The sequence below is a fragment of the Thunnus albacares genome, chromosome 2 (genome assembly GCF_914725855.1).
Source record: "Thunnus albacares chromosome 2, fThuAlb1.1, whole genome shotgun sequence".
NCBI classification, from domain to species: domain Eukaryota; kingdom Metazoa; phylum Chordata; class Actinopteri; order Scombriformes; family Scombridae; genus Thunnus; species Thunnus albacares.
This window is the reverse complement of record NC_058107.1, coordinates 9,213,408-10,366,840: the sequence shown is the minus strand read 5'-3', so window position 1 is coordinate 10,366,840 and position 1,153,433 is coordinate 9,213,408. Positions and strand designations below refer to the sequence as shown.

The following is a 1,153,433-nucleotide window of genomic DNA, read 5'->3' as shown; positions in this document are numbered from 1 at the left end:
TAGGATATGTCAATGTGTTCCAGATGTGCGCCAGGGTCTCCTTCCAGTTGGACGTGTCCAGAGGAATGCCTCGACCAGGAAGCAGTCTGAACCATCTCAACTGGCTCAATCTTAGGAGCAACGGTTCTAATCCCAGCTCCTCACTCTGAGCCCAGAGACCATGTGAAGGAAACTCATTTCAGGCACTTGCTTTTTTCCCCCAAAGGTTCACAAGGTTCAATTTATTCATCCATACATTAACATACTTTATATATTTTTTAATTTGTTTATAGTGCAATAGGAGGGAGGAGGGAGAACTGGACTCAAACAAACTGAAACAAAATTAAAAAAAGCAAAGCAGCACCAATAATAACAACATAAAAAAGAAAAAAAAGCATGTAGTAAGCATGCGTGTAGGTAGGTGTGTATATGTGTGTTTGTGTGGATGGGTGGAGGGAGAGCAAAAGGGGGGACGGGGGGCAGTATTAACCAAAGGAAGAAAGACAGAGAACAAAATAACATAGCTAAAATGCTCTGAAAGGGCATCTCTGATTGGGCTCCAAGGACAAAGAGCCACCATGGTGGATCCGTTGTGGGTCAGGTCAGGACAGCTGGGTCAGGGCAGAATTTCGGCAGAATTTTATTTTTATTTTTGTTTGTTTGCTTGTTTTATCCTTTTTTTTATTCTCAATGTCTAGCTCTTTGTCCCTTCTCCTCTTCCTTGCTTTTTTTGCACTTGCCTGCTTAGCTTTGTAAATGAGCAGAGTGTTAATGGATGAGGTGTTGAGGGATAATATGTGAGACAGTTTGGCAGTGAAATGTTGAGTGTATGAGGTGTATATGACTGCATGTATATGTATGGGTAAGTCTGAGCATGGAGATGTGGCTGGTTTAGTGGCATTTGCTGACAGGCAAAATCAAAATTAAGATTGAGATTTGTGATAAATGGAGTCCAAGTTTTCAAAAAGTGTGACATTTGCTTTCTTAGACAGGCTGTTATTTTTTTCCATTGATACATGTTCTGTGAGAAGATTTAACCAATGATTGATGTTTATTGTTTGTTTGGTTTTCCAGTTTGTAAGGATGACTTTCTTGGTGATAGCTAGGGCAGCTAGTGTGGGTTTTGTGTGTTTTGGTGGAAGTTCAACTGAGGATAAATTGCCAACTATACATAATGAGGAAGATAGGGGAATGCCGCAACCCAAGACAGAGGAGAGCTTCTGTGTTACCTTAAACCAAAAGTGTTGTACGGGTGGACAGAGCCATAAGGAGTGGAGTTAGTCGTCTGTGGACATGTGGATGATGCATTGTGAATATTTGTCTGTGTTGGAGAGACCCATTATATGCATTTTGTTTTGAGCGATGTGAGTTTGATTGAGAATTTTATACTGGATTAGTTGTAGATTTGTATTCTTTGTCATTTCAAATGAATTTCTGCAGACCTTGTCCAGAGGTTGTTGTCCAAAGGGAAAGATAAATCTCTTTCCCATTTAGCATATTGCAGATGGGTGTTGTTATCTATAATGGAAATTCATTTATATAAATTTGAAGTAATTTTGGTGGATGTAGAATATGTCATGATCTGTTCTGCTGGTTGGGGTGTTTGGACTTGATTACTTATTATATTGATTCTTTTTTTAATGATTTGTAGGAATTGGAAAGTTTCCCCCTCTGATCTCATACCTCTGGATTAGGTCTTTAAATGAGATAAATGAGTTGCAATTGATGGTGGAGATGTGTGATTCCTTTTTATTCCCATGTGTTGACGTGAAGGTGAGATTTGTTCAGCTGAGAGTCCGGGTCATGCAAAGAGTTAATTGTGAGTGTTTTCTGCCAGGCTGTCAGAGTTGAGGAAATGAGTGTGTTTTTGAAGCAATTGTGATGTTTGATGTTTGAGTCAATGAAGGGTAAATCAGAGATTTGTATGTTGTTGCATTCTGCTTGCTCTAATTTAATCCAAGATATATGAGCTAGGTTAGAGTGGAGCCATTTATCGATATACTGTTATTAGTTTGCTAGATAGTAATGAAGAAAATTGGGTGCATCTTGTTTATTTTTTTCCAGTAGAGGTGTGATATGACTAGAACCATTTGTCTGTGGGTTATTCAGAATCATTGAAAAGAGTTAATTGATGTGAGGAAAACATTTCACCTTGATGGTTGCTATTCATCTGGTTAGACGGATGGGAAGATTAGACCATCGCTTTAGATCATTGCTGATTTTTTCTAATAGTGGGGAGAAATTGAGCTGAGTTAACTCTGACAGCCTGGCGGAGATGTTAATACCCAGATATCTGACATTAGCAAAGGTGAAAGAATGGTGTGTGTCTTGGGTTGCAGGATTCCATGAGTTCACTGAGATTTGGATTTGTTTATGGTGTAGTCTGAGATTTGTGAAAAGTTGTTAATGAGAATGATTACTTCCTGCAGTGAGTTTTGTGGATCTTGAAGATAGAGTATGATATAATCGGCATATAAATTAATTTTGTGCTCTACGTTTGTGACGTAAATTCCTTTTATGATTTTGTCAGATGGCACAAGCAGGGGGTTCAATGAAAATGGCAAAAAGGTCGGCATCCCTGTCTTGTGTCCCTTGACAGTGTGAACCTTTGTGATGTGATCCCATTAGTGGTGACAGTAGCTGTGGGGGTATTATATAGTGTTCTTATCCAGTGAATACAGTGAAAACAGTAAAAAGGAAAATACCAATTACTTTATCAAATGCTTTCTCTGCATCTAGTGAAACTATAATTGTCTTTGCCTTGTTGTGCTGTGAAATGTTGATTAAATTTAAGAGTCTTCTGATGTTGTTCGTGGAATGTCGTCCCTTGATGAAGCCGGTTTGGTCATTATGGATTAAGGATGGGAGTATTGTTTCTAAACGAGATACCAGTGCCTTGGAGATGATTTTTATGTCTGTGTTGACTAATGATATTGGATGGTAACTAGAGAGAAGAGTTGGGTCCTTGTCCGGTTTTAATAAGACTTTTATAGCAGTGTTCATCTGGGAGGGACTGACCTATGTTTTTAATTTCGGCTACCATCTGAAAGAAAAGTGGGCTCAGCATCTGCCAGAAGTGTTTAAGGAAGTCAGCAGGGAATCCATCTGGTCTGGGTGCTTTTTTGTTAGGCATTTGTTTAAGAGCATAGTACAGTTCAGAAAGTGTTAATGGAGCATCTAAAATGTCTGCTTGATCTGTGGATATCTGTGCTAATAGCAGATGTTCTAGAAATGAGTGAATTATTGGTGGATTGGGATTATTTTCAGGGGAATATAGATCACTATAAAAGGTTTGGAAAGTATCATTTATGGATTAAGGATGTTACGGATTGTTTTATTGTTTGTTTGTTTGTATTGAGTGATTTCTCTTTAATGCATTGAAGTAGATTTGCTAGAAATTTGCTTGATTTGTTATTTTGTTTGTACAGTAGTTTTTTCTGATCTCAGGAGAAATTCAGTTTTTTTTTCAGTATATTATTTAGTTGAAATCTGAGGGTTTATAATTCATTCCACATGTGCTCTGTGGGGTTGTTTACATAGTTAAATGTTAATTCTTTTATTTTTTTTCTAAGTTACTTTATAGTTTTTGCTCTTGTTTTTTCCTATGAGAGGAGTATGAAATAATTTCCCTCTAATTACCGCCTTAACTCTTTCCCATAGTAGTGTTGGAGAAGTATTTGGAGAGTCATTCATTTCCAAAAAGGATGCCCACTCTTCCCTGATTAAGCTGTCAAACTGAGGATCTTTAAGTAGTGAAGTATTAAAGCACCATGTAGGGCGGGATGTAATGGATGATTCATTTCAGGCACTTGCATCCGTGATCTCATTCTTTTCATCACCACCTAAAACTCATGATAGGTGAGTGGTAAATCAAGAGCTTTGTCGTCTGGCTTAGCTCCCTCTTCATCATGACAGTCTGATTAAACGCCTGCATTACCAACCTGCCTGCCAATCTCATGTTCTATGTTAGCCACGTTTTTAAGCGAGACAACAAGGTACTTGAACTCATTCACTTGAAACACTTGGTCCCAATGTACAGGAGGCAATCCACCATTTTCCTGCACTGTACCACAGCCTCAGACCTGGAGGTGCTGATTCAGACATTTAAATTACTATATCAAATGCTTTCTATTATTTTTTTTTCCGAAATCCAACGGTAACCTGGCAGACACTGGTAACCTCAGCCTCAGGCTAGATGCTGCAGGGTGGTTAGCTCATCAAGATGAGTGATGTGTGATGAAGTGTTGAGACACTGGGGCATACTGTAGCTTTAAAATGGAAAGAAATATTACTCTGGGCTGTAAAGACAACACCACAGAGCTCCACAGGTATGGCATTCATAGCAACATTTTTAGTGATGTGTGCAGCACAACACAGTGCACAATATTTATTACCTTTGCGTTTACCTCCACTGTCAACTTTCTGTTGCAGAAAGAGCAGAGATGATGACACACAAAAAAATTTAACTATTAAGCCGCACATGTACACATGTATGCTCTTAAATATAACATTAGCAGAAGTTAAAAAAAAGGGGAGCAGCTTTCACTCATCTCACCATAAGCCTCAGCTCTCCTCTGTGTACAGCAATGTTTAAGCTTAAGCACACTACATAAGAGACTGCAAACATGCAGCACACACTGTGCAGAAATTATCAAATGTGCATAAGAAAACATTTGCAGACAGCGCTTGAGGATTCTCTGAATATAGCTGTAAGTTGTAGTAGTAAGCAGAGCTGTGAGAACAGATTAAGAGCCATACTTGCCAGAATTTAGTCCCACCCTGGAGACCCTGTGTGAACAAATGTCTCAGGGGTGTATGAGTTTTTGATTTGTATACTGCCGCTCCCCTCCCCAACCTCCTTGCTGTCCTCAAGGAGAATTGAGTGGAAGAGTGGTGCAGGAGAGCATGGAGAGTCAGGATGCAGAGAGCTGAAGGATTTATTGCTGAGTGCAGATCACTTGCTCCATCTGACTATGAGAGAAAATAGATCACATACAGAATAAATACTAGCAGTGGTAATATGCTGTGAATTCAAGCTCTTTTGATACAGTTCATCAAGTTTAGGTATCAGGGTATCAGGGTTTCCTGTAGCCGAATCAGTTAAATTACATCTTGAATACAGCAGAAATGCCACCCAAGTTTTACTACAGCTTTACTGCTACATACTCTATTAGTCATACAATGTGTTGCATGCCAGCTGCTGCTTATGATGCAAGATTTCTCTGTCTAGATTCAGTTTCCCATCTGTTGTATCGTCTACTCCTTGTGGCCACTGAACACCTGCACCAGAGAGGTTGGCGGTTAACTGCTTTCTGTTAGGAGTTGTTGAAGGAGGGGAGAGGGTTACTCGTGTCCTTTTCCCATGCAGATTTTCTCAGCTGGTCAGAGAATTCAAACTTGGATTTTGCCAGCTCCATTAAAAATAGCAGAGATATTATATCTCTTAGAGCAGCAGTCCTTGTTACAAATGATGAAAAATTCATCATCCTTTTGTGAAAAAGAATGATGAGTGATTAATTCAGTTAAATGATTTTTATCTAAAGGAATAGTTCAACATCAGGGGAATTGAGCTTATTGGCTTTCTTGCCGATAATGACAAGACTGATACCACTCACATGTCTGTATGATAAATATCAAGCTACAACCACAAGACTGTTAGCTTAGTAGAGGTTTAAATAACAAATCATTTCACTGATTAATTCAGTTCAGTTCAAAGATTCGTAGTCCCTGTGTAGTTTGTTCACTTTATTTCTAAGTGTGATTGCATCACTTTTTATATGCACTTCAGTACATACTTCAGTAGTGTGCATAGTAACATGTTACTGTGCATACACTGATTCTGACTGTCTTCAGTTCAGTCGGTTGCTGGTTCAGGCTGTTACATTCAGTTCAGTATAAAACTAGGCCTAAGCGCTGTTTATAAGGTTAACAGTTCAGCAGGCAACTACTTGTTATCATGTGATTATAGTTTCTGGTTTTTGCAGTTAGTTTACTCAGTATAGTTAGCTCAGTTTAAAGATTCAGCGTTTAAGATTCATTCATACATGTACTGAACCTCTATAGCTTAGTTTAAAGCCTGAAAACAGGGGGAAACTAGCCACAGTTCAATTATCAACACATTATGTGTAATCTGTACAAAAACTACAGTGTAAAAAGCGACAAGTTGTATGTATGTATAAATGACAAATTTAGAGAATTCATTCTCAGGGCTTCAAGTAAGAATTATTTTCATTACTGAATAATCTCCCGAAGATTTTCTCAAATTGTGTGGTCTATAAAATGTCAGAAAATTGTGAAAAATGGCCATTGTACTTTGAAGGATGCTTAAACAACATACCAGAGAGAGAATAAAACAAGAGTGACCACAAACAAGGCATTGTCCAACCGAGAAGAGCTGCAAACCACATAGAAAAAAAAACTAAAAAACATCCAGTCCTCTGGTGCACCTGTACTGATAGTTAGGTAAAGTAATGTCTCCTTTCTGTATTCAATGGTGGTTGTTATGTTGTGGGAATGTCATTGTTGAACCATGAGGTTGGCTCGACTTCAGTTGAACTTTATTAGCATAAATTCACACAATTAGACAAGCTACTGCCACCAGTGAGGAAACCAACTGAATGAGCACTTATCATACTGTGCATACAAGCGCATGATTGGACAAGCATTAACTGTCAATTTACAACTGAAAGCCCCGCATGGCAGTCTGTGGAAGCGTGGGAAAATGGTGATAAAACGTTTGTTTAAACATATTTCAGCATTGGTTTGAATTTTATGAAACATAAATGAGGCAGGTGAGCTTGACCAGACAATGAAGATAACAGGAACAGTTACTTTACTACTACAGTTATTTATTACATCATTGTTTGGCCACCAACAAGGATGCTTTGACTCTCATGTTCTGTGTGAAGCATTTATAACAGGGATGACCAAAGTCAGAGCAAACGCACACTAATTTTTAAAGCACCATTTACATTTACCAAGACAAAAATAAAAAATACATAGTTGGGAATGCATTTGCATTTTTATTTTTTTTTTATTTTTATGAAAATGTAATTGTGTGCTCACCTGGATTTCTCACAGGGAAGTGGCTTTTATTCAAAAGGTCGTCTCTGCAGTAGCACGACCCTCCACCCACACCTCTCTCCAAGGGGCCTTGCCTCGGGCTTTATCTGGGCTGCCAGCCCCGCTCTGCACACACTTACTGTACTGTACAAACAAGCACGAGCGCATACACACTCACACACTCGCTCAGAGCTGTAATTACTGTCAAGGCAGTCTGTGCAGAAAAAACAGGCTACAGCCAAGTTGTTCTAAAGTATCCCTCCAGCTTGCTCAGCATCCATGTAGATTCACTTTATTCTGGCTCTACTTAGAACAACAGGAGTCTGACTGATCAGAGAGAATCTAAGGAACAGCATGGTAATTGCAGAGCAACCTGTTATGACATTAATGCCCCCATTTATTTGTGCCATTTTCTATTCTATTATTAACTGCCGTTGTTTTGTGACAGCCATATTATTATCACATCTCCAACCTCTGCAGTAATCAGACTTCCATTTATTTTCATTGTACGCTGAATGACTGTGCACAATGATTGATGAGAGAGTGGACTGAAACTGTTGCTAACAGCTACTAGATAGAGTCTGGAAAAAATCCCATAACACTGAAACTCAATTCAATTTTTAACGTGGTCTGTTGACATGAAAGTAAATGAGCGAACTGTCAAAGCATTAAGATAGAGATTACACCATGTTTGTGTGTGTGTGTGTGTGTGTGTGTGTGTGTGTGTGTGTGTGTCTGTCAATGCTGGGATGACATTTCATCACACAATGGCAGATTAATACATATTGCATGACCTCATCTCTTGTGTTTCCTTCTCTTACAACAATTTCTAGTTTGGACTTTGGACAATGGAGGTCTACGGCACAGAGGAATACCATATATCAGACTTTGGATACATGCACAATACTTGTATGTTGGATCAGTTCATTTTTGGTTTGGCACATGAGATTCCATTCCATTCCATTTTACCACATTTACATTTACATTATGTTTTACATTACATTTTCAGAAATATCAAAATTGTATCACCATATTACAGTTAAAATCTTGTTAAATATGCAATCATTCTAAAGCTGAGACTGGTGACACGGTTGTCAGTTGTCAAAGTGAAACAAAACACTTTCAGGGACATGAGTTTTATATGTACACAGCAGTCAGAAATAGTGACTGTCAAAACAGTGATGTAAAGATTTGCATCTGTAAATGATGCTCAAAGAAATGCAGATACATTTCAGTCCTTGCCACAAGACAGTGAAAGCACATTGATTTGTATCATTTTTACAGTTGGAGTTTTCAGACTCCTCAAATGATGTGTCATTTTAGTAACCAGCTAATGTTTCAGGGTGTTTTCACAATATATTTGTTTGATTTATACCCTGTCCTCTTTAACCACTGCTGAACTTCACTAGCGCTTTTCCTGTTGGGTTCAGGGCTCTTCCCTTTGTGTTACATACAGTTTACTACTGTGTAGGTACGTGTAACTATGTATATCTGATGATCTCGAATAGTGTGAGACACACAAAGAGGCGTAAGTTTGAATACAGCTTTATTCGTCCTGTCACATGCAAATACAATGAACAACAAGCTACCTTGCCATTTCTTCACCATATGTTTCCCATTATCAGTGGATTTCTTCTTCGGACAATGAGTTATGATATGTACCTGTCAACCTGTCAGACATCTTGACGCCATTCCCATCAAACTAATGAACTTAAACATGAGGGCTCCACATTAGATGTTATTCCACATTTGTCTTTATGACACATGAACATGGTGCCTCAACTAAAGGTTTCTTGCATTCCTTAACATGCATGCAACACAAAGAAAATACCTCTTCTGTAGGAGCTGTTTTGGAGTCATTTTATGGTCATGTTTAGACATTTTTGCTACTATAAATAACCAGACCACAGTTTATGTTTATGTGACAGAGTAAGCTCCAATGAAATATCATTGTTTACACACAGCATTGGCTGAAGGCAAGGCACGTTTATTTGAATAGTACAATAGTACATTTCATAGACAAGGGCAAGTCAAAGTGCTTTACATAATGCATTAAACACAACATAAAAACATTACAATGCAAATTAAAAGCAATTGAGGACAGCACCTGACATGAAACCTTTATCGATCAGTTTAATTATACAAAACATGAGCTAGTAAACTCAATAATTCATTGTTAAGGTCATCGCTTACCTAATGACACACATCTAACTTTTCCTACTTCATGGACTCCTTGTAGATTACAGTAGGTTATATCTGTACTAAGTTGAACAACCTCTCCTTGTCAGCTATGATAGCTGCAGGATAGCAGACTAAACCAATCAAAGTAATAGCAAGCAAGAAAGGAAGGATGCAGAGGGAGAGATAAGACAGATAGATATAAACATTGTTTGCTGATGAGGTTGAGCTTGTGGGCCGCTGGCTGTTTGTTCCACATCAGAATGCCAAATAGCAGCCTGTGCTGAGTCACAGAGGAGAAAATAATGTCAGGTGTGGGAAAAGACAAGTCACCAGACTGCCAGGACCCAAAAGTCACCCACAACACAAAACAGTCCAGACAAAGCTGAATACTACCCACACTGCATAGTCACAGGCTTGAATTTCTTCTTCCTGGAGATGTGCATGGGCAAACTTGAAATACACCTCTTGTAAATGTGACTTTTTTTGCCTTGATACATGTTGTTCTTGCCACCACTTTGTAGTGTGTGCAGCACATTAGACTGTGAACAAGAGGCTGTGATTAAGCCTCTATGTGTTCATACCTCAAAACCACAGGGGAAACCAGCTGTCAAAAGTCATTTCAACAAGCAGAGACACATTTACTGATGTGTGATGTTCAACTTGTTTCTCTGGTCAGCAGCGTGGGAAAGTTGTCAAAGTCAAACTTTCCGCTGAGCAGGCAGCAGCAGCAAATCATGTATCTGTGTTTGCTGCATGTCCTGGCTGTCATTGTAGCACCACTGGCAGTACAGCTGGCTCAAATCAGCCATCCAACAGCATGCAGAGATGTGGCTGTGGGCGGTGTGAATATTGTCACTCCTCAGCGAGTCCAGAGACCTGGATTTTTTTTTTCTTGGTCAGCTGAGTGTCTCCCTGCAGTTGATGGCAAGAGCGCCTCATCAATCAAGTTGTATCGATCCTGCATTTGTACTGTAGCTCACAAAAACTCTGAATGGAGAGATGGGCAGCAAGGTGTCCTGCTGCAAGCTGCCACATGGTCAGATTAATGACAGACTAAATCAGTATCTGTCCCCTGACACTGGACCACAAAAGATGCTCTGGATCTGGCCTCTGAGAAGGATTTTACTGTTTAAGTTTTGTATAAAAGTATTGTCATTTATGTTTCAGCATAGATTTAAAAATAATGCATCTTATGCTGCAAAAAGATGTAGCAGGACAGCAATAAAAAACAAAGAAAAGAAAAAGAACAAGAGGAACTTGACAAATGGAGAAGGAAAAAAGGAGAATAAAATAAAGACAGACATAATTCAGGAAATGAAATCACAGGGAGAAACAGTCATTTCTGTGTCTGATAACTATGAATTCACTTAGCCCCAAAATGTATTACTGCTTAGCTTCTTTAATCCACACAGGGGCTGGAAAGGATGAGTGTGATTATTTCACAGACAGGAAATTAATTGTAAGGCTCTCTGCTCGTCACATACATGGCTTACAAAATGTGACTGCTTGGCCCAAATATTCTTGAGGAAAGCCTTAGTTTTCATTTGCTTCTCAGCTCTGAGCTTAGCACTTGACAAAATGCCACCTCAGCAAAGGGCATGATTAATTCTAATATGACTCGAGGAAATTTTTTCCCACAAAGTGATTAAGTTACTTCAAAGGACAGGTTTCCCTTAGTGAGTCAGAATGTGGACTTTTTCAAAGCAAAACGTAGCCATTTGAGGATGTTTCACCTTTTAATGTATGTTTCTTAATATCTTGTAGTGTATGTGCCTATAAGCAACCTAAAAATATAAAAATGATATACAGTAAATGTTATGATATAAACTACCAGCTTGATATTTTGATGTTGTTAAAAATAGTGCATCTACACCAGGTGTCATATCTTATGATATGATGAAGAATATGGGACTCCTTAACCTAGTTTACATTTGGGAATAGTTTGATCTTTGTCAGCAAAACTGACAATACTGAGGAGCTTGTGCCAGAATGAACTCTGGTTTAAAATTTCGTTTAAACTAAATATTCTGAATAATAAATATCAATAATATATATAATATAGTAGTGACTCGGGTTGTGTATCCAGTTCATGAAAGCTTCAGTCTGCTGCTGTTCTAAACTCCAGTTGACCGCTAAGTCTCTTGAGCACAGGATGTTTTTCCCATTTCTTTTTTTCCACCAGGAATGAATAATAGAAGAACTGGGTTGTGTTAGAGTGATGATGTATGAAGAGGCAGAAATAAGTCACAGCTGGAGACAAATATCATCAGCAGAGCATCAAGTGCAGCGATGTGTGAAAAAATGTACATCACTGATGCAAAGCAGTTACTTTCCAATAATCACAAACATCTACTTTCATAATACATTTGGTAATGCATGTTATTTAGTGGTGATAAGAGTACTCTAGCTTTTTTGCCAACAGCGTGGCTCTGGGGATGGCAATGGTCCACTGAAATACCTCAACTTTCGGATGGATTGGCATGAAATTTGGTACAAACATTCATGGTCTCTAGAGAACGAACCTGAAAGACTTTGGTGATTACCTGACTTTCCCCATGAGGTTCACATTTTTGGTTTTGAGTGAAATGTCTCAACAACTATTGGTACAGACATTCCTCTCAGGATGAACAGCCTCAGCTGTACTGTGCTAACTGGCAAATGTTAGTATGCTGAAATGCTAAGCTATGATGGTGAGCACAGTAAACATTATACCAGCTAAACATCTGGATTTTGTAATTGTGAGCATGCTAGCATGTTGATGTTAGCATTTAGCTCAAAGCACCACTGAGTACCCTCACAGAGATGCTGGCATGACTTTATGGAGTCTTGTTTCAACTGTCAGTAAAGCAGCTCCAGCTGTTATTGGCCAATTTGCACTTTCTCTCCTGTTAGTTTTAGGACAGATTTGGTCTTATTCACAAATGGATATTGACCTAATAGATGGTTAAGCTTATAGGCATCCTGAGTGGGTGCAGAGTGCTTCTGCATGGAAATAATTTCAAGGAATAAGGTTAAAAAGTGACAAGTAAAGTTGATGCTGAGTATTTTAATTAAATAAAGTTGTCTGTTCCATTTATAAACATATAGGAAAGGTAATAAAGCATAATACCATTGTGGTGTTTTGGGTGATAAACAAAAGCCTTTACCTTAATAACCTGTAAAGCCCACTACTGTCCCAAAAATATAAAGACCCACGAAACCTTATTTTAAACCATGAACATTCTTCCGTATTTAAATCACAGCTGTATAATAGCAAACATTTACTAATGATGGAGAATAAATATTCAGCAACCAGTGTCATAAACAACTGGACCTGTGTTTGCAGCTCCTTCCTCTAAAATTCCTTTCAAGTGCCTGTCTGAATATTCATTAGTGAACCTTCCCACTTGAAGTTGTTCTAGAAATCCCCTTCTTATGTAGCGCAGTTGTACTCATCTGGTTAAATGAATGCATGGAAGTGTAATCAACTGCACCTTTGAATGTTAATGTTAAAGACAGGAGACACTGCAAAACAGCTTTGATATGCATGATGTGATAGAGAGCTCCTCCTGACGGCTCATTCTTATGCTCTGGACACAAGGCCTTGTTTATTAAAATGTGCTGAGGATTCAAAATCAGCTTGTTGTTATTACATAAAGCTTTTACTGTAATATATCCCTCAGTGCAGAGCCATGAAGTCAAAACGTTGTGATATGCATACAGGCAACCAGTCCTGTCAAGTCTATTTCTATCCTATTGTCTGTTTCATTCCTTCTATTTTACTGCTGAAGGTGTAGACCAGTCAGCCAACCACAGGAGCTGTCAAACTGCCAGTCGTTATGAAAGCAATTCACAGCAATCAAATGTCAAGCTACCACTTTGGTGGCAGAGAGGGAGAAGAAAACAAAAGAGAAAAGAAAAGGTAATCACAGTGCTGAGGAATACAATATATAAAAAAAGTTTTACACATTGTGTCAAGAAAAAAACGTTTATAGCTTTTGTCTTGTACAACTAAAAGTGAACAACATCTAAGCTCAGGTAAGACAAATGATGACTCTATAAGTGACACCCCAGGAATATTTTCAGGTGATGCCTGTGCATCAGATAACATCCATGACACAGCTTGAAAACTAGCTAGTTCCCAAAATATTTAGTTTTGCAATGGGCTTCAAGTGTGCAAACAATGTCAGTTTTGCTTTCAGGTTGTACAGCTCACAGTGATGTGTGTTACTGTTTGTCTCTGTGCTTTTTTTGTTACCACTAGATTGTCCCATACATAGTGGCTTCAAAGTTTTATGTGATTGCATTTTTTTTAAATAATAGAATAGCAACTTGTAACTCTTATCAGTGAGTGTAACGGACTCCTAAAAAATATTAATGAAGCATTTGGATCAATCTAAAGGATAGGATTTAGATTTTTTTCAGGTCTTTCTTAATACATGACACACACATTCCACAGAGCTGAAACAATTAGCTGAAACTATGACATGATTGGTCAGAATTCATCTACAACCATTTTGATTCTAAAATGTGAAGGTTTGCCACTTTTTGTTGGCGTATATGATCTTATCTTTGGGTTTAGAACTGTTGTTCAGATAAAACAAGCATTTTGAAGACATCACCTAGGGCTTTGGGGAGTTGTGATGAACACATTTCACAATTTTCTCACAGTTTGAAGAAAACAATGTAACAATGTAAACAATGTAATCTGTGTTTTTTTATATGAACAGAAATGATTATAAAACAGTGTTGTTTGCAATAGGCAGTTAATATAAAAATACTGATTAGAGCTGCTTTAAGCAAAAATACCTGAATACGCATTAGTGAAGTCATAAAGACAATGCTTAAAATAACTGCCAATAATAATTGTTATTTTTTACTTCCACTTTTTAGAGGTCTGACTTATGTGGCTTTGTGCTTGATGTGTTTTTGTGCTCAGTCGTGTGAATGTCTGTGAGAGATAAACAGGTAATTCTAGACATTTTGTTAAATATATAAATGTGTGTTAATTAATAAAGGATTGGACACGCATAAATAATCCTATTTTTCCCAGAGCAGCTCACACATTTGCATCACTGGCTGAGACTAATAAAAGGCGTCTTGCTGAGATACCCATGTCTCACTTCATTCAGCTGCCTCCAATGTGGAGTCTTCAGCGGGAAGTGAGTCATTCCCCCTTGCTCCTGTGTCGGCAGTGAAGAGATGAGCCACATGACCCCAGTGCATGATTAATTAATGATCATTATCCCATCTCCGCTCCCCTCAGTGGTTGCTGTGCTTTTGTCCTCTCCCTTATTAGCATAGCTAGCTGCACTACAAGCCGGCTTTTGACATGACTAACATGGGAATGTGTGTGTCACAGAGGTCTGGCATAATCTGATGGCATGCACTGGTGTCATTCTAACGTTTCTTTCTTCTTCATGAGATGAAATAGGGAAGGAAGGAAAGAAGGAAGGAAGGATGGAAGGAAGGAAGGAAATTACCCTTATTGTGGATGACAACAAGGGTATGATTAGAAGGGCATGAGCACCAGTGTTACTGTGCTGTGCCCGAGTTAAAAAGTAGCTCATTCATGGGAAGAACACAACTAAATCAAGTTTTAAATAAACATTCACTCATCAAAAGCACACACCATGTCACTTCTCATGGACTGGTAGTCACAAACAGGTAGAAGGTCTAAGTCACAGATTAAGGCACGAACAGGTAAGAGGAACAAGGTACAGGTGGCTGGAATGCACGAGTTCAACATAACAGCATTGATGAACCGGTGTTATAAATCAACTGGTTTTCCCGTTAACATGTTACCTTTGTTTGTAAATGTTGAGCGTTTCTCATGGCGACAGCAGATGTTCCAATCATGGAGAGGAAATGTTGCTGACCTTGCAAATACCTGATCATGATATTATTAAATTATCATATCACTATAACCATCTGATTAATTCAGGTTATTGATGGTTTATGGATCTACGAAAAATGTTTAACTTCAGAGGTGCAACAAACTGGGCTTGTGTGGCTGTTATCATTGCAATAACAGTGGTCACAAGTTAATCTAGCAGAGGTATTTTAAAACCCAAAGATAATATACGGTTGTTTTTGCTTCAAAATAGGTTGTGTGTTTTGGTATATTGGTAGTTCTCAAAGCTGCATTGCTCAGTGGTGTAGCACAATGTACCGTAAGTTTTCCTTTGGATTTAACACCTGGTGTTGAAACCTGGGTGGGGAGTTTTTATTTTGAAGAAAAAGCATCAAAATATGGTTAAGAATATTTCTGATCCCACAGTTTCATTGAACTCCATAAACCATAAACTGCATTAATCAGATGGATAGTCTAGTCTATGAAATTATGAGTGATATAAAATCATACTACATGTGCAAAGTCAGCAACATTTCCTCTCTGTGATGTAAACATCTGCTGTCGCCATGAGAAACTCCCAACGTTTAGAAATAAAGGTAACCAGTTAACAGGAAAACCAGTTGGTTTGTAACGTCGGTAAGGAACGGATGGCAGAGAGCCGGTATATAAGCCACTGGGAGTGATGGGGTAATGAGCAGCAGGTGAAGACAATTGGAGAGTGGCAACAGGTGAGCAAGTGGGTGTGGGAACCAGGCAAGAAAGTCCGGGGGGCATCTATTGGACAGGTGGAGAGTGACAAAACCAAAGGGAAGAGACAAGTGGGTACATCTCACTTCTCTTATTTGATATTTCCTCGTTCCTTGATCCTTGGTTGAACTGGAAGTTGTTCCAGTCTGCCATCTTGAAGGCCATCTCAAGTCTCTTATTCCTGCTCTGAGGAGTGAGGAGCGTGGAGGGATCTCTGAGGAGCCATGAGTGAGGATACATGAGAGCAGCCTTCACGGAAGTCTTACTTACTGGCTGACACATCCAATTATTGGATATCAGTTACTGTTTGGAGACTGCAGCTGATCGGATACATCACAACATCACTGCAGTTTTATATCGGAGGAAAGACAGATAACAGAGTAAACTCCCTAAAGATTTTTCTTTTCATGATCTTCTTTTAATGTTTTTTTTTTATTATGAATAAAATTAAAGTAAGGGAGAGTTTGTCTGTCAGCAAGAAACACATTTTAAACACATTTATATTTTACATAATTTATCATCATTTTCATTCAGTCACATGTGAGTGAAAATCCTGAGCGTTGGGTCTGATATGAGTTACATAATTTCCTTTCCTAATTTTCCCCTGAAACATTTCGCCTAATAATAATTAATAATTTCCAGTGTTCAAAAGACACCCTAATCATATTCTGAGTTATCAAATAATGAATTCTCAATCAGAATATCAATAAATACAGATGCAAATAATGAATAAATAATATAAAGGCATACTGCCAGTAGAAATGTTTCCTGTGCCTCTGAGCAGGACACAATTTAGATACAGAATGCAGGTTTTCATTCATGTGCAGGTGTTTGTTAAACAGGTAACAGACTACAGAGAAAACACTGCTGCTCTGGAAGAGATAACTGTGCATCTTTATTAGTATTATCACAGTGCACATGTGTGCAGATACAAACTCCATCAGAAGTCTGATCTAGCTGTTAAAGCCATTTGACTGCTGATCCAGCTGTGATCAGCTGCTGCCATCATCAGAAACAGACATCCCTTAATGTGACACTTCAGAGGAAAGGACGTCTCATTTCTCTAAAAACATATTTCCTTGTTTCTTTTCTCCTCGCATGGTTTCCTTGCGTCTCTCAGAAAAGATGCAAGTAAGGGAAACGGAAATGGATGTAGTTAAGAGACTTGAGATGAACCCAGTGTGGGGCTGAAGGCAGGGACAGAGTCAGTATGGGCAAAGGAAACAAGGCTCATTGAAAAGATGAGCTGTGCCCAGTGACGTCAACACCCCATCGACAACTTGCCTTTACTGCACCAAACATGTTTTTTTTTGTTTGTTTGTTTTTTTTTATTATTAAGAATTGGTGCTTATACTTGTCTAACTTCCATTTCTGTCTTTCATATTTCCTTACAGCATAGAGAATATATGCTTTCATAGCCCTAGTGATGATGTTGTCAGAAATGATAAGCCTGTCTCCTGCTCAAAGCACTTCATGCATCTTTAACTCTGTAAACAAATAGCCAGACCAGTGCGGGTCGCGTCATCTTGAGCCAAAAAGGGCTCTTTCTAGTTTTCTTAAAAGCTGTATACTCCCCCCCCTCCCCCCCCCCCCAATGTCCCTCACTGTGCTGTTTTGGAGTGCTCTGAGCCCAAGGAGGGAGGCTTGTTAACAGCAGCAGTAAGCTCTAAGAGCTGACCCCTCTCTTAACACCTACTCCGACAGCCACACACCTTATGATTACCTTTCATCTGGTGTGCTGAGGCCATCAGATACTCCAATTATATCTGCTAATGGAGCAGCCTCTTCTCTAACCTGGCCTCCCTTCTAGTTGGGTGGAAGGAATCAAAGGTGAGAGAAAAGCTGGATAAAAAAAGCTTGATCATCAGGACTCAGGAGAGAATTACTTGTTTCTTTATGACTGGCAGTTCGGTTCCTGGCATGTCTAGGTCTAAGTTCATTCCCTAACATAAGTGTGTGTTTGGAAGAGAAGACTGGCCGGCAGTGGGTTGTGTGGGGCTTACCTCTGGTCAGCAACACTGATTAGCTCCAACCAAGAGCGCTCTTTGAGCCAGATGGTGTTAGTGCACGGCTCTTGTTCAAGTTATTGGTTGGTCCAAAACAAAACAAAGTTAGAGGTAGTCGACTTTTAGTTCTCAAGGCCAAAGACAAAAGTTGCTCTGGTGCCAGGTCTGTCACTCTCACGGTTACTCACGTTTGTTCAGCGCCAAAATCACTTCTAGATGCTGCTACCCAGGAACTTTATCACACCTGGGTCACCAGGCTAATTGATAAGCCCTGCCCACCAACAGCCAGCCAAAAAGAAAGAAGGAACTACTAATATGACTATTAAAGAGCATAATGCTCAACCTAACACTCCTGTACAGCCAAAAGAAAAAAAAAAACAGCAAATATTCAAACAAATCTGTATTGTTAGTGGCTTGAGTCATGCAGAGCCACAGATGAATTCCTAGGAGCTACTGCTTCCATTAATGGCTAAATCAACACTGAATTACATTGAGCAGAAATATCAGCAGTGCATCTTTGCTTAGTTTGTGTCAACAAATTCAATATGCTTGAAAGTTTCGGAACACAGGTATGTTTTTGGGGCTTGAACATTACAAGGGACCAAAAATTTTGATATCTCAGATTTTGATTCAGATTCTTTTTTTTTAAAATTAGTCATTGTAAGTCACTTCCATAAAGTCAACTTTATGGAAGTGCAGTGGTAAATTGCTAGAGTAGGCTTCCTGTTTAACCCACCTAAACTGGACTGCAGATTAAAGTTTACCCACAGGTTTTTGTTTCAAACATGATGTACTTAGCAGTAAAAGTAGAATAGTGTTTGTAACTAATGTAAGTTAATATGGTACAATTTTGTGAGCTTTGATCCAAACGAGGAGATGGGGGTGCACAAACTGATGTAGGCAAAGACAGAAAAAACCTTTTGAAACTTTACAATTTGATTTCAATTTTTTTTAATCAACATTTTTGGTAAACTTTACACTAAAATGATTTTCATTTAAAGCATCAATCAGGGGAATCGACTCACTTTACTCTTTAATACTGTTTAGAAGCTGTTTTTAGTAGATGATCAGCCACAGCACAGACGGTGGATAACTCAACTCAACATTTCAAGGCTTCAGCTGTAAATGTCCTTTGATAATGATAATCTAAATAAATACTTACATAAAAATATATTTCTACTACTAACCAGATCTCCTCAAGAATTTTACTTTGTCCCTTAAAAAGAAAAGGATGAACGCTTTATATGCCTTAAGAAGGTCACCACATGGTCACCACATGGTGTCATCATGGTGGACTTTGAGAATGAACATGAAGTGTGTAGCCACCACTGTGACTTTTCTTCTTGGTTCTTCAATAAAACCCTGTGGGCCATAAAGTCTACAATGATTACACAGAGCTCAATTGATTCGTAAAGACGTTTTAATGACATGTCAACACATGAATTGCACCATTTGCTGCCACCGCTTTATAGCATCCTGGTGAAAGGTGAGTGAGCCTCCTCTGGGTTATGTCAGTGGCTTTTTACCACGATACTGTATCAGCACTCGCACATATAATGAAACACAAACATCATCAAAGTCTTCCTTCCAGACCCAGCTCCTGCAGAGATTAGGTTGGGAGGTTAATGCAGGGCAAAACCCCCTACCAAGCAGAGACAGACCACCAAAGCAAACCAAAGAGTCCCAGTCCCGGATACAGTAGGCTGCTCTGAACATCCTGAGGTCGCAGGATCTCTACATGGGGGTGGGAAACAGCACCCATACACACACACACACACACACACACACACACACACACACACACACACACACACACACACTGATGATGGTTTTCCAGGATAATCCAGTGTGGTAATTGTCCCAGACTGCTTTTTTCATGTATCCATTTTGGCAACCTACACTACAATTAACTATACATATTACTGGTATAAACATATAGTTGTAATTTGTAATTTTAACATTCTCACTTAGCCTCCAGGGAATTCACAAAATTGTACCACCTCTAAACATTTTTGGATAACTTCCAAAACATATAGTGGTTAAAGCCAAATTAAAATGAGGCTGCTTAACTGCCATTTTTGAAGATGGGAGGTTTTCCTACTGCAATGGTTTGTCTCCACAGCTGCAACCATACTCACGGAGGCCATGCTACCAAATAACTAACTCAACATGATATATAGACTACAGTATACTGTATATAGCCAGCATTTGGTTATCTTATTTTAGCATAAAGACTTAGCATAAGCAACAATAGTAGCAATAGTAACACAGTTTACCAGCATCTCTAAAGCTCACCAATTATCATGTTATATCTTGTTTGTTTAATTACGTTTGTTTAGTTAATCATCGTCATCACTGTGAGGTTGCCAGGCCTTGCCCGTAACCCCCATAAAACCCTTCTGTTTTGTACAAATTAAACAAACAAGATATGACGTGTGCATTTGTGAACTTTAGAGGTACTAGTAGATGTAAATTGTTACCTTTGGACAGAGCCAGACTATTTCCTCCTATTTCCAGACTTAATGCTAATCTAAGTTAATCCGCTGCTGGTTGGAGCTTTCTATTTTATATATACATTCTATATATTTTATCATTTACCATAGAGATATGAGAGTGGTATCAGCCGTCTCATCTAACTTATGGCAAGAAATTCAATAAACGTACAGTAATTCCCAAAGCAATTCCTTTAGAGGGAACACAATGTACTTTCACTTTGAGATATTTAAGTAAAACTGTTTTTGAACATAAAATATGAAGTTATGATTCCATTTAACTGTATGCAATTACAAATGAATATATGCAGTGTATTCTATATACACTACATTTCTATGGTATGTAGGCCTCCAATGTGTATTTTCAGCATTTCATATCTCTTGCGTCTGAATGAGTGACATGGAAAATGTATGATAAACCTTCATTTGCTCAAATGTGCACTCAAAAGCTGCAGTAGTTGCCTGTTTAAAACCTGGCTTGCAGAATCATAATTTAACCACAAAGTCCTAGTGGTTACTCTGACCCAGAACCATCATTACACATCAGTCTCTCTTTTCAATGTGACTATCCAGTGATGCAAAGAAAGCACAAAATTATTAACAGGACAAATCACACACTGTCCTCTCACCCAACTCCTTCAATTCTATTTACCAGTGAGTTTCCCAGCCCTTCATATGCTTGTGCAATATGACTTTGTGAGTTATCTACTCCAGCTATAAAACCCTGAGCATCAGCAGGCAACAGGATATCCTGCTGAGAAATGTGGCAGGGATAACAGCTGCCGCTGATTTCTTTGGGCTCACTTGTTCATGTCCGATGGCACTGAAGCTTTCAGAGCACTGTCACAGAGCAGAGTGGGGCCATTATACACTCTCTCCACCACTCCTATCTGATGGAGAAAAAAAAAGGTTGAGACCATCAGACCAGTGCTGAGAGCTGACGTACAGACTGACAAAAGTAAATCTATGTGTGTCTGAGCTCTCCTCTCCATGGGAAGTCTTTGACATCTCCAGCCAGCTGTGCTACAGGGGTGAGCTTCTTCCATCATGTTTATCGACTGGGAGCTCTCCTCTAATTGAAAAGAGCTGGAATGGAGACTTTCACTTTGACTCCTTCGTCATGAATAACTCATCAACAGCTTTATGAATAACTAATCAATGATTCTGAGTCAAAGATCAGACACAGATCCTTACAGAACTTAGCTGGAGGAAGATATTTCAGACTTTGCCTCATTAGTGAATGAATTGTAAATATCACCTTACCATCTGTCCATGCAACAGGCCTCAGCATTTATCTTTTGGTGTCACTTAAGGCATAGGTAACAACTGTCCTTCTTAAAATCCCAAACCACAGAAAGGCTTTGTGACTTAGAGGAGATGAATGGGATTGGAGTGTCCTTATGCTAAACACTGCTTTGTCATCATAAATGCTGGTGAGTGAGCAGATTATTTGCATGTGCAGAACAGTGCAAAGTAAACATACTGTCCAGTGATACCTCGTGTTTAGGAAAGTGGTCTTTCACACACACACAGGATGAATAGATTAGTATAACAATAGTTATGTAGAATATTTCCCTGGTGTGAACATGTGTCATAAATGTTAAGTTTACTGCCACAAAATAGGAGTGAAGATACCCCATAAATGCCTTCAAACTCTTCCTGTATAAATAAAAGAAAGCAGGTTTCACTCTTTGATAATCCTTTGAGCATTTATTAACACTTTACGGATGGCTAATAATCCATTAATAGGGACAACGTTTGGTTGCCAGGTTGAGAAAACTCATTTGGCTTGTATGTAACCTCCTCCAGCATAAAATTTGTTGTTGTAGCTAGCCATTTACCACCTGGCCTGTGTCTAAGGAACAAAACATAAAGAAATTTCTTAGATCCTTTACTATACATGTAGACATAAAGGTTGGATGTATTTTTGGACTGCCTTGAAGCTAGAGAAACAACATATTTTTACAAAATGTGTTCATTGAAAATGACCATAGTGACCAAAAAGATGAAAATGTGATCTATTAGTACATATATGTATTACATATTCATATAACCTGGCTGTCTGTTGAAGTCACACATGGTGCACTGCTAGCTTCATGTAAGTGGGACAGTGGGTAGTAAAACCCAAGCTCTTTATTCAGGAGGGAAACCAGACCAGACATCCATGTATTACTGAATTAAATGGATAAAGCATTAATAAATGATTCACCAACAAGTCTGCTAACATCAGCATACTACCATGCACAGAGTTACATGTTAACATGCTGATGTTTAGCATGTATAATGTTTACCAATGTTAGCATGTTAGCTAGTCTGTTTGATAATTAACAGTAGACACAAAATACAGCTGAGGCTGATGGGATTGTCATTAATTTTGCAAGTATGGTCATAAACCAAAGTACTAGGCAAATTAAAATTTTGACCTGATGGTGGCACTAGATTAAAAGGCAGGGGATCATCAAAGTTTAGTCAAAGTTTATCATCTACAGACCTTTGATATCTGTAGCACATTTCACGGCAATCCATCCAATAGTTGTCAATATTTCCCTCAAAACCATAACTGTCAATCACACGGTGCTAGATGAAAAGTCATGAGATCAATCCCATTATAAAGTATGCCTTATGTTGAGAATGTGATCATAGCCAGATAACTAATAGAGCAGAGATAGGTGCTGGTGTGCGGTACAGTCTGAGCTTGTATGGTGGCCTGGAGAGGCTTAAAACGGACAATGAGCCATTATCCTTATCAAATTACTGCTGTCATGTGAAAACTCTCCTGTGAGGTTTTTCAATCATTAATATGATTTTGCACAGCCCTTATGATGGGCAATTCAGATTTCATGACCTTAGAGGCTTTGGCCAGACATCCATTAAAAACTCAGACGACAATTTTAAAATTGTTCTGCTGTCCCGAAAAGTGGACTTATTAGAGACGCAAGGCTTTGTTTAATACCAGCAGTAGAGCTGGAGCAATCAGCAAAGGAGTGGAAAGAGAAAGAGCTTGATTATGGCCAACTATGGCTCATTAATGCATGCTTAAAGGGTACAGGATCTGACTGCAACAGCCCGAGAAATTACAAACAATTTATGTTGATTCAGGCTCCCAGTAAAGTAGCTGACTATCACAGCTACTTATTCTAGGGTCCAATAAACTAAAACATCAACATATTCCTCACTTGATAAGAAAGTTCATATGGCAATATAATATATGGAAAAATTTGAGACACACTATCACACTGTTTGACATATTTTGGACATCAGATTTATTACATTTAATACACAAGGACAAGACTGACAACGTGGTGGAAATTCATGCTGAAATAAATGAGGTAATGTTTTGCTGGTTGAAAAAAAAACATTTCTTCAGTGTAATAAATACACTTTACATAGTTAATATTTCATATTCCACATACACACATAGTTGACAGTAAAATTACCTGCAAAAGGAAAACTGTGTATCCATGGAGCCTCTGCCACATAACTGATGAATGACTTTAGAGGTGATATTGCATTTACCGCTTGCTAAGAATGGGGGTTAACATCTGTGAGCTGCAGTGAGACACAATTGTTGGTTTACATGGCAACATTTTGACCTTTAACTGTTACCTGAGGTACTCTAATGAAGAGCAACAGATGTCTAAATATTGCTAAATAAACCAATAAGCAAGAAACAATCGAGAACACAGGCTTCTCTGTTTCATTGTCTCACCATAATGCTATAAAACTGCTCTAAATGAGAACAGTCCATATCTCAGCCTGCAACACCTGCCTCAGTTACAAGTCAGTGAAGCTGCAGTGCCACCTTGTGGTCGTCTTTGATTGACAAACATGTCCTGGCATGCTCAGTCTGCATGGGACAGAACCATGAATACATGCTGTGACCGTATGGCAAATAATGAGGCTTTTTATAGAGAGGGGAGGCAGAAAAGCATGTGACAACAACTTCAAACTGACAGACTGACAACTGATTGAAAGTACTCAAATTTTCAAGCCACGCTCTCCTTAAGTGAGAATAAAAGTAAGTGACACAAAAAGCCCTGCGTGTGATGCAGTGACAGCCAACGCTGTCAGTTGTTGTTTGATGCACGGAGCGTGACATGAAAAGTTCATTATAAATACATTCAAAGTTAAACAGTGGGGATTCACTAAGAATGATAATGGCACAATAAATATGACACTAAAAAACTTTTGTGAGAAACTGCTGGAACACTGGTTTAGATTTTAAGATGAAATATAAGCTGTTGTCTTTTTTGGTGCAAAATGATCAAGTATAGGAGCAGCATTAAATGCATGATGACCATTAATCAGATTTGGTCACATTCCAAGTCATGGCCTGAACTTGAACATATTTCTCTTCAACATTTTCAGACATGCATACAGGACAACTATGATAAACCTGCTAACAGCGGACAGGACTGAGCAGTAACACAACAGTTAAGTACATTATTAAAGCCATTTAGCAGTTAAATAATGATTTTTGAGATAATACAGTACAACAGCATCTATTATTACTGCCTCTGGCTCAGATCATTACAGCTGTGGTTCCTATTACAGGGTTGAAGTGGTGATCCCGTTTCCTCTTGACACTTGCATTTTTGTTTTGTTAGCTGTTTTTGTCAACACATATTAACTCACAGCTCTGGGGGAAAAAACTGCATACACGCTGCATTGCTGTTTTGTAGAATAAAAGATGTTGAGCTCTTTTGCAATTCTTGCAAATGTTATGTTTCTCCTGTGCCTTACTTTTGTCTGCTCTTCATTTTCATCGTCATATGCATTTTGTGACTTCACTTCATCGACATACACATACATTTATCTATTACTTGTTATTGTAATTTCAAAAAGAAATAGTCTGAATTACTGCTCCTTAGGAGCAGTGACTCATTAAATGATGAGTATCCCATTACTGCAGCTACACAAATATTCTCTCTTATCTACAAAAACAACAAAGTCAAAGCATTAAAACATAGATGTGGAGTGCAATGATGTGAATATTCATGGAAGCAAAAAGTGATGACAATCACTGTTCTTGTTAGCTTTGAAAATAGTCTAATTACTGTAGTATTTTTACATTCACTAAGAGAGAGAAAATGTTCAATCTGACTTTAGAAAGATACATACATGATAGCTAATGTTTGCATACTGATATGACTTCTTTGCTGGACACCTTATTACTGAGAAAAGTGATAATAATATGGACGCATTACTGGGTAACCTGCTACCACACAACACCTATTTTCAAAGGATATAGTGTAATGGGACTTGGGAGCAGCAGGATCTACTGAAGTATCTTCCAAACTACTTGGATACTATCACTTTAAAATAATTTCAGTACTTGTTATTCAAATATGTACTTGCACAAAAAAAAATGATTGAAATTATAGTTGATCTGGAAATCGAACCACAGCACTGGTTTCATTGGTCTGGATTCCAGACTCTAAATGAGTCATGACTCATCGTACTTACTCCCCTCTGGTCATCATCATGTGTAAGTGAGTGATAGGACACTAAATGAAACCATATAGTGAAATGGTAGAGTAGTTTATAGTTTTACTAGAAGTATTTCCAGATTGATTTGTAAAGTTTATGAAAAATGCTTTCTCCTCTTCCAGCACAAACTCTTACAACAATGACTTCTCCAGTAGGAGGAGACAGTAGATTTCTGAATGAATTGTCACTGTACACATTTAGCAGGGCTGTGCTGAAAACAAGCATGCTCAGAACAATCCCTGCCTGAATAAATAAAGTTTAAGAGAAGTATGGCTGCTTGCTGGCTTGTCCAGCCGCACCTCTGACATGTTGGAGGAACTTCAGGTCAGCGAGGTGGAACACACTGTGGACAAAAGAGAAGAGATTGCTTCCCATCAGTGGTGCACAATAGGTGTTTAGTCCAGGGGAACATCCGACACACTGGGTAACATGGAGGCTGTCGCTCGCTTAGATTCCTTCATCTTGTCCAGGCCGAAGAGGAGGTCCAGCTGGGTGACTGGCCGCAACCGCTCCTCATCCACAGGTCTGAAGCAGGGGACATAAGATGTCAGAGGGTGTATGCACACAGATATAAACTGATAACATCCTCTCTGAATGTTCCCATATCTGTAATTTGTTTAAATGAATTTCATACCTATGGCCCATTTCAGTTTTGAGAATCAGTGCTGCTCTTATTTTGCACACACTATTTCATATCAATATATATTTCCAATCAATATGATCCTGACATGGTGATTACGCTATATTTGATACACATTTCTACTTACTATATGTGTAGTTTCCTGTGTATGGAACAGGCCACCCTCTCAATGGCAATTATTAAAAAGACCACTGGATCAACTCAGTGGATTTATGACCCTGACGAGAGCTTTAGCATTGGTCTGTTTCCTGATCATCATTTTAAATAACAGGCTGATGCCTGGTATAATAATTATGGAGAGCTCATCTATGGGTTTTGTTTTTAAGAGTGCTGAAAACTAAAAGTTGATAATATTTCTTCTTTTAGCAATAATACTTAAAGAGGGGTCTCAATAGTTGTTAGCAACAGCAAGTTATATCACATATTTTTAAAATAAACCAGAGCCACCTCTCATAGCGTCTAGTTTAATGACATACAATACTTGAATCGATCAATACTCCAATAGCTGTCTATGGGAGGGCTATTTGGAATCCATGAGTATGCATTCATGATTAATTATAATCACAATTACTTTTAATATCTCATAGTATAAATACTGTTTCAAAAGTGTGAATGCTTTGTAAAGAAAAATGCAGTCAGTGCTTAATTTTCTGGATTTTTAAGGCATTATTATTTATAATCAGACATTACCAGTACACATATCACTCCACATAATATTGATAGCAGCTTTCAAAAACCCACTAAAAACCTCAAACTGTTGAGAGCAGGTACTGCAGTTACACAAAGATGTGCTCAATTGACACCAAGGCTCTGAAATCTTGTGGGTGTTTGAATATGAATCATACTTTTCCTCCTCCTGGCAGTCCTGCAGCTGCTGAGCAATCTGCCTCATCTGCTCCTTGCGGACATAGTCCCGAACTCGGTACATGGCGGCATCACGGCAAAGCTCTCGCAGGTCACTGCCAGAGTAACTTTCTGTCTTTTCAGCAATCTCTTTTAGATTAATGGCGTTGCTCAGCTGAATGAGGGAAACAAGAATTTAAATATAAGAAAATGATATCTAATTAATCTGTTAACTGTCAGCAGTCTTTGTGTTTTTTGGATGCCATTCAAGTGTCAACTGCTCATGGGTGATCAGATTTACTTTGACAGGATTTGATAGTAAAAATACAGGTGTGAAATGATCTCTGAAAACAACAGAAGGAGAGAATAATTACTTCCACAGCTGATTAAGATGAAAAGAAAACACATCTTACATTTTCTCCTGCTAAAATCAGCTTCAGGATGTCTTGTCTCTGTCTTGTGTTCTGCAAAGACAAGAAGGAAAATATAATAGAAAATTATGAATGAATCTTTCAATCAGTAACTAATCATCAGCTGACTACCAGTCACTGTCTATGTGCCATTTCAAATGCCTGAACACATTCGGCACCAACATCATATGACACTATTTAAATATCTTTACTGCAATTTGGCCATATTTTTGAAAATATTTAATTTCACTTTTTTATATATGCACTTTTGCAATTTTTAATTTTAAACAAGCAGCAGAGCAGAGTTTAGAGAGTAATTTAAACAAAGTGCTTGATTCTTGTATTTGCCAGCTAAACAGCTCATATGCAGTCATTTTTGCCATGATTAAATGCTGTTTATTGTACTGCAATGAAGACACTGCTGCACTATCCCCATGAAAACTATTTTCAAGCACAAACACAAAAAAAAACAAACTATTATTTATCTTGAGATTTGGCCAGCAGGCATAAGATAATCTGAGTCACAGAGTTCTGTGTTTAAACTGAGATCTTTGACTTGAGGTACAAAGACAAAAGATACATAAATTTAAGATATTTAACAAGATGACAGTAAACATGATTCTTCCAGCATACTGTATGTGTATACTGTGTATTAAATGGATCAAAACTGTTTACTGGTGTCTGTGTAGAAATCTTACTGGGAGTCCAACATGAAAAGTGGCGGGCATCCTGCGCAGAATGGCTGGATCCACATCCTGTGGTCGGTTTGTAGCTCCCATGATCATCACCTACAATCATAGGAATTACAGTGTGAACACATGCTGATATAAACACCTGCTACAGAAACACAGTACAGTGTAGACAACATGTGGAACAGCTAATATGACCTGCTTGGAACAATAACAACTTCAAATCTGGTACCATTCCAGCGGCAGCTCTGAAGAGACCCATCTAGTATCTATCAGTGAATCTTAATCTGGTGGGGACACTAGAGCATAAGGGGGAGCTCTGGTTGTGTTACCTGGGTGGTTGACGAAGTATCCAGGCCATCCCACAGACTCATGAACTGGGCCTTCATCATGGCTGTGGCCTCGTGGTCCAAGCTGGAGCGGTTCCTCAGAAACGACTCTAACATACAAGAGACGAGGAGCAAAATCAAAGTATGAGGACTGGAACCAATCATCATTTTGGGCTATTTCACAGGGATGAAATAAGATTTGACTGGTTTGGTTATATTTCAGACAGATTTCAGACACATTTAATAAAGAATGGATTTCAGCCTGTCATGTTATCCTGTACCGATATAACGGAGGATGCTCTGACAAGAATAAAATTCTTGGGGAAATCATTAGATTTTTGTTCTTGTATAAAATTGTCAAATCATCAAAACAACATCAGCTTTTTAAAATATGTTTTGCTTGAAATATTAAGATAAACCACATCTAACGTAATTTTCAAAAGAAACGTCCTTGACAGGCGTCCTGTTAGTTACACTCACCAATCTCATCAATAAAGATGATACAGGGTTGGATTTTGACAGCCAATGAGAAGACAGCAGCAGTCAGCTTCTGTGATTCGCCGTACCACATGTCTGTCAGCGTGGAGGCCTGAAGGTTTATAAACTTGCAGCCCGAGGCTTTAGCTGTTGCCTTGGCGATCATGGTCTTCCCGCATCCTGGAGGACCAAACAATAAAACACCTGGACAAAATACAAAATACAGAGAGATATTAACATTTACTTTCCTTACACCCTTCTGATATTCTTTTTTTCCCAGGCCTTGATGTTTATATTGTATTATTAAAAAAGCACAATAGTTGAACCCCGTTTAAGCAAAACAATATAATTTGAATTATTTCACACAAAGATTTCACAGTTTTTTCGCAAAGAACACATGACTCATTTTCAACCACTGTTGGCAACTCTGGGGGGATTTTTCCTTAGCTTGGTCTTTTCTAACAAATGTACAAACAAAATTTGACTTAACCAATCTGTTCCCTTTTCCAGAGTTACATGATATAAACAATGCTTCAAGGCTGGGAATGAAATTGGATTCCTGGAGCAGCTAATTTTGGACGTTGATTCATCCTGAAACTTTGAGCTAAACAGTAAAAACTCTGCAGAAAGTTAAGTATACCTCTAAGTGATCTGCTATCATGCTGCCAAGTGTATAAATCTTGTCAGATGCTTTTCTGGCACATAGCTGTCAACAGATGCATAATGCACTAGATAACTTTCTAAAAATAATGACAGTGGCTAACAGACAGAGAAGGCTAATGACTATTTCTGTTATGATTTGTCCACAAAAAGACAACTCTGTTTAAGTTGGCTATACTTTTGATTGACTTCATTTGTGTAAGAAGATGCAGGTTGTTCATTGTTTTGGCTCTACACACCAGCACATTAAATTTAAAAATTAAAGAATGACTTTCAGCTTTAGGGCTCAATGAGGGTCATCACATCCATACTGAATGAACAGTGTACTGTAGGACTTACAGCTATATTTACACCTAGTTTCACAATTTTTTATTTAACTAAAAAACTGTGTGAAGGCAAAAACCACCTGAAACAAACAAACAAGCAAGAGTCTGCTGATGTCTACAGGTCCCAGATCTCAGACAGTCATTGCAAGGACTTGCAACCATATTAAATAACAATTATTTCATTTATGTTTATGTTAACTAGTTTAATTACTTTCTGTTCCCTAAAGTTGAGGGAATGTGTATAACAGGGCAACAATTGCCACACTATTTATCTGAAGCAGATAAAATTAAAGCCAAACATGAGCATTCATTATTTAATTTTAAAACTGTGTTGGAGTACAGAACCAACACAATAAAAATGTCATTGTCCTAACACTTTTTAAAAGAACTATATATCAAATAACTAGAACAAATAACTGAATTAGAACATTGTGTACAGTGTAATATGTCCATTAGAGTTCTGTGTGGTACCTTTAGGAGGCTGAAAAAGTTTGGATCCAGCTAGAAGGTGTCTTTTCTGAAAGGGCAGGATGACCGTATCTTGCAGCTCGTTGATAACCTCATCTAGACCTGCTATATCTCTCCAGGACACCTGCAGGAAGATAAGGGTACTGTGAGAATTTCGGTCTGAGCTGTTGTCTGGGCAAGTGCAAGTGAGGATTACAACTGTCACCTTCATAGTTTGCGGATCAACTAGGTGAGATGCAATGTTCATCTCATACTCAGTAAGTTTGACCCCCTCAACGCCAATCCTCTTCATCAGCAGTTCTGCCTGGGGAGATAAGACACACACACAGCAGGTGAAGACAAAAACAGGCTAGGAGATTGTGGGAAAAATGCTGCTCTAGTCATTCTTTTCCAGTTACACTGACAGCAGAGACTAATAGAAACCTTCACCTTAAGCTAACAGAATATAACAATGACAGGCTTATGTTATGTGCTTATGTTCAACGTATACCCTTTTCTTGGCTTGATTTTTCTGCTTGTAGGTAGGGTCCATAGCCTCTATAACCCATTTGATGCTGTAGTAGGTGGCTGCGCCAAAGATGGTCAACCTCAGCAGCATGCCCACCACTTCATTCCTGGACAACGGCCGCATCAGGGCCTCTCTGGGAAGATCTTTCAGCAGCATCTCTGCTGGCTGATGTCAGTCCATTGGCTGGATGAAGAGGTAGGAAACAGAGGAATGAGAATGGTGCAGGCATAGCTCCACTCTGTAGTGTGAACTGTCATCCCCCATTGCTTCAGGTAATTTCATGTTACGTAATACATCCCTGCATTCACATGACAATATTTAAACTGTGTAAACAACATTTTGCCCACATAAGTTGCTCCTGGCTTTCCACCGAAATACACGATGATGAATGGAAGCAACCAGGGTAAACCAAGTCATAAAGTTTAAATTTATTAATATAACAAACTGCTTGTTGAATCAAACGTATGCCGAATGGATAAGTGGTTCAGAGTGATTAGTCAAAGATCGTAAAATATGTATTTAAAGTCTGAATCTTCAAATAAAATTCAGGGAAGCGTTGAATTGCCAGATTTCTAAATGAAGTTTACGTTAAACCTAAAGTTAACGTAGCTAACCCGCCTGTCATTTACTCAAAATGTCAGTTACCAATGTTAATTGAATTAGATGTAATAATACGTTAGCTAAAATAATAGGTTATATGCAAGGTTTCTTTCTTTCTATCTTTTTCTTTCTTTTTTTTCAATAACACGTTAGACTGTACCACTGTACCAAGTTAACCTAGCATCTTCATGCAAGCTAAAGCTATAGCTAAAGCTAACTACAACGAGCAGCACACCACTACTTCACAACTGTGCTATTTTGAGTTCAACTTAACATTTTTTCACATCCAGTCTCTGTCTGTGTCACACTGTCCCTCATAAAATCAAATCAAAAGTAATCATAATTACTCACCAAAACGGTAACCAAGAAAATGCTAAAAACAGAAGCATCGAAGGTGCATCACGTTTTGTTCGTCGGGTAGAAACAAACACGTAAGTTCCAGGATTTGCCTCATTCTATCTGGTCAGTGAGCACACTTGCTCGTACAGTCAGTCAGCCACTGGATGGCAGAACTCGCACACAGTTAATAACAAAACAGCTCAGCACCATGGACAGCATCTTCATTCCTACAGCACGTCCACAAGAGGGTGAGGTTATGGTGAATAAAGTGATAAAGCCTTGAGATGAGCAGATGTTGGACTAGAAATCACTTGCTGGTTTACTTTTGATGCAATGCTCATGTGATAATGCGGTAATCCTTTTAAAGGAATGTGAGAAAATATCAAATATCCAAATATTTTTTAAGAGGATACATGGTTTAGTTGAGTAAATCTCTCCTATTATAGATGTGTTTGTAGTTTATAATACTACACAGAAATATATTGTGCAATGATTTATATTTTTCATCAAATCATGACAATAATAATTTTTTTTACTATGTATCAAAAAGCTTTTAAATTTATGTTAATTTTGCCTATCATTCTGAAAAGCGTGAGACACTAGAGTATTTTTGGAGCAGAATATTTATTCTGGGGAAGACTGTGAATCTGTCGATTAGACTGTGATTGGACACCAAGCATGTCCTGGAGTAGGCTACATGTAAATGTAGCCCCAGTCTGGCAGCTCAAATCTCAAGCCCTAATCTGTGTTTGGTTTCCACTCATTTCCAGTGCTGTCTGATAGTGGATAATTCAGTCTTCTTAACAGCAAAGATAAGGCTGTAACAAATGGGCTCCTCCAACAGGCAATTTATCACACATGGACCAAAGAGATTGTTAATTGTCACAGATTGTGAGCTAAATGTGAAAATGCTGTTACAGCCAGACTGGTGTCTCCTTCAGGATTTTCACTGGTGAAATGCAGAGCAACACTGCTGAGAAGAAGTATAGAAAAAAAACCAGTGTACATTATTTGCAACATTTTACAGAAGATTTACTGAATACACAAGTTCGTGTTGGTATTTTTCTCAATGCTCACAGCTCTTGCATCAACCTGAAGCGAAACTAACAAACAGTTTCCATTATAACATTCACCTCACAGTCCACAGGAGATGTAGTACAATCTGGCCCAGTTTACCACTCTTCTCTGTGAGCATAATTAGCTGGATTTTGAACAATGGGCATGAAAAAGGGGATTGTCTTTTCTTATTCATTTCTCTTTTTTGCTGTGCACTTGTGTTGGGTAAAAAGCTCCAAAGCCTCTCTCCCTTTGTAGTCCAATTAGTTGTCCAATTTGGATGCAAAATTCCATCCTGCACAGTTCCGGCTTTAAGCATCCAGAGAAGTTAAGTCCACCCTTGTTGTGGAAAATGGCACACAGGCTGCTATTGCACACACCTTTGGCTGTGAGAATACTTCATAAAAAGCTTTAATCCCCCAGTACTGCAGCAGCGAGTCCCAGGAGATAGCAGGCTGACAGGGCCATTCTGATGGGTCTGCATGAAAGCGCAGGCTTGTGTATCTGCAAAGTGCAGCCGGGGCTCCACATTCCCACAACGCCTTGCACCTCGCCCAAACAACCACTCACAAGCGGGTGGAGCAAAAAAACACATTCATCTCCCACAGCTGTCAACCTCCACCATGCCATAGCTGAAATAAAACTTAAAAATTTCTGCTCAGAGCTTTCACATGCCAAATTCTCCTTTTCTCTGAGAAAACAGGCTGGTAACTGATTGTTTTGTAGCAAGAGATACAAATCCCCGTTGATGTGTAATGGCTGTGCTATTATGGCTTACTGTGCTCTAACCTGTATTGTATTCTACTTTTTCTGCCAGGTTAGAACATGTCATTTTCTTTTCTTTATGGGTGTGACAACTGAGCAGTGGATATATCTAAACTGCACCAGTTAAACTGTTAAACACTTAAGTGAATGTTGGTCACACACAGCAGTTAATTACCCTTTCAATCTCCCAGGAAGAGATATTACCTCTAACAGGAGAAGGAATCATTTGGGAGAGGATTATTTATTTGCCTGTTACCCTGAGGAACCATAAGGATTTATTTTTTTGTAGTACGAAGTGGTGGAACTGGACCGCTCACCCGAGTATATTCACTTTTGATCATAGCATACCACCTTTTTGGTCCATTCAGTAGTAATATGGTCCCACTTTCTAATAAGTCACCTGCTACTAAGGGGTTTTTACTAATTTACTAATTTTACTATTACTAATACTTCATAGATCTATTACAAGCCATGAATAAGTACAACTTTTTGGTCGCCAGGTTGTGAAAAATTCTTCTGCCTGGTGAATGCTTCTATTTATTAAACACACATATTTCTCCTGGTATGCAGATAGAAATAAAACCAAGGAACACAAGGTCACAAAGGATCGGAACTTAAGTTTATTTTATCTTTTGTCCCTGAAAGCAGTTATTTTTGGAAGTTAACTATGTTAAAGCCTGTGATGCTACAGTAACTTCCTGTTTACGTAGTGGGTTGCTTCTTATTGGACAGCATTCCAGATGTTTCCTAGAAACCGATTTACACATTACTTGTGTATTTGCTATCACATCTCTCAAGTTATAGTGGTGCAACTTGATTTAGTAAATCACTAGTTTGAAATTAGCTAGTAGTTATTAAGAACTTAAGAAAGACTTATGAAGTGCTGGTACAACTCAGTCCAGCAGAACACTTATCTTTTCAGCTCCTACATTTATCAATAAGACCAGTTAAATAGACCACTTACCCTCTGGGAAACATGCAGAGAATCCGGAACAACATCCATTTATTAACAGTTTATTAACAATTGTAGTGTAGACTTGATGGCTTTTTAGAAAGTGTGAAACTCACAAATAGTAAGGATTATCAACATTTATAACTGTATTATTTCCAAATAGAAAGGCCACCAGCCGGAGAACCAAAGCTATTCTCATTAATGGCTTGTAACTTATTACAACTTTAGTTACAATTTATAATCCATTTATTAAAGGGTGAATTATCAGAGGGTCAGAACAAAAATATCAGCTGTCCAGACACATTAAAAGAAACACTAGCAGCACTTCCTCTATCACTAGTGTGCTACTCTGGCTCCTGGTTGCCTTTTTTGGCACCTATCAGTTGCCAACTGTTCAGGGATGTAATATAAATGATTCATGTGTATTATATGACAAATAAGCCCATCATTGTCATTTGGCATAGATAAAAGACAGAGGGATGAGCAGACGAAGGATGCATGAAAGAGCCCTTGTCTGGGTGAGACACGATACTGCTCAACAAAGGGATTTCATACGGTGCTGAGGCTTCCTCCGGCATCCCGCACTCTTTCTTTATTCTGCCAAGGTAATTCACACAAGTCTACAACCCACCGACATCGCCAGAGAAAGATGATTACAGCTGTAGCTCCAGACTGACAGCTTCTCCAGTCTCCTCAACTCCACGGGCCTCTCCATGGTTACCAAGACACTGGCAACGTGAAAAAAAACTGCTTAAAAAAAAGAGTGATAATTTGTTTTCTGGTTCTCCTCCATCACCTGAGACAGCTGAGAAGGCTATGCATTCCCAGTGGCACATCTATTCATGCATATAGATTAGGCTGATTTCAGACGCCTTAGTCTGAAAAGGAAATCATTTTGTTCAGTGAATCAGTGAGATGGAAATCTGTAGTAAATATTTTCTCTGAAATATTTCATACAATTTTTTTTCCCCACACTGTTTTAAAAAGCAACACAGTATGGAGTTACTTTTGCGTCTTTATTATGCAGGCAAACAGCTAAGGTTTGCAATCAAAAAATAGAGAAAAATAGAGAGAGCAAAACTATCAACACTGCAATCAAAAACTGTTTTATTGTAAGTAAAATACGTTTGTGATTAAACTTTGTTGTTTTTGATTTGGCTCATTATGAAATCAAACTTATTCTGTTTGATTGCATAATAAAGATGCAAAAGTAACTCCATACACAGTCTCTTTTTTTGCAATCAGTGGGGTTTACAGCAGTTTGATAATGATGGCAGCTGTAGTGAGTGTGTATTTTGTGAGGTGGAAAATGAGAAACCAATTATCCAATGAAACTAAGGATTATATTGTTAAACATAATAACAATGACAAGAGGGAGAATACAAATTATAACAGTGTAGCATCATAAACCTATTATTACATTAACAGAGAACAGTTTGAAATGTAAATACAATGTCACATTAGTGAAAGTTCTGTTTTCACAGAGAAAACAGGGCTGCAACTATCACTTACTGTCATGATGTAAAAAGTGTAAAATGCTAAACCTGATGTAAGAATAACAGCATTGATTTCCACAGCCTGGAGACAGTGATAGAGGATGTGAAGCTTGTCACATTGGATAGATCGTAAACATGTCTTTCTTCCCTGCATAGAGCATGAAAACATGTTACTATCTGCCATCAGCGACAGGCTGCTGGCCCTCCTCATACGAGTAAAACGACATGTTCAGCTAGTGTGTTTGTGCTTCATTTTATATCCAAATGCCTCAGAGCTGCTCTGTAAATGGGTAATCTCCAGTTGAGTGTCATAATCACCCAGAAATTAAAAAGGTAACACTCAAGCAACACTGACATTAATTGGCTCTGTTTACAGTTTATGCTGGGTTGACTGAACAGCTTTACTGAGTAACTGAATGTTCATTGTCATGAGTGTTTTCTGAGGCAGTTATTTATACGCTTCATATATGTCCCAATTACACACACACTACCATGATAAGTGATCATTTACAGTACCAGTCAAAAGTTCCCATTCGCTTGAATGAGAAAGCGTGTCCAAACTTTTGACTGGTAGGGCCTACTGTATATTATTATCATATTTAATGCACTGGCTGGAGTGACTTGACAGGGTAAGATGATCTAAAAATGAACTTCAGTTTCATTTCAACCTCTTCAAACTCTGATCTCTATTCCTTGTAACAATTGTAATATATTCATGAGACTGGCTCCAAGTCTTTTACATAGTCTGACTTTAGATGCTGTTAATACGTCTTAATGTGTGGTAACTGTCTAAAAATGATCTCAGACTAGTCAGTGTAATCAAACTGGAATCCATTTTCACCAAAAATCAATGTGAGCGAAAAACATTACAGCATATTAAATATTTGGTTAGGGCCATTTCGAGCGGCTAGTGTATCTAAAAATATTGTGTTGTTTTCATAAGTCCTATGATTTAAATTCAATGTGTACACTGTTTATTGTTCTATTACTAATGATATTTCCCTCCCAATTTGAAAGAATAGCTCAACATTTTGAGAAATATGTTTAATCGTTTTGTTGTTTTTTTTGCTGTGAGTTAGATGAGAGGATGGATATCACGCTCATGACTGTATGAAGCTACAGCTAGAAGGTGATTAGCTCATCTTAGCTTAGCCTAGCTTAGCCTAAAGACTGGAAGTAGAGGGAAACAGCAAGCCAGGCCCTGTTCAAAAATAAAATAAAAATCCACCTAGCACCACTAAGCTCACTAGTTAGCATGCTATATCTAATTTGTTTCATCCGTATTCATTTTATTTGTTTATGCTAAGCTAAGTTAAGCTTCATACCTAATGGACACACATGAAAGTGGTATCAATATTACCACCTATAATCTCGGCAAGACAGTTTATAAACATATTTCTCTTCCTCTAGCTACAAGCCGATGAGAAGCATAAACATTTCTTACAATAAAATTATGAACGGCAAAGATTTTCATTCAACACTTAACTTAAAATGTACTTAATATGATGTCCCATTAGTAGCAAAATGTTTGCAACTTTGACCAAATGGCCTTCACTGATTTAAACCAGCTTCAGCCAGCTAACTGGTTCTCTTGCAGCTGTCAAAAAGGCAACCAATGCAACAGCAAGGATAGCTCCAAGGCTTCACCACGCCACCTCCACATATCCACCATAGTTACGTCCTCACCACTCACCTGAAAAGCTGGGGCTGACTCCATAATCTCCACCTGGCATGAGGCATTCTGAGAGGTGGAGATGAAATTGAAGCGAACAGCCCCAATTCCTCAGGTAGATTCTAATAAGAAAATCCCCAGGGATATCAGGTGGGAGTGTCTGTGGATGTGTGAGAACGAAGGCGATGGTATGTGGGCTTCTAAAAAGCACAGGAATGGCGGAGCTCCTCTGACAAGGAGGATGTTTAAGTTCAGAGCGTGTGAAACTTGTCCTGTCAAGTGAAACAATTGGCCAGTTCCAGCTCCCATTCATCAAAGTGACAGCACTTGGCCACGTGGAAATGAATGAATAAATAAAAGAGAACACATTCAGTGATGAAGTGGAGCCTGCTGGGTAGACGCTGTCAGAGAGGACTGTCAGTATGTATACTATTCAGCCCTTGTTGGTAAAATGACATCCCCCATGACTGAAACGCCCCTTGCATATGGTTCCCTCCTCTCCAACAAACTATACATCAAATGATTTCTGACAGTGAAAGTAAAATTTCATCTTTATAATCTTCCTTCACCCCCCATCTACTGATATTGCAGCCCCTACTGGCCAGCTGTCATGGCAGGTCTGTTGTCTGCTCCCTGAAAAAAACACCAACATTTGACCTCGGAGAACTCATCAACATCCTTTTCCTGACTTTGACTGTGAAAAGAAAAAGTATTTGTATGCACCCCATGTGGATACAGAAAAGTATGCTTCACCCCTCACTACCCTGCTCTTGAGCTATGACCTGCCACATATTCATTATTGATCATCACTTTCTGTTGCAGCTGAGTTGCCTTGGTTACCTATAGACATCCATGCTGGCCTACAAGTCTCCTTCCATGTGCAATTCACAAGAAATAAGAGTGCCTTTGATAAGGAGGCGTTCTGTGCTGCAGAGGTTGTAAACACATTGGGGTCATCTCGCTGGACCCTTTGTCTCTTTTATCTTCAGAGTGAGGAGGGTTGGAAGTCACTGGGAACGCTCTCTATGTTAATGCTATTTGAGAAATTAAGGTTGTAATAAATGCAATGAATATAAAGGAATGTGTTGTATTGTTTGCTTGTATAGTCATTGTGCAGATGTTTCAAAGTAAAAACATTAAATAAATCAATTAAATCAAAGGTAGTACAAATTTAATGAGTTGTGTGTTGAACTTCAATAATCTTTATACCAATATGACCCCCTTGTTCCTTGGTTAAAGGAATAATTTGACATTTTGGGAAATACACTTATTTGCCTATTTGCTGAGATTTAGATGAAAAGATTGAAGCCACTTTCATATCAGCGTGGTAAATAAGAAGTTAATGCCAGGAGAGTGTTAGCTTAGCTTAGCATCAAGACTGGAAAACTGACGCCATTCAAAAGATTAATGCTAACTCAATATATCTCATTTGTTTCAAATGAATGGGAGGGCTGGCGTTTTCGCCAGACCACCTAATTTGGTCTGAATACGGCCTTATGGAGGGGTTCAGGCTAGCTGTTTCCCGCTGTTTTCGAACCATATGTTAAACTAAGCTAACCAGCTGTTTGTTGTAATTTCACATTTAACACACAGATATGTAGAAACAGTAATAATAATAATAATAATAATAATAATAATAATAATAATAATAATAATAATAATAATAATTTTAATTAATTTGTAGCAGACTTTTCATTCATAGTGAATCTTAAAGTGGTATCAATCAACTCTCAGAGTTGAGAAAGTGAGTCAGTGTATTTCCCAAAATGCCTTACTATTCCTTTGAGTAAAGGCATAAAAGTTTGAATGAGGACTCTATTTTGCAACAAAGGCCTGAGAACATTTCATGTATTTCTGTATCATTTGTCACTCACAGCCACTTTAAATGCATCACTCAGCTCTAACTTTTTTATGGGATACCTTGGATCAATCCATCATCACATGAATGAAACAGTATTGAACAGCGCAAGCAACTTCTTTTTTCCTCTGTGAGGACAAAAAGCCCTTATTTTCCTTATGAGCTGGGTTCCCTCAGCCATGGCGTATCATTCTGAAAGTGACACCTTCATCATAAATTACGTACAGGCAGTGTGATGGCACCCAACTTTAGCCTGGGGTAAGTAGTGGGTGGTGCAGGGAGTCTTATGTTGCTTGGCTGCACAGGGAACCATATTGATTACCACTCATGTTTCTTTTGAATCAATCTCCATCACCCATTGGCCATTTTCTCCATTATATTTCATTTGGGGAGACAGATGATGGAGATGGCGGCGTGTATGGAGCCTATCTGTGGCACTGCAGAGATTCCATCAGGAGATTTAGCATTGTCTCTATCTCAACTGGATTGGTTAATGGAAGGAGGCACATCACTGTCACTGTCTGCCCTCGATCTTCCCTCTCCCTCCCTCATCGCACCCCCCTGGGGATCCAGAGACAACATTTACTTTGGCTGATTAAAACCCCTGCCAAATAACACCTCTGGTTCAGACACCTTCAGTGACAGATGATATATATTGTTTTTCTATGTATATATGACCATACATATTGGAGGTGTTACGCTGTACATGTAGAGTATATTTGTAGTGAAAGAACGATTTCTAGTTTGATATTCCTTTCTCCATAAACCATAAATGAAATGTCTGGTATTGAAGCTTCACTGTGTATCTTTTATTCGACAAATCAAGTCTTTCTTGAGGCCTGAAATAATAAAACATTTTCCATGTCAATCAAGTCCAACCAGAATGAATATTTCCATATTTCTTTATTTCTGCTGTGAGATGAAATTACCTCAAAAGCCCCTTTTGATCAGAGGCATTCCTCACTATGACAGCCAACACACATGGCATATTTATCCACAAACAGAATCTGACTTGTAATTGTTCCGTGGTAAACCGGAGTTGCTTTTATGGAGGCTCTGTATGGAATGGATCTCACTCAGCTGGTGTCAGCCAGACTTATTTTTCCTCCTAGCACTGGAGCTTGGTCAGCGCTCAGCTCAGCCCAAACCCCCAGTCTATCAAACCCATCAGTGTTTCATGTAGCCTGGGGGACACTGGCCAGCAGCCTGAATGAGCTCGCTATACCTCCTCTTCTTCTTCTACCCGCCTTTGCCTCCTCTCCTTATGCAACATGTTGAGCCATAGAAGCCTGCTGATGTTGGCTGGCCGTATGGATTTTTTCACTAAAATGTTCGAAGATCTCAGACCCTCTCAGGGAAAGATGCACGTAAACAAAGTAAACTACAACACTACCTGCATCACAACCTTTTTAAAATTGTAATAGGGGGGTTGTCCTGGTGGCCTAGTGGTTATGACATCTATCATGTAACTGTAGTGTGTCTGGTTCAATGCCCACTAGGGGACCTTTGTTACATTCAGAACAGCGCTGCCAGGATCTTGAGGAGAGTGCGAAAACACAAACATATAATACCAATTTTGTTTTCATTGCACTGGCTCCCCGTCTCCCTCAGCATTGTCCTGCTACTCACATACATCAACGGACATGCGCCTCCCTTCCTACAGGAACTGCTCATACCACAAACCTCCACCCGCACCCTCAGATCTGCCAGCAGTTTTCTCCTCTGGGCACCTAGTAGCTCCAGACCATGGGGGTTCAAGCATTCTGCTTTGATGCACGCCAGTGGAACAGGCCTCCTAACCATCTGAGAGCAACACAGACCCTAGACTCTTTTTAAAAATGGCCTAAAAACCTTTCTATTCAGGAAGGCTTTTTCATCTTAACTCTTATTTTCTTTATGTTGTGTGTTATAGGTTATTAATATTGCAGAACTTTGAGTTTCACTATGAATGAAAAGTGCGGTACAAATTAAATGTATTATTATTATATCACTCCTCTCTCTTTCCATGTTTTCTGTCTGCATCCATACTCTCAACTATCCAGTAACAAGGCTAAGAGTCTACAGCCAACACCAGCATGCTAACATGCTCAGTGACAATGCTAACATGTGGATGTTTAGCAGATTTAATGTTCACCTTCTTAGTTAAGCGTGTTAGCATAGTAACATTCATTAACACAAAGTACAGCTAAGACTGGTGGGAATGTCAGAACATTTGCAGGTATTTGGTCATAAATCAAAATCTCACACGTGACTTAACATGTTGACCTCTCTGCTGTCTTTACACAATAAACTGTAACACATTGTGAACATTGTAAACCCAACTGATGTACTGCAGGTTACCAACAGACCTTTATTCTTACCCCTTTTGGCCAATTATTACATTTACTTCACCTTTGCTGCTGAAGATTAAAAAGAATTTTGGATCTGAACAATTTGATTTTTACAGTTTGCATTTTGTTAAAAGCCACCTCAACTGATTTTGTGATGCTTATCAAAGTAGCTGAATTATAAAACATGGTAATCACAGTCTATTTAGTTCATAATCTGACCTCTGTAGAGTCTCATTTAATTTTTTCCACAAACATGGCAACATTTTATTATCCCTTGCTTAAATATAACCCATGATAGCTGAGCTACAGTTAACAGGGCTGTGAAGGGCACTGCAGAGAGCTGGTATACAATTGCTGTCACCTTCCCACCATTTCATGGTTGTTCATGCTAAAATTGTACAAGTTACACCATACCAAAACAAGGCATAATGTAGTATAACATTATTCTTTGTTATTAAAAACTGGCAGCATTAAAATACAGTATGTGATATGAGAGGAACACACACATTAATAGTGTATCTGGCCTAAAACGATAAAAATCTTTACTGTTGGTACCGTATTATACCTCTCTGCGAAGAAGAAAAAGAAGAGAGCTCTCACTCTTCTCCAACTTTTGTGTCCTGCAAACTCCAGGTGTAACACAATCAGTTCGTTTAAATTGAAAACTTAAAAGACTTGGCCTGCTGTTGCATATATCCTCTGTTGAAACATCCTGGACCAAATTTTTGTGGTGCGTGATTTTGGAAGAAACTTGTGAATCAGGTTAATGCCCTTTTTTGCAGAATGGAAGGAGGAGACCCCTTCTTAACTGTGATTTATCTTCTAACACACATGATCTTTGGCCAGCAGCTAAGCTTTAAAGGAATACATTTACACAGACTGTGATTATGCTCTCAAAAGGTCACCACTGTGGAAAGTGCTTGTAATCATGTATCTAGTCTAAAATCAGTGAGAAGTGGATTAAGACTATTTTATGAGGTCCTGGGTCTTGCTCTCATTTTCTTGTTGCTTAGTGACTGGGTTTAAGTGGAGTTTTTGAAGGAATATGGACCTCTCAGACTGCCATGCCATACAACTCATACATTTATTTTTGTGACCTACCAAGGGCATTTAGGAAATTGTTCACTGAGACTTGAAGGCTACGGATTACATTGCTTTGTGTTTGCCTTACAGAGAGTATATACCTGAGAGTATATACTCTATGGCCTCAGTTTAAGTGAAGATTATTTAGTTTGTTTCTACAATAAAGGCAACATTATGTTTGCTCATTTCCACAAACCTATAAGCAGCTCAGTCCCTGAGGGTGCATTAACTTTAGATACATGACAAACACGAACACGAGGCTAGCTAATTTCACACACAAACACATGCCATTTGGGATCAGCACTAGAATTACAAGGATGCCCAAGGCTACTTCACTACTCAGCTGTCTGGAGCACATCTTCAAACCGAAACCACCAAGGACCTTATTTGACCATGTTTCACTATGAGTTGAATGTAAGAAAGATTCTGAGTTGATTAACTAGAACTTAGTTGACAAATGTAATATTATATGTGGTGTAAATACACAGTAAAACTACATTTATTAATATATATTTTGCAAAGCTACTGTATGAATTGCTGTGCTGAAGGACTCAAGTCATATTTGAAATCCTAGCATTACCGCTATATATTTTGCACTATTATGAAAAATCACCCTTTTACTACATGGTCATTAGCCTGCTCAAAATTCAAGTCTGATTTTCTACTTTTGCTCTTTCCCTACATGTGCTGTGTTTGTCAGAGTAAACACCTCTGTGTTAGAAACATCCCTGCAGAGCAAATTGCACCGTCAACACCTTTTAAAAACAGTATGGACACTGGTCGAAACTCTCTTCACATTATCAGAAAAAAGTGACCATTGCATAATCTAAAAGTTCCCATGTTGCTTGACACCACAAAGTGCTAATTTTATGCCAAACACTCTCTTTAGTCATTATATAAACACTAATGGACCTGTGCATCATTGAATTCATACCATCATAAGAGATATTAAAACTCCATAAGTATGGAGCTAAATGATTCTCCCCTGGGTGATTTTCAATAATATCCAGCCCTCCCATGTGCTGAAATTAAACAAAAGCATAAATCTCTTCTAAATAGCTATAGAAAATGAAGCTGCATGCTGTGCCTTGATAGTTGAGGGAGAAAGTTGTGTGCAACAGTCTTTTCCCTCAACTGAGTTATGCTGGCTTAAAAAAGTACTAATCTAAATGCATCTCTATGCATTGTGTGCTTTGAAAAATGACGATAATCCAATTTAAAACTACAATAACTGATTTTTTGGCCACTTGGCTGCAGCAGAAACAAGCTGTAAACACAAGACATATATGATACATAACCTTTTAAGTTGATATGGCTCACTTGTTAGCCATCAGTTGCTTTCACATCCAGCGCATATGAGGCACCCTTATCATTTATTTTGAGTCGTGTTTGTGTCCACTTGATGAATGTAAGTCCAATATTCACTCTCTTGAACTCTTTTTTGGTCTATACTAACATCTGAGGGAAATATGATGATCCACTATGTTCACCAGATAATTGACAACTTTGTCTGTCTGCATTGTGGTGCAGGGCAGGTATTGTAGAGTAGCTCCTTCCCTGAAAACAGCTGCCTGCTGCGTCTGGAAATTAGTTTGATACCCAACATATCAGAGGTAATATCAAGAAAACTAAAAACCCACCATATGACATCATCTATAGCTACACTTTTGACCACTGGATACTCAGTGATGAAAGTTATATTTTCCATAAATATCTGATGTTGTTTAATGCATGTCAGAAAAGCACTATTGTGTACAGTATCTGAAGTACAATGTTTGTTCTCCTATCACCCCAGTCAGAGGATGATTCTGGTTTAATGGATGTGAGAGCTGAGATGGGATACTTGCTCAGAACGGCACAGGCATACCTCCGCTCAGGCAGTTATTTTCCCAGAGGCAGGATGTTACTTTCTCTCCTCTTGAGTGGTAAGTGTTCACTCCACCCATCAATCGCATCTTTTTTAGAAACAAACATTTTCCAGCAAAGACAGTTACATGCAGGCAGAAGTGGACTCAACATCCCTAAAGGCAGTGTCCATCAGCAGGTATTGTTTACTGCAGGGCATGAGAACATTTTGAGAGAATAGAAGCTGCGTCCACTTGCAACAGAAACACAGACCAGAAAACTGACTGATGCTGAAAATGTTTTTAACTTAAACAAAACCTTTTGAAATGTTCAGAATTATTCACAATTTTCTCCATTTTAATGTTGATTATTGTACATCACAATTTTAAAGAATAAACAAAGTCTGGATACTGTTACTGATATACTGTACATCATCACTACATCAATCAATTTTTCAAGCTGGTTTTGAACAAATTACATATTTGTTCAAAAGACAAGTTTTTCCTCCTCTATTCACTGAAGACAACAAAATGAAATTTTCTGTGTATAAGTACTACTGTCTTTAATAAATAATCACTTCTCTGAGTAAAGTTGATACATGAAACTGTATGTTGTTTAATCAGTATTTGGTGGTGTATTCAGTGTTTAACGCCATCTAAATGCTATATTTACTGTTTTTATCCAACCAATGTTAAGGATGATTGATGGTTGTGACGTTTAAATTGTTTTTGTTTAGTATGCTAATGATGATCATTTTCCTTTTATTTAACTCTTCAGAATTATCTTCTTCCATTCAGTAGCCTCATATCACGACCAACTACCAAACAGTACAGTACAAGCCTGGACTTTAAATGTTTAGAATTTTTTCTTACTTTATGTACAGTAGTACATATGTAGGTTTCATTTTCAGGTTTATCCTTGTCTTTGCAGCTCTGCTTGCCGCTGAAAATATTTAAATTTGCATTCATTGTGGATTCCAGTGCTTAACCAACACGTTTTCACTCCCAACTCGTCACATATCAACGCTTGGTCAGGACCCTGTGGTTACTTTTTAACGCACAGTATCACGGTAGACACTGTTAAAAAATGATAATATTTTATGGTGTGACAACGTGGTGGTTAAGGTCTGGTTAGGTTTAGGCACAAAACCACTTGGTTAGGGTTAAGGAAAGACCATGGTTTGGGTTAAAATAAAAAATAAAATAAAAACAGCAAGGTCTTGAACCATGCTCTGTGTTGACTCTGTGCTGATTTCCAACATTCTGCCAACAACATTATAAGCCATCCACCGACCCCTCCACCTCATAATAAGAAAATAAGTCAGCTTATATAGATGTCTTGTGAAGTACGTCACTTCAAAAATGTTGATATGATATGTATTGTTGAAATGTTAATATGCTCCATATTACAGGTGTTGAAATGTACATATTCAGTGGTTTGCAGAAACATACAATGCCGACATTTTTTTCTGGTGACCAAGCTGAAAATTGTTACCTTATTTAGACGTCATCGGTCTCATAACGTCTATTTCAGACGTTGTGGGAGCTCAACAGAAGTCTATCGTACTACCCTGCACGAAAATGACAAAATCACAAAATGACACTAAAGGGGTACCTGGTGTGTTAAAAAGTGACGCCACGGGGTCCTGACCAAGCATCGATATGTGACGAGTTGGGAGTGAGAACGGGATGGTTTAACAATCCACTATTTAGCAGTGTAAAATCATTTAAAATCTTTTTTTTTCACAATAAAATCATTTTTTTCAAATAAAAGATGAAAATGGATATTAAAATGAAATCAAAGTACCTGACCCTTTTAACAATTTTTAGGTCTGGCTATACCAATAACAGCATTATGGGGAATGCACCATTGTTATTGCATGCACTTGTATGTATGTATGAATTGTGCTACACCACACTATGAAGTCAGCACTGCTACAGACAAAATCTTTGGTGTGATTTTCCTCATTTTCTTCTCAGTCTGCACCATCCAGGTGCCTCCAACTTGTTGTAGAGTCTAGACACACACAGCATGTCCTGGGGCTACAATACATTATCACTGTATGGATTATTGAGGATTACTCTTAGCAGACAAATTGATGCCTCTTCCCTCTCTACAACAGATATCTAATGGTAAAATCGGTGGTTTTCATTGCAAATGGGTAGTTTAAGATATGATTTTCACTGACGGACACTAAAACTTAATAATTACCACTACTGTTTTACATAACTATGTTCTCCTATCACTCTCTTGCTGCACTGAAAATATGCTAATACTCGATCAGATCATCTACATTTGAAGTTAGTTATTGGACAGGAGTGGAAAAAACCAAGCACATGACATGACAGTGCAACACTGCTGGCTGCGTTTTGAGGGTTAAGTGTTTAGAGCAGATTTTCCCATAACCACTGGTTTTACTAATCAGTTTTATCCACACCAGTAACAACACTTTAATTAGTTTTTTACAGCTACCACACAGCATATCGAACAATTCTCCAATCAACACATCTCTGAATATTTGTCACCAAACAATCATCACTAATTTCACTGAAATTATTATAGCATCAAATATTCATGAAACCTAAATGATTTTTTTTATAAATCAGCATTTGGCCTCACAATTGACAGGAAATAATTAACTGAAAATGATAACACTGTATTCATCTACAACATCTTTCTGCAGAATTTAATAAATCTGCTCAAAGAAATGCTTTACAGTTTTCTAGCTCCGCAAAACAAACCTAATAATCTCATCCTGTCTGTGCACTAATTAAACAGTAAGTGGGCTCTTTCCATCCTCTGGCAATGAAGATACTCTTCTCATGCCAACTGTATTTGACCTGTGACACCAAGTCAGAGAAGGAGGACAAACAGCACTGTGCACTTTAATGACTGCTCTCTTTACACTTGCCAAAAGTCTTCCTTTTTTCTCTTTTGTTACTGACTGCCTTTCACTAGCAGGATTGTCTCTCTAATTAACAATTTTCTTGTTTTTGGATAGTGTTTACCATGTGAACAAAATCAACTTAAATTGTTACATGGTTTACAGGATGCAAAAACTTCATCCTCATCATTGTATTGTATTGTATTGTATTCTATCATGACTGTTACTGTAAAAATAAACAACACAATCAACAGTTACAACAGATGACTTGATACATATTTTCCAACCACATATCTACTAGGGATGCGCAGAGGGCCCAGGATTTGTATTTGTGTCTGTATTTGTTGAGGCAGTGAAATTATTTGTATTTGTATTTGAATAAAAGTGCAAAGTGGCTTAAAAATCCTGTTTTTGTTTTTATTACGCTTTTAATTTTAAAAAATTAAAGTTACAATAAGTGTTCATGAATAAACTACCTTATGAAGGAGGTCCCCACACTGGGTCTTGAACTGGATTCTCCCAGATCATAGTTTTTTTTTTCTTCCTGAAAATAAATAATTTTTAAAATATTAGTATGAAACAAATATTCCCCCCACTATTTGTGCTTTGCCGAATAACATATTTGTATTTGGGCACACCCCTAACATCTATTGTATATGTCAGTATGTCCCACTGCTGTTTAAAGTCTATCTATATCAAGCAGTCTTATTATTTTCTGCTGTGTACTGCTTATGCAACTGCTGTTATCAGTGGTTATGAATGTTTCAACTGCTGTGCTGAAAAATCTATTTTTTTATTATCACATACTTACAGTGTGCAATGATTACACCTACTTTAATCCCCAGATTGCCAAATCCAGTCCAGTCATGTTATCAGAATGCCTCTTGTTGAGGTATCCATAGTTATATTTCTACAGCATAGTGTTGATTAGCAGTCTAGCATTAATGTACGCAGATATCCAGCTTGTCTGACTGCCACTCATTCCTCAGTGTTGAATTGACCCATACTGACTCTGTTACAGCTGTAGTGTCTGTCTTGATGGGTGAAAGTATAAACACAGATGAAAAGTGGAACATTGGTTGCAGTCCGGCACCAAACACATTCTTATCATAGAGAGCCAGCTGGACAATCAGAAATGTCACTGTGGAAATTGAGTTCGACTGGCAAATACTGTTATGTGCACAGCATAGAGGCAATGATTTTGTTTTTATCTAATCCAGTGTAGTGATACTACTTCACTGTAAATGCTCCCATCAAGTGAACAATTACAGCTGTATGGGGGGCAGATATTGTTAAATCTGCAACAAATAAAAGGTAGAAACACACAACCTGGATGGCATCTGGATTACAACATGACATGAACATGAGAGTAACACTATGGCAGTGATCACTTACAAGAGTACTGTAGTCTAGTTTTTAGGCAGCAGTTACACTTAAAAAAGCTCAAAAACACTTGATTCTAGCAGTGTTTTCTCAGGTTTTCTATTGGCCTTGCTTTGAGCTAAATGCTAATATAACATGCTAACATGTTCACAATGACACAGTCTTACAGTAGCCTACAGCTGAGGCTGATGGGAATGAAAAGGATCACTAAATCAATAAGGATTCATCCTCTGGAAACCATCGATATTTGTACCAATCTGTAGAAAATTCAAAACTCGTTTTGTTATTGCAGTTTGGACCAAAGTGGCCGACCAGCTGACCAACTGACTGACCGACAGATCAATGTTGCTAGCATGGCTAAAAATTAGCAATCTAAATGCGCATGTCACATAAACGCAATGTACCTGGTTTGATTCCAGCAAGGGACCTTTGTTGCACGTTATACTCATCTCTCTCTCCCCTTGTTTCCTGTCTGCTTCTTCACTGCCTAATATCCGATAAAAGGCAAAAATGCCAAAAAAAATAAATGTTTCATAAATGATGTTTTTTTTCCAAATAAATAATTTATCCTTGTAAACTGGGACAGAACTTTTAGTATCTGAACTGGTGTCGGTGCTGACTAAAGGTATTCAAGAGTGGAATTATCCTTTGAATTAACTCTGGTGTTATTTCCGTGCTCTGACATTTTTAATAGCAAAAAAGTAACTTTTTGTGTCACATCAATAAAATATTTCATGCATAGCAGGATGTGGTTTATGGAAATTATTATCCCAAGCCAGCACTGACAAACAACACACACAGTAATGAAAGCAAATCTACTTTTTTTCACTAAACAAATGCATAAGCAGCAACACAACAGAGCCTGAGAGCCTTGGCCTTGTCTTGAGCGGTTAGAATGAATCGGGGCCACACGGGAAGCGCAGTGAAATGCTCTTGTTCCTCCCTGACAGTGCGTACAGCCTGTGCATTGTGTTTGTTGGCATGCCGAGGTCTGGAGAATGTTTCTCCGATGTTGGAAGGAGAAAATGCTCAGCTCACATCTGAGAGTGGTGGCTGATGCTCGGTCCCTTGGGCTCTACAACACCATCCCTGTCAAACCCAGGGGCCCTCGCTTCTTCTCCTGGAGCCAGCAGATCAAACACTCGGCACAGGACTGTCACCACCCATCTTGTCATGGAGAAAAGAACAGACTGAAAGGCTGTGATACAGTTTACTGGAGAGAAGGAGAGACAAAATAGCACTTTGCTTTGACTTTCAGTACCAATGTGTTCACTCAGCAGTTTTGTGTGTCTTAGCTTTCGTCTGAGCATGTTTACAAATGTGTCCTACTTTCTGACCATACATGAACAGCATTAAGTGCTTCAGGAGGCTTGTTGCAGAACAACATATTTCATGTCCCTACATGCTTACAGAGGTTGGGAGAGTGTGGTCTGTATATGTTTTCTTGAAATCAAAGAGGAAAAACATGAGAATGTGAAGACAAAGCATGAAAGCAATGTCTAGTGTTTCAGGAAAGAATAAACACAAAACAACATGGCCTCAGGCACTGAGCAGTATCTTGGCAAGATTAATGAGTGTTCCTGAGGACCTCATATTAAAATAGCATTGCTTTACATATCATCTTGACAGGAGATAATTAATTACCAGGCCACGTACTACTGTTTTCAGCAACATTGTGATTATTATACACAAAAAGTCATAACTTTCATTAATGCATTTCACTATTTCCCTGATAGATGTCTTCATTGGTGGGGCGGCAGCAGGTCAAGAGAGCATAACCCAGCATCCACAGAACTGCCGGCTCAGTTACTTGCTCTTCAAACTAGAACATGGAAAATAGGACTTATGATCCCATTTTTAAGAGGGAGAAAAGCACCTAGAGGGAGAAAATACACTCAAGAATGCAACAAGGACAGTACTGCAGCTATTTAAGTCATGGAGACTTATGGAACAGCACAGTATCTTTAGAGCAACCTGAATAAATTATAGAGTGTCTCACACAAGAGATAGAGCTCGCTAAGAGAGTGGCTGGAGTGTGCTTGTTTCACCTCCTCATCAATCAAGCATGGAAAGCAATCTAAAGCCTGTCGATACAGGATGGTGAATAACATTGAGAGGTCTTTGGTGAATGGTACGGGGGAAGGCATATGTAGGCACATAGCCAAAATGTAGGCCGAGATTAAGGCAGAGCTAGATTTCTGCTGCTCGACGTCATCCTAAATCTTGTCTCATTTGACAGGATTTTACAAAAAATACAGCTCTTATACCATCCAAGACGAGAAAGTAGGTTCTGCCAGGAGAAAAGACTGTCCCATTCTTGAAGCTCAGAGGTTTGGATTTGCCCTATTTGCCAAATTAAAATTATGGTATGGACAGCTCTCTGCCCTCAGGAAAATTTGATTCCAAACTTTTGAACAAAATAGTAACTGTGGCCCAAACAACTGAACTGTCATATCCAGAAAATCTTAAATCATCTTAAAGCTTAAGATGACCTATATTAAAGGGGCACTCCACCGATTTGAGTTTTTTAACCCTGATGATGACATCAGGGTGATCTTAGAATGATCTTAGAAAGATCATTTTGGTATGATGAAGTTCTTGTCATTTACATATGAGGACTTGAAACAGCAATTAATGCATTCAATCAGCCTCAAAAGCTGAACTTTCTCTGATCTTTTGTTTCTCTTGTTGCTTTTAGGGCCTTTTGGCAGAAAGTAGCAGAGGTAAACACATAAACACTGTTTGCAGTTTATCAATGTCATGTTACATGTTGTCTTGAAGGTAATTTTTTTTTAATGATTATTCCTTGAGGCTATTTATGGAACGACTACCGTATGTCATATTGTTGAGAGTCATGATCGCTGACACTGGAGATTCAGAGAGCTGGTGCTGCAATATTTGGAATTTAAGCTCTTAATAACCTCCATGACATACTTCTTAAACATAAGCCCACACTTTGCCCTGCAAGCACTTTAAATCCTCTGTTCAAAGTGTTGTTATCCAAGTGCAGATAGTGGATCTTTCTTTAGTCGGAAAGCCTTACGCTTTTTGACAGATGACAGAAATCTACTTCAACGTTCAACATTCAAGTGACGTTTAGATCTGGTGATTGACTTCATCCTGGATTCATGAAACTTCTCTTGACATGGCACATCAGTGTGTCTGATGTATGTATGTCTTGAAATAGGGCAACATCATGAGAGATCAGTGTGGGCACCCTTGCATGCTGCGGAAAGCACCATCATATGAGCATCATTCCATCTTGGCTGCCATTAGCAATCCACCTCCATCTTGTTTAATAGCTGGCAAAAAATGTGGGTTAAAGTTGATTCTTTGGCTGTTTCCAAAAATAAATCCAGTCAAACCATATTACTTCTTTCCAGATCCTTGTCGTTTGTACACCATATTGTGTTATGTGACTTTGTGCATTCACCTTGGACAGGAGCTGTTGCTAAATGTCAGCGCTGCCACATGGGGGACAGAGATTTTTACAGTCTTGATTCAATTCTGTGATAATCCTTTGAATCAGCAAGACCCTGTTCAGTGCCCATCTAGCCCTGCCAGTGAGCCTTGACTTGTGACAAATATTTTACCTTTTCTGAAACAAATGTGTTGGTAAATGGTGAAATGATTCTGCTGAAGGCGCCTTCTCTTTTCTGTGTTCAATAATACTGCAGTTTTTTCGAATCAATGCATCTGTGAGTCAGGCACTCACTCTGAGGAATCTGTTCATGTTGCTTGGAATACAAGATTGATTTAGTTCTCCTTAAGATGTCAGTCCTGGTTGATTTGGCAGCACTCATGGTTACTGGTGGTAATTGCAAGTACAGTTCTACAGTACAAACTCAGCTCAGCAATCAGCAAGCACTTCTTTTTCAGAAATACAATAGCAGAACAACTGGTGTATCTGTTTACTGCACAACCAAACAAACTCACATTGTTTTAATGAAAAAGTAAGTCAATAATCTGCCTTTTTTCATCATGCCATAAGCAACCACAGTCTGATTTCATGCTCTGCTGGTAGTTTTCCACACACAGTGAAGTTGAGGAGTTATGCAGTCTACAACTCTTCATTCAGTTCACTGTGGCTTCTTGTTCTGCTACTCCCTGCCATATTTAAAGCTGATCTGCTGTCGGAAAATGTCCAAAATGACAATGTCTCGTTTCGTATATAGATATGGAACGAACACAACAACAAATACATTGCATTTCCTGTAACTGCTTCACAATAAAAGCTCACCGTGTTTCACCACTTGCATGAATGTAATGCAAACAGTAATCATTGAAGCTGATATCTATGAGATAATAGTACAAACAGTAAGTAAAATTTATTTATATAGCGCTTTTCACAGACATTAGTCACAAAGTTCTTTACATGGGCATAATGTCACAAAAATACAAAGAAATAAAGAAATACACAGTAAAAACAGAAGAAAGTAAAACATGAAAATATACAATAAAAACATAGAAGCATAAAGTGCTGACTTCTTACAGGTTACCCAAACACCTGTTTAAACAGGTGTGTTTTTAGCTGCTTTTTAAATGAATAAACAGAATCAGCAGACCTTAAGGGTGCAGGCAGAGCATTCCACAGCTTAGGTGCCACGGCCTCAAAAGCATGATCACCACGGGTCTTTAGACGGGTGCATGGAACAGAAAGTGAGTTTTGCTTGTTAGACCTAATAGAGTGAGTAGTTGTGTATGGGTGTAGTAGATCAGGCAGGAGCCTGACCGTGCAAAGCTCTGTAAGTAAGAGTGAGAATTTTGAACTGAATCCTATATACAACAGGAAGCCAATGAAGAGTTTTAAGTATAGGAGTAATGTGAGACAGTCTATTTGACCTGGTGAGTAGTCTTGCAGCAGCATTTTGGATTGTCTGCAGACGATCAAGGGCAGAGATACTAAGAGAGGTGAACAGTGCGTTGCAGTAATCGATGCGAGAAGAGATAAAGGCATGTACAAGCATTTCTAGTTCAACCGTTGAAACTACAGACCTCAATTTACTGATATTTCTCAAGTGGAAAAAACAAGATCTGGTCAGCTGCTTTACTTGGGTGTCAAATGATGAGGACTGATCGAATATTACCCCTAAATTGCACATGTTGGAGTGCACAGTGGATGAAAGAGGCCCAATACAAACAATTCAGTGAATGTGAGGTATTATAAAGCACTTTGCACTGCTCTCAGGTAAAAGGCACTATATACAATACCAGTGTTTCCCCTAGAATTTTTTTCAGGCCTGGTAGTATGTGTGTCGGCTTCAGTCAGGTGGCGCACCAGGCATCCGCAATTTATATTTGCATTCAAATTTTTGTTTGCTCGGTATAATCAAAACTTAAAACAAAGTGGTCACAAGGAGAGGATGACTTAATAAAGTGCATGTATTGCATAAAATTAAGCTGCCCCTCTCCCTTCTTCCCCATCTGTGTTTTGCTTGACTCCAGAGTTCTGGAGAAAAATGTTGATATATTTGTTTGTCTGTCACCCACGTTAGAGCTTTTTCTCTTTTTAGGTGGTGCCATGCTCACGTTAGCTAACCTGCATCCCATACGCTCTCACTCTGCAGTAATTTAAAGGGACTCTGATAGTGGCACTCGCATCACATCAACAGTTTCACAGGCAACAACACAGAGGTTGACTCATGCTTCAGAACAGGGTCGCACAGAGGCTCTCAAACGACATTGATTATTGATTTCTGAATGAATGGATATTTGGCGTCATTTTTGGCATTCAAAAAAATATTTCTTTGGCCTGGTGGGGGTTCTAGTTGGCCCAGTGGCCCACCAGGCCTATACAATTAGGGGAAACACTGAATACAATCAGTGCATCTAAATACTGCGGGGTGATTTTGGCTGAGATAAACTTGATTCTCTTCTCTCCACATAGGTCATCACACTAGTCTAGTCTGCTATTTGAGTTAAAAATGCAATTTTGGATAGTATAAACAACTCCTCCAGTATACTAAATTCATATAGTGGCCGTTCTGTGGGTTTGCATACACAAATTATATTTCTTTATGGTTTTTAGTTTTGTGTGGCCAGCTACAAATCACTATATCCTGTCTTTTTATCCTAAAAGTTATCCATGCCTTAAATAGTATTGTGCACATATGAAAAAGACTAATACACTGGAAATATGACTCACCACACACTCTGTTGTTGCTGTAATTGTTTTTTTATCCACACGCTTTTTTCTTTCCATTTTTGGCTGAGGACCATAAGGCTGAAAAGCAATTGATCTTTGAGGTTGAGCAAGTGCATTTTCCAAAGCAGATACAGAAGAGAATCAATTTGAGGCAAGAGCACCCGGCACCACAATTGTTTGTGGGTATCAAAGGCTACCCTTTTCTGTCTCATGAAACAAACAAACCATAAATCACTACTGATACAGTGTGGCCGGCACTGGCTTCACCACAGCTGGTACAAGAAAACCAAGATTCCCACTAGTGAGGTAAATTAAAAGTTAATAAAGCTTTGGAATGTAAATGCCAGGAGCAAAGATTTTTTATTATAATCATCATTAAGCGATTATGTGGCAGATCAAAAAATAAACTTTAATATCAGTAAGGATCAGTGGCAGCTGTTGACTCAAAAAAAAAAATAGGGAGGACAGGAGGAAAACCAACATGGAATCTTACAACAAACTGCATCATACTATATTATTGTTCCCCACCTGATGAAATCGGAGGTGTGGGGGGCAATTTCATAAGCCAATAAAACAATTTGCTTTCAAAAACAAAAACCTCTGAGTGGTGATAAGGCTGCTTCTTTAAAGACATTTAGCATATACATAAGAAGAAGAAATGCTCATTTTAGCAGTGGAGTAGTTCAGAATGTGTCATTTTACCAACAAAGTTAAATTCAAATTTATAGTTTGTTCTACTGTGACAACAGATTTATGTTTTCATCAAAAACAAACAACATATCACATGATTTACACGTGTTTTCTAGGTATTTTCTTAGTATACAGAAAGTACCACAAAGTTTATAATCTGATACAGGTTCAGATCAGTGCGGAACACTAGAAAGACTGAACACTAAAAACATTCACAGATCTAAAAGTGTAGGTTCACATCAGAAAGTATTAATGCATGTATCAAATACATGACTTACACACTCTTATCTATATGCATGACATACAAAATATAGTCTACAAAGCTGACATGTTAACACTCGTTATTCTAGTTACTTTAAGCTTATTACTCACTACAAGGCTCAGCTTAAAAACCAACAATGAAGAAATTGTCACAAAGCAGCCAGACCTCCTGCACACTCACACAATTCACACAACATCAACAGGTGACTGAACAACCACTCAATTAAAAATGGGATCAATTCCAAACAGTCCTTAACAGTCCTTCAGGGCTGCTACAACAAGCTAACTGTTGTGTTGGATATCGGAAGCAGCTATCTACTGCTCCATAAAAGAAGTGAAATGTAATTTATCTATATCTTACCGGTCTTCTTCTCTTACCAGTTTGTCACACTCACTTGCGTTACAATCAGAGCCAGCTCTGGTTACAGTGGTAGAGAATTGAAGATGAAATCCAGACACTATCATTGGACCAACATGATGTCAATATTGTATTCTGGTTGTTGATCGGTTAGGGAGGACGTCCTCCCTTGGAGCGTCATTTTACGTGTCTTGGCCAATCATAGATTAGCATGAAAAAAAGTGAAGTACATTAAATTGACGTAGGAGATCCCGCCCTGTGGAGGACAGCAGGAGCCCGTCCTCCACCAAAAACACTAGCAGAAAGTGTAATGAATGAATTGAACTGTGTGTTTATCTGCTCTAAGCTGCATCATTATGTCCCGATAACTGCCAAGGAGAACATTATTGACAATTAGTTTAGCAGCTATAAAAAGCCCCATTCATGAATAGCACATCCACTGTGTAGTATTTCCAAACTGTGTGGAAACTGGTCCTGGATGCTATCAGAAATAGGCTAACATTAGCAGCCATGTCCTGCTCTATTGGGTGTAGGTACACTCAGGAAGCCTTCGCCAATATTGCCTGAGATAGCATTACGTGTGCCATACTCATCCGTTAGTCCTCATCCTAAAACCCTTTTCTCTTGAAACATGAAAAGTGAAAACATAGCCTACTGTAAGCATTATGTTAAAATAAAGCTGGAGTTGGATCTTACATTTTCCTTATATTTATAATAATAGGAGTAGCTCTACACTGCAATACAAGAAATTATGCTATTTCCATGTCTTCTACATTGACTGGTGAGGATGATGACTTTTTGCCTGGGACATGCAGCTTTAGCCTCAGTCTTTTAGCATTATATTGTGTTACACCTTCAAGTGCATAGTTAAGACCCCTTTTTACAAGATTATTGTTTTAAAATGAGTCAGCTATAAATATTTGATTTTTGTTTACATACGGAGCTAATAATACTTTATCTTCCATAATTACATAAAATATAAGGACATTTGGTATTATTACAACTGTGTTATGTTATGTTGTCAATCAGTCACAACATTACAAAGTCTTATAAACCCTTTGTTCATTGTTTATATGCTGATTATAAATGTAAATAGTGGGGGTTATAATAAAGTATTACCATTTCCCCTTGTGTAAACACTATTTAAGTGTCTGTAAACCTGTAAGCTCCTATAAATATTAGGGCCAAAATACTCACTTTTGCTTTGATTTGCTTTGACAGTCATTAATTTTTCATAAGGCAGCAGACTGCCCAGTGTAGGACTGTGTGATTTGCCTGGTACAGTGTGTCCTTGGCATAATTTTCTCCAAAGAGCACAGGTAATAAATTGGTTTGTTTTAGTCCTTGGCTCTGTTTAGATGGCAATACACTTCCATCGATGATAATCAGCTGTAGCTGAGCACAGCAACGATGATTAATTGTTGATTTTCCATCAAAGAGGTAGCAAGTGATGTATTTCACTAAAGTGTTGCCGATTGCAACAATTCACCAACTGATTGCAAAGGTTATCTTGGAGTAAGATAAAAGCTCTCCTTTCTTCTGAGAACAACCTTGGACAGATTGCCCCTCAATTTGCAAGATTACACTTTGAAATTTCTGAAACTCAGTTCTTTTTCATGAACTGTAGATTAAATGTCCTTCTCGGCAGAGGTAAGGACTAGCGTTGTCACGTGTGTTTGTTGTGCAAATGTCCCCTCTAAGAACTACATCAAGGGCATCAGTGGCTGTCTACAATTTGAGCAGGCCTGGCTGATTATTTAGATAGATAAAAGAAGGCTCATTTGTATTCAGGGATGAGTAAAGAGGGAGAAGTGAGTACATCACACTCGGGCAGGACAGATACTTGCAAATGAAAGCAACCCACAGGTCAAATCAATACTCTGTCTACAATAATACTGTAAAGTGGCATACCAAGGCCATTTATATCTTTAATAACAATTACCAGCTCAACAATTCAACGAACAACCACAGTACAGAAGTAGCAGAATTGCACATGCACACATGCACCACCCAACCACTTATGTATCCGATGCTTGTCTATGAGTTAGAAAGGAAAAACAATGCAAAAGAGAACTTGTAAGAATGAATATTTGAATGAATATTCTAAATTCATTTCCGAGATGAGTCACATCTGTTGAGAATTGTTTTCTAAGCTTTCATTTCCATTTTCTCCTCAGCCAATCTCTGATTGGCATTTAAACAAAGCTTCAAGTATTCAGGAGAGGATTGACATTTGCGTTGCTATTTTTTTCCTCGCTCCTCTGCATATTTGGAATGAGAAACCATCCCTAGATGACGTCAACACCTCCACTTCTTGCCATTTTAACCATGTAATATAAAATAGACCTGTAATACAAGTGAACAGGTTTCAATTTCCTGTATAGGCTTTGGAAGACTATGTGTCTGCGCTGTTTGCTCTGCGCTATTAATGCTTTCAATATCTGGACCCAGTACATGCTTTGACACGTGCGCAGCCTTCTAGTTCAACTGGGAACCTCAGTCGGTTGAATATTTAGTATATTCTTTGCTTTGCATTATTAACCACTATTGCGACTTACAAATGTTTCCATCTTGTGTCTTTGATGCAGAAAAATGTCAGTGTGAAGATTGTAGCTCTACTGTGCAGCTCCCTTGAATAAATGTGTATAAATACGAAGACAGCTTTTCTACTTCTACTAATACTTCTATACTATAATAATGTTATTATGGCTGTTACTATATGTAATGTTATTTAAATAGCACAAATGTGACACAGACACACACAGACATATGACATTATAAATACAAGTATGAAATTGTTAATTGTTATTTATTATAGAAGAAGTTCAGTATTATCCATTATCAAAAAAACAAACAAACAAAAACAAAAAAAGGCATTATCCCCATTGGTTAGGTGACAACAAAGCTTAAGACAAGACTTGTGTGGTGCGTAGGGACAGTGATATAGACAGGATCTAAATCATTCAGTTTTTCAGCAATAACTTAAAATACATTCTATAATCCAAAGAGCCAGTTCAAATTTGCTAAAATTCTTCACCCTTATTAAAAGTCTTGCTGCAGCTAGAGATACTTGCATGAAACAATGATTCATATTAAATGGAGAGCCCAGGGGAAAAAAAGATGAATATCAAATGTGATAATGACTACTTGTTGTTGATTGATTTTTGGCCACTTGGAGGCTGTACAACAAGCCATAAACACATCATTGATACTGACATAACAAACATGTTAGCAAACAATTACCTATTTACTTATCCAGCAGACAGGGAGGGGCACATAGCAATCTATTTCATTGTTAACATAAAAATATTAATAAATGCAGCTTTAAATTAAGTCCAATAGATAAAAGGTCCAGCAGTTTTGGCAGAGGGTGTGATGCAGGAAGCTAAATTACTGAGATGTTTTTGTGTGAATAACTTGCAGCAAAGGGCCCAGATAAGATACTGTAACTTCAGATTTGCATCATCAACAATTTGTTTGCAAAGACAGATGTTGAAAGTAGGGGTGCAGGGAGTGCGACACTTAGTTTTTTTTTTTTTAAATAACACTTGGTGCTTAAATTTGTCTGACTTTCTGTCTTTCATAAATCCTTACAACATAAAGAATATATGCTTTCATAGCCTAGTGATGTGACTGTCAGAAATGATAAGCTTGCCTCTTGCTCAAAGCACTTATGTGTCTTTAACTATGTAAATAAATGGCACATACTAACACTAACACATATATGCAGTCTGACATAGTCATGTAGACGTATACACGCAGAGCAATTTTTTTTACCTGGTTAGCTAGCAAGTGGGGTCAAATTAGGCTCAAAGCAATGTCCCAAAAGCAGACATTCGATTTCTTTTCAAAACCTCCCTCTGAGCCAGGTAAGCACCTGAGAGAGAGAGAGAGAGGGAGACAGAAACAACAACTGACAGTAAAAGTACTGTACAGTTCTGAAAAGTGTCCATTTGTGCACCAGCTGAGTTAACTGCAGGTACCTATTTTTCTATTTTCGCCTATTTTCGTTTGCCTCATGTTCTAGATAGATATATGACTATGTGGAACAGCCAGCCTTCATTCAGAAGTAGGCTATGCCTCATTGATATGAACCATTTTTATTGTCATAATAATAAAGATGCTTTGTGAACATCTAAATCTTACTTTCTAGTTTTCTTAATAGTTGTATTATTTGAAGATTATTTGTAAATTAAAGCCTTGGGTTGGGCTCATTAATAGCTCAGTCTAATCAGCACTGCCGTGTTAGACAGCACTGTCCAGGGTGGGGCACCACAAAAGAAGTGATAACAGATATTTACAGCACCCCTCCCAGAAAATAGTTCCAGTGTCCCTGGTAACTGTGTTCAAAATATTTCAGATCTCAAATTTCAGTTCTGCATCAAACTCCTCTTTTAACTTGCTGTTGCATCCCACAACGGGAGAGTCATCAAAGAGCTTCTGGAGGTGGTATGACCCTGGGTGGAATCAGGTGGAGAACATTGCTTTGAGCCTTTTCCAAAGAGATGTGGCTTTATTTTGTTGAAAAGCACTGAATAAGTCAGATAACATGATTTTGACTATGTTTCTCCTCTCCAGATGGAAGTAAACCCTGCGGATAGGTGCTGTATGTGATGGCATCGTCTTTGCCTGTGTGAGCTGATATGTTGACTTCAGGAAGATTTTACCGGAGATCTACAGTAAAACCAAACAAATTTAGGGGGAGAATACAGAGTTTAGAAAAGAAAAATCAACGTTTCTTCATTCAGGATGTAGGACATGTTTGGACAGGTCACCTGGTCAGTTGTGTACACTCCATTGAGCTGACTTTAACTCTCTTCAGCCCACTGCACACACAGATTCATGCATGTCTGAATGTCCCATTACCACCTCACTGTATGGTGAGATTGATTTAATTCATCCGTGTTATTAGAGGCCTGGAGGGCAGCCAATGAAGGGGCAGTACAGTATGGTACAGCAGAGCTCCTGTGACAATTCAATTAGCTGCCTCCATCTTTGCACAACCTCCACATGACCTGCATCAGTAGTTTTTGCTGACGATCAACCTATGTAAAGTGATGGCATCCTTGGGTTGTGCCGCAAACGCACCCAACATGCCGATTGGCTGAAAGGACTCCAGGTTAATGGGATGGGTGGAGGGGGCTTCTCCTGCTATTTGCAGCTCTGAGATTGGTTTCAGTGTAATAGCTGTAGAAAATCAGCGACGGTTCAATTTCAGAATACATAAAAGCACAGTCAAATTACAGCTCTCTCCTCTATTCTCTCAGAATGCGACTGGTGTGTCTTCAATGAATATAATCATTTATCTTGCAGCTGCAGTACTTCACTTATAACCTGTAATTTTATTTCTGGATTTGTGTGTTACAAGATTAACGAGTAGCTCATTTCAGATGAATATTGTAAACCAGATTACTGTGCACTGTTTTCAGGTTGGCTGATTGACCTTCACTCATCTATACACATACGGTGACCTTCATTTCCTCTGCTGTTTACCATACTTATGGGAAAACAATGTTACAAAGCCTTGAAATGTTCTGTTGACAGTTCACTGTGTAATAGTGATTATTTGCCAATTGCTTCTATTCCCACACAGAGAAAGACATCTTAATTCATCACTAATCCATTTTTCTATTGATATTCACCTTCAAACAGAAAAAGATATAAATACATAAAACAAGTACAGTACATTGCACTTTTATTCTCTGATCACTGTTTCGGTAGATATGTTTCAGTGGAATGAGTGCAGATAATGATTATTGCTTGACACCAGTATTACAGTTTATTATGCACCATTCTGAATGACATGGAAATGTATCTCATAGAAGAGAAGGTAATCTCTCCTTGTTCTTTTCTATACAAGTTACCGAACAGTTGAACTGATTTTGTCACCACAGAATAGAGCTCATTGTGAAGTTCCATGAGTCCAAACTGCATGGATTGTATGTTTGTGACTGAATTGCACAGTGCAAAGTGCACCTAGTGTAATTTGTATGACTGACTTTTAGCCGTGCTAGCAGCATGGCTCTATGGAAAGCAATGTCAGTCGGTCCACTACTTTGGCTCAGACTGAAATATCTCAACAACTATTGGATGGATTCTTATTAAATTTATTACATTCATGCACCCCAGCGAATGAATCCTAGTGGATTTGGTGATCCCCTGACCATGAGTTTGACATTTTTGTTTTTTTAGTAAAATGTCTCGATAGCTATTTGATGGATTACCATGAAATCTCATCCAGACATCCATTTTCACATAGAGCAGGTCGAGACCGTACTCTTTAATTTACAGAGACCCAACATTCCCGCATGAACAAGCACTTGGCGACAGCGGCAAGGAAAAACTCTGCTTTAACAGGAATGATTGGAGAAAAACAGCCTAAATATATATCAGGTTTTACAGCTGTTTCTAAGGTTCCTGTGTTTAAGGATAAATCAGTGTCTGTTGAGGGCAGGAGGTGATGAATTTTGTCTCTAATAATTAGAATTTTATCATTAAAGAAGCCCATGAAGTCATTACTACTAAGAGCTATAGGAAGACATGGACCAATAGAGTTATGACTGTTTGTCAGCCTGGCCAAAGTGCTGAAAAGGAACCCAGGGCTGTTTTTATTCTCCTTTGTTAATGATGAGTAATAGGCGGCTCTGGCATTACAGAGGGCCTTCCTATATGTTTTAAGACTTGCCAGACTAAGTGAGATTCTTCCAGTTTGGTGGAACGCCATATCCTTTCAAGCTAGTGATGTTTGCTTTAATTTGCGGGTTTGGGAGTTATACCATGGAGCTAACCTCTTTTTGTTTTATTATCTTCTTTTTTAAAGGGGCAATGGAGTTGAGTGTCATTCGCAGTGAGCCTGCGGCACTATCAACAAGATGATCAATTTGGGAGGGATTAAAGTTAGCATAAGAGTCCTCTGTAGTATTAGGACAAGGCATTGAATAAATGCTGATGGAATCACTCCCTTAAATTTGGCTACAGTACAGTACAGGACTACACTATCAGATATATATCTAATGAAGACATTTTTGTCTAATGGTGTGTAGTCCAGTAATAGGAATTCAAAAGTTATTAAGTAATGGTCTGATAAAATAGGATTTTGTGGAAAAACTATTAAATGTTCAATTTCGATGCCATAAGTCAGAACAAGGTCGAGGGTGTAGTTAAGACAGTGAGTGGGTTTATTTACACTCTGAGAGAAGCCAATTGAGTCTAATAATGAGATAAACGCAGTGCTAAGACCTAAATTAAGATAATTATCGACGTCCACATGAATATTAAAGTTACTTACTATAATTACTTTATCTGTACTAAGGACTAAGTTTGATAAAAAAAACTTAATAAAAAATAAAATAAAAATTCAGAGTATGGGCAGGAGTGCAGTACACTATAACAAATAGAATTGGATGAAAAGTTTTCCAGTTTGGGTGAGAGAGACTAAGAACAAGGCTTTCAAATGAGTTATAATTAAGTTTAGGTCTGAGGTTGATAATTAAGCTTGAGTTGAAAATGGCTGCAACTCCACCTCCTTGGCTGGTATCTCAAGGGATGTGAGTATTAATGTGACTGGGGGAGGGGATTCATTTAGGCTGACATACTCTTCATTACACAGTCAGGTTTCAGTAAGACAAAATAAATTAGTATGATAATCTGAGATTTGATCGTTTACTAATACGGTTTTGGATGACAGAGATCTAATGTTCAAGAGTCCACATTTAATTCTCCGATTTTGTTGTACCATTGCAGTGGTGGTGTTAATTTTTATTAGATTTTTATGAATGAATCCTCTTCTTTTTACTTTAGATTTAATTGATTAAAAGTGGTCGGGGGAAAGACACAGTTTCTATGTGGTTTTGGGTGGGTAACTGCTCTAATGGAAGTGCAGAGAAGAGTGTAGGACTGCAGCTTTGCCTCCTGGTCTCAACTCTGGGTTGTCATGGTTTTGGTCAACTAATAAACTCTGCCATATTCCTAGATATGAGAGCAGCTTCATCCAAAGTGAGATGTATGCCGTCTCTCCAAATCAGACCAGGTCTTCCCCAGAAAGTCCACCAATTATCTATGAAGCCCACATCGTTTGCTGGACACCACCTCGACAGCCAGCAGTTGAATGATGACATGTGGCTATACATGTCATCACTGGAGTCCAACATTGTCTTTGCATATGTACACACCGACTCAACATTCATTTTAGTGACCTCCAATTGGTGTAATCGGGAGTCGTTACCCCCAACATGAATAATAATTTTACCTTATTTACACTCATCCTTAGCTAGTGGTTTTAAATGGGATTCTATGTCACCTGCTCTGGCCCCAGGAATACATTTGACTATGATCGCCGGTTTCGCTAACTCCACATTTCTCATTATGGAGCTGCCAATAATTAGAGTTGGTTTCTCAGCAGGTGTGTTGCTGAGCGGGGAGAACCTGTTAGAAACATGAACTGGTATGTGGTGAACTGCGGACTTCTGCTTAGGGCTATGTTTCCTTCAGACAGTCACCCAGCCATCCTGGCCTCCCAGCTGCTCGGGAGCTGCTGAGGGGACAGTATAGCTACGCTGGGTCAGCCCGCACCGGCTACTGGGGGCTGGCTAACTACAGTAACTAAGATTAGTTTTCCATGGTGCAGAGCCGCATTTCCAATTCACTGAGCCTCGCCTCTAACACAGCAAATAAACTACATTTATTAAATGTACCATTATCACTAGAGCAGGCAGAGTAATAGCTAAACATATGACACACCAAGCAAGAGAGAGCAGGAGAGCGAGAGGGAAGAGAGGATGAATCCTATTGACTTTCCCCTGACTTTCTCTGGAGAGCCAATCAGGAGGTTAAAGTTTTCACTTAGCACCATCATCAGGTCAAAATGTCCACTGTGGATGACAAACACTCATATATATATAGTCACATGTTTATATACTGTAGTTAGAATGACATGTTGGCTCTCTCTTTTCTGCTTGAGGGAATTATACCAGAGTCAAATTGTCCTGCATCATCCACAACATGAGTTCCAAAGCCTTGGGAGCTGTTAATGTGCACGCTTGGTAAAAACATGAAAATAGCACAGAACACCACTCTGCCATGAGCCTTTGACAGGGTCTTAAGTGACACAAACACCAATCCCAGTAATCCTTGACACTAAAATTGGACTGCATTTCTTGATCATTACTGACTCTTGCCGTGCTTCTCCTCCCACATCAATGTGCAGTTCACAGCAGAAATCCTGCACTTGACAAAAATTTATGACTCAGTACGAAACTTAAAACCGTCCTGCATGTGCCTGTTTTAACCACATACAGCATTTAATTACATTTAATACAGTAATTCACTGATGTTTACAGGCAGACTGATCATAATGCACTGAGCATTTTGCAAGGCCAGTGCGTTGATACTGTATTTAGGAGATGTATTGTCAGAAACGAGAGCAGGAAACACACTGTGAGAGATCTCTGGTGGGATGAAGCTGCAGAAAGAGTTCAGGGGCTGAGGGAACCTTGCTGTGGCAAATAACCTCAAATGCTGCTCTGGGTAATGCATTCCCCCTCAAGTCACTGTGCTGTTTTGGGAAATAGCACCATTAAAGTCATCACTCCACAATGTGGAAAGAACACAGAAATGTGGGAGCAGTGAAAAGACTGGCTGACCTTGATGGAGCTTATTAGCATAAAGCAGCCCTTTGGGTCCCGCATACTGGGTGGTGGTGGTGCATATGTGGAAATGTAGTCAGCACTGCAAGCTGCTTCCTATAACCTTGTATCGTACCAACCCAGAGAATAAAAAGAGGATAATATAGCTGCCGTGATCACTGCTCATTGTATCTACAAATGGAAATGGAGAGTAACAGATTACATGCTGTATAATAGGATTGCTGTAATCTTGTGACCGCTAAAACAATTTAGTGTTACAGTAACCGTAAACACCTTGAGAGGGAGACTCCCCACAGTAATTGGATGTGAGGCTTTTATCGCAAATTTGGAAGAAATTACTTCTTGAAATTAAGTTGTGATTGCATTACTCTTTAAAAGTTGGTTGGCTTTCTTTGATTTTATTATCTATGGATACTTGAAAGCACATTAATCCAGTAGTATTGAGATCACACAGCTGATTTTAATATTTAAAGCTGCTTTAATTGATTTTTTGGCTACTTTGGAGCTGCGGAACAAGCTGAAAACACAATATTGACTTATTATCACCTCATTTACACATTCAGGAGACACAAACTAACATTAGCATTCATTTGAAGTCTCTGGCAACCTGATGACTCAAAGTACTACAATCAATGTCTTTTTAGCTCTGTTTTGGTTAAAGCTAAAAGGCTCCATGGAACTGGTGGGAACTACAGAGTTGGGTGATAATTATCATCACCACAAGAAACCACTTTCACATGACACTTTGTCAATTGATCCATTATTTATATAAAAATAAAACAGGTTCATGTTGGGACAGCTTGGTTTTGTGAATGTGTGTGAGTAAATATTTGTTTGAGTAGGGTTCTGGGTAGAGTTGCTGATCAATACAAGAGGCTTATTATTTGTCAGATGTTTCTGACTTGAAAATTATACTTTCCAGCTTGAACTCGATGAAATAAAAAGTCCCCATGCATCAGACTCACATGGTTGTGTAGGAGAAGACAAGTTACATCAATGCTCATGTGACTTTTACTGGTCTTGTAAAACTCATAGATTATTGAGTTTGGTCTGTTGCCACTGAGTGTGACTTATGCTCTCTTTATGGTCCTATTAAAGGCTGGAACAACTTCGTACTATAAAAGCCATCCTACAAGCTAGAGATTCCTGCACTTTGTTCGGTAACTGTCCCTGCAGACAACTTTTTGTTTCCTATCATATTAAATGTAAACCCATTAAACCTGATCAAACCTGTTTTTCTGTTCATTTGCCAAATTAAAGCCTAAAGGCATCTTAACAACTCATTGGTTTACAGCAGTTATTTAGAACTCTGGAGCAGTTTCTTCCTCAGTTGGACTGGTTTGAGCATGTGGGACTGCTGCAGTCCAAACCAATTTACCAGAGACCTTGTTGAGGGGCTGGTTCCTATCTGAGTTTCCACATCAGCCTGGAGTTTCGTCTGGGGAAAGAATGTGATCTGACTAGCTACAGTGAATCAATATATGAATACACAGCTACATACAGTATGGTTGGCTTGAATTTTTTGCCAAGTGAAATATAACAAAATTAAGTTTGAAATGAAACATAATGAATGAAAATCACCAATCATATGGTCCATTCACAGGAAACAGGTCATTGTGTGTGACTGCTATAGTTGGTCATCAAGAAATGGTCTATTATTCATCGCTTTCTTAATTCTCAAACACACCAGTATTATATGTGCACACACACACACACACACACACACACACACACACACACACACATACACGCACACCACCTCGGTGCTGCCTATACAGTTCTATCTTGGAGGCAGAGCAATGCTGGGCCTAATTGTGTCTTGGAGCTACTGTGCTGCTCATCTCTGGAGATCTCATTATAAGATCCACAAGCTGTTCAGGCACGTACCAGCTCTCTTCAGTCTCTCATCCCATCAGCTTGTACAGCATAACTGTCTGAAATCTCCATCGCACCTTTGCAGTATTGACAGAATAAAGCAATTATTGTTGATTAGGAAATTGCACCATGCACCTAAAGAGAGATACATAGAGACAAAGAGATAAACTGCTCGGCGAGCTGTTTGATCTTGCTGTTAGCTGTCAATAGCGAGTGTCTTGTTAATACCTCTGATCCAAGCCATGAGAGCAGTGCGTGTTTTCAAAGTCTTCAGAAAGTTTTGTCCATTTGGCAGCAGAGACGGCTGATGAAGTGCCCAAAGCATCACTTTTTTCATGATCCTGCTCGTTTAACCCTCTCCTCTGTCTCACAGGTACATCTGATATGAAAGAGAAATGTTCAGTATTTTCAAAAAACAATTCATTATATACAAGTGTGTAAATATAAAATACAGTATGTATACAGTACAACTTACATTTTTAGCTGTGAATTCTGTGACTGATTATATGACTAGCTTGTAATGTCTTAGAATTTCATTCTGTTGCCGTAGTTCAACACCTAAAATATAAATGAGTTGTCATGATTCCTGCCTTGTACTGTTTATACTGTTTCCTTTCTGCCTCTGTCCCTGCCATCAGCCCCACACTCTCTTCTCTTGGCTTTGCCATTCACCTGTCCACCAGATGCCCCTCAGACTTTCTTGCCTGGTTCCCACACCCACCTGCTCACCTGTTGTCCCCAGTCATCTTCACCTGCTGCCCATTATCTCATCAGCCTCAGTACCATATATACTGGTCCTCTGCAATTCATACCCTGCCAGTTTCTCCATGTTACTTTCTTGTACAGTACTTGAGGTCCAGCCGTTCTGCTACGTGTTCCTGTCTGTTACCTGTGGTTTAGACCATCCGCCTGTTTATAACCTGGCTGCCTGCCTTGCCCTTTTGGACTTGTTTGCCCTGTTTTGGACCAGCCTCCTGCTACTGGCCTGTATTTCAGATTTTGATCATTATAGCCACTTTTCATTCAACCTGTCTGCATTTGCTCCCTCCTCCTGTTTGCACTGTACACACACCCATGAGAAGAGAAAATATGAATACAAATATTAAATGATTAACACCTAAAATCCTAAGTGTTCTAATTACTCAGTTACTTTTTGCCTCCTCAACATTCAAAATGCAACTTGAGTAATATCATTTGTGGACATTCTCAGTCATTATATCAACATGTAGGTGTAAATTACTGTTGTGAACTGATATTATAAAGGTGTTTGGGTCATGATAGCACAAAAAGATGCAGGTTACAGCTACAGTATTACCTGTAGAGATGTTTCTGATGGCCAAGGTAATAAAGGAGTAGATCAACATATTTGAAAATGTTTTCCAAACACTGTGATGAGAAGATACTATCAAGTATGGAGCTGGAGTTAATGTGATTAGCTTAAGTTAGCATAATGACCTGAAGCAAAGGGGAGCAAAAGCTCACCAACTGACATATTGTATCTCATTGTTTAATTAGTAACCAAACATTAATGTAAAAACATTACATTGATAACATAACATTTTTTGAATTTTGGACAGAGCCAGGCTAGCTGCTTCTTCCACTCTTTATTCTAAGCCAAACTAATCACCTCCCAGCTCCAGCCCTGGTACTTAACACACAACATGAGAGTGGTATTGATCCTCTCATCTCTCAGAAAGAGAGTGAATAAGTGTATTTTCCAAAGTGCGATCATTATAATGAACCATTCTTTTCAAATCTTTTCTGTGTTGAAAGTTTTCCCAGTATAGCACGTACATTTATTTGAGTGGATGTATTAGCGGAGATGAGGAAACAAAGGGGACTGAGTATCTTGCTCAAGGACACTTGAGTGGATAAATCTACCTATATGACTACTGTGTCACAGCCAGACTAACTTCTCTGTAAAGTTGGTATATTGTACAGGCAAAGCCTCATTGGATGACACTGTAATAGTTCAATACCTAACATGTGGAGTTTATTTGAGTATTCTGTTCCTTTCTGTGCATATTGCTACTATTGCTACTTAATGCCTTTGTATACAATATCAAATGCAACAGGGAGAAGTGTTTCCTGTTATATGAGCCCAGAATGAATGGAATGCCATTGGATAGCTCTGATGAAGACTATTAAAAAGGTGAAATATTGCATAGAAAATTTATAATTTTATCTCAAGAAGGGCTCATAAACTATATGACATTAATCTGTACAGAAATGACCCACTCACAGTCCAGGGATTGTAAAGTCTGGCTATTATCCAGACCACAGGAAAATATGTGAGGTTTTTTTTTATAATCCCCATTGATGGATTTGAGAAGACATAGCCAAAAAGGCCATTTTGAATTTATTAGTTAAGAAAAAAAATATATGTAATATTATATGTGGTGATAGTTGGATACATCTAAACCTCCACAGATAACATTTGCATTGCACCTCTGCGTACAATTTACTATGAGATGAGTCTATGAGGTGATTACACATGGTTTGAGTTTGTGGCCTTTGTAGCAGTCACGCGTTCTTGGGTACTTGCTGTCATTTCCCTTTTTCCCAATTTGTTGTAGCTGAATATCAAAATTCCTCTGAGTTGATTGGAGGGTTATTCAGATCACCTGTTGCACAGGGTGTGGGGACTGGCTCCTAAATAATTGAGAGCAGCTGGGTGAATTCCCCAATCAGGGTGTGATGACACCCTTTCACTGGGGCTTAAGAGAGATGGGAATTTGCACACCCCACCCATATCATTCTGATCTTTCTACTGCAGATCTCATTTTAGCAGATATTGTCAGTCAGAAGCTCTGCTCTGTTTTGGTCTTTTTGAGACATCTTTGCTGTCTTTTGCTTTTCTGATTTGAGGGTAATTTTGAATATTTTGGAGACTAGTTTGAGTGAACATTTAAAAAAAAAAATCACCTCTCAACTAGGTTACCTGCATTAAGGCAGATCTTAGTGTTATGTGTGCAAGAGTTTTTGCAGCCTAATGCCTGCAGGCTTTATTTTGTTATTTTGTTTTATTTTCATTGAAACCTCCTTTATACTCATTTCCTTATTATTGAAGAGGCATTTGTTTATTATTGAGGAGACATTTAATTATAATTGAAGAGGCATTTGTTTATCATATAGGACACAATTATAATTGAAGAGGCATTTGTTCATTACTGTTGAAGAAACATTTGTTCATCATTCTTAAGGAGGCATTTTTTCATTGTGAAGTTTGTTTCTCCAAGTAAATATATTTTGTATTTTTATGAGTTTGAGAACTGGTGGTTCTCAGGCTTCTTCTCGATCAGCTGAAGTCTAGGGAATCAGTACCACCACACTTTGCTCATTAAAACTTTAGCACTTTTTCCCTTATCGAACCAGCTATCTGTCCAGATCTCTCTGCTTTCCAAACACGCCAGTAATTGCTGTCAGTTTTTCTGCAGATAAACCTCCAATTGCTCTCTTGGCTCTCTCATACTTATGAATTTACTGTGTGTTCGAACAGTATCTATTCGTGGTGGTCCAGGGAATTAGCATTGGTTTGGTTTCACAATAGAAATGCTATATTTTGCAACACTTTTATCATTTGAAAGCAAACCCACCAACCCTTGCACCCACTCCCCACCCATCCACACACCCCCAGCCCGCAGCTGTCTGAATAATGGAGTCACCTCTCCCTCTTGGCTGCGGCCCAGGTGTAAAAATAGTATTGTCAGCATCACAATGAGAATGAACGAGGGTCCCCTACTGCTCATGAGAAGGATGCAGTGTCCTTGTCCATCCTCCACCTTCCTCCCCCAAGCCTCAACATCATTCCCCGCCCCCAGCCCCTCATTCCCCACCAGCACATCACTCACTGTCACTCTGTCATCCACTCTCAGGGAAAATGAAACCTTTTAATGCAGACTAACCCTCCTTTTCACCTGCTGCGACAGGCTAAGTAGCTATTGTCTGATGCCCAAGCATGCTAATACACATGTGCACACATACTGTGCAACTCTAACTATCCTTTTGACAGACAACTGTTGGTTTCACACAAAGCTTAATCCCTAAATTTAATATATAACCCAAACCTTAAGTGATAAATCATTCAAAAGGAATACTTGTAATATGAAACACACTCACTTTCAAAAATTTGTACACACCAAATGGAGGCTTCAATTTAAAAAATCTGTTGTGGATCCAAGATAATTACACCATCAATACTCTGGAAACTACAAAATTTTATGTTTACAAAAAGTTTGTAAACATAAAAAAAGTAAAAAGTTTGATACTTATAAGGTAGATATAATTGTCTGAGATCATTTTTCTTTGGTTATAACACATACATGTACACAAACAATTTAACATAGATATAGCTAAGATGCAAACAGTAGCTCACTCCGTCTCTGATTCCTGCTATCTGCACCACAGTTCCTCGGAGCCCCACTTTAAATCAACTTGGCAGGTGAGCCTCTGTGGCACAGTGCTGTAACCCACTGAATCCATTCATTCTATCAGGTGAGGTAACATTATTCTGCAGGTGTTAAGTCCGGGGAAACCCATATTACTAGAATAATAATTTCCCGGTTCAGGCTATTTCCTGACACAGGGGCCGTGAGACATTGCACTGGCGGTGTGTTTGTAAACCTTGTCAGAGACCAGAATAAGATATTACCTTGGGAGAGCTGAAGCAGTCTTCGTTTAGAGGACATACAGATGATGCATTGCTTATATGAAATGATTAGAGGCAAAGAGGCATGACATGGTGGCAAGTGCAGGCAATCTCTCAGGATAAACCAGCTGGAAACCAAATTAAAATGGGCCTTTGGAACATGCAGGTTGAATAGCATGGCTAACCCCAGTGAAGAGGACTTTTCACTTTCCATTGCCTCCTAACGCACAGTATTTCTGGGCTTGAGGACGGTGGAGAAATAGATTGGACACACAAGGAATCCTCTTGTGAATGCAACAACTGTGTTCAGAGCTTTCAGAACAGACAGCAATTTTTGGCTAACATTCTGCTGCGATGTCTATTTCAAAGGGAAAAGAAGTTAGGTTTCCACAGTGTCTTCTCAATCAAAATAAGAAAAAATGCATTATTATTACTGCTTTAATTATTTAGCTTATTGTGAATCCCATATAAGGGGTTATAATATAACTTGATGGCTATGAACATGTAGTAGTAAAAGACTAAAGGCTAAAACTGCATGTCCCTGACAAAAAGTCATTATCCTTGCAGCGACGAACCATGTTGAAGACTTGGAAAGAACTATCAAATGGTTATTTCATTCCAACATAATTTGGTTACTTATTTTAGATATGTGTTTGTATTTTCAAACAGTAGGACCATTTTCTCTTTTAAACGTTGCTAATATTAGCCTCTGATAGCATTCAGGATCAGCTTCCACACAGTGAGGAATTACTACACAGTGCATGTGCAAGTTGTCAAACAGGGTTTTTTTTAATGTAGCCTGTAACCCTGCAAACTCATGTAGGTAGTTATTGATGTGCTCCTTAATTGACTTGAGAAGTAACGCTGGGTTACTACGGTAAGCAAGTTAGCCAGACATGCTAACAATTGCGGGTGGCATTCAAGCAGTCAAACCCACTGTTTAATCCATTCCTTAGACTTATGCTCTTGTGCCTCTGGTTTTGTAAAATGTTGCTAAGCTACAGAATGATTTCACTATTCAGGGGAGGGAGATCAGTACAGAGCCTACTGATGCTGGTTCAGTCAAATTATTATACTGTGTATCAATAAATGTAATATATTAGTACAAAACTAGAAAAAGATGGTGGGAATCTTTGGAACATATTTTGATATTCAAGTTAAAAGCATGTCAAACACTTTAATCGAAGTCATTCTTCCAAAACTGCCACATTTTTGGTTAGACATGAGGAAAAACTGAGCGAGTAAAGAAGGTTCTCTCCAAGTATAATAATTGGAAAGCTTTCAGTGCTTTCTGAAGGCCTGTTATCCAATGGGCGGGATGGAACCATTGCAATGCACAGGACCAGAAACCTGATGGAGGCTCGAGGTGGTTGTAAGTACAGGAACAACAAAAGACAGGCAATTGTGGTGGTTCTGTTAGCAACTGGCTTAACAATACTGCACAGAAAATGCAAAGTTTCAACACATAGCCAAGTACACTCAGGGAGCAAAAGCTGATGTTGAATTATGTGAGCTGATGACAGACGTATAATAACATAGCAAAGTGAAAGGCAGTGAGGCAGCTCATCATAAAAATGATTTTATTATCCTAATTGTTATCAGAGGACAGATATCAATTTTTTTACTTTTTACAATATATTACTATCATTAGACTGTTTTATACATTGTTTTATATATTAATAACTTTCAAATAATTTTGTACATGCTTTTGGGACTGACATTCCCTGGTCAGATGAAGCAGAAAAATGAGCAAAAAAGGCACATGATTGCTCCTTGTCCACAGTGAGCAATACAGTCCAAAGAAAACAAAGTACTGAAGTGGTTTGTGTGAGTGCAGGTGAAATGCCTCCCGATCAGATGATGGGCAGCCCCTTTGAAGCCTATTACATGTCTTGCCAGGGCAGCACAATATGTCTGACGCAATTTTCCAAATCACAGCCCAAAATAATCACTTTGATGTGGCAAGTGACCGCAATTATATCTTTTGAATTGCTCGGACGCACTCAAAAAACAAAAACAAAACACACACATTCTCTCTTTCTCATCTCCAAAGATCTGATAGTTTTACAGTAGAAACAAAAGAATTACTAGGATTTTGAACCACCTTCAGGGGCTGCACTGAGGTGTCTTGTTACTCTGTTCTATACATGTAGCTGAATGTCAGAAATGTGGGCCATTTCAAACGGTGCAGCTTGCTGTAATGTCTCTGTGAATGCACAGCTCAGTGGAACACATGAATTGATCATATTCTTCTTTAAGACTCAGTGTTGGAAAGCTCTGTGGACTGAAGAAAGCTCAGTGTACAGTGCAGTCTGCAGTGCGAAATACCACACACTAGCACCACCAGTCCCTGCTCCTCTCTTCGCTGTCCACAGTTTGAGATCCAGCTGTGACTTGAAACACTGCCCACTCTGTCTCGGAGGTTGTTCTCTGGCTTCAGTGCCTGGGATGCTTAATCCAGTTTCGTATCATCCACTTCTGACCGGAGCATCGCTGCACCACCAGACGAAGGCCGAAGTTGGCATCTTTGGACATTTCTACCTCCAAACATCGACCAGTGTCCCTGCTGATGATTGGACCATTCTGCAACAAAAACATGTAAAAATATGACCCAGTTTCCTCATCAGTCTTGCGAAAAAACAGATGGTTGTACTCATTCACAGAATTACTCCCATTCCCCCATACCTGTTGTCATGGGATCAATTACAGTTATAACCCATTCAGTGATAGAAGACTTCAAAACATATACTTCACCATCTTGTTTTAGCCGCCATTACATCTGGTGTGTTTGAAGTGTCACATTGGTGAAGATCAGTGTCAAAAGAGCAGATCATGTGTTTTCTTTTTACCTGTGTGAAATCCCAAAGCCTCTGCGAAATCCTCGAAACAGCATCACATTTTTTCAGACTGGGAGTACGTCCTCTGCCATCATCAACAAGGCATTTAGTGTCAGGCAGGAAGGTGGTCGACCCCAGGGGTCCCAGCTGAAGAAGCCCCTCGGTAGAGTAGCGGGCGAGCTGCAACACAGAGATAACCGATGTGTTACGCTGCTGGACTCAAGTACAATAGCAGCAATCATAGCTGCAACAAACAAATACTTGACTTTTTAGAGAGCACCTCAGTATCTGTGGAAAGCACAAGCTGTACATGACAAAATAAAAGAGAAAACTGAATGCAGTTTGCAATGACACTGTTTTTATTTTAATCTTGTTTAAAAAATAATTTTTTTGATTATTTACAGCCAATATGTTACAGGAGTTATCTGTTTTGCTAGGTGTCTGTCTACTATTAATATTTAAACTGAAATCAATGCCATTAATCATTAATAATTTCATATATGTGATTTTAAAGGTAGTTTACCAACAGCATATGGCGTGTATCCCAGCAGTCAAAAGCTGAGATGGCAGCTACTGAAAGCATGTTTAGCTGGGGTTTTTTCTCTATTTTGATTGGATTTAGCAACTACGTCATTTAATTACTGTATGTTGAATAATTACCAAGATGTCAGTTCATCAAATAGACAGTTTTCATTTACAGGTAAGATAAAAATCAGTAAGTAAATTTCTTTAGCTAAGGCTTGCCGTGGCTGTCTCCCCAGCAAGCTTTCACTTGATGTACCATAGCTCTCTTGCTTTAATGGTTCAGTTGTGTGTTTCTCCATGACAGAGTGCAGTAAGTGCAACAATGGCTTCAAGAGTCCACAAATTACCCAGCCAGAGTGCAGGCATTGCACTTAGCTTGGTTTCTTAGCTCTGTTCTGTAGTGACTGCAAATTTAAAAAGATATATTTCTATTTCTTATCTATGTTTTTTATGTGGTAAAATAGATGTCTAAGAGTCAGATTCGGGTTTTAACTCAGTTTTCGCCAATTAATAAACCATTTATTTTGAAATAGGAAAGGAAGATTCAAAAATTAACTATTTCCTCCATTTACAATCACTAGTGTCCATAAGAGACATGATAATGTCTGCAGAAAACAATGAACCAGGATAATTCACTTCTGTCTTCTCAACTGTGTATGGAGCTTCATCTAAAAGACTGTGTCTCATTGTTACATGACATTTTGTAGAAAACTACAGTGTACGGAAACCACAGTATGCAGCTTATTAATACTACAATATTTCTCCGAACCAAAACTTGATCCCTAGCTGTTTAATCCTGCACATGAAAGGCTCTGTGATGATACGTATCTATTACGTAAGGATACAGTAGAGGTAGCATTTATTATTTATGGAAGTGATCCTCTCTGAAAAATGATATGCCAAAGATAGGGAGGTCTTCAGTACAGCAGCAGTCCTGCTCTGAGGGAGAACATACTAACATGAGTGTCCTGAATCCCCCACACACACATACACAAGTGCACATACACATCTATTAAAGCAGAGTAGGTACTGCTGCTATGTTATGTGATTTACAGCCCTGGAAGAATTAGTGTAACAGAATGCCTCTGAATCCAGACTGCTTGAAAGCTGACTTATGAACAATGTGTCTTCTAGTGCATCGGCAAATATATGCTACCTGATTTTCTGAAGGTTGGACCAAAAAAATTTGTCATACTTTAGACCCTTTTGCAAATGCAAGTCCTTGTGACTACCATCTCTACACACCTGTAATCGAATCTCTGAAAACTTCAAATTCATACAGTACAGTAGTAAGAAAAACCTTTTCCTGCTGTCCTATACTGATAGTCCTTATTGAAGTACCTTAGTTAATCAATTTTAGCATGTGAAAACTCTCTAAACTGATATAACATTTTCTGGGTGGAGGGTTTCTGGAGCATGGAAGGAGAATCTAGAGATGCAGTACGGTAAGTGGCCTGTGTGGGTGTTGCCCCTTGTGAGAAGAGAGACTGCAGGTGGTTTTTAATCCAATATTCTGCCCTGAAGAGCCACTCGGAACAAATAGGAAAACAACTAAGTACCACTTTGTGTGTCAGTCAAGGTTCACTGGAACTGGTTTGGCTGTTCATAAGGATGCCGATAAGGATAATTCTTTGGACTAGGGAATGTCAGACATTTACATAAACACGTTTCAAACTCTCAGACTAATACAAGACACATAATGCAGAACTATTTTTCTGAAGGTGGTAGCCTAAAGGTCATTATTACAGGCTGTTTGATTAAGAATTCTCATGGCATTTTGTGTTGCTATCTTAGGTCTTTCGGGGTTATAACGCTGTAAGCAGATTTATCCATGGTGTAAACTATGACTGGGCACAAGAAAAAACCCACATAATCCTCACTAATACCTGTTTACAGCTCAGTCTGGCAGCCTTTTATACGCTAACACATTTAAAATGGGACCATAACAAATAATTAACGCAAGGAAATGATTCTGCCAAGCCAATTAGCCTGTGCCTCTGCAGCAACATTAGACGCTCCATTGCATTCCTGGCATCTGGAAAGTTTTGGAGCCACTTTTTGGAGGTCAAGCTAATCACGAGTTTCTTAATGATCTCATTAATGGTGCAACGCTGTGACAATGTAAATATAAGATGCTTTGTTTGTACATGGTATTGGGTTGTAATCTCCACATTTCTACCTTTCCAGTACCTTGCTCCACCAGGAAGTTATGAGTACATTTATGCCACAGATTATGGCAAATGAAGGGCTTGGCTTGGGACGTATCACATGTCCTCTCCGTGTGGCACTAGAGTGTGGTGTAACATGGGAGTCTGAGTGAGCGTCCAGCCTTCACATAAACCAATATATGAGGACTTAAGGGGCCCCACAGCATGAGCAGTGCTGAAGGTGTCCATCTGCACCATGCACACCCTAGTGCACCATACATAGTTGGGATTCCTTGTCCCATGATAGAGAATACTGTAGTTTTGCTGTAAGTCATAATCAGTGATATATTGATAGTAACAGTTGACAGTATTAGTAGTTGGCAGAAGTAGTATTAGCCAACAAAAGGTGAAACTCAAATCTCATCAACAGAAAATCCAAGTAAAAAAATGTGTTATTTACTTAAACCGACTAAGCGGTAGTGTGCACATATAGAGCAACGAGGCAGGCTTTGTAGCTCCTTCAGCATGCTTCCACTGCATTATACTATTGGACAAAGGTGAGACATTATCCATGATTTAAATTTCCACTGGGAGAGGCAGCAGAGAGACTCATTCCTCACAAGCACAATAAAGATTTATTCTGGGCAATTATATTTTTTTCATAAGTAAAAGGAGCAATGGTAAAAGGAATGCAAAATCACAGCGTCCCACAAAATTGAATTCGTCCCGCTCTCAGTAATGTCGGTCATCACAGTAATCTAATGATACAAAAACACAAAATTCATCTCCATTTGTTTATTTCCCCAGGGGATCGGGATTAAAAGAGTCAGTGAAGCTTTACATTACTGGACCCCATGGAGCTCTCACTGAAGGAGAAAAGAGGAGAGGCCGGTGAGCTGCTGCTGCTGCTGCTGCTGGCCTCCTTTTTATATTCTCTCATGTGACAGATAATGAACATGTTGCTCACCGGCTGGAGAAGTGGTTTGGAAAAGTGGGAGATGTAAGAAAAATGATACATGAATAGTATTTGCAGGATTTTTCCTCCGGTTTGGCTTTTGTTTCACTGCACAAAAGGAAAATACACACAAAAAATACCAAGACAACAGTCTCCCACCCACAGTGCAATTTGTCCTTGTATCTATTCAAGTAAAGGTTATGTTGAACAAATCGATTCTTTTTTCAGCAGCTACTGTATATTCATATAATTACATGCACTCTCACCTGGGAGTGCCCCAGTTTTCTAGTCTTTCCTGCTGAGCAGCTCCAATAGAGCCACTGGAAATGGCGATGCTTTGCTCAGTTGTACTTTTTTTTCCAACTGCTCTCTTATACCATCAAAAAAATACCAGTGCCTAGTGAGACCTATTTATCAAAACGTACTATCATCTGTACAAAAACAGTACATTCTGGATGCTAGATGGTTGTGAGAGTGCAACTTTGCAATAAACCTCCTTCACTGATTGATTTCAAAGACACATTGCTCTTCTTCTTAGCTGCTAGAAAGTCTAAATTACTTGAATTCATTTGCATAATTCATTTAAATTCATTATTAGAAAAAAACAAAACAAAATAAATCTGAAATGTAAGACATCTATAGATGAGAATGGTACATCAACAGTCATCAAATGTAATATTTGTCATAACAATCATTTTGATCAAATCAAGTCTTGTTTTGGGGAATAAACCTGAGCAAACCTGTGTATTTAAAAGCAATGCAATTCCAGATTTTGTGTATTTAAATGCAGATGTAGAGTAGCACAGAACTGCAATTAGGCATGTTGACTGATGTTTTTCACATTTTTTAATAAGTGGCAACATATCATCTGTGTGCGTTTTTAATCTAATTTCATACTCTCCAACTGTAATACTCAGAATTTGTTCTGAATCCTTATCGACTCTGCAGGAGGTTTAAGTGCTAATTGAATAAGAGAGGAGGCAAGACGCAGCCTTATGTTCCTCTCTGAATGGAAAAATTTGAAGAGTTATACTATTTACTATGACTGATGCACATGGATTACTTCATATTCATATGAGCCAAACCTTTATGCTTTGGATAAATGCATTTTGAGCATAGAATGACAGGGCTGCAGTAGGAGCATCCAGCTTTATGTCAAGTTATATTACATATAATCACTTTATTTGTGTTTCTTTCTTTTTCAATATTTACATCCATTATAAGTCTTTGACACAAGGTACACCCACACAGGTTCAGGATATACAATGCGTGGGTGTGTTAAGACCATGTTACACTGTCATCTACCTGAACCTCCTGTTTTTTTGTTGTTGTTGTTATTGTTGCACCTGATAGTGCGAGACAATTTACACCTTTATGATTCTTAGAAGTGCAAAGTTTGTTGACTTGGAACAGCTTTCAAGCATAAATCCACTCAAATCAACCTCAGATGTGGTTAAAATCAGAAAGAAGGGAACTGAAAACATCTTGTGGGTATGTGCATCCTGACTGAATACACACGTTTACTTCCATCTACGTAGCTCACATATAGATTTATAATTCACTGCATTTACAAGGTGATTTGGGGTATCATATTATAATCAACCCTCAGTGTGTTTTAGCTCTTGACTATATCACTTAAAAGCTTTAGTAGTGATGTGTGTGGGAGTCTATAGATCTGTTCCATGAGAAGCAATCAGGCAATTATTTTTCTCTCTAGTGCTATTTCCACCAACAGTTATTGAGTAAAATGCAATTTAACTCCTTGGGGGCTTGAAGAGAACCTTGAATCACATCAACCTGAAGAGAGTTCACAAGTGTTACTGCAGAATATGTTGATTTATGAAACCAAGCACAACTATTTACATTTTCTGAATATGAACACACAAACGGCTCATGGGTGTGGTCTTACCTGGGAGGACATGCCATGGCAGGGGTAGAGGATGGCTTTGTCGTCATCCTCTGAGCCCTGGTCCAGGCAGTAGCCGCTAGCCTTGCTGTTCCTCACCTGTAAGACACAACAGGAGGTACTGTTACTTTAAGACTGCTTGAATTTTTTTCAAGGAGCAACTACTTTGGGAGTTAGAAAGAGACAAGAGAGGGGGTTCTAGTATGTTAGATGGCAGGTGCATAGCCATCAGGATTAAAGGTTGTTTTCCAGGGAGCATTTTAAAGTAATATTTTGACATTTGGGAAATATGTTTATTCATTTTGTGTGTTTTTTTTTGAGTGTTAGATGAGAATATTATCTGTTCATTTTCTCCAGGAAGGAAGTTATTGCACAAGAAATAGTCCAGCATAGAACCCCCTGTAGGTGGATTTTTGTTTTTTAACTTTTGTACAGTCACATGCTAGCTGTTTTCCTCTGCTTCCTTTTCTCTTTCTCTTTTCTCTTTTCTAAGCTTGACTAGACATCTCCTGGCTGTAGCTTAATTTTTAGTGTACATTACAGTTGTATTGATCTTCTCATCTAACTCTTGGCAAGAATGTGAATAACATATTTCCCAAAATGTTGAACTATGCCTTGAATTCTAAAATTGGACATTAATTATTGCACAAATTATGATGGAGGGGAGGATCTCATTTCTCTCATTCGGTTATTTCAGTAGCATGGCTTTTAATAGAAAAAACTGTTCAATTTACACCTCCCCAAGATGATAATTGAACTGAGATAAGATAATTAAAAATTAATTAAAAAAAATCACCAGAAACACTGAATCTTGAACATATAAAATATTTTACATGAAAGTGGTAAAATTTAAATATCCTGAATTTTATCCTTAAATATTAGCTACAACTTGCTTCAACCCTAGAAAATATGTATCAGTATTGAAGCTTGTAGGAGTCAAACTCTGGTGTAACATGGTGTTGAAGGATTTGCTCCAACTGCTCATAAGGTACATCTTGCCTACCAGGTGGTCCTGCTGTAGTTACATTTGCTGCAGAATTTAAACAGAAAGCAAATCAATTCCCTTTGTTTATTTGGGATGGCTCTGTTCCCTTGAAACTGACCCACACTTTCATTCCTGAGTGCATGTTACACTGCCTCTTCTCTACCAGATCCATTGTGGCTTGTTCACACAACAGTGATTTCTATTATCCCATAGTGATGCCTGGGCCATGATAGGATATCATCATGCAGGGACCAGTCCCAGTTCTGCCTCTGCCTCTCCTCCAGGCCCCAAGATGGTGGTGTGCACTGAGCATGAGCTTCGGTTCTGTGTGATTTGAATGCGTATGGCTTCATTTCCAGGTTGTGACATATCTATCATGTGCTGTTGTCAGGGAAGGTTCCACCCTGCTGGTCTGGTCAGCATGGCCGAGTGCAGCGCTGATGCTCAGTGACAGATGAGACTCACTTCCGCTGTGGCAGCCATGTGGCAACACAAGGTAACTGTTACCCAGCGTGTCGACAGATCTGAAATAGTGCCACTTAAGTGGCTGCCATTCTGAGGAATCTATTAGCTGGGTGCCAGAGCCAAAACAAGTGGCAGGGGAAACAAAGGCAGTGGTAAAATCACAGAGCTTTGATGAATCTTGAGGATAATTTTATGTGCTCTGACATTGCATTTGCAGACCACTTAGATTTTCCTCTGTTCCTCCATTTTCCATTGTTGAAATTGATATGGGTAAAAATTTTGTGTTTCTACATACCTCAAAATAGTATCTGACTCTGGAGTGTGTTCAATTCTTCAACCTGTCATAATCCTGTTTTCTTCCCCCACTGTGCTGAGTGCGCAGCCATGCTCAAAACAATCAAGTTGGAATGGAAAACTAATAAGTGTTTAATTAAAACTCATTATGAGGAAATTGCGTCTAATCCTGTGTGGTGATGCTGCATTGCTATAGCAACAAGATACCTTTACCTTAAACTGGATATAGTGAATTCATTTATATTATCTTTAAAGTGTAATCTTTAATGTGGAGAGTATAAGCCTGTCACTGTGATGATGCCTGACTGTTTATCTGTACTCATCAGTTTGTGTTTGATCAATGCATATATGCAAATAGTTTTGTTCCAACTAAAGAGATATCACTAGCTGCTGATAGCTGTGCTGCAGACAAATGTTTTTCAATAAAGACTGCCACAAAAAAGATCCAGATAATGCACAGCTAGTAGTTCTCACCATAAAATTTTGTGTATTTATCAAATTATCTGCCATCCTGTATGCATTCTCTTTAAACCACAGCTCTGTAATAGAATTACAGATGATGATACAGTAGAATTTACATGTTGAGTATTGCCAGTAATCCTGTTAGCAAGTATCTTTCTCACCTCGCCATATGTGATGGTGTTGTTGTAGATCCGCATCTCTGGGTAGACGTGTTCAAGGTACCAGCGGAAATTCCGACACTGGAGTCTCTTCCTTAAGGCCAAACGCTCAGAGACATCCCCAAAATCAACCCCTGGGTTCTGTCAGCAAATTGCAAAAAAACAAAGACAAAATTACTCTTAATTAGAATTATGAATTACATTTACACTACAATTACTGTGATAGTTGTTTTTTTTTATGTTTTTCATATTATTTGTATTTGTCTATGATCACTTAGGAACTTCTACCTTCAGTGAGGTGTGCACGACCTTTCTTATGTCTTTGACAATCCCTGCCACACTTGTGACTATGGGATGTGACTGTGTGACTCAAACTATATTATACACTGAGAATGACTAAGCAAAGAAGTTTAGCATAGAGTAGATAGTGGAGGACTTCAACATGCACAAAGCTCACAGAATGCTACTCAGACAGGTGAATACAACAACAAACTCACTAATGGTTGCAACTCATTCTCCAGAGGAGACCATTGACCACCACTGTGTTGCATAGCAACGTAATAGTGTGTGTGTGAGTGCGTGCACTACACAGTGTGCAAAAACTTTGCATAAACTGTGCAGCCTCTCTTTTTGCTTAGTATGTGTGTTTGTGGGCTGCAGCCACTGTGGACTTTACATTGTTTATACTATATATCTTCATGTTGTCTGGCTTAGAGATGCTTTATTCTCCTAATAATTCAGTAAGAAATATTAGGCCATTTAATTTATGTAGCTTAATAATACTTGTATATCAGTATGTGTATATACAGTACACTGTGTGAATATGCATGAATATGCAAATAAACACATACCCTGTTTTGTCACAGTAAATATATAGTACATGCATATGAAACAACAATGGCCTTCCCTTGACAAAGACTGATTCAAAGACACATACACACATATATCTGGACACACACAGTTGTATTATTACCGGACAGTGTTTCCAGGCAAATACTACTCATCAGTTTCCCCCTCTTTGTTGGAGGCTACAGCCAGCTGCTGAACCTGCTTTCAACATCTGTCTATAATTAATTCTAATTGGAAATGTCCACTTTCCTTTTTTTTTTTTTTTTTTTTGTATCCATAAAACGACACTAACAAATGCATTTAATTTCCAGCTAGATGTTGTTTGGTATTTGGACTTGGGGCTGGCCACTGTGGTGAATCATAAAGCCCTCCCTCACCAAAGTAATTGTGCTCTCAGTGGGTACCTTACACAATAAGGGGGTAGATGGAATAACCGTAGCATTATGTCTTTGTACTGTACACAAAATAACTCTGCGCCACGGGACAGCCGGGGTAATAACGTGCCATGCCACTGTGTTTGTAATTACACTGGAGAAGGGATGTGGCCTGATTGGCTAGTTTGTCAAAGTTGCTCCCCCTCCCACCCAACATGTCTCCATAATGCACACCCATGGCACACACATATTTCCCCAGTTGGCATTTCCTACCTGCATTTAGTGAGTTCTCATGTAATGGTATTTGTGCCAAATTTCTAGACAACACACAGGCATCATCAGCGTATCACAACTCCGTGTCACTGCTACACTGCCCAGTATAATTTTGTTATGAACAGCAGTGTAATGTTTTGGGGAGTGTTCAGAGGTCTTCTCTGATGTCCTTCACTGACAATCATCTCATTCTGCATGGCTGAAGAGGCAATTAGGATTCAATATTAAACTCTTTATTAATGAAAGTAGCTTATTATTTTGCAGCCCATCTCAAAAGACCCTTGAAAGCAATTAAGCTAAAGTGACATGCATGAAAATAGACTGATTGGACATAAGGCTCCTCTCATTCACTTGGTGCACCTCTCTCATCTGTTTGGAGTGAGACTCCACTGCTTCTTTGCTCTGCCTTTATTCTGCCACCAGTGTCAAGGTCAAGTGGGAAGAAATCTGAATTTTGAATTTCTATTGACTTGTGTCTCTTGAGACCCGGACTGCATGTCTGAATGAGCAAGTGAGAATGGAGTACAGGGGGCAACGGGAGCTAGGGGATTGAGTGAGGGAGTGATCTCAGACAGAAAAGAACTTACATTCATGGGAATGTTCCAGGCCATGTAGACGTGGGATTTGTATTCATCCATCCACACCTCAGCAGCCCGCAGGGCATTGCGCTTAGCGTAGTAATCTATGTCATTGTTGTAGGGTTTCTTGGTGCGCTCGATGTGAGCCACTCTGGCACATGGCAGGACTTCCATACTCCCACCACACTGCCACACCTAGACAACAGCAAGAGAGAGTCCATGTTTCAATCAAAAGTGGATTTTCAAAAGGAATTTCTTTACAGAGTTCTATTTAAATTTTTATATATATATATATATATACATATATATATATATATATATATATATATATACAATAGAAATGCAGATGTTTTGCAGTGGAAATAAAACAATCACAACTCTTCCAAGCCTTTTGACTCAAAATCGAGCCTACCGAGGCCCAAATATGAAAACATGCCAATTAAATTTCTCCTTTTTCTTTTTCATGAATTAATCACCCTTATGGATTCATTAACAACAAGCAAAAGCAGTCTTTCACCACTCCAAAATATTAAACTTTGGAACACAATGAGCATACTGATAAAGAAATGGATTATGCTGCAGGAGTGGTTTGAGAAAATTGACACACTCAGACTTATTACCATTGTATTGTACCTGACACAAAGTCAAGCTTAAAGCAGTTGCAGTTCTTTTTATTTTTTGGTTCGTTACAACTCAAATCTTATTGTTAGAGTTTAAATCCTGAGACCTTGGAACAAAGCAACATGGCTGCAACAAAGGACAAGCTGTCAATCAAACAGGTTGTAAACACGCCAACATATTAACCAGATAACTTAAACCACTTTATGTCAAGTTAAAACCAAAAGTAAGTGTAGCTGTAATGTAATAATCCCTCATTGCACAGGAAAGCTGTGTGCAAAGCCAACTATGTTTAAGTACAGTGGGTGAAACTGAACCTGTAAAATGGTCTGTAAACTGTAATGGATGGAGAACAGAGTTTGGGTGATCATTTTTGTTAAGCTGATTTTTCTAATTTGAGTCTTCTTGATTCTAATTTAGAAGAATTTAGTATGTGGGGGGAAGTAGATAAATACTACCTCTGACTTATTTGACACCTCTAGCCAATAAAGCTACAAAGGCGATGAAGTCACCTTTATATTTTGAAAGTAGCAGGAAGAACACCAAATAATGTCCTGATGACAATCTGCTATTTGTTAAAACCGAAATCGTTTAAAAATTCAGAGCAAGGGGATGATAAATGTTTCTCAGGTTTCCAAAAGGATTAAAGTCTTAACAAGAGTCTCTTCTGTATTTTGCTCTTCAGGTGAAAGTCCCGACCACAGAGGATTAAACTGTGACAGTCACCTTCCTGACTCTGATCCTCGGACACTGCCAGCAAGAGTTCAAGCAGAATCACTGTGAAGATTGAAAGTCACAGGAGAAGCAGCTAGAGCTAACAGTATTTCCTCAAAAAGTGATGATGTGACCGAGGCAGAGAAGCATGTGGCAAACCTGAACAGTGCTCCAGTGTGGTCAGTGTTTGTAAAAAATGCTTTGGACGCAACACTTGAGGGCAGCAGGATTTCTAGAAACCGCATGGGCCTGTTGCTTCATCAGCTGCATGTGGCGGGGACGCTGCCCAGCCTGCAGTGCCTGAAAGGTCTGCAGGAAATCCTTGAGTTGTCAGAGTACACGGAAACAGATGTACCTGAAATTTGGCTGCACATGGCAGAAATCATGTCCCCGATGATATGCAAGGGAGGCATCCCCATGGGAGAGCTGTTCAACCGTATCAAGGACCGTGTTCCTTGTATAATGTCTGGTCTCATGGCAAACATTGTGAACTTGAGCCTCAGAATCGCCCCAAAGGATGTTGAAACCAAATGGAAGAAAGCAGGGCTCAACTGGCAGGATTTCCTCGAGGATGATGAGGATGTGGGGAAATTCCTTGCCCATTGGAGGGTTCAGTTTATGAGCCCACATTTCTGCCTCTCACTCACACCCTATGCCCCCAGCCTTACTCATACCCCTAACCCTCAGCCCCACCCTCTACCCACCAAACCCCCCTACACGCATGCACACACAAACACACTATTATCAAATAAAGTATCATAAATTATTCTTGATCTATTAAAAAAATACATTTATATTATTTAATGAAACTGAACACTAACTTGAAATTCAATGGCATAATGTTAATTTTATCAAATATAAAGACAGGTAACAAAAAGAAGAATATGAAGCGAATGTTTGCTGAATTGCATGACAGCTTCAATGAGACAGACACTAAAATGAAGCTCAGCATTAGTTCAATCGGTAAGACTGTCTTTATGCTTATTTTTAAATTGATTTGATTTTTTTTCATTTTTTCATATTCAGTTGATCGAGGGCATTTGCACTATTCATTTCATCCAATTAGATTTTGCCACAACATCTGAGTCAATCATGTCGTTGCTGTCAAACTTTAAAAAAATTTTCTCCTCTGCTGTCAGCTGTCATTTCTGGGTCATATCAATGCAGTGGTCCTTCCAGTGAGCTAATCAGGGGTCCCGCTCCAGATCTTCAGCTAGACTGTTTTTCACTCCTTCACCACCACTGGTGTCTAAACAATATATTGACAATAATGATGTGACTACTTCCATAAAATGATGACATCACTATGGGGTCTAATCATCAAAGACTCCTCATACATCTCACTAACTTTTTCTGTTGTGCACACAATGTCAAATAAATTCACTTTACTATTTACACCTTTCAATTAGTCTCTCCTGAGTGAAATATGTTTTTGTTTAGCTTGCAAATTGATTCATTTCCTGAAGAACTCAACTTTTTGTCAGTGTACTACATTTTCATGACAGTGCGCCATTATGAGAGACACAGACACAGCTTTTTGGTGACATGAGGATGTAAAGGCTATATGTAAAAGTCTTCCCCAATTAATATAAATGCAGAAAAATAATTTTTAAGTAACATGATGCATAGCCTACATTTGTCCAATCAAAAATAATACTCATATCATAACTGTACTATATGTTTGTACATGCATGTTTTTTTTAAGCACTTGCAACAAAGAGGCAGCTAAGACAAATATTTGACATCTTAACAACTTATTGCTGCAGCTCTGATACTGAAGCCCAGGAGATTAAGCAGAAAAAAAACACATCTTCACACCTTGCCACATGTGAACAAAGTAAATAAATAGAAAAACTGCCAAGGGAAACAGGTAAAAGAAAAAAGGCGTCCTCATGAATGTGTCTTTAACAGTCACATCAAGTTCATAATGTAAAACATACAACAAATATCAATCACAAAGTCTGATTCTGCATGGACACACAGAAATCTGATACTAAATGTCAAATGTCACATATCGACTTTAGAGGGAAGAGTAATACACAACCCCTGTGTATTCTGGGAAAGGATGTTGGCATGGTGGAGGATCAACATCGAGGCTGTATATAAGAAGGGGATGTGCACACTCTATTTACTGAGGAAGCTGAGATCTTTTAACATGTGCAGCGAGATGTTGGAAATCTTCCACCAGTCTGCTGTGACCAGTGCACTGTACTTCACTGTAGGGTGTTGGAGGAGCAGCAGTGGAGCCGGCAACACCAACAGACTTAACAAACTGATTAAGAAGGCTGGCTCCTTAATTGGCTGCAAACCAGACACCTCTGAAGTAGTGGTGGGGCGGAGGACACTGAACAAAGTGTTATCCATTCTGGATAATCCTGACCACCCTCTTCACTACCTACTAGACAGACAGCGGAGCACTTTCTCTAACAGACTGGCTCAGCTTCTGTCTAACGGAGACCTCTCTTAACCCTCATCTTTATAGTTTCTGTCTCAACCAAACTCCACTCTGTTTTTTTCCTTCACTAACTTTGCTCATGGTGAATTTGCACATCTTTATACTCTACCTCATTGCATTTTTAAAACTTAAACAACTTTGCATACTTGCCTAAAGTAAATAGTATCCTATCCTATTTTTATATTTTATTATATTTATAGTGTATGCTAAGGTTTTTTCTTATATCCTTGTATTGAGCTATTTTATTTTGTTATTTGTTGTGTTTATTTTTCTATAGATATATTTCTCTCCTCTAGTCTTGTATGCACAATGAGCACTACACAGAAAAAGTACAAATCATTCTTTACAATAACTTTTACAATAATTCCTCATATCAACTTTTCCTTCTAATTTATCTTTGGCATGGCACATATTTACTTGATGCTGCAATTACAGTTGGTGTTACTGTCCATTATATTCTGCTGAACAGAGTGAAAAAAACGTGTGATAAATGTCTCTGTAAGCCTATGGTCCATAAATACAAAAGCCCTCAGAGAGTTGCCCATGACAACCAGAAAACCCTGATATCTGATTGCTGTCCGTATGGCATAGGGAGTGATATATAAAGCCAGGCAGTAAATATACTTTATGTAATCTCGAAAAACATCCATCACAGCAGAACGTATTGATTGATAGTAGACTGAGGGATGTTCTGACACTCAACCAACATATTTAAGGTAAGGAAATAGTGGCAGGCAGTCACATGGTGGTAAAACAGTCATTTCTCAGAGTGCAGCCAAAGATATGAATTTTAAAACTCTCTGCAAAACAGCATCCTTCATTGATATACAGTATGCAAATCCATGCCATGTGGTGGGAAAGTAGCCCAGCAGTTACACTCGTGCAATGCCATCAGAATGCGACAGCATATGGTAATGTCCTTCAAGCTGTACAAACTGCAGAGCCTCCGCCACCCACAGTCTCTTAATGACGATCACCACAACGGGCACCAGATGTTCTGATCCATTAACTTCTCTCTGAACCCAAAACGAGACCCCCTGCATGGTGTTAAAGGAGAATACTGCTGCAAAACAATTTTCTCAATTACGTCCAAAGCAGGGTTAAAGCCTGCATTGAGCTGACCATGTTTATTTAATGCCATAGTGGTAAATACAGCTCCTAGAACTTGAGGGCATGTGCACAAGAAGCATGTTTGGAGTGGTTTATTCAAACTCTTCACCTCTCTTTACTCCTTTAGTTGTGCTGCTTTGGTTTGTGCCATTGAACTTGGATAACACCACCTTTGTAACCACAATAAGATACCCAAAAGTGCAGGTATTGATCCCTTCTCCCCCTCCTGTGTAGTTCATTATAGAGTGAAGGCTTTTCAGGTGCAGATTTGATGCATGTGGTGTATTTAACAGTTTTTACAGTCACACCAGGCATGAGTCACGGTTTGCCTGCATTTTTAGCAATTGTTTGAAAGTTGTCTCTCTCCTTATGTCATCAGCATTTAAGGGAGGGTCACACAAATAACAGGAGGACACATTTTCACTGCAGGTTTATTGTGAATTTTACTGAATTTACTAATGAAAGGGAAGGGAAGTTTCTCCACCTCGGGGATGCAGGTTTTATGACAGTGCAGATGGTATTTACAGGACTTACAAGAAAGGTTTTAAAAAATATGACTTTAAGATTATTGTGCAGAAATCTTAATGTGAGCAGATTGAGCAGTCAAAGGCATCAGTTATCCCAAAATAAATAAACCAATGAAAACATTGATCTTACTACTATAATTTAGTTCTGAAAAACAAAAAGGAGTGAGGATTATGAATGAACATTGAAAATTAGTACCAAATCAACAGTGGATGAGAGGTGTGGCTTGTATCCATTAAATTTAAACTTTAACTTGACAATATATAATAATAATAATAACAATAATAATAATCATAATAATCATAATAATCATAATAATCATAATAATCATAATAATCACAATAATCACAATAATCATAATAATCATAATAAGTAAATACACTTCAGGCTGCAACTGCACTGATCTTTTCCTGTCACTACTTATTTGATGCATCAGTATCATTACACTATCATTGATTTTCTAAACTTGGCAAACTTATAGAAATCCCACCACTCCAGGAGCTGAAAGAATAATGAGCTGCTACCTTAGTAAATCAGGTTCTACATATGCGCACAATGTGGTGACAAACACATTTGTGCTTCATTGTTGTCTTCGTAAATCTGCCCCTGAGTATGTTGAACTGGCTACAGAAAATAGCGGTGGTAAAGGATAGTCTGTTTTCATGTTTAATGTGAATTGTAACAGTATTAGATTATATATTGCTCCAGTTATCTAATAACTAGACCCTAAAATGATTACAAAATAACATTAGGAACATCTGGCTTCAACCCTGTTTTGTCACCTGCAGTGTTCAAACAAGCGGAGCACTTGTTAAGATAGCAAAACGCTAAATCAAATCACCAGAGTAAGCTGTACCAACTTGTGCTCCTGTGGGCAAGCAAGATGTTTGAATCAGTAGAATCAGCCTTGAGCCATATGGCCAAGTGTGCCGCGTTCATGGAAATGAGACACTATCAAACATTTACCAAGTCCCAATTATCATAATTTACATGTTTCTGTAATGCTCAAGGGTGTATTAAAGCTTTTGTTTAATTGTATGTTAATAAAGGCATTTGAGGCATCTGTCCTCTGTTTTTCTCTTATCCTGAAACCCTTTTTTGCCCCCTCTGTATCAGTAGTGGAGTAGCTTGCCAGAGCTGACCCAAGCTTTAACACCTTCATTGACTGACTGACCCCTCATCTTCACTGCTGATGAACCACAGTGACCCTGGCCTAAAAAAATCCATTAGTACTTTTAAAGTAAGCTTTACCTACTTTGCTGCAGCCCATGACAAGTGCTGCTTTTCCACAATAGCCTTCATGGTTGATGCATTTATGTAGGTGTAAGTGCAATACCAATTTAATGGTAAGTCTTTTGTTCTTGCAGATTCCACACATCACCTTTTGTACGATAGTAAGCCCTGTGTAATGCCGTCTTTCTTTGGTTTTCCAGGTTTCCTCTTTAAAATCAATACTGTGAGTGTGAGGGTATATGTGTGGGAATGTATCTATGCGTGTCAAGTGCTTGTGGATATGTACGTGGAGCACTCATGGATAATTGAAAATGTGTATATGTGTAATTGCAGTTAGCAGTTTGCCCGGCACTTAACAGCAAATTGAAGATCAATATTTTCTCAACCACTATTTCCAGAAGGTCAGAAACCTAAAAGCTAACTAGGCTTGTGAAACAGGCTAAGGTTTCTTTGCATCAAATGACTCTTCATGTGGTGTCAAGAAAGACAGATTATTTTCACATTTACATCCATATATTTTAATATGTCAGGTGTTTCTTTTATTTTTTCATATAGCAGCACAAATTTGACATGAACAAATAAAGGCCAGCCCCAAAAACAGGCCAGAGAAAAAACAAGGGTGGATAGACTCCTGGTGCCAGTTAAGCATAAATAGTAGTTACCTGGATGTAACTCCAGTTCTATGACTAGCCCTCTAGCCGACCATCACAGAGAGGGGAGAGGGATGGAGGAGTCGCATCATTTAAATATGGGGATAATGGTGCATATTTTAATAATGAAGGCAGCGACACTACATGAGCATGGGTAACCAGGGTAACCAGTTGAACCTGTCTAAGCCAGCGAGCATACATCCATGAGCATGCTACCCGCATGTTCCGCACATTGGAGTAAGTGGATTACTGGTAATGCAGTAACAAAAATTTAATAGAGCAAACGGAAGCAGATCAGAATGGAGGCTTCATACTAAAATATGAGCAAATATACTTATCAAACAGAGGGAATTAGAGATAAAGGCCTATGTCTAAAATAAGCCTGCTTCCAATAAAGGACTGCTACCCTCAGCAGTTGAGGTAAATAAAGGCCCCGGCCAATATTAGAGGAAATATAGGATATGTCACAACATGGTGTGTTATAAATCAAATGCTAAGTAATCTGCTAGAAACTATTTAATGTGATATCAAACCAAGCACAATGTGATGTAATTTGCCAATTTTGTAAGCTGTTACTTTTAGGGCAATGGAAGAAAAAGACACCAAGACTGTGTCAGTGCTGGAAAAAAAGAGAGCATGGCTGCTTAAAATGAGCTGCTGTAGGTTCTTACATACATGCTAAGCTCTGTTTACCTCTGACAGTAGGCAGAGTCTGCGAGGCTGTGTGTTTATCTTATGTGGTTTAACTTGATCGTTGATATCCCTCAGTGTCAGTGTGACTGATTATCTGTGTTTGTACAAAGTATGAGCATGCGTGATGGTGACAAAAGTATTTGAGATGCAAAAATCACATTATATCAGAAAAGCCATATCTCCTCCACAGCTTATGTACATGTATAGATTGCTGAAAAATTGGACACCTCCGAGATGACAGTTACAGGGTTGAATGTAATTGTGCCCCTACATGTTGGATGTAATATTCTATCTGTGATGCTCTTCTGAAAGACACTGAGATAAACATTATTATTACATCCACTGCAGTGTTTGCATTTGTTGATATCTGACTGTGGACATGAGCGTGGTGGTTACTTCTCCAACCGCCTTCAACAGACTCTTTCACTAGTCAGAAATTCTGTTTGAGATTTGGTGGTCTGAACTACTTGACCCTACTGTTTTTCCATACGTGGGTGTTTGAACCAAAAATAACCCTGATTTTAAAAAACACAAAACAATAGAGGCTGCATTGGTCCAGTTTGAGTAATATATCCATGCTTTTCAAGACTTATTAGAGGCTAAAACACTGCACAGCTGTTAATAATGCTATGATACTATTAAGGTACAATTACATAATTTTCTTTACAAGGTATCTACCAGAAATGTGTGCTTATATATGTGCTTTACACATGTCTGATAGGTCAACAAAGTGCCTTGCAGCAGAAGTTGAGCCAGGTTAAAGGCTAGAGCCTCTACAGTCTGTTGTGAACTCCTCTGAATCACAGCAGTGGTCCCATTGAAATGAATGAGGAGAATGTGTTTGTCTGAACCCAAAGACTCAACCTTATCCCATCTGCTTGTGGTCTTGACCTGGCAGGGCCTGTCAACTGCTTGGTATGCAAATATATTATATACTACATTTATTGTAGTTGCTAGCTAAACTGTTACCAGCCATTGTTGACACAGTTCACCATCCCTCAATTTACAGGTTTCCCTGTAGATGTTGGATGTATAACAGACAATAGAGAACATTTAGTTACAATATAACCTTTATTCTTTGAACTAAGAGACTATCTGCTGATGTGAAGAGCTAATTACAAACCATCGCTTACACAACAGGGGAGAAGATTTTAATTTAACTTCATATTATAATTTAACTTCTGCTGCACTTAGTGATCAATTTGAACACCTCATTACTGAAATAAATTATCATACCACATTTACAATCCTTAAATGTTACAACATGGTACAAGACATTTGCAGGGAGTCAACTCAGTCTTTGAAGATCATCAATGCAGATGTGACCTTTTTCAACACATGAGAGAAGCACTGATCTGATGACTTGGAGGAAAAACAGGTGGCGCTCAGCAGATTGCTGGCTGAAATGGTGTGTCACATTCCTGGACTGCTCATCACTTGCAGCCTGTATCTTTATAACCAAGGCTTTAGTCATAGCGTTAGCAAAGGAAATCAGACCAAGTGTCAGATTTTTTCCCCCCTAATAATGATGATGTTTGTGCTCTTTTGCTCAGTCTGGAAACATATTAACTCCATGCTGAGAGCACCTTTGCTAATGACAGGGTCTCGCTTCATGTTACCATATTGCAAATCACTGAACTATAGGTGAAGCCATTCATGCTAATTACACTGATTCTATTTCTATTCATAAGATAATTTAACTTCTGCTGTACTTAGTGACCAGTTTGAACACCTCATTATTGAAATAAATGATCATATAACATGTACAATCCTTAAGAAAATAAATGTTCCACCATCATGAAGAAAGGTCAAATAATTTCAGATGAATGTTCAGTCAGATTCAATAAGAAGTAAAAAAAAAAAAAAAAAAAGCCAGGGTACAGTGCTTCACCTGGGAGCAACATACAGCATTTGCAAATTGTACCTTTTAAATATTGTAATATTATGGAAATATAATCAAATCTAAATACCAAATAAGATTGTTTTAATCTTCTACCTCGTTTGACATCCCACACACAGGTCCTCAGGATTACGTTTTGTGAAGTCCTTTTGGCACTGACCCTTCACTTAACACAGAGCACTTTGATGTAGTGGTAATGTAATTGCTAATTTAATTTAATTGTCGCTGTACATGCAGTTAGTTGATTGCAGCTGGACCATTTGCGTAATAAGCTCCACGGGGCAACACAAAACATCAGCCATAAAAAGCATAAAAGCTATTAACAGCAGTAAACAGGTTTCCATCAGCTCCATTACACAACACCATCAGCAAAACAGGAAACAGGAATGCGGGACATGGGGGCTTACTGTATGACAGGTATGTGGATGACCAGTTTCATGACAGCACTGATGATTGACCATCACAGGTTATGAAACCTCTGGATAACATTTTGAACAATAATAATGGAGCCCAATAATAATCAGTGGGCCCAGATCAGAAGTACTTTGCAGGTGACTGAATCAACCATAAACCAGTCAGAAGCCCTAAACCTAAACATTTATTATCCATTTAACTTTATGTTGTCATGTATGAATAGCGTAGCTCATTGTTGACAACATCTAAACCTTCCATGTTGTTCACTGACTGCTTATGTGGTTTCCAGACTTTCATCTCATGAAGTAAAACAAATTGGATCTGGCTGCGTTGGGTTCCAGTTGCACAACCGCTCAGTTTCAGTTTCAGTGTCGACAGAAAATGTTTCAGCAGCCATATTTCTAAAATAGTTTAAGAGTTTTACAAGCACATTGAATTCATGTTTGCAATTCATTTAGATGGTTTTAACAGATGCTTTGCAGCTATACTGTAATATGACAACATTTTTGCACCTCTAATTTTCTCTATGACCACTCATTTTAGATGTCAGTATAGCCGATCACACAGCACTGCTGTTGTCGGTATTTTTGTTTATCATGTCTGACAATGTCATGAAAAACAAGTTTTGCTGTGTATGTGTGAAGATGAAGTCAGGGAGAAGTGAAAATCCTCATTAAATATTAATCTTGTGTCAATTGCCAACAAATATAAACATTTATATACATTGACAGTGATTTTCACACTTCAAAGACATGAGTTGCTCCAACAAAAACAGACGGGTACATAAAGATAGCAGAGCAGAGAAATGAGCCATGCATGTGCTGCGAGTGAGATGCAGACCGGGTGACCATTGCAGCAATGGCTACAATGGCAGTGGATTGTCTCCGGCAGCTGAGGCAAAACTGAAACACGATGAAGCCGCATCCAGTGGACACTGAAGTCACATAGGAAGTGCAAATTAGACATATACACAATTTAATAGGCTACTTCTCTAAAGTGGTGTCCTTTGAAATTATTGATGCAAGGAATTCTAGGCCTCTGACCAGACATATCACAGACTGGACCTATTGAGTATACTGTGGTCTGTGCCTTTATATCCCACCAGTGTAACCTTTACTGAAACTGCAAGCATGATTTTGCCAATTAGTCTTTTTCTCAGTGAGTGGTCAAAATGGAAAATAGGACAGAGGGGAGGGACTCTGTAGCAGCATAGAGCCCACACTGAAATGATGAAAGGGTGGGCTGAGGTCATGCAGACTTAATATTATGTCTCATCTTACTAGTCAGCTGAGGTATTTGACAGACATGGAAAAGGAAATTATCCTGCAGTGACAAACAGAGGCCTCAGGTTTGCCCAAATGAGTGTGGCAGTAGCTTGGGGTCAACCAGAGTTCATCTCCACGTTTCTCAGATATTCTGTGTGCATGACCGACACAGCTCAGCCACGAAGAGATAGATAGATGGGTGTTAAGATATTTGAACATCAGCAAAAGGCAGATTATCTGGACCTATTTTACTGAACACTGAAGGATCAACTGATTCACAGGGTTTATTGATCATTTCAAAAAGGAGAAGAGAAGACTCCTGCTGTCAGCAACACAAACACACAGAACTGCGTCCTGATGTTTCTTTTTCTTCTTCTACTGGGACATTTTCACAGGGAAATCTTTAACGTTTGGTACAGAGTTTTGCATCAAAATATATTTTTGTCGTTTTGGTGTTTGACAGGTTCAAAATTTTCCAAATCTGTCTTAAAACATCAGTCAGGTGCCCATATGAACACTAAAAGGGTTGTTTGTTTCCCTCACTGTAATCATCTGCAGCCCAAATCCACAGTGTGATCAGTCATTTTGTGCAAAAATGCATTTAAACGTTTATCTGCAGCTTATATGAGGCTTCAGCAGTCCGAGTTAGTCATATCAAGTGGATATCTGCCACATTTACAGTCTTTTTAGCATTAAATTCCCTCTTTGTGTTTCCTCGGACAGTGTTTCTCTGTTGAGCTGCAGTGGGAATATAGTAACAAAAAGAGGGACTTTGGCACTAAAAAGACTGTAACATTGAAAGATATCTACTTGATTTGACTCATTTGGACGGCTGAAGCTTCATAGTAGCTTCAAATAAACCTTTAAATACAATTTTTCACAGTAGGAGGACTGTGGATTTTGTCCCCATCACTTATATTGTATGTGCATTATGAAGGGATCTTCTAATGGTCAGTATGAACAGGAGGAATGATCACAGCAAGAAAAACTTATTTTGATGTTTGTTTGGGCTTCTGACTGCAGTTTTAAGACGGTCTTGAAAATTTGTGAACCTGTCCTTTAAGAATATTTTTATTTTTGCTGTGGTCTCAACAGGAACTGTGTCATTAGATAGATTTTCCCCCCAAATGTATTCAGTTTTTTTTCCAAGGTTACCATTATGTACTGTGCACACCAGCACATTCAAGTGACATTTGCCATTCTGCTCTAGAAATCAATGCCTCAGCTAATGGTTTCTTCCTATGCACAATCACACACATCAGATTATTGACATTTTGGAGTCACGGTATTTAGACACATGAGACATCAATGCCAGTATCTCTGTAGATACAGTATAGTTATGAAAAACTAATTTATTTTACTTTAGGTTGCTCATCCTTATTTGCAGATTAAGCTAATCACTCTGGAGTCATGAAAGATGGTCCAGACATTATTAGGATGAATCCTCATGATTTTGTTGATTGGCTGACTTTTCATCACACCGCAGCTCAAGTTATCCACTAGTCAAACTCTTCAAGTTGTCTGAACTTTACTCATTCTGGTCAAAACTTTGAGAGCTATTCACATTTCAACAAAAAGGCTGTGATAGGTGTCACATCGAAAAGTGAAATGTTGTAGTCTCTCTGGTTCACTGGGTGGCATTAATTGACTGTCAATCTACCTGCCTGATAAAACTTTTTTCCAAAACTTCATAAAAATGCAGTAATTCTTCCTTTCATTTCCTCCTCTCCATATGGAGCAGAAGATAATTACCACTGTGTCATTACTGCACTGTTGGCGGAACACTGGGAATTAACTTTATATTACTCATCACTTTACTTTCAAACATGCAAGTTTATAAAGTATTCCTCTCAGCCAGTGTGGTGACTGGTGATAATGCAAACTTTAGGGCAACTCTATTTAGTCTCTGTTTCTGTCTATTTAAAAAATGCCTTATAAATAATAAATAATAATAATAATAAATATAAATAATTTCACTAAATAAACCTAAATATCTTTTCCTTTTTATTTTGTGGCTATTCAATAACAGACCCAGTTGGTGGGCGAGTGACATTTCAGAACCTGAACAGATCATCATCCTGCAGTGTGACTGCTCCATTCAAAATTGATTGTGCACATGCATTAATCCAGCAGCTCTCAGTCCTGGTGCTTAGGTACCACAGCCAAGCTGGTTTTCAGTCCTACCAGAGGCTGAATAGCATTCAGCTAGTTTCCCGGGTGTTAAGAAAAACAGAGAGCTAGTGCATTATCAATAGCAACAAAAGTCTCCTTGGTATGTTGGCCATTGAATTGTATAAATGCTCTTGGTTGTACAATACAAATAGGACCACATTGAGTGCATTTCTTATATATCTCTATCAACTCACACAGAGAAAATAGGTTAGACACCAGCACTCTGCACTCTGCTCCTGTACAACATGGGAACTGAAAGAGAGTGTGTATTTGTACGCAGTCAGCTGCTAGACTTCAGTCACATTTCTGTTCTCTACCGATGAAAGATGACATAAACTTTAAGTTCAGGTTCAGTTAAAAAAAACTGTAGCCACCAAAAACAGAATTACAAGTTCTTAATCCTGGTGCCAGACTCCAGTTCCAGTTGACCCAAAACAAAAATGCTTTATCTATTCTAGTAAAGTTGGGTGGATCACTGTGCAGACCTGTGTCACAAGACTTCCTTCAAGTTCATACTGAAATTTTCACAATTTACTTGGAAGAAAGCCATCCACAGAGTGGCTGTATCCACTTGAGATAATGAGTTGTGTGCGCTCTGTTGCGTCTGGGGAATTTTACACATCCGTGTTTTTAATTGAAATGCTCTCCATGCTGCAATCTCTATACCCAAGGGATACCTTTTTGCAGGATAATATGCCGAAAAGTCTCACCCGTTTCAAAGAAATGCCAGCAAATGCTGATTAAGGGTGCAGCAAACCCAACCACACTGTGTGTTTATATCCTCTCTCATCTTTTTTTAAGGTTATGGAAAGAAAGACATCAAGACATTTCGACAAGCATCAAGAATTTATAGGGTACAGTGGACCCAGTTCTGTACTGACAAAACTGCTCTTCAACACAGAGACAGAAACATAATACTAGAACAGACATGGTGCTAACCTTTATCCTTATTTAGAATCAGCTTTGGTGTCACTATATTGCAATGTTTATTCACACCAACACTAATTTCCAGATCTTAAAGCTGTGAATATCACATGGTAGCAAGTCCTTTTTTCAAAGCTGCTGTGTGAGTGAGAAGAATATCAAGAACTGCAAACTCACCCTGATTTATCAGTCTGTGTTATTCAGTTTCAAATAATAGACATCTGTGTATATATCAAAGCTCTGAAGAGACTCTCTCTTTCATGTGATGAAGCAAAATGTTTTCATCTCACACTGACAGTTGAAGAGTTAAAGGTGCATTAAGTAATTTTATGACTTATCGACCTCTATCAGCAAGGGAGGAAATGCAACATTGACGCGTCTCTTGCACAGTGGCCTATAATTACCATAAATAATACATTTACATTTTTACAAAAGCACAAACAAGCGCGGTAATTAGGACAGAGATCCAACAAGAGTGCATGTGTGCAAGAGGAAGGTAACAAAATGACTTCTGAAATGTAGAAATCTTAGCATCTAGCAAAGTGTTCCCTGAGTCCCTGAGTCACAGTGTGTCTGAACTTGTATTTATAATACAAATATGATTTATGTTGCAGCTTTCAGTAACTTTCACCTGCATTAGTTTTTAACTGTTTTGTTCCCTGTGCAATACACTGAGCCTGGTCAACAGTTGATGATTTTCTGTGGACATTTTGCTACTAAAAACAGCTTCTACATGTTTCCCCACTAGGTTGATATCTCAGACTGGACAGAGACATTGCCATGCTGGCCGCCTCAACTCCCTTCCTCTCAAGTCTTGATGATGTGATGATGACTGATGTTTCAAAGGGTTGCGTGCTGAAGGTTCCCTCCTCCACTGAGAGGCTGGATAGTCACTGCTCCCTATGGTCCATCTCTTCATTTCATGCCTCCTTTTTCCTGCCTCTCCTTCCCATACATACATAAAATGGAGGATGTTGATGGAGAGACAGATATATACACAGAGCCCCTTCACTGTGCCTGTCGAAAGCTAATTCCATCCAGTTGCTGCCCTTCATCTTTGACATGCCTGTCGATTTGCTGCTGCAGCCAAATCAGTGCGTGCAACTACTCTTCAAATATCTTTGGCCATGTCAGATCATTTCAAGTTTTTAGCCGAAGTCTGAGACATCCAAGAGACGCAATTACATGAACAGATTAACCAATGAGTAGGATCAGTCAATCTGCGTTTGTTAAAAGTTACTATATTTCCTGGTGATGATATTGTCTACAGAGAGAGCTTCTGATGCTCCTCCATAAATTTCAATTGTGCTGAATAGAAGAGGTATGTGAAGGCACAATTCATCTCAAATTATCTTAATTACCTTGTCAAAAAGTGCTCAAATTAAGGTGGGAGTATCTGCAGTCACTCTTGAAAGTGGTTTTTTAATGAAGTTTATGATTCACATGGATAATAGGCAGGCTGACAAGGTCTGTCTAATTACTTGTCCCTCTGGCTCTGAACGCCAAAGCAGAAACTCTCCCAGGTATGCTGATGCTCAGGAAGTCATGACATTTTTCAAAAGCCATTTCAGGCTGAGGAGTTTGCTCCATGTCATTGTTAAATGGTAAACATAAAGTATGTTTTCAGAACACACAATCTGTTGAGGCTTAAATTACGAATACAGCCTGGATCAGACGGACCTAAGATAAAGAGACAGTATAAGTCTTGAATTATATATGCATGGAATGCACCGATGCATAAATGCAAATCATGAACACGTTTTATAATGTCGGCTGATTGAATGCAAACCCTACAGTAAAACAATACAAAGCATATGCAGAGCTGCTCCACTACGCCATATGTTAGCAGTAAGTCGTTCAATAGCTGCAGTAATTTCACTGAAACAATACCTGATCCGATTCTTGTGTACAGAACTTTTGCAGCTGCATCAATTCTCACTTGTCTCGCTTCCCTGATGCAGACTCGAACATACAGTAATGAACCATGGAGTAAGTACACCTGGAGTCCATTAAGCCCTAACAGATTGATTTGGCCGCTAAATAATGCAGGCATTGAAAAAGACAAATGCCAGATCAATATCCAATGCTATTGTTACCTTTACACAGGCTGTATTGATGGAGAGCAGATGACTCCTCCAATGTTGTAGCTCTACTGTGTTGTGAGAAACTGAACCAGTTGTGTACCAGGGATGAGACTCTGTGGCCAACAGAGTGGACTAGTAGTCAAGACAACCCAAGACAATCCAAGACCAAGCACACTGATGTAAGAACAAATGGGCTCCAGATAATGTCAAGACCAAGAGTGCAAAAAACTGATTCCTCTCTCAAGACCAATCTTGGAAAAAATATGTAACCAGAAGCCACTCAATTGTGTTTTTACTCTGAGATGATAGAAAAAATGTCTTGAGACTTAAAAATGGGACCTGACTCAAGCACTACAGCACTGCAACAGAGGAAATTACCACAGGAGTTATATATGCAGAAGTCAATAAATGATGCACTGTACTGTCCAAAGACTCCTACAGCATTGCTTATTATGGCATTTACCCAATAATTCTCCACATTTGTCTCTTACATTTGATCAAGTGTAATGGCAGAATTCCTCAGCGGTCTGAGATTTGTTCTCGTCTTTGGAATGACTCAGTTTGTTGGAAAGGACTCACATATGGTCAGCACCCACTGTCATTTGCTGCCTGATGGACATGGGCATGCTGGTGATTTTGAAGCTGCCAGAGTGGCTGGTGTCCACAGATGGCTAGGGCTTAATGCCACCTCATAACGACGCTCTTGCCCTTCTCAAGGTGACTGCTTTCGCTGTGAAAAGCTGCAGCAAGTAGGGGCCCAGGCGAGCGCTACAGAGGTTCAATCAGCCGTCCTGATTGGTTACATGTCTAAAATGTTCAAGGTATAATGTATAGCTACTGTATGTCTTTTTTTTTTTTTACATTTTTGAATGCTCCTGTGTTTTGAGTAGATTTGACAACCTCTTCAAACACATGCACACAAAGCACATGAGAAATCTTGGTGTGTCAAGAATGGACGGAGGGAGCGAACAAAGCTCTGCTGCTCACAAAATGACTGAGCTTATCAGGAAATAACTCGCTTTGGTCTTATCAAAGCAGCCCATGAAAGGTCCTTGTAGCCTACAGATGACATTAACATTTACTGTTTTCAACCTGGTATAGGATGAGTGTCAAGCTCAGCATTTATGAATGTCACAGCCAACCATAACACAAAACAATACACTCATAGGACAGAGTTACCTGCTGAATCTCACAGCCCTGTTCTAGCAATTTCTGGGCTAGAACGACTGTATGAAGACTAAGAATACTACAGTATAGCTGTTGAATACATATAGTGTGGTTAAAAGTACAATATTTCTCTCTGAAGGGGAGTAGAATAATAAAGTATAAGAGAATGGAAATACTAAAGGTAATTACAGGTGCATATGTTCCATTTCTGGCATTTTCGCCAACAAAAACACAGAGGACGGACCGGCTTGCTAGTTAAAAGAAAAGCAGCTTTTGGAGGGACTGTAACAGTGGTCTTGCAGTGCTGTAGCTGCCAGTGTTTTTAACTACCATTATGTCGTCTCCCTCTTGACATGCCACAGTTTTTTCTTTTGATAGTTTAATGATGTAATTTGGTGTGTTCGTTTCATATTGTGCAAGTGCATGATTAGCTGGCTACTAGGGTTTTAACTATACTTATTCATTACTTTAAAGTACTTATGGTCATGTCAGTATTGTTTAAGACGGAACTGAAAAAATGTGAAACTATTCTTTAACTCAGACCAAAACACAAAAAACAATGTTGAATAAAAGTCAGTGTTTCTCAAAATTATAGACTGAATTTTAAAGGTGGTATTAGCTTTTAGCCTCTTTTACCAAAATTCAAAATAGAGGTCACTCGAACCTTCACTTCAACAATCCTTTTCTACAAGATTTAATTGTATATTTAACATGTAAGAGGAAATATAGAAATTAATACAAGTGAAATAAACTGTAAAATTATACAGACATGCATAACGATAAGTTTTAATATGATACAATACAATGTACTGTCATCATAACTTCAACAAATCAACACATCTGTGTGCCAGTTCTATCTCAATCCATTTGTATCTATAAATCCAGATGGCTTGCGGGGTTAATCAACTGTGCTAAAGTGTCCAGGTTTCGTATTTGTATCAGTGGGCAGATGTTCTCAGAATAAACTAAAAGCAACATCTGACTGCATCTACCAACTGCTTTGATGCTGCACCTGTTATTGTGCCGCCTGAAATAATACTTACTGGCTCATTTTTGATTTTTTTTTCCTTTTTTTCCTTTAAACAAAGTTACCATCTGGAGAAAAAAATAGATGAGATTGGTGAGCAGCAGAAGATGATCTCTGAGGTTCATTGTCTAATTGACTGGTAATTGATACATCCTATAACAGATAGTCCATCATTTGGGTAAAGATTGTTAGAGTTAAACAGTAATCTCCAATATTTGATCCTGAGGTTCATTGTGTCTTTGCTACCTAATGAAAGATTGTATCACAAAACTTATTTACTTACTAATGACAGCATTTTCATTATCAGTTGATTTGGAATGACCTGAAGCTATACAGTGAGCATGTGCAGTAACCATGGCTGAGCAGAAGAGAGTCAGATGATCCAGCTTTGGTGTGATGAGGTGGTCGATGAATATTCAAGGACTAAAAAAGTTTAACTTCAGCACCAGCTGATGCTGTACAGGCACTATAGGACTGCAGTGCATCAGTCAGCAAGAAACAAGGAAAGAGAATCCCTTTTCTGCATTGGTTGAGGCCTCTCCTCTGTGCTATGCAACTGTCCTGCAAATTCTGCAACCAAACATTTTACACAGCAGTTTATATTTTACACAGAATTTGTGAATTATAATATAATTAAATGTTATGATTAAATCTTTAACACATAAAACTGATGAAAGGATAAAATCTGAATCCCTAAATACTAAATGCACTGAACTGATGTACTAGATAAGATAAGATAAGACAAAATAAGATAAGATAGAATTTTATTAATCCCAAAGGAAATTTTGTCAAAGATCACTCAAGAATTACAACGTAAGAGTAAAAACAACAGAGTAATAAATGTAAAGTGTATAAGGAGTAAATGCTAACACCAGTGCCTAATAGAATAAAAATAAAAGTAAGATAGATTTAGTAAAATAAGTAAACTAAAATAGAAAAGTAATATTGCACATGATATTGAAAAGCGATATAGCCAATGATATTGAAAAAGTAATAAAAAGTAATATTGCATATGATCTCGAAAAAGTAATAATGCACATGATGTTAATATTATTGTTCCTAGTGTCCGGTGTTTCAGCTGTCCTTCCTGCAGAAGGTAGAAAAGACTTCCTATGGCGTTCTGTGGTGTACCTCAGTGGTCTAAAGCTGAAGGTGCTCTTATATGAGAGAGAGAGGCATTGTCCATAACACTGAATAGCTTATTGAGTTTGAGCTTACAGAGTCTTTAAGCATTGGCTGCCTTCACCCTGCTGCCCCAACACACTACAGCATAGAAGGTGACGCTAGCCACCAAGTGATAAAACACCTGCAGCATGGTCCTGCAGATGTTGAAAGATCTGAGTCTCCTGAGAAAATACAGGCGGCTCTAACCTTCTTGTACAGAGCCTCTGTGTTTTTTGTCCAGTCCCTATTATTGTCTATGTGGACACCCAGGTACTCGTATTCCTCAACAATGTCCACCTCTGTTCGCCTAATGCTGACTGGGTTCGGACGGGTCCTTCGCTTCTTTAAATCCACCACCAACTCCTTAGTCTTTATGATGTTGAGTTGCAGGTGATTTAATTTACAACACGCCACAAATCTGTCCACTACATTCCTGTACTCAGCCTCCTGTCCCCTGCTGATACAACCCACAATGGCAGAGTCGTCCGAAAACTTAATTAATAATAATAAGTTATAACTCTGCTTGGGATGCAGAGGGGACCAAGTGAAGTGTAATTATGTCCTACTCCTGTCTGGCTGGTGTTACCGCTACACTTTAATTAGCTCCATTCTCCTCACTACAGAAAGATTATGACCAGATGCCTCCAGGCCCAGCCCAGGTGGTTATGGAGACGGGACTTCAAAGAAAAAGAAATATAATAATTTTTTTGGTTCATTACTTCTGAAAGGAATTCCTGGTGAGTTTAATAAATGTCATCGAGAGGAGCAGGCCACCCCAAGTGACAGATTTATTGGACTGTTATGAAAATGAGACAGATTTCATAAAGCAGCTTGGATGGTTTCCTGATGACAAAGTGAGCACATGGGCATATTGTGTGGGGTAAACCCATCTAGACTCAAATTAGCCTTTTTTTGGCAGAAAAGAGGTTACTGTCATGTTTTCACTGACAGAAATAAACCAAATTAGTAGACGTCACAGAAAGCAGAACCAAACTGAAGTGAGTCATGTTAGGACTGAAGGAAAAGGCATATACTGTAATTTAATGGCGGGATTTTATTTTTTATCAGTGATGGTCAACTGGAGTTTATTGTTTATCCTTTGCATTTAGCACTAAATCACTGTGCAATGTACACTAGATTTAGACAAATAAAATGTAATGTTGTCTTTTATTAAAAATCAAATGTTGGTCAGTCATACGATATAATGGTGGTTTTGCATTGATCACCATTACTAAACCTTGTAATGACATTTCAGTTTCTTTGCAGTCATTGTGCACTTTTTTCTTCTTTTTGAAAACTAAATGTTAACATGATATGTATCCCTATTTCACCAGCTTTTCTTAAAGTTGGTCTAGATACTCTTTCAGAGGCTTTTCAAAACAACATTCTAGGGAAGAGTTTTACTTTGAAATGGAAGATGAGAAGATATTTAAATAATACAATCAATGCCCATTGATGGCTTTCATGCAAATATAATGGTATCAGTGTTTGATCAGCCAAATTCAAATTCAAAACTTTGTTGATTCTTATTCTTTAACCTCAATCTCCAAGGTGTTAAGTAACCAAAAGTCTTAAAGGAATAGTTCAACATTTTTGGAAATTTATTGATTTGTTTTCTTGCTGAGAGTTAGATGAGAAGATATGCTAAAGCTAAATATGAAGCCACACCAATTAGCTTAGCTTAGATTTGCATAAAGAATGGGGGAAATACCTAGTCTGGATCTGGCTGAAGGTAAAAAATTCCACCTACCAGCATCTCTAAAGCTCATAGCTAACCAGCTTTTGGCTGTAGCTTCACATTTAGCATGCACATACAAGAGTGGTATCGATCTTCTCAGCTAACTCTTTGCAAGAAAGTGAATGAGCATACTCCCCCAGATGTCAAAATATTTTTTCCTTTCAGAGTGATAAAAAAAAATGGAAAAGTTTCACTCCACATCAGGTTTCAGTGAAAATAGCAGGATCGACAGCTGCAGGCATAACCCTTGATGAATTTAATTTAGTATTATATTTGAGGAAAGGCTACATTTGCAATGTTTTATGTGCTCTTTTAAACCTGTAGGAATTAAGAAGAACTGCAAGCAAAGGAAAATAAAGCAATTTTTTAAAAACTACTACCAATGCAGAGTCATATTTGTAATCACCTCTTGAGCGCTGCGATGACGTAAGTTACCACAACACAAAATGGAACAGTTGGACCATATCACAAGTGGTCTGTTGATTTGGCCAATCTATGCAGAAAAGCTGCGGTAATTTAGCAAAATTGCGAGCTTTCACATTATGAGTTGCAATTTCCTGGGGGGACTGTTTAATGCAGAAAAATCGCAGGAATTTGCAAAATTGCTAGCCCCTGCAAATATTAAGTTGAATTTGCATTAATTATTGCAATTCACAATTTCCTGGAGGGGCTAACAGACATATCACAATATGATACCCATGCTCACAGGAACCTTGAAATGAAAGGCAATGTCCTGGTCTCCTGAGATGCTATATCAGCAAAGACTTAGCAAGCACAAGGGGTGGGAGACACATTTTTAAAATAAACTAATATTGACACTCCTGGCAGGATTCATGATTTCTGATCCTAACCTTTTTTCTTCATTTGCCAACAGTACCTCACAGTAAACGGATGTTAAGACATGGCATGTACAGTCATCTGAAAAGAGAAAATATTCGATTCCAATGTTACAAGTAGAGGAAAAATGTTTTGAGGCTACACAGATCCAGTAACAGTAAGAATACACCCAATTGATTCTGTTTAATTTTGCAGCAATTAGGTATCTTGCAGTCTATTAAGATGTCAAACAGAGAATCCACAGCTATTGTGAGCTAGCCTAGCTGATTGTTAAACTTGTTCTTGTCAATCAAGCCTATCCCAAATGGCAACTCCTCAGCTGGCACTACAATGAGCTGCCTGAGCAACAGTAGCCTTAGAGGAGTAATTGCCGTCCACTCGCCAGGAGCCCATCTCCATTCCATTAGCGGCTGTACAACATGAATGGATGAAGCTGGTTGATGACTGCAGACCTATTCAAGCTTGTACACGTGCTGAATGGCTCCTTTCTGTGGCATGCGTTTCATTTCCACACGGACAGGCCAAACAGCAGGAAAGGTAATTGCATTTGTGATGGCATTGTGTTCACAGACGTGGAGGCATATTTTCTTCACTTCATGAATCAAAAATGAACAGTAAATATTCATAGAGAGAAAAAAAAAGATGTGAATCAATGAGGGGCTTGTGTATGTGAGCTAGAAGAAGAAGTCCACTGTTACCCTATATCACAGAGCTATTCTAACTTTATTTAGTGACTGTAGCTGAATTGATCACCCCCCACAAACCTCGTCTAATTCAGTTGCATGGTTTGTTAGGTACATATAAGCAGCTTCACTGAATGAGAAAACACTGTGTAACCTTGGGGGAGGCTGTTGGCAGTTGGCACATAATACATAATGCTGGCTTATCACACTATGATAATGGCCAAACAACTATCTGATAAAGACACAGGAAGCCATATGATTGTGTCATTATTGTCAATGGCATAGAAAAAACATGCTGCTGATGTAGGGGGAAGGCCATTCTATGTGGAATAATGAGAGGGTTTGAAATGGCCATCAACAACTATAAACGTCTCTGGCTTCAATAAAGCACTACAGCAATCTGTAAACCAAGATCTATTCTCTGGCCATTTAAGTGCTTTTTCAAAGGCGGCTGACACTTCAGAGGTGTCGTTGAAGCCATCTCAAGATTTTGAAGTGGATGTGGGGATGACGTTAAATGAAGGAGTGGGATCTTTCAAGCATTTCTCATTCCAATAAGCCAAAGAGTACGTTTAGATTCAGAATAGTTCCACTTGACTGGAGAGAAACATTTTCTGAATTTAAAACGCTAGCCAATTCTTCACCAAGCCCTTCGCTCACATGAAGCGTTAAATTCAACTTAAAGCAGCAGCAAAAGAGATTTACATTTTCCGTATACAGGCTTTAGAGCCTTTGGGTTGGCTGAAGATTTGCATTAAGGGGATTTTTTTTTCTCCTCTACTCCCATCTAAGAAATTCTAACTTTGCAAAGTTTAATCATGGCTTCTGTTGACGCCCCTGGGTTTTGTATCATAAGCTGTATCCCCCAGGCTGGGAAACAAGGAAACTTCATCATAAGCTGTTGTGAAGTCTGAGTATAGATTTAGCAAATCATTCCAAACAGGACTGTTCATCTAAATATTACCCCCTCAAATATTGGATATGTAATCATGGCTTTTTGTGTGGCCTTCTTGGTGTACAACTGCACACAAAACCCTCCAGCTTTGAAGGAATGCCTCATTAAAAAAAGAACCAACTTCCCTTGAAGCAATTCTCTGAGCAATTTCCTTTTCTGCTTAACAATGGGACATTTAATTCAGTTTAAAAGGAAAAAGTCTACATTCCAAGATATTTATCAAAGTCTCCTGATTTGAATGCATTTTAACGTGATTATGGGTAATAATCTGTAGTCCTTACCCTCATGCCAAGCTCAATGTTCTCGCCTCCATAGACCTCCATGCCAGGATCCAGCAGACCAATCTCACCAAAGTATTCCCGATCTACCACAAAGGAGCAGCCAATCATAGCTGGAGTTCTAGATGAGCAGAGAGAGACAGCGTTGTTTGAATGTTATTATCCAGCCACTAAACTTTCATACACCCACAGAAAATGCTAAAACATTCAACATAATCAAGACAGAAGACATCTCAGGTTTTGGAAGGTTTTCATTAGTCAAAGGGCTTTCATAGAAAAGTTACAGCACCACTGATTAGCTGAATCAGTGGAATGTAAATGTCCAGATATGATTCAGTTTTGTTTTTTGCCTTGGGTAAACTTGATTTGAATATGGGAAATAGTCTTTTAACCAAATAAAATGCGATTTTAAGTTTTATGGAAATTGTGATTTATACATTTGCCAGGTGTAGTGCAGCTTTAAAGTAGCAATAATTGAGTTTTTGGCCACTTGGGGGCAGCAGAACAAGCTGTAAACACAACATTGACATATTATCACCTCATAAAGTTGTTGTAACGTACTAGCAAACAGCTGTCTATTTACACATCCAGCGGACACTGAGCAACATTAGCATTCATTTTAAGTAAGTTCTGTCCACCTGAAAAAAGTCCAATATTCACTCTAATTTCAGCTCAGGTCTATTCTTGATCAACATCTGAGAAAAATATCTGGTTTAGAATTCTTTGGTAAAAACAGTTGCCTGCTATGGCTAGAAACCAGCTTGATTAGAGCCATGAGAGTGAACCAAAACGGTAAAGTTTTGCGCCATAAAACCAATGAACTAAAACATGCTACAACATTTTGTGTCATTAGTAATTTGATTTATTGTTAATATAAAATATGTATATGCATATTTAATATTTAAGTTGAATAAAATATATTAAAGTGGAATTAAAGCACTGAATAATATGAGCGTGGTTCATTTGCTTTTTACCTTCGGTAAGATAGGGCTCTGCAATCAAACCTGAAATTCACCTAGATTTGCTGGAAAACTAAATAGTATTTCCATTTTTCACCACTAGGGTGCAGCCATCTTTGAACAAGCTACATGGTGATGTTGCTGCATGGATCATCTCTGTTGTTAGCTTGTTCGTCACTAGAAGTTGTTGGTAAAAATGGATAGCAAAGAGAGCAAAGGACTAAGCAAAAACCAACGCGAGAAGAGTCCTTTTGTATTGCCCCTGGATGTTCAAATGAGTACTATCTCACAAAAGAGAGTGGTAAACTCATCCATTTTCCTGTCCGTTTCATCCTGTCCGCTGTGACCTCTCTGCTCTGTGTGTGTGTGTGTGTGTGTGTGTGAGGAGCTCAGCCCCGCCCTCATGTAAACTGGCACAGATACAAACAGAGAGCAGAGGAGAGAGAAGCAAACATCCCATTCTCTCCCCACTAGCTCCAATCAGCTGCTTGAGGCGGACAGTGTGCGGGGTCTGCGTTAATTGTGATTATTATGTAGATGCAATGTGAAATTTCATCATTTAGCAGCAGCGCTGTGCCGCTGTTGAAAGCATTTAGGGGAAACACTGAGGCACATAAAAAAACACAGCCATGTAAACCTAAGGACTCTATGGAAGCAGGTCTTACCACTAAATTTGCTCTTATTGGCTCAAAATTGGGCAATTGGGTTTTTGACTTGGTCTTTCCATCCCATCAAAACTTCCATTGTACCAACACTTAACTAGTCTAAAGTACAGTGTTGTACTCAGGGTTCCTAGTAAACAACTATTCTTGTGACGTCAGCCCTGGCAAAACAAAGATAGTGGCGTGCTAGGTTACAAATACAATGTAAAGACATATTGATAGATGATTTTTCTTAGAAAATACTTACTTTTATAATGTAGCTTCTATTGCAGTAGATCTAAATAATTCATTGATGCAATAAAAAGGTGTTTATTTCGCAATTTAATCTCCACTTTAAGTACTACAGAATCTAGAGAAGAAATTAAAACATGACTTTAGCCCTATTCCCCATCTCAGTCCAGTATAATAATCCAGAACCGGGCTTTTAATTAGCACTACTTGAAAACTGCCCAAGTTCAGCTGGTAGAGCAAGAGTTAGTCAGTGTTTCTCACAAAAGCAAGTGCTGTCCACCTTTGCTACAAGAAATGGTCCCACTTTAGCTGCTGTCTGTCTCCCCAGGGCTGCTTTTCACTACTATTATCTGTCAGGTCTTAAGTGCTCTGGGACAAAGCCTCACAAAAAAGCATTACATTCATACAGAGTACTTTGCTGCGTTATTTTTTTTCTCTAAAGTGACCGATGAGTGGCTTTATTCTTCTTTTTGGAATGACGCCCGGGGTAAGTTCACCATATAACGTTACACACACACACACACACACACAGTAGAGTCAAACGTGTGTCTGGCACTTCAGCTTGAGAGACATGGCAGTAGGAAGTACTGTAAAGTGGAAGGTACATTATGATTCATTGACTCCGTATTAAAAGAGTACACTTAGCCATAGGCTGTGTGAGCCAAAGAGAAAGGTGCTTTTAGGTTTAGACCCCAAACTGTCTGGACTGTCACCATGAAATGTTACGTTGAAAATCCTTGATCAGTTGCTAGATAAAACTCTGATGCCAGAGCAACCCACTTAAACCACTATATATTCAGGAAAACGTACCACTTTTGCATGACATAAATTGTTTTGATGGCCTTACATCCATTGTAGTGTTGAATTATAAGTTCCACAAAAATAGACTATTTTACAGAGACCATGATGTAAATTATAACTGCTTTTTGTTAATAATGCTCACTGTTAATAAATAAAACCCTCATGAATGTGTAGAAGTGCTCTGTCAAGGACAACTGGACTTGATTTAGATTCGTATGTTTCACCTCTTTAGGCTTCTTGCTTGAATGTTTTAGTTTGTATTCTTTATGACAATAATCCATCACTGCTTTTTCAGGTTACACTCACTCATCCTCTTTGTCTCTTGCTTATCTTCAAGTACTTTATGTTACGTTATGTGACCTCTAACAAAGTACAGGGACCAATATGACATGACTGCACATTGCTAATTGTTCAACGCAAACTTGTTTTATGCTGTTATGTAACTTTGCCTAAAATTATCCATGCGTTCCAACTTATATAAATTTTCTGCCTGACGTAGCCTTGCACAGTCGTGTTTAAATTATAAGGAGGTGACAGGGAGGCTTTCAAGTGCCATTATTTGCACTTGCTGTGCAGATAAAAAGACAGATCCAGCACACCCTCAGCCCCATTCACCTCATCCTTTCTCCTCTCTTGACAAGTGACCTACCTTGCCTGTACCTTGCCTGTCTGTACAGTGCAAACTATGTGCAGTGCTCGCTGACTGTTCCCTTTAGAATAAGCTTCTTGGCAATGTGAAAACTGTTTCAATGTTTAAGTACAGACTCAGCACCTTAAGACAGATGCATATGATGATGAAGCTAAAACTTCTGGCTGACCAGATTTGCTATGTTTGCTGTGTGTGTTTCAACACAAGACAAGGTATAATGTTGTAAAAGAAGCATGTTCATACTGATTATAGTCAGAACTATTGTGGGTTATGTATTGGTAATGTTTAGTGGGAAAAGACAAAACAAATTATAGCAGAGTTTGGTGCTTCTCTCATTTGTATGTTGTGCAAGGTGATTAAACATACAATATTAAGGGATGAAAAAGTAATTCCCCCACTAGAGCCAATTAACTGCAGCCAAATTAAATGAATAATTAGAGCCAACTGTTACGGCAAAATGCAGAAAATAGAGGCAGACTATAACATACATTTCCACTCTTGGTTGCGACAGTTTAATTCCCAACTCACTATTTTGGTGCGAAGATTCAACATTCATACAAAGAGTAATCAATCAGAGATACTAATTTCTCCATCGACAAGAGCCTCGATAGACTTTAAAGTGATGCAGTCAGTTTCCTACCTGCCATCGTCAGTATGTGAAATACAAGACAGTCTCCAGTGGCTTTTTTGCAATATTTTGTAAGCATGAATGACACACAGAGCCATTGTTCTCTCTGCATCATCACTTTTTCTCATCTGGAAAACCTCCTGCACTGTTCTGCTGGCTCTTTGTACCTACATGTATAAAGCATTGAGAACCCACGTCTCTGAGGGTGGCGATGGCAGCTTGGGTGAAAGTGTGTACACCAAAAACAAGAGGACATCACAAGAGTTTGTCACAAAATAACTTTTGGAATGACAGATTGACAGATTGAATGACAGATTGACAGTGGAATCCTCCAGTGGATTTCTCATTTAGAGTCATTAAGGTTAGTTATTTTTAGTGTACAGATGGTCAGCCTGCAGGGCTCATCCGTCCCTCACACCCCTTAATTTTGGCCCCAAGATCATTTGCTTGCAGTATGCAGTATGAGCATCTGATATATCTATGCAATTTGGCAAGATAAACACTTTAATATAAGATGGCTTAGTTCACTCCCAGATGAGGACTTTCCTGTTGAATCTGCTTTTTGAACCTGACATCTGGCTTCTCTGTGACCCCTCATTTAAAAAGTGAAATTCCAGTCCTGACGCTTTAAGTAAGGTATATAAAAAAATGTAATAATAGAGTGACTATCCTAAAAAAATATATTTTTAAGGGTTAGCCATCAAAGCCACTACGGAGGAAAATCTGAATTATATAGCCATTCCATGGAAAGCTTATATCCCTTTTCTCCTCCCTGCTTCATGTTCACACCATACTCAAATGCATTTACACCTGTTGGATCTTTTTCAAGTATCGGCTTAAGCTTGATGCCTTGATTGAAGTATCTTCTTCAAGCACACCCAGGCAGTGACTGAAGAGAGTATTGTACAAAACAAGAGTGATGCTGTGATTTTGCCTGAACATGATTTTAGGCCACAACAGATGATAATTTCAGACATTTTCAGTGTGTGACTTACTGAAGTATTACTCTCATCCAAATAGATGTCTTCCCACACAGTCTCCAGGTGATTTGATCGAAAATTGAAGTTTCTGCCATCCTGTTCTGTTCCTGTCAATAATTGCTGTACTTGTCAAAGAAAAGCTTCTAAGGCAAATCTCCAAAACTGTTGCAATCGTCAACACTCTCAGAATGTGGCAGTTTTTGCGCCTTCTTGTACCCTTTTACTCGCTTTGTTGTTGAATGTGTCCAAATGGCCAGAAAAGGCTTTGAGACTGAGTTCTGAATGGCCACAGAGCATCTGTTGTTGATAGGCAGAAACCTTGAGGAAGCCAGCGGGTGAATGATTTCCAATAGAAATCCACACAGCCGACACACTTTAGCTGGCCCTTGAGGCGATCTGTCCATTTGCAGCAAAGTGTCAATAGTGGAACACAAACCAGCTCTGCAATGTCTGAGGTTGTTGTCTTATCTTTCCCCTATCTCGAGTCCAGCAGTTAATACTCAATAATACAAGATTTTCACAGAGCTTTGATAAGACATCCAATATTTCATTCCACCGTATAAACTCCTCATCACGTTATTTGTTTGTATTAGGCACCATGTATCAAATGAAAGTGTTACTGCTTAGCTTACGCCGAGCGAGGTAATGAAACTCTGGTTTGGAATTTAGTTTTTGTGGCCCTTGGTCAAACTGAGCAATGTCTGTGAATGTTTTAGCTAATAGTGTTTTGGGATGTTCAAAGTCATTCTGGCATTAAGCATCAGTTTGTTTCATGTTTGCAGCTTCGTTAAAATGCAGCACTTGAAGTGATACAAATACAATCAAAAAAACCTGATTCTGATTCCTACTGATGGGTTTAGTGTCAGTTGAAAGAGTTATGGCATAATGAGTTCGACCCTAAAATACTGCAGACATTTGAACTCCCATCAGCCACTGTGCAACCTCAGATGTCCAATCAAAATAATAAAGTTGATCAGGCTTTTGGCTCTGAAACAACCTGGCAAAGGAGCTTATGCTACTAATTAATTCATGTGATTGCTTTTACTTTAATTTTTAGTATGACTGTTTATACTCTTCTGGCTTGTCCTTGATCTTGTGGTTTCTTTTTGTACTCTAATTAATCCCAAAAGTGTGATTTTTTTTTTTTATTGCTGAAGTGAGTGCAAAATTTGATTAAAAGGACTACACAAATAAAGGTGACGGTGAAGTTCTAAGTGAGACACACGTAATGGATGAAGTGTTAAGGACATCTTCCTGACATTGAGGCATAGTTTTGTTGGCACAATCCACGTCTCAGTTGTCTCAAATCTTTCTTTTTTTTTAATAGTCCCTTCCCTCATTTAACCACTTTTCTTTATTAATAACTTCCCTCAGTGATTCTTTTTACTGGATGACACAGAATGCCCATCTGGCTGCTTTTCTATTGCTGATCCCGACCTTTGATCCCTCTGATGTGTTGCAGTATTTTTGTTACTTTCCATGGTTCTAAAAAAATTCTCAGTGGTCCTGACTATACGCTGCTGAGGCCATCATTCAGCATCTATAGCCAAGCATTGAATTTTAGCTTGCTATACCTTTTCTGACATAGTTTAATAGCATCCTAGTTTGAATCCATTCATATTTCTGGGTGTTTTGCCCTCAGTTCTGAACTCAAGATTTTATAGCAGTAAAATTGCAGTGACAATGCACCAGGCTCACAGCAACATTTGCAATCCAGCAGTGCCATGAATATGGAAAAGATGAAAACCAATAGCTGAGCTGCTTCATGCTGATTCTGGCTTGACCTCACATAGTTGGCTCCTGCACCAGCTTTAGATTTACCACATTAAAGCAAACATCTATAGCTGCAGTTCCTCCATGTAAAGCAGCAGAGGAAGTTAGCTGCTGTATGGCCGAGGTGTCCTTCAAGAGTTTATAAATGGACATACTACAGTATAAGGTCCTGCATGTGTGCATATCTAAGTCATGATAGCTCATACATTTTCACAGAGCCATTTGTTTCCTTGCATATCCCACTGAGAGCCATGCATTCATGCATTTCATCAGAAGGATCAGAGCTCAGGGGCAGCTGGAGTAAACCTTGCACCTGGAAAGCAACAGCAGTGTTTTGTTAAAGGACATTTTAATAGGCATGACCACACTGCAGGATATCAAGCTCAGTGGTGTATACCTATTCTCATCTGTTTTTTAAAACGTGTTTGCTCATATCTATTCTAAAATAGAGCCCAAAAAGAGGTATTGAACATTGACAAGTAAAACACATCACATGCATTTTTGCTGCTACACCTCTCTCGCTGATTTTGAGCAGATTCCAGTTACTACTTTCTCCCTGTCTGTTTGTTACTGTGCCTTCATGTTCAGGCAGGCTCAGCCACGCTGCCGTGGCAACAAAATCATGGTAATCTTCTCTATTGACTGATGTAAGATTTTCCTATTGTTAAGGCACTGCTGACCATTTCTGATTTGTGCATTCGAACAGCAGATGCTGGTAGGCTGCATGCTTCAGTATTTGGTACTATAACATTGCCAAATGGTGACTCCTGGTCTTTTACTGTTAATACTGATGAGAAAAGATAGACGAGTCAGAGATCTGACACTTAAAATGCAGGAAACTGTTCTTCTTTATATACATTTATACTGTAACCATAAAGGCTAAGCACATTTCCACTGTAGTCTGACTTAAATTTGTTGGTCTCAGTTACTGGAGAACCTGAATACTCAACAGTATTAACTCATTTCAACAGATAAAGCACTCAGCATTTGGCTCCATGGAGTCCGTAGTCTTATAGTAGCTTGCCCTGGCTGAATAGATATTGACTGGAATACAAGACCATTTCCATGCAAAACATATTGTAATCCTGTGCTCTTTCTCAGTCTATTAGAATGACAGGCTTTTAAGGGCAGGCTTTTATTCCTAACTTTTAATGTTTTTATAAGAACATTTGCTCGTATTTAAGTAAGAAGCCTTGAATTAGCTTTAAAATAGCTGTTATTACTGTTAATGCAGATTTTACCTGTTAACTGATAAATTCAGCATAATGTACATTTCCACAGCACAAATTTCAACTACAGAGTTATGTCATCAGCATTTGGCTGCCGAGTTTCTCTTTTTCTCTATCTCTCTCTCTCTCTCCCATCCAGCGGCTGTAGTAATTATGATCTGTGGAAGAAACGCAGTTCAGATGACGTCAATATAAGATGACAATTTGCTTTATTAGGAGGAGGAAGTTTGGGTGGATGGCTAGATAGTTAGATGGCAAAGAAGACTTCACTGCAGGAGACTGCTGTTCACTTCCCGTTTTTAACCATGAGTCAGGACATTTTTTTAAAAACCGTAACAATTATTGTTGTGGTGTAGAAACCAGGAACGAAGGAAGTAGAAACCACATTTCAAGTGATCATTTTAGAGATCATTCATTTAGTATCATAGACAGTAGTTTACCAGCGATTGAAAAAACAGCAAAGTAGAAGCGATTTGAATTAATTAGTAAATGAAGACAGTATTCCTCTTAATAAAGAGAAACTCAGAGCAGCAAGTATGACATGTGTACTTATGGATTCAGTGTTGTGGAAATACAAACAGGTTACAGGTGAAGTGAAATGTTTCTTAAGTAAGCTCATGTCTGCAGATAAAGCATTCTCTTTAGCTTTATGGATTGTGCAGGTAGTGTTACTGCAGCTTGCCCTGGACAAACAGATGTTGATTGGAACATAAGACTCTTTCAATGCAATATGATACTCATGTGCTCTTTTTCAGTCTATTGAAATGCTAAATGATTTTACCAAGGACACAATTCTAGGATTATACAGAAACATAATACAAGCCAGAGCTGTCCTACAATCAGCGACAGTGTAATGGAATGCCCTGCTCATATTCAACATACAATTACACTAATGACACCGCATCGCTGTGGCCTCATGATCCCACATCAAAATGAAGATATTCATCATGGTAATTAGACAGTTTTCTATGCAGAGGCTTTATTTGTGTGTTTGGGTGGCACATCAGACGACAGAGCACCTTAGTTTGATGCTTCCACACATGAATAAGTCATATCCCGTGGCTATCCATATTTCATCAGACATCCTCATCTATAATGGACGGTGTTCACCAGCCGAGGCCCTCACCTGATAGGGGCTGTCTCATCGCCCTTGTCCAGCCACTCCTGCGGAGGGATGATGTACATACACCACAGCCCCCAGTTGTACCCATGGGCGGCGTTGGCATACTGCTGCACCTCAAACGTGTTGTACTTGATGTTGTCTATGGCGGGCAGAATGATACGGGTGTGATCCTCCTTAATCCGGGTCAGAATGGGTTCAGCCCTTTGGATAAAAAAAAGAAAAAGGAGTTAAGAGCTGAATTTCTACATCAAGTATGCAGAAGCTTCACCACACAGTGGAAAAAGGTGAAAAAAGAGAGTGAGGAGAGAACAGTCTGCTACAGGGCAAATAATAAAGCTGTGCATATTTTCAGTCTGCTCTGTAGAGGTTTGAAGTATTAATATTGCAACAATGTTAGAATGAATAAATCTGGTCAGGAATGACCAGGTGGATAATGTAACTGAATGTAAATGTTGCTTTGAAAGTTGTGAATGTGATGCAGGAAATCAACCCGCATATTTTTAAAACATATTGTGTCACTGAACCTAATATCAGAAAGTTATTTACTGTGATCCTGATTCCAGAAAACGATGCCAGGAGCAGCTATAGACGACTGCAGATGTCATCTCAAATTTCACTCCAGCGCTGCATTTACATGGGTTTTCAGCATCGATGCAGTCCGTCGAATCAGCATTTATTCAACATTCAAAACGATTGCCGGGATTCGTTTCCCTCGACTGTTTATGATGTGAAGGTCTTGCAAAATGAATTTTCCATGGGACAACAAATAATATCATATCATATTTTATATCTGCTGCTCATGAAAACGGAATGTCAAAATGTGACACTTATCCCGGCAAGAGACTTGATAAGAGGTAAAACCTGATAAAGCAAAACACATCAAGTGAAAAGAGAGGTTTAGACTGCTACTGGGAAAACTATCCACCCTCTTTCTTTTTTTTTTTACCCCTGCATGAATGGTTGCAAGTTAGTTTTTTTTTTCTTTTTTTTTTTTCTAAAGCCTTGCTCCAAAAGCTTGCCGCACTCTTCATCTCATAGCTTTTGCTCCAGGGCTGCTTTTACTAGCACACATTCTGTTAGAGCACATCAAATAGAGAGCAGGAGCTGTATTCATGAAACATCTTAAGGCTAAGAGTAGCTCTTAATGGGCCAATTTAGGAGAAACTCCTCAAAATTATGGGCTTGTCAGCCCCAACTTTAATACTTTTTGTCTTAGTTCATGGGGCATTTTAGCACTTGGCGCTGAGTCTGTGGAAAGGGTGATAAAGAGTCCTAAAAGTGGCTGACATTGCATCAATCCCGACATGCTTTCTCTTGATGCAACAGTCCAACAGTTTATTTCCTATAGATCTATTATAACAAAGAAGCTGGTGTCGAGACCGTCACCACCAAGACCAGGGCTGAGTGAAGGACAATATAGATCAACGGGTGTGGTGATGATTAAATACTCTCTCAGACAGTCACATCACAAGTCTCATAGCTCTGGAACAGTTGTGCCAATCTTCAAATACGTTTCAAATACTTCTCAAAGCTTCACTGCAACACATCTATGTGTGTTTTGTTTTGGATTTTTCATACAAAAACTTAATTTTATTCATTAATTGGTTGAGAGCAGATTGTCTGAGAGGGATGTCCTCTGCCCATAGAATCAACGTCACTGGGCATTAAACATTTTTAATAGTTAAACAATGATGTGGGCTATATCTGGGTTAATAAAAGTTAGAAATGGTTTATTATTGAGTCACATATCTTCATACTTTTGGTCATTCATGTTTAATATGATCGGCCCGTGACCCAGTCTCACGAGAATACACGTAGTTCAGCACAAGAGTTGAGAGCTAAGGAGTGCTGCTCGCTTTGAAAAGCAACAGGAACAAAAGGACAGAAATGTGCAGAAATAATTTTGCTTTTATGTTGGCGTGTATGTTCTATAACACTCATGTAAGAGTTTTCCTCATAGAGTACTGACAAGGACTGTCAGCAGCTGATTACATCCTGGAGTTAGCATTAGCATTAGCCTGCAGTCCCACGGTGGAAACTGGAGCAAAGTGCATCAGATGGAATTAAAAGTTAAGTGAAGAATTCAAACTGTTTATCTACAAGATCAAGATTGTGTGTAGAGGTATGTGTGGTTATTCTGTAGCAACCTGGTGTCCTCAGGTGGTTTAATGAAGGTAAACACAGTGAACAGCCGTCCGTAACCACACCATGCACTTTTCAGAGTCTGCAGATTTATCAACATATCTGTCCCACTGCATTCAGATGCTGCAGGGATTTAATGAGCTGGAGAAGCTTTTCATACAGTATAAACAGCTGTGAACAACAGACACTGTACGAATCACCCACATTCATTTATAGATCAATGTAGACTGATTTACTGACTTTCCTGCTTTAACCACATTAAACAATATTTTCTGTACTGATTTTGGTTGGAGAGTGTTTAATTGAAATAACTTATTTATATTTCAAGCATTAATCTGTTATTGCAGCACATTTGCAGCAAGAATTTAGTTTGCTCTTGTTGATAAAATCACCAAAGCAGCAGCAGATTGACGTTGCCCAAGAAACAGACGTGGTTCTGAGAGGTTTGTTTTCAGGGCAACATCTGGGACCAAATTTCAACCAAAATACAACAACTTGCTTTGTGCTTCTTCATTTGAATGAAACTCCCGCCTGTTTGCGCCTCTCCTCCCACCTGTGCATAGTGTGCTCTGCACTGGTCACCAAAATACCACACAGATGCACAAAGAGAGTTTCAAGGTCAGAAAAATACCAAACTATCCATACCAAACAGTGCTGCTTGTACTGGTCATTGCGCCTCTACAAGAATAGTGAAGTAGTGAAACAGTTTTAGTTTTTTAAGTGAAATTGTTTATTTGTAACCTGTTTTTAATGATGTATGACTTCAGCAGGAAAAAATGGGCTTGGGACTGAATAGCACAGACAGATTAAGTATTGGATGTAGTATTAAGAGATGTACCAATTCTTTGCTGGTTTTGGTCCTTTTTATGGGATTTATTTAGTGCTGCAATGGTTAATCAATTAGTCAATCAATAGAAAATTAATTGGCAGCTATTTTGATAAATAATTATTCATTTTGAGTAAACCAAAGTAAGTACTATAAACTAAATATCTTTGGGTTGTGGACTGTTGTGGAAAAAACAAGACATTTTAAGTTGCATCTTTTATGGACCAAACAATTAATCAATTAATTGTGAAACTAATGAACAGATTAATTAATAATGAAAATATTTGTTTATTTGCAGCCCTGTTGTAGACTGGTATATTTAATATAACATTCACAAAATGTGTATTTTTAGCTACACATCTTAATTGTGAAAATGGTGATTGTATTTTCTGCCTCTCTATTGTTATGATGAACACAGACCAGACCCCTCAACGTATCATGAGTCATGACATCATCAAAATCAATTATGCCAACCTTGACTTTCTCTCTTAGCTTTAGAGTCCTCTCCATTCCCAACAGTTCAAGCTGCTCTCAGCACCTTTGTTAATAGGTCTTCAGAGAAAACTGTTAACTGCTGTTTTACTGCCATTTACAGTAGGAGGACTTCAACTGGTGAGACAAAATGCTTCTGATGTGTTTGTGTGCTTCTGTCTCTGAGTCACTGGAATGATGGTCTATGTCAATGCCACATACAGTAAGCTCCCTCTGCTATTCAAAGGCTTGGCTGAGGGCAACTGCTCTTGAAGTCCATATGCTACAGAAGGAGTCAGTGCCAGTGACTCCAGCATCCTTGCATGATGAAGATTATACATTTGTATAATCATCCTCATGCTGACAGATGATCTCCACCACATCTTCAGAGCAACTCTACATATGATCAATTCTTCATATGATATACTTCTAAATTTAAAAAAAGAGGCTGCAATTATAAAATGATAAATGTATCTCTCACAAACACTCCCACACTCCAACTTTCCCTCTGTCTTTCCACCCACTGACTTTCTTCACCCTGTTTCTTGTCCTGTCTCTCTCCCCCCATCTATTTCTCCTCAAAAAAAGTGAAACCCATTTATCTTCCAAAAGCAAAATTACTACTTATCATATGAAGGTAGGGGACAGAAAGTACTGAGGGAATGGATCCAAATTGAACTATATGCGATGATGTCAGTAAAATATGAAGCAGTGCTTAGAAAAAGTCATCATTTAACAACATGCGAGTAGTTGTTAAAAGTACTACAGCCTTCATCCTAATAGGCTGGCAGACGGCTTTTTCTGTCACACAACCAATACAAAACAAAAGAAAAATCTGAGTTGAAGGTGGAAATAACCACATCACTATTACTGCTGAGGCATCTCACTTGTAAAAGAAGGGGTAGACATTTTGGAGTATTTTTGTGTGGATTAAACAAAGATAAATCTTGTTAATTATTGAGCTTTAGAGGTGCTGGTGAAGTGGATTATTTGACATTTGGACAGAGCCAAACTAGCGGTTTCCCCGTGCATCCATTCTTTATGCTAAGCTAAGCTAATTGCCTGCTGGTTCTAGCCTTATATTTATTGTGTAGACATGAGAGTGGTATTGATTTTTTCTTCTAGCTCCCTGCAAAAAATGAATAAGCGTATTTCCCAAAATGTTGAACTATACCTACACAATAGCATTGTAATGTATGAAAGACTTTTTACCCAGCCTTTTTCCAAGAACATGTTGAAAATGTAGTGATCAAAATGCCACTGGGATAATGGTTATAATCTAAAACACTTCAAAGAAATACAGTAGATAGACAGCCGCAAATCACCAAAGCCACACTTACTGGATTATACTGTTATCAGCTGCCCCCATGAAATCAATATCACTTTAATTCATCTCCATTAAATCCTCATGATTGCATTCTGACCAGCAACAGCAACAGAAGACTGAAAGTCTGTCTGATCTGCAGCCGATCCCTTTCTAGCTTGGCTGGGTATGTACTGCATGTTTCCTGGCTGAAATCGGACTTTAACAATCTCATGTGTTTCAGATTTTAATTTGTCCAATTATACTGCAAAAAAACATGGATTGCAAGTTTGTTGATTTCTAATCATAAGCTAGCAAATAATGTGGCATATGGGGTTACACAGAACTTTCACATCCTCATTGTTTGCCAAAACCTGTGCCTGGTGTTTTGAGACTGAATAACTTTCACATTCAAATAGGCTACCTTGATCTGTCAGATAGAGAGACTGCAAACCTTGATTAACACAATTATTTGTACTTTCACTGTCAATGAAAATGTGTCTATTTGGTGGCATCACTAGAAGGTATTCAGACTGCACAATATGCACATATAAGAAGTATATAAAAGTGCTGATGTCTGCTAGATAAACAATAAAATAGATCTAGACAGTCTAGACAGTTAAACTTCAAAAATATACCTCAAAAAATTTCTGAAGATAAATGAATCATTTCTGCATTTTTACGGCTGCAGGTTGTAATACAGAGAATTCTTCAGAAAGAAACTCAGAGAACGTTTGAAGTTTCAAAGCCATTTTACAAACAGTTATTACACTCAATGTGTCACTTCATTATTTGAGAAGGACAGTATGAGCAAACCTGAAGGCCAAACTGTATCTTGTACAGTTTGTGAGTATTCACTGCAACAAAGACTTCAAACTAGCTTTAACATAGCCGTGTTCTTGACTTGTAGCTGAAGTGTTGCTGCTGCTGAATGTCTGTGTACAGTCTCTAACCTTGAGGAGATTTCTCTGCCATCCCTGCCTCTGCACATCTTCCATTCATCTTCCTGCGTCCTTGAGAACCCCAAAACACCCCTGAGCCAGCTAGCAGCTCCTGTACCTCAGGGATCCATGAGGCTGATAAGATAGAGATGCTTTAGAAATGAGGACACATCTGGTTTTGAGAGACGAGCCAGTGTCATTCCTGTCCCTGTATCTGCCATTTCATCTGCATAACACCGAGAGGCTTATTCATCCACATCGGACTGAATCATACTCAGTTCCATATTACAATAGTATTTTCCCCCCTTTCAGTGATGACTCATCCAATATTGTGAATACATGTTGACAACTTCAATTGCCACCCCCCCCACCACCATGTCATTTCTTGTATCGGTTCATACTGAGGAGGAACCCTTTTGATTTATTAACTCTTCATGGCTGACTGTTTGTCTTTCATAATATCCACTACCTTTGTGGAGATTCACATCAGACTATGCACACATTTTGCAGAATTAAACAAATAGAATGGTGTGTCTTACTGGAAAAATCACAAGCTAGGATAAATATCACTACAATCTCAATTTATATCGGCTTGACTCAGCTCTCACTGTGTCTCCTACCTTTGTCCACTGCTGATGTAAAAACCCAGGAGCTCTCTCCTTTGAGATTACATTTTTTATTTAAATTTTACTGATTAATGGATCTTAAATTTGGAATGATTCTGAAGCAGGGAATTATCAGATAATGGGATTTAACTGCACTCAGAATTATGCCCCAAGAGCAGCAGGGGCCTAGATGCCTAAAATAAGATGCCCTTTAATTCTGCACTGGACCTAATGCAGCAGAACATGTGAGCTACCCATGCAGGAAGAAATTCAATTTTCGGCATATGATGACCCAAATAATTAATGTGAGAGGATGCACAAGTATTGTACACATGCATACAGCATACATGTGCATGTGACAGAGTTTGTGTGATGTCTCTTTGAGAAGAATCTAAGCCTGCATTGCCTTGAGCCATTTTTAAGCGCATTAAATCTCTCTAAATATGAGGCCTTGCACAGTCCTCCTGGTTGGCTGTTTTGCAGAGTAGCTCAGACATGTGTAGAGCACATATTAATATTGGCCAGTCGCCTGCCTCCCATAAAATATGCAGGATCCAAAGAAAGTAAAGGTGTCCACGCAGAATTTCAATTCATTATAGTGTCAGGGCTTTTTGAAGTAGATAACGGGATGCGGACGCGTGAACTGGAAAAGGTTCTTACGGCGGAATGTTAGATTGCATACTACTTCTAAAAGCATTTGCTCAGGATGTGGTTGATATGATACAAATGTAAAGGCGGCATAAATCTCTGTCTTTTTCGTGGTTTTGGAGGTATGCCTGGCCTGTACTCTGTGAAGCACTCGGTATGGCTGCTTTGCCTCCCTTCTCGTCTCCAGACAGATATAAACACAGAGACAGACACAGTGAGCAAGAGTAAAGACATGATTTACTTTAGCTAAAAAAAAATATTTCCACAGCCTTCAAGAACTCTGAAATTTATGTACCATTGAACTGAATATAATACCGTTGCACCTGCGTGGCATAATAAGCATATAGAGCTCCATGATATTAAAAAAGGAGCTAATATCAAATATGTATGTGACAAATATTACATATTTCATAATTACAGGAGGCGGAGGTTGGTTTTATCCTTTTTTTACTTTTTTGAATTCCACCAGTTTGTCTTATTCTTGGATAAACTCACCAGGTCACATAGCAACGGAGCATTCAACATTCATCAAAGTGTTGCTTTCTGAGGCATGTATTTCATTACAACCTCCTCACAATGACAATCTTATCTCCAGCACACACTCAGCAGGGAGCAGCTGCCACACTGCTAATCATTAAACGTTAATAACCTGAGATTGCAACTGTGCAGGGGTTTCAAAAAACCAAATAAATATCAATTTCCCCGTGCCTCCCTTCTGCAGCCGTGTGGTTCGAGTGTGGCATACAGTAGGTCCTAATTACAACATGCTCCCATTTCCTGCCATTAATCCTGTTTATTTACAGAGCGAGGGGAGGAAAACGGGTCTTGTTAGGAGCAGAATGGACACCCTCTGTCTCAGGGATGGATGGATATAAAGCACTGGAGGAGATGGATTGTGAGCATTTAGCTGATGCAATACCGCATCAATGATAGGCAACGATTTCATATCCTCATATTAAGGCAGAGTAAAGCCATGGAAATCAGATTCCATCACTCCTCTGGTGAAAACCACCCGCTTCTTAACTCCTCATAAACCAACATGGTGTAAAGGAATGGGAAACAGCTGTCAAGTGCACTATACAGTATGATACAATTATGTTTGCTTTAACAGTAATGCGAACCAGCAATACATTTCAGCTGCAAATGTACAGCACCCCAGGGGGAACGCCATGCCAATGAATCACACCACTGCAGCTGAGAGCTGGCAGCATTGTCTCTGGCTCAGTATGCACAGGCAGTGTGCACAAGGTCATTGAGGGAGACTCACCACAACATTTAGAGGGACCATCCATCTCACTTATCACTGTATGTGCCATGGTGAATAATCATATTATGATAAATAGGGGGCTTCTTCCATTGTAACAAATAGATAGTGTAGATACCACAAGTGAATCTATCTGAATAAAGGAGGAGCAGAGAATGTTGGCACTCATACAATAGATAATGCAAATCAACACACAAAGAAATCTAAGCAACACGAGCAAGCTTCTTGAAAATGTCTGTCATCTCCTGCTTCGCTATATCTCTTAACCAAGAAATCACAGGGATTCTGCTCTACTTTTCATTGACTCCTGTAAATATAACCTCACGCAAAAGCGAATCTGAAGCACCAAAACAAAAAATGAAGGCAGTCAGTTATCAAAGGAAGATGGAGGCGGGCATGTGGGTGAGGGTGTGGGGGGGGGGGAAACAGAAGATATGATGGCAGCAGGTGAAGTAACTCAAAGGAAATGCGCCGACACAGCCTCGGCATGTAAAACAGGGGGTGAGTGCAAGGCTAGCATGAGAAGTGACGAGGAGGAAACCTATACGAAGGTGAATGGGTTATATGGGGGCATGAAAGGCACATCTATTTTTGAGCAAGAACAGATGGGGAAACAGATGAGGGAACCACCAGGGTGTCAATTATGTTCTGTAATGCACCTTGGTAATGATGCAACTTTCTCCCTGAGTGCTGCTTGTTGGCTGGACGGCTGGTCGGCTCCCCTTGTAGCCTCCAGGCCTGAAGTTCCCATTCATGCTATAAAACAGTCTGGCAAGAGGCAGTGATCGAGGTATATCAAATCATCTCTTTGCAAGGGTCAGCAGGTCACTGTGTTTGGTAAATGGCTGACTAATCCATAGTGGACTATGTGTATGTGTATGCTTAATTCATTTCATAAGAGTAATCTTCACACTAAACTTTAGCGCTTTTGTGTCATCTTAATAAACCACAAGAGAAACAGTAAGATTCATATATACTACACACTTAATAAAATAAACATAAAGCATACTTTAACTAGCATGTCAATACCCTGTTTTCATGTTTTCAACCTGTAAGGTCTGATATGTTGGCATGGCAGTGTCAAAGCTACTATCTGTATCACAGATAGTAGCACATCCTCCAGACTACTTCATTTTCTGTGTTAACTTGTTTTCCACTATTTATGCTCTTCATACATATGCATCTACGTTTAAGTTTATCTGATAACAACAAAATAACATCATATTTTAGCCATGTAGCAAAATTAATCACATGTAAAATCATGTTTTGTATTTAAACCCTACTTTTAAAAAAGAAAAAAAGTCTAAAGTGAATCTAAATAAATGTTGTGTAAATGTAATTGGTCCAGGTGAAAATACAACCAGGGGTTTTAACTATGGAAACATAGTCATAATTGCAATGGATTTTTCTTAAAACACTGAAGGTTGTGTAGTATTAAGATTAGGGCTGGATGAATTTAAAGTTGGTCTGAAGTGTCTATGGTGTCTATGAAGTGAGAAAGCTATTGACAAAATCAGTGTACAATAGCTCACTGCATGTTGTACATGCAATGGGGGAAGGTCTAGATGAAATGAAGTTGGTTGTAAGTGTCTATGACAAAAACTAGAAAGCTATTGACAAAAATCTGAAAAGCACTTTTGTCAGTTTTTATACACTTTTGAGATGACTCCTAACTTCAGTTTGTCAAATTCCTGTCTACTGTCGGATAAAGAGCCAGGATTTAATATCAGATAATGAGGAAAAAATAACACCTGTGCAACATGTTCAACTTTATAAGTGGATTAAAACTGATGAAGAGTTATTGAGGATGAACAACACCAAATGTCTGAATATTAAATATGAAAGCTATCTATACAACTGCGTCCTTGTAGCCTGTAAGCCTGTTTATTTATATTCTAGTGAATCTGCCTCATAGAAAGTCATGCTGCTTTGAGTCTGAATGATCTGATGATTATGAGCCAAGAACTAAATTGTACACTGTAAAGAGTGAGTTCATCTCATTGTAGCAGTATGTTTATGATAATGTGTATTTCAATTTGACTTACAAGAAGAGGTGTGATGTTTGTGGTAAATTGTGTTGTGTGAGTTCATTATGTGTTCATATACAAATAATGGATTCATATTTGTTTACACACCTAGTATCCCGTTAGCCAAAAAATCTGAGCTGAATTCAGGGACTGTAAACAATATATAACTGAAATGTTTCACTGTGCTTTCCTCATCCATCCCTCCTCTCCTTTCTTTATCCCTACCCGTCCCTCTCCTGCCTCCCAGGCATCTTCCCAGGGAACAAAAGCTACGCTACATCTTCAAACACTGACAGCATGACAGGCTCAAATTAGATGCCATTTACATGTATTTGAGTGACTTGTTTGCCAGTAAACTTAAGCAGCAGGCAGACATTGGACTGAGACCCCCAAAAGTAATTTCATATTGCAAAATAAACCAAGCCCGCAAGTAAAATAATGTCGAAATGCTCAACATTTCAGCTCCCTCTTTAATTACACTCAATCTTGCCTTTCATAGTGTTTTGCTCTCTCTCTTGTCATAACTGTATTTGCTGGACAGGTAATGTCATTTACTATGTCTTTTTTATTCAGCTCTAACCAAACCCCATTATTCACAATTTATAAAGAGATGCAAGAGGGAGAGCATAGGCTATTAATGATGAACTCTCACTAATAATAAGGGTCATTCTCCTCAAAAGTGCTGACTCAGTTAGAACTTGGCTTGGCGCTACATCAAAATGCTAAAGGCAGACTAAACTGCATATTTCAACGATAATAATCTTACATGACATCCCTCTGTATTGAAACATAAAAAGCAACCCACCAAGGCAAAGGTGAGAGAGGATACAGAAACAGCTTAGACCTTCTTGAGTTAAACATGACCTTTTCTTACCAGCCAGTGTTGAACTCGACATGGGCATCAAAGAAGCCGACGACAGCAGCTGTAGCCGCGTTCCAGCCATGTATTCTGGCTCGGATCAGGCCCTCCCGCTTGCTGTTCCTCACAATCTTTACCAGGCCTGGGTAGCGTTTGTTCACATACTGGTCCAAGTTGAATTTCAGCTCCACTGAAAAGGGGCAGATTAGAGAGAATGCTCCTTTAAGTGACATCCAAATGACAGTGTGAGAACATTAACCAGGCAGCTTTAGGAAATGATATTGTGTTTCCAGGATACCTAACCCAATATTAATGTTGAATGGTTCTGGCCCAAATTGCCTTGCAGTCTTTGACTGCAGTGAAAATAAGTGTTCAATTTAACAATTGTTTGGTTATTTTTACACATTTAGCTAAAAAAAAAAAAAAAGTGTACACAGGATGATAACCAGTGCTGGGCAAATAATGAAAGTTACAATATTTTAACCCTAGTTCTATAAGCAGAGCCCTCTACTGGACTCTATGGGTAATACTCTCCTCCAACCATACACACGCAATCACCCTATCAGGACGCACCTACTGATTACACGTGTCCGACACAGTAAAGCAGCATCTTGCTGCAACTCACATCCAGAAATCACTTCAGCAGATGGGATAGGAGCAGCATGGTCCATAGGTAGAGGGCTCTGCCTGTGCTCATAGAACTAGGGTTACAATATCATAACTTTTGTTCTATCTCACACAGGCTCTGCCCTCTAATGGACTCAGCAGGTACAATAGGCGGACCCCAATGAATGTTCGCCCTGCTGTGACATGTCATCAGACTGCCTCACTGAGCCCACTTGGCTATAGGTAAGTAAGTCGCCACGGCCTTACTATTATTTTATAATCTAAGCCACTTCAGCAGAGCAGTAGGGGGCCCAACCCAGCTCAGTTAATATGAGCATGAAACTGGGTGTAACCATGGCCTAACCTCACAGGGGTCAAAAACCATACAACAGAGACCCTGCACACCTCATTCCCTGAGTCATCTTGGATCACGGGAGAATGCCCCAACACCTGCATGACAGTCAAAACTGTCACCGCTGCTCCCCAAAGCAGTCTGAGAACTGCCTGCTGCAAGGCCATCCATGGGTTCCAAGAGAACAGCACGCATAACATCTTTTGGACCATGCACTGGTTCAGGATGCGGAGATCCGAAATGGGTCTGAAACTTCCCATGTTCAGAGTAAAATCCACTTTTGTCTGTAATGAGTGGGAATGATGGAGACAGCCTGTTTCAGCAGTAGGTCCTGGATTGCCTTGGAGGGAGAATCTATCTCCTCTTGGGAGGATAGACTAATTTCCTTGATGCCCAAGAATGGAGGAGGAAGACGGCAGAACTGTGTGAAAAATCACAAGTTTTTTGTCCATCCACTCTGTTAAGCTGTGATGCCATTCCTCATAAAACTGTGTCAGAGGGCAGGCAGCCAACTGGGGGACAGCAGCCAAAAACGTGTTTTACTCTGATGTGGCCCCCCCTCCCACTGACAGTCATTTCAGTCCCGCAGACCTTCCCCGTACGTAGGCCAGCTTCTGTGGGGGGCTGTCAGCATTTTTTGCCCCATGACGGGCTGCTCCATGGTCATGGGAGGGCTGGTGCTGCGTTGTCTCCATCGAGGTGGTCTGGGAAGTGGCTGATGCAGGGCAGGGGTTGGTGGTGCTCTGCCCTGCCTGCGTGCTCTCCTCCTCTCCATGGTCTTACAGCGATGCACCTTGTCTCCACTCTGGCTAGAAGGTGCGAGCGGCAGATGGCGGCTCAGCTGCACCTTCTCCCCTTCCAGCCTCTTAAAGTGCTGAGTGACAGAGGAAATGGACCTGAAAAGCCCATCCAGAGCTATAGGAACTTCCAGGAAGTCTTCTCTGTCCTTCTTCTGTAAGGCGGTGAGTCCCAGCCACACATGAGAATCAGGTTATTCATCTGGCCAATGGTGCAGCCCAGAAAGCCTGTTTGCAGTGGATGGGGGGTGTCTAGCAGGTATTAGCTGCAGCGACGCCCAACACTCCCAGATTGTTAGCTGCCGCAGCCAGTTACATGCCCAGCTAGAAAATTTTCTTGAAATATTCCAGTATGTCCCTATCCTGCACCAGCAGAGGCCTTCAGGAAAACATGGCAAACTGAAGTTGGTGGTGGATTTCCAAGTATCAGCAATGTTGCAGACACAGACGTGAGGTTGTCGTCATCGTCCATCAGTGAAGCAGCCTCTGCAGAGGCAGCTGCAGCGGCGGAGCACCAGATGAGGCGGGAGACTCGTCATCAATGCAGGGATCTATCTTGAGCCACAGGTCACTCTCGTCACGGCAGAGCAAGATGTCACACAGCCAAAAATGGTCCCACTGTTGCCAGTGTTGAGTCAGAGGAAGTCCTCAGCAGTGAGCACAGGCCTCATCATACAATTCTCTGCGTGGTCCCATCCGAGGCACTTGAAGCAGAAGAGATGCCTGTCAGCAGCAGCGATGAGGCCAGGGTACGATGGGCAGGAGCAAGCTTGGAGCGACAACTCCATCCCTGAAGAAGTAAGATCTGTGAGCAGATTCACCATTGCTGAAGTGAGAAGGATGTGAGTGACTAGACTAGAGGATCACAGGCCCGGATAGCTCAAGGCTTATGACCTTTTCTATCCATAGTAGGTGGTCTTGTGTCCTTTTTGGTCTTGGTTGGCGGAAGGAGAGGCAGAAGGAGCTGGAGGACTCATGAGGTTTGAGGACGCATGTGGGCCGAGGCACAAACATAACAAACAAACAAAATGAAAGAAAAACAAAAAAACTTGTGTTTGGTGTGTGTTACTTACATGATGTATGTGTGTGCATGTGGGTGATATTAAGCAGCAGTGGTGGAATAGTATTCTGTGTATCCAGGTTTGGTTAGTCAGTCATGGGGAGTCGGTGGCTGGGGGGCTTTGGCTAGCTGTAGAATGAACGACAGGGGAGTGTCAACTGTTAATTTTGCTTCCCTTATGGTTCTCTGGCGTGAAGGATTGTTTGTTGCTGTCCTCAGGTATTTCAGTCCTATTGTTTGGTGTCTTTATCTTAAAGTTTTGATGCCTGTTATGGTGTGTATATAATGATTACTGATGTAGGATGGGAGTCTGTGTGCTAGTTTTAGTGCTTTGTTCTGGATTGTTTGCAACTGTTGAAGCTAGTTGTCAGAAATGGTGATCCAGGCAGGGACAGAGTATTCAAAGAGTCGTCGGATGTATGATAGGTAGACTTTGATGACTGTAGAGGGTGATGCACCATGCTTTCCACAGAGGGCTTTGAGATGGTTGAGTCTATTGTTTGCCTTTTGTTCCAGGTTATTGACATGTTTTGTCCAGGTCATGTTGTTTTGGTATGTTACAACGAGGAATGTTGCTTCTTTACTGATACTGATTTTCTGGTTGTATAGTGTTAAGTTGGCACTGTTGTTGGGCTGCAGGTGTGGGTTTTTGGTGAAGAGGACGCATTGGCAGGGTTTAGTTTGATTCTCCACATATTTGACCAGATTTCTATTTCATTTATGCATATGTCAAGTTTTTTGGCTGCTAGTTTTGGGCATTTGGAACTGGACCAGTAGCAGAGGTCAGCGAGGTCAACTGCGAGACTTTGGCTATGGTGGCTGGGGGGTAGTATATATTAAAAATGTATAGTAGAACGAGAAGGAGGTTCAAAACTGCACCCTGAGGAACTCCTGCTTGGGGGGTGAAAGGTGTTGAGATGGTGGAAGCAACTTTAACTTTGATTTGGCGGTTGTTAAGAAAGCTTGAGATGATGGATTGGGTGGGTTTTGGGAGTTTGAGGTTGGTGTCCAGTAGTCTGTATTTGAGTCTGTTGTGCCATACCTTGTCGACAGCTTTTTCTATGTCAATGAATATTGCCAGGGTTATTTCCTTTTTGTTGAAGTTTCTATGGATGTCTTCTTATAACCGAATGATGTTGTTTGTGGTGGCTCTCCCTTTCCTAAAAACTGATCTCAACTATCCATTAAATTTCCTGTAAGACAGCGAACAAGCCAATATTCAAATTGTCAAAGTAATGTCAAAGGTAGGTGCATTACTGTAAGGCTCTACTGAGTAACACCTATACTGCTCAACACTGATACTTATTGGCAGCTCCAAATAGCAAGATGCCAAATAGTGATAGGAAATGAGAGCAATTGTATTGAAAAAAAGACACCAAACTGATGAGCGAGGTAAAAGATGAAAATAGGACTCATGTATTTTTGCAAAAATATGTTTTGATCTTTGGCAGCTTTGAGGTGCTTTTAACTCATAAATCTCATTAAATCAAACTAGATGCATATATCAAGACAAGGCAGCATTCATTCAATTATCCTAACTGAGACAATGTTCAAGGTTACTGTACAGTGTCACTATCTTTGCATTCCACTGCTGATGTGTTTATTCCAGCTGGATTATAACATTTCCACTCCTCTGCTTTCACAGTCATCAATGGAAACAAAGTTTGCTGGGTAAACAGCGAGTTGCACAAATTGCTGTCTGTGTTCTGTTGGAGGATAGACGGCTGTTTGAGCTTCTCCTCTGGGTTACTGCTGAGCGTTTCACTTTCTGAGGGAGAGATTAATAAGGACGCCTGTGGCACACAGGCTCTGAGCAGCACCTAGCTTCTGACTTTGACTCGCAACATAAATCAGCCACTGAAAGTTAAAAAAAAAATGGCAGTCTAATCCCTTGTCTGTGTGACTGAGGAGATGCAGTGAGCGGAAAGATTGTCAGGAGTCATATTCTGTCTGAGAGTCTTAACATATGGCAGGAAAAGAGGGTGCAGGAAAAGAGGGTGCATTTGGAGGCAGTGACCCTTGAAGCATTTAACACCAAATTAAAGCAACCACTGAGTCATGGGCACTTGGTTTCTGTCTGGACTGTAGATATGCAATTTGGTATTTGAAATCAACAGAAAAACAAAAATGCTACAAAAACATAAATGGCCATCCTGAGAGAACTAGACTCATCAAAGTTGGACCTTTTCTCTTTCATCTCTTTGGTATGAAGCATCACAAAGTGGTGGGTAGAAACTAACATGTTTTGTGTATTAAATACTAATCTCACGTAAAACAAAATTGTGAATAATGAGGTTCATCTTAACTGCACTCCCATTTGGATCTTCACTGTTACCAAATCCCTTTGCATTTTAGCTGTTTTGAATGTTGCAGGTTTTAAACCTGCGCAATGGGACTCCATCATCAGCTGACCCTGCAGCTACAATATGATAAAAGCTATTAGAGTGTAATAATTACAGGTCTTTGCTGGGAAGGAGAAAAGTTATGGGCATCCCTTTGATCCTAGCAAATAAAATGCTGGACTGCATCCACGGGAGGAGAGTTATGGAGCAGGGAATACATTTTAAAGGACTGGCAGTGCAACATAGCAGAGGATAAATAACTATCCATCATGCTATGAATTTAAAATGAATACATAGTACATTGCACAAGGAGCATCATGAATTCCTCTGACGAAATGGAGGATTATGGAAGCTCCTGTGTTAAGGATAGATGGTAGAGAGGTATTGAACATGCTTTGGGCTATTTAAACTGTTTTCGTATTCACCTCCAGCACATGCTGCAAAGCTTGAATTGCATCCTCCCACATAGATGCCTCCTATGTGTTCACTAACTACCAGTATACACGTATCAAAAATAACCCAGAGGATTTTCAGTATGATCAGCCAAAGAACTCTCGTTTACTTCTACTGCACTAACCACAGGCCAAATTCTCCTGAGTTTCCAGCTGTGGATTTATGGACTGATACAGAAACAGGTCTGAAATTGATCGCTTTGATCGATCACAAGCAGACTAGTGAAGATACTTATTGCGTAAACTGACTCGCCCACAAGATGTTCATTAAATATTCAGAAATTTGTAGCCAAAAGTAAAATGATACTCCTCATCCAGGCTATCCTGTGCTATAAGCCCTTCAGTGTGAGTAGGAAACATTGGCACTGTGTACTGGCAGTAGATGTGCATTTAGGGAAATAAGCTGTGCAGCAGCATGTCAGAGCAATGTTAAAATGGTTCATGTTTTTGAATTCCTCCACCCTTAACCCACTCTTAACACTGTTATATCCGTTGCATTTAATATTCTGCTCTGGCAACTTTGCAACACATGCTTGATTTTTTTTGACTCACTGACAGATAAATTATGAAAACAACCATCAGGGATACACTCTCTAACACAAATTAAATACTGTCTTTTTAATATCTAACTGCTAATGCTGGTCACTCATTTGACCTGTTCTTTGTTCTTTACAACACTGTTCTCAGACCCTTGTTTAGAGGTGACAGATTGTTTTATGGATAAATATGAAAATCATAGTAATACTTGAGAATCAGTGCTTTTTTAAAATATTTTTTTGTAAGTGTTCCAATGTGTAAAACAAATCTCCTGCAATATGTTATTGAGCAAATCCTCCATTTAGCAGCTTTCATCATATTTAATATATGCAATGTTTAAAGTAATTCAGCTCCACTTGAAATTAATACTACAAGCTGTACTCAACTGGTGCTCAGTTTATATCCTGTTTTCATTATATGAATCATTAAGTTATCAGTTCGGTGGTGGTATTTGCTGGAATTGAATTCTTTAGGGCTCATTAAGCCTTTCCTTGCAGCTAACATGGCAAACAACAATGAATTGGAGTTGTCCTTCCTGACACACACACAGCTACAGCTCGTCATTGGGGATGTGAATTTAGTTCACAGTAGAACCAGTGCTGTGAATAAACCTCTCAGCCACCAATAAATGTCACCGACTGTCCCAGCAAAGGAAATGTGTTGCGGCGACAAGGCAAACATGCTTCCTGTGCGTGATTCATTATGCCAGTAGTGAGTGTGGCTGTACCTCTACTCATCTCGCTGAGCCTTGTTTAAATGAAAGGGGACAGACAGAGCCATCCAGAAAAGGTCAAGCAGTCCAGCCTGCATGTTAATTGTCTAATGTCAGAGCAGAGCGGCTCCCAACAGTTCACACATCTGCGCAAATTACCATCACTGTTGGTAAACGGACAGTAGGAACGACTGACGAATGTGTCAGTTTGCAGATAGTGACCTGAAATTGACCTTTCATTAAAGAAAGGCAGCAGCAGACAAGTGGTCGCTGAAAACATCAACACCTTGTAGTCATGAACCATGATGTCAGTGAACTGCACATGGCACACAATGTTAAATGCCAGTCTGTGTGACACTTTACAGCAAAGGTTACTAAAGAAGTGCGGGAGGTAGGGGTTGTAACGTGAGTCTGAGGGAAATATATGGCTTTTTAGCTGCTAAATACTGCATTATGTTTACCAAATGGTTGTTAACTTTGTCTGTCTGCTGTTTGGTGCTGGGTGGGTAGTGTACAGTGGGTTAATCAGAGCTTTTTCACTGAAAACAGGTGCCCACTGCTGCTGAAAGTGATGCAGTGAGAGTGGTGTGAGTGAACCAAAGCAGTTAAGTTACAGGGCGTAAAACCAAAACAATCCATTAAAAGTCACTAAAATGATCCGTAGAGCTGAGGGGAACTGCAGAGTCGGATGATAATTTTTTGTTTGTTCATATCAGCAACATCTTTTACATTAAACAAAGTAATTTGATCCATTGTTAATATAACAAGTATCGATTATACCAGCTTTAAAGCATCAGAGTTTTCCTGCAGATAACAATAGTTCATTTTAATACTGAAATAATTTCATTATAGATTTCAGCCGAGAGGTGTTGTGGAGGATGAGAGTCTAAAAGTCTTTTACACCCTCACAAGAACAACATTTTGTGGGACAGAGTAAATGTAAAGTCCAGTGAAATTGAATATTATCATAAAATATAGTGTTGTCCTTCAAAAATCTTTTCCAGGAAAACTCTAGTAGAATTCAAACGTGTGGGGCAAACTGATGCAATGGAAAGAGGCATTGGCTTCCATTTTTGTCTGTTCATTAGATTTAAACGGCTTCCTGTTTAATGGTAGCCTGTTAGAGCCCCAGTGGGGAGTGGGGATGTGCCAGTGGTGACTCCTGCTCGGCCTTCTCTCAGTATGTTATTTACATGCGCCCTTTTCCTCTGCCAGCCTGAGGGAGGCAGGCCTGTTACTCTGTGCCAAGTGAAGGGGTTCCAAGTGTCGTCTGGAATCTAGTTCATTGTCCTTCCCTCTCAAAACAGGAAAGCTTTTGGGATGTGGAGCCGAGCATCGTCAGCTGCTGTGGGCGTCATGGTGTGGAGGCAATTGAAGCATTTGCCCACATCGCCATGGAGACAGTGGTACGCAGTAGTTTAGAAAAGGACGAGACAAATCCTATCACCTCTCTTTCCCCTTGTTTTAAAGCTATTTTAAAACCTGGTGTTCAAGAATCCACCCTCAGGGGTTCTCCATTCTTTCAACTGTTACTCAAAAAAACAAAACACACACATACGCACACACAAAACTGTGTCACACACACACTAACACACATGCATATACCCAAGAATGCACAAAAACTATAGCATAAAAAGACTGACAGCTCTGGCAGGAGTCCAGCAACATCATACCAACTCATTTGTGTATGACGCCTTAGTTCAGATTCCACTGAGAAAGACAAAACATGATAAATAGGTTGACTGTCTCCACTGAAAAAGCAAACCTAAAGCATTAGACAATGATTAACTACAGGCTTTACAGGTTTTAAGATTTAAAGTTGGAGAGGATACACTTTGAGACAAGAAACAATTAAATATGATGCAAAAAAGGAAATGATCAAAATTGCTTGAAGCCAGCAATTATAGACCATTAAGCATACTGCCAGTACTCTCAAAGGTTGCAGAGAAAGTTGCCGTTGAACAATTAACAACTTTTCTGAACACAAGCAATTTTTGTCTACATCACGTTCAGTTAATTGCAGTTTGTTGCAGTTTGAACTCCTTGTTCAGCTTTAGAGCAAATCATTCCACCGAAACTGCTACCTTGCACTTAATAGAGCAAATTAAATATAGGCTTGATGAACGAGGAGTGGTTGGTGCTGTATTTTTAGATCTATGTAAAGTATTTGACACAGTCAATCATGATGTTTTCATCTCAAAATTCCCTAAGTTTAATTTTTCATCTAGAGCACTGGCATGGATATCTTTGTATTTATCTAATAGGATGCAATTTGTTAAAATTTGCTACACACTGTCCAGTATCATGAAGTGTACAATGGGTGTTCTACAAGGGTCAGTGTTAGTTCCCCTATTATTTAGCCTGTATATTAACGACCTCCCTCAACAGTGTCGCAGAACTGCAAATGTACACTGATGACACTGTTGTATACATACATGCAAAAACAGCTGAGTTAGCAGCTGCTAAGCTAACAACCGCAATGGAAAGGATCACACAGTGGCTTGATCAATCATGTCAGTCTGAATGTTAAGACAACAGGTATGTTTTTTCACTAAAAACACAATACAACCTCAGAATGCAGATATTTTCATCAAAGGCAAAAGGATTGACATAGTCACTGATTTTCCAATATCTCAGCATGGTACTGGATCCAAATTTTAATTTTAACAAACATGTTAAAAAAAAATGGTAAAAATTATAAAGTACGATCTGGCAAACTTTAGATACATCAGAAAATTGTCTCTCTCTGGATGCTGCCAAAATATTTATGCTATGATCCTTTCGCATATGTCTTATTGTATTACATGCTGGGGGAGGACTGGTGAGACAGCTATAAGTTGTTATATAAACAAACGCTAACTCTAGACAAAAAGCTGATGCATTACCATCACTGTAGTATACTAAAGAAATAAAATTCATTGATCTTTGAGAATTTTAGATTATATTCTAATTTGTGCCTTGTTTATACAATTTTAAATGGTTCGGCCCTTCCTCCATTATTTGACTTTGTGCATTTTCATTTCTTCAGCATATCGTGTACACAAAATTGTACCACACCATATCATCACACTACATTTGATCAGTCAGCATTTTCTGTAAAAGCCACAAGTCAGTGGAATGCCCTACCTGATGGCATGAAGAGCTGCAGCTCCCTCAGTACTTTTAAAACCAAATTAAAACATTTACTAAAATCTACTCAGCTCTGCAACCACTGATTTTACATTTTATCCTACGGTCTTCTTATAAATACAAATATTCTTGATTTTAATTGAACAAGTATTCATTAGTCATTCTAGTTGACATTGTGGCTATGTGTGATGTGCTATTGTGTGTAACCTTGTCATGTCTATCCTGTATTATTTTATACTCTTTGTACTATGTTTATTCTGTATTATTCTTTATCCTTTGTATTATGTTTTTTGTCTAGTACTGTGCTGTAATATGTTTTAATTGTGACAAGGGCCTGCAGATGAAAACTAGCTTTAAGTTAACTCTTGTACAGTGCATCAAATGGCAACATTTATGTTTAAAACTATACATAAGCCCTTTCAAATAGAATAAAGAAAAGAAAGAAAGAAACTGCATCAAACCTCCACACTGACTGGCGGTGGCCTCTGATTAGCAGAGCTGATATTTACTTAAAGTGGTGATCCTTAATACTGTTTTTTAAAGCTATTAATGTCCTTACCGCTGTCACTGTTGTCGTCCACCAGGATGATCTCCTTGAGCAGGTGTGCTGGTGTGTGGTTAACCACACTGTGGACGGAGCGCAGGATAACTGACAGAGCCTCATTCACAAAGATGAAGACCACAGAGATCTGGGGAAGGTCCTCTGGGTACGTCAGCAGTTTACACCTGTACACATAAATTAAACATGATTAGCTAGTGCTTTGTTTAAAAACTGAACAAAAAATGAAGAATTAAAAATGTGTATGCAGTGTATGATGATGACACAAACATTAGTAAAAACAATGTATGAAAGACAGGTGAAATTACAGTAAGATATTCAAAATTTTGCCAAAGGAGCTTCAGGATGAAAACCCCTTAGAAAATCCCTAATCCCCATTTCCATCCTTTAATGGACCCCAACAAGCTTTAATATCTCCTCAAGGACTCCTGGAGCCACCCCGAAGACCATAGGGTGACCCTCAACCCACTTTGACAGCAACAGTTTAAACCTTTCTCACAGGAGACATTTTGACTTGTCATAGCAGAAAAGGCACAGGTGTAACTAATAACATTAACGATGGCTCTGCTCCATTTAAGTGTGCCAGAAAGCATGTGCAATAGCAGGGCCCTGGAGCTGACACATCTGCAATAAATTAAACACTGATATTATTAATTTGATTAGTTTCATCTGTTTGACGAGTCAAAACATTCACCATTAGAAGGATCTATTAAATGGATGTGACAGTAAGTTATTTTCTTCTTTCTCAGAGTTTCTTTAGTTTAAGTTTAAGTTTAAGTTTAAGATGCTTTTTTCCTATCAATAATTGAGTAAACGTTTAGTGTATTCCCACTGTGCATGCAGCCTTACATTTTCTCTCCAAAAAAAAGAATGTGTCCTGAGTCACTTCTTCCTTAGTGCACCAAACTGGCAAGGCAAAAAATAGCACTCTTCTAAGATTTCATTTGAAGGTCCGCTTCCATTTGATGGTAAAACTGCAGCTCCCAGACCTGGATGTTCTGTACTGTACTATGACAACTGAAACCGTGCGATGAGCAAAAAGTACATTTCTCTAGAGTCAGGAAACCAATGGAAGTATTTTCACTTGGGTTTGACAGGTTCATGACAAAGTAACCTTTGGTGGTATTCACTATACTTGACATTATAAAGAGGCAGAATGTACTCATGATTATGTTCTCATTCGCATAAGACTATATAATATTTATTACAGTTTCCTAAAAATTATGTTTATATACAGCTAATTTGTATTTGCTAACAGTTTACTTCATTTGTACAATTTCTACAATATCAATTTATAGCAAGTAAAGTATGACTTTAGTTTTTTTGATTATGTTTAGGCACTGGGTTAATCTACAGGAAAAATCATGTTCTTGGTTTGATACTGGAAAAGTCAAGGGCAATTCAGTGGCTTTTGCTATTTGTAACCAAGACCACAATCTTTCTCTACCCCTAACCAAGTGTTTTTTTAGTAGCCTAAACCTAATAACATGTGTTGCAGAATATTAACCCTGTCCTACAAACTCTGTGATGTAAAAGAACACTTCCTGGATTGAAAAAACTTTTCCAGTGAAATTAATCCAGGCCACAATTACTGTCCTTAACGTGCATGTCGAAGCAAATTAGTTGTACCTAAACAAAATTTTTAGGAGACACGGTTGTTTATTTGTGCACTATAAATACCAAGGCTAAGAGTTTACTGCCATGCTAGTGGCTCAATGAGGATGTACTTTGTGCTTTAGACTAAATGCTAGAGTCAGCATGCTAACAATGCTGATGTTTACCAATATATATTACTTGAATGTGTTAGCATGCTTGCATTTGCTAATTAGCACTAAACACAAAGTACAGCTGAGTGTAAAGGTGATGCTATCCAGAGGGGGACAAACCAACGTTGCATCTCGAGATTGTATGGAGGAGCCAAATTTGTGCAGTGGACTGCAGCAGAGTTCAGGCACCCAAAAGCCAAATAGGTTCATCCTCACCTGCTGAGAGATCTGAGTTGGTACACAAATGGCAGAGAGTGGCTGAATGTGAACAACCAGGGTACTAGTTTGCATGTACACATAGGCAATATCTTTCTTCTCCACCTCAGCCTGTGAACTCTCTCACCAATTGCATTGGTCTCTCTGCCTGCTTCTCTTGCTCTCATACATGGATTCCATGGTAACCTCTTTTGTAGGGCTGTTATTGGAAATAGTGATGGGAATTCCCGCTCTTTTTAGTGAGCCAGATAATTTGGCTCAGCTCAGCAATAAGAGCCACTCTTTCGGCTCCCTAACGGCTCTTCATTTAGTACCACTTCTGGCTTTTATAATTCAGCCAAATTTAGCAATGTTTTGACCTTTGATTGGTATGTGTCTACATGTATGACTGTAATTATACTAAACATTATCATTTCAAGAATATCATAATTTTACATTATGTTTGGTATAAAAACCTTAAATAATGTAAAAACATCAAACACTATTACACGTGTGTATTGAACATTTTATTTATATTGAACTATCCAAAACAGTGTCAGGTAAATGTTAAAAATGCTAAAAGAAATGGGCAAATGAAAGAGAGAACAACAAAGGGCAGCTACATTCCCTCAGCCCCCTGCCTGCTTTTAACCTGATGGTATAATCTCTGTCTGGCATCACACACACATACACATCAACACAACATTCAATCAGTGCATGGAGTGTGTGTGGCCGAGCAGTGTGGCAAAAAGATCATCCTATTATTCTGTCTTATATCAATTTACCAAAAAAAAGAAAGAAAGAAAAAAAGAAATCAGCTCTCAGACAGTAGCAGGCTCCCATCGTTCACTTAAAGGAGCCGGCTGAGCCGACACATCACTGATTGGAATCCAACCTCATGTTGCCGCTTACAATGACCCAATTAAAAAAATGAACTGTACACAAGGCCATACAAATGTACAGTACATTCACTTGGTCTCAGAGTCTCACTCGCACTCGCTCAGCCAAAATTTTGTTCTCCTCCACTGATAATCTCCATTCTCAAGTCTGTCTAACTTCCCTGTCATTTCCAGTAAAATACAATATTTTTTCTCATATTCACAGTGGCTTTGAAGTCAGAAATAACAGTGTTGACTGGTCAGAAGCACTTAGCTGATTCCTATGGCCACTGTGAATTCACACAAAGCCAACATCTTTTGAATCATGCCACACTGCTCCAGTTACAGTAGGCTACGAACGCAACAGCTGACAAACACATTTCACTTGCTTCTGCCTTTGTTTCTCTGTGTTTTCACATATCTTATTCAGCAGTGCTGAGTCATTATGTAGGGATAATGAGGTGGATATTATAATTGTTGTGAATTATTTACAAGCGATCTTGGCTATAATGAAACACTTGTAACACAGTTGTGTATTAGAATATCTAATTGACATACAGTAGATTAATTACAGTGTAAACAAATCTATGAGTTCTATTTACTGTAGTCTCAGTAAATGCTGCTAAGCTCTTGAAGTCTTTTGCTAAACATCAAGTCAGACTTGACCCTGACATATTGCATTTGCCAAGTGAAATACCATTCACGTCAGACCTATTGATAAGACAATATATTGATTTGTCAGAAATTATCAGTCTCACATGCTATCACAGATTATTAGATGTGATAGAGAAAAATAATGCAGTCTTGAAAATCAGCACCCGGCAAGGATGTTATTTAAATATGTGTTCTCATCATCCTGAATCACAAATTGGGACTGCTACAGAGAAGAGCATCCTTAATCTCAACTAATAAGATACAGTAAACGTCCTCTAAATGCCCAAATGAAATTGCAGTGTTGTGTACAGTCACTGTAGGGAAATCTTCTGCCCACAGGAAGTGATGAGCAATGACCAAGTGTTTAGTTTGATGTTATATTGCATTATTTCTGTGTGCTCAAGCTCATAAAATTGAACAAATTAAAATCTAAGCTCTACCCAAATCTAACAGTGGTTATGACACTGCAGATTTCTTTTGTTCACTGTGTCGTCATATTCTAAGATATAAAACGTTGCAGTGTTGGTATCAAAGTCTAAATGGTGAAGCAATGCCACCTTGAACATGTTTTGTTCAAAGACAGCACGCTTGCAGCAAGGATGCTGTGAGCCATCTGAACTCTACTGGTGCTCAATGCCCCGATACCCCGGTGAACTGGGATGTCAGCTTGAGTCAGCAGCATCCATGGGGTCAGGCCGCAGGGGGACGGCCACACAGCAGATGGATCCCAGCATGGTGCTAAAGTTACATCCTCCTTTCTCCACCCACTGGAACCCTCCTCAGAGTCCACAGCCACTGGTTTGTGTGTGTGTGTGTGTGTGTGTGTGTGTGTGTGTGTGTGTGTGTGTGTGTGTGTGTGGCAGGCATGTGTTAGTACGTTCTCACCTTTCAAGAATGAGAATGAGAGCGGAACTAGCAATTATGTGGGATGACACAACAGCTGGCATCTTATTTACTTGTGTAATTATATAGTGATTAAGTACACTTTGCATATAAAAATAAAAGAAAAAGGGAAGTAAAAAGGATTTCTGCAGCAATTTCTACTTTTCCATCTGGTATTTACTTTATACATTTATCTAATTTATCATATTTATAAAGGACACTTGTCACATTAACTGCAGCTGTAAATTTATCATTATTATTATTATATTATTTAACCTAGTTACTTTTAACTTTAATTTAAATTTAAATGTATTCAACTAATTGTGTCACTCCACATAGAGGTTTGTCTGGACTATTTAAATGCAAGATGTGTACTTTATTTGGACTCCTCACACATACATGGAAGGCGAGTGGACAAATAGAAGATGGTTAAGAAATAAGGGGCACTAAAAGATTTTGGAGACTAGTTTGCTGGTTGAATTTCAGTGAAACATTTTCTAGCTTATACAATGTTTTTCTATCCCTGTACATGTAGAGAAATACCAGAATTATGTAGGAAGGCTGCGACTGCCACATGTTGAAATTGAGATTTTTTTCCAACCACTGTAGCATTGCATTTCTAATTATTATTTTCTAGAAATGAAACTACACAGGCCTGCATTTCATGTCTACAGAGCATTAAACAAGATATGATTATACTAAGTATTAACACAAAATTATCTACAGTCAGTCAGAGAAAAATAAGCCTCTAAGTAAATCTAGTTTTCTATGCAACAATCATCATATTCACCCCTCACCCTCATGTCATTCATCTTGACATTCAAAAATGGCGTTGCATTTACTGAAAACAGCTGTGTATTCAGCCAGTTATGGTAATAATGACAAACTGCTAGTAAATCACCTAAAGCTGACAGCTCTGCACTGTAGCTGCTTAAGGCAACATTAGTGTCACAGACTGACGGGCCAGACACATTTCTGGATCCTAGTGGTGACAACCTTAAAACGCTGATAATGATGTGCTTAAATGTTTAACTGGGAGATTGCCACAACTGTTCACCAGCTGTTTGTCTTTAACACTCAACAGCTGCCAAGTTACCTGCTAGGTACTGTTCTTTATGTAGAAAACTATTTGCCACTCAAAAGATGCTTCTGCTTCCATACGCCTGGCCAGTCATATAGTACAGGCAGTTATCAACTAGACAACATCCAAGATATCTTTTTTGCTGTTTTTGCCAACTCAAAGAATTTATGTTAATTGGTGCCAGCTGAGTAGATTTCTGCTCTTTCACACTGCGTTTTTGATACAAAAAGGATTGACTGTTTAGCCCAAATAAGCATTCACTATTGGTGATCTGTTTGCTTTGTGGGACACTAAAGCAACAGTGCAGAGTCCAGCTTCAGGTATTAATACAACTTTTGATTCTTAAGGTGGTATGGATATAATACAGACTGAGAAGCACTCAGACATCTTCATTTATTTTTAATAGTTTCACACCTACACCTATTGGCATTGATTCATGCATGGGAATGGCAATCTGCTGCCTAGTCTCTCTGGCCAAGTAGGCTAGTGCTTGCTGTTGTGGACTAGGAAAGCTTAATTTCATGCACTGTTATCAATCACTTCCATTACCGCAGCCCACATGCATTTGACAGCAGAGGTAATAAAAGTGGGGGAAAAAAACTAAACCACAGAGAGTGTTTATGATGGAGCACACTGCGTAAGTCTATCTATACTTTAAGCCCTGCTCTCACACTCTAGTCGTAAGAGTAAATGCACAAGTGTTTTGATTGATAACCACCACCCTGCCACCCCCTCCCATCCCCCACTGTATCATTTCAGTCCTTCCCTGTGCATTTATGCTCTCCCTCAGCAACTCCTTGGTTCCCTCTCACAGCTTTCTCTATTGCCTCTCTCAATCAGCCTTGCCAGGTCTATAAATACAATGACAAATCTGGCAGTGAGTTTGTGGGGGCATTTTTTCACCACAGTTCTCCTTTGCAGAATCACAGCCACCACATGGCAACTGCGCAAAACAAAATAATGTATATTTCACTCCTGTCCAGTTTTACGACCAGTGGAGAGGCAGTGTTTAATGAATATTACCACAGTAATATCTTGAAAATGTCAGCGGGGGCAAGGCACCCTTATCGCTTCTAGTTGAGATTTGGTGTGAGGCTGGATTTCAGTGTCGAGATCGTAAAGTAATATTGTAGTTCCATTGCCCTAGTTACTGGATCCAATTTAGGGCATCGCTCAACCTTAAATTTGTACCTGTCTGCAGTAGCGTGGAAGCCTTGTAAAGCCATAACAGGATGAGCGATCGACTCATCTGTTTGTAATGGGACTGAGCTCACTGGCCAGCGCTCATAATTTGACCCGGAACAAGCTTTGACAGAAACAGAGCGCCAGATTAAGATGTATTCCTATCACACCTCCCCCTTCTCCTCCTCCACCAGCCTGCAGCCCCGGCCGCTCCCTCTGACTTTTTCCCCGCTGGCCGCTCTTATTCGCTGTGAAATTTCACATTAACCTCCCGTAACCCACGCAGTGCAGGCAACACCAAAGCAACTTTCCAATCCACGAGCACTCCTCTCAGGAAGATAATCGTTTGCCTTGTCATTTCTCCGTACCACTCCCCCCCTCCCCTTGCCCCATCTAGGAGATAAACTCCAGCACTGGAAAGAGCAACAATTTGCAGCAGGAGCCCCTGCACCGCGGAGACCTTACGATCCCATTCTGCAGTATCAGACGCTTAGGAGATGAGGTAAGCCTGTTTCTTCAGCCTCCCTCGTAGTCCTCTCTGGTTATCACTCTCCCACAGGCAGGCAAACACAAGACAAGGGGTCCTTGGGGAAGCAGAGCATCTGTTGTGCTTCAATACAGTTTTGGGTTTAACTGCTATTTTGACAAAATATAAATCAAATCTTCAGGAAAGTGACAATAAAGATAGAAGTGAGATTAGGAGTAATTGAATAAGAATCCTCTTGGAGGAGGAGAACTAGTCAGTGAGAAGCAGGTTGATGCTTTGAATTGCATTTTTCTATTTATGAGTGACAAGAGTTACATTTAATGTTTGTTTTGTGGGCATCAGTAATCTTACCAGCTTGTCTGCCTTTATTGTTTTTCTCTCCACAGCCCAATGAGCTGTTATCGTACCTAAGCCTCCCAAGGACAACGAATGACAGGCTCAGAGTCACCGTAATATAGAGCCTACTTAAGTCCCTTGGTATCTCAGTTAAGAATGTCACTTGCAGAAGTGAAGAGCAGAAGAGAGAAACACAGGCTAGCGGGCAGTGAATGGGGATTACAGGTTTTTGAGCAAGAGACAGTTGCATCTGTAATTACTATAAATTGGTTTTGCCGCAGACAGGTAGGTTTAAGAAGAGAGGGAGAGACTTGAGAATGTGTGGATCACTCAGTCATGGTGGTGGACTTTGCTTTCCTGTAGTCATCAAAGTCCTCTCCGCTGAATGACTCCTGCTCAATTAAAAGTGCATTAGAGAGGAGGTGCCTGCTTCCTTCGTTTAACCTCACTTCTGCAGTGCCGCAGTCACCTTTTGCTCACAAAATCAGAATTAGAAATTAGAAATATGTGACTGTCTTTCTTACCCTAAGCTGCAGCAGAGTACAGATGGTAGACTGAGACCAAGCAAAATAATGATACATGGTTGCCTGTTAGTTCTGGACCTGTTCATGTTCAGATACAAATGAACCAAGAGCTGTATGAACATGAAGTCATACATGGACCCACATTGGGAAATCAAATTCCTGAGAGAAATTCCTGAAATCCAAATTATGAGCATTACAAGACTGCAACTCAACCTCATTTTATGAATAATGACAACAAGGTAGAAACAGGATGAAAGTGAGGTTTCCTTAATTGTATAACTGGGGAATAGTTATTGTGTGGTAACTACGATTCACTTACATTTTAATGAGGAACAAAACAAAAGAGAGGACACACCTCTGTTTTTACTCATTTTCACTTTCTGATGTATCAGGGCATCCGTTAAGTTCAACTTCAACTTCAAGTTTATTAATTGTCCCAAGTGGTCAATTTGTGCTGCAGCACATAGTAAAAAACACAAAATATGCCCCAGAAACATACAACAGTTTACATAGACAAGCAAATAAGAATACACCATAACCCCCCAAGACATCAGGATTCCACACAAATCGTCATTATAAATACAATGTGCTGCTCCTCAATAGTGATAATTGTCACAGTCTTACCATAGTTACCAAATAATTTGTATAATGGAGATAGTTTATAAGTTTGCTTCCTTGATTGTTCATAATCAGCAGATGGGTTTAAATAGTAGCTCAACTTTTGAATTCATGCTAAAATCACATATCTACTACAAAACACACAACCAACCGCATCAAAGTCCACTTGGAAGCTGACTGAGACCCACCTTTTCATGTTGTTGTCTAGTTGTTTAGTCCATACCAGAATTTGATTGACAGCTTTTACACCAGCCTGGCAAACACACCAGAGTTCATTTAAACTGAACAAAATAGGTTGGTTGTGAAAGCACCCTAAAAGTCATGACTAGTACCACAACAATGCTGGCAGTTACAGTACTGTGTTGGTTGGACTCTCAAGAAAAGCACATTTTCTTTCTGTGAACAATTCCTTTACTTGCTTAGAGCAGTGCTTTGATGTTTCTCTTGTTCTTCAAAGTGCTGTTTCAATGACATAAACAGAAAACCCAAAGAAAATTATGTTTGAACTTTGCACTGTATTGATTTCCATTATGTTCCACAACAAATGTACTAAGTCTTTATTATACAGTGTACCTATCGGTTACCTGTCATGTATTCAAGCTTTACGTTGTTTGAAATGACATGTTCTGTCCACAGTCTGACTCCGTGTGCTTGTTTATGGAAGCATAAAATAATTCTGTGTATCAGAAATTGACACATGATGGACTGATGCACAGGGATGGATATCAGGAGGGAGGAGACTGGGATCCTATAATATAGAGTATATGAGGACAAGCCTGAAGAATCTAATCACAACCATGTAACTAGTATTGAACATATCAAAGTAGGCGACATTCAAAACCGGAAACAACCACTTCAGCAAACCTCCAACGCTCATTTCCCTTTTGTCTCACACCCCATTTTTTGTTGAATAAGTTGATTAAAAAAGAGGAATTTCCTAAAACCCTTTCATTCCAGAGGCACTCTCAGCTGACTTTATTAATTAGCCGGCTCCTTTTTACTCACCCTCTTCCTCCCTTTTCCACTCTTGTCTAATTTTTCTGGGCGTGAAAAAGAGCTCGGAACAAAGCAGCGTGGATGAAATGAATTGTTATCCCCACTAAAGCCCTCAGAAACCTCTCTTGGCCGTCAGATTTCCTCTCAGTGTCTCTGCCTGTCTCCATTGTTCTATGACAGTGTGTGATATAAATGCCACTGGCAGCCCTGATTACCCCACCTCCCCTCCCCAATCCATCTCCTGCAGCACTGTATCACAGCTGTAGTTCACATTCTAAATATAAAATTTATTTTAAAAGGACCATTAAGGCTGCTTGCTGGGTGTCCACTGGCTCTTTCATAAAAAAATAAAGTAATTCAGGATTCTTTTTATTGCAACATTATAAAATGGCTGTTAAACTATGACCATCATCTTGTCCATGTCCTTTAATGTCTGGATTAGGCATGTCTAAAGTAATTTTCTTTTGTCAGACTCCCCATGGCCGAGGCCCTAAGATGCCCTGTGGCCAAACTGAATGCATTGACAAGAGAGGCAGAAGGATTAAGTGGAGTTGGGTTATAAAACAGATGAAGAAGATAAAAAGTACCAAACAAGAGGTAAGGGAGGCTTGCAGGGAATGAGATTCTTAAGGGACAACTACAACCTACAAAGCGAGGGTCATGTGACTGATGGAGACAGCTGAGGGTGTAAATAGGCTTTCTTTTGGTAGCCTTGCTGCAGTAGCTTGTCTACTCGTACTGTAAGAAGGTTTCTAGTACAGACAGCCATAACATAACTGTCCTGAAAACATAACTGTGCTGAAAATGCAGTAATTCTTGTTAATGAACCTGCTTCTGTTGTTTCTTTATTCTTTCAACACTCACTGTGATTCAAATGTAATCATTACTAACATTTTCTAATTTATTGCAAATCAAGGTTTACTTTATAGTTTCTGTATTGCAGTTCTTCATCTCTATTCAGAATGTCTGACTAGAGAAATATCAGATAATGAAGAGCACAATGCCGTTGTAGTAAGACAAAAACAAATGTCCCTGTCAATAATCAGTTCAACCTGATATGTGTCAGGTTTTTTTTTACATAAAAACACAAAAAGCACAACATCAAGCCCAGTGTGATCCATGAGATGACATTGTAATATTGGTTTGCACAGCTATTCCGCAGTAAGAATGCTGACAGATTATCTCGCAAGCAGTAGTGCTAGCTTAGCTTCTCTTGTCGGTCACATGACCACCTACCTGCAGGTCATAGCAGCCCCTGGAGACTCTCCCTTATGAGGAGGTAAAGAGGAGAAGTGGAAGGAAAGTTGGCAAGTTTGCATATCTATGCATGTTTCATCAGGAACACTGAAGCACAAAGGCAACTCTATTAAACAGACAATTTCTATACAGTTATCAGCCAGTGTTCTTTTTTTATTAAAAATGTGTTTGTAGTACAAAACAACTTTACTCATACTGCTAGAGCCCTCATGTTATTTGGCGTTGGGGCAAGTTTACAACATGCCATGTGCCAATGGAAACTGATGGCGGCCAGCACAAAATTATTGTCATAAACCACCAGGTGTACAAAAATGTCTCCTGCTGGCAGCCGTTAAATTTACAAGGGTAACATTTGCATTTTTCTGTTTAATATGGAAACCAATGTGAGGCAGTCTGTAATCCATATGACTTTCCAAAATATCACATCAGCAACTCTACAGCAGGCAGTAGATCCATTGCTCTGCATAGAAAAATCTTGAATAAAAATAAAGACATCAGGAAAATATACAGCACCTTGAATTGAAATGAAAGTACATAGCATCCACCAACCTGTCACTAACATCTATGGAGGATTCAGCAGCCTCACTAAGTGCATACTGACAGTTCTTTGTTGGATCACAATCATTCACACTGCTGCTACATGTACTTAGACATAAATGTCTTCATATTTCTCCAAAAGTGAATTATACCCAAATAGAACTGGTGGACTATGGAATCTGTTCAGACTTTACCACTTAGCAGAAGCATAAAAATAGCATGAGTGTATCATGCACTTTTGACCTGGTCTGAGCTTGCAGGGAATTCTTGGAAATTCTAGTAATCCTCACCAACATTTAACTGCACTGTTTTATCCTTTCTGATACACCTTGTACTGCAACACTGCTTCTATTTTGGCAAAGTAAATGTCCTGGAGAAGCACCAAAATACCAATAATCACCAAAAAGAAGAAGAGCATAAAAAACCACTGTGCACTTGATGAAAATGCCTGTTTCCTGGCAAAAAGTCCTGTGGTACATTGTGTGCCACAGAAAAAATGGAGCCCATCAACTGCTACAGGGATTAAACTGAAAAACCTTCCAGTTACAAGTCTCTCTAACATTACACAACCCTGCCAGGGGAAAAAAGGTGTTGAGCTGTAGTTGGAGGGAGAATGAATGTACATGACAAAAAATTAGAAGAAACAGACAATGGACATACTTTTTAGGCCTGTAATCTGGGATGCTCCTGTCCAGAGAAATGCGGTCACTGAGCTGAGCATTATAGCCATATTCCTCGTACTTCCCCTCGGCATCACGACTGTCCTCTCCCAGAGTGGCAGCAGCTCCCCCCTGACCAAGGCCTCCAGGTCCCTCCACCAGCCCCATGGGCTTCGCCAGACCTGCCAAGAAAATGACACCAGTGCAAAGACAATCACACAGATGTACACGGCAGTGGGTGCAGGCAGACACGCACAGAGTAAGGAGAGACAGGTGAGTAGAGAGGCTATGCCGAGGGGCAGCTGATTGGCATTCTATGGCAGTGTGAGGAGACCGGTGTATGGCAGCTCCGAGACCCAGCGGGGCTCATCCATAGGGCATCATTACACTGTCTGTCAATGACAGAACTGCAAAACACCCACATGGACATGGACGTCACAGGGCTGAGCCGAGCAGAGCAGAAGCTGGTATAAGGGCCAGCTTACAGAGAGAGAATTTACAGTGCACAGCAGTAAGTCACAGAGAGAATATCAGGTCTGAAACTGTCTGTGGGAAATCTACTGACAGAGGGATTACGGTTTTGATTATCCCCGATTGCTTGGGATATTTACATTATGAGGATGACAAAACAAACCTTGGATTGTAATTTTCTTGATGCATAATACTATGATGTCATCAAATCAAATCAAAAAATAATATTTTAAAAGGTAGATGGTAATCATTTGAGGCATTATATTGGGAGTCTAACAGTGAGTCTTTGCTTATCAAAAAAATCCCCTTGATTTATTTTAAGTATTTTTTTTAGTATAGACTGAATAAATTAAATTTGGATAAACAAAACAATCAAAAAATGAATAAAAAGTACAACCAGGTTTACTACGAAGGAGTTCGCAATCCCTGTCAGAAGGCTCAACCTAAGGAACAGTTTAGAACTGTCAATGTATATTACAGATCAACTGTATTATTTAAAATAATATAATAAATAATAAAAAATAATCTTAACTCAAAATCCACTTACTAGGTTTCTCCAGAGCTTTCAACCATGTTAGTCCATACTGTATCTGTCATCTAAATATTTATTGGAATTTTACACTGGCATGTAAAGTTATGTAAAGTTTGTAATGTTTATTTGCCATTTCTATCATCAAATTATCAAACAAATATTAATCTAAACCTCTTAGCTAAGCTACTTAGCTATTAAATTATTATTAATGCATTCATCATCAAGAAGGGCATCCAGCATAAAACCTATGCCAAATCAAATATGCAGATCATAAATCAGATTTCCATAGTGGATCCGTCGAGGCCTGGGTTACCAACTGGTAGACTGATCGGTACCTGTTGGTTAGTTGACCTATTGGGTGAAGGAACAGGAGAGGGGGAAGGTATGTCAGGAGGCAGGGGGAGAGGAGGAAGGGTAGGAGTGTGGGGGTGAGAATTGTAACTTTGAATGTCAGTACTATGACTGGTAAAGGGTGAGAGCTGGCTGATATGATGGAGAGAAGGAAGGTAGAGTATGGGTACAGGTGGAAGGGGAGTAAGGGCAAGAGCATTAGAGGTGGGTTCAAACTGTTCTACCATGGTGTGGATGGGAGGAGAAATGGGGTAGGGGTAATCCTGAAGGAAGAGTATGTCAAGAGTGTGTTGGAGGTGAAGACAGTGTCAGACAGAGTGATGGGTACGAAGCTGGAAATTGAAGGTGTTACAATGAATGTTGTCAGCCCACATGCCCCACAAGTTAGGTGTGAGATGGAAGAGAAAGAAGAATTCTGGAGTGAGTTGGATGAAGTGGTGCAGAGTTTACCCACGGAGGAGAGAGTGGTGATTGCAGTGGACTTAAATGGGCATGTTGGTGAAGGGAACAGAGGAGATCAGGAGGTGATGGACAGGTATCAAGGAGGTGTCAAGGAGAGGAATGTGAAAGAACAGATGGTGGTGGGCGGTGGGTGGTGGGTCGTGCGTGGTGGGTGCGAAAAGGATGGAAATAGCTGTGGTGAATGCGTATTTCAAGAAGAGGGAGGAGAACAGGGTGACATATGGAGGAAGGTGCATACAGGTGGACTATGTCTTATGCAGAAGGTGCAATCTGAAAGAGACTGGAGACTGCAAGGTGGTGGCAAGGGAGAATGTAGCGAGGTAGCATTGAATGTTGGTCTGACTTTGGAGACCAAGAAGAGGGAGAGAATGAAGGCAGAGCCATGGATCAAATGGAAGTGAAGTGAAGTTGAAGAAGGAAGCCTGTTGTGTGGAGTTCAGCGAGGAGTTAAGACAGGCACTGAGTGCTAGTGAAGAGTTGCCGGATGGCTGGGTAACTACTGCAAAAGTGATGAGGGAGACACCTAGGAAGGTACTTGGTGCATCATCTACAAAGGAAGAGGTTGGTGAAGAAGTGGGATAGCCAGAGAGGTGAGGAAAGTATACAGAAGTACAAGGAGATGTGGTGTAAGGCAAAGAGAGAGGTGGCAAAGGCTAAGGAAAAGGCATATGGCAAGTTATATGACAGGTAGGACACTAAGGAAGGAGAATAGGACTAGGGTAATGAAGGACAGAGATAGAAATGTGCTGACTAGTGAGGAGAGTGTGTTAAGAGGGTGGATGGAGTGCTTTCACATTCAAGAAAATGAGAGAGAGAGAAAAGGTTGGAAGATGTGAGAAGAGCCAATAAGGGAGTGTGGTGGATTAGCAAGGATGAAGTGAGGGCAGCTATGAAGAGGATGGAGAGTGGAAAGGTGGTTGGTCCAGATGACATACTTGTGGAGGCATGGAGATGTTTAGGAGAGATGGCAGTGGAGTTCTTAACTAGATTGTTAAACACAATCACGGAAAGTGAGAGGATGCCTGAGGAGTGGAGAAGAACTGTACTGCCACCAATGTTCAAGAATAAGGGTGATGTTCAGAGCTGTAGTAACTACAGAGGTATATAAATGATCAGCCACAGCATGAAGTTATGGGAAATAGCAGTGGAAGCTAGGTCAAGAGAGGAGGTGTGGTATTGTATGAGGAAGTTGGGAGTGGCGGAGAGGTTATGTAGGAGTGGTGCAGGGTATGTATGAGGGCAGTGTGACAATGGTGATGTGTGTGGTTGGAGTGATGGATGGGTTCAAGGTGGAGATGGGATTACATCGTGAATCGGCTCTAAGCCCTTTCTTGTTTGCACTGATGATGGACAGGTTTAGGGACAAGATTGGGCAGGAGTCTCTGTGGACTATGATGTTCGTGGATGACATTGTGATCTGTAGTGAGTGTAGGGAGCAGGTTGTGGAGAGCGTGGAGAGGTGGAGGTACGCACTGGAGAGAAGAGGAAGAAGAGGGAATAACAGGCAAGATGGAATGCATAAGCGTAAATGGGAGGGAGGACAGCGGAATGGTGAGGATGCAAGAAGTAGAGGTGGCGAAGGTGGATGAGTTTAAATACTTGAGGTCAACTGGTCAAAGTAATGGAGTGTAGAAGAGAGGTGAAGAAGAGTGCAGGCAGGGTGGAGTGTGTGGAAAAGAGTGTCAGGAGTGATCTGTGACAGAAGTCTACCAGCAAGAGTGAAAGGGAAGGTTTACAAGAGTGTAGTGAGAGAGGCTATGTTGTATGGTTTGGAGGCGAAAAGACAGGAGGCGGAGCTGGCGTGGCAGAGTTGAAGATACTAAGATTTACATTGGGAGTGACAAGGATGGACAGGATAAGGAATGAGTATATTAGACGGACAGCTGAGGTTGGACAAAAGGAAAAAAGGAAGACCAAAGAGGAGGTTAATGGATATGGTGAAGGAAGACATGCTGGTGATTGGCACAACAGAAGAAGATGCAGAGGACAGGAAGTGATGGAAATGGATCCGCTGTGGCAACCCCTAACGGGAACAGCCAAAAGAAGATTAATACATTCATCTAATACGCCTGAGGGAACTATTATAATGGCAGAAATTCTCACCTAATTGTATAAATGTAAATGTAAAAGAGCTATTAATTTAGTGATATTCATTTTTCTGAGGCAAAAATATATATAACACCTACACACATTAAATATAAAATTATCTTGCTGTTTAAAATAATGCATCATTTTTGAGGCATATATGGAGTATAACATGCTGAAATTAAACGGATCAGCTGGATCATTTTTGATCCACCTATGCATCTATGGGTGGTCTCCCTGCATTATCCAGATATGGAAAGATAAACCATTTAGACTGAAATGAGGCTTTGACTAAACCAGTTCTGACAAAAATGCTTCTCTGCCCTGTAATTTATGTAAGTGTGGCCTGGTGGAATTCAGACTCAATTTTAAAAACACAGATTTTTACAAAAACCTTTAGTTCATCAAGGAGCCTCTGGATGTTACACTGAGCCCCTCTGGTTCTACATGGCTAATTATAGAAGCATTATAGAAGCAGTGAGTAGCACCACGTAGACAGTGAAGTGGTTATTCAAACAGTGCTAGATCCATCTTGGTCCTTATAACCCACAAATAATCCCTGAGGAGTCACCAGACTGCCTATCTGTGTGCTTAGAGGTGAATGAGAGCTGGTCCTTGTTCAGCCAGCCCCATCAGCCTCTTTGGTCTGACACAACTAAATTCAGCACCAGATTTAATGTGTGGACTTAAAATACCCCTCTGCTCTCATTAAAGTGACTCATGACTGTGATTTTTAACAGAGCATCACTTTAGTACTGTGACAGTGACATGTCAATGGCGAAAGAGAAAATGGCATACAGTATCAAAGAGGAAACCATGACAAAAAACCTGTTCACTGATTCACACCTCTAAGAGACTGTGTGACAATTATTAGGGTGGGGAGGGGGCTGAATCTCATGATTGACTTTTTCAAATAGCAAGGGCATCACCTGCATTGTTAATTATTTGTTTTGGATCCTCTCCTTGACTTTGACATCAGTTATCTCGTTATGGATGTGTTCCCACAGACCAATGAGCCAATCATCAACAAGGACCTTCACACCATCCTCCCTAATTGATCAACTCAACCCTGATTTCAGACTTAATATGTTAATGAAACAATCATTTTTACAGAGCCCAAGTCGCACATTAAGAGTGGAATTAGCAATTTCAAAAAATATGGTAAACATAACAAATGGTGCGTCATGTTTGCCAATCTCTCCGGCTGTTCTCTATTTTTAAACCAACAGCAACTGAATGAATAATGTATTGTACTGAATAACCACTGTCACTGAATAAGTTGATGGGGCACAGCCAGCAACTCTGAGAGGCTTTAGCACTGTATTTTTTTCCCTTTACCCATTACTAGAATGAGTTGGATAGTGCTGAAAGTGCATTATATTATAGGTTAACTCTATATTATACTGTACATTTAACTTTATGGTAGTTATGACAATGCAGAATAAAGTGACGGCAACTGTTGGCTACTTAGAAAGAAACTACTACTCCACATCTATTGTTTCTCACAATTCACATATCCTATGCACTAGCTACAGAAAATAAAACTCTGACACAGTGACACAATGGCTGTCCAATAAATCTTTGTGATCCATGGTACACACAAAAGGCAAGTTTTCAATGTCAGTAAATCGGCAAGAAAATAAAGAAATAAATTATAAATCTGGGACATGGACAAATCAAAGTTCCTCTCTTGCCCTCCCAAAAATTTCAGACTAATCTCCCTTCAGCAAATAAGAAAAATACATAACCCCTCCCCCTTTCTGTCCTCACCTTCCCCCTTCATAATTTATGTACAGTCCCTAATAAAGTTGAAAGTGTTTTACTCATATTGCTCTGTGTCGCTTGACTATTGTTCAACTATTTATGATTCCATGAAACTGCAGGATAATGTCAGATAATTGTTATGAGAGCCAAGCTTCCAGTGTGGCCTCCACAGAAAAATCGAGCTGCGTCTGTTCACCATATCAACAGATGGACACAGTAAGTAAACAGCGCATACCAATGAAGAGCTCAGCTCTCAGCTTCACCCCTCCAGGAACTGCAGAGTAATCACCATATTTGGATGGTCTCAAATCCTTGGGTGCTACTGAAGATTTGTAATTGGAGCTGAATGGTTGCAAACGGCCTTCTCCCGTGAGAGGGATTTAGCATGCCCTGCACCAGCCAACGTGGTGGCATTTTGACAAGTATGGGTGGGGTTTACGTCATGGACTAGCCATCTGGCATAGCAGCCCGTGTCACACAATAACACAGATACCCTCCAGAGCCGGAGACTCGAGTCTGGAGGGCCTCTCTGTCTCTGCATGAGTCTTGGAAGCAGGACAATGCCTGCCAGCTTTGTTTTCTGGTCACTGTGTTATTTTGCTTCCCCCTGCCTTCCACTTCCTCTGACTGATTGAAAGAAATTCTATTATGAGATGAGAGGTCCCATAATAAGGCCGGAAAATCTGATCTTCTGCTGTCTGTCTCTAGCACTCCAACATAAGTTAAAAGATTCTGGAGAAGCAATCTGATGATGAGGACTTTGCATCTCTGACGGTAAAACAGCCCTGCAGCATATGCTGTTTAAAAGCTTCTGTTATTATGTAGCCACAGATGAAACCCTGTTTTGATAATGCCCGGTAGTTAAATTGCTCTGCCTCCCTCTGATTAATCTTTTATGTTTTTCTACATTTATTTTTTTCTTCTTGCAAAATTTGTTTGGAAGAAGACTACAGTTATACAAAAAATTAAACATGCATAAATTCATCAATAGAAGAACCCAAATGCTTATTTTACACAGCAATATTTCTTTCCAAACATAAATAGACCCTTTTGATACATTTCTTGAAAGAAAGAATTGGACCGTGCATATCTGTGGGTAAAGCATCACACTAACATTGCAAGGATTAAGAGCTCTCTTCCCTATACGACTGTACAAGTTAAAAATGTATGCACCTGTGAGGCACTTTGTATAAAAGCATCCAGTGAGTGGGCTGTTATGTCCTGGTCAAAAAAAGATGACAATGACTAAAGTGAATATTAATTTATAAACATCATACTTGTAGTATTTGACTAAACCACTTAGTCAGATAGTCAAAAAAAGATTTCCATGTATATTCCTGTAAAGAATCCCTTAATTAACTATTTCCGAAGTGAGATTCATATTCCACAGCATGTTAGCACTTTCATCATTTTACTACAAGGCAATTAAAGCCCAACATCTGTTTCCTCCATCCAGGACTCACTGCTAACCAAAGCGTCAGCTGGATGTGTATCCATAACGCCAATTTGAATTTCATTGTGTCCGAGAGTACATTTGTCTCTGCACTCATTCCTCAGAATCCATTTGTTCAGATCCCTCTGACATGATACATTAAACCCATAACAGCTATAAATTATAGAGTAACCTTCAGAATGTGTCTGATTTGGCCTTTATAAGATAGAGTCTCAAATTCAAAGATGATCCCATTTTTAATAAATGATTTAAGAGCAAGAGTGGATTTATGCGTGTCCAAAGTGATGCAGCACAGCTCTAAATATTGATGGTGAGGCCGGGGATTCGACGATCTCTTCAAGAGGAGGAAAATAACTCGTTCCAGAGAGGTTTAAAGCCTTCAAAGGCCAAAACAAATCTATGAAATATTGAGAGCTGGGAGAAGAGCTGCATTAATTCTAACACTGCCACTCATGAAAGCAGTGAGTACAAAGGATAACAACTCTGATTTGGAAATTGGTAACACTAGACCCCTAAATTATCTCTTAACAATAGAATGTTGTCCTTTTGCAAAATTTAAGCTGTACAAGAATTTGCATGACAATGCTCATACACCAAATATAGAGCATTTGGGCATAGACAGCACTACAGTAAGTGCAGAAGTGGGACATTAAGATCACCTTTAACCCTTATAGCTCATTTGTTATCTAGCTTTATTCATTTGTTTTTTATATAAAAGCTTGTAAAAGTTTGTAACACAGACTGTCAACCATTGCCTTTGTCTGAATAGTGCTTTAATAAACTGAAAATGCATTTTCTGTATCAATTTGTGTGTCAGAGTGACACAGTAACACAAAAATATCTGCTGTGCTATGCTGCTGGCTGTGTTCTGATATACGATGGGAGTGGGCAGGCATACGCCAGAAGTTGATGGGCATTATCTAAACTGCCTTGTTTTCTGTGTTCAATTATTTTCTACTGACATTTAATTTCTTAGCTATTCACAGACTGTACAGAAGTGCAAACTATTTTAACCATATACATAAATTAATCAAATTAATGGTAAAAAAAAAAAAAAAGAAATGTGTTGTTCTTGAAAAACTTGTCGTTGTACATAGAATATGAGTAGCCCAGATGAAAATGAAGTTGGTCTGAAGTGTGTTGAAACAATAAGAAAGCTACTGACCAAAAAAAAATTTTGTAAAATACATTGGAAGTTGTGCCTGCAATAGGACATGACAAAACATGACAACACTACTGACAAAAATCTGTTTGCATATGTTTAAATAACACATGTACATCAGTCAAGCTTTATCCTGCACTGAACAACAAATCTGGCAAAAATTGATGATCTTATTCAAAACTTGAGGAATTACCACAGAATATGGATCATAATTATCTGCACCTTAACATTTTTGTTTGTTTGTTTGTTTGTTTGTTTGTTTTCACTTACATTTTGGCAAATCCACATCATGAAAAGTTAGGCTGCAATAAACACTAATAGTTCCTTTTCAGACTGTAACTATGGGTGTACAGACAACAATCACCTGAATTGCTTTTTGGCAATCTGTTGACTATAAGGCAAAATCTGGTTATGAGCAGAGCCTTTTGTATAATTTCTAAGCCACTTTATTGACATTTCTCTATAATGGGCATCAATGATGATACTGATAACACAAAAAAATAGTTCTGATGATTTCAGCAGTGTGTCAGTGATGTCATAGCGTTCAGATTTGACTGAGTCATGAATCTGAGAAGAAGGAGCGCAAGGCCAGTGGAAACTAATTGTGTCAATCAGGTGACAGGTCAACTTAGTGGAGAAAAAATATATTCCCACACGAATTCAGATGCAGTTCACATCTGTTCAGAGTGCATCATCTGTTCATATCAAGGTATTCATATATTCATATTCAGTTACATCCCTAGTAAATTTTCAAAACACTTACTATGTTTCATGTTGTCAAACTCAAGAAAATATGAATAAACAATCAAAGTGCAGAGAGTCAATGAAAATTCATACACATCAATAATAATCCAGCTTGGCAAAAGGGCCTATGCCGCTTCTGCATAGGATGTCATCATTAAATGTTAGTAATGTGATCACTGCATGACTGCAGGCCAACAGTGTAAATAAGAGAAGGACTCGCTCCATCTGAAATTGCTATTATTGTCTGTGGCTGACTGCTGATTATCAGGTGAGCCGCTGAATTCATTATCATGATTCCTTAAGGCTGAGCAGAATTGATTCTTATCTGTTTCTGAAACTGTTTTGTCGACCGGCGCCTCATCTACATATCATTATTGGAATTTATTTCATTTCATCATGCTCCCTTCACCCTTCATCGTGCTATGATGTGATGTGGCGTCCTTGCAACCACCATTACACACTGCACATCAACATATAGGCGCACCGCGATGTGTATCATTAAGATATAGTCACAGCATCAAGTGTGTGTCAGCATGGAAGAGAGAGAGTGTGACATTTTTCATTTCTCATCAGGTCCCCAGCAGGCTTAGCATATAAACAGCATTGGTTTCTTTGCCATAATTGGGCATTACAGATAAGAAGCGTATCTGGTGCTGCAGCTGGGCCTGTGAGGCTGCCATCCCATCAGCACCTACGCACTGGGAGAAGGCCGGCAGTGACATGCATGGCTGATGACAAGAGTCTCAGTGTGACTGTGAGCTGTGGGACAACACCCAAGCTCAAACAATGACACATCCATCGCTGGTCAGATGTGTAAACTGAATAGTGGCACATTCACTTGCTAATAGCCAATATCTGTTTTTTAAGAGGCTCATTTTTAGAGTACTTCTGCTTTGACAAGAGGGTTTCTTCTGAGGCTAATCCAATTCAAGTTTGACCGTAAGAACACCACAATGAAAATGATCAAGTTGATATTGTTAGTCTTGCAATTGACTGCTAAACCCACCAAAATAATTAATTTGTCTTGCTTTTCTTACATGATTGAACAGTCTGAGCTAATCATACAGACAAAATACTTTGAGTACTTTGGTTAAATAGCATATAAAAATTTCTGTGAAACCAGAGCAGAAAATGGAACTAAATATCTGTATCTGCTAACTAAACTTAAACTATAGTATCCCTGTTGTTGTCTGCCCACTGTTTCAGTGGGCCGTGATGCTGAAACTCCTCTTAGTTATTTTGGCCCCACGATCATGTTATTTTGAAGCATTTCTGTGATTCTATTTTTTTGGATTTAAACTTCTTTTCTCTTAACTTTTCAGCCCTAACTTTACATTTGTTGGCTTTGTTACTCATGTAAAGCAAGACAGTTTGTGAAAACAATGTTGTGTCACATAACATGAGAGACTGGGGGAGAGAGACAGACAGTAACCCCGAAGTGGGCTGGGCAGCCCACTCGAGTAGCCGATCACCACAGCACAGTATAACCCTCTTTCTCTCTCTCTCTCTCTCTCTCTCTCTCTCTCTCTCTCTCTCTCTCTCTCTCTCTGTGTCTCTCTTTCTCTCTCTCTCCCTATGGTGACCCTTTCTGTGGAGCTGCCCGCCAGGAAATCTCTTGGTACTCCTGATGGTATCTCCACCCTTGGCATTTCCAACCAGTTCATTGAGCTAACATTAGCTTAATTAGTGAGCTACAGCTGATAAAATCTGTCCTGCCAGCACAGTTGTTCATTTCAATCAGCAAAATTGACGGCCGTCAGCTAGAAATGAACCTTGTCTACCTCTGCCTGAAATGATAGACCCATTGTTTCAAAAGTGACTTGGAACTACGCTGGTAAATCTTACACCGTTATTGTTGTAAACTGCAATATGTACTTTGTATGATCAGAAAGCTTGACAGGCATAGCAACGGTGACAGCAAAACCTGAAATTACAAATGCTTCTTCTTATAGTAATCCATCACATCAACAGTTGTGGATTGGATTTCGGTCCATGTCCTGCAGCCTTGTTCTAGAAGGTAAGTTATCAAAAAGGACAAAGCAGGTTTACTGGAGGGGGATTTTTCACAACCTGGTAACCCAAAAGTTATTCTTACCAATGGCTTTTTAACCATTAATCAATGCATATAAACCCTTTTTAAAGGGTGACTTAGCAGAAAGTGGTACCCAAAATCCATCAGTCCATCTCTGATGTTAATAATGTGCATTTCTATCTCTTTCTGAATAATGATAGCTAATCTTATTTGTGTTTAGCATTCGTTTAAGCCAGTCACAGAGCTTCAGCAGGTAAGTACCAGTGAGGAGATATTTCCTGTTACTAATGCAGTACTTAAGGTCAAAGCACTGTTTCATAAGCTTGTTAACAAGCTTAAAACCCCTTCATCTGATTACCCAAAGACGGTGGCATCCACAGCAGAGCAGTGCTGCTGATAACCCTCATGTTGCTCATTTCTGCACAGAATGCACTGCCGATAAAGCTTGACCGTTGTTTTCTTGCTGGGAGTCCAGCAACCATCCATCAGACGACCATAAAAGAAGAACTCTCCGACTTGTTTATGTCCTTCAAATCTAATTGGACCGTGCTGCAACTCCCATGGCATGCCATTGGTAGGCAATAAACAACAGAGGGAATGGGCAATTACTTCATATCTCTGCCGGACACGGTAATCGTTATTAGTATGCTGAGTCCTCCTCTCACCATAGTTATTCCCAATGGCCATAGAATACAATTTGCGTTCTGTGCACAATTTAGAAAAAGGGGCAGTGACCTAGGATATGAGAAAATGCTTATATATATTTTATCCTCTGCTTGAAGGTGCAGACCTATCCAGTCGCCACTCCATTAGTCCCACTAAAGGAGTGGCAAATTGCAAATTTATGCTCTTCACATTTATTTTTACAATATTAGTTGTACTTTTTGTGAATCATATTGGACAATGTTAACATGACTACAAGTCACTCATCAAGATAGGGAAATGGTCAACTCACCACTTTGTAAAGTCTCCTCAAATGTAAACATTAGAGTAAACATCAAGGGAAAGGTGAAGGGGATAAACACCAGCTACGATCCTGACCACAAAGACAAGCAAGACCATCTCTGCATCCATCTCTGTATGCATCTCAACATCAGAGGAAACACTGAGGTAAAAATGGCCAGATTAAACACTGACTGCAATCCTCGCCACATGGATCTTAGCATCCTGCTAACCAATGTACAGGCGTTGGATAAAAAACTTGATCACCTCTGTGCCCGTATCTGTTTCCAACGGGATATCAGGAACTGCAATGTCCTTTGTTTCACCAAAACTTGGCCTGGAATACTGGACGATCTGACAGAACAGAGGACTCTGGCAAGAAAAAAGGAGGAGGCCTGTGCTTTATGGTGAATAAGGATTGGTGTGACAGTGGAAATATTAAAGTGCTATCCTGTTCCTGCTCACCTGATCTGGAATTATTATCAATCAAATGCAGACCGCATTTTCTACCAAGGGAATTTACATTGTTCATTATCACAGTGGTCTACATCCCACCACAGGTGAGTACAGAGGCTACCCTGTTGGATCTTTGCAAAGACTTGAACTGCTCACAGACCGGAAATCCTGATGCTGCACTCATTGTTGATGATGTCAGGAGGGCTTTCAAGTGTGTGAACTCCAAGAAAGCAGCAGGACCAGACGGTAACAATGGGGGTATCCTCAAACTATGTGCTGACCAACTAGCGCCCATGTTCACAATAATATTCAACCTGTCCCTGCCTCAGTCTGTCACACCGACGTGCCTAAAGAAGTCCACCATCATGCCTGTACCCACCAAAACAAGAGCAGTCTACCTAAATGACTACTGCCCAGTGGCACTCACCACTATAGTGATGAAGTGCTTTGAACGGCGGGTCAAGGATTACATCTGCTCCTCACTACCCAGCACGCTGGACCCACTACAGTTTGCCTACCATCCCAAATGGTAAACAGAAGACACCATAGCACACATCCTCCACACCACCCTATCTCACCTGGACAAGAAAGGGAGCTATGTGAGGTTACTATTCATTGACTACAGTTCAATGTTTAACACCATAGTTCCCTCCAGGCTTGTCACAAAGTTCAAGGACCTGAAATTAAACACCTCACTGCGTATGTGGATCCCTGACTTCCTGATAGGCAGACCCCAGGGGGTGAGGGTAGGTGGACACACCTCATATGCCCTCATCCTTAACACCGGAGAACCCCAGGGCTGCATTTTGAGCCCCCTGTTCTACTTCCTGTACACACATGTCTGTGTAGCCACTTTTGACTCCAACACCATCATCAAGTTTGCTGACAATACAGCTGTGGTGGGCTTGATCACAGATAACAATGAAAAGATCTGTCTGAAGGAAGTAGAGGACCTGACCCGGTGCTGTCAGGACAAGAAGCAGGGAAGGAACTATGCCTCCCTTATCATCAATGGGTCCTCGGTAGAGAAGGTGGACAGCTTCGAACACCTTGGTGCCCACATTGCCAAGGGCCTGACCTGGGCACTACATAGTGACTCAGTGGTGGGAAAGGCAAGGGAAAGGCAAAGCAGAGACTGCTTCACCTCAGGCGCTTGAAGAAATTCCAGGTACCCCCTCAAATACTGAGGACTTTGTACTTCTGCTCCATTGAGAGCATCCTGACAAGGAACATCACTGCCTGGTACAGAAACAACACCAAACAGGACCACAAAGCACTGCAAAGAGTGGTTCGGCTGAACATACAATCGGCAGTGCTCTACCCTGCCTAAAGGATATTTACACCAGGCACTGGAACAATAAGTCTAGGAGAATAATTAAAGATAATGGCCTTTTCTCCCTGCTGTGGTAGGGAAGAAGGTACCGGATATACCCAGATAAGAGTTTTTTTTTTAATGTTCAAATAGAGTGAACTGGTAGGATTACATTTCACTGTGATTGTACCTCATATGATTACATGTGACAAATAAACTTGATTGATTAATTAATTGATTGATTGATTGATTGATTGATTGATTGATTGATTGATTGATATGATTAAGTATGCCATTAAACAGCTCAAGACAAATCATGGAGGGATTGTGACAGCCAGCGAACATTTCCAGCCTGTGTGCCCTCCTGTGTACACACTGATGCTGTCAAAGAAAAATTCCATAACTGCAGTTGATTCCATTTTCTGTTTTTTAAACTTGGATCGTGTAGACAGAGATTCATGCCTGTAGGGGTTGTTTCTGAATTGTAAATTTATTGAACGCCTGACTTATAAAAATTGATTTGTTTAATTAATGAATTCAACAGTTTGTTATGTGAAGTCAAATTTGAATTTCAGTGCAATGGCCCGACACTGAACGCAATTTTTACTGATCTGATCTAATTTAGCAAATTAATTTTACATCTTCCTAACCAGCTCTCTGAGATGCACATTAAGGTTCAATGCTTTTATTCTCTTGTATTCCTGTATTAACTGCAAGGCAGAAAACTGTGCCAGCTTTGCACTCATAGTAGTTCGTGGCTTGTTCCTCGCTTCAGCCCATCATCGACAGCCACTCTTTTCACTGGTGAAAGACCTGCAAATTATGTGCCAGCAAATAGAACTCAACTCTGCTGCACCAAGTAAGCAGTTTTGAGAATAAATTATAAAGCTGATATGATGTTCAGTAACATAAAACATCTGACACAATAAGCAGCTCTCTTGACTGTGTATGTCTAGCTGAAGAGAAGGTGGATGCCTTTCAGCCAACAGTCACTAGTCAAAGGTCAACTGCAAATTATACTGTACCAAATCAAATTCTACAAATCCATGTTTTAAAATTCACCCTTTCAAAACTTGTATTAGACAAATTGATATAATTTACACACATTTTCAGCTGGGACAACCCCACTATATGATCTCATTCCTAAAATCATTTTGTAGACAGTGTGTCTCTGTCTCTCGGCAGTGACACAGGGTTGACTGGCTCAGCTGCATAAAACCAATTGACTGATAGGATTCATTGTACTTTTTGAGAGGCAATGCCTTCTCTCTGGATGCCAGATGCCAAGCATAACTCAAAGTGACAGAGTGACCCTCAAATAGCTGCTGAAGCTTGAGCATAATAACAAGATCAGGAACAGGAACAATCTAGAGTTGCACTGCTTTGGGGCTGTGAAGCTGTGAAATGTCCTTAACTACTGACTGTTGAGGAAAGTGGTTGACTGTTGAGTCCAATGGGCTGTCAAGACACTTTTTCTGGATTTTCCTAATATAACAATCTATTAGAAGTGGAGACTTTTTCTACAGAAGGAGCATTTTCAAGAATTAAAGGGTAATGCTTATTTTCAGCTTCTTTTTTTTAACTTCTTTACTGAATGTTCTTGAATTTGCAATACCATCTTGATAGATTTCAGGCAGCTGAACTGTAATTAAAGGGGTATTCAGATATCTGTGACCTCTACTGGTGACCAGTGTGAAATACAACAACACTACCAGAACTTGCCTCCTCCCACACAGCCCCCATCCCTCACAGTTCCCCCGTCATCCTGAGCTACAGTGCAGTGTAATTTACACGAATGATAAAGTCGCAATGTCCCAGGAGAGAACAGTGAGCTGGTAGATAGAAATTGACTTTACTGATGGATTAGGAATCAGTCAGTAACACCTTGCAATACAGTAGCATTTCACCATAATGAAAAATGGAATAACAGTGCTGATTCCTCATGATTTGGCTGTAGAACAAGACGTTTTAGTTTTCATTGATGAAACATCACTGGCTCAAAACATGTTCTGCATCATTTAGGAGATGTACATGTGAGTAGGTGGGAGGTTTAGGGTATTTGGATTTAGTTGAAATGCCAGTGGTTGAGGAGTTTTATTCCAGAACAGAGTTTGAGCCAGAACATATTTTTTAGGGGGTAGAAATATGGTACATAGTTGAATAATCAGTGAGTCACTGCTATTGATCAACAATTCTATCAACCCCCTGCAGGTATATTATAATCTGCTTGTGCTGTAAGGTAGTAAAACACTTCTGTGGCATCCTCATACAACACCACTGACATTGTCTTGAGGTATGCCACCAAGACAGTCACAACAGTGTGAGAACATTTTACTTGCGATCTCATTTAGCCTCAATATCCCGTGAGTGAGCACTGTGCAGTCACAAAATAATGAATAATGAATATGCTTTTGATGCAAGCCACGGCAGTAATGGAGCTTGATGTGAATGGATTTTAAGGACCTAAATCGATAAAGTTATTAATTACAGATGTATTAAATGCTGCCATACTCCCATAGGACTGGTTATTATATGTACTGTAAGCAAGTCATTCTTTTCAACCGTCTGTGCAAATAATGCCAAACAAATCTGTTTGATCATGTGGATCTCGCAAAGCAGAATATGACCGTGCATTGGACAGAGTCATACGTAGCCTGATTTTAAAGATTGCTGCTCTGCTCAGGAGACTAATTCTGCCCCACAGACTAATGGCCATGTAATGAAATACAAGTTTGTCATTCTGTTATAGAGTCATTGCATTACACTCTCCTTCAAAAACTCAGACAGCTTGTTAAATCTGATCAGTTTCACCAGCAGTGCCTCCACTGAAATGACAAGAGCTGCTGCTGAGATGCAGACTTCCTCTAAGCGGGATTCTATACAGAACAGAAGGACATCAATACTTAAAGCATAAGTTTATGTGAAGTTTACAGCAAGTCAGTTATGGGTTAGGGATGTCACAGTCGGATAGGCTGTTAAAGTAATGGTCTAGTAAAGTCTATCAACACAAATGGTGTAGCCACATACAGCAAGTATTGCACTATAATACATCATCCTGCTTCATTAGCTTCTAAACAAGCAGGGCTAGTGATTTAGAGGCAGCAGACCTCTAATGACCAAGACGTTTGACATTGTTTCATGCGTAAAATGGAGCTGAATTTCAACTGATTTGCCAAATAAATGAGGTTACACACTTATAGAAAAATATGCATGAGTCATGCTTCAGGTTTGAGGGTAAACTCAGCTCAATGCAGCCTTTCTATTTTTTGTGTTTTGGAAGACAGTTTGGCTTGTAATTGTCTTCATTTGATGAAATGATGATGACCTCTTTGTCATTAAACCTCTGGATTTGCCACTGTGCCAGATTATCAAGATTATTAAACTATTCCCTACCGTTTAACTGATTGTAGACCACATCCTCCAGCCTCTCCAACCTCTGGAGAATAGACTGTCTATCCACCAAGTTGGAAACTTTGCCATTTCTGGCTCGCAGCCTCTGGTCAGAAATACGCCCTATCTGGATGAGTTCCTCGGATCGGTCTTGGATCCTGCAGTAGACCGAAAACAAGATAATCCCCACAAACACCAGAATGTTGACGGTCAGCAAAGTTTTGATTTTGCGTGCCACAGCCATGAAAGAGAATATTGTCTGGCTGACACAGTCAAGCCCAGCAGCTGTCCATGTGCGGTGGCCTGCTTTACCACCTTACTGTGTATTGCAGGTGGATGCTTTTTTTTGCCCCGGGAGAGAAGGTCAACTCGTGGAGACCCGGGCAGCTGACGGATCCGTTCAGCACCACGGACAGCTCAGGAGGCTGCGCTCACTTGGTAGCGGGGCATCACATCCGTCACATGGAAGTTCAAGGTGGGAAAGGTTGAGCGATGCTTTGTATGGGCTTCACTGCCCCGGGAAACAGCTGCACACGCTCTGCCGTCGTTTGAGCTACATATTACAACCGAGAGATGACGCCAGGGAAGGCATTCATCCTCTTGAACAGCCTACGGCAGTTGCAAAACATCTCTCCTCCGCAACGTGATAAGTCGCCAGTTCCTTAGCCCCAATATGTCTCGTCCATCTTACAGGAGATGCACTGCAATAACCGCTGGCGGCGAAGCATCCTCCTGTTATAACTGCTTTGCTGTGGCATCTCCTTTTTCAAAGGCGTTGTGGTCACTCGATCCGTCCCGCTCTGCAAATATGAACCCGAGGAGCTTATGCCCAGAAAATATGTGCATGCTTCAAAAACAAGGCGGCGTTTCTCTCTCCCGCTCTCTCTCTCCCTCCGTCTCTTTCGCTCAGTGCTTGTGTTCCGTCAGTCCATTGTTGTTTCCCTTGTCGGCGGTGCAGAGTAGGACGAGTTGAGAGCAGATTTGCCCTCAAATGCTGTCAAACGATGCCGATGCTCAGTGTCGGTGAGAGAGATGCAGCCGAGCTCTGGCATGCTGTCTCTCCTCCTAGTCTCTCCGCTCTCTGTCAGGGAGGAAGAGCCGCTGCTGCGTCCTGACGTTTAGAGGCACAATCATGAATATTCAGGAGCTGTATTGGGCTCACAGGATAAAATAAACAGCAGGATTCTGAAAGCAGCAAATACTTCCACTTGGTAGAGCAGCCTTCTCCCCGTATCAGTTAGTGAACTGTGAAAGTGTGTGCGAAGATGTGTTAACAGATTTTGCTATTTGATCCGTAATGCGTAGGTTAACAGTTTCCATCTCACCTCTGATGCCACTGCCACGGGCAACTTAAGCTTTACTGCTGAACATCCATGTTGTATAGGTTTTAATTTGCATATTATGCAACTGCCCGTGCATACATGCGTGGTCAACTTCAGGAATGGCTTAAAATCATCATCATTTCATGAATCACATGCTTGGAAAGAGCTTAGCAAACACATCCCGTACCGTGTAAATAACCTATTTTTAATCAAGGCCATTGGGAAAAGAGGTAGAATTCGTCTATATTTCTACTGGATCACTTCATAACAGAAGTTTAAGACAATTCAAGAAAAAAAACACCTCACATTGCAGCCCACACTGTTTACTGTTTTGAGTGCAGTGCAGAACCCCCACAGCTCAAAACAGAGATCTTGAAGGACATGGGCAGTATAGACAAGAGCCATGCAGTAATGTTCCAATGATCAGCAGCCAGTTCAGATCACTTTCTCCTCACAAATCTCCCTCTGGCCATTGCGAGCTTCTCATCTCCAATTCCAAATGAATTATGGCTCAAGCAAATCACGTACAAAGAGATTCAGTCTCACTGCTACTTTTACTTGATTAGGCAAACCCAGACATGGCACAGACTGCCCAAAGCACTTTGATCCCACTTCACACCCACCAGAGGATCTCAGATTTATACACTTTGGTTTGTTTGCTGCTTCACTATAATAAGATGTAAAACCTTTATAGACTGCGCAGATCTTTGTCAGAGGACATCTAGTACGAACAAAAGTATTCTCATACCTCCTCAAATGCCTTGATGGTACACTTCTTCGAGATTAAATCAATTCTGATTTTCTGTGAGCAGATTCGAGAGCTTTTATTTTTAATCCTCTTGCAGATCAGTTGCCGAGTTGGAGAGAAGTGGTGCACAGTAGTATAGAGCATGATCTTCAAAGAGCATGACCTCATCAGTGTTATGAAGACATAAACTAAACATGAGAGGTTCAGTGAACTATATATTATCCACAAAGTCCTTGCAGTTATGTGTCAAATATATGAAAATGTGCATATTCCTTACCTTAAATCAGTTTATTTAAAGCGGATATATCATTAGCTTTTTGTGATTTTGTTATTTTTATACTGTTATGACGTCAGCTGTATATGTTGGTCAAAGGTCCAAGACTTGAGGTGAACAAATGTAAAATGCTTCCTGGGAGTCAAAGGCCCTGAACGTCTATTGGTGACCTTTGTTGCTAAGGTTGTTTCATGGATTGTTCATGAAAGCCTACTACTACTGTACCATACTGATCATACTATTCTCAATCATACATCTGTTTTAATGATGGTAGCCCATGTGCTTCCTCTCAAGCCTTGCAGCTCTTGTGTTTCTCAGCTCTGTATGACAAATACTTTTAAAATAACTGGCTTTGTATGCCACGTTTTAATTGGGATTCCTGCTGCACACAAGTCCCATTACAAAAGGTGCTGATTTGACTCGAGGTCTGCAGAAACAGACAGACTGTGGGGAAATCACTGTTACAGCCACCTCAGCCACAGGGCCTCTGCTCAGCTGCTCATACAGCAGCTACAGTATCATTGCCCAATGCATTCCTATGTAAGACTCTCTGAAGACTTATGTTCTGTTTTCTGCATTCAGCACCCTGCTTGCCTCTGTTACTGCAGACACTGGCACTGAAGTGTTTTAACCATATTAACCTGGGTCACTGCCAGCTGCACCTTCGTCATCCCACTCAGTGTTTCTGCATAAGCCACTTGAATATGTTCAGTGGGAGGACGCAGGCAGGAAAGAACTGTGTGCATCCAGTGCTGCTGCAAGACTGATGTAGGAAACATCTGCAGCCACATACTATTTAGATCTAGCTTTCATAACAATTTGATTCTAAAGAGTGGATAATTCAAAATGTGAGTATATATAAGTCTGTTATGTATTAATCACAAGCATCAATGTTTTAATAATGTTAACAGATGCCCTGTAATTAAAGTCATATTACCTATGGAAAATATTGATTAGTGCAGTTTTAAAAGTGCTCAGTGTATACTAGACACCAACCATGCAGTAAATGCTGGCTTGCAGCAGGAGCCTATAGAAGTCTTGGCTCCAAAGAGGATAGCAACTACTGTAAAACACAAGGAAGTAAGTGCTTTGTTGGGGACCATTTAGTTTGCTACAGTCCAGTGATTTTAGTACACTGGGCATTATCATCAGTTGAAGCTGCTCTTCACAGTGTTTGGTTCACAAGAGGCCAACATGGCCAGGCAGAGTGAATGTGTTCAGACAAGATGCTATTACCGTAAGCAAGGACAGCCAGAAGTCAACAGATCACACACATCTGCCACATTGCTGGACTCCATTTACCAGCAGAGTGAGAGATCAAAACAACTTTCCGTCAGCTTTTTGCTCTTTCGTTGTGTTGTGTTTATTTAACATTTCATCCAGGTTTCAATTAGCCACAAGCCAACTTTGTGTCCTTGCCACCGTAATAGAATACAAAATGTCCTCGTGGGTGTGTTGATAGAACATAATGAAAAGAAGACCTTGTGACTTCTTTGAAAGTATTTTGTATTCAGTATGAAGCAAACTAAGAATAACTAGTCAGAATCAGCAGGCACCAAGCACAATTGAAAATGTAATATTCAAAAAGTAAATTATTAAAACATGTCTCACCTTTGGACATGGCAAGTTCATCATCATACACGAGACTATTTTTTTTCCTGAGAGAGAAAATTGTGTCCTCCATTTGTATTCAGAGTGCCTAATATGCATAACATTTTGGCATATACACAAACGATCTAATTCACCACAGGCTACATCAAGGTCAGCGTGACCATTGTGAAAAGAAAAAAAAAAGCAGCTGTCAAATCTGATGCAGCATGAACAGAGGTACTGATGTAGCTGAGCAAATATTCCATGTTATTCCTGATCAGCTGACATGCAGACTTGCTGTGTCGCTTTTGGGATAGAGCACCCACTCTAAGACACTCGGTCACTAATGTAGTACTGTCTGCTCGCCTGCCAGAGCTAAGTTCATACATTATCACTTTGACCCCGAGGCTAACAGCTAAGCCCCAGTTCTGTCTGCCTTAACTTAGCTCATTCACATTCCACCTCTAGCCGCTTCTCCCCACTGAGCTGCTGCGTGAGCTGTTGATTTGCCTAATGCCCTAACTAAATTAGAATAATAACCCTGCGGACAGGAATATGTGGTGTTCAGCTCCGGGCAATGTTTTACTTGTTTTTGGTTATTGTACAACATGGATGAGGCAACACTGGAGGCCAGCAGCTGAATGTTTATCAGTCGTAGCCTCATTAAGACACAATGTGCTCCTTGACCTTGGCAGACAACAGTGGCTGTTTCCGTAATGTATCACTCAGTGGCAACCCAATCACAAATGCAAAGTGCTTTTTTTCTCAAGTGGGGACAAGGCATATCTTGACCCTTTTAATGAGACAAAGACAGAGGCAGACAACGCTTTGGTAAACATGCTGTCAAACAAAATTGTGACAGGAATTATCAGTTGAGCAACTACCAAAACATTAGGCTGGAGACTGAGAAAATCAAATATCAAAATGTCAAAATGAATGATTGGCTTTATCAATATGAACATAAGCCTGGCTTCTCAATGTGTTTATATTAATGGAGCAGGAGCTCTCGAGACGCCCCCAAATGTTTCTTGATTTATGGCAGAAGCAATTACATCTTGCCAGTGTACCGATGTTTGATGGGCGAATCGGTGCAGGTAATTAGAAAGAATAATGAAACAGGGAGCCAAGGGAATGAATCCCTGCATCAAAAAATCTAATCAAAGATAAATGGACTATCCATATTACCTAGTCATTATGCCGGAAAGATTATTGTTTTAAATCCCTGTGTGGAGCAGCTATGGACTCTTTCTCAAACAAAAGCCATTACTCTGCTGACACCTCCGACTTGTTTGCAGACTGATTGATATTCTACGGCTTGTGAGCATTCTTCCAGTTTGTGTTTTCAATTTCTGGGTGAGACAATGGATGAGGGTATTTCTTACAGACATAAACAGCTATTGATGGATTTACAAAAGAATACAGAAATGTTATTAAAATGCACCCAAAAGCATACATTTGAGCCAAGGCAGAGAATCTTTACACTCTCTCACACACAAACACACACACACACATATATATATATATATATAAACAAATACACAAAGCAGTGTGTGTTGTCCTGTTTCAATCAGCACATTAAAGTGTACTGATGGGAATGCTGTAAGGATTTCTGTACGGTCAACACTAAACCCTGTAAAGTGGAATCAGATGTAATTACAAAGAAATCCTCTGCTCAGTTCTCTCCTCTGTTCAGTTGCATCTCAAAACACTCCTGCACCATACTGCTACTGCTGCTACGGCTGAGACAAACAAGAATACTTCATTACCTTGGGACATGTTAAAAATCTGTATATAATGTCAAGAATAAAAACATGTATTGCAAAAAGTATTGCTTTATCCTATTAAAACCTTTTTTTTTTTTTGCAAGCAGTGTTGAGTGGTGTTAGAGGGTGCCTTCTTGCTGAGAGTTAGATGAGAAGATTGATATCACTCTTATGTTTATACACTAAATATGAAGCAAGCAAGCAGGGAATTAGCTTAGCTTAGCATGAAGACTGGAAACAGGAGGAAACAGCTAGCCTGGCTCTGTCCTAAGGTTGGAAAACAAATCTGCCTGGCAGCACCTCTTAAGCTCACAAAATAACATGTTATATATGTACAAAAACTGAAATGTAAAAAGATGTGGTTTTATGGGGAGTATGTTTCTCTCTGGCTGCAGTGACTTCCTGGAGTCTACGCAAGTTGCCTGGTTACCTGACAGTGACGACAATAAGGTGTTAATTATTGAGTTTCAGAGGTGTATTAGTAGGTGTTTCTCCTGCTTCCAGTCCAGCTTAATAGCATACAGACGTGAGAGTGGTTATCGATCTATTCATCCAACTCTCAGCAAGAAAGCAAATAAGTATATTTCCCAAAATGTCAAACTATTCCTTCTAGGTAAATTTATTTGCAGCTGACTCACTTTCTAACCAGAATCTTATTTCCATTGATAGTCTAGGACATTTCAACTGTTTGTCCTTCAAAAGATTTATGTTCAAATCACTCGAACGCTATATTAATGCCATAAAAAGAGGCATTAGCTTAAAAACAATACTGTGAAGTAAGAGTTATGTTCACAGTTTCACCAAACTGTGGCATGCTCTGATATGTTTTGAAGTAATATCAGGAAAATACAAGAGTTTTCAGAAAATGACTCACATAATAGCCATACTGTACATGATAGCAGACGTTTCAGCTTTCATTTTTGATGCTTTATTTACACAACAAAGTGCTTGCTGGGATTAGTACAGCATATCAAGGACAGAAAGCGGCCGGCCTCCCTCACTAGGAGACTCGGAGCATGCTGATTCTGTCCAGTTTCTTGTCCATTTGTGGCCAAAAAGAAGCAGCAGCCAACATCTCAGCCAACGCTTTAATCACAGGCTCACAGCGGCAATCACAGACATAGTCGCTAATCAGTCAACACAAACACGCACACACAAACAAGCCCACATGCATGCGCATATAAACCAGCAAGGGCACAGATACACACATGTGAACTGAATATGTGTGGTGGCTCAACCTGTCTTTAGATAGATTTTGATCAATCTGTTTTTTCAAAAAAAAGTTTTATTTAGTCAAATTGCGGTTTCTGATGCTGGCAGGATTATATCTCTGGGGGCGGGTGAACAGAATATTTGTAAGTGCTTTGCATGAAAATGATCAAATTGAATATCACATCTGCTAAACTACAGCTTTAATCAAAGAAATATTGTCCTTATCAGTCTTGAAAAACCCACATAAATCTCACCATTACACACATTTGTACATATAGTATATCCAGTACAGTATGTATGCATTTAGTGAGGACACTCATCAAAAGTATATACAGCACAAGTGCTTTCATGCACATGCTCTCCTCACACACATACAAATCCCTGCAGCCAGTGTTTCCTCCAAAAGAACAAAGTCGTCGTTGGCAGCGCGGATCAAAGCATGCAGATGGCCAGACTGAAATTTACTTTCAGAGCAGAAAAACCTGCTGGCCATTGTTGGGCTAACGTCACCGCCTGAAAACTAGCCCCGTATCCAAGCATTCAAAATCTGCTTTGGACAAAGATATCATGCTTTATATCTCATCACTGCCAGAGAGACTACGATGCTGTGTGGCCAGAATGGGGCTGACATGTGAGCATTCTGCCATTTGCCAGAAAAAAGCAAAAAGCAGAGGGCCAGGAGCAGACAACATCAAAGCAGCACGTTTGGTCCCTCCTGTTAAAGACCCCTTTTGCTCGATTGTAATTAAAGATAGAGGCGCACGCAAACAGTATGTCTCCCAGAGAAAATAATTAAGTGGCTCTGCCAGTGAAGAGGGCATGTAGGTGGGAGTGGGGAGGAGGCAAAGGAAAGGGGGGATGGTGATGAAGGAATGTAAGGCTGTGCGGTGGCTGAGGTGTGTGCGGAGGGAGGTGAAGCCACAGGGGAATGCAGCAGCTGAGGTCGAAGCGGGTGCAGAGGACTGCAGGTCATCACTGCTCTTCGCTCTGCTCTCCATTCAAAATCCCTCAACACACACATACACACACAGACACATAGACACAGACAGACACACACACACTCCCTGATGGCTGATTAGAGGGCAGAAAGAGAGGGAGAGAGCAGTTGGGGGGGTTGAGCGTGTGTGGAGGGATGTCTTTTAAACAACTCTCCCCCCAGAGGCCTCAGTGTAATGTTTGAGGGAGCGGTAGGATGAAATTATGGTCCACCAGTTGAAGCTGAAGCTTTATTCTAGTAATACGCACAGCCGCTGTTGAGCAGAAGTGGAACTGCACCAAAGCCACATCATCATACATACTGAAGAACCAGAGCACACGCTAAAGCTAATTCCATGTGTTTGTGGCTTTGGTGTGACATTGATGTTTCAGTAGCATAACAAGATAGTGGTCCATGACAGTAGCCATAATAAGACTGCAGCCAGATATTGATGCACTATGGTAACCAGTGAGCCAGTGGAGCAGGACGGTGATCCATCAACCAGCCATCATCCACTAAGGATCAGTAGAGATTAGAGCTTGTGCATTTCATATTGCATGAAACTAATAAATTGGCACTGACATTGTAAACACACAAAAAAACTGTGAAACTAGATCTTGTCTACTTATTCCAGTACTAATTTGGTATGTTTTGCAGAGACAGTTAAGTTATATTGCAACTGTACACTAGTTAAAGGATATGAAATGTAATTTTTGGATGTAGTTGAGATTCTTATACTTACAGAAAGGTTTGTTATGAGTTCCTATAATTTATTTCACAATGCACTTCAAGTTAGTTTTAACATAGGTATAGTAGACATAGAATAGTTGGACATTTTGGGAAATATTTGTTGCTGAGTTGAGAGTGAGAAGATTGATAGCACTCTCTTATGAGAGTAGTATTGATCTTCTCATCTAAATCTCTGTAAGAAAGCAAATAAGTATATTTCCCAAAATGTCTGACTATTCCTTTAAATGCTTCCCCGGCATTACAGTAATTAAAGTGAAATGGTCATTGAAGGCAATAAATAACAAAAGTGTCGTACATTTGCAGGTGTGGTAATAATCTTGACTACAACTTGCTTTTAGTCACTAAAAGCCTCATTAAAAAGAATGTTGTTGTCCATTAAAGGACTTTTAAATATCACATCTTACTTCCTATTGCAATATGAAAATATTAAATGAAAGGAAAAGACAAAGGAGGATAATGGATCTTCAGAATGTACAAAAATAATGAATCATCTTCCGAGGCACTGAATCATGTAATACGCTGTCCATTGTTATGGACAATCTTCATGAAATGAAAGTATCACTGGAGCTTCAGATTTTCCCTTATTACTTTGAAAGCCAAATGAAATTCAAAGCTCCTCTGTTGTTGCTTTTTTCCGACTGGCATGACAAACCATGTTTGAACTACAGATTGCTTGCTTACTCCATTTTTCACCCGTGGCATCTATTTTATGCGGAAGGGTAAGAAAGTCAATTGGAAGTTAATTCCAATGTGTTTGATTAATGGGCACTGGAGGATGCACTCTAATCTGTGCACTGTTCAACTGTTCCATTTCAAGCCACGCACAGGTGATTATTCCCCACTTTCTCCTGGAGTAAATGTTTTTGTTGCACCTTGCCCTCCACTGACACCGCTTGTCTTGTTTCCAGGCGTCTTCCAAAGGATTTAGGGTAAGTTCTATGCTGATGGTCAAGGCCATTTTAAATCACTAATAATTATAAAATGGGAGCTAAGTTAGAACTGTAAGACTAAAATTCATTTCAGCTGTCAACACATACAGCAGGTGTTGCTGAAACCATCCTTAATCTGCAGCTGTAAAACTGGATTTTTGTATTCAATGTATAATATCCTATAATAGCATCCTACTGCATCATATTGCACTGGGTAGAAGGCAGGTGAACAAATTAGATAGACTGTGTATCAAAGAGCTAACAGACAAACAGTAGACACATTTCCCTTTTAGCCAGTTTAGGATGCAATGACACCCGTTCCACCTAAAAACTGGAAAAAGACAGTTCAGCATTTTGTATTTAGTCTCTTTATGGTTCCATGTCTTAGCACAAATGAACTAAGAGGTGTAGACATGTAATTGTTTGAGACACAACTGATTCCTTTTAGGGGACCTGCCATCCTGTCATATTTTTTGGTAAGCACAAAGAAAAAACTTTTAAAAAATGTACTGTGGTAACTCACAGCAAATCACATAGCAATTAACTGTGCTGGTAGAATGTCTTTATCTTTTCAGGTGTTCTAAACTGAATGTACATTTGTTTCATTTAAACATTGAAATAATTATGTTAATTGGAAACAAGAATCACATGGTTATTAGGTTATATATATATATAATAATAACAATATAATATTCACTAGATGGGGTTGGCCTACGTCTCTTATCCAGATATACTAATACTAATATACTAATGATCTAACCTATGATTTGTATGAAGGATAAAAAAAAATGTCTTGTGGTTGGTCTGTGTTGCATTCTCAGCACACACTAGAGTGACGAAAGGTGGCTGATGGTACACCACTCTTTTTCTGTAGTGGCATTTGCGGATTCTGAGTAGTATGTCACTGTTGATTATTGGTATGCCACTGCACTGGCTTATGGCGGCACATAGAAGGTAAACTAGCAGGGCCAGCTGTAGCTACCTTTTATTCATGTACGGCTAACATAGCAACCGTAGTCTTGACACACTTTGATCACAAATGCTAGCTATATACAAACAGGCATTATGTCAAAATGACATCTTATTTATTTCTTAACTTCATATGTCATTAAGATTAGTCATAAGCCAGCTGGGAGTGGTATACGCCAGTGAAACACATGTGGCATGACAATTTCATGAGCCATGTGTCAGTGGAACAGCAGCAACATACCACTTGTCAAAGTGACATACTACTAAGAATCAGCCTACAAAACTAAGAGTAACTAAGAGCGGCATACCATCAGCAGCTTTTCAACTGCAGTGCTGTGGACACAGTATAACCACACCTCAGTATATTTGGAAGGGAACCGAGAGTCTCAGAATGTCTCAGTATGATTGTTTTATACACACCTGGGTTCAAATGGTACCAGTCATACTTGTGAAAATAAAGGAAACTGAAGCTGCTACTCTATAAATTAAACCAACAAGGTTAGATATAAATGAGCCTTTGGTGTCTCCACATCACCTGAATTGTATGTTAGAATGTGGAAAAACCTTGATGATCAAAAATGAAAATAAGATACCATGTAAATTTGAGAGATTTTAAAACTGAACAGTTAAATCTGTGGATTTACAGCAATGCACTTGATGTGAAAATATGCATCTTATGTTGTCTAGGACGGAGTTCAGATAAGTTCACATCCTCCAGGGTGTCCTGGCTCAGCTTTTTAACAGAGCCATGTCTTTTTCACCAGTTTGCTAATCCTGTCTGCATCCTTGCCCTTGATGTTTCCACCCCAGCACATCACTGCAAAGAACAGAATGCCAGCCACCACTGACTGGTAGAGCATATTGAGCCCAACAAGCCTCCTGAAGAAGTGTTTATGTGTAGGACTCCACCATCTCCACCTCTTCACCCTGGAATATCATAGGATTGGCTTTTTCAGCTCAGTTCAATTCATTTCAGTTGAGTTCATTATTTCTCCAAATTTGGTTTGAAAATGTGGTTTTAAATAATAGCATTATCTGGTTTGACTGGCTTTGGCTTTAATCACTTAACACCTCGTCAAAAATCTCTGTTACACTGCATGGTTCAGGTTCACAGAGCTAACCTTATTGGCTTGTTCCAGTAAGCCCACAGCCTGCTTTTATTGCACAGAGCTTGAGTGGCCAAACCAGACTTTAATAGAGAATGTGAGTATAAATGATTTAATAAACCCTATAAAATAAAGTTATAATTTTGCCACAGACATTATGGGAGTTCATTTACCATTTGGCTGAAATGATATAGTGCTATCGACACAGATATTTATAGCTTTCCACTAACTAAATTTCCTTGAGTTGTTACCCTCTAAATGCTGCTGCTCTGTGTTGTTAACACTCTCACTGTAGTTCATCACACCAGGACACAAAGACATCAAAAACACATTCATAAGCTTACTCTTCCATAATAAAGCAATATGGATCACTGTGGTGAACGCCTAAAACATGACATCAAGTGGATTCATTAGCAGCAATGGCCTATATTTTATGCACATACAGCTTTTCCTCTGTTTTTATTACATTGGTGCACATACTGAAACACTGTGAAAAAGCCTCAGATGACCTCATAGCATTAAGGATAGATCACTACCAAGCTTCTGTGAAAGAGGAGTGCTAGATGTTTAGATGGTAATTGTTTGCTGCTACCACTGTGAGCAAACAGAATACTTTAAAAAATAATGTAGGCTTTCAAACCCAAAAGAAATGCTTCTTAATCTATGATTTTTCCCCTCTAGCAAATGTAGCATTTATCTCAGCATGACCTGCTGAGAACTAGATTACCTTAAAATGTTTCTCTAGAATTAAAGCTCACTTACTTTTGGTGTCTTGCACTCTGGATGAGAGTTTCATGCATCACAGGGAGATAACCACCATTTGAAAATAATTAGATCTACTCTGAGAACGACTGCTCACATAAAAGCACATTATGGGTATATACATATACAGATGGGTGACAAATTAAAGGAAAAAAACAACAAAAAGTGTCTTAATAAGGTGTTGGTTCACCACATGCCACCAGAACAGCCTCAGTGCTCCTTGGCATTGATTCTACAAATCTCTGGACTCTTCTGGAGGGATGAACACCATTTTTCAAAAAGATACTCCCTCATTTGGTGTTTTGATGATGGTGGTGGAGAGCGCTGTCTAACACGTCGGTCCAAAATCTCCCATAGGTGTTAAATTGGGTTGAGATCTGGTGACTGTGAAGGCCATAGCACATGATTCACATCATTTTCATACTCATCAAACCATTCAGTGACCCTTCGTGCCCTGTGAATTGGGGCATAGTCATCCTGAAAGAGACCACTCCCATCAGGATAGAAATGTTTCATTCATAGGAAAAGGTGATCACTCAGAACAAATTTGTACTGATTTGCAGCGACCCTTCCCTCTAAGTGGACCCAAACCATCCCAGCAAAATGCCCCCCACAGCACAACAGAGCCGCTGGATCCCCTCAATGTAGGGGTCAAGCATTCAGACCTGTACTGGTTTTTCCTTTAATTTGTCACCAGTTTGTATATTTAAAAAAAAAAGATAATTTTATGCCATAGTTTTAGATATTGTAGCATTTTGGAATGAAGCCTACACATTACTGTATGACTCAGTCAGCCAAGCAACATCAACAGAGACAGTGAGAGCTATTTTTGTTGCATTGTGACCTACCCTGATCTTCACAGCAGCAAGGTGGTCAAAAAGGTGCAACAACAGGCGTGTCAGTAATAATTCAGTGGCATATTGAAAATTTAAGGTGTCATGGTTTACCAAGGTTTGTGGTTTTTCCACTTCCTGCTCAGACCAGGTCAAACGTAAAAGGTGCTCATGTGTCATGTGCTTTTTTTGTGGCCCTGCTGAGTGATGCAGTCAAGTCAAGCAGAAAAAAATATTTAAGGACAACAACATTTTTCATGCTGATGCAGCTGTGACTGATTGTCCAACATTAACTGTGAGTATGTGAATTGATGAGGATTGTCTATAAATGTCATGAATATAAATTGTTCTAGCAAAACCACACAAGTAGTCCACATCCAGTTGGCTCGTTACCTAATATAATTAAACAATGTCTTTTAATAGTGGATCTCCTTGCACATATGGTAAACCAAATGTGTTATCACCTCACAGGCTAATTTAAGGTGCTGTATACTGTATTCTCTTGGGGTGATGCAGCACCTCCCACACATGGACATCAGTTTCCTTTTTGGGGGAGCTTTTGTGACAGATCTGCTCTGCACTGTCTTCTCTACAAGGAAATTGTCAGAATGCTGTGGTGCAGGGACAATTTGATAGCTATTGTATTTGCTGCTGTGCAGCTACACTGTGAGTTTTGCACCATGCACCAAAATGAGTGCCCTACATTTTGGTATTAACTGCTTTTTCTTAACATGACAAGGATTGACTAAGTAGTCAATAATATATCAAAGGTTATGAAAAGTGAATTCAACTTTTATAGTGCTGTATTCTCCACTTCTCCATAACAATATAATATTTTGAACCAATTTTCTTTCATATAAAACATAAAGAAGTTTAATCATAATGTTTAAAATGTATCTTTTCATGTGCCAAAAGAATGTATTTAGCACTGCAAACTGCTAGAACACACTTGGGACAAAAATAGCAGTGGATGCGGAACTAAAACAAATTACCCTGAAGCTCTACTGTGATGCAAAATCAGAATAAGCAATACTGAACTAACTATTGCTTTAAATCTTTAGTAAATGCGTAAAGAATTACATTTCAAGATTAGTATGTCTGTCTATGACAGGGTAACAGCAGAGTACACATTATTCTAGCATCACAAACTTTACAAGATGCCAAGAAACAGTGCAGATGTCAAAGTCAAAGTGCTCAGGCTGGCAACAGACGTCACAATAATACTATGGACATGGAGTGGATTAAGTTGAAAAAAGAGAAAAAGCACAACAAAATACCCCCTAAAGTATTAGAAGTGTTGGTTTGCTGAAATTTGACAAGAATTTCATCACCTAAAAGCAAAAAGCATAGCTAAGAGAAAAAATATAATATTTCATGTCAAATGTTAAAATGGGAACAATACATAAACTAAATAACCTGTGTAAACATAACAGGAATAACTGCAGCCATTGTGCTGTGACATTAACACTTAACATTTTTCCTCCCACCACTGTTTCATCATCTTTGCTCATTTTCTCTAGTCTATTTATTGATAATGTACTTACATATGTTGAGTGTCATCAAAATAATACACTGGCATCCATTAAATTATACAATCAGTGATGAAGACAAAACTGACAATGATCATCATCACATAGCAATGATGATTTTGTAGCTCGTCACCTACTGCAAAGACTAGCAGCTCAAGCCATCCATATGTAGCTGGGTGGCATTATGGATAATGTGCATATGAATTTGAGAATTGAATCCTACTGTTACTGTGATCTTATGAATGTTAAAGGTGAATGTGTTTGCAAACAATGTTCATTTTTTATACATTCATCAGACACAAAGCAACGTTAGCAAATACTGGAGTTGTGTTTCTGTCCACCTGACAAATATAATGAGTCCAATATTCCCTCTTCTTTCATCTCCATCTGGGTCTCAATTAACTCCTGGGAAATAGTCTGCCGCTTTATCTGCTAAATGTTCCACTAAGCTCACCAGCTAATTGCTAACTTTGTCTGTGTGCTGTTTGACGCTGGGCAGTGTGCAGCTGCTTTTCAGAGCAGTGAGACTGAACCAAACAGTGACATAAAAACCAACAAGGCTCTGTAGAGCTGAGGGTAACTGCAAAGTCAGGTGATGATTCTCTGTGGATTCATCACAATGACTGACCCTTTTTCACATTACAGATAGTTATTTCTTATCATAAAATATTGTTTAGTGTGGCTTTAAGGTTCACTTTACTGACCTACAAAAGTACCCCTTGAAAGTGTGAACAGGTAACAGTTACACAATCACATATTCAAGATGTCCTCATGGGGAGTGGGCAGCAGTGTGAGCTGTGTTTCCTGAGGAGAAATCATTCAGTGCGTTGCAGCAGGTCTCTCTACAGACCACAGCTGGACTACAGCGCTCTACCTCTCTGTACTGTCTGTCCCCGACAGACCTCTCGAACGTCACCAAGGTAGCAATTGAAACAGCAGTTGGATGCCCTCTCAAGCTGATTGAGTAAAGCTCATTATCTTCAGCCGTCACAATGAATCCATTTCATCATCCCAACAGCTCTCTATATCAACTGTCACAACTCATCTCATCCAATTGAATTTCACCCGGGCCCTTTTTATCGCTGACAACCTTGATGTCGCGGCAGTCTCTTTTAAGCAGATTAACTCAACATTTTCGTTGAACACGCTATGTCTTCCCTGCTGTGGCCAGTGTTGATTAACTGACTGTATAGCATAAATAACAACATCAGAAGGAATATGACCTTTGAGGGAACAATCTACAAAATCCCAGGCATAAATAAAGCTGCAGCCACATGAGTCAATTGCTATAAGAGCTAAGCTTCATCTTCCACTCACGTCATGAAGAGTAGCCCATACAACCCATACCCAGCCCATACTTGGTCAATGATAAATTGTATACCATTGCATTGTTCCTTTACCCTGTAAGTGACATTCATCCATCCATCCTAACAGTGCAACACTGTTTTTCTCCATCTCTTTCCATGAGTTCCCATGGTGCCTCCAAGCTACTTGAGGTATATGAAGTCTCCAATGTGTTCTGGGTCTTCCCTGGTGTCTCCTCCCGGTTGGATTTGCCCAGAATATCTCTACACTGAGACACCCAGGGAGCATCTTAATCAGATGCCCGAGTCACCTGAACTTGCTCCATTCAATGCGAACGCGCAGCAGCTACACTTTGAACATTTCACTGATAACTCAGCTCCTCCTCCACCCTTATAGATGTGGCAGGCACCCTGCAAAGGAATACATTGTAGCTGCTTGTAACCATATGGTGAGAGTGGGAGCGTACAATAAAATGACAGATTCACTTTCAAGTTCATCTTCGTCTTCATTACCATATGTTCAAGTTCAACACCTACATAACGACAGTGAAGGCACCCATCTGCCTACCTGCTTCACACTCCATATTACTCTGAGTCCTGAATAAGACTGTGAGATACTTAAATGTAGCAAAGCGACTCATTCCTAACACACATCCTGGGGGGTAATTTGGGGGAGTTTCTAATGAATGTTGAGAGTTGTGAGAGAAATGTGGTGAAACCTTGGTCACCAATCAAAAGCAATTGTCTTAGATCGTCTTCAAGTCCACCAACAACCAATTTCTTCTCCTTCTGCAACCAAAGATAGACTGTGTTCTAATTCTGATTGTCAGTAATTTAGGACTGAAAACCTAAAATGTGACTGCTGCTACAACCCACAATTCTAATTACATAGACACACAAAATACAGTGGCGAGCTAGCTACTACTGCTACTGCTAAAAACATATTTACTTGTTCATGTTGCTCTCTTTTCTCTGGTCACCCTCTCCTTCTCCTCTTCTATTTTTGAGACTTTCCAATGTATAGAAATGTCAGTTTGCACTGTAATGCTTGGATTTACTTTACTTCATATTCAATCATTTGTTAAGGGGAACACACATTAATTAACATTAACATGATGCAAATTGTCTGATTCAGCCAAAAGGCTAAATTTAATCTGCAGACTCTGTGGGCAGGTTGATGTTATACATTGAACGAAACAAACAGTACGTACTGATATGCCTCCATATTGATATTATACAGTCTGATTGTGACCAAGACTTTGTTAGACCCATTATGCACGGTGCGACATACACACAAGATTGTTATTATTATCACAGGACAGCCTACAAGCAACTACGTACAGTGACGCTACTATTTGCAAACAACAAAATGCAATCCTGATGACACAAAACTGGGTGCTGTCCAGTTCTGTGCTGCACCCTAAAATCTTGCCCATGAAAAGCACAACCTTAGAGGAGTCCAACAGCCACAGAGATTGAAGAATGCAGACACAGCTCATAGTCTGGTCAGAGTTTGAACCTCAGTCCCTGTATAAACATAGTTGGCACAATATGAATCCACAATTGAAGAATAAGGCTTCATTCATGTGCATTTTGTTTTTTTACTTAGCAATTAAAATGATTCAGGATTAGATTTGTAAGGGCATCATGCATTAAACCAGTTTTACTATCATATATTATTAATATATTATTAACTGTAGTTACTGCACATATGTAATTAGATTTGCATTACTGAATATATCTGTTTAAGTGGGCAAACTGTGTCCTTGGCCACAGGAACCAAGTGGAAATGCTGTTTTGATAGCATCATAAACAGATAAATATTGATCTGTGGACGAGAGTGCCGCCAAAACAAAATGCACACACTGTCGCCCTTGATCAATCCCGAGTGCCTGCAAAGAGGTGGTTGTCTTTGCTTATCACTTTGCCTTTTCTCACAGTGACATTGTCCTTACAGGAATGTGCTGGGAATGTGTGGGTGCTGCCTGCCAACACATTTGTCAAACTGAATCCTAGATCCATTCACACTTTGATATAGACATAGCACTGCAGTGCTCAAAGTGATGCAGAGAGGCAGCTCAGGTCTCCATAAAATTCATGCATCATTATCAACAGGAGGAAAAATAACAGCACTCAGCTGCATGTCAGTAAACAGGCTTGATTTCACACGTGTTAAATAGCAGCCTTGGAAATTCAAATAAATTGGATTGATGGGTGTCAATGAGGTTATGAGTGTTTGTTGATTTGTCATTACGATATCCATCACCAAAGCACAAAGCTTCCTGATAAAGAAAGCGAGGGGAATAATTAAAAAGGATTCTTGAATTCTGAAATCTCTCAAATTGTTCATACACTCATTAATAATAGCTGAGCAATTTTAGAGCTTCTGTTTGACAAAAAAACAATTACAAATACTAGAATAACCACAATGACATGTAATTGTTCTCATACAAGTTTACAGCTGATTCAGTTTCGTGTGTCCACAAAACAAGGCACACTTGTTTTTTGTGTGTACCAAGCACTTAAAGCATGTTGCTTGAAAGCAGTGAGTGTCATTTCTTTCTCCGCTCTCCCCAGCTCTAGTAGTTGAATGCTCTTATCCATAATGTGCAAACCAAATAGAGCTCGGAGGATTAGGAGAGAATGCATAATGAAAAGCAGCCTAGGATTCCTTGATGCTGCTGCTGGGCTTGCTAATGAGTTTAACTTGAGCGCTCAGCCATTTTCTTCCCCCATCCACATATTAATTTCATGCAAATGGATATTCACGGCAGAGACCCCTGTGAATAAGAACACAACATGCTTCCTGCAGCTCCAATTTGCTGTTATCACACGGAAACATTTGGAGCGTGTTTATTGGCTGTCCATACGATTGCTTGGCATGCAGTACTGTAAGCCCAGGATGCACAAGTTATAGATGGGGAGCCAGATGGTCTGCAAGCTGACTGCTGAAGCCAAAACCCCACCTGTGGCCTGTGCCAATGACACAGAAGCTTTTGACCTTCTTGACAACCAGGTTTCATTTCCCTAAGATATAAGAGGGTCTCAAACTAGCCAAATCCAGATTGCATTACCCTTCATGGGCTAATAATCACCAGGTAATTTATACCTCTTAAAGAGGTAAGCAGCTCTAGTCAAATCAATGTCATTTTTTACCACCATAGATGTTTTTATCTCTCTTCTAAAGCCTCCAAGCCATAGAAAGGCCTTGGCTCTGGAGGGCAAGATCAATAGCCCAGGAAAGCCATCGGATTTCTCTAAGCCTCAGTGTTGTGCTGGGCTTTTGATTGGTTTGTTTTATGGGTTTAGCTGGATGAGGGGCTGTAAACTAATAGCTCCAAGCTTCTAAATATTACAAGCAAAGGCAGAGATAAAGATTTTAAGCCCCCGCGTGCAGATTCGGCAGAGAGCCATGGATGACAGGTGTCCACTCAGCACACCGAGGGGTTAAACAGTAACACTCACGGTTGTCACACACAGACGGCATAGGCAACAATCCAGAAGAAATTATGTCCATGGAAGGTGATGCTATTGATTGCCATGGAAGGTTTTACCACACACGTGAGTCCTCACAGTGTCTGCATAAGAACACCACTACCCTTTTGGAGGTTGTTTCTTGAGACTGAGGTCACTAAAACATGAATCCATTTGCTGCTGTGATGTGAGAAAAGTCTTGTTCCTGGTCTTGATGCTCATCCCCATCCAGCTCTCTCCTGAGTTATGCTTAACTTATTTCTATCTTTGTCCAATGTGGTAGACAAGCACACCAGTTAAACTCATTGCATATTTGTGGAGTTATTACTGCTGGCTACAAACTCCATTTTACAAAACATCAATTTACAACGATGGATTTCTTCATCTGATTAATCAACTGTGACCTAATTTATTTCTTCCCTATGTAGTAATAAGGACTCACCCTAACAGAGATTCTCACAACCAGGCTGTAACCTATGATACATCAGCTGCTAACAATGGTAAAAAAAAAAAAAAAAAGGTTAGATATAAAGCTTTCTGATACTATTATGTCTATTTTACAAAGGCATATCTTGACAAGTCATCACAGAGAGAATCTCACTATTATGAGGCATTTCACCTTCAGATAGTGCAGTGCAGTGTTTAACTCATACTACAAAGAGAAAAGCACCATCATTTATTCAACTTATCATTGGTTGATATCACAGCGAGTTAGCAGCTGGTAGCAGTAGCTGAGTGCAGCGCTGTGTTTTTAAAGATATGTCAAGAATTTCCTCTGTCTTCCAGAGTTGGGCCTCTTTCATATACAGGGTTGTAGAGGAAGAAATTACTGGTAAAATATAGAAAATAGAAAATCAGTCAATGACTGAGGTTTCCTCTTTATTACAGAGATTTAAAAATAATGTTGCAAGTAGAATCAAAAATGGAGTTCAATGTCATGAATTTCTAAGGGATTATCTATAGTCCTTGAATAATTTACACAACTTTTTTACTTCTGTTAATATATATGTTATGCATTCATATCATAAAGATTCATGTGAGCCTAAAAATATGTCTGAATGGAGTTTAGTTTTGAATTCTTCCACTACATCCCTACAAATGATGGACAGCAGACTATCAATAACCCTCTACAAATATACTCCCACAGGATAAATGGGGCAGCCTTGGACCTGCTGGTAGACTTTGTTCAGTGATGCGAGAATTCATTTTTGCAGCTTAGCATCAGGACATGTTGATCGATTTCAGATGCCAATGTTGTCAAGGGCCAAGCTGTGGAGCAGCTTGACAAATATAAATACCTGGACATGTTTATTGATGACAAATTGAGCTTTGACCACAAGACAAAAGATCTGCAGGAAGGCACATCAAATATTGTTTATATTACATAAGCTGAGCCCACTCTGCGGTCAATATCGGCTTTATGACTCATCTTTTGCACATCTTTTATTGAATCCATTTTTTTCAGCGAGCTGTGCATGGTGAACAAAACAGCCCAAATTACCATCAAAATCCACACCACAACTATTCAGACAGACAAAGTGTTTCTGTCATATAATCCTGTTACCTTGAGCATTTCTGCATAGCCAGCTCTCTGTAAACAGACCTTCAGTCAAAACAAGGACAACTGTAGAAAACCACAACTTACGCATTCACTCAATCATTCATTCAATTTGTTTTCATATACTTTTATGTGATAGAAGGGAACACAACACAATCATAAGTATTCACTTCATTCATCAAAAATGTTTTAATTTTTCAAGTTGAGATCATTGTAGAAACATCCATACTCTACACATACAGTACATAGACTGTACGTAGATAACAGAACCTGCTGTTGTGTAAAGGAGCAGTTGGAGTCAGTGACAGTGGGGCCCTTATAGATTATACATTATTTATTTTAAAAAGACAATTTTGGTGTTATTAAGTGTTGAAGCATTTATATGTGTTTATTGCAAAAGGCTTATTATTAAGCCTTTTGCAATTTCTGTGACACATCTTGTGAGCCATCCATTTTTGTAACTCATAAAGTCATATTGAGGTGATAATGGTAAAGTCATTTTACCTTGTGCCATTCGTTGCATGTATTTTGAAAATCCATCAGCTATTCCGATGACAGACATATTTTTACTATACAAAGCAATATTTCATCATCCACCGTTTAGTGGTGTTTGCTTTCGCTAGAGAAACTGTTTTTCTTCTTTTCAAAAAATGGATCATTTTCAGCTGAATAAAATAAATGATTAGAACAGTTACTTGTCATTTCTTTTACCAGTGATTCAGTAAACATCATGTATCACCTGAACATTGCTTATCTAGCCAGAAGATGAAGTGCTGGTATGACCTGTCTGACCATTTCCCTTTGAGGGTACAGACCATGATCACAGATATATCTTGACTCAATGCTTAATTTCCATAATTGTTCAAACATTTTACTTTCTCAGAGAACATGAATACGCAATGTCAATGCTAGAAATTACTGCCTACCCTTGTGTAAAAACATTGATTAAAAAAAGTAAAATTCAGAAGGATGACACCGGGTACATCTCAAGTCTCATAATTACATCCACGTTTCCCTCACTTGCATCTTTTTCTTGTGTCTTAGTCCCTCCCACTGAGGACACATGGAGAGACACAAGGAAACCATATGAGGAGAGAGGAAACAAGTCAAATATGTTTTTAGAGAAATGAGAGGTCCTTTCCCCTGAAGTGTCACATGAAACAATGTCCATTTCTGATGACAGCAGCAGCTGATCACAGCTGGATCAGCTGTCAGTCGGCTTTAACAGCTGTAGAGACTTTTGATGGAGTTTGTATCTGCACACATGTGCACTGTGATAATACTAATAAAGGTGCACAGTTATCACTGCCAGAGCAGCAGTGTTTTCTCTCTGTAGCCTGTTACCTGTTTAACAAAAACCTGCCTTCTGTATTTAAACTGTGTCCTGCTCAGAGGCACTGCATGCGTTTATATTATTTATTCATTATTTGCATCTGTTTTCATTTATTGATATTCTGATTGTGAACCCAGAATATGGTTACGGTGTCTTTTGAACACTGGAAATTATTTATTTGGCTTAATGTTCCAGGGAAAATTGAAATTATGTAATTCATATCAAACTCAATGTTTAGGGATTTTCAGCCTCACAAGTGATTGAATGGAAATGATGATAAATGATGTGAAATATAAATGCGTTTAAAATGTGTTTCTTGCTGACAGACTCTCTCTTACTTTAATTTTGTCCTTAATAAAAGTTAATGGGGGAAATAGAAAAATCATGAAAATAAAAATCTTTCTAATAAATGAAGAAAGTTGTTTATGGTTCTTTTGTTGATCAGACCGACAATTAACTAGATGGTGGATCAGAAAACCAATAAGGTATAGGGAGTTATACATGTGAGTTGAATCTGTAATCTGTCTCCACTCAGTGATGTGATGTATCAGATCTGTCCAATCAGCTGCAGTGTCCAATCAATAACTGATATCCAATAATTGGGTGAGTCAGCCGGTAAAAGACTTCTGTGAAGGCTGCTCTCATTTATCCTCGCTCCTTGCTCCTCAGAGCAGAAATAAGCGCTTTGGAATGGCGGACTAGAACGACTTCCAGTTCAAACAAGGATCAAAGAGCAAGAAAGATCAAATTAGGATGTACCCTCTGTCTTTAATTCAGTAAATTGCTCAGTAAACAAAGCCAGTGGTTCAGCATATGGCGACAGTTTTGCAATTGTTTTTTTTTGTGTTTACCAAGTGGTCAAAATGTTGATCCAGATACATGCCAGCTAAGTATGTTAAAATAATTTTACGTGTAGTAGCTCCTTGCCAAGTGCCACTTTCACAAATTCAGGTTGTTATTAAATTCAATTCAATTCAATTCAATTCAATTCAATTACAACTTTTTATTGAAAATTCATTATTTATTAAATTTACCAACAAAGTATGATGTACTGTTTAATTCTGAATCTACATATCCTGCATATATCATGAAAATAGCTGTTACCATGACAAATTTGCCACTTAAAACTAAGGTGCAAAAGTGACTAATGTACCGTTTTCCAGAATGTGTGAGCAGAACATGTGCCTGCTCCATCCTTTTCAGTCCCTTATTAATTCATTTGCATTAATGTGTTGATTTATGTAAACTGTATTTAGAATTTCGGCTGGCAACCGTCTTTAAAACACTGTACTTTCTGCATTTTAAAATAGTGATTTTTACCTTCACTTTCACTTGGTCTGTCTCTCTCCCGCTCTCCGTGTGCTTTCAGACCAGTTTCTCCTCTGCAAGGTGTTCCAGTCTTTCAAGTAAAATATATTGACATGCTAAGACATAATAAATCACTGGGGTAATCATAGAAAGTGATGAAATGGGGAAATCCAGGCACATCTAATCGATATCAACTCCAAAGCACGATTTTCTTGTTTTTCGCTTTCAGGGGGAAACATATCATTTTGGTTCATGGGATCTGTTATGTGGTTGACATGAAAAATATACACTATTTACCCCCCGTGGCCTCTGTGGGCATGTTATTAATGATGGTGCACAATTCAGTGTGCGCAGGAATATGAATATATAGTATGTGTGAAAGCATGCAAGGACCAAAATTGTGAAGTTGGCTGCATGGACAATAATAGTTTTTATATGTATAACTATGATTGTTATATATATCTGAATAATTGCAGTATGTAGAATTGATGCATCTATCCTACTTTTTTCCTGCATTGTCATATAAATAACAAACCCCAGCACTGAACAGGAAGTAGGCCAACAGAGACAGTAGTTCCATCATTTTTATTTATTTTTATGCTATATTTTCAATAAAAAGAACTTGAAGCACCATGTCAAATAGGCTAGCATAGCCGACGTAACCAAACATCATTTCTAAATTTTTTCCCAAACTCAGCCTGACCTATCGGGTCCCGACAGGTCCCGACAGTGACTGCTTTCCTCTTTTGATTGTAATTCTCATCATGGAAACTGACATGTACTTCACACATTATTGTCAGGGTTCCCCAATAGTGAGGGAATGCCATCAGCAGTTACAGACATAAGGGTTGGGGGAGACTGAGGAATCTAAAAGCAGGACACAATTTTCTAAGACAGCATCTGGGATTGACAGGTCACTGCTCCAGGGAGCCCATGTCTGTGCATGTGCAGGAACACATACATAGAAATTCAGTAGCACACACATATAGACACACAGAGGCACACACATGCACACTCTTATACTAACACACATAGGTGCACATGCACACACAAAGCTGACGCTGGGCCCTCTAAATGAAAGACAACATGTCTGACAGGTGTAGACAGATGGTGACAAACACAATGGACCCTTCACAGCAGCCTGGCAGTGTGAGACAGGATGTCTGGCCACTGGGCCACTGCACGGCAAAGGAGAGGGGTGTGAAGTTGACATTACAGCCAGTGTAACTCTTACTGACTCCCTAATTCACTTGCTTTCCTGAAAGAAAAAAAAAGGGCCAAATTATTTAGCTGTTAAGCCGTGTATACACTGTGCGGTTTTGGCCTGTCGAAGACAAAAGATGACCAACATGAAAGAAATGTGGTGATATCTTTGGTCGTGGCTCCGAAATGGTGGTCCTATGTTGCACAGAGAGAGTTTCAAAGATGGCTGTTGTCATGATCTTGCAACCAAAGATAGCCTGGGACAAAATTCTGACAGTGTCAGAAATTAAGGCTAACCATCTCACAATGTGACTACTGCTTCGACAGACGTCTACTAACTAACCAATAGGAATGTAGCATGAAATGATCCAATGATGGAAGAAAAACAAGCAAAATGATGCATGTTTGATGATTAAATGTTTGGGATTCCAACAAAGAAGGAAAATCTTGTTGAGCTGTGGCAGCAGAAGCCTTGTTTATATGATGTATCCCCCAGCTGTTACCATGACCACGCCAAGAAGGACATAGCATGGCTCGTCTGGGTCCACATTCTCTTCCTCCTCCTCTTCTTTGGATTTTTTCCATACACATAAATACCACCATTGTGCATTTCCCACAATTCTATGATATTTATATAAGAACATATGCACAATTAGAGCATAGTCATGAGAACAACATTGACCATTTGAATTCACATTTCAAGGAATAGTCTGTGATTTCTCTAAGATAGTGGCTGCCCTTCCTTTGTTTTGTTTTGAACAGTTGCTTATTGTTTACTGTTTATGGACTTTAAACACACCTATCAATTAAAATTATGCTTTTTCCAGGAGTAGTGAATAGGATAGGTTCCAATGGGGAAAAAATACATACTTCACGTATGTTTATGTAAATATTGAGATCAGAACAACAACTAATGCTGCATTTGAACAAATGGCAGATTATCGCTTTAACAAAACAATGTGCTGTGGACTTTTACCTTAGTCCAAGTTAATTTGTATTTTGTTGATTTGTCTCAAAATAAACCTCTGCATATTTACACTGAAAAGTCTAATGTGAATGAAATCATAGACTTGTACAAAGAATTAAATGTAAATTCTTGATTTCCAATTTCTCACCTGATCATCTGTATCTCCAGAGCATGTCCCTGTCTGGCCACTGCTTACAGCATGCCTCTCATGCCTCTAACCCCAAATTGCTCCTGAAGGCTGTGCCATCAGTGTATAAATGTGTGAATGATTAGAACTTCTCCTGATGAGCAGGTTGGCACCTTGCACGGCAGCCTCTGCCATCAGTGTATGAATGTGTGACCTTGATTATAATTTTTATTTGATACACTGAATATTCTGTTTGTATTGCAAGTTTTATTTGCTTTAATGTTATCATGCTGTTTAGCTAGCTGCATAGTAAGTGTATGAAGAACAGTTTACAGTACACAGTAGTAACTGTTATGTGAAATGTTAGGTATTGCCTTTAACAGGGCCTTTAACTATTTTATAAAATGTTGGCTAGTTTAAAGACAGTGTGGGTGTGCACAGCCAGTGCTTCCTCTGCTATTAGGATGTGACCAGTTATGTCTTTATCATTCATATTACAGTAGTACCTGAGCAGGTCCAATCAGATGCAATAACTGAAAATGCCTGTGTTAGTTTGTAGAGCGTTTAATATATAATTATCCATCTTATTTTAGGCTATAGGTTCATTATTAATGTTTGTCATCATTCACGTCACAGCTAGATGCCACTAAATCCTACACACTTTAAGGCATCAGTTTAAAAATTGAAAATAAAGCCCCACCCCTCTTTTCTGTTGCCGTTTTGCTTGTTAGCTAAGTTAACTTTGCCTTAACTCTGCTATAAAACTTGATGCTGGTCACGTTGCATTTCATTACAAACCCTGACTGCCAGCAGACTAACGGTGTCGCTGCTGGAAGGCTTTATGGAGGAAATAATCATGGATAATAGAGCTGGATAGGGCGCTGCTGCTCAGTCTTGCAGCCAATTTTTCCCAGTGGCCACTCACGGTTTTGCAGCGAAAAATCCCCCTGCGGCCCAAAAAGCATTTTCCTCATAGACCACCATTGTAAAAGAGACGCCTGTAATACTGCTGACAGGACCCCTCGAATTGCAAACAACGTCAATTATGACTCTTTCTATTATGAACTTCTGAGGTTTTATGTTTGTAAAACTTTCCTCGAGCCGCAAAAAGCGATTTAAAAATCCGTGACGTCATCACAATGTAAAGTCTATGAGGTGAGCGGGAGCTCGCGGGCGGGGCCAGCGGGTGAAACACTACTGCGCACATTCAGTGGGCCGCACAACGCAGAAGCAAACCCGGGAGCTAGAGACTTTTTTTGGCGTATACGCCAGGCGAGCAATTCTTGCAGGACTGAATGGGCGCCATTTTTAGTCCGGTATCCAGCTCCTATAACACATCCATGGGAATAATCACGTCTAACCAGTAACAGCTGACCAGTTTATGTGACTCCATTCTTGGTGCGAAGCGCGCACTTTCAGACAAATTGAAATTTCCTGTCCTGGTGTCTGCAGTTGGACCACAATGGGGGTCGTCTTACAACAAGTTTACAACCCATATGCCAAGGCTCGCTTCTTTACTTTAAAAGGTAAGTTTTTGCTGCTTCTGCCAACATGCTAAGTGATTTAATGTTTAGTCCCTCTTAAGTCAGTGTTTGTGCGCTTAGCATTGTCAGTAAGCTAATGCTAGCTATGAGGCTGCTAGCTGCCTTGTTGCTCTATGTCTTGGCATTTGTTGGCATGTTGTTGGTATTTATTACTTGTTGTGGCTGGGCAAGTTTTTCTTTGGTTGTTGTCAAATGTGTTATTTTAATGGCATTATGAGGGTTTCATGCTGTGTATTTATGTAGAGATGAAATACAAATAATCATATCCAAATATTTTGAGTGTTGTGGCCTGAATTGGTTCTTTGTATTTTTTGTTTGCTTCGCCAGGTCTTCTCGCTATTGTGTTTTGAGTTGTTGTGTTGAGATAGTTTTTGTAAAATGGCAACAGGGATGTAAACATGACTGTTATCTCACACACAGCTCATTTTATATATTTATTTCTTGCTAATACTTCACAGGGAAACTCAACAGGCTTTTGTCACACAACACAGGTAACATTCACATTTCCTCCACACACTTTGTATTTAGTCAAGCATTTGAGAAATATTTAACTAAATGTTTAAAATCTAGGAAATGCAGTTGCTGTTTAATGTGGACTTTTCTAACAGTGGACTTGTCACACTCAGGTGTAGTTAATAACATTAACATTTAATTGGGTGCAATCAATTTAACTACATTTGAGAAATATTTAACTAAATGTTTAAAATCTAGGAAATGCAGTTGCTGTTTAATGTGGACTTTTCTAACAGTGGACTTGTCACACTCAGGTGTAGTTAATAACATTAACATTTAATTGGGTGCAATCAATTTAAAGGAGACCTATTATGCTTTTATTTATCTTCAGTCATATATATATATATATATATATATATATATATATATATATATATGTTAAAATGTCAGATGTTCATATTAAACGTGGGTAGCCAAAATGTATGTAGACGTAAAAAGCACCAACTTCAGACTGCTTTGACCGCTCAGTTTCCAACAGTTTTTTCTACTTTCGGCCCAAGCCAACATCGACTTGTGACAAATTTCTTTATATAAAGTGTTTCCCCTATAATTGTACCGGCCTGGTGGAGAGAACCCCTGCCAGGCCAAGGATTTTTTTTTTAAATTCCAAAAATAACACCAAATACCCATTCATTCAGAAATCAAGAGCATTTGGGAGCCTCTGAGCAGCTGTTTCGAAACATGAGTTAACCTCTGTGTCATTGCCTGGGAAACTCCTGGTAATGTATCTCCTGAGAGAAGCGAGTAGCAGAAAAGTGAAGTGAATGTGAGCGGAGCAGAGGAAAAGGTTAGCAGTAAGTTGTCAATCTGGCAGTAAATGTACAGTACAAGCCACAGTGTGTCACCCAAGAAACTTTAGCGTTAGTAGTCCAACTAAGTATTGATAACACAACAATCCTTCCTCCTGCGCATGATCATGAGAGAGGAGGGGCTATTCACAAATGAGTCCATTGTCAATGTTATCATGAGACAGTGAGAGCGGAGCAAGGGGGCTAGAGGAATCACTGCGCTGTACACAACTCTATTTTATCCCTTTTTAAATAGTAAAAAAGAAAATCAATATGTGACGGTCAATGTTAACATTGTGGTGGGCCGCCACAAATAAATAAATGTATGGGAAACCCTGTATTTAATCAACCTAGACCAGGTGTGCAGTTGTCATTAGATAATTGGTTGAACAAGGTTTCAAATCTGTTGGATAATGAATCCAAGAGTGGGAGTTGCCATAGTCAGTGTCCAAATGCCACACCCCTAACCTCTCTTAAAGTTACAAAGATAAGAGTCCAAAAAGTCCAAGTACAAATATCTGTCAGTTGTGACAAATTAGAGGAAACATGACAGATTTAGTGCTGTATTAATGCCAAAGGACTAACACTATGTCAGAAATAAAAACCTTTCCAAAAGTTACAAAGATAAGAGTACAGATACAAACATCCATCAAGTATGACAACTTAGAGAAACATGAGAAATTCAGCTCCTCATTTATGCCAAAGGGTTCCACCGTGTTCAGAGTGTGAATCCAATGTGCCTCTCTGTCGAGCATTGAGTTGATGATGTCACTACCTCTAGGAGAGGAGCAATTTTTTCTATTCCCTAGAACTATAATGATATTGCAGAGCTGTGGTTAGTCTTTGCATAATGTTGAGCAATAGCATAGTCCGTGTTTTGTGCATGTATTGCAGTCCTATGTTCAGATATGTGAGCATCATTTTTTATGCACAAATTTAAAAAGCGCATAAAAGGGGCAAATGGAAACCCACCTGCAGTGTAATATGAATAGTCACTTTGTAGCCCTCTCATGCAGAGATCCCTGTTTTATTGTGTGCATTAACATGAAGGATGGAAACTTGTGTTCCATTTCTTCCTTCCAGGCACTGAGCACTGCTTCCTTCGAAAATCTTAAAAATCCCTAATATAGATCAGGACTTTTTTAGAACTGTGCCATGGTATATGTGGTGGTGGTGAACATCAGCATGTGTCTTAATTCTATTGCTAACAGGAGATCAGGAACTAGGCCAGGTAGCCAGGGAGTTGCAGGAGTTTTGGGACATTTTGGCCCAAAGTTAGGAAGTCAAGTTAAGTTTATTTATAGAGCACATTTAAAAACAACTGGAGTTGACCCAAGTGCTGTACAAATTACAGTAAAAGGAACAACGGTAGAGAATGAAGGTGTTAATGCTGTCTGACATATGTTGAATTACTTTATAGTCAAAAGAAACTTTTAGTGTCACCTGTGTGTTATTGAAATTATACTAGGGCTAACTGATAAATAGAATAATTGTTTCAGCTCTACAGAAGGTTTTTCCTTTTTCTTACCAATTAATTTATGAATTTAAAGTTAGAACAAAATTACAACAGAGTGGTTTTTCTGTGGCCTCAGCGATAATCCGTTGTTACTCTTCATTCACATTGTCAGCATCCATCTCCTTGTCTCAGTGTGGCTCACTGTGCCTCAGTATCCCTTCCCACTAATAAAACTCTGACATAGGCAGGGCAGGCAGCCAGTCCGCATGGACCACCATGCTGCTGAATAAACCCCAGCTTATTGATGTGGTGGGGAAATCGTGTTTTTCTAGGCCTATTGGGGGGCTGACTGTGGAGGCTGCCACTGGATTAGAGGTGGCAGAGGGTTGTGTGAGTGAGAAATGAAATCCGATTTCCTGCTCTGTTCAGGGCTAACTGAGGAATATTTCAAGCTAAAAGAAACAATCTATCTATCCGGTGTGTCAGAGGGAAGGAGCACCACACTGGATCCTTTTTCAAGTGAAAAAGTGTACTCTCATGATTTCCTTACTATCAATGGCATAATTCAAGGTTCGAGCCGTGCTGGCTGAGGGGTTAAGGAATCAATTTGTGTAGGGGTTAAGATGCTATTTGATTTGTAATCTAATGGCATGCTACAGGGCTTGTTCCATCTCCTCTGCACATTACCCAGAGTGCATCACCGTGTCATTATGCCTCACAAGGAAAGGAAAGGGGGGAACAAAGAGACAAAGAAAGAGGGGGAAACACAGATGTGAGAGTGATTGCAGGATCTACAATAGTCCTCGGTAATGGCGCTGGGCTTGCAATTGTCAATCCATTCACATTTGAATTCAATCACCACAAAACTGGAGCTCATAGACAAGGACAGAGAAGGATAGAAAGAAAAGAGAGTTTTCCATCTCCAGCTTGCTATCACTGGACTTCTAAAATAAAGTGGCTGTTTTTTTCTTTTGCCTCCGGCTGGCTCTGCCTCAGGTGTCGAGATGTGAGGGTCTCTCGGGGTCAGAGCAGGGGAGCAGTGAGGGAGAGTGGGTGACCCGGGGCAAGGGTGAAGGCACAGGTTTAGGGAAGGTCTGTCGGGTTGCCGAAAAAAAATACTGTTACACCTGACTGCTTCGTTCCCTCCACCTCGACCCCACCCAACTCCCCATGTCCTTCATGGCCTCACGCATGGCTGAGCAGTGCACCATGGGAGGCGGCAGGCTCTGGCATCCTGTTTTTCAAGGACAGATAGCACCTCTTTTGCAGTTGTCAGCAAAAAGGGGGTGGGGGAATACATACTGCAGATATGTCAACATATATACAGGTATACATACTATACAGTCTATTAAAGTAGGACTATTTTATAGACCTGCTTTATTTTTCTTATATGCATTAAGAAAATCCAGTTAAGATATCTTTTTACTGTGTAACGGTTTCTTTCTGCTATATTTCCCCTCTTTAACTGCAATTATTACATTAATGCAATTGATACAATTTTTAAGTGGCGTTACAGGTTTACCAAATCAATTTTCAGCAAATGTCTTTTTGTCAGTTTTACTGCTCTGTCAACTGTCTTTAGCAGGTTCAAATGGTGAGAAAAGCATATTGTGAACCCCAATATTAGCAAACAAAGCAGTTAGATCTGAAGGTATGGGGTAGCTCGCATTCCAAACAGATAAAGGGTCGACCAAGAACCGGTAATGAGGCGCCAATCTGCCTACTTATGGCGTCGGTGTAGGATTACTAAGCTCCATTTATGTTCTAGGTGGCCTTAAAAGCATAGATTGACATTTTTGGAAATACATTTACTCACGTAATTGACTTTGAGTTATGAGAAAATTGATACCACTCATGTCTCTCTGTTAAATGTGAATGTACAGACAGGAGATGGTTAGCTTAGCTTGGCATAGAGACTGGAAGAACTCCTCCTCCAGAAATAAAATTGTAATTTAAAACAAATTTCCTGCATTTCTACACCACCTAATGTCTTGCATTAAGTCAAGAAACAGCCACCTGCACTAGTCTAGATTAGTTAGATTGACAGTGCTGTGAAATAACAAATATATAACAAAAAACGATATATAATTGGGAGGTCCAGGACAGGAAATGATTATCAGAGGAATGGCTATTTCATATTTGAAATTATATTTATAAACAGACATGTATATTATTTAAATGGGTAATGCTTGAAATTTAGTGATATAGATTCAAAAAAACAAAAGTACACACTGGAGTTTATGGCATCAAGGTTGAGCACATGAAGTGAGATAATTTCCAACTCAGCTTTCAGTCGGCGGGTTTGTACATCTTATATCTCAGGCTGTGTAGAGTTGGAAGGATGTCTCTGAGTTGCATCAGTGCTCTTGGCAGTGAATGTGTGGCTCCAAAAGCTTGTGGAAAGGATGAGGAATTTCTTATGTCAGTTATGAGTTCAGTACAGCAGAATCATCATAATGATAAAAAATAATAGTTTTCTCAAAACACAGTCACGACAGAAGGTGCTTTGCAACAGAGTAAAAAAGAAACGAACAGCAAAAGCAGTAAAACAAGGTAAGAGATACTGTATAAAAACAAAGGCCAGGAACATAAAAGCAAACGATCAAAGCGAGGTCGGATAACATTGTTACATGAAAGAGTCTTCTAAAGGATGTGTATGTGTATAGCTGCAGGGATAAGTCCACCAAACTCAGTTTACTCACTTTTTTTCATAGTGTACCACTTTTCTTTAAGCTTTCATGAATCTTAAATGTCTGAGTTCATAGTTGTTTTGATGTAAATTTATCCTTCTTTGAAACTACCACTACATCACCAGACATAAAATTAAATTGGCACCAAAGTCATAGTGTATCAAATCAAATATCATAACTTTGTTTAATTGCATTATATACAAAAGTTAGAATGTTATGCATTCAACATTTTTATGACTTTATAAGCTATTACATTATGCTCAGTTATATTGAGTTTCTACAAGATTATTATGGCTGAGCATTCATATGGTATTTATTTGGTATTTGATATACATCATCAAAATCCTTGAAAATCTGTGAATTGATGTGTGGCCTTCAGGGCCTTTTATTATACATGGAGTAAAAACATACTGGCACTCTGTGTTGATTTGCAAAGCTGCTGGCACGAAAGCTGCTGTCATTTGCTCTTCCGGTGAGCAAATGACAGCAGTGTTTCTCAATTTGCTGATGCCACTGTGCTTGTATTGCACTTCTCTGCTGTCAAAATAATCTGTTGACGAATTTTCATGATTACTTAATGGAATATCTACGGGAGTATGTGTACTCGAACTTTAAATCATTAAGTATTATGAAAAAAAATTGACACTTTGCCAAGGCTGGTCATCATTGTGTTGAGATGAGGAAGTTAGGACTAGTTAGGAGTCTTTTAGCCTAATGAATACTAAGTGTCACCACAGATCAGACTAACATGTACCATAGCAGTGTCTCCCCTAGGATGAGTGGTCAGGCCTTGGGGGGCGGGGGATGATTAGCAGCCACACATTTCTCCATTCTCTACTTCTCTGTTTAGCGTCGTCAGGTTAGGCTAACCCATTGTTGCTAACTTTGGAGCTAACCCCTTCACTTTTCCAGCAGTTGGGGAAACTACAGACATGACTTTTCATGGTCTTGACAAGCTGCAGCATTTATTAACTGACACACTGTAGTCTGAACTGTACATTTACTGCCAGACTGACAGCTTACTGCTAACCTTTTCCTCTGCCCCGCTCACATTCACCGTCACCGTTTTCTGATGCTCACTCTCTTGCTTAACCACTCACTCGCTTACGCACTGCCCTGTTCCTTAAAAGGAGTTAGGCTACCTGGAGTTTCCCAGGCAACGACACAGACATTGACTCATGTTTCGAAACAGCACTTCTCAGAGGCTCCGAAGCGCTATTGATTTGTGAGTGAATGGATATTTGGTGTTATTTTAGGCAATTAAAAAAATATTTTTTGGCCTGGCGGGGGTTCTCTTCATACTATTATAGGGGAAACACTGCATAGCATTAAGACACACAGGAGATTAGCTACATCTCTCTGTCCTCTTTTTCATGTAAATTATATCCACCGCAGTTCCACTGGGACCTAGCCTTTCAGCGATACAAAATAACACAAAATGCCTCAGATCCTTTAATGAGTCAAATCAAAATTACAATGTTATGATCTTGCAAATTTTATGAAATTACAGTTCATCAGTAAGATTTCTGCTAAGGCATATTATGCCATTGTTATCCATGTTATGTATCAGTGTCTTATGTTCCACCTGACATATCAGAAGTTAAATGTATGTACAAGTTGGAGACAGCAACACAGACTAGTATCACAGAGATGACTGACATGAAAAAACAAATACAGCTAGAAAAATAGCACAAAAAAACCAAACTAAAAGCAAATCCCATCAGGTGTAAATGTTGCATTAGTCAATGTTGGCAGTTAACTGCCTAATATCCTTTTGAGCATAAACTGGTGTCAACAAGAGGCAGTTAGCCTAATTGTGGTTTTATGTTATATCATAACAGAAATGTTTTTATTATTTATCCAGTATATGCTGATCTACTCCCTAACCAAATTCAGAGAGCTGAAAATTCTATATCTGTATCTATAAATAAATGCAGAGGACAGATAAAATGACACAACCACAACGGATACAAAAGTGCATTGTAGACAGAAAACTTACCTCTACATTCTTTGTGCATCACACTATTTATACTTAGTGCTCAATAATGCATTCAAAATGTGACAAGAACATTATGACACAGTGCAGGAATAAGAGATCACAGCTCAAATGACCAGACAGCCAACACTGAAACTGTTTTTAACACACTTGGCATAGTGATGATGAAATGATGCAACAAAATCCCATTAGTTTTAACTAGATATCAAAGCATGTACATATATGAAATCATGCACAAAATGTCTATTATCCCAGAAAACAAAATGAAAGAGGTAAAAATAAAGGCAAGAAATTCTTAAAGCAGTGATACTTGGTAAAAATTTGATTGTCAAAAAGAATGTGTCTGTATGAACAGCCACTTGGAGGGAGCCATAATCTTGCAGAACCACCTCACCTGTATCACCGACAAGGTGGAGAGGGTCCCTAGTCTCAAGTTCCTCTACTCAGTCTTCACATGGTCTTTCAACACAACTTCTCTTGTTAAAAATGCGCAGCAAAGACTTTACAGGAAGACTTCAGTTCCTGAGGAGACTGAAGAGAGCACCCCTCCCACAAAATCTCTTTGAGAACTTTTACCAGTGTCCCATCAAATCTACACTGATGTGTTATATAACAGTATGGTACTTAAGCTGCACCACATAGAAAGACACTTTACAGCATTATCAGAGCCACCGTAAAAGCCCTCAACAAGGATCCAGCCCTCTACAGTACAGCAAATACATGTCTGTTCTTCTGCACTATGAAAGAAAGTACAGAATCTTATGTGGGTGCACAAAAAAAAGCGTTTTCCCCAGAGCTATCACCTTCCTTAGCACTCCCATCACCATATCTGTCACCCAGGCAACTCATCTCAGCTGCACGATACACCCATCCATATACACTCACTGCATCATCACATATTACTGTTTCTACCAGCTCTGCTAAATTGCTGTTGGTCTCATACAGGCTGTTATTGCTGCTTTGGGCTTGCTCTGCACACTACTGCTTTCATTTTCAAATTGCTGTTGCAGCATAGTATTTTAACAGTATGCACTACTTTGTCATCCTGACCTTATCAACTGCACAATTATTTTTCTGTTGGTCTTTTATTTTTTCTCATACGCTGCTGTCTGTTTACATGCCAATTTAGTGCAATACTGTTAAATGCGTTGTATGCTGTATACTAGGTCTTTTCCATACATGTGCTGGTTTGGCTTGACTCGGTTTGACTCGGCACATCAGCCCGGCATGGCAGGGATTTGCATCTCCATTGTAACAGGGCTACCCACTTGAAAAATGGATATGCACAACCTCTTTACCTCTGTCACAGACCTTGCTCATTCCTCATTTTGTAGAATTATTGTGTGTTTTTATTGTATTTTATTACATTGTGTTTTTGTTCGGGCTGCAACTAACAAGGATTTTCATTTTTCTACCGATATTAAGGAGTTAAAAAAAAAAATTCCAATATTGATATATCAGGCAATAATCTTATATTTTTATAATACTTTTCTAAATATATATATATATATATATATATATATATATATATATATATATATATATATATATATATATATATATATATATATATATATATATATATATATATATATATATATATATATATATATAAAACGATCACGAAAATGATCCCTCAAATGTGGTTATCAAACACTTGTGACAAAAATATGTAATGGAGGCATGAAATTTTACACTTTAACAATAAACTTTATCGTTTAAAATTACATCAGTGCACTGAAACAGTAAACGTCACTGGGAATTGAATAACTATAAATTACTATAAATAAAAACACACAGAACAAAAAAAGCATATGTATATATTAAACTTGCATCATGAAAATTGATCAAATTTATGTAAAATGCTGCGTATATAACTTAAAATAAAGAATTTTAATATCAGCCTATATTGGACAACATGATACCGCTGATACCGATATATCTGTGATAGACCAATATGGGCCAATAATATCAGCTGACAGATATATCAGTCGGGCTCTATTCTCAATTAACTGATTAATTCTACAAAAGTCAACAAAATGTCAGAAAAAATGCCCATCACACAGTCACACAGACCAAGGTGACATATTCAAATGACCTGTTTTGTTTGACCAACAGAACAAAACCCAAAAATATTAAGTTTACAATGATAGTAACAGAAAAAAAGTTCAAAATATACACTTTTTAAAACCCTTACCTCAAAGTGTTCTTACTCAAAGTTACTCAAATGATTTATCAATTGTCAAAAAAGTTGCTGATTCATTTTCTGTATAACAACTTATCAATTAATTGACCAATCATTTCAGCTCCAATCTTTGTAACTAATTCTTTAATATTATGTTCTTCTTGTTTCTGATTCAATGTTTTTACTCTTACATGATACAGATCATTCCAAACTTAAACTCTTTGTACTTTGTTCTCCAGTGACTATACAATAATCACTTTTTGTGTGTCAGACTGAGCTGTGTTGCCTCTCCTATTATCTGACTCCTTTGTGCTTCTTCAGTGCCCCCTCCTTTCCTCCATCTGACATCGATGGCAACTGAAACATGGTCATAGACTTTGACAAGTATCTCTCTTTCGCTCTTTCTCCCTCTCTTTTTGGCTACAGGAAATATGCTCAGAGTGCAGCTTCAGGGGTTAAGGTTAAGACAAGGGGATTTACTGCAGAAACTCACCTGGGAAAACTCTTGTGTGTGTGTTTGTGTGCGTCACAGTCTATGGTCACAGCGGGAGCCACAGGCTTTCTCTGGTCAGATGTCACCATAGTCAACACACACACCTCTCTGGGGACAGCAAGATAAAAAGAGACAGGGAGAGAGAGAGATAGAGAGATGTAGAAAGGAAAGTGTGATCTGGCATTTGCCCCCCTAAGATCAGAGTGTCTGTGATCTTCCTCCTATATACACATACACACACACACGCTTATAACCTGGAAGTTACTCAAACACACACATGCAGAAATATTACTCACAAAAATGCTTGAGCCATCTAAATCAGCAGTGTTGAAGATAACATGTTATAATAACACATTACAGTTGTAATGTACTTACACTCGGCACATTATTTGTTTCTGACCAGAACAATAATTATTTTATTTTAAGTTGTTACATGCTTGTTCTAATTTTAATAATTATATTTACTTGACTTTCTTATCTAATTAACCAAACATTTTTGCCAGATAATTTTTAATTTATATTATTTCCTTTTAGTTTTTAATGTGCAGAATAATAAAAACAGGGTAGATGGAAGTCCCCTGGCAATCAATTAGTGTGTAGTGTAAAAAGTCATATACCCTCTCCATAGCCTAACATTTGCCTATCCACAAAGTTAACCCTGTTACATGAAAACAGTATCAAGACCAGCCAAAATGTCCTTGTAGCCAACATTGTCCTGATCAAGCTAGTGGTCTGTGAAGAATCAGTCCTCACAGATGAAACTAAACCAAACCACACATACACACACACGTATTCTGTTTTTTTTTTTTTTTCTTTCCCACCCTCTCCTCTCCTCTTTTCCCTCTCCCCCAAACCCATCAGCTCAGTGTAAGCCCTTCTCCAGCATGGAGCCAAAGAGTTCAGTGATGCCAAGCTGAGTCCCTTAATAACCCCACAGCTCTCTGGCCTGTTCCCAGTGCCAACCCTGCTGCGGATGACAACTAATATGATGGTGGACCCCGCCGAGACATGTGGTCTACTTCCTGTATGAGTGAAGGAGGTGGGACAGGTCAGATGTTAGCTATCAGTCCTACCTGTGGTGAGGAAAGTCACATGGCATAACCGTGGAGTCTTTTAGGACCAGACTGATATATCTCAGTGGATAAATACAGGGGAAATGCGTATGATTTTTCAAGCTCCATGGCACAAAATGAACATAATGCTTCTGTATATTTTAAACTATTCCAGTGGACTGAGCTTTTAGTGAGCAACGAGCATCATAGCATATTTAGTTTTCATGCCAAGAAAGCAAAATGTAAAGGCCTAAAATGTTCCTGTTTTTTGCATTTTGATATGACCCTGTCACTAGATGTCTCTGTCACATCTTATTCATTCATATTCTAAAGATGTGAGCCTATGTGGAGCTACAATCTTCACGAGCTTGTAAAGTGTCCAAAATGGAACAGATAGATCCTCAGAGCCTGAAAGTGCTCAGTAAATCTGCTTCACATTTTGATATTTCTTGTGTACAGATAGAGATTGTAGCCTGATTGTGGCACTAGAGGAAGAGTCACTGAAGATATCACTATTATTATTATTATTATTATTATTATATCACCATTAATGTTCACTGTAGGTCTATTCAGGCTATTAGCTTAGGAGATACCTTGTCCCAAAGCACTGAGAGGAAATTTTGATCTGACGGTGGTGCTATCGGCGGTTGTGGCTCACAGCAGGTTGAGTGGGCCGTCCATTAATTGCAGGGTTGGGGGTTGGATCCCTGGGTCCTCCTGTCCACATGGCAAAGTATCCTTGAGCAAGACACTGAACCCCAAATTGCTCCCGATGTTAAAGCCAACACCTGTTGCTAGCTTCCAGTGGTGTGTGAGTATGAGCATGCAGTCAAAGGGTCTCCAAAAATCATTCGTAAATCATCCTCAAGGGGGCATTAATATAAAAGAGCACAGGTAATATAAACACAAACTTCATTAATAAAACCCAGAATAAAAGATGTTTGAATACTGTAGAAACTGATTTTGTACAGTCCAGAGCACCAAAGAGCATCAAAGTAGAAATGGCAATGAACTCAAGGTTCATCGCTTAAAAATTTTATTGAGCAGTCAGCATTGAGAACCTCTGATATGACAGCAGTTTCTCCTTCGCCACAGCTGGAGAATCAGCTTTTACTTGACAGTATATTGACTGCAGTGTGGGAGGATTTTATTCATCAGGCTTCAGGGTCAGGTTCAGTCTGTAAAACCTGGAACATGACCCGTCTCAACTTGCCTTAGGAGCTTCTACCACACCAGAAAGAATGTTAACGGTAATGTCTCCATAGACAGACTTACTATCTCATGATGGTCTACATTTGAAGCCTTTATGTCATGGCAAGAATAAAATTCTGAGGAAAAAGCTCATTATTTTTTTTAGTATGGTCAGATTTTAGGATGTGAACTATTGTTGCTAAATCTCTGCTATTGGCATCTATAATAGTTGAGGAAAAAGACAAACGTTAGGCTCTTTATAGTAGGAGTGAGGCCATGCCCCTGTCCTCCGTGTACTCCTCTTGTCTCCTCCTCCCCCCTCATCTTCAGTAAAGCAGCAGGGCTGTGTGGTGATGGATAAGGCCAGAGTGCCTTACAGGCTCTGCGGGGGATGATGAATTCACCTCTCCTCATCTGAGTCTGATCCGACCCCAGGCTCAGTGTGAACTACTGCATCTCTACAGCCCAGAGCGCTACTGCCCTCCACACAGCAACACGTAGCCCTGTGGCCAGTACACATGCACCTCCTGAGGGATGTAGAAATATAGTTGTTTAAATGAAGTCGTTTTTTAAAATCTTCACTTAACCTTCGGGCACTCCCTCTGGAGATTAAAACTCTGTATTTCAACACATGCAAAACTTTACAACTATGCGTATTATTTTTCATTGTGCTAAGACTGTGGCAGATGAGTAATGATAGTTGTTTTCAACTATCTTTTTCTTTTGATTCCTATCAGTGAGATAAATGGCAGAGCACTATGCCCCAGCACCAGCTGTATCAGAAAACACAAGTTCAATTACTTCTTGAGGGTCTGTGAGTTAAAAAGGGTTCAATGTTTAGTCTCAACATTGACAGCATTATTTAATCAAAGATGAGCAAGGATTAAATTGATTTATGTAGTCTATTCTGTATGTATATATATATATATATATATATATATATATATATGAAACAAAAACAAAAAAGTTAGTTATTTTGTTGTGTTGTGCTGTAATACATTCTAGAGTAAATGCATTTTAAATATGCTATTTTTATTTTTTACAGAAGCAGTCATACATCAGTCATTTTTCTCCTGTCCTGAATATTTTGGGCTTTTTTTGCACCTTATTTTTTTCTATGTAACACCCTGTTCCTCCAGCCCCCTAGAATCAGCTCCATTCTCGGAGGGCCACAGAGTAGTCTCACTGGTTTTATAGGTGTCTTTTAATTAGCCATTAATGAAGACAGAGCGGAAATGGTTCCACTGATCAATTGTGCATATAATTAGATCAGGGATTTTATAGTGGGAAGCGGAAGGGAGGCGAAGAGGAGAGAGAGGACAACCACATGCAAACAGACAGGTGTTGTGGGTCACGTGTTGCCTTTTAAAGAGCTTCTCTGCAGCTCCGACCAGCAGGTTCAACAAACACAGACACAACCAGTGTTTCATTCAAAAATCTAAACTAAATAGTTTCTTTAACAAACGTACAAGGTCTTATTTTGCATAAGACATGTTTTCTGTTGCTGGCACGGTTTCCATGCTCACTACCACCTAAATGTAATATCGCAGCAAGTCAGCTATCATAGGAGATCCAGATTTTCCCAGTCATACCCTGTTAGATCATTCATGTGGAGCCCAAGATATAATGTAATATTTCAGACAGTGCCTGAGGGCAGCCATGCTGGGCAGTCTGCCCATTGTTACATGATAATGGGAGAGCTCACACAGCAGCACAGAACAGTGAAATGGCTAATGCTCCGATGAGATACGCAGTATGGATGGATGCTGCCCTCTGCTGACCCTGGATGATTTTTTTGTTTTGTTTTTGTTTTTTTGCCTTGTGTGTTTTGCCTCCTGCATGTGGTAACATTTGACATCACTTTCCTTAAAAACTTGCTCAAGTCAGTGAAATTTCTGGAAGCAAAGGGTAATTACCATACTGTATTATATATTATATAGTCAATGTGATGAATTCTGACACTGGCAGCTTCCTGCATGAGGCCTGCCCCATGTTCTTCTCTTTCTCTATCTCTATCTCATTACTTTCACCATTATTTTTCAACATAGTCAGTTGAAGTTTGATAATTAAGTTTTCCTCTCTCTCATTAAGAGCTAAGATCAATGAAATGATGAAATATGTAAAGTTTCAACAGTATTACATTTTTCATTCTTTTGGATCTTAAATGTAACAGTGATATACGAGGGCAAAGTGTAGACTTTTAGCTTAATTTGATGATATTTATATGTATATCAGGTCTGGATTTGAAAAGGGACGTTTTTAACAGGGCTTCAATCCTAGTGTGCCAGAGAACAGAACCAAATTATTTAAATAAACTGTTTAATCGTCCAAATATTTGGAGACTACACTGTATTTCCTTATCCAAACAATGTCTGGCAGATAACCCCAATATGAGATTATTATGTTTTTTGTTATGTTTGCTATCTAATAATTTGTTTTATTGACTATATATACAATATCAGTCATCATCAGTTATTTGACTCTTCTTTTTCTTTGTCGAAAGTAGAATTAAAGTTTGGTTGGAACTGAAGAATGCACGCTATTTGCTGGACACCAGTTTCAACAGGCCAGTATAATAAAGAGGATGTAATGCCGCTAGCATATGTGATAGCAAGTCTCAGTTCATAATGATAAACAGCTGCCACAACAGCTCTTAAAACACATTGCAATGGTGCAGAACAGCTTGAGTGCAGTTAGTGTTGTGAAACCAAACAGCCACTTGAGGTCAGCGTTTCCTTAAAAACTGTTCAACTTGTTAAATGCAGCGCAACACAATGGAAGAATCTCAGTCTGGTATATTTAATGGATATTATAAGGGATTTATAAATAAAGGAAGCTAACCAACCCAAGTGTTTTACAGTATCTGTTTGGTTCCCATCACACCAGTCACACAGTTCTCTTACACAAGGCACTGAACTTCTGTTGATTTCAGAGGAAACATACATATTTGCTCTAAAATCTTAGGCTGATTTTAATTAGAGCTGAAATGATTAGTCAGTCAGTTAGTAGACTGACAGAATCTTTTGATTGAATGAAAGAACTGCAACTATTTGGTTAATTGATTACTCGTTTGAGTCATTTTTCAAGCAAAAACTCTCATTGTTACACTCTTACTCTCTGGTTACATTATACAGACCAAATGATCAGTTGATTAGTCAACAAAATAGACATTAATCAATTAATTGATAATGAAAATAATCATTAGTCGCAATCCTTATTTTTTACTTACAACTACATACAAGGAAAACATTTACGTAATATAAAGATTCGCACTAGACTGTCTTCTTCTTTGAAATGTCATACTAGAACTTTGAAAATGATACCTATGACAAACTGAAAAGTCTGCTCACCGTGACTTATGCAGAAACATTTAATGCGCAGATGTTTCAGGCCAAGCCCTTCTTCAATGTGCTAATTGTTAGACCAGATATGGTCACTATAACACCAGGCAAGATGTGACTTTGAAAAGTTTGCATTAACTGCAAGGTAAGCGCTCTTTAATTGGACATAGACGGATACAAAAAAGAGGATCTGTACACCATAGTGTGCACACTCTGTTTGATTTGTTCTTTACTTTTGATGTTCTGAGGACAATATTGCTTAATTAGAGATATGCAAAATACAAATTTTGACATAACCCAGTTAGTTTAAAATGGCATTTTAATGTAGGTGGCCCTAGACAACTACACAGAGCCACACAAATTTTACACAAATTGAAACACAACAGATGGAGCTGAGTTACAAGAGAATCACCAAATGTCACAAGTCTTCGCTACAAACCAAACTATCAGTATGTAGGCGGTGAGTAAATGATTTCCTCTTTTTTTTTTTTTTTTGTTTGTCTGCATGAGAGTGTTGCAGATGACAGACAGCAAGGTTGTGGATGAGTTGTTTTTATTTCCTAGCCTCATTAAGTTGCCCAGAAAGTATCTGCTGCACCCCTACAATACACCTCCACCTTCCAGTCTACCCCAGCCCCCCCTGCTCCTTCCACCCACCCGCAAGCATGCTGTAGCAGAAATGTTTTATTCAGTGTCATGTACAATGCCGGCAAGATCTGCCTGCATGTCTGATGTTGAATTTGAATACATTTGACACCACAATCTGAATGACTTACATTTAAATGAGATTAGGTTTGTGATGCGCTGCATTCCTCTCTGTGTTACATTTAATAGCTGTTTGTCTAACTCAGTGGAAAAAGGTATTATTTCACAATTGATTTACATGCCAGTGAGGTGTGAGGATGTTTCATTTTGCCTTCGGAGAGGAGTAGTTATGGCTCGCTCACAATGCAAATGTTGCTGGGCTCATCCTGGCTCATAGCTGGCGAGTTCATGTGCTTTTGTTAAGCTTTTACTATGTTGTATTGTGCCAACACAGGCCTAGATTAACATTTTGGGATGGTGGAAATTCCCTCTTGTGCATTTTTGGTCTGGATTTACATGCATGCTTGCCAGAAAAGCCCACTTGCACAGAATCAAATCAAAGTCCAAAAACTGGGAACTCTTTGCAGTGATACGGGCTGCAGAAGGACCATCTGGTGTTCAGAGGCTTCCCCTTGATATTATAAATTAGAGGGGTTTAGTTACATTACCATGACACCACAGTGTACTCTTGTGGCCTGTGACTGTGGTGTGTCCTCACATCCAAGCTTCATGTTTGGCTCATGTTAGCCCCTGCTAACACAAAAAGACACGTGCATAGCATTGGCAACCACACAAACGCAGGGAGAGGCTCACCCACAGCCACAGGATGTTGTCCTTCCCAGTCAATGATGATTTCCTGGAAGCCTAAGCGGCAGTGCAGCATCTGTGCAGCGTAACAGGACTTTATAGTACATCAGGGAGAGGGAGAGAGACATGCTCGGCTTGTTCTTCCTGACGCTACTTTTGCCGCGGTTCACATACAATCACGACCACAGGGAGATGGCACGGAAACACAAACACGCGGCTACTCATGATTGGCTTGCAAGATGAGGTCGGCTGCACAATGCAGTCAGCAGCTGCGGTCTTCCTCGTGTGGGGCAGTGTGCTTTTTGGATAGTGTTCAGCAGCCAAATCAGCGTCGGGTATGCTGGAAGGAGAGGTGAAGCATGAAACCCAAAACCGGTCTTTCTCTCCAGCAAACACATTTTACATTTGCATTTAAAGTGTCTGGACGAGGCTGTTATTGATAGAAACTTACCTTGAATGCCCCCATTTAAGTTGATCAACAACATCAACAGCAAACTGCGGTAGAGAGAGCTAAAGCTGCTGTACGCAGACTGTAAGTGCATGCTCTCACTTATTCCCATGTCCCTGGACATGATGTATTTTGCATGCGTTTTTATCAACCTCTGTGGATACACTTTGGTAGTATAGCTTACTGCTGATTTATTGTACACTCACATTTCTTTTGTTTTTGTTTTTTAAAGCAGACTATCATACTTACTCAGAATCACCTAACAGTTATATAGCCACAGTCTCACACCGGAAACCACATTCATGATAGAATCAGGAAGTGGAAAACAGCTCCCAGCATCCTTCTCTGTGTCAGAGAGGAAGTGGTTCAGACATACAGTTCAATATGACCAGATACTGTTTGTGGCTGCTGCATATGCTGCATAGATGCACAGCTTATTGTTCGCTTCGGTTTAGATTTAAAATGTAGTCAGACTGGTTTAAGTGATATAATATCTAGTTTGAAGTCAGCAATAATATCTGACTTCAAGTAAATGTTACTCACCTTTTAATTTAACTAGATTCAAAAGACATTTATGTTAAAGATCCACCTTTTTCAAATAAGTAAAACAATTACTCCACTTCTACAGAACATTTCAGTATGCTAAATAAATTCACTTGTTTTAAAGAGTTTTGTAGAAACTAGTGTCTGTTCATTGAATCAAGACAGAATAAGACAGATCAGTGCACTAATACGTGCTAGTGGTATGTAATTGAACATTTTCAGAAGTCACCTTCATATGTTACATCAAGGCATTCACAATTTTCTTTGTTGTCCTATCTGAACCGAGCCAAATTAAATGACAAATAACCCAGTTTTAGAAAAAACTCACTCTGTACAGTAAGCACTGTTTCTTGTAAGTACAGTAAATACATGTGATTTGCTGACTAAATCATTGTGCTTCCCCAAATAAAATACAGAATGTGACTCAAGGCTCTTTCAAATGTCAGATTAGAGTACTGGTTATATACCAAAAGATATTGGAAAAATATTGAATAGTACAATTTTTTTTTCAGTCATTACAACATGGCAAGATATTAGCCATAAACTAGACCCTCATTTGTCTTTTTCAGCAGGATTCAGTCAAATGTAACTAGGATAGAACATCGGATTGATTGAAGGGCAGCTCTGCCTTTTAGGAGACCTGGTAGAATAAAAACCTCAACTTGAAAATCAGCACTTTCCCCTGCAGGATTTGCACAGGGTTTTTATTCTGTTATATTCAATACTATTTTATCGCACCATATCTCCTCCCTTGTATTACATTGATTTAATTCTGCTCTACCGTAGTGAACATTTGCCATTGCACGATGTTGATTTTCTCTCTTCCCCACATCTCTGTCATGGAGCAAAGAGAAGTGAACAGCAGCAATTTGAGTTTAAAAGGGGCCAGAGAAAAGCAGAGCATATAGAGTCATCACAGTACCAATGAATCTCTGTGCTCTGCTGCAAACGGTGAGCGGGCAGAGTGGAAAGGACAGCTCTTTTCTCAGTGACTGGAATACACCACTGTGCAGTGAGATGCATGGCCTCCCACAATCCACTACAGCTCCATTACTTAGCCAAGAGTTCGCTGGGACACGGTGTCTCCACAGCATGTAGACACTCTCATTCCAGCCCTATAAAGCTGCGGAGAGGAGTCATCAGCACACAGAGAGATTTACAATGGCCTAGCCCAGGGCCCCAGACAGTTATAGATCCCTTTACCTTTCAAGAGCAATTTCACCACAAATAGGATTAAAACTAATGGCGTTTGACACCACCAGGTCCAGCACATTGAATCCATCGGGTTTTATCGCACTGACATTTCAAAAGGTTGGCCTGTGTGCGCGGCAGGCCACTAAGAAATGCAGAGCTGGGTGACATATAGAGGACCCTGGGGACCCAGGCTTTTACAGCTAGCTCTAGAGATGCTGCTCCCCCTTCCTCTGTGCTCACCACCCAACCAGTTCCATTACAGCAACTTTTATAGACATTAAAATCCAAAGAATACAAATCATAACACCCCAGTGCACGTTTTCTACTAGTTTGCAGAAGGGAGATGTTGTTTTTCTTTGTTTCACGGGTCGGGGCCCTTTAGCGTGATCATGCAGTGAATGTGTAAGAAGTCCTGTCAGTGAAAGAAGGCTCATTATCTCAGTTGTGGGCAAAGTAATATTCTCCCTGTGTGATCTGTTTACTTCAGGAAGGTAAATTAAACCAGGAAATGATTTCCTTCCTCTTTGCTGCTTAATTTCAATTTGTATAAACAAGACTCTTCAAGGTCAGTAAATGAAACCGCTGTGTTTGGAATGTGAATGGAGTTTGTTGCCTCGGGGATCCTGCGCTATTAAAATGTGCTCATTCAGTAGCATAGTACAGTACTTGACCTGAATAACAATTTTAGCGTTGCATCACTTCATGCTATGACTGAGTGTACTCTTCTAAACTTGTCTCTTTTGTACTATCGAGTTTGTTTGCTTATATAACACCATGTTACAAAGAAAACGAAACCATCTCATAATGTGATGTTGCATCAGCTATTTGAATACAATTTATCTACGCAAATAACCACTGTCCGCAAGAATATCCCCACATTTACTCTCTCTTGCTTTACTGAAACGGGTAGGGCTGCCTCCGACCAAAGATTTTCCTAGTCAAATAGTAATCATTGTTCAAGCCATTAGTCGACTAGTTGTTGCACAATCATGATATTAATTTAATTATCTAAATACATATTTTTGGGGCATCAGAAAATGATTTGAGTTCCAGTGCTGAGAGAGAATGTTATGAGTAACATTGTTAACACTGTGCTACATTACAGAGAAATACAAAACAGTAATAATGAGCCTTTAAAATATAAATTTTACAAACACACGCACAAAGCGAGCTGCCTGTTACCGACAATGCTAACGGCAAAAGTGTAATGATTGTGAACGTGTCGGAACAACCAGCAAGGAGACAGAATATTTTGTTAATTTATTTCTATTATTACATATATACTATTTATTTATTGGAGTGCACACTTAGCTGCTCTGGCAAGCTTAGGATAGCGTTCCTCATGTTTTTTCCCACCATGTCATTGGCCCTGAATCAACCTTTGTTTGGTTCTCTAAGTATATCTTAATTTCATTGTTCTCTCCTTCTGTCTGCTGCTCTTCATCAGCAGCCATAAACATGGATATCTCCTGCTGCTTTTCCTTTTTCTTCTTTGGTGCGGGTTCACTCTTCTCCGTACTGCTGTCACAATCATCTCTCTGAGCAGCTTCCGCTGGAGATAAACTCAGCCAGATCCGACACCGTCAAGTATGCCTTGTCCCGTTTCTCTGCATTGAGGAATGACGAGCTTTTAAAATGTGGGTAGTAGGACAGCAGCTTTGACATATTTGCTGGTCTCGAGACTCCCTCTCTTGTCAATTTATTTGGTTAGTTTTCTCTTCAGTGCTTTTGCGATCGTGCTGTCATCATCAAGGAGCAAGAGGTGGTATCTCTTTATATTTATTAGTATGGGCAGCATGGCAGACAGAGATGCATTTACATCCTGCGAGAGGAGCTCGGTCAGAGTGATCAAAGGCTTCAGCACAGAAACGATGTCCTCCACTGTCCTTCAATGAGCAGTTGTGAGATCTAGTTCTTGGTCAGACTGTTGGACGGTACCAGAGTCTGAAAGCACGGATGTAACCGGCCACACTGAACACGTGCGAGCCTGTCACACTCCTGCTGTTCTTTTTAGTATAAGGGTCTTTTCACACCTGAAAGATGGAACCAAGGTTCATGTTTTTGTTACATTGTGTACATTTGATCCGGTTTGTTTTGATTTCACATTGCAATTATGCAAGTGCACTAAAGAACTTTACATGATATACCTATTATATATACCCATTGATTTGTTTGTAGCCAGGCGCGTGTTAGACCTAGGCATGTTGTCAATCAGCTGGTAGCTTTCTATATTCTTCTGTATTCTCTTCTATATTCTCTATCTCTTATCCTCTCTGAAAATACCTGGAAAGTGTCTGCATTTTTATGATTTTTTTATATATCTTATAACATCTTCAAACCATAATTCAGTTAAAAACTTGGTCTCCTCCTCTCCCCATGTGCTACCGTGGCTCATTTTTGTCTTTTTCCTGTAATTGGTCTGAAAGTCCGAAATATCCAAAACATGTTTTCACACTAGAAACGAACCGTATCATGGTTCAGTTTGATGTGAAGGTTCAGCTGTTTGGTCTGGACTTTGGTCCGGTGGAGGTTTCACAACTGCAATTTTGGTTTGGCTCAGACTGAAAAGTCAGAAAGTCTGGACCAAATGAGGAAGGTGTGAAAGGGCCCTAAGTTACATTTGTTTTTATTTGTTTCTTTCAGGAGGGGCCGAGGGTCCTGTTGGGATGGATGGGCCGCCTCTCCAAGGCAATGGTAGGGAAAACACTGCACCTTCTTGGGGATGTCCTTTACACACTCAAAGTGATCCCACGCTTTGGATGATTTCCTGCCTGACGTAAGTGCAGCTCCTGACTGGAGTTTGAAGGGTTTTTTTTTTTTCTGCGACTAACTGACCAATGAATGATGACTTGGTCGACTGAGACTCATCGACTAACAGTTTAGACGACGGCTGCCCTGGAAATGAGGTTCTCCTGTTCGCAGAAAAATTTAAATTCTGCTAGTTACTCAATAACTCCATAAAATTGTATGTGTGTGGATAAAGATCTTACATTAGATGCTGTAGAGGAATCAAGAGCACCAATCACATCCTATACTACATTCAGCTTAACAGGGTACATACTATACTAATTATTTAATTTGTGGCATTGTCCCTTGTAAAACATAAATTGCATGGCAGTCATCTTCATTAGGATGTCCAGACTGAAAAGGGGCAGAAATCACAAGCTGAGATTGAAAACCTAATTAAATGTACATACAGCTTCAAGGCCTCCCTCCCTCTGCTTTCAGTGCTCCCATTCAAGCCTGTAAACACCACTTTTCAGAAATCATTACTTCGGCACACTAAACACTTTCCACCCCGAGAACAAAGCAAGTCGGAAAAACGGGAATACATTAGCAACCGAAATGAGATCATAAGCAGCATTTGCGAGGTGGCTGTGAAATCACAAAGCAAGGATGAAATATCTCTGCCTGTGGAGTGTGCAGAGCTGGCAGTTAGCCGCTGTGAGTGATTGAACTAATATTTGGAGTTATTAGTTCTGCTACATTTTCTTTGAGAATGAGCAGTGTGGCAGGTCCAGGATGACATAGTTTATGCTGCTGCTGGGATCTCTCAACCAACGAGTGCTTCAAAAAATATAAGTGATGAACATCATTTCAAATCCACTCTTGTGTATTAAAGAGACAATTTTGCTTTTACATTTAGAACAGGGCTCAGTAAAGGGCTGTACACCCAAGGAATATGAAATGTTATTGGGTTTTTCCTGCTGGTTCAGTGCCCCCAATATGACTGCAGCCCAAATGCATATCATCATTTTAAGTGGCCAGCCACTGCTCCATAATGCCTTTTTACTCACACTTCTGCTTTTCAGAAAGTTCCCATAATTCCATAATTCCTCTAGTGAAGCCATGCAGGTAGTTTTGGTCATTTGACCAGGTTTTGAGATATCCTTTCTGAAATTTCTGCCTCCACCCCAAAACAATTGGGGCAAATTGAATTTGGTTTGTGGTGCTCAAAGTTTTCTTTAAAAAAACATCTTACAGAACAATGTCACAGTTACTGCAGATAATCTAGGATCATGTTGTAATATTAAGGACAACTAAAACCAAAATGATCTGCATTGCCAATGCCATCAGGGTCTATTTGTAATTTTATTGTAATTTTGGTGAACTGATGCAAAACATTATTGAGCTGTATCAAGTTAGGGGTAATTTAGACATCATTGTAAAGTCACTGAAGCAGTTGGGAGAAACTGGGCAGGACAGATAAACATTAAAGATCCCTTTCAGACATGTTTTACGATGTATTCTCTACATTGAATAATAATTTGTGTCTGCTATGTTTTTTCCACAAAACAAAGCAAAAAACTCAATTTATCTTGTTAAAATCCTTCTCCCCCATTAAACATTGCAGAATCAATAAATATGTGTTGTTCATTTCAGAAGTTTAACTGCTGGACAGAAGATGTCTCCTACTTCACTGTTAAGTCTATTCTCAGTGTTTGTGCATTGAAGGCTTCAAGTTTCCACATCACACTTTTGTAAGTTGAATTGGACCAGGACTGGCTTCCAAACTATTTGTGATGTCACAAATAATGCTCATAGACCCAACCCTTAAAATTGTATTTTCAGTGATCACAGAGAAACTTTCCATTTTCAGCAGATGAATGTGAAAACAGTCTTCTAGTGTCAAACTCTGCACATACGTCATTCTGCACAGTGAAGCTCAAACATCCAACTCCAGGAACTAGATGAAAAACACATTTTTGAGTGGAGGGAGACTTTTACATTTTACTTTTTGCTTCAGATTAGTAACTCGGCAACCAGAAGACTTGATAGCTACAAGATGTGTGAAAGAGTATGAGTGTGCCCTGAAAGAAAGCTCATCCAAACCTTCAAGTTAAGTACAGAAAATCTATTTGAAATGACATCAAGCAACTAGATTCTCAACAAGTGTTTCTTGGTGTTGGTTGTCGCCCAACAAGACACCTCACTGATGTAGCATACACATCTGAATAATGACATGTAATTGATCCGATGCCACTCTTTTCTTTGAGGTGTGGCAGTGAAACTCTTAAATGCCACAGAAACCAAATGATCAGGGGCCTTGTGCCACTATGGCAATATGCCTCATGCAGACTCACACTGAGGTAGCAGCCGAGGCTTTTAAGCCATTTTGCTATTAGTTTTTAAGTGCCATTAAGAGGCTCTTGTGAGATTCGCTCTTGATTTGGCTGCAAACAAACACAAACACACTCGCTGTGCTGGAAATATGTAAGAACATGTTGCTGTCTCATCGCTAAACAAAGCTCGATCACTCCCTCGCGACTGCACACTGCAGGCTCTTCAGAGATGCGTTGACTTGAAAGAGGAGTCCTAATCCCCAAGTAATGACGAGCACTAAATGCAGCTCTCTGTGTCATTATGCTGTAGCTCTGCAAATACCACACAGCTGTTTAATGGCATCTTGGCAATGGCAACACTTCACCCAGAGTGAGGATGTATGGCTGCTGGGCAAGCACCATTTACTATGCTCTCACATGGAAAAACTATGGCTGCCACTCTTCCCCCTGTGTATGGACACTTTCCTGTTTCATCTAGCATAGAGGAGCGGTGCTGCTGGTAATTCATGCAGCACGTCTGGGAGAACAAATGTTCTCATTCAGCAGCACCCTCAGGGAGGTTTGTTTCAACATTGGTGGTTTCAGATCAGACGAGGGTGTAGTTGGTGGTACGGACACCAGGTGGCAGTCCAAGTCTTCTCTCTCCTACCCCCCCACCTACATCCAAACCAAACGATGATGTAATCCTTTTCAGACCATTATATCACATGGCACAAACAGGCTCTTTGCTCCTCTCCATGTGGATACACTTTGATTTCCAGTGATTGCTGATACCATTGTTGCGGTTATCTCCTGCTCTTACGTGGTTATCTCATATTCATAAGAAGCCTCACAGTGTCTCTTTAATGAAATCAAAGTCAGAGCTGATTCTGCAGCACGGCGCTGAGACGAGCTCTCCCATCTGGCCATATATCCACCGCTGCTGCTCTCTCATGGATTTTAAATATGGCTGTGACCTTAACAGTAATAAAAAGCAATTCTCACAGCACTAATCCTCTCCTCCGGTCTCACTAGCTCTTAACCTTTTCTGCCACCAAATAAGTGAACTGAGCTGTGAAGATGTGTATATGCCCCCCCCCCCACTCCCTTCTACCCCACTGCCCCCCTCATCTCCCCCCACCCCCTGTAAAAATCAGTGCCTAATAATATTGGCTCAGCGGCAGACAGATTATGGCAGGAGGAGAGCATCTGCTGGAGGGAGAAACAATATGACGGCTTCCTCCCCGGGGAGCAGTGGCTGTAAAAGACAATCAGAAAGAGACAGAGGGATGGAAACAACCAGGCTTTCTTGGAGAAACATGTAAGCATCATAACCACAAGTCCCGAGGGAGAGTGTAGAGTGACGGAGGAGAGGGATATTTTTTTCTCCTCTACAGGATTGTCAGTCTGGGTACTATATGTGTGCCACTTATTTAGCTCACAGTATCAATACAACAGTATTGTAGTAATTCCTACTAATGTGATCTTAAAGAGACCAGATGAAGAAGACTGAGTGTAGACAACAGGACGGATTGTTATTTGACAAAAGCAACATTTTGTTTGCAGGAAATGAAGTGTTGCGGTAGCCAGAAAATCAGCTTTCAGTTCACTTTTAAGAAACTAACTCCAGTAGTAAATCAAAGGTTTGGATTTTTATTACAATTTCATCAATCTCATCTGAGCAAAATCATAGTATTAGCACATCTGGATACTGCTGAATGAGGACAGTTTTTTTCTCTTTAAGGCAGTAGAGATTTTTATACAAGGTGTTGAGAAGTAAGTTGTGCTCAGCTGCTTCATCAGAGGTCAAAGGTCAGGAGTGAAAACAGGTTCCCGTTCCTACTTGGCCTGGTCTGGTGGAAGGACGGTATGAAGCACTAACACAGGGCGTAATGCCAGCTGATAACGGCGCATGTGATGTCAGAGCTGTAGCTAATGCACGTCACACTTCACGCTCTCTACTACTATTGTGTGTGTGCACAGAGACGATCTGTTAGTGTATGAGTGTGTGTGTTCAAAGTGACTAAAAGAGAGCAGGAAAATGAGCCGAAAAGTAAGATGCACAAGACAGATTCTTTGTGTGACTAAATGACTAAATTGAGTGCACTGAAAACTGCAGATGCTGCCTTGTGTTATTTTCGAGGATGTGTCTTGTGGTTTTCACTTCTCTCTGAAGCTGCAAAACCCCTCTCGCATCTGTTCATAGCCACTGACAGATGAAGGCTGTCTGTTCATGAGTTTACACTGCATGTAGGAAGACTGATTGACACCCACTTCCACTTTCTATTTGGCCAAATATAAGGATGTTACTCCCTGGGATTGACACCATTCTCATTTCTCTCCTGAGCTGTAGCTGACTGCAGCAGCTCATCCATTATCATTTTCCTCATCTTTCACATGCCCCTGTCTACAATAGAGGGTTAATATAAAACAAACTTAGTCAGCATGCTTGTTTCTTATGAAATTGATCTGCCTTTGGTTGAACATTTTGCTGAAAAAAAGTGTTATGAACAAATTCATCCATCAAGATACAGTAATCAGATTTCATTTCGACTCAAAGGTGCCAAACAAAAGTTATGTGTAAATTCAGTTTTACCTACCAAAACTTACAGTGGGTATCCTTTAGGTCTAAAAAAATGTGTTGGATGCTTTTCCTTCCTCATAAAACTTTTACAAAGCCAATGCAGTTTGAGACCTGCTTTGTTTACATGCATGTTTACTAGCCAGCAGTCTTCCTCTTTGTATTTGTTGCTGTTTTTTTTTTGGCATTACTGCATTTCTTGGTGCATTTAAGTGGAAAAGTGTGTCACCTCTGTACATGTATAGGCTAATACATACAGTTTGTGTCCTTGTGGGCATCCATAAAATCTTTAAAGCATTTCTCTACAGCGCCATTAGCGGTCAAACTTTTAAAGGGTGTGTTAAATTTTACCTACATTTTAAGGGGAGTCAAAGTCAGTAGTTAAGTGAGGGAGAATTTAGTATTTGTAAAGTCTACGGTAGGAAGGTATTTACCAGGGAAAAGCCAGTTGTTTCCAATGTAAATGAAGTTGTATGAAAACAGTTTTAATGCAGTAACTTCTGAAGCATTTCATGTTCTCCTCATATTTCAGAGGTGTCAGGTATTTTACACTATAATTTGTAGAATGTTAATAAGTCTGAATTGCTGCATGTGTGAAGTCTAAAGAATCTCCCTCTCTATATCTGCGTCTGTGTATCAATGGCTTTCCCTCTCAGTGGGACTCACCACCCACAAAGGTTAATGAGCTTAAACACAGCTCAGAGTGAGCTCATTAAACAGACCACAGAGACTGGAGAGGGGAGAGGAGAGGGAGGACAGCTGAGGAGGGAATAGGAATAAGTGTGAAGGTGGATTGTTGCCGCAACTGTGTGTGTGTGTTACTATGATGATGTTATTCTGTTGGTGTGAGTGATCTTAAAAAAAAAAAAAATCCATAGTTTTTTCTGTCATTAAGACAAACTGAAGTGGCGTTTCTTGCCTCTGTATTTGGGGGAGAATCTGGCTTAAACAAGATATAATGTGAGGGGGAATCATTCATAAGTAGGCAGATTGGATCGTCACAAACAAGGAGGGTGACTCAGAAGTGTTGGATGCCAGCCCACATTTCTCCTCCGGCTCTGGCACCCCTGTCATTGGAGTAGTGGTGGGTGCAGGAAGAGGAGGCGGTAGTCTCTGTCTCCTACAGTGAAAACTATTAGTTGAATTATATTATTAGTTGAAACCTGCACAAATAAAACTGGCTAATTAGTTTGATTTTCTGGGCATAAAATTTACATAAAAATTCCAAGCAAAGAATAGTCAGCTCAGTCAGTGTGAGTCTGCCATTAATCAGTTTGCTTATGAGTTGTTGGTCTTTGTACCTTTTTATCACGGTGTAATTGCAGTACAGAGCCTTCTGTTCAAACTCTCTTGCAATGCTGTTGGTTCTGCTTATGAATGAATTAACTGGAGACTTTTATATTGAGGTTATCCACATAGCTGATAACATTTGACAGCTGCTCTAGTGTTTGCTAACACTGAAAACATTTGTGAAACAAGCTGTTCAACAGACCCGGAAATGTATGTTACTGACTTACTGTATAACCAGCAAGTCATTTAAACTACAGATTCTTATCACAGTCAGGAATCACTACCTCTTCAATACACCCTAATGCACAACATTACTTTTGCAGTAACAGAACTGCATACTGCATTATAAATGAATAAAGAAAAAGTAATGATTTAGTAACATTCTCCCATTTCTCAGCAACTATGATTGAGGTTCCCTTGAGCAAAGTAACTTCTCCAGTGGAGCTTCTACTCAGTAGATGTAGAAACACGAGTATACTGTGCAGCTTCTGTGGAAAGCTGTATGGATCAGGAATTAGCTGAAAAGAGCATGCAGCATCAGCAGATTCTCTCCGAGTATATGAAGGTCCCCAAAATGCCAATTAGCCTAGTGACCCCTTTGAGATATTAATAATGAATACGGCCTAATCCTTCTCTATGACTGACCACATATGCAGCGGTTATGACCATCCTTGTCCAGTTAGTATTCGGAGATAAATATGTTTGCACAGAGAAATTCGTTGTGCTATCAAGCAGAGACTCTATTGACAAAAGGGGCTTGTTCATTAGGAGTGTGCTTTTCAAGGTCATGCTGAGCAGCAAATGAGATATTCTCTCTGTCTGATACTTTGACAGGATCAAGTTAATTTATAGGATCATAGCTGCTCTAATTTGAATTCTTTGATAGTGTGATTTAGTTGAAAGTGGTAGTGGTGGTTTAAAGGTTTCTACTTAAAACAGAGACAGGCTAGCATTGTCATGTTTTTTAATGGAGTAATTTAATATAGTGCTATAATTCGAGTATTCAGAAGACATTTAATTCAATATTAAAGTCTCAGTGAAATGAAACATAGCTACATTTCCCCGGTTTTAATCCTGAGTCCCTGTGTTAATTGTTCAGTTATTTCTTGTTATATGTAAAATATATGTCAACAAATCAGTATCAGAGTATTTTTACATCAAAATCTCTGTCTTTTCTCTTCCTGTCTAATGGTTTTAAATGTTTGATGACTCATCCTGCACTCATGGGTGTTTATAAAAGTTCATCCAATCAAATGTGACTTTGGATGAGTAACTAGACACACCAGTCATATAAAACCGCACCTCACCGTGTGTGGGTCGTATTAGATAACAGAGGAATGGAGAAAGATAGGAAGAGATGTGTGTTTGGATATCAAAAACTTTTCACTTCCAAAACGATGTTGCTGAGGTCTAATTCATTCATCTCTCCCTCACTCACCTCCTGATCTAACAGCAGGTGAAGGAGGTGTGTGTGTGTGTGTGTGTGTGGAGCCAACAGTCCTCTGTAGCTCTGTTTTTCTCTGCAGCTCCTTACCTCACTGTGCAGAAGTTACAGACATGCTAACTTCTGTTTCAGTGGGACTTTAAAAGACCAGTGTGTAGGATTTAGTGGCATCTATTGATGAGGTTGCAGATTGCAACCATCAAATACCCATCTCTCTCCCCTTCCAAGCGTGTAGGAGAACCTACAGTGGCCATGAATCTTGCAAAAAGCATGAAAGGGCCTCTCTAGAGCCAGTGTTTGGTTTGTCCATTCTGGTCCATTGTAGAATCATGGCAGTGCTACATGGCAGGCTCTGCGTAAGAGTTCACTTTAAGGTAACAAAAACACAGCTATTTTTATTTTTAGATGATCATACACCAATCAAAACATACTTCTGCCAGGTCCATTCTGCCAGATGCCACTAAATCTTACACACTGCACCTTTTAAATTTCAGTTTTATGGGGCAGTTATATGGGTTTTGACATAGTCTAAACTAAATGTTGTTCATATAATGTGTAAATATTTGTTAAATGAGTATTTGTATGTTAGAGCACTGGTGTTACTGGCCTGATCCAAACAAATAATCATCAATAAATAGATGGTCTACGGGACTTTTCACCCTGACCACAGCAATGCACTCACACATACACACATATATGCACATACCATGACAGACAGTGACTTTCCAAGTGGGAGAAATAGCAGTACAGCAGGTGAATAATGTTGGAGCCAGCAGGTGGCTGTCCGCCAAGGGTCAGAAAGTGGTTGTGTGTCACAGAGATAACCTGTGATGTGATGGCAGCTGAGGGGGCCTCGCTGACACAACAATAACAAAAGAAAACACTAATGGCATGTGTCAAGCACAAGCACTTTCCACTTCTCTGAATGTTCACTGTTATGAAGAGCTTCCTCACTAGGTTTTGTGCAGAGAGTTTACAGACAAAAAAGTGTTCATTTATTGGCCTTTCAGTTCAGTTCAGTTTTTTTTTTGACAGAATCAGAAGAAGCACATTAATGATTTTAATTTAATGATTTTCATCATTAAACTATATTCTCACACACCTTTTTCCTCCTGCAAAAAGACACTGTTGAGCACAGTTTTCAGTACACTGTGCTCTCTGCAAGAGATTACATGCTTTCTATTACATGCTTCATGTAATAGAAAGTGCAAATCAAAAAGGGGAGAAAGTGCAAATAAGCTGCTGAATTGGTGCACCTTTGAAGTTCTTTTTAACTATAGTGTTTTGGCTGCAAATGGTATCTTTATAATCTGATCTTCACCCTGATTTTTGTATTATTGTAACTATAATACTAATATTTTTATAATATATTACTATTTTTTTCCTAATACAAACAGACACACAGCAAAACATGACAGCATCAATATCAAAACCACACTGTACATGCACAGACAACTAAATAAAATGAACAAAAAATGACATGGGTGCACAGTAGTACAACATTAGTCACTTATGGTGTATGTAAAATTAGAGCTGAGACAATTAGTCGAGCAGTCGATCGACAGAACCAATTTGAAACAAATTTGCTGATTTGGCAATTGATTAATCGTCTGAGTCATTTTTAGAAGCAAAGATAATTCATAACTGTTGGATAATTTATAATTTTTGCAGCCTTAAGGCTGAATTCCCACACACTGTTTTGTCATGTTCAGTTACTATTCTAGAGGCATTTCCACTTTCCCGAAGGCTAAAAAAGCAGTAATGCTTAATTTTTCAGTTTAAAATGTCAAAACATTGAGTATTTCAGCAGATTACCAGGCATCAGCAGCTTCAGTAATGTGCCAGTACCGTTTACAGTGTAAATATATGTCCTCAAAAGCAACACAGAATGACCTGATAAACATAAATACATAAACGGTACCAGGACACCAGGACTTCACAGGGCTTAAAACTGAGAATAACATTTTCCATAGACAGCAGTCTACACATACCGGTTTAGATTATAAAATGAGAGTGTAACTATGCAGAAAATGAAAGTTATCATAGATTAAATACTTAATGGTGCAGACCACAGCCCAGTGTTGCTAAGAATATCACTCCCGCTAAACTCTTGCAACTCTTCGATCTTTTTTGATTGTGTGTCTGTGCAACAGTTCGTTAAGATACAACATCAAAGTGGGAGCAGAGATGACAAGCCAAAATGAACGGGTGGAAAACTTTAAAGTGAATGAAACTCTTGCAGAGAAAAAAAACCTTACACATGTATTAGTGATCACTACAACATGAGCACAAAGAGCTTTTCATGACTTCATATTCCAGGCATGCTCTAGTGGGTGGAAAACAAGGAGGAATCCAACCAGGGTGCAATCAATACCAGAGCTTTTATATGTTGGTGGGTTTTTGTAGGGTAGTAATCTCTTTATGGATTCATCAGCTGTTGCCACAAAGACAGATCTCCTGTTGGTCTGGTGTCCACTCTGTGACCACCATGGGAGGATAAAGACAAAGACAAAGCGATAAAGAAGAAGATGATGAGGAGGAAGAAGAACAAAAGGGAGCTGCTATGATTGAACTAAGAATCTCCAGCAGTCGGCCAGCTGTAACACAAACATCAGCACTTATTCTGGGTTCAACTTCGAGGTGGTCAGAGGAGAGCCATATTTCAAGTCTCCTCCGACAGACTTACGATGTCGACAGCGGAGGTATTTCACTCAGAGACTGAAGCTGGATGTTGACTTTGCAATAGAGGGAGCCGTTAACAACCATCGACATAAGGACCACAGACTCAAGGAATCACTCCCTGGAAAGCCGCACTTAGCTCCGCTCACCCATTTTTCAAGAGCAGACTGAATTCTGTCATCAATAAATTTCCCCATAAAGGAGCTGTTGTATGTATGTGTGTGTGTGTGTGTGTGTGTGTGCGTGTGTGTGTGGGCATTGGCATTTACAGCTGCTATGCAAAGCATGCCTTTAACATACAGGATAATATATTCATAGGTCTATTTTACTCTCATGCATAACACAATACGGATCCTCAGGGCCTCCATTAATTAAGACCTGCTGAACACACATTTACACAAACACGGTGGCATGTTCTGTAAACTGCCAGGAGAGCCCTACCAGCATTCATGTAATCCAAAGAAACTGTATGCTTTTGTTACTATTACCTATATTAAAGCTATGGGGAGAGGAGAGTTCAAAGTTCTCCAGTCTCTGTGGGGATGAAAGCGGCTGTCATGAAAGCAAGAGGGCCTCATCCATAATGAATGCAAGGAGGAGGTGAATTACCAATGCAAGAAAGGCTGCATCTGCAAGCATAACTCCAACAAATTTCAACCTTGGCCCTATTTTCTTATCGTTTTCCAGAATACTGATTGAGACTGGCTAAAGTCTTATCAGTTGCTTTGCTGTAGTCCCATGTGCCAGGGTGTGCAGCTTCTCAATACTGTCGGAGTAGGGGCTGTTCTGGGTCTATATTGACATTAGCTCTACAGCTGTTTGTGTGTATGTATATATATATATATATATATAAATATTCAGTTTATTCATAACATTTCTGCTTTTACAATTTGCCCCTGAACTCTACACTGCAGATACACAGAGGAAATTTAATTGGGACAATACTCATTACAAAGCAAGCAAATTCAACAAAAACAGATCCGCAGATTAGAGTCCACATAGAACAAGCGCTAATCTCAAACAAGTTGCATGTCATGAAAATAGATCCAATAGATTTCTACTCTGGTAGTTTCTTGTTTATTTGATTGAAAGGTGCTCATGGGGAATCGGTCCTTTTCACAGCAGACATTCTGACTTGTCATAGTAAGAAAAACACAGGTATTACAGTAATAACATTATGGCTCTGACAGTGAGCCTGTCTGCACAATAGCAGGACCCTGAAACTAAATTACCTAAATTGAATTCAGCCATCATCAATTTTATTATTTACACCTGTGCTTCAAGTTGTGAAAAAGGCCCATCGTTCCAATCATCATCTCTTCATATCAGCGAATCTGCAGTGTATAGTATGATGGACTGAACATTCATACAGCAAAAGCCACATTGGGTGTTGTTAAGACTGACATATAATCACAAGAAAAAATGTGGTTTGACCTTTATTTTATTATTTCAGTCTTATTTCAGTTGGGATCCAATGACTCAATAAGTCAAAATCAGCTTTAGATGCATTAAGAATAAATTACAGGAACGCTGGCTGAAGATTGTGTGAAGTTTGGTCATTGAGGTAAGGTTTATTGAATGTTGGACACATACTATTTTATGTCAAATAGATATGATCAGAGAGTTATACTGCTCCAAAACCTTCATTCAACATTTTGACTTTTTTTTTTTTTTTTTTTTTTTTAAATTAGAACCAATTACAGCCAATGTAGACTGTCCATATTTTACATTAAGGCCAGTAATATTATCAAACCATTTCAATGTACATGATTGTGCACAACTGATTGTAATAGTTATCTGTAAAAACAGGGTCAGTCAGAGTTTCAGTAAGGGTGTATAGACGCTGTTTTCAGCCCATATTTTGATTTTGAGTTGCTAAAATGAGTGTACTTTTATATAAAGATCTTTCCTAGTGTGCCCTTAAGAGAAAATAAGAGGGAGTGCAAGTACCACAAGTACTGTTTTGAATGAATAACATGTTAAGGTTGATATGTTTAACATTTATTGAAGTAAGCAAGTATGAAGGGTTTGGTCTGCCTGCAGCTTGCAGCCTGTTTTCTAATCCGGTGTTTCCACTTAAAACTTCAAGGCCACTGCCAACCAGACTCTCCAAGCAGAGGTGTTGAGGTGCATTTGCTACCCTCATTATTTAGCCGCATTTCCCCCCAAAAGGTTATTATTAGCCGCAAGAAGGATGATTATGAAAATATGTTATTGTAGGGCAGAAAAGCCCTTAGGTCCTGTCAGTCAGTGGCAGGCTCGATGCTGTGCTGGCTGGAGCGCTGCTCTGGGCTCACAGCTGTGTCTTGTCTGTTGGCAATGTGTGTGTGTGTGTCTGTGTGTGTGTGGAGGTTTGTCAAGTGTGTTTACTTGTGTGTGTACTCTTAGTATGTGTGTGTCAACAGTTGTTTGTTTTTTTCGAGCAAGTCAATATATAATATAATTGTCAATATCTTTGAATTGCATTCATGTGAAAGAGTGTGTCGGTTTGTGCATGGTTACATGCATCGGGTGGATTGCATACGCTTCACTTGTGCATGTGAATACTGTATTGTAGGAATGTGTTTGAGCTCTAATTTGGGTTGGAGTTATTTCAGAGAGAGGGCCCAGCTGATTGGCTGCTGCTATGCTGACATCATCACAGGCACTGAGGAGCGACAAGCTTGCCAGGATTTGTCTGTGACTCACGCTCAGTCTACAATCTGTAATGTGCCAGTTTACAGCACACAGTCAACAAACACTGGGCTTATACTATATGGCACAATGAAGGAACACATGGAGGAGGCTACAAAGGGTCTGTGTGCCCATCTGCACATTGAACTTTTACTTACTCAAACATTTCTCAGCACAGAACAGGAGGCAGAAATTATTTCATTGGTTGGGTTTCAGTGGGAGGAGCCAAAATATTGTTTTTTAGAGCAATCGTATTAAAGGATAAGGCTGGCATTATTCTATATTTTTCTTATTGTCAATAAATCCCATATGAAGACCAAAACCAACAACAGTTGGTTTGTCTCAGTACTTTTGGACTTCGTCTGTGGCTCTCAGCATGGAGCCCGTTAGTTTTCAGTTGAAGACATACAGTACCAGTCAAAAGTTTGGACACACTCTCTCATTCAAGTGAATGGGAGGGTGTGTCCAAACTTTTGACAGGTAGTCTAAATCTTTCATCTATTGTTTATATTTTAAAGTTTTAGTTGGAGTTTTCAGCAAATGTGAGTCAAACAGGAGTAAATAGTGCATTTGTTGAGGAGTATTTTCAGCCATGGATTACTGGTGAGTATTTACAGCAGCAGCATGGTGTATGTGGGATTGAGTCAAAATAAACTACATTGTGCGTGTCCATAGTAATGAAGGAACATGTCACCTGGTGCAACGGTGTGGCTCATATTAACAGTGTTTGAACAACAATGGAGATTTATGATACAAAGGAATAAGCAATATCAAGCTTCGGCTTCACAGTAAGCAGAACAGATGAATCAGAATATGAATAAAATATAAAACACCTTATACATACTGTGTTATGGGTGTCACCATTTTGTTACTTCCGTCTAAATTTCAATAATCTCGAAATTCGAGAGCGACTAAAAAGCTACCTTGCCAAACACACCATATTCCTGTAAAATAAATAATTATATCTCAGAAAAGCACCCGTTAAAATTGATCATTCGCTTTGCTCTCAGAGTGAATAGGCTTTCATTGTACTAGAGACTGTAGACACAGCATGATGTACATGTCTTTTTTAAAGCAATTATTCATTGTTATGAAACTGAATCTCAAATGATTTACCAACTACACAGTGTCTTAATCTTTGAAGGTCTGCGAGGCTGTCTGAAATTCTTTTTCTCTGGCAATTATAGTGTAACTCAACCAGTGAGATTATTTCTGCCTCAAACAGCTTTGTCTCATAGAAATCTTTGTAGAATTACAACCCGGCTCTGAAAAACATGCTGTAATATGAAACTATTTTTAGCTTTTCAGGCTGCTCAGTCTTGCTTAGTATATGTGTTTCTGTTTGTACTCCCCACTGTATGCACTGCACCATCTGTTTGCATTATATCAGACATCCTGTTGGTTCCTGGGAACTTGGTTGTATGTCTACACCTAAACAGATTTCTACACTTTTGCTTTATGAGATGAAAACGGCAATCTGGAAGAAACCAAATTGTGTGCAATAATTTTAGGATTTTCTTCTAATCTTTATTCTACAAATGATCTTCATCCTGTCATGAAAACAGACTCATGCTGCAGCTAAAGAGAAATTTTAATGCATTTTTAATGTAACACTCATCCACTGATGTACACAAATCCCTGAAGAAAGTGATTTTGTTGATGTTTAGCAAAGTAAGATGTCAAAATAAAATAAACAAGATGACATAAAAATCTTCAGATGCTCACTCAAAAATCATTTGTACAAATGTGTTGCTGGGTATCAAGTAGGGATGAGTATCATCAGCATTATACTGATACTGCTTACCAATACTTATCAATACTCTTATTAATACTGCTCTCCATAACTTGGTGCAAAAAATAAAGACATGACATGAAAGGATGTGAAAAGATTAAACAGTTATTTGATTATTACTTTTTTGCAGAAATAATAAGTCACATTGTTTTCCTGAGTTTGTTGTATGTATAATGAGGGATGAAGCCGTGGCTGCTGATTGATTGATGTTGTTAATGGGATAATTTAGGAACATAAATTAGAAGTGCTTAAAACCGATGCTAACTGTGTCCTGAGTTAATAACTTCAGACTCATTTCGGTAACGATAACAAGCGTTACCTTGACGTGACGCGGTCAAGACAGTCGCCTTTTTAGTTTGGTAAATCCCATCAGCATCGGAGCCGAGAGGCTGCACTGAGGACGTAGCAGCAGCCGCTTTGCTAAAGCAGTCAAACACGTTGCACTGCTTGAGATTTATAGAATGTTGAATTTGTAAGTGTTTCTTGAGGTAGCTAGTGGTGCCCCCTTTACAAGCAACTACCTTTTTACATATATTGTATTTAGCCACAAATTTAGTATAATGAGCCCACACTCTTTAATGTTTTGCCCTGTCAGCCATGACTGGAGAGCACAGAATGTAAACACACAGTTACGCAATGTCAAACATAATCGCCTGACACCAGCAGCTTTGTCATCATTAGGGGATGGTTAGGAATTTGAAAATGCCAGCTATGTTAGAATGAATCAACGTTACATAAATACCAATAACAGCACTGTTTGTCCAGGAGCTTATCAATATATTCAAGTGTCAGCCTCATAGTCCCCCCCCCCCCCCCCCAACTCTAATTTGCTACATAGGTAATCTGCTACTGTACTTCAGTGCCAAGTGAGATGATTGAGTGGCTGTAATGATTTATTTGTGTGCTGCAGTTAGAAATCAAAAGCTGCAAAGGTTTTAAAGTAACAGCTGTAAAAGTATAGTGATAGAAAAACTCCTGAACAAGTATGGTAGGTACCATACAGTACATTAATAGAATATTCTTATTTATTGTTGTTGATGTTCATTATTCTAGGGATATGACAAGTCTGTTTGTCAAGTTTGCCTTTCAAGGTCCTGGTGTGACTGTGTCAGATGTGAGTAAATACTTGTGATGTTGTCACATTTGTCTCACAAATCTCACAAATTCCTGTAGAGTTTTGTCTTCTAGTAAACAAATGGACTCTGCTGACAATAATCAGTTTCGTATTGCAGACTTTAATGATTACATTCTTGTAAATTCACATCACTTTTCACTGAGTGTTCATATTCGTTCATGTGCAATACTATTCCTCACAGCAACAGAGTGCAGAAAAGGCCTGTTTTGCCACTTATTAACGGCATGGCAGTGGTCACAGACAGGTTTGTGTTTTGTGTTGTACGCGGTCAGCTGCATGCAGCAGTCTGGAGGCTGCATGGCTCTTGTTGTCATTGCTGTTGCTGTGGCTGCTGCTTAATAATGAGCCTCTGGCACAGAGCTGCTGTCAGTCTGGCAGACAGACGGGCCCTCGCCCTGGTCACTGTCGCCTCATGCCATCTGGGTCCCTGCACTGAGAGGGGAGGACAGAGACACGCCAATGGGAGGACACGGGGTAAGGTCATACACACGCTGTCCTACTGACTGGCTTACTGTTTGACTGACTGACTTGGTTATGTGGTCTTTTAAAGGTCTGAGTGTTTTCAAAAAAGGCCAAAATGCATCAGTGAACACATAGATATATGGTGTCTGAAATTAAACCACAACTGGAGAATGATCTATAAAAACCCTTATTTTCTGTCCAAACTAAGCTGGATGGGATGGCTTACTGACGATACATTTCAGAAAAACAAAAGAATTTCCACATCCTCCTCTTCAAGCTCAACCCAAACCTAAGTGAGAAATTAATCTCACTGGGTCTGTTAAATGTCAAGCATTGGTCTGGGCTGTGTACAGTCTACTGTGTGCTGTAGGAAGCTACAACATTAAACTGCAGAATGAGAACAGTGGGGACCAATACAGTAAGCCATGTCCTATTAACTAATAAGGCTTTAAACAACTCCATCTGTGATAATCTACTAAATTTTCACTAATGCGAACCATATGGAGCCATAAATCCCGCCTGAGATACTCAGCCTTATTTGGGACTGCATATTTGCTGACAACATACAACATTGACAAGACGCTCCGCAGTACAGCTCCTCTGTATTCACACTTCTCAGATCATTATGCAGCCGGTCATGTAAACAGGCTGTAGAAATACTGCACGAGCACCAACGAACTGACCTCAGATCTGTCATTAAATGGGGCTCCCCCCCCCGCCCCCCCAAGCCCAACCCCCGCCTCTGCTTAATTATGCATGTGGGCTGAGCAATCAGTCTCCCAGTATGGTACTACTGTACACTCTATCGTGCTGCTTCCTTGAGCTCGCAAGCTGATTATGGAGCTTTGGCAGTCCAAGCACTTTGAATTATTTAAATCTCTGTTAAGCCTGCCGTACATATATCAATGGAAGAAATGGATTAAGGGTTGACATGTTTTTCCTCTGGCTTTGCCCCCCACTTGCCTTTTCCTCCGAAACTGACAAACACTCCACGCAAATCATAACACAGAGCCTTTCAAGGAAATGGCAATTTTTCTAAGTCCCTATTGAAACATGTTTCCCAGTGGATGTTGTTTTTAGCTGCATTGGGGTTGAGATTACGCCGTTGGATTAAGGATTGTTTTTGTGCAGAGTTCTCAGTCTGTGAAAAGGTTCAGTGAGAGACATGGAGAGGGGCTTTTGTGCACCCAGAAGAGCCCACCCTGGAGAACAGGGCTTGTCTAATGGGGGCCTTCATGTGGGTGGGCTGCAGAGAGGTGATGGATCCCCTTTTCACACGAACCCCTGGAAGAAAGCACACAATCAATATCCTGCTGTCTGCCTCCAGTGCCAATAAATGAAAACACGGCGGGGTAAAGAGATGAATAAATAAAGGGGGACACTCTTTTTTACATTAGGGGTGGGATCGTACACAAAGCCGAGCAGATACTGCATTTAGAAAGACTATAATAGTCTCTCCATCTCTCAGCGGGACGCTTGCTGCAAATTTATGTTTGCAGCTAACACATTTGTTCACATGGCGGAAAACAAGCGGTATTTATTCAGTGAAGTGCAAGCTGGCTCGGATTTGTATAAATGTTTCAATTAAGCCTCGTGGAAATCGATGCAGTAACATTTCCTCACCGCTCTTTCTGTCGGCAGGTTCGTTGCAGTTGACAGCTGCAGCTCAGGTGTCAAGATTGGATGTTAAATTTGTAAATAGGTCTTTTTCCTGTCAACTGACATAAAATTACAGCTGGGGGTAATAGAACAGAGGAGCTGTCTGTCAGGTGTGGAAGAGAGAAAGAAAGAGAAAGAGAGGCCAGAGGAGAGCAACGTGCCCATCAGGGTGGATGAGTGACAGGGGATGAGAGAAGCTCTTCAATCCACTCTCAGGCTGCCGCAGACATGAATTCACATCTCCTCAATTGCACCATTACTGGTGAGAGAGCAAAGAGATGGCTTTCTGTGCCTTTTCAGCAGTCAAGGGAAACCAGAAATGGGGCTTGCTGTATTTTGCTTATCCTTAAGTGCTTCATAATGATGATAATGCTGTATGTCTACTCCGTATGACTATGCTAATCCTATAAGTGAGATATCCCTTGTGGCAGAGAACATCTGGCAATCACTGAATTCACACTTGCACTTACATCTGATTACCAACAAAGAGACTCAACAGTTTCTTCAGTATTAGCACTTTAACTTTCACCAGTGATATGAGTGTATATCTGCTGCTGTCAAATGCTAATGAAGTAAGAGTTGGAGCACATAGATAGCAGTTGATGGGATTTGCACGTTGACATTTTGCACCAGAAATATGTGTTATTGCCAGGGGTCTACCCGACACCCACCCACTAACACTGAGAAGAATACACGGCATGAACATGCCAAAGTTATTTGGTTTCTGTCACCTCCATTATAAGTCCCAATTCCAGGACATAAAATGAAGTAATTTCTCTGCCATTGGCAGACTGCCCAAAGCCACTGACGGTTTTCTGTCCTTTTCTGCCACAGAGCTCTGACAAGTGACAGGTGATCTATGGCTGCTTGAAGTCTGGGATCTAAATCTGAAACGAGCTTAGCCGCAGCTCGCAAAATGAGAATTGATAATCGAATGATGCTGAATGAGGGGGCCTGTCAGTACATTGTAAGGGAGCTGACGGATTTAGTTAAGGGAGAAGGAAAGCATGGCAGATGAATTTTGGCAGGATAAAGAATTACTCAGCGCAGAGAGAGAAGCTGATCCCCCTACAGCTATTTCTGATTTTCTTTAAGTGTTGGTAGTGTTCTAGGTGGATAAGCAGAAGAAGCAGTACAGAGCATATTATGATCAGGTCTTTATAAAACACAACAGGATAGGTTAATTCTTTGTTAACCTTACCTCAAGGCCTGTCTGGTTTACATAGAGTACATACTGTAGCAATGATGGGAGAGAGGGAACTTAATGTGACAGAGGTTGTAAGCCAGGGTCAAATCCTTGATGTGTCATGTAAACGGCTTGTGTTTTAGCCCATTATGCCACAAAGAATCCTAATGCCAACACTTCTCTTTGCTTTCCGCTTACACTGTCTTTGATGCACTAGGAGTATTCATCTCAATTTACTCTACAATGTATAACTACAGTTAATACAAAGGGGAAGTGATAGGCAAACCAACATAACACTAGTTTAAAGAACAAAGCATATCCTTCAAAATAACAAAGAAATTATGCGTTACGTTTTATTTTTTTGCAGGAAGTCATTGCATTCCACTTACTACGTGAGACGCAGTTACATCGCGATGCTCTGCACTTATAAACTTACTTATATACTTAAAAAATATTATTTTCTAGGGAATCTTCTTTGTGTTCGATGTGCTTCACTGTGAGTGGCTTAACTGTGATGTGACTGGCTGAGGGTGTGTTAATCAACCACTACACCCTCAGATCTATGCTCACCTTCACCCAGCCCTTTGGCACTTTGCGCTGCTGCACAGACATGAATCAAAATAGCAGATGTGTTTGGAGACGCCCACAAAGTCCTTGCATCCGAGACCTACCACGTTGTGTTTATTGTTGCGCTTCTGTGATTAAAATATGGCACTAAGACATCAGGTGCCATAATTACCACTGCATCAAGACTACTATCAGTTAATTTGCTATAATTGTAAATGCTTGTCTTATGATCTTTCCATCTTTTTTATTTACTGCTGTAACACAGGTTGTAATGCTCCATGGAGTATGGTTGACGACACCCACAACTGTCTAATGTTGCATTACAACACTCAGAAGACACTCATGAGTCATGACACACTGTGGATATTATGGCTTCCAAGGTGATATGATATGACAGCTTTTAGTGCTGCAGATATTTTAGCTTTTCTTGGACCACATCTCACAGTGCCTTTTAGTGTCATACAAGCTGCACTGTAGAGGGTTTCGCAGCGGCTTGGGAATTAATTGGAAGCTGTGTGTGCAGCTTTGTGAAATCACATTTGAACCTCGTAAAATCTTTCTAACTCCAGTCGAGAATGGAAACTCTCTTGAAATATTGCTCATGATAGTTGTGGGAGGTTTTCTCCCAAGTCTGTCAGAGTTCTGACCCCTCAATATCAGTTTACTGGTTCCCAAACTTTTTTTGGCATGGAATTCCTCGTTGAGGTCAGAAAATTCCCCATGAAACTGTGTTCATACTGTGTTTGAAAGTTTATGGTGGTTTACAACAGAATACAATACTCCAGTTCTCAACAGAGTAGAAATCACAATCCTTCTTTCAGTTATTTTGATGACTTCTTGTGTAGGCAGGCAGTGTAGTGTTTTCTGTGCTGTCCAAAAGCTGCTGAAAGCAGTTTTCAGTTTCACAATATCAGTCAGATATTATTACATTTATTTTCTTTAGTTTGAGCTTTTCAGTAGGTTTACAACATTTTAAAAAGAGCACAGTGTCGTTTGTTCATCTAATGCTTAGATCAAGATTTTTAAACTAGAGTTGACATTTGAATTTTCCTCACATCATGTGTAAGGAAATATAAACTACAGTATAATCACACTATGGCTATTGTGCATAGATTTCCATGTTTCAAAGAGAGGAGGGGTGTTGGAGTTTTTTACAAGTCCACCTTGCTGGTTATATACCGTTAGTGATTTAAGCTGTCTGTCCCTTTACAATATTCAACATTTGGGTGGACCCATGGTTGTCAAGTTTATATTCCACTCATAGTGTGACCACTAACAAGATAGGGTAACATTAGGACTGATTGCCACTATGCGCTACTTTTTGTGAATGTTATTCAACACCTGCTGAGTCACTAGCAGCTCCTGCACACGCAGTGCTGTTCATCTCACATTATAGAAAGGAGACGAAGCAACAGCTGAAAATGTCGCCCTCCTCAGATGGTTCGCTGCCTGTGTGGCTGTTAGAATTTAATTCAATTTCCTAATTTTCCTAAGAGGCCAAAATTCATGTCGCCTGTAGATCTATGATATAAGAAGAGCCACCGCAGAAAAAAAACAAAATAAAATGTCTTCTCTTTAGTAACTCCAACTTTGACCAAATATGTAGACAAGCCAGAACAAACACTTAGGCTATACTTGTTTGTCACCAAAAATTTATTCTAATTTCAGATAACTTTACAAAATGTTTAATATTAATGAGCTAAAACAAGTAACATTGATTGACAGTCCAAAGAGAAACATGACAGTGCAGTCATACTGCTCACAGAGCGCCTAAGAACAGCGCTCCAGGCTGTAGTATTATCACTTGTTTCATTGCTACTTGAAGTGCATGAGTGTGCAGTTGGCACTCTAAACAATAAAAGCATTACAGCTACTCTGTTTAAATCTTACAAATTGCAAAGCTCCCAGGTGTGATCGTAGCAACTCAAGGCAAGGAAGTGATTTAAATAAAAAGAAATAAACAATAGAGTGTAAAATCTCCTCCTGGATAAATAAAGGTAAAGTGATAAAAGAAGTCCTCGTTAATTCCTGTAAAGTGAGGCTTTAAATTCATATCATAGATATAATCTATAATATGAATCGTAGATTATATCTATAATATCATATGAAGTGTTACCCAAGATAGTTGTAATGTTCAATGCAATGATGTTCAGTGCAGTTCAGTGCCATTATCTTCCCCATCATTCCCTTCCCTGAAGTACCTGCCCTTATCAGCTGGCTGGATACGGTCCTGTCCTCCTCTGCAGTGTCGTTAACAGCACCCCTGTGAACGCCCGATCAATCCAGTAGGGCTAGGAGGCTATCCCCGCTAATGGCTAATGAAAGGTGTAATTACAGCAGGTCAGCAGAGGCATTCAGACACAGAGGAAAGAGACAGTGACGAGTTCATTTAGATCATTAGAGCTGAAATGTGCCTGCCTCGTTAGACTGCAAGTCACCCGCATTATCCTGATGATCTTCCTTTGTTTCTATTAGACTGAGTGGGTGGCATTTGATGGTGCAGTAGATGGTGGAATTATGAGTGGAGAAAGGTGAGTTGATTTAATTAAAGGGGGTCTCAAGTGGAACAGAATTGAATAGAAGAGGATTGGAATAAATATGAGGAGTCATAAGGATATTGGGCCTATTTTTCAAAATTTCCTACATGACTATAATTTCTCTCTTTTTTTGCTATGGCTTGGAAATAAGCATTTATCTCCAATTAATGTTTTTTTTTCACTGCATGACATTAAAGCTTTCACATAATAGCTCATATTTGTCACTTCACATAATGTCTTCAATAAGGGTTGCCGCTAATAGCAGGAACACCTTGCCTCTGAGGGCCCCTGGAAACAGACCTGCAGCTGTATTTTTAGACGGCTATTAATACCTTCAGCTAATTCATTTCAGCTCTCCAGGCACCTAGCATGGCCTCTCAATTATGGATGAGGGGAAAGTCATTGGATTCTCAGCGCTGAGAGGAAGCTGACGGTAGTGACAGGACACTCTCTGCAGACACATGACAAACAGGAAGACAGCTGAAGGACGGACGAGAGGATAAGAGGAGACGGCGCAGTCAAAATTATGTGTAAATAAGAATAATTACTGATTAAGAAAATGAAACTCCTTCACTTAAAGGGAAACTTTGCCGATTTTCAGCCAGCATTGTATGATTACAATGTGGGTAGTATATGCAAATGAACAATGTTTAACTTCCCTACATGTTGCTTGCACCCAGAGCTCCTCACTCTGACTTAGGCTACAAACTACGTTGCCGCATTTTCTGTCGTGTTGCCTTCAAGGATGGTAAAATGTGGGTCTCTCAAAACACTCCCATCTACCATGTTATGTTGGCAATAGAGAAAAGCAGACACTAAAATATCATACTACTAAATACTTCAAAGTATCAGTATATTTAGAAGAAAACTAGTTTCACGCTGTGGAATCAGACACAACAGAGTATGGGAAAGGAAGCGACCACCAGAGCTAAGCTAACTTACAGCTGCAGCCTGACACACAAACTTCAGCTGCTGAATTTCTCCATGATTCCTAACAAACACAAACAACTAGCTTTACAATATAATTGAATATAGTGCTGTGGAATCAGACAAAAAGAGTATGAAGGAGGAAGCGACCACAGGAGCTGTAACACCGGCAGCCGAGAGAGTGGCGCCTGCAGCCGGACAGACAGCTGCACCATCTGGTGAGGATCGTCAGGACAACGGAGACAGATGGAAAACTCTGCACTGCAACAAACTTTGTGGTGCTTTAATAAACCTGATTTTTCTGACTTTAACACTGAATACAGAACCACAGCGACTGTGTTACCTGTTACTTACTGCTGCATCCAGCAGCATTATGCAGCACTCTGTAAGTTTTGCATTTTAGTTTAGCATTGATCCACACAATCTAAGTGACTCCAACGAGCCGTTTGTGTTATGATCCTTGCACAGCGGAGCGATATATCCAGACTTGATGAGGAAAAACATTTCATAAATGAAAATAAGCCTCAGTAAAGAAATATAATGTTGCTGCTCACTAACTTTGTCTTTAGTGCCCTGCTGGCCGTGAACACACCATCAGTGGAGTCAGTCAGTCTGATTGGATGGGACGAGCACAATGCATTCTGGTTGTTGTAGGGTTTCCCCTTAAGAGTGGTATGGGGGATCTACAGCCTTTTTCTCAGTTTTTTCTAGCCATAGGGCACCAATTCAAAAAATGATTGCACATTTCAACTACATAGGTGACCTAGTTTTAAGAAATCATCATATTCACGGTGGTCAATTTTCCCTTTAAACTGTCTTTTTAAAATTGGGAAAATGCTACTATGTATTGACAATTCAAGGACAGCAAAAGAGACAGTTTAAGACATACTATGGACAGAACATCATATATACCATTTTGTGCTTACTAAAGCTGTCTGCAGTGATTTTCAGACAGAACTGTATCCCAACTGTAGAGGCGAGACTAAAGGGTATTTGTCTAACAGAGCATGACAAGCTGCTGGATGTCATTATACATGTATAGAGACAGGTGACAAATTAAAGGAAAACCTGAATAAATGAGTGGAGAAATATAACACATACAGATACTTCCACACAGGTGCACTGCATGATAAAATTAAGCAATTAACATCCGATCATGCTCTGTTGCATGTGTAAAAATGCTGAACAGGCCCAGTTGATTCTGATTTTGAATCAAGATAGCAAGAGGAAAAGATCTAAGTGACTTTGAAAGAGGGTTCATTGTTGGGGCAGGAGCTTCAGTCACAAAGACTGCTCAACTGACTGTTGTCTTCCAGTAGGAACTAAAGACATCCGCAATTAGATCTATGGGAAAGACGTCAGTAAATAGGATCGTAAATTGTGGTCGACAGCACACATTTGATGACAGAGATGCTTGTGCATTAGTGCGATATGTAAGGAAAAACAGAAGAACAACTCTTCCTCAGGTGACTGAGAATGTCAATGCAGGACGTGATCAGACTGCGTCAGCAAGAACAGTCTGTACATAGAGAGGGATGTTATAGTTGGGTTGCAGTGCATAAACCCCTCATTACAAAGATGAAAGCGCATCTGAGAGTTCAGTGGTGCAAAAATGTATGTATGCATGTGTGGCATCAACCAAGAGAATGTTACAGGCCTGAATGCTTGACCCCTACAGTGAGGGGATCCGGTGGCTCTGTTATGCTTTGGTCGGCATTTTGCTGGCATGGTTTGGGTCCACTTGTCTCCTTAGAGGGAAGGGTCATTGCAAATCAATACAAAGTTGTTCTGAGTCATCACCTTTATCCTATGATGAAACATTTCTATCCTGATGGGAGTGGTCTCTTCCAGGATGACTATGCCTCCATCCATAGGGAACAAGGGGTCACTGAATGGTTTGATGAGTACGAAAATGACGTGAATCATGTGCTATGGCCTTCACAGTCACCATATCTCAACCCAGTTAAACTCCTATGGGCGATTTGGACCGATGTGTTACACAGCTCTCCACCACCACCATCATCAAAACACCAAATGAGGGAATATCTTTTGGAAGAATGGTGTTCATCCCTCCAGCTGTTCATTCCTCCAATTTCGGCTTTTCCTTTAATTTGTCACCTGTCCTTTGTCATAATATCATATATACAGAAGTAGACATTCATAGTATGCATGCTGATTCCTTTTCCTGATATCATGTAACAGCAAAGTGTGTAGCTTGTTGCATTCTGTCTGCTTTTGATGAATATTTAAGCCTCCAGACTTCACAGAGCAGTTTTATGTTTCTGTAACTTCAAATCTGAGGGGGTTATATTTACTCTCTATTCACTTTCATCTCCTTTGCTTTATGAGGATTACAAAGGCAAAAAAAAGAGTATGGAAGGCTAACTACAGAATAAGACTGTCTCTCTCCCTCCTGGGAAAGTGTCGGCCGCAGATGAACCATGTGCAGATGAACATTTTTCAGAAAGACTAAATCCCTCTGAACAGTTTCTCAGCTGGTCTCCTCCTGGTTCGCCACCAACATGTTCATTACTCTTGTGAGCGACAAGGAGAGCGTGCGGGTAAATTGGGTTTAGCTCCTGACCTTTGGGTTTGATTAATGGGCCCTGTGTTCTGCAGCTCTAGCAGAGGTCCAGGGAGCTGCTGGGTGCTGAAGGGGTGAAGTGACAGGCCAAGAAACCCTGCACAAAGCCATACATCCTCCATCCAGTTATTCATCTTGAACTGAAAGGGCTGGACCTAGTCAAGGGCCACGGACCTGATCTGAAGGATAGCCTCTGTCTTTAAAATTCATCAAACCAGCCAACGAGGCTTTGGTAGTAGTTTTATACGTCTATCTCAGCTCGTAATCTATGTTGACACATTTCTGTATGATTATTTCCCTGCATGGTCCAGTTTTGTCTGAGTGACAAATTGAACAGTAGATCCCTGTTGAAGCATTTTGATGGACATACAGGTTTACACTACATATTGTAAGCTTGCTCTCCATTTAAAAGGTGTTGTTCATGGTGTTTTTGTATTTTTTTTCTCTAGGTGTTCAGGGACACACACACACACACACATACACACACACACATCAGAGCTTGACTGGCGCAAAAATGTGATTAGCAACGGTCCAATTTCCAAATCGAATCCACCTGACAGCATAAAACAGAGAAAGGCAGTGGGCCTCCTTAAATAACCCTGGTTGGCTTTAAATTGTATCTGCCACACAAGAGGAATCAGAGACCAAGAGCCAGATAATCAGGTTTGCTTCCTCTGCCCTCCTATTATGACAAATTAAAGAGGTCTGGAAGCCATATTTTTCCGAGCAGCGGGTTCTTAGCTTGTTATTAGCTAACAGACTGACAAATTGATTAGTATTGATCTGAGCCAAAGCCTTGCAGCAGCCTGCCTTGTCTGTGGTATTCTACAAGGACCTGCAGGAAAGGTCATAACATATTCAGAGCAGACTAAAGGATTTCATGTGGCTTTAGGGCCGAGGGCAAGAATGTGAGCAAAGATGTCACGGACTATTGCCTAAAGCAGTAAGTCAGAAAAAGAAGCAGTTTAAGCTCTAAATACAATAAATGTATTCAAAATCCTCTTGGTATTATTAATACATAAACTTAATCAACTTATTGTATGTAAAATGATTTTTGTTTAGGTGTAATTAGCTGTTTTTCCCAAGCTTGTCTTGAAACAAATAATAACACAATAATTGTTACAGTTTACAGCTGTGATCTTGTGATCTATGTCTAATATCTATTTCAGCCAGCTTATATGAACACTGCTTAGGGCATGCATCATTATCACAGTATATTTTATGACTTTTCTCCACCGTAACAGTCTCTTCGTTCGGAGTTATGTCAAAATGAAACTATCCACTGGACTGTAACTGTAGAGTGGATGGTCCGGTGGATAGTGTAATTTCAACCTTGTGGATGTGGTGAATCTACAGACAAATTGTTACTGTTCGATAGTATTACATGAAACACATCATGCATGGCACAAGAACAAGAATGCATAATGAGAAGCAACACGTCTAGCTGACAAAAAGAAATGTTCTGGCTGAACTGTTTCTGCTGCTACAAAGACTTTTAGTGTAAAGTCGGGCTAGATGAGAGAGAATCATTACCTTGTCACTCTGTTGTTTTTTTTTTGTGTTCTTTTCCAGCTTGATTGTTATATTGCTGTTTGTTCATTGCCAACTTTTGAGTGGATGTGACCAGTTCAGGTCACAAACAGATTTGTGCGAAGCTTTTATTAGGTATAGATATTACAGCTACTGTATTGTTTGTAATGGGTAGAAGTGCGCATCATAGCATAGGAACAGATGAAAAATATGTGTCCACTGGCAGCCAGTGTTGTGCTGAGTGTTGCTAATGGTTTTAACCTGTCAAATGCCCCTTCAGATTGAATTCTTAACCACCATAGTAAGTTCTTGGACAGAAGATGTAACAAGCAGAATTACAGAGTGATATTCATCCTTTCTGCGAGGATACAAGACTGGAGATTATTTATTATCCAGTGGGAGATTCACCAGTACATTCAGACACACTCACCAGTTGAAAGCAAAATAGCAGTGCTGGCTTGTTGCAGGTGCAGCTTTCATTGGTTCGTTGGTCAGGTTAAAAAAAAAAAAACAGAGAGGCATTTTGGACCAGGTTGGGCTTTGTTTTTTATTCTCCCAGGTTGTCATGGTAACAGCAGCAGCAGCAGGGCATTTTAGGACGCCGTCTCTGGCCAGTAAAGCATCTCCAGGGCTTGGCGTAATACAAGATCCCAGAATGGGAATATTGAGACACATAAACACACAGAAGGGAGCAGCGGGCCACAGAGTGGAGCAAGGCTGAACTACGTATGAGTGGCCATTTTCTACCATCATTACCATCTATGACACACCATGTGAGTTTTACGAGTGGGCAATCATAGGGTGTGCTGCGTTGTTTGTGTTTTTTTGTGCTTGTTTATGTGTGTAAGAGAGAGTCGCAGAGAGAGAGCGAGAGAGGCAGTAGAGGAAATAATAACAAGAAAACAGATCATTAAATTGTAAATTGAAATTGATACCCAGTAGGATCAAGTTATTTTTACAGTTATGGAAAACTCAAACATTTGTTTTACAAATTATGGCCAAAAATCTTCTTGTGTAAGGCCATTTGGAAATATTTTTATTTATTTATTCAAAAAGTCTCGACTTTTTTTTTTTTTTTTTCAGAGTACACAGCGAGCCAAATCCTAAAAGTCTCCCAGACCTGGATTATGCCAGATGGCAATTCTGGGCAAGAATTCTCATTTTCAGTTTATTCATCAATTCAAGTTTCTGACTCTCAACTAAAAAATAGCAGCTGCGTTTTTTTTTTCCTCTTGTCTGTCAGGAATACACATTGATACACTTGAACATTCCGTTGCGTTTACATATTTTATTTCTTTTAACAACAGCACATGCAGACAGAACAACAGTTCAGTCGAGGTGCAAATTGAGCTTGCGCACACATTTTAAACATACAGCTATTAATACAGTCGTAAACACATAATGATGAGACAATTAGCTCCATGAAATCATTCTCAAGAGCAGTTCAAGTGCAGCTATACCTAAGTACAGCCCCACAGACCTGCTAGTGTGGCTGTATAGACTCAGACTGCATTCAGGCTGCATTTCGTAGATATTTGATATACAACAAGATGTAAACATGCACTGTAAATGATGTAGAGGTGCACTAAAAACGGGGTGTTGCTCGTGTTCAAGTGTTTCAGTGTAGTTTCGGTGGAAAGGATTTGATTATTTGCGGTTTACCTTCATAAACCAGGTCAAAAGTACCTGGCACTAAGTGTGAGTGTGTTATATGAGACAAGTAAATCCTGAGTTTACAGACTTCTCTTTGTAGATGATATGTTGGTCAACTGGACTTTGATTTAATTCCTCAATATATTTCATTCCAACTACTATATAACACAGTGCTGTCAGTGATTGTCTGGGGATGGCCATATCCTCTTCAGGTGTCAGGAACTGGCTGATGAATGGCTCCTTCTCATTGTCCAAGTGATTTGCTGCCAAAATCTATTTGGCTTTAAGTCAAATAATATTGAACCTTTTCCTACATTCAGCAATTGCTCTGCTTAGACCAGAGCAACATTGTTGACTAAAAGAGTGTTTTCTTCCTTTGGAAAAGAAGGAAAAGTGATTTGATAAGTCATGATTGAAGCCAGGCCTCCCACATTCACCAATAATGTATTCCTCCTTGTTTTCAGCTGCACTTCTGATCTCAAAATAATCCAAAGCCACACCACCACCACCACCACCACCACCACACGGTTTGCTCTTGCTATGCACCACTGATAATTAGACTATAGTAGATCACAATGTCAGAGTGTACCCAAAATGACAATAAAACACCCAATGACATAGGAAGAAGACATAGATACTATTTCAGCAATTGTAAACTGGGCTATAACAGTTTTATCATACTGTTAACATCTTAGAGTTGTTACAGTAAGATATGTTGGCTTAGAGAATGATTACTAAGCTTTTAGTACCCACTCCAAAGTTCACTGTCATTGATCATCAGCATTAATCATACTGAAACTCTGTAATACCTCCTATAGACTTTAAGGCAGTGGGATAAAGAGATAAGTAATTGTACAAATTGTTGTTAAACCCTTAGAGGAGATTATCCTTGTAAATCTGTCATCCATAATACCATCAGTATTCTCTGCTTGTTCTCCAACCACATCACAATAGCAAACATGAGTAATCCTAAAACAGAGAAGAAAAGTCTGTTAATCCTTATCGTCACAATATTTACTGAGAAATTATAGCATCCAGGAAGTGAAGATCTAAAGTGCATACCATTCTTTCCCATGACAGCCACTCTCACAGTCTGGTGCTGCATATGAGGTAGGATAATATAATACCCAAAACACTATTAACTAACAATAGAATACAGTAAAAAGAAAATTAGTTTACGGTGTTTGTTTTGAATGAAATTGTTCTCTTAACTCTCCTCTTGAACCGAACAGTGGATATAGTAGTGATGTCAATCTCAGAGCTGCTAGTGAGACAGTTATGATGGAAAAAACTGTTACAACACTTTCACACCAGCCATGTTGATTTTACTGGGATGTGGGGACAGTTTCTGATTCACAGCTGAACGCCAGACATTCAAATAAAATCCATTTGGCTGTTATACCTCAAACAAAAATTTTACAAGTGCACAGAGTCAGCCACTAATACAGTGCCAGTGGACCTCCGCCATAAAGTGTCATCTGATAACACCATGAATTCAAACTGTCCACTTCGGGAAGAGAGTCGTCGATACTTTATGGTCCAAAATCATTGAGATAGAACAATGTAAATTTTGTCAGAGGGTAGATTTCCCTTTTAAGTTTAACACAGTGGTTTTATTCAGCAGACTTGCGGGAGAAAGAACAGTAAAATGTGAGTGTAAAACAGAGAGCCAGAGGAAAATAGCTTACTGCAAGGCTACTTCAAATGGTGTGGAACTAGGAAATAGGGAGATGTTCACAATATCACAGAGGTCACCAGCATGACCACAGAGAGGAGGAAACCTCTGCCAGGCAGACCGAGAGGCTAACACACATAACAGCTGCTGCTAGAGTGTGTCTATACTTAACCCGGACATCTTTGTTTTTTTAAATACCACCAAAGCCTGCCGTATTAATTTAGCCTTGCAAATCCAAACTACATCTTGAGACATACCTACGCATAGCTATACCTCACAATATGGCAAATATGCAGATGTAAAGTACTGGAATTGATGTTTGAATCCAATGAACACATTTATAACATAACAGTATAACATGAAATGATCATATTATCACAATATGATTACATTAAACGTTGATATATAGTGATGTTAAATACAGAGATCTCAATTTTCACAAAACAGCTAATATTTGGGAACAACAACTTTTTAATTTATTTCCAATCAGTGAGCGTTTATGATGATGTCACACACAGCCTTTAAAAAGTTCTACACCTTCCCAACAGATACTAAAACTACACATTGTAGATGTAAAATGAAGCATGATTCCGCAACTGCATGCTTTATTTTCCACTTAAATGTATTAAATTCTAGTTTTTGTGGATTCCCCTGGTTACACAACAGCTACTAAGTTTTTTTCGGTTAATAAAGATTAATGCCTGCCCAGGGAGTAGGAGCGGCAGAAGTGTCCAGTTTATCATGTCTAGAAAGTGTTTATGTTGATGGCTGAGTTAAGGAAAATGTGTTTTACAGCCTACTTGATAATGACATTTGAATTTACTAAATAAAGCATTAATTGTGAGATAAAACACTCTAATGACAGTTGCTCATTTCTGCTAGAACTGCTATTACCAACAGTATAAACAGTACATGTTCATATATACCAACCCGATATCACGACAAAGTGTGTAATACACCCACTAGTCCCCCATGTCAGGGCCGTGTTTTGCCTTGCCTAGACGTGAAAAGTACACGTGTGTATGAAGGTGCAGTACCAGCAGGATGCAACGGCTCTATGATGTGACAACGCTGTGGTTCAGGTCTGGTTAGGTTTAGGCACAATAACCACTTGGTTTGGGAAAGTTCATGGTATGGGTTAAAATGATCACTTGAAATGTGGTGCTGGTTAAAGTTACTACTTCCTTAAACTACTTCCTTCGTCGTCATGCTACCAATAAACACCAGTTATGGTTTTTAAAAAACTGTCCCGACACTCACGGTTAGAAGCGGGAAGCGAACGGCGGTCTCCTGCACCAAAGTCCAACAAGTCCATGTTTTGCAAGTTAGAATCTATCCATCCACCCAACCCGCCACATCTGAATCTGGAAATTTGTCAACTTCTATAGACGTCATCTGAACTGCGCCACCTAAAGGCTCTTTGACTCTCACAAGGCATTATTGTCACTAGCTTGTTTAAATTAAAAACATTCATTACTGATTAAAAATGTTGCTTTATTGTGAACTTTTCCATCTGAGGGAAAGACTCTGTGGCTTTGAGTGATGCTGTGAGCTGAATGCTGTGACGCCCTGAGGTTGTAGAGTTGTCAGTCAAGCAGACTGATGTAGGGACATTGACTGTATACACTTTACAGACAAGGCAGCATTTTGCAACAGTAGGGGAGTCAATCACACCTGCCTTCAGCTCTCTACATGCACTCAGACTGGAAGACAGCCAGCAGAGAGAGACAAGCAAACAGAAGGACAAACACACACTGACTGAAACATGCTGTCAGCTACAGTACAGAGTTCACGCCACAGTTAGACTGCAGTTATTGGACATGAATTAAAACTTAAATATGGGCTAAGCAGAGTCATCCTCTGTATTCATAATAAATGTAATGCACTGTGTTTGGTTCAATAACTGATCAATACTGTACTCGTTGTCTATGGGAAGCCCTTGATCTTGATTGATTTTTTACAGGCTCCACACAATAATGCATGACTGTCTATTGACAATGTAATCATGTTGTTTTGTCAGTGGAGAGTTTTACTGTCCCATGATCATCTGAATTTTCTTTCACTGTCTGACTTCTGCGCTCTAGGTAGAACATTTTTATTGGATTTTTTTTCCCCCACAAACAACGCTGATGATTTAGCTATATTTAGAGCTTTACCAGTCGGTGTTTCCCCTAGGTTGAGTGGTTTGGCCTGGCGGGGGTGTGGGTTGGGGGGATTAACAGCCACACATTTCCCCGTTCTCTATTTCTCTGTTTAGCGCCGTCAGGTTAGGCTAAGCCATTGTTGCTAATTTTGGAGCTAACCCCTTCACTTTTCCAGCAGTTGGGGAAACAACAGACGTGACTTTTCATGGTCTTCACAAGCTGCAGCATTTATTAACTGACACACTGTAGTCTGAACTGTACATTTACTGTCTGATTGACAACTTACAGCTAACCTTTTCCTCTACCCCACTCACATTTACCATCACCGTTTTCTGATGCTCGCTCTCTTGCTTAACCACTCACTCACTTATGTACTGTCCTATTCCTTAAAAAGAGTTACGCTACTTGGAGTTTCCAAGGCAACGACACAGATGTTGACTCACGTTTTGAAACAGCGCTTCTCAGAGGCTCCCAAACGCTATTGATTTCCGAGTGAATGGATGTTTGGCATTTTTGACATTTTTGACATTTAAAAAAAAAACTTTTTTGGCCTGGCGGGAGTTCTCCTTGGCCTGGCGGCCTGCCAGGCCTGTACTATTATAGGGGAAACACTGCTAGTGTTACAACAAAAATGTAGTTTTTACAGTTTTATAGGTGTAGTTTGTTCTGATGGTGGTGCTAAAGGAAAGACCATGAAGTTCAAGGCAGTTTTCCTTTTAGATGCTGAGATATCTTGAGTGAAAAGTTGATATTTTGTCCTGTGATGGGAAAACTCACAGACTGCCCAAAGGTAATTCGTTTTTTTGTTTTTTTTCCCAACAAGTCTGCTGGTGGTGGTAGAGGAAATATCAAGAGGTCACCAAAACCTTTAAAATTCATCCTCAGGGGACAATGAATAATCAGGCAAAAACTATTATTTTCAGTGGTGCAAGATGAGAAGTCAGGTGGTCACCAAATTTATTAGAAACCAAATTTCACGGCAATCTACAAGATATTTTGCTTTGGACTTATTATTATTGGACAGACAGATACACGGTCTGACCAACGGATGGACTAAGTCACCACCGCCTGTAGCTGTGTTCAGATACACAGCACTGCTGTATGAAAGAAATGCAGCCCCTTCATTCATTTGGATGAAGAATGGTGCCAACGCAGATGCTGCTGGTCTCAGGCATGTGACCATGCAAACAGTTAGTCTGATAAAAAGGTTAAATGAGCAGACAGGACAGCATTAGGCTGTTGCTGCAAATATTTACTTTGTCAACAACAACGTCCTTGCAACCCTCGAATTGCTTTTTAATACAGTGATGTTTTTAGTCTGAATGCCCACACAGGCTTCACTGTCAGCAGGGTAAAAAGTAACGTTTTAAACCTTTTAACCCGAGAAGAACACTAGATTACACAAACCTACACTCTTAATACACAGTATAAATTTTGATAGATGGACAGGTAACATCTATTGATTTTCCAACCCAGTTTAAAGTTTCACGATAAATCCACACCCATATCTATATGACAAAAGCCTCAATGGAACAACGGAAGCCTGGACAGCTGCATTCCCATGGAAACCGCACTCACGTGAGTCCCACAAAATATGACGCAGAGCTGAGGTAATTGTTCTGTTAATGTTGATTTTCAATGCTCCTCTAACCCCTCTCATCCCTCTTCTTAGAGGCAGGATGTTGATTTTTGATGCTTCTCTACCTCCTTTATGTATCTATGTGTCTTGTTTACACATGTATGCCTCCACTGTGTTTATCTGTTTACTAATACATCCCACTCGTGGCCTGTACGTTGCCGTGGTGAGTGGACTTTATACCAAATCAGGCCTCAAATGTTGAAACCTAAAAACATTTCCTATCTCCCTAAAATCTGTGTACAGAAATTCATAGTATCACCGTTATTGTCTATGCAAGTAGCAATATTTAATGCAAATCTTTCCTCAGGTTTCTCTGTCAGCTTGTTTTCAGTCAGTCAGGTTGCAGAAGCCCAGCACAGCCCTGGGGGATGGCACATGCTGCACGGTGTTCGGTAGAAGCCTGCATTCCTTAAATGTTGAGGTTTTGATAGACCTTTTCTTGTGCAGCAGGATCAGAATCCTGAAAATACAAAACATACAAAACATTCTGAGAAAACAGCGATGATGACCTGAGAGAAGTAACAAGTCAATGATCGTAACATTAACTTGAAATGACTTTAAAAAAGATTTCATAACAATCTGAAATAATACATTAGGATTTTGTGACAACACATCCATAAACAGTAATCATAGACTTGGACAAGTGAAATATCATTATATTGCATGTATCATACTAAAATGTTGATTAATGAAAGATTGAAGCAGATCATCAGCATATGTGGTGGAGATAGTCATCTGTTCCTTTAAAAGGTACAAGATGGGTGCATAGTTTATGTGAATAGTTTAAATCCCTGTACTTAATGAGTGGTAAGATTGACACATACTGAATTACGTCCCCTCAGTTGCTGTCATGTCAATAAGTTAACATTACTGCATTCCACAGTTAGGAAATAACAAGCTAGCTAGCTAATTCTCGTCTCATTTGTGGTCTGATAAACAGTAAATTCATCAAATTCAATGCCCCATATCACTGTTTTCCAAACCACTGTAGCTGTCATATTTCGCGGGAGGGCGGTTTCTGTGGGAACACAGCTGTCAAGGCTTTCATCATACAGAAGTGGGCGTGGTTTCATCTAAAGTGGAAAAACTATAGATGCGGACAGGTACAGTAAATGGTATTCACAGACACATAGGTACAGATAGTATATCAGGCCAAAACAGAGTGTGATGAACACGTACCAGTCAACCAGCCAGAGAGGAGCAGCCTCAGTGTGGATGAATAAATAAGTGAAACTCCCCAGAGACTTGTCAAGGTCACCCAAAGACTTCTGTACGTGCCACAGCTTTAAACTGAGCTGCTGCTGCTGCTGGACCAAACAGTACCTTCACTACAAGCGGCCAAGCAGGAGCTGTGAGTGTGTGTGTGTGGTACTTGTTTCTTTTTACTACATATCGTCAGTTCCCACAATCATTACCTCCTATTGGTCTCCACGGGTCAGCACCTGTTATCTCTATGGCTCATTGGTAACACATTTTCACAGCACATACTGCATGTGCCTAGTTGAGTCTAGGACATGCGTACAAATGATTAATAAACACTGAACCAGCATTTTGCAAGACATGTTTGAATTCTTGTAAACACTGAGTCAGCATTGCCCTTAGATTTACCGTAGCTGGATTTGTGTGAGTGAAAGATACACCTTACAGATACCTCCAGTTCTTTCTTTCACAAGGTATCACCATTGAAATGTGTTGAATTTTATTCCTTATGAATCAAAATACAAAGCACTTGACTGAAAATGAATAGTCAGCGGTGAATGCGGCATTGCTTATATGTTTTGCTGTCTTCATTCAGTTTTGTTTTTTAATATAAACCTCATATACTGATTTCCAACACCTGAAAAATAAACACAGCATCATTTTTGCTCAATTAACCTTTGTTGTTCTCTCCAATCAAATTAGCCTTGTAGGCTTTTTTTTCCCCCCATAATTAGCCCTCATTTCCATATGGGCCAGAGGCTGATCTCGCACCAAACGAAGGCTTGAACAGACACTCGGGGAAAGAAAGTCTCAAGGAGGAGAGAGGCGCCGCAGCCTCCGGCAATTAGCAAGGACCCTTCTGCTGCACTGGATGGGAATGTTATGACAGCGCTTGATGAGACATTGCCACCACACAGAGCTATTCACCAGTGAGACACGTCCCCGCGGGCATGTACACCACCAAGACGATCAACTGGGGGCTAATTTTCCTTATTTATCATCAGCACAACAGTTGTGGGTCTGAGAGCCCGTTGCCTTCCTCGGGGGGATTTTGTAGTTGCAACTGAAGTAATACAAAAACATCAGCATCAATTAGTCCCGCTCTCCTCTCCGATCTGTAGCCCCATCTCCGGCAGTGAAATGGAGCAGGTGAATTTGTGTATGTGTGTGTCAGCGCACATGTTTAAATGTCCACCTGCCTTGTAACGAGGCTCTCTCTCTCTCCCTCTCTCTCTCTCTCTCTCTGGGCAAGGCCATAGTAAGCATAGCACAGACACACACATACTATAGTATGTCTGGTTTAATCCAAAACGGCACATCGACCCAAATGGCCGTGTTTTTGTTTCCCCGCGGCCCTCTTTGATGTTAATGTCCCTGTGAATTATTTATCTGTGTGTTCTCTTCGCCTTCTCCTCATGCTCTCTGAAGGAATAAATCAAAAGAGCGAGGCACACACAGAGAACAGACAGGAGGATTTATCACGAGGAGTATTGTTTACCGCGCTGACCTCCAGGCCCTGCTATATACACATAACTGTGCTTTGCAATCAAACAATCGCCTCTTCTCAAGGGGCTGAAACAGAAACACACACACATATTGCACTCCTTTCTCAGTGATTTAAAAAAAAGACTTCTATTGTTTTTGCCTTACATTATTATTCTGAGGATACAATGTATCAGTTGTGTAATGATTATGGATTATGTGGAGATGATCTACTTTCGTTGTCTTATACAATTTTTAAAACCATATTCACTATATGAGTAACAGCAACTGTTTTATCTTTAAGCATATCCAGTAACTCCAATATATTTACTCGTGAACATGTCCCCGTTTGACCTTTTCCTTCAGTGATTGAGTGAAACACAAGTTTGAAAGATAAATCCAACCTTGTACCTGTTGTACACTAATGTAGGAAATAAGTAATAATATTAAATACTCTGTTAAAGTTTGCTACAGGACAAAATGTTCCTTTTACTCTTCTGTTTTTTGGGTCATGACCGAAGTATGGAGTGTACCTGCACACATTTTGTCAATCATCATCTGTAATAATGATGAGAATGGTAACAGAGCATAGCAGTGACATTTTGCATGCTTGTATCAGTGTCAAATCAACAGTGTTGTTTTGTCTAAACATTTAATCTTGCTTGTCTCAACAATAAAACAGTTTTAGATCTATAAATCTATCCTGACATGACATGTTTTTTTCCTTTTGTAAAATACAAGCTAGTTGCTATTTCTCATTATGTTCAAAGTGATCACTCACTGACAGCTGGCTTGTGTCAGTCAATGTTTTCCCCTCACATTTGGCAGGTTGGTGGGTTGTAATTTCAAGCTCTGGCACTACTGATGCATTTTTGTTTTGTTGACAATGGAGAGTGTTTGGGTGAATGAGCGAGGGCTCCTGCAGAGTACAGGCAGGGAGGAGGGGCTTGATTGTATTAAACCATGGTAAACAGGCTTTAAAGAATATTCATATGTAAACTCTGTCTTGATTGGCAAGCAGTGACAATGATAGAATTAACATCCTCCAAAAAAGTACTTTTACGTGCTCCACATAGTCCCATCACACACCTGCAATGAACTCAAGTGTATTAACTGTAACAACAGTCTTTCCCTCATCTTAACTGTGTTTTAGTTGCCTAACCCTAACCATGACCTTAGAGCTTACCTTTAGAGCTGCAACGATGAATCGATTAGTTGCCAACTATTGAATCAATCACCAACTATTTTTTAAGAATAAAATGTCCAAAATCTCTAATTCCAGCTTCTTAAATGTGAATATTTTCTCATTTAGTCTTGTATGATAGTAAAATGAATATCTTGGGTTGGGTTGTGGACTGTTGGTGGTGATAAAAGAAGAGGATGTCATCTGTGGCTTAGGGGTTTACTGGGGGCTTAGGGGTTTGTTAAAATTTGGCATTATATATATATATATATATATATATATATAAATAAAAAAATGTAATCCAAGGTTTTGCAGAATCATCCAATATCAACATTTTTTGTCTGGCAATAGGGTTGGAATAGGTTTGCTTGTACCTGACACAACAAATTGTGAATAATTAATGTAGCCTATAACCTCTTCAAAAGCTGGTACATTGGTACATCTTTGTTGTTTACATTGTCTGCTTAAAAATAAGACTTTTTTCAATTCAATTTACTTTATTTCACCAGGATAATCCACTCTGTAATAATACTGCTTTCCAGGGAGATGTAGGAACACATTTAAAACAGTACGACAATTAAAACACATCAACCAGGCAGTACAGTCTGTTGATAAAGTATACTAGTGTTCAGATTTCACTTTCAGTTTGAAAGCCTGTAGACTAATTAGCATTTTTGGCTGCAGGGAATTTCCAGGAGATGTGGATCGCACCTCTCCAAAGCCTTTGTTCTTGAGCGTGTGAAAACATGAGAGGCTGGTGGTGCAGACCACCGTCAATACTGTCTATAACAGCCTATCTGAAAAAGTCTGTTGATCTTCACGTGATCCTTCAGAGTATGTCTGAAGATGTTATGAGATGTGCAGGTCTGTTGATCACTCTTTGAATCTGGTCTAACTCTGTTCTGTTACACTGCAATAGTGCATTATGATGCCAGTTGCTCACTCTCAGCACCGTCTCCCATCACTGAGCATTGGATTAGAAGTGAGTTAGAACTCCGCAGTTCACGCTGAAAGTGAAATTTGACAGCGATAATTTTCAGCACCAAAGAAGCAATAAAAACATTGGTATTGATCTGCCGCCCTGTCGTATTTTTACATTCAGTAAACCAACCGTTCTACTACAGGGGACCTTTCAGGCACTGCACAATATTAAATGACATATCTAGAACAGGACTCTGTGGGGCGGTGAAACTTCCAGGTCCGTGGTTCTGACGTTACAGATGTGCCAGGCGCACTTTGCCAGCAGAATGGAGGAGAATAGCTGCTCATCATCTCGCATCCTGGCCTCCTTTCCACAGCTCGAGCTCAGACCAGCCAATCCCCATAGTCTAATTGGCCTACTTTAACACTTACCTTCCTATGGTAGCCACTGTGTTGCTGTGTGTGCAGTTCAGCTCCTGTGGGGCTTTTCTCAATGATGGTAGATCCCAAAATGAAGCTTCTAGACTTCTAGAAAATAACTCCAGATTAAAACAGTCTGTCTTACTCTCACTTCTTCACCTACAGTAGCTCTTCTCAGCTTCTATAAATGTATTAGGTGTGTAGGAATATTTATGTGTTTTTCTACTCTCCCTACTCTCACTGTTACTTTTTTTTATGTCATAAATAATTTCCAAGCAGTCTCAGTTTTTCTGCAGGTTTTTGTATCCACCAAAAGGCTCAGCAGAGATGAACTCTGTGTTTATGAATGAACTTAAGCTGTAGGAGAAACACAGAAAAAGATTATGTTTCCCTGAGGCGACAGGCAGTGTAGCCGTCTGTGTGTGTGTGTGTGTGTGTGTCAGTGTGTGTATCTGCCACACTGCCAGCTGCTGTTCAAGATCAGCTCGATCGCAGTAATTGGTCTGGTCCTTTTTGATTTGTGCTTCCAGTATTTAGTCATGGATCAAACATGGCTCATATAACATATAATAGAATCAGCATGTGAAATTCTTGCTGCTGTTAAAGGAATAGTTTGACATTTTGGGACATATTTGCATTCTTGCAGAGTTAGATGAGAAGATAGCACTCTCATGACTGTACAGCAAATATGTAGTCGCAGGCAGCAGCCGATTAGTGCATCTTAGCATACAGACTGGAATCACCTAGCTGTCCAAAGGTAATAAAATCTACCTACCAGCACCTGTGAAGCTCACCGAGGGGAGCGTCTATATGGCTCAGCGGGTAGTGTCCACTAATCACAGGGTTGGTGTGTGAGTGTGTGTGTGAATGGAAGAATCAGAGGCAAATCATAAGGCTCTTTCTTTTCACTAATTAAGATGTTCTTTCATGTTTCTGAATGTGTACAAAAATGTGTAAAAGCAACAGTCCACAGTTTTACCGGGGGGTTATGTACAGGACTATTTCTTGGCCGGGACCAGTTGCTAAGCAACCAGCGGAGACCTCATGAAGTTACTGGTCCCTATCAGTGTCCACAAGCAAATACAGCCAATTACAAAAATGAATCAGTAAATTAGCCGTATGTGTAAAATGACAATTATATGTAAGTGTAAAAAGTTACACGATCCATTAGAACACACGGAGACAGTTTTTCATTTTCAAACTCTTGTTAGGCACTGGCTCACAGCGTGACACCCTTTGTCCCCACAGAAAGGCACACTGCAGTTGGGGCCAAATTGAATTACTATGATTGCCTAGTCTTTTATAATTAATTTGCAAAGGGCTTAAGGGCCTTAATAACTGTGAGGAACACCGGCTTGAAGGACAAACACTAATTAAAAGTTGCCAAGGATCAGGAGTATGCCACGGTGCAGGATGACTTTTCTGTTGGAAAGAGCTGATTATAATTCTGTGCCGGGCCTCCACTATCATGAGTTCACACTTCCATCTCCAGAAAAAGCAGGACATAGTATGTATGTATGAGTCAGACTTAAAAGAAATATTAAATGCAAGCAGGTCATAAGACTAGCGGGATTTGACCCATAATGCTGCTGTGGAAGGAGTCCCAATATGTTATTACCTCATTTGGCAGGATGTGGCATTTAGCAGCACACAAGCTTGTGTTTTACATGAGGCATTTAGCACATGTGCTTGTGCTTCTGCAATGAACCCATCAGTAGGAATAGCATAAATCCCTGGATCATATCAAAGTAGTCAGTAGAAAGGAGTGTTAAACCAGGGTGACTCTTACAAGATCTAACCGTTGTGTCCTGAATGTTTAAAGAAAGAGATGGAAGTGATAAAGACACTGACTACATTTAAAATGCACAAAATATTCCAGTTTTTTGCCCTTATTCTCAAAAAGACAATATTCCTGCTAAGCTGTTTACATGCTAATGAAAGTGAATATTCCACTAATATTCCCATTTACACACAGAGAGTTTTCAGGGGTTCCCTCTGCTCCAGTGGGAACGGGAATCACAAGATCTCCACAGGCAGTGAAGTAAACCAGCGTGGTGAAAAACATTAGTGAGCTGCTGCTTGATATTTACAAGTGATACTGATATGACATCCAGTACCTAGGTTGTCCCAGGATGTTTACTACACTGCTGAATGTTTTTGATGCATCACACCAAGTCGTCACAGTCAGTCAGGATAATAAACAAATCCCCTCCATCCCAGTTGTAGAGAAGCCGTCCTCTGTTTTTCCAACCGGTCCTGAACAGCTCTCCACTCTCCTCTCATTCCTCTCCTCTGTCTTCCTTCCTGCTCCAGCATATGTCATTTTGCCTGCGCAGGGGTGCGTTACACAACCAGCCAGTCATGCATCTCTATCCCAGCTTTGCAAACTGTTGGCTAGTTGGTTTGTTTACAATGCACAGAGCTGACTGTAAACAGGCAAGAGGCCTTGTGAATGTGTGCAAACTGCGGTAAAAATCCCAGTTGAGGCGCATATTCCAAATGAGCTGTATACATGTTCAAAGAATGCTCCTGAAACCTGAATAATACTGGCATATCCCACGTCTTAATCGCAAAATATATATTCGGAATAGGGCCTAATTTGGAATATCTAAACGGAATATGCAGTTTCCACGACCTGCATCAAATTCGTAATATTGTCATATTCAGAATAATAGTGCAATATTAATGTGCATGTAAACGTAGTCAGTGATTCTGCAGTGCTTGAGTCTTTTCAGCCTTGCATAATGTTTATACTAAAAAGAAACAGGTGCTTTTCAGAGTGACAGATGACATAAATAAAAGTAAAAATGAATGCGAATATAAGCAGTTTATATACCTCGGGTGCTGCATTACATTTCTATAGAGTCAGGAGGATGTAAAGGTTCAGGGGAGCTGTTGGTCCACTGAAATGTTCTCATATTTATTCTTGGTGTGACTCAGAGTCTCAGAGCTCACAGTTATAAAATATAACTTAGCTTACATCTTCACCGCAGGAACAGATTGCAAGCTAATGAAAAACTCCCACGGCAGTCTAGATTAACTTCTTCCAGGGTTTTGTTGAAGTCAAGTCCTCAATTGCTTTTCTGCCTCTAGCACTCTTTCTCTTTCTTTTCTTCCTCTCTATTTCCTCCTCTCTTTTCCTCTTGCTTTCACCTGTAGAGTAGCTGCTGCTGTCTCCAAGGGGAGGGGAAAAAAAGATTATTGACTCAAATGAAGCAGAGAGGAAATTAACAGCTACTGGCTGGCTGGTTTTATTGTTTTGTTTGGAGACAAATATGGCTATATCCTTGTGGGAGAGCTTTCCCTGTTCTCTCTCTGAATCACTTGGTGTTGTTATATGTGCATCGCTTCCCTTGTCCAGCTTTTTTCTCTATCTCTAATCGCTGAAGTTGCTTTGAGTGCAAACCAGAGGTAAGACACCTTTTCTCAGAACTTAACAGAGGCAATTTGAAATTTATTTGACGACACACAAATTGTGGATGTAGTTCGAATGCTTCAGAGGTTGAGATGGGGGTGGAAATAAATACGTTCTTCCCAAACTTAATGGAAGGGTACTAGGGTACTTAATTGCTGGAGTGCCCCTGAAGTGCATGAATGATCAGAAATGTTACCTCAGATACCTGCTGTGCCCTGTGTACACTTTCAGAACACATGTAAAGCTCTCATGTAGCAGTCCATATCAGGGTCAGACAACATACTCTATGTCAGAGTTAAATATCAGTGAGGTAAATAGTAGGTTAATCCTTTTTTCTCCTTTTTCTCTCTTTGTCTTAAGATTTTTTACTGCTATTACACTGCTGTTATCTCTAGCTAAACCTTATGCAGTCTTATGCAACAGCGGTGCAATAAATAATACCTTCATGAGGGTTATAATGATCAGTAACGTGGTGGAATCCTTGCCTGGGTAGGCAGTGACCTATCAATGTGGCATATGTCTACATTCAACTGACGTAGCAGCCCGAGTTCATATTACGCATGGATAGATCAAATATAGTCTACATCAGTTAGGCTATAAATCAACAAATATGCCTAGAGCCTACTGCAAAGTCAACCACATGTGGAGCTAATGTACAGTCAAACCTAATAAATGGACACATCTAGCTTACAATGTGTTCACACGTTGTACAACACAATGAACGCCAACAGAGAGAGAGCTTGGTGTCAGTACACTAAGTAGAAAAAAACGTATTCACTACTACAAAATGTGCAAGAGCACACCGATAACCACACACAATAAGGGTCTGATGATGGTGCATCAGGATAAAGAGAAGAAGGGCGAAATCGTGGTGTCAGTGCACAGTAGTTAAGCCAATAAAAGGGTTAAAAAAAAGTTAAAAGAAAATAATAATACATATATTTTTTAAAGGGGACTTGCTTTATTTGTAGACAAAGTCTATGCACCTGAGTTATCCCTGTGGACAAAAATGACAATGACTTTGTTGTAAAAGTCCTCTTTGTTAGGTGTATTCCTCAGTTTCATAAGTTTCTTCATAAGACAATGTTGAAAATATTTTTAAGTAAGAAATATCCATGCTGACCGCCGCTGTTGAGTTATCTGCACAAAATGCTAGCAGCTAGCTAGGGAAGGGAGCTATGTACAATCACTGTGGCATTAACTCCTCAGATATTCTGTTAAACTGTTGAAAAAAAGTCTTTAACTGTAGATATCCACATGATGTCAATATGGCCTTTTAATAGATGCTACTGTTCTTTAAAACCTAATGGCCATCGCTACATGTAACAAGCTAACCGGTTAGCTCATTCATGATGCCCCGGCAGATGGTCATAAACACACTCACATCTGTAATAGCTGCACTAGCCGGAGAAGGGGACGATCAGGTGCGAGAAGGAGTGGATGTCACATAACATGGAAGAGCCATAGACTGTAGGGCTGAGGCAGGGTCCGTCTTTGCCTCAGTGTCGATCATTGAACGCAGTGTGAGAACCGACCACGCATGCGCAAATCTACAAAAACATTGGCCTTAGTGCGGACAGAGGCACAGATAACCTCAGTATTCAGGAACAGTAGTTTTTAGGGGCATATTTTAAAACAACTATTCGACTAGTTTCACTGGAGTATGTGTAATCCTGAGACAAATTATGAAAAATTAACATTTAAAATAAAATGGATAAATAAAAATCATAAAATTATGAATATGAAGAAATGATCACTGCCTACCCGGACGGTACATCACTGATAATGATCAGTCTTTCTCTCATAATCCTGCTCAAAGAAGGTGATTTTGAAAAAGATGAATCACTCTACTTGGACAGTATGAGACTAGTTGCAGTGATGGTGGAATATCTGGTCTTGACTATGATTAAATCTGGGTTATTGTTACATGTTGCACCTTCTGCTGTGCTGGTCTCATAACAGACTCATGCCCCACAGGACCATCAACAACACTGAGAGATTTATCATTCACCAGCTTGTCGTTGACATATTAATCAACATGTTTTTCATCAATATCCCTTATTCGATGTCCCTTGTCATCACTGAAGTCTTAACAAGAAGAGGCGTCAGCAACAGGAAGGCTTATTTGCAGCCTAATTGACTGAAGCCAGTTGAGATCATTTGAGGCTAACCACACTTTCTCACAATGAGGTTTTGATGAGCTCAAATCAATGGTGAGCAGGGGGGAGAGTGTTGCATGTAGTGCTCATTAATTCAATCTTCATACGTCCCAGATGCTTGAGTCAGAATAAGAGGAACAGGAAGGCTATTGATCTTTTTCTGGCGTTTGGCCAGACAACGCACCTAGTCTACATTCTTAGTATTAAAAAGCACAAAAACACACAATTACGACCCTCTCAAAATGTTCCATCTAAACATTATAATGGATTTTTACTATCTGCAGGTTTGGCTGACTGTAACTGACTACAAGCTAACTCTGGAATGGAATGATTAGCACTACTCAGGGGAAAAGAGGCATTCACATTACTGTACAATGGGTTTTGAAATTTGGAAAGGCCATAATTTAGATCTTGTTTATGCTCTCAAAATAGCACGCAAATGACTTCACAACCACAGAGCCACACCAAGAAGACACAAATACCTCTCTCTGTTAACAGTGCATAGGAAGAATTAGTTTTCTCCATGAGCCAATATGTAGCATTATAAAAATGATTCCTTTAAGTTCATTATTCTTCAGCTTTAAGATATAGGCGGTCCGGTCTATAAGGGTATTAACCAACTGCAACAACAGAGTATCTTTTCTTTGTGTCCACAGTGAATGTATCATTCTGTTGTATAATAATCTGTCTCCTCGAAGCGTTTCTCCCTGGCTATTCACACATCTGCACATTGCTATGCTAGCAAATGGAACTGTTTAATTTACTGAGGGCCTTAAGATAATATTTACATAAGCAGTGTTGAAAAGAAACCTTGCAAGCCCTAAGGTTATTAACGGTAATTATGCTTCATAAATCCATGCCCTTCCCTTGCCAAACACACTTACGGGCCCTGCGGCTCTATTTGAAGTTTGTGAGCTTGATCACAGAGAAGGGAACCATGTAGATATACAGATTAAGAGTCAGCAATATCCACCCACTTACTGGTTTAAAAGAGGACAGAGTTACTGGGTGTATTCAGGCACATCAAAGCCTGCTTCGGCTATGAATGGAGTGATACATTGTCTGAGCGATGGGATGTGACAGCGCAGATACAGACTGTCACTGACATGCCTTCCATCCTGGATTAACAGTGAGTCAGGCTGCAAGGAGTTTGCTTCTTGCCTGTGCCTCTAGAAGCAAGCCAAGCTAAAATAACTTGATCACCCCCCTCACACACACACACACACACACACACACTATACTTCACTGTGTGTTTATTTGCATCTGGAGTCATGACTTGAAGAAGGCCTCTTTTCCTTGCAGCTCAGGTTTTTGTACATAGAAAGGTTTCCATGGAAAGCGTGAAAGTGCGAGCCAGGACTACTTAAAAAGCTAGCTGATATCTTTCCTGTTGGATTCAACTGGGAAAATAGGTCTTTTACTGTGATGTATATAATTCACTTCTGGGAAGAAAGTAGAAACGGAGTTCAAGGGATGACTTAGTGATTGACTGGACTAAGGTGCATGTGATGTAACCATTGACTGTATATAAATATGAACAATGCATCTCCACTTCCTACCGCTGTGCAAAAGTGAAGCCAATATATCTCCTTTCCAGGAGCTGCTATCATTCTTGTGTGACATCATTTGGAGCCAGACTCTGTGAAGTAGAGTCGGGAGGCGGGATGACAGCCCGCGGGACACGTCCCCTCAGCCGCCCCGCTGCCTGACGGGATTTGAGTGCAGCAGACACAGCTGTCAATCATATGTCACACCCCCTTTTTATATCATCAAATAACTAATTAAAACAAACTTATCAGAAAAATGAGCACTTGAACAAACATCAGCGTGATAAGAACCACCTAAAATGACAGAAACCATCTTTGGGGAAAAATTTATTTGACGTGCACTTTTTTTTTTTAGTTTGGCTCATGTCCCACTCGCTAACATGGGGGCAGGACTTATGACCTATACTGCAGCCAGGGGATGTAAGTGGATGTAACCAGGACATCCTCATGCCACCCCTTTCCTGATGCTGTTCACTTTTACAAGACAAAAGGATTGTCTACACAGGAGGTGTTTCAGCCTTGTTTTTCAGTCATGAAGTTCACAGGACTAATAGAACCGATACTTCTATTTTGTTAACACAGACAGCAGAATGGCAATGCACTAGCGCTGTGCGTAACTGTAACCCAAAACTTATATGTAGACTTTGTTTTCTTCTGTTTTATGCTCGTAACTACATGAGTTGTGTGGTGGGCTCAGAGCGCTGCCTTCTGTGTAGAGACTGACGGAGGACTGAAGCGGCTGCTGCTCTGCTAACATGCTGATGTCATCTGTGTAGACTCATCAAGGTGGGGGGGGGGATAGTAAATGAATTAAGTGGAACACCATCCTGCCCTGACATTTTGACAACAGCTAAGTTAGCTTGCTCACCTCCCTGCGCAGAGAGCACACGCCCCTTCAATTGGGTCGTGGGTTGCCAGGTAGTGGTGACAGATGGGTTGAAATTGTATGTTGTGTGTGTATTGTGTGTAGATTGTGTTTCATATACAATCTGGCAATTTGAGTAACGTGAGACAAACATACAAAACGTATGGATCCGTTTATGACAATTATTCATAATAAAGTTTGAGGGCCATGCAAATTACGGGAGTTTCCTGCAGAAACTGGTGCCGGGAAACGGCCTTGAAATACAGGAGGAACCTGGAAAAAACGGGACTGTTGGCAGGTTTGCTAACAGCTCTGTGCAGCTGTACTTTGACACAGTGGTGATTGCAATTAAATTCTAACATCAGCATGCTAACATGCTCAAAATGACAATGCTAACTTGCTGATTTTTGCAAAGTTCACCACTGTAGTTTAGCCTGCTAGCATGCTAGCATTTGCTAATCAGCATTAAACACAACATACAGCTTAAGCTAATGGGAATGTCATCAGTTTTGCACGCATAAACCAAAGTGCTAAAGATGGCACAAGATGAAAAGGGTTAAGGTTGGGAATCCTTCAGAATCTCACAATTCAGTTTGATTCTGATTCTTGGTGGCATGATTTGATTCAGAATTAATTCTCAATTCAAAACCGTTTCTTAATTCAATAAATAGAAATTGGGGTATTCTTTTTAATCTCTTACTTCAGTGCACCACTGATTTGTGTCCTTAGTCTACTGAACTGCAATATGAAACATTTAAAAAAAAGAAAGAAACTGAAAAAAGTATGTGTGAGTATGTAGCTTTTTGGTTTAAAAAGGTTAATTCATTTGGAAGCATTTCAGAATCTCCTGCCAGTATGAGAATAAGGGCATGAAAGTGTCATTAACTGACCAACACCACTGGTTAAATGTTTCTTATAAAAACAGAAGTCGGTCTGTGTGTTCTGGAGTACGGGGAGGCCGGACTGCTATATTGTGTTGTCATTAACGTTCTCCAGCAGTGGAGAAAAGCTTCTCTGCTACACTGTTTGTACTGGGGAAAGCCATCATTATCCAAAACCATGTACGGCTTCAGAGCTTTTTTTTTTCTTTGCCTCATCAGACTTTGTTGAATTTTTCTGTAAAGTGCTGCAGTGTTTGGCAGCCAGCCTGTCTTGTTTGTTAGTGCTGGAGTTTGGTGCTCCGCTCCATTAACTTTAGTCTCTAGTATTTACAAAATATGTCACTTTCATCATGCAAAGCTAATAAGTCATTAAATCCAAACTGCGCCTCTTTTGTAGATGAACTACAAGATAACTCTAGCGTGTACATGCTGTACTGTGCCCTCACGGTTGAATGCCACCTTTTTCATTTTCTCCACACAACATTATTAAGTATCATTACAAAAATATATTTTTGACATTTGTGAATTAATTCAGAATTGTAGAAAAAAAGAACTGCAACTTCTTGAACTTCTTGTGTGAATGGATTTTTTTCACCCACCCCCACTATCTGCCAAATCACTGAAGTCTTAAAGTTAAAGTGTGCCAAAGGCTAATGTTATTTCAGTGACTACATGTTTAATTAGCATTAATATTACTTGTGATGCTACTGAGCATCTTTGGCACAACTTTTTTATGCAGTGAATTAAGTTCTATCTTATCTAATTTCAAGATGTAGCTACATGTTGTGAACATTAATTAAGCCGCAACTCAAAGCTGTTTGTGTCCTCTCAGCCTACACGTTTCAGCTGAATTCTTTTAGTTGTAGTTATTTATAACTTTCTTCAAAAGTTGAAATGAACCAACATAATTGCAAAGCATCAAAAATAGCAGTCTCTATGCTCCACATATAAATAAAAAAATAAAAACCTGCAGTTTGTGTACCTAGTGTATAATTTTGTTTTATTTTAAAAGATGGATAATAATAAAATCTCAACTGAGCCACAACAAACGATACAGTTGAGAATGAATGTACGTAGGCGTGCGTATACCTTCTTACAGGCAGCTGGTATTTATTGACCCCCTGTTAAAGAGCAGCATATGTAGAGGTTGCCTTTTTCCTTGATAGTGAACCATGAGTCACTAACTCTGCCACTGTAGATCTTTCTGTGCTGCAAGTTTAAAGCCTTGAATTGAGAGCTGATGAATAGGCAGGGAAGGCTCTTATCAGGGGCAGCTGCAAGAGTCATTTATCAGCAGAGAATAATGGAAGCGAAAGGAGATGATTGGAGCAGTCGGCTTATTGCTCTACAATATAATAGGCCTACATATTCTCAGTGTCCTGGAATAACTCTGTATCTCCATCCTTGTCACTGCTGGCATTGTGCGGCACTTGCAGAACAGGTATCAAGAGCCAAGAATCTGCCATAATAAAAAATGTTTCACCACTCCAGGGACAGCCTGTGAAAAGGGTAATTATACACTTCACACTGTGGTTGTTGATAGATTAATGAACATTTACTAAACTTGTCAAGTCAGGGACGGTTTTGGAATCACAGTCAGGTTATTTCAATTGTGAATTATAGTATATTTCTGTAGAATGTATCTTGGTGACACATTCACAACCTAGAACTTCTTTGTCCATCATGACACACTACTTAAGGAAAAATATATCAGTGTATACTCACTCTTACTTTGCGAGGCAGCTGGATTCGCAAGATCACGCGAGATTCCATCTTGTCAGGCTTCAAGTTATGCGCCTGTGGCTGAACCACAGTGGTTCAGACCAATCAGCGTCCTACTGTATGAGGAACTACTGTCAGCTACTGGTGTGGTTTGGGTATGACGACTGAGAAAAGCGACTTCATTGAATAAAGAGCATTAACAGCACTGAAGGTGTTTCTCAATAGAAACGATGGTTTCGCTTTTCTCCCGACTGGCTTTAGTGAGAGTTTGAGTACTCTCCTACTACATCATATGGCTCGTTGATCTGATTGGTTGAAGTTAGCCCGTGATAGACAGTGATAGACGGATGGTGCATCTTATCACTTGCCAAGTACTTTTTGAAAGTGCCTGTCCTTTTCCAAACAGTTTCCAAGGACAACTTCTCAGATGGTTCTGTGTAACAAACCATCTGGCATGTCTGGCTATACTCACTCAGCATTAAGAAACAACGTGAAAACAATGCCAAACAGAAGTTGATATGGACTTTTAAACAGGCTTCTGAGAATCATATACATAAAAATAACCAGTAAAAACAAGCACTAGTTACACATTCGACAGCAATAAACACCTTGTAGTATGCTGAAAGATTAAACACAATTAGTCAACAAACAATACACATACAACACCACCATCCAGGAATGATATGTTAAATGCAAATCTAACAACTGCATGTGAAAAATGACACTACCAACGCAGGAAATCCCTCATCAGACACTCAAAATTTCCGTATGAGGAATGTAAAATGATAAAAGCCATTTCCAGACATCAGCTACTCTATACAGGTTAATGCCACAGACATTGTAGACAGAGTATTTTACCAAGGACCTCATAAAAAGTATTATTAAATCGTGTTTCTAACAAATAAATGTTCATGCTATTTTGCTGATGATTTCATCCCAACCCCTGTGTACTCTAAGTGCATACAATGAGTCTTAGGATGCAAACATATTTTTGTGTAAATCATGAGTAAAGAGAAATTTACACATCTTTGGATGTTCCATCAAACTTGAAGGAGCTCTGGATTGCTCTCATGTCCAAGCAAAGTCTACTCGACCCAGCAAATAGTCCCCTGTCTTCCTCTGGAACGATGCCATAAACACATCTCCAGTGATCACAGCAATATGCTCTGTGGTTTACATGTCCCTTCGCTTGGCTGCAGATCCACTTGCTCTGCGGTCTCCCTCTATACTGCCACTGACAAATAGTAGCCACAGTAATCAACTTTTGTTCAATAGCGCTGTTTCAGTTACTGTCTAATTTGACACTTTGATTATTGCTTTACAGGAGGATGGCGATTTCTAAGGTGGTGCAGTTAAACCGTTTCCATTATATTGATTCATGACAATTAAGGTTCTTTGAATTTTTTTGAAATTATTTTCTTTCAATATGTAAAATTCTTTGAACATTTACATATGGGTGATTGGGAGCAACACATGCAAATGTAGAAATCAGGTGTGTGATTGATGAACCAAGCATGCACTAATAATAACCTTGTGAGGCGAAGTGATTATCCGTCACATGCTGCAGACCTGCACTAAGCAGTTTTTTCACATTGCAGGCTGCAAACGATAACAAGAAATACTGTTTGAATTTTGAAGACTTCTGTGCTGAGAAATCCTTTAAGGGTACTAACCCAGTGGGTCTGTGATGCTTCAAGGTTACTAAAGAGATAAAAATAAATAAAATGGAAATGTCCTCCTTTGGGGTAATTTGAAACTGTGCATTCTTATATTTTAAACATGCCCATTAAATCAGCATTTTCAGTTTTTTCCCTGGTGCCGTTTTAAGGATTAACATCGAAGAACATATTGTATGGTTGTGTATAGTAGATGAACCCGCAAGTGCGACCATTACACTTGTATTTTCCTCTAGTTTCACAGTAGTTTCCTCTAGTTTAATAAACCCCACTCAGCTGTGTGATTTAGAGAGTGAACCACAAAGGCAGTCTATTTAAACACCATTAATCAATTTCCTATGCACCAGCAAGGCAGATGTAAGTGCTCACTTAAGCCTTTTCTATAGAAGGCAAAGAGGGCTGGGAAGACACAACAGTCAGCTGTAGCCTGCAAATGAACACACACATACACACGCACACACAACCACTTGAACATACACAAAGATGGTCACAAGCATGCAAAGACACTTTTAGAAGCACGTACTGCCAGACAAGCATACACACCAAAACACACACTCTTTCCTTCCAGACATGATCACACAATGCACTGAGATAATGGCCTCTGGCTGCTACTGTCGGGGGCCTGCTGCTTCATTGTTGCAGCCTCAGCAGCTCGTGCAGGGGGCCCCTCGGAGGAACAGCCCGTCTGAGGGGGACGGCTTTCAGAGAGGCAGCAGCGACAGGCAGAGAGCCGGTCGCCCTCACAGCCAGAGCAGCCATGTCCCCACTTTGTGCTCAAACAGGAGTTATTTGTAGCGAGCCGTTTGCATAGCAGGGAGACAAAGAACAGCTCTGTCCCCGCTGAAACTGTGTCCTCTCATAGATATCTCGAGGCCTGCGCTCACTGTGTCACTGAGACAGAGCAATACTTTGTAGCGGATGTTAATGAAGTATTAACTGGGTGATCAATCAATTCATTATGCAAACAGTTCTATCAGCATAGGATCATGAGCACAAGGTTGTCTCAGCGTCCAGTGTTTTCAGTGCAGTGGACATTTACTCAAGTACTGTACTTAAGTATGAATATGAGGTACTTGTACTTTACTTGAGTATTTCCATTTCATGTCATTTTATACTTTTATTCTAGTACATTTGAGTGTACTTACATTTTCAAATTACAAAACATTTGAAAGGCTTATAAAATATAATGCATTGTTATAGATTAAACCACCCAGCACTTAAATAGTTCAAATTAACTACACCTTGACAACAGTAAAATGCTGCTTGCAAATTAATGCATCATTAATGATCTGATAATATAATATATGAGTTAAACTCTCACAGTCGCCATAATTCTGCACTGAGTACTCTTGATTTTCTAAGTACATTTTACTAATAATAATTACATACTTTTACTTAAGTAACACTTTGAATGCAGGATTTTTACAGTGTGGTGTTACATTTAGCTGAATACTTCCAACACCATGGCGGTTTTAGTGTGTGTATCACAGCCTGCCTGACCAATGTAAGAGAGTTACAAACAAGCAGCTTGAGCTGAAAACCTGAAAGCAAAATTTGGGTCTGTGTTTGTGTGAAGCGTGTACCCTTTGTTTTGTTTTGGGTTTTTTTTAACAAGAAAGCAAAGTTTGTTATCTCAGGATGACAAGATAATTAATATGCGATCACAAGGAAAGGGCTTGTTATCTGGAGATAACAGGATAATTAAGTTGTGATTGTGAGATAACAGGGTTGAAAAAATCTGTGCAAGCGTGACAGCTCTTTGCATCTGCAGTTTTGAAAGGTTTTCTCATGATTGTGTTCTTCGTAAAAGAGGAGAAAAAGGGATCAAAACACAATTAAATTAAGATCTTTTAAATTAAGAGGAGATGGGAAGGCATTGAGAAGAGCGGAATCACCTGGAAAGACCTGTGGAAAATAGAGGCAAATAGGACAAGTTTCCTCATCTGTGCCACATATGATGTCCTTCCTCCTGCAAACCTAAACATCTGGCTGTGAGAGGATGCTGCCTGTCCTCTCTGTTCAATTTCTGCCAACACATATTGGTTGGTTGTATCATCAGCCTAACATAAAGCAGATACACCTGGCGACACAACCAAGTGCTGAGGTGTCTGGCAGCTGAACTTGAGGATAAAAGAAGAACAACCAATGCTGTGCGTCTGAATTCCCAGTCAACCCTCCCACATCTAACACCTTTCCTCCAAGAGAAAAGAAAATTCCTTACATCCAGAGCCACTGAACATAGCCAGGGACTGAAAAATGCTCCTTGACCTAGTGCAGAAACTCACCTTTCCCCCAGAAATCGGCAGCACCAGCCTGAGACCAGATCTAGTTCTCTGGTCCAAATCTCAGCGATGTGTCTTCATTGTCAAGCTAACAGTCCCTTGTGAGGATGTTGTGGACGAGGAACATGAGCAGAAGAGGCTGCGATAAACCTCGTAGCAGAAGCAGAGAACCAAGGCTGGAACACCAAGGTGCGCCCAATTGAGGTGGGATGCATGGGATTCATGGCCAACTCCACAGCAAAGTTCCTGAGGGAGCCAGAAGGAGTCAGAAGGCAGGCCAGCAGGAAGACAATAAAAACACTTGAGGAGCCCACTGAGTGATGCAGTCACTGGCTGTGGCTGAAAAGGAAGGACACCACCTGGGCCCCCAGTTTACCATCAAGAGAAGCCAGCAATTGGCTATGGGACACACACCTGGGTCTGATCAGCCTGCAGTGGGCCTGCCTCAGCAGAGGGTGTATTGTGAGTGAAAGGCCAAAACACCCAAGGACGCTGAGGTACACAAACTGAAGATGTTTCCCCACAAAATAACATCCTCTGGTGGTCAACTTTCTGCCCAACATCTGGACCAGTCCTACCAAGCAATCTGTGTGATGTGTGTATGTGAAGATTTACCTTTCATGATGCATTCATTTTGCATTTTGGTTACTTTATTAAAGCCAAACTGCATCACTCAGGTTAAGTATTCTTCTGTAGCTTGTTGTCTCTGAAGAAGTCAGGGAAGAATATTTTGTGTTTACAGTTTATGTTGTCTACAGTTCTGCATTACAATCAGGTAGGTCCGCCATCCTATTTTGTTTGTTGTTTATCTTTTCTCAGATATCTGTGCACACATTGGTGCGTACAAGCTTCCCAATACAACCTTATTTGGGAGGTTTTGTGTCTGGATCAATGGCAGCTCAACAGCAGTTACTGTTTCACTTACTCCATTCAAATTGTGGAGCCCGACTGGAAGAATCAGACCAATGACCTTCTGACTGGAAATGTACTTGGTTTAAAAATTAATGGGCAAGATCTCTTTTTGAAGTGACTCCTGAGCTTTTCTTCAAAAACCAGACAGAACTACATTACGCCCACTCAACCCTGAAACAGTAACAGCAATACACCATGAATACAATATGAACACTACAACTGAACTGAACTCCACATCCATTTACAATACAGTTCAATAAACCGTAACAGTTCCAGAGACTGGATAATAGTCCACAAGGTTCAAACAAATGTAGAGCAGCATATTTAATGTCCAATATGGGAAAGACTTATCTTCAGTTACAGGTCATTTCTGTTTCTCATTAAAGAAAACTCCCAAAGTAAATATTTTTCTGCTTTGTTAAACTTGCTACGTGACCTTTTCTGACTGGTAGAGACACTGAACAAAATTGGCTACATTATCGCTTCCAAACCACTTTTTCATAATAAGTGCTTTACAAATAACATTACAAGAGACACATGGAAACAAATGTAAAAAAGCAAACAATAAAACACCAATTACAGATAAAGAGAGAGAATAAAAATAAAGACAGAAAGGCAACTGAGAAAATGTAATAAAAAAGAAATAAAGGTAAAGTATGACAACATATAAGGGTGATAAAAACAAATGCCATGTAGCTCTGTGCTAGACCATGCAAGGCCATGTTAAGCTTCAAAAATCTATTAGTTCTAAGCTGTAACACCAGTAAAGGGAAGCTAAAACCACTGTGATATTCTCATGTCTGTTTGATCTGCTTGCTCTAGTTATGTGCCTCACAGCTGCTTGTTGCACAACATGTCGCCGAAGGGAAATTCAACTAACACAGGAGTAAAGTAAGTAACAACACTCCCATTTTACTCCCATTTAGAAGCAACAAAGGCTTTCACTATGTAATGAATTTCAAATATTATTTCATTGAATCGCAAACTCTGACTCTTACTGTCTTCGACTCGGCTATCTATCTGTCTAATTTAATGTTGTCTGGAGAGAGATGAATCTTTCCTCTGAATTTCCTCAGTGGATGTAGTCATATCTGCAGTCAGTCACAAACACCAGAGGGAAAAAAACAGTCTTTTTCTCCCATGTTGTAGGTGGCAGCTCTCCATGGGGGCTTTATTCATCCTAATCATGCTGTTGTCATCACTGAGACGCCAGCACCTCACTATTGTACCATCACTATTGCTTTACTGCAGATCTGGTTGTGGGCGTTGTCATGGTTTTTCTGTTTTGGTTTTAATCTTATAGTGCTGCTTCTGACCCCTGTGTGCTTATTAGCATTATTGATTGTGAATTAATTACATGCATTTGACTGAACTCTTTTGTGAGAGGTTGTTTGGCTCATGCTTTCATTGTTGTGCTTTCCACAGTAATGAAATAAGGGCTGAATGAATTTTGTGGCATAGAAATGTTCACCTAGTGTTGTTGGCTTTGGTTTCCTAGGTCGATTTTTTTGAAATATTACCTCCCTTGTATTATTGCCTTATAGCACTGAGTTACAGCAAACTTTCTTTACTGTTTTTTATTCATCCAAGCTCCTATTTAATCTCTAGACAGCTACACTCACTTTAAACTCACCTACTAAAAGATGTTGTCTCCTCAGAGCCAGGAGTCTTGTAACTTGCACTTAAAATATGTCCTTATAACAAAAACGACGCCTTGGTTGTTTCTTAATTAAATTTCCTGCAAAGATAAAACCCCTTTAACACATAATCAGGTTTTTCTTCAAGATTGCACACCTGCAGTCTAGGTTGCTGGTTTTTAAATGGCCGATAAAGTATCTGCCAGGGAAATGATGGAGAGAGGAGAGGGAGAAGATACACGGGGAGATGGTGTGCCCCTAGTCGGGAATAATATATGAGCTGAACTCCTCGCTGTCGCCTGTGCTCTTGAAGAGCTTTGATTCATCATCTCAATCATCATTATTGCTACGATCACCACTCCTCTGACTAAGCTGAGGAAGATTCCTCATGGCTGTCTTTGTCATCCATGGTCTCAGAGTGCCAGGACTCTGCGGGCTGGAGCTCTCGAGCTGATTGTCGGGCAGAAGACTGTGTTCATCTGCGCACCAACCACCAATTTTGTGAGATAGGCAGAGGGCTGCGGTGCTACAGTGGTTTGCTGAATTAGAGGCTTTCACTTCTTCTAATGTTTTTCATTGACTGAAACTCTAAAAGCATTAGATAAATCTGTGTTGAGCAGTAGAGGCTCAAATACCCTCAGATAACCTCAGTCCAGAATGCAAAACATTTTAATTGTATAATTTCACATTACATATTTCATCATATCAATATGATTTGAGTGTATTTGACTCATGTGTAATAGTTCTAAAACTTTACATATTGCATACAGTACAGTACAGTAATGCAGTCTCTGATGAACAGTCATGATAAAGTCACTGAATTGATAAGAAATAGGAGGAAAAAGTCCTTCAGAAATATTGTCAGAGAGAAGAAAGAACTACTGACCTCTTCAGTTTCTCCTCTCTCTGTCTCACAAGTGGCATCTCTCAAAGTGACCCATTTATCTCTGCAGCCTTAGCTTGTCTCTGTGAAGAGCTGGGAATATACAGCAGTGTTTGAATAAAGAAGCGGAAGATAAGGAAGAGGTCTCTCTCAGACACTGAGGGCTTATCTTGAAACTACAAAACGTGCAAACTCCGGTCCACTCTCACTCAATTTTTTCTGAGTGCCATTAAAACACTTAATTCGCTTCAGGACTAATATTCTTTGACAGTTCATAAAGTTTGGGCTGGAATAATGGCTTTTTTGTCCTTAAAATCTAATATAGTATTCAAGAGTGATTTACATGTCACACTTAATTTTTTTATCTGCTGCCTCCTTGAAAGGACTTTGCTCTTTGCTATGTTAAAATGTTCAAATCGCATGCAGAGTGAGGAAAGGATATACATAAAAGACAAATAATCTGCATGGTGATGTCAGATATTCTTATGTGCTATAGTATCAGGCACACGTGAAGGTTTTTTCTTCTACTCAGCCTTCCACAGGAGAACACACACTCCCATGCACATGTACACATTTAGTAGACATTCATGTGTGACTAAAAAAGCATGTAGCTCAGACATATACAACACAAGGACACACACAGAGTATGTGCACAGAGACAAATACACACTGCCTTTTTATTATGATAAATACCCTGCTTCAAATACAAAAAAGCAGGTAAAAGCTGATTTTACAGTCCTACCCATTTCCCAGAAAACACACAGGATGCATCACTCATCGCATGTGCACTCAGCCTTTTAAAGTGAAACCATTGGATTGCAATGGAGATGCATTAAATTTGCATCTAGGCAACTAATAATTTATTGGGATATTAAACAGATATACTGCATTCCCCTGCTTAACCCCTCAACTGATTGCCATTACCCGCCCCTCCCTCCCCTCAGTCGGATAAACCCTGTGTGTTTTACTAAAGTCATCATTTACTCTGATTAGCATAGCTCCCAGCTGGAGCAGCGTGTCATGATTTTGCACTTAATAATTCTCCCTCTTCTCGTTTTCAGAATATGTCTGAGAGCAGGGGTGACAGAACCGGGTGTCATTGTGGTTTTTAATAGAGATCACATGACCATGACACTGTGCACACTTCTCATATCACCAATTATACCATCCAAAGGCATGAATGATGAAGTAGTGGTGAGTTGTCAGTAGGAGCAGTTTCCTCATATTTTCTTGACAGATTTTCCATTAATTGAGATTGAGAAAGCAAGAGAAAAGCAGTGAGAGAGAGACGCATGCCTCAGTTTAAGCACATGTCCCCTTTTTACAGTGAATTAAGATCAGATTGGTCAGCTGGCTGGGCTGCATTTTAATAGATGTTGAGCTGACGTTTTATACAGCTCATACACAATGGGCCCAGTGTGGCTTTAAAACACCCACAGGGTGCTATTTTTCATCACAGGGGTGCTCAGCAATGTGTACATTAGGATACTGTGTATTACAAGATTAAAATAAGGGTATCTTGGACTGCGGTCATTCCTGCTGCATATTTTATAAATTACACTATGTTCCCATTGTGGTATAAATAAAGTCCACACTGGGATGTTACTCAACCGCAGCATTAAACTGCAAAATGTGAAGTAGGTGGACTACATACTGTAAAAAAAACTGCTCCAGGATCATTTTTATTGAACTTTTTGTTCAATTTCAAATGTTTCAAATGTTTTAGATGGTAAAGTCATTATTTAATGTATTTCACACACATTGGAAGTAGAGCATGGAGAATTGCAATACCTCAGTATACAAGTATTTGTACATCTCATCTCTCTAGAGACTGTTCACTGGAAGGAGAAACAGGAGAGAAAGACAGATAAACTAATTGTCAAATTGTTTAGTCAGTTGGTCCAAACTGAAATCTCTCTCCAACTATTGGATGGATTGCCATGAAATTTTGTTCAAACATTCTTGGTCCCCAGAGAATGAATACTGCTGACTTTGGTGATTTTCATCTAGTGCTACCAGCAGGTTTAAGTTTTGACTTATCCAGTGAAACAGCTTGACATCTGCTTGATGGATTGGCACAAAATTTAAAATTTTGAGATTCATGTTCTCCACAGGATGAATCCTAATTACTTTGGGGACTTTTCCTCTAGCGCCACCATGAGGAAGACATTTGAGATTTTGACTGAAATGTCTCAACAAATATTGGATAGATTGCTGTGAAAATGAACACATGTATTCATGTCCCCCTCAGGATGAATTGTAAAACTGTGAAAATCCCTTAACTTTTCACTTAGCACCATCATCATGTCTAAATTCTAACATGTTCAATACTTTGGTTTATGACCGAATACCTGCAAAATGAATAACATTCCTATCAGCCTCAGCTTTACTTTGTGTTTAGTGCTAATTATCAAATCAAGATGTTGAACATGGTAAACACTGTACCTGTTAAAGATCAGCATGTTAGCATTGTCATTACAAGCATGTTCTCTTTAGCTCAAAGCACTACTTCACCTAAGAGTACAGCCTCATAGAGCCACTAGCAGGGCTGCAGACTCTTGTTAACGTCTAGATTGTCTTCAGCAGCACAGTGGAATAAAACTGCAGTAGGGAACACTTTCTTCTGCCACTAAAAACAAAAGCTTCGCAGTGTGAATTCAGTATTAGTCAGTGATGAAACAGGATTGCAGCTGTAGCCACTTTTGCCAACTTGGAAAGCTAGATGCTTGATTTGATGACTTAACAGACTCACGTTCAAATGTAGTAACTCTTTTATCCCTGCAACAATCCACTTCACGTTTTATGTGTTGCAGAGCTGCCCAGATATCTGTACACTGAGCATATCTCATCATTACGCCACACATTATATCAATGTATAGATAGAGAATGATGAGTGGAGGGAAAAAAATGTTTACTTTACAGTACCTGCATCTCCTCAGCTTCATTGAAAGAGCAATTCACAATTTACGTCTGTTTCTCTTGTGCATTTACAGTATGTTTGACCCTGTCTCTTCTGCTTTTATACAAGATTGAATACTATACCTGTGGGCGTCTTGCTTTTTTTGTTGCTGCTAACGCTCACAGCTGAGCTTTGTGTCTAAACAGCTGAAAACAAAGCATCCTATATGATCAATCCACAAAAGCCACCCAGTACAGTATTTGTGTAAAAGGCTGGACAGCAGGCCAGGGTGTGATCTGTACCCTGAGAATGGCTCTGGCTTTCATACTTGTTTCTGGCACTGGGGACCGCAGAGCAGCTGCCAAGGGCTCTGCGTTGGCCTCATTGTAAATATTAAGAGTTAATTCCCTGGGTAAAAGGCAGCTGTAAACCATCTGCACTGCTGTTAATCACAGAGAAATCGCCCCGCCAAGAATCTCCACTTGCCTTATTCAAATTGCAGCGCATAAACCGCAAATATTCACGGGTTGCGAGCACATATAGACACACACACAAAGTTTAGATTCACTACTTAATGTCTTTGCCAGGCAACAGTAGGCACCTCTCCAACTTGGTGGGGTGTATTTAGGAGATATACATGCACACACACACACACACAGAGAAGCACAGAAGTCAGGAGTGGCGTGTTTATGATGTGTGATTTAATTAGCTGGCTCTTAAAGCTAGTAGATAATACATGAGGTTAGACTGGTGAGAGACAGTGAGGAATGCATGAAGAGAGAGAGAGAGAGATACTCAGGGAGGGGGTGGGGTGGGGGGGGTGTGGAAGTCTATTGTGTCAGCATTTTATCACAGCTGAGTAGCTGGAGGTTCAAAGGTCAATCCCATTCTGCTTTCAGCCACAGTCACCTTGCCATACTGACAGAGCTATCTAAAGCAACATTGACTGAATCAGCCATCAGCCAACACCGCAGAAGCTCTTAAATGGCTAATGGAGCCGCCAGACCAGCTGGGAATACAAACCAATGGATTTATTGAACATTCTGCATACAGCACTGCCAGCAATACAAACTTTAGCCATACAGTGTGGTTTCCATATAACTGTCTACATTACGGGTTATGTTTACATATGATATATTAGTGGGAATCTATTGAATCTTTTGTAACATTCAAAATACAGAAGTAAGAAAAACATGCGTTTGTTAATTATACAACAACAATTACACAACCCCTCCAACTTTTAATAAATTAATGGTGTTGAATGGTGAGATTATATTATCTCAGCTCAATCCAATGATAGTGTTGGGTACCAAGTCCAGCACCCAGTCTTAGAATAAATTGATAGTGGCTTCTCATTGGTCAGTAATAGAGATAAGTTAGGAATTGTACTGATAAGAATACTCATAAGTATTAATAACAATAAACAGATGCCAGTATCAACAAAATCTTTACGATACTTGTCTTTTGCATGTCTGGAATGGAATCAATTAGCGACTCTGCCCAAAGGTTGGGACATAGAACTTTAATTTAACATTTATTCAGAGATGGGTGGCTGGTCTAATTAAACTACACAGTGTAATTTGTGTATTTATGCAGTCGCTAATTTCACTTTGAGCCAGCATTATTGGAGATGTATTAACCTTTCTGCAGAGCCCCTACTTGATCCCATTAACAGTAATTGAGTTTAAGCTCAACATTCAACATTCCTTCTGACTACACAAAAAGACGTATAAAGGCTTCCATGAGTTCGGCTGATCCTGAGGAATAAAAAGGAACGATGACATTCACCAAAGATCAATGTGTCACTTTGAAATACAAAAGAAACTGCAAAAAATACTCTATTGACATTTTTTCAGATCATCCAAAACAGTATTTGAACAGAAATTACAATGAGCCGTTCAATGGGATCATTATACATCTTTCATAGTACTCATACTGTACATATATAGAAAAACCTCACCTACAGTGCAAACCTGTACAATACTGCAGACTAGAGTGAGATCCCTCCATGTGAAATATGTATTCACCCTGTCAGTAACCTTCCGAACCTTCCACTCTGCGAGCATAACAGAAAATCAGCGCACAACATGCTGTACATTTCACTCTATACTGCGTGGAAAACATTTCACTGCTCCTATTCCATAATGGCCTCCACGGATGACGTGTTTTCCCCTCGGTTGAGGTGCTTGTACTGTCTTTTACAGTACAGGATGTACTCAGAAAGTCCCTCCAGTCCCACGATCTTGCATGAGGAGAAAACCCAGGAGTTGTCATGGCAGCTGAACTGAAGCAGGAATGCACATTACCATAGTAGAGAGAGAGAGAGAGAGGCAGAGAGAAATGTACTCAAATGATATCATTTTGCTGCAACCAGAGCTCCTTTGAGTTTTTATTGGCATGACATTAAATCACATTAAGAAGCAAATTGAGACTTTAAAGCTAAATGAGAAAGGCAGAGAGAAGTACTGTGTGTCATAGAAAGAAACACTAGAATTAACTGAGTGTTGAATTAATTTGTTAATATTGTGGTTAATTTCTGCTTAATAGCCTGCTGTCTATAATTCTACCTCATCTGATAATATACTGCTTTGGTTATGTAGGTTTCTTTTCAACTATGGAGCAATTTAGGCATACTTAAATAGAATTGAAATGAACTGAATTGAACTGAGTGGAGCCGAGTGGAAAAGCGAGAGAAGGATAGAGAGGGAGAGAGATGTGTGAGTACACTGAGAAGTCTGTTATGCTGAGGGCTTGTGCAGGGGAGGGCCCGAGCTGTGAATGCAGCGGAATGACAGGCAGGGATTAGAGGGGAGGTGGTGCCATTGAAAACACAAGCTGATCCAGGGAGCCGAGCTGACACTTGAACACAGCCAGCTGACAAGACCAGCCAGCCCTGCTGCAGTCCTGCAGAGGCTTCCCCCCCCCGCCTTTCCTCCAGGGAGCATGGGGGGGGGGGGGGGGGGGGGGGGGGGGGGGGGTCTGCATTGGTTCATTAGCTGTCACTGTAGAGACAGATGACGCAATGAAACAGGATTAACGGTCCGTGTACGATTTATCAGTTAAAGGTTATGATTCAGAATCCAAATTAGAAAAATGTAAATTTTGGTGCATTACTGTAAGTTCTCAGTAGGAACATTTTACATTTCAACAGCATGCCATGGATTGATTAAATAAGAAAAACCATAGCATGGACTGGACTTGCCTCTAATGGGTCAGTGAAACCCAAAACATTCCTCTGTCTTCTCATCCAGAAATGTGTCTAAAATCTTTCAAACTCAGGCAACAATCTCAGCTTATTATTCATAAAAATCATCAGAATTTAATTATACAATGTGCAGTTAATATGAAATCAAATAAAAAAATGTAATGCAGAGTTTAAGTTCATGTGAGGTAAAAGAAGTACACACATTACATTCTCTGGAAAAGACAGTCATAAAGACATCTGAATGTGGTTGATGTATTTCCTGCTGAAACAGGATGTTGGGGTGCCGCTTTACGTAAAAGTCACCTGTGATGTTTCTTCGTTTGGTTTTGCTTTTGTCCAGCAGCACCATGAAATTACAACTAAATACTTTGTCTGATAATATTTGAGAATTGTTTTCTTAATTAGTACAAATTGTTAAAAAAAAAAAAAAAAAGTCCTCTTGTGTGACAGAATGGCCCAATAAGGTAAAGGAGAAAAAAACGATTCTACCAGTAAAATCTGTTGACCGACTGTCACAAAAGCAGCTCATCATATGCCCTGCAAACAACAGAATGAAAGCAAATGCATACACAGGGGAGGTGTCTCAAAACTACAGCATCATCAGTACAGGAACTGGAATAACCTAGTGTGAGGAGGCAACCCACTCACCAAACAGGATGTCGAAGCACAGCCTCTGGGCGCTTAAGACAAACACATCTCCATATCCTTACTTTTTGCTGCACTATATAAACATCACACTGTTTCCTGAATTAGAACTGAACACTGGCCTTGGATGTAAATCATATACTGTAGCATCATTCAATGTTAATATATTTCCTACAGAGACTGGAATAAAGGAGGATAGTTATTGTCCTTTAATTGGTCAGTCTGATAGTGTTATGTATATCTTTGCATCTCCATAGGCTTATATGTGTGCCAAACATTTTATACAGTGAATTATCAACAACAACTGGCTTTAGCTAAAGCTTTTGGGTAACTGCTGCTGTGGCATCTCTGTCGAGGGTCCTTAGTTTACTGTCATAGAGGACTAAATAAACCAGAAAATATTCACATTTGAGGAGCTGGAATCAGAGAATTAAAACATTTTTTTCTTAAAAAAAAAAAAAGACTCCAAATGATTAATCGGTTATCAAAATAGTTGCCAATAATAATAATAATTGTCAACTAATTGATTAATTGACAGCTCTAGTCTGACACAACTCATATCATGAGACAAATACAAAAACTAATACATGAACGCCCACTTTCACTGGCATTACAATAAGCCAGAAAGAGGTTAAAAAAATATATTGGAGGTAAATATTCTGCACATATAAATTCTGCTGTGCTGTTGTCTCCCGTCTATGCCAGTCCATGTCTTTTCAAAGAGGAGCTGCCGGCATGATATGTTGGTGAATGGCGGGTAAGCAAGCTGTTTCAGATCTGCGAGGTCAAGGGCTGGCTGTGCTGACGCCTGTCACACTCAGAGACAGAACAGCTGGAACATGCACCAGTCTCTCCATTACGTCTGCGTGTTCACAAAAGCATAATTGCTTAACTATCTGAACTCGGGGGCCTCAGCTCGTAACGCCAGCAGTATTTTAATCAGATATGCGGCTCTTGAATGTGCGACTCCCCACAAGACTTGCAGAAGCCTCTGCTTTCCGGGAGTTCCTTTTTGATTAATAATCCTGACAAGTCAGCCCATTATTATAAATTAAACCGGCACAACTGCATGTGTCATATTATCTCCAGAGGCAGAGGGGACATGAGACAAAGCCAATGGCTTTTTGCGCAGGAGGCTGATTAGGAAGCACAAACACCTCTTGTCTCCTGCTGTGCTGCACTGGGGATTGGTTTGACACTTTGATCCAAGAGCTTTCTCAAATGCAGACACATAAACACGAACGTTCACAGTCGTATACACATGTCGCTGTGGGCGTCCTTGTGATGGCTGGGGTTTCAAGGGAATCAAAGTGGTACTTGGTTTTAAAACTAAAATACTGACCGCAGATGTGACTCTATAAACAACATGTGTACCAAACTCTGCTACAGTATATCATATATATATATATATATAGATATATATATATATCTATATATATATATAGATATATATATATATCTATATATATATATATCTATATATATATAGATATATATATCAAAAAATACCAAGGGCTGAAAGACGAGCTAGAAAAGATGTGGGGAGTAAAGGCAACAGTGGTGCCAGTGGTAATTGGAGCACTGGGGGCTGTGACCCACAAACTGGGAGAGTGGCTCCAGCAGATTCCGGGTACATCTGAGGTCTCTATCCAGAAGAGCGCAGTTCTAGGAACAGCTAAGATACTGCGCAGAACCCTCAAACTCCCAGGCCTCTGGTAGAGGACCCGAGCTTTAGGAAGACACACCACCCTCCCCCCCATGGGAGGGGGGTGAGAGGGAGATTTTTATATATATATGTATATATATTGTATCTACTGTAAGTGTGTTTACATTATCTTAAGTGTGTGGCTGCAGGCTGCACGTATACCTGTTTTCTATGCATTTACCCAAATATTCATGTTTCCATGTATCTTAAATGCACACACACCCACACACACAGCTGCACATTGCATAAAACAAGTGCAACATATGGGAAGAAAAAGAGCACCTCCAATGATCCATCAATTCCCATTGGTTTGTTGGGGGGGGTGGGGGGCGGGGATTATTGACTGGCAGAGTAAATTCAAGGCTTACTCACTGTCAACACAACCCAAGAGGCAGTCTGCTGGAAAATCTGGTGCCAGGTCGCTCCACATAATTCCCCTGTAGGGCTGCTGTCTGTGATGAGCCATGCTCAGTGTGGTTGTGTGGTTGCTGAAAGGCCTGTCATTACAGCTGCACCCTGTGGCAAGGCAGCCAGATCCAATCCAAATATGATCCCCTATGACAACCTGTCCCCCTCCAAACCCACTTATCAGGGTGGAGGATTTGGTTAATGTCTGTAATATGTAAGTGGGCATCAAACTAGCCACCAAATGTTCTGAAAAAAACTATTTATCCGCCTATGCCAGTTCTGCATAGAAGGCAGCTGCTGGCCTTTTATTAGAAATTTGATATGAGCAAACAGCACTGTCAGTCCTTCAACTGATGGATATGATTTAGTCCAGCATTTAACTCATCACTTTGACACTGTTTGTGTCCCTAACTTAGTCCTTACTTGAACTTTGGATTCCACACTATGATTATTGTTAGTAGTCCCAGTCATGGAATTGTTATTGTTATAATCTTATTGCTAATAAACTGTAATAAACTGTGATATGATCTCAGCTGGATCAGAGGTTTGTCAACCCTGCCAAACTGCAAGAAAAACATGCCTTTTTCTTGTTACATTTTTGGTAGCCATATTCAAAAAATATCAAACATTAAAACATTTGTGCCTTTTGTAGATACAGTAAATATATTTTGGTAATGTCAAATACTATTTTTTTTTTTCTGTGTGATTTAGATTTTGCATGCGACTGGCTGATATTATGATTTTTGCTTATATCTGAATCATGGAGATTAACAATCATGCCACAGAAGCATCTGGCTTATTTGAACACTCTAGCTGGTTATATAAACTAAATGTATTTCATTAGTTGAAATGTTTCTTACAGTAAGCAGTGTATATTTATGTCTTTGCATACAGCATACATATAAGCATATGTTCTGTATAAATTGACATTTGTGTGTTATTTTATGCAGAATCTAATCATCTGTCACTTGCTGTGTTTTCTGTGTTATAATTATATATCATATTATGAATACAATACATTTTTATGTGCAGGTATAGTTTCCCTTTGTTTCATGATGTTCTACCATTGTAATATCGTGTCTTAGCTTGTTTGTGACGGTCAGCAGGTTTGTTGTGACCGTGTGATTGCTGTAGGATGGAAATATGCCTGTTTAATGACGAGAGCTGCGTCCCATCTGTTAGCAAATTGTAGATTCAGATATGGTGTGTTTGCATGCAGCATTACATAACCCTGTTGCTCATGCGGCATTTCACAGGCCTTTGCTAGCTATTCATCTCATTTTGCTGCTTTTTCGTTCATCTCTTTTCTTATTCACTGAATTTTCAGCTAGATAAAGTACCTCAGGCTAGAATTCGGAGATGAAAATGCTGATGGATGACGGCACTACTGGTATACATACACTGTGTGTGTGTGTGTGTGTGTGTGTGTGTGTGTGTGTGTGTGTGTGTGTGTGTGTGTGTGTGTGTGTGTGTGTGTGTGTGTGTGTGTGTGGAACTCACACCTCTGCTGTAGGATGAGGCGTTTAGGACAGCTGACTCAGACTTGGAGATTTGACTCACATAAATAAACGTGGTGTTCTCTTTTGTCTCTCTCTTTCTTCCTCTGTCTCTTTCAATCACTCTCTCTCTCTCTCTCTCTTTGAAATCACTTAGTGATGGTCCCTCCACCCCTGCTGATGGATCTATTATTAATGAGGGCCCTTAGCACTAAACTAAATTTAGTGCATAAACTCCACTTGGAGAGCTAGAGTGGGGGATCAATAGGATGGCAGGGGCCACAGCAAGAGTCTCATTTAGCTCCTTGGAAATGCAGGATGTGGAAAGACTGACCCTGAGTGCAAATGCGTCTCCTGCCTGAAAGGGAGCCTCAGAGAGCAAGTCATAAAGAGAGCAAGAGGTTCTGACAATACCAGGCAAATTTCAGTAGGTCATTACTCTCCAATTGTTACCTTGTAGCTAATCTATACATGAGATAGAGGATCACTGATGGGGTGACGTTTGGTGTAATTAGGTTTATACAAGCTCTGGGTTATTGCCTATTCAGCACGCCACTCGTGCTGCATGAATCGCATCTGATTTTTTTCAGTCCCCGTGACATTCATAACACTTGTCTCCTGTCAGGATGGTCATGGCTATGATTACTCGCTTTCAATATCACCACATAGTCCAGTATTTAATCATAAACCTGTTTGTATGGAAACAATCAATTACTCGTATATTTTTTCTATAAGATGCTAGCTGAGGAACTATGCTTTTTTTTTTTCTTCACTATATCTATGAACAAGTCATTACTTTTAAAATAGATGCCTGAACCAATGGGTTTAAAAGAGTGAAAACAATCATTTTCTTCATTAGAGGTGTATGGAAACAGACTTAGTAATGTAATGACTCAGAACTGAAGTATATAATATAAATGGATGAAATCCTCAGTCTCTGCTGCCTGCTTTAGATTCACATTAATCAATGCACTGCAACAAATGTCCTTATATGCACACTCTCTGTGAGACAGAGATTCTTCCAGAAGGTCCTACAATACCCTACTGGAAAAGAACCCCCAACCCAGGCAGCACAGTAGTTGTGCCTTGCTCAATGTGAGTTAAACAACAATGCACATACACATCCCCCTACCAACAAAGTGGATCTGAGCTGACTGTGTTTGTATTGGGCAGCTTCCAGGTGTTTAAGTCAGTGAGTATGAAGCAGGGTGTTGCTGATAAAGATGTATGTACACAATATGTGTGCCGGCTCAGCATGTCTGAAATCCCTGGGCAAATATTGTCTTAAAATAAATAATAAAAAGCACCCTTTAAAGCAAATGCTTATCATCCTGTATAGCCACAGAGCATGCACAGGTCTTTTGAACATGCAAATATATGATCCCTCTAGGAAAAAACCCACCCTCTGTCATCCAGTTCATAGTACCATATGAACAACAGCATAAAAGGAGTAAAAACAGCAGTAATTTAGCAAAATGACCATAATACAAACAGATAATAATTTAACAGATTAAAAAAACAAGATGGAACAGATAAAAACACCAAAGCACTAACAGAAAGACTGGTGCTAACAATACAGAGCAATATTATGCAAACAACAAAAAGTCTGTTTGGCTGTCTGAAATATGACTCTATAAAGAGGTAGGGCTTTAATATACTGCCAGCAGACTGAATACTAAATGGATGACTGTTCAAAATCCAAGTTGCCACTACAACAAAAGCTTTATCACCACTTGATTTTAACCTGGACTCTGGCCTGGCCTCCTGGGACAGCAGGGAGTTAAAGGCTCACTGATGTAATCCAGCACCTGGCCATGGATCTTAAAAGACTTTGGCAACCAGGGCAAAGAAGCTAAAATCAGAGTGTTGTGGGAAATGTGTTCTTTTTTCTTTTTCTTGGTAACCTGGCTTCAGAATTCTGCAAAGTTTGAAGCTGAGCTACGGCTCTTGTTGAAAGTATGATGTTTCAATAGAGCAGGCACAAGGGTATTATGATTTTCTCTGTATTGCTAAAGGACAACATTGTTCTGATCCTTGAAATATTCCTGCTGCTGGCAAAAAAAAGAAACAAGTTCTCAGAAAAACACCCACTGGTAGGTAGAAAGGAATTTGTATAGAGATGCAGCTTTCGACAGCCCCCAAAGTAGGTGGTCAAAACCTCCCTTTTTTAACCATTATCCCGAAATGTAACTGTAGCCATCCAACAACTCCATTCATTTATCAAAAAACTAAAAAACCAACCAAAAATCTTTTATTAACAGCGTTGGATTTCACATTACTTTGAGTCTTTTCGTTGTGTTGGCTCAGGACACACTGCACAACTGGAATAGATTCAACATGTCACACTTGGTGACAAGATTAAGACAAAGTTCATACACTAAATATCTAAATTCCACCACTATGCCACTCCCCAGTCCAATGACAATATGAGCTTCCTCCCAAAAGAAAACCAATCTTTTTCCCTTTCTTGTTGCACGCAACTCCAGTTGGTGACTGTCAATCTCACATTACAAGAGGATGTCAAGGCTTCACATAAGTTGCAAAAGTCAAAAGATGCACTAGGAGGGAAAAAAACCTACATGTTCTTGATTTGGAAAGAGAATCAGACCTGTAATCTGACTTCTGACAAATGAAAATCAAAAGTCATGTGATGCATACTCAGCTTTGAGTAATAAAACAAATGTTGCAACAGGCATGACTGAACGAAAAAAAGTAGGAAGGAACGAGTGGGTTCAATGACATGTCTCCACTTCCTCAGACAGACTCACATAAAGTGACTGAAAGCCAATCTCGCCTTCTGCCCACAGGGCTGGCAGTAATTACAATGGCAAATACATCGTTCACCTTTAGTCAGGACTAAAGCGCGGAACAGTGAGCTTTACTGAAAGTCAATCCTGGACGAGGGAAGCGTGGAACAAATTGGAGACAGACGCTGGGGATGACTGAGGGAGGCAGATGAGGGGTTAAGGGATGGAGATGGAGGAAGGAGAGGGGTGACAGCGGAGGGAGGAGAGAGGACCAGAGGAAAAGATTCATTTACCCGGCAGTGTATAAAACAGACACAACGCAGGGACTGATAGTGACTGAAATATCAAAGCCAGTAGTCTGCTGGGTAGGCTGGGAAGTGGCTGCCGCTGCTGTTTGATCCATCATGCTGCTGCTTGTTTTTTTACTAAAAGCTTTGGAGAAGCCTCTGGGTGCCAGGGAGAAGTGAAGTGAGGCGGAGAATACATCCAATCTCTCTCTCTCTCTCTCTCTCTCTGTGTGTCAGTTTGTCTCTCCCTCTCTCTCCTACTCTACCTCTCATCTTGTACAATTTGTGAGAACTCCTTTAGGCACAGCAGGATGAGAAAGTATGCATTGCTGGGACAACATGCGTGGAAGCATTTGCTCTGTCTATGAATGTGTATCTACCTGTTTTCGCTAACGCTCGGCTTTAAGTTTGATCTTCATCTCGCACGCTGTTATCACAGACACGCGGGAGCTTCTTTTGAGGGGGAGGAACAGCAGAAGAAAGTAGAGAAAACGATTTCTGCGTCTTCTCCATGGCAGATCTCTCACACTCGGAGGTGAATTGGATTTCAGGAGAGAGGAGATCAGTGAGTGGAGCCTGCAGCGGAACATCCCAGCATTGTCACACTGGTTGCCACCTGAAAGACCACAAAATAAAAGCGTCACCAGAAACCGAGCTGCGGCCTTAATCTGTGGGACGACACTTGTTGACTAACTTTGAAGATTTGAGGTTTCTCAGACTTACCACCAGAGAAACTGTGGATCGTTTCTGTATCTGAGCAGCCAGAAATCATCGTTCTTTCTATGAAACACAGACTAAAAGCCTGACTTGTTATTGACTTTTCTGTTTCAGTCCATTTTAACCACAAAGACATGATGTCCATGAAAGGAAAGAGGCCCACAATTTTAAGCCTTGAGGAAATTGAAACATGGATTTGGCAACAGGCTGCAACTCCTTAAATATTGTAGATTTTACTGCTGATGCTTTAAATCAGTCAGCTTTAATGTAACCCATTAACACCCTGTAGTACTGTGGGTAGTCTGCTAGATATCAAGACAAAAATGTCAGACAGCTTAGAGTATATTTCAGCCCGTAAGTAAACATTGAACATGAGCCCACGCACGTAAACACACACTATAACCATAATCACTTGAGTGCAACTCTTGCAAGGGTTTTGGACATGTGAGCACTCCCTGGGGAGCCTTAGCTAAGGGAAGCTCATCGGGCTGCAGCAGAGAGTAACTCTATTTCTCTGTCTTTCTCTCCTTTTTCTTCCTCCGTTCATCATTGCCTCCCACCAGAGACCTCTGAGAGATTAACTACAGATCAGCTGGGAGACAGAACTGTAGAGACAGTGACTCACTAAACAGCAACAGAGAGAGAGAGAGGCACACTGTGGGTGATGTGCACTGTATGTGTGTTTGTGTGTGGTACAAACTGGTTACCATCTATAAAACAACAGATATTTGTCACAGTTTGCATTTCTTGCATGTTGACGAGAAAAATACACATACTTTATGACCAGTTGACTAGTTGAATTTTACTGTTGCCCTATAGGATATAGAGAAAACGCACATAATTTGAAGTTCAATTCAGGGAAGACAACCATGATGCCTTGCTGGATTAAGGGAACACACACATTACTTTATTTTAATTATGGAATACAAACATGATGACTTGCTGGATTTAGTAAACACACATGTTGCTTTGTTGGATTTAGGGAACACACACACGTTCCCTTAGTGGATTTAGTAAACACACATGTTGCTTTGTTGGATTTAGGGAACACACACACGTTCCCTTAGTGGATTTAGTAAACACACATGTTGCCTTATTGTATTTATGGAACACAAATATGATGCCTCACTGGTTTTAGTATAAACACACACATTACCTTGGTGGATTAGGGAACACACAGATGTTACCTTACCTGTGGATTTAGTAAACACACACATAGCCTTGGTGGATCTAGGGAACACACACTTTACCTTGATGGATTTAGGGAACACACGTTACCTTGATGGATTTAGTAAACACACACATTGCCTTGATGGATTTAGGGAACACACGTTACCTTGATGGATTTAGTAAACACACACTATACCTTGTTGGATTCAGGGAACACATGCTTCATGCCAGTTTGATTTAAGGAGCACACACGTGTTTCTAGTTTGATTTAGGGGACACACATGATGATTTGTTGGATTTAGGGAACACACAACTGTTGCCTTGTTTGATTTAGAGAACACACACAATGACTTTTTTGTTTAGGGAACATTGCCTTGTTGGATTCAGGGAACACACACTCGATGCCATTTGTATTATGGGAACACACATAGGATGCCTTGTTGGATTTAGAGATTTAGAGAGCACACTCACAATGCCAGTAGGATTGAGGGAACACAAACAGAATGGCATGTTCAATTGTTAGATTTAGGGAAAACACGGACAGAACAGAATGACGGGAAATCAGTAAGAATACTTTGTATTTTCAGGTGTGCCTGCTACAACGTTCAATACTGCTTATCACCGGAGACAGTTCAAGTGTGTCACTCCACATTATCAGAGAGATGGACTACACAGATACAAAGAGCTACGGTTTCTTCTGACTGACCACTTCGAGAGATTCATTAGGACACTATCAGTATTCACAGATTAGTGCTGGGCACATCACTTAATTTGTGAATTTTCCCAAAATAAGCTCGAATATAATGATCACATGTTGCTACAGTAGTGTGTGCAGCCCGACTGCTCTGCCAGCCCTGCCTGGGTCACATCGGTGTGATACTGTGCAATTATTTTGTGCAGCTTGAATATTTTTTCCTCCACAATCCTTTACATGTAGAGAAGTGTCACACCAGACTTTTCTGAAAGACTACAGAAGTTGAGATTCTGATTCACTGCAGGATCAATCATTCATTCACTCACTCTGTTTAACTGGAGGTGAGGTACATTGCCACTTCAGCCCGGCCGATACATATTTAACAAGCTGTCTGCACCAATCTTGAGCTAAGGCCCCTCAAAATTCTTGTGGAAAATGGATTTAGTGTGGTGTGGAGGAAAAGTTAAACAAGCATGAACAATGGATGAAAGGTTTTGACCATATCCTTCCCTGTATTTGCTAGTATTACAGAATGACTTTACTTTGCTCCAGGGCTATAAATTCAGTTCTCCTCAAAAATGAGATTCAATCATTTGAAAAGAAATGGCATTTACTCTTAAAAAATGAGAAAAGAACAAAATCAGCTTAGCTTCTACAGACTGGATCCTCTATATTTTAGAGGGATTAAACGATGACCTTAAAGTAATGATTTTTAATGGATGTATACATAGTGTTGCAGAAGAAAATCCTTCAGTGCGGTACCATAAAGCGAGAGGATAAACACTTTTTCACATTTGCCCAAATGCGTCTGTATCAATTTATAAAAGAAAGCTGCTTAGCATAAACCCACTGTTAGAAACTCCCTCCATCTGTAACGATGAAAATCTACTGTCACACATAATCAGAGATATTACATTTCAGGCTTACATAATTAATCAGCAAGTCGGTGAATAACTTATGATCCAAGTCATAAATTATATTTAACCAAGTCATTACTAGGGGTGAACTCGTGAAGCGACTGCTTTCCTCGCTTGAGAGTAATACTCCGAGTTGCCTCAGCATGTCTTCATTTATAAACCAAATTACATATACAGTATGTTCTCTCACAGTGTCTCATAGTTTATGCAAATTTTCTTGAGATACTTTTTAATCATCTCTGCTGTTTTTTTCTTATAAAAAAATCTGAGTACATAAAGTGATAAAGGCTTTGGGTTGGACTGAAATTGAAATTGTGAGCACAAACAAGCTACCGGAGTGATTAATACAGGATGTCTATAATGAGCATACAGGAAATAAACATGAAATGTTTCATTTGAGTACAAGAAAACCTGCAAGGTTACAAAATAAAGACATGAGTATAAAACATCAGTACCGTGGTTAACTACAGAGTGTCTACATATTGTCACTGTTAAGGTTAGAAGTGACTCAAAATAAATATCTGGGAAGAGGAAAAGTTGACCCATAAGGACACACAACAAAACAGAGAATTAGAAGCCTCCCTCACAGAAAATGTAGCATCTAAAGCATTGTGTTCTCTCATTTGCCTGGAGTAGATGCATGCATGAAAAGCTCCAAGTCTCTTTACATGCAAATCCAGTCTGTGTCTATGAGTGTGTTTTATCTCGGGGGCTGCTGTTTGCTAATCAAGAGCCTTGTGAAAGCCAGGGGAGCGTTATAAGAAGCTGAGTATAATACGCCTGCTCACAGCCTCTCTCTCTCTCTCTATTTGAACACACGGTCATTTTACAGCCTTTTAACTTTCAATCTGCCCATCGTTGATTTTCTATTCATCCCACTCGTTTGTTATTCCGCAAGCCTCACAGTTGCCGTTTGAATGTATGCGCCGTGTTAACACTTGAGATAATGCATATCAGCACTGCTCAAAGGGACAGAACACCATTGCGTTTTTTTTAGGGTGGGGAATTGTATTTTTTAGCAAAGAGCAATCCGAGCAATCGCAGCTTGTTGTGCACGCTGCGCAGCATCAGTGATTGGTGTAGAAGAAGAATAATGTACGATCTATGACAAGATGTATGTTTGAACTAAAAATTCGGCTAACTAAACATTTACAAAGCTCTTGCCAGTATCAGAGCTGTAATATTGTAGACAAAAATGAATAAGCTATGTTTCCCTTCACTCACCAAGTACTGTTTACATTCCATCTTTGAACTGTTTATAACTTGACACGTATTAATTCATGTCCATGACTTGTGACTTGTATATTAGATTTCTTATATACTGCAAAAGTTTTTGTGCAGAACTGGATGTTCCTTTACATAAATCTTCTATTGAATATCTTTTGAATACACAATGAGAACAATCCTTTATTTACTCTATGTCTACAATAAAAAAGTGGTTATAAAACTATATATGCAGTACATCCAAAGTGCATCAATTATTCAACAGATAGACATATTAATGATGGCCTGCTGTGCAAGGAACTTAACCCCTAACAACTGCTTAGCAGGTTATGTGAATGTGAAGCAGCACTGGTGGTAAGAAAAATGGTCGGCAAACTGTCTTTGCATAAATAAAATGAAATAAAAGAAAGATAAACTCTCCTGATTTATCATAATGTTCTCTTAAGTGACCGCAGCTCTCCATCTCTACTTAATCCAGACCGTGAGGATGGATACGGGATCGTCTGTGCAGCTCCCTCATTACACAGAACAACACAGACAGCCTTCACTGCTGCCTGCCATCAGCCTGTTTATGCTGCCTTCCATCATGTTTACCCTCTCTGTTAACATTGTGCTCATTATACTGCGAGCTGCAGATATGTGTGGAAAACAAGCTGAGAGAACTCCCTTATTCTCTCCCTCCCTCCCTCTGTTACTCTGTTTCAGTGTCACTCGCTCACTTATTCACGCGTTCTAACAAGCGAGGTCCTGGGTGGGGAAGCCCTCCCCTGTGACAGTTTGGCACATTGTGTCAGCCTGTTGAGTGCCACTGAGAAAACATCACCTCTGCTAATGTGGCATTGTGTGACACAGCCTCCGAGCTTGGAAAATATGCCACTTGTGAACAGTTACAGGGTGCCTTATACTACATGGCTGCATGTTGGGAGAAACCCTGAGTGAGACCCAAGCAAAAGTGAAAGGAGGGAGAATAGGCTTTGTGTGTGGGAGGTTTTGAGACTTTGGCACAAATGATTGCTGCAGCTTCTGTGGTTCGGTGGCTCGGGTGCTAATTGCAGCGTGACCGGTGGGAATACTTTTCTGAATCTCACAAAGCCCCGGAGAGACGAGACGTTGCCTATGTAAAAGAAACCACTCACACCCCATCAATCGCCGCTTATCCACAAGTTGTTTACTAGGTTATATGCATTCAGACTGGGGTCAGACATTAAAAGGAAAGCTGCGACAGTTACACAGACTATCCTTTACTGCCTTTTTTGTGAAACTTTGATACTAATCCCTGAGCGAGTAATCCAACCTCTTTTTTTTTTTCTCCCTCCCTCCTCCACTGAAGCCACAGGTCACACTGCAGTCTAATCACTGGCACACCCTGTCATGCAAATTAAATTAATATTTTACATAATCCACTCCATTTTGCTTAAAGGAATGCATTAACCTTTTTAGCAAATACGTTTTTTAATTAGCTAAACTTAATGTGATGAAAAGACTGAGTGTTCAGTATTTGGTGCATTAGTGGTTTCAGGATGAGGCAAATTTACAAACTTGCATAGTTAAAGGAATAGTTCCACATTTTGGGATTAGAGATGTGCCATTATACCTTTTTATTATACACCACTGTGAAATATGCTGACAGTGTCAATACCGCCAACCATTTCCATTACTGTGATATCATCCTGTTCAGAGGACACTGTGAACACTGAGCAGCAGTCCTGCCTTTAGTAGTTTGATTTTGTTTAGCTACAAGGAAGGAGCTTTCTACTGGTCTATTGACACAGCACAAAGAACCAGACACCTGTCTGTCAAGCTCTAGCTACCCTGCCCAGGACTTTCTATATTAACATTAGCTGTCAACTCACTGAATTGTGGCTAACTTCTGGCTGTTTAGTTGTAACATTCAGTGAGAGACAGCTGCATTTTACAGGAAAAACTCCTTGTGTCAAGATCGCACACATCACATTCTTCCTCACTGGTCAGCTTCAGCTCAGCTGCTGTTAGTAGTTAGTAGTGATGTAGAGAAGGTGTGTGGCCTGTAGGAGCTCAGTATAACTGTTTGGTACGCGTTTAATAATTTATCTGCCTTTTAAATATGAATTTAACTGTTACCACCCAGCAGATAACACTTACTACAAAGTAATCAATCTATCAGTTTGTTTACAGAGTTTAAACTATTTTTGAGTGTTGTGATCATGATGTCGTTTAACTATATTTTAGCACTAATAGTAGGATTTCTGGAAATGTTGTATACTGTTTACTGTGATATTATTAGCTACCATAATCATAGCATGAAAATTTGATACCGGCACATCTCTATCTGGGTTATACACTTGTTCTTTTTCTGAGAAGATCAATACCACTTTCATATCTGTGCAATACAAAGCAAGAGCCAGGAGGCGGTTAGTTTAGCTTAGCTTATTTTAACACTGGAGACAGTGGAGAACAGCTAGCATAGCTCTGTCTTAAGTTTAAAAAAGCCCTCTAGCAGCATCTAAAGCTCACTAATAAACATGACATTATATCTTGTGTTTAATCTATACAAAAAATGTTTTATAGTGGACCATGTGTAGTATGAATATATTTCCTAAAATATCAAAGTATTTCTTTAATGCACAGGTACAGCTGCTACCAGTCTTCTCAATGGGTGATCAGTATTATTTTTTTACCCAAAAAGATACGCCTTCACAGCTTGTTCGTTTTTTTTATTTATTTATCACCTTCAAGACAATATATAAATGGATTTTAGGTACGACCAGGTGTGTAGTGAGTATAATCATCAAATGATGTCAAAGCATTGAACTGAAGCACAGTTTTGGGGAGATATTGACCAATTTTAGAGTTTTTAATGAAAGGAAGTGGCTCTTGGTACAGATTCCTCCATGTCCATTTATTGTTGGTACAGAATTATTACATATGCACATTGGTATTGATTGTGCAAGATCATATGATCAAATTCAAATTGTTTCAAAATGGAGTAATGTTTTTGCTTGGAGGTGATTCACCAATCCTTCCCATGGTTTGGGTTAACACAGTAAAATGCTGTAAAAATGTTTTATTTAAACGCCTGATGTGACGGTCAAAATGTCCGGTCAAAATGTCCTGTTTAACGGCACTAAAATGTCCTACATGACAGGAAAAAAATGTCCGGTAAAGAATTGCACCGGTTCCGTAGCCGCTACCTTTATGAAACGCTCTGCTGTCACAACATCTGTTGATGCGATTTGGAGAGGCAGACAGTAGTGTTACTTTAACATCAGCGAGGGCACCAGACATCAAGGATCAATAAAAACCATTATGGTATTTCACTCAAAATGTTGAGCAATGTCTGGAACCAAAACAAGAAATGTGAGAATTCTTGACTGAAGAATCCTCAGAGAAGAAAAAAGAAAGGACAGAGAAAAAGAATAGGAACAGAAACACATCCCCTCATGGCTTACAATAATTCAAAGAAACATAGTTTTTTATGATGACATTTAACGTGACATTTATCCACATCAATCTCTTAACTCAATTTATTTCACTAAAATAGCAGGTCACATTGCTAATTTCGCCCTGAATGATGCCTGTAATAAAAACCCTACTGCCTGTTCAAGGGCTGCCAATAAATTCAGCTCTCACCCACACAGCTCTGGGGCCAATCTTTCTGTTTGATTAAACTTTGCTCCCCAGTGGTATGAAATATCCAAAGACACTTAGATTTACAACCTACTCTGTTTAGTTATTGACACCTCACTGCCTCTGCTATCAGTTTCTTGACTAATCCCTGTTGTTACCTCACTTATTTAAGTTGGCGACTTCCATTTGACTTTCAGTGATAAACTGCTCTGCCAGTGATTCATTACTACTTGATGGCAGCAGCTATGGACATGTTTACATTACACATGCAATATCTGATAGGCTCATGCTAAGTCTAGCAGTCTATAAATAATTGTCTGTGTTCAACATGAAACAAACAGCTGTTGTCTTTGAAGCAAAGATACGGAGCGCTGGTTCTGCGATAGATCTAAATAACACAAGCTGAGCAGATAGCATGCAGAGAGAGAAAACAAGAGAGATGAAGAGAGGAAGAATGGAAGAAAGGCTGATAAAAAGAGACAGTGGGAGAGAACAGGAGGGCAAGAGATGAAGGGAGTGGGTAAGGAGGCTCTCAAGCAGGGAGGATGTGTAAGCTCTGTCTGTGGAGTGAGCAGGTTAATTTTTCATGCAGCGGTTTGCAGGGCCCGGCCCTGGCAATCCTATAGCTGGCCACGGTTTCCCGAGAGAGAGCTTGTTGCTCGAGGCCCCCAGGCAGGTTTTGTGTTGAGTCTGCCTGTAAATTGCCACCAAACTAGTGAATTACTCCATGATGTGTCACAGAGGCAGCCGAAAGCCCTATAGGCATAAAGCCACGGACTTATGTTTTCCCTCACAGTAATTCCTCAGTGACAGCTTGGGCAGCAAATTGAGATGTCTCAGTTAGAATTCAACAACTCTATATTCAAAACAGCTGGTTGCCGTCGCTGCTGGAGTTTCTGATGAATTGTATACGTGAGGGTGGTGCTTCTGATTTTACAAACGATGGAAAATGATTTTTTGTGGTCATTTATCTGTCAGGAAAACTTCAAAATTGAGATAGTCCTCTTGAATAAAAATGACAGCATCAATCATTTCAGCAAAGGCCTCATAAGGGCATGTTTACCTACAAACCAGGATTTTTCCCTAATCTTAACCATGTCGATTTTTTTGCCTAAATTCACCCAAACCATAACTTAGTGGTGTCAGATGAGAAAACAGGTTTATTTTTGTGGTAGGTAACGCCAAACTTTGTTATATCAGGGTGTCAGACCATAAAACAGTTTTCGATGTATGCCATTGTTTAATTTGCAGGGCTTGGCAAATTCATTAATTTTTCTGCCGCTCGCCCTTTCAAACAAAGGCTAGTGTGCAGGGTTGGTTTAAAATGTGCACCCAGCAGGGTAATTGGAATTCAGAATCTCAATAGTGAACATTTAACAAAATTATGACTCTTGGGTTGAATCTGAGACATTGTAGCTTCAGCCTGATCTCAAGACTCTATAAAACTACAGACACTCCATCAAACAACACCAGTAGTATTCACAGAGAAGTCTTAATAATGAACAGTTAGTGTCAGGATAGGTTAAGGCCAGGATCTTCTCGTTACACGATGGTCTTCTCAAGCCCCTGTCCAGTAACCCAGGAATTACATTCATAATGGACATTCAACACCTCAGGAATTATGTCCAATGTGCCCTATATCTTAGGAGGCAGAGGCTTTGTTAATCCAAACCCTAACCCTGACCCCTAACCCCAGTCTAGACCTTAACCTAACCATACTTCATCCATAATTTGTCTGTCATAACCACAATCTTTCCCTTGCAGTACCTTTATCAGTTGGACGTAATCAATGTTTTTGCAGACTCAGCCAATACTGCTAATCTTGTCTGGCAAAAGTTCCACCCAGCAGAACAAAATCTGCAAGTTAAACAATTACTGTACCTTAAGGAAGCTGAACAGTGGCTTCTACAACTGATGACAATGTTCCTAATATGTTCCATACTGACTGTGCACAAATTATGTTGTGCAAGCAAAAGAATTAATTTACTTCACAACAGTGTGGGGATTTGTGTGTCTTACAGCTGTCTAGTGTTCTAGTGTGAAATCTAGGCTTATTGATTTCTGTGAGGCTATATTCTTTACAAAGGATACGCTGAGTACTGGAGGAGATTTTTTTTTTTGTTTTTTTGCCCGCTTCAGATCCCTCACCTCTCAATCCCCTGTCTACACCACACAGTACGCTCTTACAACTATCTCAACAGAAAATAACCTTTTAGGAAGAAGCACCTTGACCCCAGCGACATCAAAGGAATCCTTATCGTGGTGGCAGTGGCATAGAAAAACAATTCTGCTGCTTAAACATCATAAAAGCATGACAGGCTCCCTCCCCTTAGCTTCCAGCACAGCCGGGGCTAAGCGTTTCAAAGAGACTAGCGTTTGAATGACTGCGATGTGGGAGCTCAGAGTCTGTAGCTATGGATTAAGCTCACAGCAAATAGTAGCATGGAAAAAACAGAGGTAATCTCTTCCCTCTCCTCCACGGCCCTCTCACCATACCTGTTCCCCCTTTTTTAATCTCCTTACTGAATTAGTTCTTGCAAAGCTGCTCAAACAGAGAGAGGTTTATTCACAGTGGTTACAGAGGTTAAAGTAACAGGAAAATGATACTGTCTCAGGTTCCCAAAAGGTCCATTTGCTCAAAGATCAATGTGCTACTCACCTGGTTATTGTTCTCCGAAGCAACATACTGTACAGGTAGAATACACACTGCAATCCTTAAGTTTGCTGCTTGGATAAAAAGTACACAAAGGCATTCGACAAACTTAGCAGACCTTGAACTGCAGCCAGCAGTACGCAGCAACAAAGTCTTACATTTTGAAATATGCGCATTGATTACACAGTGTAACCTGACACAGCAGTGTGTCATAAAAACTTCATCATACTCACTCACTGAGTGTAGTCTCTGGTTTAATCACCTACAGTGCTCTGGATAATTTACCCTGCAGCTCACTGCATTTGCATAAAAGTAGTTTCGTTTTGCATTTTGATGTGTTGCTTTGCAGTTTCATAGAAGATTCTAGCCATAAAAGAAAATTCCCACACCTGAACCAGCACACTAACTGCCTAAATATTTCAGGCTGTCTCTTGCAGCTTTGCTTTCACTGCTTCCTGTGCTGTGAAGATCAAATAATAAGCGAGAGGATTCTTCGCAATATTTCACACTGACTGAATATTGGACACCTTCAGATGAGATCATTACCAGTAACACTCTGATATGAACTTTTCCTCATCAGTGTTTCTCCTCACTCGTCCCCATCCAACTCTTATGCTTTGTTCAGTATCGCATAGTAACTATTACCTATTATTATACCTATTTTTAACTATGCATACTAAGTATGACGTTAAACTGAGTATGTAATGCGTTCAAACTGCATAGTAAGTGGATTTTGTATACTAGATTAGAATTTCTGAGTATGTGGCATGAGTTTACTGGACATACTCAACTGCCCCAAAATATATAGCTTCTCTTCAAAATGTGCAGTTGCAGACTGCAAAGCAGATGGTCCTGGCACCAGCCAGCAACAGAGCACGTACAAATGTGAGTAACCAAACTGTAGTATGGCTTGTATTTGGTCAAATAATTTGAATTTGAAATATTCGAATGATGGGGTTTGTATCCATAATGAACATATCTTTATTGTCTGCTGCTAGCCAACTGATGGTAATTTAGCACAGAGGCACAAGCTGGTAAATAACACCATAGTTACAACTGTAACTAACATTAATTACAAATATAGTGTCCAACTGTAAATGTGGATGTGTGATGAGAAACTGTGATTAATAACACCGTACATCATTGTTCATTTCATCAAGAGACTGATGAAGACACTGAGCGCCTCATTAAATGGAGGGCTGAGAACGAAGTTTACAAGCATGAAAAGTTTTTCATGCTGCCATGAAATGGACTACTAGTCCATTATCTTTATCCCATGTGGTACAGTATTTCTTCGATTTTTTTCCCCCCTCCTTTTCCTAGTTTAATCACAATATATGACTCTTGGTGAAAAGTTAAACTTAATAATGATTATCAGATGACCTTTGTCTATGTTGTTTTGTAGGAACTGAAGGCATCTTGCATGGGTATGAGCACTGAGGGAGGAGAACCCACTGCTGCAAACTGGAAGTGGTTTGATACCATGGATGAGGTGATAGGGCAAAGACCATCTATAACCCCACCAAACTTCATCTCCTCAGCTATGGCACCAACCCCTGCAGCAGTGGTCTCTCCTCCAGAGCAGGAGTTTAGCACTCTGACTTGTTCTAAGAGGAAACACGAGTTGGAATAGCTCACGTTTCTAAGAGAGTTCCAGGAGACTGAGGAGGAGAAGAAACGATGAGCTGAGGAGAGGGAGGAGAAGAAGGAGAGAGAAAGGAGAGAGGAAGAGAGAAGGCACAATGAGAGAAAGGACAGAGTCAATGGAAAGCAGAGCTTGGGGAGGAACAGCGAGAAAGAGAGGAGAGGGAGAGTCAACCCTGTGAGGAAAGACTAATGTTGCTATTAGAGTCATTTGCAAAAAAAAATAAAAAAGATTTGCAGTGTTTCTTCTGATTATTTCAAAGCATTTTTTTTCTGATGGGTTATGAATAGAACAGAGGGACAATAATGACACAATAGTGCAATAAATATTTATGTTAAGAGATAGGCTTAGGCTATTTAAAAACACTATTCAGCAAGGCAGGATTGTTGATTTAAATCGGTTGATGAAAATGAAGGAAACAGCCAGTGAATGTAAACCAACTTTACTACAACTATATACATATATTCACCAGAGTTGGATAACACTGAAATTGAAATGAGGAAAGTCAGACAACTTCCTGCGTAAAGGTTAAACAAAATAAAAACTTAACAGTACTCATGTTCCTGCAGTACAGGGATTTGGTCATTTGGAGCAGACACTACAGCTGCGAGCCTGATTCTGAGGGTGTTCCAAGACCGCTGGAGTGGCTCATTGGCTTTGTCACAGTCAGCCCCATCATCACCATCAACACCTTCATCAGGCTCCAAAATGTCCCCATTCCCAATGCAGAGGTTGTGGAGGAAAAGGCAGTCAATAATGACCTCAGACACAAACTCCACCTTCACCGTGAAAGAAAAGAGATGGAACAGAAAGATGGAGTGCCACCTGGTCTTCAGCACCCCAAATGCCCTCTCCACCACACACCTTGTGTTGTACCTGCCCTTATCAGCATTCCAGACAAGCTCACAGAAAGGGGTCATCAGGCAAATGGGTTGAGCCAAGCAGGGATACCCTATGAGGTATATGAGGCACCATCCTGGAGGTGGGTACACAGCCAGGGAAGCCCACATGGACATCCAGAACATGACCCTTGTGGTCACAGACGGCTTGAAACCGGATTGAGTGGAACAGTTTCCTGTTAAAAGTAGTCTGCCGCAAACCATCCAGATGGTACAGTGTGAACATGGCACCCATTTATTCTCCCTGCCACACTGCTGAAAACTGGGGAACCAGACAGCTGCTGGAACCCAGACCCGATTTTTCCTCCAGCTCATTCCTGTTTGGGAAGCGTGCAAGCCTCCTGAAAACACCTTGGATGCCCTTGCTGACCCGGTGAATTATGTCATGACACATGGTGCAGGGAATGTCAAAGGCCTCTGACACAATCCTGTAGGACGTGCCACTAGCCAACCAGTACACAAACACAAGAACCTCACATGCCTTCCTCCATCGATAGTCGGTGTCCCCCTGTAAATGTATTAGATTCTCCATTGTTGGCCTTGATGGAAGTCCTTCCTAAGGTCACCTTCCCTGAAATAGAGGCGCAGCACAGGAACCTGCAGTACGGCCCTCTTGCACTGACCTGTAAAGGATATTTATGAAATTATTTATATTGACTATTTATTCTTATGATATATCTATTAAATTATTTACAATTACTAATTATTTTTCTTATTAGTTACATATGTTTATTTATACATATCTACTGATGATCAAACGTATCAATTTCTATGATCATGTAACGAGGCCTTTTTCACTTTGAAATGTTTTTGATGCATGAAGATTAAATGATCACTTAAAAGATGAATTTATGAGTCTGTCAGTGTCAGATGCTATAAGAGGTTGTAATTTAAGAGAGTAAGATTTTCACTTTCTCTCATCTCAACTGTTCACATCACATTAATATACTGGGAGCTAGTGAGCTGACTGAAACTAGGTAATGTGCTAATACTCACTTCTGGGGGAAATCCAAAATTTATGTACTTCTGAATCATGTACCGCAGATGAGGAGCTGATTGCCTCAATCATCTCTGTGCTGCAAGTACTCTCATATGTTGGCTAGTAAGAGGCATGGTTGGATAAAATAATTAAGAATGATGGCGAGTGAAAGTGAAGCAGGAGCTACTCTGGACCCGGGATGTCAACCTACAGTTAAGAGGAAAAATGCTCTGTACTGTAGAAAAAATATGTAGCTCTAAAATATTGAATAATTTGCCTTAAAATAATACTGCAAAATGTTGCGTTGAGTGGAAGGGGTAATGTTTTACATTTGTGATAAAACAGTTTTTATTCAACAGTAGCTCGGACCGGTAATGTTGTGATTGATACAGTCATGACTGTGTTGTTTGAGTATACTTCAGTGTGAACAGTCTGCTGGTAATGGCATACTTAATCGTTCATTTAATAGGCAGTATGCAGTACATGCTGATTGAGTATGTAGTAGGCAGTACATTAGTATGATTTCAAACACAGCCTTACTAATTAGAGCTGCAAACAGTCACAGTGTAGTTAGACATCATCTCTCATTAGATAGCCAGTAGAATGAGCTGTTGCTGCTGACTCAGTAGAATAAGGTGCTTATTATTAACATGTATTTGTATCATACAGGGTGTTAATTCACCTCATCTTTATTGTATGTCACACTTTGTTATAATACCTGTCATGTTTAACTGTATTCTTCATCATGCTTTAATTAAAAATAAATTATGAGCGCATGAGGTGTCTAACATGGGTGGCCCTACGGTTCTCCCACATTATGACTTACTCATGGACCACCCAGCATGACAGTATACTGAATACTCTCTGATAAAGTTCGAATCATCCCAGCAGGAATTAAACATGGCATAAAAGATGGCAGGTTCACAGCTAGCTCCAGCAAGAACATCCTTTATTCAAGCTCGGAGCGAGTTTCCAGTTAAGCAAATCATTATGCAAATACTAACCAGGCATTTACCAAGGAGGCACCACTTCCCTGACTTCTGTAACTGGATGTTATACTTTATAACTTTCCTCTGCCTGCAATTTATGTAGTAGACTTTCAACAAGGATCAGTGAGAATTTTAGTTTGCAGGGTTCTGCTCTTGTGTAGGACTTTAGGGGAGAGGGGGGTGTTTACCATTTATGCATCATATGAATTATTCAGTCGATTCTGTCGTTAAAAACTGATTTACAACATAAAGTATACAAAGTGATAGAGTGTACAGTATGTGTAAAATCTAGTATAGTGGTTCAAACATTTTGCATATTAAGGACCTCCCAGACCAATACAGTTTACGCAACCTCATCTGATTAGATTTAGTGGCTCCATCAGAAGATATTTGTTTTCACACTTTTAGAAAAGACTTGCATTAGTGTCTATAGCGGTGTAGTTACAGCAGGGGCAGTGAGAAACCTATAATGTAAAATAATTGTTACACAATAAAATGATTATATCATTGCTCTAATTTATACTGATTGAAATCACAGAGAAATTAAGCTACTTTGCAGAGGACTCCCTGAAACTCCCAGAGGGACCCCCTGGAAGTCCCCAAACTGCAGATTGGGAAACACACCAACCCTGCTGCTAGATTTTAAAAAGCTGGGTAACAAGGCTGGCTAAGTATGACAACCAATATTTCAGATATTTACACTAAATTATGAGTTAATCTGACCATTAAATATCACTTTCCAGCTTGAGTTGCTGAGAGAAGTGAGATAGCTGGATGATGATGGCCAACATGCCAATGGTCAGAATGGAAAAGTTGTCAAAACCTGATAGATGAGTGTGCGCACTGACAGCAACAACGCTCAGTGAGAAACGCATGATGTGGCATCAGCTCTGGCAGACAGACAGACTAAAATAGTGCCGTGTGACAAACTGTGCCCGACAGTGTGAGAGAATGATTTTTTTCCCTTTTTTTTTTTTTTTTTTTTTTTTTTTTTTTTTTTTACACCAGCTTCCTTCCTATGGTAAATTGTAGGCCAGGGGTGGCGGAAATACGTCAGTTATGTGGGTTCTCTGAAGCTTGACTGTGTCTCTTAATTTCGGATGAAGGGAATGAGATGGGGGGGAGAGGAGATTTTAATCACTCCTGTCGCTTTAAGGACACTTATCAAAGCCTTATTATGCGAATAGAAAATACCATGAGCCACTGAGCCACTGAGCAACCAGGGGACGGACTGGAGTGGATTTATAGTAAACTCAACATTATCCAAACTGGAATAGACCGCTTCATTGCCTCATGGAGTTTGATTACACACTGGATGGTTGTCGTATTCGGACGGTTCGGATCATTTAGGAAATATTGCGCATAAGTAGCTCTCAGACTTGGGATCCTTTGCCCCTGAAGCGCAGAGAGGAATAGGCTATGGCTTAAAACTCAACGCGTACGGGATTATTCACGCATCCGACAGCCACAATCGATACGTACTTGTTCGCCAGGCGTTTTGTTCCGGACGGATAGTATCCCGAGCTCTTTATTTGACAGCCTTGGATCATGGATTGGGGTGGTGGAAAACAACAACGGGCAGCGACATGATTTCTCTGCGCTGTCTGCGGTATGCAGCGAGGTTAGGCTTTAACATTGCTTGTTATTATTCCGATGCAACAAAAAGTTACAAAGCGAGAGTAATGCGTGGATTTTAACTATTTGGCCGTTTTGCACCTGCTTTAACGGATACCGCGTCGACAGAGTGCAGATTCGTGACAAAATAAAGCGTGGATCCGCGTCGCTTTGCCTTCTCTCTATCGCCTGTGTGGGATACTTGAACATTTGCTTATCGTAATGGAGATTGGGGAGGTTTATACTCAAGGTCATTGCGTGTTATAAAGCTATATTTGCGTTGTTATACACACACACACGTACACACACATAGCGTTATAGCGCAGCCTACAATCCTCAGTCCAGTGTGTGTTATTTGTTATTACACGGTGCAGCGACCGTTCAGGCGAGCACATACTGTGGAGTTATATTTATATTTCTTTTGACACTGCAAGCTTTCTCTGACAACATGGATGGGAAATTGAAGCAGGGTCGGAGATGCCGGTCCAAGCGGGAGAGGGTGCGGAGGCTGCGGGAGGCAGGGAGCAGAGACGCCCGCAGCCCCGACCCCAACTCCTCCTGCTCCGACAGGGAGGGACACAGTCCTGGGAGGGACACCGCCTCCCTGCCCGGTAAAAAGGCGCCGCACCCCGCAGCAGCCGCCAGAGCCCCGCGTCCCCCCCGGCGGAAGAGACGGGAGTCCAGCTCGCAGGAGGAGGATATCATTGATGGATTTGCTATCGCCAGTTTCATCAGCCTGGACCGTCTGGAGGTAAGCAGGAACCGGATCATTACCTGTGTGCAGTTGTCTGTTAGTGTGTTTGTGCTGCATTCTTCATCAGTGGAGTGGCTCACAAAGTGGGGGTCCTCAAGACTCCCCACTCACTCACCAGCAACCTGAGAACTAGTCTAATTTGTCTCTCATTTACTTGAGATGACGCCAATTAGTGCTGGATGAGGATGACTCTTCTAATCATCTGATTGTGCAGATCAGAGCTTCTCACACGTTCAGAGCCCCCCTCAAGGTGTTCCTGATCAATGCTTGAGCTGATTCTCAGTACACAGGACTGTTGACAGCTGCATAGTTCAATACAGAAAGTGTCCAGTCCTTTGACATGCCAATGGTGTTTGACAACCACTGCAGCACACAACTCTGTTTGCTGAATATTACAAGTTCAAGGCTTCATGAATGAGATGTTAATCACTGACAGCGTATGAGGTTGTTAAGAAAAACAAACAGGTGCTGCTGTGTCAGAAATGACTCTGACTTGGATTATTTCATATTCTGATTCACCATGAGTTGTCAGTGCTCTCTTGACATTTTGCTCTTTGATAAACTGCCTATTTCAGCAGTCATCTGTTACAGGCTGATACACCATGTGCTGATAACTTTGTTTCTGTCATTAACTTTGTGGTATGTCTGACGTTAGAGGAATGCTTTCAGGAATAAAGGAGGTTCTCTTGTGACATCCTCTTATCTTTGTTATCTCATTACGCTCCAAATGACAAATAAAACATTACTCCCTGTGGGACATCGGGCTGAGTGACAAGGCAGGCAGGGCTGTGTTTTTTTCCATGGCTCATTCTGGGAATGGCAGCACTGTAGTCGAAATATAAATCAGCGGCTTTAATAAACATAGCTAACATATTACATGTCCACTGGGGTCTGTGTATTTTAAGATGATGACCTCATTTGAAAGCCCATGGATCATACCACAGGCCACCTCATTTCAGTGACAACCTCCCATGTAGGCTCAGCCATGGAATTAATCATGATTGACTCTTGCCTCCTACATAGTGCTCAGTATAATATCATGATCAAATTCAGATTTGTAGCAAAATAACTGCATGAACTATAAACCAGTGGTGCATCCTCATACAGAGGCTGAATGGAGGAATTACTCACTAGTTGGAGCTGACCACATTTCACCACCTCCCATCTGTTAACAAGTTTAACCTGTGCAGGTCATCAGTAATTATATTCCATTTAGCCTGGCCCTTCATGGTACTTAGAGTGGGTGTAAGACAGTGGGATTGGGTGGGGTGGGGGTGGGGGGGTAAAGGGAGGGGTGTTTGTGTGAAGTGAAGGAACATGAAGCCTAATCACCAAGAACTATTGGAATCCTGTAGTTAATATAAGACGGATAACACCTGGAAAACACCAGTGCCACTTGGATGCTACAGCAGTGTTTCCCTAAGATGCACTTGTTACACATTATCAAACGTGCATAAGATGTGTGTGTGTGTGTGTGTGTGTGTCGGTTCCCATTCTTGCAGATTTGCATGAGCGCAGTGCGATGTTGTATCCGCAAGTTTTTCTGCCCTTTGTGATGTGTGGCTGCCACTTCTGACAGCTGCTGACTGTGAAAGACTTTGAGGATGTCATAGCAGCAAAAGTGCTTTTTACTGGCATCTTCTGCCAGTCTGCTGGTGTCTCCGCTGCTGTCAACACAACGCCTTGACCTGTTGACTTTTAGGAATATTCTCCTGTGTATTTGATGCAGTTATAGGTCATTTCAGTTCAGAAGTTTCACATCTGTTCCAGAAACAGACGTGTTTGTTGTTGTAAATCAGGTTGTTTGTAAAACGGTTGCTGTTTGGATGCTTTATCATAACTAAATATGCTGCCGCTATGTGTTCGAGGGGAAATTAAATTAAATAATTATCCAATTTTTGTTTTATACTGTACATTTGAGCGGTAATAGTTTTCTTTCTCAAGTGCTACATCCATGTTGTATGAACACAGAGAAAACAGTGTACGCTCCAAAGAAGCTTATGTTTTCAGGGATAAGCAAATGAGGCATGATATGGCTCTATGTGAAATGATACTCACATGCCAGCTACTTGTTGGTAATTGGCTTGATTTGCACGCAAATGGAATGCGCTTATTAAATGATATTGGTGGATCTGGTACAATTACAAGAAGGATTGAGAAGGGTATGTTTTTTTACGGTTTACTATTTGATTTCTGCGGATGTGGTGAATTATATAAATATGCTGAATTTATATTATACAATATTTTATAAGGGAAGGCAACAATCATGTTATTTTTCAGTTAATAAGCTGCATCGCTGTGAATGAACTGCGGTCTTTGAAATGCGTACACACTGAAAACGTCTCATGATGGGGTCATGACTCATGCTTTCACCTACTTACTGCATGCTTGAGTGGAGCTCATGACCCACGCTACCTGTGCTAATTGCTCATCAATTATGAGGAGGACACGGCAGCATTTGGCCAGGGAATAGCTCTGACCTACTGCATCATGCTCCGATAAGCTCGCGCACCCCCGGCTGAGGGAGCGCGTGGCCCTCTTGACCCCCGTCGAAGTGACTGATGGCCAGCACGGTTGTGTTGATGTCAGGCCATACAGTCCGGCTACTGTCTCATTAGCATTCTGCCAACATGGATATCCCATCCCCCCTGGGTTCACTGAGCCCACATGGCCAACATACCAATATTTACTCTATCTTGTTTCTTTTAATCTCTGTGTAAGCTCTTTGCTGTTCTCTAAAGCACTGCGGGATGAGCATGTTTCATAAAATCCATGTCACCTTTGGGTTACTGTCACAGTCATTTGATTGTCTTATTTTAGTCTATAACTTGTGTACAGCTGCCACAATCTGTTCATAAGAGCCTGAGGTTACGGGTTTCTCCCTCGAGCGCTTCAACTTTAAACACACTCGGTTGGTTGTTGCTGTTGATATTCCAGCTCTGCACTGATAGGATCAAGCTCCCTTGATGAAGGCTTAGGCTCCGGTGGTCTCGCTTGCACCCGTAACCTGTTTCATTACAGCCGAAAGCAATTTGCAGCCGCGACCGCATTTGATTATGGCGTGTTTATTTGCTTTGAATCCCCTCGTTTCTCATAGGAAAGCCGCTTACTGTACCTGTGCAAATCAACTGTACAAACACAGCAGTTCTGCTTTTGTCACGGGCACCTTTTCAAAATGTTAGGGATGATTCAATGATGATTCAAGGAGTATAAGCACAGTCAGTCTGTTATTGTGGGTCTTTTTTAAAGAGAGAAGGAAAACCTGGTATGTCCAAATTGGTTGGTTTTCATATTTCTGTTTTGGAGTGAAGGATTAAGTCATCAATCACTACATCTCTTATTCCTAAAAAGACATTGTAAATTTACCTCGTTTCAAACGCTGAAAAGTTGATTTGCTAGAGATAGAAGGTTTTCACCTGACAGCAGCGCTATAAAACAATTACCCGCTGCGGCTTAAACCCTCCAGAACTCTCCCTGTGGGTATCGAACAAGTGAGCAGATAATAAAATGACACAATTATCCATCTGTCACAGCATTAATAAGATGTTTGATTTGCTCCATTTGCTCTGTGAGTGACGTTGGAGTGGCAAATCCCCTCTCGTTAATCCACAATCCTTCTGTTCATCTGCTTTAACATGAATTTACAGATTTGTTTGGGTTTTTCGTTCCGCAGCATGAGTTTCTAAATTCACTCTAATGGGGATTTAGGTTTAGTTGATTTAGTGATATTACAACAGTGTCAAGGGCAGGAAGCAGAAAGGCCAGGGATTCTGGCACAAACTGCTTTCATATATAGAAGCTCTAGAGTCTGTCTGTCTGTCCATCTGCCTGTCTGTCAAAGTTGTGTGTTCTTTATTTATCCAGGGGAGATTTGCTAAGCATGCTTGCTCTTTTTCTGCACGGCCCCCTTTTACACAGTTACACTAATCATCATCTGCTGTTGGCCGCAGAGCAGCTCTACCAGAGCAATATGGAGAAATTAAGTCCTTTGCCCTAGGGGATCTTGACGGTAGTTGTTAGGGAAGCTGTGAGTTGCTGCTTCCCTTTCTCCACCCGTATTTTCCCCAACTGGTGCGCGGATCTAAGCTAGCGACATTCCAGTTACAAGTATGCTTCTGTGTATCAAGTGCTAAAGATGAAGGCCTCAAACTGAGCACCCATCAGAATGAATTTTTAGGCTTTCTCTTAAAATAACCACACTTGCACGCAAGTCCCATCACATTCATTACTGGGCTTCCTGATATAGAGTTCTCATTGTTAGCACTCAGATAACGCCATGTGTTCCTTATTAGCAGTCATCAGTACAGCTAACACTCAGGAGCGCTCTTCTGTCAAATGACAACACTTCAAGTAAGAACATAGGAGACACCGTGAAGAATTAATGAACAGAAATCCACCTTGGTAGCACCTAAGCAGAGTTGTATCAACACCTTCTCAGCTTGAGCTGAATGATGCTCTTTTGGGATTGATGGGTTACACAAGATCATAGGTAGTTTGTAAATCTTTTCTTAGAGGGCAGCTGTGTGCTTCTGCTTCTGCTGGTACACTATGTGATTGCCAGTTGAGTAACACAGTGCAAACTGATACTGACACTCGAAGCTACAGCAGTCATTGCTGTAGTAAGACGTCTTGCTTCCATGGTGAGGCAGCAGATTTGTTGCAGGGGTTGCAGCAATCTTGCTTCGTGTTTTCCCTTTCCCCCGACGGTGATAGTGCTGTGCATCATATGCCGGCACTGACAAACAACTCCGGCTTTAATTAACGTGGCAGCCCCCCGAGGCTCCGCTGCTCATTGGCTGACGCATCCCACGGAGAGAGCTTTCTTAATGCCAGTGGGACGTCCCCCGTCCCCGGCTCTCTCTAACTGTCACACACTGTAGGCGACAGCGTGGCTGATAAATGCATGGTTACATACGAACACAAGCTTTCCCTGTCTGTCTCACACAAACACAGGATTGAACCTTCACCGTCCATCTGTCCGAGCCATCGACCACTGACCTAAATATTTCAACGCGAGGAAGGTTTCCAGTGTGTTGTGGAAGTGTGTTGATGTGGATCTGGAAGCACGGCAATCACTTGCTCAACCCCCTCTGTTATTACAAAACTACACTTGTGTTCAAGCATTGAGGATTTATGTGGCACAAAATATAAGGCAACAGGAGAAAATGCTTCAGCTTTTGCTTCAGCTTTCCAAAATTCAAATAAAGCGTTACGAGGGAGTTGGAGGCAGGCTAATATAACATATGAAACACTTATGTACAGCACCATTCAAAAGTTTGGACACACCTTCCCATTCACTTGAATGAGAATGTGTATCCAAACTTTTGACTGGTATAATATATGTAGGATCTTTAGGGCTGCAGAAAATTATTATTTTCATTATCTGCCAATTATTTTCTCAATTGTTGGATTATTTGTTTTGTCTATAAAATGTGAAGAATGCTCATCACGATTTCCCTCAGTCTTAGGTGATGTCTTTAAGTAGCTTGTTGTGGCCGTCCAATAGTCTGAAAGTCTGTTGATCAACTAATGAATTAATCCAGTAATCATTTCGGTACTAAGGATGTTAATGAATCAAATGAATAAATCACTCTGTATTGATATTTGGGCTGGGTATTATTTAGAATTTTTAGATAATAGTGCTGATGCAATGCCTGGTTTTGGTACTGATTCTAAAACAATACTTTTTTGTTTTTTGGGGAATATAGACGTGTATCTCTACGAAACCCTTAATTAATTTGACAAAAAACTGAAGTGTCGACCCTGTCGATGAGATTGATTTATAGGGGTAGAGCCCTATAAATAGCAGCCAATCAGAGACCCCCCTAGGGAGCCAGAGACGAGGTCTTGACAGAGGACGGACTGCAATGACAGCAGAGAGATGAATTAGGTAAGGTGGTTTAAAGGCACCCTGTGGAGATTTTGACCACTAGTAGCACCATGGAGCAATGTTTTTACAAATGGGTTCAGATTTTGTTTGCATTGTGCATGTGTGTCCTTGCGAGCTTGAGCAAACAGGTGATGCAATATACATTCCCTCTGCCAGGTTCACATTAATCCGCTTAGCAACAGTCAGTGGTGGTTACGTGCAAAGAAGTGTACTCAAACTCACCCTAAAGGCTTCATTACTGTCTAAAGTTGGTGAATTTATGATTTTAAATAAGAAAGTGTCTGGCAGACCAACTTTTGCTACAGACACATTTCACTCAGCACCAAAAAGTATTTAGGCTCTATTCCTAACCCCTGAAGGTACCAGGCAGAAAAGATTTATCTGTGTCTGTCTTTTCTTAATTTCTAAGGCTTTCAGCTAGTAGCACTGGAATATATTTTGAAAGGTGGTGGAATAAATGCATGCTGGCCCTGAAGAGTAGTTTTTGAAGCGCTGTCAGTTGTCTATTTTGAGGTATCACTCCACATTCTGAATGTACCAGGGCTACGACAACTCTGAATAAGAGCCTCTTTGTTTTCAGGTACAACGACTGGTGAGCAATTGCTGAAATGTGCAGACGGTACAACATAACTGACACATATTAAGTGGCACATAAAAGCACGTGGGTATTTTGTTGTAGGCATATATATCCATTTCCTGCTTGTCGTCCCGAGCTGTCTTCCATCTTCCTGTCTCAGTGTTTTCATTGCGGTGAATGACAGGATGTAATTATGCTGTGATTAAGATGCTGTTCCCGAGCCTGCGATGGATTAGGAGCTGCACTGTTAGAAGGTTCCCCGGTAATTATCCACTGCTGATTTGTCCCCCCCCCCCACACACACACACACACACACACACACACACACTTTGCCTTTCGTAACCCCTCTCTGGTTCTTCGACTGCTTGATTAATGCGTGTTATTAAACAATGTTAACAAAAGACATTTCATTTGAGCATTTTGTGAAAAAGAAATTCTTCAGAGATAACTTCATAGTAATGATATTTGTCATTCAGCAGAGGTATTTTCCAGCCCTGTGATTTTGGCTAATATATAATGGCTTACTTGGTCGGAGAAGCTCTGAATGAATGACTAGCAGACGAGGGCTGTGAAGGATTTACAATAAAAATAATGAAACCTAAATAGAGAGGGCACTCTTTAAGAGGCTCATTAAGTAATGGCTGTTTTCCTTTCAGCCATGTCCTTTGCTGACAGAGAGCAAAGAGAGAGCTCTGAAAGCCTGGCTTACTTCAACCTTCACATCGCTTCAATCCCTTTTTCAACATTTTGTTTGCATGCGAGGGTAGGTCATTTTTTCCAGCCTTGCAGACTCAGTCACCACAAAGGTCTGTTGACAGGTCTTACCGAGTCGTGTGCGTGTGGGGGAAAGTATTAATAACGATTTGAACAAAGCTCTCCTGAAACCAAGGTGAACACTTATATGAATAAAGTGGTTCACTTGGCCATGTGGGGAAGAAAATCCTTTTGCAGTTTTAGTGTGTTACACTAGGCATTTCTGGTGTTTTACACGATGGAAGTCATTTAATGAAGTCAAATTTTAACCCCATGATAAAACGTGTTACTTTTCTAAATCTGGGGGATGATTCGGCAACATGATAACTCGCACACACAAACCTGAAGTCATCAAAACAACATGCAGATTACAAATCAGCCTCCATTCCATGTGGTCATGTTTTTAAGGAGGCCTCTTTTTTTTCGAAGGCATGACTCACTCAGTCGTGACATTGCGTGGAGTCTTGCTGCATGTTTTCTTAATAAATCACTCTTGGTGTGAAAGCAATTAGCGTTAACAGTTGTCGACATGCTCTTCTGCTACCGACACTCGCTACTAACACCAGCTCTGAGGGGAATAGTCTTTATAGACCAAGTGAAGCTGACAATAATTGCTCAGCACTCAGCTCTCTGTCTGAAATAAGATATGGTGATATGTTAGTGTGCAATTTATTACAGCTCATTGTTTGTTGGTATTTTGATTGTATTCACAGCGTTTAGCCTTTTCTATCTGCCCGTGTGTTTGTGTGGGTGCGAGCAAAGCCAAATAAGGACTGTTGCTTCAGTGTTTTTGTGTGATAGCTTTGGCAGCCATATAACAAGCCATGGCCAAGATAATAGAGCTTAGATAAGAGGGCAGTTATGCAATGAGGAATTTCTCTTTCCCATTGCCACTTCTGTTCCATTCACTGTCTGGATGACATTTGCCTGACAACTGGGGACTGAGCTGCCACACTCAGTTTTCTTGTTGAAATGAAGCACCTTGACACCAATCCACACTTTTCTCATGGAAAGTGAATGGCTTGTTTGCCAGAAGGTTTGTCACTGTATCAGTCTGTATCATCAACCTTTCAATCAAGCGTGGTCATCCACTTTTGACATGAATGGATGTGGTAGAGTTTGTCTGTTCCCTTGTTAGGACAATACTTCCCCTTTCAACTGAATTGATCCTTACTGGACACTTTAACTGGAATCTATATTGTTTTCGTACAGGAAGGAGGCATTTAGGCTTATTCTGCTGTCCTGACTTTTCCATGGTTCTGAATTTGTGCTTTTGTTAAATGTTAAAAAAAAGTTTGCGATTTTTCCACGTCTGTCTTAATACAGTACTGGTGCCATATTTAGACTACTAAAGCTGTCACTTTTTCAAAAAATCAAGTTTGAATGAATTCAGACTAACAGAATACATTTGAATGAGTTCAAACACAACCCATGCAAGTACATTTCCTGTGGACTGTTCATTCAACAACTGAGTGACACGCTAGCATTACAAGGCAACTGCATTTTACAAAGTCAGCAAACAGAGGGACAGTGCATTTTAGGAACGTGCAACCATCACGCAGAAGATAACAACTCAATTTATCTTATTTTTGGCTGATCTTTGAAATGTGGAACAAGGATTTTGTCCCCATGTCTTTACAGTGTAGTCCCTCTATGAAGGGAATACTTCATTGCCACTATGGAGAGAGGGAATAATTATAGCCACCCATAAGTCTTTCAATATACATGTGGCATGTAGTATTATATTTACTACAAACCTCTCCTTGAATTATTATTAGTTATTTTTATAGTAGCGTTAGAAGTGGAATGGTAGTAGTGTTTCAGTGGAGTGTCTTGTGGTCTGCATGCTGTTTTCGAGGATTTTTGACGCTGCCAATATTAAATTATAGGGGAAACACTAAACCCTTTTGGATTATTTCTCTGTAAGAACCGCTTTCAAAAAATCATACTGGAATTCAGGTCTTGTTCATCGGTCAAACCCATAGGAAGCAGATTTCACACATCAGTTTACCTATACTTTTGTATGTTTCTGTATAAGATATCATCAGTTTTAACAGGCTTGACCTGTTGCCAGCTCCAACAGTCCTCACTTTATGGATTCTCTCATCGTCTATGAAAGTCAATGTTGCGGCTGTGTGCTCAGCAGAGTGAAGAGAGAGAATGTGTTTGAAATATAATGAGATATATAATAAGGCATATGTAACATAACCGCCGCCGTAAAACCCTGCAAGGGCAAGACAAGCTCTGTCACCCACAGTGAGATCCAGCTGGCAGATCTTCCAAAGAAAAGTATCGTTAGAGTTTCCCTCCTCTATTCTTTGCCCCTGTCGATCTTGTCACTCTGACTCCTCTTTCCTTATATACTGTACAGACAGCAAATACATCCTCTGACAAATTTGCTCTTTGCTTTTTTTTTTTATCTCTTTTAATCCACAGGTTGTTTACCCATAGATCAAAGGCAGTAAAATGCATCTGCTCCTCTCTTGCAAACAGGCCACACAGCTCATTTCAGAGAGGCCACTTTGTCAGTGCGTCTGAAACGAGGACACGCACCTTAGAGCCAGCAGGGCTTTACCCAAGGCGTGGAATAAGATCAAAATTACACACACACACACACACACACACACACACACACAGCCTAAGCACAAGGCCAGTTGTTGAGTCAATAAAGAAAACAGGCAGCGTATGAGAGTGAGAGAACATAAACAGAACTCTGCCAAGCTACTGTTTGCATACCACGTCTCTCAGCCTGCGAGCACAGCAGCTGCGTTAACCGCGTGGAGTTCAAATACTGCGCTATTTATAGTCACACTGATGTTATGATTTGTACGTATACCGTATTTCCTCAAATAAAAGACGGTAGTCAATTGAAAACCGTCTCTCTGATAATGGCAGGTGGCATGGTGGACGTGAAAAAATAAAGGTCGGCCCCAAGAACAGGGCGGGGGAAGAAAACAAGGGTGGATAAACTCCTGGTGCCAGTTATATAATGTGCATGCTAGTTAAGCATAAATAGTAGTTACCTGGGTTTAACTCCAGTTTTATGAGTACATGTGTAGCTCTCTAGCCAGTCACAGAGAGGAGAGGGGGGTGGAGGAGATATCGGGCTCGGGTCCAAGCTCAGTGCTGGCGAGCACTGAGCTTGGACCTGAGCTCCAACCAAGCCTGAGCTCCAACCAGGTTCAGGCGGGGGGCGTTGTGTAATTCACCCAAATGTCTAACCCTCATTAAAGGACTACATTGAATTTTTGGGAGCTTGTTGTTGGCTATTCTTCAGCCTACAATATCTGCACAGATAGGGAAAACAAAAGGAAGATGCCGCTTTTCAAGACTGACACTGAGGATTACATTTAGGTTTTCCACGTCTCAGAGGTCACAGCAGGTAGGCAGGACAAGCCACTTTGACTATCTGTAGCTATGCGAGAGCTGAGCACCCATTGCTACCTCCAACACGGAGTCAAATGAAATCCCAACACGTTGTTATCAGCCGTTAATGAGACACTTTGTGGGAATGAATACCATCCCTCTCTTCCAGTCCCCAAGGCTCGCCATCCAAACCACTGGTGTGAAGCGAGCACTGTGCGCAGGCACACAGAGAGAGAAAAACAATAAGGAAGGTAGAGAGTTGGAAAGCGACGGTATGGCAGAAAGAAAGAGGGAGTACGGGGGGTAGTATTCCAGCTTCCTGCTTAATTGCTTCCTGGCAGCAGAGGTAAGCTTGTTCTCAGTACATAAATCCTCCTATTTTCATTTATCTGCTCCAGGTGTTGATGAAACAATTCCCCCGCTGGATAATCATATTTCCCCTCCCCGCCTGCCAAGAAACTGAGAGTGAGATGGAGGCAACCCCCTCTTCCACCCATCACACAAACACTCACACACACCACTAGGTCCCTGTTTGTGTGTGAATGGCTCTCCTTGGCGTTTCAATTTGCACAATAATGCAAGATGTGGAAAACGGTTACACACACTGACAGGCTACACGGGGGAGGTGGTGGGTTGCGTGTGTATACTGTAATGTTTGTGTGTGTGTGTGTGTGTGTGTGCCATGTGTGCAATGCGGTGTCACCCAGAAGCGGGGCAACCAAATAAGTCAGTCAAACTTTCATTTAATCAGTGAGTCAGTCAATCAATCAATAAGTAAGTCAGCCTGTCAATCAGTCACCATTCAGCTAGTCAGTCAGTCAGTCACTCAGACAAAAAGTTATGAAGTTAGTCATTTAGTCAGTCAATGAGCAACTCAACTGTCACATTCAACATCATCATATACTCTCCAGAGAGGAAAATGACATAAAGTGCTTCATTTGAAAGATTTCACTCCAAAAATTTGGAAACATTTTTTACAAAAAACAGTACTCTACATGAATACAAGTTGTATACAATTTGTTAACCTTGTCAAATGATACAGACAAGTCTTTTGAATGTACGAATGAATTTTACCTCTACCTCTCCTCAGCAGTTCCCTCTCTACTGTTGACTGATACGGTGTAAAGTTGTGTTTTATGACTGGCAGAACAAGCCTTTATTTCTACTAGCCGTCAGTCATTTGGTAGTATGTGGCATTGCCTTTATCGGCTCTGAAGACTATAAATGTAACTGAGGGTCACATACCACTGGAGGCCTCTCCAAGCCTCTATAGCTGCAGGCAGGCATGTTAAAACCAAGGGCAGACTCGACTGTGTCTGAGCTGTCGTTGAATAGAGATATACCGCTGTGGATCCACATAAAGGTACAGTGTGCCTCCCTGCAGTGCTTTATTTATGATGGAAGGCTTTCCCATACCTTGCAGTGGAACGTATTAGTGTACCATTAAAAAAGTCGTATTGTGTCATGATTTAAGCAGCACCACAAGACCATGGTAATGTATTGATCTTTCAGGGGGAAGGTTTATCATTTTCACCTGCTGTTAACAGGAAAATCAAAGTACAAACACCTGTAAAGCTTGGAGATATTCAGGGTCTTGCCCAAGAGCACTTAAAAAGCAAATTACCCACTTGACATTGTGACATGCTTAGAACTGTCATTAACCAGTCCAGTCTAACTGCTGTTACTTACTTATTAGCAATGCAACCAGATCCATGACAAGAATCCACAGCGGACAAAGCAGGCAAAGCGCGCAAATGTGTGTTTTTGGGCCCTTCGGCAAAACAGCAGGCATTGTTCGAAGTAGAAGGCACAATGGTGTTTCTGTTCAAAACCAGCACAAGTGAAAGCTTGTCAGAGCCGAGGAAAGCGAGGGTGAACAGATAGAGGGGGAGAGAAAATCACGTGCTTACAAAAGCAACCTGTTAGAGCGCTGGCTGTGGTTATTTATGCTGCTGTCAAGGGAGCAATCTGCAGTTTGGGCAGGTTTTTTACTGTAACTTTCTAGTTCCTCTCTCTTTCTTCTTGTGCCATGCCAACTTTTTCTTCCTATTTGTCATTGTGCCTTACTCTCAGAATCTATCTTCAGTGTTCTTAATAGAAAAATAACACTTTGATTTATCATTTTGGCTCATGTTATAGTCTGCTTTTTGTTGATTTCTTACATTTCACTATCAACTAAATTGTTTGGTCTATAAAATGTCAGAAAATAGTAAAAAAAAAAATAAACATCACAGTTATTGAGAGCACAAGATGATGTTTTCAAATTGCTTGTGTGGTCTAAACCAGTCATCCAAAAGCCCAAAAATATGCAGTTTACTATCACATAAGACAGAGAAAAGCTGCAAATCCTCACATTTGAGAAACTGGAACCAGTGAATTTTTCCTGAAAAATGGCTTGAATGATTATTTAATTACCAAAATAATTGGCAATAAATTTTCTGTCAATCAACTTAAATAATTGACTTGTTTCAGCTGTAGTTATTTTCAAAGTTTGCTCATGAACAGTGATTAGTCCATGAAATGCAGATTGAGTTTAACACAGTTCATATTCCACCACAGAGCAAACTCTGTAACTCTTGAAAAATCAACAAAGTAATGTCTCCTACTGGTTATCTATTTGTTTCTTTGTTTTATTTTTTTTTCTTTCTGTCTCAGCTCAGTTTGCTTACGGAGGCTGCTTTTAACTGCACCTCCATATTATTCTCCTTCTTTTTGGGAAGGAGCACTTATCAGTGCTGCTGCTGCTACCTCACCTATTCCTCCATCTGCTTTGTCCAGCCTCAGGCTCTAGCAGTGGTTACCTCATTGTTAACAGGACTGGAAGCTGGCTATCACTTATCTGCATATATTGCAGGAGTATATACAGTACAGATCAAGATGTAGTGGAAAAGACTAAATCAAATCTGTTCTCATTTATGAAGTGTGACCTGATCAAATGGAGGAAATATTGATTAGGGTCAGGTTGCACAATACCGACAAATACAACTTCTTAATTGATGCTGTTTGATTGATTTTTTTATGGAGCTTTTTTCCTGTCTTTATTCAGTAGAGTGATCTTTCAATTTGAGAGCATGATTTATTGATTTCACATTCAGATTTTGTAATTCTTTCCCTTAAAACCCTGCCCTCGAACTCAAATAGCCCCAGCTTGATATATTGTTGCTTGCACAGTTTTCCTGCTCCAGCTTCAGCCCTTCTCCTTGTACTCAGGCTGCTTCTGTGCGCTTGTGAAACGTCTGCTCTCAGATTTCTGCTCTGCTCTTGGGCTCTTGCCCGGTGTAGTGTTGACCAATAAAATAATCCCTGCATCCTTGCAGGCGCATTTGCTTTACTTCTTAGAGTGCTCTGTACGGCCTGAGTGTGAGGAGAAGGGCTGAAGCTGGAGCAGGAACTCTGTGCGATACATATATCTGAGTGTAAGCATACAGTTTGAGCAGAAGCACAGCAAATCTAAGCGCAAGCTGGGGCTATACGAGTGTGAGAGCAGGGTTTGAAGGAAAGAATGACGAAATCTGAACGTTAAATCAATAAATCATGCTCTCAATTTGAAAGACCACGCTCTTGAATAAATATAGGAAATAAGCCCATAATTTTTCAGAGTTTATATTTTATGCCTCTATGCCATCCCAATTAGTTTAGATGCTTTAGCCCCCCCCCTCCTCCCTTATTTCTGCTCTCCTGAAACATAATAAAAGATGAATATCAGCAGGGGTTTCAGAATGTTAGTAAGTGAAACAAGATAAACAACCTGCAGTGCTCTGTCTCTGGAGATTTCTGCAAAACACAGCAGTAGGCTGAGGCTGTTTTAGTTGTAGTTTATATACATATTTACAGTCACAGTTCTCCATCAGCTGTATACTTTACCTGACATCTGGTTATTTAGCCAGACAGGTAACACATGTGAGATAACTGATAAGATCCTATTTCCCCTTGAAAAACCATATCTATAGGACAGTTTTAACACATGAAAAACGCTGACCAATAGTAAGAAGTACCAGCTTGATTGATTATGCTGATAGCAAAATCCATCCCAAAACTCAATTATTATTGTATTCCACGATACCGGCCTGCTAGGGAATGCTGGGCTCCATAATCTCAAACATTTTGTCTTTTGCTTTTTGGAACAATTGATCACCAGACTGGCTGGTTTGGTAAAGCTGACATCATGTTAAATCTCTGCTGCTACTTTTATCAGTTTCGGCCACCCATAACCATCCAAAGCTGCCTAATTCACGTTCAGTTCCAGTTGGTGTGAGAAACACAAACAGTTTACTGATTTGTAAGGCAGGAATTTAGCATGTCATGACAATATCTTTTTTTTTTTTTTGGGGGGGGGGGGGGGGAAGCAACGTAAAACAAGGAAATCCTGCTTCAAGCATTTTGGAAGTTTTAATTAGTAGTCAGTATAGTGTCTTTAGTTTAGTTTTGGATTAATTGTTCGGATGACCAAAATCTGGGAAGGAACCAGGCAAGACTGCATGGGCAGACTCTCCTGCGGTGGAAATGCTGCCTGGTTTCTTTACTGCTTGTGTTTGTGGTGGGTCTGAGAGGCAGCCTGTCAAAGTTAATCAGCCTACAACGACCGGCTAAAAGCAGACATCCTGAATGCAGTGTGGTTCTCACGCACACACACACACACACACACACACACACATAGACAAAGGCAGGCTGACAAACATACCGCCTCTCACGCACATGTTGATGCTCATGCACTACATGTATAAAGTAAGAAAAAAAAAAGAAGAAAAAGCTGTGAACAGATTTTTCTTCCGCCGGCAAGTCATTAACAGAGGCTTGGTTAATGGTGACTCTGACTGAACCTGCAAAGATACAATGCTTTGCCACAGTCCTTGAGCTAAAGCTTCAATGGAATTGAATGCTTGAAGACATTTATTCAAACAAGATGAACTGTTTATCCCCCCCCTTGCTTCCCCCACTTCTTCTCTGTAGTGTTGTCTTGCTACTACTAGAGGAAAATAAGTCTTTCTCTGTTTGGCTCGTATTACTTAGCTAGCAGTGTGTGCTGTGTTTAATTCTAGTGCAAACTATAATGAAGTACAAGTAGGTATTTGATTTGATATTGATGTACTTATACTTTACTTGACTATTAGCATTTTCTGCTACTTTAAACTTCTTCTCTACCACATTTCAGAGGCAAATATTGTTGTAATTTACTCCAGTTTTATCTGGCAGCTATAATTACAGTTACTTTCTTTTACAGTAAAACTTATGATCATCTTATAAAATGCAATGCATATTGTAGATTCAACCACCCGTACAACAAAAATTTGAGCAGCTACAACATTACAATACTGTTTACACATGAATGCATCTGTAATAATAATAATTCAATAATGTAATGATACAATGCTATTTGTAGCTGCAAGTTCCACTTTCTCCAATGTACTGTATATGCTAAGCATGTTCAGTGCATTGTTTTTGTAGAGTTGCTCACTGTTGAATGGACTTGACTTCACCGTTCTTAGTGGTGGTGATGAGGGTTTGATGATGAATTATAAATGTACTGCAGACTCAAAAAGAAATCACATGTAACTCAACTCCACATTATAATTTTTATGTTTAAATTTTTTTAAAAATTACACTCTCAGCATCTTCCACCTGGATCAATTACTGGCAAAAAAACACCTGTTTTCACTGACCAAAAAAGTCAGAGAATAAAGAAAGTAGCCATCTTTATTCTCCGACTTTTCTGGTAAGGAACCCAACAGGTGAGCCACCAAAGCATCATGACTTTTACTTTTGATACTTTAAATACATTTTGCCTGTTGCACTTAGGATAGGATAGGATACGATACGACTTTATTGTTAGCTTACACTGAAATTCATTTTGTGTCCCTTCACAGTTCTGTTTAAGAGGCTGACACATAGATTAAACATACAGTTACACATATAACACTTTTCATAGCTGTATATAACACATCAAACATCTGTACTTTCAATTTTGGGATTCTACTTGTCATGGAGTATTTCATACATGCTAGTGTTAATACTTTTACTTAGAATGCCTCCGCCACCACTGGTTTTCTAGTAAATCTGGATGGCGGTATACCAATGGATAAATCACATCTAACATATTAATTTTCTTCAGCAAAGTCAAGCAGCGTGGTTTGTGGGAAATGTGGTCTGGCACTATTACTAACAATAGCACTGAGATGATATTGGCATTGCATATTGTAGCACTGGTGCACCAGCAAATGAAGCCTAATCTACTGTCATTCTTCTTTTTCTTTAAGTTGCCAACATATGCTAAATGAGAATGAGGGGAGAGGTGTACACATGTGCAGCACAGTGGTATTCATGACCATCATTAATCACACATTCACCTAGAATTGGCAAAGCGGCACACTTTAAATGGTTTCAAATCAGCTGTGGCCTCAGAGCGGGTCGGCCACATAATGGTCCCTATCAACTGCAGACTGAACACTGCACCAGTGTGTGCCGAGCAGCGAGACCGCTGATAGTCCCCTGCTTCTACATACATGTCACCGTGAAATGGCCGAGGCATACGAACAATAAATAGCTCTAACCTGAGGCCTAGTGTATTTGTATATGTGTATCAGTATGTGTGTGCATGTAATAGACCCTCTCCATCAGGTCACCCTCCGCTCCAGAGAAAATAACATCCCCCACCCCCCTTTCTGAAAACATCTCCTTGCGTTGCTGTTAGTCATCCTCTAATTGGAATGCAGGCCAGGCGGGGAAACACTGGCATCAGCCCACGCTCGCAGGGCTGTAACAGTGGATTACACCCTTATAGAAATACTACCAGAGGAGGTACAGTGAGCCAATGTAATATGCAGATCTAGAGCCAGTAATAATGAAAACAATAATGAGAAGCATCATAATAATAGCTATGAGTTACTCTGTGGACAACCAAACCAATGCCGATGCTGAATAATTATGATTTGTTTATTATTTGTCATCTGGATTTGATTGTCCAACAGAATATAAACATGAATTCAGCAGTGTTTAGCAGATGAGTTGGATATTGTGCTTTCCCTCCAGCACTTGAGTACAGCATCATAGTTGCAGCTAAAAGAATGATGAAAAGAACTATGTAATGGTCGAAACTCAGATATTACTGTTGTTGAAATGAAATTTTAGCCAAGAGCAGCAACCAAGAAATTTCACCAAAATCTAATGATGTTACTGTGAACAATGACACAGTCTCCTTCCAGCTTTGTTGCTGTAGCAGATTTGAGTTGTGTCGGCCTTTTATTAACAACACTGAAAGTCTACCTAGTGGACCATAGAGGATGTAAAGTTCTTCACACCCATCTCAGAAACAGAACACCAGACAAACAGTACACTAATAATTTTGTTGTTTAAACCAATAGAGGTGCTAAAAGGTAGAGTTTGTCCCAAAGATGTCAATAGAAGAAAGCCAATGAAGTTATTAAAGTCAAAGTGTTCATGCGATTGGGAGCATGAGTGTGCTCAGTTCATTTCATGTTCAATCTGTGTGTTAAATTTGAAAATATTTAAGTACAACAGGAAACTTTGGCCTGGTGGTGGCACTTTAGGAAAGGTTGGGGGTTTATCAAAACACATTAGAATTCATTTGCTGTGGATTCATGTGCAAATTAATATTTGTACACATTTTCTTGAATATTTGACCATTAGTTTTTACCCTGTTATGGACCCATGTTGGTCATCATGGGGAAAATTCAACATATATATATATATATATATATATATTATATATATATATTATATATGTAATCCTCTGGGTGCCATGAATATTCACACCAAATTACATAGCAATCTGGCCAGTAGTTTTTGGTTTATTGTGTCTGATTACTTATTTACTGTATCATGAATTACCTCATTTTTTTGAAGCCCTTAATCTGAACTGATCCCTCAGTTGATTCCCAATACATGATATCATAAAACACTAAAACATTTTTGTGTGGGACAGAACATCATAGGCTTGTATTTTTGGTGAGGAAATGATTGAATGTAAACATAATACATAATGGCAGTTTTCTAATACTTTAATCCAGAAATATTATTATTTATACCAATGGAACTTAATATGAATTGAACCCTGATAATCTTAATAATAACACATTTTGTAGTGTTTTTCAAAACTGTCACACAGTGATTTACAGAGAAAGAAATGATAAAAAATAGAAGTCCATTAGATTAGATGAAACTTTAATGATCCTTGTGGGGAAATTGAGTCATCACAGCAGCAGAGAACATGATACAGATAAGAATGAGACAAATATTGTTTACTAAAGATTCCAGTTGTAACACAACAAATTATCCCTGTAGAGATTCTCCCACATCAAAAAGTCAACAGTTGACATTGTAAATGTCAAAAAAAGCACACATCTAGAATAAAATGAATAGATTTTCCAAAAGCCTGCCTGTGTGTAAAGCATTTAAAACACAACACTGAAGTAAACAGAGACCAACCCCTGTTGTAGTTTCAGCAGGGTTCCCACAGTCATGGAAAACCTGGAAAATTTAATTTTGTTGTCTGTAATGAAATTAATTACAGGGATTAAAGTTTTCCGTCGCTACAATGGACTTCCGTCATTTGGGTTGAGAGAGAGAGAGAGAGAGAGAGGTAACTTCCCATTCATTCTCTTTTGTTTGTGGACTTTGTTGATATAAAAAAAGCCAAACAAACAGTGAGAGCTGCATCCAACCAGATGTTGTTCCTCACAAATTGTCACACTCACGAGCCAATGAGATTGTTTACAGCATGTGTGCATGTGACACAGACCAGCGCAGAAAATCTAAACATAGAGCATTGCTCAACTTTAGTGACTAGTTCCAAGTGACAGATCAAACATTGGAATTCCACATGATGAAGAACGATGGTAATCCACTAAATACATAGCTGTTAATGATATAAATAAATTCTTTTATACAAAATATTGGTAATAAAACATAACTGAAATAATTATACTGATTTAAAATGATATTGTTTCTGTTTGTTTTTTTTAAAGTCTGTCATTCTGCCTAAAAAACGTGAACAGCAGTCAGTCCCATGTATGATCAGAACAGCAATTACAGACCGTTGAATTTCGTGATTGATCACTCAGAATAAAGTAGTAGTAAACTTCTAAAAAAGGGTCAATTATGGTTACTGACTGTGGTGTGGAACTTGTGAGTGAGTGAGTGATTTGTGCAGCCCGAGTTATCCCTTCAGTTCCAGGCTGGGAGAGTACTGAGCTGGAACAAGTACCAAAATGGTTAGTAGAGTAATTAACTTGATACATCTCCACAAACACAGTTAATAAAATAGTTGCACAATAATGACACGTCGTCTTGTCTCGTCTTCGCAGTTCGCAGTAGCTAGCTAGCGGGTAGGAGGGGCAGGTCAGTGAACGAGTTGCTTTAATCCTTGTGTACTTAAAGGTTGTGAATGGTCATGGAAATTATATTATGTGTCCTTGAAAAGTCATGGAAAGGTTTTGAAATTTTGTTTGTGAAAATGTGTGGGAACTCTGTTTAAGGGGTTGCTGTGGAGTGGGAGCTGCTGTATGTGATGTGGTAAAAGGGTCATATAGCTTTATGCTGTTACTGTGATCACCTCCTCAGATATGTGGGAGATGAAGAGCGGCACTGATGGTACAGAACAGCGTGGTGTAAATCTTTATTATCCCTGAAGGGCAATTTGCTTTACAGCAACCAGTCATTAGCACACAGCAGAGAGATGTAACAGGTACACCATACCTCAACACACAACCCCAGCAGCCACCGTGTGTTACATTAAATGTGATGGGAAGGGGTGCTGAGCCAAACTTAGGAGAGACTCAGCAGCCAGACATTTCTCCATTCTAAACTGTTCTAGGCCTCAGGTTAGAGCCGTTTTATGTAAATGTGTTACAGTGAGCAGCTGAAATGAAGTTTGTTCAGTCTGCTGTCACTGACATATCATAAGAAGCTGAGTATTTCCTCTCAAGTTCCTTTTATGATTGGTGTTTCAGGGTAATTTAAAGGTGCAGTGTGTAGGATTTAGTGGCATCTACAAACAAATGAAATCCCCCCCCGACCCCTTTTCAAGTATGTGGGAGAACCTATGGTGGCCGCAAAACTCACGAAAAATGTGAAAGGGCCATCTCCAGAGCCAGTGTTTGGTTTGTCCATTCTGGGCTACTGTAGAAACATGGCAGTGCAATATGGCGGGCTCTGTGGAAGAGAACCTGCTCCCTCTGTAGATATAAAGGGCTCATTCCAAGGTAACGAAAACACAATAATTCTTATTTTCATGCTAAATTAAAACAATCCGATACCAATTAAAACATACTTATGAATATTATATTCCATTTCTGCCAAGTCCGTTCCACTAGATGCCACTAAATTCTACACACTGGTCCTTTGAAGCTTCAGTTCTATGCTCAGTTACAGCTTTAGTGCACACTTTCATTAGGGTATCTTATGATAAAAGCCTCATCTCATTATTTCATCTATTTTGTGCTTTGTAAGTAAGACTGCACCAACTTTTATATTTCAATTGTTACTGCTGTTGTTGCTTTTGTTTCCCACGGTCCGGAGCACTGTAGCGAGCAGTGTTATTCTGAAGGATGAAGAGCTCATCTGGCAGGGGATCAGTTTCCAGACTCATACTGGTCATGTGGGTTTGTGGTTTTAATGGTTGAACTGGTGACTGGCTTCTGTCTGTCTCGTTGACTGGCAACACTGTGGAAAGTGCTGTGTTTGGAGGGATCTGGGTCAATATAATAACTGCAGAGCTAAAAAGCCAGCTGAACATAAAAAAATAACAAGAAATATCTATCAGGAATCATTTTTGGAATAATTCCAAAATATGGTAGAGCACTGTTTCAATGTCACATCTGTCTAGTACATGCAGGGCAGACTGCAGCCAAGTGTCACCGTAAGAAATGTCTTATTGTAGAATGAGTTTGTACTTTGACCACATTCAATACAACACTTTTCAGGTATGTTTTCAACCCAGACAGTGATGTGAAGTACTGAGGGTTTGGCCTTACTTGAAGGTCCCTGCGGAGTATTCTTCTATGTGTGTATCCTTGAGGTCCAACAAATGTGTTGAATACATTTCCTTCCTCATAAAACATTTTGCAAAGCAGATGTTTTTGTGAAAGTTTGAATACTGCATTTTTTTTTACATCCATGTTTTACTTTCTAGCAGTCTTTTTCCTCATACCTTTGTTGGCACATTGCTGCACTTTTTTTTGGTGCATTTCAGCCACCTGTAGGTCAGTGGAATAATGTGAAACAATTCGCAGCAAAATTTATCGCGTCACTTGCATTTTCCACTCTGCATCCTTGTGTGCAAAAACAAACAAAAAAAATCCAGGAGGCTAGCAGTGGTCAAAACCTCCACAGATGTTCTTATGTTGTGCGGTCTCTTTAACACTGGATAAGCTGAGGAAATTCTAAGTGCTTTGCCAGCTCAGTATATTTGAAACAAAAATAATGACCCAGGACATATTTATACTGTATATTTTCCATAAGATTCTTCATACATTTCATCAGTTCTTCTTCTTATTTTTCTCATTCACTTCATAAGAAGCAGATGATCCTAATTGATCACTGCTGTGTATGTCTGACCCACTTTTTCCAGCCCCGTTTTTCATTTCCTATTTTGCAGGTTCTGTACCTACTGTATATAAAGATGGGATGTTGAAAAGGTTCTGCTGTGTAGGCGCAGATTAACGACTTCTGTCAACAATCAAGAAATGTAAACTCTTTGCATTGCTCTGCTCTGTTTGCATCATTTTCTTTGAAACTTGGAATGTGACTCAGGCCTCAATACTCAATATTTAGGGTAAGGTTTTGGTACTGACTAAAATACGTAGATCCTCAGCACTGAGTATCAGTAACTGGCAAGTACTGAAAGTTGGCATCAAACGCCTGGTCATATTTGTAGTCTTTTTTTACAGACAGAACTCATAATTGTGCCAATTTAGACTTTTTTTTATCAAGGCAAAGTTACTGTTAAGACAGTATTTAACATTTGAGAAGTAGTAATAAGTGTATTTTAATCATGGTAAGGTATCCTTTTGTTATCATAATTGACACTAGTTGTGTTTTTAACTGATGTTCATATTTTGGGATTAAAGATGCTTAAAATCAAGACTGAAAACTACAAAGATTTAGTGGATTTAAGATGCAGTATGCAGACTGAAAATTGTCTCCACTTGATACTGTGTCTAGTGGCTGATAAGTCCTCAGTGAAATTATTTGAAATACTCAATTATGCACAAAGAACAAGTTTCCTATAGCAGGAGGAAACGCTATCCAAGTCATCCTCGCTCCCAGTGTGCAACATAAATGCTGTCATATAAACTGTCACCCGCTGAAAGGAGCTTCCAGTCTCAGCCAGTAACTCCGGTTGAAATCTTAACAAGATGCTTCATCCCTCGTCTGTGTCCTTCTCTCTCTCTCTCTTTTGCCACTTTCTCCTTCTCCTTTGCTGTCTCCCTCCCTCTCACCCCCCCCACCCCACTCTCCCATCTTGCATTCTTCCCCCGAGCGTCCTTGTCAGTGTCAGAGTCAGCTGATGCTATGGAGAAAAGAGGCGAGGTCAATAGTTTGTCTCCCTGCCTTATAAATAATTTGACTCTGAGGCTGACAGAATGAGTGTGGATGGCGTCAGCAGGGATAAAATGGCTGGAATATTTTCTTAACCACCACCACCACCACCACCACCCCCCCTTCCTCTCCTCACTCCCCAGCTTGACTTGTTTAATCTAGGTGACAAATACATGTCTGACCTTGCTGCTGTGTTTCTTTTCTGTTTGTTGTTGTTTAGCAGAGTTTTTCTCCTTGTCCTGCGTCACTGCTGGCGTTTTAGCTGAGCAAGGAAGTGTTTTCTTGTCAAAGGGCCATGTAATCGCATTACCCTCCACATGTGTTTTGGTTTAGAAAGTCAAAGTGTGTGTGTGTGTGTGTGTGTGCATGTGCTGTGTGGGCTGCTGTGGGAATTTCATTGCAGTAGGATTACATGCACACACATACAGAGACACAGCAATGCACTTTACTTTTTTTTTTAACGTGTGTTTGAAGCAGTTATGGCCGGAGTGCTTACGTGTTGACATTTTGTGCATACACGCATGAACATGTCTGCAAGTGTTTGTGTTTACAGATGCCATGGGGTGCACACGCTCCATTGGGATTTTGAGCGTTACAGTCCAGTGCTAGCTGCTACAGCGAGGGCCCAGGAGAGCTCTGCTGTGCTGTAACTGAGCAGCTCAGGGGAAGAGTGTGGTGAGGCGTAGGGGTGGGGGTGGGAGCAGGAGATTTCCTGTGTTGCCCAGGCTGCTCGGGGTGAACACCAGTGTCGAGCGTTGGGTTACAGCTCAGTGCGGCACATTCCCCAGCAGCAGTGATTCTGCCTTTACAGTCAGCACCGGTTCAAATGCTGAAGTACAATCAGGCAAAGTTACAAATCAGTCAACATCAATTATATATCTTATATACAGTAAGTGCAAGTGGAGTTGCAAACATTTGTTTTCATTATCGATTAATCTTGAGCTATAAAATGTTGGCGAATTGAGAAAATGTCTTGTTCAAGTGTCGTCATCAGATTCCTTGTTCTGCTCAACCAACCCAAAGACATTCAGTTTACAAATGTATAAAACAGACAAAAGCAGCAAATCCTCACATTTGAGAAGCTGAAACGTTTAGAAAATTTGGACTCTCAGCTCAAAAAAATGACTGAAATGTCGTAGTCGCGATTAGTTTTTCTTTTGATCGACTTACTGTGAATCATTAATCGTTTAAGCTCTACGATAAACGCACGCGTAAATGCGGCGTGACAGCACATATAAGATGTGTGCATGTTCAAATGCGAGAGCTATGAATAAATAAACACAAGAATCCCTAAACATGCGCACGAATGAATGAATAGATGTGCAAATGCAACATTCACACATGTGCACACCATTCAGATTCAATCACTGTCACCAATCTGACAAAAGGCGGCAGCGGCGGCGGCGGTTTCATTCAACAACAGTTCTGTTAGGCGTGTCATCATTTTCAGCCGCTGAACACCATCTCAGGGAGAGCCGCTTTGCTTTTTCTGAGGGAAGAGCTCCCAGAGTCGAGTTAGGCTTCTGAATGAACATCTTTTTTCCTCTCTCTAACATTTTAGCAGCAGGGTTTGAAATGCCACTCCAGCTCCAAATTGACTCTTCAGGGTTCCTCCGCTTTTCCTATCTTTCATTCAGCATTAGGCTGAAGGGAGAAATTCGGGAGCCGCGCTGGCTGCCTGGACCCTGGAAAATAGAAATGGCTTCAGTAAAGCAAATTATATGTCATTTTCATCTATTCACATGTTACTTAATGAACAGCTTTATTCGTTAAGTAACATAATAGGTAATGGGGAATTTGGTTGACACCATGCCCTTATAATGTCGAGCAGTGGGAGTAGATTATGGTGCTCACAGTGTCAGTGCCCTGCCCTGCCTGAGGAGTTTGCAGGAGCAACCTCTGCTAATCACAGTCATTGCTCTGGATTCCCATTATGGTTATGGTAATATATTTTGTGCTTGTAACTGCTGGCTGCTGCTCTGGTTGCACACTGTGTATCACGTTGCATGATTCGCACAGCACCTCATTTGATTACAGGCGCCAGAGAAGGGGGTCAGAGGCAGATCTGATGACCATGCAGTTCAGGAGGCTCTGCAACGGTTTCCAGGACATCCGACGGAGTCTCTGTTTATGGCTTCCAGCATAATGAATGGTCCAAAGTGTGATTTAAATGGGCTAGCCCTGATCCATCTAATTGCTCCCCACTCAGTGTAATTACAACTTTGTGTGCACTTTGCTTGGGACTGTATACTGACAAAAGCTACCAGAGCTGCTGTTTTAGCAGTTTCCTGTTTGTTTGATTTTTCCTGCAAGGATTGCAGGCGGACAAACATTTTTTCTTATGCGGTAATTAGACAGTTTTCTGTAAAGGGACGTATTTGGAGGTCTGCTTAGTTTGCTAGATTGTGTGTCTGAAGTAATACCCGTTCATTCAGTCAGAAATGCGCTTGATCTTTATATTCTTTTTTTTCTCCCTTCCTATTGTAAAGATAATGGGCCTCACGTAAGATCATTTTGTATTATTATTATTATCCTAAATCTCTGTTCCAAGTTGGATTTAACAAACTCCCTTAACTGCACAAACTTGTAGTAGAATGCTTGTTTCAACTTGATGAAAGCCTGTTTTTGAGGAAGTGCACATTCATGAGATCAATTGTGTAAATGACAGCCCTACAAGGCTACCTGTTACTCTCCATTTGTGGGCAAGTTTCATTCTCAAAGAATGTTTCCCATGAGCTAAAAAAAAAAGAACTTCAGAGTCCTGCTGACCACATAACACATTTAGTGTCAGCAGTTGAATTAAGGGACCAGAAAAAAATGGAAAATATTAATACAGCTGCCAGCGATGTATGAGCAGAGTACTTTGACAGAAGTAAACAAAGAATGGTTTGACATGATGTTAGATGCGGAAGCATGTCTCGCTAAAGCATTGACATGGGTGCTGTTGCACTGTCGGGTGCAACTGAGGTTCACTTGTACAGTGACTTGCATAAAGACCTTGTGGCAGCTGTTGGAACCAGTCGGAGTGAATTTTCCTAGAAACTACTGAAGTGTATAATTTGCTATTCCAACAATTTTAAGTACAGGAAAATTGGTGAATGCCACAAATTCCCCTGAATCACTTGTACATGCTACTTAAGAATGAATCTGTTTGTACAAGTGGTTCTTACATGAGGCTTAATGTTTTCCATTCAGGTGACTGAAGACATTTCATTGTGAAGACCTTATTCTCTCAAGTGTAGCTATTTTTCTATATAATGATATAAACAGAGAAAAGCAGCAGAGCCTCATATTTGCAAGTCTGGAAAAAGAATGTTCTGCATTTTGCCTGATTTTTTTTTTTTTTTTTTTAATAAATTTCGATTATCTGTCGGCCAACTATCTATTACTCTTATCTGATAAATGGGATAATCATTTCAGCACTAATATTCTATTTTGTCTTTTATTTTTTACCTTATATGATTTTGTATGCCTATCCCTATTCTCCACATATTTATGTAAATATGTGCTTGTGTGTGGACGCTCTGTGACTCTGTGAATATGTTTTATGTGTGTGTGTGTTTATCCAGGTATGGATGAATGCTCCAGCAGGCCGTGTGTGTATTGTCAGCAGTGTCCCAGGAGACTTGCTGCAGGCAGCCCTAGTGTTAGTAATAGACTGATTTACCTACATACTGCTGCCTAACCTCCCTGCTGCTCCAGGGAGCAACTACTGCATGGCTGACTGACTCCGCAGCTGCACGTGCACGCACACACACAGACGCACACACTTTTCAACAAAGCAGGTGTCAAATACAAGTGGCGCCTTTGTCATTCTCTGTCACCCTCTGGAAACGGTGAGAGACGAGACAAGCGTTTAGCATATTCAGTGAAATGGAGGTGGTGTCAATTTGCAAATGAGTTGTAAAAAATGGCATGATTAGGATTAATTATTTTACAGCACTACCTGTTTATAGAGCAATTACAGCACCTCAGCCAAATGCCAGCCCGTTAGCTTTTGCCTTGCAATAAAGAGACTGTATGTATGTGTTGAAATGAGGCTTTGAGTAGCGTGCTCTTCCCCCCATTCCTCTCTCTGGCAGAGTTGCTTTGCTACATTTGAAGTTGCTGCACTCGGGGTGATGTTTGTTCTCAGATTAATCTAAGCCCGGTGGCTTTTGAGACGCCTTCAGATCGTTAGCGACGACTGTGTCATGTATTCACAGCAGGGTGGATATAACACGTGTCTCAATTTGTCATCGTGAGCCTGCAGCAGCTCAGTCAAAGCAGCCTTTCAAAGAGTCTGAATCAATCAGTTTTTCTTATCTGATGCCCCTTCGCTCAGAAAGTAAGGAAAAAGCTCAACTGATTTTAAAGCTAGATTAATCTAATCTACCAGCGCTGAAACCCTCTGCTTAATACACTCTGTATGCATACAGTGTACAGAACTGTTCTTAGTCTAATATGAATGTGTTATCCAGTAGATTCGCTGATAGAAACACTAACCCACATTCTGCTCACTTCTCATTCTAATTATAAAATAGTACAGAAACAAGTGCATCGGTTGCCTTTGGCCATTTGTTCAATCTAATTACGAACTGGCCATTATATGACTATCCTCAAATAAAATCTACAGATAAATAAATTATATGCGACAATAATAAAAGGGAAAATAGGCCACATACTAAAGAGTGTTACGCTTCAAATTTTAAAATCTTGCTACATTGGACACTCTGTTCAGAATGTTAACAGAAAAAAAAACAAGTCACTCTCAATAGGTCAACAAGTAAAACCAGCCCAGTCAGAATGGATTAACTGTTACTGAACAGTGTGGTAGGTGCGGCCTGTGGTATTTATTCTGTTTTCAAGGCTCATCTTCCGAATGGCACATCCTTTAGCTATGAACTTGACACCTGGCAGCATTTCAGCTTTCTCAAATGTCTGGAGGTATTTTTCCTCCAGCTGAAAAGGTTTTTTGACTTTCCCAGGCACACTAAAGTGTGGATGTCAGGAAGGCTTCATTTGCCAGCTCCAGAATGAGTAGCCTACTTGGCAGCTGGGTCTGTGCTGACCTGTTACAGATAATGTGGGGCACACCTAGCAAGTACTGGTAAGTTGTTAATGTTCGGAGGTGACCCCATGGATAGATCAGCGCTCCATCCAGCCAACACAAGCCTCATTTTCTACAGCTTTAGTGGAAATTAAAGTCAGCCTTTAGTAAGAATATCAGAATTTGGCCGTGCTGGTAGATGATTACAAGGGTTTTGGGATTCTGTTGCTGGAGTTGAGGTCACAGCGGCTCGTCAAATTTGAACGGCTGCACTCAAGAGCTCACTGGTTCATATAGTGTATGTTAGTGTGTTTGCCATATTGGATTTTAGTGAGATCTTTAAATGGAAAAAAAGATGCAATTGGACTTGTGGAAAAAGTCTGGCTCTTGGACTAAATGACCCCTAGAAATTTATATATTTGATTTACTGTAGGTGCTTGTGCACTTGTGTTGCTCCTGTCGTTATGTTGTACATTTATTACACTTGATACGTGAAGTGATACAATTCACATTAGACCATTCTTTATATTCTTAATACATCTCCTCCCTTATTTGACATCTCCAGACTGGATGCCACCATCACAAGACACAAGGAGGTGATTAGTGGTGTGGAGGTAGATTTGTGCCGAAGGCCAAGTGTGACTCAGAGGCTGTGAAAAGAGCCCAACAAAGAGAGGTGAGAGCAGCATGTAGGAAGAGATGAGTAACAAGAGAACAGAAAAAGGCCCAAGTCTCAGAGGAAGAGAAGTGGACAAAGCCATGATGAGGCCAGATATTTGTTCAGCTTTGTAAACTGAGAGGCTGAAAACCAAAACAAAGAAATAATAGTTTTTATTGCATCATATTTCATGATGATCCTAGTTTCTACCTGTCTTTCAATTATGCTGCAATTTGTAATTTAATGGTCGACAAAAAAAAAAATCTGCAATACGCAATAAATTAATGTTGATAATTGTGATGAGGAAATACATTATGTAAATACATAATGTATAGCATTATACTTTAAAATACAGTATACCACCCAGCCTGAGGAGCAGGGGAGTCAGCAGCCAAGTCCTGATCTGTGTGTGCAGTGTTAGGGAGCCCTGCTGCTCGGCTGCCTGCCCTGCAGCCCAACATCTGCTGAGCGCAGGAAGCATTTGAAGGATAATTAAAAGGACTGGCTTCCAACTCATTTCCCGCCTCCCATGGCTAAGCAGCAACATGCTGCTCAACAACGAGAACTGCAATTATTTTGGGAATTAAGAAGAGAACTCAGGAATACCAATATCAAAAGTGAGCAACAAGCGGATGTCTTTGTTTTCTTGTTCCAGTAATAACAGAGGTTTGATTTTTTCTCTTTTCTCACTGGTGGGCCTGATTAGTCACCAGCCTATAGAGGTCAATGTGAAGGCTGTGTTATTTTATATGACGGGGGGAAACACTGCTCTCTTGTTTGACTCCCTCCAAACATGTAGTTGGCTCGAGCTTGATTTGTGAGCCTGAGCTTAGTGGTCTGTGAAGCCAGCTGAAGCTCACGAAAGGCAGTAAAGATGTGCATTATTTACCCCTCACTAGTTCTTTTCAAGGAGATACTCAATAAAGCTTTCCATCACTTTAAAGTGGTTGTTAGCACGTGCTTTGAGACAGGAGAGATGTGAAATATCACATCACCTGTAACAAGCTTTGAGTTGCCTGGATGACGATAATGAGTTGATGTGAATATGAAGTGCTGGCTTGTACTGAGAAGTTAATACAGTCTGGTTCACCAGAGGCTCAAGGCTATGCTTTGTCATCAGAGCAAACAGTAATAGTAAGAGGAGACATAAAACTCTGATTTCATTTTTAGAGGGAGGTTATAAAGAGGGATACATATCACTTCCTGCAACATTTGAAAGCTGAAACCATTTATTGGATGTTAGCCATTTACTGGAGTCATTCTCAGAATGAACATTCACAGGGTTAGTCAATTTGAAGAGATTTTTTTTTTTTTATTATTCCTCTGTGAGTCTCCAGAGACTTGTTAACTATTGTCTCTTAAAACTTAGTTGTGCTAAGGATCATCCAGTTGTGCTCTAACCCACAGTGTAGCTCTGTGAGCAAAGTCTAGCCCAGCCTGCAGCCCTACAGCCTGCCTCCTTTGTGGGACACCAGTCATGTGAATAGGGCCTAGAAAAGAGAGCCAGCTGTCCTTTTCCTGCCAAGTCATGTGCAAGTCACAAAGCAGCAGCGCCACTTGAAAGAGAAAGCAATAATCAATTTTGCAGAGTCCGCCTCTGAAAGACTTGTTTTGTTCTCCGGGCCTGACGATTTAGGAGCGAGGGGCCAGCAGTGGCGTTTGTTGTTTTAATGGAATACACTGTGCTTTATTGTCCAGAACCCCACGCTGCTTTGCATAAAAGTCAATTTTTGGATTTCTGTACAATCACAATGCATTTTAGAGCTGTAAATTTGCAGTCACATTATGTCTACAGCTTTTTGTCATGTCAATGATGTGGATTGTTTACCACCCACTCTTCCAGGTTAAGACACTGAAGAAGAAAGTTGTCTGAAATTGAATGCACTTTGACACTCTCACAGAGCATAGATTTTCAGTGGGGCAGCAGACAGAAACCAAGGCTCTTTTGTTAAGCTGGTATCTGTAAGTATTTATGGCTGCCACAATTGGCTTTTGTTGGCAAACATTGGGGTGGAGGGGTGGTCGGGGTGATTTGCACACTGGCTTTAAAGTCTTTTGTTGGAGCCAGGAGAGCATCACTCAAGCACTGCAGCTACTGGCTGTGAGTGAGTAAGACAGGGTGGAACACAGCTTTACTGTTTCCCTGGAACATTGTTTAGAGCTGAGGATAGTGTCTGGGAGCTTAGAGGGACTCTCTTGTTGTTGTATGAGGCTGGTACATACCAAACAGAGGCATTTGCTTACCTAACCTCCTCCATATCTGCCTGGTAGTCTGTCTTTAGGTCAAGTGCTCTGAAGAGAGGATCCCACTCAGGCACTGCTGATGTCTTTTCGAGAGCAAATAACTCAGCTACAGTCTATGCGTCCAACACAACAGACAAAATGCACCATGAAAATACTTCTTTGCTACTTCTTCTGTACTATGCTAAATAGCCCTTACATCGCCTTAAATCTATGTCAAACAGTTTTTCAAGTTGTCCGTGTAAAGTTTAATCGTGAGATTGAGACAAATCTGTCCTCCAGCTGTCTGACTGTTACAATCAACAACTACTGAGCTACCTGCTAGCTACTGCTTGATGTGAGGCAATCACCTAGGTTCTTGATGTAGGAAAAGACTCTCCACTCTGTTGGTATTTTTTAATAGCAAAAAGAAATATGGACCACTTTTTATTTTTTCAAACATCAAAATTATATAGAGTGGTGTATCTTCTTCAACAAACTAATGAATTCATCTAAAATTAACCAAGAATATTAAAAGTGAACAATATCGTAATCTTTAGTGTCCGCTGGCCTGAATGTTTGTTACCGCAGTGTGCTTTAGTGCTTGTGGTTAACTTCTACTTTGAAGTTTTTAATATCTTGATCATAAGTTGTTGTTTGATTCATCTATTCATTACCTTGTCTGTAAATGTTAGAAAAATACAGAAAAATACCATCACTAGTTTCCAGAGATAGGTCTTATAATTACTTTTCTTTTTCAACCAACAGTGCATAACCCACAGATATTCAATGTACAATCATGTAAAACAGAGAAAAGTAGAATTGTTCACAGTTCTCGAGTTGTGACAAGGAAATGTTTGGCACTTTTGTTTGTTAAATGCAGAATAATCAATCATCAAATTTGTTCAAATTGTTTAATTCACTCAGCATTTCAGTGTTATTTTGTGAACAATTTGGAAGGTTTTTTTTGGCCTCACCATGTCCGTGTTACAAGTTGTCTTTCCCCTTTCTGTGTCTACACGTGGCCATGAAGTGTTCATTGACCCGTGACCAATTGCTTCTATTTAATTACTGTGATCACACATGCAGTGTCTTTGGCTGGATGACACAGAGTTCCCCCGGGAGCATGAACAGGATCACATAGGTCAGTGTCTCGTCGAAGGTTGTGTCCCCTCCTCCACTCCTCCAGACATATGCCCTGCCCCCGGGCCAGCTGGGTCCTGAGAAACCACAACACACACACACACACAAACAACACACACACACACACCACCACTTCAAATACCAACCTCCTTTGCTGTGTCATGTACGTCCTTCCCCTTCTTTCACTCCTTCACTCTCCTTGCCTCAATAACACTCACAACGGGTTCAATTAACACGCGGCTCGACCTCCTCGCCCCGCTGCAGTCCCCCAGGAGATAGCTGGGATTGTGCTCGGCTGCCTCGGCCCTGAAGATTTCCTCTTAGTGGGATGGAATGAGAATACACTCAGCAGCCCACAATGGCTCCATTCCAGGATGTGCCATGTACAATAAAGCTCGGCTGTGCTCAATATGATGGGCTCTGAGGAAGCCTCTTCGGAATGTAGTAATTGAGAGAGGGGGTGTAGTGGAAAATGTTGCGATTGCCGAGCATGTTTTTTTCCTGTACTGTATGCTTGTTTTGAAAAATGGATCTGTTGGCCAAGAACAAATGCTGCTTGCAGACCTCCGCTTGTTTTCAGGTTCTCAGTGAGAGTGAGGTATTTTCAAAAGCAATTTAATGAGAGCTTTCGACTCTTTCCCCCTTACCTTCTCTTCCTCTTTGCTATCAATTATTGGCAGTCTTTCTTGTTTCATTGAGCACACTGCTGTAGAGAATGGCAGTGTCTCATTTGACATGTAGGCGGACTTGTTTCCATTGAATCACACAGTGCAGTTCACTTATTCCAGTTGCTTAAACATATTTAGTCTTTCACAGCAGAGACTACCTACTCCCTCAAACCTGCTGAACCACTGTGTTGCCTGTGGATTGTCAAAAGCAAGTCTCGAAATCTGTAAATATATTTCCCAGTCTTCTTGCCAACTGCTGATTTTTTTTTTTCATCTTGTGAGGCACATGCATAGATAGACCTCAAAGGGGGCTTGAGCATCTGTTTGGCCTCTTAGAGAGAAAGTGCCCTTTTCTGGAGTGTTTTTTTAAATAAATAGTTACATTCCTGTTATTCCTGCTACATCCAGCGTGACATAACAATATACTCAGTACATCATCTTGTTTCTGAGTGTAGCTGACTGAACTCAGTAGTGTGGAACTAACATTCGGGGGGACCATTATTGTCATTGCACATCCCATGCAAAGCAGGTATGCATACTGTCATGTAACACATATCTCCAAGTTGTTTAAGTTAGATATAAAGTTGTGAAAAAGGTATGCAACTTTATCCCCCACAAGCTCCAAGATAACGACGATATGATTCATTTAAGAGATACAATGAAATTAATTAATTTGTGTTATTAATGTCAGACATTAAAGTAACAGTTAATGTACAGTTATATGTACATGTGATGAAGGACTCGTTTGTTTGTGTATAATAGTAGTTTAGTCAATCAGTTGGGTAGTAGGATCAGCCAATCAGCGCCCTTCATATTAGCAATGCAAACACTGCCGGTTGCTATGTTTTGTTTTCGTCATAGTTGCCATGGAGAGCGGATGAGGGAGAGACTGCAGTCAAATATATATTGTAAATAGCTGCCACTCACGAGCTATCCTCGCATGTGTGCATTCGGAAACCACACACACCTGTATATACCTACCTGTTGGTGTTAATAAACCATTGAAGAGAGCATCCCAGAATCCCTGCATTCTTGCCGATGCACCACGGTGGTCACCTACGCCCTAACTGGTTACAGTTACAGTTTTAACTATCATCCTCCATTAAAAATTGGTCCTTTGAGCCGGATAGGAGTGACCGCTGTAGAGAGTGGTGATGTTCCCCTGTAATAGAAGTGAACCACTGCTGCCGGCCTGCCCCAGACGTCAGATACGTCCACCAGATGGGGATGACTCCAGAGCAGCCGTCTAATATCCTGCTGCCTGAATACTACGAGACGGTTGCATCAGGTCCTGGGAAGAGGTCACACCATCCAGCAGCAGAATTTTGTTCAGTGTGGGTCCCATGTAACTCGACTACTGTCCAAGCTCCCACCAGACATGCGGGCTGAGTTCATGAGGTACTTGTATCCCCTCTGCGTTTTGGTCCCTACTCTGCTAGACTTTGCTGGCTGGCTGGAGTTTGAGCTGAAGATTCAAGAGTATGTTTATGGGCCACTGCACAGAGAGAGCAAAGACAACACGGAGGCAAAGAGGGAGAAATGGAAGGACTCAAAGTCTGGTAGGCCTACCACAGTCCTCCATGGGGCTGAACAGACTTCAAGTGGCCCCACTATCCCAGAACCCCCATCCATCAGTGCCAGTTCATCCAGAAAAGTCGTCCTGTCATGCCCATACTGTGCCAATGCTCAGCACTACCTGAACCAGTCCACGAATTTCACTCAGCTTACCACTGAGCAGCAGAGAGACTGGGTCAAGAGTAACAGAAGGTGCTGGCGTTGTGGCCGTTCTCACCAAGCCGTACAGTGCAGACTGAAGGCCAGGTGCAAGAGATGTAACGGCAGACATCTGGAGACCCTCCATGACGTCAACACTAAGCCAGCCCCAGACAACACCTCCTGCCTAGTAAGTACTGCCAATGAAGTGCTCTACCTGGATAGGAAGTCCGACTGCAGTCAGGTGCTCCTTAAGGTGACCAAGGTTGTGCTACATAATGGAGAACAGGCTATGGAGACCTACGCAATACTAGACGACAGATCACAGTGGACTATGCTCCTTTCTGCTGCTGCTAAGGAGCTAAAACTTCAAGGGGAGCAGGAGCAGCTAGCCTTGAGGACCGTGCACCAGGATCTCAGAGTTCTGCATGGTATGTCTGTGTCGTTTTCCATTTCTCCTGCCAGTCAACCCCAAAAGACTTTTAAGATACAGAGAGCCTTCACTGCTGATCAGCTGGGGCTGGCAGAGCACTCACAACCCATCAAGATGCTCCAGCGCAAATATAAGCACCTGAAAGGCCTCCCCCTGAAAGTGCTGGACTGTGTTCGTCCTATGGTTCTGATTGGGTCGGACTACCCCCATCTGATTACCCCAGTAGAGCCGGTCTGTCTGGGACCCCCTGGAGGACCAGCTGCCGTAAAGTCCCAGCTGGGGTGGACTATCCAGGAGCCTACCAGAGTCATTCGCCAGGTTCTCCGGCCCCAGCAGTGTCTGCATATAGGCACACAGTCGTCCTCTAAGGAGCTCCTTCATCACGTGGAGAAGCTATGGCAGATGGACGTATTGTCTTACAGGAGTGAAAAGGTGCCAACGCGATCAAGGCAAGACCACGAAGCAGTGTGCCTGCTAGAAACCAAAACAGTGAGGATGGATGTTGATGGTGTATGTCTCTACGCCACCCCCCTGCTGCGTGTAAAGAACTTGCCCTGTTTCCATGCCCCCAAAGACACTGTATTGCCAAGCCTGCGGGGCACTGAAAGGCACCTGATGAAAGACCCAACCTGAGCATCAGCCTATGAGACAGAGGTCTTAAAACTGGCACAAGCTGGGTATGTAAAGAAGATAATAGAGGAGGAGTTGAGGAAGTTTTTTGTTTTGGTCATAGTTGCCATGGAGAGTGGACGAAAAAGAGAAAAAGAGACTATTTACAATATATATTGTAAATAGTGGCCACTCACGAGCTATCCTCGCATGTGTGCGTTAGGAAACATAACCACACACACCTGTATATACCTACCTGTTGGTATTAATAAACCATTGAAGAGAGCATCCCTGCATTCTTGCCGATGCACCACAGTGGTCACCTACCCCCTAACTGGCTACAGTTACAGTTTGAGCTATCATTCTCCATTACAGTACAGTAAGCAAACATATTTCCTTTCTTTGTATTTTATGTGTTATTATATGTGTTTGCTCAACAGGTGAATATGTGCATAAGGACAGTGAACGCAGGTACATTTACATTAATGTTGAATGTTAACTGTTTATTAATGTCATTATATATTTAGGCAAATAGTTAAGTTAATAATATGATATGTGAATTATATTAAACTAATGTTGTTACTATGTTGGCACATAGTGATACTATCTTATCCATACAATATCAGCATCTTCTTAATGCCCGTTATTACTGAAGCAATTATGCGTTCTATGGAGAGGTGGTAAGAGATGAATCTGGAGGTGAGAGAGGCAACCATGCAGCCAGAGGAAGTGCATCTTTGTCAGCACTAGAGTTTCTGCAAGTGAGGATGTCAGTCAGAGGGCTACAGTAGGTAAGAGTTGGGCTGGTTAACATGAGGAGAATTTACTGGAATATACTTCATTTCTTTGCATGTATCATTAATTAACTGTCATGTAGCAGTATCTGAACCAACCTCAGTCATGGGTTTGTTTTAAATACATACTGTGCATTTTAATATCCCTTTAACAGTGTTGCAAAAGTAGTCATTAAAGGCATATATTTATTTAATTATTTGCAATGAATTTGGGCTCCTGCCTCTCTAGTATCCTCTGCACGTCCCTGTGTCTCGTGTTGAATGGGTTAGCCATCCCTCATCAGGTTCAGAGGCTCAGTTGGTCCTGCTCAGTGGTTCTGCTAATCCCCTACCTGCTGAGTTGACCTTTTTATCAGCCAAAGGCAGCTTTACTCAGGCTGGATCTAAACAATATTTATTTTACCCTGCTCTTTTTTCATCTCTACAAACCTCCTTGTTGGGAATAACTCTGTGTACTTAAAAACAGAGGACTTAAATATAAACAGTTTAGGGATGTCAGTTTCAGTTAATTTTGCTTTCGATAGACCGACAGACATTAACCAGTAATTAACTGGTTAATTTTTAAGAAAAGTTGTGATGTAGCTTTCATTTGTGAGAGCTGTCCAGCAGTCAGCGGTCAGAGCTAGCTTGTCTGCCCTGGTTAGCTTGACTTTTAGCTCTTCTCCTCAGTGTTTTTCAATGTGTTTAATCACAGCTCTCGATGGCACGAACTTGGGCTTGAGGTACAGAACTAGCTCTTTCAATCCCTCGCCCTCTACCACACTTATTGGCAGCATGTCAGTATCAACCTTTCGGTACACCAACTGGGTGATGGCCTCGGACTGGCGCACATCACACTTTCTCCCCCCGGCTAGCAGCAACATGATCTTTGGCTGTGACTGTGAGCCATCCTCGGACATGGCAGCCAGGTGCCTCCCCTTTTCCAACAACTGTTTTTGGAAAAATTTTACCTTTTGAATATAACTTACATATTAGTAGTATAGTTACTTACTCACACACTCTCCTACCAGGCTCTTGGAAGCAGTTAAAAAATATTTTCTTTAGCAGTTAGCATTGATAAGACTGCCTATTTGCCTTTTTGAGCTCCTTCTATGACAGTGGTATTTGGCAGCTTGACATATTCTGTGTCACATTTTCACTCGTCATGAAGTTATTTCCTATTTTATGTATTTGGCAGAAACACAGGTTACATTAGCCTTCAGAAACTCCTGCGGGTTAAACTGGACTAACAAAAGTGTGTATGCAAATTAATCTACAGACTGACATGCGTAACTAGTCAAAAATATTCTCTGCGCTTAACTGTCGACATCCCCAATACAATCAAAAGTTTGGACAAACTTTCTCAGTCAAGTGAACGGGAAGGTGTGTCCAAACTTTTGACTGGTACTATATATATATATGTGTATATGTATATATATATATATATATTTGTGTGTATGTATATCCCTATATATATGTATATGTATATCTGTATGCTTCATAGTAGTTTATAGTATACTGTATGTATTTTAATCCCTGTATTGAAATTATCTAGCTGTGACTTTAAGTGCAGCCATAGCTCCTGATGTATTTGTGTTAGATTTATTTCTGGCATCATCTCTTTCACTTTGACTTGCAAATGTCCTTCTGATACAGTGTGCAGACTTCCAATTGCAGTGAGTGAACTGGCATTTGCACCCAGTGCTGTTTCAACAGAGTTTGACAACACCAAATTTGATTTCATAATGGATGTGTATGCTTATACTGTTTAATAATAAATAATTTAATAATTCAGCACAAAGACTTTCAGTCTTTTACCCATATACAGTCTGTTTTAACTGTCAGTATTTTATCTGTTTCTGGCATTTTATCATTTAAATATCCAGTTTGTCTTTTTCCTCTTTGGAAGCTGATCTTATCTGAGTCACTCTGCAAAAAAAGAAATGAAATAAATTGATAATTTAGAGCAGCACAAAGAAGAACACTCAGAAACTCTTGACTGCCTTAAGTGCTGTCTGCACTGGACACATCACACTAACAACTTGTGCAACTTTTGAAATGCACGGCCAAAACAAAGACTTGTTTCACACAGCCTTCAAGAACACCTTCCCAACTAGAGATGTTTACTGCCCTCTGCAAAAACAACATTTACGTTTATAGAACAGTGTGTCCTCTCAGTCAGTAGTTTTTTTTTTTTGCAGTGTGTTGGAACACAACTATTGCAAATATTTAAGAATGTAGTGTTTTTTAATTTAGTTGTTTTTACTATTTTGCTGATTTAAATTCTTGAGTGAAATGGTTTAAATGGAGAGTTTGCATGTCATGTGAAATATAAATGAAAAGTATAAAAATATGCTTTTGTTCACAGTTAAAACAGAGTGTGAGTCGTTAACCCACAAGTCTGCTGAATCGGTTAAAGTTTTGTCAGATGACTGAAAATGTGTCTGACATCCGTCTGATGTAAACTCCATGTTGACACAATGAAATGATTTTTTATTTTCCTTTTCAACAAAGAAGTGGTTGTTTAGCAGTTAAGTGATCTTCATTGAGGATGCACTTAGTTTTAACACCACATAAATATATATATATACAGTATATCTGGCAAACCTCAATCTTCCTAGGAAAATATCAGTGCTACCAGGCCTGATAGAGAAGAAGAAAAAAGAAGACAGCTGTTGGGTGGAAAGTGTGAAGTCGTTTATCATGGTTGTGGGTGGCGGAGGGGAAGGTGGAGAGGAGGGGGTAAGGAGTCGTCCCTGGGGACTCCTCCAGTGGCGGCTCTGATCTTGTCTCAGAGCAGGCTGGGTTGGGATAATAAAACCTTTACAGCCATTAACTGAGTGAGTCACAATGCCTGGCTTGTCTGGGGCTCCATGGACACAATGAGATGGGCCAGGCTGCGGCTGGCTCCACTGCAGCATGTAGGTATACTCCAGCTGAGTTCCTACAGCTGTCACTCATAGAAATGACTAGTGACCTGTTGAACCTTGCTATGCTGGATTGTTGTATTTGTCAGTTTGCTATTTGTGCCTTTTGAAAGCTGCTAAGGGCTGTAAGGCTTTGCTGCACCACTGGTTGAGTTACATGCTTAGTTGTTACAGACGTCATAATGCTGGAAAGAAATGGATTTCACTTAACGTTAAATCAAGAATGAAAGCTGTTGAAGTGTATAACCCACATGATAAGCAAAGGGACAGCCCCTTCAACTGTCACAATTAAATTGTTCTTTTTTAATAGAAATAACACAAACAACAGACACAAGAGACTAAACAGTATTAAAGTATATCACAATATTGTAAATGTTAAGAAATTCAAAATAGAGTTAAATGCAGCTTAAGGCTCATTTGTGTTCCATTCTTCTCACTACAGTGGACTGTTCAAGTTGTCTCTTTGTGCTTCACTACCTCCAGGATAGTGACTCATCCTCTCCTTTTTCCTAAGCCTCAGTTAGGGGGTTTTATGGAAACAAAACATTTGTTTTGGTCTTGAATACCCAAAACCACAAGTACACTGTTGCCATTCATATCACTTTAATTGTGATGTAGAGAATTGTTCAGGTTGCATATTTACAGTAATATTGGTTGCAGCTGGTGGCTCTCAAGTATAACCACTGTCGATGCAGGGGCACTCGGTTATTGTAGCTGGTAATTAAAAAAGATAACACTGTGCTTAGAAAACATTTACAATATAGAAGCTATACAATTACTGCTGTTATCTGTTTTCATCTAGCTAGTAAAACGGCCTTTGATATCATTTACCTTTTCAATTGGTTAAGAAAAATACACTTTGTTTTTTCAGTGTTTCATACTTTTTCCATATTGCCAGATGATACCTGCTGTACAACAGCTTCTTTTAAAACAAATGTGAAATCAGTCTATGTCTGATAGTCAAGTTGAGTTTGTAGTTTTTGTAGTTTCTTTTTGCACACCTGATTTCATTAAGGCCCACATTGTTTCATAACACCTTGATTACCTCAGACATGTAATAGTCCAGAGCGTGCAGTACAGATATGTCAACAACTAACAGTAAATGTGATTAATTTGATCATAAATATGTTTAGCAGTTGTAGATGAAAATGTGTTGAGATTCTGTGTAAACATGTAAAGTTACTAATTGAGTCAACCTTTTATATCTGTTATATTACGTACGTACTGCTTGGTGAGATTCAGAGAGTCTTCATTTCATTGTGACAAATAACTGTAAAGGCTTATTGTTTGTGTTATTTTTGTGTCACATTAAATTGTGACAGATACATTTGTTAAACTGGCACTCAGCACTGTTTGTACGGTATCTTAATGCTGAGAGTGATTTTGACAGTGAGTCAAGGGAGACTTTGCCCTCTCTGGCATGTTGCCTTAAGAAATGCACGTACAGTATGTAATGATAAGACCTTATCTGGTTCAATTTTTTTATCACTCTCATTTCAGCTGATAACAATCAGATTTCTCAGTTAGTTTTTTGTCACAGTGCAGCTGTGGTAACAATAGGGATGATTTTACAGGAGCTATTTCAGCACGGCAAGTCAAAGTGTCTCTTCAAGGAGTCAGGAGAGACACTTTTACTCCTGGTGTCAGCTGTAGATTGACTGCATTATGGCAACAATGGTCAGATTTAGGTCTAAGTAATAACCAGGCTTACCTCAGTAACTAAATACACAACAAAACAGGTCAACAGAAGTTCAGCCCAATGGTGCTTTCATTTTCACAGTCTTTATGTATAATGCATGCAAGAAACCAGGTTACTGGGGAAACCGGGTTGACATATAAGACATCAGGTTACTCCAAAATATCGAAAAAACTCCTCCACCTGAGTCTTTCTGTAGTGGGCTAAAAGAATAGTAAAGTGTTCACGTCTGCTTAACATGCTCTCGGAGATGGTTTCCTCCCTGCACTCTATATTTAACGCCAGCCCATTAAATTTTAACCATGAGCCTTGATTGCTTACATTGTGAAAGGCTCTCATCTCTTTTAGCAAAGATGCATTGCCCAGGATATCATGTCCCTCGATGTGAATAAGATATGATATTGCATTGGCTTGCTGAAATTGAGACAAAACGGGAAAAGGGGATGTGGGCAGGAGCAAAACTGTTAAGCTCAGTAGTTCAATTCATGAGATGACAGGAGGAAATATTCTCTGGTTCATTGATGGCTTAATCAGCTGAAAGCATTTAGTGCATATGAGTGTTTGAATCTCCTGTCTCCCATCTTTCATCGCAAAGCACTCTTTACATTATTTCAGTGAATAAAACTCGGAATATTGAGTAAAAGAGAGAATATTCTGTATGAAGAGTTTAGCAGAGGTGAGTTATTTTCTTCTTGTGTACATCTAATCACTTATTCTAATTGCTGTTTGATGAATAACCACATGAGCCGCATGAGCACCAGAGAGGTTACAGCTGCAAACTGCAACCTGGCTAGCATGTGGCTTCTCTGTTCTTTTGTTTCCTTTTAAATGTTGCCGGCATAGCAAAGCACTGCTGTAGCCGTTTGAACAGATCAGGTCTGCTGCATGTTGAGGTTTGCTGCACAACACTTTCTTAGTCATTTCCTCCATAATAGTTTTGCTGTTATGACTTTCCTACGCAGTGGCTGCTAGCTTTACTGTGGTTGTTACAACTGAGCTTGCTGCTGGATCTGATTATACGTTGTCAGTTTAATTATATTCAAATTCAGAGACAGATCAATTGGAGATTTAGGCATGCATTCATGATCCATGTACCTTCCGTCCAAATCTGTGCTCTTGTTCGATTACAGGATAAACAAATATGCGATGCGTTTTGTTTTTCCGTTTTTGTGTTTGAATAAAAAAAAAAACGGAAATCCACAGGCTTTTCCTGTTTTCGTCTTCAAATCGGCAATTGGAATGGAATAAAACCAAAACCAGAAAACAACTTGTTTTTCGCTTTTATTGTTGTATCTATTATCTGTTCCTACTGCATCTCTACAAGATCATTGTCATTGGCTATGCTTGCTATAGCCTAAATAAATAGATAGATAGATAGATAGATAGATAGATAGATAGATAGATAGATAGATAGATAGATAGATAGATAGATAGATTGATACGGGAACATTATTTCATTACACTTTTATGCACAAGCACAGCAGCATAACTTCACTGATTATTTAAATCTCCAGACATGCCGACAGGATCGGTCAGGATCTAATGTTAATTAACGTTCTGTGTTCTTCCACACATTCAAAAGGTCAGCTGTTACACACGCACAGTCCAGGTTCATACAGTGAAGGAGCCGTCCTCCTGATAAATCCTGAGGTGCTCAACAGCGCCGCTCACTGTGGACTTTTCACTCCACCTCTACTGGTCCCTGTAGGCGATATTGCTTTTTAAATTATGTTGAGCAGTGCACGCCTTCAAGCTCATTCCTTTACTGTGTGTTGTATAAATGTATGAGTGTTTCCTTTAAAGATTTACTTTAATTATTAGAGAGGTTGCTTTCAGTAATTGTAAATGTAAATGCGCGCAGTAATGTCACTGTAGCAAATATTGTGGGACATTTAAGCAGCAAAACTAAAAAGTGTAGTTGACAGGACAGAGAAAACTCTCCAGGGGAAACAGAATGAAACTTTTAGCTTCTGAAATACATTTTTTAGACAGCTCTGGTGGAGCTCAGGATTTATCAGGAGGACAGCTGCTTTACTCCAAACAATTTTACTGTGTGAACCTGGACTGTGTAACAGCTGACCTTTTGGATGCGTAGAAGAACACAGATGACCGACCTCACCGATCCTGTCAGTGTGTCAGGAGATTTAAATCATTAGTGAAGTTATACTGCTGTGCCTCGTGTGTGAATGCGCACAACATCTCTCTTGAGTGGGCGATCACTGCAGGTATTTAATAAACTCAAAAACATTTTTTTGGGTCAACCCAAGGATTTACTTTGTGCACCTTGTGTTTAACTTGCTCCAAATACCAGAGAATTGACGTGATCAATTGTTGTTGGTCTGGTTGCAAAAACACAGTCCACTCTAGTACTGCAAAGAGCACTTTAACCAGACAATGGCCATAAGATTTATTTTGGCAAGTGAATGTTAATTAGCCTCAGCTGATATAATCTGCTGCCGGTCAGCACCGGCAAAAATTTGTTCTTAAAATGACTGTTAATGTTAAGTAAATGATTTGTACTTTATACTTTGATAATAAGAAAAGCGAAAGGAGCCATTAAAGATTTGAAAAGAGATTGATCCAAAATGAAACCCAAAAGTACCCGCAGGGCAATTATACATAATTTTAATCTGACAAAGTTTAATGTCACTGTGTTCAAGTGTTCAAGTCACAGCTTTCATAATGTTTTTCAGTTTCACTAAAGCTGATTTTAATAGTGAGGTAAATAAAGAATGCAAATGTCTTCACACTAAACACAGTTGATGAATTTCCTCTGTCCTGTCTGGCTGAACCTCAAGTGGATTTGGGCTGCTACCAAGACTGCTTAACACTGGGAGCAGCCCAGCAACAGCCATTTCTCTCTCTCTCTCTTTCTGTTTGTCCCTCTCTCCCAGCGGCTGACAGGAAGCCGCTGTCAGCTGCCTCGGGACCAGAGTGAGCGATGCAGGAAGTGACCATCAATCCCTCCTCATTTCCTCTGCTCTGGTCCCTGGCTGCTGGTTTTGGACGGCGGTCTCCCCGAGCTGCACGCCATCAATATGCACTAATGATAGGAATTAGCAATGAACCACTGTACGCTGACATTAGGCAGATCAACAAGATGCGTGTTCCTCTATTTAATGGTACAATGGCAAGCAGCTAGGACATAGGAGCTGCACCCTGCACAGATTAGGACCAGATTGAATTAGCTGTGGCTGGACAAGTATGAGAAAAGCCTTTAGTGGTTTGTATGGTACCAGAGTACATGTGGTAAGGCTTAAAGATTTGAATGGCAGAGGAAACGGAACAGAGTTTAGAGTGGGTTGAAAAGCCCCAAGTGGTCTGCAAAGCATTTTTCCATGATCACCTCTTTGTCCTGTCTGTAACAAAGGCAGGAAACATCAAAAGATATCTGGTATTTTAAAACTGCAGAGAGTAGCCTATATCTAAAATCTTTTAGTCAAAGTAAATCCACAGCAGATCTTCATGTTAGGCAGAGAAACTTAGACATGCAGTTACTACTGTAGATGAGACAGCAAAAATCCATAGTGTCCAGCCAGTATACGTTATATGACATACAGTATACTATAGTATTTCTGTGTCTGTTACGGCTGGGTATCATTTGGAATTTTTTATGCCTCCACGCCTGTGACAGCCGTGGCCGGAGGCATTATGTTTTTGAGTTGTCCGTCCATCCGTTCCTCCCATTCTTGTGAATGCGATTATCTCAGGAACGCCTTGAGGGAATTTCTTCAAATTTGGCACAAACGTTCACTTGGACTCAAGGATGAACTGATTAGAATTTGGTGGTCAAAGGTCACTGAAGAAAGCATGTTTCTCACTAGAAATTATTCACTGGAATCACACATGTCAATAAACTGATCAATTTTGCCAAAAAATACGCTTAATACCTTTTATTAAATTCATTCAAAATCTTCTCTATAAATATTATATGTCTGGAAAGACATGGATGTAAACTGCAACTTGACTGGTTGGCGGAGGCATACAACTGCGAGGTGGTATTTCCATTTTATAGTGATGTCAATACAAATAACAGTTTTGGAACAGATACAATACCAAAACAATACTTTCTTCAATACTTCACATTTTTCTTTTTTTATGGTTTATGGCCTAACACAAGCAGCCTTAAGAGTACATTGTTAAAAAAGGTATAGAATTGGCAAAGTTATGACTTAAACCTGCATTAACTGATTTTTTTTGGCCACGTTGGGAGCATCTTTATTCACATCACAAACATCTTGTCTGACTAATTAACCTTTTAAGTTAATATGACGAACTTGTGCAACAGTTACTTACAGTATCTACACTTCCAGCAGATACGGAGCAACATTAGTGTTCATTTGGAGTTGTGTTTAGGCCACCTGATGGATGTAAGTCCAATATTCACTTTCATTTTAGCTCTGGTTAGGTCTTCACCAACTCCTGAGAGAAGTATTTGGCTCAACTAGTCGCTAACTTTTAACTTTTCTGTCTACAGTTTGGTGTTGGGTAGGTAGTGTAAAGTGTGTTTATCAGCTGCCTGGAAATGCTGATGAGAGCAGTGAGAGTGAAATTAAACAGCTAATTTGCAGGCTGGAAAACCAAAGTAGTGAGCTGAAAGACGCTAAAAAGATTTGTAGAGCTGAGGTGAACTGCAGAGTTGGATTAGAATTTTCAGTGTTTTTGTCACTACCAACTCCCCTTTCACATTATTCATAGTGATTTGATCCTTTGTCTATATTAAGAAGTTTACTAACAGCAGCTTTAAATGAGGATATATCTGTTTTAAAGGTATGTAAATGAGACAAAGCATTCAATGCTACCTTGACAGGTTTTGATGCTATGGACACATTTTAATTGGTATTAAAAAAGTATTGAAGGTTTGATTCCCAGTCCAAGTGTCCATAGAAGGTTAAGATATGATAGAATAGTGCCATGAATATAGAAATAAGACCCAGACAGTAATGAAAGTAATGAAAATTACAGATGAACCTTTCTGTTTGGAAGGAATAGATGAGTTAAAACTATTTAGCCTCAACTCAAGTCCATGGTCAATACTGAAATCAGCTTTCTGGATGGAGACATTTCTGCTCCTGGTGATCATGTCAGCTGTCTGTCATTCAGTAGCGATGACCCCTTGCTGACCTGTAGCTGCAGAGGATGTTGTAGCCCGAGGCAAAAGACAACCACTGTGAACAAATTCTCTGGTATTTCTCTTTATTTAGTTTGCTGGGGAATTTCAGTGGGAGGGAAAGGCATATACCCTTAAGGCAAGCAGAAGAGCAGCAGCAGTGTGAGAGGCCGAAAACTTATATGCCTTGGTGGGAACTGGCCAGTTTTCAACCTAGAAATGTTATATGATTGTTGTATGTATTTTTGCTCATCTTTTTCTTTTGACAGCCTTTTTGTTTTGTTTCTTGCTTTGCTCAGTCCAAACAGCTCAGATGCTGACCCTCTAGGAGTTACTGTGTAGCAGCTGGAATGGATTTCTCCAGGCCGCAGCCCTGTGTTATCCTTGTTCCCTCCTCCAGTATGTTCTCATACTGGGAAGTAACTGTCTTGCTGGCATTGAAGGGCTCCCTCTCCCTCCTTTGATAAATATTTCAGCTTTTGCCAGTCGAGGCCAGACATTGTCAGGATATTGCGCTGCTTTTAGCACCAGAAGGACTTCCGCTTCCCGGCTCTTTGAACCAGGCGGTACTGGAGACAAGAGTGTAATTGCCAGGGTAGAATGTGCTGTGCGCCAATTAATGGCAGCCTCCTTTGAAAGAGGAGTATTGTAGGGGTGGGGATGACTTTCGGCTGCCATTGTTGTCTCCTGATTGAGGCCTCTTTGAGAGAGGGAGGCAGAGCTTGTTGAAACATCCTACAGCTGAGGCACCACAACTCACTGAGAACACCAAGAGCTCCAGGCGCTAAAAGAGACGCACTCTCAATAGTGATACTCTTAAAAGATACCGCTGACATATCATTTCCGCTTTCTTCATTTTGACTTTCATTATTAAAATTGGACAAGATATCATTATCCTCAAATGCTACAATTCAATTCTTTTGGCATCCTTTTATTGTATATCATCGGAGAACGTGTGATGTAAGAGGAAGTATTCTTTGAAGATTTTTTTTTTTTTTTGTCCGTCCCTTCCCTTTGTATCCTGCACAGCCGTTACATCACACACAGCTTGTTGAGTTGAGTTTACATCTAAGACCTTCAAAGGTGATGCAGCCCAATTTCCTGGCTTTCTCCTGTTAAAGAGAAAACCTGTCAGTTCTCGGTGCTGCAGGAGCCTCATGAAAGCCTCATGACCCACATCAAACAGTTAGATGGCCACAAAGAACATGAAGGTTGCTTTATAAATTTGCTAGTTGCAGCATAAGTGGATGGATTACGTTGTTTCCCCCAATCACACCTACATGCAGTGTGTAAAGTTTTCACGAGAAGGTTGCTGGGAAGTCATTTCATATTAAAAATCCCCGTACAGCACAAAGATATACGCCACAAAGGTGTTTTCTTTGATACCTAAGTGATGATTGATCTGTGATGCTCTATCTGCTGTGCTCGGCTGTGTTGTGTTTTGTGTAATTCAGACCTGCTTTGATAATTCAATGAAACACATCAATCATATCGCAAGGAAAGAAACCTGTCTGTCATCCCCCGTTAAACCCATCTTCTGTGAGTTAGTGGGTTATGAACCCAGCTATGTGTATATATCAACATCACTGAATGGAAAAAAAAAGAAAACTAATTTTCTCACCACAAGAGAAACTGCATTGTTTTCCATTGTAGCACCAGCAGCAAACATTGTTCATGAATACGGCTGCTGAGAGCGTGGAGCTTTGAAAAAAAGCCAACGAGGATAAGCCCGCCATGATTTTCAATGTGTGGGAAGAGAGGCAGAGGAATGTATGAACCCCACAACTACCTCTAGCCTGCCGTGGCCTTTCATTACCCAGCTTGCTAAAGGAAAGGGGAATTGAAAGGTCTGCTCAGGAAATTCAGCCGACAGAAGGCAGACTACATGTCAAGTGAGCTGCAGCTGTTTTGTAGGGCAGTTGATCTGTTCTTCATGGCTTCATGAATCACTTTGCCTTTCAGCTATGATTTCAGAGCAGAGTTGTGTGTACAGTAAAGTGGTAATTGTAAAAAGAAAAAAGAAAAAAGTAATTGTTAAAAGATTAGACCATATTACTCAGAGTTACATTAATCCAGTTTATAGTGTTCCTCTCCATCACAGTCTTTAAACAGCTTATCATAAAGTCTGCATGAACCCTGAGGAGGATACAGAAGCAGCCAGTATTATGTCTGTTAGTTTTGATATGATGTCTTACAGTAATAGTGAATGGTGTTTCTGTAAACAGTGAATGTTAAACAAATAGTTCAACATTATGGGAATTACTCATTCATTTTCTTGCTGAGAAATGGATGAGAAGATCAATACCACTTATATTTGTCCATTCATTATGAAGCTGGAGCCAGTAGCAGCTTAGCAAAAAGACTTGAAATGGGGAAACAGCTGGTCTGGCTCAGTTCGCACAAAACCCAAAGTGTAAAAGAGACATAACATGTTAATTAGCAAGCTTTAGAAGTGATGATAGATTGATTTTAAGCTAACAATCTCCTGGCTCCATCTCCATATTCAACAGACAGAGTGGTATCGATCTTTTCATTGAACTCTCACATAGCAAAAAAAGCATATTTCCCAAAATTGCAAATTATTTCTTTAAGTCTGTGTTTGCAGCGATGAGGTATTGATGTCTATTTCTTGTGCGTCTGCTTGGTGAATAAAGTTCTGATCATTTCATGTATGATATTCATACACACAAAATCAGTCTTAAATCAATTTTATATGAATCAAAGATGTATAAACAAGCTGTAGATGCCCTGTGCAATGAAATTCAAAAGTATGAAACTGCTTAAGTGTTGTTTTGGGGGAAGCAGAGCAGGAGCAGCAGCAGCAGCAGCAGCCTGGCCACAGAGAGGTGTAGCGACAGGCTGACAGGGATCTAGCTAACTTTTAAAGCTGTCGCGTGCCTCCGCTCACACTACTGAGCTCAGGCAGGCAAGCGGGAAACATCGAGCTGCTGGAGACGAGAGCATATTCAGCAGCCAAGGTACAGCAAATCTTCAAAGGGAGGATTTGTAAGACATCCACTACATATTTAGGATGCAGGGCAATTTGTTTGACTCCTGCCTTGATGTGAGTGTGCCTTTTAGATCCTTGGTGTGACAACAACACTGCTATGCAGCGGAATTCGGTTTCTTTTAGCTTATTAGTGCAGCTTTTTTGCGTCGTCTGTTTGTAAAATTGTGAAGAAGTTCTCTGCATGCTATGCATCCATGTTGTGTGCTGCCTTTCACTCCCTTTATTATAATAAAGGGAGTGAAATTAATATTATTATTACAGTTGTTTTTTCAGAATTTGCAATTGCCATCAATTTGTATGTGAGTTGTGCATGTCCTAGTAAAGTTTTTATGTTTTTTAAAGTTTTTTTTTTAAATGTGTGTATTACAATTAGTCATTTTGAGTAGGTTTTGTCGAACCACAGGTTTTCGATACAGGGCAAATATTTGTAGAATGGACTGAGTGTGTCAGTGTTCTAGAGATGAAAGAGCCTGAGCCTTAGTAATATCAGAAAATATAATAATAGTGTAAAATGAAAAAAAAAAGCTTATAATGATTTTGTCACTCCCAGTGTTAATCTTTTATTACTTTTATTTGTGATCTAAGTCTTGTAACTACTGTTCCCATAATCCTTTGGGTGTTGCAAGCAGAAGATATAATGATGTTGCCGTTGAGTCAGTGAGTTAGCTGTGGGCTACCCGTTTTTAGCCTAAAGTTGTTTAAATTTTGGCAGACTTGTACCATGAGAAGTCATGCCGTATTAGGTATTGGCAGTTCCTGTTTGCACTGTTATCAAAGATGTGCAACTTTCACTGGATTTCTTTTGATACCGAAGAAATCTTAGACATCGCGGTGTGCACTGGTGCAATTTTTGATGCACAAATGAGGCTCAAAGGGTTAATCCAGCCCCTTTCTGAAAACCACTGCATCTCTCAATGGCATCTCTGAAGCCATGTGGACTAGATCAGTAACAAAACAATTTGAGACATGCCAATCTATCGTTTACTCAATTTCGCATCATGATTGCTGAATGACAGTTCCCAGAAATGTAAAAAGCACCAATTAATCAAATTAAGCTGCTGTCTGTTTTTGCCAAGACAGAGAGCTGTTATGCCAGCTCTGTGCTGGCGGCACTGTAATTAAATTATATTAAAGCCAAAATACTTCGCGTTTTAAGTTGTGTCAAATAAAATGGTCTCGTGTGATCTGAACAATGTAGACGCGGCACTGATTAGAGCACACTCAGAAAGAGAGCTGTGTGCTTTGTTGATTCCTTTTGTTGTCATTAAAAGCTGCGTTATTGCCTTGCTGCAGGAGGATTTTCATTCCTCCTCTCTTTTATGGACTGAAATGCCTGTGGCCTATTTTCAGCTAATGTACTCTCGGTTACTGGAGGCCTATTGTGTTTTCCTGTAGACAATCTTTTTAGTTACACAGCCTTTTGCTCTGATTATACTGCTTCCACTCTGTCTGTATGATCTGCTGTCATGGCAAACCACTCTGCTTGATATCCACACAAAGAAAAGACCCACAATGCACCTCAACCTGGAAAGAGAAAACTCTTAAGGCTTGTCTGCTGTGCCAAGCTTTTCACACCCTGCCAAAGTCTGAACCCATCAGTTAACATATTGGCTCCACTTCCCCTATTATGTGCCTGATGTAAACTGCCAGCCGTGTGCTGTTAGCTGTTGAAACATGTAAGAGGCTGGCTGATGGAGGAGATGAGAATCCTAAACAGACTGCATTATTAGGTACACAGCTGGAAGCTTGCAAGCCTCTCATTTGTAGTGCCTCGATGGGAGCATAAACAACGGTGTAATCTTCCCAACTTAAATGATGTAATCAGCGGTAAAAACTGATGATAGTGTGTTGTGAATGAGCCGGCCGTGGAGCTGATGCAACACAGCTCGTCTCAACGATTGCACCACTGTTGTCAAGCTCACTGTCAGTGTTTGGCATTGTGTGCTTTCTCTGCTGTCAGTGAAGGAAAATATGGTCACGTTCTACAGTCACAGGGGAGCACTTAGGCCCAGATAAATAGTCATATTTGGATTTGTATAGGTTTTGTGTTAAGGTGAAGCTCATTGATCTTTACTGGGAAATTGGATAATGTGATCAATGGTTTGTACGATCTATAAAGGCCAGTGTGTGCTATACTGTTGATTATTGGCTACAGGTATTCTTCTTGACTTATTGCCTAGACTGTTGCTCTTGCACTGTACGCAAATGTGCATCATTTGCATAATTAATCAAATTAGTGAAAAATCATCGTAATGTTCCCGGTGTTACAGTTTACAGTATATCCTTTATGCACTGATCCATAGCTGTCATCATGTTGTTCGGGGAAGCTTTTGTTGGCTGCATGTCAGTATTTAGACTACCTGTGATTGGCTGCTTAGGGGCCCACTGAGCTGTGTGGACAAACAGCCGAGTCTCCAATTAATAAGGGGTGAACGGCAGTCTGCAGGCCTATTACTGAGCTCATTAACCTGCCGACTGCCCCTGAGCGCGCACACACACACACATATACATACACTGTGCTGCAGCAGACCTGTAACTGTAACTGAGCAAACACTGATATCATCTTAAAAACAGTGTAATCCAGCGTTCATGCCACTCAGTACATATTGAATATAACGATATGACCTATGCTGCTTTCATTATGTCATGCTATAGATGTCACGGTGAAAGGATTGCGATTTAGCTGTCTCATCATTGCAAAGGCTTATTTCTCATGTAACACATGAGACATTTTGAATGTCAGTCTCTAACACAGCCTGACTGAGATCCTTTTTGTTGCTTTCCTTTTATTGGATATGTTGATGCAAAATGGGCTTGTAGCTGTCTATAAAAAGCATCTCATTTCCTATTTTCAGGTCATGGTTTTTCATAATGCACTTGAAAATGAATTAGAGGTATCTGTGGCATTTCCATATGAAGAATGCTTTTCATACAGCATTTCTGTGAGAGTGAAGGCCTCTATGCATTATTGTTCTAAACAACTGGTATCTTTCAGGTCTTTCCTGGGTAGTTTTTTGTGTTTTTGTGTCATTGACCTGTCTGGCAAAAGAAAGAAAGAAAGATAATCCCGCTTAGCACTATCATCAAAATAATGAATTATCTACTAATCATCATTTTAGCAGATTTAGGTTTGTATGTCTGTATAACATGCAACAAGTTAGAAATATATGTATTTATAAATACTAAATTGATATGCTCAGTATACTAAAAACAATATAAATGACACCAAACAGCAGCGTAACATTTTGACAACAGCAACACTGGAGACATTTACTTTATTATATGCTACAGTGTCTTTACACAAAACTGAAGCGCTCTGCTGAAGTCAGTGCTGCCTTCAGACGCTGCCAGAAATGTTTTTACTATGGGTAGACTTGTGATACTTGAGCTGTCAAGATGTGAGCCTGCACTTCCAAGTCTGAAAGTGATGAATGTAAATACACCAAGAGTAGTTGTCGTAGTGTTTTGTTCACTAAACCACTCGCTGCGTATCACTGGATAATTGTGCAGATAGTATATTACTGCTGAATGGGTGTGTGAATCCCCCCTGGCTTTAAATGTTAAAATGTCACATGGTCATTGAAGTATTTGTGTCATTTGTAAATAAAATTATATCACAGAAGAAGAAAATTTTCATTGTGGAAGTTGCGTCAGCCTATAGCCAAATACGGGAGCGTCTTGTTCAGTACTTTTTCCAGTTTGCTAGATTGCAATCAGGCTTTTTCTAGTACTCAGAAACAGCACATCATTTCAATTAAATGATGTTTGACATGGTTTCCTGCCAGAGAAATGTTCACTTTGGTAGATTAGCTGAACATATTCTGAGATAGATACTAAGGCTTTGTGGATTTTACAGGATGCACTGTAAGCACTCTCCACAGTAAGTGCGCTGTTACAGCTGAATCTACTGTAGAGTGTTTGATACTTGATCTTCTCTGAGATGACTTGAATTCATGCATTGTTCTTAAAGAATGAACATTAGGGTATTTTGTGCCTGAATGGACAATCGTTGCTTTGACAACTGTGGTTTAACATGTTCAGGATATTTACTTCTGCCACTTTGATGAATGCTGACTCGTGTGCCTGCTGACCCTCTCTGTTTTGACTGTTGCAAGGATGAGTGGAGGTTATGGCAGTTTTCATTTTTGGCTCAAACGATTTCTTTTCTAAATGCCTGTGGAAAACATTTTTTTCCAAAGCACCTTTCAATAGCAGAAATGTGTTTTTTGAATGCTGAACTCAGTGAGCTAACAGACATTTAAACCAACACGGAAACCAACCTTTGATATCATCTCATTGAACTCACTCAGCTGCCAGCCAGTGTAGCATATAATGCCCTCACTAGACTTCTCACTTTGTATTTCCTGTTAGTCATTTGTGTGAGAGAATGTGTAGCATGCTGTTGTTTAAGGTGACATTATCATTTATCATATACCACAGTTTTTACTGTGTCTGGCCTGCACTTTATCTAACACATGCTGTACATCACAGATGTGAAGTACACTGCTACATAGAACAGCATTATTACCCAGCTTTCGCTCTATTAAGTTTCCATGACAGTGGAATGCGCGGCCCGGGAAGGTCGCAGAAGAGATAAGTACTACTTACCATATTCAGCGTCGTTTGAACTAGGTAATTATATTCAGCCGGAGACGTTTCTCCTCCCTCTCCCCCACAGTTCCTCTCTTTCTGTTTCTTCACGGCTGGTTTAAGCACTGGTGTTGAGCTTTAACAAGGCCGCTTTTGTCCCAGATAAAGCTTCTAGACAGCACTCATCAGTGCACTGTAAGATCCCTGCCTGCCGGAGCACAGAGCACTGCCCCGGGGGCATCTTATCACTCCGCTGGCAATCACAAATACCCACTGAGATAGATGGGCTTCTCAGTTCTCTCTGTGGGGAGCCCTTCAGCTGAGAAAGATGGCTTCTCTCTTTCTTCAAACACTTCTGACTGACTGGCAGCTTGGCAGACATACAAACATAGAAATACAGAGATAAAGCAAGAGCTATTGACAGACAGATGCCTGCTACCCACACAGAGAAGTGTTGGTCTTTTTCTACACATGCGCCGATTGACAGATTGGCAGTCAAGATGGAGATGGAGGGAGACAGAAAGCCGACATATGCATATAATACACACGAAGATACGTTTATACAATTGTTCACACATATTCACACATGCATACTACACTCCCTCACAACAGCACTGTGTGCCTGCATTCCTGCCATATTTTTCTTGGAGCCCAAGAATGGCGAGCGCCACACGTGGAGTTTTGTGCATCGCATTATTGAATTCAGCACCAATTCCAAATGGCATCCACGCCTCTTCAGAGTGCCAGTCATTTTCACTAACTCGCAGTGCTGCCTTGGCAAATTGACCATGGTGTTTCAAACAAGCAGCACATTCATGTGGAGTAATGGCAGGAGGACAGGTCAATAAGGGTGTTATAATGAGGCAAAAGCCTAAAAGTGTACACACACGGACTGTTTGCTTTCCATATTGTCTTGTACAGTTCTGTTTTTTACACTATCATTTATGTTGGCTACAATCATACTTTTGAGGATTGTTTTTAACCGCGCTAATTTGTTGTTTATAATACTGGACCATGCTGAAACATATTACTGGATGAGTGAGGAGCAAGATGGCTCAATACAGGTTGGTTTCCCATCAATGTGTCTCAAAGGTCATCTTCCATACTCGCCCAGTATGGTGATTTCCACTAATAGAGACATCACCATCTATTTCATTTGTTAGTAGAATTACATGGCACTGGTGTCATGTAATTACACACACTCACTCCATACTGTATGATGAATGTATAACACTTAGTGCTTCGGGGGGGCAGATGGTCTGTTATTATGCTGTCAATGATTCAGGCAGAACAGACAAGTCATTTGTCTCCATATTGTAATGAGTCAGTGTTTCGAAACAGTAATTACCTTTTCGACTGGTTGAGAAATGACAAGAATAGTAGTGTAGCAGTAGACATCCCTTCACACCCACCGGATGCTGCAACACAAACATACACACATGCACGCACGGGTCACGACAGAGTGGAGGTCATGTTGACCTTTAACCTCTGCTGTCACATCACCAGTGATTCTCTTCCTGGATCAGACCTCATTATATGTGGATCAGCCAAGCAGATCCTGCGCCTGCTCCACCAGCCACACTCTCAACACGCCTTTGATATCATCCTCAATCCCGATTGTGTTATGGATTATATTTTACACCTGAAATGAATCTCTGGTATATTTATTGAAATCTGATTTTACTCCACCTCCTCTTGCAGTATTTACATTCATCCTGATTGTCATTCCAGATTTAAAATAGTATAAAAGTCATTTATAGATGCCTGATTCAGCACACTTCTGCAGGAATTTTATACTGATCATGTGTTTAATGTACATTTCAGAAAGTCTTATCATGCCATCTCTGTCTATTACTTGATCCTAGAATCTGGATTTTCTTTTTTTAAAAAGTGCCAGTTCAGGAAAAAAAATGTCTTTAGCAAAAATGTCTACAGCACTAGAATAAACTAGAATTTAGAACATAATTGAAAACAGTTCATTTGCATTGGTTATTAGCTGAAACAGTCTTATTCACTGACAGATGTTTTCAGTGGTAGACACATGGAATTGTGAAGAAAGACATTCCCGCCCTGTATTTACACTTTTGTTGTTAATGCAGCAAAGGGCGCTTCTGACCTTTTGTAAAGGGAATATGACGATCCCAGCTCCAGTGAATCTTATGTGCATTTACAAGTGAATTTGATGTGTTTTTTATGGTTTGTGCTCAGTCCAAATACAATCTGGTCATGCAGGAAGCCTGTTAAAGTCAGGTTTAACAAGGCTCAAAGAGACTCCCAGCTCTTAGTGATGCAGACTCTCCACACATCAACACTCAGAGGAAATGATAAAAAGCTATTGTGGGTATAACCTCCTCAGAAAAAAGAAGGTAACATTTAAAGGGAGTGAGCCTGGAGGATAGGGGAGTGTTTGCTTAAAGGACAGTCAGAAAGCTGCAGTGTTTTGACTCAAGGTAAATGTCACAGTAATGTCAACTGCTTCCGATCCATAAAAAGAGGAGAGGAAGGTTAAGTTGTTTTTGTTTGAGGGGGGCGGCTAGCAGGTGGGGATACACTGTCAGAATGAACGTGATTATTATTATGATCATTATTCTAGGAAAATAACTCCTTGAGATGGTGATTTGTAAGAGCTGTGAATTGTCAGCGGGGTGAAGTCGGGGTGAAGAGAGAATTTGTATTTTTTTGCCATTAACTTTTAGGAAGGTCGGCTGTTCACACGGTACATCTTGTGTCTAATCAATATTCTATGCTTGCTCTTTTCATCGTTGAGATCCTGCTTTTCTTAGGGGGCGTTCAAGTATCCTGACACCTTCAGCAGCGGATCAGTCTTCATCTACTGTATCCTGTAACACATATTTAATTACGCACTGATATCCATCACTTCTAATAACAGTGCCGGCTCAAAAATCATATCATCAGTGTTTGCTTTTAGCCGCTGGCAGGACTTGATGGCCCTGATGCATGTTTCATTGCGTCAGGACAATTCAAATAAATCATGTATATTTTTCTACATTTTAACGGCACAGATGAATGCCCAGCTATTCTCTATGATATAAACTTGACTAGATTATATAGTAAAGATTCATAAATTGTCAAAAGCACTTGTTCTTTGCAGAGAGGCTGGCCTGTGATTCCTGACCCTGAAGGAGGGAGAATCGATTCACTTGCATACTCGCTTTACTTTAATGAATGTCAAGGGCACAAATTCTGTATTCTCATGCATGTAATGAACATTTTTAGGAAGCCGCTAGTTTAAAATTATGAAAAGTTTGTTAAAGCATAATTCAAGTTTTCCTGCCATAAGGTAGACATCAGTTTTTGTTTGTTTTTTCTAAATTAGTCTGTTTGCAGACGATACCCTACAAATATAAGACAATATGTCCCTATGTTATATTACATTATCGGAGTGTTGCATTATGGGTTTTTTGTAGACTAGCAAATTTCTTGATGTTGATTGTGTGTCTTTTAGAGTTAGTCAGCCCTAAATGTGTCCTACAGGAGTTGTAACAGTGTATTTCCACAGTGGAAATAAACTCCTGATGATGTCTCTACCGCAGGATCAGACTGGGGAGCAAATCATTTGTTCTGCAGCCAACACAAGTTTGACAGAAAACCTACCTGGATAAGCAATACAAATGTGGGAATTAGTGTTTCATTGTTCACTTGTATGAGAGAAAGAGCTTCACAGATTAGAACTATTTTATCCCTGGACTTCTAGTATCTCAGGGAAACTTGTTCAACAGGGCTTGTTAAGTGTTTCTCAACTTAAAGAAGTCTTTTTCAAAAAACAGGTGTTGGGAAAGAGGACTTTCATAATCCTGGTTATCTTATATTCGGGCTAATACAGTATTAGGAAGTTCAAATTTGTATTTTCCAGTTTGGTTTACTACATCAGGAAAGTTAAGATAATGTTTGGCATTTCCTGCACTTGTCACTCCCTGTGTGGCAAAACCCACCCATCTTGTGCTCCAAGCAGTCTAAAAACAAACAGTCTCATGACTGGACCCAGATCTGCAAAGAAAGCAGCTACATATGGAAAAATTACTTCTCTGCCTTCGGTATATCTAACGGTACTTGGGAGCGTTGGCCTGATCTAGATCCAGCTGTGCAGCATTGATTTGTGGGTTGAATCTCCAGCAGCAGGTCCGTGATCCGGGTCAGTGATACAGGTATTTATGATACGAGCAGCAGATTGCTATGAATGGATGATTTCCTCCGCTGTGAGAGGGACTCTGGAGATGAGAGGCGGGGTTACATCACTCCCAGCAGAATGTAATAGGGATAAAATGAGGTGCTACTCATCTGAAAAATGGGGACAGGATTGGCAGCGCTGGTTTTATAAGGCAGTTTGAATATTAAGTCCCCGGACATGAGGGGAATAGACCTCTTAAAAGTCTATGCCCTGATGTCATTAGGCAGGCTGAGAGAGGCTGGATGGATGAGGGTCAGAGCAGTTCCCCAGAGAGTCAGTGAAGATATATGTTTCACTTCATTTGATGGTCTTTGAACTTTAGTATGTGTGTGTGTGATATTACTTTTTATAGAGGCTGTAAAAAGTTTTGTTGCGTAAAGAGACACAAATCCGGGTCAGCTGAGGCCTGGGCTTGTATTGGCAGGCCCAGACACACTGCGGCTGCCAGCTTTCCCTGTGAAAACGTAAACAGACAGTCACAACTAGCACACAGCACGCTGATCCACTGCTCTGTGCATAATGCCCCGTGGAAAGACTGAAACAGAACCTGGCAGAAGGAGCCATTTGGAGACACTTTTTCCTCCATATAAAGCGATTGTCGGGCAGCGTTTTCATGCAAAAAACGTCAAACTCCTGGCAGCCAATGTTGATGGAGGGAATGTGTCACTGGATGGGTGTCACACCCCAGTGGTGAAAGAAGTTTCTGGGTGGGGGCCATCTCATGCAGAACCTGCTGGGTCTGAGAGCAGAGCCGGATCAGAGAATACATGTGGAGACAGAGAAATGAGCTGCAGATGAGTTTGGGGATTTTATCTTAGTATTTGTGGATTTTGGGAATATCAACCTCTTTGCTCTTTCTTGCAGTGAGCTTTAATATCAAGCATTTAAAACCAAAGTCTGCTTTTATAACACGATACTTTTAAAGTCGCACCTCTCTCCACTTTGGATCTTTTTTTTTTGCTTTGCACCTGAGTTAAGGCTACAGTTGTACATACTCTCATAACACATATTCTCTTGTGTCTACTTTTTCAGAAACATCCAAATGAAAAATCATTTCTCTCGGTTAATTGACTCACAGCGTCTCCCCCTCAGCTCCATCAGAGTTGTGAGGCAGAGTCAGCTGTCAATTCCAGATTACAGCGTGCTGTTGTTGGAGAGGAGAGCCATTGTGTTTATCTGCAGTGACAGCTGGCTGGAGGCAGCAGGGGGAATAGATCTGTCACTGTGCCTAGTTCGTCTGTGATCTGGCATCTGCCCAGACACTCCACCTTTAGCTGGGCTGACTCTAGCACACCTCTGCTCTGTCTTCATCCTCTCCTCCTTTTCTTTCCTCCCCATCCTTCCCTTTGTTCTCTCCTCTCAGTAGTCTGCAGGAACTGTCTTGCACAGCAGTAGATGTGTGGCCTTATGACCTGCTTTTACTGAGGTCAACTAGCGTTAGTGAGTATTCACTAGCTTTGCCGTCTCACATCTTGTTAATTTCACATGTACTTATTGAGGGCCAGGCAGCGCGATTCACTCTGACCCGAGTTATACAGCAGGTGGGCCAAATTTCCCTTCTTGCTTGTGTTTGCCAATTACAGCTCCTTGCCTCCAGCATACAGAATCCCTGATGTCCTGCTGTGCAGAAGTGCCTATTCGCTGCGATTATTTCATCATGCTAGCAGTTGAGCTGCAATAGAAAAAGGCGGCAAGATGAATCACAGTTAGCCCTCTGCTCTGATTCCACTTTTTAATTTTCACAGAGGGGGGGCTCCTGTAATGAATCGTTGCCCCTACAACAGACCTGCTCCTCTGTCAGGGCTTCATGGGGGCTGCATGATGAGTTGGCAGCTGTTTCATTTCTACCATTTGTGGGCCAGTTTTCAGTGGAAGGTGCAATATGTGTCAAAGCTGATACTAGAGCTCTGGGTTGATTTAACTCCCCATTTCAAAGTGCCACAGGGCAGGAAAACTAGATCCTCTACAGGGACTGAGCAAGGGTCAGCACAGAGGAAATTCCTCTATTTGTAAACTCAAAGGTTTGTTTGTTTTTAGCTGATTCACTAAGCGCTAGCCGTCTGTTCACACTCTTGCTGCAGCGTTTGATGTGTGTCTCTTTGCTACTTGTGCGGAGTTGTGTTGACATTTGACCAGAGTGCCTCTGTAATCTGTTTTTCTCCTCGCGCTGCCTGTGAGCAGGAGCTGTATAAACATGTCCTTCCTCCACGGGAGGCGAATGGATCACTCCTCATTACAGGAAAGGCAGGGAGACGAGAGGCGCGCAGCCACTGCTGCTGTTTGATCCTACTGAGTGGAAGCAGGCCTGACACAGCCACACATGTACCATGTATACATGCACGCATACACAAAAACACACACACCACAACATACCTGGCAGGTGTCCTAGCTTCTAAAGTGAGGTGGATAACAACCGAATCTGAAGGCAAGAAACTGGTTTAATTTTTATGCCTCCGTACCAGCGACAGCTCTGGCGAGAGTCATTATGTTTTCGGGTTATCCGTCTGTCCCGTTCTCGTTAAGGTGATACCTCAGGAACGCTTTAAAGCTGGAGTGCGGGACTTTTGTCTCCCCCCTCTGGCAGTGAGAGTAAAGGGGAGAGCTCGGATGTGATTGCCTGACACAGTCATGCAGCACGCTCTCATGTGCACCCCGAGTGACAGGCACACAGAGAAGGCCGCTTAAAACAGATATGTTTTGACGGTCCGCCGGCCGACTGGGATTTGTCCCAGTATGTCTGATTGCCAGTACACCAATGGCTGTATCCTACTGTTGCGGCTGTAAAATGGTGGATAAATTGTTTTGAGCATCACACAACCCCCGTGAAATGACTCGTTTTACTATCAGGATTTGATTCATTCAGTCCAATAACATCTGGAAAGTCTAGAAGAGCTGCATGATTAACGGCCAGACAGCCAGTGCGGGAATTTTGTACCCGACATGAGGTTTCAAAACTCCGTATACTGTGAAATACAGAGATTTATCTGGCGGTGATAGGCTTCATCAGCATTGTGGGAACTTGTTCAGTTTGAACGTTACAGACGTTCCTTCATATGTAAAAGTTCCACATCGCAGGTTTAGGGGAATTTTCTCAAATTTGGCACAAACATTCACTTTCACTCAAGGATGAACTGATTTTGAATTTGGTGGTCAAAGGTCAGTGTTACATCACAAATCATGTTTTTGGCCATAACTGGAGAATTCATACGCTAATTATGACAATGTTTCACACAAATGTCTAATAGGATAAAATGATGAAGTGATGACATTTTATATCCAAAAGGTCAAAGGTCAGTTTCACTGTGGCATCATAATGTTCTGCAAAAACACTTGTCTGGCCATCATTCAGTGCCATAAGTCAGGAACAGAGGGGACCACCTTGAAACTGTGGTGATTGTTTAGATCTTCTGTGCTGGTTGAAGATATGTGTGAAGCATCCACGTTTTAGAATTTGTAGCTTCTTTGCATCCATATCTGATGCTTTGTCTACTGTCATGGTTACAACTTCGTCTTCTATCAGAATCAGTTTTATTGGCCAAGCATGTCAACACATACGAGAAAAAAATACTTTATACCTTATATTAAATTCCTTTAAAGTCTTGGATGGATTTAAACTGCAACTTGACTGGTTGGCAGAGGCATACAGCTACGAGGTGGTATCTCTAGTTTCACCCATGTGCCACAAACTCACCTTTATAACCAGATTTTCTTCACCTCAGATTATTAAGCTACGCTCTGTCTTTCAACACATTTTCACCTTTCTCCAATGCAGCAGTCAGCTTGTCCTCTACTGTCTTGACATAGAGACACGGTACCCATCTCACCACACCTGAGAGCACAGCAGCCGTAATGCCTGAGTGGGCGCGTGGTAACCCGCGCAAGGCCTCGGCCTCGCACCGCTGCTCTGACACTACAGTAGCTGATGAGACATCATTCAGACCCACCGGACTCCTCAGACTGGGCCACCAGTGCTGTACTCTTACATGCCCCGCTGGATGAATGACAGGCTGGTTCCTACAGGGAGCTTATGGAGGAGCAGGGTTTAGACTGGAGTACAATTTCATCCAACACTAGAGGGTTGAGGGTGCCTCTTCAGCTGATCATCACCTGATCCAGACAAACTTACTTCAGTTTACTCTGTTTGACAGCTTCTTATTTAACCCTGTGATTCCAGCCTGCTACCGGCTGCCGCTGACTCGTACTGATTACTTCCGCGACCATGCCGTCTCTTCCTGTCTGCTTTCTCATTAATCAGTCTACTTACAATGGTATCTTTTTTATGGGGTGGAGGTTGTATATCAGTGGCAAGTGTATGCTGGGCTCTTGTGTGAGGTTTATCACTTGGATTAAGCTTCCTGTTGAAGAGTTGGATGTTTTTTCATGCAAGGAGAGCCCTGGAGATAAGAATCTGCACTATATTACAAGTGTATGATTAGTTGTGCATAAAAGTTTACAGTTCAAGACAAGAGTATCTCATGAGGTGTCATTCGTAAGCAATGCAGGTGTTCAAATCTGTATTCCACATTATTCCAGTCTTGATAAACCCTATCATCTAAAATCACATTATTCATCATTTCATTTAATGGTAACTTCATGGTGACTGCTAGATTTCTCTGTACATTAATTGGAACTTAATACTTTTTAAGAAATCCCCTTTACTTTCTATTCCACAGTGAAGGAAGAGGCTTTCACACAGATAAGGATAAAATTTTAATGATCTCTATTGGGAAATTGGGTCATTGGAGCATCAAAATCATTTAAATAACTTAATAAGAAGAAAGAAAGAATATCAGTCAAGCATATGAGGAGGATTAAACGTACCAGAATGGTGATTTACCACACTAGGACATATTTGAAGTAAAAGAATAACAAAAAGAATATATGAATAACCACATTTATGATCTGTGTGTGAAATATCAGCAGAACATATAGGACCTCTAGTCTCTATTAATGATGTAGACAGATGTGGCTTAGTAGAAACTGTCTACTGTACTGGCTCGTACTGTATGTGTTGTAAATGCTGTTTAATTTAATTCAATTCATTCACTTCATTTATGTAGATGCAAATGTAGAGGATCTGCAGATGTGCACACCAGCTGTTCATTTTATACTGTTCAATGGGAAAGAAAGTGACAATATGCAACTGTGAATTTGTGTTTACTTAATGTAAATGATCCCTTTATTTATCCAGGGAATTATAAATGAGCTTACTAATTCTGTTATAGCAAATGCCTTGCTTCATTCACTCTCACTGCATTCATCAAGAGTGCCACAGTTGAAAAATCAATAAAGCATAAATCTTGTCAAAAACTGTATTGTATTAACATGATTTTCAGTGTAAACATTGTTTTTATCAGTAAACACAGAGGGTGATGATCCTGTATATGTGACGCGTTCAGTGTCGTACATTTCTTTTCTTTCAAACTGTTTGGAAACATTTTTTGGTGGATAAAAATGTTTCATAGTCAAAGTACATCATACATATTTCAAGTTCAGCACACAATATAGGGTCATGAAAAACGGGCGACCCTCCCTCAATCTCTTTCTATCATCTCCAGTAATTATTTATATCCCTCAGGAGTGAGTTGTCAGGCGGCTGTATTGCCAGCCTTGACTGCAGGGAGATCGCTCTGTGTTCTCTTTTCTCCTGACACTGTTTCCATATCTCTCACTATCTTCCTCCCGGTGAAGTGGCTTCATGCCAGGGCCTTGGGTAACATCTAATAGACCCCTCTCTCTCTCTCTCTCTCTCTCTCTTTCTCTTTCTCTCTCTCCACCTCAGCACTACTCTGTACCTGTTAAACACAGGATTAAAGTGCACTCGGCAGGGTGCAATTATACAGCAAGCACTGTTACATCCAGAGTTAAACACAGCCCTCTCTCTCTCTCTGCTCACTTGTCTGCTGCAGGCTGCTGCAGCCTGGAGGTAATTGTATTGCTGTCAGCCCATGGTTGATGAGTTGCCAGTGTAATTGCTTTACGGTTTGACCTCTGGTTTTTCAAACAAGCGCCCTGGTCAAGGATCTGCACTGGGCAGATGAGGTATGAGAGGGCGGCTGGTGTATGCATGTGTTTTTGCCTGTGTGTGTGTGTGTGTGTGTGTGTGGTTTGTGGAGGCAGGATAAATATGTTAGCCCTCTAATGCTCCATGTTACCCCTGTGTCTTGCTATTCTTTACCATGGCTTAAAGTGCAGTTGTGTGCATCGGTTTAAAATCAGCATGTGAGTCAATTGAATTGTGAGGTATATTGAATGCACAGGTATTTGTCTTGGTGACATTGGAACAGAGGCACAGTGATCGCAGTACATACTGATACAAATGGTTCAAGGACAACAGGACATGACAAGCAGTGCAGCCACAGTGCCAGACACTACACACATCAGACTATATCGATCTCCCAACTTGTAATTCTTAACTTGGTATTTACATTTATATACATCCTGCTGCTCTTCTGCCAAAATGAACCGAATCAGAAATCACTAACTTGTAATGAGTCAAATAAGAGTTTTTAAACAGTTAAACTAACAGATTTTATAATGTTTCATTTTTTTCTCCCTAATCATTCCTTCAGCCTTGGGCTGGATGCTGAATCAATTTTTAATCAAAATTGCAATTAAAAAAAAAAAATCTGAATCCAAGATCCTAGATTTTAATTGGACTGTAACACATTATTAAAAATGTCTTAATACGCTGTGAGAGGTGACATAATTATTCAGCGACTATTTGAAGCCAGTAATGACAACAGTTGCCAGCTGTACTGTAACTAATCAACATTAATTCTGTTAATTGACCAAATTACAAAATGAAAATCTTGGCTGTTTTGGGTTAACATGTTCTCTGCCTGCTGGTGTCAGTACTATTTACAATTTGCCAAAGATGATTTTATTGAGAAAAATATCCTCCCTTAAAAATAGAGTGGACTGCATGTTTTGCTGTTGTAAAAGACCAACAGAATGATTAGTTTTTAGTCTCTATATAAAAAATCTGGCAGAAGCTGATTGCATCATATCATTTTCAGACCAGCAGTTAGCAGCTAGTCAGTGCAATTCTGTAGTGGTTTAGTGCAAATTACCAACACTTGCTATATAGTTAACAGTGATTAAATTATATATTACATTTTTAATCACATTATATCATATGTCTTAAGTAGATCACCTTAAAGTAGCAATGTAAGATATATAATAACATAAGAATATAAGATTTTTTGTTCACTTGGGCGAAGCAGAACAAGCTGTAAAGACAACACTGAAATATTATCACATCATAAAGTTGTCTTTATAAACAGTTGCCTATTTTATTTTACCTCTGTTTTGGTCTCCTGGCTCTTGAGGTGCTAAATGCTCCATTATGCTAGCCAGATAATCTCTATTTTCTGTTTGCGTTTGGAGCTGGACAAATAGCATACAGTGGGTTTATCAGAGCTTTTTCACTGAAAACAGCTGCCTGCTGTAGCTTAAAATGAACTTGATTAGAGCACTGAGCATGAACCAAAAGAGTTAAGTTGCTGTCCATAAAACCAAAACAATGAGCTAAAAGATGCTAAAACGCTCTGTAGAGATGAGAAGAACTGCAGAGTCAGGTGATCTCTGTGCATTTATCACTCCATTGCATGCAGTCATATGATCCACTGTTCATATGAAAATATTTTTAGTGCTGCTTTAAAAACTCTTTCATCTGATTATTTTCTTGTAGAAACTAGATCATTTTATGATTATGCTTGATACAGTAATCACATTTAAACACAATACTGGTAAAATGAAAAATCACAATTAGATATTTTCCTCAAATTGTTCTGCCCTACATCAAGCCTTCAATTGTTCTGTGATAAAAGAACAGGAGCATGCCCAGAAGCATGGCCTTTGTCTGCAGTAACATGAAACACACACACACACACACACACACACACACTGAGGTGGCAAGGTTGATCACCTGATGCAGTCAAGAGGTGGTGGAGGAGGAGGAGGAGATGTGGGAGAAATACCAGGCTGACAGCTGAAGAAGGGTGAGATGGAGATATGAGAGCGAATCCAGAGTGTTAAGTGGGTGTGTGCACGTATACGTAGCTGTGTGTGTGTGTTTGACACTGAGAGAGAAAGCTGCATTGTGCGTGTGCTAATATGAGTATTTTTCACATTGTGTATTGTGTGGGAAAGAATGAGACTGCTGCTCTGCGTGTTAGTGTGTGTGTATGGGTGTATGGAGTGAGGGGGGGGGGGTATACCGAAAGTGGAAGTTCCACACACACACACACACACACACACACACACACACACACACACACACACACACAATGAAAGACAGAAGACTTGAAGCAAAAGAGAAAGGGAAAACAAGAAAGTTAAGTACTGAGACAATAGAGAAATCACACGGTGGGGGCGGTAGGACGGGGGGGGGGGGGGGGGGGGGGGTTTGTGTGGTTAGGCAAAAAACAGTGTTGCATGATGTGAAAATATTTGCAAAGCGTTAATAAACATGAAGCCGGTTGTTTCTGATGGAAGCACACACACTGTAGGAGGTTCCTTTAAATACCACACACGCATGTGTGTGTTAATGTGCGTAAGTGCAACAGTGTGTCAAACTCATTCATCTAGCAAACAGCGTGACGGCAGCAGTTCACGGCTGACTCAGTGGTTTGGGAGCGCTCTGGGGTGGATTTTAGCACCAACAAGAGAGCTTGTTTTGCGTTGCCTCCGACACGAAGCCTGATTCTCTCTGCGGCAGCTCGTTTCCTCACTGTCAAACAAAATAAGCATGATTTCTGTTTTGGTAATAGAATATTCACACATTAAACATCCACTCAGATGACAGTGTATGTCTCTTTTTAACAAGACTAAAATGATTATTATAGCAACTTAACACTTCTTGTAGATCATTTAAAGGGACAAACAATAAAGGTTTTTACTTTTCATCTCCAGAGGGGGACGAATACAGTCCGAGTTGTTGCAGTTTCAGCATCCTCTTTCTTCTCTGTTGTGTTGTGGCGCTGCCTCTAGCCAATCACAGCCCGCCCTCAAACAAAACAGCTTGTTTTTAGAAATTCATATGAAAGTCATTGATTCTTTGCTTGATGCTTTGATGCTTGGACTTGTGATTTGTGCTTTGATCTGCATTTTTAGCTGAAACCGCCCGCACTGGTGTGACTCTCTCAGCTTTCCTCTTTGCTCTGACACTGGCCAGCTCCCATTTGTCCACATCTGTTAATTACCGACCAGTGAGATTGCTCAGATTTAACGTGAGAGTTGTGTGTAGCAACAGATAACAGCAGTCACCGAGGTACCACCCGTTGCCAGCAGCACATTGAATTGCCATTAAAAAAGCATCGGAAGTGATGATTGTCAACCTTTGCTCCCATCTTTCCTGTAACACCTCATTGATGCTACCCAGTAAAGCAGAGTTACTCTAACAGTAAGCTTTATAACCATTATCATGATCCAGATTTACAATTAAACAGTAATCTTTAAAGAATCTTTATAACCATCATCATGATCAAGATTTACAATGAAACATTAGCCTGAAATGTCAGTAAATAAAGACAGGTGGCAAATATCAGCTCTAGTTGGAGCTGTTTCTCTAGGCTTTCTTGTATCTGCTACTCTTCATCCCGTCACAGTTAAAACAAGGAAACCAATTTAGATAGGCTGCTGTGCAGTTCAATGAGTTTTATTTCATGAGACAGATCAATGTCAAGGTTTTAAAAAGAAATGCATAATGTCTGAAGTTATGAGACAGTTGTGTCCCAGGATTTCGCTGCTGTTAATTATCGACTCTCGTGTGTTGTAGTAGATCATATCATTGATACTCAAAGATTTATTCAATATAATAATGTCAATATAATCATTTTTGAATGTGTACTGTACTGGTTTTACACATCTTGTTTGGTTTACTCATCACAGGCTGAGTACTAGCTTGTCTTCTGTGGCTCTGGAGGAGTCTAAAAAAAATAACTGAAGATGTGAGCTGGATTATCTCGGGTTGGGCTTGAGACAACAAACAGAACGGCTGTGTTGCAAACTGTGGGTGTTAGAAAGACATGGATGCTCACCAGGCAGGTAGAGTCTAGTGAAAGTTGCATTATGGGGAAGTGTAGGATCCAGTGTTTTTAGAGCTCGGACCATTAAATGTCAACATGTTTCGGCCTCTGCTGCACCAATTTTTGACCATGTTTTAAATGAGGTCTTCTGAGTATCCGCACTTTATGGAAGTGAGATAATAAATCACTGAGACATGTCCAGAAATAGTGTGATGTTGAGTTGTTGCAGGCTGAGGATTGAAGCAGATTTTTTAGACTTCCTATAAACCTTTGGGAATTTCTGAGTCTTTGAAAATACATGCTAACACATCAGCAATCGGCGGGAGAATGAAAAATGCAACTTTCCAGCAGATTTTCTCAGTGAATCAAAGTGTTGAATTCATCGGTCCCCAGGTCACAATGCTGTCTCTCCAACCTACAACCATGAACTTTGAAATATAGAAATGTTTCATAATTGGTGGGTTTAGAGAGTTAAAAGGCTTTACATGGTGTTCGCTATATTATTTATACCAGTCACACATCTTTTCAGATCTTCACAATGTTCCTTGAGGGCAGAAGTAGTTTTTTTCAACTGAGTCAGCAGGAGTTTACCTGAGGGCTTGGATGGAAAAAGCTTGTAACTCGAATTTGAGCAATTTTCATGTTTTTACTTACGTTTTAAGTTTTACATTGGCTTGTATAAGGCAGGCCCATGAAGCCTAGAATATAATTTAAAGAATATGTGTCGTTGCTCTTTTGAACAGTGGGGTATTGTTTTTTTTTTGGAGATAGGTGTTGCTCTGACTGCAGAGATATGAGGATACAGGCAGATCTGAGGTTTCTCTTCCCCTGCCAGTCGTCTGGGATTCCTCTGCTCTGTCAGCCTCCCGCTGTGTGAACAAAGCCGACTCCTCACACCGGTTCGGCTCGCAGCAGGGCGCACTCAGAAATTCAGCTGACGTCAAAACACTTCTCCTCGGAGTTAGTCAGCAGTGTGAAGGAAACTCGTTTTTGTAATTTGTATTTTGATTTGGCTTTGTAGTGAAAAGACGGAGAGAATGACTGTCAAACTGTGAGCGTTCAGTAATGCAGACAGAAAAACGTGTTTTGTTAGCATTCAAAAGCTTGTCGTTTACTGTTCTTGAACAGGTTTGCCATTAACGTCCCTAGTGTGTTTTTAGCAGCTTTACCCATGAAAAACATCCTCAACAGTTGGTACGAAAATATGTTGGACTGATTTGTTGACAGTGTGAGACCAACATTACACATTTATAGGAATTTGTTTGTTATTCTGCTCCAGCAATGGGAATAGCTGTTGCCGAGGCAACACTTCCTCTCCCCGGAGAGCGTGAGGAAAGGAGAAACCTGAGGAATGACACCCGGCTGTATTTTGGGCTGCAGTGTGTGGGCTGAGCAGAAAGCATTGAGCTTCCTGTGACAATGGGTGGGAGGTTCACAGGACATATTGGCCTCCGTAGAAAGCCTCTTTACTGTCAGACAGTCTACTTGAGAGCCTCTAAAGGAGCCTGTGGCAAACGAAACGTGTAATATCTTGTAGCACTCGATGTCTACATTGCACCTCAAGAACCAGATTTTTTCAGTAATTACCATATTTGCTTTGGGGTTTTTTTTTTGTTTGGCATACATCTTGTGAATGTGTCCCCTTTTTCTATTAAACTTGGCAGTTGTAGAGTGGTAATTCAGTCAGACAATTCACACACTCAAGATAATATTTGCCTTTATTGAGAGGAAAAGTACACGCTGATCTTTTTGGCCGGACGCCTTGAGAACATCAGTTTTAAAAGCAGAGCAAGAAAGAGATCAATACACCCAGCGGTGGCGAAGCATAAAGAAACAGAGCCCATAGGTGCATGCTGGGGTGGCAGTGGGATGAGAGATGCATCAGCTGCAGCTGCAGCAAAGTGATCAGCAGTAGAGAGTGAGAAAGTGAATTTGACAGCTGAAATACACTGCTCAATTGGTGACGGCCAACTCAGCCAACATGTCAGCTGATTCAGAACTCACATGAGCTGCATGTATTTTTCATCCGATTATAATGTTACTGCTACATAAATGGTTAATTCATTTATAAAGAAAAGACCAATGAAATAGGGCTGTAGTCAACCAAAAAAATCTTGGTCGACTGAAATCTACTGTTACACTGGAGTCTGTACTGTACATTTATTGCCAGACTGAGAACTTACCGCTAACCTTTTCCTCTGCTTCGTTCGCATCCATTGTCACTTTCCTGCTGCTCTTTCCCACTCGCTACGCAAGCATACTAAGAACTGCCCTATTCCTAAACGGAGTTACGCTACCGATATTTAGTGTTATTTTTGGCATTAAAAAAATATGTTTTGGCCTGGCGTGGGTTCATTGATAATATTACAGGAGAAACGCTGATTCAGTAAACATTCAGTACGTTCAGTAAATGTTGAGTATAGTTAGACCCAGCAGTCCCCATTAGGTTGGGCGAGTTCAAAGTTGTGAAAACAACGGGGGTGTTTTGAATACACCCCTGTTTTCACAGGTTATTTGTTAGTCTGTCCCTCCCGCCGCTGGAAATAATGGATTAATCCTGGAAAGTTATTGATGTGGCGCTTCTCTCCTTATGAAAATAACACAGAGATTATTCGACCAATGAGAATTTAGTTGGACGAGAGCATATCGACCAACTAATCGACCAGGAGACTACAGCCCTGACTACAGTAATGTCAACATTTGAATGACAAGGGTCATATTTTCCTCATAATTCATAATTTATTTACCGTAGAAGACACTCTGCTGAAAATGATCAACATATTATTTTAGACTGAACATTTTACGTGTGATGTTCATTTTCACTATTTTCTGAAGTTTTATAGACCATACAGCTAATTGATTAATAATGAAAATAATCATTACTTGCAGCCTGTATGTAACATATGTTTGTGATCAACTGGTCAAAATAAACTGTAAACTGCTTGACCTTTGTTTAACGTATACAGCTCTACTGTCTCTCTTCTAAACAGCATGCATAGTGATGCACCACCAGCATCTTAGAATCCCATTAGGAGTACAAGTACATCCAAACATTTAATAGGCAATAATAAATCCACATGATAAAACACTACACACTGTATATTAGTAGTCCCAGTGTGTAGTTATTTTATAATTATCATGCAGTTGTGAACTGAATTATAGGCGAGTAAGTGGTTGACATATAAACTCTTACGAGTACTGAAAGAAAATGAACCAAACTGTACTGCACTGTACACACAGTAAGCTCCTGGTGATGGTTATAAATAGCTGAAACAACATTTGCATCACACATATTATCTCTTCAGCAAACAGATCACACGCATAATAATAATAAAACATGCTGTGCTCGGAAATGTTAAGGAATCTTGATCAGACTCCATCTGTCCTCCTTTGTCTCGCCTCTCGTGTCTTTTTATTCCTGTAATGTGGAGTGTGTGTCTCTGTGCTCTTGTCTCCCGGGTGTTTGTCAGAGCTCTTAAACAGATTTAAAACCGGTGTTTATTGTTGTGCTGCTCCGCCCTGTTATTGCTGCATTCTCCCCATTCTTCTCCCCTTAGCACCCGCTGGCCAGATGGTGTCACTCCAGGAGCTAATTCAGCCCTCACACATGTGTGCTACACAAACACACAAACGCATTTGTAGCGATATACACGTCTTAGGATTTTCTTTCACACACACACCCACACACACGCACTTAAACATAAATTGACTGCATTACACTAGCTCAGCTATACCTGAAATAGCTCCACGCACACGCACACGCACATAGACAAGGGATACTTAAGGGACACATACGACATTTATTCATTAATGAACACACCTGCACACAAGCGTGACAGGTTCATACAACCATGCATATACAATACATGATTACACAGAATACACACATAAACTAGCAGAAGGTTTTCATTTTGTCCCCGCACACTCCACTAGTTGGAGAAAAAAAGCAATTGAATGGTTGCAGAGAGCAATAGAAGAGGCAGGAGGGAATGAGAGAGCGAGAGAGAGTGAGACAGAGAAATGGGAGGAGGGAGGACGGTCACCACCTGCACACACACGCCCACGACAGCAGCGTTGCCAGGTCAAGAGAAAATCTCCAGGCCAAGAGCCACTGGAAAACCACCCAGCAGGCTCCAAAACTCATCAAAAAAATCCAAATACTGGAGATCCCTCATGTTCCTGTGTCCTTGTCCACAGCCTGACTGCACACTCGATCTCCCTTTTCTTTCCAAGTTTTAGTGCAGCTGATTTAAACAGATATCTAAAAACTGCAGTGGCCTATTTCTGCTGCCACAGATTAAACAGTGAGACATGCTTCACCTGTAGTTTAGTAGTAGGTACTATTTTTCAGTTGCAGAAAAAAAGATGATTCGTAATTTGGCACCTGAAATATTTTCACTTCAGCAGCTACATTTAGGATATTCGTGCTATGTCATCAATGCGGCGTATGTAGCGCAGTCTTTAGATTTAATACTGTAACAGTAAGTCGTTGTTTTCTTTTATCCCTGCTTTCATCTTTGACAGGGAAACTGACACTCGTGGTGGTGGTGGAAGAGGGATTTGTTAGGAGGTGTAAAACTGCCGGGGAGGGAGTCTGTGCTGACTCAGAATGACTCACACCTTGTACAAAACTGCCTATAAACTTATTCCTCTTTTGAAGGTGGCAGATTGCTGACAGGAAACTAGATTTCACAGTCAACATACATTTTTATTAAGTGTCTTTGAGGTAGCAATTAGTGTGCAGTGATTCCCCTAGGTTGACTGCTTTGGGGTAGGCACCGCCACCTGCCACTCGTTCTTTGTTTAGCTTCGTCGGGTTAGGCTAACCCATTGTCGCTAGCTTCAGGGCTAATCCCCTTCACTTTTCCAGCAGATGGGGAAAGAACAGATGAGACTTTTCTTGCTCTTGAGAAGCTGCAGCATTTATGAACTGACACACTGTAGTCTGTACTGTACATTTACTGCCAGATTTACAACTTACTACTAACCTTTGCCTCTGCACCGCTCATGTTCACCGTCACTTTTCTGCCGCTCACTCAACCACTCACTCGCTACGCACACACATTATGCACTGCCCTATTCCTTAAAAGGAGCTACAGTACCAAGAGTTTCCCAGGCAACAACACAGAGGGTGACTCATGTTTCGGAAAAGCGCTGCACAGAGAGGCCCCCAAACGCTATTGATTTCCGAATGAATGGATATTTGGCGTTATTTTTGGCATTAAAGAAATGTTTTTTTGGGCCTTGAAGGCCAATGAGAGCCCCCGCATGTATAATTATAGGGGAAACACTGGTGTGGGCTAAAATTAAATAAAAAGTCGTTTTTTCTCTTTAATAGCATCAGGTGGATGGTCTTTTGTTGACTGCAGTGTTTGGAGTGAAATACTAAATTAAATCTCAATAAGCATGTGTGTGTTCAGCTTATTAAATATGAGAATGATTATTACGCTAAATCACAGTTTACAGAAAACATCCACACTCAGGCTTCACACAAGTGTCATCACTTTCAAGTTGACTATTTTACCCACAAATCATCCTAACATTTATTCCCACATGATTCAAAGTCAGCATTACGTGCACTGCTGCAAAACAGAGAGAGCTAGCGCAGCGACAGAGCAAACAACAGGGTGTGAAGCAAAAAGAGAAGCAAGTGAGACAAAGTGGGAGGAGGCCTACTCGCAGGTTGGCCCCTTTTAGCTGGATGAGTGTAGCAGCAAACTGACCTGCCAGGGATTAACACCTCACATCTCCTGTTCATTTCCCTGCTCTCCCATAACACACTTTGTACAGCAACACCGCCAAAAAACTAGCTTACACTCACAAAAGATTAGGCCTTTAACCGTGAAGTCAAATGAACAGGAAAAATACACCACATCGATTAACAAAAGGTGAAAAGGATGTGGTTCATTTAATCCGTGTGCTAGCCAATTATGCAACATTGATCACTGTAGAAATGTGTGCTTTCCCTTGTTCGCAGCCTGATAAGCTTCTTGGCACACAATGTGCTCTCTCTCTTCTCTCTTCAAGGCAATAACCCTCTGATTATATGCTTTGAGAGAAACAGGGAGGCTGGGTAAATGAGTGTATGCTCTAAGTTAATCAAAGGTGTGTTTGATGTAGCTGACAGCAGCATTAGATGGAAGGTGTATGCTTTGCTGTCTCTGTGTGTAGCTTCACATGCGCAGGACTATAAAAGCCAGCAAGCGCTGCATGATTAAATCAATCCAGTCTAAATCATGACAAGTCAGAGTGATTTATCTGACATGCCAAGAGCCGCCGTAATGCGTACAGAATCAGTCCGACAACTGAGCAATAAATCTACCGAACCACACCTCAGCCGGTTTAAAAGGAGCTAAACACTGCTGAAAAGGTGCAACAAATGACTCTGCTCTGCTGCATTCACGCCACATAGAAAGATGATAGAGACGAGCTTCCTATTTGAAACTTACTGTTCACCTCAGGGTTACCAGAGAATACTTTTCACCACTTTTTCAGTTAACAGAAGGTAAAGGCTTCCTGGGAATTAGCTCTTGATGTTAGATTTGGTCTCCGTACAGTAAAAATTTGATAGATATGCAGTAGTTGCACCAATGCTTGGATAGTAATGAAAACTTCCTAAAATGATTAATATCTCATGGCAAATTAAATTATAATACATATAATGTAAATAAATACAAAAAATGTGAATCAAAGACGTACTGTAGCAATTTTAAGACCCCTTTGAAATATCTTCTAAGGTACACCATGTAATGTCTTTAATGCACATTGTATTGAATTTGAAGCATTAGTAGAGAATAAAGAACATCAGCTGCTCACTCCTGCAGTCTGTGGACGCCTGCATTAGGTCTTTACAAATGGAGCAAGCTGAGGGCTTCTGTTTGGAGCCTTGTCACACTGTCCTGGCACACTATCTAATTCCTCTAATTTGTCTGCACTCATTTTGGTGGTTTTAACCAAATAGTTCCAGGATGTAAAGAGGAACTGAAACAGGAACTTCAAGTGTCTGTGTGTATATTTTCATTTCATTGTCTAAAGGTGGAATTATATGTCACAGAAGATCCATGTTAAAGGTCTGGGAAGGATGTTAGAGGGGCACAGAGGAACCGATGCATAAACCTCCCAAATCTCAGCAGTGGGTCATGCAAACCTGTGCACTGAGCGAGCTGATTGTTTGATTCAACTCTGGAGAAAAAAAAAAAGGAATTGTAATACAAATATGAAAGAAACAGCTTTGGGAATGTCTTTGAACGACCTCCCGTGCATGTTTATGTTTCACCCTCACTGCTCACAAAAATATGCAATATAAAAAGTGTACAGATTTTTACCTCTTCTATCAATAATCCCAAATCTAACTGTTTTCTGTAACTGTATGGCACAACAGATCTGTCACGTTTTTCTTCGATACCCAGGCTTTGCTCTGATAGCACTTGATGGCACCTTTAATAAAACTCACAATGCAGATTTTAAGTAATTAACTGCCATTTTGCTCCATCTCTAGTGTTGATGATTCTACAGTGGCAAAGTTTAAAGAGGGCTGAGTATTCTCTTTGTGGCTTTGCTTAATGTCGAGGGAGGTGTACCCCGCAGAGCTCTTTGTGTCTTCTAAATAATTACTGGCCTTGGAAAGAGGAGACTGCAGTGGAGAAAGCGTGATGATGTGCATTAGACACCACCATCTCACTTTATCTCCCTCTCTCTTTACACACTCTGTCTATTTTTCTTCACTTCAGGCTCCATTTGTGAGACTTTGCCTTTGCCTCCTGGTTTATGCATGCCTCATGAAGACCCCCTTACCCTTTGCAAGCAATTTCAGGGTTGCTGACATTCCTCTGTGCAGAATGCATAAACCTTCCTTTGGGAGCTGAATGTGCTTCTACTGTGAACCTCAAGGCCCCAGCATAACCACGTAAAGCCGTGCACTTTATTGTTGCCGGCATGGAAACCTGTGTTGGATTTTATGCACTCATACCCACACACACACACACACACACACACACACATGCGCACTCATACTCTTTCTCTCTCACACATGCTCCAGTCCCCATGCAGCCTGGAACAGCAACAAAGCTCTCCCGTACTGTTGCCAGGGTAACATGGTCGGGTCAAACCAGTCGAGCGGTCTCTCCTGTTCCAGGCTGAGACCCCCCCCCCCCCCCACTTGCACTATCCCTGTTTCTGTTTCTCTGTCCATCCTCCTTATCCTCTTCTCTTTCCCTCTCCGCTTTCGTCTGTTCCCTCCGGCTCATCATATCCTAACACACTTCTCCACTTTTTGGTCACTGTCATATTTCCGCCCCGAGCTGAACAAAGTACAATGAGGAGATTCACCACTCAGATCACTTTGTCTAATTAAAGACTGTAGAACTGAATATCAATCCTCTTTATATTGGACCAAAAAACTAAAATTAGCACCTGGAAAAATGTTTTGTGACTATGCAGGTTTCACTGGCACTGAGGGGTTAGAGATAACATCAGAATATATAAATGAAAATCATACCTTCTTCATGTCAAAGACCTACTTTTTAGACTGAATGCAAATGTGGCATCTTTACTGGGAGCAAAGCATTTACTCTGCAATTATTTGGAAAATTAAATGGAAATAACACAGATAGACGATCAAATCTCTTTAATACTAATAGAGCACAACAGACTTGAAACCAAGTGCAAATGTTCTAAACAAAGCCCAGTTGGTCTGTGGTGCTCAAGTTCCGATATTATAAATAACAGTGGCTTGTCTTGAGGTTTATACATGGGGTCACAGAAGGACAGCGGGGAGATTTTTGCTCATGGCAGCTTCACATGAAATGAAATCACTAGCTTATCAATAGTGTAACTATTGCTTACTTACAAACATCTGAGGATGTGCAGTCATTCAGTGAACGCTTTGATTCACTCAAACTCAAGAAATGAGTGAAAGGTATTTGACAAAGCTGAAGCTGACCCATATCAGAGCTTTTTAGAGGTAACGTTACGTCAGCGCCACTGCTCAAACACGCATTCATATTTCAAGTTGAAACAGCACAACACTGTGTTAATGGATAGGGTGTTCATGCTGTTGTTGAATGGAGCTCGAATGAGTAATGTGTGGCACACAAGGAGGAGCGCTACATATTGTTAGCTCAGGTCAAGTCACTGTTTGTTTGCTCTTGATAATTTCAAGAGCTTATCTAAAAGTCTCAGTGTACTGTATCTCTGGTGGTGCCACCCTGGAGTTCTGAGAAGCAGAATTTCAATCATTTGCCCCTGTGTCAATTTTGTGACATGTCCTATCATTTGTGCTGTATTAGGCAGTTTACATGTAGGGTGAAACAAGGACACAGCATGAGTGTCAGGGAGAGGGTGGTGACACGAAGGGGTGGTTGCATGATTTAAATAGATGTTGTCCTGTTGTACTTCCTTTACTGGATTTTGTATGACCTAGATGTGCCCTTCCAGAAATGTTTTAACCATATTTCTGCTGTGTTGGACAAAGTTTTAGAATCCAATGAAATGGCAAAGATATGAAAAAGTGAATTAACTTTTTGAAATCCCAGCAGTTATATCATATTTTAGCCAGCAAAGCTAATGAGTCAGTATAAGTTTCACTTTTAGAGAATTTTCCATTTGACTCTGTCAGCGTCTGTGCACACCACTGATTTAAAGGGTAACAACAGCCTACTGGTGACTTTACTCAAATTGTGATTAGAGGGTTGGCGCAAGTGTTAAGTTGATAGATGAGTGCGGTGTGCATGTCAAGGCTTCAGCTTCTAGTATTTTAGCTAATCAGAGGCAAGTGGCATAATCTTACAAGTGGAGTAATGAGAACTTGTAGCAACTCAAAGTCTGATGGTCATTTAGTTGAAAGGATAGAGCTTAAAACCTTTTTTAGGATTGCCAAGATTGCTAAAATCCAGATTATGATTGGAAATGTACAAATGATTCAACAAAAACATAACCCAGTGAGCATTAGTTAGTAAATTATATGTGGTTGTCAAAGCATAAAGTCATGGAAATGACAGATCAAGATTAAGAGATTTAAAAAAAATCAATCTACAGGCCACACAAGAAAACACCTTTTTTTTATCTTAACTTTAGATTGTGTGACTCTCTTATGACTGCTGTATGCAAAAGGCATAAGCTTGCACTCTGTCTACCGGACACACAGAGATGATGCCAATCCTCATTTCAGATATTAAATACAATTCATGCTAAATGTGTCAAACTCCCAAATAATTATTATAGTCCTTGTGTATCACTCTGTGTGTTTTCTACCTTGGCTGAGCAAAACAGACGATAACCAGCAGGACACCTGCCAGAATGCTAATAAGACTCCACATTTCTGCAAGTTGATGCTTAATTGATCCCAGCACTCACAGCAGGTTTGTTCACAGAGGCATGTTTCTATTGTACTGGAGGTTCAGCTCTGCCTAAAAAGGGGGGAAACACCTGGTCGTGTTCTCAGCATCCTCTGTCGTCAGTCTGTAGCTCTTTTCCTGGTAACAGCTCTTTAAAGATGGCTCTCCAGGTAATGAATTGCATGACAAGTGGCCTGCTAATACTGTCTAGTCTTTCATGAGAAATTAATGCGATGCCTTGTGGGGTGAGAAGTGCTGCCTTGAGCTGCTGTGTGATGTCATTGCAATGACATTAAATCCTTCTGTTAAAGTGGTGTCACGCTTAGAGCTGGGTTAACTGAGCCAACATTTGTCATGGTGTTAAAATATATCACAGAAAACAATAGTGGTCTTGAAGGTTTGTCATACAGTTTCTCTGAACTAAGAATAGTCTGATACATTCATTATTGTATATTCACAACTTAAAACATAATTTGTCTCAAATGAAACTTTTAGAGGTTTGATGTTAAATTCTGCACTATTTTCTCTGATTTAAAATTAGGCTTGTGTGTGGCAGGTCTAGTTTTGGAGTATTCTCTTAAAGTCTGCTGTGTTAGGTGTACTTTGGCACAGCAATGAAGTGATTGTCTTCTTTTAACATTGAAGAAATCAGTCTTTTGCTAGTCAATGAGTCATACACAGTCTTAAATATTATTAAGGTATTTAATAATAATAAGAGAAGAAAATCTCATTACTAGTAACACTTCATGTGTTTCCAAAGAGCCTCTCCTGGGAAGCTGGGAATTGTACCAGCAAGTAAGAAAAGAAACAGCGAAGCACAAAATAATTTATGCAAATACTCCTGGACTAGAGGATCATAATGAAGCTGTTTTTTGTAGATGTTTTTAGGATCTTTGCCCTCTCCAATTAAATTTAAATTTAATTTTGCCTGGACTTGAATTGCTTTTTTCCATGGAAACATACAATATTTATGGGCATTGTGTTTGCCTGCCTTTTTTCCATATGTCAGTTTTTTTGCAACGCCAAACATGAACACCTTTTGTCACGGAGGTGATGTTATTAGCAGTCATGAGGCTAATGCGCTAGCCATCTGCTAACCTCCTAGCCTGGGAACCAGATGAATCTGTGAGCTCATGTTTTATTTGCTCTGGCAGGTGCGTCTAAGTTATTTAATGCTGCATTGTGTGTTGGTCAGCTGGGCTCCTTTGTTAATGCTGGAGTTCACTGCTCTGCTCTGCTAACGTTAGTCTCTGAGTGACGGTGTAGAAAGTTCACGATATACTTTTACAAACCTAGTCTTGTCTCGTAATCAAAACAAACAAACTGTAATGGAGATAGAGAATGGAAATAGACAGGGCAGAGAGACACAGGCTAGAACGATTCAATGTAGCACAACTCATTTCTATTAGCTGCAATGCTGCTAAACAAAGTTGGCTAAACTACTCTTGAACCACATTCTGGCATCGCTTCCTTCCCAACTCTTCAGCTGACAGCGCTATCAGGAGGAGGCAAGCAGGAGAGGCACTCCTCGGTGCACTCCGATTTACTGAACTAACGTATGCCCAGGATGCACACTCTTTGTTTCTTTGGCTTTGTGGAAATGTGGAGATGTTTTTACATCACAGATGATGATCAAAGACACTTCAATGTGAGTCTTACAGGTAAAACCTGAATTTTGACATGTAGGCTGTTGTAGAGGAGTTAAGTGTGGGCTGTCTGCTCTGCAGGTACACTGAACTGCAGTGTAGGCTAACTGGGCAGCAACCATGAATAATATATTTCTCATAGCTGGAGGTAAGGTTTATTGAAAAAAAACAGATAAAATAAAACAGAAATTACAAGCACATGACAAATTAAAATACATAATTAGAGTGGTTTGGCGTTGCAAGGTTCAGCGTCGGTGTTAATCTCTCCATCGAAAATAAATGACTCATGCTGTTGCAAAATGATTCTGCTGCTGATCATGTGTAGAGGGCCTAATACTGTATAAATAGCTAACAAATGGTTTGCTAACAAAACACAAGTGTTCTTTCAATACTGAATGAATAATGCCATCTGTTTAATGAGCGATGGGATAGTAGAGTTCCTTTCAGAATTAAAAATTGGTCCATATAGCCAAACCCATTACATTACATTACATTACATTCATTTGGCAGACACTCTTGTCCAAAGCAACTTGCAGTAAGTACATTCAGAGTGAGTTGGACGTGTTTGAGTGCAGTCTGAAAATGTTTATAGCATATGGCAAAACATGGGCAGTGACTTTTCAGTGAGAAGTCGGGACAGCAGAGAGGTAATTAAACATCAGTGAAAAAACAGAAGACTTCAGCTAACATTACACACCAGTGTCAGTTTGCTTTTTTGAAACAATTTTGTTTTATTTAGTGCCAAGTTGAATGAAGTTTTTTACTTGGAATTACAACTTTGAAGTAGACTTGTACAACTGGTAATTATGGTAACTCCCACATGAAATGAACACTGCATAACACCACATGGTGTGTCATAGCACTGTGAATGATAGGAACCAGAGTATGCTAACGTGCTCTGTCAGTGCATTACTTAATGAAGTATTTGTTTCTTGTTTACTACACTGAACCCCAGTTTAGTATATCACAGCAGCTGAGTTGAAGTTACAAAACTCATCACTAGCAACAGTAGTCTGTTTACAGGATGGTGCCATTTTCATCTCCCTGTGCAATTCTGGTCAAGGGGTGAGATGGAGGAGTGGATGAAGGAAAACCTCAGACTAAGATACCAGGCAGTTACTAATAGTGTTTGATTCCAATAAACATACACCAGTTCCATACAGGCCGTAACCGAAGCGTGAAAGGAATGATTCGTTAAAGGGGGGAAATTGCTCGGTCATAGTGTAAGTGAAGAGCGACTGTATTTTCTCCTGTGTGTGTGTGTGTTAAAGCAGCACTTCATATCATAAGCTCATTATATCTGAGCCATAAAGTGATTATGGGCTCCAGTAAGGCATTGTTCTGCTGTTGACAGGATTAAAGATGACTTCAGAGAGAGAGTGAGCATCGCCGCTCTCTACTCGAGTGCTTGCTTGCTTTGTATAAGCCAGCAGTGAAAGAGGCTGCGTGCTTGACTGTTTGCCAACTGTGACACACCCTCAGCTTTTTTATACATTCATCTCCTGCCACTCTGTCTATGCTAGATATCTATCTGCTTTGTTCTGTACAAAGGCTACATGAAGTGTCGTTTTTCATAGACATGTCATCACCTGGTGTACTATTGTTTCAAGGCTTTTAAGGAAATCCTTGAGACGCGAAAGGGCAGTAAATCTCTCCTGTCAGTGTGGTAATGATTAATATCTGTCTCTGGGTATGAATGCATTTCTATAGAAAATATGGAAAAATAGTTGTTGTTTTTTTAAATGACAAAAGTAAGACTGTGTGCAACAGGTTATATTGTACCCACTAACACTGACTTAGTCATTTTGAATCATTTAGTTTCTTTTATTATTGACTTTTAATAACAAGATCATCACAGACTACAACAGCAGTGTCAGATTTATCCACTGAACATATCATCTAGATGTGTCTACCCATGTATATCCTTCTCTCACACACACTGTGTCATCTGTTTGCATCTAGTTTCTAATGTATTCTCTTTGTCTCCCTGCAGAGGAAGACGGGAGTTGTGAAGACGCAGGAGAAGAATGAGCGGTGGAAGGAGAAAAAGGTGGCGAAGCGGCAGAAGAAGGAAGAAGAGGAGGTGGAGGAGGAAGAGGAGAACGTCCAGCCCGTTGTGGATGCCCTGGAGAACGGCTTCCTTCATCACGCCCAGCGGGAACAGGAGAGGATGAATGAGAGGCTGCTGAAGAAGACTTACTCCAAGAAGAACAAAATGGTCAGTCTCTGCCTCAGTGGCCTTTTTAATTTCAAGTCAGGAAATCTCGTTGAACAGTAGTTCAGCATATGTTATGAAGGTTACATGTAGGTTGCATGGATTGTTGTTTTGTGTGTATTAGGTCTTTGTGAGTATTGTGAGTCTAGACCTTTGCCATGAAGGCAGAGGAGCCAATCAGCTGCTTCAGAAGCATCTGAATCTTTGTTGTGATTGGTTAAGACTATTATTTTTGCAACTCTTCTTTAAATAAGCGGCAGGACAGTCGTTTTTCGAAATGTATACTTTTCAGTCATCTGGCTGCTGTTCCACATTCATTTTGAAACAGAGAAAATCAACTGGGAATCTCATTGAAAAGGGTGAATGGTGTGAACAGAGCCCTTACACCCACATCAGGTCTACGTCTACTGGTGTCAGCAAGGACTTTGTACTACAGTGCTGAGGTTGTTAAGAGATAACTTCTCTTCCCTTGAGAGATTTCAGTCCCTTCTATCAGTGCACCATCAAACTATATCAGTGTTCGACATCGGAGAAAATCATTTTCTTCAAGTTCTCACTTCTTTTGTGAGCATCTGCTGAAGGCTGAGTAGAGAGATAGCCTGTTTGGAGCTGTTTCTATTGACTTTATATTGCCCCTGTCATTTTGAAAATGGTGTATTGTTTTTTAAACATTTACTTGGTTTTTCACTTTTTTTTTTTTTTTCCATTTTTTTGAAGTAGAAACTTATGACACAGCTCCTATTGTCCTTGGAGGGGAAGTCCAAGTCATTGCCACAAATGCACCATGTGATTGTTCGGAGGTTTTATCATAAGGGACTTTTGCTAATCTGTTAGTTATTACATTTGTCACATTGTGGTTGGTAGTGACGTCGAGCACTACAGTAACTTCCAATCTTTTACTTTCGGCTTCCTATACTTGATCTGGTGCCAGTAGTTGTGGCTCTCAAGTTATTTCGTAATTACTCAGTTTTGTGGTCCGAATCAAGTTTTGTTTAGTTTTTTTAGTTTTTTCATTTCTCTACTTTGATATCCCCTGTTTCACTTTTGGTTTTGCATTAACAGTGATATTTAACATGCTTCTGTGCTGATTTTGTTTTACATCTACATTTCCTATTGCTTTTTACATACAGTAAGTCTAGCAATACATGTAGATTGCTAGTACTGGTTGAAATTTGTTTGCTTGTTGTCCAATCGCACATTTTTATGCAAGTTTGATTGGAGTTCAGCTAAATCTTTGGCTCAGCAGGGTTACTACAGTAAAACACAACCAGCTAATACAGAGGTGAGACACACAACAGTAGCTTATATTGAACTTGGTAATAGATAGTATCCACACGCTGTACTGAATGAGTAATATGGGACTTTTGTTCTTCTTCACAATGTTTTGTGCGTTTTGCTAGCTGATACAAAAGAGGGAAACAGACACATTAGAGCTGCAGCTCAGGGGAGTATTGTAGAAGGAGTCACTCATTGTAAACCTTAATAAAGAGCAACACATGTGACTAGTACACTGATGAGCCCTGATACTATCAAAAGTGTGCGTGTTCCATAAACAAATTGCTGGTACGATGCCTTCCGGTGGGTTTACCCTGCCATCTCATTCTTGTTTTCCTTCATGACTACTGAAGTGGTTTTCTGTTTGTTTATACAGATAAAGGACTGTAGGGGTACATCAACAAACTGCACTTAAATTCAGATTGTAGTGTATTTTACTGCTGTCGCCCAAACCACTAATGTGCCAAATGTATATTTGAGGGATGCAAAACAAAATGCCCATTTTGTCACTGATGGGCAGATATTTTTGTAAATGCACAGAGGAAGTTACCAAGGTGAGAAATCTGACTTCAGTCCAGTTCACACTGAAGCAGTCAACTCAGCGCAAAAATGATCTGATATACCGTCAACCTCACAAAACTGCAGAGTTTATGTTCCCTCAGTACAACAGCAGCCACATTGTTTTCAGTCAGAGGCTTTCTGTGTCACTGAACCATTGTAATGAATGTCTCTTCAGCACCTTGCAGCAGCTTAAGGGGAGATTTTGGCTTTGGCTCACTGGGCTGGTTAAGACACATTGACCTCATGCATTGTTAAAGTCCCCTGAAAAACACCTCAGTCCTGTTATCTGTGGATAACTGGAGACGCCTCCCTTCCCAGCTGGACAGATTTATAAAGTACTGCTGGCTGTCTATGCCCTGGTGGTTCCCCGTTGCTCCTTCTTACAGTAACTTCTAAACTTTCCAATCCCTTCTTTGTTTGACTGTCTTACTGTCTGAGAACATACAGCTAAAACATCTTTCAACATGCCCTGGTTGTAGTTCTCTCTCTGCGTATAAAGATCTAAAACCCGCCTTTAACACATGACTTCAACTCCCAATTCCCAACTACATTATTATTGTTTTGAGAACTAACTATTATGCTGTGTGAAACAACAACATCCAATTCATGTTCTAATCACAGAGCAGATGAATGAGACTCATGAGATGATCGTGTTGCATAACTAATAAATTATAGATAACACCATGAAATATGAGGCGGTTGATCTGCACCTTTCTAGTAAGCATTTAGAAAGCTGAACGGATCCTCTGTGCTTAAGTGCGATGTGTGTTAGAGGTCTCTTAACACCACACCTGCCAACCCCCACTGCTTTCTGTGCCACACCCACCTTCAATAATCCATCTCTCACAAGCTATGTAAAAGACTCCTATAAATGCTGTTTAAGCATCAGTTGTTATTTACACACTGTTGCCAAATAGGAATTTGTGCGTGTGTGGCAAGTCAGGACACATTACAACATGACTACCTGAGCCCGACTGCAACTTTGGAAAAAAGCCTGAATCTGCTGAGGGTCTGGAAGGACCTGTGGCCAAACCTGCCTTATATGAACCCTTTGTTGGAGTCAATGTGCAGTTTGATTGTTTAAATTATAAGACATTATTGACTGGGCTGATTGTGTTACTGGGATGGACGTGCTGATAGATTCCAGCTCTCCCTGGGCAGAGTGCCTGCTTACTCACGCTCTCTTTTGATGTGTTGATGAGTATCTGTCCGTTCATCCTGTACATTTCAAGGACCTGTTGTTATTCAGAGCAGCTCACATTGATTACAACATCAATAAAGGCTTATTACAAAACTTCATTTCAACCCTGAGACTGTAGTGAACATACACTGTAAATGCTTAGAGAAAAAGAATAAGACCTAAGGAGAGAAGGAGGATAGAGATATCTACTGTTGCTTTGCCCTCATCCCCTGTGATGTTATCATTCACTCGAAGTGTCTCGGATAGATTGAATAAAGTATGCATATAAATCACGGCTGCTTCCAGATGGACTGGGGTTTGATGAGGAGCCCTTTGTGGCTTTTATCTGCCACAGAAAAACGTCCTTGGCAACAGTGCCAACGGACACCCTCATGTGGTTGTTTAGTATTCACAGTTCACATTCTCTTTGCTGGCTCAACAATACCATGAACATATTAAGTCTTACTTGCATCACCGTGGCTCGCATGTTCTCCCCCTGACCACCGGCACTGGCAAAAAGAACTGCAGTCGGTCCCCTGGCGCTGCCCACGGCTCCTAGTGTGTAGGATGGGTCAAATGCAAAGGACAAATTTCCTTTCAATGTATGTGAGTGCTGAGAAATGACAATAAAGAAATTTTACCCTTACTTTTAATCTTAATGAGGGCATACCGTACCGTAGATCCTTTCATGTAATAAACACAGGCCCACGCAGATGGATGTACATACATAAATAGAAACTTTTGTAGTAACAGTGGGAAAAAGGCAGCACAGAGCAGCCATCTTGGCTTTAAAGCAGGTGTTGATGTATAGCTGTGATTTCTCCCAGAGTCTGATTTTAAATACTGTAGCTGTCAGAAGCTTATTGACAGCTTTTGAAAACTCTGAGTGTTGGTGTGTCAGGGGGTCAGATGAAGTGCAATAAACAATTATTTTGACATTATGACATTATATTGTTTTTGTGGACAGAACCCTCTGTAGGGGAATGCTTTAGGCTGTCTACTGCAATGATCAGCATGAGTGCACTTGGAGCTTTGTCCTTCAGGCTGCCCTGCTCTCTCACTGTCCAGCGTAGTTTTCCCCATCCATATTTCTTTCTGTTTTGCTGTCTCTCCAGTCAGAGGAGGTGTCCCTAGTGTATGTCACACACTATGATCCACAGGCGAGGTGATGTGTTGGTCTCCTCAAGGTACCCTGGGGTGCCAGAAGCTCGCCAGAGGACAGGAGCCGCAGTGTCAGAGCAGAGTTTGTCACAGGGGGGCACTTGATCCAATTCGAAGACTCATCAGGACATGAGGAATAGCTGTGCATTTGTGTGTGAGTGAGACACTGTGTGTAGGGACTATTTTCCTGTTTTTCTGTGTGTCACACTGCTGTCAGGAGCCATTTCTCCAGCAGTCATACACGCAGGTTGGAGAGATTTTTGAGGATCAGTATTGATATTGTTTGAATTGGAGCCAACAGTTCGTACCAGTTATTTGCATGTGCCAACAATGATACAAAATCACTGTGATTTTTATCTTCAGCAGCATAGATCAAGCATTAGAAACTCAAAAACTCATCACTCAGAATCACAATAATGAAAGTCTTTTAAATGGGTTAGTCATTCCTTAAAGAAATAGTTCACCCTGAAATGAATATTCAGTCATTATTAGCTCTCCTCCTCCGTGTCTGCTGAAACTTTTAAGTTCACGGTGTGTACCAAGACACAGTAAGTTAGCTCCTTTACACAGCCGGCATCAAACCAACACAAGACTCCCACATCTGTGATAGAAAAATAGTAAAATATACAGGAAAATTAGGTAAATATCACCATATATAATAATAATCCATATAATAATCAGGTCATTGCTAGATCATTTACTATTTCTAAAAAGGCTAATACCCATAAAATAACGTGTACTGTTATCTTGTCATTCTCTGCTGTAACATATCAGAAAAACAGCTTGCAGGATACCCAGCAACATGGCTTTGACCTTCAGTATGTTTCAAATAGGAGTCATGAATAACACATAATGCTGACTCGCTCAAGCAACATGCTGATAGCCACACATACACATTACATCACCATCCTTATCCATTAGTGCTGTGCTCTACTCTGTGCTGCACACACACCCCACTACTGTAACAATGTCATATAGGAAAACATCTCTGGACACTTCACTCTATTATTCCAACCCTCCCTCGGGCAAACCCCTCTCTATCAGGCCCGCCTGCGGACATGATGTCAGCATCCTGCATGCCCTGTCATACTGTAACTGCTTCAGGATTACTTCCCCGGCTTCATATCTAGGTGTGTTTATAAGCAGTAAGCCAGCCGGAGACAGATCAGATTAGCTGGGGCATTAATGGTGCGCTGGAGCATAGTTCAGGGGCAGCCTGAGAGCTGCGATAGACGCGAGAGCACCGTTGCCCATCGGCAGTGGGGCGGACGATCAGGATGACTGATAACAATAGGCTGGTTGTTATCTGGGGAGCAGCGACCCTGAGTGGTTGCAGCTTGGCTCAGGAGACACCCAGCAGACACTATCTCTTCTGGCTAAACCTGCTTCCAGCCCATTTAAACTAGAGGTCAAGGTGAATCCTTTCCACCTGAGTCATTCTGGCTCAGTCACTGAGCTCCAGTTTAGTATTGTTGGCTTATTTTAAGTCTAAAAATACCAAATTCTTATTGTTTGGGCAGAAAACCTTTAAAACAGCAGATGTGTTGCATATATAGCAACAATTTAACATCAGTATTTCCAAATGAAGCTTATTTAAGCTTCAGGACACAAGATATTTCATTGAACTAAAATGTTTTTTGTACATTACTTTTTCCCTCCACCTCACAAAGCCATATTTGTTCTACTCATCCTCCTGAGGCTTAACACCTTTTTCTCACTTCACTATAGTCTGCTTGTAGTGTTGCGGTTGATCGAGGAACTGAAACAGTATCTCGTATTGCACTTGTGATGAGATCAGCCTAAAATGCGAAATCCTTGATGTAATTATGGGGTTGAAAAGCTTGTAAGTGGTAACGTGATAGAAAAGGCCTTTACTCCTGTTACTCAGATTAACACTGCAATTTAACAAAGAGCATTATTAGATGAGAGGATAATGAGGTATGCAGCAGAGGTGTCTGCAGGCACATCGCATGCGAGAGTGTGCGCACGAGTGTGTCGTACAGAAAGAAAGAGATGAGTGGAGGAGCGTGACTTGTAATAGACCTTGACAGATCAATTAGTTAGCTGCCTGTAACATGAACATGTATGCATGATCACACGGCAGATAATTGTCCTAACCACATCAAAGACAAAGTTAGTAGATGAACACACACGTGCCTGTGCAGCAGAGATAAATGACAATATGACGACTTTCATTCAAAAAATGTGGTATCCAATTATGAGAAAAAAATCTGATACCCACTCTATTAAATTGATTGCTGACATGACAAATACCCTGGAGATTTTAGTTGCCTTGGCTACAAATTTCATATATTGGAAGTAATATGATCATTTGTATTTTGAGCAAAGTACATATTTTTCCTTCAAAATAGGGTTATTGCTTAGAATGAAAATCTTGTGTTTGATGAGCTGTAAATAATGCTAAGCACTGTGACACACAAACAAACAGGACTGTATAAGAAGGGGCCAGGGTTATAGCTAGTGTAGGCTTTCATGGTAATATAATGTATATACAGTATTTCCCTAGAAAAATATGCAACTTTTTTTTCCAGCACACAGTTACACATCTCTTCTAAACCACTTTAATGCCTTGCTACATGACACTTCAATACCAGCGGCTGATGAAAGGGCGAGAATACTTTCCCTGCATAACCATTTCCCATCTGTCCCACAGATTTGAATGTGTGCAGGCCATATTCACCAAAAGGTTGTTTCTCTAATGTGGTTAGAGAAATTCCAGTGTACAAGGCCACTTTTCAAGAGAAAGACATCTCATTTTGGAAGGACTCTTTTCAAATATAAAACTACAAATTATGAATGTTTAAAAGAGGACCTGAGTAATTTATGACTTCATTAACTTCAATAGCTGACCAAGGAATTACAAGAATTGATGAGCCTCCAGCACTTCATATACTGTAGGAGCAGACATAAATATGAAACTCACATTTTCCCAGTAGAGAATAGTAAGCCAGCTACATGTAATTAGAGCAGAGATCAGACGGAGAATGTTCAGTGTAGATGTAATGCAATCATCATAATAAATGTTCGAATAACAACACTTCTCTATTAATTGATTTCTGGCGTACAAAGAAGGCTTTTTAGATGAAATGTGTTGTAAGACAAGACACTTGCGGAAATTTTTAAGCACTTGCAAAAAATGCAAACAGCTGTTTCGGTAATCTAGTTGTAAGGGAATTTCAATTAAAACCAATGAATGAAGAATTTGAGTCGTTGGCATTGATCATGATGAAGTTAGAGTCAATTAAAGGTGAAGACTTCCTATAAATAATAAATAAGGAAGGATTCTGCAAATTAAATTTTGTGGCAACTACTGACACATGTCAAATTTTTGGTAAAAACGTCAGTAGATTTTAAATTCCCTCTTCCCTAAGATGATTTTCCTACATGAACAAGTGTGTGGGTGCGTGTACCTTTCTCGGTGTGCATTTTCAACTTTCCTAAATGCCATCTATTTTTGCTCAGCAGACGGCCTGACCACAGTGGATTTAGTGTAAGGAGCCAAACTCGTCCCCACGGGTTTCCACTGGGGCTGGCGGTGTGTTGACTTTGCCCGGGATGCCAGGGGAAGGCTGGGAAAAGATGAGGGAACAGTCCCACTGGTGTTGAAATAGAGGCGGGGGAGGGTGTGGAAGGATTTTGTGACCGCTGCTCCGGTCCCACGGGACACTTTGGAGCTGGGTCTCAATCTGAGCTGGCTCCAGATAGTTGGATCTGGAGAGTTGGCAAACTCAGAGGTGGCAGATATTCCTGTAAAGTTATGACCGGCCTGTCAAAATAGGTACAAGCTCCACAGGTGGATAACTTGATACACTAAAAGATCTTTTTTTTTAATCCAGGGCAGGATTTTAGACTGTGACTGTGATAAATGTGATCCACAGGAAAAATCTGAAGAGAATTCAATGGAGACACAAGTAAAAATATTTAATTGGTTAGTTAAACTGCATCCTCCAGGAATATTTAGCTCTCCCAGCACCTTTTCTCTCCCAAAGGCTACTGATGCAGCCTCCTAACCCCTTAGACAAGGAGAGAGAGAGAGAGATAGGTAGGTAGAAAGACAGAGAGAGACATAAATAGAACTGGAAATACAGGGTAGAGAATGACAAAGAACAGCCTAACCCAGACGACCTTTGCGCCCGCTGTGCTTAGCCAGGTGAATATTGCATGGGACAGTGCACAGTGATTAATGTCAGGCCATGTAAGGTGCTTGGCCGGGTTGCTGCACTGTAGGGCCATACACATACATGTATACACACACATCCCATCACTTTTAACAAGCCATAGTCATTGAGATACAGCAGGGCTACTTCAGAGCAACCACTCCGGGGACAATTAGGCCTGGGAACATTAAATTAGCAGGGATCTAAAGCCATGCTCTGTTGGAACTGGGACTATTGCATGCTGGGATTGAACTAGGTAACAGAGGCGAGGAGAAACTCCTCCTGGATACACTGTGGGCTATATGATATTGTTGAATGTAGTAAGAGCATTATTTTAGAGCAATGTTTAATTTTGCAGTTACATTATGGTGCAGATTTTTTTTTCAGCGCAGTCATTATGCTTTGGACTCAGGAGGCAGGTGTTAGCCATAATAAATTTGTCAAGACATTATTTCTCTGTGCTTTGCTGGCTGGCTAGTTGTGATTACTTTCCCTTTTTTTAACTTAATTTATTAAAGTGGGACCTCCCAGGCCACATCATATTCCAGTTTTGCATCTACTGGAGAATCTGTAGCTATAGCAACGGATATATTGCCCCTGGTAGATGTTTAACTAGAGCAGACAGCAGGGAGAGACACTTTATTACACCTTGTGCTTTATGATTTACAGTACAGTAATATTTAGGGAGCAGTTTTGAAATGTGTGCTCCAGGAAGTATTCAGTATCTGGGGTCATGTTCCTCCTGCAAACGCTCTCTACAATGTAGCGCATTCGTAGTGCGAGCTGCAAGTCAAGTGAGGTAAGATTTGTTGTGAGATGCTTTCATCAATTAGACTCATCACAAAGATGTAAATAAGAAAGAAGATCACAAACAGTAAGACGAAGACAGGATTATGTGTGTGAGAATGTGTACATGTGCAGTTTGTACACCTGTATCAATATCACTTTTAACAGAAAAACAATCTACTTGTCACTGGAGGTGTCACAGGAAACACACTGTTGCTTTGAACCTGAACAGCTTTTAACACACTGAACACCACAGTTCAGGGAAACAGAACAAAGTGTTGGAAACGAGGTCACTCAGCACAGATTCTCAGATTAGGCTGCCTTTCATCTCACTTCAGACTGATATATAGAAGTCAGTCAATATGGGCCTTTTAGTGAGTATAAATATGAGATGCTAACTTGTCAATGTTGTCCACCTTTGATATGATGGTTTCTTCCTGATAAGAAAACAGATTGTCTTTGTATGGCAGTGCAACAGCATTTTAAATTTCTTGTTTAATTCTAACAAACCAATTCAACTCTAATTTTAAGTTTGTAAAGAGTTTTGTTCGTTTATAATTTCTAGATTTCTAGTTTTCACAAAGGTGACTTGTTCATACAGTGTGGTGGATACCATAATGACACTTTGTTTCTTGGATATTCTTTTGATAAACTATCTATGGGTGGCGCTCTTTTCCTGGTTTACTCAGCTTTGGTGCTTCTGTGCACCAGACAATTTCACTGGAAACACCAAGCAGACAGCAGATGTCTGCAAATGTAAAAGCTTTCACAAACTGTGTTGAATCACTGTTGCAATGGGACATTTACTAAAATGGAAAATAACAATCTGTCCCAGTGTTTCATCCAAGCATTAAATAGACATGGTGGGTCACAAATTTTAGCTGTGCGAGTTAAATGTGATATTAGTGTCTCTGCTATTTCAAAGATTCTCAAAACTTGCCAAGAAAAATAAAAATCAGGAGCACACACTGAAGTTTTGTACCTCTTTGGCTTTACAATGACCACTTTAGTTATATTGAATATCAGAGAAAATTAATAGCCTCAGTATAAAATAATGGTATCCGCCTTCAAAATCACATATTGGTTAAACCCAGTAGCAGGACTGTAACTTAGCACGGTGAGGGTCAAGTTTCCTGGCTACCACTGTGTGCGGGGGCTGGCCTGGTGCACGGTGCAGTGTTACACTGGAAGCTTTATGGAGGTAAGGATCTGGTGTTTGTTAGGGAGAATAGAAGTGGGTGGCAGTCCTGAGCCTTCACTGAAAAGAGAAGCCTCCTGTAGTTGTGAGAGGTCTTTTGTTTGGAGGCCTGTGTGTTTTGACAGGGCTGAGAGGGGGTAAGACAATCGAGAGGCCAGGCTGTACCCTCATGCGTTCCTGCAGTAGGCTGCTGCGCTCCACTCGTATTGTTCTCCACTGTCGTTTACAAATGCCTCATTCTCTCCTTGTGACAGTTGTATCAATTTGTTTTAGTTAATTAGCGCTTCAATTAGCACCTATTTAATTAGATTCTATTTAATCATTGCTTGGCTTGAAGAATGTGTTTTCGCATGTGTGTCCCAATGTGCAGTGCATCTCTTTGGATGCTAGTGTTGTGTCTGTGTGTGTTCCTCTATTGTATAGTGTACACATACAGTATTTGTTTCTGTGTATTTAAGCATGTGTGTTTAGATCACTATGTGTCTCCCTGCATGGCTGTGATCAAGTTCTTGCCTACTTGGCAGCGTTTGTACATTTAAGTGTCTAAGTGTCATCTTTGCCACTTTAGCCCATTAGGGTCACTACATTAATGGGATCTGCTGAGGCCCCTGCCCCTGTTTTCACAGCCCTTTGCCTGGGGGGGTTGGCGACTAGCAAAGCTGGACATTAACTCAGACGGATTAAATGGGATTAGTGGTGTCACTGAGACAGATGTGATCTTTGCAGCCACAGCTCTCCTATTCTCTCTCACTGTGCTCAGTCTTGCTGTGATACAACACTGACCCCTGCTGCATTTGAGAGTCATTGCACCACATACATGAGGAGGTGGTGCATGATGCTGTGTTAACCCTTTGCCAGATTGCATCACATCGTCCATTGGGGGTCACTGTTCCCATTTGAAAAAGATGGTGGGAGGCCTCTCTTCTCCTCTTCTGCCATTTTGACTGCCTAATGTAAAGCATGCCGGGGTTTGCAATATTGAGCCCAGGCGGTGGATCTTTTGCAGGTTCCATCAACATGTTTCCTGCAGCGTCTTGTAATGGATGCTTAATGTGGCTTCAAAATATTGCCATGAAAACAACATCGTCAAAGATAATGAAATGCTGTTGGAACACCTTGGCTCATGTGTGGGTTGTATATGCCAGCGCCATCACCAGCGCTCATATTAACTCATTAAAACAGCAAGTAGCGCTGCTACACAAGGTCAAATGTATCCATATCAGTCAGAAATCTCCTTACATTAAGCACGTCCTACAATTAGCATAACACATATGCAAGGAGAGTGACTCAAAAGGGTGTATTTAAAATGTTCAGACTCCAAATGAGGTTCTATTCATTTAATGGATTGTGATTTAGGGGATATTGTTCACACTTATATGCCTTCGAACGGGAAGCATGTGTCCTTTTTTCCCCTTTTTAAAGGCCATTCACACAGTAGCAATTGAACCAAGGGCTATAATTGTGTTTTCATGTACTATAGATCCTGTCATTAGGCCCCTGGGTCTGCAGGCAGTTATATGATGACAGCTGACAAGGGGGCGCGGCTCCTTTGAGGAAGAAGGGGGGGGGACCACACGCACAAAAGCCACAATTACTTCCTGGACGGTCCCCAGAGCTCAGTGGTTGGAGTGTGTATGTAAAATGATGTGGGAGAGGCCATTTGCAAAACAAAGAGAGGGGAGGTGAGGGGGGTGAGAATGATTGCTTTTGCACAATAGCGCATGTACACCCCGAGGCAGGGGGGTTGAAGTGGCAGACTGGGGGTTGACACACCCCCTAGCAGTCCCTGAAGAGCTGGATCTAGATGGGGGTGTGGTTCTTGTGGTTGACCCCTTGGAGCGAAGAGGGTCAGTGTTCGTCCCCTCGGCCCTGAAGGGAGGAGATGGCCCAAGGGGCGGAACACTCAGTACATGTGGGTGTGAAGCTCCCAGTATGTTCAGTATGAAGTCATAAGTTCACTTAATACGGAGCATGAGAATTATAATACAATTTATTGTCTGGTTCAACATTTAGTGTCTCTAAGATATTGAGAAAATACAGTTTAGCCAAGGCCTTGTGTTATCAATGTATTAGTATTATTAGCAGTGTTACCATTTTGTGTGTGAAAATGAAGGTGACAGTTTTACAAAGGCTAGATTATACATTTTGAAATGATACTTTTTTTTGTTCTTTCTGAACCAAATGCCTTTATTTAAGCATTCTCACTTTCTTAGACACCAGGCAGTCACTCACATCAGGGAGTAATTGGAAGGCGTGACATGTGATTGAAGTCAAAGGCCAGACTCGAGCTGTGACACTGAGCCGTAGACATAACAACATCACCAATTAGCAGTACATGGTTGCAATACTGATTGGGTTATATCTGAGCAGTTCAGCAAGCTCTGAGCACGTTCTGCGGGGTTACAAAGATAAATTAGCCTAGTCACTCTCGGTTTAATTAATGAGCCGGTAGTGGTAGTATAATTGCTCTTCAAAGTGGGGTCCCCTCTGACGCTGATGTAGAGCAGCACTGTACACACCAGTCTGCCTACGAATGCCCAGGTCGGCTCCCACAGGTCTTGTCTTCGCCAACACCCCCCCAAAACCGCCAACCCCCGACCTCCGCCACTGCCGCAGCCACAGAGGGATACATTCGCCTGGTACTGGCGCACATGAAATATTCAACAGCAATTTCCCCCGCGTTTGAAATAATACCTTGAAATGTTAATGCTCTCCCACTGCATGTTTTAAGTGGAAGGCATCCCAAGGTACCTTTGTTTGGACTGTGCCAGTGCAGGGGGCTCTGTACTTAAACTGCTGTCGGCGTGAAAGTAATACGCTACACTGGAGAATTACCACAGCCAGGCTCTCAGGTCAAGAGGAGAATGCTATTCTTAGAGCCATACACACATGCTCTCAAAAATCTTCATATGACACACATACTGTACATATAAACCTTCATGTTCTCACAAACACAGACACACATGTCTATACAGATATGGATGAACACACGCGTTCACATGGTAATACCTATCTCACACACAGAAATACAGACACTGCATATACACACATCACCTCTGACATTGATTTTCATTAACTTGGCATGTTGACAGTTTCAGCAGCATCCTTGGTTCTAAATGTGTCTATTATCGGAGGATTACACAAGCCGTGGGTTTATACAGTGACAGGCCATGATCTGATATCTGCTGCCATTAGCCCGGCCTCACCCACTAGGTGCCTCTTCAACCTGATCCTCCCAGAGACATTGCGATGTTATCAGGCCCGGTGATGCCTCCATCACCTGATACACCCTGTGGATTAGTAAGGGACTTGCCACTGGCTGTTCCGTGGTGAGGAAGCATTGCAGTGTGTCTCCAGAAGCTGACACAGCTCAGTAAAAATATTAATGCTGTGAGCTAAAAAAGTTCAGGTAGTGAGGTTTGCGCATCAGGAAAATCAAGATTGTTGTTTTTTTTTATTTGCCGGTTAGAAGCATACACAAAAACACACAGACACACACATCGCTCATATTTTCTTTCTGCTCACAGTCAAATGCAGTGAGCCTTGCAGAGGAACACACACTTGGCTGCACAGTTCCTCTGTGTGCCTGTGCCCTTCAGACCTGACAGCAAGGCATTAAATATTAGTGGCGTTTTACGGCGGGTTTGTAACATGGTTATTCCAGTCAGTGGGCTTGCTTTCCCAGTGTCTGTGCCCACTGTGGAGCTTTGGTTTGACAGCACTGGGGCAAAATGCTAGCTTGAGGGAGGCCAACCTGCCTCCAAGCTTTAGGAACATACACACACACACACAAAATGTGGGAATGTTAGCTTGAGTGGGCACATAAAATAACGTACATGGACACAGTGCAAAAATATGCCGATGCATGCGCACATGCCTGTATACATACATATAGATGAGACATGAGCACATAGCTTCTGTATATATTAAACCACATGTTGCACACATGGAGAAGCACATGTCACATTTACCATACCACACAAGATATACAGGGGTGAGCACAAGAAGAAGAACACCTCCACACAGTCAGATGCAGCCTAATGCAATCGCTTTGCAATAAACATTCGATTTAAGTCAGTTCAACTTGGGTCATTTTTAAGTTTTAGTTTGTCATGATGTTGTCAATCATTGCGTTATAATATCAAGTTTTTATTTTGCTCACCCCTGTACACAAAGGAGGTAGACAATATAGTTGAAAACCTCTTATGTCATAGATCAGTGTAATTCTGCATTATTGCTTCATGGTTATTTACTTTGCTGGAAGAACATGATTTCTAAATTTCCTTTGACAGGTATTTAGATCAGTTGGTTGGCCTTCATTACTTGAAACAGTGATAACTTTTCATGTAGCAGGTGGCATGAAAAGAAATGTAAGAGGTATAAATGTATATTTTGCTGCTGTTCATAAGGTATACCTTCAAAAACAGTATATGATTGAACCATACATCATTGCCAAAGTTGATGAACTAGTAAAAGAGAAGTAACAGTTACAGTAAAGTTACAGTACAGGGATAGGCCTATTCAAGATATAAATCAAAAGTAAAATAACCAAGCAGAAAACAGATTGCAAAACAGTTGAACTCCTGTCCAAATGCTGGATGATTTCCAAATGTATTGATTTATTCTCAAAAGAAAGACTTATATGTAAAAATTTTCATTGTTAGAACTCATAATTGATATTATTTCTCTTTTCAATACTTTTGTAAATTCTACAATATGCTCTCTCACTTCCTGTTTGTGTAGAGCCTTTACATGTATCCACTGTGCACTCAGAACAGCTTATTTCATAGACTAGACAGGACTGGTTTCATCACTACACTACTGGCAGTTGGGACTTTGATAGCCAAGTGCTGCCACCTTTAGTCTGTATTGCAAGTTTTTCAATTAACACCAACAATTGAGCAAGAGGAGGCACCATGGACAGGGGCAGCTGGGACATTAGTTTGCTATTCAGCGACATTCGCTTGCATGTCTTGCCACATGACAACCTCACTGACACGTCTGGCCTTTGGGTGGCGCAGAGGGGTTTGTCGCAGCTCCGTCGACAAATGACAGTGACCTCCCCAGTGCCCCGCTCCCCCGCCACCTCCTGGTGGAATTGATTAGGCATAATTGGAGGGAGTCAGAAGCTGAGGCAAGTGGCGCTAAATAAATTTGGGTAGTGTTAATTGCAGATTTTACTGTGTCTGTGTGTGGCAGTGTGAGGGGTAGAGAAACACTTAGCCACCAGCTGACAATGGAGGATTAATTGGACTCCTCCAATGAACATAATTAGACTGATTGTTGGGAGAGATAAAGCGAAGGTTTTATGAGCACAGCAGCACTGTCAGTGCTAAGAATATGATCCCTCTTCCTGCTCCTCCTTTCCAATTCCCCCTCTGTGCCATAGTCCCTTGTACAAAGTTAATACTCCTTATTCCTCTTTTAGCTGTAAGGGAGTTGAAACCCCTGCTCACAGGGTAGGAGTGGATCACAGGTTCATGGCTACTGAGCCTTACAGTGATAACATCTCTTCAGGGGAATAGTCCAATCTTCTGTTCCAGCTACAGTACAGCTCCTGTATCCATGGTCTTTGATTACATCAGTTATTGAGCTTTTGTTGGTCATTGATACAAAGAGAAAGAGAGTCCTCTGCCTGATGGGGGAGCTACCATACATCTAGAAGATGAGAGGGATTCTTGTCAGCCATCCAGAACATATGAATCCAATTGTACCTTGGGTTCATTCCTGCTCCAAGTGGAAATGGTTTGGGAGCCCCAGAGCATTACTCAGGCTTGGCCAGGACCATCAGCAGCAACAACAGCAGTGACTTGTGGGACTCTAGTATCACTCAGAGCCCCATCACCATCCCAGAAACTCACTGGGTTGGAGCTGGGCTACATAGAGCCTTCTTGGATGGTGCCCAGGTCTCAAACAGAGAAGAGGCCTCCATAGACTGCTTCAAAGAGGAGGGCGGAGAGAGAAGAACAATACACTTGACAAGATTCATCACCAGAGGTTAACCACAAACGGCTGCATGCTAGCTGCTACTATAAGTATGACATGAGAAGATAAGATGAAGAACAGCAAATGGAGGAATCAAAGAACATGTCAGAGGCTTTCAATGTCTATGCCTCACACTCCGCGGGATCACAGTTTGACAAGGCAGGAGTTGGATTTCCTGGGAAAAAATAGGTGATGAAAGATGGTCTTGAATGTGAAAGACAGTCTTAAATTCTTTTGAAGGTTTGATTAATTGGCCAGTATTCAAAATGTATGTTCACTGTTTGAAGTGAAGTATAAAGGTCCTATCAACAAAATGGGAAGTATGCTTATTTACATATTATGCCTCTCAAAAGGGTGAAGTTGCCTCAGGTTCCTTGACTTTGTTTTTTACATGTATTGATTTGAGCCACTGTCATATTTAATGTATTGAATTAGTCTGCATATTTTGTATTTTGTTCCTGCCTTCTCTACTGAACTATATGTCAACATTCACTAAATCAGCCATTGATTAATCCATCTTTGTGGCTAATGTATTAGAGCATTGCTTGAGGTTGATAATTTTATAATTAGATAAATATTTTCATAAAAATAAATCTTGCTCCTATCTTCCCTTTTCCATCCAAAAGGTATGGTAGCACGGTATAAACTGACCTTACTTGTTTAAAAAAAATCCTCTGAAATCTTCGAAGAACTGGAAACATCTGCACAAATGTTGTTTCCATGGACACCTGTCATGTTTCTGCCTAGCTCTGAATGGGAAAACAATGTTGGGTTTCTGACCTGAACCAAAGACTAAAAAAGTCAGCAAGCTTTCCTGACTGACAAGCAGGCAGCCCGGGGGGTTGGCTGAGCTGAGCAGGGCTGCTGTGGGCCGAGGGTTGAAGACCTTGACTCCTGCACCTTTGGTGTGATGGAGAGACTTGGCCTTCCAGCAAAAAAGAGACGGAGGCCTCTGCTCAAAGCCAAAGGTACCTCAGGGAGACATTTTGATGCATGATGGGTGGAATAAAATAATATAAAATGGGATCAACCCTAGCAGCAGCAGTTATTGGTGAAGGGGAGGTGGTTGCTGTAGCCCTCTGGCAACGCTCAACCTAAGGCTAGCTTTGCCTTCTATCTGCTATGTTTTACTATATAGAACTCCCACTGGTGCCCTGAGAGAAAACGGCCTGTTTTAAGATGTTCTGAAGAAATACTAGCACATCGACATATCCGTTTTAACTCAGTCGGGCATAAAATGGGGAAGTGGCTCCCCTTTGAGGAGAACTCACTGACCTTGGCAGGAAGTCTGAAAGAATACAGCCGGATTCTTGGCTTTAGTGTTTCCTTTTGTGGCTTATTTTTAACATGCATGTTGGGTTTTTTGGTCATTGGCTTTCACTTCACTTCTCATAAAATTAGTATAACTGCATGTTCAAAGACAGTTGTAGAAATAACGTTAGTTGATCAGCATACTTGTGCCATTAACGCATACTCCTGCCCATTCCAGCTTTTCTGTTTTCTGCTTTGGTTTAAATCATTGTGTTGTTGGTAGCTACTTGTGAACTCCAGGCTCTGTAATGGGCTAGATTCAGAGTGCACAGTGACAAACTGTTTTCTTCATAGATACTTTATGAACCTGCTGGCTAATAGAGGAAACTACAGTGGTGCATCAGTTCCAACTGGGCCCTGCATCCTCCATGATTGATGCTTTCTCCCTTAGTGGTTCTTTCTACCAAGGCAGACTACAGAGAGCCAGGGAAACAGGGGAGAGAGGGCGATCCAACACCTTCACTGTAGAAGGCCATCTCATCGTTTCATCTCAAAGGTTGTTTTACCTTGGCCGGCGGGTAGCTCCCACCAGGCCCCAGTGGGGTTGTGACTGCTGAGGGTTGGCCGAGAAGTCATGGCCACAGATTAACTCTGCTATTTATGGCCCAAGCCCGTCTAACTGCAGCCCCAGAGATGGGAAATATTGCTCACTTAGCAGGATTACTGGGTGCCGTAATGCCCCAAAGGCCTGCTTTATGGCAGGCCATAAATGTTCCCAGGGAGAGGCAGCGAGAGTCGGATTGATTAGCGCTCCGGAGGAAAGTCGATCCGTTACCCATGTCCCACTGGGGAACGCTGTGATGGATGCTTCCGGCAGGTGGAGAGAGGCACTGAAAGGGAGGGGAGGGCACTTTGCTCTGCACCACGCCAGTCTTAGACATCCCCTCAGTGACACAAGATGGAGGGCCCCCATTGCTTGCAGGGCCGCAGGAGGTTGTCAGGCAGTCACAGAGCTATAGCCCCGCTACGCAGCGACCCTTCACCATCCCACTGCCAGACAAATGGAGAGGCGACCTTGCTACACGCTGCCATTTACCAAAGTCCCCCTTGACACCTTGCATCCCCCAGACATCAGTCATTTCAAAGATAGACCCCGCCAACACCCCACACCCACTTCAGGGCAATCATTTGCTACAGTAGAAGGTCTGATACAAGATACAGCCAATGCTTTTTACCTTCGTTGGATGTGACTACTATCTGTGTTCAGGAATATGTTGCAGTGATAGACTGGATGTAATAAAGATTGCAGTCATATTTAAGGAATATGAATTTCTAACACAGTCTGTAAAGAAAATAATAAGTACTGAGCTTGACTAGGAAGCAGAAAAAAGTATCTATACTACCATTGCATAGTTCCTTTTAGGATGGATAATCCAGCTTGAGTTAAACCTAATCCTGTCAGTGTTGACGGTGAATATTTCTGTACAGGTTCATCTCAGTCATTCATGCATTACAATAATATGTCAAACAAGACATACAAGGATCAAATGTATCTGTTATGTTACATTTCTCGACTGTATTCATCCATGCGACACCTTCAACTCTGGAAGTCCTGCTATATATCCCTGTTAAGATGATGTGTTTGAGGACATCTGCTCAGCAGATGCTGGGTTCTGAGTGTGACATCATTCCTTTAGGTGCCGACCCCTCTCCAGGTTTAGAATGGCATTGGGAACTGCCATGATATAGTGATAGCATTGGAAGCGTCTTAAAAGTGATGACTTTATCCCCAACCACTTTTCAGTGTGGGTCTCTTAAGCTTGATGTGTATGACCTCCCTAGTGCTGCTTTCAAACCAGCTGTTTAAATGGTATACATTCTGATCCATGAATGTCTAGACCTGAAGTGTTAACTCTTTTATGCTGTACCATTGTGGAGATGTTGTTTAGTCTCCCTAATATACTTTGCACACCTGTAGCTTTGTAATGCATTTCACAGCTTAGATAATGATACCACATTAAACATGGACTATGCTTGTAGCTCATTCCATATTTTCTACATTTGTTCAAACTAAGAAGCTCCAGTAGTAGTTTGCTCATAACTGTTAAATAATTTCTGTCACTGTTTATTTGCTTTAAAAAAATAATAAAAAAATTAAGATTTAAGATTTAGCATCATCTCTAAATTAAAGTTAGTGTTTAGCATTAACCAGCTCAGTTAACACAGCAGCCATAAGAACTCAGCGCCAGAGGCAATAAATACTACAAAAATAACAGCATGAAAGCTAAGTGGTAGGACATAATGTACCATCTCTCTCTCCCCAGGTAGTACTGATTTCTTTCAACATGACGCTATGCCTGCTACACCTCTCACCTCATCCTTCTGGCTCCCTGCTGTTCTCCAGTCTCCCTGACATGCCTACACAGTTGGACTGTAGCTGCCCTTATACAGGCCTTTCACTAGCTTAGATATTTTCCAGATGCCTGGCTTTGGATATTGGCTGCATGTGTGTGTGTGCTTTTGATGTATGTGATTTGCAAGTAGTGCGTATGCATGTGCATAATGTGCACATATGTACACATGTGTATTGTATGTATTCACACAAATGAATATGTAAATAAATATGCATATGTATATGGATGCTTGTGCTTAAAAGTGCAAGTTAGTTTCTCATTTTATTAGCAATGGTGACACATGTACGATGAAAGGGATCATCCAAATGACCTGCCTGCTGATGGGCTGTGCTCTTTGGATTTATGTGTGCCCTTATCCGCTGTTTCAACTAAAGAAAATGTGTGTTAGGTTATTTAGGAGGCTGGAAGCTCTGGGGAGCTTGCCATTCTTTCTGATTCAAAGTCCCCATGACTTACATCTTCTATTGGATTACCACCAGAACCACATCAGCAGGTGTTTCTACTTTGTTTCAAACTGTGCTTGTGTGCCGACTATTGTCCACACAAAAACGGTTAGTGTCCTTACCTCACGGCCTTCTTATTCTCTCACTTTTTTCTTTCTCACTCTAATATAGACAGACTTGCTTATAAACTCACATGCACTCACTCAGATTACTTTATGACATGCAGAAGTTAGATTGTAGTTATTTTTACTGCTACTAATTTCAAAATGTGTGGTCTTTCTTTGTCTCTGTAACCGACAATCCAAGCTCATGTTTCTGCTACTGTGCTGGGTAGGAGCCGCTTTTCTTGTTTAACGTGTTAAATCACAAGGGAAAAAACATGCCTGTCACCCAGATAAAGCTGATTACAATGCTTATCAGATACATGCAGATAATTATGGTCGTAATGCAAATGGAACAGCAGTCGAGATAACACGGAGCCTCTCCACCATCAAAAAGCATAGCAGGTGATGAAGAGATAGCGTATGATAGAACAAATACCCGGCAACTGTTTTTGGTAAGACAAAGCAAGCATGTCATGAATTTACAAAGCAGACCACAAACCAGAAATAGCTGGTCAATGAGCACGGAAATCCCCTGAGTGGCTGCTGCCATATCTGAAAGGATCTAGACTATTTGTTAAACCATAACCAGTTGTGTAGGGTTTTTTTCATGCTTAGTTTGTCTGGCAAACTACTTTATGTTGTGTTTTTTTATGTTGTATTTATGTACTGTGAAAGGTTTATTCTACCTTGTTGTTTGTTTTTCTGTTAACTGTTGACTTACCCGTGATAGTACTATAAAAGAAAGCACTCTGCTAGCAGCTATAAGCCCATAGAAGCCCCCATAAGCGTAGCAAAGCCTATTTCACCTCAGCTTACAGGTATGATATATCCTTCCCCACACTCTGAACCACTGTTATATTGCTGTTAGTGTTATCTTATGGAGTTGACATAGACTGGCCCCACACTGACTGTCACCCATCACATGCAACACCAGGCAGACAAACCAGACAAGGTGAGGATAAAGCATGCCAGCCATGGATGTGCAAGAAAGACACCAGATGAAAATTAGCCATAGATAGGAATAGATGGATGTTGATATGATGTTCTACACCAACTTTGGAAGTACTGTTGACATCTGTAGTTATGTTAACTTAGGACCAAACAGATGCAGTTAGAGTTATCAGATAGGATTGTTTAGTTACATAATATTTATTTAGGTGCTTATTTGGGCTGACATTGAACTTGGACACGTCCTGCATGATACCTCCCGTATTATCTCATGTAGTGAAGCCACTGTAGATCAGATCAGATAAGGTCAAAGTTTATCAAACCAAGCCATGCAGGATCATACCAGACCAGATAAGATCAAACTAGAGCAGACCAGACTTTATTTATTGATCCCATTGTTTTTATGGCGTCAGTTGGTCATGCTGGTCACACAAGCAGATGTCTGTCAGATAGATCATGATGTAGGTAAACATTCTCACAGAGATTAGACTACAATCTTAAAGGCACAATACGTAATTTCTGCCGATAGGCGTCTCTCAGTCAAAACAGTAACAAAAGACGGAGTTTGATGATGTCGTGAAGTGGCGTGGGATCATGGGAGTTGTTGTCTTCATTGTTAAGCAACCATTGATGTCATTGCAGTCAGCTTCTCCTGATTAGGATTACTTCACTGTTCATTGTTCAGGAGGTTTTTACCAGGAGCCGAATTAGCCACATCCTCCTCTCCAAAACAAACAGACCAGGTGATTAAAACTGGTGAAAACACTGAATAAAGCAGTTTCATGTTAAATCAGTGTTTCTCTGATGCTGCTCAGTGGACACAGGGCGTAAGGAAGGGCTGTGAGCAAAGCAGCTGCTAACATTTCCTCAGCTTGTCTCCCTGATAACTTAAAGATCCAGATGTTCAGGAGATTTTTACTGGGAGCCGAATTATCCACAGAAGTCTTCACCTCTCCAGAACAAATGGACCCAGTGATTAAAACTGGTAAAAACACTGAATAAACCAATTTCACATTAAAAATCAGTGTTCTTCCGAGGCTGTTCGGTGGACACAGTTTATCATAAAATTTGGCTTAAAACTGAATAAAAGTCAATTTATGACAGAGTTTCTGACAGATAACCACAACGTGTCATCTTGTTCGTCTATACTCTTTGGTAGAGGGGGTATGATGCCATTGACAGGTGACCAAATGAAACAGACCTTTACCTTGATTAAAATCATGGATTTCTCTGGGTTTGAAAATTGTTGGAAACATTTGGGATAATGAAAGCAGACAACTGAATAAAATATATAGCACAGGATTTGTCGTTTTTAGACATTTTAATGCAGAATAGTTACATATTATAGCTTTAAACTAGGGATGCACGATATTGGATTTGTTGCTGATATCCGATATGCCAATATTTCCAACTCATTGTGGCCGATTGCCGATACCGATATATGCACATATTTTTTTTCCAGCTGGCTGAGGAGACTATTATGCATGCAAGCATAGATTGTACTAAGTATGATCAAGAAAGACAATATATGAAGGAAGAATTTAAGAAGACTGGATTCAGGAGCTCAGCATTAAAACTTTAATGAACTTGCCAAGTGGGTGAAGCAGTAGAGTTTTCTTTGAGTTTATTAGACAGACAGGATTAATGTCTAGGATTTAATCTCTGGTCCACACTCCGGAGCAGAAGGTGGCGTTAATGCACTTAATACGCTGGTTGCCAACCGCCGTTATAAACCAAAAAGAAGAAGATGAAGTTTTTTATTTTTCAAACAGAGTGGTACATCCTGTCAGGCGAGGGATTTCTTATCTGTGCAGCCTAACACCACAGCACCTCAATGGACTGTTTCACCCTGACGGTCCCAGTGCTTCCTCCGCAGGCTCCACTTCACTCAAGCTGCCCGTCAGACCCGCTTCTTCTTCCTACACCCGAATAACAAATCGGGGCTCGGTGGTCCAGTTGGATCCACATGGAGGGCTGGGGCTAACGTTAGCTGGGAGGCTAGCGGAGCGTTAGCCGTAGCATGACCGGAGGGACGCACAGCCAGTTAGCCTTTGCTAGCTTCCCAGCTAACGTTAGCCCTGGCTCTCTATGTGGAGCACCGAGCCCCGGTTTGTTATTGTGGTTAAAGTGGGAAGAAGCAGCGGGTCTGACAGGCAGCTTGAGTGAAGTGGAGCCTGTGGAGGAAGCACCGGGACCGTCAGGGTGACACAGTCCATCAAGGGAAGCACAGTCAGACAGCGGAGGAGATGGCGACATATCAGCCTCCATAATCGTCAGAATTTGTCAGATATTTCATTTTAGAGCTTTTATCGGGCGATACCAATGACGTGCTGATAATATTGTGCATCCCTACTTTAAACAGGACTGTGATGAAAAAACAATAACTTCCATTTGGTTTGTTACCTGATTGGTAGGTTCACAAGAGTAAATCCAATGTCCCTGCAGAGGTTCAGAAAGTCAGCTATCTGTCCTCCAGTGCTGTTCCTAAACTAAACTTCAGAAGTTGCCTTTTGGGAAACCAGGGGGTCAGTTCTACTAACTACTTTGCAAGTAACCCTTTTAATTTCCATTTTCATTTTAATGCTTTGTTTCTAGTTGTTTCAGGAGTAGCTGCCTCCCTTTGATGCTGCTAAGCACGTGGCTATGCAGAACACTGAAGTCATTGTTTACTCTTCATCACTCTTGTATTTTTTATAACAGCATTCAAATACTACATGCAAGCATTTTTTGCACTACATGATGCTTGTTCACCTGGTTTAGCTTGTGGATGCAATTATTTATTTCAGTTTTGCATTGTACTCTGGCTGTGTCGCAATCTCAGCAAACCTCTCCACCTGCGTGGTGCCAGCCTGCAGTTCCAACATGTAGAATTCATGAATTAAATTAATGGTATTTTCATAAAATGTGTATGTACTTACACATTTATTTGTTAAATCACAGTTATAATGTACATATAGCCAATCTGGCTTTTTTTAATCTTGTTAACATTAAAGCATAACACTGATGAGACCTTACAAGACTAAACTGTAAAGGATTTTCTGTAGCCATAGCCTGATATGAAATATAATGGGCGTCAACTCCAGTCTTCTCTGGTGCAACATGTCAGAAACCAGAGATGGAGATCTCCTGACATTTTGCCTCTCTCTGCAGTGTTAATGCTGCTAAGCGGGCCTCGATGTGCCATCGATCTGACCCAGACGACCAGGCGTTCACATCCCTGTAAAAACACACTGGGGATGGAGATGTAGAGCAATGCGCCATGTCGTGTTTGCTTTGTTAGCTCCCTAAGGCCTGGCCTCCCAGCTCCATTTATCAGGAGTGTTTGCACAAGGGGGTAATTTGTAATATTCGCTTAGGGCTTTGGAGATAGAGCAGTGGGACAAAGGGTAGGAAGGAGATCAGCAGTTTGTTTTCTTTGGTCCAAACTGTAGTGGAAGTTTTATTTTGCAGCATTATTCAATTTAGTTTGTTTAGGCTCACCCAGGCAAGTTACAGTTACAGTGGTGTTCATATATTTAAAGGACTACCCCTGGAAAGTCTACCTTTTGACTAAACTTCTGAAATCACTCCTGCAACATAATCCACTAGTTTCACAACAACGTAGCTAAATAAACTACTTCCATGTCACACTATCACCTCCGCATAGCTCCACTGTTTGCCATAATTAGCATTTAACCCTTTCATGCATAATGGTCACTACAGTGGACAGCTATTCAAAAGCCGTTTTCTTAGATATGCATGGGTATGATGGTATAGCTGCACATCAGCCACCACAGTGGACTCTAGTGTGTCATCCCATGTTTAAAAAACATGACATTCAAATATTTTTTTTCATGACTAAAGGGGAATAAAAAAGAAATATATCTGTGAATTGACAGTTGTTCAGGCCATTTGCGTTTGATGTTTCTAACATTCCCTCTGAATGGAGACCAATAACAAAGTGAGCAACCTTGTGAAGTTTAGGTCAGAATGTACAGCTCTCCACTCTGTAAAATTAGAAATGTTGTGATGTTGTTGCAAGAGTGAATGGTCTTCAATAACACTGACCTTGCTTTTCCATTTGGCTCTTTACACTGTGGGATCTGGGCAGATGGTCTGAGTGAATCCACACATTGAAGAGAGAACTTTGCTTTTAAAAGGTTAAGGCAAGGCTAATGTAGGCACGTAGCCATGGCCTGTAAGATACAGTGTCACTTGTCTTCGGTGTCCAATTTACTGTAATCAGAGCTATGTTCCATGACATAATCACAGATACTGAAAATAATGTACCATTTTATAAATACAATGGTAGTAAATGCATAATCCTTAATATTCACTATTGAGTTTCCCAATGATCTAATCTTGTTTTGGTACACTGCCCATCCGCAGCACTGCTCATGTTCAACACAAAGTACAGTACTGTTTCACTTTGCACCACTTCCCCTCAGACATGAAAGTCTGTAGGTTTCAAGTGTGTCAGATTTGGATCTCGACCTTTCCATCTCATGACCACTGTGTGTTGCTTAAAAGCAGAGTGTATGTAAATGTTTTCTATTTTTCATCAGTGCATATAACCAGCATTCACATTTACAACCAGACCATGCTCAATAACTTCATCTTGAATCTTTATCTTTACCATTCAGTATGCACAGTCTTAATTTCGCTAAATGGAAAATATGTATATAATGGTGGTATTTTTATTAAAGATACATCAGAAGTATATTGTGGTTTTGCTTTGGAAATACCCCTCTGCGTCTTCATTTGGTCAGGTCCTCACATCTGCCTTTAATAAAAAGCCTCTGCTGTTGAAAGGCTGCAGTACACACTCTTGCAGCACTCCAGGTAACTGCACACTTACAGTAATCATACAGATGTATCTACAGTGAAAACTCTGCCATTATTATCACCAAACAGAACACAATTGTAGGCATTTATGTGCCCATACGGTGTCGTGGAAAACAGCATTTTGATCGCCATGGGATGTCACAAAGTAACTTCGCTCAACAGTGAAATGCAAAGCAGACATGGGCTCTGGCCTTGCAGCTGCTGCAATATAAAAGGATGGAGAGAGAATGAAAGAGAGTGGAGGATAAAAAGCCTTTCCATCCCTGGAAGGTCAAGTAGACAGGCAAGTTTACTATATCTCCCATCTTTGTGAGAATGGTTCTAGCAGAAATTCACTGAGCAGCAGTGTGATAGAAATCACAGAGAGGTAATGGTGGAGGTAGATGAGGAGTGGGGTGTTATCGGAGTCGTTTTCCTCACACTACTGCTGGCCTATGGATTTATGTGATTTGGCCCCACTGTCTACCTCTCTTTGATGAAATTCAATAGGTGGACATATGGCAAAGTGGTTCTAAGCCTTAAGATGATTGCTGGGTGTCTCCAGAAGTGGAAGAGTGTCTGGGAACAACTAGAGGATGTGTGCATCTGTGCAATACCAAAAGTGTCAATACTGATGTATGTTTTTGAAAGGTATTTCAAAAACATTTTATGGGATCATGACAATTTCCTTAGAGTGTTCTGATGTGTCTTCAATCCATAACACTTAACCATAGTCATCCATTAGGTGTGTCTGGTATTAAGCCTGTGATTTGGCTGTGCAGCAGCACAGTGTTAAGCAACAATCCAGGGTTAGGAGGTATCTGATCCAGGCTTGGCTTAATTGTTGACAGAGCACAGCCCAGGTAAATGTCAAGCAGGATCAGACTTCCTCACTCCATCCGTTCCTCTCACCATTGCTTTGTTATTGATTTAAGGCCAAATGTGGTCTCTGTAGATAGAGACCTGGCTGGCTGGCAGGTGAGGATAGCTGTGATTTGAATAAAAGACAATCCTAGTTCAAACAGCAGCAGAAAAGCCCTGGGGCAGATCAATCACACTCCTGCATCTGAGACACTGATGTCCAAACATATCGCAGTAGACAAATGTACGTGCCTGCTGAGATATTATATTGTTTTCATAATAGTCTGTGTTTTTAGAGGCATTTCTTTTGTTCCAAAAACATTCGCATTCACACATTCCAGGGTTCTTCCACCTCTGCCCATATCATCTTTTTGTCACATGTAAGTGAAACAAAACAGTAGGAAGGATTGTACTGTAATGCCAAAATGTTTAATATGCAGTTGAACATGTGTTTAACTTTCAATAATCATACTTGAGATTCAAGGAGTTTGGAGTATTTATTTGACTGTACAGGTATATAAGTATATAGATGTGTCATCAGCATAGCAGTGAACATTATTATTTATTCTTTACTATTACACATGTATTTGTACAGAAAACCCATCAAAACAAAGAAACAAACTTCATGTGGGTCCTCCCCAAAGGGCACAATTCACATCATAAACAGAAAAGCAAGCAGAAAAACAAACCAAAATAAAAAAAGAAAGTAAATACTGCATGTGTAAAGGTATGTACTGTAGACACTAATAACTAACTTTTCAGAATTACAAGTATCATATAGTCAACTGGATTGAAAGCTATGCCTATGTCAAATTGCAGTGCGGTGATAAGTTGGTCAACAGGTCTTAATTATGCACAGCCCCTACTTTATTTGTATGGTGAATACATCCCACCTCCATCTACCTCCCTACTTTTGTGTTCAGAGCGCCATCAACAGTAGCAGGGTGAGGGGCTCTGGACCTCTGTGGCCCCCTTCAGGAGCTGGTTGTTTTGGTTATGGTGTTACTGTCTAGTGGACAGATCCTCCTCCACCATCCTCCAGGCCTCCCTTCACCTCCTGGGCCAGGCTGAGGCTTTGAAGGCTAGCTGTTGAGATTCAGCAGACAGACGCCTCCTCTGGGGAGCTGACATCATTAGAGCAGAGAGCATATCCCAGCTCCTATTCAGCTTCAGCGAGGGAAAGAACGAGATAAAGAAAGAGAGAGGGATACAGAGAGGAAGAGTGGAGGGCGGGTTTAAGCAATGCAAGGTCAAGATCGTGGCACAATTACCCTGGCAGAGCCGTGCCCTGGGAGGCCAAAGCCCCTGACTTCTCACCCTGCCAAGGTCGCCCAGGCCGCTCCTCAAGACAATTAGCCTCCCAATATCCTCCTGTCGTTTCCACATTCACCGCTCACCTCCCTCTCTCTTCCCCTTCTCCTCCTCCGCCTGCTCTGCTAGGTAGTTCATATGCTGTGAGTCTGTGGCAGTCATTTCCATACTGTGGACATTGTGTTTTCCACATCTGTAACTCTACATGTATATGTATGCGAGTGTACTTTACTGTCATAGTGTGTTACTGCTATCAAGTGGTGCTGCGAAAGTTCCTCATGTGCATGTACGTACTCTCACCCTCGCGCGTGCACACACAAGCCCAAACAAAGCCCTGATACATGAAGGAGACAGAAGCGACACATTGTGTTTTCTTGGGTGCTGGAAGTGGCAGAATGTCAGTCTGCATACTGTAATGTATGAGTGTTCACTGCTGCAAGGGAGGGGCACAGCGGGCCAAAACAGAGAAAAACACAACAGCGAGACAGTCAGTTGTGAATTTGGGTCATCTTTGGTTTTCTTCATGACCCTATTGTAAGACTTCATGTTCACAGCGACATTTAAGATAGCCTGTGCTGTATTGAAAAAAAAAAGGTGGGTAGCAGTTAATGTAGCTGGTTTTCTTGTATTTTGGTATCCAATATGAAAATGGGTATCGAAGTATTTTAAAATATCTTCCCATATTGAGGTTGTTGTCGAAAAACACAAAATCTGCAGGACAACCGAGAGCTGCCAAATCAAACATTGAAGACCATCCAAATAGTCCAAACAGATGTACTGAATGAACACAGACAAAATACCTTAAATATTTCCACTCCAGGAATTTCCAAACATTCTCATTAGCTCAATTTTGTCTATCCAGGGGAAACTATGACATTTTTGAGGTGTATGATTTAACCAAAACAGCTAATAACATCACTCAATCCTCCTCTGTCCAAGCTACCATTTAATTAAGCCATGTTAACTTCTTACACTATTAAGTGGCACCGTTTTAGAGTTAGACTTTGTTTATCCCCTGGACTGTTCCGTTTGTTCCCAGTCATGGGGGGGATACAGGAAACAGCTTCATCCGAGGGGCCTTGCCAATTAGAATGCACAGTGAATCCCCCTGTAAGCTTATTAAATCACTATTATCCCTATTAACACAATGGACATGATCCTCTTCTACCAACTGCATCCTCATTTTATGTAGTGTACATCGCGACAAGCAGCGGCTGTCAGATCATCTAACGTCGTGAATGTGCTCACACACACACACACAAGACACACACATAATTGTGCGCAGACACTCCCAGATAGCGAAGCTCAAATCCCAGCACATGTCAGCGTTTTGAGGGATCATATAGATGCAAATGCAGCCATGTAATTGCACAAGCAGTAGATCTGCGCTCTCTAGGCTGGATGCTGTCATGTCAACGGCTGATTCCATCTGCTTTTCATCCTTTTTTTCTTTTTTTTTCCCTTTCCAAGACCTGATTTCCATACCAACCCAAAGCTTTAGAATCCTCTCATCTTATCTGCTTTCCTTCTCCTTCCTATTCCGTCTCCTCTTCCTCTTCCTCCTCCTCCTCGATCTCCTCCACCAACCTGTCTCTTCTTGTCCAAGCAGGAGTGATGGAACTGACAGCAAAGAGGCAGATGTCACAGCCAAACACCTAAATGACAGGGAGGAGACCTCCTGCGTAGTTTCTCCTCTCCTCTCCTGAAGTTTGCTACAGATTTCCAGTCCCCACATTCACCCAATCTCAACTATCCCTGCATCGCTTCTTCCATATGTGACATGTACAAACTCTTTTCATGTGTGCACAGTTCAGTTTTGTGAGGGGAATCCATCAATCTTTCCATCCCTCCCCCTCTCCTTTTAGTCTACTTCACTGGTCTCCCCCTCTTTTCTTCACCTGTATTTCCCTCTCTGTCTCTCCTGACCTCCCATCATTCTCAGCAGCCTTCATATTTGTGCATGTCAGGTTCATGGGTTTTACATCTGGTCTTATAAGTATTTAAAACAAGTCCTTATGCAGGAGATAGATAAAAGCCAGTGTGACAGCAGTCTGATGCGCTACCAATCTACCAATTTGCTGCAAGTCAAAGGAGTGATGATCCTGTGCTTGAGAAAAAAGACTTGGCTAAAAGGGATTGTGTGGAGGAGGACTGTACCAAGACTTTTTTTCTGTTCATTATGATTGGGATGATGTTACATTGCAATTGCATATGTAAATCACAGAACTTTCCTTTTGTATCTGGTAATCACATACACTGTTCTATGCCTTTTTTGAGGGAATGAAACATATTTGCAATTTCACCTCATAATATGGCAATATGCCAGTGCAATGTAACAATGAATACCTTGTCTATAAAATTCATAAAATTGTCATGTCATAAAATTGGACATTATGAAAGGGTTATCTTTTGTAGAGGGGGAATCTGTTGTTTTTACAATATATCCACATGTATTTATTTAACTTTACATTTGTGTTATGAACCAACAACATGGTTGAAAAAAGAGAGTTATAAAGTTAGACATAACACAATTGTTTAGAAGAATGAAATATTGTTGTTTCAACTATATTTATCTTTGCATGATAGTTTAGAGTAAAAATATGCTAAAAACAATATAAAGCATAAAAATCTACATAATTGTGAAAATTAAAGAAACAAAACTATCAAAGTTCATACAAGCTTTCCAAAAAGTTAAACAGGATACAGACAGCAAGAATGTGTGACTGTAACAGGTGAAAATACAAAGGCTGTACTGGTAAGCAATGAGGATGCTAGATGCTATTTAGTACCAGGTGCAATCATTTTACCCTCAAAACTATGCTGTGAAACTATGTTGTTTGCAAAAACTTTAACTCTGAACAGCCACATCCATTTAAATAGTTATTTTTCACAGGAGATATTTTGACTTTTCATAGCAAGAATAGCACAGATGGAAGTAATAGAGCTCCATTAAGTATCCCAGTAAGCCATTCCTGTGATCCAGCATGGAATGCAGTCGATATTAAAAAGTTACTAATTACACCTGTGCTTTTCTGGTATGACATGTTAAAATGTCAGGCATGAAAAATAGTTTGGCAGACTGAGTTGGAAGAAATGGAGTTGCCTTAATGTAAGTTAGGTGGTTGAACAAACTTCACTGGAAATTCAAACCACATGAGGAGACATCATTCGTCATTGGCATCATTCATTTATGTGTGAATTCCTCCTTAAATTCTGCAGCATTTGATGTGAACCAGGCTTTGCGAGTTTGTACGTTGCAGGAAGAAAGCAACGTGCAGATTTTTTACCCCACCACTAGCACCTTTATCAATGTTAGATTTCATGACTACATAAGCAGAACCTGTTAGCATGTTAAAATGCTAATATCAGAATGTCAACATAGTTTTTAACATGCACGTTAACATGCTAGCCTCAGGGCTAGTTAACATGCTAATATCAGAACGTCAACATCCAATAGTTGTTCAAATGCAGTTGTTAACATGCTAGCCTTAGTGCATGCTAAAACAGCAAGTAAGCTTAAAATGCACCATTGATTAGTTCAGTAAAGTATGACAAGATATCTCTTTTAGTCAGGACATATCGACTTTTCAAACACAGGTTGATAATAGCTGCATATTATTCAAGTATGTCAGTGCAGGCCTCAAGGCATGCTGGCTGACTAGACCTAAACAGAGCCATCCTTAATGTGACTAATTACTCATGTGCTTGCCAATACAATAACATGTGACAAGACAAAATGCTATGAAAAAAGCGTAATTAGATTTGCACCTGTGAAGCTGAATCTTAGAAATCCTAAAATAGTGACCATACAGAGGATTAACCCTTTTTCAAAGTAAGCCTGACAGGGCCACTAGTGGGGCTATAGTTGGCATAAAGAAAAAAGATGCTTTTCAGGTGAGCACTACCAGTCTGCATGTTAACAGTAAGATTCAGGTTTTTACAGAGTGTGCGTTGAAAACATAGAGATGTTCAGCATACATGGGGGTAAAGAAATGTCCATTTACATACAGATATGCACATTATATCACATAAACAGATGCATTTAAGCATTTGAGCATATACAAATGCATACACAAATACATTATGTATTTTAGCACATATAGCATTTCCATACACTGAAACGTTCCAGCACATACACACACAGATAAATACATGAGGGTATGCCAGTACACATACACACACTTCAACTCTCCTACCTCCTCATCCCCTCCAACACATAACACTTCCTCTGAAATTCACTGGCAGTGTGTGCTGTGCAGGCATGAGATAACGTCCCAGAAGTTTTCCAAGGGCAGGACGAGTACTCAGACATCAGAGGGAAGCCGCGTCGAGCCGAAGCTGATTCATTACATGTGTTGCATCTGCCTCCTATTAAAAAGCCCAGAGCACTCTGGCTGTCTCTCCCGGTCTCTCTCTCTCTCACTCTCTGACTGCAAACTACCTCCTGCCTCTTCGCCTAGACCTCATCTCTCTCTCTCAAAAACTCCCTCATTCTGTCTCTTTCCTCTCTCTTCTGATGACATGCCTCAGCTCCTCACTAAGTCTTACATATTACAGTAGCTCTAGCATGCAGTACTATAGTATAAAGTACAATCAATAGGGGTGACGCTAAGGCCGATACAAATATTTTTGGATCAAAGCTGTCCCTAACATGGAAGATTGTGCTGAAGGATATGCTGGCATAACCAATCAATCGATTATCAACCAATTTTAGTTTATCACAGATATGTTGGTGTTGGCATATGATAAGTAAAAGGAATTACAATCAAACTGGCAAAGTTATGTTTGAGATCAGTTTCAACCAGAGAAATGACCTGTTTATTTGTCCAAATTTAAAAAAAATCTCACTTCTTGGTCACAATGCTTTAATAACTAAATCAGTTAAATCCTTGTCAAACAGTTTGTTTATGTGAAAAGTCTAGTTCTAATGTCCATAAAACAGCTCTGTCATTTACATTTGTCATTTGTATTCAGAACAAAGTGCTCTGTCTGTCTGGTAGAGGTGTGAAATACATCACTGTTGAATATTTTCAACAGTGGCAGATTTAAAAGCCTTTATAAACTGGCTATATGTTGGACATGTATTGTAATAGAAAAATGGACATGGTGAAATTGTAGTGGAATATTTCTTCAAAAATCTAAATTGAAATACTAGTGAAACAGCTACTACCACTAACATAATTGCATTCTTACCTGTAAGTGGAATCTGATTAAGATGTGAGCTGTAAGGGCTTTCCTTAGATAACCAGTGTAGGATCAATTACACAGAGACACTATATCATGTGCGTCATTTAAGAAATGGGCATAGATGTCATATAGCCAGTTTTTAGTCGAATTTATTGTTTTAAGGCCTTTCAGGATCTGTGCAGTGGGAATGAAGTGTAGAGGCAGGTGTGTGGGAGTGTCACTGACTGACATTGACATTAGAAAAATGTGTATGTAAGTCAAAGTGATCAAGGAGAACACAATTTGAAGGACCTCTTTGGCCATTTTTGTCCTTGGTCTGCAAAAAGAGACATACAACACTTTTTTAAAAATAAAAAATAGGAAAAACTCCAAATCTTGTGTTGAGTTACTCTTGGTCATTCGTCGATTGCTCATTGGTCAGGACTTAGGCGATAACATATTGATTAGGAAACACTGCACGATTTTACTCAGACATTCCATTAAAGAGCCATTTCCTGACTTGATTAAAGAACACAGTCTAAAGTTAGACAGATTGGAAGTTTCAGACTGTTCTTCATCTCGCATTTTTTTAATCACTTGCTCATTTCCTTTACCCCACAATCTCATCTTCAGTGTTTTAATTATGTCGTGGTGAATGATAGCTAGTTTTACGTTGTGTGTGTGTGTTTGGTGGACTTGTTAAAAGGGGCCTTTTTGCAGCGCGTACGTTGGCTTCAGCTGATAATTATTTCAGATTACATTAGAGGAAATTAAACATTTCTTAAAGTATGTGTGAGGGTGACAAAGTTATCAAGTGTAGTCGCAGGAGAGAGTGTGAATGTTGCACTTCCAAAAATGTAATTTTTCAACTGCTAATAAGATCATTTTCAAGTGTTAAAAGATAATTAATGGTGTTACATGAGTTGAGCAGAACTGGAACCTCTAGTACACAGATCAGTGGTACATACTGGTCAATGATGAAAGTAATTGGTGGTGAAATATGCGTAAATTGACAAAGCCAAAGTGACATGTAAGAAACAAATTAATAATCACCTACACTAACGTGATGTGTGAAGTATTCTAAAATTAAGTTTGGGCTGATACTAGTGCTGGAATCCAGTGTTGTATCGATTGAACCCTATAAACTTCCTGATTCAAAAAATACTTATGATGTCCTTATTTTGTAATGATCCTATGACTTTCTGTATCACATTACATATATTTGGACTTGTTTATTATTTATAGAGAGCATTATTTTCTTTGATTTTTAGCCAACTTGGGAGTGCAAGTTGTGAAAATCTTTGCGTAGTCAGACATTCTGTCATTGCGACATCTGTCTGGACCACTGATCTGTCCCACCTACAGACTCTTATCAGCTGATAAGAGTGTTTACGCCAGCCTTATCTCTGTCCATTTGAGGGTTATGGAGTTGAGAGTCATAACTGATAAATCCTTTCCACATGAAACTGTTGCCGAATCTGTGATTGATGCCGCATACCTACAGTTATTATGGTCACGGTGTTACACTTTGACCTGCATGTAGGAGGCAAATTTTATCTCACACTTCCAGACATCTCAAAGATACAATCAGTAATTTGGTTAAAATATAGCCTGTGTCACATGAAAAAAAAAAAAAACATAGATCAGTTTTAGTGCTTTGCTCTTTCTCTTTCTCGAAAGAGTCTTTGGCCCTTTACTTGGTGGAACTATTTTACAATCATAACTACTTATCAGCTGATAATTTAGCTAAACAGTAACCCATTAATCTAATAAGCATTAAATTATTTTTTATCCTACAAGAGCATTTATCATTAGTGGTTAACATCAATGGCATGTCTTTGTGATATGGATACAGGATGCCAATGAGGTCATGAAGTTGTGTGTAAACAATATTAATTAGATAACAACATGCTTTTTGGTCTATGCAAAAAGCTTTCACGAATTATCAAGTGAAATGAAATGAGCTTTTATGCTACACATTCAAATGATTTTTTTTAAGGTTAACACTCATTTTCTACAACAGCTATTCAGAGGGTGAGATTATACATAGTATATACAGTATTTTTTTCTTTTTTATTTCCCCATGCCTCCCCATTACCTTGAAAATACTCTTGCTGATATAATTACAGCATTGAGAGCTACGACAGCACACACTTGAAAATGAATGAATAAATTATTCTCTCATTCTCTCCGAAAGGTTTTTCTGACCACTAAGTGCAAATGTGGCATTTCCAGTGGCATGTACCACAACCTCAAGTTGTTTTACTGCAATTTTGAGTGTGCCCTCTTTTTTGAAAGCCAAAGTGAACTTTGACTTGCAAATAATCATGTTGAGTAAAAAAAAAAAAAAAATACAACCTTCAAAGTTAACACCATTTGAATTTCCTTGTTAGCATGCATAAATCTTTTGCAAAATGCGCTCACTGCTTTAAGTGCTTTAATAGTGTGCACAAAAATCAAAGCCGTGCATTTCTTGCGAAGCAACAAGAGAGGAGGAAGATCTGCATAATGTTGGGTTTCCAACCAGGAAGAGCAAAACGCAGATTCACAGCATCGCTCCCTTGCTTTCCTTCCAATAACATCATTAGCATTTTGACATCATCGGTCTAATTGTTGTTGGTAGCTCTGAGAAATGCTTGCCTTGGAGTGGGAGTTGGGAGGGGAGAAGGGGGCTGGGGTGTTGCTGCTGTAAGGCCTTGTGCTTATCAGTGCAGGGCAGATACTGTTCCTATGGTCCTGGCTGACAGGTGAGGTGAGTGTGTGTATGTGCGTGTGTGTGTGTCTGTCGGTTGCGGTTGTCAGTGGACCCCCGGGACAGGTGCTGAGGGATGGGTTCGTATTTGGGAGCAGGTGCACCCTCCCCTCCCACCCATCCCCCTTACTCCTCTCTTGTTTTGTTCCCTCACTCCCCCAGGAGGCATATGGTGAGAGTGATTGGAGAGACCTGGAGCCCACAGGGAGTGCTCCTCTCCCCAGTTCATCTGTTCCAGACGGGGCCCTGCGGGACACTCAGGCTCTCCTGAGGTCCCTGTTGGCTGGGAATCAGGCCGAGGAGGCGGCTTCGCTTTCAGGATGACTGCTTTGTTACAGTGCTGGGCGGTCGCAGTGGCCACCCCAGTTAGTTTTACACTGTGCAGCATTCTACATCACAATTTTGTGCACAGGACATTAGATCACGCCCTCTAATTTGTTTGCTTCGTACATCATTTGTACTCATGTGTTGCTTTTATTATGCTGACTCTTGTCATGTCCTGGTGTCATTGCTTGGAATAGAAACGCCATCTTGCTGCGATTTCACAGGCTCATATTTGTGAACCAGCTTACAAATGTGATGTAGTTCTGAGTGCACTAGGAGAGAGAGTTATGGGGACATTTTAGGCCTTGTATAATATGTGTACCCCTTTTTATGTGGTCATTTATTATAAGGTGAGCTCTATGAATAATGTATGATTAAAAGGCGTAATGGATACACTGGGACTCGTCAAAATAAAAGCAAAAATCCATTTGCTCTCCCTGTAGTAAATCCACTCGCTTGTCCTTGGGCTAATTTCCAACTTGGGACTTGGTGGGGGAGTGAGTGCATGTCTTGATAGCGATTTCAAGGGAGGGAGGTGTTGGTGGTGCTGTAGAGTGAGAGAGAGAGAGAGAGAGAGAGAGAGGGAAAAGAGGGGGGAGGAGGAAGAAAAGTGAAATGAGACATGGATGAGGAACAAAGCCAGGAACACCTCTTTCTCTTGATGCCTCCCCCCCTTCATCTCACACTATCCCCAACTCTCTCTGTCTCTCCTTCGCTCTCTCCCATCTCTGTCTCTCACCATCTTATAGCTCCTTCCCCCTGCCTCTGAGCAGCTGCCACTTCTGAGCCTGAAGAAAATGAAGGCAGATGAATCAATTTGGCCTGTGGCCCTAAAGTGCACTTGTCTGCACCCCAGCCTGGGCGGGGGGGATAATGAGCCGATAGATTGAGCCGGTGCTGGAGCCGGCACTGAGCACCGAGGTGCCTCCGCCCGCCACACCACTGGGCCCCCTCACATACACACACACATACGTACACACAGCGCTGATGCCTCCCTGAGCAGCGGTAGCAGCCTGTCGTTGGGTTAATGGGGGTGAGGGTCCTTTGCGCAGGACACTTTTCAGAACAAATTAGAGGAAGGATCTGTATCCGTCCTCTTCAGCCCTCCCTTCCCTGTATTGCCCCTCATCTCCTCCCCGCCCTGTGCATGGGAAGCCCAGAGAGCAGAGAGGAGCGTGGTAGTGCGGAGCAGAAGAGCATCGAGGCAGCTAGAAATGAAGGAGTGGACGGGGGGCAAGGTCCAGGATCCAAGGGTAATAAGGATTGACGCTGGGACAAGGCTGAGGCACAGCCTCCCTTAGCGCTGTTGACAGGTGACGGCAGGCTAGGGAGAGATGAGGCAGAGTGAGAGGATCTGGAACAGGGAGAGGAAAAGCGAGGTCAGGAGTAACAGCTTCTTTTATTCAAGGAGGGAAAAGGTGGGAGATCACGCAGTCATCCGATGCCCCCTCCCCCGCCCCCAAACCTCCTGCAAGGTGAAGGAGGAGGGAGGATCAAAGGAACAGGACAACAAAGCATCACCCAACAGCCTCTAGCCAGCTCCCTGCTGACAGGCTGCAGATTGATCGACACTGCAAGGAGAGTAAGGAAGAGTGAGAGGGAAAGGAAAGTTAGCCAAGCCTAGCATGAACTGATGTGAACCACTACTGTCTCTGTCAATGGCTTGACTAGCCCTTCTAAGCAGGGGGGCTTTGGGTTAGCGCAGTAGGGTTAGAGTAGTATAAATGAGCAGACCCAAGTCGGCACTACTCAACTTGGGGGGAAATTAAGATGCTGGAGGGCCCTTTGAAGATAATTAAAGAGCACAGAGCGGCAGCCTCCAGAGAGGGACTGCAGACATGTTCAATACCGAGACTAATGGAGCTAATTTCCAGTACATTATTCATGTAAAACACAGGCCCTTACTTAGCTATGTTTTTTTCTGCGTATCTTCTATCTGTTGTCTTTAGGCAAACTGTCCCACACACACACACACAGATTAACCACTTTCACTTGTTGCTTCAACCTGATTACCCTTGTCCAATACTGCATGGGTAAAACTTCCAACTTAATTCACACAAAAAGAAAACAGAAACTATAGCTCCCTAAAACAGCCAGGTGGCAAAGAACAGCTCCCCCAGGGCTACCCACAGTGCATTTCAAAGGCATTACCTCAAGCATAGTGGAAAGGCATTGTGACCTTGAACTGTGTCACCACTTGCAACCAGTCACATCTCAGTAGAGATTAGCCCCACCCTCAAGTTCACTAACTTGTCCTTTAACATTAATGAGTGGACAAAAAATAAAAAACAACACATGAAAGCTGTACAGTTGGGAGCTTAGGGCCAATTAAACACCTCCCCAGACAGGAAATTAGTCCCTGCCTTAATCACAGGCAGTCAGGGTTGCCAGTCTTTTGTCGGAGTTGGTGAATTCCTGCCTAGATCAATTGCTCTCCTGTCCCGTTGAACAGCGGCTCGGGTAACGGTCGTTGCACGCTGCATCATTAACCTAGGTGGCTAATTAGACGCTGTGCTCTGATCAATAGCCAAGTTGATTGCTGACTGGGTAATGTAGCGGCAGGCCCCAGAGGAGATGGAAACACTTTGTGCGCCTTCAGGAATTTGTCAGCAACACTGATGCTGGGTAAACAAAGTAATCAACAGCTGCACTTGACGGCGACGTGATGCCGACTGTACCCCGATGCTCTGTCTCTGCCTCCCTGCCTGCCTGCCTGCCAAGGAGGATTGCTCTCTTTGTGCTTTCCTTGAGAGAAGGAAATCAAAAAGGCCACCATCTATTTTGAGATTCAAGGAGTGATTAGGCTGACAGGTAGTCGAGAGAGAGTGAGAGAGGCAGAGGGAGAGGCGGGTAGAGGTGGAAGTCAAACCTGATTAGGCCCACCCGCCAGGTTTCTCTCCCTTCCATCTCTACACCCTGATTGCTTAGTGGCAGCTCCCTCCTCTTCTCCACCACACTCACCCCACCCCATCCCCGTCCTGTCACTGTTGACCTCAGTGCACTGCTAATGCCCCTTGGCCAATCAACATGCTTGCCCTGGCGGCGGCAGGGTAATTAAAAGGGAATTGTGTCTACTTGGCATGTGAGCTGGTGGGCACAAGGGTAGACAAACACTCTCTCTCTGCCGCCATGCCTCCCTCCCTTTCTCCCAGCCAGGTGGTAGCGTACAGGACCTGTCAGATTAGCTGATGACCCTTTTAATTCTAGCCCAGCCGGGGGCCATAATTGATATTTACTGGGAAAGGTTAATTGTAGCAGTGATCTGCTTAAATTACAGTGGAGATCAGGAGACTGGGGCCAGCCAAGGCGAGTGCCACCAGGGGAGCTGCTACACGCAAACTGCTAGTCAAATGGATTACACCCCGCGGCCATCGCCACTGTACTCCAAGGTGGGGAAGCAGCACGGGACTTTGTGATTGGTTGGTGCAGCACCAGCGCAGAGTCTTCCTTGCCGAGCTCGCCAACCTCCCATCTGGCTGGGAATTTGGAGGCATGCCAACTGTGGGTCTGGATGGGCTGTAATAAAACATTGGCATTAGGGTTACCATGATGTGGGTGGCTGAATGCGACTACTGACATTTGTACATTTAAGCTGCTGATAAGTGATATTTTGTGCCAGTATTTGATATTCTATATTAATGTGACCATTTTTAAGACCATAAAACTGCAGAAATAAAACGAAAATGAAAGCATTCTCTAAAATGTGTCGGTAAAGGTGTCGTAAAGTCTTATCTACTCACAATTGATGCTACATATTTTTTGTTTTCTCTTTTTTTTACTGACCTCAGTAAAAAAAACAACTGAATTGTTTTTGGCCCTGCAAAGGTAAAGAATGTGCATAAACTATGAGGGAATGGAGTGGATGGGGATTTTAGACAGAATTCAGCAGTGGATCCAGACTTTTTACTGACTCTACCTGTGCAAAAACATTATATTCTTTTTTGTACTGTATGTAGGTCAAGGCTAAGGTAAGCACACAATACAAACTTGTAGCTATGCTAGACACAGTATCCCTGGTGCGAGGATACGTGCACTAAAAATGACGTCATTGCGTCTTTTGTGTCAAGCACGAAGGCTCCACAAGTTGTCATGGTGCTTGGTCATGCACATCTGAATTTTTTTAACTAGGGGTGCACTGCCAATTCTGGTGGAGCTGGGATGGCTGTCCCTGTTCATCAAACATCAAGAGACGGATAACAATTTCGATTTGGAAGTAATCGATGGTAATTACAGTACACAGATGCAATATGTCAGTGTTTACTACTGTTGCCATGCAGCCTACTTTCCTTTACTTACGCTCTCGCTATTGTAGTTCATTTCGTGTTTCTTTTATAGCATGTGTTCTCTTTTACGTATTGGCAGAAAGTGACCAAACAAAACAGGAAAATAATTTTAAAGTTTTGTAACAACTCATTCAATGTCGTGATACGCAGAACAAAGAACAACAAAAAAAAACAGGTGGTGTTGCAGGTGTTTTTGCTACGGCCAGTTCTGCTTTGCATTTAACCAAAGCACAAACTGACACTGAGCTGTGAAGCAGCACACCAACTCTGCGTTCCCCTCAGTTTAAGAGTAGAAGGACCATGGCTCATTGAAAGTCAGTTGAAGCCATTGTAGTTATGCTGTTTTGCTATGAGTTGTTTATTGATCACAGAGAGTGACAGGAAATAAGATGTGACTTAAATTTGTGTCCACTGGTTGTAACATTTTTTTGGCCTACTGATGGTTTTGTTTTGCAATTTGATTTAATGCAATGTCTGAACTTTTGATATAAGATGAATAGCTCAGGTCTTCGGTGGCTGTGTCATATTTAAAGCCAAAATATGATATATAATTATCATATATAATGTATTATAAATATTGGTTATTGGGTATTGAATATAACCAACAAATTCAAACCTATGAATGTGTCAGAGGTCATTTAAATGTCAATGCACAATCCAAAAAGCACCACACTGCTGTTTTGACAAGAAACCAAGTGTATTACCTATGTTCTAAGCTCTATGTCACCAAATCAAATAATATTTGATAATTCAATTATCATAATAACAATTATTCAATTATAGTTCATTAATATTAGCCACTTTTCTACTGGTTAGTGATGAGTTAGTAGAAAAACAACTGCACTGGTGTTTTTGCATTTATACATAGCCTACATTTCTGCATTACCATTTCTGTACATCGACAAGGTATGAAATCAACCTAGGTAATGCACCATAATGGACATAATGCTCAGTTTTATTAAAGATTCATTAGGGTTACATCTTGTTGCATGGCATTCATGTGCTGGTGGTAAACTCCAACATTCAGGATAGAAGAGTCAAGAAAAGCAGTTTTTAAAATTTCCTATGAATGTGTTTATTGGCTCCTCATGTATTAATAATTAGATATATGCTACTTTATGTTGTGTGAAAATCTTCCTCAGATGGATAATAGAAATGTATTTAAATTTACTGTTGTTGCATCTGAATATATTTATAAAGGAGCAACTGAATACATCTACATGATAGTGTAACTTTGGCAAACATTTGGTTTCACAGTAATGTAAAGTGCATTTGTATTAAACTGGCAAACCAACGCTGGCATGGTCTATTAATAACAATGTTATTCTTTCTTGTCATTTTATTAAAGTAATAAGCCACTCTGCAGGGATTTACAGTGATATTGGAGCAGCTTTTAGGAATATAGTTTATGCCTCTCCAAAAATTGACCATAAATCACTGCTTCTCAATATATATACCTTAGTTGTGAATGTAGCAGTTTGATATGTGGTAAGTGCATGACTTGAAGATGTCTTCCTCTTTTTTCTGTGTCCCCTGCAGATCAAACCTTTGGCACTACGTCCAGTCAAAGTCAGCGAGGATGAGACGATGCAGGAGCTCAGCCGACCGCACAGGAGCAACTCTAAGGAGCAGCTCAGTGAGGTGAGACCTTGGACGAGACTTTTCCCTTTTTCACAGACCTCCTACAGAGAGCCAGGCTATCCACTTTCACAGGCCAAGACAGGGGACCTCTGAGGTGGAATATAGAGAGTGGGCGGACGACAGCAACATTGAGACTGAGATCAGAGGGCAGCTGGTGCAGTAGCTCCTGCTGTTTCCAGCTCTCACCTCATAAATCCCCTGTGTATTGGGAAAAAGACTGGTTGGCTGGCAGTTCATAGACAGGAATGATTAGGCCAGTCACACAGCATCACCTAGTTGGCCTGGCATTATTTAAAGCATGGCGCAGTTAAATGTAGACATGACCTAAAGCGGTTCAGCCAGGTGTGGGCCGACCTCGCTGACCCCAGAATGGAATGAGTTAAAAATACTGTTCCAATTATCGCTGCGCCGGCATCCATATGCCAGCCCATTTAGAGGATGAGTAGGTGGCAAAGGAAAATGGAGGCCAGGCATTGGTTCAGCGTAAGGGATGAAATAATGCAATTTAGATACAGGGGAAGTAATGAGAATTTATGCAAAATCCCAAGCGGCTCATTTTAAATGAATGTAGAAATATGCTTCCTAACTAATGCCTGTCAAGCAGGCCTCCCAAACCTAACTAAATTCAATCAGACTGTTCATTTAGCTGACGAAAGCAGGAGGAGAGAGAGAGAGAAAGAAAGAAGGGGAGGAAAAATATGCAGGCTTCCTTTTCCAGCAGGGGTAAAATGATGGAAAGAAAAAGATTTTAATGAACTTATTAAATGCATTGTTTTAAGCTATTCAGCATTCCAATTGAAAATCCACCCTGATTTAAAAAAAAAAAAAAAAAAAAAAAAAACATCACCCAGCCTAATTTTTCCCATCTCCATCCTTCTTTTTTTCTAAGCCTCACTGTTCTGTTTCTCTCGTGCACAGTCCCCCCTCTTCCTCTCACACTATTTCTCTTGAATTTGTGTAAAAGGATGTCTTTTAATGAAAAAGTCAGGAGGAAGAGGCGGGCTTGTCAGATAAAAGACCGACGCCAGTTGACAGCTCTGACAGGGATATACGACAAGAATGAGAAGGAGGAGGCACGGATGAGGGGGGGTGGTAGAGTGAGGGTGGAAGTGGTGGAGGTGGTGTTGGTGAGGGAGGGTACTGTTGAAAATTGCGTGCTGTAATCGCCAACGGTGTTAGATGTGGCATGTCTCTCTAATCTTCAGCCAAATAAAATGGTGCACAGACGCTGATCGTTGTAGCCATGCCATCCATATCTATCCATCTCTCTCCCTCTGCCTGTCTTGCTATGTCTCTGTCTGTCTGTCCGTCCGTCTCTCTGCTGGCTCTTGTTTTCCACTAAGCGAAGGCCATGAAACACACAGCAAGATTCTTTTCCAACACCATGTCACCATCTTCCCTATATTTCTTATTTTTTCAGCTCCATGAAATCTCCGCCACCACACTGAGAGCTCTGCTAATTTTCGTAAAACATGCTCCACCACATCAAAGTGGCTCCCCAGCTTTAAGAGCTCTTAACTAATGATGCAGCGTCGGCAACGAGTAAAATGGATTTCTCTTGTCTTACCGCCAAAGGAAATAGAGACAAATGCAACATGCGGACGCACCCGCCTGCCTGCCTGTAAAAACAGTCATGCATCAATTTGGGAGCAGGGGGTAAAAAAAAAAAAAAAAAAAATGCAGGGGATGCTGTTTGTTCATTGCCATGGTTGGGTCTTTATCTGTTTATTTTGACTAGGTAATTGTGCCTGTGGTGCAGCGGTGCCCCGGCACTAAGCCACACAGGGATTAGGGAAATGTGAGGTGGTGGAGGGGGTGGGTTCCACTGCATCTGGGTCCTGCAGAGGAGAGGGTGGCAGTTGTGGTGCTGTCAGGGTCTCTACCACCCCCCTGTATCCACCCACACCCACCCACATGTACCCCAACCCACCCACCTACCTGATTTTCCTGACATAGAGGGCATACATGCTTGCATCCCTTGCCTCCCCATGCTCCAACGAGCTCCCATTGGCCCACCTCTCCCTGCGATGACAAAAATCAATAGTCTGGGTTGGGAAACGATGGACTGGACCCTCCCCTCTTGTTGCCATGTTTTTCTTTTTACTTGTTTTCTCTCTCTCTTTTTTTTTTTTTTTTTAGTAAGGAGAGTGGAGGAGGGGGCATGGAAATGGGGAGAGGATTAGGGGGTGGATTTAGCAACATTTCTCTTCTCCGGAGCTGTTTAGTTAACCCTTAAATGCCGCCAGCATCCGCCCCATCCCTCTCGCCACCAACCATCATAATCACCATACACACACACACATGCACACACAAACACACACACTCGTCCTACCTCCCTCCCCCACACTCCCTCTCTGGGGCGGGTTCTTAAATCCTTTTGAAGTCCTAAGCGCTGCAGAAATCCATTGAGAGCCATGTATAATGGCTTTTAAGAGAGAGTGTTTAGCTGTATGCCGACCCTATGGCTTATGAACCGCTGGCGTTTTAATGGATCCCCCCTTTCCCTCCCCTCTTTTCCTCCCTTCACCAGCACTAAATCCAATGGATTGTCCCTCATTATCATTTAAATAAGCCTCTCTTTTTACTCAGAATGCTCCAAGTTGAATGAACTCTACATAGTAAGGCTAATTCCAAATGGCCTTGGCCTCCCACTACCTATGCACATATGCACTCACACACACACAAACACATGCATATACTCACAACGTGCACACACACACACACAGACAACAGACCACATTCCCACTGGAACACACTTTTGGCCCTTTTGTGTCCACAAATTTTGCCTTCTGTGCAGTTCTTCCTCCCCTCTTCTTTGGCCTCCTCCTTGATCGTGGTAGTGAAGGGAGCAGAGAGGTTGAGCAGAGCGGGAATAGCCTTTTGATTCCCGCAGAGCCTGCTTTCCGGTTCATGGCAGGACTCCTCCCTAATCGTCACCACAGGAGCCGTCCTGCGAATCAGAGGGGCACACAGGCGTTGATGAGGGCTGAGGCCTAGAGCAGGTGTGGAAGAATGGATGAGGGGCACTGGGAGGGTGCAAAACAAGGGAGGCAGTCGTGGTGAAGGTGTGGGGGAGGTCGTTTGGATTGAAGGTGGAACTATGGATGAAATTGGTCTAGCAGAAAAGTCCCCTCCAGAGACCAGGGGGGGAGAAATTGCCAATCTAGACAGAGGAATAAAAGCAGTGAAAAGTGGAAGTGGAGGGAGGGATTTGGAGATTGGTATTCGTGCTGGGCGCTGACAGACAGAGCCAGAGAACAGAACAAAACCCAGCCTTTTCTGTCTCCATCCTGCTCTTGTTCAGCATTTAGAGGACTGCATTAGAAAACACAGGAGGAGCTTGATCGGCCAAATCACCTCCCTAAAACCATGAAGAGATATTTATCCTGAGTACAAAAGGGGCTGATATAACAGAACGAAGAGCATTTGGTTTGGATACGAAATTGGATAGTCACCATTTTAAAAAAGACACAAATGCAGCACAAAATGTTCATCAAATGTTAAATGATGAACATGTCTTCATGTTTGCAATGATATTTGTCTTATAAATCATGTAAATTATTTTGGAAATAATCTCTTCTTTTAATGTGCACTATATTTGTAGATTATATGTTAAAAAAAAAATCTCCCTGGTTATCCAGAAATCCCTGTTGATGCTGCTCTTATTCATTGCTGTTTGTTTTGAGGGCAAAACAAATACATGGAAAATTATAAGATGGAATAAGAGGAGAAGTCAACATGTTCAGCAACCAGGGTATCTGAGCTGTCACTCACTCTCAAAACAACAATTTCTGTATCAAGGTGTGTTTTATCATTTTATCTACTGATGCAAATGATGGATTCACTCCCATGTGTCTGTCAATGTCAGATGGCACTTTTGACAGCACAGAAACAAGTGAATTCACACAAATAAATGTTGACACTTAATCTGGACCCGGACTGCTGCACATCACCTGTATTACAGTGTGTGTGCCACTCTCTTCATTCATTCTCTAGCTCGCTCAACCACCACTGCTCTCTCTCTCTCTCTCTCTCTCTCTCTCTTGCTCGTGTTCTCAGCTTGCAGCTGGGGAGGAGGGGCCAACTTTGAATGCTATGTTTACACACACCAACCGACAAATCTTGCATAGTATACCTTTGAAATTACTATTATGCATCATTTTAATTATAGTTTTACCAAATAATTATGTTTTTTTTACCATGTATTTCTAAGACCACTCAAATAAAGTCTCTCAGCAGGACCTGTTTAGAGGGGGTGCCACTCAGCTACCCCCGTGGTGGAGGCCAGACTGTATGGGAGTGGTGTGCGGATGTGGGGTACATGGCGGGGCGGGTAAAAGGTTAACGTGAATATTGATATTAAAGCGGCGCTGCTTCATCATGTCTGTGTCAGCGAGTGAAACGCTCCTTAAAGGTCATCCCTGTTCTCCTCTCTCTCCCTACAGAGTTCCACTCACTCGCTGTCAGGCCGCGGCTACTCGGTAAGTGACATTTTCATGCTTCATAGCTTTACGGCAGAATTACAATCTCCAACGACCCGCTTTATGGCCCCGGCACTCGACATTTTAATTATGTTAAATAGAGTAATGGAGAAATCATGATATTAGGAACATTAATTCTGGCTGACTGACTGATTAAATTGTGGGAAGGTGTCCTGCGCTACCTTGGTGAAAAGAGCCTTGTTTTATTGGCATCGATCAGCACCATTCGCCGGTGCTGCAATTTGGCTGTCAGAGTTTTATGTCTTCCTCCAGTGACTGTCAGTGGAGGATCCCTTTTGCTCACATATCTGACAATATGCCTAAAAGCCTTTTAAAAGCCCCCGCATATATGCAATAAATACAATTTCATAGCAGTTAAACATGTCTGGTGATTTGTTGGAAACAACTGACATGTGCATTAATAGGAGTGTAGCAGCCAATAATGTAATAACTACCATTACTGTAATTACTGCCAATAACATAATCATTTTTCCGTTCTTGATGTAGTAAAAGTTGATAATGTAATAACTGACCAATGATGTAATACGTTTTCTGAACTAAAAACATAATAACTTTTTGCACATAATGTAATAAGTTATTACATTATTGGCTGGTTATTACATTATTAGCTGAGTTAAAAAATCATAAAAATGTAATAACTGGAGCCATTAATGTAATAATATACTTATATCACTTTATTAAAGTTTTATTTATTGGCTATATACTGACACAGTTGAAGACAGGCAGTTGCCTGAGAGCACAAAGGGAAACATGAATATTGATATTTAGCAGCTGATTCTCCGTTTTCTACCACTTACACTTGTGGCATTGTAGAAAAAGCCTTAAAGGTGTTTAAGATTTGTGAAACCTTTATTTTACTTATGAAAACAGAAAAAAGGATGATTTCACTGATATTTTTCCATCCAGATGACATTAGACCCAGTCCAGATCAAAAACCACTACATTTGTTCCCTTTGTTCTCTCAGGCAACTACCTGTCTTTTACTGTGCCAGTGATCAAACCAAACAGCCAATCAAAGTTGTTGGTCAGTATTCTAAGCAACCAATCAAAGGAGCAGACTGTCTATTCCATCCCCGCCTCCAAAGTCTCAAAAGTCAACTTGACGAGCGAGCAAATGTTGAGCAGTTGCGAGTGCGTAGGGAGTGTCGAGCTTGCGCTTCTCACAGCCGCGTGCTTGCGGGACTGCATTTGTGCACATGGAGCAGAAATGCTATCTCATGAGGATGCTTTTCCACTTGTGGATACTGTTCTGTGCACATGTATCACATGCACGTGCCTGGTTTTTATGTGCGCGTGTTTTGAAACTATGTTTTCTCAGAGTTAGGACTAAGATTCAGGGGTCAGGATGGGTCAGGTTTTTAAGCAGCTATTTGAAAGTAAGTAAGTAACAACAGTAAGGGTAAGTGCTGCAGAAGTCTGACACGTATGAAGTAATAAATAAAACTTAAACATAGTGATATAAGTATTACATTATGCGCAAATTACATCATTGGTTAAGAAGTTTTATTACATTATTGGTAAGTTATTACATTATCAATGGAAAAGTTATTACATTATTGGCAGTTATTACATTATAGATAGTTATTACATTATTGGCTGCTACAAGGATTCAGTTAGATGTGTTTTCGTCATAGAATATGTAAAGTGTTGTTCAAGGTAAATGTACCCAGGAGGAATATTTAGTAATGCCTTGAAAACCGTCAGCCCAATCCTTTCAAACATACACTATCTCACAAATTGTCAGAGCAGAACTATTTTTATCTCTTGAAAGCATCTGTTGCCTTGCCCCAGTGCGTTTTCGAACCGTAAATTTGCGCTCTTCCCCTCCCATTGTTTCAATGATGTGTCTAGTCTCTGGGTAATAGAGACAGCGGTCGTCCTTTATGTCCTTTGCTTAAAGGGGAACTCATAAGAGGAACATTCTTTAAAGTGTGCTACTTTTAGCTGATGAGTGGCATATGGCAGTTCTTATTGCAGCTTGGAAGCAATCATCCAGACAAACAAAACAACTATAAATGGTTTGTCATCGTTAATCTGCCTCAAAGGACTGCAGTTAAAGCGCTGAACAAAGCTTAACTTCAAAAGACATTGATCTCTGTGCGATCTTTTTTTAAAATTTTGTTTTAATAGAACATGTCACATTCCTATTCCCCAGCGGCTGCATGCTCACAGATGGATGAAAACAAACAAGACCTTCCAAAAAAGCATGTGGAGCCCTTTGGCTCGAGCTGTCAGTTTGAGTCGGCAGGGAACGAGGCCTTCTCTTTATCTGAAAGGAGGAAGGGGGAGTCACAGGGAGAGGGCAGAAATGGATGTGGAGGGGGCTTGGTGGGTGGTGGTGTGGGGGCGGGGGCATTGTGCAAGCATAGTCCAGTAACGAGGGCAGGAAGTTTCATGTTGTCTGGCTTCCCTTTCTGGCTATCCAATGGTGCTATCTGCAGCGTTTGTAGCCTCTGGGCACCTCCTGGGTGCTGAGCTCTGACTCTCAATCTGCTCTGCTGCCGGGCCCGCTTGATTTCAGGGGTCTCCTTATCTGTAAGTGCTTCGAGGCTTTACAGTATGATGGTTTCGAAGGTGGGGGGGGGGGCATGGGGTGTGGGGGTTGGGGGGCTCCATGGAACTGCTAGGCAGAGGCTGAGCGGGTATGGGAGGAGGAGTATGACTAGGATAAGGCCAGGGGCTGGTTAGAGTGTTATGGCTGGAGGAAAATGAAGAGAGAGGCTATGTACAGTATGTGGGTGGAGGGCTGTTTGTGAGGTGGGGAGGGGGGTCAACGAGGCAGGCGCAGAGGTGCAGGCAGCACCACTGGCTGCCAACAACACGGACGGGGCTATCTGCTGCTTGGCCCCTGGCACTGATCGCCATCTACTGCTCCTCCTCTCCACAAACAATTGAAAATCAAGCTGGTGGATGGGGGCTGGTTATCTGTCACAAGGCACTAAGAGGTAGAAATGACAATCTCTCCCGACAGTTTGTTTTCTACTTCTATGGGGGATAACGCCTTTTCTTGTTTATGCTTCCATATGTCTCCTTTCTTATGTTGCCTGCCAGGCTTGAATGGCCTCATTTGAATGGTTTACACAAGAATGTAAAGGAAGCTTTGGGGTTTTAGTGCCAGACTCATGAAAAGGGAAAATTGGAGCCAGCAGAGTGTTTTGGACTCAGCAAATACCTTTATGCTGTGTTAAAATGCTTACATAGAGAACACATTGTCTGCTTTAGTTTAATCAATCTAACAGTGAAAAAATGCTGCACATACTATAAATGTAAGTCAGTACATCATCTGCACAGATTCTGCAGAAACATGACATGTATCCTCGTCATTCTGTTATACTTTGTTTCATCTCATTTTCTTTATTTCATTGTTTCTTAAAAGACAAAGCTAACAGAGAAACTTCAAAAAGGAATTGCCTAACTAATATTTCATCACTGAGTGACAGTTAAAAAGTTGCTAACTGAATGCTTATTGAATCCAAATGTTGGTAGTGCTTTCTAGTGAATTGCTAACACTACAGTGTAACTTCAGTTTACACTACAGTTTGCTGACATTCAATACTTTTACATTTTAGGATTTGTTTTTGGGAAATGATTACAGAAAATTACTCTCAAATTAGCCTGATAGGCTAAAAATACTGGCCGTTGACTCATTCTTGCAAAGGGAACACAGCAGTCAGACAATGGGAAACTAAAACACTATGAATATTATATACAGCACATACAGTAATAGCAAACCAGTTTAAGTGCTAATATAGAATTATTTCAGTTTTTAATCATTTATTAAAAAGCTGCTATAAAGTTGATCAATTATACTATAAATATATAATCAACCACATCGTAACAGATCCATGCTGTCTCAACAAACTGATTTCACTTGGTAGGGTAACTGTGACCTCCCTTCAGTTGCTTGTTCATCTAAACGTGTGTTTTTCCAGTTGATGACATTGCTAGACCTGAAATCATTTCCCACCACCTGCTGCCCCCACCTACCCTTCATTCCCCATTCAGGGGTGAGGGCTAATCTCTGGACCGTTGAGTCCAGTAGCGATATGTAGCAGCAGGACTGAGACTCGCTATCTCACTCTCTGTGGAAGACTGGATATGGAATTGTTTATCAGGCAGACTCTCTCCTGTCTGCTTTGTGCAGGCTTCATTATAGCCTCGGCTGTGTTTGGGAGACAATATCTTTGCCTTGTTTCCTGCGCTGCTACCTGCTTGTTGTTCCAGCAGGAGATGGGCCCAGGCTCTGGCGATTTATCATCCTCTCAGGGGCTCCTTGATAAAGAACCCAACATCCCCCTCTGCTCCTGGGAGATACGGGCTGCAACAGACAGAGAAAATGTCAAAAAATCTCACTGCAACTATCTGCCCTTCCTGTCGCTACCCCTTGGGCTGGATATACTGTATAGAGGAGGAGACGTTTTAGCTAAGTGAAAAAGACAACACACCTCCCTTTCCTTTCAGATGAAGTGATTCAGTCTCCCACCCCCCATCTTTTAAAACCACCCAAGGCCAAGCTACGGCTCATGTTTTCACGCACGATAAAAGCATAGAGCTTTGTCTGTGACAGTATAATCTGACTAGTCTGTTTTGGGAGGGTTTATCTCTGCGATGTCAGAGAGTAAAACCTTAGCCGGAGTGTTTGGGTTGAGCAAGAGTGCTCGGAGCTCTCAGACACACCCGTTCCTTCATTTCCCCTGCTTGGGTTGTCATAATCATATTTAACGCTAAATGAGTCTACACTCTAAACAGAGCTGTTTCCGAGTCATTTGTGCATTCTTAAACAGCCTTGTTTTAATTGATTTGGCATTCACGACCTCCACATTGTGGCAAATACACTTCCCTGTCTGAGTGACGAGGCTTTTTACAAGATCTTTATCGAATACAAGGATTATGTCACTTAATTATAATAGAAGCCATTAAAAGCTTCACGCTTTATTTAACAAAACGACACAGATTCACTGGATTAAATGTTAAACACAGCGATTGAAAGGAAATTGAGTATAAATTATATCTTATTTTTAGAATCATTTTTGCAGCAAGATTTTTCGTTGCTACCACTAATAACAGCACACACAGCATTAACAGAAAGCCATGGCTTCTACCTCACAGTATATGAAATCTCTTAACTTCTTCTCTGTGACTCTCTTGGTATTTCACTCTGTCTGCCTCTCTCTGTCTCTCGCTCTGTTTACTTTTCAGTGGGGTGTGCAGGTGTCTCCATACCACCGGCTCAGCACATGGTGAAAATTAGTGAAGGAAACCAAGAGCCCAGCAGGAGTGGGCTGGGGCCCTGACATTGTCCTGGCCTTGGGGTGGGGCGCTGCCTGTCAGGGGCCTCTCTATGAGGGCTGTCCGCCTTGAAAAACCTATTTGTTTATCCCTGTGTGCGGTCCGGCTTCAGATCCTGGGCCCTGCTGCTTTCTGCACATCAGGGACCTGGGCTGTTGCCGCTAGCAACAGATAAAAATTGCTGTTAACCACAGCAGGGCCCACAACACATCAATCAACGGGTCTGCAGATAAAGGCTGCAGGCTTCTGGGGCCCTGGCTGAATGACACGGCTGAAAATCCTTTTCCAGTGGCTGAGCACACACAGCTCTGGTTGTGGAGGTCTGCTATCATTCAGAGTTGAGGAGGGAAACTACATTTTCAGTAATGCAGCTCAGGTTTTGTTCTAATGGAGATGCATTAGAACAGTACCAACACAAAGGGAACTTGGGGAGAGGTCATTTGAATAAAAAGGCGACACTGTGAATTAGTGTTGACCAGGCCTTAGAAAAAAACAGCCCCAGCATAGTTCAGTTGTTCTAAATGAACTCTTAATTGCTTTTGCCACTTGGCTTTGCTCTTAAGGCTGCTTAAGAGCTGGGACGTTCAGCTTCGCCGCGTTCCACATACCCCCTTCGTTAGGACTGAATTGAGATCAACGATTGGAAATGGCTAGAAGCTATACTCCAGAGGCCCAGATCGGCATTAGTACAAAATATGTTTTCACTAAAGGTGCCTTCAATGGTTCATTGTAACCTTTTCCAATCTAGTTTCACCACCCTTAAAGCAAATGTATGGTGATGACTTTGGTGCCGGGTAATGAAAAAGTACAATACTGATCTTTTCTTATATTAAATCCAGTTAATGTATTCCCAGACGAAGCCCTATGCTATCACCCATGTTGGAGCTAGTCCAAATGAAACACAGGCTCTCATGGGTAAAAGCATTAGTTTTACCCCCCTAAGCCCAGCCTTGATTATCATCACTCTTAGTTTGTCCTGGATGCACTGTCCCCTAACTCACATTTGCCCTACTTTAAACAAATAGCCCTATAATGTAACAATCAAAAAATGCTCTGAGGATTTGTTTACTGCAGGCTTTCTCCCCATTAAGTTTCACAGACACTGTAGACAAATAAAGTGGTAATTCCACTTTATCATATGTTACATATACCACAATCAAGCAGCAATTACATGCTCCTTCCATTTGTAAGAGCTCCCAATGCCGACGTGGATGTTTTAATGAGGGCTGTAATGAACGCTCAGGGTGTTTGGCAAGTCTCCGAGATGTTGCTGGGGCTTTTATGGCTCCCCATTATAACGTACAATTTGCATCAGCAAATTACAATGCTCCATATCATTATCCTGCACCAAGGCCCGATCATAAATTAGAGCTCCAATTACAAACATCTATCTGGGAACGAGGAAAGAATACGATGGCAGCCCACCAGAAGTAGGCAGGAGGGAGAGAAAGCCTCCTGTGGATTGTGGGATGAGACTTCCATAGAGGTGTGATATTCTCATAAACCACCCTTATGGGGAAGTCATGCTTCCAAAAGAAAAATACCGTTTTGGGGGGAAAAGAACGTCTGCTAGTTCTGTTTTGGCAGTTCCATATGTCATATTTCACGGCGTGCTGCACATTGAACTTTTTGGTATTTTAATCACCTTCCTTCTGCTAAACACCACCCACTGATTTCGGTGGCTGACTGTTTCACACTTCTCATTCAAAGCTATGTAAGCCTGTCCATTCAGCTGTGCAGAGGAAGGGCCTCATCTATTGTGTCTCAATTCAGACCCAGCTATGTCTCTGTCTCTTCCAATCTCCCTCTGTCTGACTCTCTCTCCCTCTCTCCTTCAACTTGATTATACACTGGAGGGAACATAATAAATCATAGAGATTTATCATGCTGCAGCTTATTAATTCAGTGCCACAAATGTAATATTAGTCATTTAAAGAAGCAGGCTTTGCAGCATTGCCAGTGTCCCCCAAGGAATCCAGAGGAAGCCATTTTAGTTTGGACTTAAAAAAACAGCATAGTCTGCGAGACATTTCATTTCCTAACATATGTCTTGGTTGTTCTTCACTCTCTCTTCTTCATAATACACCTCTCTATCTCTGACTGATATGGAGATTCAGAACCCTTCTCTCCTCTGAGCACTAACAATTTTTTTTTTTTTTAATTCGCAATTTAGTGCATATATATATAGACAGTATGGACATGCTAACAAATACAAAGGCAACAGGAGATGACATTGGTTTACAAAACATAAAAAGTACACAGATAGGAAACAGGGGACAGCATGTGAAGAAAAGAAAAAAACAACAAAAAGAATAATTAAAAGAAAAAAAAATGAACAAGCGGAGGGTGTGATCTGTTTGGGTTTGGTTGCAATTCAGGTGAGTTTTGCAGGATGGGTTGGTTTAGTATTATTAATTCTATTCATGTTCATATATACACATTCCCACATATACATACATTTTTTCCCCTTTTGTTTTTCTGTTTTCCTTTTTGTTTCCTTTCCCTTCCCCAGTTACATGCTTATATTTACATTTATACTTGTGTTGTGGCATTAGCTCATCGGCAGCAGAATAGATATGAGAATTGTTGAATATATTTTATTGAACTGTTCAAGTTGGATTGTTTTTTGTAAAGCTGATTGTTGTTCCATTGATATCTGTTGTGTTAGAAGATCTAAGCATTGTGAGATGTTGATTTTTTCCCTACTTTTCCACTTTAGTAGTATTGTTTTCTTGGTGATAGTAAGGGCTACAAGTAGGGGTATTATGATTTGTTGGGTATATCCAGATCACTGAGTATGTATACAAAAGGGGATAATGGAATGCTACAGCCAAGGAATAGGGATAGTGTGGTGGTTACTTGTTCCAAGTGTTATATCAGTGGACAGAGCCAGAGTGTGTGGAGGTAGTCGTCAGTTGTGTTGAGTGTACAATGACTGCATATGTCTGATCCACATAATCCCATTATGTGCGTCTTGTGCTGTATGATGTGTGTTCTGTGAATGATCTTGTATTGTATTAGCCTCACGTTAGTATTCCTAAACATGCTGAAGATGTTATTACAGATTTTATTCCAAAAGAGGTTATGGATGTGGATGTTGAGGTCTTTTCCCATTTGTTGATTGGAATATGAGGTGCATTGGTAGAGTCAGAGTAAGATATGAGTTTATACAGTTTTGAGAGTGGTTTGTTTGATTTTGCAATTTAATTGATGGTGTCCAATAGTTGTCGTTGTCCCAGGTGTGTGCTAGAGATGAATGTTTTAATTGGATGTATTGTATTGCATGGATCCATTTAATATAGTATTGTAATTGATTTGTGAAGTAGTAATGTTGGAAGTTTAGTGCTTCTGTTTTGGTTGTTGTGATGTGGTTAGCTTTATTCTAGTTTTTTGTTTTTCCAATAAAATGTTATTAATGTGTCCAGTTTGTTGAACTATTTTCATCTTTATTATGTCAATACATCCTATAATGGAAAGTGGTAATGTCATCCATTGATTTAAGTCAACTTGTACTGTTTTTAGTTGTGGAGTGAAGTTAAGGTGGAACAACACTGACAGCTTGGGAGAGAATTTTGTACCTAAATATGTGATGTTGCCAGTAATGAGTTGTAAGTGGGGAATTTGTGATGTAGCATGAGAGCTATCTCCATGTATTGGTAGGATGGGGAATTGATTCCAGTTTATTGTATAATCAGAGATTTTGAGGATGTTTGGATTTTGTAGGAATAGGAGTAAATCGTCTGCATATAGGTTGATTTTATGTATTATCTTATTGTTGCGGATGCCTGTGATATTGTTTTGGCATGAGATTAGGTTGTTAGTTCTGATTGCTGCCCTTGGTTTGTTGTATAATGTTTTAATCCATTGTATAAATGACTCTACAAAACCTAATTTTCTGAGTTTTTATGAGACATGCTCAGTTTAGTTTAGTCAAATGCCTTCTCAGTGTCTAATGAAAGGATTATAGTTTTAGAGTCATTTTGGTGGGATGTATTTATCAGGTTGAAAGACGGCATGTATTATTTGATGAATGTCTGCCTTTAATAAGTCCTGTTTGATCTGGGTGAATTAGGGATGAGATGATTCAATTCAGGTTGCTAGTGCTTTGCTGATGATTTTAATATCAATGTTTATTAAGGAAATAGGCCTGTAACTTTGGCAGAGAGCTGAGTCCTTATTTATTTTAAGCAGTAATAAAAGTAGAGCTGTGTTCATATGATAGGGGATAATTTGTTTTTTTAATCTCGTCTGCCATTCTGGTGAATAGTGATGATAGTGTTAGCCAAAAGTGTTTATAAAACTCAGTGGGGAATCCATCTAGTCCAGGGGCTTTATTGTTTGACATTGTTTTTAATGCCTTTTCATATTCTACGGATGTTAATGGAGCATCTAAGATGTCTGCTTGGTCTTTTATTAGTGAGATTAATGCGATGCCATCTAGAAAATTTTCTAAAATCTAGAGTTTTTTCCTTGATATCACAGCATAAGTCACAGTAGTATTGTCTGAAGATGTTGTTTATAGGTTGTGGATCACTGATGTTCCCTGCTAAGTCTTTGATTATTGAGATGTAGGACTGGGTATTGATTCAGATTTCCCAAATTGATTCAATTTCGATTCACAAGGTCCCAATATGATTCGATTCCCGATCAGATTCCATATCGATTAATGCTGTAAATTGTACAAGGAACCATCTACCTGGTGCATTATTAAAATGTTAACATTAAGAATTAACCCCAAAGGAGTTACATTAATGTACTTTTTATTTTAACACACTACAGCAGTCAACACAATATAGTGCAACTCTACAGACTCTACAGTCCAGATAAGTGCTTTCTTTATTGCAGTGTATAGACAACAACTTGAGATTTTAAATCGAATCACCAGGCAGCCAGTATAAATAAGGTGGCTACAAACATACCTACTTTGATGTAAACATCACTAATACCTCAGGAAAACATACACTTTGCTGCAATTGTCTCACAAAGCTTTTGTGCAACAGGCTTGGCGGTGCCTTTAGTGAAGCAGCTCTTGCCATGTTCAACAAGATCTGACCACAAGATCTCACACAGTAAAATATTGTGCAAGATCTCATGCACAGTGAGATCTGGGCACGAGATCTTCTTGTGCAAGATCTCATGCCCAGTTCTCACTGAACATGGCATGAGCTGCTTCACTGAAGGCACTGCCAAGCCTAAAGGCAGATGTCTGGATTAATTTCAGATTTAAAATCCATGGGAAAGGGCATATATTAAAAGATCAGTCTCGGATTTTATGAATTGATATTGGAAAATTTAAATGAAGATCGATTTGAATCGGAAAATCTTTTTTTTTTTTTTAAACCCAGCCCTATTGAGTTGAGTGATTTCTCCTCATTGCATTTAAGTTGATTTTCTAGGTATTTATTTGTCATTATGTTCAAAATGGTTGTATTATAGTCTTTGTAGCATGAATTGTCTTTTTCTTGATGATATTTTCAAGTTGGAATTTAGCTTCTCTGATTTCTTTTAGTGTTTGTTCTGTGGGGTTGGCTGCATGGGAACTGAGTAATTGATTTTTTTTCCCTCCAATTTGTTTTCTATTTCTTGTTCTTTATTTTTTATATGTTGAGTATGAGAAGAGTTTTCCTCTTAGTACTGCTTTATCTGTTTTCCAGGTGAGGTATCAGCTGAGTCATTTGTTTCCATATAGAATGTCCATTCTTTCTTGAAGTATGAATCAATTTTTTTATCTTTTGGTATTATATGAGGTTGGTGAACTATCTTCTGTTGGGTTAATAACTGTGTTGAAGTTGCCACCCATGATTATAACTGATGTTGAAAAATCTTGTAATGATGTAAAGAAGTCATGATAGAATGTTGGATCATCTGTGTTTGGGCCATAGATACTTAGTTATTATTATATTGATGTTATTGATTGTTCCAATGATAATGACATAGCATCCTTTTGGGTCTGTTATGGTGTGTTTGTGGATTAGTGGTGTGTTTTTATTAATCAGAATTGAGACACCTCTTTTTTGGAGTTGTATGCAAAGTATATTTGATTGAAATGTGTTTTTAAATTCTTGTGTTCACTGTCTGATAATTTGGTTTCTAGTAGTAAACACACATCGGCTTTTTGTTTTTTAAGGTGACTCATAATTTTGGTTCTTTTTGCCAGTGAGTTAATGCCACACACATTCCAGCTGATAAACTTTGGTGCCGTGGGTATTGGATTTGTTCATAGATTTGATACAGTTGCATACATCCTGATATCGCTGCTCTATACAATTTTCCCAGACAGGAGAGACATGATACTAAGGAGAGGGGAGGAAAACAGACAAGCAGAATGAAATCAAGAAAAGACAGTGAGAATAAACAAAAGGAGAGACTAACACTAAAACACATAAGAACATTGTGAACAAAAAGGAAGGAGCACAATGGTACATCAGTCAGAGACAACTGGGTATAAACTGGGTGTTCTCTTTTAACGTTTAGATGCTGTTGAGAAAGGTAAATTCCCTCAATCTATCCATGAATGCCGATAGGGGTATATACAAACATACCTGATACACACACACACACACACACACACACACACACACACACACAAAAGGCATAATAATAACAGCAACAGCAGCAATAATAATAATAATAATAATAATAATAATAATAATAATAATAAATAAAAATAACAACTACTCTCTCTCTCTCTCTCTCGCTCGCTCGCTCGCTCGCTGTCTCTCTCTCTGTCACACACACACACACACACACACACATACACAGATTCCCATATGCCTAGTAGGTGGGTGATGATCTTATATATACACTCAGACATACAAATACAGTCACAGTCAGTTGATAGATGACTAATGTTATTTGTTTCCTTACCTACAGATATATACATGCTCATACGCACAAACACATAACACATGAGCCCACCATATATCCACATACATACAGTACATGCACACATACTGTATATTAAGATATATATTTTTTGGAACACCCATATACAGATGTTTGTAGGTAAGGTGATAGATGGGTAATGTTATTTGTTTCCTTACATACAAACCCATACTTACATTCTCATACACACCCACACACACACACACACACACACACGCACATACTCACACAGGCACGCACACATATGCACACTCACACATAAACACGTGTCCAAGCACAGTATTTACATAAATATCTATTTTTGCACATACATATACAAATGTTAGTAGTCCAGTTGGTAGATGAGTTATGTTAGCTGTTTTCATATATACAGATACATACATACATGTACACATAGGTATCCATCCATTCACATCATCATATATACACACATATACATACATATCCATACACTTATCCATACATGCATATATACTGTACACATATATATATCTTATATGCATACTCATACAAACATGCACATATACTAAAGCATATGCATACAGCCATCCATTCACACTACAAGGTAAACACATATCAAGAAATGGTGCATATACATAGAGGGACGAACAGAAGGATGGTCAAACAGACTTTAACAAGATCCTTTTGTTTGAAATGTTCAAATTTGGCGACAATAGGTCTTGGTTCACTGTTGTTTTTGACTCCAATGCAGTGAACATGGTGAAAGATTATGTTATTGACAGTGTCAGGTGTCAGTTTCATGGCTGACTGCATGAATTCTTTTATTGCTTGTTCTGGGTTTTCTTGAGGTTGTTCTGTTATTCCTGTGAATATGAGATTGTTGCACATGCTGCGGCTCTGGAGGTCTAGTATGGTTTCTTTCATAGTTTTGTTTTTGTTTGAGATGGTTTCCACTTGGGTAGTGAGTGTATTGACGGTGAGTTTGAGTTCCTTATTTTTCACCTGTAAAGTTTCAAATTGTGACTGGATCTATTTGAGACTGTTTTTTAGTGCTTTTATGTCTGCATGCAGTTTTTCCATAATTAAGAGTTTACTGTTAATGGACTCTAGCACACTGACCCTGATAGTTGTGGTCCTGTTGTCAGTTTTGGTGGACCAATTTCATTGTGGTTGTTTTTGTGGGGGACTCATAACGCACTGCTTGTAGAATGTCCACAAAGTCTTCTAGTTTATCCAGAGTTTTGAGTGGTAATTCAGGGAAGATAGCTGGGCTGTTTTATTTGGGCCTGTGGTTTGTTTTACTCTAGCAGCAGGGCGTGGCCATGATGGATCTCCAAATGTCTCGCGATGTTCTCAGTCTCACAGCGTCATCTCCCACTCCACAGCACTTCCCGAATCGCTAACAGTTGTTGTAGGGGAAACAAACAGCGGTGTTCCTGTGATGGCTGTGTTGCCTGTAATCCGCAACCCATGGCCAAATCGCGCATGGAGAGGTAGAACAAAAAGCATACGCCAACAGATCGCTGCAGGCACCAAGCAGAAACCACCTCTACTGATGAGACAAAAGGCCTGCGGGTCTCCCGCAAAGCCACAAGAGCTCCCCGACGCCACACAAACAAAGGCTGAAATTAAGAAGAGCCAGAGGCAGGCCTATTTCTACAGCAAAGCTAAAACATTCCTTTTTCATGGCCTCAGTGGATTTCCAATATGAGTTTGTAATAGGGCAGAAAAACTAAATAACACTTTGACATTTTCAGTCACGGATTTTGAGAAAGCAGGTTTCCCATCCTATTTTTCTCTTCTCTTTTCCTGCTCTCTCAATATTCACACCTCCCACCACACTTTCCAGGCTAATTTTAAAGGTACTAAAACCTCCGCTTGTAGCCTTTAGAGGGTGTCAGATGATGTTTAATTCATATTTTGTTTTGCATTTTAACCTTGCATATCTGTACGATCAAACGCATCCATCTTTGCTTGTTGGCTGCAAAGCCAAAGCATAGAGGATGACTGCAAGCCCTTGTCTGAGTTTGAGAGGTCATGAGATGAAGAGACTTTATTCTATATTCACAAACACCCCCTAGCAGTTATTCCTGCTATCTCTAATGTTTCTATGAATCTATTAGGGTTAAAGCCCCCGCCTGCCTCTCTGACTCTTCCCGCATGAGTACCTTTTCCGAAACCTGTACAAAAAAAAGTTATACTAAGTAGGTCATGTTCTGCCACTCGTCTTCTAATCACTCAACGAAAAGAACATGATTTCCCTCCATGGCAGCCCCTGAGCCTTGCTCCTGGGATTTCAGTGTGCAACACACACTCATTTGATTTTCTGGCATTTTCTCCTTTTTCTTTTCCATCTACACCCCTCATCTTACTTTCCTTACTTTGTATCTGACAGTACACAAGCAACACCTACCCTGCCTCCAACTTCAGCACACACACATATTCACCACAGCCCCTCCTCCTCCCCTCTGTGTGTCTCTCTCGCTGTCTCTCTGTCTCTCTCAGTGGAGAAGGTGTCTGACAGTAACAGCAGGTAAGGTATAAGATTACAGGAGAAGCAGGGGCAATTATACCTCCAGCTGATGCTGGTGTGTTTATGAGGAGAGTAACTGTTAATGACAGTGTTGTGGTTTCTCCAGAGGCCCAAACCTGCTGTTTTTGTCAGTCTAGCTTCCTGCTATGTTGTTGTAGATGAGTTTTTCAGTCCGCCTTTAAGATTTTTGTTCTATCTTTCTCTTTCTCTCCCACGCCTCGCCAACACTAAGAGCCTTCAGTTTGGGCTGCCGTGCCTCTATGTTGCCCTGCCTATGCTGTGGTTTTGCCTTTTGGGCAAACAGAGGCACCAAACAGGTACACATTTCCTGCAGTGTGCTCAACTAGCATATGGTGTGCTAACTGGAGTGCAAATAAAATATGGCTTCTTAAGGTCATAGCAGCTTGGCTTGGTAAAGTGTATTGGTTGAACACATGTACACACACATACACTGATACACACATATCCACACACAGACCAGTCTTTGCTACTGCAGGCTTCTCACCAGGGTTTTGGCTGCCTTTGCCACTTCCCCCCTACGTGCTTTCACACACGGTAGGCAGATCGCAGCGATTGTAGAGGAGTTTGTGTTTAGATAAGGGGCTTAATCATAATTGCATGGGGTTTCCAGTGTCTAGCAGTGGCTCTCTCCCAGTTGCTGTTCCCCTTGGCCAATGCCTGACTTGCAGCAAGCGGTTTCAGCATGTCTGGGAGATATTGTAGAAATATATCACAACAGGCTTTTAACAGTTCAGTATCTTTTTACGGCACTGCAAATTCAATTTACCGTCAAATCAAAGTAAAACTGAAGCAAAAAAAAACTCTAAATTATACCAAGTGTTCTTTGCAATTGTATATGTTATCAGCATAACATACACATTTATCTGCCTGTCCAGTATGCTTTTAAATGCTTCATGCTGCCCTACTTCACAGTTGTTATTTGCCATGTTTGACCATATGTAAATCCTTATGCACTTCTGCTTGTGCCAGATGGTGCTAAGACACTATTTGTCTTTTGTTTCCTCTGAGGCTGCACCTGTTGGGGTTTAATCTACTTGTTTGACTGTCTGTATCCTTTGACACATGTTTGACCAAGTTGGTCATATATTGTATTTGGGAAGATATAATTTTTACCTCTTGTATCATTGTGGGTCAAAGTGTTAATGTTAATGATATGCATGTATATATATACATTCAACATTTTCAGTGTCACATCCACATGCACTTGTTTCATGTGTTTCACTCTTATTTTTTTCCTTATGGCCGTTGAGTCGTTTTACAATACCAAACATTCTTTGGACCTACTACAGGCTGAGTTGGAGTTTTGACGATGTCTTTGCTGTGACCCTCAGACTGACTATTGGTTGTTTATGATGTTTGTGGTTGACATAATGAAGGTTATTCTAGTGTTTCACTCACAGAAAGTTGCTTTGGATAGAAGAGTCAGCTACATGCCAGAAAATGTAAATGAATACCAGACTCACCCTCCAGTCCTCTGCCCACCATCCACACTCCAGACCCCAGCCACTGTGCCCTCAGCGTGTGGTTGGCCTTGGCCCCGATCACACCGGGGCACATAGGAGATTAACTGGGCTGGCTTACTCACTCAGCAGGTTCCCCGACTCCCATCCACTCATCCTGGCCCAATCTGCCAGCTAGCCTCCTGCTCCGTCGAGCCATGGCAGCAGGGCACCACAAGCCCGGCCCGCCTTCATTACGCCTGCCAGATGGGCTGAGAATTAGATTCGAACTCCCACCATAGAGGGAGGGAGTGGAGAGAGATTGAGGAGGGAGGAAGGGAGTAAGGTTGCGGAGGAAAAGGGAGGAGGGAAGAAAGTTATTGGGGGGAAGAAAGTAATGGTTTTTGTTTTCATTTATGTTGCAAGTTATTACATTTTAATGTAACACTCCTGGGACCTGGCAGCATTAAATGCCTGTTCTTGAATAATCGACACTAACTGCAAGCAAATGCTAGGGAGAAATGAAATTAGCAAGCGCAGCAATTTGGCACAGTGATTATCGGCTCCTTGGAGGCACTTCCTGATAATTTAAGAATGCTAACATTTAAGCAAGTCAGATCTCATTACTCTTCAAGGTTAAATCGAGCTGTGTCGGAGGGGAGGCAGATGCTTGATTGGAAATAGTGCTTCCTTGTCGCTCTGTGTCTCTCTTCATCTCTCTTTGTTCATGCCGATGGTTCTCACTTTTGCAGCAGCTCGCTGCAAGCAGAAAAGACTCAGGGCTGAAATCTGTCAGACCCTGATGACACCTTTTGCCAGCTCTTAATTAGATCAGCAATACTTGGTTTCCAAGGTATAATTTGTCCTCTGCCAGGGATCGTCACTCGCTCACTATGAACATTGCCATGCTAACTGCCTCAGCCTCACTCTGAATCTCTGTGTACCACACATTCCCTTTCACACAGATGTATGGCTGGGCCCTTGGATGAACAAAACAAAATAGGGACCTTTTTGAATCTACACCGAAGGGAAAGTGTTTATTACTTTTCAGACTGTGCCACAAATGTTCTTTTATACTGTATTTTTTCTGCCATTCTCACCCATTCTATAAGGCAGAAATGATTTTCAAAGCAATTTCAGCCCTGGCATCTTTTGGTCCAGTGTTTACCTCAGCCAGGCATACACATCTGTTCTCCACACAAACTTGATCCAATTAGGTGACACGAGACAATGGCTTACTCCTCCATAAGCCCAGCACTGCGCCAGGGGTCCTGAACAATACGGAAGTGTTTTTTCTTCCATTACGGGGCGTCAGATCCTTTTAAAGGTGTTTACCCGCCGTCGATGTCTCAGCCCCTGTTTCCAAAAGGGGGCTCAGCTGGGGAAGTGATAGGCGATGAGGATAATGATGTGAGTGGGAGCAGTGTGGCGGATGCAGATGCACTTTACCGTGCTGCGCGTGATAAATCCTTCCCTCCATTGCACTGCACCCCGCGAAGTTGAGGGACAGATGGGTTGGACTTTTATCTCCGCTTTCTAAATGTGGGAGAAATCAAAACATTTTTCACCGCGGTGATGAGATTTATTTAAAGCAAGGCAGGAGCAACAAAGCTACTTTGGGGAATATGTCTATTAGTTTTTCCAAGCTGTTGTTTTCTCATGCAGGGGGGAAAATCATTGCAAGTCAAATGTAATCATCCCGCCGTTGGGTTATGCACCGTCTCGAATAATAATAATATTAGGTTGGTCCCTACATCAGGCTTGTAATTTGAATTTCTGAGACACAAGTAAGACGGCTGATGTTAATCACAACCAATCACTGATGTTATCATCGTTGTTTTTTTCCTTGTTTATAATAGCTTTATCTTTTGGCACATCTTGAAATTTGGCAGCCTGAATTCATTTTGCAGTGTTTCATGTAGTCAACAAAGATGGTGTCTGTAATGTGGGATTCTGCCTCCTCCTACTTACATGCTGTGTGCACTGTACCGCATCTGATGTCTCTACATCACATTTTGTCTTTTTTGTGGCCAAAAGGATTTCTGGATTGTAGCAGGGTTACCCCGGGAATGAAGAAAAAGCCTCTAAATTGTAACCAGGCATTTCCACATGAAACATTCATGCTTAAGTATGATTAGCAGAGATTAAGGTGGGTTTGTTTTGCCTCTTAGAAGGCCCCGTGACAATTTGGGAATGGATTGAGAGCAGCTTTTGCAAGCACAGCCTCCTTAATCCCGTGCCAAGAGTTCTCACCCACCTTTGCTGAATTATTTACATTAAAGTTCTCACATCAGCTTTGGAGCCAAAGGCCTAGAGGTACTATGCGTTAAACTGCCTAAACCTCAAAGCATTGGAAGCATGGAAAATATTATGTTAAATATTTCCAAGACTTTTAATGGAACATGTTCTGCAAAGAGAGATTTGTCAGTGCCACTTGAGGAGCTATTCTGTAGGTATTAGTAGACAAAAAAGAATGTGTTGCATTAGGTTCAGAGAGACTGTGCCTGTTGTAACGTGAGCAGTAGCTTGTACATTTTCTATTTCCAAGACTGACAGAGTAGACAGAGTGCTCAGATCAAATAGTGGTCCATTCTCCGAGCCAGGGATGTGAATCCATCTCTTCTGCCAAACCATTCTGCTATCATGTATCCCATTTCCATATCGTCTCCCTATCATGTATATGAGATGGAGCCCTCCCATGTGCTGGATGATGTGATCCCCAGATAGATTCATTCATACATAATGATAAAAGATGGGTTTGGACAGGGCTACTTATTTGACAATCATTGAAGTGCCACTGTGATGGATGGCAAGGAGGACCTCCACCCCTCTCCCCTCCCACCCCATAACCATGGCTCCCTCTTCTGATCCCACCTTATTTATTTTCCCGGGCCTAGCTCAAGGTCTCGCCTCACTTTAAAAGAGAAATATCAAATTGAATTAAAATTGCTCGCTCACCCAAAACAGAGGCCTATGCGCCTTAAAAATCACACATCTGTTCCCACAATTCATTGTTGCAAAGTCAATCCCTCTCTCTCTCTCTGGGCGCGTGGTAATGTGAATTATTCATGCCAGCGGGGCCACAGCGTGCTTCATCATGTTAAAGTGCCCATGACATTACTGATGGAGCCACCGACGCCCCCGCACTGCTAGCTATGCTAATGCATTTGGAAGGAGGAAAGAAAAGAGATGGCAGCACCTCTAGGGATCAGGAGGACAAGAACAGATCACCTATTAGAAATAAGTACCAGATAGTTGAAGTCCAATCACAAATGATTTCCTGTCCTCAAAAATCCTGTGAATGAGGAGAACAAACATAGTTTCTGTTCCTCCCCCACAGAACCTTTCCTTTCTGAAATCTCATCCAAGATAGTTCAGTTCTTGAAGAATTAGATGGGGACTTCAATCTGATGACAAAATAGCAATATTTTTATGGTTTGGTGATTAAAATAGGCTTTTACTTCCAATGCTGTACTTGAAATTTTTTATACAAGTAAAAGTATTAAGAGCACTGTTAATATCACCAAGCAATGCTACAGAAGGGACACAGAAACATTTGTAACACCTGTTGTTGGGATGCTCTAACTCAAACACGATGGTTATGGTCATGGTTATATGTCATGTTGATGGTCAAGAAAGTGAACTGCTCAAGGTGCATATGTATAGTGGCTGATGCAGCCTAATACAATGGGTTCACTGTTATTAAGAGAACCCCTGTCACAATCTGCATGATTCATTTATCTGTTTAGAAAGTTCTCAAACTGCAAAAGACAAGATTTTTTTTTTTGTTGTATTTTTTACACTAATACAAAAAACTGTCAGCAGTGCATGAGCAAGTGAATAAGTTTCACTCATTCCTCTGCCACCCACATTTTACCAGCTCATGTTGAGGTTCAGAGTTTTTTATCACAACCCCACTTCTCAGCTGGATTACCTTTCTGCTCACTGAGAGAGTGCGTCTCAGTAGCACCCAGGGGATTACTTTGTGTTAGCGTGCATCCGTGCTGGGAGCTCTAATGATGTGCCATATTTATCGGAACCCTGAAATTCAATAAGCCAGCTCAATTGTAAGTGCAAAGAACTAACTTTGATCATGATACTGAAAGTAGAGCATCAGTTTAGCTGGTGGAAGAATATACTTGCACTGAATGGCACTATAGTGCACATAATGTCGGCCCACTGGGAGAGGCTATCATTCAGCTCCATTTTTTGTCCTTCAGGTGTTTGTATTCATGGCTAAGAATGGTCTGATTGATAGGGATTTCTAAGCCAGCAGACTATCACAGCTCGCATCTCTTCTCCACATCAGCTCAGCAGATTCATACAAATGGAGGCCTCTCAGCAAATGTTATTTCTTGACGTTGTAAATTGATCTTGCAATGAGCCAGTACAGTCTGGCTGCAGCGGTACACAAAGAAAACAAGCACAGAAAAGGGTGGAAGCAGAGAGAAGAGGTTGAACGAGGTATGAAAGTATTTCCACTGTCAGTTTGTGTTAAGCCGGCCTCCGATATGCTCTTTGTGAAGCTTTTCTCGCCTTTTCAGAAACCGCCCGCGCGTCTGTAAAGGTGCTGGGCGAGATGAGCTCAACTGATACTGTGGTTCCCACACGCTTTGCCTTCTGAAATTTCACAACCGATAGCGGTTACTGACAGAAGGGGCCTGATAAAATCTCACCTGATTAGAAAAAAAGAGTGAGAGAGGCAGTGAGAAAGAGTTGAGGCAAGGCGAGTAAAAACTAGAAGAGATAGTGGGCCTCATCAGGTCTCTGAGGTTGTGTCTAGGTTTCAGTTGACACATCTCTGGCTGGCCCCGAGTGCACCACGCTCTCCACAAATGAGTGGGTTGAGTCAAGACTGTCGGATTACAAACCACACTGGCATTGCTTTATCTCTTGATTGCAAATTTGACAGAGATTCTTCAAGTATGATTACGCCTGTTTCCCTTTCAAGTTTGTTCAGCGCAAACAAGGTCAACACTTTTGACTTCTTGAATATTATCTTCCTATGACCCTTTAAGGCAAGCACACATACACTTACATAACGCCATGACACATTCTTTGTATGCTTGCATACTTGGCTAACAAAACAGATTCTGATATAAATGTTGTTTTTTTGTTCCTTGGTTAACAATTGAAACCATGGCATATACTACCTAGTCAGAGGTCTCGTCAGTTTAGCTGCATGATGGTGGATAACTGGCACAGGGCTCACTAAGGTCAGCCATGTGGGACTTTGGAGAGGGATGGTTTCTCCAGGGGCCGAAAGATGAGCACGGTCCCACGTAGGCAGGAGATCTGGCCTCAAAATAGCCAAGTTGCTCGGCTCCTGGGAGTTGCTATGCTGTAACCCAGAGATGTTATCGCAGTCAACCAGCCTTTCTTTTTGTTGAGAGGAGGAAGAAGGAGGGAAGACAGTAGATGGCATCATCCTGTTTGTTCTTTTTCTGACTCAGTCTGCCATGATTATTCTCTTTATCTCTGATCATCTCTGATTTAATGTGCTCCATTTCGCTGCTGTCATTCACGCTGAGGTGATATGATAAAGTGTCTGAGTCATTAACTAACAAATACAGTGATTTGACTGGCTCAACGGTATATGTGAGATGCGCCCAAGTGGCAACCTGGATGCTTTGAATCAAAATAGTTCCCAAACACAGCACTCAACTCTGAAACATGTTCACATTTCACAATCACTATAATTGGAATATTTTTTTTGCTAAGCCTGTCAAATTTCAGTAAATTGACACATGTCACGAAGGGTCTGCCTAACTCCCTCTTCCCCTTCCCATTAGAGATGCTTGTTAGCAGAGCTGCCATAGGCCCTCAGCGCTGCAACAGCTCAGTCACAATCTATTACACTGACTGGGAGCCTACGCATCTCATAACTGGCACCAAATATTGGTTTTGCTGATAAATTCCGAAAAAATGCCACATTAATGATGAGAAAAATAAACAGGAGGCTTGTCGGCAGGATGTGGGTGGCTGTCCCATGAGAGAGGAATCTCGGGGATATAGAAATAGTTACAGCATCACCCAACAGGGGTTCCACCACATCCACCTCCTCCCCCTCACAATCTTTCCTATACTCCCAGTGCCTCGCAGCTATCGAGGCACTTGTATGGCTGTAGTAAGACAGCAAAGTTTTCATTTACCGTCTACACAGCTCCCACTCTGAAAGCAAGCCTTCAGGGTAATGTTAGGTCTTTTCATAAGTTACAAAGATGTAATTAGACAAATTAGCTCAGCAGACACTCTGGGTTGCATTTTTAATGGCTGCGTGTTGCCTAGGTTGGTAATTAGCAGGCAGCCGCTGCTCTAGACTCACACATTGCACCGGAGGCCTTGCGTCCGTAACCTGACAACCAGTAGCAGCGCGGTAATGAAGGCTTATGTATCCCACAGGCTAGTTTGTCTCACTAGCCAGACAGGTTTGATGTTGGAATTCATGCTGAGCGACTGTGCAAATCTCTTGTTTATGCCCATGTATCATTTTCTTCCAGGTTGAGCATGCCGTCCTTTCAGCACGGTGATGTATTCAAATCAAACGGATGTGTTTTTGCCTCAGAGGCACAGAGTTTCATTTTAGCCAATCACCTTTATGGCTCAATTCATCAGGGCCTTGGTCTACGTGTCCAGGTCTCTTGTTGTGAGTAGCACCCGGGGAGCCGATGAGCCATTTCCACACACCGAGCTCCTCTCCCACTTTTAATGACTTGCCGATGGTGATTTTCACCAAGCGCTTGTTTTTTATTGGCTTGGAATAAATTCCCCTTCTCTCTGACACTAGACATTCTCTTGAAATTGGATAGAGGGAACTGAATGCTAAATCTGAAATGACCTAGCAAAATGCAGATTAACTTGTGAGATAATTTATTTATCTATTTACTCTATGTGTCCATATTAAATGTGTGACACTGTGTTTACCGCAAATGACTTAGCTGCAAGCTTTTCACTGCTGTTACAATGATGTTCAGTCTTCATATGCAGCAAAAATTGATTTTCTCACAGTTTTCCATTCATTTGTATACAACCTCAAGCACTAAGCCATCTTTCTACTTGTTTGTTTCGTAACAGCTCTTATGTGAAAAGAAATCAGATTTAACTGCGTTCAAGTAGATGCATATAATGTTTAACACATTTAACACATTTAGTCTGTTGGAATCAACTCTGGTTGACCACTTCATACAGAGAAAACAGGCCAGATAGATGTTTTGAAAAAGGGTATGAAGAATATTTATTAGTCTTGTGTTTCATAATTACAATCATTTATATTTATAATCTCAGTCAGATAAACTGGATTTATTGAGGCCAAGTAAAACAGAATAACACCAGTCACTGCTGTATGTACAGAACTGCCATTTGCCCTAACCTCTCTCAGTCTCAGCGGCTTTATACCACATACTGCCTTTCTGTCCTAATTGTGGGGGCAAGTTGGCACAATGTTCTGCCTTCACCAGTGTGGGAAGGAGATGATTGGGAACAACGTGCTGCGGGTGGATAGCAGCACACATCCACAGGAGCTTTGTGGACCAGGGAGATAAGACTAGAGCCCACAGCAGCAGGGAGAGCAGAACTGGCGAATGGAGGACAAGAGACTGCAGCCTTAAGGCCAAAAGACTCAGCAGAGAGTAATGAGGGCCAGCTCTCACCCAGGATATAGCCGAAACTGCCAGAGAGAGAGAGGGCAGGAGAGAAGAAGAGAGGAGAAATAGCAACCTTGAAGGCCAAATTAGCTGCCTCGCCATTGTAACTGACATAGTAGAATATAGAGTCAAAAGGCACAAATGACAAGGAAGGGTGGCTTTGATGCCATGTACAGGAATCTGACCCCTGTTCAGACAGGCAAAATTACATGAACTTCTGACTGGAATGTGTGAACTTAGCCCTCTGCATTATTACATAGCATCTCTGCTTTATTATAATGTGGCACTCCACTGTGAATGAGGAAGAGACTGATACAGTAGAGGAGATGTAATGATAATTTTGTACAAAAACTTATTGACTTAATGGCTGTGTACTCTATATTAGTTTTAATTCACCACAGGACAATTTAGCAAATTGAAACTTCACCATTATACTGCTTTTGTTCCTTTTGTGGGCCTCTACAGTATGCTTTCATTTTATTTTAACAGAAATTAAAATGCTTTAAATATCCTTAATATTGGCTTTAATTTCACATAAATTATACTGTGTCTTACTAACCTACAAGTAGGCAAAGTAACAATCAGTCACAGGGTCAGTTAGAATTAATCAGCCACCATCTTAACAGGAAATGGCTGTCGTCTCACAGGGGCTACAGTATATGACGATCCTCTGAGGGCAAAATCCAAGTTGAAAAATACTTTTAATTTTGAGCATCACAGTTTCTCAGGCGTAGATCGTGGCCCATCCATTCTGCGTGATGCCTTTAGATTCCTCTAATGGAATTTTGCAGACCTCTCTCTCTCTCTTTTCCCTTTTTCTTTCCTTTTTTATGTCTCTTAGTCATGTCACACACACACACACACACACACACACAGTGCTTCTCAGCGCTGGGTCTGCCTGTGGCACAAGACGAGTTAGATCATTTGATTCCAACTAATAACCGGAGTTAGCCCAGAGAAAGGCATAAATGAGTTGTGGCCTCCCTGGGCTCCTCCTGCTGCCTGTCTGAAGTGTGAGACAACTGGAGGCTCTCTGGATGGAGGCTGATTGTGTCATTAGGGTCCTGATACGTATGTTCTCCTAGAGGATGATGCTGGAACAAGGAAACCCTGCAGTTCAGCTACAAAACAATCTATCTTTCAAGCTATTATTAGGTATTTGCTACAATTTTAAATCCTATCGCCTTGTTTTTCTTAAAGATCAAGTGTCTTTTTTGGTTTCGAATGCTTTATCTAATTAACTAAGCTGCTTCAAAGCTGCATGCTTGGCAAGCTGATTCTCAAATGGTTGTTTTGTTGTATCAATATATACTCACATTCAGTTGCACATGCATGCAAACACCCTTAACCACATACTGTTTACACCCTCACACATAGTTATACACATATACAAATATAACATGGTCAAACCCACGCCTTCCTTTACTCGCACAATAGCACGCACACATCTATATATTCTCAGTAAAAATGAAAACACTTCCTTGTTGACACATTGCAGTGCTTTGCGTTTTGATTAGCGAGAGAAGGGAAGTGGTAATGAACTGTGAACGCGCTGCTTCCTTCCATTTGGAGACCAGGCATCAGCCCGTTCCTCCGCTCTCCCCGCCAAACGCTGTATTACTATTCTGTCCATACACCACTCCCAATTAACTCTGGCATCTCTCTCATCCCACCCCCCTTTGTTGATATTCAATGTCAGAATGACTATTTGCTCCATTTTCTTTGCACATGGGTGATGATGATACGCCTGGTTATAGAAGAGCTGTGACATTATGACGCACGTTGCTGTTATTCCCAAAGTGTTTGGCTGATTTTGTTGTTGTTGATGTTGCCAATAAAGCTTTTTGTAACTGGTCATTGTAAACTATTATGGTTGAATGTGCCATAACAGGACCAGATAGGTAGGTAGATAGATGGATAGATAGACAGATAGATAGATAGATAGATAGATAGACAGATAGATAGATAGATAGATAGAGTGTGACAGGCAGTTATACAGGAAGTACTTTTTACACATTTACACGTACACTTTTCATCTCCTGCAAGTGAGGCAATTTTCAGATTCACAGCATTGTTTGCACCCAAACATCTCTCACCCATAATGTTTTTTTTCTTTTGTTTTACACAACATATCATTGTTCCAGCACCGAAAAACAAAAAGTGTGAAATCACATTTCCCTTCTATCTCGCCTGTAGAATCTGCAAGAACAGCCCCGCCTTCGCCTGCCTCACGGACGTCAAGAGATGCTGTGTGCAACGTGTGTGTACGTGTGTGAGAGGGAGTGTGTATCAATCTTTTGTCATTTTTAATACTGCAGTCTTATCGGAAGAAATGACAAGCTCAAATGAGCCGGCGCGGCAATTACCGCAGTGCGAATAAATGTGGGTGTGCGTGTGTGCATGTGTGTGAGCATGTGTGTATGTGTGTGTGTGTGTGTGTGTGTGTGTGTGGGTGGGTGTGTTGTTTGGGTGGGGGCCAGAGGGGGTTGTTGGTGGTGGTACCATTTACAGCTTGCTGATGAGAAACCCTGCTGTTTTCCTCATCACCCCTTCCTCGTTTTCTGTCTCCTTCAGCACGCCCCGAACACACACACACACACACACACACACACACACACACCCCAGGACACCTGTAATTAGGCAGTTAAGTGTCACACAAATACTCACATAATGGTTACTACAATGTCCAATATATATCTCCAGTGGCTCTGGAAGCATTTGCAACAAATGTAAAATCATCATGCATCATTACAGTAAGTTTACAGAAAGATAACACACTACAGAATCAGTTTGGATGGATTAACTGTGTTGACATTTACATTTATTATTCATAGTAAACAGTTAAGGCCAAACTTCTTTGCAATAAATAGTCAATAAATAAAACAGCTCTATCATTCTTTGCTTGCACCAACGCACACACACACACACACATTGGTATAGATCCATCATCCTCTAAAATGGGCGAGGGACACATCAACACAGCGTGAAAAGCCTGCGGAGGCCACAACATGCAGAGGGATGTGGAGGTGTCAAACATGGAAGTGTCAAACAGTGCCCACTCACCACCCCAAACCTTGTGTGTGTGCGTATAGAGCTCTGGAGTGTGTACAGTGTGTGTCCGTGGGCGGCTGTCACCTCTAAACAGCAAAGTTTCCAAATGACAGGGCCAGGCGATGACAGTTCAGCTACTGCCACCGGGCAGGTTAGAGATGGGAGCCTCCCTCCATCTAACAACGCCCTAACCCCTCTCTCTCTCTCTCTCTCTCTCTCTTTCTCTCTCTCTCTCTCTCGCTCCCTCTCCCACTCAGCTCTGTGTTGTGACCGCTTGTGACAGGACTTGCAGGTTTCTTGCTGTTTATTCCATGTGGTTTTCTTACTACAACATGTCTGCGTTGTGCATTTTCTCTCAGCATGTACATAGGAATGACACTGAGCTGTCAGTGTGTGTGTGTGTGTGTGTGTGTGTGTGTGTGTGTGTGTGTGTGTAACAACAGGTATGTTATTATATGTGTATAATAAATTTATATGTAGGAAAAAAAAATTAATAGGCCTGTTTGTCTTGAAATGTCATTTGACAGCACAAGAAATTAAGTCTCAATGGAAAACCAACTAAGACATGAAATTTATATACTGTAGGAGCAGGGAGGTTGTTCCATTAGGTTAAACATTTGAATTGAAATCCAAGACCTGGACAAGTTGGGTAAATGATATTGATCAACAACCTCATAAAGGCCTTGGAGATGAACCAGTAATTTGTCTCAAACATGACACACGTCCTCTGTGTCTGAATATTCCCGAGCACTCAGGTGCAGCTTACATTAGCTAACATTATAATGAATCTACGTTATAGAGGTTACTTTTCAACCAGTTGGTGTAACCCTGGTTCTTGGCCTTTGACCTTCTGTTCTGTTCCCTTCTCAGTGATACTGATGGAAACATTTTATATGGCTTGTCCAGAGTAGTTTTTATTTCTTCCATCTTCTCTATAGTCTTTCTGGTACAGTAGGTCTCCAGTATGTTTAATTTTAAGAATTACTCCAATCAGATGGCCATGATTTGCTCTATTAACTACTTAGTACAGTTTTCTTTAAACTTCTAAATATATTCATCTCCCATCTATGTAATCCCTGTTGTTTTTCCCCATTTAACCTGATATTAATTCAATTATGGTGTTTAGTGTTCATGATTAAAGGCTTTCCCACAATGGGAAATTCATTGAATCAATAAAGTACTACTACCTGCTCTGTTATCACAACATAAACTCTGCATATTACCAATCCCCAGCCCTGAACTTTCACATATAAGTTTGAGATTGTATTATGATATTGTGCCTTGTGGTGGTTTCATTCAAAGATGTGACTTATTGAACTAGTCCTGGGATGTGTCATTTCGTGTTGGAGGAGCAATCCCTCTCCTGTGTATGGGGTTCCATTTAATTTAACAGCCTGCAACAGCTCATCGATAGTTTTTCCCACAGCACATAGAGATGAAATTGGCACTGACAGCACATAGCATTTATTGTAGGTTATATCTTTATAAACAGACCTCACACAAGAAGAGATCAAAACGGATTTAAACTGGAGACACTTTGGAGAAATACACTGGTGTTGTGTACAGGCGGCACGTTTAGTGAATTTCAAAGTGGCTGGTGACCTCTAAGTTAATCCTTACCAAGGGTGTCCTTGTAGGTCATGTGGCTAATGGACAAAGTGTGGATTTGTGACTCAACACCACATATTTGAATCCACCTCATAACCTCTGTCTGCTCTTTGGGCCATCTCTCTTGTGTGTGAGTCTGTCTTATGCAGCTGTCTAATGAAGCAGATACAGGATGAAGTCTGTTTATGGCCTCTTAGCCTTGCACATATGGATGACTGTGTAATTCTTGCAGATGGATTTAATTTTTTATCTTATGATTAAGCAACAGCAGTATTATTACCTGTGACAATCACAGATCTTAGCATGCATGTATGAAGGGCCATGAATAGCCAAATTACCAAACATTTACTATACATTTCTGTGTCCAACATATGACTTTAAATGCTTGTGAAACACAATGTAATAACCACGTTTTGACTATTTGTATATCTTGAGAAAATTCCACAGAGAGCTCTGCAGATAAAATCATTATTTTGGGGGGCTTCAGTCACTGACACCATTTCAATTCTACACCTGGATGGAGCTGTAGCTCACAAGTCATTATTGATGTTATTAGTCATGTTGAAGTTATTAGATTCAGTCACAGAATTTAGAGGTAATGTAAATGCATTGGATCGGATATACTATGGCTAAATGTCACCATAACAGCACATTTATCTGGTGTCTTTCAGATAAATGAACAGTATTTTTGGATGGATATTGTTTAGACTTTTTGACATTTTATCATTGGTCATGAATTGAATTTACCATCTTAAGTCATTAAGATATCACACTTGACAAAGGCCAAGTAAATCTTAATTAAAAACAAAAATCATCAAACCACTAAACCCACAAAAATTACTGTTAAAATAGAAGAATCATCAGTTGAAAGTCCCTGGTGTTTTTCCCATGCCATGTTGTGTCTGCTTCACAGTTACAGGTCACATTGCCCTCCCTCTGACTCCATCCACTTATTCGCACTGCCAGACACACATATATATACACACATAGCCATATATACTCAAGAAAAACACAGCAGCACCACTTCACAGCACCCAGACAGATGGAAATCGTTATTTGATTCTTAACTCGAAAGGAAATCATTTCATATCACTAAAAGTAAATTACCAGTCATCCAAATATTTAGGGAATGAGATGAATTGAGACCTCCCCGTCCACGCTGGCTTCCTGCACGGAAACTCTAATTTGGGATTTAAACAAAGCTGGAAAAAGAAAATAAATGTGTGGCAATGGGGAGACAGCCCTGTTGTTGACCTCTGTGACACGACAGGCGAGACGGCAGGGGTGTGTTCTTTTATTTCAGAGTAGGACTCGCTCTTTGCACAGGATGCCTTGTGTCAAACAAGGACCTGGGGCCTCAAAGAGGAGGAAGTGTCTCCTTTATGGCACTTTGCAGTGTAACTACCAATGCAGCATTTGCCAGATGGCCAGTGATGGATAGGGAAGCAATCCAATACATGTCATTTCTTGTTCCTCTTGTGTTGTGAATCAGAGCTGGACAGTCCATCATATTTACACTCTGTAGCTATAATATAAAACACAATATCTCTGTAACAAAGTCCATGAGGTGCCTGGTTGACATGCTCATATACTATGTAATACTGAAGGGGAATTCCACCGATTTTACACATCAAAGTCTGTTTGCAGGTCTTGTGCAGTGTTGCTGCTTATGTGAAAAAAAGTTGTATAAAGCATGTTGGTTGGCATGTGGCTCCAGGCAGACCTGTGTGAAATCTGATGATTGCCACAAGTGATGTGACTTACATTGAGTTTGTGGTTGAGTTGCACTGTGGTAATGCACGCATGACGAAGAATGGATAGAATTAAAAAAAAACACATCTCTAGTTCAGCTGCAACAATTTTGATCCTTTTTTTCAGCTGCTCGTCATGAATTCAACAGTTATAGGACTGCAATGCTAAAACTATTTCAAGGCTAGTTATGGGCAGGCAGATATTCTTACAAGAATTATAGTAACTCGGTTTGGTAAATTAAGAGTTTGCTTGAAAATAGACTTTAAAAACCAATTCATCTTTAATCTATGACAATTCTACAAATAATTGTAATGCTCTATTTTGTCCAGGTTGTGCAGGCTTACCAATACTCCCCAACAATTTGGAAAACGCTGGGTAGTCTGGGTAATTTGGAAACCTTTCTTTGGCTAAGAAGTGAATGAATATTTGTCTAAAAATCTCACTTGTGCTCCAAATACTCAAAGATTTAATCACTCTTAACTTCAAGCTATGGCCTCAAGTAATACTTGTAGAGTTGTAGCTGTGGGACCAGTTATTTCCCTTTTCCTACCTTTTCAATCGAAGAACATTTTATTTCACACATAGTTGTTCCTTCCTCCCTCGCTCTCCTCCATCTCCCACCTTTTGACCTAACCCATCTTTGATTATCCCTGAGAAAAAATGGCTTCTTTGACTCCCAGCAAGCTCAGGGAACAAAAAATGTCCTTGAGTTATTTGTCTTGATGCATTTGTCCCACAGCACATCTGCACTGAGCACCATCAGCCGAAGCTGACTGTCCTTCGCTCTTTTCTTTGTTCCATATCTCCTCCCACTGCAAAACATCAAAACAGCTGTGTGTCTGTTTGTGGTCCATTCATAATTGTGTCAGGGTAATTAAGAGCTTTCTGTAAAATGATAGCTTTGTCAGGTTTCTCAGATGTTACCTAACAAGGCAGCCTACAAAGGTGTTAGTGTAGCGCATTCATCATTGTCATCTGGGGCTAATTACCAGCCTATAAATCACTAGTCTGACCTGGATCAGCCACAGTTGAAAAGAAGTAGGCTCTGCTAAGGTGGATCAGAACCGCAGTCCTTGCCGGATGGGTTCCCTTGTTAAATGTTGCTTTTTTAAATTCATCAACAATAAACATTTGCTTTGCCATCCTCAACTATTTTGATTAAATTTTGTCAAATTTTAGCAATGAGCTAATAATCTAATTTATTAGATGCATTGCAAGATCCCTACTTTTTCTATTTTATTATACCACAAATTTAAAGCTGTAAGAAGCCGAATGAGATAACATTCTCTGCAGCAGACAGGGCTTAAAGTGTCCTCGCCCTGACTTTTACAATGATAGGAAGGTTAAGTTAGCACTGTGTTAGATTTATGCCGCCTTTCAAGCATCCTTCATTTCCACTTACTTAACAGATCAAGCAATCCCCGGCCAGTCTATAAAATCCCACAGCTTACTTTTCTTTAATTAAATGCCACTCGTAATGCTCCCGGTGCACCCCGTATATCTGTGGCCATAGCTGATGCTTTAAAAAGCAAAGAGACACCTTTAATGCGGTGTGCCGTCTGCAGCTCAGCTGCACCAAGGGGACAGAGCAACCAAGCATCCATCTTAACAAGGTCACACCGTTTGATTTTTAATATAACGGTCAGTGCTCGGGCCCTGCAACCTCCTTTGAAATATTAGCACTCATTAATGATGTGGAAGCTGCCCCGCCTCTCCCCTCCACGCAAAAACCCATCAGCAATCATTCTGTACACGATGGTGTGCAGAGTCAGATCTGTGTTCAGACCTGCTCCCACTCACTGCCAGGGGCTGGCCAAAAGCCTGCTTTATAGGCCAGCTTTATTGCATTCATTATGCACACTTAACAACCACTGTAATTCTCTCAGATGGGTTGGGGAAGTGAGGCGATTAGCTGTTGGGTCTAAACGTGGGTTGCATGAGAGTTTGACCTTTTGTTTTGGACATGAAAGATGATGTCTCTGGCTCATGCAGGCAGATTATTAGGTTTTTCCTCTTCATTTTTGCATGCCTGCTTTAAAATTATGTCTAATCAGAAGGAAGTACAGTAGGCAGAGATAAGGTATCTTATTAAAGGGAACCTATAATGCCTTTCCTTATTTTCAGCCATATGTAAAATATTACAGTGTTGGATGTTCATATTAAACGTGGCCAAAGTGTCAGATAATGAGATAGACGTATGTAGGGGTAATTCCTGTGAGCAAAAAGCACCAGCTTCAGACTGCTCTGAACGCTCTATTTCCAACATTTTCTTCTACTTTCAGCCTGAGCCAATGTCAGCTCATGACAGCTTTCTTTATATGGTCATCTGTTCACTGCTCTGCTCCACTAACATCATGGTATTTTTCATTGTTTTGGGGGTAGGGTGTTGAGCTGATACACTGTGAGTTTTTTTCTGTCACACAGCAGGGCAAAGTAAAATGAGTAGTTTACCTGTTGAAGGTGTGCTGGTCTTCTGCAGCTCTTCATCAAACATCATCATCACTGTGGCTGTTTCTGCTGGTACTATTACTCCCTGCATTATTTCTCACGGATCCACTGAACAAAGAGCTCCAAATATCTCCATATGTTGTTGTGTTGCCCAGTTTTTAGTGCAATTTACAAACCTCTGTTAATTCAGTTAGGAACACGTTTCAGTAGTGCAGTAAAGCAGGAAATGTTAGGTTTTCATCAGCAGTAACTTAACATGATTCTGATATGGCTGCCCCTTGTCATACGTCTGGAAAGCTGGCCAATCAAAACAGAGTGGGCTCATCGGGAGGGGGTCTTAAAGAGACAGGAGCTAAGACTGCCTGTTCAGAGACAAAGGCTGAGCTGAGGGGCCGCATAAAATAAATTTGTATGAAATAAATGAGTTTCTTGAACTGTGAATCATGTAAAGCTACTCTAGTAAATATAGTACTGGAAATGAGCATAATGGGTCCCCTTTAAAGATGATGGTATGAATTGGATTCAGAAAGATCTTGTTGTCTTTGTGCATAAACATTTTTGAACTGTGAACTTTTCTAGTGGCTTGTAAAAGTGTTATTGCATTCCTCTTTTCTGAGAATCAATTCCACAGGGCCTCCAGCACAAACGCGTAAAGTGACTGGAAGTTGCATTCACTTCAGATTGCTGCATCTCAGAGATGTACAAATGAGGCATAGAGGGTCAGGGTCAAAAACATCTCACACTCCTACGCAAACAGCTTATTAGACTCAAGCTTCTGTAGAGGGGTTTAACTTTTCTGTGCTTCCTGTTTTCTGCTTCCCACTCATTTAATATTATACAGCAAAAAAAGGGGACAGACATTAACAGCAGTGCTCTAGAATTATCTACTACAGATTTCCTTTGTTGTCCTAATTCAGAGCTTCAAATCATGTCCTCAGAGAAAGCACTCAATCATGACCCACAGCACTCATCAGTCTGCTGGATGACGTGTTTTTCTTACTCAATCTCTGCAGGTTTACTGCCCAACTGCTGGGCTGAATCTTCCATGTGAAGCACAGCGTACACAAGCAGTACACCCATAACAAATTACACCAGCACCTCCTCTCAACATGACTTATCCTCCTGTGTAGATGGAGATGTGAGACATTCTGTAAGTTATTGTGCTGTGTGCCCTTGGAGCTGATGGCATGTTTACACAACCCATATTCCTCTCTGCCTCCTCTTGGCTCTATTCCCTAAGAGAGATTTCTTGGTCACAATCTGACCAAAATAAGAACACATTTCTCTGAGCCTCCCTGTTTGGATGCACAAAGTAACAGCCGCCGTCATGGGAAATTTAGGTTGTAAATCTGCGGACCATGACCTCATAAAGTGTGTTTGACCTCTAGGATGAGGAGGCTGAATGGGCCATGCACCATTAAGTTCACACACACCATCCAGATTAGATTTCAGTATAGTCAAACTGTACGTAGTCAGAACCAGTGGCAGTTTGATATGTCACCAAATCGATGACCTGCACCAAAGACCAAAAGAGATGTGGATTTAATAGTTGAGCACAGTTTTTATTGACATTGTTTTAGAGTCCTGACAAGAAAAAATCCAACCTTAGTAACTCACAACTGAGATATACAGAGTGTAAAAAATGGGGTGTTAAGCAGAGGTAAATAACTGGACAACAATCTGTATACATTTCCCAAGTAATAGTAACGAGAGTGTACCAGAAGTTAGTTTTTATAGACACTCATCAAACTTTGATGATCATATGTGAAGATTAACTATCCACTATGTGACCAGATGGAGTGCAGTTAATATAAAGAAATACACAGCTGTCTGGGGAGACTTTTTCATAATGTTTTCACAAAGCCAGAATGTGATTTACTTTCTGGTCCGCATTTCTCTTACATGCACTAATTGTAAACAAAACCAAAGAAACATTCAAAGGTTTGGTTTCTCTGACGTTGCGGTGGTTCGAGCACGACAAGAAGGGTTAAAGCAGGCCTGAGTCTGCTCTGGCGGTTCTTTTTAAGAGCCCCACTTAAGGTCTCTTTTGTGGCTCCAGATGTTTTGTGCAGCTATTTATTTAGCTTGTAAACAGGCCGACAAAAAGCAGAAGGCATAATGATGGAGAGGGAGAACTGCAGTGACATTGTTGCAGGGCCTTACAAAAGATAGCTGTATGCTTAATGTGATTTAGAGACGGGGTTGGGGTGGGGGGACTTTATCGCCTTTGAGAGGGAGGTTACCAAATTGAAATGCAAATCTTAACATTTTGGAATTCATTAGGGTTGACACATCCCCTTGGAACAACAACAAAAATGAACCTTCATTGTTGAATTGTGGGGGTTGAAGGAGAGTTCTAATTTCTTGCAAATTCTTTCTCTGAAAGGGAATAGAAAGAAATCAGTCCGACCTTCTAACTTTGTTCATTTGACTGCAATGTCTTCTTCCTCTAATTTTTCCCTTGAATGTTGATGTGAAGGCTGCTATCATTGACAGGCTTGCTAGCTGCAAAGTTCCCATATGGAGCAGGTGGATTGTCCCTTGCTGCACTAATGCTGCAGCATATGAGAACATCTGCCAAGTAGTCAAGCACTATGCTAACCCCTCTAGATATGAGAAACAGACGTTGGAATTATGATGACAATATGATCTGTCATAATTATCTAATATAAATGTTGTGTGCTGCAAACTTTGCTTCTTTGTTTGACTCTTAGCTAGAACTCTAAGCTGCAGAAAAAAACTGGAGGGAACTTTGGCTTTTTAGGAATTTAAGGAGTTTGGTGTAGAATCAGATTTCTTTTGAGATGAATAAAAAGCTTTTATGCTTCCTCATTTTTTCACAGTCTCTATCACTCAGTCATTCTGACATTCTCACAAACAAGCCTGTGCACAAGCGACCAACACACACACATCTTTCACTGACGTATGGCAAGTCCTGATCTGTATCTCCCACACACTTCCCTAGAGAATTGATTAAAATCAGAGAGAGACAGGCCTTGAACATGGCTGCTTTTGTCTGAACAAACAAAGGCTGCCGGTAATTGGATTCACATTGAGAGAGGTATTTAAAACCGTCTGATAACTAACACAAGCTGGCGGCTTTTGCAGGGCATTTTGTGACCCAGTCACCTTTATTGGTCTAGCCCTGCTCCAGCAGGGCACAATTATGTCAAGCAGCTCCCTTTTAACCTCGGGGAACATTATTACAAGAAATCTGTCAGTCAGAGTGGGTTCAGAGGTCTTTCACCTCCTTTTCCGCTACGGGTTCCTCCTTTTGGAGCACTTAAACGCACCATTAACTCACTCCAATTTGACAGCTATAAAAGATTGAGAGAACATTTTGGATTAAAGTTCACTTTCTATGTTTGATGTTTGACTAAATGCAACTTTAAGATGAAAAAGGTCCTGTAGGAGGCGGACGTGACCTATGGGAGTGTAATCCAAGCAGGCCAAATACCACAAGTTACAGATAATTAAACCAGTGAAGGGCTGATTAGAGGCAGCGAGACAAGAAATCAATGAAACATGGCCAGACAAAGTGTGTCTGATTGTTTACATACCTGGGACTGAGAGTGAGAGAGGGGAAGAGAGAGAGAGAGAGAGAGAGAGAAATGACTGCCATTTTATGTCTGGGTTTGAGGTGAACAAGATAGAGATCAACTCCAGATGGCGGCAGTCAGGGGGCTTTGGGCTCAGGGGACGCCACTGCCTTGCAATCCATCGCTCACTCAGACACAGACACTCCATTACTCTGGCTCTGAACCTGGATTAAATCCCATCCCAACCCTGATTGTCTTTCCACCTCTACTCCGTCCTGTTGACATTGGCCTCCCCGGGCCGTGCAGGCAGCCGTGCTGAGTCACAGCCCAGCCTGCTGGGTCCTGGAGGATCAGCCCGAGTGAGCCAAAAGTGAGCTAAGGGGTAGATGATTGCACTAAACCTTGAGAGATCTCTGGCTGCTCTGTGTGTATTTGCACAGTTGTCCCAGCATAGTGATAAAAATTCTGAAGGCTCATAATCAGCCCAGGGATGTTGAGTAACATTTTGCTTATATGGTTGTCTTATCTGGGTTTGGCTACACATTATACTCTTGTGTGTTTACATTTTCATGTCGGAGTATGTGTTCTAGCAATATTTACTTTTTGTGTTGGTTGTTCAAGGGCAGAGAGAGTTCACCTTTGTCTTAGTTGTACCTTGTACCTTTTCCTGCTGCTCTTCAGTAACTCCAGTGATGGCTTGATGGCCAGTATTTGAGTTGTATTTAGAAATTTGCTAAGTTGATAGCCAGCATCTGTAACTTAACCGAGGTAATGTTTGATTGCAGGGTGACAATGAAGCCGCCTAATCATTGTTGCACATACAGTACATTTTCTCTGTGTAGTTAGAAGACCAGCAGGGACTTAATGTTCAATTTGCATAAAAACATCTGAGATGAGATCTCACTTGTTGTGGAAGTGTCTTAGTGAGATTACAGCCGCATGAAGCAGTTTTGCAGTTTGGCGGTTCCAAAAGGCAACAAGATGTAATACCCAGAAATCCTGTAACATACTCATCAGACCTCACACTTCTGTTAACTAATGGCCTTAACACACAAGAAAACTTTTAAAATATTTACCATTTGTTAAAGGATTAGTTGTCTCACATTTACTGACTTGTGCTGATAAGTCATTGACTGGCCTAACCAGGACTGACTATCCAACTGAACACAAACATTTCAGTTTCTGGGGCATTTATAAAATTTGTTACAAGAAGAATGTTGAAAATACCCAGATGTAAGGCAATATTCTTAGTTGCTTATAAAGGCAAAATACAGTTATTGTTAGATGGGTGTAAAGTAACCAAAAAAATTTACTCCCAAAAGAGAGGGTTTGATTTCCATTAAACCCAACCACGCTTAATCAAAGATGCTGCAGGATTTCTACCTCGTCCTCAGACTACAGTGGTGCTCAGCAGAAGTGTGATCAGTGCTGCCACTGGTGGCCAAAAGCTATACTGCATAAACAAGACCACTGTTTGAGTGTTGCTGCAATAAAACGCCCATTCACAACCACACTGGATTAGATTTCCATTGACTGAAACTACAGGATAATGCTTAGATTTGTAAAGGTTGTGAATTATATAGTAATATAATGTAATTGCAAACTGCTATTTAGGAGATTTTTTTCCATGTTGGAAATTATTACTTTCGTTGGATGGAGGAATACACTGTACTTAGACCCCACAATTTCTTTTTAGCAAATTTGTAAATATGACTACTGGTGATTTGCAGTGATAGTATTACTACTAGTTTAAATGTACATTAGGGAGTTGTAACAGAGTAATCAAAGTAGTTCCCTAAGTGAATCCAAATATGTTGTGATTTTGATGTAATACGTGTATCACAGTAAATGATGATAATATCTAGTGCTTCTACACTGCGAAGTCAATAGGTTTGTCTGTACTCACCACACCCAATACTAGACAGAAACAAAACATGATAAATATTTATGCTTCTAATTATTTTATAATAATTGCACCAAAATATCCCTCCAAGAGGATCTCATTAGGGTAGGAAATTAGTCAAAACTAATAACGCTCATAGTTAAAAAGGCATTTTTAAACATCATCCACGTTTCCTCTCTCATTTTGCCAGTGCTGAAGTTCATAAACTGCACTGTGAATGCGTTCATTAGAATTAGTATTTCCTCAAACTGAGTTGACTGGAGAAATTGTGTGTGATTAAATATTAGCTTGAATATAATTAGCATTTATTAGCAAACTCTGCTATGGCAGATAATGAAAATCTTAATGAAATGCGTTGTTGAATTTTGTGTCGGGGGTTTGATTCTTTTTTTTTCCCCCTTAAATTTGCAGTCGGCATGCCTGGGCCCCAAACACAATATACATACTTTTTTCTTATTGAGTTATAATCTAGACAGCTACTGTAATTGTAACATCCTACCATCGGAGCCCTTCACAGACACAGTGTTTGAGTCTGTCTGCTCCGCACAGCAGCCTACAGTGAGTTTAATAGGCTCCTCAGTCTGGTAGAGCTATTACCAAATCCAACACAGACCATTAGGCCGCATGGGCTTAATTGCACATTAATTGGATAATTAGTCCTGCACTTTGTTTTTCTCCCATTTTCTCAAATCTTCTCCTTCATTTTGGCAAGCGGACGGTCATTCGCTAGATTTCCCTTTTGTCATTATGTTTTTCAGCACAGCGAGAAAATACAGTAGGTGGTGCAGTCATCCTGTGGCTGGAGATTTGCTGTGGGGAGGGGTTGCTCCACGTGGGTGGGAGGCCAAGGCTGAGAGGATTGATGGAGCCCTAGGTTGTCCTCCTCCTGCGCTGTCATGTTGACCCACAATGCATGCTGTGTTTGTGTCTCCGCCAGCACAGAAACCAGGAAGAGGCATGCATAGTTAAATAGGCAACAACTCTCCAGTGTGCAAGGTGCATTATTTATGAACTTTTAAAAGAGATTTTATTCATCCCTTCCTCGTATTTCTCCCTACCATTATTGTCTGTGCTTTAGGCGTGTGCCTCAGCACTCTCAGATTGCTACCATTAAACCCAGGGAGCCATCTGATGGAGTTATCAAAGTAAATGTTTGGCACATTTGATAGCATTTGAAATATCCTCCTGTAATAAAGCTCTCCGGGGAGAAAGAAGGACAGGCTTTTCATGCAAATAGCCGGTTTTCTGATATCACACAGTGTCGAAATATCCACATTTATCTCAGTGCTGTCAACAAACACACGGAGCACCTCCCGATATGGAGGCTGATGTTTGGCTAGATGGGAGACAGAGTGAAAGTGTTCACCATATGACATCAGGCCAGGCAGCACTTAATGAAATCATTATCTTAAATTTACAAGCAATGAATCTACCAAGCTGTAGTTTGAGTTCAGTGTGTTTTACAGCTGCATATGGCAGACATGTGGAAGCAAGATAATTAGAAAAAGGAGACAATATGAATGAAGAAACATAAAATCTTTTTTTTAGTTTTTGGATGTAAAGTGTATGAACGCCAAAGTGCACTCACAACTGAATACAATCACAGGACAAAAATTCTCATGGACACAGATTTTTTTTTGAAAAGAAGTCAATATTTTGTAATGACTTCAGTGTCATTTAAGTGCAGACTTTAGAGGACAGGGTAGGAAATTGGTACAAAGGGAAATTTTATGATAGACTGTGAACTGCTCTGCCGTAATGAGCAAAGCATTGTCCTTCATCAGGCCCTGATAGGTCCTCTATTGGTTAGACAACTTAAAGCTCAGTCCCTTATTATTCCCAGAAGCAGAACTTGCTTTTGTCTCAGTACTATAATAATAGCCATAAAGTATGATCATTCCAAAGTGTTAAAATGCTTCTTGTAAACATCGGTCTGTTTTCGTTTTGTTTATTATTCATCTCGTCCAATTACCATTCTTAAAGGGGAGCGTTTCTCGCCAGGCGCTGAGGGAATAGGAGATTAAAAGGCAATGAGGAAACATCTGTGTCTCTGCTTTGCCACAAATCTGCATCTCATTCATACCACTGGCATCCAAATAGACAGCGCCTACAATGCAGGAAAAAAGTAAAACACCAAGGCGTATAGGGCTAGCGAATAGAGGGAAGGGTTACCATAGAAACACATACCTCACATGGGTTTATGGGCTGCATCCTATCACATGCTATCAGGAATTACCATAAATCTTCTGGCAGCGAGGGCGGTGGTTAAGGTGCGCCTCAGCAGTGAATGACAATGTGTTGATCTACACATATCTGCAGAGATGCATCCAAGCTCTTTAAATCAAGAGGAAAATGGCATCAGATTTAGCGTGTGACAATAGAAAGATGGAGAGTGCCTCTAATGTGTTGCCTTTCATGAGCCTGTGTGCAAACAGATATTGAAAATCAGAAAGAGGATGCTGGCTGCCTCTCCTGTATATTCATGTCATCACAGAGATGAATGATTGCAAAATCAAAACTTAGCGGAAAACATAATATGCCACAGAGCTTTACATTTATGCCTGATAATCTTTGACTGGGTGTCATCATGCTTATTCCATTCATTCGTCTACAGCTGTCTGCACATAAAAAGCCAGCAGTGAGAATTGTGTCAGAGCACAGCGGTACATCAGTGCAATTTCCACAAATGGCATCTTTTCCCAAGCTCCCATCCTCTCGACCTCTGGAGCCGAGCTACGATGCTGAGAGCATTATCAGATGTGTTTGAGCAGCTCCCATCAGCACGACCCCGGTGGGCGGTACAGATATCGAGTGACCTTTTCTGCATGGCTCCCTGATATTAACGCAATCTCCCCGCCTTATTACCATGGGAACATTTCACAGAGTATTAGACTTAATAAATGACTTTTTTCTTGGCTTCCATCTCTCTTCTCCCTTCGCCATCTTTCTCCCCCAATCTCTCCTGCCCTGCTCCCCTCGTTCTCCTTGCTCCTGAGCCGATAACCCGGCCTCCCCAGGGGCCCGGCCTCCATAATCGCGTCAGTTCACGGCCCTCTTATTCCAGCAGAATTGCTTAATTGGTATGTGTTCTACATAACTGTTGGAGTATTAGACTCACAAATGAAGGTTAGAACCTCAGTGCTTGTAATCGACTGAAAGAAATTGATTTGTGCTCAGCTGCCCTTCTGGGACGAGACTTTATGGTTCTCTGAAGAAATGAAGCTTTTATAATTGTGTGTTCTCCCCCCCCCCCGCCCCCCTCCTGTTCTTTCTCTCTCTCTCTCTGTCTCGCTCTCTTTTTCTCATTTCCTGTCTGCTAACTGCTTTGTTGACATTCATCAAAAGGCAAGACGCCAGCAACTTAAAGGTGATATGTCTGGTCTTAAGGTTACAGTGCACCTGGCATACACTACATAAGTTCCCCGGTTGTAAAGCAGGCACTGAGCAGTGAATATCTATGTATTTTATTCCCGCAAACGGAAATCTAATCATAGCTTAGGCACCCTGTCAATGGCAATCTGATTGCATTATGTGTGATCATGCAGGAGGCGTGAAGCGGCGTTGTATTAACCAAACCTGACCGACGAGCATAAATTGTCTTATGATTGATCTTCTCGGATTGTGTGGCGCTTTAAGGCTTTGCATGAATAGCTGAATGTGTGTGATTAACAAGGTCCTTGTCACAGCGTTGTGGCTGAGCAACTAAAGTGGTCAGCAGGGGGAAATGTGGGAGTACTGATCTCTCTTGGTTTTAAGTCATCAGTGACACGTACCGCCACAAATCAAAACTTTAATAAGCACAGTACTTTTTTCTATCCTGCAGTTCCCTGAAGATAAAAAGAAATGCTGTTACTGTATGTTTATATATCTTCTTTTTTTATTTCTCATGATAATGAGTGCTGTGCTGAATAATTTAACATTTTGTTAGCCTGTGCCACAGCTCTATAACTGAATATGTCACCAACGTAACGGTGCATTGGATGTTCGGATGCTGACGGGAAGTACACTGGCTCATAAGGTTCGGAATGACTTAATGTAACAAAATGATTCCCCTCCCATCAGTGAGGATGAAATCATCTGGACACAACACAGTTTATCTTGCAGTACTGTTTTGCTGTTGCCTGGCTTGTGTCTTATGCATGACAGCTCCCTCTGACTTAGGTGACCGTAGATTATTCATGCCTGCTTTCCAGGTGGGCAGACTCAGATGTGCTCAGTGCACAGGTTTGCTCAACGCAAAATCACATTTCACGCTTGCGCTAATGTCACCCAGCGAGTGAAGAGGAGTGAGAACTGGCAGGTGGTGTTTACAAATGAGAACACCCCGAACCGCAAGCCACCCTGACACCAGATGCTGATTTGATTATGGGGTGGCATGTAAGAGACTGTATGAATGTATGAAGCAAGGTGGTACATTCAAAGTCGATTAAGTGAAACAGAGATGAATGTCACATTTATTTATTTATTTATTGTCCAGATGGAGGTGTCATCTTTGAGACTGAGGGCTTTTCACAACATGGGAGTGGTTTCATCAGGAGACAGGGTGTGTTTGCTCACTGTGGAGTTATATTTGCAAGATACAACCATGTTTATTGCTTATTCGTCTTGGGGCACATTCCTCCATGTGGAGCTGCTTTATTCTGTGTTTTGGGTGAGATTACACATTTGCTTTAGGTACTCTCTGTTTATGTTAAGATAAATTTAGTAGGAAATTATCACATTCACAAGTTCAGTACTTTGATGTATCATTCTGCCTCTCAGTGTCTCAGATTGTAACAAAGAAACTTTCTTGAAGGCTGACAGCACTTGATTATTACATTATATTAGAAGTTATCTGACAGTCATGAAGTTCTTTGAAATTATTTAGCATTCATGGAGAACAAGATAAAACCGACAATCCTGTTGCTTTTGTCAGATTACTTTTTATATATAATAGGTAAAGCACCTCATGGAACTAGCTTGTTTCTGAGACTCTCACAAACTTACTCATTCATGTCCAGCAGGTTGTAGATTTCCTTCTGTTGCATTGAACAAATGTATTTTTTTACCTAACGATGGTGCTAGATGAAAAGTCTGTTAATCACAAAAGCTATCACAACTAATCCTGAGGGGAACATGAACATCAGTGGCAAATTTCATTTCAGTTGTAATGCTCATGGCTCACAGGTGGAACAAGAAACTATGACTCTTATAACTCACTTTGCTTGCCTGCTGGTGGAATCCAGTGGCATGTCAACGTCAACCACTATTACTTTTTTGCCTGTAGGTGGGGTTAGTTTGGACTAGGACTGGACCAGGTCCAGAACTGTTGCTGATGAGGCTGGCTGAGTCTGGTTTAGGATGTTTTAGACATGTAGAGATAAAATGATAAATCTGTGGAAACAAGGCCATATAATGTTAAGTTTCCATGTTAACCATAAATGAAAGACAGATGATGACATGTTGAAATAGAATTCTATAGTTGATGGTCTTAGGCGATAAAAGGCTGCATGATAAATGCATTTAGAATGCATCTTAAATGAAATGAAAAGTCACCATACCATGATGATTAATTTCTTAGCATGGTAATCATATTAGGGGTCCAAGCAGCAAAACCACTAGAACCCTGTTGTATCTGTCATTATTATTATTATTATTACTATTGTGCCCTAAAAGTATCTGGGTCTCAGAAATCGTAACAGTGACAGTTCCCAAACTTGGCAGATAGGTTGGGAATCTCACCCACTACTCAGGCAAAAAAATTATACCAATCGGTCAGATGGTGGCACTATAATAATGAACTTTACGTTTTGGCCTATAACTTTTGAAGTCACCTTCTCTGGGGATATAAAGGTCCCTGGTTCGAGTCCTGGGGTGTCCAATTCAAACTTGCCAACCCTGTGGTAATTTATGCATGTGGCATGTCTTCTGAAGGTCATATTAAGTCAAAGACTGCCCTTCGTGCTTGGACCCTGTTCATTGCTGCTTGCGGCTGTGTTGTATTTTTCTCAATTGTATGTCTGCTGGTACAACAGAAAATGTTTCGAATCATGGCCTGGATAACCCCACTCACAACCAAGTATGCTCTATATGTGAACATCTCTTATTCTTCAATCCTTGGTAATTGCCAGCAGATGCAAATTGAGCTTTGACAGCCTGTAGCAGCAGTACAACTCAAACCCAACCCCCTAATCAACTCAGTGTGATTTAACGGTGCATCCTAAGCATTAGTATTCCAGAGCCGGATCCCTCTTGGATCCAGGCTAGGATTATCCAAGCTCTTAACATCTTAGCTAAGCTGGTTAACACCTGTTTTTATTGACATCTGAACACCATCCTAGGCGCCTCGTCCTCTGTGGTTTTAAAAGATCTTCTCATGCTCTCTCTAGTAGGCTAGTCACTCCTCTTCATCTAGGCTGCAGCCCACTTAAATGATTGTTTTTCCTACCACAAGTATTGGTTACAGGTCAGCAACTTCACTGTGGAGATTAGTAGTTAAATCAGTACATTTACATTCTCAAAAACATAATTATTCCAACCTGATTTGTAATATGGATCCATTAGAGGTGAGTCAGGATACTTTGATGCAGATATAAATCACCTGTGGTTTTTTGGGTTTTTTTTGCTTTGTTTTGTTTTGTTCTGTTTTGTTCTGCTTTGGGTTTTTTTTTTTTGCCAGATTCAAGTCTAGACATGAGCTACAATTTTCAAGAATCCCATAATTTACTGTACATTCTTGCTCACATTTTAGAGTAATTTACCAGGGAAAAAAGAAAACAAGCTCTCTTTATGTGTTTATTAGGCCTAATATTTCCATTGGGGCCCACTGACACTAAACTGATGTAATATTGTGTAAAAAAACATTTAGGCTGTTGATAAGGCAAGGGAGATTCTGGATAGCAGTGGCTGTATTGACTCAAAGAAATCCTCACATTACTGCGTGTGTCTGTTTCAAAGAGTCTTGCAAAGGTCAGTGGGGGAAATTTTGAAGAATGTCCCCGGATTTGTCTAAATCATGAGGTATGGATCTTCTTAAGCATTGCTGGCATTAGAGCTGAGCCCTATCAATGATTCCATTAACCTAAATTCCAAACCATGCTTCACAACATGACCATTTTAAGCCCCCCACTCCCCTCTCCCACTCGCATTTCACCAAGCTCTTGATCCCTCGCTATTTAGACAGACGGGAATGAATGATCACTCACATTTGTCTGGCTACCAGCTATGTTTCCTGCCCCAGACGGAATTATCTGTAATATGACCCTATGTTTATCTCTGGCCTTTATGCGTCCACATGTTTGCTGGTTATTTTTTTCTATGCTATAACTGTAACAGAAGCTGATTAGGCAATGGCAGTAGTGATGTGAGATGATAAGGTATTTTGAGTGGACATGGACAGAATCCCAATCTGCTGATTTTTTACCTTTCCTAGATGAACAATAATCATTCCAGGCTAACAGCACTGGAACGAGCAGAGAGGAGAAAGAAACGAGTGTCTGCCTTCATTAGGACAAAGGGAGGGTGAGCAGGAGAGCGTCTGACAAGCCAGTAACGCCTCATTGTCCCTGATCTCAAGTTTCATAAATTTCCACGGCTCTCGTTAAAGGACGTGTCGCTGCTGTCACCAGGCGCTAACTCGTTATCTCCTCAACGCCGTAAAACGCTGTAATTAACATTCAACAACTGTAACCGATCCAGCATTCCTCCTCTCTAGCCGCTAATTGCCACACTATTGTGCTTGCTCATAAGTGGGCCTTTTGTGTGTGTACTTGTGGGTACACATTTCTGTGGTTCATTTTGATTGTAAATAGAGGTGAGAAAGTGGTTCATCTGAGCTTAAAAGTGAAGAGTGTTCTCTGTGTTTTCCTTGTAGGAGTCATTGAGTTTATGCCTCGGTCAAAGACTCATCTAAATAACATTTTTTGGCAATATTTTTTCAGACATCTGGACATTTTAACTGCCTTCTATCCAAGGGCTGGTAAATTAAAGCTTTGTTGACGGATGCTTTTAGTAGACTCCTCATGGGTAACGCAACCTGTATTTTTACCGTTGAAGAGCGCTTTGGAGGCCCATTTGTCGAAATCACAATTACTGTAATTACAAATTTCAAGGCAATGCCTGCCTGTGGTTGTGAGGACATGGAGTGTACACCATTGTGCTGCACCATTCTCCTTTCAGCCATGCACGAGTGCCCCTCTCAAATCATATCCTCCATTGCATCAAATACAACCTCCAGTTGGGAATGTATAGCTGTCATGCTGCTATCCACTTACAACAGCACACAGAGAGAGCTCTCTACTCTTAGTGATATATTTTTTTTCTTTGAAGGCATCAGATTTTCTTTCAGTTTCCTGATGCCCAACGGTGTCAACTCCGTTTTAGTAGGATATGTTTTTGTTTTCTTCTTAGCTGCTCCTGCCTGACCTTACCGGAGCAGCAGCCATCACAACAAAGCTTTATGAATAATTAGTCTGGGTCAACTGATACTCTCCAGCTCCACACACCGCTGTCATCTACTCTGCCAGCGCCAGCCAAAAGCCAATGAACTGTGCTCAATTCTGGTCAATTGAATCACTTGAAGTTGATGCAGGGCTTGTTATTCGAACGTAACTGGGTAGATGTAAGTTGATATGAGGCCTACTCTGAAGGCCAAGTGCAAAACAGGAGAAGGGTTGTCAAATTAGCAGTGTCACAGAGGCCACCTTTGGAGACTTCTATGGTGGTCTGTCACAGATATGCAATCACCTGCTGCTTTATCTGCATGCTGCATTTCATTCTCTGGGGATTAGAGCGAATGCCAGGGTAAGGTTTCCGGGAGCCAAGATGGCCCCAGGAGGATAAACAAAACCAAATGGTTGCATAGTGTTTCTTGTCCTGGTTTCATGTTCGGGTCAGAGGAGATGTGGTGCCGGTGTCTGGGGATTCAGGTGTGTATCTGCAGAATGGGCTAAGAGCTTTATCATGAGACACATTGAAAGAACATGTCGATTGTCACTCATATTGTTTCTTTCTATGTGTACTTTGTGTGTATCTTAGTAAGGTGTTGGGCCACTGCTGCCTCAGTGCTCCTTTGCATAGATTCTACAAGTCTCTAAACTACTCAAGGAATGAACACCATCCTTCAAAAAGATATTACCTTATTTGGTGTTATGATGTATGATGGTGGTGAAGAACATTATCTAGCACTTCCCATAGGTGTTCAACTGGGTGACTGCAAAGGCCATAATGTTCATACTCATCAAACTATTCAGTGACCCCTCGCACGCTGTATGGAAGCATCTGCATTCATCTCCATATGTCTCTCCACTTAATTCAAAACGTTCCTTTAACTTGTCTCCTGTTCGTATGTGTCACTGTCACTGATAAACTTGCGTCTATAATTCACAAGACTGAGCTTCAGTTTGTTTTGGGCTGTGGCTTAACCCCATATATAGATAACCTGCTCTTTTAGCAACTCACAGCACGCTTTGTGGTTTTACATGTTTGCACAATAGGCACATAGGTTGTGGTGTTTCTCACATTTTCACAACGGCTCACCACCAACGAAACTGCTGTAGCTGCAGAGTTTTAACTCTCGCTGCCTCTCCCTCTTCCTGTTAGAGTTCCATGGAAATGGTTACTGTCTCAGAAAATATCAATTATTCACCAGATACATGGTGCTGACATTAAGAAAGTGAAACAAGTGTTGAAATCCGTCTTGCACATGTTTGTTTTGTTGGCACTCATTTTGCTGTCAGGACTTTGAAAAACACTAGATATCTTTTTTTTTTACCAGCAAACAGCAAACACGTTTAGTTGTTTGCCTAGCAGTAAAAAGCTCCATGCCTCTGTTCATTAGAAACAGGCCTCAAACTCAGGCCATGCAAGGACTCTGCCTTCTTTTTAGGTTGTTATTAGTGTAATATCCTTAGGCTCAATATAGTACCAATGTCAGCTGATGTGTGGTGAAGACACAACGACATGCCTTCAACTAAAGTGCTAAATTGTGTGCTTAATTCATTTTCATGCTCATATTGCCTCTAATTCGACCTGCAACATCAACAAGACTATCTGCAGTCTCCACACTTTCTTGATTGGACATAGATCTGGAAAAAATGATCTCTGACTGTGATGAATTTTATAGATAGGAAAGATGCTGGCATGCAAGTAAAAAGGTCCTTTTACGAGCACCATGAACAAAGGAGAATTTATTCTCCTCAGGGGTTGCAGAGGAGAAGATGGAAAGCATAAATGAGGGAAAGTGTCATCATATGGCTTTTTTTTTATTAGATTGTTAAAGATAGATCTAATTTTAATTTGGGCTAATGCGAGGAACACTATCAGCCATTGACCAAGGGTGTCTTATGACTGACTTGACGTACTTCGCTCAACAGTCTTGTGCTTTTACTCGGCAGTTTCAGTTCAGAGACCAGGCCAAGTGCAGAGACAGGGTAATTTTAAAAGCTCCTATACTCGATGTTCAGTTCATGAACTTCAGCGCCCCACCTCCTGCCTTTCCTTCAGCTCCTGGAAGCACAACTATATTAGAATCTCCCAGAGAGCGTCAAGCAAGACTGCTGCTTCTGTTTACAGGCTATTCAATCACTCTAAGTACTAGTGGCAGACTGATTTTCTTGGAAACACATTTGCCACAATCCTCCCCTAGCTCCTTACATGCAAGGTATTTATCATATGAAAATTTGGAACTGTCTGACTTGCCTGTTTTACTAGCGTTGTCCTAGAGCTGGGACTGGTAAAACATTGTAATATATGTACTGCAGTCAAAATTGAACATAAAAATATCCCCCGAATACCGTGAGATTTACACTCTGTCAGAGGGAAGTGGTTACTTTTATAACACCATCGCACTGGAGATAACATCTCACAGCTTACAAGTAGTCTTGCGGTAAAAATGGGTCATTTGTTTTTATTTGCTTTTTTTTAGTTCTCAGTGACACACACAGAAAACAGTTGTGTACTTTAAGCAAAAGTCCAGATGAAAAAAGCAGCTGCAGTGACAATTTGTTTTTAGCCTACTTAGCATTTGTAGCTGCTGGAAATACTGCAGTGTGCCACCTCATATCACATATTGTGTGTGTCCTCGGACTGTATGTGTGTGTGGGTGTGTGTGAGAGTGCATGTGTGTATGCACTAGTGACCTCAAAGCTGGCGACAGGCCCTGCTAACAGCTGGTTTTCTGCCAGTTTTTCTGCAAGGCTATGAGAAAATTAGCTGAGCTGTGTGGGGGCTCCTAGCACCCTAATATAGCATTAAGCAGGATGACCGAGCTCACGCAAGATTGATGATTGTTGTCTAACCGACCGCACATTGCATTTTTAGCATGAGCCCTTGTTCTCAAGGTCAGAGGTCAGAGGTCACATCCATAAACTCAAGTACAGGCAGCCTTTTTCACACCACAGTTTGCTCATTACCTCAGATAAGAGCCAGAGGTATTTCTAATGTTAGATTATTGTATAGGTTTCTAACACAACCACCTAAAACTATAATTTTACATCTACAGTATTACCACTGCTATGCCATAATGGCTAAAATGTCAGTTTAAGTCATCACTGAACTGCAATAAAAGATGAAGCTGTGAGACCCTCCCAGCATCCATGTAATAAACAACATGCAGGGGATTGACTGTCAGCATGTTTTTAATCATGTCTGCTCCGTCTTCATCTCTTTCAAGCCTTGCTCTTTTCTCTTTGCTCTTTTTTTTTTTTTGTCGGCCTCCCTCTGACCTGTCTGTTTACCCAGCATCCCCCTCTGTAATGGGAAGCGCTCGTTCATCTGCCATGTTTAAACTGCAGACAGGATTAACTTGGCTCAAGACTTAATGCACATGCACAGTCACCCCATGCTCTGTTTGCTGTTTCCAGGCCGCAGATCGACAAGCAGCTCTTTTAGACTTCCCTCTCTCCCGTTCTCCGTCTCTCTGGGCTCCTCTGCCTCCTCCTCCTCCTTCGTCCTCATTTCGCCTGAATTAATTGAGTTCTCATTTTTGTGAGAAAGCTCACAGGAGGGCTGTGTAAGGAGAGAGAAGAGTGATGGAAAGAATGAGAGAGACAGAGGGAGATCAGTGGCAGAAGCCTAGGGGGCATAGCTCTCTCAGAGGTAGGCAGTCACCAGTTTCCTGGGGGACGCTGAGGCCCCTCTGCAGTGACTTATATCTTTATCCTCACAACAGTCACCCCTCAGAACTTCAGGGAAGACTCATAGGCTGGTGGTCAGAAAGATGTGCTTATTCACCCACCAGCTCAGGGGAGACTGCCACTTAATTTAATCTCTTTGTTTCTGTTAAGGTAAGATGTGGAAAAACTGGCAAAATGTCCTATTCAAATACTGAAATACTTTTTTTTTAGGTCTTTCATAAAAAGACAAGTAAGACACACAAAAAGTGACTTCTTAATCAACACATTTATTGAATAAAATTTGTTACACCCATCCTTCTTATTTAATAGTGCTGTTTCTTTTGCTGCTAAGTATGAAACTAGCAGCCAAGGTTAGCAACAACCAAGGGCATAGGTTTAGTTTTAACTTTGATATGGACTTTTGTCAGAGAGCCAGTATGCACAATTGTGTTTGCGTGTTTTTGCTCTCTATCTTTTTCCATATTCCATTTCACATAAACAAACAAACTTCTTGAATCTGCCAAATCAAGTAAACATGTGTTTACTTGATTCAGTGTGCAATACTTGCCTAAAACAGGAACTTGTGTCATGGAATTTATTAACAGATATTTCACACCTAATTTTATTAATATGAACCAGAGACTACATTTAATATTAAAAAATTACATTTTCAATATAAATGTTACAAGAACAGTAATGACAACCTGACTGAACCATCTGTCTGCTGTAAATTATTTTCAAACCTCACTTGAGACTCTGTAGCTCTGTCCTCTCTGTCTTTTGATTTGGCTACCCAACACAAGAGTTTCCTGCAGCTATTAGAGTTATGCTTCAACCTATCTTCACATCACCCCAAAACCTCCACTTGTATTTATCATTCAACAGACTTTGTCCACCCAAGTAGCCTACTTTTTACAGAAAACACACTGACCCGGCAATTTGTACTCGTAACATTATGAGTAGTTAAAATGACAATATTGACTGAGATCACTAAAATATTTCTCAAGACAATTCCTTAAAACCATGACATAGGTGGGTGCATGTCCTTACCCTACAAACCCAAGTCTACACCTATGGCAACAACCAAACCAGGCAATACAAGCCAATCAAGTAATGTTTAAAAGAAAGTAAATTTTAGAAACTACCCTGCTCAGCCAACACAGCTTCCACTGTGCAGAGTTGGGGGTGTCATGTAATGCTACCACAAACTGAATCCCAAAGTGCTAAATATGTGACCCAATGACTAGGTGGTATTGCTGCGGAAATTATCGAAATGCTGAAAGGTGTATTGTATTTTGTTCTTGTCCAATTCATCACGAATACTAGAGGTGGAAGTAGAAGGCAAGATGTACACCTGCATACTCTACCTTGGCCTGAACCCTTTCAATTATGAACCATTACAACTTCTTCCCTTGCAATATTCATGCACGAGTAGATCACTCCTTCAGATGTCTTAGGTTGCTGTAAGTTGAGATAAACACTTGCCGAGTTGTTACAGCCAATCGCCCGCCTCTATTCCTCAATGTCACTGCCTTAGCACTCAATAATTCAAAGCTTGGCGGTAATGAGCTCCCCGTAGGCCCTGTCCCCAAGGAGCCTCCCCACTGTGCCTACACTGTAATGTAGTTATATCTCGTGTCAGCTTTCAAATCAATTACATTTCTATCTGATGGCTATGTAATTGCGCCTGATTGAGTTTTTGGCACGCCAGCCAAGTGTGTGGTTCCCAAACTCAAGCCAGTCAAAACAGGAAGCTTCATCAAATGAAACTGTATTTCATCCTGATTGAGGCTGCTTGCATGATAAGCACAACTGTAATTATGATAATAATAACAATAGCAATCTGTGTTTTCTCAGCTTTGGTGGATTTTTTTTCTTTGCTCTCCAGATGAAATTTTGCCCCAAGGACTACGAGCATTTGCTTTACTCAAGATGTAAAGGCTGATTTGATTGTTTGTAGCATGTGCAATTTAGCAGATTAAATGCAAACCATAATGCTTTTGTATAAATGTAAGTGTCTGGAGTCTCAGTTGTAGTGCAGCAGACCTTTTCTGCGTCACTACACTTTGTGCCCAATGATCTTTACATGTTGTGCTTATATTTTGATGTCAGACATATAGTGTTCCAATGCCAACAGAAGTCATACTGCCTATTGGCATAATGCCTAGAAATAACAAGCTAGCCTCTTAGCTACAGCATTTAGCTGACAGCTAAGGTCAGAGACATATTTTTGTATGTGTCAGATCTCTCAGGGACCAAGGTTATTTACAGAAGATTGGATGGAATGATAGATGGATGGATGGACAGACAGACGGACGTCCAACAATGGATGGCTGGACAGACATCAACGGACAACTGACAGACAGACAGATGAATGGATGTATAGATGGGAGGATGGATGGACAGACAAATGTATGCATGAATGGATGGATGGATGGATGGATGGATGGATGTACAGATGGATGGATCAACAGAATGCATGGCTGGATGGACAGAGGGAATACTCTAATGGAGTGGTATTGAGATAGATGAGGGGGAGGATGCTGTGGTTAGGTGCATAAGCAACTAAATAGTGATGAATTGTGGCTGCTGTCAGCAGCACTAAGTATAACAGACATAGTAAAACAGCCTGGCTCATCCATAATCAGTAGACAAAGATTGTCTTCATGCCAGAAGAGAACTTCTCTGGAAATAAAGCACTGAGACCATCTACCAATCTGTCTTTCTATCCTCTATTCATCATCCCTTTTCTTTTTATATCCCCTTACTCTTGGTGTTCTTGCCCTTTAAATCTCTTCACTTGTATTATTCTCTCTTCATTTCTCTTCTTAAGGCTTTGCGTCTCTCTGTCTGTCTCTCTCTCTCCCACACTGTCTTTTGTGTTAACAGCCTTCCATTTTTGTGCAGTGGGGGAGCCACTGGGTGCACATCTACAATCTTGCCTTTCATTTCATGGCTTCTGGAAATGGATGTTTTACTGCCTTCATTAAGGCATGCAGCAGTCAGCGCCGTGTTTTCCCTCTGAAGTTTAGCTCCATGAACCTCACCATTAGAGGACATTATGGCCCCAGATTTCAGGGCACAGTGGAACACTGTATAATTTGATTAGCGTTATTAATCAAGTGGAATACTGCTCCTTTCGCCCCCATCTTCCCAATCTCCCTCCCCTCCCCCTCGTCCTTTTTGCGATTTCACTTCTGCTTTCAAACCCTTTAGACGTTCCTTTTCCTTTCCTCTTCCTCCTCCGCTTATCCATGCCCCTTTCTGTTGCTGGCATTGCAACACACATGCAGTGAAAGTGATAAAAAAAAAAAAAAGGCCTTACGCCTTCCCTTTTAAAAACAATGATTTACCACTTGTTTTTTTCTCCCCCTTCCCAAACCCCTGCCCCCCTCCAAGCCATGCCCCCCTCTCCTAGCCCAGGACATAAATCAATTGAGATGAAAGTTCCATAATTGTGCTTGCTGGGAGGGATTTGAGCAAAATTGCGCTATGAATTTTTTAAAGGGAATTTTTACTAGCTGTTCAACGAGACTTGGGCGGCGAAGGAAGGTGAGGCCACAAGGATTTATGGGCCTGGATTCTTCATTACTGAAGTAATTTTCCTGCAAATGATAGTGCAGCACCCTGGAGGGGGGAGCCCTGCCCGCCTGGGAGAGTACAAACCTGCTTAATCTCTCGTGGAGAGAGAGCAGCTCAGAGCACTAATATCATCTGTACGGGACTGAGGCTCCATTTGTTAACATCTAAACTGCAGCTAGTGTATTTGTGATTCATAGTAATTGATTGCTCAAATTCATTCTAAGAGTAGCTACACAAGTTAATTTCATCACAAAGGCTAGTTTTGTTTGAACTGCTAGCAAACATGCTCCAGGGACATTTATGTATATGTATATATATATATATATATATATATATATATATACTTTTTTCACAAAATATGTACATTTTGTCATCAAATAATTTTTCAGTTTGAATTGTCTAAAGGCAAAGGTTGGGTGGTAGATACATTAGCTGCATATGTACACTGTAGTAGCTAAGGGATTAACTAGTCTAGACATTACATAGGCTACTATAAAATAAAAATGGAAGTGAGTGAAGAACAAGGAATTTAAAGGCAGACAAGATCACTTTAATGGATACCAAATGCTTTTTCCTTTTCTCTCTCTGTCGTTGACACTGTCATCTATGTGTAGTATGTACTGTATGTTCATCCTCGTGCTGATTAAGACCTGCTTTGCCAAGCTGTCATATTGTTTCTTCAGCAAAGGTCTCTACCTTTCTCTCCACCTTTGGTCTTTCCTCCCTCCTCATTTTAACCTTCCTCAGTCCAATATGGCTGACGTTCTGTCTCCATCTCTTTAGGTGCAGCCAGCAGCAGTGGCCCTCCTCAAGGTTAGTGCGTCCACGATGCCAGGTCTCATTCTGTATCCTGCCTGCCGTCCACTCAATTTTACAGCTCAGTAGCTTGAGAAGCAGTGGGGGTAAATCTGCGGCAAGAAGGAGAAAGAGAGAGAGGGGAGGAGAAAGGGAGAAACAGAATTATTGTGCACCCTGTCACCGATTGAAGTGGATCTCATTCCAGGCACACTAACAACTCAAGACAATTAGTCACTTCTCACTAGGCCAGACCTGAGACTCACTTGTGGACCAAAAAGAGGCAGGGAGTAGAAGACCCACAAGCATGGCTAAGCATTGCAGTTTTAGGAGTGGCTCAGTGGAGAGACAGGCAACTTATGGATGAAATGGCTCTGAGCTCTACTGCAATGGCTCCTTGGGTCCTTTTGTGCAACACTGAGATAAAAATAGGAGTATGGGACTTGGGATACATGCATTGATAATTCATAAAGACTTAAAAATATGTATGAATATCAATTATCATTCTTCTCATTGGCATGTGTTTGACTAATGTCGCCAGACTCTAATGCAAATAGTTTCCCAAAAGTGAAAATAATGCAGTAAATATCTATTTTCATGTTTGTCTCTACAGATAAATAATGTGTCATGCATAGGCTTTACTTCATAACATTCTTCAAGATATACAAAGATAGCAATGTCAGTAATTGGTTACGTTCCACCTATTAGTCGGTTGAAGGTAGTTTGCTGCCAAAGATGAGCCCTGAAGCTTCAGCCACCACATGTTCCAGAACAAAAGTGAAGCATGACTAAGGTGGGTGGTGCGTGGAAGATCAGGGAGTAGGAAGAGAGAAAAGTTTGTCCTGGGCCCTCTGCAGAGACGCAGCGTGACCAATTGAGGTGAAGGGGATGAATGAGGCCATTCACTGGGCCTAATGAAAGAGCTCCTGCTGGGCCCTGAATGAGGGTGGGCCCATCTGCACCACATAGGCGTGCACAAACCAGTGACCTCGAAAATTACCCAGGAAGCACTTTGGGACAGTCACCCCAGCAACAGGCTGGGGTTCACATGGAAACCAGGCGCTTCAATCAATGCCTGGCAGCTTCTTAAACAGTGCAAAGTTTTTCTGTGTATTGAAAGAACTCTGTGTGAAATCAACTTCGAGGGACACCCCCCAGTTTTTTTAAAGGGGGGAGCTGCCAATGATTGTCCCATGTGAAAATGTCCAGGAGCTCTCACCAGCTTTGAGAGGTGTGGGATGCTGCCCTCAGGACTTTTCCTCTCAAGACACAAAGACCGGTTTGTCCAAGCTACATGTACATGTGCTGCCTGAGTGTATATGCAGTGATGTCTGTAGGTTAATTAGGTTCAAGGGATGTACAGCGACAGGTTTAGGAGGCTGTGAAATAGATCCGATTTCAGAGATTCCAGATGAAGAGAGAAACACCCCTGGGGACTGGACATTAAGTTTACAAGCATCCTCAAGGATCTGGTTCATTGGATTGTATCTGTGTTATTTGGTTTAATATATTCAGTCTTGATGAGCCAGAGGCATGCAGGTCATTGAAGTTCCATTCCCGTCTCAGTTCCCTCACGGAACTTTTGACAGCGTGAAATGACAATCCGCCCCTGCACGCATCTCCCACGTCAAAAAGTAATGAGATTGTGCTGCTGGAAATATCACTACAAAGCATCAGGCCTGCACTCGGGTCTGACTGCACCTTCAAACAGCGCTGCCTGCCAGCTCGCCTGCCTCGCCTGCCTGCTGAAAAAGAAACGAACAAAAACAATCAGAATCAGAGACAGAGAAACGGCAAGGGAAGCTCCCCACACGGAGACAAACGAACACGCCAGGGCTTTCATCCTGAGAGTGATTAGCCATCCGAAACGTTTTAAAACCCTGCTTTGAGTGTGTTCCTCAAACGAAAGAGTTCCATTGAGGAGTGGTGGTGAGATGTTTCTCGCTGGGAAGTGCGAGTGATCTAGTCTCTAATTGTGGCGTCGCTGACAAGGCTGGTGTGGCTGGGAGCTTTTTAAGCGGGGCTTTTTGCTACGCTCTTGTTCCCTTCCTGTCAGATCCACCACCAAAGGCACCAGGGAACAAAAAGACCCCTCAGATTCTGTTCTTACATCCATCTGCCTATTGCTTTGTGCATAAATACAGCCCTAATTTAACACACTAATAGGCCCTGATGCTGGCCTAATGGCCTACCAATACTACAATAGGTGCTGTAAATACAGTGTTTGGTTGCAGATATGTGGAATTAACCTAACATAGTTTTCAGTCTGTATAATTGCTGACTTTGTCTCACTCTTGTTCCTTCATATTTCATTGATCGAAGTCTCTCGGCTTTAGAGAAGCTGCAAAGATTATGACACATTGGCAATAGTGTTACCCCTCTTCTGCAGTATAGCAGGAACAAAGTCATGTTCAAGGTCTTTGAGCACCGTTCAGTAGAGCTGGTAGAAGCCTTCAGAATTTGGCAAGAAAAAACTTTTGGATTCTCTACTGTTCAGAAGCCAGGTTGTCGAAGATTTGAGGAATAGAAGAGAGGCAGTTTGAAGAATCAAAGAATCAGTGATGGGGGTGGGGGGTGGCCGGGGGTGTTAGAGAAGAGAGGAAAGGAGTGAAACCCAAGCTCATAAAAATCAGTATTATAACAACATTAATTGATGCTGCTGAGTGCCATATGTGACGCCATATGGAAAAGCTGCCCCAGAGGCCTGCTATAATAGACAGCCCGCAGTGGTGCACACAACTTGGCACATATACAAACAAGGGACGTCCCATTAATATCAGCCACACAGACCGAGCAGGAGACAGTGGGAGAGGGAGTGAGAGGGTGTTTGAGGGAGGCGAGAAAATAAAGAGGGGGGACCGAGTTACCTTGTGTTTTGTTTGGTTGCCATCTTCAGCCCTCATTTTTGACTAATCATCCACTTGCCTTATACTATATTTTCTACCAAATGAAGGGATTTACTGTATTTGGAAATATGTATGCATTCACAATTCTAGCTTCTCTACTCCCACGGTTCCTTAATTACAGTAATAAATGGCCCCTCCCTTCTGGGTTGATCAGACCGCCCTCTGTCCGCCCAACTGTCACTCCCACCACAGATGCCCAGTAGTCCTTTCATTACATACACACACAGAGACATACACTTCAGCAGGTGAGGTGATTCATGGCATCTTGACAAAGACGGCGTGAACAAGCTCTGTTTAACCTCTTCTGTGCCTAATCGCAGGGCAGCCATTATTTACTACCGCTGTCCACAGTTTCCACTGCTTGGTTGCTCACCACTCTGTCTCTCTCTAGCACTGCATTTATTTCATATGACAGAGACATTGTGTTGATGCAGCCATTCTGCTAGAAATTACATTACATCTAAATGCCATTTTATAGCAGGTAAATATTGTATTGTATGAATGATTTTTTTTAAACAGAATTAATGAAGTGAATAAATTATATCTTTTGAGTAGTTTCAAGAACACAAAATGCAATGGAAGGGCTCAGTGTTTTGGGGAACAATCCAGTATTTTGTGAACCTAAATGTATTAATTGACATGCACATGCAACTAATGATTAGTTTTAAGAATGAATAATCTGTTCATTATTATCAGTCCAAAACTAAAAGATATTTAAGAGAGAGAAAAAACTGCCAATTCTCACATTTAAGAGGCTGGAAGCAAATATTAGGCATGTTGCTTGAAAAGTGACATAAATGGTTAATTGATCATTAAAATTGTTGTTGCATAAATCTCTATTGATTGAATAATTGTTTCAACATTTGTGGCCTCTAACTCTAACCCTTATGGCAGCGAGATAGCTTGAATCAAGTTCAAACTCTTTGAAGTTGTTGCTTTCATCCTGTGAGGTTGTGTGTGCCAGCAGATCTGCAGGCAGACATGGAATCCTCCTTTATGGCCCCATATGGCCTGGATATACACGTATCCATTTCTGTATGAGGTTTACCTGACTCTTCTGGCATGAGCAGAGCAAGGAGGGAGAAAGACAGATCCTTAAGAAACAGAATTGTCAGCCATTCTGTTGAGTTTCATAGAATGTGAGGCGAAACAAGAATAGCGTACAGCTGTTTCCTCCTTGACACAGAGGGAGGCAGATGAAGAGCAAAAGAGAGAAAAGAGAGAAAGACTGAGGGAGGAAGAGGGAGAGCGGGAGAGAGCTCTCCGCTCTGTGATGTGCACTGATGTAGCTCCAGCTCTAGGTCAAACGCTGCCGGTGTTTTGTGTTCATCTTCGTCTCGTCTCTCCAGTGCTCCTCTAAATTATTCACAGCCTGAAGATGTGCAATGTGGCTGCCTCCTCCCTTCCTCTCTCCTCCTTCATTCTACATTGCTCTCTGTTTCTCATCCCTTCCTTACTCTCTCATGTGATGGCTTGTTTCAGAGGCAATGAATAGAAGTTTCTCCTTGCAAGCTGGTTAATCCCCGCACCCCACATCCACTCATCTACCATCAACCACCCACCTTTCATCACTGACTCCATCTCTTGCACTCCTCCTTTCATCCCTTCTCGTCCCTCACTCGCCTCTTCTGGCTGCCAGACTGGAGCCAGCCGCTTCTTTTCTGAGGGGGAGGCAGCCAGCTGTTAGCAACAACTGCTCAGTAGCTCCTGCTCTCCGCTTGCATCTCTCTACCTCTTTCAGTCATTTCATAAGATCCACGATGAAGGGGTAGGGTTGACAGCACGTTTCCCCCCTCTGTTTCTTTTTTTCTCTCTTCTAAACTCTATAATGATTTCCAGTGACTTTGTGCTTATTTTATCTATCTGAATTCAAACCCCAAGTGCACACTAAATCCTCAGGCCAGTCGATTGTACTGATTAAAGATGTGCCCATCAGTCATTTTACCTTTAAAAGACTGCCCATGGTGTGAAGATGGAGGGAGCTGCTAGAAACCAAGGACATATTGGGGCTAGTGTTTGGTGGTATGATGATATATACCGTAACACCACACAAAGTTTGTCATCCATCAGGAATTTTGTTTTACCGTTTATACTGAGGCATTTATCCTTTCAACCACCCCTACATAGGGTTCAGCCAAACACACATGTAGTACCTCTTTGTCTGATATTGTGGTCTTAAAAACGGAGACTGTCCTCCCAAGAAAAAGGAGACTATTCCTCATTTCAGTAAATGCCCCAAAACGATATGAGTTTATGATGAAGTGACAAAGCCTTATAGTGGCTGTAGGAGTTATGACTCTTTTCCGCCAGTAGCAAAGGAGGAAACAGTGTGACGTTATTATAGAGCGATAAAAAGTCATACTTTAACACCGGAGACAGCAGTTTGTTTCCTGCTTCCTACCAACAGTGAACATAATATGTGTCATTCTGGATGGCATGGACCAACAACATATTTTGTCCTTTAATTGGAGGACTTGTAGTATAAACCGCCGGGTTTTGTAACAGATTATTATTGTCATGTTAACTAGGAAGATGCAAGTATTAAATCCTGTTTGGACAGCAGGGGTTAGAGGATGAGGTGTGCCCCTTGTGGCCACCTGGAGAGAGAACAGAGCAGAGAGAGGAGTTGAATCCAGTTGCAGCCGTTGCCACAGGACACTCATTTGTAATTCTGTCCCCTGCCTACAATAACGTTTGATCATTGCATAGGGGGGGCAGGAGGTACAGGGAGGGGGAAGGGACTGAAGCTTTCTCCCTCTCTTCAATCCCCCTCCCCAAACCCCTACCCGCCCTCTTGCAATTGCTGTCACCCAGTATGAATGCCCCCTCTGGCCCGATGACAAGTCTAGCGTGAAACGCTTGGCTGCCCCCTTAAATTAGCAGTAGAGCCCCCCGGCGGCACATGCTTCTCATGACCAGCACACAGTGGGCCGCCGCCAGATTCTTTTCATTACGGCTGTGGCCTGCCAGCCCCCTGACTCTACCTCCTTCTGCCTCTCCCTCCATCCCCACCTCCCTCTCCTCCTCATTCCCCCTGTGCATCGGCCAGAGCTCAGTAAACAGCATCTGTAGTGCTCATCACATTACTGTCGTAGGGAAGAGAAGGAAAGAGGGAGCCAAGGTCTCTGTGGGTGTTGCTGTTATTTCTGTGTATCTAAGTGTTTTTATGTGTGCATACAGTATGTGATTTTGTGTGATTGTGCATAGTATGTATATGCATGCATATGCGCTGTGTGTACATGTCTCTGTGTGTTGGCTTGACAGGATTAGTGAGAGAGAGAGCTTGTAGTAGCAGTGCAGAGAGTGAGAAAGAGCGAGAGAGGAGGGGAGTAGCAGTACAGAGCGATGCCTGGAGGCTCAATCTGTTCCTCACTGAGCTACATCAGTGTTGGAGACGGCGGCTCGGGCCGCGGGGAAGCCTCCACTCGCTCCATCAAACTGTCAGGCAGCCAGCGGAGCTGCACAGGGAGACTCTCAGCTGCCCCCAGGGCCAGTTCAAGTCAACATCCCATTTCCTTGCCTCCTCGCCTAATTTCTCCTACGCCCTGACTTAAATTTCCAATGCCCAGTGTCTGCTGCTGCAGCTCAGCAGCACCGGGCCTGGGGCCATGTCAAAACACTGGGAGGTGCTGAGGGTTGTACATGTGTGTATTTGAGTGTGCGTTCACCTCTGAAGGCGAGCTATCGAGCTAGCTACAGTCATATGGTCAGCAGAGACAAGAGGAAGCCGAAGGGAGCCTTATGAAAGACGAGGTGAGAAAAAAACATAAATCAGTGGGTTTTTTTCTCTCATTCTCTCTTACCTATGTCCTCATTTTTCTTCCACAACTATATTCATAACACAGTTGTGTATTCCCTGTCCTTTCTGGTTTCTGGCAGTTTTCTTCTTTCTCTCTGAGCTGAATAAATGCTCCCTGTTCCCTCGTACATCTGCCATTACTGTCTGTTTTTCCCTCGCCAAACTACTCCAAGGATCACACCAGCAGCCCAGCCGGCTCTGTCACCCCCCCAGCAAGTGCTGAAAGCAAAGGTTGAGGGATTTCTTGTTGGAAATGACAAGGCGGTCCTTTAATTTAGTGAAGAAGGGGGACAGCTCTTCAAGTTTACCCCCACCACTATCACCATCAATCTTTCCATACATCCCCTCCCCTTCTTCCTCCTCGACCTCACCACATACTTTGCATGGAAGTGAAGCAGAGCGCTGCCAGGTCTCAGTGCTGTTTACATGGACTCTGGGTAATGTTAAAGTCTGCTTAGTTTGGCCCCAGGTCAGGACTATATCTTTCCTCACCCCGGCTTGATTTACATGACCCCCGCTGACTCTTCCCTTAAGTGTGTCAGCTCGGAACCAGAGGCCTCTGTGTATCTGGCTAATGCAAAGAGCATTTCTCCAAGCTTGTCTTCTTCAGTCTTCCTTCACTCTCATTCTCTCTGTTCTCTGTCAGTGGGCGTCTGTGAAAGGAGCTTTTGCTGAAGCCGTCTCTCTGTTTGCACAGCCAACTCCAAAGTCCCCGGCTCAAATATGGTTTTACGCGAGAGCCCATCTAGGCCTCTTCTGCTGGTCGATATGATTTTTACCCTGGCAGAGCTTTTTCTCTCAATCTCATTCCCTCTGGAGCCTACATCTTCACTGGGATCAATACTTTCCTAATCCAGAGCTCCTAGGCTGACCCAGGGTAATCAGCTGACTTCCCATGCTGCCTGCTGGTGAGGTCAAGGGTCAAATGGCTGTATAGATTTGATCCTGTGATCAAATCAGTTTGCTAGGTGGTGCTTTCAGACACAGATAGTGAGGTCAAGAACAATCACTTGATTTTTTTTCTCTTTTGAGTTGACATATTTAAATGCGTGTGAGGTATGTAAACCTTAATATTAATAGAAGAGGATTTTTAAGGTTTTTGCGCCAATGTTAAGGTGCACAGTAGTCATGAAGTTGTATGGATATCTGACGCACCCAGAGAGATTTATTTTTTATATGACTATCTTGATTTCATAACAACCCACTCACACACTTCCTAGCACACATACACACACCACCTCCTCAACTTTTTAGTGACTCATGGCTTTTCTCGGTTCGCTTCAAGGAGAGTGAGAACATAAGAGCATGCAACAAAACATCCTGTTGATAAATTATGAAAGCTGAGTTGAAGTATAAGGCCAAGGAGACTTTCAGATACCCTGCTGATGTCTTAGGCCTTGCAGGAGGTCCTCCAGCGGACCTTGGGCTCTGATTCTACACCCCATCAGAGTGGCCACCGCATCGTCGTCTCCACACTTCATCCCAGCAGCCGCAGGAGGGAAATTACAGGAGGAAATTGGTGTTGTTCCACCAGTATCAGACACTGCTTTGGTCCTCGACTATCTAAATGGACCATTACCCCCTCTGTGTGTTCTCACTCTAGGAGATCGAGGTTTGTCAGTAGTCTCTTCCTTACAATCAGGGGTATGTCAGTATACGTCCCTGGACAGATGTCTCCTAAATTGAAGCCATTTCTCCTGTCAGTATGATTTTTTTACATTGTCGGCTAGTCACCTTATTCACTTGGTTGAGGGATCAAGTGGAGCAGCTGCTGTCTCACCGCTCAGTCAGACTTGTTATGGCCCTACTTTTAATTGTTAGTCATCAAGTTTAATTGTTTAATTAAGACATTCAATCCTTGGCACAAACTAAAAAATGTAGGTGCAGCATTGTTTTGGACTGCCATGAACAGAGCACAGTTGGACACTTGAATGTTGTTATATCCTTTCACTTTTAATCACACACTTACTGTAACTTGCCCGCTCCAATGCATCTGAAGTCCTTACATTACATGACATAATCTGGTGGGAACACTTTATAAATAAACTAAACTACAATATGATGAAATAAAATATGATTTAATATGAAAAAAAAAAACTACAGCCAAGCTTTCGTCACAAATAGTTTTGTGAAAGCACAAATACTTGTATGCATATGCTCTCTTTTTTCACTTGTATTCATTTTATTTATTTATTTATTTATTTATTTTGAGAAGGAACTGACAGTGACACTTATATGCCAGCAGCTCTGGCAGCTCTTGTTTTCCCTTTTTTATTTATTTATTTTTTTAGATTTCTTGCAGCAAGTACAGGGTTGCGATCAGTATTCAGGCAGACAGTCGCTGATGCCGTGCCAGCATTTGCGTAGCTGGGCAAGTTCCTCCTCTGTTTCTCTCTCTATCTCTGAGGCAGAATTCATGGCAGACTGTCCTCTGAGTGTGACAAGTGGAACTGTGTGATTAATTTGGCCAGTCGTTTTAATGTGCTCCGGGATGCGCAACGCTTATTGTCTTCCCCTTGCACGTCTATCGGAATCTGCCAGAGAGAATGTCCAGGAGAATCGAGACATCCATCCCTCCCTCCCTTTCTCTGTTTTTTCCCTCTTGCTCTTCTCTCCTCAGCCCTGCCTCATTTCAGGGCTGAGCTACAGGGTTGTCATGGGGGCCAGCCCAGGTCGAGGCCTGGCTCTAGCCAGGGCCGCTGGCGGAATAAATCTCCTGTCTCTGAAGTGTTGAAAGCTGTGTAAATGTCAAACGCATCCGTCTGATGCGCTGGCTGAAGGGAGGGAGAGTTGGAGAGTAGGTGGGAGGCTGGGAGGGAGGGTTGTGGATGAGCCATCCGCTGAAGCCGGTCCCCTGTTACCCTTCGTAGCTGGCGGTTGCCAGGTGCAGATGTTGCTGCTTGCTCCCTGCCTCTGAAGAGCCAGCCAGTTTTTTTTTTGTGTGTGTTTTTTTTTGTTTTTTTTGGTGTGTTTGGTTTGTGAACATCTATGAGAGACACAAACCACTGGGGGCTTGGCTCCTGTCAGACAGCTTAGTGAGCAGCATATCTCTCCGATTTTAACAATGTCCCCCCTGACCACCAGACGTGCTGTTCAGGGAGGTTTCTGTTTGGGGTTGTGGTTTTGCATTTTCACCATTTGGTTTTCTAGTATAGCCTTGCTGAAAGTCTTTTCCCCGGTGTAGATATTCAAAGAAGCAGAGAGTGCTAAATGACGTGGTGCTCTTCTCACACCCACGCACTCAGACACATGAGCCAATCTTATGCATTTATAGGTTCATTGTATTCTTTTCTTTGATTTGACCATGTGCTATAGCTGAACAGGGCAATCACATACAGTACCGACAAAAACTGCTCTAACACTACTTCCATCCATCTATCCCTTCATCTCTATAGCATCCCCCCTGCCTGTTCTTACTGTTGTTTTGTTCCCCCTTTCTACCTGCCTCTCCGTCCCCTGCTGTGCTGTGTCTCTCTCTGTCTCTGTCTGAGCCGCGGCTTGTATTCCTCTTTACGCTCTGCTGCAGTGCATGCTTCTTGTAAAAGGATAAGCACCATGCTGTGCTCTTTTGATATTATTTTTCCTCCTCGCCAGATCCAGCCTTGTGAGGCCTCATCTCTTGTGTCATGGCTACTGCTGCAACAACAAGGCCAAGCATGCACCCAGGGAATAGACCAAGTCAGTTGTTCATCTCCATCACCTAGGGTTTAAACTCGTCCCCAGTAATAGAGAGGAACTCAGATCCGCTGTGAGATGGAAGTCATCCGTTCAGCTGCATGCTAAGAATACATTTATACCAGTTTCCTGGGGCTGAGGCAAAGTTGGAGATTGGATCAATTTTCCTTTTTTTTGTAATTCAAAGATGGATCAAGATGGAGAGGAACATTGTTTTGAATGTGATTCTTTTCAGATCAAATGCTAGAGTGATGAGGGAACAAATGGGTGGTGATTAAAGTTGTGATGTGCCCCTAACAAGCAGTATAGAAATGGCAGATAATTAATTTGTCCAGAATCCCTAGTCTGAATGGGGAATTGATTGACAAGAAGCGTAAGCCACTTTCTCTTTTTAATGCCCTGCACTCTGTAATGGAGGTCTTTTGACAAGCAAAAGCCCTGAAATTAGAGTTTTCAAACATTCCTCGAGAGAAAAGAGGACAAGTACATGTCGGTATATACACATACGTTTATACAAGTTTATTTTCTTATCCTTCGGTTCTTAGCAATTAAGAGCCATCTTCCTTTAATACAGAACAGCTAATCATAATTGTTTAATGAATATGAAATAAAGAAAACACATTCACACACTTTTGCATAGCATGTCAAATATTTTCTAATAAAAACCACACACTCAACCACATTCAAACAAGTACACTACTGTTATCAGGCCATTTCCTTTCTCACAGGTATATTGTCTGTTGTGATGCACCCTGTTTTTGCTTTCACTTTTCTCTCTTTCATTGCTGCTCACTGAGAGGCTCTGGAATCATAAACAACAGTCACTTCAGCAGGAAGAAAGCCTCACATTGAATGTATAATTTTTCTGTGTTTATCCTCCAACAGGTGTATGTTCTTGTTCTATGTCTTGTGCTTCGGTATGAACAATAGGAGCTCAGGCATTTCTTGGAGTTGCTATTCTGCAGACAGAGATGCAAACAACAGTAAACCCTCCTAAGGGGTTGAGCCACAATGTTTTTCACTTAAAGCTTCTGCCAGCAAGGACTCCTGCTGTATCCCTTGTCTTTGCAGAGTAGGATGAATCACGAGGCATGGAAGCCCCCCCCCCCCCGCCCCCCCCCCTCCACTCTCCTCTCCTGAGAGATCTTGGCCACTGAGCCCTTGCACTGATTACTCTCGTTACTTAATTATACATTTGGACCCACCGCACTCGCAACAAAGGGCCGCTGTGCCTCCATTGACCCAGCTCCCTCCTCATTGTGCCCAGCTCTGAAAGGGAGTCAAACAAAATAAAGAGGATCCACTTAAATATGTTGCCACAGGGACTTAATTGACAGATTGAAGACAGTTTTTCACTGGGGGCCCTCTCCCTCTCTATGTGGCTCTTCGCTTGAATTGCTCTGCTCCTCATGCATCCTGCTGTGAGGTCCAGTGGGACTGGCCTGCAGCTCGACCACTCTTGTTTCCGCAACCTCACTATCTATTGTCCCAGGGGAGAGAGTTACCAGCCAAGAGCATTTAGTGACAAATAAACGTGAGAAACGGAAGCAAGGATCTCGTGGGTTAAAGTTATGTTAAGGAATGTGGTTAAGTTTGCCATAAAGATTAAAGTTAGAGTATTTTAGTACATTAAAAACCACAACCAATGTAAGCCAGGGTTACTGACTTAACATTTTTCAAATTATTTGATAAAAAGAGATATCTGCTTGTGAACATGCCAGGACTGAAAAGCTATGTCCCTCAGTATCTGCAGTATTCTCACCATTTGTTTGTCAGTTACAAGGTCTGACTTTTTTCTTTTTTTCTTGTTTTTTATTTTTTTATTTTCTAAGGCTGACCCTGTTCTCAAGATATTTGAGCCTGATCACTGTATTTTAATGGTGCAGTGACTTATCCTCATACAGTAAAATTCTAAAATTGTTGAAAAACCATTTCACTTTTCGACTGAATAGAAGGCGATTTGGCCTTTGGCCGTGCAAGACGAGGCGGATTTCAGAATACAACCTCTCTTGTTATTAAGTTCCTTTATCCCTGTAGAAGTTTGACATACAAATTAAAGACTGGTTTGTCACAAGGCGAATTTGAAATACCACACTTAATAGGCACTGTGTTTGAGTATTCAAAAAGCCTATGCTCTCTGTGTCCTTGAGATACTATCGTCCAATTTTAAAGCACACTTAAAAGGCTAAATGACAAGCTGCAGCTGAATGCAAAGTCATTGAACAGGCTCTTTATAAAAGAACCAACTGTATAGTATTATTCGTTTTTTCATCTTTTGCAAATTTACGGCATTGAATTTGTGACAGAAACACCAGAATAGGGTCCTGTGCTGCTGTGTTGCTTTAGAAACTTGAAAACCTCTCTTAGACTACCACACTCTCCTTTCCCTCTTCATCCTCTGCCGTTTGCACTGAAAGCTGTCAGTGAATGAGAGGTTCCATACAAAAATAACATCTGCACTGATTATGAGCTACTGGGGGGAGCCAAATGAATAATTCCTTATATTTCCTGTGTCTGTCTCTTTTCTGTTACAGTGTGACAGCGAGAGTGATATTGACGACAAGGTAAGACTGCCTTTCCTGTGTTTATTCACCCACCACATGAAGGGGCTGAGAGTTGTGAATAACAAATTTGAGCTCTCAACTAAAAGAGGGAGACAGTCATAGTGTGTAGCGAAAAAAGATGAGGGGTAATACACACTCCGCCGGTCCCGCCACTGTGATCATTTGCATTTTACAGAGCAAGAAAGTGACAAGGAAAATGCAGTGCGGGAGGGGGCTGTTTTTCAGTGTTAGTTTTCTGTTTTGCTATGTAAAAAGATATGGCATCTATTATTTCTGGAGCACTTTATGCCTGAATATGTCTTAAATATGCCTTCTAGCCTAGATCATAGCATATGCTGCATACAGTGAGCTTTAGTGTGTGTGTACTTAATCTTATCACATGGAACATGTCACCTCTATCTGCTTGTTTCCCTACCAGGGAAACAGTTGTAGTTTAAGATTTGAGAGTTAGCGTTAGTTAAGTTTCAGTCACAGTAATGTATTCATGTTTTCAGCAATATAAGTTGAATTGTGAAAAACATAGTTCATTTAACAGAGTGAAGTTGAATTGTTTCGCAATGTGTCTCTATTCCTCAACCTGACCCATTTTTCCATTTTTGCGTGGGTCATGTAAAAAGTCAGATTCACTGCGCAGTGAAGAGAATATTTTTGTATTGTATTAAAGATGCATTAATTAGGTACCTCTATTTTTTAACAGCGGCTTATTTCAGTAACTTAAATGTAATCATTCATTGCAAACATCTTCAACGTATAAAACAATGATTATATGGAGCTAGCTTAAGCTAGTATTATAAGCACCTTTGTGTGCTTAAAAAAAATCCAATTATTTTAGCAGTGATGTCATTGAATGTTAACCATTTGACTATCTGACAGATGTAGTCTATCAGTTTCACTTCTGTGTATTTGTTTTTCGCAGTCTTGGAGGTGGTTGGCTGATGGCAGCCACCTGGTTACAAGATGAAACGCCTTTGGGGAACCTCACGCATCCTAATTCCTCTACAGTTTAGCAATTACTCCCTGGTAAATGAATGAGATAGCATGCCTAATCTCCTGTAAGCTTAGCTCCCAGTTCTGTGGAAATGTCTGCAGCTCTCCCTATAAATAATACATTGATAGCAGGCCCAATTTGCATTAACTGTAGCCTGGCAAGTCAATAGGCTTTTATCTCTTCATTGAAGCGAGAAAGAACCGAGGGCGCTTGCTAGTTGACACGACAGAGAGACGTTGCAGGCCTGTCAGTCTCCATACGGCTCCCTGGCATCACTGTGGGGGGTAGAGAAGGAAGTAAAGTGGGAGGGAAGCTCTCAGAGTGTTTCCTTCCCAGTGTTTTGTTTTCCTTCCTGCTCTATCAGTTATTTGTGACTTGCAACAGTTTCATATAGTGTCAAAATTTTTGACATTTAATTTATAAAAGTTTGATACTATGATGCTAAACGACACTGCTAAAAGAAACGGAAGAAAAAAAACAAGCAGTTATATAGAAACTCAGCGGTGTTGCTATGTTGTTGGTTATGTGTTAGCCTCTGTCTGTTCTGTAAAACAGCTCCATATTTGGCTTTTGGCGCCAGTTATGTCGGTAAGTTTAGGTGGACTGGGATGCAGTTCAAGACATAGTGGAGTATTAGACACTGTTGCCAAGTTTTCAGCTGTCTGATTGTTGAATTTTGTACTAGTTATTATACAGTCCACCGTCAAGAGCCAGACTGCAGCTTCACCTGTTCAGGCCTTTCTTTTCTCATCCACTTATCATCATGTCATGAAGTGGAATTTTAGCTTGTGAAACACAACTTGTAAACATATTACTGGTTCATAAAACATAAAATCTATGAAAAAATGCTAAAGCCCCATTTTTCCCCAACATACACACTTATGAGTTACATAAAGCAATATCAGGCTATTTATAACACAAAAGCTAAACAATGGATAGATTCACACCCAAACAACAGGTGTACTTACAAGGTTTCATAAAATAATGTAATAAGCAAATAAATAGCCAAGCAATAGCCTGGAGGAAAAGTCGGCACCCCAAAAGGCGCACTTATGATTTTATTTGTTTGACAATTGATGAGCAACTCAACTCTCGGCGCACTTATGCTACGATCTGTAACTTCACAAATAAAACCAATCTAATATAATCATATGTCATGAATGTAGTCTATGATAAAATGCAGTACTGTCATCATGACACAAAATAGCCAAAACTTAATTTTCACAATGGACACAAGCTTTCCTATGATGATCTGGAAATGTGACCTCAGACATTTCATGGATGGACACATCCACTTGAAGGGGAGGTGGGAGGACAACGGTAACACTTCCTGCACCTGCCTTACAGTATAGGTAGCCTATTGACAATTGGGACTGTGTAACCCCCAATCAGATGGGCTGTTTTAAGTGGTCTGCATCTGGCAGGTTGAATTTTTTTCCCCACAATTTTTTCTTCACAATGCTGGTGGCCTCGTGGCCCACTAGGTGGCCCAGCCCATCTGGCATTTGCCAGAATTACCAGATTGCCAGTCTGAGCCTGGTCACTTTAATTACAATTTGCCATGCACTCACACTGTGATTCAATTCATAATAAGCCTGTTAATTTACAAAAAGGTTAAATGACCAGAGAAGTGCTTGGATGAAAGTTATTCATCTTCAACATAGATATTTCTGCAAATTAGGTTCAACAGATTGTGAGTTAAGGAACAGTTATTCTATACAATACATGAACCATGAATGTAAATCCCAAACCATAGGCAATTCTTAACAAGAAAGGTGTTGGCTGGAGCCATGTAAACAGTTGTCTTGGCTTTACTGTGTAAAACTATTGACTCTCACTCAAACAGATACTTAACTTGGTTTTTCATGTCTCTCCAAGCTCAGGTCTCAGTTCTTAGTTTTCATTCTCAGTTCTTAAGTTTTCATTTTTGGTCTTGAGCCTTTTTTTGATGTGGGGGTGAACTTAGTGTTTCAGGGCCACCTAAAAAGTAATAACCACAGGTCTGTAGCAGCTCTCAGACCAGCCAGTGACAGGACGCACTTTCGCAATATGTTATTTGCATAGAGAAGAAAGATATCCTCAGATATTTCTCCTAAATTGCTGCTAGCTAATGTTAGCCCTGCATCAGCAAGCAGCATATGACAGATTTACAGCATTGAAACAGCAAGTGCTTTACATACATGCATGAGCAGTGAGTTTAAAATATAGTATAGACTTTTAAAAAAAACTCAGTTTGTAACTGCTTTAAGATTGCATTATATCTCAAAAGGCAATACAACAAAGTAACCCATTAACAAAAATGCTTCACAATGTGAACACCCTATTTGACAGTTTATTATCTAAACAAGAATAGAGGCCAAAGGTAAGTATTACTATTTTCCATTGTTCTAATGATGGTACTGATCCAGTTCCAGGAGACAAAGAAAAGCTTTCATTTGTGGCCAATAGGAAATGTAACTGAACAACAGCATAATAGCAAAGAAAAAAAATCACTGTTGTGGATACTTTGAAAATACACAATTGATGTTCATGTATTTACCAAGAATGAAAGAAGAAAAGAGCATCTGGATAGAGGCTAATGTAGCCCATAGCAAATTTCTGAGGAAAGGAGAAGAGTGGGGAAAAAAATACTTTGACAGGCCATCACCGCAAGTTAAAAAAAAAAACAAACGATGGTGTAAAAATTGGGTTCCATGAGTAGAAAGACAAACACTGTCATTTGTAATTGCCCGCACTCAGGATAACTCGACAGCGATAATTTTCTGCAACGTTTTGCTGAAACAGGTGCCAGCTCCTCCCGTATCTTTCCAATGAAAACAAAGGCTCCTTTCACATCAGATTACCAGCCACCTGAACACCCACATTGTCAGGATTTCACAGATTAACTTAATTAGAATATTGCTTCCAGGTGTGCCCCCAGGGTGCAATCAGTTATACTGTATTTGAATAAAACTGACGAGTTGCTGCTACAGCAAAGTCAGTTTGCTGCACCTTGCGAAGCTCGCTTGTGTCAAAGCGATGCTCGAGATAGCATGCAGTGATGTGTTTCCAGAATGTGTCAGACATGAATTCTTCAGAGATTGCCAGGTCACCTCCAGTTCAGTGTGAGGCTGCTGTGAGGGGGGATCTTTATGTAGATTGGCCTAGCCTTGAATCTGGGTGTTGTGTTCTCATCACTGGCATTTCTTCGTGGGAGTTCTGTCATCTGACGTCTAAGATTACATGATGTTTGACAACGCGAAGTATTCAGTGTACGTTCAGGAAAAATAACAGTGATGACCTTGAATGGCTTAGCTTATGCCTGCCCCCTGGGGGAAACCCATATAATTAAGGATTCCTTATGGAGAAGAATGTTTTCTCTGTCTTTACTGTTATTAAAGCAACACTTGGCTTGTTTGCACATAGCCATGCTAAATTAAATTGCTCATAAAGGAGCTAACCACATGTTGGGCAAATTGCTTTGCAATAGAGGGTCTGTGTGTACTTGAGTCTGTTTCATGCTATGGAATTGGGAACATAATTTATTCTTGATCCAAATACTTTGAGCCACTTAATGTCTCTGTGTCAGTTGATTAAAATGTACTTAAATGCTCCAGAACACGTGTTAGCTGTTTAGTGCTTCACACAAAAAAAATAGCTGAATGAATGGTTTGTGCTTGTGTAATGATGACATTTGCGATACCAAGACGTCACATGGACAACATTTGATATAATTGTGAATAAGATGTGTTATTTAACATACATCATAGTTTGTTTATATTTCGGTCATGTGAATTTCAATAGCCTCAATAGTTCATTGTTCCTTCTTTTTGGGTTAGTGCTTTTATTTATGTAACATACTTACAAGTAAATCTGGTAAACTTATTTGAGGGTAAATTCGGTAACATTAACTGCTTTGAATTTGTGATGCTGTCACATTTTGCAATCAGTCTCATAACACTGTGCATTATTCAACATGTCTTTTCAACTAGTAAGAGAGTTGAAAAGACATGTTTTACATTTATACTATTATTACTAGCAGTAATAGTTTGGGATTATACTACTATTACTAGTAGTAATGGTGGTATAAATGTTAGTAATTCATTTCCTCCCCTCACTGCCCCACCTGTAATCCATCAACCAGCCAATCTTGTCAACCTCTGACACATCTGAGATACTCCAAGTCAAGATGGTCATTTTCTTTCATTGGAGAGGCAGAGAAAGAAATAGAGTGAGATTCATCCCTTCTCAGTTTGTTCATGCACTCCCCTGAAGTGTCATCCTATTTCCATTAGACCCCACTTTGCCATACTCGCTGGCTCCTCCAATTTCCTCTGTATTCTTTCTTCTGTGCAAATAATACAGTGGCTGTCTGTCTGTGTTCAAAGCGTTAGCATGAGCTTCTTATATTCTCTGCAGGCTTTAACACAGCGGCCTCGTGTCAGGTGCGTTACCGCCGCCAAAGCTGCATCACCATAGCCACAGCGGAGGACACCCAGGTCGACTAATTCTATTTGGTCCTATTTGCCAAGCAGTCACTCAGCAGAAAGTGTATCTGTCTCCAGGGGAGTCTCCAAGGACCATTACCACATCCTGTCTATGAGCTCTTTTATGGCTCTGGTGTACTCATCTGCCAGGGCAGCGCGCAGGCTCTGATTGACACATTAATTCCTCCTCTACCCCCTTATCTTCCTGCTGTGTGCAGAATGAATGCCATATCACCGCGTCGGAGCGTCTCTACCAGCTTATCGGTAATGGCTCGTCAGCTAGTGGTATCCTCCCAGCTGATGTATTGGCAGGGTACGCCCTCTGAGACTAGCAGTGCATCGAAAAACAAGCATGCTGTGGGGATTTAAACATATCCGTTAACACCACCACTACCTCCACCTTTCTATTTTTTCTTTAAATCATTCCTTCTCTAGTATGTCCTCTTTTTTATTTACTGCCCTCTCTATTTGTGCGTCTCTGTCATTACCAACGTTGACGGTTTTTACCTCTTTCCCTCTGTCGCCATCTTGAAGAAGGAAAAAGGTAATAGTCATATATATTCATGTAGGTGTGTTCCCCCTTCCACATACCCCCTACCCAACCCCCACTGCTTTGCAAGATCCAGACTGGTCTCCAAGAGTCATCATATTCAATAACAAACAGGCCACCCACTAGGCCACTGACAACCTTAACGTTTTTATATGGATGGGAAAAATGGACCAGCTTAATGTTTCGACACAAGTGATCATCCGTCCTCATCTCTTTAATGAAATTAGATTAAGTGCACCTGGGAAAGAGCTGAGAAAGCAGAATGCCTCGCCACCTCCTTTAATCTAAAACCAATTTGCCAGTAATATTCCTTTCCCCCCAGCTTGGGATTCACCGGCCCTGATTCAAAATGGAGGAGGAACGAGATGAGACCAGAGCTGACTGGTTGCATTCAGCTCCCCACAGGCACTGTGAAATTAGAACTGACACCGGCAACACAGGCCTTAATATGGAGATGTCATTTTTCTCCTCTTGCTTTTGTCTTTCTCCCCCCTCCCTCCTTCTTTTCTTCTTTTTTCTCTTACTCAGTTCCTTCCTTCCTACGGTTTTCACTTTCTGGCTGAGCCTAAAAGTAAAACAAAACAGAAAGGGGTAAATAATTAGAAGATACATAGTACAACTTGAAAGATTAACCATTCTCCTGATAATGGTTGTTTCATCTCTAATGAATATGTTTAAGGGTCAAGGTTAAGGTTAGAGTTATGCCGATAATCAACTTTTTACGAGAAAATAACGATGAGCTTTGTAGATTGGCCAGAAATAAACATGTTATGTTTCCATCAGGTGGTCTCATGATGTTACTCACATCTAGCTATTACATTGAACCTGGAAACACTTATCTCTTTAATTTATATGGGGCTGTTTGCAACATGCTCTCATTTCTGGTCAGCTCCAAATCATGTGTGCTCTGCAGGCATATGTGTGTTTTTTTTTCTTCGCTTCTCGGTTGTCAAGCAGTACATCTGTTGTGCATTTAGCGCACAAGTATGCGGTGATCTGGGAGCAAATTTGGATATGTCTCTGCAGTGAAAAAGGATGCTCTTAGTTTTAGCTGTATGTGCACACAATGGTGTGATGTGTGTGTATGTGTGCATGCTTGGAGGGAAGTGAGTGTAAGGGCACGCTCAGCAGTGAAACCCAGCCCCAGTGCATGTTGGGAAGGAGAGGCGTGATGACAGAGAAAGACTTGGAGCTTCTGCGGGGCCAGCCAGCAGACACAGCCAACTGACATCAGCAAAGACGGCTTGTCACTAGCAATGCATGTCATACAGCAATGCAGGGACAGTCAACATGACTATGGCGTCATTGATGTGGCACCCAATAGCCTGGTCCAGATTCTTTCTTAAAGGTTAGCACTGATGTTGGCATCTCAGATGAAAATAGAAGGGTTGTGGCAAGAAAAAGCCATGCCAGCCACTCAGAGCAGGGTGGGGGTGTGAAAACTTGACATGGCATCTAGACTGTAATCTTCTTTCACTTACTGTCTCCTCTCAGTGAAGCTGTTTGTGTTGGTAGAGAGTGTTAATAGAACAAATAGTCGTCCCTTTGTGCTGTTAAAATCATAACACACCCCCAACCCCTTTGTCTTTGAAACACCAGTGCTCTGCTAACTCTTCGAAAAAATCCTGCCACCACATCCATGTTCAACAGCTTGTGATCATTGCTATCAAGGGAGTTATTGTTGCCTCGATGAACACCAGGTTTTGGTAGGTGGTTTTCCTCCACCTCGACCAGGTCCATTTTTAGAGGTGTTTTTCCTCAAATACTGTTTTTCCCACCTGAGAGCCCTGGTTCTGTAATAAGTGAGGTTTCTACAATGGCCAGGTGAAATGCTCGATTGCACAATTTTCTGCTAGAGATCTCGTCAGCTCAATGATACGGTGATATAGAAAGCATGGCATGCTATATCAAACAAGACAAGTTGTGAAATAGTACACCACCTGTGATGCCGTATTACATCTAACTGGTTCTGTGTGTTCAGTAACTGTAAAGCATTGTTAGTACTGTGAAAAAGAGGCTGCACAGGTACACTGCATTATTTAGACAATAATTTTTGAATGGCCTTACTGTCAACAAACGATTAATCCAAATGAAACTACACATCATTCTTTAAACCTACAATTACCAATACTTCTAATATTAGCATACAATCAAATGACTGTAATGTTAAGAGGGTCGCAGATTTTATTACTTGCATAACATCATCTACCATTCAAAGAGAATGAGGTTACCAAACATATTATCAAACTGTCAAATCTGCTTAATGTAACTAACCTGAAATCACTTAATTTGTAATATGTTTTGAATGATGTAATCTTTCAGCAGTTAATGCACATGTGTTTAATAAGATGTAAAGCATAATATATAGCTCAGGGAGTAATCTCAATGCATGTGACACAAAGTTAAACAGGCAGCTAAACTGACTAACCCAATGCTCAGTGTGTGTCCAACGTGCTCCAAAGCAGCATGGCACCGCAATCATTGTTTTTCAAGTGGCCTGTGTTTGAATAACAATCCAAGCACTATATACATTTTTCCACATGAGTAATAAAAGTAAAATTGACTCCATATTGGGTGCAGATGTTCTGTGGAAAGAGAAAAAAAAAGACACAAATGTTTTTGTGCACGTGGATGTAAGATTTGAGTGTTTCTGATCGTGCATAAACATAATGCCTAAGTGGGTTTTTATTCAATAAACATGGTTGGACTGTAATTACTTACACATTTCTTCTGGCTGGAAATGTAAGACAGACTTTGTGTGCGTTTAGAGCTGGCGCACCAAGACTCATGTCTGTCCCAGCCTTGGCTTGTCTGCACAAGACTTTCTAATGCAAGAGGACTTGTTTTTCCTCCACAACAAATGGCATATGCAATCAGGGATAAATATAGAATTCCCTGTTGTTATTAAGAATCAGTGCCATTGTGGATAATGTTTCCCTGAAGAAGCATTGCTTCCTCTTTGGCCAAGAATACATCGGTAAATGGAGTTTAGGTCCACTGTGGCTGTGAAAAGAATGTTTAGAGAGCCTCAATTCCCTTCTCAGACAAAGGGTCCAGTCAGCAAAGCAGTGCACTAGTCATATTTTTTGAAGAAATTTTATAAGGAAAATCAACACACATTAATCATGGAGTCATAGGCCATTGTTATTTCTTGAGGCTCTGTATTTTGTCTCCATTTACCAAATATTTTCTACTGAAGCCAGTTTCTCGACCTTGCGTCTTTATGGGAAGAGTCATCTGCAGACCTCATAATGGTGATGATGGACAATAAAGGAAGTGAGCACTGAGTCTGAGCCTCTCTCCCACCCACTGAGAGAAACATACTTCATCTTTCTTTTACTAACCACTTGAGCATCTCCAAGTCAATCTAAACACTCGGATGCCTGTGGATGGGCTGGCGACTGCCAGACCTCAAGCCCTGAAGGCCCTCACGTCACTTGGGCTCTGGAGGGAACTTTCCGTGGGCGAACGTGTATGTGATGTGGAAAGCCGAGAACCCGGGAGAGCACGCTGAGATCAGGCCCAAACACACACAGGGGCCAGCTGCCTTCAATTAAGCCAGAAACCCCAGCCACTGCAGTCCCTTATGCACAAAACCAGCCTGCTTTGATCTGTACCAGCCAGGGGAAAAGGTACAAGGCTTGAAAGATTACAGGAAAAAAATAATTATTGTATCAAAGGGTGCTCCATAAAAGTTAACTGGGGTATTTTTGGGCTCAGGGGGCAGCGGGAAGCAGGTATTAATGATGGCTGTCACTCAATGTTCATTTGCCAATTATTTTCCCTTCGCCTTTTCAGAGAGCTTTAATTAGTGGACACACCTGGCCTCTCTCCGAACTTAACTGTAGAGCTCTCCCTGCCACTTTAGTTTTTATGGGCACTGAAGATCAATTCTGATTCATGCAGGGCACATTGGCACAACTGAAGCCGATATGGTTGTCAGTTTGGGCTTGACAAACAGAAGAGGTATAGCAGCTCTTGGATATGTATGAGGTTTGGAGCCACAGACAGACACCAGCATTAAAACTGTCCCCCTGCCAAGCACCACAGACGCAGGCGGCATGGGCATCCATTAAATTAATTTGACTTCATTAGTGCAGACCTGTTAGGCCTGGGGTGCCCACAGAGATGCTAGGGGGTGGGAGGTAGGGGGGTGGTGGTTGAGTGGCATCAGCCGCTGTGCTCTGAGGAGAGCGAACACATGGCACTGACAGGCGGAATATGGCCCCAGTTCTTACGCCGGGACGACTGCCAAACAAAGGCAACATGCGTCACTGGCTTGAGGGAAGCTCAATCAACACCCGGTCGGAGCATTAACGCCATGCGCGCCACGGCACATCAGCAAGGAGGCCTCAGGTCGATGGGCAGCCTGCAAGTCAGGCGTGTGCACACAGTGAATGTGGCAGCGTGATATGATACAGAGACACTGCCAACGGGTTGACCCACTGCCATCACCTTTGTGTCTGCCGCCAGAAACACTCGTGTTATTAGATTACAGAGCTCACATTTATCTCTTGTTAGTGACTTACAGCAACAATGTATCTGTATTTTTTCAATTAGTAATATTTATTGCCATTATTTTTGGCATGCTAAGTGATTGTTTCATGCTTTACTCATATAAAGTGTTGTTGACCTTGAGCTCCACTGCTGTTTTACTGGTGGATATGAATCAAGTAAATGATAGGCAGGGCTGAAATCCTACAGACAGGGAAGCTATTGTGTTGACGAAATTTCAGTCTAATGAGTACATTTGTCGATAAAATACTCTCATTCCTAACGAGCATAAGCAGTGCCTTTTCATCATACTGTATACCAAAGGTGACTTCTTTGTATGATTAAGAGTGAAATATATAGAACTAATGGACCAAGTACTGAACATAATCTAAGAATAATTAATCTGTATTATTGTTTCAGTGTCATCCAGCCCCCAAAAATAATAGTACTACTGTAGGCGAGGGTCAGATTCAGTGGCTTGGCTTTCTTTTTGTTCTTTCCTTTTAACCGTCTACTTTTAGCTCACATGAACTCCAGCAGTTCATTTACCAAGGTCACATGCTTTACTTAACAGCACCTTAACAGCATTTCTAACCTGCAACCTCCTTGTCCCAAGCCTGCATCTATAACCTCTAGGCAACCGCTGCCAGCTTCTGGAGTTGACCTGAGCTCTGCTAGGAGTGGTGCACCTGATAAATACAGAAGTGTGGAAATAAATAAATAATAGGGGGCATTAAGTCCAGATAGGACTGGAAGGTAGCCTGAGGGTGGTAAGTGTTCTGTCTGACAGCAGCGAGCACTTTGATCAGAGGGCCCCGTCTGAAGATCGCTTCCACATCTGCACAGGGGGAACGAGCTGTAAACTGCCAAGAAGCATTTTAATGACAGTTGGATTATAAAATGAAAGAGGGCTCCAGATGGCAGGCAGTGCAGTGGCTGGGGGGAGGCTGTTTAAACTGCTTTTTTATTGATAAAATATGGGGTGAAAAATTGCGCAGGGCTTATTAGGCGTCCCGCTGTGATGTTGCTCAGCTGGCCAAGCTGTTCACCGTGGCCCCCGTCCAAACATGCCTCCATAAATTTTTAGCAGTACCCTTAAATCTGTAAGATCCCTGCTTGTTAAGTTCACCCAGTCTCCCCCAAACCCCCCACACCGTATTTGTCCTTTGAAAGACTTGCTTGTGTCTTTTTTTTTTTTTTTTTTCAGACCGGCTGGATGAAAGCAGTGTTAGTAGCTCAACATAGAGTGAGGAGGTTGCGGGGGGGGTTCCCGCATGGCATGCTCATTACCGTCTGCCTAGAACCAGAGTTTAGCCCTTAAACCACTTAATTCCTGCATGATTTCATTAACTTTACTCTCTTAGTGATAAAATGAGACCGAGCTTATTAACACAAGACTCTGTGGTTGTGTTTTCTGCCTACATCCACAGGGTACTGTTCATGGCAGAAATAGTCATCTGGGCATTGACACTTAACTGGCTGCAATAGTGGCCAGAAGGGAAAAACAGTTGGACTAGCAAGTTAAAGCCTGCATGAAAAGTAATCTGCACCAGGATATAATAAGAGAAGTCATTTTAAGACCACTAGATAAGTTGTGAAAGACAAGGGTAGTTCAGTAATGAATTCCCTTTCAGACATTCCACCTTTAGGCTTTATAAAGGCACATGTTGGATAGAAGTCATGACGATTCATTATGGGCAAAGGAACAATAATTACATTTTAATGTAATCTTAAGTGATGTTGGTTAAATCATATTGTCACCTTTTGAATAAGTGTCTCACAGTTAATATTACCTTACAAGATTGGTCTCATGCACATCTTTGAACTGAAGCTCAAATTGAATTTGCTTGAGATGTGAATAGGCCTGATTCAAAAGCTGGGAAAAATTCATGGTCTCAATAAAAGGGATCAGTGAAAGCCATCTTGACTCCATCAAAATCCATACATGTCACACGTTGGCTTTGCACTCTGCAGAGTGGACTCGTTTCAGCTGAGATATGTTGTTAGCCATGCTCTCACTGCTAATTTAAAATCCATTTAAGCTGATAGGGGGGTTGACTAAAACGCTGTCATGATGGCCTTGCAAAAGATGGGCGCCTGTATTTTTTTTCTTCCTTCAGAAAACAGGCAGCCCCAATTTATATTCCATAACTACCACTTGCAGGCCAACCCGCCGCGCCCCAATTCCACCCTCACGCCTACCCACAGCATCAAAGACAATTACTGTCGATATCACATCAAATTACAACTGTTGGTTTGCTTGTTTGTCTCGTTATGTGACTTGAAAACTGCCATCTCCCACCCAGGGAAGGTCCCCTCCCATCTGCTCTCCTCCCTTTGCCCACCCTTATGAGCCTAAACACACACCATCACACACACACACACACACACAGATTCCCTTCCAGCACAGAGAAGAAAGGGGACAGGCAGCCGACAGCCTAATGGACTAATTTGTAATTGCGAATGAGAAAAAGCTGAGTTGTTGGACGTGTTATAATTTGACAGAGAGTGGCAGCTCTGAGCCGGACCATGACGCTTCAACCACAAATCTCTCACTCCCTCCTCCTTCCTCTCCCTCTCCTTCAAATGCTTTCTTTCTTCCCCTCCGTGGAGAATAGTCAGAATGGAAGGTGATGAGAGAGATGCTTTCGGCACATTCTGCTGCTCAAAGCTCCTGGCTCTGTCATATTCCTTTTCTTTCCTTTCCACCCAGCCCTACTCACATCCCTACCTCCCCTCCCTCTCTACCTTCACATGGATCCCATAGGATAGAATACGGAAAGTATCTCAGAGCATTCAGATGCGTTTGAAGTGCAGGACAGATGGGGGGCTCGAGGGACTGTAAAAAATGAATCGAGGCTAGTAATAGGAGAGATGTTTTGAATCCTCTCCCCCATAAGTTATTTATCAGGGGCCCTTAGTGGTGGAGGAAGACTTCAGAGTGCTCCCTTAATGTAGCATCTGATGACTAGTAGGGGGGCTGTTCCAGGAAGTACTGCTGTAAAACAGGAGGGGAACATTAGCAGAGAAGTCTCTTAGGGCCTGGGCAAAGGAGAGGAACAACACACAGGGCGTATCTTTCCCAGCATGCAATACAGGACAGAGAAAAGAGGTGTACAACAAAATGTCCCGAAGCCCCCCCACCAGCCAGTGATATCACACAAAGTACAGAGCAAGACATTCTGTACTACAATTCCCTCCAGGTTAGGCACGTTTGGGTAGATGAGGTACTTCAAATAGTTTTGAAAATAAATAACATGAAGCAGAACCAAATGGGCAATGGCGCCTGGTTACTACTACTAATAGTCCTTTAGCAATTAATTTCAACACATATGAGACATGATTATTAGTAAGTTAATTTATTATATGTAATTGCAGAATGTTTATCATTATGACTCCCTGCTATGTTCACAGCATTGCTCATTCTTTTATTTTAAATTATCTGCTTTATTCAAACAATTTGCAGGTCATAGAACCAACCCGAGCAGTAAGCCTGTTAGCTCAGCAGATCATTTAAACAGGTTAACTGCCTGTGCAGCAAAGTCATTTATCTGCTTAGAGACACACACAGCACCCTTGACCTTCTTTGGAGGAGGGGCTAGACAAAATGTTATTCTTAATGCTACTGCCAGGATGAGTGTTGATAGATTAAAGCTGTTGACATATAGTATTTTGTGCAATGTTAATGTAATATTTCAGTAGTTCATTTTTTTGTTTGCTCCTTATTCTTGTCAGGTTGGGAGAGTTTTCTAAAATTATTAATTAAAACACAGAATAATAACAACAAGTCAGTTGAAACTGATCAAAATGTAACATTTTCAAGAAATCAAGTAATTATGCTAATATGCCTTGTCATTATGCCAGAAACATCAAAGAACAGCATCTACTAAGAATACAAACACTAATATGATTTGTTCTCAATTCTTGAATGTTACCCAATAGTGTATTGTTCTCATGTAATCACCAAACTGCATCACATCCATAATATCAGACATGAACATCGCTAACTAGCTCATTTCTAATTTTTATGACCAGAAAGTGATACATGCAATCTCACCACCTTGAAACTCTGTACATGTGTGATCACAAATGGCAGTAATGGGCCAAGCCAACCAGGGAAGTCTCTGATCACAGGAGACTAATGGCCTCTGAACTGATCACTGAGGCTAATAAAGACCAGCTAACGACATAGCCTCTTCGTTTGTGCTAATTGCTCTCCCTGGACCTCCGCCGTGGCCCGTGTCTCCCGAGCATCTGTCACCAGGCATATTCCCCAACACAGCTCAGACCCTGGCCTCAGCCTCAAAGCTGGGCACACCGCCAGAAACAATTGTCCTCTGGTGTCCTTTTACTACAGCGAGGTGCAGGAAAAACATTGTTTAGGTATATTGTTTGTTTAGCCAGATTTACATCTTGGTAAAACTGGACATGTCCATGTGTGGATGTAGAGCTAAAACCTGAGTAGTCTAAATATAATTCAACAACACTATTACATTTTCCTTACCTAATCATTATTGGAGTCAATATTGACTTTATTGATAATATGGAGTTGCTTAGTTTCAAAACCTACGCACATAAAACCCAGGCGCATCCATGTGATTCCAGAGAGTCATTAAAATACAGTTTCAGATTTGTGAAAACTGAAAAAAGGGGGATTTTGCTGCTTTTTCCCCATCCAGACAACATTAGACAGATTAGAAAATTTACTCTATAAAGATAATTTGTGGTTGTATTTCAAAAGGTAAAAATAACTTCTAATAACTGTTTTTAAAAGAGAAAGAGAAGCTCTACATGGCCATAACCAACGAAATGGAGAGATGTGGAATCGTGCTGTGAATTTCTAGCCACAAGATTAGTGAAATCGCCCTTTTTTGTGTTTTCACAAATAGAATAAATGTTTCACAAATTTGAAACTGTGTTTTAATGAGTCTCCTTGGTAAACTAGTCCAGATTTTTCTGTTTTCATAAGCAAAATAAAGACTTCACAAGTTATGGCATTAAGGCTTTTGCTCCTAAAAAAAAAAGGAGAATCAGCCACTAAATATCAATATTTATGTTTCCCTTTGTTCTTTCAGGCAACTGCCTGTCTTTGACTGTGTCAATAATCAAACCAAACAGCCAATCAAAGCTCATGGTCAGTATTCTAAAGGCTTCATCCCACCAGGCCAGAGCTGATCACAGCCACTATAGTCAACACTTGTGATCCCACCAAACGCACTGCAGCGAAGCGACTCTCTGCTCTGCTCCACTAAACATACGTGCCTAGTTTATTTTTGATGGAAGCTGTGTCAAACTGCACAGAGCAGATTGAGCTGGGCAGGAAGTTAGACACATAAACAGCATAGAGCATCCGGTCAATTTTCAAAGTAAATCACCCTGTGCAGACTCCCGATCATATATCAACAAGGCACCTGGTCTTTATGTTCACTTTGAAACTAATCAGACACCATATGATAAGCTCTAGAAACCTTGCAGTTTTTTTCATGATTTCACATGCAGGCATACGCACACATTTTCAACATAATCAATATGACTGCCAATAAAAACATACAAGCATTACTTTGCTTACTTAATAAAATAACCTGCTTTATCCTACTTATGTTTTACCATAAATTAATTAGAACACTACAATTAACCTGAATTTGCCTGATTTATATTTTATTTATATTGAATGTTTATTATAAAAACACATATAACACTCATGTGCTTACATGTTTAATCATTGCTGTTCACCTGATCATCTCTAGAATACATCAAAATTCTAGACATACTACTTACTCTTTTGGCACTTAGGTTTCTGTACTGTCATGCCAGTAAAGCTGATTTGACACAGAGAGAGATAGTGACAGTGGTTAGTGAAAGGCTGCTGCGCCCAGGTGCTACAATTTGCACAGGTATCAGGGCTGTGAAGCAGGTGTGAATGATTGACATGTTGTGGTCCAGTTTAATCTGAAATGGTGCCATTGTTCTGTTTCTGTTCATTAAGCGAGTTTAGAAACATTTAGCGCATTTTGAAAACCAGCCACGCAAATCACACTTTCCAGCTGCCAATTTTTTCAGAACTTTCTGGATAAACCAAGCATAAAACTCAGAAGACACTGCAGCTGCAATTGTTCAACATACGGCATTCTGTACATAAAAAAGCATGGCACTATCCATTGATAGTCCGTTGGTTACATCTTTTTAAACAAGTAATGTGCTTTGTATATTATGTGCATTTATTGGACAAATAGGCATCTAGCAAGTAAACTGTGCTGAATAGAAGACAGGGATTTTATCATGAGCCCTTTAGACTACTCCTTAAAATGATGATTAAAAAGAATAATATGGGAAACATATGTAGTTACTCAAAATCTTTTTTTCAAGTAAACATTCACCCTTTCTAAATTTGAACGGTGGCTCTCGTCAGCTTGGATACAGTAGCTTTTAAAAGTGATATGTTCATATATAGTCATATATTATTCATTATTCATATATTTTCACAAAAGGAAAAAAAAACGTTTCAACCACCTGTCACCTCTGGGACCCATTGCTTCCAACCAACTGAATTAAAGCTGAACAGAGCCACTGTTCTCCATTAATAAGCACAGTACAAACCACTACACCAACCATCTGCAGTGTTTGAGACTCAAAAGATACATTTTGGGTTTATCATCTATACTAGCATACTACTCATATATGTACACAATATGTTCCACCTCACTCTTTTGTAAATGACATGAACTTGCTTCTGGCAGCTTCAACATACAGTTCGTCTCTTGATGTTGAACAAACCAGCCAAATGCCAAATCAAATTCTTTTAAATCAAATTATATTAGGTGCAATTTCCCAGCTATATTTTTATATGGCAGCAAGGTAGGACACCTATATTTTTTCATGGTGCAGACTTGTGATGCAGATGCGTTTTGAACCAGTGGCCATTTTGAAGCACTGATGCATGGTGCAGCATTACAATGGGCAGCAATTTGCATATCATTTCATGTCGGGGATATTAGATTAATGGCTTGTGACTGGTGTGATGAATACTAATTTAGCCTTAAATCATGTCACCGTTCAGACATCAACAGCCTGCCCAACAGGCAACAGAGCAGCTGAGCAGCCAGACATTTTATAAGGTCAGCTAACTACCCTAGCCAGGCTGTCCTGTACCTCATTCGTTCTAGCTGGTTATGGCACTTCTTGTAAATGTTTGCTATTCCAAGGATTGTTGGCGTCACTGTTAAGGGTATATGGGCCCACCACAGGGGTTAATGCCGTCTCCATTTACCTTAGTGGACAATAAAATCTGCTGATAGAGTCAGGTCAGCAGTGATGGCAAAGCTGGATCTGCTGAAAATCGTAAATGTTGGTGCCCCAACCCCTCCCTCCAATGGCTCCAGTTTGACTCTCAGCATGCCGCTCTCTGGTGTAAGAAGCTTTTGTGGCAGCAAAGTGTAACATGTAATGTTAATGTTGTGTGAAAAGGCTAGAGATAGGTAGGAGTGCAGAACATCATGCAGTGTTTTAATGTCATCAGAGACTGTTTTGACTCACCCCAACAGGTTGTGAAGTAAAACAACATGGAGGATATGAACTCTAAACAAAGGAATCAAAGACCAGGCAGCACTACTGATTGTCCATGAGTTTTCTTATACCCAGTTACTTGATTGTCTGACTTTAGAATTTGTATTTTTATTTATTATGTTTTATTTTGGATTCAAAAAATATTCCTTGGATGCTGAACTACATCAAAAACCAAGGAAAATATAATATATAATATAAATAACAGAATGGCAGAATCAATTTATTTTAAGTGTGATTTTAAGTGTGCCATAGAATTGTTAAAATATATAATGACTATTAAAACAAAGTGAAATATCTATCATCATGGATGATGTGGCAATTCAGTGGCATATGGTTGGACTTTGTATGAAATGTTAGAGGGCTTTAAATTTGTACATCGCCTGGTTACCATCAGACATCAACAGCCTGCACAGCATTTTTAAGAGTTAAAAATTTTTAAAGTTTGTTTTTATCTAAGTTTAAGTTTATTTATTTGTATAGCACTTTTCATACAGTAGTTGTAAACTTCAGGTGCAGTGTTAAGTGTAAATGACCCCAATACAGTGTGTTTCATGTGTGTAAAGTTTGCATTGGTAAATGTATTATTGTTATATTGCCTTTTTTTTACTTACCATGAACACAGAAGTCCTTTATTTTGAAAAGACATTAGACGCATGTAACATGCAGAAATTGAGAGGAAGTTACACTGGCGACGGTGCACAGATCTTCTCTCGGTAGGTAATCATGGTAAACTCACTTGCTATAGACTGCTAGCAGCTGAGATGACCAGCTGGCACCCGGCCAGCAGCTCCTCACATCTCCGAAAATGTCGAAGCAAATTTCCAAACGGGCATTATTTGGATAACAGACCACATGTTGGGAATCTAAATGGTTACTTTTTACCTGACAAAAAAAAAACATAATAAAGTGACATATTAACCATTCTACAGTGAAAATTACAACAGCTTAACTTGCTGTCAGTTGGTGCAAAATGCACTCTGGGATATTTAGCTTCAAGGACCTTCGGCCGGCTTTGGCCAACCAATGGTGTAACTTCATCACTCAGTCAGTGACTCACTCAGTCAGTGAAAGACATATGTGTTTATTGGGCTGGCCCCATTATTGCAGTCCAGCCAAAAATTACTGGTATACCTCAATAATTGTAGGAAAAGATATTGAATCAAGCATAATTTTATGGTTGTCCCCAATGAGCACATAGATCAATTGATATTCACATACATACACAAATAAGAAGAAGTATTGGAAGAAAGCCATTATGAGCATACAAGATGCTGCTATTGAACTACAACCATACTGTATGGGTTCACATTGTATAGCTCTCAATGGTGCAGTAAAGCTTGACTGTGGATTCAAATATATAATGATAATTTCATTATTTTATTCTACAGCTTTAGCAATCATATCCATTTTGCATTAACTTCTAAATGTTATGCTAAGAAACTTATTTTATTAGTATTTGGAGATTTTTTTTACACATACAGGAGTATGTGTGTGTGTGTGTGTGTGTTTTTGTGTGTGTGCCTGTGTGTGTGTCACTTCATTCATTCTCCTGAGGGTAGATGGCTAGCCAGGAGTATGAAGGGAGGAGGTGGGAGGGTGTCCAGAGGGAGCTGTTTGATTGATGTGTTTTGGGGGTAGAGGAAAGTAGAGGGGGGAGTTTTGAGGATGAGGAGGGGATGGGAGCTTGATGGGACTCCGCAGTGGGAGAGGAGGCAGGGCTCTTAAGTGGGGGAGGAGGGGATGGGAGCTTTAACAAGCCCTAGATTGTTAGTGACAGGCAGATACTTCAACACTTAAAGTAGAAGGTTTGATTTAATCACAGAGCTGTCATTTGTTATTTGTCTGACTTGCTCCACCGGGGCCACGGCTGATCAACTGCCTGGTCCCAAGAGAGCCCTTTTTCCCCCTGTAATGTCTAAATCCCCTGCACAAATTACAGGCTTGCACCACCTCCCATCCCCACCCCTCTACTCCCCTCACCGCTTCAATCCTGCCATGTTAAGAGACGAAGGCTGGTTTCGCAAAGAGAGGGAGGTGGGTTGGCAGGACGTGAGCAGAGAAGGGAGACAGGTACTGGGAAAGAGAGAGGGAGATGGAATGGCCTGAGGGCCACTAAAGATCATTAATAGGACTGTCAGGGAGGTTGCCAGTTGGTTAGTGTCCCATAAATAAGAAATGAGCTCCTCCCTCCTCGCCCATTCTAGTTCATTAATAATGCCTGCTGCGGCTATTTTGTTGCATCGTACTTTGAAGGTAGGAAAGACAGAGAGATGGAAGCACGGTGACGGAGGATCAGGGATAGAGGGCCTCACTCCCTGGTAATCCAATGGGACAGCCTTCCAAATTAGCAATGAGTCGCCAATACCATGGAACAGTCGATTAATCCCACCACCAGTGAAAACAATCGAACAGGGCAAAGGGATTGGTGACAAGAGTAGAGAGAGGATGAGATAGACTTATCCGAAAGCTCTATCTACTCTGCCTCCTTTTGAGTATTAACCTTGGTATTTGCAGCCTTTCCACTGTTTCTCTTAATTTTTGATGGAGAAATATAAATAAAGCAGTTCCAGTCCAAGATTCTCTCGGGATCTGGACTGAGAGGAAAAAAAATCACCAGATAGACAGATTGAAAGCGATGAGAAAGGGGGTTGGTTCTTAAAGAGAGAGAGGAAGCAGGTTCAGAGGGGTCACCCTCCAGGTAAAAGCATTGCCTTTTAATTAGGGTGAAAGGATATGATTCTTTTATAAAGGCCAGGGGCCTGGGCACTGTTGGGGCTGATAGCAGTCAATGCCAATCATTAACCCTCCCTCCTGCTCTCTGCTCTCAACATGACTCCATCTGAGAAGGCATAAATAAAAGGCTCAGTCAGGCCACAGATGACAGGAGGGCTCCATATACTCACTAGTATTCTCTTTTCTTTCACTCCTCTCCTGCTCACTTTCCATCTGTTTATCCCTTTCTTCACTTGGTCACCAACATTTCAGGCTTGTCTCCTTGTCATGAATCATGCTCTGTCTCTCAAAGGTTCCTCCACATCATTGGGGGTTTCATTATAATATAATTATAATGAGCGCTACTAAGTCTTTCTCCATAGACAGACATATTCGTGTTTGTTGCATGCACTCAACAAACAAATGCCACTCATCTGACTGATAAAACTGGGAAGGATGCATGTCACTGTTGCTTTCAGGTATTTCAGTAGTACACTGGTTGGTTGAAGGATGGCACTACAATAGGTCAAAACAAGGTGATATTTGTTGGAGATTGTTCTTGAACAGGGGCCACATCATTTGCATGAGAAGCATAGGAACATTTCTCTTTTATATTTTCTTTCTTGCTTGTTTTCTTGTTTTGGGACTTTTGTGATGGGTCCTGGGTGCTTCCTTTTTGACCTCCCAACTCTTCTCCCTCCATGCAAAGAATTGCTTTTAGCGCTTCTGGTTGTTTCTAGATATCAAACACAGTCATGAGAGTGACAGCGGAAAGGGAGAGAAAGCGAGACAGAGAGAATAACAGGAGGCCAGCAGCCAGAAGGCAATGATGTATGATTTTATTCATTCTTTCTTTCTGTTCCTGATTAGGGGCCTTTAAACTATGATCGATTGGCCCTCAGACCAGCCTCCAATCAAAGGCAGATACTGTATGTGCTGAGTGAGAGGGAAACACATGGAGGCATTAGAGGCCTGTGGCTCTGAGGTGCACAGCAAGAGGTTGATTCACTTTGTGCAGGTCAGCTAGGAAATAGGACGACAGGGAGGAGGTCGTGGGGTGATGAAAGGCTATGGCACACACTTACATGCTGATGAGTAGAAATGCATGTCTGTACTCTCTGTCAGTACATACATGGCTACGGACACAGATAAGCCTGACCGCACTCAGATCCTCCTGTCTGGTGTTTGTGTGTTGCCCCAGTGGTCATGAACAGGTAGGATTTCTTGCCACAATACTGCAGATCAGGCCTTCAACAGGAAGGAGGCTGCCCATCCAATCCACCGCCAAACCCAACTCCCCAATCCCTTCACTTCCCCACATTTTCCTTCACCTCATCCAGTCCCTCTGCATTTTCTCCAACACTTCCCCTCCTCACTGTCTCCATCCACTTGAGATTAGCCCCAGTCTTTAAGAGATGAACACACTGCAAACAATTTATGATGCCTTTCTAAGGAAGTAAGATCTGGCCTCCATACCTTGGGGACCTTTTTTTCTCCCTCTCTCTCTCTCTCTTTTGCGGCGCTGCCAAAAGAACATTCTGATATGTAATCTCTGGCTGGAGGAATGGCAGACAGACAGACACATGTGCACAGTGCACATTTGTTTTCCTGCTCTTGACCTACGATCGACTGTAGAACTGCAGAGAGAGAGAGAGAGAAAGGCTGCCTTACAACAGATGGTTCTCCTTAAGGAGCTGAGATGAAACTCTTTGTGTTACAAGTGCTCTTTGGTCTTTTTTGAGACTCCAATCGGTTCAGGCTCCCCTGCTGGGCTTCGTTCCAATGTGCTGAGGCCAAATGAGTGCATAGGCATGCATACACATACACACACACTTGAGTATCTGATGAATGGTCTCACCTGTCTTCTTGCTTTGAGTTATTGAACAAACTGAGTTCCAGACAAGGCTAATAAATTGTCCTTGGAATTGTTTGGAATCAGACTGTAATTATTAGTCTTGTCATTTGACATTTTGGATGGCTACATTATGACTGTGAAATTCCCTTAACAATTCAATATAATACAGATTAGAAAGATGACAATGCACACAACAGATGAAGTCATTCATATTGCTGCAAGTAATGAAAAAAAATGTTTTTTTCAAAATTTTGTGTAATTGGCATATGTAATAGTTTTATCATATATACGTCCAGGTTGTCCAAGATAATGTAACTAACCCTACTTTGTCTTTGAAAGCGGATATTTTTTCAAAGATTTAAAGACAGGATACTGAGTAATCCTCCATGGTTATTATAGTGACTCTAATGAATGATCAATGCACATGTCTCACCCAGCAGCTTGTTAAGACTGATATCTGAAGTCTCCGACAGATTGATGTTAAATCTGAATAGGAAATGGAGTGCGTCTCGCAGCCGAGGTCTGTCTCAGAAGAGGGGGGGAGGGAAGAGGAGCGATTGCATCCCCAGCAGAGTGATGGCATCACTTCTCAAAGCGCACACGCTCGTGACAAGTAAACTGAAATCATCATTGATGTTATTTATTTTCAAATGCTCCCCGCTTGACAGGCGACATCTTGTTCGGCACGCATCCCAAGGGAGGCCGTGGTGCTCAGCGCTTCTCAGCTCCATCACGCGCAGACAGCCGCTCGGTGCTGACACCAAAGCAGTGGGACTCACTAGAGACTTGCTCTGGAATTTGTCACAATCCTGCACCACACGAAGAAAACATAAATGCACTCAGCTCCTTGTTTACACACATCCAGATCTGTCACAATGCTTGTCTCCAACCTCAGCATCTGCCACCACACTAGAAAAAAAGGGATTGTTTGCCCAGAAAAAAAAGAAAGTCCGTTGAAGATTTGATATTTTTGTGCTAGATAAATGTCAACAAAAGTTTAATCTGTGGAAAGGAAGTGTGCAGCAAATGCCAGAGCACCGACTTCCTGTCTCAGTCTGAATTTGATGTGACATATGGAATTCAGGAGTAAATTAACCTGACTGTCAAAAAAAAAATCTAAAATGTTTTCCAAAAGGCATCAAATCTTGTAAATTGTATTTATTATAGGTTATTTTGCTTACTTTTATCCAAATATTGACTAATTACCAATACTAATTGCTGACTATTACATTAAGCCCCTCTTGTTACCCTGTTTTTCCAAAGATAGTACAAGGTTTTCTTAGCCAGTTTTCCACTGTAATCCATCACAGACATCATAGCAGTGGTTCCAACTACACAATTCCATGATACTAACAACATCGGCCCACCAGCACTGCCTATCTCAGCACGGTGAGGCTCAGTGTTTGTGCGTAACTATGTGTACTTGCACGTTTGTGTGTCTTTGGTAGCCTGGCCCATCCATTCACGTGTACATGGCCTCATTATCAGTCAGTAGCTGTCTGAGCACAGGGGAGGTAGTGCAGATGAAGAAGCGAGCATGGCGGTGGGCAGGTAAACCAGCCATGAGCCAACACCAGAGCCCAGATCCCCCCGGCACAGCTCTGCTAAAGGAGTCCATTTGTCAAATGTGCCTCCACCGAGGCCCGCCAGGGAGTACATTACTGGCTGGGGCCCCTGCAGGGATCAGTCCTATGACTCCCAGCTATACTCACTCACCAGGCTGGCCGCCCAAGGTGCTTCTTACAGTCAGCAGTGACCAGCCCCCAGTCTGCACTCATTCGATTGGCTCATTAATAAAACAGGCCCTACCCGAGAGCAGGGGACATGCTCCAATGCTCTGGACATCGCTCTCTCCAGCTAATGGGCCAGCCAGGAGAGGCCTTTGTCTGCTCCTGACTCCCTCACATCCTTCAACGTGTCAGACAAGACAATGCAAGGAAGGATGGAGGGCTTTGACTGTGTAAAGCCCAGATCATGTTGTATGTGAGCCCGGGCTGGAGCTCAGTATTCACCGTAGACCTCAATGTGTCTTCAGTCTGGGCAAGTAAGCTCTGCTCCATCAATCCCACTTAGCTTCACTTGGCCAAACCTCCTCAATTGTGTCTCCTCTCAAAATGATTATGGACTGGCTTGCATGTGTCACCGCCACAAAACTATCTCAGCATTCTGCAGCGATTCCCATTCCCTTCCACCAACTCTTCTTCCAATCTACTTACGATCCTACTGTTTAGCCAGACAGTATGAATTTAACTGTTTTTTTCTTTTCTCTCCCTCTTCCTGTTTTGCGTGTTGAGCTCAGATAGAAGCTGCTCTGATTCACAGCTGGGCTCCTGGGGGAGAAACAAGAGTTTTGTTTGTGTTGTTGTAGGGTGTAAATCTAACAAGAGAGGTGGAGATGGAGCACTAAGGCTTATGGATCCCTCAGGGGTCTTACTGAGCCCCTCACTAAATAAATCTGAATCGAAAATACATATGGAGTTGTAAACTGTTCACATAAAGGAGCGTTTGTTCTCCTCAAGGAGAGTATCAGATTTACTGGCTCCACAATCTGTCTATTGGATCCCACCCTCAGCACATTAACACAAGGAAGACATTTGAGAAAGAGACACACTTAGTGTATATAAAGTTCATTTGCTGGAATGTTTTTGTGATGTATAAAGCCAGAGCACAGGAGAAGTAGCTTTGCTTTGACATCCATCTTTGAACCTCAGTATGAGGTGGTGGTCTACTTTTTCTGGAACTCAATAGCTAGGTTTCCCCTACATCTCTAAAATGAAATCTCCAGGGGACCTAAACCTGGGGCTGTTTAGAGAGCAATTTAGTTACCACTATTACCATAGATATCTACTTCCTGTTAGGCATGGAGAGAGTAGAAAGGGCAAAATTGCTGCCATAATATCGCCAGACACAACTCATGAGGAGAGGTGGCTCTCCCCAATTATTAGCTTAAGGAAACAGCCTAGAGATTTATGAATATCCCCAGGTGACTTAGAACAGGTCTAGTCACTTCCATATGTGACCCTGAGGCTGAGTGGTTGACAGGGCCCTTCCAGGCCGATTAGGCTCCCAGGCCCTAGCTGAGAGACCTGCCTTGTTGGCAGTTGGGGGCCAGGGGAGCACAGCCTCTTGAGCTCAATTGGTAAAGATCACAGATGTAGAGGCCCAATGAGGGCAGCCAGTTGCTGGGTCGCCACAGCCAGTGAGGCCCTCCTCCTTGACACTGGGTTTACTGTTACCCTCAGTCCCTTGAAGAGGAAATAACAGAGGCGCCAATTAAAGCTTTAAGACATTAAATAAAAACCCTCTGTTGTTGCCTTTAAAACATCCCAGTTAATGCTTGTTTGTCTTTACGATGGAACCCCAGTCAGCTGCCATTGCTCTGCTTTCTATTAAAGTGGGATAGAGTGGTTTTGGTTGAGTTTTTTTTTCTCCCCTTTCTACAATCTTCCCCTGCTTTCCAGCTTGTGGCTTGATTGCTATATAAACAACCTTTTTTATTGCTGAAATACATACTGTTAGAAGGGAGGAAGTCCAGATTTTGTAGACTTTTGAGGTAGTAAACAGCTTACTTCTGTGAACATCTGCAGGCTATAATAAGTACACTGTCTGTACTGTTTAAGTGATTTTGCCAATCAGAATACATTTGCAAACCAAAAGGCTTCCTTGATAGAGGTCTCATGATGAGCCATGAGACATCCTGATGTTCAAATGTTTTGTTTAATGAATCAAGCCATTACAGGAATCCCAGGAATTCAAAAGCCTTTCTCAAACTAAACAGGCTTTAAGGCAGAAAACAGTAAAGGACTTTTAAGTTGGAGGAAAAAGCAGATCCCAGCTGGCACTTTCAAACACTTTTGACCAAAGTCCAAGTTAATGCAGTTGCAGTGGTTAGATTCCTTTATTCATTTTTTTCATAGTGATTTTAGTGATCTATTCTTTATTGGACCAAAGACTTTCTACTTTAGCTGTACAGTAAGATGTCTGCGTTTGTATTTTTTTTCCTTTGCTGCATGTCACTTTACTCTAATGCAGTGCAGCATGCATGCACTTAGTTTGGGTATTTCTATGTTATTGAATTTAGATAACCTGTAAAGTGGAAAGTCTTACTGGACAGAGCTACATTATAGTGTTCTTTGTGTGAGGGAAAGGAAATGATAAGCTCAGATAAATTACATTCATTTCATGTTTGAACACCACCACAGTGGAATTGCTTGAGTTTGAAAATGGAGGGCTTTATGTATCCATTCACTTTTCAGTCCATCAATGAAGCTAAAGCAAGCAGGAAGTTATGATCAACACCCCTGCAGCGAGTCTGCAACGGCACAATGGAACAAAGGAGACCAATATGAAACTGATGTCAAAGGCTCTCAGCTTCTGTCTCTGGAGCTGTATTGGTGTAATTAGCGAGGAAGGCCCTTGCCCTTGCACTAGTTTTCTATCAACCACCCCATCCCCACTGGGGTCTAGCATGAGGAGGACCAGGGCAGCTCCCTTGGGGGAATGGGAGGAGTGGTCGTGAGGGGTATGTCCCGAGGGAGGACAGGGTTAAAAGTCATAGCAGGCTTGTGGCCAGATGAACGAGGGAGCTGTGATGCAAAGAAGCTTTTCTGGCATCATGGCTGAGCTCCCTGAGCTAAAGTGCCTAATCCATATTACATGTACAAAGGCCCCGCAGATTGGCAGACATCTTCATCAAAATGAATTAAAATTTATCAATTTGGGGGGGGCATAAGTATTTTTACAGAAAAAGGGCTTTTAGCAAAAATTGCTGAGAAGACATTTCCTTCTAAGGTTCTTTATAGGTTAAGATATTCAGGTTGAGAACCTTAACCTCTGATGTGGAAGCCATTAGTTTGGAGGGCAAGGGTCCTCTTGCTAAGAATATGGGATTTGAGGTACTGACACACACAATTATGGGCTAAAATGGAAACCATCTGACTGGTGTTAATGTCTTAACTCATTTGCAGTGACTCTTTTCCACACTGTCTGAGGTTTGATAACCAGGCTAGCAGTAAAATGTGTTTCTTGTCTCATTGTTACTTCCCAGAGTCCTCACATCCGAACTCAATACTGAAGTAATAACATGGCCTTTACGCATGGCCTCAGGTGGACTGTTTTTTATATAATAATGAGATGTGATTGAATAAAGGCAATTTTCTGTTGATGTGCTGTAAACGATTTAAATCTAATTTTAGTAATTTTCTTGGTCTCTTCATCATTAATTTGTCATTAGATGGATGATATTCCAGAGGACTCCTCATGCTTCCAGTATAAAGGGGGTATTCTTCAGTGAAATGCCAAACAACGATACAACAAGGGTAGTTTATATGAAGAGTGGCATGATGAAAAGAGGGATTCACAAGCTTGATTTGTTGGTTGATTGAAGTGAAAAAAAGTTCATGTGTGTGGTGTCTGACACTTGTAGCTTGTAAAATGACCACAATATTCCAACCTGGCCTCTTTGAAGTTTTTACATGGGTTCCATCTTTGGCTCTTGGTTTAGCGGTGTTGGGATCCTCAGTTCACCTGACTGTAATTTGTAGACTTGTGGTATGTTTACCTTGAGTTTTCCAAGTAGACTGGAGTTTTGAGTAACTACTAAGTTTGCCACCAGTTCAGTGAAGAGATCAGTGTAAACAGCTGGCGTCTTAGTCTGTAATTTAATTTGAAATCTACTGTTGGAAATTTTATTTTGGATGATAATGTGATATTCCTAACTTAATTTAAACTCATTTACTTGCTGTTGATTTGTATTTTGCAAGGGGGACTTTTTTGACAATTTTCCTATTTGATGGAGGCTTGTTTCCTGCCCTGACTTGAGTTAATATTAGATTACTCAGCTTCTCTTTGTGCTGTCCATGCCACATTCAGCAATTAAACTGCTTCATGGATTCTATCATGAGAAAGTCATTGAAACAGTATTACTGGGCAACAGTCCGCACACACTATAATGACTTGAAAACAACATTTTGTAATCACTTTATAGGACTCACTAACTTTATCAACCATCCTTGTCTTTGGGCTTTTCTATTAACACTCTTCTAGAAGTCTGAAAATGGGCCAAGGTCACAGCTTTCCAGAGAAAGCTGCAGCATATCCTTTTTGCGAGGAAGGAATAGGCTATACACATAGAATGAAGAACACAATGTTCCTGTTCCACATCCCCTATGAGACAAAACTGTGAATCAATAAAACTGCACAGGGCATAGTTAATCTACCCACCACCATCTTAGCCTCTATTTTGAGCATGAGGGAAGCCGGCAGCCATTTTGTTTTCCTGTTTTCCTGAATGGCTCCCGTGAAAAGCAGCCGCCTGTGCATGGAGTTAATTAAGCCATAGTTTTAGAGCCATAATTGATTGAATCATGGAGTCATAATAGAAATTGCGGGGCCCCAGCAGCTGTGTCTTACTGAATTAAAACCAGTGGCATCCTCTGCTGGTGAAAGGATATGTTAATAAGGCCTTGAATGCAATCAGATTTTGTTGTTTTTGTCCTTTTTAAAGCCTGGGTGGTTCTTTTTTTCCCTAACACTTTTCCTCAAGGGGTCTTATTATACACTTCTGTAACACTAGAGAGTTAGTGTGCAGCGCAGTGGGAAGCCAAAAGACCCTCCCCCAGCTCCCTTAAATCTGTCAAAGCATCTGCCTCACCCACCCTAGCAAATCCTTTGACGTGTGGGGCTAAAGAGCAGGCCTTGTATCATTCATGAATGCTGGTGGATTTCCATATCTGACACTACGCTGACTCGCTGCTGGGAGCACTTGTGTCCACATTCAATCCTCCACCGAGAAATGCGGCAGCATATGGTGACCGCGGAGACGTTGCATGTGCACAACTGTGCTCAAGCATGTGGAATCATGCACAACCATGAACCATCATGCACACATACTCACTCAGTTTCTTTTTTTTACAATATTGGGCGCATACAATCAAAATCTGAAATTGGAATTTGCAGGAAACATATACAGGAATTTATACATTATGTACTGTGTGTCCTCTGTGGTTTCCATCATTTCTTTTATTTGCGCTCCTTCTTGCTCCCACTCACTCTGCTCTTTTCCCAAGCTGACCCTATCTCTGCAGTGCTATAGTACAGGGAGGTAATGATGAGAAATGGAGTTATAATGCCAGTTGTTAAACCTCAGGCCGCACAACAAATGTGCTTCAGAGACCCTGCATTTGTCTGTGAGTGGATTAGGTCTTTGCTCTGGTAACCCTATATTTAATCTCACTCCAGTCTCTGCCGGCAACTCTGTGTTTCTCATGGTAACAAATATTCTGTCATTTTCTCCTGCTTATGTCTTTAACTATTGTTGCACCTGAACTTCTGCAGAGTCCTTGTTTGCTCTTGATTGTCTGTTGTTTTCTAATATGAGAGGAATGGAGAATGAAATACTTATCTCTAAGAGTGTTTCTTATCTCTGCAACTTGGCCATGAATGTCAGAAATGCATTAAAAAACAGCTTGTCTGGCTGTGTGAGTTGTTCTTAGCCAGCACCTGGATGCCATTTCTCACCTTGATCTGCCTTATTGCCATTTTAGAGTCCTCTGCTGGCTCAGATATTATCCATTTTTCCCAACAGCTCACTTGCTACTTATAAGTTATTTTCTGCACATTGCCATGTGGTCAAGAGCCTGCTAATACTTCTTAATGAGAGGTCAGACAATGTAGTCAATTTTTCTTTATTTTCATCAGAATGTTGTAGTATTATAATACATGCCTTTTCTAAGGTAATTATGAATTCAAATTCACTTAAACCCTCCAGTGTTGCCTTTAAACTTCTACCATTTTATTTGACAGCAACAACCTTTGACCACCTGATCAGGCGGTAATGGCGGTTCCCTCCAAAGTGCCACAGATTATATGGTTATTATTCTCAGAGAGCAAGAGAAGTCATAGAATGTTAATAAACTGGTGCCAGTCTGTATTAAATTATCAATGTGCATGAAAAATTCATCTCCAAACGTCTTTCACACTTTCTGAATTGGAGCACAATTCACTTTTATCTTGTTAAAGGAATGGAAATTTTATTACCAGGGAAAATAACACCACTTGTTTTTCATTTTCTGTTTCACATCCCAAGCAGCGGGTTAGATGTGAGATAGCTCTGATTATTGCTGCTTGATTATAGGCTTTCAGTGTTCACGCATAATTTGGTGGGGTTTGGTTGTCCTGTATGTAGGCTCTGTAGTGGCATGGCTGTCCTCTCAGAATACAACACTGCAGTGAAGCATATCAGAGGTTGTTATAGCAGGCACCTTGCTAAGTGCCCATAAATTACTTGCTAATCTCACTTCTCCAATTTCCATCTTTTTTTCTTAGTGTAAATTATACCCCGGTAGAGACAAATCAGCAACAAGACCACACAAGGCTGTGCCTTCTGTTTTCATGTTTCCTAGACAAGAGCCGTAAAGTGTAGTTTTTGCTTCCGTCAATCTTCCAAACAGCTCAGGAGGAGGGAAAATGAAAGCTGTGCGTCCATAAACAATTGTGTATCAAATGCAGGATCTAGTTTGCACATTTTCTCCTGCCAGCAATGTGAAGAAGATAAAGAATGTCAAGGTGACATGTGCATGCTTTTGGAGGGAGAATAAAGACAGCAATGTCCTTGCTGATTCTATCAGTGGGAGCCATTCTTTACCTTTTTCATTGAAAGAGGAGGGAGTGGGGGAGGATGGCCATGAGAGGGTGGGGGTGTAGGAGAATAAAAGCCAGAGAGAGCATAACATCCCTCCTAGAAACGCTGGTCTAACGCAACACTGTTATCAGCTCCCAACTGCTTTTCCTCTCTGATCGATCTGTGGTGTTGGGCAATGCAAATGGCTGCAGCTAGCCCTGGGTATTCTACCATCAATGGAGAGTAATTATCTTCGGCAACAACCAATATTGGATTGTTAAGCCTCAGGATAAGGTAGCCGGGAGAGCCTTCAAACAGTCACTCACCTCTGTGGGCTTGAAGGCTGATGGATGGATCAGCTGGGACTAGCTGCTAGAGGGGCTCCCGAGGCAAACTAGCAGAGTTACCAGCTCTCATCTCCCTCTGCCCTAGCAGCGCAGCCCTTTGAATCCCAGAGAAAATTCATTTTTAATGTGCCTGGCGGAGGGCGCTTTTTGTTCTACATTGCCTCGATCAATCAGGACGACTTTTCATGTCGAACACGAACCTCCAGAAACATTTGCCACAAGGGCTTTGATGAGCACAACTTTCAAGAAGGTTAAAAACGAACTGCCTGACAAGCCATATGCAATAGATTCAGAAATATGACTGCAAAGAACTGGAGACTGAACATAAGTGAAAATCCATTACCAGGACCGGAATTCATTTCTACATATAAATCTATAGAGTATATTGTCTCTGTATTTTATTCAGTCACTTGTACATTTCTAGAGCTCCTCTATTACTGTAAAGTCCTTTACTTTCAGCCAGGTCTCCTGAGAGTCCTTCAAAGTGTCTGACATCCTCTGGCCTCTGTTCTCAGTAGCACTACTTGTATTCTGGAGTATGCTGGTGCTCCAAAAGGATGACCTAGAAATGTTGTCCGTATTGAAAGATGGGAGTCATTGAATAAGGTGCTCATTCTCACATTGTTGGTCTATGCTACTCGAGCCCCTGTAATGAATAAATCATGGATTCTGCAAGGCACTCTCCAGATAGAAATTACAATGTACAGCTGCAGAAATAAAATGGAATAAAACATGACTGTGTTCCGTTTTTGTGGTGACATGTTGTGCCTCTCCACCATCATTACTAGTAATGGCGAGGATTCAAAGTAGAAATAGCTCAGATCCAAACTTACATTGTTGTTTGCAAACTCTAGTCAGAGTAACTGCCCAGTGCTGCTGTTTAACCGAACAATAAAAAATGAAATGATTTCATATAAAAGCCCAAATTAGCTAAGCATATAAATGCTATATGGCATTTGTCAATTCAGTGAATGTTTAATGCTTGTGTGTCCATCCCTACAAAAATAAACATAAATGCTCTAAATAAAATATAAGTGCTTTTAGCTTCATGAAAAGCTAAAAGGATTAAATCCCTGCTACTTATAATTCTGGAATCAGCAACTGAGCTAATTTGTATTTTGTCTGCCAATGCCTTCAGGCTTTGATATCATTCACTTTAAAGGAGGGTATTTGCTCTTGATAAAGTCTCAATTTCAAAAACAGGGTGATGAGCTGTTAGCAGCAAAAACCGTGCTCCAAGAAATATTTGGCTAATGGCTTCATATTAAATGTGCTCATTGTGGTCGATATTAACGCTTCCTGTCAACATTCGATCTGGACTCGACATATTTTTGTCTACACTCTTGGCTTCTCTCTTTACATAACAGCTTTTACTGTACATGTACCTATTTTAGGAAGCTGTTGAGGAGGGGGGTATTGTATGCCAGCTGCTATTTCCACAAGGCAGATATTTGGACCAGGCCTCTAGATCCACTCAGTCATTGCAGGTTTACCTGAGATTAACTGTTCTCCTGGCTGAGGCTGGCAGCATTAGCGGCCCACCACTGAATGGATGTGAAGCCGAAAGCTGGCTGTTAAAGTGCTGAAGGACAGAAAATACACCCAACCTTTCTCCCAAAGGTGATGTAGTGGTTAGACCCCTACCTAGGGAACTACGTATATGTAACCCTGCTGGCTTAAGACTGAATCCTGGTGAAGCCTCTCTCATGTGTTCATCTCAACTGTCTCCAATATATTTCAGGAATACTCTGACATCTTTGGAAATCTGCTTGTTAGTGTGATTGTTGTAAAGAAGTCACACTAACAAGCTGCTTCGATGGTGTCTTTTAACATCTTCAAAACAGTGACATTTACAAGGCATCTTCTGTATTTCAGAGGCAAAGAAATGGAAAACAAGACATTGTGGTTTAATGAGCACTTAGCGTACACATTGGAGATATTTACTGACCAGTAACAGCTGGACCCAGTTACTGCGCGCTGCATCTTAGAAGTCCTGTAGACATCATCAAGTTTCCAGCTTTGATCAGTGTTGCACCTCTAAACAAAGCTCTGTTTCAGTGAATCTTGGATGTATTGGTGACTGCTGGGGAGTTAACAAAAAATAACCTGTAAATAAGACAATTTTGTAGCTGTTATAAGGCGCTTTTTATATCTAGTTAGATGCTGGAGCGTTTGTTTATGGGAAAAGACAGCACATAGTCCTTACAAAGCAAGGATAGTACACCAAATCCTAGAATTCACTACAGTTTTTCTTTATTGGGATGGAAGAGTGATAGGAGAAAGCAGATACAATATGACCCTTAGGAGCGATGATTCCTTTATAGGCTCTTATATACAGAGATCTCGCAATATTGCCATAAAGAAGACTCATTAAGTCGGCTTTGCTTTTTTACACTGAACCAAACAAAGTCAGCATAATACCGCCTCCGTATGTGATTTTAGATAGCATGCCGGCGGTCCGTAATCAGAGGTGTGACGTGTAACACAACGGCATCGGCGTCTAGTGTGAGTGGTCCCACCATGCCGGCTGTCCCTTTTACAGAAACGTCGATCTAGCAACATGACTATCTCTGCTGCCGACTTAATGGCGGAACAACAATGCTGCCCCATTCTGTGTACGTACCTTTTATATAGAACGGCGAGGTGGAATAACAGCGCAACATTGCCGCCTTGACCAGGATGTGTAAAAGGGGCTTATGACTTAAACATCTATTGTTCCCTTTCCTAGCATCTTTGAGGGTAGTTTCCCAGGATGCCCTGCTGGTCCAACATCTGCTTTTCTGTTCCATACGTCGTCCTGGAATGTTTCCCAGGTTTCGCGTCATACACGTTCTCTCATTTCGGTCACTGGCTCTTTTCAGCTGCTTTCAGTAAGCTGATATTTTCAAGGATGAACAGATTGACAGCCAATTGCTCAAATCACCAAAGTCCAATTTAGTGGCATCTAACTTTTCCCCACTGAATTCTAAATGCTTTTTAATCATTTTATTCAGACCTGTGTCTGTTGGTTGGTCCGATGGTGTGTTTTCGTGTTTGTGTGTGTAATGCCTCATGTTTTTAAGGGAAGTCTGTGAGCTTGGGGATGACCCTTAATCACAGTCAGCTGGGAAATAATCACAAGTCTTGCATTCCTGACACAAATCCGCAAAGTAGGCCATAACTCTTATTGTTGTTGCATGCAAGACAGTGCCTAACCTACAGGCAAAATGTGTAGATGCCCAGTTTTTTGGTGAGTATCATAGTGTATTATTTATTTATCCATCTGCAATACTGTATTTATCATTCTTTATAAGAAGGATTTGTTTCACACAACAGAACTGCCATTCTCTCAGGGGTATCTGTGGAGTATAACACAGCATGGCAGAAAGTAAACACCAATCTTCTACTTGTCTCCAGAAAACTCCACAGGGAGGTGGAGTTGTAAAGGAGCCCCTTACTCTGCCTTGGCATTTTACAAGCATAAGCCTCTTTCAACCTGACTTCAATAATGGCTAAGTTAAGCAGGTCATAAGAGTGAACAGGATAACCACAGGGCTAACTTTGTGGGAGATGTCAAAGCTCTTTCCTCCTCCTCTTTAGCCTCAGAGAGTTCTCCTCTAAAGTACATTTTAAGAATAACATCTTCACTGTGGAAAAGGAGCAGATGGATAGCCTTGCTCGGTCAGGACTGATGCCAATCCATATTCCCCGGGCTACTGGGAGTTTTAGGGAATCGTTGCAGACTGGAGAGGTCAATAGGGGTTTTTTTCACTTTATATTTCTGCATGTATGATTAACCTGTGAGCAAAGCTTAAATTACTCTATCCAGCTGGTGGTCATCTCCATGAATAAAAATTTAAAAAATGAGTATTAGGAAAGAGAAAATTCAGCTCCAGGACAGGGACTGCACACATGCTAGTGCATACTCCATACTGAAACATGCAACATAAACATGTTTAAAGTAATATACAACATAGCTATTTAAAATGAGCATAAAATAAATTCTCTTTAAAAAAAAAAAATAATAATCCGGTTCAATCCAGCAAAAATATGTTTAAGAGTGCAAAGGAGTGGAAATATCTGAAAAACCCCTGGGTCCATTATTGGGAATAGTGTTAACAAATTAGATCAAGCCCTCATGCATTGATTGCTCTGGTCTCGTCCTGTCCTCATTTTCAACAGCTGCTGCCACACACACACACACACACACTCTCTCTCACACAGAGACACACACACACACACACACCCTGGCTGACGCGCAGCGCAGCTCAGTCTCCCTCTCTGTTGCGCACAGAGAGCAGGTCGGAGAGGTGTGGAGCGCACTGCGTTTTTCGGGACTTCTCGTCTTATTAAACGCGCCGGGATCTTGTGGATAACCATGAAATGAAACCCCTAATGCACGAAAAAGCATTCGCACGTCTCTTGGATATGTATTTCGTCGCGTTTTTTGCTTGAGATCGACTGATATTTTGGGGAATCTATTGTGGACGATCTGTCATCGGCGCTTTCACTATCCGACTTGGAATCCTATGAGCGGTGCTCAGGCTTGACAAAGATCCACTGTGTTCACTCAAGGAGAGCAAATAATTGCCTCTAGAACTTTAGTGAAGTGAAAAGAAACTGAATTTTCATACTATTTCCTGACGGTCTCGCCGCCTTTTCTTTCGAGAGACGGGGGGGAAATCCTCTCCGTGAAGATTTATTGTTCTGGCAGGTTATTCTGTGTTGAGAGTTTTCCCATCGTCTAACCGTTGAACAATCAGTTTATTCCAAATTGGATTTAACCCCAAATGAGGCTTGCTTAAATATCTTCATGAAAGCGTGTTCTCATTTCCTCCAGTCTGGGTGATTTGGATATCCTCCGCGACCGATCTCAGCGCATTTGGACTCGGTAAGGTTTGATGAGAATCCTACGATGCGTTTGTTGCTTTCATTGGTTTTCAGGTGAACTATTCGGTAATGCTGATGAAAAAAAATTAATATTCACATTTTTCTTCGAAATGAATCATTGTTGTGTTTGAGTAAACTGTCCATTGTTAGGATTTTTTGTCTTATAGCCCGTCTCCGCCGGTGGCAGGCGCATTTTCCTTTCCAACGAGGCGCCCCGCGCGTATTGAAAGCCAAGATGTAGTGGCGGCTTGAATAGCATCTAAACTCACTTTAACCCTTTTTTTTATTTCCAAAACAGCATTTATTCTGTTTCGTAAAGGTTGCCATTACCTATTCTCTATAGCCCTTATGTCACACTGACTGACGGAAACTGAAACTGAAGTTATGCAAAGATTTACGGGTGTTTGGTTAAAAGCAAAAATAAATAGACTATTTTCTTATTATTCAACATTATTAACAATTGTCTGCACTGGTGAGTTTATTATCCTCTTGTGATTGGAATGAATTTGAGATGTATTTTAATTTGTAATTTTATAATTTACCACAATATGACTGGTTGCTGTGTATCCGTTTTTTAACTCAAACCTCCAGCTGTTTTGTAGGTCGGCGTCTGGTTTTTGTAGCATATTGTAGGCTATTATCACGCACTCTTAAATCCACCTCGCAGGGCATTAACACCATATGAGCCTGTCCCGTGTCTGACTTATACAACCGAGAGAGGAGCTGTTTAATTAGGTTTTCTTCTCCCATCGCGCCCAAGAATCTCAACCATCAAGGTCAGGCTGGATCACATGTCGCCTGTTAATATTAGCTCAACACTCCGGCCTCTTATGATACGAGTCAGTAACTTTGTCATCGCTCTAACAGAAATCAAAGCCTGTTATTGTTTATGAGTTCATTCCTCTAAGAAGAATTCACTATAACATTTCCGTAATAATCCTATAGGGGCTTAGACGCGCGTCCCAATTGTGAGCTTATAGTGATTTGCCCTACTTTATGCTCTCCCAGGGTATTACTATAATATTTCCATAGGGACCTACAAGTGTTGTGTTCAGTAGTGACTATCCTCTGTTGATCTGTGCTATATTTTTCTCTCTTTTAGTATGACTGTATTGTTCCTGCAGTGGCTTATAGAATGTGAATACTGAGCTTATACTAAAATATCCTGCTTTCTGGCATTTTTCACAATCACTAGCACTTTTTTGTTGTGTTGTGGTTTTTTGTTGTTGTTGAATTTTTCTAAAATGTACCATTAAATTATAGTTGTAGTTTTTAAAGCACACCCACTGGTGGAAGGTGCTGGTCTTGTGATTAATCCACGTTGCAAAAGCAATGAGTTCAATGTATGATTTGGTATATAGCAGAAAAAAATATTTTATATATTATAGTCTCTTGCTCCTGTGACAAAATCATAATTTTCTTTTCAGAACATGTTAATGTGATGACTTAAATTAGGTAGTAGAAAATTATATTTAAGCTGTAGATTGCAATGCAGAATTATTCATTTTAGTCTTACTGAGACATATGGAGGTAGCTTTACTACAATAGTCCAAAAGTGACTTAAATATAGGTGGGAAATCAGATCAAATCAGTTCTGACTTATTCCTGTTTCTATTTGCTAGATGTCCCAAACCTTTTCCCCTGATAAGACACACAGTGAAACATGTCTTTGTATTCATTGCTATGCCTGCCAATCACTGTTTTTACTGTGCTGCAGGCTTCAGATAGGCTATGTTGGAAATGTCATTTTGTTCTCATCAGGGCTGGCGCAAAAGCAGCAGTGTAACTGATGTGGTCAATGATGAAGTCTCCATAAAATATTCTCAGTCCATTATCTCGTCTTATTGCCTGTTAGTTCTGCATGTCTTTGGGTTGTAGAGTATATGACATTGTAATACCAATCACTCTTAAACCTGATACTCCCACCACCTACATATTAAAATATGTATCTTTCTCCGCTCCCCAGCACCTATCTGCAATCTACTGCAGATGGGGCTCTGGAATTAGCTTGCAAAAACCTCTCTTATTCCTATCTTCAAAAGCCCATTTATCTCTAGCGGAAAGCTGATAAGAGACAGGCCTGCTTGGCAAATGTGATAAGAGGGTGAAAAATCCTCCAGCTATTTGTAATGTAAGAGTTCAGGCAGATCACAGCTGGGGAAGACATGACAAACCCAGCATCATGAGACTAATGCCTTGTGCCCCCTGAAGCCTGGATACGAGATAGAAGAAGAAATGGAGATTTATTCTGGATCCGTGCGTGAACTCACAAGTGAAAAATGAGCTAAAGAGACGTTCAAGAAAATAGCCCAAGCATTTGGATGCAACGCCATGTTCTCAGTAGTGACGACAATGCCTAAAACCTTAGAATATTATAAACCGGTATTAGCAAGTAAGGTTTCAGCCTGCTAAGCTATTTTGAATGGAGTGTTGTCTAGCTTCAAATTTGCAACAATCTGTGAAATAACATATAGAAAAAAGAAAAAAAACACGTCAGTAAAATATGTTGTTGATGCATTTAGGGTTAAAGCTGTACTTAGGGAGGAACATGTTCTAAAAGTATTGTAAATCCCAACTGGAACCTGTCTAAAATGTGGAGCTAATCCAAATTGGCTTATACTCTGACATTTAAGCTGCCCTGTGAGAGGCTTCAAGAAATATGGAAGTGAGCTGTGCTGTAGAATTGCAAAACAAAGTACCCAGGGGCAGACATTACCATTAGGCAAGGTAGGAAACTGCCTGGGGCCCCCGACTAAAAGGGGCCCCAAACAGCTATAGATTTATTATGATGTTTAGATATGAAACATATAAAATTGTGTTACTATTCTAACTCATTTAAACCCAAAATTACGTACAAAAGGGCCCAAATCATTGCCAGTTTCAGTTACAATTTCATTTAGCATTGTACATTGTCAATGTATGACCCCCCCACGTGCTGCAGATTAATGGACTGTTCCCTCACTGGAGGAGGATCTGCGACCGCGGCGCACTCCTCTTTACTCACATGTTAATAGGGACGCAGAAACTCCTTGAGGTAATGTGCAATCCAACACAACATCAAACAGTGAAACAGAGTTATCACAGAGCGCATTTCAAAAGAAAAACTAAGAGGAAGTAAAGCAATCATTGTAAAAACTGTTGCTCCCTCTGAAACAACTAGCAAGACCACAGTTACTAACGTTTTGCTGTCGCATCCACCCAGTTGTTAGATGATGGCAACGCCGCCCCTCTCCCCCTCCCACCCCTCAAACCCTCATAAGAATAGACAAAGAGAATGATGATAATATAAGAAAAAATGGCTTTCAATGAAGAGAAAGTGTCAACTAGTAGCCTATAAGAAAAGAAGACTGCTTTCAGGTCAGAGAGAGAGGAAGACAATGTGCAGCAACATGCTGCTCCCAGTGATGGAAGAAGTATTCACATCCTTAAAGTCTATAATACTGCAATATAAAAATACTCCATTACAAGTCAAAGTCCTGCATTTGAAGTTTAACTTGTGTTATATAAAGTTTTACTATGTTACATGTTACTTGTATTATTATTAGAGACGTATTGCCTTATAAGCAACATTTGAATGTTACTTTTAACATAAATTTAATTTATGCTCTACTACTGGGTAGTTTAATCTACAATGTTACGTGATATTTTGTTTCATATACTTCATATATTTTGTATCAGAAAGTAGGATAAGGAGTATAATATTCAAGTAGCCTTAAGTACAAGTATTTTCACCTCATTTGAGTAAATGAATGTAGTTTTGTTCATTGGCTGGTTCAGTGAGTAGTTCATGTCAGAGAAACAGAGGAAAAACCTGGCAAATTACTCCAGTTATGGAAATCATCAACCTCCATAATACCACATGGTGAAAAGTAACCAAGTACATTTACTCAAGTATTATGCTTACAGTTATGAGGTACATGCATTTTACTTAAATATTTCCATTTCATACAACTGTATGCATCTACTCCACATTCACTTCCTTCTATTTCAGGGGGAAACACTGTACTTATCATTTTGCTACATTTATCTGACAGCTTGTTGTTGGTTACTTTCCAGATTAAGATTTACACACAAAATATACGAACAACAGAGAAAATATGATGCAATATGATAGATTAAACTGTCCAGCAGCATATAAAGCAGCTAAAATGAGCACCACTTTGTCTAGATGTTAAGTAAATCTAAGTTCATTATGCTAATAATACTTCTGCACTTTACCTAAGTAAATTTTGTAATTCAGGACTTTTACTTTTTTACTTGAGTATTGTTAGTGTGGTATTAATAGTTTAAAGATGTAAGTACTTTGTCTACCACCGCCAATACTAACATTCTCAATTAGAGAAAAATAAAGCGCCCCATGACTGAGTTTGCTTAGGGCCCCCAAATCACTTAATCTGCCCCTGAACGTACTCCTCATTCTGCAGGCCAGTTAGGGCCAGCAGTACTAGAACATTACTCAGTGTTTTCCTATCTTCGCCTGTTGCCCTCTGATTTACTGGTTTACTGGACAGAGAGCAGGATGATCCTGGGTCCTTGACTATAACTGTTCCACTGCATTAACACTGATGAATGTTTCCCTGGTTCTGAATCAGATTTCTGTATATCAGCTCAATCAATGACACGTTACATCCAGCATTAATTTGTTGGTGCAAACAGAGTGTTGGTATCAAAACTAGAAGGATACATGAATTGTACTTATTTGTTTTAATGTATATGGCCTTTCCCAAAATTCTCTGACAGAGAAGCAAGTAGTTATCTCATTCAGAGACTTATGGGCCACAGGAGATGTGGATTCTTCAGAGGACATGTCATTACTGTATAACAGATGACACGTAGCATGTGATGTTATTCATACTTCAAGGACACTCCCTGAGCTCCACCACTTGTGGGTCCACAGTGGGAGATGGAGAATTTATGCTTGTCCCTGTGGCACTTGGATCTACATCTTAATCCTGACAAGGGACTTGCCATAAAACACTCGCTCTACACCAAAAGCAGAGAAAGACTTTACAGAAGAGGAAGCCGCTGTGGAGCAAGACTTTTGGCAGGCTTGTCTTTTAATGCACACTGCAGAGATGTCTCTGTTTTTAACATTTAAGTTATAAATAACGCAAAGCACCGCACAAGGCCAGTGGCTGTAAAGGGACAGGGAGGTGTTGGCAAAACAAAATACATTTTTCTCCCCTTTTTATTGCAATGGCAGTTCCTTCAGAGCTGGCTGTGTTATTAACTGCGCCGGACAGCGGGGGATTTATGTGAAGGTCCAAATGGAAGTGACCAGTGACCTTTCCTGTGGCGGTAGCCAGCTCTCAAACTGCCAGACAATGGACTGCTTTGACAATGAGCCTCTTTGTCCCTCAACTCTTCCTATCTGATGTTATTTCCTAAATGTGCGCATCTGCTCTCTGGGAGACCTGGGGCTTGTGTCCCCGCTCATGTTTTTCTTTTTTTCTTCAATTTTTTTTTTTTCTCTCGGCTCGAAATGTCAACTGTGTGCTGCACAAAGCAGCCATCCAAGGTCTTTTGAATACCTCCAGGTACTACTGAAGTCATAGGTCAGCCAGTCACTCAGTCAGTGGGTAATGTATGTTTCATGCTCTCGGCTGAATGTGGTGAGCTCTTTGTGGGGCCCGCTGAGCAACACAGCGCCTCAGAGCCAGGGTGGAGGTGTAGCAGGTCACAATGCCAGGCCACAGCACTGTTACAGGCATTCTCCTGTGATGTTGTTATTGTTGTTTTCTCCGTCCCCCTGACAAAGAAGTCCCTCTTCACTTCAAACAGCCGCTAAATCCCATACATATTTCAAAAGAGCTCTCCCTTTAATCCCCCCAGCCCTTCTGCAATTAGCCATTGACAGCAGCGCCTTGTGCAGTTCCCGATCTAATAGAAGAAGGGAGACAAACTAGAGGTCCTTTGAATTCTCAGCTACTGAGCATCTCCTGCTCTCAGCCTGCTCATTGGGACCCATCTCAAGGAGAGGAGGAGACACTCAAGTGAATTCCCCCTCTTTTGAAGCTGCCGACCTAGGTCAACCTGTAATTCTGGCAGCTGGCCAGCCCCTCGCCTTCCCCTCGTCTCTCTCACTCTGTCTCCCCTCCCGATTTCCAAACAGTGCTTCCCCGAGAGCAGGCCATGTCTTTTGTTACCTTTATGAGGCGTAATTAAATGTGCACGGTGTGGCACAGTGTTTGAGCAGGAACCCCAGGCGTGCCATTAGCCAGATGTGGCTGCTCAGTCCTTAATGATAGAGGAACAGAGGCGGAGGATACAAGCCCAGGAGTCCTTCATCACGCCATCCCGAGGTGTCGTGTGGGCCTAATTGCCCCATCGTTTTGTGCACCATACGAGTCCTCGTGACACCTAGCTTCATGCATTCATTATGTAGTCTCCCAGTGCTATTTCAGGCTGTAGCGTTCATGTATAACCGGAGGTGGGAGGTACGGAGCAGCCAGGCTTTTAGCTAGCGAGTATGATTCATGAGGGGAGTTCTTAACACCTTTGTTTTGAACATTGCACGCAAGAAGTGGGGTGATGTACTATGTAATGTAGTGCATTAACAGTTTACAATGTCTGACTGGAGAGGGTTTCATTGTTCTGTACTGTCATCATGTGATTGTGTGAGAGGGATAAAATGCACCTTTTTATATGTAGTTGCTGTTAAACATCACCAAAGTCATTCATCATTATTTTTATTCAGTTTTGGTTGAACCATTGAGGGTTTTTTTGCATCCGGTATAGGCTGTTGAGTTGTGTCCTCATAGTAAAGAATTGATGTACATGTCCTTGGAAGAGGGGCCAACCAGGAGAGTTAAGAAGCCACTTTTCCAGAAAACAACCTGCTTGTCTGTCTCTGCCTGGGGGCTTTGGAAGTGCGAGGGGATCAGACTGACAAACGCTGACTGATCGGCTCACATTCACACAGTATTTCCTTCCAGCCTTGCCTGGGATCTTACTATTGAGAGTTCTCATATTTCCTCCTAAGCCCTTTCACTCGCAGTGTATTAAAGCCCCCCATCCCACTCTACCCCTCTTGCCGTCTTTTAATCCAGCCCGCGTGTTTTTCCCCCTTAGTAAGCAGATTTGAGTCAGGGGTTTTAATTAGATGCCTCTTCTCCAGGATGCGGATGTGTCGGGTGGTCCGTGTGCAGCCAGGGGAGTGTTGGGTGGAAATGGGCCTACATACCAAACATACGGCACCCTCGCTGGAAAGCAGACCCCTTCGTTAGTGAGGAACTGACGAGCTGCCGCTCACATTTGGGTAATTAACACCGCCACAGATTGTGGAACAGCTGTGCAATTTAGCACTGTGGCAACACCAGCGAGTCAAGAGAGACTCTGCAAACAGAGGATGGCTATGAAGTAGATTCATAGAGCACATCGCTCAGGCCTCATCCAAGCTCTCTACAGTGGCCAAATATAACGCATATCCTCAGCTACTTGGCAGAATGGCATGAAAAATGATTATAATCACATTATTTAAGGGAATTTTAGATGATGAATACTATGATGAAAACAATAACTATGATTACCATTATGATGCTCACATACAGTGTGTGCCAGAAAAGACAAATTGTTTTATAGAAAGAATGTTCAGACTTTTTTTTGTCAGTCTGCAGTCTGTATATTTCAACAACTTTCTTATAGTTATGGCCATGCTGAACAGCTTAGATCCATCATGGCTGTTGGTCTGTATCCATGGACAATTTACAGCAAGGTTTTGGGGCTAGTCATCAGCCTTGTCTACAGTTGTGGAGAATAGATGGACCGTGTGTACAAAGCCTCTGCACTTTCTCTCCATGTAATTTAAGTCGCTTTTCATCTTTCTTTTCTTGGCAGTGCCTGGTTTGCCCCCACAAAACCAAATTATATGTGAGAAGTAATTAAAGCATCCTGGTCTCCTTTTTGTTTCTTTTTGATTATAGTTAATGCGTACCATTCCGCCCTCCACTTTTATTCGCCTTGTTTTTTATCCCTGCTGATCCGCAACATCTGGTTTTGAGTTTTAACTATCGGGGAGTGGTGAGAGTGTGGGGGGAAAAATGCTCGTACACATGCAGTTTAAGCTGGAGTATTTCTCTGTTGGCTTCTACCTGATTATTACTGAAAAAACACAAACATCCTGGGATATTTGGCTTTCTGTCAGGTTCAAAGCATTTTCCAGTGACAGCCCAAAGATAGTCATTGCAAAGTAATGACAACAACTTGTCAGTGTGCGATTAAGATTAGTATGCATTTGTGTTATATTAGTAAAAGTCAGATTTTCAAACAGTTTGTTTTTTATGGCTAGAGGAAAGTAGAAATATGGAGCTGTGTAGTAAAGTGTGAGTCTTTAAGGGTTGAGCCCTGTTGCCTCTCTCCTCTCTCCTTCCTCTCTCTGGCCTATCAAGTGTCAGTGACAGTGACATGCCCAGGGCTGTCAGCAGGCCATGTCCTGGCTCCGTGCTCCGTCAGAGGGTGAATGGAGAGAGCCCAGGGAACTTGTTAAATTTCTGCTAAGCTAGGCTATGCTGACTTTGACAAGAGACATTTCCTTCCAATCTCCTCAGGTCCTATGCCGCCATCATCAACCACAACTCAGTGACTGAACAGGGCAACGGAGACGATGCAACGATAATAATGTGAAAAATGTCTATCTGCAGTAATGTCAGGTGAAGGCAAACGGACAGGCAGGCAGCCAGCCTATGCAATGTATTCTGGGAGGCTGGGCCAAGCCCCAGCGGGGCTGTCATTTATTTATCTATCTACAGTGTCTTGAGAGGTGAGGAGAGGAGAGATGGCAGAGGCTTCGCTCTACCGGAGGGGGCTGGCCGGCTCTTGAGGGATAGGAAATATAATTGGGCTGCTCTCACTCTTGGCTATGGCACCAATCAGACATGTCTCCCTCCCTCTCTCACCCACCCACGTTGCTTGCAGACATAGTTGAGGAGATGAGGCAGTGCTGGCCTTTCAGGCCCTGAGCAGGGACGAGCCCAAACAAGACTTGTCACTTGTGCTTACAGTGGCATTTATTTGATCGGAGGAGGTTTTTCTTCTTTCCCTACCCCCAGCTCCTTCCTCTGTATTCTGCCGCGGCCTCTCTTTTTGGCCTGAGCTGTAATGCTGGAAACCTGAATGCTGCTTGGCTGAGGCTACCCATGACTACTGCTGTGCAAGGCAAATGACTTTGCTGTGAGGGACAGGCCACCTGTTAGTGACAGGGTGGGGGCTCAGCTGACAGAACAAGTGTAACTGTCAGAGAAGCAGGTTAAACTGTCTCCCAGCAGGAGGGAGGGGGGACAGGAGAACTGTTTCCACTGGCCCATCACAACCACATTGGCTCACACATGCTCCCTGCATTCTTCTACTGTGACCCAGTACTTTAGACGCATTGCTATGCTAGCATGAAACCACTGAGAGTAGAATTTGTCAGGATAGTCAGCAAAAGAACTGGAAGGCTCCTGCCTGTATTTTTGTGGTCGTGCAAGCATGCATGAATGTGCATGTGTGTATGTGTTTCTGTGATGGGAAGCAGAGGGTGTCATGGTAGTCAACAGTGTAGGTAGAGCACTGAAGCCTGTGAGCACATCTGTTTCAGCTACTATAATTGCATATGGAGGTATTGATCTGTGGTGGGTGCAAAAGAATTGTACCAGAAGTTCTTGCCTCCCCACACTGGCATCTCGCCAGGGTCCTGTCAATCATGGATGATGGCCTGTTCGGGGATCTGAGTATTCAAAGAGCCATTACAAGTGCAGCAAAGCGCACTAGGTTTCCAATTACATGTTGGTGGGTGGCATGGGGTGGGATGCCACACAGGTTCACAAGGGCAGCTGGGCACCCCCTGCTGCGATGCACCTGAGCATGTTTAAAAAACATTAATAACAGAAACAGTAAATAGGGCTGGTAAAAAAAAACACTAGTCTAGATCCAATACACCGCATGTTTGTCTAGCAATGGCTGTGGATCCTTTACTGAGTGACCAGTGTGTTGTTGAATAACAAGAATGGCATGAATAAGGCATGAGCTAAGCCCCCACACCCTTCATCATCCTACTGTGCACAGCTTCACAGCTTTTAACACCCTAAACCCTCTTCTTTCAACTAAAGCCTTAATTGTACTGACAGAAACATGTAAGGGAAAGATGCTCTGAAGGATTCTCCGGTGGATCCCACATAATGGGTCTTCTGGGTTCTGCTGGCTATAATGTTCACCTTTTTCAGTTTAGACTCAGTTTACATTGACCTCTACCTCCAACCGCATCTTTACCACTGACAGACATGAAATGCAAACACACTTTTTTCCATCTCTTCTGAATGAATAGCATGCAGTATAAAGGCCCTGGAGCCTAAACCAACTAATCCAAGGAATCTCTCAAATGTGAGAAAAGGCTGCTTGAGCACACAAGCTGCTGCCTTGACTTCATCTGTTTGCATATCTCTTATTCAAATATAGACAGGAGCCACCTGAGCCAGGCTGAGTGTTTCTGAACGTGCAGATGTTGAAATGAAGTTCAAGGAAATAGAGGTTGCCATAGAATTACCTCACAAAAACAAGTACAAGTTTTTAAATGACACAGCTAATTAAACCAGTTATCAGCATGGCTTAGGCACTCACTGGCTACAGCAAGCGTCCTTTCGAAAATGCAGACAGCTCAACATTTAAGAGGTAGTTTAAGAGTGTAATTGTCAGGTTTGTTTTATTGACAGGAAACTAGTTTGTTAAGGCAATCCGGCACTGCGGTAATGAGCTGTTTAACCTTGCTTCTTCCCATACACTAAAAAATCAATTTCAGTGTATTATGTAAACGCACTCCAATGACCTCAGTGGAGCCAACATACTGGTAGTGAAAATGACTGGCCTCTGCATGTGATTTTGTGTCCTTTCTGCTCATTTAGTCCACTCATACACAGAGACTCCCAAGGAAAACAAAGCTTTTAACAAGTGCTAAGATATTCATTGTTGCCATCATGAACAAGCCCCAGAAAAGGGTATTAGTGCTCCAGGGAACATTCTTTGCCTGTTGTTTTTTCTTTCCACTTGAATAATTTAAGGAGTTGCATGTAAGACAAAGTTGCATTCACTTGCTTCATTATATTTTAATCCAGAGCAAATGATTCTCTGCATACACTTGGCATGGCCAACAACTTTTAATAGTCATCTCTGCAGTGATTGCTCGTAAATCTGCTCTAGCAATGCAAACACATCAAATATATCCTCCTCTCCCTGCCCTTCTCTTCTGTCCAGGGATTTGTGTTTAGATGGATGCCAGATCAAATTCCTCCACAGGTGCTATGTTATTAACAGAGATAACAGCCGGTAGGTTTACACCGAGTTCACCAGCGCTCATAAAAGAAGCAAAGCTCACAGAATGGACAGTTACAACACATTTCCAGTATGCAATTACTAGAAATGTAGGCCACAGAGAGTGACCAATGGTGTTCTGAACTTACTCTAAGGTTAATAAAAGTGACCTCTAGTCAAGTATTGACAAGCTGTCATTTCTCTGTACATGACAATATAAAGCCATAGATGCATGTCTGTGCAGTTCATAACTATTTCCTATACAGTTGCAGTAAGCAATGATCATTGCAATTGAAAACCACCAATAACATGGCTGTTGTCAAGGTCAGGTCACAGTGTGGTGTGCTAGAGTGATGTTACACAGTAAGTGTTAAGTCTAAAGCCATAAGCTCTCTCACAAGGTCTCCGCAGTTGTCGCGTTGGCGTTAAACTAGCTTGAGCTGGATTCCCTAGAGGTACACAGTTAGCTCAGCACCCCCTCCATCACCTCTTCCCTTACAGAGCAAAGCTCCTGGCATGTCCCACTGATATGTCATCATGGTTATTTATACACTCCCACCCACCCCACATTAAGTCACACATCTGGACTGTCAGTGACAGAAGAGCTCAAGAGCTATGCCATGTCACGAAAGAGATGTAAGGGGGGGTTCATAGCTCAGTTTAGGCTCACACTCTCCCATAATAAAATGTCATGACATGCCTGAGTCAAAACCATGGCATGTATTCCTGTGGAGGAATAAAGATGTCAATAAAAAGACAACATCAAAGTCTGAAGGATGCATTGCTGTGACAAAGTAGTGGGCATACCATGGGCTGCTGGGGTCTGCGTTCTATATTAAATTTCCTCTGTAACCTCAGAACACAACATACTCCATTAATAGCACCAAGCTCCTCAACAGCAGTTTCTATGCAGCAAGTAGCAAATACCAGACACAAACCATGTCCTTTTTTCTTCCTAGCAGTCTCACCTCTCTGTGTTTTTAATCAAATGAAATTCTGGCCATTGTAAAAAAATGCCTTATATTGGAAACAGTGACCCCCTACAACCACCACCCTACCTTTATAAGGGAAACTGAGAAGTGAAGGTATTTCTTAAGGTGACTGCTTGGGCACTGGGTGTCCTGTCCAACCCTGCAGTGAGGCCTCAGGGAGAAGCTTGGGTTACAGCTGCCAGAAACCTGAAGCCTGATGTCTGCATCAAAAGTAAATTCCACTTAACGTGCCACATCCCTTTCCAACATGACCTGATGGCTTTGGAGGTCTGAGACTACTTTATATAGTGCATACCATGTTTGTTTGTGCTAGCAGGGTGGATAGTGTGCCTTTAAGTGCAAGGGAATGGTGGTGTCAGACTGATGGGACATCTAGCAACGGGTGCCAGTCTACCCTGCCCCATTTCCAGTTTTCCACTCCTCCACTTGCACCTCCTGCTCTCCACAACTCCCCCTTCATTCCTCCACAGGACAAGTGGCTGTATTGATCCTGAGTGCCCGGCCAACTTTCATGCTCGCGGTTGACATATGAGCAGGATGCCGAGATGAATTCCTAAATTCCCTTTGATTCATTTCAGCTGCTGTTGTAGTTTAGGAGAGATGCTGTTACTAGACCAGCATCAACAACTTCACACCCTCAATCGCACTGATAAACTGTGAGCTCAGCAGAGAGCCAAGTCGAAAGGTCAGGGGTCACAGGCATCTAGTGTGTGCATGGTGTAGAGTTTAGGAGGCTATAGGATGCAGAATGACTGGTTATTGAAGCTGGTGTGAGGAACCTTGGTTCCTCCATAGTTTTCCTAGCCCAGAGTCAGCCTTAAACTCCCACTGGCATTAGCACAATATTTATTTGTGTTAGAGAGGAGGTGATTCATATTACACAAAATCACTGGCATAGTACGGGTGAGATCTGCTTCTTGCTGCACATTTTTTCCTCTCATTAAAGGTGTCCGTGCCCAGAGGAGCAAACCAATGCCTACCACACATTTCCATGTTGTGCCAGCTCTGCCTTTTTCTTCTCTTTGTGTGCTGTCTTTCACTGCAGAAGAAATTCATCTGTGTGTGGGTTGAGGCAAGGGAAAGGGTCACATCTTTTTTATCGCTGCATTATTTAAGATCCAGCCGAGTTTGTTTTTTCCCCTCTTAGCAAATTCATCCAAGTCAAAAGCACAGTACAATCTTAAGAGAGAGGAAGAAAGGAAGAATGTAACTTGTGTAGCCTGAGGTGGGCTATGACTCACCAAGACATTGTTCAGATGGAGTGAGAAAAAAAACAAGTTCAATAGAAGTTTCTATTGAGCGGTGCTTAAAGCCACCTTTCTCTTAACAAGCTGCAGTGAGAGGTGGTTTGCCTACCAAGCTTGCCTGCAGCTCTCCGCAGGGCGATTATGTCACAGCGGGCCAGTCAGAATGATGTGTATCTCTCTGTTAGAAGGCAGCTCTACTGCAGCAAAGGCTCTGACTAGGAATATTATTATTATCTCCTCCAGGATCCTCTCCACAGCAACAACGGTGCCGCATTGTGAGAGCTCTGGAGAACGCTTTTTTTGAAATAATCCGCCTGTCTGTTATCCTGCCTCTCAGACAATAACATCCAGAAAAGCTTTTATACTTTCCACCACCCACACTGACAATGGGGTAAAGGCTTTACAACAAGTGGATGATGTGGATACGGGGACAGTGAGTTTCCGTGACCCGTCCTATCATACCTCCTCACAGCGGCCCCAAGGGAGCTGGGATTTGGTTGTGGCTGTTGACCAGCCAATCGGGGAGCAGTGAGCCGTGTCTTAAAGGGCTATCTGCCATCTCGACTGCCGAGAAGCCTGGAGAGCCAGGAGAAGCCACCAGTGCTCTGATCTCTATCAGGGCCAGGGAGTAATGACGAACAGCCCCCTGATTCCACCGGGAGATTACCTGCGGCTCTTATCACTGCTGGCACACATTTTGACATTAAAAAGGAAAAGAGGCTACGCCCTTTCCACAGTTGGCTGTGCTGTGCCGAGCAGACCTACTGCTATCTTCTGCTTATGTTTTTCTGTGTCTCCCGTTGCCTTCATTTCTTTTTTTTCTCTCTCTTTCCCTATTTTCGTGGTCTCAAGCAGGACTTAATCAAAGTGCAATGTCCACACTGACCCTTATCTCACCCTAAAGAGATACTACTAACTCCCTCTCGCAGTGCCCCCCTCTGCCTATTCCCCTAAGCCTGAAAAAGGAGGAGAGCCACGCATGCTTTTAAGCCACTGAGCTCAGATCTGGTGTTGCATTAATTGAGTTAAATGGATTGCGATGGTCGAGATGATTTGTCTGTCGGCTTTTATTGCTGCAATTTAGACTGTGCCTCATTGCATTATGCCACTTAATGAGAGCCCTTCGCAGCCGTTTTGTCTCTGCTGGTATTAACATGCACAGGTTCACTTCACAAGAGAAAGTGGGAATGCGCTCGCCCTAATTTCCTGCAAATTTTAGTTGATAATCAACTGAAAGCACTTCCTCTGTCTCTGTCATTGACATTTTATAAAAGGGATTTCTTTCTTCTTTTTTTTTAATTCAATACCTGTTTCTCATATACTCTTTGTTACTCTGTAATCTGTGTGGTTGAGATTGTGATTTGTAACATCCTCCATCCTTATAACCCCCCCCCCCCCTACCAGCACACCTCCATCCTTCATCCAGGGCCCTTGCAGGGAGTTTGAGCAGGTCTGGATCCTCTCTGGTGAAATATGCCTTGTCCTTTTTCCTTCATTTCTCCTTATCTGGTTAGTGCTGGCTGTGGGCCTGCTGCGGCACTGATTTGTGACCCTCTCTGTCTGCAGCGGCGAGAGGCTTTAGTGCAGTGCGTGCCTCTGCCCTTCTCCCTACTGATGAAACAGGCCCCTGCATTCCCCTGATAGACTGCTAATTTGTATACTAAACTGACAGGCAGCCGTGATAAGGGCTAGCAACTGCTGCACAGCCGCGGGAGGGAGGGAGGGAGGGAGGGAGGGAGGCATGGGAGCAGGGGTGGTGTGGGGTGCGGTAAGTTAGACGAAGGGTAATATTTTACACAAAGCTCAAGCCCCCCTGCTCCTCTCTCGGCATTCATTTTCCTGTGTCTGTTGCTAGGGGAGAAGGAGCAGGAGTTGTCAGCCCTGGCCCACTGTTGTACACACACACATGCGTAATAGGTGGCTATGAAAATGGCACTCGGGGCTAAGTATAAAGAGGTTTGTGTGTGCAAGGGGAGACCACTCCATTCTACACGGCCACTATGGAATTCATTATCATCTTAATGATGCTTCGGTTGAGACGAGTATCTGCTGGTTGACAGTTGCGTGGGAGGTTTCTTCTCTCTTTTCCGTTCATGCTGTATATCCCATCATGCTCACTGGGGGTTTGCAGTCTTGCTGGCCCACACCTGTTCTGACAAGCAGGCGGCAGCGGCGGTAGTGGTGGGTGGGAATTGGAAGTATGGTAGATGGTAGCTGTTCCCTGCTCTGGGAATGCATAGCACTGTTGTGGCTTATAATAAACGACCGCTCGGGAGGTCATTAAGTTTCTGGAACGGTGGCGAGGACAAATGCAGGAGAGATAAGTAATTTGGTGTCTCCCATTGCAGCCTGGGAGCTGTAGGCTTACTGTGCATGTCTAATGTGGCATTTATTGCTAAAGTAGCATTAGTGGATGTCTGGGGTTAAAGGGTGACAGTAGTTGAGGGCCCTGAGTGGGTGCTGATAGAAGTGTTTATTAAAGCTCTGAGCTACTCCCACATGAACAGAGAAAATCAGGTCCTTGCGTGTTTGGCTGAAATGTCTTTTTACCATATCAGTACTGATAAGCTTCTTTTTGTCAGTGTTCAAGATCGGTGTGTGATGTAAAAGCTGTCTTTTTATACATGGAAAACAATCAAATAAAACAAACATACTCCAATCAGAATATCACGTTAGAATCCTACAAATACAAATACACGGTAAAGTAGTACTGCTAAATTTTACAGTAAAAGTGTACTGAAATAAACAGCATCATCCTTATCACAGTAAAGATAAATGAGAGTAAATGTCCAAAACCTGATTTTTGCTTTAAAAATATATCAGAACAGCGATACAACCCTAAAAGAGATGGAACACAGGACTTTAGGTGACAGTAAATGGAAAATCGGAAGAGAGGGCAGTGAAGGAGGAAGCTGACAGTGATGAAACACCAAGCAGGGAAGCAAATTAACACTGTGTGTGTGTGTGTGTGTGTGTGTGTGTGTGTGTGTGAGTGAGTGAGTGTGTAAAGGTGGGAGGTTTGGTGAATGTGGATCCATGGACAGACAGGTCCGACCAGGGTAATTGAGAGCCTTATCGTCCATGGCAGTATATATGCCCCCTTGCCTGCTTCTCTTCTTCTCTTTTTTCTCTCTTTCTTCTCTTTCTTTCATTCTACCTGATATGTCTTTTAGTGCCATGTCATGTCACATCAATACAGCGCTGAGTAACTGTTTACTCCTCTACAGGACCATCAAGAGTCTTTGCCTACACCAAGACATTTGACCCGCTCATTTAGCTGTCAGGGAAGCATGCACAGCAGTGTGCTGTTTGTTTCCTATGCTCTATTACCCATCATTACACAACAGAACAACATGCTTCTAGCCATAGCTGCAATGATGCATGTTAAGTTGATTTTCATCTGTATGTATAGTTTTGTACAGCTGATAAGCATTTATACTGCCTGTTAAATTGGTATTGATTGAGCTTCCAATCATTTTACAAGAGTGTCCTTTTCAACTGAGAGAAATGTCATTTTGAAAACTTGTTGGCTCATATCTGGTTTATGGTATATTACTGTGAAGATTAGCCTTACCAGTTGTCCTACAACAGTCTGTCAAGAACATAGAATGTGCCAAATGACTCAGAACTAAATTGTAATTATAGTCTTTGCAGGCAGGAGCCCACAACAAAGCCTACTAACGGGTTTCTTTGTTTTCACGCCACAGCTGTTGTGATAGCACTGCCAGTCTGTGTAAAAATTATATCTCTACCAGGGAGGGGAAGGGCTTTACCTTCCTTGCTGGGATTGGTATGGGGTGGACTGTATTAGGAATTTGGTTTTATTTAGTCTGGGTTTATATAACCCCTGGCTGCAAGATTTCTTCCTGTTTGGAGATAATTTGCTCAGCTCCAAGGAATGCAGGGCATGCAATAGGAACCCTCACATCAAAGGTAGATGGACGGCCTGGGGATCGTTTGATATAAAGCAGGGGGTTTTGTAGGTGGGGGTTGCGGGGAGAGAAATTGGTCTCTCAGCAGTCTTTACTAAATGAGGTTAATTGAATCTGGGTAATTGCTGACCTTCCTGTCTCGGTGAAATCACAGCCTTAACTGATCAATGCCTTTCATAAATTTATGCCTGAAGGTCATTCAGTTGATTACACCGCCCTCCCTTGCCGCCTGCGTCGTCTTACTCAGTCGGCCCATTGTGCAAAAATTAAGCGTGGGAGCATTTTAACACTTAAAAAATGCAATTAGGCTTGTCTCAGATTTTCTAAATTAATTAGCTTGCAGTGTTGTTAAGTAAAAGCGATGTGGACATGGAAAATTTGCAAAGATTTTTTTTTTTTCCCCTCGCCTCTTTGCTGTGACAGCAAATGCATTCTGCCTCGCTGTAAATGTCTCACTTATTGCTGGCGAGGGGTTTTGCCTCTCTGCTCTCCCTCTGTGTCTCTGTTATTATCTGGAGATTTATGCAGCCAATAAGTCACTGGTGTTCAGGGAAGTTGGGGGACTTTTTAAAACAAACAGCAGTGTAATTTGTAATTTGGCATTCCCTAAATCTGGGAATTATGGTTCTGCTTGTGGCTCTTTAGGGAGTTAGCACTCTGATGGTGGGTTTACTGGCCCAGCTCCCTCCTTGGCCTCCCTCTCTTTCTTTCTCCCCTCTTTCCTTTTGCGCCTGCTGAGGAAACGGGAGGATTTCACAGCTGCTGAGAGCTGGGCCCCGGCTGGGCCCTATGACCTCCTTCTTGCTTTTTTCCCCCTCCCTCAGTCTCACTCCTTTTTTCTCCCTCTCTCCAGCAGTCTCTTTCCTCAGGGAGCTCTTGTGTGGCTCAGAGGAAGCTGAATCATAAAGCATGGCTAATGAATAGAATAGGGAAGGAAAGCTGAGGCCTGCTGACGGCCCTCCAGAGAGGAGGCCAGGCCCCTGAAGCCCCAGGCTCAAATAGCAGACGGCCCCCACAAAGGTCAGGCTTCCTGCGGCCCGCTCCAAGGGCTTTTGGCTCCCAGGCAATGTGGCTTGAATTTCCCCCATTATTTTTTTTAAATGGTTAAATTTCCCTGTTTCCTTTGGAAAACCTGGCCTTTGCTCCTCTTTTTTTGTCTGTCTCATTCTCTCTATATATATTTCCCCTCTGTCTGGTCTTTCCCTGTCTGTTTTTAATGGCAGCCAGGGTTGCCTCAACAAAGAGAGTGTGAAGAATTTGTTATACATGACCTCTGTACACCACAACCGCAGGCAGCTCCAACTGCCAGCAGCACAGCCCCGTGAAAAAATGTCAACTTGACCAGCAAAACCCAGAAAGTTCTACAAAAACAACAGCAAGCCAAATCAAGGCTCTGCTTTGACATGCCTTTTTAAGAAGTGCTTTTGTAAGCCGGCCTTGTAATTGTGGATTATACGACTGACTCATGCAGACTTGGCAGGTGCAAAACACAGCATTTAAACCTAAATAGTGGTTGTTGATGTTGCTTGGAATACGTCTGGAATATAAAACAGCTAACGGCACACTCAAAATGGTCGGAATAGGGATAAGCAGATCTAGGTCGTCTTGGCACATAGTAAACACAGCTTTTTCGGTTCTCTTTCACAGGAACATGTTATGTCTGCCTTGCTCTCCGTATAACCACTCTGGTCATAACAATTGTTTTAACTGTTATAATGAGTTATGGCATGACCTACCCTGTCTTTTTTTTGCTTTTGTGACCCTGTGCCACACTAAGCGAGTCCCTGAGCCAGCTCCCGTGTCCATTTGACAAGCTTCATTTCATTCTGAGCCCATATTTTTCTTCCAGGGCCTCCGGGGCTGTGATTCAAGGCTGAGGTTGTGCTGCTACAGTGCTGAGGCTTGGTACTGGAGCGTTTAATGTCGTCCAAAGCTAACAAAGAGCTTGTGTTGTAGCTTGGCGCCCTGGTTCTGGGAGACTGAAAGAGGGCAATGCTCAACACTATGTCTTTCCTCTATAGTCTTTCGCCTGCTCTAGTGTAAGAGGAAACAGGAAACATCTCTGTGTCGAGTGTCTGCTCTTCTTTGAACGTTCCTTTTATTGAGACAAAACTGAATAGATGTCATATCCTTCCTACATGTGCATTAAGTAAGTGAACTACCTTAAATACACTGGTTGGCTAGTCTTTCTCTAAATACTGTAGTTTAATAATATCATAACTAATGTGGTCACAGCTGTTCTAGCAGAAGCTAAAAGTCACGACTGAAAATTACACTGTTAGCAAATCTAATCTAGCATAATGTTTGCATGATTCAAATATTAATTTTATAAAAGCAAGTGGCTTTTTAATATTATCTGTCTCCATTATTGACTATCCTTGGATTGTAGTAGAGGTATAATTTGACTTAGGCTAATATCTCTCCATAATTATCAACAGAACTGATATTTTTAGTAGACGTTTAGCAGCTGTTTATATCCGCTTTGTTGTCTTCGGTTAAGGTTTCCTACCTGCATTTTATATGGCTGCCGTGTGAAGAGAGCAAATTGTTGCTTTCTTCACACAGCTTAATGCTGCGTGCTGTTGTGGTTAGCGCTGAGACGAGACATCAAGCACAGACAGACAAACACGGTGGCGAACAGCAACACAGTGGCAGTGAAGGAGAAATTGGGAGGTCTTGGAAAGAAGAGGATGTCCTCAAAACACTTGTGAAGAACTAACAGGGATGCCAAGGACAGCCATCTGTGTTTACAAAATCATTTGCTTTCTCTTTCTGTCTCTGTCTCTCTTGCACTCACTCTGATTCACTGTTCATTCTTTACATATGCTCCCTTTGTGCCGCATAAAATACAAGCATGGCAGTTAAGGACACTCGGGCCCTTTGGGTGGAACATATGTTCAGCTCTTGCAGCTTTTTACAAGTCTGCAGAACCCAGATGAGAGGAGCTAAAGCAAAGGGAAATCGTGGCTTTTAAACAAAGCCCCTATATGGGCTGACATTACAAGCAGAGGAGGATTTTCATTGTTAATATTATCTTCAGAGCGCACAGACTTTTTGCTACGGTATTTTGCACAATGTCAGGACTTGTGTGGATTTACTGCTTTTCGGTCATAGTTTTTTAAAATTTCCTGTCTGGCCAGTAGAAATGTAAAAATGTATGGTGTGTTTTGATTTAGGTGGTGCTTGCCAGAATCTACATATCCATCTAAAGCAGAGAGGAAAATACCTTGCAGTGTTTAGTCTACAAGTCTCCACTATCACTTCATAGTCAGATGCCTTTCTCCCTCAAGTATTTGACTCGCTCTCCGTTTGACTGTAGTCCACCAGTTCACTGTCAGTTAAGTCAGTAGCAACACTAACAATTGTTTTTGACCCAGTAACCGTTCATTTTATTGACAGTTTACTTCCAGTCTGGGCTGATATTGTGTTGATATCAAATTTGTGAAATAAGTATATTGCTTTTAGAGTAGAGCATTCATGATATATATTCAAATATATTGCAGAACGAAATGTAATTTTTGAGCGGCTGCATGTATGCAGCAGCCTTTGTGCCCCGATGCTGCATAGCCACCTTTCTGACTTCCTCTGTCTTTGACATCATTTCTTTTGAGGGTTTTCAGGTGGCCCAACAGTGCCACCTAATGTTACCTCAACAGGAAAAAGCCAGTCAGGGACCATCAGGTACAGAGGGAGCTCTCTTCGTTGGCTGATGGGAGTCTGTCGATTGACTGTATAATGTTGTGTGTAGCAGCTAGGCTTTCCCTCCAAGCACTTGAGACCACATCCTTTTTAGATATGTTTTGATGAATATCTCAATTATGTGATTCAGTCTTTTTAAAATAGGATTGACTGATGTTTCCCACTGATTCTGCTCATCAGACAAAACCACTAAAGCTCTGCCTGTTCTTCTTTTTCCAGGTGTCTGATGTAGGATCGGAGAAGCTCTTTTCCCCCACCACACCCAAAGGTAAGAGCCCGCTGTTTTTTCCATTCCCCCTCCAGTCTTTACTCCTCTGCCTGATTCATACACATAACAACAACTGGATTTTACGAATGAGTCCAAATCTCCCCGCTCTAATCCTGCAGCTCCCATTCAGATTCAAATGTCAGCAGACATAAACAAGGTCTGGTGACTACATATGCATACATTTTTGCCGGGGTGCGGAGTGGCGTTTCTTGGACGACCCCGCTAAAGGCTTAGCCCTCCTACATATTGGTTCATTAGAGGGGATTAAGAGCCTCCCTGCCACATGCTCCCACAAATGGGAACTTCCCCTCAGGCAATACAAGCTCTCTGACAGCAGGCCTGGGCCATAATGGATGCCAAAGGAAAAGAGAGAGAAAGAGCTTTGTCAGCCCCCCAGACAACACCAACTCTGTGTGTGTGCGTTCACATACACACATATGTAGATCACAAGGCCTGTGCGTTTCTATGTTTCTATGTTATGTTTCTATGATGGTTTTACGTGATTTTGTGGATTTATTTGTCCATGTTTATACAACCACATGTATGTGTTGGTGTATTTGGCATTTTACAGATACTATGTAGGCATACAATGTCAGCTGCACCTCTATATTCACTAAATTCAACGATGCCTGCCAGGTCAGAGCAGGGAGAAAGGTGTCAAGCTGTGGATGAAGGAAGGAGAGGTGCAATCAGCCTCCCAGTGACACATAGCAGCATGCAGACCACGTCCCCCCAGGGCAGAAACCAGGAAGCAGGGCCATTAACACCAGCAGAGAGAGAAGGAGGTGGAAGTGCTGAACAGTGTAAAATATGGCCATTTTAGGAGGGTTTGTGTTGTAGGTCTGCAGGACAGACTGAACAAATAGATGAGCTTGCCTTTAGCTGGACTGTTAAAAATGTCACCATAATGAACACCATTGTGTTATGTAATCAGGTATATTACATAGACATATTTTACTCTGCTTATCATTTATTTGTCCAGTACTAGCTGTATATATAGATTATGCATAAGTATAACAGGGAAAGGGGTCTTGCGGCCCATGTAATGAGGGCTTTGTACTGGGTTTGTTTTATTTTTGTAACTTCTTAATCGTTTTGTACCACCGCTCCTCTGAATTCAAGGAATGATGTCAAGATTTGTAGCATCATTATAAATCTACAGTTCCACCTGTCTCCCAAATAACTGATCTCTGTTTATACCATCGGTTGCTTGCCTTTTGATCATGACAAATTGGAGGTTTTGCTGACCTCTGTTTTATTCACCTCCCCATCAGAACATGTGCTGTGAAAGCTAGATTCCCTCTCAACAACATAAGAAGGTGTTGCTTGGTTTAGCACAGTAGCTTTGACTGCTGAGTGGAAAAGTGTGGCTGACATGGAGGAGAGAAACCAGGCCTGCTGGCTGTGTGATGTAGATGACCTGTGACCAGTGTCAGCCTCGTGAAACTAGCGTTCACAATGACAATGACTTCCAGACTTGTGTGATTTAGAAAACAACTAGACTGCGTCCGAGTCTATCTATTCTCCACCAGGCTGCTGGACTGCTACTGTTGTCAGCTGTCAGGGTGTTGACTTATTTTCCCTGCATGCCTGTACAGAACATGGCTGCACATAAACATGCTCTGCTGTGGAGAACTGCTTGTACAGGTACATACACAGCTGTTGTCTTTTATAAAACATTTAAACAACCCTTCCATGTCAGCTGGCAAAGGAAGGCCTCGTGAGTTTTGCTAATGTGCACACAGGGTTGGATTAAGACCCTGGAATTACATCCAGACAATCCAATCAGAGTCTCTCATGATTGTCACACAGATCAACCAGATCCTGTTTGGGTAATGTAGAAGAAGAGCACCAGATTAGAATAAGGGGTTAGAAAGGGTGAGCCGGCAGAGAAATCAGTAGTTTGATGAAGTGATTTGGTGACGATGAGGAAGAAGTTATCATGCTACAATTGCAGAGCTGCCACCAGCCGTCTCTCATCTCCCATTCCAATGTTGTTGTTTTGAGCTGTAATGGATTCTGGGACAGTGTTTGTTTTTGGCCTAGAATGGTTTTTCTGTGTGTGTATAATGTGTGTGTAATACAGAGCAGCCCACAGGCTGTTTTCCTCTGGTTTAGAATGCAGCGTATGTGTCCCATTACCGGTCTCGCTCATGGTCCTGTGGGACCAATGAAAAGCCCGCTTTCCTCTGATCACCAGGCCTGTCGAGCTGTTGGCTGGGAAACACTCAGACAGATACACACACACACAAACATTATGGCATACATAAATATATAATGCTGTGATGATGTTTGGCTTGTACAATTCTCTAGGTAATGAGTGTTGTTTCTTTTACTTTTACCCTTTCCTTGCTTTACAGCGTTGTGCTCCTCTCTGAACTTTATTTTAGTGAGCAGTTACGGGTACAACCAGTTGAGGTTAAGTCAAAATTGCACATAGACCCACAGTCTGTCACGTTAATGAAACGGTTCAGGGTTAATAGAGGAGAGGAAAGACCAACATTGTAATCAGCGGAGGCAGAACGCTGTAATTATGCACACAGAACATGGTTTTGGGCAAAACCCAGACACCCTTGCCTTCTTTCTCTCATATTTACTTTTCGTCATTTCTGCATTGCTAGTCTGTTGACAACCTGTTATTGATGCAAGCTAACAGTACACATAATAGCACATGCTAATAGCATATGTTATAACACAGCACACACTGTGCGTTTCTCTTTGGATGTTTTTACCCAAGAGCTAGCACAAGTGCTGCTGAATGTCTGTCTGTGTTGGTGGTTATGAGGTAGGAAGGAACAGCAGAGGGCAAGCATTATCTAACCGTTATTGGTTTTTGTTTATTTCCTGTCTTAAACCTCCTGCAAATTATTGATTTCCTGGAGGATGGCATGTTTAAGTAAAAGCGCCCTGAAGACTTGTGCTCCACTAAGAGCTACTCTTATTGAATTTCAGGTCAGAGTTTACTCTTGTCACTTGCTTGAAGGCGAATGAGAAGCTAAATGTAGCTGCTGAGAATGTACGGGGCACCTCCACAGAGCACAGATAAACACTTCACTGGTAGGCCTTCTTATGACATTTCACAATGCTGCGCCTATGGAAGTGGTGAGGAGTTATCACCTAGCTGTTAGTGGCTAGAAATATCTGAGAAGAACACTTTGGAATCTGCAGTGACTATGTTGAATGTTGTATCTATGGGTTTTAAAGCAGTACGTATAGCCAATGTAACGTCTTTAGCTGCCCCTTGTACTCTCTTAGGGCATGCTGTCCTGGCTGGGTGCTACCTGCCGTGGTGTGAGGATAAACCCCGTGTGGTGTTCGGTCCACCAGACAAACCTGGGGCATCTTGGGATAGCAGAAGAAAGATTGGTAGAAAACCCATTTCTGAAGTGGATTTGTGCCCTTGTAATCCTGATTAATTTTGACCCGTTGTGCTCATTTTAAACAGAGCATTACAGTAAGCGTGAACACAGCAAGCTCCGGGGCGAAACCAGGAGCTTAGCGGCTTTGGGAGGCTTAGCTGCAGATGGCATTTTAAGCCGGACTTAATAAATTGTTTCCATTAAACTTACCGGCCCACACATACTGGATTAGACCAGTGGAACAAAGGAAGGAGAGAGCGTGCAGACGAAGAAGAGGAGAAAAAACACACACACACACACACACTCACACAACTGCCATCATGCACATCTGACTCTGTTGACATCTCTCTGAGGCCACATGAAAGGTGAAGATGGGGTTACTTTGCTGTTAAGGGAGATAGAAGCCTTTGGACATGAATGCAAAATCCATTCACTGTAGATCTCTTGCTTGTCAGCAATGTCGGACCAATTTGCTTAATTGACATAGAAGTAAACAAACAAAAAAGATGCATAAACCATTTAGCTTGGCAGTGGATTTAGGGCTTATCCTCTAACTGTTTATATATAAACACATTACCAATGCTGTAGCTTAAGGATTTAGGATCTGCCAGTACCCTTGCTTTTTTTCTATGGAGCCTTTTACTCATATATCCATCTTTGCTATTGTGGGAAATCAATTCCTTACGGTAGAACCCCGCCTCTCCCCTCTTCTGTCCCCAGCCCGCCTCCACCGTACCTCCTTCCCCCATCGGCTCATGGCTTGCTCCCTAAGCTCTCATTATGTGCTACACAGTCCAGGGTCCCCGTGTCGAATCGCTAATCAACCACCCTGTCTGCAGGCCTGCTCTCTCAATAGGTGCTGAGTGGCCTTTGTTCCGCCACTGCTGTTTGCTGCATGTCAATAAAAGAGCTATGGCCTCCTCCTCCTCCTCCTCCTCCTCCTCCTCCTCCTCCTCGTCCTCCACCTCCTCCGTTACCTGGGCCAGCCATAGCTACAGGCCTGCTGCTGCAGTGCAAGCTTACAGGAAAACGAAACACAATCTCACCTGCTGGATTCTGAATGCCAGAGAAGGGAGGAAGGATGGTGATTGGAGAGAGAGCGGCAAGGTCAGGGGCAGGGGGGATTGAGGGCAGCTCAGGCATAGCGAAGTAGATGAGACAGCGTGTTTGTATTCGGCCGGGCAGCTCTCCTCTGGCCAGGTCAGTGTAATGTATCACTAACCTCAGTGGCCAGCCTCACTGTTTGCAGCCTCTCACCCATTAAATAATGAATGGAGGTTGACCCTCTGACCAACTAATCAGCTTTTCGCTGCCGTTGAATCAGGATAGAGTGGAGGTAGATGGAGAGTGTGACTTGCTGGCTGGCTAGCAGGCAGGCTAGATGACTGGAGGGCAGACATATTGTTGGAAAAACACAAGGGCTCCAGAGGCTACACACAGTCAGATTAGCAAGCACTGGAATTGAAAGAAGCCATCACCGCTGTGGAATCTAAGCCTGGTGAATTTCACCTCTAGTACCTACTGGGCTTTGTTTGACAAAGTCCAGGCAGCTTGCTAGAAATGCTTTCTTTATCAGGAAGACCAAGGTTCCTGTATTGACATAGCACTTATGGTCAAGCTCTGGTGTTTTGGTGTTTGGGCACTTGTATGTGATACTCACACTATCTGCAAAAGGGATCTGGAGGTCGGTAGTTTTGGATGTATAAAAGAAACCATCCCTTTTGCTTTTTACACCAGCTTGCTTGTTACTGAGCTTGAGCAGCAGCTCATGTGTTACCCTGATTTAATTTAAATATTGAAAAGGTACAAACTCCTAGCAGAGTACAGAAGGCAGATGAGTTAGCTAACACTCTCAGTTGGGGAAGAGAAAATACTTAGGAGGAATTGTCGGAAACCACAGAATATGTCTTGTTTCTTTATTAATCTTTTGGTTATTACTGTTCACAGACATAGGACAGCTTATGAGCTGGGTGATTTGTTTTTGGAGAAAGGGGCTGATATTAATGCTGCCTTTATTGATAGTGCTAATGCTGTTTGTGCAGCCACCCCTGTCGGAGAGATGAAAATAAATAGGGGGTGCTCAGCGGAGATAAGACACGTGTTTAATTATTAATTGAGCCATTTCTAACTTTACTACTGAGATTGCATTTTTTGATTTAAAGCAGGAAAGCCTGCTTCAGGGACAGAAAAAGCAATTACAGAATTCCCAGCTTGCACCGCTGCTGCCCATCGTTTCACCGTACACTGCGTAAGAGGAGTGAAAGGAGACAAAACACTCCCAAACACACACACTCACACACATCCTGTTATACTGCGGTATTCCATAAATTATTTTAACTCTTCTTCAATATTTATTGGATTTTAAATTATGATTGCATTGTCATGTACTATTTATGTTGAGTGGCAGGGAGTCAAAGGGGCCGAGCCACATTAGCCAAAATCCCTACAGCCTGGCACCTTGAAAAGCCAACTGGTTTTGTATCTGTTCAGGAAGTGATGTCAAACTAGACCATCTCTTACAAGCTGCCTGTTTTCAAAGACAGCCCTGATCTTCCATGCACAGCAATTAGCTGGCTTGTAAAGTCATTCCTGATATGTCATGCTATTCCCGTGTGCACTCTGTGGCCTCTTTAGAGCAACTATTATGTCCATTAGAAAAGTGTCTGCTCTGTGCTCTGTGCCCAGTGTGCATGAAATATTAACTTAGCCCCTGTTCAGAGTATTGGGTCACTGCTGGTTGAGCTTCATTCTTGGCACAGGAGCTCTGTTAGATTGTTAATGTATTTCTCCCTCTTGTCTGTTAGCCATTACATGTCAGGATGCTTGACACCTGTCAGCCAGTCCTATCAGTCTCTGTCATCTGTGTCAGCAAGCCTGTGGGTGGTGATCAGCTATTGTGACAGAAAATGGGAGTCACATTGAAGGCTTTGTGATTAGACTCCATTGTGTAGCTCTGTGTTCATTGACTAAATATGGATCCAGCTTTAGCTGTGGAGAGGGAGCAATTACAAAATCACTAAAGGCCATGAGGGAGTTTTAGGATAAGTTATCAGGGGTATTACCAGCATTTTGGCTACTGCACTTTCACTATGCATCTTCTGTTTATAATGCCAGAGGTGTCTCATTTCTGAGCTGAGCTTCCTATCTTACTGTTAAGAACAGGTTGGTACAAACAGAGGGTTTCATAGTATATCAGATAAAGTCAAAAATATGTATTTTAACACTTCAAAGCTGAGCATTACTCTGCAGCCTCAAAGCCATCTTTTATACACAATAGAGGGCAGTGCTCCCCTGAGACTTTTTCAGTGCTGTCACTTTAGTTCAGCTTAAATGATAAAATGCCAGCTTACTGCCATCCTGGCCTTTCAATGTACAAGATTCCCCTCACCTACAGCACTACACCCCAGCTGTGTGAACCTGTTGCACACCAAACCAGAAAAAGTACATGTGAATTTTTGCTGTGGCTGTGACCCAGAGGTGACACTTACACCGCAGCTGACAGTTCTATTTGTGCAGCCATCAACTGCAGCTGCACAGCAGGGAAAATGTATTCTAAATGTTGAAACCGGAAAACATGATTACTGTCATCGTTGAGAAATTATTTGATGTGAGTTTTTTTTGGGTGAGCTCAGTGGGCAAAGCGTTGGTCATTCAATAAATGATTATTACAAGCAAAGCTCCATGCTGAACCCAAGCCCTCTTAGCAGTAGTCTTACCGTGGTCTAGTTCACTAACTGCTTCACTATAAACCTGTAGAGAGCTAAAGCTTCACCACTGAGTGAGGAAATCAGAGGTTCCCTGACAACAGGGAAGTGCCATTGGCTAAAATGGATGTAGGCTCTGTGTTTATTGTTTTTTTGTTTTTTTTTAGAGGGGATAAAGGGAAGAATTTAGAAAGGATAACTCTAGAGAGCAGTAGCTCTCATCACATCTTCTGTCTAATCTTAATCCTCCTCCTCCTCCTCCTCCTCCAACAGAGACACAGCCAGCTGCAGTGTGGAAGGCATTTTCATTGTTTACTTGGGAGAATACATGACCAGCTTCTTATCACTACTGTCAGGCCTGAAATGTAAAGCCTGTTGCCTGTGATCACTTGCAGGTTTTCTTGTTTTTAATCCTTTATTCCCGGCTCCAGTGATTCTGCCAGAGAGAGTGGGTTTTTTCCCCCGCCCTTCATTTGTTTGAAGATCCCAGTCCCCTGCTATGTGCATTTTAAGCTCATCTGTGTTGAGCGGTACAGAGCCAATGTTGTTTGCAGATGAGGCTGTAACGCTCATTGACAAAGCCAGATGGTAGGCGATTGTGGCCAAACACGACGCTTGGATAATGTACAATTGCTGGCAAGGGGACAGTCGTCAGCCTAGATGGATATTACAAACATGCTTGTAATGGATTGGACATTTTGGGAAGCAGTTCACACAGGCTTATAAAGATGGGAAAACTATCACCAGGAACAGAACGGATGTAAAATGCTTTAGATTCCTTGACGGACAAGGACATCCATGTATTAGAAGAACATACCAGGGAGGATTCTGGGGAGAAAGGAGATGAACCCAGGAAACAAGATCCCAAATCAAACAGAAATATCAGCCCGCCATATAAAGTATTTTCAAAGTACTTCCAGATGGGTGGTCTCCATCTACTGTTTGTACAGTATTTCTGAGCTCCATACCTTTCCAGTGGTAGCATATTAGCATCACTGTTCCTGTCAGTGGCTTATCAGAGCCACTCTGTCTAGGAGCAATGCCGCAGGCTTGGACTAGTACAGTATGTTTGACAGAGGGTTGGGTTTGGAGAGGTTTGCTATAGAGCCTAGCTATTAGCCTTGAACTCAACACATGGTGAAAGCAGTAACCCGACACGCACTGCTGAAAAAGAGCTTGTGTTTGGTCCTGTATTTCATTGGGCGTTAGCACCATTAATCGTCCCAGTGTTTGTTAACAGACAGGCGGTAATTCGCTCAGACACAGGGGCCTGCATTTTGGCTGTTTCAGGGGAGGGTAAAAAAAAGAGAACATGCACAGTGTGGTCTCCTCCAATATTCAAGCGGTCATCTGTTTGGCTGTTGTTTTTGGCTACCGGTGAATTCCCTGCACTGGGCCCTGGCGGTGGGGCCCCTAATGGCCTCTGACTAACTGTAATACCCCATTCAGCAGAGCATGGGCTCCAACCTCCCTGGCTGTTGAGTTAGTGCTGCTGTGTTGAGGGTTGCGCTGCAGGACTGGGATTTCACTGCTGTTTGCTATAGGGAAGCAGAGAGAGAGAGACTGCTCCAGTGCATCATGACCCATGGAGAAGTGTGTAAGAGCACAAGCACATGTGTATATATATATATATATATATATATATATATATATGTGTGTGTATGTGTGTGTGTGTGTGCCTTTTGTTGGTTAAGTTTTAGTTTTACTGCAAAATCTATCAAAGCTTTTTATGTTTGTGTTTTTAAATATAATTCTAGGGGAAACTCTTTATCGACCAAAAAATGTGATATTAAAATATATGGGGTAGTATAACCAAATACGAGCTATCCGCAGGTTCAGTCCAGAAATATCAGCACCGATATAAACCTTAAAAAGACCACATCTCTTAAAGTCTAACAGCGACAAATAACATCAAAATCATTGCACCCTGTGTTTTTGGGAATGATAAATGTACAGCTATTGCTATCACTAATGATACTGTTATTGACTCATCTGTTAAGTGCAGGGCAAGTGCTGAAGAGCCCTGGGTTCCTTATCAGCTGCGGCACACTGTATTAGTGTGCTGGGTTGGCGTAGCACTGACCTAATCCTGGTAGCAGGTGCCACTGTAGCCGAAGTAGTGTGGACATGTTTTTCAGGGAGGATGAGCCATCTGGGTCTCGATACTTTATGGTGCTTAAAACACACTCTCAAGTGTGACACTCCCAGCACTTACTTTTAGCGGCACACAATAATCTAAGAGCTGGCTGCTGAAGGGAGAGGAGAGGCTTTCAGGAGAATTTACAGGGTTTGATGTGGTGTGGAGCCTCCGCTTCGACACGGATTCATGAAACAGTCAGACACACTTGGCGGTTTGATTTTGATTCCTCTAACTCCTTCAGTGTTGTTTTGTCATCTGCAGTCTGAAATATGTCGAGCAGAAAGAAAAGTGTGTTTGTTTTGTGTTGTTTTTTTTTTTTGCTTTTGTGCCAGCCTGCCTTGCTTGACACTTTTCTGGGGCCTTGTGTTGTTGTTTTTTTTTCCTCGTGTAGTCTGTTTCATCTCGCAAGCGATTTGGCTCGTTTCGGAGTCCAATTTTGCTCCTGTTTCACCGTGCACCCCTCCCCCCCCTCTCCTCACAGACGTACTCACATTCACACATTTCCCCAAACTGACACGCCGCCTTCACACTCCAAACAAATCAATTCTTCACTTACCGCACTTGGAACGCCATAGTGAAATGCGGCATCTCATAGCAGCCCTGAAAATGTGCAGGCTGTTGCTAATGCTGCTTGTCCACTGTGGCTTGAGGAGGCTAGGCCCAGATTCTCCTACTTCTGTGTGTGTGTATGTGTGTGTGTGTGTGTGTGTGTGCACATGTTGCCGCATGCCTGTCTGTGTGACTAGGGCTTTAGAGGAGATGAGAGCAGACGGTGGTGGGTTTAGGTTAGCAGCAGCCCCACAGGTCAGGATCCGGGCCTTGTCTCCATTAGTTTACCTGACACAACTCCCTGCCCTCTGCTCCCTCTCCCCTCTCCCTCTGCCTTATTAACTAACCTCTCTCTCCCCTAGTCTGGGTCACTTCATCCCTCTTTCTCTGTCATTCTCCCTCTCTCCAATCAAGAATGATGAATGGGGTGCAAGGAAGGACAGCAAATGTTTGCAAACATGATACACCCTCCGATTGTCACTCTTTTCCTGCGGTGGTGGAGAACATGATGGTTGGGAGAGGGATTTTGAGGAGGCTTTTGTGTGCCTTTGTCTAAGTAAGCTCTGCATGAGAGCTATTTCAAACATCTCGTCCTCGGCCTTCCACACGTGGCATCAGCCTTGACATGTAATTCAACCCCCCCCACCCCGGTCCTAAAAAAAGAAAACCCAGACAAGTGCAAGATTTTTTATGTCTTCACTTTCAGATATACAAAGCCCCGACTGCCGCAGAAAAAAGAACATAAACACTCATAAGGACGCAGCTCTTTTGGCATGTAGCCATTAGCAGTGGAAAATGGCAGCTCTAGTCTACTTTTCAACAGCTGCTGGGTCTCCATCTGTAAGCCTAATTACCCAGCAGCACCCCAGGAGCACCTCAGCAGCAGGATCCTCCTATAGAGCAGGCATTAGTTACATCAGTGTGTCTATACCGGACAGTGTGTTTCCCTTGGGGCCTGCAGACATGTGAAACTTAAGCCCAAGCACTTTAATGCACACTGGGGTGTTATCTTTAGACAAATAGCCCTCTAAGATCTTACCGTATTGCATACACCCTCCCAGGGAGGGAAATTTCACATATACTCTAGATTATTTAGAGATATATGCTACAGAGCAATGTATATAAAAATGGTAAATAAATTCAGATTAGATTTTTAGTGGTCAAACTATATTTTTGGTAAGTACGCAATCACAGCAAATACTGATACAATGATTAGTCGATGAATCAATTAGTCAACTGATAAAAATTTTATCAACTTTGATTTTGATAATCGATTAATCATTTTAGTCAACTATCAAGCAAAAATGCCAAACATTTGCTGGTTCTAGCCTCTCAAATGTGAGAATTTGCTGTTTCATATCAAATATCTGTATGTGTAATTAATGAAACTTAAAAATAAACAGATTTACCAATGAAAAATAATTATAATCATTCATAATCAAAATCTTAAAGGCTTAATCGTGAATGTTGCCTACAATGGATCTGAAAAGTGTACTTTCTGTATTGACTGAATCATCTACATGAAATATAAATACATTTTCAAATGCACATGCTGTGTATTTACGGTTGGAGCTTGGGAAGTTGCACTTGGAGCAGTATTTTTGCTGTAGCTGTTTGCTGATGCTATGGTTGCAAATAGGTTGGTAACAACCTGGTTTTAGTTTATTATTTGTTCAACCTTATGCAATAAAATTCTTCTTGCATACAGTAATGGACTTTGTAAGAGATGGTACATTGACAGGCCTTTGAATGACTAGAGAAGTAGCCCTGAGCTTTGATCAGCAGATCAGCAGTCCTAGCCTGTAATAACAGGACGCTTCAGCATGTAAACATGACAAGAAGAAGAAATGTGGTGGTTGATTGATGATCCAGCTCTCTGGCAGTTGTTGATAAAGAGATCTTTGTTTTTAGCTGTTGCCACCTGAAGAATAACACAACATGGAAAAGCTAACTGCCTCAGCATTCTTGCCTGTCAGACGGTATTATTTGACATGATGAAAATGGCTGCTCTATTTGCATGAAGCAGGTGAGTAGCTCAGCAACGTCTTAGTCTAAACCACAGCTTGTAATAATCATACCGACAAACCCCTGTATCTGCAAAACACTTGAGGAAATATGATATGTCGGCAAAGATGTTTGTCCTACCCATATCATGGCACTACATTGCAACGGCTGCATATGTCAAAACAGTGAATGAGGTATGCTGAATGGTTAGGAGCTGTCAGCTTCCAATTGTTGCTTTGCTTTCAGAGTGGGGAGTGAAAATGGAGATGTAGGAGGAGGAAAAGAAAAACATGCAGGCTCTTTCAGCCCACTGTCATGCCACTTAGGATTTGTTGAAGGATTTTCACCCAGCCATTTCCCTTCCATTGAGAAGTAATCAGTACGGCACTGAAAGATAATATTATATCCACTTAGAGGCATGTGGGCTTCATGCATGTTCATACATGAAATGAGGCTGGAAAGCAGTGCCTCTGTTTACATTGTTGAACACTCACTCCCTCCATTTCTGCTTAGACTTGAAGGCAAAGCTCCCTGTCTTTGTGTCTCTTCCGTCTCATTCTTTCTCCCTCTCTCTCTGTCTTTTCTACCTTCTTTCCGTCCATTCTCTGTGGATTGCGAGCCAGCTGGTGGGCTAATAGAGGATGCTTTCCTGTGGGGCATCAAAGTGATACTGTTCAGGCCTTATGCGAGCTTAAGTAAAGCTGACACGCTGCTCAAGAACTACAGCCCACACTGAGCTCCACAGCAGCCCGTGGAGAGACTCTGAAATGGTCATAAAGGTATGGGAGACACAGGGAGGCTGCCACTGTCCTCCTACCGCTGTGCTGTGATATGGGAAGCAGGAGTTAAGTCCTTTATTAGAAGTGGCAGGCGTTGTCTCCAGTCACCTCGATAATTGCAGCACCACGTCCACTGCTGTAATCAATTGAGACAGCTGCCGCTGCGGCGTTCAAGTCCATTGGGCAAGCGTGTCATGCTAATTAATGAAATGATAAGGCTAGTGCTCGCAGCATTGCACAAATAACTCCAGAAGGCTCCCCTTCCTTTCAACACTAAATTCATCCTTAAAGTTCAGAGGGCCCCTCCCTCTCCCTGCCTGTCTGTCCACAACAGCCTCAGGGTAAGAAGGGTCACTGGGGTCAGTGATGGGTCAGTGACAGTGAAAGGGGTCAAATTCCAGGCTGGCAGGGTGGGCCGTGTCAGAGGAGCCATTAGACTTGAGCTTTTCTGTTGAAAGTTCCAAGATGTCCACCCTTTTATTTAGGAGAGCCCAGTGGCACTGACCTCAGACGACCCGGCTGTGTTCATAAGAAGCTGAGACTGATGGCTGTCCTAAAGCACATGAGCTCTGCTGGAAACAGCTCTGTGGGGGGGATGGGCCATGATGGAGATTCAGGGAGGAGCAGGAAAGTGTGAGTATAGAGGCGTCTTGCTTCTCTGCAGCACTTTATAGCCAGGGGTTAATGAAGGTTTAACATTGCTTTTGGAGCACCACTGGACCGTATATGACATAAAAGGATTTAGACAGTCAACATCTAGACCTCTCTCTCTCTCTCTCTCTCTCTCTCTCTCGCTCGCTCTCTCTCTCTCTCTCTCTCTCTCTCTCTCTCTCTCTCTCTCTCTCTCTCTCTCTCTATCTGTCTCCTTTCCGATCTGAAGATGTGCTCTCCACCATTCGCCTCCTATCCTATCGACAACACTGGCATATGTGCCATGAGAGGTGAATGGCATATGTGTCCTGCACCATATGGCTGGAGTTTGAATTGGGATCCGATATGCGCATGAAAAACTGATTCATCCCGCAGCTTGAGCTGCCAGCTCTCTGAAATGAACATTAGGTTCTCAATTTATGCCTGGGCTTTGACTGTAAACGTGTTACAGCTTAACACCCATCCCCATTCTGCTGCCATCCACTCCTTTTGTCAGCTGCAGCGCGGAGACAGAGAGAAATAATTGAAACGTGCCAGCTGTCCCCACTCTTTAGCTATCTTGGCCAGCTTTCTCTTCGTCTACTCCCCCATTAACATCTCTGAGTGATTTGCAAAAATGTCGCCTTGGCTCCCCTCGTTACCAGCTTGGAGATGCTCGAGGCAGATTAAATAGTGTGAGGGAAAGCAAGCCATTGCAAATTTCTCCTATGATTTTATTATTAGCACAATGATTCAACACTGCTTAGCCCTTCTGTTCCTCTCATACAAAATCATTTTGTTGAAATCACCCCGCCTTTTTTTTGACTGAATACCTCACAGCAATGAAGTGTTGATTAGTAAGACTGCAGTTTCCTGCCTTCTGCCAGTATCTGTTATAGCCATCTTCCACAGTCACTAACTCGTGAGCAAAGCCTTGGCTCTGTGCAGATTGCTTGTCTAGAGAGGTACAAAAACCAAATCATTGTGAGCTCAACCGTCAAGAGCAGCCGAATATTCTGTCAACCAGAGCCAGCGGGAGACGGATCAAGGCAGCGTGCATTCTCACATACCTTCTGCATCCTCCAACGTCTTTCAGCAGATATCCCGCTTTATTTAAATATCTGTCTGTTCATGTCCTTATTTTATCAGTGCGCCGACTGTTTATGCTTTGGCAAAGCCATAAAGGGAGTGAACCGCAGTGTTTGCCTAGTAAATGAGAACACCCAGTGGCCTTAAGCTTCTCTTAGCCCTCGACCCCCCTTGTCACAGGAAGAATTTGCATACCCTCGTATCTAATCTGAAAAGGCTATTTGCATACAGGTTCTATTTCCCTGGCTGTTGTATATACTGGCATCGGTGTCAGCAGTGGGCAGGTAATTTATGTAACTCACTTATTTGCATGCACAGCATTCGTTTGCAGAGGGTTTTAGTTGGAGGCCGAATGAGAATATCCTCCAGGTCCCTTGTCTCATTCATGAGGTTGTTGGGTCCATTTGTAGGTAGCCAGGTGTGTGTTTAAAATAAAGTGGTTGAGAAAGTTGCTTCAAAGGGAATGCTTTTCAAAGGCAGCAGTTTTGCAACTCAAAGCTCAATTTGTGCAGTGCTGCCCTGCGGGGCTTCTGCTTGTGTTCTTGACATGGCATGTTCAACAGACTGTGCTTTAGAGTGATATCCTGGTCACAGCTAGGACCACGTTATCCTTCCTTTAGGTCTCCTGGATGATGACAACCAGCCCATCCTGGTCCAGCTCTGGGCCAAGCCATTCCAGACTGGTCCAAGCCATTCAAAACTGGGCCATCTGGCTGCGTAAAGGCCACATAGAACCAGATCAGTGCCAGCTCTCCAGATGTTCCACAGGGACAAACAGGGTCACAAGTGAAGGATATCGGAGGCAGGAACAGCTGTGTAGCGACACTGTGTCCATCCCAGATTCCCCGCTGGACACATCAGTCATCACCAGCGAATCCCAGTGGCCTGTTGTCCGTCTGCTACCTTAGTCCCCGTCTCCCTCCTCTCTCAACCCCTCTAACCTCCAACCCCATATCACTGCAAACCCAGGCACGTGCACACAGGGCAAGGCCCAATTCCCCTGAGTAAGCAAGGCCACAGGAACAACTATAAAAAGATCAATACTGGGATGAGATGTCATCTGGTGAGCAGACCTGCCAACACCCCCCTAGGGAATGTCCCTGTCCCCCTGGTGCACTAACCCAGCTAACGGGAGGGGTTTGGGGGGGTGCCACCCCCCACCACCGGGCTGCCCTCCAACCTGCCTGACTCACTCACACCATCTGCTCAGGTTTGCAGGGCAGGGCTTCAGGACAGCATATTTTTTGTACAGACACTCGTATGGCATTTGTTTCACATGACTGCCTGTGGCTTGCCTACTGTTTTCCTCAGTATGTGATTGCAGGCAAAGTGTGTTCCATGTCCTGAAGGAAAAGAAGAACAAAACAATGCAGAATTTAGCACTTTGTTGAAATATGTGAAACTCCAATTGACAGTTGTGAGGTTTTGCAGTGAGGATATGCTGTTTGTTGAAGAACAACAGTGATTTTACTATATATAGCCCTGAGGTGACATGTGTCAGAGAAGCATTCCATCATCTTCTTATCATTACATGTAAGTTTACACTCAAAATGGCTGCTGCTTAAACAGAGAAAAACGGGTGTTCACAGTAACTGTGTTTTATACGGTTAATTGTTTACTACTCTTGGCTTGTTTGCTTCTAAACAAGCTGGAACACCTGCAATGTAAAGTGCTACAGCACAACAATCTATTTATACTTATAAAACAAGAACATCTTAGCATGTTGTGATCAGTTCTGAAGCAAATAAGTATTTGAACTTATTAATCCTCCAACAGATTCACTAAAATGAAGATGTTGGAGCTATAGTGTGTGTGTCTGTGTGTGCATGTGTGTGTAATATGCCCATTCTGAAAACTTCTTTTTACCCATCCTCTGTTGTGGGCATTTGTGCATGTGTGTGTCTGTGGGTGTCTTAGCTTTCAGAGTGACTTTAATGAGGGATGGGTTGGTCTGAGTTGATACCTCCCTGCCTCCATTAGAGCCCATTAGAATCATCATTAAGATAACCCCACACTGGCTCTGGCCCTGGCTTCTCAGCATTAGTATTAGAAACCCCTCTCTATCTCCTAGTGGTCGTAGTGAGACTTCCTTCAGTATCACTCGCCTCGCATTGTGTCTGGGAGAACAGGTTGCCACGGCAACATCGCCCAACGGCGACATTTCGACTGTGGATATTTGCTTCTTCACCACTGTTTGTCTGTCTGTCTGTGCCTGTCTCTCTGTCTGTGCGTTCAGTTTCCCTCTTTTATGCCTGCAGGAACGAGAGCCTGACAGTTTAATCCAAATCCCAGACCCCTATAAATCTGGAGGTCTATATACACCTGGACCCCGGAATTCATTTGAAAATCGTGACACCTTAGCCAGCCCCAGTTCTCCCGTAAATCGCAAGGAGCGAGGGAGGGGAGCTCAACAAATAAAAAAATAAAAGCTCTGCCCTGCCTTTTTATTGGTCTTTTTATGGGTGTTAGGATCCTTGAAAGATTAAGCAGGCTGTTAATAGGGACTGGATATTCCATTAGTGGGCTGCATGTCGAGTTCTCACTGGCTTGACAGCAGCTCCCGGCTCTTCTCATTTTTTGTTACCGTCGAGAGTGCCCATGGAGCTTTTTTAATTGAGGCGCTAGTAAGCCTTCTGACTGAAGTACTGCTGCATCTTAGCTGTAGATTAGAGCCGCTTAGAGAGCCTCATCTCCACCAGGCTGTCTTCTCTCTTCCTCTATCTGTCTCTTTCCATGTGTGAATTCTATCTCTCCCTGGTTTTTCTATACATGCGATGCTTCTGTGCTTAAAACGAATTCCACCACTGGCAGCTTTGATGAGTTCAGAAGCTATAGTGGTGTTTTAACTGTGGCAGTTGTAGCACTACCATCTCCTCAAACCCATTTTGCTTTTCTTTTTAACTCTGAGAGAAGTAGAAGATCGCCAAACATATTTTTTTTCATTAAGATTCATAAGTGCCTAGAGATTCTTTGTATGTGAAAGGTGTTGAGATGCGGCATTTTTTGCCACTTTCATTTTCCTGCTACAACAGTAGATAATTACAGTCATTAAATTGCAACAGCGTAAGTATGAAAAGTCGGTGTTCAGTGGAATGCTGATTATAAAGGCTTCTTGTCTGTTGAAAAGACCGCTGATGAATGGTAAAGACAAAGTGGCCGAGTTCAGAGTGCTTTGCTGTGCTTTCCCAAATCCCCTGAAAGATCAGGAACGGAGGACAGAAAGGCGCAGTGGCAGAGAGGCCAAGATAAGGAGCCACGATCTCTCTTCACAGCACAATTGAAACATAATTATTTCATGCCAGATTGTGTGCTCAGCAAAGCCCTGAATAGGGGCCGACATTTAACTTTAATTAGCTGTGATTTATTCATACTGACTGGATCGCGGGAAGAAATTGGATCATCTGATTATAGTCAAGCATGAAAATGACCTGATTAAACACTTAATGGAACCTAGGGAGAGGGAAACAAGAGGAACCTTGGGCAGAAGACATTGGGGCAAGATTATAAAGCAGGAGAGTGAGCTATGTTTTACTCATCACTGAACCTGTTCTGGATACACACCGTAGCAAACAGCTCCTTTAGGCACCAGGTGTTGTTGACTCAAACTAGGAAATGTCTTGACATCTGAGATGACTAACACGTCATTTATACTGTTAGGTGAACTCTTCCAGATAGGGGTTGACAAATTCTCCTCTTACAGTTTGCTATCTTTTTCTTCTCCTCTCAGGTGTGCCAACGAATGAGAGTCCTGAGTCCAAGACTTGTAGCTCAGCCAAAGTGTCAGGTCTCCAACGCAGCCAGGAGCAGAGCAATAGCGAGGTGCCCTTCGCGCCTCCTGTACCCAGCCCCACCCCGGCCTCGGCGCCTACGGGCTCCCCAGCCCCCGCTGCAGCGGCGGCTCCCCCAGAGCCTCCTAGGTCACGCCTCCCCACTCCGCCTCCTCTCAGTGTCAAGAAGGAGCAGCAACCTCCGCCCCCTGTCCCTTCCCCTCCCCTGCTGAGGGCGCCACCCCAGCCCCACCCTCCTCACCCACACTTGCACCAGGAGCCTCGTGTTCTTCCGCCCCCACAGCACCACGCCAGGCCAGTAATCAACCACCAGTTGCATCACCCGCTGCAGTACAACAACCTCCACGACATCAGGTAGGTTGTTACATGGGCACACTTGGTACTGTAACACACTGATGTATTAGTGGCACATTTCAACCTTAGATTAAACCAATAAGGGAACAGGAATTCAGTATCCAGGGAGCTGTCTTCTTCCCTTACACCATTTCGCCTTTTGTACCAGGTCAGGGTGTTACACTGCAGACACCACTTTCCTTTAATGTGTTCCTGCCAGTCTTGTGGAAAGACCAATAAAATAAACTGCAGCAATTTCCAAATTAATATAATGTAGTCCAGTATGACAAGATTCTGTACAGTGCTATATTCTACACAATATTGACTTTTTTTCATGCGGACATTGATTTTCCGCCACACAAGCACGCAATAACCACCACCACTGTCAGATTTACTGTTTTTCATTCAAGTATTTCCAGTTTCACCTCATCCTCTCAGATTCTGCCCTCACCTCCGTAAGAAGCTTTATTGGAAAATCATTCTTAGGTTGTCAAAGAAAAGTGTCATACAGTATTATCAGACGAGCTGAACTCACACACTGAGCTAGCAACAAAGCAAGAGAAGACAAATATACAACTGATGTACACAAAGATATCACATGTAAAGAAACTGCACAAGGTAGTGGTACTTTTTGTATTATACTGCTGTATTCTGACTGAACACTATAAATGAATGAAATACGGTCTCTGTCCCCAGCTCCTCCAGTCCTCATGTCGAAGTGTTTTACTGAACCCCAAATTGCTGTGTGTGTGTGTGTGTGTGAATGGGTGAGCACAGAAACATTGTGGGGCATTTTGGATAGAAAGCACTGTGTCGCTCCTGATGAACAGGCTGGCACCTTGCATGGCAGCCTCTGGTCGATAAGACTAGAAAGGCGCTATATAAATGCAGTCCATTTACCATTGTATTTTTTTTTTCCTTGGTCTCCCATTAAATCTTCAGCCACAGCAGCAGTCCAGTGGGTCTTCCCAAACAGCACTTGCCCCCATCCCCTCACCACCACCTCAGCGGGCTCCCATCTTCAGCCCCCCCTTTGCCTCTGTCTATAGCCAACCTCTCTACCTCGCACTATTCCTCCCTACGGAGCCCGGCCCATCGCCATCCGGCCATGTTTGCAACCCCAGCCACACTGCCGCCACCACCGACCTTACCTACCAACAGTTTAGTGGTGCCCGGGCACCCTGCCGGCACCCCCTACCCAGGTAATGCCGCGCACCTCACATACTAGATCATAGCCTCAGTGCAGACACAAACTCCTGATCCTTTTTGATTTAAAACAAAATTAATTATTTTAAACAAAATAACTACAGTAAGTTCTGCAAACAGTAATAGTATTTATTGTATTAATTTCCAAGTTTTCTTTATCAGAAGTGTCCTTAATAAAGTGTAAGGGCTTTTCCATAATATATTTAGCTGTAGTATAATAGTGGACATGTACACTCTTAACACAGGCTGTATAGTGATGTGTTCATTTTATATTCCAGGTTGTTGTTTTATGGTCATTTACACCAGGCTTGGCTGCACAGCTGCACTATATTATTGTTGCAATTATAACCGTAAGAAATTAAAACACTTTAATATTTACAAATACATAGGAGGCTACAGTTCCCATGTATACAGACTGGAGAACTATCCTGAAATCTGTAATAAGTTCATGTTATTTCTAAAGTTAATGTCGCAAAATATGTGCTATATGGTGTTGAAGCCAGTCAACACTGGTGTTCATACATGATTTGCTGATCTGGTAAGTGCTCATTTATTGTTTTTTTTTACTCATTTATCTCTTGATTCTGCACAATACAGTATATACAAATATATAATTTTTAAATACCTAATGGTGCATGTGGTTGTTTTTGATCATTGCTAAATGTATTTAGGTTTACTTTCTTCTTTATTGATTGTATACTGTAAACAGAAAAGATTGCTGTATTTGTTGATATTCAGCATTTCAAAGTGAATACATATAGTGAATAGTAAACTAAGATTTAGCATTAGTCTTAAGAGCATTGTAAAGTATGTAGCACATTAGAGCGGCGCTAGTAACATAGCCTACAACTTTAGACATATTTGCTGCAAGACAGTGAACCAGTCAGCTCTCTCCTAAAAAGTCAGCATATTGTTCTGGTTGTAAATATTAGGAATGTGGTCCATGTAGTGCAGCAGCTTCAGATATGTCAAGTAACCTCATCAAAAATTTGAAAATGTTCCAAAGAGCCACTAAAGAGTTGCAAATCAACCTTTTTCCGCATGGAATGGAAATAAATCCAATTCTGGAGAAATGTTGAAAGCAGTACTATACTGCTTCTTCTACAAGTCACATGCTTTAGTGTTAAATCTCATTTTCACTGGTGGAGAACATCATACATCAATTTTTAAGATGGGCTGTATTTATAGTAGCTTAGAAATTTTAAAAGGGGGATGAGGTAATTGTAGGAGGGCTTGGATGCGTCACTGGAAAATGTCAGCTAACAACTGGACAGTCATCACAGCTGGAGACATCTTCAGCGTACTGTAAGCAGCACTTTAACAGTCACATGTTGAAAAACAGTGCACTCAGTCAGCAATGTGATGCAAACTCAACAACCAGAATTATGTCCTCTCTTGCCAACGATATGTGACCGTTTGATAAGCAATTTCATGCTGCAATAGAAGGAAACAAATGTCTCCAGCGATGATGGGTGTTTCCAAAATATGTCATAAATATGCCAGTTGTGCATTGACTTTCTAATGGAGGGCAAGAGTGTGTGTGTTTTCTGCTGGGATGACTCTTGGTTCTCTCTTGTCTTTAGATACCAGCCTGTTGATATCATTCAACCAACCAATCATGTATTGCCAGCCTCATTCGGGGATTCTGATTGGCACATTGTCACAGGCAACTCTCTTACCACCACCAATGAGTCCCCACGTAGAAAACCCTCACAGCATGAGCTGGAGAAACAGAGAATGCCAGGTGACTATTTCTTTCTTCTCTTCTACCCTTGTTGTGAAGACTGACTGGGCGCCCGTGCCTTTTTTTTCTTGTGTCCCCCCCTTCCCTCCCCCACCCCCTTTTTTTTCTTTCTTTTTTTTTTTTTTTTTTTTTTTTGGTTTTCCTCGCTCTCCTTTCTTACAGAGCATGACCTCCTGAGGCAGGAGCTGAACAACCGCTTCCTGGTTCAGACTTCAGAGCGGGGCCGGGGGCCGTCCGCCTCGCCGCTGGCCCCCGTGTCGCTCCTGAGGGCCGAGTATCACCAACACCAGCACATGCACCAGCACCAACACACCCACCAGCACACCTTCACGCCCTTCCCCGCCAGTCTGCCCCCGGCCGCCATCCTCACCCCGCCCACCGCACCCCCCATGGTGCGTACCCAAGCCAGAAATGTGAGGATAAGTAAAAAAAGCTCCCGTAACTTCCCACCCCCCACCTGTCACCTCTCCCAATTTCCTCTTCAATCAACTCCTCCCTTTTTTTTCTTTACCCCAAAATTCACCAAATATGTCCCCCTAGCTGTAGAAACCACCCCCTTCGAAAAATATGACACTGATTCAGTGTGAATTTTCTGCTCTTTGATTTTTGCAAACTGTCCTGCTGCTGAAGTCTGAGAGCTGATGAGAATCTGGGAGCACCACATCCAATCCACTATAAAAAGGACAAATAGTGCCACCTCCCCTCAAACACACACTCACACACACAAACACACACACACACACTAGCACGTCTATTAGTTTCCATATACATGCAAGTTGCTGCTCAGGTTGGTCAAACCAGACCAAGTATGCATATATTCTGAAACATGTAGTGGAATTACATGTTAAAATTATACTAACATCCACAATATGCATCATGTTTCATAAAGGCCATTTTCTGTCTAATGGCATGTCTGCCAAACAGGCCAACATTACCAGAATTTATTTAGATTATTCATCTCGTTCTTAACTTTACATAGATTTTACTGTTCGGTGTTTGGCAGGGATCAAAAAAGGGGAATTGCCTGGAGGCAGGATTTTCAATTGTTTGCATATGGATGTGTTTTAAATGGTTTTGAATGTTTTCATTTGCCTGTTCACTAAGAGCAACAAAGGCGCCGTCAAACAGATCAGTGTGTGTGTGTGTGCGCGTGTGTGAATGCATTCCTGTAGGCCTGTATATTTGTGTGCAAGTTCCTTGCCACATGTGTGTATGCGCGTGCAGCTCCGCAGCAACCATACTTGCCAATGACAAATTCAAAGCCTTGCAGTCTCTCAAATGACTTCATTGCGGATGAAGGGGGGATGACATCACTGCTAAACTGTTTTGATAATGTTTCTAATTGCTTCCGTGCTTTGACTGCCATCAAGTTTGGGGGGGGAGGGGGGTCAAACTGGCAGCTCTCAGATTAGTACAGAGGAAAAAAGGTTATGACTATTCATCCATCATTTCAAATGCACAGCAATCTCTGACAGTCAATTCAGACGGGGGCCCCATTTGTAGCTTTTTGGCATTAGTCTAATAGATCTAATCCATCATGTCACGACCTCTGATTAAGAGCCTGTGGTCCCATTAAGGCCCCGCTCCAAGATTATCCCCATCCTGTACATTAGAAATCAAAGCTCTGGTATTTATGGCACAGTCTCAGATAAGTATAGAGGCCGTTTAGACGGTTCTTCAGCCAACACACATGCTGTTATCTGGTCTGCTGGTTATTCCTGACATGGTAGGAATTATATACAGTACACAGCCCTCTCTTTGAAGATGAAAGAGGCGATTTTCCTCATCTAGCTAATGCTGGCATTATGTAGCCAGTGATGTACATCTCTTCCTGTGTTGTTATGGTGGGACTTGAGACTGCCATTAATGTCAACTACTGTTTTTTTTTCGTTTAATTGAAACTGTGTTGTTACTTAACTTATGCCTTTTCCCCTCCCTCCCTCCTCTCAGTAACAATGCTGTTTTTCTTCCCTTTGGTGCTTGCTTAGAGAGGCAGGAGTAATGATGATGTTGTGGTTGTTTTTACTGTTTTGTCATGAAAGGAAAACTGAGTATGGCCCGGTTGTGCATCCTCTCTCTTTCTCCCTCTCTCTCTCTCTCTCTCTCTCTCTCGCTCTCTCTCTCTCTCTCTCTTTTATTTTCTCCTGCTCTCTAGACGGCCCATGTCATTTCAACTATGTAACAGCCCTTGGCTAATAGCTGTAATTAATGAAATTATGAAGCCTCTATATTTGTTTATTGTTCAACGCCCTCAAGCAGCTGGCTTGCCAAATGGCAGCACTGAGTGTCTTTCCTACCCCGCCCCCTTGCCCCTGCCATGTCTTTGGACAAGGAATATCCTTAATTGTTATAAGATGAAATATTAAGCTTTAATTAGCCAAAGCTGTTTACTGTAAAACTGTGACAGGCACCATAAATTACGGGGGCAAGAGGTTTTTTTTCTTTCTTTTTTTTCCCTTTTTTTACAAGGCCGTAAAGCGGCATGAATCCCTCTCCCAGTGTCAGACATTAAACAGGCCGCGCCTTCAGAAATGCAGAGGACCTGTTTAATGAGCTCGGAAGCTGGCTCGGCGTTTCCTCTCAATAGGCTGTCTGTCTTTGATTTGGGCCCATTATCACCCACGAACAAGCCCGCCAACACCATCACCGCCACTGCTGCCATTTTGTGTGCAGATGTGAATGGCCCTGCTTCACCAGAGGGCCCCTGACCCAAACCCTGTGTCTCCACCAGGAGCCTAGCCAAGCCCACACCCGCTCCCCCCTCAACCACCCGTGTTGCAGCACACGCGCACACAGAAACACTGATTCATACCCACTCATTTTCCTGTTTTATGTAAACCAAAAACGTCTGCGCCTGCCAAGAGAGCTTTGTGAAAACACTCGCAAAAAGTACCTGCAAATGGTTTGTGTATTTGCGGAATAGGAATAAGTTACTGTCACTTGTAATTAGCCTGTTTCAAAATAGAGAGCCAGTATTGGCTTGCGAACAGACATACAAAGTCTCCATTCATACACAGGACAACATTCTCGGTTCTCTCTCTCTCCCTCCTCTCCTTCTCAGTTTACTGACTAGATTCCCATGTGTTCAGGACATGATCAGAAACTGTTTTTCATATAAGGACATAGTTTTATATGGCAAATTACAACTGAGATTATTTTTGTCAGTCTAGTCTAGGCACAAGCTCTGCCACAGAAAAGGTTTCCTCACATCAATTCAGCATTTCAAGGTTATGTCAGTTCCATGCCGATCTGTCCTGAATTAGCCTAACCATTGCAAATGTCATCGACTCGATTCAGTTTCAATCATAAAAGACAGACTGCTCAAACAAGAGGCTCCATATATTCTTTCCATGATCTTATGAACAGAGAATTGGCCTGTTTCTTGACTAAATCTCTTTTGAAGTCTGGTTTTCCAACACCAAAAACAAGCTATATGTTTCTTCGTACTGCCCTCCCATCTATAGCATTGGGGCATGTTCTAAAAAAAGGAAAGCCATAGCAGTCAAAAGTAATTAGATTCACATTTTTACAAATTTTCCAGTGGATAGAAACAACTGGTCTGGTTTTAAAACGGTCTGATTCCCAAGCTGGGCCCCAACGCCCAACCTCTGTATGCTCAATTGGAAAATCATGCAGGCTGTCTTCACCTTGGCAGTCGGCTAAAGCGGTCGTATTGTTAGTAATTTAACTGCCTATCTGACCATGCAGTTTAAGTAAACCCATGACTGGTGCAAGCCAGCTGCTTCACTCCAGGGCTTATTAGTCTGGACCAAAACCCTGCTTATTACCATTTGCAGATGTTGATCATGTGTTTTGTTTTCTTGATGTAAAAATAATGAGATGTTATTATTAAAAGAGGCTTATGCATGAAGGATTTTGTAAAAGTACATAACATGGTGGACATTTGTTTCCTAATTCTTTTCTCTCTTATATCTTGCAGTTCGACAAATACACACCTAAACTGGACAATCCATTCATCAGACATTCAAATGTGAGTTCTAATTAAAATTTATTGTTTGCATTTGGCAAATCAAATATTTGATATATTTGAATGTTGCCATGAGAGCATTTATTGTGGCTGTGGGTTTGTGTGTGCATATGCTTGAGTCTGGTACGTATCTCTGTATGATTTTTTTAAGGTTTTGTGTCTCCCACCGTTCCCTTTTCTCCCCAGTTCTTCCCCTCCTACCCCCCCACCATGCCAGGCATGCCCCCGCTGCTCCCACACTCAGGACCCTTCAGTTCGCTGCAAGGAGCCTTCCAGCCCAAGGTCAGCCCCACATCCCTACCCAAAAACCACAACTTACAGATAAAATTCAAGCAAGCATGAGCACTAAAGGCGCACAAGCTCATACACAAGTGAAGCACAAACTCACCCGTATTGCACAAAAAATAAGCCAAAATGCAAAAGATTTTTATTCTTCATAAAACACACTCAAAATAGACTCAAGTAGAGTCACCAATTCTAAGTGTAAAAAAACAATTTAAAAGTTCTATTGTGTGTCAAGAGTACCAAGGAATCGCATGGGTCAAAATGACTGAGATAGTAATAATGGGAAATGGGAATAGTAATAATAAACAGACTGCATGGAATTGGTATAATCAGATGGGTAATATATTGTATGCCAGTATTTATCAGCCATTTGCCTCCATGAGCCAAGTTTCTTCAGGTTTTCATTCGCAATAAACATTTAAATAACTTATTTAGGCCATTAGCACACCTGTATCCAGAGACGAGGTGGAGTGAGGATGGTTGCTGCCTATGCAAGGATCATCATTTTGAATATATTGTATATATGCCATTAAAGAAATATCACTGAAAGTTATATCCATGGAAGAAATACACACAACACATACTGTACTACATTAGATATTTTACCACACAAAATTCTTCCTGCTGTCTGTCTTGGGTAAGAAAAACAGCAGATACTCAAAAAGGGAAACAGGATCCTAATAAACCTCACTCCTTCCCATTTAAATCAATTATTACAGGCTATGCAAACTCTCAGATTTGACTGGACCTGAACCATTGTCAGAACTTTATGTTGACCTAAGTAGACCTGTCTAGAAGAGCAGAGGAGGAGCGATGCAGGGGGATGGGATGGATAGGAAGAGGTGGGAGGGTGTGGGTCTGTCTGGCAGATGCCCAGCGGCTGTGACCCAGTGTAAGCCACCAATCAAAGCTGGCCTAAATCCGCTGGCCTTATTCCCAGCGGGCTCTGTCATGGAGGGGCCCTTTTGTCAAAGGCCCCTCCAGATGGTTCAAGGAACACTCTTATTCGTCCAAAGCCCCTGCTAAGTATTCTTGGAGAGATGCTTGGGGGGAGGCTTGGGATGTGTGGCTGTGTTTGCTTTTGGGGGCTGGTGACCCGGGTCACCCTGCAGGATCTTCCTATCCCTGATGTAGGGATGGATTAATAAGGCTGATCTAGGCACTTGCGCTCCAAAGACTTGAAGAGGAGATCAGAGAGATCAGAGATGTGTTACTCTGGCATGACTCAGTGACTGCAGCATCATTGCAGTTTTAACTACTGACATCAGCTTTGCAGTCGCAATAGTTGAAGATTAGTGGGCTATAGCGCTACTGAGGGAGGATATAAGGTTATAGTGATGCTGGCGTCACTAGCTGGAAGAGTTTCTTAAAGTTTCTTATATGCGTCCATGCCACAGACATTAACGTTGACTACATATCATAATTAAACAAAACTATTCCTTTTTCTGCTGAGGACACCCTTAAGTTAGCCAAACACCCCATTTTTAGAGTCATCATATGAGGTCAAAATATCTCCTAATGTTTGAATGAACAGTATGTAATAAATTCTGTCCTTTTTTCAGTCAGTTATAAATGTCATAATGATATCTGTCTGATCATTCTTTATCTCTCTCCTTTTCTCTCTCTCTCTCTCTCTCTCTTTCTCTCCCTCTGGCTCTCTCAGGCATCCAATCCCATCGATGTAGCGGCACGTCCTGGAGCAGTACCTCACACACTCCTACAGAAGGATCCACGGGTAAGCAACAGGCCATCCCGAATATTCTGGTCTTGCTCTGTTGCTTCCAGTGAGCCACACATGTAGTACATATGTGTCTCAGACAGATGTGAGTGCATGTCTTTGCATTCACATCTCTCTGGCACAAGGCATTTCTTCTTATGCACCTCTATGGACATATGAATCCAAAGTGACTAAAAGTAAGGGCATGAATTTTTAAATGGGTATAGTCCCAATGTGATTTGAGCCCCCCAGTACTGCTGATGAGGTCCGCACGACTGTATATTTTGGGTACTCATTCTATGTGGATGATGATAATGATTGTATGTTTGTCCATACAGATAACAGATCCATTCAGGACATCTGTTAGGGTAAGTGTTTGACTTGTCCATCTTCTGTTAAATGTTTCATCTCTCTGGCCAGGCCACAAAGTCAAAAACTACAAATTCTTCAACAATCAGTGTTCAAAGAAATGCAGGCTTTTGGCTGTATCTAAGGTTAGCTTTGAGGTCTCTATGGGGTTAAAGTCAGGGATAGATTTTCTTAATCCGTTGCCTGGTTGAAAATTCTGACGAGTTCCCACTTTGTAGTTTGGCCAGAAAATCTCAATGCCAGAATCCATTTTTAGCTCCCCATATCAAAGCCAGCCGGCTAACCTCGGTTTCTCTCTAAATTTTTAGAAACCTGGCAAGTGGTGCGCAGTGCATGTCCAGATCGCATGGCAGATCTACCACCACCAGCAGAAAATGAAGGTGCGTGAGATGGAAAATCATGTCTTGCCGGAGTCTTGCTGTTATTGAAAACTAGATATAATATATTGGTTTTGGAATAACAACCCAAATAATATATATAGTACATAGAAGGGCATCATGTCATAGTTACATTTTGTGTTATTGGGTTCAGAAAAACTATGTGTTGAGATTCTGTGGGTGGGAAAGGCAGATCACATAAAATGTACAGAAAGTGGTAAAAGTTAAAGGTCCAGTGTGTAGAATTTAGCGCCATCTAGCGGAACAGACTTGGCAAAAATGGAATATAATATTCATAAGTATGTTTAAATTAGTGTATAATCACCTTAAAATAAGAATCATTGTGTTTTCGTTACCTTAGAATGAGCCTTTTATATCTACATAGCCAATGGGTCCTCTTCCACAGAGCCCACCATGTTGAATCGCCATGTTTCTACAGTAGCCCAGAATGGACAAACCAAACACTGGCTCTAGAGAGGGCCTTTCACGTTCTTCATAAGTTTTGCGGCCTTCATGGGTTCTCCTACACGCATGGGGGGGGGGTGTATTCATTTAGTTGCAATCTGCAACCTCACCACTAGATGCCACTAAATCTTACACTCTTACACACTGGTCCTTTAATAGTTACACAAAATCCCACAGAAATTATGTGTCCTGTTGTGTTGTCTAAATCTTCAACAAACACATTCTCAAAAATACAGTAAGAGGGTTACATTTCCTAAGTATGAATAAAGGTTCTGTAAATGGCTTAATGCACTGAAGAGAAGAAGAACTTTATTGATCCCATTAATGTATATAGAGAACTGGATACAGCGTCAGAGGCGGGGCCCCATTCATTCGTATGAAAGTTGCTCAGCTCATGAAGCAAAAAAAGCCACTTCCTGCTGTAAAGAAATTACCCGGATGAAAACATACTGCGCACGCTCTATGGGCCCCATGCACCCATAGAGCATGCTCACTAGAGACTTTCGCCGGCTGAGACAGCTAAAATGGTTAATAGCTAGTTATAATTATATTGACCAAACTTGTGAACATAGACAAGAAATAATCACTGACAAAGGATAGTGTGGGCTCACCACTGGCCCGGTGGTGTCAGTCCTTCTTGGACCCGGAACCCCAGTTACCAAGGATTTAGTGTCCCTAATCAGCTTACACATATTTGTTATAAGACAGTTGGCCAGAATTGGAGACATGGAGCCATTGTTGATGTATCTGTCTTCCTCTGATCTCTCACCCAGTGTAGCTGCGGATAAATCCCTCTCATTCTGTTATTGGAAATGTTTGGGGCTGTTGCCTACTGACTTAATTTTCTTTGTCTCCCTCTCCTTGTCTCTGCCTCTCTCAACTATAGCAAATGCAGCTGGACCCTCACAAACTAGACATGAATGGGAAGCTGGACCTGTTCAGTCGACCCCCAGCTCCAGGAGTCTTCCCAGGGTTCCCGTACCCTCATGACCTGGCACGACCCCTCTTCTCTTCCACAGGTCAGTGGGGTCTTCCAGTTCCAAGTGCAGGTTGATTAACTGCACCCTCCAAGACAAATCGTTCAAAACACTCATATTATGCCATTCTCAAAGCCTTCCAATGGCATTTTTGTCTTTATGTAAATGAGCATTTATAGCTGCATGTCGGCATTGTTCTTCCACCACTGTAATGGCCTAATTTTTTTCTCTCCTCTCTTGTAATGTTCACTTAATTATAGTGCTTTTGTAGCAAATGTTTTGCCCATAAAGGGAGTCAGATATGTCTATGAATATGGATGACTCTCGGTTAGGTAATTGACTGATTTGCCCTGCGTTGGAGGGCAACAGAGAGGAGATCGGCCTTTGACTGGTAATTATGCAGTGGTGTGTCAGAGGCACTCCTGTAATTGGTTCCTTCATTAACAATTCATGAAATATGGGTGATGGTAACAGTGTTTTGTGAAAGAGGCCAGCTTGTTGCACAGTCAGGAACTGACCTCAATAACCAGCTATAGACTCACACACAAACATGCTGCAATAAAAGCAAAATATCAGTTGCTAATTTGCTCAGTGGCATTACTCAGCCGTCTCTAAACTCATCTAGCGTACATGCATATTCAACAAATTTGTTTTACTGTCGCAGAAAATACCTGTTCACATTTTAGTTATGGCTTTTTAGTATCTGTTTCTCTCTTTATGGCTAATTAGAGACTTTATAACTGTCTAATTGGATAATAATAACCTTGTCATGTCCTCTTTGGTCTGATAGGCTCCGGCCACCCAGCTCCCTCCCCGTACGGTCCTGCCCCCCACCCCAGCGGCTTCCTGCCTCCTAGCCATTTGGCAGGTAAGTGTAAGTAACTCCATGTTCAAATTTTCTTATACATTTATCTCCTCGTTTTCTCCATCTCTCTCTCGCTCCATCCCTCTCTCTCTTGAACTCATGTTTTAAACACATTATAAGCCAATAGGGTGTAATTTAAAGCCTTAATATTACTGGTTTTGATCTGAGGTTCATTTGAAGGTTAATATGGAGTCCAGCTGGCCAGTATAGTCACTTCTTGAGCAAACGCTTAAGTTCACGGTAATGGAGAGCTTAGTCATTATGAAATCACAACAGTGTTATTCATAACACAGCCTTAAATAACTCTGTGTGGGATTGTTAAAAAGACATAGCTAGCTTAGTCTCCAGTCTCCAGCCCTATTTGTCATCCTTCATTTGTTTGGGCAAACTATATGTAGTGCAACAGCATATATGACACTATTTTCTATGGGCATGCCAAGTTGAGTCAGTAATTCATAGCAGCAATAATGGAGGTTAGTTAATGTTGCTGGATTTATTTGTGCATTTATTACTTATTCATTTATTTATTCATTTAATTTATATATCTATTCCACCATTTTATTTGAGACACTGTTTTGGGTCAGAGTGGCAAGTTGATTCCATGGAATAAGCCCTTGAGTCAACCCATTTTGTTCTTATGAATACATGGTGCACTGAGGAGGAAGACTTAGTGAAAGAAAAATTCCCTATCCAGGGAATCCATGTGTGAGGCAGAGGAGATTTCTCAGTTGTTGTATTTTCTGATATATCAACAAGCCCCAGCGCAGCTGTCTCAAAATCCTGAAAATCCTTAAACCCTAAGCTGTAGATAAGTTCTGCATTTCCTGATGGGTTTTGTTGAATTAAAATTGGGATGCAAATTGATTGATGGTGTCCACTGACTTCTCAGGGTAAATATTTGCGTTATTACTATAAATTTGGAGTCTTTAGTCTGCGTCAGTGGAGCCCATCAGACAATGATTCTATAGTTAAGCCATTGTGGTCTGTTTAGCTTAATTTATGCAACCTTCCAATTCCCCTACTCTATCACAGTCCATTTCCTGCTCAGCTCCAACAACTCAAAACTCATTTCCCCATCAAGCAGTGTAGTTCCACTAGCCCCAGCAGGGTCAGAGACACTCCACTCCAGTTAGTGGCAGTGAATCCAGCATCCAGGAGGCCTGGCTACTGCAGGATTACCAGGCAGAGAGCTAGGGTGGCAGCGCTAAAAAAAAAAAAAAATCAGCTCGCTTGTAAGAAAAAAGCCGAGTGGAACGGGTTGGTGTTGTGGTGAGCACCACTACCCAGCCCCCCCCTTTGCTAATCCCTGTTTGGCATTTTGCAGATCCTTTCAGTCGCTCCAGTTCCTTTGGCGGCCTCGGCAACCTTTCAAGCAGTGCCTTCGGAGGATTAGGCAACCCCTCGCTTGGTAAGCGCTGGCCCCCTCTCCTCCTCCACCGCTCCCCCCTTCAATCTGGCCCCTGTGGCCAGTAACAGAACAGAGCAGGACAGCGTTAGACCACAGGGAGAGCCAGGAGGGGAGGAAAAAAAAAATCAAGACACTTTGCTCTAGTTTCTGTGTCAAAGCAGCCCAGGGAGGCCCAACAAGGCAGTACAACACACCACAGCAAACCTCCTCCCTGCCTCCACTTCATCCACCAACTATGTCCCCAACAGCCTGGCTTTAATCTGGCTGCACTACTGCCAACAGGCCCTCCCAGGTCTGCTGTTTGGTGGCAATTCATTTATTAATTATTTGACAAGCCCCTACTGCACCACCATGGAGGGCTGTCTCTTTCCCCCCTGCATCCTTCTCTATCTTGCCTTTCTCTCTTTCTCTTCATCCTTCCTATTTTTGTGTGCCAAATCGGTCACCCTGTTGTGAAAATGGATGTGATTGGAATAGACATGCCGTGGAATGCTAAGGTCTCCCTTGGCTTTTCACAGCCCTCAACTCTAGAGGGCAAGTGAGTCTCCCTTGTTCATCCAGTTCAGAAAAAGAGGGGGGGGGGGCTTTAGTCCAAAAGCAAATGAGTAGACTTTTTTCTTTGGGTGGGAGGAGCCATTAACCTCTAACTCTTTCAAGCAGCTTCAGTGAGAGAACCTCCAGAGACAAAGACAAAAGCAGCTTTTGTTGTTGAGTCTTTCTCATCTTATGTGTCCTCAAGAAGGTTTTGTGTGAAATTAACTTACAGTGGGTCCCACGCCTGTCTCTCCCTTCCTTCCAGGGTCCAACAGTGTGTTTGGCACCAAGGAGGGGCCAGGAGGATTGCCCACGTTTGGCAGCCCCCACCACGACACCTGGAACAGGCTTCGACGCACCCCGCCATCTTTCCCCACCCCGCCACAGTGGCCCAAAACTGTAGACACTGAGAGGAGCAGCTCAGCCAACAGCCACGAGAGAGAGCGAGAGAGGGAACGAGAAAGAGAGAGAGAGAGGGAACGGGAAAGAGAGAAAAGAGACTCGTCCATCGGAAAAGAGGAGAAGGATAAAGACAGGTGAGTTTGAGGATGATGAAAATAATGTTTGCTTTTTTTATGTACTTTTTGAATATTATTTAGAGGATATTAGCTTCCACTTTTACTCAGTGAACAATATTGTTTCAGCAATAAAAAAAATACTAGAAATGTTCGTTATCATCACAATCCAACATGTGACCTGAGAGTTCTTGTCACTGTATTGTTTCAAAGCATGATGTGATCCAAGAAGGTAACCAATCTGATCATCTTACCCACAATAAAAAATAATGTAAAGGATAGAAATTGTGAATATTTGGTTGCAAAAAAAAAACATAAGCACACAAATACATGATCACAACTCTAAACACATGGCCACAGTAATGATCCCTTTTCTGGTGAACATTAGCATATATCCAAGATGACCAAATTATGTTTGGACAAAATGAAAACACAAATCAACTTTGGAGAAAGAAAGATGCACAATTAAAGACTAAAGAAAAAATAACAATTCTCCAGTCCATTACTAGTATCTGTGGAAAACTGTGATAAATGTAATTCATCTATCCAACCAAGAAACAGACTTAAATCAAACAGGAAACAAGCAGCTCTGTCAAAGATACATTGTACAGATTTCTGTGGATGATATTCTAGCAGGTGTTACTGTCAAATTTAAAGCCAGTGAACATGAACAGAGGAAGAAAAGAGCATGGTAACCTGTAAGTTTTGAAAGACAATTATAACTTGAAATTTATTGTAGAAATGTAATACCTAAACACAATCCACCTCTACAGGACTAAACTATTATGTCATTACAGGGATTCTGTGGAACGCAACCGCCACTCTAACCGTTCCTCTCCAGCCTCTGCACCGGTCAGCTACCAGATCAGCAGCCTGATACGCTCCAACAGCCAGAACTCCAGTGATTCGGGACGCCATCACAGTGGCAGCGTAGACCGGGTCCGTGAGGCGGAGAAGGAGCTACTGGAGCGCCACAGAGACTCCTCCACGCTGGCTGATGTGAAAGTAAAGGAGAGCCGCTCACCTGGCAAGGAGATGCTAGAGAGGAGACCCTCAGAAGACTCCATCAAACCAACCCACCGCTCTCCTTCTCCATACTCCAAGGCAGTGATCAATGAGCAGAGCATGAAGATGGCAGGTGGGCCCCCACCTACACTCAAGGACAGTGAGAGGAAAGAGCCTCCACCTGCAGAGCTCCTCCACAAAGTGAAAAATGACATGAAGATTAAGGAGGAGAGGAAAGAGGAGCAGGAGGTCATGGTGGTGAGTTCCGAGCCTGCTCCCCAACCACCTGCCCAAGCTCTTCCTGCTCTTGTCAACCCACACCACCACCACCCACCTTTGTCCCAGCAGCCCCCTCTTCCCTCACCACGTGGTGACATCCCAGCACCGGGTCTGCATGGTGTTCCCATGGCACATTCGCTGCCCCTTTCCATGAGTGCCATGCCCCAGATGGGCAGCCTAAATGTGCTAGACCGGGCTCGTATGGCTCCCTTCATGGGAGTGAGCCCTCTGGCAGGAAGAGAGCGCCTGCCCCACCCAGCCTTCCCTTGGGATCCACTTAGAGAAGCCTACCGCAACCTGGACCTGCAGCGACGCATGGACTTCCAGCTCAGGGCCGAGCAAGGACATCGCTTCCCCAGTGTGTACGAACAGGAACGAGCCTACCGCGAGAGGGAGGCTCATGACTACTCTCACCATGAGCACCTTTTGGAGGTGCGCAGAGAACACGAAAGGATGAGGCAACAGGCAGAGGAGCGGGAGCGCCTCCACCTGAGGGAGGAGTTGGACCGAGCACGCCTCCATCAGCTGCACCAGTCCCCAATGGAAGGTCATCTACCGCACATGCCCCCCTTTATGCCTCACCTAGGCGGCATGCCCTACCCTAGACTCAGCCCCTCCACAGGACACAACGGCCTTCTGAACAGAACACCCCCTACTGCCGCACTTAGTGCCCCCCCACCCCTCGTGCCAGCCGGCAGTGCCAGGCCAGCCTCACCCAGGAGGACTACCCCCCTCACTACCACCCAGGACCCACGGGACTACTCCCCATCTCGCAACCCCAAAGAGGTAGAGGCACGGTAGCTTCTTAGAAAAGTGCACAAAGTCTTAGTAGATGCACTCACAAGCCCCACTCCCCCAATCTGAAATCTTCTTGTGAACAAAATGCACTGCTCTTCACCAGGGAAGAGCAAAACTCCCTAAGGGAAAGGGTATGATTGTACAAAGTAAAGGTGTGTAAGGCTGATTAAGCACATGCCATGACTTTATTTTTAGTGGACTGAAGGTTGAATAATGTCGAGAGAACACAAATATGTGTATGTTTATATCCGATTTAAATATTTGATAATTATTAATATATTAATCCAATACCTTCTTTTCAGCTTTGTGCGAAAAGAGAGGTCATGAAATGAGTTTGTACATTTCCTATCCTTGTTCCATGTATAGATATCATTTCTATGAATTTTATGTATTTTGTGCATTAGTCACACCTTTTACAATATTTATCCCAGTTGATTGTGAGACATATCCATTATGACCCACTGTAAAGACTGGATTTTGGTTTCAACCTTCAGTAATTTAACCTCATGGTACCAGGATATCCTCAATGATGACAATGTACAATGTTACATTACAGATTTGTTTTGTTCATTTGTTTTGCCTTTGAGATATGCAGATAAATATATATTATGAGGTCTTTGTTCAGTCTCTGTAAAGAATACTGATGTAAATAACTTGTTGATATTCCTTCGCTGCAAAATTACCGTGTAAATTTATTAGGCTTTTTAACCATTTCTAGAAAAACAAAATTAAATGAAACATGGGGAATCACCTCCCTGTTGAATATTAAGGTAACAGACAAGCCTGGCCAATGGATGGAAAGTATGAAGGGAGGGTGTTGTAAAGGGGCCTAGAAGGATCATCTGCAATCTATGCAAAGCAGCACACAGCACCCTAATGGAGAGATCACCTGGAGGGAACAGAGGTTACTGGTGATTCTGACAGAAACTTGGATTAACTGATGTTTATATTTACCAATGAAATAATGATGGAATTATTAAAAGACTTCCAAGTCACAAACTGGACCAGTCCCAGACAGAAAAGAAGGACACTTTTAAGTGGGCGGCAAAAGGACTTTCTCTGTCAAACTTGTGGTTATGTGCAGTTGTTTTTCTTAGACTCTTGTATACAAAACAAGTAGAGTTTTAGGCGTGCAAAAAAATGAAAATGAACATTCATGGTTTAAAATGTACGGAATAAAGTTTGGACCTAATGTCATACATCTGCTGCTTGTCTTTCATCCTGTTACTCATTTTCAGTGCTGACTACAAGAACTGAATTTGTCTGTAAGCCAAACCTACTGAGGGGAATGTTGATGTGAGGTTGATAGGTTTGCCAATAATGCTTGTGCCTCAGTTTTCAGCATTTAGAGTATTTGCTCATCTGATATCAAGCTATTACTTTGAAATCATAAAGACAACGGACTTGGCTGGCAGAGTAGCCTAAGCCATCAGATCATTTGACCGTAATCTGTCATACATGGGCTGCAGAGCTTTTCAGAGGGGATCGATGAGATTGGGCCAAGGCAATACAGGGAGGGACTAATAGGACATTGATTTTGTATGAAAGCAGGTTTTGAGTGTTTGTGTTGCAGGTAACCGGTATTGACTGGCAGCCCAGCGGCATATTGACCTGCGGTCTGGACTCATTAAGAGGAGCAATGATTGGGAGGCAGGCTATCGGATGGTGGAGGAGATGCTTCTCTCTCTTCTCATACGCCTCCCCTCCTCATGGACACCACTCATCTGCTTTTCTAATGAGGCCGGAAGACGCTCTGGAGTGGGCCGCGGAGGGAGCCCTGAGGCGCCCCGTCCTGTTATTGACGAGACCTCGGCTGTGCTTGCCGCCTGTCCAGAGATGGCCAATTCATCCTGATAATGCCCTGACTACTCATCTTTCTGCTGTGCGCTGTGAGACCCACCAATCCTGTCCCATGGTATCAGCCCATAATGACAGCGTGGATCAAACCGTGGCCAGGTCATTAGGGGATGTTATTGAAAATCAATGGCGCTCCTGTGTTCCACACACTCCAGCAGGGTTTTTTAAAAGGGCTCCTTGAAAAGACTGTTTGCCAGAATGGGGCAGGCGTATTGGGAAGACTTAAATTACTATCACTTTCAATTTATGCTCACGGTAATTGAGCCACATATTCCTCAGACGGGTAGCATCTGTCAGTGGCCAGCTTCACTTTAACTCTGTGTGCTTTTAGTCCTAATCATCTAGTCAACAACAGGTACTTAACCCCTGTACTTGTTACTGCATAGTGATTTTTCCTGTAACTATTATTTACCAAGCAAGCTTTGGTAGAAGAAAAACACACACCTTACATTTCCCCCCGACTCAATCACTCTGTCCTGTGCTCTATCCATTTTACGGCTGAGTGTGGAACGGCCCTCCGGAGATGAAAAGCTCCATCAATTTCACTCATCGTCTGGCAAGGTCAATTTATTTCAGCACACAGTCCATCATCAGATGGGAATCAATTGACACATTGCCTAGCATATCCAACCCAAGGTGGGTTATTACAGTGTCTGCAACTGTCAGCTCTTTTCAGAGCTATTCTTCACATGTGTCCATGCTTTTTTTTTTTCTTTTTTTTTCTTTGCATTGTTTATTGTCTATATTCACTTGTTCATAATTTGGACCGTATTTCCTATTTGATAGAACATTGTTACTATGACAGGGCTTCATGTAACAGCTTGTCACTAAAAAGCGACTGTGATACACGATTGTGTGTTTTTTTACACATTTCTCCACTATAATCCCAATTAATAGGATACGGTGGTATCTGAGGTAAGACATTGTTTTATTGTTCCACTAATCCTCTTCATTTATCTGTGAGAAACCTCAATGCTTAGGGTTTGGGATTGAATTTTCATGGTCTCAAATACCTCCAAAAAGCCCTTGGCACAGAGCTCACCCCAGATTCAGCGAACAGTGGAACAGGCCTAAGGGGCTTTTATAGAGCACAATGGCAGCTAATAACACAGTGCCAAGCTAATAAGATGGGCAACAAATGAATGGTTCAGTCCAAGCTCCTTTTCTCTCTTGCTCACTCTTCCCCCGCTGATAAAACATGTATGAAAGCGTTTTTTGCGCTACTATGTAGTGGCTCCCTAGACTTTTCCCCCAGCGAGAGCTAATGCATTAGTTCCCATTTGAAGGCTGTTTTGAAATGGAGATTGGTAATGAGACTGGAGGCCCCCGCCACGATCACATTTGGATTGCTGGGGCCTCCACTGGGCCTGGTGATTTGGGAGACTGTGGCTCTGTTCTGAGTTCAAGCCCATCTCTCTGCGGGGGTTAGCAAACCCTGACAAGAGCCATTCTAAACCACTAAACTATATCTGAACTGTGAACTGAGGGAGAGAGCACCAAGTCAAGGGCTTTGGCAGTGGATCCCTGTCACAGCACTCTTTGTAGACTGCATGTTGTTTTGACCACCTAAAAAGGCTAGCGGCATACATCCTTCCATGTTGCCGTCTTATTTTAGCCCTCAATGTCAACAGAGCGGCAGCTGACAGAAACCAGGGCAGTCAGCGGTTAAGGAGCTGACTTGGAAACAGCCAAATGGTGTGAATTCCAGACCCTGGTGACAAAGTGCTGTCTAATGTCTTTGCACCTCTGGACCTATGACAAATATTCTGGCTGTCTAACACCACCACCGCTATGGCTGTGTAAGGAGTCCAGCCAATGCAGCCTAGGAGAAAGAATATACTGTAAATCACTCACAGAAGAACCTCAGAGAGCGCAATGTAAGACAGGGAGGAGCAGAAGAGAATTAAGGGAGATGGAAAAGAAGGAGGTCCAGAACAGCCAGCAGCCAAAATAAGTTTTCCACTTTGATTCAATTTTGAGGATTTTCCAGCCTTTAGTGGAACCTCACAATCTCCCACACTGGCCATATTATGTACACAAGCCATAAAAAATGAATAACATTTATGCAGCTGGGTGCATCTGGCAGCGATAGTCCTCTCACTCAGGGACCCGCAGGATGGCACCGTGCCGCCACACCACCCTTTCTGTTCTATGTATGGGCACTAGACAAGAGAAGACTTAGGGGAGGGGTGGGTTGTGTAAAGGGAGGCTCTCAAATGCTTAGAACGAGGTTTTTTTTTTTTAAAAAAAGAGAGATTTCAAGGCAAATGGAGGCCATACGTGGCTCGTCCAATTTGGCACAGCCAGCGCACATGATTAGCCGTAGAGACGTTAATCAAAAGTGGCTCAGTATTTGAAGGGGCGGTGAGAGACACTGCCAGCTGGTGACAACATGGCTTGTGTGCACGGGCCAAGAGTGAAGTTTATTTGAATATGGATCTTGCCGTGACCGTATTTCTCCAGAGCTCAGTTAGCAGAGCGTTCCCTGGCTCATCACTGGGATCGCCTCAGAGCCGCTTGGCACCCGGAAAGGCGGAAGTTTTTCCAAGCCGCAGAATGAGAATTACGATTTAGTCCATCCCCTCTGGTGGTGTGGGCATATTCATAAGTGTTTATTCAGTTTGACGCTGGCAGAGATGCAGCACCTAGTTCTTGGCTTCCATGTGTGAGGATTTCCTTTCCAATATGAAATTATGAAATTGACAGGGAGGCTGTTTTTACAACCTATATATTAACAACACATTAAAAAATGACACATCCTATCTTTCCATATAAAACCGTGCTAGCCCCCTGCTGAAAACACTGAGCTTAAATATTGAACTGTCTGTCTGCAGTGTTCCCTTAAAGCCAGGGCTGGAATTGGAATTAGACCACCAGCACTGTAAACCAGTGACTGTACAGTATGTTCATTCAACTTTGTTGAGTAATGGGGTGGTTTCTGTTTGGTTTGATTAGATAATTTACCAACTAATATGTTCAGTAGTGTGTACTGTATGGTAAGCTGTTTGATAGAGTTAGGGTGCGTTTTTTTTAGCAGTTGTTTACAGATACATTTAGTATTCAGACTCTTTATTTAAAATGCTATGCCCCTAGCTTAGGGGGCCTAGTGATCTAAACAAGTCCTACTTGATTGTGTATGTGGTGTCAAAGATGCTAAAGCTTACCCTTTAAAACTGGGAATGTAGGACAAAATCAATAGCTATTGATTTTTGGGGGCCACATTTCAGATAGCATGTGTGCAGGATTATTTATCAAAAGATGCTAACATCTCAAGTACACATTAACTGTTTTTATATCATATTTCACCACAACACAAGTTTAAACAGGAACAGCTCTTGAATGAGAGCATGCTGGGTTGCTAGGTCAATCCCTGGACCAGCAGGATAAATCTGTATGGGGAAAGTCAACAAGCAGCGCTTACCCCCTCTTAGCTATAACTATAATAGCTGTAACTCATGAGTTATAGCTATTATAGTTAAGTAATTTAAATTATTTATATTTTCAAATGATTTCTGTCACACAAAAAATACAGGCTGCATTCCCACTCATATTATTTCTGACAGTTCTATTCTTTTTTTGCCAAAAACAATTTTTTTTTATTAAAATTTAAATGAAATTAAAAGCCCCAAAATACTGGATAGGTAGCAAAACTGGAAACAAGTTAATTTATCTCATATAACTAGAAATAAGCCTTAGTTTTAGGAAGCTAATCATTGTAACATTTCATACTACCAAAATTACTTGTTAGGGTGTACACTAATTTGAGCATAAACATACTTTTATAACTGAAGACCTTTAGATGACAAATCAATTCTCCCAGTTTTGATAGAAAATGCAAACACAAGTCAAATATCCTGTCTAGCTCATACAGACAGTCAAGTTATGCCAACTCCCAGGTTGCTCAGTGGCACTGGCATCAAATCATAAATCAGTCAGCAAATAAACAATACTATACAGACCCCAATGCCATATGTTAATTTATTCAATATTATGTAGGACTTAATATTGTAATAGTTCTGTCATCTCAGTGTGCCATCACACATACAGAAAGACACTGTTAAAGGCAGATATATCTTAAACTATTGAAATGTAGTGGTTTACTATTCTAATATACTACGTGTGCAGTTACAATCTTATGATATTGGGGTTTTTTTTCAGTTTGATGCTGCATGCATTCAACATCTGTGTGTGAGATCCATTTCTTGATGCATATTGGATTCTTATTGCTGCTTTCATCACAAGAAGGTCCACATAGCTGTGCATAGAATAGCCACTGGTTTTAGACCAAAGGCGGTTATAATAAGGTGGAAAGGGCAGGGGGATCATATTCTTCATGAGACTGGCTTTGACAGGGCTTCTCAGCATTCCAGGCCTGGCTTTGCTTGTCTCCCATGGTTCTTTGGAAATTTGTCTGGCAGCAAACATGCTTTGAAAGGCTCTTATCTCCTATCTGGGCAGGAGTTCCATGCACCAAGATAACAAACCCTATCTTATCTGGTTGTGTTCGTTAATGTCACAGCTTAAGGGGCTTGTTCTTCCACTTGCAATGGGGCTTGCAGAGCGGATTGTTTGCAGATTAGTCAACACAGGCCTCTGGAGGTCTTGGAGCACGTTCAAAAATGCTTGTCTTGTCCCGCAGACGTTCTTGTATGCGCACATTGGCGTATTGGCTGCCTCTTACTTTTCTGTGTCAAGTGGCAGGAGTACCATACAATGGTTGGAAGGCATCATTACACACAGTGAGATCTACAGTAGTACTTATCACATCAGACAAGCCAGTTGTGCAAGCCAAAACAAAAATGTGCATGATAGCCACCCAAGGCCAACTATGTTTTTGAATGTTTTGGGGATGAAATGTTGTTATTCTGTTGCTGATTAGCACAGAACTTTAATCAGTGACACGTTTTGAAACAACATCTATCTACTGATCAACGTAGGAAAACATTCAGGCTGCAATATTTCATGTATTTTGTCCGGTCTGTGTGGCCAGATTCATGATCATCCCTTTGTGACACAAGAGAGCAGGCAGAGCTCCATTGACTTCAGCCATCTGGCTATCTAACGCAACCCTTGGCTACACAGTGGCTCACTCAGCGATTGATTGGGGTGTTGAAGGCCAGCTATTTAACACATCAGAACAACAAGTACTGCTATCAAGCTGGCCCTTCTCATGCCTCGTTTCTGTGCCGCCCAAGAATGTCTCTTATCTCTTCCCTTCTGCTTGTTGGTTTAAGCCAGAAAGCATATGCCCACATTCCCTGTGTAATACACCGTTGTCCTTTTGGTACAACCCTGAAAGACAGGTTGCAGCTGAGATATGATGGAGGGGATGTGACTCTTGTGCAGGTTTGTAATAAGCCTTTTAAAAAATCTGCTTCCATATAGCGGCCACTGAAAGGAATGTAACACCAGAAAAAAAAAGGCATTTCCTTCCCCTCACGCTCTCCTGTTGTTGCACCAAAAGACTGGCAGATGAAAATAAAGCCCTGTGTTCCATATCATTAAATCCCGCTCTCTCACCTGATTACATTCTTATTAGTGCCTCCATTCTTCTCCCATTATTGTTACTTCTAGTGAAACAGGCCTGATAATGTGCACTCACTCACTAGATGCACAACCTGCTCATTCCCATCTCTTATTCTTTGTTGTTGCCAAATGGTTTTTAAATGAAAAGTGTGAGCGTGGTGTAATTATAATTCTGGGGGTATTATGAAATCAAATATCACAATGAATGTAATTTTATTTGCTTGTAATCTCTCTCACCCAGGCTAATAGGCATTTTCAAAGGGCACGCTCGGGGGGTTTAAACAGCGGACCATCTCTAAATGGAATGGCTGCTCTGCTCTCTTGCTCCCCGGCTCTGTTCTTTTGTCTTTGATATGCAGGCAAAGAGCTTGACAGTCTGGGAGACGTGGGAGATTTGTCGGCCTGTGATCTCCATGCCTCTCTGACAAATGAGCGCCTTTGGCAGGGCTGCCGGAGGTATGGCTTCTCTGCCCTGCTGGAATCCTGATGAGACTATTCTGGAGCTGCTGGTAATGAAGTCAGGGCACAGGACCAACCTGCTGCCAGAAATGACCTTTAATCTACACACATGCTGGTCATTTGGCATGCACGGCTCAAAATTACACCGTTGCCATTAAATCTAGCATATTTTTCTGTGTCAATTAAAAAGTATACAGACCAAAAAATCCTCGTAGCAACATTTAAAAAAAACTGAAAATACTAATTAATAATCTAGGATGCTTGTTATAACAGTGGCAAGTATTTCATTTTTTACATTTCCCACTGGAGATAGTTGATGTTTTATCTGTATTCATATTCCACTAGTGGGGTAATTCGGGATGCAATCACCATCCAGTCAATCTTCATTACATCAGACTCAAGTGCTCCACCAAGCACACAATTGCATGACATTGATTTTGCAGATTCTTTTAGTCCATGTAATTCCTCATACAGTTTGGGGTAAAGATGTCTCCTTTGGTGTGTCTGTGCAAAGTAAGATGTTAACAAATTACGACCTAAAATTTTGAATCCCCTGAGGATAAATGTTCTCATTTCAGCTCCACAATGAGCAGGAAATAGCTTATATCGATTCTGGACATTCCCCATTCCACTCCGAGGAGTCTCAAAACCACAATGCACATACAATCCAATCCAACATGGTTGCCTTTGATTTCAGCTCCCGGCTTCAACAGGCTGAGTAATGATTCATAGGAAGAACAAGCACTACCCCTTGTGGCCCTATTGGCCCAGTGCAGCATGGGTAAATGGCACCTCCAGCTGCTTCTGGGCCCCTCCTGATAAGTTAACCTTGTGATAACATGCTAATGCCTGATTAATGTTGCAGTAATTAGACACAGCTTTTCACACTCAGTTAAGAGGACATCCTCCAGCAATTAGCCCAAGCCGAAGAGAGATAATTTCAGAGAGCACGGTGGAATCACGTTCCCCAGCTTGCCTCCATTCCCACTTGGCAACATTAAGGTTTATTTTCTCATTATTTCATTTAATTACTCGTTTGATGTTTTATACAGCTGCCACAAGTAATATTTGATCCAATTAAGAAATGCTGATTGACAGCGTTGGAGTGGGACTTAATAAGCTGCATTCAATTTGCTGTTGTGACCTTATCAGAGGATCTGCAAAGGATTCAGTGTTCACCACTGAATGCCAACTAAAAATATAATAATTTCCCTTAAGAATACATTCTGCATGGATGGCACATCTTTGTGTGTGTGTGTGTGTGTGTGTATCCATGTGAGTCTTTGGGTGTGTGAGGAGGCAGCATGTGTGTGGGTTTCCTCACCAGACATCTAACAATGAGGAATGGATGCATTAGTGAGGAGAGGCCCCTGTACTCACCAGCCTCCACACTGCCCATTAATAATGCACTGCCAGGGAATAGATGGGGGTTTGCTGAGATTAGTCCTGCATTAAGGGCTCGTTTGCTATTTCTATTAGAGAGACACGTTGGTCTTTCTTAAACAAGAAAGATCAGCCCACTTGTAACTGCACTATAAAATCCTATCAAAATGACCAGTGGTCCCATAAAGCCAGCTGTGTAATTGCTTTTCAATATGAATGGTGACTGGAACCAGTGGGATTCACTAATATGTGTGGACATGGTGAATGCAGTTAATAGAAAAGAGAAATAGGTTTTGTATTATTGCAACAACTTAAATCATACCATGACAAACATTTGAATAACTCTATATGACCATACTACAAGGTAAAACTGGGATTATAAAGAAGATGAATATAGTAACAAAATGACCATTTATGAAGAACAAAAACAATCTATTTACATACAGCATACTTTTATACATACATACATAGAGCATACAAAAATTGGACATAAAAACCTATGGAGTAAAACTCTGAAGTGGCACTTGCAGTAGCTGATTGGTATCAGCTGCTTCATCCATGCTTCACAATCACTGGCTCATTAATCCGCTGTTTGGCTATTAGCTGACTCTAAACGGCCAATCATATTCATGCAGGTGCACAGCGCAGCCATTAAAACCAGATGCCTGTGATTTTCACTATTACTTGTCTGAGACACTCATGCCAGTGCCGCTTGCTGTTGCAGCTCAAGCTTAAGTAAGATGTAATGTTTGTGTTGTTGTTATTTAAGAGGGAATTAGTCCTCGTTGCTGCACAGTTTCCATAAGAGCTTTTTCTGCCAAAGCTAACCATTTTCTAGTGTCTCTGACTGAAAAACATTAGGCTAATGAGTCTTTACGAGCTTAAAATGGAAACCCACTCTATTAATAATTCAGACATGTAATTACTGTTGATTTGTGCTGTCAAATCAGTATTTGTGAGTGTGTTTAATTGTCTCCAGAAAACTGTGATATCATCAACAGTTGGGGACAATGAACTGGGGATTCATTTTTGTAAACTGTAGAAGGTTTGTTTTACTTTGTAGGCGAAGTGAGCTATTACTGTGAATAAGTAATAAACAAAATTATGGTTAAACATAAAAATAAACATAAAAATGTTTTTTATATATATTAATTTCACTGCAGTTTTAAAAATCACTTACATTACACAATATACATTATTTGTGTCAGTAATCTATCAAGTGATCATGTTCCCTTTGACCCTCAAACTGTATCTTTATTTCTTTGTTCGTTTTTTATGTTTTGCATTTATAGAAAAAGTAAATAGAAAATGGTAATTGGCTGCATTTATATAGCACTTTTTTCCAAAGTGCTTTACTGTTTTTAACTGCTCATTCACGGATTCACACACACACAGTGATGCAGCAAGCTACCATGCAAGGTACTGGTTTGACCATCTGGAGCAATTTGGGGTTCAGTATCTTGACATGCGGACAGGAGGAGCCGGAGATTGAACCGCCAACCTTGTGATTAGTGGATGAACCACTTTACTTCCTGAGCCTGGATTATAAATTAAAGAAAAATAGAAATACAATACACTGATAAACCACCACCACAACAAATAAGATTGGGTGTGGGGGGGCACAATTACAGTGCTATTCTACATAATTAAACACATAATTAATGATTTATTATCTGTATTGATAATCATGGGGTCTACATGTCTACCTAACAAAGTTCCAAAATGATCTCAGATGCAGACTCAAAAAACAAACAAAAAAGTAAGAAAAGATGATACCCCTGTGGCGAGGGTGCCATAATGTTGGTTATATCTGATTTAACAGCACATGTGCCAAAAGGTTCCTCACTTGATCCCAAATAATTCACAGATCATAATTCACATCAATGGTCATATTTACTACTCTCTGCATACCACGAAGATTTAAGTAACCTGTTATCTATTGACAAATAACGTGTCTTACAAATACTCTAGTTCAACAAAATCATTCTCCTGTATTCTATTATATTAGAAGTGTATATTCATAATTGCTGATATTGAATTAAACACCTCTATCCAGAAGGACTTGACAGCAGGGCAAGTCAGTCTGGAGGGAGTAATATAAACTCTGTGTAAGATTTTGAAGTATTTAACTCTGAATCTTACTGACTCAGATATTGCCAAAGAGTCCCTCTATATTCTCTTCCACTCTGCAGACCTGAGTGAAACTCCTAAGTCTTGTTCCCACTGGGACTGAGTCTGAATGCTGAAATTGGAAGAGACCCTGAACTGTCGCTGATACTGATACTGATACTGTAGTTGAATTTGCAGACTGTTACACCCCTACTGTGTACATGATTTACGTGGTGTTTGTGCATATTGTCTTCATTATTTGTACATAATTTTACTGGTGTGTGCATGCCTGTAGCCAAACACAGTAACATTTTCTGGATATGAACAGATAATGAGATACAAATAGATACAAATGACAACCAAATTGGAGCACTGTGGACGCTGAGTGGATGGTGAGTGGTGAGCCTGCAGTCTGCCTCACTGTGTGTAGCACCAAGACTTCTCTCTATCAATGGAGCTTCAGATGTTGCCAGCATTTTATATTTGGCTGATTATAGTCAACTGCATTTTTTTTTCCATTTTTGATTGACTATAATATGATGGACTGCGACTGTTGCACAACACACACTTGTTGGATGCACAGTAACTTCATTCAGTTAGAAATGCTTTCAATCATAATATCATGTCTTTATTTAATGTAGTAATACAGTGAATGATTACAAAATATTCCTGATAATACTGTTTGATATACATGATCAGGGAGATAGGTGCCTGTAAGCCTGTACAGTAGGGCAATGGTGCAGTCCAAAAGTTCAATTTAATCTCAATATAAATACACCTGTTGTGGAGTTGTACAAAGCAGGGTTAGGTTATAAAAAAAATATTGCTAGCTTTGAATATCTCACGTAGCACCATTAAATTCATCATTAGAAAATGGAAAGAATATGGCACAACAGCAAATCTACCAAGAATAGGCCATCTACCTAAACTGATGGACAGGGCAAGGAGAGCATTAATCAGAGAAGCAACCAACAGGCCAACAGTAACTCTGGAGGAACTGGAAAGATCCACGGCTCAGGTGGGAGAATCTGTCCAAAGGACAACTATTAGTCGTGCACTCCACAAATCTGGTCTTTATGGAAGAGTGGCGAGAAGAGAGCTGTTGCTGAAAGAAAGCCATAAGAAATCCCGTTTGAAGTTTGCAACAAGCCATGTTAGAGACACAGCAAACATGTAGAAGAAGGTACTCTGGTCAGATGAGACCAAAATTTAACTTTTTGGCCCTAGAACAAAACGCTATGTGTGGCAGAAACCCAACACTGCACATCACCCTGAGTACACCATCCCCACAATGAAACACGGTGGTGGCAGCGTCATGCTGTGGGGATGCTTTTCATCAACAGGTACTGGGAAACTGCTCAGGATTGAGGGCAAGATGGATGGAGCCAAATACGGGGCAATTCTTGAAGAAAACCTCTTTCAGTCTGCAAGAGACTTGAGACTGATGCAGAGGTTTACCTTCCAACAGGACAATGACCCAAAGCAAACAGCCTGAGCTACACCAGAATGGTTTAAGGCAAAAAATGTTAATGTCTTGGAATGGGCCAGTCAAGACCCAGACCTCAATCCAATTGAGAATCTGTGGTGAGACCTGAAAATTGCTGTTCACAGACAGTCTTCATCCAATTTGACTGAGCTTGAGCTATTTTGCCAAGAAGAAAGGGCAAAAATTGCAGTCTGTAGATGTGCAAAGCTGGTAGAGACATACCCCAAAAGACTTGCCGCTGCTGTCTTAACTATTTTTGTGTCACAAGAAAAAGTATTTTGCATCTTCAAAGCACGATGCATGTCATGTTAATCAAATGGTAAAAAGCCCAATAAAATCAATTGGAATTCCAAGTTGTAACACTGCAAAATGTGGGAAAGTCCAAGGGTGTGAATACTTGTGCACAGCACTGTAGTGCAAGGATGACTGTCACTGATAATTTTGTTTATTTATCACTTAACATATTTGATAATTTTTCAGGTTTTGTGACACCACTTCCTGTGAGTTTGTGAACAGTTACATTCAGAATAGTCATTGTCTTTGAATATGTGTGCAACATGAGAGGACAATGGAAAAAGAAGGTGGCTTTGACTTTCATGCTAGTTTCTCTGTCAGGGGCTGAGAGGAATTTGATAACATGGTCAAGAACAGGAGAGATCAGAGACTTCATGTGAAGTCTGAGGAGATCTGAGCCTCCTTTCATCAATAAAAAAGAAGGTGAAGCTGCCTCAAAAACATCCATAACCCAAAAAGGGTTATGGATGTCCAAGAAAGGGGTGAATAAGAAGCCACCAGTTGTGTATGTGGAGACTGAAGAGATCAGCCTCCTTTAAGAGGAGCAAAGAAGCAGAGTCTGCCTCCAAAACACCAGGTACTAACAGCTAACACCATGAAGTCAATTAGAAGAGGCCCGTGCTCCTGCTGGGTGTCCCTTGACTGAGGATGAGATGGAGATAGCTTGAGGAAATCATCATGAGTGGCAGAGAGGTGTGTGGTGGACCTGGACGATGTTCCGGTGCTTTGTAAGAAATGCTGTGGATGCAATACTTGAGGGCAGCAGCATTTCTCAAGAGTGCATGGACCTGTTGCTCCATGACTCGAACGGAGTGGGGACACTGCCCTGCTGTGTCTGAAAAGTCTGCAGAAAATCCTGTAGTATATCAAGATAGATATTTGACTGCACCTGGCATTGATCATCACCCCCTCGGGCAAGGGAGGCAACCAAATGGGAGAGCTGTTCAACCACATCAAGGCTTAATCCTCCTGGCAAACATCGTCGGCTTGCTGTGTCGCCCAAAGGACGTTGAAGCCAAATGGAAAAAAGCTGGGCTCAACTGGCAGGATGTCTATGCCAGACTATTGCTGGCATAGACCGACCGTCAGTCAGGCCTTCATCTGGACCAGACTAACATCTTTTTAATGAGTCCAGTAAGTTACAAAATGAACGAGAAGAGGGTATAAAGATTTTGTTGCAAACATATATTAATATTTTGGGAAAATAAGATAAATGCATTGATCCCACACAGGGCAATTGTTTCAGTAGCAAAGAGAAGAACAAGACCAAAAGCATACAGCAAAAGTAGCCTGTTGAGTGTACTAATGAAGCATGAATAATAAAAATAAAAATATAGAGTGCCACACAACTTATAGTAACTATAATATTCCAAAATATTCATTTTGATACAAAATAATAGTGTTATGTCATGCAAAAGTCCATTTCATTCACAAAAAGCTTCTGTCATGAAAATGCAGTGGCATGACTGACCACGTCATAAATGTACATTATGTGTGTAAATCTTTGCATTTCGAAATGCAAGATTTCGGCATACATAAAGTATGATCCATTCATCAGCTTTGAATTTAAATTCAAATTTTTAACTGGCTACACAAAATGCATCACTAATTGTCTGTTTTTGCTGTGGGATTTACAAAGGAAATAGTTCCTTACATTGAAATGTGTAACAAAGCTGTCATTTGTTCCAGACGTAACAAACACATATGCTTTTCTTTTTTTCCAGCATTAACTTCTCTGATACAATTGTGTATGCACTTGAGCTACTAAATATATATTTAAGGGCACTAAATGTTGTTGTTATTGTTTTTTATTGTTTTCATGAAACTCAGCATGTGACACTCTATGGAGTCCACCTCTACTCACACACCCAAACTGCCCCTCCTCCATCAGCTGATAACGGTAAATAATGTCAACGCTGAGCTTGGCAGGAAGTGCATCTTGCTTCTAGCTGGAACATGAGGATAAGAAACAGTTTTATACAGAGCCACGGGGACATCAAACTCATCTTTTGACGGTAAAGTAACACGTTTCAGACATGAAGTTACATAGCTATAACACTACAGACATTTGTGATTGTTGTGAACTTCCTGATTTCTCTTGGCTACACGGTATAGTTAGCTGCTAATGTTAGCAAACACGCTAGCTTACTATTATGAACGAAGTTGTGTTATCACGTTAGCTGTGATGATATCACGGTGCATTTGTATTATGACACATTTTGTCACACTGATAGTTGACGATTGAAATAACTTAACGATTTCCCAGTGTGTCACACAACAAATCTTGGCTCGATAACTAAGTTAGTAAGCTCAGGAAAGCCAAAGCTTAGCTAGGTCTCGTTAGCAGAACTTGTCCCGTTAGCATCCAAACCAAACTTGATGAGAAACTCTTTGACATGAGTGCAGCCTTGCTCATTTGGCAAGTTGCTTGTTGTTCTTACGCTTTTCATGACCTTTAACGAATCATAAAAGTTTACTGGTGAATTCGGCATACATAAAGTATGATTCATTCAACAGCTTTGAATTTAAATTCAAACTCTTAACTGGCTACACAAAATGCCTCAGTTATTATGTGCTTTTGATGAAAAGAACTGTGGGACTTAAAAGGAAAATGTTCCTGGCACAAGCTGGTATTTTGGACAAGTACAGACATGAAGAATAGATTCATGGATTGATTTTAAAAAGAGATTATAGCTTGTTTATAAAGGTGTGTCTGCTGAAACCCAAGTGTCTGTAAATATTATGTTTTGGAACCCAAGTTGGCATCTGACAGAACCTATCTAGCTGACAACAATGAACAGATAGATAGTTTGACACAAAACCAACTTTACTGACCATATAAAATGTCTCAGCAGGATTTAGACAGATCAGCGTACACCAGAACGTTTGCTGTTTATAATTTCACTTTCTCTTTGCAACCATGTGCCGTATACAAAGCAATGACATAAAAAAGTCAATGTAAACTCATTCTCTCATTTTTAAATATTTTTTTTTATAGAAAAAACATAGGGAGATGGACAGTCACAGAAGAAGCCGACCATGGGGAAAGCTAGTTAAAGTGGACTCCAGTGAAAGTGAAGTGCTGCTTTTCAACAGGGAGTGCACAGTTGGCCGAAAAAAAGGTAGGTTAGATTCTGTATGTTATGGAGTGAACAACATAAATAAATCTGATTTTTAAAAAACTCAGCTCATGTTTTTATTCTGCTTTTAAAAAAAACTCTAAATATGTTGATACCTATCAACAAAAGACAATCCCATCTCTAACGCAGACATTGCTGTCTGGAGCCTTTAAAACCTCCCCCTTGAAAACACAAAGCCTTCTTTAGCGCACCAAACTTAGACAGCCTCTTGTGATGATAACAAAAGGCGTCCATTGAGAACATGTGTGCAGAATATTAAGTAGGTATTTTTTTGTATGGGTTTTGCTTAAGAAAAGGTTAGGCCTATATTTCCCTATGTGCCTGCTTTGTTGTCAAGGGCTTGTGGGGGTTTACTTTATTACAATGCAAAATGAGTAGCCTTAATTGGTTAGCTCATGTCTGGGCAATAAAAAGTTTAAAGACATCACGGCAAAAGACAGTTTCAGGTGTTCAAGGTAGCTTAAACTTTCCAGTGTATACATTTGTAGATGTTGAGCCATATCAGCCAGAATTGCTGAGACTTTGTTTTGATCCGAAAAAAACTAAGAAACAAACATAAAATAATTACCCTTTAACATACCCTATACCACTGAAAAAGTAAATGAATATGTCATATCAATAATCTGCATTATGTTAATTTTGTGTTTTTCATGACATTTTTTTATTTTTCCTGCCAGGATGTGATCTGGCCTTTCCAGCCAACAAACTAGTCTCAGGGGAGCACTGCAAGATTGTCCAAGATGAAAGCTCAGGGGTTGTTAGGCTTGAAGACATGAGGTATGATAAATATTCAACCATCAATGAATTCTAACAGCAGTACAAACTGTTGCATTTTCAGATGGACTGAGCTGAATAATATGTGTTTTCTGGGGTATGAATGAATGAAACAATGTTTTAAAAAATTCAAATTTGAAAGAAAAGCTATGCTTGTATTTTTAGAGCTGTTCAAATATGCTTGTATTTGATTTGTCCTTTCATAAAACCTTTTACATTGTACGGTGATGCATCATATTGTACATTTGTTTGTTTGAAGCACTAATGGCACAGTGATCAACATGTCCAAAGTGGTTAAAAAGCAAACTCACATACTGCAGAACGGCGATGTCATCTACTTTGTATACAGGAAAAGTGAGCCAGAGCAAAGTGAGTTGTTAATTTTGCTAGTCAGTATTTAACTTTCCCATGACAATAATATGTTTTTATCAGTTTATAAGAAGCAAAGACAGACAATATGTTCTCTTGTTGCCCTGCAGACATCGCCTATGTTTACCACTCAATCAAAGCGGAGCAAGCTATTTCACAAACTAGTTATGGTAAGTAGTCAGTTAAAGGATACGTTCACAACTTTTCAAGTCTGATCTGAAAACAACAGTCAGGTGTCCATAAGAACAGTGAAAGAGGTTTTCCTCGCTGTAATCCATTCTCGTTCATACTGACTATTAAAAGATCCCCTTCAAATGCACTTTCAGTGTAATTGATAGGAGCCAAAAATCTAGTCATTTTGTGATGAAAATGCATTTAAAAGTTGATGTGAAGCTTATATGAGGCCTCAGCAGTGTGAGTTAGTCATATCAAGTGGATATCTGCCACATTTACAGTCTTTGGCACTAAAAAGACTGTAACCTTGAAAGATATCTACTTGATTTGACTCATTTGGACGCTGAAGATTGATATTAGCTTTAGATAAACTTTTAAATACATTTTTGCGCAGATGGAGGACTGTGGATTTTGTCCTCCATCACTTACATTGTAAGTGCATTATGAAGGGATCTTCTAATGGTCAGTATGAACAAGAAGAATGATTACAGTAAGAAAAACCTACTTCAATGTTCATTTGAGCACCACATTTAAGACTTGAAAAATTGTGAACCCGTCCTTTAATTCACCATAACTCTTGTGCCAAATTTTTATTACGCAAACATTTTTATTACACAGCTATAGCATGCCTCACTAGTAACCTCCCACCCTGTATCTGAACATCAGACGTGGAGAGGTCAGCCATCAGTCCCGCTCCTGTTCCATCTTCAGAGATGTCACTCTCTGTGGAGCCTGTCATGCTCACAAAGGCTCCTTGGGATATAACTCAAGAGGAACCTCAGCCCTCCACATCAACTTCCCACCTCTGTATTCGGAGCCCTACCACACCTGATCCTCTAGCAGCTAGAGCCTGTCCTGCCTCTGGTAAGTTCTCAGCTAACACACTGCTGATGTGGGGTGATCCATTTTTTTTGCATTTTCCCTTGGCTTTTCCTCTGGAATTTTAACAGTGTGTCACTTTGTTATTCCTTGAACTTGTCAGGTTTTATTTATTTCTGTAGATGAATTTTTCATGTTTTTATGTACTTTTGGGAAGAGGGTTCTCAAAAGTGAGCAGGGGTGTCTGTAAAATTGTGGTCTTCTAATATTTCCTATAATTATTTCCCATTGTGTTTTCTGGTCCTGTGACAAGATAGAATGTTGAACTGTTGTAGAAGAAAAGATATGTTTTCTTCCATGGTGTCTATACGCTTGTTTCAGTGTTGCAGAGAATATGAGGTGACTTAAATGAAGAAAGAAATCTTTTAGCAGCAAGATGATAATGATTCTAAAAAGTCCTTTTGATTTAACTTGATAATACATTGTTTATCATAGATGGATTGTTTGGTATTTGTCAGTGGTTGACAGTATGAACTCATTTGTAAAGCACTGGTAACCACAGTGAAGGCTAAGTTGTCTTTTGATTGTACATCAAAACAAACTGTTTTATTATACAGTATTAACATTTTTTGACCCTGTTATGTTGTTGCCTTTGTCAGGTCAAGCTAAAGATGCTGCCCCAACACAGGAAAAAGAGATGGAAAACCTGGAGCCAGAAAGCAAGAGGAGGAAAACTGGTTTGTTCACTTATTACTTCTGGGATGAATCCATTTTTTCTTGATTCCTCACATTAAATTTTATGCATTACAGGGCTTTACTCTGAGCTTTTGTTCTAACCCCAACACCCCCTATTCAACCTCAAGCCCAGACAAATGCCAAAAATAAGTGCACAGATTCAGCAAGAGATTTAGCTTCATCTCATCTAAGCCAATTGCTTTATGTCAGATCTCATCTCTTTTAGTCATAAATGTCTTGCTCAGCTTCTCGCCAACATGACTAGGCTGTGTTCGTGACCTCTCTAAATTTTTCCTCCTATGACTTTGGATAAGATAACCATACCAAATGTTTCAAAAAGAGCAAAGATAGCTGCAGGTTTCACATGAGGTTCATTTTTGTTCACAGATAAAGATTATGATTTGAGCTTGCCACACACATCCAGTACAGAGGTGGCGGGGCCAACTAAGGGAAGTCTTGGGAGTCTTTTGACTAAACCACCAGTAGAAGGGACTAAAACTGATAAGATGGAGGAATCTCTGACTTGTATTATCTGCCAGGACCTACTGCATGACTGTGTCAGGTAAGACTCAAAGGCTCTGCCATCCCTCAGGTATCCAAGGTTACAAGGAAGCCCTGCTTTGTGGTCTTGTTAGGTGCTTTGCATGACTACTGAAGGTCAGTGGTGTGTGAGTAATTTTTTTTCCCTTTAGCTTGCAGCCCTGTATGCACACCTTCTGTGCTGCCTGCTACTCAGGCTGGATGGAGCGCTCTTCTCTTTGTCCTACCTGCCGCTGCCCTGTGGAGAGGATCCGTAAGAACCACATCCTCAACAACCTGGTGGAGGCCTACCTCATTCAGCACCCAGGTTTGCACAGATAATGATCATTCTAATAGCACCTTTTTAATCATGACATATTGGCACTAAATGGATGGAAATAATAGCCTTACATATCTATTTTTATATGCAAGCTCTACAGGATTTATAGCCCAAAAAATCTTGATCTATTTTATGTCGATGCTGACATTGTGTGTGTGTGTGTGTGTGTGTGTGTGTGTGTGTGTGTGTGTGTGTGTGTGTGTGTTCGTGTTCCTGTTCCACAGAAAAGTGTCGCAGTGAAGAGGACCTGAAGAGCATGGACAGCCGTAACAAGATCACTCAGGACATGTTGCAGCCAAAAGTTGAGCGCTCCTTCTCTGATGAGGAGGGCAGTTCAGATTACCTCTTTGAGCTCTCTGACAATGACAGCGACTCCTCAGACATCAGGTAAAACGTTTGGTTGTTTGTAGAAAACATACAGTACAAAATAAATATTTCTAATGATCTGATGCATACACGATATTTACCATTTACCAAGATCCGAAATGAGAATATTAGTAAAAACATGAGATAAAATTATTGTAAATAAAAGAGATCATGCAAAAATAACAATGTAAACCATAAATGTCATGATGCCAACAGTGTTGGAAACCTTCTTTTTGCTTTTTTAGTGAATAAGTTCTCCATGTGATTCGTCGTTGTGTTTTTCTGTCTCCAGTCAGCCTCTGGTGATGTGCAGACAGTGTCCAGGCTACAGGAAGGAGGTCAGTCAGGTGCTGTTTGCTACAGGGTCAAACTATTGGGTCCCTGGTCTGCCAGTCCCACCGCCTATACCTCCTCCACCCAAACCAGCAACTGAGGAAGGGTCCTCAAAGCCCACAGGGGAGCAGCCCTCAACGTCCTCGGATATCCCTTCAGGTGATTATTAGAGGAGCTAAGCTAGGAAGACTAGCAAAGTGCAGGATACATTTTTCTGTTTTGATCTTCATCCCAGTAAACAGCTATAAATGGAAAATACAGTCCACTTAAGCACTCTTATGAAGATCCTCCTGCCTGTCTTTCATATCATATGTCTTAGCTTCAGTCTAAAACCTTTCTCTTCTCCCTTCCTGTCTGCAGCTCCTCAGGACTACTGCTGCCCCCCTCAGGGCTGTCATCTCATCTGTACCTGCTGCCTCCAGCCGATGCCAGACAGACGGGCAGAGTTAAATAGCCCGCAGGTTATTGCTCAACAATGTGAGTGGTTACTGAACTTGTTGGTCCAGCTGCAGCAGTGTAATGAACGCTGACTGAATGTGGTCGACTTAAATTCTACTGTTAGGAGAAGAAAACTACGTACAACCCGTGAAACATGAACGGAATTGATGTAGGAAACCAAAATTTATAGATAATACAAGTCAGTCAGTGCAGGTGCAACTTAAATTGTGCAAGGCTATTCAGTATATAGACATATTTAATATACATACTTTGAGGTGTGCAATACATATACAGTCATCTGATAGTGATAGTACAATTTAGCCAGCAGTTCACATGTGTGGATTTATTGTTCCATTATCCATCCCACATGTATGATGTGCTGTGTGTTGGCAGGTGTGCTGTGCCAGCGACCCTTCTGTCATATGTACTGGGGCTGCCAGAGGATTGGCTGTCAAGGCTGCCTGGCTCGATTCAGTGGTATGTATCCGTTTCAGCAAAACAGCCTCAGGGGGTTCTCTGCTGTTAGACTTATTTCTGTGTAATAGGCTGCGACCAGTATGGGATTTTTTGGCTGTAACTAATATACTGTGCCTTTTTAATTGATGAGGCTGAATCTAGAATAGTGTCCTAATGCAATACCTGTAACGTTGATCATAGCCATTCTCAAATTTAAAAGCACTCAGTTTCCAGCAGGATTGTATTCTCAGCAGGTTGGTGTGGAAGGTCATCAAAATACCTGCAAAATAAATTTAGGTTGCAGGCTTTCCTTTCACAACCAGCACAGAATAGATTCCACATCATGTATACATTATTAAACGAGAATCATACTTCAACTTTCAGGTATACTTTTGTATTAATGATACACGGTTAGTATGAGATGAAAGCTCCGTATACAGTTCAGCAGTATTGCAGAGGTGACTGAATGACTTTGGTTTGTGAGGAACCTTTGCTTCTGCAGCTGATCTAAAATTAAACCCACTGAGTTTTTGTAGCTCTGTGCCATAAAAATACAGCTCAGGAATTCAAACATGCAACACTTTAAAATCCTCTCTTGTGATTAAGATACTCGGAAATTTATTTCTGCTTATTTGAGCGTTGGAAGTGTGCTGAAGGTTTTGGGGGAGGAGTCCCCCTTTTTTTTTTTTTTACAGAACTCAATCTGACAGACAAGTGTATGGATGGTGTGCTGAACAACAATAACTATGAGTCAGAGATCCTCCAGGTAAGATGGACTTTGTCAAATATTCTAACTGTCTAACTGTCTAATTGTCGACATTTTTGGTCTTCAGTTATTTATTTTTATATAAAAATGCATCACATGTTTTGGTCAGCAGTGTAGGGCATGCTATTTACTCAGGATGCACTGGTCTGATCGGATATCAGCAAAGATACTGACCTTATGAAGCATATTGGATATCAGCCATGGAGTGACCTATCCACATTTAATGCAGTTTCTTTGTAAATGCAGTTATACTATTCAATGTTTCCACTATCAGTTACATTCATTCAATCACAGCAAGCTGAAAAAAATCCACAGTTGCTCAGCTGCCCCTGACCTCATGTTACCTTACATAGAAATAATTCCAGTGAGTCCCTTGCAGCAACATCAACAGATTTTTCAATTTTGGAAAAAGAGAGCACTCGTATTGGTACTTAGTAACAGCAGATACCCTGAGTTGAGGGATTAGAGTTTTAGCATTTGCTACTCTATAATAAGTTTACATTCCAGATTGCAAAAAGTCAGCTGTACCAATAAAGTTCCTGTCCACAAGTAATAAACTTCACTTACAACTCATGTTAAGAATTAATATTGAATATATGCTGAATTAATGCTTGAAATACATGTCTGCACCTACTGACTGTGTTTCCATCCTTTCACCAGAACTACCTGTCCTCCAGAGGGAAGTCATGGAGAGATCTGCTCCAGGAGACTGTGCAAGGCTTACAGCAGGGAAACTACTATCTGACAGGTGAGCCTTTAAATCACAACCCAAGGAACTTTAAAGTATCTCCAGCCTAGTGCCTCACAGCAATGTAGCATGTACAATGTGGCTGACCTAAGGTCATACTGTTATCTGAAAAGAATAAGTGATAATACTGTTTCGTTCTTGACCCCGTCTCTGTCAGATTGTCGTATCTCTGCAAACACCATCCTGTGCTTCTGCTGCGGCTTGCGAACATTCAAGGAGCTGGCCTACAAGTACAGACAGAACATCCCCCCATCTGAGCTGCCAGGTCAGACACACCATAGTGTTTTTTTTCTGGAAAGGATTAACATTACAGGGGGAGGTGGGGAATAAAATATTCTCTGTGCTCCTCAGTCATTTAACTCATCTCTCTGGACTTCATTTAACCATCGCAAAATTACGTAATGTGGTCTGTAATAGACATGGACATTCAACAGGACTGGCTAAATGAGAATACTTGTACCCACCTACCTGTAGTTGACATTACAACAACTTACTTGATGATATTACATGGCTTTATTGTTTTTTCCATTGTGGTATTAGTTTCTAAAAAGGCCTATATATGGATTTTTCAGATTAGCAAAAATATTTTAGACTTCTTTCATTTCCTCACTAACTTCCAATGTCACACTGAGCTGATGAAATGCAGTAGGAGGAAAAGCAGCTCTTCCTGTTGAAAGAAATCACAGATACACTTTATAATACAAGGACGTTGCTCCAGACAGGACTTAAATTACAGGAGGCCCAGCAAGTTTGGAGAAAGACGGTATTGAATTGCAGCTGCAATTATTACTGTGGTGAGTGTGAAAAATGACCCACATACTCGCTCTGGGTTGGATTAAAACGAATGACCAGTGCAGGTAATGTTAACATCACTCAACCTCCCCCAGAGCAATAAATCCAGTGCAAATGGGGCTTAAGACTTTTTTCGGACTGTTATAGCCAAATGTTTATGTCATACACATGAATTAACTTCATTTATTGTTCTCTCCTCAGTTGCTGTAACTTCTCGTCCTGACTGTTACTGGGGACGCAACTGTCGTACGCAGGTTAAGGCACACCATGCAGTGTAAGTCTTTTTACATAGGAAACACCACAAGAACTCATATACTTGGTTTCACATAGCTTGTCTGTCTCCCAGTAGTTATGTGGCAGAACTGCTTTTTGTAGTGGCGACAATGACATCGGGGGTCTGTTCCAGAAAGCAGGTTTAAGACACTTTGAGTTTGCGGTTACAGAACAGCTGATCAGTCAGTTCAATCAACTCTTTAGGATGTTCACTCTGACTTAACTGTGTGCGTGGTGAATGAAAAAAGCTATCATGAATGGAGTAGCAACACTGTGATTCACTATGGCAACAGGTAAATAAAAGGCAGATCCTCCATTTTAATCTAGTGGAGGTAGAAACATTAATGTGTGTGTATGTGGAGTGTGGAAAGAGAGTTAAGTTAGAGATAAGAGATTAAACAGATAAGACATATTTTACGTAGAGGAGACATATGACATCAGGTCCAGTAATAATGAGTTTGCTGATTTGCAGTTGAAAAGATGTGGAGGTTCAAATTGATGTCTTATGTTTAGACGTCTGTTTGGATCTTGGCTCAACAGCATTGGGTGACTTTGTTTCAACTTTTTCAACAACTGTAGAAAATTAAAACATTGTGTCTGCCAGCTGCTTCAGGCTCTGCAGCAGGGAGGAGACAGAGAGAAACTCAGGGTTTGTTGAAGTAAACCTGCCAGCGAGCAGGTCAGCTTCACACACTCAGTTACCGTGGTAACTGACCCTGACTTTAGGTTACCTCTCGGAAAAGCCTGAGTTTCCCTCGTCTCAGGGTTAAGAAACCCAGAGTTTTCACTAAACCTGCTCTCTGGAATACACCTCACATCAACTCGTGTCCTCTCTGCAACTCTGAAATTGCATCCTTGTTTATTTGTGGTTAAACATTAGTGTTACTTTCAAATTTCAGTGTAATGCTTCTTGCTGTACCACTTGTCCACCACTTAATCAGTAACTGCAGATTGTAATTTAAAAAATGCTGCTTAACGATGAACAGTTGAAACCCACCTTGAGCAATTGTCCATTATGCGTTATGCAGAGGGCACCACCCATAGCATTTATCAAAAGCAAATTATTCATTTAAAATGTAATTTATATAATATATGAAATTCTAAATGTATAATATATATTAAATTTAATCACATTGACATATTTTTAGGATTTGCATTATTGTAAAATAGTTGCTACAGCTACAGTTTTTTGGGTTTTTTTAAACTTTTTTTTTAACTTGTTCAACAAATGTAGTTAGTTATACTATTTTGGACTGTTGAGCATTCAGAGTAACTTTGTTGACAAGTCACTTATATCAGTATCATATTTTTGTTAATCACCAATATAGTGTTTGTGCTGTGGTGCTACTGAACCATCAGGTTGTTGAGTCATAAATGTGAATGGTTCTGGCAGACACATGAGACGCTGTGTGGCAGCTTTCTGCATGCTGTTCATTAATTTAACCACTAGATGGAGTCCTTGTATAAACGTAGGATCTTAACAAGGTGCCTCATTTGGTCTCATCTCTTTGATTTTGTGCTTTTACCTGCAACATTCATGTGATTTCTTTTTATTTTCATTCCAGGAAATTCAACCACATATGTGAGCAGACACGTTTCAAGAGCTGAGGGAGCAGGCGTCTCGTTTCTCCACCTAACTATCAAATGTGTCAAATGAGCATCATGTGTATGGGAGAGACACAATCTTGCTGGGTTTTGTTTTGTCCATTGTAGGTAACTGTCTCACAGGTGCTCTGCCTGTTATGCAATAATCAAATGCAAAAAATACAATCAGTATCCACTGACAGTAGTGTCTTACCTGACACAGGGCTGCGTGAAATAATGCTATGCACATTAACATTAAAATTTAAGTTAAATAAAGGTTCAGGTTGCTCTTTACAGCTGGGTTTGCAATTAACACCAGCCACCATTTAAATTGGGATAAATGTTGTCTGTGGCTCCTGTATCTGTCAAGTCTACCAGTTAACCGCCGACTGTAAAACAAAACCGATCGCTCAGATGAAGAGCAAATGAGGCAATCTCTATGGATTAAGGCCATTTATCATGCTCACACATATGGATAAGCATGATTTACATTATTTCCTCCTCCAGCCTTGTTCATGGAGGTTCACAAGACTTGATGTATATTTACTTTGTACTTTAACTGTCTTATTTAAGAATCCAGGGCTTCCTACAACACACATATTCATATTTGTCAGAAGTTTGAGAGGAATGCTGACGAAAACAACAGTTGCATATCGCTTGAGTATAGAAACTGTACAGTACAGAGTATTATAGCAATAGTAATACTCTTTAGCACAATTTGGGGCCAAAACACAAACTGCTTCCAAGATCCAAACGGTTAATAACCGGTTGAACAATCGTAATATGTGTAAATTTCTCACCTCCTGAGTACATTTTTTCTTTTCCTGTTTTGCCACGGCATTACTGTGTTCCCAGGCAAAGGGCAAGAAGCCACATCAAAGCCCTGCATACATACGATTTATAATCCCATGTGATATTTGTATAGGATTTTATGTCTGTGGGAAGGGGATCAATGTGTTGTAATGCTGTCAGAGGGCACAGGGGCCTCTGTTGTATGCTTTGCTCTGGATAATCATCTCCAAGGTGATTAAAATAGTGTAGAAGGGATGCTTTCTCAGACCCTTGTAGTGAGGGTTATGCTGTGATGAAATTTTATTCCATGTAAAGAGGAAAAACTAGACTGCACTCCAAAAAACAGCATTGGTTAAACATGCTGAGGCTGCTTGTAGTGGCATCAGCTAGAGTTTTCATATACAGCGTTGTGCAGGATACACTTGCAGAACCAACAATTTAGGGAATTGTGCCAATACAAAACACAACTGTATGTTCTGTTGTGATTGTGTTCCAATTATATGTTATAATGGAGTTAACCTTTTAAAAAATGTATTAGAGGTTGTTTTAGAAAGTAGATTGTTTTTCTGTTAAAGTTTTGGAGATATTATCAGTTGTTGGATTTTGTTAGATTAAAAGTGAAGTTAAACAGACTTTCTCTGGTTCCTCAGGTACACAAAGCTGCTGTTTTGTTTGTTTAATTGCAGGTTAACCATGTTGAGTGGTTAGAAAACTGTTGTGTACATGTAAAAGCTGTCACTGAACAGGCATGTCAAACCTGATGACCTCTGTTTTATCTTTATGACCATCATCACCCAAGTGTCAATAAGTCACGCCTCCCCATCATGCGAGAAAATGCAGAGCTAGTATTGATGTCTATTCATTTTTGACAAATCAGCCTTCAGTTTTTTTGATTTATTCAGCCAGGTTAGAACATCCAGACACAAGTTTCAAGAGGCCTTATATATTGAATTACAGGAATGAAGTACTAGTTTCGATGTTGTTTTTTCTTTTTTTAAAATTTTGTGGAATCACTAGTGTGTAGAAAATGCTGGTGGGTGTGAAGAATAGCGGGAAGAAGTTAAAAACAAGTCTTAGCTGACATCCAGTAAATTTTATATGATTTTATGTCTTATTTTTCAAAGTTTATCTTGTTCTTCATTTGATTTAGCAGAATATGTACTGGAGATGTCTAAAATGTTTGCTAGATGTGTTAATATTGAGCAACTATGAGGATATTTGCACATAACTTGTCTCACACATATGGAACAGCTTCCTTATTGTTAAGTCTACAAGGTTATATACTTGAGCTCATAATATCTGATTTGTAAATGTATGAAGAGTTTTATTCCTAAATCAGTTATCCATCATCAGAAAGAAAAAAGTATGTATCCTTGATAATGTAAGTGCGTAATTTTAGAGAATTTGGTGTGTTTTGGATCTATAGTGTTAGTAACATTAGCCATAGTGAATATGGATACACTATGAGTAGTGTTTTGGAATGTAGCTCTTCATATTTTGTTTTTAGTGTTGGGGGCAATGTTTATGATCCATTCTGGGATGGGGTTGTAAATGGGCACTTTCCAGGCCTCTGCGTGAGCTCCTGAGTTAATTTGTGGTAGCTAGGTGGTTTAGAGTTTTCTTTTTTTTTTTTCACCCTCTCAGTCATGGTGGGTCCACACTGGCATTCCTTAGCGGCTCAGGCCCTCAGCACAAGCCCAGTCGATCCCCCGACAGAGGGGCTGGGCAGGAATTGGTATTAAAGAGGCTTTGGAGGAGTGCTTTGCATTCTCCCTGTGGTGGGGTGTGTGGGGTGTTGTATACTAAGACAAATATTTACTCACTTTATGTGCAAAAGTCTGGACCAAGCTGCTCAGCAGTATGGAAGAGGCAGGTTTTATTCTACCTCATCACAGCTCCCAGGAACCTGGGAGACAGGACGGGCATCGGAATCACATTCACATCAGCTGGGCATATGTCTCTCAACATGGGGGATGGAAGTCCTTAGTGGTGCCTGTAAACTGTGTATGCAATGCACTATTTGAACAGTTAGTCTAGACTATAATCGACTTCTAGTTAAATCACCATAGAGTAGCACTAGGCACATGCAAAAATTGATTTTTGGCAAATATGTTTAAGAGTTTGACAAATGCCCTGTATGTTGTATTAGCAATGAAAAAACTGTATTTGAAATGATTTGTCTGTGTATCTTAACAAATTAAAAGACTGATAGCTGTCTGTAGAAATGGACTTGCTTTTCTTACCCAACTTCACGAGGAGTCTGCAGAATCTGTAGTGTCACCTTTTGCCAAGTAGTGTTCAAGTAAATACACTAAAGCCCTGTTTTTCTTCATTTTTTGTATATTTATTAGAGTTGAAATGAAAAAGAATAATTGGACAGGAAATCAATCAACTATTTTAGTAATCGATTGCTTGTCTTCTTTCTTTAAGTAAAAGTGCCAAAAATTCACTGGTTTAGGCTTTTTCTTGGTTTTCTTGGTTGTCTATGACACAAAATGTATTTATCTGAACAAAACAAACAATCCTATATTGTAAGGGATATTTTTCTGATGTTTTATACCATAAGATCGTTTGAGAAAATGATCAGCAAATGAATCGCTAATGAAAACAATCGTTATATGATTGATTTCAATTGCTTCCTTTGCATCTATATTTCCAGCTTTGCTAAAGACAAACTGACTGAAGGCAGGATTCAACACAAAAGATCTGCACAAGCTTCTATTAGCATGTTTGAGGTTCCTGCTGATTAACATTTTGTTAGATGAAGGACACGACATGTGAATGACAGTCTTTATTAAAACTTTACATTAATTCATTTCAACCCATTTTAAATACTATTGTGATTGCTAATTCTTTATGCTATTTTTTTTTTCTAATAGTGTACATTAGTATATGCTTTTACATTACTTTGATTTCCCTTTTATAATCCAGTATCAGCTGTAGAAGTACACATGTATATACTGTTGCAACACTGATATTAATGTATGATCTATGCTCTGCAGAACACTTTTGGGTAATAAGTCTTAGCCTGCGCTAAAAAAATAGCCACATGAAGACCAATATTAAAGAAAAAGCAGAACATTGGCACAGGGCAGCACAAAATCCACAATGAATGAGCTATTGAAAGCAAAGTGCAATGGTTGGAGTATTATAACTCACTGAAAAGCATCAAACTGGCTAATAAATCTGGTTAAGAAGTGTTCCTAAGAGTTGGGGTTTATGGAGTACTCATTCAAAAAATACTTTTTTGTTCATGGTTGCAATCAGTCATCATTTTTAAACACATGATACCACAGCAGTCAGTGCCTTGGCATTGTAAGCAGCATATTATTCCATCTTTGTCCAAACACAACTTAATCGAAAACAGAGAACAGCCAGAGTTAGAAGAATATATTTTCCAGCAGGAAGCTACAAAATATGTAGTAATAATTTTGCAAAAGTTGATTTCAGAAATTAAAGAAGGTTATATATTAAAGAAAGTGACACTAACAGAGTTCAGAAATGCTTAACTGGCCCACCAGAGTCCTTGCTCTTTTCAACATCTTCAGGCCCCGTCCGGTCACATCTGGTTGGTCACACTGCAGAGCACTGTTGACTGACTGAGAGAAAGCTGGCTGTCATTGACTGTGTTTGACTCGGTTGTGGTGGTGGGCGAGTTGGAAGGGAGTGGACCAACCCCTCCTATCACCTGGCTTCCCCATGGCCTCCACTCTGGTCTGGCCCTCTGGCTCTGGGGGCTAAGGCTGGTGGTTGCTATGGCAGGCCTCTTTCCCTCATATGTCCCTCTAACCAGTCCATTCAGCACAGCGGAGGCAGAGGTCTGGTCCAGGTGCTCAGCTGAGACCAGAGGCTGCCGGTCCTCCTCCTCAGAGATGGCAAACACAGGCACACTGATGTGATCACCCTCGCCAGGGAAATCCCGCCTCTTTCCAGCCTGGCCACTCTCCATTTGACACTGGGTGGAGGAAGAGGAGCCAGAAGTAGGCTCTGATGGGGAGCCCTGGGTAAGAGAAACCCCGGAGGCCTTTGCTGGGTCTGCCGTACCGGAGAGCAGGCCAAAGCAAGGCCCTGTGAAGCGTGAGCGCCGCAGGTTGCTGGTGGAGTTGAGACGCCGCTGCCTCTGGGCAGGCTGCGCAAGTGGGTAAGAGGCATTGCTGATGGATGAGTCAGAGATGGTGCTGTTGTCTGCCTTGGCCTCCAGGTGAACATCTGAGAAGACTCTCCTGCTGTCTTCTCCTCTGCAGTCAGCTACAAGACTGGATGGAGCCTGGAATGATATAGGACAGTTTGTCCTCAGCGGCAGACCTTTTTTACATCAGATATTTTGACTTGTCACAGTAAGAAAAGCACAGGTTTAACTAATAACACTGACAGTGGCTCTGTCCCAGGAAGCCATGCCTGCAAGTCAGCATGCACAATACCAGGACTTTGTAACGTGAACCGTTCAAAAGAATGCAGCCAATATTAATGTCATACATTACGACTGTGCTTTTCATACTCTGACAAGTCAGAATGTCTGCTGCAAAAAAGGCTCTTGTGGCATAAAGGTGCCAACCATTCTGCATCTCCAATAAAACACATTAATATTATTGCTTGAATGTAAGAAGAGGAAACAAGGATCATTTAATAATTTAATGATAAAATGTATAGCCAAGATGCTGACGATTTAGGAAACAGGTCTTGAATGACTTTTGCAGTCACTGTAAATCCTCCTTTAAGCAATGGAAAAAATGACAAAGGAACAGAATAATCTGTTAATTCAAATGAAATTTCGACTGTTTCATGAATTTTCATTAAGGAACAATTCAACCTAGCTATAAAAAACATATTTATTACTTTTCCCAAGTGGTAGCCATGCAGATAGTTTTGGTTTTATTTATCCAGGGCATGAGATATCCATCTCTGAGATTTCTGCCACATCCTCAATATAATGGAAGTGAATTAAATTTCTTTTGTGCTGCTCAATGCATTACAAAATTGCATTTAAAGAAAATCAACAGTAAACTATCTTCCAGAGACAATGTCCTAGTTACTCTGGATAATGTTGACAACTTGTTTTATCTGCATAGTTAAATACCATAAGACATAAGTGAGAAAATGTGTTTTTATGTAATTTGGGCAAACTAACCCATTAAGTCAAATAACAATACATATCAAGGCAATGCTTGAGACATGATCATTTATGTTGGAAGCATGAAATTATCTCAATAAACTGCTTCTTTGTTCACTCAGTAGATGTCACCCTGACACACTCCTCATCAACCTCACATGCCATAAATGGTCCTGGATGTGAAAACACAGCAAAGGTTCTATACTGACGCTGTCCACCAGCTTGGTGAAGGGACTGGTGGAGTTCCAGCTGCACCACTTCTTATGCAGCTGCGGCAGTGGAGGGAGGAAGTCCTGGAAGGTGCGTACGCTCCATGCTCTTGGTCTGGCACAGCTGCTGCTGCCATCCTTGGCGGACCTGACGCCAGTAGGTGAAGTTGTAGAGTCTGATGAGGGCCAGTCACCTGCAGGACTGGGACCAGTGTCACTGTGCCGCAGAAACCTCTCCCGCTGCTAAGAAACACAGAATGCCTAAATGTAAAGACTGAAATGAGTAGCCTGGGCCTGTCTGCAGAGGGCAACAATAGAGGGTTTTCAGGTGAGCATAGCATGTCCACTGGCAACATTATTGGAGGTCTTTTGCTGCCTCAGTAGATTGTATTAAGACATAGTTGAGCTGAACAGCTGAGCTGTTGCTGCTTGAAAAATTATAATTTTATCATTCCTGTAAATGATCCCCAACTGCTCAGTGTCCAGAAGTGAAGACTGTGTGATATCTATGTGTGATATGAGAATATGTTGATGAATACCAAGCAAAAAGATGCTGAAAAAAATACGTGTGTGTGGCAGACACTTTCCCTTGTAGAACAAGGCTTTAAAAGCAAGAGTGGCCTAGAGAGGATAAACAAACTAATTAGGAAGAAGACGACCACAAAACATAAATAGCTCACATATCAGAGGTGGCATTATATTCAAGCACTCAACTGCAGCTACAATGGTCAATGAACTGCACTGTGCAAGGGGCTTGTTATTGAATCAGGCACGCATCTTTGGTATTGAGCATTGATGGAAAGACTGGGCTCAGATAGCAACAACAGCACTGGATTATCTCCTTTTAAACCTTAAAGGGGTGGATAATACTATCAGACAACAAGGAGGAGGTATCAGTTCTGTATACAGTAAGACAAGTAGTGACCTTTGGCTAACACATTTAATTGACATCAGTCAAAATCGGCACACAGGTAGAGGCATCCCTTCATCCAAACTGCCCTCAATTCATTAATCCCACCCAACATATTCTTTAGGGAATTTAGGGCCTGACTAGCTGCCACTTTGCTGGTTGCACCTGCTCCGTTTCCTCCACACACCTTAATTTCTGCCCACAGACTGTGTTGTGTACTACATTAATGGATTAACAAGAAGGAACTGTACTGATTAGCTTGGCCCGCTCAGCCACACAGCCAGCCAGCTGAGCGTGTGTGGCTCACGTACCAAACTCATTCATTATTTATTAAGTATATTAAAGCTGTCAAGTGAACAGGAAGGGCTTTGGAACCGTTTCAGTCACATTTGTGGAGTTGCGTGTATGCACAACTCTTGCCATCAAATGACCAATTGGGGACACGACACCATTCTGAGCCCCGTATAAGTCATCTTTGCTTGAGCAACTAGGAGAGGCTAATTGTGATTGACAGGTTAGATGTGCGCAGGCCACGTTATCCTTCCTGATCAGTCAGCTGCTGTTAATCAGGGGCGGGTGGAGGTTTTAGGGGTTGCACCCATCAGAGAGAGATCGAGCCAATAATCCTTCCCACAGAGTCACTAACAGCTAGCTTTGTCTAGACAAGAATTAGCTCGGGGTTTAAATAAAATGTTCTTTTGGTCACTAAAGCCCCACGAACACAATGACTACTTTTAGGTGACAAATCAGCCACACAACAAAGTCGCGTAAAAAACCTCGGTTCAAGAAGAGGGGTTTGAGGACCTCCATGGGTGCCTGAGGTTTAACGCAGACTTGGCCCTGATCTCATCACCCCACCTACAGCAAGAAAGGTTTTACAGTATTTGCAGTACTTTGCAACAAAATGTTATCAAATGGGGTTCATGGCTTAATGCACAACTACATATTTGGGGGTGTGTGGCATGAAAGTACCACGCTAACCTGGAAGTTCACTTGGAAACAACATTGGCAAGATGATTTGGTGTTTTTCAGTCACCATTGCCACTGCTAGTCCATGCAGCATTTCTCAAACATTATTTACATGGGCGTCTGCATCGAGGACACACACAGGCAGACCACACAGTGTGTGCCAAAGCGTGCATGACACACACAAACACACACACACACACAATTGGAGCTGGGAATCTGGCTCTGTAGATAATACTCCATTAGCCTAGGCTGCAGAAAAGCTTGCCAGTCCTTCAAAAAAGCTGCCAGAGCTGTTTTATGCCAACTCTTATTCCAAGAGAATAGAAAAGAGAGCAGAGAAAAAAATGCCTGGTCGAACCGTCTGCTTCATCCTCACCGCTCCTCCCATCTTTTAATTATCCTCATTTCCCATGTATGCCATTGTAGTTTTCATAGGTTTAGACTGTACCACGCGTACGCCAATAAAATGGTGTTGGTCTTATTAGGAACACTGGGTCAATTCAAAGCAATGAATGTCCTGTCACCTCTGTTGGTTCAGGGGTCATTTCCCCAGAGTGAGGGGATCACCCACTGAGAGTTTGGACGTGAGATTAAACACTTCACTGTATAGCATCAAGGCTACATTTTAAGACAGAACATTTTTCCACATTTACCAAGACAAGGGAGGGAAAGAAGATCTGTGCACCTGCACAACTTTACAAGTAAGGAATATTCATTTTTAAAGTCTCCCTCCGCTCAAAAATGTGTTTGGCTTATTGCTTATTAACTTCACTTGGATGTTTGACCTTCACTGTGAAGAGTGTGACACTAGAAGGCTGTTTTCATCTACTGAGTGGGGAAAGTCTCTGTGTTCACCTCGGTAATGCACGTACATGATTTTGTGACATCACAACTAGTTTCGAAGCCAGTCGTGGTCCAGAATGTGGCTCATGCAAGTGTGATGTAGAGACCTGAAGCCTCCACTGAACATACACTGAGAATGGACTTTACAGCAGATTTGTGATAGTAGAGTATTTAAAGTATGTGAAGAAGTACAGTATGTGAAGTATTTTGTATATGTCTTAAAATATGTCTGGACGGGATTTTTATTCATTATAACAAATGAGATTTTCACAGCTCCTGAATGTTTAGCAAATAATGATTATTTTCATTATCAATTAATCTGCCAATCATTTTCTTGATTAATTGATTATCATCTTTTGGTCTACAAAATGGAAAAACTGTGAAAAATGCCCATCACAGTTTTAATAAGCCCATGGTGAAAAACAACAACAGCTAGAATTAAAAAATGTTTGGTATTTTTTGCCTGAAAAAAAGAAAGAAAAAAAGACTGTTTGAGCTCTACAGCACAGACAACTGTATTAAACTGGGTCTCACCGTGTGAGGGGAGAAGGGCAGCCTGTTTGGGCTGGGGGCGGACGATACAATGAACACCTCATCTGCACCGAGGTCCAGTTCAGTCAAACCGCTGGAGGACAGGTCCACCTCTGCATCCTGGGAAATGTCACCACCAGCACTGACTGAGGAAATGGAGAAAGAAATATTTAGGATTACAATATATGGAGGAGGTTTTTTGATTTTTGATCATTGCTCATACAGTTTCAGTGTGGCATTGGTGAAGCAGTATTTGCACAGTGTTGCTCTAGTGACAATATGTGTACCGTCAAACTTTGTACATTCTTATAGTTTTTACCATTGAAATTGAAATTTAATTTATTTAATCAAAATACATTTAATTTATTCAAATGCTCAACCTGGTTTTCATGCTGCCCGGTCCTTTAAGTAAGTACTAGTAAATGTCTCTTTGCACTGTAGAGCTTTATAATGTTGAACTGCAACTTAAATGGTTCAGTGAAACAACATGTGGAGCACGCTAATCTCAACTCCTTCACCGTTTTTAAGCTCTGTGTTTTGGTGTAAACTCCTGCCACCATGACTGGAGCACACAGTGAGGGGGACTATACTCCCCTGTTGTTCAAACTACTCCCAGGCTGCTTTGTGGGTTAAATGCCACAACCCACAAATCTCTCAGCCTGGGTTCAGTCCCACTGAGAGAGCAAGAGAAGCCTTTGGATTGTTCCAGGATCAAGCCTGTGTGCTGCTTCAAAACTAATGCAATTTTCCTTTCCATTGAAATCTTTACAGAACAACCCAGACTCCTCATGCACAGTTTGTTTTTCATTTAAAAGTTTAACTTGCAACATATTTATAGTGATTCAACCTATAGCCAGTTTATGAAAGCGCTTATATTTGCTGCTTCAACACCAGGTGTTGGTTGAAGTCTTTCCTAAAGAAATTCCTTTCAGGAAAGGGAACTTCCAGATACAGCAGCAGCAATTTGCTTGGACTAAAAAGAAGAGGAACTGAGTTGTTAGCATGAACAGTGATAACCACCAAAGACAAACATATAAAGAAGGGCCACCACCTAGAGATACTGATCAGCAGAAAATTCAGTCTGATTGACAAGTCATGTCCTGAAAAACAGACATTGAGGCACATTCCTCAAAACCCAGGCTTTCACTTTTGAATTCCTGCACCAAAACTTTATCAGATCATTTCTTTGCCAGAAAATAAATTATTGGCAGATTTATATTCCTGAAGGTATTATTATCATTCCTGAAATTATTGTAGTCAAAAGTCTAAACATGTTTTGTAAATATAAATAAAAATGAATGACATCTACAATGATGTGCAATTGGTGGGTTTGGGGCCTCTTGGTGCATTCCTTGTCATACAGTACATCTTACAAGTTTGCATGAGATAACCAGAATATAGATTGCACAAGTTCAGTGACAGTGCAGAGAAATTACCATAAATGCCTTTAATTGTTATGTTTTTAAATAAAGGTCCATGTTAGCAATACAATATCAGTCTGTGTGTGTGTGTATGTGTGTGTGGATTCATGTGTACGTGCAGGTCTGTGTGTCTCTCTCACCCGTGTGTGGGGAGCTGTCGTTGTTGTTGTCCTGCTCTGTGGTTGCTACCAGGTTGGTCTGATTCTCAGCCATCAGCTGCAGCTCGCTGACCTCTGCCCCAGTGTTCTGGACTCCCTCTGGCACCTGCAGCACAGCACCACACCATGTAGGGAATCAAGCCCCAAAACCTGACATTGGCAGTGCTTTGTTTACAATGAAGGTGACATCAGTCCATCCATCCATTATCTATACTCACTTCTCCTTTGCAGGGTCAGGAGGGACTGAAGCCTTTCCCAGTAGGCAGCGGTCAACACAAATTCAAGCTCAAAAATCAAGATATTATGATGGTATTATTGTAAAAATAATATCCTATCATAATATTTTTCTTATTTTTTTAAAGTATGCGGATATATAATATATACTCTGTGATAGAATTGTTTTTTTTTTGTTCAAATCACACTGACGTGACATCTTATCTATTTCTAATATGAGGAGACTTTTATTCAAACATTTTATTTTATTCTGTTATTTAATAATGTAAATTCTTAATTATTGTTACAGAATTTAAAATGTATATAGGCTAACTATATATTTGTAGATGGTATTATTGATTATTGATGATGTAAGGTTCATTACTTGGATACAATGATAATGTGTATATGTGTATACATTTGCTCAAGAGAATGAATTAGATGAGATTAATTGAAGTATAAAAGATAATTCTACCTGTTTTGAGGCTGGACTTTTTTTTTGCCTTTGACTTTTCTTACTCTGTGTGTTTGTGTGTGTGTGTTCTAACACCCTGTAAAGTTCTGTTGTGAAATCAGTGTGGCAGCACACCTGAGGCAGATCAATCAAAAGGCAGAAACCTAAAACCAGAACTATCTGCATGACTGAATATAACTAGTAGTCAGTGAGAAAATATGTCTTTTATCATTGGGGTAAACTGATCCTTTTAATAAAATATTCTTTTGTGGAAGCAGGTTTTAATACATTCGAATGTGTAGAGATTTATTGTTGGTGTTTTACTTTGGTCAGAAAATATGTTATTGTTAATATCACACAAGTGACACCGATAATGAGATCTAATAGTCTTTGATATCATTAATACAAGAGTTTTATAGATATCAGAGTAAAGAAACTGAATAATGGCAAGCTACCATTTTCCACAATCTTAATTACATATCATAAATCTATGATGCAATTTAATCCAAGAAATATTTCAAACTATTCTTCCTGCACCATCATCAGGTAGATCAATCTTTGCTTCAAACCTCTGTGACCTGATATGAACCTGAGGTGGTAAAGCTCTGTGCTAAAGCAGTGGACAGTGTTGGCTTCAGTCGCAGAGAATATTAAAAGAAATATCCACTGATCCCAGGTAAATCCCTGTCTTGAAAGGAATGTCTGACTGAAAAATAAAGCAATAAAGAAAAGAAGCCAGGAAGGGGAGGGGAGAAAGAGTGACATGTCGGCAGGACAAAGAGAGGAAGAAATGGGAAGAAAGAGTCTGTACCTCAGAGTTGCTGGATGCGCAGGAGCTGTCTCTTTTTGGACACAATTTGGGTCTGGAAAACATAAAGTACCACAGCAATTCAGCTTATAATTACAGACATATCCGAAAACCAGCTTTTATGAATGTCCTCTATTTTTTTTCCACTCTTGGCAGTATTTTCTCAAGTATAAAGTCCCTCTGGTGTTCACAATTTGACCAGAAATGTAAAAATGGACACTGTCCCAATACAACTGTACTGAAAAAAGAGCTTTCTGACATAGTAACCACCTCACTCAATACTAATAGCTCCAACATACCCGTGGCCATTTGTCTCTCAATAGTTGCTTTGTTGTGGTGTTGGATGATGGAGCAAGATGCACCACAATCTTGCATTCACTCAAATGCCTCCAGCTGTTCACATAGTGGTTGTTACTGAGCTGTCATTGTTATGCATTACTTTTTTCTTGTAGAGATGCTTTATTGTCACTTTTTCACCGCTGATATCCATTTCCAGGTTGTGTGATAGCAGATTCTGACCATATCCAGCACTTTTACTAAACTATGGCTACTCAACAAGTGTCTGTAGCTGCTGGAGGTAGGGAGAGTGATACACATTTACTTTCCACCGGCCAAATACAGGTTTTATTTGTTTCCAAAGGCACCTTTTTGGCTGTTGATATTAGACTCTTTTACAACTGTGGAAATCTGTATTTTCTTTAATATCCAATATTTGTACCTGCTAATCCACGCTTTTCTGTGTTGTTCTTAACTCCATATGACCCAATGAAGCATGCAGAAATACTTGAACAAGTACCCACTTATTAAAATTTACTCTTACAGCTGAATGAGCCCATTACCAGCCACCGGTCAACTGAGGGCAACCCCTGCTGTGGCTCTCATCCACCTTTGGCTGTCCAGAGGGGACCTTGGGAGTTAATCTCACTGCTGCTTTAAACTTGCGAGATTGCGCCTAGCTTGCCAGGCTAGTTGTTTTCCCATGATTTCTGTGAACTCATTTAAATTAATAGGGAACAACTAAAGAAGAAAAAAAAAACAGCTACTAAGGTTGCTCATGGGCTTGAAGTTTCATGGTAATGCATTTCCTGGCTTCTGAATGACTTGGGTTGTTGTTCTTGCTAATTACACTTTCATTTTATTGAACATGTGTTTCAAATTTCCCTGTCATTAATAGTTAGAACCTGTGGAGTTACTGCGCCTGACGGATGAGTTGGAGACACTGAGCTGTATTTGAAATGAACACAAATCATAATAAACTGCGGTGTTTCTCACAGCAAGCTGAATACTTATACCGACACAAATCTAAACTTCCTGGATTTTGAATCCATCTGGATCAGTAGGGTTACACAGTCATTTTGTCAGAACGGATAGTATTACAAACCTCCAAATTTATCCAATATGCCTGTGTTCATTGTCCCCTGGGATGGACAAGAGGGAACAGCTTGTAAATTATACCTTTTGATTGTCTGACAATGCTAGCGGTACCAAACTCAGTGCACACATTGAGTTTTACTTTCCCTTGTTGTCCCTTTTTTCCCCATTTCCCCGCCCATTCACTTTCATGCAGCCTCTGTGTTTTTGTGTGCTGGAATCGATGCCAGGTGCTGTACCTTGAATGCCCCGCTGTCTATGGTGAGAATGCTCCACATCAAGGAAGCCGCACAGTTGCAGCCAAACCCAACTAATCACCAAGGGTCACCACATCAGGGACTGAGGCTTCCAGCTGAGTCAACATAACAAAGTGGTGACTGTGTATGTGCGAGTGTGTGCATCTATGTGTGTGTGTGCATTTACTGTCAGACTAGCCCATTTTCATTCATGGGAGGAATCAAAGATAAGACTTGTGAATTTTCTCAGGAGAATGTTTACTGGGAACTCAGTTAAACGGGGTTTAAGTTTCAAAAACATAGCACAAAACAAGAATCTGAAGGTTTTATCCAAGAACCAGATACTGTAATTTATTTAATTGAGTCTAGCCACACTAAGCAGTTCTGTGAGGCTGTACTTAGGCACAGCAGGGATTGAGCTAAATGCTAACATCAGCATGCAACCATGCTCACAATTACAATGCTAACATGCTGATGTTTAGCAGGTATAATCTTTACTATGATCACCATCTTAGTTTAGCACTAACACAAAACATAGGTGAGGCTGATAGATTATAATTAGTTTTGTAAGTATTTGGTCAGAAACCAAAGTATTAGGAAAAGTGATATTTTGACTTGATGATTTGTATAAATGAAAAGTCAGGGGATCACCGAACTCATTAGGTCTCATCCTCTAGGGACCTTGAATATCTGTACAATATTTCATAGCAGTCCATTTAATTGTTGTTGAGACATTTCACACAAAACCAAAAATGTCAATTTCATGGTGGAGCTAGATGAAAAGTCAGTTTATTACCAAAGCCATTAGGATTCATTCTCTGGGGACTATGAATATCTCAGAGTCAAATCTCATGGCATCCATCCAATATTTATCAAGATATTTTACTCTGAACCAAAGCGAGGGAATGAACGGCCAGCCAACATTGCCATCCATTGAGCCAAACTGCTATGGTTGCTAAACAATTTTGCATTGTATAAAACATTACACTAGCTTTTACCTCCTGTTTTTAAATCAAAAATCACAAAACCTGGTAAAGGTGCAATATGTATAAGTTCTGCTGTTATTTAGCAGAAGATCACCACAAAACTGTATACCGCGAAGGGGCTAACATTCATGACTCAACAAATGTGACTTGATTTCTGACTTTCAAAACACACATACCAGCCTGTTCTCTGTACTGAAAAAAATATTGGAGTTTCAGAGGACTTATCTTGAACTTCTCTCTCTCTCTATTATGGAAATGTGCTTTATTCTAAATGATTGATAGTTATACTAAAAATGCACTAAACAATGAAAAATATCTACTCCATTGTAACAAAGCATTAACCTGAACCCAAAAGCATAAAAAACCCTAATAATGAAAATGAAAAGTTGCAAGTTGAATGATTAATTGTCAACTAATATTTCAGCACTAAACATGACTATCACCTATGACAACTATTGGCAATCATAATCAAGGAAGAAGTAAAGAAATGCCATATATTAGATAAGACTGAAACTCTGCAGAAATATTTATGGTGGTTACAGCATTCATTTCATTGTAAAATGTCTTAAAAAAATGATGAAAATGGATCCTTTTGGCGCTAAATGTGACTATAAAATCTAACAACAACTAGCATCCACAAATTAATCCAGACTTCATAGTGTTGTTGCAATTCATTGGTGGCTAATAGAGGTCAAATGTCATATATTGGATGAAGCAAAATATCTGGTGGTTGCAACACTTTTTCTGACTGTCTGCTGAATTTTCACTTTACTGTCGCTAATCTATTTGTCTGTATTTATTTTCTTTGTGTTTCTATAGAAAATTATTCTACTTCTGTTACCTGAAAATGATGCAGAGGGCACTTGTAAGTATCATAGCGAAGAAGGCAGCTCCACTCACAGCAGCCAGCAGAGAGTCTACTTTGCTGGCTGTAGGAGCAAAGGCATGCCGGTCCCCCCCTGGCTCGGTCAGATTGTGATAGTGGAAGAGGAGAGCGAAGCCACGGCCCCAGTGGGTGGTGGTAATGAGCTCCATGATGACTTCCACCATCTCCTGGCTAGACCCGAAAACCAGTTGGCTGCTAGGAGGTCGGTTGGACCCACAGAACCTGGAGGAGAAGGTGATGAGGTCTGAGATATAGAGGACATCGTGGGGGCAAGCGTCGAGCACCGACTGCTGGGTTTCAGGGCTCACGGCTGGAGTGTCAGTGGAGTGTGGCGAGGCAAGGGTGGTCTCTTCCATAGCTGTGCTCGGGTTAGAACTGGGGTTGAGGTCTACCCTAAGGCGAGACGAGGAGGCGGTGTTGACAGCCCTCTCTCCAGGATGCACAGCCACAGGTAGGAGGAGGAGAGAGGGGGAAGATGGTGATGTTAGGCCAGAGGAGGCATCTGCAGATCTTTTGGCAGAATTTGAGACTTTGGCGATCTCCATCTTTGTGGACTGTTCCTGGACCACCACCTGCTTCACCTCACTGTCTTGGGGGGACTGTTGAGTCTTTGTGACAGCCCCACCACTCTGAGGCAAAGGATCTTTATCTGCTGATGAAATTTCATCTGCTGCTAAGCTGCCAGGCATGAAAGTCACCTCTTCGTCTGCCTCTTCCTCTTCAAAATTAGAGATGGCAGAGTACTGTGCAGCAGAGTCATGGCTTTCAAACACGTCAAAGTCAAATATCTCTAGAATAAGCTGGTAATCAACAGGCACAAAGAACTGCCAAACGCAGTGTGTCCCAGAGGAGTAGTTGTAGGGGAAGCCAGGGGACAGAATCAGGCCTTGGACGTCCACCACATCCACCTTGGCACCACAGTCAAAGTACACCTGCAATATGAATCACATTTAGTTAGTTGTGTCATAAGTCTAAATCTGCTTTAAGGCAGGTAACTTCCACAATGACCAATTTCAAAGAAAATTAGGCACTTAATGACACCCTTTCTCAGAGTAACAATTAATGCCACTCACGCTGGCATTCATGGTTTTCTTCGGCATTATGTTTAGAAGTGTTGACCAGTATTATATTACACTCAGCCTAAATTCTTAGATGGGTCATGTATTTCAATAATGGCCACTAGGTGATTAAGTTCTCTATGTCAAAAGGTACAAACAACCAAGGTACCTATCAGCAAATAATACACTCGACTTGAAGTCTGATTGCTCACTGACATAAACCAGCTTGAAACTGAACTATTCAACCCTGCAGTTCCGCCTTTATATCAAAGCCTGTGTTTTTCCTGTATTGCCTGCCTGGGTAACCCTAGGGAGGGTATTTCTTCAAACATGCTGGCTGTAATTCTTCCCAGGTGTGTGGGGATGTAGGGGGACCTGGGCCCTAAGCAGAGGCAGATGTGTGGCTGGGCCAGGGAGCTCAGGACCAGACCTTTGCAGGAGGCCCGTGTGTTTATGAGCTTTCCTGTTGGCCTCAGTTCTGGACTGTGGGAATGACCCAGACTGGCAGACCCCCATGCCAGACAGGTAACACACCAACACCCGCGGGGGACACTTGTGCTTTGGACTGGGCTAAAAGCATAAGAGATCACTTTGAGAATGCAGTTTGGGGTGGGAGGAGAGACAGAGGGCAACAGGGACACAAGAGAAGCTAAAGTATATGGAGCCAGAAAGGCATTTTAATTGCTCCATGGACCATCTTTCCCTGTCTGAATGCGTTTATCAAAGGCATTCAGTTCAGTCAGTATATTTTAATCAGTAAAATCTACATGTAATTTTAAATCATGACTGAAAGAGAGGACCACTCGCTCAGCCCTCAGGTCACTGGGATCCAACAAAAAGCCCTCTCCATAGTTGATACAGCTGACAGCCAAGCCACAGCATATTACAGACATATTGGAGGTCAGAGAGGGTAAGGAGGGCAACACGACCCATGTAACTAAAGAAAATATACAGTATGTGTGTATGTGATGAAAGAGATGAGCTGTTACGTTTGTGTGATGTTAAGCAGAAAGACGTTGAATTTAAGAGCAGATCACAATGATCACCTAGCTTCAATCATGCTGTATAGTAAAGACTGAATAAGTAACAGCTCCAAAGCTCAACCAGTATTTTCTCAAACTCTTTAAATTACATGATGATCAGATGATTACCAATTCTAGTAGCAGTTTTTCAGAGTTTTAGTTTAGCCCTATCTGTGACTTCAGCACTCCATGTGTTACTCCATGATTCTGTCGCATAGCATTCTCTATGCAAACTTTAGGGGCAAAGTAAACACTTTATTTTGTCCTAGTTATCCAAGAATAGGTTGCATCTCCATAGTTTTGATGTGATCTGACAGATGTCTATTTGAATTGAAAAACCCAGAATCATAAAATGCTTGCTGAGGGCAAAACCACCATTTAAATTTGATATTTCCAAAGACTCCACTCTACCCTTGCTCTACCCTGGAAGCTACGTTAAGTTCACTGCTCAAGCCTTGCCGGTGGCCACCACGGTCTGTGGAAATACTGGAAACATTGGTTTCATCCCGGGCAAACATTTTCAGGCAGACAGCAGAATTTTGTTGGATCACAAAAATACCTTTAACGATACAACAAGGTGTTGGATAACAGATACAAAAAATAACATTTTAATCTTCCCTTTAAGGTTTGTGTACAGAATGCAATGTTAAGTTAAGTTTCAGTGAGCAAAAGTACAGCCCTAAACCATGACCATGGCCTATGAGATTTTTGCCAGTCCTCTTTGCATTTCCAAGAAATGCAAAATGAAAATATGTGGCTGACCTTAAATGCCTGTGTATGAAACGCACAATATGTAACTTCTCAATCAAAACAATAAAAAAAGACAGAGTTTGATGATGTTGTGAAATAGTGTGGGATCCTGGGAGTTGTTGTCTTCAATGTTAAACAACCAGCTTCTCCTGGTTAATGTTCATCATTCAGGATATTTTTATCAGGAGCCGAATAATCCGCAGAGGTCTCCTCCTCTCCAAAACAAAAGTACACGAAGATTAAAACCGTTAAAAACACTGAATAAAACTGTTTCACATAAAAAATCTGTGTTTCTCTGACGCTGTTCTGCGGACACAGGATATAAGGAGGGGCTGCAAACTGAACTTTTGCTCAGCTTGTTTCTCTGATAACTTAAGATCAAGACATCTGATGACTAAAATCCTTTATCCAGTTAAAAGATTATAGTTAAATCAAGATCAAGATCTAAAAAGTTTATTGCAAAAATGTGGCTTAAAACTTAATAAAAGTCCATTTATAACAGTTTCTGGTGGATAACCACAACGCTGATGTATTATCTTGTATGTGTATACTCTTTGGTGGGTGCCATTGTGGCGGACAACCACAACAACGCTTGTGCACAAGGTGATTATCATCTTGTGCACATATACTCTTTGGTAGAGGGGATATGACACCATTGAAAGAGTGACCAAATGAAATGGACCATTACCTTGATTAAAATTACGGATTTCTCGGAGTTTGAATTGTTGGAAACATTTGGGATAATGTAAGTACACAACTAGATAAAATATATAACCCAGGACTTGTCATTTTTAGACATTTTAATGCAGAATAGTTACATATTATAGCTTTAACCAGTTTACTACAGTAAAAGCCATAGTTTTTCTAATTTAATTTACAAACAATAGCACTGTTGTCAGACATTGAACTGTTTGTGGTATGTTAATGTAATTAACATTAAATATAATAATGAAATGTAATGAAATGTTTTCTCACTTAATATTCAGCTTAATATTTTTTAAAAATCTGTGAAATTGAATATGAATTATTTAAAGTTTCCAAAACACTAATGAAAAATTAAATCATTAAAGTCCTTTGTTATGATTTGTAATTCACTGTTTTTTTCCATTGACATTTGGAGGCAATTGCATTAGAGCATGACATGTTACACTTGTACTGGCCACTCACTTACTAGAAATTAATGTGCTACAGAAAAGAATTACACGGATGACATTTGAACGGGCCAAATGGCATTCCTGCTGAGGTTAGAGAGAGAGAGTAAGCCGATTTGGGGTTCGCAATGTTTGCAGTGAGGTTGCGCAATGAGGGGAACCACTTCACAATATGGGGGCATGACAGGGGGAAGAGAAGGACAACATACCCCCTTTTAAAGCAATAAAATAACCAGAACTGAGAAAAAGTATTCATGTTCATTTATCCAAGTCATAAAATTGCTCCTCACCTTCTCTTCTCAAAGACTCACCCTGTTTTTACCCTGGATAAATAAAACTTTAAAAAAGGTTAAAAAAAAAATAGATGTTACAAATAACGCTGACTATAAATTAGTAGTCTCTTGAATGATGTGAAATCCTACATCTGATGAAAGAGAACTGTGTCATGGACAGAGACTGTGTCATCTCTCCCACCAGGACGAGGCGGCCGGGAGGTCCCCACCACCCTGGGATGTGCATGCTAGACTACACATGAAAGGGCCCCAAAGTGCCACAGTGTCGAATGGAAATGGGACATTCTTATAATGCCAAACATCTCAGTTCTGTTACATCACAGGCCGCTCCACTGGCAGGCCGCTAATTATTCAAGGATGCCTTTTCTCATGGCAAAACAATGGGCCGCAGTGCCGTTTTGGTGAGCCACTCCACGACGGGGAGGGCAGATTATATTTTAATGAAGTGATGCTAATAAGTACAAGGCAAGCTGAAAGTTTACATAAGAGCCGGCTGGTCATTGCGCCCCAGTTGTGCCACTGACAGGGGCTTTCCTGGACAGAAGTAGATCAACTGAGCACATAACTCTCTGAAATGACTTGTTCAGTGAAACATCAGACCAGCTGCTGTCATAACTGAGAGGCCCCTAACAAATGGTATTGTTCTATCGTTTCCATTTTGCGTCAGTACATCTTTTAAAAAAAGCTGGTGAAAAGATGTTTCAATCACATTCCATGATGGGGTTAATATGTCTGTCTAATTACCACAGAGGCACCTTTATTTCCACTTAAATTATCTTAGGTTATGTCGTGGAGCTGATTTGTTTGTATAGTACCAGAACCATAATAACATCTTTTTATTATGCATTATAATATATTTTTTCTATTTAAATAATATTTATAGTTTTAAAAAAATATATGATTATTTAAAACTAATAAAAAAAATATTTTAACAAGATTTTTTTTCAATGAGAGGTTGCATTCTATGTAAATGTGGGGCATGTGGACAGAAAAAAAATGAGAAAAACAAAAAAGGAAAACAGTACTCTCTTGTAAAAAAAAAAAAAAAAAAAAGTGAACAAGCCAAAAAACACTACACTTGTCTGTGCTCTGATTTGACAAAAACACAAGTCTGCAGTCTGACCTAACTGTTCACTGTAACAGGGATTTTTTTTAAACCACCCAGGCTGACGACACCACTGTGAAAACTCTGCAACACGAGCTGGCTTCTGCCGAAGAACTGTTAACACACACATACACATACACACACACACACACACACACTCTCTGCCTCATGCACAAACAGCCCCGGACTGGCTCATAAACAGGCAGGCGGGCCCCTCAAAAGGGGGCAGGAATCCTCACCAGCCCTGTTTACTGGAGGAGAAAAGTGACACTGCTTCACAGGCTAGTACTTGGGCAGCAGCAGTCCACTCAGGATGCATTACAATCGCACTCAATTTCTCAAGTCAGCACTGATACCAACACAGTACAGCTCTGTAGGCCCGTAGTTTGTAGCCGGCGCTGAATTAATTTTCACTTATCTGTAATTAAATGAAATAGTTTGACAGAATTTGAGATAGTTGTTGATTGTTCAAAGTGCAACAAATGAGTTTTACTGGTGGACAAAAAGATACAGATGTCTTACAGTATACACTAACACATGACCTCACACATACTGTACAAGAGGACAGTGCTTGCAGAGTACACAGGATAAAGAAAATATTTGGAACCCTTCCTTTTCTCATGAGATCCAGTTGCAGGTAAAAAGGAAGGAGGCAAGTTAGAAAGGAATTTTAAGGTTTTAGACAACTTTGTGAGCAAAAGCAGCCGCAATTCAGTATCAACAAGATGCCCCATTTGTGTTTAATATTTTGTACAGCTCCCTACAAGTACACTGATAGATTTCTCCAAGCAGTGGCAGAAAAGAAGCTCCTTGTGTCATCCTTCACAGCTGTGGAAAGCGCTGATACTCGAGCCCAGGATTTATCACATATCTCCCCTGTGATGTCAATGTTCAGTCCAGGGTGAGTTTACAAACAACTGGTGTGGCGGCCTGATTAAGCCCAGGCATTTGTAGGGTCGCCCTCGTTGGCCACTGGAGCGCTGGCTCAGCACGTTTTCATCACCGTGTGCATCATGAGTGACTTATGAAAGACCTCTTTGAGCCAAAGCATGTATGATCAACATTTTATTTACAGGGCCATCATGGGACGGTCTCTACATGGAAAAGTTAAGATAGATGACTGGGTGGGCAACAGGACAGGCAGATGCAGGCTCTCTCTTCCATGTTTGTGGTGTAAACCTATTAACATATTTCCTCTAGAAAGAGCTGGTGCTGCTGTGGTGGCTGTTAAAGTGAGCCTGTGGAACCCTGTGGTGAATCATGACCTTATCTCCACGGTGGTTTCAACCAATTTGGAGAAATCATTTCCAGATTTTGGAATGTAATCCAGCAAATGCATCCATGATAATTAGTCTTTCGGTAACACCTCAGTGAGAAGCCAAATCCCGTAGGGCTGAACTGTACTGACACAGTTACACTGCTATCAATCACAGTCTAAATGGATACAACATTTCCAAGTACAATCACAGCATCGAAATTGCCAGACAACATTTTTTGAATATTCGTTACGGTACTAATCCCATGAAAAGACCACAACCAGCAATGTCTTTGTCTGTCTCTCAATACGTTGCTTCTTCCCTACCTTGTTTGTAGCTCTCAGCCTTTGGTTCCTGAAGATGTAAATTTTTTTTTTTTTTTTTTTTTTTTTTTTTAAATCAGATCACAAATATAAACAGCTAAAACAGCTGGGCATTGTAGGTTTTAGCAAATGTTACTCAAACAGGAGGAAATAGTGCAACTATTTTCAGGGGTTGATTAATACACAGTTGGTTCTCCAGTGAGTATTTCTAGTAGAAGGACAGTTAATGTGGGATTGAGTCAAAATAAAAAAAAACTGTGTGTGTGTGTGTGTGTGTGTGTGTTCATGGTAACAAAGGAACATGTCACCCAGTGGCTCACTGATGTGTTTGTAATAGTTTTTGGACAACAAAAACTCTATGGCACACATAAATATATGAGGCTCTAAACACAGACGTTTGTTAGTAGGATCAATTCAAGGTTGCTTTTGGTCTCTTCATTGGATTTGTTGACAATAGGAAGAATATATAACACCGCCAACCTTATTCTTTAAACAGTTTTATATGATGCACTCACAATGACCTTGTTGGGAAAAAAGGATGCACCTCTGCTGCAGCTTAGATCCTAACAAATTATGACAATTTTGTCTGCAGAGGCAATTCATTAAAGCAAAGATTATAATGATTTTCAGTCTGATATAGCATTGTAATCTCTCACATTCTGAAAAGAACAGTAATTCAAATGAAGAGGCAAGAGCTATTACTTTGAAAGTTAAAATGGTTTTTTTTTTATCATCCATTAACTCTGTGTCATTTTGCCTTTCTAGTGATATGAGCTCACCTGAAAACCTCATCCAATCAAAGCAACATCAACTTCTTTTTTTGTAGCTACAACTGAAGTTTGCTTTCTGTTGTTCAACCCACTGCAGCTGCAACACAAACAGCACAACTTTCACTCAGTGTCTGCCTCTAGTCCTGGCCTTTAAAGTCACACCACAGCTCACTGACACACTGTGACATGTTTATCTGTTGATAGGCTGTGTGTATCTGTTGTCAGATAATTCGTGGGAGGAATAAATGAATTCACAGTTCACTGGGGTCCTACAACTCATTTCAATTAGAGATGAATGTCTCCTCTTTACATTGCAAATAAAACCTTCTGAAAGACAGAATAGACCAGCAAAACAAAGATCAAATTCAGTCTTGCTTGTCCACAGTGCTGAATTGTGGACTGACAAGACTTGGATGCCTCCCATTTTTTTCTGAGGGGGATAGAATAAATTCCAAGCTTGTTTATGCTGTTCCAAAAATCAACTTAATACAAAAGGGGAGCGGAGGACAAAGCCATCATTTACCGTGCCCCCTGAGGCAGATAATTGCAAAGATAGTGAGCACCCTATGCACACAGGAACTAAAGCTGGAGACGCTGACAATTCAATATACCAAGGGCTTTTGTTGTCTAGTTCTAAGAATTGTGCTGCTGAGCCTTCATTCTCCATCAGCGGAAGAGGACGACTCTTGACAGGTGGAAGCCACAGAGCTTCTGGCTGACAATGTGGTCTTGATGTCCTAGTGGAGATCTGTGTCATGGATAATCCTTTTATGTTATGACACCAGCCACTGGCAAACATGGGGACATTGCGCTGCATCGCACATAAATCACAAACAGAAGAATATGGGATCAGAAGACTGAGAGGGTAATGTAGTTTGTAGTCTGAATGCTTTGCTAGTTCATAGTCTGAAAGCTCCTGGTATTTGGCAAGGTTCCTCTCATGAGCCTCCTCCATGTGTTCTTCCCAGGGCACTGCCAGTTCCCACATGATCACCTGCTTGGTAGAATCTTAGAAGATGATCATGTCTGGGTGGAGTGTTTGTGTAATGTGATCAGGGAACTTTAGTTGTTTTCTAAGATCCACTCTCAGCTGCCAGTTTGGGCCTGTGGAAAGTAGGCACGGTCTTGGTAGTGAATAGGGCTTTTCTCCAACTTTGAGAAAAGAGATGGTTTTCTTTCTGGGGTGGTGTTCATTGGACTGAATGGCTGTGGTGACCACTTCTACAACTGTCTTGAGCACATGGTCATGGCAGCACGGTAGCAGCCATCAGCCAAGCCTTTGGGGCAGCTGCTGAAGAGATGTTGAAGGGGACCCTCTCCCAGTACAAAGAGGGCAGGCAGACGGTTCACTCTTGCCTTATGTGTGAAGGTTTGCCAGGCTTGGTAAGGAGTCACAGACAGCTTGGACTAGGAATCTGACGGTAGAGGTCAACCTGCCAGAAATCCAAACAAGTGATCTTTCACTGCAGTGTGTTTTCCCACCTCGTCCAGGCTCCTTGCTGACTGAGTCCCACTTTCTTCCACCTCCTCTGCGCCTGCCCACACTTCTTCCTGGAGGAGATGCTGTCACTCCTTTCCTTTGCCTTTCCAAGCTGCTCTGCCAGCAAGAGCCTTCTGCCTCAACCGTGCCTCTGCCACCTGCAACCACCTGCCACCTCTGGCAACACTCCACTTTTTGCCCGTGTGGACCACAATGCCAGCTGCCACTACTTTAGGTTCCCTGGAGTCTCTGTACTACATGGCTTCTGTTGTTTGTGTCACCACAAATTCTTCTGTGAGGCCACTGAAGGGGAGCTGTAGGGTGTTGGTGGACCCGTACAGAGCAGCACTGCTTAAGCTCCTTGGCAAGCCAAGCCACCTTTGTAGATAGTCACTGATCTTCTCCACAGCTTCCACAGTTGATGTAGGAACATCATATAGTAGCAGGGGCCATAAAACCCTGGGCAGAACGGCATGCTGGTATATCCAAGCCTTGAAACGACTGGACAACTCAGGTTTGTCAAGCTTGGTAAGCCAGGCCTCAAGGTCTCCGCTGGTATTGCGGATGGTAGCTGTGTCCCTCAGGCTGCAGTCAAAGAGTTTCTCCAAGCCCTTGACTGGTTATTCTGTCAAAGTTGGGATGTGGTGGTTTCAGATATTGTGAAGCAGAACTTGTCCACTACTTTTCCTTTCTTCAGCACAAGGGACCTTGACTTTGATGGTTTAAAGCTCATCCTTGCCTGTGAGATGAGCTTCTCAAGTCCTTGTAAGATCCACCTGCTTCCAGGGAGTGATGATGTTGTGACAGTCAGATCATCCACGTAAGCTCTGATTGGTGGCTGCCACACACAACTATTTGTCAGGGGTCCTCGACACTCCATCTCTGCTGACTTGACCACCATATTCATGGTGAGGGCGAAAAGGGTGACTGAGATGGTGCAGCTAGTTATGATTCCCTTCTCAAGCCTGTGCCACTCTGATGTTGTAGACCCAGAAGTAACTCTCATCCGGAAGTTGTTATAGTAATGAGGTCATTGATCTTGTTGGGAACATGTTGTCTGCAAGGAACCTCTTCAACCAGCTTGTGCGGTATGGATCTGTAGGCCTTGGCGAGGTCCAACTACAGGACCACCAAGTTGCCCTTGCCTTCCTTTGCTTCTCTTAGGATCTGTGTGACTGCCCCTGTAAGCTCCAAGCAGCAAGGTGTTCCAGAGAACCCACCTTTCTGTACAAACATGTCAAAGTAATTGTTCTGTAGAAGGAACTTTGTCAGCCATCAGGACAAGATGCTGAAAAATATCTCGCTTTCTATGCCGAGTAGTGAGATGGTTCTAAACCGCTCGATGTTTTGGGAGCTTTCCTTCTTGGGGATCCAAACACCCTTGCCACACCTCCACTAGTTGGCGACTCTTCCTCTCCACCAGATCATTCTCAGAATCTTCCAGTTGCTGGAGGAGTATCGGACAGCATTTACACATGCTTGGTAAAATCTTAGAAGATGATCTATATGGGCGGAGTGCCCATACATGATCATCTTCTAAGATTTATTTAGTTAGTTTAGTTAGTTTGTGTAATGTGATCAGGGAACTTTAGTTGTTTTCCAAGAGCCACTCTCAGCTGCCAGTATTGGGCTGCGGAAAGTAGGCTTATCTGTGGTAGTGAATAGGCTTCTCTCCAGCTTTGAGAAAAGGGATGGTTTTCTTCATTGGGCATTGGGATAGCTGCCGAGGAGATGTTGAAGGGACCCTCTCCCAACATAGAGGGCAGGAAGGTGTTTCACTCTTGCCCCATGTGTGAATTAAGTTTTAGTAAGTGTACATATAAGTAATTTTAAGTACATATGAGAATTTAAAGAATTTTGCTGTTTTGTTTTTTTTTTAAATTTCCAAGACCACAGGAACAACATATAGCATATATTAAGCTTGAAAGGCATTCAGCTTTTAGGTTGCTTTTCACAACTATTCACTAGCAGCAAACAATGTTGATCAGTCAGGTCCTTCCCCTAACAGAGGCCGCTGAAACTGCAAGGGACATGCAGTGATGGTGATCAAATCCCATTTAATGAAGAAATGCTCTAGAGACATTACACTTCCTTTCCTCAAGAGCAAGTATCCAGTCCTACCCCTGTCTATGTAAACATGACAGTTCTAGGCAGCTGACAACGTTCATCAACAAGTCCTGTCATCCTTAGTCACATGTGTAGTCATTCTTATAGTGCAGGTATTCATATAAACCAAATTATGGAGTGACAGGTTGATGCATCAAAACAACTTTAAAACCTCAAAAAAACAAGCTCTATAGTTACAATACAACTCTGTGAGCCTCACTAATATGTAAGCTTTGAGTCCACCACAGAAGAAGCTAAACCATGTCCAACATAAATGACAGACTAATTGAATGAAAAACATGCCCGAGAAGCAAACCCTCACTGTTTGCGTTCCTGCTCATCAGAGACAAACTTTTGATCATGAACTCCTTGCATGTCAGAGGCAAGGCTTGGGAATTCGCTACAATGAGTATGAAAGTACAACAACAAGTTCAACAACATAAGGTTAACATGCTCTCAGTGTGGTTCTCATTTCAGCAGTTTGGACTCTGCATGCCATTCCCTGACTCTGTGAAGTGCAATAACATCAAAACATGCAAGTGCCATCAAAACATCCCTTTAAAAGCCCCAGAGGACATAGTGTGCCACAGAGTTTGGAAATTGTTAAATATACAAAACTTTCATAAGTTTGCCGTGTTAGGCAAAGGTGCGCGAGAGTAGCCAGCATGATGTAAGGTGATTAAAATTCTGTCTATAATAGGCTACATGTTTTTCTATATTACACTGTTTGTGATTGTGACACATGAGCTATTTTTTAAAAAAAATAAAATTGCGAAACTGAACTTGACCCTTCCCCCTAAAAATGCAAACCGCCTTTTAAAGAAAAACATTTTTAGCTAATTTACAGTGGTTCATGGGCAGCATGGGGATCTCTTTATGCGATATAGTTTGTTCCTAGACAACTTTCGTAAGCTCAGAAGCAGCGTAAGCCTGCGCTTTTAAAAAGGTAATGTTACGTCCTGCTCTGTTATCAAACAGAAGGTACGCAAAACTCCATTGAAAAAAATGTAAATTTGATTTGCCATAGCTTACAGGCGAACCTTTCCGCACTGTAATACACGAGGTAAGCCGTTTTCTGAAGCAGGCTGGTCTTCTGATAAACTCGGCATAAATGTTATCTAACAAAAAAAACATTAACTGTGCAAAAATTTAAACTTTACGAAATTGGTTCATACTACGTACCGCCTTTTGCTACTGCCCACTATGGTGCCCTGTATTGTAGTAGTACACATTTGTGGAATGAACAGACGAAGCGGATTATATTTCAAATGTAGTTATTTCAAGAGCTCTTTTGTGTATCAGACATATGCCGAATTTAAAGGTGTTCCCCATTTTTTCTCAAAACAACTTGCCTCAAGTTCACTGGGGTCAGTAATTTTGCCGAGAAGCAAACAATTGCTAATTATGAAGATTTATGAACGGAGTTCGTGGCTTCATTCTCTCTACACAAGTGAGCACGGCTCTCAACAGGGCTTGAGATAAAGCTTGTGAATTATTTTTGCAGTGAACAAACGTTAACTTACTTTCTGTGCAACGCATCCCATCACGAAGAGTAGATATGTTGTCATAAAAACATGTGCCCCAAGCGACGTAACCCAACTCATTTTCCTCTAATTGTTCCTTTTTAATGCGACGCACAGTGAACCGTATCCCGCTCCTCGTCTTCCCTCTCATTCACCTGAAGTATCGGGAGCGCGCTTCCATCGTTCATGGGCGAACTCGAACACAGGACCAGACCTCTAACTAAAACTCTCCTATTCTTGACTTTATAGTCATCGTTTATTATATAAAATCTACTTTAAAATCTCCTGCACACATTGTAATAATCTCCTTGTATGTTCTACTTGGTTTATGATAACCATAACCCATTAGATATAGATATTTTAATAGCCTTATATTCCCTCCTTATAGATATTCAAAAGTTACCCACATGTTAGAAATTTTAGCCATAGTTTTACAGCTGTGGGCGTGACTCATGCATTCAGCAATGTGCATCAGTAGTGTTTTAATAAGAACCAAGTCCTTTTCTTGTATATTCTGACAACCAATATGAATTGAACTATAAATGCTGTTATTTTATATTTAGTGTCAGCAATGGGGTCTATGTCTAAATATATTCAGTACAATCTAAATGAATGAGTGACTACATAACTATCTATGCAGTTTTCTGAAAGAAGAAATTGTAATTGTAAATTCAGTTAATTTGTCTATTTGTGTAAGGTGAAGCCGTTAAAAGATTAAGAAAATATATTTATAGTTGTTCAATAATTTAAAAAAGACTTATGACTAAGTCACTACTTCAACCACCCTCACTCAGTTTCTCAGAGACACCCAAGTGATTATGTCATGCACCACTTCAAATATAATTTAACCTATCAGCAAGTGATCAAAACTACTAGCTTGTTAAAAACCGTTCTTTATTTCACACAGAACATGTAGATATATACAAACTAGTGTTACAGAGGGAAGATTACTGGCAACACAGAATGAAGACGTTCACTTCTAAAAGCTTTAAGTAGCTATATGTAGAATCTTTATATAATTATAATATATTTCATATTATTCTGAAGGCTGAAGTGTCACTTTGAGAAAACTGAAACACTTGTGAACATTAGAGAGATACATTGCTGATTTACCTGTTTACTGATGTCTACCACAGTGTCATTCTTGGTATTACCACTGGATGGCGCCAAAGTAAGACTGAAATTGCACACATATAATTTGGGCCCTACACATAATGGCTTATTTATTTATTTATTTTAATAATAAATAAATCTTCTTGTCAAAAATGTCGATTGTATCCTTCGCCTCATAGGGTATTATGGCATAATACTTTCTTTATAAGGAGGAATATAGAGGTGGGATTGTGGATATATTAACATTCGTGAGTCACAATTGATGCATGATATTACATACACATTTTACCAGGGGTTCAAATGACTTTAAACCTGCAAGATAGGATTACTATTAGTGGTAATTGCATAGTAGCACCGTTCCTGCACAGAATCAAAATACAAACCATTGAAGAGTTAATGGCCAGCCTAGAACAAATTACACACATGGACGACACGGGCACAGTTTTTAAGGCTAATGCAATTATAACAGCTTAACTCAAATCCTTTATGTGGACCCCAGTATAATCCCATTACATTGAGCCATAGCATGATATATTGATGTGCATATCGATGCAATCCATGCATTCTGTGCAGGCTCAAAAGCTCGCATTTGCAGCTTGTAATGGTACTTCTGGGTGGCATCGCCCGCAGCTGCAGTTTAGCTGCCACAGCTGCTCAGGGTGCAGCTCTCTGACCACAACAGTGAAGCACTGTACCACATCCGACAAATCTATATACATCCATGGGTTTACCCCGTAGTAGTATTTGTTCCATATCATAGTTCATTTAACACGTTTATTATTGCAATATGCCTTTGTAATAGCACTATCTTAGATCATTAATTAATGAGTGTTTGTATTGAACGCCGTGAGTGTACACAGCAGACGCTCGATTGCCTGGCTGTCAGGCTTTATTTGGTTCACCACCTAGATAGATGCATTGTTTGCACCCACTGTTTCTAGTCGGACAGATAAAGGGACGGAAACCAAACAGCCACGTAGTAAAAGGCGAAGCTCGCAAAAAGGTGAGCGTTTATTGTCTTTTTGTGACATTTTCCGAATTTGTCATTTTATAGTTAACACATAGAGTTTGTAACGTACTTGAGTGAAAGAATGTTATTTGAAAATATTTAAAAATCACACCTCTACACAGGCGCTGGCTATTCTAGCTAGCGAGTTAGCGTTAGCAAATGTAAGTTAGCTTGACAGGTCCTGTCGTACAGTAAACACGACGTTTTAATGTTACCCATCTAAGCTAGTCTGTCATCTTTGTCATTAGCCGTTAGAGTTAAATGAACAAGGAGGACTCATTAGGGCAACATAACAGCGTATGTATTCATGTTTATCAATGATGCTCTTCATTTCTAACGCCGTCTAAACTGTTGACTGCAGCTAGACGATGTGAAACCTTATTGAAAAGCGGCTAGCAAAGTAACCAAGCTAATGTCAGCCAGAGTCAAAGGTTATCATCATTACGTTAAGTTAATAGCATACAGTGACTAACTTACTTGAAACATGCTGGTGCATTATGCTGTTTTGCATAATAACAACATTGCCGCATTATTTCATATTGACAGCTGGATATCTTTCGACTTAAGTGCCAGACTCTTCTTAAAAACACATAAATGCAGTTTAGGCCTATTTGTAAGCTTGGCTTATATTTTTCTTTTCTCTTTTGTACTCTGTGGTGAATTCGGCAAACACATACCAGAGTCAGCAACTTCTCCTCTCGCTGTAAAACTGGTGTTTCCCACAGTCTTAACCAAACCATGACAGCTGACAGGCTTGAATTGATATTCCTGTGGTTGATGAGACTTATCTCTGATTTATCGGCAGATTCTACAAATTCCTACAACGAATAAATTCAATCTTAACTACCTGCACTTTAGCCTATAAAAAGGGAAACGTGAAACTGTCACTTTTGGCCTGTCAGACTTGTCCACAGAGTTTCTCTAGATAGAAGTGAAGGAATTCAATGTGACTTGCTAGTAAATGTATATTTAACTCGACACAATCTACTTAACTAGTCAGCCAGCTTGTTGGCCCTTGACTCTGGCTTATGGTTAAATTAAAGCACGCTGTGTTGTTACATAACATTATTACCGCCGTAAAGAATCACTGGTGAGGAGCTACAGCTTCTCTTGTAATGTATGTGAATCTTCAAAATGTGACATATTGTCCAAACAAGAGCCAGATGTTAAACTCAACATCTTCTCGTTTGTTTGTGTTCAGAAGTATTCCTGAACATTGACATGCTCCCAGCTCACCAGCCTCCTAAGAAGATGGTGTTGTGAGAACTTCTTTCCGAGGGGGAACCAGCAGTACCGTCTATTCAGTTTCTTAAAGGAAATGGACATTAATCATTCAGAAGACGCTCAAATGGAGGTTAATGCTGATCAAGAGCACATCATTTTAAAATCCAAAGAGGCTGAAGCTCATACTGTGGAAAGTGAAACACAAGTGAAGCAACAAGGGCTTGAGAATACTCAAAATACTAACGGGGGTCTTCATAATGGTGAGTACTGATGCTTTCTTGATAGGATATGATTGGGTTGTATTGTATTTAATGGTTTTTGCTGGTATCTTGTCTTCATGTGACACCACCCCTTCACAACCTTTTTAGTGGCAAAACAAACCAAAATATGGCAACGATGAAGTGTTAGTGCTGTGATACTGGAAGAAAAAAAAATTAAATTGACAAATATCACTTATAAAAAAAAAAAGGGGTAATATATAAGCAATGGTTTGTATGTCAAAATTGGATTTCTAGATGCCTGTAGATGCCTGGTCCTAATCGAAAAAAAACAATATTTGTCAGCCGAATCAACATTAAAAGGACTCAAACAGTTTGATTGTCTGGGGACAGGTTTGTAACATATATTTAGGTTTTATTATGTTTCATTAAAAAGCAAACATGTGCTTGCTTCGGTAATATTACACAGCCCCATTGAAAGTATTGCTTTATTTTGTACTTATATTTCAGCACTATAGCTTTGTTATCAATATTTGTCTCCTCCTTGTGAATACATGATAGTAGATGTTGTGTGTTTGCTGCTCAGTGGGAATTGACTGTGGTGACTTCCACATACAGAGACATAGCCTAGAAATCATATTCATATTAGAATGGCTCTCCTCATGCTGTGATATACTTGTTTCCAACCCTGCTCTCCTAGCTGCGAAGTTCTTTTCCCTTTAGGCATATCATGCATGGCAGGATACAAGTGTTAGATAAAAGAGATACTAGTAGTATCTCTTTTATCTAACATTTTTATCCTGCCATGCATGACCTGTTGTGGTGGCTATTACAAGGCCCAAGGCCTTCTACTGCTCTGTGCTACACAGCTCTTTGAACTGATGTGTTAAATAGCTGAGCTGAATTCTTAGTCATCATCACGGGTAGGCTGCAACTAACAATTATGTTCATTATCCATTAAGCTGTCAATTATTTTCTTGATTCATAAATTAGTTGTTTGGTGTTTCAAATGGTGAAAAATATTGATCACCGTTTCCCAAAGGCCAAGATGATGTCCTCAAATATATTGTTTTGTTTACAACAGTCCACCACCCAAAGATAATCAGTTTACCGCCATAGAAGACTAAAGAAACCAGAAAATTTTCACATTTAAGAAGCTAGAATCAGACATTTTTGTCTTAAAAAATGACTCAAAACGATTAATCGATTATTAAAGTAGTTGGCAATTAATGTAATAGTTGGCAACTAATTGATTAATCGGCTAATTGTTGCTGTTCTAATCATGGGGCAACTATGCTTATATTTGACACAGCGCTTAAGCTTTAGGAGAAGGAGATGACTGAGAAAATATTTGTGGTTGCACAAATTTGTAAAGTTCAAAATCAGTACAGCATAGACACAGATATCTGGACTGGTGACATCACGGGGGTTATTTTTCTCTCCCCCCAGAAATACAGACACAGAATTGTTTTCACAGGTTGAGTAGTACTCCCCATGTGTTAATCAATGGTGTTTCTCTTTAAGCAACAGGTGGGCTTATTGGTGCATATGGTGCAAAATGTCTAATTTGTATTTTAATGTCTTTGGCTTGCAAGATGAGCCTGATAATCGTGCTCCTTGACACAAGGAGTAGGTGCAGCTAAAGGGATGCCTAGTAGCCATGTGCTGCTTGAATGTTGCAAGCTTTCTGTTTCACTTCAGCTATTGTAGTTTGACAAAGTTGTCCAGCCAGTTTTCCAACAGAATCACATTCACTTTGCAGTCTAGCTCACAATACCTGATCATGACTTAATTGTCATGTTTCTCCGGGCTTTTCTTCACCCTTCTTTTTCAGGTCCTGTCAGCTCAGAAGGGCTGCCAAATGGAGATGGACTGGCAGAGGGCTTTGGTGCTGCGGGGGACACCCATATGAATGGGTCCCTGCCTCCGACAGCCCCTCCCCAGAGCACCAGCTCCCCTGTCAACTCCCAGACCCAAGAGCCCTCCCCAGGTGTGGCTGCTTATCCACCCATGATGCTAGAGAAGTCTGAGGGGGCTAGTGCTGAGGTCACGATTCACAAGGGTGATGCATTGCAGTCGCTCAGACTCAGTATGCCTATGCAGGAGACTGAATTGTGTAAGCATAAACTTATGTTGAGCAAGTGGCCCCTCTAACACCCCCTGCATTTTAACCTCATTTTGCTGTGGGATGTTTTGATTTTTTGGATCATGTACACATCCTTTTTAACTCCCCTGTCTGTGAGTTCCCCAAACAGATGGATTCAGTGGAAATTTCTTTAAGTTGTTTGAGCTCTGCCTCTTTTCTGCAACTCCCATAGGCATTTGTTTGCTTGATTAGAGCTTGGTGTGGGTGCTTTATTTGGAACAGTGTTTGGACTAATGGCTGTGTGTTTTGGAACTAATCCCTCTGTTATGTTATCTTTTGGTGGTATTTTAATGTCAGGTGCAGCTGCCTTGTTCATAGTGATGAAATGTAATATTTTCAAGCATTTTCACAATGAGATCTGACACAAACTGTGGTGATTTTGTTTGGCTATACATTATGAGTCCCACATAGAATATATTTGTGTGTGTGTATATATGTATATATATGTATATATATGTGTGTGTGTGTGTGTATGTATGTATGTATATATATATATATAGTGCCACATGAAGAATCCTATAGTATAGCGCTCTTGATGTCACATGTTTATGACTAATCCAATGTACATTTGTTTAATATGGTTATAAAAGACTTTCAACATATTGCATTACTGTCAATACTAGTTGCATGACTGACTGAAGTCAAGATTTTCAAAGGCACTGACCATGCATATAAGAACAATTATACAGCGTGGTGCACACTTAAAACATTGGCCTAAAACCGGAAAAAAACTGTAAAGTGATTATCATGATGGAAAAGTTTTGATGTGGCTGGTTTGTTAGCCTGCTCTACCAGTCACATTGGGTCATGAAGTAGTAAATGATATAACTAACATGTGCTGTTACACCCATATAGTAGTTCCATAGCCATCTGCTCTGAAAATCTGCAGTAGCTGTCAAGTAAAATGAAGTGTTGCAGGCGCAGCTTGTGACTTACAGGTCACTGTGGTTTATACAAAAAGCTTGTTTCCTGCCCAGGGATAAACACGAGCAACTCCACTTTGAATAATTTGTTTAATTTAGCTATTTTGAGGACAGGATTTCAGGTAGTTTCACTCTCCACCATATACCACAAACATCATACAAGCCTTTACACTCAGCTATGCCTGATCAACAATGCAACATAAAGCTCATTGCTTGGACTCACTTGTTATAGTCATATAAAACAGGTCTTTTGGTGGGGAACATTCCTCTTTTTGGCTTAATGTACTTTCTCTGTAGCCAACCAGAAGCCATCATTGGAGATGGAGAATGAGGAGAGGATTCGCCTGGAGGCTCGCCGGCGCCTGGAGGAGCAACTCAAACAGTACAGAGTGCAGAGACATAAAGAGAGGGTGAGTGAATGGAGTCAGTGTCAGGTTAAGGACAACGCTTGATCATGAATTTATATGTATGCAGGTTAGCCTTTTACATTCAATATTTACAATTCAATTTGCATTCAATATTATCAGGTTTCCCCAGCCACCTTAGTCACCATTTCAGCCCCTGTTGCATTCCCCTTTTTACCCATCTGTCTATTAAAAAAAACATCAAGAAGTAATGAATGGATATGGAACAAATTTGGAACAAAGATAGCCCCTAGCAAAGAATCAGTTGATTAACTTTTCAGTAATTATTTGAATGTGAAATTTCTGCCATTAGACAATTATCTATTTTGATGCTGTAACTACCATGTGGTGTTCTACTTTTATGCTTGTGGTAAGACTTGCACTCAGCTCAGGTCTGCTACTAAACCTGCTATTTTCTTGGAAAATATAACCTAGACAGTATACAGTCTTAACAGGCATAGAGACCAGTTTTCAGCTTGGAGAATTGTTCAGCATTGGTGATGGTCTGGCTCCTGAGTGGCCTATATTTGTGTTAGATATTGTCAGGATAACAGTTCCCTTGGTCCTTTCTTTCTGTCTGTTTCTAGTCTCACCGCAGCACCCCCAAAAACAGGCCTTTCAGTACCCTGGATCCAGAGTTAATGCTGCATCCTGAGGCTCTGCCCCGGGCCAACACTGTCGCCATGACCAAGGAGTATTCCTTCTTGAGAACCAGTGTCCCCCGTGGTCCCAAACTGGGCAGCCTGGGAATTCCCCCTTCCAAGGAGAGGAAGTCCAGGTCACCCCGCCCAAGCAAGATCCACTCCTTGGCTGACTATAAGTCTCCTGAGAATGACGGTGGAGGTGGGGGAGGAGGTGGAGTAAGGACAGCAGACAACACCATGGGCTCCCTCCAGTCCACCATTAGCTCAGTGTCCACTCTGTCTGAGGTCAGTGTGATGTCAGAGTGCAGCACCTGTGAGGCAGAGGGACAGCCTGGTGGTTCACCCCAGGTTGGGGACAATGTTTCCGAAATTGATGGCAGTGAATCGGGAACAAGGCCAGGGAATGATGGCAACGACAGTGACAGCTCATCTTACAGCAGTGTGTCTACCAGGGGAACATACGGAATGCTCTCTGCTGCAGTGGACAGGCAGCAGGGGCCCTACTCGGTGGAGGGGAGGGAGATTGCCCCTGAGGCCATGGGTCAGTTCCCCTCCCTGCAAGAGGTGCTGCAGGCAGCCAGTGAAGAGCAGCACCTTCTGGAGATGGAGCAAGAGAGAGAGGGCACAGCTGAGCCTCGCAGCCGCAGGGACAGTTTCTCCAGCAGGTATTTGTCAATGTCAGATAGGGATAGAATAAAATGATTAACCCACAGATGTTTGGTGTTTTGTTTATTACTTACTTAAAACAGTTCATTTATTATGTCAGTTGTTAATGAATCAAATCATTTGAACACTGATGTTATTTACATTTTTTCAGTGTTTCCTTGGAGAGTTCTGTGATGGGCCATGACGAAATGCTCCAAGTGCTGAAAGAGAAAATGAGACTGGAGGGCCAGCTGGAGTCCTTGTCATCTGAGGCCAATCAGGTTATATAACATTGATTTCTTTAATTATATTTTTTGTTCCTATTGCATAAAGAGCCCCATACATACAAATTCTGCACAGTAGTGGACAAAATACCAGAGACACTTTGAAATAATCAAATACAGCCCCAGAACAAACTGCATCCTCAAAAATGACTGACATCAATGAACACGTCTGTGACACAATCTCAAACAAAATAAGTTATTAAGATTTTTCTTGGTAATTAGATCGATGGATCGATTGGTTGATATGACTTATTATCTAAAAATGTAAAAACATCCAATTACATGCCATGTATTGTAAATGCTCACCCAAGAGCATATCTGAGAGCACATAAATCTACATTGTATAAATATTATGTATGTACTATGTATGAAGTTTTATCTTTTGTATACTAATAAGGCTATGTTTGCATAAATAGAACTTACACACAGCTAATTACAAATCAAGTCAACAATATATCAAATACCATTTGCATCTTTGCCTGTAAATGCCATTACTGATGCTATCAAGACACCACCTCATTTACCACAGCAACCAAAATGATCAAACTTAGCTCGATGATAAATTACATGGACAGGCCACATCTATGAGGACACACTGGAAACATTGAGAGTAACTGGGCATATGTGATGACCAATCTTTCCTGTCCTCCAGGCTCTCAAGGAGAAGACAGAGCTTCAGGCCCAGCTTGCTACAGTGAATGCTCAGCTGCAGGCTAAGAATGTGGAAGCTCAGGTTAGCCAGGAGAAGCAGAGCACCCTCACTACAGAGATTGGTACACTGCGACAGAACTGCAGCCAGCTAGAGAAGGCCATGGTGGAGCTCCAGGGCAGTTTGGAGAGCAAGAATGCCAGTCTGGCTTCTTTGAGCAATGACCTGAAGGTGGCTGAAGACCAATACAACAGGCTGATGGGGAAGGTGGAGGAGATGCAAAACACTGTAACTTCAAGGGACAATACAGGTGAGTCACAGAGACCCAGAGCTGAGTGTACCAATAAATAGTCAGCATCTCTAAAGATGTTTGAGTTAATGAACCACCCATGATGATGTGGGGTAACCCTGACTGCATTAAATGAGATGTTTTGATCTTACATTTTACAGTTCAGGAGTTACGTCAGCAGATGGGTGGTCTCCAGAGCCAGCTTCAACAGGTCCAGCTGGAGCGCAGCACCCTGCAGAGCCGGCTGAAGACCTCTCAGGCTGAAATCGACTCACTCCAGCAGGTCAGACAATGGTACCAGCAGCAGCTGGCCCTGGCCCAGGAGGCAAGAGTACGACTGCAAGGTGAAATGGCTAACATGCAGGTAAGATTGATGCTAATGCACCTGGTTTTGTCCTTAAGACAACAGTCAGGAGATGCTGGCTTACATGATACTTGTGTTCTTTTTGGCTTTCGCAGGCTGGACAGATGACCCAGATTGGAGTCCTGGAACATCTAAAGCTGGAGAATGTGACACTGTCACACCAACTCACTGAGACCCAACACCGCTCTATCAAAGAAAAGGAGCGTATTGCTGTTCAGCTGCAGAGCATTGAGGTATATTCAGTTACATCCCTTTCTGAATTTGCCACTGTCAGTTTTCAATTTAAAGTTTATATATCCACTCAGGGAACAGACGGTACCTGAAGGTCATTATTGATCCAAGGACCTTAAGTAAAACCAAACAAAAAACCTTCTAAAATGATGACTACTCATTTGAATGCATGTAATATTTTGTTAGACATACGTGTGTTTTTCAGTTATATATTTAAATCAACCTCTTTTCTAACAAGATATTTGTTAACTTTTAACTGTCTTCGATGTAGGCTGACATGCTGACCCAAGAAGCTGCTTACAAGCAGATCCAGGATGCGAAGTCCATGGTGGAAGACGACCTGCAGCACAAACTAGACGAGTTTGAGGAAGAACGAGAACGCTTAATAAAACTTGCCAACACAGCCAGCACCCTGGAAAGGGAACTAGAGCAGGTAGTCATTCTAAAAGTAACATAGTGTGTAAATTCTTCTATTGGAGATAGTTATATAACCTCATTTGCTGTGTTGATAAGTTTTATGTTGTCAGAACTTATTTTTTAATGTGACAAACCATCAAGAAAATAATGTAAGCAAAAATATGATTATTGTTGGAATAAAAAGAAGTGGGTGAATTAGATGATTTGACTCATTCTAGGGCAGCTGAGCATGTTTTTTTTTTTGTATGGCAGTAAATTATTGTTGCATTCTGCTCTGAACTGCCTCTCACGCTCTATCTTCCTCAGATGAAGTTGACCCTTTCCCAGAAAGACATGCAGTTGCAGTCACTCCAGAAAGAACATCTGGAGCTGATGTGCCAGCTGACCACCACTCAGGAGAACCTGCACACCAAAGAGCAATCCATCAACCAGCTAGAGGCTCGCTACCTGGAACTGGAGGCACAGCTGGCCGAGCTGCAGACAGAGAGCAGTTCCAAGGACGACAACATCCAGTACCTCCAGAATGAGAAGATTGTTCTGGAGGTTGCACTGCAGGCTGCCCGGGCAGACAAGAGCCAACTTGACGAGGGTGCTGAACGACTTGGAGAGGATGTTCTGGTGGCTTCAGATGTCTTGGATCAGCTCAGACAGGAAGTCCAGGTCAAAGCCAATCAGGTACGAGACAAATGGCAGGAGTGATTTGTATAGTAGTGTATGACTCATTAGTCAAACTAATAAAATGTAAAACAAAAGAAACAATATACAGTTTCATGGAGGAATAACCACAGTCATGATTTAACATCACAACAAACATTGACATTCTTTTCAAGATGCCCTCTCATCACTATGTTGAGAAGGTAGTGAATAATGAAGGGCTTTTGCTTTGTTACAGATTGAAACCCTACAACAAGAAAATAGTTCCCTGAAGAAACAAGCTCAGAAACTGAAGGAGCAGTTTCAACAACAAAAGGTAAGACCTCTCTCCTGCCCTTGCATTTACTCTGCATCAGTTTGTAAGATATATTGTACTAGAAATTAGATTGTAAGTGAAGTGTCAAAAATCTCCTGTGTAAATAATTCACTAGTTCACTAATAGAAAATTGTGTAGTTAAGACTAAATGATATTGCCTATAACTCTGGAGAAACGCAGTGTGTGTCACTGTATGAGACATTTTCATTATGTTGTAAAAACTGATCAAAAAATTACATTTTTCCATGTAGTTAATTTAAATGTCATTTTTATAACTAAGAGCAGATGTGGGTAGATTGTGCGAGTGATGTTAGTAGAAGCTACAGAGAAGTGTACTTTGCGTACACAAATACACTTGTCAGAATCTCCCAGCTGGCTCAGGCTGAAGCTGTCGTGGGAGGATGTATTGTAGAGCCAGATGGCTGTCATCTGAAGAATGCTCAGTGTGACACACTGCGGTGGATTGAGCAATGATGGATGCTGCTCAGTTTGCATTGACAGGCTGTCATAAAGAAGGTGGAGTCAATTGACAGAATGACTGACAGAAATGTGCACTGTATTTTATTTCCTTCAAGGCTTCAGTTTTTGTGCACCCTCTTTAGACTCAGACGTTAACATTCCTGTTGGTTGATCAGATTTTATTCGGACTGCTTTCTGCAATCCATGATATTTAAACAACGGGACCTGACCAGGACCTTTGTGGCATGTCGTGCCCCTCCGTTCCCCCTTCATTTCCTGTCAACTCTATATTGTGTGGTATCAAATAAAGGTATAGTGTTCCTGTTTGGGCTCAAATGCAGCTTATTAATGCCAAAAATAAAGGCTTGCACTGTTTTCAAAAGTATATGAGGAGAATATGTATGTCCCTCCTTAGAAACAAACACAAGGCTATTTGGGGAGCTGAAGCCTATGCAGCTCTGTATTTATAAACTTTTTTTCTTCAGTGAAATATATCTCATTCAAGCCTGGAGATGATGCAGTGTAGGACTCAAATGTTGCAGCCTTCTCTCCTGCAATGTGTCTTCAGTATGTCGTGAAATGTCATTTTGCCTACTGTCTCAGTTTAGACAAATGAGAAGGAGACTGTTCTTGTAAAGGGAAAATTACCCATCTTATTAGTGTTTCATTATACATGCTAGCCAGAAGTAACCTTGTGAATGACTTCACAGGTGATGGTGGAAGCCTACCGTCGGGATGCCAGCTCCAAAGACCAGTTGATCAGCGAGCTCAAGTCCACTAAGAAGCGTCTGTTGACGGAGGTGAAAGACTTGAAGCAGGAGCTGCTGGGTGTCCAGGAGGAGAAGCAGAAGGCGGAGTTGGAGCAGGCCCGGCTGCAGAAGGAGGTGGTGAGAGTCCAGGAGCAGATGAGCAATATGGAAGCCCATCTGCAAGCCATTCAAACAGAAAGAGATCAGCTTGAAACCCAGATCCAGGTAATTAGGAGTACTTAAATTTGTCCAAAATGTTTCAGTAAATGTTGATGTTTTGGATGTAGTATAAGCAGGTGTAAGTAAACTGTTAACTGCGAGCCATATTTGTTTGAATCCTGTTGCAATGTGGATTATTTGGTTTTCTTCCTACCCAGTCTCTACAGTTTGATCAGAGCCAGCTTGCAGCAGTGACAGAAGAGAACGAGGGCCTGAGGAAACAGGTGGAGAAAATGGAGTCAGAAGCCAAAAAGTGAGTCATGTGTTCCATTGAGATTTGTGGAGCTTGAATGATGCCCACACAAATGACTTGGACCATGATGAATATCTCTGTTGTCAAGTGCTATTTATAAATAAAAATATGGGGCATAGCTTTTACAGGTCCTGATCTACATGTAGGTTGTCTGCATATGAGTCAGTATATGTTGTCACATTCCCTTCTCTCTGTACGTTATATAAAAAAATCTGCCAAGTTAGACAACATTTTAGGATGTATAGCCTACATACCTACATCTTGTGTTCATATGTATAGTCTGCTGTCCATTATCTCCTTGGGCGTATTAAACATGATTTCTTATTTGCTTGAAACAGGGCCATCTCAGAGCAGAAGGTGCGCATGAAGCGACTAGGGACAGATTTGACCAGTGCCCAGAAGGAGATGAAGGCCAAACACAAGGCCTACGAGAATGCCGTGGGCATCCTGAGTAGGAGGCTGCAAGAGGCCCTGGCTGACAAGGAGACAGCTGAGGCAGAGCTGGTCAAACTCAAAGCCCAGGTGTCAAATGGGGGAAACAGCCAGGCCTTACAGGTATACACCTGCCTTGAGAAGTTCACATAACTGAAGTTTCAAATTTACTTTCTCTAGTCTGAAAATAGTAACTTGGACATATAGGTTGATAAAGAGTTTCAGGCAATTAGCATTGTAAAAAGCATCTATTATTGTAAAAGTGGTCTAAAGGTTGCACTGAATAATATCAGCAGTTGTTAGTCTTGGAACTTCTAAGTAAAACTGAAAAAAGTAACATTTCTAATTGAAGTAAAGGAGTACTTGTATGCAGTTAGGTTGTTGTACTGAAAATGCTTCACCTTGGTCTGAGGAATGCTATTATTTTTCACAGAGATAATAACTGTTTTAAAAACATTAATAGGATAGCCTTCAGTCTAGCCTTGTACTCGACTCATAATTCTTTATTATAAAGATATTTGTCAAAGCAATTTAAATTTTTTCATAGTGAAACACTTTGGTTTTATTTGTCATCCAGGAGAAGATTGTGGCTCTGCAGGCTGAGCTGCAGGCTGTGACCAACAGCAAAACTATGCTAGAGAAGGAGCTGCAGGAAGTGATCACCCTTACCTCTACAGAGTTAGAGGAGTACCAGGAGAAGGTCCTGGAGCTGGAGGACGAGGTACGACATACTATATTTCTAATGGGAAATGATGGTTTATCCGTTTTTTTATGGCCTCTGTAGTCACTCTATTCATGTATATTATTTTTCCACAGCTTCAAGAGTCACGATGCTTCAAGAAGCGGATCCGAAAGTTAGAAGATGCCAACAAGAAGCTAGCACTGGAGCTAGAACATGAAAAAGGGAAATTGGCTGGATTGGCACAGTCCCACAATACACTACGGGAGCATGCCAACATTTTGGAATCTGCCTTAGCTAAGAGAGAGGCTGATCTTGTCCAGCTCAACTTACAGGTGAAAAATTTGAATATGGCAGAAAAATTAGCATTGAGATAGAAAAGTATGCACTTTTAAATTGGACGTTGTGTTGGAATCTCAGAATGTTTTCTCATTCATCCTTTTCTACAGGTTCAAGCTGTTCTGAAGCGTAAAGAGGAGGAGGACCAGCAAATGAAGCAGGTGGTGCAAACTCTACAGCTTGCCTTGGAAAAAGAGAAAACCAAAGTAAAGGACTTGAAAGAACAGGTAGGAGTTCTCAGCCCATCATCAGGATGAGATATTCTCCTTCTCTAACATTAAAATCCTAAAACTGCAGAGAATTTTCATTTTGCCCTCAAAAGGATTCCAACCAGTATGACTAAAATATATTTGAATATTTATTTTGATAAAATTTGCTTTGCACAAGGCACAATAACAAGCTTCTTGTGAATGTAAGAGAGTTGAATTGTTACAGGCATATTTAATATATGTAATAGCATCTGTCTTTTTGTCACCAGTCTTGGATGAGGAGCATTTGGCCCTGCTGGGGTTGTTTGGGGTGTAATGATGTAATATGTCCTTCAGGTGGCAGCAGCAAAGGCTGAAGCAGCCCACAATAGACGGCACTACAGGGCAGCCATGCTGGAGCTGTCAGAGATCAAGAAAGACCTGCAGGCCAAAGAGGACCTAGTCAAAGCTCTGCAGAGTGAAGCCCACAAACTTGGGTATGTGCATTTACGTAATGAAACAATACAGTGATTTTTGACATGATACTATTTATATTATATTGTGTTGCATAAGTAGTAGTTATACATCATACCACTCGTTCATCATTGAATATATCATACTCTACAGGGCTCAGGATGAGCAGCATGCTCAGGAGATTTCCAGGTTCCAAGAGGAGCTGGCTGAGGCCCATTCTCAGCTCCAGATCCTCCAGAAACAACTGGATGAGGAACTGTCAAAGCAGCCCCTCACTAACCAAGAGGTAAGGACTTCCAGTTACGGTTAAACTCAAATATTTGGTTGATAATGACCTTTTATTTAAATATCATAACAGCGAGAAGTCAGTGTTATCTGTCTCTGTGATTGAATGTTTTTTAAATAATTGATCAATAATTTTGTCGATGGGTTTCAAGGAGTAATTTTAGGATTCTAGTTGTCTAAATGCTGTTTCAGAGGCTTTAACCACAAACCCCAAAAAACAATTATGGGTGAAAAATTTTTGGCTTTAAAATGGATGTCCTAAGCCCTACTCTGGCCCATCTCTTGTTGGTACTGTCCAAAGTCTAACATTGACTGCTCTCTCAGGTTGAGGACTTGAAGTGGGAGGTGGAGCAGAGGCAGAGGGAGATTGAGGCTCAGAAGCAGCAGGTGGAGATGATGGAGCAGTGCCACCACAGGGAGCTGGACAACCTACAGACAGCTCTGCAGGCAAGTAATTGTTTGATTGCACGGATGAAAAGCTCTCAAGAAGAAATAAAATGTTGCTGTATTTAAGAATGCACAGAATTACATTTACTAAAGTAAATCATTGCCAGATAATGCCATATTATTATAGATGGTTAGTGTATTAGGTAGGGAGATGGAGGATGAGCACTGCAGTTATTTCTGTGCAGTATTTATGTCATGACCAGTGCCTTTCACTTTGCAAACGGGTGTATAATTAAAAAATATTTCTCTGGGCCACAGAACATCAAGGTGGAGCTGGAGTCAGTGCAGGAGGAGCTAAGTGGCACCAGAAAGGACAAGTTTATGCTGCAAGCCAAAGTGGGTGAGCTGAGAAACAGCATGAAGACGGTCCTGCTGCAGAACCAGCAACTCAAGCAGGACCTCAAACAGAGTCGTCTAAGGAAGGTAATACATATTTTCCTTAAATGCACAATATGTAATTTTCTGCCGCTCAATCAAAACAATAACAGAAGACAGAGTTGGTTGATGTCATGAAGTAGCGAGGGATCATGGGAGTTGTTGTCTTGGTTGTTAAACAACCATCATTGCCATACGGTTTCTCAAAGACAGACGGTGCTCTGCAGTCAGCTTCTGCAGCTTCTCTTGCGGCTCTCAGCACAGTGCTATGTTTTCTTTATTATTTTTTATCTTAGTTTTAAGTTTGTTTACATGCTAAGGTAATGCTAACATCTCCTACAGCCACCAGGAACTTCTAAACCTCAGAACAGATTACTACCATCACTGACAATTTCCCCATCGATACGGTCCACTCACTAGTCTCACAGTGGCGGTGCTGCCGCTAATGTTTGTTTGTGATAACTTAAGATCCAGGCATCCAATGACTAAAATGCTTTATCCGGTTAAAAATGACCAACATCTAAAAAGTTTATTGTAAAAATGTGGCTTAAAACTGGCTTAAAACTCTTTGATAGAGGTTAAAGGGGATGACCATTGTGGCGGATAACCACAAGGCCAACGCATGCGCACGAGAAGATCGTCATCTTGTTAAAGAATGATGATAATGAATTATGATTCAAAATGACAGTGGCACTAAATATTAGAAGACAGTTAAATTTGAGCAGCAAATACCACTGAAAATTAAATCATAAATATACTGTTAGGGATTGAATGATCCCACTTCTTCTCTATTGATACCAATTCAAATACCTGAACTCTGGTTATTGGTCAAAACCAAGTACCGATCTGATATCTGTGCTCCTTTTTTAGCAGAAAATATCAGCTATCACCAGATGCAGTCCCAGAACATTATAACTTAAGTAACTTAAAAATAGTTTTCTGAGCATTTAACATTGGCAACAGTGACTACTGGTTACTATGTTGTTACCCAGCTGGGTGTACCCATTTATTCCTATGAGTAATGCTTTCAAAGCCAGCACCCTCACTTTAGAGAGATTTAAAGGTCAGTGTTGATAGTTTAATGCCAAATAAAAAATGCCTGCTGAAGATAAATGACTAAATATATCCCTGTAATTATGGTGCTGTTGGAACAGCAACGTATGGAGTTGAAAAGTGAGGGGAACCCATCCAACCCAGTGACGCCAGTAAAGATCCCAGACTGCCCAGTGCCTGCCTCCCTGCTGGATGAGTTGCTGAAACCATCAACTTCTGTTAACAAGGAGCCCCTCAACAACCTGCACAACTGTCTACGGCAGCTCAAGTAAGATCCTCTCTTGTTGCGAAAAGACTTGGTTAACATTGCCTACTGTTGTGTAGTGTTGAGCAGCCATCCAAATGCCAGACCACACATTATCTCCTGTAATGTTTGTTTGTTTGTTTGTTTGTTTTCTCAGGGAGGAGATGGACAGCCTCCAAAAGCAGATGGAGGAACACACAGTAACGGTGCATGAGTCAATGAGCTCATGGACAAACACAGAGGAGGAACTGGCTCAACTGGGGCTTCAAAACAACATCTCCAAATCATCAACGCCGCTAAACAACATGGTGGTGGAAAATAACAATGAAGCAGAACAGCAGCAATCATAACAGAAGAACTTTTCTCAGGCCAATAGAGGGAGAGTGGAGTTTTATCCACAAAGGCACTTTTTAGCCCCTTATTCCCTTTCTCTTTTCTTAACAATTGCTGCCAACATTTGGCATTCTCCCATCAGCACAGAAGTGCTTTTGCAGAGTAATACTTTATATACCATAGCTTTATTCTTTCCTCTTTATTTGATGGTTGTTTATATTTTTGTTATGCTGTTGTCACATTTATTTATTTAGAGCTAAGGAAATTACAACTTCTCATCTGACAGCCTCGCCAAGAGGATCCCCCATATTCTGTTATTATAGGCACAAATATGCTCTAGTTGGTAAACTTCTGTTTAACCAGTTTTCCCCGGTTGAGGTTGGCGGTAACTAAAAGGTATTTAGTCATCATTCTCCTTGTGATATTAAATCAGTGGCTTTGATACTGCTTAATGATGGCTGACAATTTAAAAAGTGTTTTGGTGACAGAAACATCGGAGTCTGCCGCCACACTGGCTATGAACCGTTCTTCCATTTCTTTGTGCCTGTGTACGAGTGAAGTTACTCATCTATGATTTAACTGACATGGTTACACATCGACATGTAAGCAGTTGGTGATGAAACATCATCACTCCTTTTCATGAAGTTTAAATTCATGCACACTTGTCAGATTTTTTGTATTGCCTCTTTGTTAAAATGCAGTGTTTCTTACATTTGTTGTAACCATATCACCTTGGGTTCTTAAACTCTAAAAACATTAATCTCAGTTATGTATGGAGGTGTTTTGTCTAGCATGGACTGTGGTAATTCGTACACAAAAAAAAAGCCTTAAGCGATCTTTAATCTGCTGTAAAGGACTTATGTTGGTTTGAATGAGCGTATTTCTGCTGAGGGCGTGTGCAAGATGTAACATGTCATATACGTGTGTGCAAATCCATACTGAAAGATGGTTTTACTGTAAAATATGTGGGTCACATCAACTGACATTGCACACTAAATGATCAAACCTTAACTGACTGAGAGAGCAAGTTGTAGGACGATGCAGAAAGGTTACTACTTCTAACAGCAGGTGCAATCAAATGTGTTTATTTTCTGTTGTTACATTTGGTACATATTTACAAAAAATGACTACCCCTGAATCAGATGTTAACCTTGTTTTATGGCTGTTTGATGGTTATGGGGATAAGTTAATTGTTTCCAGAGGTTAATATATAAATACTCCTTTTTTGTATGACTGTAAATTCATCGTAATTGTTAAATAGTGTAAAATGCAAGATATTAAATGCAAACCATAAATACAAGCAGATGATAAATAATACAGCTGAGTAAAAAATCAGTATAGAGGAGACATTGGACGGTGCAGTAGCTTCCTGCATGTAACTGTGCTACAGCTGCTGGGATGGTGCTCATTCTCACACTAAAAAAACGGTTTTTAAACGACATTGTATGCTTATGTATTTCCAAAGGGACAATAAATATTTTGAGGAGAATGCTTATTGAGGATACATACAATAACTATATTGATCTGCTGTGCTCTGAACAAATATGCATAAACTTTGCTGTATCTGCTTTTCTTTTTTTCAGACTGGAATTTATTCATTCCTATGTTGAAACATTTGCGTTGGGAGATGTGATTGTATTTATCATAAAATTGCACTATTCACCTGTCATTGCAGCTTGTGCTCATTCAGTGTAATAATAATATTAATAATATTTATTTATATTGCACCTTTCAAAACAGTGTTACAAAGTGCTTCACAAATAAAACTAAATAATACAACACCTCCCCCCACATCCAACAGAAGAAACACATCAACAGAAGTATGTTGTCTCTACAAAAGCTACTTTATAAATATTTTGCAACTTGTCTCATAGTTGAAGGAGAAGGACAGCACACAGATCTGTTCATTTCATCAACTTCTTTGACTTTCTTTTTTATATATATGCATTTGATGGGGTTGAGGTGCTTCATTTGCAACTTGTTTTCTGGTCTATTTCAGCACGTTTACGTGGTTATTTCGTTCAGGCACTATGTTGGACGGAAGCGGGTCATCGCGCTCTGCATTTTGAAACCGTCGCGGTGAGAAAAAGAACACCTAGCAACAGTAGCCGGGTGGAGAGGAGGAGGTGGGCATGGTACAATTAATATAAACATTTAAGCTAGCAGATATTTTGTCCTCTGTCACTTCCATATGTTCAGTAAGAAAACAAACTGTTAATGCTTTCTTATGGCCGTTATTGCTAACGGGCGGCTTGAGTAATTCGCTTCTTACCTTGCTAGGTGGCTAATGTTAGCATGCATGTCAAACTCCGTCTCCTACAAGGGATCATGTAATAGTTAACGTTAGATATATTCACTCTACTTTTCCTTGGCTCCACCTATGACAGTTATCTATATAGATATTTGTTTCAGCTCTTGTATGAATACCTCATATACTAACGTTAAGTTACATGCTTGCCCAAGTTGGCCCTGCATAAATGGGCTTGTGCCGACATGAATCGTCTTTTTGTGATCCTTAGATCAACATATTTCTAATGAAGTCGTCATTTTCCAGTTGTTTTTAAAAATTGTAAGACGTTTTGTTGACTAGAAATACCTCAACGGGCGGTTTCTAGGTTATCGTTTCCTTGGATTAGTCACGTCTGCTACTGGGGAGCATGATGCTACATTCACGGCTTTGGGAAAGTACGGAAATATAAAGCATTACTCAAAATACTATTTTAAGCGGCAGATGATATCCATTTCCTAAACCCTATTGGCACGATTAAGCGTGTAATTTTATGGTTTTCTGGGGATACACATTTAGGTACTTTGCAGCTAAATAACTAATAATTAATCATTATTGCTAGGCACAACAACTTTTCAATGTAGTAGAAAAAGTGTTTTCTGTGATACGATATCTTTTATTATTATATTATTTTTTATTTATTTTTTTAAACGCAAACTATGTGCATCATTTGTGAGCGACAATGGCCAGCGAGTCAAATTTAGTGATCTTTTGAAGTATGTGATATTTACCGAAAAATAATTACCGCTATAGTACAAAAAATTTGCGTAATGTATAAATTCAGCGATGACTCTCTTCAGAATGTGATGCGTGATCTTGATGAAATGATTAACTTTATTTTATTTCTGCGTAGAGTCACGTAACACGCAACATCTTAATTTTCGCCGAAATTTCAAAACTTCCTACAGGTTTGGAACGCAGCATGCGCCCTCCCTTGAAACTGAGCATGCGCAGAACATGTTGTAAACAATGAGACTATTCCAGACCGTATCCAGCTTTTGTGTCTATCAAACAGTTTTATGATATCTGTGCAAAACTAACAACGATTCCCCATAGCTCCGCGTATATTAAATAAAAATGTTCCTTGGTGAGTATAGGGACGCATTTGTTACTAGATGTCATCACGTACACTTTGATTTTTATCGGCATCATCACCACGAACCTCGAATGACATACTTTGGGCGTGACAGCATGCGAACGAACCGAGTAATGTTATTACAATTTATCAGTTTTTTTGTATCTTTGTCATCGTTATTATTCCAGCCCAGATTTTTAGCTTTACTCTGTGTTAGACTAGATTTTCATCAAAGCAGTTTCCCCGGCTGCTAAAGCTGACTTGTTGGTTAGCAAGCGAGCTAGCAGAGGCTAGTTTAACATGTATGTATGTGGTTGTTTTCAAATATGGTATAATAGGCTGAATGGATTCATGGGGCTACAGTAACATGTATGGCTTTACCCGGGACTTATATTTACAATATAGAGCTGATCATAAGCTATCAGTTATGTGATAGAGCCGCGCTACCTACATCTTGATGCTTTGCACTGAAGGGCAATGGTTTACTTGTTCGTCTGTATTGAATTTTACAACGTGTGACCGCTTGTTGGGTTGTGAAAATGTTAAATGGCATTTAATATTAACGTGTACACACAGCACTAAGCTGTTGAGTGATAATAGATTGCTTTATTATTTATTTATTTTAGAATTTGTCCAGTTTCCTGTTCCAGATAACAATAGTTTTTTGAATCATAGCCATTCAGTAGGTCACACTAAGTGAAACCAAATTGAATGAAGGTTAGAGTTCACATTCTTTGAAAGGCAAAGAATTAATGCTTTTCTAACAATGTGGTTGTTTTTTGGGAATAATGGTAGCAGGTCATCTAAATGATATTTACTATAGTCTACCTGGAACTGCAATTTTTAAATAGCATTCACAGTAGAAGAAAGAAATCTGATTTAGTAACTCTTGTAGTATTAACTGATCATTCTGTTTCCCTACGTGGTTATTTAGTTTATTAACAACTGATGGTCATGATTGCTGAAGCATATTCTGATGTGTTTTAGGGAGCTGAAGCATGGAGGCGGTTCTGAGCAGGCTGAGGGGGCTAAGTGCCGATGAACTGCGTGAGGAGTTCGCCCGGGCAAACCTAAAGTGCGGCCCTATCACAGCTACCACCCGAGCCACCTTTGAGAGGAAGCTTGCCCGAGTGCTCGCCGGGCCAGAGAGCAGTGCCACTGAATCGGACAATAGCTCGTCTGCAGGCATCTCAGCCAGTGTGGCTTCTGTTGCCGAACATGCCAAACCTGTGTCCTGTGCCACCTCAGCAGTTGCACCCACTGCTGCATCTAGCAGCAGCCCTACTGAGATTGCCAGCGAAGAGTCGGACTTTGGCTATGGTGTCGGCCTCAACCCTCCAGAGGAAGAAGAGATCTCAGTAAAGACACCCTCAGACAGCTCTGCTGTAGGCAGTAACTCTCAGTCCAAAACGGAAACTCCTTCAAAGGCCGCACAAGTGTCCCCAACCTTGTATTATGGAGTATGTCCGCTGTGGGAGGATGTTTTGGCTAGAAATGGTAAGAGAATGAGCTTGTTACTTTTGTGGGTTTCATACATTTTTCAGTGTTATATATTGAAAGGTAGCAAAAGTTACATCAAAGCTCAAGATTCTTTGTCAGGTGTTCTTGAAATTAGGGAACAGCAGAAATAAAAGTTTAGATACATGTAGAAAAAATACTTTTCAGCCATGACTACACATACCTAGTGTATGCTTTTTGTGAAGTTGCAAATCCAACATAATTTCACACAGTTCGATTTTGTAAGTGCACAGTAGCAAACATCAAACTGAACATAACATTCAGTAAGGTAGTTAGCGTTGTAAGACATTTTCAAATGAAAAAAATAAGGATGATGCATTTATTAGTAGATAGCATAGTGAGGAAGATAAGCAAAAAATAAATAAATAAAAAGAAATCATATATCTCCACTCCAAATCATTACACTCGATTTAGTGGTGTACAACAATGATATTAAGGTGACATTGAGGGGGTTGATGTCTTTTTGTGCCAATGAAAGTCTAATTCTTAAGCATCTAATTGTGTCATGTCTGAGAGACAAAAAACTCTAATTGTTAACATTCACCTCCAGTCAGGAACAGATTATATCCATGTTTGTTGAAATTACAATTAAAGATGGTGATAGTTTTCACTGCACTTGATAATTCTTTACCAAATAATTATATTGTTGAAAGGAGGTTCCTTTTTCCTATTTTCACACCTTTAGTCATAGTTATAAATACTTTGATACTTCCCTCTACTAGCAATAAAAACTACACAACGCCTGTGAGCACAATTTTCTTTGATAGTTCAATTTTTGGCCTTATACTGAGACCAAAGTCCGCCATAACAGATTATCCTGTTGCTTGTTTGTTTATTCGTGTACCTACTATGTTGTCCAGTTTCTGTATTTGTTCAGGGGTACAGTCAGACATCCACATTTGTTAGTGATGTGGATGAAAACATTTTTTGCTGTTTCTTTTGTTGTAAGAAACAGGGCAGTAGCACAGCTTGACCTCTCTGGAATAGAGTATTGATCTAAATTAATCTTGAGCTACTCCAAAAATCAATGCTGTTAATGTTAATTTGTCAGGGCAGGCTTTTGTTGCAACTGCAAAAGCAGCAGACATTACAGGCTGAGTAGAAGTGAAAATTATGCAAAAAAAAAAATCTTGTAATTAATGGGAAAAAAATCTGGCTCTCTTGAAAATGTAAAAAATGCTCATTCTGAGTGTGTTTGTCTGTAGAGAAAGCACATGTATATACAGACAAGAAAGATGCCCTTCAAGCTGTAAAGATGATGAAGGGAGCCCGCTTCAAACCCTTCTCCAACCGTGAGGATGCTGAGAAGTTTGCCAAGGGCATCTGTGACTATTTCCTCTCTCCAAGCAAATCTGCAGCCTGTGTATCTCCTGTCAAACCAGGCCTGGTCATTAGTAAAGGTGAGTAGATGAGTGTGTGTGTGTGTGTGTGAGGCTGCTCTGTAAGAAGGGCCTTAATCAACACCCCCTGTTATATCAAGATACTTCTATTTTGCATTTGTTTTTAATGTAATACTATTTCTTCATTACAAACGATAATATCAGCTTAACAATTTGATTGAAAAATTGAATCTTTGAAAAATGTAGATGAATGTCAGAGGTTTAGTATATGCTGTGTCCCCCTTTAGCTTTAATGACAGCATACACTGGAGCTGGCATGGACTCCACAAGTTTGTGCAAAACCTGATGACCCGTGTTATCCCAGCAGGATTTGACAATGTTCCAAAGAGCTTCTTCTGATGCCAATGAAAGCTCATCTTTCTCAGTCTTCTAGTGCCCCCATAAATATTCAGTGGGGTTGAGGTCAGGTGACTGTAGAGGAAAGTCCATGACAGTCAGGAGTCCTTGGTCTTCTTTGGTCTTCAGTCAGTTCTTGCAAAGCTTTGAGGTGTGTTTGGGGTTATTATCCTGCTGCAGTATGAATTTTTCCTCACAAAGATGCAAACCAGAGGGTCCAGCATGTCTCTGAAGAATAGAATGGTACTTCTTCTCGATCAGGGTGTAGTCAATTCGGTGCAGGTGTCCAACTCCAGAATCGGCAAAATATCCCCGGACTTGAATATTCTCACCACCATGTTTCACTGTGGGTTTGATACACTGCAGTATCAGTCTTTTTCCTGTTCATCTCCTTACATACACACTTCTGTTACTGCCATAAGTCACAAACTTCATCAGTAAATAGGACTAAATTTGGTATTAGCCCACCCAAAGCTTTTGGCCTTGTTTCCCCTCCTGAGATGTGATTTAGAAACTGCTACTCGTCCTCTGAGACCACTACAAGACAGCCTTCTTTTGACAGTACTTTTGCTGAATAGAGTCCTGCGTTCTTTATTTAGCAAATTCTGTATTTGTGATGAAGTTGCTTTCTACCTCTCTGTGAACTAAGCTTGATGTATTGATCTTCTGATGGTGTGGTAACTTTAGGTCTGCCTGATCGTGCTTTGGATACAACTGATCCAGTTTCTTCAAAGCGTTAAAGTTCCATGCATTGCTCCCTTAGAAACCTTTAGTTCAGCCATGATTTGATGCTGAGAAAGCCCTTATATTGCTAGGTTAACAATTTGACTTCTGACACTTTCACTTAGTTCTGATGCCATGTTTCCCACCATCACAACGCTATATAGCCATATTTATAACAGGTGAACACTGGCTGCAAGTTGAGTTACTTGAACAAGCCTCCGATGAGTAGATCAAATCCACCCGAGTGTGATCTGAATGCATGCTTTAATGGAAGGGATGCAACTCAAGGAAATCTGATCTTTTGTGCAAAGGAGTTAAGTTGGTCAGTGCCACAAATTTGCTTATATTGATTGCTGATCTAGAAATAGTGCAGAATCTGAAACATTTCTTCCTCATTTTACATGTCATAACTTGTGTTTTTTAAATGTTTCTGAATCCTCAAACTTTCCGTTTGTTTCCAGGAACAATCTGCATAATTTACAGTGATCTCAGTGCCTTCTTTGAGCTAGTCATTGTAATTTTGAAAATGTCAATATAGTGGTGAGATGCATCATTCCTCCAAGTTTTGTCAAAGTCAGGTCAAAAACCAGAAAAACAAACCGATGCACACCAATCTACACAACGCCACAGTTTCACCATGGTGCACACCAGCCGTGAACTATAGTTTTTGACAGCAGTGTTCGTCCTTTCACTCTCCTCTCCCTCTCCACACCAGACAACATGGAGGTTGATACCATTAACCGTGAGCGGGCCAACAGTTTCAAGAGTCCACGCACCCAGGACCTGACGGCCAAACTGAGGAAAGCTGTGGAAAAGGGCGATGAGGTGGCCTTCAGTGAGCTGGTCTGGAGCAACCCACGTTATCTCATTGGCTCAGGGGATAATCCCACTATTGTGCAAGTAAGAATATGAAGTGTATTTCTTCTACCTCTGCTTAGTTTTATTGACACTTTCTGATCTATTTTTGTGACGTTAGGATGAATGAAGTGAAATTAAGAGGCATCAGTGTTTGAACTTGTATTGGGGCTGTGGTTTCTCAAACTCTGTGGAAACTATTTGCTGTTAATAGAGATGGGTTGCCTGTCTTCGCCGTTGTCATTTGTTGATATAAAAACGTCTTTTCCACATCAGCGCCAACCTTTAACAAATGCCCTTGTCAAGCTTGCAGTTGCTGAAATGACTCTCTGCATGTGTGTGTGTTCAGTAAATACATTTTAGATAGTTTTGAATAGCAGTTATTCTAAATAAATTTGTTTAATTTATTATTTTTTTTATTTTCAATTCATTTAATATATCTGAGTTAGATGAAGTCATTGTCTTAAAACAGCATCAGATAAACAGCAGAACACATAAGATCAATGCAAACATTTTGGTACATCTGTAATGCTTCATCTGTGGATATAGCTGATGATTGTAGGCCTTAAAAAGTATCAGACCTAGATCAGTAGTACAATAACAATGTTATCTTTTTTTACTGTTTCAGCTCATGTTCATTCATTGGTCAGTTTTCTTATCTTGCTTATTTATAGTTTCACATCTTTAACTACATTCAGTTGGCAATACAGAAGGTTGGGTGATACATCCCTAACTTCAGCAGGTGAAGTTAAGGTCAGCTTTTGGATAAAAATAAGCATCCTTCCCTGTTGACAGAAGATTAATGAGGATTATGTCCTGATCCATCCAGTTGTTCCTCTATTTTGTCTGTTCAGGAGGGCTGCAGGTACAATGTAATGCACGTGGCAGCCAAGGAGAACCAGGGGGGCATCGCCCAGCTGCTGCTGGACACCTTGGAGAACCCAGAGTTCATGCGCCTCATGTACCCAGATGACCAGGAAGTCATGCTGCAGAAACGTATCCACTACATTGTGGATCTTTACCTCAACACTCCAGATAAGGCTGTAAGTTCTTGAACCAAACCAGCTAAACCAGATTAGATTAGATTCTTTCACAAAGTATGATGGCCCATGTTCATATTGTATTCCGCCTGTTTGTCTCAGGGATTTGAAACACCACTCCACTTTGCCTGTAAGTTTGGGTGCCCAGAGGTGGTCAATGTCCTGTGCTCACATCCTGACATCGATAAGAACTGCAAGAACAAGGATGGCCAGAAGCCTTGTGATGTAAGGGAGTTTTATTTTTAACCCTTAGTAACATGCACACTGAGAAAGAACAGATTTAGCAAAGCCTGGGTTGTGCTGAACACATACATGCCGTGTAGCAGCCTTGTACAGTACTACTGAACACTGAAAGATATCCAGGCAGTAGCAGCTGAGGGAAGGACGGCTTAGCTCACTCAGGTTGACCTTTTAGCTTGCTTTTTGTCAACAATCACTCACTGCACATTGAAGGCTAAATTTAGATGAGCATGAGCAAATTCTTTCCCCAGCTAATCCAGCAACAGTTGTATGTCGTCAGCTGTACATATATCTACCAATTGTTTGTTTTTTGCTTTCCACAGCTTATTTGTAGCAGAAAAAATAAAACCCAAGAAGTGAGGCAGAAGATAAATGACTATTTGGAGGGTAAGGACACAACTTTATTTAAACATTAAATCTTAGTGTTCCTATTTTCCTCTGTTTCTTGTAGGTTTCTTGTAGGAGTGGCTTGGTTAAGTAGAAACCGCATGTTACATCATACATTTTGAATTTGATTCCTATTGGTGCTACCCTTATTGAAAATGTATGTAAAGTGCTTTGAATAAAAGTTATGTCCATCTAACAGTGTTATATTAACTTTAAATTGTCTGTTGTCTTACAGACCGCTGCTATATTCCTTTGCTGAGGGCAACCGACAACAGCTCTCAACCCATCATCGGTGCTACGTGGTCACCCGAGTCCTCAGAAAGTCTCTCTCTCATCCAGCGGCATACAAGAAGCCCGATGGATCCAGTGATGACTGTCACAGCCTTTGCTGGCCCGTTGAGCCCCTCTAAAGCAAGTTCTTTACCCGTTTACTAAGCTCCAGTTCATTAAACACAGTTAGCACATGCATCATTCAAAACATAAAATGACCAGAGAATACGATCTTCCCCTGTAGGCAGATGACTTTCGCCGGTCCTGGAAGACGCCACCCAGAGACCGAGCTGAGATTTTCCACCACATCCTCAAGTCTGATCCTGACCGTGGGGTGGAGAGAGTGGGCAGGTAAGTCCACAATAACCATATCACGCTAATATTATCCTTAAAGCTGAGATTGATAACCTTCTGCATGTTGTCTTACCTTTTTAAAAGGAAGGGCTACATGTTAAGAATGAAAAAAAATCATTTGAATTAAAAATGTAAAAAAGCACATATTCAATATTAGGCAAATATTAAACTTGTATTAAGAAATGCTCCACTGCCACTGTGACAGCATGTTATTCTCAGACATAAAGACAATCTATAAAATTGGAGTGAAATCTAGTCTTATACATACTTTTTAGTAGGGGTGGGACAAAAACTTGATATTCTAACATATCGCTATATTTCCACTTGCGATACGTTATACTCTGGCTCCAATTATCAATATGTTGTTGGGTTTTTTTTAACCACAGGACTACTCAGAATAGATTCAGCTACTTTGGCTTACAATTACCACAGCACCACTACCCTCTGCCTTCTTATGTAGGCACTGAACAGACTGGTGACAATCAGATGGACAGACAGAAATTGTAGGTGACGACAAGGAAAAATGCAAGTAAAATGAGCAGCTGCTGTCAGACTCTCAGTGTCCACGCTAGAAACACAGAGAGTTCACTGGAGTCACTAGAAGAACATTCATGGCCCTTTGTGAAAGTTTCTGTGTGGTAACTGTGTTGCAGCTGAACTAGCGGCTCAGCACCAAGAGGCTCTCTGGCGTGTGTGTGTGTGTCTGGCTGTCTGCTGGAGAGTGTCAGCAGCACGTAGCTGTAGTCCTGCTGTTTATCATGTTAACGTTACCGTCGTCACTCGTCGGCCCTGAATATCTTGTAAAGCTCTGAACATAGCAGTTAGTTAACGGCAGGTTATGTGTTTTTTGTTTACTGCCATAGAAAAGGAATAAATCTTTGGGTTATTAGCACGACGTATCAGTGTTCTGATATGTATACGTGGCGGATTCGTTTTGTGAAATTAATGTACTGTTAATAAACATTGTACATTATCTGACTATTTCCTGCTCTTTGAAATATTTTATACACCTTTTTTTTCACTAATAAATGCAGAGATATGACTTAATTGTGTGTGTAATAATCTAATTGCTAAGTCGTCTTCTCTCTATAGAGACCTGGCTCATAACATGGGCCACCCCTGGGCTGAGTACTGGGACTTCCTTGACAGTTTTGTGGATTTGTCATCGACCGAGGGGCTCCGCAAGCTGGAAGAGTACCTGAGCAAGAAGGACTTCAGCCCACGTGCTCACGAAGAAGCCGGGGAGAATGAGACCAGCAACAGGTTTAAAACCCCCTCTCCAGGTACCCTCACCTGCTCTATATCAGAGAAGCTGCAAGTCCTGAAAAAAGTATAAAAATCAGTCTCCCTGATTGAATCTGTTATTTGGCATTGTAATCAATGTAATGTTCTCAGCCATAGCCTCTTGTCAGATATGATTTTGCAAAGCTACGTAATCTTCTGCCATGAAGAATATTATGATAATGATGAGTCACAGATCTGTTTTGGTCATTCATCATCTGTTTACAGGCAAGCCCCAAAAATTCTGCAACTCCATCTCTGTTGGTGCCTTCCTGGACGAGGGTGATGACATCAGCCTTGAGGAGATGAAGAACCGGCAGAACGCAGCACTCACCAGCATCACCTCCTCTGCTGCATCCAAGGACGGCCTGAAGGGAGCCGTGGGTGGTCGCGAGTTCCACATCTTGCCCATTGCACTGCACCACCGTGGGGCCGACCTGATCGAGACGGCGGCCGAGCAGGACCTGCTGTGCTGCTGCGACAACAGCCTCCTGTCGCCCGGCGTCGTCTGCAAAAACGGGCTGTGCTCCTCCTCAAGAGATAGGACTCATAACGGAGATAAGGTGTCTCCTCGCACCTCCCCATCCTCCTCCTGCCTGCTGTCGCCCATCTCCAACCTCATGGTGGAGTTTGAGCGCATGTCGCTGCAAGAGCCACTGGACAGCCCCACCAGCTGCAGGGAGAGGAGGAGCAGTGGAGGGAGTCGGCACAGGGAGCTCCGGGACTCCTACAGCTCCTCCTCAGCTACAGACCTGAGCTGTGGGCTGAACCGCTTGTCTCTGGGTCACAGTAGCCAGGACGGTGAGGCTGTGGAGGGGCCAGGCTGGAGAACAGAGGGAGGAGGGGCAGAGGAGAGGCGTAGCAGTGGCAGCTCAGAGGAGTACTTTGAAGCAGAGGAGAGCCTGGAGATGCTGGGCAGGACTAGGGGGTCGGTATCAGGGGGGCGCAACTTCTGTGCTAGGTCCAAATCATGGGACCATGGGGGAAGGGACCTGAGCAGCTCAGGATCATCAGGGTCCTCTTATAAGTCCTTAGATAACTCCCATGAGTTCCTACCCAGGACCCCACCGCACATTAGAAAAGGACTTTACATCGATGGGTGAGTCACACTTGTTTTTCTGCAGGGGGCATTATGGGATCATAGATAAAGGAGGAACTTAATGCTCATGTGTTGTAAATATAAACAACTGATAATGTAATTAGCAATAACTAGTGAACCCCTTGTAATATTTTTTGGGCACAATGTTCTCTTATTGTAGTCTAGATATGTGTACTGCAAGACCAGCTAACTCTGTCTACCATTGATTAGTATTATATGTGACAGGTAGCCAGTTACAAAAGGGTTCAGTGATTCGATTATGATACGATTTATGATGCGAATGGCACTGTAGATAGCAGCTTATGTGATTTGTCTTTCATGTTTTCACAGGGATTCACCAACCAAGTTGGACAGAGAGGTCTTGTCAGCAGTAGAAGGCATAGACATCGATCCCCAAAAATATCCCAGCATTTATAAGTGGAAGAGCACAATGAAGTCGTTTTCTGCATCAGACATGCAGAGGTTAGTAAGCTTGGCTGACATTTTATTGCCTTGCATATTGTTGTATATTGTTGGTCTGCTGACTATACTGTGTATTTATGATAAAAGTGAGGCTTTAGTTTTCAGTGGTTGATTAAGCCAGATCATTATTAGATTAAAGACTAGGTACTGTAATAAATATTATGTAGGGAAACATTTTAGTATCAGGGATCATTTGTTTGGAGAAGTGCACAGCCTCACATGATGGACTGTGATGTCAGTGACTACATTTACATATGTAGTAGTCTTTCATACATTGGCCTGTTAGATATCTTTCAAATATTATCTCAAATATCAATATGCTAACAAAAAATGAACAGCTCTGAAACAGTTTTCAGACTTCAGAGCTGCCCATTCAAAGCCAAGCTAAAGAAATTAGGCAATGTAAAGGCAGATTTATGCAGTCTGTCATCTCTGAGGTTGTTCATACAGTCCTCGTACACCACACTGAAATGATTTTTTTGGTGGGATATCTGAAATAATAAATGACTAATACGTGGACGATATTCATTACCCAATATGTGATTTGGTCACATATTTTCACAAACAAGACTATGTCAAAACCTAGTATATGGCTGGAGTGTGTATGATCAATGTGTGAAATTGTGGCCAATTTGTTACAGGGATAGTGGCAGTTATAGGGCCGGTCCATGACCAGTCCAGCCAAAAAGAGGAGTAAGCATGGTTATTAAGGCAGAAATTCAACGGATATATGTGGTGCAGAGAAGGCGTTTCAGCTTTTGCAGTGAAAAACTTTTGCAATCTCAAGACTTTTTAGGACTAGTAGTGAGGTGAAATGCCAGTGGGTGGGGTATTTTTGTCCCAGACAATAAATATATAAAGAAACAATTGTGAAAACTTTGCACTCTTGAGTCCAGACTTTTCGAGAAGTGATGTCTGGTATGTGTAGCCAAAATCAACGGTCCCGTCTCTTAGTACAAAATGACAGCACAAAAAAGAGATTCTTTACATGCAGAAAGAACCTGAATGTCAGCACCCAGTGCAGTAACCCTGTCAACCCTCTACAGACAGGCTGTGGTCATTCTGTGCTACAGGGCAGTAAAATCTGTACTAATTTTATGTTTCAGTATTAGAAGCAAACAGTATTGTAAATATAACCACTGATTGGTGTTCATGTGTATCATCTAGCTGGACTAGCCCTGCAGTGGTTAAACCACGACTCAGGATGCAGCCTCAGACTCCCGGCTCCCCGGTCAGCGGCCTGATGTCTCCCACCGGACGCTTCAGCCCTGCCCGGCACGCCGCCTCACCAGACTTCAGCCCCAGCCGTTACAGCCCTGCCAATGCTAGCTACATCCAGCGCATCCGCCTCAAGCACTTGAACGAGCCTCCAATCTAACTACCCACTCCTCCCCTGCCTCCAACCACTGCTGCCATACCCTCTACAAGCCCTAAACCCACCACACCCCCCTTCCCACCCCCAACCCAGCTGCACCAAGGTGACTACACCAGAGCTCAGAAACCACATACCTAACAGAAATATGCACAAGTGTGTGGAAGATTTGTATTAATGATGTATGGTACTACTCCTATGTAATACAGGAATTCTCATCACGTTAGGTTGTAATGTACACTCAAGACTCTAAAAAGGAAAAAAAGAAACCTTGCTGATGTATGTACTGTATGGGTGTGGACCCTGTTGAATTGACGGTAATGTTATTTGTGGCAATTGGTCGCACCTGTATCATAGCCTGAGTCAACTTTTTTGGATATCGTGAATACAAGCCGCACTCCCCAAAGTTAGTTCGTCACTAAAACCTTAGTGTGGAATCCTCAACAGGATTCTGTCACTGAAGATGTTCTTAAAAAAAAAAAAAAAAAAAAGTAAAATGTCAATATTTTAAAAATTATTTTTTGTATGTTGGTCAGTAGCACAAAAATTAAATGTTTTTATTAATGGTGTTAAAACCGACTGCCATTTCCTATGTTTTCCTCAGTTCAGGAATTGCCTTAATTTTTTGACGTGATGGACGAGTTCTGTCAGTTTGGACACGCGCTCTAGCTCATACACGAAATATCTGGAAATTTACTGACTACATCGGTCACAGGTGATGACAGCAAACACGGGAAAAACTGATAAGACTGAGATCTTCCATGCTTTTATTTTGTTCTTCAATAAATGGATACATTTTCCATGTTTTCTCGGTGGTTCCTGGACATGTCTTGACTTTTCCTTTCTGCCACTGTCGGCGGCCTTAGACTGTGCAATTTTTGTTTGTTTTTTTCTTTGAAATATCTCTCAATCTCAAGCATCTCCCACAGTGTGAGAGTAAATGATAAAACACACCCATCAGTGAAGTGTAATTTCAGTTTCTTATCTGGGCTAAACCTTCTGAGTGCCCAGTCTGAGACCACCTTAAAGCTACATTAAGCAAATTTTATCCACAAGGGGACAGAAAGATTCTGAAACTTAACTCAACAGCTACAGAACCCGGATATATTTATTAACTTACTATTGCCTTTAATGGCCATCTTGATATTAAAAAACTGCCTTATGCTTACAGAGAACACAAATGATTAGCTAAGAGCTGCACATAGTTGGGTGTTGATTCCCAGTGGGCTCACAACCCTTCACATTAGAAGTAATTTGAATCTGTTGATTTCAAAACTAGAGCTTAATATAGCTTTAATGTCCAACGTTATGAATCTGTTTGGTGGTTCAAATTGGCTAACAGTAAACTCATGTAAACACAGCAGGTTCTAGTCTAATGGTGGAATGTTAATGTGCGAAAACCTGCTGTATCCAAATTATTTGTAATGTTAAGGATACATTCACTGCTGTATGAGGGCTTATCAGCTATGTCTAGGACAAAAGAGCCATTCATTTTAAATATTCAGATTGCCACACTACTTAGGTTGAAGAAACAAGTGTTCTGAATGTACTTTTTTTTGTGTGAACTAAACCTTTATCCGAGAGCACAAACTACTTCATTGAGAAGATTGTATTGTCATCCGTGTGCTCTCAGGTGACAACAGATCTAATTCTGGTCTCTGAATGTTTATGAATGTGGAACTTTGCAAAAATGCACCTAAAAAACTTAAAACATGCTTCTTGTGCTTTTAGCATTCTGTGCTTTATTAAAAATTAACTTTCATGGTGAATCCTCTTTCTGTATGTCTAGACCTCATTTGCTTTCAACTAATCAATAAAACATCACTCCTACTTTACTGCCAAAGTGTCTGTGCTTTTTTTTATTATTGTATCTCAAGTGATTTCAATGATTGCAAAAACAACAAGAAAGGACGTGACAGAAACTGAGGCTTTCATGATAATTTTTATTAATTTCAACTGCACCATACAACACGATCCTCACTTCAGTGACACATTTAAAGCTAAGAGCATAAATTGTTTTAACGACAGCTATACAAATACACCTTTTTTTGGTTTAAAAATCAGTCAGTCACTTGTGTAAAAATCCTCAGTTACATTCAGGAGGAGTTGCTATGCAGCTGTAATTCACTTCTGCTGGCATCCTATGGCACGGAAGTAATCACAACAACGCCACCACAGAGTCTCTCATTACATGATGGTAGTTCAATTACAAAGTAAGAACATCAAAGTAATTTTCAAGACACTTAAGGAGAAAACTGAGCTTTGATCCTGCGACTGACCAACTGGGCATCTGAGTCACAGAAACCTACAGTGTTGGGCCATCAAGTCCGTGTTAGTTTGTCCGGGGGCATGAATCCTGCGTCTCCCAGAGTTCTGAGGGCCACCCTGCCGCTAGGGCGGATGGTGAGCCACGTGATGCTGCCGTTGTTCAAGCCCATACGCAACCAGCCCTCTGGAGGAAACTGCAGAGCCCTGAGAAAACAAATGAAAGATAACAGCAGCTAAGAATGAACCACAGTACTGGAGCAACTGTTATCTTTACATCCTGTTTAATAAATTATTTGATTTATATGTTTGTGACATGGTCCAGAAGAAGTCATTTGGGGGGATAAATACACTTGTTGAAACTAAAGCTCAATCAAATCATTTTAGTGTATTCTCTTCAAATACTATTAAAATCAAGGCATTAACAAATGTTTAGTAAAAGAAGCAGACATCTTACAGAGAATTAAACTTGACTTTGGAACAAAATGGTGTTTTGATGTACTTAACGTCCTTTTTATCCATAGTGTCTAATATGGGCAAGAGGAGGCCTTACATATGTAGCAGCTAGAATATTTACAATTAAAATCATTTTTCTTTTAAAGGAATGGTTTGACATTTTGGAAAATACGCTTATTAGCTTTTTTGCAGTGTTGGATGAGAAGATCGATACCACTTCCATGTTTGTACGGTAAACTGTGAAGCTACAACCACAAGATCGTTAACTAGCTTAGCATAAAGACTGGACACAGAGTGAAAGGTTGAACTATTTGTTACAGGATTCCATTAAAATCACAATGACACAAGCCAAGCACATATTCAATCAAAAAATACTATGGGAATCTATTACGGCAAAGTTTGAATAATGGTTAGCACAACAAGAAGCCAGTAACTTAGCAGCAACGAGGCAAAGCTCTGGCCTCGGCTGAGCCGCGACCACGGAGTCCGCCGGCGACACAAACCTGCAGACAAAATAACGGATGACATTGGCATGACAGACGATGATCTCATAGCTGTCCTCCTTCTGCTTAGGGTCAGCGCGGTGGATGTAGCGGCGGAAGGCTGCCTCAATGCGAGCTCCGTCTTCATGGTACTGCTGGAGGACGGTAGAGAGGTTGAAAGCCACCTTGTCAGATGAAAGGGTTCTGTCTGAACCCCTCAGTCAGTACAGAGTCAATACATGATGCTGCAGTGCAATGTAGGGAATGTATGAGGAGTTTCATTCCAAAATGAGGCCAACTGATACTCTAGCTGTGAAGTTTTTCCAAATGTTATTTTACAAAGTTGTGAAGATAAAACCTAAATTAGGTGATTGACTCAACCCTACTTGAATAAAGCCTTAGTAATTAAATTTTAGCAACAGATTATGTAACAATGGCAAAATGTTCATCTAAATGAATGTCATGATATAAAAAGATTTATCTTCAGCTGCTACCCTCCTTTAAAATGTTGGCATTTTGGAAATTAACTCTTCCTGTGGTCCATTCCTGTGGCATTGCACTGATGTATTGGCAGATTTTGGCTTGGAGCCCTTGGCTGTGAGCCTTAACAAGCACTTGACAGGACATTTGCACAGACATGTGGGCAGCAGAAAGCTACCTAACCAAATACAAAGATATGCAAATACAGAATATCAGTCCAACAGCCCGCTCTCGTAGTGTGTGTGTGCAGCTTCTCTCACCACAGCATCGGGCTTCCAGTGAGTGACAGGTGGAACCGGCTCGATAGGTGCGCCCTCTCTTAGCAAATCACAGCTCACCAGATCCACTCCTAAGTCCGTATGACATTCAGAGGGAAAATAAAAGTTAATCTAATGTTCTGCATTTCTGCACCAGCTTTGACTGGTACTGTTCTATACAGAATCTAAATAGTAACAAGATACAACAAAGATAAAGAGGATATGAATAGAAATTTTAACAGTGTGTCAAGTCAAACAATATCTTGATATAGTAAGTGGCTAAGATATTTGAAGAGGCACATACTGGCCAAAATTACACAAGTACATAATTATTTTTAAAAAAGCACTTTTGTACTTCAGTAGCAATGTTATCCCCACATAGTTTGTCTAATATACTCAATGTTTTTTAATCCAAGTATCCAAATAAACTCAAAATCATATCAGAAGTCAGAAGAATTGTTTTGTGGATGAGACAAAAAAATAAATAAACCAAAAACTACTTTAGGTGTAGACTGCTCTTAACAACCACAAATATAGTGGATATACAGCTAAAATCTAGTACGTACTGATGATAAAAAGCAATATTAAATATTAACCTTAATTTCTTTTTTCTTTATCATTTATTGTTCATATAACATGCATCCTAAGAAGTCCTGTAAGACTGAAACAGTGATTGGCGCAATAAAAAATTAATGAACTTTCCAAACTTTCCCAATCTGGAGGCAAAGAAAGAAGTAAGAAGCCTGGGTGTTTGACCAGCAGTGTGGCATCTATCCACTACCTGGAAGATGTTTGCTGATGATATTTGCTGTCTCTGTGGCCCTGGCCATGCTTGAGTGGATCAGAACATCATACTTCAGTCCCAACGCTGCCAGGCGCTTGCCCGTCAACTCAGCCTGCTCACGACCTGGAGAGGGAACATGACAGTCATCATTATATTTAACACACGTCTGTAAGTTCCAGTCACTGGACTATGGGGGAAAATTTTGGTAACTGGTAACTTAAGTTGTTACTAAACCAACTGCTCTAAGGGTGTCATTGAGAAAAGCAAAGAGTTATACTGCATCCATCAACTTAGACAAAGATACAACAACACACACCAGAGCTGCTGATGCATACTTGTAAGCCTCCATTTCAATTATATAACACCCCAAACTGTAAAGTGGAAAATGTATTTCTGGTCAATGAGAAGACATTAAGAGGCCATTCTGAAACTAGACCTAATGGTGTGAGGATCCTCTCTTTGTCGCTGATCCCGCTCAGGTTGTACTGGGAGTGTCTGATGAGGAGGATGTTGCGTGTAGCTTTAGGTTTGCCATTGTCCTGCTCGGAGCTGGGGTCTTCAGTTGCGCTCTCTTTCTTCTTCCCATTGGTCAGTGCAGATGGGTCTCTCCTGAAAAGAGTTAGGATGACCGTGATCTTGAGATTAGAAGTGGCTTTGGTCTCTCATGGTTAAGTTGAGGCATGGAAAACTGGGTTAACACAACTATAATTTAGGAAGATGGTCGGTAAGATACATTGAAAAACTTCCATATATCTTGTTCTGTACTGTTTGGAAAGATCCCTACGCCAGACTCAAAGAAAAAAGCTATTTATACAAGATTTGCTTTTCAGTGACAATGCACCTCTTAGAATAAGGATCGTGAACTCTTACAGATCCTTAAGACCCACTCTTAGATTTGGCATAAATCCAAAACTTCAAGTATAGCTTTGGTCATTCAGCAAGATGTACAATTCAGTAAGGCCAGGATCCTCCTAGTGGCACTGGCAGGTAGTTGCAGCCTGTGGCATTCTGGTGGGAGTTGAAAGACTCGCTGTCAACCAAATTTCCTGGGTTGTCAGCAGCCCTTAATCTGTTTTAGGGTGGTTGTTTAGCATCCACGTTCACCTTTTTTGTTTTTTTACTTATTTTATGTAATTACTTCTGCCAAGGAGGTTATGATTTTGCCTGTTTTGAAATAAAAAGGCACAAAATTAGACACTTTACTGATCCTCTGTTTTATTATTGCAAGAGTGAAATTGTGTAACATAAAAATAATTTAGCAAACATAAGTTTAGTAACGTAGGCGACTTAATAAAACATAAAATTCTGAAAAAGTCAGCTGACATAGTGACAACTGACATAGTAAAGTGGTATAAATATTAACATTAAATGTAATAATACAGCATGCTCCGATAGCCTACTGGTTAAGATACATGAGGAGGGGGACTTTATGCCTTTATCATAGGGACAGTGTAGTTATGACAGGAAAAAATAAAGGGAGAGAGACATGGGGCACAACATGCAACAAAGGTCCACTGCCGGACTTGAACTGGATATGAGGCATGTGTCTTACCAATAGGCTACCAGAGCACACAATACTATTTCATTTAATATTTTAATATTTACACCACTTAACTATGTCAGTGTCAGTTGTCACTTTGCTGCTGCTTAGATGTCACAAAAATGTGAAAAACATAGACAAAAAAGGAAAAACAAACAAGTTTGTAAATAAAAATGTGAACATGTAGCTGACTTTTATCATTTTATTTCTTATTTATTAAGTAGCCTACATGTTACTAAACTTATGTTTTCTCAATCATGTTTAAACCTGTGTTCACACAATTTTGTTTAAATCACACAATTTCACTCTTGCAATAATAAAACGAAGGATTAGTAATGAGTGTTTTTTTGTCCTTTTTTATTTCAAAATGGGCAAAATCATAACCTCCTTGGTGGCAGTAATTACATAAACTGAATGAAAAACAAAAGTGGAACACGGTTGCTCAACAACTATCATAAAACAGACTTCGTGCTGCTGACCTGTAATTGAAACAAACCAGGAAATTTGGCCCTGCCCTAGTTGACAGTGAGTTTTTCAACTGCCAACAGAGTACCACAGGCTGCCACTGAGGTGCCACAGCGGTGTCACAGGGTGCCACATCTGTGTCACAGCCTGCCACTGAGGTGCCACAGCGGTGTCACAGGGTGCCACATCTGTGTCACAGAATATCACTGAGGTGCCACAGCGGTGTTACAGGGTGCCACCGAGGTGACACTACCTGCCAGTGCCACTAGGAGGATCCTGGCCTCACTCCTAAAATTTCCTCCTAAATATATTTTAACCAAAATAACGTTACATCGCGTTGGATGGGCTATTGTCCAACGGATACAAGATTTGGCGTTACACTCATACAAAGCTGTGAGGTAGAAAACAGACAGAACATAAAACACAAAAACATCTTCGTACAAATAATCACACAGTCGTGAGACAACGCGTGTGGAGGCTCATACTTATCCCAGTTGAAGTCCCAGGCGTGTCCCGTCGGGGCGGGTGTGTGGCTGGCTGATGTCCACGCCGGCTGCGCAGCTTGAAGGACGGTGAATTTCGGCCACCGACTGGCCGCCTCTCTGCGCTCACCGAAATATCCGCGGGAGTCTGCAGCGGCAGCCGCGAATACTAGAACCGCAGAGCCTCCGGCGAACCCACAAATAAGTTTGAAAGTTTTCCTATACGACATACTGCGAGCTCCCTCGAAGCAGCAAACTAATGCTAGCTAATTAGCTGAGCTTAACTGATGTGCTGTTAACAAAGTCCACCGCTATCTCTTCTCACAAGGTTTTCTGTTGCTAAATGGCTTTTAGCTGTTAATTCCAACCCGAGAGAAGAACATAAAATACGCTTTTTGTAGCACCAATATGTACCAGACCGCGGTGGAAACTAAAAATACAGTCGGCAAAGGAGATGGCAAGCTAATCTTGGCAGCTTCCTACAAACACTACGGTGGCCAGTGCGAGCCAAAACAGTTGCTTTCGCATAAATGTAGAAATATGCCACTCGAGGGCGCCCTAATCCATAAACCCACAGTAGTACAGTGTAGATTATTTTCCCTTCTCTGTAAACTCTATTCAACACGAGAATTCAGTGGAGTCAAATGTATGAGCTTCTGAGACACCGGTTAACATTTTAAAGCCACACATCTCAACACATAAATTCAATAAAAGTTCAGCTCCTTTAAGAAAATATCGCTGCTTCCTACAGTCTATTTCGGCAATAGAAGATTAACACAAATGCTCATTTTTATCAACTGAATTTTCATGTAAAATTGCGCCGATTGGTTACAGAATCATACCGAATTTAAGAATGGGACCACACTTTTTCTATAAAAGCTATTACGCCTGGTTTGTCCATTTGTGTGCTTGTATAGGAGGACAGCAAGAACATACTGCAAGAATCTAGATGGACTTTGGTGCAGCTGCATATCCGAAACAACCTGCAATGTTTCAAGACATGAAAACTGTTAGTCTTATTAAACTTTGAGAGACATTATGATGTTAATTAAACACATAACACGTTTAATTAGGTAAACCTTTTGCGAGAAAGGTAGTTTTTTTATATCCGCAAAATCTCTCAGGTAAAAAAAAATATTGCAGAGTGACTAAATGCTTTCAGTGATGACACGCAGAGTAGTCGACGTTATAGCACCGCTCATTTTCTTATGAGGACACTTGCACGGTTGCACGGCACAGAGGCTCCACCTTTTCAAGCGGTTCAGTGACCTCACCAGTGGGCTGGATTGTAAGGGTGGGATTTCCAGGCTTTCAGAAAGCTCCATGTATTCCTGCCTCTCTCTATCTTAGGATCTATGCGGCTTCAACGGTAGCAAAGACGGACTGGTTGTATCTTTTAATAGCCACAGAAAGGCCTATATATTGCACACTGGATCTTTTTTTCTACATGCGACTCCAATCGGAATAAATAATTGAGGAATGTGGAAATTACAGAATGCCCAACAGCGCTGGAAAGAGATTTAAACCCACCAAATACATCCCAGTGTCCACAGCTGCCACACTCCTTGTGGGATCGACCACTTTATTTTTCGTTTTCACGTAAGTTGCATCGCTTCTTGTTCTGTGCATAACGGGATTTCCATACAGTGTGTGCCGCCAGATTACACAGGCAAAAGTGGATGGCAGCTCGAAGTTTGCATGGGTGGATTCAGTCACTTAGGTGGAATAAGTGGTTTTCTATCTGTCCCAATGGGGAATCTCGCAGTGGTTCTGAAATGGGTTTGCCAAAAAAAAAAGCAGCCCTGTGCCGCCTTCCTGTACAGCCTCAGTGAGACCATTCAGCCATAATACCTGCAAGGCAAACTTCCAATAAGCCATGCAAGTTTAACAACGCTGTGATCGCAAAGGAGCCCACAGTTTAGGCCGCAGATACTCACTTTCCATTGAAAAAAAAAAAAAACCGCAGGCAGTTGTTGATAGAATTAAAATGGTTGCATTCGCTCGGCAGGCGGTTGAGTTTGATTCATGCATACTCATTTTGGGTTGATACAGTGTCACAACAGCCTATCAAGAAGCATTATAATCATCCTAAACTAGCAGCTCCCAAAGTGGAGTCCTGCAGGGGTCCCCCAGCTTGGTTTTATTGCATTTACTACTACCATGTCTGACCCAATGTGTGGACAGCAAGAAAAGTGTTTTTCTTTGAAGGAAATGTGATGAGCTGAGCTGATAATGTATGTGCAACTTCTGATCCAGGCCAACAGGTCCTTACTCTCTCAAAGTCAGATGATATGACAAGGTGGTGACTGTGGTCAGTCCACACCAGCTGCAATTAGGAGGATGATTACATATCAACACAACCCATCAACAAACATCACAATCACTCCAGGTATACCCCCATGTAGAAAGGCTTTCGCCCCAGGTCCCTCTATCTGATGAATGAGGCGTTTAGTGCTGTGACGTTACTACAGAGCTGCCACTATGGGAAGGGAGATGAGAGCGAGAGAGAGAGAGAGAGAGAGAGGGTGGTGTGTCTGGTGTGAATCATCATTCCCACTTACATTCTTCCCTAGTGTTAACCCTCAGGTGAACGGATTATCAGTGAAATCAACGTCATGCTCGATCTCACATCCTCAAGAAACCCCAAGGGAGGCTGAACATCAGTTTAGGAACATCTGAGCCAGATTAAGGACTGTAGGGATACATCATCCAATCATTCTCCTATGTAGACTCAGTGTGTCCACTGAAGAATGAAAAGGCTGAATGTGATTCTTCCCCATCCAAGGTTGGGTGGTTTTAAAGTGTTTTAAAACACATATGTCACAAGGGATGATGTGTCACTGCATTTGCATAATATTTTGAATACACATTTTCTACTTAATATGCCTTTAATTAATAGCTGCTGTGGGTCTAATGCTGTTTGTGTACTTAAACAATTAAATCATGTATTGCTAATCTGTTTTGGATGCAGGAAAACACTGATGATGCTTTAGCTGCACCCTGACAGGAGGAAACATATGGTGTTTGTGGGTTGTGCAGGTAGCTTGGATTGTAGCTTTAAAATCCCATCACTCCTTGGTGTGCTGTCTAGGGCTTTGCATACACAAACGGCCTGATTTACAAGTCTCGGTGTACAATGAATGTGTCATGATTTTATTGGATTTTGCAATTCAGTCACATTGTTCACAGAAAGCAGAAGTCTGAATTTTTGCTGCCCAGAGATTTTTAAAAATATTGCTCTTTTGCCGGGGTTCAACCTACACTTTAAGGTTCATCCCCCAGCAGATGGTTTAAGGGTGAGGATTAAGACTTTACTCTGTTGCTCTTTCTTTTAACAGTAAAAGGCCCAGAGGATTGAGTCTAGTATAATAGAACCCCCTGGGGAGCCGTACACATCCAAACTAGGCCATGTCTCCCTATTCTCAAACACACATAGAGTCCATTATGTTGTATTCAGTCTACCCTTGTCTTTGGCTGGAGAGCTAAGCTACATATGTACAGAACAGTGTCAGTGATAAATGTCTTTATCTAAAAGATCTGTGACATGCAACAAGTGCAAAAGTAGGGACACTTTTAATTCCTACCTTGTTAACCTTGCTTATTCAGGTCCAGAGACAAATATCTTTTTTTATGCCCAGGACTCAGTGTGTTAAATGTCTTACTGTTGCCAGCAGTCTACTTGGTGTCATGTGGGCAGTGGAGGGTGAGACCTTGGGCCAGCACTGGCTCACACACACTGTCCACGGTGTCATGGTGTTTGGCTTACTGACACCTGACCGTTTGTGTTTCCCACTGAGATTGAATTAGAACACATTAGTACAGAATTATTTATATCTCCAGAGCATGACCACGACCCATCACAAAAAACCTGATGATAAATTAAGCTTTTAGTCATGGTTTAGCCACGATAATATTATCCCAGCCTGATCTGTGTCTATAGCGAGATTCTATTATACAGCAGCTTAGACCTCTTGCCATATCTAAATGTAGCCCAGCTCTGTGTGACTGCACTGAAGAAGCTCTCTTTTACCTTTTAGTAATTCCTTAGGATGGCTTAATCACTTCCCTTGATTATACGCCAATGAATAAACCTGTTGTGGAAACAGAATAGCCAAGCCAGCCATTATCATTCGTTGCCAAGCTTAATAGGCCACACTTTATAGTACGCATGGGTGGATGAATGGAAACTGTCAATTGATTATCTGGACAAGACTTGCGTTCAGCACTTTTTTTTGCAGTGTGGTGGTGAATTATAAGAGAGGTAGTCAGTGGTGGCATTTGTTGCCAGCATATCTCCAGCCTGAGAGCAGAGCAGCAGGAATCTAATCTTCAGCTTCCACATCTGTTTCCTGCTTTTCATTGTGCATCCATTCAATCGGACTTCATTCAGATGCTACAGAATGCATTGTTCTGCATTTGTTCTCCACTCAGAAGGTCTTGTAAAGATTTTTAATCTCTAGGTATTTACAATGTGTTGGTTGATGGAGTGCAGAGTTGCAGAAAGATGTGAAAAAGGGGGTGGCAGTTAACTAACATTCACCTTTTTAAAACAAGTGGTTCTGTACTGAACCAATTCAAGTCCTATATCTTGGCACATATATAGCATATTGAACCATTTTACCGGGTTCATTATCTAGAACCTCTGAGAAACTGGTGTTTGGAGCGATATTGTTCAATAGGGTGCCTCATTTATGCAGTACAGTAACTTCTCTCACAACAACAGTGGTAGTAATAGAAGTGCAGTATTTCTCTGGTAACAAGGACACAGAAACGGATGTAATCTGGGCTAAAACTGAACCACATTTATTAACATAAAAGCTAGTGTTATGTAGATAGGCCTTTATTTGCACAGCATTTACATTTAGTTAGGCTACAATTGGTTTAGATGTCATTTTAAGGATTTTAATGAGGTAAATGATTATTTTTTTCTCTAAATATTCACCTTTCCCCTCTCCACTCTGCTACCTTTTATGATGTAATATTCATTGAAGGTCTAAAAGCATTCTGTAACTAAATGTTTGGTGATTGATCCTAATTGGTGTCCTGCATGTGATTATGTATGCGGAGATGCTGTTGTGTTATTGCAAGGGGTTCGGTAAACAAGATTGTAATCATCAACGTCTCACTGCTTGGTATTAGTGTCCATTAGAGCCAGTGAGCCTTCCTCCTGCGTGACGTTAGTGGCTGCAGAGCACCCTGTGTTTGACTGTAGTGAAATTAATTGTTGGTTTAACTCATCATGTTTATGCTCGTGTGTTGGAGCCAAACCGTCTTGGCTGCCCGCTTTAAATATTGCTCATATGACATTGTGGCTGATTTGGGTTTAGTTTGTTTATTTAAATGTGTGATGGAGAATATATTGCCAAGTTTAAGATGTGGCGAGGGCAGTGCATTTCTCCGAAGGAGGAAATTACCAATTGACATGTTACTATTATGCCTCAATAGCTCTTATAGCTCTTTTTTCAGCCTCCCTGGTGTGATATTCATGTACAGCATACTGAGAAATGAACAGGAGTTTGTAACATGCCTGCACAACTTCTGAACTTTAACCTCCAAGTGAGCTTTACAAAAATATTTTCATGATTCCCACGAGAGGAGCCAATTTCAGCTCTTAAGGCAAGCTCATCAGTATTCGTCTTCAACATGTCCTACCCATCTTGCTATCGGAAACATTCGCTGAAATGCTTCTACACCTCTGTCCTCACATGCTGTCACAGCATTAGATTTCAGCAACTCAGCTGAGTTGGATAAGGAGGGATCCTGTCCTCATGTCACACAGAGGATAAAACTATGATAATCTTGACTGAAAACTGACGAGGCCAAAAGTAGCTGATGGACTTACAAGCTCACCAGGCCCAAAAGATCTCCTTGGTTTATAATCCATGTGGTGCAGTCTCCTGGTTTGTAGAGATAACTGCTATATTTTTTTTCTTTGAGGATAAAACCAGTAGCAGGTCGGTGTGGTGTGACTAGCTTTGTCAGATTAGATAACGATGTAATTTCCTCTGTAGGTCCTCGTTTTGTAGAGAAGGCCTGAAGATTGACAATTGCAGAGCAGGGTTGTGTCAATTCTGCTCTCAGAAGGTACTTAAGGGGACAGGTAATAATGAATGGAGAAGGGACCTTATTTCACTTTGAACTGATGAAAAAGATTAGGCCACAATTATATATTGACCCAAAGCTTTTTGACATCATACTCTCATTGCTTTTGACAGCACATCTTTGGTTCCTGGTACTGCAGCTTCACCCATGCACAGCTTTCAAGGTGATGTAGAATACAGAAGTTTCCTTTTTCTAAAACACCACGCTTTGAGTCAGAGGGACTAACTTTATTCATTGTGAAGGATTTATCCTCGCAAATAGTCAAATAGTATTATGACCCACCTCCTATGTCTTGATTTCATCAATACAGAAGCAGAACTCCTTTGTTCCTCTTTTTGGCCTCCATGATCATCAGCCAGGAAAGAGGCAGAAAAAGGCACATAGGCATGAGGGAGAGTGCACAGTTGAAACACTGCAAATAACAATCACTCTGACAAAACACTCAATGCAGACAGACACAGACACAGACATTCCACGGAGTGAAACAGATGAAAGAGCAGGAGGAGTTAACAGATAAGTAATTAGAATAGTAAAAATTAAAATAAGTTCCCTTTCAAATCAATTATCCCAAGATACAAGTGGAAAGTATTGTTCTTGCAACTGCATTTATAAACTTTTTTTTTTACTCAAACGTAGTTTAACTATGTCATGTGATATGCTATTTCAGTACTATGCACATAACAGACAACATCTGTGCTTATGCTTGTATGTGTATACATATGTCTATCTTTGTGAAACACTTGTTTTCTTTTTAAAGTGCTATATAAATAAAATAAACTTGAGACTTGAAGTACACTTTACCAGCAAATATTGCTGGAACCACTACAGAAAATTGCAGATGAACATTTAAGGGGATCCAGGGATCCCGGGATTCACATTATAGACACTAACTTTGACTGTCTCTGAAGCAAATTGGCCACAATTTCACACATTGACCATACACAGTCCAGCTGTGTACTAGGTTTTGAATTAGTCTTGTTCTTTGTAACTTTGATGCACATCATGTAGCTCCAAGCTGAGATACTTTCTATTTAAATCCATCTGCACAGTGTTGCTGTTTCCATTTATAATGTGGAGCGTTTTTACTTAGAGACTCAGCTATAGTTGATACTGTATGCACATACCACTGGTAGACAGCAGTGTTCCCGGTGGTATTCAAGGACGCCCGGTGTCCTTGAGAGGATTCCAGGGAGCCTCTAAATGAGAAATAATCAAATGTTGTAATTGTATATCAAATGTTCAAATTCACAATTCACAATTCAAAAATAAGAGAAGACATGTAGCAAGCTAGTTTCTCTGGAAACCTTTGTTTGGATTTGGTGATAGTTTTGAAATGTCTAGCATCAGACACCGGTGACTCATTGCAAATGTTGGAGACAGGAGGAGAACTGATGGCATTACTCCAGCAGGAGCTTATGTCTCAATGTTGACTCCATATGTTTTAAGCTGCTGACAGTTGGACAGCAACAGGATCAAACGTTCAAGGAAAATTCCTTGATCTGATAATGATCTAACATTTAGTGTGGATGGTAAGGGAGTTCTGAATAGGACTTCCTTAAGATATAGCTAATACACACACACACAAACCAGTACTGCCCACCATGGCAGGGCCATGCTAGTGCCATATATCAGCCATGTCTATTGAGCCAAGGTATGTCCAGCTGTTATGTCTCCTCAGAGAGTAGAGGTTGCTGTAGAGTAGAAGTTCTCATTGGGGGGTTGGGAGTTCAACAAAGGTCCTTGACAGACTACTGAAGGGACTGCAGAAACATTAAAGTAGTTAATTAAGTTCTCTCATCGTTATATTTTTCACTGTTTCTATCTGTGTATAACTTTCATCTCTTTAACTACTGGGACCAATTTTTTTGGACCATCACTTCTGCTCTTTGCTGTGGTTGGGCCCAATCTACAGGCTGATTACACACAAGAGCCTGGCAAAGAATCACAATCAACCAGGTCCTTATACCCATAAAACTTGTATGCATCCAACATTTTTTATTTTACAGCCATATGTTTTTGAGGAGCAGGTGTTGTTATTTTGCAGCCGGTGGGAGAGGTGTTGTTAGTGGCCAGTGTTTTATTGGACCACAGCGCAAAGGCAATCTTGTACTGAAGAGAAAATAATCCTGAGCTACCACCTCGTCTTCCCTCCAGCAAGCTTCAAGTAGGGCTGAGCAGCAGGCTGCTGGCAGAGCTTTCATACAGTCAGAGCAATCTGCCTCCACTGGTATTGATGAGTGAAAGAGGCCCAGAGAATAAAAGGCCAGGTCATCTAATCTCATTCCATCCCAGCCCGAGTCACTGCTCCACAACTAGGTTAAGATAATGCTGACAGATCCTCTTCCCTTGCTCCCAACCATGCATCACTGAGCAAGACACTGTCTACAGTGCAGGCCACAAACACAAACTGGTGCCAACTCAACATTACACTAAGTTTCAAGTTGAGGCTGATTTAGTTCATTTTCAACAGTTCTTATATTATAAATAGTTAACCGCTCCATTTTAATGATCATATTTGACAGCTAATAAGCTTGTCTGACTTACTAACTGTGACAGAGTCCTAATTTCCAATAAAAACTCATTTGCATAAGACCATATGTCTTTAACTGGCTGAGATCATTGTTTGCATATTAGCATGATTTATCATAAATGAATAAAAGCATAAACATCTTAATCTGCAACAGCAGCTGATAAAGAATCCAAAATGTGAATCATATTCTTAGCGTGATTTTCCAGCACATGTTAAGCTTCAATAGAAATCAGTACTGTCTAAAATTAGCTCAGCCTCTTTCTGCCAAGCACTGAACTTGTGTTTTTCGCTTGTGCACTCTTGTGTAATATGCGCGAATCAGACAAATGTAAAAGCCTAGAAGAACAGCAAGAAACTGTCTTAAATTTGTCGGAATCTGTCATCTCTACTCTAGAGCAATAGAGTTGGATGAACATTTTAGAATCATTTTGTTTCCCACCGCAGCTTATAAGGTTCTTTTGGTTTCTCTGAAGCAGTGACTTTCTGGAGTTCTGGTGCTTGCCAAAAAAGTAAATTTGTGCCTTGTGATGCCATAGTTAAGTTAAATGAATCCATGTGGAGTCAGTGCACAGCAGTGTGTGGGCGAAAAGTGCGGGAAAGTCCAGTGAGGTGCTTTCAGTTTGCTGTACTCCTCTGCACTCCAACCAGTCGAATAGGTCGAGGACGCCTGGAAAGTCTCCTCTTGGGGAACATGTGGGATTAATTTAGACCTCCAGCCTCTCCCTCCTTGGGTGTCTCCACCCTGTTTCCCCTCATGTTGTTTTGCCAGAGGGAGACCATGACTGGTAATAAGTAGAAACAGAGCTCTAAGCCTTAACACCCTCTGCTGGAGTGGCTTTCTGAGAGATCAAGGTGTCTGTAGCAACCAGAGGCTATCTGTGTTTAGAAGAGTGAAGCTGAGTCCATCTCTGGCACACAGAGGAAGACAGGCAGATAGACTCTGTGATTATAAGGGCAGGTCTTCCGCATCTTTGGTACTTTTTGAAATGCGTGGTTTTAGATGTCAGAGGAGATAAGTCAACACAGCGAACAAAACTAGCAGTCTTTTATCTGTGTAGTGGGGTTCAACCATAAAGCTTTTTTATGTGATTATAGCTTCATACAAATTATTCTAATGGCATACCTTTTGTAGGAAAAAGAAACTATTTGTATAACAAGAGTATTGCAGCCACACTAGATGCTCTGAAGCTATAGGTATAGTTGTATGTTGATCAAAATGCTAATGACAACATGCCAACATGCTCACAATGAAAACATTGGCATGCTGATGATGAAATTGTTAACCATTTATACCATCTTATTTTATCATATTGCCATACTACATTTTGATAATGGACATTTAATACAAAGTGTAGGCTGATGGGAATGTCATTTGTTTTACAGTTTTTTGGTTATTAACATATTGGAAAAATTCAAAATGTTTATAAATAGATGAAAAGTCACGTAATCACATAAGTTCAATTCATTAACAATCAATTCATCCTAGTGGGAACATGAATATCTGTACTAAATTTTGTGGTATGACAGACGTTTTGGATTTATCATTAGGAGTCATCCTCTGGGCACTAGGAAAATATGTACCAAATTTCATAGAAATAGCAATAGTGTTGCACTTAAAACCAAAAATGTCAACCTCATGGTGGTGCCAGATGAAAATGCTTTTAAGATCATATAAGTGCAAGGCATTTATCTTAATCCTATGCCAATCACGAATGTGATTGGCATAGGATTAAGTTGGATCACAATTTCATAGTGATCCAACCAATATGTGTTGACATATTTTCAGTCTGGAAGTGGTGGACCAACTGACTAGTTTGCTATTTGTAAGGCCACACTGCTAAAAATATTCAGTAAAATTTCTATACATTTGAAGAAAATTGAGACAATTCTGGTGAAAATTGGTGCCGTCTCTGTGGTGTGCATTGATGTCTTCTACAGTATGTTGTGATACTACCACTGGGGGTTTGTCAGAGTCAAAAGGTAATTAACTCTGCACATAGCGGCTTTAATTAAAATAAACACATTGTATTCAATTTGCTCATTTTGTGCCAAATATATAACATAATGAACATTCCAAGCTAATATCTAACACACATTAATATCTAATGTGTGTTAGATGACATTCTATAAATACAAGTGGTTGCTCTGGTCTTTGAAGCCATGGATCCAGGGGGCTCCAGCCTGCCTTGCCTCTGTTAGACTTTTTCCCGTTCCCTTTGTAGTTCACTGTAGAGGCGACCTTATCATGTCACGTCTGTCACATGCCGTTATTTCACGCCTCTCTGGACAGTTTATTAATATGCATCAGTTTAATATTAACATTTCTTAGAGCCGCCAAATGCCATGTACTTATAGATAGATGTCCTTTTTTTCTTCATGTACCTGCACACAGATATACACAAGTCTTAGCAGGATAAAGGAGCTGGTAGGGGTGGGGTGATTATTATAGCTTGATCTGTTTGCCATGGTAAATTAACAAGGAGCCATTACGTCTAAAGTACAAACAAGACCCTTTTTATGCATTTAGAGGTTCATTAGCTGCTTTCTGCCTTCAACCCAAGCCTTATTTTTTATCCCTTAAAAGAGCTTTCACACACTTCACATATAATCTATTTAGACAATATGGAAACAGGAAAGGCAAATACAGCCCCATGTTGGACTTTTTGGCTATTAAGTGCACCTACATAGCTTTTTTTTTTTTTGAACAGCAGCCACTGTGGCACCAAGTGACAATTACAGGAAACTAGTAAATGTTAAAACATTAGTAGCACAAGTAGAGTCAAAAAAGACTCAATAATGTCAGTTATACAGCAATATATATCTAAAGTTTGCTAACATTAGCCACCACAAGCTATTGAATTGACCAAGAGTGTGTTTTATTACTCATGAATTCAACTTTTCATTTGTAAGGAGAAGATTGTGTTATTTGCTCTTTCAGAAGTTTCGTAGTGTCATTTTAAACTCTGCCCTTATGTCAAAAACCCTGTGAATATGTCAAAAATGATCTGGAATGCTGTCTGCTATATTATCCTTATGTCAAATATCTCTTTGAAAGAATGTCATCATGCTCAACAGAGAGGATATTTTTAAATGAGGTTTAACTCAAAATTGCAAATGTATTCAGCCCTCAGGCCTTCACCGTTCTCTGTGTAGTACAGGTTCACTTCCACCTAATATAGAGTGTCTGAGTGTCATACTGAGAGAAATCTGCCACGGTTTGAATGTTGAAGCTAGTTTTGAAAGTTTTTAAGGTGACTTTAATTTTAGTCCCAAGGATGGTTTTATTTAACTATTGTTGCTTTTACAAAACAGAAACAGAGACCCAGATGTGTTTTTATTACACAATTTGACAGACAATATAAAAATGTGTAGTGAATAAATACTCTTGATCTTTGGGAAGGAAGTTGTTGACCACAGCTGTGACAGAGACAGGACTCTGAACCTTCTCCTGTAGAGCAGCCAGCCAGCTCAGAGCTGTGGATTTCCTCTGCTACACTGTTTTCTTTGGCCCAGCAGTGTGCACAATTCTGCAGAAAAGCCTGCAATTTTTGTGAGTGTTATCCATGTACAGCTGATGAAATCATAGTTGCCCTATCTTTGACTGAAAAACAAGCACAGGAAGTTTGACTTTGGGTGTATAAGCAGAGAATTCTTTACTTCTCACTCATACGTCTTTGGAGAAATGACTGTCAGCGAAACACATAATGAAACTGAAACTACAGGAGCTCATGTAACTGAAACGATAACAAGGCTTTTCCCTGGCTCTATTAGTGTTATGTATATAGAACACTTTTTCACATTTTAATGAGATATGGGTCAGTCAAGTACTTTTTAATTGGGTGGTCTGGATTTTTTTTTTTTTTTTATCAGGCAGTGTGCTTGAGTAGCTCTAATGCTATAGGTTCTCTGTAGCCTGAAGGTCCAGGGAAGCATTACTTATATCTTTCAGGGTGAGGATGTGTTCGGTTTGTTTTGCATCTTGTCTCAGTGGAATTGGATGTTCACTAAGCCCCTTCCCGGAACAGCAATTGTCCAATCATAGCTTAGCAACTGTAACTAGGCACGGCAGGTCTGTTGAGCTTTGAATTTCTGCTTAACGCTTAAGCAGTGTGCATGGAGCTGTAGTAAAATACTGGGTTTTCTCTGTAAACAGATATCTGAATATGAATGCAGAATCTGTAGGCAAGGGACAAGATTTTTGGGATTGGAAGTATTCTGGTTTCCATTTCCATTCCGGCAATTTCTACACAAACATGTTTTGGTTGCATGCAGGTAAACAGTCCATGTGGGGAGCAAAAGCGGTCGAATGCATTGGCTGAAATGTTGTCTGGACCTAAAATACCTAGAAAAAGTATTGATTTTTGTTTGGTTTTAAACTGTTGACTGTGGCTAAACAATCCGGTCATAGACGTCATCTCAACTCCATTCTTGCATCTCAAGTTGTTAATCGGACTGTTAACAATGACTGGTGCACAGAAGAGGAAGTGTTGGCCTGGATATCTGCTGGCTACACTGGAAGCTCTGAAACATTGGCTGTTGTCCCCAGAGGCTAAATTGTTGTCAGGCGATAGCCGGTGGGTTCTGAGAGTGGATATGGGCATTTAAAGTGTTTGGAGGTTCTCTTGTTTTTAAGCCTTCCCAAACCCCAACAACACAAGAGTAAAAGTGTAAGGAATAGCTTAAACAGTGTGTTTATCTGCTCTTAAGCTGCAATTGTTAGCACATCTGGCTAACTAGCTTACTACCTACAGTATTAACTGACCATTACTTCCAAGGCCAAGGTGCGCATCACTAACTGGTTGCATTAGCTTGTGGGGTTACAGGTTACTTTTAAAATTACTAGCACATCAGAGTTTAGGTATTGTTAGTGGCTCTGTCCTACTCTTTATTGATTTTGGGGAAATGTACATGTCAGCAGCCTCAGCCAATGTTACCCAAGATAGTTAGTTTGCCAAACAGCAGCTTTAGCCTCAAGCTTTTAGCATGTTATCATATAAGTCCATGTTTACAAGATTTCAAATTTAAAACAAGTCAGCTGCAAATGTTGAAAAGTCAGCTGGAGACACAATTTTCAGCCAACTCATGAACATTAGCTTAATTAGCTAGCTAGCTACAGCTGATAATCAATCAGCTACAAATGATGCTCGACTTGTCCACCTCTGTCTGAAATGAACGACCCATTATTTCAAAAATTAAATTGAAGTAATTAAAGCACTAATGGCAACTAAGGGGGACAAGGCTTAGCAAACAACCAACTGGATGTTCCAAAAGTTTTTGAAAGGCAGTGTGCCGTGTGGTTGTGCAACTGTAAGTGCTTTCGGTCCTCTGTAACTTGAAGGCACGGGGAAGGAGCTTCATCCTGCCTTATCTCTTCCAGGGTGAGGATGTTTGTTTGTTTTGCCTCTTGTCTCGAGGGAATTCACTGAAATTATCTATCTTGGGCTGGAACCCAAAATGTGACCTTTTTGGTAAAACAATGCAAGCTCAGACCTCACATGCTGACTGCACCAAAATGTGTTTATGTGCAAAATATCAACAGACCTAAAGCCAAATGAATGGTGAACTGAGTCTTAATCCGACCTGCACATGGTGATCTAATTCAGTGACCTGGTGGCACCCAGCTAGTTCAGCAGCGTTAAACCATTTGATCAGAACTGACATGAAAGGCAGACTTTGTTGTTCTTTAAGTCTGCTGCACAGCACACCATCCCACTCACTACTGCCACTATGGGCATTCTCAGCAGTGTGAATAATTGCTTTAAAGTCATGATTAAACTGCTGTGGAACTATTAGCCACCCGGCCAAATCCAGCTGATCCCTCAAATTGTTTTGATAGTTTTCCCTATTGTTAGGACTGCTGCATTGCTTATGAACACGGGGGACCAATCACCAGGTCTAGACTGACCCCTACTGCCCCTACTGCCCATAATGTTTAACTCCAAGGAGATGTTTTCTTAAAGTCACATTGAATAATGACTCTAAATGGATATGGCTAACTGGAAATTTTCAACTAGTATTCAGGAATAACCAGAAATCATGTAACATAGTGTCAGCACACAATACAGCGCACTTCTATCCACCAGCATAAGAATCATTGTATTGATGCCAGGGTTTGAACAATCGCTCTACAAACTGCACTACTCAGGGTGCCATTCCTTCCAGTGCAGGCTCAAGCTGTGTGTTGTGTGCATGGATGTATTATAAGAGCTGGATACCAGACCAAAAATGGTGCCCATTCAGTCCATTTGCTTGGCTGGCACATGCGTTGCAGATTTTTAAATCCCTTTTTGCAGCTTCAGGAAAGTTTCACAAATATAAAACCTCCATGGATCAAAAAATCATAATAGAAAGAGTCATTCTTACCTTATTTGCAGTTAGAGGTGTCCTGTCAACAGTTTTACAGACATCTCATTTACAATGGTGGTTTATGAGGAAAATGCTTTTTGGGCCTCAGGGGGATTTTTCACTGCTATACCATGAATGACCACTGGGAAGAATTGGCTGCAAGGCTGAGCAGTGGATCCCTATTCAGCTCTTATAATACATCCATGGTGGTGTGATGGAAGACATCTGCGAATGTGCAGTAACAGCCATGTTCACCAGATTGCCCCATGTGGACTGTGTTGAAGTTCCAGTCGAATATTTATTCAGCTCAGTATCTCAGGCCATCTACCCATCTCTCTCTCTGACTGAAACTCTACTTCAGTTTCGCTTTACCCACAGAAGGTTAATAATGCAGCAGTTATAATGCACCTCTTTGCATTATTCCCATGAGCTCACTGGCTTTTAGCATCACTGAATATCAGGCAGGATAACCTATGAATATCAATTAGTTTGTTTTATCGATCTTTATACAAGGCCATATCCAGCTCTGTACTCGCTGCCCTCTTTAATACATTTAACATTCTGATCCTGCGTGTCCTCCTCTGCCATGTGTTTTGTGAAGATGTCAGCTGGTGTCAGTTCACATTTTTATACCAGCAACTGTAGATTCACCTCTCTGGAGCTAGTTTTAATCTGCCTAAAGTCTTTGCCATGGACTAAATGAAGCACAGGATGCTGCAGTTAAGTTGGCGGCACGGTGACAAGTGCTGCACAAACACCTGCGATAAGAATTTCCCTGTCATGTCGAGCATGATGCCATGACAGAGTCTCTGCGTTCAATCTGTGACAAGGGAAGTTTGTCTGAGGAGATGCGTATGTTTTCATCTTCTCACTGTGGCAGGTTAAAGCCCCCCTGATTCGTGCATGTGGATTTAGCCTGCCTCACACAATCTCTCTTGCTCGGTGTCAATGAAATCGTTTGGGGTTGCGGTGCTTATCTGCGACAGGCCCTGGCGTTCCTCGTTCCTAAGCATATTTCTGCCTTCACTAATGCGCCGGTGCTGCCAATTGAGAAGTTCCCCTTGAGAATGTGTGCAGATTAGTTATTAGTGAGGCTTAGGTCTTCCTTGGAGACCAAATTTTACATTTTGAGCAAAGTTTTCTAGCCTGATTTGAGTAGAATTTCATTTAGTTTCAAATTTCTTGAAACACTCATAAAGTTAATTGCAGCTTGCAACATTTATGCCACTTTTAAATTACTCCAGCATTGCAGTGTTATTATTAGATATTTTTGACCACATTTCTATACATACAACATTTCTCAACATTTTCAGAAGTAGAAAGGGAAATGTACTTTTTCAGCGTGATAGAGATCACAGTTGTGTTTGTGTGTTGTATTCAATGCATAAGTCATTAGATGTATAGATGTATTCAATGCATAAGTCATTGTATGAACAGTCGTCCTTGCTGCAGGGAATTGACAGTGTGATTTGGTAGGGCTTAACTTGGCCTTGATGATTGACAGCTGTGATTATGTTTTTGGGAAGACTTTAGGAGTCGATGTGTAGGAACTGCTGGAGAGATCAACCAGGGAGCCACAACTCCCATCAACAATGTTGTGATTGATTTGATGGAAAGCTTAAATGAATAGTTTCCCGCAGAAGGAGGAGGAGGCGGAGGATGAAGAGGAGGAGCAGGAATTGCAAAAAAACTGCTGAGGAGTCAGAAACTACACCTGGCTCTGGGAAGCACCAGCAACATAAACAATTGTTGAGGATGGTGTAAATCTGGCAGCAGTACAGCTGTCTCAACCCCTGAGCTAAGTAAAGACCCGAAGGAGCCCGTACGCAAGTGTAGATCAAATGTCAAGTTTCAGCCTGGACCCTAGAAAAACGTCCGCTTAGCTGTGGCAGTGCTGGGCGAGAGGTTGGTGGTGTTGTGTCTGGAAAGGCTGAAAAAAGGTCTGTCCCTCAGCAGGGGGTGACAGGGAATGTGACAACAGCTGCACACCGAAAGTGCTTTCATGTGGCGTGTGTTGAGGTGTGGTGGCAGCTGGAACAGGAGAGTACTAATACATGCAGAACTGAGGCTGAAGAGGAGAAAACAGGAAAAAAAACATGCATGTGTGCATCATGCCTTTTACTGGAGATTCCTAAACAAATTAGATTTTTAGACCATCAGTAATATAAATCAGAGCACCTGTTTCGCAATTTTGGTTGCTCATCATGATGTTAGTCATGTTGACATAAGTGAAATGAAAAATACATTTTCCTAGTTTTAATCTCATGTCCCTGTGTTAATTGCTCATTTATCTCTTGTTATTTGCCAAATATATGTCAAAAAGTCAGTATCAGAGTATTTTAAAATCAAAATATGTCTTTTCTCTTCCTGTAAAACAGTTTCAAATGTTTGATGACTCATCCTGCACTCAGGGGTGTTTACAAAAGTTCATCCAATCAAATATGACTTTGGACAAGTAGCTAGCCACATATAAATCATATGAAAGTCATATAAAACTGCACTTCACTGTTTGGGCGTCGTAGTAGCCAACAGAACAATATGGAGAGAGACAGGGAGAGATGTATGTTTGGATATTAGTGGGCAAAAACTTTGTTTTCATTTCCAAAACAATGTGGCTGAGGTCTAATTCATTCATCGCTCTCTCATCCTCCTGATCTAACAACAGGTGAGGGAGGTGTGTGTGGAGCCAACAGCTCCGTTTCTCTCTGCGGCTCCGTATCACCTTAACTCTGTAAGCCCCACCCACTTTTTAATGGTCCAATCAAATGTGAAGGATTTGATTTTAATCCCTCTTGTAACTGTACAAATATTCTGTTTCACTGGGAAATATGTCACAGTACAGAAGCTAAAGAAGCTCTAACTTCTGTTTCACTGGGACTTTAAACAAATTTGTCTGTCGCTGCTGTCTGCAATCTGTAAAATCTTAGTAATGCATAATTTGTTATGGTAACAGGCAGAAAGAAACCATTCACATGGGAGAAAAATACAGACAGTGTTCTTTAAGATATGTCTGAAGATATACAAAAATGGCCACATATGTGTATGTACAGTAGATTAATCATTTAAGCCATATGAAATGTATAGCGACCAAATTTGGAAGAAACATGTCAGAAGTGCATTAATATGAACATGCACAGTTCATGTTTTTTCAAGTTTTATCCAACTGATTTTGATAGCATTTTAAATTGAACTTAATTGTATTAATTATGTTTAAATGCAACAATTTTCATGCCTGAAATTTCAAGCATTCAGTGTTTCTCACGTAGTTAGATTCTTGGCAGGGAGGAAAAGCCTCTAAATCAGCCTTTACACCCCACAACACCCATGTTCTGTGCAGCATATTTACACATATTTGTACTGTACCTGAGCAAAACAGCACATTAGAGTGAATTCGGCTGACCACCTTCCCGTTGTTGCTTCCCAGTGTAGTGGTGAACATTAACTATGCAGCATATGAAATTATATACCGTATTACTCCTATCAGACATGACTTTCAGTGACTGGATGATATCTAATTTTGAACAAAGTACTGATATCAGCACTGTGTGTTGACATCAGAGTACCACTGGCTCACACTGTAGCCCACCACGTGAATCAGGCAACTTGAGGCCAAATGGCAGCAGAGAAGCAGGTTGGTGCTGCTAATAGAGTCTCAGTGTCACACTCTGGGTCATGTCCTCCCATCAGCCTCCTCGCCTGGCATGACCTCACACCTAGTATACAGACACATTTACAAAGACAAAAAGCACATGGCACTGTGTAAAAGACTTTGGTTGCTTTAGACATTAAAGGCCCAATCAGATTTTTTTTTGTTTCGCATTGCCTATAAAGTGCTTTTTTAGAACAACTCTGATTAGCAAAGACATTAACCATGGCTGCAGGAAAAGTGCTATATACTGTAACCCTCCACACTTCTATGTGTTTCATTAGTATAATCACTATATAATCACTTCTCTATGGCTCATGGGGTCAAAATTCAATGTGACTTAGCCCGTGGTTTAGCAAAAGCAGTCAGACATGTGCCCCTGTCTGCCTCTGAGGCAGAGTTGTGTGTTAAAGCAGAGTGTTTGAAGACATGTGACTCTACCCTGAGAGCGGCGTTGACTAGGAGGGAGACTTCTGGTGCCGCCAACACATTTCTCAAGTCCTGTCGAGGTGATGCCTCGTGGTGCACTTAATGAAGCACACGCAGAAGGAGCAGGGGTATTGATCTACCCTCTAATGGACTATGCATGAAGCAGGAGCTAATTATTTTCTGATATGAAGAAAAGAGAGGGAAGAAAGTTCATGAAGGCAGAGTGGCATGGATGAATCTTTTGTAGGTGCGTTTTCATTCATTCGCCTACTTGCTGAAGGTAAAGTTGATAAGTGACAAATGGATATTTTTTGGATTTAATTTAAATCTTTTGAGGTAATTATTGAAACAACAGAGAACAGAGTGTAGAAACGCGCAAATGGAAAACAATGCTGCACTAATCAATATTTTTTATATTAACAATTGCTCAAATGACTATGTCTAATGTGAAGTGCCAAACACACTTAGGCTACTTCCCCTTAGCTCTTTGGAGCGTTTTTGTATCTTTCAGCTCATTGTTTTGGTTTTACAGTGAGGCTCAAGACTTTACTGTTTCGGTTCATTCTCACTGTTCTCATCAACCTCATTTCCAGCAGCACTCAGCAGCTCTTATAAACCCGCTGCACAATATCGGCCCAGCACCAAACGACAGACAGACAAAAGACCTAGCTGGTGAACAAAGTTGAGCATTTAGCCACTAAAGAGCTAGATATTTTCCTCAGGAGTAGGTTGAGACCAACAAAGAGCTAAAGGGAGATTGAATATTGTATTTACACTCCCCAAGTGGCCTATAACATGATTCCAAATGAACACTAATGTTACCCTGTGTCTGCTTAGTGTATAGAACAGCAACTATTTGCTAACACATTAGCCGTAAAACTTTATGAAGTGATAATATGTAAATTTTGTGTTGTACAGCTTGTTGCACTGCCCCTAAGTGACAAAAAAATCATTTAACACAGGTTTACAGATAATGCAGTATGAAAATACACATTACATTGTACATTAAAGCTGCAAGTGAAACATTTTAACTTAGAAACGGCATCGCGCTTCTGCATATTCAACTCTGTAACTGGCTTTGTGAACATAATGCGTTTCAGGATATGCTGTAATTCACGTTCAATTTGTTGGTCGATTAATAAAGGGACAATATGAGCTCCAGAGAAGTGCAGTAAGTGGTCGTCACATTCCCTATGGCCGAGAGAAAGTACTTCACCTTTTCATGTCAGGCAACGCCTCACCTGCAAGGCTTTCTGCTTCAAGCTTGTTAGTCTGTAACCATTTTTTGTTCACTTTTGGGCTCACATCATCTGTCAAACACTGTTACAGAGAATGACATGTCTTCACCCGCTCCACTTGCCTCCAGGGAAAGGGCAAAAGTAAAGTCTCAGTATGAAAGGACAGCTAAGATGTCTTATGTTTACTAAGAGGCCAATATGATATCAAGCCAGTGAAGTGGTCTAACCATACAACTAAACATAATTTCCTCTCACACTCTCCTAGAGCAACACAGCTGCTGTTGTCCTTATCTGCCCCGCATACAGACCCTTAATGCATGATAAGTGTGTTTACTGCTCAATCGTTACACACACTGAATGTAAAGCAGTAACACACACTGGTGTGTGTGTGAGTGTGTGTTTCAGAGCCCAGAGAGCCAGCGACAAGGGCTGCCATTCAAGCACTTCACTGTGCTCATTTACAATCTGCTCTCCACATTGCCAGGCTAAGTGGTGACTGAGTGAGGCCTATTTTTAACTCCCCCCCCCCCCCCCCCGTAACTGGAGCACAGCACTCTCTCATTGAAATGGGTAACAAGGCTTAAAGGCAGGTAGTTGTCAGTCAGCAATTATGGACGGATAGATGCAGTTTATGTACATGTCTTACGTCTTTTTTTACTAAACAGACAATTGGATCAAGAATTCACTCATATTAACAAACACTTGGCAGATCTAGGTTCTGCACTTTGTTATAAATGTTGCTTCTGGGAGCACTTAGAAGTTTAGCTTGGCTGTGAGACTTAGGAATCTCAGTAGCTTTTCGGGCTCACTGAGCTGGCCACCTGCCAGCTCTTATCTTCAAACCGTATACAGAGGGCATTTTTATCACTCTGCCATGTGTATAAACTCAAGGGCCTGACACAGCCTGGCCAGTTTACTGAGCAAACAGCTCTGATGAACTTTTTATCTTCCTCTACTTGAACATTTCAGCCTAATACATCATCGGGTATAGAAGAGTGCAAACACGAATAAATCTTGGGACTCTTCAGCATCTTGATAAAGCCGTTTACCTCTTTGCGATATCACAAGCTGTTACCCCTGTTTGATTTGGTATTCACAGAGTTCTTCCTTGCATAATGTCTGAGCACCTGGTGATCATCGGTCGACACGTAATGCCTTGCTGTGGCTATGACCTGTCTCCTTTGGGTATGAATGGAACAGATGGGCCTGGGGTTTAAGTGGGGGAGTGACTCTGCTGATGACACCTGTGCATCACGAGTGCTTCGTGCTCCTGGAGCTGTGTGCCCACATATACACACTGATCTTGTAATGTAGGCTGAGGAGGGATCAGTCTCAGCCAGATGGGCATAATTTGTCGATGTGACTGTTTTGCTCCACATGGAAGTCAGAGAATTTAGTTGATATGTGTCTTCTGTGCATATTGATTCTGTTGGTTTTCCATTTTCAGCAAGGTCAGTGGCAGAATATGAAACAGAAATTAGATTTCACGATTCAACTTTTACAATGATAATCTTCATTCTAAATATTAAAGAATATAATGTAGCTGGCATTATTCTTGATTTTTCATATTTGCAACAAATCCCATAAAAGACTAAAACCAATAATGTGTTTGTCCATCTCTCCATACTCTGACTTCCTTTTCCTCTCTGTGGCACTTAGTCCCCAGCCTATTATTCCTACTTAAGATCTAAATCTTTAAAAACATGCCACAAGTATACAATATAGTTGAATTCACCAAAGGATCAGTAATTTCCTTGAACAACTGGACACTAGATTTTCACAAACTTTACTCAAACAGGATAAAATTGTGTGTTTTGTTGGGGACTATTTCCAGCTGTGGATTATTACACAGCTGGGGCTCTAGTGAGTATTTACAGCAGCAGGACGGTATATTTAAGAGATTTACTCAAAATAAACTACAACTCTCATGTTCATCATAATGAAGTAACATGTCATCCATCGCAACAGTGTGGCTCAATGATATGTTTTTAATATTTTTAGGACAACAATGGAGCTTACTTGAATTGCATGTTATGGCACAGAGGGATAAGCTATATCAGGCTTTGGCTACATCATGGGAATTTTTGACAATAAGAAAAATCTAAAATAACAGCATACTTATCCTTTAAACTTACATAGGGCTGTTAGAGAAAATGATTTGAGTTCCATTAGAGAGATCTTTCATTGATGTGAAAGGGTTTTAAAAAGCTACACACTTCATTTTCTAACAATGAATGCCAAGGTTATCAGAGTCAACTTTGATTTCTCCAGTAGCTCACTGTTTGTACCCATCTCTTATAATGTTCGTCTTCACTGAGTCATGGTGGACTTTACTGAACATACCAGAATATTATCGATTCTCAGATGCTGAGGCAGTAGTTTGTCAAATAAACAAGCTGTGACACAGCACAGTTTGAATCAGTGTGAATATTGCAAATTTCCTCATTAGCCTGTAATGGAGATCAGTCCTGTGTACTCCTCTTACACCTGCTGCGTTTGAGAGGAAATGGAGTGTCTTTGTGGCACTCTGTTGCTCGGGTGCTGTCAGTCTCTTTGATGCCAGGGCCTAATGAGGCTTGCATTATGCCACAGCTGGCAGAGGCTCGGCCCCAACACCGGATACTGACTCAGGAGATGAGGATCAGGGCTCTGCAGGAGCCTTCATTCTTGGACCACCGTCTATGCTTTTGGACTTTGAGTACCAACACACACACACACGTTTCAGTATTTCTGAGTTTAGCATGAAATAGAGATATATTAGGATCATTACCACATATCACAATAAAAAAGTAGCATAGCAAAATATCCACCAAGTATTGATAACTTATGAGCTTCACAGCTTGTAAGCGAATCTTGAATTAAGATGTTTTTTTACTCTTTCCAAGGTCTCAAGAATGAATTTTCCCTCTGAACTTTGACTTTTTTCTGGTTTAATCATTTATTGAAGTTTGAAATGGAAAAAAAAAAAAAAAAAAATTGTATTCACTATTCATTAATCACCGTACGGTTTCTTTTGCTAACTGCTATCCAGCCAGCTAGCAAAGCTAGCAAACAAGCTAACAACAAATATAGCTAGCCCATGTCAATAAAACATTGATGGAACTTGACCGGATAGCTTTCACGAAGATATTGAAGATATTGCTTTCATAAATATTGAAATGTTAGATATCAGTCGGTCCATCTTTTTATTACATGTATTTCTTCTTTCTTATAGGGATTAAAGTGGAATATCTTTAGTCAAACAAAAAATAGTGGCTTAATGCTAACTGCCTAAAATGCTCTCAAGGTTACTTACTCACTGTAATGACCTTATTGAAATGAATTCCAGTCCTCTTTTTGCAAATATTGTGTAGATTTAGCTATTTTTAGATCATTTTTGAATATCTCTGCTATCTCTTAGGTTGTTGCACTTTGCACACAAACCAAGGACATCATGCGTAACACAGGCAGTATCAGCAAGAGGAACTCTGTGGAAGGCTTGTGTCAAGCTGGGAGGGACAACCAGCTGCTGATGCTAACAAGCCAGCACACACCTGCCTCCAGTCATGCTTATACATTTACACAAACACACACACACAAGCAGCAGTGGCTGATTATCATGTATAAACTGCTGTGTCTACTGGGAAAAACAGTGGTAGCTGGAAACTGGACACTGCTTTGCAAATCAGGGGCTAACAGTAAAATGCAGCAGGTTGTTGTAACATTTTGTCCCATACTTCACTGCATGAATAAGATAATGTTGCTCCAAAGCCAACACTTCATCCCTGCCAGGTAAAAAACAACAGTTCACACAGAGGAAATTTGTTTTGCAACAAAATGCATAACAACTCGCACCATTATCACAATTACAGTTCTTGTTTCCCCCGTGTAGAAAAATAAAACCTTACAGCAGGCAGCTAGCTGAATTGATAACCTTTCTTGCTGCTACATAATAGATTTTATTTCCAAAGCTCTACATGAAACTCATTAAAATAATGATATTGGAAGGGTTTCAAATTATTTCATTGGGTCTTTAGTGAAGCCCAATAATGTTGCATAGCAATGACAATTGAAACAGCTAATTGATTGTTAATTCTCACAACCTGGCTTGCAAGGCCATGACAAAGAGGGAGACACATCGTTTTCAGTATATTATTAAGCAAACTTAGGTTAATTAAATACGTAACAAAACTACAAAAGAACATGGAGTGTGGAGATCAGTGAGTATCAGTAGTGTATAGTGTGCATGAGAGTGGACATAGTGTGTGAATGTTGTGAGGTGCATGTGAGCAAAGTAAAGAAAAGAACCGAAGAGGAACTAATACTGCAACATAACCAAATGGGTGCCTGCGGGAAAGGAGAGAGAGAAACTGTCATTAGCAGCCTAGACTTTATAGACTGGGAACACTGAGCCCAGGTGTTCCACTGATGACCCACCTGTGCACCAAAACAAGCAGTGAGGTAAATCATAAGAACACTGCTGACCAGGAAACAGCAGAGGCCACCACACTAGTAAAAAGACTTAAACTGCCGGTAGTCCACTGCATTTCTTTTCCTAATGCACAGAGATTGACACTCTTGCTGTCATGAGTCTGCAAGGAATTATTGCTGCAGCTAGTGTCATACCTGTCTATGTGTGTCAGCACTTCAGAGAAGCACAGGTTATCAATCACCCGGTTGAACACCACCTATGTATATTCGCAAGCTTTGTACATCAGCTTAATGGCTTTTCCCCATTCTTTTGTCAAGTTAAGCTTATATTATAAGAGTGTCAGCAGGCCAGAAACCATAACATCTCCCGTTGTATAGTGATGCTGGCTTGGGGTTGCAGGTGTTTTATTATATTGATCCCACAGGGCAGAGGTGAGCTTTAAGGCTAACATAGAAGCAGAGTCAGCGTTAAGAAGAAACTGGGCTGTTCTGTTCGCTTTGTGTTTAACTCCAAATATAGGCATTGAAACACAAAGATGCTCTGACATTTCTCCCACTGTGACACCTAACAGACTGAATAGACAGAACAAACACACACATGAGTTTACCAAACAAGCTGTTCACACACAATGCAGGGGCAAGCAGAGGGCAAGGTGCTTAACTAAGGCTTTAGCTTGTTATGTTTTTTTGGCTATGCAGCTGTGAGTGTGTGTGTGTGAGTGTGAGAGTGTATGTGTGTGTCTGTTTGACCTGTGACCTGTCACAGCTATAAAAAGGTGTGAAGTCATGGCAAGGTGACAGTGAATGCAAGGCCTAGTTTTCCCTGACTAATCCCTGCAGGATGGAACGCCTGGCTCCACATAATCACCGTGTACTGATTATGTTCCTATTACTACCCATTGTATCAGCACATTCTGCTTCTCTATATAATATTATCTGCTATTTAATGGATGCTTTTATCCAGAGCACATTTCTGGAGCCACCCATACCAAATATGTAGGCACACTCCCGGTGCTGTAATGTACTGCTTTTATCAAAAGTGCCTTCATTAGGAGAGGGTGTACATATTTAGTATGGGCAGCTCCAGGAATAATGGAAACTCTATCTCTGGCTCTCTGGCAGCATGAAAGCAGTGCAAGATAAACCCACCTACAGTTAGTTTTGCAATGAGCATGTTCCAAAGATATGAAAAGGTAGCACATCTCAAATTTCTTAGTCAAGGAGGACAAAATACTGACATTTCACTTGTTTATCTGGCTCACTTCACTGTGATCTTGGATTCAGTACTCCACTGAGAATCCCATTGTTGAAGCGCAACCTCCTTTTTGAGGATTTGAATTGCATGTAAATTAAACTGCAAGTCTATATTTGTGGTCTGCATTGTATTAGACAAGATATGATCATACTTATCTTGTTTCTACCTTCATAGAATGAAATCAATCTGACACATCTGACAATGTTTATATCAGACTGACAAAAACTAATTGCTGTATAAGGTTGACGGCAATTTAGCCAGCTGCTTTAAGGATAGGGTCACATTTCTTTCAAGTGTGTCTTAAAACAACAGTCAGGTGTCCATATAAACAGTGAAAGAGGTTTTCAAATGTAAGTGATAGGGGCCAAAATCCACAGTGTGTCTACACAGTCATTTTGTGTAAAAACACATTAAAACATTTATCTGCAGCTTATATGAGGCTTCAGCAGTCTGAGTTAGTCATATCAAGTGGATATCTGCCACATTTACAGTCTTTTTAGTATCAAATTCCCTCTTTGTGTTTCCTCAGACAGTGTTTCCCTGTTGAGCTGCGGTGGAAGTATAGTAACAAAAAGAGGGACTTTGACACTAAAAAGACTGTAACGTTGAAAGATATCTATTTAATTGACTAATTTGGGTGGCCGCAGTTTCATATTAGCTTCAGATAAACGTTTAAATACATTTTTGCACAGGAGGACTGTGGATTTTGTCCCCCATCACTTACACTGTAAGTGCATTATGAAAGGATCTTCTAATGTTTAGTATGAACAGGAAGAATGGTTACACCAAGAAAAACTGGTACTAATATTAACAGAAAATCCTGAAACTATCATCCAGAGCTGTGCAGTAGCATATTTAAAAAGTTTGTGAGAGATTTGTGACCTATGAATCATCCTGTGACTCATTGCACACAATATAACTTTCATCAAACTGATGATGCACAAATTTCCTGAAAATCTTTTTTTCTTCTTTCTTTTTTGGTGTATGTTTGCCATCTGATCATCAGCCTTTTCATTTAGCTACCTGGCTGTGTGTGTGTGTGTGTGTGTGTGTGTGTGTATGTTTGTGTGCACACACCACCCATTATACTGATGAGCAACTGAACTGTAAATCCTGACAGTGTTTGTTTGCTCAACTCAGTCACCTCAGAAATGAATTTGTGTCTTTTAGTAGTGATGTATATGAGAGAGCACCTCTTAAAGGATTGCTGCAGTGTTTCACTCCAGTACACAAGAGTACATAGCTGTGTCATCTGCATCTAATTAATGTTAAGATTATTTAACTCTTCCATGAGTCACACCACTAGCGTCAATCAATATTCCACTGTAGCTGCTGTTGGAGGCTGAATATAATAAATCATGAACGGGGCTGATGCCGCAAATCAAATATGGCAGGGCCCTCGAACTATCTCTATGTGAATAAACACCCTCAAAGCATCTTCTTGTAATGTATCTAAAAGTGCTTGATGGAACACAAGCACCTGAGTGTGCGTCAGTTACATATTGCTAAATGGCACTTAAGCCGTCTGACTGAAATAGAACAAGCCCCTCTTACATTTGCTAGATATAAATATTTCACAGCCTTCAATGGACAATTCATTTTGTCTTTGTTCTGCAAAATTGCAACAAGACCCTGTCTCTGTCAGACGGGGGCAAAGGCTGTGATGAAGGGACTCCTGTTAATTTTGGCAAGTGTATATTTTAAAACAGGCTTGTGGTCTGCACAACACAATAAAGTAGTTGTGTAGAGTCATATGCGAAGAAACATATAGTGGAAACAGTTTAGAGGAGTTTGTGGTCACAGGTTGACAGGTCACTTTTATGACTTTTTTGACTTGTAGTAGGGAGATCCAGAGACTGTAATATTGTTTCCTCCACCATCTCTGAAAAGTAATTTGCTTTGCTTGGTTAGGCGAGGATGGATGGTGTAACTGTTGGGGGGGAGATGGATAGCTGTGGAAGATGGCGTCCAATAAATTATATAAATCAGTTGATGCTGATGCAGTGATTAAGATAAATGAAGTGTCTTGTCGTGTCTAATGCGAAAAATTAATGAAGCCAGAATAAAATTATCCCATTAGGGTGCAACCAATATGTGCTTTTAAAGAGTAAAAGCAGCATATTTGGAAAGAGAGCTGATACTGTGCTATATATGTGCAGAAATATCTGCTGATAACCATCTCTCCATGTAGCACGGAAGTGTATTCTTGTTTGGTAAAGTGCAGCCAACGACATTTATATCATGGGACACTAAAACCCTGATCCCAATCAAGTGTTAAACTAGAATCAGTTCAGGTTAATCGCGATCCATAGACAGCCACTGTAACCCAATGTGACTTGGCTGATTTTTAAGAAAAGGTTAATATCAGCAGACAAATCAGTCAAACCTACTTTTTAAAAAGTCAAAGGTTTGTCCTCTGTCTATTAATCATTCAGAAACGTTTCTTCTAGTTTTCACAAACACAGAGTATCTAACTGTGGGTTGTTGTTTCTGTGGAAAATGTGTCAGAGCTCTTCTGCCGTACACCTCCAGTCAAAATGTCACAGTGCTCTCTGACCAAAGAGCTATTTGACTGTAGAGGAGTGTGACATTCGAAGTTAGTCCTGCTTGTCTCAAAGCGGGACAAATGTTCAGTCAACCGCTGGCATTAAAGCTCGAGTAGGTGGAAAGAGAGGAAAGTGGGGGCCGAAGCAGAGGAAGATGAGAGAAAAGGGACTGTGTTTTACTACTTCAACTACTTGCACCAGAGCGCTGCACTGTAGTTGTTCATTACCTGAAGCGATTGTTGTTATGCACGCTGTGTTAATAGCTCATATTGATTCTCTTGGTTGTAACACTGCATTCATAATAAAGTGAGAGAAAAATATTCTCTCTCATCTGCCTGGCTGTCATATTCTTACCAAGCAATCTTCTGTCATTATAGAGACATTTCACAGAGTATTTATTCCACAGGATATCTGTGTGCTGCAGCCATAACCTTTGCCCTTCTTACCCCAGGCACCTACTAGATGCTGTTTTGTCAACAAACTGAATAGTTCACAGTAATGAACATAATTTCTGCATCTGGTTAAAGTAACAATATGGTTCAGTCTACTGCTGATACACTACAAGTATCAACAGAAAAGTCAAGCATGTTTGGTAATGATCAGCACATCCTTGACGAGGGCAAGAGCAGGGAGGAGAAGGGTGCGCCGACAGATGTGCGGAGCTTCTCCTGTCATTAAGGGGGCCCTTGACCTCATTCTTACAGTTCTTTTCCAATAAAAGATCCAGGAGGAGATAAAGGGCAACATACACCAGCTGTGTCGTACAGACAGAAGAAATAGTAAATGTACTGTAGCTTGATAAATATGATGAAATTCTTGCTTTTCTACAGTGTGTTAATGATGGATGTATCTTGACACAGCAAGGCACTTGTTCATGCTGTTGGTGTGTGAGCCAAGGGCTTCCATAGAAAACAACAGGCACAGGTTTTTATTCGCCAGTGTTGCTAGGTGATCATTTTCTCATTTGTATGATAATTAAGTCCTTTGTACAATGTATCAATAATAATTAAAAAGCACTTAACGTACAATAATTTCATTTGCATGTCTAAGTTTTCTTTTCCATTATAGTGAAGTGGTATGGAGCCTGATTATTCATCAAATGTTAACTATGTCAGTAATGTTACAGCAAACTTGACATTAGATCTGCTGCTGCAATCTTGAGTGCCACTCAAAACCTTTTATAAATTCTTCATAACTGTTTCACTGTTTTGGTTTTATGTAAACAAAATCTTTTGGTATAGTTATACCTACGTTTTGATTGGTTTATACTCAGATCTTGGTACATGCACTATTCAACATATTCAATGTATGATCATTTGGTCTGAAATACAATAATTATGGGGTCTTTGTACAACCATTTGTTTTTTGGCACTTGGCAACACTGTTGAATGCACATCACTGGTAGCTGGTGTGTGTTGTCCTTAAAACACTATTAGGAATGTTCTCTAGCACATATTTGATTGGTCACCACAGGGCTTTGGCAGATGACGTTGTATTGCAGTTCAGCAAAAGTTGAGCCATGTTCAAGTTTTTCGCTGGATGACCCTGCGGGTTTTTGGCAGAAGCCTCTGTGTCGGCAACCCCGCTGCGTAGCCAGACTGGCCTCATTCAAATGGATGAAAGGGTTGCATTTTTTCATGTAGGGCTAAAGTCTGTCTGAACCTGGCCTTATGGGTAAAGACCCAACACCAGAACCAGGCTTCTCTGGTGCAAAAGGGGTGATATTCCATGGTTGGGGGCACAGTTTGCACATGTCTTGTTGTCAACGAACAGTCGCTCAGTTCTGAGACAAAGCTGAACCCTTAACCTTGAGGGTCTCAGTTAAACATCTATAGACATACAAACAGCTATGTGTAAAGTGCTCGTATTGGAGGTCGGAGCTCCCACCCGGGCCGTCCCACAAGCCTCTTTCTCCTACCTGCTGCTGGGTCGTCATATTTTCCACTGTGGGTTGAAGCAACAGACCATCTAGGCTCAATAGAGCCTCCATTCATTCATTGAACCGAGGGAGGGAGTTGGAGGCTGCACCCACTAACGGCTGCTTTTCTCTTCTCCTCGTGAATAGGTGTGGATGTAAAAGGTTCTGATTCATGAGCTGTTCATTTTATTCATGGCTCAGGAGAGACCGGCGGCGCTGGGTATAACCCAGACTCCAGGGAGGTTATGTGGAATGAAAAAGAGAGGCGGCATTGTTGCGTGGAGAAAGACAGACATGCTCTGTGTGTAGTCGTTTTTAATGAGATCCTTCGTTCTCATACTTGTGTTTACTGTAAAGCCTTCCTGCTAGTTAGTTTGAAATGGACTGATGAGCAAGGTGTTGCTCTACTGAGGATCTCAAAAGAGAGAACTTTAATGGCTAATGCGCACCATCGGAATCAAAATTAGCCTTTTCTGATCAGATTTCTTGTGCCTTCATGCATATTTGACTTTGGCCCCGCAAACTTTACCCACCTCTCACTTTATGATTAATGGTTCAGAGATGAGATGAGTGCCTGTGGATGACAGTGGAACAATTAATACCCCACTCTGCTGCTTTTCCTCTCAGACACAATGAGCCTGAGCCCCCAACACACACCCGCCCTCCACCGACTGTCAGAAAACTGCTGAACACGATGACACCGGGGCAGTAAACAAGATAAATAATCCTCTAATTAAATCTTTTTTGGCTGGAGAGTGGGAACATAAGTTATTTCATCAGTGTTTATTTATAGTCCAACCAGGTAGCAGAAACGGATCAAGAACATTTCTGCTTCAAAGTCTTACAATCACATGACGTTTCTCTCTCCTTCACAGAGAGTGACTTGTGAAGAGCCTTACCCGCCAGTAACACCTCCTCAACACACGCACACACACACACACACACACACACACACACACACACACACACACACCACCATCTCCTTAAGCAGCCATAAGAGACACGCTGTGAAGTCTCTACTACAGTTGGCTGTCTGCCACCATCTCAAATTGAACAGGAATTGAATCTCCTACTTTGGCAGAGGCAGTTTTTACGTATTTATTTTTTTCAAGGCTTAAAAAAAATATGTCAAACTCACTAATCTGTATTCCAGATCTTTGCAACTCCCTGCTATAAACCAGCAATATCTGACATGGAGCCAAAAGTTCAGCCTTCAGGGAAGCAATATTTCACTTCTAGGGATCCCTTTCCTGAATCAATCCTTAAACCTACTGCAAAATGAATTCTTGCATGTTCTGCCAGCAGGGTAGTGATACAAGTCAGATAAACAGTTTTGGCTTTTACTTAAACATTTCAGGCAGCAAGCTGATACTTTAAAGAGGAAACTACAGTGAGCATTCAGCACCCATATGTCAAGAATTTAACATGAAGATATATCAGAGGAAGACAGAGAGGAGGGATGTGATTTCAAGTGATAAGAGGTGTCAGGAAGTGTTTTGCTGACAAGATGAGGACTTTTAAAACAGATGTCACGAAGACTCTTCTGTGAAGTAGGGGAAAAAGCACTGCATGGTGGAGTCATGGCAGGGTTACTGCAGGGAAGACAGAGCAAGTAAACTCCTGGAAGGAGCAGAGTACAGAGAGTGCACAGCTTGGAGCCTCCTTTCGCCCAACCTTGTGCCTGCCAAGACCAGGGGAGTAAATGAAAGTTTTGGCCTGCAGAATGATTTCATTGGAAGCTGGATCGTAAAATGCCCTCTACATCCTGTTGCACCAAACTGGGTCGTGTGAAACAGCTGAGTTTGTTTCGGCTGCACTGAGTTCACAGAGAGGAGAGACCAGCTTTACTCATATTTGTTCTCCATGTAGTTACTGATGATGGGAAACCCTTCTGTGAAAAATGCTTTATTTTCCTGGCTATAAAACCGGCAATCTCACACAGAGATTCACCCTCCTGATGGAGCGTCATGGGACATACTGATGGTGTCAGGCCTGATGTAGTAGTCACAATGACTGCGCTGTTCAGTCCGAGCCCTGGTGGGCAGAGCAGTGTGGATCTGGCTCACCATTCATGGATAATGTTGCAAAAGGGCAGCACTTGACTTTCAGGGGTAGAGCAATGTGTTGTCCATGCAGGCAGGTCAGCTGAGCCTCAGATGTGAGAAACTGCATAAATTCTTTATGGAAAGAGCTGATTTCATGGGTACCACAGATTTTCAAAAATATGGCTAATGCGTTCCAGATTAACACTAGCTCATTTAGTCTTTTATTGCCTTGTTCTGCTATTAGTAGATTTTCACAGAATGTTGACTCAGTAAATGAATGTGCTTGGATTTAATTGTTATTTGGCAGTCTGTTTAATTTATAAATCATCTGTGCTGTAAATACACTCTAAGAGAGAGGCAAATACAGGAAAAGTCATGCACACAGTAAGTACACTTGTCCCTTGTGTGCAGATTCCCATTCAAGCAATAATGTTTTTGTGTCTTACTATCATAATTATGCCCGTCTTAACTAACATTTGCATGTTTCTGCTGTCAGCAGACAGACATGGAAAAGATCAGCGTGTTTGATAGAGAACTGCACAGCTAACCAAAGAGAATTATCATGGTTCAACAATTTCACAGTTATGAATCCGTAATAAATTTTCATGTTTTGTCACATGATGTAGCGTATCATGCTGCTTATGACAATTTACAATCACTGTATGACATGTGACTAAAACTAAACACTCAAAACCACACAGAGAACCCTTGGTAAAAATCTTAAAGGTGCAGTGTGTAGAATTTAGTGGCATCTAGTGGACCAGATTTGGCAGAAATGGAATATATGTATGTTTTAATTAGTGTATAATCACCTGAAAATAAGAATCATTGTGTTTTCGTTACCTTAGAATGAGCCCTTTATATTTACAGAGGGTGCAGATCCTGTTGACTGTAGAACTTCCGTATTCCTACACATGCCATGCATTGTATTATGTGGGAGCAGCACTTTCTGACTCAAACAGCTGATGTGCAGTGTAATACAGAGTGCAGCATGTGTAAGAATATGGAAGTTCTGCAGTTGAGAAAATGTAGCACCAAAGGGAAGGGCTGTCTGACAGGTAAAGTGGTGAAAATATTCTAAATATAGCGTACACTTAAACTGATATGGAAGTTTTTTAGGTGGACCTTTTTTTTAGGTGGCTAAAATACATTTTGCTGCTGGCAGGCAGTACAGTGCCCTACTTCCGTGCCGGTACTGCTATCTGCTTCTCCAAACTGGGAGCGTGCCGACCCAAATCTACTGCAGGTAATACACTGACTATGGAAAACTATTGCATACAACCCCACTTAAAAAATCGGAACTGTAATATTTCTCTCCCATAGACTTGCACTGAACTGATTCTCAAAAATACAGAACAAATCGCGTCCTATATCAGTTCAATATGGAGCACGTCTTTTAGTTTCCAATTACAGGACAATTCCGTATCTTACAGGACGGATGGCAACCCTAGTTGGTAAACTACTGTAGCCAGCAAGCTAACCATGAACACGCTAGCCAGCTAATCCACAACACAGTAGCTAGTTTACTAACTGTCACTTTGGAAGCTAGTTAGATCAGTCGCTAAGAGGACGATAAGTTCACACAATTTATTCCAAAGATGTATTTGTGCTTTCAACTCTTTGCCTTCATTGTGGAGCTGTTTATATCCTGATGGAGAAGAGTTTAATAAAAGTGAGTGGTGAAACACAGCTAATAAACTATGTAAGCCTCCTGCATTTTGGGCTCTCCGGCTCTCATTTTCCTCAAGGACTCAAAGATCAGTGCTGACTGTTTGCTATTGGTCCATGGCACAAATTTGTCTGTGAAAGTTCACCAAAGTTGAAATCGATGCAACAGATTCCCCCAAATTCTAATATTGACTCCCTGTTAGCACCTGTTCGATCATTCAAAGGCACTATATCTGACCTAAATAGTGCACTGTTTGCCAACAAAACTCCTCCCTCGCCATCATTAGACATAGATGGGAGCAGGACCTGGGTGAGGACATAACAGACATAACTTGGGATGCTATATTAAAACAAGTCCACACCTCCTCTATTTGTGTAAGACATGGGCTACTACAGTATGAAATACTACATCGGGCACATGGGACTAAAGAGAAGTTGTCAGAGATTCCCAGATATATATCCATCATGTAAATGTTGTAAAATTATCCCATCTGTTTACCTCATTGTGAACTCCAGTGCTATTACTCAGTGTTATTGATCATACTGAAGTTGTTATCAGTACAGTGAAATCGGGTATGTAAACTTGTATTATTTGAGTTTGCTGCATTTACTTCGTCCTTGTTGTATTTTTATATTTTATTTATTTATTTAAATTAAAGGGGCCTGTGTTTTGTATGTGTTGTATGTTTATCACTTAAAAAAGTTTTTTAAAAAAAGAAGAAGAAAATATTCATACTGAATATTGGCACATAACAGGCTAATAGCCATCAGCAGCCTTAATACAAAAACTGAATTGTTCGTCTTCCAAATCCCATGTCAGTTAAATCCAAATCATCTCATTGTACTGTTCTGTTTTTTTTTTTGTGGTGAGCTCATCAGGTCAGGCCACAGAAAGAAAATGAGGGCTTTTAAGAAAGCCAGGAACACTGTCCCGTACTCAGATACCCCCGGCCTTTTCCTTCTTTTTGTATGTTGCTGAGCCAACGCAGCCCATGCATGTCACATTGTGTCAGCAACAAAAGCCAAGACCGCACAGGCTGTACAAAATTCATATTTAGAAAGGTCGTGATTGTGTTCGAGTGAATAGCTGGCTCCCCATACTAGCCCCAGGGGCCTGTCAACCTTATTCCCCCTTTAACAACATAACACATTTGGACTGCTACAATAGAATTTATGTCTGCCTGCTTCCCGGCTCCTCCACCCATTTAGAGCGATAGGAGAGGAGGGATTACTCTTTCTGCATTTTTCAAGGCTGAATCCAGACCCCACTGGTTCTTGGAAGAAATTGTTTTCATCACAGCTTTTCAAACAGTGCCCTGAGCCATTCTGTCAGCATGATAGGGAAAACTTGGTGGTATTGAAAACGAGACAAATTGGTTTGTGGCCCAGGGGGAAAATTATAATTAGCAGAGCTCAAACTCAGCTGCTTTCATAAGAGCTTTGGTTTGCCGCACTGTGCCTTTGCCATGACAATCCTGCACTCGAAGGGTGCGATCAATCTGTCTTGTGGCTGCTGTCAAAGCCAGACTCGCACCATATTGTCCCGTCACTCACTGTCCGCCAGGTGTTGCGCTGTCTGGCGGCCCTCTCAGTTTTTCAAGAGGCCTTGAGGTCAAAGAAAACAGAAGAGAGTCTAAAGTAAACCTTGTGCCCCCACCCCCATCACTTCTTCCACTTCTTTCTCCTCCTCCTCCTCCCCCAACCCTTTTCTGTCATCCAGGGTGCCTCAGCACTCTGTGTGAACTTTCCTAAGACATTTCCTCAGTCTGGGATCAAGGAAATCTCCACTCTTTGCTGCCCCAATTGTTAATGACTTGACTTTGTACAATGGGAGTTATAAGTGCAGATAGTGCAGATAGAGATGATAAAACTGAGCCCTGTCAGAAATACTCAGACTATATCCTCTCCTTAATTGGCTGTTTGGTTGAGGAAAAAACATCTTTTTCTATTCCTGACACACAGACTGCAACACATTGGCTTCAGACACCAAGGTCCAAGTTGGAGTAAGAGTTAAAATTGGCTCTGCCTCTTTTGTCACCATGGCGACTCTTGGTCTTAACATAAGTTTAAAATCATGATCCTATATTTATGCTGTCTGTTTTTATTGAAAGTTAACACATGTCATTTGCCTGCATGCATTACAGTCTGAGGACCAGTTGTGAAGTCAATGGTTTTACTAATGCCTGATTCAATACAGTATGTGTGAACCAAATACATTAAACCTGCATTAATTGATTTTTGGCCACTTGGGGGCATCACAACAAGCTGTAAGCACAATACTGACATATTATCACCCTATAAAGTTGTCAGATTTAAGGCCTAGAAGCATTTATAGGTGTGACTGGTCGATATTACTAATCATCTGTTGGTTTTATTGACTTGCAGCACAGAAAAATGATATAGTAGATTGAATGACAAATGCCAATTCACCATTGTCTTTGAAAATAGCACGCTCAGTCAAACACCTTGGCACGTTCTTAGGGAGAAGGGTGGTGAAAGCTTTGGTTTCTTAAGTGGTTTTCCTCATGCACATTTCCACAGCTCATTCAGGATTCTTTGCTTTTGTTTCTTTGTCCACAATCCAGGAAAGGCAAAAAGAGAAAAAAACATATACAGTAGAGAGTGGGAGAGGAGAAAGCGGGTTGGGATTCCAGTGGGTGGATTGGAGAGGATTTGGTCCTTTAAATAGAAGCACCTGTTCATCTGGGATTAGTAGGAAGCAGAGCTCTATTTTGGTTCACTGGGGATGTTTGGCCATCGTGCCCTGGGTCCTAATGGCTGCCTGGGTGTGAAGCAGAGTCCCGGTGCTCTGATTTGGGGTTGTGGTGTGTGAGAGCTCATGATCTGGCTTGGGACCAGGACATTTCTGGTGCAGATGCCTGGACCAACTGGGGGACACTCTTCCCTTTCTCAGCAAATGCCATTAAAAATACCCCTGAGTAAAACACTTGCTGACTAACTGGTTAACAACAGCAAATGTTTCCATTATTGTGTTGATGTCAAGTGCAACAGTGGTGGAAAAGCATGCATAATCTGGATGAATGCAAGTTAAATTAAGGTTAAATTAAGGGGTGTGAGGGGCTGTGCCTCAGGCAAGGTGTTGTGAAAATGAGGCAGGTTGGAAAAGCAGGAAAGGTGTTGGTTAGTGAAGGTCACCAATAACCACTGGTGACAATGCTTTATAAACACTGGCATGAGAAAAAATGTTGCAATGCTGCAGTTCAGACTAAGTGTGAGATTGATACCTGGCATCAACACGCATCCCCAAAATACTTATGATCAGAACTTGCTTTTGTGACACACACTTAATTTTATCAGTTAGTAGCATGTGGTCACCACCTGGGCCCAATAACTAGAGTACAATGAGGAAAAGCCTTCCAAGGCTTGGTTTGATTAGTTACTTTGCTTAGCTGTACTTGTTTCAGAAAAAAAAAAACTGGTTCAATTTTTCATAAGGAGTCAGTGTCTCATTATCTCATCTGACTTCTTCTATTGTGTGGACTGGTAGTGATTTTGAGCTGCCAGCTTAACACCCATGGTGGCTTCCCCCACCTCAGCACCATCCAGGCCTCCTCCCCTTTGGCCAATTTAGGATTTCCTGGTTTCAGTATTATCTAAAAGAGATGACAGTGAATGGAAAAAACCCTAAATCCAGGCTTCAAAAGACTTCCTTTAGAAATAAGATGAAAGGGTGCACATGTGCAGTCAGCCATACAGCTAGGTGGTTTTTCTGTGTGGCCACTGGACCGGGATGCATTACAATTCACATCATGTACAGTACATACAGCATGTGGAGATATATATAAATATATCTCCACCTCAGAATGTGGCTTGAGTGAGTGCATCTTCAGTGTATTTTGGGTGTACTCACACCTGCATTAAGAGCTGTCCACTTGTGATTCAATCACATAAAGTATTTTGTTTCTGTTATTTGACATTCAAGTTATACAAAAAGTAGCAGGTTTTGCCACACATTAAAATACAGTCATTAAAATGCTGGTGGTACAACAGTTATATCTAAACTGTATATTAATCCCCTTTTTCCAACTAAATGAGTCTGGTTTTAACCTAGATTTTCACCAGCAGCATGCTTAGAGGGCCGAAGAAACAAATTCTTCCACAGCATATTGAATGGATTTTGACTGTATCTTTAACTATCCGGCTCTAATTGTTTTCAGAGTATTGGCTAGCCCCACCCAGCCTTCTCAAGGGGATTTTTTTGGCCGGCTTCAAACAGACTAAATCACATATGACTCTACTCCACCTATAATTGGGTCAGCATGTGTATTTATAGACAGAATCTGTCTCTCCAAACACAAAACAGAGCTACTTGCACTAAACGCTCTGAATGGTCCTCTAACTAAACACCAGCTATTATCAGTTTCTCTCATTAGTGCCCTGCGTAACGTCCACTCAGAGCATCAGCCAGAATAAAACAGATGGTGGATCTAAGTTTTCGGTGCTCATGCCTAAGCTTTAATGAAACTGCTAGAAAGAAATATGGAAACAAAAGAAAGTACAGTCAGTGTGTTACTCTGCATAGCAGTGGACTTGCAAATAAATCTTTATCCCTCTCATCTTCTCCAGGACTGTCCTCTCAGAGCAATTGATACGGTGAAAGAGCAAAATACATTTATCTTAATAAAGGCCATCAGTCTTCATTCCAGCATGTCACTAACTCGCTACTCCCCATCGCTGCATTCAGGCTTTCAGCAGACGACATGCACAGGAATCACTTAACATTTCAGTAATGAAATCCCACACCCTTAATATGAATATGTTGTTATTGTAAAAGCCTCACAGAGCAGCCCTGGAGTCCCCTTTATTGAATCAGTGGTGACCTGACATCAGCGTTTATCCCTGCATATGGCTCCAGCTAGGCTCCCGCTGCTCTGATTCTCCAGCTCTTGCCTGCCGCGGCTGCAGGAGGAAAGACCTCAACAGCCCCCTAAGCGGATCAGACCTTACATATTGCTCCACAATTTCATTAAGGGTCACAATTCGCAGCGCTGTCAGCGCCATAATAAACTCCCCAGTGCAGCCGGAGCAGATGGTGCGACCCGAGTGTCAGGGGAGAGGCATCCAGAGGAATCCCCTTAATAAGGGAAGTAGGCCAGCAGCAGGCGCTTTAGAAGATAACTCCTGACTTTTCATATGATATTCACAAGATCCTTTTGTGTGTGAGTAAAGCCACATGAAACTGTAAATCTTGATTCAGCTTTACGGGGAGTCAAAGAGCAAAGATTTTCATTTTTCTAGGTCCAATTGCTGTAAATCATTTTCAATCAACAATAATGGAGCTTACATCCAAGCATTATTTATGTAAAATATGATCATTTTGATCTCATTATGAATTCAAACTCATCTTTGAGTATCCTTAAAGCTGCTCTAATCAATATTTTTTTTATCAACAATGGGTGACATGATTTTGTATAATGTGAAAGGTGTCAGTCGCAGTGACAAATCACAGAAAAGAGTTTTACTGGATTGTGTGGTTTCCCTCAGCTTTATTGAGTGATTCAGTGTCTTTCAGCTCTTTGTTTTGGTTTTGCAGTTCTCAATTTGGCTTTTTTGTTTCAGTTTCACTGTTCTCATCAGCGTTGTTTACAGAGTTTGCAGGCAGCTGTTCAGAGAAAAAGCTCTAAAAAATGACTCTACAAAAAGGCAAAGTGAGCGACTAGCTGGTGAAGACAGGGGAACATGTAGCAGCTAAAGAGCCAGATATTTCCCTCAGCAGTTGATGGAGACTATGAAAGAGCTAAGAGGAGAGTAAATATTGGACTTAAATTTGTCAGATGGCCAGAAACACAACAACTGAATGCTAATAACTCTCCGTGTTTGCTGTACATTTGAATAGGCAACTGTTTGCGAACACATTAGCTATATCAACTGTATAAGGTCATACAGTATGTCAATGCACAATTTGTTCCCACTGCCCCCAAGTGGCCAAAAAAAACAGTTATCGCAGGTTTAAATGTTGTGTGGAAAATATCAGCCTACCTCAGCCTCTAGAAATACACTCTTCCTGTCGCTCCCATGTTACACAACACCATTGTGGTCTACAGTCAGTATTGGGCTCATTAGAATATTTCCAGTTGTATTTCTTTTCACCTTTCTTTGTCTTTCACTGTCAGAATGTGTCCAGAATTTGGCACCAAGTAGCCTTCACCCTCCCAAATTTATCCAACCACCTATAAATGGAGTCTTTATTTGTGATACAGTTCCTGCTTTCACTATACAGTTGCGTGCCACCTCTGTGCCACCATTTATATGGCCACAGTGCACATTTTTAGCCCAAGCTCCTGTCACTGCTATCAATCCCTCTTATGTTTCAGTCAGCAGGTTTATAAATGTTCATTTGGAAAGAATGGATGTTCAATTGAGTCCTCTGTAATACTCTTTATTTTGGGTGGTGGAGCCTGGACGCTGTAACTCTCCCTGTTAGGGTTAAAAGTCAACGGCCTATATTTACATCTGCCTGTTGGCAACTAGTTTGCCAACTAAGCAAGGCCTCGCTCGGCAGTGCTGTATGAATTAGCACATGATGTGAAAGAACATATTGATGCTCTCCTTAAACGCTAACACTGCTGTAATATCAATTATACAAGTGCTCAACATTGCTTTGAATGTGCCCAGTCATGTATGTACTGTCATGCCGTTCTGTGCTGTAACTTGCTTGTATGGTGGAGCTACAGAGCTTGCATTGAAGATAGGTCAGCCCAGTTTATTGACCCTCCCACCCTCTGTCTGTCCCTCTCTTTGTTCCCAAGTTCCCAGAGAACACTGGTGGGATTCTGCCCAGTGCTGCCAGCCTCTGTCGCTAAAAGGAATCATTGTCTTGTCTTATTGCGGCCCGGGAAATCAATGGGACTCTTTGTTTCCTCTGCAGCATGTAGGACGTGGAGCCCCACACTGACGTGTCATGATTGCAGCCTCTTGAGCATAGACTCAGCAGATCATATTTGTGAGTCTTCTGTGCTTTTAGAAAGGTTGCAAAAGGACCAGCAGATAGTCACATTTCAGCTCAGTCCCTGCAGCTACCCAAACAGAGAGGAACAGGGAACTATGATATCACAGAGCTGCCATACTTTATCTCCTCTGAGGTTTCACATGCTGCTTTTCTTCTCCTTAAAACTCTGAATGTACAGTATGTGTGCTTGTTCCCTTATGTGCAAGCGTGCTCATCCATATGTAGTGTACAGATGTGTGTTTTCGTGTGCATCTATGCCTGTGTTTGAAAAAATGTGCGTGGATGTTCATAGACTTGGCTTTATGTGTTAATGCATTTGCGTGTACTGTATGTGGGTGTGTGTGCAGGCGCAGCCTCCCTCCAGTCCTCCAGCTGATCTAGATCACCTCCCCTGCTAGATAAAAAATCCCTTTTTGACAATATACAATTAAGATTCCTGCAGATGTGAAGGGGCCACTGATGAGTTACTTCAGCAGGAGAGAGAAGAGAGGGTGGGAGGCGTGGAGACAGAGATGAAGGAGAGGAAAGAGTGGGTTGGAGGAAGAGGTGGTGGAGGAGGGGAGCTCTTCAGGGAGGTTTAGTGAAAGCACCTGCCTCAGCTCCAGGGCTCATGATGGATGAAGAGGAACAACTGAGGAAGGGAAGAGGGGAGGGGGACGGAGCAGGTTTGAGCTTGAAATGAAGGACATTTTGTCCTCCTGCAAATTCTTCACTTTAGCCTGTTCAGCACACACATCAATGCAGTGCAGACACAAAGACACTGTGGATGGGGTTAATTCATGTTAAATCCACGCAATTCAGGAAGTCCCAAGATGGATTTTTTTTTTGCCCTGAAAGGCTCCTCAAGATTTTCTAATTTAATCAAATTCTCCTGTTTAAGCCTTGGAAACTCTGTTATGAGTCAATTTACATTTTCAGTGGAGTGACTTTAAAATTGTATTTCGACATCAATAAATCATTACCACATTCATTTTGACACATGTACTCACTGCAAAGAAACAACCAGATTGGCTGCCTGTGATGAGGCTTATCTGGATTTCACACTGCATGCCAACTGGCTTGGTTTGCTGTGAAATTTGCTGGATTGCTTTATAACACCGATGTTTATTAATATTACAACAAAGGGTAAGGAGCCATTACGGGGGAGCCAGACGGGGCTAGCTCCCCCAAAAGAGACCTGAGCTCCACTGAAAACAATAAGTTTGTTTCTAATGCTGCAATTTTTAACCTTTAAGAAATAATTCAAATCACATTAAATTTCAATGTCCCTTCATCTGTAGTTATAAATATGTGCAGCTCTGTGCTGGTCAATGTGGTCGACTTTGTCTTTTCTGAATGATAGCCCACTTATATGACATGATTGGTTTGAATGTGTAGGGGGTCTTTATAGCTGGGTGCTGCGTTCACATATTGTTTTGTGGATTTGATGTCAGTGACTCATAGTGACCGTTCTACAAACCTAGTAGTAGTCCATTCAGTGTTGGCTACAGGTTTGCAAAGATGTTATCCCTGAAAGCCACAGTGTAATTTGAACATTGGTTTGATGCAAGTGTTTCTGGCAGACAGCAAAGAACTCTATGGGAAATGTGGTCTTAAATAAATAATTTGAAATATACTTATTTGCTTTCTTTCCATGAAGCTACAGCCAAGAGACAGTTAGCTTAGCTTAGCACAACTGAAGCCAGGGGAAAAAGCAACCTGGCTCTGTCCAAAGGTTAAAACAAGTCTGAGCTGGTTTGTCTACACCAACAACCTAATAGTAAAGACAAAATTTCAGGAAGTCACTGTGTCCAGCCAATAAATAGTTCAACACTTTTGAATAGAGACTAGCTTTTCTCCCTGCTTTCAGTGCTAAGCTAAGATATGCTCAGCTAACAGTCTTCTGGCTGTGACATGATATCAATCTTCTCATCTTACTCTCAGCAAGAAAGCAAATAAGCGTATTTCCCAAAATGTCAAACTATTCCTTTAATTTTTAGAAACACTTGATAATATCGCGGAGATTCAAGTTTCTAAGTGTTTTGACTTGTTAAGACCAAGTAATTACAGGTAATTTGACGAAACATTGTGTACTGATGTTCACAGAGGCTACAAGCACCTTTACAGCGAATACACACATGTACTCTCACACTAACCATAGCTATATTCTACCTACAATGGTGGGCATCAGATCAAGACCCACAAGGAAGCACATCTGGACATCAGTGGTGGGAGAACAAGTCTGGTCCCAGGACTAGTCTGTCATAATAGACGCAGACATGTGGGCTGCTGTGGAGGCTGGGCTATTATGGAGCCCTCCACCACACCACAGAAACCTCCCCTCATAGTCTGGGACCAAGCACCACACATGGGACACATGCACCATAAATGAATATATATATATATATATATATATATATATGTGTGTGTGTGTGTGTATACTTAATTTTGGAATAGATCCTGTGAGGCAGCAGTGTTTTACCCAGCTCCCTGAACAAAGGCTTCTTGTGCTACAGAAAGTCTCTTTTATTTAAGGATCATATTTTAAGCAGCCACCTTGCACACTGAGACATTTTTTTCAGTGAGAGTTTTTTAAGCTCTGATAGAAAAAGGAAATATGGGAAAAGATGTCCCTTTGTGTTTCAATTTTAATATCACATTTGTAATATTCAGCAAAATTGTTTGTCAGCGTTGTGCTGCAGCACTTGCCTCAGCCTCCCCCACAGTTCACCATGGTATTTTGTACTAAATATATATTCAATCTGACTGTGGATTCAGTCTCTTTCCACATCTGTCATCATCTGTATTGAATTGGAAAGTATAGCATTATGAGCTGCATATGTACGATCGCTTAGGATTAAGGATTTCATATTCCAACTCTGGCTCTGAATATCCCATAATATTGTCTTTAGGGAAAGTCCAATAATGACTTTTTACCATGATGTCAAATCTGTTAGAGGTGAGCTCAAAACCAAATCACTCAAAATGAAATAGCATGAGGTGTTAAGCCTGGAGATTGGGTTTGACTGCGCACATGTTGGAGCTGAAAGAAGGGCATTTCATGTCTAGTCAGTGCAGAGATATGTCTGTGAGATGTGTTCAGACTTTACTATGAACTCAGTGTATCTGTGTATATTAATATACTGTAGCAGGTGAATGGAAAGAAGTGCATTCATATTCTACTTGAGACATGACATGACACAAAACAGGAAGGAGGGTGTGTTATTAATTTACAATGCTACAAAGCTGCCCTATTTGTTAAGCATCTTGAATATCAATGCCAAAATTGTCAGAGAGCTTGCCAGAGCCACTCTGCTGCTGGTGTCTCTCATGGATTCAGGGTTTGGTCAGTCTGTCTTGTACAGCCTCAGTGACCTCTGTGTTCTGGGTGAGGTCCTGCTTTGGGGCTGTAACTGTTTTTGACAGTAGAATGAATGACTCACTCACAGCAGTGAGGGTTTCTGTCACCTATGGTGGGTGGCTATAAACATCAGTTAACATAAACCAATGCTCAAAGGCACACAGTGGGTTTACAACTTAAAGTGAAAAAGTGTAACTTGTTACAGAGGAAATAACACATTCTTCCTCAAATGAAAAGTTGAAATAATACGTAATAAAACATATTCTTGCTCAATTCACTATGTTCTCGGGTTTTGCTGCTACCTTATTTGGTCTGGTATGACCAGTAGCTAATGGTGGCAAGTGTTAACTAATGTTAGCAAACTTTAGGCAGCTATTGCTGTGTGTAGCTGACATTACTTAGTCAGTTTGCTTGCTTTATAACTACTTGTGCAACTGTTACACTACGCTTTAACACTTATATAATTGCCACTTGAGGCCACAGCTGCTCAGTGAAAGGCTCACTTAAACAAAAACACCAGTACTTAAAAAACTGTAGGCTAAGCTAGTTTGTCTTTCTATCTCTGATCAGGGTGTTGTCCAATTGTACATTTAAAAATCTCTGCCACATATGGTCATTGCTGCCAAGTGTGATGGAGGGCGGGCTAAGAGTGTTTGGGGGCATTTTTGCCCTGATATTTAGGGCCTATAAATATGGCTTCAAGGGGTCTGTTACATCACCTGAAAGTGACCTTATACTCAACAGTAGCAGAAAAAAACAGGCTACAATATCATGCTTTGTTTTTTCTGACTCTTCTGGTATTTGACTGAAACTTTGGCTGTTCGGAGGAGGAAAATAAGTGGACATCTCCCCTTGTTTTATTACTAGTCAAGGCTTATGCCATCCATCTCTGCCAACCTCTGTGCCAGCCAGGGCCTGTGTGTGTGTGTACATTAAACTGATTGATGAACAGTTCATTAGGCTGATGGGCTCTGCAGGGACAGACAAGCATCCGGCAACGAGAAGTGGATTTAAAATACAAACCGAATTTGCTATGGCTTGACCCCTCCTGCGTCAGCAGTTTACCATGACTCTGCAGACTTTGTGATCGATTTTGTGTGATCAGGACCATTTGCTTAAACATATTATTGATATTAGTCACAGAATAGGGAACCGAATCATTCAAATGTAGCTTATTATTTTTTAGGTAGTGACTGTGCAGCACAGTTTATAGAGGATGTGTGTGTGCTATGTGATGTGCCAGTTCATTATTTGCAGGAGGGGCATGCTTGAGTTGTCAAAATTACACTGTTTGCCCATCCCATTTAATCAGTGGGGTTTTTTTTGCAAAGGTGGGTGATTATTGTACTGTAAATATCACCAGGACCAGAAGGCATGGCAAGCAGCTGATCCAACAGTAACTGCCAACACTGCCCGCAGCGCAGCACATGACTGTACATTGCATGGTGTGCATGTGTGTGTATGTATTTGTCCATGGAAGGTTTACATACCACGTTTTTTCTGACAGCTCTTCTTTGTCTCAATCATATTTATCCACACCTCACGTCAGCTTAAGTCCTCAAATATTGATTTCACTTCAGACCTTCCAAATCCATATTAGTCAACCCTGAGTCAGAAGGCAGGTCACTGTGTTTGTGTTTTTAAGTTAAAACCTGCTGTGACTGTGTATTTAAAGTGTATCCTTGATTAAAACTCTCCAACATCCCCACATGGTGTCTGCTGCAAACTGAGAGGATTGCTCTGTACTCCAGAGAGCAGCTTGTGTGCTTGTCCAGTCTAAGCTCAGCCTCGGCTTCCTGCAGGAAGTGAGAAGAGAATTGGACTGACCTCACTGGTTTGGATGGAACAGCTTGCAGATGGCGCTTGCAGATAAATAACCATAACAGTCATAATTGTGTCGGAGAGGGATGGGGTTGGGGGTTACTACACGGCAAAGGGTCATTGTTCATTAAGGCATGGACATGTAGGTCAAAGACTCGCCTCGATTCTCGTTAAAATTCCGTCAGAGCTTTGTGTTTATCTGATTTTTACATTCTGCTGCTGTGTGTATGTTTGTGTCTCTCTGTCTGTCTACCGTCTGCTGTATTTGTGGTCTCAGCTCAGTTCCTCTTATCTACTCCACCTCTCTCTTCCTAGAACTGCTGATTCTTCACCAGCCGGGTCTTGCTAGAGAGGATTTGTTGGAGAATAAATCAACATTTATAGAAGGGCACTGAACTGGCTTCTGTCAGTTAGATTATTATTGATATGTTGACTCATTTTTTTGTTTGAATAGTTGAAAATCCTCAAAAAATTAAGTCAGGTTAGTGCATAAGTTCCAGTTCCAGATGTTATTAAATAACCTCCAGGCGTTCCTGAGATATCGTGTTCATGAGAATGGGACGGACATGAGCTCACAGTGAACTTGACCTTTGACCACCAAAATCTAATTAGTTCATCCTTGAGTCTAAGTGGACATGTGCGCCAAATTGAAGGAATTCCCTGAATGGGACGGACAGACTGATGGACAACCCGAAAACATAATGCCTCCAGCCATGGCTGTCGCTGGCGCGGAAGCATAAAAATGAATGAACAGATTCATTTCGTTGCCACTATGATTATATTATTATGGCAAACCCAGTTGAAACTGGCGAAGACTCCACCACCTTAATGGGTGAGGTTGTTGGGTGAGTGCCCAGAATGCTATCCAGATTGTCATAAAAATTTGTCCTTCTCATTGGTCGACGCACTGCTTTTCTAATGGCATCATGCAACTTTGTATACTGATGCTGCTTTCTTTATCTTCAGGTGGCATTGCTCTCCCTTCCACTCATATCCTCTCTCTTTTATCCCCTCTGAAAATACCTGGAAAGTGTTGGCATTTTTATGAGTTTTTCCCAGTTGACTTTTTATAACATCATTATTTCAATTAAAAACTTGGTCTCCTCTTCTCCCCATATGCTACCGTGGCTCATTTTCCCTTTTTCCAGTTCTGACGATAGCCTGCTGGAACTTCCTGTAATTGGTCTGAAAGTCCAAACCGTCCAAAAAATGTTTTCACACTAAAAACGAACTGAAACGAATCAAGGTTCAGTTTGATCCAGACTAAGACTGGACCATAATCTGGACCAAACAGATACTGAATACATATATATATATATGTATATATATATATATATATATATATATATAATATCCTGTTATGTCCTGTTAGCAACTAACTAGCTCGCTAACAGACAGTTAGCAAGGTTGCTAGTCCAGAGAGTTATTTTGACTTACTAGTGCTAACATGTTGAAGTCTGGCTAGTGTGTTAGCAATTAGCTTGCCAGCTACAGCAGTTCTCAAACAAACCTTGCAAGTAGCACTGTGTCACCGAGAACCAAATGTTTCATGAAGACATGCGGATTAATGACTGGGTGCTTACTGCAACTGTTACAGTAGGATAACTCCCACACTCCAAGTTTTTTCATTAACTGTACAACACCAATGTCCAGCACCCAATTACCTGAAAACGGGCTGCTGAAACAGACTAAATGACTCCGCCTGTTGCCTCTTTGAGTCATAACTCTTGAAGCTCTTGACAGTGGCCACACATGCAGGCAGCAGTGCTCAGGGCTTAGAATAAGAGTGGCTAGGAATGTGACAGGACAAGCCAACTTCTGCGGGCATTGCTTTCCCTCCCTAGTCCGGCAGCCCGGCAACTGAGTGAGCAGCCTGAACTGTTGTCAAAAGCAGGGGCATTCAGTTACACTGAATCCACCCACTCATCCCCCCCACAAAAGCCAATATCTAGATTGGGTTTCACACAGATGCATATTTCGGACTGTGAGCTTAATATTCACACACACACACACGCACACGCACACACAGAGGCAACAGTTGCATGTTGGCAGAGCTTGACCGTCCTCGCTACTGTGGTCTAAATACCCACAGATATTTACTGTACTTGTCTAGTTAAGCCTCTGTGTCTTCGGCCCCATAAGCCTCATTTATTCCAACTGACCCATGGCAATGTACTGGTTTCCAGTTTCCCACAGGGAGTCTGAAAGACAGGCAGCACATGTGTCCTCTCGATTTAGGGAGATTACGCTACACACCAGCCCACACAACACACTGTGGTTGTGAATGCATGGACATTGGTGTGTTTGTTGTGCCAGTTTGGTGACACATGTCAATGCAAAGTGTTTTCATCAGGAAAAGTGAGTGACATTTTGTTTTATTGTATTATGAGACCAGATGTTTATTTGTTTGAGGTTTCGTAGAGTATGTAAGGATATTTTTGGTAGTGTGTGTGTGAGACATTTGTGTTTTTGTAGATTCCTCTTATGGGGGAACTGAATGTGGAGATTAAAATGGTGTTTGTGTGTGTGAGTGTGTGTGCCTTTGTGTGTGTGTGTGTATGAGAGAGAGTAACGCTACACAGACGTTGAGTAGGAGGATGAAGGAAAGAAAGGTGACTCTGCCCTCCTCCCCTTGACACACTTGCGAGCACACACACTAATTCATTCTTCCCTCATATGGAAATATTAGGTTTATCACCAAGTAAGATTCACCATTTGAAAAATGCTTTTACCCACAATAGGAGGAAACTCCGCAGGGAAAATGAATTAAGTTTTGTTAAACTCTTTGTGTACAATAACAGTCAGATGATGTTATCATCTTTCAATGAACATGGACAACACTGCCAGGTAATAAACCTTGAATCTTGAGCTCAAAGGTATATTATCTATCCACTGTATATATAGCTTTGGAAATACGCTATTCGTTTAAACATGAGCTCATAGGTATGGAGCCAAGCAGCATTTGTAATAGTATCACTGTGCTTATTTATAGTGTGATGTAATTTAGTGTGGTAAGCTGTTTAAACTACATTTGTGGCTGAGGGAAATAGAAATGTTTTTCTTCATGGGACAGCTTTCCTCTTTCAGCAGACAGTAGAAAGGAGGTTATGAATATGTTAATTCGAAAGGGCAGCATGTGGGGGCAAAGCATTTTATTTCCTTCCAAATGGTCCTCTTATGCAATTAGGAAAATGCAAATTACATCTAGCTCTGAGCTGAAATGCAGATGGAATACAGTGCACCCTGCAGCTGCACAGGTTCCTCCTCTGTCTTACAGTGAAGTAAGTGAACTGTTCCCCGAGGCGGTCTCATCAGTAAACAGAGCTGAAGTAGGATGTGATACTCTGTTTTCCCCAATCTCTAAAAATTGTAATTGCAAACATGTTCATGCATAATAAACATTTTAAAAACTAAACAAACTAAACAATGTTTTTGCCCATAATCCTGGAGACATCCTTAACTGCACGTGACTGACCATTGGTGATGTTAATTAGTGCTTAAACAATTAGTTAATGAATTGATTAGTATTATCAAATTAATTGGTGTGAATTTTGATAAACAATGTATTGTTTAATTCATTTATCAACAAAAAATGCCAAACATTCTCTGGTTCCAGCTCTCAAATGTGAAAATTAGCTGCTTTTCGCTGTTTTATTTCATTTTAAATTGCATATCGCTGGTTTGACAACACAAGCAATTTGAAAACATCAAACATCAAAGTTTCTGGACAATCTTTGACATTGTATAGACTAAATGATTTACAGATTAGTCAAGAAAAAAATAATTATTAGTTACATCCATTACATTAATTTACTGCTACATCAACAAACATGACGTTAATGTAAGCCTAGTATTTGCCAAATGTCCTGTAACCCAAAAGCTGTGGACATCCAGCGTAGTTTCTACAGGGTGTTTTACATCAACTGAAGGTGTAGTTACATTGAGATTTTCTTGTCTAATTCAAATGAACCTGTTGTGTAACCACGTTCTGTAAATGTGAGGATATATAGTATGTGTTTATGTAATATTATGTTATCAGCTCAATCTTAAAACTGCAGTAACTGATTTTTTTGGCCACTAAGGCGCAGTGGAAACTATGGAAGATCTGAATATGTTGATATATATTAATTTTTAGGTTGATGTAGCAAACTTGTTAGCAAAGAGTTGCCTATTTACATATTTAGCAGATGGGGACCAACATTAATTTGGAGTCATATTTCTGGCCACCTGATGAATGTAAGTCTTATATTCTTTCTCCTGTTATCTCTGTTTTTGGTCTCCACCAACTCCTGAGAGAAATATTTTGGTTTTTAGCTGCTAAAAGCTCCACTTTGGTTTGCTATTTTTTAGAGCTTTTTCACTGAAAACTGCCTGCTGTGGCCGAAACAGATGCAATACAAGAGGTGACAATGACCCAAATTGGTAAAGTTGCGGAAACCAAAACGGAGAGCTGAGAGATGCTATAAAGCTTTGTACAGCTGAGGGGAACTGCAGTTGTGATAATTCTCTGTGGGTTTGTCACTAGAGTGAGCCCCTTTACATTACTTGTAGTCATCTGATTAATTGTTAATACTGTAGCTTTAAAATTTGTGTTAATGTTCAGTTTGTGGGGGGAAAAAAAGAAAATACCTACCTCTATGCTAAAGGAACTGCTAAATTTCATGATACCCAGTCAGTCTGTGCAGCTCTGCTTCTCACCTGCGCTGCCTCGATCTGCTCTGCTCCATGGCTCCAGCAAACATCACCGCTGTCTCCACTGACAACAGCTTGCTGCTGTGTGTGTGTTTGTGCGTGGAATACTAAATACCATGTGTGTGCATGCAGAGCCTCAGGGATGTGAAGTATTTGAAGAGTGGGGATGAATCTGGAAATAATCCCAACAGTGTTTCAGCTGGTGTGGGGTTGTCTGTGAGCAAAGATGGGGGAAGAATTATCTCCTTGACGGTTAATCAGGGGCCTATTTAGACTAATGTGAAAAGATATCTTTATCTGGCATGCAGATCAGAGCTGAGATCTTATAACTGAGTCCTCCCCCTCATTTCCTTATAAATTCTCCCTTTTTTAATGGAAGAAAATTCACTTTCTGGAAGGTGAAATGACACCAGCCATGCTGGAGTGCTGGTCTCAGCAGGCAGTCAGCAGGAGAACAGGCCTCCCATGTGCATCCCACTGGGTTCAGCCTTAATGAGCTAATCAATGGCATGGCGTCCTCACCATGTGCTGAATATATTACAGTAAGTGTTCCCTTTGGACCGGCAGCTTAGTGTAGTGTCACAGGTGTCATTCAAGCTCACAAGCACCGCTGCCTGACAGGGCTTTGTTTATGATTCTGATAATATGTGACATTTTCTTCTGGTATTTAATATTGTGAACTCTGAACAATATAAATACCAGACAGCTAGTGTAACAATGATCTAAATGTATGTATGTTGGTTAAACTGCATCATATCCATCATAGCAGCAGTGGACAACATAGTTTGAAGGATGTCTCACACTGAATGAAAAGTCAATACATTTTTCTAAACAGAGCAAATCCATCAAATTCTCAGCATCATGCCCTCAAATGTGTGACATCGATTTAAAAAAAGAGATTTTGTTCTTTCTTTTCACTTGGATTCTAATAGATCAGAGCTACTGGTAATCTACAGTCTCTCGTTTTGAGGTGAATATTTTCATTTAATGCTACTTCATAATTCTTAACTACATTTCAGACGGAAATATTGTACCTTCCTTTCCTCTTCACTTTACAGCTCTAGGTCCAGCTACTGTAGTTATTTTACAGATTAAGTTTTTTACGTACAAAACATAGAATCACCTTGAAATTGTTATTGTTATAGATTCAAGTACTCAATAGTGTATAAATTAAAAATCAAATTGGAGAAACTTCAACAGTAAAATTCTCCTTTCACATGACTGCAGTAATTCACATGACTGTCAGTAGTGACAATCCAGTAATTTACAATAAAATAACACTCACACAAGCCATTTTATTATTTAAAACTATAATTTTTTTGTCTTTTTATTTTTTTAAAATTTAATTTTACTATATTACTACTCACGTGAGGGAACTGACTACTTCCTCTGCTGCTTCCTCACACCTGTCTCATACACAAGCAAGTTTGCACCGCTGTATTTGATATTAATTGTCATAAATGATACGTGATGATTTAAAGGCTGGATTAAAATCAGGTAATCAACAGGAGAAAGAAAAGTGTTGAATCATGAACAAACTAGTAGCAGACTTGCCAGTAGTGGATTCATGAATTGAATAACTTCACAGACTTCGGCTCACTGACGAGAATGTCACTGAGCAGCCCACCATAATTCAATAACTGAATGAATTAGATATATATTAGTCCATCTCCCTTAATACACAAAGACTTGCATCTGAAAATGTCTTCCTTTTTGTTGGACTAAGTCACATTGGACTTCGTAAAGTGCTACCCGGCAGTGTCAGTGCCAAAAGCTGCCTGGATTGACTCAGTTTTCTCTTTGATGGTTGTTCAGACTCTGCCCTTCAGACCACCCCCATCCTCCTCCTCCCAGAGCCACTAAAAAAACAGATAAGAGCAACTTCAAAGGCTGAGTTGCTTTTTCTGCTGTGATCCACAGGCAGGCAAATGAAGGACAGGCAGATTTGAGTAGTCAAATAGCTTTGGGAGGCGTTGTGTGTAGCTAGCATGTACATGGCTTTTTGTGGTAGACATGATTGATTATTGCAGCCCTATGAAAAGCTCAACAAGACCAATCACCACCACCTTAAAAAGCTTTACATTCTTCATTAAGCACCTAATTACTTTACAAAGACCGCAGTGCTTTTCCCTCTTTCTATAGGCAGCGGGATTAGCGGGTTGGTTTTTACCCAGGTTTGGTTTACTCAACAGACTCAAGCCTGTGTGTTTTCAGGATGTCAGCTGAGGTTTTTTTTTTTTTTTTTTTGGAAAGACAGCTGGGTTATCATCACCAGGAAGCCAGGGTGTTTTCTCTAATCTTAATACCCAACAACAAACACCCCTACTGCTGCAGTGACTGAGAAGGCTATCAGATACTCAGGGCCCTGTCATTCAGTCCCTTGGCTGCACTGGACGAGGCTGTTAGTGTGTGTGTGTGTTATGTATTATATGATGTCACTATGTCTCTGGACAGATATCAGATGCAGCATTGCTGTTGTTCACAAGTGAGACCAGGCCAGCAAGAGTGAAAAGATACAGAGGTGAAAACTAGTGTCACCTCATAGTATAGAGCGAGTTAAAGCTGCAGTTTAGGTCAAAGTGATGCTAGTTTGTGACAGTTGCTGCTAATGACTAATCTCTATTGTGATTATTTCAAAACACAGATTTCTACTCCTCAGTTCTGGACAAGACTAAGTTCTTTTTTATTTTTTATTTTTTGTTGGCCTCTTAGGCCAGTGGAATGAGCTGTAAACACATCATCAACATATTATCACCTCCTAATGTTGTTATGCTGAACATGTTAGCATGCAGTTGTCTATTTAGACATCTAGTAGACACATAGCAACATTAGCATTCATTTAGAGTTGTGATTTTGGAGATCTGATGAATATAAGTCCAATATTCACTTTCCTTTTAAATCTGTTTTGATCTACACCAACTCCTTAGAGAAATATCAAGCTCTTTAGATGCTAAATGCTCCACTATGTTCAACAGAGATCAGTCAGACTGGACCAAAAAAGTAAAGTTGTGGTCCCTTTTAAATCAAAACAATGAGCTGAAAAATGGTAAAACATTCTGTGATCAGTCAGTTGCAATCAAACTGTACAACTCAGACACAGTTTTTGACAACATTCTGCATTTTTCGCTCAATCGTATCGTATTTTACAGTCATACTTTGCTGCCACAGAACTTTAATTCAATACAGTTTATTATAGCTGCTTTAAATCATGAACCTTGTATCACATATCAAAACAGAAGCATATCGTCCCATGCTGAGGCACTTATAAAAATGTCTACTGAAACACATGAGTTGTATTTAAATGAGTGAAGCTGCAGAAAGAGAAAGCTTTTAATGTACAGTTTGTAGTGCTGGCTGTGGACAGTGCGTCCTTTGGTTGTTGTCTGCCTCATATTGATCTGACTATGGAGACGGTGTGGAGTTCTGCCAGCCTGAGGAGCAAGCCGTGGATTATTCCTCTTTAATCCTTCCTTTCTGCGCTGTTCCTCTCTGCCTCATCTCAGCCAGGAGATGAAATGTGATTTTCATTTCTTTTATTCCTCAGCGTGAATGTTATCTTTACCCCTCCGTCACGGCGGTGTGCTCGGGCCTGTTCAGGGGCCTGTGAGCTGGCGATTTAAATGCTGATTGGCCGGAGGGTACCCGATTCGTTACCTCTCCAGCTCCTGTTTGCAGGCATTTTAATTACCACAGAGAATACAGGCCTTTCTTCCAGCCTCAGGACTTGAAGCTAAGACAGAACCAAACTCATTACATTACCGCACTTTTGGCAGCAAAAGCCGCTTCAGTAAACTTTTTGACAAGTTGGAGGCTTTTCTGCCCCATTTAAAGTATCATGGTTACACAAGCAGTAAAAGTGGCTTGTAAACAGTGTTAATAAGCGCTCAGTGGTTATTTGTTACTCCTACACAATTAACCAATGTCTGTGTCCTTAATCAGGCTTTCTCTCAGTCACATTTTCCTCCCTCGCTGTCTGCTCCCAGGCTCCTAAAATGGTTGCTGTCAGCTGTACTCCATTTTTTTCTCCCTCTCTCGGGCTTGACTGTATCACACCAAGAAAAAATACATGATCCTTTGACAGGTGAATAAATTGGGAATTTGTAAAATGGTGGAGCTGCATGTTTATTGCTTTTCTTTGATCAATTTTTTAAGCGTTTGTACCTCATCTACTTGTTGCCGAAGCTGTGATGACACAGCGCAGTACTCACTACAGGACTCTGTGTAAAAGGCAATTCCACTGATGTACTTGGATGTTGTTATCTTGCAGAATATAGTCAATAAAATAAGCCAGTGAAACTGTATTCAGAGAATAAGTGACACCAAAACTTAAACTATTATTGTGTGAGACACAGACTATTCTTAATTTTTAGGTAATACCCTTGTGTGATCGAAGTGTGTGGCATGGTAATTCTGAATAGAGGCACACTGATGGAGACTCATGATTTATTGTTGAAGTCAACCTTTGTACTGTCAAGTACAAAGGTGGATTTTCCTCAAGAAAACTTCTTATATATCAACAAGACTAAAGTCATGCTAGCAGCTCTGAGGCTGTAGCCTACTTAGGCACAGTAGTGCTTTGAGCTAAATGCTAACATCAGCATGCTAACATGCTGGCAATGAAAATGCTAACATGCTGATGTTTAGCAGGTGTTGGCCATGTTCATCTATTTATTAGTTATTCATTAGAATAATTAAAAATGTGATGGCTCTAGCTGAAACATCAGGGCATCACTAAAGATGCTAGCATGGCTAAAAATCTTTCATAATGAAAATGATATAAACAAAAAAACTCTTGGCGTGTGATTTCCTGATGGTTGTCTTATTATATGAAAGTGTGTATTTCTGCCTCTAACACACTTGTAATATATCACAGTGACAAATACTGTAATGTGAGCCATGTTTTCAAAAGATATTAATCGAAAAGTAAACCATAATCAGCTCCAGCATTGCTACTGATATACTGCAGTGATATAAGAAGGACCAGCAGACTGGTTTTGTGAGAGGCCACCTCATCCCTGTTAGCGCCTCTCTATTCTCTGTTAGTGGCTCTCTACAGCCTCGGCTCTGAATAATTCAACAAAGCAAAAGAGGAAGGGAGGAGCGGGAGAGCAGATGTGGATTGAAGATGATCTTGGGGCAGCGGGTAGAGGAAATTGACTATTTTACGTCAGAATAAGCTGGAGAGGCATGTTTGGAGGAGTATGTGTGTGTATCTATTACGTGTGCAAGTGGGTGTGTGTGTGTATTGTATAAACACAAATGTGAGGGTCCCTCTTTATTTTATTTAATGTTTATTTGTATAGGGACAAGTATACAGCATGAGCTTATACTACATAACACAGCATTTATAGCTTAAGCTAGTTTGCAATGCCTGTCCCTAGACGGGCTTTTAATATACATAACACTCATGAAAAATACATATGAAACTGCACAAGACTCAACGATACATATACACACATTACAACCTGAAATTCAACAACAAAGTACACACAAATCAGCAAAAAACACAAACAAGTAAACATACCATAAAAATTTCATAAAACAACAAGCGCCAGATCGCTCATGACTACATGACTGATCCCTCTTTAAAAACTGTTTCAGTTTGAGTTTAAAATATTCCCAGTCATGGTCCATTTTGAGGTCTGTAGGTGAAATACCTTCCTCCCTCTCCTGCAAGATGCTTTATTCATTCATAAATTCTCTGTGTGTCTGCGACCTGCAGTGTGTCCAACCGTACATAGGCGTTAATACATCTTCATTCTGACAGTGTTTCATCCCTAGAGAGACCGCACACACAGTTTTGCTTGAATGATGGCGCCCTAGGAAGCACACGGTGTCTTGACATTTGAGTCCAGGTGATTGAGCAGGACTGTGGGTGTGATTCAGGTGTCGCCTCAGTTGAATATTTCACAGCGCTTGACTGAGTTATGACTTGGAGGCAGAGGAGAAGGTCAGTCTTGACGCAAAATATTGGCGGAATTCAAAGGAAGTTCCCCGTTGATAACCCAGTGACTGACCTGAGGTTTCCATTGAGTTGGTCTGCATAATTTACCAGCACATCAGAGAGTTAAATCAGGTGTATGTGACGGAAAATACCACCCAGCTTGGCAGGCAAGCCTTACAGTATACCACTTATACTTTTATGATTGCATCCTTTCAGCTTGGTTAACATGGTTAAATGGGCTATAATCAGATGTTATATTCTTTAAAATGAAAGAATATGAAGTCTTTAAGCATGCAATCTTCTGAGACAGATTTTTGGGAAATGTGTTTTATTTTATGAAACACCAGGCTTCTTCTATGCGCAGGTGATTCTGATGGAGCCTTCTGAGCTAAGGAGCAACTCTTCAGTTAATTGGTTTCACAGTAACTCACAGTTGTCCTGATAATTTGCACAGAGTAACAGTACTTTTAGGGATATTGATTGAAGCTGGCTGTGTAATTATTTTGTGTTCTGTTGGCCACAAACACTGGCATTCCAAGCACTGTCTACTTTGCTCTAATTCACTTTCTGTAATTGTGTTTCCAGTGATTATTATTGCTCCGATTTCAAACCAAGACTGATAAGAATAGAATGACAGGGTTCATTTAAAGGAGTGCATTTGAATGTAATTGAAGTTGGGGTATCATGTGGTTGCTACTAAGACAATTCCAACAGAAAGACACTTATGATCAAAATGTAATGGTGTCTAAATGTGTGTGACTAAATGGGATGAAGGATAAACAAGAATCCTAATATCTGCACCTTCATTTGTGTGTCTCTAGGTGCCCCTGGTTGACCAAGGTGATCTCTCCCGCTGTGCCTCTCTACAATGGCCTGGTCTTCCTCTTCGTCTTGGCCAACTTCAGCATGGCGACGTTCATGGACCCTGGTGTTTACCCCAGAGGTTTGTATGCATGTTTGCGAGCTTGCAAATGGGTTTTACTGTCATGTGAAGGTGTAAATGCTGTTTTGAATCTGATTTGGGGAAACAAGTGATAGTAAAAAACATACCTACCAGGCAAGAACATTAGAATCTTTCAAATTGTAGCACCTACGTATGTAAATATGACTAATGCCACTTCCCTGTAGAGGGAGCACCGCAGTGTACTACCCTTCCCAATGTTTCACTCCCCAATTATTTGCCTGTTACATCCTGTTAAAGTCCACATGCTCCTCATACAGGAAATTATACAAGCCTTCATAGTGAAAGGCCTATTGAGTATCTCTCAACTGTTCAGTCTATCAGATGACACACAAGCTGCACTGACTTATACTCTCCAAGCAGACTAACCCTATCTGGGTCAAGCAATGATGATTGAACCCATCCCAGGGGATGCTTGTAATGCACTTGTAAATGATAAGCACCTGTCTTTAGAAAGAGCTTTCTCTGCTCATAAAGAGGTAATAATCATTAGGTTGTATAAATGCAGGTTATCTGCCTCCCCAGAGGTTATCGTGGCCTTCTGCTGCCATTGCCCTGCTGTGTTTTATAGACTAGTGAAGGCTGAGGAATTTTTTTCAGCTCTTTGTGCTATGTCTCAGAGGCAGCAGCCCCAGCAGTGACGTTATAACAATGAGAAGAAGAACTAACATAGCCATTAGATGTCATCTACTTAGAACATGGAGCTGAATGGAGTGGCCAGAAACAGGATTTCAAATGAATGCTAATGTAGTTTTTGTCTGCTGACTGTGTAAACACATTATCCACAAAATATTTATAAGGAGATAATATATTGGTGTTGTCTTTAAGGGTTATTTTGCTGTCCCTAAGTGGCCAAAAAACTATTACTAATGCTTTTTAGTGAGCCGATGTAATGTTTTGCTAAGCAGAGGACATGTGGCTACAATTCATAATTCCATTCTGATGGTAAATGCTACAGTGTAGTATAACTGTAGCAGAAGTAAGTTCCCAAATCCCTGGGTGTATTTATTGAGCAAGGTTGCCTTAAAGATACTTACTGTACACACACACACACAAGGATACGTTAAGATGTAACTACTTCACTCTTCAGAGCTAAAAATAAACATGAGGAAATCAATCATGAACAAGAACAACACTTATTTCAGGCGAAATAAAACATTAAGACTGAATGCAAAACTGATTGTAATTGAACTGAACTGAGTGTTATTTTTGCAGTGCAAATGTATATTGCATGAAATAGGCCACTGCTCTGTCTGCTGAATACTTCTAGCATCAAGCATTTGTAGAAAAAGAAGCTGTCAGAGGAGATGCAAGTGTAACCGCTGTTTGTGTCTCTTGGTTTGGCAGGCCGTTTACCTTTAAAATCTATTTGAAGAGACTTGAGAGCTGTAATAACAGAGCAATCTCCTACTATGGAGCTGTTTATTTCTGTGGTCTACCTTTTGTTTCTCTCTTCTGTTTTCTCTTTTCACTCCCGCTTGCTTTCTGTATGTATGTGTGTGTTCAGCTACCTGGATCTCCCTGCAGTTATTATTGTACTGTGAAATTATTTTCTCAGGTTGGAGCTCTGTGCGGATCGTTTGAATGTGGCCTTTCATCAGCTGAAAGACATTTTATTTTCCACTGCAGCGCCAAAGCTAAAAAGCTCTCAGTAGCAGGAAAGTGGCACTGTGTGTAAAGCTTCACATAAACAGTTTGAGTGACTGCAGGGTCACACCAAGGACAACAGAAATGTCACTTTTACTGTCATACTGTAGTTTAGGGGTTATTGGTGCATTTACTTGTTTCATTCAGACAGAACAAGGCACTATTCTGCCAGCATTAGAGGTTTCAATTCCACTCAAATCCTGCCTTTCTGATCATGTATGAACTTGTGGGAAATTAAACCAAGCAGCTTCTGTTATACATGAGTCACAGTGATTCTTAATCTGCCTAATATAAAAAGCAGAGTGAATAGGTCACATCTATAAAAATGTTCATTTCTCTCAGTGTTTGCTCTCTCTGCAGACAGTTAACAGCGGGGGGTGAGCTTTATTTAAGGTGCTCCCCTGTTGTCCCTGTCAAATGGAATCATAAATCAGAACGATGCTTTTTTTTTCTGTGTCTATATCTGTGCGTTTGTGTGTACGCTGTATATATAACTTTATCTCACACTCCACCATATACATCTATGCTATGTTAATGTATCTGTCTGTGTGTGTATCTGTGTGTTCCCCCCACAGCGGACGAGGACGAGGACAAGGACGATGATTTCCGAGCGCCGCTCTACAAGAACGTGGAGATCAAGGGCATTCAGGTCCGGATGAAGTGGTGCGCCACCTGTCACTTCTACAGGCCGCCTCGCTGCTCGCACTGCAGCGTCTGCGACAACTGTGTGGAGGTGTGTGTGTGTGAATACGAATGCACACAGAAATACTTGCATACATACAGTATGTGTGTTCAGCGTATGGACAGGGACAGTGCATCATGATTGTACTGGTCTAGTAGGTCAATATTGGTACATATTGGTTTGTTAACAATCTGATGCTGACGTTGGGCATGTTTGATATGTTAAATGATGCAGTTTGTTTGATTACTGTTCATATTTTTAGAGTCCAGACTTGTTGCTGCCAAGAACTAAAATCTGAGACAAATGCTGAATATACATATATTTATATTAATAATTTCTAAATATCTGTGTTTTTTTTGGCGAGGAAATAGTCAGAATTAAAGATCCTAATTACTGGCATAAATATCAGCTTTTGGAAGCTTCAACCGTAAAACACTATTATCAGTATTAGCTCTCAAAACCTCATGTTAAGCCGACGTTAAGTGGTACATGGCTAACATTGGATACACAAATGCATACACACATGCACACATACAGCAGGACATGAATACACACATCTACACACAGGATGACACAGATTGGACTCAGCATAATTTCTTCCAGATTTTATTTAAAAAATGCTCAATGTTTGATCCTCAGCAGAATGTACTGAACATTTTTTGTGAGTTTTAGGCTGATTAAGGATTTATGTTTCATGGAAATGTTTCTGCACCTCTCACATGTATGTTAGCAAACCATGAACACGGAAATATTTGTTTCCTTATTTTCCGTTGACAAGAGATGATACCTATAGTTAAATTTATAACCTTCAATTCACAATCTAAAATAAATAAGGCCACATAATGTAATACTTATGAATAAGTTGCCTTCACCCTCCACAGGACTTTGACCACCACTGTCCTTGGGTGAACAACTGCATTGGACGGAGAAACTACCGCTACTTCTTCCTCTTCCTGCTTTCGTTGAGCGTCCACATGGTGGGAGTTTTCACTTTCGGCCTCATCTTTGTTCTCCACCACAGAGAGAGACTGGGAGCGCTGCACACCACTGTCACGTATCCTTCCACTGCTGACAACCTTGCTGCATTTTAAGCATTTCTGACTTATTTAGTATATCTAGTCATGTTCTTGTTGCCTAATGTTGTTGTTGTTGCCCTTGACCTTTTTGTGTCCAGTCTGGTGGTGATGTGTATAGCTGGGCTTTTCTTTATTCCCGTCATGGGTCTTACAGGTTTCCATATGGTGCTTGTGGCTCGAGGTCGAACAACCAATGAACAGGTAAGGAGGCAGAGCAGAACAATACTGTATTAATCTGTGTGGACAGAAATTTTCCAATTGATAGTTAACACACATTCAGTGAAAGTAATGAAACAAATGCTAATGACCAGCAGAAATACACACAAGATATGTGATGCTTGAACAACATGAATCACCTCTTCTGTATTCAAGCACTGGTTCTCTGTGCCTATATGAATGTGTGTGTGTGTGTGTGTGTCTGTGTGTGCGTGTATGTGTGTGTGTGTGCACGCTGTGGCCTTGTGCTTTCCTCGCTGTCGACATTAAATAAGGCGTTGTGTTCCTCAGGTGACGGGGAAGTTTCGTGGAGGAGTAAATCCCTTCACTAAGGGTTGCTGTGGCAACGTGGAGTATGTCTTATGTAGTCCCCTGGCGCCTAGGTAAGATTTTACATGTGTTACTATACAGTAGATGCTTTTCAGGGTTTTTTCCCATTATATATTCCTAATAATACTTAATGAATAGTCCTGTATTCCTGCTTTTTAATATTTCCTAAATATATAAAGCATTTGAGAAAATATGTGTGTGTATGTTTATGCAGATTTGAGTGTATAATTATGTATGTGTAGCAGGGTTGTGGCCCATCATACAGTTACACCAGAGCAGCACCATTTAACTCGACTGAAACTGTACCATTCTGTGCGTGTGTATAAGTGTGTGCACGTGCTCTGAGGTGGTTGCGTAGAAGTGTGCATCCCGTTCCGCCTGAAAGCAGCCAGCAACCCTGGGGGAAGGCAGATGGCTGAGAGAATTGAATCACTCTGTAGAACAACAGCTAATGGGAAACGGAGCAGAGAGCTAGTTTACATGCTCTTTACACACACACATCATTGCTAAGACCCACAACACCACTTTTACATCCTATCGGGACGGGTCCCATTCCGTAAAACTCAACAGTGTGACTGCAGAGAGACAGTAGCAGGTGGGGGTGAAATGCTGTGTTACCAGCATCTGTCATTAATTTGTTGTACAGCCCCTTATGGAAGTTTTTAGATTTACTGAACCATTGATTCAAAGGATGCTGGACCTGACTTATACTGAATTAACTGTTAGAAGATGTTGGAATACTTTTAAATCTGACAGTAAAGCAGTAATATTCATTTAGTAATGTGTACTTTTTATGCATGGGTTGAATACTTGGAATATGTCTATAAATAAGTCTTTTAGTCTTAATTTATAACAACTTTGACTACCCAAGTTTCCACGCTAACCATTAAACATTCATAGAAATCACAGTGACAGCCCTCTTAATTGTGAAATGACCCTGTAAAATTCACTAAGTGCTGTTTTTCTGTTGAGAAATTTTGTTTGAAGTCTCTGTGTGACTGCATAATTAGCCAAATGGGATTTATCAAACTAACCTGGTGTAATCTGTACTGTATTGTATAAGGCCAACATGGGTTGAACTTGTTTGATCATGCAAATCGCCAATTTCCATGCAGGTACATGTTGGACCCCAGGAAAAAGCCCCATGTTAAAATTCAGCCCCCGTTCATCAGACCAGACCTCTCAGACAGACAAATTACCATCAAAATTAGCGACAACGGCATCCATAGCACCATCATCAGCTCCAAGGTGAGTTGTTCACAATTACTTAAGAGCTTTCTCCTAATATTTGTCATGTTCATAATTTTCTCTTACTTTATTCCTGTACTCTCATGTAACACATTTGTAACATGGTGAATCCCCAGTCCTGTTACTAGTTTCTAATTTCATTGCAGGCTTATACTCAGGGCAGCAAAGTAAGAGGATACCTCACTGAAGTCAGATATATTAGAGAATTTCCCAATTGATACAACAGTGGGGGGGGGGGGCCCAAAGAGATATACTATGTCTGTAGGGGTGATTTTAAAAATAGATTTGGTGCTCTTAATTAGCTGATTACTAAAATTTGAATGATTTTTTTTAAGGCCATTAACTACAGATTGTACATGTATTTTACATTACGGCTGACCATTGTCCAATACCATATCTTTTAATGATGCCACTGGTTTTACTCAAAGTGTAGTGTGATAAACAACTTCCAGAGGTTTGGAAATTGCTTCAGAAAGGTAATCTATGGTAGTTTAAGGCTTATTTAGTTTCGAGCTCCAGTATAGAAAGTGTCTCATCACTTTAAGAGAAACCTCATAGATCATATTATTTTCTGACTTTCAAGTTTGGTCACTAACATCTTTTTCTGCAAAACTGAAAGCCATTCAGTGAAATGTAAGAGCAAAATGAAATTCTTTCTGACTCAAGATGAACAATTGAATGCTCTGTTGATAGAAGAACTGTCGATCGAACTCTGAGATGACTCTTTTTGACCATTTCCAACTCCATCAACTACAACAAACAATATATTTAAGCTCATGAAGTGCAGTTTTCCTACCTTGCAACCATCTGTTAGAGTTGTGTTGGTGCATCCCTAATGCCAACACATGCTCTTCTCTATTTCAACTGCTGTTCCTCCACCTGTTTTGGATGCTTTTAATACCCTTCCCTCTTCCCTGTAGTCTAAAGGAAGCCTGGACTGCCTGGATGAAAAAGAAACCCAGCCTCCACTGCCGCCCAAAGCTGACAGGTACAATCAGCTGAAAAGCCAGTTGACCTCCAGCGAAGGTAAGAAACACAGGAACATAACTCCCTCCCCCTTCCCTCTCCTATCATTCATTGTTGATCCCTTTTCTCTTTCCTGTTAGTGCTGTACCGAATGGCGATTCCCCAAACTCCCTTTTTAGATCACCCATGTCCCAATGTATGATTTGGTGCTGGTTTAGCCTGATGAATGTCCGTCCCAATGGCCTTTTCATGCTGGGCCAGAGAATAGGTGTGATTTGTAGCGAGGAGGCCAACCCTGTTAACTGAATCAGTACCAGATTTGTGGTGTGATGGAGAAATTTCAGAGTGAATCATTGCAACATGAATCACCGCCTTTTTTTCTAATGATGTGTAGCAATGGAGCTCTGCCAAATGGAGGGATGGGAGAGGAATATGTTTTAGAATCAGGACTGTAACTAAAATGACTGACTGCCTTTGAAAGTCATCTGTCTTAATGAGGAATTGTGAGGGATGCTATAGCAATGGCTGTTTCATAGCTAAGGGTGTTAGTCAGTGGTTCTTTTATACTGTTGCATTTAATAGCATGAAATATCAATAATATATAGTGTGAACCTGCAACAGCAGATTCCCTCCAGAGGATCCTCAGTGTCATGGTGCATTATGTTAGGGAGGGAACACTTTCCGTTCGTCCATGGAGCACTACTGATGCCTGCTGGTACGTTAAAGTACTGCAGTTGGTCTAAATGGATTGCCTCCCTCCCTTGCCATCACTCACTTATACATTTTAAGCGCAGTGATCATTTGTGGAAGGAGTTCTTTGCATATCCTTCAGAAACTCATACACCAGGCAGCACAGGAACAGCTACTTGCTGAGAAGCACATAGGAGATTTGTATTTTGCTCAAGGGTCAGGTAGCTCATCAAGGATGGACAGCTGGTGAGGACTCAAGTGTGTTACATAATGTATGAGATATAGAACGGACTCTTACCGTAAGACTTGTCTCCCACTCAGATACATCTTTTTTTTGTAGGAATGGTGATGAGTGGGTTTCAAGAGCTAAATCCCTACAGCCTCTTTACTCTGATAATAGAATTCAGCTCTGCGGTCTTGTGATTTTTCTCACAAATGACTTTCAATCTGAGTTGGTGTAATAGTGTCATTTCTGTTATCTCAGTATTGTTAAACTCTGGTCCTCTTTCTTTGTGTGTATTGTAGAAAGTTCTCTGTCTGGTAAGACCCACCCTTCCACTCCAGCCATGTACAAATTCAGGCCGTCCTTTGGCACCATGCCGAAAGTCCACTACCACACTGCTGGAGAGAAGGTAAGACATGATTTGTTCTAATAGCTCAAGGTTCATTGCCTGGTGCAAAATTATCACAGCAGTAATTGTTGAAGATAAGGACTCCAATTTGTCATGTTTTTCTGCTGTTTGCCCCTCAGATTGTTATGCCAGACGACCGGAAGACCTCGGCAATCATGGAAGAGGGTGTGCGTGGTCATGACTACCGATCTGAGCCAAACTTGGACCTGCCTGAGTACACCAACGCTCCCATCCACCGCACCTTCAAGTCCTCTCCCCTCCAGCTGGACTCTGATCTCAACTCCCGCTCACTCAGCCTGAAGCAGGCTCACCGTCGGCCGGAGAAGGGGCAGCTCCCGGCCCTGCAGCCCCAGACAGTCACCTCCACCCCTTACAAAAGCGTCTTCTCTCCCAACACACTCTCCAACCGTAATGGAAGTCTGTCCTATGACAGCCTGCTTAACCCCAGCATCTCCCCAGCCACTGCCAGTGAGTGCATGGCCCACCGTGGTATGCCCACCATGGGCTTCCACTCGCCCTATCTGCCCACCAAAATGTGCCACATCCGGGAACCTGAAATGCAGAGGCAGCAGGTTGCCCCCCCCTACAGCCCAGTGATGCCACCCAGGGGAGTGGGCAGGCAATCCCCTCACTCACGGGACAGGGACCCATCCCCGGTGCGCTACGACAACCTCTCTCAGACCATCATGGCTTCCATCCAGGAGCGAAAGGAGATGGAACAGAGGGAGAAGCGGCAGATGCTGCATGGGCGCTCCCAGACCCATATCTACGCTCAGGACTCTGGCATGTTTGAAGGCTCAGGGGGCTATGGCCTACCCCCAAATCCTTGCCACCCAGATGGGCCTCGCGGCCCCGGTTCCAGAGGACCAACACCCCCGGCCTATGGAGGCTCCAGAGACAACCTGATGGGGGTTGGGCTGGTGAGCTATGGCCAGCGAACCCCTGTGTTGCGCCATGCTGGCTCTACTCTGGGCCGAGCCCCTAGGACTTCATCCACCTCCCTACACACAGATCACAGTAGCTCCAACAGCAGCCAGGGCAGGGCCACTGGCCCTGAAGGCCTTTATCGCTCTCCAGCCCACCAGCCTCACTCCCCTGCTATGCCCCGATCCCCCTCCTACTCCCACCAGAAACTCTCATACATCAGTGCCCTTGAGAGGACAGACTCGCCTCGTCTGGGGGGCCCAAGGTATGAATCCTAACGTACCCCTCTGGAACTGCATGCATTCTACTGAGCCGAGGGGGACTGGTGGGCTTTGAATGTATTCCCACTGGAAGCCCCGCTCCTTCTGCTGGACAAAACCAGTGATTTTTGGGCACTAGTGTACCTCAGTCTAGTCTTAACTGAGGCAATGTGTAGCATTTGTATATGATGTATAATATTTGTCCAACTGTTTCTCCATTTATTCATGAGTTCTGTCTGGTGTGAATTCTTAAGTGTTCTGTTTAATGAATTTGTTGGCCTTTCTAGAAAAATAGCCATTTTTGTATTCTTTCATGAATGTTGGATGAATAAAGTTGTATGACTTCTCATTTCTTTTTCTTTTGCATGTTTTTCACCTACTCGTCTAACATTTCCAAGTCTTTTGCTCCACTAACAAGTACACTTTCATCCATATTGCTGACAACTAATGCATGGTGCCCCAACCCTAACTGTTTGGTTTGACCAACCATTGATCACTTTATATTATTGAACCTCTTTGACTCTGTGTTAAATCAAGTTCTTGTTCTTGTCTTTCCATTCAGAGAGGCCATGAAAGTTAATGGGCAGATGGACTGCCACCCGAGTGCCCAGGGTGCCACCCTCAGCCCCAGTCGCCACAGTAACGTCAAAAAGGTGACAGGCGTAGGAGGCACCACCTATGAGATATCAGTGTGAGCAGGGACACCGCATCCTCCTGCAACGACAACGACCACCCTGCTGCAAAGAGATTCTCCCCTCTCTGTTATTTTTGTTAAGTCTAGATAACGGCAAGTCAGGGGCACATAGCACTCTGTTTTGGAGTCACTGTCCAATCACAGGATCTGTTTGCTCTTGTGTGGGCCTGTCTAGCCAAATGCCCAAGTGTGTTTGTAAGGGGTTGGTTGTCAGTTGATACCACTGCAAGCTGTATGTGTGAGGCGTGTCTTGTTAACATTTTGTGGCTCATCATCTTGGTCATAAGAGTGGACCGTCCAACAGATTGTCAATGTTATTACTGTTGCCTCTCAACTGTGGTCGTGAAGCATACGTTGTTCCAAATGTCACACACAAACGTTGCTCCAGCGAGCACTAAAGGCTGGACAAAACACTGCAGATGAATTAAACACCGACATCCTCACTATGGACTTCTGTGAGAAGACTAATCCTTTACCAAGTCAATTGATCTCAAGGAGTCAAGGTGCTTCACATTAACCTGTACTGTTCATGTCATCTCTAGCGTATGTGATGGAGTTGTGCAGCTTTGAGGGATAAGTGCAGGTAATGAGGAAGTGAGATGAGAAGCTGGGAAAGGGGAAATCGAGAGGAAAAGTCATCATATCATGTCTGGTGGTTGCATTCCAAATTTACTGAGAAATGCTTGCAATTAATGAAAAGTAAAATAAACTCTCATTTCATCTTTGTCAAAAAAAGTTTTCTCAGGAATGAAAGCAACCAGCAGAGGTGCTAGTTGATAGTAATTCTTACAATGAATGTCTCCTCCTTTATCTCAGTCGAGTGCAGATTTTTAAGGCTGGATATAGCTCACTCCCCTTTACTCCCTTCAGGAAGGTGCAGTACATCATCACAGGCTTCTCTTTATTTTGGTGAAGTTCAGTGATTTCATCACCACCCATGATACAAGTGCTGGGCAGATAGATTTACATTCTGAAAGATCAGAATACCTCATCCCAATGTTTTTTTTTCTTTAGAGTTCAGAACGAGTCCAGCCTTGCACAACCAAAACTTTTCTTTAATTTTTTTGTCTAAAAAAGGTTTAGTATGTAAATTATGTTGGAGTCTCTTTGTGTTATAATCATAGGAATGGGAAGGGTGTAGAGAAACAAGCCATTATCCATGTAGTAAAATGGAGATAACTGGTCACTCATTCATTATTTTGTAGTTTTTTAATGGTTTTGTTTCCTTTTTATATACCCAACCTTTCAAAAGCTATGTTTGATGCATCTTTTTTTATACAGATACTTAAGCCTGGAATGGATGTTTTACTTTGAGTGGAGTTTTTTTTTTTTTTGTTTTTGATAAATTATAAATTCAGTAAGTGAGATCATGAATAATGGGTAAAACCATAAGTAAATATAGCTTGTTCTACCTTGCAGTGTAAAAATTGTATAATGAAATGTAATATGTGATGATGAGGAAGTAAAATATTAAAGGCTCAATCCTTGATTGATGAACAGTCACTTGGTCCACATTGGATTGTCAACTACATGTCTGTGGTCTGTGCTTCTGCTATGACATGATGGTTTGGGCAGAAAGTGTGCTGTTCACAAGTCAAGGACTGGGCTTTCAATAAAAACTGCCTTGAGATTTCAGTGCCAAAAGTGGCCACATACCCCTTCAAAAACAATGACATCATGAAGACTGAAAATGTTCCATAAATCAACTTGCAGCAGCTGTCTGGTACAGCAAAGTATTACACACAAACTTTTTTTGGTTTTGCTCTTAATTGGAAAAAGAGTCTCATCGTAACATTAATTGCTTTTAACCATAAAAAAAATAATGTGATAATATCTAAGTGGGAGGTTTTTATTTATGTTTAAACATGACAAAACATGCCAGAATTCACACAGAAGTTAAGTTGTTGATTTGGTCCGGCTACATTTGCATTAAGAATAAACCATTGTTGCCTTTTGAGAGGAAAATTTATGTTTCACACACAATGAAATGTGGCTAGTTGAAAAGCTATTACAATAAGGGACAATGAAATACCTGGAATGACAGTATTACACAGCAAAATCTGTCAGGACTGACTCAGACTGGATTGAGTTTTTACAACAGACCGTTCTGGAAGAAAGGCCAATGTACAACATAATAGCATAACTTTCAAAGTTTTTTTTATTTTATTTTAAAGTCTATGATTTGGTTAACTTCCCATTTCTGATACATTCATAGATTTTCTCCAGATATCAGACTGTCAAAGGCAGGTTGCTGCGGTGGAGTCTTGCTTACTGGCGGGGTTGCTATGGAAACTCAGTGTTATAGTTACAACCTTCAGCTAGGATGGTCTCCCTTATAAGGTCTCACCCAGCTGCCTTACCATGAACACAGTAATGTGAAGTAACACAGGATGATCAATTTCTGTCATCTGTGTCTCTGAATTGTTTGAATGGTTTCTTCTGTAATAAGGCTTTGGTATACAGGGCTACTTTTCTTTTGGCAAATATGATCATCAAAGTTTCAAGGAATATCTGACTGAAACATCTTGAACACAGGCTGTCAAGATGTTGAGCATTGCCTGAAAATAACCCTGTCTATCATAACATTCAGATCCCACCCCCTCCCCCAGTTTGACCACATATCAAAACACTATCGATGTCATTCCTCTTTAAGATGACTGCCATTAGTCCAATGTTCTTTGATTGGGATGGACATCACTGCAGGTCAGGGACCATTCCTGACAGTCAGCAATGAACCTGCTCAATCAGCCACAAGCTGATTTTGTTTTCTGAAACTCAAATATAAAGTTCAATATGTATTAAAATATAGAATATACTATAAATGTACATGCGTTCCTATTTTTGTGAAGAGGAAATATTTCCCAATGACCTGAGCAGAGTAAATAAAAGTTTCCAACTCTTTGAGCGAATGAGATTGATTCTTGTTAATAAAAAAAGGTAGCATGAGGAACACCTGCACATCAATATAAAGACCATTCATTCAGGCCACACATATACAAAAAATTTAAGTCAAAATGCAAATCAAAACTTGCGCAGAATTGTTTGCATTCAACCAGTCAATCTTACTGCATCTCCTATTACTTAGAAATGCACATTTGATCATTAGCTATCCCAGGAAACAAGTGATTTTTATATGAATGCAAACATGGTCTTTGACAGCGTTTTATTCGAAGGTGGAGGAAACATTTCAAATCATTTGAGTGCAAATGAGAAGTAACATTTCATCCATGTACATGTATTTACAGATGCACTGGCACTTAGATGCACTTTAGAGGCAAGGTTAAGAACTCAATTAGTGGAAAGAAAAGGAGAGGGTGGTGAGCACACAGATCAGATAGGGCACACTCTGTTACATATACTCTACATGCTGGAAGTCTGGGAATGTTATGATCTAAAGAATACAAACTTGATTTCCTGGTGAGGAAGTTAAGTCAGAGCGTAGCTGCACCAAACTCTGATGAACCGTTGACTTTGGACTTAATATTTTCAGATATTTAAAACGAGGAAAAAAAAAAAAAAAAGAAATGCTTAGCTAAGTGCATCTGATCCCCTGTCAGGCAGCTATCAGTGGACACTGCAATCTGCAGCATGCATCTGATGCCCCTCAACTGTCTGGAGTGGGTTCCTCTTCTAAACAGTTCCCAACAGAACTGAAGAAAGAAGGAACCTAGAATGAACTATTTCTACAAGGCATCCACTGAGAAGTCTTCGCCTTACTTGCTTGTTTCTAACAGTGGAAGCATGGACAGTGGACAGGGTAAGAAGGCCCACTGAGATGCATCGTGGGATTATATATTTTGAATGCACCTCCATAATGCCTGGTCCCTGACCCTGTGCTGCTAACAAGCAGGCTACATTATCCTCTCCCCCTACAAACAAACTCTGCTTCAGAATAACAAAACAAAAAAAAAAAACCCCAATGTGGGAATATAACTATCACAAGCCTCTTTTCACAGTTTGTCAAAAGTAACATTGAACTGTAGATGACAAGGATGGAAAGCGTGGCATTCCATGGTGCAAAGAGGAAAAGGGGTGGGAAGGAAAGGGCTTCTTTTTTTTCATAAATTCACTATCTTTCTCTTTTTTTTCCCTCAGTGGCATCAAGGACTTGTGATCTTGAGGCAAAACAAATAAAAAAAAAAAACAACTAATAATATGCAAGTGTCCAAATTCAGTTCATTTAGAGTCTATTGTAGAAAAAGAGGAAAAACTGATAAATTGAAGATCAGCAAAGCAAGTTCTTGGTTCTCAATTCTTCTCCTCGGCCTTCACCTCCTTCTTCTCATCTTCTTTCTTCTCAGTCTTTTTGTCCTCTTCCTTCTTTTCCCCTGATGCCTTGTCCTTTACAGAGAGTTCCTCCAGCTTCTCTGCCACTTTGTTTGCGCTATCAGTGTTGCCTGTGGCGAGACAGTGAAATGAGATCAGTGAAAGTTTGGACACAACTCAGTTGCACCTCATCAACTTGTCTAGCATGTAGGTTTGTCTTGAGAAAAAACATGCTCGCTAATTTCAATGCACAACTCAACTGTGTCATTACCGACACTTTTCATCCCATCTCCTCTTACAGCCACTATATTAATTCATGATCTTAAATGGTAATGTAGCAGAACAAACTGACACCAGCCTTTCAGAAAGCCAGTAAAGTGTTACATTCTGCATGTTCATGTAGCAGACAGAAAAAGTTCCAGGCTGGAGCGAGCAGCAAAGAACAGAGTGAGTCTGCATACTCAGCAGGTGAAAACGAAACCATTAAAGATGTTGCCAGTTTGACCCTGCAGGCCTATCTTACTTTTAAAAAAGACAAAATAAACATGGTAGGGATGGATTACAATTTAAAACTGGTGTGTCTTAATATATATTGACATTGAGCACAAGACTGTGTTGGGGGTTCTGAATATAGTGAATACTGGCATTATGCCATATAAAATGTATTACAAGTCCTAGTATACCAATGCACTCTAAAAACTTTACTCATTTGCTATGTGAAAAAACACCACTTCATTTGTCCAGAGACACATTTAATCTCACCTGCATCTCAGAACTGAACATATTCTATTAAGAAAATGCTTCATGTGCTTTATGTACCTGTTCCCTCTGTACCCTCTTGAGTTTTTCTGACCTCCTCCTTGCACTCATCAAACTTCACTTTGAACTTCTGAGCATCTGTGAACAGAACAAAGCAGAGCATTAGGATATATCCACAGCATCATTTATAATGGCCAATAGGGCTGCTTAAACAGTAAGAAAAAAAAAGCTGCTGGGGTTAGCTGCAATAAATGAGCCTCTAGCAGTCACTTTGTCACTGTAGTGTGAAAACCATATAATCCTAATTAAACACTGGTTTGGACACTTTTCAACTGTGATACTGTATTTGATGAGTAAACACTTACTTTCTGCATTTAAAAAGCGTATTGCCAGAAGTTCAGGTTTGGGGCATTCGTCAGCATAATCTGCTAGTGTGTTCCACACCCAGGCCCTGTCACTGCCTGCGTTGGGCTTCAGCTCCATCATGGGTACAACTGTGGTTCACAAGAGGAGAAACAAGGTTAACGTATAAAGGCAAAGACATAAAAACATGTAACACTTATCATACCTATTGGCTGCACAGCTAATAGCTAGGCAGTTGTGTTTTTGCTAATGCATATTTGTATCATCACAACACTGTTAGTTTAGATTGGTAAAATTTCGCTTCTTACCAGCCAGTAGTCCGTGTTTACACACTTAGAGAGGTCTCATTACATCCTTTCACTGTATTGTGCTTGAGGTTACAAACATGCATCATGAAATCTGAGCAAATCTGCTGTTCATGTAAATATGATGGATCAACTAGGGAACCTACCCATTATAGTTATACTAAGTATCTGTAATACAAATACATACATGTACATCAGAAAAGGTACATGGCTTTGTTATGGAAAAAAAGCCTATGTGAACACACAAGCATGCACAAGATGCTTTAAACGCCTTTGTGTGCACTACATTTTGCTATAACATATATTCTGCTGTTTGACTAACTTTTTGCAAATTGTGGTTTATAATGTTTGATAATATTTGTTTTCTTTCTTTATAATGTAATCCTGTGTTGTATAAAATTATATGAATAATATTAGTCAACTTGACTCACTGTTGTGATTGGCGCAAATCTTCAAAGTTCGGTCTCTCCTCATCAGGAGGCGGATTGTGCCCTTCTCTCTGTGTTTCAGCAGCTTGACATCACCAGTGCCTCTCTCCTTCCACTCAGGGGGGTCATTCTCAGAGGCAAACCGATATAGTTTAGCCCGCCTGAGAAAACAAGAGTACGCTTCATTAACAGGACGCCACTGGTAATGCTGGCTTACCAAACCATCACATGCTGGCCAGCAAATATGCATATTAAACCAGAACACTGAGAATGTGACAATTAACATGCAAGATAACAAAAAAAAAGACTATTACTGCAACTTACATTTTGAAGAGTTCCTCCTCATCCTCTTCTAATGTTTTCACATCCTGCTCAGGAAGGGACACGATGGGCTCAAAATGGGGATCATGATTAGAGTCCTCTGTGCTGTCTGCAGTGGTGTCGTGATCTTCCTGGTCCTAAAAGGAAAAAGCTCCTGTTAACCTCAAGCAAAAAATTTCCACTCATCTGTCGAAGACATTCAGAGTGAGTCAACGTAATTGAGTATGCTGTATAGGTCAAAGAGATACTTTAAAACTCACTGGAACAAAGTGAGTTCTGACAACTGACCAACAGGCGATGAATGCCTCAATGGGGGGATTTAAGAGCTCATTGGTGAAGTATAGCTTTTGTAGGGGGGGGCTGACAAAGCCTTTTGTAACTGGCTGTTGCTGAGTCAAGCATCTTTAATGCAAGATGGGGTTAGATGGTCTCACGTTGATGTGTGGAAGATTAACTGTACATTATTCTATATTACAAATATGGCAAGAACCTGCTTATTCCTCATTAAAAATTCATGAAGACAAAGACGCCAATGCACGTACAAGTAAGCAGGTTCATAGCCTGTAACAGTGTGAAAGGAGCCCTGTGTGAGCAGACCTGTGCAGTGTAATTTAGCAGACACGACACTGAATAGGGTGGCAAACCTACTTCTAGCATATTATGCTTCCCAATTTAGCCAGTTAGCGACACAGCATGTTGCATGAATCCCAATGTGAGGCTGAAGTCTGCTACGTAGCTAAAGAGCGGACAGCTACATGCTGCTACTGACGTTAAAGATTCCGCAATATCGGTATAAATCGTTTAAAATAGGCCATTGGCTTGAATGATTAGATGGATATAATAAAAGGTTTGGTCTTTTCGCATTTACATTTCACTTCTGTAATGCCAGTAAATAGTTTTTAAACTTTAGTTTTACTGAAAAAACTCATACCTAGCTCAGTGATGAGGCCTTTCACTAGCAGGCTAAGCTAACCGCTGCTCTTTCGGCATCCCGGTGTGTGTAACTAACTAACACCAGATTTTATACACCAGGAAACTTAGGTGACATGTTTTTAGAGCTAACTGGTTGTCCATTTAACGTCCATTTGTTAGTTTAACGTTATAATCTGCCCGATAATCCGGTCTCCTGCGCCCTGCTACCTAAACTAACATTAGCTAATTTTAAGTTAGCAGCTGCTGTGCTGGGCAGACAAAAGACAGGAGACATAACGGACTTCATTTACTTTGGCTAGTTGATTGTAAATTAACAGCTTCCCCATTCAAACGAGTGACTGTTAGTGAAATGTAATCATTACTGGTGTTTTACAGATTGCCAGAGTACGAAGCTAAACGTGAACATGCTGACTGGCTGCACACTTCAGGGTACTTCTGAGCTCACTAACTCCACAGAAACGAGTAAAGACTGAAACACACTGCACTCTGAACTACAGCACACATTAAAAACGTCTGTCAGATAGTTTTTAAACTTTCATTACATCTTAAAGCATTGAAAAAACACCAATTTAGCTGTTCTGGCATCACGAAAGACATCATTGTCTCGCAGCTTCCTTTAGAAACTTTGACGAATTATACGACACATAAAACACCGTGTTTATGAATAAATTCCGATTTCAAAGCAAACATAATGCATTAAATGACCTAAAACGTGTGACCTCACCTTCGGGTCTGCCATATTAATGTAGATGTTTGTAGATTATGGAAGTTGTTTGATAGATTCAAATCCCAAACCGGCCGCCGTTTTCCCCTCTTACTTCCGACTACAGCTTTTCGCGCGCCGAATCTCCTACGTATGCCGGCACGTGGTGACCGCCCGCGTCACGCTTGCCAAAACTGTATCTCTCCAATATGTTATCAGTTGATAACAAACAGGAAAAACTGGCATTTTGACTGTATTTACTGTTAACAGCACATGTTCTTATATATTGCAGTGTAAAATTTAGACACGACATTGTATCAATATTTCTAATCAGGGCCGTATTTTACTTTAACGTATTTTAATTTAAGGACCTTAACTACATTGTTAAAAATCAAAAATCCAAATAAACATGCAATTTATAAATAATGAACCAGTAAAATACCTTTTTATAAATAGTGTTTTGAATGAATTATAACATTTATGAACAAGAATAAACATAAAATTAGTTATTATAAAGTGACACTAGCAAGATCAAGGTAAAAGTGCAAAACTATTTCACAAATCAGACCACTAAAGTTTTATTTATAGGGCCTCATGAAACTGGCATAAAGATAAAGGTGCAAATGAACTATGAACAAACAACAAATTACACACAATTATCACTATGGAGATTAAAACAGGGCTTTCAATTATCATCATCCTCATCATTATCATCATCATCATCATCACCCTACCTTCCTAGATTTTTAAGAAGCAAAGTCATCATAGGACAGCTGCTGGCCAGTCTCGTGATTGAGGAGGCTTTATTACCAAAAGTGTCAATTTATATTTGAGGAGAAGACGGATACGTTGGTGCAGAGGGGCCTCATAGCAGTCACAGGGGTCCTATGCACACATGTAGTCCACGTATAGCAAGAAACCGCCTTGTGTCTTACCTTTCATCTCTTTTCAATACTGTTCAATACATTTATTAAGTGCTTTACACTGTCACCATAATCAAATAAGCAAGGAGATGACACAAATATATTATCATTCACACCATGAAATGTGTTTTATGACTTTTTTATGTATTAAAATGAGCTGTAGATCCCTATAGAGCCCAACAATTTTTCCCACTCTATGCATCATATACTGTATGTATTAGAAATTAGTTTGTTGCGATTTGACTATAAGCAATTTTACTGGAAGTAAAATGCATAACGTAAACTGAAATAGAAAAGAACCAGAGAAGGAGAAATTATAAGGTACTTGTGCCACAAAGTGGACACTTCTATACTACAATTGTTAGAGAAAAACCATTTATAATGTAAACATTGAGAATTTGACTGATGTTTGAATATATTGTATATAGAAGGAGGGTCTAACACAGCATTATAGACGATCAATGCCTTAATTATGGTATTCTGCCTCCTGCCAGCAATAACACAAACTAGTTGTTTAGATGTTTTTCTTATAGCCTAGTTTAGATCCTATAGCACATATCATTTACTCTATAAACATTTGCCATTCTGAAGAAAATTAATTAAATTATTAATCCTGATAGGCTTCCACTTTGCATTCGTGTACATATAATATAGTTCCCCAGTCTTTTAAAAATACTGGCCTTATGGTACTTATTTAATGTGCTCTAACATAATAGTAATAACATAATAATGGTCCTATGAGGGAATTGCACAGTGGTGGAAGAAGTATTCAGATCCTTTACTCAAGTACAAGTACCAATACAGTAATGCAAAAATACTCCATTACATTACAAGTAAAAGTCCTACTTGAAAAAACCTACTTAAATTATTTTATAGTATAAAAGTAAAAGTACTTGTTCTGCAGTGACTGATTATTACTGTATATATGACATCATTAGATTATTAATACTGAAGCATCAGTGTGTAAACTGCATGTTACTGTTGTAGCTGCTGGAGGTGGAGCTAGTTTGAACTACTTTATATACAGTTAGCTAGTTTTTTTCTCTAATCTTTTATTTTTAATGAAACATTGGATCATTTGAACATTTGTTGAAATGAAACCATGTGAGAAGTTTAGAGGGAGAAATCACTATTTGGTGGAGCTGTTAATAACTCACAGACATCTGCTACACACTGCTTTATGTAAGACGTCAAAAGCCAAAAAGGTCGGAAACCACTGGTTTCATCTTTAACAATGTGTTGTATTATAAAAACTTGTTATATTATCCATTGTGTCAAATCTTCATCTGATAAGTAACTAAAACTGTCAAATAAATGTAGTGGATAAATGTGGAAATAAATGTACAATATTTCCTTCTGAAATGTAGTAAAGTGGAAGTATAAAGTAGCATCAAATGGAAATGCTCAAGTAAAAGTACAGTGAGTATATGTACTTATTTACTTTCTGGAGTTGCATATAGAGCTGCAGTGACATCGTGTAAGCCTGCATGGTGAGTTTTAGCACATGTATCATGTCTGTGCATGTTGTGTGTTGTACCCTGCTGCAAGATACATTTCCCCTGGGGGACAAATAAAGTTCTGGTTGAAATAAATGTAAAACAGTCGCAACAATTATTGTTGAATGGGAACAAGGAATCCTTTAAATAACATAGACTGTCTGTTTATGATAAATACAAAGTAGCCAAGGCCAAAAATGAAACAAAATGGATATGACTCTCAGCCCTGAGATGACACTGCCACTTTAAAGAGTTCACAGTTCACCGCTACACGTGGTTAAATCAACATGGCAGCGCGCTGCACAGCTCAGTGAGGAGTGCAGTTAGAAATACATGTAAAACGGTAAGAAACCCCCCAAAACATCATCTGGATTATCTTTGTAGTCAGTGTCGCCGTTGTCAATATTTAGCATGATAGGAAACGATAAATTGTCAGATATAAAAATAGATACCAATAAATTGTTTTGTGTAAACAAGGAAGAAAGCAGTGAGTCAGTGTTGTTTAGCTAACATTAGATACTTCTGTAAACTGTTTAGGTGATACAAAGCTCTTAATATGATTTGTATATTATCTTATATATACAGTTATTGTATCTATTATCTCACATAGCTTCTAAATATCGGTGCTTTTACAGTTACGTGTATATTCATGCGAACATATTGCTGCACTTTCTCATTTCCGTTTTGACAGATTAAGTTACTTCTTCTGAAAGTCGACCCACAATAGTGTCAAAGCCACTTTTAAAGGATAGGTTCACAACTTTTCAAGTGTGTCTTCATACTGGCTGTTATAAGATCCCCTTCAAATATAATTTCAATGCAAGTGATGGGGGCAAAATTTTCTGGTTCTGTGAAAAAGTGCATTTAAAAGTGTATCTGAAGCTTATAGGAGGCTTCAGCAGTCAGAGTTAGTCAGATCAAGTGGATATCTGTCACATTTACAGTCTTTTTAGCATCAAATTCCCTCTTTGTGTTTCCCTGTTGAGCTGATGTAGATGTATAGAAACAAAAAGAGGGACTTTGGCACTAAAAAGACTGTAACATTGAAAGATATCTACTTGATTTGACTCATTTGTGCAGCTGAAGCTTCATATTAGTGTCACATAAACTTTTAAATCCATTTTTGCACAGAAGGAGGACTGTGGATTTTGTCCCCATCACTTACATTGAGAGTGCATTATGCAGGGATCTTCTAATGGTCATCATGAACAGGAGGAATGATTATGGCAAGAAAAACATGTTTCATGTATTCATTTGTTTTAAGACAGACTTGGAAAATTGTAAACCCTTCCTTTAATCTTTGTTTTTGAGAGTAAATCAGTATCAAACAGTCTTCTAACTGGTTTAGTCGTTTTACAACCAAACAGAGCCATGGCAGATGTCAGTAGCAGCCCTGTAGCTGATGCACCAGCTGCAAAGGAGGAGAAGCCCGATGACGTCCCCCAGGACTCCACAGATGATGTCAAAGCTGAAGGAGAGAGCGAGGCAGCCTCTGACCCCAGCATGTACCGCTACATCAAAGAGGACCTCTTCACATCTGAGATCTACAAAGTAGAGATCAGGAACCTGCCCAAGTTCATCGGCTTCAACGACCTGAAGAAGTTCCTGGCCAAGCACAGCCTCAACCCGCACAAAATCAAGCTGTTCGGCAGGCAGACGTTTGCTTTCGTCACCTTTAAGAATGAGGAGGAACGTGACAAGGCCATGAAGATGGTGCACGGGATGCAGTGGAAGGGCCAGGTGCTGAGTGTCAGGCTGGCCAAGCCCAAAGCGGACCCTATCCTGAGGAAGAGGAGGCAGGAGGAGGGAGAGGGCGCGGGAGGGCAGCCCCCATCCAAGCGAACAGAGGCGGATGAGGAGGAGGAGCCGCTCAGTGTTCAGATCGCCAACGTGGTGACTCCTCTGTGGAATGTGCCTTACGAGGAGCAGCTGAGGAGGAAGGAGCAGGAGGTGGTGGCGGTTCTGCAGAGGCTGGCCAAGTGAGTGGTATCATTTACATGGAGTCAAATCAGATCAACATCAACAGGTCAATAACATGTTTTATGGAATCTCCTGGCGGCCAGTATTCTGTGTTGACATTCAGTAACTCCAAGTTTGACCATCTTTCATTCTCGTCAGTGTGGGAATCACTTGAAACAGTATTTAGACCATCACATTAAATCTTTGTGGGTTTTTTTTATGAGTTAAGCATTATTGCAGATTTTACAGACTGACTGTGTAAAACTCTGCCCTAAACATTACGGGGAAAATGATAAATCTGCATGGGTAACGTTTTGCAGAGGAAAAAATACACTCGCTGTACAGTCGGCACTAAATGCCACCTTGTTTTATTTTTCAGAGAGATTGGCAGCACCAACAAAGCCATGCTGCCCTGGCTGTTTGCACAGAAAGGAAAATATAACAAAATGTGTTGTCCTCTGGAAGCCATTCGACCATCTCCTACACTGGTACGTGTCACTTGTTAATGAGATACACATATTACATGCATATTTTGCAATGCAAAAATGTAAAAAAACTTGCTGGTTGCACTTTCACCAGTTAGAGGATTTGCTGCTTAGGTCTGTTTTTATATCACTGTAAATGGAATATTTTGCGGTTTTGTTGTCGAACAAAACAAGACATTAGAGGACGTCATCTTGGGCTCTGGGAAACTGATACACCATCTTCTGTCATTTTAAAGACCAAACAACTACAAATAATCTGCAAATTAATTGATAATGAAAATAATTGCTAGTTGCAGCCCTACTTTCCAACATCCGCCACTGGACAGCTAAAAGATATATATATTTTTTTTTTAGGGTTGCAACTAACCAACAATTATTTTCGTTATCAAATTGGTCATTTTTTTTGACAGATCGATTCATTGTTTACTCTAAAAAATGTCAGAAAATGGTGAAAAATGCCTGCAACAATTTCCTGAATCCCATTGTGATGTCTTCAGATTACTTGTCTTGTCTGACCAACAGTCCAAAACTACAAGACAGTTAACTGACAGTGATATAATAAAGAGAAAAGCAACATATCATCACATTTTAGGAGCTGGAATCAGAGAAAGTTTTCATAATATTTGATAGCTCAATTAAAATGAAACTTGAAACGCAGTGTTGTCTAATCCCTCTAACCTCGGTCGCATTTCTCCAACTTTATCATGGCAGACAGAGTACAGAAACAAGTGCGAGTTCCTCATTTCAGTGGGTGCGGATGGTGAGGATAAGACCATCGGTTTCCGCCTGGGGAAGTATAAAGGTGGCTCGTGTGCTGTGGTGGGGCCAGCAGACACGTGCCACGTCTCAGCCGAGGCCAAGAGAGTCGTCAGCGAGTTTCAAAAGTTCATCAGGTGTCCACATAATTCACATAAATGGGTTTCACAGGTGTTAAGAAAATTGACATGTCACATTTTAAATTAGCACCAAAGCATCTTTTTAACAGCTGACATGTTTCACACACTGGGGAGTATTTACTCCAAATATAAAGCTTAACCTTGAAGCATTTAAATAATTCATATCATATCATCAATATCGTTTGAGTCGATGTGAAATTTTAGTTTAAATTTAAATGAATTCATAATCACGGTCACTTTCATGTCATGTTAACACATTTCTAATTGTGCCCCCTCCATTATTTAAAATACAGAACAACACCGTACTCTGTATACAGTCCTGAAACATATGAAGGCCACTGGAAGCAGCTGACTGTACGCACTACAAGGACCAAACAAGCCATGGCTGTAGTGTTCTTCAACCCACAGGTAAAGAAATGTTCTCTCTTAACAAACTGTCTGATTTCTTTCCCTTTCAGACTGCAAATGCACTTGACATGTGGATTGTAACCAGATGATTAAGTCTGTTTTGTAGTTACAGCTGAGCAAGCACACCATCAAGGTCTCTTATTGATAAAATCTTTTTTCTCTCCCTCTTTCTGCTTTTGTTCTCTTCTTCAATGACTCTAGAAACTTGAGGAGGAAGAACTGGATGCATTGAAGAGCTCCATGAGGAAGTACTTTACAGAAGGAGAGGGAAAAGACAGCGGCGTCACCTGTCTTTACTTTGTTAGAGAGGGTCAAAGGTGAGAAAGAAAAATCATGATGCTCAATGAGTTACAATCCCTCAGTATTCAGAAGAACTGCAGGAGAAATGGCGGGGAGTAGACTATAGAAATGTCTACATATACGTACTGTAGATTGAGCTAAATGTGTGTTTTTGGCTGCTAAGGACTTCTCCTAACCTTGAAGACCTGCCCTGTGAGCTGGTGGCTGGAGAGGGCTGCATTCACGAGGAACTCCTCGGTCTAAAATTCAGAATATCTCCTCATTCCTTCTTCCAGGTAAGAAAGAGAAACGGCTTGATTATTAATTAACCTCAAATATTTCCAGAACCACCAAAAGTTCCCCAACAGTTGCATGTTTATTTTTACAACACACAACTGCATGATGGTTCCTAGTTTTGCAACACAACTGTAAACCTCTATGCACTTAACATCCTCCCTTTTGAATTAATACCATAAAGTGTGTGTTACCTGCCAGGTGAACACAGGAGCAGCAGAGGTACTGTACTCTGCAGTGGGGGAGTGGGCCCAGCTGGATCAGGACAGCACGGTGCTGGATGTGTGCTGTGGGACAGGAACCATCGGCATCTCTCTGGCTAAGGTAACGTGTGAATATGTTGTGAGATTCAGAAATGTTGTTCAATTTTAAAAACTGCACAAGAAGCTTTTCCTGACTGTATGTAGACACTACATTATACACATCTCGAAGCCTCTTTATCAAAATCGCAACATGATAACAGCATGTTTACAGTCCAGAAGCTCTGAATTTGAGATTTTGAAAAATGAACCTGTAATATTATATTTGTTCTGGAATATATATATATATGTATTTTCTGGCAAGCTGTGACGTCTTTGTGGCTTTTGTCTCCAGAGGGTGAGGAAGGTGATTGGGATCGAGCTGTGCCAGGAAGCAGTGGAGGATGCCAAAGTTAATGCAAAGCTAAATGGTAAAACACCAGATAACAGTCGTCAGTGATTTGCAGTGTCATTTGCTGTCGGACTGTTTAAACTGATAGGAATGAAGCTGCTAGTAGACTTTTTGTATTGAGATTGGAGTTTGTGATAAGCATAAAGTTCCTGATAATGGAGCTCCTGAAGGTGGTAGTGATAAGATAGATGAGAGATGATCAACCTCAGTATTCACCATTATTATACCTACATAACAGAAAATAGAAGCTTTGTAGTACAGGCCCCTGGTTTCACAAAGTGACCTTTCTTTGTTTTCCACCTCTCTGATTTATTGATTTATTTCATCTGTTTGTATTTTAAGGTCTTAGTAATATTGAGTTTCACTGTGGAAAAGCTGAGGATGTGTTCCCCAACATTCTCAATGCTCTTGTGTCACCTAACGTCACAGCCATCGTGGATCCACCAAGGGCAGGCCTGCGTGAGTAAAAATAACAACCAAAACACGACAACTGAAATCAATTTACTCAAAGGTGTGTAACAGATCAGGTTGTTGTCTTAATGAAACAGATTCCAAGGTGATACTCGCCATCAGGAGAGCAGAGCATCTGAAGAGGCTGGTTTATGTGGCGTGTAATGCCAAAGCAGCCATGACCAACTTCATTGAGTGAGTCATTATCTCTTCGTTTTTTGGCTCTCATAAGCAGCAGTTAAGATTGAATCAATTTGTCGCTATTAGCTCCGTTAACTGACTTTTATTAGAGACAATTAAAGTCAGAATAAATTATACTGTCACATCAGCTATCATTCTGAATAATGGCATGGTATAAAATGGTAAATCTAGGTGTATTATAGTTATGTTTATATTTCTAGTCTGTATTCTATTTTAGTTATCCTGTTAATTTAGCCTTTAATTGCGTTTTTTTTCTTTACCTACCTCATTGTTTTTGTGTTTTGATCTATGTCAAGTGGCTGCTGTAACACTTTAATTTCCCTTTGGGTTTAACAACGTACTCTATCTATCTTGTGTTGACATTCTTTTTCTCATCAGCCTGTGCAGAGCGCCATCCAACCGAGTTCACGGAGCCCCGTTCCGTCCAGTACGAGCGATGGCCGTGGATCTGTTCCCTCAGACCATGCATGTCGAGATGCTCCTGCTGCTGGAAAGGGTGGACTACAACTCCCAGCAGCAGCAGAGCAGCAGCAATAAGGAAGAGACAGGATCTTAGCCTGTTTCAGGCCCTGTACAGTTTGATAGGGCTTTGATGCCCAGTGGAGCTTTCAACAGTAGAAAAATGAATGCATACACTCTCTCAAGGAAAAATAACTGTTAATGGTAGCACTCTTTCCTCTGTCACGTGCACCTGCAAGGCAATCCTAAGTTTAAATTGTCATTTACCACTCAACTGTAGTTGCATCTATAAATGTATTGACCCTTTACCTAATGTAAAGCGTCCGATCCAGTTAAGTCTTTATTTTCTCATGCATTATTCATTTGTGCTTCTTGTTCAGTTAAAACTGTATGCATTATTTTGCTTAAATTGAGCGCTATGGACTGTGATCCTGGATTAATGTCCCGGTGTCTCTTTACCTAATATGCCTTTTTAGTTTAAGAACTTTAGTCAGCCACATTTGTTCATAAATGAACTGTTTTGTGAACTATGTCAAGAGCTTAATTTGATCAGGCTTCAAATTAGTTTTGATTTCCTTCAGCTACACTGTTCAACTGTAAAAAAGGAAAACACTGCACTAATGAGTACTATGGAAGATTTCCTTATTAAAAGTGCCACCTTGGTTTGTAAATCGCCTCTTGTTTCTGAGTGTTTCATCATTCTGACACTGAATAAAACAAAAAGCCCTTCTAGTTATTAGTCAAGACATTTTATTTTGCATAACAAATATCACTGAAGTCATGGAGCTCAGGTTGCAATATACTTCATTTTCCTAGGCAGCAACATCTCAAACAAGTCATTGGTACAACTCAACAGCAAAACATGCAAATGCAGTATTTTTTTTTTCTTCTTCTCACACTGACACACATTTGGCAAGACGACAAGCGTACAGAGGGGAAAACACATTCTTAAAGCAATCTACAACATCACATCAGCCTTGTGTCTAAACAGCGATGTGTCCATGTATGTTTAGTAGAAAAAGCACAGGCCAAATACTTGACAAAGAATGCACAGCAGTTTCTATTTTGTTCCAGCAAGTAATGCGTCTATTTTCCTTTGTTTTTATAGATTAGTTTCTACTGTACAGTTTGCAGCAACATTAAGTATTCTATAAAATGCATAAGACTGTATTTAAGCTTTGGTTTACACTGTTTCATCAGCTTGTGTTGGACGAAATGACTTGATCGTATTCTGTTCATGTCAGTGTACCAACTTAATTTTGCAAGGCTGCCTTTTGAAAAATGTATTCTACTTGTGGTTAGAAAATATGATCAAGACGCATGATCAGCTGTCACAAGGATGGCAAACGTACACAAACAAAATACACAATCCGTTAAGACAAGTCTTAAAAATCTGCACATGCTGTAGGCAATTTTCTTAAAGTATCGGTTGTCTTATAGGCTGTCATTAAAAATACTAACTGGCTAAACAATAAATGCTTTATCAAGTAAAGGGGGCTTGGTCTTTCCACTTCCGGTTGAAGGGTATTTTAGGTCCAATTTACTGTGTATACTCTGAGCCCTTCATGAAATGGATTAACTAAGGCAACATGTAGCCAACAGGATTTCTTCTAAGGGCACCACAAATGAAAAGCAACTGAAATGTACTAAATGATTAGTTGGTGTGCATGGCGTTAGTACTTTAATATAAAGTCGACATGTTGAAATGCTAGCGAGAACTAAGAGCATAAAAGAAATGTTCCTTTACCTTTTATATTACAGTACTCTATGGCCCTGTGCTTAGGTTAGCTGCAGTGTTGGCATGGGGAGCAGGACGTCAGTTTCTTGTATCGCCAAAAGGAAAAAAAAAAACAAACAACAACAACAACGAAAAAAAAGAAAAGGCAACAAGTCCCTCTAAATACAAAGGTCACCTCCCAGCATCCTAAAAGCAGTGATTTCAGGACAGGACATGAGTGCATAACGATAGCTCTGAATAGTGAACACTTCACAACGCATGTTTTTTTTTTAAATCGTGCAAACCAAGACAACTGTCCATTCTGAGGAAAAATAAAATGGCATATTTGTATTCACCACCCAAAATATCCAAAACACCGACCATTAAAATACGCAATAAACAAGTAATTTAATTTACCAATTAAATGAATGGTATTAATACACGAGTATTAGTAGTCCCTTTCAAATACTTTAAGCACAAACAAAACTACAGGTGCTGGTACTGTAAGATTGCGGCTGTTGAAAACGACATTTCATAACAAAACCAAGAAGTGTAGTGGTTCTTTGAAGTTGGAGGAACATGCATTTTATTATGTTATCAAATCTTGGGAACTTCTCTGCACCCTTGGTGATTTCTCCTAGTGCCATACATAGTAAGGATGCATCTAGAGAGGTAGATGATATTTGCTCTACGGTCTGTTAGTGCATTTAGTTCTACCCTGACATCTACCAGCTGAACCAATAAAACGTGGGTGAAGCAAGCAAGCAAGCAGTTCTACCGGCTTTCTCAATGTGTTACTATATTGCCATTAGATCTCAGTGATGCATAATTAAGTGAAAGATGGTGTGTGTGTGATGTCTGACAGTGACTGGGTTTCAGTGCCGTGCTTCATCAGTGATTCTGATGGACGTTAAACGTCGACAGTGCAGAGGGGTTCGCTCCCGGGCTGAGCAGACTCCATGATGGTCATCTTGGGTTTCTTCCTGGTTTCCTCCTGGTGTACAAATACAATAAAGCACATCGTATGTCACATTTACTTGATCAATCCAGCTGTAGGGTTTCTGTGCTCTGCACAACAGGAAACAATTCTTACCCTCTGCTTGGCCAGTTTCCTCATTTCTTCTTGCAGTTTGTTCAAGATGTGAAGGTTTGGCTTGTTCTTTTTGGCATACTGCTGAAGCTCGATCACGCTCTTGTCAGAGCTCTCCTGAAAAAGAGCAGTTGTTCGAAAAGTCATGGAGACATACTTGCATAATAAAGAACTATCTTCAATACAAGAACATTGCTGTTTACATTTCACTAGTTGTTCTCTGAAGAAGCATCATATAAGCAACATGTTAATGAACAATTTTATCTAAAATGGTCTGATAATTGCTCCACAAAGCCATTTGAAGAGTTTGTGCAGAGAGACATTGTGATTGCTTTTAGAGTTTCAGTGTTAACTTTAATGTGTATTAACAAGCAGTACTGCCAAACCAAAATGATCCACTCGAAACCAGATATGAAATATTTACTTTAAATGAAGCTCAAGGCGAAACAGAAAAATAAATAAAAGCAAACTTTTCTGTAGTGAAGTTATCCATGAATACAGAAGCTTTGCAGCAGGTACTAACTGAGAATACGCACCTTCTTCACCATCTTATTGCTCTCTCTGCCATACATTCGCAGCAGTGAGCCCCAATTCTTGACGTGGGGATGAAGCATCTGCAAGATCTTCTGAGATGCTAGTTGTTTGCCGACCCTCTTGTTCTTGCCTGGTGGCAAAGATAATCAATGTACAAAACCTGTCACTGTAGGAATGTGTGCTGTGGTTCTATTCAGGACAGCAGGCGGCAAATGTAAAGTTTAAAACTGACATGTAGAACTATGTAAATTAAATGTCAACAGTAACATTGATTTAAAGCTGTGCATTAATAGCATCAAATTCTCAAATATTACTTAGTCCTAAAGCAAATACAGAGAGCTAACACTTCATTTTCCACGCCTGAAATGTTAAATTGTAACTGTTAAAACACATCACCTGTCTCACAATGTGTGTAGATGAGGATTAGGGTTTACTTACACCAACCACGCACTGTATGTTTCCCACAAGTCATCACGTATTCACTCTTCTGGTTTTTTCCTGGGATCACCTCAAATTTAATGCTGGTGTCTCCCATCCCATGGTTTCTGCAGGCACACAACAACATTTAATTTCACAGAAATATCTGAAACCTTTGACTGTCGCACATTGTTACCTTCTGCAGCAGTGAGGGAACAGGTCAGACAGTAAAGGTGGCAGAGCTGTTGTAATAGACGATGCGGAGGCCTGTTCACCATTAGCAACAAGGACAGGTTCTAGCCAGAAAGCTGATCAACATTTCTCAACGGCAGAGTACAAAGAATGTTTTAACCTATGCAACCAATAAACTGCTTGAAATCACTCATTTGAACATAACTTAAACTGTAATTTTATCACCGTAGATATATTGTGTCGGCTTGTTTTATAACACTCAACTATATAGATGAACACATTTAATTATGTACAAACTACAGATACCAGGTTCCAATTTTACGACAAAGGTTTACTTTCTTGGTGGAATTGCTGTATGTGTTGCTTCTTACCTTTTAAGGCACTCATGAAGAATCTGATATGGCGAAAGTAGTCCTGCTTTGTTGGTCAGCTCATACACTCTTGAGTCTTCTATACTGATATGATTAAAATACTGTGGGACAGAGCACACTGAACGTTATCTCTGCATTAACCTTCAAAAGGAAACGTTCTACATCCCTTACCTCCCTCAAATATTGGTGATGCTTATACTGAAATCATCTTATAAATATCAAAAATGGGAAGAGAAGTACCTCCAGTTCATCACCCTCAACAGGCTTCTCCTCAGACGTCTGCTTCACAAAGTCAGGGATGAGGATTTCCAGTGTGGCTCGAGCTGGAGTTTACACCAAATCAGCAGTCAGAGAGGGAGCCAATACCGGTCACATTTCAATCAACATGCAACAGTGCAACTACCCTTTGTATTCTTAGTGTAGGAAGGGTGTGACATGAGGGGAAATCATCACATTGTACTCACTTCTAGCACTGATAGTAATTGTGACATACACCTACAAACCTATCACAATGCAAAGAAAGTAAAGAAATTACCAGCTTTATTCTTGGCAAGTTTTTTACTGCTTGCGGTTCCTGTGCCGTACGTTACTCCGTCTATAATGACTGACGCTCCAAAGGGTTCACTTGGGTTCTCTGTGGGACACAAAAACTTGGTTTGATTTGATATGAATGTTGTAATGCTTTAATGATGTCATTTATTACAGATGTAAAAGCAGTTTAGTGTGCACACAGGCTGCAGAGGGTGGTAATGTAGAGAGTGAGAGTGTGACATAGGACTTCAAATACCCAAAAGGAAAACTTACCACATTCAAAAAAGTTGTAAACAGGTCGAACCTTTAGGACACGTTGCATATATTCATGTAAGATGCAAACTTCAGATTTTCCGTTAGGGTTGATGACAAATTCTGATTAAAAATGAGAGTTGTGTCAATAAACAATATAATGAAATGACCACTTCAACAATCTTAGTAAAGATACTTCATATTAATATTCATATTCATATTCATATTCAATAACAGACATAAAAGGCTTTTTAAAGTTTGATACACTTTAACTCTGAGTTTGAGTTCCCTCTTTGCACAGAGAAAATGCTGACAATAAGTTTTGAAATAGTTATAGTAGTAATAGATTTTTGGATGACCATGGCTTAGCTATATAAGGCTTCACAGATAATTATTTGTTTACATGAAGTCAAGATATTCACAAAATGTATTATTTTTCTAACTTACCCTTCTTGGTGGGAGCATCTTGGACTGACAGTGTGATGAGTTTTTGGTTTGCAGGCAGGATGGGTCTCTCTGACTCTGCCTGCTTCCTCTTTACGTCTCTGTTGAACTGCCTTCGCTCAGCCCAGGTACGGAACTTCTTCACGGTCACTTGTTCAAAGTCAAAGCATTTTTCCAGGTACTGGCGAAAGTCTTCAAGTTCTGTGGAGGTTTTATAAAGTTATTAAGTTAATTGATTTTACACAAAAACAGCTTGGCGATAAGTTCTTGCAGCAACAAAAACACAACATTTAAATCGTAGCAGTGGCAATGCCGTGGTCCAGGGACCTCATTTCACAAAATGCATCAAGTATTTTTTGGTGTACACATTTTTGCCTTTTGTGCAAACATAAAACTTTTTGTATAGATCCTATGCTCAGTTTCATAAATGAGGCCCCAGGTCCCTGCAGTCTACTATAAAAAGTTCTTACCTATAGACTCATCCTTGCACACCTCCACCTTGGCCTTGACTTGTCCTAGGGCTCCTTGGGCAGTGTCACAGGGCTGGGACTCCTTACCCTGCTGGCTGTGATTGGTGGTGACATCTCCATCCAGGCCACAGTCAGCCATACTAGAGGCAGGGGCGTCGTCCTGCTCCTCGGTCGCGGTGTCTGACTTGCCTGCTCTCTCTTCACCGTTGGCCTCCTCACTGGGCTTGACTGGAGACTCCTCTGCATTAGGAATCACCTCCCCATTCAGCTCCCTTTCCTCCCGTTCCTTCATTTTCTTGTAGTGTAGGCAAGGGATGCTGCTGGTGGGCGGGTCATGTTTCTGTATGAAAAAAAGAAGAAAAAAAAAGAAAAGAGGACCAAGAGTTGCAACAAACTGTGTAGACAGTATTGTCAGTTTTCCCTGACTTTCAAGAACTAAGCTGAAGTGCTTTCATGACCTTTAGAGGGTTATTTCCTGTTTCTCAACTCTGAAAGGGGTAGACTGTCAGTTTCAATTACATTTATGAAAAAAGTGGAAAATAAAAATAAATATGTGCTGGAAATTTTCTGTTAAATGACCTCTTTTGAACTCCTGTTTTTCCCTGAAGTCTTTTGCCAATATTGGCAGAGGAGCCGGTTTTCACACACACAAACTCCTTTGAATCTCTACATTATTACCTGAGTAGAAAAACCATTTGTCCAATGCAATGTCATAGTAACTTCAGCAACAGTAAACCTACAACTTACAATGTTTTCATCCTCACTTAAGGGTGTTCTAAAAAGCTGATACACTTTTCATGTCAGTGTGATAAGTTATTTAAACATGAAACTTGTGTTGCATCTTACCCTAATACTTCCAGTCCCGAGGAAGTAGGGCCTGGACCAGGTTACCACTCTGGTCTCTCTGTGCAGGTAGACTGGAATGCCCGAGTTATGGAATGTCATGATCCATCCGTCAGGTAGAGGCTCGGTGGGTGGTCGCCCCCGACCTGGCACAGAGAAGACCTCATGTAAATACCTGTGCTAATTACTACACTCTTACTGCATGTAGTAAACTCTTTGAATTATTAGAAAGCGATTGTGTGTTACCACAAAAGTGATACCACTATTTGGTTGTGCAGAGCTTACCACATCTGCTAAACAATTTCCTGGAGGAACCCTGCATTGTAATCTATATCAGCAATACAGATAATTATGAATCACAATTACAACCGTTCTATAAGTTTTATCATTTTACTGCAAAATCCACTCATATCCTGTGTGTAGCTGATACTTTAATATCACAGTACAGTGCTCTAGTGCTGGGCGATATGGACAAAATGAAATATCACAATATTTATGACCAAATATCTCAATATCGATATCGCGACAATATTGTAGGGATGACTATTGGTGCTTTCACAAAATATTTACACAATGAGATTTTTAATAAATCATCATTAGTAATGTGGATATAGTGATTAAGTGGATAAAGTCAAATAATAGAACAGCCAGATCAGTCTGGTAAATTCAGAAAATTACATCACTTTAATGTAATGCAGCCTTTGAAACCAGGACACTTATGCCATATCACAATATTACGATATCTGAAATCTAAGACGATATCTATTCTCATATCACAATATTGATATAATATCGATATACTGCCCAGCCCTACCGTGCTCCGTTGTACAAAAACCAGATTCAATTTCTACCCGACCCTAAAACAGACAGATCCACCACTCACTCTTCAGGACAGTCTTAATTTTGGTCATCATGGGCTGAACACCTCCTTCACCATCTGACTGATGATCACTGTCCCCACCATATTTTTCCTCTGCTGGACGCATCTTTTTTGGGACCGGCATGCCCTCCTCCAGCAGGGCATCCACATCATTGTCAAACTCCTCCTGGAAGAGTCAGTGGTTAAGGCAGGCAGAGAGGGATGGGTCACCACATTAAGGGAGCTTTGAAAGCCTCAAATGAGAGGAAATATAAACTGATTAAACAACCACAATCATACTAAATTCTACCACAATATGGAAGGGGGGGAAAAAAAAATAAAAAAAAAAATCGATTCTTCTGTGGGATCCCTCACCTTGATCCTCCCTCTTTTATTACTGTTACTTGTTATGAAGAGCTTTTGTGTCTGATAGAAACCCAGCATTTAATGGGAGATATTAGATGGCACTAACCTCTTTCAGCATCTCACTTCTCATTTCATCAACAAAGAAATAAACAAAAAGATAACCAAACACTTGCTTAATGGAACATTTGCATCTTGGCTTAACCAGTCGCACCTAATGATTTTTTTTATAATAAAAAAGCCAGAATAAACATGTTTTGTCTAGTAATCATGATTATTTGCATTATTGTTTAATCTGCCAATTAATTTACTGTTAAATAAGCCAATAAAAGCAACAAATCCTTGCATCTGAGAAGCTGGAACAAGCAAATATTTGCCTTTTTTGCTTGACAAATGACTACATAAATAGTTGCTGACTAACTGATATAACAACTATTGCTTAAGCTCTAATATCTAATGTACATACTTTATCAAGTAGTTTAAGCATAACATAAACACCTCAACATTATTTCTTCTGGTCCTCTTGATTAAATTTTTATTGTACCTTTGATTTACTTAAACTATATTATACACAGATGCTTTAAAGACCATAAACCAAATGCCCAAACCAAATCCATATCCACCAAATAAAACCAAACTTATCTGCATGGCCATGGATAGATACAACTATTTGTTTCTGTTATGTGGGTGACCTGACACCAGGAACAAGGAGGGTGGTTAAATACACAATTAGTGCAAGATCCAACAACATTTAGGGAAGTGTGGTCTTCATTTAGGGAACCACAATTCACTCTAACAAACCTAGTAGCATGCAAGAAAACGCCACTAACTGTGTCGACCTTAAGTATTTGAAGGTATTCTACCTAGATTTAGCACTTGGATACTCGTACAGTATTTTACTTGCCACAGTACTGTGAGGATGTTGCATTGCAGCAAATGTTGAGCCAGGTTAAACATTTTTGGCCAGCCAGCCTTGTTTTTTTTTTTGCTGTGTCTACAACCCTGCTGTACCAACGCAGTTGTCTGTTTAAAAGGAATGACAAGTCTGTGTTTTGTTCTTGACGCAGTACTAACGTCAATCTGAACCCACACTATGGGCTATATTAAGCCTACAGCATTTGGCTGACATTTAAGGACAAATTTGGTGTGTGGCTGAACAATTTAAAATGTTGACAATGACAAGTGACACTGCAAACATAGACCTACCTCATAGGAGTAAGCCACAGCCTCGTCATCTGCTTGCTCCTGCTGAACTATGACCTCAGACTTAAAGCCGCCATGTTCTCCATCGTCATGGTCGAGGAAGTTCTCGTAGAAGTCATCCAACTCATCCAGGACAGCAAACTCTACTTTGTTTTCCGCGTCTACCTCAGCTTCCTCCGATCTTCTGCCTGCTGTGTTTCCTGCTGCAGAGCTACCCTCAGCTAGCTCCTGCTCGCTAGTCAAGTCATGCAACTCACCATTCAGACCGTCTAAGCAGTCATCCCTGCGTCTCTCCTGTCCTTCGCCTGTGTACAAAACCTTCCTGTCTTTGCTACTGCTGCTTTCAGTGAAGCTTACACAGATCTTAACATCTCGGAGCAGCTTGAGATCTGGTAGAAACTTGGTGACTGGGGGAGCGTGGCGGGCTGTTCTGGGGCACGGTGGGTTGGAACTGGACTCATCTGAGAGGTGGCTACAGAAAGTTACTGAGCCCTTGCTGAGGGGCTGCTGTGGCTTGGCTTCCCCGTCCCCTGGGGTGTATGTGTATCCATCACCACCAGAGCTAACGTCCATTACCTCTGCGTCACTGGACGTTTGCAGGGGAGGTGGTGGAGGTGCTCTGCCCTCATCTTGGCCAAAATCATCAGGTGGCTCCAAGGGGAGAGGGGGTAGAACATCGTAAACATCATCTATCTCCATTTTACTCTAGATTTAACACTACACCTTACACAAACTGATTATTTATTTTAAAATCTAACCTGTTCAGAGACTTCCTTATCTAAAACCAGAATGCATGCAGAAGCACATCCCTGTATAGACCACGTACCAGAGGTGAATATGCTAAGCTGACTACATTGTTCTTTTCATTAATGTAGACAGCTTTCAGAATCACTGTCTCAATTATTGGAAATCACAATGCATTCAGCTTAATATGGGATCTAGGCACTGATCATCCTCCACTGGGTTCCTTTGGGAGCTGGAAGAAATGAAACAGTGAGAGCAGATGTCAGCAAGAACAACTTACACGCTCGGTTATAACTAACCTGCTGCCATGATATGGCAGTTGAAGTACCTAGCAGTTATGTAGCTGCAGTAAATGGAATCTAACGCTACAAAAGGATAATTATACGTGGGGATAAGAATAACGCGTAGCATCGTAAAATAAAATGGGAAAGGACCTCGTTTGAGCGCATCTGTCCGGTCTGCAGATGCACAGCGGGCCCCTGGCAACGTTAGCATCAATGCTAACATGCTAACAAGCAACCATCGGACTGTTACAGTTCTAGGCGTCTACATAGATGCTTAGCTACCCCGAAAACATTTAGTCAATGGATAACAGGAATACTCACCGATAAATATGACACAGCTGTCTCCTCTCGGGCACCTAAATACCTCTCTAAATTATTTTATTCTCGACGCGCCGCCATACGGCCTCAGTTGCAGCCCCGCCATCTTAAAGAAAACCACAGCGGTAAACCAGCCCATGCCCCGCCTCCTGGTACCGGCTTCTTCATAATTGGCTGATCACGCTGTCCATCTGCCGACTACTAATATGACGTTAATGTAAACGCTAGAGTATCCAAACTGAAGTCAGCATCAAATTCAGAATTAAGGGGAAATATAGTTAATGATATTTAGCAGCAGGTTCACCGTACCAGTAACACTTATGAAAAAGTGCTAGACATCGTAGAAAAAGCCTGAACGTTGTTTAAACACACTTACAGATTTGTGAAACATTTATTTTGCTTATGAAAACAAAGAAATGAAAAAGGTGATTTCACTACTCCCCTCCCCTTTTTTCTGTTTTCATAAGTAAAACAAAGGTTTCACAAATCGGAAAGTGGGTTCAAACAGCATAAGTCTTAATACTTTTTCATAAATGTAAGTGCTCAAAAAACAGAGTATCAGCCACTAACGGAAACAACATACACGTGCAAACTACACAAGTTTTGCACCATAAACGTACAGTTGTATGCATATATTCAATGGGTGAAAGGACTAAAGAGAGGACAAAAACTGAGAGTGTGGGTCTTTTTTAAGGCTCTGAAAAGGTTGTTTTTATATTCCATTACAACCATGAACCAATTTTATTTGACAGGTAAGCAAGGTTTACTTACTTGTCTGTGGATGCTGCCAAACACATTTATCAAACTAAATGTATATTGTTTTTTTTCTGTGCTATGTGTGAAATCTGTAGATTTTCAAGGGTTACAAGTATAACTGCTATTAACTGTCATCCAAGGTGCTTTGACAGGTAAATGTAATTGAACTATGCTGTCAAGATGTCTACTCTTTCTGCACCTACAGCGGGAGGATGTTTGTGAGCACAGCCTGTTTTCATAGTTTTCTTTTCTTCTGTTCAATCCAGCGACTTTAAAAGATAAAGAATGGCTACTTGCCAACTATCAGAAAATATGAATTGAAAATATCCTGAAGTCTTAAACAGACTTCATTAGGATCATGTTATTTGTAATATCTCAACTATCCAGTTGGGGTCACTGTTCACTAACAATAGATCACAGCAGCTTTAGCCCTGTGCTTTTATCTTGAATACAGTTTTTTCCACTATTAATACGGGGATAGTTGAGATGGCTTGTTAACTTCATCACATTAAAATTTACATTAGGTTAGGGCAACTTTAGGGTTAAATGCACTGAGATAAATTATGTGTATGTAAACAATATCTATCTAAAATACAACAGTATTTTTCATATTTTTTTGAGATTTAAATCAATGCAGTGATATTGGCCCTTGTATATTCTGTTTTCTCATCATAAAAGGTACAAGAGACCCTTGCCACAGCAGATATTTTGACATATCATGGTAGTAAAAGCACAGGTGTTACTATTTACATTAACAAGCACCCAGAAACCGAAGCAGCTAAATGGAATTCAGCCATAATTAACTTTATTGTTCACACCTGTGCATCTCCCACTGTGATATGTCAAAATGTTCTCTGTGAAAAAGAGAGTAAAGAGTACAGTCTGCTATACACTTTCTTATGCCATCTGGGACAACACAGCACTATGAAAGTGATGGTGGATCAAAGTACAGGTGAATTTTTTTTTTTTTTAATCAGAAGTCCTATCAGGTTTGAGTTCTGCTTTTGTGGGCACCTTAAGAGTGATATTAACTGAGGGCACAGCAGCTTAAGTGCAAACTCACTGCAACACACAAGACTACTTTTTCAAAACTGGTTTTAGTACTGTATATATGGAGAACATAAAAGGTAACCATGAACTGATAACAACAGAGATCAAATAACTTAATGCCACTTTCTCCAGTTTGAGCTTATTAACCACTTAAAAGCTTTCTTCATGCTGATGAGTATGCATTTTTGCTTTTAAATTGGTGACTCCACACCTTGACCATTAACATGGATGGGTAAATGTGTAAGAAAAAAATACAGAAAGTGAAGTAAAACACAGAAAGTGAAGTAAAATACATCCAGTTTAAAGAAAGGCTCAGCTGTCTTCTTGATTTAGAGTAAAATGTAGAAACCACCAAACAGGTGCACAAACACATCAAGACATGAAGTGGTTACTAAGAAAGTTCTGTTCCTTCCAGTGTTTCTGTGTGTGTGTGTCTATCACTAAAACGGTCAGTAGTCATTATCTGGGAAACCAAGTGTGAGTGTTTAGATAAGATATTGTTTTTATTGTCAAGCAGCTGTAAAATGCATTCATCCTATCATGGAAGCGGTCAGAGGCACAGTGCCTGAAACAGCTTACATTCAACATTCAAATTCCTGTCATAACCAGCACCAGGGTTGGGGCATTACCAGTTACCTGTAATGGGGTAACAGTAATAAGAAATTTAAATAGCAGGCAATTTTAATCTATTAGTTATACAGATGACACTTTCTCTAGAAAAATAGTGGTGACCCTATGAATTACTTAATGTGTCAAACAAAAGAATTAGCTAGATTGTTGAGTTGTAAATTGTTGCAGCTAAAGGAAGCGATTCAAATAGCAGTCTGGAAATTGTACATTAAGTCTATATTCACTACAGAGCATGGATTTTACAAAGTAAAAAAATCTGACACTGATATGGATCAATTTCATTGCACTAAAATAATCTTGTGTGTTATTGCAGTTCTAAGCAGGAAGCCAGCAATCTCTAACGGTCTAATGGATTTGATTTATTATAAAGCGACCCAACCCTGCTGTTTTGTGACATACAGGTAAAATATTTTCCTCTACAAAATCATATATGTTCTTTGGCAATCTTTTAAATTAGCACACATGTTCAAAAGATGCATTTTAACTTAAATCAAGAATAAGAAATACGTATCACTGGTGTTAATGAGGCAGCAAGTGCTGACTAGCTGAAGAGTCTTCATGTTCACAGAGCTGCTATGTGGAAGTGCAGCTGGAGGAACGGGGACTTGGGGTGGGGGGTTGGTGGAAGGAAAGGGGACGCTGAAAGGCACAGAGTGGGTTTCCTCCATCATGTATTCACACTTGCAGTTGGAACTGGAAAGAATTGGTGCTCCATTTGCTTGTGTCACAGTTGAGCATGGTGCGCTCTGTGAAGGTCACGTTCCCTTCTGCGTCTATCAGGATAACTGTGTTGGTCCTGAACCGGCAGGGATAAAGGGGACACAAACAAACAAACACAAAAAATATCAAATGAATCACGATCATTTAGCAGTCCCATTTACACATTTGAGGTATTTGGCCCTTATCTAGAATGAGCAGGCAGTGGCAGAAGGTGCCTCGCTAAAGGACACTTTGATGGTGATTCTGGCATGGACTGACCCTCTGGTTTTTTGGCTACAGGACAGTCTCTGCATCCACTAATCCACCGTGGCATCACAGTGCAGTCGATTCCCTTTCATTTTCTCGCTGTGGAGGATTGATTACACTGGGGATTTTTATGTACCAAAAAGTTCTATGTTGACTATGATCCTGCGGGTTAGCACAGCCCTGTCAGTTACCTCAGAAGGAGACAAACACTGGGGAGATGGTGGAGAGAGATTTGGCGTGGGTGGAAGACACTGACCTTGTGCCATAATGAGGGGAGCGAACACACACTGCTGACAGAGCCTGGATCATGGGCTTGCTGTAACCCTCACCCTGCGTCTCCTGAACTGGATCAGGTGCGTTCCTGTTAAACAAACACACAATACACTTCTTTAGTAAGGTTCATAGTTATGTGTGTTTTAGTGCATTATTCTGTCATATTGTCAGTGTATTTTCCCTTTAACCTAATTTATTCACAATAACATAGAAACAACACCTGCACAAATGCTTTCTCAGCCTGGTTTGTACATCACACCACTTTTTGGGGCTGTTTCTGATTACAGTTCAAACTTTAAATGATAAAGGCTTGTTTGGAAAGTTTTTCTTGGCTAAAATCTCTTTTTAATCTGTTTTTGAAAATATTTCAAGTGAGAAATAAGCCATGCAGTTGCCAGATCTTGTTGTGCTTTATACATAGGACAACAGCTAGTTTACCAGTTTCTTCATGAAGGATGAGAATTTGAAGGAGTGGGAAGACTGCTAGATGTAGCTGATTCTTCAGCTCAAGTGTACTGCATGCTTATCTCTCTCAACAAAAACATAATTCAAAAATTCTTTTGCAGCTCTGTGCTCCGAGTTGCTTAATAGGGAATTGAGGTTTCACAGCCTGGGTCAAATTTTTGCTGTTTTGGCCATCATTCCTTTCAGTTATGACTACTTCTTACTAAACATCCTCTTGTTGAGATATGTTGTTATGAAGTCTAAACACAGCTTTGCAGTGGAGCACAAGGGGTGACCACACACCACAAAAACACCGCTGATCAGACAGATTTTAGACAAATCCTCAGTTTAACCCAAATACTGTATCTACACAACTTATTTTAAAGTGAAAACAATGCACATTAAACACAGAAAAAGTTGCATATGCAGAGTGCATTAAATCATTTCTATGGGTATTAATACCCTTGTAGCATAACAAATAATTATGCAAAAGTTCCTGTGTTATAAAGAGGGATCAACACTGGGTGTAGCTAAAAATTACAAGCCATCACAATAGCTCACTCAGACCCGCTATCTATAATCCCTGGCATGTTCCAAGGCCTCTGTCCAGCTCTGTGTACCCCAAATCAATCACAGTTTTAACCCCCTGTACAGCAACCAACTTCATAAAATGCCACTACGTGACTGTAGATACAAATAACTCCTACATGTTAACATTCATTACGCCACTGATGGCAATTCACATGTTTAACCCACACAATTGTTTTAAATAATCATTCGAAAAATGATTTATAAACACAAGTTTAGATGAAATTTGTTGTTATGATGTGTGAATCTACAGATTTGTGTTCAGCACTCACAGTTCCTCATTATTGAGGACGTTGAGCAGCTCTTGCACCAGTCCATCGCAGGACAGTGACTGGTCGTTCACGATGCTGGTGAACTGACGCTTGCCTTGCAGCAGTTTCCTCCATGGCGTGTCCAGCAGCGAATTACTCAAACCGTAGATTCCTGCTGAGAGGGACATGAAAAAGGACATGCAAAATATGCAGACACACAGACCAATATATAAACTAGTGAGCACAGTAAGTGACCTCATGGCACGTCACCCAATAAACAGAGCTCAAGCAACATGGAAATGTCAGGCTAACGTGAATGGGCCAATGAGATGAAATGAACGGTTTCTACAGCAACCATATTAAAAACACAGACCTGGTTTTAGACGGATGGGTTCTGGGCTGCCTCTGTTTCCATAGTAACACACAATATCTTGTTTGGCTCTACATGGGACACAGTACAGATGGAAAATTAGAGATTGCATTTAGTGATGATTAAACTTTGTATGTCTAATTATGAGGGCTGTGTCAAGAGTCATAATGTGTTGACGCTCTCGAAATAAATGCAAATACAGCAAATATGATGTTCAAAGAAGCACACCTGAGGGAATCATGTAAAATGAACGCTCAGGGTGGAAGAGAATATCAATAGTGCACCATACAATATTCTTTAATGATTGATTCTTTGCAGTCCTGGAAAATAGTTATTAAGAAGCCGGTTTCATTTGTAGAGGCAATTCAAATGGGAAAATACCCAACACCGTAGTTAATTGCATAATTTAAATCTTATCCTAAAGGAACAACTGGGTGATATTAAGGCTTCAAAATACAAATTAGTGCTGCAAACACCTTTGACTACCACAAAACCATTTAGTTACGGTGTTAGATCTCTTTGCAAAGTCCTCAGTTAGAGGGAATTTATTCAGTCTGAAAAATCTATCTGACATCAAGGGCATCTATGACGGCTTTGGTACAGGAGAGTGAATAATAAATTATGACCAAATCCTTTGAACCAGTGAGGGGAATGAATTTTTTGATGTCAATTTTATGACAGCCATACCAGTGGCATCAGTCAATCTGAAATGTGGTGCAACACTGCTTCAACATCTAACTTGGAGAGTTTCCCAGTCGAGAGCTGGCAAGATAGGAACAGAATATGTTGCTGGGTTTGTAGTGCTGCAACACAATTTATTGGATAGTTTTAAGAGCCAGAATACAAATTGGGCAAAAGAAGTATAGCCCAATGATCTCTACCATACATCACCATTAACAGGTGATGTTGCCATATAACCTCTTAACAATCATATTTAAGCCGTCTGACATTTTGAACTGATCTTTGTGAAAATTACTTTTTTCCAGAAAACAGAATTCCACCTAAAAGTTGGCAATCGAGCCACAAAGACAGAACGAAGTAAGAGATTATGTGACGTAAGTAGACAAGTAACATTAGTACAAGACAATAAATATGCTTGCAAATCGCATTTTAACATGAGCGGCCTAATCAAAATCATCTCATCTGATAAGTCTGTTTGTTATCTTGTACTTCCTTTATAATTCATACCATGCCTCTTAAGGGATATTCTTTTTTTTTTCTTTTTCAGCAAACTACCAAGTCTCACTCTCTCTCACACTTTCATTTATTACAAATGATTAGGTATACACATGTTGCCACTGTGCAGAGGCCATCCTTTTCCGTCTGTGCGAGAGCTCCTCTGTCTTGTGTACATTTCCTGAGTGTTTTGTGTCCAAGCAGCTGAGAAAGAATCCTGAAAGCCCTAGGTTGACATTACACTATCTCTCAGACAACAACAAATCAGAGATTTGATATGATATTGCTCCCAGACTTGTAGCCAAACTCAGTTAGACTGTCTGAATAAACAAACTCTCTTTCTGTGTTCCTAGGGTTACTATGAGCACAGCATATTGGCCAATGTTGACACGGGTGATAGCGGCCAACCTTCATACATGCATGTACATAGCAGCCGCTCAATGGGAAACCAGATGGCACTGTACCCTGAAGGGAGACGGAAGAATCTGTAAAGCTTTTACCTGTTGTCAGTTCGGTTAGGGGCAAACGCAATGTTTAAAATACTACTTTGATATTGATATTGCGACCTGAGCTGCACAACACCCAGAGAGGCTTGGTGTCGGTGCATACACTTTGCCTGATATGCATCAAATTGAACATGGTGGTAGCTGGTGGAGGATTTCCAGAGGAGATAGCTCTATTTCTTCAATTTGAAACTGGCAAGAATATTGAAAGTCCCATCAGGTGTGCTGTGGGGTTGATTTGGGCTGAGATGAGGGAACAGCAGGAGGTCAACGCCACTGGGCAGTGGGAGAACGAGGAGGGAAGAGTCGAAAACAGGCTTTTTCAGATCTCAGTCAGAGAGGTAATCAGTATGCTGGCTGGGAGACGTTCTAATGAAGAGTCCTCTATACTGAAGCTGCAGAGCGGTTTCCCTATCGCCAGCTGTGGTGTAGTTGCCTGGAGATGGTTGGATGAGCTCTCAGCATTGTCGCTTCAGAATGTAGATGTACTGTCATGTACTCTTCATTTCCAGTCACACACATTTGAGCATCCAGACCCACACATGGAGACATAAAGCACACTGGGAAAAATCATCATTTTTATATTCTGAGATACAGTATAAAAACTATGAACTTGTTTTAATCATTATAAATAATACTAACATACCCATGTGGTACCTCAATTCAGCATAAGCCACTGTGCGTGAACCCAAGCTGAACTACTAACGGCGGAATAGCATTTTATTCTTGTTTAACTTCAGTAAAGAAATCTTATCACACCTGACCTAGACAAATTAGCCAACATGAGATCAGACAGACTTTCATGGCAAGAAAAATGTAGGAAAAATGTAATGGGGTTCAGATCTCCTCTCTGATATAAAATATGACCCCATACTAACAACTATAGCCAAAATCAACATTATTTAGATTTTTGTGGCAATTTTTTGGACATCTGGGTCCACTTAACCAACAATGCAGCGCTACAGTATATTTTGGCTATTTACTATGAGCATCTACTGCTAATTGAGAAAATCCTGGTCTATTCTATAAAAGCGGATGTGTTCCCCTCATAGGTAACCACACTAGCTTTTGGAAGAGACAGCAATTCAGAGTTGTTCCTCATCAAAATGTTGAGAGTTCATCTACCCCTGATACTCTGGAATGTGCGTATCTGCAGCACCACTGTTTTCCTTTTTCAGCTCCAACAAGATTCTGCCAAGAAGTACAACACATGGTTTGAGGCCATATAACTGAACCACTTTCTAAAGTTGTTTTTGTAAAACAGCCACACTCCGCTTGACTGAAAATGTATTAAGCGAGGCATTTCTTTGCAGGCAGACATCAGAGGAGATATTCATTAAAATTGATAATCTCTGGGCATTGACTTTAAAGCGAGAGTGACATAAAGTGGGATCAAAAACCAAAGCTATAGGAAAGTCAGATGAAATGTTGGATATGGAGCCTTGAGAGCATCAAGCACGGAATATCTGAGATCAAAATTGAAATATATACGGCATTAGCTCCACTGAGGCGAATGCTCAGTGCAATGATCTGGGACTACCACTGCTGTCACTGACCAAATCACTCGCATGTAGAACTCAACATGGTGATAGATTATTAATCAAGGAGGTATTAGTTTAACAAGCAAAACAGTTCAAAACAAGCAACATATGAATCATGGCCAGACTGAAATGTTTGAATGCCAGCCTGCTCCTCCGGGTTGTGCATTAAGTGTACACTCTATCTCTCATATGAATCCCAATGAGGGTGATCACACACTCTTGAAAACAAGAGGAAGACAGAGAATGCCTTAAAATGGCTGGCACATCTTGTCCCCCACCGCCATCACATCATAAATCGTGTCTGGTTACAGATGAGAGAAATCCTCTAATTGTAATACAGAGCTACTCTCTATCCGCCAGATGTAGTTATTGATTCGGAAGAAACCAGACGCCTTATTTCCTCTGAGCTGCTGGACACACTAGAGTGGAAAACAAATAGGCTAGTAATGATGGTGTTTATTAAAAAGGATGTATTGTGCTTGCTTTGTGTCACTGTGTGTCATCTCTATCTGCAGTGAAAGGGCTCCCAACAGACCAGCATTTGAGGGGAAGAAACATACACAGTACTTTCAAAGCACGAAGCTTTGTTCAGTGATTTCAATCCCATATGACAGGTCAGTAAAAGCGGAGGACATAAGGCATCATCGCACATAAACACACATACTGGACATACTGAAGTGGCACCTTATTCTTTCATTAAAGAGGAATGGCATTGGGGCAGTGCAACTACAACTCCTGGTCTAACAAGATCTAACAAGGATATTTGCATATCCTGATGTCTATAGTCTATAAAAAATGACAGCTGAGCCATCCACTGCTATTATGTGTTTAGTCCTTGATGAAAAGAGAAAAAAGATTTTCAAAGGGTCTGAAATTAACACCTGCCAAACGCCAAATGTGGGTAGATTTTCCGTTTGCGAGTAAATCTCGGAAGACTATCCGCAACACTGGAGGGTAAAGTTTTGTACCAAAATAGGCATGTAATAAAATATCTGGTATGATGGCGCAGAGGAAATGTTTGTTCCTATATGATGTAGACACACGCACCATATGTGTTTTTTTACACATGTCTAAACAGTGCCATGAAACTGTAGGAGTGCTTGAGACAGGTTGTGTCTACACTGTCTACACAGAAAGCAAAGCAGAGCAGCAGCAGCAGCGAGTGCTTCGTCTGTGTGTCTACACAGGAGGCATTCAGGTAGTGTTGAGCATAGGTCACCTGCGTTTTTGAAGTGTTCAGAGTCCAATCACAATAACTGTAGTTGTGTGTATGAAATGAAGAAAAATAGACCTGAAGCCTAAAAATGCATGTGACATATGAGCTGTTATGCCAGCGGTGTAGACTTTGATTAACATAGGCCTATAACTGTACTCTTCTGTCAAACTAAAATAATTTTGCCTCAAATTTTGCTCTGGCCTCTTCTTTAAGTTTGTATTCAACATAATACCTTATTATCTCAATGAAATGTACTGAAACAAATGTACATGTCACATGTCCAGCTGGTGCTCACCCTAAAAGCCTTTTGTAACGTTAAATCCTCCTGTCTGTTTGAAAATATGAACAATAAAGTGAAAATCTAACCTAAGTAAGCTAAGCAGCCAAACAAGCTTGGGTTAGTATGATATAACAGTCTAATCTTACATGTTTCTCATCATAACTAACTAGTTCAACATTTTAATACAAAAACAATGTTTCTTTATGTTCATCTTTTCTAAATGCATTGCACATTATGTCATGTATGTAGCCAATAAGTGCTTATTCACCCTTGTTACAGGGTTTTTGATTTAAAACAAATCAGCCAGTGACGTTGTGTTTTCAGTCAACTTATGGAGCTCATGTTAGCTTAATTAGTGAGCTGCAGCTGATAAAATCTGCTGACAGTTGTCATTTCAGCTGGTAAACTCTACGGTTGCCGGCTGGAAATGAGAAGCCTGTGATGTCTATCTCTGTCTGAAATCAAGGACCCATTGTTTAAAAAGCTGCTGTAAGAAAACAGAGCAGAGCAGTAATTAATGGGGAAAGGGGCTTTGCAAATGGTCAGTTTAAGTTCTATTTCTCTAAGTTGAAAGCAATGCTAAATAATGCGGAGGAAAAGGTGTAGTAGCATAAGAAAATCCCTTTTGAGAGGAGATCCTGCTTGAGGCCATGTTACCAGGATACACAGATCATGACACCAAAATCCACAATGGAAACCGTGATTTTTTTCCCTCCCGCGGCAGGACTACGGTGTGGTAGGGGGAGTGTTGCAGCTGAACCTCTAACCTCTCTCTGGCAGAAACTGAGACCTGTCTCCATGCCAATTGTCTACAGGGGCCTCCACCATGACAGCTATCTTGGTCTGCACTGATCCCTCTTTGATTTTTTCTGTTTTCCCTAGGTTACCAAATCCAGTCAAGTCAGGCTGGTGGAGAAGATAGGGGGAAAAAAAAAAACTCTCATTATTTTTTAATGCTGTCTAGATCTAAAAACCCTGAAATATGAACAGGTGTTCCCTTAGAATTTTAATGCTGGCTCTCTCTCAGTGAAGCATCTGAGATTTTCGGCTCTGCCTGTTTAGCACTCCAGAGATGAAGACGCTGCATTTGCAGTCTCATTCCGAGCTAAGAGAAGGCCAGAACACAAAGGAGCTGAATTACAACCCAATTTCAACGACTCTCAAAAAATCCCAGAGTCAAAATCCTTCAGTGTGCCAGAACGCCAATGTCTCTGGTCTCTGTAATAAAGAACCTGTCTTATAATCTGACATTCATAGGTGGCCATATTACATATTTCTTACATTACTTTGTGGAGTCAAATTCATCATGTTAAATTTCACCACACCTTTTACTCACTTGAATTCTGCTGTGATGAGGTTGAAGCCATTGTACAGGTGGCCTTCTGTTGACACCTTCTTCAGGTAGGAGTAGCTGTCCTGATCCTTGTCTGTAAGGTAGTTAGACACCAGGAAACCTGCACAACGGTAAGAGTTCAAAGAAACGCTTCTTAAATGATGCAGCCAATAAATCAGTAAAAAAAAAACCCTGCTCACACAGCTGACTCACCTCGTCCTTGTGCGTCCGGGTTGGGACGTCCTTCCATGTAGTTTGTGATTGCAGCCAGCTTGCCTCTCTTGCTGATCCCCAGCCATGATCCTCCTTCCTTACCATATTCTAGGTCCAAGCCTGGTTAATAGTGTAGTTGTGGAAGAATGTTTATTAAACCCAGCAGCAACATAAATCATACTTCAGTTGGGGGCTAAAATAAGTGTCCATAGGAATGTGGAATATCAACTATAACAATATGTCAAAAGACTCTCACATGACTTCAATGTGTGCGATGAATAATAGCTTTTGAATTTCTTTTGCACAACTCCCACATGGTCTTAATTACCAAATCATTTCCTAAAAAAATCCTAAAAGTTAAAGGCAAAGGAAGTAATAAAATATACTGAACTTGAACAAGCCTGCATGAAGATATACATGACGAATGTGATCTCCACTAACTGTCACTAACACATAAAAATCACAAATTAAGAGATTAGAAATTAGTAAAAGTATATAAAGAAATTGAAAATAAAAACTTAAATGTCCTCTGATTGGACCGCCCTTGAGTATATGCTTTGGCAATAATAAAAAAATCTATAGATCAATAACTCTGTTGTTTTCTTTCCACATTCCTCTTCTTCACATGTCAGAAAAAAAGCAGTGCCCTGCAAGTCTACTGCACTTCCTGGTGATCAATAAAGACAGGACCACTTACACTGACAGTGACCAAGAGAGCCAAACGATCTTATTCCTCTGGAGGTGGATGGAAAGCTAGCCTGATCCCACTGGGAGCTATAGCTTACTTCCCTTTCTCGTCATGCTATGTCTCCTTCAGGGCCCTGCCTCCGCCCTCCCCCGAGTCCCGCAGATAAGGCAGAGCCATTTATTCTTGTCACATCGCATAAAAGCAGCCATCAATTAAGGGCCCACTACTGGAGTCCTGACCCCTCTATTACAGAGGGGCGAAGGAGACTGATGAACAATGAGGCTATCTCTGCGTTTCCTCCTTCAGAAGAAAAAAAAAAAAAAAGATGATTGATTTCCTTTGCTTGGCTATAATGTGTATTGGACATCAGTCAATTAAATATAGTTTATTGTGGGTGTGGATGTCCTGTGACAGAGCGGAGGAGAATTCCATTCCGAGGTGAAGGAGACAGATTTTTCCTTGACTATTCAAAGCTATTTAGCCTTGAATAAAACTGTAGTCAAACAGCGCTAAAAAGCCAACAGCTGCTGCTTTTATAATCTCACACATTGTTGAAGAGCCACAACAGTTATGTATTAAAGTGTTCCGTTTGTCTGGATATAACCAAAAACTGTTAATATATCAGTTACAAATGTTATCTTCTTCTTGATTGTTTTGTCTACAACTTGATATGCAGCATTCTTTGCCAGATCTCAGTTGCAAAAGAGCTTTCAAACCGCAGTGGTTCAATAAAGTCAAACAAATACAAAGCCTACGCAACATGTATTTGTGAGGTGGTGAAATGGCGAGTGGTGAGCTGGTCTGGGAAGCCTTTATATCTGGAATATAAAGACTTACCGCTGAGAATCTCACTGTTGGTCCCCCAGAAGTCTGCAGCTTTGGACGGCCTGTTGTAGAACTCATCTCTGTTTGCAGCCAAAATTAGCCTGAGGAGAGGGAGAGAGAGAGAGAGAGCGGCGGCGGCAAGTTGTTTTGTTATTTTTGTTCATTCAGTGTGTCGTTTTCATCCGTTGTTGATGTGAACCAATGAGGTGTTACAGAAGGCCGTCACTGGCTGCAGCAGTAAATCCATCATCAGCAGCTCATTCATCATCGTGAACACATGACACATTCCATCTACTTTATCTTCTTTCTCACCTGGCAGTTGATCACATGTTTTTTTTTTTTTTTTTAAAGATTAATCTTGGGTCATGAGAACATCAGACTTTCTGTTACATCTGTTGTCTCTGTGCTTTGGATATAACATGTACACCTTCCAAATGATTGGATTGATTAACTGATTTGTTTATGTAAGTGTCCTGGATGGACACATGACAGATCATGATGTACAGCTCCAAAGATTCAAAACATTTCAGAACATTTAGTTTACATGGAAGAAATGTCCTGTTATGATGGATACAGTGTTCTCTGTCTTAGCAACCAAGCCTCTCGCTAAAACAAAAACAACTTAACATATCAGCTTCTGACAACCAAAACAAATCAGGGTTTTTCCAATTGGATATTTTCAAACAAACTGTCCCTCAAATCATTGTACAAAGGGTGATGAAATACAAAATTAAATTCATCCTCGACAACACACAAGAACATTACTCTTCAGGAATATCTTTATATCTGTCTGGAAGTGTGAGTATATAAACTACTGTCAGGTAAGCACCTGAGTGCAATTTATAAATGTAGACTGTAAGTAATCAATCATGCTTTCTCAAATGTTTCTTCAACAAAATAACAATCTCTACAACAGTGAATGCAATCTGACAGTAAGTCTTTATCTTGCCTGAGATTTAGACAGGTCATCTTTATACTAATGAGTTAGTGGACTCTTTGCCAGTTGCCTGGACACGGTGTTGTAGGTTTTCAAGCTTAATAGAGGCCTCAGATGTATCCAAGTACAGTATTTTTACAAATTGATTGAGCTGGATGCAGACTGAGGATAAAAAGTTCAAGGTTACAAGGAGGAGGATGTCCTTTGATGATGACCAAAGGAAAGAGGATCAAAAGCAAAGAGACAGCCAAAGGACAAGCCATAATAAAAGTAACAGCCAGCCAGCCACTTGTGATCCAAGTTCACCAGACACCGTGCACAGGCTGTGCCAGTATGATACATCATCTTGGTGCAATTATGCTGTTTTTGGATGTTTTACATATACTTTGAATTACTGTGACACTTTCTAGAGTATAGTACAGTGTTTTATTTTTATGAGTACCATTTCCTTTCTTTCAGACAGCCACTGGTTTTCATTAATTTTAGAACACTGTAAAAAAAAAAAAAAAAAACACAATAAAGACACTCTGGTAGAAAGTTAATCTCACAGTTGTCTCATTATGTCAAATCATCTTTGTTTTGTGTTTAAATAGAAAGAGAGAGCCCCAAATTATGACAAATATGTTATGCTGAATTTTGGAGAAATAAAATATTTCCTTTCAGTAGAACAGTGAAGCCATAAAAACATGGAGTCTTGGGTTTTTCACTCAGTGTACTGAAGCTTCAATGAAGAGTTGGAACAAGCTGATAGAGAGCATATATGATACTGTCAGACAGTATGGAAGATGATACCACCTTCTCTAAAGCCACTTAAAGGGACAAATGGATATTAAGGGGTTAAAATAAATTTCAATAACAAGTTTTGCATAATTTGACAGATTTACCTAATTTTGCAAAGCTGGCTGTGCCTGTCTCACGTCAGTAACCTTTGCAGGTGTTTTATCAAACTCTCAATCTGTGTTAATTGCCACAGCGAGGCTACAACACAAACATTTACTTCTACAAACAAGAGTGAACAGCCTGAACAAAAATGTGTTCTGATTTACAATAAATCACCATGAATGAGACTCTGTAGTCTGACAGGCTATCAGATAAGCACTGAACTATACTCTGACCTGCATTATTACTCAATGGTCCAGAGTGTCACTGAGTAATGATGCTGTTATGGTCATAACCATTAACAACTAGAGACTCCATTGTGACCTGTGTCTAGTGCAACACCAGCCATTAGTTTCTATAACACTTTATTAGCAGGTCAATATCGTCAGTTGTATGGCCAGGAAATGCAACATCAATTAATGGCTATACAGTATATCCTCACTCAGTGTATATTACCCCCTACTCACATACTACAGCAACACACATACACACAACTCTTCATCCAGCTCATCTGCCCTATTCAGCAGTTATGAAACACAGGAAACAATTATTCCATTGCTCAGGGGAAAAGATGACCTCTCACTATAGCACCATGTGAAATTTGTAAACATGAATTGTAAAGCATTTCAGCAAAGAATCACTTTGTAGACTCATGAAATCTAAGGTCTATTCCACATGCAATGTGCTAACACATTTGTACCTTTGTAAATTAAACTAATCATTGTACATTTATAGAATTAGAGATATGGATTTAAACACTGCAGAGGCAGTCCGCATGCCGGAAAAGGCCAATGAAATGTATTGACCTCTACAGCAGCTGTATATTTCCTCTGAGCTTGGCAGTAGTGGCCCCCCTATTAATCTTGCAGGATGGGAACGTGGATCCTGTTAAGACAGATAAACCAAACTGACCTAATAGGGGTTGACCTCCGTACATCAAAGGCTAATGATAACGTCAAGTGTTCCCATGGCACCGTGTGAGCTACTGCTGCTGCTGAAAACAAAGCTAACACTAATGATGCTACACAAGAGAGCATCTGCTATCAGATCCTGAGGGGGAAACCACATGCAAACAGCTATGATCACAGTAACAGCCAGCTGCATCATGTAGGGGGGATATTGAGGAGCAGAGAGGTATCAAAGCTTTTTGTGACTTTTGCTGTTACTCTGTTTGCCTTTCTATTTAACACAGTGGCTTGCAGACTTGGTATTGGCATTCAAGAGTTACTATGGTCCCCATGGGATAATCCCTAATTAATTTGGTGAGCCCCTGACCTTCGCATTACCGTCTGGCCAAACTTCATCCTTGATCAACCATTTGGTCAATAACAAGGTATTTTGGAAAACTAATAGCTGAGAGTGTTTCTGGGAGCCCCGGCTTTTCTCTAGAGCTACCGTTAGTCCAAAATTTCTACTTGTGCAAAAACAGTCTACAGCCATGCTAGCATGCTAGCCACAGCCATTCTTAGAGCTAAATGCTAATGGCAGCATGCTAACATGCTGATGTTAAGCAGGTAATGTTTATCACATTCACCATTTTAGCTTAACATCCAGCATGCTAACATTTGCTAATTAGCACTTAACACAAAGTATGGCAGAGGATGATGGGAAAGCCATTATGTTTCATCCAGAGGGGAACATGAATGTTTGTACCAAATGTCATGGCAATCCATCCAGTAGTTGAAAAATAGAAATCCCTTGGTTCCTCATATTTATTAATGGATAAAACTGTAGAATAGAACATTTCCTTCCCTTTACTTCTTTGTTGCTGCTATAGCGTTATTTGTGTGTTTCCACCTCAGCTTAAAGCTCCAAGTGGCACACTTAACAACATTGGAACAGGATTATATAAGGAACATTGCAGCATTGTCACCATATAACAGCAGAACTAGAACTGACTAGAACTGAAACTGAAAAATTTTGTTGAGACATTTCACTCAAAATCAGAATTGTCAACCTCATGTCGGTGTTAGAGGAAAAGACAGGGAATCAGGGTTCATCCTCTGAGGACCATGAATGTCTGTACAAAACTCTGTGGCAATCAGTCAAATAATTGTTGAAATATTCCAGTCTGGACCAAAGTGGTGGACCGACTGACCAACAGCTCAACATTGCCATACTTATGAAATATCAAAATCTAATTGGCAGGCTGCTATGAAACATACTGAGCGTATTCATGCTCCCAAGAGGATCAACCCATAAAGCTTCGAACACTCCATGAGCTTTACTTGTGTGCCACCATTGGACCAAAATGTCAGCTTGCTCAGAATACATCATATTTTAATTGGCCACGAGTGACAGGCCACGAGTGACAGGATAAACATTTTCAGTCCCACCACTGCCAAGGCTCCATGAATAACAAAATTGTGAGTATGCTGTTTTTTAGTCCATTGCTTTCATCTTGTTGGATGTAATGAGCATAGTAGCCTCTATGGACTGTTGGTGGTCCTGTGGATTTTTAAATGACAGTAACTTACCTAATACAAGGTTAATAATTACAGGGCAAATATATGTATATTACAATGCTGGTTGGTTGATTGCAGCACTGCTCCCATTCTGAGGGGCTGAAAACGTTCAAAAACAAACAATGGTGCCAGCTAGAAATTGAGTTTCGAAATACAGAAATCTCAGCAGGCTGGTAATCACTGAGTCACTTGTGCTGAGCATGAACCCATTTAACCCCTGCAGATATATTCCTGTCATTTTGTGCTGAGGGAGTGTAATAATTGTGCTTAATGAAACTTTAATCTTGCCTTTCAACCCAATTTCTACTATGCTGCAGTCTTTGTGATTTACACATCACTGCAGCACAAGTAAACTACTTCTGCAACTAGCAGTCTGTGTCTGCTATATATAGCTAGCAATGATGTAACCACATTAGGACACAGTACGTTTCACCTTTCCCCAGGTTCAGGTCTGAGTCAGTACTCATAACACACCTCTGCTGTGATCTCCTTAGGCGGGGTCAGACTCCCAGGGGGAAGGACAGAGATGGACTGTGGCCAGGTAGAGTGCTTGCTCTCGAGCTCTGGGGGATTATAATAAACTGGACTCCCGTAACTCACATTGACTGCTCATAGTGCACTGGTCTGTGCTGCCAACTCAGAAAAGTTAGCACTTACTGCTTTTGTAGGGCACATGTATGCTGCATAAAGATCTATCCAGTCCTTTAAAGAGGAAGATTTGAGCAAATGATGTGACATATATTTTACAATAATTATAATGTTGAAAGTACATCTATGACCTTGCCTGTGCAAGACTGAGGCAAATCACACCTATAAAATCAAATGTCCCTTGGTTCCCCATATTTATAAAATAGGTAATAAAACTCCAGAGAAGTACAATATATTCTCATCCTTTGCTCCCTTGTTACAACACTTCTGTGTGTTTTGTCCCCACCTCTGCTCAAAGCACCGAGGGGCAGGCTTGACAACCTTGGATCAAATGAAATAAGGAACAGTGCAGCACTGTCACTGCAGCAGTGATGACAAAACATGACATGCACTTACATTAATTTTTATTTCAGTGTGGTGTTTTATCAGAAAAAAACATATCACACTGTATCACATATATTTTAGGGAGCTTCATGCTCCATCACTTCATTGAAACTATATGATTCTAATTCTGATTGAAATACCCACATACAAATCCAGCACAGTTTTTTCCTTCTCTTTTTACAGCCATACTGTTATCCTACATTAAAAATAAATATATATTATGAATGATTTCCTACACATTTCATAAAATGTATCTTTAGAAAAATAGCCATGGAACGTGTTTGTTAAGATAAATGGTGGGTACTTCAGGATTTTAAAGGTAAACATATACAGAGTTTTAAAATCTGTTAAAATCTGCACAGGTGCTTTAATCTCGTTTTCACTCTACTAAAGTGTCAATAAGCAAGATATTAAATCCCTACAAGTTTTGCAGGTGTTTGGTTCTCTGATATATGTTACATTCGTAGTAGTTCTGGTTGCAACTATCACTATCAGAGTTTTGTAGGCTGTGTGATGCCAGCTCCCTTATTTGTTACGTATTCTGATTTCTTTTCTTGTAATTTGCATCTCAGCTCTAGCTAGTAGTATCCAACTATGGTTGTTAATGAATGATAACATTTCCACATGTGATGCATTTCATGATCTTTTTGTAGCATGATGTATTTTTGTGACATTGTATTTTTTCTTGCTAATCCTCTGCTTTAGCGGTTCTTCTTCCTGTGCCGCATGGCTGCTGACCAAATGAGCTTTCTCATATAGAAACATTGCATTCAGCACAGTAAGTACCATTATTTGATGAAAAGGTAATTAGTCTACCTGTAGGCATTTTTGGATGCAGGCCGGGGGTCGAACTTGAAGAAAATAATACACATGGATGTATTGTGGGGGCTTGATGACAGGGTTTCACTTAGTCCACATCTGGCTTCAAATCTGACTCATATCTGACAGAAAGAAGAAGAACAGAAGAAAGATACATAAAGCAACTGTGTTTTGGGTTTGTGTTTGAGAGTATGAGTGTCTGATGGTGATTGCAGAATTGAAGACGTCTGTTATGAAACAAGATCATGACCTGAGAAACTGGGTGTTCAAATTGTGCAATATCTTACAGATAACAGAGATTTCTTCACTGTCAGCAATCACACAGTGTACTGTAGCTAGCCTGAGACTATTCCAAATCTTTAGAATACAAAAATACATATGAAGCATTGATTATTTCAGTAAAACATCAACTCCCAAATTATTTTAATCCTTATTTTTTTTTAATAACTTTGAAATATTAGCTTACTATATGTGCTGCAAAACAGGTAAATAAACCATCCACGTCATGCTGGGTAGCCTTGTAAACAATGTTCAGAAGTGTCGCACATAGTATCAGAGAGTTTCTATTAAATTTATCATTTTTCATTCACCATTCTTTTAAGTGTAATGAACTAACTAAGGTAATAAAATTCAGAAATAGCATGAATCACACTGTCATTCAAACTGGCATAAGTTACTGTAAACACCTAATACCACTTAATTAATTATTAGACAATTGCCATCAACTGAATGTGTTAACAGTCTAAACACTGCATTAAAAAACTGAGTGGCATTGAGGCAAGCTATCAATAATGACCTGCTTCAAGTTGACCTCGCCAATAGCTATGTGGCTAGTCACAAGCAAGTTGACTTTCCTTGCATAACAAACGACCCAGACAATGGTTAGATAATATTATAACATATAGCATTACTAACCTACTTTTGTTTCAGCATAACATGGTAACACAAGCAATAACAAGCTAACGTTAGCATTGTTACAGTCAATAACGGCACTGACAGGAAAGTAAACGAAGCAAACTTTATACTCAGTAATCTGCGTCACATTAAGTTGCAAATAATGTCTGTTCAAATAATTATTTGCCGGCTATCTTCTGAACTGTGTTGCTCTGTGGTGTTTGCTAGTTGTACTCACTGCCTCTCTCCTTTCCACTCGCTGTTGACAACCAAAAGGAAGTGCTCACATTGAGTAACCTCGATTTGTGTCTCCGGTCGTTTCATAAGCCTCTACAGCGGGTGATGCGGGTTTATTCTCTGTGCGTTTGTCGTGAATCCCGCCCACCGCGGCACTATAAATACATAAAACGAGCGCTTCTCCAGCCAGGCTCTGAAGTTCTCTCTGATTGGTCAGTCAAAAACCAATATAAAGCCACCAAACTAACAACAAACCGGCGGAGTTGTATTTCCGGTTGGTTATAATTCAGTAAGAAAATAAAAACATTGACGTTGCAAACAATATGATATTTTGGTGAAATTATATAAAATAATGTCTTAGGATTGACTATTTGAGACAGGAAAAAAATGAATAAACTGGCGTTTCTTTAGGTCAAGCTAAGGTGCATCTCAGGAAAATATGAGCCAATAGTCAATTCAAGTTTATTTGTTCTGGGCTCATAACCTACATGGTCTGAGAGCTACATAAACGTGTCCCTCTCTGAATACAGTCCCGAGATTGAAGCACAAGAAGTGCTGCATTCATTGAGGGTTGTAGGAAAACAAACAAAATATATATATATATTTGATGCTTAACACACAGCATAGCCCACTGCTTTGAAGTATGCTCACTATCTTAAAACAGTCAAACCAAGCCAATGGCTGTCTAGTTTCTTCTGCACAGATCCTCCCTTAAATATAGATATATTTTTATGTTTTCCACTCTGGTTACCACTGTCTCACTAAAACATTTACTTTGAAAAAAATACTCACTAGACGTTTTCTTGGTATTTGTGCTGACTTGACAATATCACAGTGCCAGTAAATTATTATACCACTAGATGTGGTCGAATTTAGAGAAACTGAAGACAGAACGGATGCTAAAATAAAATGAAATATAACTGATAAATATGAGTGACAAGCTCATGTTCTGTGTTTTGTGGTATTTGATTATAAGCATAAAGCTTTTTTACGCAAATAATTATAGCATTGAATGTCGGCCAAATAAGAGTAATTTGAAGTGATAATAAGAGCACATTACTTAATTAACGATTCTCCACATAAATCATTAAAAAAATCAATCAGAAATTTCCTCCAATACTGTGCGAGTGGTGATGGGGCGGAGACAGTAGCTGTGACCGACAGCATGAGAGGGATAAAGGCTGCTCTGCCTTTCATACAAACACATCGTCGCAGGCACTAATTAGCCCTAGTACAGTAATTATTAACGAAAGCTGCTTTCGGCGCAAGTTGTAACTTTTAAATCAGAGAGGAGACTTCGGTGCGGCGCGTGGCTGGAGGGAACGTGCACACAGAAAACTGACAACTACAATCTGAGATTTGCACGGTTGTAACTGCAGCAGCCAAGTTGCAGGCAGAGCAGCGTTATTCAGCCGAGGCTTGGACTAACTGCACATCACACCGGAGTGTCTCTTCGTTGCTTCTAAGAACAAGGATGAACAAGAGAAACTGAGGTAACATCAACACAGCTTTTATTATATTTCGCTTTTGCATTCTCGCTCAAATCCATGTGGTGTTTATCTTGCATCAAGTTTTTAGCCTGTGTCATTATAACTCAGGAGGAGAGGGAGGGTGTGACAATGTAATAACAAACACGTAATTACAGTGTAAACGGACATTGGAAAAGCCGGGAACAAAACGCTTCCTTAAAGATGAGTGAGCAGGTGCAGATGAGGTTGATTAGTGCAGACGGTGTGTTAAAGCTTTAAGATTTAAAACGCTTTTGTTAAATAGCCTACTCGGCGTTTTTAATGAGGTACGATAGGAAAAAAATAGATTTTATGTGGTGGAATGGTTTATTGCACCAAATATATTGATAAAGTGTACTATATTCGTGTGTTTTTGTAAGCCTCGTTCGTAAATGGATGCAGTCAGAGGCAGCGAGCGTGAGCCGCAACGAGCTGTCAATCATCTCATCCTTACGAGTCCATTGTTTGGCCCCTCCTGTTTGTGAGTGAGTTACCATGGAGAGTCTTCCGGTCTCTCTCCTCTAATTACCTTATTTGGAGAATGGGCGGCTGTCAGCGGCCGGGCTGATGTTGCTGGTGTAATAGTGCTGTAAACTCGTGTCCCGAGTGAGTAACCGCCAGAATGACTGAACGCTTCAAAACAACAAGCCGAGCTCAGGTCGTTAAGAAGCCTCAAATGAAGTTCTCTGCAAGCGCTGATTGGTCCTGGTCAGCTCTTTCACACCCCGCCAGCACTAATGGCCCCGGGATGTGTGGCTGGATGCAATTAGAGTAATTAACTTTGCGCATGTGCACTTCATTTGCATTTACTTGTTCTTGAGTTTGAATGTGAGTACTAGCACACAAAACCATTGAAATCCTGAACTTACACTCCGTTGCAGGAAGCTTCTGGTTACAATTTAGTTGAATTTTGCACAGTTCATAGTCGCCATTACAGAGAATGATGTGCTTGCCATCGGTAAGGTACCCATACAAAGCTATAGCTCAGCAGTTGGACGTAGCCTTACTGCCACTGCTGAATTAATCTATTCTTAATACATCAAGATCCATTTTCAAAAAAAGACCTGGCAATATGCAGATTGAATAAACCCAATAAATAAATACATAAATAAATAATTTGTCTGATATGGTTTTTCCATTAAAAAAATATCTTCAATTATCTTGTTAAAATCCTTGAAAGTATGTCTCCTCCTTCTCCCTCATGAAATATTCCAGAATCTATAAATATGTAAATATATTTCATTTTAAAAATTTAACTGCTGGACACAAGATGTCTCCTACTTCACTGTAAAGTCTATTCTCAGTGTTTATGCACTGGAGGCTTCAAGTTTCCACATCACACTTGTGTGAGTTGAATATTGGACCAGGATTGGCTTAAAATCAGATTTTCAATGAGCACAGAGAAACTTTCCACTTTCAGCAGATGAATGTGAAAACTCTGCACATACATCATTCTGCACGGTGAAGCTCAAACATCCAACTGTAGGATCAAGAAGAAAATCATATTTTTGAGTGGAGGGGGAGTTTAAGAGACCTCACCTCCACACACCTGGCCAATTGCTGTGACGTGAGCAGGAATGTTGGATTGTTGGCCACAGCTGCCTAAATTCTGATGTCAGAAAGATGGTGGGGGGATGTTTCAGAAGCTTATTGACCATCCAACGCATACCATAGAAGAAAGGCTGTTTTATGTTACTTTTGTCAAAGTCAACAAGTACTCCAAATTGAACAGCAAAATCTGTTGTTTTTCCATGTCTTCTAGGACAACACATGCTATATGCATTTTCTTATCAGACGCCACTATTAACAGGACGTCATAGTTTGTCTTTGCCTTCCAAAACTGTCATAAATCAATATTTGAAAATAAATCTGTTTTATTATGTGATAACACTAAGGTCTGGTTGGGTTTAGACAGAAAAACAATTTGGTTAGGTTTAGGGAAATTACCACTTTAAGGTTAGGGGACCTTTGTTGTCATTATTACATTAATAAACTGTATGACATATGTTGTTTTTGGGCTGAAATGACTGATGCTGTTGCTATTTCTGGCCCCCTCACTGTGTGTATGTGAACAGTGTAGAGTGGGGTGTTGTGAAGTATGGAACAAAAAGCTAAGCAAAACCAGAAAAAGGGGTTGCAGGTGCAGGGAAAAACATCCACACAGATCACTGGGGCTACATTGGAGGGATCACAGAGCCCAGGTGTTCCAGATTTTGTTGGCCAACCCAATCAGGAACCTTCATGATATATACACAATATGTCATTTAGAGATGAAACCGTTGCATTTTTATTGCTTCACAGCCTTGCTCAGATGTTTGATGCAGATTTGTACTTGTAAAGACACGCCACAGTGCTCGGAGTGTCAGCATGGACCTGTATATTCCATCTTTGTGTTGTTTATTACATGAATTCTTACCTGCTGCTCTCATTTACACTGAAGCAGTTTATAGGAACGTGCTCTCCTGACAGACTTTAGCCTATTGTAGGCTTATAGCTGTAAATGGTTTCATTCCAGTTAAACTTACAGAGGTCTCCTCAGAGGCTTCTCTGTCAGCGCATTCTCAATTTCACTGACAAAAAAAAAAAGAATACATTTTGGGCTCATTGGCAATCAGGATGCAGCTCATTTGGAACACAAAATATTTGCGACTCAAACACAGAGCAGTCTCTGGACAGAACGAAAATTTCCACACCACCTGTGACTGTGCTGAATGCTCGGTAACCAGGGATAAACAAGATGACTGCCCATGAATGTTAATGTTAAAAATCCTAATTTATCTGTATTTTGCTGGGGGTTTTTTGTATGCTGACAAAATATAACAGCTTTGTCTTGTCCTTATATATTTCATTTTTCCTGATGCAAAAAAGCACAATTGTGAAAATGCCACACACAAACACAAGTTAACAAGCTAACTAACAGCCAACAAAAGGTGGCTGCGTATTGTGACAAGCATTTTGCTATGTATATTTTTATTCTGGAGAATTTGTGGTATCTTTGTGCATTACACCAAATCTACAGGGGTCCGGTCTCTTTGAAATAGACATTGTTTTTGTCTGTGGAGCTAATTCCTATGTCACCACTTGAAGATCTTATAGGTTAAAATGTCATTTTTCTAATGGATTTGACAAGTCCTGAGGTCAGCTTCAACCTCAAGAACTTCGTGCTTTAATGTACTAATTTATAGAGAAAGACAACGCCTGAAGAAGATGTTATATTCCTAACTGTCAGCCCTGCAGCATGTAGGCAATTTGGATATGAATGTGGAAGCTGGTTACTGTCAGATCCTTTCTTTGTCTTAAGGCTGCATGAAGTGACTAGTCATGGTAGGACTGTATGGGGGCTTCGGTGTAGAATTACCAAAAGTAACCTGCTCCAAGATGGCTGCTGATTTCACACCACTGTGAAATGTTTCCCTAATTAAGAACCATGTTGAAAAAAAAAATAAAGAAGAACCCTACACAGAAGCTTGTTTTATGTGAGTGGTGAAAAGATTTGGGATTTTGGTCACATTTTTGATGGGTGATACCAATATTTCTGTGTTCAAACAGCCAGAAGCCAATATGTTGTATTTGCGTCAGAGGACTTCACAGCACTTGAAAAAGGAGAGTAGTAAACAGCAGAAAAATAAGTCTCCATGAGTTAATTGCTTTTGCAAGACACTGCAATAGCAGTTGCAATATATTGCAATAGAACAGGGGTATTTTAAGGCAAAAACGTCCAGGGATTTAGTATATCAAGACAGTGAGTTTCCTTACAGAAATGTAGTCTCTTTAGAGTGGATCATATCATTTAATGCAAAAGGCAGTGTGGCCTATTGAATGGCAAATCAAACATTTAATTAACCTGTTTTTTAAGAGAAAAATAAATAAATGACAACATTCTATACAATCTCAGTGCAGCTTTTTCAAGACTGTTTTTATAAAGGTGTGGTCAGGAGAAATCTCCATCATACTGTCTGTGAACAGTAAAGCTAGCTGACACTTGAGAGATAAATTCCACCTACTAATTTACCATTTTCTTTAGTTATGGAAACGCTGGAAAGTGAACAAATAGCACAGTAAAATATCATTCCTATTTATTACTTATATATTTTGTCTTTGCTCCAAGTTTAAAAACATTTAGCAGTGATCTTTAGATTTGGATGGAATACTTTTTTTCCCATAAAGGAAGATGTTAAAACCTTTTTGCAGTATGAGGGGGAACAGGAAGTATAACATTTCATGATTCATTTTCATCAAAAAAGATGAGATAAAAGAAAGAATTAAAGCTTTATTTTAAATTTTTATTCCTAACTATGCTAGAACTCAATGGGTAATTTTCAGAAATGATCAGGTGTAATTAATACCATTAATGATGGCTCTGTTCTATTCAAGTGTAAGTCAGTGAACCAGCATGCAAAATAATATAGGGCCCCAGAGCAGGTACAGGTAAATGGAGTACAGCCCATATTGATATTGTTAATTAAACCTGTGCTTCTCCTGCTATGGCATGTCAAGATATCTGCCCTAAAAAATATATTTTTCTAGAAATCTTTTCAATTAATTTCCACACATTATCCAGAGAGGTAGCATGGATAGACAGCTGTGTGTCTTTTTGTATGACCCCACATGCCCACACAGGTGTTTTCACTTTCTGGCTGATTAGACCTCTGCTCACATTGGAGTTGGGTGGAGCTATGCTGAAATTACATGCGGCTGCCAAACTGTATCAATAAGAATGGGGGGAAAAAAACCACCAAAACTAACTAACTAGGAGGGTCAGAGCGATGTCAGTCAAGCACAATTCTCAGTAGAAGTCAAATCTGACACGATAAGTGAGAACACCTGTGTGGGTGGACCATTACTACAGTAGATCACACAGCTGCTAAATATAAAAAATAGTTAAAATCCCATTAGAGAGATTTTTGTAAGCTTTGAACTCGTGCCCTTTTTTAACGAGTCTGTAGTTTCAGCAATAATAATAAAGAAGAAATTGCCTATTGAAATGACCCTACGCATATCAACGTAAATATATTACCAGTTATGCTCTACAATGAGAGCCAATGCTATGTTAATCACATTAGGCTTATACCTACCTCATTATAGTTTCATGGTCGGTGTAGCATTTCATTACCGAGTGTGCATGGGAATTATAGAGCAGTAGCAGTATTATATAGAAATGATATTATGTGTTTGTCAGTTCAATTAGAGCAGAAATGATATGCTTCGCACCCTTGAGTGCTTAATGCATAAAATGGTAGTCATGTTTAAAATGTATGCAATATTTCTTAACTGAGTCACATAGAGTGGTAATCATAAGCATATCTATCATAGTACACATGAATTACTTTTTAAATTCAATCAAGCTTCCATTGACACATGGAAGGTAAAATTATTGTGATTCTGAGTTCTCCTGGTGTATGCTGTGATGGACCATGGATGAGATGTGTTTTGTGGCTGACTGAAGCCGTCTGTGATAGTGAGCGGTCAGGGACAGCCAGTCCGGACCCAGAGTGAATGCTTCTTTGTGGGACCGACACCTGCAGTGCTCGGCCTCCTGCTCCTGAAGTGATTAACATGCACCTCCAACCTCCCCGGCTTTCCCAATCCCTCGGCCGCCCGTGCTGGCACAGCCCTGTTGTCTTGGCACCTGTTCTACATCTTCCATCCTGCAAAGGCTATAACTCATGTCTTTGTCTAGGCCAGGCCAACACAGCGTGACTAGAACTGTGTTAGGATTGCATTGATCGCCACTGTCAAGGGGTTAAATTTAGAAGTTTTGTAAAAGGTAGACTGTGGCTTTGTTTTGACAGGGGGAATTGAGATGATTAGTCCAAAAAAAGTTTTTAGTTGTTTTATATGTCAGGGTTTGAAAAATTGTTTGCTGTGTTTGGAAAAGACCAGGTCATTTTGTCAGCTGAATAAGGTAGCGACATCACAACTCCCCAGGTCAGAGACTGAAAGAGAAGAGTTACTAGCAGTTATTTTTCAACACAAAAGTACAGAAGCTAATAAGCCTCCTTTTGCAGAATTGAATTGAAATTTGGATGTTTTTAATTAACGTTAGCATTTTAACATTAGCAAAGTATGGAAAATTAAAAAATAGTGACTTAATGCTAACATTGAACATTAGTCAGCTATTGTGCTGTTACAGATTAGCTTGTTGTATGCGGTGACATTGAGTTTCACCAATGTACTGTTACCTTCTTATCTTGAGTGGGAAGAGGGTAAAAAAATACTGGAAAATGCTTTTTCACTTTTAAATTTTATGCATATTTTTGAAGACAGTTAAGGGACACTTAATTCATTAAACTCAAGCACCAACACTGACAACACGAAAGTTATATGCTTTCAGTTTTATTCCAGAGAATTATCCAGAAATTGTTTAACAAGGTTTTATAGAGCTAACATAAATGTTAGCTTCTTCAACAAGCTAACATCACCTGCACTGTACCTAACGTTATCCAGGTAGTATTTATTTAGGTAATTTAGTATTTATTTTACACTTACCATGTTACAAGAAATAACATTTAGCTAGTTTTTTACCTGACAAACAACAGTAAATTAACACTACTGAGTGGAGAAACTCTGTGAACGTTTTCTTATCTGGCTAAATAAAGACAGCCAAATGAAGTGACATACCTCATGTCTGGGAATCCTACTTTCAAAACTAATATTACTCCTACTCACAAAATAACAGTGAAGGCCCTGCACTGAACGAAGCCCTGTTTTTCTCAGTTCCAGCCTATAGTGCTCTGATCTTTTGTTGTTTCCTTTTTTCTCTCAATTGTACTATTTTTTTTAATTCAAACTGAAAGCTCAAATATTCATTTTCCTGCTGAGTGAGTTTGAGTACAGCTGGGAGATTCATTGTTATAATATCGTAGTATGAGACTAGATTTTATCTAGCAGGGTATCACTTACATGTATTTTCCTTTTCTTAAAGACAGCAATACAGTAAAGCGATACTTGTCAGTTCTAGCTGAGCGTAATGAATAGTGAATGCCTCTACCTGCTTGGCCTGTATAGCCTCATTACCAAGAACTCATATCACATCAATAGATTATATTACATATTATCAAAGCATTTATAATCCTCAAAATATCACTACACAGTATCATTATTAGTTTGATTTGATAAATATAAATCACCTCTACCTTTGGGCCTTTGAAGAAGCTACCAAACAACTATATAATTTAAAAAATCATGGATATTAAGGAGTAAACAAGAGTTCTTCTTTTTTCCCATCACAACTTTGTTTATACCAGTGGAGATATTTCCAGTCGTTTGCTATTATTATGAGTCATGAATTCTCAGTAGGTTTCATTTTTTTCTCAGTCTGATGCTGCGTTGTGTCCTTAAATGCCAGGATCAGTGCAGGCAGCTCTCTGCTGCCAGACACACGATGACACTTGTGTCAAAATGGATTTTAAATCAGATTTTCGTTGCATCATCTCCCTACCCAATTGTTATGAATTCGGGTGGCGTTTCTATTAGAATATCAGCTGGCCTGTGCTTTGTAACATGCTGACTTGCTGATAATCCACTCCCCTTTCTTACACCCTCCCTGTGTTATGGACTCTGCATTAACACAGAACACTGATTAAATTCCCCTCCTGAATATTCCTGAAACCTGCCCCTCACCCAACCCTCCCTCCACCCTCTCCCTCAGCGGATTGAAAAAAGTGCACACCTTTATTTTCCCTTTGCAAAGCACATACACACATAGACCTATACTGAATATTCTCATTGTGTGTATGCAAATGCGGTGTATATCTTTTGGTTGCCACTTGAGACACTGACTAAACAGAATTGTGTCTTTCTGCTCGTCTGTCTGTCTGTCCAGAGTTTGCACCACACCCACACCTACACTCTCACCCCTCCTCCTTCTCTCCCAGACATGGGTCTCTGTGCCACAGGAGGATTAACCCCACCCTCTACATTCTGGCCTGCCTTGATTATGTCCAGGGATAAGAGCTGCTTAATTGTAATCACTGGAGCTGTCCTGAGCAGCGTAAACACAGAACCACGGATCAGCTCAGGCGAAACACTGGAGCTGAATATACAGTCGAACATGGAAAAGTCTACATTTCCTTACTTGCTCAAGAAACTTCAGGATGACTAGATTTTGTTACTAGTTGACTACCTCTGCAAAGAAGGTCATGTTTTCTATCCCCTCTGTCTGTTTGTTGTTAGCTTTCAGTGAAATTTGCAAAGCACTTTACACTTTCAGTTATAATTGCTGAACTGCAAGGCTTAAAAGAAAAACATGTATGTATTCATTTGGGCATGGCATGGTCCCTGATATAAAGTGGCATAATTCTTGAATGTATTACACCCAGAAGACACATGCACTTCAATTCCAAATGATCCTGAAAAATATTATGACATGATTGTCTTAATGATGATTTCAGAACAGGGCAGGAGACTCACATTATTATCATTATGTTTATCATTATCTGTATTTTTATGCAAATGGGGATAGAATAGAATAGCATTTTCTATCATTCAGATAAATGTTTGTGCAATCTTTTACTGTCACTTTTACCTATTTGCAACTGTTTTTAAATCTTCATCTTTATTTTCCAAAGAAGGAAGACTGTACATACTAAACCAGTTTCCTGTTTCCAACAGTGACCTGCTTCACATTGCTACGTATACATGCGTTCATACTCACAGTGCCCTGCAACCCCAGTTTTGCACTGGAACTGTACCTCCATTGCAGTAGTTGAGGGGTCAGTGCCTTGCCCAAGAGCACCTCAGCAGGAACTGTTTGTGAACTGAGGAGTGTTATTAATTTACTTTTCATTAATTTCATTCATTCACCAATCACATTTTCTCAACCTGCCTCTGGTTTTCTTGTATTAAAAGCTCAATACATCTAGATTTACTGGAATCTACAGTGCTGATGCCCCTTTGTGGCATCTGCGACTCTGACACCATGCCTTGGTCAATTGATAGCTCACTGACAGAAAATAATATAAGCTGTTTTCAATTCATTTACATATTGTATATTTTAAGGAACGATTGCTGATTGCAGTTTGATTGTAAAACCAATTCCTAAGAGCTCAATTATAGGTGCAAATCTTCACAATGATTATTTTCCTGCAACCTTTCTTGACAGTAATTGGTGTATTTGACGTTTGCACTGGAGCTTGAAAGTGTGAAATGAAGTTGGCACATCATTAGATGGTTCAAGGGGGGATAAGGCACTTGAACAGTAGCTGTGATTTGTTTGCTTTAGTAAGTAATTGCTTCACAGTGAAAGGTGTGAGGAACTTGATGAGATAGTACAAAATTTGACCATTTCTCTGCTGCATCTGTAGTGAGATTTATTTTCTGTAACCAGAGGGTCAGCATGGTAAGGTCTTTGCCTTCACCCGCCATCTGGCAGATTTCGTACTGAAGCCTTGTGCCTTTCCTCGTGGGTGGTGAGCCCACATGGCAGTGTCCCCAGTTTGTTATTTTTGTGCTGAGCAGCAGCGACCACCAGGTGTGAGCTCCACTCTGAGGGTTTGCTCCGTGACTGGGCCCTGGTTTCCCTGTTGGATGAGGTGACTCTTTCCATTTACAGCTGATACATAACAGTTTTTTAATTGCTCTTAGTCAAGTGTGTCCTCAGTTGATGTTGGATTCTGTCAAGGCTGTCTGTGATTTTCCTGGATGGGATCTATAGGCACAGCTTGGTGACCTCAGGACTGCTCCTGTGCTTTTTTTGCTGGGTAAGTGTCAGAAAGTAAATCATGGATAGATGGTCTGCAGTGTGGGAAAACCCTGTCCTCTTGAACTTCCTACTGAGTGAAAGCCCAGCCCTCTGGAGAGTACTGCTTGATGTCTACTCCACTGAAAAGGACATCTTTATGCCAAAAAAGCCTCCAATGAAGATTTTAAGTGGAAAAAGTGAATCAAGAAAACTCTCATGTTAGAGGCAGTCTAGTGGAGCAAGTTGCATTGTAGTCCTGTCAGATCTGAGGTCAAATCTCAGGTGACCTGTCCTGTCCACCATCAGAGCCAATTACTGGCCTCTCCAAATCCCCCATGAATGCACTTTGCCCCATTTTTCCTCTACAGTGTTTAGATGTTAATACCAGGAGAGGAGTTACAGTGACTTGAAGAGCTGCTGTAATACTACATTAATCAATGGTGTGTTTACGTGTTTATTACCCTCTCTATATAACAGTTAAGTGTTCAGTCAACCAAGAACTAGAGAGTAATTTACCATAATCAGTCATTTCACTCTCATGTTTTGATGAGAAATGTTAAAGGCAGACCACCTAACATTCCCCACCAGTTAAATTTTACTGAGCTGAAAAGATGAACATGAAGAATATTGTTGTCACTTGTAAAGAGGGCAGACACACAGCCCAGCACAGCACAGCATGGGGCTCCTGAAACTGGACTTGAAAGGACACACAGAGAAGAGAGAAAAAAAAAACCCAACAGCTGTAAATGTATGCAGATATGTGGGAACCTCATTAGAGATTTAGATACTTAAGGTCTTTCCTCAGACTGCATTGATGTTTGCTCTCCTGCTGCGCTGAGCTAAACTATTTAGTTTTCCTGAGCATTCATAGGAGGTGTAATTGAGGTTTGGAAGGTAAAAGAGAATACATTAATCAGTTTGGAGGATTTAGCTGAAAAATCGCAGCGCACATACTCAAACAATTACAGCTTTAAGTGAGTAATGAGATCAATCTTACAGAATTTCTCTTTGAAATGTGTAGCAAGTAATGCAGTACTTTGACTGAGCTACAATTAACAGACAATTAATGACAATTAAATAAAGGCCCTTGTTTTCACAGTAATTACCTAAATGTTCATCACTTACTGAGAGTTCCTTTTGATTCCAAGCTATTCGTAATCATTACTTCTCTACCTGCAGTGTAAAGCACACACTGAAAGTGTCTAACAACCTCAGTGTATCTGAAGGCGGATTTAAAGTCCCCCTCCACTCAAAAAAAAATTTTTTTTGTTCCTACAGTTGAATGTTTGAGCTTCACTGTGATATATGACGTATGTGCAGAGTTTGACTCTCTGACAATTTTCACATTAATCTGCTGAAAGTGGAAAGTTTCTCTGTGCACACTGAAATTCTGATTTTAAGTGGCGGGCCTATAAGCAGGATTTGTGACATCACAACTAGTTTGGAAGCTAATCCTGGTCCCATATGCAACTGGACCAAGTGTGATGTGGAAACTTGAAGCCTCCAGTGCACATACACTGACAATGGACAGTGAACAAGGATAGCGTTCAGCAGTTAAACTTCTGAAATGAAATATATTTACATACAGTATTCATAGATTTTGGAATTTTTAACGAGGGAGAAGGACGAGATATCAGACACACATTATTGTTCCAAGCAGAGTATTTTTATATATCTTAATACATGTCTGGATCTTTCACTTTAACTTGAACAATTTGACTGTTTGCTGAGCCCCATCCACCCTTGGTTACTGTTACTACACCTGTCACGCTTCCTGTTCTCACATGACACATACAGTATACAACAATAACGTTGCTAGATATACCACTAAAATTTCATAGTAATTTTTGAAACAATGGGTGCCTGATCTCACACACAAGCAGATTGTGCCAGCTAAAATGACAACTGTCGCTGGCAGATTTTATAGGCTGTTGCTAGCTAGCTAAGTAAGCTAACCATTGCTCATGAGTTCGTTGAAAATGCAGTCTCCAGCTGACTTTTTAATGTTTTCACAGTCTTTGTAAAATAATAATCTTGTAAAAAGATGAACTTGATGGCTACATAGGCTACATGATATCATGCTTAAAGACAGGCTAACGCTGCATGTCCCAGGCAAAAAGGCAGCATCCTCACCAGCTGATGATCCTTGTAGAAGACAACAAAGAAGCATTGTTCTTTTATTGCAGTGTAGAGTAAATCATAGTGGTAGTATAAGTATTATAATTATAATAGAAAAAAAACATGACCCTACTTGACTGCTTAGCTTACATACTTTTACATACTGTTAAGTTTACTCACTTTCAACTTTACAAAACAAACAGATGATCAGAAATAACAATTGAATATCATCCTTCCTCTGTATTAATGGGGAAATTGGCGATGAATAGTATTTTAACTCTTGCATACATGTAGCAAGAGGATATACATGCTTTGTTTCCATGTCCATGTTTGTTGCTCTGGCCAAGCAGCAACATGACAGCTAATTTATGTGGAGGTCATGTGAGATGGCCTCATGAAGAGGCTGTCAAATAAAGACAGGAAAATGTTTTTCTCCCCTACTTAAGAGCTGGCAGCAAATATAAAGGGACACTGTCAGAAAATGAATGTGGCGGAGGAGATGCCAGCGTATTCATCAATGCCGGCCTTTATGTGTGGGAGAGTTTTTGATGTGCAGGGCTCGCGCTGTGGCGGTCTTCTGTGGCGGGTGAAAGCCAGGAGCTTTGCCCAGCTGGGAGCTTTTGCCCAAATGCAAGCTGTCTTTCCTGCCTCCTACCGTGGAATACTCTTCCAGGACTAGGAGAGAAATGACTAGAGTGTGGAGAGTACCAGTTTATCGTCCCATGATGAGGAATTTTGGTCATTGGAAGTGACTCAATTTGGGCTTGTCACAGCTTAATTGGGAACCTCTCTTAAGTGCCTTTTTGGGGGCTAGATCATTAATAAAGCATGGTCTCCCTCTCTATATCTCTCTCTATTTGAAGTGTAGAGTTCCCAGATGCAGAGCTCTGTGTACCATGGAGGATCACTGCAAATGAGGGTCTCTGTGCCACCCAATGTTGGTGGTTGTGATGAAATCAATTCTGGCTGCTGCAGAGCTTTGCAGTATTAGGGCAGTGCTGCAGTGTGTATGAGGCTCCTTCAGTCATGGAAACAGATGCATACATGCTACACACACAAAGTAAAAGACACTTCATGTGAAACTAAAGGACAAGTCAAGCTTAGTCAGCACTACAATCCACATAATTAGCCTAAATTGAATGGTTAATAATTCCACGACAGGAAAAGCTTGGCTAAGCTTTTTTGTGCCCTACTTTGACAAGTGTGTTGAATAAATTCCTCCACTTCACATGTCCTCTGTTGTTGCCATGGTATCTGCGCCAAGTTGTCACGATCACATTTGCGGGAAACACAGTAATCGTCTTATTCTGCTGGTTTCCTCACTACAAACTATAATGCAGACAGGCCTTGTTCAACCTCCTGCTGTGCGAGCCCGCATTTGTGTCGAGGTGTTAGGCTTGCATTACCTCTGCTCTTCAGCAGCTTCACTACCAGAGCATCATAGGAGCCCGCAGGCACCACCATGGCATGAAATGATGTGGATTGATCTGCGCAAACCAAATGGGCATCTCCTACATGTCTGTGTGGAAATCAGAGCTCCAGCAATTGAGCTGTTCCTGCGCAGCCTCTTCTTCCATTTCAGCTAAACTCTTTGAAAGTGCTGCGTGCCCGCGGGTGGGTGCTGCTGGATGGGTGATGGGTGTTCGCTCTGCAGCTCCAAGACAGTTATACAGACCCGGCAGGAGGCTGCAGCTACTGGAGGTCCATAGGGAAAGAGGGGGTGAGGGAATGAGAGAGTGAGGAAGCAGGAATGGAAAGGAATATAGAGAACACTTGGCATCACTGGAGCTTGGATTGATTTAATCAGTCAGTGTGTTCGTTGTAGTGTGTGTCTGCGTGTGTGTGTGTGTGTGTTGCAGAGGGGTAGAGCTAGGAGACCTGGCTCTGAGAACAAAAGGTTCACCATTACTGATGACAGAGCCAGTCCGCAGACTCAGCTTCTATGTTAATTGAACCTCTAACCTTGGCAGAGTTAGTGCTGTGATCTCTCTGCCCCAATGCAGTTCAACGCAATGCTGAAGTATGAATGGACTCCTCAATGTGATAACATACCTGTTATGTTAATTATTGAATATTGGGAGGGAATAGTTTAGGATTAAATTTAATGTACACCAACAACAGTATCGTAAACTATGGTCATTGATTATCATAAAAACCATAAAAGCACTTACCTCTTATCATGCTACTATTGTCTTACTATCAGTTTGACATTACTACTGGCTTGTTAACAACCTGGGGTTTTGTTGCTGCTTGTGTTGGACTTTTTCATAGCAATATTCCCAGATCTCATGAATTACATTGGTGAGTCCATTGCTATTAATGCTTGATATTTGAAAGATAATATGATGATATGAAAATAAGACCCATTTTGTAATAAACCAGAATTACCCTTTAAGTTATAAATTCCCACTTTCTGTCGAGGTGATCAATGTAAACAGTATGTTGCCAGCTGTAAAACCAAAACAGTAACCTGAAAGACTATAGAGCTGAGAGGGACTGCAGACTCAGGTGATAATTCTCTGTGGGTTTGTCTTCACAAGCAGCCACTTTCAAATTACACATAGTCATTTAATCCATTGTTAATATAAAAATATTGATTAGTGCAGCGTTAGAAAGATGGTAAATTTAAGGTGGGTTTCCATCACATCATGGCTTATAGAACTGCAAGGCCTTAAACGCGCAATATGTAATTTCAGCCGCTAGGGGTCTCTCAATCAAAACAATAACAAAAGACGGAGTGTGATGACGGTGTGAAGTAGCAAGGGATCACGGGAGTTGTTGTCTTCGTCGTTAAATAACCAGCTTCACCGGGATAGGATTACTCCAGTGTTAATCATTCGGGATATTTTTACCGGGAGCCGAATTACCCGCAGAGGTCTCCTCTTCTTCAGAACAAACGGACCCGGAGATTACAGGTAAAAACACTGAATAAGGCTGTTTCACCTAAAAAATCAGTGTTTCTCTGACGATGTACGGCGACCACCGGACGTCCGGTTCGGGCTTTTAGTCGAGCTGCTGCTAACACTTATTCGGTTTATTGCTCTTATAACTTTAGATCCAGACGTTCGGCAGGTTTCTCCCGGGAGCCGAATTATCCACAGAGGTCTCCTCCTCTCCAAAAACAAACGTACACGCAGATTAAAATCGTTAAAATACAATTAAAGCTGTTTTACCTAAAAAATCAGTGTTTCTCCGACGATGTACGGCGACGACCGGACGTCCGGTACGGGCTTTTAGCCGAGCTGTTGCTAACACTTGTTCGGTTTATTTCTCTTATAACGTAAGATCCAGACGTTTGGTCAGTTTATCCCGGGAGCCGAATTATCCGCAGAGGTCTCTTCCTCTCCAAAAACAAACGTACACGCATTTTAAAATCGTTAAAAATTCTAATTAAAGCTGTTTCACCTAAAAAAATTCATATTTCTCCGACGAAGTTTGGTGACCATCGGACTTCATGGAGGGGCTGTTAGCCGAGCTGCTAACGTTTGCCCAGTTTATTTCTCTGATAACTTAAGATCCAGACATCCAATGACTAAAATCCTTCCTCCAGCTTAAAGATATAGTTACAAGCGACCTAAATTGATCATGAAAATGTGGCTTAAAACTGAATAAAAGTCAATTTATAACAGTTTCTGTGGACCAACCACAACGCCGATGCATTGTCTTGTATGTGTGTAAGTTACTCTTTGGTAGACGCCGTATCATCTTGTGCGTGTTTGCCCTTTGGTAGAGGAGGTATGACGCCATTGACATGCGACCAAATGAAATGGTCCGTTACTTTGATTAAATTACAGATTTCTCTGGGTTTGAAAATTGTTGGAAACATTTGGGATAATGTAAGTACACAACTCAGCAAAATATATAATATAGGTCTAGTTGTTTTTAGACATTTTAATGTGGGATAATTACATATTATACCTTTAAGGATGAAAGTAAACCCTTGAAAGGATTACATTGCAAGAACACTGTGTTTTATTTCTCTCAGGCTACAAGACTGATTCCACAGCACAGACTTACACATCCTCTATATGCTGATATCAATGCACTATATGTCACCCTGTCACAAACACCCTCACCACCCCACCCCCCTTTTTCATCACTGAATCACTTTAAACAGATGCTGGCATCACAAGTGACAGTACGGTGAGTAAAGGAAGGAGCGGAGGCAGGCTGTGTGGGAATGAAAAGGAGGGAGTGGTTTGTGTGAAGGGGCTGATGGGAGTGAATGGTAACTTAGCCTTGGTGTTGCTGGCATGGCATGGCAGAGGCTGAAGCTATCTCCCACAGGGACCCCGTCAGCCCAAAGCATTTGTTACAGTATATGATGTAATAGGCTTTGTTAAAGGATTGTGTGTGTTGATTTATTTATGAATGTGCACTGACAAACTGTGTGGCTGTATGCCCAAGCTCCCCTCCTCAGAACATGAGATCACATCACTGTATGTTCACTGTGCTGTTATGTGCTGGCTGTGGTTGAATTAATTTAAATTTGTATCAGCATTTCCATTCTCTCTCTCCATCTTTTTATGTTGCTTATCACACTGTGAGCCAGATACTGTACCCCCATATCTGGTTTTAACTGATTTATAATATGTAAGCCAAATCTGTTTAGACCTGTCACTTAATGCAAACCATCAAAGTAAGAATGATCTGTGATGTACAATATTTGTGTGATGAGAGGTATATGAACAAACTGACAGCCTTCACCATCTGTATAAAAATCCCTCAAGTAAGCAGATATACATATAGTCATAATTGTATTGCTGTTATTTATATATATATGTATGTATATGTATATATATTAATTAAAGCTGCACTTGTCAATATTTCTACATTAACAATGGATCAAATTACAATGTGTAATATGAAAGCAGTCATTTGTAGTGACAAACTCAGAGAAAAATCCCTCAATGCTGCAGTTCCCTTCATCTCTACTGCACTTTTTTTAGCAACTTTCAGCTCATTGTTTTGGTTTTCTGGTCCACAACTTTACTGTTTGGATTCACTCCCATAAACCTTTTTTTTTTCAGCCACAGAAAACATCTGTTTTTTTCTGAATTTATCAGAATTGATAACTGATAAATTCACCATATGCTAAATGCCCAGCACTTAACGGCAGGCAGACAAAGTTAGTGATTAGCTGGTGAACACGATGGAACATTTAGCAGCTGAAGAGGCAGGTATTTCCCTCAGGAGATTACAGAGTTTTAGACCCAAACAGAGCTTAAATGAGAGTGAATGTTGGACTTAGATTTTCCAGGTGACCAAAAAAAAAAAACACTGAATGTGTAAATGAGTGACTGTTTGCCAATGCATTAGCCATATTTGCTTCATAAGGTTTTAATATGCAAATGTTTTATTTACAGCTTGTTCCACTGTCTCTAAGTGGCTAAAAAAGAATAAAATCAGTTAATGCAGGTTTAATAAATAATTTAGAATCTAATAAAACCATGGTCACATTTTTCTCATACAGATTACTGTGGATCACGTGTAAAGACACCAACTCAATGTAGTAAGCCTTAGCAGGCTGTGTGTTCTGAGACTGACAGGAATGGTGATTTAATCAGGGAAGCTGATTTGATTTGTAGCTATGATAAGGCATACTTTGTCCATTTTATTCTGTTTAATCACACTACAGAAAAAAAATCAAACAACCTTTTCATATATTCTAAAAGCTTCCCTATTCTTCACTAATAGGATTTAAAAGCTTCATGAGAAGCATTTTCCTTCATGAAGGAGATGAGTTTTACTTTTCAAATAAGCTGTCAGAAAATTAATTACCACTCTTTGGGACTTGCAAAGTTCTCTAGTAGAGTTGATGATTAATATCATAAAAGAAGTGTAAGCTAATGTTATTCCTTTGGAGTGACTGAAAACTGAGTGTCAGATGTCTCGAGTAGTTTTCATTTTTTGAAGTGTAATCCATCATTTTCAGTATGTTTTAGATTTGTATGACACTTTTAAGTCAAGCTCTCTTTAACTAAGTAATTTTAAAAGAAAAGTGACAAAATAATGAATCAGACTTTGTATAACTTTTGTCTGGCCTTCAATTCTTCTTCTTAATGGAGAGTAATCTTAACTGAGATCTTCATTCATGACCTTTTCAAAACTTTGCCAAGTGCAGAGATTAAAATAAGGAGGAAAATTGTGATTTTCATGCAAATGCACCCCTGTTTGACCTTGGGGACTGCATCAATTTAAGCTCCACAGCCCCAATGTAATAATCCTACCCCATATGCTGAGATCTTACCCACTTCTAGCACAAACATACACTTCACCCCATCACTATTAAACCCCCAGATGTTCCTCTGCCAGCACTGTTTAATATGCAGAGAGAATCTGAAAATAATTAAACTCTATGACAAGTGATATGACCCCAATTACCTCATTCTAGCTCTGGTAGCAGGGCGGACAAGAGTACTGCACTGCACTTTTAAGGTTTAGGCACTGCAAATGTCAAGCTCTTTGCAGAATATGAGCTTGTTTTCCCTAATCAGGATTAGGCACTGGGGCACACAAGGTGTAAACAGCTCATCAGAAAAAAGAATAGATCTGCACTTTTGATGCACAGTTGTGTAATTTTTTTTGTCTGTCTTTTATTGCACTGTAGAGATTATTGCTGTAGGACAAAATGGCCTAGATTAAGTTAATTCCATAAAATTACAGTGCAGTCAACTGTTTAAACAAGTTGTTGAATACAAAATAATCCTTTAGACTGTGTCTGTGTAAAATGTTTCAGGCAAGAATGGTCACAGCTTGAAATGGCCTCAAATAATCTCCTGCCTCAATATAAGGGTGTATGTTAATCTGTGTATACTACACTGCCCACAAATAAGCAACACTGGTTGCACCAGAGGGATTTAGAATGTATATTACAGCATTGCAAATCAATTGGTTGTACACAGGCAACACAGATATCTGAGTGCAGTTTGACACCAATTCCAAATGCCATGCCATCTTCTTGCATATCTCTCCCATTTGTAACTGCTCCCGCTGGGTTTTGCAATCTGCATTCAGCTGTTCGGGACAGGGTATGAATATTCTGAGCAGTTCTTTTGCATACGGAGCAAAGCAAAGCAAACCCCCCCAAAAGATTCTTGTTAATTGTGGCATTTGCTAAAAGATGCTCAGAGGCAGCCAGTTGTCAGAGATGGCCCATATTGCACACCCATGTTGCACCTTCACCTTGGGACCTGTTTCGCTGCATGAATGATTGACAGGGTTTTGGCACGGTAACAGCCAGGCCTTTACCATGTTCCATATTTGTGATGAAAAATCGTCCTCCCCCTTATCTCCTCCCCCTTCTTGTTCCATCCTAATCTGCTCTTATGGGTCTCAGCCCATGGCGTCTTAAACCCCTCCGTCTCCAACAGCTGCTGAGGACAGGGAGGTATAGAGAGATTAAATGAGTCTTTGCAGCCCCCTGAAGGAATCCCACATGCCTCTCTGCCTCTAGCTCCTTCTAGTGTCTTTGATCCACTGTGTTTTCCAACCCAGTTGAGTCCCACTGGGTGCAAGGGGGTTCCTACACATGCCAACCTACATACAGACCTCTTTAGACTCTATGGTGGCTGTTGAGCTTATCAGCGTCGTTTCGTTCGAGGAAGATAAAAGGACTCGGCTGCTTTCAGACTCATAGTGCTGGAGAAAACCATTGCTTTGATTGTTTCTTGCTTGGGCTCCAGATGTAAGTAGAGTTTTCGATGTAGTATATCCCCATGGTTACAGACGTACCATGAGGGTGCAGTCCGATGACTGGTCGATTACAGGTTTGATCCTCATCGCAGGTATAAAGCAACCTTTTTCTTCTAATATGGCAGTTATGTGCAGTTCCTGCAGTTCTTCCTCTTCTTTTTATGGTCTCTCATCCAAAGTCCCCCGTGTAGCGTTGCATAGCAGTGCAGGAAATGGATAAAGCAGCAGAATCAGTGAGATCCACTCTAGTCCAAGATGGATCGGACATGATGTCCAACCTCTGGGGAATGCCTGCCACCTCATATTAGCCATTTATAATTAATGGCTGCGATTGCCCACGATGATGCACAGCCAAATAAATGAGCGTGGATGTCCTGTGCTTCACCTTGTAGTACAAGAGAGACCCATAGACCTTTTAAACAGAAATGCACATTAGTTGAAAACAGACTCTTCAATATAAGCATGAAAATGACTATCAAGCCTTATAAACACCAGAACAAAAAACCTACCACTATAATACTAGACTGTGTGACAGATTTATGATATTTATTGGTAACATCAGGCAATATATAATACTTCAATCAATTGCACAATCTGTCTTTGTGCAGAGACAATATTTAAGTCATGCTATGGAACTAATTTCTCCTACATAGATGCAGAGCAAAGCCTCTCTGGCACATGATGGAAATTGAAGCAGTGCATGTGAAATCTCAGGGCTGCTGTAACCCTGGTAACGTTCAGAGGGAATTTGGAGGATGGGTGATAGATTATTCTCAGCGAGCATCCACTAAGTTAATACATTCTGTCCCTCAAGTGTGCGTAATTTCCACATTTGGTCCCTGTACAAGCCTCCTGTGGCTTTTAATTTCAGTTAACCAGTACTGAAGTGAGCCTCGATAGCACGGAAAGATTATTTGGCAATTCAGTAGTCAGTGTGTCGCAAAATGTCACAAGGAAGCCTCCACTGTGTAGTGTGCTAATAAACCTTGGAATGATTTTTCCTTCCATTAATAATAATAATTGAATGTCTAGGGTAACAGTAAGGAAGCTTACATTGCTACTGCTATGGTTTCATATCCGGCTCAGTACTTTTTACATGCAGTTTTGCTCTGGTAGAGAAATAACAAAATTAAACTAAATTCTTAATATAATGAGCAACATATCATAATGACCCCTTTTTGTCCATTATGATATGAGTTCAGGTTTATCCCACCTGGTCAAATACGCAGTTAAAGAGAATCTCAGTTGTAGAAAGGTTTGTGAAATAAGCCTTAACTGACTATATTTAGGTCATATGGACTAAACTCATAATAGTAGCTTAACACTTTTTCTGTCTTGGTTTCTCAAACAGTGTCTGCAGTTAACTTGAAAATATGAAAGTGGGCCGCAAGTATAAAAACAGTCTTCTCCCACAGCAACTGCTGATAGAATAGCTGAGGAAAATGAAATATAAAATAAAATTGAACTCTAGATTTGGTACCTGGAAATTAACATTAATAAGACTACAATATCTTATGTGAAACTAGCTACCTCAGCAGTCAGTATTAATGCATTTACATGCTAGTATGACTGAGACAGCATATTACTGCTGTGGCATGAATGACAGAACAGCAATTAAATATTTACAAAATACTGGCCACCTGCAACAACGTTAATCCAGTGCAAAAATATCAATATTGATGATTTTTAAAAGATAAAATTTAAAAAATAAAATAAAATATTGTCATGCTTTCCAAATAAAATATTTTGATTAAAAGAGCATTTATTTTTTCTTGAGTAGTCTCTTTACATCTTTACATGTTCTGGACAAGAAGCATTTCTACGGCACACAGTGTTTTGCTGAGGATTTCACTGTTCAGAGGATTACATGGACATAAGACTTCCATTCATCTGTCTGCACTCTCCTTGACTATATCCTGTGAGTTAGCAGGTCATAGACACCCCTGACCTGGAGGTGCTTTCCATTTTCAGTCTGGTCTCCCTACGTTAGTCCTCAGACTCCAGAGCCCTATTCGCTTGAGCCATCATGACCATCATTACATTGAGTGCAAAAATACATTAGCTCTTACTAGGAGCCACTAAGCTCATGCCCATCTGCTGCTAGCAAGGGATTAATTAAATGATTCTGCCTGGCCTATTACCTTGTTATGCCTTTTGTCATCTGTTTGGTGAGGATACTGAAAATGTCAGGGTGCTGTATGCTTTTTTGCTGAATATCAGTGTTACTATAGGTTGCATGTGTCTCAGAGGATTCCGTTTATAGTCCATTTAACTTAGGCTTGAAGTGACAAATGAATACAGGATGCATGGGAAACCACTACTGAAGGATAGGGAGTGTGATTCATGAGGGGCGGCCATTTATTATAATTTGCCGTTATGACAGAGACCTTATGGAAGTCAGTAACTATCATGTTTTTATATTTCAGCACATTACAAACTCCATGTTCTCCTTGTACGCTCTGTGCTGTGTTCCATATCACACAGAAATATAATCAGTCATCATTATGTGGACCAGCCATGTTCTGCCAAGACTCTGTAAGATTGTATTATTCCAGCACCAGAGCATGTTTACAGATTGATAGATTTTATAAAGTATGTGTAACTATTGCTTAATAACTTTGCTTAATGCAAATTACTTTAAGGGTTAGGCTTGGGCTGTCACAACTATAATTTATATGGTCAGTACTTCACTTTGATGCAATTTTGTACTGTTCAGTTACATGACACAATCACAAGCAAAGCAGGGCTTGTAAGGAAAAGTGAACGCTGGCAATTTGCGAGAGCTTTGGTAGACCTTTGAGAACCTGTCATCTGATCTGGGCGCCAAGAGAGTGACAAAATCAAATTTCCTGAAATTTCCTGGAATAGTTTGGCAAATATGCATATTTACAGTATACTTTTGCTGAGAAAAGATTGGTAACGCTTTCATATCTGCTCAGTGAAAATTAAGCTGGAGCTAACAGGCGGCTAACTTAGCAAAGAAAGCCAAAGCTCACTAATAAATATGTTACATAACACGTTATATTACTTTTGTTTAATCTGTACTAAGCCAATGTTTGAGAAAGACAATTTGTGGTTTTATAGGGAGTTATGTGGAGGATTTAGGTAGATTTTGTTACCCTCAAACAGAACCAGGCTAGCACTTTTTCCTGTTTTCAGTTTTTATGCTAAGCTAAGCTGACTGGCTGCTAGCTCTAGGTTCACATTGAAACAACAGATACAGTATGAGAGTAGTATTGACCCTCTCATCTAACTCTCCACAAAAAAGCTAATAAATGTATTTCCCAAAATGTCAAAATATTATTTTAAGCTAAATGTGATGAACTGGTAATATCAGTGCAGACTGTAGTTTGCCCTTGGTTCTTGTCTCTCAAATGTGCACATCTATGTCCCTGTGCCCCACGAAAGTGCATGTTTTGGTATTTTTATATGCAGTTGGTTTGAAGTGCTTCTAATAAAAAGCACCAAAATTCTCTTTGAAAAAGAAGTGTGTTGTTTTGTTTACACATGGCCAAATAAGCAGAACCTAAGGACATGTCTAGAGTTTGCATAAGCTGCTTCAAACATACCTGGTGTTTACATTCGGTGATGACCTTCCACCTGTCTTGGTATTATTAAAAAGACAAGAGGCTGCAGGCAGGAAGCACACAGGAGAGAGGATTTTGGTGGATTCAATCTCAGGCTACCTTGGGAATGTGGGCATTATTCAAATGACTTTTACAGCTCCAGTGAGATGATAAGAAAACTTAAAAGGCTTCCAATTAGCATAGACTCTTTCTTTTTGAATTCTTGCAATAAGATAATGGTTTGTTTTGTGACTGCAGTTACTTGGTCAAAATGAAGACGATGATTTCTGAGACATGGTCCATTTTGAATTTGTTGCACCCTCTGTTGTTGTGGGTGTTCTTGATGCAAAAGGAAATAAAAAGCAGATTGGCACCAGTCCTATAGAACATAATGGTTTTATTTTGAGCACATCATTTCTTTTACATTTAACTGAATGGGAAAATGGTCAGACCAAAGGGAAAGAAATACCCTTCTGGGGGGGATGTTCTTTGAGGAGTGCAGAAACACAATTTTACAGTGACGGAGCTCAGTATTTAGATCCACAGCATCAGAATGCAAGCGTGCAATTCTAATTTGGGCTTAATTTGATTTGCATTCATTTGGAAGTCCCACTGCTCCTCAGTGACCGTGTTACTGAGCTTCCATATAGGCAGAGGATACTCCTACTCCTCCTGCTACTGTAGACCCATTCTTATTCCAAGTAAATCAGTTGTATTATTGGCAGACTGGTTCACTGTTTCATTTTGTTTTAGGAATCTTGGTAAAATAGGTTTAATGTCAAGTGCATTTATATATTATTTATATATTTATGCAGCGTATCCTAGGAATTGTGCTTGTATTAGACAATTTCTGTCCAGTGCTAACATTCAGTGCCACAGTGTTACAGTAAGGATGTGTAGGTTAGGGTGGTGGATGGGCTTGTAGCACTTTGATTTTCATGCAGGAAACATTTGTGTCCCATCACAGACCTCAAACAAGTGTTTTGCTTATCTAATCTTAACCATATTTTAGCCATAATTTATTTGCCATAACTATACCATAGTTTCCATGCTCAGATAGTGTAGAAAGTAAGAATTTTAAAAATGTAGACATTGCATGTAAAAGAATGTTGCAGAAGCCCATATGATTGCAGGAATGTGTATGACTAAAAGTCTCTCTGGGCTGTTCAGTTTCCAGTTTTGACACTACGCCAAAATTTCAGTTCCTGGGTGCTTTAGACTGATGTCTATTCTAGTTTACACTTTCCAAAAAAGTTCGTTTTTAAGATTTTTGTTCCCCTCACTTTATTTTCTCTAATTGCATAAAGGAACAGGTTGTGCTCTGTTAAAGGAGTGCAGCATCAGTTTAGCCCACTATGTGAGGTAAGACAGAGCATTTATCTTGACTTATGGAAGAGTCACTGTTCTAATAAGCACAAACCAAAGAAAGTATGTATCCATCCAATACAGTCATGTGTGAAGACTGAGGCTGTTGTATTTAGCCATATTTTGGTAAAGCATGACTGAATATTCTGAGCATATGGATGGACAATGAAAAGAAGTTTATTATGATGATTCTTCCTGCTGGAACAATGTAGGAGAATTTGATATTGTTTGAGTTAATTCGATTTTAAGGGATCTGGATAGCACTATTGGGCAGTGTGTTGTCTTCTAATTTATCGTTTTATTCTTATTTTATCTTTTTTAGTTTTGGTACCTTTTTATGCATCTTAATCGGATATTGTTTGTGCTATTTTATAGCATGTTTTTTAAGCCTGTTTATGTTGTGTGTATTGTATTTATTATTGTAACAATTTTATGCTGGCGGAACATTTTTGCATCTCCACCAATTTTTGTTCCTTTCATAACATTTGTTCCATGAAATGTTATGAAAGCCTGTTGTTACATGCCTTAAAGTAAATGTGGTACACGGGTGGTCATGTGCACACATGTACAGCATCACTCTATGTTTATATGTGCCAGTGTGTGAGTGTGTAAGTGAGAGCTGCTGTCCAAGTGTTAGAGATTAATCGGTTTAGTGAAAAGAGAGCTAATTATAGCAGACTGGGACCTGCACTCAATGCCCAGATCACTGTCTCTCTAACACATGCACACTGTACTGTACATATAAATGTAGTAATTAAATAACTAATTGGGACCTGAAAGCCTGCTCTCATGTACAAGTGGCCCTATATTGGACATTCGTGTCGGTGTGTGATTCACAGGGAAACCAGTAATTCCTGCCACCTGTGGGACCCGTCTTTGTTTAGTGGGAGTGTGGCAATATGCACTCAACAAACCATATTAAAGGCATGGTTTGATTTGATTGAATAAAGATTCAAGACGCATGTTTAAACTCTCCATTTTAAAAGAGAGGCAATTTTCTGTAAACATCTTAAACGGCAGAGAAAACGAGCAAGGTGGTCTGTCGAGCGAGGTGCATGACAGCTCCAGCATTCACTTGTTGTAATTATAGGGCTGTATTATTTTGCGGACTGCCTCGGTAGATAGTTCAGTTTAAGTATTGTTTGTTCCATATGCTTGTTTAGCCTGTTATGATGAGAGCCTGGCCTTTGTACTCCCTGGAGGCACCGTGGCCATATGTGTTCCTCGCTCCAGCCTCCACAGTTGGACCGCGTCCTCTTGTATTGGCTAACAAACACTGAAAAAATACATCAAGCTTCTCAGTTAAACACAGTAAAGAAGTGCTCCTTGGGTGTTTGGCATGCTTTTACCTTTTCTCTTTGGGAAGGAATCAAGGTACTTCATAAAACAATCATGAAGCACTGTAAAAATCCTTGTAAATCACTCAGAATATAGCCTAAAATATGTATGTTATGGTAGGAATTTGATATAAAAAAAATAAGCATACTGGGAGCCAGATTCAGCATGTGCACATACTCCTTCCTTTTTTTTCAGTATTTGACTACATCTTTCTGTGTGACCTCTGTAATCCTAAAGCTGTTGACCAATCCCCAGCATGGCTCAAAGCCCGCTCCTTCTCCCGGCCCCCCGGGTGACAAGTCGTTTAACAACGCTGACTCCGACCACGGTCCCCTGTTTGCCCAGCAGCCATCGATGTGGCCTGTCTGGAAATATCGAGGTCAGGCTAAGCCACTGTGCAGCGGTTTCTAGGGCACGACACATATCAGAACTGCGGTAGAAATCTAGTTCAAACAGCAGCTGGGGGAGGTAGAGGAGGTACGTGACGTCAGCTAAGTCCCCCAAATACATATGTGAACGCCTGCCTCCATCCCGCCCACTCCGTAACCAGCGTGTGGGCACAAACGGCTCTCCCTGGTGGGGTCATTTTCTCTTCGGTGCCTGTCAATTGGACATGCAGCAGACTGCGCGCAGTTAATGTAGATAAGTGGTTAAGCTGCACTGTGGGATTGAACCTTTCAGAATGCTATTCGACAGCACCTACAAGTGCACGGGAATGAAAGCGAGCAGCCCTCTTCAGATCCACATATGGACAAGTTGTGCCATGCCGCTGTGCATTAGCCTCAGATTGTTCGCCGATTTAAAGCTCCTTATGTCCCTTCCCACATATTTATCCTACACTAAGACTTCACTTTTTAAATAACACAGAATCTGCTTATTTTTTCACGAGCAGGAGTTTCTACTCTGTCAGCATTTTTTATGGTAACAAAAAGTGTTATGTAAGTAACTTAACTACAAGGAAAAACGCTCTTCTCCCTGACTACTATTGCCATTTTTATGAGAAAATGAAATGGCTTGACACTCATAAAACGCCTAAATGTTCCTCCCGGCCGAAGGTGAAAATAGAGAACACACTGTGGCGTCCACCCTCCTTTTCTTTTTCTCTTCTGGCAGGCTTTAAGGGACAGCGACTCACAGGTTATTATCACCCTGTAAAAGGTTACACATCAATACTTGTCATGGTAGCAAATTCCTCCTTTTTTCAAGTAACGCTCTGATATAAAATGAGAATCTCTAATCTCTTCCTCCTCCCCTCCTCCTTCAAAACACATAATCTGACAGAAAGTCAAACTGATATTTTTCTCTTCTTCATACAGTATGTGGATTTTTGGATTTGTGATATAACTACAGTCTGGGTGCAACATAACCAGGACACTGACAAAGCAGACCTGTCTAGCTATCGGGTGTAGTGATTATCTGACAGTATTTTGGAGAGTGTGCCAGCTGCACTGACATGCAGGACTGGATAAAATTTAGACAGTGATTATTGACAAAACATATCTTTTAACCGGGGAGGACAGTCAGAGTTATGAATATGGATTTTTTCGGAGTGCTTCCTTCTTTTTACTCATCATTCTCTGTATATCAAACCACATTCCCCTCAGTTTGGATTGAGGCTGCAACCAATTTGCATTCATTATCAGGTGCAATCACTCACTCTACTCTCCTCTACCTCCCTTCCAGGCACACAGGGTCACTCACTACACTGTGGCTGGGACACAAGAACTTGACCATACTCCACTGATTCCCACATTACTAGCAAAAGGCATCAACGCTAAAGATGGCTAGTTAGCACATTCCGAGCTGCTAAATAGTTGAAGCATAGATAGACCCTACTCGCCCAGTAGTGTCAAGCAATTCCTAAAGCACATCAATATCAATTTAAAATGAAAATAAAGAGTATATTTATACTTTGTTTGGCCACATACCTGATGTCTGCCTCAAAGTAACTCATCACACTGACTGACTCACCCTGACCGTTGAGTGCGTATGCATGCGTATGCGTGAAGTTTCATGTGCATGCATTCTTTCACCACAGAAAGGCTCGGTGCCCTAACAGTGCTCGCGGCTGCGGCAGGAAACCAAGAGGGAGGGTAGAGGACATCACCCGGGAGCACCAGTCTCCCCAACTGATATTTTGATTCAGTCATCTGTTCGGCAAGGCAGGCTGTGTGCAAACAGGAATTTATTTATTTATTTAAAAAAACTACATCCCAGAAAAAGGACACTTTCTCTCTAGGAGGCCAAACGGCAGGTGCTCAAGCCCCCTTTGTGGTCGATCTATGCGTGTGCCTGCAGCTACAATTGTTAGATTTCATTTGTGAGACCAACATTTATCTTTAAAAAGGAATTATATCATATATCAAAATGCTATGAAGACATAAGAGCCAGTGGTAAATTACCATAGAGCTGCATAGATCAGTTCATGTTCTCCCAGAGATGATGACAGACGTTGACCGGCCTGTCTCACCCGGCCAGCAACTCCTCACATCTCTGAAAACTCACTTTTTATATTGTACTGCATCATGTCTCACTCTGTCATGTCACACTGTTTCTTGCTGAGTTTTATGTGTCTTATTGTACTGCACTGTCCCTTCTTGTACCATGTCTTATTCTTGTCATTCAATCAGTGTATTTTACTTTTTTTTTTTTTGTTCACTTTAGACCTGACAAGATCAAAATGAGAGTAATTATAAACTAAGCTAATCATCCCTGAAAGATATTTTTCCTTTGCTCAGCTGAAACTAGATGCTGAGATTGCTATCAAAATGTGTTAAGACTGCAAGTTTCCTCTACCTATACTATGCCTTTTTATGTCTCCTGCATCTCTCATCTGTCTTTCATCTTCTCCGTTTTTTACCCTTTCCCCTTTCTTTCTCTCAACCTAGACTGTTGCCATAGCCACACTTTCAACTGTGGAGAAAACTCCCAGGATAAAAGGCGATCACGTTTACAATTACATATCTCACTAAGATGAATTCTCGCCGCACAAGAATTTTCTTCTGAACATAGGATTTTCTTGCCTTTACAATAGATACTATTTCCATTCCTTCACATTTCTTATTCAATAGTGTCACTCTTAGATTCTTTTATCACACTCTATATTCTCCATCTCGTTTTTTTTCTCCAGCTCTTTCTGTAAAGATTGTCATGCTCTGGAAGGGGTTACTTCCAGGCTGAGCAGATATTTTGTAAAAGGGTAGCTTCCTCATCGAAGGTAGGGTGATATTTTTGATCCAAGGGTTTATGTTGAGCTCTGTGTCCAAACTTTTGACTGGAACTGTATGTTTAACGCAATGAAGAAAAATATTAAGCTTTTTAAATGCGCTTTTGGACATTATTTATTTTTGGGCAATACTTTCATGTTTCTGTTAATAATCCAGAACACTTTCCTGAGTAATTTCCTCTCCTGTGGAGGTCTGATGATTATAGCGTGGCTGCTCGGCTCAGAGCCCAGGCCAAACTGACAGGTGCAGGAGTGTTAGGAGAGCCTTGGAGGAGTTAATTTGGATTAACTGCCTTGGCGCTGAGTTGGAGGCGTTTTCACGGTGGGCTTTATCTTCACTGCAGTTCTTCATGCGGGATTCATGCCTTCCCTGGTGTATCTTAAAGAATGTGCATTTCAGGCTTGATGACTGGGGTCTGATGGGTGCCTCCTGCCTCTGCTGTGTCTTGTATTTCTGAGACTGACACACGTCAAGGCTTGATATTATACAGCTGAGACTAACTTTGTCATTGTCGGGAAGAGGTCATGTGACTGTTAGGCAACCTGGACAGGACTGACTTCCCCTAAATTAATCTTTTCAGTGTGCTAGAGTTCAATATAGTTTTATTTTGTATGCTCTTATATATTTGAATAAGGGCACATGCTTGCCAAGAAATATAAAACTCCCTACATTCAGATGCACAGTACATCATTGAGGGTTTTTAATTTGTGCTCTTGCTTGTGTGGGACTAGGTAAAGCCTCGACAGCTCCTCGGCCCTGAACCTCCATCCATCCGTAGCTAATGAGGCAGAGTGAGTGAGGCTTGCTGCAGCCTCTGACTCACCTTGCTTGTATCCACTCCTATGAAATGCCCACAGTTACTTTCACCTGCATTCCTGTTGGCCGTGTGCCAGTTTGAATTTGGTGATGCATGGGACTGTTCTAGTTATTTTAGGAGGTGTCTGCTTTAATTTATCATTACTTGGATCAGTGTAATACTTCAACTGTTAGATTGATGGCTAAGTAATAAGAACAGTTGCAAAGACAATATTCTGGACACCTGATGAATGCAAGTCCAATATTCACTCTTCTATTAGCTCTGTTTGGGTCTCCACCAACTCCTGATGGATCTGGCTCTTTAGCTTCTAAATGCTTCATTATGTTCATCAGTCACTAACTTTGTCATTCTGCTGACTGGTACTGGGCAGGTAGCCAACAATGTATTCATCTTTTATAACTTTTTTGCTTTAAACAGAACTGAAAAGATTGAGTGTGGTGAGAGTCAGCCAAAAACATAAAAGAAAGAGCTGAAAGACAGCAAAACCTTATAGAGCTGAGGTCATGCAGATTCAGGGGATAATTCTCTGTGGGTTAATCACTACTAGCAACACCATTCACATTAAAGATAGTCATTTGATCCATTGTTAATATAAAGATATTGATCAGTGCAGTTTTAAGGGTATGGGCTTTCAATTGGCCAAGTGTAACACTGATCAATTAGATTTCACAGGTGGTATATAATCAAATAGAGTATCACAGCAGAGGTGGGCGACTCATTGTTTTTATAAAAGGCCAATATCAAACTTGGGATTTGTCTGTCCAATAATATTTAACATCTAAGCCGTCAGTCCCATTAACTACTAATTCAAACAGTCCCATGGTTTACAATCAATTATGCGTGAAGACAAAAATGAGTGATTCATGGGGCTCTTGCTCACTCATCACAGAATGTGAATGAGTTTTGCTGTTACTTCTTCCTCCCCTCCAATCTGCTTTGCCCACCTGCTCTTGTGTACTCTAATAAACAGCGGAACCCTGCACTCCAACTTCACACGCTCAAGACATGTGGCAGCTCAACAGGTTCAAACCCATAGCCACTGTATGCTACTGTATGTATGTAAAGCTAATTTTCCTCGACATAAGCTGAATTTGCTCTGGTATTATGTCAGGGCAGGATGGGCTGGCAGGTTGCAAATCATTCAACCAACCATGCACATGATCGCTGCCATCTGGAGGATCTTAGTCAGAGGCAGAGATCAATCATCAATTGCAAATATCTGACAGAACGTTTGTATTATTGTAATTCAGATGCATAACTTGTGTTCATTGGATTTTCTGTTTTGCAGATGAAAGACAAATTAGATATCCAGTGATTAAGTTATCAGAGAAGGTACATAAGGAGAAGAATTAAGGGCAAGAAACAGGAAAAGAGCATGCCAGCAATGTTAGCCTTCCACACGTCCTGTTTTACATATTACATATTAGCCCTGACAGATTTGGCTTCTCATTTGAAACTGTAGGAACAATTACGGCATGCATGCATGCAAATAAGTAGATATCATTGTTGACATAAAATTATTCCAGCGTTTACTGCTCAGACAGAAGGATTTTCCATAATAATTTATGTAAAAGGATGCAGATTTGTGTTAAATCAAGTCAACCTCTCTTATGAGGAAATAGGGTGTGTGCAGATATTTAAGGGTAATGGTTTGATATAACGTGTCATTTCTGCAGCAGAGTTTAGGGGAATAAAAGTATTGTTGCAAATAGGATGAAACTTCTATGCAAATAGATGGTTTTAATAGTGCTGATGAGGACACGGTGTCTTCGCTTAGATGTTTGAGGGGTTGATTAAAATGTCAGTTAGGTTTCACTGCATAAGTTGGACTCAGTCGTGTCTCTTTTTATCAGATGTAGAATGTGTGGAATTCAAATGCTCACGGTTATGAAATATGAAAATGTAAAAAATATGATGTTTTAGTGGTCAAGAAATGTTGAAATATTTCCAGGGTGAGTTTTTTGGCCACTTCAAGCCAGATATTTTAGTTGTTGTTTTAGCCACTGGTTTCCTCAGAGGATATACTTTCGCTGTTGAACTTGGAGCAGGCCTCTGCATATTTCTGGAAGAAAAATACAGTAAATTAGATGTATGTTTTTCTTGAAGTAATATGTTATAGGTCATTATGCTCTGCCGTAGATATGTGGCTTTTGCATTTAAGATACTGCCTGTAACATGAGGCATGTTTACATTTAGATGATATCTCAGTGACTTAAAGAGTAATGTTGATTCAGTCTGTGGTTACAGTGTTTCTACATATGGGGGGAAAAAAAGCTTATTTTTTTGCTGTATTTCATCCTGGATGATCATAATGAAGACAAGGCAGCAGTAAACATGTCATCGACCACTAGTGATGCATTCGCCCCCCCTGGGCTGTGAAGGGAAAGCTGTTTTTCAAGGAACTGAGAATTGAGGGAAATCATGTGATGTATAGTGATAGTCCTGCATGTACCCAACAAATGAAATACCACTGAAACCTTCCCTGTGGGGGATACCAGGGCTGTTTTTCATTTTGACCTTTAAATATAGCTCAAGTCCAATCAGTCTATTTTTTTTTTTTTTTTTTTTTTGAAAGACGTAGCTGCATCTTTTGATGGTTTCATTACAACTTGGTCAGAGATATCTGAGTGACATATACAGTAGATGTCAGGAAAATGTCTGTTGCTCCATTTTCACAGTTCCCTAGATGACTGGATTAAGAGGTAATACGATAATTAAACATGAAACTTTAATAATCCCTGTATGGGATAAAAATATAAATATGACAAATGTGGGGTAACCATATGCAGCTGCTGGGAATTTATTACTCAGCTCGTTTTTCTCCTATTGGCCTACTGAAAGTGAAGTGAAATGTTATTCTCCCCTAACGTTCCTCATATTCCCACACCAGAACTTGTCACTCAAATTGATGAGCTGTATATTTTGAAACAATGCGTAGCCAAGGGATGAGGTAACCTGTATAAATAATAGCCACTGAAGCTCAGCACTGAGACCACAATTAAAGAAATAAATCAGTGCCGGTCTGGTCGTTTGATGTACTCCTTTTTCTTATTTCTTTACTTTGACCACTGTTGGTGTCGTGCTGTGGCCATTAACCTCACCCCAAAGCATATGCCTGGTCAGATTCTATACTTTTATTATTGTCAACAAATCCCATTAAAACACCAAAACAAACAATGAACTGATCCTAATAATAAGTATTATCTGTGTAGCCAAAACCTGACATATCTTATTCCACTGTGATATAGGAAAGTCAGAATTAAGGTGTATAGACATGCAGTAAAAGTGTTGAATTTATCAGATATTTAATGTAAAAAGATTATTTATCATTAATGTGGATACTACTCAGCAATGACATGTTTTGGTGCATTTTTCTGCGTCTTTGTATCTTTGTCTTTTCATATTCTATAAAATATTATAGATACTGTCTTTAGCGTGTGTTTGCATGTATTTCTGTCTGTATTTTTGTGGGTGAATGAAGAGAGAGAATTGCTGTGCGAGTGTATGATCGAGCGAGCAAGTGCCTGAGAAAGTGACTTAGTTGAGTGTGTGGGTGAGCGACTGAGCAAACGAGACAGTGTTTGGATGAGCATTTGAGTGATTCATTATTATTGATACAGTGTGTTTTCTCTCAGTGTTACGGTAAGTGTTGCCACAATGTGTTTAATATTGTCTGGCTGCCCACAGTCTAGCAATCCAGTATAATAGAGCATGTTGCTGCAGTAACTGGTGTAACAGTCTGAGTGGCTGCTCTGCCCACAGCTCTTAGCCTCACTCCACGCTGCAGTGATCTTTGCTCACATTCCTCCTCTCGCTTGAGAGCGGCTCAGCTTTTCTCCGGCCGCTGGTAGATCTTCGCCATGGATGACAGGTCAGGAGGAGCAGCAGCCAGGGCAGCCTCTCGTTCCATTACCTGACTCCTGCAACTCTAATGGAGGGGGGGGTGGGGGGGGATTTAGGCAGGCTTCCTGACACTGGCAGAGGGAATTCGCTTCATCTCTGCTTTGTTCGATATGTAGAGCGGTCTGGTGAAATGCCAAAGTGCCAAACTGTATTTCAGTCGTACTAGATGATCACAGCATAACTTCAGTCTTTGACGTTTCTTTTTTTTTTTTCTCACTCATTCACTGAATGCATTTTGTAATTCATACACATTGCACATCTGCATGTCTGTGTGTTCTGCAGACATAATAATGTACAAGATACATTTTGATATGTTCTACTACTGTTATTTTGCAAACTGTTAAAAAGTCAACTATAAAAAATATAATTTGTGTTCATATATATTTTGACACATAATATTACATTGTTGCAGTGCATTATTTTTTACACCTGCCTTTATTGGATAGTGGGCAGTGAAGGGGCAGACAGGAAATGGGGGTCTCGAATGAATGTTGCGTGTTTAATGACACTTTAAACGTGTTTAAACTCAGTTGTGTATTTCACCCTTTTTCCTCATTCATCGCCCATGTGTCATCTTTATCTTGTTATTCATACGATGAAGTATGGAAAAAAATGATTCCATTGTCATTTAAGTGCTTTTTAGCAAGCAGCAGTGATTTGCTCTTTCTTTTTCCTCCTGTATTCAGTCATCCTGTCACTCAGCATTGAGTTCAGTGATTTGGTACCTATACAGTCTGGTGATTAAGCTCACCCATGCATTGGTCCCAAACTGAAATATTGATGGGCTGCAGAGTTGCATTGTGACTACCTACTTATAGCAATATGCTGTCAGATTTGGAATATTTGCATTTTTTGTGTGTAGGTATACACTGCACAATCTTCTCTCTAAATAATCTGTATTATATGACGTAAAATAGAATTTGATTTCTTTTTGGAGCCTGTAAAATGAATATACTACAGCTATGAGTGCAGGATATAGCTTCTGGTGTAGTTAGCGGTTGGTACAGATAATTTATCCAGAGTAATTCAGACTAGAGCTGCAACAATCGATTAGTTGCCAACTAACTAACTAACTATAAGTTAGAATTTTCAATGTTTTCTTAACACACCACTAATTGACAGCTGATTTTAATATTGCTATTGCAGTGCCATTCAAAATGTGCCTATTCGGAACGGGCCGATTGCTTATTATTTCTCAAGAACCACATATATATGTATCAACTGACAAACATATCAATGAAAATGATAAGGATGTAATAAATGATTTTAATCCAGACAGAGATGTCACCAGTGAGACTAAACTGAGGTTGAACCGTAAAAGCAGTTTGCGGCCTTCCATTGGTCGATTCTGCTGCCAATCAAATGTATCTGCGCTCCTATTGGCTAGTTTTACTGCCTCCACCTCTGTTTTTTTCTCCTGTGTGCGCTTGTTCTTCTCTCCGGCAGATTAACTGAGCGAGGCGCGTGCCTTTGTCCTGCTCAGCAAGTCATAGCCCAGAAGCTGCTCTGCTGTGATGTGACGGTGTTTATATCAAACAGTCCCTGCTGCACTCAGACACAGCTGAGCGGCTTGCTATTTGCTTGTTTATTCAAAGTTTGTTAATATTAAACGTGTCACGTGTCCCAATTGCACCAAGGGAGCATCTGTTTCGACGTAAATCACTTGTTGAGTGTTTGATGGTTGTTTATTTGTGCTTTAGAACGTGACTGCAGTGAAACAATCAGATCACCAAATCACCAAATTCAACACTGCACTCCCTTTGTTCCCTGGCAATGCACCTGCCAAGTGTGGAGTCGATCAGCTGAACGGTTCAAGAGATTCGTGAAGGACATACATACACACAGACAGAGATTCCTTCCTTTATTAGACAGATGTTGAATCTCAGCTTTCCAAATGAGAATGAAATGGTAGCTAGAATCATATGTCATCTTCCTTGGTCTTCACTAAGACCTCTTAAGTCCACTATAAGTGTTTTTCTACCAAAAAAACATTTTGCTCTGGAAACCAGATCTTGACCAGCTTTGACATGGTAATGAATGTTTTTCAGAGATGGCAATCTTATATATTCCTTTCATCCTCTCAGGCCTTTGCTGGATCACACATCACAGCATGTTGGTTATGATCAGGGAAGACCTCTGAGTGGCTGGGAGGATTATACATGACCTCCCTCCAGAGCAACATGCTTCCTAGATCTCCAGGGGTCTCTGCCGTGCAGCGAGAGAAGCCAGCTGACTTAGAAATATGAACTGCAGCCTCCGCTGGCTGTTTAAAGCTCAGGCAGTGTACACACAGACCCATTTGCTTGGCCAGCTCTATAAAATCTGTCACCAGACAGTTCCCCTCTCCTCTGTCCTGTGTGTTTCCACCTTGTTTTTTATGGTTTGTGTCCTCAGCACGGGGCACTGAGGACAAAGCAAATACAAACACTGCTTTTCCTTGTATTATATTGAACTTGACATGCAGAAGTACAGAATTTGAAACTAAAGCATTTGGTGATGGGGGGTCAGGCGTTGAAAGTATATTCCAAAAGCATAAAAAATGATGTGAACACATTCCAGCAATAAAAATATGTTGTACTATGTCAAGAAATCCTCCTATTTTTGCGGCTGGAGCTACATTTGATGACTCTGTAGTAAGGTTGGGGGGAGGCAACATTAGCAAGATAAGCAGACTAAATAGTGCTAAATACCTGAGATCCAACAATAGCACCTCTCTGTGTCTTCCAGCCATGATGCAGCAGCAGCAGCAGAAGAAATCACTGCCTCACTGATAGCATGTTGGAATGTTTTCACACCCATAGAGGGCAGCTGTGTTCTCCACAATCTCTCTTCTCTGACTAATAGATACAGAGCACAGACACAGAGAGAGATATACAACACAAGTTACCAGGAGAGGTGTTGTGTTTTCCTGTGTGACTGGCCTGGCATGCTCATAGTGCCCAGAAAGAGTCCATTTCTTTTATGTTGTTTATGGACTCAGCCTATTGGAGTGTGTGTGAAGCAGCACGCAAGTCACTATGAAGTCAGGCATCTGCCACAGACAATAAATACAAGGGCTTGTTTTGATGCTGAGCTTGCTCATACTTACTTTGTATCTCTCTCTGTCTCCCTCTATCTGTATCTCTCTCACCAAGAAGCTTTTTTTTAAAAGTCATCAACACGACTGAGCTCGCAATGCAGAAGCACAACCATCGATTACCACTGCCTTAAACGACTGGGGGTAATGAATCATAACGCAGTGAATGATCAGTTCCTGACACTAAGGCATTCAGCAGCCTTAAAAAATGGCAGCTCCTCACAGCGTGTGGCTACAGCTGAGCTGTTGTTCTCTGGCAATACAGTGGGTTCAGGAAAAAGACTCTTGTAATATGTTTGTGTCAAGCAGCGGAGGCAGAGAAAGAGAAAGACAGAGTGAGTGCTGGCATGAAATCAGCTTTCTGTAGTCAGGGTCCTGGCAGACACCGGACTGTAATAAACCAAACAATATCACATTAACACTCAAGGTCTGCCATTAATGGGGCCTGGCTTTGGCCAGCAGACAATATTGAACATTCACACACTTGTATAAACACACACACACACGTGCATACACACCACTGTAAGAACCCACTGTCTCTCCACTGACTATTTAATTCCACGGCTGATAATTATAACTGTTATCTGTTGCCTCTGAAAAATTATTGAGCTTGTCAGCACCCATTAATTTTCTCTGTATCATAAATTAAGTGGCACGGGCTGCGTTTTATCCCTTCTTGATGCAGTAAATGGAGGCAGTTTTTCCACAGGCTAAGTCTACGTTACTGTACTGTACGTCACACATGACAGACTTTTGTTCTGCTTCGCCGTTGTTTAAGAGCCTGGAGAAAATGACTCGTAGATAAATTAGCCACAGTCGAGTGTGCACAGCTCCAAACTGGGATGAAGATGTGTCATCTACGTGTGGTGGAAGAGGAGCGGTGGGTTTACATGCAAATGAAGAAACTATTTGTATCTACATTGTACTATTTGTATGTACATATACAGCACAATAAGGTCTATACTGTAACTGGAAGTTTGTTTTATGATCTGTGATCTAACAAATGTCTGTATGTTAACTATATTAGACTGACTCCGACCTGTGAGCAGAAAAGTTATCCAAAACCTGAGGCAGTATTCATCAGCAACCAAGTACATGGAGCCACTGTCATATGTCCAGCCTGTTGCTGCAACATGATTGGTACTCAAGGTAGAATGAATCATGTACCTCAAACCAGCAAGTGAAAAGCAGCAGAACAATGTGGCTACCAGCAGAGTAGAAAAAAACATGATTTATGGGCTTCTATTGTGTATTGTGTACTCAGGCCCAACATTGTGCATCAACTCTGAGAGTAGCTATAAGTCAAAATGCTAATGCTCACTTCCTGTAAATGCTGAATGTCTCTGGAGGGGAGGGGAGAACAGTAGTGACCTTTTTCAACCTCAATACTGCACAAATAGTTTCATTTTCTATTTCAATGTTTAGTGCACAAGGACAACTCAGGGAAGTTGTTAATCACACAACCCAATATTCCAGATAATGAAAGTCACCTTCACTCACACACTTGTAAGCCAACAAAAAAGCTTCTATTGAGTTTGTAGGAATCACATGACTTGCTCAAGGACACTTCAGCAAGGTGGATGCTTGTATTGAGTATGAGGACAGTCTTTCATTTCAAGAAGCTCTCATCTCATGGTCCCACTGTATATGGAAACTAGACCCATACACAGTAGCCGATATTAGTGTATTGCAGATATGCATATATGATGTGAAGTATATGTCGGCCAAGAAGCCTGATTGTCAACCAGTGAGCACAAGCAAGTATGTTTTTTCTGTACAACATGCTTTTTCATGATCTTAGTTATTAAAAAACTAATTAGAAACACTAATGAAAATGTTTATGTATGCCATGTGTTTACAGTATGTACAAAATGAATACTGGAAGATATACAGTATATTATAAAGTATTTGTAAATGTCAAATCTCATTATCAATCCAGTATCAGTTGGGCTGTAATACCTTTCCTATTAAGGAGTAGTTTAGAGTTATAAGAGTAACTCAAAATTATAATCATTAAGTTTTTCATAAAATCCAACCCCATTTTTGATACTATTTATGGTTGGCTGTTTTTCAGCAATAGCTATTCAATGTATTCCCATTCAGGAAATAATTCTTTATTTAGTAGATTTTATTGGTAGCGGTGGAGTCTGCTATTCTCTCGCTGGATTCAAATTGCCTACTTAAGCTTTACTGTTTGCTCTGTATACACAGTATCAGAGTTGTGGTAAGTTACTGCTAATGCGACTGAACAGCCTACTGCAGTTCACATTAAAAGTGTTCAACTGGTGAGACACAGGGTGGCTTTTAATGTGAATAAGCCACATGAAACAGAATGTTTGTCATTGTGATTAGCGCTGACCAATGGTTCATCAAAAATGCACTGTAAATAGATACACTAGTTGCTCTTCTGTTGTATAAAAAAGTGTTTGCTGTAGTATCAAACGGCACTTGTTACCACCATGGGGGTCGCCAAATCAACCAGTGTAACTTCTCACCTTGCTGGAGTGGTGTACAGATGTACTCCATGGGTGTGGTTCACATTGTGTGAGAAGCGGGGTATACCTTTGAGAGGTTGCCAGGCAACAACACAGGGCCGACATACACAGACAACCATTCACACTTCCAGCAATTTGGAGCCTCCACCTGAGCACTCAGAGGACACATGCAGGGAGAATGTGTAAACTGCACATAGAAGGGTCCTGGCCACTGGATACGAACCCATGGATCTCCTTTCTCTGAGGTGCCAGTGTTAACCACTAAGCCACCATGCCACCCTGTATGACTGTGTAACTGTATAGATTGTGCAATCAGCTAGACAAGAGACAGCTTTTGAACGTGTACTTCATTTAGATCTACAGTGAGTGAACAGTCCTGCAGGATTTGGATGGATAAACAGCCACAACTCTTGTTTCCAGAGAGAAGGAGAATGTTGATGATGTTTGACAGCAGCACAGACATCCTGCCACAAATCTCCCTCAGGAGGGATAACCACAAGATGTGGAAGTCCACTACCGCTCCCCAAATCCCCATCAACACTTCCTTTATCCCTTCCTCCATCTTTTTTTTATATCCTTCTTGTCTTTCTCTCCTTTCTCCCACCATTGAATCTCTTTCTATCTCTGTCTTCCACTATTGCCGTCTCCATCACCATACCTTCTCTTCCCACCGCTCTCATTTTGGACTCCCTCTCTTGGGAGGCTGCAGACACCATTTAAATTGGATGTAACTGCTGTGGCTTATACAACACTAACAAAAAGTGTGTGTACGTATGTGTGTGAGTGTGTGTTGGTGTGTTCCTTTATCCAAACTCATTATCTGAGCAATGTGCTATGATTTCCAAAAAAAGGTTTGACAGCCACTGCGAAACATCATCTACCATACATTACTCTACAGTTTGGTCTGCTTTGCTACCCCAGCAAAGGAAGCAATCACTGAAAACTTCACAGCTCACTTTGAGCTGTTTGGCCCATTTTCTGTCTGCCTCTGCCATCTTTCTGTTCCTGCTTTCTTATTGTCTTTCTCTTTGTGCTTCGATCTTTGCAGTTTTCGGCCTGTCCTACACCACAGAGACTGATAATACTGAAAAACATATTATACCATTTGATGAGCAGATCAGCCTTTGTCACTTTATCCACCTGCTGCAGCACAGAGCTGATATGATTCGGCACAATGTGGTTTGTTTACCTTTATGTAATAGTTTGGGCTATTTGGAAGCTGCCACTCTGAATACCAATCTCCTCTGTAGTGTTGCAGTGCTGCTGCCTCTGCACAGGTATTTAACGCTCCTGGATGTGTTCCAGACTTAGATATATGGCTGAAGGCTTAAATAGATGTCAGAAAGGTCTGTACTTGCACTTTCTATGGGGAGAATTCAATATGGTGTAACTTTATTTGGTGTGAAAGGAGAGGTGAGGTGAAGTGGGCTGAGTATATAAATGGACTGAAATGCACTGAATGTGCAAAATATTTGGGACATGATATTGAGTTGCAGCCCCTTTTGGGTAATTTAAAAATCTAATTCGTAGTCACCTGCTTCTCTTTTGTGATAAGTATAGATTTCACAAGGGAAATTTTACCTGAATCCTAACCTAAATCTTTCTTCATTTTTATATTTGACTCCAGAATGTTTGCTACAGTATATCTGAGATTTTCAAACTTGCGACAAATTCTAATCACCTGGGGCGACATGGCAATTAAATATTGAATTCTAAATGTAGGAAGCCAGACAGACTGGGAGCAAAGGGAGGGTGGGTGTAAGGGTTTGTGTGTGTGTGTGTGTGTATGTGTGTGTAAAAACTCTGGGACAATACAGTGGATATTTGTTTGCATTTTTGAGTGCCACAGATAGGGGGGTCGGGGTGGGGAAGAGATTCCACGGCGCATTAAGTCCGTCTGAATGGGTTTTCACTCTGTCAGAGCACGCTGCGCTCCAGTTTTCATAACAGTGTTGAATCACCATTTCCATTTCTCTAATTCTTTCCATCTTTTGTTGCAGGCAGCAGACTTGGCATCTATTGTACGTTGGTTGTGCCAGAGAAAGCTCTGTGTGTGTGTGTGTGTGTGTGTGTGTGTGTGTGTGTGTGTGTGTGTGTGTGTGTGTGTGTGGGAGAGCTTCAACTGGCTAATCCATAAGCCATAATGGAAGGCTGTAGCTTTTAATGCCATATCAAGTGGAAGTGTCAGTGCACGTTTCTCTCTTGCTGTATCCATTTTCTAACCTATCAGACGTGAGATCAGAAGTTAGATGGAGACCCTGACAGGACTTTTCATGGATCGATTTAAAAAAGAAAAAGCATTATTTTTCAGATTGACAGTCATGTATTTTTTTCTTTTGTCATGCATTTTGTGAGGCCTCAGAGTCAGAAAATTATGCATAAAGAACTATGTTAATTTAAGAACAGAAAAATGAAATGAGTGTTTTGAGGATTTTCTGCAACAGCAGCAATAAGCTTCTTATTAATCTGCGAGCCCTTGAATCTGAATGTTTTATGATTGAAGATGGAGCAAGAGACAATAGGTCATGAAGTCAAAAGCTGATGTACCTGTATTAAATCTGTTCCATAGTTGGAAGATTGGATCTGCAGTCTACAGAGAGTAATTTTTACACTAAAGGGAATCATGCAAGAAACTTTTTCACTTCACAACCATCAAATCCAGCCTTTGAGGCACTTTTACTAGTTTCCATTATGCCTTGGCTGAATTATTTTTGAGGAAAATCAATTCTATCAAGGTGAGCTTTGGAAGAGGTGCTTTAGTATTAACATTCATAAGAATATCAATCAGCCAGCCACTCTGGTGGGTGAAAGACGAAGGAACACAATTTCTGATGGTTTTTCTTTCTCTCCAGAGGGGATTTAATTCTGGTTGTTTGTCCTCACTGAAATCCTGTAAGACCCCCTGCTCCCCCAACCCCACTATCCCTTGATCCCATTAGCAGTGAACTCATGGGAGACTCCTGATCAACCATGCAAGGTCATGGAGTCATTGACAAAAGACATCAGTTAAAGTGTTCGATTCTTGGCAGCAAAGGTCCAGTAGCCTTTAGATGAGTGAAGTTGGAGCCTCATTTGTATGCATATAATGCAAACTTAAAGAAACTGTTTGACATTTTGGTAAATATATAGTTTATTCTTGCTGACAGTTAGATGAAGATTGATATCACTTTAGTGTTTGTACGATAAATGTTAAGCCACAGCCAGGAGACGATTAGCTTAGCAGCAAGATTTAGCACAGGGGGAAACAGCTAGCCCCCTGTTGAAAATGAAAGATGATAAGTATTACTTTTACATTTATATATTGACAATGTTCATTTACATAATTTACATAATTTACAACTTTGGCATGAATGTAGTCATTAGCCCCTAACACTGCATGTGGGAACATAAGCCTTCACATCTGTTACCTCCCTCCCTCTTAACTGTGTGTGTGAGGAGTAGCTACCATCATTGATAAAGAAGCCAGATCCTCCTGCAAATGACTTCCATGTTACGTCATCTGTCAGTATCAATTAACCTCCAGCCACTAAGTCTGAGGTCTGAAGCCAAGCTCTGCTGGAGCCAAAAGCTGCAGACAGTGAAGATAATTGGGGGAAGTGTTGCTGAAAGGCTAGAAAAGTAGACTTAGTGCAGGTGTGAATCCTGTGTCATATGGAAAAATCAATGCAGCAAATATGATAGATGTTGATAAAAAGCTTCATTCCATGCTCCATGTGATCATTAACCAATGCTCAGTGACAAGCCCTCTCTAGAAGTAGGTTTTAGTTGTGCCTTTTATTTGGCCTGTAGATTCATACAGTTTAACAGGAGGTTGTACTTAGTCAAAATGTGCTTTGAGCTAATTGCTATCATCAGCATGCTTATATACTCACAATAACAGTGCTAACATGCTGATGTATGGCATTTACTGTGTTAGCATTTGCTAATTAGCACTAAACACAGAGGACAGCTGAGGCTGATGGGAATGTCATCAGTTTTGAAGCCATTTGGTCATAAAACAAAAGTATTGGACAAATTCAAATTTTGAGCCAATGATGGCACTAGATGCAAAATCAGGAGATGACCAAAATGATTACAATTCATCCTGAGGGGGGGTGCTGTGTGTCTGTACCAAATGTCATAATGTCATCAATCAATAGTTGTTGAGACATTTCACTAAAAACCACAAATGTAAAACTAATGGTGGTGCTAGAGGCAAAGTCACAGAAACACTAAATCAGTAGGATTCATCATCTGGGAACAATTATGTTTATAAAAAATATTGTGCCAATCCAAGTAGATGTTGAGACATTAGGATTCATCCTCTAAGGACCATGTACAAACTTTTATAGCAATCTGTCAAGTACTTGTTGAGATATTTCAGTCTGGACCAAAGTGGTGGATGGACTCTCTAAAGTGATCTCTGACTCTGTAGCTGATGTAAAAGCAGGTTTCAGGTGAGAAACCACGATAGTGTTTTTAGCTGTATAATGTCTCCACCACCAGCAGCATCACTTACTACCTGTGTTCCTATGGAAACAGAGAACGTCCTCCGAGGCACTTCAAAATAGTTTTTATCTGTTAGCTCTGTCAGTGATATGTTTTTGCAGCAGAACCCCTGCTGACAGATCTGGATCTGAAATGTCTATCATTAAACGACAAGTGTTTCTTAGCTATGAAACTAATAAAAATATAAACTTTTCAGTTTTTACCAGGATGTGCAGGTTAAAGACATCAATTTAGCTGAATTTTTTGATGACAGGGACAAATATACCTTCTAGTTCGATCAAATTTACGGTAAATGTTATCATTGCTCTACATTTAGTTTGTAAGGTTTATTAAGATTTTTGAAATATATAATTTTGTTTTCTCTATCCACTCACATGTCCACAACCTGGGAAGCACAGATAATTATGTTGTGTGGTATCACAGTATCACCAATGGATAATCTCCGGATAAGTGCTCTCACATAGCCAGCCAAACTGTACAGCCAGGGCCCATATGGTCCCCTTCCCATCCTTCCATATCATCTTCACCCCAGCCCCTGTTCCCAGCAGGTGATCAGACACACGAGCAGCATGTTTGGGGCCAAGGGATGCATTGTCTATAGGGATGACATCAAGGAAAACAATCAGAAGTACTTAACATACTGTATGCACAGGAATTGCTCTCCTTTCCCCAAATTTAAAATAAGGGTATCTGGGCCTAGGATTCTTATGGTGCAAAAAATGTTCTGCTGTTATTGGAAGAATGTAGGTGGCAGTGAAAACGCTTTAATTTAATAATAACATTGACAAAGAAATGATTTAATGTGGATTGTCAGGCTGATACCGGATCTGCTTAATGAGGTCAGTATCAGCCTTTATACCAAATCGGATGGTTGCATTCCTACTTTTTTCCAAGTAATTAGTAAATTTGTCAGCACAAGCTTATGAAAAATGAGCTAGTACAGTATTATCAGCCTCTCTAAATATCAGGGTAAAGATGAGTTTCCCATCATCAAACCCTGATGAAGTTTATTCTCTTCAGTTGTATAAACTAGCAGAAGAGACCGTTTTTTCAGGATGGGAAGTATTCTTTCCTCATCTCCAAGCTATAATAATATCAAGACCTGAAACATCAGTGTACTCCAATAGAAGCAAACTGCTTGATTTTGAAGGTTGCAATCTCAAATGCTGTTTTTATAAAGTAACAATTTTGGTGTCATATTACAAACGTCACCATATTGTGTGTTGTTGTGTGTTGCGTGCCGTAGCTGCAGCACAGGCAGGTGTTGGTCCAGTGCACCCTGACAGAGAAAACTGAATCAAGTTCATGCCTCGTCTGGGTTTGCGCTGTGCATCGTTCTGTTCCTGTTTGTCTTAACCTGCCCTCTCGCCTCTATTTCATCTTTTTCAAATACTCTATATGTTAGAACAGAGTCTAGATTTTCTGTCAGACCAGCAGGGGCTGCCTGGATGTTTCTGCCTGGTCGCTTTCCAGGTGCCTACCAGACTGTGACCAAGGCTCAGGCTTAGGAGTAGAGGCTGTGTGTGTGTGTGTGTGTGTAGAGGGCGTGTGTGTGTGTGTGTGTGTGTGTGTGTGTGTGTGTGTGTGTGTGTGGAGGGGTGGGGGGGGGGGGGCAGGCAGGCTCCTTCAAGCCGTCAAAGCTCCATCTGGACCGTGGGGTGCTGTCATTTAGGAGTGCAGGGCCCGAGCGGAGGAGCAAATTGCTTTTTAATCGATCATATTCCCAGTAAAAGCCACTCCCAGCAGCCACTTGCCTACTTTCCATTCTATTTATGGAAGCTGCTTGCCCCCCTGACTAGTGTGAGTGTGTGTGTGAGGGGAAGAGAGAGAGGGAAAGAGAGACAGTAGGGGGTGTGTATTGTTGACCACTTCAAGTCAATAGAAACAGAATAATGTTTCCACTCCTTCTTAAGTCTACAGTAGGCCTGTGTGCGGATGTATTTTTGCTCATTAAAATCAGAGCACTACAAGGACCTTAAACTCATGTGGTTACAGATGATATGAAGGCTGATAGCAAACTGTTTTGACATCAAGCTGTTGCTTTATATCTGCAAAAGGCAGTGATTCCAGGGCAATGAAACATGAGCATCAGAGACTGCTTCAGTGACAACAAAAAGAAAACCCTCTACACCATTAAACACCGCAGGACTACAGTCAAATATGTCATCTGCTTTTATAGAAGCCCAACAATGCTGTAATGTGATCATTTTCCAGGCTCCAGTTTCTTGCATCTATTTTGAGTCTGATGCCCAATGTCAACTCTCACAGTAACAGGCGCTACTGTGCAGTGTGCACTGGTGAAAAAATTATGACTCAGCCCAATGCTGCCGCTGATTGTTGGATCAGTTTTCTAAGATGCTGTTGTTTATAACTAATCTGCCCCTTGGGGATCTTGAAAAGGAAGTTTAAGTCTGTATTTGCTTGCTCTGTAGAACCTTTTTTTTTGTTTGTTATTTTCATAAAGCATTGATCACCCCCTTTGTGAAAACAAAACAGAAAAAAGCTCTAGCTGTAATGGTGTCACATAAAAGATCCTGCAGAATGAGCAATACCAGGAATGCACTGTCAGTTTTCCTTTGCAGGCCTCTCAGGAATCGTAAATGTCGTCATATTCCATACAAGACAGGTTTTTGAGATTTGCTGAAAATTTGTTTTTGAGTATGCTCCTCTTTCTCTGCAGTTCGCCAGAAAATGCATGACTATTTAATATGACTTTGTAGCAAAGGACCTAAATGAGACACAGTTAGATCAGTCAAAGAATCCCTCTCATGATTACTTGGATACTCTGCTATCTTTTCCTTTGATGTTGTGGATGCCTGCAACATCTGGATTCTCTGAGTGTGGCCCGGTTGCATGGAGCTCAGCTAGCACAGTTAATGGAGAGGTAGGTAGAACCACTTAAAGAGCTCAGAGTGAGGACAGAGAGAGAGGGAGGGAGGAAGGGATGGAGAGATATGTCAGGTACTCAGCTGGAGGTCCTGTATTCTCTCTGTCAGTATCTTGTCGTGGTCTCGCCCCCTGACCAAACAGGACATGAGCCTCACCACCCCATGCCGCCACACCGACTCTGCTGCTGCTGTCCTCATGTGGCACTCATAGCTTTTATTCAGACAACTTTATCACTCCTCCTCTCTGTTCAGGGTATGTGTTATGCCTCAAAGGTTCTCCAGAATCCTCACTATATTCAGACTAGCAGCAGACTGATAAAGTCAGTCTTAAATGATCTGATAGCAGCCAGTCAATACTGTCAACCTCAGATATGCTGGAGCTTATTCTTTGACCACAGCAAATCAATATGTTGATGTTACTATTAATGATACATGTCTGGAGGGGCTTTACTCAGCAGCTTCAATCAGTCTGTAAAACGTGCAGTGAAACCTGCCTCACCCTGATTTAAGCCATTGGGAGATTTTTTTTTTATAAAAATATATCCAATACCAAAACAAAATTAGTGTCATCCTTCAAAATCTACTTTTTGAAGTTTGCTTTTTTTTTTTTATTTTTTACGAGGAATGGAAAATATAGTCCGCTTAGAGATACCTTGCAATTCCAATTCATTCCAAAAGAAACAGGTTTTCTAGTTTTCTCTGTTAAAGAAAAGTGTCCAAATGTCTAAACTTGGCCTTTCTTACGTTTAGTACGATTCTAACACTCATATTAAAATACACACATTATTGTTCACTTATTGGGCACAAGCTTGTTCGTTGGTGCAAATTCCTATTGTAGTTTGCTAATTGGCTCCTTAGTTCAACTGAGATTTGGTAAAGGTTAATAATAGATACATTTCATTTATGTAAAGCACTTTTCAAGATTACATGACAAATGAAAGCATGGAGTAGTGCAGGGCGTAAAATCAAGTAATTAAATGGTGGTGGGTTATTACCGGTACTTTAAAGAATCCCTCTTCACATACTTTAAGATATAGAAATACTCAGCTTTGAATAATAATTTGTGTCTAATTTGGTTTTTCCACCAAAAAATTCAATTACCTACATCTCCCCCTCCCTCAGTGAAAAATCCAGAATCTATGAGTATGCAAATATGTACAAAAATATTATGTCAATTCTCAGTGTATCTGCAGATTTCAAGTTCCCACATCACATGTGTGTAAGTTGCATACTGGACCATGATTGGCTCCACACTTGTTGTGATGTTACAAATCATGCTTGTAGACAAGCCTTAAACTCAAATTTAAATTTAAATGATTAAAACAGTTATCCATTGGTCCTGGGTGAATCATCTTATGAAATATCGATTGAGCCTTAAACATAACTGACATCCATTTACATATCACCATGGACAGAGAACTACAGTTGTACTGCTGCATTGTATTAATAGTACTGACTGATAGGTATTTCAGTTTTCATTGTTTATACAGTGTATGGAGCCACACCAGTTGCCATCCACCACTAGTATTTTTCTTGATATTTGGTCACATTATGCACCCAAATATTTTCCAAATGGTGACACTATACATAGTTGTTTGTTTTCATATTTCACACTTAATTCAATTCATGACAGTTTGTTTTCGAATATTGGGTGCAGACATTGTAGTTGACATTCTGTCTCATGGATGTTAAATTTGCAATTAATACTTACTGTTGTTCTCTTATCAAGCTCGTCTCGCAAAAGACCACAGCCCACAGGAAGTGGAGGAGGCCAATAGTGACATGCAAGAAGGGGGAACTTAATTCTGGACATTCTTAAAAATCCCTCTTTGTTGGCTTTGTAATTATGTTTGATTAAAGCTAATTCCTCATTTGTAAATGATTTTTCTATTTTGATAGGTTGTTGGGTATCTTTAGATTTGTTAGATATTTAATGTTATTTGTGTAAATATCCCCGTTTCTGTCTTAGGATAGCCTATATTGAAAGAAGCCCCCTTGTGTGTCATTTATCAGGTCAGCATTGTCAGACTGAGGAGTCTATTACATATGTAATCATAGATTGTAATAAGTACGATCAACAAAGACAGCATATGAAGGAAGAACTCAGGAAGGCTGCAGTTCAGGAACTCAGTATAAAAACTTTAATGAACCTGCCAAGTGGGTCGAGCAGTAGAATTTTCTTTGAGTTAATCAGACAGGATTAATGGGTAGAATTAAATCTTGGTCCATACTCCAAAGCAGAAGGTGGCAGTAATGCACCTAACACACTGGTTACCAACTGCTGTTAAAAAACAAAAAAAATGATTTGTCAGTTCTGTTCAGTTTTGTTCTGTTAGTTTAAGCTTTAGTTGATTCATTGTTTTGTTGACCTCACTTTGAGTCTGGGTTTTGGTAGCTACTTTTTCTAGTTCTTATGTTGGGATTTATTTGCAACTTTTGTCATTTGTTATCAATTTTTCAACTTTATTAAAACCTTTGTCCTTGGGCCATTTCTGCTTGGTTCATGACACAGTGGTTGCCTTGTACTTGTAGGTTGTTGGAAGTCACATTAATTTCTCAATGCACATGGTGAAATGGAGGCCCACAGGGATTTTAGACTACATGGCAAATGGCAGAAATGTAAACTTTAAATCAGATTTTGCTTCAGTTATACCACCTTTACAAGACAAGTCCATTGCATTATCATGACAAGGTACATTAATAAAGCTTGTATGTTCCTCAGTGTAAATGTTGTATTTACTCCTAGAAGGCTTACACATCTTTCTCTGTTTTTCAGGTGGAGCAGCTCAAGTATTGTGGCTCTGGTCTGATAAATGTCAACCTGCCCTGATATTTGTATGGGTCTTTCTCCTCAACCAAAGGTGAGTTCATCCTCTTTTCAAACAGGTTTGTTGGAGTATACTGTTTCCAGTAAATTTACATTACAGTAAGTCCAACAGTGGGGTTCATTCATAGGTGAATTTCAAAACATTTGAGATGTAGTTGACTATCTGAATAGCTGACATCTCTTTTGGAACAATGGAGCTCAGTTTGTCATTGAGAATAAAGTGAATAAGTTAGTTATTTGTGCTGCTATGTCCCCATTTACAGCCATAAAACAGTGCGTTTTTAAAGCAGACATAATCTTTGCTGTTATATCATATTTTGTTTTTTTTACAAATATCTAAGTAACTGCTGTATTTGCCCAAGATTTTGTCAGCTACTTTCTTTGGTTTACTGCTACTTTCTTTCTTTACTTTGGTTCTTAAAAATATTCTCCAAAAAAGTACAAAAGTACTGATGTACTGATGCCACCTGACAAACAATTCAGGCCTTGATGTTGGTTGCCCAGGAGCCTTAAACTGAAGTTGAACCTATTTGTGGAAGCTTGGTTTCCAAAAAAAAGAACAAAAACGGCCAGCCTTCTCTTTGGTGACTTAGACAAGAGGACTCTCTTTAGCCCTTGATTTACTAGAGCGCAGAGTTGTTCCTTTTTGCTGCTGAGCTTAATCTTGTTTCTGGCAGCTAAAACCGGTCATTTGCGTAGTTTGGCTGACAAAAAAGTAGATCCCAACTCCAGGTCATGTTTTGTTTCTGTCGCGGTCTTGTACTTTTTTGTTTAATGGGACTGAGCTACTGCGCTGGCTGTTCTTGTGGGAGCAGTACATCACCAGAGCTGAGTTACAACCTGGCCTCGGATGAGATATCAGCTTTAAGTCTTGACATGAGGGGAAGATTTAAAGACTTGCAAAAAAATTTTGCACAAAATGTGAAGGCAGCCAGGCTCTGACATGTGGTTACTGAAAGCACAGGGATGGGAGATTAACCCACCTCCACCACCTCCCTTGGGCTGTGACTCTCCCTCGGTCAGTTCCAACTCCACTATCCCCCTGAGAGGCACGGCTGCTGGGACAAAACCACACTGTGATTCCTCACTATCATCTGCTGCTTCACTGCCTGTTAACATTTTATTGTATGCAGCTAAAAGCACAAATGTTGTTAGTTTGTTTTTTATGAAAACATATTTCATTTTCTACCTCTCTGAAGACCTAAAAATTCTTCCTTTATGATTCATCAAGGTGGGAATAAGTGGCCATCTGTGGACCGATTGTTTACAGCAGATTGGCTTAAATTGGCTTTTGATTCAATTATTTATCAAAGCAATTTTTTTATTCCTTGCAGGAGACCTGTTAAGAATTTTTATTATAAGATATTAGCCATAAATGTACTGTAAAGCATAAGCAAAATAAGGCCGTCATTGCAGAGCATATTTATAAGAATATGACCATATGAGTTATTATCAGTAGTCTGGTTGTGGTTGGCATGCATCAAACTTTGTGCGTGTGTGTTTGTGTTTCAGCCTTGACAATTGTAGCTATTGCATTGAAGAGTTAGTGTTACAGTAACAGTCCATCGGCTGTGTGACTTTATATCTGTGCCTTGATGTCTTTCAGAGCACACACAGAGTAAACACACCTGTCACCTGCCCAGCATGGTGCTGTTAAGCCGTAAACACAGCGGCTACACCTTATTTTTATACAGTCTATGGGCTACAGCACGGCAATGCTAGCCATGCTAACAAGCTGCTAGCCGTGACGTCGAAGATGACACACTAGGAAAGAAACCAGAAAGGCAAACTCGTCTACTGGCAATTTTACCCACATTAAAAAAACCTGCATATACACATTAATTTTGGTATGAAAAGTGTATTACAGTTGCATTGCAATAGAACGACCTTTAACCTCTTGCTCTCTGTGTCACTAGCAGCCAACACACAGCTGTTCTTTGCATTTGAGCGTTGTATGTGTGATCATAGCTGAAAGGAATCTTACCCAGGGAGATTTTTCTCTTTAAATACCATGTTCAGGGTGAGCTTTCTCAATAAAACTTCAGCAGCTGCCCTTCAGTTAAATATAATGTGCACATCAGCCTTCACTATACCTGCAGAAAATTTCATGGTGCAACAAGTTCAGCTTGTAACCCTCACTGAGTAAATGCTAGTCAGAGAAGGTTAAGTGTACTGACATAAGGACAGTGTAGTCATCCATCCAGGAGCCCCTCCTCTCAAATCAAGGTCATTTTATTCTTAAATCCTTAGCCTTCCAAAATGGCATCAGTTTAATTAACTCTCTGGAGCTTCACTAAGAAAGGCCATTTCAATAGTGCGGGAATGCATATTAATCTTCTGACAAGGGACCAATTATAGTTGACTGTCACTGTGTGTGCAAGCATTGTGTGGACTACTATGACTTCTCCAAGTGCAAGCTCAGTCATTTAAACTCTCATGTTCTCAGGTTTTATGTAATTGAACTTCAGAATAGGGCTGGGCGATATGGACAAAATCAAACATCACAATATTTTTGACCAAATACCTAGATATCAATATTGCAGCAACATTGTAGGAATGACTATTGGTGCTTTCACAAAATATTTAGACAATGAGATTTTTGATAAATAATCATCAGTAATGTGGATATAATGACTTAAGTGGGTAAAGGTAAATAATAGAACAGCTAGAACAGTCTGGTAAGTTCAGAAAATTACATCACTTTACTGTAATGCAGATCATAATATTTAAGATATGATGAAATCCATGACATGACTCTCTAAAGTGGCTTAAGCTAGGAGATCCTCATCGCACCACTACCACATGCTAAGTGAGGGTCACACGACAGATGGAGACAGCCAAACATGTCAGTAACTACTCGCTAGTTTGTCTATTTATCCTGCAGTACAAGGTAATTAGTGAAGAAGTGTACAACACAACTGCCCCTGAAAAATAAGTAAAACTTTTTACAGCAAAGGAAAAATGCAGTATAAAGCTTCCTTCTCTTGCATTTCTCTACCTTGAACCTTTATTTAGTTTTGACAAACTGTGGTTTTAAGAATGCAAAAATATTCAAATGTTAAAAACAAGAAATATGAGAAAAACAATCTAAAGAACTGTAGCAAACCAACCTCCCTCCAAAATTAGTGTTATATACATTTATTTACAGTACATACCACATTTAAGGATCCCTTCCAAATAACAATTTTTTTTGTTTAAATATTACAGCTTTAGAATCACATTCATTTCTTTAATGTGTGGGTCTGTCACCCAGTAAAAGACTTCCACTGGCTCTGTTCAAAATGTCTGTCTTAACAAATATCAGATAATAAAAAGGGCACAGCACACTATTGTGATAGACAGCAAACAACATTTTCTTTCATTTTCTCTATTCCTGCTGAAATGTGTCCATTGTAACATTTTTAATAAAGCATACAACAAGGCAGCAGCGGTCAGCCAGCAGAAAACATGATAGCAGATTAGCTCACTAATGATAATGCTGTCTCGGTCTCCCCCAACGTTCCTGTAACCCTTTCTTTCCAGGTCATAATGGTCTGTTAAGAGCTATTATTGGTCAAGGAAAGCAAATGTAAAGGGGTTTGCACTCTTGAATCCAGGCTTTTCAAGATGTAGCACTAGGTACAGTACATATAGGCAAGATAAATAGTGCCAGGAAAAAATGCCCACAGACTGATGCAGAAATTAACCAATTTATTACATGTTCAAAAGTGACAGCACAACTAACAGACCATGTAATTATAGAGACTTAAATATGTTACAGAATCTTTTCTTTGGTGTAAAATTAGGACAGTAGACATGACAATTTGAAATGGTAGAATTTACTTCATGTGAATTCTTGTTCTGATGTTCAGACCACATTTGATAAAAGTTGTATATATGCAGACATTTTCAGCAGAAAATGGTGACACTAGGCTGGGGTGTCCCATGCTTATACTACTTTGGAGAAAAGTGATAACTAAATGGCATATATTATAGCAAAATAACTTGGCCCAGCTCTGTCCTACTCTTCAGCTGCATGGAAATGAAAATTGTTCCAAAAACTTTTGAAGTTACTTTTCCTGACAGTGGTGTTGAATGTGTAGAGGAGGACTTTTAATAAGGCACACTCAGCCAGGAGACACACAGAGTGTCTCTAAGGGCCAACGGGCCTATAGCCATGGACTTACTAGCTCTCTCACTAATGCACTACTTTATTTTCTCTCTCTCTCTCTGTTTCTCTCTCTCCCTCACACCTTTGAATAGCTGGCGTTTTGTTTTCATTTGAAGGAAGAGGACACTGGCCCACAGCCAAGTGATCTGCAGTGGCCCAAATAATTAAGATAGAAGAGACTTATTAAAGTTATACTTTTCTAAAGTGCAGTTACACTGTCATTGAATTTTATTTTAGTACCCTCCCTGCCTATTTCACACAATTAATGAGAACAATTCCGGGGTCTACTGGTGGTGTAGAATCGTTGATGGCTATACTGGTTAGCTAAGCCCCCTAAATTCAACAAGTAATAAAAACTAAAATTGACCTAAATAAGTTGGAAGATGGAAGGGGGAAAAGATAAGTTCTAGTTCTAGGTCACAAACAAGAGGTAAAAAAGGGAGATTTAGCTAGAGAAGATGACTGTTCGGGAAAACACCAACAGAGACGAAGATGGCGGCGAGGAGGCACTGGCTACTAAGCTAGGAGGAGAGACTGCAATACTGACTACCATCCTAGTAAGCAGTTTCCCATTGAAAAGGCGTTAAAACTGGTTAAGACATTCAAAACTGGTTCAAAAGTGAATGTTTTTTCATTGACTATTTAAAGACGATTTTTCACATTTAGACCATATTTCAGTGGGATTTGCAACACTGGCTTTCAAATGAGAAATTGGATGTGGTTTCTCAGTTAAGCTCCAAAATGATGATAGGCTAGTGAAATTTTTCATCCTCTCCAATGTGCAAGTGGTTCCCTCCTGGGAGCAATAAGGCGTTTTTCAAAAAAAATATTTGACCTAATTACCTGCAAAACTTTTAGTGTTCTCATTTGTGCAGGGGATTTAAATATGATCCTTAACCCCAAAATTAGATACAATTAGCCAAAAGAGGAAAGAACTCACTTATAAATCTGGATAAAGAAAAGATTACAGGACTTAGGGTTGATAGATATATGGTGAGATTTCCATACACAAGATAGAGAGTACACTTTTTATTCTGCCTGCCATAATGTACATTGAAGAATTGATTTTTTTTTTTTTTTTTTTTTTTTTTTTACATATAACTCTGAAAAACATAGACTTAAAGACTGTAAGATTGGTACAAAGGACCTTTCAGACCATAAAAGCCCAAAGACTGATAGACTTACAAAATAAACTCTTAGAATTAGAGCAGTTACAAAGTAAGGTGAAAATCCCCCTTCTACTGCAACAGATGAGACCAATCAAACAGGAAATAGATAAAATTCATAGTGAAGAGTTGGAGAAAAAGCTCAGGTTCATGAGGCAAAAAATATTATGAGACAGGTTCAAAAGCAACAAAGCTGTTAGCTTGGAGATCACACAAATAACAAGCTGAAAATACTATTCATGAAATAAGAGACCCCCGAATCTAACAAAATAACATGTAAACTGGACGGCATTCAAAAAGCATTTGAAACATATTACAAGTCCTTGTACATTCAGCTGGATAAAGCAGAGGCACATACAATAGAACAATTTTCTAAACCAGTTAGATCTACCCTGTATTGGAAAATTATATAACAATGAACTCACAATAGAAATATCTATTGAGGAAATTAATGAAGCAATTTCATCGCTGGGTGCCGATGGGTTCCCAGCTGAGTGGTACAAGTCAGTGAGAGAGCAAGCAACACCCTGACTTTACTCCATGAGTGTTTCAACCACATTCTAAAAGAGGGAGTTCTGCCTCCATCTTGGAGGGAAGCCATTTTATCTATTATCCCTAAAGAAGGCAACAATAGAAAGAAATGCAATTGATTCAGGCCAATCAATGTTTTGAATCAAGATTTCAAACTATATACATCCATATTGGCTAAAAGAATGGAGGAGGTGATACCAGTATTAATAGATGGCAACCAAAACGGTTTTATATGAAATAGACAGACTCAGGATAACATAGGGAGTTGTCTCAATATAATAGAACAAATAAACCATGAAAAAATCAGCGCTATCCTGTTGAGTCTAGACGCTGAAAATACATTCGACTCGGTGGGCTGGGAGTATCTCTATCAAGTCATGGAGAAATTTGGTTTCTGCAAGAAATTCATACAGTGTATTAAAACTCTATACAAATAGCCAACTGCTAGTATAACAATTAATGGCCATCTATCCAAGACTATACATGCACAACCAGGATACTGCAAGGGGTGCTCAGCTAGTGCAGGAATATTCAGCTTATTCAATGAACCACTAGCTCAGTTTATAAGACAGGAGACAGTCCTTGAAGGCATTACAATAAGAGGTACAGAACACAAGATATGTCTGTACACAGACGATGTTCTTGTCGCTTTGAAAAAAACAGCATCAAGTATACCACTACGCCTAACAATGTATGGTAGATTATCAGGTAATGTCCTTCATATAGAGAAATCTCAAGCCTTGGTCTTTAATTTTAATCCCTGACAGAAACTTGAAAACATAAACATAAAACATAAAACTGGGATAAAACTGACTAAGGACACATCTCACCTCTATAATGATAACTATACAGACACTAATCATAAGAGAGGTGACGACCTTAACAGATCACTGACTTTGGCAACTGAATAACAACCATCAAAATGAACATCTTGCCCAGGTTATTATATCTATTTCAATCATTACCAGATCAAATTCCTGACACACAATTTAGAGCTTGGGGCAAGTAAATATCAAGGTTTATATGGTATATATATATGATTAATATGTAGCAGCACAATGAAGACCACTGATTATTGCTGTGACCCTGAATATGATGCCAATTGGAAAAAACATTGAATTTTTAATATCAGGTAGACCTGTACAATCTTTGCCTGGCTGTCCATATATTATCAAAGACTTATGTGATACTTAGAATGGTCAGGATGGTTTTGTTTTTCTTTAGGTATATGATCAGACTTTGTGAAGAAGTTTCAGATCCAGAAAGGGATAAAATTACTTATGTGGCCGGCATATGACCCAAATTTTAAACCAGCATCCCAAGATTTAAGATATAGACAATGGATAAGGCATGGTATCACATCATATTCTTCTTCAGTAAAGGATTGGGAATTAGTAGACTTCCAGTCTATGTCCAAAAAATATGGTTTAGAGAGACAAAATTTTTATAGATACTTGAAAATGCAGATTATGTAAAAGAGGTGATGGGATCGAGCAATGAAGAACCTTCTGATGTTACACAGATGGTTTATTAAAGCACACAACTCCGGATCCACCAGATGGATTATTTGGGACCTGTATTTAAGTATTGATGAAGAGCAATTCAACAGACGACATAAAGCAAAAGTGGGAAAGAGAACTGGGCATTAAAATCTATCCAAAGGAATGGACTCTCATAATCCAAACACAGATGATTACTACAAACTCACAAAGTTGGATAGAGTTTTGCTGGAAGAACAGTGTGAGGTTTTTCATAAACCCCGAATTAAATCAAAACAAACTGGACTTCAGAACCAATGCTGGAGACAATGTGGGCACTTAATGGCAGATCACACTCACATCTTTTGGCCTTACCCCATCTTACAGCCTCTCTGGGCTGATGTTCAAGCTGCCACTAAGACTATATTAGGATTTGATATTGAGTTCACTTGTCTCACTTTCTACTAAGGAAACATACCTAAGGAACTGGATATCAGAAACAAATATTTACTGAAAATTCTCATGGTAGCAAGCAAGAAGGCAATTACAAGATGTTGGCGTCTTAAAGAGCCTCCCACCCTGAACCAATGGATGTATATTGTAAACAGCATATACAGCCTGGAAGTTATGACACTCAATTTAAGATTACAGAAAGAAAAGGGAGAAGAGTGTCGGACTAAGTTGGATACATACCTGACCTGAAGAATCTGACAACTGAAATTATAGTAAATGCAGTTGTGAAACATAAAAGTGAAGGTGAATGAAACAACTCCTATGTACTGTTTATCATCTAATGTAACTGAGTGACCTTGTGTTTATTGTGTTATAAAACAGATTTCTTTTTTTTTTTAAAGTATAAAAAAAAAGAACAATTCCACAAGAGAATTGTTACCTCAAGTGACATTAAGGCCATGTTACCTCTGAAATGCTTCAGGAAGTGTTCAAATATTGTTTATTACTCATTTTGATTCATTCAGTGTCAGACTGAGCCTGAGGCGGCTGTTCATTATTTTATGCACTGAGGGCATATTAATGGCCATGGGAATATGACTTAAATAAGTTAATGTACACCAAATAGGAGCTTTGTTTTATGACGTAGCACCATGAATTGGTTGAGACAGAGGGTGAAATGGGTTTGCTGCCGTGCCGTCAATTCCAGTCTATGGTTGAATTTGCAATCTTTTTAGGAAATTACAGGTTGTAATGATAAAGCCTCCAAGTTCTTCGTGTCTGCATTCACCACAGTAATGAGTCTAACCATACTCGTAACATGACATTTCCAAAATTTCATCTGCGGCAAAGCACTTACAATGAAAAAAAGAGCCTCCTTAGAAGATTACATGTTTGACTTAAGGAAAAATGAGTGTTGGAAGTGTAGCAGTGTAAAGCTGATATTTGCAGAGACTCCAGACATGAATGTGGTCAGGTTAAGTTGTTACTCTGAACTGAGGTTCCTGTGTATTTGCCTCACAGTCAACCTGTCTCTATAAATATATTTGCATTCTGTCACTTGTGCCACATTACTAAAACTATAGAAAGGCTTTGGGACCAACTGCCCCACTGCTGTGGAATTATTTGTATAGCATTCAGGCATATGTTTACCGCTGCTCTCTAATAATTACATCCTCCAGAGAATGTGTAGGTTGCTCCAGTGGGGCTCGCTTTGCAGGGGACTGTTGTGGGTGTTTTATTAAATGGTCGCAAATTATGATGCTGGCCCAGGAGGATGGCTGTCTTCAGTTTGTGACATTGCCACACATTCTGTAACTGTTGTGTAGCAGTGGAGAGTGGTAGGGTCAATTCTTCCCCTGGGCTTTTCCGCTGTAGTATTGGTATGGAGAGTTTGGATTATTGGTCTGGTGGCAGGAAAGGTCACTGTCCACCCTGACTGTGTTTCTAATTTCTTTCTTCTTCAGGGCTTGTTGCAGTTTCCCAATCAATCCCGGCAATGTAAGGTGAAATGGAACTTGCTGGTTCTTAGTGAAAATGTGTCATTATAGCATGGTAATAATAGCAAAACACAAACACACAAAGACAATAAGTCCTGGATTTTAATAAGATGACAGATAGTTATGACTCGGTGAAAGCCAGTTTAAGGTAAGACAGTCTCGGTTTTACTGCGTGTTTATGGCTTAAAGACTGAATTTCTACATTTCTGAATGCTCAAAATGTCCATAATAAGCTATTATGACATTATGTCAGTGTGTTTTCTTCCACTCACACTTTGCTGTGAGTAACAGGAAATCTATCTATGCAGTGCAGTAGAGTGTTAATGCAGTAATGTATGTTATACAAGGATTTCTAAACTCACCTGGTATTTTTCTAATTTTGCTGTGCAGCTCCACAGAAAGCTGTTGATCAAAAAACCTTTCAGGATAGGAATTGGTAAGAATAAAAAGGTTCCTCTATAGCAAAGCCCATTAACAGAAAAATACATTTGTATGCCCCACCCACGGCATTCTCCACACACTGCCAAGTAGTTCTTATAACAATAATCAGCTACTACCACACTCTGTGGCTGAGCTTGCTGTTTATTTCCAGTGTATAATGGCGGGCAGTGCAGTGCTGCCCTTGCTGTGGTGTTTTGAGACTGCATTTGGATGCGTGGTGGCGATGCAGCAGAGGGTGGCAGCGGCGGAGAACCGGCAAGTGTGACTAATCCGGGGATCTCCTGTGTGGTGTGTGCGGCTGGCTGTCCTTCATGCCTCACGCCTCACTGATGGGGACCGCACACCCGTGGCCTCACACACTGATGGGGTGGGGGATACGATTGGAAAGTAGTGTTGCATATAGGTCTCAGTGCATTATCACCATGTATTGTGTAGTTTACAATCTCATGAAGGTGCCCAGCGGGTAGACTACAAAGTTTAAGGTTCTTTTGGTGACTAGTCACTCAACTTTTTAATGTTGTTTCTTCCTATAGACGGTAGAAAGAGACACAAAGTAATGACAATGAACCACAGAGTTTGTTCTAATGGCCATCATAGTAGCATCTATTGGCACATGATTAGTTTCTCTGTTTTGCATCTTCAGGTTAGGCTAACCTATTGTTTCTAACTTTGGAGCTAACCCCCTTCACTTTTCCAGCTCTTGGGGAAACAACATACGTGACTTTTTAGCATTTATTAACTGACACACTGTAGTCTGTACTGTACATTTACTGCCAGACCGACAACTTACTTTTCCTCTGCTCCGCTAGCATCCACGGTCACTTTCCTGTTGCTCGCCCTTTCCCACTCGCTACACAAACATACTACGCAATGCCCTATTCCTAAACGGAGTTACGCTACCAATAGTTTCCCAGGCAACGACATAGAGGTTGACTCACGTACCAGAACAGCGCTGTACAGAGACTCTCAAATGCTATTGATTTCCGATATTTGGCATTATTTTTAGCATTAAAAATATATTTTTGGCCTGGTGGGGGTTCTCGTTGTTATCATTATAGAAGAAACACTGATTCAGTAAATGTTGAATACAAATAGACCTAGCAGTCTCCATAAGGTTAGGTTAGGTAAGTTGTGAAAACAACAGGGGTGTTTTGAGTACACCCTCCATTTACAGGTAATTTGTTAGTCTGTCCCTCCCGCTGCAGGAAATAATGGATTAATCCTGGAAGGCTACTGATGTAGCACTTTTCTCCTTATGAAAGTAACATTGAGATTATTCGACCAATGAGAATTTGGTCGAACAAGAGCATATTGACCAACTAATCGACCAGTCAACCATGAGACTACAGCCGTAATAAACACAAATATATACACATTTTTGGAAGAATATTAGTGGTAACCCCAGATTATTTAATTTTGAAACTGATGTTTGAATATGTCATCCTTTAGATTCATAAAGTACGTGCCCTCTTTTTACTGCTGACTGTCTTCACTTTTTGAATTCACTCTTATAGCTGCAGTCCTTCAGAGACCTGCTTATTCTGTTTTAATACCGTAGTTTTCATTTTGCCCGTCATTACAAAAATGACACTGAACAAAGAATTGCCTTTTTATGTGCCACAAAGGAATGAAATTGGGGATGTACAGTGCCACTGTATTAATGGGATTACTTTGTTCACATTCAGTTACAATGAGGGAAACTCAAGTTGCCTTCTTCTCTGATTGCCTCCTTACTTGCTTGAGCTCCTCAATATTTTACACCAGTGTGGGACTACTAATATATTCATGAATTGTGTGTGAAAAGGAAAAATATTGCAATGCACAGAATAGCATCTTTTCACACAAGCTCTAATTGTTGCCAGAGAAACATAATGCAGAGAGATAACAGACATATGACAAAAGTCAGAGGCCCAATTCAAATTTAGGATATCCCTTACTGTACAACTGTTGGTACTGAAACTGTTTTTTCTAAAAACACTTTTTAGCATATATTGTTTCTAAACATATAAATGATAATACAATATATATAATTTACCATACAATAACCCACCATTAAAAAGCACAAACTGGAAAATACATGGAAAACCATGCACATAAATCCACTAAACTCTAAGAAATATGAAAAAAGTGTATAAATAATAATAATAATAAATAAAATAATAGTGTGTAACACAGTTATAATCAGTATGTTTATGTTAACAATGTATCATGTGGTTACTTGTATTTGTAAGGGTTTGCTTAGGGTGATGAACATTCAGAGTATCATCCCCAGACTCTGCAGTTCCCTTCAGAGCTTTGCAGCGTCTTTCAGCTCATTGTTTTGGTTTTATGGCCAGCGAATTTGGTTCACTGTCACTGTTCTCATACAATTTTTGGCTGCAGCAGGCAGCTTTTTTTCAGCAAAAAAGCTCTAAAAACCCACTCTAGCACTCCTCACTCCTAGCACCAAAATGAAGACAAACCTATAGCCAATGAACATAGTGGAGCATTAAGCCACTAAAGAACCAGTTATTTGCCTCAGGAGTTGGTAGAGACTGAAACAGAGCTAGAAGTAGAAAGGAATATCAGACCTACATTCATCAGGTGGCCAGAAGCACAACTCTAAATGAATGTTAATGTTGCTCCATGGCTACGGGATGTGTAAAAAGGCAACTGTTTGCTAGCATGCTTGCCATATCAATTGAAAAGGTGGTAACAATTCAATAATGTGTTTATAGTTTGTTCCTGCTGTCTCCAAGTGGCCAAAAAGTTATTCAGTTATCAGTCATCAGTTATTGCAGGTTTAAGGCCAATACTGACAAATATGTCATAGATACTGTATGTAGAGTACCAATGATAAGTTACACATTAACTGTGTAAGAATGCAAACAGTATTTTATCATATTAGAGGTGGATCAAGCTGACTCACTGAAATATTTTCTGAATTATTTAAAGAGCCCCTCCAGACTTAAAAATATGTAAAAAATACTCTGCTTTATATAATTTGCATCTGACATGTTTTTTCTGTAAAAAATTCCAAATACCCTTTAAATACTTAAAATGACATCTATTCATTCACTCTCAGTGAAAAATATTATTGTTCATTTTAAAACTTTAACTGCTGGACACAAGACACAAGAAAAGTCCATTCTCACCGTATGCACACTGGAGGCACCACAACACTCTTCTGTAAGTTATACACTGGACCACGATTGGATCCAAACTAGTTGTGATGTGACACATTATAATCGTATAATAGGTACACGCCTTAAACTCAGAGTTAAAGTGAGCACAGAGAAACTTTCCCCCTTCTGCAGATAAATACTAAAACAGCCTTCTAGTGTCAAACTCTGCACAGTGAAGCTCAAACATCCAACTGAAGGAACAAGAAGAAAAACACATATTTGACAGGAGGAGGGCTTTAATGAAATTCCAATATTGTTCTATAATGATATCAGTCATGTGTGGCCACCACCAGTTTAATTGGGTGATTGTGGAATGTGGAGACAAACATTAAATACTTTACAAAAACTGAAGTTGCTTTATTTTGGGGCTGCAAGCCTCTTTTCAAACTTGTTCCAGTAACTAAGACTAAGACTCAGCTCCATCTCTTTTTCACTGTCACTTCGTAGACGGAGCGACTCAGTGAAGCCAGGCCAGAATAAATCTCTCACTGCTGACTCTGCTCATGCCAGCTGCAGATACAGCCTGCTACCTTCATGCTCCTATTTATTGTATATTTGAAACCCAAGTATCACTTTCTTCCACCAGCTGAACACTGTGTGCTTTCATCTCTCACAACTGCCACACTATAGAATATATGTGTGTGCTCAAGCATATATACCGAATATGAGCTTTGTGTGTGTTTGTGTTTGTGTTTGTGTTTGTGTTTGTGAGAGAGAAAGAGAGAGGAAAGAAGGTAGTTTAGCCTCTTGTTCTCAGCTGCAGAAACACTGTACTGGAATGTTAATTGGTATGACTGGTCTGTCTCATAGATAAGACACGAGGCGGCTTTTAATAAAGCAGAGATCAGGATGTCCCACTGTCTCGCCCTACTGAGACAAGAGAGAGGAAGAATCCCTCCTTTTTCTTTCTTGCCTGTCTCCCACACAACTCCACGTCTCATTGCCTCATAACAAATAGAAAAACAGAAATATTACAGAGCGTGAGGTGATTCACTGGGAGACTCAAAGCGCATGTATTATTAAGACTGGAACGTTAAGGTTTTGAAGTTATGGTAATGAGGAGCCTTTTGGTGCTACAAATCTAACCGTCATTTGAATAATTTCTCTGCTCGTCCCTCCTCTTCTCCCCCCCCTCACCCATTCAGTCTCTTTTCCATCTTCTTTCCATTCTGCACGAGTCACATATTCAAGGACGCAGCATTGGCATAAAGCTATGCACATGCTGTTTAAGGGAGGTGATGGCAGATTAGACAGCAGCTACAGAAAGCTCAACACAGACCTTTGACTGGAGGCTTCTCCTCCCACATGCAACCTATAATAAAGAGCTCATTTTATATTTATCTCCTCCTCCATCACATATATACGTGTCTGTATAGAACTCATAGAAAATATAAAGATCTGCATGGATGTGCTGTTTGTATGGATGTATGCATAGATACTGTAAGTGCGCATAAAACCCAATGCAATCATCTCGCCGCACTCAAATCGAACAGAATCACAGTATCTAAACACAGATGATGAATATCACAGAATCATGAGGTTAGCGTGAAAGTTGTTGAGAAATTAGTCGGAGATCTTCAGAATTTTGAGTGGTATCTATCATGAAACAAACACATTTAACTATGGCAACATGAAGCAGGAGCAATTCTGCATCTGCATGATGTTGCATGTGAGAGCACGTGTATTAATGTTTAACTGGTAACCCAGTAGATACCCACATATCGTGAATTCAAGTCATGTGAGCAATAGGGCAATTTCACACTGAGAATTGCAAATCATTACAATATTCAATGTATATTCCCCAGATTGTTATTTTTGACAGTGTAGGAAAGCCTCTGAAACAGCATGGGGCATTAAAACACTCCAGGATAATACTACAACCACCACTTCTGAATTATTCATGCTTACTCCTGTGAAGTCTGATCAAAACGTTTTATTAAAATCTATTCAAGCTAAGAGCAGCTTCCTCACAGACAAACATACAGTATTGTTCCATTATGCAATAAATATGTAATCAAACAAATCGCATCATACCCATCATATCAGAAATGGACAATGTTGACTCGCCAATTCCTAATTATTAGCCTAATATATCTGACAGCCAGTACAGTAGTGCTGCTTATTACATTGCAGCACTCTATATACAGTATATCAGAGAAACCAACTGCTTTTAACTTACCTGCTTCTGCAACTTCTGATGAATGTCAGACGAATGTTTCAAGGAAGATTAGAGGAATTAGTAGCTAGTTCAACATGACTTTTCATGTGTTCAAGATGTTAACAAATACAGGCTTTAAAGAAAACAGCGTGCAAGGTGTAGCCCAAAGCTAACTCACTGACTCCATTGAAATATTATACTTCCTGTTTGAATCTCCCAAATCATTATGGGAACTTTATTTCCAAAACTAGAACATGAGTATCCCCCAAATAGAAGCAAGAAACAGAATAACATTAAGATGGATGAAATCCATTGATATGATTTATATAATGTCATTAATTTGGCATAGAAATATATAAGAAATGGAGCAGATTTTGGGTTAAGAAGCCAGATTCCGTAGATTCCTACTTAAAGTGTTGTGTGCACAACCACAAACATACCAGTCAACACACACACACCAACACACAGCCAGCGTTCTGGGTTTTAAATAACAGGACTGTAGTATAGTCAAGGCATTTCCTATGTCATTACACTCCAGATAGTGTAACTCTCTCTACACCCAGAGGCAGAATGCAATGAGTTGAAATAACAACAAAAGCAACCGTGTTTGGACTCTGCAACCTTGCGGTGCTTCCAGTGTCAATAAGCTCTCTCACATTAGATTTGGCGAGCTCCACAAGTCATTTTGGAGCACTGGCACTCTGACTGCTGTTATTGATTTATGTGAAAGAGGGCCAGGGATTATACTGTTGTAGAATCAGTGTAAACTCGTGGCGGGTGGATGAGGCGTGCCTCGATTGTAAGTAATAACCAAAAATGACAAGAGCTTGTTTACAGACACCGGGGTGAATCCTGTGTGTTTGTGTGTGTATTTATTTGTCCTTTCAGAGTCTATTTATGTGTTAATTTGTTCATTCTGAGCCACTGCACTTGTGGATGTCTTTGAGAATGGAATTGGAGATATGCAATTTTAAAACTTCAGAATACCTCAACCATCTTAAGTTGCTGCTCATATAAATTTCAGCAGGTGGAGATTGTTACTGTCCCATGATGTGCAAACTCAAAGCATTTTCAGATGCTTTCCCACAGAGCAGATCATAAAATTCTTGGGAAAGCTATTTTGAATATGGAGACAATATAGCACTTTTGGCAATTCCAGTCTGTAAGTATCAACTTTTAAAAACCTCTCTAAAATCATATTGCCTTTAACCCATTCTATGTGCCAACCTTTTCAGGTTAACTGACTTTGTTATAATGGCATTAATGAAGGCTGCAAGAAAATGAAAGCACAGCAACAAAAATCTGCATGTGCATAAACACATGTGAGTGTGTGTGTGTGTGTGTGTGTGTGTGTGTGTGTGTGTGTGTTCATTGGTATGATGTCAAATTGGTAGTTCTTTGCCACCCTCTCATAGCTGTAATTGTAGAGAACATGGAGGGAGCCGCCACTCAAGCGTATGAGCTCTAATTTCAACAAGCTCAACACTGAAGTGACCTACAGAAATAAATTCTATTATCTCTAGTGGAAACACGAGAACAATGCAACTAAAGAGCACTTTGTGTATGAAGGACATACATATGGGTCAAGACGGACTCTCACACTATCATGTTAATGTATCATGTGACTGACTGCAATTTGGCTACACACATGAAAATGTTAGGTGTGGGTGTTTTTTTTGTATTAATGTATTCACAGTCATACATTTATGTTTATTTTACACTTCCATCAAGCAGCTCCAGTGTTGCAGTCAGTAGATAAAGTGCCTAAATGAATATATAGAGATAGAGGGAACAGATAGAGGGGAGTGATAGTATTACCAGTTTATTCCCTCCCAGTGATAAATTCTCCACTGATTATCTACTGTCTGATTCATGGCTTGATGATACTTTGTTAACAGACAAGAGAGGATCAAAACGTGATGTTTTCCAGGCAGGAGCTGATTTTGCTTGATTGCTGACGGGTGACGATTTCTCCCCTCACTGACTCCCAGCTTGGGCCCTCAGCAAGACCTCCTGGATCCAGAGGGACCACACATGGAGGAAGTAGGGGGAGGCTGAGGTGGAGGGAGTGTCTGTCTCACAGTCATTGCACAGCCACAGCAATTTTGAGACAAAAACAGTTTATTTCAGGTGAAGATTTGCGCATGGGGGAGAGGTAAATCCCTGCAAATCTTTCGCATCAAGCTCAGCTTTGGTGATCTCTGACATGCAAATTTTCCTTTGTGTATTGACCAATAGAAAACCATCTTGACAGCAGCTGACGTTTGAGGGAAAGGCTAACCAAAACCAACAAAAACACAGATGCTATATTTCCCATAATGCAACTTGATAGCCTTTCTGAAGAGTAACACAGGCTTTTCATAAAGAGTCTCTGAACTGAGATGACCTCAGTGACAACATCAGCGTTATTTTCTCAGACTTGATAAAGTTTATCCTCAAGCCACAAAGGACATCTTACAACTGTATTACTGCCCATTCCTATTAAACTGACCTTTTATGTGTAAAATCAGTGGAATGCCCCTTTAGAAACAATTCAGATAAGGTTTTTTCATAGAGAACCAGTGTAGTAATGTATCACATAAGAGGTGTGGACATTTTTGGCTGATATTCAGTATATATAGAAGGACTAGGTGATATATATAAGTCAAATTTACACTTCCAGAGCCAGATGATATAGAACAGTGAGGGAGCAGGAATGGTTGCTCTTAGTAAAACAAGACTCTGAGGTTCTCTGACTAGGGGACCGCTTTCTCATTCTCTCTTTCTCTGAATGAGACAAGCGGAGTTCGACCAGGGATGACCGCTTCCTCTGTTCCCCCTCACCTTCATTGTCCTGCCCTTATTCTCTTGCTAAACGCTGCTGACGGCATCACTGCTCACATAGATCCTCCCTCTTTTCTTTCTGTCTCCAAAGACCCAGAGTGGCCACTGAATCGTCAGGGGTGTCAAAAGAAGAGGAAAACAAAGTTCGGAAGTATTAGTGTTACTTCCCCTCATCTCCTGGGATACAGTGGGAGAATCAATAGTTTTCCATTAACCTGTCTTCCTCCCTGTGAAGGAGTAGGTACAGCCTCGGGGGCCAGTAAATGCTCCAGCATTGATAGTGCTGGGGGATGATATCTCTCTCTTTCTCTTACACACACTTACAATTTATGTCACTTTTATTGGCATCAGTGTTGTTTGGACAAAATAGCAACAAACCAAATCTGTGCAGAAAATGCAAAATTGCAACATTTGCAACCACATTTAATTTAAACCATGAGGAAATACGGATGATAAGCGTTGAATGACGAGGTAGAGGGGAGATGGTAGGTTCCAGTTAGGTGATGGCACAATCAGACACCACAGTTGGATTTCCAATCATTTCTATCTGATTGAACTTTGACATATGAGTTTGCAAGGTTCTCCACTCGACTCCTCTCAACTTCCTGGGATGAGAGATGTGCTCCTTCAACATCCTGTTCAAAGTTTTACAGTGCCACCTAACATCTGCTGCCCTCTACATTCTCAAAATCACTGGGCCAAAATTGACCCAGTTTAGGTCAGTATAGCACAGACATAATACTTTGTTATTTCTGTTTCTGTTATTACTATGTTTTTTCCCTGTACCAATGGGTTGGTACTGCTACTGGGTGTTGATGTTATTTTTTTTACTGTTGGGTTGTTTACCCAAACTAAATTATGGTTATTTTGACCCAGTGTTAGACACAACAAGTTCAAGTTTTACCTTAAAACATGTGAAAAATATATTGTTACCACAAAACAATGTGTATATGAAATTCAAAACTGCAAAGGCTACACATATAGTTAACAATCAGTAACGAATATTGACATATAAATTTAAAAAGAGCCTTAGTAGATTACAACAGTTTGCAGCCATACTACATTTCATTTTAGGTAAAGTACCCAACAGTAATATAACATGATAACTAACTTGGGTGGTTTTCTATCCATGGCTCCTGGGTAAAGATAACAGTATTTCCTTAGTGCTATAAGCTCTAAATTTGTTCTCTTTACTCAACTTTATAATTTTTGTCTGCCACACAAATGCGTGAAATAATGCTGGTAGAATCAAGTCTTATCATTTATTCAAAAGACCCAGACACTTTCCTCTTATCATTTCTCATAACAAGCTATCGAGAGAATCCTCTCAATAAGTAATTTTTCTCCATCATTTGCTCGGTAGATAGGAACAGTACATAGGTGATGTTGAGTGACGTTGAGTGTTGAGTTCATTGTGAGCCAACCCCTCTGAGTGTTCTTACTCTGTGCTTCTGTAGCACTTCATGTAGATTCACACCTATAGGATCTATAGTAATGGAAAAACATAACATTTAAACCTAGATTGGACTTTGTAGCGTCTATATGGAGCTCTCTGTGTTGCTCTCTCATTGAGTACATTTCTCTCTCTCTTTTTCAGATCAACATCTCATATCTCTCTTTTAAATACAATGTAGCCAGTCTTTGGGAATGACCTTGCTCCTTGTATAGTGCCAACGTCCCCTCTGTAATAGATTAATCTCTATTTTCCCATGTGGGCTCGCACACTGTGTCCCATGTGTTGCAAAGACAAGGTGATAGTTTGCTTACCGAGAGCATATTCTGTGTTTGTGCTGGTTTATTTATTTATTTTTTTTTGACACATTTGCTCTAATTGCCGTAAATTGGAATGAGCGAAAACCATGAACCTTGGTATAATAACTGGAAATGATATGCATGTGCTTCCCAAGAAATGAGCCCAATCGGCCAGATGATGGTGCTGTAATTAAGGCCTAAAAATTCCATTTTGGAAAGGCCACGCCCCTCACAGCGTAAGCAGACCTGGCGGGAGAAACAAATTCGTGGACAGACATTATATTTTCTCAGAGGGGCACAAATGATTTTTCAACGCAACATAAGAAAAATAATAATAGAAAGCTGTTAGTTTTCACTTTTTGAAGGATATTTCACTAACAAAGCTTATTAATTTAATTCCTTGTCAGTTCACAGAATTGTTTTGTGGAAAGCAAAAATCTTGTTCAAATAGATTTACTTCTTTGCATAAGCAAAATGCCCTTTGTTATTGAGGGTTTCTCTGCAACTGGTTCCCTTTCATCTCTGTTTCAGTACGGCACTGGGGCAATGACATAGTGCGTTGTGGCTTGGCGCTGTCCACGGTGCTGAGACGACAGCCGAGACCAAAAGCGGAGAGGCAACTGAAAAGTCTCATTTCTCTCTCTTAAGAACATTCACCTATACAAAAACAATGGAAACGGATATATATCTTTGGAGGGTCTCTCCATTTATTTAACTCAACTCAACAAGATAGGAAACAGTCTTCTGTCGACAACATTATGGCCTACCTGTACTGCAGAGTAACCACATTGTCAGTGATTAATCATTTAAAACATTAAATTGGAACTGTGCCTCCGGCACACGGTGAGTTACCACTATCTGATTCAATGACATCACATATGCAAGAGAACAGACGTATGAAACCAAGCTACTATGCCATAGACCTAGGCTATAGGCAAACACAAAAAATAAAGACTTTGTCTACTCACTGTTAAAATAATTAGGCCACAGAGACCATGCTTTGATATTTGTAGAGCAACATTGCAGTTATACAATACATTAGCTAATATACATTTGAACCATGTTTTGCATCCACTGACATAGCAACATTGTAATAAAGGCAGCCTAGAAGGCTATGTTAAGAAATACTTATACACAGTTTCTCAACGGGGATGGGGGCATGTCCAGGGCGGGCACAGGTGACTCAGTAGGTGGGCCCGGACCCACGATGCCCGTCCATGCCGCCAGGTGTCACTATAAGTCTGATTGACTTGAAATTTCACAAACAAGTCCAGCTCAATGTGCTCTACAAAAAAGCCTCTTGGACCATAAATGGTTGTTTATTTGCTTAAACAGAAAAACAGTAATATGAATAGAACTTTTTAGATTTTGACTTTATCAACACCAAATTTGGTATACAGCATTGTGGGACTGAGACACACATTTCTATTCTAAATGAACAAGATGACTCATCTTGCTTACCCACAGGGGGTGCAACAAATGCCACAAACGTGTATCTGAAAACCTAGTGGACATAATTTCACCAAAATAGGTGTGCATGCTCTGGGGACAAGTATTAAGCAAAATCTGAAGTGCCATATTGATTGGTGCAAGTGGGAATGACCTATCACATATTTGCTCATAACTCAAGATGCCTTTGAACAATCCTGATTAAACTCACAGGAGACATCCTGCGCTATCTCCTGAACATACACACCAAGTTTTGTTCAAATCCAATGAAGGGGGGACAAATTGCTGAACTTTGAGTGTGCAATTATTGAAATGCTGCAGACTTTCTGATGATGAAACAAGTGTGTGAATGGTCTCACTCCTTCAGAACAGAATTAAACTAGCTGAAGTGACTTTGCTCATCCATGTGCAGCCTGAAACCAAGTGGTTTTTGATCGCGGCTTTAATTTTCAACGATTGAGCTGCTTTCATTGAGCGCAAAGAGGTTTGAACCCGCGAATTGCCACTTGCAGCTATATTCTGTGTTAATGCTGTTTGTCTCGCACAAGACTCTCAAAGGATTGGAGCTAGCAGCACGTGTTAGAGAACGGCATTCCTGACAGTGAGCTGTGTGTTTTATTCACATGCACCTGGCGCAGGTGTTGCAGCTGGCATCTTCAACAAGTGCTGTGGCGGTTATGGTGCAGCAGAACAGGTTTTATCTGGGAATGCATAACCACTGCTTTCCTGTCATTTGCTTTGTAAGCAGGCCTCTGCTGACTCCTTACACACTGAGAGTGTTGAACAGGAAGGCTGGCCAGATTCCCTCGTCTGTTCCTCAAAACCGAGGGAAATAAAAAATGTTGAAGCTGTGATGAGAAGCCAAACATGGAAGTGATGCAGAGGCTGAATCATTTCTCACAGAGAACTGGTGAAATAATGAGTTCAAATTATCCAAGATGGAGAACTGATTCAGAGGAGGTGATTATCACACCCAATGAAGGCTGAAATTGAGCAAACGATTAGGAATGAATGCATTATTAATGCTCATACAAGTGTGTGCAATACACAGAGTTGTGCTCGCTGTACAAAACATTAGTCTCAAACCATAATGGCTCCCACAAGAAGAGATCAGGAAACCTTTGACATAAATCCCATAAGTCAATCAAGCAAAGAAGCTACACTGACTTGTCCAGCCATTTAAATCTACCCAAAACTTTGAATATTCTGCCAACTGACTATATTTTAGAATAGAAAAGAACCTCCAAATGAGGTTGGTGACCTGCCAAAGTGGCTGGTAGCGCAGACAGATTTACTGGCTGCATCCAAAATTTATCTGCATTTGGCTGGTGGTAATTTGCTGCCCTGAAGGGAAGATGAAGGCGGGATGATTGCCATGGCATTGCCTGCATCCAGATGGCCCAAGACAGAAGGGGATGGATACAAGCACTTTATCAGCAGCCTATGCTCCATAAGGCACTCAAAGGCTCAAATACAAACAAAAGAAACTATATGTTGGTTTGCCAAAGTTTCCCCATTCATTTTGCTGCTTGCTCTGATGCCCATATAGCAACAGAATACTGACTGTTGAATGGTGGTAAGAAATTTAATTTCTTAGTTTTTAGGGGCATTTTGGGGGAGACTTAAAATTGCAAATGGACAGATAAACTAATTTGTACCACTGATATGTGCCACTTGTTTAATTCCAGTTTAATATGCTTCACTTACAGCTGGAAATTGGGACAACTGGGAGTACAGATGAGATTTGGACTGGTTTCCCCCCACATTTACTGTTAGGTGGTCCATCATTTTATGTCATGTCATATGCGGACACAGTGGTTTGTGTTTGGCATTTTCTCACTCTGTTAGATACATGGTGCCAAGACTTCCTCCTGCCTCAGGCTGTGATTTCTGATCAAAAACTGCTTAATTTGCTCACCAAAAACCATGGAAAGAATTTCACAATCATAAGCTTCAATGAGTAACCTGCTGTGACCCATCTGGGTCACTAGTCAAATTTCTGCATGCATATTTGAAATCTCGAGAAGTAAATAGTGAATAGAGTGAAATGAAAAATAGGGACCTCCTAATTGTCTCTGTGTTGTTTTTTAACTTTACAAGCTTTTAATGAACAGTAAGGCAAGGCAAATTTATTTATATATCACATTTCATACAAATGGCAATTCAAAGTGCTTTCAATAAGGCATAAAAGGGCATTTCAGATCAAATAAAGCCTGAAGCAGAGAAAATAAAAAGCATAGAAGAAATGTAGGTCAAAGTGCAATTTAAAGTTGGCTGAAATTTCAATGAATTACGGCGGAGAACAGAAAAGTTTTTAACATGCATTTAAAGGTAATCAGATTTGGGGCAAGTGTCAGATCTTTTGAAAATCACAGATCTTTTGTTCCAATTATAGGAAGCACAGAGGAGCTACGCAGAAGAAAATAAGCTGTTCAGTGCAAAAATAGAACATTTTTATTCACTACAGTGTTTCTCAAAAGAGAAGTGGGAGGAAAGAGAACAAAAAACGTTTGATTTTTGATGATTATCAAATTTCTGTTGTATGAATGCTCACAGCCTTTTTGATGACTCAAATCTTGAGAGTCTGTTCAGTAAGTATTGCATTTCAAATGTATACATAAGAGAGTACAATGTACATAAAGAGTACAGAGGTATTATCAGCTAAGTAACAAAAGTGAAAGTGTTATGCAGCTGAACTAATGTCACTGTCACATTATTATACATTACATTATATACTACTGACACATAAACATGTGAAGCATTAAAATTTTGCAGCAATTCAGGTTGAGCTCATTTTAACTACATGATACTGTTTGTCAAACGTATTTTATAAACTGATCATACTTTTTTGTAAAATGTTAATCTGCAAAGCAAGTCATAGCTATAGTTGATAGAGAAATAGTTTGACATTTAGGGAAATATTCGCTTTCTTGTGGCAAATTAAATGAGAAGATTGATGAGTGATATTAATCTTTTCATCTAAAGTTTGGGAAGAAAGCAATGATGCATATTTCCCGAAATGTGGTACAATATTCCCCAATATTATTTGCAGTAGAAGTATAAAGCAGTAACAGAAATAGTAGAAAACTGGAATACTCAACAAGTACAAGTACCTCAAAATCGTCCTTAAATACAGTACTTCAGCAAATGTACTTAGAGACTTTTATATGTCAGTATCAGCTCTAGTGTCACAGAGACTAATTTGTTTGTTTATGGTGCTTGGTGGTTGAAGTGATTCTTGTTTCTATTGTGGATTGTGACTGAATGCATCATGGATAAATGAGGAGTCCCCTTTTTTTACGATCTTTTACCAGTGAGTAGTGCATCCCGGGGGGGAGGGCGGGGGTTCACATACTCACCTCACAGCTCCCAGAGAGATGAAGTCTGCGTGAACCAGACTGCGCATCAGTATGGGTAATCTGACTAGCTAGAGTCATGCACCACACTGAGCTGAGTGCGCTGTGCCCTCGAGGTCGCCCCAAAATAAGACGGCTGAGTGTGGAAAACAAGCGAGGGCGTCTGCATAACTGCGACCTATGAATGCCAGATTCAACCTTGCATGATTGATGCGAAGAAGCTGAAGGAGAACTGCAACCTCTGTCACTTCACATACCCTCTGTGATCTTAACGCTAATTAGGAGTTCTTTGTTTGTATCAACTTACATTTGGGATTTACACAGTCTGAGAAGTCTGTTGCAGATTTAACTGTCAGCATGTTGATCAAAGTGATTAGAATGAGGCCTCCTGTCTAAGCAAACACACTTGCACTCCTTCGCAGCTAAGATACAAGGCTAATTTGTGTTTTGTTTTGGTGAAACCCTACAGCTGCCGACTCTCAACCAACTGAAGAGCCTCACGACACGCTCTGATAATGATGCTGTACACGCATCATTTTGAAATTGGGCGGTCATGTCCTTAGTTTGCTTTTATTTTCTTCGACACTTCTCTAATAACCAATCCCAAAATGCTGTTTGATTCAGGCAGATATGTGCTATTGACTCCATGTCAGGAATCATTTGGCTCATTTTCTGTGCAAAACAATACAACCTCTTATTCCAGTGTATATTGTGTCTCTGTTGTTTTTGAAAGCATGGAGCATGTCTATCTTTGTTCTGATTTGATTGTGCAGATATGATACAGTGATCAAAGTGAGTATCCATTTCAAAATCTTTCTTTGAACTTTATCTTTTTATCAAAAGCGCAATTCAGCTCCTGTGATCGGATTTGTCTGTGAGTCCTGAATGATGTGTTATCTTCGCTCCACTAGACTTATTTCACTGCCATTTGCACCACAAAGAAGCCCCTCTTTACTAATCAATATTGTACATTGTGTGTGTACTCAGGTTCCTTGTAAAACATTGTGACAGCACTGACAAAAAAACTTTACGGATCCAAATGTGGCAAATGGCCTCCTTAAGATTCTGTCAATACTCACTGTGTACCTGCTAAGTGTAAATCTTTGATTTTTATCTTTGTTTTCTGCTGTTTTGTTTTCCGTTTTGTGTGATTACACCATTATTGGAGTGTTTCTAACAGGTGTTGCTGGGATGCATGCCAGCATTGCTCATTGTCACCCAGACAGATCGTCCACAAACATTTGGCAGGTTATCCTTGTTTATGAATGAGGGCGGACATGCACCAGTTCAATCAATGCCACTTACGTCTCGGCTCATTTCTCTCTCCTCCACCTCCTCCTGCAGGTGCTGGATAACAGTAGCTTTGCTAACACACACACACAGAGTAATCCAGCTATTGGCCATACTTCAGTGAAGGGCTTATTTGGATTATGCTGTTTACATGTATCGTTGATACTGTGTGATTGAGTCTTCCTGTTGCCATGAATAAACCAATTATTGGAGTTTTCACGTCTACCGTTTCTCCTTTGACTGTACAGTGGTTACCTTAAATACATGGAAGATAAGTGATCATCTATATCCGCTTAGACATGCACTGCAATCCAGAAACATTCTGGCAATTTGACATTTTGGTCTCATGTTTGAAAAGAACCCCCAAATAATTTTCTCAACTAATACACTTACTTTGGAAAAAGAGACTTTTGCAAGCTACATAATCACTACATTGTTAAAACGGCTGGAGATTGGTCTGATGCTAAAATGAAATAACTGCAGCCGGTAGCACCAGCTAAGCGTAAGTTTGATCATAACTTTGAATGCTACGTTGTAGTTTGTTTCACATTAAACTCTTCATTTTGTTCAGTTACATCATTTCTACTTACTGTACACTACAATTTACCCAAATCAGTTGTAATCAAAACATTTTCTCAGAGTGATGTTTCATCAAGTTCATCACTCAGGTAATATTGGAAAGAAAGTAGCTAACATATGATATAATGGTTATAACTAAACATTCTTGTGATTGTCTAATATAATCTCATTAATAATTCAAAGACTATTTTACTTCTGTTGCACTGTGATATTTTTTAATCTAAGGTGAGGATGACTTTATATACAATGTTTGGTAATAGATAAGAACAACATCATAGATAAGAACAACATCCAGTAATGATGGTAACTATACTACATAATACCGAACGTGCACTGCATGTTAGCATCATATTATTAAAGGGATGTAGTTGATCATAGGCAATGTGCTCCTGGTGTAAATTTTCCTCCAGCTGTTCCAACATAAGTCTCTATCATCTCTCTGATCCTTCCATCATGACAACAGTTAATAAGGAATGAATTCCGTCTACTCGGGAAAGGTGTACGTTTTGAGTTCAATCTTAACTCTATGTTGCAACTAACTTGAATGATGCAACCTGTTTTTATAAAGTCATAGTGCGACTCCCACACTATGTTCTAATGAGGCTACGTTTGAACCTGCACACATGAACAACAGTATGGTGCCATCCTTCTGCTCTGATGATGAGACACAAAGACAGCTTAGTGATATGTTGCAGTGAACAATCTTTCTATATACAATATACATACAATAATGTCCCACATTGCCAAATATGACTTGTCAGATAACAAAAGTTGTGTGAGCATTGTAGCTCTATCTGTAACAGTTCTGTAATGTCTGAACAGAGTCAATGTGGAACTTTTCAATTAACAGAGACCTAGTGGATTTGTAAAAGCCAGCAATATAACAGATTTCTTGTCTGAAACTAGTTCATATTAACAATTATTACTCTAAGTAATTAGTGTCATTTCTGACAGTAAAATATATTCATAATACCGTGAATCTGAGATCCTAGTGTGTGCTTTATAGTGGCTTTATCACTGCTGACATAGACCAGCAGCTATTTGATGTGCTTGTAACTGTGAGCTATCCGCAGTGAATAACTTTTAACTGAGCCTGGTTACTTGTGTAAGAATCTGGCCTTGGTGACCTTAGTTTGCATATGTGTTCATTTTTTCACTTTGTGTGTATGTGTGTTTGATGCCAAGGCTCCAGGACAGTCCCCTTGCAAAGAGCAGCGGTACATTTTATCCCAGGAGGGGGCAATGCTCTGACCCCAGAGGGGAGCCGAGGCAGTGCAGGGTCAATGGAGATGTACCGCCTCAGCTGCACAATCTGACAAACCTAATGCAGCTATTTGTAATGGGATTCTTTCCCCTCAGCTCCGGCCCTGTTATCAGGGGCAAAGCAAACTCGCTGCAGCAGGGCTGAGGCCAGCTCATCAGTACGCTATTCTCCCAGTGTCGTCTGGGTGCTGAACAAATGATCACATTAGGCTGAGTGGACTGTGGCTGTGACAATAAGACTGTTTGTTACAACAGCGGATTGATTATTTGTAAAAAACAAAACAAAACAAAAAACCGCCACAGGTGTCAGTGTTAATATCAGCACATCTGTTTCTCTAGATAGGTGCAGAGATGCATTTGTGGTATTTCTTTGCAATATACAGTAACACATCCCTACATAAATAACACCATATGGTGCTTTCATAATTGTCATTCATCAATTAATATATGACTGATATAAGTTAGATGGTGCCTTTTAAAGAAAAAAAGAAGAAATTAAAAGTAGATTTTTGCACATATTGCTTGTTGTCTTTATGGTCATCATACCTTTCTCACAAATTGGGTTGCAGCAGTGTTGATACTTTAAAATGATGTGTGTGCACAAGTGCACTGTGAGCTCTTTGCCAATAGTTTTATGGAATAAATTCCATCATTAACAATCAGCTAACATCAGCTCTAGCAATAAACTGATATGTGTCAATTAGACATGGTGGCACACAGATAATATTGGCTGGCTGTTGCTGCTTTCTGTGTAAATCACATGAAGCCAAGTAGATTCCTGCTCTGCTTTATTATGGACACTTTATGAGCAGCGAAGGCTATGAAATTCTTATTCTGTCTGTTTTCATCATTGACAGTTGTTTAAGCTGGATTTATAGTTTACATTAAGGTCACAGCTATGGAGCCTATGCATGTAGTTGCCATAATTAGGACATACTGTAGCTGACATGCACTTCATAAATGCAACTGCACATCAGGCTACAGCGGCCACAGAGATACCACATGGGGAGAACTGTGATTGGTCAGCTTCTGCTGCTGCTTTTCTCCCACAGGTGTCCGATGCCAGTGGAGATTGTTGAGAGTGAAGACGACATTAAAGACAACATGAAAGACTCAGTTATCTGCTTCTTTTCAGTAACAAATATCTAGCAAAGTCATCTCATTCTACTCACCGCAATCACAGCTGGTGATTGCACGGCTGTAATCAGTAGAGAGACAAGAGAGTGAGCCCTCCCATTGTCACTTTATATCACAAAATGCATGGAAGAAAGTAAACATGATCAAAGTTAAAGGGAAACTTGGTAATTTTTCAACCTTGACCCTATTTTCCCATCTTTTTGTGTCTAAGTGACTAATGGGGTCAACAATTTTAGAAATTGCTCCAGTATTGAGCGAGAGCGCTGTGGTCGGCAGCCATGAAACAGGCTGCAATGTTATCCGACGGGGCAATTGTGCCGCGTCAATGTACGTCCACTAAAAGTGCTTGTTTTTGCCACTGACAGGCTCAGACTGTTATTACCAGTGCCAGACAACATTATAGAAAAGGACCCTACAGAGAAATAAAATGTTTTTTTTTTTTTTTACCTTTCACTTGATCCGGTCTGTTTGTTATTGTGTCTAACCAAGTGTTGCTCAAAGAGGAGCCTCAATCTGAAATCTAGAGAGAGTTGAGTTCTTGTTGACATCAGCTAAATGTGAAACCATGACTTTGAAAATCTTTAGATAAAACTAAGCTGTACTCCAACACAACAAACTCCTCCCAGCACTCCTCTCTCCAACTCTGTCATGGCTGAATATTTAGCTGGTTTCGACAACAACGCAACTCTCTCTCTAGATTTCAGAATGAGACTTCTCCTTGAGCAAGACTTGGTTAAACACGATAACAAACAGACCAGATCAAGTGAAACGTAAAGAAAAACATTTCATTTCTCTGTATGGTCCTTTTCATAATGTCGTCAGACACTTATAATAACAATCTGAGCTTGTCAGTGGCAAAAACAAGCACTTTTAGTGGAGGTAAAATTGACAGGGCTCTATCGCCCCAAAGGATTACATTGCAGCCCATTTCGCGGCTGCTGGCTGAAGCGCTCAATACTGGAGCAATTTCAAAAATTGTTCTCCCCATTAGTCACTTAGACACAAAAAGATGGGAAGGGTTCAGGTTGAAAAATACTGAAGTTTCCCTTTAAATCACTTTCTTGAACTGCAAGACATTTTATTTTTTCAAGAATATAATTTAATAGAAAATCACTGATGGCTCTGAGATGCTGAGAAAGTATTGATTCAAAATCAACATACTGTATCAATAACACCCCCTTAGTGTGGTGATATTTGTGTTTGTGTGTGCATTGATCCATGTATTCTCAGTATTCAGTCCTTTTTTTCCCTCCATGAGGTCCGTCCCCACCTTTACAAGGCTCTGCCTATCTCTGGGATATTAATTGCAGCTCCCAAACCAGCTGCCTGCTCCACCCCACTGCAGCCAAGGAAGCACTGTTTAATCACCCAGATAGTGCTGAGAGATTCTTCCGGGCTTTGCACAGATTAAGAGGACATTACCTAGAAATGAGGGAGAGAAAATGGTCTATGGGTTTTTAAATACTCACTGGAGAGCCTTGATCTTATGGTTTTTATTTTTGTAATTTTGCTTTCACCTCTATTTATCCACAGACACGCTCTGCAGAGTGTGCATATTCTTTTTTCCTACTTTGTTTTATATTAATGCATTTACACTGAGCTTTCCAATATAGAGGTTAGGTAGTAGTTGAGGCAAGAGAGGGTTGCAGTAAAAAATATGCATTCTTCCTCACACATGGTTGAAAGGTATTGGTTTTCTGACAAAACTTTAGTACAGTAAGATGTTTTTGATCTTCCGCACTGACAAATTCCCTGAAATTTTCTTGTTTTCCTGACATTTTTTCCGTGTCGATTTGTTTTTGTTGACGACTGTTAAATTTAGGATGAATTCCTGTCATGCACTGATCCTGAAGGGATTTTTCCTTTTTTTCAGAGTGCTTGAGGTAACTTCAGGTCTTTCTCATCATGTGTCAGTGGGTGTTGGCAGCAGAAATTACGCCTGTCTGCCTCTCTCTTTCACTCTTATTGACTTCTCTTTGCCTCTCGATCCCTCCTCTCTTTAATGGTCAGTTGTTTGTCAGCGCTGATGCATGTTTGTCACATGATGCCTATCACACCGCAGCCAGTTTTCCATCCGGCCTGATAAAGCTGCAAACAGCCAGGGAGCACAACAAAGGATGCAAATCTTTACAAAGGGCATTTTTTTTAATTCATCACTCTAACTCTGGTAAACACTATCAACAATAGCCTTTTTGTAAGCAAAATGGCTGGTAGCTCTTCACCAGAAATTAGTTTTTTTTCCGGAATAGTTAATGATTCATTTGGGTAAACAAGGATTTAATTGTCTCTCTGGTGAGGCAAATGTACAAAGCCCTGACATTAGATGTTAAATTATGGCTATAAAACTCTGGGCAACACTGAGTCGCGTCTCAGTGCCAAGCTGGCATAGCGTGTGGGATCTGTTCAATTAAAATCTGGACTGGAATGAGGTAAGGCAAAATGGTCACATTGATCTTAGAGATCTTAGGAGAGACAAGTGTACGTAAAACTAGTATTGGTTTTCATGTTATTTTCTTAACTGGAGGTTTAAACCCATGAAACATTGCGGTATAATACTCAAAAATATATCAGTGTACAGGAAGGATCAATCATTTTTAGTGTTGAAAACCTACATCACCCTTGTTTGACAGCGGTGACATTTAGATCTGGCTGAATCTAGGTTAGATTGATTTGAGGTATGACTCTGCAAACATACACTCAAAGGCAAAGCAGACTAGATGTAAGGTTCTGGTCTTGAGACTTTTTCATCAATAGTGAAGGAGCTGAGCGGGCAGGACTGTGCTGAAGAGTGAGGTGTGATGGATTGAGGCTTCTTGTCTTGCAGAGTGATGGCTCAGAGACGGTGTGTGTTGCCCTTCCATCAGCCCTGCTCTCTCTATCCTTGGCATTTCCTACTTCCTGCCACTGCCCCAGCCAGCATATTCTGTTAGAATATCAATACAATATAAATAAGAAGGTCTTTACCCTCCTCCACTGTTTTCATCTCTTCGCCTTCTCTCTTTACATCATCTTCCACCTCTCTCCAAACTGAACGCGACCTCCTCCATTGCTGTCTCATAGAAGCTTCAAGGTAAAGGAGTGCACAGTGAAATTGACGATAACAGAGAAAGTGAAACAGGCAGAACTGGGGGTGGTCGACATGAATATTTTATAAAGCATTTCTCATCAAGCCTTCAGCCAGAAGAATTATATTTGCAGCCAGAAACACTTGGAATAGTTCATTCAATCTACAGTATTGGACAGTGGTTGAAAGTAAATTTACTCAAGTACAGTGTTTAAAGCAGCTATAGTCAATATTTTTTGTAACATTGGATTACATGACTTGTGACAGGTGTCGGTCGTAAGTGATGAACAGACAGAGAATTATCACATGCCTCTACACTTCCCCTCAGCTGTACAGAGCATTTTATTGTCTTTCAGCTTATTGTTTTGGTTTCACAGCCAGCAACTTCACTGTTTTGGTTCAGTCTTACTGCGCTCTTTTTGGCTGAAGAGGTGACTGCTCTCAGAGAAAAAAGCTCAGGCTAACTAACAGGCTACCTGCCCAGCATCAAATGAACATTGGACTTACATTTAATGCTGCTCCATAAACTGGATTTACTCTAATCGTTGATGGTAGTCAATTATAAGCCAGGTCTCTGATAATGGCCAGGGGCGTGGTTGACACAAAGGCCAGCACCAAAAACAGGCCGGGGAAAAAACAAGGGTGGATGAACTCCTGGTGCACTGGTATATAATGTGCATGCCAGTTAAGCATAAATAGTAGTTATTTGGATGTAACTCCAGTTTGCCCAGTTAGCCCTCTAGCTGACCATCACAGAAAGGGGAGGGGGATTGAGGAACGCAATGTTGATTGATCGTTTAAATACGAGGATAATGGCATATATGTTAATAATGACGTCAGCGACATTCCCCTCTTGCAGGCCCAAAGAATGTTAAACACATAATATATCAGTCACAGAACACAAAGGAAGAGTACTTTTACTTTATGTACATTTTGTTGATAATACTTTTGAACTGTTACTGTTTAACAAAATTATCTTGTTTACTTTCTTATTGAGAGTTAGATGAGAGGACTGATACACACTGATCTCACATCTGTACGATAAATATGAAGCTACATCCAGCAGCTGGCTAGCTTAGCTTAGCATAAAGACTGGAAACAATCTTCTCCATACAAAATTATTGTTCTTACAATTTGGTTTTTGTATGGATTAAATAAATGAGATATAATGTGTTTTAGAGGTGCTGGTAGCTGGATTTTTGTACCATTGGACATGACTAGCTGTTTCCCTGTTTCCAGTCTTGATGCAAAGCTAAGCTAACTGGTGGTATAGATCTTCTCATCTAACTCTCAGCAAGAAAGCAAACATTTTTTTCCCTAAATGTCAAACTATTCCTTTTTATTAGGATTTTGAATACAAGACTTTATTTTATTTTGATTTATTGGTACTTTTATTATAAATAATAATAATAAAATATTAAGTACTTCTCCCACAACTGATATTTGAGAAGCTATGAGTCTGTTACTGCTGATTTTTCACTGTCCAACAGGTTCTGCTCAAAGATGTCTGTTTTAGCAGGTCTTCATGTAGGTCACCACACAGCATGTGGTAATTGTGGTCCCAACTATATGAAAATAAAGCAAAATGAATTCTGTTACAGCACACGTTTCTTTTTGAACTCTTCTCAGGAAAAGACATTTCATAGTTGCAGCAAATCACTCCCCGTAAATGGAAATATGCAAAAGTCAAATAATTGAATCCGAGACTATGTGGCTGAACGTCTGGAAGCCTCATGACTGGGCTTTTCTTTTTGTAGGAATGAAAGTCAGCTGCGGGTTAGCGGTGTAATCATACGTGACTAAAAATGAGACAAGGGCCCCTTGTGAGATACTGTAGCTGTTACTTTGGTATGTTCTCCAAGTCTCCAGTGGCCAGTTTCACTCCAGTTGAGCCGCCTTCTCTGTGCCTGGTTCAGGAAATTGGGCTTTATACTCATGTTTCTAAATATAGCAGCTTTATTTTACCAGAAATGTGGTGGTGGCCAATTACATTTGGCTGAATTCCCTTCCTCCCCCAGGGGAAAGTGCAGTCGTTTCAATGGCCATACCACCACTCAGTCGGTGCTAGAGGCTTTGACTGATTAGTAATTTTTGGTCCAGAGGTTGTTAAAGTTTGTTAGATGTAGATTGGGGTGAGACATTGAGATGTAATTCTGTTTTTTGGGACAAAAGTTAATTATCATGGCTGACTTCATGACTGTCAATGTTGAGGCTCCACTGGTGACCTTCATGCTGAAAGTCCACTCCCCACACATAAGCAGTTTCAAGGCTCACTTCGCATGAATGGCCGTGTTGTGTGTTTTTTTTTCATCAGTTAACTGCAATTAGACCTTAGATTGTCAACAATTAATCAGTTGTTCTCCCCTGGAGTTTTTATCCGCTTGCTACTGTTAATGATATGTCCTTCTTAATTACACAGTAATTGGCATAAACTAAGTGTTTGTTGTTGTGTAATGAACTGAGGCTCATGATGAAAAACAAGAAAGGAAGGCAAAGTGAAATGCATCTCGGTCAACTTTCATTCACCGTCGTTAGCAGCGATGTAGTGCATTGTTCAAACATACCTTGAGTCAATTTCCTCTCTTGCAGAATATCTTTGATCAAACATTTTAGACTGGTATAAATGTTAATAGTGTAAAGTCTTTGTATATATAATTTAAAGTCCTATCAGTCAGGATCTGTTAAGGGAAACAGGTATAAATTAAAGCTTTTCTGACAGTGTAATCCATTTTTGTCCATATCAGTGTTTGCATTATGAGGACTTTGGTTCATAGTTTACCCACGTTTTTTATACGGTTATGAGAGTGTGACTGGCATGGTGTGACAGTGCTTCTCCTCACCACCGTTGCAAATAGAGGCAGCTGATAACATCCCAGAGGAGTGTTTGATCTCTTCATGGCTTTGACACCCACCGACACACACATACACCTGCCTCCTACCTTCTCTTCCTCATCTCTCTCTCCCACTTCTCATTCTCTGCTGCCCCAGATAAAGTCTTCTAGTGTCTTTGTGGATACCAATGAGAGGAGAGTGTTTCACCAGGCGGCAGTGGAGCACATTACATAATTGACAAGTGCAGGGTTGAAGTTGCCCGTCATGCGCAAATCCCCACACGGATCTTTTATTCAAAGCAGCAGTGTGTAAAAAAAAAAAAAAAAAAAAAAAAAAACTCCTCCTACTCACCAGGTTCTGTTGTTCCATCAGGGAGACTGATCTTCCATATGTGTCATACAATGCTGAGGGTGATGGGGTTGAATTCGCAATCACACTCTCCGGGGTGGACCTGCACACATGCACACACACAAGCCTAAAAGAGTTGTGTTCCAAAAATCTATACGCTATGCTTTAATCAATCATTACCTGAATCTTATCATTCAATCCTGCTAATCTAGATTATCTGATATGTCAGAGCGTTATCATTCAAGGGCTTTACGTTACCGATCATTCATCAAACAGTGACAGAATTTGTTTTGGGTCGGTGCTATTAATCATTTTGAGGGAAAAGGTGTCAGCTTTTTCACCAAGGTTGGATGACTTCACTTTTACTCTACTTCCAACAGAAGGGTATTATGTTCTTTATGTGGAAAATGATGATGACTGATTTTCTGACTTTGCAGACAGTAACAGTGGAGGGCAGAAAAGCAGAAAATTCCTACTGGTATTAACAGTTCTACTATCTCTAGTTCTGTAACTGCTGTTACATCTAATAATCATTATAAGTATATAAAAATCCATATATAACAAGCAAACTATATATTGATGTAAACCTAGATAAAACTTTACAAGTTACCACTATCCTCACCTGTCAAGTCTTATTCTGAATTTTTGTTCCTCGGCTGATAGAGTTAGAACTCTGTGTGAGAGCAGAGATGAGTGGACTCAAGCAGCAAACTGAGATGGTTCAGGTGGTAATAGATTCCAAGATTAGAGATTCAAGATGTTTATCGTCACTCTGGTTGTAGAAGTACATGTGTTAAAAATTCTTTGGCTGGGAGACTGCATTAAACAGTGAATAAAATAGGTAAATAAATAGGTAAATGAAACAGTAAATACAATAAAATAATATAAATAGGCATATAAACAGGCATATAAAAATAAACACAATATAAAAAGCAATAAAAGTTATAAAAGCAATAAAGGTGCTTATACAATCTTTACTCAAATATTTTACAGATGGTTAGATTGCACTCATTTGTCTGTGTGACTGTGTGTGTGTGTGTGTGTGTGTGCGTGTGTGTGTGGGGGGGGGGGGTAATGTCTGTGTGTGTGTTATTTATTAAGAAGTCTTATGGCTTGAGGAAAAAAGCTGTTCCTCAGCCTGCTGGTGCTTGTTTTGCTTGCTTGTTCCTCTTTGAGGGCAGCAGGGAGAGCAGGCTGTTGTGTTGGTGTGCTGGGTCCTTAATGACCCTCAGGGGCTTCCTGAGGTACCGCTGGGTGTACAGCTCCTGCAGACTGGGCAGCTCACACCCAGTGATATGCTGGGCCATGCGTATCACCCTCCCCATTGCCTTGCGGTCTATGCTGGTACAGCTGCCGTATCAGGTGGTAAAACAGCCTATCAGAAGGCTCTCTATGGTGCCCTGGTAGAAGTCCCTGAGGATTTGGGGCCTCAGGCCAAATTTCTTTAGACGCCTGAGACCGTACAGATGCTGTTTGGCCTTGGCTAGCCCATGTCAGGTCCTTGTGGATGTTAACTCATAGATATTTGAAGTTATCTCCACCACTGTGCTGTTGATGGTGACTGGGAGGGTGAATTCTGCCACCCCCCCTGACAATGATGTTTGAAGCCTGTGTTGCCACACAGTCGTGAGTGTAGAGGGAATACAAGAGGGGGCTGAGGACACAGCCCTATGACGCTCCTGTGATGAGAGTTAGTGGAGAAGAGGTTGTGGACAATTGTCCACTCTCACCACCTGGAGGCAGTCTGTCAGAAAGTCCAGGATCCAGTCACACAGTGCTGTGTTCAGACCTAGATCCTGTAGCTTATTGGCGAGTCTTGAGCGCACTATGGTATTAAACACTGAGCTGTAGTCCACAAACACTATCCTCACATAGGTGTCCCTCCCTTCCAGGTGGGAGAGGACGTGGGCGATGGCGTCCTCTGTGCTCCTGTTTGGGCGATATGCAAATTGCAGAGGGTCAAGGGTGGGGGCGGCATGATTTCACACTGTGCCAGAGGCCTTATTAACCTCTCTGCGCTTAGCAGGACTCTGGCACCTGCTGAGATGAAAGGCAGAGAAGCAGGTTGTTACTTTTTACTGCTCTCTAAAGACACAACCAGATAGACTGGGAATGGACTGGAAACAGGATAAGACAGACAGAAACTCAAACACAGTGCATTCTTGTTTGGGATATTTGCTTCTGTCTGTGGTAATTTGGTGTTGTTGATATTCTGTAGCAAACACGAATGAATGACACACTGTACCTACTGTACTTACACCCCAAATTGTTGACTACTAATAGTGAGGACACTACGTATGAAATGCATGGACTAAAACATTGTCATATTTCGTATGTTTTATGACACACTATACATTTGAAAATAATTTTCTGACTGATATACAGCAATTTCTGGTTGGCTATAAGGCAGTGTTTAGGCTAACATTAGCACTGCATGAAAAATGGCAGCCCCCTCAATCATTTAAATGAGACCACTGCATTGGCACTCTGGGCATGCTGATGCAAGAGTAAAATCACATCATCTGGCAATACACTGCACTTAGACAATCCATTATATGCAGGCTCACATTCCTGCTAGATTACTTTGTAACATGAATGGGGTACTTCTGCTGCCGATCGTTGAGATGGAGGAGAAAATGATTGCTGTGAAAGCAGAGTTAGGAAATTCTTCTACATTGCCGTACAATGTTTTGGTGTCTGACAGATTTCAAACTGCCTTCCTAAATTGTGTTTTATTGTCTCACCCGTACCTGTTGCATTACGCTCCCATCGATGCCACCTTGCATTTTTTATCTCAGTTACCTATAGGTAACCATCTATGGTTACGTTTTGATGTGGAGAGTTCAGATAGTTGATGGATGAAATGGACTTTGCATTTAGTTATATAAAGTGATTTAAATGTGATGTTCTTTTCATTCTCCACCAATATCCAGCTGCTCAGATCGTGACTTCATTTTTCTTTTATTCTCTAGTTTGACAGTCAGTCATAACTGGAACTTCAGTTGATGGTGAAACCAAGTTGGTGCTGCACCAGGTTAGGTGCAGCACCAACTTGGCTGTGTGGAAAATGGCCCATTCTCTGAACTTGGCCATGACAATGAGGTCGGCCAAGTAAAAGAAAACCCTCATGCGCTAGTTACACAGTCCTACATGCTCCGCCGCCATGGCCATAACCTTCAGGAAATCATGGCGAACTGAAGTCAGCGGTGAATTTCCAAAGGTCAGCGATGTTGCAATCACAGATGAGAGGTTGTCATCATTGTCCATCAGTGAAGCTGCTTGGAGAGTCTCAGCCGAGGCGTCCGGAGGCAGCGCAGGGCCGTACGAAGCAGTGAACTCATCCTCATTGTGGTGATCAATCTCGAGCTCCAGTTTGCTCTCGTTGCAGCGGAGTGAGACGTCACACAGCCGAAAATGGTCCCACATACATGCGAATTTCAGTGGACGACTGCAATTGTGACTGGAGGAGAATATTACCCATAGAGTCCAGTAGATGGTGAAGCTTGTGTGAGATAGAACCGTTAATTTGAAAACTGTCCATTTCCTTTTGTGGCTGGTGGGAAAGGCTGCGTTTTTTAGGTCTATTCTATGTTTTTTCTGACATCTTCATGCCCTGAGGCCAGAGGTCACCGCATGTGTGTGTGTGCTCCTGCATACACACAGATAGACTGCCAGACCAAAACACCACAATGTTTCCGAAAGAATTCAACTTCTTCCTATGCTCTTGGGTTCATCCACTACAATACTATTTTCTTAAAAACTACTGGTGTGAATAACATCAGTATTTTCTTACTCTGGAGAATCTATTATCAGCAACATTCACAAGGTCAAAGAGTGCAGCATGGACCACAAACATGAAGCCGGATGGTTCTTCATGTTGGCTTGCCTAAGTCATCATTAGGTGGGTCATGATACAAAGGCCATGGCTTATGGATTGCATTACTGATCATAAGCTGCCTGCTATAAATCTGTAACAAACTCAACTGTCAAAGTAACCTGCTGAAATATGTAAGAAAATCTAGAACTATGCACAGTCCAAAGAACAAGGAGGCCAATAAATTTTTCCTCCTATACCCTTCAAACATCTCAGTGAGAAAATCTTTCTACCTTTGCCTTTTTTTTTTTTTTTAATGTGTACACATCTTGAGATGTGGTGGGCTCTGATGGGGCAGAATCATCCCTTCCTGTGTTAAATTAAAGGAGCGTTAGCCAAGGTCAGCTCAATAGGATGAGTGCACCGAGTTCTAAATCTCAAACCATTCTCTTTTTCCCCCTTATGAGACAAGCCTGTCTGTTTATCTGGACTAATGATGATGAACACTAATTTTCTTTGGAATACTCAATTAGCTGCTGCTCTCTGCAAACACAGCCTGCACACACAGTCGGAGCATTTGCAGTACTGTACAGTGTGTCTTTGCTCTGCTTTCAGCTGAACCATTACCTGGAAATACAGAGTTGTCAGTGAACGCAAAAAATCTGCAGTAAGCTGCTAGATTTTCTGTTTTATTAGACTGTATACTGCAGAGACATAAGAGAAAAGAACATTGAATATTATCTAAATTCAAAATGTTGAAACAGAAGCAGAGCCACAGGCCTATCCCATTTTCTGTCAGATCAGTGAGAAGTGTGCACATATTGATGGTTGTGTGGTAGGGCTTACTAATGGCTTACAGGGCTAATGTGCTTGCCACTCTTAATCATTTTGATCATTTTGGGGAATACATTGTACAGTGTTTGTTTTATTGTCGAGAGTCAGATGTGAAGATTGATACCACTCTCATGTCTGCCTACTGTATGATGACAGAGCCAGCAGGCTATTATCTCCAGCGACTTTCAGGAGTCTCCACAGGTTGCTTGCAACCTCACGGTGACGACAACACACCAGGAAGGCACTGTGCCCAGTGGTTTTTGCCAAGAAATAGTTACAGCACTTAAGTCCCTGCAAAACCACAAATTGTCATTTTACATTTCTGTTTGTGTAAGGATTAAACAAACAAGATACATTGTGTTATCTATGAGCTTTAGAGGTGCTGGTAGGTACATTTTTTAACTTTAGAGCCAGGCTTGCAGTTCCCTCCTTCTTCCAGTCTTTATGCTAAGATAAGCTAAGCTAAGCTGAGTCTTTTTTGTAATATTTTGTGACATGTGTTTTGGAAGGCACTAAAAAATGTTGTCATCCTGAGGAGTGGGACACTTTAAAAAACACTTGTATGCTTTGTTTTTGAAAGCAATATGTCACTTATGTCGTAGAATTTGTTGGAGATTAACTCACATGTGTAGTGGTCTTACTAATATTTGCATTCAAGTTTAGGATTTAATTTACATAGTCTCCCAAACAATTTGTGAGGTTGTTCAGTGGATTCGTAAGTAACCTGTGCACACAGAGCATACATGAAATGCCTCACCTTTATGCATGCACACACAGTGTGTGTGAGTGCAGAGGTACTGGCAGCTGAGGGAAGGCCTTGATCAGTGTACCATTCCCCAGACAGTCAGTCCTTCAGTCAGTCATTCAGTCAGCTAGCTAACCCTCACTCTACATTCATTATTAATCACAGAATTATACTCTCAGCGCTTTCCAAACGATGTGGGTTGAAGGGGGGCAAGTCATGATAGAATATGCAATTGTCTGCATAATGCATAGCAGGTGAGGAGATATGAAGCACGAATATTGCATGAGGATTCTGCAGTTGTTACTGTCAAATTATGGTAGTGGCATCAGGGGCAGTGGTGAAGATTGTCAACATGTTCCACAGAACCAAGAGCAGAGAAGATGTATCTGACTGGGTCGTGTGTAAATAAATCTGATTGGATGTGGGTATTGGGAGTATTAAATTCTATCTGCTTGAGGCCTGCCTACTGATTTTTTTTTATGTCTTCATCTCCCCAAGGAAATGCTTTGTTGAAAATACAGGTTTCCTAACAATGTCTTGTTATCCACATTTACTCCCCCGAGCTGCCCAACATAAGCCTTTGAATTCTTATAACCAATACTCCAGAGCTGTGCCAACACTGTGTCACCAACACCTCTTTAGCAACAGGAACTCTTGACTCCTACTCATGGAAGCATTGTTCATCCATCATCACTGACAGTCTTCTCCTTTCTTAACTAGTTTGTTGTGCTGCTGACCTGCCAAACCAGATGAGAAAGTCACTTACAAGATTATTGCATCATGTTAACCAGGATAAACTGTCTATTAATGTAAGTGCTACTGTGAGCTGTGACTGTGTGTTGAGATAATCTCCATTCAGGAGCCATGTAAGGGCTCGTCCTGAACCCGGAGAGAGAGACAGACAGAGAGACGAGGTGATAACTAATGCGGCTGGGCTTAGCTTCACCTTTTGATGTTTGTACCAGAAATCCAAGGTGCTCAGAGCCTATCTGTCCTTGAAGTGAACACACCCAGGAATCCCTGGAGAAGGGGAGATATTCTAATCCCAGAGTCAGATAAAACCTGTAGAGGAAAGTTGACTTTGTATCGATTTTTTTAAAACTCACTGTGGGTGTCTTCTGATCATAGTTAATGAAACATTGCGTTGCTTCACTACTCACTGATGCATATTTGGCCTGGAGTAAGAGCTGCATCTGGAGATACTTATCATGTGGAAAGCTGCCTATATATATTAAAGCTTAAAGCCATAGTTCATATTTCTGATTTTAAGTAGGAATTAATGCTGTCTTACTTTCTTTTCACAGGAAATGCTGTGATTAAAATGTCAAAAATATAACCTTTGTTGCATAAAAAAAACTTCTGCTCTTTCATATTTCATCTGCACTACAGACAAGTCACTTTTTTTTCTTTTTAACAACAATCAACAAGAGTTGTGTCTTTGCATACCAACTAATATTTGTGGCGAACTGCTTATGAACTCAATTTGGGAATTGCAGTTTTTTAAAATAAATGTTCCACTAGAGTGAAATGTTGCTTGAAGTATGAGGCAATTTTTAAGGAACCATTACATCCTATTAAAACCATAGTCTTGAAATGAAGGTTGGCCTAAGAGGAAGCATGCATAAGGGTGCATTTGATTTCATCATCAGTGACATCTTCAAGGGTGCAGTCGATCCAGCGGTTTTGCTGCCAGGCTTTTGTTTCCTCAGCCATCAAAGGCAGCAGAGCCTCTGGACAGGTTGGTGTATATGGCAGAATGATTCATCCCATGGTATGAAGCATCAAAACCAATTTGCGCTGCAGTATTGGACACTGGTCTTTTTCTCTCTCAGTGCCTGTGATGTCTATATTTTTCATAGGCAGTGCGGTGTGAATACTAAGGTCAGGCTGACATATTGGTTTGTTGAAAGTATCAAGTAAGTGTTGCCTCATTATTAAACATCAGATATTGGCTTGACAACCTTTCACCTTTCATACTTAGTGAGGAATTGATCAATAGACTACTTCTTTATGTATGTTTCTGTTTAAAGTTCTTAGACTGAAATTAGTCTTAATATAGGAGCAGTAATAGCAGTTGAAATACTTGTTGCATATAATTGCACATTTTGTATATATTATCCTTGGTTGCCTTGGAGAATATTAGTGTCTCTTTGTATCCAATACAAACAACAACAAATGCCAATCCTTCGAAAACCCATCTATACTCCTTTATTTTATAGAGGGGTTTTTGTGTGTTTGACTCCAGGTGTCGGTGAAACATGAAATATGTTCCACAAAGTCCAGTTTCAGTAACAGATGTGAATTTGAAATCTTATCAGGTGCCAAACAGAGACAGGCAACAATCATGAGGTGAACTGTAGAAATAAAGGGGTTTTTGTTACAAAGGAATCTACCAGGAATGTGCACTTGCAGTGCCTTACCAGAAGATGCCAAGTTGTGGCAAACATTGAGCCTGGTTCAACTTTCTCTTTCTTGTCAGAGCCTTCTGTGTTGGCCTCATTAAAATGAATGGGGTTGTGTTTTTTCAGGCAGGGCTGAAGTCGGTCTGAATGCAGCCTCATTTACTAGGGCAAGGTATTCCAAAGCCAGGGACCTTCATAGCAACTACTAACCTGGACCTAGGAACATTCAAGTGTCCTTTGCCAGAGGACCTCAGGCTGCTGTCCAATTTATAAGGGATTAGGAGTTCACATATGTATACGGGGGCCAGACCTTATTCAACCTTGAAGGTAATCAGTAAACGTTGGAAATCAAATCTAGAATTAACTGGTAGCCAGTGAAGGTAGGCTAAGATAGGGGTCATGTGATTACACTCCCTTGAGTTAGTTAAGATCTTTGATGCTGTATTTTTGGCTAACGACAATCAAGAGAGAGACTGCTGGCTGAAACATGAATAAATGGGGTTACAGTTGTCTAAGTGGGATGAAACAGAAGCATTAATACCTTTCTGTAGGTCAGCAGAGGATAGAAAAGGTCTAAATTTTTAATATGTTTTTTAAGTGAAGAAAGCGGAGATGTGCAACCTTCTAGACTTGAGTTGAACAGTACTCCCAGATTTGTAGCACAAGTTTACCATTTATTGACTATTATTATTACAGATCAGCTGAATGGAGTTGGGAGGACCAAATAAAATCATATTTGATTTACCATCATGTAGCTGCAGGAAATTGCTGGATGTCTGGTACTTAATCTTGTCAAGACCATAAAATTTGATTTTACCATTATATTAAATTAATATTATTGTTAATAATATGAACAGGAGCATATGAACAGAAAACAGTGGTGAGCCTAAAACTGTGACTTGTGTAACACCTCAAGTGTGATGGGCAGTAGAGGATGAGGCATTGTCAATGGCATTATTTTATGGTTGAGTTAGGATTAGAACCAGAGTAGAGCAGTATCAGATTACAGTTGTGCACGCATTGTGATTGTAGGTGTCTCTACATTACATAAGAGCCTTATATTAACGATGCACTGTCAGCAGGTTGGCTGAATACTTATTTTCCATGTCCCTGTTTTTTATCCACAGATCTCCCCTGGCGGACTGAACAAACCAGTCGACTCTAACAGAGCTACGTCTGTCCTCAGTCTACTTGTGGTCTGACGGCACTCACCAACATCAAAGGTATGCCCGCCTCTCTCCAGCCTCTTTTAATCACTTTGTTCAGCTCATCATTGCAGTAATTACATTTCCTGACAGTTTTTTTTTTTTTTGGTTTGCAAATCCAAGTCTTCACTTTCTCTGTTATCTCTCCTCGAGGGAGCTTCACTTCACTTCACATTGTCGCTGAGGTGCCTTGTGTGATTGCTATTTCAATACATTCAGGAGCTTTTTCCTCAAGGAAATGTGCTCTGATTTCAATAATTCACACAGTTGAATCGGCTCAGGTAAATGTCAGTTGAAAAGCAGTTTGAGTTTGCGTCACAGTATTTTTGTGTGTTTCAGTACTGAACAGGAGAGGACGTTTGTTCCGGTCTAGTTTATTAAGACAGAGTGAACTTTACATGTGTTTGAAGTCTGTCACCTGTAGTTAGATACAACCTGAGACAATTAATTGCAATATGAATGTCTTATTTGCTACAAAAGACTTGCTCTTTTTTGCATGCCTTTGCTTTCAAAACATGAAGAGTCTCTTTTGTGCCTTTTTCTCTCTTTAAGTTCTAAGACTATATTTGGGCTAACTGACCGCAAAATTTGAAAAGACGCATGGACATCAGTCAGTATGTCAAAGTCATCTCACTTTTGCTTCTATAATCATTTTGCTTTCAACATCTTGCACTTATAATCAAAAACCTATGTTTATCCCTCAGCTCTGTCTTTATATACTGTAGCACACTACTGTAATACATTATCATGACTCAATCACAGATATATCTAGATGCTACAGTATATGACTTTGAACCTACTGTTGGTTTCTTATAATGTTAGTGCTGGCAATGTCAGAAATGAAGCTTATTCTATAGAGTAAAAACTAAGTATGTATAATGCAATGCTGAAATCTGAAATGTAAGAGAATGAATTTAAAACAATTTAAATGCTGTTTACAAGCTTTGTTTACTCCATATGCAATATACTGTAGTATGTTTCCATTTGTGATGAAGTGTAATCTATACTTCATGATGAATTGTTCAGGCTCTTCAAAGAGACTAACAAAGACATGTATTTGCATGTTTAAGTATTTTTCGTCGTGTATATGTGTGTGTATGTGTTTGTCAGTGTTTTCCGGCCTGAAATCCTCCACGTAGAGAGATGATTCAAAGAAAAGGGATGAAATAAAATATGGATGGTAAACAACAGCTGCATTTCTTTCTCCTAGCTGTGAAAGTGATCAGCTATGGACTGCATGCACCTCGCTAAGCTTTGCTTATCCTGGCATCACTCAGCAATACCCCTCTGGGCATTAACACTCACTTTAATGTTCCACAAAGCAACAACGACTGGAATCCTAAACTGGAGGGACGATCATTCTTGGTGACAATGCATTTCTTTTTTTATGCTCGGATGCTTCAAATCTTAGTCACTTACTGTATCTGTCTTGTGCCACTTAGAGTATTAAGACAATTATTGGGAATGACAGTCATCTTCTAACAACCATTCATTACATGGTAGCATCCAGAATATGGCAATTTTACCAACTAACATTATGTGACATTGGCACTTACAGCCATTGTGCAAAAATCTGTTAACTGATTAATTAAACATCTGGCATCCTCTCAAAGACAGTTAAAGGCTTGGCTTTACTTTGCTACAGTTAAGCTGTGAAACACATTTTGAAAAATGGCAACACTTACTGTATGTCATTACGTGCAATTGTCGTGTCTGTCATGCAGCGATGGCAAAAGAGCTTTGTTTTTCCTCATAACTAGCACTAATTCAAAGTGACTTTCATTTTCATGAGTAGCGCTTTTTAAGGGCTGAAAAACTCGTAAAACCTTCCTGTTGGTGAGCAGAAATTCCCAACACAGCAGACTGTCATTATGATGAATCATTTAACTGTCAGTCACTCTCCATAAGAGCTTTGAGATATCGGACAGCTTAACCAAGGAGAAAAAATCTCTTAAGAACTTGAAATTATTGCCTTTAAAATTACAGTTTATGCCCTAATATCTCCAATTAGTCTTCTAAATATATGAATGTACAGGATTATCATGAACAGCAAACACACACACAGTAGGAAGAGCAGGTGTTTTTAAGTACCCAATTGTGCCACTGAGAGCTGCATCCTCAGATGGGCATCAGATGGGTTTAGACAAGGAATTAATTTGAGCTGCAATTACAGCCTCTGGAAAGGGGCAAATTGGCGGTGAGGCGGAGGAAGGACCCCACCACCCACCTAGTCCCTAATCAGGTGAATGTTTCTAACTCAATAGTGGGCACTGATGGTCACATTCAATTATCCTCATCCTTTACCTCCCAGTCTGTTCCTTCATCCTCCTAATAAACCCCCATGCAAGCCCCTTAAGACACGCGCCACATGCTGCTTCTGCTCTGGGCAGTCTCATCAGTTACCTACAGCCCTTCTTTGTCTCGGCTTTGATTTCTGAAACAAGACGAAAGTTAATCAGTAGTTTCACTTTTAGGGAAATACGCTAATTTGCTTTCCTGCTGAGAGTTAGATGAGAAGATTGATACCACTCATGTCTATGAGAGTGGTATCGATCCTGTCATCTAACTCTCGGCAGGAAAGTGAATTAGCATATTTCCCAAAATGTACAGAATTGCTTTCTTCACAGGGTGTTCACTCCTTAGACTCTCCTAAAACCTTAAAAACCCCCATAGGCTGCAAAACATGAATGGCTTAACACCAGGCCCTCAGTGGCTTCAGCATGCAACTGTGGCAAAAATAAAAGGGTGGTCATTCTAGCTTTCTCCGGTCAAGAAACAAGAATTTGATCTTGGCAATGAGGGAATTACCAAGGTTTCAGTTTGGGCAGATAGAATATTCCCTCTCCTCCCTTGCAGCCCTGTTTTTTGTGATTCAGTTGTGTCATATAGCATAAACCAAACCTGAACCTGTTTGCTCATTTGAAGTTATTCTTGAGAATAATATCAGTGAAAAAGCCCACCAGTTTACTACAGAGTATGGTGGTAGAGAGTCTTGTCATTGGAAGATTTGTTTTAGGGGAGTCCAATGGAACTGATGAATAAGGTGCCAAGGATTTATTGCTGGATTTTCCAGCAAGCCTTTGAAGTGAACGACCGCTGCATCTCATCTGCCGATCCTCACTCAAAATTGTGGCTGCATGTTTGTGGATATATTTATTACTGGGCTATTTTTAGAGCTGAGGGTTTGTGCTGAAGTGCATTTATCCTTGAGGAAAAGCCTTGCAACAGCACAAGTGAAGCTTATAGCGAGGTGCCGCATCAACTCCACACATACGAGCCTACATCTCCTTTTAATTAATGATGTTTATACCTTTAGAGTAGTCAAATCTAACCCACTTCCGTTTGTTAATTAAACATTTTCCATCTTTTTATCTAATTTTCTTTGTGATTAGTGATCACCCCCTCCACACATAAACCTCCAACAGTAGCATCAACAAATGACACTCCTGCCCTTGGAGTTGTACTTTTATATGTTTCCACTACATATAGTTGGGACTAACTAGGGCATATGTAATTGAGGATGGGGTTAAACGTGCAGACCTTGGCTGTGTTTTTATCCCCTCTGACCCAGGCCATTAGCAAACATCTGCTGAACTAAAGCTTTAAAAAACCAGGGCTGTCATAGTGGCGGAGGGGAATTCTTCAGATGCCCCTCCCTGTGCATTCTGGGCTATTTTAAGTAGGCCCAGAAGTTGGTGTTTAATGATAAGCTGTGGGGCGTAGCTGACATGCCTGCCATATTATTCCCTTTATGACTCAGGAAGCAATAGTTATGTTGCCCCCCCATCCCTGGGGTGGGGTGTGAATCATTATAGTCCGTCATCAAGTATGTCCAATCAACATGGCTTATGGTACCCTATTGCTGGCGGTTATCTCAAGTAGTGGATAGCTTTGAAAATAGACAAGGATGCTATTTTTGCAAGTAGTCATTACCAAGCGCTATTTCCATTATGAGACTAAATTACCAGCTGATGACTGTCAACTCATGCCAGCCAGGAACGTTTTAGCGAGAGCAACATGATAGATTCCTGATTTGAAAATGAATGAGAGACCCTGTCCCCATATAGGGGGAAAAGAAACAAAAGGTGCCTCTTCTTTCATTCACATGGATGTGGATTTAAACTTTGAAAACACAAGCTGCTCGGCACGTATGGCTTTGCGAGGAAGAGTGAAGGAAGAGCCGTGTCAGACTCCACTCCACTCCAGATAAATAAATGATCAGCACGCAACAAACATCAAAGAGGGATTGTGTGCTTCAAAGGGAATAAGGGCCTCGCACTCACCAGGTCCTATAGTGAAGAATGAGTCCTGTTTATGCATACACACACTCAGACACTCAGACACACAGACGCACACGCTCTGTTTCTGTAATCCGACCTGTTTGAGATTCTAATGGTTGCATCTGCATTGATCATCCCCTGCTGAGCCAAACCACCCCTCCTCAATCTCTGTCTGTGTCAGTGGCAGGATCAGTGGAAAATACACATTATTTTTTGATATAATGTGCCTCCTGACTCAATGTCATTTCCTGGGTTTTGAAAAGTACCTCCTCATTTAACCTTGTGGTGCCTAAATAAGCAGTCACTTTACATTTCTCTTTGCAACCCCCAAGCCATAATCACAATATCCAAGAATATCTTGGACACTTGCATGTGTTGTATTCGTGCCTGTGACATCTTGCTTGAAAAACATGTCTTTCACTCCCTGATTGAACAGTCCAGTTCAAGGCCAGAACATTATGTCACCTCCACATACAAAAATACCAATCACTTGTGCTGGAGCTGTGAAAAATGTTGCTTGTAAAATGGTTTAAAGATGAAATGTTTTGTAAAATACCCATGACTAGATTAACTTGCTTGGGAGCTTTAAAGCAATAATGAACTGCGGGCCCCAACTGACGCCCCATATCCCTTTCTCTCTGTGCAGTATGTAACCTGTACTTGTAAACACATAAACTAAAAGCCAATTTACTCTTCTAATGTGCAGCGTGTAAAACTAGATTTTGACAGAGATCCTCTCAACAAGACCAGGACCTAAATATTTAGTCCTGTATCTGAGGAATTAGGTTTATATTTGACAATTCCACAATGTTCATGATTCACATCCAAAGCCAACATTCAGCACCAGACCAGGAAGTTTATACAGAGAGGCAAAAAGTATGGCTGGAGGCCAGGGTTGTGGATAAGCATGTAGTACATCTGACTTTCATGCTGGAGACTGTAACCTTTGACAAAACCTTTGTTTTAGTTCCCTAACATTGACCATACCCTAACCCTTGTTTATTTGCCAAAACAAGGATTTTTCACAAACCATGCTGTAGTTGTACCATGATGATATTGTAGAAAAAGATAATTTTAAAAATGTTGGCATTGTATATTACAAAGCATTGTCATTTGTAATTGTAATCTGAAGTTTTGCAAAATTGTCCAATATCAAGGTTCTATTTGCAGAAATTAAGTAATAATGCAGGATGCAGCAAAAGGCCCTCATCATTTCAGTTGATATTGTATTGTATGTATTGTATGTGGTGAATATTCTCAAACAAGTTTTCAATGGATCAAATTACCACTACTCAACTGGCACGCAGTGATCCTTTTTTGGTATCTGGGCCCTAGGGCCTTGAAAATAGACATGTACTTTGAGTTATGAATAGTTATAAATAGTAATAAAAAACACACTTTTTAAGAATATCTAAACAAATATATGTTAAACAAACTATAGATTTTTCAAGTTGCTGTTATTTAGAAATATTTATAAACAATACTGTGCTAATTTTCAAATATTTTTTGCACTTGTTTCATTAGATATGGGTTTACAATAAAGTCAAGTACAACCCATCCAGAAGAAGCACATGCTGTATGTTGCTTTTCATTTCTGTTTTAACCTCTGGCTTTTTCTCTCTTGTCTTCCCTTTGTTTTTCTTTCCCCTCTCTCCCAGCTCTCCCTCCTTCTAGCTGTGTCATCCCTCTGCTTCTGCTAGAGTGGGGGATGTCTGTTTTCTAACACCTCTCAGCCTGCTTATCTACTAGGTCTGTATTGTTGTGGATTGGTATTTCCAACCCCATTTGTTATTGTGCCGTCAACCCCCTTGATATCATGCCACCATCAGTTATGGATATCAGGGTGTGTGTGACAGTGATATGCACCGTGGCTTGCAACTGTTATCTGGAAATCATTATTGTTCATGATGGACAGTGTGAGTGTATGTGACACCGAGCCGGGGTGTTCGTATGGGTGACTGTGGGGAGCTTGCATGTGTTGGATTCGTGCCTGCAACAGTGCCTGTGTGTCAGTGTGCATTATGGCTCTGTGCATGACTATATCCAATGACAGCGCCATTTCTCCACACTGGGTACGATTGTTCATTTGTAGGAGTGAAATCATTCCTTCCCACCTTTGGATGTCCAGAAAAAGAATCTTTGTTTTTGAGTTTTGTTTTTGAGTGTGCACTATGCTGTTTGAGTCCCTCAGTTGTACTTTGAATTGATGGATCATGTTTCCATTTTGTTGCACTGATGTTCCAACAAAACTGTATTGAGTTTTATCTGTTCTGCCAGGATTGTCTTAATTACAAGAAAGGCTCAAACTTCTGAAAGCAAAAACATAATTGGCACCCAGCAGAGCATCCTCATTAATGTCTTTGCTATGCTTGGCTTTGAGTATCATAGATTTCCCCATGCAAGTCACCCTTTGTGGGGAGAATTTGAGCTTGTCCCTTCAGGGTATTGGTGTGCGAAAAGTCTAAATTAATCAGATTTGACTGGAGCAGATATACTCTTTATGCTAGGACCCTACCTCCCCAATCATCCAGTCAACCATTCTAATTGTCTCATATTAATGTGTCGTGTTGGTTCCCATTGTTCATGATGATTATTTAAAGCCTTGTGCTGTTTGCCAAATCCTCAATGTCCCTTCTTGGCCAATAAATAAGTCCTGTATTTGACTTGAACATGAGGCATGCTGTTGGTGCCACTCGCCCAGCCTCCTGGGTCTGGGTGTCTTTAATGACCTGGTGCCCCTCCTTCCCTTTCTCTCCTCTTCCTTCCTGACTGGGAAGATCTGTACAACTGCAACCAACACTGGACATGGAGGACTATGATGTTCGCTCAGCTGCCAGCATCCTGGCTTCAGTGAAAGAACAGGAGGCGCGTTTCGAGCAGTTGACCCGAGCCCTTGAAGAGGAGCGTCGCAACGTCACCATGCAGCTGGAGCGTGCCAATCTGCCTCCCAACCCCCCCACCAGCCAACCGCTAGCGTGGCAGCAGGTGGTGATGCAGGTAAATGGCGCCAGCATGCTGGCCAACCCCCCTCGTCTTTTTCAACCACCAACTTGCGCCGACCACATGTCCGCCTACCACTCTGAAGTGACATTTGCCTCTCCTGCTCCCTCCTTCCATTTGAGCAAGCTCATTCCATCGTCATGTTAGCTCACAATCATTGCTTTTCATCATTCGTGGGACTCAGTAATCTCTCTGTTCAATTTCTCTGTGATTTGAGACAGTTGTTCCCATTGTCTGAACCCACTGTCCTGGATGTTGTGCAATAATCTGTTGTGTGGTGACTCATTTTTAAGGCAAGCTGATGAGATTCAACCTCTCATTCTGTCTTCTTTCGCCTCCTCCTTCTACGCCACCGTTTGCCATCCAATCCCATCTCCTTTCGCCCACTGGTCTTTGATATTGTCTGGTGGTGCTGCTGATTGGATGTGGCCTTTTGCCCAGCTCTGGCCAGCGTCTGGGGGACATTAGAGTCCTGGCCAGGACTCTTGTCAATGCTGGCTGACTCTGCAAGAGCAGGCAATGTAAGATCTAGGAATGACACAGCTGTAATCCTCTAAAAATGTCAGCAGTCACAAAAGCGCATTGATTTACACATTTCAAACTGTTAGCTGCCGAGGGAAAATGTTACATTCAACACCTCCTCTGTTAATAACTCCCAAGGTCAGGCAACATAACATCTTATTGTTCAGGATATTTTCAGCTTTTGAAGGTTTGATGAATGCATGTTTTCTGCTTTGCTAACATTCTCAGGGCACTTTCTCTTGTTTTTACTCTTGGGTATGATCACTTCTTTGAAGAACCCCTTTCAGACTGTACACATGTTTTACTAACAAGAATTTGAAAGCACAATTTGGTGATGCAGCACCTGTAGTACTTAGATGCATCACCTTTAATCATGGTAAAGGAGGCAGTCTCATGTATTATTGATATAGCAAGACTTGCAGAGATGAAACTGCTTTGCCTACATTTGCCTGCAGTCACATTTTGTTAACAGTTGGTGTCAATGTTCATTTTTAAGGGCTTGCTGCCAATTTGGCCTCATAAAGGGATAATGAAGAGGATGCAGGAAAAGGATAGCAGGATAAAGCAAACTTGTCATCTCCTCACCCAACAGACCTAACACAGGGTCCAATAATCAACTGCCTTTATATGTTTGTGTGTGTGTGTGTGTGTGTGTGTGTGAGAGAGAGAGATAGAGAGAAGCTGAAATTATACTTTCTGCGTCCACAAGAATGAGAGGGTCCTCTAGGGTCCGCGTAATGTAAATTTTGTCATCAGAGGGTGAACACGTAGGCTCTGTGTGGACATCTACATACCTCCGATCTACTGTGCATGTGTGGAACGCGTCCTCCAAGTGGACTCCGCAAAGTAGTATAAACAGGACTACTATGCGTCCATGGTGTCCACAGCTGTCCATGTACACGTCCGCTTGGGAGTATATCTGTTGCTAGAGAGAGAGAGAGAGAGAGACCTGCCTCTCCTCATAAACGTGTCCATGATTTAGTGGACAGTGCTTAACGTGACAGGCAGTGAATTAACCTTCTCTCTCACACTCCCTCACACCATCACTCACAGATCAGACTCATAGATACCCCCCCTCAACCATAGCCACTCTGTTAGCTCACTGGTGAGGGTGAATTGGGTGTAACAGGGTATCGCTCACGTAATCATGCACCATTTTACATCACTTTGAAATGTCATTTGGTTGCCAGGCATTGGACCATTGGCTTTATCATAAACACCTACCAAAGCGAATTGGATGTGCGAGTAGGGGGGTTTGATCAGTGTCTGCTTTAGGGCAAACAGCACCTGAGTGCTTGGCAGTCAGACTGTGTTCAGTCTTGAGGTAGAAGTTGTTGGGTTGTGTGTAAGTGTGTGTGTGCTGCACTGTGAAACCCACTCCATTCCCATAATGAGGTGGTATGAGTTATGAGGAATGCATCAGGTTGTTCTCTTTCTCTCTATATTCTCCTTTCTTAGCTTCAGACACACACACGCACACACACACACACACACACACACACATACACATAAAGTCCCCAGATTGTATGATGGATTAAAATAGAGCATGGATCAGTAACTGCAGGTTCAGATTCACAACCCCAGGGCCACATTCAGTGAGGCCTGCCATTATTTAAAGTTGGGGTCAGAAAGGAAAAGTGGGCCAAGTCTGATTAATGAAATTAGGTGCATGTAGACGCCTAATGGGAGTGATAAGCCACTGATCTAGATAGTGCTCTGCTAAGTGCACACCTCAGAACTGATTGGATCTAAACATCAGCCGGCAGCTAACACTTTTATCTGCATTCATCATTCAGATATACTGTACATTGTCAGCTTTTTAACACAGGTGGGATGGAGAGACTGCGCCCAGAAGACAACAATAAACATGAAAAAACTTATCTGCAGCTCATACAGATTGGAGCAGGTTACACACACATCAGCACTGCACCTAACCTCAGTTTGCTGAGTTAAAATTCGTGTAAAGCAATAATAAAGATCTGTTGTGAATTTGTCACACCATAGGAAAATGTATAATTAACCACCCAGCCAAATTTGAATGATTAAAGAAATTACCAAGTGTATAAGATGAGGTTTCAAAATAGTAGAAAAATAAGCAGTGTTCTCTGCTCTAAAACGCTGGGGGTGTGTTTGCTGAAGGCGCTGAAAGCACGGCCCAACTGAACAGCCTCTGAGTTGATAAAGCTCGTACTCATTCTCCAGTAACAGCGGATTATACGAAGTGAATCCCAGTTGTCTCCGATAAAAGTTTGTAAAACTACTGGTGTAAAAATAGTAACTATGAGTACATGCACTCTAGTGTTTATATAGTGGGGGAGAGATCATGCCAGTGCTCTATGTCATTGAGGCACCATTTCAGGCCCGCTCAAAAGATCCTGAACACAGACATGGTGAAAAACAATTTAATGCTGTAACTCCAAAATTCAGTACCACATACTTCACAGTCTTTTCACATGTATAACATGTATAATGTGTTTAAAAAGAAATTCTCCTTTACACAGACTTTAAACACAGCAGACTCTTCTGTCCAGTATAGCCTAGATGTGGAGTGAGGCATGGCCCTGGACAGCAGCCAAATGACTCAAATATATCATATGCTGATGGGTTTGACAGAGTAATGCAGGAATATAGCAATCATTTCTTCCTCAAATTTAAAGTCAAAAAGATTATTAGCCTTTATAGATGTTGACTCTTTTAGCTAATGTTCATCAGAGCATAACATTTTTGCATAATAGGGACTGGTTGCTAGCCATGCTATCTGTGTGGCTATAGGGGTGGCAATATTGCTCTGCCAGTCCACCAATTTGGTCCAGACTGTAAACAGCTATTGGATGGATTGCCTTGAAATTCTGCATGGACATTAATGATCCCCAGAGGATGAATCCTACTGACTTTGGTAGTCCTCTGACTTTTCTATCTAGCATCACCAGCAGGTCAAAGACTTAACTTATCCAGTGAAATATCTCAACATCTGCTGGATGGATTGGCACAAACTTTTATAAAGACATTCACAGTTCCCAGATGATGAAACCTAATGACTTTAGTGATCCTCTGTTTTTTTCCTCTAGCACCACCATAGTTGTCTCCACAACTATTAGATGGATAGAGACAGAGCACAACGTGTCATACTCTGAAAACCACGCCCAGCAGAGGGGAAAACAGTCGGCGCTATAGTAATCAACCAAGGGCTGAAACACTACCACAATGCCTGTAGCTAGCTAAAAACATTAGATTTCAGCATGTCAAAGGATTATTTTAGAACTCTATGTCTACCAGAGAGGAAAAGGTAGTTTATAACATATGCTTAAACCTGTTACATTATATATGGTAAGATGCAATACATGATGAAAGGGCTAACATCAGGTCTACAGTAGCGATGGCACACCTGTATAGCAAACTCCACCACATAACAGGCTGGCATGACACTTTTACAGTTGATATGGTGACTTTGCGAGTTTGTAAACATAGGCAGGGAAATAACACACATAGACATGCAGTCATTTCCCATTTAGGCTCTTTTTACAGTTAGCATTTCTGCTGAATGTGAGTAGCAGCATGTCCAGGTACATGTGTCATTTTTACGGAGGTTTTTGAGCTGCAGCCTGTCCATGCAGCTCAGGTCAGGTCTCTCCCACTACATGGCATACAGCCTTGTAACATTATCCACTTTTGTCTTCTTAAAGACTCAGTTTTTCAGTTCGGCAGGTTATAAAAAACTTAGTTCTGGGTTCTTTACCCTGTTGGTCGTGCACCCCACCACACAGCAGCTTTTAGGTATTGTTCTGTTGTTTACTAGCAGACAGAAGTGAAAAGGAGGCACCTTCACTCAATACAAAGTCAATGAGAGCAATGAATTGTTTTCCCTCCAGGGTGGGCGCAATTTAATTGTGCTCTGTGTGATGAAATATGGTTCAGAGACCCTTGTGCTCCTCAGGATGAATAGTAATAAATTTGGTACTTCCCTAATTTTTCATCTAGCACCATCATTAGGTAAACTTTTTAATTTGTCAAATACTTTCAAACCTATTGTCATTCCCATCAGCCTCAGCTTTACTTTGTGTTTAATGCTAATTAGCAAATGTTGACAGGCTAACACGATAAACAACTAAGGTGCAAATGGTACACATTGTACTTGCTAAACATCAGCATGATAGCATTGTCTCTGTGAGCTTGCTGAAGTTAGCATCTAGCTCAAAGCACCACTGTGCCAAAGTACAGCCTCAGAACTGCCAGCATGCAGACTTGGTCTTATTGAGCTATAACATCATTTTAAAAGTCAAACCTTTTGAAGAAGATGAAGCACAGCCTGCTGTTTTATATGATCAATATGTACCATACAGAGAGTGGAGACAAAGGAATCCCATAAATAAATCACCCTCTGATATTAACACTAGTCACCCTGCTAAGCTGGAGTACACAAAACAGAGTAGGATTAAAGCATATTGTGGTTCAACATGTTTTGAAAATGATTTTATGATATTTGTTTTGGACCTGCATAATGTCAACACAGGATGTAAGGATGCAGATCACCAAAAGAAGCCTCGACCATTGTATTGTAACAATGAGTGTGGGAAAGGTTCTTGTCAACAGCACTGGCCTATTTTTCTGAGACCTTACTAATTGAATTCTGATCCTCATTCACTTCAGTATAACAGTTTATGAATGGCTGCCAAGTAAGAGAAATAGAGTGTTTATTCTACACCATCCTGTGAGGAACATCAGAACAATACTGTTGGGCACTCCATTAGCTTCCCTGATTAAATTATCAGTAGAGATTCAGTGACACGGATCAAGCTGCCTTTGAATCTGCATCCATTGACAGCCCCCACATGTGACCACTCACATGCTAAGATCATACCCTTTCTTCATTTGATTCGCGTTTGTCTGTGGTAATTGATTTTTGCCTGAAGGTGCGTCATTGTCAAGGCTCTGAAAGGTCAAGTGGTGGATTGTGACAGCTCTATGTGTGGAGAAAGGCAGACAGCACTCAAGACAACCACACCTGTCTGGAGCTAAGGGAGAAGGTGACCTCATTTCATATACACCAGACGTCTGATCTACCTACATACCCGCGGCTGCTGCCCAGCATATGCACAGATCCCATTTCGTAGTGCACCCAGCCTCATTGAAGAGGAGACTCAGGTTAATTTCTTACATTGTGGATATCATAAAATGTTGGAGTTTGGTATTCAGATGCTATAGTCCGCGGGCTTCTAGCATTGCAGAGGCATATCATCCCCTTGTGCAAATGTTGTGGGAAGTTTTCAAAGGCTTGTGAGCTTTAGAAAGAGGGAACAGTGCAGCCTTTGATCTGTGCTGCTGTCTGTGGTGAAGATGTACAGGCCCCAGCCCTGCGATGGCACCACAGCACTCAACCAACAATCGCTCCAGCCGCCCTCCACCCACTTTCATCCCCACAGCCCCCCAGCCCTGTCTAGGCACAATGGATACAAAGGGCTGAGGGTGCTATAGCGACAGAAGATCTATCCTTCCACTGGCAGGGCCCCGGAGCCCCTGTACCCTCGTAAATCACCTGCCTAACAATGAGCCTTAGTTTACCCCCTCCCCTTCTCTATCTTTCCCTGTCTTCCTGTCTTACTATGCCATCAGGAACCTTCTTGCCTTCCATAAACACCCTAATTACCTTGGTGTGAAACTGCCTCCTTTGTTTATTTTTGTATCCCACACTGTTCCCTGGCCCTCCCACACCATTTTTCTCGCATTCTGTAGTTTCATGGATTTCAATTCTAATAATGTTGCTGCTTGTTTTTCATGTTTCAATATGCACCTAATCATGTCTCAGAGGTTGAAAGGTTAGTTGGTCCTTTGGATAAGCTGCAAATGTCTCCACTCATATTATCTTTAGAGATAGATGTAAATGAGACAAATAGAGCAGCAGAACTGGAGTTCAGATGGAAGAGTGGATTGTCCAGTAATATCAGTATTCATAGTACAATGCTCAGGTCCTCCCAACAGTATGCTAACATCTACAGCAGTGATTCCCAGAGTAGGTGCCATGGTACCCTGGGGTGCCCTGAGGATGGGTCAAGGGTTCCACAAGATTTGTTAATATCCATTGGTTTTAGCCTCTATGGATGGCAGAGTCAGTCAGTCAGTCTGTCTGGTAGTTGGTTGGTCGGTCCGTGCCTTTGATCCAATATCTTAACAACTATTGGATGGATTGCAGTTGCAATGAAATATTGTACCAAGATTCATGGTCTCCAGAGGATGAATCCTACTGACTCTGGTGATACCCTGACTTTACCTCTAGTGCGACCAGCAGTTTTGTTTTTTAGTAAAATGTTTTGACAACTATTTGAAGGATTTCCATGAAATTTGGTAAAAGCCATTGTTCCCAGAGGATGAATCCTAATAACTGGTTGATGCCCCCCCCTCCCCTCAAAAAAAAAGACATCACATTAAAATGACCTGCACAACAACAAGCATATGCAGTGTTAGCTATTTTCTTCTTTTATTCAGAATAAATCAGAAAAGACAAAAGTAAGTAACTTACATTTACATTGTCAGAACAAGTTAGATCGTTATTATTTGTTTTGTTAGTTTGCTCAAATGAATTCTCATAAGATATGGTTTGTTTCATGTTTAGTTGAAAAAGTTGCATGTGTATGCATGTCATGTGGGTGGGGGTGGGCATGAAGTGGTGCAGTGGTTTAAAAAAGTTTGTGAGCAACAAATCTAAAGGCAATGTAGTCCATTTACAAATCAAATTAATGTATCTATCATTTAGCAAGTAAAAACAGCTTGCTTCTTCCTGCATTTCTCAACCGTAATGGTAATCTTTTATTCACGCCACTTCAACATTAGGAGTCAAGTTTGAGGCAATGGCCCATGAATCACATGGCTAACTGCTCAAGGTTGGGGGAAAGTCCTTTTTGTGTCTGAGCTCAATACAGGGGTTGACATGGAAGGACAGGAATTTTTACTCAAGGTTGGTGTTGCGCATATTCCTCTTGTTCAGATGAACAGGGAAAGACAGGTTTGAAGGGGAGACAGCGGAAAAGCCTTTTGTACTGCGAGCTATTTATATTCCTCTGGGGCGGCTCAAACCTTCATCCTTCAAATCAGCCCCAACGCTGGTGGACTTAATGCCTGTCCTGGTGCACCTCCCTGCCATTTGATCACAATCCATTAAACCATTATACTCACTAAAAGCACTAAGAGGGGTATCTGAAAACTACTCCCATTTCCTTTACCACATATCCTCTCCGTGTACTTGCATAGGTGAACAGTCTAAATATCTTTGAAGGGCACTGCCTCAGTCTGAAAGTCTCTGGACAGTATGGAAGTCTAAATATGTACTTGAAGATGACCATGCTAGTCTAAACTGACTTTTGGGCTTGGCCCTTAAGTTCAAAGACTAAACTGTAGCCCATGTGTTTAAAATAAAGCCCCTCTCCTTTACAGGACCATTCCTCAGTGCCACCTAAGGAATGTGACCTCACCCTTCCCAGTGTCCAGCAGGATAACCAAACAAGGTTGGACGCTGACCCCATTCAACTGAAAAAAAAACAACAACTAAATTGAAAACAGTCTCTCTAGGCTTTCTACTAGGGCTGGAGGTGTTCTTCAAAGCCTTGATTTAATTATCCTCATGAGTTTAACATACTAGTGCGACATTTTTACTACATGACTTACAAGCATGTAAATGGTCATCAAATGAGGAACAGAAGTAGCACTGAGCCTCGTTTCAGGGGTTTGCAGGAGTAAATGCACACTTTATTGGACAGAGCATTCCCTAATACTACAAATGGCAAAAAAGACTTATAGCTGAACAATTCTTTTCAATTGCACCCCAGTTAATGAAGCTTACTACTGTACAACATGAATATTTAGGTCTCTTGCCAGGTAAAGTTAAGTGTTTCAGTCAGGCCCTTTACAGAATAAACTTGTCTCTGAGCAAATACATGCAATCATGTAAACTGGCCATGGGATCTCATGTTAATTAAAAAATACAAATGGACATATGTGAACATGTTCAGTGTCAGCATGGTGGAGTTGCATTCACATGCAGGGAGCCACTCAAATTCTGTATTTAAAAAACACAGCTAAAGCTGATCATTCAACTGAAAAAAAAGTTTTAAAAAGTCCTCTGAAGATAGACAAACTAAATAATAGACAAATCAACTGAGAGGGGGGAAGTCTTAACACTCAGATGCACAACAGAAACAAACATCTTGGTGTTTGCTATTTTCTGTAAATCATTTCTCCTCCACCTGTGTGCTTTGGAGCGAATATCAGCAAGTGGGTTTTTTGCAACAGGAGCTTACACTCTGCAACAATAGTCAAGGTTTATACCATCACATCATCATGACAAAATCAGGACCACACATACATCCACTGACTTTGCACTCTGCCAGACTGACTATATGAGTTCTGGCGTTGCCTCAGGTTGAGACACAGTAAACAGCTGGACAGACGAAAAGACTGGACATCACAGCCTGAAATTTGCAAAGCTTTGCTTTTTTGTGTCAGAGTTGCACACACACACACACACACACACACACACACACACACACACACGCTCTAAAAATTTGTCTCAAGCTGAAGTCACAGGGCAGCAGGCCCCCCTTTATATGTTGGCGTATTTCTGAAGGGTGAAGTGGAAAGAGGTTGGGCAGGGTATGTGAACTGTCTCACACAGAGTGTCTGAGAGTGATTCTCGTTGTGTAGAGGATGATGGTAATAGCGCAGGAATGTGTGAAAAGACTGGCACTGCTCTTGACAGACCTCTTTCTCCAAGCACCTCATTCAAGCTGATCATTCTGTACTGAATAAGGCATACATACCAGTCATACATTCCCTGTGTGTACAAAAAAAATCTAATTTAAACTTAAACATTCTTTAGATGAATCAAAATTACAAATACAGCTGGCCATCACCACTTTTGTCTATGAATTTCCAGGCAATAAGACTAACAAGGGGATTATCAGATGCAATGGCTGAAAAACCTGCCAAGAAACTAGGAATCATGAGCCAACATGTACACATATTCTAAGGCATATGAGAACTGAAATTTTACCTCTCAAAAGGAGTTTTCCATTTAGCTGGCCCACAAGTCAATAAGAAATCTCAAAAAGATGAGAAAGAATTCTAATGAAATTTGGTGAAAAGGTGGGCACTAGACCATGGAGCAGCTGAGTAGTGATTATCATTTTCAGAAATTCCCTTCTACACCTACAGGGTTGAAGACTCTATTACAAATCCAAAGGTTTACAAGGGTTGAGCTAAAATTGGAGGTGATAGGAAAGATGTCTTGGGATGTTAAGAAACAAGATGAAGATTTCCTGTATGTCAGCCTCAAACTGATTCAGATTCTGTTGTTTATGCCTGATTCAGCATCCCAATTACACATGACAAGATGGAAAACTAGGGAAAAGCCTAATCCTGTTATAAATGTATTACAAATCTTGCTGTGCAATTACAGTATTGTGACATAACAACAGAAAATATAACCTTTTGATCTAAAGTGATGTCATTTAAACAGTGCTTTATTTCCCTAAATGAAGGGGAAATTGCCTTTTTACAAGACAAAAGCCCCCATTAGATTGGACTCTAATCCTCTGCATCGCTGAGTAGCCATTTTTCAAGGGGAAAATAAAACATGATAGTACAAGTCATTAGATAAGGGCTTTTTGCAGGCTGTGCCATTGTTATAATAAACAGCAGTCAGCCTGTAGCAGAGGACATCATCTTGGCCCTGTAGACTCTCACACATACGTTATTTCTGTCATCACTGTCTCTATACTTTACAGTGATTGTCCCAAAGAACTTAGGGTAGCAAAGTCTGTATCATCTTTAAAATCAACTTTTGAAGCACTTTTTTTTTTGCAGAATTGCTATGTATTGTGCAGATTTGGTTGAATGTACTCAACTCTTGATTAAAGTTTGAGGGTAAAGTTGTGTTTCCTGGGAAATGTATTCTTGGCAGAGTGGAAAAGCATCTGAGGTTATTTTCAAAATTAGATGCTATTAAAGTCTCCTTTGAAACTGAAGATTATAAAAACATTATTTTTTTGTAATGAAACGGCATGTTGTGTATTTTCAAACCGCTAGTGGCTCTCCCTTCAGTGTACCTTCTGTACCTGCTTTCGCTCCTCTTCCTTTCTCTCTATTTTTCTGTGCAGCTGGCATCTTGAATGGAAGCAAAAAACATGATTTTAACAGATGCAGCTTCATTGGAGGTGTCTGGCTGTCAAGGCGCGCCTTGTTGCTGAACATTAACCTTTCTACCATCTGTTTCACACTGTACATCCTGACAGAGTAAAGCTGACTTGCAGGAGCTTTGATTACAACTCCTGGATTATTCATACACATGTACATTTATTTTACAAGGCCCAGGCGTGGGCTGGCTAGACTCAAGAGGATATAGCGTATGTCTGACAGTAACAGGTATTCCTGGAAACAATATGTATCACCAACCTGTGATGTTGAACACATTCCAGGAATTATTTTGAAATTAAATGTTGTTTTTTGAATATCCAGTTTACCTCCTGCTCTTTCTACTTTTACTTTATCTGGCAGTTCCCTACATTTCCCAGAACAGAAAGCTTATTGATGCTATGCTAACTGCATGGCAATGGTGGGCCACCAGTTGGTCTGTTGGTCAGTGTGTCATATGATAAGTCCACCACTCTGGTCCATGCTGAACTATTGGATGAATTGCCATTAAATTACATCCAGACATTCATGATCCCCAGAGGATGAAACCTTATGCCTCTAGTGGCACCATGAGTTTAACATTTCTGACTTTTAGATATATATTTAAACAACTATCAGATGGATTGTCATGAGATTTGGTACAGCTTCCCAGAGGATGAATCCAAAAGTCTTTTGGTAACTGGCTTTCCCCCCCAGTACAACCAGTGGTTCAAAGTTTTCATGAAAGTTATCAAGAGGGAAAGGAAGCTTCCAAATTTGGCAAATATTCCTTAAATCAATAAACGCAACATTAAAATGTAAAATGGACACAGGTACAACACGTGTACAGATTTATAGAGAAGATAAAGAGTAATTCTTCAATGCTCATCCACTCCCATGAGTATTCCAAAGCTCTTAATGGATTTTTAAACATGGATATGAAACTCACTTAATGCTTAAATGACTTAAATGGAATGTGATATTGCAAGTCACATAAGATAAAACAAATGCAACACAGCTGAAGTTATTAGACTTCTTTTTTAAAACCACTTCTTGAAGGTAATGTTGTCTTAATGGTATTGTTGAATGGTATTGTTGAAAGTAAATAGATCTAAATGTAATGGTGCATGGTGGGCCAGGTCTTTCATTAAGAACAAATGGAGCAGTAACATCAGGGAGATGAAACAGTACTGCCAGGCTTGTGGAATGCAAAACCTCAGCCATTTCCCCTCCGTTTGGGATTTCTCCTTTCTGTTTTCTTTTTTTTTTTTGAGTCCAGTCATCCCTTTTTTCCCTTTCCTCTCTGTCCAGACTTCTCTCAAAGTTGTCCTTAGTTAAGCCTCCATCTACGTTATTAGATTAACATTCCTCCTCAGCCTTGGTCACAGTCATAGATATCTGAATGCAAATTCTTTCACGTACGTCCCACCCCTCCCTTATATCAAGTGCAGTAAGGGGAACGGGACAAAGAGGTGGAGAAAAAGAGCTGTGTGTGCGTGTGTGTGTGTGCGGGGTGTAAAAATCTGCAGAGTATGGGGTGCCTTCGCCTCAATAGGGGCAACTTTTTGTTTCGTGTGTGAGCCCCTGTTCACCTCCCTCCTCTTTTTCCTCGTCTCTCTGTCTATGCCAACAAGGGGGAGGGGTTGACGGGTTGACAGACAGACGCAGCTGGAGTGCATAGAGGGAGCTGGTCCCACCCCACCAAGATGCCAGAGATAGAGCGAGGGACCTAGACTCTCTGTGTGTGTGTGTGTGTGTGTGTGTGTGTGTGTGTGTGTGAGAGAGAGAGAGCGAGAGAGAAAGAGAGAGAGAGAGAGCGAGAGAGAAAGAGAGAGAGAAAGCTCCTGCTGCCTGTCTGGGAACCCTCCATTCTACTAACACACCTCCTCTTTCCCCCCTTTCTCTCAACCCTGGAGGTTTTTGTCCTCTCGCTGGCTAACTTTTTTGTTGAGTGTGTGTGTGTGTGTGTGTGTGTGTGTGTGTGTGTGTGTATGTGCGTGCAGTTCACTTCAGCTTCATTCCTTTTTTTGGATTGCTGCTTTCATTAGAGATGGGGGATTCTGCAGGGGCAACGGCTCCCTTTGCCCCCTATCTCTTTCCACTCTATACATACAGCATCTCTGCAAAGGAGAAAGCGGAGTCCCTCTTTTAGCTGTGTCAAACCAGCAGATAGCCAGAATTACACCGGATGTAAAGCATTTCTACTTTCAAAATAAAAGCATTATTGTTTCTCAAAAAACACATTGGTCAGCTTTTGAACAGTGGAAAGACTGCAGATACAAGTTGTCTGCTAGAAATTAGACTTCATGCTACATATATTTAGTTAAATACTACTTTGCAATACTGAGTTTTGTAATGAAACCAAATTCCTCTAACTCATTCTCTTAATGCACATTATGCATTATCGTGTTATCAAGAAGGAAATACCTGCTGTTAAGTACAGCAGAAGACATATTTATTACAAAACCCCATTATCTTCACTTCTCTGGTGTGTTGGGAGTTCTGTAGGCATAATAGCAATGTTTAAAAGAGAGCATCTTTAATATGCAACTTTGACTGTTGCTTTTCATTCTGAAATGGATCATTTTATCACATTTGATGGGTTAGAGTTTTATATAGATAGTTTTACATACTTAAGCACTTAATGTCTTCTTAGTCAGTCATAGGATCTGATAACTACTATTAACAACAACTTCTGGAAGAAGCTTTGTATGTGCATGTTAATCTAAGCAGCAGTTATATTTGATAGTTTAGTTTGCTCACCAGATTAAGAGGCTGTTTTTGATTTGACATTAATTCTAAAGACATGGAAATTAATCACAGGTGTCAAAAGATATGTTATTGGTCTATTTTCCCTTGTAACAATATGGATCTTAAAGGTGCAGTGTGTAAAATTTAGTGGCATTTAGCAGAACGGACTTGGCAGAAATGGAGTATAATATTCATAAATATGTTTTAGGTAGTGTACAACCCCATAAAATAAGAACTGTGCTTTCGTTATCATAGAATGAGCCCTTTATATCTACACAGGGAGCGGATCCCCTTCCATGGAGGCCACCATGTGGCACTGCCATGTTTCTACAGTAGCCCAGAACAGACAAATCAAACACTGACTTTAGAGAGGGCCTTTTGCGTTTTTCGCGAGTTTCGTGGCCACTGTAGGTTCTCCTACCTGCTTGGAAGGGGAGGGTGAGGGGAGGGGTATTCAGATGGTCGCAGTCTGCAGCCTCTCCGCTAGATGCCACTAAATCCTACACACTGGTCCTTTAACCCAATGTTTCTCCAACTTTTTTATGTCAAGGACCCCTAGGCTGACACAAATTAGACCATGGACCCCCATCTGATGAAATTTTGTTCCAGGGTCCCCCATCTGATAAGATTTTTGCTTTTAAATGGTTCATTACAGAAGGAGTATGAAACAAATGACCAACATAGTCATACATTCTGTCACTGTGTTTCTTATAGATGGAATTATAGTGAGAATAAATTATCCCTCTTTTTGCCGGGGACCCCCTGGAACTCCCTCAAGGACTCCTGGGTGTCCCCAGACCCCACTTTGAGAACCACGGCTCTAACCGGTGTCTTGAAATGAAATCATGCAAGTTAAACTAGCTGTTATATATAGCCTAAGAATTACTTTGATATTTTCATTCACAAATATGTTTTCAAGCTGTAGTCGCTAGCTGATACACAGCTTGATTTTGCAAGCGCGTGTAACAGTCGCGCGTTTACGTTGAAAGGCACAGCGCTGCACTTCCTGTGTTTCTCTGGTGAACTGCGTGCGGTTTGACGCGGCTGCTAGAGGATGGCTGCCCGGGTCTGAGCTGCTGCCTCTGCGCTCACAGAGGGAACACTCAGCGTAAATAGACGAGGAAAACGCGAGGAGACGAGAGGAGGAGAGGAGGGAAGAAAGAACTTTTTCGAGAGGAGGAAATAGTTGTCACACATTTCCCCGGGAGGTTTTTATTTTTCGGGAACGAAAGGGGGGATTTTGGACCATGCCTGCTGAAGTGAAACAGGTTAGTGTTGCTCTGCCGGTCTCCTCTCATCGTATCTTCAGCCTCTCTGACTCTTCTTGTCTTTCTCCTCCCAGACTAATTGATTCCTAATTTTTGGGGGGGATTTTGTTAAATATCTCTAATTTTTTATCTTGGAACATCACTCTTTATTCCATTTACATACCTTTAAAAAAATAAAATAAACAGTTTAATACACGAGAGCAGAGATTCTGAGATGTATCGATGTCCTTCAGGATGATGGTGCGCGTGTGTGCGCGTGAAAGGATGTGCAGTCTGTGTGCACGTGTGTGCGCGATGTGCATGCATGTATACAGTAGAGACTCCTGCATGACATCAGATACAGGAAAGACTCTGCACTTACACCACTTAGTGACCATTTCATGCTGTAAATAGTCGTGACCGTGAGATATGTTTAGTGGTGGTCCTGTGTGTGTGTGTGTGGTTTGTGTGTGTGAGTCTGTGTGTGTGTGTTGTGGAGGTGCCTTGCAGTAAAGCAGTTCTGTGACTTATGAGTTCCTTGACACATTCATGGGCTCAGACGTGTCGGTAACACCTAGAGAGTGACCAGTGTGATCATGGGACAAGCAGTGAAGTATTGAAAGTTTGTCCCTGATCACTGCCTGTGAGGCTCTGAATGAACCCAGGCCAGGATTTATAGCCTGGACTATAGTGCCAATTGTGTGAGAGACATGGCATTAAACCCTTTTGTCTTTCACTTGCACAGATACCGCAGGAATGTGCTTTTGTTAGCTCTTGCGAGTGTGTTGCTGTGTCTGTGTGGGTGTGTGCGTACCAGGGCATGATGTGCATACATTATTGGAAGTGTTCCCTGTGTTTGAAGCGCATCCACAGGCAGCCTACACCATCACAACGCTCTTTTCCCCGCCGAGCTTGGCAGCGCTCAGATGCACAAAAAAAGGGAGACAGAAATCCAAAAAAGAAAGAAAGCGGAGGATTGAATAAGGTCAACTTCTCATCAGCACCGCTCTCCTCTGCTGGGCTGAGAGGGGTGGAGTTACCAAACCTGTCTGGCAGTGAAAAAAAAAAAAAAAACGTTCTGTCAGCTATCCACATTGCTCTGATAATAATACTTTAACAGTTGCCCCTGTGCATGAGTGCCACCCGATAACTGGAGGAGCCTCTGCCAAAAAAAGAAGCTGTTTTCCCTCCCTCACCCACTCTTTGTTTTTTCCATCCCTTTGCTTTTGATAAGTCTGAAGGCTGTGCTCCAAGTGCGAGCTGATGGATCAAAAGCACGGCCTGCCACTCAAAAGTAGCCAGTGGGAATCCTGGCTTATATTATGTGAATGGGATAAAATACATGTCAACAACCTGAGAGTATGTCCTCTCCAGATGTATCCCAAAATGGATTGCGGAGGTGCACGATGCCCCTTGTGTCCGTGACCCCTGTAAAACTGAGATGGTTGGAATACTTAGGGGCAGGCTGACATTGTAGCGTGACCTTTTCAACTCAGCTGGACATTCCTCAGCTAGGGAGCACCTGCTTGGGCAGTGCTAGAAGAAAGGGAGTCAGTGTGTATCCTAATCACATCTAAGCCATAAATGGATCAATTGCAGTGTCTGCATTGTTTTTGTTGTTTTGCTTTCTATCTTTTTCTTGTAGTTTGGCCTTTAGTAACAGTGTGGAACAGGAATTAACTTGTCATTTAAACCTCATTCAGCTTCCTCTTTCCACAACGATGCTCTATAATATACCTTATGTGTCCCTTAGGGTGTCTGATAGCTCAAACATCAGTTTTTATACTCAGAAGAATGTAGATAGTAGATGAGATGAGAGGGATGCTGATCTGCCTCGACCTCGTCTTAATACTGCAGCAGAGCTTACAGTAAATGAGTTTTAGCCCACTGAAGATTACTGCATAGCCCTCAATTAGTGGGGGAGCCTGCACCAGACCACGTCTGAGTTAAATATATACTGGCCTTTATTTTAGAACTTTACACCAGCAGGGTAGTGCCCAAATCCTCCGTATTCAGTTGCTGAGTCCATCGCATCCCCTGCTCATGAAAAATAGAAAAACAGATTTGTCGTGAAGGAGAAAGGAAAACACCATGAATAATCCAGTAGTCATCATCTTGCCAAGGTCTATCAAAAAAACGACTTTACTTTTCCTCTACAGCAAGAAGGACCCGTCTGAATAACAAAATAATTCATCTGTGATTCAGCCAAAGACTAAAGGAGGTCTTGTCTTCAGACTGCGGATTACTGCCAGATTTCTGACAGCTAGCGGGGCTTTCAGCTGCAGAAACTGAGCGCTCTCTCCCCTCTTGGATGCTGTTTGATTGCTTACCGAAATTAAAAAGCCTTCAAACTTCTCTCCATCTTTTCTCTTCTGCGGGGGTGTTTTTGCATGACAGCTCGACCGTCCTTGCGTGTTCTTTTCCATTCCTTTCCTCGGGCTACCCTTTTGTGACTGCAGTAGATGTTGTGCCGATCAATATTTGAAGACATGTGGAGCATGAGGAGTGGCATTGTTTGGGGAGTGGAGGTCATATGAGAATAATGTCAATGACCGGAAACATATGAACCATCAATAGCTGTGCAGAGTGCATCAATATAAGGGGCAAGTTTACTGGTGGGGGCCACACTGGTGGGTGGGGGTCATGAGTGCTGTTGTGTTTTGAAGGTGAGAGGGTCTTTGAGGAGGCATGATCATATGGTGGTGGGTGGTACCAGATGGTCTTCCCATCATGCAGCCTGTCCATACTGGCCATACTCTCCATGTTTCCCATACCGTTCCCATGGCTGCTCTTATCGCATGACCAATGACACAACATGGCTTGACATGTTACACTATCTGCCACCCTGCCTTCCATCTACCCATGAGCCACCCACCTACCCACTTCTTTCCCTGGATGCCTGTAATTTACATGTGAACAGCTGAGAGCATATATGTACCTCAACATGAGAACTAACACTCCACCGTCCACATGGCTCCCTCACCAGCACCCTATATATATATGTGTGTATATATCCAGTATACTCTGCAATCTTGCATACAGTAGCTTAATCAAATAGTTTGCAAATACTTCTTTATGATTGGCTGGGAGTACCAAACAGATGTAGTTTGGCCAAACCCCCCCCCAAAAAAACTTTATCATGCATTCTCAATATCAATATGATTTTTTTTATTTTTTTCAGTTTCTCTAATGTTACCATCCTCATTAAGCAACAAAAGCCAAACATTTTATTAATATATATTATAGACTGTAAGTCAAATATATTTCAACTATTGATCTATTCAGCAATTCAAAGATGCTTGACTTCCAGGAAATTGTTCAGGGCATTTTTGACTATTTTCTGACATTCTCTCGCTCAAGGAGAAGTCTCGCTCTTGTGAGAGTTGAGTTGTTGCAGGAAGAGGAGAGGAGAGTTGGAGAGAGGAGTGCCGGGAGGAGTTTGTTGTGTCGGGGTACAGAAAGCGTAACTCAGTTTTATCTAAGAGATTTTCAAAGACATGGCTGAATATTTAGCTGATTTGAACAATTCGTCTCTCGTGAGACTTCTCATTGAGTGAGACTTGGTGAAACACAATAACAAGCAGCAATAACAAGCACAATAACAAATGAAAGGTAAAGAAAAATGTTTCTCTGTATGGTCCTTTCCATAATGTTGTCAGACACTTGTAATAACAGTCTGAGCCTGTCAGTGGCAAAAACAAGCACTTTTAGAGGACGTACATTGAGGGGGTGCTATTGCCTCAAAGGATTACATTGCAGCCTGTTTCATGGCTGTCGGCTGAAGCTCTCTTGCTCAATACTTGACCAGTTTAAGAAATTGTTGTCCTCATTAGTCATTTAGACACAAAAAGATGAGAAAATAGGATTCAGGTTGAAAAATCCTGACGTTTCCCTTTGAATAATTGCACAAAATTGCTGTTAATTAATTTTCTGTCAACCAATAATTTCATAGCTCTAAACCAGTTAATCAAAAAATAATCAACAGGTTCACTGATAATGAAAATAGACATTGGCTCCATATGTTATATTGTATATTGTGAGGTGGTGGTAATATATTATGCTGCCATTACTGTAGTTCATTTTTGAAAGACAGCTTGAAATCTCCTGATGCAACATTATCCTGGACATCTGGTCCACCAAGTGGGTTAAAACAAACACTAGGAATTATGTGCAAAGGCTATTTGACCCCAGCAAGTATTACACTGCACTATACATAGTATACCGTATGTTCCTGCCCTATATCATATGAACACGCCCTCAGGTTTTTGGTGTTTACTCTGTAGTTGTGTTAGTAGTAGCTGGAGTGCTAGTAGTAGCTTGTAGGGCTCTATACCACTCAACACTTGGCACCACAACCCCCCCCCCCTCCTTTCCTTTGGCTTCCCCTCTATCTGTCCTAACCCATTTGGCTGGCTGACAGTGTGACCGATGCAGGCCCGCACCCGTTCACTCACTGTCTGACCACTGGCGAGAACCATAATGCTCTCACAGCTTTCATCATCACGCTGATGGAATTAAAAAAAAAAAAAGGTGAGTGGCAGTAAATTGGACGGCTGGAGGGGTTTGGGGGGGGGGGAGGGTGTAGATGGATGCTTTCATACTGCAATGTTTGGAAATGGCGTTGGGGAGAAGAAGCAGCGCATTAATGAGATGGCAGCTTATTATCTTGCTAGAGCTGTTGTTTCTTTTTACCTATTCAGCTCTACAGCGTGCCTATTATCAAAAATATGTGCAGGGTGCATACACTATGAATCTTTTACGCATGCATATATTTCATGCACATCCCTGCCACCATTATATTGCGTTCCATTTTGTACAGCAACACAAGCAACTCCCAGTCAGCTATTAATGACAGCTTGGCTGATCAAGACTTGTTTGTGCTTTCGCTGCGGCCAAATTTGGTTAATCCTCCAGAGGTGAGATGTAGACACGGTGTCAGCCCCTGTTCTTTCCACACACACACACACACATACACACACACACACTGGAGGCTACAGAGGGACATCAATTGGATCCCCAGCTTATTTACTCAGTGTTTGTCTGCAGGGTACGGACAGGGCTTGCCCTGTTTATAAGGGAGTGGGATTCATGGTTTCCCTGGCTGTGTCCAATAAACACCTTCCTATCTGTGCTGCTGGGAGCCAGCAACAAGAGCCATGTTTTCGATCGAGTAGATAAGAAAGCCAATTGCCTCAAAGAAAGCTGAAGAGGCTCCGTCACATGGTTGACTACAAAGTTAGGGAAGTAAAGATAAAGTTTTAAACAAAGCTGTGGTTTCGGCCACATCAAGGCTGTAATTATTGTAGTGACAATATTTACATGATGATCTCATATCCTAATGGCAGTGTGATTACATAACGGCAACATTGTGATTTTACACAACCTCTTATTTAAGAGATATAAACACCACTCTGCTATTGGATAAAGCCTTGATCAATCAGTTCTGATTATTACTGATGCTGTCAAAAAATGTTAGTAGTGCTAATGATGGTGAAAACTGTCATGGAACAGAAACCAGTTTGATACAGGAGCGGACTGAAGGTATGAGAAGACGAAAAGACCTCTTCTTCTTAATGACACAATCTGCTGTCACGTCTGCCTGCGCTGTCTTAAAAGTTGCGTGGGTTTGTTTGTGTACACGCATGTGTGTATACTTGTGCCTGTGAATGTTTGCATGCATCTCCACTGGTCTAGATTTCCAACTGGGACTGTGGTTGAGGTAACAGATGTGACAGTTTTTTAGGCAGCGACGTGAGGGTAAGGATCTAGGTGATCTTTAAAGCCAGTGATTAATGACACCACTGGCGGCAAATTACTGTTTTTCCAGTATCTACACCATAGAAAAACAGCTGGCGATCTGAGTGTGGATGTATAGAGGTGCTGTGGTGGAATGTGATCCCAATGGATGGCCTGTACTCTAACTGACTGTCTCAGTATAATATTGATAATACAGATTTAATTTACACCAGGGAAAGAAAACAATCATTCCAGTGTACAGTATCAGATAGACTGCAAAAACATAAACAGTGCTCATGATAGGTCAGAGGATTAGTGGTTGATTGATCAATTGATGATATGTGAACATTAGACCATAAAGACTCCTTGAAGACCGTACAGTGGAAATTCACTCCTCTTTTTTCTTCCTTCCTTTTCCTACTGTTTCTGCACTCCATGCTTGGAATACTGCTGCCACCCAGACCTTCAGTTTGGGAGGGATCTGCTTCTGGGGCCTTTTGAAAAGAACTGGGGCTTCTTTGACAGTAATGTATAGGTCATATAGGCTCCACCCCCTCTATCCTGCAGCTGGGGACCTCATAGAGGGGCCCTGAGGGGGAAGGTCAAAGTCCTCATAAAGCTTCCCTCAACCAGAAATGGAGGAACAAATGCCTCCCTACTTCTCCCTTTCTCTTTTTAACCCCCTCCAGTACCATCCACATTGTACTAGGGAGTACATGCAGCACAGCTGTGGGGGCTGGGGTAGCAAAAGATGGCTCAGACTTGCGTGTTTAGTCTGGAACTTTCTTTTGAGGGATTAGCCCACTTCGTGCCTCTGGACCGGCCGCTGGAAGCAGTCGGGATGCCAGGGAGAGCATCGATCCGCCATCATCGTACCATCTGTCTCATGCTGCCTCTTGGGATTAATGATTCCCTCTGACAGCTCTTTAGTAGGGCTCTATCAGTGCTGGCTGACCGTCCAGATTACACTGACATGTGGCAGTGCGACGAGCTTGCATGAGGAATCCTGGCCTCATCAGCATCAGCATCAGCATCCTAGTGCTGCAAGAGGTCATCACAGTCATAGAAATTAGGATTTGCCACAGGATCAATTTCATATTAAAATGAAATGAGAGAAATTAATTCAATAAATGCACTTTTTTTTGTCCAATTTGTCATTTGACCCTAAAGTAACAGTAACAGAACACATATCATAACACACTTACATGACTACATGTTGTCAAAGAAGTGACAGGTTGGATGAGGTACACACCTGTAACCAACTTTGTACTTCAGGATGTGCATATGTGTAACACATCTGTTGACAGTGTTCATATGTAAACATATGCCCAGACAAAACAACAGTATAATGTTTCAAGGAATTTCAAGTAACTTCAACATTTACTTTCTTTAGCACACCTGAAGATATGTATTCCATGGTGCAGTTGATAGATATGAAGTGTATGTTTATTCATCACCTCAAGTTTATATTTTTTGATCACTTAAAGTAACAGACATCAACAGTTGCAGTCAAATAGACAAGAAACTCAGAACTGCAGTGTAGGTGAAACTGATGTTTTAATTGAATTGTGATTCTATTCAGTAGCTTATTTGTTTTGTTTTTTTTTCAGCAGAATACTCATGTTTGTACAGTGCATGTTGGCTCACTGTACTTGAAAAACCAGCCATCATCTAACCATAGAAAATCCATGTATTGCTTACTCAGAACTCAGTCACAAAGCTTGTAGGGAGTTTGAAGTGAGGACTGGCCGTTACTGACTCGCTGGCGGTTGAAGTGCGCTGACGAGGTCCGGCACTTCATTAGAATGCTGTTCTGAACCTTGCAACACACAGTAGTGGCTGTTACTGCTGATGGCTTGGGTCCAGGGAGAAAAATAAAAGAGAGCAATAGAGGGAGAAAGAGTTTGAGAGGGAAAGTCCAAACCACTGTAAACTGACCAGCCTTGGGGCCGCAACGGCTCCCGCTACACACAGCCTCTGCTGTAACAGCCATGGCTCTGGCCCCAACACTGCCTGCACACAAACATTATGCTAACCAGTGGCAAGAGTTCAGCCAAACCGGGAACAGACCTCCTAAAATGGGAAAGATAAACGAGTTCCTGGCATTCTTAGCAATGCCGATTCTCCACGCAGACAACGGTTTGTATAGTTCAATGGTTTCTACAATAGAAGCATCCAGACACTGGGCTGGCTGTCATATGCCATTACATGTGATGGCAATGCATTGTTACTCATCTGCTCATCTTCTCTTGATATGTGCTCAGCCCATTCCCAGAGGAGCCACCGGTGAACAATGGAGTGATGCGCCTCCTCGCACATTCCACAAGACTCTATTGAGCTGTCTAATGAACCTCCGCTGCATACGTGGCCTGCGCTGGCTGCTGGAGCTCCATGAAAATACCATCTCGCCCCATCACACCCCCTCATATTTAATTTGTTTGGAATGTGTAATAGGCTGTGAAGTGGAGCGTGGTGCAGTGTTGATCTGTGCCAACCAGGTCTGCGGATATGGAGGGACAGGTGCCAGCCATCCGTGGAAGGTGCTGTACTTAACACTCTGCACTGGGTTGGAGAGTGTACAATCCTGGCCCTGTGGTGTAGGCTTTCAGAGCTGCCAGTATCCTGTTGCTCCAGCCAAGCAAGCTTTTAGTTTGGTAATAGGACATTGTAGCTGTGTGTTCTTTTTCTGAAGAGGGGGCAGTTGAAACTTGGAGAGAAAAGATTGTGTCAGGATTCAATCAAAGGCTAGTAGAGCCATAGAAGACATGAAACACAGCACGAGGTACTTTCTTTCTGTTGTAACTCAATCCTGCACAATTAGGGGGGTAAATCTTACCCGCAGTCACATAGAATGAACAAGGAGAAAGCAAAACAAAATAAACCAATTTTCTAAATAGTGGTCTAATTTCTCCACAGCCGTTATACTCTACTATCAATATTAATGGGTAAATGATAAACCGATGTAGTGTTCTAAATGTAGCGGCTTAAATTACAATAGATAATAATATACTGGGAGCATGTCAGAGATGAAGGGATAGAGAGAGGACAGTCATGACCTGATAGCACGGGTATATTAGCCACTGAGCCATGAGAACATGTTGTTTTCCATCATTAATTTGTGCTTTTATATGTCTCAAAATGGCAGACAGTGACTACGGATGCCACGGTGAGAAAATTTTCCCACTGGTTAATTAAGATATGACAACGCCGGTGTTACAACGGACATTTTACAAGATAAGATATTCATTGATGATGCTCAATTTCTGTAGAGCGCTTACTTTGATCTTTAATGTTAGATTTTAAGTTTAGATCTTCCCCTTACTTACAATTTACAGACAGCAGGCTTCAGGCTGCTGCTGTTCAGGATCACCAGCAGCATCAGGTCTTTCCTCCGTGTACAGCCAGGCTGCAGCACACACAGATGTGGGGACGAGTCAGAGGAGGACCACTGTTTACAACCAGAACCGGAGCAACCCACTTGCCATCCAGAGAGAGACACACTGAGAGCAGGCTAAGCAGGCAGAGAGCGGGAGAGTTTCTGCCGAAAACAAGCACTTAGATCCGGATAGACATGAGAGCAGCTGCTTGCTAACAGCTATGTGTGTTTACAACAGGGAGCAGGAGGGAGGACAGATGTCTCACTCTGCTACTCTGTGCTGTGACTGCTGCTGCTGTGGACACTCACAGAGCAGACACTTTCAATTTATAATTGTAGTGTCTGTTGTCCGACTAAGTATTGATAACACATTTGGTATTTTACAAATTAGAGTATTTTTATTTGATGAATGTGGTTGCTGATATGTGAAAAATGAACTAAATGGGTTTTATTTCTATAAAAAAAAAAGCAAGATGACAGTGGGGGGCAGTGGACAAGTAATATAATCAGTGTATGCCCGAACACTGTGTAACACCGATGACTGACTACTGCAGCAAGCCTAACTGTGACATAAATAGCTCAAACCTCTACGTCTGCCGGTGTCAGTGGTTTTATCTGTGCTTGCAGACATTGTAGGAGGAAAAAAAAATAAAGCTCTGAAGATTGATGCTGCAAGTTCATTGCTTTGAAAACCTGGTGCTGAAGAATCACAATCTATATTTTCCTAACTGGACCTTTGGCTGCCATCACCATTACACTCAAATGGGTATTTATTTCACTATGGATGTTCTAAGTTGCCGTTGGTTACCAAGCTGCTTTCCTTGATCCTTAGAGATTCGTGGAGGGTCTCAGTTTAACTCTCTGGCTGGTCAGCAGCTGTGCTACAGCATGTTTTTTTTCTTTTCTTCTTTTACCTCAGGTTTAGGACGTGTGGAAAAGACTGCACTAAACCTCACAAAGTTCTCAAAGTTAAGCAAACAAGGCCTGTTGACACAGACCTCCTTGAGTTTCCAAATTCTTTCCATCATATTCTAGTACAGTTAAGAGAGACTTAATCCAATAAAACCCACTCTTCGCCTGTTTTGTGCTCCGTCTCTTGAATCCGGCTTTGAGTGTATGTGTGTGCAGGGGGGTTGAGTAAGTTCCTGTGAAGGAGTGGCCAGCTGCAGCCTCTGTTGTTCAGGCCACAAGGGAACACAAGGAGTGTTTTTGTGGTCATGGAGCAGCTACATTCCAGATTCAAATGATCAAATGGGAGTACTCATTTCTCAGTCTGCTCCAAACCATGACCCACCTCCACTGTTTTCACTGTGTCACTTATCCGCAGTCCTTCAAGCATACTGTCCCTGAAACACTGGTGCTAATTAGTGTCTGTAGCTGGCCAGCAGAACATGTATCAATGCCCTCCTTGTGCAGTGCATAAGCGTCACTTACCGGTGAGCCAGAAGTCACGGGAGACCAGACTGAGTGCTCACTTTCCTTGATCCCTCATGTTCTCACGCCGCTCGTGTTGTGACTTTAACAAGGCCTTGTTACGGTCTAGTACTGCTTATGGTGCTGAAAGTGAAGTACGCTGAGTGCTTTACTACCTTCTATTTTTACCTGCAGAAATGAACTCTGATGGTACTTTCTACAGACGGTGAAAGTTTTCAAGAGGGAAATGAAAAATTACTTAATTTCTGTAGTCTTAAGTGCAAAACACACAGGCAGTGCCATGTAGTGTTGCAGTGTTTGACACATCGGACTCGCCACACAGACAGGTGAATGTACCATTCCTGTGAGCAACTTTGATAAATTTGCTGCTTTTCTGATTTGTTTACAAATGGACAGTAGTTGCAAATAGGATAGTAGTTTGTCCTTACGCACACTCTATTGTGCATTGACCACAGCCCATTTCAGTTGTCAGGTGTCTGTATTTGCTAACACAGCAAACACAGATATCCATACACAGCAGCAGCCCCATATTATCCTTCTTGGACGGAGCCCAGCTAGGCCCCATGGGCGCCCAGCCACCAGGCCCTCACTTGGAAGATCTCCCCACAGATGAAGGCCTTATCCAGTAATGTAGCAAATTCTCTGGAAATTGAATTGAGAAACTGTTTATAGATAAAAATTATCAAATGGAAATGCTTGTTGATCCAGTGAATGAAATACCTGACAAATCAGTGTACATCATTACACTGATGCAAAATCCTGTGTATTCAATATTGCCAATAAGCGGTCCTGATCCTTGATTGCTACCACTCACCAAGGAACTTTCACACAGGTGAGGGCCATTCAGTGTTGTAGTAAATTTTCTAGAGATTCAGTTGAGAACCTGCTGAAAGGTTCCAATAATCAAATTTGAATGTTGGTGATTGGCTGATCCACTGAATTACTTACTTGACAAATCAATGTACATCATCATATTGATGTGAAATCCTGTTAATCCAACATCACCACAGAGCTGCACATTGATTGCCATATTGCGGGGGGCATCAAAGGGATAGCTACCTCTCTATCAAAAATCTCAATCATCTCACAGTATATTATATGTACTCTATATCGACATATAGCCCAACCCTACCACCCAGATAACATGGCAAATATGTCAGTTTTAGTGTTCCACCAATATTTCAATCCTGATATATTGATTTTAAAACATTGTGGATTTCAGCTTTAAGTAATTCATTACTGCTGTATTTTTTTGTAGTGCTGCAGTTTTACAAATGTTGAATATGCAGATATGTTCCTGTTCTGCTATATTAGCAATGACAAATTGCCTGCATTTTCCAAAGAGTTGAGAATTATTCCAAACAATTTCTCTGAAATATATGGTCATCATAGCATGAGCTGAGAGTTGGATACCAGATCTATGGGATGGCCTTCAAAGGGAAAGCTATTGTGTCCCCAGCCACATTGTGGTGTGGAAATCACAGTGGGCACGTGCACAGAGACCGATCTGAAATTACAGGCCTCCATCCACGCTCTGCAATCTGAGGCTTGCAGGCAGCAGGACTGGCATGATGTCCCCAGCCCTCCGACCCTGGAGCCCCGAAGCCACAAGCTGCCTCTGTTGCTCTGTACTCCAGTCTCTGTGGCAAACGAGCCTCCTGTCTTCTCTCTCCAACACACACCAACAAACCTAATTAACTTTCCCTTTCGGCCGAACACTGCTCTGCTCTACCACAGCTGCACACTTTAAAAAGTCCTCACTACTTTGAATTCTCTTTCTTCTTGTGTTTGGATTCCCAAACCACAGCTATCTGGTGCCAGTTCTAGGCACCTGATCTGTCAGTCGGTTGTTTCAAAGTTTCAAACTTAGGCATATTATATTCAGCTTGGCCTGTTTTGGGGTTTCAAGAGGTACAGAGGTGTGCAGTGTATAGAACAGCTGCTGCAGAGGAAGACTTCCTCTGCCTTTTCACTGTAGATAACCTCTCCAGGGACGAGCCGGTGTCTGCAAGATGGAGTTTAGAAGTAGTTTTTTCTAGGATGTTTACTATACAAGGGCTGCATGTTCCTGTGTTTGTGCACATTGTGGATGCTGAGTGAATGTTAGAGATGCTTCTATGTATGAATGCCTGTGTATATTTGGCAGTGTTTATGAACTTTGCTAGCGGCAGCACTGCAGTATTGTGCAGTGAGGTTCTGAAGTGGGTCAAACTCTGTAATGCTGAAGCTCCTATTCGCTCTCAGAGGAGCATGTGAGGAAAAAAAAAATATAGCCAGGAGACATCTGCCATAGGCAGGCTTTACCATCGCTGTGACTGGACACATTTCTGTCCCCTGTGGACATGGAGAAGCTAAAAATGATAAAAGATACCTGCATACTGGATGAATGCTCCCTTGGTGATTTATTCAGGAACTCGTCCATCTGTCTTTGACATGCGTATTAAAAAGTTGGATGTGTATATACTAGTTCTCCATAACTTCCAACTGGTGTCACAGTAGGTCCGATTTGTTCAAGTGAAGCCTTGTTTTCATTGGAATGAGAAAACTGTCTATGAGCCTATGAGCATGCTTCATAAAGAAGCAATTGTAAAAGTGCAGCAGAATCACTGTAGTCATTTTTTTTTCTTTTGTTTATATGGATATTTTTCTCTCTAGAAGTTACATCTTTTGGCTTGGGGTTTCAGCTTGGCTGCTTTGAATGATGAGCATTTGGCTGCTCATGGATCGTTCAGTCCTCCCTGGCAGGCAGAGCTGCCTTAATTGTTGCATGCCTCTGGAACGTGCCTCGCTAATGGGGCTGTTGGAGTCCCAATCAGTCAGCGCTGAGTTTTCCCTCTCTAATATCCCGGCTTGAGCAAGCAGGGCCTTGATGATGCAACAAACTGCTTTGGTTTGGTGACGCCACTCAGGAGGCTGTGGCCTGAAGGAATAATATCTCTTTCATGCTTCTTTCAGGCCGTCTGATGTCAAACTGGGATCCAGCAGAGATGGCGTTTCATGTCAATATCTGCTGGGTCTGTTTTTGCGCGTGTCGCCAGGCTGGTCTTGTGATTCAACGGGTGTGATGAAATATGACAGCCATGCACTCAGACAGTTACACAGACTAATTTCTCAGACTGTGACAACCTAATTCAAGCTGGATGTGCAAAGAATCTGTTTTGATGTTATTCCAGAAATGCCTCAATAGGGGGGTTTGTTTGGTTGATGCCATTGCTGATGCTTCCATACTCTAGTAAGGTAGCTCAGTAAACACTCGATCATAGCCACTAATCCTCTTTGACACTGCCGAGCATGCACACAGGTGAAAGGTCCTGTATAGATTACAGTCAAGGTGGGGCTTTTCCCGTAAAACTCCAGGGATTTGCATAATAGGAGCTTATTGCTCATTCCCTGGATTCATTGTGGACTGAATCGAGAATGCCACTGTGTTTTCATTGAAAGTGTCCAAGGGCTGACTCATTCTGTGTTGTCCCGCAAGTCTATAGAGGAGATTTGGGAAACGGGAACTGCAGTGGCCTAATACCTCAAATGAATCATGATCCGCATGACAGTCAACTCCCCCTGCCCCTCTCCATCCTCCTGGACCTACTTCGCAGTCCAGGGGCTACTGTTGCAGCAGTTGATGAGAGGAAAGTTTAACCGTTCAGATCAAACTGAGCTTTATTTCACAACACACTGCTGCCCATCTCTTTACTCCCCTCTGTTGCTTAATCTTGATTTTGGCTTTAGAACAAGTGCTGGAACTCCTGGCAAGGAAAACGAACCTCGAATAGCGGGAGATGGGAGCACCTTGTCACCATATGGGGCTCAGAATTGCACAGAATTGCTCTCTAATCTCCACAACATGTTAGGAATTTGGAGCCCTTGTTTTTCAGCAGAAAATAGCAGTCCGTGCACCACGTGGCTTCTCTTTTGGCGTGCAGTGTGGAAGCGGCATTTGTAACACCCCTGTAGCAGCATTTGACTTTTGAAACACACACACACACACACACACACACGTGCACACATACCGGGGAACTACTGTGCCTACATTTCTGATTTTAGTACACTCATCTGTGTTGCAACTTCACAACCGAATGAAGTGAAGATAGGAACATATTCAATAGGGGTTATTCCTTTGACACAGGGCCTGCATCTTGCATAGGTAGGTGTGGACTGAGACGGGGCAGAATTGTGAGCCTGTATAGTTTCTGATTTGCGGCCTTGGCTGATGAAGTGTCTCCTCTGCTCAAGTAAAGCAGTTATGTGCCAGATAGCATAGAGGATAGAGGTCTTTCACTGACTTGCTAAATGGCTGCTGGTGATTCAAGGCTGTCTGCTTCCCAGACTAACTGATGTCCTCTTCTCTAGTTTGGTTTGTTTTCCCTGCTGGTGGCTGCTAGGAGATTTTAACTGGGGTGTAATGGGAAAGAGCACTGTATCACATTACTCATCATTTTGAAGTCACATCTTGATTGTCTAATGTTTTTAGTTTAAGTCCCAGGGGAATATTTATCTCCCCTGCACAATTTGTTTATACTGCTTGTTCCATTTCATTACACTTTGCATAAACTCATCAATTTTGGACTTGAACATGTACTTAGTTTTGTGGTGATTGAAATAGATTTAGCAATATAAAGTAGTCAACATAACATTTCTAGTGTTTTAGTGAACATTTCATTGAGTCTGTGACATATATTTGTTGCATTTGGAAAAAAAAATAACATTCTTTCCCATGAATCTCTCAGATATGGCTTTTGTTAGTGGTGCATACTTGGGTGAAGACAGATGACTGCAGTTTATATTATACAGCATCACTCTTGTTGGGAGATGTTGTTGTTCACTTGGGCTTTCAATCTGGAAGAAATAGTTCGCAGGGTTGTGTTTTTGAGGCTTTTAGGGTGGGGGTCTGTTGGCTTCTTATTACAGGACACAGTAAGTTATGTGCAAACTGTAAGAGTCATCATTTTCTTTCCCAATGTGTGCAGAACCATTTGTGGTGGTGTTGCATACAGTTTCTCTTTGCATCCTTGAATCATAATCTGAAACAGGCTGTTCCCTGTTTGATACATTCCACAGGTTTAGCCGAGGTCTTCAGATATCATCCTTCTTCAGTCTTTGTTCGCTGCATCACTGGCCTGAAAAAGTTGTTTTCATCATTTTGAGATATTGCCCCGTTCCATCCTGAGGCCAGTGGACTAGTGGGCTTTGGTCTGTGGAATCCACTCCAGTGTTTTCTCTCTCATTTGGGCCATTTTCTGAGGCCCCAGTGGGGCAGACAACAATAGGCTTCATAAGAAATTTTCACCATGACTGGGACATTCCAGCAAGCAGTCGATCTGTTCACAGCAGTTTAGTGGTTAGATAAAAATCTGCTCCGATTGAGGAGAAAAACACAACCCCAATGCTTCCAGGGATCCAAAATAAGATTGAGTGTTCATTCTGTTATTGGATGGTGCCTGCCCGCTATCTATCTAACCACTCTCTGGCATGCGATGCTTATGGATCTGTCTTGTCTCTCTTTGTCTCAGTCAGAATTTCAGCCTAATGAAATGAGGGTGCATCCGGAGTCCTGAATTAGAGGTGAAACAATTGTTACATCTCTTATTTATTTGCTGAAATTGCTAAGGCAGAGGGACCGGGCCTAGAGCTCTGACAGCCTTAGTGAACGAGCGATACTCCACAGTGTTCATGTGGTTGCAGCCTGGATGGTTTGCAGATGCTCAGAGTAATTGTAGTGAAATCTGGGGATGTCTCAGGTAGGGGAGATGGTGTGTCAAACAGGAGCTCATTCTGATTAAGGAACCACTCACATGACTGCGCTAATGCAGACCAGAGAAGTCAGGTGTTGAGCCAGTGCACGTAAAGGCAGTAAAAACACTGCCTGCTGGCTTTGATGACAGACCCTCTTACTCACGAGGCTATGAAGGAGAAAGAACTTCACAGAAATCAGCTCTTTGTCATGTCAGCGTGTTTTAAAGATTGCACTTGACCAATATTGAGTTTCAAGAGCTGCGTTTGGATGGAAGCTGTTACTTTGTCCTGGTATTTAAGAGTATTCATTAAAACCTGGTCTTAATTAAAACAGTTTTCTGAGTGATGTCATTGTGACATGCACACACATGCAGGGGATAGAAAAAAACCCTGAATGATTGAGATATTATGGTTAGTTGTTTTTGTGCCTTAAATTGCAAGAGAGTAAGAGTAATGTGTGGAAAATGTTCAACATCCCATATTCAGATTGCATAATTAGCTATGAACACCTAGCGATCTGGTCAGAGCCCTGAATTTTAATAAGATGATGAATTGATTTTCACAGTAAGGTTTGTCAATGAGCTGGAAATGTTAATGAATAGTACTAACATTAATAATATCAATGATATCCAGAATGCATGGCTTGTCTGCTGTCAACCTGTGCAAAAGACCAACAGCAGCAATTTCATATATGCTAACGTTCCTTTAAAAAAAAAAATTACTGGTTTCCAGCAAGTTATTTCATTTCTAAATGGTGAAAATGTTCATGTAAATGCTCTCATGTCATTGCAGCCATGAGTTTCCTTCCACCCTGCTGCACATGTATCCTCAGTTGTTTGTAAATGGAAAAAATGTCAGATTTGTAATGAAAGGCCAGGGATTTCTCTTTGTAACTTTACTCAAAGACAGTTGTTCATACACATCATGTATTGACATATGACTTCCGCCTCAACAATACAATATATCACAGCAATGTGTCACAGATCACCTTTGTGTATGAAGTTCACATTCCTGCTGAGGCATAAAGCAAGAGGACAATGCTATGGCAACAAAAGCACAGGATGTTAGCGTGTATTGTAGTTAATGCTGTTGGTGTCGGTCCAGCCCTCCAAGTCAGTTCCTATGCAATGCTTTTGTAACCTCTGCAATCCTGTGTGAAAAGCTGACTAGGACCTTTTGAGAAACTTGCATATCTGCCTCTTTTCTAGCAGTGTAAAGCTGACAAAAAGCCCCGTGGTTATATTCCGTTTTCCCAGAGAAAGATTTGCTTTCGATTGTGTGCCTGCTTTTCTTTTGCCAAAGCTGGCTTCTTACAGCTCTTTCTCATAGAGGATTATTGGAAAAGGCTGTCACTGTCCAGTAATTTTTTTTTTTATACTCGCAAATAAAAGTCCTGTAGCAGTGAGTGTGTGTGTCTACACTGTGATGTGCACAGCTGTGTGATTGAGAAAAGTAAGCTTTGCCCTACTGTTTGGCTGCCACTGACAGAAATATCTTGTGTGTGTGAGTGAACAATAGTGTTAACCAATATATGAAGCCTTTTATTAAAAATAAGATATTGGCCAGTTGGTGTTGTGCACCTCTGGTATGAAACCTGTCTCTCAGTGACCACAGCTTGTGAATGTTTTTCTGATTAATTCTTGATATTTTTATTATCATAATAATAATAAAAAACTATGCAAATTATTCCAATGAGGCAGGATTTTATTTAGCAGTTTGAGGAGTCTCTGTCTGTAAAACCTGCAGTGAAAGCTGCCTCACTCTGCTTTAAGGACCCGCTAACACACAAGTTCATGACTCTTGCTTTATTGGAGAATTTTAGTATCTAATGATGTAAATGTAGTTTGGGAAAATTTTCAGAGAAGTTCTGCTCTAACCATAGAGGACTTGTGTGGGACTGAGTGCACCCGATACATATATCTGGATCCAGATCCAATACTGTAGTGAGTTATTTTTGGGCTCACTTACGTGCTGTAGAACTCATTGCAGAGCAGTGAGAGTTGTTGAGTGTGGCACCCCCTCCCCTCCTCCCAAACCCCCCTTCTGACAAAAGCTCTCCACAGAATCGGTCTGGCTGCAGTCATCTCACACCCTCCACTCTATTTTAAGCCTTCAGACAGAGGCCCGCTCCCCCCCTGAGTGGACCCCACTCTCTCTGTGTGGGCCAGAGCGAGGGCCTCTGCTCACCCCAAGACATTTACAGAGACACACAAAGCAGCTCCTGCCAGCTGGTGCAAAGGTAATAGCAGAGGTAACCTTCTGGATGGTGCAGCCTCACGTAATCTCTGCCCTGGCTACACTGTAAGTCTTAGAAGGGTGCTCATTAAAGTTTGCTTTCCTACAGGAGAGTTGACATGTTTGTCAGGGCTGTCCCAGTGGGTCAGTCTATGAATTTGGACTCAAGTGGGGTAAACTTGGACTGCATTTCTACAGACATTTTGCGAGCTTATGATTTTGTCTTTGTTTAGCTGCCATATTCTCTTCCTGTTTTTTAAAGTGTAATGAACAGTTGGCTGAATTGCAACTGCAGCAATAGCTGCTATACCCCTTCAGAATAGTTTTCCTAGACAGTCAGGACTATGTATTATAACCTTCTATTTCTGCATTTACTCAGTTTTTCTGGGCAGAAAGAAAGCACCCATACTTATAATAATGAGAACACATGAGTTGTATAGCTTTTCCTCAACTGTTTACCCCTCTTTCATGAATTTAGTCTACCAGGGTGGGGTTGGATTCCACAGTGGGCAGACAGCAGGAAAGTGACGAGTGCCCATGTTTCCTTCCCGTCTCTGTACATTTTGCCCAGCTCCCCACATTGTTCATAATGCTGTGCCAGCAGTGCACCACTTAACCATTACAACAAGATAAACAAGTACTCAGGGTTAAGGACATTCCTACTCTACTGACCCTGTTGACTTGGGATAATAACAGTTTCACATTCACAACAATGTTATAATTTGGTACTCAGCGCCTTTTACCACTGATGATATTTATCTACTCCAAAGGTTAGGTGAAGTGTATCATTTGAAGTTCAGTAGGTGATTTAAATTTGAAAGTACCCATATAACAATGAAAGTACTTACTTATAAATCTAAATTTTACAACCACAAATACACTGGAGTGAATAACATTGGGGTTTCATGTTTCATCAGGTCTACTAAACAGTCTTGGTCATCGACTCTGGAAAGTACCCGTATTTTGGTCAATTAAGGGAGGGAGATGAGGCTAAACTGATTTGGAGTGGCTGCACGGCATCAGAATTGTGGGTAATCAGATGGCTGGCGCGCACCGGACATCCTCTGTCTGAGAGAGACAAAAACACACAAGCTCCTCAGTGTTCCTGGTAATCACAGCTGTAGACAGGGAAGCGCAGTGGCTCCATCAGCTGCTGCTGCAGTCGTTTCTTCAGGTTATGGACTAGCCTGAAGCACCTCTCACTGAAGTGTGTGATGATGACTGTTGTTCTTTGCATAATTACTATTAGATTACCCATGTTCCCCTGGGTTAAAATAGTTGTTGTGTGGATGTATTACAAAGTGGAGTCTTGGGATCCCCAAAGGTCCTTGAGGAGGTTCCAGGGGGGGTCCCCAGCAAAATGAGCAACAGTTTAAAGCTTTCATTACTCATTCCAAATTATCCCCAGTAGAGTTTGTGTAAGTGTGACGGTTATAATCATGTGTTTCACTTTTTATAACTATTATCCCCTAATGTGCAGTGTAGAAATATCTGCAAATTGGTCTGACACAGAATGTATCAAATGAGGGGCTGTAACATAAAATCTTTAAGAACCCTCCGGTTTATAACATATGTTGAGTTCTGTCAATGCCCTGTCAACTAATTATGTTACTCATTTCCAAAGTCTGAAAAATAACCTGTTTGCCTGTTTCTTCCCTTCCATCTACTGTGATACCTGTGGTGATTAAGTTTGACTGAGAGGGAAAATGTTAAGAATATACCCTTTACAGGGTGGGGGCACATCAATGGTCTAATGGTTAAGGCGCATACCACATATCCGCAACATCCATGGTTGAATTCCTGGCCAGAGGACCCATGTTGGATGTCATACCCCTCTCTCTTTCCCCGTGTTTCCTGTCTTTCTACACTTACTCTCAAATAAAAAGGTAAAAGGCCAAAAACAATCTTAAAAAAAGAATATAGCCTTTACCTTTTAAAGGAAAATTATCTAGAAATCACCATATTATTTTGGTGGGATTTTATAGGTCCCCATCTGCCCTTAGTAATTCATTGTCAAGTCTTGTGAAGCTTCTTTCTCAACTGAGATACAATGAAATTGTGTTGGCTGGTGATTTGAACTGGGATTGGCTAATGCCTGTGTCCGATGCACTAAACACACAATTTGATTCTCTAAATCTCACACAGTTAATTCCCCTACAAGACCCAATCCCAAATGTTTACAAAAATTGACACTAATTGACTTAGTTTTAACAAATAAGCCTTTTAAATTCGCTGCATCAGGTGTTTTCACTAACGATGTGAGTGATCATTGTGTGATAGTGTGCGAGATTTGTTGAAAAACATGAAGTAACATGTAACATGAAGATATTTGTTGAGTAGGCTTTCTCAGATGCTCTGTATCATTTTAACTGGGATAGAATTGTGTTTTTTGACAACGTTGAACTGGTCTGGAATTATTTCCATGACAGCTTCATTGATATTGTAAACAATCACACACCCCTCCACAAATTTAGAATTAAGGAATGTGATAATCCTTGGTTTACAACCGAGCTATCAGAAGTACTTCATGAATGTAACTCAGCATGGGCCAGGGCATTTAAGTCAAGAATAGAGGCTGACTGGCTTCATCCTAGACAATTGTGAAATAAATTAACCTCTCTCTTCTGAAAAGCAAATGCTGAATTTTACTTGTCCATGACTACAGAAAGCCTCAAAAATCCCAAATAATTCTGGAAAACCATAAAATCATTGTCTGCTAGCTGTAACTGTAACTAGTTAATCTTCCACCCACTACACTCAATGGTAGTCTGAGGGTAACTGACAAGACAGTAATGTTAAATTATTTAAATAATCATTTTATTTCCTCTGGTTTCTTGTTCAACTCTGAAAATCCCTCAAGAGTATCTCCAATTAATGACAAAGCCAATGGCAATGTTCAGGTCTTTAACTTCACTCCCTTTACCACAACGGAGGTCATTAGAGCTCCAAAAGAACTTAATCCTAGAAAACCAGCTGGCCCAGATAACTTAGAGCCTTTTTAAAACTGGCATCAGAATTTATAGCTGAACCACTGTGTTAATCTTACCTTGTCATCAAATAAAATCACAAAGGCCTTTCATTTCTACGCTGATGACACTGTCATTTACTGCTTTGCACCTACTCCTCCTAAGGCTTTTGCGTATCTTCAGTATCCATTTGCTAGATGACAAGAACATCGTTGTCAGCTTGTTCTAAATACAGATAAAACAAGACTTATGTTTTTTACTACAAGAACAGTAAAATCAGCATTGTCTAAGAAAGTTGTTATCAGAAATGGTCAACAAACTGAGTTGGTATCTACTTTTAAATACCTAGGGTTTTTAATTGATGACCATTTGTCCTTTGAGGAACATATCCAGTAGGCCTGTGTTGCAAAAAAGCTAAAGCTTTTACGAGGATTTATTACATAATCAAGTGTTGCTTTTCTCTTAATGTGAAACAGATATTGGTGGAGTCTACCTTTATACTTGTCATTGATCATGGTGGTGTGTTGTACATGAATGCCTCTGCTCACTGTCTTCACATGCTGGATGGTGTGTATCATTGGGCTCTGAGATTCCTAGACCTTGAATCCACCCACTCCACCAAGTCGAGTTGACTGATTCTGTTAGTCTAGCATCACGACATGAAACAGCAGTTTCTCAGATGTAAAAGCAGTCGATCCAATGAGCTCCACGGGGGGACTAACAATTAGCCGATCAGCGCCACAGGCGGGACCTACGCCATTGTCAAGCTGTGTGCCGGAACCAAGGAGAAGTAAAACTAGGCAGTTCTGATCGAATATGAATCAAGATGTTTGCAGAAACATATTTTAGGGTACTATTTAGCTGTAATGTGAGAAAGTTTGTGACCTGGCCACCATGTTGAAAATGGACAAGCTAAAACCGAGCACCACCCAAGTCGCAGTATTTCACCCACCACGTCAACACCAGCTGGAGCGTTTAGTGCTGATCAAATCAAATCCCCCTCCCCCACAGAAATTGAAGATGGAAACAAAGTGTAACAAGTTGACATCTCTGTCTGATATCAGACAATCACCATTGTAGGGCTGTAGTCAACCAAAGAAAATCTTGGTCGACTGTAATCATACATAATCTTCAACTAATCGATTAGTCGCAGGGGGGGGCATTAAAAAATTATTAATTATGATTATAATTATTTTTGGCCTTGCAGGGGTTCTCGCTTTTATAATTATAGGATAGACACTGAGTCAGTAAACATTCAGTAAACGCTCAGTAAACGTTGAGTACATTAATTAATTACTTAATTAATAACGTTTTATTGATCTGATTCACCAGCTTTCTCGCTACCAGCGCTCCTTCTCTTCATTCACTCTCTAGCTTGCTTGACCACAGCTGCTCTTTTTCTCGCTGGTGCTCTCTCTCTCTTTTTCTCTCGTCTTTTTTAAAGTGAGTCGGGAAGCCAACAGCACAGTCCACTTTACTTTTAACATTATCAAACGAAGAGAAATGTCCTCCTTTCGTCCTAGTAACGTCTTTGTCCTCCATAATGGCAGAATATACAACTCTGATCAGTCTGATCTCTGGTTGTGATTGGCCACCAAAGACGAGCGAAAAAGAGAGAGAGAGCTGAGAGCACAAGCGAGAGAGAGAGCAACTGTGGTCGAGTGAGCTAGAGAGTGAATGAAGAGAGGGAATGCTGGTAGCGAGAAAGCCGGTGAATCAGATCAATAAAACGTTATTTTCTGATTGTTTCACAGTGGTTACGTTTTAAAGCACAAAACACACCCACACCTCCGCTCGACCGTGCGGCTATACGCCACACCGCCTGATTTGGTCTGAATACGGCCTTATACCCAGCAGTCTCCATTAGGTTGGGCGAGTTCAAAGTTGTGAAAACAACGGGGGTGTTTTGAATACACCCATGTTTTCACAGGTAATTTGTTAGTCTGTCCCTCCCGCCACAGGAAATAATGATTTAATCATGGAAAGCTATTGATGTAGCACTTCTCTCCTTATGAAAGCAACACGCGATTATTCGACCAATGAGAATTTAGTTGGACGAGAGCATATCGACCAACTAATTGACCAGGAGACTACAGCCCTACACCATTGTGTATTATACTTAAAAGTGAATTGGCCTGCTTTATGTACATGTTATCTCAGTCACTTTTTATGTTTTTATTTATAAATCCATTCTTGGCAAAATTCCTACTTACTTATCTTCTCTTTTAAACTTGAAATGTGGAAATTACAGTCTCCATTCTCTGGACATTTTGCGATTTGTTATTCCTAAAGTCTGAACTGAACTGAGAAAGAAAGCTTTAAGGTTTTCTTCACCTGCTGCATGCAGCAATCTACAGACTGAACTTAAAATTCAAAACATAGTAACCCAGAATGATTTTAAAACTATGGTGAAATCTATTGAGTCCAGGTTGTCTGTTTGCAAATGTTTTATCTGATCAGTTTAATGTTACTCAAATCTATGTGATTGTATGTTATTTTTATTGTTGAAACTCTGTGTTGCTAACATTCTCGGCCAGGTCTCCCTTGTAAAAGAGATCTTTGATCTCAGTGGGACAAACCTGGTTAAATAAAGGCTAAATATATAAAGGGGGTTTGTTCTATTTCAGCCATTACCTTGGTGAGAACAGTGTTATTATTACAGCTAGACCAAGGTTGTATTAAACCAGAATGATTCTTTAATATAAATCTATAGTGTGAATGGATCTAGGTAATAACTTGAGGCTAAGTGTCTGACTCTGTGAAACTGTGTGTTAAGGATCAGGGGCAGCTCTGGCTGATGTCCCAGAGGGTTGGGTTGAGATTTCCTTCCGGTAGGGAGTCATGTCTTCACCAGGTTTCGGATGATATCTGTCATCCAAACTAGCCTGACCTATCTCTTAATAGGACAGATTGGAGTCTTTGTGCTGCCATCACTCCCTTTCCAGCTAACGGCTATTTTGGGTCAATATCCTGTTTACTGGATACCTAAATCTTCAGAAGTCAGCATTTCCTGTCACACAGAAACCACCGAACAGCAGCAGCTGATGCAGCAGGGGGGGTGTTTCATCATGGGGGGAGATGGATAGAGATGTTTGTGCGTGTGTGTTTGGTTGATTAAAGGCTGGGTGGGGGATTCACAGCCAGATGCTAGGCCCGCAGCTGGCTGGCTGAGTGGGAGGGGAGCTACATTGAAAAGCAGTGGTGCCAGCAAAGTGGGGCTTAGCCAGACACTGAGAGGAGATAATTCATATTTCATCTGCATCCTCCTCTTCCTCCCAACCACCTGCAGAGCAACACAACACGGACCCAGAGCATGAATAGTGCATGACACAGAAACAAAATTTGAGAAGTGCAAAGGCTTGAGTGGAAGAAAGAGAAGCCCTTTCGTATTCAACACCTTGGGGAGCTCTTCAAAGCTTGGGAATGACTCTATTAGACAGTGAGATTCAAACTTACCCCACCCACCAAACAAAAAAACTTCCACCCCCTTCCACCCACTGGCTCATCCTCCTTATGCAGCAGTGCAGCGGGTATCTCGTCAGTTTGGATCCAGCCAAAAGGCTTTACTCTGCATTCATAATATGTACTCTCCAGGGCTCTTTCCTGATCATTCAAAATGCAGTTTTTCTGATATTTTTAATTCATCTAACAAATGTTTGGTATGAAAACCACACTTCATAGTGAATGAGCCACAGCTTCAAAGACGCTATTTATATTTATGCCGTGGCTCTTGCTCAAAATGTACTCTCTGCTAATTTAGCATGCAAAAAAAGGCATAGTACCAAAACTATATTTCAGATATCTGCCTAGTTTTAAATATTCATGATCAGCTTGAAGCTTTGAAAGTGAGCTTAAAAGACTCTCTGTTGCTCAGTGAGCCTCACACACACACACACACACACATATGCACACACACATCACCAGAACAATGTCTTTGTCTGTTGTCTCTCTGCATTTTTATCCCCTGCTCAATATTCAGAGGAAATCAGGTAGACTTGTTTCCATTAGCTTGTAAATGAGCTGTTGTTTTTTTTGTGGCACTATTAATCTCTGATTAAAATCTTAACTGCAACACAATGTCATCTGTAGCAAACCAATACAGATCCTGTTCAGATCAAATTTAGCTCTGTTTAACTCTTCTAGAGGCAGTGGAATACATCAGGTACAGATATGGTGGCCTTGTCTGTCTTTCATTCTGACTTGTTTTTTGCTATTATGAGTCTTTGTGCACACTCAGACTCTATGTTTTTCCACTTCCAACATTGTGAGATGAGAGGTAGATCTGTCTTTGTTTTGGAGTGATGTGGAGGGCATGGTGTCTGTGTACTCTGGTTGACCCACAGATTTCAGATCTGTGGTAGTGTTAAACAGTAAGCTCTGGCTCCGAACTGCTCCAACTCTTAGGGATCCTGTGTTTGTGTAGAGGACTGCTCCAGCTCTCTGTCATTATCTAACTGATCTAACTATAGACAGCTGTCTGGTGGAGGGATGTTTTTACTGGCATCCAGCTAACATGTAACATTATAATACTGGTCTTTATGGCAGGTTAAAACTGATATGATTATCAATCAGCAAAAATGTATTAATCATTTTAAAGTAATTTTAACAAGCAAAAATGCCTATAAAAAGTGTTTGTAGTTTCTCTAATTTGATAATTTTCAGCTTTTTACAATTTAAGTAGCTGAACTTGGACTGTTTGAACAAAACAACTTTTGACACTTGATAGATTAAACAGATTAAACAATCTGTAGATTAATTTAAAATAAGAAATAATTACTATTTGCATCCCTAATAAATATACTGGTCTTGTCAACATTGTCTATCTTGGATGTAAAGAATATGACAGTTATTTACATACTATGTATTGATCAATATTACAGCGCATGTTAATACAATAATTCTTATTATTTAGTGTACTTTGTCTATTGGAGGCATTGGGTGCAAAAATGCAATTATTTGTATTGGTCCGTAACAATTCATATTTGTCCAATTTAGCAGTCTTGCTGTCAGTGCTTTACAGAGAACAAATGCCAAAAGACAAACAAAAATGTTTGATGACATGAATTAACAACAGATTAATGAAAAGGATACAAATGCTTGTTTGAGAATATCGTTCAGTGTTGTTGTTATTTGAAGATTGTTTTCTTCCAGATGGTAGCACTCAGGATGAGAGAGCACTGCAATGACCTGATATTTGCTCCTATGCACACCCACTCGCCCACGCACACACATAGACACACATGCACTTTAGCAGGGCCCTTTGAGCAAAGCAGGGCAGAGTAGATGTAATATCACATTTCTTTTCATCTGACAGAGAGAGAATAATAAATAAAGTAACTGGGCCATAGCTCAAGCCTCTTGATAGATTTATCCAGCTGTACAATGGCTCCTTTAGAAACATAGATCCAGCCTCACCTTATCTCACGACCTGTTGAAGGTTAACAGTAAATTGGCAGGGATTTCTCCACTGGCCAGTTCTTGCGACCTGTCCTCCACCTTTGGCTCTGACACTACTCCATTGCCTGCAGAATGAGCCTAATCCTTTATCAGGCGGTTGGCACAAGGTCGTAAAAATATCCCCAGACGGGGGTTAATCACGTTTGACTGAGTGCATATTTGAAAAGCAGTCGCAGTTATTGTGATAGGTTGCGTTAGCTCTGTGAGGTGTTTTCTATGTGTGCAACGGTGTTTTTACAGAGCAAGGTTTGAGCATGGCCAAGGTGCCTCAGGTGTAAGGAGGTTCTTCAGAAAGTATGGAGGTTTCTTGTCAAAATGAGGAGTAGTTTAATTTGTTCCGAAATATCCCAACTAGAGAATGCATTGGAGGGATGCAGTCAAAGGTTTCAATCTCACCTCTATTACCTCCCTAGGGACATTGTAGACACAGAGTTAGGAAGTAAATCAGTAAAAGCAGAAATTTTGCCAAACAGGTTCATAAGGTCTGTTTGGAAGTTCATGACATAAAATTTTTTAAGAACTCTTAGCTTGTCCTAAGAAATGCAACATTGTTTTGATGACATCCTGCCCTCTCTTCGTACAGAGTGTGCCTAACAACCTGCCACCCCACTCCCAGAGGAGGACATTCAGTATCTTTCCTAAAACAGTGTGAGCACCCTGCTAAGCCTGTTAGTAGTCCTCTATTATAAGGGCCCCGGGCTTTACTGTTTTCTACACAAGAGAGACAGAAAGAAAGCCAGAGATGGAGGGAGGGGTGGGGTAAGTGTCTGTTAAATGGGAGACCCTGCGGCTGCACATGCAGTCAGTTTTTGGAGAAAGGGTGTCAGGGGGACAATAAGTGTTGCACTGGTTGCCTGACAGGAAGTGGAACATATGTCGCTTTTCCAACTCCCTAAGTCTCCAGTAGACCTCACATGAACTAAGCTTCTGGCAAAGCTTGCCTCACAGCCTCCTCCACAAACTGCTGCAAACCCCCCTCTTCCAATCACCAGTCCTCTGACAGTCATGCTGACAGGGATCCAGAGGCTGAGGGGAGGGGCACTGCAAACAACCCACCCTCCAGGAACCCATAGTTACGCCATCAAGGCAAACCCACCGCCGCCCCGCACACCGCCCACCACCCGTCGACTGTGGCCAGCTACCGCTAAGCTGCCTCTACAGCACTGCATTCTTCTTCTTCTCTCTTTCTCTCTCTCATCGCCGCACCCGCTGTCCAAACAATCAAACCCCAGCCATGAGTGCTGACCTCTCTCAGAGGCTCATTGTTTTAGTTTTACTCTACAGGCTTTGAGTGCTTTTCTACTCTCTTTGTTTTTTATTTATCATCCTCCTCCCCCAGTCCGTTGCTTCTGCCACTTACTGAAACCCTGCACAACTTATTTATCTCCTCGCTGCTTGAGCTGCTCTTTTTGACCGGATGCTACCATAAATTCCATGTTGAGAGAGACTTTCTGCATGTTTGACTCCTAATCTGACTCCAGGCCATGAATTGCAACATATGTGCTATGTGACTCTGTGTGTGACTCCATGTGTGCAAGTGTGTTTGTATGTATGTTGTATAATTGATGGCATATGTAAGAAATTACCCAAGGTTTCAAAACATCTCCTGGCCAATTTGAATGGGAATATCACCCATGCCAGAGATTAAGGTGGTGTCGAATGTTGCAGAGGGTCGAGCTGGGGTTTCCATCTGTCGCTAAATGTGGTCGCAATGCCCCGTCGGGAAGCAATCAAGCTTTAGCTGCAGGTTTTTTTTTCTGGGCTGGGCGGTAGGTTGAGAGGCTTGGAAGTGGCCCCTGCCTTTTAGGTTCTGAGTCTGTCAAGCGGCCTGGCTAACCCGAGTTTTGTCTCGGCGCTGGTGCAATGGAACAAAAGGGCGCGTCGATGGAGGGTGGTGAAGGAGAGGGGGGTTTCTGGGAAGAGGTAGAAAAAGCAGGACTGGGGTGAGAAATGATGGAGGCGTCTGAAACCAGGAGGCCAAGCGTGAAAGAGATGAGAGAGGGAGAGAAGCCCAGATTTGGCTCAGGATCAGTCGCCAGAGAAGGAGAGATTAAGGTCCCATCATTCCCAGCTGCATCATCAGGGCTTTGGCCCACTCCCCTACAGTTATTTGTGTGTTTGTGTGCTTTTTACTCCTAAAACAGTTGACTAGAAGGATTTTTAGACTTGAAGCACCCTCATAAATGCACAAACAAAAACCAGAGACTACTGCCACACACCACAACAGTTCATTCATCCAATCTTTCCAGAGAGTTGGGACCTCTGCCCTGGCTGTAACTGAGATGAGGCCTGCCTGGCTAGCCTTGGATGTTTCTGAATGCCCCTCTTCCCCTTTTTTACTCTGTGAGAGCATGCTGTTTTGGGCCTTTGCCATGCATTGTCAGCCTCTCTAGTTCCCCTTCCTCTACTTGACTTCCCTTCTGCCTCCGCTTCATCCCACAAACAAGCCTTGTTTTGGCTGGATGTTTGGATCACACAGCCACAGTTCACAGTTGTTTTTTCATGGGTCACCCTTGTGCACTGCGCTCTCACACGCTCCCTTCTCTCGCTCACTCTCTCTTGAACTTCATCATGTGATTCTTTGCTGTGGAGAATTGCAGAGGGGGCAGGTGGTATAAACAGAAGGGGCTGATGGGAAATTGGACGACCCAAGGTTAGCCAGGCGATCTTTGCTGGAGGATTAATTGTGTAAGAGCCATGTAATGATTGCTGGCATGCCTCCGGAGTGAAATCCTGTTAGTCACTGCACAGGGGTCAGGCTAAGACTGAGCATGTTGTGTATGTGTGTGTCTGTGTGTGTGTGTGTGAGTGTGTGTGTGTGTGCATCAGTAAGGAAGGTGACTCCGATCGCCCCGGTATGCATGACCAGGTGGCGATCTGACAGGTTCTGTTGTCTCAACCTGAAAGTAACCACAGGCTCCCTCCCACTGTGTTTAGATTGAGATGTACACATCTAATTTCTGCTCACTGTGGTTGTGTAGGAGTGAGTGGGAAAGTTACCCACATTTACACCTGCAATAACATGACAACAGGAAATATGTCTGTGTTAATTAGAATTATGTCTTGTAAGTGATTAACTTCCTAGTTTATAACATCTTAAGCTTTTAGAGATCAAGCTCAGTTAAAAGGTATCAAACTTGTTAGGCTGATATTTCAACCTAGACATGGTTTGTGATTATTATTATACTGAATATATGCATCAAATCTAAATACCAAGGTTGGGTATTGAACCTAAATACCATTTTGGTTCTGACTGGACTGCGTCTATGACACTGAGTATCAAAAACAGCAAGTTCTGAAAGCAATGTATGTCTTGTCAGATTTGTTACTTATTCTTTGATCAGATGATAGTTCTTTATTTAATAATAATACATACGACTTTTGGACCCCACTGTATTTTTATATTAATTATAATTTTTTAGACTGTTAAAGTTCTTTATAGCTGCTTTTGTTTAGATTGACATTTGAGAATTTTGGTTTCTTTTATGAAACCTGCAAAAATTGATTTTTTTTTTTGGCCACTTGGGGACCACACAACAAGCTGTAAATACAACTTTGACATATTATGTATAATATACATCCAGCAGACATCGAACAACATTAGCATGTTTTTGAATAAATGCTGCACCATGTCCACCAGCTAGTTGCTATCTTTCTCTGCAGATTTGTGTGTTTGCATCAGAGATTCTGCGTCTGTAATTTTAGTTGATGGGAACAATGAGACGAGACCCAAACAGTAAAGTTGCAGGTTGTCAAACAAAAACAATGAGCTGAAAGATGCTAAAATGCTCCACAGAAATGTTGATAATTTTCTGTGGTTTCATCTCTATGAGCAATCCCTTTCACATTACACATTGTAATTTGATCTATTGTTAATACAAAAATACTGATTAGTGGATAAAAACTCAAGTATCATATTGTCACTAGTATTGTAAATTTTCAGATAGCACACAGGCTTACCTGTAGGGTTGGATTCATCCGAAACTTTTTCAAAATCAGTGCCAATGATACCTTATGGTGTTTTTCCTTTGTTTTTGGAGTGTTGCGAGTGTTTTTCCATTACATGGCAGGGTAAGGTAAAATAGGTTGTTTACCTGTTGGAGGTGTGCTGTTTGCAGAAAACACAGTAAGAGCCTGTTATCTACTGTTCATCAAACATCTCACTGTGGCTGTTTCTGCTTGTGCTATTCCTTCCTGCATTATTTATAACTGATCTGCTGAACAATAACTCCGAATATCTTCAGTTGTGTAGACCTTTGTTTTTATTGTAGAATGCTGCTGCTAATAAAGCTTCGCTAATTCGGTTATAAACACATTACATTTCCTATAATTCTTCAGAGTAAAAGTCTCCTGTTATTTTGTCATTTAAAACTTTTTAATATGTAGCAGTAACTTAATACAAATGATATGACTGAAAGTGACCAGGGAACAGTAAAATAAGGAAGATATCTGAAAGTACAAACAAGAACACAGGAGAGAAACTAAACTTCAAAAATTAAGTTAGGAGCTACAAAAGTAGTGAGAACTGAACACAGAGACTTGGCTTGGCTTGGCTTGGCAAATCAAACCAACCCAGACTAGTGGAAAAACCCTATTAATTTTGGCACTGATACCAGGATAATGTTTTTCAATAAAATCAAAATGTTTGAACCTTTTTTCATTTAACAAAATATGTCTAATTGATCAGTGTGTCAGATAAAGCAGTGGTTCTCAAACGTTTTCATGTCAAGGACCCCTAAACTGACACAAATTAGACCATGGACCCCTATTTGATAAGATTTTGTCCCAGAGTCCCCCATCTGATAAGATTTTTGCTTTTAGATGTTTTATTACAGAAAGTGTATGAAACCCATGACCAAAATAGTCATACATTCTGTCATCATGTTACTTATGGATGGAATTGTAGTGAAAATAAATTATATCCCCTTTTTACTGTGGACTCTCTAGAACTCCCTCAAGGACCTTTGGGTATCCCCGGACCCCACTTTAAGTACCACTGAGATAAAGAACTTTCCTTAAATAATATGTTTTTAAAAAAGTCAGAAAAGTTTAAGTGTGATACCCATCTCTAATAATGTATGTTTTCTGCACGTCTCTATTTTTGGTATGACTACTACTACTATAAAAAAGTATTTGTACCAGTACAATACACCTTGCACATTTTCTGCAGAGATGACTCATTCTCTACTTTCACTGAAGTTTCCTTGTTGTGATTCTGTCCTGGGGGAATGAAAGCCCCTTATCTGCTTACGCTTTCTCCTTTTCCATCATTTTACTCTATCTCTCCATCCTCAGACAACACTGAGCAGCTTATTGAACACAGATGATGAATGAGTGTGGATTGATGGCAGATAGCAAGCTGCTGCTAATTGACACCGCTGTATCACTTCATCTCCTGCCTTTGTATTCCTCCTCCTCCTCCGCCTTTTCTTTTCTCAGCACAGCAATCCATTACGGTTCAGATTAGTCGCGTTTAAGGAGCCATACGTCGCCGCGTGATCTATTGTAATGAAATATACTCCACAGGAGATTGCTCAAGGGCTCTTGTCAAGGGTATTGCTTTTTGGAGGCATTGATCGTGTTGGACGTTGCTGAGTTGTGCAAGAGCATGAGTTCTTCAGTGTCTTCTCAGTCTACGCAATGCTTTAATGTATAATTTGTAGCAACAGCAGCTCTAAAATTCATACACATACAGGCCAATAAACAAACTTTGGTTTATCTTGTACTACAGACACCCCAATCCTCATCCATTCAGGAGTTAACCGTGTAATAGTCTTCTCTGTCTAGGCATCATATGAGAAAGGTGAAGTTTCATTATCCGCCAAAACAGCCCTCTCCCTTTTACTCTGACTCAAAGCCAACCACACTGGACTGAATAAAGTGCAGGTTGGACAAATCCTCAGGCCTTCTTCAGAGCCAAATCCCTGTCTGTTTAACGCCTCAGCCTCTCCGCTACCACTAGCTGAACAGAAGTGATTTAACTGGCAAAGCTCTCACAAGCTCTTTTCTCCTCATCAGAAGTGGGGTTCAGCTCTTGGCAAGGATTTTTAAGCTAGGCAAGGAGACAAACGTTCTTGTCACTTTGTTATTTACTTAGGCTAAGGAACCCTAAGGTGTGTTTTTTTTCCCCCTGATGAACTTGGAACATATAGGCTAGCTCAGCTTTATAAAAGCTTTTGTTTTTTTTTCCCAGGTGCTTTTAATATGTTTTTATCCTCTTCATCCAAGTTTGACTTTTACTGGCGCTTTCACATTTTCATGAAGTGCTGTTCTGTGCAGCCAAAGTTGTTCTGGGGAAGCAGGTATGTTTAGATGCACTGCTCAAGGCATCCTTGAGTAGCTGAGAGGAGCGAGTCTCCCCCTTGTTTTTCTGATTCAGCTGATTGGAGAATTTTAGCCTGCAACTGTCTGATCATAAGCTCACTTATCTAACCTTGAGGCTACCAATACTCTGCTGTCTAATACAAACCATTTTAACAAGATTTGCATGTCTTCAAGCTTCCTCCCCCTCCCTTATCACTATCTCTCTCAAACCCCTCTGCCACTTTATCATCCATCTCGCTGAGATCAGCCATTAACTCACTGTGCTCCACTTATCCCGCCCTTGACTAAAGGGTATGCTTTCCTGAGTCTCCTCAACTCAGAATCAGCCTTGTATCCCCCGGGACCAGCAGACAGCCGTGCTAGCCCATGGCCAGACGGCTTTTAATCATTTATTTAGCGGCTGTAATGTTGAGTTCAACTCTACTCTCTCACTTAGTGTGAGCAGAGACGAAAGGGAGAGAGCAAGGAAAGTGAACGAGAGGCACCACATTAAGCTTGGATCAAGAAGCCAGTTTGTCAGCAAGCCTCTAAGGATCCCTCCCCTCCTCTCTGTCCAATGCTTTGCCAAGCACTATGTGTTTTAAACCAGTGTAGGTGCTGCTTTTATTACAGTATTCCTGTTTCGACAGCCTCTCCTCTGGGTTCATCCAATGAGCCTTCAAAGGAAGGAAGCGTCATAGAAATGCAATTAATTTGGCCAGATCGCATCCTGTACAGAAGAAGAAAAGCAATATCATGCCATGCATTCAACTTGGTACACACGCACATTTACTGCATGAGTCACTTATCAGAATTGAATGACTTATTAACTATTATCCTTCTTTAGCAACGTTTAGTTTATTTCTTTAAGGGATGTTCATACAAGTCACATGTCGGTGAAAACATACACTTTCATGTATTTAAGTGGATGAATGCAACTTGCAGCGTTTGTTTTTTTGTAGAGTAGCTGGACTTGAACAAAGATGCATCACAGACGTACTGTCAAATCGCAATGGGCAACCAATAAATGACAAAAGATCTGGGAAAACCATGTGTAATCAGGCACTCCTGGCCTTTTTTAGTGAGCTTTGCATTTCTGGGTCTGACCAAGACCTTACTGTATTTTGGTTGTTGAACTGATCTTAAATCAAATTCTATGTGGCATTAAAAAACATTTTTAAATTATTACTGTATACGCTCACACAAAGACTCTGCAAATAAGGTATTACCCATTGTTGTTTTCAGCACCGGGCACAAAGTCAGGAAGGTAATTCACATTTTTAATTGAACAGAGCAAGGATGTTGATTGGAGGCAACCAATCAGCACTGACTTTTACTGAATACCATTAGAGGGCCCTTCCTAGCAGAACCATGCTGTTTAGCCTGAATGTCAGTTGTAAAAAATGTCTTTTCCTCAACTCAGCAATGGTTGAGTGTAAATAAATGTGTCTCTTTCTATGCAGCAGATAGCCTTCTCAGTCATTAACCCCAATAATGGGACTCCAGAAACTTTCTCCAAGTGTAATGACCTAACTCTGCTCAGTTCAGGATGCTAATTGACTCTAAATTATTGTATAGAGTGGAATAGGTACCTAGAGAAAGTTTTCATTTTCTTTAAGGAATATATGCATACACCCAAATACAATAGCCCAGGCTTTTTGCTCAGAAGGGACATAGAGCCCGGTGGGTTGTTGGATTAGGAGAAGAGATCCACAACATTAACAGTGCAAACTTTTGACTGATCAGCAAGAAGGACTGCAGATCAATGAGGACTGTGTGTGGCTTTGAAGCCTGAAAGGAGTTGGCCAATCAATGAAGAACTGTTCACTTGTTAAGCGTCTTCAAAGATGTGAGGAAAACAAGCGGTCTTCCTCCATAAGGCACTGCTCATAGTGTGTAGAGAACAACACTACAACTTTTCCTCGCGCTCTCTCCTCGGCCTTCATTCTGTCTCCCTGCAGCTTGGTATAATTGGTCGGACAAAAATAGTCAGCTTGGTTCAGTTGTTCTTACCGTTTTTTACGTGAGGTGACTTTGCTAATCGTTAGTGGCGGGACCACTGCTGGAGATTTTTTGTTGTTTGTTTGTTTTTCATAGCTTTTACCTTTTTATCTTTGGTGTAATATAAATAGGGATCAAAGTTAAAAAACTGCATTTTGAATATAAATGAGTTGGTGTTAACTAGCTTCAAACTCAGCCTAGCTTAGCAATTAGCTTTGTGCATTCGCAGTCAAAGCAGCCTCGTTAAAACAATGGCGTGCGATGAGTGTCCCGCAGTTGCAGACAGGATGTTTCTACTAGAGAAATGTGTCCGTAAGTTAGCAGCTTTTTTCGGCTAACGTTACTTTAAATGTGGCGGGCCCTCCAGATGGTCATAGCCCTGCTAATGATAGCACTAGCATAGCATTGTTGGCTGCGGTAGGAAATGGGTGTGTATACTAGGCCAAAAACTTCAGACTGAATGGCTGTTGTCGTGTTTATTTCTGCTGTGTGATAGGCTGATAGAGCTATCCATATTGAGTAAAAAATGTCCAAAGTTTATCAGTTATCAACAGAAATTTTATTGTGATCCGGTATCAAGAACATTTTATCGCCCAGCCTTATGACAGCATCAGTGTGTAAGCAGCAGATTTTTGTAGTTGCTGGAGGTGGAGCTAGTTTCAACTACTTTGTATACAGTTAGACCATAAATTAGCATAAAATAGCTGTCAAAAGGTGTCCTGACTCCTTGCAGGAAACAGAAAGGTTGTTTTCCTTTTCCACTGCAGCAAAACGAAACTATTTCAGTAATAGTTTTGGCTGATGAGCCATTGTTGGATGTTTTGGATTTTTTTTTTTTTCTGCAGTACCATAATCATACCAAACTGTGACCCCAAAACCGAGGTACATACAGAACTGTGAATTTTGTGTACCATTACACCCCCAGTGTATACAATAAAAATGGCATTTCAAGCATTCTGTAAAAAGGTTAACATTCCTTTCTTAAGATCAGTTACAGCTATCTGGAGTACGAGTATACAATTCCCTGCTCCCTCTTTTTCCTGTAGTTTCCACTACACCGTCCTATTCCAACTCTTCCCTTCTCCGCCCCCTGCATTACTTTTGACTTCCTCTCCCTCTCTTGGCTTTGTGCTGTTTTGGTTACTAATGATTGCTTCAAATGCCTTCCTTCCCCTCCCCATCACGGGAACTGTAATTTTGTCACACTTATGCACAGCAGCGGCCCATGCCAGGGCGTTGCTGCTCTGACCAGTGACTTCATATCGTTTTCCATCAGCAGTAAATGCAGAGGGAAGCGCATTTTTCTCACGCACTCACACAGGGTCAGGTGGGGTATGAGGGCTCCATACTCACTTTCATCCATAGCCCATGGACACTTTTTCTTCAAATACATGGCCTCCCAATGAAATATGAATCAAACACAGTCCTCCAGGCTTTTTCTTGCCTTGAAAGAAGCTTTAACTCAATTTGAAGTCTCAAGAGGTGAGGAGTTACCAGCTACAATGCACTGCAGTGTTTGGATATAATATCAGGACCAAATAAATCATGGACTGTCAGGACTAGGAACAAAGTAGAAAACTATATCTTTACAGTTTTCCTCTTGTATGCTGTATAGGCATTATCCAGAGTTTGTGTGCTTGCAGATTTCAAGTGCTGCTGTATGTTCTGTGGAGCAACCTACTCTTACAAGGAATTACATTCATGTTGGTGGATTCATCAGCACAAAGTAAATGTTCAGTGCCAAATTTCAGAACAAATGCTGGAGGCAGTGCACCCGCAACATAGTGGCAAGTACGACTGTGGTGGACACTGTGGTGGAAAGACATGTAATATGTATTTTCACACCAGAGATTTGGATTGTCTTCTTTTTTTAACCATGGTCATGATTTCTCTCTCACCATAATCAAGTAACCTTCAGTTGAACCATAGCGGTTTTTGCAGAATTGTCCAATACCAACTGTCTGGAAACAACCTTTGGGAATGCTGCATTTAGGGACAACTCACTGACCCTTACAGTATCTGGACATGGAGTCCCAGAAATGCTTTTGTCCTTTTTTTTTTATTAGTAGGACTTCATGAAATAATAATACATATAATATTTAATCAGAAAAAAACAAAACAACACAAGGATCATCATTCTGCATGTATGTCACATTTGCATATTATCACCTCATAGACACTTTTCATTCATGTCTTCATCTCAATATATTTTTATGCTGTTATTTTTCATACATTATTATTCATGTACTGTGTTTCACACTTTCCATTCCTCTACTTGATGCTCGAGTGTCGCATTGCAAATCGCAGCTGGCATTATATTTAATACCTTTCATTTGCAATGTTCTTATTCATTCTCTGTTCGTCTCTGCTGGATTGTAATATCATTTGTTGCTGCAATAGCCTTATTAAAGTTTGATTTTGTCATATATCTAATGGAAGATTACCTGGATATTGTACTGTTTCTCTCCACGCTGTCTTAACGACTAAGTATTAAAATCTGTCATTAACCCCTGATTGCCTAACTTGTCTATCTATGCAGGAGCAGAGCCCCAGTAACGCCACATCCCTGGCCATGATGCAGGAGCCGCAGGAGATGGTGGAGGAGACGGTCACCATAGAGGAAGACCCAGGAACCCCCACCTCCCACGTCTCGGTGGTCACCTCTGATGATGGCACCACACGGCGCACAGAAACCAAGGTAAGACCAAAGGTGCTCAGCTTAGCTACAGCGTTGCAACAGAGGGGGCAAAAATCCTGCAAGATGAGTGATGGAAATGTGATAAATAATATGTACATTTGTTGATTCCCAAACAAACTGTATTTTTAGAGTGTTGATTAACAAAAATTTTTGTTATCGTTATAATGTTAGACACTGTTGGCTGTTAAAAAGTGTTAACTGTTAACTGTGACCTGCAGCTAAAGCTGATGTTCTATATACCTAGTGTATGGAGCTGATATTCAACCTGGTACCTGCTATCACACCTGAGCAGCACACCTCAGAGCAGTTGCATTGTCATAGCACAGGGATCCCATTGAGCTCATAGCTGGAAAAAACCAGAAAGTCTTTTTGATCCATTTCAATATTGCTTCAAATTACGGTTATGGATTACTGCTTCCAAACAGCATGGTACTGTACCTCCACTCTCAGACTTCCATCCTTAAGAACTCTAAATCCCATAATCCTCCAGCCCTAAGTGGTTTCATCTTCCTCTCATGGCTTTATTTCTTTGATTATTGTGTTATTATGAGTCAACTCCCCTGGTGTTCTCCTAGTTTTGTGCTCTTTTGTTGATTCGTCCTCTACTGTGTTCTGTTGTTTCTCTGTAAGGATGTGTCAACTAACGTGAAGGTGAGTGCACTTTTATACCAGTATAGCTTTTATACCCACCACGCCACCATTTCATGTGTGCCCATTTAGGCTACAGCAGCAGTGTGCAACACAGTCTGCATTGTCACAAGCCAAATAATGCTCAAGTCTATACTCTAAAATACACTGTTCTAAATTCACTGCTTGCTGCTTCCACCTCCTGGGACGAAACTCTTATTTTCTGTTTCTTTTGCATGGTCCTCTCTCTGTCTCTCCTTGTTTCTCTTTCTCTTATAAATTACTTTACAAAATACCTCATGACGTTATAGGGGGTACAAAATACCACTGCTCAGCACCAATAACACATTATACATGTTGTGATATGAGATTTTTTATTTTTGTTGGTAATCAGAATCACCATGGTTATCTGTATACACGTAAAGCAGCACTAAGAAAGCAAATTGGCTCCTCAAATGGTTTTCTACCATTTTAAATACCCCAAAGTTGCGAAATCATGGTGTCAGTAATCTGCACACTGCTCTGACCGGAATACATTTTTCTTGGTTCCTGGTTGGAGTTTTGAAGAGTTTCCAGTGCAAGCGTCTTCGGTGCTTTCTGGAAGGCAGTCTGCATTTCTCATCTAAGTTTGGAAGCATCACATCTCTGTGCACGAAGAAGAATTCCCACCAGAATCCCCACCAGATTTGCATTTGACAAAATACAGGGAATCTATGACATTTTAGAAGTGATGTGGGGGTTGGAAAGCTCTTCTCTTTCACTTCAACATTTTCAGACATTTTGCTTGGGATGTAAACACAACTACACTCAACTGCTGCTGCTGTAGGCTTCCAGAGGAGTGGAGAGTGCTGTGTGTCGATCCTACTCTGGAGACTGTGAAACTGTAATTAAAAAGCTTGGTCTAATCCCTCATCGGGGAGTGCCCATTGCCCTCCAGCCTATTTACTACGAGGGGAGTGGCCACACACACTCACATAATTTTATGTATTCACACTCAGAACTTCTTAGGGATGATGCATACAAACATCACATACACTAATCAAAGGCTTTGCTGCTGAGGAAGGGAAAAGCAAGGACGCCTTTTTTAAAAGGGCCCACCACCCCGCTGGGAGGAGGGATCCAGTATTTTCTAGAAGTCACTTTGAGGTGAAAAGCAGATTAATGTTCAGGGTGAACTTCTGGAAGCCAGTGGCTCTGTGGTGGCAAACGGATCCAGACCTAGCCGAGAGTTTACACAAAGAAACCCTTCCACATGTCTTCCCCACTTTCCCTCTTTCTCTTTCTCCTCTCTGTACCTCCCCTCTCACACTCACTTTCATGTGTTGTTTTTCCACTTCTCTCTCTTTCTATCTTTCTTATCATTTCGCAGAGACTCACATTTTTATTTATGTGCTCTGTTCTTTTGAACCAAAGTCTCGCCATACTGTCTAATGTTAACGCACTCTTTTCCCTTGATGGTTATCCCCCATCTGACTGCTGGAAGATGAAACACAGAAGCATCTCCCATCTTCCTGATTTGCAGGCAAAAAAGTTTTTTCAGTGGTAAACACGTTTCCAGCTGATTTAGTATCAGCAGTATTAGTAGATGCCATACTAGGAAAGGAACAGATAAAATTGGCACCGAGATGAAGCTTTATGAGACAATGCCAGTGAAGTCAAGGTGATGTGCAGTTTTATGTGTGTTTGTGCAGGAGGGTCAGGGTAAGTTTCAGCTGACAAATTCAGTTCATGTAGGAAGTGGAAGCTTTTGAATGGCCTTTCAATAGCAGATTAACTACTTGTTCTATTTATGCTTTCAATCAATTCAACTCAAAGTGAATTGGCACGGACCCCAAACGCGTGTGCGTATGAGTGAGAACACATGTATGCGCTCAATTAGATGGGCTTCCACGTCCGTCCTCCTGTCTCAGCATGCCATGCTTTCCTTTGGCCATCATCCAGCCCTCGTTTCCTCCTGGCAGACTCTCTGAATGAAACACCAGTCATGTTGGAGGAAGAGCTCAGTTGGACCAATAAAAGCAGCATTCCTCCTCTTTCCTCTGGATATGAGCTAATGAGAGTTGAGGCAGACCACACAAACAAATAACCGCACTTTCACTATCCCGCAAACGCCAGGGAGCCGACTGTGAGTAGGTAGGAGTTAGTTATTAGCTTTTTCAGAAAAATGCCAAATGTTAGTTTCTTCAGGTGCAGCTATTGTGAAAAATGTGTCAAAAGCGTCGCTGTAGAACAAAACAGAATAAACAGATGGGTCATTCTGTGTCAAATCAGACAGAATCCAGGGAAGTGGTTGCAACACCGTCTTAGATTTTGTTCAGAGTTTGCCAATATAAAGTTGAAGATGAAGATGTTATGAATAAAACAAAGTGTGGTAACAAATTTTGGTCATTTTCATAGGACCAAAATGGTACGTGGGGTAACTAGTAGGAACATGAAAATGTATGTGGAAATAGCTCAATGTATGGTCATTTAGTGTACAAAGTGCCAGTGTCCTTCCATGTTACCTTCATAGATAAATGCACATAGTTAAAGGCATTGTTTTAACTCTAGGAAAAAAGCATCCATAATGTAGAAGCAGATTCTTCTCTCATGTTTGTCCTCCATCCTACAAAGTTTAGTGAGGCTAGGAACAATACTTGTCAAGATATTAATGCCCAAACATGGCTTACCAGATAAGATGTTTTTGAGGCTAAAAAAATGAAATAATATCAAGGGCTGAAAAAATATGAAAACATAGGATACATATGTATACATGTATAACAGAAATATTTTACAGGCCTTGATTTTTGGACCCATTCATGATGCAGACAAGGTTTAAACAAAATCTGAGACGGTGCTGCAACAACCTTTTCTGATTTGACACAGAATGACCCAGATACTTTTTCTGTTTGAGTGCCTTACTCTCTTTGAGACAGACTCGACTTCAATAACGTTTTTTTTGCAAGCAGTTTTAATAAATAGTTACTGAAACACAGCAAGACACATTTTGATCCTCTCTCATATTGCATACAGGTACATGTAGCTTAAAGGTGTGCAAGGCTGTGTCATTAGTCTCACGCATTACAGAGCTAAAACAACAGGGTTCATGTATAGCCATGCTGTGTGTAATCTAATGCAGTTTGCTGAGAGCTCAACCCACCCATTCCTCCAACTCTAGGTGACCAAAGTGGTCAAAACCATCACCCGCCGCACCTACCTCCCAGTGATGGTGACTGACAACTTGATGGTGGAGTCCCGGCCTGCCACCAGGACCCCCACCCCGGTCCACATGTTGACCCCCTCCCCTTATGAGACAGTACCAGAGACAGAGCCAGTAAAGAACGCCGAACCCTGTGTGATTTTTGGTTGTGCTGTGTCACCCCCCCCACCCACCTCCCCCGACTGCCTCCCTGTTTCTCTGTCGTCACATTTTAAAGAGGCCCACATTTAGCCGCTTAGGCTTACTTAAACTAGATGGGCTGAAAATGAGTCACAGGCTTCTTAAAAACCTGAATTACTACCTCATCCTCCCCACTAACCCCACAGCCACCATGTCCACTTAAGCGCTCAATAAAGTGAATGCTGCAGAGGTTGTGAAGCCTCTTACAGTGTCGTAAAGTGGACAGTTTGACGCCTGCTGGCTTTCCATCCATTTTTAACAGTTTGGTAAACAGTTAAAGCCTGTGTCTAACTGCCCGTGGTTGTTTTGAATGCCTTTCAGTGCAGCTGTGAATCTCCATACAAGTACACACACATACAAATCTACAGTCTATATACATGTGCACATAAACACATTTTCACAACACTCTCCACCATTTTAGCAATTCTCTTTCAGCCGTATTTACCCCGCTTCAGCACATTTCAGAGGCTCCTCTGAAACGCAGATCCCTCGCCTCCCCTCGTTTCCCCTTGCGTGACGGTTTAACGCCTTGTGAACTTGAGCGTACATCAAAAAGAGTGTTTGAAACCTGTGTGATGGCTCCCTTTGCAGCACTTGCAAATCGCCTAAAAAGCTGTGTTAGTACAAGGCAGCTGGGCATGTCAAGGCTGGGAAGCTGTAGCATTCACCGTGCTCCTCTCTCAGCTCAGACAGCTGGAATAGAATAAAAGTAAAAAGTAAAAAAAAAACAATGATGAATGAAATGTGATGAAATTACCAGATATGGATAAAATCATATGGGCTTGGGTTCCCTTGTGAATCCATATCTGTCAAGAAAATCTATTAAGAGTATCAAAAAATAGAATAAAAATATGATTTAATAAATTGCATTTATTATGCCGACCTAATCTCTTTATGCAGTGCATGACATTCAGCCCTGGCCTGTGTAGCACCCTTGAGGCCAAGATTTAGCATCAGGGCTAATGGTATGAACACCAGAAAAACCTTGTGTGGGTTCTGTCAGAGCCTAGCACCCTGAATCAAGAGGATGGAAGTGAGCTTATTATTTCAAGGTCATACATATGCTTTAGCTGATGTGAATCAAGCAAATTAGCTCTTTATTTTTAACTGCGCAAGGCGGAATGGCAACAGAAACAATTGTAAATTACTCAGTAATTACTCTCAACATGGAAATGAACCTTGGTGTTCCTGAAATAGGTTTTGTTATGTAGCTCACATTCAGGGTGTGATCAAGAAACAAGGCCAGTGAAGATTCCTATTTGTTTCAATCAAGTTAATGAGGATGCAAGCGTTGAACAACCGATATTGTGGTTTCTTGATGTTGTTACATGCCTTTGCTTGCTCCTGATTAAAATCAAAATTATGGCATTGATGGGAAAATAAAGAAAGCATATTACAATTAAGAGGGCCAGTGTTGAAAATTAAACCCATCAGATGCGGGAATGAGAGGAGCGTTTCTCAAGAAATTCAGGCTGTTGGTCTAAGCTTGTCAAGTGGGAATGAACCTCTCTGCAACACCTTGTCAGGCACATCATGAGTTGCATCAGACCTGCACCCCTGCAGATGACGATTAATTTTCATCAACCTCATTAATTTTGAAGATGAATTTATAGCTGCGGACAAAATAGCCAATTATTGGCCACAGTAGAATTCACTGGGCAGCAAATTGGTTTTGTATGGGCAGCGAGCACAGGGAGCGAGGAAAGGGTGGGTGCTGCTGTCTCTAATTCCCCAGTCAGACAGCCTCAGAGACAGAAGAGGAAGTCGAGTTATTTAGCTATGGGATGAACTCAATGTGAGAGATAGATACATGCAGGTCTGGTTGTCACAGTCCTCCAGCTCTGGAGCTACAGAATGTGGTGCTGCCTTGCTCTCTGGGGACATAAAGGATTCAAGCTCCAGTGGAGCTGTAGCACTTCAAGATGGCTCTGTTACAGCAAAATCCCGGGGACTCAGTAGAGCAAGACAGTTACTTTGTATATGCAACTTCGTGGGTTTAGATTTGGTTGCTAGTGCTTGTCTCAGAACAAATTATCATAGCATGTGCACTGACTTTTTGCACTTTATACTTTAAGGTAACACCCATGTGTCAATAACTGGCTTTAGAATGAACTACTGATCAGTTAGTATCCAACCCCAGGGCAGCGGAGGTTTCTCCCTGACTATAGCCAGTGCATATGTATAGTATAGTTGAATTTTAATTTTTGATTCATGATCAGAAAATCATCCCCCAACCAGCTTCAGCATCAAAAACACTTTAAAATGAAACATACATGTCTTACAATGAATTAATTAGTTGCACAGATTGAAAAAAATGAATAAAACTAACACCAAAAAGTTAATAAGATTGAAATAACACAAATGGAAAATGCATGTTTTAATCTGGACACAAAGTTAATATTTACTTATCTTGGTTATTTGTCAGTCTCTTTCACTGAGAAGCGTTCCGATGCAGTGCCCTTATTTAGGCAGCTAAAAGAAGCAAATGTCTGCATTTAGTGGGCGGTATGGTTTTCTTGGTGTGAAGTTTGAAGATGACTACATCATGTCAAGTGGATGCAAACATCAGGTTCACTTTAACATCAGGTATGTCTGTACTCCTCTGCAGGTGACTAAGATGGTGAAGACGGTGACCACACGGACAGTGCGACAGGTGCCCCTCGGCCCGGATGGCTTGCCCCTGCCTGAGGGCTCGTCCCCACTGGGCAACTACACCGACTCCATCGACCGGCGCTACTTGAAGAATGGAGGTGACCGCTTCATCACACCCCAAGCGACCTCCACCTTGACACGCTCCTACAACAACTCCTACAATGATTCCTACGGTGAGACACCCGAGAGCCAGTACGTTCGCCACTACGGTCTGCACGATGGCTACGCCGATCTGACAGACAACTACGGCAGCCTGTCACGCGGTGTCAACTTCCGGCCGCCCCGCTACCCCTACCTGCCCAACAGCTACCGACCGGAGAACAGCTACACGCTGCCTATTCGCAAGGATGACTATGGCCATGTGGCCCAGCCCCAGGTGCCTATGGGTAGCAGCACTGTGGATCTGAACCGCTCACAGCCAGAGCGCTTCCAGGCCGAGCCATATGGCCTGGAGGATGATCGCCGCAGCTTGGGCCCTGAGGAGGAGGAGCCCTACGAGCTTGAGCCCGACTACTCCACTGCCAACCGACGCACCCTACAGGGGGCCAACCGGGGTCGCACCCACCGGGAACCTCTTCGTGACGGACCCCGAGTCAGGTGAGGATAAATGCAAAAAACTGAATAAGATGGAGGCTTACTTTTAAACAGGTGGTCTGTTACCCCAGAGCAAAGATAATACACACATACATCAGTATAATAGTTGTTTTTATACATCATTACCCGAAGTTGATACTTAAAAACCTGACAGATTGTGTTTAGTCTGAGGGATTCAGCCTGCTGGAGCATGCAGGAAATAATAGTTTTATGAAGGTGTACAAGTTCATACAGTATACATGTTTTTCTTTTTACGTTGGACAGTGAGTTCTCGTTCATATGCATGAGCACAGACTTTGCCTTGACATGAGAGGAGATCAGGCCTGTTAAGATGAGAGAGAATAAGGAATACTTGTCTTGTTCTCACCATAAAAAAGACTACATTACACCGTGTGCAAGTAAACAGATGTCTCCTCTTCTTGAGCAACTTGCTTGAGAAAGGAAGCGAGGAAAAGCGAGTCTTTGATTGCCATTTTCCTGCAAATGGATAGGGAACATGTATTTGTGTCAGAGGTAAAGAGGTGGGAATGATTGGAGATGTGACGAGGGAGGGGAGGGATAGGGGAGGGAGAGAGTTAGAGGACGGGAGGCTTTTGTCAGTTATCTCTCAAAGCCTTGTGGTTTTAGAGCAACCTTTGTAGAGAGCAGTATAACCCCTGGCTCCACCGTGAAGAAAAAAACCCTGTTAGCCTTCAACAATAAGATCCCAAAATGGACTCTTGTCTCCTAATAGCTTCCAAGCATTTCATTGCCGCCTAAAGGGGAGCCCAGAAAAAAATGTCCACCCTGAAGTAAATTGAAGAAGGGTTTTGAAGTTGACTTGGTGCAGGAACACGGGAAGTGCGTTTTAAAGACTTCTTTTTGAGCAGTGATCTGTAGCAGATGGATATTTTTCAAGTTCTCTGCACTTTTCGTCCAATCTGAGGGCAAAATGTTTGGGCCTGAAGCCAGATCTAAAGGAATAGAGCTGAGGAGGTTGAGACGCAGGAAGGAGCAAGACACAAAAGAGTGTGTGTGTGTTTTTTTTTTTGTCATGTTCAAAGGTGATGCTGAATCCAGGTATGTCAGCTCCTTGACAGCACATGAGCTTTGCTTTTAGACCCTTCTTAATTAAGCTTATGTACACACACTCATGCATATGCAAGTAGCTGGATTTAAAAGCTCCTGCATTTATGTGCACGAGGCACGAAAGAGCAGATGCCTAATCAGACTCTCTGTCTTTACACACTTTTGACTTTGCTCTGACACTTACGTGCACGGTATCTCTCACACACACATACACACACACACACACACACACACACACACACACACTGTCATGCGCTCAATAAAAATCCACATCTTCAGAAAATGAGTCACTCCCCCATCCGCCTAGTGAGAGGCGCATGCTGTGACAGGCAATTTGTAGCTTGCCTTACATGTGTCACAACACACCCCTAACAGCCATATACACCCCTTCAGACACACACACACACACACATGCACACACTGACAGCCACACATGTGAATGCCCAAACATAAACACACACACGTATTTGAAGGCACTCCACTGACTACTGCCTGGCTAATTGCAGGATAAAACAGATCCCAAACATTTCCTTTTTTCTTCTTTCCTTCATTTCTCTTGCACTCACATCAGCTAATGTCACATCACCAAAACATCAGTATACTATACGCGTTTCTCTCTTTTTTTTCTCCAAGGAACGGTGAGAATCAGCCCTCCCAGAGTGCCCAGGCTCTCCTGTGCACTCACACTGCGATTAGTGTTCTTCCAAGAAGGGAACGGTGACTCCAAAGCGCTGTAATGAATCTGGGAATTAAAGCGGTTTAATTACAGCTTATCATTGCATTGCAAGCCCTCAATTATGCGCCGACAAAAATGAAGATGTTTAGCACTAAAACGGCTTCCCGCATCGGCGCCGAGCACTAATTTTGTCACCGCAGAGTCCAGTGTGGTAGTGTGTGAATGGAATGTTGATGTACGTTTTCTTGCCAGAGTTCTTTGGATGTGTGAGCGTGCCTCACTGTCCTGGATTTCACTGTCAACATTGTTCCAATATACTGTAATAGGCATGTGGAGGCCAGAGTAGCACTAGTTCACCAGCTCAGTAGTTTTTTGTTGTCTAAACTGTGATGTGTGAATTTAGAAAAGGTTGATTGAGATGGCAGAATGTGATCAAAACAAATGTTTTTAATGCTGAATTAAGGCAGATTTAGAAAAAAAGAATCATACGTTAAATTGCAGTGAAATACAAGTTTGTCTTTGTTGTTGGATAGTGTAGAGTGTTGGCTTTTATTTTCGCCACATCTGTTTTAACTGAAACTTTTATCTATGTGCCTGGACAATTTCTACTTTTGTCATCTTTCTGTTTTATGGAGTTCGGTCATCGTTCAGTTTAGATTTTACTTGAAGCACTTTTAAACTTTGCTTTGGAAAGTGTTATTATTTACCTTTTATAGTCTAAAGGTTGCTTGCTCAAAGGCAGCAGGAATGTAGCGTCTAAAGGAAGGAAGGGCATCTCTTTACCGTTTATCACTGCACAGATTTTGCAGATAACCTATGTGTCTGTCTCTCCTGCCCCCCTGCCGCCTGGACGTGAATGCATCTTACTGCCTTTCCCCCCCCCATCCCTACCCATTGTTTATGTGTGTGTCAGTATGTGTGTCCATGAGCACTATTCTGCGTATGTGTGTGTGTGTGTCCTCATGCCAGCGTGATTAATAGCTGCTTTTGAACTCTGCCAGACTACAGGGGCGTCTTTAAGCCAATCTCTAATGGCTCATCTCTCCTTGGGTGACCCGCGCAGCTGCACCTGCCTGCCTGTATCCAGGGGTCGCCACACACACACACACACACACAGACAGATAAACACACACACAAACACACACATGCACATCCCTTAATTGAGAGCAGGGGTTCTCTCATTTTAATCCAGTGATGTCTGTAGGGAATGGCCCGTGGAAGTGATCTGTCACTAGCCGGCCAGGACCCCTCCTCCTCCTCCTCCTCCTCCTCCTCCTCCTCCTCCTCCTCCATCCTGCCAAGAGGATTTCACTGAGAGCCAAATACTCTGTTTAATATTATACTTCCCCTCTGTCATGTTTGAGGTTTCTCAGAACCATCCTCTAAATTAAAGGAGAAACTTCTGAGCGTTTTTATTCTCCTTTTAAATCAATGAAATCAAGCAGTGGTGGCGGTGGATAATGCCATCAAAACATCCTGAGAAATAAAGTGGCAGGACATAAACACTCCAGCTTTGCTGTTTTTTTTTCTCTGCTTTCTTCTCTGTCCCACAAAGACTCTTGTGCATCATAAAACAATTATTGCCCATAATTCAAAATGAGCGTTCTGCTCGGCGGGGACAGTCAGTGAAAAGCTCCTAAACGCTGCAGAGATGTTATGTGTACATATGAGAAGCAAACATCTTCTTCCGAGTCTCTAATCCTTTTCAGTTCATCTCCTTTTATGGGCCTGCGGAAGACGAGGGTCAGGCAAGGCAACAATTGAAGGATGATGAAAGTAATTGACAGAAGATGAAGGAAAGGAAGAATAGCAAGGATGTGACAAAGTCCAGCTGAATAAATGAGTGCTGAAGTTTGCGGACATGCATACATCTCGTATCTACTGTATCTGTTTATCTTCTCTTCTTTGTCTCTTTGAACAAACGAGCACACTGCGTGTATCTGTAGAAAAGCACACAGATACACACAAATAGCCCGGACATTTAGCAGCTCGATTAACATGAGGAGAGTGATCTGCTGTAATCACGCTCGGAGCATCGCGTCTGGCGGCAGAGAGCCCTTTCACATCCTATGAATACACCCCTCCCTGTACACACAATGGCGCCAATTTAAATGCAAATCCTGACATTCCCATCACTCAGCCGTGCGACGCCTGCTTTACCAAAAGCCCCACCGCATCAGCCCAGATCTAAATGAGCCACAATCTGCACAACTGTATATCTTATCTGTGTGTGGAAAGTGCGCGAGAAACATAGTGTGACAGATAATGAGAGAGAAAGTCACAGAGAAAGAGAGATACTGTATGTGAAAGAGATTTGTGGTTATGTATTCAGGTCTGGGCGACAGTGATGATGCTGAGATTGTGTAGTGGCCTTTCTTAAGGAGGGTTACTCCTTCCTCTCGTTGCTTTGTCATGTCCAATATCCCACAGCAATCGAAAGCTAGATGATGACCTCTGAGTATGTGAGTGTGTGTTTAAATTGGGGTGTACGCAAGGAAGCATTTTTCACTCTTTTTCCATGCAGTCTGACATGCTGCTTAGTGTTTTCGCCAAACCTCAGAGCAGCAGTCTTTCTTCAAATGATGTGCCGTAATCAGGCTCTTGATTGGCACCTCCTTCCATACTGTGGTTACAGGCTGCCTATAGAGGTTTGTGGCTCTCTAACATGTTCCACCAGCTGGAAAAAAAAAACTACTTTTAAAAGGAGGAATAAACAGTTATGATACACTAGATCTTCGCAAGCTAAGTTTAGCTGCTTCATTTGCAGCTTTTGAGGAACACCTGTTTGAAAAGACATCAGACAGTCACAGCTGTTCTTGACATGTGGGCATGACACCTAAACCGTGTCCCGCAACGTTTGCCACAACCATTCAGCACTCCGGTTCTTTGAACTTGGTTCACGTTGCTTGCAGCATTTGGACGCAGGGCCGTGCTTGCGGTGGAGTCTCACTCCATCTCTATTAATCCTCTTTCCATCCATCTGAATAGGGGATTTAGTATCTCGTTACAATGCTCGGGCAGGAGTTTTTCACCCACTTCATCTACTATCGATTTCTCCGGTAGTAAAATGCACAAAGTCGTGCCATAAAAGCCAATATGTTACTGTGAGGCTTCTGTAAAATAAAAAATCAACAGAGGAACACACCAGAGCCGAGGCGAGGATGGCACACTGAGCCCCTTCCCCCCCCCCCCTTCCCCAGCATGTCTGGGAAGAACTGTAAAAACATAATTAACATAAAACTCATTAAAATTAGAGCTCGTTGTGGAATTTTGTACCAACCACCAGCGTTGGCCACCATTTTGTTGCACCACCAACCACCATACATCAAGGATGGTGAGAGGAGACCAGCTGCATTATGTAATGAGGATAAACAAGTCTCGGGCTGCGGGGTGGGAGGGGGGGATGATAAAGGCTGCGCATAAGTACACAACCCTAATTACATTCCTCTCCCCATGTCATAACTTTTCCCTACCACACATTCACCAGACATTTAAGGCAACACAGTGGGAGAAGAATTTCAAGTTTCAAAAATATTTTGTTCACATGCAACTCGTGTAAAATGTGACTCCCACGACTCCATCCTTGGAATTGGCCCTAAAAATGAAAAATTGTTCCTGTGATTAAAGAGCCTCAAGTAAAATTTGTAGCCTGCACCCCACCGACAAATGATCTGTCACTGGAATTGAGTGTGTATATTTTTGTCCATCTTCCAATAGAGAATTGATTCGGCTGCCTTTGGAATTGCTTACCCTAGATCAGTGGTTCCCAACCTGGGGATCGGGACCTCCGCAAGGTGTTGCTGGATTTATCCAAGGGGTTTCAAGATGATTGGACAGGATAGAATAACAAAAACATATTGTTTACACACAAAATTGTTTTTTTTGCAAGCTTTCTTCTTTTTTTTTGCTTTATTTATTATGAATTGCAGTATTTGTGCTCCTCAAGCCTCTAAAAGTTATTCAAATAAAATAAAATAAGTCATCTTTCCTTTAACTCGTAGACTATATAACATGTGACAAGGGATCCCAGGCAGACTTTGATTTATTTTAAGTGGCCCCGATCTAAATAGGTTGGGAATCCCTGCCCTAGAGAACCATGTGTAGATCATAGACTTGATAGGCTTGGGAGACAGAGATTGGTTGAAGGACCCTCAAAAGGCAACTCCCTTCTTCCTCCCCCAGAAGACAGCACTTATTTTTGTCATAGAAAGTGAGTAGAGCCCAATACTGCATAAGTGTCCAGCCCTAAAAGTAATAATGCTAATAAGGTTAATGCATTTTTAGCAACTGTATGCTAGTCTTCTGCACTGTGAGCAAAAGGAGCATCGTTGGGCTTATAGTTCTCCATAGGGGGTCAGCACAGCTCTTTTCTTTGTTCCCAGCGGAAAAATACATCAAATGCATTCTCTACTATATATGGTGGCTTGCTGGAAAAAAAAAAAAAAAAACTTCATAAGGCTTTCCTTCAAAGCTTTGTCTTTGGTGCTGCCTTTGTCTCTGTCTGTCTGAGAACTGCCTGGTTTTCTTTGTGCAATCATTTTCTGTCCCTCAATCACTTAGACTTTATGTTTGTTGAAGTCTGACATGTTTGTGGCTACCACCTGACAGTGAGGAGTAATAAGGAGAATCTTGCTTACTGTATCACTCTCTTTGTAGAGAATTGCCACCGTCTGACAGATCTGTTAATAACAGATCCGAACTGCAGATCACTACGTCTTTCCTCCTCTCTCCAACTTGCTCTCCTTCGTTTCTCCTCTCCATCGCCTACATCTTTTCACCTCTCACTCACCCTGTCCTTTGCTTTCCCTTCTCTCCTCATTAGTCAGGGGCTCCCATCTCACTTGGCTTCTCTCAGAGTCTTTCCCCCGGCTGCCTAATTTCTCTCTCAGACAAATCTGGTTGAGTCACCCCCCATTTACCTCGTCCATCTCTCTCGTCCTCACTGTCCTCTCTCTGCGTGTCTTCCAGAGCGTACCCAGACGACCCCATTGAGGCAGAGCTGATTGATGAGCGCCACCCTTACATCCATGGCATGTATTCAGCGCCGCTGGCCCAGCCGGAGAGGGGCAGCATGGCCAGTCTGGACCGCATGGGTGGCCGGCGTTCACCCTCCATTGACAGCATCCGCAAGGACCCACGCTGGCGTGACCCAGACCTTCCTGAGGTCATTGCCATGTTGGGCCACCCAATCGACCCCGTCAAGTCCAACGCTGCCGCCTACCTGCAGCACCTGTGCTATGAAAACGACAAAATCAAGAAGGATGTGCGTCAGCTGAAGGGGATTCCTGTTCTGGTGGGGCTCCTGGACCACCCTAAATCTGAAGTCCACCGTAAGGCTTGTGGTGCCCTGCGCAACATCTCCTACGGCAAGGACAATGACAACAAGGTGGCCATCAAGAACTGTGACGGCATCCCAGCCCTCATCCGCCTGCTGAGGAAGACCAATGACATGGAGGTTCGCGAGCTCATCACTGGTAAGAATTAACATTATCATGTTAAAGGCAATAGTAGAAACACAAGATTAGAGCTGAAATGATTAACTGATCGATGATTAGCTGATCGACTGTAAAATTCAATGCCAAAAATACCTGAGTTCCAGCTTCTCAAATGACAATGTCTTTGTTTTTTGTCCTCTGATTGTATGATGAGTATCTTTTGGTTTGATCAGACATAACAAATAATTTGAATACTTCAGCTTGGGCTTCAGGAAATTGTTATTCTTTTCACCATTTTCACACATTTTCTGACTGATTATTCAAGACGATAATAGGCAGATTATTGGATAATAAAAATTATAATTAGCATCCCTACAAAAGATAATGTGATGAGGTTGGAGCAGAATAATCCACCAAAATGACACCAGAAACACTAACAAAATCATTTTTCTATATTAAATCAGTTCTACTAATAGTTGTAATCAGACAACAAAACTACCTACTTAATTCATGTGTGATCCATTTTGTAACATCAGGTTAAAATAATGCAAGCAGGTGATTGTCTTTAGGCTTTTTGTCACAATATAACGGACTATAAGTGAATCTAGGAGGAACAAAATCTATTGAAATTCTCTGTGGTGCTTATTGCCTTTCGCTTGAATGGTGTCATGATGAAATGACAGTATTGCATCAAGCAAAACATTTAGTACATTTGCTAATTTAGATTAATCAAGTAAGACATCGTGTACAATTGCCTTGCCATAGGTAAAGGTTTCTTATATTAGCCGAAAACACCTGCATAGCTGCAGCTAAGCCTGTTGGCTGTGTTCTACACGGACTGTAGTAGTTTCTGTCTGTCTAATTACTCTCAACTCTCTTTTATGTATAGTAAGTATGAAAGTGCTGCTTTGAAGCCTTTTAAGCTGATACTACCTAAATATATGCCAGGCCTTTCCAATCACTGGCTGCACACTCCCCATCACTTATCTATTCCACACAGGAATACAGTATACTAAGTTAGTGGCCAGAATCCCACACTCTGCACAGTAATACAGAACTGTGAATCATACGTTAAGAAGCAGATTTACTTCTGTGTGTGACTATTTTCTGAAGCAATTTTCACAATATTGCTCATATTAAAGTTGAAGTGTTATTTTCTCATCTTAGACACCTTACATAATTTGATTCATTTATGTTCCAGGCATCCCATATGGGTAGATATACAGTAATACTTGCTGAATTAGCATTGGATTGTGTAACTTCCTACATATATGCTACAGTATAGTGAAGGGAGATAACAAAGCTTTCAAAGCTATAATTAGTCATTCTTTTAATTCCAGTGAAGACACGTTTTCAGTGAGTTATCTTGGAGATGTCTCTCTTTACCACTCGTTAAAAGAGTAGCAGACATTAATGAGCTCATTAGCTGGTTGTAGAGACATATACTCTCAGTAAAAGGTAACAAGGGTCAGTTAAGAGTCACAATATGGAACACAATGTGATATTTGATCACTTCCGCCTTATTATACAGTTCTGTGAGCAAAATCAACACTGGACAGATTCTACATGGAAAAACAGATGGCATGTAAATATTGATTTTAGTAAAGCAACTATTTGCTCTATGTTGTAATAAAATATGTTTTAATAAGAGGAGCTGCAGAGGAAAGTATCGATTGTGACGCCATGATAGAGTTTCTTCTCCTTGACCTGTGAATGTCAACTGGGGAATATACTATAGTGTGTGTGTGTGTGTGTGTGTGTGTCCTTCCAAGTGCTCAGCTAATCCCCAACATGAATGGTTTGACCTGACACACTTTGGCTGGTATGCACTCTTTGCCATCTGAGATTGGGCTTTTGTTTTCGTGTGAAAAATGAGAACTGCTGTAAAGTGAGATACTTGACCTTTGTGAAGTGTAAAATACAGTATATGTACCACCCCAAGATGTAAATGGGGTTGCTTTTTAGATAATTTAGAGTTTAGGGAAGAACGATTGTTTTCAAAGTTGGGTTTGGGAAGCTGTGGATGTTCTCTAGCTGGATATCATTTTGTCAAGATGTGTGGCTGTGGCTCTAAATAGTGAATATCAATACAATTACTATTGACAGCTGCAATTCAAAGGTATTGGCAGGGATACTCATTCTTAAAAACACTTGCTTGTTGAACTGTAGTGTGCATACATGCATAAGTGTGTGTGTGTGTGTGTGCGTATGTGTGTTTTCTATGACAGAGATGTCGCGGTGAGCGATGACTGTGCCGCAGCAGAAATGATTGCCTTTACAGCACCGTGTTGCTCCCAATCGTAGCTAAAAATAACCCTGCACCACAAGACAAGGAGGACAGAATCGGGGGAGGCTTTTTTTTATTTTTTCTCCTCTTTCTCTCTCACTCATTATCCGCCCTCCCTCGCTCAATCTAATTTATTCTCTCCTTCATTCATTATCTACACTCGTGCTGATTTTCTCTCTCTGGCTGTTTTTTTCTCTCTCTCTCTCTCTCTCTGTCTCTCTCTCTCTCTCTCTCTCTCTCTCTCTCTCTCTCTCTCTCTCTGTCTCTCTCTCCCCCTCTCTCTCTCTCTCTCCCCCCCTCTCTCTCCCCCCCCTCTCTCTCTGTCTCTCTCTCTCTCTCTCTCTCTCTCTCTCTCTCTCTCTCTCTGTCTCTCTCTCCCTCTTCTCTCTCTCTCTCTCTCTCTCTCTCCTCCCTCTCTCTCTCTCTCTCTCTCTCTCTCTCTCTCTGTCTCTCTATCTCTCTCCCTCTCTCTCTGTATGTCTCAAGCTTTAGTTTTCCATCGCCAGTGTTCTGGCCCCAGTGAAAACAGGCCAGTCACAATGCAAGCTCAGCTTACAGCCTCAGCCCATGTGGCTAGAACTGGCCGTGTTTTTCTACAATTAAATATAATTGGAGGGTTTTAAATATAGGCCCATTTTCTTAGTCCATGTGTTTTAAGAGTTTTCTGTTGGAGTGTGTGCTGTCCCTGTAAAACCACAGAGAGCTCTGTTTTCTGCCGGGGGGAAATGGGTGACGTGGAAGTGGTTTTATTTTCCAACACACAAGACAGACAGACCGGTCGTTCATATTTTTAGAGCTTTGTACCATTCAGAGTAATTCACTTTTCCCTCCCGGTAGGCTCTGGGCTGTTTGTGCCCTCCAGCAAGTCCCACTCTGGAAATGTAGATTATTAAGCAGATTTGTCTGCTGTTTCTCCTGCAGGAGCTGTCTGGGTTTTGTGGACTGACAGTGAGGCAGGTGCTTGCTTTGTCATTTGAGTGAAAAAGGCATACAATAGGGCGAATTGGCAGGCCTTTAAGTTAGAGTAGCAATGATGTCTAGACACATTTGAAAGTCTGAGCCAAGGTTGTCTGGGATTTTTTTTGTGTAATGTAATATTTAGTGGAAGTTTTGTTCTTTAGCACCTAAAACATTTCTCAGTTTTAACACCAGGGGGCTCAGTAATAACATTCAGTGTTTTTAAATTACTTTAATTACTAACTTAATAAAAATTCTCTTAAACCTGCATTCATTTATTTTTTGACCACTTGGCAGCCGCTCAACGAGTTGTAAAAACACCATTGTTATATTATTACCTAATAAAGTATAAAGTTGTTTTTTTCCATCAGACAGAACAACATTTGCATTCATTTGGAGTCGTGTTTCTGGCCACCTGGCAAACATAACAACAATATTCACTCTCTTTGTTGTTCTGTTTTGGTCTCCACCAACTCCTGAAGGAAATACCATATTTTTTTTAAATGCTAGGTGTTCCTGTATGCTCATCAGTTAGTTGCTAACTTTGCTACTGTTTTGTGCGGGGCAGGTACCATACAGTGGGTTTATTAGAGCTGTTTCACTGAGAACAGCTGCCTGCTTTGGCTGTAAACGATGATAAGAGTGGTTAGAAGGAATCATAACAATACAGTTGCTTGCCGGAAAATAAAAACAACCAGCTGAAAGACTTTAAAACGCTCTAGAGCTGAGGGGAACTGCAGAGTTGCAGGGACACTGAAGGACAATAAAAGACAATGATTACTATACACTATTGTAGTAGTGTAAGTGTGAGCTGGAGAATACAAATCAAATTGAATTAATAATTAATTAATATTAATATTCTCATGCTTTCAAATCAAAGCCTTCCCATAGAAAACTAGTGTAGCACTGGTCAATGAATTTTCAATCAATATATAATCAAACAAACAGCATTGTATCCATCATGTTCGAGGCAACTCAACAGAACAACAGAACAATTTTGGCCCAGTAGATCAGTTTCAACAGTTGCAGCCATTTATATTATGCTCCTCTTGGTGTGATGCTACATAGAACGCATGTATACACAGAGGTGTGACTCATACTCATGGACATGGTCCTTATGATGTTCAAGAGTACAGAGAATTAATTTCCGAGAAGGGCATCATACTTGAGGTCCTCCTCCACCATCCTTTGCCTAGCCTTCCTACCTCATTTCATTAACTGCTTTCTGGGGATCAACCTCAGCCTCACACACACACACACACGCATGTACAAACACACACACACACACACACACACACACACACACACACTATATATATATATATATATATATATATATATATATATATACAGGCAAGCAGTAGAGTGAGTCCACTTACTGAGACCTCTTCTTCTTCACATGCATGCCCTCTCCCTTTTTTTCGAAACTGTCTCCCCTCTTCCTTTACTACTATTGGTGTGATGGACGGCATAAGGGGCGAGCAGGAGAAGGACAGGAGGGAGGAGGAGGAGGGGGAGAACGGTAATGGGCAGAACTAAGTTAATAGCCCTGCTAGAAGAGCAACATGCCTGCCAGTGGTGCCTGGAAAATTTAATTAGCCCCAGCCTCAGCTCCAGTTCCATTCCCAGTCCCTGTCCCTGTCTCTTCAGCCCTCACATCCAGCTATCAGAGAGAGGAGGATGTGAAGGAAAGGAAAAGGAATAAATAGAGTCATGAGGTAATATCCAGTAAAAAGTCAGCTCACAACTCATCTGCTTTGCTCCCCTTTTTGTCTGATAAATGCACAGACACAGTTTTGATCTAAGCATTGTTGTGTTGTGTCTGTTTCTGACAAATATCTGACAAATCAAATCTGTCTGTCTGTGGCAATAAATGAGCAAAGAGACAGGTAATAATGTATGTTTTCGACTTGCCCTGCGGCTGGATTGGATTTAAGACAGAGGAAACAAAGGCAAACCACAGGATGTGTGTAAACCCAAACATTGGGAAAGATTGTTGCTACATACATATCATATCACAATCAGATCAGCAATCTCCATAAGCCTTCCCTATGCATTGTCCTATTTATGGAAATTCAAGCACCGCGTATGTATGCATACTTTATCCAACATCTTAGGAGATATTTTTACATCTTGATTAGGTTCTGTTTACAGGAATATATCACAATACATTTTACAACTTGTTTCACACGTTCATTGCATTACAGGCTGCTTTATAGATGACTTACTTCACTCCCAACTCAACCCGACTGTTTACCCCTTCAGAACTCTTCTCAGCTGATAAACATCATTAATAAACCAGAAAGGAATAACATTTTTAGATCTTGAAAGCAGTTTGATTTATTTTGAGTTATGGGAGGTCATGGTAAACTCTTGGAATTTTTTATCATGGCCCTTCTGGGAATCCTGGCTTTTTTAGATAGCACACTTAGGAGAAGAAGGAGTGAAGATATGACAAAGATGATAATTTAGTGTTTGAACCTGTGAACCCTTTTCCACTTATCATTAGCATGCTGGATGTTAACATCCAGGATGCATTAAGTTCTGATCATCAAAGCTAATCTAGAGGTGAATAAAGTATTTGGATCATATTTGGGATATTATGTTGACATGATACATAGAGTAACCTGGTTATTCAGCCCCCTGTATAACTGATTCTAATATTATCCAGGTTATGAGCCTCCTCCTCCACATCCCAGACACTCTCTGTCATTTCTGGACCAACTGGGGTTCAGATATTACAGGTATCAGATGCTCACTTCCTAACCTAATTTTTCCCTGATTAGATGTTAATTTTAATTCTATTCTGGTTCAACTATTCTTACCTAATACAGCTTACAGTGCAGGCAACATCAGGTCTATATTAAAATTAATAAAGCTAAATAGTTCTACAGAACTTTCCTTTGATGGTTTCTTTTTAGTATTTAGTATTTAATATCCATGAAGAGAGGACTGTCAGTGTGGATCTGTTGTAGGAAGAAGGTCAGCACTAGATTTAAACAACCTCTCTTAAACCTCAGCATGAACAAATTGCAGAAGTTTTACAATTTTCCACCCACAGCACTTTAAGGAGGTGTGGTTTACTTGCAAAATGTTGCTTATAAATAAATGCTTTTTGCATAGATGTTTTTTAGACCTGAAGCAGCTCTCCATCCCCCACTCATTCAAGCTCACTTTGAAACAGTGTGCTGCTGTTTATCTATGTGCTTTATGGATCCATGGTTCTAGGGGAACATATTTTTGACAGAGGACATTCCTATCCAGAAGAACAATAAACTTAAGTTAGGTAGAAAGGGAAAGATGAATCTAGTTATCTAGTTTAGATTTCAATCCTGGTTGATTTGGCAACATCTATGGTTACCATGGTAGCAGCAAGTGCGGTTTAATATGGCAACTCATTTAGCAGCTTCTTTGTCAGAAACAGAAACAGAAGAGAAAACTGGTGTATCTGTATAATGTGCAACCGCCACTACCAATAAAAACTACTATAGAGGGAGATAATTACTGAATGTAAATACATTGAATAGCTATTGCAAAAAGAAATGTGATTCATTAATCTGAAAGATTATAACGTTAAAAGGACATCAGGTGTAAAGGGAGTTTTTGACATCACAATTGCACAGTATCAGCCTCATTCCCGTGAGACAGCAGGACATCCCTAACACACCCACCTCTGACAAACTGACAGGGGACAGCAAATGGACTAAACCTGATATAGCTTCACTGGCCTGAAACAGTGGCAGGACGCGGGTTGGAGAACGTCACTTCCACAGCACTCTGTCATCTTAAATAACATTCTGCCAGCAGGCTGTATGCCTGTCGTACTTGATGGATCACAGCCACGGTAAAGACATGCCTTTTCCTCCCCTCTGGCATATGTGATCAGTGTAAAGCTGACTGATTCCACCGGCTGGAGCAGTGTTACAGCTGGAGGACTGCGGGTGATGGTGAACAGCATCGTAATCGTGGACATTTCCCCCTAAAATCTGTGATTTGTTCTACTTCAACTCGAGAAAATCGTAGTATAACAAAGGTTCAGGTTTCTCTCGTTACTTTGAAGTATGAAGGTTTAGATGAGCCCTTGTTTTTTTTTCTGTAAATTGCTTTTTGCTTATGTGCTGGCCAAGACAAGTCAAAGACAGATGCAGGTATATTTTATGTTTTATATACAGAAGTAGGTTGAACAGGAGCTGTTGAACCTGTTTTTTTTGACGATGTAGAAACAATAACACTCAACATGCACAGCGTAAATTAGCGGCATCATTAAACACAGCAATGTCACAGCGAGGTATGCACGAAGGCTTTTACATCAGGCTTGAATGTTAAACTTTAGTATCAGACCATGCAGCTTCTGTCTCCTCTAACCCGCCAGAATTGGTCGATTTATGTTTGCTTTGTAACACAATATTCAGCCATCTTCTGCCAATCATATTTCTGAAAACTCAGTAGTATACAGTGGATGGCAAAAACAACTCAATCAAGAGTTTCTTTCCACTCCCATCTTTATTCACTGCTTGTCTTCTTTAAGCTCGTGTTGATAACTGGCTGCTCCTGTGTTGACTGCATGTTGAATGTTGCCTGTCACAACTAAAACTGATGCTAATGACACAACAGTGGAGGTAATCAAGCTGTCAGCCTGGCAGGCAGGCATGAATGTTTGCTAGCTGTCATCATACCAGCGTTGCCCACAAGAGCACATTTGTTGTTTGATTCATGCCTGGATGCTGATGCTCCCTCTCTCAAATGCTCTCATGCATTTGGTTGGAAAAAATGATGAAACTGATCCTGTGAAAAAGGAGAGTTGAGAACATGTGCATCAGGGATGTAGCTGATGTTTAACTGAAAACAAAACTCATAATGAAGGTCATAAAATAATTAGAAACATTATAAAGTAACAAAAAAAAAATGTTTTTACCATTTTTTAACATGGCTTCTTTGTTGTTGCCCCTTTGGTAACTTTTATTATTCGGTCTCACTGTGTTGGGTGATTCAGTAGCACTCAGCTCATAATTCTTGATAGTATAACACTGAGTCCTTACTCCTGCTTACTATCACACACTGTACGTTGGAATACATGTGCTTACTGTAGCACACTACTGCATCTGCACACACCAAGTTAAATGGCATTATTAATCGGTTGAGCACAAATGAACCTTTGTCCATTAACTGTAATGTGAAATTTTCTGTGACACTTATAGGGCTTTTTTCCTATCTTTATCCAATAGCGTGGTCTTAACATTTGAGAGCATGATTTCTTGATTTCACATTCACATTTTGTAATTCTTTCCCTCAAACCCTGCCTTCGCACTCAAACAGCCATTGTTTGCGCTTAGATTTGCTCTGCTTCTGCTCAAATAAGTTACTTTTTTTCCTACTGTCTTAGTGTGTTAGCTGCTTACATTTGCTGTTGGTACTTTTCCCATTCCTAAACACTAAAATACAGATTAAAAAAAAGAAACACGGCGCTGTCCAGATTGTTTTTAGTCGCCTAATAACTGTGTTCACGCAACGTGACTTAACCAATTCAGTTTGAAGGAAGTAATAGCACCATTAACATAAAAAACTTACTTGTGGCCCTTGACTTTGGCGATCCGTTACACTCCTACTCCTGAGTCATGAAGGTGACGTCGTTTTCTCCTCCAGTACACTGACGGGAGGCTGGTGTGCTAAACAGCTACTATTATATTTAGCTATTATAGTAACAAGTCAGGTTCTGGTATATATATTAACTGTCCTTTTATTCAAAAAGTCGTAAAGAAAGCAAGGAAGAACATTTAATAAAGCTCTGGAGAGCAGGAGTGGATGAACCTGCTTAAAGAGTAACGCCCATACAGGATGCTCTAAGAAGTAAAGCGAATGCGCCCACAAGGAGGCAGAGGTCATTTCATTGGTCAACACTACACCTGGCATTTGATTGGTTAGGGGATGCTGACAGGGTTGTTGCACAAACAATCTGAGAGCAGAGCAGAAATCTGAGAGCAGATGTTTCACCGGTACACAGAAGCAGCCTGAGTGCAAGGAGAAGGGCTGAAGCTGGAGCAGGAAATCTGTGCAAGCAGTTTGAGCACAAGCAGAGCAAATCTAAGCACAAGCAGGAGCTATTAAAGTGTGAGGGCAGGGTTTGAGGGAAAGAGTTACAAAATCTGAATGTGAAATCAATAAATCATGCTCTCAAATGTAAAGACCACATTCTTGAATAAACACAGGAAAAAAGCCTCATGGACATTTCCTTTGCCAATATGTTTTGAAAACCGTTTGTGAGAATACAATAAATAGACAGAATAAAGAATTGGACCTACGAAAAGGGGTTTGTACAGGCATGTGTATGTGTTTCTATGTACTATACAAACTTCCATTTGGTGTGGAGAGGTGTTTGGAGTAACACTGATTTACAGGATGTACTTCATTATTTTCAACCAAAAGCGCTTGACTATGCAGATAACGGAAATCATAAGAGGCACTTGAAGGCATTTATACCAACCATCCACTCACTCCACACTGTGATTGAAGTCAGTTTGCATCATCCTGCCAGGATAGATTTGAGTTTATCAATGTGTTTTCTTCAAACTTCGAATATACCCTGAAAGTTTTTAAAAGTGCTTGTAAAAATCTATTTTGAATCAGCATTATAACAGTATAAAATTTACAGTAAATGCCTGAAGCGCAAAGAATGGGAAAATTTTGTCCTGAAATTGGCCTGTCAGGCAAACTTTACTCTCAGAAGACCTGAATCAGTAGAGATCTGTAAGTAAAGCCCTATGAATATGATCTGTGAAGCACACAGAATTATACAAAGTTGTCTTGAGGTTTGAGTGTGAGTTCAGTATCCTGCGTCACACTTTGTGTATGTCAGTGGTGTAAGCCAGACTGTGCCAGTAGTTGATTTTCAGTCATGTGGCACTGCGTAACAGGCCGGCCCAGAGCGGAGCCACAGCCCAGCTTACACAGCTACAAGCTTCCCAGTTAGGCACTGGTTGCCTGGTAATCGCTGACGTACAGGAAGCCAGTCCAGTCACCAGCTGTAACCACAGAGGGGATGGATGTCTAGTGTCTCCACCCGGATAGATAATGCCCTTAATATAGAGATGTGACGGAGAGGGAGTTAAGTGGCAAAGGTCATGAGCTTCGTTCAAACTTAAAATATCACAAGAGTGCAGTACACAAATTAGTCTAATGAGTTTTTTTCTTTTTCCAATTTCTTGGCGAAGGAAGCCAGTTTTCTCCAGGCACAACCACAACAGAAGGACTGGAGTTATTTTTAGCCTGGTGCCGGTCCGCTGAGACTTATTTTCTCATCCTGTGTGCACAGAGCATGATTTAACAGAGGAAATATTGACCGTCTGGAAAATGTACAGTAACCATTTTAAAGAACAGGGCGAGTATGTCAGTTTCACTGCTCCACTAATGGTCTGTTATTATGGGACAAGAGGGAATCACAGACTGTGGGTGTCTGTGCGCACACACAAGTGTATCAGTGCATTTATGTATGTAAAGTGTGTGTCTTTGAATACTTGGTGTGTGTGTGTGTGTGGTTAATCTTAACACTCTAGCTCTAAGCTGTTCTTCCTTTGGACTAACAAATCACTTGTAAGTCGCTGCAGATAAGAATCTCCGCTAAATGCCTGAATGTAAAGGGAGAAAAGAAGGAGGGCGATAAGTGATGAGAGACGAAGTCAGACAGAGACCTGAGGGATAAGTTAATAAAAACAGAAACTCCAGCCCTGTCAAACATGGACCTCAAAAAGTTTTTTTTTTTCCTTTGGTGTATCATATTTGTTCTCCTCAAACCGGAGGCTGCCTCGCTCCAGAGCTTCCATGTGTTTGAGTGAAAACCCATCTGATGCTGATGCTTCAACACAGTATTTTTGTGGGCTTTTGTTGCCTGGCTGTGCTGCCAGAAATTCCTCCTTTCTGCTTTGTGTGTCTGTCTGCCTCTCTTTTATGAAACCTCAGGATACACATACCCAGCTCAGTTTAGTTTACCTCTTTGCAGAGGTATAGAACAGGCTGCCAGTTATATCGATGTGCAGATCAACACAAACACACATGAAAAGGTGATGAAAACACACAGTCCATCTTTAGTTCGTTGTGTCTGTCCCTCACATTTTACACTCTTTAATGGAAAAGTAATCATAGTAATCGAGTAGTGTATTATGGCAATAGTGATACTGTACATTTTGAGAAATGACATAAAGTCACTTTTTTAACATTTATTTTTATTTTACCAGGAAAACCTCATTGAGATTGCAAGAGTGTCCTGGCCAAGACAGGCAGCAACATAACGTTTCTGACAAACAACATTAAAACAAGTAATACAGACAGACCTCTTGTTAGTCAATATCAATTAATAAAATCATGAATAAAATTACAATAAAAGAGAAAATAAAATACAACCTTAGTACTAGAATTGGACTGAGAAAACCTCCCAGCAACCCTACTGACATTGGCAGATAGATGATGATGCACAGAGTCCCCGCAGCAAAACTTTAAACCTGCCCAGAGAAACCAGCGACTGTAATTTTCACTCATTGTGTAGAAGATTCCGAGTATAGAGAGCAGCCTTCATAAAAGCTCTTTTACCAAACTCTGTTCAAACCTTAGGTACAGTCAACAAAAACATGCTCCGTGAACAAAGAGCATTTTTCTGCAAGTTTTCTTTTCATGTACACACATACAGTAGATATGCTGGTAATAGCCCAAGAATGGCTTGAGGAATAAAATAATGCCAGTGGAGGAGTATTCGAAAAATCAGTGAGGGACAGCCAACCCGAGCATACAGTGTGCAGTGATGAGTAACGGCCTCACAGCCCGTAATGAATCTCAGTGCTCCATGATATACAGAGTCCAGAGAATGTAAGCACTGAGATGGTGCATTCATGTACAAAATGTCCCCAAAGTCAAGCATGAACAGAAACCTAGCAGAGACCAGTCTCTGTTTAGCCTGGAAGGAAAAACAGTTCTTATTTCTGAAGAAAAAGCCCAATTACTTACTTACTGTAAACTCACTATTGAGCAGCTCAGACACTGAGGATTCTTACAGCAATGTTATGAATATAGAAATGTCACAGTGATGTGGCTGCTATAAACTCAGTATTGATTACAACATACTGGTAGTCAGCTAAACCGTCACAGGGGAATTATAAAACTATTACAGTGACTTAATTAGAGTGCAGAATGTCCAGATGATGTGCCTAACATCACAGCCGGCTAATGAACAACCAATTTTGTTCTATCATTTTATTCCCAAATGTGGTTTACTGCCAATCCAAATGTGGTTTTGATTTCAACCTTGAGGTCTGTACAATATTTTGTCTGCTGTACAGCTGTTGTTATATTACATCAATTTCACTCACTTTCTATGTCTTCTTCTCTCTCCCTGAATCTCCCATTTTCTCTCCCCTGTTCTGTTGTTACTCATTTTCTCTCAACCTTCGCTGTTATTCTTTTCCTCTTGTCACTTTCTTTCCATATTCCTTCCCTTTCTCTCTCCTCCTCTCTTCCTTTCTCTGTGTTTCTCTCCTCCAATCCACTCCTCCTTCCTCATCCCTCCTCTTCTTACTCCTCTTAAATCCTCCCCATTTCTCCTCATAACCCTCTTACCTTATCACCTTTTTCTGCTCTCTTCTCCTTTATCCTCTTCCTGTCTACTTCTTGCTCTTCCATTTTTCCTCCTCCCTCCTCTGATAACCTGCAGGAACTCTGTGGAATCTGTCGTCCTATGAACCCCTGAAGATGGTGATCATCAACCACGGCCTGCAGACCATGACCAACGAGGTCATTATCCCCCACTCGGGCTGGGAGCACGAGCCAAATGAGGACTCCAAGCCCCGCGACGCTGAGTGGACCACTGTCTTCAAGAACACCTCCGGCTGCCTGAGGTAGAGTTTGTCAAATAGCAGTTCACCCATATTTATTTATTTATTAAACATGGTTTCGATTAACTATAAGTCCTGGATTTTTGAGAGATGTATTACAGCTAGAGATGAGAAGAGTTTTGATCACGCTGGCTTCATTTTTGTTTCAGTTATTTAAGCCAATAATACGTTCCAAATATCGGGTAGGAAAAATTATTAGACCAAATTGTTGGATGGCTCATTTAAGCGTAGAAGATGTATCCTGCAGATCAGTCAGGCTTCTGAGCAAAACCACTTTAAAATCAGGAAGCACACAGATAGATACTGCAAAACTGAGAGAGAACTGAGACACTTGGCAGGTTTATTCAGGTTTATTAATGTTTACAAAACGTGGACACATTCTACAGATCCTACTGGGTTTTATAGAGCGGATACCTGAGCTGACCTGGGCCTTGAATGACAAGAACAAATCACAAAGTTTCCTTTTATCAAGATAACATTGTAGAGGAGACAGGTGTGACATGATGAGACTTCTTGCTGACACCGGGCCATGGTCAGATTTTAGGTTCTTTGAGAATTTATGGGATGGCAAATGCTGCGTTCTTCATGTCCCGGCCGCTATATCTGCATGTATGTGAAGTATGTTCGCACGGCTGTCTGTGGCAGGATTACAGGCTGACTCTGTTCTGTGACTGTAAGATGACTGAAACTATTAATGACATACCTGAAAGTTCTGCATTCATTTCAGATGTCTCCTTTTAACCACATGCACATATTAATACGTCTTTAGATTGTACTGGATATCAGAGTTAGCAAATACCTTATTATGTAAAAAAAGACGTTTGTGCTGGCAAGACTTTTTTTTTATATAGACTGTGGTTTGTTTTCCTCACTTTTCATCATGATTTGAAGTGTTAAATCACATCTTTAAGTGGATGATCAAATTATAACTTGGGTGTGTTTTCTACAATTTAATGACTTTGTTTCTGTCCTCTCTTAACTGCTGCTGTATCGATTGGCAGAAGTTAATAAACTGTCTCTAACCTGTGATGAGCATCAAACTATACCATTGTGTTAAAATCAAATATCTTTTAGAGACAAGAAGGCTTATTGTATTGCACTCATCAGTCCTGAAGCCATGTGAGGCACTTCACCTTTGCCAAATTATAAGAAACAAGCCCTAAGTTACATTGTTAAGAAGACAGTTGAGGTTTATTGTTATTTTTTGTCACATTTAGGATACTTTCTGTTCTTGGGAAATGGTGTATAAATGTTTCTTTATTTGTTCCTTGTCATTCTAAAATGGGCTGGACGACTTTGTTAGCACACCACTCTGAGGCCAATGAGCAGCATTCGCTGCAAACTAAACAAGTTACAATTAAGTAATCACACAAATGAAGTTAGTCTCAAGCTTGTTAAGGCTGAGTGAAGCTTAATTGAGCCCACAGTGCAAATTGTTTCCTCATGACTGCCAGTCGGTATGTGTGTTTAGTATTTTTTGCATTGCACTGTTTTTGCTCCTCTCCCCCAGAAAAACAACACAAAAACATACATATTCACTTTTGAATTTGTATGTCCTCAACCCCCATGTTTGAGCTATAATCCTTCTGTTTATTATCTGAGAAATCACGTCACTGAACCTTTTCAGGTGTGGGCCAGACAGCTCTGTTTTGACTCTTTTCAATGGCTGCAACAGAAACCTTGAGTTGTTATCCAGTCAGTCATCCCAAACGGTGTTAATTTCTCTATTTCCAGATAGACCGACCTCACTGTTGTGAGTAGTGTGTAATAAAGTAGTGTGACTCACTCTTTTCTGCTCAGCCTGGTCCAGGCACACATACTGTGGAAGAAGCAGTTGTTAAGGCCTTGATGGTCTCTAACACAAAGCTACAGAATGATTGTATGACTTGAACTTTTAGCTAGCAGGAAACTGCTGCCTCAGATCTCTGACCTACAGTCAGTTTTTGCAGATTGTTTTCTAAAAGTTAGCCATCCAATCTGAAACATAAAAAACAACACATGACAGTAAACGTAGCAGCTGAATGAGTTTCTTTCCAGGGAGTGCTTGAAACGAAAGCCACAAACTGAGCAGAGACCATCATATCTCCATGTAATATTGGGTCTATCACTTTATCAGTCAAAACAGCCACCTCATCACCATATGCATAACCAAACTACCACCAACCAAGTACAAAGAGAAGTTTGAGTGGGTTCCAGTTAACATGCATACAGCCACATGCTATGAAGTTACTTAAACAAGTGGCAAAAGTGGCCTCATGCAATCGACCACAAAGCACATTTGATCCAGACGTTCATCTGGGCTCACTCACCACAGGTGTCGACTGACTGGTTGTTGATGATGACTGCTCACTGAAAGTGGCTACAGCTTCTACCTGTGACTGTTTTACATTTTATTAAAGACACAGAGTATTCAAGAAATCTGCTTGTTAATGGACAGGATGTGTTATGGGTTAACTCACTTTGCAGCTGCCACGATTTGAAAGTTATCATGCGCTTGTTTGAATTTGCATTGTATTCTCAACAGCAGTTCACAAAGAGATGCAAGTTGTTCAGTACACAAACACAATAAGAAAACCAATAGACAAAAGGAAGGTTTTAAGCTGCATTTTTGACGAATTTGAATGATCATGTCATCAGAAAATTTGTAACACCAGCAGAGAGTCAGCATGGAAAAACACATAACATTGTCCTTCCATGTTTATTAAGTCTATGCCATAGACTGAACTGTTACACTGAATGGTTTTGAAAGTCTAAAGCCATGATCCTCTGTGGATGAGAGAGAGAGAGTACGTTCACAACAGGGATCTAATCTTACCGCAGTCCTAATATATCCATTCTTGATCTAGTGACAAATAGTTATCACTTTTTAAAAACAGACAGTGACAGACCTTGTGACAGACTGTAGTAAAATGTGTATGTGGGTTATCATGCCTCAGCTGTGCTGTCTCCTCCTGGGCTGGCCAAGCCCGTTTAGACTGTAATCCAGAGCAGAACGTCTCCTGCAGTAGACGCCTGGGCGTGCTGGTTGACATCCAGAACAAAATAACATCCAAATCTAGCTCAGACAGAACAGACCAGAATGTATTTCACACATTATTGCAGTGAATTAGATGGTTTCCTGCTAGTTTTCTTCACAGTCAGTCAGACTGTAGAAAGTCTGGAAACTTACTTGTATTTGTAGAACATTTTTTGCTCAGCTGAAGAGCAGTGTCAACGAACCAGGAGGGAATAAATGAAAGCACTCAGACATAGATAAGGAAAGTCATAGAGAAGTCATGGAATTTTACATCAGGGCCACACGACCTCTACCTCTTTCTCATTGTCTCTTTCATGATTCTCAATTTCTTTCAGTATCTGCCATGCTTCCTGTCTTTCTTTGTGTGTGTACGTATGTTTTTCACCTTCTCCCCAAACACTGTATCCACATCTCATCACCCCCGATGCCACATATCTCATTGCTACCACAATATCTCCCTGTCGCCCTCACTTGCTCAACCCGAGATGCGGGAGAATATGTCTCCATGGTAACTGTAACCAGGCCCACAGTTGCCTAGACGCAGGGTTTGTGCATTGGGGAGAAGTGCTGATGCCAGGGAGAATCTGTTTACTCACGCCAACAGAGACGCAGCTTACACCTCAATAGAGCTGGGGATAGTTTTATTATAATGGCCTCTTCTGTCAATAGGAGCCGTCTTATTTACAGTGTTTACGCTGTGGGGATGTGGAGGGGAAAGCAATGTGTGTGTGTGTGTATGTGTGTGTCTGCGGTGGTGTTGGGGGCAGGGGTGTACCCTATGGTGTCAGAATCTGGTTCTGAATTTGAATGGGATAGGTTTTCTATTCGACACATCAATTTCTGCAAATTTTCTACATTATTGCAGGAATGTGTATAGTGTTTATGATGTCTGTTAAGTGGTAGACTTTAGTAGTGTGGCTAATTTAACAAAAGAAAGGTTATGATTTAGCTACATTACATTTTTTTTATGCCTTTTAACATATTTTGATCTCTTTTCTTTCTCAAATTGTGTGAGAAGAATCTGAACAAAGAAGCAGATCAATATGCTGAATCAGAAATGGAATCAGAATCAATAAAAGCGAAAGCATACCCAACTCTATAGGGTACACATATGGTCCTGCGGTGTTGCCGTTGACCTTGCAGGGTGTTAGCAGAGGTCAGCCATGTCTCCATCCATCTCCATCAGTCTCCATCAGTCCTGCTCTAGTCTACTCCTCTCAGCTGCTCTATTGTCCTCTGATGGCCACATGACTCTGAGTGACCTTCACACCCACACTTCATCTGATAAAGCACACACACACCACAGACACGTCCAGATCACAGTGACGAGCTGTCAGTGTCTGTGCAGACACAGAAAGACACAGACAGAGGACCGTATGCACACCCACTTATTCTTTTAGCCCTTAACAACAGAATGCTCTTCACAGCAGTCACTGGTTCCTCACTAAATGAGAGCAGAAATAGGCCAAATTTGTCAGATTTGTGTAATGGTACCTAAAATGGTATACAGTACATGTCCAAATTGATGCCCTGAATATTTTCAAAATTGGAACCTTTTCGTAATGGTACTCATCCATTGTGATGTCTGTTATTCACTCTGCTATAACTAGAAAGATAGGCTGTCTGGCTTAGTTGCATTGCTGAAGAGCACAGCAGACTGAAAATCATCAATGTCTAACATTTTTTGTTACTAGTTCCTGGTTAATAATAAAAGACCTTGTGCTTTTAGAGGGAACTATATTCCCTCAATGTCTGTACTTCAGAGAAAAGAGAATGTCCTTATTTTTCTTAGAACTACAGTATCATTGTGTTTTGGTATTTTGTCATGATGTTCCTCGGCCATCAAAATATGGGCTTGTCAGTGTTGTCATGGTAAGAAAATGCATTGGTAGGTACCAGAGAAAGGACGATGTTTTGCTTCAGTAAATCCTAGAAATGGCACTAGTTCTGAAAATGTTGTGGATGTTGAAATACACCAGTATTAAATGACACAGATTTCTCTGAGCATCTTTCAAACACGTGGATATCCTGCAAACTGCTTCATCTAAACTACTGCAAGATTGTAGATTATTAGATTTAGTCATGATTTGTGGTAATAAACAACTCATTTATAGCAGCAGAGCACAAAGTGGGTGCTGGAGCAAGCCAAGGGTGCCTTAAGATTATCATTTTTTCACAGTACATTTATAATAATCTTTCACCACTCAACAATTCATTTTTGTGTTATGCTTTCAAACACTGCATAAATGAGCAATGAACATTAAAGTATTAAAAGCCAATTAAATAAAGCAGTCAGAATACTACAGCTAGAATTGCTGACATGGTACCTCACAATTGCTGGTTGTCATAGTAACGCCACACACTTTCTGGCATGTGAGTTTTCCAGGTGCTCAGCAGTCGGAGAATGGGAATGTCAGAGCAAGTGATGGAAGGTTGTCACTGTCTCAGTCCTCAACCCAGTCTGGAGACGACCAAAAGAACTAAAAGCAGAGTATACATGAAAGCTACGTGGCTAACAGCTTTTTGTGTTTATGGGAAGCTAGCTGTCCCATGCCAGAATGCCTCATCAGCAGGAAAAGCTATCAGATACAGAGATAGATCTGATAGAACCTACTTGTCAGCACTGCCACAACACAAAGTAACTAAGAGCTAAATGAAAAACAGAATCTACGCATGATGCCATGTGTGCATGTTTTTGTCCTTGAGTCACTAAGATGAAAACAAACATCACTGTTAAACTCAACCAAAGAAAAATATTTAACCAATTAGCATATTTATTTTTCTGCAAATCTTCATGTCAACACGGCTTAAAACTTTATGCTTCTTTTTTGAGTGATTGAGAACAGGCCAATATTTAACATCAGGGTTTGTTCTTGGACATATCATTATTATTTTCTTTTTTTTGTCAGAGGAAGTACAAGTAATTCAAAAACAGATGGTTTAATGTCAGATATATCAATAATCATAAGTCCCTACAGACCTTAACCCCCATTAAGAGTTAATATTACACCCCCAGATAACCTGTCCAGAGGCACCTTCCTGCACAGCCTCCACTGACAGATGCACCGTCCATAAACCTTCCACAGAGACAACTGCTCCCTGAAAGACTTCTGGAAATGAAACAGCTGACAATAAAACTCTTGTGTCTGTCTGCCCCCAAACACACTCCTGTCAAATAAATCCAAGGCGGGCGCTCATCTGGATCCGTTTACAGGGGAGGTGGTGACCATTTTCTGACAGCTGAAGACGCATAGGTTTGGTTTATGAGTGGGTCCAGATGGCTGGTGCTGTCTGCCTGGTGTCTACCAAAGATTAGTTTTAATTAGCACAAACTGCAGGATGGTTCTGTGGGTCTCCACTCCATAGACGACAGAAGACAGCAGTAGAAATGCCTATGCAGACACCAACCATGAAGATAACAAGGTGTCAGGCAGGTGATGTAGTTGTGTGTGTGTGCTGTAGAGATCCTGATTGGGTTTCAGGAGTTGTAGTTCATTACCCCACTAGTTGTCCTCATGCTAAAAATTAGAAGCATCCGCCAAACAAATTAGTTATATTATTAATTTGAGAGGTGTTTTAATTGCTCTACAACCATTTATTTTGTAAAATAGCAATTAATCCGCACAGATCAATTGCTATGATGCATTTCATACAGTGTAATATGACTTTGAAGGGCTGTCTATTGTTGTTAAACCAAAATATACACATGTGCAGCAGTGTGGGGTGTGATGTGTTTTTCAGTCCACACAGCACTATCCAGCTCTGCTTACCTCCACAAGGCTGCCACTCTTCCACGGGCCTAACTGGGGGTCGGCTAATGGGATTATGTGGGTTGGAAGCCCTCATAAATGAAGTCCCTGGTGAGGAGCGGGGTGCCCCAGCTATCCTTTAACCCTCTTTAAAGCCTCGCCTTTCACAGTCAGTCAGACAGCCGCACTAAGACTGCACCAGCTCTGCTGCCGGTGCTCAGGAGCTGAGCTCAGGGCGCCGGCTGATGTAACAGGGATAGAATATCCCTTTGTACCAAAAATGAAATTTATATTCATCATTTTCTTAAGATTATTTCTAAAGCAGTCTGACTTTATTACATTGTACATTGTGCTTGAAGATAAAGGTCATGGGTCACATGCAAAGCTACAAAATCACATGGTGAGGTTAGACTGGTATTGGTTATATTGAGCTTTTTAACAGTCACACTTGTTGTCCAGTCTGTAAACTTGTTATATTACACTTGTTTCCCATTGGAACCACTAAGCCTGTGGTGCCACTGATGTAATGTTTTAATCTTTTATCGTTTCCCTGTTCCTGTGAGAAACATATTGCATATAGCTTTATTTTATATTTACAAATGTGCATTAAATTAATATATTCACATCCATGTTACTAGTAGTGGTGGTAGTGCCACAGTTTGTAGTTGTAGTAGTGATAACACTAGGTGTAGCAGGGGAACTGCTGTTTGCAATGTTCTACCAACTGTTTTAGTGGTTGGTCTCTCCTGGTAAGAATCAAATTATGAGCAAATCACATGAGATTTGGGGTAAATTTAAGGGTTCATGAAAATATTTGAATTTTGTGAAAGCGATGGATATTTGGACAATATATTGACTTTTGACCGCTAGGACTAAAAAAAATAGCTGAAGAAGCCTAGCCGATCAAAACTCATTCTGTAGTAAACCCCTTCAACATGTCCTTATTTTAAATCATGAATCTCACAGCTTACTGTCTCTTATAAACTATATCAGAGCTGCTAACAATAGTTACTTGGCTCAACTTTTAAAATCAGCTTAAAGTTGGATAAAGATACATTTTCTCAAAGCTGAATTATTAGCTGCAGAACAGCAGCAATGATTAATCCTCAACTGACGCTCTTTCTGCAGGTTTCACAACTGTATTAGAACAGCTGCTGTATGTCCTTTCAACAATCTAGTTATACCTTGTTCACTCTCTTTTACATGCCTCTCTCGTGCTTACCGAATGTGTGTGTGTGTGCGTGTCTGACTTTGTTCCTCTAGAAATGTGAGCTCAGACGGGGCAGAGGCTCGGCGCAGACTGAGGGAATGTGAGGGATTGGTGGACGCCCTGCTGCACGCCCTTCAATCAGCTGTAGGGAAGAAAGATATGGACAATAAGGTACTCGTTAAATCACATATTAGTTAACACTAATGGTATGTGCATACATACATGTCGTCAGTCTTTTGTACAGTAGCTGGTGAAATCCACTCCGATGTAGACAACACCCTCTCTGCCTCTCTTTCCTCCCAGTCTGTGGAGAACTGTGTCTGTATCATGAGGAACCTTTCCTACCACGTCCACAAAGAGGTGCCGGGGGCCGAAAAGTTCCAGGATCCATCAGCACCACAGGCCCCCGGCTCAGCAGGACCACAGAGGAAGAAGAAGGATGATGCTGGCTGCTTTGGAGGCAAGAAGGCCAAAGGTGAGGAGGGGACAGATTTTTAAAAAATTGTTGAATTTCAATCCACAAGGAGATTTCTTCCTCTTCACAGGCAACTTAGGACAAATTATAAAAGTTCCTCTTAAGTGTGGAACATTTTGCTAAAATGATAGAGGCTGCATGTAGTGTTTTCATAGTCAGTTATTGTTTTCACCTTTTGCTCTCTTTTCTTTTTTTTTCTTTACAAAAAACCTGAAGGATGTGGAAATAATTGACAGACAGCAGAGCAATTATTCAAACAGCTGGATTGCAGAGATACCATTCTTTTCTTTGTTGGTCTCCAGTTCTTTGTTGCATTTTCTCCTCAGCTCTGGGCTCATGCAAATCCCCATTGACCATGATAGCATTTTACAAAATGTGAAGTAAGCCATCACATCTGCTGCACATATAGAGTATATATTTTGGATGTTCCAAATGCGGTCATCTCTCTCGACATTGTCATGAAAGTAAGGTTTAACTTAGTGAGATTACATGACTCAGTTAAACTGTTTGCTCATTTAGGGAATGAGACAGAAAACAAATAATTGATTACAGTTTTTAATCTTTATCTTATCTCTTCACACATAAAACAGTAGGAAGAGATATCACATACAGAGACACTATAATCAACTTAGATAAACAACAAATTAAAGCCATCACTTCTCTAAAATGCCATTATGTGTAAAGAAACACTCTCAAAAATAGAACAATTGACAACAATAATACATACTGACTCTTACATTTGTACAAGCTACCACTCTGACATTGCACAGTGAACTTAAACAAATCTAAAACTACAATTTAGAGTGTTGTGTGTGTGTTTCTCTGGCCTCTGTAACCTCTTAGCTTCAAAACAAGATTTTCATTTGTGTTCAGCCACCTCTGTAATGGATGTCTATCATGGCACCGTCTGCTGCGTCAGGAGGCTTTTGTCGTTATTGACTCTCCTTAACAGATGCCATGTACGTATGTGTTGTTAGCAATGTCTTAATCAGCGTTCTCCCAGGCCGTGAGCTAAACAACACTGTTATCTCCCTGCTGTACAACAATAATAGCTGCCATTAATCAGTCAGCCAATGAGGTGTGACTATCAGGCAGTGACCCCTGACTTCTAACGACTCATTGGAGAATCCTTTCAGTTCAGGGGTCAGGACAACACAGAGCTTATATGTATACAGATTTATAAAGAATCCAATTAACCACATAAAGACTTTCACACATACATTGAAAAATGAGATGTGTTTGGCTGCTGCAGACCCTGAAGGTGTTCTTTGAGAGAAAAAAAAGGCTCAGGTACAGAAACATTAAACACAGCTGTAAAGGAGCAGGCAGGTTTTTAAGTGACACTGTTGGCAGTATGCTTGGTAATTTGTTACCTTAAATAGGCAAAGTTTGGCCTTGTCTTCAGTTTAATGTCACATTCAGCCTAAAATATGCCATTATGATCAACGCACGCTTATCAGCTCGAGCTTTGTTTTAGCTAATAAACAGTCTGATTCTTGCCTGTTATTTTCATCTCTTTGAGCACATTTCTATTCGCAGTGATTTTAATGAAGCACTTCTACAAACGCTGGCAACCTGTGCTGTTGTTACATATATGTTTCACTGTGACTCTAATCTGTCTGTGTAAATAACTTGCAACAGTTGAGGGCTGATTCCTTTCTCTCTCTGTCTTTTCCTTTCTTCTTTTTAATTTTCTTTGTTTTTTACTTCCTGGCTTTACTCGTATGCTATCTTCCTTTATGTTTCACTATCTTCCTTTATGTTACTATCCCTTTTCTCTCTAAAAAGCCGCCCCACTGATGCCGACTCTTTGAACACGCTTCCCAGAGAGCACCTATGGACTACTAATGGCTTCCTATCTTACCTCTTTTCTATTTCAAAAGTACTTCCTCCTCGCTCTTTGCTCCCTCTCTCCTCTCTTTCTCTTTACTTTTTCCTCCTTTCTTCTCACTCTTTTCGTAAAAGATGAGAGATTTTTTTGTGGGAAACTGTCTATCACATGTTTTGCACAGCCTCTTGACACGCACACACGTCTTTTTCACCATGCTTCTTCTCTCTTCTCTATGCTTTGTGTTTTTTGGCATTGCTGCTGCTTCCTTGGCTAACTGTAGAGGAATGGTTTAATCAAGGTGAGTGTCCCCCCTTCAACTCTCCTCACTTCAGCTGTCCTCCCCCTCCTTTCCACTCTCCCTTCTGTCCTCCTCCTCCTTCCTCCTGGCTGTAGAATATAGTTATAAGTAGTTTTGGGTGTCCTCCAAAAACCTTAGAAAGTTCCAAGGACTTCAGAAATTGGGATGTTTCACTCATTTCACATGCATTGCTTCACCATACCTACTTTACCTGCTGTAGCACTGAGTTTTATAGACTCTACCCATCCCAGTCCTCACACACTGTTAGAATTAGTTGTTCCTCAGTCCTCAAAGGTAAAGGCAGCACTTGGTGAAACAGGTAAGCCTATCAGCATCTGACAGTTTGTAGAATAGAGCCTGACTTCACCCCAGAAAAAAGTCTTAAGGTGCTTTCAGATGCTTGTTAGATGCCAGAACACTGCACAACAGTTTATAATGCCCTCATTTAAACGAATGAGAGGGCTGCATTACTTCATGTAGGGCTAAAGTCAGTCTGAACGTGGCCTAATGTTGCCATCTGAGACAGTTAGCTTAGCTTAGCATAAAGGCTGCAAGCAGCTAGCCTAGCTCTGTCCAAAGGTAACATACTGAATGGCCGCGGTTAAAAGACACCAATGTTGACTGTTGGTAGGGTGCAGGGCTTGAACCATAGTCCATAAAGTCAGATCCTTACACACAACCATCCACCTCAACCTCTTCTCATAGAGATTTTGCAATAATTCAACAATATCACATTATTATTGCTTCTAGGTTAACCCTAGAAGCAATAATGATAATAATAATGTGATATCGCAAAAGTAATGAAGAACCCTAAACGTAGCCCTCTTCTTGATAATACTCTCTGTCTGGTAAATATAAGGCTACAGCCAGCAGCCAGTTAGCATAGCTTAGCATAATACTGGAAGCAGGGGGAAAGCGCTAACCTGGATCTGTCTGAAAGGAATTAGGTGTGCTGGTCACTGGTCACCAGGAATAAGTTTTAGCAGGTAACTCTGTTAAACCACAATTTCATTTTTTATTAATTAATTTCAGTTTGTGTACAGATTAAACTGAAGAGAAACAACATGTTACTATGTGAGCTTTAGAGATGCTGGTGGGTGTATTTTTGAGCTTTGAAAAGAGCCAGACGAGCTGTTTCCAGTCGTTATGCCAAGCTAAGTTAATGGCCTTCTGGCCTTAACTCCATTATTAACGCACAGACATGAGAGTGGGATCAATCTTGTTATCTAACTGTGTAAGTATACAGTATTTTTCCAAAATGTCAAATGACTCCTCCCAGCAATATGACATGATTATCATAACAAGTTCAGACAACTAGTTTTTTTGCCAAGACTGGAGCAGCCAGAAAGGTGGCAGTGGTAACTGCTTGCAGTCTGAAAGCACCATTTGAACATGTAATAATAGAGCCATCGATTGGGGCCTAGTACAATACAATATTATATGGTTCATTTTATTTGGCATATTTGGCATAAATATGCCAAATAAATATTGTATTGATACATATTAGAATCATATTCATAATCATAATTGAGATTGAGCTTCCCATAATTAGTGTAATTTTAGTGGTGTAAGTCTAAAAGTAGTGTAATACTGATCATTTTAGAGGGAGACAGCACTAAATAGTTAATATCTTATTTCAAATTGAAGCCCAATATCCTCTATCCCTTGATTTACGCAACTTAAATGTATGAGCTTGTTTCCTGAAGGGAAGTGGCTGTTCAGCCCAGAGGGAGAGCTTCATAAATTCTTCCTACCCTGTTGAGGAATCGGCCTTTCTGCTCTGTATCTCTGTGTTGTCCCATGGGCATGTCCATGTGCATGTGAGATGACCATTAGCTGGCTGCACCATAATCACCCCACCCCACCCACTCCATTTCCCTTCTGGCACTGCATTATTTAAGGTGTTTGCCTGCTCAGGAAGTACTCCTGTTACAGTAAAAAAATGTGTATATGTGATCATGGGAAAAAGATGAGTGAGAAAACAGGAGTGCAATTGTGAGTGAATACATATGTGTTTGTGTCTGTGTGTGTGTGTGGTCTGGTGCTCATACAGTGTGTTTTTGGTGTAAGTCATCTCTGTGAACACACTCATGTTTGATAGCCAAAGCATCAGACAATGTAGAATCTATTTGTGTGTTTGACCATATCATGCTTGTAGCTCTCTGTATTGTGTCTACATGCAAACATTCATGCTTTCTTGTGGGTTGGTGTGTAGACCTGGTTTAGACCAATATGTGAATTTGCCAAATGAATGGATCAGTGTTGTCCTTTTATGAAAAATCAGGCTGTCATTTTGTTCAACCCTTATTGAAACTTGGGTTACTCTGAGCAGCTAATAGCTCACCTTTAACAATTTAATTAGCTCTCAAGTGCTTTTGAATGCTGTCTGAAAGGCTTGACAAGACTGCAAAAATGAATACAGTTACATTTATAGACAATGTATATGAGCTATTTCCAGCTTCAGTTCAAAAATATATGTTGGTATCAGCCACCCAAACCCATATTGGCCTAACCCTGGTGTCTAGTACATTGTCTGTTACGATCCATTTGTCTCAGGATATGACACTGACATCATTCTCCCTCCTCTCTCCTCTACCCAGGCAGAAAAAACGGTGAGAACGACAAAAACTACGACACATTGGATCTGCCCAAGCGCACAGAGCCGTCAAAAGGTAGGCGCTCGTCTGTCAAAAAAAACATCCCTCTGTTAACACTTTCACTCCTGAGAGACAGTGTCCCAGTCTGGAAATGACTCATTTAGATGTTACCCTGCAGAAGAAGACAGAGGGGAAATGAGTTAGATCTTAAACAATGCCTCAACAAAGCCTTTGTCAAAGAGACGGCCTAGTAATTTAGCTTTGTTTGGTGGTTTGTGTCTCTACTGTGACAGCAGCTTGTGAGAGCATAAACTCTGTGAGCCGTCTCTCTGTTAAATACTGCAACAATGCACGGGACACAAAAGGCAATAAAAAAGCAGCCTGTTGTTGTACATGGAGCTGTATTGACTTTGTAGCATCCATTTTTTGGTCTGTTGCATTGTACTGTGCTAATAATTCATTGGTGACTACTGAGCCTAGGAGTGGTTGATATGAATAAAATCTATCACAGTGTATCAAAGTGGGATTAGAGCTGAAACAATTAGTCAGTGAATCAATAAGTCGATCAACAGAAAATTAATTGGCAACTATTATGATGTCTGATAAATCTTTTGAGTAATTTTTCATGCAAAAATGTGGTTCCATCTTCTCAAGTGTGTGGATTTGCTGATTTTCTCTATTTGAAATCACTTGAAATGGAATATCTTTGGATTTTGGGCTGTTGGTCGGACAAAAACAGACATTTGGGGGCACCCTGGATGCCTGTTATTTGGGACGCCTCCCACATGGGAAAGGCGTCTGTGGTAAGACGGGCGCAGACCTTTGTAGCATGTCAAGCCCCTCTCTCTGCCCATGTTTCCTGTGTCTCTGCACTTTTAGCTGTCAGATGGAGGCGGTAATGCCAAAGAAATTATTTTGAGAAAAAAAAATGAAAATGATATGAACATTTTTCATAATTTTCTGATGTTGTATAGACCAAACAATGAATTGATTAGATTATTAATCCAGAACATAATGGACAGATTAATTAAGCATGAAAATACTCAGTAGTTGTAGCTGTAATTTAGATACTGATATATATCATGACATAATGAACTTTATTGAATGCAGAAACTGTTTATACAGTAGATAAACTAACCAGATGGGGATGCCAGTGATTTAAATCCCTATGAATCCAATATTGCCATAAAGAAAGCCTCTTTATTGATTTGGATTAGTCACTTTGGGACCATTAGTAGATTATAACCAGTGCTAAAAAAGCACTAATGTTTGACAAATAACTATCATCTCACAGCATATTGTAGTATTGACATGTTGCCAAACTCCGACTGAGCCTACTGTATAAGCATCTGAATTGTAGCCTTGGGCTCATTTTGTAATGTCATGATTTAGCGGAATGTATGTGTCTGCAACACACAAAACTGGACAAAAAAAAAGTTTTTGCTGTTATTTTTTCCCATATTCAGAGAACGATAACTCACCTCTTCTCCTTTTCTTGCTCATCTACTGTGTCTATAAATATTCATTGTATCATGTGATCAGTGATATGGCACAGGTAACTTGGCAAACTCATCACGTGGAAGTTTGAAGAGTGTAGCTTTGCCCCCAGACTCTGCAGCTGGTTCTGGCAGTGTGACTAACTGTGTGTGCACTCATATTCTCTTTGCTTTTGGATTTTGGCAGTGGTATGCAGTAGTAACAGTCATAAAAAGCAAATTAGTATGCAGCACACACATCAGCGCATCCAGACGGTAATAGAATGTGTATTTGCTTGTGTGTGGGTCTGTATAATACCTACCTCTGTGGATAGGTGTGTGTGTGTGTGTTGCTGTCTGTCTATCTAGTGGAATTTGCATGCACTTGTTACACATCCTTATGTGGTATTTACACATCAGCACCTTCATCAATGTCTAGTGGCAGGCACTCAAAGTCAATACCACTTCCTATCTGACTGTTAATTAGCCACATTAACACGGCAAAGTGGGCTCTCATTAAACTAGATCACAATTAATTGCTGTGCTTTTCCAAGTTAAGCCGATTTTGCCTTTTTTTTTATCACTCCTAAAGTAAAGGAACGCAGATGAGCTCCAAGGATGATAATTAATAATTTCCACTCACTGGGTTTTCATGGGTAAAAGCCAAGCTGGCATGCTGAGACTGTGGATATGTAGCGGTTACAATTGTGGTGCGATTACGTTACACAATGTGAAAACAACACCCTTCGGAGTCTTGAATCCAGAGGAAGCAATTATCATTATAGGCCTAAATGTCATCCATAGTTGAAATGTGTGTGTGGGTTCACGTTAGAGAGAGTGCTCTGCCTTTCCTGAGTGCAGACAGACAAATCTTATTTGACGTTTATTAGCTCGACACACAGGCGAGTAACAACAACAGTGAGATGCATGGATAATAAGCTTAGTCACCGGAGCAAAACCCACATCGACTTTTAAAGCACAATTATCACTTTTTCCTCTCTGGGAAACATCAGAGGTGAGTGCGCTGGTGACTGCGAGAGCATAAAAGTCATCTCGGTGTCTTGTTTGTTTGTCTATGAAAATGTATGTTTTTTTTGTATGGGTTCAGGCACGTACTCTGCCGCCTGCCAGCACCACATCCCCTGGTCATCTGTGGAGAGTTCGCAGAGAGAGTAAGAGAGAGAAGCTCTCATTCGCTGGTGATGGCTAAGAGAGATATGGGAGATTACATGTGTATCCCCGTCCTGATCTGATGTCAGACAGAGAGAGGTCAGCGCCAGGACCAGGCTGGACCAGGCTGGACCTGGCAGTGGGCAATGATTAATCTTTTTGTTTGTGTGGGGATGTGTGTGTGTGTGTGTGTGAGTGTGTGTGTGAGTGTGTGAGGGAAGGAAAAAGAAAGAAAGAGAACCAAGCCTGTAGGATGCTCTGCTGCATGTGATTACAGTTTCATACCTGTTTTGATTCCAGTACAGTTTGATACATGATTTGAAGACTGGAACCAGTATTTTTAATTAGAGATGTTTTTTGTTTTTTTTCACGTCTGGGCAAGCTGTTAACACAACACTGACATATTATCAGCATACAGTATGAAGTTGTTTTTGAGAACTCGTTAGCAAACCTGATTACACATCCAGCTGACAAGGATAAACATTAGCACTCATTTGTAGTTTCTGGGTTGGTCACTACAAGTGACTCATTTCTCATTACACATAGCGATTTGAGCCATTATTATCGTAAAAATATGATTAGTGTAGCTTTAAATTTCATGATATAAAGGACATAGTGTTTCCTCCTTAGTTTGACATTTTGAGCACTACACTTATTCACTTTCTTGTTGAGAGGAACATGAGAATATTGATACTACTTTCACATCTTTCCATTAATATGACGCTATCGCGAGGAAACAGTTAGCTTAGCTTAACATTAAGACTGGAAACAGGGGGAAACAGCTAGCCTAACTCTTTCCAAAGGAAATAAAATTGACTTAAAACTCTTAAACAATGGGTTATGTGCTGAACTAATTCTTGTGGACACAGTGACTTCCTGGAGTTTTATCGTCATCATGAGGTTGCCAAACCAACCAGTGGAGAGTCCAGCAAGTCACCGCGCCCTAGCCAGGAAATACACCAGCACTTGATTCCCTGTAATACCACAATTTGTCGTTTGTACACTTTTTTTTGTATTAATTAAACAGAGAAAATATAACTTTTTATTGTTATTATTTTGGGCATTTAAAGTAGATAGTAGAAAGATGACAGGAAATAAGGCGAGAGAGAGATATAGTGAGCGACATGCAACAAATATCCACTGCTGGAATCAAATGCAGCGTAATCTTGTGGTTATGTGGCAGGGGTTTTAAACAGTAGGCTACCAGGGTGCGCCAGAGATATAACATGTGAATTGGAGTGTTTTAGAGGTGTTGGTAGGCAAATGTTTTGCAACATTGCACAGAGCCAGGCAAGTTGTTTCTTCCTGTCAGTCTGCTGGCAGTAGATTCATATTTAATGGACACCTGTGAGGGTGGTATTGAACTTCTCATCTAACTCTTGAAAAAAAAAAAAAAAAAGCAAATAAGTGTAATTCCGAAAGTGTCAAACTATACCTTAAAGGCAGAGTGAAGCAAGTTACAGACAAAAAACAGCATGTGTTGTTTGTTCAAATGCTTAAAACAACCAATGTTTATATTTTCCTGACTTTCTGTGACCTCTTGTGGTCTTGTCAACAATGACTGTCCTCTCTCCGACACAAAGACGGGAGTAACGTGACATTTTTATACTGCTGCAGAACCTCTAAGGGAGGAGGTCACAGTGGTAGATGTACAAAGCATCTGAATTAAACACCAAAGACTATGCATCACATCCCATCCCCCATTAACAGTCAAAAAACAAAAACCTATTTTGTCATTTAGATACAAGGAAATGTTGGCTTATGCAGTAGGTTTGATAATAAAATAAGTTTAGGTACCATCCTACAAGAACTAAATTTAGTCCCTTGTTCCTCCAGTTAGTTCCGGTGTAGTTCTTCAAAAGGTTCTTGGTCCACTGGGAGAGTTTCTGCAGTGGAAAAGCCCTACTTATATTCAAATTTAAAGTCCAATATATGACTGATGTGAAAAATCCTGACTGTACATCAAGAGCTATAAGCATTAAACCAAACACACATACAGACAGAACCAAAAGATACATCTGACACATCTGTCTATCATAAACCAAACATCAATGTCTAATCTTCTGCACTACCACATTACAAATTATTATACAAACTACAGACAGCATCTCTAAAATCAATGCTCTATTTTAATTCACTCAGTAATCTTGTTTTGCCAGTCATTTAGTTGTGATTCTTTCTTTTTGTTGATTATGTGGCCACTTCCTCCATCCTAACTGATTAAGGTATAGTTGCACCAGAAGGGGAACTTGTTGCAGGCAAATACATCATTAGAGGAGTCCAGAGTTACTGGCGGTGCATTATTCATTCCACCCAGAACAGAGCCAAAGAAAGAGAGGGGTGGCTGTAACAAAAGTAATTAAGAACTGTGAAAAGACGCATTTCATTAAAGAGCCGGTGAGTGTGGCAGCCCCTGAAATGATGAAACATTTTTCCCAGCAGTTAATTGAAACCACAGCGTAAACCTTTAGATTGGAGAAAGGTCAGGTGAGGGGAGGGGAGGGGAGGAAGGAGGGGAAGAGAGGAGAAGGTGTGTTGTGTGATAAGTGAGTGTGTGCACTTGTGCTGATCTTGCCTCTTTTATTTTAAGAGCGGTGAGAAAAAAGCTAGCCAGTAAAAGTTAAAAATAAGTTCTTTTTCTTTTTGCTGGGGTTTCCTCCAACTTGAGGAGGAGGTTAAGAGAATACAGAAACAGCTATTGGCTGTCCCGAGAGAAACATGCTGCCTCATATTAATTAGCCTCTTTACCTTTTATGCAGCCTTCATCTCTTCCTCCCCTCCCTCTTCATCGGCTCTCTCTTATGCTTGTCTCTCGCCACTGTATTGCCAGAGCGGTGTCACGATGCAGGAGAATGAGAGGCGCCTCACATCCTCTCTGAGTATGTGGGTGTGTTTTCAATGAGCCTCAGCAGCCAAAATGAATAAGCACAAGTGCTCAGATTCTAGTGAAACTAAGATGTGAATCATTTGACCCTGACAGATGAGGAAGGTGGGCTTTTTTCTAGGCACATGGACAGACACTTAGGCTTGTAAAAGCAGTTGTAGATGAGTTAAGATGACTTTATTTGTTAGCTTTAGTAAGCTAACTCACTGTGAACAGGGCTGTTTTGCATGTGCCTCCAACTACACATATATCTTTCATCAGTGAGTTCAGACTGCACAGTGACGTAACATTCCAAATTTATTATCTGTTTTTGTAATGTTCATCACCAAGTCTAAGAATATACAGCCATGCTAGCAGCTTTGAAGCTGCACTTAGCACAGCAGTGCTTTGAGCTAAATGCTAACATCAGCATGCTAATGCAGGTATTTGGTCATAAATCATGGCGCTAGAAGAAAAGTCAGAGGATCATTAAAGTTTACAGTCTTTGTCCTCTGGGGACCATGAATGTCTGTACAAAACTGTGTGGGAATCCATCCAGTAGTTGTTGAGATACTTTAGTCTGGACCAAAATGGTGGACCAACCAACCGACCAACCTACTAGCGTGGCAAATAAAAAAATCAGATATGATTTGTCATTAGGAAGGTAATTTTCTTACCACAGTCCGGTCATATAACAGCCTGACCTGGATGCAGTATTATAGTGATGACAATAAAAAGTATTCATACACTGTCAGCTTGAAAAATTCACATCAGCATCACCCTAATTGCCTTTTACCTTTTACCTCTTGCCAGCACGCTCCCCACTATATATATGTGTGTGTGTATATATATATATATATATATATATATATATATATATTGTGATGAAATAATTGGAAAGTTTCTGGGTGAACGCTGTTTCCTCTGGCAGAGCTTATTCTCACCATGATGAATCTTTTTGTCAAACTGCTTGTAGTTTCCAGTGAGGCTGACTGATCACAACAGCATTAGGTGCTGCTAATTAGTCATATCTGACAATGAGGGCAATCTGACTAAGCAGTAAAGGCCTTGTTAGAAAAGCCTCAGCGCTTTCCACAAGCTCGCCCTCTTGCTCTCTCTCTTTCTCTTTCCTAATTCTCATTTCTCTTGCTCTCTGACATTCAATGCTCTCTCCATCCCTGAGAGATTTATTGTGCTCCAATCACCGCGCAAACACACTTTGAGCAATTGACAAAACAGCAGCATTTACTAAGACGACAACTGTGTAACTCGTCTCACTACTTTGTCTTGCAAGCTGAGCGTTTAATTCGTGGAGAGGTCTTAGTATTGACAAACAGCAGTAACGTGAGCTGTTATGTATTGTATATATAACCCTCTTTGATATCATCTCGCTGGAGATCTCCATTTGTAGTATAATGAACACTGACTGTTTTGCAATCGGAGTCATCTCTGTCTGTGATGCATCTCAGCTCTTGAAGTCTGAAGAGTCAGAGCCTCAATTGAATTAAGGAAAACGGAGCTACACTTTCATTGTTTGTCTCGGCTGTCGTCGCCGCACATGTGAGGAGAAATACTTCCTTTAATGGCTCTGCGGCATGAATCTGATTCGTCTAATCCTCCCTGTAATATCTCCATGTGTCTCCGAAGCTGCAGCAAGAAAAGCAATCGTCTTGTCCAAAGGCACGATGAACGTCTTGCCGCAGTGAGCAAATATGCTCAAGCAGATCTATTTTTCAAGATAAATCATCTTTGTGTCATTAACTGCTGCCAAGTCTGCTTCAGAGTAGCACAATTCCAATGGAAGGGAAAGTTTTGGCCTGTTTTGTGTCTACTTTACACTCCAAGTTAAAGCAGAATAATATGAATAATTTACTCTCCATCCCAAATTCCAAGAAGGGTTCTCATGTAGGCGCTTTCTGTTTTCATCACTGTGGAATTTAACACCACGGATAGTGAATGCTGACTCCCAGCCTTGCTGACTTCTTGCTGGCTACGGTCAGCCTGTTGGCCACTTTCACTTACCCTTTTGTTCAAAATAAATGCACCAGTCAGTCGCTCCAGTTGCATCCCTCCTCCACCTCTTCTTTCTCACTTCCTGCCGTCACATTTCACAGCAAGATGAGACCCCAAAACATTATGGCTACCTCACGCACACACAGATAGAATGTCACATATGCAAACCATGCACACAAACAAAAAAAAAAAAACGTTCATATAAACATGTAACACTTGCGCAGACACACAAGCACACACATATTCACACTTACTTTCTCACTCTCAGCTTCTCTGCTATCTTTACACATAGCATCCACTTGACACAGGGTTGTATCCAGACTGTCTGGCACCTTATATCACTCTCCATCTCTCTGCTGGCTCAGTCATTACATTTCCCTCTGTGTTACACCTTCCTTATGGCAAATATACGGTGTGTTGCATCACCTTTACAGTTCTTAATACTGAATGCCATCACATCCAGAGGGAAGACTATCCTGCTCTTAAAAAAAAGAGGCCTGTGAATCTCAAGGTGTGATGAGTGACTAATTGGTTTTATATTTCTGTTCCATTTTTGCCATAACCTTCAGCTGAAGAGGCAAAGCTAAATGGGATACAAGCAAACAAAAAAGAGATATTCTATCTTTGGAGATCTCATGCTTAAATACATGATGAATAAAAATAAAAGTGTAAGTACAGAAAATCATACAAAACAGTGCTCCTCTGGCATTTCCATCCAAATTGTGTTTATTGTTTCTATTTTCTAATAGGTTGCTACATGGAACACATTTGCAAGCTGGTGCCCCATGTGGCAACTGGGAATAATTTACTACATTTCTAAAAGTTTGAAGGACTTTAATTACCCCATTCACACTTCATGCATCTTGGTTGGATTGGTTTTTATTCAGATATTTAAAAAAAGGATACAGTATGCAGCCAATATGGGCTCAAGATTAATTTAAATCCAATTGTTGAGATGTATTCTTACCATATCTTGAAATGGTTTAAATGCTTGCCTGTCCCCAAGCCGCGTAGGTGATCTTAATTTTCACTGCATCAGTAAGCAATTAGTGGAAGCAGCCACTTGCAAGGTCTTGCCCCTATTAGAACATCCAGAGTATCACTGACATGAGTCATCTCTGAGTCACCTGGACTGGAGTAAGGTCCACTTGGCCTGTTAAGAACTTTTTCATCCACTGCATTGGAGTCCCAAATGCTTCCCATCACAAACTATAGCATTGTGGCAAAACATTTTCAACTAAATTCTTCAATAATGCATGAATCTCATCTTTGTGTGGTTTGTCAAGGTATGTTCTTGTGCAGCTAGAGCAGGCTCTTCAGTGCTGCTTGTGTCTGATGAGGGAAAACACCCACAGCCGCCTCGGTTCACAGCAGTTAGCAGAGACAACTGCAGCTGCTGTGGGTGTTTTCCCCCTGCTGGTCGCACCTGAAAACATACTTGTCTAGCCACACAAAGGTAAGACTTATGCTTTATTGGAAGAGTTTCAAATAGTATATTTTGCTTAAGCAAGAGATAAGATGAGGACTAACTGATCGGTTTGGCTATGGACTTCTGGTTAACTGGTTAAAATTGTAGATATGTCCATATAATTGTCTGTAAAGTATGTTGTCATGTGTTCATACTGTATGCCAGCATGTTAAAAGCTTGCTCCAGATGCTAAATGTTCCAGTCTAGCCCCCCCACACCAACCCTCCCCACCTCACCTGGGATTAAAACTGAATCCTGCTCTGGCACACCAGCTGTTGGGACCGCCACCGTCCACCTAGCCTGCTCAGCTGGCCACAGCTAACTGGACACTCCTCACATGCCATTCACTTGCCCTCCTTTGTTGTTGATTATAAAACTAAGCACAACAGAGAAAAGGGACTAATTATGTGAATAGCCAGCGGCTTGCAGCTGACATTTTAGATGCTGCAACCCCCCCCTTCAACTCCAAACCCTGCCCTCATGAGCTGTTTCACACTGGCAGTGATAATAAGGCGAGGAAGAGTAAAAAACAAATGAGTAGAATGAGAGGTTTATTTAAGTGGGACCACCTCGTGTTTTGTTGGAAATACAAAGAGGTTTGCAAAATAATACTATTCCTAGGAGGTCTCATGAAGAGTGGCTGCTCTACACATCATTAGTGGAATGAAGTCCTTGCAGATTAGTGTGTGTGTGTGTGTGTGTGTGTGTTGATGCATGGCAGCATTTATCCACCTGTGTTTAGCAAAGGATAGTGGGGCGCCACTAATTCCCAGCACTTCCTCTGTGGTGGTGCATAAATTTAACACCACTTCCACCCACAGCAGTGATCAACTGTTTCTCAAGTTCTTTAAACTTCCCTTACCCCGAAAAAACTCAGTGCCCCCGATCAGTGTTTTCCCTCCTACAAGGCTCTGTGGGATTCTAGAAAGTGCTGCGAATCTACAGTAGCCTGCAACATCAGGCCCCTCAGATGATTAACCATGTCATTCGCCTCCCCCGTCTCCTCAAACCTGAGCAATTGGAGCAAAGTGGTAATTATGAGACAAGAATGATTCCAGGGAAGTAGGAGAGAGAGCAGTGAGATTTACTTGCCAGTTGGAGGCTTTGTTTGGCCCCGTTTGAGGCACAAGAGCGCTGCTTCCTGTTGCTGCGAGAGACGCTTTAATCTAATTAAAAGCAGATTAATGGCGAGCTGACTGGCATCGCTAGAGCTACAACACAGGCTTAGCGAGGGAAAGAAAGCCCCCCTTCAGTATTTGCCACTGTCCTGTTACTGGTAAACAGTAAATGAAATATTGCTTGTAAACAGACTAGACTGTTGTAAACAGGAACGTCTAAATGCACTCTAAGGACTGCTGTCCTTGTATACAATGGAAGGAGAGGGTCAGATGAAGCAGAGACAAGTTCAGCACGGGCAGGAGTCCAATCAAATTTTTCCTCCACTGAGCCTTCACTCCGAGCATAAAATCAGTCATGTTGTATATCAGCCTACGTTTTAGGGATTTAACTGACGCCTTTTTCCTACGCGACATTAAATTTCTGCACTCCTCTCCAGCAAGTAAGCAAGCAAGCGAGTGGAAAGGCCAAGGTCTCAGTGCTCTTACAATATTTCTGTGACTTCAACAGCCCTGAAGGAGATGAGCAGGAGTAGGAGAAATATAAAATAAATGCCAAACAGAAAGATATAAGAGTCTATTTGTGTAAGAAAGTGAGTGGAGGGAGTGGGAAGAGGGCACTTTTTGTTGCCACAGCCAATCTGTTTGACAGCTCTATAATCACAAGTATTTTGGATTTTAATGTATGTTTGATTTAACGATGGGTTCATTTTAGCCAGTGAGAGCAACTCATCTCATCCTCACTGCCTTTCATTTGACTCTTATAAGCGCGCATACAAACAGTCACTCACACACAAGCTCATTCATGCACAAATGCTCTGTAACACTAACTCAATCTCACCCACACACACACACTTGCACACATAACGGGCGGTGCACTGTGCCCTTGACCATGAGGGTGGTATTATGTGGCTATTAGAGGTGGTGTTGTTTGTCAGGGAGTTGCAGAGAGAGAGAGAATATTACCTGCGAAAATTGACCACTGTATCTGCTGTGTGTGTTTGTGTGTGTGTGTTTGTATGGAGAAAAAAAGTGTGGACTGTCATCCTCCAAGGCGAGAGTTAATCCAGAGTATCCATCACACTTCAGCAGGCCATTTTCCAAAGGAGGGATTGGTGGGGCTGGAGGGAGCATTAAATGAGGGATGGGTGCTGATGCTGACCCAGACACAGGAAATCCCTCCTCTGTCAAACACCATCACAGCCGTCATCATACATTCTAGATTCCAGACTGTAGCTGGAAAAGAGGAGCTTCTTATTCAGGCTTTGGTGTGCCAGCTGGGTGGAGTGCAGGCCCCCCCCCCACCTTTTTTTTAGTGATTCGGAACATGTAAATCAGCATTCAGCAAATGCCACACCTCCTCTTCCATTTGTCATGTTTGTTTCAGGCATAGATTTGTTTCACCATCGCTGTTGGATTACAGTTGCACTCAGAGTTATAAACCAGTGGCTTGGTCTGCCACTCTGAGGCAGAAAATATAGATGCTTTAATGTTTTGTGGAAAGGATATGAGCTGGAAAACAATTTTAATCTGAAAAAGAAAACAAAATGTACCTGAAATAAGGGCTAGTAAAATGACCTTAGCAAAGAATGAATGACCTCAGGTCCTGGACAGCTACACAGGGGTTAACAGTTATTCTGACTGATTAGACCTCTTCTTCATGGGCTAATAAGAATCTTAATGGTGCAACTAAATTGACAGTAGAGTCAGGGAAATGTCATTCAGTCTGTACTAACCACACTTTACTGAGTCAAGGTCTAATTAGGCAAAATAAGTGTCACCTGTGTGGGTGTGTGTACAGTACCATGGCTGTGTAGAGGCTATATGGTAGAAAGCAAGCAGGTGAAAAATAACAAATGAACACAGGTGAAAGCTGCTAGACTAATAAAGTAAACAAAAGTAGAACAATAAAACAAAGATGATCTCCACAGACAAACCAAAGAAATAAGACAAAGAAAAACACTGAAGCCCCACTGTGACACACAGCCACACTGTCTTATCCCATCCTATCAAAGGTTAAAGGTGCAGTGTGTAGGATTTAGTGGCATCTAGTGGAGAAGTTAAGATTGCAACAAACTGAATACCCCTCCCGTCACCCTCCCCTTCTAAGTGTATAGTTGAACCTATGGTGGCTGCAAAAATTGTGAAAAACGCGAAAGGCCTTCTCTAGAGCCAGTGTTTGGTTTGTCCGTTCTGGGCTACTGTAGAAACATGGCGGTACAACATGGTGGGCTTCGTGGTAGAGGACCCGCTCCCTCTGTAGATGTAAAGGGCTCATTTTAAGGTAACAAAAACACGATTCTTATTTTCAGGTTATTACACACTCATTAAAACATACTTAATAATATTATATTCCATTTCTGCCAAGTCAGATATGATCAGCCATATCTAGCTAGCTAATTAAGTTACGTTAGCTCCATGAGTTGGCTGAAAACAGTGTCTCCGGTTCTATTTTTAATGATTCAAACTGTCCCATTTAAAAACTAGAATCTTAGCGTATATTATAAGTACATACTATAAACAAAACTATGTATACTATGATATATACACTAGATGGCAACATGCATGATATCGACCTGAAAGACTAAGGCTGTAACTGTATGATGATCCATGTAGAAGACATGGAGATAAAGAAACAATGTTCTTGTATTGCAGTGTAGACCTAGTTAGTAGTAAAGTATGACAAGCAATATCATTTATGATAAGGAAAGCTATAGTGTAACATAAACCTGTTTTGTTGCCTAGCTTACATAATTTGTATTTTCAAACAATATGTTTTCAAATGTTGAAAGAAAAATAGGCTTTTTGGACAGCTAACTGGTAATGCTATCTCAGGTAACATTAGCTTGGGTTGCTAGAGTCTAAACCTCCCCAAATCTAATAAAGAAAAGGACAGAGCCATAGACGTTACCTTAAACTCTGATAACATCAAATGCACCACCTTACAAACTCTTTAAATGCTCTAGTTAATTGCTCTAGTTAACATCCCCAAACAGTCAATTTCTGATTTGACCACAAATATCTACTGTTTTATAATTCGGCTGATCAGACAAACCATCAAATACCTGCACCTTTTTTTTGGTAATGAAAATGTTCACTGTTCAGATTTTTTTAAATAGACTGCAGGTACCAGCAGCTTCAAACCTAAAATTAAATAACAGACGTTAGTCCAAACCTAGTCTGTTTATGTGGGTTAGTGTAAGCCTTATTCCTTCTTCTCATCCAGGCTGCAGTTCCAGGCCTCTGTCAACCCACATCCCCCCCTTCCTCCACATCTGCCTCAGTCTCAGGCCTCTATCTTCAGTCCCTGTTCCAGTCACTGCCTACCCCCCCACCCCGCTTATATATCTATATCAAGCAGAGCAGCAGTCCACAGGATTATCTGGGCTTATTCCTGAAGGCTGGACACCCAACCCCCAAAACCCCCTCCCCAAACTGCAGAGTACATCATTTAGCTTGTGCTGCAGTGCATCAGTTGTTCTTATGGTAGATGGTAGATTACTTTTTCTCTTTTTCCTCCCTTATTACTGTCTTGTTGTTGCCCCAACTGACATGATCCATGCATTTCTGTGGACTATATACCAAACAGCTGTCCCATCCAGCACACAAATCCACTCAGTCACGATTCCCTCTTTCTCTCTATCCATCCCCCACTCCTTTACTCCTTCTCCCTTTACTCTATATTGTTCCTTCCCTCCCCACTCCTTAGTCACCTTTTTTCCTCCTTTCTTCCTCTCCATTTTCCTCCAGCTTTATGCTCTCTACTCTTTTTCCCTCTGTCCCCCATCTCTCTTTCTCGCTTCCTCACTCCCTCTCTTACTCCTCCGCCCCTCTCCCCTCTCCCCCACATTTCACTGTGAAATCCCTGTCAGACGTAGGGATGTGTAGCATGTTGAGAATCGGCTAAGTTAGAATTTGTGGTGAAAGCACGACACCGCCCTGACAACTTGAGCTTGTTTTTCAGCCTTTCAGGCTCAGGTGAGCTGCCAAACAGGAAATGGGAAACGTTGTCCACCGCCCCCCCACAGCTTTTCTCTGTGGGCTCTCGCTCTTGCTCTCTCTCTCTTTATCTTTATCTCTTTCTCTCTCCACCTATTTCTCCCTCTCTATCTCTTTCTCTCTGGCAGGCTCTCGCTGTTGCTGGAGTTTCTAGTTTCATTTGCGTCTGGGTGAGGACGTGACTTGCCTGGGTAAAGAGAGCAAGCACTCAAGGTGATGCTGAAACACACTCCACTCTCACAAACACACACACACACACAAAGACATACACACCTAATACGTTTGAAAACAGAGACACACGCCGCTCCACTCTGAAGCACTTGAGCCTCTGAGGGAGCTGTTGCTGTTAAACACAAACTTACAAGGGAGCACAAGCGGGGCTTGGCCGCTAATTGCAGCCCACAGGCTAGTATTTTTGCCAGTTGCTGTGGAATTATGAGATTGTAGGTGAGGATGGGAAAGGTCTCCTTTTAAAGCTAAAGTGCACATTGTGGCAGCCTCGAGTGCTCTTGTGCCAGGCACTAGAACTTTCTGCTTTCACTCACTGTACTTAAGTCAATCTGAATGACCATGTTCCAGTGCTATGTAATACTCAGTTAGAAAAGCAGTTTGGTCCTCTTGTTTTGCTGGCCCAACTGTCTCGGTATGAACGTGGACTGAACAGATTTGTTAGTGGCAGTGGGGAGGAGTTTCCATAGCAACCCTAGTACTACCATCGTGTACTCTTTCATCTCAACATATTGTCTACATCAATAGGTAGAGCAATTTTGGAATGTGTGCTGCATTTTGTGTTTGTGGGGGAGATACGGATGGTTATGAGACTGAAGCGAGGAAGATGGTGGGAGAAAGTGAAAAGAAAGGAAAGAGGAGAGAGGAAAAGAAAGGAAGAGGGAGAGAAAATGAATGTTCCCAGCAGAGAAGCAGGCTGCTCTGTATCTGTTCTCTATCTGCAGCCAGCTTAATAGCAGAGTCCAGACACGTGTGTATGTGTGTGTGCTTGTTTGTGTGTCAGTATGACTTAAGTCACCTTCAGGGACACACACCAGACTTAAGACCAGTTAATTGGGGACGGCTTGTGCAACTGGGGACAAAAGCTGTGTCCCCAATTGGTAAAACGCTGATTTTTAACGTTGATTAAATTTAAGGTTAGGGTAAAGGTTAGGGTTAGGCAAGTAGTGGTCATGGTTAGGGTTAGGATAAGTCTTTAGGAAATTAATGTACGTCTATGTAAATACCCCAAAAGTGACTTAAGTAAACCTGTGTTCGTGCGTGTGTGTGTGCACAGTATGTAGGATGGGCAGTGGCCTGGCATTTTCTCCATCAGCTTAATGGCTACGCTTGGAGACCAGCATAAGACAGGGACATCCACATCATTCGAGGTAATAATTGGAAAGATTCCCTTTTAATGACTTGAGGGCTCACATCATCAGACAACTCAAGATGGTGGCTGCCAATCTTACGCCTATTCATATGTGGCAGATGTGACAGGTTAATCTGTAGTTGTCACTATAAGCAGAGACTCCAGTCCGCAGTATAGCTGCATACGCTCCGATAAATCAGAGCATTACAGTTACATCAAACCCCCTTTTTCCCTGGCTTTTTTTTTTTTTTTTTTTGCTTTTTTCTTTCTCCCTCTCTTTCGTCTTGAGGGAGTTTATTAAATTAGCAATGCCAGCTCACCAAAGCCGGGCAGACCATGGTCAAAGGTGGGTCGGCTTACATGCATTTACCCATTCAGACAGAATGCTGAATGAGATTTGTATGTCTTTCTTTACTGGAGATTCCAGCTGTCTTACAGTCTTACTTGCAAGTGTTTGGGACCTAAAACAGACATTTTGGCAATACCAACAAAATACAAAGAGAAACATACTCTATAGGTGTATCAAAAGTAATACTACTTAGCCAACAAATTATTTCTTAACAAAACACTAATAATTCTTACAAATAACAAGAGTAATTGTAACAATGACTTGTAATGCTAAGCAACGGTTGTATAATAGAGGAGTTGGTTGTATGAAGGTTAAAAAATAATGTGCATGTTCATTATTGCACTATATGTTAAATTACTGTTTAATCACCTTGAACACCTACATTTGGCTGACATGAGGCATCCCTGTTTGTTTGTGTTTTCTTTTCATTTTGAGCTTTCAGGAAAATTTCCCAACTGGCAATTACCACTTGGATGTTGACACGGATGGTTTTCATGTCATATTCAAGTAGCAAACAGGTAATTACGGTAACTCCCATATAATGTGAAGACAGCATAACAATGATGCAGTGATTAGGGGTAAGAGGTTGTCCTAATTATGAAAAACATGCCAGCAGCAAACACACTTATCTTTGTTATGTTGACTTTTATAGGCTATAGTGACATACCTCCACAATTGTGGTTGGTTGGTTGCAAAGCTGGATTTAAGTGCTGTCACACATACTGTAATTTAGATTTAAGTACACACAACTATCCCAACACAGTGGGAAATACAACTTGGGAGATGCACTTAACTGTGTTTTTTGCCCTCAGTCCATTTTGTTATTATGTCCAACTAAAAGCACCTGGAGCCATGACATGAAGCATTAGCCTGTGCCAAACATGAAAGCAGGAGCACTTGATTGCAGCACAAACAGAAACAAGCAAGACAAACCTGAGCCTCGTGTGGCTGAGACAGGCCATCTGTATTATCTCACACCTATGTCTAAACAGCAGGCAATATTAACTGAGAAAGCCATTTGTTGAATGGGGGCAAATTGTCATGTTATTTTTTCATACTTAACACAATTTGAAAAGTGACATATCTTGTCAATATGTTTTTTTGTCCGAAGGGGAATAATAACTTCACCTGACAGAGATTCTAATATAAACACCTCCACCTCAGGCCCTGGAACACTATTACATTAGCAAGAGGAACATTGGAGACAAACAACCAGCGCATTACCACTGTTGATCCCCTGAGAGGCCGGATAGCTGCGAGGCACATTCTTGAGCGAGCCACAGAAAATCTAATACAACTGTGGCTCAAGAGTGAAAGACCACTGGCTCTGTGTTTTTGTCCAAAGTTTGGAAAGATGGAGCATTTCTGATGGACTAAGTTAAGGGAGTGTTTGGATGTTTCAGACAATTTGGTGTCAATTTGTCAGCATGTTTTTGATAGCGGTGTTGATGTGTCCCTTCTGGTTCTAAAAGCCCACAGCGGGACTTTGCTGGCCTATCAGCACAGGAAAGTGAAAGTGCTACCCTGTCATTGCAGAAATCGCTTGCTGAAAAGGACCCTTTTGTGCTAAATGGTAGGAAACAAGCTTTCATGGACCCAACATTTGGTAGTGCTGGAGCAGGACGCCTGTAGTGAAATGGCAAAGATGGAGGAAGAGAAGGGTAGAGGGGTCTGTGCTGCATATTCCCCTTGTGACTTCAGTGACATCTTTTCCTTTTGGTCCACTGTGTCTCTTTCTCCAACTCTCTCTCCCCTCCCCTCAACCACCCCATCGCATCAGGACATCTTTGTGGCCCAGAGCTGATGGGTAACTGTCCAAGAGATGGGCCAACTGCCACCTTCTGCCTCCCTTTGTCAACATCCAACAAACTAAGGCCAACTGCAGTGTGGGTATGCTAATGTGTGGTGCCCTGGGGCTGCCCATAGAGATGCCAATCTGCGGCAAGGCCAAACTGGATGCGAAATGGGATAATGAAGCTTTGACTCCTGGACCCTGTCTGTCTGAAGGGGTAACTGGGGGGTGAACGGCCTTTACAGCCTGGCAGTGCACTCTGTTTTGGCTCCTCTGGGCTCCAAGTCTGTTGGGAGGGCTGTGGATAGAAAGGGAATGCGAGCCTCCATCACATGTTCTCCCTCAGGCTTAGGTTGAGGACACTTGCGTGGTTTAAATCAACTGAATCATACATGGGTCAAATTGTATTTGCAAAATAATGTTTGTTTTCAGTGTAACCTGCGAGGAGAAGCAGATTTTCACAGTGGTTCACCACAACAGAAATGACAACAGTCAATTAAGTTTACTTTTTTGTGATTTATACCCAGCATTAACATGCATCTCGTAGCCATAGTGTCATTCACACATGACGCTAAGATGCATCTCCAGCATAAAAATGGAATTCTGATTTCTCATTCCAATCATCTAGCCAATAATCAGATGGGACGGGACTCAAGAAAGAGACGTTCTCTGTTTAAGAGCGGCTGACATTGACACTAAATGAGACAATGAGAATTGCGGTCCACCTTTAAAGTCAGTCCACCTTAAGTGAGCCTAGTCAAGTTAAGCTAACGCGTTGTTGCTAACTTCGGGGCTAACCCCCTAGATGAGTATTTTCTTTGTCTTGAGGAGCTGCAGCATTTATTAACTGACAAACTGTAGTCTGTACTGTACATTTACTGCCAGATTGACAACTTACTGCTTAACTTTTCCTCTGCTCCGCTCGCCTTCACGTCATGTTTCTGCCGCTCACCCTTTGCGCTCGCTCAACAACTCATGCACATTCACACACACATACATACACGCATTGCCTTATTCCTTAACGGAGTTACGCTACTCTCGTACCTTTCACATAGATGTCCTTTGAAGAATGAAGAGAGGGAGGATGACTAAAAAAAATCCACAATAACGCAGAGTTTTTGTACTCACACAGTGTATGAGTGAAAATCATTAGTAGCCCGTTGATATTAATGATTGTCTGAAATTTTAGCAGCGGCGCTCATAATTTTGCAGCGGCGGTGAATATGGGGGAAACACTGCCTTTATAATCGCTGAATGCCCTTATACAATAGTCAATGTAGATTACACACATAAGCTGATTTGGCTGGATTTTCAGATAGATTACATTTTGGTTTGTCCACTTATAAATTATCCTTCGTCCACAGGAATAGTGACACGATCTACTTTGTCCTGATGTGTTAAACTACATCTGGTGCTCCTTCAGGCGGCATAAACAAAAAAATATGACTCATGGCCAGACATAACTGTTGAAGGCATTTCTTAAGCTCCTGCAGACCCTGCCAATTTACTTGTTTTGTTTACGTGGCTTCACTGTTCACCTTCTGGTTTTTAATGAAGCTGAGAGAGTCACGACCATTATTACACCGGTGACATACTACTTTTAATGATGTGCAGTTTTAGCCATCGTCCCGCTGTGGCTGTGCCCTGCGCAAGTCTTCATTATCACTCTAGCACTCTCCCATATGCCTGCAGGTACTTACATAAAACACTTGCACATAAAAAGGCTGCTGGTGGGGTTAAATGTGCATGAGTTTCAGATGTGGAATGAGACTGGAGACTCAGCATCTTGAGGCTTCTCCACTGGAATGGCCTCGTTTATTTATGCAGTTTTTCAAAGGGGGAGAATGTGACCCTGTGGTCAACCCTGCTCTGTTTCTCTTTTTCTTACTCTGTCTCCAATGTTTCTGTCTTCCTGTGACAGTTAACTGGAGAAACTTAACAATGAGACTATAGCATAAAGGCCCCTCCTTCAACTACTCAACAGCATTTCAGTTAACCAGAAGTCAGGAATGCAAGGGTCAGAGGCCATGTGTTATGACAATATTCCTGTCAACGGAGAATGATCTCTTACAGAGCAAAAACCTGTTAGAGAAAGTTGACTGAGGATGACAGATAAGAGGGATTATTTTATGATCTGCTGTTTGTTTTCTGTTTTTCTGTCTGCCACTCTCTGTATCTTCCCCCATCTCTCTCCAGTCCTTTCACAGCAATGTAAAACTCCCCTATGAGTTGTAGAAAGTGATACGCCATCATGTCCCCTTGATTCGATGGAAGTGCTGTGTGCTGTAAGTGTGCTAGAAATGGAGCAGTAAATAAATGGAGCTTGTGTAGAAGCAGGAAGAGACCTTGTACACATTGTAGGCAGACTGGATCGATGAACATCACTTTTTGACATGCCCGAGCCAGGGCTTGGTGTGTTTGTGGATCTGTGTGTGTGTGTGTGTGTGTGTGTATGGAGGTGTTTGTAGAGGTGTGTATCTAGTGCTGCACAAATGCAGCCAACCATCCTAGAGGAAGGCAAGATGGCTGAGAGAATTGAGCCAGTGAGGTGTTCATGTGAGTCCGAGAGAGGAGTCTTCATAATGCTCACATACATGTATGAGTGTGTTCGTGCATCCCTTCCTCACTGATCAGTTAATCCTTTATCATTTACCATCCTGTCACACCGCTACACCTTGGCTTTAATTGCAGCCAATAGTGCAGATACTTGAACCAAATTAATGCTATAGCTTTGTACCAAGCATCACTCAATCACTTCAACCTAACTTTGTTTCTAACCCAGTTTTCATGCACCGCAGCGCCACAAAGCCACTTCTCTTCAGCGCCCGGTCACTAATTGAGCTTCGTCTCAGTCGGTGGAGTTGTCACCGTCATCTTTTCCTTTGAAAAATAACCCACTGCTCCTCCCCTTTCACCTCATTTAGGGATGAATGTAGATCTCCTGAGCATCCTGCGTCGTCTTTGTGCATTTGTATTTGTGTGTGTAAAGGCAAAGCTGGATGTTTGTGTGTGTCCCTCAGCAAGTTGTGAAGCAGAGCTCAGCAGGAATCTCATAAGGAGGTCACAGTTGTGTGTGTGATGTTTGCCACGCCAACACACAGGCAGGGGAAATAGACACGCTGGGTTGAGTTCACTGGGAGTTGGCACTAATGCTTGTTACACTTTTATGTATTCATTTATAGACTGTAGTTTATTTTTGTATCTTTGACTTGTGTATGACACGTGGTTGGTGGAGACCATTAGTGTACATGTGCCTGACACTGGCAGAATGAGAACCTTTACTTGGTACACTTTATTTTAAGTCCTCCTATTTATCATTTATAATAAGTATATAAACCGTTACTAAATTGTTTATAACACACTATAATGTAGTTGTTAGCAGACACTGTTGATCAATGTATTTGTCAACAACTATAAATCTTCTTGTAGACACCCATAAGTGGAGGCTGGTATATAAAAAGATAATGAATGACAATATAGTAAAAAACAGTTGTAATAATATATAATATGTCTTCATAGAAGACAAAAACTATACATTAATAAACACTTAAACATGTCTTTATATCTGTTTATAACTACATAACAGTGTGTTATTAACCATTTATTAAATGTTTATATACTGTAAATGCTAAATAGGGGGACATAAAGTAAAGTGTTACTAAATGCATTTATCTGAGCGCTACCATTATTAGTGACTTTACAAATCAATATTCATGTACAAAACATGAACAGAATGTAAAATACAGAATATCCACCTTAACCGGCAACAATATTAAAATGCTGCTTACACACTAATGTATCAGTAATTATAATACAATATTAAAATACATAATAAGACAACTCTGACAGAGACTGTTCAACCTGGGCTTTAGCTTTTGATACTTGAACTAACATTGGCCCAAAATTACACTGATGAGCTGGAAGATGCTAAAGCGCTCCATAGAGCTAAGGGGAACTGCAGTGGGGTGATAATTAGGGGTTCAAGCAGTGAATCTCACTGCTGGAGATCTGTTCTTTTCTTTCTTTTTCTTTCTCTCTTTCTTTCTTTCTTTCTTTCTTTTTCTTTCTGTCCTCCTTTCTTTCTTTCCTTCTTTCTTTCTTTCTTCTTCTTCTTCTTATTTTTATCCGCTAAAAGTGTTCCTGCAGCAAAAACCATAAGACCAGAAGTCACCAAAATTGGCAGATGGGTTGCTAATTCCATGCATCACACACACTTCATTCATCCAAGTTATTCACTCTCATTGACTTCAGTGCAGTACTTTACCGTATGCAGAACTAAGTTAATGTTTACCATCAACTGCTGTTAGTGACAGCTGTGCTGTCCTGATGGTCTAGTGGTCTAAACACATGCCTTGTAACTGCAAGGACACCAGTCCCAATTCAGCCTGGCACCATGCCATGCAAACTTCATGAAAATATCACAAATATTTTTTTGTTGATAACAATCATGTGATTAGTCCTTCAGCTATTTATCTGTAAATCTGTAATTTTGGTGAATATTTGAACTTCAGCTGCATTAAGTCCCTTAAACTTCCGTTGTATCCAACTTTGAGGTCATGAAATCAAAAGATGACATGTTCACCAGCAGAGCTGATAGTCCAGGGGTTAAGTTGCTGACTATGAAGGTCTACAAAGGTCCAGGGTTTGAATCCCTGGGTGCGCAAGTCCCACTTGGCAACAATGTAGCAAGTCATGCATGTGGTATGTTTTCAAGTGCATATTGAGGTCATATTAAGTCGAAGGTTGCCTATTGTGACCCCATGAAAATATCTTTTTTCTTATAATTTTTCCCTGCTAAAAGTGTTTGTGCAGCAAAAACAGTAAGATGTAGAACCACCAAAAATTGGCAGATGGGTTGCAAATTCCATCCACTACTCAGGCGCATATAATGACAGTCATTGACCTCAAGGTGACGCTGTAATAATCAAGTTTACATTATCGCAATTATCTCGAAAACAGCTTGGCCTAGAGTCAAAATTCTTTCACCATTTTAATCTCTCAAGTCATCTGCATCTGGTCTCCTGCTCTAAAAATGTGAAATTTTGCAATTTTTTGCAATCTACTTGGACCCCAATTATTTATCTGTGGGTTTGTTGCTACAAGCGACCCATTTCACACTACATGTAATCAATTGATCTATTGTTAATACAAGAATAATGATTATATCAGCTTTAAGTACATCACATCCTTTTAAGTACATTACATCCTTTTAGTTAGGTAACATTTTCAATACAGGACTTGCGATTGTAATCACATATTTTTGCATTGTGGTGTGTCTGCTTTTACTTCAGTAAAGGATCTAAATACATCTTTCACCCCTGACGCCTGAGACTGGTCCATATATGTGGATACAATGAGATATCTGCACTGCTGATACTTGAAAAGTCTGTAAATTCAGTGCTCTGTTCCCACTGAAAAAGAAGTGCACTTGCATATACTCCACACAGTAGCACTGGATACATCTGTATTTAAGTAATCTCATCATGTTTGCAGTCTGTCATAGAAATATAGGGTTGCCCTGAGCAAAGCCAAGGTCACGTCACACTGACAGCTCATCTCCCCCTCTGAATTGTAATTCTGCCTAACAAACTGACAACTAGCAGGCCAAAAGGCTAGCAGGAGATGACTGATGACAACAAGAACAACACTACAGTGTACGGTTGCCAACAGAACCCGACCTGGCTAGTGCTATTAGGAGAGACCCACAGCACTTGGTGCTGACATTAAGCCCTAGCTAAGGACACTGAGTGAGAGCTTTGGCAGAGATATTCTCTGGCTCAACAGTGAGAAATTCCACAAAGGATAAAGGAATTACTTTAAAGGCCCAGTGAATTTCCCTCTACTCTCATCCTCCCTTGTTGAGCAGTACATGTCTTTTTTTGTCTCGAGTCCTTCATTTGTAAAATGCCAATTTCATAAGTCGCTTCAGTTGGTTGCCAGACCAAAACCCCAGAAATTACAAGATGGAAGAAATGGATGGATGGATGGATTTGCAGATTATATTACAAAAAAAAATGCAGTCATAAAAGGCACAGTCTTGGAGTGCAGGCAAACTTGGCAACAAAGGTTCAACATGGCTGACATTTTGTGCAGAGAGAATCTGCCTTGGAGATGAAGTGTCTGTCAACAGGACCGCCTGCAAAATGGTCTCCAGTTTGCTGAGTGTGCACCCAGTAGGCCCAGAAATATGAGGAGCATGCAGAATGTTGCTGAGTATCTGGTTTGCAGACTTCCCCCTCTTGCGTAGCCCCCGTGAAAGACTGTTGATATGACTGATGTTCTAGCACGTGGTTACAACCAGGGTCTTCTGCATGATGACTCCTGCTTCTGCTGCTTCTTTGAAAAAAAGTCCAAGATTTCTGCAGCAGCACCTATAATAACATCCCCCCAACCTGGCAGCGCCTCCCACACACAGTCTGGAGCCAGCTTGGCATGATGTCAGGGGGGAAGCACCACAGAGTTGGGAACCCTGCTTTTTGAGTGTTAACAACTATGTTGCTGTATCTGAATCTGGCAATCCAAGAGAGCGCCTAGGCTTCCGCTCTTTGCAAATTATGGGTGTGAGATGTGGATTTAGAGGCACAAATGTCAGTTTGTGTGTTTCCGTTGTACCACTCAAAAATGACACTCTTTCCTTTCTCACGGTTTTCTTTCCCTCTGCTGAAAAAAGTAGGCTATGTCAATAAAAAAGGAGCTGTTACCTTAAGATGCATTCTTAGGGGCATTGATTCATGATTTTATACCCTGACCTGAGTCACGCTTGTATTACAGAAAGATTCTCTTTTTCTCAAAGAATGTACCAAGGGCCTTGTGAGCCTTTGTGCATCAATCAAATAGGGTTACTACATATCCCTACCCACATAATACAGTGGTTTTCAAATAGAACCTTGGAAGTACATGCCTCAGAAGACATGGGAAAAAAACAGTGGGTTATTTTCTTTAATTTGAGCCTACAGGGATAGAAGACGAATTTGAAATTGCTTTTGTGCTATTGTAGAGGATAGGAAGGAAGCTGCTGGTGAAATGGTATTTCTGTAAAAGACGATTTTAGCCACCAGTTTCAAAGCATCAGCTAACTACAGCTCCAAACTGCACAAGTCTGTTTCAGCCGCAGTGTGTACTAGGAGATTGTGCCCCCTGTTTAAACAGCAACGTCACACTCCTGGCAATGTGACATCCAATCATGGATCTTATGTGTATGTTAAACTTGAGTGCTTCGTTCTTCCATTTTTCCATCTGAAATATCTTTAGTTTTACATGAATACATCTTAAATTTGACTGAAACAAACCCTGAACATGTATGTAGTTGTTGTTTTCAGGATCACCTAAATAGTAAAGAATTGTTTTTGCTCAAGCGATCGAAATCTGAAGATGTCTTCCCCTCTTGCGGTGTGATGTATCCCTCCATAAAAAATGTATGACTCCCTCCACAGATGCAAACAGCTCAGAATGACCTTGACAGAGGAAATATCCACACTCTAAAACCTCCACTTTTTAATTGAATCCCTTGTCCAGCACTTGGTGACGAACCTGTTTGTGCAAACTAACAAAAAGCCAGGATGAATACATTTGATTTGATGTGATTCGACGCCTCTGTCTCTCCCTGTGCCTGCACTGTCTAATAGCTGACAATGTAATTACATTTCCATCAGGGGGAGGCCTAATGATTGACTGTGCTGGAATGTGTTAGGTGCCAGTGAGATAAACCTCCCTCTCAAATACTCTAGGTTTGGCCAGGGCTGTCGGATCAATAATTTCTCCTTCTCATGTCCTCCTCGTTAATGAAGTATTTTCAATCATAAAGCTTTAGTATCACTAAGAGCAAAGATATCAGGCACTGTTCCAGTATCACTGATCAAAGGTGTTGCAGCCGGTTGTGAAACTTCAGTGTGTAGAATTGTGGAAATGTGTTAATTCTCTCTGAAACTTTGCAAAAAAAACCCCTCTACAATCAAAATGTTGTGGCATTTGTCAAGGTTGTCTAATATTAGCTGAGTTATTGTGTATTATGGTAAACCCAAGCTTCTCTCCTGTTTCCCAATGCCAAAGAACACTCCCCATGGTCTGAGATAAACCTCAGTACTGTGCTGTCGGTACCTTCACACAGCCTAATTGGCCCGTCTGTCTTGTCAGGGGTCTTACCACTGTGTGTGTGTGTGTGTGTGTGTGTGTGTGTGTGTGTGTATTTCCCTGCAGGCTTTGAGCTGCTGTATCAGCCGGAAGTTGTGAGGCTCTACCTATCTCTGCTGACAGAGAGCCAGAACTACAACACCCTGGAGGCCGCTGCTGGGGCTCTACAAAACCTCAGCGCTGGACAGTGGACTGTGAGTCCCAGGGTGGGGAGGGTGCAGCACATAGACACTATGTTCTGTGTTATTTTTAGATTTTTTTTTATGTGTGTGTGTATATTATGTTTTTGCAATTTCTATGATTGTCATTGACCTTACAGTCACATGTATCTTGGATTGTGACTTGAGCAAAAATACCTGTAGTCATATGGGCTTAAAGGTTAAGAAGAGCTGCCTCTAGAGGTGCTTAGAATCACTGTATCTACAAACTATATAGCAACTGTGTGAGCAGAAATAATCACCAGAACACAGATACAAATGAAACAGGTAGCAGGTAGCTCAAAGAGTAAAATCTTTATCTTACTGATTCTCAGGATATTTGGGGACTAAAAGTAAAAGGGATGAGCAGTGTACTGTCAAATTTCAAGTATATAAATAGCAAAATAGCACAGAGAAGTCTGAGGTTTTACTGATTGAAATTTAAAATGATATTTGAATGATATATGTAAAATAAATGCAATCCAGTAATTTTATGTAGACACAGTCCGTTTATCGATCCTACGTTTCCTCCTGGAGAGATTAGATGATTAGACAAGGGTTAGATAACTAATGTACACCACGCTCACATCTCTGGTGGATGTTTGATTTTGATGATAGATGATATGAGAATCTCCACAGCCAGAATCAGGACATTTATTCCAATTAAAATCAGCTGCAGAGCTGCTGAGAGGCTGTCTTGCTTGCAGGCAGCAGTGAATAATCAACAGGGAAAGCTAGTTGTCAGATGCCAGTTTGCCTCGCAGCACCTAGGGCAAGAGCATACACTTATGTTACTCAGCATGCTGGCTGTGTTCAGCCCACAGCAGCATTATTATCATGGCAATGCTTCTCTTAACACCCATGTGTCAGACTGTAAACACATCCTTCAGTCTTCTGAGTTTGTGAGCAGCAACAGGCCCTTCTAGCTGGAGTGCAAAAACCACCTGAGCACTTTTGATTTTTTGTTTTTAGTTCCATAAGTTAACATCCAGCCCTGAGTCCCACATTACAACATACTGTTCTGAATAATTCAGTAGTAGTGATTTTCAGCTAAGGTGAGGATTTTGAGGAGAAATCCTTCTTTTCTTTGGTGTATTTTTCTCATGTTGAAGATGATCAGAATGCTTGACTGGGCTCAGGAACCAGTGGAGCCATTAACCCATCACACTGTCACATCTGGTAGCTGGACAAAGCATGTCCACACTCCTTGGGAGGATATCAGAGCTTTTTCGTTAAATCCTCCTCATTCTTTGCCACTGCTCAGTACCACTGAATGTAGCTGTTTTTCAAGGCTTACTACTGCCACCTGGTGGTTCAGTTGTGCTTGTCCTCTGTTTAATTACATCTCTGGGGGTACTAGTACTTAGAAGAGAAACCCTTTTATGTCAAACTTAATGTTTCATGTTACAAAAAAATGAGAAGTAAAATCTACTGATGTTTAAATTAAGACAAATTATATCACATGTCCATTCAGAACCCCACTGTGTAATGTTCTGGAATTAGTCAGACCTAAGGAGCAGTGCTGAGCTGTTAGTGAGTGAATGATTGGGTGTGTGTGAATGCATGAGTTGTATGTGACTATGTCCATGAAGGCAAATATTAAAAATATCCCCACCTCCCTTGACTGGTGTCACAGAGGTGACCTGGACTTCTCCACCAAAGCTTTCCCAGTGGTCAAAAGAAAAGACGTGTGGTCATACTGGGCAGCTCCCAAGTATTAATCTGTAGGTGTGCATAAATGTCAAACAGGATGTTGCTGACAGCACATGCTCAGTCAGCCTACCTCAGAGGTTTAGGGTTGAAATTATAAAGAGCAGTCACACCCTGCCCTCTGTCCGCCCTCTAGTGGTCCAACTACATCCGAGCCACGGTGCGTAAGGAGAAAGGTCTTCCCATCCTGGTGGAGCTGCTGCGCTCCGACTCTGACAAGGTGGTCCGAGCTGTGGCCATCGCCCTGCGCAACCTCTCCATTGACCGCCGCAACAAGGACCTGATTGGTACAAACCAATAGCACTACCACACACACTGGTTTACTATAGAGGTTTTATCAAAAAACATTTTTGTTTCAAGTGGACTCAAATACAGTCTATGCAGTTATTGTTTATGCAAAGTCACTGCTACAAACAAAGCTCTTTGGCCAGTATGTAGCTTCTTTAATACATTTTAGAGTTTTTGTGAGTTTACTGCTTTTTCATTAGATTTCATTCACACACTGTATCAGTCTTACAGGTGTGTATTAGATTACATTTTATGTTGCTTGGTCACTAAACTTGATATCAGGTTTTGAACTTTGGTCAAAAAAAAGTCATAAATAAGAATTTTTCATTCATGTTCATACTACATAAATTCAAATCAAATTACCTTAAAGGACCGGTGTGTATGATTTAGTGGCATGTAGCAGTGAGGTTGCAGATTGCAACCAACTGAATACCCCACCCCACCCCTCTTCTTCCAAGTGTGTAGGAGAACCTATGGTGGCCGCAAAACGTGAAAGGCCCTCTCTAGAGCCAGTTTTTTGTTTTTTCCATTCTGAGCGACTGTAGAAACATGGTGGTGCAACATGGTGGGCTCGTGGAGGACCCGCTCCCTATGTAGATATAAAGGGCTCACTCTAAGGTAACAAAAACACAACCATTATTATTTTCAGGTGATTATACGCTCATTAAATCGTACTTATGAATATTTTATTCCATTTCTTCCAATAAATCTTACACACTGGTCCTTTATGTGCTGTTTGCAGAGAAATTGCAACACATATCCATTTTAATAAGTTATTTAGTTTAATATTAAGTTTTAGAATAGTACTTGTCGAAAGACACCTGATAAAATCTTGCTATTGGGTTGTGGTTACTAATTTCTTATTTCCACAGTAATTTAACATGAATTGCGTAGAATAGAATGAAGACACAGTAACTAGAGCTGTCTGTCCTGTTTCAAGGTATTAAGTCTTAATTTACTGAAAGTGGTAGAAACAAGTGAAATGATTTCAACCCACAATATCTGAAGTGTCAGTACCATACATCATGACTTGTTAAGGCATTTTCATCAATGATCCTTGGGTGAGTTGCTCATTTTTGGCCAAAAGATCAAATAAAATTGTGTTATTCCAGCAGCAATATCACCAGGATAATATAAAAAATTAAACATTCTTCAACTTGTTTGCATTTTTAGGAAGTTACGCCATGCGGGACTTGGTCAGTAACCTACCCAGCGGTCAGCAGCGGCCAGCCAAGAACCTGGAGGAGGACACTGTGGTCGCCATCCTCAACACCATCCATGAGATTGTCACCGACAGCTCTGAAAACGCCCGCTCCCTCATCCAGGCCCAGGCTATCGAGAAGCTGGTCGCCATCAACAGGACCAGGTAAGGCATTATTTATGCATTACTCACTGTATTATGAATGCAATTAATGGTGCTTTGCAATAAATAAAATGCAGCTGTTTCTAGGTTGAGTGTACCTAAACCAGCATACTGTCTTCATTGAATTACATCATGGTTGTACATTTATTTGTGCTTTTCTTTTGCACTAGGCTGCTTTTTAGTCACAGACAACCCCAGACGGCAATAATACACAGAACACTTACAGAATTGTTTGTTTTTGTTATCACAAAATAAGCTGCCTAAAGACTTTTTGGTTTACCCAATATTTGCTGTGTCCACTAAATTGTAGGCAACTGCTCCATGCTTGTGTGTTTTTATCATCAGTCTTAATACTGTAGATCAAACAGTCTGTATTACAGACACTGAGCTGAACAGAAACTATACTGTATGTTTATATTTATGTAAAACTTTGCAAGAAGTTTGTGTGTATAATGGAGACATTATACATGTAATAATTACAGAATGACCTTGAATGCAATTTGCATCATGATCCATGGAGGATATTATAATGTGTCTCTAATGGCCCAAGCTTGGCCACCACAATACTCTACTCTAACAAGCCCAAGCCCACACACACACAACACTACCCACCACACATTAATTAACAGGCTTTTAGAACTGGAGGACATTTTTGGGGAGGGGGGGTTACTTGTGCCTCTGAAGCTGGTACTTACACAAGTAAGTGAGCAGTCGCTCCTCTAATGCTTGAGTTCTACTCAACCACCTGATAATGAAAAATAACTGATATTGAGGCAGATATTTCAAGAGGTGTCTCATATTACCACAACATTCTGAAATGAAGTGTGTCTGCACCACACTTTTAATTTAAGATCAATAGCACTTTTCAATATATAGTGAGTGAATATACACAGTTCATTCACAGACCAAATAGCTGTGTTTCCTCTCAGCCCCCCCTGAGATTAGACTTCTTTGAAGTGAGGCCCCCACCCACATGTAATTAATACTGGTGGCTCTGAGTTAGCTAATGAAAGGAAATGTGCACTCGCCTGGCTGTGAATTAAAAACTAGACCCTGGAGCCACTCAGGGGACTAAACGTCTTTGAATAAAGAGATTGATTGCAGCAGCGACGTGCTAGCTCACCCAGTCGTCACTGTTTGGGAGTAAAATGATGTTTCTGACTTTAATTGCTATAGTTATTTCATTTCATATTTCCTCCTTCTTGCGGCCCCCTCAGCCAATCAGCTCGAGAAACGAAGGCGGCATCCCACGTGCTGCAGACGGTGTGGAGTTATAAGGAGCTGAGGAACGCCTTGACAAAGGACGGCTGGAACAAAAGCCACTTCCAGGTACAGAACAGTAGTCCTGCTCTTGAAACTATTGCAATATTTATAATATCAGATAATTTTTAAAAATTTTATATTTAAAACATTTTCAGAAGAACCACTCTACCATCAGTAAGACGCCCCACTGTGGGAGTTGTTTGCCAAAAAGTATTAGTAGCATTCGTAGCCAGTCATCAAGATCGAAAATAATTAGATATAAATCTCCAGAGACTTAAATTACACATAAGTTCTATGCATTTGTCTTGATACTGTGAGTCAGGCTGTAGAATGATGAGAATCACTACCTTCTAAATCCTAAAAAGCATGAAGGGGAAGAATAATTCAGTTTGTCCGTGGTTGTGTTTTGTTGTGCTGCATTCACGTGCTGCTCGATCTGTCTCTTCTCTCATAAAAGCCCACGGTGACGGCAACTCCTAAAGCAACCAAGAACGGCAAGCCGGGCTATGACGACACCACTCTACCCTTGATGGAGAAGAACCAAGGTCAGTCGGCGTGCGTGTGTTTGTGATCGTTGCTGTTTTCGTCTGTTTAGAGGACCCAGTGGGAGGGATTAGATGAGAGTGTGGTGTACCACAGGGGTCATTGGCAAAGTGAGGAACAATTAAATGTCACTATTATTGGAATTTGTGAGTTAGAATATCCCGCCTAACAAACATATTGGAACAAAGAGCACATGGGGGTCCAGTGCCTAATTGAAAGCATAAGGCTGGTGATATTCTTTGTTTTTGTTATTGTGAACAAATCCCCTGAAGAGATCAAAACCAAGAAAGCTCTTGTCTATGTTGACGGACTCTGTAGGATCAATGCATTGTTGGTTTGGGTATTGTTGTGGGATTTGTTGACAATGAGAAAAATAAGGAATATAACCCTAACCCTTATCTCTGCAAGATGCATAAAAAAGTTTAGTTAGTAAAAGTACAAGTTATGGCTATCCCAACCATATAGTCCTCCAAGCAGGTTTAAACTAAATACTAATGATTACTTGAAAACAGCATCTGGTTCACTGTGTATGTGTATGTTGTGTGTGTTCACTTTGCTGAGGACGTGTGTTCCTCTTCATGGCTATACTGAAGCACCATGCTTTCCACATTACTACTCTCATCTCCTGCGTGGTGAAGCTGTGGTGTGTTATATGTTGCAATAACCACATTCAAAGGGGTCAAAAAAAACACATATAAAGGGAGATGGATCTTTGAACAGCATACTGCTGCTGTTGAACCAAAACCTTAAAGAAAGTCAGATTGGAAAGAAATTAAAGTATTTTTAAAAGCTGATTTTTTTTTTTTTAAATTTCATCACGGGTTTTAAATTGATGTCAGGGATAATGAAAATTCCTCCAACATGAAGTAAGTGTGTTTAGCTGTATCTACAATCAAAAAACAGGGATTAAGGTTTTTTACAACAGCTTCAGTATCTGTGGGAGAGGAAGGGGGACTTGTGCAGTACATTGGCCCAACAACAAACATCTCTTTGACAGAGGAGTCAATAGCATAGCAGCAATTTAATGTCCTGATTTATGGCCTTGTGCCCCCCCCCCTTTTTTTTGCGTCCATACATGCACATGAATCACGGCGCTCATGCCTGCCCACTCTCAGTTTGCATTACTCAATCACTGGCCGAGAACCATTACCCTGAAAAGCAGCAGCGTTTTGGCTCAATGACTCAAGTTTGTGTGTGTGCCGCTTTTGTACAAATGGCATATGAATGCTTTTCAGGCACCAGGAAATGTGGCAGTGGTGATATGATACCTATGGATGAGCTGGGTCCAGGTAAGAGCCAGACTGCATGATTATCCTTAGCCAAAGAAGAGCTAGCTCTCCTCTAATCTCTCTCCAGTGTCCAATCGTGTCTTCTTTGATTCGACATCTCTTCTACTAGTTCTTTAACCGTTGCCAAGATGTTTTTTTTTTCCTTCTGAAAATTCAAACCGCTGAACACTCTGATCTTAGTATGATGGCTTTGGACCGAGCTTCAGACATGACACTCTTTGATGCTGTATGCGAGACCCCTCTCTTGACAAGATGTTTGTACAAAGCTGGGCCTTCATTAGAAGCTCAATACCAAATGATGTCGGTGGTTCCCTACTTACCGTACAATAAGTACACACTTAATATATCATACAGCAGATTTCCTCTGCTGGGCCTCCTTCAAAGTAAATATTCCTGCTGTTGTTTAAAATACATTACTGCAACTTTAACAGTTTTTCTTGCATTCATGAAATCAACAATTGTGTGACTCTTGTGGGCGACAGATAGGATAGGATTTTGTGTCCTGAAGAAGCCACTCTTTAAGAGATACTAGTGTTTTTCACCCTCCTACCCAAAGATACCCCATATCAAGCTGGTTTTCCTCCAAGCCTCTAGGGCAGGATTTATCAAGCGTCTCAGAATCCATCCTAGGTATTATGCTGAAAGTGAAGCTACTAAAAATACTCCGACCTTAGACTAAGACTATTATTTTTAGAAGCTTCCTACACTGACTTTCAGCAAGGAGAAGGAATACGCTAAGCTAACAGAGTTTGATGTCGCTGTTTTATGACATTCAGAGCCGCAAAGTAGAAATCATGACGTGTTGTACTTTTACTAACACCTGTGGTTTGGAGTATGAGACAAGGGTCAAAGCTGAAAGCTGTAGGCCTTAGGTTTGTTGGTAACTATGTTACCCACTATATATGCAAAAATATGATGCCAAAAAACTAATACCTTCAATCTCATAAAATATTTACAATTTCTCCATTTCCACAGTAGGCTGTAAGTAAACAATTGCCACCCACTTGTGTGGCATAAAAAAATAAATGTATAAACATAGTAAAATAGTGATTCACCACCAGGGGTACTTGTACCCCAGGGGCGTACTTCTGCAGTTCAAAAAGTGTGGTAGATATGCACATCCTTTTAACAGGTGCTGGACCAAAGAAACAATGTACAAAAGAAAGAAGAAGTGTCTGAAGAGGAGCATGTAGCTCGAAACGTCATTTGAGGATGTCCAATTAAACTGCATCTGATTGAAAAGGGAGCTACAGTGTGCAACTTTCTTCTTTCTTTTATACTTCTGCAGTTGCCAGGGTGTACAAGGAAAGATAGTGGAGTATCTCAGCTAATTTGAGAAAATATATATTAAGATTTGACATTATACAGCTAAAGATAGAGAGCTAGATAGCTAAATGTAATGGGTATTACAGTTGAAAGAGCAGCTCATACTATTGGAAAAATCGTTCCAATAGCAAAACAAATAGCAAAAAAGAATGGAATTTTTAGCTTAAAGTCATCGATAAATGGTTGAAACATCCAGCCTCTGCCTCTCCAAGTGGTCGCACTGCGAATACAAACTTGACCAAACCAACATAAAATTTATCAGTTCAACTGTATGAAAAAAATATTGTAACAATATTCAGTTTTATATAATTAATATCTCAAATTTTATAGTCCTTGCTGTAAATTGGAATAACTAAATAAAATAAAAAAAACATTCGTCAGCTATAGTTTTGTGGATATTCTTTTAACCACTGAGCAGGAGACATCCAGGGGAACATGACTGTGTTCTAAAATTTAAACTTTTAGTCTCACTGAGAAGCCTTGAGTCATGTGCATTAGCTGAGGTGCCGTAGGAGTGAAGTTTGATTTATTACTGTAGAAACTGGTGGTTGTAACAGAGCATTACAAATCACTAAATGTTTTCAAAGGCTCACTGTCATCAAGCTTCCCCAATGATCACATTGTTTCTGCCTGACTACCTGGCAACTCCTAACAGGTTAGACACCTCTGGAGCTCTCATCAATATCAGCAGAGATAGGAGTCATTTCCTAATTTAAGAAAGATGATAATATGTGTCTACTTCAAGTCCTAAATGTAAGACCAAGTATTTGTCAAATTGAGAATTTCTGTCCAGTTAGGACAGTTAAAAATGGAATTTGTGAGTGTATGTAAGTGCATTTTCAAAGGTACTTATGAGGACATGGTCAAATACACCTTGCAAACACTACACACACACATCTAGCTTGTTTTGGACCTACTGTGGTGGTAAATAACATACATGCCAGAAAGTTTAAAGAAGCACAATCAAAGTAACACCATGAATCATTTGTCAGTGCTTTTTTTTAATGACAATGGAGCTGACCACTGTTCTCTGACCTCATTAGATGGTTACTCCACCATTGACCAGAGGGACAAGGACTGCAAATACAAGACAGCCGACAGCTCAGTGGACCTGACAGAACGGGAACCATTAAAGGTACAGGCAGACCTCTTCTGAACTCCTGGGAGATTTGGGCATAGAAGATGAAATGATGATGTCTCATTGAAATATTATCACATGTCCTCTCCCTCTGTGTCCCTCTCTCTCTCCCTCTTCATGTTTTCTGAGGTGGTCGTCATTAGAGGCTTTTAATCCTATCGATTCTTTAAAGAGGCTGGAAGTTGTCACTCTCTGTTAATGTTGCCCGCCGCAGCTCAGCTTTCTGGACAGCCTCAGATCTGTGAGCCACCAGTTAATTGAGTCGAAGCTTTTGGCGTCTGTGAAGTAATTAATCTGAGACTGATTAAAAGAACCGCCAACAATGGCTCCTCGTGGAGACGACCCTTGCCTTGGCAATGAACAAACTGCTGCATTATCAAGTGGTTGTCTGCTGATTATACAGCCATTTCACACCACAGCCAAAGTTTGTTTATTAGTGAGCTGATTGGTAATCGAGCCTCAGAGAGGAGTCACAGGATAATGGCTTCAGAGGATGCCTGACGTGTCAGATGACTCTCAAGTACTTTTTGTACTTTGTTTTTTGATCTACTTTAGTGCTAGATGAATGGATTCACCCTGTGGGATTGTCAAATGAATGCAACAAATAGGCCGTTAAAGTCCCTTTAAGTGTATGGTCATATATTTGCTTCTCCATACAGGTTTAAAATAACTCTTAAAAATCTTTCGCAGGCGAAGTCAGGGGGATATTAAGTCTGGAGAAAATAATAATCCAATTACTGTGGTGAAAATCAAAATAACCACCGCACACTGTAATGACTTTACTGTGACTTTATTAAGAGCGAACAACGCATTTCGCCTGTAGCTTCCTTGGGTTCACTCAGTACAACTGCTGAGTACTCACAGGTGTGATAAATACATTTGAGTCACATGACTAATTAGCACAGTCTTCATTTTCTCAAAGTGAACATTTTACAAAGGGCACGAAAATGAAAATATAGACATTACAAAAAACACGACAGAATTACACCATTTAATATAATTAAACTTCATTACATCCCGTAAACAACTGACTGAATAGGATGGGTAAAATTCCCTAAGCAGAACGGACTACAGGTCTTACAGCTGTCCCTCTACGTCACTAAATGGGAAGGGTGAGTGCCAGGGGACCCTCTGGCTCATCTCTCCCTAAGAGTCCAAATAGCCTGTGGAGAGAAATACAAGTTAATATTTACGTATCTCAAACGAAAACTCAAATCCCGTGTTTCATAAAGTTAACATACTTATATCACAGAAAAGAGCTCAAATACTATGTATCATATGGTTAACATTTTCATATCACAGAAAAGAACTCAAATCCTGTGTTTCATTAAGTCCATATGGTTCAATAGTATTCAATTCATAAATCCAAAATGCCTCCCTTCTTAAGAGCTGGTTAATCAAGTTACCACCTCTTGGTGGTAATGTGGTGTTTGGCTCCTTATCAGGATTAGAACAATGTTTTAGTTTCCTTAGGTAGGCAGTTGTTCATGGTACTGTCCAGACATTATTGATTTAAATTGATAAAGCAGAGTGTATGATTCAGTACCTTAAAGCAAGCAGATGTAACTTTTGTTGCCAATTACAAGATAATTGTAAAACCTAAATGTAGTTTAATAATAGCACAAGCAACACACAGCAATATCTATCAAAAGTTTGCTAACATTAGCTAAAATCAGCCATCATAAGCTACTGCTCACACCAGACAAAGTAAAGCTGTACAGCAGGAACCCCTGAATGTGTTGAATTAAGCTATGTTTTTTTGTTTTTTGTTTTTCTTTACTGCTTATCAATTTGCAACTTTTCATTTATAAGAGGAAGAATGTGTTATTCCTACTTTTGAAAGTTACATACATGGTCTCGCTTTAAAGCTGGGTCTTCAGTTCTTTGTCTTTCTTTCTATTGTGTCTCATCTATCAGTGCATCAGAACACATCAAAGAGAGGAAACTGAGGGATTGTAGCTAAAGTATATAGTAGCTAGCTAAGGATGCCCATCCGTCCTTAAAGTCTGTAATGTAGTAACATTTAGCTTTCACTGTAAACTAAAATTAAAATTATTTAATTTTGTTTAAAAGGTAACTTACTGTAATACCAGGATGAGAAGTAGTGGTTTACTGCCCCCTCTAGTTGAGTTTTAAGTGTGTTGCAGAAGTGTGCTCTGTTGCACCTGCACCCATGTAGTACACTTCTACATCATTGCAATATGGCCAGACTTTAAATCACTAGAGATCAGCAAAATCAAGATTTTCAGCTTGTGTTCAGTTGCTCTTTAAGGTTTTTAATTTCATTGTTGAATTTTCCAACTGATGGTGATGAGAATGGAATCGACAATTGCCCTTATATTCAGAGCTGGAAAAAAAAGTGTGTTGCGCCTCTGAAGAGCTTCCGCTCTTTTTTTGATTTTTGGACGCTTACACTTCATCATATTTAGGTTTAAGTACTAAACTGGTTGGAGCTGGAGTTATACTGTGACATTTTTAAAGGGCAGATTCTTTCACCAGCTCCTAAGCCACAGACAGGAGTAATCACAGCAAACAGCCATGTTTGTCTTCAGAGTCTACAAGCTTTCTAGCGTTACTCCAAAGCTGTCTTCTAAGTCTGCCGTGTACTTCCCAGAGGTGTTGCCCGCTTTGAATGCAACTTGGCTGTTGAAACTGCTCTCTCCCTCTTTCATTTGCATGTTTCGGTATGCTGTTTTGTAATCACTCTGACTTCCTTCCAAGCTTCCTTAAGGCAGGGAACTAACACTGGCTTCTCTGATCCTGGATGCATGTGTGCTGTATGTGTGTGTGCGTGAGCGTATTTGTGAAATGTATTGACCTCTTTTTGTTTTGCTGTGTTTTTTCTTTAACCCGTCCTCCTGTGGCCACAGAATGACACAAATAGGAAACACTATATCAGGAGTAACAGGCCTGCGGTCAGTCTGGTGGACGCTTGTGATGTTAAGCCCCAGCCTGTTGACTCCTGGGTCTAAATGCATGCATGGTAGGTCTGAAAGTAAAAGCACAGAAATAACAACCTTCACCTTTGGGTTGGATTGTAGCATCCTTTCTCCTTTTCGTTCCCTCTTTGTTCATCTTTTCCGCCTGTTTCCCTTTCACCCTCACACTGTATCATGTAGACCCGCTGTCACCCTGCACCAGAACAGTCAGCTGGACATGTCATCTTGTCACTTACAAGGATATTTACGCAGTTCACTTGCAGTTCAATTAATTTTTTTTTCCTAAAGGTTTGAAATTTTTTGTGGGATTTCAAGGGATATCTTACGGAGAGTTTGATGATCGATACCACTCTCATGTCCTAAGATAAATATGAAGCCACAGCCAGCAGCCAACTAGCTTAGCTTAGTATATACCTGGAGAGGAAACAGTGGGAAACAACTAGCCTTTCAATAGGTAACTAAATCCGGGTACCAGTGCCTCTAAAGATCACTAATTAACAGTAATATCTGTCTGTAGTTATATTAATTTGTTAACAGTTTGTTTAAACTGCACAAAAACCGAAGTGTAGTCCTGTATATAAAACCTAGCAAAACTGCAACCTGCTGCTACCGTCAGAAACAGCTAAGCTAGCTGATTCCCACTATTTCCAGTCTTTATGTTAAACTAAGTTAACAGTCTCCTGGTTGTAGCTTCATATTTAGCTAACAAATAAGAAAGTGGTATCGATTTTCTCATCTAGATCGTAAGTATCTCCCAAAATGTCGAACTATTCCTTTAATGTTGCGCACACCTACATCTGGAGATTATGGGAAAGAAGCTACACCCAAAAACAAAAGATTGAATCGTGAAAGAAAATCTCAGGGTGGATTTAATTTAAATATGCCTTGTGTTATATTTTGATTAATTTTCTAACATTGCTTTACTAAATCCCATAATTATTTTGCCACTGCAACATTCCAGTTTGCCACTCTGGGTGATCAACACCCCATTGTAAAAATAAGAAAATAAGAATGTGACTTCTCCCCTCTATAATACATGTAGAAAGTAGACAGGCTCGGGTCTCTGTTTACAATTCAGCACCACCTGTCTGATTGAAATGTATGCCTAGTTTCACTCACTGCTTCCCTTGACAGCCTTTGCTGAAATTGGTGGCAAATGATGAAGGGGAATCATTTGTCTGCACTCCAGATGGATCCTCCTGGGACTCAGTTATCCCTTAATGAAAAGCAGTAGGGAAAAAGAAAAATATATGCACACGCACACAGATAGAGACACACTCAGAATCTCTTCTCTGTCTACATTTGTCGTACACACCGTTGCTCGAGTCAAAGAAAAAGATAAATAATTCATGTCAGTTGATGAGTTGATGATGGGAACCAACACATGTGCGCACGCACAAATTCACACATTATCAACTCAAGCATCATATGTGCAAATTCTGTTTACATACATTTTGAAGTCTGAAGTAGTTGATTTGAATATTATCTTATTTAAATTCATGATATAAATGACGTACTAAGTGGCTCCTTACATAACTTAGATGGTAGTTTTTTCATGCAAGTCACAGAAAATTGAAATTCAGCTTCTCTTTGTGGTTCAGAGACTTCCTAAAATGTCTTTTTTAGAAAAGAGAAATAAATATATTTCAACAGAAAGCTTTTTATCAGTTTCAGTGAATAGAAATACAACTGAAGCCACTAAAATCGAATGATGGCTTTCTGTCAAAACACGTTTTTTCTCCATAAGAAATATTATTTTGTTAGAACATCCTCTGCATCAAAGCAAAACATTTTCATGCAGGTTACAAGGAAAAAATCTTAATAAATAATATCCCCAAATTTGTGTATATTTTATTCACATTGGTGATTGTTAGGTGCAATTGTGATTGACTAAATTCCATCAAAGCCCACTACATGACTGCAGGCTGATCTGGGTGAGCTTCAGTAATTGTCATTATTCTATCAACAGCATTTTTATCTCTTCCTGCCCCCTCCTCACTGCTGGCCAGAGGCCTCTTGTTAGAACTTGCTGTCTTCCTCATTATCATCTTCTTATTTCAGTCATCTTTGTTAGTAGCCATGTGTTCATATCTCTCATCTACATCCATTGCATTATCATCGGAAATACATCACTGGGTAATTCTTGAGAGATAAAGTGGTATGATTTGTGGTATTCATCGTAATTTTGCCACTTCAGATAGCAATAAAAAGTTACAGGTAATAGTAAGAATGAGCCATCAGGTAAGTAATTTTCACTTCATTTAGCATATCCAAGATTTCATCAAGCACATTAAACATCTGTTTTTCTGTCTCTTGCCTCCATTTGCCATATGAGCTGACATGATTGAAGCATTTGTTGTGATTTGTCAAGTATACTGTGATAATGCCATCTGATTGTCTTGCTGTCTGACATCAAAACAAAACTGGAGTTTCATTTCAAAATCACATCAATTGATGGAAAAATGATGGCAAAAAAGTGTATGAAATTTTAAAGGATGCTGATATTCTTTATTTTTTTTCATCCTCAACGAATTCCATGAAAAGACCAAAATGAATTAATCCTACTAACAAATATTGCCTGTAGAGCCAAAGACAGATATATCTTCTTCCTCCTCTGTACCATAAAACTCCATTTATACCAAGGTGTGTTAATCTGCAGCTGAAAATAGTCCACAACAAATGCACTAATGCACTAAAAGCTACAGTGCCCAGCTGTTAAAGGAAATTAATTAGTTTTTCTAAAATAAATTGAAAATATATATTTGTGACGCATTATGTTTTCAGTAGTAAAAAATGGGCTTGGGGCTGAGTGCTATGAGGCAGTCAGAAAGTATTGACAGATGGACTAACTCATTGTTGGTTTTGGTCCTTTCGTTGAATTTGTTGACAAAAACAAAAGTACAGAATGACACTAGCCTTATCCTTTAAATCACCATGTAATATTAAAAGGAATAGTTCAACACTATAGGAAATATGTGTATTCAATTTCTTGCCAAGAGCTAGATGAAACAGTGTCATGTCTGTACGCTAAATATGATGACAAAGCCAGACTGTTAGTTTAGCTCAGAAATAAGACTGGAAACAAGGGGAAACAACTAGCCTAGCTCGAGTGTACCATAGAAAATGGCTACCAGCACCTCTAAAGCGCACTAATTGACACGTTATATCTCGTTTGTTCATTTCTTACTAAATGTATAAACTAGAAGTTGTGTTTTTTACGGAAAGTTATTCTTGTACCTTTTGTCGGTGAGGCCAGTGAGTTGAAGAGAGCCAGGCTTGCTGTTTTCTCCTTCTTCCAGATTTTATGCCAAGCTAAGCTAAGCTAAGCTAATCGCGTGTGGGCTCTAGCAAGTTTTATATTTAGCGTACAGCAATGAGAGTGGTATTGATCTTCTCTCAGCAAGAAAGCAATAAAGCACATTTCCCAAAATGTTGAACTTCCATTAAGTCACTGTTTGTGATGATTTAGCATTTACTGAAACTCTTCATTTATTGTTTTTTCAGACTCAGTACATGGTTTGTCTGATATTGTTTTTCTGTTTTCCGCACGCTGCAGGCTTAATATAACAACAGTGCAACATCCCAGCTAGAGGAGGATCTCTCATATCACCACTGCCATTTCACATGGAGCTCATCTTTGGAGTTGGACTTTGTACAGAAAAGAGGATTTAAAAAAAATACTCACAGCAGCGACTACCCAGCAGCAGCCAGCACTCTCATGCTTTTCAGAAAAAAAACCAAAAAAACAAAAAAATATAAAAAGTGACTACTCCCACTACTTTCTCATATCTACATTCCCACTGGACAACCATGTGAATTTTACAGTGTTGACTCTTGTTGAGCTCTACCAGTGACAAGAAACGGACAGAGGCCGGTGCTGGTGAAGAAATGGACGTGCGAAGGGAGGAGGAAGTGAATGGAAAAGGAACGTGTGTTGGAAGGAAACCTGTGCCAGAAGAAATGACAAATTGACTTTTTCAGTTTTCACATCTGGAAGACTCAAATTCTGTGGGCTTTTGGTTGAATTTGACTTTCAGTTTGTTGTCAAGCTTTGGTATTTTTGATGTGAACAGGTTTGGACTGGTGTGTTTGAAGGTCACTGAATGTTGGTTTTCAGTTTGGTGCGATGGACACGAGAAAAGGAAAGTAAAAGTGGAGAAACCGAGCCTGAGAAGAGAAAAGAAGAGAAGAGCTGTAGCATAGTGGATAAACACACACTCCCAGCAGTATGCTCTCATGAACTTACAATCCATTTGGTTCACTGTGTTTAAACAAAAAAAAAAAAAAAAACTGCACTGAGATGCTTTGAAATCAAAAGTGGTTAACAGGTGATTGATGTCCATTTTATAAAGCGAGGAGTCTGCAAGTTGTGGTCTGGAGAAAGGAAAGTGACATGGTGTGTACATCTGATGGAGTAACAGTTTGTGTTCACACTGTATCGCTGTTTCATCATGGTCAACATGCTGCTGTATGAGCCAAGGGGCATGTTGACCCCGCTCACAGAGCTGTGGTTACATGTGTAACCACTCAGGTTGCGTAGCGACGCGGTTCCTGGTTGGTTGCTCTTTGTCAATGATGTGTATTAAAGAGGATACAAGGCATTTTGTTTATAAATGATTTGTGTTTTTGAGAAAAAGAGAGGCAGAGGATTGTTCTCTTGATGAAAGGATAGATCTAAAAGCATTTTTTATTTTTGTTGGGTTTTATATAAGTGTATATTAGGGTCAAAAGGAAAAAAATGGAAAAAAAATGAAGGAGAAAAAAAAACAAACAAAAAATTACCAACTTCTTAGTTGTATATTAATATCACATTGTTTGGAAAGCACATCTCATTTGATAAAGGCTCACCATGTTTGTAAGCAAGAAATAACCACGTAACTTAAATGTATGTCAAATATTGTCGAGTTACGCCGACGATCACCTATTTATATTTTGTATTGTCAAAAAAAAAGTTACAGAAAAAAAAGTTTATCTGCAGTGTTCTTTCTAAAGGCGATGGATACATGTTGTCCCACAGCCCCTGCATCTTGGAAATAGAGACTCTGGAGGGGTCAGGGGACGAGACAGAGGTAAGGGGATAGACAAGAGATGACGGTGTTAACAAAAGTCCCTTCATTTATCTTCCCGCTGCATTCAGACTAAGCTACGGACAACCCCGAACCCTCCTTCACCGGTGCATCTTAAAGAGAAATATCCTGTCATGAGCATGAAGAAAAAGTGTACAAATGTTCATATTATATTCTTTCCAAGTGCCAGTTTTTTGTGGTGTCATTTGGATATTAACTAATTCATTCACGTGCAGGAAGAGAGTGCAGGTGGACATGTAGATGTGATGTGGTTCCAGGAAGAATCAAAGAGTTGCATCACACTGTACAAAAACAAAACATCAAGTATGATCATATAGTATATATTTTTACAACGTTTTAGGGCGAGCAGAAGAGATGTAGAAAAGCAGAGAGATGCAGAATCATATTGCCATTTTTCTCTTGCTTGGTGAGACCGCACATGAATTTCAGTGGTAATGTGTACAGTCTCAGTCGGTCTCGTGAATCAGCTCAATTAAGAGATGGAAATCCAATCCAAATTGGTGTCACTCATGCGTCATCTAGGTGAACGGCATGTGCCTGCATTGAAGTCTGACTTTTCTTTGTGACGTGACTTTATAAAGCTTGCATATTTTACACAGTGTTTACAAAGATGTACGTTGTGGTAAAAATCAATAAACTACAAAAAAAAAACAACTTACTGTATAAATTTTAATTCCAGAGGTTAAAAAGTTATAATAATACCCAGCATCCCTTTTGTGTATCCTCAGAAGTGTGTGCTTTCATTGGACTATACTGAACCCTCGCAACAAATAACCACATGACTGTCTATTCCTGACTGCGCTCCGCAGTACCACAACCAAAGGATCTGGAGTTGTATTTACATGCATTCAAAAAAATGGGTTTTTTGGTTTTGTGGATGTACGGCACATTGTACATTTACAAAATAAAGAGCCAAGTAACTGTGCTGTAAAATAAATGCAGGACACGGACACACATCCAATCGAACGAACCTACCTGTAGATATAACTGATTCAAGACAGTCAAAATTAAGTAACTGTACTACTCAGTAGCAGATGTGTTTGTACCTATCATGTGCCTTAACCTTTTCCATGGTAGATAAAGATAAGTGTGTTTTATATAACTTTATTCCTCCCCTTCAACTGTCATCTCTCCATCCCGTCTGTTCACCTCCTCCCCTCTCCTCCTGTGTCAACCTCCCTCCCTTTTTACATCCACTCAACTCACTCATTCATTCACCTACACCCTTCCTCTCCAACCCCCCACCACCACCACCACCCCCCAACTTCCCCCAACCCCAAGTAGTTAAGACTGTTGGTGGGTTTCTGCCTTGTATTACATTGTATTATAAACTTTTAAAAAAGATAGTCATTCGAAAATGGGTTTTGATTTCCTAGAGGAGTAAAGTTGTTAATGCTTTCGTAGCGAGCAGAAGCGATGCCACAGTGACAGAATGTATTATGTTAATTTTACTAATACCCAGAGGCAAATATTACGCTTGTTAAACATAACGGAAAAATACTGGTTTGTAGAGTATAAATTTGGTGTGTTTTCAATAAACCATGCCTGGAAAGAAGCTGTTGCTTGACTCTGTGTCTTATTTCATATTATGTTATAAATGTCCAGCATGACTCAAAGTCTAAAGACATGATAACGTCCCTTAGAGGCTACAATGCTCATTACAAAATTTTAAAGGGGCAGTTAAATTTCACCTAAATTTCAAAGTTTGGTTTTATTTATGGAGCTCTTAGCTTCAGAAAAAAATCACAAACCTCACAGTGGACAGTTCAAAATGGAACTACTTTCTACCAAAGAAAATGAAATGTGTTGAATGTGGATGTCTTGTGTTAGCCACACTCGAGCCATTGTGGGTGTCAATCAAGCTCCTGCAGCAAAAACCTGCACAGGTGTCAGGTTTTATAAGCTCAGCCTTTTGAGTCTACTATTTTTAGTCATGAGAGAAGGAAGTATAGGATCTACCACACACAATATCACAGACTTTTACCACTGGAAAATGTATAGCTACATGACTATGACATGATGATTCTAAAATTAAATGTGAGACAGTGATATAAGAATGAGTGTCACACAGTACAAATGGGAAAGTGTCTTCAAAAGCTTCTTCATTAAGCTTTCCTGATGTTATGGAAGTTTATGATTGTTTAGGTGGTTGGAAATGTTCTTTTAAAACAAATCTAGACTTGAGTTATAAGATCTTTTGAACATTGTGAGTGAGAATATAAATAAATACAATATGGCGTGAGCCCTGTTAATGTACCATGTAGGCCGAGGCTACACCTTTTAAACAGACATTTATATGTATCATAGCAGAAGAAGCACAGGTGGAACTGATAAAACCTAACAATGACTCAGCTTCATTAAGTGACAGGATGGACAGTAACCAGGGCTCTAGAACTAGTAACCAATATTAATTAATATTAATAATTACACCTGTGCCTTTCCTGTTTTGACATTTATAAATGTTTGTATTGTACAGCAAAACTTAATTACCACAATCTACAGTAAATGATAGATGTTCTCATTTTTCTATTGAGTGAAACTTTTAGTGAAATGCTACATTGTTTTCTTTGCACGAAATTATTTAGTTACTTTCAAGGAATACTGATACATTTTACTAGTAAGGCTCCATTCCATTAATATGTCCCCTTAAAAGTCTCACAATGAGCCACCATGGCCCTGAAGTGACACAGACATTCAGTCATTAATGTCATTAGTTCCAACTATGTGTGACAAGTAAAAATGTCAAAAACCACATTAGCTAATATCTTTTTACACATTTACACAAATACATGGTCATGTTTTTTGTGTTTTTTTCACATGACCATTGAAATGCCTGTATGTTCTACAGGCATTAGGTTACCTGTACATAATTTGCATTTAATCTCAGGAGTATCCAATTATATTTATTTTAGATTTAATATGAACAATATATTATTTATAGACACATTTTATTGAATAGCCTATAGAATAAGTTTAATTGTGAATCTTTTTTTTTTTTTATGGAGGTAGAAATTGTACAACAATATATGGCAAGTGATACATCACCAGTAGTTGGCTCCTTAGAAAATGGAGCACACAATGTAAGCTGAATTATAACCTAACAAAAGACAAGAAAATAAAATAGAATAAAATTGCTGAGAGGTCTCTTCTAATAATTCTAAGGCATCAATAATGTTCAATAGGTTTTTCTGTTTTTTTTTCGCTGTTTTCTTTTTCATATACCTCAGTGAATGTTAAATCTCTCTCTCTCTCTCTCTCTCTCTCTCTCTCTCTCTCTCTCTCTCTCTCTCTCTCTCTCTCTCTCTCTATTTACATTTATGGATAAAATTACCCAAAATAAATAAAGTATTCAACAGAAATTCAGTTTTCTTATCCCCCATTGTGATTCCATATGAGAAATCATACATATCACACTAAGTATTACTTTAAAGACAGAAGAAAAATGACTAATCCGTAGTTTCTGTTTCTTAATCACAGAATATACAGCTATTGTTATCAAAGTTTAACCACCGTCTAAGCAGTGAGTCCAGTGACAGTTTGATTTTTTTTTTATTATTTTTTTTTAATTTCTCTCAGGCAATTCTGAACACACCCCACACCCAGCCGGGGTCCTTTCATAATAACAACATGGCTGCCCTCTGCAGAGGCAGACACCGGTGGAAAAGGACTAATTGTTTGCATGTTTTGACAAGAAACCTGACAGGTAACGTGACGTTGTGTTCTTGTATAGAAACATGGAGCGGACCTGTGTGAACAGTTGGAGGTGTTGTCAGCGCACAGCTAGTTACACACCTGGAGAAACAGACGTAACGTTACCACAATTTGGGGATTTTCTGTCGTCAAACAGTTATATTTGAGGTACAAGGCAATGAATTGAAAGCTAATTTAAGCCAAACTCATTTTAAAAATGTGCTGTTTTAAAGCTCTTTGCTTAAGTGATGCACTACTCGATGGTGCCCCACGCACTGTGGATGCTGAGGTCCATTTCAAATGACAAACAAGTAGCCTAACCATGTCTACATTTATAATTAGTTTAAACTAGCCTATATAAACTGTCGTCTGTGTCAGAGGAGCAAAATGACGGGAATAACATCAAAAACCGATACGTGAAGATTAAATAAACGCTAGTGTAAATATAGTGACTTGTGGTGTATATTGAGAGGGAGTGGAGAAAGTTACTGCGTCACATCACAAAAGTAAATCCAAATGAATGAGCCAAGCGTTTGAATGATGTTAAAGGACAGGTTCACAGTTTTTTTTAAGTCTCTCTTGAAACAACAGGCAGGTGTCCAAATGAACATGAACATTAAAATAGTTTTTTTCTCGCCACAATCATTCCTTCTGTTCATACTGACCATTAGCATATTCCTTCATAATGCACTTACAATGTAAGTGATGGGGGACAAAATCCACAGTCCTCCAACTGTGCAAAAATGGATTTAAAAGTTTATCTGAAGCTAATATGAAGCTTCAGTCGTCCAAATGAGTCAAATCAAATAGATATCTTTCAATGTCACAGCCTTTTTAGTGTCAAAGTCCCTCTTTTTGTTACTATACTTCCACCGCAGCTCAACAGGGAAACACAAAGAGGCGATTCGATGCTAAAAAGACTGTAAATGTAGCAGATATCCACTTGATATGACTAACTCAGACTGCTGAAGCCTCATGTAAGCATCACATCAACTTTTAAATGCATTTTCATCACAAAATGACTGTGTGGACACACTGCAGATTTTTGGCTCCTATCAATGACATTGAAAGTGCATTTGAAGGGGATCTTTTAACAGCCAGTATGAACAGGAGGAATGATTACAGCGAGGAAAACCTCTCTCACTGTTCTTATGGACACCTGACTGTTGTTTTAAGATACACTTGAGAAATTGTGAACGTATCCTTTAAAGGGAAATTAGCCAATTTTCGACCATTATTGTATCATTACAATGTGGGTAGTATATGCAAATGAACAAAGTTTAACTTCCCTCCATGTTGCCTGCACCCAGAGCTCCCTGCTCATTTGCCAGCAAAAGTCCGCTGGACTGAGGAGATCTTCCTCAGACTACAACTATGTTTCGTCATTTTCTGTAGTGGTGCCTTTAAGGACTGTCAAATGTGGATCTCCCGAAACACTACGTCTACCATATAACACCAGCAATAGGGAGAAGTAGACACTAAAACATCGTACTACTAAATACTTTAAATATCAGCATATTTGGAAGAACACTAGTTTCATGTTACAAGGCCGAATATTGCGCTGTGGAATCAGATAACAGTGTGGAAGAGGAAGGGACCCCTGGAACTACGTTACAGCTGCAGCTGAAAGATAGGCGCTGCAGCGGGGGTAGCTTTGCAGCATCGACTAGTGACCGATGAGGGTCGTGAGAGAGAATGGACACAGACTGAAAACTCCTGACTTAGTTTTCTGACAGAATATTATATCGGACTTTAACTCTGAATACAGAACAGTGAACAATGACTGTGTTAAAGGTGCAGTGTGTAGGATTTAGTGGCATCTGGCTTTGAGGTTGCAGATTGGTACAAACTGAATACCCATCATTGGTTTGTCCATTCTGGGCTACTGTAGAAACATGGTGGTGCAACATGGTGGGCTCCGTGAAAGAGGACCTGCTCCCTATGTAGATATAAAGGGCTCATTCTAAGGTAAAGAAAACACAACAATTCTTATTTTCAGGTGATTATACACTAATTAAAACACACTTATAAATATTATATTCCATTTCTGCCAAGTCTGTTCCACAAGATGCCACTAAATTCTAAACATTGCATGTTTAAGTTACCTGGAAGTTAACTTTTGCGCCTGCATCCAGCTTGAGCACAATCCAGGGTCCAGCTCCTTGTCGTCAAGTATAGGTAAAAGAAAGTTTTTGGTTGCATCCATGATTGTTTCCCAAAACAAGCTCAAATGGAGACGGCAGACTCAGAGATGTTTTTACTGTCCATCATCAGCTCTGGCTTGTGTGCACCCGTGCAGCTCAGTAAGTTTGCACACCGGTACAATATATCCAGACTCAATGAGGAAAAACATTTTGTAAATGAAAATAAGACTCAGTAAAGAGATATAACACGGCTTGCTTAACGGCTGCTCTGCTGGCCATAAACACAATGTCAGTAGAGTCAGTCAGTCTGATTGGAAGGGATGTGTGCAGTGCATTCTGGTTGTTGTAGGTTTCTCCCTTAAGAGCAGTGTGGGCAATCTACAGCCTTTTTCTCAGTTTGCTCTAGTCATAGGGCACCAATTTAAAAAAATAATTGTTTTAATAGTTTTAAAAAATCATCGTATTCACTGTGAATTTTCCCTTTAAGTGTGGTTTCCTTATGACATTTTAAGCTATCTAACTCTATCTTAACAACTTTATATGTGGCAGGGAAGTATGACTATGACCTGGTGGTTATTGGCGGTGGGTCAGGAGGGCTTGCCTGTTCCAAAGAAGGTGAGATCTTTTCAAATGCCTGTGCTTAATGTTCCTCTATGCTTTGCACAGTGATTTCTATCTAATAATAACCTGATGATATATATTTGTGGTTTACAGCTGCACAGTTGGGACAGAAAGTTGCTGTTTTAGATTATGTGGAGCCATCTGTTAAAGGTAAGATACATTTTCTGTGTTGTCAGTTACAAAATTACAAAAACAAATTTCCACTCAACATAACATGGAATTGAGATTCAAAGACACCATCGTAAAGTATGTGAGAAATTCTTTTCCAAACAGGCACCAAGTGGGGTATTGGTGGCACGTGTGTTAATGTTGGCTGCATTCCTAAGAAGCTCATGCATCAGGCTGCTCTACTTGGCGCTGCAGTCAAAGATGCTAAGAAGTATGGCTGGCAGATCTCAGGGCCAATCTGCCATGACTGGTAGGTCTAAACCAAGTCCAATATTGTACGACAGTGGCTCATCAACTTAAAGGAGAAGTGATACTCATGCTGAGACGCTGTCAACATTGAAAATGAGTGGCTCAACAGCACCATCTAGTGACATAACTGCAATAGAACAAAAGACATTACTTGAGGTTAGAACATTAATTCTGAATGGGAATGATATGATTCATTTCTCCCAAAGGTACACATAGTGCTTTAATTGTTCACTCTGTTCACCTTGCTCATTTCATTCATAACCTTTAGATGATCTTTTCTACACAGTCCATAAGGGAATATGAGACAGCTCACCATCTTTTTTTATTTGATGGCCTAACAGCTATTGTTTGGGCTTCGTTGTTTTTTTGGTTCCCCTCATTCAACTATGCATGTGAGCCAACAAACCCACAGTAAACATCTTTTCTGCTGTGTCATGTCAGTTCAGAATTGCAGTGGTCTGGTCTGTTTATACTAGAGCTGCTACAATTAGTCTATTGACAGAAAATTAATCAACAACAGTTATGATAAATGTTTAAGAAATGTTTAAGCTGAAAATGCCAAATGTTTGGTTCCAGGTTTTTGAATGCACTCAAACATAAGAATCTGCTGCATTTTTGAGTTTTCCGTTATAGTAAATGGAAAATTTGCAGGGTTTTGACTGTTGGTCAGGCAAAACAAAGCATTTCAAGATGTTACATTGGGCTATAGGAAATTGTGATGGTAATTTTTCACTGTTTTCAGATGTTTTATAGACCAAACGATTAATCAGTGAATAGAGAAAATAATCAACAGATAAATCGATAATGAAAATAGTCATTATTTACAGCCGTGGTTCATAGTATTACCTCTTGTGTGTTTTCCAGGGCCACCATGGCAGAGGCTGTTCAAAACCACGTCCGATCTCTCAACTGGGGTCACCGAGTTCAGCTCCAGGACAAGTAAGTGACATCATCTTTCATTTGATAATCAATTTAAAGACAGTAAAATAAGTAGGAATTAGGGAGTTACTCCTCCCATTTAATTTGAGGGTTGGTTCATCTGACATTAAGAAGTTACTGTAGGGATTTATAATGTCCCATGATACTGTTTTTTTCACTGGCTCTTACCACCTACCAGGAGTAAAAATATCAATCTGGCTTCTTAAGTCAATCTCTAGTGCTGTGTATGTTCGACTTATGGCAAAAGCTGAAATTTCTGTAAAATAATCTTACATTATTTACTCTGATGTCTGTTTTTTTTTAACTTTTTGCTCATTTTTATGGCATGAGTTGCTGAAGGCTGTACCTTTCCGTTGGTACACACAGCTGAAGGATTGATAGTCAGCGACCACATGTTGATTGAGTAGCTGGCTGGAGGGCAAACAGGTGTTAACCTCAATGTGAATGTACCCGAGCTTCACCTGCAATAATATGAATTGAATGAGATCCTTTTGCTTCAGCATATTAGTAATGATCCTGATACGATTTAATTTGATTTTAATGAACAATAAACCAAGTGAGCTTTCAGCCTATTAATTACAAACATACTAATAAATGAGAACGGATGTTAAATGAATGTCCTACTTTTAATCAGTAATAATTAAGCAATAAACTTGGTGTGAGTGGTACTGAGCAGGTGAATATTTAAAAATGGCAGTTGTGAGTACAGATACAGTATGTCAACAAAGACTGTCTGTATATTGCTTAAATTAAAATGTCTTTCTCATACTGAGCTTATACTAAGAAGATATTCTTAAATTAATTAAAAACAAAAATTAAAATGTACAGTTTAAATTGAATGAAATACTGTATGTTAATATAAAAAATGATTATTACTGAATTTAACTTCCATTTTCCAGTCCAGTGTTATGTATATGGCAATAACTCACTCTCTAATGCTGTATATATATTTTACACACTGTGGCTCCCTTTTGGTTTAGTTGTCATTTCAAATTTGAGTTCATTAATTGAAAACAAGAAGGAATGAGTTATAAATAAAATAGCTAATACACATTTTTATGATAAAAATGCAATCTCTGTTGGCTCAGTTCACTCAGCCTCACCCTCTGTAGACTTGAAAGGCGGCTGCAAAATGTCAGTAGTTTACTTCTTGAATGGGAACCGAGGCTTTGGTCAGCTTGATTTCTTAATTATACAATTAAAGTGTCCATAGAAACTGCTGTCAAAGCATATACTCAGTATGTATGACACTGATCCATAAAGAGATATGTAGCATTGAATCTACTGTACATCCCCCGTCCTCTTTGTGGCAAAAGAGAATATAGTAACTTACAGAACCTCTTCTGTTGTTCAGCCCTGTAATGGTTTTATTGGTAACTTCTTCTTTCATAATTTTTTTCAATATATTTTTTTTCTGATTAAAAGATGTAGTGTGCAGTGATGTGAACAGTAGGAATTAGTAGCTAATAATCAGAGGGAGAGGGAATGACAGTGGGGTAATGCTTCGCCAGCAGCAACCGGCTGTTTATCTTCTGCTTTGCAGGAAGGTGAAATATCTGAACATCAAAGGAAGCCTGGTGGATGAACACACCGTCAAAGGACTAACCAAAGCAGGGAAAGAGGTGGGCAATTATTTATACATCCAGGAAGTCAAATTGATAATTGCAAATCAGTTTAAAAATGTTATGAATGCCTTCTTAAAACATGTTTTACATTGTTTTATGTAGCTGATTTTTACTTGCATTTTTTGCAAGTGAAATCTTTTTGCATCCTTTGTTTGCATACAGAGGATGTTTTTATACATATTTTACAATTTTTTATATTTTTACAGTTTTGATTTTGCTTGCACTTTCTATTTTTACTATTCTTTTCCTTTTAATAAATTTAAATATCTGCATTTAGATGAGTTTCATGTTTCTTTCTGCTTCTTATTAAATCAAAGTCATTAAAGTGCAAAGTCTTATGCATGCCCCCATTCCTACTGATAGCAGTGTTACTTGTTTCAATGGTTTTAAAGTGTTTCCATCATCACCTTAATGCAGAATACTGTGGAGACCACTTGCTTTCATTTGACATTTCCTTGTTTTTTGAAGGATATGAACAACGCCTGTTACTTCAAAATTTTCCTCCCTCTCATACAGACGATCCTGACTGCCAAGAATATTGTGATTGCTACGGGTGGACGGCCGAAGTACCCCACAAATGTAAGTATCACTGTTTTCATCATTCACCCCCAGGATATTTTTGTCTTTGTCTGCCAGTGTGTGTTTGTAGACAAATGAGAAAATGACAACCTACAGCGACAGAGAATCTAAAACCACTGAAGTGGAGATTTATTATAATACTGTTTGCATGCTTTATACTGGTTGTAGTACACATACCAACCTTAACACACCCTCTTTCCTTGTTTGTTTTGTTGAACATTATTGATAGATCTGTCCATAGTCGATTTATAGCTTATTAGTTCTGTTCAAAGCTTTAACTCTTATTCCAGATCCCGGGAGCGATGGAACACGGCATCACCAGTGACGACATATTCTGGCTAAAAAAGTCACCTGGAAAAACGTGAGCGCACTCTCCACCTACCCACACACACACACATATACACACACCTTATATTAAATTGACGCAATCAGTTTTTGTTTTTCCATCCTGCCACCAGTGGGGTTTTTTTTGTTTTTTTTTTTACTGACATGACAGTGAACCTTGACGCAACAATTTGGCTACTGCTTCACCCCTAACATAATGATATCACCCTTGAATATGCATACATTTTAACACAGGTAGGATAGTTGTCGTCACTCTCTACACAATGAGATACAAGGGAAACAGAACCTCTAACCTGTGCAGTATTAATGCCTTGCTCTTCCCACCATGCCACCTCACTCGCTGACACGACACGTCCCGCTGTCACGCACTGTAATCATTCATCAGTGACATGCAGTTTGTTTTTCTCTCTTCCTGTCAGCCTGTCCTCGCCTCATGATTCAGATTAGCAGCGTGCATCCTGACCTTTACTGAACAAGCCCTTTAATCCAGCCATTTAGCTCCTGTCATCACCTAGTTAATTGGTCTTTCCCTGACGTTTCCTCTTGGCACAACCCGTAGACGGTGACTAGTGGTTGCGGTATACCTGGGTTGCAGTGGTTGTTTGCTTCATGGTGACAGATAAGCGGAAATAATTATTCCGATATTCAAGCTATTTATGAATCTAGGTTGTCTTCGCCTGCATCGGGCACAGGGTTTTTAATTGTCTTTATTTACATTCTTTTTTTAAATGCAGATTTTGATCGTTTTGGCTGATAATTAGTGCTGGTGTATTTTTTAACAGTGGCTTTAGAGCATCTTGTTCCATTGTCTGTTTTGTTTAAGATCATCAGTTCCTTAATAATTTTTCTATCAAAAAATGTGTACAGTAGTCTGCTATTCAGCTTTTCGACCACTTGGTGGCAATACAAAATCATTCATAGTGAGTAAGTCTTTTTTTTGTGGACAGCGATGATCAAGGTGAGTGCACTGTAACCATCCTTAAACAATTACCACCGTAGCATTCACCCATTCAACAAAACACCTTTGTATATGAAGCAGAATTAACCACTCAGAGAGACCACTTGAGCTCAGGAAGTGCTTTGATGCCAGAGTGGGAGTCCTGTAACTCCCTGGAGGCAGAAAGTGGCTAGCTGTGAAATAGCGTTAGCTTTGGCTTCCTCTATAAGGGCACTAAACCACACACACTAGTCGGAGCTGGTAATGTTGTTGTGCTGCAGAGCTGTCAGCTGTGCAGGTGAGGTCCGAGAGGCTGTTTCTGCAGGCAGGGATAGAGTGGGAGGGGGTCCAGGCGAGTGATGGGTGTCTAATGGGCCTTGGAGCACATACACGCCTGAGTAACAAAGTTGGCCCCGGGGCCGAAGCCCGGAGCTGCCTGCCATCATCATGTTAGCAGGAGACAGCACTGAGCACGTGCCAGTGAGTTGGAGCAATATGTAGGATTGTGTAGTGGGTCTAACTCTGCGTTGCGTTTTGTAATGGACTACACAACCCATAATTATCTTTCAGCAGCATAACTTGCTCGCAATTTTAGAGAAACAAAAGCATTGTTAGGGTCTCTCTTGCATCAATGCTCTCTGAGTCTTCCCAGGAAAAAGTCCTGCACAAAAAGAGGGAAGAGTGCCTATATGCTCACTAACATCCCAAAAGGATAAAGAAAATTTTCAGAAAACAAATTAAGATATTCTTTCAGAAAAAGAATATATGGTCATGCATAAACTCACATACCTGCAATTGTTGAGAAACAAAGTATTCACAGGGTCTCTCTTACATAAATTCATTCCTGTGCCTAAATAATACCATTAACAGAGTCACTAAATGTCTCACACTAGCCAACATGCTCACAACAAAACACTCAGTACTGTAGTATTGTAAGCTACTAGGCAGCCCTGCCACACACATGCCTCAACAAAGCGCGACACATGAAGTTTGTGTAATTAAACAATCACTTCTTGTTAAAACACAGAATATACCTATTTTATAGGAAAGTGTTTTCATTCTACATTACAGCACATTTACTCTACTAAAAATGTAGGAAATATAACACTTCAAATGTTAATGTGCTCCTGTCAAAGTATATAGTTCAACAACATACACTGCTACATTTCCACATACTGTATATCGGTTTGATAAATGCCAGGCCAGTTAAATGTCATCTACATCAGATAAGTATTTGGAAATGTTGCAGTTTGTTTAAATACAGTTTTTATTTATTTATTTATTGTATCGGTGATCAATATTAATGAATAATACTGCTTGCCCATGAAAAGCCCCTCTTGAAAAATTAAACATTTTGATCAGATTTCAGTTCTGTTGTTTTTCATTATTAGTAATTGTGTGTCTCTATCTTGCTCTGACAAGAATGGAACAGGAAAAATATTTTGGCATTAAAATGTAAAATTGTGCTTATTGACAGGCGTCTTGGAGTCTGTTTTTCAGATCTACAGTTAGAACTTTTGCATTTTTTAAACCAAACATTACTAGACAAAATAAATGAATCAGTTGTTGTGTGATTTAATGGTCAAATGGCTCGTGGTTCAAGCCATCCTCTTTGTTACATTGTCATGCAGCCCGTGTAGCTTTGGCAAGACTAAAAACCAAAACGGTGACTTTAATCTGTAGCCCATGAGACTGGTCAAACGGAAACGCTATCAGGAAATGTAAGAAACATTGAATAAAAAATATCAAAGTTGGACTCACATCAAGCTTTTTGCAACAAAACCTACCCACATTGTCGACAGACACACAAGAGTATCCGAATCCAGTGTGTTTTTTAATTTGTGTTGAAGCTTCTGAAGAACTGCTCAAGGTTAGCAAGCAGCCACAGACGGTGAAGTCTTGGCCAGAGCTCCCAACCACACGCTACCACTCCACTGTCAGGGGCCAAGTCTCAAGAGTTTTATAATGTGTCTGTTTGTTTTGTGGCTCCTTGTCCAATTTGTTACCTCAGATTAGAGTCCAGCTGGCATAAAAAATGAGTTGTATCACACAATAACCACACGTATGGACCAGCCAGCCTTACTATTATTCTTCAGTAACTCCCACATTTATAGTTTTGAGTGTTTTAAGCCTCTGTTATGTTCCTTAATTCAGCATGGCACTTTATGTCAAACATAGATGAAAATCAAAGCGGAGAGCAGAAAATGGATTGATGTCTCTATATTTTTGTGCAGCTAAGATATGATATGCTGAAGATATGCTGAACTGACTACACTATAAAATCAAATCGTCAAAGCAAGACTGTCAGAGATTAGATTCTCCTGATCTTACCTAAACAGTGAATGCAATTATATTACTGTAAGGTAATTTCAGTATGTGTGGTACATTATAAGCTGGATATAATGGTACTTACAGTATAGTAAATGCTCATATGGACATGACCTGTTTTAATTTGGATGCTTCTGATTTATCTTCGGTATATGCTAGGTTTGTCCCCAGGCTGGTGAACAGAATGCATGTTACAAAGGTTCTACTCATTAAGAAGATACAAGCTTATTTGTGTAGCTGGTATGTGCAGGATTGTGATATATGTTATGTAACTGTATCTACATTCAGTGTACTTGCATTGAAGCTGAATAAACTGTTTTGCTGGTAGAAAAATGTGTTGCAGCTGTACAGACTCCAGAACAGAGTGAAATACAATCAAACACAATGTGGAAGAAGAAAGGGTAGAGGAAAGGAGACAGTTTCTCAGTGATGAAAGTGTAGAATCAAGCTAAAGCTTTCTGCCTAATCTTCTTTAAGCCACTTCACAATACGTGCTAAGTGCAGCTGTGCATTACACAGACATTGGGAGGATGGGCACTGGGGCTTTTAGTGGTTAATGTTAGCAAGGACAAGGGCAGGATGTGCTGCAGGCACCCCGAGCTGTCAGGTGGAGCAGACCTAAGGTATGGAGGTCTGGGTTGTAGCGGTAAAAACAAGGGAGAGAGAGGGGCCTCATCCATGCGGGTGATGGGCTTCACTCAGCGGGCTGATGTGTGGACTTGAGCCCTGAACATGGCACACCCCATCCGCAGGGATTAGCTTAAACGCTAGCAATTAGCCCTCCTCAACATTGTAGATCTCAGGGTTGGATTTGAAGTGTGATTCACCTGGACCACACACACACACTTATACATACACACAAATAGCTTTTACTGGCCCCTTTTTCTACATTTTCTTCACACCTCTTCACTTCCCTCAGAGGTTATGAAGTTTTATAATTCATCACCTCTCTAATTCTAGGATTTAAAGTAAACATTTTCAGCTTTGGACTTGCTTTGTTTTATTTGGCCAAAGTGCACTGCATAGACTGACTGTCATATACACGACCTGTATTTTGATTGTATTATTAGTTCTGCTAAAGAGCTTCTCTTTATTTGTGTTTTGCAGGCTTGTGGTCGGAGCCAGCTGTATCCTTTGTCTGCCAGAGAGCTTTTAAATGGAGCCACTGCACGAGTCCACTGGTGATCAGTTGAGGAAGAGTGATGTTATAAACTTAACATTGGCATCAGACTAGTGTGAAATAGTACAAATAACTCTTAGCATTTGTTTTAAACTCAATGTGCCATATCTGCAAATACACCGAGTGTGAAATACATTATCCACATGTCATTTAGGAAATCATTACAAAACAAATATTTTTCCAAATACAATTCATCCATTATCTTGTTTAAATGCTGCTGTTTGACTGTTTTCACCTTATTCTTAAGCGAGCTACTTGGTGTGCAAGAATGTCAGTATTTATTTTTATGGCCACACATCAGGTGCTACTGCACATGAAACTCAATAAAAACACTATAATTCTCAACCTGCTGTTGCTCAGATGTGGCTCTGGAGTGTGCAGGGTTCCTCACAGGCATCGGCTTGGACACCACAGTGATGGTTCGTAGCATTGCCCTCCGGGGGTTTGATCAGGTATGGCTCCCTGTGCTACAGTCTATATTTTGGACATCATGATAGTGATTTTGTCATGTTTGATGTGGGTATTTGCCTTTGATTTGTGCAGCAAATGGCAGGTCTAGTGACAGACTACATGGAGGCTTATGGAACCAAGTTTGCATGGAAGTGCGTCCCCAAGAGAGTAGACAAACTCTCCTCAGGAGCCTTTCAGGTGACCTGGACTGACATCCGAACAGGCAACGAACACAAGGACACCTACGACACTGTGTTGTGGGCAGTTGGTGAGTGTGTGCGTGCACGTTTGTGTGTGTCACATATCTGGGTTAATTCACATAAATCTGAAATTAACTTGCATTAACTCTACATTAATGTAGAATGTAATACTTTAGCAACCTGCTCCACAAAAGCAAGTCTGCACCAGTGCTGACTTGTCATTCTCCATTACCCTTAACCAGCAGTGCGACTGCCTGATTATTGAGGAAACATAACTTAAATCTAAGTTGCGACTTGCTATTTTTATCAGAATTGAGATCATGTACCTAAACCTATTGCTACATTTTCCTGCACTGACTATTCCTGGTTGATTTGAAATCTCAGAATGTGCAATGTGTAAAGTAAAGAAACATCAACCATCAAAAACAGAACATATAATCTATTTTATATCACATGATGATATTACACATCACAGTTAACCAGTGCCTGCAGTACTGTGCAAAGGTTTTAGGTACTAAACGTTAAGTGAGGATGCTTTAAAAAATAATGCCATGAATAGTTTTTATTCATCAATTAACTTCATGCAGAGTGCAGTAAGAAGAGAAGAAACTTAAGTCAAATCAATATTTGGTGTGACCACGCTTCGCCTTTAAAACAGCACCAGTTCTCCTCAGTATACTTGCACTCAGTTTTTCAAGGTACTAGGCAGGTAGAGTTTGTTGCACTTGCACTGTCCCCAAGTGGCCAAAATAGAATTGAATACAGGTTTGGATATAAAAATAATGAGTCTCTTGTATAAAGCACATCTTTATAGGGACTCTCCACTGATTTTTTACAAATAATGATCAGTTTACTTGTCATCAAGAATACTACTCAGCCTGTGAAAACAGTTGTGCAATGTCCTCTGTGGCTCTACACAGACTCTACAGTCTGAAAAATAACCCTAATGATGTCATTGTGTTATCTCAGCTTGGATTTGAAGATGACAGATTTAAAAAAGAAAGCATGTATTGCAAACTGAGGGCAGGGAATCTGAAAGATGTTGGCATTTAACAGGCAACAAGGGGCTAACAAAATATATTAAATATCATTATGGGATGTAGGATCCTGTGTTTTTGGAGCTCGGCCCATAATAGGAACTAAATGTCAGAATAGTTTGAACCAGTTATTTCTGGTTAAAACCAGTGCACTCAACTCTCCAACTTTATGAAGTGCAATACTAATATGGTGGAGTGCCCCTTTAAGATGTCCCAATAGTTACAAAAAACTACTCGGCATATTTGTTTAATTGCTAGTCAATAGATGCAGTCCACAGTGCAGTAATTAACTCTTAAATCTCTATTTTTAAAACATCCTTTTGGATTATATGTGATACAGCGCCTGTATTGTTTCATTCTGATATAACAATACATCCCTGAAATAAAACACTGGTATCACTGTTTTTTGTCCCCACCACCGTCAATTTCATTTTCGTCCTCAATAGAGTGCAGTGTCAGCAGATAGCAGAGGAATCAAGGCTGAAAACAAAGTAATAAAGCCTGAGTGATGGGGATGGCCAGGGGAAGTGTTAATCACCCAGTGCTGGCTCTCTGGCTCTGTGGTTGGAGAGGGGCAGGACGGGGCAGGATGCACCCAGGCACAGGGTCACAGCGTTCCCCTCTTTGTTGTCCCTCTCTGGGCTCTTCCTGTCCATGCCAGCCCTGCGGAAACCAACCCGGCATCTGTCACTGCCATCCCTGCCCGCAGCCCTCTGCCTGCCATTACTGCCAGCCTTTCTCCTTGTCTTCTGTCCATTCTATTCTATCTATCTATCATTTCACATCTCCCGTTCCACCAGCAGCATGAGTAACAATGGAGTGAACATCCGTCGGTTTATTTGTGTTGAACGCTTTCAAAGACAACGCCGTGCTTCCAAACCAGACTGATGCTGAGTCTGTGTGTGTGTTCGTGTGTGTCTGTGTGTGTCTTTTTGTTGAGAGGGTCCTTTTGCTCTATGCGTGTGACAGCAACAAGGATGTGCGTGACCCTGCAGCTGAGATGACGTTCGGTCTTCCCTCCCGCTGCTGAATTCCCACATCGTCTCAGCGTGAGACTGGGGGTGAGAATGATAATTGCATTGAGTGCATGTATCAGTAGGTTTTCGACATGCGTGAGATGCAGCAATCCTTATATTTCCTATCTTCATGAGAGTGATAGTTCCCCCCTGAACTCAGTCAAGGACCCAGCTAAAACAGGCATACAAACTATGTTGGTTTCAGTCCACAGTGCACCAAACTACTGAGTATTTTAGCCTGTTTTTAGCCTTTTATACATTTCCTGGTTCCTTTTACTTTTTCAAAAGGAACAGATGTGATTTTTGTCAAATAGCATCACCACAAGTTTAATTTCCCTCACCTTATATCAAAACAATGTTACATATTAAAAAGGCTTTCAATAATTGCCCTAACACCAGCAGCAACAACTGATTTGTGTTTGTGCTTCTAGCTAAAACCGTGTAAGGACTCAGCCCACTATATCCATGACAGTTTTTGTTCCCATGCAGTTTAGTGAGAAAGCAGTAACAACATGGCCTCTGCTCTTTGATGTATATGTGCAGGAGTTATGAGTACAAGGCCACTTCCCTTTACTGTGACCTTACACTAGAGGCCAGGCAGGGTCCCAGGCCTCTGTGGAGTTATTAAAGGCCAGAGGGGAGCAGGGGACAGTATCACCACTGTCTGCTACATCCTTCTCCCCAGCCCTGTCTCCCTCCACCTTTCCCCTGCTCCTTCCTGGCCGTACGGCCGCTCCCATGTCCAGGTGTGCCTGCAGAAACACACCAGGAAACAGAACATTTCCACACTTCCTGTCTGCATGCAGACAGTGGGCACATTAGTCTTTCTCCTCATTGCACTCTACAGTACTCAAGGATGTCCCAGTGTTTTTACAGGATCTTTGGAGTTTCAACTCAAATGTATTTCTAATGAAACAACATTGCCTTTCTTAGTATTATAAGTTAATGAGGACATTCCTGAATGATGCTCCTCTGTCTCTCAGTCTTTTTCTATCAAACATTGCAAACACTTACAGTACAGTCGTGGAATAGCATGTGAAGTTGCCAAATACACACTTAATCTATGTAGACTGCATCTATAGAGATGTTTTTTGGGTTTAGTTGCTGCAAGCTAATAAATATCAATTCCAAAATAGTATCAGAAATTTAAACCCTAATATTGGCTTATAAGCAGTACATTTGAATCTTTTTCTCTCTCAAATTAAAGATGTGGCTCTCAATTTAAGCTTTTTGGTTATCATGATGTAGCATTGGTATTTGTGAACAAACACATTCTTTAGAAATGGAAGTAAAGAAAGAAAATATACAGCTAAATGCTCACAGGCTGAGACATTTATTCATTTTTTTATTCATGAAAAAAGCAATCAAAATTTGGTAAAAAAAAAGATTAGAATAAGTCAAAAGGTCTGAGGTGACCTTGCTGAGCCTTACCTGTAAAATTGTTTGGGCATATGTGTTTCTCTGTAACATTAAATGTTAATTAAATAAGTAACAATCAAAGGTAAAGTTTGTGAGAAAAAAATATCTTTATTTTTATTCAGAGTTTAACACTCTCAGCTAATCTGCTTCATCAGGACTGTGTGGGAGTGGTTTGATCAGATTTGATTGACACTGCCAGTCTCCTATGAAATAATCAGAACTGCTCTAACTTGTGCAGAAAATAGTGTGTTCAATCACTCATAGTAGCTGATTGAGAAAATAGGTTTTCATGGCCTTTAAACTCTGTCTCAGTGGTGGCTGGTGACTCAAAAAATTGGGGAGGACAGGAGGAAAACCAACATGGAATCTTACAATAAACTGCATCAAATTATATTATTGTCCTCCACCTGCTGAAATTGGAGGGGTGAGGGGCAATTTTATATGCCAATAAAACAATTTGCTTTCAAAAACAAAAACCCCTGAGTGATGAAAAGGCTGCTTCTTTAAAGACATTTAGCATATACATAAGAAGAAGAAATGCTTATTTTAGCAGTGGAGTAGTTCAGAATGTGTCATTTTACCAACAAAGTTAAATTCAAATTTATAGTATTGTTCTATTGTGACAACAGATTTATGTTCTCATCAAAAACAGACAACATATCACATGATCTACACGTGTTTCCTGTGTATTTTCTTAGTATACAGAAATATATAAAGCACCACAAAGCTTATAATCTGATACAGGTTTAGATCAGTGCTGAACACTAGAAAGACTAAACATTAAAAACATTCACAGATCTAAAAGTGTAGGTTCACATCAGAAAGTATTAATGCATGTATCAAATACATGACTTAGACACTCTTATCTATATGCATGACATACAAAATATAGTCTACAAAGTTGACATGTTAACACTCGTTATTCTAGTTACTTTAAGCTATTACTCAATATACGACTCATCTTAAAAACAAACTGAGGAAATTGTCACAACAAGCAGCTAAACCTCCTGCACACTCATTCACTAATCACACAACATCAACAGGTGACTGAACAACCACTCAAATAAAAACTGGATCAATTCCAAATGAATGAGTGAGTCCAGACAGCTCACTGTCACTTCAACAAGCAAACTACCCACAAGACATTATATGATCTTTGCTGCATTCTTGTTAAGGAGATAAATTCACACAATAGCCACACACAGAGACATTTAGCCATCAGAGATGAAATTAGCAACCAAAGAGACAGAAAGAGAGGAGCTGTATCTTACTCACGTTATCTGACGTCTTCTTTCTTTCATGGAGATGAAGTATCCATGTCATAATGACCATTTGTGGCTGTTGGTCATCTTGTTCGTTAGTTAACAGAACTTTGTGGCTGCTGGTTAACCAGTCTGATATCATTATCAACAATGACAATCAAGCTAACTCTCCTGGTTGTTTTCTCCGGTTGCTTCTCTCTCCAGCCTCCCTGGTGGCATCCTGCCGCTGCTGCGCTGCACAGTCCAAATCCATTCTCCCCTTAGCTTAACAACAGTCCTTAACAGTCCTTCCATCCTTCCATGGATGTATAAACAGTCCTTCAGGCTGCTACAACAAGCTGTTGCGTTGGTTAACGCAAGCAGCTATCTACTGCTCTTATCCACTGTTGCTACTCTGCCTTACAGTGGAGAGAATTGAAGATGAAATCTGGTAACTATCATTGGACCAACGCGATGTCAATATTGCATTCTGGTTGTTGATTGGTTAGGGTGGACATCCTCCCTTGGAGCGTCATTTTTAGTGTCTTGTCCAATCATAGATTAGCATGAAAAAAAATGAAGTACATTAAATTCATGTGAGAGATCCCGTCCTGAGGAGGACAGCAGGCACCCGTCCTCCTCTGCCCCCCACTCCCCACCCCCACCACTTCACACACACTGCTCTGCAGGTGTTGCTGTATTTTAACCAGAATTTCAATAATGGATTTTTTCCAAAGATGAGAGAAAAAATATTTTATAAATAATACCGAGATTTGGTAATGGTTTATTTCAACTAAATATTCTTTTTAATATTTTGATCTCCCTCTTGCCTCTCAAAAAATAGAGGAGGAGCAACCCCCTCTGCCTCTATGGACCAGCCTCCACTGCTCTGTCTGCAATGGACGGTGTTGCTAATGTCAGAGAAAGCTCTCGCTGAGATGAGTAGAATGACTTGCGGTACATGTGGAAATAAAAGCATGGAGAGAGGGAGCAGAGTTTACAAGTAATAACAGTGACTTTGTAGGTTTAAGTGTGGACTGCACACATCTAATTTTTCGACATACAATGGTACTAATTCTCTAAAACACAACAAACTGTCTAAAGAATAAATAGAGCTCACAAGACATTTCCTATACAATTGGGATATTTCATCATACACATATGCTACAGTAAGTATTTTTTCTACAGACAGTCAGCTCTTTATCAATTTGCATCTTAAAATCTTTTTTGGCCTGAAACAGAACACATAATCAATCTTTGGCATCCTGTATGATCTGTTGCCCCAAGAAAAATAACCTCGCCCCTTGCATTGCTCTCCCTTTTGTCTTTGTTCATTTGATTGATCAGATAAGCCTTCAGCTCTCATTTCAACTTGCAGAGTTTTGTTGTGGCTAATTAGCCTAGCGGTCTAGAGGCTTCCTCCTAATGTCACAACAGTCTTTGTTCATATTGGTCTATCTGTTGGACCATGGTGTGTGTGTGTTCAAGCGCCAAGCAAGTCCCTTATCAGCAAGCCCACTGTTGTTGTGTCCTCGCCACACAATGGAGCTGTGGTCGCTCCTGCAGCAGTGACCGGAGCTACAGACAGGAAGGCCAGATATGCAAAGAGAAAGTCTGTACCTACCAATGAGATTCTACCAGTTGGCCAATACTGATATTTTTGCAATATTTAATGCTGAAATTCAATATTTTTAAACCAGAAAATGCAAAAATATATTCTTGTCACAGTGGTAAAGTGGTAAAACAGGATGAAGACCATTATGGGACTCAAACTCAGAGTAATAAAATCTTTAAGGTCTCTTAGCTCTCTAAGTCAATACAACCCACCAAAAATGTAGGGACATTCTGGATATATCCTGAATAACACCGAATAGAGAACGACATGTATACGAAGGCTATTCCAGTGTAGTGGCCGCACAAAAATATTTACAAGCCCTGCTTTTGGGAATTCGTCTTTGCTGCCTAAATTCCCCTCTCTCCTCCCCTTCTGCGCTCTGCATCCCCTTCAACCACCCATGCTGTGGAGTATATAGACAGGTCCCTGTAGCCCCCCGGTCTGAGAAGAGGGGGAGGACGTTGTTCTTTGGCTCCAGCCAGGAAAAGGGTCTTGGGGGTTTGTTATTTTTGCTGTCCGATAGCATCTACATGGGTACCTCAGGGCCGGGTGTTTATTATGCTACCCAGGCAGGTTGTGAGGAGCTACGGAGAGGACGGTGGGGGGAGCGTGTGGTCCATGTTCCATCACCATGGAGACTCAGTGTCGACAGCATCAGTCAACCGTCCCCCAGGAAGTGTCAGAAATCGCACCTTGGGGTGTCCCCGAGGGTTGATGGGATCCTAATTCCCAGATGCTCAGTTTGTCCTCTGCTCTTCATTGCTCTAGTTCTCCATCTCAGCTAGCCAGATGTTGTTGTTCCTAATTGTCCTAAAAGTCTTTTCTAATTAAACTTAAAATTCAACCTCAATTTATATGTGAAGGCAAACACATATAGTGGTGTTTGTCCTTTTTTGATTAATCATTTAGACTAAAAAATGTCAGAAAATAGTGAAATGTTCATAAAAATTCCGAGAACCAAAGGAGAAAACTTCATAATAGCTTGTTTTGTGTGACCAACCAATGTATTCAATGTAAAATGATATAAAAACCAAAAAAGCAACAAATCCTCACATTTATAAGGCTGAAACCAAAAAATGTTTGGCATCTTTGCTTGATAAATGAGTTAATTAATGATGAATGAATTGACTGTAAGAAGTGTTGGCAATGAGTTTTCTGTTGATCAACTAATCAATCAATTGCCTACTTATTATTTCAGCACTAGGTTATTTTTCATAATTTTGTCAGGGTGGAAAAGAATCTCCGTCCTGTTGGTTTTAGACAACCTTGTTGTTTTCATAAGCCCTCGCTCTTAGTGCTCCAGCTGGATGCTACAGTAGGTGTTAGGAACACTGTACAGAGAGCCTCTCTCCTCTGCCGCACCTCTCTCTCCTAAATTGTAGTAGAATATTCTCCCTCTGTTGTTTCCTCTCATTGGCCTCAGGTAGAGCTCCAGAAACCAAGGCCCTGGGTCTCGACAAGCTTGGTGTGCAACTCAACAACGAGACGGGGAAAATAGTTGTGGCCGCTGATGAATCTACCTCGGTGCCAAACATCTATGCTTTCGGCGACATTGGCGAGGTAGGCACTGTCAACAGGCGCTACACTGACAACAGGAACAGCCCTAATAACAGTCAAGATGGAATAACACTCATAATATTAGTCTTAATTTAGACTATAAAAATGAATTCTGTGCCAATGTTTCTGTTAAGCCACACCTATCACACAGTTACTGTAAATGCTTTCCATAGATTGAGCAGGCTGTGCAGAGGTTTGTCAACTCTGTGAGAGAACGAACACCAATGGAATGAAACATTAACACATATCAGCTTCAGATTTGATTTGTACCATCACAGAAATTTCAATTTTAGTTTTTTCAATACATTTCTTGATAGGAATAAATTGTCGTTGGTACTTGGGATGTAAACAAATACATTATTCGGATATGAACAGACAATGTGCTCTGAACAGACACAATTACTCAACTGTCACAATTTGTCAACGTCCCACCCCTTAGTCTTCCTCTTAGTCTTAACTCAGTTTAATTGAAACACGGACATCACACACTCTTCTATAATCAGTGAAACTCAATGGTGGCAGAATCTCTGATGTCATTTAGAAATCCATTCAGAAATTATAGGAAAGAGGAGCTCCTTATACTTTCAGATCTTGATTCTTAATCATCAGTTTTAGACTTTTTCCTCAGTATCAAAGAAATCTTGGTGATTGTTGTCTGTACAGTGCAAACTGCTAGTAGCCAAAACAGTATGACTTTCTTTCATGAAGATTTACCAAAATGTAAAAAAAATAGGCTATAAGCTAAAAAAACAGATAGTATTGAGTTCAGTAGTGACAGTGAGGGTCATCCTCAATAATATTTTATCAGTTTTCACTCTCAGTGAAAACTGATAAAATATGCAGTGCAGCATAAAGCTTAACCGAAGTTGCACAGAAGTTGTTATTTTTACATCATGATCCGACATTGAAGCCTGATACATTATACAACTTGACAGTAGAAGAGCTGAAGTTAGAGACTGTCTCAAAAATGCATGCAAAATGACTGAGAGCTGCTCAGATTTTTGTCAATACCTTTCTAATTACTTTTTCTTTTCATCTGGTTCTCATCCGCTGCGTGCATAACCTTTATTAAATTATACATTATTGCCCAAATGAGCTATTACGACCTATTTTTTGTCAATTGTGCTCTCATTTTATAATCATAGACACTTGAATGTACATTCATCTGGGGCTCCTCTCACTAAATACACAACTAGTTACCACAACACTCCAGTGTTTTAAAAGGAAAATCATGCAATATGACCAAATGTAATTCCAACATATTTTTCTGGACCGTGAACAGGCACACAGCTTTTTTTTAGACTCAGTTCAGTTTAAGACTCTTGTTTTGAAGGTAGGAATCTGCATTATTATTATTTGATATATTTAGCAACATGGTTAAAGTATTATTGTAATTTGTATATTTTGTTGGCAGCTAAACTTATATGTTCAAGGAGTTTAAATGGCACTAGACAACAGTTTAACATGGAAAATGAAGCATTCTAGACCATTTTTAATTACTTCTGATGTAGGCCCGTCCCAGATCCAGTAAATATATCTTAATATTATTTTAGTGAAAACACACATATACAGACAGTAGTCGGCACTGTAGATCTTGTTGACACTTGAGTCAGAGGTGAAATGGTAAACACGCTGACCTCCAGCTGATAATCATCTCAAGGTTCACAGCCACCAATGTGCAAAAACAGTTATAATTTACCTTAAAGTTGTTTACACCACATCAGTTTGTTTTACTAAGATATAGGTCCATAATATTAATTAAGCTTATTATCATTTTGTCTGTCTCTGGTGTAAAGAAATAATTTGGATCAATTCTAGATAAAAACAGTTAAATTGAGTAAAGGTTGTGTTTTTTTCCACCACACGCCTTCTAAAAATTCTAGAACCTAAAGATAAGTTTTGTAGTTTGTCGTCATTGTAAAAGTAAGGCTTTTTTTTTTTTGCACACATACGAGACATTTCACTCTGCCAGTGAGTGTTCGGCAGAAGACTGAATATCATGTGAGGCCTCAGATAATCATTGGCATTGGCGCTGTGTGTTCTAAGCTGAAGCAGCCGTGTTAATACTAGTTATCCCTGCTGTATGTAATGTCAGTGTTGCAGTGTTGTTTTTTCACCACAACCAGCTGTGTGCTTCCTTCCTGCCTCCCAGGCCTCATGACACACACACACACATTTGCTGAGCGTCTTTTTGATTGACAGCTCGCTTTGATGAGTCGTGCTTCACCCCAATCTGTCTGTCAGCTTTTCACAGCAGCAGGAGGCTTTTTTCCTCTTTAAAATGTGAGGGTTGATATCTCGCTCAATTTGTCCACTGCGCTGTTGTTTTCTTTTCTTCTCATCGACAAATGGAGACACCTCCAGAGTGCCAAGAAATGCATTATAATGACGCATGCTGTCTGGTGTGTAAACAGTTACTGGAACACCAGAGCACACATCCACATACATGCAGAGGTGCAGGAGATGTTTTGGACAACAGGATGTGCGGTGGTAATTTAACAGGTTTAGGTCATGCCTTTAGAATTGCCCCGCAGCCCTACTGTTTCCAGCACTGTTCAGTTACACGTATGTGTGTGTGTGTGTGTGTGTGTGTGTGTGTGTGTGTGTGTGTCCATGACTGTGTGTTTGTCTGTTTTGGCAGACATCCAGAACAACATGTCAAAAACATAGAAACAGAGATTTTTTTGAAAAAGTATGCTAGACGGTTAAAATGTTTAGCACTTGCCACTTATGTTAGGGTTAAGGTAGAACTACGTCTTGTGTGTGTGTGTGTGTGTGTGTGTGTGTATGCATGCATGTATGTGTGTATGTGAGTTTGAAGTACAGTTACACTGAAATAAGCAAAATTGTCTGTTGTTTTAGGGTCGTCCTGAACTGACCCCAACGGCCATTAAAGCAGGAAAGCTCCTCGCCCGAAGACTGACCGGTCAGAGCATAGAGCTCATGAACTACGACAATGTAAGACACACACAAACACACACACAAACACACACACACACACACTGGGACTCTGATCATTTCCCTCCATCTTTCCACAGCTTTAGAGCCTATTGTTTTATTCTTCATTTGAAGCAAATTAGAACCATTTCTCATTCTTGTGGTTGGAGTCTCTATGGACCCCCACCCTCCGCCCCCATATGGCTTATTTGATACTATGATGACTCACAGCATAAATAAGCCACATTAGGTTTCGATATTTATTTTGAGACCGCTGATGGGAGACAGTTTTACCTTTAAAATGTCTTTAATACCTATGTATACTCAAATAGTTCTCGTCTTGTTATCACTGTGAGATTGTCAGAGAACAAGTACAAAATAGTCCTGCACATTACCCTTTACAAAAGCACAACCTATAGGTTTTTACACTTCACTTTTTAGTGCGGATTAAACAAACTAGATTATAAAGTGTTAATTAGAGTTTTACTGGTGCTGGTAGGCAGATTTTTTAATCCTTTGGACAGAACCAGCCTCACCGTTTCCCCCTGTTTACAGTATTTATGCTTAACTAAGCTAACTGTCTCCTGGTATTATATTGATCTTGTTATCTAACTCTCTACAAGAAAGCAAATAAGCTTAGTTCCCAAAATATCTATTGCTTTAATGTTTGTTTCATTACAATGGAAAGTTTCCCTACCTCGGGGTTTGGATCATATGTGGAGTATCTTTACATAAACATGGGGCTGCTTGGGGTTTCTAAGACCGTTTATATGGATATTTTTTATATAGTTTTGATAACAAATAAAAAGGTTTAAAGTACATCTCCGTATGATATATTTATAGATTTTTATACAATACATTTGGAGCTCCTGGACCTTGAAATCTAATAGTATGCCATACTCAAATATACATGGCTACATTATTATGGAATTGTTGAGGTCATGAGAAATTTGAGACTCAAAAAGTTTGAATAAAAGAGGAAAGTTTTCTAGTTCTGTTTGTATGTGTGTGTGTGTGTGTGTGTGTGTGTGTGTGTGTGTGTGTGTGTGTGTGTGTGTGTGTGTGTGTCAGGTGCCCACCACTGTGTTCACCCCTCTCGAGTACGGCTGTGTGGGTCTATCTGAGGAGGAGGCTGAGAAGAAGCACGGAAAAGACGGCATAGAGGTATGATGGGTTGTGGTAATACTGCTGTAAGCAATGAATATCTAACTGTAAATATTTCCAGAATGGATTTTCAGTATTTTTGACAAAAAATGCTGAAACATAATACACAGTGACTTATTTGAAATTGAATATACATTCTAATCAAATTTTTACCACTATATAGAAAATACAGTGGTTAAAAAATTGAATTATTCACCAGAAAAGCCCACATTAAATAGAGAAGACCTCAGTTAGACCTGAACCCTTAACATAGCAGTGTTTGTGGCATGAAGCATCTCAAGTACCCACAATGTTGTGAAATGCCACATAACATAAAACATAACCTTTTGGTAATGATTTAAAGAGATATAATGTTTTGTTTTGGTAAATACTTTATAAGGAAAAAATTGAAAATTTGAAACATGAAATGATTTGAAATCCAATTTTTTTTATACTTTTTAGTTGCCTGTTAGTCTTCAACTTACTGTGAAATTAAATAAACGGCTGATCTCATTGCAGGTAGAAGGAATGATTTTATTCATGTAGAAATTGCACTCTATAATATAACTTTATAAGATAACTGGTGTAGCAGACTGTGAAGTGTTGAATTAAGAGGTTTGTTTCATGAATGGCTACATGTCACACACACACACAAAGAAAGTTACAGTGGCAGTGATAGAGGCTTGCTGCTGCCATCAACCTGCATTAAAAGACAGAATGTCTTCTAACCTCTAAACACACACTGAGACACGCATACAATGCATAAGCAAGCAGCTCTGTATGTCCCATTCTTGTGTACGTGAGCAGTGTGCCAGATGCTAGCCAACACCTGCACAAGGCCGTCGATAAACGCTTTAGCCGGCAAGGTGGGGCTCCTAGCTGTGACTGGCAGGCGAGCAGGAGGCCTGATTGAGGTGTGTATAGGGTGATGACAGGCGCGCAGAGATCTGAGGAGGAGCTGCGGCACCGGCCCCCAACAGCTGCATGGCCCTCAAAACTTGTGTCGGCACGCTCGTGCGTAGAATAAAACACAATACACACACGTCTTCAGTAAGGAGTTTGAAATCCATGAAATCCATCACTGTGATGAACAAGCACTGAGATATCTATTCAGATTTCACTGTTTTTAACAGTGTGCTTGAATTAGTTCTCATAAGGCTTTATGTCTGCACTGTTGTTGAGTGGTAGTCAGAATCAGATTGTGGTAATAATTTAACACACAGTATAAAAGTTAATGGGCTGTCACTTGACCATTTACCAAATATAACTACTTTTTTCTGATTATAAAATGAAAATGAATCTGTAAAATTTATGGGTTTTTCTTTTGCTTGCGTTGCATCACACAGCTCTTTAGATGAATGTTACTGTTGTTACTGTTGTTTTTAAACTAATTCTGTCATTGATGTGTTGTCGTAAATCTGTGTTGTTCTTAGTTGCTATACACAGCCGAAGTTGATTCATTGTATTAATTACTGTTAATTATTATTATTATTATTATTATTCATTTTCACAACAGGAGATCATCATCGCTGCTCCCTCAGTGGTTTTGTTTGCACATTTGTAAGTTCAGCTGGTTAGAGCAAAGAACAACAAGTGGCTGTTTTGAAATCACTGTGAAATGCTGATTGGCTGTAGGCAGAATACAGAATAGAAGTGCTGAGAACTGGGGCCCACAGTAACATACTCCGTATCATTTCTCCTGTTTATACTGTATGATTTTCCCTCTGTGTTTGTCTGTGCAGGTCTACCATGCATTCTACAAGCCCCTGGAATTCACTGTTGCAGAGCGCGATGCCAGCCAGTGTTACATTAAGGTAGGGTTAATCTGTTTAGTGAATTTATTATATAATAGGTGTCTTAGCAGATTTTGTTTGCAGATTATACACCATGTAATGTAGTTATTTGTACTGTGTGTTCAACTAAGTGACGGTTCCTGTAGCAGATTGGTGGGGGTCAGATTGCTGCTCAAAAACACTTTGAGAGAGACTGATTTAAGAAATGAAATAGTCTGAATAGCCTAACCAATCCTTGGCAATGCTTTATTTACTCATCTGTAGCTAGTGTGTCAGCTTCAGGATCCACCACAGTTACAAAAATGATCCTAAAAGTTGACGGTTGGTTTGACAAATATACCAGCCACAGCCAAAAGCAGAAAAAAAAAGTGTAGGGTACAGAGCAACCACTAACACCTCTTTGGCTTCAGCTGCCGGATATAAATCTGATTTCTTGCCTCTTTAGGTAATTTGCGAACGAAGTGGAGACCAGAAAATCCTGGGTCTGCACTTCACTGGTCCAAATGCTGGAGAAGTCACACAGGGCTTTGCTATGAGCTTCCAGTAAGTTACTCTAATTAAATCATAGATTTTAAGGTAAAGGTAAGGTTAGGTAGATGTTGTATTTTTAGTGCATTAATGCCTTATGGAAACAACCATCCAAATAACGATGGTGTTGAGCTGGTGTTTTAACTATCATAAAGTCATTAGGATGTGCAGGATGTCTGTCACACTCAACACCCATGCATTTAGAGTGCAATACATTATACTTCCTTTGTTACAGCAAACCAAAACTGAACACATGAAAAGTTGTTTTCAGCCATGGTGTTTCAGGAGATCTCCCTTTTGTCAGTTTAATTTGAAAATAATACATTGTGTCATTAAGGCACTAGTGGTATGTTGTACAAGCTAGCTTTTACTTGCTTATCCATATGATGCCTGCTTGGAGGACCACAAAGGAGGAGTCACAGATAGTCATTTTAATATTCTCTCTAATATTATGTTGCAATAGTAATAATATTACTGCAAGAGTCTAATTTAAAAGCAGCTTTTTTTTAAAAAAACAAAGTCTTCTTCTATTCCTTGTAATAAATTATTTGTAATCTGAAATTCATCAGAATTTCTTATCACTTCCAGCAGCAGCAGACACAAACTTTAGTTCAAAATGTTTGTCCCCATTTGGGGGGGACAAACATACTCTTACAAAATGATAAATAGCATGAAATTAAAAGAAAATACGGGACTTATTAAATAATTGTAGATAAGACAGAATAGATGTCACTGTCAAATAAAATGTAGATAAGGACTTTTGTACTAGTAAGACTCTTCAAACTATTAATTAATAACTCAATATCAGTACCACAGCACATGCAGATGATGATGCAGAAATAATGAAAGGCAGTTTGAGCAGAAGCAACCTGAATGAACTCTCTGTGTGTCTGTGTGTGTCACAGGTGTGGGGCAACATATTCCCACCTGCTGAAGACAGTAGGCATCCACCCAACCTGTGCTGAGGAGCTGATCAAGATCAACATCACTAAACGCTCCGGCTTGGACCCCACAGTCACTGGCTGCTGAGGTTAAAGCGCCTCGGTCTCTGAACGCTAGTGAGCACACAGGGTCCCTCAGTGATAGTAGAAAGAGGTTAGTTTGGCCCCCATTATAACCTGGGTTTATTCTGCTCTCTCTTTGTCCCCCTCTTTCTATGTGGCCCCCGAACTGGCCCCCAGTTTCTCAGTGCTCTCTAGGGTTTGTGCTGTAGCTCCTGTGCCAGTCGTGCAGGTCATCACTGGTTGCCCAGGTTAGTGTCACTGACAGCTCGTGATAACTAAGACGATGATTATTCCCCCTACATGCAAGTTGTGTATGTATACTCTAAAAGCACAGGGCTATAGATCAGGTTAGTAAATCCTTGGCTGTGGAACAAGCGTCTTTTAAATAAACACGCTCATCAATCAGGATTAAGGCCTGCGCTCAGGGTTTTGTTGAAATCATACGAGAAATGTGGACCGGGCCCTAACGTTTTTCTGAATATATATTCTGCAAATATTGTTGTTTCTCCGGCTGTACTTCCTGTCCATTAGTCTTGGAGGTGACACATACCATACCCCCCTACTCACTGCCCCCCATGACACTGATGGATGGCCCCAGGGCCGTCGCCGCAGTGACACCGCCCCATTTCCCATGGACACACACAAACAGTCAGCGGGCCGCCTGTCAGTCAGCCAGCATTGACCTGGCCAGGGAGCCCAGGCTTCTTGAGGGCCCAGCAGAGTCCAGCAGACCTCTTCCTCTTCCTCCCATGCCCTTCTCCCTCCAAATGCATGAAAGAATACAGCAGGACTACAAACATGTGCTGTCAAAAGCCATGTGGGTGCCACAGCCCAGGCACAGGGTGATCCTACTCATCGATGGCATTATACTGTGCTGAGAGCGCTGCTACAGTTACACTACTTAGCCTCACCCAAAGGTGGCACTGTTGCCCTCCAGTTCTCCTGTCTTTCTGAGCCAAGAGAGACAGGATAAAGTAGTCACTGGATAAAACATAAGCCTGAATACATTCAGGCTGCACATTTAATCCCTTTAATCCCTATCAAAGATATGTGCTTTTGGATGAAGTTGGAAAACAGACTGGCTTTATTGGTGCCGAACTGATAAGGGTTATCTGTTGTGTATTTACATGGATGGCAGGTTAGCCCTCAAGAGTCATCACCTTTGAAGATAAGGCAAGTTGTATATATCAATAATGCAGTAATAGACCCCCCCCCTCCCCGTTTGCCAAAGTGCTCAAATGTTCATCCTGCTGGCTGTGCTGGACATCTTCAACCAATCTTGGGTTTATTAAGTAGAAGAGGAGGGGGAGGGCTGTCAATAAAGCGGGTTGCTACAGAAATTGGGGGACCTAAGAGGAGACTGGCGGGTGTAGTTTATTTTTATTTGAAGTCTAATCTGCCCAGTCTGATTAATGATTCTGATGAGGGGAGTGACAGCGTGCCAGGAGATGGAGAGAGGAGAAAGAGAGAGCGGGCTACCAGGTTTATTTGGACCTGGGCCGGAGGAGAAAGAGCCGAGTTTCAGCCCGGTTAGGGAGGGAAGGGGGGGGGGGGGATTCCTGTGTGCTCTGTTCAGGGCCGAGGTGCTGACTGAAGGACCCTGACCTCCACTCAGCAGGAACAGCTTGACTCTATCACTTGGAGCACAGAGGGCTCACATGCTCCGGCACTGCACGGCAGAGGCCGAGGGGGCTGCGGGTGGAGGGGGGGTGTAGGATGGCCATGGGACTGACAGAGCCAACCAACACAATACCGAGCGGTAGCGGCGTGTTTGCCCTGGGTAATTGAGTCTATGTTCCTGTGCTTAACGAGCCACTTCAGAGACCTCAGGGTGGGCCCAAGGCAACGTGAGGGAAGTCATTGAGGCCATAGGTGTAACTGTAATGTCTGTTTGCTTTTTACCCTCTACTTCCCCTCTGCTTTCTCTCATCTAGTCATTCTAGTTATTTTATACACAGTACAGTATGGCTTTCATGCATACAACATGAGACTCTGTTTTTCAATTGTTTAAAATGGCATATCAGTCTAATTTGGATGATTGTTGTTAATTGTTGTTCATTCACTCCAGGCCTAAGACTTGACCAGCGAGCCTCAGCTGTGCCCCACAGGGGGGGTCAGGGTTCAACTTTCAGGTCGGCCAGCTAATGATGACCTGCACTAAAACCCAAAACTGGGGAGTGCAGGCCTGATGTCACCTGGCTGCCAACTTTAGTAGTTGTGAATAGAGTAGTGTAATTTTCCATTAAAGCTTTGTTATACATAATTTATATGTAAAGTAATCACACACTGGAATGCACAGTGTCACTATTAAAGTAATGATGTCCACTGATTGAGTGCCCTGTGTCCTACATGGGTGACTGCATGGTCGCTTGTATCTCTGAGTCTAGGGGCATACATGTATACATAAACATATAGCACTTGTGTGTATGGTAAGATTCCTTTTTTACAGAACTGTGTTCATTATGTAAAAGATGTACATACTTACTGAGTAGATGGAACTGATACCTGTGTTGCAGAACGAAAATAAAAGTGTAATGCAGCAAAAAAAGCATAAACATAAACACAATAGTTTGACATTTTGGGAAATTATTCTTTTTCTTGCACAGTTAGATGAGAAGATAGATACCACTGTAATGTTTTGTACAATAAATATGAAGCTACAGCCAGGAGTCCATTAGCTTAGCACAAACACTGGAAACGGGTAAATAGCTAGCCTGGCTCTGTCCAAATGTAATAAAAACAGGGCATGCGGGTCTATTTCTTGGCTGAGCATGGTCACTTTGTTAGGTTGCCAGGTAACCAGCCTAGTCTTGCACATAACACTCAGTCAAACCACAACATGTCATTTTTACACTTAGATTTTAGTACAGATTAAACAAATGAGATATGACATTAGAAGTGCTGGTAGGTAGATTTTATTACTTATGGACAGAGCCAGGCTAGCTGTTTGCCCTTGTTTCCAGTCTTTATGCTAGGCTAAGCTAACCATCTGCTGGTGGTGGCTTGATATTTACTGTACAGACATGAGGGTGGTATTTATCCTTTCCTCTATTTCTCAGCAAGCAAGTGAATATGCAAACTTCCCAAAATGCCAAACTATTTTTTTTTAAAGAAAATTGCATTTTCACAGCATTATACAGGTGTCTAGAAAACCACTGACCATGTCAATGTTAATATGCATCTCTGTGGATCTGTACAAATTTATCTTAAAACATGCTACATGGCTCAGCCTTCATATTAAGCAGTGTCACCAGGGGTGGTCACACTTTGACCCTGAGTCGTCTCTGCTGACAGGCAGCTCTGCTATGCGGCCCTGTCACTCAACCCTCTGCACCAACAATGGAAGAAATTCCAGTGTGTTTGTTTGGTTAAGGACAGAGCTCTCTGAAACCCCTGAACCTCCTCAGGATCCACAGCAGCCTCACTCACCCTGAGAATGAAGACGGTGTCAGTCCTAACCCAGACAGCAGGAGTAAAGTTCACCCACCGTCTCAAGAATAGTCAGCCCCATTTAGCAATTGTGTCTCTTATGTCCCTCCACAATGGAGCAAACAGGCTAAATCCACCTTGAAATGCACTTAGTAGAACATGTCAACATGTCAAGGTACGCTCGGTCCTATGCTCTGTCTTAATCCAGCCCCATTGAATACTGACAGTTGTCTGTGAGTCAGACATTCATAAGGCCCTTTGTCACTTCAGGTCTTGAGCCGTAGCAGCCACACGGGAAGAGGAGAACCCTCAGACACACGTTAAAACACACATGTTGGGTAGACAGTCCTGCAGCCGGCGTAAAAGCCTCAGGAGGAGGAGAAACCGATACATACCTTGTGTAAACATCAGCGAAAAAATGACGCTATGAACAGAAAAGGCTCAACTGAGGTGAGGATTATCCCTGAGAAATGAATAGGGGCCAATTATGACTGCTCTGTTGTACTGCCAGTATCTGGCTCAAGAGCTGTCAGCCTGAGATGCCTGCAGGGCCCGGACGGGGTGCGGTGGCTGGGGATGGGGTCCTCAGGAGGCTTGATGTAGAAAAGGCACCCTCAGACTGGTAAGCCAAGGTGAGTCTCCAAACTGGTCTGTTAGATTTTGGTGCTTTCTTTCTCATCTGGCCTCCCAAGTTCAAGACAATTAGCTCAAAGAACCCAGTGAAGCTAAGCACTAAGTCTAATGGTAGGCTCACAAAAACAACCATGGGAACAAGGGTGTTGAGGTGGGGTTGTATGCTTTCACTGTTATCTGTTGTACAAATGTACACAGTTCACAGACACCACCTTCTTCACTTTCTTTCTGGGACTCTTCAGGCCAAGGACACATTTTTATTTCTGACTCCCCATCAGGAATGTCAAGGTTGTCTTGCTTGTTTCACAGATCTAAAGAGTACATATTTTATTTAGCTACAACTGTTGCTTCTAGAAAGATTCAGTCAACAAGTAACCTCACCTTCTTGACTTCTCATTCAACCACAAACACTGAGAAAAAGGTCAGCTCTTGTCAGAGTGGGGTCCTGTTGGTAGCCCAGTAGAGGTGAGGGCCTGTGAAATGAGCTTATCTGACCCCTGATAAGAACAGGATACCCTCAGGAATGGTCTAAATTCAATACACATGGCTGCTGCAGCAGCCTTTATCTGAGGGGATGTAGGTGTTTGAAAAGGAGCTAGCTGTAGCACTGTGTAGAATACTAGTGCCAGTGGCCAACAGTGAAAAAGGGTGTACAACAATGTCATAGTTTGTGGTTTTGATACCCAGACATCACTAAGAGAGCAATTACAATCAGCAACCTCAACTCCTAAATCATTTAGTCAGGTCTTTTGCCACACAGGAAGCTGTCTTATTACCTCTGGAAGCTGCACAGAGATTTATTGAGCTGATGTTTGATGACAGCATACAACAAAGGGACATTGCTTGTGTGCATATGCATGCCAAACCACGCTGATTGGGTCAATAGCAGTCTGCTTGCAAATTAACACAACGCATACTCTGATATTTGGATCCAAACATGTTCGGGCTATATTTGGACTCGCAGATTTATGATTATTATTGTTATTGCACATCTAACAACCTCTTAATCATTGTCTGATCAGCTACACTTTTTTCATCAAAACAGATGACATGGTTTACATTATTTGCTCAATTAATTTAATTCACTACCACCTTGTTTTCTTAGCTTGAATTAATAAACTGAACCAGGATTTAGTTATAAAGCCAATTTAGAACTACTGTAATCAGACTAATGCCGGCCTTATACCAAACCACGTTTCAAGCGATCTCACTGTCACAGACAAATTTCCAGTGTCGGACTAAAATCATCAGAGTTTTGCAAGAGTTGTGGTGCGCTCCTGTCATCTTGATTGCTTGGTGTAAGGTGCTCATAAAACTCTGACAGTCTGAGCTGTCTTAAAGTGCAGTGTGTAGAATTTAGTGGCATCTATTGGAACAGACTTGGCAGCAATGGAATATAATATTCATAAGTATGTTTTAATTAGTGTATAACCACCTGAAAATAAGAATTGTTGTGTTTCCGTTACCTTAGAATGAGCCCTTTATATCTACATAGAGAGCAGGTCCTCTATCACAAAACCCGCCATGTTGTATCGTCATGTTCCTACAGTAGCCCAGAATGGACAATCCAAAAAATCAAACAGGTTTCATATTATCGGACGTTTTTAGTCTTGTCTCATGCAAACAGTGAAGTTCAATCACGTGAACATTGTCAACAACCAATAGGTGCCCTCTCTCCAGCACCAAACAAGAAGCAGCAAACAGGGTAGATGGTAAACGTGGTGGGGACTCCAAGGAGGCGCAAGAACATGAACAAATCTCGGTTCTCTTTGATTGTGGAAAAGGAAGAGAAACTGGTGGAGTTGTGGAGTGAAAAAAAGTGCCTCTTTAACATGGCCTCCCACTTGTACCACAATAGAGTGGAGAAGGAAAAAAAATGTGGACAGAAATTGGTGCAGCCCTGGGTTTTCAGAGCAAACCACTACACACACAAGGGCAGCTGTGGCCAAAAGCTGCTTCTGTTTCTGCTCATCTGTTCAACAGTTTTTCTTCATGTAAATTTGCACGAGGAATAGGATGGGAAATAATCTCAAAATGAATCTAGATGTAGTCTTATAAACAGTGACCCTGCAAGATCCCCAGTATTTGCGTCTGTGACTATAAACTCAGTGACTTATGACACATTGTCTTTAGATGTGAGAGGGTGTCAGACTTTGGTCTTTTCAAAGTCTTCTAGTGTATGGTAGGCATAAGTCAAGAACTGCTTGTGAATCAGCCAGATAATAATGTTTTATAGCAAGAAAATACAGAATGCAAGTTCTGTATCAGTGTGATGACACTAGGTTTATACAAGTAACTAACAAGTACAAGTACTAAAGGTTGCAATTAATTCAGATTCACTGTGTGGTATTTGTAGCAATGCTAGCTGCATGGCACCACTTTGGTCCAGACTGAAAATCTTAACAACTTGATTTAATGAATTGCCATAAAATTTGATACAGACATTCATAATATCTAGGGAATGAATCCTACAGACTTGTCCTCTACCCCTGAAATGAGATTGACATTTGTGGTTATTAGAAAAAATGCCTCAATGATAGATGCCATGAAATGGCAATCCAGATTTTCCCCTTAGGATAAGTTGTGATAACTTTGGTGGTCCCTTAACTTTTCATCCAGTAGCACTATATTCAGATCAAAATCTCAGTATGTTCGTACTAATTAGCAAATGTTAGCATGCTAACATGCTAAACTAAGGTGATAAACATTATGTTAGCGTTTAGCTTAAAATACCACTCAGACTGTGTTTCAGTCCTGACGTTAAGCTAAACTTGATGTCTAGTCTTACCAAGAATAGGCTAATCTGAATGGATACAATTCCATGATAACTTAGGTCAGTTTTATTTAAACCTTAAATTTCTTGAAAAAGATTTAAAAAAACAAAAAAAACTGGCTCACCTTATTTTATTAAATACCTTTCTGATGTTTGATATGATGCACTGTGTTACATATTCATTTATGACTAGACAGTACTACACCGGTTATTACCCTGATTTTAATGTAACTGGCTTTCAAAAATATCCTTACTGTCATTGTATTGTCCTACAGATTGAAGGCTGACAGAATTCTAAGGTTTTGGAAGCCCCAGTGCTTGAGTTATGATAAAAATCTTGGGAACCCATTTATGGAAAATGTTTAATTTAACAAATATCAGCTATTGATGGCTGAATTTAAAGAAATGTGTTGTTGCTATATTGGTCAAACCCTAGAATTGATGGAGACAATCAGCTTAACATGCCACTGCACAGAAAACAGCAAACTACTTTGTTCCACTTCCTAAAGGTTTTCCCAAACACTGGCGGAGAAGAGAAATCATCAGTATCAACACTGAGTTGACAGTTTCCTTCTGAATGTCTGCTCTGGGGCTCTGGTGTTATCAGTGTGAGTCACATCACATAAATCAAAGTATACCTTCCAGTGTCATGACGGCTTCCCACTCGGCAGCCAAAACATCTGGCTGGAGCTTCAAGGAGAGATATTGCCATTCCCACTGATGGCTTGGCCTGTCCATAAACATGCACGTACACACACACACACACGGGCTGAGCTGCAGGGACCGACCTGTCATGTGATGCAGATGGACTGCATGTTGGGCTCGCCCTGCGGCTGCTGTCGATGCCTCTCTGATTGATTCTGTCTTTCCTGTTTAGCCAATAAAAACTCCATGTGGTGGTACGAGCGGCTTGTGAATGAATCACATACTACACATTCTGCATTCATTGAGTATCTGGAGCTCACAGTTATGCCTGCCTGTGTTTATTTGTTGGTCACTGATCTGATGAGAGGTGGCTTGCGTGGTATGTTTTGTATGTATGTGTGTGTGTCTGTTTGTATGAGGTGGGGGCAGGTGGGAATGTGGATGCGTGGGTGTGTCGGCAACATGAGCTCACTTGTGTATGGCTTGTATTTGTCTGTCCAGACTTAATGCATGTGTGTGTGAGTGCCAGTGTGTGAGTATACTGTAAGCATGCATTCAGTGCAAATGAATACTCCCTAAAAATAAAGTAAAAATAATAGTACACGTACACACTCAGAGACCAATGTATATATAACCAGCTCAGTAATTAGTCTTCACAAAGTAACCTTTGGCCTTAATGTCATCGTGTAGGACAAATGAAGTAGGAGCGAAATGAAGACTGGTTATTACTGTATGTGGAGGCGTCTGTTGTAAGAGGAGACATGGCATGCGTCACTGCTCACTGATCTGGGTTCTGTCCACCCAAAGGCATTTTTAAACCATCTCTATCTTTGTTCCTTTTGCTCTTCAAGTTGACTTGGGTCTCCAGATGATATTATACAAACTCCTGGCTAATGGAGTAATGGCAAAAATATATTTTTGACCCCTCACTGATGACTACCAGCTTTTTCATAAAAATATGTAATCACCTAAATGCCAAAAGATTTAACTTATCTATCTAAGAATTAAGAAAATGATTGCCACATATAAAACCTGGCGCTGAACAATTTAAAACTCTAAAACTTTTTGGTATATATTTAAAGGACTAGTTTGATATTTGGTAAATATTGCTGAGAGTCAGCTAGCTTAGCATGGCACAAAAACAGGAAGCAGAGGGAAACAGCCAGCCTAGTCTCTTCAAAGTTAAAGTTTGTTTGTGTTTGGATCAAAAAAGAGACCCAATATGTTAATTAATGAGCTTTAGAGGTTTTGGCAGGAATCTTTTTCAAATTTTGTGCAAAGCTAGGTTAGCTTCCCCTTGCTCCCATATTTAAGCTTGACTAAGCTAATCAAGCCTCTTGGCTCCAGTTCAATATGAATGTACATGACACTGCTATAAATGTTCTCATCTAACTCTCAAGAAACTGAAAATTAAGTATATTTATTAAAAAGTTGAAGGCAAATTTTTGTACCAGAAACATGGCCACTACTACTTTTAATAGTAAGTTGAATTTGTGCATCATTTTGTGACATCAAACTGTCTATAGAAAGCCTTTAACCATAGAGTCAAATTGTACAGTCACAGTGTGTGTGATATTGAGCAAAATTGTTTCACCACATACAGTAGACCATTGTTAGCAATGCTCACCAATGCTAAAACCAGTCTGAAGCCAGTTTAATCAGTAAATTAACTGGTGACCATGTAGCATAAAAAATGCTTAGCCTACTCCTCTGTGTAACATTAGGGCTCAAGATAATAACATTTTCTTGCCTGCTGCCCCAGTGGACGTGACCATGAGAAATAGCTTCATCATTAAAGAGGAGTTTCAAAAGGAACTGATAAGAATATTAACTTGAGAAACTGGGTGCTTCCCCCTTCTTTACTGTTCCAAGGGAGGATGGTTCAGCAGTACTGATAATGGTTGTGCATCTGCTTTCTCCTTCCCCGCTAGATACTGATTCATTAAAATCTTGTTTTGCTCTATACTCCTTAAAGTGTCAGGCAGGCCAGTCACTCCTCGCCCACACTGAGATCTCTCCATTCACACCTGCAAAGATGCCCAAGGAAAACATGAGCTGCAGGGGCCTCCCCATCATGATATGACACACGCACATCCAACGCATACTCCCATATGCAGTATCTTCTCCTTCTGTTCTGATAACTTAATGCATACTCACCCAATGACACGTACGCTTGTGTGTATCCAGGAGTAAAGTGCCATACTTAAGGGAACGTTAAAAGGACAATCCATCTGTTTTGTTCATTGTTAGTGAATTTTCTAAGTCTGGATGATAACTTCTGAAGCATAGAACATGACCTCACGTCAATATGTTTCCACATGTAACTTGCTATAAGAAATATTTTAACTATCAAAAACATTAACACACAGTTTTTGCTGTCATTCCCCACACTTCATGATTACTCTGGTGGAACTTGCAGTGATCACTCAGATACAGTTTCTTGTAGTTTACCACCATCCTTGTTTGCACGTTCTTGTCCACATAAAATGGTTGAACAGAAACATCACATTAAAAATGACTCAGTATCATTGTAGCTGCTGTAATGCATGCAAAATGCAAAAAATGTTTGATATTCACCACTCCTGATGCAAATTTTCAATCATGTGCGGTAAATATAAGGGCCAGGTCCTTCTGATGAAGTAAACATTTTTCATCTTATGATATTACTATATTCCATTGTAATAATGTCCTCATACAAACTTCTGAACAAAGTTACAAGTTCATGGCTTAATGGGTTCAGAAAGTGAGCCCATTTTGTAGTCATTGTTGGATTGTGAAATACATTTGTTCACCATCCCTTTCCATAATAGTTTTTTTGGAAAATACGCTTGTTCACTTTCCAGCTGACAGTTAGATGAAAAGATTGAAACCACTCTCAAATGAGAAGGGTTTCAATTTTCCCATCTAACTCTGGGCAAGATGCAAATACGTTTATTTTCCAAAATGTTGAACTCTTCTTTTAACAAACTTTTTGGGACTTTTGCTCGAATAAAGGTCCAATATACACACTTAAATAATTGAATACTTCTTTATTACTTATTGTTTGGTGTTCCTCTTATATCCCTTCCCCTAATCTTAAAAGTAAACAGAAAAGTATATACTCTATATCATTGTATATTTTTCTCATGTCGCTCTAATGCCCTGTATTTCAGTAAAGTAAAAATTCCTCCTGCTCATCAGTGTCCACACTATGTATCCATTACTTTAGGACTGTCTCGGGAGACTTAAAAGCACTGTATAGTGTTCCTCCCTGGAGTTTTGCCTTCCACGGTGTACAGCCCTTTACCTCACCATGATGAGAGAGGAGCCTGGTGAAGGAGTGCCAGCTGACTGAATCGTAGCACTCCCATCTATTTCTATCTCTCTGTGGTCTGGCTGCTGCTCAGACTGACCCACAGCCTTTCTAATTTGGTGATGAGCTGTAAAGTGACCTACCTGCCCCCACGACCAGGCGGCTGGAGTGAGAGTGAGATTCCAGGGATTTCCTTACCAGCCAGTCTCGTTGGTTGGGTGGACGATACTGTATACACACCCCAACCCCAGCACACCTCTCCATCCCTGTTCCACCTCCTCGGACCCACGGGGAGACCAAGGCACTATGGCTCTCAAGTGCACCCTGGCATTGTCCCGTACACCCTCTCCGGCCCTGGGTAAGCTGAGATGCCAGGAATAATTGATGACAATGTAGGCCATGGTATCTCTCCAGGCAGGGCAGCAGACACGTTCTCCTACCTCCTGCTGAGGGGTTACAGTTCTGCCACCTCCATTTGCACTAATTGGTTTAAACTCACTGCTGCTCTACAACTTAGACTCGCCTTTTTATGTATGTCATCAAGTGCTTATGTATTTGATCTATCTCATTACGGAATTAGATACAGTAAGTAATCCTCCTCCGCTCTAAATCCAAAATATTGTATGTCTCATTTAGCATAATGGTATGTCTGGGAGGTGAGAATAAGCAGTTTCACATTAAAATTAACGTGCTGCACCCCAATAAAACACCGAATTTCTATGACTGGGTTGTTGCATAGGCTGCTTGGAACAAAATGTTACATTTACTTGCCTAAATAAATTCAGGAGTATGTGAAGCATTTCCACTCCCTGCTTTTTAAAGTCTCTATCTCTATCTTTTGGGGCGTTTTAATGTTGCTTGGACTTGATTATTTAGATTTCAGACCCACTGTGCTCTACATACTATATGCAACCTGTCCCACTGATCCACCTGTATTCCTTATTGTTTCATTTTGGAGTGCAGGGGGACTGGTTGACTTTAATCCATGGCCACAGAAGAGGTTTAAAACACTCTGGTTTCATCTAATCTTCTAGCTCAGACCTAGCCAAGCTTGAAACCCGCTTTCTCCATGATAGGAATGGACAAATAAAGGTCTCTCCCAGCACTCGCATGAAAGGAGTCTGTGTGCTCTGTGGATTAGGGCCCTGTGTTTTCTCTGTCTCTCTTTTCTCAATTAGACTGAAAAGGATGAAAAAAGGGACTCTCCTGTTCATGCAGTATTGTACGACTGTGCGAGTCGTATAGTTGTCGTTTGGTTGTGATGAGTCTTTAAGGTTGTGTTTGATGGACTATTAAAGAAGTAGCAGGAAATGAAAAGGGCCCAACATCTGAGGTGTTAGTATTTTCAAAGTTTTAGTGAGCCTAAACTCTCCAATTCTTCTATATCAGAGATTTCTGTATCCACCAATTACTTTTGCTTTCTCATTCAATATTTTCATAATGTTAAAAAATCTTTGCATAGAAAACACTATAACAGAGAGAGAGAGAGAGAGAGAGAGAGAGAGAGAGAGAGAGAGAGAGAGAGAGAGAGAGAGAGAGAGAGAGAGAGAGATTCTTTTGTACAGGCACTTTCATAGACAGCTCCACTGCTGTGAACAGGGGTCCTTGATGTGTGGCGGATGTTTTGTATCCGTTGTTGCTCCGCTGGCTGAGTTTCTCCGACAACTGTCAAACCACCGGTGTCTCATTGAAATGGTATTTGATGAAGTTTTGTTAAAGCTTCTTTTCTACTATAGTGACCTTATTTCCCAGGGTAAACGCCTCATCAGTGACATTACGGTAACTGCGTTGTTTGTAGCTGTTGTGGGTAGTTGTTAGCTTGTTGCTAGCCTTGTAACTAACATAATGGGACTGGCATTTAAATTGAAGTGCTCATATGTGTAATATGCAGTGTTAAAGTATCTTTTCTTAGCCCAACATTTTAGTTAATGCGTTGGCTTCTGAATTCTAATGAATTCAGTATTGTGCCGCCTTGATATTGTCCAGTTGAGGTTCATGGCATGATCAACACACCGAATTTCATTCAGAAATGTGCCCTCTTAATGTTAAAGCTGCCTTGCATATATCACAATCTCAAATACACTTTGCGAAAAATGATTCCTGTCCCATTTCGATTCACGGAAAGCCCCGTCTCATGTTTAACGTCATCAGTATAGCAGCAAGCACTATATCAAATATATTGTTATATTATTGTAAGATAACTATACATATATAAACTATAACATGATTTCAGCTTCACTGCTTGTGGATCAAATGTATGCCGTCACTACAGTACTTTTGTCTGCCAGTTACTAGAGCAACTTGAAACTGCCAGATTTTTGAATGGAGTTTGGTGTGATTGGATCATGAGATGACTCAGAGCTAGATGTGATGCAACCCTGTTTTGAAGGGAAGAAGTGTGTGGGAGAACTCAGAGCAGATCCAGAAATTCTTAAATGGATTTTTTAACATTAGATAAAGAAAGATAAATCATGACACCCCCCCTCAGAAAAACATTTAAGCTGTTTTTTTTTATCTTGAACTCCTGCCACTACAGTTACAGAAGAGGGCTATCACACTATGATTGTCAAAATATGTATTTTAATGCATATATAAATGCAGTTTAAAAAGTAATTAATATTATATATATTATATTAATATATATTATTATCTTTTCTATTCATTTATATTATAGTATCCATTATCTTAAAATAGCAATTAATAGGATTACACAGCCTCAGTGCAGGTGCACATTCTGAGTGTCTTTTAGTTGTGAATCATGGAATATCTGTTCTGTTTATATTCAGCTTCCAGTTTGTAAGAGCTTGTTAAATTTGGTAGGAGGGTTCTGGCTGTGAGCTGTTTGTCATGCACAAATAGTTAACACTCTGTCAAACTTTTCACCGTTCAGTACTCAGTCTGCATGCACTTGCTCATCACACCCCTGAAGATGACTGACAGTTGTGACACTGGGGGTTTTACTGTTTGACAAAGTGTCACATCTTCTTGTTATCCACTATCACATGAAGTCTTATTTGGATCATAGCACAATAAACATTTACTTGTTGTCATGTCTTTGCTGTATGGACAGAAAAATCCCCGTAGATCGGAAGGCCATCACACCCAAAATGACTGGTGTTGTATGATGACACTTGAGCTGTCGACCCTCTTCTGTCTCTTTATCCTCCAGTGTCCAGGTAAATGACCTTATGGAGGAAATGGGTGATAATGCAAACAGATAAGGTCCTTGGTACCTGTTGACCACAGTCAGGACCTCCTAAATCAGGACCCTCTGACACAGTGCTCCATCAGTGACTGGCTCAATGACACCCATAAGGCATTGAGCCCTTATCTGCAGTGGCCCCTGCTTAGCATTCACGCCATTCACGCGAACAATACCACCTTTTCCCGCTCATTGGATCTGTGACTGACAGTGGGTGTTGGTGCACTTGTGTCTGACTTCAGCCTCTATCTGACGCTGGGCTGTTTATCCAGTCCAGATACTCCACCAAGATACAATAAAGGGCGTGTGTCTTCCTTGCCACTTCCCATGTTGTTTATCTAACCAGACTTTTATAATGGACCTGGCTCTCCATTTGGCAGTAGTTGGGGGAGGGTCAGGGCAGAAAGGCTGACTAACGGTTGTAGAGCCAGCTCACCACCCAATGACCAGCCGGCGAGGTGGAAGTGCCCCCTTGGCGAGACGGTGAAAAGCATTGAAACAGCAGATAAGACCATTGCTTCTGAGAAACGGCAGAGTGACTAATAGCTGGGGTATGATTTAGCAGTAATGTACGGAGTAGGCATCTTCTTCTTAAACATTCTGAATATTAAGTTTACTGGGAACAGAAATGCTATTGGCTTGAAAGGTTATAACATTTGCTTTTCACTGGAAGGCCTATCTAGAATGCACACGTTCGAGCTATGTGTAATCTACTCTCAGGTTTTCATCACGCAGCTCAGATCTCATATTTGACAACGCTGATATCAGAGCAGGGGATCTTGGGATCCCATGCTTCCATACTGGCTCCTGTGAAGCTGGGGCATTATAAAGCTTCTATAATAAACCCCTGTGATCAGTATATCCTTCCCTCCCTGCTCTTATTTATGAATGGCAGAATTTGACAAGGGGGCAGCTCAGGTGGGTAGCTGCCGATCACATGATACCAGCGCTAGAGACCCAAGCGAGGAATGTGGACAGGACCCCCCCCCCCCCCCACCTCACCTCTACTCAAAAAAAGAAAAACTTTGATGCCCCATATCATAACTCTGTCCCCTCCTTCTTCAAGCCCTCATATGTGCAGCGATGCCGAGGAGGGGAATGGGTGCTGCAGTCGAAAGAGGTGGGAGGGGGGCACAGATAGTGGCTGCGTTTGATCTGAAGGTCGCCAGCCCCTTGCTGGTGTTGAGAGATCCTTGGCGGACGAGGCTGACTCTTATTTAATAACATGAAGGGGAAGCAGACCTTTCTCTCATAATTAGGCCTAATTACCCAGTAGGTGTGGACAGACGGCCCAAGAAGAGACAAACTGCCTTTATCCACGGACTTAGAGTCAGATTACCCAGAGCTGTCTTATCTGCTACAGGGCCAGCAGGAGCCTCAACCCTCCTCTTCTTGCCTCTTCCCACTGGCTCCCATATCCAGCTCAGGTATATTAATCAGTCAGTCTGATTTATTAGGCGCACAGGTTTAATTAGGCTCAGCCTGGTACCTCGTTCTGTAATTTCTGAGATATGGACATGTTTAATAAGAAGACCAGGTTGCACTGAGAAATTCACTGACCTATTGGGTCTTGTATTATCTATTGCTCAATCACTTTATGAAAGCTTCTCAGGTTCATTAAAACTGATGGACACAGACTATATTGGAGATCCAAAGAGAACAAGTTACATACATGTCCTTGAGGATCTTTTGACCAGAAGATCACATCTACCCCTATCTGCAGATTGACTAGTAAGGCACCTTTCCATTGTGTCCTGATGTAAAACATTGAAATTTGACAAGTGAGGAACCTGTTGTTTACTCTGCCCCCTCTTTTGGGTTTGAAAGAAACAATTTAAGGATCCTTTCAAATAGATTTGAGTGACATCCTGCCACTGTCCTGTTTGTTTACAGTATCTTTCTCTCCCTTCCTGTGCTGGCTGCATGTTTGTATTTGGGTTTGTGGGTGACTCACTAGCAGCCACCACAACAGAGCCATTGTTGGGGGGCAATTCAGCGACTGGAAATGCTGACGCCTAGCAAAACAGAAGAAGCAGTCCACCAGGGAAGTAGTGGAAGGGGAAAGTGGCCATTATCTTTTGAGCGTAGCTTTGGTTCAGCAGTCCCCAAGCCCAGCACAGTGACACCTCCATCACTGTCCCCTACCGTTGTCATTGATTGACAGCGAGCCATGATTGCCAGTGGAAAGTTTTAAAGCCCCTGGTCTTTAGACAATGAAGTCACGAACACAGCAGCCAGTTTGAGGCTGCTGTGTTCGTGACTCACAGCTACACAGAGGCCTGCTGCAAGAGGACAATAAGGGACGCTTAATCCACCTGTTATCAGGGTGAGCCTCCCCCTGTCACACACTCACACAGGCACAGGACTGTGGCTCAGGAATGCAGCCTTACTCACCCATTCACAGGAGGAGCAGCTTAACTGATAGACCCTCACAAAAACACTGTTGATGTTTTTTTTGCCATTTTCTTCATACCGCACAAAAACAAGTTTGTACAGTTGTTGGCCCAAAAGTTTCCTGCTGGTTCAGTACAAAAATACCCAATGAAAAATATCCTCAATAGTCATATCTTCTACAGAACAGCTGTATGCTTTGAACCATCCCAGAAATAAATATGAATGTTTTTTTTTTGGCCTTTATTTGTATTTTGAAAGAGGTTAGAGCTGTCTTTATTATAGTGAGAATGGAAAAAAATGATGTGTAAGTGTGCAGGTTTAGAGTGATGCTAAAGCTGAGTGTATGTTAGTGTCCTTAATTAGGCAGGCTGGTCAGGGGTCTCCATCTCTCCGCTTCACAGATTCACATGGACAATTTAACCACTAACCTCCTGCAATGAGCTGCTCCTGAATGCCTCGGGCTCCAGTTTCAGTCTCTGTTGATTGCAGGGAGCAAGGGTTATGATAAGTAAGAGTAGAGGAGGGGGCAATAGAGTGTATGGGGGTGAGGGGTGCGGGTGGGGGGGTGTTGAGGTTGTGCTCATTAACTCAGATGACCAACCATTTATACTGCCCTTATGACTGAGTCCTTATGATTAAACTACAGCCAGCTTCAGTGTAGTCTTGTGCTCTGATATTGGTCTTCTGAAAAGTACTGGTCTGTCAGTGTTATATCTGCTGATATGACTGATTTCTTCTTTATTACAGTGAGTGAAAATGTTTTTGTAGATGGCCAGGTAGAGAAATTGATTGAATGCGGTGCCAACAAATTTAAAGTAAAGCCTACAGGCATTTTATTTTGATTAGTAGCTTCATTGTTCAGTAATATTTTCGTGGGCTGTGCTTATAAAAGTTGTTGTCTATCCAATTTTTCTAATAACTTTGAGTAGGCGGGATGCGTCATCCTGTCTTAGGGAACTGTTTGTTTTTTTTTTTTTTTGTTTGGTTTATAAAAAAGATGAAAATGAAATGTGCTGATTATTATGATAAACAGTTTTTTGTGACCCTAAGCCTGATAAGCTGTTTAGAAATTTAATGGATTGGTGGATATTAGCTCATTCAATCCTTTCATTGAGAGTTACTCAGACGTGATACTGCTGCAATTTAATGTTGAGGCATCATTTCCTTGCAGCATACCTGCGGTCGGCTGCATTTCCTCAGCTGCCCGGCCTACAAACGACATAAAAGCTTTAGTTGTTAGCTCTGCCTCTGGGACAACGATTGTTGATCACAAGAGGAGTGAGAAGCCTGAATCTCTGTCTGTTTACTGTAATTAAGCTGTCAGAGGCTGTGATTTATGACGTATTGAGTAAGAGAGGTGTTATCACGTAGACTAGAGGGAGAGAGAGAGAGAGAGAGAGAGTCTGTGCGCCTAACAGCCACAGGGTTTGTAACTACTAACAATAGAGAAAATACAGACAGTGCATTAAACACGACTGTCTGCTGTTTGGAAGAGAAAGGCTTCAAGGCAAAATGGAGCTGCTCTCTGACAATCCCTGCTCAGTGTTTGGGCAAAAACAAAAAGGGAAGACTTGGTTTCTAAAGATTTAGTTTGCTAGGTGCATACTTAATTGTTCAACTAACCCATATTAACCTGATTACAATGGAACATGTTTCATTTCTGCTAAAATAGCACTGTCAGCCTCCCATTGACAGTTTTTGTTGGAGCTCAAACTGCATTTTGAATTCTTTAGATCAGTCACAAAATCAACTCATATCTTTTTTTCGCTCACTTTTTTTCGTCTGTTTCAGTGGACATCATGATGTGGGTTTGTTGCCTCCTTGCATGATCCAGGGATGTCTCGTCCTGCTCCATCCCCCATCTATACCCTGAGGGGGGCCGGTGGACCCCTCAACACCCTCCACTTTAGCTGCCATGGAGGGGACACACCCCTTCTCTTTTCTGGGTAAGTTATTCATCTCAGTACATTTTCATAGTTTGCTCCTTTTATTATAAGTATTTGTTAGTTTAAAGAGTCAGTACCCAGCGCTTGACAGCACAGTTATTGTTTGCTTTTTTGTAGGTGCAATGTGAGGTTGTATACTGTATGATTAACAGAAAAAAAACCTTTATAAACCAGACTTTTGGGTTTTGCAGGTCGGGGAAGGGTGCCATCCATATGTGGAACCTGAACAACAGGAGGACTGAGAAGATTTTAGAAGGTCACTCTGGTAGTTCAGTCATCTGGGTCAGCACACTGCAGTCGACAGATACCCTCATCAGGTCAGTATCGCAGTTTTCTCTTTGTTCTTTTGGGGGTTTAGCTTCCTACTGAGCACATACATGCATTGCTAAATATAAATACTGCTTCTTTTTTCTGTTATCGGAGCAGTCAGGGACGGGACATGCAGGTCAATCTGTGGGATCTGAGCGAAGGTCGCAGTGATGTTGTGGACTCCGTGTGGACCGGCAGTGTTGGATTCTGTCAGTGCTCCTTGTTGGAGATGAGACCTGGGACCTTCCTGCTTGCCTTTGCAGGACAACAGACAGAGGAGGTTAGACATCAGAAACCGAAACTGTCTGTATTTAGTATCTAGTGATAGACTAGTAACCTGTCCAGTTTGCCTCTCATGCAGTGCATGCTGGGAAAGGATGAGTGGGTACAGAAAGTCCAAAATATTCAGTTCATTATCGTATATGACAAAGAAATGCATCAAATCCTCACATTTGAGAAGCTAGGACCAGACAGTTCTTGGGAGTTTTGCTTAAAAAATGCCAGCAGCGGAACCTAAATGTTGCATCTAAAAATTCATGCATCAAGGACATCCCATAGATAATATATGTATGAATCACTTAATTTTCAAGCTATTTAGTGGTTTGTTGACCTTTTTATCATTTTTTAAATGGGCAAATGATTCAGGAATTTTCCAGTCAAAAGTGCACTTCTCTACACTTTAAGGCTGTTAATTTGGACGAACATCAACTGGCACATGTTGTTCTGGGTTCAGAAGGAGAAAACATCCTTCAGTTTAATGTCAGGTTGCAGGTGGGCCGGTTAATTGGTTAAACATTCTGACTTGAGTAAAACAAAAAAAAAAGGCAACCTGTATGAACCTGACCAGACTTGCAGTTGGCAGTTTGCTTGACTTTCATTCAACATTAACACATACTGTATTTGTGGCTTTTTGTCGACTATGATAGTAGAAAATCGGAAGACCCACAACATGACGGTCAAGAGTTGTTCTCTTACATCAAAGTCCTGTCATCGCTCCTGTTACTACTCTGCCTTTATCCTTTGCATACACCCATAAATGTGTGATGGCTTGGATTTAATCAATTGGCAAATGTAATATTTTTATTCAGTTGTCAGTTGAATGTGTCTTGAGTGAAGGTGACATGTGAGAATGCGGCTTTGCAGCAGGATCTGTCAAACGGCAATCTAAATGGCATCATTAACAAACCAACCTTTATGTCATGAGTCAGAGTGCACGTTGGAACTTAATACCAGACAGCCACCAGCTAAATGTCAGTTAATTTTGGCTGCGGCCAGTAACATGCCATCTAGTCAATGTGTTTATCTAAGGCATCTAATAGCTCTGTGACGGCCTAAGAAAGTTTAATTGTGCTTTTCAGAAGGTAACCAACCAGGATGTTCCTGCTTTGACTCATGGGTTGAACAGAGATTTCCCTGGTCTGATTAGATTGAGGACTGGAATGAAATCACTGCTCTGTCTGTCTCGCAGTTAATGCTCAACACCCACAGGCCTGTAGGGTTTTGTGTAGAGCCAGTGTCTGAGCGGCAAAGCAGGATGGGGTTAGAGCAGCCAGCGATTCAGCCATCTTTTATTGCCTCCAGATTCATGTTACTTGCTCCGCTGCGAAGGAGCCACACTTGAAAGGGACAGAACAGTCACCTGATCCAACCAAACGTGCCTCCGCTAACCCCAGTCCAGCAGGCCAGGCATCAGGGCGCCTGTGACTCCCAGCACCTCAATAATGCCATTGTCCCAACAGACACAGACAGACAGAAACACACACACACACACACACACACATACAAGGCAGGCCAAAACAGGAGGCCACAGCCGATTCTGTCATTTTGTCTCCCCGCCCCATTCCACAGACATAACTGGCCAAGGCAGATGCTTATCACGTATCCGTAAATAAAACGCTCACGCAAATAAATTCCCCAAGAAACAATACATATGCACTTGCCACAGAGTATGCATAAAAGGGTGATTTAGCACCATAAACAATATGCAGGTAGGTCAATATTTAGACACGTAACCAAGAAAACAGTGAATCAGTTCCCTTCTCAGCTATTTCAGGCGGCTTTACTGTTTATTGCTCACAGTGAGATTCCTGCCAGCAGATTGCTGCCATGGCAGAAACATTAATTAATAGTGTGGTTGTTTTATTTATGGGCAGTGTGATGCCACACAAGAACAGCGGATTACCTGAGGCACAGAGAAGTCCTTAAAGGCCCTCTTTGTCAGGCATGCAGAGGTAAACACTCAGGACAGATGTGGCCTAGCGCTAAAATACAGATCGCTCCCTTAAAGGGCTGTTTAATCTGAGGCCTAATGAGGATGAATATGTGGATCATCAGCACTCAGGAAGTCAAAGGAATGAGTTTTGGTAGTAATGTGGGTGGACACACACACACACACACACACATACAGGCACGCGCTTTATCACTGGCTTCATTAGGCTGTGTATTTTATCAGAATCAATGCCAATGTGTGCAGGAAAACACCATTCATGTCACAGGGTCGAGCTTTAGTGGGATTTATTATAGACAGTGTGGCGGCCGCTCTGCACTAATGGATGGTACTGTACTGCTGGTTGCAGGCACCCTGGTCCTGAACTACAGTGACAGATTCAGGTTGCAGCTTTGTTATTTGAATTCAGAAGACAAACAAATCATGACTTTGGCAGACAGCTTGTAGATGTATATACATACAACAGGGTCTCAGTGATGAAAACATACACTGTACATTAAAACAAAAACACATTAGGATATAATGGATAAATTCCTCAAAAATTAGAAAGTAAAAACATTTTATGTTAGTGTGCCACCTTAAAGGGGAACTCCACTGATTTTTTTTCACATCAGAGTGTGTTTATAGATGAGAAATCTGATAAATTGCTCAATTGCTAAATGAAAAAAGTTATGAGGAATAGAGGCTACCAGACCTCATCTCTGCTTGTGGCTAGCAGGTCAGGCTACATTAGCCCCTGCTAGCATAACACACCCGGATCTCCACCTCAACTGTCAGTGGTCAAGTTGCACTGTGGGTAATGTAGGCACCAGGTTTTGACAAGGAAGAAGAATGCATGGAATAAAAAAGACAATGTTGCTAGTTCTGATGCATTGATTTTGATCCTTTGAATAAAAAAAAAACAGAAGCACAATGCTAAATCAGTGGAGTACTCTTTTAAGGAAATAGTTCTCAACATTTTGAGAAATTTGCTTTTTCACTTTCTTGCCGAGAGTGAGATGAGAAGATTAATATTCCTCTCATATTTATGCTATACATGTGAAGCTACAGCTAGAAGCTGATTAGCATAAAGACTGGAAACAAGGGGACACAGCTAGCTTTGTCAGAAGGTAACAAAACCCACTTACCAGAACCTCTTAACGCACCCTAATTAATGCATTATATCTCCTTGTTTTACTCTGTAAAAAAACAGCGTGTAAAAAGAAAATGAACCAGGAACCCTCCAACGAAACAACATGCTAGTGGAAAGATCACAGTTAGATTTAGCCTTAGCATGAAACCACCTGAGAGTATGAGCATGACACAAATGACCTAAGCTGTGCAAAAAGGTTTAGTATGTTTACATCCAGAAATCATCAAGTATGATGTTAGCAAGCTGCACACTACATGGGACAACATTTCACTACTGAGATTAAAGTTTGAATTGACTTGTGTTCTCTGCAGATCAAGATTATTGAGCTGCCCAGTAAGACCCCAGTCTGCACCCTGGCACCAGATGCTAAGCTGGGGATGGTCATGTGTATCAAACTGTGGCAGGTAAGGACCAGGCAGTCCTCTGGAGTGTCATTCTTACGCATATTATTTCAGTATTTATATAACCCACATGTTCCTGTCTGACTACATGTCAAGTTCAACAAGTTCACCTTGCTATTATCAAGAGCAGCAGATACCTTCTTTTTCCTCCTACTTTTAATAGTACTTGTTCTATACTTACCTGCTTTATTCTAATTGGCCAGTAGCCCATATAATTAGATGCAAAAATAGAAAAGTCAACAAAAATGCACATGTGAGACGTGGCACATGATTTACAGCTCAACAGCTCGTCCCGGGCCATTTTTCCACGCGTTTCTTCTCAGCTGGCAGCGAGTCCCAACACTGTAATTAGAGCGTTTGGAAGGGCCGGGGGTTCACAGCCATATATCAGCCTGCAGCTGTACATCCAATCTGATCCGAGCAAAAAGTTTGCTTTCTGTTTTGTAAATGCTGTCGAAAGTTTTATTTCCCGCCCATTAACGAGAGCCTGTAATTATTGTCATGGTTAATTATTAACTCTTTGGGTTTTGGGCTTCGGGGGGGGGAGGGGAGTTTTTTAGGCTCATGCAAGACTGTGAATGGTTTGAATAAATTTTATGAGCAGTGCAGTTTACAGGCAACAGAAATCAAAGCATACATTATTCTTATTATCCTGTATTTCTGTTGTACTGTTTGGAATTACTTTAAAAAGCCTTGAAGGTGACAGTGTGTGATTTTATTACAGAGACATGTAGACTAGTTACAGAATCACGCTCTCTGTTTGTGTTTTTCTTTCTTTCCCTTTGATTTGAGTGTTACACCCACCTTTCATCATCTGATTTATGAACCAATGCTGGTTCAGCGTTGAGTGCCAGGAAACATAATGATCAATTATATCATTATAAATTATATAATACCATTGTAATACAGCACAGGCAGCTATCTGGCTTCAAAGCCAAAGGGCCCAGGCGATTCTAAATCATTTCAGGCTGATTCCTTTCAAGGCTGCGGCACGTTCATCTGTTACGCTGACTTGGGAAGAGACTAAAATCCCACTCTGTGTGTGTGTGTGTGTATTTGTGTTTGTGTGTAAACCTTTGGTAACTGACCTCCTCCATCTCTATCACACACACAGACGCAGGTTGGAAACTACCCGCATATTCTGTCTGTCAGTCAGTCATAAGAAAAAAAAGGTTCATCTTGTCTTTCACATCAAATGCTCATATGCTGCCCACTGTTTCTTTCACCTCACACGGCAGGAGGCCACAGCTGACACAGTCATCCTCTCTCTTCACCCTGTCTCTCTTTCTCTCTCTCTCTCTCTCTCTCTCTCTCTATCTCACCCACTCCAGGAAGAAGCCACTGACAATTATCTCCTCTCTGTCTTTTCTCTCTTCTGTCTCTCTCTTCTTCCCACCCATGAGACGAGAAGTGATTATCCTCCATTATTTCTAAGACAGACTCACCAACAGATTTATTGTCGGCCTTTAAGCCCCTCTCTGCTGGAGTTTATGGAAAAGATTAAATGCAGTGTTAAACTGCACTTTCTTCTCAAGTCAACTTCACTTCACCAAAATCCCACCCAGCCCTCAGTTCAAACCTTGTGCTCCATCTAGAAGCTGACTGAGCTTACTGTTTGATTTCTCTGAATCTGATTGGCTGTGAAGCGGCGAACAATACAGCAAAGTGGAGCAAGAAAGTGCCTCCACATGTGGGTTTGACTTGATGTACGGAGACGCAGGGCTCGGCCAGGGGGACAGTGGTGATGTATGATGTGCAAGGCTTTTAATGTGAACAGAGGCTGGCGGGGAAAAGGAAATGTTCCTATACAGATATCCATCACTCTCAGCTCATCACCTTGCTGCCTCGTGGCCATGACATCATGGTGGACCGGGATACAAACCGGAGGAAACGATTGGTTCCTTATGTTGAGGCAGTGCCTGCCTGGGGCCTGTGGCGGCCACATCAGCAAACAAGCTGTTGGTCTTTTGGTTGTTGATGATTGTGGATGGAATTACCACAGAAGGAAATGATATACAAATGTTTGCTGAATATACAATATTTCAGGTTGTTCAATTTTGATTTCTTTATTTGCATGCAAAACATGACACATAAGTAATAACTTAAGTAATTAACTTAAGTCCCTTCCTTGAGATAGTAAGACGGTGTTCAGTAAACGAGATTTAAGCTACATTTCTGATGGATTTGAATGATCGTGTCTTCAGAAAAGTTGTAACACCTTCAGAGAGTCGGCAAGGAAAAACACATGACATTGTCTTTCCATGTATATTAAGCCTATGCATGCCCTACTGACAAATTCCATAGCCATCACTCTTAAAAAAAATTTTATGAATATGAAAATGTATATGAAGTTTAAATACTGGAAGGTTTGACTCAATTCTCTTGTAATGCTGAGACAGATGCTTGAAAATTACATTTTCCATTTAATGAAGAATATCAGGTCATGCATATTGGAAAAAGTGACTTGTGTAAAATGTAATAAAATGTTGCACTCAGTTTAGCTTAATTGAAGGGTTTCCAATGTACAACTAGCGCAGAAGCATATACAACATATAGAAAGTCTATATATTGTTTGAAAGATTTGTTGTTTGTTGATTGGATCAGAATGAATGAAAATGAGAAACAGGAAAAAACTGTTTTATATGAACTACAAAACGGCAGGAAAAAGAGCTGGAACAATGAGTCAATTAATGGATAAGTTGATGGACATAAAATTAGTGCTTTATGGTCAAGTCATGTTTCAAGGAAAATTGACAAACATCACCCACTACCAGCTTCTCACTTGTAAAGATTTTTTAGCTTGTGTTAAGTGAAGTGAATGTCTTCTGGTTTTAGATTATTTGTCAGACAAAATGAGCAAATGGAAGATGTAAACTTGGGCTTTGGGAAATTGTGATGGACAATTTTATTTTTATTAAATCAAAAGACTATAAAAACAAATTTGTTATAAAAACAAATCATTATTTGCTGCATTACCAGGGTAACTGAGTACGGAGATGAACTGTGTGTGTGCAGTTGGTTTATCATGAGTGGGAACCTCAGAGGAATGAAAGGCAATTTAGATCTAATGGTTCAGCAATTATTTTTGTGTTGTTATCTATTTATTCAGGAGCTAAAGCTTGTTGTAATGCCTCCATAGGCTGCATGCCACAGCAGGGGGATTTTAAACCTCTCCCCCATTATTTGATTGTTTTAGAAGAAAAAAAGAGAAGAGGAATAAAACAAACAAGATAAGAAAGTGAACAAAGTGTGAAATCCCACAGAGTTGAGGCTGTATTGATTATCTAATTGGACCTTTGTAGTTGGAAAGACGGGACATTGCTTCCTCCCATAAGTCTAAAAATAGAGCTTTTAACCTTTAGGCCTGAAATAGTTGAATTGTCAATAACAATAATTCACATCAGAATGAACAGGTTGGATACCAACTACTGTGGTTGCCCGAGTTCCATCACTCTCTCCAGTGGTCCAACCAGCGTCTATCCATCTGTCTCTCCAGCTGTTCTGTGGTGATGAATCTCCCCCCAAAGCCCCAGCCCCACTCCAGCAGAGAGCCCTCTTGTAGAAAGGCCTGTGGAGGATATAATGAATTAGGTGTCTACCCAGGGTTCCCCGACCTCCGACCCGTGACATCATCAATCAAGGAGGTCCTACACTTAAGTGAAACGGTGGGCCCCAAGTCTGGAACGCTTAGCCCGGGCCCTGCCGGCAAGCAGGGGCCACTGATTTTCACTTGTTTTTATTTGTTTTCATAATGCCTCAGTGTTCGTCCTCGCTGATGTGTTTGGAAGGAATACACGTCTCCGTCTATAATTTGTTTAAAGCTGGAAGAAGCGAAATATATAGCGTTAAGTGAGAAGAGGACTTGAAGATGGATGTAAAAATGGCAGTCCTGGCCCCCTCGCACATATGGAAAAAATTTCTCTCCCTCCTTGCTTCTGCAGGGCACAGTGCTGTTGCTGGGGGCCTGGTGGTGCTTTAAAGCAAAGGTACAAGTCTGTGTTGTGGAGGATTCATGGTTTCTCTGAAATGATTTGTGTTGTTCTACAGGCCAATTTAAAGGCTTTTAAGCTCATAAAAGTTTAAATCATTGTCCAGGCAGAGGTGGATGTGAAGGGTGTGTTCTAGGTAGCAAGAAATGGGTTCTTTCATACACTTAAACAGAAGAAATGTGGGATTTTGGGAAAGCAGGGTGATGGTGAAATCCCTCCCTCCTTCTCTTTATCCATTCCGCCTCCTTCCCTTCCCTTCCTCGCCCTCCCCCCCCCCCCCCCCCCTCCGCCCAGCGGTGCAAAGATATATGAAGCCCCCTGTTTTTATCAGCTCACCTTTATGTTCTCTTTCACTGAAGTGATTTACAAGCTTGCTGTATATCTCCACACAACCTATGTGCCCGTCTGATCATACACCCTCCTGTAGAGGAAGCCAGCCAGCACAGAGAGGTTATCTATGACTGCCAACAACAGGCAGGCACTGCTTTATCATTCTTTCAAAATGCTAACTGATTATTTTTCTCTTTTTATAGGCATATAATCACATTTGTACTCAGTATGTATGCAGGTTGCTTTGTATATGTTTAACAGAGGTAGTGTGGTTTAGGTTTTGTGTCGGATGCCTATCTGTACACCTGGTTTCATTTCATTTCATGTGATTTGAAAGATTTACTCTGATTGATTCACCAGTTGTAAACATTGCGGCTGGATCTGTAATGTCCTGGGGTGAAATGGGGATGAACGAAGCAAGGCTGTTGTGTATTTTTACATTTTTATTTTTGGTTTACTTAAACTAATGATTGTTTTCACTATCATCATCGTCATCATCATCATCATCATTTATCTGTTGATTATTTGCTTGATTAATTGATTAGTTGTTTAGTCTATAAAATGTCAGAAAATGGTGAAAAATGTTGATCACTGTTTTCCAAAAGCTCAAATGTCAACAACTCTAAGATATTCAGTTTACTATCATAGAAGACTAAAGAAAACAGATAATATCCATTTGTATTATATTATTATAGATATAGGTTTTTTTAATGAGAAAAAAAACTATAACTGATTAGAAAATAGTTGGTGATTAATTTTCTGTCGATTGACTAATACATTAATCAACACAGTATATTGTTTTTATTTTTTACTCTATAATCTTTTTATAGAGTCCCTGTGGGAAAATTTGGACATTGCAGCAGCAATAGTGAAGATAAAATACCGTTTAAGAAAATGCACCACATGTGTAAAAGTATTAAGGAAACTTCAACATTTAAGTAGAAAACAAGCAATATTGCTAGGAAGGTAAAATGATAGAAGCAGAACACACTAATGCAAAGAGAATGTTTAATAAAATAGCCACAGAAAAAAAAATACCAAAACAATATATATGAAAAGGAATTGAAAATTACAGTATTAAAAAAAAAAACTTCACAAAATGTGACTAATAAATTTGGGTATTAAGTAATTCAGATAAACCAAGGCTTAAGAAGAATAATAGTTCTTGCAGTCTTTTACTTCACTATATTTATGGGTGCCGGCAGTGAGGCCTGTGGCTCAGTAATATAGATGAGGAGTAAAGTGAGGAGTGGTGTAATGGAGTGCTGGAAAGAGAGAGCAGCAGGCTGACGAATGGAGCCCACAGCGTCTCTCTGAGTGTCAGCGGGAGCTTCCAGCATGATAACCTCTGCTCCGCTCAGCTTGGCGGCGGTTTCTGTGGTTTTCACTATGCAGCTCTGTTACCTCACGCTACACTTGGTGTCCTCTCTTCCCGTCTCTCTCTTTCTCTTATCGTCCTCCCTCACTTCCAGCCAGACTCCGGGCCCGGACCTCTCCTGTTGGCTGGATACGAGGACGGTTCCCTCTTGCTGTGGGACGTAACCCAGAGGTCCAAGCTGAGTGAAGCCAAAGCCCACCCCGAGCCCGTCATGTGCATGACCTTTGACACGGAGCGTCTGAGGGGCATATCCGGATCCTCTGAGAAGAAACTCTCCCCGTGGATGCTGGACGGACAGAACAACCTGCAGGTCAGCAGAGGACAGGCTTAGAGGCTAGTAGTGTTGTCTAGTCAACCACACTGTCATGTGACCAAAATAGTTTTGTAAGTAAAAACTGTTTTACCTGAAGTACAGTTAATAATTAATTTTAATTTATGAGTTTGTCAGTTAAGGTTTACGTATGCAAATTAGGAGACTGCTGCTTATTTTGTCTGAGGCCTCAAAGGCGACATGTTCAGTTAATGTTACACAGTTTATAGCGATTCTAATGTGCATGTGGCCTATTGAAATCTCCCTTTTTAAGGTCCTGAGCATCCGACCTGCTAACTAATTGTTGCGTCAGCTAGCTAAATGGTATAAAATATTTTAAAACAGTAACGGTGGAAATGGAAGAAGAGGGGTGTTGCCTTTCTCCAGGTTCTCTTAGAAAACATCAGGGGCCAAAGAGGAAGAGGCTCAGCGGGGCTTCAGGGCCATAAATCAGCTGCTGGTTACACAGCGTTGGCAGGGCCAGGGGGCCAAGGGCCGGGCTGGGGCTGTCACTCCAGACTACAACCACCCACAAACACACTGACACATAGTCGCAAATTAAGTATAGATAATATGTTCAAAACACTGTCCCATATAGTCCTGAATAAAAATATAATACACAGATATTTCAATTTTTGAAAACTTGAAAATTAATTTATGCGGCACTTAGTTGTTAAGAAAAGTAAACTAATAAAACTTTTTTTTTTTCGTTGCTGGGGATACTTTCCTTGAAAACACAGTACATACAGCTACTCACACACACATATTTACCTGAGAGTGGTCCAGACTATACACTAAAGAATGTGTGGCATCTTCTGCCACACCAAAAGAGATCACATCAGCTTTGTGCTCATAATTCATTTTACATAACAACCAACGCTTCAGAGACTTAACGCCTCATTAGAAGCTATATTTTCTCTTGATTTCATGAGCAAAAGGGAATGCCTCCATTTTTCAGCCAACCCCCATGAATAAGAGCCGAGGGGAACCTGAGGCTGATATAGTACACTCCTGCACAGTGAATGGGTATTATTCTTTCCAGGGCTTTTTATAAATGAATGCTTGAATTAGAAATATTTGCAAACCATCAATTTTTTTTTTCACCCTTAAAATGCGGCTATAAAAACACTACAAAGGATTTGATTCAATATACCAAAAGCAGAAGGAGAGTGGTTATTTGGTTTATTTTGCTCAAGCAACAAAATATTGATTCAGCATGTAATCCAGGATGAAGATGACAGGAAAAAAGCACAAGGAGAGGGAAAGGATCCAACAGGGGCTTTTAAATTATCCTGAAGTGCAGCTCAGTGTGACGTCCAGACAGCTATCCTCAGTTCTTCCCACAAAAGTATTTTTGTGTGGCAGCAGTAAGGGGGCCGGCAGGGAGGGGGGGACCTGCCGGGTGGCGGACCTGGGCCCTGGGTCCTGACGGACGACCCGTGAGAGGTAATAAAAATATCAAAACCTTGGAGGCCCCTTAACCAAACAAAAAACACATCTGCAGTAAAGGGAACAGTAGTTCACAGTGGGAGGCTGCAATAAAGGCTGAGGAGGCTATAAGTGCCACAGCATCCCACTTCCCACAAATTACTCCTCCAACACCGGACAGTGTACTGGAACTCGCTTGGAAGGCAGATAGATGTTGCTTTTTGCGAAAAGGAGGGGAAACTGAATGTGACACAACACAGTGCAGTTATGATTTAGTGAAGCTGAAGGGTTGTGAAGTGAGCTTATCAAGGCCAGCAGATAAAGACAGATAGCCCCAGGAATGGAACTTAATGTATTACACATGGCTCCCAGAGGCCTTTATCTGCTGTTTGACCTGGTCGGCCTGATATCTTTTCATAGTAATGAGGCATCATCTTCAGCTTTTTTTCTCCTTTCCTTCTAGCGTGTGTTTTTGGGAATGTGTCGGGGTGAGGCTATGAGGGCGTGGGCGTTGGGCTTTACAAGGTGTTAAGCTAGATGGACACATATTCAGGCGGCCACTCAAATGTATTGACAAGTGCAGTGATGGGTTCCTCCAGGAGAAAGAAAAAGACAGAGGTCGCGCACCGGAGAAAGAGAAAGCAGGTACAGACAGAGGAAGATTAGCAGCGTAAATCAAGCATGGCTGACAGCGAGCTATTCCTGAGACTGATGACAGTTCTCTACAGGTGGAACTCCTGATCCTCATTTTCATTTGAATGTAAAAATATTCCCACTGCCTCCGCAGTAGTCACCTACAAGGTGTCTTCTGTGAAACTGGAATTCTTGCACTCGTCAGCCAATCCTTATCTGACATGAACAAGAAGCTAGGTCACATAAGGCCCAACCTCAGTCTGCTGTTAGTACTGTATGTATGAGCTGGCTGTCATAAAAAATATAGCTCTTTCTACTGAGCACCCACCCTCCTCCTATTTTTTCTGAATGGGTCTGCTCACCTGTTTGACACATCCATCTCCTGTCAGCCAGAGCCAAGCTCTGGCAGGCAAGGTGACAAAAGGCTGTAATCTCCCCGCTGCCGAGTGTGATTCAGGGACAGGGTGTGTCAGAAATACCTGCTAAAAGCCTCCCAGCCGCTAGGCTCGAGTGAGTGAGCGATGATGGGACGTTTCAGTAGAACGGCGTGAACGCCAAGATTGGTGCCAAGTCTGAGGGAAAGACGGGGAGAAAAGTGGAGCAAGGCTTGAGTGAGATCTGCCAAGTGGACGCTCCTTTTGAACGTCTCCTCCGTCGGTGAGGTGCTACAAAAGAGGATCCTGAAGTGTGAGTTTGTGTTGTATCTGTCGTAGCCCACAGAAAGTCTTGTGGGCCCAGCTGCTGAGCAGAGCTGGTAGCCTCCTGACAGCTGAGAAAGCTGGCCTTCAAACAGCTAGCCTGCTGTCTGTGTGTCTGCATGCTGTAACACAGGCCAGGAAGGAGTGTTCAAACAAAAAGAAAAGAATGATGAAGCCCAAAGACAGATTCTGTCTATTTTGAGATAGTAAGGAAGCAAAAGGAAGAAAAATGGGGCGTCAAATAAAATGAGCCAAGACTCCCCGGTTAGAGCTAATGGATTTCATTACAGATTGGGACCTGGTTAATGGCAGTTCTTGAAGTCTGCAACATTTACTTGGTATTCATTCAACAGTGGTGTGGCGCTGCAGCAAAAACAACATCACTGCTGCTGGAAAACATAGAATTAAAATGAAAGTAATTTAGATTTTTTTCCTTGTTTGGAAGAGAGCTACCCCAACATGGAGACATCATGTTTTTATCATTATACTTTATGCAAACAACTGGACTTTTTTGTGCTGCAGAGTTGACCAACGCATGAGCAGATACTGTATATGACTAAAATAATATTGCCATCAGGCTGAAACATTTCTTTTCTTGATTGATGAAATTAGTTGATCAATTGATTAATCATTTAGTCTTTAAATTTACACATGAAGATTACTTTATCTGTCATGAGGACTAATACTTAATCTTTGTGGTTCTGAAGTCTGACAAAAAACTCTGATGATGTCATTGAGACTTCAAACTTTAAACAGAAAGCATGCAAGTTTGAAAGACATGGGTGTTACCCAGACACAGAGGTTCTACTGAAAGACACTACTGAGTTGCATTATGGGAACTGTAGGATCTTGTGTTTATGGAGCTTGACCTATACCACGGACTAAAGGTCAGGATATTTTGGCCTCTGCTGCAACGTGCGTGTGGTTTCTGAGTCCCATGTTTTAATGAAAGTGCAATGCTAAATCGCTAGAGTGGCCCTTTATAATTTCAGGAAACTGTGTAAAATGTAGATCGCAATTTCCTAGAGTCAAAGGTGACGTCTTCAAAAGATATTTAATTCACAGTGAAAACAAGAAAATCTTCCAATTTACAAAGCTGCCACCATCAAATGTTTTGCTTTTTTGCTTGATAAATGACTTTAATCAATTATTAAAATTGTTGGCAATTAATTTTCTGTCTATCCACCTATCAGTGTAGTGCAGAACAACCCTGTAGCCAACTTTTCATTCTCTCTGCTTTCTCAGACTGTAGAAAGTAAAAACAATTAACCAGCCAGTCCTGCTGAATGACCACTACTACATCATTAACCAGTTACTGCTTACAATTGACCCTTTAATGAAACAAATGCCTTTTCCTGACACAAACTATGGGAAGCAAAACAAACAAAAACAGACACTTAAACCCATCATTATCAGGCCTCTAATGCAAACCAGATGGAGAGAGGTAGGGGCATACCAACTTCTTGAGGTAATAACAAAGCGCCAAACAATCTTTCACCCCCCAGGTTTCTTTGTATCTGGCTTGTTTGGTCGAAGCAGCCACACATTGTTTCATACTGTTAGTACCAATGACGATAGCTTGATTAAGAAAAAAAAAAAAAAAAAAAATCACATCACTGCCTGTTCTGAACTTCTCTTCTTTGCTCTGTTTTGATCAATGACATTCCTCTCTGCTCTCTCTCTCCCTTGCATTCCACTTTATCCACTTGGGCTGTGAGTACCTGGCTTATATCTTCCACATGCAGCTTGTGGATGGTTCCAGCCCGGAACAGGAGCACGCAGATAAATTCTCCAACGTCTCCTCCTATCCAGGACCATTAGTCTCCCCAGACACAACTTATGAAGTCAATTTTACGCTGTCCAGTTTGATTTCAGCTCCCATATCCAGATGTTTGTGTCCCATCTAGCGATCCAGCTGAGATCCCTAGCTAGCAGGAAGAGCACGTTCGCTCCCCAGGAATGCCCACCACAGCAGGCCTTTCAGATAGTGATCTTTGCTGCCATTCATTATAATATGTCAGAATGTTGCCCCTTTAAAGAGATTAATACAGTCCTTGGGACACTGTAGATCACAGGGAGAGCGAGCTGTGGCTAATCTTTAGCAGGCAGACGTTACAACAGTGTATTTATCGGGTCTCTTCTCCTGCTGACCAGACCTTTCAGTGCAAATGTAATTCATCAGAGGTGCTTAAAGCAACAACGCCTCTGCAAACAAGCATTTCACTGAGATGGTCTGTCTCTTACTTGCAAGCTGTGACAAAGGTAACTCAAGCCCCGTCGTGCTTCCAGAACAGGCCTCTCTAACTCCAAACCAAATAGTGGGATGCAGAGAGATTTGCTCACGGCCCTCGTGCAGTAATGTTTTAGGGCCGATGATTGAGTCTCAGGAGTCTACGGCCAGGTTCAACATGCATCCACCCTCACACTTGGACCTCTGTCATCAGATCAGCTGATAATCACTCCCTGTCGCTGTTTGTGTTGGCTGCAGTTTCCTAGACGGCAGTGATTAATTGATTTATTGACCCAATTAGTTCTGTCTCTTATTTGCACGGACAATAGGCTCATTTGATTTTAGTAAGATAGCTTTTTGACAATTACCACAAAGAATCTGCTGCTTTACTACCTTGGCCCTTGCACGATTACATTTGGAAGTGCGTTTGCAGGTGTCTCAGGTTGCATGTTTCCTAAATGATTTTAACCTGCTAAGATCCTCTTCCTCTCTGTGGTTTTACAGCTCCAGGACTGTGTGACGCTTGTCAACCCCGGGGTTTCCCAGCTATGCATCAGGGGTGATGGTAAGCTGTTGGCATCAGCAGGCTGGGACCACCGAGTACGAGTATTCGGCTGGAAGAAGCTGCGACCGCTGGCAGTTCTGCAGTACCACACTGACATGGTGCTAAGCGTGGCCTTCTCTGACCACAAGGACCCCAGACAAAGACTGCTGGCTGCTGGATCCAAGGACCAGCGGATCAGCCTGTGGTCAATATACAATGAGGGTGCTGACACGGGCTGAGCCTGTGAACTCTGGGAGAATCTATGGACTTTTAAATGATACTTTACTTTTTTAACTCTCATCTGTACTGATGTTGGGTTGACTAACTAATGTCAGTAGCAATGGTTTGATCTCTGGACATATAGAATGCATATATTATATTTAGCTATATTTGTTTCTCAATATTAAACTCTTGCAGTGATAAAATGCTATGTTGAAGGGTGGCAGAAGCAATGACTTTTTGAAATAACTTAATTTATAAACCAGAGTAGGGGAGTGACAGATATTTTTTACATAGCAGTCTAAAAGATAAAACCAATAAATAAATAAATAAATTTGACTAATTTGACTCAACACATCCAATGTGTTTCAAAAATGTTTTCCAGAAGAGTAGCAGTTTTTGTGCTTTTTTATTTTGGAGATTTTCCATATCTGTTGAAGTTCAGAATTAGTCACATTTCCCTAGCAGTACTTTTTATACAGTCATCAGTCATACTGTTGTTGGTTTTAACAGGTAAAAACCAGACCATGTATTCTGACAAATAAATTAATTTGCTAGAGCAGCTAGATATTGACAAAGACACATCTTAACATTTTTTTGGAATAGCAGCAGTTAAAAAATGTACAACATTGATTCTATTTCAGATTTACAAAAAGATTATGTGTCCATTAATAAATTGTGAATCAGTTATTACATGGGCCTGGTTTCCACCCTCTGACCACCTGTCTCGTCTTTGCTGTTAAGACCTAGAGACATACAGTGGTGAAATATAGGAAAAACATTTATGTGACAATTACACTGGCCCTGGTTCATCTTTTACATTCATAAAAATGGTAGCATTTAACCTCAGCTCGACATCTCATGCAACTTCAAGATCTAGCAACCAGGTGAACAATCTTCCTACACTTATTAGGTAATAAAAAACCCTAAATCATGACATGTCCACCTAAAAACCCTAACTTGCTACAGGATTCATATGGACATAGAAAAAGAAGCTGATGAAATGTGCAGCTCAACATAATTGCTCTTGACAAGGATCGGTGTGTGAAACCCTAAATTTGTTCTATTTAAATCTGTGTAGATATGAACAAATGTTACAATAGTAACTTCATAAGTAACCAACATTTCTGGACTTATCCCACTACAACTTATTTAACAAATCCAAATGTTGTTTCTTAAAGGACGTCTACAGTTAATATCTGAAATATGAAAGTCATAATTTACTAGATAATAACTGCAAAGCCCTGTGAGCTCTGTGAATTTTTGTGTGTCTGGCCTCGTGGAACAGACAGACAGACGCAGTATAACTTATTGTTAGGACCACAGTTTGCTGAAGCCAGATCCAGCTATGTGACTGTGTTGACTTATCTGATGGGAGATTTGCTCCAGTGGACTTGAATTTGAGGAATACGACGCACCTGAGCAGTTATGTAATCCCATGTTGTTGTTCTAGCACGTCTTAGCTTAACACAGGCCCTCCAACCTGACCTGAGCTAAAATAGATATATTTTAATGTCTTCAGTAAGAGAAATAGTCAATATTTCCATATTGAAAGAAAATTATTTCCAACTTCTACATTAACATCAAATATAATACTAAATACAGATGTCTTTTTATGGAAATGACATTTGTCACGAAGAAGGGTCTTGTTGTGAGAGTCCCAGAGAAAATAGAGAGGTGTTGTTTTTCTGTCCACTGTCTCTAATAATATCTCTGTGAGTCAATGAGCAGCATGGGAGCTCATGTGTTACAACACCATGCCGAGAGGCCGGGGGCCAGGGCTTCAAACGCTAGACGTTCTGCTTCATAAAGGCTTTGTCTCCTGGGATGACCCCAAGTTGAGAAGCTCATCATGCTGTACAGGAAAGGCCTGAGAAATCAAAGAGCCAGACTCGCATAATGGCCACGAATCATTAGTGAACAGAGGAAAGACAAGGTCATTTGCTAGACAAGCTGCCTTACCATGATGCTACTGTCATGGAAAAAAAAGTGTCCAACTGCAAATTTTTTTTGCATGAATCCAAAGTTTTGCGTTCAGTGAGTTGTGTTGAAAACTGATATAATTTAAAAAAAAATACATTAAATAAGAATTTTTTTGCTCACTTTTTTTTTTCCAGGTGCCTGCTTTTAATGATATGTTTTCCTCGTTCCCCGCAGAGCTCTATCTATACCTTTTGTCCCTGACCCCTCTGGTGACATCTTGCATTCATAATAGCTTCCTAACTCCTGTTGGCTTTGAACAAACACCAGAGGTGGTGTGGGCCAGCTTCCGTCCATTCTCTGATAAATCAAATGCCATGTCCATTGGTGCAGATGTCTGCTGAATGGAGCAGACAGCAACTCACTGGTCTTAGCAGTGGCTGGTAGAGCTCGTAAATCACTTCATAATGGATCATTTAGGAAGTCAATAAATGGACAGGGAGCTGGCTGCACAATAGGCCCTGTGCTTCACTTATCACCTAACGTGTGTCTTCTTCGGCTTTGAAGGTCGGAGGTCAGCCTGGCTTTGGGATAGGACATAATCCGTTGGGTTGTGTTAGTGTGCAAGTGTGTCTGAGCCTTCATTCATGGATTATATTACTAGTTAAGACATCACACTGAGCCTGATTATTTAGAAAACATAAATGGTGAAAAAGAATAATGATTATAAGAAAATAATCCCTTTCTCTAAAAGCCAAGGCCTCATGGTTAAATCGGTTTTATTTATTTTTTCAAAATGTGAATTAATATGATTGTATCAAGGCTCTTGCTCCGTGGTGGTGATGTGTTTTTTATGTTCCGCATCAAATGTCCATCAGCAACCTCACGCACATCATAAACTGTAGCACCTTTTCTATTACTTGAGGGGCCTGGAGGGGGGGGGGTAAAATGTGAAACACGTGTTCAGATGTTTAGGTGGAGGACTCTGGCTGGTTTACCTGGCTTGTTTTTAATAACTGTCCCCAGATACATCAGGCAGGCGCGGCTCGGCAGCAGAAATGTACACAGACGTGAAGCAAACCCATCGAAACCCTGATGGGCCTGTCACAACAGATGTTCCAGATGCAGCTGAGTGTCAAATGATGCCTCAAGTCGCATTATCATCCATCGTATATCTCCTCATACTTCACTGGCAAGTCCTTGGCACCCCGTCTCCTGGAGCTTGAGACATCTGGGCACATGAACTGTTCTGCAGTGCAACTTGGCTTAAGCAGGTTGCTCTTTTCCTCTGTGAGAAATTAATATGTCCATAAATTATGTTCATGAAATGTTGAAAGCCTATTTAGGTGCGTGTGTACAAATGAAATGTGGAAGATATTTTGTAATACAGGCACCATACTGACTATATTGCTTTATATTGAGGTGTAATTCATTATACTTCCTCCAGTAGGCGCAATTTCCTTGATTTGCCGCTACAGAAAAAGAATTCATTGTTTATTTTATTACATTTGCATGGATTTAAAAAATGCTTGTCATCTTGGCCAATTAAACTCTATTTTTATGGCTTAATGCAGAGGATATATGCTGCTTAAGACTAATAATACAGAAATGTATACTCTTAGAGACTTTCTTTCAGGTCCCCTCAAGTGTTAGGGCAGGATTACAAAATTAGCAGGCTATGGCTTCAATGTCAAGACAAGCACTGCATCCCCATTTATTTAGATTTTTTTCTGAGAATACAACATATGAAGAATATATTTAATTGATGGATATTGTGTGGTGCAGAAATAGTAAAATAATGCAGGTGGAGAAAACAAACATGTAGGCTTTTTATTTCTCTTTTTTGTCTAACTCAAACGGTCCTAGCTTAAAATAACTTGTACAATAATTCAGGTTTCTGTGCTTTGCTAGTAGACCACTTGCAGTGAATTCTCAGAGGTTCTTGGACCCTGGAAGAACAGCCTTAAGCATTTAAACTTAGTTTAACTTTTTATCAAATACATTTCTTTACCTGAGTGGCCGTCTTGGTGGAAACTGTGGTGCCTATGATAACTAGCCTATTAGTAAGGAAAAACTGTCTTATTTAAATGACTATTTTCTGGAAATATGACACTTTTCAATGGTATGCACTGACATAGTTCCTTACCTTGGTTATAACTAAATACTAAATGGACTGTGCATGCGCAGTCTCATTTCTCCTTTTATGTTGTGAAACCCATAATTAGCCCAGAGGTCTGACCCTTCTTCCCCCTCTTGTTACCCTCGCCCAACCCCCCACGAGGCCCGGCGGCGCGGGTACCGTCCCGTGGTTCCTCTCGCTCTCTTCGGCACCTGCAGGCCGCCGTCGGGTCACCACAGGCGGCTTCTCATCTCTAGACGGCCGCTTCCTGACCAGACTTCACAGGAACACTAAATACTACACTGAACAGGTTGTCTGGAGTTTTGAGTGCACGAGCACTAAAGTTTTGAAAATATTTTTTTAAAAATAATTTGTTTAGCCTGTATGCTATGCTTAATAAGTCGACGTGATAAAGCGATAACAGGCTACAGCATAGCCTAGCTTATTAGATAAAGGAAATAGCAAACGACTAAATAATAGGCCACTCTGTAGAATCTCTATGATTAGAAAGTCACATTATAAATACCTCTGAATTTTAAATACATTTTAAGACGCAAAAAAGAAGCTTATAGTGTTTAAAGTCACACTGAAGTAACACTTTATTGTGAAACTGTTATCAGCAGGGGCGTAATTAGTTCATTTGTGGGCCCAAGGCAAACTCTGTCTGCTTTACTTTTTTAACCCTATTTAAATGTTGGTACTGGCAGTGGTAGAAGAAATACTCAAAACGTTTTTCTCAAGTAAAACTATTAATACTGCACGGTAAAAATACTGTAGCCTAATAGTGAAAGTCCTGCATTCAAATTTTCACTTAAAAGTGAGGAGTGAAAGAGACGTTATTATCAGCACAATGTACTTACATTTACTTAACTTGTGTTCAAGGTGAAGCTTTTAATTCTTATATAATGCTGGGTAATTTAATCAATAGTAATGCATCATATTTGTTATATTTTTTGAATTAAATCTGAATCCGCAACATAACCAGTAACATTTATCTGTCAGGTAAATGTAGTGGTGCAATGTTTTCCTCTGAAGTATACAGTTACATTTTTTAAAAAGTGATCCTTTTGTAATTGATTTCGGGTTAGAATGGTAATATAATTCAATATTTTTCATATATAAACATCATAATACATCTATAGCTGTTTGGTGCCCTTTGGTCCCTGGCAGTTGCCTACCTTGCCTAATGTTAAAGCCTGCGCCTTGTTATCGACTTACATTAACTTTTTTGTTTCATTAGGCTAGTAGCATTGTCAGTACATTCTTTACTTCTTTAGGACAATTACTTTTAAATTAAATGTTATCATGTTTACTGTCCACAATGATCTCCTAATAAAGAATATTTTAAAGAAAATAACGACAAAGCTTGAGCTGCTTGCAAGAGTCTCACTGCCCAAACAAACCAAAAAATTATACAACCAATTAGTCAGCGTTTAAATGAGTGGAAACATTATTTAACCTTTGACACCTTTACAAGCCATTAAACAGTCAGAGGTCAGGCGCCCTCAGGCATCCTCTTCCCCTGCTCCCCGCTCAATGGCAGCTGTGTTCAAGGAGAAAAAATACATTATTGAAATGAATCATTAGGTTACGTTTCCCTTTGTATCGTGACAGGCACAAATCCCGAAGCAGAGGTTTTTTTTTTTCCAACGAGATTAACCTTGACAACAAAGCATTCCTAGGACTTCAAATAGGGGATGGAAATGACTGCATAGATAGGAGGGAGTGACTTATTCTTAAAATATCACCTGACTGTCCCATTAAAAATGAGCAATGATATCCTTTTTGGGACAAAGGAAATGTGATTGCTGTTTTCTGTTTTCCAGTGTGTGTGTGACATGGCACGGTGTTCTTCTTTTTAGGGGGAAGTTAGTTATCGAAAACAAGAAGTTCAGTATTTAGATTAATTTAATAAAGGTTTTACCAAATAATTTACATAGTAGTATGAATGATCATGAATGCTTTAATAATTTAACTTTAAAGTCATTTTTATTTCCTTTAAAATGGAGAAGCTTTAAGTCTAACGCTGCACTAATACAGTTTTGAACTCCCTCGTGTGACAGATTTTCATCAGTAGCTAATCAATGGAAGACTTTATCAAAAAACTACACTCTTTAATGTGACTACAGTCCCTGGGTTAGTTGAACATGTGGTCATTATATCTAACAGGAAAGTGTGTGTAGTGTGGTAGATGAGTATGTTTATATGTGTGCATGTGTTTTTTTTTCTCATAAAACCAGGTGCAGATCTCAACATTTGAACTGCAGTGAATAACAGCACAGTCTAATGTTTAGACAGCTTCCAAGTCCCAGTGACTGCAGGAGCAGCGGACATCTCAACCCATTTCAACAGGGAAAATCCGGTCGGAGAAACCTGAACAATGCTATCAGTGAGGTAAGCTTTTTTTTCACCCTCCCCCTTCAGCAGACGGGACTTTTGAATGGAAGATCGGCACAAAGACCATTTTTTTTTTTAATGAATTACAAGAATTTAATGTTTATTTTACAGATACAGAACAGTCATTCTGCTTCATTTATTTACTTTGAATTGCTGCAAGTCAGTGCCATGATACAAGCTTCTCAGAACGGCTCAAGATGTTCAGAAGTTTCACTTTCAAAATCAAATCTTGCTCTTTTTTTTTTTTCTTCTTTTTTTTTTTTACCTCAAACAAAAACATTTCGATGTGTTTCGACACCCTCTCTGATGAGCTCAACATGCAAACATCTCGTCTACCTAGAAGGTTGAAGGACTATATAACATATGGCTTTTTTGAAAGCAATAAAAACAAGGCAAATCAAAAAGTGCATCCAACACAAAAAAAAAAAAAAAAAAAAAATTCAATTCCAGTCTGTGATCAAATGTATTGTCCGTGTTAAGGAGAGGTCCCTCCTGCCTCCTCCGTTTGCTGGCTCAATGTCTGCAACACTCAGGTAAGAGGTGCTGATGTGGAGCTATTGCCATTTGGGTTCAGAGGTCAAAGCAGACCTCTTCAAGGGCTCAGAGCAGGTGCCCATGCTTCCCGCTAAGATGCATTTCCTTTAAATAAATACGGCAGGGTTTATCCAGCAGAAAGGAGTTTCATTCCGTGAACGCACCCCGCAGGTTGTGTAAGCCATCAATAGACAGGACTGTGTTGCCTTTCCTGCCTGTTTCCATTCCCACAGTGCTGTTTGTCGTTAGCCCCGCTGGACAGCAGTCATTATCTGGGCCCGTAGTCATAGTTAGAGGGGCCACTGGTGGCTGAGTACATGTTAGCTGTGGCGGGGTTCATGTGGTGGTGGTACGTGTGTCCTCTGATGCTGGGTAAAGGGTAGGGTGACGGCCTGGTCTTGGCTCCCAGGTAGTGTTCATAGGTGGTGGGGTACTTGTAGGGGTGGTGGTGCAGGGTGTCCGGGGGTAGACTGTGGGGGTCTGGCCGAAGGTCGTGCGGAGGACTGGGTCGGCCACTGGTGAGCGGGACAGCGTGGAGGCCTCCCGGGACGGGCAGGGCGGGGCTGAGGACCCGGGACATTAGCTGGTGAGCTGGGTCAGCGTGTATGGGCGTGCCGCTGGGGTCTCGCTCGTATTCCCGCCGACTGTCCTCTGTGCAGGAAAAACACAAAGAAAAAGAAAAAGACAGCACAGTCAGAGACGGCCGACATGTTGTGCATACCAGCGGGTTCTGTGTATTTGCTTTAAAACAAGTGTGTTCAGTTCTGTTTTTCTAAATAGTGTCTGACAGATATTTAAAAGCTCAAACTGATACTGTTGTGTATTTGGTTTGAAGCCTATGACAGTTTATATCATGCACTAATATTGAATAAATTCCCCAAAAAGTATTAGTATATATGACATTGCAAGCAGGATAGAATCAGTATTCAGATCACTTGATAGTAAAAGTCTACATTGAAACACAGAATAATTAATCATTAAAAAATAATCATCAAAAACATTTAAGCATAGAAAATAATGCATTTTACTCAGAATGTTGCATTACAGGTCATTGCAGAACTTTCCAGTTTAAACTGTAATTATAAAATTCCTTGAAATAGATTAAAAGCTATTTAAAGCCAAAAGTCAAATATTATCTTCAAATAAAGATTTAACTGATCAAATTATTAAAAACTAATCAAGGAAACTGTGTTAAGAAAATCAAAAAGTTTTCTGGAGCTGTGGTCACTTACAAAATAACATAAACGCCTCTAGTACTCTGCCAGTGACTGATACTGACTGGCTGATATTTGATGTTTAATTAAAAGCCAGTGTTGGCCTGATCCTGACTGCATAAGTTAAGGATAAGGAAGTCAAAGAAAATGAGATGAAACATGCCACCAGTTGAAAGAAAACCATTTCTACGTCGGCTGAATAACATAACATGACTTTATTTCATATTTGATAGCAGGCATGAGTTTTGAAATGAAACAAAGAGTTAGCAGCAGACCTTTCTCTGTGCCGTTCTGCTGAGGGGGAGATGACATTGGGTTTCTTGTTCTGGCAAAGGCACTCATTATTGGCAGAGAGCCTGGCCTGTGATTCCTGGGCCTGGAGCAGGGAGATTGGATTCAGTTACACACTCATTTAATGAATGCCAAGGGCACAATTTCTTTATTATATATTAAAATGATGAATACACATTTTAATTTTACACTCACGCATGTAATGAGCATTTACACATCAACAGGCCCTCAATTTACAGTGAATGAAATGTTAATATGAAGCAACCTCCATGACTCAGATTGGCCTGTTCTATAATATAATCAAAAATCCCCTGAAACTTAGTAATCAATTCAGTGAATGCTTTAAAGGAAAAACCAGTAATTTGCAGAGGTGGATGAACAGCATTTGGAAAAAGCGTTTGTTTCATTTGCCTACAGTACCATGTGGGTGGGGTTTACCACACTGTGACAATTACGAGAGTGTCTGGTAATTTGTCAATGACAGAAAAGCACAGTCGATTAACTTTGAAACAATAATCAGTGATTTCTAAACTTCATAGTACTCATTGTGTGCTTTTATGTGGCAAACTCCACCCATCTGGCACCTTTGTGTGATAAAACAAACAACAAAAGTATTTTGCAAATGCTCTCTGGCCCGGGGTCTGTTGTACATTTTTACATCATGTGGAAACATGCCAAACAGACTGTGTTATATAAGCATAGAAGCTCACCAGTCCTCTGGGTCACAGTCCCTGAAGCCCTTTGCAAAGGGATTGCTGGCTATCTTCAGCTGCGTGATCTGAAATCAGGAGAAAATCAAATAAACCTCAGTGTTGTATATACTGCACATATACACAATGTCATTTCCATTTCTATTCACGTAGCAGTGATAGGCTGTGAAAGCCACTTTATAAAATGTATTTTTCAAAACCATTTCAACCACTTTTTCTAAATATAAAATATGCAGCTAAACAGTTGTCTGTTGTCCATGTGTATTAAAAGAGATTAAAGGGGTAAATGAATGTGGTGTTCATGTTATTGTTTTTCTGCACCCTGCACTGCACTGTAACTTTTACAGCTGCATGTTTTTTTCATTTGTAAGTTCTCACAGAGGCACATTCATGATGTATTTATAATTGTAACTTGAGCACATTTCTCACCATCATAATTTGATCATATTTCATTTCAAATCCAATTCAGTTACTTTGTATCATTTTCTCTCCATTACATGAAGATAATCGTTTATGAAGGCGGGACATTAGACACAGTAACTGCAGCCATCAGGTTAATGTTTGACTCCGTAGAAGCGCTGAAGACGCGACGCTGATGTTAAACAGAGCAGAGTCGACGCATGAAGACAAACACAGTGTGCGCACAGATCAGATAGTGCTCAACACAACTACAACCACTGGTTTGTTTGATCAGAAGCATAAAATGTAACGTAGAAATAACAAACAGCAGTTTTACAAATATCCCTGACAGTAGTGAGCTGAGAGTGACCTTTTCTTAGGCTTTCATCGTGCTAATATTTTTTTCTGACGACATTACTGTAATATTGCCATAATGTCCAAATAACAGAGATACTATATATTTCTGGCAATCGGATGATAAAGTGCGCTTGTGCACACACAGAGTCGTAAATAAGGTTTCTTACCCGGTGGTTCTGGTAGGCTGTGACCGCTGTGAAGCGGGTTTCTTCAAAAACAAAGGTTTTATAATTCTCCTCTGCGTATTTCTCGCTGTCCTTGCGGGGATCCACATAGACCACATGAAACCTGGGCTGGTAGCGATGCATGGAGTTCAGAATGATCTGTAAGAGACAAACTATGCATCAACACCCAACTATAATGCACATTGCACGTATGCTTGTACGCTATTGATCTTTTAGTTTCAATAGAATGAAGTGAAAATTAAATTCATAAATAGAATATAAAGGTAATAAAATAAACAAAGGATGGAGTTGGCTGACTTATCAAAAATGATGATGATTTAACAAATATGAATACATTGTCAACCATCTCCAACAGTGTGGGCATAAGCTGGTTTAAATGCAGCAATAACATTTAACTAATACTACATGAGGATAATTAACAACATAATTCTCAGTTGGACGAGTTTAAAAGCATAACCACAGAGACATGATGATGAATGAACGATGCTTGATTCTTTTCAGTATTTGCTAAAATACAAAATTGGAAAACCCCCAATTTGCTTTCTAATTTCACAACTATTACAATGACACACTGAGGCAGACTGGAAAGCTGTTATAATTTGCAGTGGTGAAATATTCCACTTCCCTTTCGTCATTTCTGGAGTAAAGCCTGATGTGCAGCGCTATTTTAGTGGACTGAAAATAGGCTTTTGGCAACATTTGCGGATTAGTCACAATATCAAAGTTTGTCACATATTAAGTATCCAAACATTCAGCTTCTCCTTAACGGTAATAATATTTCTAGGACATATTCTGTGTGAATTAAGAGTTTATATTTGGCCCTATAGCACTTTTATAGACTATCACTATGCGTCAGTAAAATTTGTATAGAATCTTATATGGTGCTTAATTCTGCTGCGTCTTCTGTATTATAATTATAGTCAATTCAATAGCTTTTGATTCTGATTTGCATATGGCAAGTATTGCTCTCTTTCGAAAATAATTAGTGATCTATGCGCCGATATATTCTTATGATCATGTTGGAGTCTGTGAGTCTTTTTTGCATGCATTAATTTCCTCTTCCAACTGTGCACTTACGTGGCCGTTGTCATCCAGGAGGTTGTTGGTGAGTTTGAGTTTATCAAAAGAGACAATCTGTTTCATCCACTGTGCGCCTTTGGCCGGAGAGTCCGGGTGGTAGTGGACCCTTCCCGGTGTGGCGGGATCAGCTTTACCGGCCACCAGCCACGATGAGCTGTGGAAAGCATATCTGCAGGATCGAAAGAAGTGACTCAGACACGAGTTTCCTGGTAGCATTGTACTTAAACATTTCCTTTTTTGGACCTCTCCTCAATTACGCACTTCGAATAAAATTTTTATATGCCCTCGAAGACAAATAAAAGTCGCATACACGCACACAGAAGGTGCAACGTGCGTGGAAACGTATGTAGAAAAAGAATAAATTAGCTTTTGACATTGAATTTCAGTATAATGTCAGCATGCATTGGTCACCAACATATTTCATAAATTGGTTGGTTATTATTTATCAATAATAGCCTGGTCTAAATGTTATAATATTATATTTTAATAACACGCAGGCCTGTGTATTTATGTATTCATTTATACATTCCCATTATTTTTATTACACAGGCCTATAACTCTTTTAAAGCCTACTGTAGTTTCTTTGACGTTGTGGAATTTAATACTGTAAAGTGTGGGTCTTGCAGCTCAATAAAAAGCAGTACAAAGTTTTTTACGGTCTTGAAAGTGTGTTTCAGTCGTTTAAAAACACCCAAAAAGTTACCTGTAACGTTTGTCGTCCACAGGCAGGAAGTCCATCAGGAGCATGTAGTCTGCCATGGGATCCATCCCGAATATTTTCACTTGGAAAGTTGGAAACATTCTCCTGGCGAAGACAAAATCACGCAATGAGTGTTAAATCGAGGCTTTAAATGGTTGCTATTGCTGCTTGCATGGGTGCATATTTTATTTTTCTGCCCCACTTTTAAAAACTAGATCATCTGTGTGTGTGTGTGTGTGTGTGTGAGAGAGAGACGGTGGTGTTTCACAGACACAGTTTGAATTATTTAGAATTTGAGAGAGAAGCCAACCAATGATTTTGCCAAAGTATTTTTCAGAAAGCCAGCATGTTTGTAGAGAGACGTGCAGCTCCAGGCCGTCAGAGCTTAATTTGGCCTGAGATGGAGGCTACAACAAGTCAGAGGCTTCAAGCTATTGAAAATGACGTGATCCAGTCAGTGCGTAACCAGATAAAATTCTGCTTGATGGGACTGGAGCTTCGAGTTTGTTGCCTTTTAACTTCGCTTTTGTAACTTCTGGCAAAGCTCTTTCTTCTGCTCATATGATGAATTCCAGACACACGAAAGCCTGCAGACATGTAGAGGAAATACACGCGCGCCCAGAGGTGTTATTTTGAGTATAGGCGACGCGAATTTGCAGTTTTTTTAAATTCAGGATCTAAAAATATGTCCATAAATGTATTTTAATGAAAAAAAAGTAAGGTGACATACCGGTGACCTCTATTCATTTATCTACAATCACATTTATCGCCAGAAATTGTGATTCAACATCTTTTGTTTTGCTGCAATTTTTTTAATCTGATAAATTCAGCGGCACAAATATATGTTTTTTTTTTTCCTTTCATCTCATCGATATTACTCTGTAGGGCAGATTTATATCCTACAAGAACATCAGCTGTAAGTTGAGTAATCCGCCAAGTCAGTGAAAGGGATCCTAAAATCAACGCTCAATTAACGTCAGTGTTGTGGCTAGGTGAGGCTGAAGGAGCTTTTAAAGTGCTCTGCAGCAGATCTCCTTTCTCCTGTCAGACAGCGCAGAGCGGAGAAACTGAACCCTCACTTTCAGGATTAACTCAATTATCTGAAGCCTCTTTATATTATTATTATTGTTCTTGTTATACAAGAAGAACTCAGGACGTCGTTAACTAGACTCATCCGTGCCATATCTAGTGTTAATTGGAAGAAAATAATTGCTGCTGAATATTAGAGTTACATTGTATTGACTCTCCACAAAGGTCAGAGGTCAGAACTTGTAGGTTTTGCGTCCTGCGCAACGATTAAACCGGAATAAAGTGCATAATCTGCAGCAGAAAAACAACCTCTCTCATCCGTCTAAAATTATTTGAAATAAGGAAAAAGGCAAGCACGTGCCGCGGTCCAGATAAAAACAAGACGGCAACGCTGTTATCAGCTCGTATATAGGAAACACGGATTAAACGCCATAATGGTCCGTTTAACAGCGGCGCATAAAACTGAGACTGACGGTGAAGAAAACCAGCCGAGAGTCACAGTTAATGGATCTATAAAACCCAGCAGGATCAGATCAACATGGTGTTTACAGCTGACACACACACACACACACACACACACATACACACACACACACACACACACACACACACACACACACACACACACACACACACACACACACACACACCATGCGTTTGACCTCCTAATGTCTTACGTGTTTAAACGTTTCTAATAGCAGGCCCGCACTGCTCAGCAAACTGCAGCTTTGAATAGGCTACAATATTTTATAAATCCGACAAAAGGATTATTTAAGCGTTAATGTGCGAGAAACAAGGTGATGATTTCAGTTTGTTGTTCAATAATGCGAGGCAGTTTTACCACTATATATTTGTCTATCTGACGTCAGAAATGAATTACACTGCTGAATAATTAATAGTGAAAAATTATGAACTTCACAAGAAGAGAATAAACAATATTTTTAATGAAATTCTCCTTTCCTTTTGTTTGGTACTCTTTGTAATTGTATGCGCGTGCATATAATTAAATTAAAAAATCAAACAGTGAAACTTAATGGAAATATTAGCAAGTATATGCTACATAATTGATTTGCGTCATCAACGTAAATTCTCAAAAATACTTTCATTTTTAAATATAAAAACTTGAGTCTTTTGACACGATCATTGTTCTTAAGGCGGGACAAAAAAGTCAAATCTAATGATTAAATACAGCCTGGTCTGTGTTCGGTAATATCTGTTCTGTCCACATTTGCTCTGGGCTTATGTGTGGAAAAGTAACTCCTTTGCCCTGTGTGTTATTCGCGCTCACCTGCCAGCCTTGGTAACGATCATCTCCGTGCCCAGCTGATTAAATTCGTCCCATAAAGCTTTCATCTCCAGCTGGACGTTAATGTTGGCCACTTTAGGGTTCTTCTTCACGATGGTTTTGCTGTTCGGTGTGGAGTTGGAGGAAGACGAGGAGCAGTTGGGAGTCCCGTTGTCGCTCGGCGGGGCCTGGCCCGGGTTGGACCCCGGGTAGTTGTAGTTGTGCTGGGCGGCCGGACAGGGCTCAAAGTGGGACTCATGTTGACTGTAGGGGTCCCCGGGGGACGGAGAGAGGTGGTAGCCCCCCGGCGTGTTGAGGCTGCTCAGGCTGCTCGTCGTGAAGGCTGCAACATCGCAAAAATGGGACAGCTGCGTCAGCCACGGACTGGATATGGCTGAAATCATCCCAAAAGACTTGATTTACTAAATATGCCTTGCACTTTGAGTCGGTTACAACACAGACAGTAAAAACAGAAGCAGGATTCAGTGATCTCCAAATGAAGATGTCAGGCAGAAGTGCACCCCTTTCGGTTTAAAAGTTTCCGTCTCGGTTGCTCATTAATCCCTGAGGTTGCATCCACTGCCAGCATACTACAGTCTGCCTGATCTAAAATACCAAACGTCCGAATAGTGACGAAATGTTTCCAAAAGCTGCGCCGCTCTCGTCGAATCTCTGAACTATTTGCAGAAACGAGCTTCGAGTGCGTGTGAATTAGTTTTCTCTTTGGATCGATTGCGCTCTGAACGGCCTCTGTTGTGCGCTGCTGCTGTGTGTTAAACTGCAACCCAGTCTCCTCTCTTATCTGACGCAGAGGGCCTCCCCTTTGCGATAAAACCGGTTCTTATTTCTATTTAGATAAGGAACTGCAGGTAATGTGCCTTTTCCTCGCCTTGGGACGAGACTGATTGACAGAGAAGTGCGCCCCTTTTTAATGGGCTTTCCGGCACCCATTTAACTTTTGGATAAGGATATCGCCCACATCACCCCCGTTAACAAACAATAGAGGATCTGGCCCGCAGAGTGGAGTGTAAACGGGTTACAAGGTAAACACACATTGATTTGCATGAACAAACAAACAGTCAGCAGGTGACTGTTGCTTATTGGACAAATAGATCTATGGAATTGATATACACCCCCCTCCGAGCTGGATATGCTTATTATGGTCTGTTTTTACCATTACGCACTGGGTGCCCGTGTAAACCCTCCTCCTCCTCCTCCTGGCTTCATTTTCAATGTAGGCCTATGTGATTCTGTCCACGAATTAAAGTTGACTCAACGCGTTGGGGTTTTGCAATGGGAAACTTTTTTTTTTTTTCTCCACTCTGGCTGCTTTTGTGTGGACAGACTTCTCCTCCCTGGTGATCATTGCCAGGACTGAATTTGCATTATTTTTCATATAGTAGGTCAACTGTGTCAGAATCTATTTTTATAATCATTTTTTATTCATGCAACCAAAACAACGCATTCATGTTTGAAACCAACTGTGCGTTTTGAAAATATCGATTAACCGAGCAGATGCAATGTTGTTATGTCATTTCGGGTGAGATGGTAACACATGCTACAGCAGCTCTATGGGCATCAACAAACAAATTTACCTTCCATTTCCCGGGTGACAGTGCTGTAGTGCATTTTAAAGGAACAGTGGTTGTGCAGGTCTGGCTTGTCCAGGCCGGCGCTCTGTTTGTCAAACGCTGCGTTTCCTGCTTGCTCTGCAGCCGAAATCAAAGAGGCAATACTGAAAGCATTTGCCTTTGGAGAGAGGGGACCGCCGTCGTCCATAGGCAAGGGATCGAGTCGGGAAAAGCCGTCCCTCCTCCTCCTCCTCCTCCGCTTTCCAACCGCTCAGAAAGCAGGAGAAGGCTGCGTACAATGGAGAGGAACATGCGCCAAAATGGGGTTTTCACATTCCGCCACCGGCGATCCGTGGGTGCGAGAGTCTGGGGTAGACAGTTCTTAAAGTATTCCCACGGCTACTGTGAAGACGCGAAAAGCTCCCCGGTGCTCAGACTCATCTGATTAACCCTTAAACACCTCCTGGTGTCAAAACATAGTTCATCCGCAGAGAAGAGAGAGAGAGAGCTTGCCTTGTTTCTCCTCCGGTCGGTGGCGGGGTGGTGTCATCTGAGTACTGCCTTGAGGAGAAGCTACTACTGCTACGAGAATGTCAAAAGTGAGCGAGATCCACGCCTCCCCTGCACCACAAGGAAAAAAGTGTCTGCGCTCTGCAATGGATGTTTTATTTCAATAAGAGCTTGTCAGTCATTTGAATTCAACTCCAACGTCACTGCAATGTCCGGCTTCAAAGTGCGCCACTTTTCCAGTAAATTATGCGCCCATATATGCGAGTGCATATTTTAGCTGTCCAAGCCCCAAAAGCGCTGCCCAGTCCCCGAGTTTGCATGGAACATCAGGGGCTGCGCTGCAAAAACACACGGTCTGAAGAGTCTTTTACGCGAGAGTTCAGTCTGAAAATGTATTTTACTTTAAACAAGCAAGGAAAAACATGGACAGATAGAGGTGAATTCAGATTGTTTACTCGGTTTCTCATGTTAGGGGTGTTTCTTCAGTCAAGTAACACACAGAGATAAGAATATTTCTTTCAAAAGACAACAGAGATCCAAGAAATGCAGAAATGGAAACAAGTGAGAAGTGTCAGATATTTCACTTTACTCAAGGAGTGATTCACTAGTTTCAGATATAGGTGATCATATCCATTAAAACAGTAGTTTCACTCATTCACACCAGCCATCCATCCTTGCACTCATTTATTTTTCTACTGAGCGCTCTTCTCCAAAAACAATATAATGCCAAATCGCGTAATTTCACGGGAATTTATCTCAGATTTACACAGTCCATTACCTCTGATATACATCATTACATACAAAGACTCAGAGACATTTTTTACCGAGCAAAACGCCACCAGTGCAGTCAGTAAACAGAGAACATAAACACACGTGGCACTTGAGGCCGGAGCTGGACTTGACCTCTCCGCCTTGCGAATCCAGTATCGCCTTGTTGGCTCTCAGCTTATCGAGGTTCATCTTTAATGTGCAGCAACCAAAGATGTGTTTTGTTGGGTCGACTGTGACATCGCCCGGATAGAGTCTAATTTACACCGGAGTCATTGAATTAAGTGTGAAGGCAGCAGCGGGATTCTGATGGGATAAAGCAGTTAGAGGATTATCTCTATTTGTTTTGGATGTTTCTCCACAGGAGCCAGTGATCATAAATAAACTACTGCAATATGTTGTTAAAGGCAAATATTTAGAGAGATAGATAGAACATCATGTAAGATTACAGTTCACACTCGCTTCTGTTTATTCATGAAGTGAGCCTGTGCGCATTGATTACTGCATAAAGGAAATCAAGCATGGCGCAGTCAAAACCGGTGTAAACCATCGCCCACATGATATATTCCTCCCAGTGTGTGCCGGCCTTTTTTATCAGATATGATGCCATCAATACCGACTCACTTCATCATTGCCAAGTCGGAAGCCTCCTTTGTAAATACTCAGGTGATAACAGACAAAATACAGGAGCGGATCGAAATGGGAAGAGACTGTGTTGGAATTCGCTCGCAGGCCTCAGCAGCGGCCAAAGCACAGCGGAGGCATTCAACAGTGCACTTGAGAACATAAAGACGAACTTATAGGAGACATTTAGAGGGAAAAAAAACCCCCATCACATTTAATTTCCTTTACGGAAAATAACAATTCTAACTAATTTAAGAATGGTGCCGTTCATGTAGATGAACCAGGGCAGAATTAAAAATGAAAGCATATAAATAGCTGATTAAAGAATAGTATATAAATTAACTGAGTAAAATACTAACTTTAAGTCTTCTTATGAATAAGAATCTTCTGACTTTCGTTACATGGAAGTGAGCAAGTGATGAATCACATTAAGGAAACTGAATCTCTGCAGTGATATAATATCACATGTATTTATATTCTAAGTAGAATAGATGTAAACTCACTATTAGGTACAACAGACACATTTTGATACACATACTACAATAGTATTATATCCAAGTGATTTTTTGTTATCGTTCAAGCAGCTAAAACAGTAGAAAAAACTAATCTTTGGTTATATTTAAAATATATCTTTGCCCTGTAGGACTCCATGTTCTGCTGACTGTACACTACAGACTGTAACACACCCAAACCTGACAACATCTAGACAAAGTGGCTAAAGTATGTGAACAGCTCTTACTGATTAGAGGATACAGGCCCGAACACCCGGCTGCACCGTCTCACTGATTCATGGAGACAGAAAAACGTGGACACTCATACATTTCTCTACCAGCTGTTGCTCTACTGCCAATACAAAATCACATCTTTGTGTTTGTTTTTTTTATAGAATTATTATGATGTTGAAATTATTTAAGTTGTGGCCAGTATGAGAATTTGTTAATCACAAAGTATTTAAATAATTTGAAGACTGTAGGTGTTGTGAAACAGCCTTTGATATAGTGATCAGGGACTAGTTTGTCATAAGTTCTTGCTGAACCAACGTCTTTTGAAATTTGATTAAACTTAGCATTGGGTATCACTCGTATGTCGCCATTTAAAGCGCCTATATTGAACTCTGACTGGTAGCCCTGCTGATGTGGGGTAATATCAAATGCGACTTTTGCTTACGCACTGTGCTGCAGGCTTTTCTCCTTAACTAATTCATTTGGGAACGATGTAACTGAAAATACATTCTGAATTTCACAGATGTTAATTATTTTTTTAGAAGTAAGATATTCTTATTATTTTAATATTGTTGGATATTTCTACATTTCTTTAATTTCGAAGAAAAAATATACATAATCATAGCGCTGATTACCTGACATCCCTTAACCAGTGTTCTTGTCTTCGGACGCACAGTCAGACTATATTAGGTTAACTGACAGGCGACTGCGCAAGGATGACAGGACCAACAGAGGACAAACCTGCAGATCCTCCGTGCCATTTGGCGTGCGCTTTTACGCACTTGAATGAGCGCATAAATATATTTTAGTTTGATAAGAATATTTCCAAACATACATCGATCTGTTTGTAATTAAAATATATGTCTTAACACATGGTCACATGACGCATTTTGACAGACATTCAGCCACACAAAGCACAGATGCATGTTGTTGGTTTTCTTCCTGTTGTCTTGTACTGGAGGCTTCTGTTTCTCATGTAGGAAAGAAAGGCCTGTGTGGTCCTGTGTGTCCTGTTGTGGTAACATGACAAATCACCAAACCAAAAACACCTCCCGCCCATGCCTCATTAAATGGCACAGATCTCATAAACGTCAAGGCTCTGCGGCTGCTATTTTTGTGTTACTATTAAACAGAGATGTGATTAGGTCATCGGTATATCTGGAAGGACCCGTGGGCGCGCGCTCTCTTCTTCTCTCTCTCTGCTCCCCCTCTCATTTTCTCTCTCACACAATAAAAACAGCATAAAATGTTCTTTGATGTTTTTATGCCTGCGTTAAGTTGTGGAGATATTTATTTCTCCTGTCTTTCATTTAATGAGCTTGTCTCTGACACTATCAGGCTGATAAAATTATGCATTACACGCTCACATCATTTAACAGATAATAAATCACAGGTTAATCCGCTGATCATTAAAACAATGATTTTCACATTCATGTTGCGTGACTGAAACTGTAGAGACCGAGGCGGCGCGCTCCACGTATAAAACCCAATCCTATCTAAATATTAGTCTAAATCCCTGAATAAGAAGGAGAGGAAGTGAGCAGTTGACCGCTGACAGCAGAGGGCCCGGGTTGTCCCCTCTCTCCGCGGGGCTTTAGGAACTGCGCGGATAGACCCAGGTATGCAAGAGGAAATATTTAAAAAAAAGCTGCCTCAACTATCAATAAGACCTCCGGTCGGTGATCAGTATGAGGCAAAATATTCATATAAAAAAATCTGTTCTTTATTTATAAGAGGAGTTAAATCCTTCAAATGTCCTAAAATATGTTTTCACTTAAGGTTGAATTTGCACCTAATGAAGAACATTAATGAATAAACAAAATAAGCAACTGAGGAAAGTTACAGAGAAAATGTTCCTTTAAATCAGTATTATTTAATTTTTTTTAACATTGTATTTATGTATCGACGCAACTAACGAAAACATCCCTATAAACTAATATTTCTATAACATTCTTGCAGGAAACTGCTGTTCTCAGTGAACACAGACCTTCGAGGTCTTTTTAATACTACTTTTTCTCTTCCAGTATCGCTATAATTAACATATGAACTTGCAGTTTTGCTGCTCACTTTATTAAGCTCCAAATCTTTCTAATTCATTTTAATTTATCATTGTAACTTTTTTTTTCGGATGAAAAGTCGAGGATCGACATGCAAACATTTAAATTGTGCATCGGTGTTTAGAAGGCGACTGTAGGATTATTATGATGATTATTATTATTATTTTGTGCAGGTGCGAACAGTCTACTGTCTTATTACACCCGTAGTGGCCTAATTTTGTCGTTCGGTTACATTTGTGAATGCTTTCATTCACTCCTCCAGTTAAAAAAAAAAAATCCGCCTCCTTTCCTAAAATGAAACGTCTACATCAGCGCAAATACTAATTGCAATTTATCACTAAACACGTCCAAACATTTTACCACAGTGATGAATATTTGTTCGATGTCTATCATTATTTATTTTTCCTTATTTCCTTATCTGTCATTGAGTGGTTAGTTGGGTATTTTAGACTTTTTCCGTGGTGTTGGTTGTTTGCCACTTTGAATAAAATCAAAACCGTCGGGCCAATAGTGTATAATCTTGTTATTATGTGCAAATATGCGCGCTGATTCAGCAAAGGGATTACTACAGTTTACATGTAGTTTATCCATGTGCGCAGAGGGTGATGGGAGTTTGCTCTCACGTTGTGTTACAGGTGTTTGCAGATCTACATTGTCCTACAATAGCCACTCAGCCATGCGTAAAGGCGACTACAGTACAGTAATCCTATAGTCAATTTAAATAGATAATAACACAAACATCACAGAAAGGCTACAATTTCCCTTAAGAATAAATAGTGCAATAAGAGACTAAAATACCATCAAATGAAATTGAACATGTCATTATGAGCTCATTATAAAGTATAAATCCATATAATTTGTATTTGATATTACAAGAAGTGGTCAGACCTTTAGAAAAGCTTTGGTGTCGATTATGTTTCATATCTGGGATTTGACTAACAGCATGTTAACATCTTGTAGGGAATTCCTCATTTTCTGGGGAACAGAAAACAGAAAAGAAACGAAAAAAACCTCAAACACATTTCCTTGTTGGCTTATAAATGTGGCTTTCCTGTTCAGCCCTGTTCTCTTTGTATTTTTGGGGGTCATCATAAAAGGACATGTGCATAAAAACACAATGGAAATGAACACAATGGCTGACCAAAGGTGAAAATCATTATTCCCTAGTGTCTGTCTCAGTCAAATTCCAACATATATTCCCACACAAATCCATGAAACATGGACAAACAGGCCATAAACTTCACGTCTGAATATTATTCATAGAAAAAGCTTAGAAGAAGTAGGTTCACGGTTTAGAAATAACATTGCACCATAATGAAATATGTTTTAAATGACATCATAACAAATAAAAAATCTTACTCTCAGTCCTCTCTCCACATGTCTTCATGCAGTTAACTAATATAGGCCTGACAGCTGCCAACTGTGCCCTTCAACAGCTTTCGACCAGGCTGGCAGGGCTGGTCTCCACACTTCAGTTCCCTTCACTCCCACCACACCTGAAGCAACACGGGAATGGGATGAGAGGTGTTCAGGCGATTATCATCCAAACACCAGTAGCGTAGGAAAAGACCTATTTTAATTAAATGAGGCTTATAATGGTGAAAGTGTATTTCTTTTCATCAGGACGGGGAAATGGCAACGTATGCATGAGTTCATGTGCGTATACAGTGTATGTACAGTACATGTGGTGCTACTAAATATTCTGAATATTCCTTTCAGAGTTGTTGTCAGTATTAATCAAGTTGAATTTCTCATGGAGAGACTGAGAGAGAGCAAAAACAGTTTGGAATGTCTGTATAGGACATAGGAAGGGTGGTGGTGGGGTGGGAGGGGGTGGCTGGAGTCAGATCCCTTTTCAAAATCACTTCTTCTCTTTCCCTCCCGTCTTTGTTTTAAAACTGGGAAGCTTTTAGCTTTTGAAAAGTATCCTTTTCCTATCTGTTGCACAGCGGCCCCAGTCGTCATCACCTTGCCTCTCCCCGCAGTCCTATTGGAGCGCCGGTAAATAGCTGGCATTCCTGCCACAAAGAACCGATGATGTGGGCCCGGGGCCTCCGTGATCTCCCCAAATTAATTAAGGCCTTTCTTCTCCCTGAGCAGGATCTGTGGCCTTTGTCTCTCTAATACGTCTTAAGCCCGGTATTAAATGCAAGGGCAGAGTCTACGCTCATTATAAATCTGTCACTGCCTGCTTTGCTCTTCTCGGTCTGGCCCGTGATCCTAAATAGGCTTCAGTGTAGCAGAGAAGCCATCCTCCAGTCTGGCTCTCAACCCCTTACCTCCTCCTTATCTGCCGCCCCTCCTAGCTCCCCACTGGTTTGGTATTTATTTGAATATGAGAAGGCCTGCTTGTTGTTTCTGGCAGAGGGGGCTCAAGGCTGAGATCCCCCTCCCCCCCCCCTTCTCCACCACCACCTCATGCCCCTCAACCCCCCTGTTTCTTCCATCCCTCCATCCCTGCATCGCTCGCTCCATCTGTCCTTCCTCAGCCATCCTGGCTTGTTCACTCCTCACCAGCCTCTGCTTTCGTGAACTTGAACCACAGACCTTTAGTCAAAGGCCATTACAGACAGGCCCACTGTGCATGTGTATGAGTGTGAGTGTGTTTGAGGGCATGTATGCGTATCCCATTAACTACTTTCCCTTCCTAGCTGAAATTAATAACTGTGTTAGTGGAGTTAATGTCTAAGCTAGAGGCGTGGCCAGAGTCTGCTCCTTTTCTTCCAAAAACTCAGCTGAGTGAATATTTCCTTTAAAACCACTCTGGTCTGTAAATGTACCTTTCAGGAGCTGATCCTGTTCATCCTTCTCAGATTTTGTTTACCCACTAGCTTCCCTTTGGCCAATCTGAAGAAAGGCCTCAACCTCAGATGATGAGTCTTCTAATACGTCTCCAATTTGAAACGCTGAAGGTGTTTAGTGGGGTTATAACATGGCAATTAGTTTTGTGACAGCAGGATCAGGATCGTCTCTTACCGGCAGCAGGAAGTGGATAACATGTCCATTAGAGAGGCCCCCACACCAACCCCAGACAGTGAAATTAGGGGATCAGAGACGTGCTGAGATTTGACCTTGAGGAATGCCAATACCACACCCCTGGCTGGAAATGCGCAGCAGAGGAGACAGGAAAATGAGCTACAATGTGGCTTTTTGTTTGGGCGTACAGGAGATTTGGGTTGAGGGGGGGAATATCAGGCCTTCCTGTGCTCCTCTTCCAAGATGAAGAAGCAGGAAGTCACACAGGAGGTAAACAATGTGCAGAATGGAGCCGATACCAAGGCTTGGAATTTACACCCCCATCATCCCTGTTGGCATGGCTCCGGGCCAGTCGATAATGGACACGGCGCCCACTGAACACCCGGCTTCCATGTTGCAAATATTTCCCCATCTTAGAAAATGTTTACCTTCAGTGTGGCTCAGTGTAGAATGACCTGCAGACTTTGCTCAGTGGTGGTTTTGCTTGGATATGACATATCTCAGGTCTAGGCTGTGCTTCAGGTCACAGATCGTGCTCTGTGCGTCTTGTCACTCAGTCGCTTGGAGAATCTGTCAAAAGCAGCCTCCACCAATCAGAGCAAACGCTGGGCTGTCTGATGCTGATTACAGCGATCCATCATGTCAGGCGCTCCCTGCCACCACATGTTTGTTTTGATCTCTTCCTCTCCAGCACGGTGACAGTGAAAGATGAGGGAACATGTGGCTGGACCGGCACTGTGCCATAGAGACCGGCAGCACAAGCAACAGTTCTGGGTCCCAGCATGGAGCTCTGTGCGCCAGCCCTAGCCCAGGCCTCAGCCTGGAGCTCCATGTTGGGGCTCAGAAAGAGCGAGCTCAGGAGGGCGTGGGGGCCTGTTGGCCGACTGGCTAATTGTAGACCCAAAAGTGTAACTTTAGGTGATGGGGGGATTAAGGCATGTTGACTTGTGTTCACTGGGGGGCTAAACTGACACTAAGTTCCCCCAGAGCGGACAGTTCCTGAAACCCCCTGGAGTTGGCTGGGGGGTCTGGGTCACATTAAGGGGGTACTGTGTGGCCTGCTAAGGCAGACCACATGACCACCTCCTCTAAAACAAGCATTGCTGTGTCCATAATGTCAAACACTTCCTCCATTTGCATCCATTAGCCAGCTCTCGAGGTGGCGAGGAACATTTGAGAGCCGAAGGAAAACAAAGGGTCCAGAGATTACATGGCCTTTGCATAATGAAAAAGTTCCCTCGCCTATTGTACTCAGGCAGTCAAAGAATTTACTCAAGGAATCCATTCATTTTGGACATACTGATAAGTTTCTGTTTTCATAATTTTCATATTTGAAAAATAGTATTTGTTTTCTATTTTTATTGGTATAATTACAAATGCAATTGGAAAAGATCATTTTAATCACGCTGTTACAAATATTTTTGACTACAGTTTAGGTACACTGTTTACAGCCCTAATCATTTTTACTGACATGACTTTTTCAAGTTTTATACATAAAAATCTTGTAAAACTGAATTTTAGTCATTTAGTGCAGGCATTAATATTTTAGTTTCAAGGCCAGACAGTTGTATTTAATTTGTTTCTCTTTTCAAATGATCAAAAATGTGATAATGCTTTTAGAGCTTTTTTTTTTTTTTTTTAACAATTTATCCTCATACAAACATATATTTTCACAGATTGCATTTATTGCAACAAGCTGAATCCTCACAATTCAAATCAATTAATTTGCTATCAAATAAATCAAACTAATTCACATCTTCCATAGTGAATACCAGTGATTTGTTTTAATAAGCAACACATTAAAAGCACATAAAACTGGAGCGAGGAATTACTTGTGTAAAACATATAAAGTAGGCCGTCACTTAAAACAAACACAACCTGATATACAGCCACCTGACATCTAACTAAATCACTAAATAATACATTTTTAATTACTTGAAACTAAATGCATAAAAACATTCATGCAGTTGGATGTAAAGAACTATATGAACAACATACAGGACATAATGTACATTTTTTATTTTTTAAGGGTTAGCAATGAAAAAAAATCACCATAGAAATTACATTGAGAAAAAGCTCATTATCCAAGGAAACGAAAAAATTTATAATCCAAATTCTTGATGCCATTATTTTCAGTCATTCCTAATATTTTATGCACCAGAGAGACTTCTAGTTTCACTGTAAAACACCGAGTTGGTTATGATGTCAGTAGACACACTCTTTTCCTGATTCCCCTGAGTTTTATTTACCGGCTCATGTTTGCTGCTGGTCCGAAGCTCCTTCACTGTGTCTCCCACTGTTTTTAACACCCTTGTTTACACTGATGTTACTCTACCTCACTCTTTCTTTCATATAGGTATTCCACAGGCCCCTATCGTCCTCTACCACACCGTAAAATATGGGTGGACCTTCTGACAGATGAACCAAGCAACACAGACGAGCAGAAATCTTTCTTGTCATGCGTGTCGCGGCAACCTCCCATGTGGCTCGGCCCAAACATGAGAGTGTAGCTGGATGTGGAAAAAAATATCCCATGTGTTTGGGTCTGATTTCTCAGCTCATTAATCTTGACTGTAGTCATACAGTGCGTCTCGCAGGCTGGCATATTTTCAGGCTGCTTGAATGTAATGATATTTATTAGAACATGTCTTCGCTTGCTGTATGTCTCTTACCGTATCTGACATCATTGTCCTAGATACAGAGTTGTGTTTACATATGACTAAGAGGAAGAGGGTTGGACATCAGTTTTATTCAGTTGTGTTTTTTTTTTCCTTTCTGAAGTTTTTTTTAATGTTACCTTTTAGTCCTGTCAAAACTTAAAATCCCTTTTGCTGACCTGCCTGTAAAATGACATTAATGGTGAGGACAAATCAAAATTCACCCCGTAATGAGTCTACTTTACAGAATTAAAACAAAACATTGTATAATGTAGACAGGCACGATATTATTTCAGAAACAACAGATTAATCAGTGATCAGATTTACTGTTTTGATCGATTTTGACACAGGTCAAATTATTATAATCAGAGGACAGCAATAAAAAAAATCAGACAACATATGTAATGCATGCATATTATAAATCAAAAAATGTAAGAGGCCGCAAAGAGAAAATCACTGCCTTTCTGGCTTTCAGCTTGACTGCTGATCCATGCTGAACCCTGTGCAGCAGGTTGACTAAAGTGAATGCTGAGCTGGAAAGACAGTAGGAGTGAGTGTGTGTGTATCTGTGTGTGTAAAGCAGTAGCTCCCCTGTGTGGTTTGCTGGTGTAAGAGCACCTGGCATGGCAGGGGGAGAGGTGGGCATTTGGGTACCAGGACATAACCTGGGCAGCTCCACCGACACAGCAAGAGGTAGGACTTTGACTCCAGAGGCACTGCAGGTAGTAAATACACTCATTGTACGGTAATGAACCCGGATAAAAGCTACCACTGAAATGGATGTGAAGCATCGCTGGTAATCTTTAGAATCTAGCTGCAATGAGTTTGCATGCAAGTGTTACAACATGCATTTTCCCCTGCATGTTTAACCCTCAAACTGCATTCTTGTTGTTGAAAACACACCAAGAAAAGCCTCTGTCATCACCCATCACTCTGTGTGACATATGACAACAACCCCCCAATACACACACTCCCATGCCTGTATGCACACACTTTCACACAGGAACGACTGGAGCTGAAAACAATTACTCAATGTTACTCAACTTTCGTGTTTCTGTGATTTTTAGTTAACATGACGTACACGTACAATCCAGAATATACACATGCAAGTTAAGATACTTCACATAAACACACAAGACATTTGGCTAGAGGCTCTTTGGTTCGAGTTAATGTTTTGGGTGAGCCGTGATGTTGCTTAGCTTCAGAGGCAGCCTAATGCAGGATCAGGTGTCTCTGTCCATATCAGATGCCTGCGCAGAGTGGCTGGATATCTTCAGATGGCATGTGCCCCCTCTGGACACTGGACACTTCACCGCCCCTCACCCTCCAAATATTTACCTGACATGTCTCCGTGGGTGGCAGCCCATCTAAAGAAACATGCATACACACATTCACATTGATGGATTTCTAGCATGCAGATATACACACTAGAGTTTGACCAGGGTGTGTTTTGAAAGTCAATATGGATTCTGTTTGGAGTGAATAGCAAATTCTTCTAGCTAATATTCAATGTCTTTTAATTTGACCAATTTCATACCAAAAAGGAAAAACTATTAGCGTCTAAAAAATTATCATTGTGAAGGTTACAAAACCTCTGATATAGCATGCCCACTATTCATTTAAATGAGTGAGTTTCCAATGACAACCGGTGCTCAAATTCTGAGAGAAGTATTTGCCGTGATATAAAACCTAACACACACACACACGCATACTGGTAGATGAATGCAGACACACACAGTTAAACACAAGTCCATTCCCGTGTCAGGCCTCATTGGTGTCAACACTTTTGAAGTTGTCGGCTGCTTGTTTACTGATGCAAATTAGCAGGTAGGCGGCCTTCAGAGGAGCAAAGAGCGTGGCAGACTTCGTGGGTGGTGGGTCCTCCTTCCAACACCGCACCCCAACTCATCCTCCTTCATCTATTCCCCTCTCCACCTCTGTACATCCCCCCACAGTGAAGGAATGCTTTCAGCTGGACTTACCTGGTAGAGAGTGCCTGGGTAGGACCTCTGGAGGCTGGACTGAGTGGACTTCAGAGGGGCTGAAACCACACTGACTGGAGCAGATTGGCCTCCTGGTCCTAAAATGTATAATTGTTCTTTAATATATTTTTGCTGCATACACTTGCAATCCAGTGAAAACCACGTATCTCCAAATTTGGTGATTTTGAATTTTTCAGATATAGTTAAGGAATAAACAGTGCCATGTTTACCAACATAAATCCTATATCCTATATATTATAATTATTATTCAAATTATTTTAACTGACAATATAAGAACATTATGAGTATGCTAATATATGGTTATATATAACATATATATTATATATAATATATATACAATAATATAATAATAATAATCGCCTTACAGTAACCTAATGTAATGTAGAGGCCCAATCAGGAAAAGTTTCAAATTTTAAGTATATTCACATATTTGTTGAATTAGACGTGTTAATTAAAAAAATGTTTTATGCCTCAAATTTATCATAAAATTAATATAATCTCATTAAGGGTGAAAAATACCTTTAATTTAGAAGTATTATACCAAACTACTGTCAATGGGGTAAGCAGCATTTCCACATTGAAGGCCTGTCAAAGATTTTATACTTTAGTTGGGATTTTTTGTTTTAGCGACAAATTTCTTTTTTTTTTTTTTACACAAAAATTACTCCTGTTAATGTTAGGTAGAGTTAATGTTGGTTGCACATCCTCGGTTTCAGACAAAAACAAAAACGTTTTGAGTTATTACATCATCAATTACCCAACAGCAGTTTAACATTGGGAAACATTGTTAGGTATTCTGGGCAAAAGCAGGAAAAAGGAATCCACTTGATACTGGGACGGAGAGCCGTCTCCGTGACCAAATACGAAGCGTAAACAGGAGTTGGTCCTCTGGGATCCCTGCTGCTGCTGCCTTCAATGGTGAGAACACCACACTCCACCTTTTCCCACTTACTGACCCAAACACATTGCCATGCCATGTACGGCTGTAATGTGTGTGAATGATGGTGGCAGCTATGTATTGTGGTTGGTGTATAGTTTGTGTATGTGTATTTGCTTGTGTGCATAAAAACATATTTTGTACAAGAAATGATGAAAAAATCTATATTAGTGCATGTTTTGTGTTGCATTAATTTCTGAGTGTTTCAAGTGTGTGTGTGTATGTGTGTGTGTATGTGTGCAGCTATTTTGTGTAGACAAATCTACTGATGATCTGTTGAAATGTCAGCAAACTCAAAAAGAGAAATCAAATCTTGTATCAAGTCTTCCCGAGCATCATTCCATTACATTTTGTCCATACATAGTCAATGGCATACATATTACTGTGTGTTACTTTCACCAATATCGTAGCACCCTCTTTAGGCCAGCTGGTGTAGCATTGAAAAAGTTAAAATTGAGCAGTTATTCCCCAAGTTTTGTCCAAGTCTAATCACCTGCATGTGAGATATGGTGAGTGATGGTCTGATTTTCAGATTTTAGTGTAATCGACAGTTCCTGTGAAGACCCCTGGTGTCATCTTAGGGTTTGATTTGGTATTAATCTGTATCTCTCCTTGTTCTGCAGGTGGTCATTAGTGTAACCTGGAATACCTCTCAACACTCCTGACTGCAGCACAGCTCACTCTCCCACTGACTTTCTGACACTCCACTGCTGTACTACTATAGTCCTGCTCTCTCCTACAGGCACCCCTTTTGATTTGGTTATGTTGATTTAGTTCTTTGTTCTACTTTCTTGCACCTTACAACACTCATATACACATCTTACACCCATGCACACCATATAATACTGATTTCCACACCCTTTAAATATTTTGTTAACCCTTTAATCTAGTTTAATTTAGTTAAATAAACTTACCTTTTGTTAAAACACTGGTGTGTCTCCCTTTTGTTGTGGCCACTTGAGCCAGGTCATAACAAATGGGGGCGTCCATTAGGGTTAGTTTGTTAAAAAGTTTGTTTCGTGCCTCAGGTAGCAATTGGGCGCATGGTGTGATTGTGCATCTGATGAGGTGATTTGGTCCAGCTGCATACTGGCATTGTGCTGCGTGTTTGTTGCCAGGGCTGTTTTGGGTTTTTGGTTTTGCTTTGGTTTTTGTGAGATACATCATGTGTTTTTTTTTGCAGGAAGTGTTGGTTTCTGACCTGGAGCCTGTACTACAAAGCAGGATTTGGGGTTTGTGAGGTGACTTCAGGTTTAACTCTGGGTTTTCAGGATTATGACGGTGGTTCACTTCTTACCTGGGTACATTGCCATGACAACTTATGCTGAACATAACCCTGAAAACCCAGAGTTAAACCTGAAGTTACCTCGCTAACCCCAAATCTTGCCTCGTAGTACAGGCCTCTGGATGGCCAATGTTAAGCCCAGTGAAGCCAGCTAATGAAAAGATATCCTATGTATGTTGAACTTGCTTCGTGGTACAGACCCCTGGTGTTGGATTGTCATGTGCCGTTCAGAGGGTGAGTGTTACTGTTTTGATACGCTTTTGCACAGAGATTTCCCCGTTAGGCTGTAGTGGTGTTTCCGCTTTGGGTTGCATCTGTTTGTTTCTTTTGTAATGTTGTGGTGACGTGATTATTGTCAGTTTCTGGACAGCTGTCTTGGTGGCACATCTGCAGGATTTTGTGGGGTTGCCTGCTTACAAGTTGTTTTACATGTCCGTTGGTTTTTAGTGCGTAAATACCTGCCGCGAACCGCATGAAGACTAGGGGTGAATTTTTAGGAAGCTTTAGTTAGGCAGTTAGGGGGAAATTCTCTGTGGGGGGGGGGCGGGGTTGTTAGTTGTCCTAAGTACATGCCAATTATGGCTTCCTTGTTGGGGGTTTTTGATGCGCCTACAGTGGAATTAGTAAATGGCTGTAAAAAGGAGCAGCTAGTGCAGCTGAACATTATGATGTTGTTGCAGAGAAAAGTCATAAAGATAAGATTAGAAAAGTGATTTTGTTGTCTTTGCTTGAACATGGTGTGTTGCAGAAGAGTGAGTTTTGTCTGGCCGTGGCAGAGCCGGCGCCCATGCCGGTGTCTGCGCCAGCAGTTGTGCAGACAGCTAGTTTGACTTTTGAGCAGCAGAAGGAGCTGTTAGCCTTGCAGGTTGAGCAAGAGAAGTTCGGTTAAATAGAACGTGTTGCAGATGCAAAACAATTGGCCAGATTCGGACCGAGTACTTATGCTTCAGTATGTCCTCACTGGGAGAGCTCAGGAGGCTTATTCAGCTATATTTGCTGAGGATGATTTGGATTATGATACAGTGAAATTGGCTGTATTAAGAGCATACAAGCATATCCCTAGAAATTTAGAAGTTGGGTAAATAGTGATAAGCAAACAAATGTGGAGTTTGTCCATGATTTGGCTTCCCATTTTCACCGCTGGTGCTCAGCTGTGAAAGTTGATACTTTTGACAGTCTTTGTGAGCTGATTGTGTTAGAGGAATTTAAAAAAGATATCCCTCAATACATTTCTACTTATGTGAATGAGCAGAAGCCCTCCACTGCATTGAAAGCAGCTGAATTAGCTGATGATTTTGTGTTGCTGCATAAAGGTAGTTTTTCAGAGATGCACTCTTGGGGTGATTGGAGAGGTGAAGATAACTGTGGTAACTCCCTTGGTGGTGCAAAATTTTCACCTGGTTCCCCGTGTAAGCTTGCGTTTACGGGGTGGCCTGAGGGTGCCAGAGTGTGTAATTACCCGCCATGGGGGGGGGTCAACGGAGGGACAAGTGTCTGCTGTTGAAAATGAGAAATAAGTGTCATTCACTGTTGCCTTCGTGTTGTTCGCCATCGTATGCTCCAGCTATGCTATGCTCAACAGATTTTGAGCAGAGACCATTGTGTATGGATTTGAGTGCTGGTTCTTGTTCTGCTCTGATTCCCAAAACTAGTTCTGGTTTTGAGCCGTTTATCACTGATGCTTTTGTGTCCTGGGTTGGTAGTGAGGAGTGTCTGCCAAGTAAGTTGATGCCTGACACAGGTGCTAAACACTCATTTATTTTGGAATTGGTGCTGCCCTTTTCACCTTTTCTGCCTTTTTTTCAGAAATGGGGAATTTTGTACTGATAAAGGGTATGGAGCTGGGCTTGATTCCTGTACTGCTCCATAATATTGTGCTGGATTGTGAGCTGGTACAGGGCATTGTTCCTGTCGGGGTCCAGGACGAGGCATTTGTATCAGAGTGTGTGTGTGCGGGTGGAGGAGAGTTTGCTTTGAAGGCAGGTCATTACTGTGGACAGCGATTATCCACCCTCCCCACCTACTACTTTCCACCCCCAGCAGCTTGTGACAGCAGTGAGTGTCAGTCACTTAGTGCGGTGTGTGTGTGTATGTGTGTGTGTGTGTGTGTGTGGGATTGTTTGCATTAGGGTGAATAAACAGGGTTCAGATTACCTCTGAAGGCTTTTCCATGTCATTCATTCCAATTTAAATGTGGAAAAATATCACATGGGTGACAGGGGAGTACATTACTTGGTAGCACCAGATCATTTTGTTTTTTTTTTAAGTGCAACGAGGAGTCAGATCACATGTTGGCAAGTGATCAAACTCAGTATGCTGTGTGGGCCAGTTAATGTGTTTAATATGCACTTAATAATCATCACTCACATTTGAGAACATCAGTATGTATTTGCCCCCTTTTACCCACATCAAATCTTACAAATCAGGGCTGTGCACAGACATTTTTGGGGGCAGGTGCTCAAGCGCAAAAAAAGGGCACCCCTCTCATAATTATTTATAAAAAATAAAGTTACATACAGTAGCAGCATCTTTTACTTACTTACATATTTATTTATATATACCTATACACTCATGCAATTATTTAATACTCAACAGATTTATACAAAATTATCACTTCACACAGAGAGGATGGTCTTCAGCATTCACTGTTTCTGCATTTATCATAAGAACAGACAACAACAAAGAAAACAATGCCACATTGTGCATGCTTTAGTGGTCTATAAAATAAATAACCATTCAAAATCAACAAATCCTTACACAAAGTTGAAAAAGGCTGTTCTCTGAATAAATAAATTAATAAACCAACCAATCTACCCTCCAAACTACAAAGTAGGCTGATGTTCAGTTGCAACAATTCATGATCATTCTCCTGCTTTACAGGAGCATCTTTCTTGGTGATGACCTCATTGTTGTTCATCTGGACGTCTCGCTCTATGGCAAGCAGGAGAACGTCAGAGAGCCGCGGACTTCTCAGTTTGGTCTTGATAATTTTCAGTTTTGAAATTGATCTCTCTGCAGAAGCTGTTGACACTGGCAGTGTTGCACAGATTCTTATCATCTTTACTAAGGTTGGAAAACTGAGCTGGCCCATGTTTTCCTTCACTATGGCAAGGATTTCTTGCAGGTCGTTTGAAGGAAAGCTGGAGAGGAAGACCTTAAGCTCTGTCTTCAGCTGGTCCTCATCTTCCTCATAGAAGTCACAGTAGTGTGGACAGCTTCCTCTCCCAAAACTTTGAGGTGCTTACCCAGTTGGCACGTACTGTTAAGGAGTAGAAGGACTGAATGATTCTGTCAGTGGGACTTCCAGTGTTGCCCCCCTTGAATCTCCTGTTAAGCTCCTCAGTCATAGTATCTAGAAATGTGTAGTACACACTAGTCCTGAAGTATGGCTCCACAGATTCAAACTTATGACTCACTTGAGACACTGTTGGGCTGTTGGAAACACACTGACACTTTTCTCGCCTGAACAGGCACTACTGTAGGTATTGGAATGTTGAGGCTCTCTGCCTTCTCTGATGCACCTCCAAATATCTCCACAAACTTCTCATCAGACCTCATTGTTTGCAATGTGTGAAGCACGCCATCAATTACTGTGTGGGCAGTGGAATAGTCCAAGCTTTCTTCCTGCAGAGAATCTGGTGCTAGAGCAGTGACTTGGAACTCTGGGGTGGTGATTTCCAGGCAGAGAATAAATATGAAGTTGATCGCATTTCTGTACATCTTAGCATCCCCTTGGGCCAGGTTAGGTGGATCGCTTTCACTGATGTCATCAAGGAGCTTCATAACAGCTTTCAGAACACTCTGAAGGGCCTTCAGTGATCTCCCTCTGCAAGCCCATCAGATATCCAACAGCTTCTTGGGCTCCACAACACGCTGTCCAGGGTACAGAGCCTGCTGCTATTTCACCAAGGCAGGATGGCACTTTGGGGAGCCAGTGCAAAAAGCATACAGCTTCTCCACAAGGTTGAAGAATTTCACAAAATGCTTGTTAGACTTTGAGGCTTCCACCAGGACCAGATTCAGATAGTGCGCTTTGCAGTGCACATAGAGGGCCTTCTCATTGTGTGCACATATTCTGGCTTAAAGACCTTTATACATGCCTTGGCCACACATATTCTTCAGCTGATCTAACGTGTCAGAGAGTATTATTTCGATAAGTTACCCTGAACATGACTTGGCTCTGGACTCTAACCTTTCTTCTTCATCTGTGATGGGTTCTTCTGTATCAAGTGGCAATACATCTCCCTTATCCTCCTTGCTGCTAGACGGCCTGATCCAGGATAAAAGAAAGCTGCTACCCTGGACTGCCTGCTGTAGCTCCCTTTCTTTCTGTTGTCTAAGCCTATTCTTTGTTGGCATTATGCTGCAACTGGTAAATGAGAAAAAATTTGCATGATAATAAAGGGTTAATCTCCCCAAAATAGACCAACAGTATGATATGTGTATTTGGGTAAGACTGCTTGGTGACAGAGTTGATGCATTACAACACTCACCAGACTGTAACTGTCAGTGGCTCAACTTCAAGTACCCTACCACATAGCAACTTTTTATGCAGACAAATATTTAAAGGGCTATTTGTCATTTGGCAATGTTTTAGTAATATATAAGGTAAATACATGATATAGATTACTGCAAGTGTTGTAATGTAGACCTAACTTATATAAGGTTAGCTCAACTATAATACTGAGAAAATACTAATATTCAGGTAAAGTAGCTTCATGTCTGATTTAGAATTGCCAAAGCACTTTATAAATTGTGGGCCTATAATAAGATTTCAATAAAATTAGATGAACAGTTAAACTTTCAAATCTGAGCTTGTAAAGGCCCTGGACTATTGTAGTTGGCTTGCCAACAACTACCTAAATTTTGTGTTACAGGAATAAGAATCGACAATTTACTAGGCTATATCTTAAAGCTTTTGCTAATCAGTATGAGCATGTAAACTGTGAGGGCAGTCGAAGAGGGAGGGGCAGGGGCTTGTGTTGTCTCAAATGAACTCAGATGCAGTTGTTGCAAAATGGGCACTTATCTAGTCAGAGGCAAAAAGGGCAGGTGCTTGAGCACCACCTGGGCTCTATCTGTGCACATGCCTGGTACAAATGCATACATACAAAAAATGTCTTCTGTTCAAATTTGTGTATTCAGATCAAGATTTTGCTATCTATGCTAAAAGCACAGAAAATCAATCAATCCTGTCCTTCCTTCTTGAATAGTTTAATGGCAGTTGGCAACAATAAAATGATGCATCACAATTTGCCAATCATGGATACATGGATATGGTTACTCTGCTGATTCTCTGCTATTCTTACACATCTTGTTTCAACTATATTGACAAATTAAGTGATAGTTGAGCGAGTCAGAGGTGACGGAATGTTAGCTTCTAATTGGAGGTATGTCAACCATGTTTGCAAAAAAATGTTTTCAAAAGAAGTTACACATTTTATGTTTGTGGTTTCTTTAGAAAATTAAAGAGTTGAGAAGCAATAGCAGCCAGAGCTGCGATGTCCAGAATATAATTGCCAGAGATGAAGAACACACAGGTCTGGTGGGAGTCCAGGTGATATAACACACTGAAAGCAAATTTTCATTTCACTTTATCCACCTGAATTTGAGAACTACAATGTTTATGTCATCTGTTTTATTACCAAAAAACAGCCAAAGAACATAGCAGCACAGATATTTATTGTACCTAGCCATAAAAACACCTTGTGTGTATGTGTAACATAATTTTATAACTTACCAGGAACTCAGTCTGCCTCTGCTGTCCCTGTACATTAATAACTGCAGTCATAAAGCTTTTGAATATGTGCAAATCAAACTGAAACCTTTTCACCTCTGTTTGCACTGCACAGAGTAGCTCTGTGTCTGTTCCATTTAGTATATTTCCACTGACTTTCTATGTGGTTGTGTTTAGAGCCACAATGATTAATTGATAAGTCAATCAACAGAAAACAAATTAAAACTATTAACTATTAACTATATAAAAAAAACTATTTACTAAACAATCAATAATTTCAGGCTTTTTTCAGGCGGAAATACCCAACATTTTCTGGTTCACGCTTTTAAAATCAAATGTATCATATATGTGACATATATATGACAGTATATTGAATATTTTAAGGTTTTGGACTGTTAGGCAAAAAAAGCTAATTGAAGACTTTTTTCCAGCATTTAATAGACTAAAAGATTCATAAGTTAATTGCAAAAATAATTAGCAGATTAATCAGTAATGGAAAAAAATCGGTAGTTGCAGCCCTTGTTTTGTGTTAAGTCTGAACATACCTTAACAGCCATTAAAGATGTCCACAGTGGCTGAATTAAGGTTGAATTTCTATGCAATAGATGTTTTGAAAAGGAAATGACAAAAGGTCACTGATCTGTATATCTGAGTTATGTGCTTAGATCGCATCATATTAGCTAGCTAAAAGTATCAGGGGCTAAAGTAGCGATGCTAGTAGCTTGTAATGGAACCAGTAACAAAGGGGCTAGAGAAGAAAACAGTTTCTTGTGTCACAGGTTTATCTTGTCAAACAATTTATACTAACAGTATTTCTAAGAACCTGCACACACATCACAAAAGTTAGTTTTAGGCTTCCTTTTTTCCATACTGTCTTCTAAGTCTGAACAGTCAGCTCTGTGATTATCAGCAAGACAACTGGACATTCAGGTAAGTGAAGCACATACACACGTGCACGCACACATACTATAGGTGTACATGCTAACAGCCTGTGAGATTCACCTAGATGTAATGTGCTTCCTCTCATTCCTGTATACTCAATGTTGCAGAAAGAGAGACATGGGCTTTGTGTGTATGTGTATGATGTGTGTTGTGGAGAGCCAGTCCTCAGATTCTTCAGTACAGGTTAAAAGACAGATAAACAATCTGGAAAGGCATGACTCTACTTATGCATGTACCCATTTCCATTGTATTCTGAACTTCTTTATACTTCTTTATTTTCTAATTAATATACAGTGCCAGATTCCACACAAGCATTTATGAAGGCACCAGACCTCCAGGAGCCCAAAAAAGCAGGATCACTGTGTGTCACTTGGTTTTTGGCGATTTGTAGAGAAGCCCTGTGTCAAAGTGTAGTTTTAATACCATATTATTTTAGCTTATATTATACTCATATGGTATATATTCCTAAATAAATGTGTGTATACAGAGAGCAGTATGGGCGCTACAGCAAGCCCTGGGCCCCTAACAGGTTAATCCAACCTCGTCTGTGATCTAAGTGCTGTTTCAGAGGCCTTTGTGGTGCAAACCTGCTGCTGATCATCTAATCTTTTTATTTCACTTTCCGTTCTCAGCCAAGCTTTCCTTCTCTCTCTCTCTCTCTCTGTCTCCCACCCACCCACCACCTCTCTCTCTCTCTCTCTCTCTCTCTCTCTCTCTCTCTCTCTCTCCCCCTCAGTCAGTTGATTTATCCCCTGTTCTGTTTTCCCTGGACCACATGGCCCGGCAGTTTGCCCTAGCTCCACTCATCCAGAACCGATGTCATTCAGATCCAGTTAAATGAATGGCCCTATAAATTTTCTCCAATAATAAGCTCGGGTGCTGCTGGAATGTGTGGCGGCTCGTTGGGGACGAGACAGGACGGAGGGCGGGGTGGGGGGTGAGAAATCCATGCAACCCCAAGACCCGGACAGCTCGGGCCAGTGTGAGAAAGCATGGACGCTGTGTGGATGAGGAGTGTTGAGCAAGTGTGTGTGTGTGTGTGTGTGTGAAGGGTGTTGTGGTGGGAGCTGCAGTAGAAGTGGGTGTGAGGGAAGCGGAGGGAAGTGGGTGGGGGATTCCAGGCCCCTGTCTGTCTCCCTACCTGGAACGAGACCTCAGGGACACTTTAAATCAGCCCACCCAGAGACAGAGACACCAATCAGGCCTCTGTCAGACCTGGCTAAATCAAGTCAAGTGCGCTTGTGTGTGCATCTGTGCATGTGTGTGTGTATCTGCACATGTGTAAAAATGTATTTCAGTGATTATGAAAGTAAGAGAGGACTCTCGGAGTATGCCAGCCAACTAATCCTCAGACCCATCCGTCTGCATTTATAATCATCTTAATCATCATCATCATCATTTTAGATTCTGAATCTATGTTCCATGAATAATCATAAAAGCAATGAATTAAATGTAAAAAAAAAATGTAAACAGTCAAACAAAGAAGGAATGAATGTGAATGTCCATTTGCATGCTTGCACACACGGGTAAGTGATGAAGGTTTGCAGTGGGATCTGGTTGCAGTTGGTCAGGTTTAGGGAAGCACTGTGTTTGGGTTAAAGTTATTTCTTTGTTAAGGTCAGGGGACGTTCGTCATCATGGTTACAATAATAACCTTGTGGTTAGATTAGGGAACGATTGTGGTCATGGTTAAAAGAAACCAACGCTGACTCGCAGTAGGAAACGGGAGACGAACAGTGGTGTCTTGTGTTAAAGTCCAAAGTTTTGTTGACCCATCCACATCCACCCCGACCTCCCTCTGTGGACTGTGTTGCTCTATAATAACGTCACCTCAGTGGATGGTCTTGATTTGTTAGCGCCAGAGCTTAGTAAATCAGCGTATTTTTCCAACTTGGAAACATATCTAAAATAGCTAAACTCGACACCCGTAAGTATACCATCTCAATCTCAAATTATAAATGCATGCAATGTGCTGAGTGTACCACATTATAACCTGCATCATCACTTGAACTTTGACCTTTCCATGCGATGCATGAAGTCAACTCTCTGAACTATGCTGTCTTTTGTTGTTCTTTTTCACTCATTCACAGTCTGTGTGTTTACCCTTCAGCTGATTTATCTTTAACTTCAGTAGTTGGCTGGCAGCATGTGAGAAAAATGTCTGACCCCCGCACCATCCTGCTGCTGAGTCTCTGTGGGAAGCAGGGAAACTCAATATTATTCCTGCCACCAACAGAGGGATGTGCTTAACATAAGGGGTGGGGTGGTGTGTGTGTATATGTGAGGGGGTGGGGGTTTAGTTAGTTGTCTGATGATGCAAGTGTTCAATTCACACCATGGCTCAATACCAAAGATATTGGGCACATCAAAGCATCAAAGAGCTCCCATGCCTCTCCTCCAGTGTCATCTGTGCACTCACCAGGTGGCACACAGCCTGCCCTCCACCCACCATGATGCAAATGACATTACCTGGCACTGTAAAACAAACATACCTGGCCTGGCTTTGAACTGAAGGGGCTTTATGTTGAAGAGGAATGAGCTACCATTTCTACTGACCTGGAGGTTCTGGAGGGGTATTGTGGGTGGGTGAAGGATGTGGAGGGTGACCATCGCCCCCACCCCCATCCTGCTCCTTCTACTCTGTCCAGTTTTGGAGCTGAGTGACTGGCCCACTGTGCGATGCCAATGACCCGAAACCCGTTTACTGCCTTAAATCGATGCCCCTGTCCGCAACCCCCCATCCCTCCTCTGCTCCACGTCTCTCCCTCGCCACACTGCCAGCCTCCTCTCCGTCCCCTCCAGAGGATGACAAATCACCTGCCGCTACTTAAATGGAGCTGAGGCCCCGCATGGCCCCTGGTCCCCTCCCTATAGCCTGCCCTGTCTGCTTAGAGAAGGGATTCCTCATCCTGGAATGAGGCAGCGGACCTGGTCCGCCACATACGTTAACCTCACCTCCACCCCCTCCACCCACCTCTAGCTTATATCTATATGTTTATCAAATCTACATGGCGAAAATAAACATTGTTTGAGCGTGATGTTGACAGATGGGCTGGAAATATGAACGTCAGCCATAGTGGAAAGAAGTGGGCATTTATCACCAGGAGAATGGATACTGTTTCCCACTACAAACCATGTGTGTGTGTGTGTGTGTGTGTGTGTGTGTATACCTGTGTGTGTATGTTACATCTCTGTTGCATGAAATGGTCCGTCTGAGTGTGTGTGTGTTTGCATATCTGTTTCTGTGTAGCTTATGTTTGCATACCTGTTGCATGAATTGGTCTGTGTATGTGTGTGTGTGTGTGTGTGTGTGTGTGTGTGCGTGTGCTCACTATATAACCGTCTGGCTCCCATGTGAGGCAGTAAATCTATCATTCCTGCTGCGTTTACCTACCACTTCACAGAGCTGTATGTCCAGTGTAAACAACGTTTATCACTGCATGCAAATGAGCCTGTAAGCCGCAGCCTCGACAAAGACCCCATTCACTCCCAGCATGCCGTTTTACCAGCGCGTTGAATCCGATACCCTAGATTACAGGCTTATTCCCAGGCATTGTGCGCTGCTCCACTGTCACTCACGCTCAACAATGGTTCCCTCCCGACTTCATTCTACAAACAGTCTGTGTTTTCTGGAGCCATTATTAGAGTTATGGCCAATACGAGTCCACATAAATGTCATGTTTCAACCTTGACAGGTCTGCTGTGAATACAAGAGTCATGATTTATCTCCTCTCCACCCTCCTCTCCTCCTTTTTTCACCTTCTATTTCCTCTTCTTGTAACTCCCCTCTCTCCTACCCCTCCTTTATTTTTCCGTTTTTACTCTGCCTGCATCGTCTCACAGAGTTGGTGTACGTGATGATTGTAATAATTTTGCTGTTACAGTGCACTATGCATTTCTGCCCCTGGGAAACAGCAGCATGACGGATATGCCTGTTAGTTCATCTATGGGGCCATATGATCTTTTTAATTAAAATCCCTATCTTATCCAGTTAATGTTATTCACCTCTGAAATCATGAAAACCTGGATTAATGCATCAGTATTTGTTAACATGCTTGTATTATTATTGCGTTTCATGACGGTCTACATTCTGTTCGGAATACTTAACATGTTTGGCAGAAAGTTCAAGTCGGCTATCAGCAGCCATCAGCCTTCACACTGGCTGAAGCCTGAACAACAGCAGCACATGTTGCTGTAAATTACAACTTAGAGCCCCACTGGGAGGTAGAGGAGATTTATAGGACACTAATAAGCACCATCTCCTCAGCAGATCACTGCAAAACACTGTGTGTGTATGTGTGTGTGTGTGTGTGCGAGCGACTGAGAGGGAAAGACAGAATCAAGGGAATCAAAGACAAGTGCACAAAGATACAACAAGTGTATGAGTCTATATTTTAAGATCATGTAAGATCATATGAAATTGTAATAATTTATGTGGGGAAACTGGGTGTTGGAACAGTAAACTAATAGCATACACAAAAGAGAAATGACAAAAATAATTGTGAATATAGATAATGTCTGGACATACAGTTTGTAATGACTCAAATATGTCAGGAACATATTAAGTGGAAATATGTGAATACTGAAAGAAAAATAGGTGGAAATGTTTACTCTGCTATCGAGATGTGTGAAAGGTATATGTTGAAGTAAATCTGTCAAAATGGTAAATGTATACATTTACTGCTGAATCTATGATGCTTTCTAACACAGGAAGCATTTCAGTCTTTCACATGTCAGATGGAACAGATATGGCTCAATTTCTGTTGACAGTAGGGAAATATTTGATAAATGAGATGCTGATGTGTTGATATCCAATGTTATAACTTCTACATCCATCCGTAACACCACAGACGCAACAATCATGCTTTGCATTTCATAAACTTGATTTTAAGAATCTAGAGCGATATCATGTGATTGGGTCTTACAGCTGATATTGTGATTGATCAAAAATCACAAGTAGATCTGTAGTGTTCCACCTGATCCTAACAGAGTACAGTAAGCAAGAAAACTTGATGCAAGACTGTATAAGTTATGGATCTCTGCAATCTCATGACAGGAGGGGATTGTGGGTCTATCTCTTCAGCTTTATCCCTGGAAATCAGCAACTGGCCAATGAAATTACATTGAAATATGCACACACACACACACACTCACACACACACACACACAGTTTTTCACTGGTGACTTACAAAGCCTTTTCCTCCCAAAAGGCCTTTTGACAGATCAAGCTTCTCTGCTCTGAGCCAGGCACAGTTATTACTCAGAGGAATGGCCCTAATAAAGAAGCTGCTGCTAAAATACTGTCATATTCTGCCTGGCTGTGTGTGTGTGTGTGTGTGTATGTGTGAGGTTAAGACATGCTCCCTGTCAGTGCTGCTTTTGGTTTGGCATTTCTGCCTCCTTGTTAGAGCTGCCTTTGACAGAGTAACAATGCTATCGGATCTGACTGAAGAAACTCTCACACAAACAGAGAGACGCTGTGTGTGTGTTTGTATGTGACTGCATGTGTGTAAGGGCATG

At 40.7% G+C, this 1,153,433-nt stretch overlaps 18 protein-coding genes, 6 long non-coding RNA genes and 1 other non-coding gene across 69 annotated transcripts; 12 read left to right on the top strand and 13 right to left on the bottom strand.

Annotated features, from left to right (window-relative positions):
- Nucleotides 1-19,260: 19,260 nt before the first annotated feature.
- Nucleotides 19,261-22,932, bottom strand: LOC122989248. The gene is made up of 3 exons (XR_006404995.1): nt 22,792-22,932; nt 21,105-21,190; nt 19,261-19,542 (listed from the first exon to the last, which is right to left on the bottom strand). It is a non-coding gene; the product is annotated as an uncharacterized LOC122989248 (long non-coding RNA).
- Nucleotides 22,933-23,546: 614 nt separating this feature from the next.
- atad1a (ATPase family AAA domain containing 1a) lies at nt 23,547-32,184 on the bottom strand. Of its 2 annotated transcripts, none has more exons than XM_044365300.1 (10): nt 32,092-32,184; nt 31,123-31,323; nt 30,838-30,936; nt 30,636-30,756; nt 29,182-29,382; nt 28,705-28,811; nt 28,382-28,471; nt 27,687-27,737; nt 27,276-27,448; nt 23,547-26,315 (listed from the first exon to the last, which is right to left on the bottom strand). In XM_044365300.1, the coding sequence occupies exons 2-10, from the start codon at nt 31,294-31,296 to the stop codon at nt 26,186-26,188; spliced, it is 1,146 nt and encodes a 381-aa protein (XP_044221235.1). In that variant the 5' UTR covers nt 31,297-31,323; nt 32,092-32,184; the 3' UTR covers nt 23,547-26,185. The 2 variants fall into 2 exon arrangements, with proteins under 2 accessions (XP_044221235.1, XP_044221244.1); XM_044365309.1 differs by lacking the exon at nt 32,092-32,184 and adding an exon at nt 32,015-32,033.
- Nucleotides 32,185-32,239: 55 nt separating this feature from the next.
- On the top strand, nt 32,240-36,464 carry LOC122991876. The gene is made up of 2 exons (XR_006405931.1): nt 32,240-32,327; nt 35,317-36,464. It is a non-coding gene; the product is annotated as an uncharacterized LOC122991876 (long non-coding RNA).
- Nucleotides 36,465-74,587: 38,123 nt separating this feature from the next.
- On the bottom strand, nt 74,588-171,384 carry galnt9 (polypeptide N-acetylgalactosaminyltransferase 9). 3 transcript variants are annotated; one of them, XM_044365268.1, is made up of 11 exons: nt 170,317-171,384; nt 153,159-153,339; nt 141,106-141,272; nt 130,575-130,749; nt 119,477-119,674; nt 110,442-110,559; nt 85,842-86,027; nt 83,762-83,899; nt 81,398-81,493; nt 75,874-76,041; nt 74,588-75,607 (listed from the first exon to the last, which is right to left on the bottom strand). In XM_044365268.1, exons 1-11 carry the CDS (start codon nt 170,555-170,557, stop codon nt 75,461-75,463), a joined length of 1,815 nt encoding a protein of 604 aa, XP_044221203.1. In that variant the 5' UTR covers nt 170,558-171,384; the 3' UTR covers nt 74,588-75,460. The 3 variants fall into 3 exon arrangements, with proteins under 3 accessions (XP_044221203.1, XP_044221211.1, XP_044221219.1); XM_044365276.1 differs by lacking the exons at nt 153,159-153,339; nt 170,317-171,384 and adding an exon at nt 141,520-141,663; XM_044365284.1 differs by lacking the exons at nt 119,477-119,674; nt 130,575-130,749; nt 141,106-141,272; nt 153,159-153,339; nt 170,317-171,384 and adding an exon at nt 111,413-111,730.
- On the top strand, nt 165,390-183,302 carry LOC122991860. Its single transcript, XR_006405926.1, has 3 exons — nt 165,390-165,400; nt 174,885-174,890; nt 183,215-183,302. It is a non-coding gene; the product is annotated as an uncharacterized LOC122991860 (long non-coding RNA).
- Nucleotides 183,303-197,522: 14,220 nt separating this feature from the next.
- LOC122991827 lies at nt 197,523-305,319 on the top strand. Of its 7 annotated transcripts, none has more exons than XM_044365204.1 (5): nt 197,523-197,876; nt 198,353-198,385; nt 219,820-219,952; nt 275,863-275,931; nt 304,148-305,319. In XM_044365204.1, the coding sequence occupies exons 1-5, from the start codon at nt 197,813-197,815 to the stop codon at nt 304,512-304,514; spliced, it is 666 nt and encodes a 221-aa protein (XP_044221139.1). In that variant the 5' UTR covers nt 197,523-197,812; the 3' UTR covers nt 304,515-305,319. The 7 variants fall into 7 exon arrangements, 5 of the variants coding, with proteins under 5 accessions (XP_044221139.1, XP_044221179.1, XP_044221170.1 ...); XM_044365244.1 differs by lacking the exon at nt 304,148-305,319 and adding an exon at nt 303,475-303,636; XM_044365235.1 differs by lacking the exon at nt 304,148-305,319 and adding an exon at nt 291,392-295,900.
- Nucleotides 305,320-307,482: 2,163 nt separating this feature from the next.
- On the top strand, nt 307,483-599,546 carry fbrsl1 (fibrosin-like 1). 11 transcript variants are annotated; one of them, XM_044365123.1, is made up of 20 exons: nt 307,483-308,810; nt 390,727-390,951; nt 433,472-433,573; nt 438,019-438,054; nt 492,605-492,634; nt 505,531-505,560; nt 563,394-563,442; nt 581,424-581,838; nt 582,760-583,019; nt 584,930-585,159; nt 588,708-588,758; nt 588,942-589,037; nt 590,704-590,775; nt 591,096-591,125; nt 591,435-591,506; nt 592,855-592,987; nt 593,736-593,819; nt 595,135-595,218; nt 596,018-596,288; nt 597,065-599,546. In XM_044365123.1, the coding sequence occupies exons 1-20, from the start codon at nt 308,508-308,510 to the stop codon at nt 598,350-598,352; spliced, it is 3,861 nt and encodes a 1,286-aa protein (XP_044221058.1). In that variant the 5' UTR covers nt 307,483-308,507; the 3' UTR covers nt 598,353-599,546. The 11 variants fall into 11 exon arrangements, with proteins under 11 accessions (XP_044221058.1, XP_044221092.1, XP_044221050.1 ...); XM_044365115.1 differs by having other exon boundaries at nt 307,484-308,810; nt 584,930-585,180; nt 593,736-593,813; XM_044365105.1 differs by having other exon boundaries at nt 307,484-308,810; nt 584,930-585,180.
- A 13,781-nt stretch (nt 599,547-613,327) lies between these two features.
- Nucleotides 613,328-624,383, top strand: chfr (checkpoint with forkhead and ring finger domains, E3 ubiquitin protein ligase). The gene is made up of 18 exons (XM_044365094.1): nt 613,328-613,478; nt 614,462-614,585; nt 615,281-615,380; nt 615,637-615,746; nt 615,857-615,916; nt 616,587-616,784; nt 617,399-617,476; nt 617,862-618,036; nt 618,167-618,321; nt 618,558-618,720; nt 618,992-619,191; nt 619,393-619,509; nt 619,864-619,947; nt 620,622-620,692; nt 621,353-621,440; nt 621,598-621,705; nt 622,434-622,506; nt 624,071-624,383. The coding sequence occupies exons 2-18, from the start codon at nt 614,477-614,479 to the stop codon at nt 624,111-624,113; spliced, it is 1,932 nt and encodes a 643-aa protein (XP_044221029.1). The 5' UTR covers nt 613,328-613,478; nt 614,462-614,476; the 3' UTR covers nt 624,114-624,383.
- Nucleotides 624,384-624,916: 533 nt separating this feature from the next.
- On the bottom strand, nt 624,917-653,031 carry si:dkey-112e17.1. Of its 3 annotated transcripts, none has more exons than XM_044365080.1 (7): nt 652,979-653,031; nt 639,942-640,918; nt 636,511-636,562; nt 635,015-635,138; nt 633,457-633,599; nt 630,201-630,443; nt 624,917-629,148 (listed from the first exon to the last, which is right to left on the bottom strand). In XM_044365080.1, the coding sequence occupies exons 1-7, from the start codon at nt 653,009-653,011 to the stop codon at nt 628,441-628,443; spliced, it is 2,280 nt and encodes a 759-aa protein (XP_044221015.1). In that variant the 5' UTR covers nt 653,012-653,031; the 3' UTR covers nt 624,917-628,440. The 3 variants fall into 3 exon arrangements, with proteins under 3 accessions (XP_044221015.1, XP_044220997.1, XP_044221006.1); XM_044365062.1 differs by lacking the exon at nt 652,979-653,031 and adding an exon at nt 652,824-652,972; XM_044365071.1 differs by lacking the exon at nt 652,979-653,031 and adding an exon at nt 652,824-652,972 and having other exon boundaries at nt 630,201-630,440.
- Nucleotides 653,032-654,808: 1,777 nt separating this feature from the next.
- On the top strand, nt 654,809-672,551 carry golga3 (golgin A3). Of its 2 annotated transcripts, none has more exons than XM_044364936.1 (24): nt 654,809-654,939; nt 656,147-656,429; nt 658,222-658,377; nt 659,754-659,866; nt 660,448-661,169; nt 661,322-661,430; nt 662,086-662,392; nt 662,533-662,735; nt 662,831-662,968; nt 663,238-663,399; nt 663,690-664,058; nt 664,276-664,353; nt 665,523-665,786; nt 665,939-666,033; nt 666,372-666,588; nt 667,043-667,186; nt 667,282-667,479; nt 667,594-667,710; nt 668,029-668,168; nt 668,299-668,431; nt 668,755-668,877; nt 669,136-669,300; nt 670,407-670,573; nt 670,707-672,551. In XM_044364936.1, the coding sequence occupies exons 2-24, from the start codon at nt 656,264-656,266 to the stop codon at nt 670,897-670,899; spliced, it is 4,479 nt and encodes a 1,492-aa protein (XP_044220871.1). In that variant the 5' UTR covers nt 654,809-654,939; nt 656,147-656,263; the 3' UTR covers nt 670,900-672,551. The 2 variants fall into 2 exon arrangements, with proteins under 2 accessions (XP_044220871.1, XP_044220860.1); XM_044364925.1 differs by having other exon boundaries at nt 654,810-654,939; nt 658,222-658,503.
- Nucleotides 665,647-673,549, bottom strand: LOC122991759. Its single transcript, XR_006405900.1, has 4 exons — nt 673,479-673,549; nt 673,155-673,198; nt 665,935-665,992; nt 665,647-665,738 (listed from the first exon to the last, which is right to left on the bottom strand). It is a non-coding gene; the product is annotated as an uncharacterized LOC122991759 (long non-coding RNA).
- ankle2 (ankyrin repeat and LEM domain containing 2) lies at nt 672,903-687,416 on the top strand. Of its 4 annotated transcripts, none has more exons than XM_044364945.1 (13): nt 672,903-673,008; nt 675,232-675,741; nt 676,968-677,162; nt 678,937-679,121; nt 679,931-680,119; nt 680,219-680,341; nt 680,680-680,743; nt 680,979-681,154; nt 681,258-681,364; nt 682,460-682,650; nt 682,877-683,747; nt 684,078-684,209; nt 685,377-687,416. In XM_044364945.1, exons 2-13 carry the CDS (start codon nt 675,243-675,245, stop codon nt 685,585-685,587), a joined length of 2,943 nt encoding a protein of 980 aa, XP_044220880.1. In that variant the 5' UTR covers nt 672,903-673,008; nt 675,232-675,242; the 3' UTR covers nt 685,588-687,416. The 4 variants fall into 4 exon arrangements, with proteins under 4 accessions (XP_044220880.1, XP_044220898.1, XP_044220889.1 ...); XM_044364963.1 differs by having other exon boundaries at nt 672,940-673,017; XM_044364954.1 differs by lacking the exon at nt 672,903-673,008 and adding an exon at nt 674,135-674,256.
- An 88-nt stretch (nt 687,417-687,504) lies between these two features.
- Nucleotides 687,505-693,299, bottom strand: pgam5 (PGAM family member 5, serine/threonine protein phosphatase, mitochondrial). Of its 4 annotated transcripts, none has more exons than XM_044365001.1 (6): nt 692,796-693,299; nt 690,742-690,914; nt 690,303-690,428; nt 689,525-689,619; nt 688,806-688,939; nt 687,505-688,053 (listed from the first exon to the last, which is right to left on the bottom strand). In XM_044365001.1, exons 1-6 carry the CDS (start codon nt 693,020-693,022, stop codon nt 687,903-687,905), a joined length of 906 nt encoding a protein of 301 aa, XP_044220936.1. In that variant the 5' UTR covers nt 693,023-693,299; the 3' UTR covers nt 687,505-687,902. The 4 variants fall into 4 exon arrangements, with proteins under 4 accessions (XP_044220936.1, XP_044220945.1, XP_044220954.1 ...); XM_044365010.1 differs by having other exon boundaries at nt 688,806-688,936; XM_044365019.1 differs by having other exon boundaries at nt 689,525-689,613.
- A 105-nt stretch (nt 693,300-693,404) lies between these two features.
- Nucleotides 693,405-763,945, top strand: zdhhc8b (zinc finger DHHC-type palmitoyltransferase 8b). Its single transcript, XM_044364988.1, has 11 exons — nt 693,405-694,391; nt 750,513-750,634; nt 752,875-753,032; nt 753,863-754,035; nt 754,156-754,258; nt 754,565-754,656; nt 755,719-755,851; nt 756,772-756,877; nt 758,033-758,139; nt 758,259-759,328; nt 759,886-763,945. Exons 1-11 carry the CDS (start codon nt 694,288-694,290, stop codon nt 760,016-760,018), a joined length of 2,301 nt encoding a protein of 766 aa, XP_044220923.1. The 5' UTR covers nt 693,405-694,287; the 3' UTR covers nt 760,019-763,945.
- ranbp1 (RAN binding protein 1) lies at nt 763,164-768,247 on the bottom strand. Its single transcript, XM_044365040.1, has 6 exons — nt 768,117-768,247; nt 766,463-766,596; nt 766,142-766,299; nt 765,408-765,536; nt 765,103-765,180; nt 763,164-764,414 (listed from the first exon to the last, which is right to left on the bottom strand). Exons 1-6 carry the CDS (start codon nt 768,129-768,131, stop codon nt 764,266-764,268), a joined length of 663 nt encoding a protein of 220 aa, XP_044220975.1. The 5' UTR covers nt 768,132-768,247; the 3' UTR covers nt 763,164-764,265.
- LOC122971573 lies at nt 764,612-764,740 on the bottom strand. The gene has a single exon (XR_006399518.1). It is a non-coding gene; the product is annotated as a small nucleolar RNA SNORA77 (small nucleolar RNA).
- Nucleotides 768,248-770,749: 2,502 nt separating the features above from the next.
- trmt2a (tRNA methyltransferase 2 homolog A) lies at nt 770,750-777,267 on the top strand. The gene is made up of 12 exons (XM_044364911.1): nt 770,750-770,857; nt 771,882-772,493; nt 772,853-772,961; nt 773,670-773,851; nt 774,148-774,262; nt 774,464-774,579; nt 774,726-774,837; nt 775,037-775,159; nt 775,430-775,505; nt 775,829-775,945; nt 776,035-776,131; nt 776,516-777,267. The coding sequence occupies exons 2-12, from the start codon at nt 771,886-771,888 to the stop codon at nt 776,691-776,693; spliced, it is 1,833 nt and encodes a 610-aa protein (XP_044220846.1). The 5' UTR covers nt 770,750-770,857; nt 771,882-771,885; the 3' UTR covers nt 776,694-777,267.
- Nucleotides 777,268-777,329: 62 nt separating this feature from the next.
- Nucleotides 777,330-787,357, bottom strand: dgcr8 (DGCR8 microprocessor complex subunit). The gene is made up of 14 exons (XM_044364899.1): nt 787,232-787,357; nt 785,886-786,858; nt 784,341-784,503; nt 783,461-783,603; nt 782,615-782,954; nt 782,148-782,345; nt 781,722-781,823; nt 781,453-781,551; nt 781,158-781,240; nt 780,918-781,018; nt 780,376-780,482; nt 779,940-780,067; nt 779,407-779,520; nt 777,330-779,307 (listed from the first exon to the last, which is right to left on the bottom strand). The coding sequence occupies exons 2-14, from the start codon at nt 786,579-786,581 to the stop codon at nt 779,224-779,226; spliced, it is 2,358 nt and encodes a 785-aa protein (XP_044220834.1). The 5' UTR covers nt 786,582-786,858; nt 787,232-787,357; the 3' UTR covers nt 777,330-779,223.
- A 2,155-nt stretch (nt 787,358-789,512) lies between these two features.
- Nucleotides 789,513-809,825, bottom strand: tango2 (transport and golgi organization 2 homolog (Drosophila)). Of its 6 annotated transcripts, XM_044364887.1 has the most exons (10): nt 807,596-807,699; nt 806,461-806,585; nt 800,344-800,432; nt 798,819-798,938; nt 798,609-798,726; nt 792,560-792,627; nt 792,208-792,361; nt 790,887-790,991; nt 790,643-790,729; nt 790,370-790,460 (listed from the first exon to the last, which is right to left on the bottom strand). In XM_044364887.1, the coding sequence occupies exons 2-9, from the start codon at nt 806,514-806,516 to the stop codon at nt 790,681-790,683; spliced, it is 759 nt and encodes a 252-aa protein (XP_044220822.1). In that variant the 5' UTR covers nt 806,517-806,585; nt 807,596-807,699; the 3' UTR covers nt 790,370-790,460; nt 790,643-790,680. The 6 variants fall into 6 exon arrangements, with proteins under 6 accessions (XP_044220791.1, XP_044220784.1, XP_044220806.1 ...); XM_044364856.1 differs by lacking the exons at nt 790,643-790,729; nt 807,596-807,699 and adding an exon at nt 809,632-809,825 and having other exon boundaries at nt 789,513-790,460; XM_044364849.1 differs by lacking the exon at nt 790,643-790,729 and having other exon boundaries at nt 789,513-790,460.
- arvcfb (ARVCF delta catenin family member b) lies at nt 808,782-1,047,572 on the top strand. Of its 10 annotated transcripts, XM_044364799.1 has the most exons (22): nt 808,782-809,087; nt 858,537-858,621; nt 902,440-902,535; nt 962,256-962,414; nt 963,045-963,065; nt 966,199-966,354; nt 969,029-969,669; nt 976,379-976,884; nt 989,784-989,967; nt 997,993-998,110; nt 998,243-998,414; nt 1,000,526-1,000,543; nt 1,003,144-1,003,215; nt 1,028,941-1,029,068; nt 1,030,918-1,031,068; nt 1,032,243-1,032,435; nt 1,033,650-1,033,761; nt 1,034,153-1,034,240; nt 1,035,474-1,035,527; nt 1,037,897-1,037,988; nt 1,040,862-1,040,974; nt 1,044,487-1,047,572. In XM_044364799.1, exons 4-21 carry the CDS (start codon nt 962,289-962,291, stop codon nt 1,040,961-1,040,963), a joined length of 2,934 nt encoding a protein of 977 aa, XP_044220734.1. In that variant the 5' UTR covers nt 808,782-809,087; nt 858,537-858,621; nt 902,440-902,535; nt 962,256-962,288; the 3' UTR covers nt 1,040,964-1,040,974; nt 1,044,487-1,047,572. The 10 variants fall into 10 exon arrangements, with proteins under 10 accessions (XP_044220734.1, XP_044220730.1, XP_044220732.1 ...); XM_044364795.1 differs by lacking the exons at nt 808,782-809,087; nt 858,537-858,621; nt 902,440-902,535 and adding an exon at nt 924,263-924,496; XM_044364797.1 differs by lacking the exons at nt 808,782-809,087; nt 858,537-858,621; nt 902,440-902,535; nt 963,045-963,065 and adding an exon at nt 924,263-924,496.
- A 2,044-nt stretch (nt 1,047,573-1,049,616) lies between these two features.
- On the top strand, nt 1,049,617-1,079,091 carry txnrd2.2 (thioredoxin reductase 2, tandem duplicate 2). Its single transcript, XM_044364794.1, has 17 exons — nt 1,049,617-1,049,720; nt 1,052,401-1,052,466; nt 1,052,566-1,052,622; nt 1,052,746-1,052,890; nt 1,053,754-1,053,828; nt 1,055,372-1,055,450; nt 1,055,970-1,056,032; nt 1,056,323-1,056,393; nt 1,060,750-1,060,769; nt 1,061,183-1,061,274; nt 1,061,366-1,061,540; nt 1,069,224-1,069,360; nt 1,072,220-1,072,315; nt 1,073,366-1,073,458; nt 1,075,180-1,075,251; nt 1,075,676-1,075,773; nt 1,076,664-1,079,091. Exons 1-17 carry the CDS (start codon nt 1,049,645-1,049,647, stop codon nt 1,076,785-1,076,787), a joined length of 1,539 nt encoding a protein of 512 aa, XP_044220729.1. The 5' UTR covers nt 1,049,617-1,049,644; the 3' UTR covers nt 1,076,788-1,079,091.
- Nucleotides 1,079,092-1,089,116: 10,025 nt separating this feature from the next.
- gnb1l (guanine nucleotide binding protein (G protein), beta polypeptide 1-like) lies at nt 1,089,117-1,111,597 on the top strand. Of its 2 annotated transcripts, none has more exons than XM_044364792.1 (7): nt 1,089,117-1,089,229; nt 1,094,922-1,095,076; nt 1,095,268-1,095,393; nt 1,095,503-1,095,665; nt 1,099,056-1,099,148; nt 1,104,937-1,105,152; nt 1,110,646-1,111,597. In XM_044364792.1, exons 2-7 carry the CDS (start codon nt 1,094,967-1,094,969, stop codon nt 1,110,922-1,110,924), a joined length of 987 nt encoding a protein of 328 aa, XP_044220727.1. In that variant the 5' UTR covers nt 1,089,117-1,089,229; nt 1,094,922-1,094,966; the 3' UTR covers nt 1,110,925-1,111,597. The 2 variants fall into 2 exon arrangements, with proteins under 2 accessions (XP_044220727.1, XP_044220728.1); XM_044364793.1 differs by having other exon boundaries at nt 1,089,117-1,089,287.
- A 561-nt stretch (nt 1,111,598-1,112,158) lies between these two features.
- On the bottom strand, nt 1,112,159-1,115,249 carry LOC122991555. Its single transcript, XR_006405881.1, has 2 exons — nt 1,114,836-1,115,249; nt 1,112,159-1,114,112 (listed from the first exon to the last, which is right to left on the bottom strand). It is a non-coding gene; the product is annotated as an uncharacterized LOC122991555 (long non-coding RNA).
- Nucleotides 1,115,250-1,117,343: 2,094 nt separating this feature from the next.
- Nucleotides 1,117,344-1,129,868, bottom strand: tbx1 (T-box transcription factor 1). Of its 2 annotated transcripts, none has more exons than XM_044364791.1 (8): nt 1,126,720-1,129,868; nt 1,125,128-1,125,467; nt 1,122,814-1,122,915; nt 1,122,108-1,122,279; nt 1,121,013-1,121,168; nt 1,120,090-1,120,157; nt 1,119,364-1,119,464; nt 1,117,344-1,118,525 (listed from the first exon to the last, which is right to left on the bottom strand). In XM_044364791.1, exons 1-8 carry the CDS (start codon nt 1,126,901-1,126,903, stop codon nt 1,118,143-1,118,145), a joined length of 1,506 nt encoding a protein of 501 aa, XP_044220726.1. In that variant the 5' UTR covers nt 1,126,904-1,129,868; the 3' UTR covers nt 1,117,344-1,118,142. The 2 variants fall into 2 exon arrangements, with proteins under 2 accessions (XP_044220726.1, XP_044220725.1); XM_044364790.1 differs by having other exon boundaries at nt 1,125,128-1,125,518; nt 1,126,720-1,129,867.
- A 7,996-nt stretch (nt 1,129,869-1,137,864) lies between these two features.
- LOC122991544 lies at nt 1,137,865-1,146,048 on the bottom strand. Its single transcript, XR_006405880.1, has 2 exons — nt 1,140,864-1,146,048; nt 1,137,865-1,139,089 (listed from the first exon to the last, which is right to left on the bottom strand). It is a non-coding gene; the product is annotated as an uncharacterized LOC122991544 (long non-coding RNA).
- Nucleotides 1,146,049-1,153,433: the final 7,385 nt, after the last annotated feature.

Excerpts from the sequence above, each read along its gene's own strand:
- atad1a (XM_044365300.1), bottom strand. The coding sequence starts at position 31,296 with ATGCTGCTGAAAGATCTTCCCAGAGAGGCCCTGATGCGGCCGTTGTCC. Across the intron at positions 28,812-29,181 it reads CATCTTTATTGATGAGATTG|AGTCGTTTCTGAGGAACCGC; the intron begins GTGAGTGTAACT and ends CTTGTATGTTAG. Across the intron at positions 28,472-28,704 it reads ATACTTCGTCAACCACCCAG|GTGATGATCATGGGAGCTAC; the intron begins GTAACACAACCA and ends CTATGATTGTAG.
- galnt9 (XM_044365268.1), bottom strand. The coding sequence starts at position 170,557 with ATGGCTGTGGCACGCAAAATCAAAACTTTGCTGACCGTCAACATTCTG. Across the intron at positions 130,750-141,105 it reads GGACGACAACAGTGACAGCG|TGGAGCTGAAATTCAACTTG; the intron begins GTAAGGACATTA and ends GCCCCTTTTCAG. Across the intron at positions 110,560-119,476 it reads GATGAGACAGCCCCTATCAG|AACTCCAGCTATGATTGGCT; the intron begins GTGAGGGCCTCG and ends CTGCTCATCTAG.
- LOC122991827 (XM_044365204.1), top strand. The coding sequence starts at position 197,813 with ATGGGGGTCGTCTTACAACAAGTTTACAACCCATATGCCAAGGCTCGC. Across the intron at positions 197,877-198,352 it reads TCGCTTCTTTACTTTAAAAG|GGAAACTCAACAGGCTTTTG; the intron begins GTAAGTTTTTGC and ends AATACTTCACAG. Across the intron at positions 275,932-304,147 it reads TCAACTAACACAGGAGTAAA|TACAGGGATTTGGTCATTTG; the intron begins GTAAGTAACAAC and ends ATGTTCCTGCAG.
- fbrsl1 (XM_044365105.1), top strand. The coding sequence starts at position 308,508 with ATGGATGGGAAATTGAAGCAGGGTCGGAGATGCCGGTCCAAGCGGGAG. Across the intron at positions 593,820-595,134 it reads TAGCCATTTGGCAGGTAAGT|ATCCTTTCAGTCGCTCCAGT; the intron begins GTAAGTAACTCC and ends GGCATTTTGCAG. Across the intron at positions 595,219-596,017 it reads ATTAGGCAACCCCTCGCTTG|GGTCCAACAGTGTGTTTGGC; the intron begins GTAAGCGCTGGC and ends CCTTCCTTCCAG.
- chfr (XM_044365094.1), top strand. The coding sequence starts at position 614,477 with ATGGACAGTCACAGAAGAAGCCGACCATGGGGAAAGCTAGTTAAAGTG. Across the intron at positions 615,747-615,856 it reads GAAAAGTGAGCCAGAGCAAA|ACATCGCCTATGTTTACCAC; the intron begins GTGAGTTGTTAA and ends GTTGCCCTGCAG. Across the intron at positions 620,693-621,352 it reads ATGAGTCAGAGATCCTCCAG|AACTACCTGTCCTCCAGAGG; the intron begins GTAAGATGGACT and ends TCCTTTCACCAG.
- si:dkey-112e17.1 (XM_044365062.1), bottom strand. The coding sequence starts at position 652,904 with ATGAGTTGGGTTACGTCGCTTGGGGCACATGTTTTTATGACAACATAT. Across the intron at positions 633,600-635,014 it reads CGACAGCTCCCCACACACGG|TCAGTGCTGGTGGTGACATT; the intron begins GTGAGAGAGACA and ends CCATTTCCTCAG. Across the intron at positions 629,149-630,200 it reads TCACCAAGCTGGTGGACAGC|GCTCCATCCAGTCTTGTAGC; the intron begins GTCAGTATAGAA and ends ATATCATTCCAG.
- golga3 (XM_044364925.1), top strand. The coding sequence starts at position 656,264 with ATGGACATTAATCATTCAGAAGACGCTCAAATGGAGGTTAATGCTGAT. Across the intron at positions 667,187-667,281 it reads TCCTGGAGCTGGAGGACGAG|CTTCAAGAGTCACGATGCTT; the intron begins GTACGACATACT and ends ATTTTTCCACAG. Across the intron at positions 669,301-670,406 it reads AACAGAGTCGTCTAAGGAAG|CAACGTATGGAGTTGAAAAG; the intron begins GTAATACATATT and ends CTGTTGGAACAG.
- ankle2 (XM_044364945.1), top strand. The coding sequence starts at position 675,243 with ATGGAGGCGGTTCTGAGCAGGCTGAGGGGGCTAAGTGCCGATGAACTG. Across the intron at positions 677,163-678,936 it reads AGGCCTGGTCATTAGTAAAG|ACAACATGGAGGTTGATACC; the intron begins GTGAGTAGATGA and ends TCTCCACACCAG. Across the intron at positions 681,365-682,459 it reads GGGGTGGAGAGAGTGGGCAG|AGACCTGGCTCATAACATGG; the intron begins GTAAGTCCACAA and ends TTCTCTCTATAG.
- pgam5 (XM_044365001.1), bottom strand. The coding sequence starts at position 693,022 with ATGTCGTATAGGAAAACTTTCAAACTTATTTGTGGGTTCGCCGGAGGC. Across the intron at positions 690,915-692,795 it reads TGGGACTTCAACTGGGATAA|GAGAGACCCATCTGCACTGA; the intron begins GTATGAGCCTCC and ends AACTCTTTTCAG. Across the intron at positions 688,940-689,524 it reads ACTGGAAGCCCGATGCTGTG|CAGTACCATGAAGACGGAGC; the intron begins GTGAGAGAAGCT and ends ACCGTCCTCCAG.
- zdhhc8b (XM_044364988.1), top strand. The coding sequence starts at position 694,288 with ATGCCCAACAGCGCTGGAAAGAGATTTAAACCCACCAAATACATCCCA. Across the intron at positions 753,033-753,862 it reads TCTGCGACAACTGTGTGGAG|GACTTTGACCACCACTGTCC; the intron begins GTGTGTGTGTGT and ends CACCCTCCACAG. Across the intron at positions 755,852-756,771 it reads GCACCATCATCAGCTCCAAG|TCTAAAGGAAGCCTGGACTG; the intron begins GTGAGTTGTTCA and ends TCTTCCCTGTAG.
- ranbp1 (XM_044365040.1), bottom strand. Across the intron at positions 765,181-765,407 it reads ACGCTTTTTAAATGCAGAAA|ATGCTCAGAAGTTCAAAGTG; the intron begins GTAAGTGTTTAC and ends TTCTGTTCACAG. Across the intron at positions 764,415-765,102 it reads AGAGGGTACAGAGGGAACAG|GCAACACTGATAGCGCAAAC; the intron begins GTACATAAAGCA and ends GTCTCGCCACAG.
- trmt2a (XM_044364911.1), top strand. The coding sequence starts at position 771,886 with ATGGCAGATGTCAGTAGCAGCCCTGTAGCTGATGCACCAGCTGCAAAG. Across the intron at positions 774,838-775,036 it reads CTCCTCATTCCTTCTTCCAG|GTGAACACAGGAGCAGCAGA; the intron begins GTAAGAAAGAGA and ends GTTACCTGCCAG. Across the intron at positions 775,160-775,429 it reads TCGGCATCTCTCTGGCTAAG|AGGGTGAGGAAGGTGATTGG; the intron begins GTAACGTGTGAA and ends TTTTGTCTCCAG.
- dgcr8 (XM_044364899.1), bottom strand. The coding sequence starts at position 786,581 with ATGGAGATAGATGATGTTTACGATGTTCTACCCCCTCTCCCCTTGGAG. Across the intron at positions 783,604-784,340 it reads AATTAAGACTGTCCTGAAGA|GTCGGGGGCGACCACCCACC; the intron begins GTGAGTGGTGGA and ends TCTCTGTGCCAG. Across the intron at positions 782,955-783,460 it reads TCGGGACTGGAAGTATTAGG|AAACATGACCCGCCCACCAG; the intron begins GTAAGATGCAAC and ends TTTTTCATACAG.
- tango2 (XM_044364856.1), bottom strand. The coding sequence starts at position 806,516 with ATGTGTATTATTTTCTTCAAGTTCGACCCCCGGCCTGCATCCAAAAAT. Across the intron at positions 798,727-798,818 it reads CCCGGACGCACAAGGACGAG|GTTTCCTGGTGTCTAACTAC; the intron begins GTGAGTCAGCTG and ends ACCGTTGTGCAG. Across the intron at positions 790,992-792,207 it reads GTCCTCAATAATGAGGAACT|GAACGCACCTGATCCAGTTC; the intron begins GTGAGTGCTGAA and ends TTTGTTTAACAG.
- arvcfb (XM_044364795.1), top strand. The coding sequence starts at position 924,476 with ATGCCTGCTGAAGTGAAACAG. Across the intron at positions 966,355-969,028 it reads CAGTACCAGAGACAGAGCCA|GTGACTAAGATGGTGAAGAC; the intron begins GTAAAGAACGCC and ends ACTCCTCTGCAG. Across the intron at positions 989,968-997,992 it reads AACACCTCCGGCTGCCTGAG|AAATGTGAGCTCAGACGGGG; the intron begins GTAGAGTTTGTC and ends TTGTTCCTCTAG.
- txnrd2.2 (XM_044364794.1), top strand. The coding sequence starts at position 1,049,645 with ATGGCTGCCCTCTGCAGAGGCAGACACCGGTGGAAAAGGACTAATTGT. Across the intron at positions 1,052,891-1,053,753 it reads GGGCCAATCTGCCATGACTG|GGCCACCATGGCAGAGGCTG; the intron begins GTAGGTCTAAAC and ends TGTGTTTTCCAG. Across the intron at positions 1,061,275-1,061,365 it reads CCCTCCGGGGGTTTGATCAG|CAAATGGCAGGTCTAGTGAC; the intron begins GTATGGCTCCCT and ends TGATTTGTGCAG.
- gnb1l (XM_044364792.1), top strand. The coding sequence starts at position 1,094,967 with ATGTCTCGTCCTGCTCCATCCCCCATCTATACCCTGAGGGGGGCCGGT. Across the intron at positions 1,095,077-1,095,267 it reads ACACCCCTTCTCTTTTCTGG|GTCGGGGAAGGGTGCCATCC; the intron begins GTAAGTTATTCA and ends TGGGTTTTGCAG. Across the intron at positions 1,099,149-1,104,936 it reads TGTGTATCAAACTGTGGCAG|CCAGACTCCGGGCCCGGACC; the intron begins GTAAGGACCAGG and ends CCTCACTTCCAG.
- tbx1 (XM_044364790.1), bottom strand. The coding sequence starts at position 1,126,903 with ATGGACGACGGCGGTCCCCTCTCTCCAAAGGCAAATGCTTTCAGTATT. Across the intron at positions 1,122,916-1,125,127 it reads ATCGTTACCAAGGCTGGCAG|GAGAATGTTTCCAACTTTCC; the intron begins GTGAGCGCGAAT and ends TGTCTTCGCCAG. Across the intron at positions 1,119,465-1,120,089 it reads GACTGTGACCCAGAGGACTG|GCCCAGGAATCACAGGCCAG; the intron begins GTGAGCTTCTAT and ends TCCCTGCTCCAG.